At 39.0% G+C, this 1112492-nt stretch overlaps 3 protein-coding genes and 3 pseudogenes across 9 annotated transcripts; 3 read left to right on the top strand and 3 right to left on the bottom strand.

The window, feature by feature from the left end:
* Positions 1-4920: 4920 nt before the first annotated feature.
* Positions 4921-6955, bottom strand: LOC128594655 (shugoshin 2-like; annotated as a pseudogene).
* A 350571-nt stretch (positions 6956-357526) lies between these two features.
* SUPT3H (SPT3 homolog, SAGA and STAGA complex component) lies at positions 357527-860298 on the bottom strand. Of its 6 annotated transcripts, none has more exons than XR_008382414.1 (12): positions 859694-859851; positions 850753-850853; positions 607814-607898; positions 554564-554650; positions 550427-550517; positions 541709-541848; positions 491757-491832; positions 486011-486123; positions 482497-482604; positions 471452-471562; positions 376396-376487; positions 357527-357974 (listed from the first exon to the last, which is right to left on the bottom strand). XR_008382414.1 is itself a non-coding variant. In XM_053602206.1 (11 exons), the coding sequence occupies exons 2-11, from the start codon at positions 850851-850853 to the stop codon at positions 376446-376448; spliced, it is 954 nt and encodes a 317-aa protein (XP_053458181.1). In that variant the 5' UTR covers positions 859611-859743; the 3' UTR covers positions 375413-376445. The 6 variants fall into 6 exon arrangements, 4 of the variants coding, with proteins under 4 accessions (XP_053458181.1, XP_053458180.1, XP_053458184.1 ...); XR_008382415.1 differs by having other exon boundaries at positions 554564-554644; XM_053602206.1 differs by lacking the exon at positions 357527-357974 and having other exon boundaries at positions 375413-376487; positions 859611-859743.
* Positions 493769-496997, top strand: LOC128593775 (uncharacterized protein C1orf131-like; annotated as a pseudogene).
* On the top strand, positions 654386-656916 carry LOC128593861 (phosphatidylinositol 4-phosphate 5-kinase type-1 alpha-like; annotated as a pseudogene).
* RUNX2 (RUNX family transcription factor 2) lies at positions 810992-1029029 on the top strand. Of its 2 annotated transcripts, XM_053602204.1 has the most exons (8): positions 810992-811201; positions 811398-811524; positions 903466-903824; positions 912636-912792; positions 918794-918898; positions 975158-975331; positions 996440-996601; positions 1024774-1029029. In XM_053602204.1, exons 1-8 carry the CDS (start codon positions 811064-811066, stop codon positions 1025250-1025252), a joined length of 1701 nt encoding a protein of 566 aa, XP_053458179.1. In that variant the 5' UTR covers positions 810992-811063; the 3' UTR covers positions 1025253-1029029. The 2 variants fall into 2 exon arrangements, with proteins under 2 accessions (XP_053458179.1, XP_053458178.1); XM_053602203.1 differs by lacking the exons at positions 810992-811201; positions 811398-811524 and adding an exon at positions 1023164-1023229 and having other exon boundaries at positions 903450-903824.
* On the bottom strand, positions 989715-990682 carry LOC128593863 (deoxyribonuclease TATDN1-like). The gene has a single exon (XM_053602210.1). The coding sequence runs from the start codon at positions 990680-990682 to the stop codon at positions 989795-989797; it is 888 nt and encodes a 295-aa protein (XP_053458185.1). The 3' UTR covers positions 989715-989794.
* Positions 1029030-1112492: the final 83463 nt, after the last annotated feature.

Genomic DNA, 1112492 nt, shown 5'->3' with positions numbered 1-1112492 from the left:
TAGATTAACTTTGCAGTACTTCAAATTTTGTTTTTTAATTCTACTTTAGGGAAGGTCTCTTTTCTGCTAGGTGCTTATTACACAGTTTATGGATTAGGACTTAAAAGATTTAATTTTTCTTCACCTGCTACTTGCATTTATTTGAATAAGGTATTTTAAAGGCTAATTTCACGAAGGCCATCAGACTTCATTAATGCTCTGCATTTAGCTTAAAAAGTCAGTTTCATTTAAGTGTAGAATTTTGGGATGGGTCGCGATAAGGAGATCTAATTTTATAACAAATCATATAAAATTATTTAGCACAGTATTAGTTGGCTACAAGCTCAATATAGGTCAAAAGTGTGTTGGGCTCACTAAAAAAGTTTGCCCAATCTTTGAGTACTTAGGGATTAAAGAGAGGGAATTCATTCATTCATTGAGTGTATTCCCTGTGCCAGAGTCTTAGAACAACAAAATAGTTTTTGTGGAGATTTTTTTTAGAGCTGATGCTCTGTTGAGAATGACAGACAATTAAAATCCAAATGTTTGCTGGGTGCAATGGCTTACACCTATAATCCTAGTGCTTTGGGAGGCTAAGGTGGGAGGATCACTTGAGACCAAGAATTCAAGACCAGCCTGAGGGTAGAGAGACCCCATATGTATCAGAAATAGAAAAATTAGCTGGGTATGGTGGCATATACCTGTACTCCTAGCTACAAGACTGAGGCAGGACGATCACTTGAGCCCAGGAGTTTGAGGTAGTGAATAATGATAATACCATTACACTCTAGCCCAGTCAAAAGAGTGAGACTTTGTCTTGAAAAAAGGAAAATCCAAATGTTTAGAGTGATTCTTATGTGTTAGACACTATATAAGTGTTAGAGATGAGCAGTTATTAAGACAAAGTTCTTGCTCTTGTGGAGGTAACATCAGTGGTGGGAGATAGTACACATGAACAGGGAAAAGTATCAGGTCATGAATTTTGTATTTTATGGAGGAAATTTAAACAGGGATATATGAGATAGTGGGTGGGTGACTACTTTAGATTACATATTCAAAGGCATCTCTTCTCTTCAAGAAGTAACATTTAAGATAGTATGTGACTGACATTTTAGAAAGAGCCATTCTTGTGAGACTCAAGGAAAGCATTGCAGGTAGAGTGAATACTTAGCACAAGCTCTCTTTGATGTGTTTGAGGAATGACAAAGATATTGTGGCTAGAGTGTCAGGAATGTCATTTAATAAGGCCTGGTTATATAGAGCCACATATGTAAGGTCACGATAAGGGATTTTTTTTTTTTTTAATATCATGGAAAGCTGTGAAAAGATTCTAAGCAAAGGAATGACATCAGATTTGGTTTTAGAAACATCACTGTGGCTGGCCATACGATGTGACATCTCAACAGGCTGGAGATGGGAAAGCCAATTAATTTGAGAGCCTGCTGCAGTAATCCAGACAAACAGTAATAGGGGCTCAAACTAAGATCAGGTAGTGGTGATGTAAATACGTTGAAGAGATTTGAAAGGTAATGCTTATAGTCTTATCTGACCATAAATTGACATTTTCCTGGTCACTTAATTCAAGTATATTTTTTAGTAATTTCGCCTGGGTTTTCTAGGAAACTTTGGTATTTTCTGTGTATGGTGATGTTTCTTTTAGTAATTTTACCTTATTTTTATTGCATGTTTTGTTGGTCAAAATGTTTAGAACAATGTTAAATGATGATAGACATTCTTGTTTTGTTTCTCATTTTAATGGGAATGTCCATAGTATTTTAATTTTAAGTTGACTGTTTTGGGTTAGTCTTTATCTTTAAGATAGTGCCTGTTTTTAGTTTTAAAGGGTTTTGGAATTTTGGGGGGGTTAGTCTTTATCTAGAAAGATAGTGTCTGTTTTTAGTTGTAAAGAGTTTGAGTTAGAAAGGGCTTTGGAATTTTGTCAGATATATTTTGGGGGCATCTGTTAAGATGTTCATATAGTTTTTCTCATTTGATGTGTTGACAAACTTATGTTAATTGGTTTTCTAACATTAAATCCTCTTTTTACTCCTAGAATCAGGTAGATTAATTTTTTAAAAGTTAAAAAAATTATTTGCATTTTACGTAGACATGAATTATATGGATTTGAAATATTTGATCTAATAATATTAATAAAGGCTCACTTTGTCCTCAAAGTTTGATGTAACACACATACTTAGAACCCAAAAACATTATGAAGAATTGCAAAATATCAAGCCAGCAATTTCAGTGAATTGTAAACTGCTTGTGCTTTTGCCACAAAGCATTGCCACTTTAATTGGTAAATAGACATGCCATTATCTTTTATTAGCATCCTGTTAAACCCAGGGTCCTTTTTTTGTTTTTACAAGATAATCAGTATAAAAGTGTTAGTACAGTTTATTTGGTTAAAAGGTTAATAACTGTTGTCTGTAGAAAGAAGCTTAAATAACCAGGAAGATGTTATGTGATAACCAGAATGATTTTTAAAGTTTAATATTACAAAATAGCTATTTTATGCACAGATATCTGAACATAAGAACAGACAAATCAGCTCTCCATGAAAAGGCCAAAAAGATGAAAAGCAAACTTTTCATGAAGTGTTTTCATATTCTTGATCTTAGTTACATTTCTGTTTTGACTAATGATTTGAGAATTCAGGAAAACCAGAATTCATAAATTCACCTCATCTTTTCATCTCATATTTGAGGTTTGGTTCTTTGCAACAGAGAGGAACGTATCTTCTTCTTCTGCTTGGCAGCTCTGAAAATAGATCTTCTGACTTATTTTCAGATTCAGCTGTGTTATTTGAAAGAAACCTGATATTTGTTAAGTCCTATAATGTTCTATCACCTATTGCTGATTTTTGTGCTCTCTAGTTGATTTTAAGTTTCAACCAGAAATCTTGTTCATCTTCTCACGCATGTCATCATTCCCTTGAAAGATTGGTGAGCATTCTGGGTCATAATTTTCTTTCATTACCAGATTTTTTTTTGCAGTTTTTGGCCAGAGCTGGGTTTGAACCTGCCACCTCTGGCATATGGGGCCGGCGCCCTACCCCTTTGAGCCACAGGCGCCGCCCCTCATTACCAGATTTTTACTAGAAGAAATACTCAAATGTACTGAACCTTCTTTGAACATTGTCAAAGGAAAATTTTTGTGTGTTAGGTGAATATATCTGAGATAGAGATTTAAACATCTTTGTGTGCAAGTCTGGCTTAATTTATACCATTCCTCATTCTCAATGTTGTTTTTCTTATTAGCTTGATCAGAGTCTACTGTTTTTCCCTGAACGGTGTCAAGTATTAGTTCATGGTTCTCTGGAAAGGCTCTATGAAGGTCTTCCTGTTTTTTTTTCCTTTTTATCTACTTTTTTGATAAGTGATAAAAGAGGTTTTTTTAATTTATCACTTAACACAAAGTGGGTTTCTCTATTATTATTCTATTTTATTTTTGGCACTCTTTCTTTTACCACTTACACAAAATGGGTTTCTCTTTTATTAGAGTTGTAGTGCTCTACTTCTTAGTCTTGTGTAATTCAGCAGGGTTTCCTGGATCAGCATCTGCTTCATTAGTATATATATTTAGTGATATGTTTAAAATCAACTTCTAAGGAGATTGGTATCTTTGAAGAATCTGTTAACCGCAAAATAGGTTTGTTCTTACCTTTTGTCAAATAGGTTTGTCAAACAAACCTATTTCGAAGTTAACAGATTGTTATTTGTTCTTTGCCTTGCCTGATGATTCTTTCTTGCATTTTTAACTAGTTTGTAAGGATTTGAAATTTGATCACAACTTTGCTTTTCATTACTATTGATTTCCGTAGAGTATCCACTGATAATCCCTCAGCATTCAAGTTTTGTTTAGATTTACTTATTTTAAAATCAAGATCTTTGATATAGCTTTCTTGGTTTGTATTGTGTGTCTTTATCATTATTCTCATATAAGTGGTTCATTTCAGAAATTATTTCTGTCTCTTCTGATTTACCTTATGCCTAAGCTACTTATATATTTGATTTCATTTTGCTCAGCAGGTTGCATATTAGTGACAAGCTTTTTCAAATCCAATTTTTTGTGGGTCTCATAATAACAAATATTCATTATCTTCGGTAGGAAGATCAGCTGTTTGAAATTGTGACGTGTAGATTTTCAAAAGTGGTTTCTTTATGATTTTGAGTTGGAGAAAAGTTACCTTTTTATAGGTCATGTGCACCTTTCTCATCATTCTCATATATTTGATTGATTAAAGAAATTATTTCTCTTTTGAAGGACCTTTTGTTTAAGCTTCTTACCTGTTCTGAATCATTCTAACAAGCAGGTTTCATGTTATGACATGCTTTTTCACTTCCAAAACATTTTGCGTCTCAATCACATAGATTTCCACCCTCCTTGGTAGAAAGAACAAGTGTTTGAAACTCACTTGTGTCTTCTAGGTTTCTGGGAATGATCTTTTTATCCTTTTGGGTTAGAAAGAGTTAGTTACTCATTTTTGTTGTTACCTAAATGACTCACTTCAGAAATTATTTGTCTTCTGATTTACTTTCTGCCTAAGCTTCCTAGTAACTTTTTTTTTTTTTTTTGAGACAGTCTCAGTATGTCGCCCTCGGTAGAGTGCTATAGTGTCACAGCTCACAGCAACCTTGAACTCTTGGGCTTAAGCAATTTGCCTCAATGTGAATTTAGCCCACCACAACACCCAGCTATTTTTTTGTTGTAGTTGTCATTGCTGTTTAGCAGACCCATGCCAGGTTTGAACCCGCCAGCCACAGTGTGTGTGGCCAACACCCTAGCCACTGAGCTATGGGCACTGAGCTACTTCTTAGTAACTTTTGATTAATTTCACCGTATGGAATATACATCAGTGATCTGTTTTTGCAGACCCAATAAATATATTTGGGTCTCACAATCACGTAAGTTTCCATTATCTCTGGTGAAAAGAAGAAGGTATTTGAAACTCATTTGCAACTTCTAGGTTTCCAGAGATAATTTCTTTATCCTCCTATGTTTGGAAGAAAAAATTACCTTTTTTAAGGCCATACTCATCTTTATCATTATTCTCATATATTTGATTTATTCCAGAAATTATTTCTGTCTTCCAATTTGCTTTTTTCCTAAGCTTATTTGTTTTTGGTTCATCTTGCTCAGTAGGTTGCAAATCAGTGACATACTCATTCAAATCCAGCATATTCTGGGTTTCAGAAAAATTTTCATTATCTTTGATGGAAGCATTTGCTGTTTGAAATTCATTTGTGACTTATGAATCACAAATGTCTGTCTAGAAGCCTTTTTTTTTTTTTACAAGTTAGGGAATTCTGACCCATATCAAATTACTGGAATTTATCTAAACTTTGGAAAAAGGAGTATGCTTCTTCTGGCTTATTTGTTATATGTATTCTTTTTTCTTTTTATTACATTGTGTATTTTGCCTGTCATCTTGATTAAAATCATTATGAAAGATTATTTTTTTCAGGATGTCAGCCTGGGTCAGCTGTTTGGTATTGAAAATAAAATCTGGATCTTCTGAATACCTTTTCCTATCCAGGACAGCACATCTTCGTTCTAGTCCGTTTTCAATATTTTCATTAATATCCACATCAGAACTGTTTTCAAATTGTCTCTTTGATCTTTCTTTCCTTTTTTCAGAGCTTGAATCTTTCACTTTGCTGAAGGTTTTCGTTCCTTTCATTCCCCTCACTCTTTTGATATTTTATTACTTTTATTGTTAGTGCCTGTTGACATGGTCACAATTTTATTTACTTCACTAGCAGTTAAGTTCATGTCAGTATCATACACAGTTTTCTGCAATTGAAAGTTATCATTATCTTGAACTTGATTCACATACTCTACATTATGTTCACTGACAGACTCAGAAGGTAAGCCAGGAAGATACTATTTCTTTGCATTGTGGTATTCTTTTCATTCATATGATTGTTTATGTCAGTCATTATTCCAATTTAATTGTGAACCTGAAATCTGCTGTTGACCTAACTCTATCACCCAGGGAGTGTCTGCAGAGAGATTATTTGACTCCCAAGATGACCTATGCTTCTTTCTTTCGGTCATGTTACTGGGAGATCGTCTGTCCCATGTGTGGCCGATAGATGAGACATTTTTTATCTCACTTATTAGAGAACTCTTGGAATTTGGTCTGAGTGACAATGGCTTTCTTTGGGAAGTACATCTATAATAGAAGTATGTGCTGAATCATGTAAACCACACACATTCTGATTATTTTCTTTAAGAAATGTTTCCAAATTATATTGAGTTGATAAAGGTTGTGTTGATATTGAAGAGAGGGAATATCAGATGATGTATTTGATTTAATATTTTTGTCACACTGCATTTTCTCTTTGTTGTCATCATCATATTATTTGAAGTTAATGGAACTCTTGCAAATGGAAGACACGTTGGCTGGCACTGTTTACTAATCCATTTCTTCTTGCTAACTGACAGTAGAAAGGAACTCTGATGAAACTCAGAAAAGATTCTCATTTCAACTGTGGTTATCAAATTAATATTATTCGTGAGAGCTTCTATTTCTATAAGCTTGTTATTCAAGTTAGCTTAAGGTGAAGAAATGTGTTCTCAAAATTTAGTTTTTCTTCACTTATTTTTGCAGTAGCATCTTTTCAGTTATAATTCTTCGAGAATTCTCTTTTTCTCTACTAAGAGCCTGAGCTGATACCCAGTTGTTGTGTTCTTTTTGCTTTGATTTTTGAACTAAGAGAAACATTCAACTTAGTGGTCTTTGAAATTCTTGTGTCTTTCACATGTCTCCTAATTCCTGTAGTAAAAAAAGTGAGCCAGTTTCCATCACTGGGCACTCCCATTACCTTCTTTGAGCGTACCACCACCAGCTTGGGGAGCTCGGTGCTACGCTGCTGCCGGAGCTTGGGTTTAAACTCTCTAAACCCAGCTGTATTTACCAGCACTTTACCTGAGTGATTTTGGTTACTGTTTTAACATTCACATTGATCATGTTCTCTCACAGGCACTCATTGAGTGATGGTGGTAAAACTAGTGTTGAAAAGCATGTTCAATTTTAGTAACCTTGGAACAGAAATTAAATGTGATAAAGAGCTGACAGAAACTGCTTCCATGAGCAGGAATCCTCTTTGAAATATTAGAAATAATGCTAGGATAATAAAAAACAATGTCAAAGAAAAGCTACACTGCAGTGATTGCAGACTTATGTTGGCCAACTGTGCATCCTCCTGAGAAGTACATTAGAATTTGATTTGCTAATCTTTTATTTAGGAAATTTACGTTTTCTACATAAGCAAGAAATAGTCTTTTGGGCTATTATACAAATTTTGACATTGGGATTTTTGTTAGCTCTATAAATAGGACAATTATATGTTTTTCTGTGCAGTAAATGCTTACAGCATGGGGGTGATCTGTGAAAGACTGAAAAGATTGTGCTTATACAACTTCAGTTCATAGCTGGTTTTGGAAATAGTTTCATGATAATTGTCAGTTTCTTTGTGATGATTACTTACATTATCTATTTTTAAATTTAAGAAACTTTAAAAATGTGTTTTAAAATGTTATTTCTCCATTTATGTTTATTTACTAAATTTAAATTTATACTTTTTGATTTTGTTGAAATATAAACATTGTTAGCAGAGAATTTTAATGACATTCTACTTTTTATTGATCTTAACTTTCCTCATGCTAAGAATTTTACCTTCCCTGAGTTCTACCACTTTTTACTTTATTAGAGTTGTTAGGAATCTTTTTTCTCTTCGAAAAACTAGTGTTTTGATTTATAAATTATGATTTTGTTTTAAAATGTATTAATTTCTCATTTTATGTTTATTTTCTTTGTTTTTTTCCAGTTTTTTCCCCTTCTTTTTGATTCTTATTTTGATGCTTATTTTTTTGTTTGCAGACAATTAAATATGTTGAAGGTTTTTGAATTATCTCTGAGTTTAAATGTGTTCATAGCCCAGCCATTTTGGTGTTTTGGTAGTCTTTGTTTTCTAAGTAGTTTATTATTGTGTTTTAAATTTTTGGTTCAATAATTAAGAATCTTTTTTTTTTTTTTTGTAGAGACAGAGTTTCATTTTATTGCCCTCGGTAGAGTGCCGTGGCATCACACAGCTCACAGCAACCTCCAACTCCTGGGCTTAGGTGATTTTCCTGCCTCAGCCTCCCGAGTAGCTGGGACTACAGGCGCCCGCCACAACGCCGGGCTATTTTTTTGTTGTTGTTGCAGTTTGGCTGGGGCTGGGTTTGAACCCGCCACCCTTGGTATATGGGGCCTGCGCCCTGCTCACTGAGCCACAGGCGCCGCCCCAATAATTAAGAATCTTTAAAATTTTTGTGTTTGGCTTTTTTAAAAAAAATTGCTACTTGTAGGATTTTTACCTTGGAAGAAAATAAGGTGTAATGCTATTTCTGTTTATTGAACTTTTGGGGCCTAGCATCTTTGAAAAGTGTTCTATGTATATTTTAAATGAAGTTTTATTTAGTTTGTATAGGGCAGGTGAATGTGTGTTTACTCAGCCAATTTAATTATATTATTCAATTCAGTTTTCTTGTTGTTGGCTATAAATGCCATAGACTAATAGTGTTGTCTTCTATTATAGTTATTTCTCTCAATTTTGTTTATCTAGAGCTTTTGAAACTGTTATTTAGTATATAAATATTTGTATGTGTTATGTACAATTCATAAGGAAGTTTAGTCTCAAATCAATCCTTTTTGCCCTGTTTATGCATTTTGCCTTCAATTTTACTATCTTTGTTATTAGAATATTTCTCTTCTTTTTTGTTTGTATTTGCTTGATAAATTGTAATTTTATCATGTAATTTTTAATTGTCACTTAAGTAGCATATCTTGTTGGATTTTGTATTTCGGTCCATTTGGAGAGTCTTTGCATTTTAATCGGGTCTGAACCATTTGTTTTTACATGTATGTTAATTACTGACTTTGGTCTTCTGTGATCATATTTAATCCTTTCTTACTGATTTCCCTAAATGAATTATAATTTTTGGCATTAATTTTCTTAGTGATTTAGAAAATATTATACATCATCTTTTAAATTTTATAAATAATTATATCATTTAGAATATAGAATCCATTCTGGAGAAAGAAACTACACCGGTAATTTGAACAAGGAAGATTCAATGTGAAGAATTACTAACTAGCAGTAGGGAATTAACTACTAGGAGGGACAAAGACATAGCTAAAGAAAAAGGAATAGCAGATGTGGGGAGCAGGTGCTGGTACCTGAAGATTGAAGGAGAGCACCTGAGGAAGGACTTCAAGAGCCCGTTTCCTCCTCCCCTAAGGCTGAGATTGACATCTCATTGATGAGGATGTGGATGGAGAAGTTTGCTGAGTTGCCACGGTTTGGGGTGGCAGGCAGGGTTCGAGGAAAACTTGCTAGGAAGTAACTTGTTGGGTTACTTCTTATTTTGAAGTAAAAAAAAAAAAACAACAGGAACAAATACAATATTTAAAATGAAGAACAAGTAAAGTTAAATCAACAAACTTAACAGTATTTCAGTGGGAACTATGGGCCTGCTTTTGGCTAATGAGATGGTCAATGTCCGGTTCCGTATTTGTCACTGCTAGTTATAACAAGTGATGCAAGTGTGCATCAGTTAGTCTATATCTGGTTGGAGATTTTAGATGTTTCATTTTGGAAAAAGTCTGTTCACAGACATAAGTGCTGTCAAAGATGGTTGCCATTTTGAGTGCATGGTCCTTGAGATTAGGATATGTCTCAGAGGGGAGAGATGCATAGAAATTAGGACGGCTGCTTGACTTGAGTGAGCCAGTTTCCATCACTGGCTCCATCTTTCAGAGAGTCACAATTCTGCAGTTCAGCCAGGTCCATTTGGTAAATTGTATCCACATTTTCAATGTCAATAGAAAATGGGTTACGGAAAAGCTGTATGTCCTGTTCATGGAGATTAAGCTCTTTAAATCTAAATAGGAACTCCTTTCGCAACTTTTCCAGTGAATCCACACATGTTTTATTTGGGAATGCAACCAATGGATTTTCTGCTAACAGATTTTGAGTTGTGGGGAGATGGCAGAAATTTTCCTCCTTCACTTGTTTGATGAGGAAGCCTAGTTTTACTTCAAATGCTTTCACATGTGATTGCATATCACAGATAAGCTTCCCCTTTCCTTGAAGTTGCACATTGAAACTGTTGAGTAGCTCTGTTACATCTGTCAGAAAGGCAAGGTGCCATTTCCATTCTGCATCATTGAGCTCTGATACTTCTTTGTTTTTTGAAAGCAGAAAAGCTGGAATCTGTGGAAGTAAGTCATAGAAATGTTTCAAAACTCTTCCCTCGACTCAGCCAAAGGACTTCTGTGTGGTACGGGATATCTTCACAGGCAACATTTAGCTCAGAAAGAAATTCCTGAAATTGTCTGTGGTTTAGTGCATTACCTCTAACGAAGTTAACACAAGATACCATAGTTTTTATAACAGAGTGCCATTTCAGTAGTTTACTACACAGCACTTGGTGGGTGAGGCAGTCTATGGCTATTGGATGAGAATGGTTATGTTTGTCCATCTCTTGGTTAATGTGAGCATTTACTCCTTTCTTAGACCCCACCATGCTTCGAGCACCATCAGTTGTCACACTGGCTAGTTTTGCCCAGTCCAGCTCTAAACTATTCACAGCTTAGCAAACCTTTTCATAAATATCCTCTGCTGTAGTCCTTTGATGCTTTGCAGTGCAGCAAGCTCTTCTGTGACTTCGAAATAGTCATTCATCCCACGAATAAAAATTAGAAGTTGTGCAGAATCATGAACATCATTACTTTCGTCGGGTGCCAAGGAAAAATAGGAAAGTTTTTTGGCAGAGTTTTGCAAATGCTGATGCAAAATTGTCTCCCATTTCTTCCATCCTTTGTGTAATTGAGGGTTCTGAAAGACTCACTGTACTAAATAAATCGGCCTTCTCTGGACACATCTCTTTGGCAACAGAAAGGAGGCATTTTTTACAAATTCTCCCTCCACTAATGGTCTGACAGTGCACCCTATTAGCTTGGCAACTTGAAAACTTGCTCACAATGATGAAGTATTTAGCTGTTTCTGCTTTACAAAACTATTTTGCTGAGTTGTCAATGTATATTTCAGTTTTAATATTTTATCTTTTCTCACTTCTCCAAACAATCATATTTACCTTTATGTTGAGTTTGATAGTGTCAACGCAGATTGTGTTCTTTGAACACAGACACTATATTCTGGCATATCAGACACATAGCTCTTTCCTTGTACTGCATGAAAAAGTCATCATAAGTCCACTGTTCTTTGAATATCCTACACTCCGAGTCAATTTTTCTCTTTCTTGATATCATTGTTTCCTAGGGATTCCAAATTGCTATTAGTAAAATACCAATATATATATATGTATATTGTATATATATTATATATGTGTATATATATATAAAAATATATATATAGTGCTCCAAAACCAATATACCAGCAATAACTTTGCCCACACAGAGACATATAGACTGCACTGCCCATCAGTGCAGTCTGATCAGTGCCCATCAATGCAGTCTGATCAGTGTCCATCAATGCAGCCTTGCCAGTCCACATCATTTTAGCCTCGCCAGTGCCCATGTGGTGGAACTCCACTTTTACCTCAGGGTCACACTGGTGCGATGTGGAAACAGGCACAATTATAGAGCTAGTTCCTCCACCACCTTTCCAGTTCACACTACCCTGTGAGAACCGCACTGTGATCTGTGAACTTGCACAGGCATCTGATCGCATGGGTGAGAAGACCCATGCGATCAGATTCCACTACAGGAAAAAAGAAGGCACGTATGCCTTTTTCCTTCCGAATCTAAATGCGAGTTCAGCCATACAAGCATATGGCTGAACTCACACTGCTCAGAGATCGCAACAATGTGAACCGGGGCTTACACAGCACACAACATACAACATCATACATACATACAACATCTGAATAGCAATCAGAATATAAATGCACTTACTGTCAATTAAATTGGGTTTCCTACTCCTCGGCTGTCTGCAGAGCCGGATTAAGTTCCCATGGAGCCCTAGGCAGATTACCAGTTCGGGGGCCCCCATGGATAACACTGAGCACTGACCATTTGCATTAACACTGACTGCTGGCCATTTGCGATAACACTGCTGACAATTTGCATTAATACTGAGCGCTAACATTTTGCATTAACACTGGGCACTTACAATTATCATTACCACTGAGCACTATTTGCATTACCTCTGAGCACTGACAATTTGCATTAGCACTGAGCGCTATTTGCGTTATCACTGTGATTCAATTCCCCTAAAAACCACCCCCAACCATCTAACCAACTTAAAAAACAAAAGGCTCTCCTAACTTCAATAAAAGGGCTCTTCTAAATTTCAAAAAAAAGGCGCCCCCATCTGCAAAAAAAAAAGACCACCTAACTTCAGAAAAAAAAGGCCCTACTAATTGCAAAATAAAAAAAATAGACCTAACTTCAAAAAAAAAAAAAATCTTCCTAACTTGTTCTTACCTCGGTCTTTAGGCAGCAGCAAGCTCTGCACAGGCAACCTGGTGACTCCTCCAATTACACCAGAAACTGAGAGGAGTCGCCGAGAGACAGAGAGAAGGAGCAGAGTCAGAGAGTTGGCGCATATTCCACACATGCACACTGTGGCCCGGGAAGAGTCGGCTGCTAAGCAGGACAGGCAGCTGTGGCAAAAACACCTGGTTGGTTGGATAAATGTCCTCGGTGGGCTGCATGTGGCCCACGGGCTGTAGTTTGAGGACTCCTGACTTTCAGCTTATCATTATCCACCCGGGTCTTGGGTTACCCACATGGCTTATTTTTAAGCTAAAAAATTACTAGAATGGAACTTCTGAAACCATCAATGTACTGTGCATTGATCAGCCATATCCTGTCCAAACACTTCATTGATATTTCGAGCTGTTTGCATTGCATTGGTTCCACGATGGAACTCATGTTCAAAAATAATACGAATTTTTATCTTATCCATGGATTCACAAATACAGCTTTAAAAAAAATTGAAATATAATCACAAGAGGCTGGGTGTGGTGGCTTACTCCTCTAATTCTAACACTCTGGGAGGCTGAGATGGGTGGATTGCTTGAGCTCAGGAATTCAAGACCAGCAAGATTCTGTCTCTACTAAAAATAGAAAAACTGATGCAAGAAGATTGATTGATCCCAAGAACTTGAGGTTCCTGTGAGCTATAATGCCATGGCACTCTAGTCAAGGTGCCAGTGTGAGACTCTACCTCAAAAAAAAAAAAAAAAAAAAAATCACAAGCTAAAACATGCATTTGAAAGAACGAGGACGTTCCTTCACAATAAAACCAAGAAGTGTCAAAGTGAAATGCGATATCAGCTGTCAAACAGTACCCAAGGAAATCAGACATTTCCTACTTAATAACCTAATACAATCAGCTCCATTACAATCTTATGGGGCTGCTCTTATATATGCTTCCATTGTTGACTGAAACTGTGCAGTGCATGACTGTTCGTGTAGGGCCTGGTACTGTCTGTGGTTTTAGGCTTCTACCAGGTATGTTAGACCATGTCCCCTGCAGGTAAAGGGAGACGACGACATCTCTTTTTTTTTAATTAATTTTTATCAACAATATGTGTGTTTTGCAAAGTCAAATTCTAAGAAGATAATGATAGGTAGAATATTTTTTGGATTTTGGATTTTCTTATTTTGAATAAAAACATAGCAACTAAAACCCTGTGGACAAGGTTTACAACATAACTAGATGACATGGTATCTCCATGGACTCTAAAATATGAAGGGGAAGGGAGAAACCTCCAACAGCACAAGACCTGTGTGCTGTCGGTGTCTGTGCAGGATGAAGCAGAGGGAAGAAATGGAGCACCTAAGCAGAACTAGGGTTTAGGAGAACCCTAGAGTTGTCAATAATTACTATGGAGAGTCTGTATCTTAGGATTGTATCTTGTACTTAGGCCTTTGGAACTGAATTGATAGAAGAGCAATGGGCAATTGTCATTACTTCTCACCAAGTGTCACTTGATGTCTCCCATTCCCTTCACCTGCTGAGAACATTTAGCTGAGTACATCTGAAGATAGTCCTTGGTAAAATGAAGTAGCTAAAAACCAGCATTTGGACTGCATTTTAAAAGCCATGTGTGTAGCCTGCCTCTTGGTGTTTTATCATAGAGAGTATAATTTACTCTTTGCTCTTAGAGTAGCCCTGGCAGGGTACCTTGCTATCTGAATAAAATATGAGGTGGCTACAGTTAAGATCAGATAAAATAGATCTTAAGTTGTTTTTTTTTTTGCATTTTTTCACCAGGGCTGGGTTTGAACCCACCACCTCCGGCATATGGGGCTGCCACCCTATTGCTGGCACCCTAACAGCACCCTTGTGTACTGTTAACCAGTACTCAAGCCTTTCTGTACATAAAAGAATTCACTCTGTGGAGAAACCTACAAATGTGAAAAATGTGGCAAAGACTTTACTCAGCACTCACACCTTTCTGAACAGCAAAGAATTCACTATGGCTGGAAATTGTACAAATTTCAAGAATGTGGCAAAGCCTTTAACTGGTACTCATGCCTTTGTGAACATCAAAGAATTTACTCTGGACATAAACCTTACAAATTTAAAAAATGTGTTAAAGCCTTTTAACGTAGGTCAACTAGCAGTACACATGAAAGAATTTGTTGTGGAGAGAAAGGTCAAAAATGTGGCAAAGCCTTTAATTCGTTTGTGAACCTTTCTAGACATTTATGAATTTATTCTGGAGAGAAACCTTGTAAATATGGACAGGGGGTAAACTAACTCACATTCAATCCTCACTGTATGTAGAAGACATCACACAGGAGAGAAACCCTCCATACGGAGACTGGCAGTGCCTTGACCTGGTGTTCATAGCATGCTAAGCATAAAAGAATTCAAACTGGAGAGAAATCCTACAAATGTGAACAGTGAGGCAATGACTTTAACCAGAGCTCAAACCTTATTACACATAAGAACATTCATATTGGAGAGAAATCTTACAAATGTGAATAATGTGGCAAAGGTTTTCAGTGGTCCTCAGTCTTATTAAACATGACAGAAATCATAGCCTAGAAAAAATGGAAACAATGTGAAGATGTGGCAAAGCCCCATGCCAGTAGGCACTGTTTTCTGAACACAACAGAATTCATGTTGAAGAAAAACTCTACAGATGTGAAGAGATTGACAGCTGTTTAGTCCTTAAACCATTGTATAAATAAAAAATTTATAATACAGAAAAAAATAGATCTTAAGACCAAAACTGTCACAAGAGACAAAGGTTATTATTTAATGAGAAAAGGGGTCAATTCATCAAGAAGACAATTATATGCAAACATGTATATGCACCCTACATCAGGGCACCTAAATATATTTAGCAAGCATTATTGTATGTGAAGGGAGAAATAGCAATACAATAACAGTAGAGGACTTTTTGTTATTTTCAGGGGTCGGGAGGACAAAGTTTTGCTCTGTTGCCTAGGCTGGAGTGCAGTTGTGTCATCAAGGCTTTGCAGTCATAGGTCACTGCAATTTCAAACTCCAGGGCTCAAGCAATCCTCTTTCAGCCTCCCAAGAAGCTGGGACTACAGGTGCACACTACCATGCCCAGCTGAATTTTAGATTTTTTATAAAGATAGGGTCTCACTGTGTTGTTCAGGCTTGTGGAGGACTTAAAACCCCACTTAAGCAATGGATACATCAACCAGACAAAAAAATTAATAAGGAAATACCAGACTTGTACTTTAGATTAAACAGAAGTAACAGAGATATACAGAACTTTTCATCTAGCAGCAGAAGAATCCACATTCTTCTCTAGCATACATAAAACATTCTCCAGGATAGACCATATGTTAAGTCACAAAACATCTTACAAATTTAAGAAGATTGAAATAATCAAGTTGGAAATCATTTTTTTTTTAATTTATTTTTATTTTTTGCAGTTTTTGGCCAGGACTGGGTTTGAACCCTTCACCTACGGCATATGGGCTGGCACCCTACTCCTTTGAGCCATTGGCGCCACCCTGGAAATCATTTTTAACTACAGTGGAATGAAACGAGATACCACTAATAGGAGGAATTTTGGAAAATTCATGAAAACATGAAAATTAAACAACATGCTCCTGAATAACCAATGGGTCAAGGATGAAATCAAAGGGGAAATTTAAAAATACCTTGAGACAACACTTGAAATATAATATACTAAAACCTATGGGATACAGCAAAAGTTAATTCCAAGAGGAAAGTTGATAGCTATAAATAAATGCCTGCATTAAAAAGAAGATCACAAATAAATAGCGTAATATACCTCACAGTGCTAGAAAAAAGGACAAACCAAACCCAATATTTGTAAACAAAGTATATAATTTCAAAACAAAGAGGATAGAAAATATTTAATAAAACTAAGATTGGTTTTAGCTAGACTAAGAAAAAAAAGACTCAAAACCAGAAATGAAAGTGGGAACATGACAACAGCCTCAGAAATAAAAAGAATTATAAGAGACTATTACAAACAATTATATGCCAACAAATTGGATGACCTAGAGAAAATAATTCCTAGAAAAATACAGCCTACAAGATGGAATTTAGAAGAAATAGTCAGGACAGATCAGTAACAGAGATTGAAGTAGTAATTAAAAGCCTCCCAACAGGGGCTGGACACAGTGGCCATAATCCCAGCACTTTGGGAGGTTGAGACAGGAGGATCCCTAGAGGCTAGCAGTTAGAGACAAGCCTGGGCAACATGGGAAGAGGTTGTCACTGCAAAACATTAAAAAATTGGTAGCATGTGACCCCATCTCAAAAAATAAAAGAAAAACAACAACCCTTCCAACGAAGAAAAGGTACCAAATGGCTTCACAGCTGAATTCTACGAAACATTCAAAGAAGAGTACCAATGCTTATTGAACTCTTCCAAAAAATTAGCTAAAGGGAATACTGCCAAACACATTTTACAAGGCCAGCATCACCTTGATAGTTAAGCCAAAGACACTGTAGGAAAAGAATACTATAGAACAGTATCTGTGATGAATATTGATGTAAAAATCTTTAATAAAATATTATTAAACTGATTAACACTTTAAAATTATTATACATAATGACCAAAGGGATTTATTCCTGGCATACCAGGCTGGTTAAACATAAGCAAATCAATTAATGCAATATATCACTTTAATAGATTGAAAAATGAAAATTACATGATCATCTCAATGGACACAGAAACAGAGGAGCATTCAACAAAGAAGTTCAGCATCATTTCATGATAACAGTTTAGGTGTAGAAGGAAAGTTCTTCTACTTTCTAATATTGCAAAAGCCAGTTATGGAAACCCCTAACTAACATTATAATCAATGGGGAAAAACTGAAAGCTTTTTCTCTAAGATTGCATACAAGGCAAGGATGCCCATTCTCTCCACTTCTATTCAACATAGTACTGAAAATACTAGCAAGATCACTTTCAAGAAAAAGGAAGAAAAAGCATCCAAATCCAAAAGGAAGGAGTAAAATGATCTGTTTGTAGATGACACGATCCTACATCCAGAAAACTCTAAAGACTCCACCAAAAACAAACAAAAAAAACCCCTTACTTAGAACTAATAAAGAAACTCAGTCAAGTTGTAGAACATAAAATCAACAAACACAAAACAGTAGCATTTTTATATATAAATAACAACCTAGCTAACCAAACCAAGAAAACAATACTATTTATAGAGGCATCAAAAAAAGAATCCTGCATGCTATTCTTTCTCATGTGCCTGAAAATTTTCATAATACAAACTTTATAAAGGAAAAAAATCCCCCCAAAGAACCTTAGGAATAAATCTAAGCAAGGAACTGAAAGATTGTACACTGAAAAATGTAAAACATTGATGAAAAATTGAAGACACAAATACATGGAAAGTTACTATAGGCTCATGGATCAGAATTAAAATTGTTAAAATGGCTGGGCGCCTGTGCTCAGTGGTTAGAACGCTGACCCTGTACACCAGGGGTGGCTGGTTTGAACCTGGGCTGGGCCTGCTTAAAAACAAAAATTGTTAAAATGTCTGAACTGCCCAAAGTGTTCAACAGATTCAACACAATCCCATCAAAATCCCAAAGCTATTTTTCACAAAAACAGGAAAAAAATCCTAAAATTCATGTGGAACCTCCAAAAACCCCAAATAGCCAAAGCAATTCTGAGAAAGAAACATAAAGTTGGAGGCTTCACACTTCCTGATTTAAAATATTACAGAGCTGTATTAATCAAAACAGTATGGTACTGGCACAAAACAGACATAAACCAATGAAACAATAGTTGCTGTGCTTTGCCTTCATGAATGGATTAATGGATTAATGCCATTATTTTGAATGTGGGTTAGTTACTACACAAATGGCTTCCTTGTAAGGGACACATTTGGCCTCTTTTCTGTCTTGTGTGCTTGCTTGTCCTTCTGCCTTACACTATGGGATGAGGTGGTATGAAGACCCTTGTCAGATGCTGGTGCCATGCTTCTGGCCTTCAGCCTTCAGAACTGTAGAAAATCTCTGTTCTTTATAAATCACGCAGTCTCAGGTGTTCTGTCATAGCAACAAAACACAAACAAAGACAAGGGCTCAGAAATAAATCCAAACATATGGCCAACTAATTTTCAGTAAGGGCAACAAGAGGTCATCTTCAGGAAAAACTAATCTCTTTAATAAATCTTGCTGGGAAAACTGGATTTCCACAAGCAAAAGAATGAAACCGGACCCTAATCTTACACCACACACACAAAAAAAGCCAATTTAAGATGGATGAAAGGTCTAAATATAATTCCTGAAATCATAAAACTCCTAAAAGAAAACATAGGGAAAATCTTAACTTCGGCCTTGACAATGATTATTTGGACATCACATGAAAACCTCAATCCACAAAAGCAAAAATAAATAAATGGGGCTAAATCACATCAAAAATCTTTTGCATGCAAAGGAAACTATCAACAAAATGATAAGAAACCTACAGATCGGGGATATAGTTAAACTATATCTTTGCTTAGGGGTTAATATTCAACATTTATAAATAACTCATACAAATAAATAGAAAAACAATCTGATTAAAATATGGGCAAAGATCCTGAATAGAAATTTCTCCAAAGAAGACATAAAAATGGCCAACAGGGCATATGAAAAGGTATTCAAAATCACTAATCATCAGGGAAATGCAAACTGAAACCACCATCACCCCACATCCCTGAAGGTACATATTATTAAAAGACGAGAGATAAGTGTTGTGAGGTTATGGGGAAAAGGGAATCCTTACATGCTGTTGGTGAAGATGTAGATTGGCGCAACCATTGTGGAAAACAGCATAGATATTCCTAAAGAAATAAAAAATAAAACTACCATGTGCCTCAGCAATCCTAGTATACACCCAAAAGAAACAAAATCCTCACTTAACTCTCATGTTCATTGTAACCTTATTTACAATAGCAATAATATTGTAAACAACCTAAGAGTCTGCTGACAGATGAATGAATAAGGAAACTGTGAGATATCTCTCTCTCCTCCTCCCCTTCCCTCTCTCCCTTCCTCCCCCACCAAAGGAATACTGTTCTGCTTTAAAAAAGGACATACTCCTATTTGCCACATTGATGAACCTGAAGAACATTATGCTTTGTGAAATAAGGCAGACACGGAAAGAAAAATACTGTGTGATCTCACTTTTGTACGTGGCATCTGAATATAGCCAAATACACAGAGATAGAGAATAAAACAGGTTTTTAAGAGATGGAGGTCGGAAATGGAGAGATACAGGTCAAAGGGTGCAAAGCAGCAGATACGTAGGATGAACAAATCTAGGGATCCAATGTCCAACATGAGCACTATAGTTAATACTGTATTCAGGATTTTTGCTAAATAAGTAGATTTTATCTGTTCTTGCCACACACAAAAAAGGTAACTATGAGATGATGGATATATTATCTTGCTTCACATTTTACTATCTATATCTCATTACATGTTGTACACATTAAATATACACAATAAAATTTATAAAATATAAAACCCCTCAAATATGTGGGTGATGGTTATTTGATTACTTCAAGAAGAACTCTCTCTATTCTTCACAAAAAAGACAGCCAGATACAGTTCGGGTTTTAAAATTCATCACCAGAAGAAAGAAAGGTCAAGAAACCTTGCTCATATTTTACATTTGCTTGCTTGAGAAATCTAGACTAGAGGTTTTAAGCATCTTTTTAGACAGAAGTGTCCAACGTCTGTCCCAAAGTTCTCTTAATTGGTTCAGAAATCTGGTGAAAGGAGGAGGAGGATGGCAATCGTGTTTTATGTTCCTGTTCGGCTGGTAGAGCAACCCCCTCTCTTCTCTGTTTGATGAGTTAGTTAGGAGAGGTCCATGTGGATGAGCAGCTACTGAATACTTGATTGCACCTCGGAGACCTGAGCCTTGGAGAACACAGCGTGGAGGGAAGGGTTTTGGCAGTTTCTCTCGTAGAATGTCATTTTCCAAGGAGGGGAGGTGCAGCGAACTAAAGGGTGGAACTAAGGAGAATCATGACATACTGACTGTGAGCCACAGACTTGACATTATTTTCTAAATGGCCTGTTTGGTTTTATTTTCCACTATTGCTTTGATGGTAATGAAGTGTTCTTGCTTTCAATAAGAACCGGTAATGAAGTGACATGCCTGTAGGGTTGTTTAAGGAAGTGGTGGCACACTTCTCCCAGATTCCATTCTGTCAGGGTTCCCCCCTGGGTGTGCTCCTAACTCTGGAGCCAGCTGGCCCAACGCCCCCTCAGCTCCAGCGCCATCTGGTGGCAAAGATGAGGAAGTGCTTTTAACCCAGAGAGTTAAAACTGACCTTCAAGTCTGAGAAGTAGAACCTGTTCATTCTCAAGAATTATCACTATTTTTTTTTTTTTTATTAAGACAGAGTCTCACTTTGTTGCCCTCGGTAGAGTGATGTGGTGTCACAGCTCACAGCAACCTCAAACTCTTGAGCTTAAGTGATTCTCTTGCCTCAGCCTCCTGGGTAGCTGGGATTACTGGCACCTGCCACAACGCCCAGCTGCTTTTTTGTCTTTATAGCAGGCCTGGGCTTGGTTGGAACCCACCAGCCCTGGTGCATATGGCCAGCGCCCTACCCACTGAGCTATGGGCGCCGTCAAGAATTACCATTATTTTTAAGCAAATTTGAAATTTGCTTTTTCTTTTGAAATATTTGTCTTGAACTAGATGAATTCCATAATAACACTAGGTCCTAAAATCCCTGGCAGATAAGTGAAGAAAAAAAAGCAATGATTTTTTTTTTTTTTTTGGTGGCAAAACCATAGCAAATATGTAGAAGGAAAACCCTAAACAAAACCAATGGTCTCCGAGAAACAGGCTCATTCAATCCAGGATTTAAGTCTCCCTCCATAGATCGAGCTTGTGAAGGGTGGGGCTTGCTTTCTTTACTATGGAAGCCTCAGTGTCCAGCCCTAGTAGGGGCTCCATGGGTGTAGGTGCGGCAATGAAGGAGGCCCCTCTAACAGGAAAAGCCGAGACTGACTCTAGAGTAAGTTCATAAACATTAGGGTGGGGTGTAGCCTTTTCCCATGTAGTCCCCTAGAAAGCCATGCACTTACTTCAATAATTCTGCCACTGCTTAGGAAGAAGAGTCTTTGGAGCTGCTTATTGGGATTGTCTTGAATACTCGCCAGTGGCTTTCAGGAAAGACTGGCCTAGAAGCAGCACTTGTAATGGGCGTTAAGAAGAGGAAGATGGGTAAGAAAGACTGAGGGGGTCTAAGAGGGGGCTGGGGGCAGTGGAGAAGGGAAAGGGGTTGTATTCAGAAGTTGGAAGTACTGGTACCAGGGTATGGAGGTGAAAGATGGCTTTGGGTAGTTGTCTCTAATAGGGACAACGATGATATTTCTGATTGCAGTGACAAGAGAAACTGACTTGGGAGAAAGGATGAAACATTTGCATTTAGTAGAAATATCAAACAGCTGTTAGAAAATGTGGACCTGAGAGTTGTTATTGGAGACTGATCTGCACTTTTTCACAGAACAAACATGGTCAGTACCTGTGATCCTGCGGACTTGCATTTGGTAGCATCTGACATAATAGCAGTGGAGCGCTAACCACCCCCAAGCATTGCCTGATTTAATTGTCACAAAACAGAGGTGTATGTGCTCTATTGTCTTGCCTTAAGAGATGGAGATAAATCACTGTGCCAGCCACATACACCGAGGCTGGTGAGTTTGAACCCAGCCCGGGCCAGCTAAACAACAATGACAACTGCAACAATAAATAGCCGGGCGTTGTGGCGGGCACCTGTAGTCCCAGCTACTTGGGAGGCTGAGGCAAGAGAATCGATTAAGCCCAAGAGTTTGAGGTTGCTGTGAGCTGTAACACCACGGCACTCTACCGAGGGTGACATAGTGAGACTCTGTCTCAAAAAAAGGGGGGGGCAAATTATATCCATTTCCTCCCTACCTAAGGAATTAAGAGAGGTGAAGAAATAAGAAGAGAAAAAAAAAATCAACATTATTACCATAAGAACAGATTGGAGCCTGGGGCTTGGATTTGGCTAGTAGTGGCCTCCAAAGGCCCCCCCAACTCCTCCCGAGCTCCCACCCTACCCTGCCTCAGCCCGTGGGCCAGTGTGAGTTTGCAGAGCAGACCAGTTCACCCAGGATGCTGTCTCCCTCTGGTCCAGGGTGGGAGGAAGAGGAGAAAGAGGCCTATTTGCTAACTTTAGGACTTTTGGCTGTCACCCCCCACTCAGGTTGGTGCCCTACCTCTGGGCAGGAGGCCGGGAGAATTCAGGGAAAATTCCTTTTCTTAGAAAGTGGAGGAATGCAGAAGGAGTGTTCTCTGGGCCCTCCCAATAAGATTCCATGACTTGCACCAGGCTGGTCAGCAGGTAGGAAGGGGAGCTCAGTGGGGGAAATGGGACAGTCTCATGTAGTGAGTCACAGTGTAGAGGGCAGGATCGAGGCCGTGGGACACAAAGGTGGGTGCTGCTGGACAGGGAGGTAGAGGAGACGGCACATTTGGGGTTGCCTTTGTTGTCCCCAAGGACAAGTCGGCTTTTACCAGCAAGAGAGGAGAGAAGCTTATTTCAGGTGAGGGTGAGAAAAGGATGGAAAACGTGGGCAGCCACAGCGGGTCTCTAGGTGTAGGTGGGGTACAGAGGCCACTCGCAGTCTCTTCCTGTGTTTGGGGAGTCTCTTCCTTGCTTTCTATTATAGAAGTTGAAAGCTTGTTCTTCCAGCCTTCCTGGCAGTAAGAACTCCCCTGTTAGATGTTGCTGGATGTGGATGAAAAAAAAGCACAGCCTGTGCGGGATCCACTCTTTCCAGCTCAGCAGGAGCCACCCGAGGAATGGCTGGCAGAGGTGGGGTGGGGCGAGCCACAGGGTGTCTACCCCATGGGTGCAGAACTGATTCTGCAAGATGTCTCTTGAATGTTCCAGGTAACGTAGACACCATGCCGGCTTCTCTGGGCCTCCCTGTGTGAGCTATAAACTCCCTTTCTGCAGAAACTGGTCAGAATTGATTTCTGTTACTTGCAACAGAATCCTGGTGGAGAGCCCAGTCATGGTCCACGTGGGGGAGTAGGGTGGACATGCAGGAGGGGTTGGAGCCAAGGGGGTTATATATTGAGAGGTGGTGGACGCCAGGCCCCGTGCCTCTGCTCCTTGATTGTGCCATAGTTGATACGATAGTTTCCACCCAAACTGGGCAAATAAAGTCTTTTCTATTGGGAACCTGAAGTTGAAACAAAGCCTTGAGCTGTTGAGTCTCCACTAGTAGCTGCATGAATGTCTAAACCCAGGGGCAGAAGGGCTGCCATGTTTCATCATGGGGATGGAGAACCAAGAAAGTGGTCCTCAGAGATGAGACCTGGGGAGGATTCTGGTAGCTTCAATACTGCTTTTAGGATCTTCTTGAAAACTAGCTGCAGATCACTCTTGGTCCCTGCCAGACCCCCTGCATATCAGGTAACTCGTGTTGGCTTCTGTTATTTGGAACCAAACCACTCCAGCTAATGTCAAGATTAAGGACTGAGAAAAAAATGGTGGGAAACTTTGCTTAGAGGACAAGAAAGAGAGCTTTCTGCAGAGGTGTAAGGAGAATTGGGTGGCATGGGCAAAGGACTGCACAGGGGCGAGCAGAGAGCAGCAAAGCCTTGAACCCAGCAGCAGTGGCAGTGGTAAGTGAGATGCTGACAGGTTTGAGAGGTGTGAAGCTCAGGTTGACCAGCTTATTGTGGGGAGTTAGGAAAAGGCTGCGTCATGGATGGAGACCAGGTTTCTTGCCTATGTGAGAAATATAGGAAAATTATATATATATATTTCCCAAATTTAGTTTCCCAGGGGTTCCATGCTGTAAGTTTGGATAGGTTCTGGCAACTTCCCTCTGTTGATTGCTGGTTGCAACAGGTGGGTTTATAAAGCAGGGCTAAATTCTTAGAAGAACGTAGGCCCCAAGGCACTCATTTTAAGAGAACCCAGCTTTTGGCAAGCATTGGGGGGCCTGGGAGTCATGGTGGTGGGCAGCCAGCCACCAGATGTCGCTGTCCTGAGTGGATCCTCTCTGTGGATTAGAGGCCTGGAGCCTCACTGCTGACGTTGTCTCAGCACCACCCTGCCACACTGGATGGGAATCTGCATTTTAACACAATCCTCCTGGTGGTGTGCACACACAGAAAAGTTTGGGAAACGCTGCCGGAGCTTACCCAGTAGCTGCCTTATATGTGAAGGAGAAGCTTGTTTTACTCCTGGTCGTCCCCTGCTCTCATGAAACCTTGATTAATATTCTCCTCCCTGCAGAGGGCTTCCTGCTCTGAAGGCTGCACCGGCCCTTTCTTCGATCACTCATTATATTAACAATTTGTCCGTTATTTGGAACTGGTGAAAAAAGCTTTCTCAAAACATACCCTGAAGCTCATGGGGCATATGTGATAACTTACTCAAGCCAACCTGATACTTATTTAATTTCCCTGCATGGTCCACTCCGAAGAGTTTTTAAAAAGTAATTTTCTGAAATCTTTGGATAGGCCATTTGTTGCACTATAAGACTTTCTCCCAGAGGGATTTGTGATTATAACAGGAATGAGAAAGCTCTGTTATTAGAAATAATATTTGGTCCTAGAAAATCTAAAGAAGTTGTGTGTGGGGGGGAATGTGGAAAGGGTTGGGGGGAGTCTGGGGCCAAGGGAGGGGAGAACAAGGGCTCTTGCTGTATCTCGCTGTTCCCATTTTTGCACTTTGACAAAGAGACAGAGAAACCCAAGGACAAATGAAAGTTCAGAGCTGGTTGTTCCAGAACTTTACTATCCAATATGGAGGTCACTAGGTGGGTGCAGTTACTAAAATTTAAATTTGAATTAGCTAAATTTTAAAAAATTAAATATTCAGTTCTTCAGCCATGTTAGCCTCATCCTAGTCACCTTTCCACCATTGTGGAAAGTTCTTTGGGGCAGCATTATTCTAGAAAGTTGTATAGGGCTGTGAGATGTATTGGCTACTAAGCTGTAGTAATTTCTTTCCAGTTCAAAACTGCACTGTAATGCTGAGAGGGGTCTCAAAGTCTAGATGCTTGTCCCTCAGCATGTGTGGATAAGTGTGCCTTTTTACTCTGTGATGCTTTGAACAGTTACTAAAACAACAGCATGTGTATCCATTGCCTCTGGTGAATTGACAAGGAGCTGTAGGCCATATACTAAACCCAAAGCCAGAAGTCCTGGCTTCATTTCTGCCTTGTGCCAGAAATGGACAATTGATAACACTATTGATCTCTTCATTTATTTATTTAATTTTTTTTAGAGACAGAGTCTTACTTTGTTGCCCTCGGTAGAATGCTGTGGCGTCACAGCTCACAGCAACCTCCAGCTCTTGGGCTTAGGCAATCCTCTTGCCTCATCCTCCCGAGTAGCTGGGACTACAGGCGCCTGCCACAACGTGTGGCTGTTTTTTTGTTGTTGCAGTTTGGCTGGGGTGGATTTGAACCCACCATCCTTGGTATATGGGGCTGGCGCCCTACTCACTGAGCCACAGGCGCTGCCCTGATTTCTTTTTTTAAAGACAATGTCTAAATCAAAACTACCCTGAGATATCTAACTCCAGTAAGATTAGCCTACATCACAAAGTCTCAAATCTGCAGATGCTGACGTGGATGTGGAGAGAGGGGAACACTTTCACACTGCTGGTGAGACTGCAAACTAATACCTTTACAGAAAGAATTATGGAGAACTCTGAAGGAACTAAAAGTCGACCCTCCATGTGATCCCACAATCTCATTACTAGGTATCTACCCAGAAGAACAAAAATCATTTTACCACAGGGACATTTGTACCAGAATGTTTATTGCAGCTCAATTCACAATTGCCAAATCACGGAAGCAACCCAAATGCCCCTGAAGCCATGAATGGATTAACAAACTGTGGTGTATGTACACCATGGAGTACTATTCAGCCTAAGAAAAGATGGAGACTTTACATCTTCCATGTTTACCTGGATGGAGTTGAAACACATTCTTCTTAGTAAAGTATCTCAATAGTGGAAAAAGAAATCCGATGTACTTAATACTAATATGAAACCAATATATAAACACCTATACGTGCACACAAAAGAAAAACACAAGTATAGTTTAGTAAGGAAGAGGGAACAGGAGGGAAAAGAGTGAGAAGGAAGGGCAATTGGCAGAGGAGGGAGGACAATTGGTGGGATTTCACCTAATATGCACAATGGGGGGGGTGTTCAGCACGCCCCTTGGGTGAAGGGCTCAACTACAACTTGAACTTTACCTTACAATCGAAAACCGTGTAACCTAAACATTTGTACCCTTATATTAATTTGAAATTAAAAAAAAAATACAAGGCCTATCACCAGCTAGAAGGGCGAGGGTGAACAAATTTGCAGCTTTGAATTACTTAGAAGATGAAAACCTTTACACACACTCAAATAAAACAAAAACAAAATTAAATAAACAACAAAAAAAACCCACTCCTATTTCTTATCTTTCCAATGATAGGTGTATTACTATCTCCAGGAAAAAATCCAAGGGTGAATGTGGCTTACAGGTAAGCCTTTTTTGCCCTACTGTATTAGAATATGAAGTTGTACAAGTTCAATATTGTTTTTGAGACTTAATTTTAACTGAGTTGGGACTAACCCTGTTTTACATACAATTTGACAGTTCAGCAAAATGATATTTTCAACACAAAGGTATTTGCATTTTTATAGAGCTCGATATTTTACATAAGGAAGTGTTTGCACATATGACACATGTCTATTCATTTCCTGTCTAAAGTTCAAAGCACTTTGGTCCCTGCAATTTTTTTTTCTGTCAATGAGGCGAAAGCTTTTTCTTTTGACTCATTGGTCAGCACTGTTGATTGGTTCTCCTCGTATAAGTAAGACAGCAGGTAAGAGTTAACTCTGTTTTCTGCATTGGTCTTTGAAAGTATTATTTCAATATATTTCAAACTTAGTTGAGATCACATTTTTAAGATACTGCATGAACACAGGTACATACTTCCGAGAGATACTGAGATAAGAGATTCCTACACCAGGATCAGCAATTTCAGAAAAGGTTAGGTGAGCAACCTGGGTCAGCTCAGCATCTACAGCTGTGCTGGTCTCAGTCTGGCACCTGTTTCACCATCCCACACCTGGGGACACGGAGGTTATTGTTAGGCTCAATGTTCTCCCCACACCAGCTTAAATAAGCCCTGTAAGCGATGATGTATCTCAAAACCTGGGCACTTTCCCAAAGCTCACAAAAGAGAGAAAAAAGGATGGTTCCTGGCATTCAAGGGTCAATGTGGAGTTCACCAGCTGACCCTGGATCCTTTGTACATTTGAAAAGGTTAGAGGAGGCTCATATGCCTTGATTCTTCTGTTTTCCTCATATACGTGATTACCACCCCACTGAGCTGCAGAGAAGCAGGAGAGCGCTGGGGCTGTCCTGGCACTGTGAGACAGAGAACAGGGTGAAGCTCTCAAACTCTGCAACACAGAATTCATGAGCAATTGCAAGAAATGTCCCTCAATGAATTAAACTCTCTTCAGTAACACCGCTGCATGGAGCGCTGTGCAGCCCTCGCCTTGGGGGCTGAGGGTGCCTATCCTGGCTGCCCCTGCTCTTTCCTGGACGGTCTCCTCGCCGTCCCCTCACCAGTGGGTGGCTTCCGCTGTTGCTCCTACTCCCACCTTGTGGAAGGGCCCCTTTCTCTGTGCCCACCCATGATATGACCCAGAAGGATGTACGTTTCCTACTTGTTTGTGGTTTCTTCCCGTGTCAGGTCCTGGTGCCTTAGCTAAGTTTCTTGAAGCCAAGTCTTCACCTATCTGCCCAGAAAGGGGACTGTCCACTCACTCTGTCTCTGCCTCTCTCCCCTCTTCCTCTTATCTCTCGTGTCTCTGGCCTGTAAACACCCAGCACCCTCACCAGCACAGAGGCCTTAGCTCTGGGAATTGCCAAACAATTCCTTTTGCCAGTCTAGACAGCAGGGAAATGGGAAGAAGTGAGACCCCGAGGAGGGACGTCCTGGAAACAAGAATAAGCTTGGTTTTCAGAGGCAGAAGTCCTGAGTTTGAGTCCTGCTATTTTTAGGCTGTGTGACTTGAAAGAAATTGCTCTGTGTCCCTGACCTTGATTGCCCTACATGGAATGCAGCTGTTACTACTCAAGAAAAGGGGTGTCATGGGTGAGGTTGTTAGTGTGTGAGCCACCAAGTGCTCCCACCTGGAAAGCTTTTTTTTACTGCCCACGTCCTTCTTCATCCGTATTGTAGTTCTTGGAGAAAGAATCCAGAGAAGGCCTCACACAGGATTCAGTCATGAGTTTGGTTGTTTTGGCCAACACTTGGTACTTGTGGAGGAAGAGGGGACTTAGCAGGGAGGCCCGGAGACTTGTCACTCCGTGGCGTCTTGACTCAGATGTCCTTGGCCTCAGTTTGTATCTTATTTCTTGTTTATAGTGGACTTGGTGAACCAGAAGCATAACCAAAATATGTTGCTCTGTGGTATTTAAAAAATTAACAGGAAGAGTAGTGTGGGGTGATGAGTATGAAAACATTTCAGTGTGGGTTTTCTTTCATTTAAGGCATATATTCTGAAAGCCAGTCTGGGAAAACATGCTTTGTCACCTGTACAGTAGCTAAGTCACATCCTTCCCTGCTCACTGCTGATGGGACAGATGTGAGGATGGCATTTGTCATCCCCTGAGGGGGCAGTCAGCAGAGTGGAAAGGATCTGTGTCACCTGGGACAAATTAGCTCCCCTCTCTGAGCTGTAGTCTCCTCCGCTATAAAGTGGGGTCCTCTTTTGTCAGGCCTGGTGAAGATGAAGTGTGAAGTACCCAGCGCCCTGCCTGGCACACGGCAGGCCTCAGTCAGTGGGAGGCATTACTGTCACTTAATACATTCAGAAATGGGAAACAGAACCAAACCGCTGCTACTTTGGGGTTTTCTGTCACAGCTGAACTTAATTCCGACTAATACACTTACTTTAGAAATAAATTCTCCACTCCTCTTAGAAAAAGAATCCGAAGTTACAAACCCCAAACTTCCTACACATGGCCTAGCCTCTAAGCCTGTTTAAGATTTTTCCAAAATAACTCTCTCAATAACATTTTCAGCACTTGTTAGCAGTCTGTGCTCAAAGCCCGTATAAAAGGCAGCGTGTCTAGTTATGGCCAGTGGGACAGAAGCAGAAATGGTATGTAAGAGAGCGGGTGTGTCCTTCTTCCTCCTTTCTGCTCCCCGGATGCAAACATGATGGCCGAGTCCCCGCCACAAAGAGATGCTGAGAAGGGAAGCCCTGCATGAGGTAGGCAAGGCAGAAGCGCCGAGGTCCCCACCACCAGGGAGCGCCACGCCAGCTGGGATATCCACCCTGGACTTTCTGAATGTGCATAGATACACCTAAAGAAGAGAATTTTTTCCCCAATGCAGACTTAATTTCTGGATGTGGAACCATCTGATGAGGTTGGGCCAACTGTGAATAACTGAGAGAAACAGGAATAATACTCCAGCCAATAGTAAATAAATTAAATACCAGTAAAAACAGGAGAAACATTGAATTACTACTACATTTGTTTCTATACAACACTTGCCCTAACTATGGTCAAGATGGGATAATATTTATAGAAATAAAAGCTCCAAGGCACAGGCTAGCATGTAAAGTGTGCTGGTTACGGAAACAGCTGTCATTCCCCAGGGTGGTTTCTGATGTTGTGCCCCAGGCTCTGACCTTGACCCTGGTCTGCTTAATGGTATAAACAATAACTTGCATGACAGCCTAAAAAGCATACTTAATTATATTCTAGGATGATTTGAAGACAGTCGAGAGAGCTGCTATTTTGGAAAATATTACAAGATACAAAACATATTTTGACCAAACAGAATGATGAACTAAATGTAACGATATGAAAAATGAGGTGAGGGTGGATGGAAGAATCTGCCTGATGTGGGGCCCAACTACCAGGGAGATTGTGTTTAACTGTGAGCGTTGGGAGAAACAGAACCTCAGAGTGAAGAGACTCAAACAGGCCAGGTGGGAGTTCCAGTTGGGGAAGAGCTGGTGGGATGGGGGGAAAGTGACTTAAGAGCCCTGTCTCAGCTTAGCAATGAAGTGTCACATGCTGGGTGGCTTAAACAATACAGCATTATTGTGTCACACTTCTGGAGGCTAGAAGTCCAAGATCAAGATGTCACCAGAGCTGGTTTGTTCTGAGGGCTAGAGGCACAGACTCTGTTGCATGCCTCTTCTGGTGAGTTGGGGCAATCTCTGGTGTTCCTTGGCTTGCAGGGGGGAATCACCCCAATTCCTGCTTTTGTCTACATGTGAATGTTCTCCCGGTGTGTGCATGTTTCTGTGCCCAAATGCTCCCTTTTTATAAGGACGGAGGTTGTACTGGATTAGGATCCACTTGCTCAGCTGCAAATATGACCCTATTTCCAAATAAGCTCCTATTCATAGGTATCTGGGTGAGGACTTCAACATCTTTTTTGGAGAGACACAATTCAACCTGTAATAAGCTCTTTTCCAACATGTGAAGGGCTGTTCTGGGCAAGAGGCTTAATTTTCTCTCATGTGACCCCACAGGAGAGAAGCAGGGCCAGGGTGGCTGTCCCACAGAGACAGCTTCCTGTTCAACTGGAAGGCCTCAAAGTCTTAATCTGTTGTTCTCTGTGTAAACGCAAGCTTCTTTTCTCTATCACTTGTCCTCAAGGGCCATTTTCCTTCCCCCATCCCTATCTAAGCAAAAACAAAGATTCAGCTGTGTACTTAGGTAGTCTCCAAATTAATTTCCATGTAAAGTATAATATTTAGTTGTTAAGACATATGAAATTAAAACAAGTTAATATGTAGTATGTGTATATTAACACACACAACAGTAACCATAGCAATTGTTTAGGGCTTAACTCAATAAAAGGGTTTTGTTTTTGTTTTTAAGAGAAGTAGGTTATCACTGACATGGTTTGGAATTGCTGATTGCTGGTGTGTGGTGATATGGAAAGCAGACCAACTTACATGGCCTTTAGTCAATGTACACCCTTGTTGGACTGTTCCACACATTTATTTGGACAGTAAGTTCATAATGTTTCAAAGTCATTCAGGCTTGGTGATCAAGTCATGTCTCTAACTCCTGGTGGAGCACTCCTGGGTTTGTGTAAACAATAGATTTGAAATGAACAATGACGATATAATGATTATTAAAAGGATGAAGAAACAGAAATTGAGCTACTTTAATGCTGTCATTCTGTGGGATTACATGAAATTTTTATTTGTATTCAAAATGTAAACAGCGCAAGTGCAAATTGTGAGTTGTAAATTTTCTATTTGATAACTGCACATTTTAGCTGCATCAATAACTTTTTAATATATAAAAAGTGGGATATGTTAAAATATGATTTACTCTGTATCAAGTATGCTGAGTGGGGGATGGTGATGTTAGAAATAATTGGGAGAGCTGTTCTTGGGGAAGAGTTTATATTCCCTTCTCAGAGACTAGAAAAAACTTATGTTGAGAGAAGAGGTGGGTGGGGGAAAGATTTAGAGGCTCTGGTGGGAGAGGGAGGAAGAGTTCCAAACATGACCCACAGAGCCTTTGAAAATATGCGTATATTTAATAAAAATACATTAATAGTGGACATGAAGTTTTTTGTGACTGGCTTTTTAAAAATATAATAATATATGATAAGTCTTTTCATGTAATTAAATTTTTTTCTGCCATGGTATTTTTAGTGGCTGCCATCTTGCTCCTAAATTCCTTTCTGTGTGTTCTCCTTGCCTAGTCTCCTTAGCTCACACCATTCATAGGGATAAATTCCAGACGCTTTAAGAACTTAACATGAAAAACAAGTTCTGAAACTAGTAGAAAAATAGGAAACTATCTTTAAGTTCTCAGATAGAGAAAGTATTGTTAAATAAAATTACCACTCTCTAAGGGAAAGAATAATAAATTTGATTTCACTTTCAGAATGGTGAAAGATACCATATAAAAATGAAAAGACAAATGGCCTAATAGAAAAAATATGAATAGGCAATTTAAACAAGAGGAAATGTCAATGGTTAATTCACATATGGAAAGATGTTCAATGCAGTAATAAGGGAAATGAAAATCAGAACAACATTGAGATGCTGTTTTCACTCATCAGATTGAAAAAATTGAAGGCTAACAATATCAAGTATTAATGAGGATAAAAAGAAAAAGTTAATCTCATATACTGTTTGTGGCAGAATCTAGTAAAATAGAAAATATGTGTATCTTAGGATCCCATGATTCTAATTCAGCATTTATACCCAAGAGAAATTCTTCGGTGTATACACAAGAAGTGTATAAGTTTAGACACAGCCTGAACATCCATCGTTAGGGAAAGGGAAAATAAAATGTAGAAGGTTCTCAAGAAGAATTGCTGTGTAGTAGGGAAAAGGGACCACTGAGGAAAATGAAGATGCAGAATGACAGATACATTTGGCAAGACAGTATTTATGAAAATCTATCCTACAGGTAAAACTTTCTTATTTATAGAGTAGGGACAGGACTTGACACTCAAATATTTGACTGGAATGATAATGTAAAATCACATAATTCAATAAGTACATCAAAGTAAAAATATTCTCTTATATTCCCTAAATTGTAGCACAAATTATTCATCAAGTAAATCTTATAATTTCCAAATTATTTGTTAATTTTTAGGAATTGGCAGGAGCTTCTGTTAAACGATGCACTGGGCTGGGGCATGCTTTCATACAGGAAATAGCAGCAAACTCTTCTAATAATTTCCCTGTGACGTTAGTCACTAAGTAATTTTTAGCCTCAGTAAGAGGAAAATCTTTCAGGACATCAGTGGTATTATAAATGGTGTTGATTTAGTTTCTGCTAAACTAACAGCAATTAAATCAAACATTTTTCTGGGGCTCATAAAAATGTCTGAAGTTTCCATATATTCTGTACTTGGGTGATGAAATCATTGAAACTCCCTCCTTGAAATATGGGATTAGATCGAGTCTAATCTTTTAGGAGGTTGAGAGGAGTTGTAAAACGCTGGGGTTCTGTTCCCAGATTTACTTGGTTTTGAATCCTGAGCTCTACCACTTCAGTTTTAAATACTTCTGTCCTTGGATTCATTATTTGTGGAAATGGTGATGATGATGATGGTGATATGGATGGTACTTAGTGAGGTCTGACACACATGATGTGGTGCCTGGCAGGGAGCATCACCACATGAATGTCAGCTCTCATTTTTATGAATGAAATTCAGATTCTTAATGGCAGTGATGGGCAGGTGCTTAAATTTATTTATTTATTATTTATTTATTTATTTTATTGTTGGGGATTCATTGAGGGTACAAGAAACCAGGTTACATTGATTGCATTTGTTAGGCAAAGTCCCTCTTGCAACCATGTCTTGCCCCCAAAAGGTGTGGCACACACCAAGGCCCCGCCCCCCTCCCGCCTTCCCTCGCTCTGCTCTTCCTTTCCCCACCCTCCCTTCCTTCCTTCTTGCTCTCTCTGTTCTCCAGGTGCTTACAATTTGAGTAGCTGTTCCACTAAAACAAATTGACAGGTACTGTGGGAAGAGAGACCCCAGGGGATTTCTGGCCCCCACTGTGCCTAGGGTCCTGGGCCTGTGTCCCCTTCTCCTGTTGCATGGGTGCCCCATGCTGTCAGAACAGGTAGCATTGACCAGCACTTGCTAAGCCACTGCCTAGTGGTCTGCTTTCCCACCCCTCCTGGCCCAGAGGCTGCAGCTCCACACATGGCATGTGGGGGTGACACCAAGAGAGTGGCAGTTAGTGGGGCAGCTAAAGCCTCTGGATGTGAAGTTGCGGGATGATGGCTTCCATGTCAGGACGCCAATACCTCTGCAAAGGATTCCAGGCTTCTGGACCCAGGAAGCAGGCAAGGATGGAATCTTGTACTCAGGAGCTTCACAGGGTTGGCGGGTGCAGGAGCAGTAACCCAGGTCCTGGAAGCCTGGCTCATGTCAGATTTCTGGATTGTAGGCAGGTCCAGGAGTTTGATGAAGGACTCATGCGGTGAGGGCCACTCACCAGCCAGTACATAAGAACTTCAATGTTTTTGTCAGTATAACTGGGCACTATCCAAACACAGACCCCTTGTCATGCATCTGTAGTAAAAACTGAATAGGTATGATTATAGCAGTAATCGTAGTAAAACTGTTCCCAGTGAAAACGAACAATTCTTATATCAGGGTGGTGTGAATATGAGTGACTGTTACTATTTGCTTTAAAAAAATTTATTTCAATAGATTTAGGTGGTACAAACAGTTTCATGTTACATGGATGAATTATATCGTGGTGAAGTCAGGGCTTTTAGTGTACCTGTCACTGGAATAGTGTACATTGGTAATTTTTCACCTCTCACAAACTCCTGCCTCCCCCTTTCAGAGTCTCCAATGTCCATTATACCACTCCGTATGGCCATGCCTCCCCATCGCTTAGCTCCCACTTACATGTGAGCACATGCGGTATTTATTTTTGTGTTCTAGAGATACTTCACTTAGGGTAATGGCCTCCAGTTCTATCCAAGTTGATGCAAAAGACATTATTTCACTCTTTTTTATGGCTGAGTACTATTCCATGGTATATATTTCTATACCACATTTTCTTTATCCACTCATCAATTGATGGGCACTTAGGTTGATGCTATTATTCTTTTACTTGTTTGATGCTATTATTCTTTTACTCATTTGTATTGAATTAAAATTCTCAGAAAAAGAAAACTTAGATAATACAAAGCACTTTTTAAAATTAAATCATAGCTGTGTACAGTACTGCAATCATGGGCACCATACACTGGTTTTATATATAATTTGACACATTTTCATCACACTGGTTAACATGGTTTTCTTAGTTATTGTGTTAAGACATTAATATTCTACATTTAGTAAGAATCCAAAGCATTTTTGAAAGATTAAATTGTGTGACATCTTTAAAAAAAAATCAACATAAACAAAGAAATTTACTACAGTGTCATGTGGCACCAGAAGCATCCTTAAGCAGAGTTATAAATTAGGTAAGTTTTACCTTCAAAATCCCTCACTCCAGTTCCTGTGACCCTGTATAAATGCCACCCACCCTTGAGTTTCCTGTGTAATAAGATGGTTATGTCATCCTTTCTATCCAGGCTTTAGCTATTTTATTTTTACTTTGAAGCTCAGAATTGTTCTTATCTTGAAGATGTCCAAAGGACATGAGCATCCAAAGTTTAGCTTGTAATAGCAAAGGTTTCTTCTTTATTATCTTTTAACTGCTTTTCAGAAACTGAAATTCAAGATGGTAGATTTATAAAAGATTGTCAGTTTATAACCACATTTTAAATACAAAGTTAAAGATGAAATTCACGTAGGAAATTTGTTATTTTCTGACTAAATTATATGTTTAATTTTAATACATTCATCATAATTTATACATTGCCTTAGTCCAAAAAGGATCAGAGATAATAATACCAAATGAGCAAAATAAAATACCAGTTAGGGTCAAAAAAATAACAAAATTGTTTCACTCTTCTCTCTCCACGCTTCCCATAAACAGTAGCAAAACTCCCTTTCTCCCACCTTCCCCCCCCCCTTTTATTCTTCATTTTGTCTCCTCTCAGGTTTAAATGTTTTCAGAATTTCACATTCCCTGGTTGAAGAAATAAACAGTCAGTGGTGGAACTTCAGGTGAGGACCCTGAGCTGACCAGGTCACATGGGGCTGCTCAGGTTGCTCTAGGTCAGTGGTTCTCAATCTTCCTAACGCCCCAATATATTTTCATTGTTACAAAGGGGTCGTGACCCACAGGTTAAGAACCGCTGCTCTAGGTGGACAGAGGCCCAGCGCCAATCACCTAGCACCAGGGTAGCAGCAGACCAATGTTGGGGATGGCTGAGAGGCATGTGGTGAGGTCATGGAGGATTCGCAGGACAGGCACGAAGCTGGAGAGACATGTCCTTCATGTCAGTCCCTTTCTGGACCCTGCGTGGTGAAACTCTGAGTGTCTTTGTCGCTGATGACATGGTACAGATAACCTGGTCAGAGGACAGAGGTGGCTCCTGCAGCCTAAGTACCAAGTTTCTGAGGGGCCTAGATGCCTAAAAGCTTACATCAAGGGACCTCTCTGCCAGTGTCCCAGTGCAATAGACAGGCTGCTCTTAGGATAGTTTTCCTGACACCTTTCCTTCTACCGCCTCTGCCTGGCACTGCCACCTCCTTTCCTCTTCCTGATAGGTTCCTAGGAACCTCAAAAGTTTGTTCTCTCTGGAGCATTTATATTTTAAAAGGAGATAGGGGAGCAATGTTCTAACCAAAGAATAAAATGAAAACTACCCTGTAATGAGCATCTACTGTGCATCAGAGGTTTACAGTGTGACCCCATTTACTCTTCACAACAGCCCTGCAGGGTTTTGCTTTCTTATTTAACACATAGGCAAGTGGAAGCTTGGGGGTTTGGGAAGGTGTGGCCAAGGTCAAGTACACAGAGCTGAAGGCTCTCTGGTGGGGCTGGACTTGAATGCACAGTTGATAGAGGCTCAGTTGCCATGCTCATCAAGACAGGGATCATTTCCCCCATCTGTGCCTGAGGGTTCGGGCCCCCAGAGCCCACCTGGGAGCCAAGACCCTCACCCCTTGCCTGCAGCGCCTGGGCTGTGGTGGATGGCAGAGGAAGGGCTCTCTGGTCTGGGTTGCCTTTCTGTGGCTTGAACAGGAAAGACACAAAGGTCCCATTTTAGAGCTGCAGTCTGTTTCCATGTCTCTAGTTGCTGAACCACCAGGAGGAAAAGCATTTGAGGTATTTCCATGGGAAATGGTAGCCAACAAAAGCTCCGTTGGGTGGTATTCTAGTTAATTGCAGGAAGGCGGGCAGCCCTCCAGGATATTACCTTTCTTGGGCTGGAAAGTGTTTCTTTGAAAAACGTTTTGGTTCAGCTGAGGCCTCCTAAGTTTTCGCGAATTTGCTTGTTCATAACCACGATGAGAGTCACCAAGTCGGTCCTTGGGGGGCAGGGAGGGGGTAAGGTGGAGGCAGCGTCGGGTGGGAGGAAACAGCCCCGATGACAACTCTTTGCTAAATGATGGCTGGAAAACACTGGATTATATTTCCCAGCTGGTATAAATTCCTAAAGGGGGCCATTCCCCTGGGGCTTGTCTCCCCCAGACGGAAACAGAATCTGCAAACCTGAATGAAATGTCTCATGCCCCTGCGAAGGGGAGAAGGCAGGAAATGAATAGAAGTGATCACTCTTCTTAAACACACTTAAAAAAATAATGAAAAGAAAATCATTTGCAAAGGTGCATGAATCCCAGAGTGCTACTCCTGACACATTGGTTTTGCATGAGTCTTTGCCTGTTTGGAATGTTTTCAATTCACAGCAGCCCTGGGAGGTGAGCAAGACCTCCATCAATCTCTGTACCTGAGAGATGAGGACAGTGATGTTGAATGACTGACATCACGGTTCCCCTCTGCTGAGACACAGAGCCAGCATATACATCAGTCTGTCCTGACCACCCATCACTAGTCTGAGCCAAGTGCTGTGCTGTTGGTAAGGATGTTGAGGTGGCCACTGTCTTGCTGTGGATACACATTCCTCGTTTAAGTAGGACAGAAACAGGACAGCCCACTGTGAACTTCGGTCCTTCAACTGGAGGCTGACCTGGAGCTCTGTGCAGAGAGATGAGGGTGGGCTGGAGAGGAGAGACAGGTGAGACTTCTTGAAAGGGGCAAGAACAGTACCTGACAGTTGAATTCCACGCCGGGCTCTTCCCACCAGAGCTTACTGAATTCTACATACTATTCTCCAGTGGAATATTTTAATTATTGTTGGCAATAAATTTCATATCTCCTGACTGGGCATGGTGGCTCACGCCTGTAATCCCAACACTTTGGGAGATTAAGGTGGGAGGATTGCTTGAGGCCAAGAGTTTGAGACCAGCCTGGGCAATATAGTGAGACTGTCTCAGACAAAATTTATATCTGCTAAATTGTTATAAATTCAAATGTATAGGCACAGGAAGTAAAAGGTCAAAGTGTTATTTCTTCTACTTCTGGCAATCCCAGCTCCCCCGAACCTCCACGAAGAACACAGCTTAACATGTTAACGTGTCTCCTTTTAGACATTCTCGTATGTGTAAAACTTGTGGGTCCCTCCCTGGGCCCCTCCGGCACCTCACTCTCTGCGCAGAAGCTGGCAGCATGCTCAGCATCACGGGCTCAGCCCCTTATTTACCCCACCGCTGTGCTAGGTCACCTGCTGGCAGTGGTCCTCCGCTAGGGTCACAGCTCCCGCCAGGTGACCCCTGCACAGTTTTCCTTTGTGGCTTCTTGTATCTACCTCTCCCCTTTACCCTCAGCTCTGGGGGTGATTACTGGTCCACCTTTCCCTGCTGATTTTTTTAATCCTGAAAATAAACCTTTTTATTAAACTCTCTTCAAATCACCCCACCCAAGCTTTTCAGAACCTTAACTGATAACACACACATATATTTTTGTAATTTTCATATATATGTGTGTGTGCATATAAAAAGTAGTAATGTATATGAATATTCTGTTTTTTAAGGTCAGCATTATATTGCATAGTATTTTATGAAATCAGTCCCCTGCTGGCTGTGACTCTTCTGGGAGGCTGAAGCAGGCCCAAGGCAGGGAGACACGCACAGGGTGAGCCTGCCATGAGCTGTGAGGTCCGGGGCAAGCTCCTCCTCATTCTCCCCTTGTGTCAAATACGAATAGCACCCTGTCTGGATCACTTGCCCTTGCCAGATGTGACAGCCACAGATTTCGCTGAGGCCTCACTTTTGAATCGCTGCTGTCCTGAGGCTAGGGTGTGGGCAGCGGTCATTTGAGGACCTCTGCCCTGGTCCCCACATGGCTTTTGCGGTACCACCCTCCCAGCCACGTCCCATCATGTTCTCGAGCTGAAGAGATTTTGCTTCTGGAGGAAGCTTTCAAGAGAAAGATAGCTATCGGTACTGGAATTGCAATAAAGAGAAAGTGAAGATGCTGAGAAAGTGATGGTTCTTCAAGTTTTATGGGGGAAATGATGTGTTGTTGGGGCATTTTGGGAGGAACCCGTCAGTCAGGGAGAGGATGCTTGCGACCACAAGCTGGTGCCAGCTGCTTGCAGCCCCTCAGTTCTGTCCAGGGCCCTCCTGCTCCTTATTCTTGAAGGCTGTGCGGAGCCCTCGCTCCAGAGAGGACAGACGAGGCGGCCACTTGTCCTTCGCTCCCCCCAGGATCCAAACCCAGTGCCCGTCCGCAGCCGCCGTCTCCCCGAGTCCGCAGGGTCGGGCGATCTGGCTTCGCCGCCGCCAGCCTGGCCAGGGGTCTCCCCGGGGCCTCCCGGGGAGCCTGCACCGGGCGGCGTCGCGCCGGCCAGCAGGGGTCGCTGCTGCCCCAGCACACCGCCACAGCCGGGCCGCGGAGACGCCAGGGCGCCGGGACAAACCGCTTTGTTCCTACTTTATAGGTTTCGCCTTGACGATAGGGTTAGAAACCTGTTCTTGCCGCGCTTCAGCCTGCCTGAGCGGTTGTGTCTCCCGCTGCCTGCGGGCCCTGTCCTGGGAGCTGGGGGTAGGGAAGAAGGGGCATGGGGCACACGGCCCTCAAGGACTTTATAATCCTGCAGGGGATGGAGACAGCTTGAAAAGGGAATTGCCGGGCTGGCAGGCTGAGTCCACCTCCTTTCCAGATGCCTCTCTTGACTCCAGAGGCTTCAGGGATGATCTTGCTCCAGGGTTTGTGTTGTGCCTCTGAGTAATGGGAGAAAAGGAGGCAGCTCACCTGGATGGGGCCACGGGTGAGCAGTTGTTCTCCTTTGCCTATCAGGGAGGAGTTCCTTTGGTGCTAAACCCAGAAAGTTCCAAGCGACCCAGGGCAAGTTTGGTCATCCAATTGGGTACCAGCCACTTTCAGGCATTATCTCACTGAACACACCTTGGTGGTAGTGTTTTCAACCCCATTGTAAAGAAGGAACAACTAAGGGTCAGGCAGGCTGAACAAGCTGCCCAAAGCCTCAGGATGGTTGAGAAGAGCGGATATTTGAATCCGGGACCACTGACCCATGCTCTTTCTGCCGCCTCCTGGATGCCTCAAAGGCACATCTGCGGGGCCCAAAGGGCAGGCAGGGTTAATCATGGGCATGGGCCACCTGAGCTGGGGGAGCTGTCCAGGAGTCCTGCAGGGACTTGGAAGTCTGAGGGAAATAGACCTCAGAATGAGGGAGATGAGGGCTTGCTGGACGCTGTGGTCAGAGCACAGGCAGCAGAAAAGCACATCCTGGCATACACGGCTGAGAGGGAGTTGCCACCACCAAGAAGGTTCCATAACTGCACACACCTCCTCTACAGCCCAGATATTTGTCATATTTGTTTTAGGACAAGAACCAAACCCCCAAACCTGGTGAGCTCTGGACCTCAGTGTGGGAGCACAGGAAATAGTGTATGTCTCGCTGACCTGGGTTGGGTAGGCAGGAGGAAGTAGACCTTGGTGGAAGTTCATGGTGTGGGGCAGGCAAGGACAGCATTGACTACTTCCACAGTTTGTCATGAAATGGTGTCAGGTTCTAACAAAGAACCTGGATGAACATTTAGCCTGAGCATGAAGTGATTCACGTGGTCCTTGATTCATTTGGTAAAATCAACTCTTGTCTGCTGGGCAATTGCCCTGGCTCAGGGTTAGTTACAGAGATAAGCACCCGCTCTCCAGTCCCTGTCTGCAGGAGCAGCCAGCTCAGCAGCAGACACCTCAGCAAGTCACTGCAGTCAAGATGAGTGACAAGATGACTGGTCAAGGTCAGGTGTGGAGGCTTATGCCTGTAAGCACAGCTATGTGGGAGGTTGAGGTGGGAAGATCATTGAGGCCAGAAGTTTGAGACCATTCCAGGCAGCATAAAGAAACCTTATCTCAGAAAAATTTAAAAAAGTGAAAAAAGATGGCTGGTCAATGTACCAACTATCCTGTGATCTGCTCTAGTCTGTTGGGCAGAGCTGCTGATGCCTTAATAGGTGAGAATTTGGGAAAAGTACCCCCTGTGGATGGGCAAAGCCCTCAGTAGCACTTCTATGCAAGTGGAGTTCAATCCTCACCAGTCCCCTTAGCTAGCCACATTTGTTCAGTGCATAAACTAAACAACTGTACATGGCAGCCCTGACAACAGAAGGCTAGGACTGATGAAGTCTTTTGTAGGAATGAAACTGCAGGTATTTGAGACCTGGATGACGGTCTCCTTATCTGGCCTCATCTGTGCACAAAATTGCCAACTCTACCTGCAAAGCATCCAAGAGAGTTATCTGGGAAGACAAGGAGGAGGGAGGGCCCACTGGGTGAAAGAAGAACACATGCAAATTCACAGAAGCCTAAAGCCTTCAGGTTGACTGGAGAGTAGGGTGCAAGGTGGGGACGGCAAGAGATGAGTTGGGCAGGAGCCAGAAGATGAAGGCCTGGTCTTCTGCAGGTTGTTCTGAGGTTGAGGCCCAGGATGGCATGAAGTGGGCTAGAGAGAAGGAGGCAGCACAGGAGGGCCAGGTGGGGTGGTAACCCTTCCTCTCCGTAGACTCCTTGGAGGTGTCTTCCCATCCCTCGCCAGTGGTATTCCCAGAAACTTCTGGCAATGGTTCTGAGTTCTGTCTCCTGCCCATTGTGCCAGTTCCAGCTGGGAATCTTGGAAATAGAAGTTGGAGCCTTACTCTCAAGCAGAAATGCCAAGGCTAAAAAGGAAAGTCATGGCTCTACATGTGTGCCTGCTGGGAGTAACTGGGGAGAGAGGTGCAATGGAGGCTTGGAAACAAGTTACTGTGCTTGGTGTGGTCTGAGAGGACTTCTCATCCTCTGCTCACTGCTTGTGTACATCTGGGTGAGCACAGTCCCACACCTGACTAGGACATTCCCTTCCCCTTGGTTCCTCCACCTGCAAAAGGCACAGAAGCCCCACCACCCCAGGGCCCAGGGCATAAACTTCCCTGGTGTCATGATTATTTACCTTTCCTCCTGGTGGGTGGCAGCTTGTCAGAGACCCAGTGCTGCCTCTCGCCCGGGTGTGTGAGAGTGCAGGCTTAGGTTTGATTTGACATAGCCAAATAATTTAACCATTTTCTTTTTCTCTTAAGTTCTAGTTTCTCTTTTAGGAAGGCACAGGACAGAGGCTGGACAAGGCTCCCTTGACTATGGTTGATCTAGAAGGGATGAAAATGTGCAGACAATGGCTGGTGGGCCAGGCCGGTTGTGTCCCAGGAGCCAAGTCCCATGCTGGGCTGTTCTAATAAGAACTTGAACTGAACCGAACCATGACCCCCAAATTGGAAAACACTGCCCTGATTCACTGAACCTGAAACCGAATCCAAATATTATTATTTTTCGACTGAACTCTGAATTGAACTAATGTTTTTCTTAAATACCTACCAAACCAGTTTGAACTAGACACAAACATATGTGTTTTCTGAAACTATTGAACCTGAACTTCAAAATAATCTCCTATCCGAGGGCAAAGTGAGACTTTATTTACTTGAGAGTGTCCTATTCACAGCAAGCCAATAAAGCCTCCTTTATGGCAGGAGTAGCTTTCATTTGTTTGGGACTTTAATTTCACTTTTCATTTTTAAAAACTGGGGTATAATTTATATATAGTGAAATGCATTAATCTTAAATGTACAGTTAGATCAATTTTGATAGATAACGTATGTCCAACGAACTTGCTCCCCGAGCAAGACAAAGTGTTCCCTATCTAGAACCCAGAGAGTTCCCTCAGCTCTATCCTGGCCATCCCCTCCTCTACCAAATAACCACACTTATTTTAGTCCCCTTTTGTTTTCACGTGAGGCTTATGAACAACCCCCCACCTCCATCCTGGAAAAAGAGAGCAGATATGATGATACCCATTTTACGGATAAGAAAACTGAGGCTCAGAGAACCACAAATGGCTTATTGCCTTCACTGAGCTGTCATGGAAGAGTTAGAACCACTAACTCTGATTTCGTTCCACCTCAAGCCATCTGCTGAACTGGATAGACGGATAGCAGATAGATGTCTCCATGGATTTCTGAGGGAACTACGCCACCTCTAGCTCTAGGTCAGGATGGGGTGTGCTCACCACACAAGCAGGATGGTTTCACCTATTTATAAAGACTTCTCAGCAGAGATGCCTGGTGGTGTGCCTCGTTCTGGGCTGAGCCCGGCAGCAGACAGGGTATTCTCGGGCCTCAGCGCATCCCTCTGGCGGCTGCCTGCACTGGGGTGCCTGTGCCCCTGTCTCCAGCCTGCCTGTGTGTGGCTGTCTGTTGGTGTCTCTGGCTGCCTGTGTGTAGACAAACTGTATCTGACCCCCGAGAAGCAGTGTCTGTCTCCCCAAGCAGTCGAGCAAGAGAACATTGACCAGGTTCCCAGGCTGGGTTTCCTGGGGAAACATTTTCCAGAGCCTACAACAATGTTGTATTTGATTTGATTTCCCCCTCCCCTTTGCAGGCGATTGTGTGGTTTGGGGTGTTTTGCTCCTAGTTATAATCCAATAAAGAGCAGCTGCTGAGATTTTTCCAAGAGTGCCGCTTTCAACCGCCCTCGTTGAAAATGCTCTAATTTATTTCAGTTGCTTGTGGGAAAACCGGCCTTAGCTCAAAACAAAGGCGTCCTGTGCTGATGCAATTGCTCCATGAGTTTCTCCTTAGGGCTCCGAGGCTGCTGTTGCTCACCAAGGAGGTCCAGGAAGAAGCTTCCTTTCTCCATGGCCAAAGTTGTGCAGAGGGGCTTTGCCGTCTTTCAGACCTCTCAGGAGGACGCAGGAGTCCTGAAGACCAATCATGGTCATAAGCCAAGATGCTCATGGCTGGCCCATCTCCTGTGGCTCACAGAGGTCAGGTTATCAGTCACACTTTAATGTGAATTAATCTAATCATTCTTCTTTTGCTTCGTATGTAGTTGAGCCCATTGAGGGGCTAGCTCTTCAGGTGAAAGGATTAAGAGAGGGAATTTGGGCTCAACAGATCTTTGGTGGGTCCCAATCTTGGTGAAGCCTGTCACAGAGGTTCTGGGCACTTTGAAGATGGGAGAATGGGAAGAGACTCAAGACTGGGAATTGGGGGAGACCTCAGGGGTCATCTTGCTCTCGGCCATTCAAGTTAACCTGTTCTGTCTCCCCTCCTTCTCAAGGTGCCATTGAGCCCTGGCTGAAGTGATTAAAGATAACCCAATCCTGCCCAAATGCCTTTCTTCTCCGGCAGCACAAGGCCCACCTGGATACCGAATTTCCAAGTGGCAACAGAGTGATGTGTGAAATGTTTTTGTTACTTTGTCAACTCATAGATACGACTCTGATCAAATTACACCTGGTGGTGCCACCTGTTTGGTTATAACTGTGTTTCCAGGTGAGGGATTCTAAGGGTGTGCTGTGGGGTTGGCTATCCCCAGGGCCCTGTTTTCCATTTTGTTTGCAAAGTGATTTTCATAGATGCACAGAGATCTGTTTCTTTTCAAGTTACAGGAAGTCACATACCCTGGAGCATTTGCCTGTGAGGTGCCCTTCCTTGCCCATGGTCTGCCCTCTGCCCCCAGCCACTCCTTCCCGAGAAGCACCTGCTTGGGTCAGATGAGGCAAGTGGACAGAGTCTTGCACAGGTGGAAGCAAGACCTCTTCCGGCCTTTGATTCTTAGTGGTTAGTTATAAAGCACTGGTGTGGTGTAAACACTACAAGAGTCCCAAACGCTTTCAAAGTAAGCGCTTTCAAATCCCAGATTTCCAGGATTCACAGCCTTCTCAGATTCTGGCTCTGTCCCTCTGAGTGGGACTTGGACACCTTTATTTTTGTCTCAAGAACTCTAATATGCTTGAGCAAGAGCAAGACCCCCGTCTCTAAAAACTGGCCAGGCATTGTGGCAGGTGCCTGTAGTCCCAGCTCCTTGGGAGGCTGAGCCAAGAGGATGGGCTGAGCCCAAGAGTTTGAGGTTGCTGTGAGCTATCATGCCACAGCACTCTACTGAGGGTGACAAAGTGAGACTCTGTCTAAAAATAAAAAAGTCTATTCATTTAGAAAATTAAGAAAATATCAGTCATAATGGTTCCTTCCTTCCCTCAGATATTCACACTGAACATTTTTGCAACTTTTCCTTGCGGTCCTTACTGCTGTCCATACATTTGTGTCTGCAGCAGCAGCACCTCACACTCAGTTTGGGGTCCTTTTCCTGTTGACCATCGTGGGTATTTTCCCATGACATTCAATATTTTTTGCAAGCACAGTTTGTACAGGCTGCACATAAGAGAGTCTTTGTCTGCCTGTTAGATTATCTCCTTGAGATGGGTTCTCAAGTGTGGGAGAAAGCTCTAGAGAGGAGCTCATTTCCTTTATTGGGTTCCACTCCTCCAGTGTATTCACCCCCTTCCACCTGCCAATAGAGGGTGTTTGCTCATGCATTTTCTTAGTTTTAAAATCACAAAAGCAGCGTATGCTCAAGGGGATCAGCCAAGCAATATGAAGGCATATGAAAGAAAAGCACATCGTCCTCGGTTTCCCCGTCCAAGCTTAACCCTCAAGGAACCGTCAGTTTGAGGTGTATCCTTGAGCACCTTTTCCTTCAGTCTTGACTGTGTTTCTAATGAGCTTCCCAGGTTCCACACTGGGATGTACTGGTGTGGCGGAAGGACAATCTGGGATCCTGAGACCTGTCCCTGCCCCACCACCCACTGACTCTGGGAACTTGAGCACAAAAGGCACCCCAGACCTCACTTTCCCCTTTGCGGTGTAGGGATAATCGCACCGTCACTGCCGGCCTGGAAGATTGTTCTGAGATTTGATTAGCCAGCTGCAGCAAAAACAAACAAAACAACAATGAATAACAAAACCAAACAGGATGCTTAGTTACATTTGATATTCAGATAAATAATGAGTAATTTTTTAGTATAAGTATGTCCCGTGCAATATTTTATCTGTGTTTCATCTGCCAAACTACATAAGCCAAATATGTGAGAGTAACTTTGAAATGGGCCCTGGCAGGGTATCCCCCCTAGCCCCTGGGCCCTAGCTGGCCCTTTCCTTTTGGTTAGAGAGGGCTGCTTTCTTTAGGGTATATCAGGGCTCATTCATCCTTGGACTTGAGACAGTCTCTGGAGCTCTGACATGGCAGGAAAGAGGAGTCCCTGGAGCAGGGAGTAAGGAGGGTGGAGGGCTGGACACCTGCTGTGTCAGGGCGGAGAAGCACCCTGGTCTCTGGATGTGCCCTCTGCTCATGGGACTTACCCTGCTCCTGACTCCCTGGCCCTTCCCATCCCCAGCCTCTCATTTCTTTGCTCAAATCCCAGCCCCAATTTCTGCCTCATCCGGCTGAATATTTGGAAATACTCTTGGACTTGCGCCCTTGGCTTTCTATATGAGTGCTCAGGTAGCCTGGGCAAGGGGTGAGTTCCTCCAAAGACCCTACCCTTCCTGTGGGGACTGATCCAGGGATCCTCTCCCTGGCTCCTCTGCCTTCTGCAGCCCCAGGCTCAGTCTTTTATGCAAACCTAAGGGGGTGGCATTGGTGGTGCCATCTGGGGGCTCCAGGACCCCTGTCCATGTCCTGTCTTCTTTGATAACTTGCCTGGAGCTGAGTTTCCTGGGCATCTTCGGGTCTCCCTGGGCTGCTGACCCTGTGGCAGCCCTCACCTGGCACTCCATGCCTATCCCTCCACCCCTGCACTCCACCAGTGCTGTCTGCAGCTGAGGGAGTCGTGACTTTGTGGAACCCCATGAGGTACAGATATATTCCACTCAAAATGACTAACTGAGCACGGTATAATTTAGTTGTAAATCGGATGCCATTTAACCTATATTGTACTGTAGACTGGAGGCATTTCGGTGGAGACTGTGCCCAGGAGTCACTTCACTCAAGCAGTAGCACGCACTGGGGGCTGACTGAGAACCTCCTGCTACGACACGTTGCAGCATCTTCACCCCCATGTCTTGGTCCTGGGTCATGACTTTTGGGATGTATTATTTCTCCTGGATAAAGTCATTAGCACTATTATGTTCACCTTATAAATAATGATGGTAAGATCTCATGTATTTAGCATGCTAATTTTTTAAAATCAATTCTATTAATATTAAGATTTAAAATAATGTTCAGAAAGGAATAGCCTCTTCTCTGCTCCCAGTTCAGTCCCTTTATCTCTCAGTTTGCCACTAACCCTGTTTGGGTTATAGCCTTTTAGACATTTCTATCCATATATAACCCTGTGGGTTCTTTTTGTAGTACTGGTATCACACTATGCATATTGTTCTATAATCTTGCCTTTTCCCTCAGCAAGAGATCATGAACATATTGTTCTTGTTTATCCTTGCTTGCAAGGTCCTGTGTTGTCTGGATGTCAGCTCTCTCCTCCTGGTTGACATCACATCGCTGCTGTGCTCAGCTCTTCCATTGTCATCAACAGTGCTGCCATGAACCCCTCTCCATTAACTGGGTGCACAACTGTGCCCAGTTAACTTAGAGAGACTCCTTCCCATTGGATAGTTGATGTGTGTAGGTTGAACACTGTCTGTGTGCTTTACGGAGGCACAAACGGAACCCAGACGGGACCAAGCTCTCGTGGCACCTGCCAGTGAGGGGCAAGCAGCTTCCCACTTCCTCACAGCTGCCTCTTCCAGGGATCACAGAGCCCTAGAGCAGCACTTCTCAAATGTCAGTGCTACACACAAGCTCTGAGGACTGGGTTACAATGCAGATTTGGATCCAGTCAGTCTGGGGTGGGGCCTGAGATTCTGCATTTCTAACAAAGTCCAGATGATGCTCGTGCTCTTGGTCTGGACATTTCGAACCCTAAGGCTTTAGTTAAAATCCTAAGTGCCTAGATAAATTTTTACAGGAGCAAGAGAGTCGAAGGGAGACATTTGTGGTGTGTGTGCCTTCACTGGCCTTCAATCTGGTGGGCACTTTGATCATAAACACTGAAAGTGCCAGGGTTAGAAGTGCCCACAACACGATGCAATGCTAGAGCTCGAAGGGGCCCAAGGACCAGCTAGTTCAGAAGCCTGGCCCTCAGGAAGCTGATTTGCCCAAGGGCTCCAGGGTTTGAGCTAGATGCTATATGCCACAACTCTCGGTCCCAGCCAGGACTTTCCACCTGGCAGTCCCAGGGACACCCAAGACTGGTCACCACACATGGGTGGGGGCTAGATCCTGGTCCCCATCCTCATTCCAGTTCCTTTTTCCTAAGTCTCACTACTGTGGCTGCAGAGCTTGACCTGAAGAGCTGCCCGGGGAGGGAGGGGCCTACCCTGATGCATTCATTCATGCATCCACACAGATGTGGACAAGGTGAGGGCTGTGTGTGGGGGGTAGGGGCAAACCCGTGTCACAGGTACCACCAATACCTTAATGCCTAGGCTGGCTCATGGGACAGAGTGGGGAGGGGCTTGTCTGCTGGATTTGGTGGCAGCTGGTAGGGGGCAAAGTGAACCTCTCACCTTCCCCTCCAACCTCCTGTGGAGCTGGGGGTGGTGCTGAAAGGGGTCCCCATCGTGGCACTAATGGGTCTGAGCTGTGCTCTGGTGCCCCTGAATGTGTGAGCTGTGAGGTGGGGTGCAGAGGCCGGGTCTAACACAATCCCTCCTGCTCCTTGCTGGAGAAGCCCTGTGGATCTCCCAGGCTCCACTCATTATTTAATAAACATCAACTCTCAGCAGACCCCAGACCCCTGCACCTCTGTGACTGGTGCCTTGGACATCTGGAGCTGCAGAGGGTCCCCAAAATATTTACAATTTGAAAACAGTCCTGGGCTTCATCTTCCTCCCTCAGCTATTTATTGGTCAGTGGCCCCTTGTTGAGCACCCGCTGCGATGTTTTTGTTTTTTTGAGACAGAGTCTCAGTCACCCTGGGTAGAGTACAGTAGTGTCATAGCTCACAGCAACCTCAAAGCCCTGGGCTCAAGCCATCGTCTTGTCTCAGCCTCCCTGGTAGCTGGGACTATAGGGACCTGCCACAATGCCCAGCTATTTTTAGAGCCTTGCTCTTGCTCAGGCTGGTCTCAAACTCCTGAGCTCTGCCTTGGCCTACGGAGAGTGCTGTGATTACAGGTGTCAACCAACAAGCCTGGCTTTACCCACTGCGTTTTGCATACACTGCCAAGGTCTTCACAGAACGCTCTGATTTAGGTCTCCCTATTTTATAGAAGAGGAAGGCAAGGCTGAGAGGGGCTGAGAAATACACTCAGGTCCTCACAGCTGTAAGAGGCCAACTGGGGTTTAGCAGGTCTGCCTGACCCTGAAGCTCGTGCTTTTCCACTTGGATCTACAGAGTTTAGGTTAAACATTGAAATACTCCCACCTCTGTGCCTGGCTCAGGTTAGCCTTGGCTGTTACTGATGGGATGAGTGCCCTCGTAAGAAAAGACCAGAGAGCTCTCTAGATCTCTTTGCGCCACTGAGGACACAATGAGAGGTTTGGCTGGCTGCAACCCAAATGGTCCTCACCAGAATCTAACCATGCTGGACCTGACCTCAGACTTCCAGCCTCCAGACCCAGGAGTAATGTAGTAGAACCTCTGTCAGTTGGCCACCCAAGGGACTCTAACAAACTGGTCAATATACATAGGTGGTCAACGTAAACAACTAGGCCTATTGTACTGATACATACGTGTGGTACATGTCCCATCTATGAAATTTAGGTCAACTTCAGGAGTTGGTCAATTATGGAGGTTCTACTGTATTATACGAACGTTTTTGTTGTTTATAAACCACCCAGTCTATGGCACATTGTTTTTACAGCCTGAATGGACTAAGACCTCCTCATGGCCTAGAAAGAGGTGTATTTTGCTGACCCCAACTGGCATGTCTATATATGTTATTAGATTTTCTGAATGTCTCAACTTAAATGTGCTTGAAGAACAGGGTTGAGGGAGGAGATGCCCCTGAAAAGAAAGGATCCTTTTTGCATTGGGAGGTAAAGTGATAAGTGATTGTTAAAGGAGACAGGGGAAAGTGTTACCTTAAAATGAGAGGGCCCTGGACATTCACAAGGCTGCTTCTTAGTAACGGGAGGAGGGTCCATGAATCAGGAGTCCCAGGCTTGGTGCAGGGCGATGTTTAACTAGGGATGAGTTGTGTCATTCTGGCCCTTGGGCACTTCCTCTTAAATGAGGCAGCAAGACTGACACTCCCAGATTTTACTGTGCAGGGGAATCACTTGGGGATCTTAATAAAATGTGGGATCTGACCTAGCAGATCCACCAAGGGGCTCAAGATTTGTAACCAGCTGTATGTGTAACCAGCTCCAGGTGCTGCAGCTGGATGCTTAGAGTACTGAAGCTCTAGAAAAATCTCTGAAAGCCCTTTCAGTATGAACACCCAGGGCTACAATTTGAGGTGGAAAACGAAGCTGGGCTCCTTGCTCTTAAGGGCTGCCTAAAAGAGTTCTGGCCCAAAAATCTCTGTCCCATACATATATAGCACACAACAAGAGACAGAGGCGGGGAGGGACAGCAGAGGGTCCAGAGGGATCAGAAAATAGGAAAAGGACAGGAGAGATAGACATGAGCGCAGGTGGGGAGAGAAATTGGGGAGGAAGGACGAGGTGAAGAGTCCCAGCTCTGCCTCAGGAAGGGTGGGGTGTGCAGCCGCAGCCCCGCTTGAACATCCTGATTCCCCAGAGGTGATGCTCCCTTCAGCTTTGATTGGGTCTGCCTCAGTCCTTGAGGGCTACCATTATTTTATTTCTTATGTTCATATTTGAAAACAGATTTCAGAGCGGAGGCTGTGTAATGGTGGAGAGCAAGGGGTCTGGAGCTGCGTCTGATGGGGAATTAGTCATGCTGCACATTATATTCCTAATGAGAAAATTATTTCAAATTGCCTCCAGGGATGGTGGTGATTAAATTATTTGCCTTGACTTCCTCTGCTAAATTGAACGTGTGTACTTATGTGCACAACTCACACACACACACACACACACACACACACGAGGGTGTGAGCAGTCACATCTACCAGATCTGCTCACCCAAGGCCTTGGACCACAACCTCTGGAGGGTTTGGTACAGCCTTGAATGCAGAGGGTTCGGCCCCCAACCTCTTCACAGCCTGCCTTTTCCTGCTGTGATTCAAGGCCAGGGAGGCCCTACTAAGGGAGAGGGAAGCTGCTAGTGGGGCCATCTCAGTCCTATCAACCAACCCCCATTCCTGCAAGGTTCTAATTGCCCACATCCTGAAGGGAGCTCATCTTCTATGGACGAGCCTCTCTTGGGGGTCAGATGTCTGTCTCTTAAATAGAGAAGCATTTTTCAGGCAGGAATCTGAAGCTTTTCTCAGATCCCTCTTTATTTTCTCTGCTGTGAAACTCAGGTTTTATTTGGACCTTTTATGCAAAATCTGAGCCAAGCCATTAATATGCATCCCTGTTTGCTGTTCAGGTTTTTGAAGCATATTTCAAAAGAGAACCAAAGCATAGTATCAAAGAAGGAACTAGAAAGTTTTTACATAGAATTTATAATAGAAAAAGAATCCAAGGGTGCATGGTCTTGATTATTAGGACATTAACATTCTACTCACCCTCTCCACCCCCAGCTGTGTTTTCTTTGAATCTGGGCCACACTTCAAGGGCTAGTGCAAGTGGTCCCTTCTTTAAGGTCTCTCTCTGACTGTCATCACAGTCACAACTGAGCCCTCCCAGTTCTACCATACCATCACTTTGTTTCTAGAAGATAGAATTCAACAAATACCTATGGAGTCCATGTCAGTGAGCTTTTGCTGACTGGATGCTTTCTATACTGATCTCACCCAGACTTGCTCATTCGGCTGCATTCAGATGAAGGATCAGCTGGGCTGCAAGGCCCAAACTGGCCTCACTCTTGAGCATGGCAATTGGCTCTGGCCATCACCTGGGGTACCTCAGTTCTCTACCTCTCACCCTCCAACATAGCTGTTCTCAAACTGTGGGTTGCAACCCCTTTTTTCTTTTTCTTTTTTTTTTTTTTTTGTGGTTTTTTTTTTTGGCCGGGGCTGGGTTTGAACCCGCCACCTCCGGCATATGGGACCAGCGCCCTACCCCTTTGAGCCACAGGCACTGCCCTGCAACCCCTTTTTAACAATGAAAATACATTGCGGCATTAGGAAGGTTGAGAACCACTGCTCCAACAGGCTAGACTGACTTCCTCACATGGTAGCTGGCTACTCTTTAGGCCTGGACTTCTGAACTCTCATAATGCCACTTCTGTCACATTCCTCTGGCCAAAGCAAGCCGCATAGGAAGGAAATAGATCCCATTTGTTGACAGGAGGAGCTGCAAAGAAGGTGTGGCAGTATTTAATCAGCCACATGAGAGGAGGACAAGATTTAGCAGAGAAGATGAGTTTGTGGTCATAGAGATACAGAAGCAGAAGTCAAAATCAAAATAAGAAAAGAGGTTCTCCAACCCAAAGGGAACCCTAACATTTAAAGGAACTCAGAGGAAGAGAAGAACCTAAAGATACTGAGATGGAGTGGCCAGAAGGGTAGCATGAGAACCAGGAGAAAGGTAGACCCTAGAAGCTGAGAGAAGAGAAGTAACTTGTAACTTGCCTAAGAAAAAAAAAAAGACCACTAAATGTGGTGATGGAAAAGACCCTAAGGATGGTGGGGAGAGGATTTTGGTAGAGTACGAAAAACACACACCAAAGCTCTCCAAAAGCTGATACTGAGGTTATCCTTGACATGTATACCCATTAAACAGCAATTCCCCACCTCCCCCTTAGATCACTTTGATAGGTTTCACTGATCTACTAGATGTGGGGTTGAGGCAGAGGGAAGAAAGAGGGGTGACTCCTGGGCTTGAGGGTTGGAAAACTAGTTAGGTAGCAGTGTCATTAACCAATCTGGGGGATACAGATACTTCAGTTGTCTATTATCTAACAAGCCACTCCAAAATTTAGTGACTTCACACAACCAAGAGTTACGATTGCTAACTAGTTGGTGGGCAGTTTGCCTGAAGTTGTGCCGTGAGGAAAGGGGCTGGTGTGCTTTCTACTCCTCTGTCCTGTCACATGAGACAGAAATGGGGCTGACTTCCCAGGTCTGCATCCTGGCCCTGTTGATTAGGGTGTAGGCATGGACCTCTGTGTGTCTGGGTAGCAGGCCTTGCATTTCTCAGCAATCAGATAAAGGCCCTCCAGGGACCCTCGCTCTCTCTCTGCCTCAGGCAGGGGCCTCATCTTTACAGCAAGTGTGTGTGCACACAGGACATCCCCACGACCTAGCTACAGCTTAAAGCCTGTTGCAACTGCAAACCTTCCTAATAAATCCCTGCTCTCTCCCGGAATGCTGTTGTGAACTCAGTGGAAGGAAAGCTTTTAAAGTGACCCTCCGTTTAAGCCCTGAGTCAAAGCCTTGTGTGTTTTCTTTCCTTTTCTTAACTGGAAGGTTATGTGTTTCTTAGCTACTGGTCAGACTGGATGAAACTGCCAAAAAGCTTTCAGGGAATTTCCTCACCATGTAACAAATTTATGAGTCATATGAAAAACTGGGAAACGCTTCAACCAGCTGCTTCTCGCTGACTCAGAGCCTTTCTCACAGTACCTTGGTGCTGGGCCTCGGAGGGAGCGGCAGAAGGGTTTCTAGGCTGTGGCCTGGGAGGAAGCTATCTTAATTTCTGCTCTTATCTCCATCCTCCTGTCCTCCTTGGGAGAAAGCTATAAAAGTTCTCTGGAACTTTTCAGCCCCTGAAAGGGCAAATGCAAAGGTTCTGGTTGTTTTGTAAAGAATTGGCAGGTGCATCAGGTGGGGGGAGCGTGGGTAGATGAAGGCAGGTTTGGGGCCCCGTTCTCCATTTCTGCTTGGATAACCATTGGGCTTCTCACACTTATTGTGCCTAAAACTGAGCTTTGCTCTTGCCCCCCCCACCCGCTGCCCCAGGCCTTCTTCCACATCTTATGAAGCGCTAACTCCATTTGTGCCAGACTGTGTTTGCCAAAAATGTCCACAATGATATGTGTATCCCTATCTTGCCTGTGTGCTCTTCTGCACGTGACCTTGCCACTCCACCTCCAAAAGGTAGGGTTAATTTTTCCACCCCCTTGAAATAGGCCAGGCCTTGTTACTGCCTGAAATAACGGAGTATGGCAGAAGTGATACTTCTACACTAGTTTGGGGCACCGGCCTTAACTAGCCTGGCAGCTGCTACCTCCTGACAGGTGGAAGTTAGTCATCCAAGTGTGACTACCCAGGGGACACCGTACTGTGAGAGGCCCAAGCCCTATGAGAGAACCCTGGAGGATGAGAGAACGGAGAAGGTGGGCAGGCAGCGAGTGGGGGGAGAGACGCTAAGATGCTGTGAAGCACTGGGGTGCTGAACATGAGTGGAGATGCCATCTGGAAAGTGGACCCTGCACCCCAGCCTCCCCAGTTGCCACCGCATGGAGCAGAGATAAATTCCCCAACCAGGCTTTTTCCTAGTTCCTGACTCACAAAATCATCAGCAAAATAAACGTTTGTTTTAAGTCACCAAGTTTTGGGGTAGTTTATAATGCAGCAATAGGTGACCAGAACACCAGCTTCCCAGTCACCAAACCGAAAACCTCCAGCAGTCATCCTCAACTTTTTTTTTCTCTTGTACTCACATCTATATGCAAATTCTGTTGGATTTATCTTCAAACTATATCTAGAATATATTCACTTCTCCTTTCTTCCTGTGATATTGTGATTCATAAGACACATAGGTATTTGTCTTCCTCTCCCGCATAGCTGGCGGCCTCTGCATAGCCTCAGGGAGGGAGCAGGTCCCTGGAAAGACCAGGGCATGAATAGAGGGCAAGGGCTTTCAGCCCACCGCCAACCTACGGGGAGGAGGAAGGCCTGACAGTTGAGCTGGTCACTAAGGCCAGTGATGTAACCAATCATCCTTGTGTAAAGAAGCCTTCATAACAATCCAAAACAACTGGGGTTTGAGCTCCTGAATTTCTGAACATGCGGAGGTGCCAGCAAGGGCCTGGGAGCTCCAGGGCCCTGCCCGCACACCTTGTCCTGCACGTATCTTCCAGCTGGCTGGTCATCCGCACACTTTACTGTACCCTTGATTAAGAAGCCAGTAAATGTACGGAAGGTGTTTCTCAGCTTTCCTTTTTTCTCTTGATGTCCAGATGGTGTCAGAAATGAATTGAATTAGGTGACACCCAGCAGGTGTCCCCTGGAGAAGCTTGTGTCAGAGAGCTGTGCTGCGTGAGAGATGACAGGAGAAACGCTTGGGTTTCCCCTTTATCTCTGATTTCCAGAGCTGTCACTCTAGTCCAAGCTACCGCCTTCATTTCCCAGCCTCTTGGTCACACCCTTCAGTTTGTTCCTACAAGGAGCAGCCAAAGGATCCTGCCAAAACCTGAGGCAGCCCGAGCTGTGCTCTGCGCAGAACCCTCTGAGGCCCCACTGCACATGGGCCCTGGCACCTCTCCACTGTCGTTTCCCATTCCTGCCCCTTCGCTCACTCTCTTCCAGGAGCACCAACCTCCTTGCTGCTGCTTTGTGCAGCCTCAGGCCCTGCATTTACAGCTCTGTTTGCTGGAACCCTCTGTTCTGGGCGGCTGCGCGGCCCACACTCTCACCTCTGCGCAGTTCTCACCGAGTTACCACCTCAGTGAAGTCCTTCTTTTGTTCCCACCTGCCCCACCCTACACACCCACCCCACTTCCCTGCTTCTCTGAATGCTATTTTTCTTCACAGCCTCTGTTACTCTGGGCCACAGTCTCCATGGACTCCGTGACTGCCTACCTTTTCCCTGGAATGTCAGCAGGGACTAGAGTCTGCTTTGTTCACAAACCTTTGCCAAAGACATGAACACTGCTTTCCTGAGCATTGATTTCTTACCCCAAATGAGGGAAATTATAGTTGTTATCAAGGAATTGTGAGGACAAAACAATGACGTTTATTTACAGCACATGACATTGAGCATGGTACAGAGCTGTCTTGAGGACCAAAGCCAGGAAAGGGTTCTGGAGTCTTAATGATGACTAGTCAGAGTCTGTGAACAGAGTTTGGGCCACTCTTCCCTGATGCCTGTCTTTGGACTTGCACTAAAACTCCAACTGCACATTCAGGCAGCCAGTGCTGTCCTGCAGTTTCTTCCTGGTGGTGGACAGTTGCAGGCGACAATGGCTGAACTGTCACAGACCTTAGAATTCATCTTCTGCGGCAGGGTGTGGTGGCTCATGACCGTAGTCTTAGCAGTCTGGGAGGCTGAGGCAAGAGGATTGCTTGAGCTCAGGAGTTCAAGATCAGCCTGAGCAAGAGTGACACCCCATCTCTACTAAAATAGAAAAACTAGCCGATGTAGTGGTGGACATCTATAGTGCCAACTACTTGGGAGGCTGAGGTATGAAGATCATTTGAGCCCAAGAGACTGAGGTTACTTTGGGCTTGAAGCCATAGCACTCTACCCAGGGTGACAGAGAATGACTCTGTCTCAAAAAAATAAAAAGAATTAATCTTATAATAGTCCAACAGTATCATTTTACTGGTAAGAGAACTGAAGCCCAGCTAATGGATGTGAATTGTCCACAGCTGCCCAGCCTGGTCAGTGGTAGCAGAGTGAGGACCTTATGACATGCCTCTGGCCACTGAGTCCACTGCTCTGTCTACTCTGCCCTGCTTCCTGGGGATGATATGACGTTAGGCAAGGGAAGAAATTCCATCCTTCCCTTGACCTCTTAGTTCTCTTCTTGTTTTGTGTCATTTGTTTGCTTGTTCACACGTTCTAGTAGTTGTTGAGTGATTTCTATGTGTCACCCACAGTGAAGACCCTGGCTCTGTCATGGGTGGCAGCTGACATTGCCGGGATTCAAACATATGGGGCTCATGGAAGACTCATGTTCCACTCCCAAGGGACTTGGGAGAAATAAGCTTGACTGCTCAGACACTGGGATTTGAGGGTTGTTTGTCACCACAGAAGACTATGCAGATTGACACATAGCCTCTGTTTCAGAAGAAGAAATAAAGATGTCTATGCTGATAACGGAAACCAGATGATGCAATCATGAGAAAAAACCATGGACGAGGACGTGATAAACTCCACCTATCTGTGGAGATAGCCACAGGTGCCAAAGGCAGGCTGAATGTGTTCCTCACTGCAGCATTGACTTGGGTCTTGTCACCAATCTTCTGAGTGATTGTAAGCACATCTTCCCTCTCTGTGCCTTGTTTATAAAATGAGGGGGTTAGACAGGATCACGTCTGATGTTCTTTCTAGCTCTAAAATTCTATTTCAGAACAGATAGAGTGAATTCATCCCCTGAGATCTCAGTCTGTGCTTGGTCTGTTGCCATGACAACAACGGCCCATCCCCTTCTGGCCACCACTCAGGGAGGCACTGGGCAGGGATGATAGGCAGGACCTCTCTGCTGGATGAGCTGGATGAGTTTGAACAAATGACTCAGCCTCTGAGAGACTCAGCTTCCTCTCCTGCAAAGTGGGTGACAGATCCTTGCTCCCACTGACTGTGGACACCCAGTGGGAGAATGAGCGTAATATGCGGGGCACAGGTGGCAGGCTCCACCGCCATTGTCCACACCCTGCCCACCCACTGCCCATCCTTGGTGGCCTCATTGACCTGCCCACTCAGCCTTGTGCCTCTCTGGTAGTGATAGTGATGCTGGGGAGTTTGGTTCCTGTAGATGACAATTTCCCCCAGGCCCCAATACTCAACCCACTCCAGCTGCCAACCTGTAGTCTCTCACCACCAATAGATGTTAGCTAGGGCACACCTGAAAGAGGAGCGGCTCCTCTGATTTTGCTTCCTAAGCACCTGTTACACAGCCACATGTTGCTGATTTCAGGAAGCCTCTGGCCCAGTGAGCACCAGGATCACCTGCAAGCTGGCTAAAGGGAGCATGTTAGCACAAATTGCTATTCTGAAACCCAGAGTTACTGATTTAGTAGGTCTAGTTGGGGCCTAAGAATTTGCATTTCTAGCAAGTTCTTAGGTGGTGCTGAGGCTGCTAGTCTGGGGACCACCCTGGAGACTGCAGAGTGACACTGAGCATTCTCCAGGTTGGTGCAGGCAAGTTCAGGGACCAGCAGCTCACTTCCACGGGCTAGGGTGATGTGGCGTTTACACTTTCTGTTCCTGGGCTTGGTTGCTTGGACTCCCTGGGATACTCCATTTGGGCACCTGAGGCCAGAGACGTTTGCCTAATTTATAGGGGTTGGCAGACATGCAGAGTCTGGGTGGACAAGCGGCTTCTAACACACAGACTCAGTGTGGAGGCGTGTTTTACTGCTTGCTGGGGAGACTGTACCTGTCGAAGGCCTCTTTCCTTACTTGCTGTACAACTTGATAATGGAGTGAAGCTCGGTGGTTATAGTTTTCAGGGGACTGGGTCCTTGCCCACCCTGGAGCAAGTGGGAGAGGGTCTTTCTAAAAAGTGCCGGGGCTGGCCCTTACAGCAGTTGGCTGGGATTTATGCCCTGTGGGCTGCTTAATGTCATTGTGCAGTGTCCTGGGCTCCTCTATTCCCCTCCTCTGTCCCCTTTGGGTGGTCCACATGGAGAATGGCCATTTAGGCTGTATCTGGCCAGGTTGACTCATGGGACAGAGTCAGATTGAGATACTCACAGCAAAAGAAGACACACCCAGGGGAGCTCTCAATCTGGTCACACAGCAGGGCATGGGGCTTGGTCTCTACCGGTGCCCAAACCTGGGCACAAACCTAGACATTGGTGCTATTCATAAGCTCCCCAGGTGACACAGCCCCCCTGAGGTTTGAAAACTCATTTGGTAAGTCCACTTAGGCTTTAGGACCGCTCAGACTGGCCATAAAGAAATGCATATTTGTTTTAGTGAACAAGTGTTTATTGGGTAAGCAGCTGTGTTGTGCTGAGTGCTTCTGGGAATACGGGCATGGTCCTTGGAGATCACTCTCCGGCAGGAGAGGCAGCAATGAGCAGCTAGGCACACACATAGATAATCTCAGGCCAGGCAAGTGCCATGGAACAAATGGAAGCAGGGGAATGTGGTAGAGGGTAGGGACAGGCCAGATCAGGTGTGCCTGAGAGAGAAGGCTTCCTCATGCAGGTGAGATCTGGGCAGGTCTATATGACATGAAGAGACAAGCAGTGTGGATTGTGTTAGTTACAGGCTGACCTGACCCAGCAAATAGACCCCCAAATCAAATGGCTTGAACACTAAGGCATCTATTGATCCCCCTCATAACCCTTCAGGGCAGGGGTTCAGGTGAGGGTGGGGGGACTGGCCCTCAGCTAGGCGGATATTCAGGGACCCAGCATGACGGCTGCTCTATCATCTTCAAATTTGACCTTACGGGTCATCTTGACATCACCTTTCAGTTCGTGGAAGGGAAAATCAGCTCAAAGGAGCCTCTTGGGAGTGAGTGTTCTATGGGTCAGTGTGAATGGGATAGACATCACTTATGCTCAAGTTCCACTGGAAGGAATTCAGTCATGTGGTCTCCCCCACTTGCTTGAGAGGCTGGGAAATGAAGTCTAGTTGTGTGCCTGGAATTTTGGTGGGCAGCCAGTGGTCTCTGGGGGGGGGGAGTTTGGTGTGTCAAAGAACACGTCAGTGTGGCTGGGGTGGAGTGAGGTTGGGGAGGAGGCTGTCAGATAAAGATGGAGAAGCAGCCAAGGCCCATGGCCCAAGGGCTTCTCCCTTTCCATCCACCTGAGTGAAGGTTTAAGAATTGTGATTTTTTTGAGCAGAGTGCATTTTCCCAATGTACATGAAAGTAAAAAGAGCAACATAATTAACTCTTGGGTACTTATCAGCTTATCAATGTTTTACTAAATCCATTATAATTTAAAAACAATGTACAAAATTCTCAGGTAGCAACAGGAAGGCTCCCTCTCTCCAGGCCCCTACTTACCTTGTACAATCTCTCAGAGAAAATGGTGACAAATATTTCAAAGCATCTTGGGCTTTTAGAAGAAACATATACTGTGACAATCCTGTGATCCTATTGTTACCATTATCAGAATTTCTAATTCTCATATTAAATGTAATCTTTTGGGAAGTGGTATTAGCTATCTTTTGCTGTGCAACAAATTACCCCAAAGCTAAATGGCTTGATAATTAACATTTATTATCTCTTATGGTTACTGTGGACCAAGAATTCAAGAGTGGCTGAGCTGGGATGGTTCTGACTTAAAGTTTCTCATAAGGATGCTGTTGAGGCATTGGTCAGGGTTGCAGTCAGCTAAAGGGTCTACATCCAGGGTGGTTCACTCACGTAGCTGACAAGTTGGCACTGGCTGTTGATGGTAGGCCTCAGTTCTTCTTTTAAATGAGACTTTTCTTTAGGCTGCTTGAGTGTCCTCACAATGAGTGATCCAAGAGGCCAAGGAAGAAACTACAATGTCTATTATACCCTAGCTTTGGAAATCACACACCAGCACTTCCATAGGATTCTACTGGTCACACACATCAGTGATTCAGCGAGGAAGCGGACTACACAAGTGTGTGCATAGTGTGGGTCACCTTGGCAGGTGGCAACCACACAAGCCTTAGCTGAGTTCATGACAATGATCTGTCTTGAGTTGTAACCCACTCAGCGAGCTCTAGAAGGACTGGAACTGGACAGTTCACTTCTGGAACTGGTGCTCAAACATTAATAAACATAAAGATTTCTGACAACCGGTTTAATAGAATTGGGGGATTTTACAGTTATGAGGGAAGTTAGAAGTTATTCCTACACTCCCATTTTATAAAGGAAGACATTATATCCAGTGAGACAAAGTAGCTTGTTTAAGCCTAGAGGGTGAGTTTGTGGTTGACTATCTCTTAACCTTGGGTCTGTGGTATGGGATGGAAAGAACCCTGGATTTGGGGTCTGGAGGTCTGGCCAGAGGTCTCTAAACTCTCTTGCTTGGTCCTTTCCCAGAACTTGATCTTCTTAATAAAAATGTCATCTTTTGGGATAATGTTTATGTATAAAATTCAATATGCTTTTTAAAACAGTAGGTTGATAATGCTTTGTAGCCTTATTCATTTAATTAATTTATTTTGCCCTGGTAAGCAGGTGTGGGGCCACATAACTGTACTTAGCTCAGCTTCATGGACCTCTAGGACATGCGAGTCATGAAGCAGAAAACCAGGGCACCCATGGACCACCAGAATTGCCCTGTTAGCTTTCTTGTTTTGTTTTTGTTGCATGCAACAGAAACCCTTATGAGTAGCTTAGGCAAAGAAAAACAGTACAGTGATTTGCTAGAGGGGTTCAAAAAGTACTTCATAAATCAAAGGAAGGCTTGAACAACTGAGATTTGGATGAAATGGTGCTGCCCCGGATAGCTTAGCAGCAAGAGTTCCTGCATCTTTTCCTCACTAGGCTCCAATTAGCACAACCCAGCTCAGAAGATTTCTGGCCCATGTGTGTTGATGTAGATGTCAAATTCCTGGAAAGCAGAATGTGCCAGAATCATCTGGGGTAATGCATCCTCCTGTTTTCGGTCATCTGTGGCCAAAGGTAGGATTATGTAGCAGAGATATGGCCTTTGAGACCACCTTTAAATGTGTGGCTATGTCTACCACTGAAGAAATCACCCAAGAGATGTCTAGGAGACCCTGGGAACTTCTACCACACCAGCAAGGCTTAACCTTGGATAGGGTACAAAATCATTCCTACTACTTTACTATACAGGAAACCAGCATCCTTAACACCACTATTAACTCACTTGCTTTTACTTATTTTATGCCCAGAGCTTTGGGACTCTGGCCAAGACACTTTCCTTTTTGGATTTAGCTTCTCATTAGAGGGGGTTAGACTTGCTGATCTGCAAGGTCCCTTCACATTATGTTATAACTTGGGGCTGTGGCAGCTCAACAGCCCCCTCCTCCTGCCCTAAGGTTGGAGGTTTCCTGACTGGGCCTCACACTGTGCGAATGGACACATACAAGGGTATGGAGTGAATATTGTCTCTGAGATGGCATCACACACACTCTTGTACTCTGGCACCTTTAAACTTGGACGGTAATGTTCTCTTAAGGACAAGAGTTGGTCAAGACCACTGCCTCTGGACTGAGCTGGTCATGTGATGAGTAGGAATCATCATCATGGAGTTTGTAATAGTCCAAGCAAGAAGTTCAATGGCTGGTATATTTTTCTTTATGGTGTGTAGTTGTTGGTGTGATCTAGGCTAGAATTGGAATTAGAGGTCTTTCCAGGGTTTGACTGATAGGAACTGCGGTGATGAGTGGGGGTGGGATGGGGTAGATGGGTGTGATCAGAGAGGGAATGAAACTGCTTCTCAGAGTGATAATGAGACTATATTAGTCTCACAGAGGCCCCTTAAGAGTCAATGGGTTCATGGACCTAGATAAATAAGATTTGTGGGAGGCTTGTAGGAATCCTCCAATTATCCACAACTGGGAAAACTCAAATCTATCTTATGATTCATCTAGGGTTGTGGGGTGGTGATAGGAATGGGGTCGAGGAGTATGTTCATGAAAGGGACCCATCCCAAGAAGGGGAGCATCTATCATCCCACTCTCAAACATGACTCCAACTGGGTCCCCATCTGTAATGTGAAGTCCAGCTTACAGATGGGTATTGAGCCCTTCTAACCATTTCTCAATATTCCAGGCCCAAATCTTGGAATTAGACAATGACAACCAAACAAGTCCTCAGAGGTAAGATGGCTTTATCCCAACTTTCTTCCCAAGTTCTCCTAAACTCAAGTTGTGTCTTTGGCAGGTGCACATAGGTAGGTGAATTTCCTCTCTGTGGTCACTAGTTGTTCACCCTGTTAGCTGCTGTAGAAACAAACATCTCACCCTCACACAACCCAATAATCCAGGGTCAAAAGCCTTCCTAAAATCAACCACTGTCAAAGAGCAACTGATGGCCACACCCAGCTTAATCCTACTCTATTCTCTGGGGCTGGGGACCAGACAGCCCTTCTTTGATACCATAGCTGCCTACCAGATGTGTGTACAGCAGTGTGGTGGGAGGATATGTTCAAAGTGGGGAGGACCACTGGCTGGCAGTGACATGGACGGCCCCATACTTGGCCATCTCATCCATCCTTGGGCTTTAAGTGGCTTGCCCATAATTGCTAATAAATAGGTAGAGTTTTCTACCTATTTGTGTGTGTGTGCATGTAACAGGCACAGAAAGAGGGTTATAACAGAAAGAGAGTTATGACCCAAGGCCTTACAATGTTCCTTCCTTAATTAGACTTGCGGAAATGCACCATTTTTGCTTTAAAAGAAGTGTAATGAAGATGGATTATAGTTCAGGGTCTGATTGGAAAAAGCCAGGAACTAAGATTAATTAGCAGCAGCATGTGGTTTATTTTCAAGGTTGTTTTTACTTAGCTTCCAGAAATCCAGTTGTAATATCTTCAAACTCTCACTAAACTTTCCTTGAGCAATGGGGTGGAGGATTTCATGATCTTGTTTGATGGGGAGAGGCATTTGCCCTCCTGTGATACTCTCTGGGTGGCCAGCCCCTGTCATCAGCCATGTCAGGATGTCTGTGAATGGCCACCTCGAGCTAAACCCACCCCTCCCACTCCTACTCTGTATGGCTTCAATAGGAATCACTTTCCAGCTGACATTTATCAGGGGATGTGTGGGTGTTAGATTTGAGGGTGACTTTTAATCTTGAATACTGTTTAAAGTCTCCTAAAATTCCTCAGCATCCTCTCTTTTTATTAGAGCTTAAAATTTTCAAGGATTTTCCGGAACAGAGGGATAGCTTCAAGAAAGCCCAATCATTGCAGTTCCTGTGCTCTTTGGAGAGTCTAAGCAATGTTATGGATGATTCCTTGGCTAGCATTCAGAGACCAACCCTCTGGGCTTTCAGCCTTTTTTTTTTTTCTTTCATGATAACTTGACCTCCTTTCCACCAAGACTACCTCTTCTCCTTCCTACTTAAGGACTAGCTATCACCTGCTGCTTAGTCCTGGCAGTGTTCTGGGCTTGACAGGAGCTCAGTGACTTCAGGGTATGGAGTCAGGGCCTGTGATTCTCTGTGATCCCCTCACTGCTCAGTGTCTCCCTCCACTACATGAACAGTGGCTTCCAGAGCTGGGGGTGGGGCACAAGCTCTTTTCCTCATGCTGCCCTCACCTCTGATGGGAGAAGAGGAGAAGGAGAAAAAAGAGGAGTAGGAGGAGTATGAGAAAAAGGAGGAAGAGAAAAAGATGCCCATGAGGGCAATGATGTCAGTGATGATGACAATGTTGGTGATGTTGATGAAGGAGGAGGAGGGGAAGGATAAGCAGGAGAAAAAGGACATAATGTCAGTAACTATGATGATGTGGGTGATGCCGACAATGCTGATGACAATGTTGATGACGATGGTGCTGATAAAAATGACAATGATGATGATGTTGAGAAAAGATAAAGACATGATGAAAGTCAACATTACTGAACATTCCCATGTTCCAGGCACTGTGACAAGCATGTCATACCACAGGGGAAGCTGGAGTGTGCACAGAGGATGAGAGCATCACTGGCTTTACTCAGGTTGTCACGTGACAGCTGACCTAACAGCTCATGCTCTAAACTCTGTCACCATTTTGGGTAAAGAATGTAGACTGGGCACTCAAGAGAGGTGTCTCAACCTTCTCCATATAACATAATTACCCAAGGAGGAGGTTTTTTTAGATACTGAAGCTTGAGGCTCAACCGTAGAGATTCATAATCAATTGGTCTAAGGTGGAGCTTGCATATCAAGATGCTTTATTCAAGTGATTTAGAAAACCACACTGTCTGGATGATCACTAAGGTTTACCCAGCACTGCTATTTCAAGCGTCTCTGATCATCCTCTAGTCTCCCTACCAACGAGGCTGCGAGAAGGGAATTCTGGAAGAACATGTGAGCAAGACCAGAGGAGAGCTAAAAAGGTTCAATTCAGGAGAGCCCTGGGCAAGCCAGGTTATGAACCAAGAAAGGCTGGGACCAGAAAGCCTCTAAGAACATGTGAATTGTACCCTGGGGACAGCTTCCATCTTCCTCAACTTCGTGGCCATCTCTGCTGATTGTGGGGCATCTTAGAGATTAAAATCATACTCTCTATTGTTTCTCCTTTTCAGTGTATTGTCGTGGAAGTGAATTTAGAAAGAATAGCATCATCCTCTTCCGAAATAGACATTACCTTAGAGCTCATTTCATCCAAGCTTCTTTTCTGTAGTGAAGAGACTGAGTCCCAGAGAGGACAGTGGCGTGCCCACATGACCAGCTTACTCATCACACTTGGAAGGGCTTACTTGCAGCTCCTTTGAACGAGGGCACTCCAGGCTTTTGTTCTATCAAGGCTCTATGAACAAACAAATCAATATGCTTAGTATAATTTTTGTTCATCTCTTTGAAAGATGCAATGTGGCAGTTAAGTCCACTGTCAATATTTTTATGAACTCTGTGGAAAATATGATGTTAAAGGCTTTGGTAACCACTTCATTAAGCTTGGCTTTTTCTAGGCCACCACAAAAGGTAAATAAACCCTAATGAGTAATACGCCCAGACTGAGATCCTGTAAGCTATCCAAAGAGTCAGTGCCTAAAACCCCACTCATCTCCCCACCCCAAGCCCCAGGGGAGTCTGAGAAAGGTGATCCCAGCCCTGTGCTGTGTACCAAGACCTTTAGACAAAGACTTATTAACCCACAAATTAGATACTAACTAAATAAAGCCAAAGTTTCCACAGAGTGAAAAGAATTGCATAGCATCAGTAACACTGTAAAGTTAGCGCTCCACCAGCTGGCCTCCTGGAAAAGCAGAACTCCCTGGTAACTAGTACAGAGATTAATGGGGCTGTTGGGCCTAGTGTTGACCCCAAGCCTTATTCTTTTGTTCCATCCACAAATCACATGCAGGTGTTGGGGTTCAAAAGTGATTAAGAGAGAGTTCTAGCCCTCAAGGAGGAACTAGGCTACAAGCAAACACGCTTGTACTCCAGGGGTGCAATGGGGATTTGCAAGGTGAGTGATTGCCCCATATGGGGGAACTGGCCAAGAACACTTCCCTGAAGGACTATAGAGTTGAAAGAACTAATTTTTAAAACAGGCATAACTTGAGTGTGTTTACAAGGTGATAGGAAAAAGTCATCAGAAAGAGAAAGGATTGAGGTCAGTTATTGGCCTAAGTTTCCTAAGAAGGTAGAAGAGGGGAGCCAGGTGAGAGGGTGAGTCTTAGGAGGAAAGAGAACCTGCCTGTGAAGCATATGAGAAAGAGACAAAGGTGGACACGGATATGGAAGTGCTGGGGCACAAGGAGCAGAGGTGGGGACAGGGGAAGATGTGGGAGCTTTGTGTGCCCTAGGAGGGGTGACTTCATTTGACAGCCAGGGGCAGTGGGGTGGGTGTGGAGAAGGTAAAGAGCATCCAGAGAGACAAAAGTTTAACAAAGTGCTGGGAATGTGGCCTGTGCATTCATCCAAATTTATGGCAGGACTTGGGGTGAGGAGAAAGGGGAAGATTAGCAGATGACAGAGATTAAGAGAGTTAGAGAGTTGTTTTGCCAGGTGACTTTGAAACATAAAGGAATAAAGGATTCTGATAGGAGTAAAGAGGTAATCTGGAAGTGGCATCGAGGATGGAGAAAGATGGATTGCATTTCTCAAGAGCTGTGGAGGGTCTGGGATTTTATCCTGCTTGCAAGTGAACACTGAGCCTGCCATAGCTTCATGGATGCTGGCAGAAGACTTGAGACTTGAGACTTGGTCAGAAGCAAAGGACCATTTATTACTCACAGAAATAGCAGTAGTCAGAGCATCTGCATTTGTTTTGATTCTTTGAGCTCTCATTTCTATAGGGAGATATGAAGAAGGTCAAGTGAAACCTGCACAGAAAGCAGGTTATGTTTCAGGAGAGGAACCCTGAGTTTAAGGACTCTGAATCTTTTATAATAGGGCAATTAAGTCAGCATTCCCTTTACTCTGGAGGGAGACATTATTTTATTACACTGGTCAGTAAGCTTATATGCCTTTTACTCCCTCAGGAGCTCCATCTTCCAAGCCTGGTATTTCCAAACACCTTGGAAGGAAAGTCCAGAAGGCAGGCAATCAATATCTCTGCTGCCAAGATGTGCTAAACTGTAAAGGTTATATGGAGAATTCTAAACACTTTCAAGCCTGGGTTCACTGGAGTGAGGATGAATAGTTTTTCCTTGCCAGGGTTTAAGTGAAGAAGTATCCTTAGAGGCCAGCAGGATTTTAGGCACACCCAGGCAGTAATGTATGTAGTCTATGAGGAAATTAAGAATTTAGGGAATTTGTTCCTAGCCACTAAAAACGGAAGTGCATATTTGAGGGTGATTGGTGGGATTACACCTGCGGTGCATCTTACAAGGGTATATGTGAAACTTAGTGAATGCAGAATATGATTGTCTTAACACAATAACTAAGAAAATGCCAGGAATTCTATGTTAACCAGTGTGATGAAAATGTGTCGAACTGTTATAAAACCAGTGCATGGTGCCCCATGATCGCATTACTGTACACAGCTATGATCTAATACTAATAAAAAAATAAAAATTTGTTCCAAAATTATGTTTGGTACAACATAATACAATTCAATAGTGTATTATAATGCATTCCAAAAAAAAAAAAAAAAAAGAATGGGAGTGGGAGAACTGGGCACTGGGTGTGGAATGATGCGACCTGACGGTCCAGCTCTCCATCAACTGGCTTTCTCCTCCTGATCATCATTTCCTTATCTGTGAAATGAAAAGGGTGGAGATATTTAAAAGTTTTCAGATCTCTTAAAATCTAACAATCTATGCTCTCCGTGCTTAGAAAATTAGTAATCCAAATATGATACCTAAAGAAGTTCTCTATTAGCCAAAAAGCCCTACTTTCAAGGAGAGAGTTGACTAAAAAGATAATGAAGAAAAAGGTGGTGATAACAATGGCTACAAAATAGAAGAAGGGAAACATCCCTGCAGCTTAGTGCTGCCCTTTGTCTGCTTTTAGATGCCAGAATTATTCATGGGTATGGCTGCTTAGACAGTACATTTGTTTTAACTTTCTGAAGTGGCTGTCTGACCAGCCCTGATTCTCTAATGCATGAATAGACACTGACAGTCTTAGAGAGGCAGCACGTGTCAGAGAATGGATGTGGGCTTTGGAGCTCAACAGACCTGGGCATAAATCCAGACTCTTTTACTTACTGGCAATGAAACTGGACTGCATTACCATTTTGTGGCCTGCTCCACACGCCCATCTTTTCGGAGCTGTACACCACTTTCTGGAGATTGCCCACAACCCTCTTCTACAGAGGTAGTTCCACTGGGAAGTTACACATTTCTCACATGACCATGTCCCTGTTGATTGGTTAAGGGGTGGGTATCAGGCCCAAGCTGAGCCAATCAGCAACTTTCCCTGGGATTTCTGAAACTGAAACTGAGGAAGGGGGTTAGGCCTCTGCTGGGAAGACTGAAGATGATGGGCATGTGGAATGTAAGCAGACACGCTTCCTGCCCTGTACAGTGTAAGCAAAGACCAGAGGTGGAGAGAGAGGCCTGCTGGAGTTTGGGCCCCCTGCTCTAGTTGTTCTGAGGCTTGGCTGCTCCTTGCCTTTCCCATGCATAGTTTGGTTCTTACATACTTTTTGTATAAGGATGACCAAGTTGGCTTTGATCATTTGCAGCCAGAGAGGTCTGACTCATTTAGGCTTTCTGGGGAAGTCACTCTCACAGTTCCTCAGTTTCCTGATTTATAAATCAGGAGCAGATGATGTGACGTAACATATGAGAAAACCTGGCACTATTCTTCTCCAGCAGGTCAGTGTAAGAAATATTATTTTCTTTAAAGGCATCCAGGGTACTATTTTTTTTTTCTAGACAGAGTCTTGCTCTGTTACCCTGAATGGAGTGCAGTGGCATCATTAAAGCTCACTGTAACCTCAAACTCCTAGGTTCAAGTGATCCTTCTGCCTCAGCCTCCTGAGTAGCTTGCCATCATGTCTAGCTGATTTTCTGTTTTTTGTAGAGACTGGGTCTTGCTCTTGCTCAGGTTTGTCTTGAACTCCTGACCTCAAGTGATCCTGCTTCCTTAACCCACTGCACCTGGCCCAGTGTGCTATTTTTAAAAGCTAACATTTATGGAGCATTTACTTAGAGCCAGATGTTGTATTTGATAAGTAGGAATGCATAATCCCATTGAGCTCCACAGTAATCCTAAGGGGTAGGTCACTACTGTGGTCTCCATTTGACAGATGTGGGCCATCAGGAAAAGAATGCATGGGGGTCATGAATTTGTTCACTGGTGTTAGCCCCTAGCCCCACCCCAAACCTTGCACTGCTTGAGCTTAGAGGAGGTGGGATCGGACAATCAAAATACAGATGTAAGAGTAAATGTTGAGAATTTACTATCTTGAGAAGAAATTTAGGTTGAAAACAGAAACAGTGCCAAGACAGCTTGGCTGAGATAATTATGAATGGGGTATGGGGAAATATCAAGGGAGGCTGGGGCAGGTGGAGCCCATACCTTTTGAGCTTAAGCTCCTGGGGAGACACTTCTCCCCTTACCTAACTGAGTCCCACAATTCCCCTGCAGGACAGAGCTCTGTCCTAGGAGGGCTGAGAGCTGCCCAGATTTGGGTCGGGGAGCGGGGGTGAGGTGCTATGGTTTAAATATCTTTCTCCTTCCAAAGCTCATGTGTTGAAACCTAAGACCCAATGTGATAGTATTAAGAGGTGGGGCCTTTTGAGAAGTGATTAAGTCATGAGTGCTCTACCCTCATAAATGGGATTAGTGCTTCTATACAAGAGGGTGAAGGGAGCAGCCTAGTGCCTTTTGGCCTTCCATTCTTTCCACAATATGAGGACACAGCATATTGTACCTTCCATTACGTGAGGATGTAGCAAGAAGAACCATCTTGGAAGCAGAGCGAAGGTCCTCACCAGACACTGAATCTGCTCGTGCCTTGATCTTGAACTTCCTCACCTCCAGAACTGTGAGAAATAAATGTCCATTATTAATACATCTTCCGATCTAAGATATTTTGTTATAGAAGCACAAATGGATTAAAACAGAAGAGAAGTGTGTTAAGTCCTTAGTGTTTAGATGCTGCCATGTGTCTCAAGGGACACCGAGCTTGGGCACAGGACAGAGGTGGGGGCGCCCAAGCAAGATACGGAGCTGAGCTAGGGCAGCAGCCAGGGTGGCAGTGAGGGATGGGATGGAAGTGATTTCTTAAGATTTGTCTGGATTAGGGTGATGAACTGACATGGGAGGTTAGAGAAAGTGAGACTCACAGAAGTATCATCAGTTTTGAGATAAGGCTGTTCCATGGACAGACTAAGGAGGGGTGAATGAATTTTACTACAGAAAAGAAAGAGAGGGAGGGAAGGAAGAACCAAAATATCAAACTTCAATAATTAATTACTGGGATGGTTTAGAATGATCATTATTTCTGATTTTAGAGGCCCATTATGCACATAATTCAAAATACCTGCATTTGTCACATCATTGACATTTATAGCTGCTTCTCTCTGGATGCTTTGCAGTCCCAGTGGACTCCAGGAACCAAGTGTAATGATCGACTTTTCAGCAGCCTGGTTTTGAGGTCGGCTGGTAGAAGCAATAGGGTTTGGCACCAGGAGCTCTGGGTCCTGGATTTGTATTCTGGTGCCTCTATTAACTGGCTGCATGATACAAGCAACTCGCTGCTCCTCTCTGAGCTGTGCAAGGGATAGTTTCAAACAGTTTTCCTATTGGCCACCTCTAGGCTTCCTGAGTGCACATGGCACTCACCTCTACTCCTCTTCAAAACAGCCCTCCTTCTGACTGTTTTATACCCTGAGGTCTGGAAATAACATTTCAATTTTTTTTAAAAGACTTTTTGCTTTTGAAAAACATTTTTTGAAATAAATTTTATTGTGTATATTAAGGTATACAATATAATGTTATGGGATACATACAGATAGTAAAAAGGTTACTAAAGGGAAGTAACTCAATATGTCCATCATTTCACAGTTACTCACTTTGTTCTGTTTTGGTGGCAAGAGCCACTAAAATCTACTCATTTAGCATGAATCTCAAATATAGGGTGTCCATAAAGTTTGTGTGCAATTTACTGTGTTAAACTATTTTCAATTGCACATGAAATTTATATCCACCTGTACAGCACGATTTTATTAGCTTTAGGCCTCCTGTTGTGGATTGATCTCTAGATTTGTTCGATCTTTTTATCTGCTACTTTGTAGTCTCTGACCTGCATCTCCCAGTTCCCTCCCCATCCCAGCCTTGTAATCACTGTTTTATTCTCTATATCTGCGTATTTGACTTTTATTTTCTAGATTCTACATATAAGTGAGATACTTTTCTTTCTGTGTCTAGCTTATTTCACATAGCATAATGTCCTCCAGGCTCATCTGTATTGTGGAGAATGGCAAGATCTCATTCTTTTTTTAGGGATAAATAATATATATACAGGAGAACCTCTGTAAGTTGACCACGCAAGGGACAAACTGGTCAACATACAGAGGTGGTTAACATAAGGAACCTCCATTGATACATGTGGTGCACATCTAGTGTATGAAAATTAGGTCAACTTAAGGAGGTGGTCAATGTAGGGAGGTGGTTAACTACGGAGGTTCTACTGTATGATGTGTGTGGGCTACCACACACATACACACACATTTGTTATTTATCCATTCATCCATAGACAGATACTTTCATATCTTGGTTATTGTGAGCAATGAAGTTAGGAACCAGGTATCTTTACAAGGTTTCATTTCCTTTGAGTATATCCCTAGAAAAGGGTTTGCTGGGTCATTTGGTAGTTCTAGTTTAATTTCTTTAGAAATCTTCATACAGTTTTCTCTAATGGCTGCACCAATGTACAACTCCACCAACAGTATACAAAAGTTTCCCTTTCTCTACACCCTCACTAACATTTGTTATCTTTTAACATTTTTATAATAGGCATTCTAATGTATGAGGCGATATCTCATGGTGGTTCTGATTCGCATTTCTCTGGTGATTAGTGATGGTGAGGACCTTTTCATATACTTGTTGATTTTTATTTCTTCTTTGTAGAAATATTTATTCAGGTCTTTTGCCCATTTTAAAATGGATTTTTTTGTTGTTTTTCTACAATTGAGTTGTATGAGTTACTCATAAATTTTGGATATTAACCTCTGTTCAGATATAAGGTTTGCAAATATATTGCTTGCGGACATATTGTTTCCTTTGGTATGTGGAAGCTTAGTAGTTTGATGTAGTCCCATTTAATTTTTGTTTTTGTGACCTATGCTTTTGATGTGATATCCAAAAAAATCATTGCCAATGCCAATGTCTAGGAGCTCTTCCCCTGTGTTCTCTTTTAGGAGTTTTATGGTTTCTTTTGGTGTAGTTTTTGGCCGGGGCTGGGTTTGAACCCACCACCTCCGGCATATGGGACCGGCGCCCTACTCCTTGAGCCACAGGTGCCGCCCTGGAGTTTTATGGTTTCTGATCTTAACATATTCAGTTCTTTTATTTCCTTTGAGTTGACTTTTGCATATAGCATAAGATAAGGGTCTAATTCCAGTCTTTTGCAGGTGAAAATCCCAGCACCATTTATTGAAGAGACTATCCTTTTCCCATTATGCCTTCATGGTGCTTTTGTTAAAAATTAGTTGACTGTGTATGTTTGGATTTATTTCTGGGCTCTCCATTCTGTTCCACTGATCTATGTATGTTTTCAGCCAGTACTATAGTGTTTTGATTACTATAGCTTTGTAATATAATTTTAAATCAGAAAGTACGATGCCTCTAGCTTTGGTTTCCTTTATCAGATGTTTTCTGGCTATTCCAGGTCTTTTGTGTTACCATATACATTTCATTTTTTTATTAATCCATACACATTTCAGAACTGTGTTTTCTATTTCTATGAAGAATGCCATTGGGATTTTGATAGGAATTGCATCAGGCTTTTTAAACCAGTGGATGAGACTATATACTTAAATGTTCTTCCTGTGCTCACATTTGTGGATTCTCTGACCACAACAGGCCTTAAAGGATTACAGCAAGAGCTAGACATGACTTCACTGTGTACTAAACTGGCGCACTCCTCGTTTTGGAATTGTTCTAGTGTGAATTAAGAGCCCTGTGTGAGTGCAGGTGGACATCAGTGCAGACAGGGATGGGGAGGCCGTTTGTACGGCACCTGGTAGTCATTATCTCCAGGGCTTCAAGGGCTCTGCACGCTGCTGGCTGGGAAGCAGCCTCCTGCTGCTAGAGGGACTCAGTTTCACTTTCAGCATAATTAAGACATCATAAGGTTTAGGGTTCCTGCGGCTGCTTTAGTTCCACCTGAAGGAGTGAAAGGGGGGCAATGCCATCTGAAATCCAGATTCTGATCATGTTTGGTGGGTTTCTGATGTGTTGATTGGAGCCTGGCTGTTGGCCCAGCCAGAGCCCCTGGGGCAGGATCTGCCTGGAGGTGCAAATGTGGGGGGCTAGGAGGAGTCTGCACTGGAGCTCTCAGCTCCTCTAGAGAGTGGGTGGCATCACCTCTCACAGTCTGTTGTTCTCTTGACCTTCCTACCCAGCTCAGGTGACCCTGCTCATGCTTCCCCATATCCCCTCTCACTTACTTGGGCTTCTTTACTCAGTGAGCAGTGCTGAGCTCTCCCCAGATGCCAACTCTACCTATGATTACCTGATGGGTTCTCCCTTCATTGGCCCCTGAACTGCCTGGGGGCAAAGACCTGCCTCCACTGGTCAACCCTTCCCAGTGGGTGACCTCCTCCTGAGGCCATTTCTGGCTCTGCCTCCCTCCTCTTCCCTCACTCCAGAGTTCACCCTAGGCCAGCCCTGGCCTGGCTTCCCTGGAAATAAAACCACAGGGTCCTGAAGAGTCCCATCCTGACTTAAGTTCACCAAATCAGTTGCCATTTGAGCTCTAGAACTCCCAATGTGTCTGCCACAGCAATTCCCCATATCTACAGCTCTGAGACCATTTCTTTTTGATATAAACAAACAACAAGAAACAGCCTTCAGCACCTCCCCATTTTCTAGGGAATTAAATGTACACGTCTGTGTTGAATTCAAAACCCTATGCAATCTGGTCCCAACTGGAGATCACCTGTGGATTTTTGAATGTGCCCTAGACCACTCACTCACACCATTATTCCCATGGCTCTCCCTGTCTGAATGACCACCCCCTACCCTGCTGACTGGTATGTGCTGAGTGCTGGGCCACCCTCTCTAGCTCATCTCTGAAGCCACTCTCTATGAAGCTCCATGACCAGACTCCCTGTCCTGCCCCTGCCCAGCCTTCTCTGATGTGGTAGTAGCTCCTCACATCTCCCTCCCCTGGGGCTGTGGTCTGCATCCCTGAGGGCAGCAGTCCATCTCTGTGCTTTCCAGAGTTCTTGGTACATAAGAGGAGGACCCTGCTATTTAGGCCTGGGTGGAAATGGAAGGGGATGCATGTTGGTCCCTCTTGGACCCCCCTCTTGGCCTTGAGGGTAGAAGGAGAAAAAGGTTGATGCAGGGTGAGGTTCCAGGAAAGCCTCAGGGGTCTTCCCGTGCCCCCCAGACTGTGGTTGCCTGTGTACTGTTGGCATCAAAGCAATAGTTCCCAAATTCATCAATTCCAAAGAAATGTTTATTATTAAATTATTTACCTTATAGACATAGGCTTGGGACTATGTTATCTGCTAAACAAATTGCATTAATTTACTAATTCAGTGCCTTGTCTTTGTCATTCAATTTCCCATGTGATTGTCACTGAGAACTTTGGATCAGAGGAGATGACCAGAGGTGCCGCAGTGCTCTAGTAGCCAGCACACAGGGAGATTTCGATTCACAGATTTAGAAATAATGAAATGAAGGACTCATCATTGCCTTCCTGAAAGTACAATTGGAAATCTCTGGATTGAAGTTTCTTGTTTTCTGTTAAAATGAAAATCTCCTGGTTGGAGTGATGATTTAACGCTGATTATTAGTTATACCTGAATAAGTGGAGATATTAGTCTTTATGAAGCCATGAGGGAAGAGGACTAAGAGAGGACGTTTGAAGATTGTTTCAGTTCCCCCTCTCTGGCCCTGACAAGGTCCACACACACAAATATTGTCTTGAGAGAATGCTGAAGTTAGAGTGGCCATCCCTCTGTCCTGCTGCAGGAAACCATTTTTACTCATGTGGCTCCCCAGTCCCCAGCTCAGTTGAGGGGGAAGAGCAGGTTCCATGCCATTGCCCTTTGCCAGGGATTGTTTTGGTGATGACTGTGTAAGCCATTTGTGGCCAATGGGATGTAAGGGAGCTTTGTCCTGGTCCTCCCTGGTAAGGAGAGGAGAAATGTCCAGCCTGCCTTCACACGGGATTACGTGAAGGTGTCACGTTTGGCTTGTGACTGCCATCCTGTGACCACAAAAAGCGGCCACAAAAAAGCTGTGGCATCACCCAGGAGCTAAATTCACCTACCCAGGAGCCTCCTACTTCTGGGCTTCTTGTTGTGAGAGATTATAATCCTATTATTAGGGCAACTGTAGTCAGGCTTTTTTGTTCCCTGAACCCCAGCAAGTGGAGGCAAAGTGGCATGTTGGGGTGGGGAGAGGAAGCCTGCCCGATCTGCTCACCCACAGCCTGATGTGAAGGCAACCAGAGTGGGCAGGGCTGGGCCCTCCATAGAGTGGAGGTCCCAGGGGCTCTCTCAGCCTCAGAAGCACAGACCCTGAGGGGGCAAGGCCTCTTCGTGCCTCCAGAGCACAGCCCCTGCCAGACTCCAGCAACAGTGCAGGGGATGGTCTTTCCCATGACTCCAGTGCATGGATGGTCTTTCCCATGACAATCTTGCATGTTCCACCATTGGTCCAGGCCTTTTATTGCAGTTGTCATTGTTGTTTAGCAGGCCCGGGCTGGGTTTGAACCCACCTGCCTCAGTCTATGTGACTGGTGCCCTACCCACTGAACTACAGGCGCCCCCTTGTCCAGGCCTTTTAAAAACGACTTTCATTCTTGTCTGGAGTTTTCAGTCTGACTTCCCACATCTGTGAAGCCTATGGCTTTGCCAGGTTAGCTCAAACTGCCCCTCTCCCACACCCAGCCCTCTCTGTAGCTCTCACTAGAGAGAGATCTGTATGGCTGGGAATGAGACCTAAATTTCTGTGCGGTCATATTTGAAGGGGTCACTGCTGTGCCTTGCCTGTAGCCCCGGGCCCCTCTATTCCCCTCTATTTAGTAGAGATGAGTTTTCACTCTTGCTTAGGCTGGTCTTGAGCATGCTGGTGGCATCCTGCTGCAGCACCTGGGGCTTACTGCCCCTTTTAATGCCTGTGATGTAGACACACTCCAGCACCCTTGTCGCTTAGGCAGGGCAGCTCTGAGGTACATCCAACACAGGCTCTCAGAGGTCCCAATGGCATTGAGCTCAGGTGCCTTCCATGGTAACCTGCTCTTTAGCAACCCCTGCATTGGCATCCTTCCCTTCCCAGTTGCACTGGCCTGCTCCCTTACTGATGCTTCCTGTGGTCACCTCCTAAATAAGCCACTCACATCAAAATCCTTGTCTCAGGCTCTGCTTCTAGGAGAATTCTGTTTAAGACAGTATCCCGATCTCATTGCGCATAGGATCAAGACCCAGATCCTTTGCATATCACATCACCTTAGACCCTGTCTCCATTTCCATTCAGGTCCCAGTGTGGGTCCTCTTGGAGGACGCATTGGATATACATCTTTTGCTCTGTCCTTTTCTCTGACCACTGGCCTGGTAATTAGCACTGGCTTGCCCCCAGCTCATCTGCATCATCCCCTTACCTCTGCCCACTCGACCCCCATATAGTCTTATCCTTTGCCCTTTGCTATGAGCTGTTCTGTCTGTTTGTTTTTTTTTTTTTTTAGACAGAGTCTCCCTCAGGCTAGAGTTCCATGGCGTCATAGCTCACAGCAACTCTTGGGTTTAAGTGATCCTCTTTCCTCAGCCTCTCAAGTAGCTGGGACTATAGGCATGTGCCACCACCCCCAGCTAGGTTTTCATTTTTATTTTTAGTAGAGATGGGTTTTCACTCTTGCTCAGGCTGGTCTTGAACTCTTGAGCTCAAGCAATCCACCACCTTGGCCTCCCAGAGTGCTAGCGAGGATTACAGGAGTGAGCTACCTTGCCTGACTGAGCTTCTCTGTCTTCTAGAACAGCTTCATCCTTCATCCCCTCCTCCTCTAGGCCAGAACATCCCTCCACACCCAGCATGGCCAGCAGCGCTTCCTGGTTGCAGCTGCTATGAGTTGGAGATACTCCTTTGTCTCCCTACAACGCGGTGCACCAACCCTGCCTCCCTCAGAGCCCTCACACCTGGCTGATTAGAGACACATTCATCTTCTATACCTGGTGTGTGAATGCAAAAAATCTGCCCCACTTTAACTGACAACTTCTGAAAGATAGGGCCCAGATCCCTAAATCTTTGTACTTCAGGAAAGTGTCTGCTCAACTGCAACAAATGGAGGTCCAGAAATTCCCATGGGTGACTCAGCATCCTCCCGACAAAGCTGATTTCCAGGGGAGGTATGCTCCAGGGAACAAAGACCAGAATAGAACAGGATGGTGGGATTAAAGAAGCAGCAGTAAAATGTTTAAATCACGAAACAGCAGGGAGCTCTGCAAGCCATTAGATAATTATTCAAAGTGAAAAATCAGAAAGCCAGCTTTGGCTGCCTTTTTGGGGTTGCAGCTGCTTTTGGAGTTTGACTGAATAAAGTATGAACTTCTTTGCCTCTGATTTCTCTCCTTGTCCTTCCATATTCTGGGGCCCTCATGTTCCTTGACTCCCAGACTCCAGGATAAGTAGTGGCAGGGAGCCTCCCTTCTCCACCACCCCTGTGCTCCCCATGACGCCCCTGCAGGCTTGTCTCCCCTCTCTGCCCTGGCTCCTGTTCAGCTTTCTCTGCACTCTGGACACCTGTACCACTCCTCTTCCTGTCTTGGTACCCTTTGGGGCTACAGACCAGGCCAGGAAGGCAGTTCCCGGAGTGTGGCTCTTCTCATACTGGATGGAGTGTGTTCTGGAGCCATCTAGACTGTGACTGGTGCCCCAGGCTGTGAGGGTAGGGTGGGGTCCAGGTGGCTGGGGGCTGGCTATGCAGTCTGTGCTCTAGACTATGCACTGTCAAACGCATCTGCGCTTTGCAGGGGAGTTAGTTTCATCATTGGTAGCCTGCGATAACAAACACACATCATGAGTGGGATAAAGAAATACAGGTATTGAGCGTTTCCTGAGTGTCAGATGCTTTTGCATATGTCACAGAGTTTGCCTCTCACCACAGTGCTGCCAGCTGGGCACAAGAAGGTAGAATCAAAGAGACGTCAAAGTTTGCACAACCATTAGATGGGGCCAGGCTCGGGCTCCCTCCCAGGCTTCTAACTTCTAAAGTCTGCCAGTTGACAATAACTCAAAAACTCTGAAATATTGTCCTAAGCCCCACCCTCACCCCACTGCTATTGTAGGGGAGGAAAGTAACGTCTTTTGCTCACCCTGCACAAGGTTCATGGCTGAGACCCCTATAAAAAAAGACAGATTACCAAGAGAAAAGCATACATATTTATTTAAAGTAAGTTTTATGTGACTTGGAGTCTTCAGAAATCAAGACCCAAAGAAACAGGGAAATCTGTGGGTTTTTTTTTTTTTTTTTTTGAGACAGAGTGTCACTATTTTGCCCTTGGTAGAGTGCTGTGCCGTCGCAGCTCCCAGCAACCTCAAACTCTTGGGTTTAAGCGATTCTCTTGCCTCAGCCTCCCAAGTAGCTGGGACTACAGGTGCCCGCCACAACACCTGGCTATTTTTGGTTGCAGTTGTCATTGTTGTTTAGCTGGCCTGGGCTGGGCTCAAACCCGCCAGCCCTGGTGTATGTGGCTGGCGCCCTACTCAATGAGCTATGGGCACCAAGCCAGAAATTTGTGTTTTTATGTACAGTTGTGCAGAAGTAAGGCCGGAGGACACAGGGTATGCTCTAATGTGATAAACTGGGGGACTCAGCAAGGCCTGTGGTTCAGAATTCTTCTCTGTGTCTTCATTCCTTCCTGCAGGTGTAGGGAAGACCCTTCTGGAATGAGGAGGGTCTTACAACCTACTTTAGAGTAAGGTCAGAGGATTGTTTATGGGGAAGAAGGTTAAAGAGACCCTCTTCTGCTGTTTTCTCAAATGCCTTCAGCTTAAAGCACTCAGTCTACCAAGGTGCCACATTTTGGGGTAGCGTGTTCTGAGTCTCGTCACAATCTCAGCCCCTCTGGTTCTCCCGCTGACCTTCTAACTGGGTTCTCAGCTTTCTATCTGTCTCTGACACCCTAACTACTTTTCTAGAAAACAAACCTGATATTGATGCTCCCCTGCTTAAAATCTCCCCCAGTCTCCCTTTTGTTTAGAGAAGAAAGCCCAAGCAAGGCCCTTGTGGTCCGGTGCCCACCTGCCTTTCTGGGAATGTCTCCCTGGTCATCTCAGGGTTTCCTGTGCAGGTGTCCTTCCTCTACGCCTCTGCAGTGATGCAAATATCCAGGGCCAGGGCCCCACCCTGCACCTCTGCACTGACTGCGGTCTCTGCCCTCCTCCATAGCCCACTCCTAATGTCTGTTCCTGGGGAAGCCATCCCTTGTCCCTTTTGGCAAAACCCTCTGTCAGTGCTCCCCGCAGTCCAGCTCCCCGGCACCCTCTGTCCATGCTGCCCTTTGTATACTGGCTGCCCACTAGACATGGCTCTGTGCAAATGGGGACCTTTCCGTTCAGCACCAGAAGGCCAGCCACTCATAGGAGCAGCACCAACGTGTGTGCTTTGCACTGAGGCCCCCGCACATGGTGGAAAATCCTGCTACCTCTTTGGGGCAGGTCATTCCAGGTTGGTTTCCCTGAGAAGCAGACTCTGAGGAGGAGTCTGTGTGTAGTGAGGAGGGTGGGTCCCTGGGAAGAGGGAAAGAGGCCCAGGCAGAGGGAGATGGTACATCGTAGTGCAGGCCTGGCCAAGCCCCCTGGAGGCTCTCGTGCGTGCATGGCCCATCCACAGTGGACCTGCTTTCGACTTGAGGTAGCTCTCTGAGGACTCCAGTATTGCTCAGTCACTGGAGTGAGACAGGTCTTTGCAGCTGGGGCAGTGGCTGAGGCACTGACATTTGGGGGCTGTCTACTGCTACTACTGCCTACTGGGGTGGCTCCTGATACTGTCCACCATAGGAGGGTCTCAGAACTCCAGGAGCATAACTGCCGTCTCCTCTGCTCTGTACTTTGTACATGTTATGCATAGCACAGGGTTGTGGTTATCGGGCCTACTAGTCATCACTAGGACATAGACCGTGATGACACACTGATGGAGCTCTAGCATGGAACACACAAGGGACCAGGGGACATATGCATGGTCTGGGCAGCCCTGCAACGTGTGCTGAGCACCTGCCCTTGTGAAGACCCTGAGCCACTCCTTGGACCCATCTTAGGGTTCTGTCAAGTGTGGAGCTGGCCCCTCCACCAGGCTTTTTGGGTGCCTGTATTTCACCTGTCTGTTTTGGCCGCCAGCCCTGAAATTTCAGTGTTATTTTCCTTTCTGGGATCTTTATACTGTGCCTGGATTCTGGGAATGATCTGGGGGAGGAGAAATAGGGGGTGCTTATGGGCACCTGGCACACAGGGGCCTGGGGTAGTGGTGAGGGAGTGGGGAAGGGGCTTGGCCTTCATCAGAGTCTTCACTCTGCAGGGAATCATGCAGACAAAGATGCATTGTTCTGGGGGTGCATGAGGAGGCACAGGGTCCTTTCCCAGGGTCTTTATCTCTGCCTGGAAAGCCAGGCTAGCTGCTGTGTGGAATGCATCTTGTCCTAAAGGTGACTGAATGCATTCAGAGCTGTGGTAGCATGGGCTGATCAGGTAGCCTCCTTGAGAGGCGCTGGGTCCCGTGTGGGAGCTATGGAGTCCCAGGTGCTGACCAAAGACCTCTGGGTCAGAGGTGCTCAGACATGAGCTCCCCTTGTCTTGAAGTCACCCTGGGATGTGAGTCCTGCACCTGCTGACCTTTGTGGTTTTCTGTTTCCTCTCCTCCCCTCCCCACCTGGATGTCATGGGAGGCTTAGTCATGTTCTCTGTGGGTCTCTATTTACCTGTCTGACTCCTGATTCAGCTTGACTATTTACTTCTCTTTCCTCTTCCAGACTGTACACCACTCATCTTTGAATCCTCAGGGCCAAAAGTAAAGGCTACCCTGCCAGGTGGCTCCCCAGCCTCCTCTCTGGCCCACAAGCATCCCATGCCTATTCCTGCTTTGTGATTTTATCCATATATTTTATGCCTCCCTGCTTCCTCTCTCTCTCCTAGGCCAACCTCAAATCCGCTCTTCAAGCCCGAACTTCAATGCCCCTCCCTGCGTGAAGCCCACCTTGACTGCTGCAGCCAGCCTGAACTAGTTTCAGTGAACTCAAGTGGGGTGGAGCACATGATTTGCCTTTTGTTTCAAGGCACATTCATCCTTTTGCCCAGAGATTATAACTCTTCACAGCAATAATAACATGATAATGAGAACACTAGGAGCTGGCTGAGGCTCAGAGCAGTTCAGTAAGATCAGTAAGATTTGCCTAAGATCACACAGCTACAAAAGGCAGAGCTAAGGCTGGACAGGAGCTCCCTGGCTCTGCAGTCTCCACTCATGTCCGCTGTGCTTTCTCCCTGGGTCATAGCACTCCATGTGCCCCAGATGGAAATGATCCTTCAGGTTGTTCAGGTTGGAGAGTTGCTATGAAGGCAGATGAAGGAATCTTAAAAGATAGGCAAAGGGGCTTATTGCCAATCAAATCTCAGATTCTCATGCCACAGAGACTCAGGCACCAGGTCCCTGAAGTCAGACCCACACTTAAAAAGATTTTTGCTTTCTCCCCTTTAGCTCTACACCCCAAGAACTTGCATCGTTTTTTGCTCTCAGCTCAGAAGTTCCTCCAGCTGTCTTCAACGACTTGCTGCTTCATGTGAACCTCATGCAGGTCATTTTCCACTTCATACTTAAAAGAATAACAGCCAGCAGGCATTTTTATAGGAAGAACTCCTCAAAGCGGAGCTGCTCTCTACTCCTGGGGAGACAGCAGGAGTCTGCAGTGTGGCAGAGCCTGAAGGAGCTGGAAAAATTCACTTCATGTATAGATTTTCACTCAGCCCTGGCTACCTCTTGGGGTGGAGAGTTTCAATATCTCCTAGCCATCCGAATCCACTTCTGTCTCTTTAATCACAGGGACTTTCCTGCCTGACCTGTCTAGGAATTTGGCAGGCAGGACTTCTTAGGATTCTCCTGCCCCTTTGGGGAGATTCAACTCCAACTGCCTCCTCAGAGCCTTCTGTTATTCCTTGCAGGGACAGAGAGGGAAGCGAGGGCTCTCTGAGTACCTGCTGTTTGTCAAGCTGGGCACCTGAGATCATAAATTGTCATTCTTGCAATCTCTGCAACAGGTGGATTTTTCAGAAGCATATCTAGAGATGCAGTTTGGGGCAGACGTTTATGAAGGGTTAACACCCCAAGAAGGGATGGGGGAGGAAGAAGTAGGCACAGAGAGGACATTGAACTAGGATTTTGAGCCCATACAAAGCTCAAAAGAGAGTGAGAATGGGCCATAGAACCCGTAGAGAGTGAGAATTGCCTATCAGGTGAGGTGAGGTCATGGTTATGGTAGTGACGTTGGTGACGCTGGTAACAAAGGTGGGTAGTTGGGTATAACTTTGGTGTGTCAGTGATATCCTTAGGCTCTACAGAGTTAATGACCTAGGATAGCAGCAAAGAGTCTGTACCTAAAAAGATCAGAAAGTACCTAGGGAGGCCAATAGGCCCAGAGATAATAAAGGCCTTAGCAACATGAGACACCACTGGGGGTGGGCACCCTTGCCTCTCGGAGACTCTGTAGACACAAACATAATGATGAACATATGATTCCCACGACCACAGAATTCCTGGAATGCTGAGGTGGGTGATGCTGTGAAGGCTGACAGACCCAGGCAGAAGTGAGGCCGAAACACCTGTGATCGCTTCTTCTAAGCATGTGTGTCTCTTTGAAATGGCCCATTCTCAGCTTAATCATGCTGGAGAAGGCAAGGCGATTTACCACCCTCAAAGGGGCTCAAGGGATTGAGAAGGCTGTGGGGAAGCTGCCGACGGAGGTTTTGATGGTGGCAGCACAATACTGACGACAGTTGATAGGATGATAATGGTGGTGGCAGGTTTTGGTGAAGGTGAGGACAGCACTAAAGGTGATGAGGGTGATAACAGAAGTGGCAGCACAGGGATGGCGGGGGTGGGGATGTCCCAAGTTGAGACGCTGGCAACCACGATGGGAGAATCCCGGCGAGCAGGGTGTGCCGATGAGATTCTCAAGGGACCCCCTATCTCTCCTTTCTTTACGGAGGTGGGGGCAGGTGAGATGCAGGCTGACCTGGTAAGAAACGACTTTGCCTTCCGCGACATTTTGTTGTCTTCTGTGTAGAAAGGTGGACTTCGCTTTCTTCATAAATCAGCCCCATAAACTTTCTGCTTTGCAATGAGGGGTAGTCAGCCCCATAAACCACTCCTGACTGGAATATGAGGCTTAGACAAATAAATCACACTTCTTATTTACGTCAGTAGCAATGCCATCATTACACAGGCGTTCAGACCTGGACTGACCTACCCAGGGGACACGAGCTGCCCACCCCAGTATTGTTCAAGCCAAGCACACCATGATTCAACGCTGAATTTTTAGACAGAGGCCCTTATATCAAAGTGACATAATTTAATAGCATTTTTCTCCCTCCCTGGAGCAGCCTCACTGGGGGTGGCAGACATATGGCTTCCCTGGGAGAGTGGGAATGATTTTCAGAGACAAGCTCGTGCCCTTTCCCTATGAGAAGACCACTGTTGGGTCACTAACCCATAATTCACCCTGGCCTAGCCACTGACAAGCAGTTGCTACATACACCAGCACAGCCCTGCTCCCTCTCCCTGCACAGGGAAGAAGTACAAGTTCACTCTCTTCTCCCCACAGCCTGCGCCTGTGCCGGGGTGGTTCCCTGAAGGTGGTGAGACAGGTGATGGCTGCCTCTGGGTAGCTTTTCAGCACCTTGTGTAACACATTCTGGCAAGGCTGCCATTTACAGGCAGTCCCCAAGTTACAAACATTTGATTTACATATGACTTGCACTTATGAACAGAGGCTATTACAGTTAAGTCCCAAGTTACAGACATCCAATTGCTGTCTAACTCACACTTATGAATGGAGGCTATTACAGGTAATAGGTAAATGTATCTGTTCACATTACATACAAATTCAGCTTAAGAACAAACCTATAGAACCTATCTCATTTGTAACCTGGGGACTGTCTGTACTTATCTGCTATTTGTGGGTCCTTGTCCCTTGAGTAGAACATCTGGCCCAGGCCTTGCTGAGCTCTGGATGGAGTTTTCATAGTCAGACCACAGCTTTCTTGGCACAAATCTGAAAATTGCGGGAACAGTTTAATTAAACCGTTCTCCCTGTGTTTCTTTACATTGTTATGCAATGGGGCAAAGTGATACTGGGGTTGCCCTTTTTGTTCTTTTCTGGAATAAATTATTAGTTTTATTTTGTTTTTTGTTTCTCCCTTCCTCCCTTCTTCCTTTCCTTCTTTATTTTTCTAGAAATGAAATAACATCCCAGCAATCTCTGGGAAAAATCTGAACTAGCTAACAAAATGTAAAGAAGTATCCCTTTTATAGATGTATCAGGCATTTTTCTTTTTTTTTTTTTTGTAGAGACAGAGTCTCACTTTACCGCCCTCGGTAGAGTGCCATGGCGTCACACAGCTCACAGCAACCTCCAGCTCTTGGGCTTACATGATTCTCTTGCCTCAGCCTCCCGAGTAGCTGGGACTACAGGCGCCCACCACAACGCCCAGCTATTTTTTTGTTGCAGTTTGGCCGGGGCTGGGTTTGAACCCACCACCATCGGTATATGGGGCCGGCGCCCTACTCACTGAGCCACAGGCGCCGCCCTATCAGGCATTTTTCTATGACCTTAAATGGCATCTCTTTGGAATTCCAATTAGTTGGGGTGTGGGGGAGAAGGGTCCTATCAATGTGTTCTAGAAATGAAAGTATTGAGGGAAATCTCCGTGGTTTAGAAAATTAAAAGTTCTGGAACGTGACAGTGTATAACACACCCCTTTGGGTGAGGGGCTCTTTTACAAATAGAACTTTACCTTGGAAGTGAGAACAATGTAACCTCAAAATTGTACCCTCATGTTAATTTGAAAAAATAAAAAAAACTTGAGAAAAAATAGGTTAAAGTTCTGTAATGTATTAGAAGTAGATATTTTTCGTTTTGAATAATATATGGAGGAAATTTGGGGTCATTTTAGGTATAATTTCAGAGGGCGGAGCCTATGTATGCTTGGGATCACAGTGCTAAGGGAGTGTTCACAACAGTTTTAATGTCATGAAGAACAGGTGATACTTGAAATACACCACCATTCTTAGTGATTAAATTCCAGTTTATTGGGAGACTGAGGGAAGAGGATCACTCCAGACCAGGCGTCCTCAAACTGCAGCCCGCAGGCCACATGAAGCGGTGTGAATTGTATTTGTTCCCGTTTTGTTTTTTACTTCAAAATAAGATATGTGCAGTGTGCATAGGCATTTGTTCATAGTTGTTTATTTTTTTTTAAACTATAGTCCGGCCCTCCAACGGTTCGAGGGACAGTGAATTGGCCCCGTTTAAAAAGTTTAAGGATGCCTGCTCCAGACCAAGAGCTTGAGGCTGCAATGAGATGTGATCATACCACTGCACTCTAGCCTGGGTGACAGAGCAAGACATATGTATCTCTAAACAATAAAATAAAATATCCAATTTGGCTTTTGTTTTGAACTATTTCAAAACATAATATACTAGGAAATGAAAATGTGACAGGATGGTTTTTGTACATTTCAGTTGTAGGAACATTGTAGGTGACTCTTCAACATCCATATGCCCCAGATGATTAACCAGCCTTAGCCAGTCAGGCTAATTCCATCCTCTTTGTTAGGAACTGGCTTAGTGTCCAGCAGGTACAAGCCAGTGACAAGACGAGGGCAGGCTTTCTCAGGGCTCTGGGAAAGCGATGTGCATCCCACCTGCTCATCTCCTCACACCTGGCTGACATGAACAAGGACGCATGTTACTCCAGGTGCTGTCGGGAGCCATCTCAAGTCCATGAGGGAAAATAGTGTTAGGATGAAGGCAGCACCATTGCTGACAGAACAGAGAAATGCAGGGATCCTGGGTGCAGGGCTGAATCTACCAATGCTAACCTATGCCCTACTTCTGGTCTTCCTGTTCTGTGAAACAATAAATGTCACAATAGTATAAGTAAGTCTGGGAGGGGGGAGAGAGAGAGAGAGACTGTTACTGAAAGAGGAAACCATCCCGACACAGCTATTTAATAACTGATAGTGTTCGTCATTTCTAGCACTATGGTAAATGCTAAAAGGAGATAAACAACAGAACACATAGTATACACGGTTCCTGCTCTTCAGAATTCTTAAATGTTTACTGGAGCACAAAGTGATAAGTGTTAAATTGGGATGGGAGATACTCTATGGCAGAAGTGGAGAACTCTTGCCATAAAGGGCCAGATCATCCCTGTTGTGACTACTCAGCTCTTCTGTTGTAGCACAAAAGCAGCTGCAGGCAGTATGTAGATGCATGAGCATGGCTGGGTTTCAATAAAACTTTATTTAAAAAAATAGATGGTGAGCCATGTTTGGCATGTAGGCTGTAGTTTACTGAGACCTGCTCTAGAGGACACCTATAGGACTGTCCTCCAGATAACTAGGAAGTGTCTGCTGAAAGGAGACATCTGTAAGGACTGATGTCATGGGAGGATTCATGGGGAATGCAGGTGATGGACAGACAGAGTGGACATCAGCCAGCCATACTTCCATGTGTGTGCTTTAAAAGACCATGCCATTCCATTCTCTGATGGGATTATAGGGGAGGAAAAGCCATAGTGAACATCATAACTGCACTTGATATTCTCCCTGGAGAGCAAATCAATTCTGTAGATCCTCTTCCTCATTTCCCAATGAACAGCCATGAAAAGATCAAATATGGGTGGTCACATGCAGAAAGACTCCTTTCCAGGTCTGCCTCCTATCTGATAGGCCAAAGGTGGGTCTAGGAATATAGAAGCACACAGCAGGCAGTCCAAGGTGTAAAGACATGAGACTGTTCAAATTTGGGTGTTGAGACCACAACATCCAGACACACTTGTGGGTCCTGCATGAGGTATTCTACATTTTCCAAAAGCCAGAAGGTCTCCTGGGATTCACCCTCCAGTGGGCAATGTCTTGTGGCACTTGGGACACAATGGCTGGTTGGAAAGCCGGTTTCTAAGGGTGGCCTTGAGGAAGGGTAGGATTTGAATAAGAGGCAGGTAAGCGTGGGCAGGTGGGAACAATGCTGTCTTAGTCCGTTTGCAATTCTATAAGAGAATACCATAGATTGTACAATTTATAAAGAATAGAATTTATTTCTCACAGTTCTGGAGACTTGGAAGTCCAAGATCAAGGCTCTGGCATCTGGTGAGGACTGTTCTCTGCTTTCAAGATGGTGCCTTGAATGCACAAGGTAGAAGGGGCAAGAGGAACAAACTCCCTCTGCCAAACCCTTTCATAATGGCATTAATCCATCCACAAGGGCAGATGACCTGAACTCCTCCCAACATTGTTGCATTGGAGATTAAGGTTCCAGCACATGAATTAGGGGGGACACATTCAGACCATAGCAAATGACATGAGCAGAGGCTTGGAGGGGACTTATTAAAGTGTGTGAGGGGAACACACATGGACACCCCCCACACACAGGCTATGTGGGGGGCCATTTTCATTGTTTATCTTGAAATAAGAGCCTGAAATTGAATCTGAGGAAATATCTAGGGCAATACCCATCAGTATTGACTGACAGACACCGAAGTCTGGGAACTACTAAGCAAATATGAACAACACTGGTGGAGTTTATAGGACTCAGATGAGATGGGTGGGAGCACAAATTTATCTCTTCTAAACAGGAAGCCAGACGTGTGATGAGAACACTGGTTGGCAGTAACCACAGGAGGTAGGTCAGTGAGTGGGAGAAAGAACAAGGCCCCAGGAGTGAAGGAAGATGGCCTGTCCTTTGGGGCTGAGAGTGCCATTTCACACTTGTTGGAGTGATGAAGGGCATGGGCCTGGGGAGACAGGAAAGCTTCTAGGAGGCTGAGGTTTGCAGAGGAGGAGAGAGCTGGTCTGAAATGGACAGCCCCCTACCCCTACCTCCCAAAGCTGACAATTTAGGGTCTTAAACATTTCCACCCATGTTTTCTTACTTTGATATATAAACATGAGCCATTCTTGTTGGACAGAGGAGAAATAAACCAAACTGCTGAGTAATGTCCTTTTGAAGTGAAATACATACTTTTCAAAAAGGACTGAAACAACTTGTGGAAGTTTGGGAAGGATGTTTTCTTATTTTGAAAAGCTCAAGGGTTTTGGTGAAATCAGTGTTGTTTTCTTAGACTCCAACACAGATTAACATAAGGGCAGCTTCAACTCGTGGCTCAGAGAGACAAAGGAAACCATAAAAGTAGCTTTCTAATAATTGTTCCCCCATCTGTTGAGGGCTGGTTGGTGCCAAATTGCCTCCGATAATCAAAACTCGAGGCCGTGGGGCCGGCTCCTCCTGCCGCCATCTCCTGTTGCTGTATCTACTCTCCTGGGCTTCCTGGAGCTTTCATCTGCCTGGCTTGGCCATAGCTGGGCTTTAATGCAAACCTTGCATCTGGTTTCTCTTTGCTTCTTTCCCCCTTTGTCTTTGTTTACGTTCACAAGGAGACAGGCTGCTCATTTTGTTTTCTTTAGGTTTTTCAGTTGTGTTAATCTTATGTTCAACTGTGCCAGTCCATTCACTCACCTTCCATTCCACTGGGCTCTCTGTGACCTGGTTCCAATAAGGCCTCATTTATTTCCAGTTGGGTCCAGTGGTCTTGTGGACTGTCTCAGCTGCTTCTGCAGGCTCGACTGCAGCCCTTAGAGCTGTGTGGTTTCCCATTTCTCATTGTGAAGTTCCTTCTATTTGTGTTTCTCCATGTAGGGATATTTGGTGTTTATAAACTTTTCAGGAGAGCTTACTTTTGAAACGAGAGAATTGCTTCTGAATTTCTTGGGCTGCATGCTGAGATATATTATCTGTGAAATTCCTGTTTTAATGACCAGCAGATTTCTGAGCAATGCGTTTCCAAACTTGGTCCAACCTCCGAGCTATGTGTTACCCTCTGCATGTACCTCTTTCTAGATAGAGCAGAACAGCTAATTAAACAAGAACCGCTTCATCTGTCCTGCACTTTTCTCCCGCAAACTTCTTCTTTTAAATCAAATAAAGAAATAGTCCAAAAGATCAAAACATGGAAAAACTAAAAACGCTCAACTACGTCACAATTCTCCACCAAGTTCTTAAAATAATATGGTGTGTGGTACAGATCAAGAGTATCAATTGCTCTTAATTCTTACTACCAGCTCTCTAGGTCTTTGCTGCATAAAATGTCATTCTTGGTGGGCAGCATCGACATCTCCTGGGAAGTGACTAGAAACACAGACCCCAGCTCACCCCAGACAGACTGAACGAGAATTTACATAAAAAGATCCCCAGGTGATTAATGTGCAGTGAAAGTTAGAGGAGCCCTGCTTCAATAATCTTTATATCCAATCAAAGGGAGCATTATACCAAGTGAAAATCAGCCGACTGCTTAAATAATCACATGGTCCAGCATGAAAACGGGGGCCAAAATACGTAGATTTTAGCCTCTATTCACAGGTAGATCATTGAGTTCATGTGGCCTCAGTGTTGGGATGACAAAATGTCTGTCCTCTCCACCTGTCAGTGTTGACGAAAAGATACTTTTGGGGGGAGGGGATAGAAATTGAGTGAAACAAATGGATCAATCCATTTTGTAAAGCACCACGAAATGTTAGCCATTACAGTTTACACACTGCTTCATTCTGATTAGGGGGCATCTTAGTTTTTCTCACTAGCCTAACGCAGGTGTTAATTGTGAGAAGAAAATGTGTCAAATGTTCTATGAACCAAGTGTATGGTGCCCCATGGTCATATTGATGTACACAGCTATGATTTAATAAAAAAAAAAATTGTGAGAAGATACGGTAGTCATGAGGTGTCAGGGACAGGAAGTATCAGAACACCTTATCTATAAAGGGGTATCACAATAATTCCTGCTTTGAGGACATTGGCCAGTTTTTGTTTTTTTTTTTAAACCATTGTTTGACATGCAAAAGTATTTCCTACAATTTAGGAGTTTCTCTACAAATGAGTCTTGGTGGTAAGCAAGGCAGCTTTGTAGCAAGAAAACCTAAAAGGCTGCTTTTCCCTGTTGGGCTGCAGACCCTACTCCTGCCCGCTGGCCCAGGACATTGGCACATAACCCTGGCTCACTTAAGCCCTCCCTTCCTCCTGGACTTTGAATCTGGGACATGTGATACAGAGACAGGGGATGGCATGGAATTTATTTAGCACCATCAGTGGTAGTGGCAGTAGTGGTGACAGTAGCAATAGCACCAGGCATAAGCTATGTCTGCTGATGGCATTAGTAGTTTATGATTTAAAGTCAGGTCCAAGTGTCCTCTGGCTCCTGCCCATTCTCTGAATAACCCCCGAAATTCACTGAGATGTCCAATATCCTCTTTTTAAATTGTTTCTGCTGAAACCACCTAGAGTTGGTTTCTGTCACTTGCTACCAAGAAGCCCAAATGATAACTTTACTCACTTTCCCAGATTGCTATGAGGAATGCCAATCCCTGGCATGGTGGGTGATGCTCAGAAAGGCCCCATTAGTGTCAGCAAAAACAAATAATGCCTTCACTTTTGTTTCAACTTGATGAAGCCTCATTCTTTGATTATGGAATTACTACATGTGGCTCCTACTAATTCCTGGGAAGCTGGTCACCTTTATATTCCCAAGACAAGGAGCCCAGCCTTCTAGAAGCACTTCCTCTGCTTCCTGGGTCAGGTGCCAGTTGTATGACTATTCCTCTAAGGACAGTGGTAAAATCCACCCCACCTATCTTTCTTGTCAGCAAACCAAGTCAGCTCCCAGACTTCTCTCAATACCTCATGCAATTTGCCATCTTTTTTATTTATTTATTTTTTATTTTATTTATATATATATTTTTTATTAAATCATAGCTGTGTACATTAATGCGATCATGGGGCACCATACACTGGTTTTATAGACTGTTTGACACATTTTCATCACACTGGTTAACATAGCCTTCTTGGCATTTTCTTAGTTATTGTGCTAAGACATTTACATTCTACATTTACTAAGTTTCACATATACCCTTGTAAGATGCACCGCAGGTGTAATCCCACCAATCACCCTCCCTCCGCCCACCTCCCCTCTCCTTCCCCTCCCTTTCCGCCTTCCCCCTATTCTTAGGTTATAACTGGGTTTTAGCTTTCATGTGAAAGCCATAAATTAGTTTCATAGTAGGGCCGAGTACATTGGATACTTTTTCTTCCATTCTTGAGATACTTTACTAAGAAGAATATGTTCCAGCTTCATCTATGTAAACATGAAAGAGGTAAAGTCTCCATCTTTCTTTAAGGCTGCATAATATTCTATGGTGTACATATACCACAATTTATTAATCCATTCGTGGATCGATGGGCACTTGGGCTTTTTCCATGACTTAGCAATTATGAATAGGGCTGCAATAAACATTCTGGTACAGATGTCTTTGTTATGATGTCATTTTTGGTCTTCTGGGTATATGCCTAGTAGAGGAATTATAGGATTGAATGGCAGATCTATTTTTAGATCTCTAAGTGTTCTCCAAACATCTTTCCAAAAGGAATGTATTAGTTTGCATTCCCACCAGCAGTGTAGAAGTGTTCCCTTTTCTCCACATCCACGCCAACATCTCTGGGATTTTGTGATATGGGCTAATCTTACTGGAGTTAGATGATATCTCAAAGCAGTTGTGATTTGCATTTCTCTGATGATTAAAGATGATGAGCATTTTTTCATATGTCTGTAGGCCATGCACCTGTCTTCTTCAGAGAAGTTTCTCTTCAAGTCCCTTGCCCAGCCTGAGACGGGATCACTTGTTCTTTTCTTGCTTATACGTTTGAGTTCTCTATGGATTCTGGTTATTAAACCTTTGTCGGAGACATAACCTGCAAATATCTTCTCCCATTCTGAGGGCTGTCTGCTTGCTTTACTTACTGTGTTCTTGGCTGTGCAGAAGCTTTTTAGTTTAATCAGGTCCGAGTAGTGTATTTTTGAAGCTGCTTCAATTGCCTGGGGGGTCCCCCTCATAATTTGCCATCTTGATACTGAGAAACACTGCCTTGGAAACTCCAAACTGTGGAAGACACAGCTGCTTGGCTTCACCATGTGTTTCCTTCATAAACTTGCAGGTGCATGCAAAAACATTTGTCTGATCTCTGGTGTATTTGTGCTCAGCTCAACTTGCACCTTGATAGAGAAGAGAACCCCCAGCTTGGATCTCTCTGCCTCCTGCCATTTGCTTTCTTTCATTTGCCTTTTCTTTTTTTGTCCTCCTGTGCTCCAACTGTTTCTTGCAAAATAGAAAACTGCTAACGCCTTCCACATTTTGCTGCTGCTGCTTCTTTTCTCTCTCATTAAAAAGTTTAGTTGAAAAAATTCGAGCAACCTCTACCCTAGAGTAGTGTTTTTCAACCTTTTTTTTTTTTTTTCTTTATCTCCGGCACAGTTGAACCTATACTTAACTTCTGGAGCACACTTATGTTGATTAAAAAAAAAAAAAAAAAAAAGGGATGTGTTTACTTAGTGTTTTGAACTTCTTTCAAAAATAATTTAATTAATGATCTTTAAAAATGTTCTCAGCACACCTAAGATCCTCTCATGGCACATCAGGGCCACATAGTGCACCGCTTGAAAGTCACTGCCCTACGGAATCTCCTTGCGTATCTGCCTCAGGAGACCTGCATCTGATGGTAAAATGTTTGAAATAGCAAAAGATGGGAACTCCCACGTCCCTTGATAGGAGAATGGACAAAGCATTGCAGCATGTCATCCACATAATGGAGCATTATGCCACAGTAAAAATGAGTGTGAACATAGCTACCTGTCATAACATGGATGACTCTTAGAGACATGACCGTGGGTGCAGATAGCAGCTGGCAGAGCACTGCATACAGCATGATCATCATCATTTTAAATCTTGGTGAAGCTCTACATGCACCCGAGCAAAAAGTAAATAATACGTTGCTCAGGGCTGACATGTAGGCGCTTTCCAGGGCTCACTCACATGGGACATCACACTTCTCCTTGGCAGCAGAGTGGGGTTATGTGGCCGTCCTGGCTGATGAGTTGGGACTGTAAAGAAGCATGTCACTCATGGGCTGAAGGGTTTCATTTCTGCTGAGGTGATCAGTGATCATAGGGAGCCTCATATTTAGGTGGAGAAGAGTTGTCCTGAAGAGTCAGATGGACCCGCAGTAGATTGTGCTTGAACAAGAAACAAATCTTTGTTTGTTGATATGTTGATTTCAAGCAGTTGAAATTTTAGAGCATCTTGTTTCTGCAGTGTGGCTTCCCTGCCCTGGCCAACGCAGTTACATACATAAAATGTACCAGAAAGGCAAGGAAGATCATGGTAAACCCACAGCCCAGGGTGTGGCAGTTCCTGAGGGAAGGCAGATGGGCTGGGAACTTGAAAGAGCACACAGGGCACTGTGAGAGCAGAGGTCATGTTTTGTGTTAAGGTATCATTGTGTAATGAAGGCTTTGTGATGTACAAACTAGCAGAGTGCCAACTGTGATGTACAAACTTAGCAGAGTGCCAACTGTGGTGCAGGAAAAAAGCTTTCAAATGTTAAAAACTGAACAGCATAAAAGGCAGAACGAATGTGGCAGGTAAATGGGTGGTCACTGAAAAATTCTTTCAGCTTTGCTGTATGTTTGATAATTTCTTAATAAAATGAATAAAAAGCCTGATTGCCCCAGTTACATTCAGTACTTAAAAAAAAAGCTTATCTATAATTTGTCTACCCCAACACAGCAACTATTTTGACCCTTTGTGGCCTTGTCTCTATAAGTACAGCATTTTCATAGATGTGGTCACAGTATATAGACGGTATTCTATGGCTTGCTTTCTTCATGTAACATTTTATTATCAACAGTATTTATATCCAATATTTATGCTTTTTTTGGTAAGGGCATTCATATTTGGGGAATTCTTTCCATCCCAGGCATGTGAGGACATCCCCTTCTAACCTTGGCCTTATTCCAGCAGCCAAAGACACTTTTAACTTGGAGGTAAGAACAACCAGAGTGGTAACACACACAATGGTGGCTCCTTCTGCAATTCCCTTGGGAGGTGCTGTGTTTGTCTGCCAACGACAGTTTTCTTGAGATAAAGGGTTTGTCTTTGAGTTGAAGACACACTGAACATGTAAGGGCGTTTCTCCATGTCATGGTTGCCTGCCGGTTATGTGGTAGGTGATGCTAGGACGTCTCTTTCACCACCTTCATGTGACTTTCCTCCTTCAGCCTCCCTCTATTACAGCATCTCCCCACCGTCTCAAAAAGCAGCCCAGCATTAAAGTCTCGGTGGGTATCAATTTATATTCTGCTTACAAAACCCACATATGTTTATAAGTATATGTCATTTTTTTTCTGGTTATAAAAATTATTTACTTTTAAATACGAAGAAATAAAATTCATCGATCTTTCCATCACTCAGAACTAGACTGCTGAGAATATTTTAGTCTTTCAAAGAAATGTATGCTTTTTAACAGTCTCTTTGCCTGAAGCCTATAAATAGTTATAAACAAGACTATTCTTGTTCAATTTCCCTGCAAGTCTATAGCCCAGATGAATTTAACACCAGTACTATATGGCTCTTGACTTTGATACACACTGTAACTATAACAAAAAGTCTTCCCAGCCATCATTAAGAGATGATATAATACGTCATCATCAAGTATATGAAATGCTCCTCCACTCAGAATAGCTAACAGCTGTTCACCATCCCCAGTGAGCTTGGAGCCAGAGGAAGGCGACCCAGTGACTAGGGTTCTGGGAAACTTCTGGCCCTACATGGTGAGGACAGCCTGGGTAAAACCTACACCCTGTGTCATCTGAACTATCCATTCAGATGTGAATGGGATATTTTGACTTGAAACTACAGAAAAGTTACTTCCTTCTATTCTCTCTCTCTCTCCTCCTCCCTCCCTTCCTTCTGTCCTCCCTCCCTGCCTCTCTCTCTGTGGCTTTTTAGGGCAGCAACTTAGAAGTTTACAGTGGGAGGGTCAGGAGTTATCTCTTAATAGGTTTTTGTAGGTCTTTAAAAGTAGCTCATGTTCCCATCTGAAGGGCTTAAGCGTGCTCTTGCCAAAAGGCAGTGGGTAGATTTTGTGAACTCTGGGGGTATTCTCCATGCAGATCTGACTTTGTCACTTCTGCCCTGAGCTTTCTTTCCCAAAATCTAGTGCTCCTGGGTTCAGCTTCTGCCAGCTGTCATCTTGCCCACCAGTCCCGTACCCCTTGTCATTGCCCTAGAGAGAGGGCTGGCTTGCAGTACTGTGCATGTCTACTTAGCCTGCCGACCTTTAGGAATACCTTCCCTGTACTCAGCATCAAGAGTTTGGGATAGTGGCTGACAGCATAAAAAATCAGACAACAGAGAGTCTTGAGGTTGTCAGGGCATGTCGCTAGCCCATGGTAAAAGAGAAAGTATAAGAAGAAGATGCTCCCCTATAGGATTTTCCAGTCTCAATCCATATTATGTATGTATGTACGTGCTTACTTGGAGCTGAAAGAATTTAGAAGATTATGAAAAAATTCAGGTAGAAAATTCATGTAAATAAGCCTCCAAACACCAAAAACCCAAGTTACATAACTGTGGTAAGAAGGAATTCCATGCAAAGGGATACAGTAGGTGATACTGAGATCCATTCATACCTCTTAGTCCTCACTTCACTGTATGCTGAGAGCACCTTCCATTTCATACTAAAAACAATGACTGAGGATTTGAAGGCTTTTTCTTAGCTCACCTGCATAGCAGATTGGAAATTCCCAGTTCATGTGCCTAGGTGCAGCCCCCAGCCAATGTTAGATGGGAGTTAGAGGATAAATACCCCACCTCCCTTTACCCTAAGCAGTTCTGAGGTCTGTACTGATCAACACCATCTCCCAGGAGCCCACCCACCACGCCCCAAGGGACTGAGCTCCCAGTTGTTACCCACTTGTCCCTAATGGCAGCCTGACTATTGATACTCTCTTCATTGGCTTCCTTCCTTTCCTATCTCACTTCCTCACTCCCCTGCTAGTGTTTACTGAGGTCACCTCCGAAATAAACTCCACATACTTGAATCCTTGCCCCAGGTCGGCCTCTGAAGGAGCCCAAACCAACTTGGGAGATATCATCACCTATTGGCCTAGCTGAGCATTTGCCCCAAACTGTAGGAGATGAAACTCAAATTGCAAACCTAAAAGAGATGGTTTGTGTGTCTACTCTGGGTCAGAAAAGCCAGGCAAGGGCCCATAATCTTCTGTGTGTGCATAACCTTGACCAGCTGTCCTTGCAAAGGGAGGGGTAAATGGGTAAGAAAACTTTTACTGAATACCACTCATGTCAGGCTATGCTAGGTACTGTATCTGCATGATCTTGTCAAATATTCATAAGAGCCCTGTGAGGTACTTATTTGTTAACCTCATTTCACAGATGGGAAATGTGAGGCTAAGCAACTTGCTGAACACTGCCAGTAAGTGACAGAACCTGGATTTGAATCTAGTGTTGCCCAGTGACAAATCTGGTGCTTCTCTGTGCTGTCTTACAAATATGTGCATCAACCATGTCTCTGGACTTGAGATGTCATATTGCTGGCAGTGACATTTGCAACCACATTATCAGCCCAAGAATGTGCTACCCTACCTCTCTCAAAGTAAGTTCATTCCCACAGCAATGAGCCTATATTCCCCCTTCTTCACACGTGTGACCCAGGCTGCCCTTTTGTGGCTCATTTTCCTTTTTTTTTATTCTTTATTAAATCATAACTGTGTGCATTAATGCATTTATGGGGTATAATGTGCTGATTTGATATACTATGTGGAATGTTTACATCTAACTGATTAACATGATCATCTCCTGACTTATCTGTTGTGGTAAAACATTTATACTCTATCCTTAATAGTTTTGAAATGTATCATTGCATTATGCACATTAAGTGAGATTCCCCCAAATACCCTCCCTCCTCCCAGTCTCTGCCCTCCCCTCCCCCTCCCTTCTCTTTCTGGACTATAGTTATGTTCTACAATTCCTATGAATGTGTAGGTGATTATATACTGATTTCATAGTAGTATTGAGTACATTGGATATTTCCCCCCTCCCAATCTTGAGATCCTTTACTAAGAAGAATATGTTCCATCTCTATCCAGGTAAACATAAAAGATGTGAAGTCTCCATCTTTTTTATGGCTGCATAGTATTCCATGACATAAGTATACTACAATTTGTTAATCCATTCGTGGGTCGATGGGCATTTGGGCTGCTTCCATGACTTGGCAATTATGCATTGGGCTTCAGTAAACATTCTGGTGCAAATGTCCTTGTTGTAAAATGATTTTTGATCATTTGGGTATATACCTAATAGAGGAATTGCAGGATCGAATGGTGGTCCACTTTTAGATCCTTGAGTATTCTTCAAACTTCTTTCCACATTAGTTTGCATTCCCACCAGCAGTGTAGAAGTGTTCCTTTCTCTCCACATCCATACCAACATCTGTAGTTTTGGGATTTTGTGATGTGGGCTACTCTTACTGGAGTTAGATATCTCAAAGTGGTTTTGATTTGCATTTCTCTGATGATTAAGGGTGATAAGCATTTTTTCATGTGTTTGTAGACCATGCACCTGTCTTCTTCAGAGAAGTTTCTGTTCAAGTCCCTTGCCCTCATAGAAATGGGATTATTTGTTCTTTTCTTATTGATTAGTTTGAGTTCTCTGTGGATTCTAATTGTCAGACCTTTGTCAGAAGCATAACCTGCCAATATCTTTTTCCATTCTGAAGGCTGTTTGCTTTATTTACTGTGCTCTTGGCGCCTCAGAAGCTTTTTAGTTTGATCAGATCCCAGTAATATATTTTTGGTGTTGCTTCAATTGCCAGGAGGGTCCTCCTTATAAAAAATTCTCCCAGGCCAATTTCTTCAAGCGTTTTCCCGGTACTCTTGTCTACTATTTTTTTAGTTTCATGTCTTAAGTTTAATTCTTTTATCCAGTTAGCATAAACATTATGAAATTTCCCCCAAAAAGAAAAGTCCAGGACCAGATGGCTTCACATCAGAATTTTATCAAACCTTCAAAGAGGAACTAGTACCTATATTAGATAACCTTTTACAAAACATAGAAAAAGAAGGAATACTTCTCAACATATTCTATGAAGCAAATATCACCCTGATCCCTAAACTAGGAAAAGACCCAACAAAGAAAGAAAACTATGGACCAATATCATTAATGAATATTGATGCAAAAATATTCAATAAGATCCTAGCAAACCGAATTCAACAACACATTAAAAAAAATTACATACCATGATCAAGTTGGTTTTATCCCAGGGTTACAAGGTTGGTTTGGTTCAACATATGTAAATCCATAAATATAATACATCACATAAATAAAATAAAAAACAGACCACATGATTCTCTCAATTGGTGCAGAAAAAGCTTTTGATAATATCCAGCACCCTTTCATGATCCAAACACTCAACAAAATAGGCTTAAAAGGGTCATTTCTGAAACTGATAGAGGCCATATGTAGCAAACCCACAGCCAATATCATATTGAATGGAGTAAAATTGAAAACATTTACACTCATATCTGGAACTAGGCAAGGATGCCTATTGTCTCCACTGCTATTCAACATAGTAATGGAAGTTCTAGCCATTGCAATCAGGCAACCATTCAAATGGGGCCAGAGGAGATCAAACTCTCACTCTTTGCAGATGATATGATTCTATACCTGGAAAACCCCAGGAACTCAATTACAAAACTCTTAGAAGTGATCAAAGAATACAGCAGTGTCTCAGGATACAAAATCAATACTTATAAAATACTCAGTATCTTTTATATACGCCAACAATTTCAAGTTGAAAATATAGTCAAGGACTCTCTTCCTTTTACAGTAGTGCCAAAGATGAAATGTCTGGGAATTTATCTAAAAAAGGACATGAACAATCTCTATAAAGAGAATTATGAAACTCTGAGAAAAGAAATAGCTGAGATGTTAACAAATGGAAAAACATATAATGCTCATGGTTGGGAAGAATCAACATTGTCTTTTTTTTTTTTTTTTCAACATTGTTAAAATATCTATACTACCCAAAGCAATCTACAGATTTAATGCAATCCCTGTTAAAGCACCATTGTCATACTTTATTTTATTTATTTATTTATTTTGAGACAGAGTCTTACTATGTTGCCTTCATAGAGTGCTGTTGCATCACAGCTCACAGCAACCTCAAACTCTTAGGCTCAATCGATTCTCTTGCCTCAGCCTCCCAAGTAGTTCAAACTAGGTTTGAACTCACCAGGCTGATGTATGTGGCCGGCGCCCTACCCACTGAGCTACAGGCACCAAGCCCATTGTCATACTTTAAAGAGCTTGAAAAAATAGCATTTCTTTTTATATGGAATCAGAAAAAACCTCAAATGGCCAATACATTACGCAGAAATGGAAACAAATCAGGAGGTATCATATTACCAGACTTCAGGCTATACTATAAATCTATAGTGATCAAAACAGCCTGGTACTGGCACAAAAATAGAGAGGTAGATTTCTGGAACAGAATAGAGAACCAAGGGATGAACCCAGCCAATTTATCATCATTTGATCTTTGATGAGCCTATCAAAAACATTCACTGGGGGAAAGATTCCCTATTTAACAAATGGTGTTGGGTGAACTGGCTGGTGACCTGTAGAAGAATGAAACTGAACCCTCATCTCTTACCATCATTTTCCTTTTTGTTTCATTCCAACCTCATGGATTGTGTGTGCAAATATCCCATAGCAGGAAATGAGGGGGTGAGGGGCCCCAAGCTCTCCTCAGGGATCCCTGATTATCAGCCAGCCTTTGGATGTCTCCAAATGTGTCTGTGGTGTGACCATGGTTGTGCAGTGGGTTAATGTCAGCTGAGTTGGTCAGGGGGAGAGGGAAGGTCAGCGGAAGAACTGGCAAAGAGGTGGCTGTGCTTGGCCAAACCAGCTCTCCACATCTCCCCCTGCAGTGAGATCTGCCTTATTTGGTTGTGATGTTGGCCTGAGTGTCATTTCTCTTCACATTCTTTGAGGGCAGAGGCTGAGTCTTCTTCACTTTTGTGCCACCAAAGAATATGGAACATTCCGTTAACAATAATGGACATCTATTGAATGATGACATCTAATGAATGATGTGACTGTGTCCAGAACTGACCTTCATGAGCGTGCTTTTTTAGGAGGAAACTTTAAGTTACCATTAAATTTTTTGACTGATGTGAAAATGTTCAACAGAAAAGCATAATGAATTCTTTTTCCTATAATGAATAGCCTAACAAGTAATGCTTATACACCCTTTACCTAGGTTGAACAGATAGCATTTGCTATATTTGATGCAGCTCCTAGAACCCAGATTTATTATTTGCTCCAGTTGCAATAATGTTACCATCTTGTGGTATAGGAGAGTCCTTGTCCAACACTTCCCAGAGATTGTATACACATGAGCTGAGACGTTACCCAGTCCCCCAACACTTACTGAGAGCCCCCTCTGTGTCACTTCCCAGAGATTGTATACACATGAGCTGAGACTTTACCCAGTCCCCCAACACTTACTGAGAGCCCCCTCTGTGTCAGGCCATGTGGAGGGCCTCAATGACAAAGATGAGGAAGCCATGGTCTGCATCATTGAGGCACTTATCCCCACTGTAGACTTGGCGGGGGCGGGGGGGGCGGCCAGTGGACTGGCAAAAAGGCTATTGCACTGTGATGTGCCAAGTCCAGTGTTTCATTTTAGAGGCCAACAAACAGAGCCAGGGAAGACTGCAGTCTCCTCAGCAGTGACCATTACTAGGTCAAGCTTGGGAAACCATGGCGAGCACCAAGGCCCTGGGTTCTGGCTTTGCTGTCACTTGGCTTCAACAAGTAACAGCCTACGTCCTGATCACAGTGTTCCCATCTGTGACATCAGGCTGAAATTCCAAAGGCCTCCAATCAGCTCTGACTTTATGAAATTTTTCATGGTGAAATATTTAACCTGCCTCCCTTCCTCCCCCTGCTTTTTGCCTGTAACCTCTACTCTGAGCCACTGGGAATTTTCAGCTCTGCCTAGAATCCATGACGGGTTCTAATTCCACCCTCAGTAACCGTGCCAGGGATAATTCTCCTAGTCAGGAATTCCTTTTGTGGAGCTGACCCATGTCTCTATTGCTGCAGTTTCCATTAATTTCCTTTGACCTGTCCTTGGGGGGAAGCTCATGATTACTGATAATTCTAGTTAATCCTTTAACTAGAAAAAGGAAACTAACCATCTAATATATAGAATGAGGGAATGACATGGCACACCATCTGCAAAATATAAGCCTAAAATATTCCAGAGTGTTCTCTGGAAGGCCACAGCTATTAACGCTCCAACAGCCGGCTACTGCAAGGCCTTGTCTCCTGGCGGTGGGACACTTCTGAGCTGAGCCAGGAGTGGGCACAGGCAACGGCAGCCCCTCTCTGCATGTTTGTGGCATGATTATTTTTCTTGCTAAGGCAGAACATCTCCAACTCTGCAAAGAGCTTTCTGACATTACTGAGCAGCTGGCCTTCCCCCATTTCAGAAGATGTCATGGTTTATTAATTCTTTGCAGAGGCAATAAGAACTGGGTATTGGCTTAATTTGGGGACAATTTGCTGTTATGGTAGAAAAATTGGCTCTGTCTCCTTTTATTCAGCACAAGGCCTATAGTTCCTCCCTTAACCCCTCCTATGCTAGGCTCTCCTCCCATCCACTTCTACTTACATGACTTTGGGCCAATTATTTAACTTCTTTGGCCTATATAATTTATCCTATATAATTGGGATAATCATAGTACTTATTTCATAGGATTTTTTTTTTTTTTTTGAGACAGAATCTCACTCTGTTGCCCTGGCTAGAGTGCTGTGGCCTCAGTCTAGCTCATAGCAACCTCAAATTCCAGATTCAAGTGATCCTTCTGCCTCAGCCTTCGAAGTAGCTGGGCCTATAGGCATATGCCACAATGCCCTGTTAATTTTCTATTTTTAATAGAGAAAGTGGTCTTGCTTTTGCTCAGGCTGGTGTTGAACTCCTAAACTCAAGTAATCCTCCTGCCTCAGTCTTCCAGAGTGTAAGCCACCGAGTCTGGCCTGTAGGATCATTTTGAATAAATATTAAGTTATCAAGTTATTTCAGGGTCTCTGTCTCTCTACCAAAGGTTTTTAAGTGATGCACTATTTTTAGAAATCTGGAAAATTTACTTTATACAAATCTAAACTTTCGGCTTCTCAGGAGTAACTGGAAGCCAGACACCCCTATGTCTACATTCCCAGGGAGCTGAGTAGAGTTGGTTCCCTTCAAAAAGGATGTCTGGTATGTGTCCAGGTCCCTGGGCCCTTCTATTCTACACCGGAACGGGGCCTTTCTTCATGTCCTGGCTGGCCCCGAGGTCCAGAGTCTGGGGTCAGGGTTCCCCTGTTTCTTTAGGCCAAGGCAGGCAGATGCATGTAACTAAATCCTCTCCAACTCCCAAGCTGCTGAGAAGCATCCTAGTTTTGCTTGCACCAATGACAGCGGGCCATTGTGCTCACTGGGAGAAAAATCCAGACCAACCAAACAAAACCTCTCCTGGGCAAATCTACCCTTGTGAATTGAAGATAAAATTGTAATTTGGAGACAGAAGGAAAGAAACAATTTATATGGCAGCATCATTCCCATTGTCTTGTCGTAATGCTGATGCTGAGTGCCAGCTGGACAGGGGCTTTCTGCGTAGCACATCTGAGCACACCACAATCTCAGCGCAGGAGGAGTCATGGTTCCTGCTTTACAGATGAGAAAAGTGAGGCTCAGAGAGGCTGAGTCGTTTGTACAAGGTCACACTTAGAAAGTGGCCTATCCTTGTTCACATATTTGCCTAGGGTGGGCCTGTGTCCCTGAATTTACAGTGAGTTCCAAACTCTCAGTTCCTTGGAGCGCCACTCTGCCTCATGGGCAGGTTACTATATATTTATATAGTGAAGCCAGGATCACTTACCCCAGGAATGTGGAGTGGGTTGGGTAAAGTTATTGTGGGGGTGGGCCTGGGTGGAGGCCACGCTGGGGCAATTTTCTGAGGCACAGGGCCTTCCTGCTGATCCCCTGTAGACTGAGCCAGGATACAGCAGTTTCCTTCCCTGTGGAGGGAATGGAGGAAACTCAGGGAAAGAGTGTGGGAGTGCTCACCCAGCCAGCCAGACTATGAAGTTGTGGTTTATACCCCAGGACATACTTATAACCCCTGGAGACATTTTTGATTGTCACATCTTGGGGAGGGGGCTGGCAGAGCTACCTGCATCTAGCAGTTAGGGACCAGAGATGCTTCTACACACTCGATAATGCATAGGACAGCTCCCACAACAAGGAATGCAAATGTCTGTGGTCCTAAGGTTGACAGACTCTGCCCTAATGCCTCTTTTAATTTTAAGAGGCTGATTCTAAGATGGATTTGAGGGTCACCTGAAGACCCTCTTCTGTAATCGTCTTATTGTGGCCTGAGCTCTCCCTCAATCAAGTCACCAAGGCTCCCATGGAAATGTGAACATTATCTGGAGGAAAATTTATGGACACACAGTTTGGCATATGATTTGAGAATGTCAGACCTGGAAGGGTTTTATAGATCATCTAAGAAAACTCTTGAGTTGTACTGGGGAAGAAACTGCTCTGGAAGGCCCAGAGCAGAAAGCGCCTCGCTTAGATCACACAGATAGTTCAACCGGCTGGGTTGATACCTTGTTCCTGAGGACCTGAAAGTGAGTAGTCAGATGTAATATAGGCAAGGTAGGCATCATTTCCGGGTGAATTCAGGGTGCAGTGTACCCCCATTGGCCCTCAACTTCTCTATCTAGAAGAGGAGACGGAAAGCACCACTGCAGCTCTACTCTGATTGCACAGGGCAGCAGTTCTCTTATCTCCTGGAGGGTTCTTGAAAACATGGATTGCCAGGTCTGCACCCTGAGTTCCCAATCTAGGACATCCACTGTGGACCCGAGAGTGTGCATTTCTAACAGGTTCCCAAGGGATGCTGATACTGCTGGTATGGGGACCACACTTGTAGAACCACTGGTCCAGGGGGTGGGGACAGGTAAATTTGAGAGATACCTATCACTGAGAAGGAGATGAACTTGTCTCAGGTTGGGTGGCTGAAAATTTTGGGAGATGGGAGCCAGAAGACCTTACTCACATATTTGCCTAGAGTGGGTCTGTATCCCTGAATTTGATACAGTGAGTTCCAAACTCTCATTCCTGGGAAGGCCACTCTGCCTTATGGGTAGGTAGGTCACTGTATATTTCTCTTCTACACTCGGTCACATTTGAGTGCGAATGGAGGGGGTGCTAATGACATGGGGATGAAAGGCACATATTGGGTCTGTCCCTGGCAAATTGAGCTGGGGGAAGCCAACTGGGCAGCTGAGCCTCTGGGAAATGGCTGGGCCCACACAGAGCCTAAATGCCCCTCATGAGCATTTTGCTGTGGCCAGGTCATTTCCATTGGGATCAGAGAGAGGGATGGGGGTGCTGGCTGCTTCCGAAAACTGTCAAGGCAGCCTCTAAAACATGCAGAGTAGAAATAAGCAGAACTTGAACTGTACCACCATGGGGTATAGAGGGACCTGAATCAGGTGTTTCAGAGAAGGACTTTTCCACTCACACTAATCTCTAGATATATTGAATTTGAGTAGGGCTGTAAATTCAAAGGGACACTGTGCTAAATATTAGGGAGCATTGTGTCAGCTCAGAGCAGGCATCTCTCCAGATACAGAAAACCTTTTCTCATAATTAGTGACCTGAGCTTGTATTTGAGCTTTTCTCCTCCTCTGCCTTTAATTCACATTTCCTTTAAAGTGGGAGTGTTCAGGTCTTCTTTATACTGCTTTTCACTTGGGCTCTTCCCTTCCACCTTCATTCTGCACGGAATAATGGAGAGACCAAGGAGGGCCAGGGACAGAGGGACTATAGGACCACCACTCACCTTCTGGAAAAGCCATGGGTTCTGAACCCAGACCAAGCCCACACCAGGAAATCCAGCCATGCCGCCCAAGTCACTGGCTCAGACAAGCGGGGTGTGGCTTTCAGGTGAGCCTTACATCTTGTCAGCATTTGATGGGGAATGCAGGGGCCGCTTCAGGATTAGATCTGGACAAGAAGAGGTTTGGATAACAGGATCACACAGCTGGAGGGAAATATGAGAATCCTATAGGCCAACACCTTGTTGTACAGATAGGAAAACTGAGGCACAGAGAAGGGAAAAGATTTTCTCAGAGTCACGCAGAGCCAGGTTTGCAATGCCCCTGCCCCTGACTCCTCATCCAGAGCTCTCTCCACCATATTTCATTGGCCAGGCAGGAATTGGGTCTTTACTCTCCCACACATCCTGGAGGGGGAAGGTGTAAAGAACATGTGACTTTGTTTAAAGCTGTGTGGTGTTGGTCATGGGGCATGATTTACCATCCCTGGGTCCCTGGCACTTGGCACAGTCCCTGATGCCTTTGAGATGGTTAGTGCACTTTTGTTCAATGAACCATGTGACCCCCCCAATCCTCTAGAAGGGTTTGTCCATAAAGAGAGTTTTCATACTGTTAATCTATCTCATAATGCATGTGAGTAACTTTGGCAAGGAAAAGAAATAGGGCTCTTTTGTGTTCCAAACATGAATTTTCTTATAAATCTATTTTATTATTTTATGCATTATATAAGCAATGTATATTTATTATTGAGGAAACAGAAAAGGAGAAAAAGTAACATTGCGATAATGACGAGATGGAACCATAGACCTAAGGAAAGCTTGCTCGGGGCTGGGATGTTTTAGAGTCCTTTGCTCCCTTCCTATAGCACCAGACGTCTCTTCTGCATCCTGATCTCCATTCCCTGTAGCCTTGGCATTGCCATTTTTGAGCGAGGGAGCACACAGACCTGGTGATAGCATTAATCTTGTTTCCTCAACAAGTTCAGCTTGGGGTGGAGCTGCAGCACGTCAGTTGTTTAGCTTAGGTGCATATTCCCATTTTCTGGAAGAATACAACCAATGCATTGAGAGAGCCCACTCTATGCCCACATGCTCCCAGACATTATCTACTTTGACCCTTACCGGCACTCACCTTTTAGAGCAAAGGACGCTAAAACATCCCAGCCCCGAGGAAGCTTTCCTTAGGTCTATGGTTCCATCTCGTCATTATCGCAATGTTACTTTTTCTCCTTTTCTGTTTCCTCAATAATAAATACGCATTGCTTATATAATGCACAAAATAATAAAATAGTTTTATAAGAAAATTCATGTTTGGAACACAAAAGAGCCCTATTTCTTTTCCTTGCCAAAGTTACTCACATGCATTATCTAGGGCTTCAAAGAACAAAGCAGGCTGGGAATGCACCTAAACTATCCCAGACACCGGGATAACCACTGTCACAGATGCACCCTATGTGGTTGGAGCCACAGAAGTCAGAGCAACTTCCACACATCTGTCACACACATCTCACGGTGCTGTCCATGAACAGTCCTAAAATGAAAACACAAGACCCCTCCCCACCTCTCTGAGCTGTAACTCCCTATGTGCTGTGGCTACACTGTTACCCAACCTGAGGAGAACCTGGAAGAGGAAGGTTTGAGGACTGGGCTTCTGACCTCTGAAAGTGTGACCTTCACACCATGAAGCCATAACACTGGCCTTACCAGTTCACTGGGGCACTGTGGGAACCAGGCCTTCAGGAGAGTTGAGGTGCTTTATGGAGGAAAATGCCACACACAGCATTTCGTTTCCATGTGAACAACACCTTGCCTCGGCCGGTGCTGTTCCGGGATGGACTGCTTTTCCTTGCCTTGGCCTCCTGCCTGAGCATGGCTTTCTCCCCCCAGTCCTGGCATTACTAGCTCCTCAGGATGCCCCCCAACCTCAGCTCCCCAACTGCTAACGTTCACTTCTGTGGAAAACGATAGGTGACAAGTTGTTCCCTGAGATACCCACAATCAGATAAGCCAGGAGGGAAAATGAGTTCTTCTGGAATGGAAGCAGACTGTGCTATGGAAATCAAATATTCCTTAGAGGACAGCAGAAAACTTTGGATCCCAGCCAGGGGTTCTGAGGAAGGCTCACCAGAGAAACTGGGTCATCCCCGGGGGAGCTGGGAAGGATGGATGCTGTGACTCCTGATATATGAAACTGTTGTCTGGGGCCTGGGTCCAGGCTCAGTGTTCCCCCACCCACCCTCAATATCGGCAGTCAGATCACAGTCCACAGTCCCCAGGCTCAGTGTTCCCCCACCCACCCTCAATATCGGCAGTCAGATCACAGTCCACAGTCCCCTCTCTCCCTGTGGGCGCCTCCCCCTCCATGCATTGACAGTAGAGAACTGTGCTTCCCTTCTTGGTTCTGATGTTTACCTGCAGGCAGACATATGAGAGGCAGCCTCATTATTGCCATTCCTAACAAGGGGAAACTGAGGCACAAAAGACAGGTCTGAGCTGAGCAGTGGTGTGAGTGCCACTCTGAGCGGAGCTCACTGCAGCTGTCCTCTCTGTCCACTGTGCGCTCACACAGACAGATAGACAGACACACAGAAACAAACACCGAGTTTTACAGCTCTCTAAAATTTATGAGAAAAGTCAAGTGCCTGGAGATCTCTTAATTAAGCGCCCTTCCCTCAGGAGAAAGGAAATAGCCTTCCATATTCTTAGCACCGACATCTGATCGTATGATTTACTATGGAGGCTTGCTTTCCTCCCTACATCAACTCTCCTCTAGTATAAACATCTATCACTTTGAAGGCAGCTCAGACACCACCTTCCCCTCTCCCCCCCGCCCTGGTCTGGTGTTCTCCAGGCACTCAGCATTTCCTTGGATCTCCTCCTTGCCCCAGAGGTTCAGGGTCAGGCTGGAGCCCTGAACAGACACCCTGCTGTAGCCTGGCTCATGAGAGGGGAAGCCTCGCTCGCCCTGGGCTGGCACTGAGGGGCTGCCTGGCTCCTGTGGGAAGTGGGGGCTGCTGCCTAGTCCCTCCTGAGCCCACGGTGGCTGCTGATGGCTGCCATGAAGATATATGGGTTTAATCAGGCCCCTGACAGGTAAAGACCCTGACAACGAGGACAGTTTGTTCTCCCAAACTGTTGAGTATCGAAGCCCAATGTTTACTTTGGAGTTGAATGAATAACATTGTTCTGGGAAAGGAAATTTAAAAAAGCAGGCTTATAATTTACAGTAGAGAGGAGCACAGATCTGGAGGTCTTGGTCCCCTACCCCCACCCCAGGCCCAGGTCCACTCCCACAAACCCTCACTCTGTCTTTTTTCCTGTTTTAAACTTCTGAACACACCACAACCAACCAGCTCATCTTCTCAGCCCTGCCAGTAAAGGTCTCAACATTGCCAGGCTCCCTGTAGCTGCCAGGAGAATTCATTGCCTCAAGGCAACAGTTTTTTTTTCCTCTTTAAAAATCAAAACCAAAAGCCACTGAAATTCCAAATGCTGTGAGACCCATTCAAAATGTGGAGTGAAGCGATTATCTGGGGTGGGCTAGAAGTTCACCTGCCTCTGTCCCCACCAGGTCAGGACAGAGTGACTTCTTATCAAAAAATAAAGGTGAGGGGAAGCCCACAAAACCCCCCAAAGCCAAATCTAGCAAAATATGCCTCTCTTCTGGGGTTGAGGAATCCTTCCTTGAGATAAGTCAATTTATTTTTTAATTCTTGGGTAGGAAAGAGGGAGAGTTTCTTTGTATCCAGCTGCTAAAGAACTCCCAGGACTTTCTTTGAACAGAGACCAGTGGCAGTGCCTCTTGCATGTGCTAAGGCATAGAGGTTGTAGCTTGTGGTACTAGGCTTGCTGGTCAGCCAGCGGGTGCTCGAGACCAGTCAGTTCTCCTCAAACAGGAGAAGTCTCATTTCTAAAGAAGTACTCCTTTGGAAGAGGCCAACTCAGAGCCCTGAACATCACAAATGCCCTCACCCACCTCCCTCCTTAGACTTGCCACCAGATGGAAAATAGGAGGAAAGGGCTGGGGAGGAGGGTCCATCAGAAGGATCCCCCAGCCCCCAAGTCTGCCCATAGGCTGGAAGCAGGACCTTCAAACTCTTCTCCTGGGCTCAGGCTGGGACACCTACCTCTCCTATCTTCCAGCAACCAGGAAGGTTGCCAGGGTGCCCGCCTGCCCACCCGCCCACCTCAGATGCCTGGGATTAGCTAATTGACATGGGGAGGCCACTTTGAACATTTCAAGGCCTGGTCGGAGGCCAAGACTCATTACTTAGCTTCAAAGTCAGAAACTCCATAAAAAGTTCATTGGTGGAGCTGATTGTTCCAGATTGTCCCAACGGAACTGAACTCACCACGACACCCCGGGCCTCATGTTTTAATGTGGGGCGACAGCACGTGTGTGGTACTGTGCTGTGAGGCTCAGTGAGGGGGGAAGAGGCCAAGACACGGTTTGCATATTCTTTTCTCTTTACAAACACTTAAAAATTACAAAGGAACGCTAACCAGACTACACAAAATTTGGAAAACAGAAAAGAGAAAAAGAAAGTATTCCAGAAGCCCACACCCTAATACAATATTTCTTATGTATACTTTTTATATACTACTAATCAGCACATGTATACAAAAAATGCCCATTTTTGCCTTTTTATTTTTATTTCATTTATTTATTTTTTTGCTAGGGCTAAGTCATAAGCAGTTCCTCACCTCTTCATGACCAGTATTTTGAGTGCCTGTGTGATATTCTGTTCTGGAAATGTGGGCTAATTGTTACATACTTAGGTTGTTTATAGTTTTACATTTTTATGAATAGTACAAACATATTCATATTTTCCCATGATTGTTTTTTGATTTTTCTTTTTTTCAAAAAAAGCAACATTTCTCTCTGATTCTAAAAGTAAGACATTTTTCAAAAAGTGTGGAAAACCTGGGAAAGTATAAAGAAGTTAATAAAAATCACCTGTAATTGTTCTGCCACCAGCGAATCACTGTTAACCTTCAGGTGTATTTCCTTCATATACATGTATATTAGAAACAGGATCACGCTGCACAGAAGTTTTGTAGGTCTCCAGGGCCCAGAGAATAAAAATTGGCAGAGGAAATATTATTTCCAGGAGAGATTCAGTGTGTGACATGGGTGGATTTGAAATTAGATGACATTTTTGTTCAGATCAGAAGGACAGCCGGTGGCTGGCCCAGGGGCCAGGCTGGTCTCGGGGTGGGCCTTGGCCTTGATCTGGGACAGGGACAGGTTGGAGGTCCAGGGAAGGCGCACTGGCACTTTCCTCGTTTCTTCCGACAAGCGCCGCGGAGCCCCTGATTTATGGCCACACTTCACGAGACACTAGTAAACGTCCCATAGTATATTTAGTAAGAGTAATGAAGTCTCAGTAACCCCAGCCCTCCCCGCAGCCTCTGCTAATAAATTTCCTTCAGCGAAAGGGGCGAGCCGGCCGGGCGCTGCAGAGAGGCGGCGGGGCCAGCGGAGGGGCCAGCGGAGGGGCAGGTAGGCCCGCCCGCCCGGCCTCGCTCAGAGGAAGTGGAGGGCTTGGCTGCGTCCCCACCTCCAGCCACCCCTAGAGTGCTGAGCCCTCAAAAGGCAGGAGAAAGATGAAAAGTGAGTCAAGAAGCTGGAAAAGGAGGGGGAGAAACCCCAAACCATAATTGCCGCTTTCCCTCTGCAGCTTGGGTTACTGGCTGGGGCTGGGGGCCTGCCGAGGGCTGTTTCTTTTTTGACTACTGTTTCCCTGCAGTTTGAAGATGACCCGAGGGAGGAAAAAAGACCTAGGGGCAATCGGGCCGAGTTGGGGGGGGCATCGCAGACCAGGAATAGGGGAGCCGGGATTTCCTCTGGCTCTAGAAGCACAGTGGGGCGGGAGGGGTGGTGGTCGTGGCTGAGGGGTTCACATCTCCCCCACTACTTTAAAAGGGTAGCGAAGAGGAATATATTTGTCAGTACCCAGAACAGCTGCCCCCTCCCCCTTCACATATTGGGTTCAGAGCTGCCTCTTTCTTCCTATTTTAATTCAGCTTTCTTTCTTAAGTTCTATTTTTATTTATTTATTTTATTTCATAGATCATGAATACGTTCATGCATATGTGGGGTACAATGTGATTTTTTTTTTTAATACAATCTGATGTGGTTAGATCAAACCAATCAACATAGCTTTCACCTCATTTACTTGATTATTGTGCCAAAACATCTATGTTCTATACTTGACAGATTTGATTTGTACCCTTGTCATATGCTCCATAGGTGTGGTCCTGCCTTTCACCCTCCCTCTCTCAAACCTCCCTCCTCTCCTCCCTTTCTTTCCACCAGCAGCCGCCAGGACCCACATCAGGTGCTGAGGATATAAAGATAAGAAAGACCACACCCTTGCCTCAAGGAGGTCCCTTTCTATTTTGTGGAAGTAACCAAAGTGTAAACTAATTCTGGTGACTGCTTACCATGTGCCAGACACTGTTCCAAGCACTTGAGGTGTATTCATTCATTACTCCTCACAAAACCCAAAGAGTAGACATTTTATCATCTCAGTGTTACTCAGGCACCGAGAGGTGATGACCTAGTCCTAGATCTCTTTGGTTCCTGAGTCCAGGTTCTCAAAGACCCCACCTGTCACAGGAGTTACAGCAAGCAGGCTACTCAGGCTTCCTTTCAAGCAAGCAGCTTCTCCTACAAACTAGGAAACCGAGGCTCAGAGAGGAGAAGTAACTTGCCCAAGGCCACACAGCAAAGTGGCGAGGCTGGGACTAGAGCCCAATGGCCCCCCCTCCACTGAACCAGCCAGCTATCCTCTTGATCTGGATCCCCCCATCCCATGTATATTTTCTGACCTCTAGAAACTTCCTGTTTGCAAGAATCCATATAACAGACTTAGAAGGAACCACAAAGAGGGTAGTTTAAGGAAAGACTACAGAATACACTCCAAACCAGCAAGGTGGGGGAACATTTTGGTATCAGTTTCTTTAAGTTAAGAATTTAAGTAATGAGAAATATCCTGCGTATATCGTATTGAGTTTACCAATTTTAAAGGAATCAGAAAATGATAAAGATGGCTATTTTTGATACTAAATGGAGCTGAACACAGTGAGGTTTTGTGGCTGTAGTCACATTGGTTAGCATCGAGCCACCGCTCAGCAGAGGCCTTGGTTCTCCAGAGTTCTTTACCCCAACCTGCAGCCTGTGGAAGAGAGCGCCTGGGGTTACCCTCAGGAACAAGCGGATGCTAGGTGCACTTGTGAAAGGACGTCAGGAGGGCCCATGCTGGTGTGAGAGCCAGAACCGCTGTACATAGAGGGCTAATCATAAAGTTCTTCTGATGCCCCAGCAGGAATAACCAAACCCTAAAAGCAACTGCAAGTGCCTAAACCTCATAAATAAAATCTGGGGTTTTAAAATAGAATGCCTGGCCTAATTCAACGGTGGTTGCTTTCCAAGGAGGGGTACTGGGACTGTTTCTTGTTAGAATTCCCTTATGCTCTCACGAAGGGCGAATCCAGCTCACTGCAGACTAGTCCCACAGGAGGGCTGGGAAAGGGTCCTCAGCAGAGTCAGGAACCTTGATGTTGCCAGTCAGCAGTGGCACATCCCATCTCTGATTCAGGTGCAGAGTAAGGGTAAGAAGATGTCGTATAGCCACAAAGCTTGAGTGGGACTAAGTCGGTACAGATGTTATATAAGGCCCCGACCTCACCAGTCGTGGCAACAACCCTGGGCAGAACATGTGGTTGCCGCCATTTTCCAGATGAAGAGACTGAGGCATCGAGAGGTTACAAGATTCCCAGTGTTTGGTGGGTGGGCGCCTGAAATGACTTGCAGATAGGAAAATGCCATATAAGTACGGAAGACAATTGTTACAACCATCCCCTGTACACGCATGCGTGTGAGCAAAGGCCTAGCCTGCTGCTGGCAGACAATGCGCTCAGTTGTATTAATTCCCTCCCTTTGCTTCTTTCCTCCCTAGAGCAGGGGACAACCAAAGGGGTTGTGGGATGTGGTAGACAGAAGACTGGACTGTGAAAGTTCGGGGGACCTGGTTTCGAGTCTTGGCTTGGCATTGAATAGGTGCAGAGAGCAAAGCTTTCTCCTGTCTGGACCCCATGTCTTTATCTGGGAAATGAGAGGCCACTTGAGAGACTCCTCTCCCAAACCTGCAGTTAGAAATCATTGCACCAGATTGCTTTTCTATTGAGCACTAGGTCTTGCTAACAGTAGTTTTCAGTGAATATTTATTGAATTAAATGGGGCTTCGGCACTGCCAGGATCACAGAGCTATTACGAGGATCTAATAAAACTGGGAGGATGAAAGTGACTCCCTAATACAGCTGGAAGACTATTTGTTACTCCTGCAAGCAGAATGGTGAAGTAAGGAAACCTGTGTTCTTGAGGAGGACGTGGGAGTGGGAACGTGCCCTGAGCAGAAGCAGGCTCATTTGTAGGATTTCTCCACCTTTCAAGCTCCAGCCCCTTTCCTATGAGTGTTAAAAAATTTTGTTGCCTCTTTCGATGGCTTCTAAAATTTCAAAATAATGAAATAGTGACTTCAAAAAAATCAACTGTAATTTTAGATCATGCTTTTCTCTAACTTCTCGCATCCCCTGGAGAGTGTGATAAACGCAAGGCAGGCACTGAAAAACGCTATTTTTCATTCAAGGCAAGTGTGGAAATTGAATTTGTCGGGCACTGCCTGGGCTTCATGCAAGAAAGAACGAATGGCCCCTCTCCTTGTGACAGCTCCTCTCCTGGAGAGATGGTGGGGCCTGGGTGGAGCAGTGTGGTCTGGACCTGCCCTGGCTAGCAGTCTTTGGCCATGATGGAGAAGCTCTGTGGCAAAATAGCATGCTATGCATTGTACGTTTCTTGATACTGTTAATAATATTCTATAGTTATTTATCATTCTGTGCTTTTCCACTAGACCACACTGCTTTTTAATTTTGGCTTTGACACAGCAGGAATGAGCTGTATGTGAGTTAGGAGGTGACTGTTTGCTCATCATTTATTCTGTGCATTGCTGGGCCTTTGTCTGCTATGCTTTTTTCTTCTGTTTGCCTGATCTGAGCCAACATTTCCTGGGTGTCCATGACACGAGAGGAATGTTGGAAATAGCCCCTGCCCTAAAGGAGCTTCTCCTGGCCTAGAGGAAGCCAGGCATAGACCAATCATAGGTAGATGATTAGGTGTCATTATATGGTTGAGTGCTTTAAAACCCAGGCTCTCTGTCCAAGGTAACTATTTTTTCAACTTTCTCTTCCATTCTCTAAGGCCAGAACAAATCTGGCTTAATTATAAACATGGGCAGTTCATCTAACAACATTGGTTGACTTGAAACCAAAGGTTGGTAAGACGGTCTTTAAAGCCCCTTCCAGTTCCGGCCAAGAGGGATTGAGAGACTTATGGCAGCACTGGAAAGGGACCCACCACCCCAGAATCTGAATGTCCTTTGTCCCCGAACCCTGTGCCCCAGCTTAGTTACCACCCTGGCTGGCTGCACTACCTGGCTCCTGTGCTTTTCCAACTCCTTGTCTTTTTTCTTCTGTCTTTAGGGAAAAAGTGAAAATGAAAGAGCTGGCATTTCTAGCACATTGTGGGTGGCCTGTAAGGGAGATGAGGAGTTAGAAGACTGGGAGGAGGGGCACACTGTTGACTCATCAGGTCGCCCAGGGAGCTATCTAACATCACCACACTCCCTGTGATGAATGGCCTATAGGCCAACTCCATTGCCCCACAGGAGGCCTCTCTGGGAGCCCAGAGCAAGGCCACTGTGTGAGCAGAAGGAGAGCAAGTGACTCTGCAGAGTACCGTGAAGACTCTTCACTGGGCAGACAACAGAGAACCTGAGGGGACCACCCTAGCTCCAGGCAACTGACCACAAAAGCCTTCCTCGCTCCAAGTCCACTCCATGGCCCTGAGACTGAGCAGGCCCACCTCGCACCCCCAGGCCTCACTCTGGCACATATTGGGCACTCAGATTGAAGAGCTGCAGCCTCGCATGGTGCCTGACCACGAGGTGGGCAGGTGGCTGGTGAAGTTCAGCTTAATGAATGACTGTTTCAAACCCACAATATATTAAGTTACAATGGTTATTAAATGAATAGCCACTGACAAAGTACTTTTACATGCCTCTTATTTTCTTATTACAATTTAATTTTTTCCTGTCTAGATCTCTTTGTTTTGAAGACCCAAGATGATGGGGTGCACTTGAACTGGCCATCAAGAAACCCTGGGATGAGGCACTTTGCCTCCCTGTGCCTCTGTTGCCTCAGCTGCCCAGGCAGGTGTGAAGACAGCATCTGAATGTATTACTCTGCAGCCTCGCCAGGAGTATCAAACCCATTGGTGGATGAGAAGTATCTAGGGTGGTTAAAGAGTCAGTGGCAGGTATGAAATCCCTAACCCTGCAAGAAGCATGTTCTCCATTCTCTCTGGCCTCTAGGCCCCAGCCCTGCAGTCCTGGCATAAGATGATGCTATCTATCCTGCAGCCTGTGGTGTGGCTCTAAAGGCCAATCTTTCACATCCAAGATGGCAAGTTCCATGGTTTTTCTTTAGGCTCTCAGCTTAAATGACTCCCATCAGGAAGCCATTTCTGAAGGGACTGAGAGAGTGATCTGTGCAAATACGACATCTGCAGGAAGAGAATTCCAAACAGAGATGCTAGCAAGGGGCTATTTATCTGGGTCTGAGTGAGTGGGAGAAAAGGGAAGACATGAGCTTAGAGGGGCCAGAAGCCAGATCATAGGAACTTATAGGGTATGGAAGGACTTTGGATTTTATTTTATCCTAAGTGTAGTGAGAAATCTTTGCTGGATTGTAAGTGGGGAGGTGACATGGCTCTCATGTGGATATAGTCTAGGGAAGGGAGAAAAGGTAGAGAAGAAATTTGCTGGTGGGTTGAATGTGGGGGTTTAAGGGCACTAGCGATCAATGACAACTTCGAGGTTTCTGATTTGAGTAACCAGATGAATGGGTGATCTGAACTCTTGGAACCCAATCCTGACAAGACTACCTCTCAGTATCTCTCATTTATTCTTCTCTGTTCCCTCTGCTACTGCCTTGTTCACGCTCCCAAGGTCTCACCAGGATTCCTGCAAAGGACTCTCATTGCTGGGTCAACATAGTTGTTAAAGAATAGGTTTGATTTTCATTCTCATGCTTGAAAATTCTGATGGCTACCTGCATTAGTTATACATTGCTGGGTAACAAATTGCGCCCAAACCTACTGGCTTAAAATAACAAGCATTTATTATCTCCTGGTTTCTGTGGATCATGAATCAGGGTCACCTTAGGCTGCAGTCAAGCCTGGCTGAGGATCTTCTGAAGGCTCTGCGGGTTGAGGACCCACTGTGAGCTCATTCACATGATTGATTCAGTTCCTCACAGGCTGTTGGACTGAGTGACTCAGCTCACTGCTGCCCAGAGATATCAGCTCCTCCACATATAGGTGTCTCCACAGGGCAGCTCACAACCCAGCACTGGCTTCTGTCAGAGTGAGCCAGTGAGAGAGCAAGAGGGAATGCCCACGAAGGAAGCCACTACATTTTTGCAACTTAATCTTGGAAGTGATATTTCATCACTTTTGCCACACACGGTCTATTGGCAGAAGTTACTAGGTCCAATCCACTCTCAAGGGAGGACATTCCACAGAGGCATGAGTACCAGGAGAGAAGGATGGCTGGGTGCCACCTTCTAGCCTGATCACCACTCTTAACCTCTCTCCCACATCTTTTGTGCCTGCTCCTCACTCTGGTCATGTCACTTGACTTGCCGGTCTTAAATGATCTGTTTTCTCTGTTTCCTGTCTCATTGCCTTCGTCTGCTCACTGTGTGCTTTCTATGTGAACTCTTGGAGGTTTTCTTTTTTTTTTTTTTTTATTGTTGGGGATTCATTGAGGGTACAATAAGCCAGGTTACACTGATTGCAATTGTTAGGTAAAGTCCCTCTTGCAATCATGTCTTGCTTGGAGGTTTTCTTTTGCTCATTACTTCAGGCCTAGAAGTGAAGCCTTTGCCATAATCCTCATTCCACTTGCTTCATCAAAGTTCCTGGTCCATGTGTTTGCTCCTCCCCGTTTGAATTTGGGCCTGGTGACAGTAAGGACTATGTCTTATTTATTTGTGGGCTTCTGTTGTCAAATAGTGTCTGACACATAGTAAGTTTTTTTGCCAGTATGAATTTTAGTTAAAACAAAAGAAAAAATTCAGGAAAGTAAACCTACTCATTGGAGGCATTCCAAAGTGAAATAAGGCTTTAAGATGATCTGTGTTGGATCATCTCTGTCAAGCTTCCTCTCTCCTGGGCATTTATTTGTCAGACTGCTTTTGCACATATACAAGTTGTCTCATTTTGGGCCTCTCAGAAATCCTATGAGACAAGAAAGGCAGGAATTGCTGTACCCATTTTATAGATATAGACTGAGGCCCGGGAGGTTAAATACCATGACCGCAGCCAGATGGACAGTACCTAGTGGAACCAGGCTCAGCTCGGTTCAATTCAGAACATATTTATCAGTGCCTCTTATGTTTCAGAAGCCTGCATTCCCATATAGAAAAGTTAAGATACAATCCCTGTTCCCGAGGGGCTCTCTTTCCTAGTGGAAAGTGACACACACTTCAGTGGGGCACCGATCACCTGGGGGCAACCCCTGCTATCTCCTACCACCTGCGCTGCCTCCGAAATGATTTAGGCAAAAAGAGTATAAAAGTGTAGGGTCGGAACAGTGGACTCCAAACCCTGTTGGTCTTTGGAACCACCTGGACAGCTTTCAAAAACACAGATTCTGATTTGTGGATCCAAAAAGGGCTCCAGGAAGCCATATTATTAAAAACCAGATGATATTGATGGGCAGGCAGGTTTGGTCGCAGGGGTCCTCAAACTGCGGCCCGTGGGCCACATGAGGCGATGTGATTGTATTTGTTTCCGTTTTGTTTTTTCACTTCAAAATAAGATATGTGCAGTGTGCATAGGAATTTGTTCATAGTGTTTTTTTTTTAAACTATAGTCTGGCCCTCCAATGGTCTGAGGGACAGTGAATCGGCCCCCCCAAAAAGTTTGAGGACCCCTGGTACAGGGTCTCTGGTGTAGAGAGCTTGGTCTTAGGAGAACAATCAACAGATCTCAGGTTTCTAGTAGCCTTTTAAGTGGGCAGAAGGGAGATTTCCCATGGGCTCAGCCTGCTAAACCTCTCCCGATATTTCTGTCCCGTGGGCTGCACCTGTTAGAATGCCATTTCCCCCAGGTATCCCCTACTCCGCTCTCATGTGCCTTTGTCCTACGCTTTCCTTATATTTCTGCTCACTGCCTGTCTTGGGCATTTCACCCAGGTTTCAAGCCAGGAATTGCTCTCAGGGAGCAAGTTCAAGGGGGTCACCCCCTCTTTGAGTCACAGTGGTTTCCTCCTCCAAATGCCCCCCACCTCTCAGTGTGGCGCTTCGCGTGCCATCCGCTGTTTCAGTAAACTCTGGAAAGTGGGTCATTTGGTGTTTGTGTTTTGACCTTTCCTCTTCTTCAAGTCTTGGTTTCAATGTCACCTTCTCCAGCGAGTCCTTCCCTGACCACCCATTTGAAACCTTCTCCCACTTCCTTCACTCCCCATCCCGAGTCTGCACAGCACCTCATTTCCTTCTAACTCACAGTCACTTATTTATTCTGTTTCTCATCTCTGTCCTGACAATGGAATATAAGCTCCCAAGAGGGCAAGGCTTTCTGTCTCTTTTGTCCGTGTATCCCCACACCTAGCGCAGTGCCTGACACCCAGCAGGTGCTTCAGAAAGAGGCACTGAATGCCCGAGTCTTGAGCAGTGCCCTTGCATGCAGTGGTTTGTCTGAACGCTGCCTGTTTGGTTGGTTGATGACAAAGCCAGCCGATTCACAGCAGATGCATTTGCTTCTCTTCCCAAAGATGCCCTGGACACCTGGCCAAGGCTTGAGATTCATTTCTCAAGGTCGGTAGAGTGAGCCTTTTTGAGCCTGTCACAGCCTTCCCAGCTGGGCTGGAAAATGCCTTTGGACCCAGAGCCTTGGGGGTTTGGGGGGGGCAATGAGCCAGCTCCAAGACTTCCCAAGGAGCTGGAGTCAGGGCTGGCTTTGTATCCCGTTCGTCAGCCCCAGTGTGCAAGCGAGAGGCCTTCAGCTGCCAAGGACTTTGTTTTACTGTCATTGCAGTTGGCTCCCTTCTGAGCTGGAGCTGCCCGGGCTGCAGCCATCAAGCCCTGGACACCGGGCTGGGGTAATAATAGCAAAGCCATAATTCTCACCGAGCCGAGACAGAAAGGAGGCACTGCTGGAGGTGGCCGAGAAAACAGGAGCCCCAGAGGAGGAAGAGCTGTTCTCTCCCTCACTTCCTCACAGACCTGGCCTTGGGACCTGGCTCATGGAGCTTCCTCCAGTCCAGTCTCTCTTCAGTTTTTCCAAAGCTTGTCATAGAGAGGATTGGGATGTTATTCTCAAGTCTTGGGGACACGGTAGAGGACTCTCAGGTAGGAAAATCTGATAGCATCTTGTAGATCCCAGCACAGGCAGCCTGCATCGCAGGCAAGAGGGATTGCTGCTGGGGGATGCATTGAAAATGTGACTTCTGCTATACGTGCCTCCCAGACCTCTGGAAAGAAGTGCTGCCAGATTGACAAATTACCCTCGGACTGCATAGCCACACATCTGGCTTTGCCTCTGCACTCAGCCCTCTGGAATGACCCAATTGTTTTTCTGATCTCCCTGGGCCCCACCCTCTCAGCCGATACATTCAACCTTAATCTCCTGCATCAAGGCCAGGCTCTCAGAACCTTTATTGACTTTTGACCAAGTTCAGATATTTGAAGAATTCTTGTTTGACAACCTTGAACTGTTGTGGAAAGAAAGGATCCTGCCCAGGTTCACCTCACTGCCTGGCTCACAGACTGGCCTCGGAGCCCTGTTCAAAATGGATCTGGTCACACTTGATGAAGGCAGGTGACCAGAGAAACCTTTCTGAGCTCAGAGGAAGGGTGCTAGAACAGCTTAGAAGCATCACAAAGGTTTTGTCATTATGTTGGCTGAATTCTGCATGTTTGTAGTTGCCAACAGAGACTGCTACACGTTTGCCAAAATACATTTCCTTTATCTTCTAGGCATAGGAGGTCTTGTCTCCTAGCCTCTTTAGAGTTAGCTATTGATCAAAACAAAAGAGTAAAAAACATAGAATAAACTTACTGTGCTTCAAACTTCTTTTGAAAATAATTTGATTAATGATCTATAAAAATGTTCATGACACCCCTAAGATCCTCTCACGGGACAACTGTGTGCCACGGTACACCAGTTGAGAATCCCTGCCTTAACATGACACCACCAAAGGAATGCTCCCCAGAGGAATCGTTTCTGAAAGTAATAGCTTTCTGAGTTACCTAAACACCCCTCATATGTGGGGTGCTATCTTTGGAAAAGCAGAAATAAGTTACTAACTGGATGATATCAGGGCACCTTCTGAGGCTGAGGCTAAATAAATGTTTGTGGAAGGGGCAGGGCAGTAAAATCACAGCCTGTCCACTCTAGGAGCTGCTAACGAGTCCCTGAGTCAGAGGTGGGGCTGAGTCTGTTCTGACAGGCAGGAAGTTATTGATTAACAGTTGTGACAAAGAAAAGACTAACCCTAACATCTCAGAGAAAAGACTGAGACAGTCATCCCAGATCTGAAACTCCAGCCTCACCACTGGCTGACTCCACTTGGCTTTATATGTTCATTCAGATGTGTCTTGGGCAGAGAACACTGGATCCTACCTATGTGGTGACCAGAGGATATTGGCTGGTTTAACAGCACATTTTTCTCAGGGAGTTGTATTCCTTCTTCCCTGGGGAGTTTCATTTTTCAAATCTCTGCTATCTCTTTTTTATTGATGTGTTTTAGCCTTTGGAGGTCAGATGGATAATCTGGCCTTGGTCTTATTTCATGATCCTTACTCTTTAGACTTTCAGATGTCTGATGATTTAAGCTCAGAAGAGGCCAGCATTTTGTCACAGCTTTGGTTAGCTTCTATTTTTTTTGTAGTACACACACACACACACACACACACACGCCTTAGTCATTCAACAGCTCTTAGGCAGTTGAGTAAAGTAGTCAAGAGAGGACTCTGGGGTGCCAGGACCAGTTAGTGGGGAAAAGATAATCTTTTCAACAAATGGCGCCGTGACAACTGGATAGTCACATGCAGAAGAATGAAGTTGGGCCCCTAACCCTTGCTATATCAAAAATTAACTCAAAAAAGATCATAGACCCAAATATAAAACTTAAAAGTTTAGAATCTACAGAGTTGTAGGTAGGAGCAAATCTTTGTGGCCTTGGGTTTGGCCAAGTCAGACGTGTAAGCAACAGAAGAAAAAAAAAATGGATAAATTGGATCTCTCAAAAAGTAAAACTTCTGTGCTTCAAAAGACACTATAAAGAACTGAAAAGAAAACGCACAGATTGGGAAAAAATATTTTTGAATTATTTATCTGATTAGAGTCTTATGTCCAGAACATGTAAACAAACTCTTGCAACTCAAGAATAAAAACACAAACATTTTTTTAATGAGCAAAGGATTTGAATAGCGATCTCTCCAAACAATATATATGTATATATATATATATATATATTATACAAAAGGCCAATAAACATATGAAAAGAAGCTCAACATCATTGGTCATTAAGGAAATGCAAATCAGAACCACAAGGACATACCACCCAAGTCCACTATGATGGTCGTAATCAAAACAGTAGAAAATAGTAAGTGTTGGTGAGGAAAGGGAGAAATTGGACCCCTCTTGCATTGCTGGTGGGGATGTAAAATGGTGTAGCTACTTTGAAAAAGAGTTTGGCAGTTACTTTAAAAGTTCCACGTAGAGTTAACATGTGACTCAGTCATTGCACTCCTAGCTGCATACCCAAGAGAAAGGAAAACTAATGTGTACACAGAAACCTATACAGGAATGAATGTTTATGGCAACATTATTTGTAAAGGCCCCCAAATGGAAATAATCCAAATGCTCATCAACTAATCAACAGATAAACAAAATATGGTATATCTGTACAATGGGATATTATTTGGCCATATGAAGTAATGAAGTACTGATATGTGCTCCAACAAGGATGAACCTGAAAAACATTATGCTAAGTGAGAGAAGCCAGACACAAAAGATCACATATTGCATGCTGCCATTTATATGAAATGTCCAGAATAGGCAAATTCATAGAGACAAAAATTAGATTAGTGATTTCTAGGGGCTGGGAGAAGGGGGGAATTGGAAATGTCTGCAAATATGCATAGGGTTTCATTTGGGATGAAATGTGCTGAATTAGATAGAGATGATAATTGCACAACTTTGTGAATATATTAAAAAACGTCACTGATCTGTACACTTTAAGAGAAACTGAAAAAATCCACAGAATGGGAGAAAATATTTTCAAATTATTTATCTGAGAGACTTATGTCTAAAACATAAAAAAACTCTTACAACTCAAGAATAAAAAGACAAATAACCATTTGCTATTTAAATCATATGGCATGTGAATTATATATCAGTAAATCTGTTTTTTTTTTTTTAAAAAGAGAGGAGGGTCTCTGGAGCCAGACTAATTGAGTTCAAACCTGAGCTCTTCTGATTACTAATTTTGAGCTAGTCACTTACCCACTGTGTGCCTCAGTTGTCTCTTTTGGAACATGAAGGTGACAGTAGTACCTGTCTAATAGGGTTGTTCTGAGGATTACATGCATCAAAGGATTGGCTCCTAGCCCAGAGCAAACAGTCAGTTGGGAGTCAGCTACTTCTACTATTAATGACCAATGTCATGATGTACAATGATCCCAGCCATATGTATATAAATCAGGGGCCAAAGCAGACTTGTAAAAGTCTTGTCAGCAGGAAGAGCTTTGTCCAGGGTGATATCCACAAGCAGAACTACGGCTTGGAGATCTGGGTAGCTTCCACATTAAAAGACTCACTCAGAAAAACTGTTAAGCACTTAGTACATCCAAACATACATAAATACAGAGTCTGGCTCACGATGTTTGGCCGGTGTCCATTGAGGGTTATGAATCCCTCTTTGAACAATGGCAGCTATTATTAAAATGTAGAGACTCTGAGTTGGATGCTTTCTCCAGCCCAGACACTGATTCAGAGCTGCAACATTCTAAACACTGAGGCTAGAAATTGATGCTATTTTTTTGAGCTGATTTATTAGGAGGTTTCTTGATTTGGATCAGGTTGCTGCAACATTTGGAAAGTGATGACTATAGCATCATTATTTCCCCCAAATGACCAAAATTATAGCCGGTAACTTGAAGCCAGTAAATTTCCCTGCAGCAGATGTTAAACTCTTTTAAAAGATGATTAACAATGGAAGACCTGGGCTCAATGGCAGGACAACCAATGAGCTGGTGTTGCTGAAGTCAACGTGTGAGGTAAGGGGCATGTCCAGAACCCCTTGTGGTGGGGAGCTCAGGCTGGAGACAGGTTGTGGTGTAAATCAAGTCTGTGGTCCTAGGTGGCTGGACAAGTGGCTCTGTGACAAGAGACCTGGACTGGGCATTGGGACACCTGAGTTCCACGCTTGCTTCTGTCAGCAGGGCAAACTATTTCCTTTTTCTGGGATAGTTTTCCCATCCTTTAAAATTAAGAGATACCACATCAGAAGGTCACTAAAGTATTTTGTGATTTTTACATCAGATTTATCCTACACATTTTACTTGGTAAGAAAGCAAATATACCATCCATTCACCTCCAAAGAGTTTGTGAATTTTAGATGAAATCATCGCAAAAGAAGCAAGATGAGTTATGCAATTGTGATGATGCAAAGTGGTCATCACCACTGCCAAAGGAATGGGAGTGAAAAGGAGTGAGGATGAATCCAGACAGACCACCCCTGGGATACCCAAATGAGGTCTCTGGAATATCTTAGACACAAACTTTGCTGGTAGAGGACATAGCTCCATCAAAGGCTCCTTGAGAAATACACACAGCATTCCCTGAACCTTTCAGCAGTTAAGTTTTCTACCTGTTCATCTCCCTTCCACTTTTCTGAAGGATTGTCATCTATCCATGAAGTTTGTGGACCAAATACTCAAGGTGTATCCCTGCACATATTCACATGCACACACGTGTGAACATGGAGCTCTAAGGGACTTCTCTAGTGAGAGTGTCTTGGGACCCTTTCCCATCAATCCTTACGACTCCAGCAATACTGGAGCTCGAGGCCACTGGAGAGTAGCCAAAGGAATTAACCTGATGGGCATGACTATTGAGATCCTTCTGAAGAGTCCCAATGGATCTTTGCATTTTGCCTCTCTCTGTCTTTTACTCTTACACTAAAGAAAAGTGGCCTGATTCTGCACCTCATAGCACTTTAGCCATGGAGTTTGTTGTTGTTGTTTGTTTTTTGTTTTGAGACAGAGTCTTACTATGTTGTCCTTGGTAGAGTGCCATGGCGTCATAGCTCACAGCAACCTCAAACTCTTGGGCTTAAGTGATTCTCTTGTCTCAGCCTCCCAAGTAGCTGGGACTACAGGTGCCTGCCACAATGCCTGGCTATTTTTTTGGTTATTTTGGTTATTGTTGTTTAGCAGGCCCTGGCCTGGTTCAAGCCCACCAGCCCCGGAGCATGTGACTGTCACCCTAACTACTTACTGTGGGCGCCAAGCCTAGCCATGGAGTTTTAGGAAGTAGAATTTGAGTTCTTTCAAACTCTTTCTGTCATAGGATAAGATTCAATACAGTAGCGTATAGATTCAATACACTCATTCATTCAATAAAGAATTATTGAGCACTTAGGAAGTGTCAGGTTTAGTACTGGCCCTGCAGATACAAAGATAAACCAGAAGATATGAAAGAGCTCATAATGTCCTAGGAAATGAAAGAAGGCCAGTGTGAGGAGCTTTGTGATTTGGGGGAGAGTGATCTAGGACAAGACTGGAAAGGTAGTAGGATTCTGGCCCAGTAGGGTCTAGCAGACATGAGAGCTCCACTGTCCTGAGGGAAGTGGAACACCAGGGATGTGACTCAGGGAGGCCATGTAGAGATGGGAATCTCTTGGACATTTTTGGATCTTAAATGCAATGAAAACTGCATTTTTTTTTTTTTTTTTTTTTTGAGACAGGGTTTCACTTTATCACCCTAGGTAGAGTGCCATGGCATCATAGCTCGCAGCAACCTCACACTCTTGGGCTCAAGTGATCCTCATGTCTCAAAAAAAATAATTTTTTTTTTTTCATTTTTAGTAGAGACAGGGTCTCACTCTTGCTCAGGCTGGTCTCAAACTCCTGAGCTCAAGCAATCCACCTGCCTCAGCCTCCCAGAGTGCCAGGATTACAGGCGTGAGCTACCATAGCTGGCCTGAAAACTGCCTTCTTAATGAAGTGAATTGTTAAATGTACATGTGAGAGCTCAGGAGCAGAAGAAAGAGCATAGGCTTTGGATTCAGACTTGAATTTTGATCAGGGTTCTGCTGATTTCTGGGTGGTTTGGGGCAGGTTGTGGAACACCACTGACTAGAGTTTCTCTCTCAGTGATGGCAGCAGAGTCTCTTCTGTGGCTTCTTAGGAGATGATCCACAAGGTCATGCCATCTACAGTTCCTGTCACGTGGTTGGTACTTTCTTCCACACCAACCTCCGTTCTACCCCACAGACACCAACATATTATGGTTCTCAGTTGCAAGCAACAGAATCTACACTGGCTAATCTAAGCAGAAAAGGATTGTACTAGGAGACCTTGGCTAACTCCCAGATGAGTTGGGAGGGCTGAAGAAATGCACTCAGGACTGAGCTTCCAGGAACACTGCAGTACCAGGCTGTACAACTGAGCCCACCATGAAGCTGCTTCCCCGACAAATGACTTAGAAACCTCTAGGTCTCTGTCATCACCCTTGATGGGAAGAATGGAAATCTCTGAGCCATAGAATTTCCAGGACATGGCTAATGACCTGTGTGTTCCAGGCAACATTCTGTTCACAGAGTATCTGTGTAAGAAAGGACTGGAAGCCCCCTGCTATTTCCAGCCACATCAACTTTAGCCACTGCTGTTGGCTTTTCTCAATCTGGGTTTTCTGATGCTCCACAAGCTCAGTTTGGGGCTGCACATTCTGAAATCTAAATTTTCACTTATATACCGGTGAGTGAGGTTAGTCTGTCTCAGAGCTCCTGATAATTTTCATACCTGCCAACCTCTAATGGGAAATCAAGATTAATTGTACTTTTTGGCAACTTTTTCCCCAGCAGCTGCTCTTTTCTCTGTCACTCCCTCTTTCTCCATCCTCAGGTCTTCTATTTCTTTTTATTTTGCTCTCTCCTTTTTCTTTGCTTTAAAACCAAATAAAATCAATAGACATTTTTTTATAGGTAAGGTAAATCACAGGATCAAGTACTGGAATGATGATTTTGTTCTTTCATGAATATATGGCCAGGGATTGGTGGAGCAGGGATGATCAATGTACATTTCAGACTTTCATTACTAATGGAAAAAATAAAGCATTTTTTATAGACGTTTAAAACACCTCTACAATAATACAGTGTCAATAGAAACTGCTCATGTACTGAGGCCATTTCAGTGAGCCACCACCATTTAAAATATAAGACAAGTAATTTCTGGGTCCAATCGGTTAAACCTTAGAAAAGATTATCCTACTTAGTAAAGTATCTCAAGAATGGAGGAAAAAGTAGCCAATGTACTCAGTACTATTATGAAACCAATTTACAATGACTCACACTTTCATTTGAAGAATAGATCACAACATGGCCCAGGATGAAGGAGGGGGGGGATGAAAGGGGAGGGGGAAGGTCAGATGGAGGGAGGGTAAATGGTTGGATCACACCTATGGTGCATATTGCAAGGGTACATGTTGGATCTATTAAGTATAGAGTATAAATGTCTTTTTTTTTTTTCTTTTGGCTGGGGCTGGGTTTGAACCCGCCACCTCTGGCATATGGGACTGGCGCCCTACTCCTTGAGCCACAGGCACCACCCGAGTATAAATGTCTTAATGCAATAATTAAGTAAATGAGGTGAGGGATATATTAACCAATATGATATAAGCATTCCAAATTGTATATGAAATCAGCACATTGTACCCCATAATGCATTAATGTATACATGATCTACCTCTTTACGATTTAATACAAAAATTAGATACATGATAAAAAAAGAAATGTCAAACTAAAAACACCTACCTTATACCAATAAAACCTTGTATATGATGCAAAAAAAAAAGATTGTCTTTAAACAACGTTATTTGAGGAAAATGCTTTTTCAGACACATTCTGTTATTTAAATTCACTTTATAATAGAATTATAGACTGACAGTTTAATTATACCTTTCTTAAAAAGATTCCAGATTTCCATTTCTTTGGGAGATGTTTTCACCATTGTGTTTGATTCCACAAGTTAAGCTTTCTTCATTATTATTAAGAACTTCATACATATTAAACAAATTGCCCTTCAATGCTTTCTTTTGTTTTTGAAAAGACACAGGCAGACTTGCTGGACTAAAGCTGAGTTTGACAAGCTACTGTAGCCTCAGCAACATGGGGTCATGCTGTTATGAAGGGAGAAAGGGAGGGCAGGACTCCCAAAGAAGGTGGCTGGGAGCACAAGCGTGACCACACAGGGAAGTCAGTCAAAGTCAGGTTGCAGTGTGATTTGTGTGGCCTCCACTTTCTCATTCTAGAGACTCCACTTATTCCTTCTGTGCATTAATTTGGGTCGGGGTGGGGGGAATAGGTCTAAAGCTGGTCAAAGAGAGGGCCCTTTACCCTAGTTTCCTATGAGAAAGAACATTTTAACATCCATTGTCCTACGTTTATTGTCCTATGGATAGTCTTATCCTAAGGCAGTGGTTCTCAACCTTCCTAAAACGGTGGCCCTTTAATACAGTTCCTGTGGGTCTCAACCCACAGGTTGAGACCCGCTGTCCTAAGGGAATGAGACGCCAGACTGGTCATTTTTTTATTTATATATTTTTAAAATATATTTTATGTACAAAGAGTTAGTATGGTTTCTTTCACTGTGACCCCCTGGATAATCCATTCTAGGAAGATTACATAGTCCAACTTAAGGAACCTGACATCCTTCTCGTACTGATGGAAGCACTGGCAGCACATACTGAAACGGCAGTATGGGGTGGAGACAAGATGGCTGACTGAAGTTAGCTTTCCACAGAGGCTCCCAACCAGAAGGAGAGTTAAAGGACGTAAATTTAGCAAGTAACCTGGTGCATTAGAGCTGCACCAAGAGAGAAGGCTGAAGAACACACATCAACCCCACTGAGGTGAGCTGTTTCCCAGCTGTATCCCCAAGGATACAAACAAAAGGGCCTGGACTGCAGCTGATCAGTGCTGATTCTGCAGCACGGGAGTGAGGAGAGGACAGTCAGCTGAGAGGAGACCATGCCGGAGCGGTGGTGCCCTGAGGCACAGAGCAGCAGCTGTTTTTGGCAGCAATAGGGATCACCCCCAGGTATTCTGAAGTCACACCCCCTGTCTCTCTGGGCAACCAGAGGAGGCCGAGCATCTTCTCAGGTGGCAACCACCGCGGAACAGATCTGGGATGGAAATGCAGGCCCCCTGAGACTTCAACCCAGAGCAACTGTTTCACTAGGGTCAGACAGAGACCAGCTGAAAACAAGACAGAGCCACTTAGTCCACCACACCAAACAGGTCCCCAGTTTCTCAGGCCGTAGCACTGTACGGGTCCTCGACAAAGCTCCAGGGGAAAAATCAAACAGTGTAAAATAATCATGGGGCAGAATCAGCAGAAAAACTCTGGTAACATGAATAACCAGAATAGATCAACCCCCCCCCCCCAAGGAAAGATATGGCAGATGTAACTGAAGATCCCATTCATAAACAGCTGGCCGAGATGTCAGAAATCGAATTCAGAATTTGGATTGCAAAGAAGATTAATAGAATGGAGGAAAATTTGGAATTAGAAATTCAAGGAGCAATTCAAAAGTCAGAATTAGAAATTCGAGGAGAAATTCAAAAGTTGTCTCAAGAATTTAATGAATTTAAAGACAAAACCACCAAAGATTTTGACACACTGAAGCAAGAATTTGCAGCCCTCAAAGATCTGAAAAATACAGTAGAATCCCTCAGTAACAGAGTGGAGCAGGCAGAAAAAAGGATTTCTGACATTGATATTGACAAAGCCTTTGAATGCTCCCAAACTCTCAAAGAGGAAGAGAAATGGAGAGCAAAAACGGATCATTCTCTCATAGAGCTCTGGGATATCTCTTGAATATCCGCCTCATTGGAATCCCTGAAAGTGATGAAGTGACTTCACAAGGCACAGAGGCCCTTCTCCATGAAATTATGAAAGAGAATTTTCCGGACATGCCAAGAGATTCTGAAATTCAGATAGCAGACAGTTCCAGAACCCAAGCATGACTCAATCTGAATAATACCCCCCCCCCCAGGCATATCATAATTAACTTCACTAAAATTAATATGAAGGAAAAAATTCTGAAAGCAGCCAGACATAATAAATCCATTACCTACAAAGGGAAGAATATTAGAATGACTGCAGATCTCTCTACTGAAACTTTTCTAGCCAGAAGAGGGTGGTCATCAGCTTTTAATCTCCTAAAGCAAAATAACTTTCAACCCCGGATCCTCTATCCAGCTAAACTGTTTCATTATTATGGAGAAATTAAATACTTTAATGACATTCATATGTTGAAGAAATTTGCCACAACCAAACCAGCTCTTCAGGATATTCTCAGACCTTTCCTCCATAATGACCAGCCCAATCCTCTACCACAAAAGTAAACTCACTCAGAAACTTTTGATCCAACTAAAACGTCCACAGTGGTGAAAGGATTAAAGATGTCCAATGGACTTTCGAAAAACTTGATACCCAAAATTTTACCAGACTTATCAATATTCTCCATTAATGTGAATGGCTTAACTGTCCTCTAAAGAGGCACAGGTTGGCTGACTGGATACAAAAACTCAGGCCAGATATTTGCTGCATACAAGAATCACATCTTACCTTAAAAGATAAATATAAATTCAGGGTGAAAGGGTGATCGTCCATATTTCAGGCAAATGGTAATCAGAAAAAAGCAGGTGTTGCAATTCTATTTGCAGACACAATAGGCTTTAAACCAACAAAAGTAAGGAAGGATAAGAAGGGTCACTTCATATTTGTTAAGGATAATACTCAATATGATGAGATTTCAATTATTAATATTTATGCACCCAACCAGAATGTGCCTCAATTTATAAGAGAAACTCTAACAGACATGAGCAACTTGATTTCCTCCAGCTCCATAATAGTCAGAGATTTCAACACTCCTTTGGCAATGCTGGATAGATCCTCCAATAAGAAGCTGAGCAAAGAAATTTTAAATTTAAACCTAACCATCCAGCATTTGGATTTAGCAGACATCTACAGAACATTTCATCCCAACAAAACTGAATACACATACTTCTCATCAGCCCATGGAATATACTCCAAAATCGATCACATCTTAGGTCACAAGTCTAACCTCAGTAAATTGAAAGGAATAGAAATTATTCCTTGCATCTTCTCAGACCACCGTGGAATAAAAGTTGAACTCAGTAACAAGAGGATCTGCATACTCATACAGAAACATGGAAGTTAAATAACCTTATGCTGAATGATAGCTGGGTCAGAGATGAGATTAAGAAGGAAATTGCCAAATTTTTGGAACAAAACAACAATGAAGACATGAATTATCAGAACCTCTGGGATACCGCAAAGGCAGTCCAAAGAGGGAAATTTATAGCACTGCAAGCCTTCCTCAAGAGAACAGAAAGAGAGGAAGTTAACAATTTAATGGGACATCTCAAGCAACTGGAAATGGAAGAACACTCCAACCCCAAACCCAGTAGAAGAAAAGAAATAACCAAAATCAGAGCAGAACTAAATGAAATTGAAAACAAAAGAATACTACAACAGATCAATAAATCAAAAAGCTGGTTTTTTGAAAAGGTCAATAAAATAGATAAACCTTTGGCTAACCTAACCAGGAAAAAAAGAGTAAAATCTCTAATCTTATCAATCAGAAACGACAAAGACAAAATAACAACAGACTCCTCAGAAATTCAAAAAATCCTTAATGAATATTACAAGAAACTTTATTCTCAGAAATATGAAAATCTGAAGGAAATTGACCAATACTTGGAAGCACGTCACCTTCCAAGACTTAGCCAGAATCAAGTGGAAATGTTGAACAGGCCAATATCAAGATATAGTTTTTTGTTTTTTTTAAGACAGAGCCTCAAGCTGTCGCCCTGGGTAGAGTGTCTTGGCATCGCAGCTCACAGCAACCTCCAACTCCTGGGCTCAAGCAATTCTCTTGCCTCTCTTGAGTAGCTGGGACTACAGGCACCCACCACAACGCCTAGCTATTTTTTGGTTGCAGACATTATTGTTGTTTGGCAGGCCCTGGCTGGATTCAAACCCAGCAGCTCAGGTGTACGTGGCTGGCGCCTTAGCCACTTGAGCCATAGGTGCCAAGCCAGATATAGTTGATTTTTTAAAAACTGCAATCTGATAATCTCTGTCTTTTAAGTGATGAGTTTAGTCCTTTCACATTATTTGTTATTACAGATATATTTGGACTTACTTTGATTTGCACATTCTTTTTGTCTTGTATTTTCTATTATTTCTTTTTCTCCTTTCTTGTGCTCCATTTTTGGATTGTCTTTTTATTCCATTCCCACCATCTTCCCAATGATCTGGATATTACATAGCCCTTCTATCCTTTCACTAAAGTTTTAAAATGCATACTAAACCATCTCTAAGTCAATATCTTAACCCTCTTTGCCAATAATGACAAGTGCCTTGTAAGATTACTTGCACATCTTAAATACTTAGATGCTTTTATATTCAGTATTTGGTTCTGTATATAAAAAATCCTATAGTATTTGGTTCTGTATGTAAAAAAATTAGGTATTATTATAATTTTTATATAGAAAATATTTATTTGGATTTATATACAAGTTTATTAACCTCTTTGTTCATCAATCTTCTTGAATCTTAAACCCTCCATTTGAGATAAATTTTCATCTTCCTAAAGTATATTCTTTAGAATTTTTTTCTATTAACTGCTTGTAGGATTTGCTCTTAGTTTTTGCATATCAGAAAATGTCTTTATTTCACTGTAGCTCTAAAAGACAATTTTTCCAGGTATGCAAATATGGATAGAAAATGATTTTTTTCCTCAAGAGTTTTGAAGATGGTTTCCATATTTACTGTTGAGAATCATACTCTCTGGTTGTTATGCTTTTTTAAAAAATGATGATGATCTACCTACTCTCTCTCTCTGGCTGCTTTCATATCTTCTCTTTATTGTTGGTATTCTATAGTTAATTATTATATAGCCAGGTGTGTGTGTGTGTGTGTGTATTTATTTATTTAATCCTGCCTGACACATTTCTGTGCTTCTTACATCTGTGGATTCAGATATTTCATCAGTTCTAGAGGAAGTGGGGCTATTATCTCTTTGACAATTGCTCCTCTTCCATCTTTTCTCTTTCCTCTGGAACTCTGAAATGTGAACCTTCTCATTAAGATCCCCCAGGTCTCTTAACTGCCTCTGTGGCCCGTTGGTCTTCCCCTGCTCTATACTCCTATACAACTTCTAGTCTATGCTATGAAAAGGAATACAGATGTTATTTCTTCTGTCATTTCATGTTTTAGTCTAGTTTCTCTAACTCAGTGGTTCTCAACCTTCCTAATGCCACGATGTATTTTCATTGTTACAAAGGGGTCACGACCCACAGGTTGAGAACCTCTGCTTTAATTAGATCTGGAGCCCTTTGAGTACAGCGCCTGTCTTATGTGCTGTTTGTGTTCTTATGTCACTTGGCTCAGTTCTCCAGATAGTTCTCAATGTAAACCTCACAGGTACAGGCCTGGTACTTCCTACTCCCAGTGTGCACACCAGCTTGAGTCTCACACACATGACCTCTTAGGTGCTTTGGGCCAGGTCATACCCACTACCTCTCTATAAGCCCTGGAGAGCTCTATTCCACTTGGCTCAGCTGATTTCTTCGGGTTGCACCTTTTACTTCCCTGGTCCTTTCAGCACAGGAGGGCTTACCTGCATCTTGCCTTCTCTATCTGGGCTTTTCAAGCCAGCTCTGGTTGGCTGCCACCCACAGGCCAGAAATACATTTCCAGGAACTGAACTTGGAATTATTTTGAAATGAGTGCTGCCTCTGAATGGCAATTTAGAGTTTGAGATCTGCCTCTATTGGCCTTGAGACCCTGGGTACTGACCCTTAGTTTCCATAGATAATGGAAATGGAAATGGGAATGATAAAGTTGTGAAAAATAATTGAGATAATGAATGTGAAAATGCTTAACGTATGTTGGGTACAGTTACTGTAACATTAAATGATGGCCATAACCATTAGCGGAAACAAAAAATAGTCTTATGTATCAATTTGGAAAAATAAAATCAAAACTATATTATTATGCTTGTCTTTTAAAAGATTATTATTATTATTTTTTTTTTTTTTTTTGTGGGTTTTGGCCGGGGCTGGGTTTGAACCTGCCACCTTCGGCATATGGGACCGGCACCCTACCACTTTGAGCCACAGGTGCCGCCCTAAAAGATTATTTTAAAAAATTCTGTCAATCTAACTTTAATCAGAAAGTCTGAAAGAGAAAAAAATCCTCCCCTGAGATTCAAAATAAAAATTAAAAAATAAGAGAATTGAGTGGTTTATTTAAAACTCTGAGCACTTTGAACTATTTGAAACTCTGTGTCGCCTTTAAATCACATTGCTCCTGAGTTAATAGGTAAGATTGCAGCCAGGAAGAATAAGGTAACAGGAAATAACGAAGAGGATTTAAAACATAAAAGTGTCAGGCTTCAGAACTTTAGGAGTGCTGAATTCCATCTCAAGTCTCAGCATCCTGCTCCATAAGCCTTTGGTGAGGCCACTGCTTTCACAGGGATCATCTTCTCTATTGCCAACAGTTTGAAATCAAAGCCATGTGCAAGGCTTGCCACTCTGCCCTCACGACCTCCAGCTCATGTGCTATGGGTTCTGAGAACACTGGAATCTTGAAGCCTCCCTAAAAAGCAACTTCATCACTCTTCTGGCAGCAGAGACAGAGAGTGGTGCCATTACACTAGGTGGCTCCTGTCTTTTTTTTTTTTTTTTCCCCAATAAGTCATTGTTACAGATGTGGGGTCATTTCTTCTCACCAGTGCCCCGTGAGGTGAATAGGAGAAAATGAATTCTCATTTTATAGATGAGAAAACTGAGACTTGCTCAAAGTCACATAGCTCATAAATGGCTGAGATGGAACGACAGTTCAGGTTTTCATCACTGCTGTTCTCCCAGGACTGCATGGGGCAGGGACAGTTATAGTGTCACTGCCCACAAAAAATCTCAAGATCATGAGTCCCACCAGCAAAGAAATGCTTATATGAGAAGCCAGCTGTGAATCTCATTTCATCAACTAGAAAACCGAGGCCTATGTCCTTTCTCATGGATCTACCCACAAGGGGATGTTTTCAGACCTGGGGATTATGACTTTCGTTCCACATGCAGTAGGGATTTAGTGTGTGAATTCTGACTGTACTAAAATGTGGACATCTATATTTAATGTTTCTATTAACTAGAGGAATTAATTAGTAATTGAAACTATAGTTTTCAGTCCCTGAGCCCTGTCCATCCTACACAGTGCTTTCACATCCTTTGTTTCATTTGGTCCAGACACCCCAGTGCCAAGAATGCCAGTGAGCCAAGGTGTTGTCCATGTCCATGGAAGCTAGTGTTCCTCAGGTATTTCTGCAAAGTCTCCCATTTAACAGATGAAGAAACAGAGTCACAGAAAGCAACTTTCCTACATCAAGTTGACCCAGAGGTAGAGTTTCTCCCCTTCTCACTCTGAATCACTACCCACATACTGTGCCCCTCAGCTCCCCTAGTAGAAATGTAGACTATGATGAAATCCTTGCTTTGGGAAGATGTCCCTTCAGTTTGATTGGCTTTTTGCCCTGTCATTATTACTCTTACTGAAAAGTTAGGTTCAGATAATAATTAGGTCCAATAATAGAACCCAGAGTAATTGTTGCTAATACTTAGTGGGCATTCACTATGTACCAGGCACTGTATGAGTAGTCTTGTTAGTTTCCTAGGGCTCCCACAGCAAATTATCACAGACTGGCTGGCTTAAACAGCAGAAATTATTCTTCACAGTTTTGGCAGGAAGAAAGCCAAATTCAAGGTATCAGCAGGGCCACATTCCCTCTGAGTCTCGAGGAGGAGAGTCTTGTGTCTCTCGGCCTTGTTCCTTAGCTGTGGCTGCTTCACTCCAGACTCTGCCTCTGTCTTCACATGCCCTTCTCCTCTGTGTGTCTCTTATAAGGCACCTGTCATTGGATTTAAGGCCCATTCAGACAATGCAGAATGATCTCATTTCAAGATCCTTAATTTCACCTGGAAAAACCCATTTTCCAAATAAGTTCATGTTCATAGGGATTAGTTTGTGCACATATCTTTTTTGAGAGGACATTTAACCTATTGCTGTGGTTTGCATACATCATACCATTTACTCTTCAAAGCATTGTCACCATATGGGGTAAGTGACATCATCACCTTGGTTTTATGGATGAGGAAACTGAGACTCTCACTGTTATATGGCCAGTAGGTGGCAGAGCTGGGATGTGGCCCAGGGGTGTGTGCTCTCCTAACCATTGTGCCATTCTGCCTTTGTGATGTTTGCGAGAGAAATCAATCACTCTGGACGATGAAAAAACAAGGAATTTGGAATCTTTCCTTGGCTTATGGGGGGATAGTGGGGAAGGGGTCCTACAGAGGATAGATGATGTGGCCACAGAGATGAGACTGACGAGAGCAGAACAGAGGCAGCTAGGCCTGAGGAGGACAGCACCCAGGAGACTCCTCGAGAGTTGTGTGTGAGTGTGTGTGTGTGTGTGTGTGTACCCATGCACGGACCAGCAGACAGGGCATCCAGCCCCTGTGGAATGGTGAGGTCCCACACTGGGTGTTGTGTTGGCTCTTATCACAACCCAGGCTGAGAGCTTCTCACTTCCCCTGCCACCACAGCAGGTGTGGATTCCTGGTAGGCTGAGGAAGGGTGGAGAAGCTGTTGGGGTCTCAATGTGGGGGTGCAGAAAGAGAATGGCAGCCATGGGAGGGCAACCCTGGGAATGAACACCTCCCAGGAGTCTCTGGATCTTAAGGACAAAGCTGCATGTTTCACATTTCCACAGGACGAGACTGGAGCCCCTTCACTTGGCTAGTGGAGAAGGGGGTGCCCAGAGTGCTGCAGGGCCAGGGCAGTCTGGGCTCCAGGAGTCAGAGAGGACCACCTGGGATGTGGAGGAGGGCACTCCTCCCGCAGGCAGGTGCAGGAATTGCTGCCCTCCCAGGACAGTGCATAGGGGAGGAAGCATCCCCTGGCAGCTGCCATCCTGGGGGCAGGCAGCTGCAGAGCCAGGGAGGGGAGGGAGCCTTCCCCACCCATTCTTTCCTCTTCCCAAGGCTATTCTGGGAAGGAGGGGATGTGAAGACTGAGATGGTAGGAGAGAGAATTGCCTGTTTTTTCTCCACTTCATCTCTCTGACATGCCGTTTCTTATTTTTCACTCATGCTGTTGTGTTGGAAAGTGTCCATGGCAGAGAAAGGCAGGGACACTCAAACTTCCCATCCTAACCTCTCCCTAACCTCTCCTGGTTGCTTGGGCTGGGTCCTCACTAAAGCTGCAGGAGTCTGCACCTTATGGAGGCCACTTGGCGCTTCAAGGAGAAGGGAAAATGAGATAAGGTATTTGATAGCCTCGCATGGACCACATGGTCCTACACAAATGCCAAGTGTCTGTGGCTCTATGGCCACTGCAGGCAGGGAAGCTGAGGTCAAAGGTCAAAGAGCCCAGCTACTTCATCTCACTCTGGTCCCCACAGCGTGGTCCCTGCTGACATGGATTTGGTGATGCCCATCCCATGCAGTGCCTTACCCCAGTTAGGGCAAATCAAGGGCTGCAGGGGAGGGCAGGTGCGAAGCCGATGTTCTGAGGGTTAGCAGATGGGCAAGTGGGGTGAGGATGAGGTTTCTTTGGATGTCTCTGCTCGTATTTCATTTTCCGTGACTGCTGTTCATAATGACAGCAATTACTAAGAGTCCTTTGTTCTCCACTCATCTCTCTCTGAGCCAAAGCTCACTGGCCTCGCCCTTATGTGGTATGTGGGTTGAGGGTTGAGGGAAGAGGGGAGAGTCTGTCATTAACACATAGAAAAGTGACAGGGGAGGGGGCCTGAGGTGGGGGGAGAGAGCACCATCTAAGCATCCAGAACTGAAAGTCAGCAATCTCAGACAAAGATAGAAAGATAGAGGCAGGCACAGAGAGCTGTGGGTTACTGGGCGGCCTGCGGGAAGGAGGGGAGGAAGAGAAAGCAGCAGGGATGGGTGGGAGCACGGTGTGGGGAGGAGGAGGAGGAGCGGGCCTCTGCAGGAGGGCGTTCCAGTCGGCCACTGGGAGCAGGTGCAGCGGGGACAGGAGGGGAGACGGGAGGGTGGACACACTTCTTGACACTGTCTCTTCCCTCACACCACAGCCTCTTCAAGGGCTGGGACAATGTTTTTCTGTTTCAAAATTATTCTTTTTACTGTAATAAACAAACATATACAAATGCATAAATACGCACAGCTTGTGGAATGGTTATGAAATCAACTCCCTCTCAACCACCACCAGGGCTGGGTTAGGGTTAGGATTAGGGTTATTTTTCCATATGAAATTTAGAATCAGAGAATCTAGTTGAAAAAATACATGTTAGCATTTTACTGAAATTTCATTAAATTAAAATGTTAATTGAGGAAAGAGTGACATCTTTTTTCTTTCTTTTTGCCTTGAGTCTTCCTAGCTAAGGCTGAATGTAACTTGACTTCGCATTTGTTTAGGTTTCTTTTCTGCCTCTCCATCAGTTCTGGTCCTGGCCACAGATGAAGGCCCTCAGGACATGGAAGCATTTCTAAATCCACAGTAAGTGTCAGCCACCAGGTCAAGAAACAGAACATTTCCTAGCATCTCAGCAGCTTCCCGGAGGTAAACATTATCCTGATTTTTTATGATCAGAAGACAATTGCTTTTATAATAAAGAAAAAGGTATTGAGAAATTCAAGACTAGGACTGAAAACTGCTAGAAAAAGGGTTGGAATCCAGGCCAAAGTGGGAGAGCTGGAGGGTAAACCAGGAACCTGAAGCAGAGTGCAGACCCCTACACCCTCCCAGCTCCTCCAGGAAAAAGGCAGCTGTTCCACAGGCATGTGCGGGCATCTCTGCGGGCCCCTGGCATCTCTGCGGGCCCTCCCAAGCCTGGCTTGGAGCACATAGCCCAGGCCAACCCTCGAGCTGGGGCAGCAGCTTAGTGTATCCACCTTTGGGCCTGGGTGGACACCCTGAGGATGATCTTAGTTTCAAGGACTAGATTCTTGGGGATGGGAGCTGGGCACCTCACCACCAAGGCCAGGCAGTGAGGCCCAGTTGGTCTTGGGAAACTATCAAGGAAATCAAGAATATAGATTAGATTCCTGGGACTCTCTGGGGCTGCTGGTCCCACTCTTCTGCACTTTGCTCTATTCCTGTCTTACTTTCTCAGGGACATTCTCCTCCTACCCAAAGTCCAAGAGAACCCTTCTTTCTACTTCATTTTGTTTTCAGCTTCTCAATATCTTGGCTTCTATCCCCAAAGGAAGAAATCTGAGTGCTCTCCTCTCCCTACACTGGGTCCACCCTGGGCCCAGACAGCTGGCTCAGTTCTTGGAGGGACAGTGAGTAGGGCTTTGACATATTAGCAGACTATAGGCCTCCATTTGGCAGGCCCTTGGTAGTCACAGGTAGAGCATCCATCTGATCATCCCCAGGAATTACACAGGAAATCTGTTGACACATGAGTGTGAATCACTTTTACTGTGGGCAGTGTGGAGTCAGTTACATGTGTGGCCAGCATACCCCAATCTCCCCTCATGGGTGCATCTCAGTGCTTTGTTTCTGGAGTAAAAGAGACCTTCAAAAGACAAAGTTGTACTGATTATCTAATAGGGTGGTTAACTTGGAGTGTAAGGATAGATTCAGAAAATTCAGGATTCTCAGTGTCTGCAACGTAAAGACACTTGTGCTTTTTGGAGTTGAGTATCTGTGAATGTCAAAGGCACCTGCACTTGACAAGTTAGGAACTAAAAAGGTCCTGGCCTACACAGGTGGAGGGGACCCAAAAGTTAGAAATGCAGGCTGGGCCCAAGGGCCAGGCCGTGCAGACAGGAGGCAGAGAGGACACTGAGTGTGAAGCCAGGTGGGTAGTTAAGGACACGAGTGGGTGGACAGCCTGCTTGGGTGTGGCCGGCTCCAGAGTGAGAGGTCTAGCATCTCAGCCTAGAAAGACCACAAGGAATAAGGTAGGGCCCATGCTCCTCCACAAGGATGTGCAGGAAGGAACTTTATTTTTGGGAAAAGGAAAGATCAAAGGCATTCAGTCGCTTTATGTTTCCATGAGGCCAGGCACCGTGGACAACAGTGCCTCTGCGGTAGGCTGTGAGGAATCTTTGTGGGGTGCTAAAAGCTCCTCTGGATCCTCCAACATTTCCACTATCATCTTTCTAAAATCTCGATGCCTATCCAGAGTAAAGTCTTCGGCTTAAAAATGTTACTGGGAGGCCCATAATAAATTGTTCCTATGCTCTATCAAACTACATCTCAGTGAGATTCACCCTGACCACCATATTTAAAATTGCAATCCTGTTGCCCCAAACTTCCAATTCCCCGATCTGGACCTATTTTATTTTTATTACACTTTTCAGCTAATGTACAATGTACTTTGCCTATTTATTATTTTCTTTCCCTTTTTACCAGAATACATGCTCCGGATGTTTGTCTATTATTTTACTGATACGACCCTAGTGCCTAGAAAAGTATCTAGCATATAGTGAGTACCCAGTAAACATCTGTTGAGTGAACCAAATGTCTATAGCTAGAGAATGATGAGATTGGGATATTATGTAATATTTTAATTCATGATTCCCAATCTTTTTCAGTAGGGAGGCCTCTTTGAAGCTCAGAACATTTCATAGATGCATATATGATATTGTAGCTGGTGAAAGTACTATCACATATGTACTTGGAAAGTATAAAGTGTTTTTAAATGACTTTGTATTGTATTAATCTATAAATATTTTAAAAATAGAATGTTATAGTCTCTATTTATATCCATTTATGCAACATATTGACACCATCTGATGCATTTATGAATTCACAAACTGTTTGCAATAACTGTAAGGACATTGTGGGCCCACCGGTCAGACACCACTATTTAAAACTATGGACAATTTAACACTTATTACTTTCTTGGCTTTTTACTTATCAGAGAGCTCACCTCAAAGGCATTAAAAAGATTAACAGTTAAGTGTTGAATGAGAATAGGAAAGCAGGATTTAAGGTGAGCATGGACTTTAGAACTACAGAGACTTTCAAATTCTCATGCTCACAAGGGCCATCTGGGAGACCAGAAAGGTCTGACTGATGGGGCAGTGTCCAGGAAGGTGTGGCAGCTGGGAGAAAGGCAGTGCAACAGGAAAGAGAAAGAGCTCAAGGCTGGGCCGAGAGTGTCTCGTGCCAAGGGTGGCAGGTGATCATCAATGGTCAGGGAGGGAATCAGGGCTCATGGGAGGTGCAGAGGCCCAGTGATTTCCTAGTTTCTGGAAGTATTGACTCCACAAATAGGCAGAGTCTCTGGATGCATTTGCAATGAATAGGCAAGGGGCAGTGCAGTCTGGGCAAGTGGCAACCATGTGTTCCTTTCTGAGTAGCTGATGAGCTACAGTCCCCTAATTAGAGAGAGAAAATCCTGTTTGAAGCCTCAAACTGAGACTCTAATTCTAATTAGCATTTGAATTCCAGTACATTTGGCAAAATAAAAACAGCTGTAAAGACAGCTATGAAAAAGACAAGGAGAGCGTCCTTGCTTTTCAGTCCTCTAGCTTTTGGAGTCACTTGGCCATTTCCATTGCTTTTCCTCTCCTCCCTTCCTCTTTGGACTTGCCAGGGAACATGATACCTGAAGATAGGCATGTGCTCCAATCCCTTTAACCCCTAGACAAACCATCCTGGGCCCTGATTGGTGCCAGCCCTCTTCTGTAGCGCTATACAAGGTGTGTGCCATTTCAGATGGGGTGTGTGGTGGGACCAATCACACAGATGCCAGCCACAGGGATGACAGGGGGTCTATTTTCAAGTGACTAGGCTGTAAGTAAGTCACAAACGAAACCAGACAACACGACCTATGGCCCCAGAGCGCCACTTTTCACCTACTGTTGGGTTTGGCCTCTGTCCTCACTGTTTTTGTGGGTCAGCAGAGAAGTGTCCACTTACATAGGATGTAATTTTAGGAGCTCCCAAATGCACAGCTACCCTTTGGCCTGAAATAGAAATTCTTGTAGGAGACATTCCTTTGGCTCAAAAATGCTTCCATTAAAAAGAAGTAGCTAACCGGATAGGGGTAGCCTACTTTACCCATTAGCAGGCATTGATACCCAGGCAGCCTTTTATTTGGGGAGGAGGGGTGAGAAAGGGCATGTAACATAGGGCAGGCACCTTTCATGTGGAGGCAGGTACAAGAAATATTTTTGGCTTTGCCCGATAGAGAAGGCCCAGGGGAGGAAGTTTCTAGTGGGAGGGGCAGCCTGAGGAAACTGTAGGAAGAAGTTCAGAGAAGTAAGGCCCCTAGTTTCACTGACTTCACAGTCTTAGTGAACTGAGTGGCGATTCAAGGGCATGCATTGCTCTAAAGTTTCTTGGGAATAGTAACTCCCTTCTCATCCTGCAGTGCTCTCCTATTATCCTACTACATTCTACGAGGAAAGTGGAAATCCTGTTCCCATCTCCCCCCAAAAAATCCAAACCTCAGGAACAAGGCCTAACATCCTCTAGACACACTCCCAGTTGAAGGGCAGTACGGTCCCTTTGCTCACTCGAACATTCCTTAGGGCATGGGGGAAGCTTAGCTGTGCCCACCAGGAAAATGAATTCACTGAGAGAGGATCAGGAGACTACTTTGAGTGAGGCTCTGACTTGTGGGCTAGTGCTGTAAAGTAGGGTATTCTCAGAATGATGGTTGTTTTGTACTTGGTTCAGTTGATAAGAGGGAAGTAAATCCATCAAGCAGTAAAAATATTTAATATTCTCAATATTTCTTAATATTTCTTATGTGCAAATCTTTGTGCCAGGTACAGAGGGGGAAACAGAAGGAATGTAAATTGGGGAATCACACGCCCTACTTGCCTAGGGCAGTCCTGGCTTAAACCTGATTTCCTGGTATAATTCTTACCAGCTCCCTTTTTAATCTCAGAAGCATTCTGACTTGGATAATAAATATGTTCATTCTCAGTACACAAGTCATTATGAAAATTTTGAGATACACAAAAATCAAGAAACCATAAAATGCATGTGGGTGGAAACAAATGAAGCCCTCCCAGCAACACTGATAAGCCAAGCAAGTTCTGATTGCCTGGGTGAATCAGAAAAGATGCTGTTGACTGTGTTTCCTGGAAGTGAAAGAATGGGCTATAACACAGTCTGTCTCTAAATTTTCATAGTAGGCTCAGCTCCTGTAGCTTAGTGGGTAGGGCACTAGCCGCATACACTGGGGCTGGTTGGTTAGAACCCAGCCTGGGCCTGCCAAACACAATGACAACTACAACAAAAAAATAGCTGGGAGTTGTGGCAGGTGCCTGTAATCCCAGCTACTTGGGAGGCTGAGGCAAGAGAATCACTTAAGCCCAAGGGTTTGAGGTTGCTGTGAGCTGTGACACCATAGCACTCTACCAAGGGTGACATAGTGAGACTCTGTCTCAAAAAAATAAAATAAAATAAAATAAACAAATTTCATGTAACCTAAAAATGCTATTGGAGAGCTCACAATCTAGTTGGAAAAATAAGCAGTTCTCGTTTGGGGGATGAGTGAACTGAGAGAAAGCTGGAGTGCAATTAGGAGTGGCTTCTTGAAATCCATGAGTTTGCAAAGAGTGAACCAATTGGTATCGTCTCTTCCTTTGCATTTAGGTTCCTGTATTATGAAGTGGGTGCTTTCAGCAGTAGGTCCAGGTGGCCCAGCTATAGCATCATACACATCCATTCTATGTTAAAGGCACCCTCTGGAGACAGCACTAAGGCTGACCTTGCGAAGCATGCCCCCTAGAATTGTGTAGTATTAGCACCCTGGATCTTGGGTTTGGAAGGGAACAAGATGTCATTGTCTAATTCCAGTTGTTTAGTCTCAGGTGGGAGATGTAAGCTCCTTGAGGGAAATGGTCATGCCTTGTTGTTCATCTTCACATGCCTTGGCACAAGTTTGTGGAACAGAGTTTGTGGTCCTCTAATGAATGTGGGTTGAACTAAGACACAATCATCAACTCCTAAAATGAGCCCTTCAAAGACCTTCCATGGAGATGGCCTGCCCCAGTAGTTCTCAACCACAGCTGGAGAGGCATAAGAGGAGTCAAGTGCCCTGTAGCCCACAGGGTATCAGCTTCTCTATGGTGGGGCCTGGGCATGAATGGGGTTCTGACTTGTGGACCAGGGTTAAGACTCCAGTTTCTCCTCTCCTGGACCTGCAGACATTGTGGTGATGGGACATCAGAACCTCCTTAAGTGCCAGTTACACACCAGGTGGCTCTCCCGGCCTGTGCTTTGTTGACTGCTATCTGCTGGGTTCTCTTCAGAGGTACCAACTTTGGGTATAGAGAAAAAACTCAGGCTATGAGACCTCTGCTGGAGTGGGTGGTAATTCTGGTCGCTGCTAACGGGAGGGGGCTCTCTCAGGAAGCAGGGCAGGAGCAGGATGGAGCTGCATCACTCTGTTCCAAGCCTACCTGATGGTCATCATCACCTGATTAATATGCTCCCATGTCAGACCTCTCTAGTAGGGTCCAGCAGACCAGAGGGAGATACTGGAGAGTGCAGGCCCTCAGACTTGGCCTCAAGCTTAGGCCTTCTGAAGGTTGTTTGCAGAGGGGTTAGCCGTGGGACTGGCAAGGTCATTAATCAGAGTAGAAATAGAAGTGTGTAGCTGGGAGCAAGGGTGGTGAAAGAAGGAAGAAGGTGAGATGGACACTAGCATATCTGATCCCAGGGAAAGTCTCGGAGACACTCTAGAAGGAAGGTTCCCCATACGAAGGACACGTAGAATGAGATGAAGTGACTCATCTCAGCCTTCTGTGCAAGATGAGTCCCAGAATTCATGGGGTAGGGGTGGAGTGGGAAGGCAGCAGGCAGAGGAGAGGCAGAGCCCTTCTGCATGGCAGGCCTGAACTCCCACTGTGAGGAGAGGGACGTCCCATGTCTGGGACTCCCCTATCCCCTGCTGAGTGAATGAGGCTTTCAGAAAGCCCCAGAGAGGCAACACTGTGCTGGGGCACAAAGGAAAATCTGAGAACTAGTCCTGATGTTTTGATCGGCTTTTAAAATTTATTGTTTTCATTCCCAAAGCACTCAAGGAATTATTTCTCTTTGCTCTGTATCATTTTACTGGTGGGAAGCAAGAAACAGACGGTAAAAGCAGATGAACTTGGACCAAGGGATTTCAGTTCCCCTAACTTGCCTTCCAAATGTTTACCATGAAATTTCGTGCCCTGGTTTCTGCTCTGGAGTCAGACAATTGGGGATCCAATCCCAGCTTAGTGACTTTTTACCTGAATGGCTTTGGGCCAATCATTCTATCTCTATGAGTGGAGCTGGCCATGCTCCTTCCTCACTCCTGCTTCTGGAGTCAACAGCTGACTGAGCCGGAGTCAGCCAGCCCATGCCATCTAGCTCCTGTTGAAACTGGTCTCTGTGGGTTTCCTTCCGGGCTTCCCAGAGAGAACTCCTGTCTAGATGGCAAACTTGAACCTCCATGGTCACTGTGAAGCAGGGTCTCTACTCTAGAGCTGCTGAACCAAGTTTCTCAGGAGATTTCTGGTTGTCATTAGTCTGCTCTGAGGCAGAAAAATCTAAAAGTTCCATAATTTCCATCTTGGAAATTATGGAAATTTCCATAATTTCCACAGCCACCCTTCCTCTTCTCAATCTTGAATGAACCTGAGAATCAGAAGCGGTGGCCCTGGTGCTTGGTTTAAGCTGGGTAGGGACAACATCCCTGGAGCATAGGCACCCTGGGTGATGATTCTCCTGTCCCAAAATTTCCAAGAATGTCTTAATTTCAAACAGCTTGCGGTGTTGGGAGACCACGTGTTAGGCTAGGGCTAGACAAATGTATCCTGGTTTGTATTTCAGAAAATATGGTCAGCATAACTGGGGAGAGAGAAATTGGAAAGGACAGTAATTAGAGCCTAGTCCTGGGTATCAGAAGGAAACCACAGAGGGGCACCATTTCAATTTGCTTAAGCAATAGTAGGTATCATACCCAATCGGAGTGGAAGTGCTGTCAAGGTCATCCGGTTCAGCCTCAGTCTTTCCATAAACATGTCTTGGCAATACTGTGGCTTTGAGCACTGGCCCAAAGTCAGGCAGAAGCAGGTTTGAATCCCGCTGTCCACTTCCCAACAGTGACCATGGGCAAGTTGTTTAACTCCAATCTCCACACTTTGTAAAACTGGGAAGATAATGTGGTACTGAAGCCCCTAGTGGTTTTCAGGGCTATATGAGCAGGTGAATGGAGATTAATTAGCCCAGCACCTGGCTCACTGTGAAGCCTGAAGTCTTGGTTACCACCATCCTCAGCACTGTGTCTGGTGTGGGGACTCCAGAATGGACAAGGCACAGTCCCAGCCTCTAGTGTACACTGCCCATTGCCTGCTCTTCATCCAATCTGTCTCCCTCCCTCCCTTTCTCCTTCCTACTCTTCCTTCCGTCCATGATAAACCATAAGTTTATTCAGTACTCTTATAATAACTAGATATGCCAATTTTTTTTGTCTGATAGAAGTGGTCATGCAGTAAAGTTTGGGCTAATGGGATGTAGTTGGAAATCACTGGATGGGAACCAACAAGCCTCTTCAAAAGGAGATGATGCTAGAGGTGGGGTAGCCACCTGTGACAAGGACAGAACCAGCATGATAAAAACAAAGCTATGCACTAAGGCAGGGGTCCTCAAACTACAGCCTGTGGGCCACATGAGGCAGCATGATTGTATTTGTTCCCGTTTTGTTTTTTTACTTCAAAATAAGATATGTGCAGTGTGCATAGAAATTTGTTCATAGTTTTTTTCTTTAAACTATAGTCTGGCCCTCCAACGGTCTGAGGGACAGTGAATTGGCCCTCTGTTTAAAAAGTTTGAGGACCCCTGCACTAAGGCATAGCAGGAAGAGAGAGGAGTTCTTAATGGCAGGACTCAGCACAGGTGAAATCTGGCCTTCCAACTGATTTTGTCAATAAAGCTTTATTGGAACACAGCCATGGCTGTTCCTTTATGTATTATCTGTGGCTACTTTCATCCTACAACAGCAGAATGGAGTAGTTGCAACAGAGAACGAATGGTTCTCAAAGCCTAAACTATTTACTATCTGGCCTTTTCACAAGTTTGCTAACTCCCGTTTCATGGGATCAGTGTGTCTTGTACCACTCTGGATTGCTCATCCCTTAGTGTTTTAATGACAGCACTTGAAGTCCTGTGTAAGGCATTTAATTCAGCAGTTTGCTTTCTGACTCTCCAGTGCAATACTAATTTGTGCGTGCTCTATAATAGGATTGCTTCTAGTTCTGCCAAGAGATTGTAAGCTTCTGTTTAAAAATTCAGGGGAGAATGTATCAGTGAGGGGTTATACGTTGCAACCAATAGAAACCTTTTCTAACTTATCTAAGCAGAAAGGAAGCTTTTTTGGACAGACAAGGACAGGTTTAGTAACTGATCTAAGAAAGGACAAGAAGAAGCCATTTGGAGGGGATAACAGGAACCAGTCTTCCTGAGACTAGAGGTGAAATGAATATTGGTTTGGGTCTCTTGGCTGGAAGAGAGCAGCATCTTCATTAATAATCCCATCAGACAGTTGTGTAGGAGATAGTGTCAGTCCCAAAAGGAAATTAGGGCTATTGGTTCAGAAATACTGAAGGCTCATCAAAGAGAGGAAGATCCCTACCTCAGAAATAACTCAATCATCACTGGGCATAGCCAGCTTGCTTCCCAGTCAATTCTCCCCTCCTTTCCCACGGTAATAGAACCTCCAGGTTTTTAGCAGTTTGCATAGAAATGCAGAATAAAGATGAGTTTCCTAGCTTTCTTTGCAACCTGATGAAGGCATCTGACCAAGTTCTTGTCCTTGGGATGAGAGCAAAAGTGATGTGTGCACCTGCTGGGATGGGAACTGCAAGGCTGTGCTCTTCCCCTTCTCTGCAGCCTAGAATGTGGAAGAGATGTTGCTTCATCTGGGACCAGGTGGGTCATGGCATCAGCTTCAGGGAGGCAGTGCATCTAGGGAGAAAGAGCCTGGATCCATGACATTACAGAGCCATCAAACCAGCTCTGGAATTCTCCCGTCCAGAAACCTATTGCCATGACAGAAAGGCACTTCTTTTTCATTTAAGCCACTGTTATCTCTGGTCTCTGTTGAACTTGTTCCTAACTGGCACAATCCAGAAAGCAATTACTCATACTGAGATGAGCTTGGGTTCTAAGTTTTCTTCTCAAGAAAGTTCGTTGAAGATTTCCCACAAGCATCACAAGCCCCCATCCATATGCCCACATCACCTCTGTCTTCTCAGCTCCAGTCTCTCCATTGCCCCTGTATGAATGCCACCTTCGGTGACATTTATTCTCCATCTGCTCATTTTCAACCTCAAGGGCCTCACAGCATCTGCACTTAGGCCAAGTCAACTGGACAGAGGAGGTGGTCACTTACTCCATTTTAGATTGTCAAAGGTTCTCAACCAGCTTTTTAAAAAGTTCAGTGAATCACTGTCAGGTCAGTCCCAAATGTTGTCATTTTAACCTTTTCTTTAGCCTCAACCAAATACTGTATATAACACATTGTATTTGTTTTCTATAGATGCTATACGAAATAACTAACAAAGGTAGGGGCTTAAAACAACACATTTATTGCATTACAATTCTAGGAGTCAGAAGTCTGAAATGGATCTCACTGGATGAAAATTAAGATGACAGCAGAGTTGTGTTCTTTTCCCTAGAGGCTCTAGGGAAAATCTATTCCTTGTCCCGTCCAGCTTCTAGAGGCCATTCACATTTCTTGGCTCATTGTCTTCTATCTTCAAAATCAGCAATATCTGGCCAAGTCTTTACATGCTGCCATCTCTCTGGTTCTCACTCTTCTATCTCCTTCTTCCAACTTGAAGGACCCTTGTGATGACTACAAAGAGTAATCCAGGACAATCTCACTATTTTAAGGTCATTGATTAGCAACTTTGATTCCATCCACAACCTTCATTCCCTTTTGCCATATGGCAAAACATACTCACAGGTCCCATGGACATCTTTGGAGGAGCATAATTTTTCCCAGCACACATATTGATAGTGGGGACTATGACTACCCCACACAGAGGGGCATTCTGAGGGCCACACACTGTGCTGAGAACTTTATATATAATGTCTGATTTCATCCCACAACAACCCTAACGTTTAGACAATAGTATTGCCTCTGGGAAGCAGAATTGTCAGATGACCCTAACAGTTCTGCCCCCACATGATCCATGCCCTCCTCTTGAATGTAAAAGCAGGACCTATGAATATGATGGAATGTCACTCCAGTGATTAGGTAATGTGGTAAGAAAGGCAAAGGCAATAAGATAGTCATCCCATGATTACAGGCTTGGAGATTCTGCTGTTGGCTTAAAGAAGTAAGCAGCTGTATTGTGAACTGTCTATGGAGGGAACCACATGGCAAGAGCTGAGGGCAGATTCTAAAAGCTGAGAACAGTCCCATCCAGCACCCAGCAAGAAAATGGGCTCCTCAATCATGCAGCAGTAGGGAGCTGAATTCTGCCAAACCTGAATGGAGCTTGGAAGCAGGTTCTTCCTGCTGGCTGACACCTAGGCTTTAACCTTGTGAATCCTGGAGCAGAGCACTCTGCCTGGGTTCTGTCCTGTAGAAAGTGTGAGATATGAGATAATAAATGGATTTCAGGCTACTGTTTGTGGTCATTTGTTATTCAGTGATAGAAAACAAGTACATCTCTATTTGATAGAAATGGAGCTCAGAGAATCTAAGAGACCTGCCAAGTCAGACAGCTAATAAACAGCAGAGCTGGGATTCCAACTATGGTCTGTCTCCCAATCTGACTTTCTAACTATTACACTCTACTGCTTCCCAACTGACAGGCGTGAATACTAGATTTGATGTGTGTTTGTGTTTTTGTTTTTTCATCGTGAGTACTTCATTTGTTTCTTATAGAAACTTTTTTTCCTGGCATTTGGAAATAAAAATTATGGCTTTCCTCTTTTATCTGGGACAAGATACTTCATCTGTTCTGTACCATTTGGGGTGTTAATTCTTGGTGTTTCTGAATTTCTTCTGGGCAGCCAGAAAAGTAAAGTGATGGTCTGTTTTTTAATTCCATAGCACCAAAATTTAAATTCTGAAACAAGCTGGACATAAGACCAGATTTAAAGTAAAAACTTTCATTGTTTCAACCAAACTTCAAACTGACAAAACCTGCAAAGTAGTAGGTTCGCTGAATGACTCTGGTGTAAGCAAGTTGAGACTAGAGAAATACTGATATTGTGATTATACCCATGACAGAGGTGGATCCTGCTGTAAGGAAACAAACACTGATCAACAGACAAATGTTACAGACTTTCTAGTTGTTTTTCATCTTCAGGAATTTTCTCTACCACAGATATTAAAAACACAACTACCATCAACAACTTCTGCATTAAAACTTCTCATACTTGAAAGCTGGGAGCCCCTACTTCTAGCGGGTGGTCTAAGCTCACCTCTTCCCCCATAGATGGTTGCTGTTCAGAAAAGGACAGAGGTTCTGAGAACCCTAGCGTTTTTCTTCTATGTGTCTTGTGCCATTTCCCTGTGTCATGTGCCATTTCTCTTTGCAGGCTGCTTCCATATGCCCTTCAGATACCAAAACCATCTCATATTTTTTTTATAAGGGAGGTTTGAATGAAGTTATTGGGTCAACCTGATTGATATATAGTTTACCTGTTGGGGTAATTTAGCAGCATGCAATAGAACAAAGCTGCTTAGCCCCTGGCTGTTAGGCCCTATTAGGCAATTAATCAGCACTTTGAGGAATGAATAATTGGTAGTTTCTAATTTTCCTGGGCCTGAGGAGGGGAGGCTTTAGGCCAGGGATAGCGGAGGTGGAGTCTTCTGTTTTGAGGGCAGGGTGGGCTAAACACTACAACTAAGTAAGGTTCTTGGTGGATGGCCAGTCTTTGGTCAGAAAGCCCCAGAACCCTTAGCAGAGAAATGGATTTACACTACCCCCAAGCTGGAGCCACTTCCAGTGTTTATAAATATTGAGGAAGGAGGCAGAAAGGGGGAATTTTAAAGATAGCTTTGATACTGAATAGTTGTGTGGCTTTGGGAAAGTCATTCTGCCCCATGAACCAAATCTTCTGGTGTTCACTGTGGATAATATCTCCTTTACCATCATGTGGGAAGGATCTTGTAGACCTATCATGCCCATATTAGTTTTCTATTAATTCACAACAAATCCCCACATAATGGGTTATAAAACACACTTATGATCTCAGTTGCTATGGGCTGGGAGTCTGGGTATGGCTTTGCCGGGTCTTCTGCAAGATCTCCTGAGGCTGCAATCAAGATGTTGGCTGGGGCTCAGTCTCATCTGAGGCTCATTTGGGGAAGGATCACTATCATTAGCAGAATTCAGTTCCCTGAAGCTGTAGGAGTGAGAGCTTCAGTTTCTTGCTGGCTGTCATTGGAGTCTGTCCTCAGGGAACCTTCAGTGCCCTACCACATGGGCCTTCCAATACAAGTAGCCCACAACATAGCAGCTTGCCTCTTCAAAGCCAGCTAGGGAGTGAGAGACTCTAGCAAGACAGGTGTTACAGTCTTAGGTAATGTAATCACAGAATAATGTACATGTAATCACAATGATCTGCTGTGTTCATCATATTCTACAGGTTAGAAGCAAGTTGTAGGTCCCATGCTCATGGGGTGGGCATCCTGGTTCCTGGAATAAAGCTATCTGGAACAGAGCCATACCTGTGGATACATGAAATGTGAGCGAGAAGTAAACCTCATTGTTTAAGCCACTGAGATGTGGGGTTGTATATTACCATGCATAACTTAGTGAAAGGTGACAAGACACAACACTGACCCAATTGTGCTTTGTAAATATAAGGGAGGGCTAGATTAGGCTGTCCCAGTTGTCTTTGAGTTTCTGCCAAGGATTCAGAGCAGAGGGAAGGGATGATGGAAGTTTGAACTAAAGAGAATTTATTTTTTTGTTTAGATTGTACAGGACTTTCAAAAATTGAAAATGAGACATTATATTTTCTAAAGGGGACAAGAAAAGCTGTCATCCAGGATTGGAGAAGTCATATCTGAGAGATTGTGATTGAAGACAATAGCAGTGAGGGAAATGGAACTCTTTCCTGATAGTGCCAAAGTTGGCCCATTTCCTCAAGCTGTTACTTTATTTTGTAGGTATTTCTGTCCTTACAGAAAACATTTGAGATGCTGTCAGTTCATAGCACCCACAAACACCCAAGTTTTCTCTATAAGCGTGTTTTAGAGAAAGGCATTAGCTTTCTTAGAATAGAATTGTGGGCCCTTCCACCTCCTGAGAATGCAGTGAGAAGGTGCCCCTCATGAGAAAGTGGGCTTTCACCAAACACTAAATCTGCCAGCACCTTGAATTTGGACTTCCTAGACACCAGAACTATGAGGAATTTTTGTTGCTTATAATCTTTAAAAAGGGACTAGAAAAGACTCTGGAAGTCATAGAATACAATCCCTTTATTTTACAGGTGAAGAAATCAGGATCCAAAGAATAGAGTTACTTTTCTTAACTTTCTGTTCACTTAAGGATTTGACTTCCAGAGCAGACCACACCCTGTTAAGAAAGTGGCTATACCAGCTACCCTGCCATATAAAAGGCACATCGGCATTCCCTTTTGTTCTGCCTGTGCTGAACTGACTCCTAGGGCCCATGTGCCCAAAATAAGAGAAGTGTGATGACAAAATAAAGATGTGAACTTGAATTTGTGGGCTTCCCTAGGAAGCAGCCTGCAACATACTGGTTTCTCCTAACTTCGGCCATCTCCAAGCTCTTAATCCATTCGACCCCATCATATTTGATTTTCAAGCTTCTCAGAAGGCTTGATGTGTTCTCAATGGATGGCTAAGAAGGAGAGGAAGGACCCACTGATATCCAAACCAGTCTTTGAAGCTCAGGGAGGGCCTAGCGGATGATCGATCATATCACATACATATGCACAGTCACCCTTGGAAATCTCTCTCTGGGAAGTGCTGGAGTCACAACTCTCCCCTTCCATGCTAGCACTTCCATTTAGTCAGCTGGTTAGTGGGTTCTTCGAGGTCAAGTTAACAGGGCTGAGAAGTATAACATCAGAGGTAGCTGAGCCCTTAGGAGAGCATGTCTTCAATTGCCAGATTTCACTGTTCACTGCTCAAGATTTAATCATTCTGTGGGTAAATTATGACAGTTGTGAGTGAAGACCATGTGTGGAAATTGTTGCCTTTGGTACCTTCTGTCTCTGGATCCGTGTTGACCCAGTTAGCAACTCCATCCTGCAGGCGCAGGTGTGTTACTTTGCACCTGTATGTGATTTCGTCCCCGGGCTAAGTCCCACAGGCCTGGGGTGGTGCAGGCCCCACAGTACCTGTCATGAACTCATCCGGGGTGCCTGGCTCACAGGAAGCGCTCAGTAACCCCCAGCCAGGCACTTGCTCTTGAATATCAGTGAAAACAGAATGGAAACCCCACCTGAAGCACAAAAGGCTCCATCTTACTCCTACAACAAGGGAAGGATTTGCTCCTTCAGTGCTCAGGGACATTAACAACAATTAAGGGACCCAACCCATTTGATTTCCTTGCTTTTGGTTCCTCTGTTTAGAAAAGCTATGTTTGTGGCTTCAAGTAAATTAAGAGATTTGAATCCAAAAGATGGGCAATTTGGCCAGGTTTCAAACCCACTCCAGCTCTAAATTTAGATGTGATCTGAGAACTTGAGTTTCAAGTTCCTCTTGACTTGGGTAAAGAAATTTCAGTCCACTGCATGTTTTAATTCATCTGTTTTCATCTTCTTGACTTCCCCAAACTTCTTGCTGCCCTTCATGAACTCATTGCCCAGGTTGTTTGGGCATGTGTCTCTCATTTGGCAGTTTCTGTGACTTCTCTTACATTATTATCCATTGTCATTATTCAGACCTTGTACCATGCCCTTCAGTCTTGCCTCCTGTGCTGGACTGCAGACCCCTTGTGGGCAGGAGCTATCCTCAGGCCTCTTTAAAGACCTTTTCCCTCAGTATGACTTGCCCAGGGTCTAGTATTTGTGTTCGCAGCTAAGGCCTGAGGGTTGCTCTATAGTATAGCTAGAAAGTGGAAAAGCCGTGCTCTACCCAGATTTCCATTACCTTAGCTTCTGATTTGGCTAATTATTCTTTGGAAGTAAACAACTACATAAGCAACACAAACCTCTGGAGAATGGTAGTTTGAATTAAGAAGCAGTTTACAAAATTTAAGAAATGTCCGATAAAAATCAAGTCATGTGCTGGGCAAAATTCAATCAATTCGCAATAGCTTTCCCTCGCTGCACCATGCAAGTTCTGCCTGCCTTGTCTGTCTCTGATTTGCAGGGGCTAAAGGAGGTAAAGGTTAGAATTTGGCACATGGGGTAGAACAAAGTTCAGATCACACGCACCTTCACACTTCTTTTGGAGAAAGAGTATATCCTTTTGCCTGGGCTGCCATAGCAAAGTACCACAAGCTGGGAGGCTTCAACAAAAGAAGTTTATTGTCTCATAGTTCTAGAGGCCAGACAGCCAAGACCAAGGTGTGGGCAGAGCTGGCCCTCCTGAGGGTTATGGGAGGAACCCGCTCCATGCCTCCATCCTGGCTTCTGGTGGTTTGCTGACACCAGGTGTTCCTTGGCTTTCAAATTTCTGCCTTCACGTGATGTTTTCCCTGTGTGCCTGGCTGTGTCCAAATTTCCCCTTTCTTTTATAAGGACATTAGCCATAATGGATTAAGGGCTCTAACGTGGACTAATCTTAACTAATCACATCTAAATGACCCGATTTTGAATAAGGTCAAATCCTGGAGGTACTGGGGATTAGGCTTCAACAGGCTAATTTAGTGGTGGTGGTGGGTACATAATTTAACCCATAACAGAGAGCATAGCCTTCGATTTGAATTTTTTGTTCTCCAAATCAGGGTCTATTGATGGGATTCAGTCTATGCCATGTCTATGAATTAGATAATAGACATCTAGAAGAAGCTAAAGATAAGGGTCCCTTTTTCTCCTCTTCTATCCAGTCATCCATCCATCCGTCTCTTTACACACACGCACACACACACATACAAACTTTGTATAGGTGGTTCTCTAGGGGTTCCTCACTGTAGTCCCCCTGTCATGCCAGGAATGCTACTTAGAGTCTTATTTTCATGCCTTTGATGAGCCACCTCAGAGGCACTGTGAGGGCTCCAAAGGAAAGCCTGGGTTCAGATCCCAGCCTTGTACTTACTGGCTCTGTGACCTCAATGACCTCGTCCTCTTTGAGGCTTGATTTTTCATTTTCAATACAGAAAATACTGGAGCATACCCTATAGGTCCTTGAAAAATGGTGGCAGTTACTGACACTGTGATTGGTGAATGAGCCAGACAGACAGGTCCAGAATAGAAGCACAGTCTACCTCCCAGCTCCCAGGATCTCAGCACCAGACATCCCTGGAAGTCTGAAGCTCTCTCATAGAGACTGCTTCTGCTGGACTGTCCCCACAACAACCCTGGAGCTGTAGTTCTTAACCTTTTTTGGGAACTGGATCTTTCTGAAAAATCTGCTGAAAGCTGTGGACTTTTCCCCAAACAGCACATGTGCACGTACTGTCCTCGCAAATATGTATATCATTGTGGAGAGTTTATGACTCCTCTCAGCCCATGCATGGAGGTTAAGGTCACCGACTTGAGAGACAGCAACCTGAGAAATTCATTTCAGTTCATTCAGTGAACATTTATTGCGTGACTTTCACAGGCTGAATGCTTCGTGAGGGGCCAGGGAGTCAGGGAAAGATGAGACAGGAGGCCTTTCCCCAGACTGCTCACAGACATCAGCTACCGTAATGAGAAGTAAAAAGGACCCAATGTTACGGGAGACACATTCTGTACTTCTGTGCCAGTTCAGAGGAGAAAAATGTTTTCATTATGGGGGTGTTGGGTGGAAGGGAGGACACTTGAGTTGGAAAATGAAACATGAAGTGTACATTGGCATTGCCGAAGCACCCATTCTGGCAGCGGACACAAGGACACAAAGGTCAATCTGCTGGTGTCGGCTTTCACCTGATGTAACCAGGTGGTATATTCCTAAAATGCTGCCTAAAATGATAAGATGCCAGATATATGTATTTCATGTTGTTTTCCTCAAATATGGTCTTCCTAACCAATACTACTTCCATAACACAATACATTGTTCAACCATTCATATTTCAGCAGAGGCCTGGGCTATACCACCAGAGGCTCCCTCGCAACTAGGGTCATGTAGTTGAGTTGTGGGCCCAGGAGTCATAGAATCTTCTCTATCTTCCTCCTTTCCCCCCCTAGACTTTGTGCACAAAAGAGGCCGATATTAGGGCAAATCCAGGCTGTCGGGGCTTTGGGGTTCAGAAGGGAATGTGCCTCTTCAAGGTGTCAGGAGGTAGGGGCTGTCCAGCCAGCAGGGAGAGGCTAAGGCCTTCCCAACACTTCTGGGATCACCCTGAGCTGTGTTAAGTAATGTTGAGTTAGTTTCCTCCTTTATTAGTTTTTCCCCATACCTGAAATGTACTTATTTAAAGAACAAAATGTTTTCTTTCATCTTAACTATTTTAGGTGGGAGTAGATTCACTTTTTGTTTCTTCTCTGCCTTCTTAGCTGGGTATCACAAACACAGTCAAACTTTTATCCCTACCTCAATTGTCATGCCTCAGGTTTTCATAAATTGTGGAAAAGCCTACCTCCCTACCTCCCTCACAGGGCCCCTGCGACTCTGTAGTTAAAGGGCTGGCCTGAAAAGAGGTAAATGCTTAATTAATGGTAATTATTATTGTAATTGTCGGTTGATTATACGGTGATATATTCAGAGGGTGCTGATTTTGATTCTTGGGTGGGGGTTAAACAGTTTCCCCTCCCCTCTCTCCTTACCAGTTTTGTGGCTGGCCTGCACCTGACTTGGGTGCCCCTTCTCCCGCCCTTCCTCCTTTTTCTTTCTCTCTTCCTCTTTTCCTTTTTTCTCTTTTTAAAAATGTAGTGGGAACTTTTCACTATAAAATGCTCAATACAGAAAATTTGGAGAAAAAACAGAAAAAGAAAATAATATCACCATGGCATCTTGAGAAAACTGCACTTTGGTATCTTTTCACTTTCTCATTTTTCATATTTCTTTCTTTTTTTATTAGTATTAGATCATATCTGTGTACATTAATGCAATCATGGGACACCATCCACTGGTTTTATAAACAGTTCGACACATTTTCATCACACTGGTTAACATAACATTCCTGGCATTTTCTTAATTATTGTGTTAAGACAATCATATTCTGCATTCACTAAGTTTCACATGTACCCTTGTAAGATGCACCGCAGGTGTCATCCCACCAATCACCCTCCCTCTGCCCAACCTCCCCCCTCCCTCCCCTCCCTCTCCCCCTTCCCCATATTCTTAGGTTGTAACTGGGTTATAGCTTTCCTATGAAAGCCATAATTTAGTTTCATAGTAGGGCTGAATACATTGGAAACCTTTTCTTCCATTCTCGAGATACTTTACTAAGAAGAATATGTTCCAGCTCCATCCACGTAAACATGAAAGAGGTAAAGTCTCCATCTTTCTTTAAAGCTGCGTAATATTCCATGGTGTACATATACCACAATTTATTGATCCATTCGTGGATCAATGGGCACCTGGGCTTTTTCCATGACTTAGTTCTTGAGTATTGTTGAAGTCATACCGTAGACATAATTTTGCATCCTGCTTATTATTAGGTATAATTATAAAATAAGCATTTCCCTCTGATAATTTTGAATTCGTTGTCAACATCATCACCATCAGCTGTAAATGTGGTTGAGTATGGTCCCACGGATTAACTCACATGTCCCGTTGAGACTGATGTTAACTTCTTTTTAGCTTGTTGTTTCTAATAGGCTTGGGGCTAGGAATCTACCCACCCAATGTGTCAGAACTGTACGTTGAATAAGAGATAATCGGTCTCAGAATCCTGTGGGAAGGCAGGCCTGAAAGGGTTTCCTCAGGAGCCTTTGGGTTTGAATTTTTTGACACCTAATTTAGTCTCTTGAAGGCTCCTTTTACTTACATTTCTGGTTCTTGATTGAAGTCTGAATAGTTAAGATTATCAAATAATTGGCTTTTTGATAAGTAAAATCCTACTGAACTAGTTAAAAATGATAAAATCTACTTTTCTCCTATTAGAATTTCTCCTCACAAAGGTAGAATACTGTGACTGTTAGGAGCTGCCTATTTTCCCATCCCTGGTGCTCCCACTGTCCAGGGCAAGTTTTGGTCTGTCTGTGCCTTAGTCACTGTACAATAGGGCAAGAACAGTATCTACCTTGCAAGGTGGCTGTGAGTATTAAATGAATTATAATCTATGCAAAGTGCTTAGGACTGCACCTGGCACTTGTAAGCTCTAGTGAGTGCTATGATTATACTCTACTTATTCTTTTAGACAGTTTTGACCTGCTATTTAAGGATACTTGTTTTTTAAAAAGGCTCTAAAGCAGAAGGAGGAGGTAGATCAGAGGGGTAGGCCTGGAAAGAGGAAGAGGAAAGAGAGGAGTGCAGGGAGTGGCCCAGCTGGGGAGCAGGCTGACCCTGGCTGTAACCCCCAGGGCCAGGGAAAGTGGTGGCAGGAGAGCAGGTGGCTCATCCCTCAGAGCCCACAGGCACTGCCAAGCTGGGCCAGAAGTGGGGCAGGAAATGAGAGTTAAAACCCCACTGATGGGGTGGGGTGGAGCTGCAAATTAGAACCTGAGGGAGGACGGGACCTGGGGCCACCCCCTCCCCAGGATCACAGCCTAGGAGGTAGGGCAGTGAAATCTGCAAATAGAGCCTTCAGTTTCTGAGAGAGAGAGAAAGAAACATTCTAACTATAGAATTTATGGTTTTCCTTAACAAGAGGTACAACATAGTTGCATTCTGGTAATGGAAGCAAAATTAAAAATATGAGCAGGAACTAAAATTAATTTTAAAATATCTGAAAACATGTATTCTGTGGCTCCATTCAACTGGCCAGAGTTGGCTGGCTTGTTTTTCCCTGGGACTGATTAATAGGACAGAAATGAGGAGATGTGAATTTGTTTTGGACCTGGGTGGGGAGCCAGGAGAGGGTGGCATCCGCCCACTTAGGCTAAATCTGTGTTTTAAAGTCACAAGGGTGACCACCTACTGGATACCCTGAAAGGTGGGGAGTTGGAAAGAAGGTGGCTCACACTGAGCAAGCTTCTAAAAGCAGTTTATTTTTTCCCTCTTTTGAAAGTGCAGTCACGTAGGCCTGGGGACAGCGCTGTAACAGGGGACTCTGGGCCTTTATCCAGAGAAGCCAAGGACACCAGCTGCCCTGGGAGGGCAGAGAGATGCTGGTGGTTCGGCCTAAAGTGCTCCCTGGGAAGAGGTGCAAGGACAGAGCACAGCACTCCGGAAATAAGATAAAATCCCGCCGGGCTGTTTTCTTCACCAAGCATGGTAAATCGTTTAGCAGCATGAAAGGTGGTTGAGAAGCAATAAACAATCTTCAAATAGGGAAAGGCTGCGTCTGGGTGGTAGAGAAGGCTGCAATGCAGAGCATTTTATCTGAGTTTAAAACTCGAAAGAGAGACTGATTTCACTGTTCAAGACATGGATAATTGAAAACAAAGATATCCTAAGAAGGCCTCCGGTCCCGCCTTCACCCTATAAATCCCCCACCTCCGCACCCTCCCGCCATCTCCTTTTCCTGGAAAAGGCTGGGAACACCCTTAGGAAGGAAAGTCATCCTAACAAGAGAAGACATGTTCTTCAAGAAATTTTGACTTATAGTTTACAGCTATATAAGCATTTCGGTGGAAAGATGCCCCCACTCAAGCACTAAGTCAAGGACAAATAGTTTCATTGCTAGCTTGGTTTTCTGTGTGATTATTATTATTTTTTTTTACAACATTTGGAATTAAATGCAGATTTTTCCGCTGCCAGATTGTGACTGGACAAGGGGTTTTGGTGCTTCTGGAGCCCTCAGCACACACGCTCAGACACACAGGGCTGCGTGAGGGCACACCAATGTAAACCGCCCAGAACATACACACGCGCCTGAGAAAAGCTGCCTTCCCCCAAACCTTCCTCATTAGAAACAGATCTGCTCTGCTTCTCTGTTACTTCATTTTGATGATTGAAATTTTCCTTAACCAAAAGTGTAGGGATAATGACTATTTTTTAATATTTCAGAAATCTAGAAGAAAATATGATTATATAAGGACATATATTTTGATTTTGAAAGAAACATATTGCTGTCTGCATGTGTGTATGTGTGTATCTGTCTCAGGAGGGTGAGGGTCCTGGGAAGGGGTAGACGAGGGGACCTCTGAGGTGAGAGAAAAGCAGTGGGTCTGAGAGAAGACCCAGGAAATCATAGTTGCCACCCTAGAAGAGAAACAATGACAGAGATGAAGTGTGGAGGTTTGGGGTGCTCCAAAACTCGCTATGAACTCAAGGATTTGGTGGTTTTCCAGAAAGTTCCATATTAATCTCCTTCCTGAGATGACCAGTGCTGCCCAGCACTGATCAGGAGCAACTTGCAACAGGAGGAAAGTTTGTTTTTTAGGCTAGCAACTACCCACTCCTGCTCAATCCTGCCTCTTGTGAGATTCATGCTGTTACTTGCTTCCCTAGAGTGGTTTAAGAGGCAATATGGAATTCAAAGCCCTGCGAAAGGTCAGAGCCCACCTCACCTGAGCAGGCAACCAGGCAGGTGGTGGAGTAAGCCAGGCCACAAGAGACAGAAAGACCCAGACTGGAATCCCGCTGACCTCCTGCAATCTTGGTTCTCTTGCCTCTATACTGAGGCCAGTGGTCTCCTTCATGCGCATTCCTTGGGAGGCTGCAAGGAGACCGTGCCAGCAGAGGTCCAGCCTGGCAGAAGCTCAAGGGATTAGAGGGCCTGTGTTCTCCCCTCCTGCCAAACCCTCCTTTAGTCTGCTGCTAGAAATAGACTTGACAAAAGAAAGGGTTTGTTTCCTTGTGGACAGCGCCTCTCTCCCTTACTCCCACGCTGCCTCTCAGATCCTCTCCTGGGCACTTGGACTTGGAGCCTGTTGCTCAGGCCCGGGAAGGATCTAGAGCAGGTTTTCAATAAGGGGAAAAGGAAGAGTGAAAGTTCCACCCCAGCAGGGTACTGAGACAGGAGGTGGTGGACCGAGCATAGGAGACAAACCCTACCTGCTTCCACGGGCTGAGGAACTGTCAGTCTGGTCTTTCCACCTCAAAGAGCTATTGGGATCACGGAAGATGATGGAAAGGCAAAAATGCAGTTTTGCTCAGATCCAGCCCTAGATAAGCAGAGCTCAGCCTTCTCCCAGACAGCGAGCCTAGCAGTCTTCGGCCCTCAGCATCCCTGTGTGTAGACCTCTCACTGCCTCCAGAGAGTGTGCCTTGTTCCGCTCAGACACAAAATGGTCTTTGGCCACCCTGAGCAGCAACCCCCACTCCCTGCAAAGGAGTAGCTCTGATGCTATCCCTTACGGGTCAGCATTTTTAGATACCTTCATCTGTTCTTTCCTGGGGTTGCCTCCTCGCATCCTGCCTAATTTCTCCTGGAGCTCCCAGGGCATCCATACCCCTTCCTGGCTGTGCTAGACCTGCAAAAAGTAAGAATTGTTAACGGCAGAATGTCACACATAGTAGATGCTCAGGCAAAGTTCGAGGGTTTGATGCTGATTCGGAAGCTGAAAAGTGGATCTTTGGACATTGAAAGTTAGTCTACTGTCAATTATTTTCAGCCCATCTTTCTTCACAGAAAAATAATTGGATGTAAATCATTCTCATCCTTCACCAAACTTCTCTGAGGTTGGGCTTTTGATGTTGATTTTCCCAGTTCAGAATCAAGCATAGCATCACTGGAGATCACCAAACTGCTATTTAGACATTTTAAAGATGCAATTTGAGTTCCAGGCAGGGAAAAGGGGTGGATAAAAGAGATTATATGATAATGATATGGCTGTGGGAAGCCTGTCAAATAAAGTGCATTTTCTCTGGTGAGCAAGCTATTTCTGGAGCTGTACATGGGTCTCTGCACTGAGGGGTGTGTTTATCCTAATGGGAAGCAGGACTGAGCTGGGCCACAGCTCCCTGCATAGATTTTGAAATCTTAAGATACCACAAGAGACATTTGTGGTGTCCAGAGGATGCATGTAGTAGGCCCTGGCCCTTTCAATGTGTACTGCCTTGGTTCTGACAGGGGCTGGAGGAAGGCAAGGAGAAATCTTACAGCAGAAGTGAGGAAGAGTGTCCATCCATTCGAATGTTCCCATTAGGATAATTGATACAAGGAAAAGAAAAGTCCACACAGACTGACTAAAACAGTAAAGAATATACTATATCATCTTATAAGTAGCCAGGAGCCAGGGCTTCAGGTAGGGTATGATCAGGGTGTGAACTCTGTTTTCCTGTGATCTTGTCTGCTCTGCTGTCTTCTAATTCTTTGTCCTTAGGCTGACTTCCTTCCTGGCTGCAGGATGACTGCAGGCAGCAATTTCAGCAGTTGCTTCTTTGGTCTGGAAGAAAAAGAGGAAACTTTTTCCTTTCAGTCTAAGTGGATCAGTGCAAGAAATTACCTGGACTGATAACAGCCACTAGGTAACATCCAGGCTGATGGGCCTGCCCTGTGTTCTGAACCCAATACTAGCAGGGAGGTATGAGCTGCCTTAACTGCTGGGATTGGAATTCCCCAAGGCAAGATATTACATAGAAGGGTCAGACCTCTTGATTCTGCTAGGAAGGGGAGAGGCAGGGTTAGATATGAAAGCAGTTAAGCAGTCAACAGTTTTCCAGTCAGGAAAAAGGAGCCCTGTCCTAGTAGAGCTCTGTCGTGGGCTGAGGAACTGTCAGTCTGGGCTTTCCACCGCTGCAAAGAGCTGCTGGGATCATGGAAGATGATAGAAGGGCAAAAATGCAAAGTAGATGTAAATACTATATACATATAATAAATTATGAAATGTAAGTCTATAAATACCTTATACCTCAGTTTTCTCTCCTGTAAAATGGACATAATACTACTGAATTACCATCCTTTGCAAGGGCCATAGAAGTGTCATGTCTTAATTTCATTGCTACTGGAGACCTGCCAGCCTACTCAGAGTAGGGCCTGCTCTCCTCCACCAAGGAATAGTGATAGCTCCAGCCCTGTGGCACTCTCTCCCTTTCTCCCCCTCTCACCCCAACTCAGGTTGGTCTCAGCAGCATTCTCTCTGGAAAGTGTGAACACATTGGGTACTGGGCCTCCTAGTTCCAAAAGGGATGCTGGGTGCACAAGCAGGAGCCCACTAGACCCTGTGTCCCAGGTCTCACCAGGAACTCTGAGGTAGCTGGCCAGGAGCGGTGAGACTGAGATAGAAAGGGCAGGGATGGCCCTGCAGCCGGCCCACCAGGCCTCAGGTGGCCCAAGTTGGTGCAAGAGGGGTGGGTGAAGAAGGGTATTCCAGGAGTGGGGTCTACTGGGGTGCCCAGGAGACACGGAGGGTCTCCGTGTCCTACAGCAGGGCACTCTACTGGTATGGTCACAGGCCATCCAAGTCTCACTTGGCCTGAAATCATGGCCACGGAGGCCACGGATTCCAACCCCCAGGGCAGGCTTGGGAAGCAGAACTGATCATTTGCCCAGGCCTGGCCCCACTTTTCATGAAGAAACGAGCACTCCAGTTCTCATGGGTGCCAGCAGCTCCGGTGCACCTCTGCCCACTCCCTGCTCCTCCAGGTCTTGTCTGAAGTCTGCCCCTCGTATGGAGAGCGACGCGTGGAGAATGACAGCGTGCCTGTCCAGATATTCATGCTCTCTCCCTGCCCTGTCCCAGGCTTTGTCTGCTTAGTCCCTCTGGCCACCACACGTGGAGAGACCATATTCCATCTTTGTGCATGGAGGGCAGGTAGAAAACACTCATTTTCCTCCTCAGGCCCCTTTACTCACTAAGACAGACCTCCTGGGCAGTTCTCAGGGGCAGCGCCGCAGAGGGTCTCACCTCCCAGGCCGGCTCAGGGCGCAGCAGCCTCTGCAGGGCTCCCGGAGGCCGCCGCCCCCCGCCCCCCACGGTCCTGGCGCAAAGCAGCGGCCACATAAAAAGCATGGAAGGTCTGGAAGGGATCGGAGGGAGGTGAGGCCAGGACAAGCCTGAACTTTTACAGAGGGACCGAGGCCCAGAGAAGACTCCACTGCAGCCACACAATCCTAGGGAAGGATTGCGTTTTCAGAAGCGCCGCAGGCCCCTGGGGCACGCTGAGTAGGGCCTGGGAAGCCGCCCCAGCGCAAGGCTGGTGCCGCTGCCGGCCACAAGGTGGCAACAGCGCCTCGCGCGCGCCGCAGCTGGGGCGGGCGGGCGGCTCAGCGCTCCGAGGACTGGGCCTCGTCCTTACCTTGCGGGTCCCAGGATTCCTGCAGTATCTTCAGATCGGGCTGTGGTTAATTTAATGTGGGCCCAGGCGTGTCTCTTCTTCCTATTTTATTGCCTTGCACGCGGTTCTAACGTGCGGCTGAGGAGAGATTATGATTTTCCCTGTCCCTTTTAGCCGTTCTGTACGCATCACAGGAGGTGGCCCGCAGGACTCTTAAAAAGCCAGGGCGAAGACAAGCATAAGATATTAAAAACCCTTTAGATGATATAGACAAATGGTTGTAAGGTAGATGCATGCTGCATTTACATTTTTCATTTTAGCAAAAGAGTTTAAAGTGGCCTTTCCACCTAGGAACAACATTGCCTGGCATGTAACTAACCCTCCTTCCCCACCTGGAAGGCTCCCCTGTTCCCCTACACTGCCCTGAGCTCTGTCCCATAGACACAGTCTGGCCCCCGAACAGTGGGCCCACTGAGTTGGCAGCCCTGGGAGGAGGCTGGGAAGCTGAGAGTGAGGTGTGCAGGATCCCATTCAAGCTGCTCACTCCAATGCTGGGGGACATGCGTCCATTTAGCACACATTCCTAACATGCCGATCAAATAGTGTCCTTACTACAACGTGACCTCAGAAGGCTGAGGTGCCAAGGAAGCAAAGAACAAACCAGAACAAAATACCACGTCCCTGAAACCTACCCTGGATGAGGGTTTATGTAGTAAACACAAGAACAGAGTGAGTGTATTGGCTGCGTGAATGAGTGGTGTGAATAAATGAATGGTACTGATGGATGAAGGAATAAAGAATGGAAGCCAGAGTAAGGAAGGGGAAACTTTTCACCAGTTTGCCTCTGGCTGGCCTGACTTTGTGTGTGTTGGCAGTGTTCTCATGCCTGATTGGGTTGAAAGCCACGTGACTTTGTGGGTCCTGGGGAAGCAGCTGTTCATAGACACCCAAGAAGTCAACCATTCAACAATAGGAAACTGCTGTGGGGGAGGCTGAAGCTGTTCTCTCTTTGCTGCCATCTCTGCCCTGTTGGAGGTCCTGCTGAAAAGTTGGCTTACTTATGTAAAAGTGAAGATGTCTACCTTGCCTGCTGATCAGAGACATTGATTAGAGACCTTCTGTGTGCTGCCCAAAGAGTTGCCTCACAGTTGAGCCTCATTATTTGACAATTCTGTATTTGTGAATTTGCCTATGCATTAAAATTTATTTGTAACCCCCAAATCAGTACATATGGTGCTTTTACAGTACTTCTTGGATGCAGATAAGAGTGACAAAAAGCTTGAGTCACCCAGTGGGTGAATTCCCAGCTAAGGACAAACAAGGTGAAGCTCTACTTTCTGTTCCAGCTCTCACACTGTAAACAAGTGCCCTTTCTGTGGTCTATTTGGTGTCACATTTTTCACATTTTTATGTTTTTTACTGGTGATTTCACTGTTTAAAATGGTCCCCAAACATAGTGCTAAAGAGTTGTCTAGTATTCCTAAGTCAAAGCAGGTTGTGATGTGCCTTGCAGCGAAAAATAAGATGTCTTTAAACAGAAATACACCAAAGCAAAGTTACATATTGATCAGTTGACAAAAATGCTGTGGCCAGAGATTCATACCCTGTTTCCCTGAAAATAAGACAGTGTCTTATATTAATTTTGGCTCCCAAAGATGTGCTAGGTCTTATTTTCAGGGGATGTCTTATTTTTCCATGAAGAAGAATACGGTACACATTTATTGTTAAATGAAAATGAAGGAAATTTATTACCTGTATACGGTATGGTAGTACGGTAGCTGTCAACACAAACCAGAAACTGTGAATCCTACTTTCAGTCATCATGAGGGCGGCCGCGAGCATCAGGCAGTGTCACCAGAGACAGACCAGCACTCACCACCTTCGCTGCATCCCGTCCGCTCTGATCCTTCCGTTCTTCTACACGCATCTGCGAAAGTCTCCTCCTCTCTCCCGCCCCGTGCTCACCGCTCACTCTGACCTCCACTCCACCTCCACACAGCAGTGACGTCAGGACTCCGGGTAACATCACTGGTTGCTAGATGCCAGTCAGGGCGGCCCTAGCAACCAGTTTACAGTAAATTAATTTTCATTCTGAGACAGAGCCTGAGAGGGCCTTATTTTCGGGGTGATGCCTTATATTTCACCCAGAAGAAAACCTGTAAGTAGGTCTTATTTTCGGAGGATGTTTTATTTTCGGGAAAACATGGTGGGAGCCTAGCTAGCTTTGTATTTCCCCTAGAAGGAATGGCTCAGTATATGCTATTCTAGTATTTGCAGCAACTTTGTAGAATGTAACTACCACAAATAACAAGAATCAACTGTATATGTATATATGCACATATATTCAGCTTAAACATTAAAGGCAGATAGGTATAAATAATAAAATATGTTATCTCCTTCAATCTATCCTCTCTATGATTCTGCTTCTCTTTCATAGAGAACCATTGTTAACAGTTTAGGGAGTAGCCTTCTACACGTATTCTATTAGTTTACATACCAAAATATTAATATATGTTACATAATGTGCATCATTTTTGTAGGAGTATTCTATGAAAGAAGTAGCATGAATATATATATATATATGGTCTGCCTCTCATCATTTAGATTAGGGGTTGGCAATATTTTTCTTTCTCCCTCTCTCTTTTTGTTTTGCTTATGAACAACAGAAATTTATTTCTCACAGCTCTCGAGGCTGGAAGTCCAAGATCAGATATTAGCATGTTGACAGTTGTCTTCTGGATTGCAGATGGCAACTTTGAGTTGTATCCTCTTATAGTGAGTGGAGAGCAGAGAAACTGGCAAACTTTTTCTGCAAAGGGCCAGAAAGTAAATATTTCTGGCTTTGTGAACCATGTGGTCTCCGTCACATTTATCAACTCTGCCATTCTGAGTGTGAAAGCAGTCATAGACCATACGTGAATGAATGGGTGTGGCTGTGTTCCAGTACAACTTTATTTATGGACACCGAAATTTGGATTTCATATAGTTTGCATGTTGTCATGAAATATTTTTCTTTTCTTGATATTATTTCAACCATTAAAAAATGTAAAAACCATTCTTAGCTTTGGACTATATAAAAACAGGTAGCAGGCTGGATTTGACGTATGGGATTTAGTTTGCCAAGCCTTGCCTTAGATTATAGCTTGAAAATCTCTTCCTGTTAATATATATAGTTCCACCTCATTGCCTTTTTGCCCACCCAGTTTTCCACTGCATGAACGTAACTCATGTTGTGTAACCATTTCCTTATCGATGGACAGGTAGGTTATTCCGAATGTTTCACTGTAACAGAATATTCTTGTGCACACGTCTTTATTCATATGCAGAATATTTCTATGGAGCAGAATTCTAGAATTGGAACTGCTAGGTGAGAAGGTTAAAGGGTATGCACACTTTGAAAATTGATACAGTTTGAAAAGGCAAATTAATAGTGAAGGAGGATTTCTGGGGCAAGCCAGAGCTTTTTTTCTACATTTACTTTCTGTCCACAGAGCTGGGCTGCTTGTGAGAGGTAAGTGGTCTGTGCTGTCTTGCTGTCTTCCAGAACAGAACTTCACAAGTAAGATGATCTGCATGAACTCATGGAAGACCCTCTCACATACTGCTCTTCAGAGTTGGCCAGGAGGGAGAGGTGGTACCCAATGGTACCCAATCCTGAGGAGGTGTTGAGTAAGAAGTGGCCTGGAAACTGGCCTAACTTTCTTAAAGAAACCAGCAGAGTTCTTGGGGAAAGCAGTCTTAGGGCAGAGCTCCTGGGTCCTATTTTCACAACTGCCTGGGAAATGTTATTTTTGTGTTTGTTTGTCTTAAATAGACTTGATTTTCTACAGTAATTTTAGGTTCACAGCAATACTGAGCAGAAGGCACAGAGAATTCCCACATATTTCCTTCCCAACACATGGCCTCTTCCACTTTAATGTCCCCTACCACAGAAGTACATTTGTTGCAATCAATGAACCTGCATGGACACATCATTATCACTCAGAGCCCATAGCTTGGCATGAGGGTTCACTGTTAGTGTTGTACATCTCAGGGGTTTGGACAATTTATAGTGACATGCATCCACCATTTTAGTGTCACATAGAGTAGTTCCAATGCCCTAAAAATCCTCTGTGTTCTACTTAATTATTTATTCTGCTCTCCTCCAAATCCCTCTAAACCCTCACAACCACTGATTTTTTTACTGTCTCCATAGTTTTGCCTTTTCCAGAATGTCATTTAGTTGGACTTACACAGTACATGGCCTTTCCAGACTGGCTTCTTTCCCTTAGTAGAATGTATTTAAGGTTCCTCTTTGTCTTTTCCTGGGCATATATAGGTTATTATTTTTTTAACACTGAATAATATTCCATCGTCTGGATGTACCACATTATATTTATCCTCTCACCTACCGAGGGACATCATGGTGGCTTCCAAGTGTTGGCAATTGTGGTATCAACATCAGTATGCAGGTTTTTGTGTGGATATAGTTCTCAACTCAGTGGGGTAGAGAAAGGATTTTTAGAGAAGATAATCCCTGAGTGCCTTTCAAAAAGGAATATTGGTTTTTTGGCTGGGGGATGAGGGGGCAGAGGAGTCTCTACAGGCAAAGAAACAGCATAAGTGAAGGCTCAAGGTGAAGGTTTGCTGGAGCCTAGGGTGGCAGGTGGGGTGCAGGGAATCACAGGGGCTCTGCAGCCACAGGAGGCATGGGCAAAGTGCAGACCATGGAAGGCCTTGTTGGGCCTTCCTGAGAAATCAGGACCCAATCTTTACCTGATAAGGAGCTATTTGAGGGTTTAGAATGACCTATTGTCTTCGTTTACCTAGGATCTTTCTTGGTTTGAACACTGAAAGTTCTACCTGTGAGGAAATCCCAAACCAGTATGGTTGGTTGCCCTAGTTTTAAGCAGGAGAGTGATATGATAAATTTGCATTAAAAAATAACATTTTTTGTGTTGTAACCTTAGATTCTGAGAAAAACTGCAAACATAGTACAGTATACCTGCTATGTGTTGAAAACTTAATCCCCAATGCAACAGTGTGGGGAGGTGGGGCCTGATGGTGGTGCTCATGTCATGAGGGCTCTGCCATCAAGAATGGATTAATGCCCCCATAAAAAGGGTCTAACCCTATGTGGCGGTGGTTCCAACCTCTTCTGTCCTTCTGCCATGTGAGGACAAGTTCCTCTCTTGCCCTTTGCCTTCTTACATGTGAGGCTGCAGTAAGGTGGCCCACAGCAGATGCCAGTACCTTGATCTTGAACTTCCAAGCCTCCAGAATGTGGGAGAATAAATTTCCATTCTTCATAAATTACCCAGTCTCAGCTCTGCTGTTACAGCAGCACAAAATGGACTAAGACAACACCTTTCACCCAGTTTACTCTGTTGTTAACGTCTTACACAAATATGTACATTCAGCAGCACTAAGAGATTAACAACAACTTACTATTAACTAGACTTCAGACTTTTTGGATTTTTCCACTTTCTCTACTGATGTCCTTTCTCTGTTCCAGGGTCCAATGCCACATTTAGCAGATTTGTTTTTAGAAAGATAAACTGTAGCTGTGGTGTGGGGAGTGGACTGAAGGCCAGCAGACCGAGAGGAGCTGGGGCAGTAGCCTGGTGAGAGGTGTGGAGGAGGGCAGGAATTATAGCTGTTCCAGAAGGGGACAGAGGAGGGGCCCTCATGGTCCAGGAAGACTGAGGAGGTAAACTGGATGGGACTCCAAGACTGACACTCATTGATGAATCAGTCTAATACAGGTTACCAGGCATTGCTCTTCGCCATATTTTATCCAGCCTTCCATGGAGCAAATAATTATTGAGTACCTCCCAGGTGGCAGGCACTAATATTTTCTGGACATACGGCTATAGGTTCTGCCTGCCACCCTCAGATATCTCCAATTCTAGCCCAGTTTTCCCATTACCCAACACCAGCCACTTCTGCTGCCTGTGACTATGCTAAAACACAACTCCTTAACAGAAGTCCAATGTGAAAAGAATTTTCACAGCCTGTTCTTATTGCTGCCAAGAATATATATTACCAATTTCCAGTGGAAGCTCAAATGTCCATTTGTAATCACCCGGCCTCTTAGCATTAAGTTCAAGTGGGTCATGAGGGGGGACTCCACCTAGGACTGGCCGCCGGCTGCAGCGAGAGCTGGGGAGGGGAGGGATGTAGGAGGCAGGGATGGAGCTTGAGACCTGAGGGGTCAAGATGCATACTCCCTTGGGTTACAGCCCAGGGTTAAGAAAAAAATCCAGAGAAATCCTGGTTGGCATGTTTCTAGCCCAGATGGAAGAGAAATAGGACAAACTCCTGAAGGGTTCCAAAACTAACACGTGAAAAGTGCCTGCTGCCAGCAAATTCAAGGTATGTTGGCACACACAGCAGAAGAGAAATGTATTCACCCTGTTGGAAAGGGGAAGACAAGAAGATGGACGGCTGTTGAGAGAAAGCGGGGCGCTCCCTGCCAACTGTGAACCGCCAGCTCTCTGAAGAGAGGCTGCTTCCAAGCAACCCGGTGGGGCTGGCCAGGGCCAGGAGGAAGGGGCGCAGACAGCCAGGCGACAGCCATCTTGAGATGCAGGGCTCGTGGCTCGGCAGGCTGCCTCCCCTCCTCTGTGCATGTCTGCACCATTCTCCTGTTCCCTTGGCTCTTTCTTGCCCCCAGACCCTCATTCACTCTTGTCCCTGGTTTGCAGACAGCTGTCTGCTCATTCTGTCCTCACATGTGGGGAGAGAGGTCAACTCTCTTGTGTCTGCCCTCATGACCTAATCTCTTCCTAAACCCCACCTCCAGATGCCATCACACTGAGGATTATAGGCTCAACATGTGAATTTTAAAAAGACACAGACGTTCCATGAACAGCACCATCCTTCTAGAGCACCTGAGAAAATGACTCTTCTGCTTCCCTGCCTGGAGACTGCAAAGTCTGCGGCTGTGCCTGTCTGCACATGTACCTCACCCCACCACCTCTCCTACCCGGCCATTTGATATCAAATTGTCTGTTGTTGTTTAGTGTTTGCAGAGCTTAGGCCTGCCTCTTCACCAGGTTAGAAACTCTCTGAAGGCAGCAATCCTATTTTTCCTCTGTTTTATCTTCTTCACACCCTAGCCTCTAAGGTTTGCAGCGTCCCACAGCTGGATTGAGAGCATGCTGGCCAATCCATTCATTGTACAGACAATATGGGTCCCAGAGAAGTGACCAGCAAGGGGACTGGTTAAGGGCAGGAGGGAGAGGGGTGTGGGCAGGGGAACAAGGACCTGGCTTTTCTGATGGCTGCCTCCTGGGAGGGTGCTGGGGTTTACAGGGCATTTATGTGCAAGATGCTTTGTGACTTGACATCAAATAGGGCCTTCCAAGGAGTTCAAAATGTTTCACCAACCTGAGAATGTCAGATTGTATAATTTATACTCTTGAGAAGAACAAAGATAGGGAAAGGCTTTTCTACTAACAGGAGTTAAACTAGTGAAATGAAATGATTTGTCCAAGATCACTATCAAGATTAGAAATCTCCAGCTCCTTGCATTCCCATGTCTGTTTCAGGAAAATGATAGGTTGTAGGTAATAGAAACAATTCTCAAGAGGCACTGGGGCTGTCCCCGAGACCGTCCTGAGTCTTCCGGGGCTTCTAGGAGAGATGATGTGGAGTCCTGGCATTAGTTACCTCTTGTTGCTCAACAACTTACCCCAAAACTCAGTGGCTTAAAACAACACTAATCGTTTATTATCTCTCATGGTTTCTGTGTACCAGGAATTCGGGAGTGGCTCAGGTGAGCAGCTATAGCTTGGGACTTCTCAGGAGCTTACTGCCAGATGACGCCTGTAGCGGGGGTCATCTTGAAGTCTCCTTCACTGACAAACCTGATAGCTGGGATGGAAAATTAGAATGGTTGGGGCTCCTCAGGTGACTCTCTCTATTTCTGTGGGTCTCTATGTGGTCTCTAACTTCATGATGGCTCAGGGCTCTAAAGGTACCTGTTTTAAGAGATGGCTCCAGACCAAACCTTAGAAGTCCTGGAAGGTCATCCCACCACACTTTCTACTTCAGCTAATTAGATGTCAGTCCTTGAGGACTATATTCAAAGGGAGAGGAATTAGCATCACCTCTTTGTGGGAAGAGTGTCAATAATTTAGAGACATGTTTTTTAACCACTGTAGACCCCAGGTTCCAGAAGAAAGAAGTGATTTTCCTCAAGCTGCATGGCTAATGGGTTAGTAGGGCCAGAATTGGACCAGGAGACCCATCGGCTCATTGTTTTACTAACAGCACTAAAATATCGAGAGTCAGACAAGGGGGATTGATTTGGAGGGATTTTTCTCTAGGATCTTATTTCATTTTTAAGCTGTTGTAAATCCTTTAGGGAACAAGATTGGTGAGGGTAGCTAAACAAAGAAAGAAGAAGAAAGACAAACATACCTTAATGAATTGCTATTGGTAATAACCATCATAATGTCCATTTATGTTGTACAATACTTGGTCCAGACACACACTGAGTAACTTGCAAAGATCATGTAACAAGCCAGGTCAAAACTAGAATTAAAGCCAGAACCAAAGTGTCCTCATTCCTGATTTATCTTTGCTCTGCTGTGCTGGCACAACTCCCTGGGCAACCCCTCTGCTTCTTTATGAGAATATTCTTATTTCCTCTTTCAAATGGAAATGATGGTACCCACTGCTGACTCCTGGACAGCTGTGTGCAGGGTGATACAATCAGGCAACCTCGCTCTGGCTGCTGCTGAACTTGGCAATGCTTTGCATAGTTGGGAGGAACCACAGAGGTCATTGGGTGCAGCCCCCATATTTCATAGACTCAGAAACCAAGGAGGGATAGGACAGGAAGGATATTGGTTAAATCCTTTGAGGAGTTATGAGAAAGGTGGCATTCAAATACAAGTCTCCTAATTTAAAAATCTAATTTGTTTCTTCCCTTCACCTTGGATTCCTGGGTATTTCTGAAATGAAAATCAAACTGGTTTTCAAAAAGTGACTTCAATTTAATCACTCATTCATTTGCTCCCAAGAAGGGTTATTACTTTGGGCAACTTCCCATATCGATTAGTTGATATGCAGTTATTGAGCATATCAATAACTGTTTACCCAGCACTGTGCTATGTATGAATAATACTGAAGGTAAAAACTTCATTTATAGCAAGTTTATAGTGATGGTTCTTGCCTTCAAATAACCTATGAACCAAACCACATAAAACATGCCATTTAACTAAATATTGATCACATAGATGACACAAAATGGCCTAATTTCATAGAAGTTACACCTTAACCAGAACTTTCTAGGAAAAACAAACAATTAATAGTAGTGTGTTTTACAAAAAACACACATACATATGACAGCAGTGAACTTAAGCCCTGTTGGAAAATCTGAAATGCGTGGCAGCCTTCTAATTAAAAAGATTATTTCCTGCAAACTCAAATGGAATATCCTTCCCCTGCTTCTATTTTTTTCCCCCCATAAAACAAACTCTCTGCAAGAAATGTGAAGTTTATAATGAGAGTGAACATACTTACTTTCCAAACAACCTAGTCAGCCTGAGGAAACGAGGCAATGATGACTTGGAAGGCTTATTCCTTTACACACGTCCTCACTCACAGACGTCAAGATCCGTCCGTCACCTGGGCCTGAGTCAGCCTCTCAGCAGAATCTGACAGCAGGGGGATGTCTGCTGAAGCAGAGCCATGTCGACTGAAATCACCTACTGGGTCTTCTGGTCCCACCACCAGACTAATCCAAACTCCAGCTTTGTCTCTTGTACATCCTCCACAACATTTCCTGGCCAAGGTTTAAATGACTCAAGTCCCACCATGTTCCCTGGAGGAGTTTTATTGCAGCCAAATAGAACGAACTTACCACTTGGAATTTTATGCCTTCTATTGAATCTAATTTTTCCTTTCCTTCTTTTCCTATTGTCATGTTCTCGCTGGATCATTTTGGACCACCCACTGTGCCTACTCTTCAAACGTGGAGACCATGACTTCCCAACATTATTTTGTCTGTGACACACATGTGAACTTTAGCAGTTGCAGCTCTGGTGCTGCAGAAGGTGGCACACGGTGCCAGTTGGGATCCCATCCCTGAGATTCAGACTAGGTCCAGCCATCATCTCCCCACAGCTTGGATTCTCTGAAACACACACGTACAAATACCATCATGCCTCTTTTGCCAGGGCCCCGCCACCTCTACTCTTTAGTCTCTGAGGCAAAGTTAGCACAGTGGAATAAGGAAATCCAGAATGTGGCAAAATAGGAAGAATGTCTTTGAGACCCAGAAAAAGGTTAGGCTGCCTTAGTTGAGAATCGCCGTCAAATATGGCCATCAAATACGGATTTGAAGAAAGTGAAACCTCTAACTCATTTCCTTTCCTTCCTGGGGCATTTTTATTCTTTCTTTCCACATTCTTGCTACTTCATTTTGAAACGCTATAACAATTTCTAAGTCCTCCTTCAAAACCTTAAGCCAAAAGAAACCATGTCTAATTATAAGGAAATTGAATCCTTTGGCTAGTTAACTCAATCATAATATGAGAATACTAGAAATACGCCTGATAATAATATTTGCCACTTGTTGATAAATGTACCAAAGCGTGTATAATCTTGTTTAATTCCAATAGATAGTAGAATTGTATGGGCAGTGAGAAAATCAAACCCAGGCTTAGAGATGTAAACTACTTGTGAAAGGGTCTGGAATTCGAATTCAGCTGAGCTGGAGACCTTAACCACAACCGAGCTGTCTCCTACTCTCTAAACAAAAGCATCTTGGAATAACCAAAGCAAAGGTAGGGAGAGGTTGGGGTGGGGACCAGACAGTTTGGCACCAAGGGGCTCTGTCTGCTGTTTCACCACATTGCATGTAGGACAATATGTGTCAGACTCTTTCTCATTTCCCAGTGACGGCTGTTGTTCTCAAATTGACTCATGTGCACATCACACAGATGTCACAACACTGTCCAGTGGGGTCTAAGTCATCAGACCTAGGCAGCCATAGGTAATTAGGACTTTGCTTGTGGGAAAGGGATGCAGACCTGGGCCTAGGAGAGCTTCCCGCATAGCAGTGTGGTTCACTTTTTTAACTTCTGAAAGTCCCATCAGGCCTGGAAATGAAGCTGGTAGCTCCATCCATGCTGAGGCTGACGTGTCAAATACCAAAAACAAGGAATCTGCGTTAGTTACCCAGAGGCTCCTGCCCTGGACAACAAAAGACAGCGCTCTTATCCCACATACTCTCCCTGTAGACCTCTGTTGTCTGTGCTTTGAGTCCCCAGTCCATACAATGGGCACATTAACATCCCTTCTCTCCGTTTCTCAGACAAAACAGGATTACCCTGCTATGCTTGCCAACGTTTCATCCAGGAGGAGGGCATGTTTTCCCGATGTTCCCTCTGCCAGGATGCACGGCTCAGCTCTGTGCTGTTTGCATTTTCCCTCTTTGAGGCTTTGGACCTTCTGTCAGTCTCAGAAAGCCTGGGGTGATCCCAGAGCACCTGCTGTGCACAACAGCTGCTCACACACCTGGGTGAGATCCAAGTGCCACAAAGACACTTTTCAGCTTCATGCCTCAGCTCAAATTCTGAACCTATGAATTGGTATAAGTCATGGTTCTGGAAAATTCTCAGCTGTTCCACCTTCAAACTGCTTTTAATCCATTTCTCTTTCTTCACTTTTTAAGACGTATCTCGGACCTTCTCCCTTTATCCTCCCTGGCTTTTAATTTCTTTTGCAATTCCCACCCCTTTCTCTCTCTGGCATTTTACATTATTTCTCCAGTTAGACCCTCCAGTTCACAGAGTCTCTCCCTGTATGATGTATGGTCTGCTGGAAAACATATCCATTGAGTTTTCAATTTCTATTTTCTTTTCTTTTTCTTTTTTTTTTCTGCAGTTTTTGGCCGGGGCTGGGTTTGAACCCGCCACCTCCAGCATATGGGGCCGGTGCCCTACCCCTTTGAACCACAGGCGCCGCCCTCAATTTCGATTTTCTTTCTAGACTTCTACTTTCTAAAAGTTCTGTTTCATTCTTTTACAAATATGCTTATCTGTTACATTTAAAAGATGCTCTTCCAGTTCATCAAAAACAGTTATATTCTGTGTTTGATAATCCCTGAACCAGAAGTTTTTGCAGATTACTTCTGTTTAACTTCCACATTTGTGAAATGGGAAGAACACCAGTACTTTGCATGGTTTTGGTAAGGATTAGATATGATACCTGTAAAGTGCTCTGCCTAGGAGTTGGTTTGTACAGGGCGGTGTTTAATAGCTAGTAGCCATCATCACTGATGTGGTCACTATTATTATTCTCCCACAAGTTTCCACCAGGGCCAGGATTTAAAAATTAAGAACAAAAGAGAAAAAGATGGAACTGGGCAAAACACAAGACATGGTTCCCCTCAGCTCTCTCAATTATGGACTATCCCATGGGAGACGCTATCCCTGCTTCTATCTTTAGGGCTTTTGTGGCTTTTAGGATTGCTGCCCTGACATCAAATCAAACCCACTAGGAGGTATTTGTGGAGACATTTCTGCCAAGGCCTGCTTCTCCTGACCCTGCCTGGGGTCTCTATGGCTTCCTGCATGTTCCTGATTCAAGGAGAGGGAGAGATCATAAAGGGGGCTGTCGGCCTGTCCTGGGGTTACCTCAAGTCTTCCAAACCAGGCTTCCTGGGGCCAGGAGAGGATAGATGAGGAATTAGGCAGGAGCTATAGATCCCAAACAGGTCCTGCTCCTCGTTCCTGGGACAGGAGAGGAGGAAAGAGACAGAGTAGAGTCCCTGCTGAAGCTTTGGGTTCCACAACAGACTCAGCCTCAGGACACCTTCCCAAGGAGCGACAGTCCAGAGCAGGCAGGCTCCCCAGATGATCTGTCACCCCACCTAGGAGCCGACAAGGGGTGTCTCTCGACTGGTGACAGCCTGAAAAGTAAAGGGAGTGCAAGTGCCAGTGACTACCAAGGTGTCCCAAAGGAGCCGTGGCTGCTTGCTTTGTAGAAGGTTTGCTTTACAACCAGATCTGTGTGAAAGGTGAGCTGGCCTCCTGTGGTCCATTTAGAAAGTTACTCATGGCATTGTCTTTGTCCTCTTTCTATCTCTTATGTCCTGACCTCTAAGACCTAATAACCTCTAACACTTCAGTTGTTCTTCTAAAACGTCGGATCTGTCTTGGTCTGTTACTTCACGTGTAACACGAGGAGAAGGAAGACGGTCCCACCTTCACAGACACCAACACTCATCCCACAAATGGAGGAGTTGAGGCTCCAGGCTCCACTTCACACTTTGGGCCACCAGAGTGTGCTACTTTCCAGACCAGAATTGTCTCCTCAAGAAGAAAGACGGCTCCTTGAGGGCAAGGGCTGGGTCTCCCATGTCCCCAGTAGCCCCGGGTATGGCCCACTGTTGGAAACGGAATTGCCCATAAGCATTTCTTGTGTGCTTGCTTCTGGCAGCTTCAGTCTCTCCCGACTGGCACAGGAACCTGAGGCTCTCCCTGCTCCTTGTCCCAATGGGACTGCTGGGCAGAGGAACCCCTCCCAGTCTGAGGCAACCAGGCCTGCTTCCCTCATGCTGGGGAGTGTTCTCCATTGACATATCTCCACCATGGTTTCTGGAAGCTGTGCTGTGGACAGTACATTTGCATCACAGCCTCCTCTGGGCCTTTCTCACCCCTCCCCCTCTTCCCCTTTGATGATCTGAGTCCCAGGATCCATATGTGGTTCATTCTGGTATTTTCCAAATAATTTCCTGGCCAGAGGGTTCCAGCTTCCAGGAAGGCTCTCCCAGCAGTGTGTGGGAGTCTACAGCTGACCCGGGGGGCCTGCCTGTGGTCAGTCTGTCTGCTCTCCCCACTCCTGGACGCTATTTATCTTTGACTCACCTCTTCTTCCAATGTGAGTTACTCTGGCCTTTACCAGCTAGACCACATAGGAAGAAGTATTGGAGACTAACAGCTTCTAGTGAGCTGGAGGGCACCTCAAGAGTTGTGACGTTGGCCGAGATCCCCTTAATACTAGTCATGTTCCCACCCCTGCCCAGACAGGAAAGTTGAACTGGGTCTGAGCGTCCACATAAGACTTAGAACCCATTTCATTTTCTGTTAAATATAAAAATCCCACAACTCTTTCTCCTGCCACTGAAGGATACTCTGAACAAGCCCAGTGAAGAATTATTGTTTAATGGACGCTGAACCCTACAGACAGATGTGATCCTGTCTACAGACCTGCCCACCAGCCAAAAAGATTTTGTAGAAAGATTTTTCTTTCTCTTAACTTATGAAAACAACCAGGAGCCTTTCATTCTTCTAATAGAAAATGATAGTAGGATGTTTACCAGGTATCTATGAAAGGGCAGGTGCTCCCCCTCACCATGCTCCCCCCTCCCTGGAGAAATGCACACAGGGGGCCAGAGGAATAGAGAGGACAGGGTGCTGAGACTCAGGCAGAGAAAGGCCCAAACCCATGTGCCTAGGATGGTGGGGGAGACCTAGGCTGGGTGTGATCAGCTTGGCTCTCTCAGAAAAGGTCCACTCCTGGGATCCAGGGCGGTTTGTGTCCTCTACCCTGTCCTCCACCCCCCTCTGGGCCAATGGAGCCAGAATGAGCAGAGAGGGCCTGAGACCCTGCATGGGAGGCCAAGAAAAGGAAGAGGTTGGACCTTGGAGCAGGGAGCAAAGGCTAAAGTCAGCTTGAAGCCACAGAGGAAAAGAGTCACACACTCCTGTGTGGACTATGTGAGACAGGTGATAAGATTCAACTTTGAAGTGAAGACTGATACATTTGGGGGGAATTCCCTGTGCAAGATGGATGGACTGACCGGCTTGTGTACCCTCTGTAATGTTGCAGCCTGTGATCACACGTTTATCACACTATGTTTTACCTGCCACTCCAAACACTGGGTATTTCAACATGCCTGCACCTCCCTCCCCTAAAATAACACAAAGTCTGATAGCTCTGACAGTTGTTCTGCAGGATCACTTTCTCCACCACGGTGGCCTTGACTCCACAGGATTGCACAAATGAAAAGCACCTTGAAGTTGCGCATCTTTTTATTTTTTAAATTGTTTTCACCATACACTGGTTTTATATACCATTTGACAAATTTTCATCACCCTGGTTAAAATAGCCTTCCTGGCTTTTTCTTAGTTATTGTGTTAAGACATTATATTCTACGTTTAGTAAGTTTCACATGTACCCTTGTAAGATACACTGTAGATGTGTTTCCACCAATTACCCTCCCTCTGCCCATCCTCCTCCCTTCCTTTGCCTCCCTTTCCCCTTTCCCCATATGAAGTTGCACATCTATTAATAGATCCTCTTGCCTAAACCCTCACCCTTGAAGCTCTCCCTGGCCCCTTGGGCCTTCTGAGGTCCATAGTCCCTAGGCTCCGAGTGGGTTTGCTGATGGAGGAGTTGCTAACTTTGTATGTGATTGTTAATTTTATGTGCCAGCTAGACTCGGCTATGGGGTGCCAGACATTTAGTCAAACGTTACTCTGGTCCAAGTGGGTTTTTCTAGATAATATTAACATTTGAATCAGTAGGCTGAGTGTAGCAGACTGTCCTCCCCAACGTGGGTGGGCCTCATCCACTCACTTGAATACCTGAATAGAACAAAAGACTGAACTATTCTTGCCTGACCACTTTGAGTTAGGATATCATCTTTTGTGGCCCTTGGACTTGAACTGAAACATCAGCTCTTCTTGGGTCCCAAGCCTGCTGCCTTTGCCAACTGCCGATCGGGACTGCCAATCTGTCGGATTTGTCCACAATCACTCGAACCAATTCCTTATAATCTCAGTCTCCCTCTCTCTCTCTCACACACACACACACACACACACGTGTGCACACACACGCGCGCGGGCCTCCTGTTGGTTCTGTTTCTCTGGAAATCCCTGCCTGATATACCATGATCCTCACAACCTGAGCTCCACCCTGCCTTGTGCCCAGGTCCTACCCACACAAATTCCTTTTCCTGCACCTTTGCCACAAGTCACACACCCTTCTTCTGAGACCAAACAAAATGAAAAGACCCCAAGCTCACCATCCATATTCCCCTTGGAGCCCATGCTCCACAAATCAGCCTTTAAACCCCACAACGTCCGATCCGATCCAGGGCCCTTCCACTGATGAAAATGAAAATCTGAAATGAGGTAAGTATTTGAGCGACAAAATAAATCATACAGTATTGGATTATAAACCAAACTCTAAAATACCCACAAGTCTGCACTGCTATAAATAAATTATCGAGTATATAACTAGGAAAGAAGAAACAAATGTTCAGTAGAAGAATTCCAAATTGTAGGGTGATACCCCTCTTTGAGGAGAAGGCGCTCCGTCTCTCCAGCCTTGGAGTGTGGACTGTGTTAGTGACTTGCTCCAAAGAGTATAGGGTGGAGAGGGCAGGGGTCACTTTGCAGGGGAGAAAACTAGCAGACACTACCTTGGCCAGGTAATTGAGTTGACATCATGAGTGATAAGTTGTGTTTATAGCCTGTACGCCTGCTATGATGCAAACAGAAGGGCACTACACCTCTGTGGGTTTTGTCCACACCATAACCCCAGTCTAGTCTAGGAGAAAACATCACCCCCAAATTGAGGGGCATTTTTCAAAATACCTGGTCAGCACTCTTCAAAAAGTGTCAAGGTCATGAAAAACAAAGACAGACTGAATAACCACCACAGCTAAGAGGAGTCTAGGAAGACATGATGACTAAATGTAATGTGATATTCTGGATGGGATCCTAGAACAGAAAAAGGATGTTAGTAAAAAAAAAAAAAGAATCTGGTGAAATACAAATGAAGTCTAGAGTTTAGTTAACCAGCATGTACCAGTGTTTCTTAGTTGTGACCATCGTACCATAGAAATGTAAGGTAATAATATTAGGGGAAACTGAAACTGCGTGGGAGTCATATAGAAACTCTCTTTGTCTTTGCAAATTTTTGGTGAAACTAAAATTATTCCAAAATAAAGACTTCATTTAAAAAGATAAGGTAGGCTAAACTAGAACATTTCTTTCTTGTGTGTGCAAGCTTTATTTCACAATTAATATATAAATACATCTCATTGTGCAGGACCCAAACAAACAGAAGTTTACAGAACAAAACCTGAAAGTCTCTGTCTCTGCAATACCCCTGACTTCTACTCACCTCCTCAGGGTAAGTATTGCTAATTATGACTCAAGCCTGGGAACTGCTTATAATGTGCCAGGCTTTGCAAGAAATGCTTTGCCAATACTGAGATTGAACTTATTCTTCATAAACCCAATGAGACAGGCACTGCTAGATCCATTTTGCAGATGGAGAAACTGAGGCCCATGAAGATTAAAGATGTGGGTCAGGGTAGGTAGTAGAGGCAGAGCTGGGATAAGAAGTGCAGGGGAGAAGCCCAGGAGTGTGAGTACCAGTATCTACGCTTTAACCTCCTGGACAGGAGGCACCACTTCCGCTGTTTGGCCACAAACCTTGTCCTCACATATATACACACACACTCCTCTCTCTTAGGAGTAACCTCCACATTATGGTGCAACTTTACTTTTTATTCTTATTTTTTTTTTTTATACCTAGGAGAGAGCCATATTTAATAATGCAAATCTAAAATAGCAGAGTCCAGAACTTTCCCCATAACATTTATCTCCAACTCCAGATGGGAGGCACAGAGATTATCCAAAGGCAGTCAAGGTTAATTTTAGGAAATAATTACATTAAATTAATGACATGTTTTTAAATGTCATTGGCACTAAAATTCACATTTTTTTTTTCCACCAATGTTTTTTTTTATTGTTGGGGATTCATTGAGGGTACAATAAGCCAGGTTACACTGATTGCAATTCTTAGGTAAAGTCCCTCTTGCAATCATGTCTTGCCCCCATAAAGTGTGACACACACCAAGGCCCCACCCACCTCCCTCCTTCCCTCTTTCTGTTTCCCCCCCCATAACCATAATTGTCATTAATTGTCCTCATATCAAAATTGAGTACATAGGATTCATGCTTCTCCATTCTTGTGATGCTTTACTAAGAATAATGTCTTCCACGTCCATCCAGGTTAATATGAAGGATGTAAAGTCTCCATTTTTTTTAATGGCTGAATAGTATTCCATGGTATACATAAATCACAGCTTGTTAATCCATTCCTGGGTTGGTGGGCATTTAGGCTGTTTCCACATTTTGGCGATTGTAAATTGAGCTGCAATAAACAGTCTAGTACAAGTGTCCTTATGATAAAAGGATTTCTTTCCTTTGGGGTAGATGCCCAGTAATAGGATTGCAGGATCAAAGGGGAGGTCTAGCTTGAGTGCTTTGAGGTTTCTTCATACTTCCTTCCAGAAAGGTTGTATTAGTTTGCAGTCCCACCAGCAGTGTAAAAGTGTTCCCTTCTCTCCACATCCACGCCAGCATCTGCAGTTTTGAGATTTTGTGATGTGGGCCATTCTCACTGGGGTTAGATGATATCTCAGGGTTGTTTTGATTTGCATTTCTCTAATATATAGAGATGATGAACATTTTTTCATGTGTTTGTTAGCCATTCGTCTGTTGTCTTTAGAGAAAGTTCTATTCATGTCTCCTGCCCATTGATATAAGGGATTGTTGGCTTTTTTCATGTGGATTAATTTGAGTTCTCTATAGATCCTAGTTATCAAGCTTTTGTCTGATTGAAAATATGCAAATATCCTTTCCCATTGTGTAGGTTGTCTCTTTGCTTTGGTTATTGTCTCCTTAGCTGTACAGAAGCTTTTCAGTTGAATGAAGTCCCATTTGTTTATTTTTGTTGTTGTTGTTATTGCCATGGCAGTCTTCTTCATGAAGTCTTCCCCCAGGCCAATATCTTCCAGTGTTTTTCCTATGCTTTCTTGGAGGATTTTTATTGTTTCATGCCTTAAGTTTAAGTCCTTTATCCATCTTGAATCAATTTTTGTGAATGGGGAAAGGTGTGGGTCCAGTTTCGGTCTTTTACATGTAGCTATCCAGTTCTCCCAACACCATTTATTGAATAGGGAGTCTTTCCCCCAAGGTATGTTCTTGTTTGGTTTATCAAAGATTAGGTGGTTGTAAAATGTTAGTCATTTCTTGGTTTTCAGTTCGATTCCAAGTGTCTATGTCTCTGTTTTTGTGCCAGTACCATGCTGTCTTGAGCACTATGGCTTTGTAGTACAGACTAAAATCTGGTATGCTGATGCCCCCAGCTTTATTTTTGTTACAGAGAACTGCCTTAGCTATACGGGGTTTTTTCCGGTTCCATACAAAATGCAGAATCATTTTTTCCAAATCTTGAAAGTACGATGTTGGTATTTTGATAGGAATGGCATTGAATAGGTAGATTGCTTTGGGAAGTATAGACATTTTAACAATGTTGATTCTTCCCATCCATGAGCATGGTATGTTCTTCCATTTGTTAATATCCTCTGCTATTTCCTTTCTGAGGATTTCATAGTTTTCTTTATAGAGGTCCTTCACCTCCTTCGTTAGGTATACTCCTAGGTATTTCATTTTCTTTGAAACTATGGTGAAGGGAGTTGTGTCCTTAATTAGCTTCTCATCTTGACTGTTATTGGTGTACACAAAGGCTATTCTTAACAACACATCTCGGCTCAGCTTCCATGTCCGTGTCAAGGGCTTGCCACCATTTTCTTTCTTGTCTTATGCCAGTATATCTCAACCAGGGGTGATTTTGCTCCCAGAGAACATTTGACAAAGTTGAGAGATAGTTTTGGTTGTTACAGCTGGACAGGGGTGCCACTGGCCTCTGGTGGGTAGAGGCCCAGGATGCTGCTAACCACCCCCGATACACTGGACGGGCCTCAGAAAATTACCCGGGCTCAAACTGTCAATAGTGCTGAGGTTGAAAAACCCTCCTCTATGGCATTCTGCAGCAAAACTAGAAGATTCCCAAAGTCCTTCCAGTTCTAACATGTACATGGATCTATCACCCAGGGCCTTCCCTTATCTCCTCTCCGATCCAGCTCTTCCCAGCTGTCTGTATGCAGTCCTGTTTCCATCCCTTCCTGCCCTGGACTCACTCCTTCAACGTTCTTCACAGAACACTCACATGACTCAAAACCATATTGCATGGCACCTCCTGTTACATATTTTACTTCACCTTACAAATACCTCATTTTTCCTTAATGTTATTGGCTTTTAGGGGAATGCAAGCCCCTACCAGGCAATAATGATATTCATTTCTGCATCATCTTCAGGACCCAGCACACAAGGCATAGTGGACGAATCAAAAAATTACATCACTCCAGTTTCTGAAGTCTAAACACTCAAGGTGATATTTTTATCCAAGCTCCTCTCAGCTCTGGCTGTACAGGAGAACCACCTGGGGAACTCTAAGTAAATACAAATGTCCCAGACACCTGCTGAATCACAATCTCTTGGGTAAATTCCACATATCAACATTTTTTAAAAGTTCCCTTGGTGATTTTAACATCCAAACAGGAAAGAGAACCACTGGGCTGCAAAGTTATCATAAACATCTGAACCAAATTCTTGCAGTTCTTAGGATAATTCCTGGTGATAAATTTGTGTCAAACAAGGGGTCATGTCCAATTTCTGTTCTGTAATCCAGGGCTTCTCATACTATAATGTGCACATGAATCACCTGGAATAGTGTTCAATGTAGATTTGGAGCCTGTAGGTCTGGAGTGGGCTGGGAGATAATGCATTTCTAACAAGTGTCCTAGAGATGTTGACCCTGCTGGTCCAGGGACCATATTTCGAGTAGCTAGACTTGTAACATGGCTCAGTGGCTAGGGACCTACAGGCTGTTTACTAAACTCAGGCTCTGAAATGTTTGTCTAATTGTCCTCTCCAAATTCAGCTCAAGTACAGGTGAGTTGAAACAAAGGATCTGAAAAGAAATGGCAAATGTTTACTGGGACTTAGGAAACACACACAAACAGTCACAACAACAACAAAATACAAGATAAAGCAAAAATGTGACAACCCCTAACATTTAAAAGCAAAAAACAAAGCCCCAGGAACTTTAGGGCCCCTTCCAGTTTTAGCAGTCTTGATTGGATGTCCATTAGAATGTCAGCTAAGATCCATCAAGGGCACAATTTCCTCCCACAGATGAGGAATCTCATTTTTGCTGCTCGAGTTGCACTCTGTTCTCCATCAGTGGGATTTACGCATATGGAACCGAGTGTGGAACTGGGCCCATTACATTTAACTTCCTATATCTGACATATTTAATACCTACTTTTCAAATAAATGAAATCCCTGTTTAGTTTTGGCCTGGAAAAGTGCAGTTGGTTAAGGAATTTTTCACAAGCAGTTCTGCCTGAGCAGGGTAGTTCTGGAAGGGGTACAGTGATTGGGGTCTCCTAAGGTTATAGAATAATTAATAGAAAAACTTTCATAATAAATGGGAAAATGCATTTTTTAGAAGTCTCACCAAAAAAACTGTTTTGTGTATAGAATTATAATCATTCACATTTAGAAATATATATGTCAGGATTGGGGTAGGAGAAGATCCCAGAAGCCACTAGTTCTAAGTACATACTTTATTTATTTATTTTTTAAATTAATTTATTTTTATTGTTAAATCATAGCTGTGTACATTAGTGCAATCAAGGGGTACAATGTGCTGGTTTCATATACAATCTGAAATATTCTCATCAAACTGTTCAACGTAGCCTTCATGGCATTTTCTTAGTTACTCTAAGTACATACTTTTATTATGTGCCAGTCCAGGGCAGTCATATCTTGAATTTATAGAGTAAAACAGCAAAGTTATAACTTGGCTCAGCTTTTACCTATCCTCCAAATCTTTGTGAATGTTCTGAGCTGACCATCAATGACTTAGCATGGGGGGCTGGACTTGGAATTATGTGGCCAAAGCCAGGGGTCAATGCCCACTCACACTCTACCCTTACCAACCAGCTACCTGGCAGGGATATGTTGAGTTAGACACACCATAGGGTGTCTGGGCTAGATCACAGCTGGAATTCTAGAATCTGGAACTTCTGGGGAGAAGAGCAAGACAACCCATCTCACACCCTGTCATCTACCCCAAAGATCCATTTGCAAGAGTTTCTATGCATGAGGTCTCTTGGATTGGGGCTGATGAAAAGTGGTATATGTGTGAGGCAAGGGGTATGGGTGAGGCAAGAGAGAAAAATGGGAAGGTAATGGGAAGGATACTGTGTGTTTCCTTGTTTCAATGGGGAGATGGAGGGAAACTCCTAAGACCTGCTCTGTGAGGTTCCAAGGCTGAAGTACTGCAGCTTTGCACCCCAGAGACAGAGAATGACAGTGAGGGCCTGCCACTCTCTCGTCTTACTCACAAAACCCAGGCTTTCTGACTTGTCACCATACTCCATTTCATAGTGTGTATCACTGGGTGTTGGCATCACTGAGCTTTGGGTCCTTGAATTGGCTGAGTGGAAGTGAGGTGGAGATGCCATCAGAGTGCAGGGGACTGTGTGTGGAAAGTTTAACCACTCAACTCAGCCCTGCATCCCCAGAGCTCCAAAGAGCAAAATACTTAGAAAAGTAAAAAAAGGGAACCTGAAGAAAAAGTCATAGTTGTTATTGTTGGTTTTTTTTTTAGAAAATGTCTTCAAAACCTCAGTTCAAGTTCAGGGCTCAGCTCACCTGCCATCCAGGCTAGTTCTCTCGCGAGGCTCTGTCACATTGTGAGCATCTGGATGTCAGGATTTAACCAGGGCTGGTCCCATCGCTGTTCCTTCTGCTGCTGGAGCCATCTGCACAGCTCCTCAGTGGAAGATAGGCTGGATGGAGTGCTTCCCTGTACCCCCACCCACCCCACCTCAGCCTGACACAATAACAAACAGCCCTGTGAAAAGCACTTACATTTATGAACTGTTTGTAAATTTACTGACATCGATTTATGATCCTTGGCTAGACCCTAATGTTAGTTTCTTTAGGGTATTTCTTCTTTTCTTTTCTTTGTGGATTTTTTTTTTTTTTTAGTGTTAATGTTATGGTTCACATTCTTAATATAGCCACACGCCATGAGCTACCCAGAAGACAGCTGGGAGCCCAACCAATGAACCATGGGCAGAAATTCAGACTTGATTTATGCCAAGGGCTGGGGGTAGTGGGGGAAACTGTTTCTGGTTGGTTCAGGGATAGGCTGGCGCTCCAGAGGAGGACCCCTAAGAAACTACCTCAGCTCTGAGGGACAGCGTCAAAAAGCAGGAAGAGGACGGACTGGATTTGGAGCTGTGTGAACTCCCCGTAACTGGAGACAATCCAAGCTCCAATTTCCTCATCTTCGTAAGGTAGACTGTGCTACGTACCTAAAGTGGTTGTTACAAGAGTTGCCCAGGCAATATTTACAATATACCTAAATGTGCCTCCCTATAGTAGAGGCTCACTGAGTGGTGATGAGCTGACCTGTGCCCAGCACACTGAGCCCTGGAGAATTTCCCCAAAGCTTAGTCAACAGTGATTTATCTTATTACTTACTAAACAGTTTTGTATAAAGTTTGGGATGAAAATGTACCACTGGTCTCTTCAGTGAAGGTGTGGTCAGGGTCACCAGGAAAGGTCCAGGCTTCTCATCCCAGCCAGTGAAAACTCTGGAGGAGTTTGGATGAAGTCCCCTCTTCCCAGTTGCTCTGCCTGTCCCTGGGCATGCCACGAAAATTGGTATTACCTTCATTGTGTCACTAACTTTGATTATTACCTATATTATTATCCATATCTCCTTGCTAAGCAAAGAAGGAACTAACATTTACTAAATATCCTCAGTCGTCAAGAACTTGGCAGGACTTACCTCATTTTAGATTTCACATAATCCTCTGGTGTAGGGTTTGTTATTCCTGTGTTCCAGATAAACAGGCATTCAGAGAGTTTTTTTGTTTGTTTGTTTTTTGTTTTTGCAGTTTTTGGCCGAGGCTGGGTTTGAACCCACCACCTCTGACATATGGGGCCTGCGCCTTACTCCGCTGAGCCATAGGCACCGCCCCATTCAGAGAGTTTTAAGTAACTTGTCCCTCAAATCCCACAGCTAGTGAGCGGCTGAGATGCTACAGAAACCGAGTGTGACTGCTAATCGATCCGTCACCCCCAAGTCTCCCCGCTCTCTCCTCTCCTCTCCTCTCTCAATCTGCCTTCCAAGGTACCCGCGCAGCTCAGCCCCACAGTGGGAACCACGCTGGGGCCCCCCAGACAAGCGGTCCGCCGGCGCTGACCCCGCGGACACCAGGTGGCGCCCGAGCCTGGCCGAATGCTACGTTTCTCCACCGGCCGGTTTCTGAAGTAAACAGAGGTCCAAACTGTCAAATAGCTAGGGTGCTGGTGACCACCCGCGCAGGAGGGGTGTCCGGCCCCGGTCGGCTGGCCTTTGGTGAGCGGCTCCGGCCCAGCTGAACACTAAGCCCCGCGACCGCGCTCCTGACGTCCCAGGCAGAGTGCCCGGCTGGGCTGTGTGTGAGCGCGAACGAGGGTCCCGTGGAGCAGGCGAGAGGGACAGAGAATGGAAGTGGGCTCCTCAGCCCCTCATCAGCTCTGTGGCCTCCTCTGGTCGCCGGGGAACCCCCGGCAGGTGTGCTGTTGGGCAGGAGCACTCCTTACACTCCGCCTCTGATATCGGGGAAGCCTCTGGCGCTCGGGCTGCCCCTTGGCTGCTAGGCTCTTCTGCTCAGGGCCTTGGATGGGTCACTTACTGTCCACTGAGCCTCCTTGATCTCCATGTGGTAGAACGTTTGGGTGAAATGTGGATACTTGGGTTCTAGGGAAATGGACATGACCCAAACTCTGGCAACATGGTTCAAATGGAAAACAGGATACAACTTCATGATCAATAACGTGCCCCCGAGGGCCCTCAACTAATTGCCAGGGCAATCTTAGCCCTTCCAGGACATGCCAGTTTCATACAACCCAGTTTTTCTCATAAATTATTGAAAATAGTGTAAAAAACTCAATATTCGAGGTGGCATCTGCCAAATAGCTTCTCTCAGACGACAAAAGTAGGACAGAACTCTGTCCGACTAGATGTTCTAGAAGGTCACCCACGGCACAAATGTTCTGGGGTTTGGTAAGGTCACCCATGGCACATTATCCTCTTAGGGGCTGGGCTGTTGGGCAGGGCAGGGCCCTCTTCCCACCGTGAGCCCAGGCAGGAAGGGCAGCCACTGAGCCTGGACTCTGAGCCTGCAGGCCCTCACTCCTCTCCATTTACATGTCCTGGATTCCAGAGCCAACAGCTTCTGGGCCTATGGACAGAGGCTTATAAATTATATGGCTAAGAGAAGGAAGAGGAAGGGAAAAAACTCATGAAAATGTTCATTTAAAGTTAATTGCTGCTCATGCTCTCACTAATTGGAGTAGATGGGTTGGTTTGCACTTAATGTACCTGTATGTGTTTAAAATGGGATATTGCACAGTATAAACCAAGCCACATCACAAACTAACGATCTGGAAAATCTCAGTTTAATAAACAAAGTTAGATTTAAGTTACACAGGAGGAACCTACATTCACCCATGCGTGCTGACACACGAGTGCATGTGTGTATGTACCTGTGTGTGAGTGCGCCCACACAGCCAAAGCACCAAGATTCAGACCTTCTGTTCATGTCTTTTCCTCCATAGTTTAAATTAAACACAGACTCAGTCTCTTGCTCTCTTTTCCTCTCTCTTTCTCTTATTAAATTTATTTTTAACAGCACCTTAAAAAAAAAATAAACACACCCCTCTGTGCCACTCCTGTGCCAGGTGCAGCCAGGGGCAAATTTTTACAGCTGAATTACATGACCTGAAAAATACGGAGCACATAATGAGGACATTGAGAGACACCCATCCATAGGGCTGGGCCAGCACTGGTGTAATAACATTCCTGGAGAGAGCAGTAGCCGGAGCAGCAGCAGAGGCAGGGCTGAAGCCCTTACTCAGCATGAGGAATTATATATATCTTGGAACTCTTTCCTGAACCTAAACATTATTGCTAAGAAAGGGAAAACTGTGTGAGCAGCCATGGCTGGCCAGCCAGGGCTCCCACACTGCTTCACATGTGAGTTTCCTCCCAGGGCTGAAGGGAAACATTCCAGACCCAGCTCTGCCCAGGACAGAGAAGAGGACGGGGCTGAAGGCCTAAGAAGTCTTTTGCTCTGGGATGGTGTTGACATGGTAGCAGGATAAAATTTGGCACTCTGCAATCCTGGGCTCCATTACCTGAGGATGCCCAGGAGGTGTTGTGGACTATTTAAAAGTGTGTGAGTGCACTTCCTGGCAACAGCTTCCTGGGCATTAACCTGGAATGCCCCAGTTATCTGAAGCTCAGATCAGAGCCCCTGAGTCTCAACAGCAGCTAGGAGGAAAGGCAAAGCTCTCGAGCTCTAGGAAGAACAGCAACAAAGATGGCTGTTAGAGGGCAACCTGTCCTGCACAGAAGGGTTCTTTTGAGATAAAATTCACACAGCATGAAATTAACCATTAATCTTCTTAAAGCGAACAGTTTGGTGGCATTTGGTACACTCCCAATGTTGTACAGCTACTACTCTATCTAGTTCCAAGACATTTTCATTACCTAAAAGGAAACCTCATACCCATCAAGCACTCACTCCCCGTTCTCCTCCCTGACTCCCTGGAAACTACTGGTCTGTTTCAGTCTCTCTGAATTTATCTGCAGTATACCAGATATTTCATACAAATGGAATCATACAAGATATATGTAAGAGAGAGATTTTTTTAAACTTTTTATTGATGTACAATGTGCATACAGCATGCAAATACTAACTGCATAGCTGGACAAAGTTTTATAAACATACCACATCCAAGTAACCACCACTCAAGAAACTAAATATTACCAGCACCCAGAAGCCCCCTCATGCTGTCTCCCAGCTCTATTCTCCCCAAGGAGAACCCCTCTTCTGACATCTGTTTCATGGATTATTTTTACCCGTTTTCATACCGTTAGGCATGGATGTAGTTTGCTTATTTTTCATTATTATATATATTCCAATGTGTGACTATATCACAATATGTGTATCCATGGACTATTGGTAACTTTTGGGCATTTTCCAGCTTCTAATATATATATGTATATTTTTTATACACTTAGTTAATTGCTTCATTTATTTCTTCATACATGACAAAGCATTCTTTACAGAAAGTGATAGCACAGTAGATTTATTCTCCAGTTCAACAAACCCATGGACTGGATTTCTTTCAGGCAACAGCAGATTAAAAACATTAAAATAGAAGGAATGGGGGCATTGAGGCATGGAAAGGGCAAGCAGAAGAGAAGCAAAGCCCTTTTGTGTATTCTTTTGGGGGATCTTTATAAGTAGAGAGTCATGGAGTCAGAAAGGCTTAGACCAGCTTCCAAGCTTCAGAGTTACCTGTACCTTCCTCTCCCAGCCCCCATTGTGAACCCCCAACAGACAGATAGCAGCTTCCATGGTACACAAAGGTATATACTTCAAGGCCCACTTGGCTGCCATTCCTCTGTAATCTGTCTCATACAAAGGAGCAGAGAACTGGACCTGAAGTTGGGACAAGTTCTGTGCAATTGGATAACTGGTGGTGTGGGGCTTCTTGGTGTTTATTATGAACCTGGGCTCACCCAGGGCTCAGAGTCCAGCTTGAGGCAAAAACCTAGCCACTGTGGAGAGAGGACATGCCTTCAGTCTATTGTCAGACTGTGGTCAGAACCAGGAGAGAGACACAGGAGGCCTCTAATATATCCCTTTACTGTTTGTCCAAGGCATATCCTCAAATTACTCCTCTTTAGAAATCAATAGTAGATCAAATTATATTTTCTTTTGTGTATATTGAATGGTGCCTTTTCCTGTTATCCTGTCTCACATTGTCTCATTACCCACACAACTAAAGCAGACATTGTCATCTGCAGATTCTGCCTTTGCCGGCCCTATTTCTGGAAGGAAGGTTTGGGGTAGCTACTTTGAAAGCAAATGAAAAATCTAGGTAAAAGAAATGCAGGGTGCAGACACCGAGACGTCTTATCTCCTGTGCCTGTGCAGTTAAGATCAGGACTCCCAGATGCTCTCATTTCCATTCTCTGGGCTAAGTGTAGTCAGTGTGAGGAAATGGGTAAAATACTCACACATCAGCAAACTTCTTCCAGATATTTCCTTTGTGGGAAGAAAAGATGCCTTTGAATGTAGATTTCTCAAGCTTAATTTCCTTTCCCATTATTGGAAGCTGTTAGGATAGCCTTACCACCTAATGTACCCAGGGGCATTGCATCATCGGGAAAATGGGTTGGGAATGGAGCCCAGTGCAAATAAAACAAAGTGGAGAAGAGGAAGGGGGTCTAGTAGCTCTGTAGGAGCAGGGGCCCAATTTCTGAATGTCCTTGGTTCTTCTGGCTGCTTTGTTTACTCTGTTCGTCCTTCAAGGCTCAATGCAAGTCTCTGATTTCTTGGAAAACCTGTTCCAGCTGTCCCCTCCCTCTATGTCACCTCCACCTCCAACTCCTGCACCCCAGGTGTCTGTGGTCACTAACCTGGCCCTGGTGTTGTGCTGTGGTTTGTCTTTCCTCTATAATTCTTCTCTCTCTGCCCAAATCAAAGCCCCTTAAGTTGTGGGAGAAGAAAGAGGGTGAGTGGGCCATGTCTGCTGCCGAATCTCAACTCCTATCACAACACTAAGCAAGTGGTAGGTTCTCCATAAGCTTTTGGTTATTGGTAACAATGGTGTGAAGTGATTGTGTGCTTAGGTTTTTTTCCTGTGGCTGTATTCTCGGTCAGGGCTTTTTTTTACTCAGTATTCTGGGATATTTAAGGTCAGAAATGATGAGCAGGTTTGAGAAAGGCATCAGTTCCTTCTGATGGACTGTGGGTGCCTGGAATCCTCTGTTGAGTATGCTCAATGCATCTGGGCTCCCTGGGGAAGGATGCTTGGATCAATTAGCAATGTCTGCTATGGGCATGGATCAGTAAGGAGTAGCAAGTGTGCCTCAAATTTGCCATGCTTGATCTTCTCCAAGTGCTTCATCTTATAGTGGAAGGGATTGAGGTGCAGAGAGGAAAGTGACTTTATCCAAGGAAAATCAATTTCCTAAAAGGACTTCATGCTTCGGGCGATGAGCTAACACATTGGCACCACTCATGAGCGGCTGAGCATGGTCTCCATAAGACCATCTTCCGCCTCCCTTTGAGGTGGTGGATTTTGACATGGGAAGACATATTAGGAAAAGGCATGACTCAGATCTTCTGAAGCCGCTAAAGAGCATATTAAGCCATTGACAGCTTTTTCTGATTTTCAGTTTTCTTGCAGTAGTTCAACTGTTTTTTTTTCTTTTTAATGTAAACAGACTCCCCGCTTTGTAGCCAGCCAAGTCTCCCCAGTGAATCTGTTAGAGTAGAAAAGCTTTTATGACTTCACTACTGAAGAAATTGAAAAAAAAAAAAAAAGCTACTGGATGTCATAAGAATTCGTGCTGCTCTTTCTAAGATCAGTCCCTGGGGTTTTAGCTGGGACTTTGCTCTCCTCATTCCTTAAAATTGGTCATACCATGTCACATTGCTTAGAGTCTACTTAGCGTTTACTTCATTCTGAATTATGTTCATATTGGTTGTTTAAACATCTCTAACCCATGGTAGACAATGAACTCCTCTAGGACAGGGATCGTAACCTAACTTATTACCACATCTCTCCAGCAGCCCAGCAGACTACCATGAACCCTGCCCATTCACTAGTTCATTCATTCAGATCTGTGCAATGGCTACCTTGTACTGCCAGAACACATTATAGAGAAAACTGCTCCCACAAGATAGGTCATGCAGATAACACTGACTATTAAAATTCTCATGGAGCAAAAGGACTCAGACCAACGCAACTTTTCTCTGCACAGAAAGAGCCTTTTAGAGTGGCGAATGCCACCAACACAAGGTTCCCAGAGGGATCTGATTAAAGGGCAGATTTGGAAAAGCTGGTGAGAATCTGATAGCAATTCTTCGAGGAGAAAAACTATCCTTAGCTTCAGAATCTTAACTACTATTTCTCTTATTTTATTTTTTCTTTCCTTGTACATGTTTTTATGTGGAAAAAATTCAAATGCATACAGAAGTAGAGAGACTAGTGTAATGAATCCCCTGACCCCTCAGCTATCATTTATCACTAACTCATGACCAATTGGCTTTATCTTTGTTTCACTCCCTGCCCTCACTCTTGGTATTTTTGAAGAAAAGCTCAGATGTTATATCATTTCATTCATATATTTCAACATGTATTTCTAAAAGACAAGGAATTATAAAAAGATATTTATAATACCTTATACATCTAAAAATAGCATCAATAGATGGCTCTGTTATTGACTTGTGAATGTTACTTCTTTATTTTTTAACGGTTGTATTTGATTCGGTATTCAAATAAGGTCCATATTTTATGATTGGTCAACATGTTTCTTAAGATTCTTTTAATTTATAGCAGGCATTCTTATCTAGGGGCACTTTTGCTCCCAAGCAGGCACTTGACAACCTCTGGAGACATTTTTGGTTGTCACCACTGGGTGTGTGTGGGGTGGACGGCTGCTGATCCCTAGTAGGGAGAAGCCAGGGATGCTGCTACACATCCTACAATACTCAGGACAGCTCCCCCCACCCTTCCCCACAACAAAGATTTATCCAGACCCAATGACTACAGTATGAAGGCTGAGAAACCCTGACCTGGAGATTCCCTCTCTCTTTCTCTTGTAATCAGTTGGGGACCCAGTGTTTGTGCAGGTCCTGCAGAGTTCTCCTGGCCTGGATTTCGCTCCTAGCACACTTGCGGTGCAATCTCACACCTTCCTCTGACTCTGCCTTTCCTATAACTGGACGGTGGGATCGCTCACATCTTTCTCAAGGTGAATCCTATACCCTAGTCCCTCACAGTCACAGGCATTTTCCTCAGTGTTGCATCTCCTGCCTTTAGCTGGGATCTTGTGTTGACCTGCCCTGTAGACAGGGAATGCCGCGGGAGCCCCAGTGTCAGGGAAGAGGCACTTCTTGGGGCACGGATTTCCCCGGGTAGCCCCGTGTGGCCTCCCTGTGCCTCCTTCTTCCAGTGGACTAGTCATCCTCCAGCTTAAGCAAAACATCTGTCCTTTTGTGGTTTTAAATTTGACACTAAGAAACTTGACATTTACACAGATGCAAGCTTTCAAAGTAGGTTCCAGGAAATAAAGCTATTCTTAATCAAATTAGCCCTTGAAACAATCCGGAAGCTCTAGTGCCTGCAGTTGGCATGCTATCGCACTACACTCCCCAAATCTACACTAGATATTTCACACACATCCCCTACTGTGGCTCCCACTACTTGTCCAAAAGGCAGATTCCTGCTGCCACCTCGATGGCTGGGGGCAAAGCCACAGAAACAAAGGTAGGGAACAAGACTTCTGCTCAGTTCAGAACCCTGCAATTTAATTTTTAAGGCAGGGCTGTTGCCCAGTGACTGGTCATAAAGTAAGACACACAGTCAGCAATGAGAGGTAGGTATTGACAGCAAAACAGAACCATTTTAAAGCCCGAGTGGTCTGGGCCTATTTAGGTTAAATAGCCTACTTAACGCTGTAGTTGTAATTATAATCACTATCATCAGTGTTGCGAACATTGTGTCTAAGTCATCAAAAGCAAGAAAGGAGGAAAGATGATTTCGAAATGATTAAGAGCTAACTGTTCATGGAGGACTGGCTGCTCTGGACCCTGGGAAGCACAGGGGGAACAGACCCAGACCCAGCCTTTGAGATGTTTATGCAAGCGAACAGGAAGGACTTTAGTGGAGTGAAAGAAATTCCTGAAGGAGCATGGCACAGGTACACCTAGCACCTGTCTGAGAAAGCTTCCAGAGCCAACAGCTGGGTTGAGCACAAGAGGAAAAGAAATTAGCCAGCTAGAAGGAAAGGTGGCAAAAGGATATGGCAGTTTCTACCTGCAAGGGCCTGAAGTGAAGTGCACAGGCCAGGGGAGGATGCTCTATGCAGCAACCAAGAATTCATGATTTGTTCTCTGAGCAATAGGGAGCTCTGAAGATTTTAGGGGAGAAACAATGTGATTTACATTTTGGAAAGGTTATCTGGACAAAAGGATCAGGAGAGGAGAGGGGCAAAAGTAAAGCTTAGTGGTTGGCAGTAACCGAGGCAAAAGGGAGTGGGTGCATGAAGGTGGGGTAGACAAAGGGCCAGGGATGATGAGATTGTCCACTTCAGCTTCCAGAAGTCATCGATCAGAAGGTCAAAGCCATCTGTCTGCAAGGAGACAGATTTGGTGTTGCCCAGGTCACAGATAGCAGTGATGTACTCTAGACCTGAACTCAGCTCTCACAGCCAAGCCTGTTCTGGGCTGGCAGGGCTACCCTGAATCTTATTCCATTTTATGTTTTCGATGGAATCATGCCCAACGTAATATGAAATTGTTTTCAGTGCAGCATGTTTTAGAAAGATTTTGGGGGGAAAAAGTAAAATATGAAAGGTGCATTCCTTGAGGGAACCCGGTAATTCATGAAGTCTGTGTCTTGATGCCAGCTGGGAGCTGTAAAAGCTTATGTTCAGGCCACTGGAAGCACAGGGTCCCAGAGAGAACCCCTCGTTCCTGGGGCATGGCAGGGCCAGGGCAGGGGCAGTTCCCTAGAAGGCTGAGATTGATCCAGAGACCCATGGGTAGGCGAAAGGGCAGGCGAAAGGGCTTTGAGAGAGGACAGTGTGGACGCCTTGGTGGGGAGGGCAGACCCAGGCTCTGTTGCCACAGGCAAGGGCTCCCTGGGAACACCCCAATGACATCAGGCCCACTTTCAATGGCTTTGTATTGAAGTGTGGTGGTCTCCAAGGAAAGAGAAGAATGGTATATGTCAGCCTCTCTCTCACACATACATATACCCACACACACATACAATGTAAAGAGCAAAGGGAAAATGTCTACTTGCACATCTGGCTTGTTCTTTAAATATCTCATTCCAAGAAAGAAATATATTCTGCTTGCCTTAGTTTACATTTCTACCTTTTTTCTTCCAACAGGCCTGCAGGAGGAAGGAGGGAGGGAGGAGGAAGCCCCAGGCCATGGAAGGATTCGGCAATGGCTTTGGTATGCTGCTGCCTACACAGCATTATTTAACCCAATTACAGGATAATAAGGGCTCAGACAAATTATCTGCAAATAGATATGTCTATATGTAAACCCTCATATTTGGAACATGCGTCCAGAGCCAAAGAAAAGTTAAGTGCTTAGCCAGAGAGTGACTGAGCTCATAGCTTTCTCTCTCCCCAGCCCTGCACGTGGAGATACTTGAGTTAGATGAGTGTTTTTCCACTTGTTTTTATCTCATGGCACACTTGAATCTATAGTTAAACTTCCATGCCACACTTATATGTTGGTCAAAAAAAAAAAAAACTGAAAAAAGAAAAAACAAACATACTTATAGTGCTTTGAACTTCTTTTGAAAATAATTTAATTAAGGCTCTTTAAAATTTTTCGAGGCACACCTATGATCCTCTCACAGCACACAGTGTGCCACAGCACACTGATTGAAAATCACTGAGTTAGATAAATAAGAGATCCCAGGTACAGCCTAGATCCATATGAACAGTTTGGCACAAAGTGGGATAAATTATGCTCCCAGACTGTTCCCCACGGGGGACACGGAGAGCCTTTGCTGGGCTTGTCTAGTGTGGCCCTTGCACAGACTGCAGTCCCTCAGGGCTGCCCAGCTGCTTTCCTCCCCTTCCTTCTAGAGAGCAAGGACAGACCTCCTAGACTAGAGAACTGTGCACAGCCTGGGCCAAACGAAAGCTGCAAGCCTAATTTGCAAATGAATGGACTGGGCTGGGAGCAAGTAGGGGCGAATGGGTGAACTGCAAAGCAACTGAAGCTTTTGTGCCAATTCTAACCCAGCTGGTGCTGAAAGAGCTCCATGATCATGAATTCTCCCACTTTCACTGTGCACCACAGCAGGACCTGAGGTCCAGAGACAAGGGGCCTGGCTTGTGAGGAAGCTGAGACAAAAAGAAACTAGGAGGCCAGCCGCCAGATAGGACCCTTTCGATATCTACACTGCCCTCCGTGGAAGAACGCACCTGGGGTGTAGAAAGCCGTTCTCAGAGGCACACTCTTCTCTGAGAACATGGTCTAGAAAGAAACTGGAATTAATTTTCTTATTTCCCCTAATAATTTACACCTAGAGTCATTTTTTAAAAATATGACTTACACAATGTATACAATAAAAGTATGAACTTCATGACATAAAATCCCTTGCTTGCCACGTGGGGATATATTTGCACATGCATATGGGACTGTATGTGTGTACACATAGGGGAGTGATGGGAATGCCTCTGTGTGCGGGTCTGTGCGTGTCTGGGTGAGTGGGCCACCCTTCCAGCCCAGCTCTATGCCTGTTAACCATTCTGTTGGTTTAACAGTTCACCCATTTCCCCGCTTGTCCACATGCTTCACTGGCCTCAGTTCTCTCCATTACGGTGTGTTCTGCTGTTCCTTCGAAACGGTTTTCTTTAGACAGGGCATTTGCTGTTTTAAATGGAGTAATTGAAATCAACCCACATCCAGGCCTTGGATGGTTTTGATTCCCAGGGAGAGGCAGGGTTCCAACTGAAGCAGCTGGAGAAGAGGGGGCTTCTCAGGTGAGGTCTGCTAAAGACACTTGACAATTTCCCCTGTCATCCCCAGGAATGTCTTAGGTCAGTGGAAGGTCTGCAAAGCTCTGAGGATGATCGAGGCAGGGTCTGAGTGTTGGGGGGAGGCTAAGGAGATGACGGGGATGAGGAGGAAGGAGGGCAGGGAACAAGCCCGGATGCCCAACCTCGAAATTCCCCCGCACGAACCTTTGCAGGGTGCCCCCAGTGCAGCCAGGCCCCCTCCTGACTGATTCTGCCACCTGTTTTTAGTACTAAGATTTTTAATTTATGTCAGCGTTTGAAGAGTAGGGCCAGCTGAGTATGGAGCAGGGCAGGGAGCGGCAGAAAGACCAGGCTATTGTTTTGTTAGACAGGAGGCCTGGCTTATCAGGTATGAGGAGGGGCCCAGTGTTTTTTTTTTTTTTTTTTTTTTTGTAGAGACAGAGTCTCACTTTATGGCCCTGGGTAGAGTGCCATGGCCTCACACAGCTCACAGCAACCTCCAACCCCCGGGCTTCAGCGATTCTCTTGCCTCAGCCTCCCGAGCAGCTGGGACTACAGGCGCCCGCCACAACGCCCGGCTATTTTTTGGTTGCAGTTTGGCCGGGGCCGGGTTTGAACCCGCCACCCTCGGTATATGGGGCCGGCGCCCTACCGACTGAGCCACAGGCGCCGCCCTAGGGGCCCAGTGTTTTTATGCACTATACTTTCAAGAAGTGTCAGATATTGAAAACCTCTTCCCCAAGCCAAAGCAAACATTTGGGGAAGGAGAGGTACAGGAGGGGACGGTAGGAGAAGATGCTTGGTTAAAAAAAAAAAAAAAAAAAAAAGGAAAGGAAAGAAAAGTTCCTTCACATAGGGTTCCAACTTGGCTATTTCCTTTTAAAATAATTGGTTAAGCTGTGCAGAAAACCAGGTAAGTCTGTTCAGCATTTCAGAGGAGCCTGGGCAGAGACTAGTCTTCTTGGCACAGGTGGGATTTTTGTAAACCAGACCTCTGTAAGACAAGGGAAGGGGCTGTGTCCCTGTGACCTCAGATGACCCACTTCTTAGGGGAAACCCAGAGAAAGAGAAGAAAGTGGAAAGAAAAGGTGTGAGGGAACTGTTGGAAGGAAGGGAGGAAGGAGAGGGTGGATGGGGGAGGGGTGAAGGCAGGAGAGGGCAAGCCTCCTGACAGGTCTCAGCCCCTCACCTGCATGAGGGCCAGGCTGGTATTTTCCCATGCATGTCTCAGCACTTCAATCTTAAGTATCTATGACTGCGTTGACTGCTGTGCCTCTATAACGTTCAGAATTCTTCTCTCTAATGACTCATGAAAGCATAAAATTAAGACATTCTGGGAAGCCAAAGGAATCTGGTTTATAATGTGTGTTTCGGGGAATGGAAGGCATTAGAAGAATGCTTGTGTCTGGCTGTTCTGTTGTTTTGGTCCTCTGTTTTCTCTTCAAATTAATGAATGAGTCATGGTCATCTTTAGGCCTGTAAAATGCACTCCCCCCCACCCCCCCGCAGGGGATAGGAGGAGGAGGGGGCTGAGGATCTGACATCGCATCTGCTCTGGCTTTTTGGACTGTTCAGATTCCAGGCTGTTTTTCTCTTCCTCTTTCTGTCTCCAGAGAAAGGCTCTTTCCCATTAATAATAAGCAACACAACTTGAATACCTTTCTCCTCCTTCCTCCCACCGCGAGGACTAGACCGCCCACCTTGAGTGAAATCCAGCCAAGTTACAGGATTTTCAGGCTGGGTTCTCCTGGCCCTCTAGACAGGGCAGAGACTGGGAGGCCAGCCCTGGCCTGGCTCTGGCTCTTGCTTCTCACCACACACCTTTGATTCATCTCCTGTGTCTGCCTCTAGCTAGCTCCCCAGACCAAGGGCACCCCTTTGTGCACATAGAAACACTTCAACCATCAGAAGGTTAAAGAGCAATCCCCTAATCTCTGGAAGGCACAGGAGACCCCCATTTCCCCACAGGTGCCTTCCCTCTTGTCTCCCAGTGGGCCCCTTCCTCCCTTTTCCTGCATCTCAAGGACCCTTTTTATCTGATGCTCACTGTCCAGTTCCCTTCACCTGCCCTTGCCCAGCCTGTCCCCTCAGTCCAAGGGAATTTCACAAGTGGGCCATGTCTCATGATTATTTCATAAGGGAGTCCCTCTTTCCTCCACCCCTCTAATAATGCCTGTTCCAGGAATGCTGGCTTTAGCAACTACTCTGATGGGAGAGGAGGAGGAGGATGAGAAGAGGGAAGGTCTCCCGTGGGCAGTTCCATATAAGTCACCTCAGCTGACAGGCTGCAAAGTGATATCCTGGACTTGGCTCTCCGACCCCATACCACCCCGTTTCTGGTGTCCCTGGGGAGAGAGGGGAGAAGAGCCATAGACTTATTTTGTGGAGTATCTACTAAGCGCCAGAGTTATCCATGATGCCCACAGAATCCTGCAGTTGGATCAGGACTGGGGAGGTTGCCAAGGGCTTGGGGAGGTTGCCAAGCAGCCCAAGGTCACTGCCCAGAGAGGCAGGAAGCCAAATTCACATCTAGATTCATCAGCCTACCAGGCAGGAGTTGCCTGCCTCCTGGGCCCTAGAAGCATCTTCCCAACCTCTAACTCATTTTTCTTCTTCCAGAGGACAGAACTGGCAACATCTATAACCCACTGTTCCCAGAGCCCTGGCCCACAGGCTCTGTATTGGGAGCACATCTTAGCTGACGGCCAGGCAGCCTCCTGTGCCAAGGCAAGACATGTTGGGGGGGAGCACAGCGGGTGAGGTGGCCTGGAGAGCACCCCCATCCCTGCCAGTATCCAGAATGCTTAAATTTGTTGTGCCAGAATTAGGCAAAGAACATTTATGCCTTATTACAAAGCCACATAGCAACAACTATGCAAATGCTTAATGTGCATCAGATTAACTTTGCTGAGAGTTTGACTTAATTACAACACTAAAATTCCAAATACATATATTCTGTTTTTATAGGTTCTTGCTTGTTAAGTATGGCCATTTGCTCGAAATAAATTGAGGGAATACTGTTTATATATGCCAGTTTCAAAGCCAGTAGAGAAACGGTGATGTTTATACAAGATGTGATTATAAAATAATGACTGTATTTTTTCAGCAAACAGACTGGGACTCCAAAGACATTCCACTGGAAAGCTCCATCCTATTCCAGCAAAGCTGCTATTACTCAAGTACCTTGTGGCATCTCTTTTGGAATTGCCTTCAGAGGCCATTTGTGTGGGCCACATGGAAAAAAAACAAGCTGCTTCGTCCCACCTCGTAACTGACCTAGAAATTCTATTACCCAGCTCAATTACTCACCTAATTCACTGGGATTGGCTTCAAATGTTTTCCAGTTGCTTCTAAATATCAGATCAACCCTTAAATGACAAGAACTAACAGGCTTTGAAGGACATGTCCAAGAATGCTGAACAAGCTCTGAGAACAATTCCTAAACAGTTGAGATCCAGGTAGCGTGGGTGGGTGAGGTCGGTGTTGGGCTGAGCCTTGAATGATGGAGAAAGCTCTGAGTGACAATATAAGCATCTGAGTGACAATGTAAGCACTCTACAGTTTATCAAGTACTTATCCCACTTAGTTCTTCTTTGGAGTCTCACAATGGTGGGAGGTGTTGGGATGACTGTAGATGAGGAATTTAAAGCTGAGGGGGATCATGCATTCCACTCACACAGAGCTGGAACTTGCATCAGGCACTGTGTGTTGCCCCTCAGGGTCGCAGGAGGCAGAAGCCAGTGAGGAGTCCAGTAAATAAGAGGCTGAAGGAAAGACCAAAGGTAGAGGTCAGGCTGGATTCTGGGAGGCCTTTGGTGCCAAGTTAGGAAGTGTGGCAGAAAGCGACTGCCATAGCTTCCAGCCACCAGCTAGTGGTGGTGACACCAGAGCACCCACAGCTGGCTCGCTTTTTCTGGATCTGGACACGGATGGGTTCTGAGAGGTCCCCACATGGTGAACCCCACAGGTTGCTTCATTAAACATTTGCCTGGACCTGACTTTTCTGGCCTTCCTGAATGCAGGGGCTTGATCCCTTGCTGCCAGAATGCTGCCGACAGCCTAGGTATACAGAGTGGCGTCTCCCCAAGGCCCAAAGGGTGAGAGAGAGCAATGCATGTGCCTCGCCTGCTGACGCTGCTGGACTCTGTGAAGTGGGACCAGGTTTCTGTAAGCTGAAACCGTATTTTAAAGACACCTAGATAGCTCACTATTCACAGGACTACTACAGAACCTCTTTCTATCAGGGAAGAGGTCTTTTGTAATCATCCTTGTCCTTCTGCTTTCTTTTGCAACTCAGGATTTTCATAACCGAGTCAAGGTACAGTGGGGCGCCTCCCACTCTGTCGCCTCCCCAAGCTCCTTCCAGTGCTCCCTGGATAAAAGGCAGAGGCAGGAGGAGGGGAGTGATTTAGTTCCAGAAGGTTCCACCCTCCTTGAAGCAGGTGAATTCTTCTTAACATTAGTTCTTTGGAATAAGGATCTTGAAAGCCCAAGACTTACTTCCTCTAATTTAGCAACAAGGAACTGAAAACATGAAAGGAAATGATTTACATCAACAGGCTCAGCCTGGTCTCTCCCGGTTCCCCCATGTCCAGACTGGGAGCGGGGTTGGCTGGCAGCCAGAGGGGTGCTGCTGGCAGTCACTGGAGGCTACCTCCCTGTCCCCTCACTTCCTCACCTGCTTCATTTCCTCACTCCTCCCCTCCCCCTTCTCACGCCTCCCTGGCTCTGTCACCTGCTTACTCCTTGCTCCCTTTCAATCCCTGCACCTTGGGCCCTCCAGACCACTACTTCTCCACCACATCTGCAACCAGCTGCTTCTAATAGAAGCTGGGTTTGGAGAAAACAAGCACAGGCCAATTTTCTGTAGATTCTGGGTGTGATCATTTCTACTACAATTAATAGAAAATTTTGTTCAAAACTAACTTAAACAGTAAGGGAATAATAGATTAGGAAAAGTCCAAGAGTGGTTCAACTTAAGTGATTTGATCAGGGGTGTAGTTCATTTCTCTATGATCCACTTAGCTCTGCTCTTTTTGGCGGTTCAGCTTCATTTCAGCCTAATTTCCCAGATGGTGGCATAATAGCTGCAATTGTTCCAGGCCTCACATCCACATGCCATGTGATGGAAAGTGAGAGAGCTCTTACTCCTTGGACCCAAATATTTAACTTGAGTCCTGTACTTTGCTCTGACTCAGTCATAATGGCCAGGGGAAGGCCGATCACTGATTGGCTTAAAGCCAGCTTCCCTGACATCCCTGAGGAAATAAATCACTGGGGCAAGGGGGCATCTGGAACAGGAGTTAATTCCACTAAAATGGTAGGGCTGTCCCACTGTCGGAAATGGCTACAAGAGGGTCTGAAAGGCCATCATATTGGCTACCTCTCCAGCAAGCTGGTCTTGGGCCTTAGATACAATCTAAGCCACAGAGCAGGCAAGTAAGAGCATAGGCTTTAGATCCTGACAGACCCTATTTGGATTCCAGGTCTGTCACTCACAGGTTAAGGAAGCTTTAACAAGTTACTCAATTTCAATGAGTCTCAGTTTTTCCAGCTGTAAAATGGGCATAATATTGCCTGCCTTTCAAGGAATTAATAAATGCAGAAGTGTGATGCCTGGACACTGCAGGTAACTGATAAGTGGCAATAATAATTATTATATCATTTTAAAGCCATAGAGCTCAGAAGTAGGCTCTGTCTATCCCTGGCCTACCTAACCACTGTCCCCCTACTAGAAGGAAAAAGCCCTTTGGGTTGCATTTGAGCCAGAGTCAATACAAAACCCTCAAGTGTCCCACTGAGCCTCTCTCCACTTCTCAGGTTGCCAGTAAGTCAGGCCCCATGGGAATGTGGCGAATAGCTCATCTGCCCGGGGACATCTTAGGAGAGGCTGTTCTGGGTGAACACTCACAAGTGGCAGGCACAAGTCTTTTGAAAGCTTCTTGTTTGCTTTTAAAGTACTCAGAAATTTGCATTCCCACCAGCAGTGCAGAAGTGTTCCCTTTTCTCCACATCCACACCAACATCTCTGGTCTTGGGATTTTGTGATATGGGCTAATCTTACTGGAGACGCAAATTTTTTTTTTTTTTATTGTTGGGGATTCATTGCGGGTACAATAAGCCAGTTACACCGATTGCAATTGTTAGGTAAAGTCCCTCTTGCAATCATGTCTTGCCCCCATAAAGTGTGACACACACCAAGGCCCCACCCCCCCTCCATCCCTCTTTCTGCTCCCCCCCCATAACCTTAATTGTCATTAATTGTCCTCATATCAAGATTGAGTACATAGGATTCATGCTTCTCCATTCTTGTGATGCTTTACTAAGAATAATGTCTTCCACTTCCATCCAGGTTAATACGAAGGATGTAAAGTCTCCATTTTTTTTAATGGCTGAATAGTATTCCATGGTATACATATACCACAGCTTGTTAATCCATTCCTGGGTTGGTGGGCATTTAGGCTGTTTCCACATTTTGGCGATTGTAAATTGAGCTGCAATAAACAGTCTAGTACATGTGTCCGTATGATAAAAGTATTTTTTTCCTTCTGGGTAGATGCCCAATAATGGGATTGCAGGATCGAATGGGAGGTCTAGGTTGAGTGCTTTGAGGTTTCTCCATACTTCCTTCCAGAAAGGTTGTACTAGTTTGCAGTCCCACCAGCAGTGTAAAAGTGTTCCCTTCTCTCCACATCCACGCCAGCATATGCAGTTTTGAGATTTTGTGATGTGGGCCATTCTCACTGGGGTTAGATGATATCTCAGGGTTGTTTTGATTTGCATTTCTCTAATATATAGAGATGATGAACATTTTTTCTTTTTTTTTTTTTTTTTTTTTATTGTTGGGGATTCATTGAGGGTACAATAAGCCAGTTACACTGATGGCAGTTGTTAGGTAAAGTCCCTCTTGCAATCATGTCTTGCCCCCATAAAGTGTGACACACACTAAGGCCCCACCCTCCTCGCTCCATCCCTCTTTCTGCTTCCCCCCCCATAAACTTAATTGTCATTAATTGTCCTCATATCAAGATTGAGTACATAGGATTCATGCTTCTCCATTTTTGTGATGCTTTACTAAGAATAATGTCTTCCAATTCCATCCAGGTTAATACGAAGGATGTAAAGTCTCCATTTTTTTTAATAGCTGAATAGTATTCCATGGTATACATATACCACAGCTTGTTAATCCATTCCTGGGTTGGTGGGCATTTAGGCTGTTTCCACATTTTGGCAATGGTAAATTGAGCTGCCATAAACAGTCTAGTACAAGTGTCCTTATGATAAAAGGATTTTTTTCCTTCTGGGTAGATGCCCAGTAATGGGATTGCAGGATCAAATGGGAGGTCTAGCTTGAGTGCTTTGAGGTTTCTCCATACTTCCTTCCAGAAAGGTTGTACTAGTTTGCAGTCCCACCAGCAGTGTAAAAGTGTTCCCTTCTCTCCACATCCATGCCAGCATCTGCAGTTTTGAGATTTTGTGATGTGGGCCATTCTCACTGGGGTTAGATGATATCTCAGGGTTGTTTTGATTTGCATTTCTCTAATATATAGAGATGATGAACATTTTTTCATATGTTTGTTAGCCATTCGTCTGTCATCCTTAGAGAAAGTTCTATTCATGTCTCTTGCCCATTGATATAAGGGATTGTTGGCTTTTTTCATGTGGATTAATTTGAGTTCTCTATAGATCCTGGTTATCAAGCTTTTGTCTGATTGAAAATATGCAAATATCCTTTCCCATTGTGTAGGTTGTCTCTTTGCTTTGGTTATTGTGTCCTTAGCTGTACAGAAGCTTTTCAGTTGAATGAAGTCCCATTTGTTTATTTTTGATGTTGTTGCAATTGCCATGGCAGTCTTCTTCATGAAGTCTTCCCCCAGGCCAATATCTTCCAGTGTTTTTCCTATGCTTTCTTTGAGGATTTTTATTGTTTCATGCCTTAAATTTAAGTCCATTATCCATCTTGAATCAATTTTTGTGAGTGGGGAAAGGTGTGGGTCCAGTTTCAGTCTTTTACATGTAGACATCCAGTTCTCCCAACACCATTTATTGAATAGGGAGTCTTTCCCCCAAGGTAAGTTCTTGTTTGGTTTATCAAAGATTAGGTGGTTGTAAGATGTTAGTTTCATTTCTTGGTGTTCAATTCGATTCCAAGTGTCTATGTCTCTGTTTTTGTGCCAGTACCATGCTGTCTTGACCACTATGGTTTTGTAGTACAGACTAAAATCTGGTATGCTGACGCCCCCAGCTTTATTTTTGTTACTAAGAACTGCCTTAGCTATACGGGGTTTTTTCCGGTTCCATACAAAACGCAGAATCATTTTTTCCAAATCTTGAAAGTACGATGTAGGTACTTTGATAGGAATGGCATTGAATAGGTAGATAGCTTTGGGAAGTATAGACATTTTAACAATGTTGATTCTTCCCATCCATGAGCATGGTATGTTCTTCCATTTGTTAATATCCTCTGCTATTTCCTTTCTGAGGAGTTCATAGTTTTCTTTATAGAGGTCCTTCACCTCCTTCGTTAGGTATATTCCCAGGTATTTAATTTTCTTTGAAACTATGGTGAAGGGAGTTGTGTCCTTAATTAGCTTCTCATCTTGACTGTTATTGGTGTATACAAAGGCTACTGACTTGTGGACATTGATTTTATATCCTGAAACATTACTGTATTTTTTGATGACTTCTAGGAATCTTGTGGTTGAGTCTTTGGGGTTCTCTAAGTATAAGATCATGTCATCAGCAAAGAGGGAGAGTTTGACCTCCTCTGCTCCCATTTGGATTCCCTTTATTTCTTTGTCTTGCCTAATTGTATTGGCTAGAACTTCCAGCACTACGTTGAATAGTAAAGGTGACAGAGGACAACCTTGTCTGGTTCCAGTTCTAAGAGGAAAAGCTTTCAGTTTTACTCCATTCAGTAAAATATTAGCTGTGGGTTTGTCATAGATAGCTTCAATGAGTTTTAGAAATGTGCCACCTATGCCTATACTCTTCAGAGTTCTAATTAGAAATGGATGCTGGATTTTATCAAATGCTTTTTCTGCATCTACTGAGAGGATCATGTGATCTTTATTTTTGCCTCTGTTAATATGGTGGATAATGTTTATAGACTTGCGTATGTTAAACCAGCCTTGCATCCCTGGGATGAAGCCTACTTGATCATGATGAATGACTTTTTTGATGATAAGCTGTAATCTATTGGCTAGGATTTTGTTGAGAATTTTTCCATCTATATTCATGAGTGAGATTGGTCTGAAATTCTCCTTTTTGTTTGGGTCTTTTCCTGGTTTTGGTATCAGGGTGATGTTTGCTTCATAGAATGTGTTGGGGAAGATTCCTTCTTCCTCAGTTTTTTGGAACAATTTCTGCAGTATAGGAATAAGCTCTTCCTTGAAGGTTTGATAGAATTCTGGAGTGAAGCCATCTGGACCAGGGCATTTTTTAGTTGGAAGCTTTTTTATTGTTTCTTTGATCTCAGTGCTTGAAATTGGTCTGTTCAGGAGGTCTATTTCTTCCTGGCTAAGTCTAGGGAGAGGGTGTGATTCCCAATATTTATCCATTTCTTTCACATTGTCAAATTTCTGGGCATAGAGTTTCTGGTAGTATTCAGAGATGATCTCTTGTATCTCTGTGGGATCAGTTGTTATTTCCCCTTTCTCGTTTCTGATTGAGGTTACTAGAGATTTTACTTTTCTATTCCTCGTTAGTCTGGCCAATGGTTTATCTATTTTATTTATTTTTTCAAAAAACCAACTCCTTGTTTCATTAATTTTCTGAATGATTCTTTTGTTTTCAATTTCATTGATCTCTGATTTGATTTTGGATATTTCTTTTCTTCTACTGAGTTTAGGCTTAGATTGTTCTTCTTTTTCCAATTCCATAAGATCTCTTGTGAGATTGTTGATGTGCTCTCTTTCTGTTTTTCGAATGTAGGCATCTAAAGTGATGAATTTTCCTCTCAAAACTGCTTTTGCAGTATCCCACAGGTTTTGGTAGCTTGTGTGTTCATTGTTGTTATGCTCAAGGAAGTTAATGATTTCCTGTTTGATTTCTTCCTGCACCCATCTGTTATTCGACAGAAGATTGTTTAATTTCCATGCCTTTGGGTGGGGTTGAGCATTTTTGTTAGAGTTGAGTTCCACCTTTAGTGCCTTATGGTCTGAAAAGATACAAGGTAAAATTTCAATTCTTTTGATTCTGTTGATATTTGTTTTGTGTCCCAGGATATGATCAATTTTGGAGAATGTTCCATGGGGTGATGAGAAGAATGTATATTCTTTATCTTTGGGGTGTAGTGTTCTATATGTGTCTATCAAGCATAGTTGTTCTAGGGTCTCATTTAAATCTCTTATATCTTTGTTTAATTTCTGTTTAGAGGATCTGTCCAGCTCTGTAAGAGGTGTGTTAAAGTCCCCTGTTATGATGGTATTATCAGATATCATTTTGCTCAGACTGAGTAAGGTCTGCTTCAAGAATCTGGGAGCATTTAAATTGGGTGCATAAATATTTAGAATGGAAATGTCTTCTTGTTGTATTTTTCCCTTGACCAATATAAAGTGACCATCTTTGTCTTTTTTGACTTTAGTTGCTTTAAATCCACATGTATCTGAAAATAAGATTGCAACTCCTCATTTCTTCTGAATTCCATTTGCCTGAAAAATTGTCTTCCAACCCTTGACTCGGAGCTTTAATTTGTCTTTTGAAGCCAGGTGTGTTTCTTGCAGACAGCAAATGGATGGCTTGTGTTTTTTAATCCAGTCAGCCAATCTATGTCTCTTCAGTGGGGAATTCAAGCCATTAGCATTTATTGAGATAATTGATAAGTGTTGTAGTATTCTATTCGTCTTATTTGGTGAGAGTCCATTGCTTAGTTTTATCTTTTGCATCAGTGTGGAGGTTAGGTTCTGTCCTTTAATTTCTGAGTTCTTACTTTGCTGCTGATCCATTGTGGTGGTCAGTGTGCAGAACAGGTTGAAGTATTTCCTGTAGAGCTGGTCTTGTTGTGGCGAATTTCCTCAATGTTTGCATATCCGTAAATGATTTGATTTCTCCGTCAATTTTGAGCTTAGCTTAGCAGGGTACAGAATTCTGGGCTGAAAATTGTTCTGTTTAAGTAGATTAAAGGTAGATGACCATTGTCTTCTTGCTTGGAAAGTTTCATTAGAGAAGTCTGCGGTCACTCTGATGGATTTGCCCCTGTAGGTCAACTGGCACTTACTCCTGGCAGCTTGCAGAATCTTTTCTTTTGTCTTGACTTTGGACAGGTTCATCACAATGTGTCTTGGAGAAGCTCGGTTAGAGTTGAGGCGACCTGGGGTTCGATATCCCTCTGAAAGCAGTGTGTCAGAATCTTTGGTGACGTTTGGGAAATTTTCGTTTATAATATTCTCTAGTATGGCTTCCATTCCTCTGGGGCATTCTTCTTCCCCTTCTGGAATTCCTATAACTCGTATGTTGGAAGGCTTCATAAAGTCCCATAATTCTGACAGTGAACGTTCTGCTTTCTCTCTCTTCTTTTCTGCCTCTTTTACTGTCTGAGTTATCTCAAGAACTTTGTCTTCTACCTCTGAAATTCTTTCTTCTGCATGGTCTAACCTGTTGCTGATACTTTCCATTGCATCTTTTGTTCCCTAATTGACTGTTTCAGTTCCTTCAGGTCTGCTATATCCTTTTTATATTCTTCATATCGTTCATCTCTTACTTGATTCTGTTTTTGGATTTCCTTTTGGTTATTTTCCACTTTATTAGCAATTTCCTTCATTGTTTCCATCATTACTTTCATTGTTTTCAACATGTGTATTCTAAATTCCCTTTCTGTCATTCCTAACATTTCTGTATAGGTGGAATAATCTGCAGTAGCTACCTCATGGTCCCTTGGTGGGGTTGTTCTAGACTGGTTCTTCATGTTTCCTGGAGTTTTCTGCTGATTCTTCCTCATGAGTGATTTCTTTTATCTGTTTCCTTGCCCTAATTTTCCTTTCACTTCCTCTTGCTCTTTAAGTTCTTGTGCCTGTGGACTAAGGGTTACAGGACCAGAAGGGTGAGAAGGTTGAAGAGCAAAAAAGGCATGAAAGAAAGGAGGACCGAGTGATAAGAAAAAAAAGAAAGATAGAGAAAGGAGAGGGGGTGGGTATAAGGAATATTGACAAAAAGAAGAGAGGCACAGAAAAAGGGAGACAGGGCAATATAGGTGTACAGTAGGGTACTTTGACACAACCTTAAAAAACCCCACCTTCTGTGGGTGCCCAGTTGGGTGGTCCCTTGAGGTCAGCGGCTCTTTGCTAACCTGATCAGATACAGTACCCCACCTCCACCAAGTAGAGAAGAAAGACAAAAATGCTATAAATCAAACCAAAACAAGCAAACAGAAAACTTTACGGGGATAAAATTGGGTGAAAAACCAAATGATAGAGGTAGAAACACTAGCAAAAATGAAGTTCTAGTTATTGAAAAAGGCAGCAATGGGAAATTATAATTAAACTAGAAAAATTGAGAAAGTAAAAGGGATCTGTATGGAAAAGTTTGAAATTAAAAAACAAAAGAACATCAACAATGTCAAAATAAACAAACAAAAAAAAAACAACCAAACAAAAAAAAAGAAAAAAATACACAACCAAAAACAAAGCAGTTTGTTTATGTTATTGAATATTGTCTGGGCAACACGTGGTCTTCTGGGGTATGAGATGTTAATCACAGTTCTGATACGACTGGAGGCTGCTGATTTCTCAAACCCCAGCAGGTAGACACCCTAAATCTCTCTGCAGCCCACTTAAAAGGCACTTTGAACTTGTAAACTTGCTGAGCAGAAGCTTTCCCAGCTTTCTTGCTGGAATCACTGCTGAAGTGGCTATCCACTTACCCAGTGTGCCAAAACCGGTCTCACTCTGCCCCTGAGTGTTAGGGCTGCAAGGCAGCTCAGACCCCACCCTTAGGCTACTTGGTTGCTGGGTTACCAGCTCCCACCCGTTTCTAGCTCTGTGACCCTGAGGGCGGAGCTTGCCCGGGCAGATCACTGACAATGGTTCCATGTGACCCACCGCGAAATGCTATTAGCTCCGTCTGGCTCAGCGGCTCAGATTGGGGCCCTAGACAATGGCCAAAGTTCTCTGCACTCCCTCTCAGGCTCTCCCCAAGGCAGTTCAGCTGAGTGCCAAGTCCAAAGACACCAAAACAGTTCACAGGTAAGGCCTTTCTGGTTTGCAGTCTCGCTGCTACTGAACTTACAGTTGTGGGCGGGTTTAGACAGATTGAACACACGTGACCACTTGCCGGTTTTCCACTGTTTTAGTCCTCCTCTTGGGGTCCAGAAGTCTCTCGCTGACTCCCTGTATCCTCATAGGAGTGATGATAGGCAGTTCCCACCAGCCAGAGATGCCTGGAGTCCTATCTCCCCAGACTCACGGTGCCCAGATGCAAGGAAGCTGTTACTCGGCTGCCATCTTGCTCCGCCTCTTGGAAATGCAAATTAATACATTCCTTTTGGAAAGATGTTTGGAGAACACTTGGAGATCTAAAAATAGATCTGCCATTCAATCCTATAATTCCTCTACTAGGTATATACCCAGAAGACCAAAAATCACTTTATAACAAAGATATTTGAACCAGAATGTTTATTGCAGCCCAATTCATAATTGCTAAGTCATGAAAAAAGCCCAGGTGCCCATCGTTCCACAAATGGATCAATAAATTGTGGTATATGTACACCATGGAATATTATGCAGCTTTAAAGAAAGAGACTTTACCTCTTTTATGTTTACATGGATGGAGCTGGAACATATTGTTCTTAGTAAAGTATCTCAAGAATGGAAGAAAAGGTATCCAATGTACTCAGCCCTACTATGAAACTAAATTATGGCTTTCATAGGAAAGCTATAACCCAGTTACAACCTAAGAATATGGGGAAGGGGAAGAGGGAGGGGAGGGAGGGGGGAGGTTGGGCAGAGGGAGGGTGATTGGTGGGATCAATCACCACCAATGATGATGGTGGTGATTGGTGCATCTTACAAGGGTACATGTGAAACTTAGTAAATGCAGAATATGATTGTCTTAACACAATAACTAAGAAAATGCCAGGAATGCTATGTTAACCAGTGTGATGAAAATGTGTCTAACTGTTTATAAAACCAGTGCATGGTGCCCCATGATTGCGTTAATGTACACAGCTATGATCTAATTCTAATAAAAATAAATAAATAAAGTACTCAGAAAGATTATGGGAGAAGTAAAGGAACAGTCTTGACTCTGAACATTGATATGGGCTTCAGGGCTGGTGCATGGGCTTTTGAGTCAGCACGGGTTCTGAGTGCAACACTTAGGAACTGTGGGGTTTGCCCCTCTGAAAAATGATTTCCTCCTTTATAACAAGAATATAATGACTGGGCTTATTTCATGGGTTTGTTATGAGGACTGAGTTAAATAAAACATGTGAGGAACTTAGAACTGTGTCGGGAAGTGAAAGTTGATTGATAAATGTTATTGCTATTATGATAAAATGCCAAAAAAATATCTCTCTTCATTCTATCTCTAAAGTTCTAGGATGTTATGATTATATCTGGGGTTCACTAAGATGTATAAGATGCTTATATTATCTCAGTCTAAATTGCATCAACATGTGTTCATTCAACCAATATCTTCTGAGTACTTACCAAGTGCCAGGCACTCTGCCCGGAGCTGAAAATACAATGGGCTCTCATGTATGGTCACACAGGCTGGGTTGTGTACTGCACAATTCCAAGTGCCCAGTCACATACCAATCTATGTAAATGTTCCTTCATGCCCTGGAATTGTGTAGTGTACAACCTGTGTGGCCATACATGCAAGGTGTTCTACTTTCTCTCCACTCAGATCATCCCACCACTATACAGGGTGGACATAAAGATTATTTGCAATTTAAAATAGTTTAACATAGTAAGTTGCACAAGAACTTTATGTCCACCCTGTATAATTGAAAACTCAGATGTGTGCAATGAAGAAAAAAGCAAAGGAGGGGTGGACAAAGTCCAAAGCATGTAGAACTTCACTGGGTTAAAGATTTGGATTTTTATCCTTGAAGCAATGGGAACCCTTTGGAGGATATTTTAAGAGAAGCAACATAATCAAATTTGCATTTTAATAGTATCCACTGACTGCTGTATAAAGAATAATTGTAGGGGAAAGTGTAGGAGCAGGGAGTCCTTCGTGAGGCTTTTATGGGAGAAAATGATCATAGCTTGGACTAGGGTGGCAGATGTTGATAGGAGTTAGGTGTGAAATAGGCAGGCTTAGGGACCTTGAGGACAGAAAAGGAACAGGCCAGCCACTTAGTGTTCCAGGAAGGGGAAGCCTGAACCTGCCCTCCCTAGAATAATAGAAATTTTAAAATTCTCTAACAGCGGGACAGGGGCAAGAACATTCTATCCCATATTTGTGGGGAGACAGCAGAACCCTACATGCAGGGAATGGTGACTGGAGGAGACCTTTTACCCAGCAAGGTAACAAAGAAGCCCACAAACAGGAAGCCAATAACCATGAGCCATTTTAAATTGAAAGAGCCAACCAGAGTGCACCACCCATAACCAGGAGAACACCTGAGGCTTCAAAACCCCTAGACAGAGCCAAAAGTGGCATCCCTTTCAGGATCTCCTCTGCTGTGTTAGAGGCTTTTTTTCTTCTTCAATAAATCTTTCACTTTTGCTTACTCACAGTCCGTGAGTTCATTCTTCAATTCTCAGGACCAAGGACCCCAGAGGAAAAATGCAACATCATCAAAAAAACCACCAGGATTGCTGAATAGCAGGAAGGAGAGCATTTTTTGTGATATCAGTTGGCAAATCAGGAAGGGATAGTCTCTAGTGTGGATCAAAGGTGCTCTCTCTTAGGAGAAGGAAAGGGCAGGTTGGGTTTTATGCCTCACAGGGTCCATACTACACAACAGAGTCATACATATTCAGCAGGTTTGGGAGAAAGGCTATACATATTTATGAGATAAGCCAAGTGCATGTATAATGGATGTGTATATATATATATATGCAATATATATTGTATACATCATATGCATATATATGACATATATATCATATACCACATGTTCACTTTGGGGAGGAGTTTTATCATTAAAATGAGGTGGGATTTGACTCTTTATGTCAAAGATAGTTTGTGTGCAATCTCTATAAGTGCCTGAAACTGGCCTAAGGTCTACAGTTGCTTATTGGGAAAGAGTGTTTGTAAGGCCTGTCCTCTGTCCAATCTGAGTTTAGTGTACTGGGTCATAAATCAGACAATTTGCCTGATAGCTCCTATTTTTAAGTAGTTTAGTAAGGGTGTGGTTTTTCTTGTAGCCTAGGAATTTAGAAAGCTGCCATGCCATCTGAGCCCTGAACCCTTAGCTTGTAAGTAACTTTTGTTTCTGTAGCCTTAGGATCTGTCTTAGTTGAGAAAGGGGCATCTATTTTGGCCTCTCAGATCATACAGGAAAAACAGAAAAGAAGGACAAATGGAAGAGTTTATAAAGGTGAAGGGTGGGGAGAGGAAAGACTAGTTGGAGGCTGGGCATTTTTTCTGAGAGAAAAAAGTGGAGGCTGAGAGAAAGGCCATGTTTGCTCCAGAATTCTTAACAAAATCGTCCGTTAGGCATTATGTTTGTTTCTGCTGAATTTCCTCAGCAGCTATCAGAGCTGAGCTATCAAGGGTGAGCAGAAACGTGGGGCTGAAAGAAGGGACTCAGGGACAGAACCCCAGAGCAACAGCCCTGGCTCAGAAAGATGTTTTATGGCCTCAACAAGGTCAGGGCCATACCTTTGTCATGAGCTGTTCTGGGAGCCTCAGCACACAGCTGCAATCCTCACCTGTAGGTGACAGCAAACCCAGAGCCTTAAATTCTCCACAGGAAGGCATCTTTATAGAAACCTGCCCAAGGCACTGGCAAAATGAGTCAACCCCAGGCACCAGAAGTCTGGGTAGATGGAAAAGGCCTCAGAAGTCTGAGGAAATCCTGTTGGAAATCCTATTATTAGGTTTCTAAATCGCCATAATCCAACCCATGGAGGCACACCCTACTTGCATGCAAATCTCCTTTCCACTCTTGACATTGAAGCCATTACTCACTGATGTCTTCCCAGTTTCCAAATCCAGTTCCGATACAGAGAAATTAGGCAGGGTGGAGCTGGGGCCTTTGAGGGCAAAGGTCTCACAAAGACCAACTTGTCCTGCTTCTCCACCACAAGGTTTGACAATGGACCACGGCCCTGCACCTGGGCAAACCACCCACCTCTTCTTTGAGGATGGCTAAACCTGTGAGCACTTTTCTCTCTAAAGTTCGGCTACAAAGATGCAGACCCAGGCCTCTGAGCAGGGCACAGTGGCCGGGAACCTGTAAGATGTTTTATAACTCAACAGATGATATTTTAAAAATGACCTGTACTCTGGTATTCTGGCACTTCTACATTAAAAAAAAAAAAAGCCGCAACAAATCAGAGCCAAGCTTTACCAACAAATTCAATCTTCCAAAAAGAACCACAGGAAGATGTGGGCTTTTCTATCAAAAGAGTCCACAGCATGTTGTCTTTTATTGTGTACTATTCCTCTAAGCATTCATTCATTCATTCAGAAAATGTGAATGGAGCATTTTGTGTTCTGCAATATGCTGGATCCTGGGAATAATTCAGACAAGAGGGCCGTGGAGTTTGCATTCTGGTATGTTGAAACCTATCAGCCTCTCCCTGCCCAAGGTCTGATAACTTCTGCTTGTTGTCCAGATGTCTGCCTATCACTGTTCCCAACCTTAAGAGAAGGTGTACTTTTAAAAAATAACAACGAGTGCACTCCCTTGAGTATAACCAGCTGCTCAGCAGGAACACAGTCTACTCCCAGAATATTCAGCCCACACAGATAACAACCATGAGCACAAGTCTTTGTGGATAGGCCTTGCCAATATATGGAGAGGCAATAGTAATAAAAATAGCTGACATCTGAGCTTTATGTATACCCTTGCTCACTGAATAGTCTTAACCATCTTTTGAAATAGATAAGATATTTTTGTTGATATACAGTAGAACTCTGTAAGTTGACTACCCAAGGGACTATAATAAACCCGCCAACTTACAGAGGTGGTCAACATAAAGGACTAGACCTACTGTACTGATACGTATATGTGCTCCATGTCTAGTCGAGGAAAATCAGGTCAACTTAAGGAGGTGTCAGCGTAGGAGGTGGTCAACTACAGAGGTTCTACTGTATATTTATACATATTTACGGGATACATGTATTTATTACACGTGTGCAATGAATGTATAATGATCAAGTCAGGGTATTTAGGGTATCCATCCCCACGAGCTTTATCATTTCTATGTGTTGAGAAGGTTTCGAGTTCTCTCTTCTAGCTATTTTGAAATGTACTGCATTGTTGCTAACCACACCCTACTCTACTATTAAACATTAGAACTTAGTCCTCCTATGTTTGTACCCATCAACCAACCAACCTTCATGCCCCCACCAGCACCCTTATCCTTCCCAGACTCCGTTAACTAAAGTTCTACTTTCTACCACCATGAAAACAATTTTTTTAGCTCACACATAAATGCGAACAGGTGACGTTTCTCTTTCTGTACCTGGTTAATTTTAGTTAACAGAATGATGTCCAGTTCCATCCATGTTGCTGCAAATGACCTGATTTCATTTTTTTAAATGGCCAAACAGTATTCAAATGGACATGATGATTATTTCCTCTCTGTAGCTGAGGGTATTGAGAGAGTGGGTAAACAGCATGTCCACACAGGTAGCAAGCAGCAGGGCCAGGATCCACCCCACAGTAGCCTAGCCCCAGGACCTGTGCCCTGACCACTGTGCAACACTTCCTCCCCAGGAGTGCCTACTTGAGAGAGCCAGGATGGAATGGGAGTGAGTGTGTCAGTCAGTCCATCCACCTTGCCTTCCTTGCAGGGAGCCAGGACTAGCTCATGAGTTTCTGGTCAAGACCATGTGAGTGGGACAGTGACTGGTTGAACAACTGTATTCAAGGGGGTCATGACTGAGTGGGTGTTACCCTGGAGGACATTCCTCTAGGAGAGCTGCAGGGCATGGAATTTGCCCCCTAGAATGTTAGAAGCAAACATTGCAACAAAGCTGCCCTTGGCAGTGTCCTGTTGAGCATGCTCTCATCAGTGACCTGGGTACACAGTGGTGAGGCTATGCCTGTTGAGCCTACAGGGGTAGGAGGGGGAGCCTGCATAGGCCACAGGTCTCTATCTTTCTAGTTGTGGTCTCCCTTTGGGGAAGAGCTGAGCAGAAGTTTTGAGATGACTTCTGGAAAACAAAAGCCTTTACCACTTAGCAGAAGGAGGCATTTATTAGCAGGTAGGACCTGGTTGGACCTGGTGTTGTGGTCTCACATTCTAGTCCTAGACATTCTGGAGCCTGGGCTTTAAATCCCATAAGACCCCTGGCTGAGTCAGCCTCAAAGGGCTGCCCAGCCTGCAGGCCATTTCCTGTGACTGGGTCTCTCAGAAGTGGTGTCAGAAATAAGATTTGTGAGCTTTGTTGGCTTGGCTTGCAGGTTACCCTCAACCCATGAATGCCTGGGAGTGTCCTATTAAATCTATGCCAAAGCCTCAGCTAAAGATACCCATGTCACAGCCACCTGCATATTAGCAGGAATTGGTGTCTTGGGTCCCAGGCCAAAGACCAAGAAGCACAGAACTAAGCACGGGTAGTATATTTTTCCCAAAGGGAAGAGGATGAGGAACCAAGAATGGTTTCCTGGGGGGCTCTGTGAAGCCAGGTGGAAGGACAGATGAGGTTCCTATTGCTGCCATAAAAAATGACCACAAACTTTGCAGCTTAAAACAGGACCCATTTATCATTTCACAGTTCTATAGGTCAGAAGTCTGGCACAGCGTGTGGCTCACCTTAAGGTCCCGCAGGCTAGAATTAAGGTGCGTGTTGGTCTGGGCTCCTATCTAGAGCCTCTAGGGGAGAATTTGCCTCCAAGATCATTCATGTTGTTGGCAGAATCCAGTCCTTTGCTAATGTCAGCCCCGAGCCCCTCTCAGCTCTTAAAGCCACCTTTACCATTGCTCCTCCACAGCAAAAGTGGGTCAAGTTCTTCTTATGCTTCCAGTCTCTCTGACTTCCCTCTGCCATATCTCTCCAGCTCCAGCCAGGGAAAGTTCTTTGTTTTTAAAAACTGCTATTATTAGAGTGGGTCCACCTGATAATCCAGAACCATGTCTCTATTTTAAGTCCCTGAACTTTGCCCTTTCTTTTGCCATGTTACTTAACATATTCACATGTGTGACATTAAGGGCAAAGGGCAAAGGAGCCCTAATCCTGAGTGTTTGGGGGAGAAGGCCCATGGTAGGGAGAGCAAGGGGTCTAAACAGAGCCCACCTGCCTCTTAGTGAGCCCAGGGCTCTCCTGCTCAGTCCCAGGCTATGCTGGTGCTCTGTGACTGGGGAGTCATGTGCTAAGAACATGCAGTTCCCTTTACTCAGTATGACATTTCCTAAATATATTCATATTCACATCTTAACATATGTGGCAGAAATGTATGGACCCTATTCACACTTGGGCTTACATAATTGAGACACCATTGGAAAAGATAAAATGAATCAGTATTTTTCATGCAACCAGTGGCGAGCTATTTTTTTTTCTTTTTTTTAATTTATAGCATTTGTTAACCTACAGCTGGAATTCAAGGTATGGGCAAAGAAAAGATCACAAAAGACAAAGGGTAGAGAAGAGGTGGTAACCGATTTCAGCATTATTCCCTATACTGCCCACACAAAGGCACACCCGTGCCTGCACACATGCAAACACACACACACACTTACATACACATACACACTGGATGCCTGTATCAAGCTATTGCTAAACTAGAATAGATGCCATGATCCACATCACAAGCCACACCAGCCTGGCGTACAACAGTCCCCCTACGACAGTGACAAAACCAGTGTTCCTTCATTCATGCAGTCATGGTGTGCATCACTATCAGGAGTGGTAGGTCCTGTCTCTGCATGTGAGGAGCCAGCTCACAGTGACATAGGAAAGGGGACCCCAAACCAGGATCTGGCTTCATGCAAGAAAGAATTTAAGTGTGAGCCTTAAGTTGGGAACAAAAGTAACATTTATTAAACAAGCAACAAGTAAGCTGCTGTACAGACAGAGAGGCCCTTGCTGGAGAACTCTATTCATGGACTTTCTGGAAAGGGAGGGAAAGTTTCAGGAATGTGGGGCAGGTTCCTGAAACTTCTGGGGTTGTCATGGTGATTGTAAACTGTGGTGGTGCTGGGGAAGTTTCTTTTAGCATGCTAATACCTCATAAGCAGAGTATTATGAGCAAATGGGGCAAACAGAGGTCATTTTCATTGCTATCTTGGTTGTAACTTGTTGGTCCGGCCTGGAGAGCGGTGTCCCCTGAGACCTGTGGAAACTGCAGCAATCGACTGAAGAAATATAAAGTTAGGAATGACGGTAAAGAAAGACAAGAGACATAGAGTAGAATTAAAAGTGGGAGCTCAGGTGTCCATTGCCCTTTGGAGGATTCCAGAGCATTTGTTCCACTCTGATTTTATTGAAGTCTATTTGCCGAGAGGGTAAGATGAGGGAGGGAACAAAGAGGTCAGCAGTTTCTGGGATTGATCATATCAGCTCCTAGTGTTATTATTATTAACCTTAAGGGTGGCCTTCAGAAATCGGAAATCTGAGCTTGGTATTGGGAGAGCCTCCTGCATGAGTCACACACACAGATTTCTAGGGAGGTGTTAAGCTCCGCTAGTTCTCTGTGGAGTAAAATGCCACCAGCGTTAATCTCCTCTGAGGGATCAGTGGGAGGAAGGCATGTTCCTCCCATCACCACTACAGAGGATTTTCCTCTGCGATAAGGGATATAAGCTCTTCTGCCCATAACTCAGAGCTTGAGCTACTCTCTTGGTCTCTGCCCCAGGCAAATGCAAATCTCCACAATGAGCATCTGCTTTGCCTGTTAATGGGCAGGAAATGCCCTAGAGCACTGGTTCTCAACCTTCCTAATGCTGTGGCCCTTTAATACAGTTCCTATGGGTCGCGACCCACAGGTTGACCACACATCTGCCCTAAAAGATGTATCTTTTCTAGGACTTGCCATAATCTCTTCTATGGCCATTACTCTCCTCAGAGTGCTCACGGACCCAGCAGGCTGTTTGTAAGCTGTATCCCTAACAGGCTAGAATTTCAGAAGAGGCAAAAGGCTTGATAACAATGGCTGGCTTAAATGTAAACTAGCTGACTTTTCTTTGTTCTGACTCACTCAGCTTACTTTTTAGTTTTCCTCTTTTTCCTTTGCCAAGAATGGGGTCTTTGGTCCCCATTCTCCCAGCAGTAACTGGTCATAACTGGTTTATTTGCTTTATCTTGTTTTTGTCAGAGACTTTGGTTCAGGTCTTATGACTCCTTAATGAGCAGGGCCTGCTGGTTCCCCATCTCAACAGTTTTGCTATGGAGAAGGGCAAGAAAACTCACGAACACTACGATTCTCCCCAGAGAGCTGAGGGAACTCCCCAGTTCCCAATCAACAAGTGCCTTTCCCTGGCTTCATTTGACTGGAGCTGTGCCATCCCCTTCCCTGTGGTCTCCACCTACAAACTAGGGTACAGATGACACACCACCCCTGTAAGAGGTCCAGTGCTGCTGTCCCTGCTCCCCTCTCTGTCTCCTCTCCTGCCCACTCCTCACTGGGCCAGAGAGAGCCTCAGGGAGCCAGATATCCCTGGTTTACACTCGTATGACTCACTGCTTCAGAGAGAAGGGTAAGAAGGATGCTGGAAGCCTCCTATGAACTGGTGATGCAGCCCCACCCAGCCTTGCCCCTTGCTTCTTCTCTGGGCTCTCTTACCCTGTGAAGTGAAGGCTCTATCTGACTCCAGTCCCTGCCTGTCCAGAGACACAAACCAGGAATCATGAGGAAGTCTTTTGTAAGTTATGGAGGTATTTGACTACACTTCTTGGGACATATCGGTTAGAAATAGTCCTACCTGTACATAACAGGACACCCAAATTTTAAAAGCTTAATGCATAAAAATATTAAATTATCTCACAGAACAAGAAGCCCAGATAGCTGGTTCCAGGCTGTGACGTCAGCAGACATTGGCTTTTCCCAGCTTCTTTTTCTCCCATCCTCAGCCTAACTACACTGGGTCCCTCAATGTGGCAACTCCAAACACTGCATCCTCACCCAATAGCATTCCAGGCAGCTAGGGGTGATCAGGGGCTTTCTTTTCCCATGGCTTCTGTTTCAGGTATGAGGCAGTTTCAGAGGTCCCATGAAGCCCAGAGAATCAGGAATGATGCTATAGCCCACAGCTTCACATTTCCACAGCCTCCTTGGTTCCCATGTAAAGAAGTTCAGGACCAAGACTTGATATGCCCAAGAAAGCATCATGGGGCTCGGTCCCTTTCCTGTCTGTTCTCACCAGCCACACCCACCCCTTGGCTTCCCCTATTCCTTTTTTTGTGATCCCTTTCTGCCACATCACTATGTGGCATCCCTGAGAGTCAATAGTATCATGGGTCCTGGTGTCAGAGATGGGAGCCAAAGTGGCCCTGTCAAATGAAGTTTTTACTAAATATAGAAAGAATGTTTGTGATGCTTTCATTCCTTCATTTAACAATTATACATTAATCTTGTATAAATGCCAGGCTCTCTGCTTGGGGACAAAGAGGCATAGCTCTGTCTTCTGTTTGTTTGTTTGTTTTTTTGAGAATTCTCATTATGTTACCCTTGATAGAGTGCCATGGCATCACAGCTCACAGCAACCTCAAACTCCTGGGCTTAAGCGATTCTCTTGCCTCAGCCTCCCAGTAGTTGGGACTACAGGCACCCACCACAACACCTGGCTATTTATTATTGAGGTTGTCATCATTGTTGTTTAGCTGGCCCAGGACAGGTTTGAGCCTGACAGCCTTGGTGTATGTGGCTGGCACTATAACCACTGTGCTATGGGTGCTGAACCAAGCTCTGTCTTCTTATGATCCACTGGGGAGATGGACAGTGGCAGAGAATCACACAGTGAGCATATCATCATGCCTCATGATGCCCTGGCAGATGCCCTGAAGGGCAGAGGTGCTGCCCAGTGGCTTACTGGTAAATAAATGTTCCTGCTCTCCAGGGGAAAAAAAGCCCTGATTTGTAGTGGTGTCCAATTTCTACAATTTCTATCATGTAAATATTCCCACTTGGTATTATTTCAAGCCACCAACGTGAAGACCCTGACAGCAGGGTTGGAATGTGATGGGCACAGTCAGCTCTCCAAAGCTGGTACCAGCGGCTGCAGCTCACCACTGTCCTGCCTGTCTCATTGGACTGGCTAACTCTCACTCCCTGTCTATTCTGGCCTTCTGTCCCCACTGCCCCACACCTAGTCAGAGGGTCTCAATACCCCAAAACCTCTGTGTGGCTTCTCCACATGGTGCTGAAGGCCTGTGCAGACAAGTACAGATTCCCGCCTGCCAGATGCACCATCGAATGACACTTCCGACTTTCTTCACATTTAGGGCTGTGGGGCTGACTGCATTAGAGTCTAAGGAGAAAGTATGAGCCAGAATTTAATCCTGATAGGTGTGAGATGGTAACAACCCATCAGAGGGGTGATTTTTCACCCAGAGGCACTCTGGGGCTCCCCAGCATTCACAGCTTTCCTCCAAGTGGAATCACATAGTCTCTCTAAGCCCACCCTGGTTACTCTCCTCTGTAGACTCTCAGCTGAAAGTAAAGCAAATCAAATTCCTTCCCTACTTGATCTCCCATCCCTTTCAGAGCACTCTATTCCCCAGGCCTTTCTTCTTTTGTGACTAGCTCACATCTTCTCAGCATTCAGGCTTCTAATGTCTTCAACAACTGAGTATATTGCATCCTGTAAAATTCCCTTTAAAACCCACCTCTTCCAGGAAGCCTTCCCTGACTACCCCAGCTCCACCTGATGCCACATTGTTTGGTGTCTCTTAGCACTGTGGTCCCCAGCCACTGGGTATGGAGCAGCACTGGTCCGTGGCCTGTTACTAGCTCACATCTTCTCAGCATTCAGGCTTCTAATGTCTTCAACAACTGAGTATATTGCATCCTGTAAAATTCCCTTTAAAACCCACCTCTTCCAGGAAGCCTTCCCTGACTACCCCAGCACAGACTCACCGCCTGAGCTCTGCCTCCTGTCCCACCCCACCTCCCTGCCCCTGTGGAAAAATTGTCTTCCAGGAAACTGGTCCCTAGTGCCAAAAAGGTTGGGGACTGCTGCCTGAGCAGATGTGCTTCTCGTTTCCTACATGTGGGGTTGGTCACGATGTAACTACTTGCAGGTCAATTCATGGGTGTGCAACCAGGCTTTCCAATAGAGTAACCAACTTCTTTGTATTATTAATAATAATAATACAAACCAGTATTATTATCATTATTATTGTTATTATTATTATTTGGGCCAAAAAGGCCCAAATGAGGTTGGGCCCTTGGAGATGTGGCCCAAATGTTTAGGCAATTATCCTAAGATGTACCAATGAGTTCTGGGGAGGAGGAGTGGATTTTGACCTCCTGGTCCAGAGTGAGACAAGACCCCGTGGAGCAGTTGTTAAACAGAGTCAAGCATAGGCCTCCCGGGCCCTCCACTGACCAACTCAGGCTGGGACACATTATCCCAGTCTTTCTCTCTATGACCCTCCCTTTTCTTATCCCGAAAAGGAATACAACAAAGCCTGCTCAGGGCTACACCCCGGTGCCCATGCCTGTGAGCGGCACAGGCAGGGCTCTGCCTCCATCAGGGCACAGCCTGTTCCCTGGCAGACAGTCAGGGTGGCTCTGGCTCCTTGGACCCACTGGGGGCTACAGGAATTGTCTGTCTATGTGTAATCATCTCCCCCACTCCAACTTTGTTTTGCTAATTGTTGTTTCCCCAACATCCAGACGAGGCCCTGCACACAGTAGGTGTGTTTAATGTTTGTTGAGTGGAGAAACCGACTGTGGTGTCCTGGAGCAGTTGCTGTTTTCACATGGACGTGAGGGTTTTCCAGCTGCTTTTCCTCACCTCCCTTCCTTGGCCTGCACCAGCTGTTCATCTGGGTCCCATTAACCATCCTCTGGCGTGCACTGGCCTCCCGGAGCAGCCCCGCAGCGTTCTCAGCTCTGATCCCCCTGCTCCCAACCTGGCCCCCAGCCTGACCCCTCTGTTGGAGTCCTTGCTGTGACAGCTGCTCTTTTAAGTCTATGCAAATTCTCTGACCCAATTTGTCCCTGTTCTCCGATCTCAGTCCTGCGGTTCCTGGGTCACCCTGTGGTTTGCCAAAGGTCAACCCTGGACAACTGAGATTTTTCTCAAGTGGAATCTAAATTGGGCCAGTGGAGGGCTCAGTGGAGGGTGCCAGGTGGGGGTGGGTCACTTCCAGAGCTCTGGCTGTCTCCTCCAAACAGAGGCGCACTGGTGAGGCCTCCAGTACTGCAGAGCCCCTCTCCTTTTATTTTTTATACTTCAATTCAACTACTTATCAGCCAGCACTTTGATGAGAACAGGAGTCTGGGCCAGCAAAGCTGGCCCTGTGGGAGGTCCCCACATCTTTCTGGGAGGCCCCAACATTCTCTAGTTTCACCAGAAAGGAAGAGGAAACCATCGGCAGAGTGGCCTTTTCCTCACATACTTCACGATGACATGCTTGGCAGCCACTGCCAGCTCTGTCCACTCTGGGGAGGTGACCACCAGAAGCTCCTCAGCCAGAGCCTTCATCCGGACCCCCAGCCCACAGCCTTGGGATGCCCCATGGACCTGGCTCTCCTCCCCGACAGGCAGCTGCCACACCTCAACAGCCCTGTCCCCCTCAACAGCCCTGTCCAGGGACGGAAGCCAGGATGCCAATCCCAGGCTGCTGTGTGTCACATCTTACCCCTTTTCTTTCTCATTGCTCCTTCTCTCTCTCTCTGGCTCATGAAGCCAAGGCTGCACTCCAGCCATAACTCAGAATTGTGACCAGATGACCACGGAACCAAGTTGAACTCCACTCAGTCATGACATCACCCTCATTCTAAAAACCTCCACTTTGGCGCTGCTGACAAGTTCACATCCACTTTAGGGTTTGGCTCCAGAGCCACTGGTCTTCCTTTCTCCATATTACCTAAAAAGAGCTACTTATGCTCTGCAAACCTCCCCAGCCTCTGAGGTCAACGGCAGCGCGTGTAGCGACCATTCCAATGTTCTGAAGCTCGTGATGCTTTTGGCTCCTGGAGCCCTTTTGCGGAAATCCCTGCAACCACTAACCAAGTATTTTTCAAATCCCCTTTAAATATGTTCAAAACACAGAAAGCAACAGTGAAGCTCAGCTCCTCACAGGCCATGTCAGGAGAAAAGGAACAGGGACTCACACTGGACACTTACATCTCTCTTCTCTCCTATCCTCGCCCTCCCACAAGATCTAGTTGCTGCCAAGAGCAGTTCATCACAGTTTGTGTAAAAAGGTTCATATACTCACATATTCACCTGGAAGGTAAGTTTTGATCCTTATCTTTGGGGAGGGACTGGTAAGACCACACCAATAATACATGAGAATATAATCAAACAATATTTCTATAGCTCAGAATTGTGACAGCTATGCCCCAGATTCCTCCCCGGCTCCTCAATCACAGTCATCTGGCCACTAAGTGACATCCTCTAGTATCCTGGCTGTTTAGGTCTCTGGCTCCAAGGCTGCTGCTCCAGAGAGAGGCCGTGGTGGCCCAGTGGCTGAGGCTGTCTTCTGCTCCTGACATAGGCAGGTAGCTTCCTGTCACTGCAGCTTCCAGCACATCACAGCTTTGTCTCTGGTCTAAGTGGTGGTGACCTGAAGTAGGCAAAGCATCCGGTTCTGGCTTAACTGTCCAAAGAGGATCAGCTTTGACCCCAGCAACGCTATCCTTTTACTGTCTCAAACTCCTCCCTTGGGAACACTGGCACAGGCCCAGGTAACTTGTGTTTAGGGGCACTTGGTAAAGGAGCCTGCAAGAGGGGAGGGTTATCGAGTTGTACACATTTAAATTATTTTCAGAATCTCCTCACCCCTCTGGAGATTATCTATTGTCCTTGTGTCAGGCATATGCATTTGTACTTCTTTTCTCTTTGAGAAGTGACTCATACAGACGGCCTATAAGCAGAAGCACCTGGGGACATTTCCAATCCTCACACACACATACACACACACAGTCATATGCCTCCACTCTGTGTAGATATAGCCACACAGCTAGTTACCTTATGTGCCAAACTGGCTCTTGGTACTCAGCACTTTCTCTGCAATGCAGGGGCTGGACGCCTGGGAACTACATTTCCCGGGATCTAAACCACCAGGTTACTGGTTTACATTCCCCAGTGAGGGGCACTCATTGAGAACCGGAAGGCAGAAGAAAAACACAGGTCATTATTTTCCCTCCAGCAGTGGTGGGCAGATGCGGGGTTTTGCAGCTGTTGCCAAATGTAGGTTTGGCTGCTCACCACCTGAGCACCAAACACCACAGGCAACTGTTGGTGAAGGAAAGATGATTTGTTCAAGTGCAGGCAGCCTGAGAGGATGGCAGACTATTGTCTCAAAAACCATCTCATCTTTTTTCTGGTTATTGAGCCCCTCATAAAGGGAAAGGGTAAAGAGGGCTGGTGGCAGAAAGCAAGCCTCGTGCCAGTCATCCTGACCGGCTTGATGGTTAGCAGCAATCAAGTTGTCTGGTGGATCCCGTCATCCTCAGTCTACAGTCGGCCTGCTCCTGACTCAGATATGTTGTTCCTTGAGGTTGTTTTCTAATCTTATGCCAGGCAGCTGTGTAGCAGGCAGCAGGTTCATTCTAAACTTTTAAGACTGAATAAACCCAAAGCATATGGGAAGCAAAATGGTTGTCTGCATGACCCTGGGGGTGTGCCAATGTAGCCACCTCTGGTTTTTCCCCCCGGGAACAACCTACCTTGATGTAGCAGGTAGCGCTAGTCATCAGTGGTGTAATGTCCTGGTGTCTGGAAATCTCACAGTGAAACAGAGCTGGCACCAGACTTTCCTTTTCCTCCTTTTGCCCTTTCAACAGTATTCCAAGCAAGCCCTCAGATCCTTGATCCTTTATTCAAACCACATAAAATGGAGTCTATTTTTCTGACCGATAAATACACCTACTATCCATCCATATCTTCTTTATTCCACATTTAAATGTGCATACTCTATATTATCATGGGGATAAGATGAAGCACTTCTTTCTCTTGATCGTCACTAACCATCATTTTAGCAATCTATGCTTTTGTAAATGGAAATAAAAAATTCTTTAAATGGAGGAGATTAAAGATGGCGGCCGAGTAACAGCTTCCCTGCAACTGGGAACAGCGAGTCTGGGGAGACAAGACTCCAGGCATCTCTGGCCGGTGGGATCTGCCTATAATCATCCCTTTGAGGATACAAGGAGCCAGCAAGGAACTTCTGGACCCCAAGAGGAGGACAAAAACAGTGGAAAACTGGCAAGTGGTTGTGTGTGTTCGATCGACCTAATCACGCTGGCAACCGTAAGTACAAGCAGCAGTGAGACTGCAAACTGGAAAGGCCTTACCTGTGAACTGTTTCGGTGTTCTTGGACTTGGCACTCAGTTGAACTGCCTTGGGGAGAGCTCGAGCAGGACTGTGGAGAACTTTGGGCATTGTCTGGGGCCCCAGACTGAGCCACTGAGCTGGGCGCAAGAAGCCATTGTGAAAGAACTGCCCCGGCAAGCCCTGCCCTCAGGGTCTCAGAGCAAGGATTGGGCAGGTCAAAGTAACCTACTGACTGAGCAGCCTAAAGGCAGGGACTGAGCTGCCCTACAGCCTTAATCCTTAGGGGCAGAATGAGATGGTTTTGGCACACTTGAGCCCTGGGCTGTTGCCCTGGGTAGAGTGCTGTGACGTCACAGCTCATAGCAACCTCAAACTCCTGGGCTTGGCACCACCCAGACCTCCATAAGAGCTGTGCAGTGACCCCCTACCGGTGACCCACACCCACCAGGCCTCCACATTTCCTGACCAGGAACTGCGGGAGCCATGCAACCCTGCGTCCTCCCTCCTGTGTCCTCCCAGCTTCCACACTAGCCCATTCATCTGGACAGGGACTCTGGTAGCTACGTGCCCTTTGTAGCCCTCCCTGCCTCTGTGCAGAGCTCTTCTCCTGGCCAGAGACTGCTAGAGCCTTGGGCTTTCTGTGCCAAAGTCACTGGGCGCCTGACACTCCCAGAACCGTGTGCATCACCCCCAGCCCTGTTGCTGGATCCGGGTGTGTCACAAACTGGAGCTGCTTCCACAACCAGAACTCCCTAGTTAGAGCAGCCCCAGAGGAACTACACAGGGTCACTCCCTACAAAGATCCAGCAACAATAGAGTGATCCCGCTGGGGTCTAATCTTGGAGACACACCTCCCGAACTCTGAGGACAGCCAGAGGCAATGGTGAAAAACAATCACGAGGTGAAATCAACAGAAAAACTCTGGCAATATGAATAATCAGAGTAGATCAACTCCCCCAAGGATCAATGGGGCAGAAACAGCACAAGACCCCATGCACAAACAAATAGCTGAGATGTCAGAAATTGAATTCAGGATCTGGATAACAAATAAGATCGAATTAGAATTCCAAAAGTTATCTCAGGAATTCAACGGATTCAAAGACCAAATGACCAAAGATTTCGACACATTGAGACAAGAAGTTGCATCCCTCAAAGATCTGAGAAACACAGTAGAATCCCTCAGTAACAGAATGGAGCAAGCAGAAGAAAGGATTTCTGACATTGAAGACAAAGCTTTCGAACACTCCAAAACCCTCAAAGAAGAAGAGAAATGGAGAGCAAAAACAGACCACTCTCTCAGAGAGCTCTCGGATAATTTGAAGAAAATCAATATTCGTCTTATAGGGATCCCCGAAAGTGACGAAGTGGCTTCACAAGGCACAGAGTCTCTTCTCCATGAGTTTATGAAGGAGAACTTTCCAGACATGCCAAGAGATTTCGAAATTCAGATAGCAGACAGTTTCAGAACTCCAGCACGACTCAACCCAAATAAGACATCCCCCAGACACATCATAATCAATTTCACTAAAGTTAATATGAAGGAGAAAATTCTGAAAGCTGCCAGATGAAAGAAAACCATTACCCACAAGGGGAAGAATATCAGAATAACTGCAGATCTCTCTGCTGAAACCTTTCAAGTTAGAAGAGGATGGTCATCGACTTTTAATCTCCTAAAACAAAATAACTTTCAACCCAGGATCCTGTACCCAGCTAAACTGAGCTTCATTTATGATGGAGAAATTAAATACTTCAACAACATTCACATGTTGAAGAAATTTGCCACAACTAAACCAGCTCTCCAGGACATTCTTACACCTATCCTCCATAAAGACCAGCATAATTCTCCACCACAAAAGTAAACCCACCCAAAAAATTTTTGATCAAATTCCAACTTCCAAAGTCGCAAAAGGATTAAAAATGTCCACCGGTCTCTCGAAAGGCTTATCAATACTCTCAATTAATGTGAATGGTTTAAATTGTCCTTTCAAGAGGCATAGGTTGGCAGACTGGATACAAAAACTCAAGCCAGATATCTGCTGCATCCAAGAATTTCATCTTACATTAAAAGACAAATATAGACTCAAGGTGAAGGGATGGTCATCTATATTCCAGGAAAATGGAAAGCAAAAAAAAGCAATCCTGTTCGCAGACACAATAGGCTTAAAACCAACCAAAATAATTAAGGATAAGGATGGACACTTCATATTTGCTAAAGGTAATACTCAATATGATGAGATCTCAATTATTAATATTTATGCACCCAACCACAATGCACCTCAATTTATAAGAGAAACTCTAACAGACATGAGCAACTCAATTTCCTCCACTCCATAGTAGTTGGAGATTTTAACACCCCTTTAGCAGTCCTGGATAGATCCTCCAAAAAGAAGCTAAGCAAAGAAATTTTATATTTAAACTCAACCATTCAACATCTGGACTTAACAGACATCTACAGAACATTTCATCCCAAAAAAACTGAATACACATTCTTCTCTTCAGCCCACAGAACATATTCCAAAATCGACCACATCCTAGGCCACAAATCTAACCTCAGCAAATTTCAAAAAATTAAAATTATTCCTTGCATCTTCTCAGACCATCATGGAATAAAAGTTGAACTAAATAACAACAGGAAACTGCATACCCATACAAAAACATGGAAGCTAAACAACCTTATGCTGAAGGATGCATGGGTTATAGATGAGATTAAGAAGGAAATCACCATATTTTTGGAACAAAACAACAATCAAGACACAAATTACCAGAACCTCTGGGATACTGCAAAGGCAGTCCTAAGAGGGAAATTTATAGCACTGCAAGCCTTCCTCAAGAAAACAGAAAGAGAGGAAGTCAATAACTTAATGGAACATCTCAAGCAACTGGAGAAAGAAAAACACTTCAACCCCAAACACAGCAGAAGGAAAGAAATAACCAAAATCAGAGCAGAATTAAATGAAATTGAAAACAAAACAGATTATACAACAGATCAATAAATCCAAAAGCTGGTTTTTTTGAAAAGATCAATAAAATAGATAAACCTTTGGACAACCTAACCAGGAAAAAAAGAGTAAAATCTCTAATTTCATCAATCAGAAATGGTAATGATGAAATAACAACAGACCCCTCAGAAATTCAAAAAATCCTTAATGAATACTACAAGAAACTCTACTCTCACAAATATGAAAATCTGAAAGAAATCGACCAATACCTGGAAGCATGCCTCCTACCAAGACTTGGCCAGAACGAAGTGGAAATGTTGAACAGGCCTATATCAAGTTCTGAAATAGCATCAACTATACAAAATCTCCCTAAAAAGAAAAGCCTAGGACCAGATGGCTTTATGTCTGAATTCTGCCAAACATTTAAAGAAGAACTAGTACCTGTACTACTAAACCTCTTCCAAAATATAGAAAAAGAAGGAATATTACCCAGCTCATTCTACGAAGCAAACATCACCTTGATCCCCAAACCAGGGAAAGACCCAACAAGAAAAGAAAATTATAGACCAATATCACTAATAAATATTGATGCTAAAATACTCAATAAGATCCTAACAAACAGAATCCAACAACACATCAAAAAAATTATACACCATGACCAAGTCGGATTTATCCCAGGGTCTCAAGGCTGGTTCAATATACATAAATCTATAAATGTAATTCAACACATAAACAAACTTAAAAATAAAGACCATATGATTCTTTTAATTGATGCAGAAAAAGCTTTTGATAATATCCAGCATCCCTTCATGATCAGAGCACTTAAGAAAATTGGTATAGAAGGGACATTTCTTAAACTAATAAAGGCCATCTACAGCAAACCCATAGCCAATATCGTATTGAATGGAGTTAAATTGAAATCATTTCCACTTAGATCAGGAACCAGGCAAGGTTGCCCATTGTCTCCATTGCTCTTTAACATTGTAATGGAAGTTTTAGCCATCTCAATTAGGGAAGAAAAGGTGATCAAGGGTCTCCACATAGGTTCAGAAGAGATCTAACTTTCACTCTTCGCAGATGACATAATCATATATCTGGAAAACACTAGGGATTCTACTACAAAACTTTTAGAAGTGATCAAGGAATACAGCAATGTCTCAGGCTACAAAATCAACACCCATAAATCTGTAGCCTTCATATATACCAACAATAACCAAGCCGAACAAACAGTCAAAGACTCTATTCCTTTCACAGTAGTGCCAAAGAAGATGAAATATTTGGGAGTATACCTAACAAAGGACGTGAAAGATCTCTACAAAGAGAACTATGAAACTCTTAAGAAAAGAAATAGCCGAAGATGTTAACAGATGGAAAAACATACTATGCTCATGGCTGGGAAGAATCAACATTGTTAAAATGTCCATACTACCCAAAGCAATATATAAATTTAATGGAATTCCTATTAAAGCTCTATTGTCATACTTTAAAGATCTTGAAAAAATAATACTTCGTTTTATATGGAATCAGAAAAAACCTCGACTAGCCAAAACATTACTGAGCAATAAAAACAAAGCAGGAGGAATCACACTACCAGGCCTGAGACTGTACTATAAATCCATAGTGATCAAAACAGCATGGTACCAGCACAAAAGCAGAGAAGTAGATGTCTGGAACAGAATAGAGAACCAAGAGATGGATCCAGCTACTTACCATTATTTCATCTTTGACAAGCCAATTAAAAACATTCAGTGGGGAAAAGATTCCCTATTTAAAAAATGGTGCTGGGTAAACTGGCTGGCAACCTGTAGAAGATTGAAACTGGACCCACACCTTTCACCATTAACTAAGATAGACTCTCACTGGATAAAAGATTTAAACTTAAGACATGAAACTATAAAAATACTTGAAGAAAGTACAGGGAAAACTCTTGAAGGAATCAGCCTGGGTGAATAATTTATGAGGAGGACTCCCCAGGCAATTGAAGCAGTATCAAAAATACACTACTGGGACCTGATCAAACTAAAAAGCTTCTGCACAGCCAAGAACATAGTGAGTAAAGCAAGCAGACAGCCCTCAGAATGGGAGAAAATATTTGCAGGTTATACCTCTGATAAAGGTCTAATAATCAGAATCCACAGAGAACTCAAACGTATTAACAAGAAAAGAACACGTGACGCCATCTCAGGGGGGGCAAGGGACTTGAAGAGAAACTTCTCTAAAGAAGACCGAAGCACAGTCTACAAGCACATGAAAAAAAGCTCATCATCCTTAATCATCAGAGAAATGCAAATCAAAACTACTCTGACGACTTCTGGACCCCAGGACGAGGACTAAAACAGTGGAAAACCGGCAAGTGGTCACGTGTGTTCAATCCGTCTAAACCCGCCCACAATCGTAAGCTCAGTAGCAGCGAGATTGCAAACCAGAAAGGCCTTACCTGTGAACTGTTTTGGTGTCTTTGGACTTGGCACTCAGCTGAACTGACTTGGGGAGAGCCTGAGCAGGAGTGTGGAGAACTTTGGCCGTTGTCTAGGGCCCCAGTCTGAGCCGCTGAGCCAGATGGAGCTAATAGTGTTTGGCTCTGGGTCACAGGCAGCCATTCTGAGCGATCTGCCCCGACAAGCTCTGCCCTCAGGGTCGCAGAGCTAGAATTGGGTGGGAGCTGGTAACCCAGCGACCAAGTAGCCTAAGGGCGGGGTCTGAGCCGCCTTGCAGCCCTAACCCTTGGGGACAGAGGGAGACCAGTTCTGGCACACAGGGTAAGTGGATAGCCACTTCAGCAGTGATTCCAGCAACAAGCACTTCCCCTGGGAAAGCTTCTGCTCAGCAAGTGAACAAGTTCAAAGTGCCTTTTAAGTGGGCTGAAGAGAGATTTAGGGTGTCTACCTGCTGGAGTTTGAGAAACTAGCAGCCTCCAGTCGTATCAGAACTGTAATTAACATCTCATACCCCAGAAGACCACGTGTTGCCCAGACAATATTCAATAACATATACATACTGCTTTGTTTTTGGTTGCGTTGTTTTTTTTTTTTTTTGGTTTGGTTGTTTTTTTGTTTATTTTGATGTTGTTGATTGTTGTTTTGTTTTTTAAGTTCAACCTTTTCCATACAGATCCTTTTTCTTTCTCAATTTTTCTAGTTTAATTATAATTTCCCATTGCTGCCTATTTCAATAATTAGAACTTCATTTTTGTTAGTGTTTCTACTGCTATTATTTGGTTTTTCCAGCCAATTTTATCCCATAAAGTTTTCTATTTGCTTGTTTTGGTTTGATTTATAGCATTTTTGTCTTTCCTCTCTACTTGGTGGAGGTGGGGTACTGTGTCTGATCAGGTTAGCAAAGAGCTCTGACCTCAAGGGAACCACCCAACTGGGCACCCCCAGAAGGTGTTTTTTTTTTTTTTAAGGCTGTATCAAAGTACCCTACTGTACACCTATATTGCTCTGTCTCCCTCTTTCTGTGCCTCTCTTCTTTTTGTCAATATTCCTTTTACCCACCCCCTCTCCTTTCTCTATTTTTCTTTTTTTTTCTGATCACTTGGTCCTCCTTTCTTTCATCCCTTTTTTGCTCTTAAACCTTCTCACCCTTCTGGTCCTGTAACCCTTAGTCCACAGGCATGAGAACTTAAAAAGCAAGAGGAAGTGAAAGGAAAATTAGGGCAAGGAAACAGATAAAAGAAATCACTCATGAGGAAGAATCAGCAGAAAACTCCAGGAAACATGAAGAACCAGTCCAGAACAACCCCACCAAGGGACCATGAGGTAGCTACTGCAGAGGATTCCACCTATACAGAAATGTTAGGAATGACAGAAAGGGAATTTAGAATACACATGTTGAAAACAATGAAAGTAATGATGGAAACAATGAAGGAAACTGCTAATAAAGTGGAAATTAACCAAAAGGAAATTCAAAAACAGAATCAAATAAGAGATGAATGATATGAAGAATATAAAAAGGATATAGCAGAGCTGAAGGAAATGAAACAGTCAATCAGGGAACTTAAAGACGCAATGGAAAGTATCAGCAACAGGTTAGACCATGCAGAAGAAAGAATTTCAGAGGTAGAAGACAAAGTTTTTGAGATAACTCAGATAGTAAAAGAGGCAGAAAAGAAGAGAGAGAAAGCAGAATGTTCACTGTCAGAAATATGGGACTTTATGAAGCGTTCCAACATACGAGTTATAGGAATTCCAGAAGGGGAAGAAGAATGCCCCAGAGGAATGGATGCCATACTAGAGAATATTATAAAAGAAAATTTCCCAAATATCACCAAAGATTCTGACACACTGCTTTCAGAGGGCTATCGGACCCCAGGTCGCCTCAACTCTAACCGAGCTTCTCCAAGATATATTGTGATGAAACTGTCCAAAGTCAAGACAAAAGAAAAGATTCTGCAAGCTGCCAGGAGTAAGTGCCAGTTGACCTACAGGGGCAAATCCATCAGAGTGACCGCAGACTTCTCTAATGAAACTTTCCAAGCAAGAAGACAATGGTCATCTACCTTTAATCTACTTAAACAGAACAATTTTCAGCCCAGAATTCTGTACCCTGCTAAGCTAAGCTTCAAAATTGACGGAGAAATCAAATCATTTACGGATATACAAACATTGAGGAAATTCGCCACAACAAGACCAGCTCTACAGGAAATACTTCAACCTGTTCTGCACACTGACCACCACAATGGATCAGCAGCAAAGTAAGAACTCAGAAATTAAAGGACAGAACCTAACCTCCACACTGTTGCAAAAGATAAAACTAAGCAATGGACTCTCACAAAATAAGATGAATAGAATACTACCACACTTATCAGTTATCTCAATAAATGTTAATGGCTTGAATTCCCCACTGAAGAGACACAGATTGGTTGACTGGATTAAAAAACACAAGCCATCCATTTGCTGTCTGCAAGAAACACACCTGGCTTCAAAAGACAAATTAAAGCTCCGAGTCAAGGGTTGGAAGACAATTTTTCAGGCAAATGGAATTCAGAAGAAATGAGGAGTTGCGATCTTATTTTCAGATACATGTGGATTTAAAGCAACTAAAGTCAAAAAAGACAAAGATGGTCACTTTATATTGGTCAAGGGAAAAATACAACAAGAAGACATTTCAATTCTAAATATCTATGCACCCAATTTAAATGCTCCCAGATTCTTGAAACAGACCTTACTCAGTCTCAGCAATATGATATCTGATAATACCATAATAACAGGGGACCTAAACACTCCTCTTACAGAGCTGGACAGATCCTCTAAACAGAAATTAAACAAGGATATAAGAGATTTAAATGAGACCCTAGAACAACTGTGCTTGATAGACGCATATTGAACACTCCATCCCAAAGATAAAGAATATACATTCTTCTCTTCACCCCATGGAACATTCTGCAAAATTGATCATATCCTGGGACACAAAACAAATATCAACAGAATCAAAAGAATTGAAATTTTACCTTGTATCTTCTCAGACCATAAGGCACTAAAGGTGGAACTCAACTCTAACAAAAATGCTCGACCCCACATAAAGGCATGGAAGTTAAACAATCTTCTGTTGAATAACAGATGGGTTCAGGAAGAAATAAAACAGGAAATCACTAACTTCCTTGAGCATAACAACAATGAAGACACAAGCTACCAAAACCTGTGGGATACTGCAAAAGCAGTTTTGAGAGGAAAATTCATCGCTTTAGATGCCTACATTCGAAAAACAGAAAGAGAGCACATCAACAATCTCACAAGAGATCTTATGGAATTGGAAAAAGAAGAACAATCTAAGCCTAAACTCAGTAGAAGAAAAGAAATATCCAAAATCAAATCAGAGATCAATGAAATTGAAAACAAAAGAATCATTCAGAAAATTAATGAAACAAGGAGTTGGTTTTTTGAAAAAATAAATAAAATAGATAAACCATTGGCCAGACTAACGAGGAATAGAAAAGTAAAATCTCTAGTAACCTCAATCAGAAATGATAAAGGGGAAATAACAACTGATCCCACAGAGATACAAGAGATCATCTCTGAATACTACCAGAAACTCTATGCCCAGAAATTTGACAATGTGAAGGAAATGGATAAATATTGGGAATCACACCCTCTCCCTAGACTCAGCCAGGAAGAAATAGAGCTCCTGAACAGACCAATTTCAAGCATTGAGATCAAGGAAACAATAAAAAATCTTCCAACCAAAAAATGCCCTGGTCCAGATGGCTTCACTCCAGAATTCTATCAAACCTTCAAGGAAGAGCTTACTCCTGTACTGCAGAAATTATTCCAAAAAATTGAGGAAGAAGGAATCTTCCCCAACACATTCTATGAAGCAAACATCACCCTGATACCAAAACCAGGAAAAGACCCAAACAAAAAGGAGAATTTCAGACCAATCTCACTCATGAACATAGACGCAAAAATTCTCAACAAAATCCTAGCCAATAGATTACAGCTTATTATCAAAAAAGTCATTCATCATGATCAAGTAGGCTTCATCCCAGGGATGCAAGGCTGGTTTAACATACGCAAGTCTATAAACGTTATCCACCATATTAACAGAGGCAAAAATAAAGATCATATGATCCTCTCAATAGATGCAGAAAAAGCATTTGATAAAATCCAGCATCCTTTTCTAATTAGAACACTGAAGAGTATAGGCATAGGTGGCACATTTCTAAAACTGATTTAAGCTATCTATGACAAACCCACAGCCAATATTTTACTGAATGGAGTAAAACTGAAAGCTTTTCCTCTTAGAACTAGAACCAGACAAGGTTGTCCTCTGTCACCTTTACTATTCAACATAGTGTTGGAAGTTCTAGCCAATACAATTAGGCAAGACAAGGAAATAAAGGGAATCCAAATGTGAGCAGAGGAGGTCAAACTCTCCCTCTTTGCTGACGACATGATCTTATACTTAGAGAACCCCAAAACCTCAACCACAAGACTCCTAGAAGTCATCAAAAAATACAGTAATGTTTCAGGATATAAAATCAATGTCCACAAGTCAGTAGCCTTTGTGTACACCAATAACAGTCAAGATGAGAAGCTAATTAAGGACACAACTCCCTTCACCATAGTGTCAAAGAAAATGAAATACCTAGGAGTATACCTAACAAAGGAAGTGAAGGACCTCTATAAAGAAAACTATGAAATCCTCAGAAAGGAAATAGCAGAGGATATTAACAAATGGAAGAACATACCATGCTCATGGATGGGAAGAATCAACATTGTTAAAATGTCTATACTTCCCAAAGCAATCTACCTATTCAATGCCATTCCTATCAAAATACCAACATCATACTTTCAAGATTTGGAAAAAATGATTCTGCGTTTTGTATGGAACCGGAAAAAACCCCGTATAGCTAAGGCAGTTCTCTGTAACAAAAATAAAGCTGGGGGCATCAGCATACCAGATTTTAGACTGTACTACAAAGCCATAGTGCTCAAGACAGCATGGTACTGGCACAAAAACAGAGACATAGACACTTGGAATCGAATTGAAAACCAAGAAATGAAACTAACATTTTACAACCACCTAATCTTTGATAAACCAAACAAGAACATACCTTGGGGGAAAGACTCCCTATTCAATAAATGGTGTTGGGAGAACTGGATGTCTACATGTAAAAGACTGAAACTGGACCCACACCTTTCCCCACTCACAAAAATTGATTCAAGATGGATAAAGGACTTAAATTTAAGGCATGAAACAATAAAAATCCTCCAAGAAAGCATAGGAAAAACACTGGAAGATATTGGCCTGGGGAAAGACTTCATCAAGAAGACTGCCATGGCAATTGCAACAACAACAAAAATAAACAAATGGGACTTCATTCAACTGAAAAGCTTCTGTACAGCTAAGGAGACAATAACCAAAGCAAAGAGACAACCTACACAATGGGAAAGGATATTTGCATATTTTCAATCAGACAAAAGCTTGATAACTAGGATCTATAGAGAACTCAAATTAATCCACATGAAAAAAGTCAACAATCCCATATATCAATGGGCAAGAGACATGAATAGAACTTTCTCTAAAGATGACAGACGAATGGCTAACAAAATGAAAAAATGTTCATCATCTCTATATATTAGAGAAATGCAAATCAAAACAACCCTGAGATATCATCTAACCCCAGTGAGAATGGCCCACATCACAAAATCTCAAAACTGCAGATGCTGGCGTGGATGTGGAGAGAAGGGAACACTTTTACACTGCTGGTGGGACTGCAAACTAGTACAACCTTTCTGGAAGGAAGTATGGAGAAACCTCAAAGCACTCAAGCTAGACCTCCCCTTTGATCCTGCAATCCCATTACTGGGCATCTACCCAGAAGGAAATTAATCCTTTTATCATAAGGACACTTGTACTAGACTGTTTATTGCAGCTCAATTTACAATCGCCAAAATGTGGAAACAGCCTAAATGCCCACCAACCCAGGAATGGATTAACAAGCTGTGGTATATGTATACCATGGAATACTATTCAGCCATTAAAAAAAATAGAGACTTTACATCCTTCGTATTAACCTGGATGGACGTGGAAGACATTATTCTTAGTAAAGCATCACAAGAATGGAGAAGCATGAATCCTATGTACTCAATTTTGATATGAGGACAATTAATGACAATTATGGTTATGGGGGGGGGAATAGAAAGAGGGTCGGAGGGAGGGGGGTGGGGCCTTTGTGTGTGTCACACTTTATGGGGGCAAGACATGATTGCAAGAGGGACTTTACCTAAGAATTGCAATCAGTGTAACCTGGCTTATTGTACCCTCAATGAATCCCCAACAATAAAAAAAAAAAAAAAAACTACTCTGACATGTCACCTAGCCCCAGTCAGAGTAGCCCACATAACAAAATCCCAAAACCAGAAATGTTGGCATGGATGTGAAGGAAAGGGCACACTTCTACAGTGCTGGTGGGAATGCCCACTAATACGTTCCTTCTGGAAGGATATTTGGAGAATACTTAGAGATCTAAAAATAGACCTGCCATTCGATCCCGTAATTCCTTTACTAGGTTTATACCCAGAAGACCAATAGTCACAACATAACAAAGACATCTGTACCAGAATGTTTATTGCAGCCCAATTCATAATTGCTAAGTCATGGAAGAAGCCCAAGTGCCCATCGACCCACGAATGGACTAGCAAATTGTGGTACATGTATACCATGGAATACTATGCAGCCTTAAAGAAAGATGGAGACTTTACCTCTTTCATGTTTACATGGATGGAGCTGGAACATATTCTTCTTAGCAAAGTATCTCAGGAATGGAAGAAAAAGTATCCAATGTACTCAGCCCCACTATAAAGCTAAATTATAGCTTTCACGTGAAGACTATAACCCAAGTATAGCACAAGACTATGGGGAAAGGGCCAAGGAAGGGGAAGGGAGGAGGGAGGTTTTGGTGGAAGCAGGGTAATAGGTGGGGCCACATCTATGGCGCATCTTAGAATGGGTACAGGCGATTGCACTAATGTACACAGCTATGATTTAACAATAAAATAATAAAAATAATAAAAAAATAAAAAATAAATAAAACAGGCAAAAAATTTCTTTAAATGATAACTCGTTTTCACTGACACTTCAAAATTTAGGGGCAAATACAGAGCAAGCAAAAAAAGGTATATACATTTTTAAGAAAGAAAAACACTGTATTGAAATTATAATACTCGAGTCATGTTTGACTTCTGCAATTATAAAAGGTGCTCAAATGTGACTTGTATTCATCTTTTGTTGTTGATATATGTTGAGTATTATAATTTTAATAAAGTTTTTTCATTTCTTAAAATGTATACATTTTTTGGCACCCTCTGCATGATTTACTGAGTCTTTATACTTTTAATGGCAATGTAGTCATTCTTATAAGCATCATAAGAATTTGTCTTCTTTTTTTAACCAGGATATAATTGGACAATTTGTGCAACCAAAGACAAATTGTAGTGTAATATTTGAGAATAAATCGTAGTATGTCAGATCTAATAATCTCACTGTTAAGGAACAAGAATTATATTTCATATATGGAATCAATGCCCACGGTAGTACTAGGAAATTGATCTGGTATCTGTTTATGGATCACAGAAAGGTCACTTCTTGGCAAACCAGGAACTTCAGCATTTGGGGGACCTCAAGAAGAAAGAAATTCACTATTTTTTTATAGATATAGTAAGCAAAATTGATGGAGATAAGTTTCTTGGGTCTGGTTTCCTAACTTTAGAATGGAAGAGCAAACAAGAGGAATAAAAAAATGCTAGGATAATAGAGGTTATTGAAAATATAATTCCTTCGATCTTCAGACAGAAGTTAATTTTCCAACTGTAACAATGCTTCCCATTACCTGTCCCTAGTTTGTTGGCTACTACAATGACATATGTTAATCAATACTTTTTGCCATGTGCATGTAAATTAGTCAGGCCCAAACACAGTGTGATTAAGAATAATACTTGGAGATTATTTGTGATAATAAGAAAGGACTATTCACAAAGATTGTCCAACACTTGGAAATAGGCAAAGGGATTATTACCTGTTCTTTCAGTGCCAAGCTCTACTGACCAGGCCCACTGGAAATGACCTAATTCTCTAGGGATGTGCTCCTTTGATTTTCTGCTTACTATTGATTTAGGATATTTTGTCAATCCAACCTTTCTATAAGGTTCAACTTATAGAAACTAGTGTGATACAAATGACTTCTGTCTGGTAATGTAAAGGAATTTTGTTCATGGAGATCAGAGTTTGTCTGGTAGAAAAAATGACTCTAACTGGTTATGGAGTTAACCAGTTTTTTATCTAAATTAGCAATTGTATTTGAGCATTCTTTTTTCCAGCAGCTACTCATAGTTTTCTCTCTCTAATCAGTGTACCACCTTGCTGTCTTTGTTAATGATACATACTCACTTAAAAACAAAAACCTGAGCACAGGGAATGATGAAACAGCAAAGGCGAGATACTTTTCTTATCGTCCCTTTTAAGATGTTGTCTTCTGACTCTGCAGGAAACAAAGAAGATACAATATTAATCATCAACTATAGCCTAGAACATTCCCCAACACCATGCAACAATCCTAAACAGAATGTCTTTAGACTAGAAATATTGGCACAAACCCAAATAATTTTTCTTTTCTTTTCTTTCTTTCTTTCTTCTCTTTTTTTTTTTTTTTGAGACAGAGTCTCACTCACTTTGTCACCCTTGGTAGAGTTCCCTGGTGTCACAGCTCACACCTCAAACTCTTAGGCTCACACGATTCTCTTGCCTCAGCCTCCCAAGTAGCTGGGACCATAGGCACCCACCACATCGCCCAGGTATTTTTAGAGACAAGGTCTTGCTCTGGCTCAGGCTGGTCTTGAACCTGTGAGCTCAGGCAATCCAACCGCCTCAGCCTCCCAGAGTGCTGGGATTATAGGTGTGAGTCACTGCCCAGCCAATTTATATTTCTTGAATGAAAAGCAATTTGCAATTTTGTTGTTTCAACAAAAACATGGCTGGCTTATAATGTAAATGTGGGATGCAAATATTAGCTCACAAATTATATAATTAAAAATCGAAAGTACTGGCCAGGTGCAGTGGCTCATCGCCACCATTCTAGCACTTTGAATGTGCTAGATAGAATTAGATAGGGTCTAATTCTTTTGTCCAGGCTGAGGTGGAAGGATCACTTGAGCCCAGGAGTTTGAGGTTGCAATGAGCTATGACAATGCCACTGCACTCTAGCCTGGACAAAAGAATTAGACCCTATCTCAAAATTTAAAAAAAGAGTTCAAAGTGCTAAACTGTTAAGTATTTTATCAGAAAGGCAGTCTTATTCTGGTAAAGCTCATAAAAAAGTTAAAGTTGTTCTTGAATCAATTTCACATAAAACAGCATTTGAAATAATCAACATTTCTGAAAAAAATGTTTATTAATGACTTAATAAAGAAAGATTTTGAAAGTACTATTAGACGTAACACTATAAGGTGGTTAGTTACAAATGAGTATTTTCAGATATGAAATATTTAATAAACTTCAAAACCCAATAATTTCAATAGGGGTATATTAATATAGTGTAGATTTATGGTCTTGCTTGTTATAAAACATTTATCTACTAGAGTATGAAAATTGCTTTTTGGAAAACTTATACATCAAGGCGATAAAATGCCAACCATTATTGACAAAGCCTCAACTGTTTCACATTAAAGTGTTGCTAATAATTTACTTGTGAAATTTAAGACTCTGAAGGTAGTTTAGTGGATTTTGTTGATCATATGGAATTGGAAATAGTAACATCTGAAATAATATAGCTAAGCTTATCAGTTCTTGAGAAAAGTAATTTTTCACTGAGAAATAATTACATGAAAATCTCTCTCTCTCTCTTTTTTTTTTTTTTACAGAGAGTACCAGTGTAATGCCATGAATAAAATATGAGGTTTCAGCCCAAATTTTGGAAAATTTTCCAGGTATTTTAATTTGGTACTGGAGCTCCAGTGGTGCAATCAGTCAGCGCATGGTACTGATAATTTGATACCATCCAAGACACTGTATTCGGTTATCTTTAAAAGATTCAATGACAAATGTAAATAAATTAAATCACTATAAATTTGTTTCCATAAACTTTATATTTAGCAACATTCTCCAAATGAAATATTAGGATTAAATAATATAATTGAAGAGCCTGGGATTTATATAATAAAAAATGGAAGAATATTCAGACCTCAAGAGCCAGCCTGCAACATAAAGAGCCACCAAAGAGTGCTGGAAATTGTGTCAAGGTTGGGATATTTATTTTAATGGAAATTACAAAATGGCAATAGTTGAATATTTTGAAACTAAATTTTTTTTTTTTTTGGAGACAGAGTCTCACTATGTCACCCTCGGTAGAGTACGGTGGCATCCCAGCTCACAGCAACCTCCAACTCTTGGGCTTAAGTGATTCTCTTACCTCAGCCTCCCAGGTATCTGGGACTACAGGCGCCTGCCACAACTACAGGCTATTTTTCTGTTGCAGTTGTCATTATTGCTTAGCTGGCCCGGGGGCCTGGTTCAAACCCGCCACCCTCAGTGTATGTGGCTGGTGCCATAACCACTGTGCTACCGGCACCAAGCCTTGAAAATTAAAATTTGCTTTTAGAGATTCAACTTTAATAAATGATATTCAGCAATTCTTTCTTTAACTTTATAAGGAAGAGGGTTTCTGTGGTGGTTAATTTGAGGCCAATTATAGTACCTGAGCACATAACAAACTGAAAAGAGAAGTCATGAAAGAGAAGCAGAAGATAAAGAAATACATCTCTGTCTGCCCCTCCAGCCCTTCTCTCCTTCCTTCTTTGCTCTGTTTTCTGGCCCGTGTGGCCCATCAAAGCTCATCAATGGGCTTTTGGAAGGTCAGCCTGTTAGTTGGGTTTGGTCAGTTGTAGCACCAGCAGGAGGCTGGAGAGAGGGAGGGAGGAAGGGCGGATCTTTGGCAGGATCTCACCTAATGTACACAATGCCAGGGTACATTTCAAAACTAAGAGTTTATTATAAAAGTCTTACCACAAACATGTGAGGTGATGTTTATGTTAATTAGTTTGATTTAAGCATTCCACATTGTATATTAAATCATCATATTGTACCCCGCAAACGTATAAAGTTATGATTTAATAAAAATTAAGTAAAAAAACAAACAAAAAGCCAAAGTGACCAAGGCCAGGGCCCCTTCCTGCTGGTAGCCACCACAGTCCCAACAAAGGGCCTGTGGGGTGGGGGCAGGCACAATTTCCTCTCCCCCTCAGGCCTAGGTTTAGTGATGTCTCCTTACTGTGACCAGCCCTGAGGTACTGTCCTTTGTCTTTTCTGGAAACCCTGCCCTTCTCAGAGTAAAGAGTCTCTTTATTAAACTCTCTTTAAATTACTCAATTGGAGTGTTCCATCTGTTTCCTGCTGGGATCCTGATTGACTTATCTGTCATCTGAAACAAACAAACGAAAGAGCATTTTTTCCAAGAAAAAAACTATTAGTTTAAAAAAAAAAAGGGAAGGAGGAAGGAAGGAAGAAAGGAAGGAGGGAAGGAAGGAAGGAGGGAAGGAGGGAGGGAGGAAAATACAAAATTTAAAATAAAAATATAACAAATGCTTATGTTCTTTCAATTTATTGAATCCTGAAGCATGACTAAATAATATTTGGGTTTGAAGGTTAGCAACATTAATAAACTTAGGTCAATTAAGTATGATATTCTAGTAAACAATTCCAGTATGATTTCTTCAATAATAAAGATACAGAATATAAAAAAGTTACAAATGGTATTACAAGAATAAAAAGTATTTTAATGTATTGCTGTTAGTTTGGCAGGAACTGAGAAAGAATTTAGTACCATGAACAATATCAACAATGTGGAGAGAAATTTTCCACCTACTGAAACAAAAAGCCACTTTAATAACTATTAACTTCTAAGAGAAGTCTTTGAAAGAGTGGATGCAGTTCAATATGCCAAAAAATTAAATACGTTTATTATTTGGCTAGTGACAGCTGTGGAAAATAAGGAAAGAAAGAAAAAATCAGACAAACAACTTATAAAATGCCACAAATGATTTAGAAATTATTGATTGGTTTTGACAGCCCAACTTCTATAACTTAGTAAATATATTATTTATAGTATAGTTAATTTGGGAGTGAAAGATAGTATGTTTTAAAATTTGTGGTTTATACATTGATTTATACTTTAATTTGTTGCCACAAGTGGTTGTATATTTTTAATAGTGTCTGTGCCACAGACTGTAACAGTGAGCTATATGAATTGTGATCAATAGATGGTAGAAACCAATTTAAGTGAGGGTGGATTTAAGCAAAAATAACACAATCCAGATTTTTTTTTAACGAAGCAACATTCCAATTTCTTTGTCATTGTCGGGAGTTGAATCCTAACCACACAGGGATAGGAACCATGATTTTTTTCCCCCAGGATTTTGCCTTCCCTAGGTACAGGCCAGAAGAGATACAAACTGATTCCACACTTACATGTGGGAGTGGAGACAGACGCCGACAGCATGCCCGGAGTATGGGACACTGCTGTAGGAACTGGGGTGTCAGGGATAGAAGGGAGAGAAAATGGCCCCCAAATGGTGACAATTCCCTTCACTCCTCCTGAGAGACCCTGTCTACAATTTTCAGGTTCCAGACTACTTCTAAGGACTCAGGGTGTGTGCAAGGATGGAGGGAGGGCATCATCCAGCCATGGGAATGTGGCCCCACTCCATTAAACCAGGGTCTCCCTCCAGCTATCAGAGCTGTGGCTGAATCCCAGCCAGATTCACAGGGTCAACCTCATAGTCCTGGAGTGAGGCCAACCTGGAAACTGATTCCCCGTAAGATTTGCTGGAGACAGCAGCACCAGGGCACAGACCCCAGAAATTGCACACGGAGCTCAGCCAGACCTGTCAGGTCTAATGAGGTTCCTGAGCCAGGGGGGGTATCTGCCAACTGGAAGCTTCTGACACACTCAGCTCAGGGAGGGATGGACTGGGATGGGAGGTGCCAGGGCAAGAAGGGCAGTTTGTGGGGTATGTGGGCACTGCCCCTGGCCCAGCTGTGCTGCCTGAAGGCCAAGGCACAGGTGAGGCTGTCAGGAATGTTGGTTTCCAGATGTGCTTTCCTGATTTGGGCTCTTGGATTTCAGGTTCTCTTCATGGTGGGTGATCAGGGTCAAGATTTTAAGAAAAAATGTTTACAATGGCCAAGACCAACAGGTGGACAGGACTTTAAAGAGCTTTCATTCATTCCTCCACCTTCTCTCCCACTCCCTGCAACCCACCCTGGAAGGCAGGGAAGATATATTGTACGTATTCAGGGCTTAGAGTCTCTCTCTCTCTCTCTCTCTCTCACACACACACACACACACACACACACACACACACACACACACTCACCCACATCAGTCACACTCCAGCTTTGAAAAAGTTGTTAACAAATTTCTTAATGTGGCTTTGATGATGACATTCTTACATACCAGAGAGGGATTCTCCAGAGGAAGAGACAGCTGGAGAGGGTAAGAGGATGGGGCAGTTATAATCCTCGTGCGACTCACCCCAGCACACAGGATAATCTGTCAGCCATTTAGGAACCACAGTGTCAGGCTGTGGCTGCCGCCAGAGGAGACTCAGAGACAGTTCACACCCCAGCAGCTGAAGCTGGAGGTTTGGGATGAATCTCGGCTAAGCTGGCTGTCAGCACCCAACTCTGAGCATTAAACCACCTCGGAAGGTGAGACCCCGCCAGCTGGGCTCTTCATCTCAGGTTGCTAATTCTAACGTTACCTGTGGAAATAAACAGAGGCCTAGGGGGGGAAAGAGCAGGGCCCGCCCCTTGGTGGCAGGAGCAGCCAGGGGCCTGGGCCTGATTCTCCTCTTGGGTGGGGGGTGGGTGTGGACAAGACAGGCAGCCTGAGTGGCAACCAAGAAAATGAATCTGGGAGTTTCGCCTGCTGTGTGGAAAAGACACACCAGGATGGCGCCTGTGGCTCAAAGGAGTAGGGCGCCGGCCCCATATACTGGAAGTGGCGGGTTCAAACCCGGCCCTGGCCAAAAACTGCAAAAAAATAAAAAATAAAAAAAAATAATAATAATAAATAAAAAAAAATAATAATGAAAGACACGCCAGGAGCAGAGAAAAGCAATCACCTTCCCCAGCCACCTTCTGGCCAGGAAGCCTGGCTTGCCTTGTGGTGACTGTGATAAGTCATTTGCATGCTCTCCTGGGGACTTCAGCACCCTTTCCTACAATGTAAGTCACCATCTTAGTAACAACACAATTTCGGTCCACTGCACCACGAACCACCAGTTTCTGGTTCTCTCCTCTGCCTGGTCTGACCTCTCCACCTGTTCATTTGCGCAACACACTGAGCAACTACTAAGTAGCAGACTCAGGGCTGAGCCTGGAAAACTCATGAATTCAGACAGACCTAGGTCCAAATTGCAGTTTGGCCACATACTAGTTGTATGACCTCAGGCATTATCCAATCTCCCTGAGCCTCAGATTTCACAAAAGGGGGGGCAGCGGAAATGCAGGCCTTAGATTGCATTTGTGAGAGTTAACGAGATATTAGGAGCTTAGCACGGTGAGCACCAACTCTCTCCCTCTTCTTTCTTTCTTTTTTTTTAATATTTACTTATTTATTATTATTATTTTTTGAGACAGAGTGTCACTATGTCGCCCTCTGTAGAGTGCTATAGCGTCACAGCTCACAGCAACCTCAAATTCTTGGGCTCAAGCAATTCTCTTGCCTTAGCTTCCCAAGTAGCACCTGCCACAATGCCGGCTATTTTTTGGTTGTAGTTGTCATTGTTTAGCAGGCCTGCGCCGCGTTCAAATCCTCCAGCTCCAGTGTATGTGGTTGGCGCCCTAGCTGCTGAGCTACAGGTGCTGAGCACTCTCTCTTCTTTCCCAGTTCTCTTTCTCTCCTCCAGGGTTGAGGTCTTGCTCTGTGTTTCCCCAGGCACGGCATCTATCTAGCACACATGAGTGCTCCAGAGAGGCTGGGGGATGAGTTGGGACCCAGGAATATCACGTGCCTTGTGCTGGGGGAGTGTCCAGTGCCCCCCAGCCCTGGCTAAGAACTTTGGACTTAAGATGTCTATGAAGACAGTGACTGTTTCATTTTGTGCTATTTTTTTTCTCTCTCTTTTTTTGGCAAAAGAGCAAACCAAGACCGGAGTCAAGTGGCACCTTGTCAATGGTGAAGCCAAGCAGTAGAGGGGAGCCACAGAGCCAGGTCAGGAAAGCTGCTTCTGAGCACAGACAGGCCTCAGAGACCATGTGCCCTGGGGCTGGGGCTTTGAGGCACTCTGAGGTCCAAGCATGCCCCTCCGAGTCATGCTGCTCATCCCTGCACCATCTACTTTGTAGGGCTGTTGGCAGGAACTGGAGCCATGATCATGCAGGTGCCATGAAAATGATTTGGAAATGATTTGTGCTTGGTTGTACATCACAGTCCTTGGGGGATTTAAAGGTTGATGACTCTGAACAGATGCTAATGCCTGTGAGCTGACACTAATGACCGGCTCCAGTTCTGGATGCTTTGGAGAGTGACAATCTGTTAATGATGAACTAGCTGGCTCCTTTAGGCCAGACTCTTGGCAGTTCACCCTGGGGGTGTTCGGGTGGGTGGGGGCTGATCCAGAGGCTGCTCAGGCCATTGCTATAGCCCATGTGCAAGGCAGCGTGTGGGGGTGCAAGCACATATTTGTGAAGAAAATCATTTTCTGTCAACAATAATCTGGCAGTTGCAGGATATGTGGAACCCTGGCTCAGGTTTTCCAAGCCCTGGCAGATTTTGAGCCCTTACCCAGTGTGTTCTGCATCAAATTCACAGGGAGAGAAACTTTCAGATTCACCCACTCCCAGGCCCAGCAGGTCTCCATCATGACTCCGTTCAGCAAAGCCCCAGGCTTAGCCCATCCTTCCACCTCCTGCTCTGTTCAGCGCTGTTTGGCCTCTCAGTGGTCCCACATCACATCACGTCCCAAGCCCACAGGTAGCCCCACAGCTCCTGTGTGGAAAGAATCCAGAGAAACTCAATTCCACTGGTCTTTACATTTTTTCAGTAGTTTTGTAAATGAAAATAAAATGACAAAAAGTGGTATTTCTTATAAAGACTTATTATAATGAGCACAGTGATGCTGTTCTGATGGATTCTAAACTGAAAATTCAGAATTAGGCATTAAAAAACATAGGTCTGACACACAGCCCACTCCGTAACTAACTTTCAAACCAGCCTGAGTCTTAGTCCCCAGCACAGTCACCTTTGCAGATGGTGTATTTCACTGAAACCATAAAAAGTCAGAGTTAGAGCATGGTATATAGAACCTAAGAGGGAAAGTTAGAGACCCATCACCTAGGATCCAGCCTCACAGAAGGCCAGGGGCAGGTGCAGAAGGGGTGCATAGGGGGAGACAGCAGAAGAAGAGGGAGTGGTTCTCAACAACGATGAGGAAAGATACCCAGGGTATCTCCCAGGCCTTTCATAACCTATAGCTCTCATCACTCTCCCACGATCCCAGCTGAGCTCTCAACTTACAGGGTACCAGCCATGTTTCAGAGAAGCAGTATTCTTAGTCCTCATACCCCAGGACTCCCTTCTGACCATGAGTTTCCAAATCTTCTCTCTTCATCCAGAGCATGTGTGTGCATGCATGTGCCCAAGGATGCATGTGCCCAAGGGTGCATGTGTCTGAACATACGTGTGCCCAAGTGTGTGTTTGAGTGTGCATTTTCCTGAGTGTGTGTGCCTGAGTGTGCATGTGCACGAGCATACACGTGTGCACACACAGATAGGGCTAGGTTTGAGGTGAGGTTTGAACAAGGCTCCCACTTGGATGGCAGGCCCTAACTTTCATTCTGTATGTTGTGCCAATTGTCCAGCTGTGATGGATTGTGACACTCACACTTGACTTGGCTTGTCCCCCAGGTCTTGGGGTGCAGCCATCACTGGGTTATTTATTCCCCTTGATGTGGGACCCTTTGCTCAGGCAAGCAGCCTCTTCTCAGACTGGCCTTCCAACTTTGACTCCAATGTGCAAATGCCACAGAGGCAGCAGTCAGGCTGGCCTGGCAGTTTCTTGAGGCCGCACACTTCCAAGCACCTTGTCTTTCTCCTTCTTGATCTTGCTGCCACTGACAGGAACCCCCAGGATGCTGCTGTGGGACTTTGATCTACATAATGGCATCAGGCAGAGGGAGACACTAGCATGTGCTGAGAGCCTTTGCAGCTGGCTTGGGCTTGGAGCTCAGGGAGACATGGGCCTGGATGTTCAGTAAAGGCAAATCTGGAAAACCCGGGAAATAAAAACTGAAAGATGTAAATAGGGAGAGATTATCGCCGAATTCTTGTAATTGTCTTACAAGCCCCTCTGGAGGGGCAGACAGTGACTAAGAAAGGATTCTGTCATGGGATGATGGTTAGGGCTTGGCAGGCAGAGGTGTGGTTTCTAGTTGGTCCTGAATGAAGCTAAATGTTCCAATCTGGGGGATTTTCCTTTCGCTGGTTTTGTCAGTTGTCTTCCTCCCATCCCTGCCCCAAAGCTTGTCAGGGTGAGTCAGGCAGAGGGTGCTGAGGACTTAAGGGAGTAGGTGGCTTCCCTCCCTTTTGTGGATCCCCATTTGGACTGGCCTCAGCTCTGCCCTAACCAGTTACATGGAAGAATACAGCTTTCCTCTCGCCTTCGTGGGCCTCCACCTCCTCAACGGAAGTGTGGTTCCATTCACCTCTCCCAGCTCAACTGTAAGGCACACTTGAAGTTGGCTTGTTATTCCCTTTAACTGTGTGTCTGTCCCTCTATGCTGGATTCCAGGAATGGGACCCAGGGCAGGGACAAGGCAGTGAGGCTCGTTGCAGAGCCTGCCCTTGGTGTGATGCCCCTTTCTTTTCTGCAACTGACCTGATTTCATCTAGCTGGGTGAACTTGGACATGTGACCTAGACTCCCTGAGCTTTACGTTTTTTAATCTGTAAAATGGAAATCATCGGGATTAAATGAAATGTGCCATGTGTGGTGCTTAGCGTAGTGCTTTGTACATAGTGTTTGCTCAATTCATATTTATTATTACACTATTCTTTTCTGACTTCTTTGCAGGCCCAAACTCCTTGCTGCAAACTAAACCTAGCCTTTGGATTCTTCAGTGTATTTTTGGCCTAGGATTCTGACACTAAAAGTGTCAACCTTTGTTAGGATGATGTGACTCACCCATAGTGAGGAAAACTTTTCCTCCAATAAACAGCCACTAGGCATTACAGTAACGGTCTTGGATACTTTAATTCCAATTCTTTCAGTACTCCCACAAGCAAGGTATTATTTTCTTCAATTTATAGAAAAAGAGACTGTAATTGAATTGCCCTAGGCCACATACTGAAAGTGCTGGGGTTAGGTAGGTCTGGTGCCAAAGCCTAGGATGTATGAAACACCGTCCCTTTAGCAAGCCCTTCTAACATGGCCCAGCCCTCTAAAACCATGTGTATAAATGGTGCCTGCCTTGGGCCAAGTGTACAAGATGGGGCCTATGTGGCCACATCAGCACGACACTATAGGCAATGGAGCCTACCTGCAGGTTGGGGGCCTTCTTGGAACGCTGTGGGAAGAAACAAAGACCTGATCGGAGAGATTCAGCTGCAGACTCACTGAGAGATGATGGAACCTCACTAAGGTATGATTTAAATTTAGATAAGAGCTGCAAATCAAGTGGTGTTTTATTGCTATCTAGAAGGAAAGAACTTGCCAAGCAAATTAATAATGTAAACAAGATTTCCCACAAGAATCTTTAATCCATGTAATCCTGTTCAATGAAATAAACATTTCATAAGCACTTACTGGGTGCTGAACTGGAGAACTGAAGGAATCTGTCTCTTTCAAAGGGAGTTCACAGGGCAGCCTGGAAGCAAGCACTCTAAGTGTGCATGCACATACACACACACAAATAATACATTTTAAAAATCAAGTCTGCATGAGTATGACAAAAAGAGAGATAAACTGGTTTGGTAAAGTCCAAAAAAACTTAATACTCAACCAACAATCTTCAAAAACTCATTCCTTTCAGAAGTGCCTTTTATTTGAAAGATTAGCCTAGTGATAAAAATCATTTCCATCAAATTATTAAAGCAGTATATCAAAGGACTGATACCTCTTCAGCTTTTGTCAGCCTTGTTGAAAATATCATGTGGACATTACAGTAAGATTTTCCCCCTTCAAGAGACATTCTGGAATTTAGTTGTACATTTGGTTCAAGTGTGTCTTTCTCTCAGTCCAAGTCAATGTGCCTTCTCTGCAGGAGCATATGTAAGAAACTTGTGTTTTCCATTTCTCTGGGGGGGTCCCAGAGCACTTTGCAATGAACACATGCCAGAAAAATGTAAAAATATGTTCCAGAGGGATTCAGGCTTAAGATCAAATAGAGAGCACATGAAAAGTACCAAAGGTAGGGAACTGGACCATAGTCTTGGCAGGTTTCCTGCAGAACAAGAGAGGCAGAGCCTAGATGAAGATGTTAATCAGGAAATGGCAACATTCAAGGCAGACTTGGTAAGGGGAAAGAAAGATGGAGCAGGGCTCCAGAAGAGCTGCCCTGCGACCCACAATTGGCACCCTCCCAGACCTCCAGAAGAGCTGCACCGTGACCTGCAATCAGCACCCTCCCAGACCCTGGTAAGAGCTGTGCTGGGACCCTCCTGGACCTCCAGAAGAGCTGTGCCGGGACCTGCGATAGGCACCCTCCAGGACCTCCATAAGAGCTGCGCCCACCCAACCCCGGTAAGAGCTGCGCCAGGACCGCTACCCCACCCACCGGGCCTCCCCACGCCCTGACCAGGAACTCCAGGAGCCACGCAACCCTGTGTCCTCCCTCCTGTGCCCTCCCTGCCTCCACACCGCCCACTCGTTTGGCCAGGGACTCTGGTAGCCACGTGCCATCTGAAGCCCTCTCTGCCTCTGCAAAGAGCCCTTCTCCTGGCCAGAGACTGCTGGAGCCTTGGGCCCTCTGGCCAAAGTCACTGGGCACCAGGAATGTCACACTCCAGAGCTGCTCCCGCAACCAGAACTCCCTGGTTGGGGCAGCCCCAGAAGAGCTACACGGGGTCACTCCCTACAAGGATCCAGCAACAATAGAGTGATAGCCCAGAGTCTAATCTTGGAGAGACACCACCCCCAACTCTGAGAACGGCCAGAGGCAATGGTGAAAAACAATCATGAGACAAAATCAAAGGAAAAACTCTGGCAATATGAATAATTAGAGTAGATCAACTCCCCCAAGTAACAATGGGGCAGACACAGCACAAGATCCCATGCACAAACAAATAGCTGAGATGTCAGAAATAGAATTCAGAATCTGAATAGCAAATAAGATCGAATTAGAATTCCAAGCAGTAACCCAAAAGATATCTCAAGAATTCAACGAATTCAAAGACCAAATGACCAAAGATTTTGACACATTGAGACAAGAAGTTGCAGCCCTCAAAGATCTGAGAAACACAGTAGAATCCCTTAGTAACAGAATGGAGCAAACAGAAGAAAGGATTTCTGACATTGAAGACAAAGCTTTTGAATGCTCCCAAACTCTCAGAGAGGAAGAGAAATGGAGGGCAAAAACAGATCACTCTCTCAGAGAGCTCTGGGATAATTCTAAGAAAACTAATATTCGTCTTATAGGGATCCCTGAAAGCAATGAAGTGGCTTCACAAGGCACACAGTCTCTTCTCCGTGAGATTATGAAAGAGAACGTTCCAGACATGCCAAGAGATTCTGAATTTCAGATAGCTGACAGTTTCAGAACTCCAGCATGACTTAACCCAAATAAGAAATCCTCTAGACACATCATAATCAGTTTCACTAAAGTTAATATGAAGGAATAAAATCTGAAAGCAGCCAGATGAAAGAAAACCATTACCTACAAGAGGAAGAATATTAGAATAACTGCAGACCTCTCTGCTGAAACCTTTCAAGCTAGAAGAGGATGATCATTGACTTTTAATCTCCTAAAACAAAATAACTTCAAACCTAGGATCCTGTACCCAGCTAAACTGAGTTTCATTTATGATGGAGAAATTAAATGACATTCACATGTTGAAGGAATTTGCCACAACTAAACCAGCTCTCCAGGATATTCTCAGACCTATCCTCCATAAAGACCAGCATGATCTTCCACCACAAAAGTAAACCCACCCAGAAAATTTTGATCAAACTCCAACTTCCACAGTCGCAAAAGGATTAAAAATGTCCACCGGACTCTCAAAAGGCTTATCAATATTCTCAATTAATGTGAATGGTTTAAATTGTCCTCTAAAGAGGCACAGGTCGGCTGACTGGATACAAAAACTCAAGCCAGATATCTGCTGCATACAAGAATCTCATCTTACATTAAAAGACAAATATAGACTCAAGGTGAAGGGATGGTCATCTACACTCCAGGCAAATGGAAAGCAGAAAAAAGCAGGTGTTGCAATCCTATTCACAGATGCAATAGGCTTTAAACCAACCAAAATAAGGAAGGATAAGGATGGAGACTTCATATTTGTTAAAGGTAATACTATGATGAGATTTCAATTATTAATATTTATGCACCCAACCAGAACACACCTCAATTTATAAGAGAAACTCTAACAGACATGAGCAACTTGATTTCCTCCAGTTCCATAGTAGTTGGAGATTTTAACACCCCTTTAGCAGTGCTCGATAGATCCTTCAAAAAGAAGCTAAGCAAAGAAATCTTAGATTTAAACTCAACCATTCAACATCTGGACTTAACAGACATCTACAGAACATTTCATCCCAAAAAAACTGAATACACATTCTTCTCATCAGCCCACAAAACATACTCCAAAATTGACCACATCCTGGGCCACAAATCTAACCTCAGCAAATTTAAAAACATAGAAATTATTGCTTGCATCTTCTCAGACCATCATGGAATAAAAGTTGAACTCAATAACAATAGGAATCTGCATATGCATATAAAAACATGGAAGCTAAATAACCTTATACTGAAAGATAGATGGGTTATAGACGAGATTAAGAAGGAAATCACCAAATTTTTGGAACAAAACAACGAAGACACGATTATCAGAACCTAAGGGATACTGCAAAGGCAGTCCTAAGAGGGAAATTTATAGCACTGCAAGCCTTCCTCAAGAAAATGGAAAGAGAGGAAGTTAATAACTTAATGGGTCATTTCAAGCAACTGGAGAAGGAAGAACATTCCAACCTCAAACCCAGCAGAAGGAAAGAAATAACCAAAATCAGAGCAGAATTAAATGAAATTGAAAACAAAAGAATTATACAACAGATCAATAAATCCAAAAGTTGGTTTTTCGAAAAGGTCAATAAAATAGATAAACCTTTGCCAACCTAACCAGGAAAAAAAAGAGTAAAATCTTTAATTTCATCAATCAGAAATGGTAATGATGAAATAACAACAGACCCCTCAGAAACTCAAAAAATCCTTAATGAATATTATAAGAAACTTTACTCTCAGAAATATGAAAATCTGAAAGAAATCGACCAATACTTGGAAGTACGCCACCTACCAAGACTTAGCCAGAATCAAGTGGAAATGTTGAACAGGCCCATATCAAGTTTGGAAATAGGATCAACCATACAAAACCTCCCTAAAAAGAAAAGCCCAGGACCAGATGGCTTTATGTCAGAATTCTACCAAACCTTTCAAGAAGAACTAGTACCTATATTACTAAACCTCTTCCAAAATATAGAAAAAGGAGGAATACTACCCAACACATTCTATGAAGCAAACATCACCTTGATCCCTAAACCAGGGAAAGACCCAACAAGAAAAGAAAATTATAGACCAATATCACTAATGAATATTGATGCAAAAATACTCCATAAGATCCTAACAAACAGAATCCAACAACACATCAAAAAAATTATACACCATGAAAAGTTGGATTTATCCCAGACTCTCAAGGCTGGTTTAATGTATGTAACTCTATAAATGTAATCCAGCACATAAACAAACTAAAAAATAAAGACCACATGATTCTCTCAATTGATGCAGAGCAAGCTTTTGATAATATCCAGAATCCCTTCATGATCAGAACACTTAAGAAAATTGGTATTGAAGGGACATTTCTTAAACTAATAGAGGCCATCTACAGCAAACCCACAGCCATATCGTATTGAATGGAGTTAAACTGAAATCATTTCCACTTAGATCAGGAACCAGGCAAGGTTGCCCATTGTCTCCATTGCTCCTTAACATTGTAATGGAAGTTTTAGCCATTGCAATTATGGAAGAAAGGGCGATCAAGGGTATCCACGTAGGGTTAGAAGAGATCAAACTTTCACTCTTTGCAGATGACATGATCGTATATCTGGAAAACACTAGGGATTCCACTACAAAACTTTTAAAAGTGATCAAGGAATACAGCAAGGTCTTAGGCTACAAAATCAACACCCATTAATCTGTAGCCTTTATATATGCCAACGATAGCCAAGCCGAAAAAGCAGTCAAGGACTCTATTCCTTTCACAGTAGTGCCAAAGAAGATGAAATATTTGGGAGTTTATCTAACAAAGGATGTGAAAGATCTCTATAAAGAGAACTATGAAACTTTAAGAAAAGAAATAGCTGAAGATGTTAACAAATGGAAAAACATACCATGCTCATGGCTGGGAAGAAGTGGAAGACATTATTCTTAGTAAAGCATCACAAGAATGGAGAAGCATGAATCCTATGTACTCAATTTTGATATGAGGACAATTAATGACAATTAAGGTTATGGGGGGAGGAAAAGCAGAATGAGGGACGGGGGGGTGGGGCCTTGGTGTGTGTCACACTTTATGGGGGCAAGACATGATTGCAAAAAGGGCTTTACCTAACAATTGCAATCAGTGTAACCTGGCTTATTGTACCCTCAATGAATCCCCAACAATAAAAAAAAAAAGTCTATACTACCCAAAGCAATATATAATTTTAATGCAATTCCTATCAAAGCTCCATTGTCATATTTTAAAGATCTTGAAAAAATAACACTTCGTTTTATATGGAATCAGAAAAAACCTTGAATAGCCAAAACATTACTCAGAAATAAAAAAAAAAGCAGGAGGAATCATGCTACCAGACCTGAGACTGTACTATAAATTGATTGTACTATAAATTGATAGTAATCAAAACAGCATGGTACTGGCACAAAACAGAGAAGTAGATGTCTGGAACAGAATAGAGAACCAAGAGATGAATCCAGCTACTTACCGTTATTTGATCTTTGACAAGCCAATTAAAAACATTCAGTGGGGAAAAGATTCCCTATTTAAAAAATGGTGCTGTGTGAACTGGCTGGCCATCTGTAAAAGACTGAAACTGGACCCACACCTTTCACCATTAACTAAGATAGTCTCTCACTGGATAAAAGATTTAAGCTTAAGACACGAAACTATAAAAATACTTGAAGAAAGTGCAGGGAAAACTCTTGAAGGAATCGGCCTGGGTGAATATTTTATGAGGGGGACTCCCCAGGCAATTGAAGCAGTATCAAAAATACATTACTGGGACCTGATCAAACTAAAAAGCTTCTTCACAGCCAAGAACATAGTAAGTAAAGCAAGCAGACAGTCCTCAGAATGGGAGAAAATATTTGTAGGTTATACCTCTGATAAAGGTTTAATAACCAGAATCCACAGAGAACTCAAACATATTAGCAAGAAAAGAACAAGTGATCTCATCTCAGGGTGGGCAAAGGACTTGAAGAGAAACTTCTCTAAGAAGACAGATGCACTATTTGCAGACACATGAAAAAAAGCTCATCATCCTTAATCATCGGAGAAATACAAATCAAAACTACTCTGAGATATCACCTAACCCCAGTAAGAGTAGCCCACATAACGAAATTCCAAAACCAGAGATTTTGGTGTGGAGAAAAGGGCACACTTCTACACTGCTGTAGGCCTACTCCCCAAAACTCTCCACTCTCAAAAAACAACATCCCTTCTTGAGATCTCACTCAAACCCAAGCACACTGACTCAGCCGGCCCGGGAAGCACCGAGAAACCTCTAGGGGAAATCCAGGGCCCAGATCTTATTCTGAGAACCTCCCACTACTGGAAGGAAGAAAAGATCATGAAACTCAGCATTTTCCAACCCGCCATTCACCATTCCTGTCCATAGGGGTGGCACTGGCCAGGGGTTGGTGGGTGTGCAGCTATTTTTACCCTTAGATTTCCGGAACTGCCAACCAATCCTGGTTACATGACACCACAGTCAACTCAACTCCATGCATAGTAATCACACGAAATCTAAGCCACAATGAGCAGCTGTGCATGGCCACATTCAGCCAAACCCCAGATGCAAGAGCCCCAACTACACACTCAAGTGCCAAGGCCCATGCTGGGGAGTAAGGAAGCACCCCCTCATGCTTTGCAAGGTTCAGGCAGGATGCTCATCACAGCTCTCAGTCACTGCCTGTCGGGCAACACCAAAGTTCAGGGTTTGTGTTTCAATCCTTCCCAGGGCCTCTAAGTTAGATGTTCCTGTGGTTTGTGGTGGACTCAATCCATAACAGTATTTTATAGTCACAAAGAGCTGCTTTGTTGAATGCTGTCTTGCCGATCTTGTTTTAGTGGTTACCAGCTCAACAATGGTTTCTTTCCTCTTCTAAACCTCTCACCTGTGAACCTCAAGGCCTACTACCTTTCATTTTCCATCTTCCATCTGCTTTTCAGTCTATAGGCTTCTTTCAGAGGTTCCAGATGCTGGTATGTTTTGAGAAGGAAATACTTCCTCATGGTGTGGATAGATAAGTAATGTTAACACCAGAGAAAATTTTAATCATAGATGGAACTTTTTTTCTGCATAGAATACATGTGAAAGAAGCCTGTGACCTGGGAAGTCTCAGGCTGTTCTAAGGAGGGTCTTTGGGAATAATGAAAATTATCAGTGTTCTCTTCTCCAGTGACAGCCAAGGGCTTTGGGTTTCTCTGGGGTGACAGTTAGAAGAAGAGTCAAAGAATCCTTCTTTATAATTGTTCATAGCAGGTAGTTGGTATTGCGATAGAGTCCTGGCTGCAGGTCAGAGTCTGGCGCTGCTTCGGGTGACCATTTTCTTAGGGAGGAGGTCTGACATTGAACATTTCTGCCTTATGGAGAGGGAAACTCTGTCAATTAAAAGCAACTATATATCCAAACCACCATTTTCTTTTACTTTTATTGACAAATGTTCTTTAAGCCTTTAAACACCATTAAATCATAAGACTTTTCACCCATTGGATTTTTCTGAGGAAAGTAACTTGGATCAAGATGGATTCAGTGTGAGTCAGACTCTAAATCTGTCCCACTTGGGAGCTCTGCTGCTGGGCTCCAGCCCCCCCTTCACAGCCCAGCTTCTGGTGACTGTTCATGGGGATTTGTAGCAGTAGCTATTTTCTCTTTCAGTTACCCAGCTGTGACTCAGCGACTGCAATTACTGTGGTAGGCCCACTAGCCAGGCATGGGGCTCAGAAGGCCAGGGTTAGAGTGGCAGTGGGGTGAGCTATGGTGGGATGAAAAACAAGAGAAAAGAAAGCTGCAAAAATAAGACTTGATAGGCCCGCTATTTCATCATGTAATACTCAAATATAAGACCCTGGCCCAAATAGCCTCTGCTTTCTGCCTTTTCTTTTTGTGCTGGCTCCAAGAAACATGAAGTGAGAGGGAGCTGAACAAAATGCCTCATTCATAAGAGCCTGGCGGATGTAAGCGGGTTCATGACTTGATAATCCTGACAGCCCCCATTAAATCATGGCGCTGCAGGTGTGAAGGCTGCTAGGCCTGGGGCTGTAACCCAGGCCCACGGTGTCAGTCCTGGCAGGAGGACTGGCACACGGTCCCTTGACTCTCTGGAAGGCAGGATAGGGCAGCTTCCCAAAATGACAAGGTTATAGGCTGGTCAAGGAACAGTCACAATTCAGAATGAATGCTTAAGGCAGAAGTTTTTCTCTTCATTTGATGTATATATAAATGCTTGGTTTATTTGATAAAATTGAGCCCCAGATACACCAAAACTGGTAAAGGGGGAAAGCATTCTGGTTCTTGACTCTAAGTCTCTTAAGATTTACCTTCCCCTTAGGAGTTAGTCCTACACTCTGTTTTCAGCATAGCAACTTCAGCTCCTTGGCAACAGAAGCACATCTTGCGATCCCACCAGTGCCACTGTGCAGGAAAGCCCTGGTTTGGACACAGAAGAGCTTCTCCTACAGCAGGAGGAGGGGCTGCCCCACAGCAGGTCTCCTAGATCTGCTCTGGGAGGCTCTCACTCCTCTCCATCTGGCAGGATCAGTGCTCATTTTTATTAGGGAAGTGAGTGTACCTGAGGGCATGTTTATCTGACAAAAGAACAGGTTTACCTGCAGAGGGAAAATTAGCTGCCACCACTGTAATATAATTTTAAGGATGTCTTCAGGAATGTTTGAGGTCAAAAATGCTCTCCCATACTGCTTTTGTCATTGATTACTTCAGTTAAGGATTTTGCTCATTTTGGTTAACATCTTGTTAAACTGCAAGTACCACTGAAAATCATAACCCATGATGCTATTCCTAATGTCACAAGGCACCAAGAGGGGACATAAAGGAGTGAAAGAACCTAGATCCTGCCTCCAACAACTCTACCAGATTACTTTTTCTTGCCAAGACATAGTCACTAAAGAGAATTGACATATAAGGCAGCTTCCAACAACTTCTCTGATCCTTAATTTATCTGTAGAATGGGAGTGATGATAAAAATAGCACCTAACGCCACAGGATAGTTAGGAAACCATAATGAAGTCTGGAAATCTGGTATGAGCATGTCAAAATTATATAAGTCAAGTGGAAACTTCCTATGGCACCATTTGCTAGAAGACAGGACCCTGGGAGGGCAACTCTGTTAGACCCCTCCAGGTGGTTTTATTTATTAACCTAATAGAAGGCGTGTTTCCCAGGGATGAAAGCCATGGCACATGCCCCAAGTTCTTAGCTTTGTGAGGTCTTAGTTGCTGGCTATAGAGAGGAAATATTGGCCACTGGGTCTCTTGGTATGCAAGTTGAACTTGCGTCTATGGGATCATCAAGTTTTCCAACTTCAATATTCACATTTAAGCCTTACTTTGTGAAAATACCTACTCAGTAATTAACTCTTTCACCTGGTCACCTAGATAGCACCAGTATTTGAGGAATCAAGAACAAAAACACAGAAGTCATTCAAAACAATCCAAAGCTTTGAAATTCAACCGCCGTGTTAACACACTTTGCAAGCAGACTGAAGAAAAATGTAAAACTGAAGCTATTTCTAATGGTGTTAGGTAAACAAAATAAACCTAGAGGGGAAAATAAAATTATTTTTTCCAACTGGAGTTTTTACAAGGGTAGAAAAATCAAATGGTTTCCTTAAACTCTACAAAGCAAACAAAACCCTTTTAAAGTCCATGAGAAATGGCAGGTATTTAGATGATTAAATTTGAGTGGACATGTGAGAAAAGTTTCTGGAAAACGGTACAGCAACTGGCCAGGAGAGTGCTCACTCGGCAGAAGCATCAGGATTTGTCCACATTAGAAATGCACGCCTGGAGCTATGAACTTGAAACCCAGGACTGGGAAACTGTATCCATTCTTAACTCTCTTCTACCCTCATTTCCCAATAGAATAAAACTCTAATATCTTCAGAAAGCCATTATTTTTGAGAAATAACAGGCTGAGTATTTGAAATCATTAGCATTTACCTGGGCCTTCCTTCTCTGTTTCTCTTTGACTTTCCTCTTGTGTTGGTCAGTATGGGCTGACTGAGTAGCTTAAAACAACTGAAATTAATTTTATCACAGTTCTGGAGGCTAGAAGTTTGAAATAAAGGTGTGACCAGGTCTGGTTTCTCTTAAGGCCTCTCTCTGGCTTGCAGAGAGCTGCCCTCCTGCTGCGTCTGTGCTTGGTTCTCTTTGTACTCCCAAACATCCCCGGTGTCTGCCTGTGTGACCAAATTCCCTTTTTGAGAAGGACACCAGGCAAATGGGATTAGGACCCCCCTAAATGCCTAATTTTAACTAAAGCACCCCTTTAAAGACCCTATCTTCAAATATAGTCACATTTCGAGGTACTGGGAGTTAGGACTTCAGCACAGGAATGGAGGTGGGAGTGGAGAGCACAATTAGCCTACAAACTCTGCTCCTAATCTCTCTATACTTTTGCATTGAGAATATTCGGCTGTGAGCTCTGTTGCCAGTTTACTCATCTACCTATCTTAGTTTCTATCTCTATAGCTGTTTATCTTTCTGACTCTGTCCACAGTTCCTCTCTCTGGGTATGTCTCTTCCACTCTCACCACTCTTAACCTACCTTGTTCTTCTAGTCTTCAAATATCTATTAAGTCATTTCAATAAGCCTGTTAGGAGTGATGGCAACAGAAAAATGTTGTCTCTGCCCCCAAGAAACTTTCATTTTAAAGTTGAGAGCTGATTTCAGAAAAACATAATATAAAAGTAGCTTGCTATGAACACCATAGAAGACTAGAGCAGAGGTTGGTAAACTACACTTGGCAGGTCAAAACTAGCCCACCACTTGTTTTTATAAATAAAGTTTTATTTAAACACAGCCATGCCCTATTGTGTATGCATTATTGATGGCTGCTTTTGCAGAGTTGTATAATTGCAGCAAAAACCACATAGCCTGCAAAGCCAAAGATATTTATTATCCGGCTCTTGGCAGAAAAAGTTTACTGACTCTTGAACTAAAGTCAGATTTTACAGGACAAGATGGCTTGGTGCTTGTAGTACAGTGATTATGGAGACGGCCACATGCACCGAGGGTGGCAGGTTTGAACCCGTCCCGGGCCTGGTAAACAACAATGACAACCGCAACCAAAAAAAATAGCTGGGCATTGTGGTGGGCGCCTGTAGTCCCAGCTACTTGGGTGGCTGAGGCAAGAGAATTGCTTAAGCCCAAGAGCCTGAGGTTGCTATGATGCCATGGCACTCGACCAAGGGTGATACAGTGAGACTCTGTCTCAAAAAAAAAAAAAAAAATTTACAGGACATGAGAGGCAAGAAGATGCTCGTCTGATTATTGCATTTGGGGATATGTCACTGAGGAAGTGTAAGTTAAGCTTGCTTTGAAAGATAAATAAGAATTTGAGAGATGGAGGTGGGAATGGGATTCTAAGCAATAAGAACAGCATGAGGAAATGTGTGAGGCCATAGAAAGTCAAGGCAAATTTTGGGCTTAAGTAAAAATAAGAGCCTGAACCTCAGTCAAAGGACTCTGGAGCATTTTGGAGAGTATTGGAGCAGGGGTTGATGTCTAATTAGCACATGTTGTGTGAGAGGCCCTTCACTGAATACACAGATGAATCAGACCCAATTCCTTCCATCAAGGAGTTCATGACTCTAATAATAGGAATAGGACAAGTGCCCAAACAATAATAGTGCAGGGCAGAATAATGTCTCTATAGGGAAACCTTAACCAGGAAAGTGATGGAAGAGGGGTTTGAGAAAAATGAAAATTGATAATTGGGTCAAGGATGGATTTTTAGTGATGACAATAATGATTAAGGTGCACTGAGCCTGTGGTATGAGTCAGGCCCTCTGCTTAGTGCTTTACACACCCCATTTCAACTAGTATCATAACCCTCTGGGGAGTTATTCCTATTATTCCCAACTAACTGATGAGGTAACTCAAATAGTTCCCATTTAACTGACAAGGAAATTCAGACTGAACTGGGATTTGAACCCAAGTTAGATCCTCCGATATATCTTCTTTACTACTGGGGGGGAGAGGACCAGCAGGGAGAGACCTATTAAAAAAACCTCTACAAAACTCTCTCATTTGGAGATACATCAACAGGAGGATTTAGGATTTGTAGTTTATAGTTAGTATTTGAGTAGGTTCCAATTTTTGGGAAAAAAATGTGAAACTTTACAAAAATGACTGATGGCCTCAGCACTGGAAACTAGTGTATAAATTGTGAAGAAATCAATTCCCTGCCACTTCTTTGGATCTGATGTACATCTCTGTTTTTTCAAGAGGAAACTCAAAAGAAGTGCTATTCTCAGTAGTGCGTGCTGATACCATAATATTCTGTGCTTCACATTTAAAAGCATTACAGAGTTAGAGATATAGCTGGAGCTCAGCAAGGCTGAGGATTATCAGAATTTCAAATGAGGAGGAGAAGGAGGCATTTGGAAGAAGCCCCTCTGGCCCTCCCATCATGCTCCCACCGGGTGCTGACCAGGCTCCTAGAGATGCCCAAGAGGCCTTGTGGTACTAAGAACCACAGCTAAAACCCATGGCAGAGCAGGAGCCTCAGTGTACAAAGAGATATCTTCAGGGAACTGACTATAGTTGGTGGTAAAGTAGATGCTGTGTAGTCCCAACAACCAGCAGGGAGGCAGCAGGGCCTCCTGTCTACGCTGGGGTCCTGGGGAGAAATGTCATTAAATACTGCCGAGAGTATGAGGGAAGACAGGGTGGATTCAGTGTGGGAACTCGGTAGCTCTTCAGTACTCCCCCATCAACCCCCTGGGATTCCCCACATATCACTCGTTGTTAAATGACAAGCTGCAATCACGATAAAGTGCTAAAGTTACAAGTTTGTTCTAAACACTCTTCAACAAAGAATATTCAGCGAAAAGGAACCCCAGGCAGTTATAAACCTTTTTTGTTGTGTAGAAACCATAAGGTTTCTATCCAAGAATGTGTTGTCTGTTTGAGGCGGGTCTTTATTCTTTCAGACGGGTGCCAGTGGCATGCATCTCAAACGAGCAGTTGTCTGTGGCCCCAGAATCTGTGGCTGAGGCATATCTAATCGGGTTAAGCAGCCGTTCATCCCAGCTGTCAGCTCTCTGGAAATCAGAACATTATCTGAAACCACACACGACTCAAATAGAAGGTTGGCGCTTGAAGGCCTGAATCTCCAGCTCCCCCAACCTTGCTGTGGTGGCCCCTGGTTTTCTCTTTTCCTACGTGACTATATACAATAGTAGTAAAGCTATTTTAGGAATTAAAACAGCTAATTGCAGATTTCCATCATGGCCAGCCATTCAGAACACAGGTTTATAGAGTGCGTTAGTGGTCATTGCCCACGGGAATGGTTTTGGCTCATTTGCCCCATGAAGTTGCTTGTCCACATGCCAGGTCCACAAAGTTGTTAACAGAGGGCTCTTCCATCTGGCTCACTGGTTCTGGGCATGAGGAATTTGATGGAATTTAGTGTGAAACAGCATGTGATGATTTCTTGGCCTTGGAAGCATGGCTACAAAGGCTCTTAAAAGTCACCTACTCTGCCTGCTTTACTGGACAGATGAAAAGACCAGGCTTTGAAAGAGTCTCCCAGCTAGTCAGGGGAGAGATGGATGAAGGTCTGCTTTTCCTTGTCTTTCTCATGCTCTCCTCTTCTGAGATGTCTGCACAACAAGATCAGTTGTTTAAAGTAGAAGGGAGGCAATAAAACAGGACTAAAGCCAGGTTTAGATCCAGGCCCCCACATGAGCAAAGATGTGACCTTAGGTAAATGATTTAATCTGACTGAGCTGTAGTTGCTCTATCTACAAAATGGGGCCTATCAGGTTGGTCAATCGATTACAATCATGACTGAAAGCTTGCGGCACAATGTCTAGCATTTAGCAAATGGTCCCTTCACAGTGCTTGGTGTATGTCTAGTTCATATGGGTATGATAACAAAATACCATAAGCTGTGTGGCTTATAAGCAACGGAAATTTATTGCTCACAGTTCTGCAGGCTGGGAAGTCCAAGATCAAGGCACCAGCAGACATAGTGTCTGGTGAGGACCAACCTCCTTGTTCATAATGAGGATCTGTCCTCACATGGCAGAAGGTGAGCTCTCTGGGTTTTCTTTTATAAAAGCACTAATCCTATCAGTGAGGACTCAGCCCTCACAACCTAGTCACCTCCCAAAGGCCCCACCTCCTAACACCATCACCTTAGGGATTAGGATTTTGTGGGGACACAAACATTCAGTCCACTGCACTGTCTGTACTATTGTAATGGCATGTGACTGCTTTTGCCAAGAGCTGTCCTCCAGTGCTCCACATAGGAGGAGATGCACTGGAAGTTGAGTGTCACGCAGCGACTCCTCCAGCTCCTGTCTTTTCTGAAGTGATCTCCACAGGGCCAGTAGGACTCAATGCTGGGAAAGTTGGAGACACGGAGGAATTGGAGAAATTCAGTAGAAAAATATGTGTTATTTCTCTCCCAGGAGATTAAATATCCTCCAGTGAGAACAAGGCCTTTGAGCTGTGGTCCTCCTTTTTCTTCAGAATAGAGAGGATGTGCAGGACAGTATGCTCATCCATTGCTCAATGTCCTGGCCTCTCCAGAGGAAGCCGTTTGTGTGTCTCCACCACCAGCCTGGAAGACAAGCTACATGGAGTGGCCCACAAAGGCCAGGTAGGGATACCCTCCTCCAGGGGAGAGCATTGTTTTCCCTAGAGAGGAAAGGACATGTTCCTGCCTTGCTCACTGCCATCCTAGCAATTGATTTCAGAAGAGAGCACATTTTGGGACAGTGGTAGACACCTTGCTGGAGAAGTGGGTCTTTGATGGAGATTTTTCCTTGGAGAGATAATTTGACCAGAATAGAGAAGGAGCTATGAAGAGGGGAAAGAAACAAATCAAGCAGTTGGATGAGGAGCCTGACTCAAGGGGAACTAAGAGATGCCCCTAAGTTAGGGGCTTTACACTGACAGCTTCCCAGGCTTCAGGCAAAGCCCAGGGAGGGGCTCTGCTGTGCAAGGGCTCTGCTCTTCATAGAGAGCATCTCCTCAGCTCTGGAGAGCACTGGAATGCTCTACCTGGTTTGTGTTCCTTTTTTTTTTTTCCAATCACCATGTGGAACTGCCAACATTTTCCATATTAAGAACAAATCAAAAGAGATTTTTCACTAAGCATGAGTTAGTGGACGGGAATGAGAGCAAATCAAATTCATGCAAAAATAGAGGAAATTAATTTTTAAAAAGTCCAACCAAACACCCTGTAATTTTCAGTGATTTCCTTTCAGGGAAACTGTGACCACTGTCACTATAAACAAAGCAGAGAATAAATAAATAAAAAGGGAAAGAAGGTTGTGTTTTTTCTCCCTGCCTCCCTGATGGATGGTTTATAGAGGCCTCAGGATAAAAGTCAGTTTCTAATCATTCCCAGATGGTGCCTGCCTCTGCCTCTGCTCCAGTGTTTCCCCACACGCCTCTGCCTAAGTCTGCCAGACACTGCCGGTGACGGGAGCCGGACCCTCGCCCCCTCAACTGCTGCCACAGCCAGATGCAGAAGGGTAGCAGAAGGCTGGGGCCATCGGCAGGAGGTACATACAGCCACCACAAACCCATCATCACCATGGAAATGAGCCACCCCAGCCAGCACCCTCTCCCTTCCGAGGAGGGCTGGGCTCCTGGTGGCCTGGCTTTGACTCTAGCCCTGGAGACCACCAAGGAGCTGCGTGCCTCCTTCCTCTTGGGATCCCCTCCCTCCACTGTGCTCACTACTGTGTTGTTGTGGACTACTGAGTCCCATCTTCAAGGAGAGGACCTGGCTGCATGGAAGTCCTCACCCAACTCAGGAGAAGGACTGTGCCCTTCTAATGCACTGTTCCTATTGGGGCACCTGGGCAGATTATTATAAGCAAGCCAAATCCTTTATGAAATGAGACAAGGTGTCTATCATAATTGAAGTCACTGTCTCACACCATCTTTGTTCCTGTGCAGTTGGGGCTGGGGGTCCCTAGGGACTGCCCTCAGCTGGCACCACTATCCCATCTGTGGGGAGTCTCCTCATCCCACCACTCTCAGTGCCTCTGCTGCTTGTCATCTTCTATGAACCTCAGAAGGCCACACGGCAGAGCACATAACCCCAGCATGACCACTTGAAAGGCATCTTCTGTCTCCTTTCCTCCTACTTTGCCCCGCATCCCAAGAATGAAGGCTGGAATGCCACATGAGTGAGTCCCCACTTGACTTCTCAAAAACTAGGATTTAGTAGAAATGGGGACATGTAGCCAGATTTCAAAACTGCTATTTCCACCAATTTGGCATCTCTGTTGACTGTTGTAGGAATTCAGGTGTTTTTACCAGACTAGATGATCTTTTTGCACGTGAGAAGACATAAGCCTTTTTCTATGAAGAACTTGAAATAACTTTTTAGCTGTTGAATATCTCTTGCAAACCAAGTATCAAGATGAGTTGGGGTAAATGAATCAGAAACAGATGGATAAAATTTCTGTGAAATACACAGAATTTCAACCCAGAGGGAAGAGGCAGGGCCAAAACACCTTTGGGGTTTCCATGAGCCCAAAATACAAAGAAGGGGGCTTGAACCACTTCACTGAGCCAAGCAGCCCATCTGGGAGCATCCAGTCCAGCATCAACAGAGATGTCTGAGAGCCCTCCAAGAGGCGCAGTTATCAAGAACACACAGCTGCTATCAAATTTCTAAAACATGGCTTCTGAAAATAAGCTGTTCTAATTTACAGTATACCTTCCCTGAACTACTCCCCTGGAGCATTTCCATGGAAAATGGAAATTATTTTGGAGATAACTGGTTACTGGGTTTGGCATCCATTCTGTAACAGTTAGATGTGTGCACAGAGACCCTGATTGGGGGCTGGGGGGGGGGTGTGCTAGGCGGAGGGGGCGGACACATCAGTGGTTTCAGCAAGAATGTGAAAATACTATATTTTGTGACAAAGTTGCTCCAGGGTAGGCAGATCGCTCACAAATCAGTTACAGATTTCCTTGAAATATGTAGGGATGTCCGTGCAGAAAAAAGGGAGCTTGGAGCCCATATGTATTTGGAGTTGTGTTAAGCTCAAAAGATGGGAATGGAGTTGGAGATGGTGACTGGTCTCAGCGGTATCCCTTCCGCCAGTCCTCCCCCTTCCTATACACCTGGGGCCTGCTCCCGTTGCACACCTGTCAGATGGCTTTGCAGAGTTCTCAAGGGCTGTTCCTCCCTCCTGGGTTCTCCAGTCTGCTCTGCGCTGTTAGTCTATCTTCCAAAACTGACTTGAGTCTGTATCTACCATTACCATGCAGTTACCTTTGTTGTTGAAAGCAGCAGCCTGCTTTCCAGTCAGGACATGGTGTTTTGAAAATGATGTCAAAGGTAAAAATGCTTGGGGATCACACAGAATTTGTCCTAAATTTAATGTTCCATGACATGTTTTTAGACACTCCATCAGAGGCCCAATTGTCCTTCCTAGAAAGTCCAAAGTGTGACTTATTCTACTAACTTATACTTAATACATCTAAAATTGGACTCTTTGTTTCTATTACTGCCTTAGTATTCTCATCTCAGCCAGGACCAGTGGCATCTACTAAAGCAGGAAACCTCAGATTCCTCCTTGACCGCTCGCTCCCCTTGCTCATTTCTTAGATGCAGTCCATCAGGAAATCCTAGAAGTATAACTCCAAGGCCAAAATGTGTCTTGAATTTGCATGCTGCCACTGTCACCTCCAGGCACCAGCATCTTCTAGCTGGACAACTTAGGTAACCTCCCAGTTGGTTCAACATTTCTGCCTGCTGCTTTTCCTGCCTTTCCACCAATCCATCTCTACACAGCTGCTCCAGTGGCTTTTTTCTCAAAAAATGTAATTCAGATCATATCCCTTCTCTGTACAAAAATGTCTACGGCTTTCCATTGTAGTTAGAACTAAATCCAAACTTCTCACTGTGACTGTCAAGACTTTACATGATCAAACCCATTTCCTTCAACTCTTGCCCCATCTTCTTCTGCACCCTATCTGTCTTCCTTGGGATCCAGGTACCTGCCCTCCTCCCAGACACTTGTGCCTATCCCTAGCTATTCACATCACCAAAACTTTCCCCTTTCAGCTCTTTATATCATTGGTTCCTTTGCTTTCTTTGAGTCTCAGCTTGAAGGTCTCCTTCTATTTGTTCACAGATCATAATAATGATCTCGAAGCCCTAAGACCTTAATGTAAATCAGCCATTGTTTAGAAAGTTTTCTGGCTACAGATCTTAATTTCTGTTCAGTCTTTGACACTTGTTTAGCATAAGGATGCCATTTGCATGTGTGTGTACATGCACACAACATATACATTAATATACATTCACCCAACCCTGGCAAGAAGTACACTGGTGAGGAAGGAGATGACGGCAGCAGAGCTGAGGTATCCACAAACAGATTTCCACAATGAAAAAAAAAAAAAACCGGAACTTTAAATCCTCTAATCCCAGGAAACCCTGCCATGAGGTCTTGTGAGGCTTTCTCCTTTTTCCTGGCAGTAAAAGACAAGGATCTTAAGACAGCTGCTAGGCCGGAGGGGAGTGAGTTGGTAAGGATGAGTATTTCATTGTACTGGTGGAGCAGGGGCAGGACAGTGACGTCTAATTTTGATTGACCTTATGGACCACAAAAGGGGAGAAAGAGTAGGAGGAAGGCCTGATTTAGGTTAGAGAGGGGAGAGGGTACCTCTTAGGGCATTTGATTTTCTCTTCTGCAACCTATCCCCATTGCAAAACAATATATGCTGTCTTGGCAACTTTTAAACATCATAGAAAATTAAGATCGATGGGGAATGAATTTCCAAGAGAATCCTTATCCAAAGACAATGACTACTATTATTTTGATGCACTTATTACTGCCTTGTCTCTATACAGTTATTTATTTTTAGCGTTACATAGTGGCCTTCACACCAAGGTAACTTTCAACTTTCTGCCTTGCTCTTTCCATTTAACCTTGTAATCTAAGCATTTTTTAGGTTATTTCATAGTCACTGAGGTTATCATTAACAGCATGTATATACTCAAGATTTAGTTTATCTTTTCCCTATGAATAGGAATTTGCTTTACTTTGAATAGTAATTATTAAACATAGAGATTATTATTTGTTTTAAGCAGCTGCGCTGAAAATGAGCCCCATGTGGTTGGTGTGCTAAGACACACACTGCCTGTATAACTAGTGTAGATTAACATTTTTTGCATGAAAGATTTAGGATGACTTTTTCAGGATTAGATGGATTCTTTAAGTGGTGCTAGTCAGATTAAATTTATTTAGTTCACCATACTCTATAATCACTTTCATACCTTTACTTTCTTCAATTCCTTTGGTGTTTCCTTAGATTCTTTATAAAGTAACTTTCAAAAGTTTGTAAGTCTCGTGAGTGTGTAGGTTGTGTAATAGACACTGACAGCCACTCAGCAAAACCATTTTTTCCCTTCTTCTGGTGCACACTAGATCTATGTATATTTCCCAGCTTCCTTTCTAGTAGGCTGTGTCATGTAATTGAATCATTAAAAGCATGACAAATAACCGCCTGGAAGATATCTACAGGCTGAATACCTTACCCAAAATGCTTCGGACCAGAAGTGTTTCAGATTTCTCATGTTTTTGGATTTTGAAATATTTCCATTATATCCACTACATACTTGAGCATCCCAAATCCAAAAATCTGAAATCCAAAATACTACAATAAGTATTTCTTTTTTGTATCGTGTCAGTGCTTAAACTTTCAGATTCTGGAGCACTTTAGATTTTGGATTTTCAGACTTTGGAGCTCCATCTGTATCATATATGAAACAGCATTCTATGGCAGAATTCTACAACTTAGAGACGATGATCTTAAATTTACCAGATACTTGAACCAAGTAAAATAGCTATCCAATTTGTAGAGTATTTTTATGTTTTTTTGTTCCAGTTCAGGTTTTTATTTTCATTCTTTAGATTTTGTACAGGTCCAGTTATTTTTCTGATTGGTTGAAGATTACAGCTTGGGGTAAGGTTTAGGGTTCAGTTCAAAGTATGACCGTGGGATTTTGATTCTTTTTTTCTCCTTTGCTCACTGGGTGTGCAATGTAGGGAAAACAGCAACACCTTAGAAGTTAGTATAGTGGCAAATGCTGCAAGTTTCTGGGCTTTAGGCTCTGTATCAAAAAGTTACTTGAAAACTGTGCTATGAGTAATTTGAAACATAACAGTATTAGAGGTCTCAGGACCATGTGCCTCACCTTGTAGGAAAATGGGTAGAGCTAGTTTTTATTGTCATTGTTCTGTTTGGGGGTTTTGTCTAATTGATTGATTTTTATAAGCATCATAAAAACTTTACCAAAAAAAGTCCACAGATATCAAAAGCCTGAAGAGGAACCGGATCTCAGCCTGAAAGTATAGCAGGTATCTGTACTAAATTCATGTCCATTGATGAATTTTTTTTAAAAGTCATGCCACCATTATAGTTTATTCATACAATAACCAAATGAGCTGCTGAAATATTTGCTATCAAATCTATAATTTTTATTTTGTAACTGTTAAGGAATGCTGAAGTGATCTCTGAACTCTTAACCTTCACTTAGTAACTGTAAATTCATTCACATTGCAGTGATATTAATAATTGTCTTTAATTTTTCAAGGCAAATGCAATAGGCTGAAGTGCTAAAACTGTTCAAGAATTTCTAGAAAAGAATTACCCAGAAGAAGCTATAGCAAATGACAATGAAGCTATCAAATTAGCAATTACTGCTTTACTAAAGTGAACTAATAAAGCATATTCAGAAAAGTATGATTTTTTTCTCATCTATTTTTGTTTAGTAACACAAAATGTGCTGAAGTAATTCTAACATTGTGCTTGTTCTACATTAGGTTGTCCAGTCTGGTGGAAAAAACATTGAACTTGCTATAAGAAGAAGAAATCAATCTTTGAAGGTAAGTCATTAATCAAAGAGGAAAAAATATCTATAGTATAAAAGTGTTTTGACTAAAGTTAAAATGTTGTTGATACCTGTGAATCTTCATTTTAAGTATGCAACATGCATTAGCATCAAGTAACACCATGATTACTTCTGTTTTGTTTCTGTAAGCTAATAATTTATTACATATGCTTAGGGTTAGCAGTTACTAAATCCCTTCATACAGATGTAGAGGTGCTGATATTTCTGTTTAGGTCTACCCATTTAGTGTATATTTCTATTAACATAAGTCAGAGCACCTGCTGAATCAGCTCTAGGTAGCAATCAGCATAGCACATTCCCTGTGGAATGTCATTCCTGGCATTGTATAGAAAACAGTTACTCTTCCTGTCTTTGTAGATCTTCTAAAATCAATGCTTCCAGCTACTGTCATTCAGCTGCCATTTTAAAATAATTGCTGGCCCTCTAGCTTCTGACATAATGTTATTCTTCATTATGTCAAAAGAACTTCATTTCGTTTTATCTACTGTTTTTTATTTATTTACTTTTCTTTTGGAAGTACCTTGAGCTTCTCTAAAACTTAAACTTTAATACCTACTATAGTAGCCCTTCCATATTTCTTTGTAGCTAGTCTAATTATTATTTGCATACTTTTTGTCAGCCATTATGGGTTGAATCTATTGGACCACAAAATAAATTATTCTCTCGGCTCAGTGCCTATGGCTCAAGCGGCTAAGGTGCCAGCCACATACACCTGAGTTGGTGGGTTCAAAACCAGCCTGGGCCCTCCAAACAACAATGATGGCTTCAACCGAAAAAAAAAAAAAATAGCTGGGCATTGTGGCAGGTGTCTGTAGTCCCAGCTACTTGGGAGGCGGAGGCAAGAGAATCGCTTAAGCCTAGGAGTTGGAGGTTGCTGTGAACTGTGATGCCATAGCACTCTACCCAGGGTGACAGCTTGAAGCTGTTTCTCAGTTCTAAAGGCTGGAAGTCAGATCAGGTGCCAGCATGGTCAAGTTCTTGGTGAGGGCTCTCTTCCTGGTTCACAGAGGGCCACTTTCTTGTTGTAGCCTCACATAGCAGAGAGAGAGAGAAAGCAACAAAGCAAGCTCTCTTCAGTCCCTTTCTTATAAAGGCACTTACTCATCTGGAGAGCTCCACTCTCATGTTCAAGTCACCTCCCAATGGCCCATTGATGAATTTTAACATCCTGACTCACATTGTTTCAAAACCACTGAATTTGTAGAAAATGTTAGACTCATTCACTACAATATTACTTTTAGATATATCTCCCCAACTGCTTTGAATCGGAACCTGAATTCAGGTTAAATGAATTTTCAAGTTACCTAATGACACATGAGGGCACCAGAACTTTCCCAGGGACTCCTGATGTTTGGTGTCCTGCTCTAACCTCCAGAATTTCCTCCTCTTTCAAGACAGAGGACACATTACTTAATGGCATCCCATAAACCCCTGGTATATCCATAGTGATACATCACTTAAGTAAACAGAGTATTTTCTCATTTTCCTCTTTGGCATCTCAAATACTGAACAGAGATTTTAAGTCTATGAGGTAGGAAAATTAAACTTGCAAACTCATCCCTGAAGTGCTGCATACCTCATTGCTCAACATCACTATGGTCACCTTTGAAGTACTGTGCTTGGGACGGTATGCACCAACACCAGTGCCTAGTCCACCCTTCCCAGCAATTTTGGAACTCTTTTGCTGGAATGGCCATCAGAGCTGTCATCATCACACGTTCTGACAATTAAGTTCATAAACTCTTCTAGGAAAAGGTCATCTTTTGTTGTTGTCATCATCTGCCAAAGTGCTACTTCCACATTTATTAGTTAAATACTTCTGTTGTCCATCAGCTTTCTATGTCCTTAGTTACCAGAAACAAATCCATAGGCATTCTACCCCTGGGCTGCATTTTTCCAGTAGCTGTTTCCTCAGTCACATGTGCTTCTGGTGACCTTTCTGATTGGCTTCCCAAACATACTCAGATGAGTCCAAATTCCCACAGAGACCTCCTCTGTTTGTCTTAAGGTAAATAGTACCTGTAAGTAAATAAAAATATAAAGTTAGGGCTTAAGTTATCAGTTTATGAGATGAATTTAAGTCAACTGCATTAAATAATGAGAAAATATATTGAAAACTACAAATTGTTCTGAAGATAACTGATTTGCCAAAAATAAGTCTGCTGCATAATATGCTTGCTAGTGTTTCCCATTTCAGTGGAGCCCTCTTTTGGGGAAGGGCCAGAGGATATAGAACCTATTCCTGCCTTTGATCAGGATGAAATTAACCTGACCATAATTGTGTCTCTATTAACTACTTATAGACAATAACTCACACTGCCAAAAAAGGTTTCCAAAGCCTTTGAAGGTTTTTCTTTGCTTTTAGTTCTAATTTTGCTGAGGCTTTCTAAAGTCAATTCCTGAACTTGGCTTGTGGGAGAAGAGCTCCAGAGACCCTGTCTTTCAGACTAATAATGGTATCTTCCCTTGTCCTCATTTGCTCCATAATTGCCCCCAAGCTCTGCCCTAATAAACTCATGGGAGAAAACCCTGCACACCACCTGTCTCATTGTTATAAAACCTGCCAGTTTGGGATGCAATTGTCATTTACAGCAAATTGTTCAGGGGTAAGACTAGATTGTCTACAAATATAGCCAATAACAATTCTTCTCATCACTTTTAAAGATCAAGAAGTCTATTCCACTTCCTCTGGAAAGTAATATTCTGGAACTTCTGAGCCCACGGTTTAAGTAGCCTAGAAGCTTCAGCCATCTTGAAGCTCTGAGCTACCCCACATAAGTCAAACTACACTGCTAGAGGTAAAAATCCCACCAGCTTGCAGCTGTTCAAGCCATAACAGTTGAAGGGCTAGGTACAAGAGTCTTTCTTGATTTTTCTCAGCTTCATTTCAGCCTGCAGACCGTACAATTATGAGCAAATAAATAATTCCCATTTTAGGTCACTAAATTATGGGATAGCTTGTTATACAGCAATAGATAACTGATACACCATTTATTGCAGGTTGATTACTCTGGCAGTTTCCATATGATTAACTTGAAACTAACTGGGAAGATATAAGAAAATTTGCATAAGGAACTCAGGAGTACTCTGGGACAAACTACAAAAGACATCCTAACCTCTCTTCCCAGAGATTTCAAGATGTGAACATTAGTCAGGATGAATCCAAAGCCCAGCTGCAAGAGTGTGCAGCTGGCCAGTCTAGGCGCTTGCACTCTCTCATAGCCCAGGAATATGAAAGTACAATAATAATCCTTAAATAAAACCAATACAGTGACAGTGATTAGAGCACAGGACCCACATTTGTGGCCACAGTGCTTCCTGTACTCAGGCAGTAGCCACAGATGGAAGGGCTCTCTAATTCCTTACATAGCTAGCTTCTGTTGAGAAAAGCCAGATGGACATATTGCAGTTTCCTTGACATACAAGGAAAGAGAGGTGAAAGAAGGAATGGGATTGATAGACTCAACATACTGGTGCCTCAAGCACTGCCCTCTGAGACAATGCTAGGGGCTTATATTTGACTCCCAAACTGTAAAGTCAGACATCTCAGCTGCATTACTGTTAAAAGTGTCTGTTATTTTTCTTTTAAAAAATAAGTATTTCAGAAAATAAATAAAAAGTAGATATGCCATCTGAGGAAAAAAACTGTTGAAAGGTTAAATAGCAACAGAAGTTGTAAAGAAATACCCTCCTGTTCATAAGCAACATCACTGCTCCTTTCCAAATGCATAACTGAACACAAAGAAATAATTTTTAGCATATGAGGAAAATTGTTCTTAACATCCCCATACCTAGTGTTCGAAAATAAGCCTTTGCCCTTACTGATTACATAAATCATTAAAATTTTGATTTTCTTCAAAAACAAAGCATCCAAAAGAAAAGTGATTTTGTTTTTTTCTGGTGGATCTCCCCCACCCCCAAAATCAGCAAATCAGAACACAACTCTACCTCACTGAACTTGAATGCCAAATGTGTGCTTAAGGGAGACAGGGCTGACAGCCCAGGGACTGGAAGGTCCCATTAGCAGTCGTCCATACCCATTACCCTGTCTCTCTGGATTTCCTTTCATGCCACTGTTCCAACACTCTTTGTAAAGAGAACCAACAGACAGATTCTAAAATTTGCATGCAGATCCTTCTTGATAGCAAAAATGCTTCAAGATGTGACTGGGAGGGCTGGGTGGTTGACTTCTGGGGGTTTGAAAGGCCCTTCCTCGTCTCAGCCTCATTTCTCACAGTTGAGGGGTACCTACAGTTAGCCCTCCAAACAGCAGTGACCCCATACCCCCTCTCAGTGAGGGATTCCCAGAAGAGACCATGTGACCCGGGAGGATAACTTTCTCCAGAGCACTTAAAGGCCAAGCCTCAGAGAGATAGGGATGGGTAGCCAGGGGCTATAGCAGGCAGAAGGGGTTTGTGAATCTTGTTCAGTGACTCCTGTCATGGCTGGAGTTCATCCAATGAGTAAGGGAAGGGGGCATGGGTAAAGGGGAGGTCATTTACCCACTGGGTCATTCTGCTCTGCCACAGATGCAATGGGTTGAGCCCATAGTCACCTCATTACTCTACCTATAAATGGCCTTTCCCCTTAGGTCTCTCTAGTACAGATTTTCTTAACCTGAGGTTAAGATTCCAGGAGTTTTCTAAATTTGCATGGGACAATGGAGACATCTTTATTTTCACTTATCTCAAGTTGAAATTTAGCCTTCCTTCAAATGGAGTCTTTGTTGTTGGCAGAATCACAGGTAGTTTCACATTACAGATGTACATATCAGGAAATATTTTTGAATTCTATCAGTACTTCAACATTATAATAGTTATTAGACCCACTACTAAACGTTGTTATTTTAGGTCTTAAAGAAGTGCACATAAAGCTTTATCATACTCTCCACACCTAGTAGGATGGCTTTATCAAAGAAAAAGAAAATAACATGCTGGCAAAGATGTGGACAAATTGAAACCCTTGTGCACTCTTGGTGGGGACCTAAAATGCAAGTGCTGTGGAAAACAGTATGGAGGTTCCTCAAAAACATAAAAATAGAATTACCATAACACTTAGTAATTCCACTTCTCAGTCCATACCCCAAATAACTGAAAGCAGAATCTCCAAGAGATATTCACAGACCCATGTTCATAGCAGCATCATTCACAATAGCCAAAAGGTGGAAACAACACAAGTGTCCATCATTGTGTTAGGGACAGGTATATCCTTTGAAAATCTAAAATGTGCAAATCAAAACCTGTGCCCTCCCCTGGGCCCTGCTGAAGAAGAGGTCCTCAGTTTCCTCTTTAGCCTCATGTCCTTTAAATTGGGGATGCCCCGTGTGACTGAAAGAGGAGAAGATGTTGTGGGAGAAAAACTGGGCTTCGAATCGGAGCTCTGCCAGTTTGACAGCTCTGTGACATTGAGCAAGTTACCCACTCCAGGTCATCATTTCTCCATCTGTAAAACAGAGATAGCAGTTTCTACCTCATAAACTATACAAAGCACCTGGTCCCTAGAAGGGGCACAACACAATTTAGTTTAAAGCGGGAAAACCAAGTTCGTTCCATCCGTGCACATACTCTTTTTTCAGGGCCGTCATAACCTGGGTATCAATTTTTGCCTCAGCTCCTCCACTTCATCCCTGTCGGGGCAATGGATCCTGGAAAGAGGCTTAGGTGAAGGAGCTGAAACTTCCCTTTCTTCCTGAGTCTGAGTTTGCGGTCCTCAGTCCTCTGCCTGCCTCCTCCCAGGCTCAAAGTGACGACAAACCTGACGGGCTGACTGAAGAGCCGGTGGGAAATTCGCAGGGCTGAAGCCAGGCTGCCCGGTTAGGTGCCCCTGAAAGGACTTAGTGATGCAGGCGGCTTTCGTCAGCACACAAGAAAACCGTGGGCCAGGCGCCTAGTATTCCTAAACACGGCCAGAAAAGGAAGATTCAGAGGAGCTTACACCCGCCTCTCAGAACCCCGGGGGGTTCCAGGGCAGCACGTTCACGCACACGCTCCGTGCCTGTACGTGAGCATGCGCACGAAGCTCGCGTAGGCAGGCACGCGGGCAGCATGCAAGATGAGCGTGCGCTAGCACTTGCCTAAGCGTGCAGGAAGAGCTCTTGAAGTGCTCTGGTGGACGCTTGTTTGGCAGAGGTGCCTGCGCTCTTACGGCTCTTGGCCGCCTGCCCAGCATGTCTGCAGATGGCAGCTACAAGGATGGTCAAGGGCCCAGAAGAGGCAGGAGAGGTTGGAACCTGAGGCCAGGCCAGGAGGAAGGTCAGGATCCGGGAGCGGAAGGTGAGCTGAGGGGAAAAGGGAAGCCCGAGCAGGTCTTCAGCCAGCTTCCTGCTGGCCTGGGCAATGATTAGGTTGGGCTGGTGGAGATGAGAGATAAATTTGAACACTGAAGGGCAGTAAAGCAAATTAAACAGCCAAGTTCCCTTCCCTCAGGTCTTGCATTTTCTGATTCCAGGTTGCCTCTTCAGAAAGAATTCTTACTGTTTCCACCCTCACACTCTCAGCTACCGTTATTGCCCCTGGATTGGGACTGCCTCATCCTGGAACTGTACCTGGAATAAATGTTCTAAGCCTGGTTGAGACTGCTGGAAAGAACAGCCAACATCCCCATAGTTCACTCGCTGACTGTCCTGGGCCTTATATTGGGAGCCCACCCAGTCTCCAGAAGGGAGGAGTGTCCCCTGCATGCCTGCACCAGTGCGAGTGTGTGCAGCTGGCCAGTCTAGGCAACAGGAGACTTAGGTTCTTCAGGCCTCTCTTTCCTTTGAGAGCAGTGATGGGCTGTGGTCAGCATGTGTTGGTTGTGCCTCATGCCCAACATTTGTGCTTTGGAGTTTGAGAAGTCCTTTCACTAATATTATCAAAATTTAATTCTCATAACCTTATGAGGTTATTATTCCCATAATAGTACTCCCATTTTACATATGATAAAATCGAGGCACAGAAAAGTGAGCCAACTTCCTGAAATTCAGGTTCCTGAGTATAGTACACCTATGGTTAAATTGGGATAGGGGAATAACAGAACATCCGCTGCAAAAATGGTACATGGACAATCTGGTCCAAAAGTGAGGGTATCGGGGTTCTTCTGAAAGCAGCCTAGACAAGAGAAGGCCACTCCTGGGCTAGGCCCTCAGGGTTGCCACCAGCCTTGTGTCTAACCAGGCAGTAAGCTGAAGAGACCTGAGATGTTGGTTCTGGTATGGAAACCAAGGACCACATGAGAGACAAAGCTGGAGGGAGAGGGCATTGACCCAAGGGAAGGCCTTAGTGGCCTGACACAGGTATCACCATATCTGTTCCAGCAAACCGTAGTGAAGTCCTATCAAATCCTGCAGGTCTTTAATCCTGTGATGCTGAGTGTCCCCATCTCTTGGCTCCTGTATCTCTAGCCAGAGAGGAAACTTTAATTCAGCCATTTTGGACAGGGTGATATCATGAACAGAGGGGCCACAGCTAGCATTTTTTAGGCTGCCCAAATGACACCCATTCCTGAGATTGTCCTACAAAATGAAGACTTGTCCAGTACTCTATACAACACTGTAATGACTCGGCAATTCTGGAGCTAAAATTGATTTTCTCCTCTAATGCTAGAACACAATGCAAATTGATCTTTGCATGCTTTTAGAATATGTTGAATTTCCCATGTATGCAACCAGAATGTACATTGAGATTATACTTCAACAGTATTCACTATATAGAAAAAATGTGTGTCTGATAGCAATGCAAATGTAGTTTTTGAATCCCGTTATGACCCACCTCATCATTGTGCATTGGCAATATTGCTTGCACAGGGAGTTCATTCAGAGGTACAGTGCTGTGCTTCAATAGGAGTTATCATAAGTTGCTTTCTTGGGAGACACCTTAATTGCTTTTTTTTTTAAATTAAGATGTTGACTTATTAAAAGTATTAGTGTAAATATGTCGTATTACCTTTTATTTTCATTCCTGGATAATATGAGATAATCATGGTATTATTTGTAATGGAAAATTGTCATTGAGTTTGAGAAATTTGAGAATTATTACTCTTGAGGAAGTGGCAGTTTATTTCTGCTCTGGAGAATCACAAGATTTCAGTGTTGGAGCAGACTTTGAAGGTCACCAGGCCCTTCCCTGACTCCTTCCAGTGCTTAGATCTATGCAGTTGGAATGAGACCTAAGGGCCTTCACACAATTCTGTCTGTTTCTTTCTTCCTGTAATGTAACCCTATTGAGGTTCCAGGATAGCTAACAATAGAAAATGGACCTGGAGGGGTCTTGGCAGAAGGTTATTATGAATGTTGGGTTTTAGGAGCCACTCAAGACTCCGTTCACTTAAAAATCTTGGCACCAGCCTAGTGGAAAACCTGGATCTGCATTCCCTTACTCTTCAGGGGCTCCATCTATGTTAGGGACCCCAGAATTACCAAACTGGTGGACAGTGTCTGAATGTGGTATCTGATTCTTATGAAACGCTGGTATAGGTGGAAATAAGTAAATAGGTGGACTGGGATTATTAGGAAACTAGAGGATAACTAAGCAAAGGGGGTTTCCTTTTTATAGTTTATTCCAGCATCAAGCTTCACTCCATGTGCTAGGATGAAGGGCTGACTCAGTGCTTCTGCTGACTCAGTGTCCCAAAGCTGCCTCCACAGGAGAGAGACCTAGAGGCCTAGCAGGCAGAATGCTGGGATAAACCACATTGTAACCACACTCTAATCTCCCCCTATCCTTCCTCTCCACTGCCCCCTCTCTCCCATAAATTTACCACTTGATTGTCCCTTCCTTGCCCTTTTCACTTGAGGCTGGACAGTTATATTCCACCCACTTCCCTCCCACCCCACTGGGCTGACAGGGAGCCTCTGTCTTCCTGTGGAATGTAGTAGCAATTCTGAGTATGGCACTGGACAAGAAGTCCAGCTCCCCCAATAAACTTTTTATAGCTTAGGAAAATAAACATGTGGTTAAGGTCTTTGCATAGGCAGTGCTCACTGAGTTTGAGCTTGCTTTACAGAACTACTAAAGAAAATACTGGTGGAGCTAGTAAATTTCTGAGCCAGCCAAGGGACAGTAGTCCAGAAATCTCAGGGAGGATTTGATGGTTTGGGAGATAAAAAGAATCATCTTTGCAGCTGTCATCTTGCTGCTCTCCTGCTCAGAATCTGCCTGCCTAAGGGATACTTAGTCAGGCTCTCTTGTTCTCTGGGGGAAGAAATCAGCAAAGGGATGAGGATCACAGTGTTTCCCAACTGTGAGAGCCGTTGGCAATGGTTTCACAGGTGAGGAAGTAGGGACCAGAGTGAGGCTGTGATCTGCTAGGTCACACAGCTCATTACAGCTGGGAACCAGCTTGTCACTCAAGCAGCTTTCCAGGCATCTGCTCTGGCCACAGGGTGGGCGGGGGGAGTGGGCAGGGAGATCACTTGTTGCAAATGTGCAATGATCAGGACAGCAGGTGAGGTTCAGGGGCCGTTGCTAAAGTTCACTTCTTGGGTTTGTGGAAGAGCAGACACCCCCAGAGAAGAGAAAGAGAGTAGAAGGTTTCTAGTTGAAACACTAGGTAGTAAGAATAAAAATAATAGCCAGTATTGCTCTTATTACCATTTATTAAGCATTTACTCTGCCAAGAACTTCTGTCACCTCACTGAATGCTCTAAGCCCCGAGAGACCCATATTATAGTCTCCAGTTTGTTGGTAAGAAAAACTATAGTTCAAGGGGATAGAGTCATCTGCCCATGATCACCTAGGTGGTGAATGCAGAGCCAGAGTCACACTTAGGTTGCCTGAGCCCAAAGTTGAGACACCTGCTCAAACAGCTGGCAGGTAGAGGTTAAGGGAAAGCAGACAAGGAGGTGGCAGTAGGCCGGGCTGAGTCTGAGGATCCCTGTGGGGCAGAGTGGGGTTGGGGTCACCTGCTAAAAGCATGTGCAAGCTAGACAAACTCCATGTTTAAAGAAAGATACGGTTAGCAGTTGCAGGCAGGCAGAAGGCACCTAAGCCTCTGAAGGTGGTTCTGGCCATGCTTGCTTGGGAGGAGGAGTTACACCACAGAAGGACATCGATGGCCTGGAAACTAGTGTTACAGCTCCCTTGTGAGAAAAAAGGCAGTCTCCATGGCCTCCAGGGATATGGAGGACATGTATGTGTTCCTCTCCTATTGTGTCTTCTAGATACATGTGCTCTCTCTAGGCCAGTCCAGCAGTATCTGAATCTGTGAGCCCTAAAACTGGGCATTCCCATGAACCCAGCATTTCTTCTTCTACGAATTTATTCTGAGGATATAATCAGGGGTATGTGTGAATATATTTATCACAGCATTACTTCTGTTTGTGAAAAGTTATATAACAGTCCCACAGAAGGGGGTGGCTTATACAATGAAATGCATGCAGATAGTAACAACAAATTGTAGAATAATATTTATGGTATTAAGTTTTAGCTGTCAGGCTACAAACTATGGATGGCTTGAGACAGTCTTTTTGTAAATAAAAGAGTAGGTATGTGTACAGATTTTATGAAAAAACCTTGCATACATATGCCAAATGATAAGTAGGAGTCTCTTTGTATGGAGGATTGTGTGAGTTTTCTCTCTTTTTTCAGATATTGCAAGATTGGTTTGTTTCTTTTTGTATGGAATATATGTTATTAATACTTTTATAATTTGAAAAAGTTTCTTATGTAAGGATTCATCATGAATAATGTGAACAAATACTTGCCTTGTGCTTATTTTATGCCCGGCTCTGTTCTGAGCTTTACATGGATTAAGCAATTTAACCCTCATAAGAGTTCAGATGAGGAAACCACGGTTTAGGAAGGCTGGGCAGGTGGGCAGAGTTGGTGTGTGGCAGAGCTGGAGCCTAAAGCTAAATCATCTGCTGATAGGGTCCATATTCTTTTTTTTTTTTCCCAGTTTTTGGCTGGGGCCCGGTTTGAACCCACCCCCTCTGGTATATGGGGCCGGCACCCTACGCCTTTGAGCCATAGGCACAGCCCCAGGGTCCGTATTCTTACCACTGCACAGCGCCATTACTCCCCAGTGTAAAAAGGAATCCTCATGGCCAAAAAGAACATGAGAGGAGATGCACATGTGCTTCTCTGCTGGTGCAGGAGTTGCCTTGATACACTTTGATGCCCTGAGTGCCCCATGAAGGCAGTGTGCAGGCGATGTGTTCAGTGAATGAATGAGTGAATGCAAGTGACAGGCCTCTTTTGTCTCCCAAGATATGAAAAGAAATTCCAGCATGGCTTTTTGCTGGATTTAAGCAGGACCATGGGTGAGACTCAGGGAACCTTCTTCCACTGTACCTTGAGAGTGGGTCACCTGGTTCCTCATTTCCTCTAGGAGATGGCTCTTTGCTCAGGATATAGCCTTGTCTTCCAGCTCCCTGGAAGAGAGGAGGATGGCTCAGTGTTATCATAGCTTTGACCCCTGCAGGAGGTATTCACCAGCTGTGGTAGATTATTGCATTGGTGGCATTCAATGGACCACATCTCCCAGAATTCACCCTTTTGTGTGGTGCCTTCTACACTGACTTTGGGGTTGGCCATTTGGCTTTATTTGGCCCTGGGACATTAGCAAGCATGATGCAAGCACAGGTTTGATAAGTGCTTGCACATTGGACTTGTCTTCTCAGAACAGTCCTGCTTGGAATCCAGTCATGCTTTAAGGAGGTCAAGGCTAGACCACTGAATAATGCAGGGACATAGGGGAGAGGATCTGGAGGGTCAGAGGCCAGCTGATGAATGAGCCCAGCCAAACCACCCAGCTGAGCCCAGTCAGCCCACAGATTCATGAGAATAATAAATCGTTGTTGTAAGCCACTAAGTTGTGGGTAGTTTGTTTTGCAACTACAGGTAGCTGAAATACTGCTCTTCTTTTCCTGGAAAACTCTTGGAAACTAATCCATTCACTTATCCACTGTGTGTCCAACCCTGTCCTAGGCATTATGGGATAATAATGGAAGGACTGATTAGGAAATAAATGTGAATTTGGGGAGATAAGACTGCCACATGCGGTAGGTCTGAAGTGGGATTATAGGCTAAACTGCTGCCTAGTAAAGAAAGTGCTGATTTCCCCAACCCGGCCCCCAACATTTCATGGCACAGCAAAGCTGATGTAGCTGATATATTTGGTAAACAGGTGGAGTAGTTGGATACATTAGTCTTTTGCTTCCTTTCAACAGTCATCTTTTGGGTACCTCAGGATTGCTGCTGTGTCAAATGTTGTTCATATGGCAGGACAGTATTCCCTGCGTGCTTAAAAGGGAACAATTTGCCTCGACCCTCAGGTCAAAGAGGATAGGTGAGATGGGGAATTGAGTGTTCTCCTCCGCTGATAGAGAGACCATGACACATTGTTTTTAGGGGATGGAAGGAGGACTTGCTTGGGCTTATGCTTGCTTGGCTATTCAGCTGTGGATGAAGACCCACAGCCCAGAACATTGGAACTGGAGAGACTGGGAGATCATCTGGTATGATATCCTCATAGGTCAGCAAGGTGACACTGGCCCTGTGCATCCTGTTCATAGGGAACTTGCCACTTCTTTTCTTTGTTTCTCAGTTTTCTCACTGGCACCAGATAAGGAGAACCAACACTAAATTCTAAGAATCAAATATATATCTGGAATACTCTGGGGAGCCTGGGGAGCTATTCATGCCAAGGCATCATCACTTTTCCAGTGGGGAAAGTGCAGGCATGGAGGGGCACAGAGGTTTTTCTTGAGGCCTGGGGCAGGTGGGCCCAATGCCAGGAGGAGGCTTCAGGGCACTGCTCCTGGCTGGAGGACAGGGTGAGTCAGGCCTCTGAGGTGTTTTCCCCACATAGTTTCAGTTCCTGGGTCAGGATCTTGGCACCTAAGGTGAAAGCCTGGTTCATGCTGGTGTGAAAACCTTGAACTGTTGCAGCATCTCACTAGGATTGGGCATGGCTGGGAGGCAGCAGGCTGCCAATAAGTGAATTACAGTGTGTTCCCTCATGTTTCACATTTTCATCATTTCATGTCATAGCCCAATCTCCAGATGGAATTTGCAGAGTGGGCAGCTCCCTGCCTCCTGCAGAGCTCGAGTGGGAAAGCTGTGTGGTGTTGGGGCTTATCCTTGATTTTCAGTGTGACTGTTGTGGGACTCAGAACCGTCTCTGTGACTACCTTCCTACTTCACCCCTTTCAGCCTGCCTCCTCCTCACTTTACACCCCACGCTGTGAGAGCCTGCTCCAAGCTGTGTACTATTCTGCACTCTAGGGTAGGGGGAGGGCTTGCGGCCTGTGGGAACACAGATGAATGCCTCAAATCAGCCTCCCCAACCTGGCCCCACTGTCTGTCTCTCTCAGAACATTTTCCACTGGTGGGGATGTAAAGTGATGCAAACCTGTGGAAAAAAGTATGGCCATTCCTCAGAAAGTATACTGTGTAGAATTACTGTATGACCCAGTAATTCCCTTCCTAGGCATGTACCCAAAAGAATTGAGAGCAGGGACTCAAACAGGAGCGTGTTTATAGCAGGGACTCAAACAAGCACGCATGTTTATAGGAGCCCTACAGGGTGTCTATCAGCAGATGTCTATTAGCAGATGACTGGATAAATAAAATGTACATACATACAATTATGTAAATTCTGATATATGCTACAACATGGGTGAACTTCAGAAATGTGTTAAGTGTGTAGAGCGCCAGCCCCATATACTGAGGGTGGCGGGTTTGAACCTGGCCCCGGCCAGACTGCAACAAAAAAGCCGGGCATTGTGGCAGACACCTGTAGTCCCAGCTACTTGGGAGGCTGAGGCAAGAGAATTGCCTAAGCCCAGGAGTTGGAGGTTGCTGTGAGCAATAGAAAAAAAAAAGAAATGTGTTAAGTGAAAGAAGCCAGACACTAACGGTGACATGTTGTGTGATTCTACATATATGAAACATGCAGAATAGGTAAATTAGACACAGAAAGGTCAGTGACTGTTAGGAGCTGGGAGAAGGGGAAATGGGGAATGACTGCCTCATGGGTACAAGGTTTCCTTTTGGGGCTGATACAAATGTTCTGGAACTACATAGGCTTGGTAGATGCACAACATTGGTACTAAATGCCCGGGAATTGTGCACTTTAAAATGGTTAATTTTATGTGCATTTCTCCTCTAGGAAACTGTCAAAATTAAAAACCTTGCACTTACCTACATGTCTTGCAGCACGTTGCTATATAACATCCAGAATTCCACTTGCTCACCTATAACTCCAGATTCATGACCTGAGGTGGCTGGTGAGGTGGTTAAAGCAGAAATTTGGGGACTCGCCTGCAGGAAGGTTTGAGGGTGGTTCAGGGGCCACTCTTAGCCCTGAGGTATCCTGCCCAGGTATAGCTCCTGGGACCTTCAGTCTTGTCTCCCACATACATTCTCATGATGTGCATCTTGTGTGTGGGAGGAGCTAATGACATAATAGTAGTAGCTTAGAACTCAGGGGGACTCAGATGGCTTCAAGATGCATTGTTGGTCAGTGGGAACTCATGTGAGGTACAAAACTTCAGCTTGAGCTTCCACACTCAATGGTGGAACCCCACTAACTCCCCAGCCTCACTCACACCCCTTCTAGAGGACACGCTGCTCCTCTGTTGAAGCTTCTGTGGTTATTACTTTCTCCACTCTTGAGCCCCACATCTCCCATGAAGACTCTCAGCTCCAGCCTGCAGTTTTCCCTCCCTCTCCTGGACTCTTGAAGTAACTGTCTGGGCCTCTTCACTGGTGTTGAGTCTGGATGTTGGTCAGTCACATGAAACATCATCATTTTGGTAGTATCAGCCATACTTTGCATTTTCTGTATGAGGAGGTGAAATGCGTTTTATGCATTTATTTTTCTTTTGCTCTTAGTCAATACTTAATGAAGAATAGTTAAATGCAGATTGGCTGCATGAGGTTCCCTCAAATCTGTCATCAAGGTTTCATCTTGGGTTTGTCATGAGTGACTTGACCTGGGCCTGCCCTGGACTGGTGGTGGCAGCATCATTACTGGGAAAGCAGGTGGAACAGGAGGCTCTGTGGGGTTGGAATGCGGACAGTGGGGGAAAACAGAGGTATGACAGTCCTAGCCCATGGTAGGCCCTTCTCCACAGTGCTCCTGGTCTTCCCAGCAAGCCCCACAAACAAACCAGCTAGTCCCTGAGAAAAAGAAAAAAACAAAAACAAAAAATAAAAATACTGTTTTCCAGTAGGACCGAGAGCAGAGGGCCCTGTCTTGGCTCCTGAGCGGCTGAAAAGGCCTCCACATTTCCTTCTTCAGATTATTATCTATGCCTTCTGACCTTAGGCTTTGGGTTTGGAGAAATAAGGCCCTCATGAAAACTAGCAGGGAGGAAGGCAGGGTCTGGCAGAGGTGGCACATCCAGAGCTAGAATGAGTCACCCCCCTGGGTGTCTTCTGACCTTCTGAGGTTTTAAAATTGCTTTTCCATTGAGAAGGAAAGCCCTTTGGCTTTCATTTGAAAATATGGCTGGTGATTTTCTACCCCTCCCTGGCTCTAATGTGGTGGTGGGGGAATGGAAATCAGGGGCAGGAGGATGTCATCCCAGGCAGGGATTGCCACTGGAGGGGGGGCTGCTAAGTGACAGGATGAGGGGTGCTAAGTGACAGGAGGGATGGGCTGGCTCCAGGGGAGCAGACTGAGAACAAAGCAAGTGAATACCCACACTGAGAATAAGGGAAGAACAGGGGAGGTGTGAGGACACGGAAGGAGGCCAACTCTCCCCCTCCCTGTCCTTTTCTGCCTCCCAGACATGGTGTTCTGGGTTGCCCTCTCACATATGGGCCTAATTCAGGTGGAGTGAAATCTTGCATTGCTCTGGGTAAAAATTATTGCTTTGGATAATGAAATCTTTGTCATTGGAAACTCAAAAGAAAAAAAAAGGCCTTCAAGTTGTGACTTATGGGCAGTGTGGTGATGGAAATGAATTCATCATCCCGTTTTCCCGCATTGGAACAGGAGGACAAGGTTGATTCATAACTGGGTCATGTGAAGCTGGTCCCTGTGGGTAGGGTGGCGGCTAGGCCTGCTGAGGAGCCCGCAGGAAGCTCAGGGATGGTGGGGCTGTGGGAAGCAGTCATTGGCATCTCGATGGTACACTCTGGCTTCAGGTTTTCTGGAGGGTTTCCCTGAGCTGTCAAAACATTTCAGGCCTGTGCAGAGACTATACTTCCATAGAGAAAGTCCCATAATAGCGCTATGAAATGAGTCTTTTTTCCCCTTTAAACCCTAAACCTCACACCCATATAAAAATCTGCTAGACAAAGTAATTTGACCTGCATGGGCCAGCAGCATGGCTGTGAATCTGTCCAACTGGGGTGCTTTTCATCGGAGAAGCACAACATGCTTCTGATACCATGTTTAATTGATCTTCTGGCCTCCCTGCAGGGTAAGTAAAGGGCACAAGTTGCTGGGTCTGTCTGATAGAGGAGTTTAGCCACAGCCCACAGTGATCCTGAGCATAATGCACTTGGAACCAGCAGCTTCGGGTCCCCGGCTCAGGGTCTGGTCTCATCCTCAGGCCTCCAAGTGGTAGGTCCGACTCTAAGCCTCACCTTCCTTCCATTTCATGAGAAAGGTTTGGCTAACTGCCGCCAGGGCCCTCATGTTTTTATAGGACAAAACTATTTGTGTTTCCTTCTAGCCCCAAGGTCAGCGAGGACAGGAGGTGATGAAGGGGCTAAGAGGAGCTCTGGCAGGGACGGGGTGAAGGACTTCCCAAGACGTGCAGAGCCTGGCCAACCCTTTAGACCCACCAGGGGGACAGCAGGGTCTATCTCAGACTTCTGTTCTACCACAAATGGTCAAGCTGCCAATTCTCCCACAGCAGTTCTTCATGGGGAACTGGAACAGAAAAGCCACCATTGAGAGGTGGGGGCTGCAGAGAGAGAGACAGCCAGATGGGGAGGAGATGGTTTTTACTGGTTTTCAGGTTCTGAATGTTTGCATGCAAGCATGGCTGGTGGAGGCAGCCATGGAAAAGTGGGTGTGTCTATCCTGCTCTTCCTGAATCCTCCACCAGCTGCCTGGTGTGGGGGATGTATAGAGAAGGGGGAAGACCATAAATAATAAATGAGCAGGTGAATGAAGAAATTTCAGGTAAAAGCTACAGGGTGAGCAGATGGAGAGGGCCTAGGGGCTGCTTTGGATTTCGAGGTCATGGAAGCTCTGCAAGAAGCAGCTCTGTGAATTGAGTCCCAAAGACAAGTTAGGGCCTGCTGTAGTGAAATCTGGGGAAAGGATTCCAGGACAGGGGCAGAGGCCCAGAGGTGGGAGCTGCAGAAACAATTTACCAACATCAGCTGCTGAATATCCTCCCAGAACCCACATGGCAGATATGCCCCCACTGGGAGTCAGCCCAGGCCTGACTGGAGCTCCATCTGCCCCAGACCCAGAGCTCTGCACCCAGGCCCTCACATCTGTTTGACTCAGGCTATGTAGGAAGAGAAGGAGTCATAGACCTTAGAGACAGATGGCCTATTTGAATCCTGACTGCCTGTTTACTAGCTGTAGGGCTCAGTCACTCAGGTACGGAGACGCTCCGTTTCCCTACCTGTGAATTGGGAGAACAACTCCATCCTTGGCTTGCTACATGGATTAGAAATGATACAAAGCCTTAACATCGCTCTTGGCACTCAGGGTAGGTGACTTTGTTTTATGACTAGGGGCTCCTCACCACTTTCCCAGCCCCACCTAGTTTCTCATTCCTGTCTCCCTCCACCCAGGGAGCCAAGGTCCTACTTTCTGTGCCAGCCCCTCACCATGCACTCCAGCCTGGTAGTGTAGGTCCAGCCACCTAACACATGCTCTCTGAAGATGCACTGCAGAACTGAGAATTGCCTTTCTCTTGGGACATGTGGTGTCACTGCTTCTGGGACTTCAAGGTGGCACCTTTGCTTACTGCCTGGGTCATGCAGACCCTTCTGCAGGCCAAGGCCTGAGCCCAAATAACCTCATGTTTTTAAGAGGAATAAAATTAATATTTTACACAACCATCACCTGGTTTACTTAAGAAAGTGCACAAATCAGACACTTGGGGTGCGGTTGGGGGCTTAAAGGAGGTTGGAGGAAGAGGAGGACTGGAGAACCATCCTAGTCTATGTAAGAAGGGACCAGGAATTGGTAGTGGGCTAGGGAGGGGATCAGAGTAGAGGGGGATGCCAGGGATTTCTTAAGACTGTCAACATCCAGTTTTTATTTTCTCTGGATTGTGACTTTATACTGTTGCCCCTGAATCTTCAGAAAATTCTCTCCACCCAATTTCCATGCCTGATTGTACTCAGAGGCCTAGGGAGCAGGGAGAGGTTCTGGGTCTGTGCTGCAGAGGGATCATAGGAAGGGCCACAAAATGAAGAGGGAAGAAGACAATTCAGCAGAAGCCAGAAATCAGATGGAGACTGCCAGAGAAATGTGGATCTCTGGGATTCCCAGAAGTCTTGAGGGGAAGCACTGAACATGGTGTGGAAAGGGCTCCAAGCCAGTCAGGTCTGGATCACAAGGGGGCAGGAGGCTAGCTGACACTACATGCAAGGCTTTGGGGGAGATTCAATAGCATCTGCAGGCGTTCCTATTCAACAGCCGTTCTCACAGGACTCATTGAAGACATCATCCCAGCTGGGGGATCAAGCCCCCAGTGGTCTCCGTCACCTAGCCTTGGCCTGTGGGAGGGGTTCAGGCAATTTGCATCTGCAAGGCAGAGCTGGATGGGCAGCTTCTCCAGAGAGAGAGAGTGCAACGTGGGTTGCCTTAATGCATTTTGACACTCAGCACTACCTCAGTAAACAGCATACATCAAAGCAAGTTCTGCTCTGAGTGCTGGCACTCTCTGCAGACCCACCAGGGACAGCACAAGAATTTGGGAGTTTGTGGGATAGACACAGGGGCAGGTTCACCACCCCTTCTCATGGTCATGGCTCAAAGAAGGAGGTCTTCACATGGGAGTCAGCTGTACCTCTACCCCCACCTAGGGAGACCATCTCGGTCCAGGTTCTTCATCCTGGGAACCCTGTAAGTTCAGGGCCAACTGGGACTGTGGGTTACCCCGCTGTTACCTTGCATCAGGCAGGTGCACCAGATGGCCCTTTCTCTTGGTGGTTCTTCGGCTCCCTGAGGGACTTCCTGTCCTACTCACAGGAGAGTTCCACAGGCTCCTCTGTGGGGCTCCTCCCTCCATCCCTGCCCTCTCCTTCACTCCACCTGCTGATCCTGTTAAACTGCTCTGGCTTCTGGGAGGCAAAGGCCAGGAAGTGGGTCATCTCCAAGCAGCCTTTACCCCCAGCCTACACCATAAGCTTCCCCAGGGGTGCAGGAGCACAGAGAGGCTTCCCACTTGGAACCAAGAAGGAAAAATATAGCATGAATTCCCATTTCAGTAAATTATCTTGTCATATAAATTACTTTAAATGGCTCAGATGTGGGGGTGCTGGTGCAAGTTTGTGTTGCCACAGAAGGCTTTTCCTGGAACATTTGGGAGCCCAGCTCTTTGAACCTAGGACTTAATGAAGGTTCATTAGCTGTGTCTCAGGGGACCTCAGCCTCCTTCCTCAGTGTTGTCTCTTTCTCACTCCAGAAAGGCTTCCGTTCCCTGCCAGCTTTCCAGACAGGCAGGGTTTCCACTATGTAGATGCAATGCTTTAAGTTTTCTGAAAATCAAGACCAGGATCCCCAGACATCTGTGTTTGCTGCTAAATACAGAAATACTCTACAATTTAAGACAGTTCTGGGCAAGTGCAAAAGCCAGCCTAGAGAAAATGATGCTTATTAGCAGGGCAGACCCTCTAGTGGGAAGAATCCACAGGCAGGGAAGTGGCAATGACTGGGCCAAGGCCAGGCCAGAGCCTGCCTTCTTTACTGATTATAGGAAGAGCTGAGGAAAGAAAAAAAAAAATGATGGAGATGTTTAACCCATTAGAACAAATAGCTTTTGAGCACTTTAGACCCCTTGTTTTCCTGTAACCCGTAAATGAACAAATTCCACTTCGTTCTGCATTCTTGTAGGAAAGAGAGTGCTAATATTTCAGGTTACTGTTGGTCTTCAGAGGGAACAAAACTGAATTTCATAGAGCCAGGGAAGGAGGGAGGGGGGCAGGGCCTTGGTGCATGCCACACCTTCTGGGGGCAAGACATGATTGCAAGAGGGATTTACCTAACAAATGCAATCAGTATAACCTGGCTTATTGTACCCTCAATGAATCCCCAACAATAAAAAATAAAAAGACCAACATATAATGGAGAGCTCTTATAAATCCCATTTATTTCCAATTAGTTCATAAGAAGTAGGCCCATAAGAGTTGCTATGTCAGGGCTCAAGTAGAGAGGAACATGGCTGGGAGCTGTGGGACATCACCCACAAGAGGTGAGGGGCATTTCTGAACATCTGTAGCCTCCCGACTCATAGGTCTCCTTTAGTCACAGAACAATGATGTAGCTCCTCCAGGAGCTCTCCAGCAGGGGAATACATTCCACACTTTCCCCCTGAAGAGATCTCAGGCTCAAAGGGCTGGGGACCAGGTTCTGCTCTCCCAGGAGGATGCCCTTCTCCTGCACCCTGTGAACAGCCCCATATTCAGGCTTACTTTTCCTTTTCTGCTTCCTCTTGATCACACTACCCTTCTCTGCACTCTACATTAAGCAAATGTCACTCTGGGGAGACTGGTTTGATATTAAATGTTGTTCACCTCGTCCTTCCAATTCTCCTTCTAGGTATGTGCGAGGATTACATGTCCCTGCCTTCAGAGCCAGCTTAGCCTTGTGACATGCCCAGTGAACCATGGTGGCATGTGCCACTACTGAGTGAGAGCATTAAGAGCCACTGTATGACTTCTCTCAAGTGTGAGGTTTCCCTCTGGTGTGGTGACCACCACTGTACCAGAGATTGGCTGCTCTAAGGCAGCTGCTCAGCTGCCAGGAAGACATAGTCTCCAAAACTCATTTCTGACTTGACTTGGACAAAGAGGATAATGAAGGAGAAATAAAATGCCAGAGGCCTGACCCAGGGGTCATAGCAGGCAGTGGACAGTGGGAGCTTCTTCCAAGGCCTAATCAAGAAACAGTTCCAGGCGGAGACAAGATGGCTGACTGAAGCCAGCTTTCCACAGAGGCTCCCGTCCAGAAAGAGAGTTAAAGGACAGAAATTTAGCAAGTAACCTGGTGGATTAGAGCTGCACCAAGAGAGAAGGTTGAAGAACGCACATCAACCCTGCTGACGCGAGCTGCGACCCCAAGGATACAAACAAAAGGTACAAAATACATCACCAAACAGACGGGAGTCCCCTCCCCCATGAGAATGGCTCGGAGTGCCCCACAAACAAATGAGCGGAGTTCAAAGGTCCTCCCACTACACTCCATGGGAGAGACCCTCTAGAAACCGGACCTACCTCCCCTACTAGGGAGCTGCGGCGTTCTCCTGCCAGGCATAAAACTGTATAAAACTGTATATATTCTCTACCTGCAATTCTGAGCTCCTAGCACTCCCCTCCACTCTCACTCTGAGGTCTGGAGGCCTGTCCCCCAGGAGTCCAGATTCTTGGGTGATTTCTCGAGGGGTGTGGATAGCGCCTAGACTGCAGCTGGTCAGTGCTGATTCTGTGGCACGGGAGTGAGGAGAGGACGGTGGGCTGAGAGGGAACCACGCTGGAGTGGTGGTGCCCTGATGCACAGAGCAGCAGCTGTTTTTGGCAACAATAGGGCTCACTTCAGGATATTCCAAAGCCACACTCCCTGTCTCCCTGGGCAACCAGAGGAGGCCGGGCATCTTCTCAGGTGGCAACCACCACGGAACAGATCTGGGACTGAAACGAAGGCCCCATGAGTAAAGGGTTTGCCTGAGGCAGTACTGGCCTGGGTGGAGTGCGGGGACTAGAAAACGCATGCGCAGAGCCAGGAATTCCCAGGGTGGGGCTGACCCAGAGGACTGCTTTATTGAGCCTAAGATGCACCCGGCCCTCAGGGGATCGTCAGCCTATAGACAAAGGAAGGCAGGAGGATAGAACTGACACCTAACCGTGCTGCGAATACAAACCTGCAGGAGCAAAGACAGGGCCTGAGGCACAGGTTCTGGAAACTCAAAACAGCTTCTTTTCTCCAGGGGAATTTAGAAGGGACAGAAACAAATTCCTGCAAAGTTGTTCTGTTCTGTCACTAACATCAATCAGGGGCAGGGCTGGAACTGAGTGAACACCCCCCAGCCTCCATCAAGCACCTGAGGTTGTCAGGCTTCAACTGCCCCTGCTGGATAGAAGCAGAGAGCAGCAGCCTGGCTGAGCAGGTATAGATTTCCTTGTGAAAGGCAGTTGCAAACCCCTGGAGTATCTGCTCACTGGAGACAACTGGGTCACAGCTCTGTGGGGCTATCCGTGACTGGGTGTGACAGAGGTGCAAGGTGGGGAAGAAGGCATCAAACTTCCCAGACTAATCTATTTTCTGGGTGGATCCTCCTGACTTCACAGAGCACTGCAGCAAGTCACATTTGAGTTGTCACCAGACCCCTGCATTCAAGTTGCCAGAGACCTTTTAAACTCTCCCACCAGAGACAGGTGCTGACAGAGACAATTGATTTGGACCTTTTGAACTGAGCCAATCACCCAAGGACTATTCAAGTGGTGCCCTGGGTGTGTGGTTGTAGGAAGGTTTGGCTTTCCTTTTCCAATTGTTGCCTGTGGGGGGCAGGGTGACTTAGTTGCTGGTATTTCTCCACAGCTGAGACTTCAACCCAGAGTAACTGTTTCACTAGGGTTGAACAGAGACCAGCTGAAAACAAGACAGAACCCACTTAGCCCCACCAAACCAAATAGGTCCCCAGTTTCTCAGGCACTGCATGGGTCCACGACAAAGCTCCAGGGTAAAAGTCAAATGGTGTAAAACAATCATGGGGCAGAATAAGTGGAAAAACTCTGGTAACATGAATAACCAGAATAGATCAACCCCCAAGGAAAGATATGGCAGATGTAACTGAAGATTCCATTCTTAAACAGCTGGCCAAGATGTCAGAAATCGAATTCAGAATTTGGATTGCATACAAGATTAATAGTATGGAGGAAAATGTGGAATTAGAAATTCGAGGAGCAATTCAAAAGATGGAAATAGAAATTCGAGGAGAAATTCAAAAGTTGTCTCAAGAATTTAACGAATTTAAAGACAAAAACCACCAAAGATTTTGATGCACTAAAGCAAGAATTTGCAGTCCTCAAAGATCTGAAAAATACAGTAGAATCCTTCAGTAACAGAGTGGAGCAAGCAGAAGAAAGGATTTCTGACATTGAAGACAAAGCTTTTGAATGCTCCCAAACTCTAAAAGAGGAAGAGAAATGGAGAGCAAAAACGGATCATTCTCTCAGAGAGCTCTGGGATAATTCAAAGAACACTAATATTTGCCTCATTGGAATCCCTGAATGTGATGAAGTGACCTCACAAGGCACAGAGGCCCTTCTCCATGAAATTGTGAAAGAGAATTTTCCAGACATGCCAAGAGATTCTGAAATTCAGATAGCAGACAGTTTTAGAACCCCAGCACAACTCAATCCGAATAAGACATCCCCCAGGCATATCATAACTAACTTCACTAAAGTTAATATGAAGAAGAAAATTCTGAAAGCAGCCAGACGTAATAAATCCATTACCTACAAAGGGAAGAATATTAGAAAGACTGCAGATCTCTCTGCTGAAACTTTTCAAGCCAGAAGAGGGTGGTCATCGACTCTTAATCTCCTAAAGCAAAATAACTTTCAACCCTGGATCCTGTATCCAGCTAAACTGAGTTTCATTTATGATGGAGAAATTAAATACTTTAATGACATTCATATGTTGAAGAAATTTGCCATAACCAAACCAGCTCTTCAGGACATTCTCAGACCTATCCTTCATAATGACCAGCTCAATCCTCTACACAAAAGTAAACTCACTCAGAAACTTTTGATCAAACTCCAACTTCCACAGTGTCAAAAGGATTAAAAATGTCCACTGGACTTTCAAAAAACTTGATACCCAAAATTTTACCAGACTTGTCAATATTCTCCATTAATGTGAACGACTTAAACTGCCCTCTAAAGAGGCACAGGTTAGCTGACTGGATACAAAAACTCAGGCCAGATATTTGCTGCATACAGGAGTCACATCTTACCTTAAAAGATAAATATAGACTCAGGGTGAAAGGATGGTTGTCCATATTTCAGGCAAATGGTAATCAGAAAAAAGTGGGTGTTGTAGTTCTATTTGCAGACACAATAGGCTTTAAACCAACAAAAGTAAGGAAGGATAAGAATGGTCACTTCATATTTGTTAAGGGTAATACTCAATATGATGAGATTTCAATTATTAATATATATGCACCCAACCAGAATATGCCTCAATTTATAAGAGAAACTTTAAGAGACATGAGCAACTTGATTTCCTCCAGCTCCATAATAGTTGGAGATTTCAATACTCCTTTGGCAGTGTTGGATAGATCCTCCAATGAGAAGCTGAGCAAAGAAATTTTAGATTTAAACCTAACCATCCAACATTTGGATTTAGCAGACATCTATAAAACATTTCATCCCAACAAAACTGAATACACATACTTCTCATCAGCCCACGGAACCTACTCCAAAATCGATCACATCTTAGGTCACAAGTCTAACCTCAGTAAATTGAAAGGAATAGAAATTATTCCTTGCATCTTCTTGGACCAGTGTGGAATAAAAGCTGAACTCAGTAACAACAGGAATCTGTATACTCATACAAAAACATGGAAATTAAATAACCTTATGCTGAACGATAGCTGGATGAGACATGAGCTTTAGAAGGAAATTGCCAAATTATTGGAACAAAATGACAACGAAGAAACGAATTATCAGAATCTCTGGGATACCGCAAAGGCAGTCCTAAGAGGGAAATTTATAGCACTGAAAACTTTCCTCAAGAGAATGGAAAGAGAGGAAGTTAACAACTTAATGGGACATCTCAAGCAACTGGAAAAGAAAGAACATTCCAACTCCAAACCCAGTAGAAGAAAAGAAATAACCAAAATTAGAGCAGAATTAAATGAAATTGAAAACAAAAGAATTATACAACAGATCAATAAATCAAAAAGTTGGTTTTTTGAAAAGGTCAATAAAATAGATAAACCTTTGGCTAACCTAACCAGGAAAAAAAGAGTAAAATCTCTAATCTCATCAATCACAAACAACAAAGATGAAATAACAAAAGACTCCTCAGAAATTCAAAAAATCCCTAATGAATGTTACAAGAAACTTTATTCTCAGAAATATGAAAATCTGAAGGAAATTGACCAATACCTGGAAGCATGTCACCTTCCAAGACTTAGCCAGAATCAAGTGGAAATGTTGAACAGGCCAATATCAAGTTCTGAAATAGCATCAACCATATGCAATCTCCCTAAAAAGAAAAGCCCGGGACCAGATGGTTTCACGTCAGAATTCTACCAAACCTTTAAAGAGGAGATAGTACCTACATTACTCAACCTGTTCGAAAATGTAGAAAAAGAAGGAAGACTACCCAACATGTTCTATGAAGCAAACATCACCCTGATCCCCAAACCAGGAAAAGACCCAACAAGAAAAGAAAATTATAGACCAATATCACTAATGAATATAGATGCAAAAATATTCAACAAGATCCTAACAAACAGAATCCAGCAACACATCAAACAAATTATACATCATGAGCAAGTAGGTTTTATCCCAAGGTCTCAAGGTTGGTTCAATATACGTAAATCTATAAGTATAATTCAGCACATAAACAAATTAAAAAACAAAGACCACGTGATTCTCTCAATTGGTGCAGAAAAAGTTTTTGATAATATCCAGTATCCCTTCATGATCAGAACGCTTAAGGAAATTGGTATAGAAGGGACATTTCTTAAACTGATAGAGGCCATCTACAGCAAACCCACAGGCAATATCGTATTGAATGGAGTTAAATTCAAATCATTTCCAGTGAGTTCAGCAACCAGACAAGGCTGCCCATTGTCTCCACTGCTCTTTGACATTGTAATGGAAGTTTTAGCCAGCACAATTAGGGAAGAAAAGGCGATCAAGGGTATCAATATAGGGTTAGAAGAGATCAAACTTTCACTCTTCGCAGATGATATGATTGTATATCTGGAAACACCAGGGACTCTACTACAAAACTCTTAGAAGTGATCAAGGAATACAGCAGCGTCTCAGGTTACAAAATCAACATTTATAAATCGGTAGCCTTTATATATACCAACAATAGTCAAGCTGAAAAAACAGTTAAGGACTCTATTCCATTCACAGTAGTGCCAAAGAAGATGAAATATTTGGGAGTTTATCTAATAAAGGACGTGAAAGATCTCTATAAAGAGAACTATGAAACTCTAAGAAAAGAGATAGCTGAAAATGTTAAGAAATGGAAAAACATACCATGCTCATGGCTGGGAAGAATCAACATTGTTAAAATGTCCATACTACCCAAAGCAATATACAATTTTAATGCAATCCCTATTAAAGCTCCAGTGTCATACTTTAAAGATCTTGAAAAAATAATACTTCATTTTATATGGAATCAGAAAAAACCTCGAATAGCCGAGACATTACTCAGAAATAAAAACAAAGCAGGAGGAATCATGCTACCAGACCTCAAACTATTGTATAAATTGATAATGATCAAAATAGCATGGTACTGGCACAAAAACAGAGAAGTAGATGTCTGGAACAGAATAGAGAACTAAGAGATGAATCCAGCTACTTAGTGTTATTTGATCTTTGACAAGCCAATTAAAAACTTTCATTGGGGGAAAAGATTCCCTATTTAACAAGTGGTGCTGGGTGAACTGGCTGGCAACCTGTAGAAGACTGAAGCTGGACCCACACCTTTCACCATTAACTAAGAAAGACTCTCACTGGATTAAAGATTTAAACTTAAGACATGAAACTATAAAAATACTAGAAGAGAGTGCAGGGACAACTCTTGAAGAAATCGGTCTGGGTGAGTATTTTATGAGGAGGACCCCCCGGGCAGTTGAAGCAGCTTCAAAAATACACTACTGGGACCTGATCAGTCTAAAAAGCTTCTGCACAGCCAAGAACACAGTAAGTAAAGCAAACAAACAGCCCTCAGAATGGGAGAAGATATTTGCAGGTTATGTCTCCGACAAAGGTTTAATAACCAGAATCCATAGAGAACTCAAACGTATAAGCAAGAAAAGAAGAAGTGATCTCATCGCAGGCTGGGCAAGGGACTTGAAGAGAAACTTCTCTGAAGAAGACAGGTGCACAGCCTACAGACATATGAAAAAATGCTCATCATCTTTAATCATGAGAGAAATGCAAATCAAAACTACTTTGAAATATCATCTAACTCCAGTAACATCAGCCTATATCACAAAATCCCAAGACCAGAGATGTTGGCGTGGATGTGGAGAAAAGGAAACACTTCTACATTGCTGGTGGGAATGCAAATTAATACATTCTTTTTGGAAAGATGTTTGGAGAACGCTTAGAGATCTAAAAATAGATCTGCCACTCAATCCTATAATTCCTCTACTAGGCATATACCCAGAAGACCAAAAATCACATCATAACAAAGATATTTGTACCAGAATGTTTATTGCAGCCCAATTCATAATTGCTAAGTCATGGAAAAAGCCCAAGTGCCCATCGATCCACGAATGGATTAATAAACTGTGGTATATGTACACCATGGAATATTATGCAGCCTTAAAGAAAGATGGAGACTTTACCTCTTGTATCTCAAGAATGGAAAAAAAAGTATCCAATGTACTCAACTAATTTATGGCTTTCATATGAAAGCTATAACCCACTTATAACCTACGAATACAGGGAAGGGAGAGAGGGAGGGGGAGGATGGGCAGAGGGAGGGTGATTGGTGGGATTACACCTGTGGTGCATGTTACAAGGGTACATGTGAAACTTAGTAAATGTAGAATATAAATGTCTTAAGACAATAACTAAGAAAATGCCAGGAAGGCTATATTAACCAGTGTGATGAAAATGTGTGAAACGGTCTATAAAACCAGTGTATGGAGCCCCATGATCGCATTAATGTACACAGCTATGATTTAATAATAATAATAAAAAAAGTATTGCTAAAAAAAAAGAAACAGTTCCCATCCCAGATAGGTGCCCTCAAGGGGTGCTGCGGTGTCCTTTGTACGTTGCAAGTGTGAGGAAGGTAACTTGTTACAGACATCCAGATTGGGGTGAACCCCATGTCCAGTGTAGACCTGGTGAGGAGGCTGTTCTCCTTTGCTTGGAGACCTGGAACCCCTATTAGAGGTCTGCATGGATTATCTCCCTTGGAGAGAAGGGCCTTGATTTTTTTCATGGGGAAAAGAGTGAATCCGATATTTTGTGAGTGGAAGGGCATACTATAGTAGATATTAGTACTATTCAACAAATATTTCCCAATCTCCTTCTGAGCTCATGGGGGTTTATTCTCTTCCTTCCTGGAGTACAAACTTGTGACTTGGTTTGGTCAATGAAATGTGAATGGAGGTGGGTGAGGTGGGTTACTTCTGGGCAGTATATAACTTGCTATTCTGTCTCCCTCTGCCGTGATGACAGGCGCTATTTAAGATGGTAGCTGCCTCATTGCCTCAAGTCCAGTGTGATGACAAGTTAGAGCTTTCAGCTAATTGAAAGACATGTTTAATGAGCAAGAAATTAACTAAATTGTTCTCAGCCACTGAGATTTTGGTTACCAAATAATAATCTAATTCATTCTTACTGATACCCTCTAACACATACATTCCTTCATTCAACAAATGTTGACTTCTTATGTACTGTCCCCAGCCCCAAGGATACAGATATTATAAGGTGTAGTTTACTGCCTTTTGAGGAGCTCACTGTTTGGTGAGGGAGACAAACCAACTATTAGACAAGCAACACTTTGTGTTACCTTTCCACCCCATGCGTTCTTTGATAGATACTAGCACTCTGGCACTGCTCTGACTATACCCTAATGATCTTTGCACATCACCCTGTCACACCCCCACCAATGCTTAAATCTCTTAGAGGACAGAGATTGGTTAGAAGATGGATAGATGGATAGTTAGGTGACTGGGTGGGTGGACTGAGGGATGGAAGGAAGGAATCAGATGGAGCTGCTTTCATTGAAGAGATACTTTCCTGGGCCCATCCTTCACCCTTTGTCTACACCATATCAAGAAGCTACATAGCAATAGAGACTGTCATGTGATTCTGGTTTTCAAGTATTAGTAAGTCTGATATTGATTCTAGACATTTGAGAAACCTTTGTTAAGAACCTTCGATAGCTATCCTGCTTTTGATGGGCCAGAAATAGTGCTTGAATAGATGGAACATATTTTTGGCTTCTGAACACCTTTCTACAAAAGCCCACCCAACTCCTGTACCCCACATTTCTCTTTTCTACTTCATGCTGCCACTGATTTGCTAGGAAATCCAGGCAATTACAAGGGAGCCTTGAACCTCCTTTCTCTCCATAGTTAGCTTATTAGGGAGAGAAGTGTTTCAGCATGCACTGTTAAATGTTTTGTTTGCTTCTGAACACAGGTAGTTTACTATGAGATAATTTCCTGCAATAGAGTTTACAGTAGGTATAAAAGGCTGAAAGCTCCTTGGGACAGCCTGATGGGATAATTTCAGGCAGGGTTGGTTCTAGGCTAAGTTGTGAGGTCAAAGTCATATCTGTTTTCAACATCCTTGTGATACATCCTCCCTGATCCAGCTTGGGCACTGGAAAGAATTGGAGGTCAGGAGGTCTGGGTTCATCTAGCATCCCGCAGTAACTAGCTGGGTATGTCATTTCACATCCTTTGGCCTTAGCCTTCTCCTTTGTAAGAGTCCCAGATCATAACTCAGTGCTTTCTTGCCAGGTTCAGCCCTCTAACGTTTTGTTACTCACATACATGAGTAACATTTTAATTTCACATTAAGTGTTATTTATGAATGAAGTAGTAATACAATTACATGTTTCAAAATTCGTAATAAAATGAAAAGATATACATTAAGAAGTTTTGTCCTGCTCCCTCCCCATGCATCTCATTTCTGTTCCTCCTCATCAAGAACTGTGAAGGGTTTAAGATTTCACCCCACTTGCAAGCTGAAAGTGCACTGCCACTGTTCCATGGATACAAGCAGAAGACAGGAGGTGGGAGATAAAGGACTTCCTTTCTCATGGCACAGCAGGCAGCATCAGTTTGATATTAGCACTGATTCCCTGTACCCCAAACTCTGTGGGGCCGTGTGGCCTGGCCCAGATAGATACTGCACATGCAGTAGTAGGTTTGCTTCACAACTCAGGACTCCCACGTTTAGGAAACTCAGTCTTTTATATCAGGTTGAGAATAAACCTGCCCAGTCTTTTTCCTGGGGGAAGACATTTTACTTTAACCAGACAGCAAGCAACTCTATTTTCTGCTCTATAGGGAGACACTGTCTCTGTCTTCTAAGGCTGTTTCTACAAACATCCTTGACAAAATAGTCTACACCAAATGCTATCAGGGCCTCTGAGAAAGCATGTGGAAAATTGTCTCTTAAAACATAATGCCTCGCTATCTTGGTACCTGCTCTTACTAGTTTCTTGATATCCTAGGGCAGCGGTTCTCAACCTGTGGGTTGTGACCCACAGGAATTGTATTAAAGGGTTGCAGCATTAGGAAGGTTGAGAAGCACTGTTCTAGGGTTTCTATTCACAACTATAAGTAAATATTTCTTCTAATTTTACCCTGTTTGTTACATAAAAGCAGCACACAACATTCATGGTTATACACTTTGCTTATTTTACTTAACAACATAAATTTTTCTCATTTTTTTTCTGCTGCAGAGTATACATTGTATGGATATACCATAGTTTATTTAGCCAGCCCCTGTAAGTGGACACTTCTTGCTATTTCAAAGAGTGCTACAATAGGTGATCTTGAATATGTGCCATTAGAACAAAGAGGGATTGGTTACTGGGAAAAATGGTAGCTGAATTTGTAATTTAGTTACTATTGCTAAATTCTTCTATATAAGGGTTATGCCAGCAGTCATATCCCAACCTTTTGGTTTCGTGGAAGACAATTTTTCCATAGACCAGGTTGGGGGGAGTAGTTTGATATGAGTCTACAAGCAATTGATTTATTGGAGTCTCTGGATAGTCAAACCTCTTGCTGAAGATAATCTGTGTTTGTAGCCCCTCCCCAATGTGAGCATCACTGCCTCAACTCCCCCCCAGATCATCAGGCATTAGATTCTCAAATGCAGGGTTACAGCAGGGTTCACGCTCCTGTGAAAATCTAATGCTCCCACTAATCTGATTGGACACAGATCAGGCATCTCAGGTATCCATGTGTAAGTGATGGAGAGTGGCTGTAAATATTGATGATGCTTTGCTTGCTCCCCCCAGCCCTTGCTGCTCACCCCCTGCTTTGTGACCTGGTTCCTAACAGGCTGCAGACTGGCACTGTGGGGACCCACAGAATTATGCTATTTTGTGCTTTCACTAGTTTTACCAATTTTATCTTGGAAGGTGAGAACAATCCTCTCAAGAACAGTAAACAAGCAGGAAGCAGACAGGAAGCAAGATAGGAAAGAATTGGTTAATGTCTCCCCCACTCAACCTTGCAGTCTCCTCTAGTGCCCCCTATTGGCAGTGCCCATGATTTCAGCTGTTGGCAAAGCAGAGAGGAGGTTTGCACAGTTCCAGCCCACCGTGGCAAAGCAAGGAGAAGGGTGGTTTTGGAGCTGGGAGTCAATAATAGTAACTGATGTGCTTAAGGTATGTGGTCTAACATTTTGATTTTGCCAAGCTGATAGGTAAGAAATGGTATCTCAGTGGGGCTTTGACTTAGACTTTCTTTCCTTGTTTTTTTGTTTGTTTTGTTTTGCTTGTTAAGAAATGGAGTCTTGCTGTCACCCAGGCTGGAGTACAAGTGGCATAATTCTAGCTCACTGCAGCCTTGAAGTACTGGGCTCAGGCGATCCTCTCACCTCAACCTCATGAGTATCTGGGACTATGGGCACGTGCCACCACACTCAGATCTCATTTTTCTTATTATGAGTAAGATTGACCATTTCTTTGTATGTTTAAGGGGAAAGTTATAACCATTTTCTATTAACTCGCTGTTCATATCCTTTGGCCATTTTTCATTGGGTTGTTGATCTTTTCAGCAAGATCTTAGTGCAAATAAGCACAAGTTAGCTGAATAATTACCCCTCCCCAGAGTATGTTCATGTTTAAAGAGGAAACAGAGCTCAATGGAATGTAGCTGTATTGAGAGAATCTCATACATGGCAATGCCCAGTTTGGGACGTTATTAGACACAAAGAGACCTACACAGCACATACTCTTAGCTCAATCCTATATTCTTTGTGTAGCTCAGGCCCTGGTCTTGGAAAATGCCCAGGCCTGCCTTCCCCTGATGTGGCCCTCTGGCTGCCTCTACTCTGGCTGGAATGGTTATTTGCACACCTGTGGTCTCTTTGGTGAGTCCTTCAGGAGACATGCTGGATTCTTATTTGTGCTTGAAATATAGGTGGTCTCTGCCAGTGCCACTTCCCCAACTGACTCATCCAAGGTGGGAAATTCTGTCACAGGGCAGTTTTTTCAAAACCTGGAAAGTACTGGAGAGTTTTACACAAATTCAAGCTATGTGGTATTAGATTTAAAACATTTTTCCAAAAGTGGAACAGAAATCTGCATAAAATGGTTAAATCATATAACCTTCTGGGAAACCCCTCTCCTGCTCTCAGTTGAAAACCAAGACTGAAGCAGAGAAGTTCTGGAACCTCCCAGACGTCTGTGCAACCAAAGACGTGTGCTTTACTTGTCAAGTGTCTACTCATAGGCCTCTAGCTCTTCTATGCACATGGAGAGTGATTTACAAAGGAAAAGAGATATTTGCTTTCAATCATAATAGCTACAGTTTATTGAGTGACGATTATAGTGGTATCTGCCTTTCATACTTTATTTCTAGTGTCTATATCAGGGCACTTACCCCCATGTTATAGGTGAGAAATGGAGGCCCTGAGAGATCAGTCAACATGTGCATGGCACACATGTGGTAAACTAGGTGCCAGATTTATTTACTAGGATGAAGTCTGAGAGTTGGAGAGTACTAGGTCTGACAATTAAGTTTGTGAACACATCCTAGAAAAAGGACTACATACCTCATTGCTGAATATCAGTACAGTCACCTTTGAAGTATTCCCCGTGGGAAACTATACACTGATGAAAGCACCTAGTCCACCCTTCAAAGCAATATTGGAACTCTTTTTCTGGACTAGCCATCAGAGCTGTCATATTACCTGTATAATGTTCTGAATGTCATCAAAATATCTTCCTCTCAATATTTTCTTTATCTTTGGATAAAGAAAAAAGTCATTGGGGACCAGATCAGGTGAGCAGAGAGGGTGTTACAGTACTGTTATTTGTTTACTGGCTTAAAACTCCCTCACAGACAGTGCCCTATGAGCTGGTGCATTGTTGTGATGCAAGAGCTGTGAATTGTTGGTGAAAAGTTCAGGTCGTTTTTATCTAACTTCTTCATTCAGCCTTTTCAGCACTTCCAAATAGTAGTAAACTTGGTTAACTGTCCTTTTGGTACAGATTCTTAATAATCCTTCTGATATCAAAAAAGGTTAGCAACATCATCTTGACTCTTGCTTTGGACTGATAGAACTTTTTTTTGTCACAACAAAGTTTCCAAAATGACTGAAAGAAATAAATAAAGCCTTTTGGACCTCCAAACCTCTACTGGCAGAAAGTAGGCTGAGGGGAAAAAAAGGAAGGAAGGAAGGTGGGGGGAGGAAGGGAGGACTTCTGAAATTTTCAAATATGGCATTTGCTGCAGGTTCTTTGAAGATTTTCTTTATCAGATTTAAGAAAAGTTCTTCTATTCCTAGTTTGCAAAGAGCTATTTTTCCCATTGTGAATTTAGGTGTTTTACCTATTTCTTTATAAGGAATTAATTGCTTTCAAAAGCAATGAGATGAAAGTAAGAGTTTTCTTTATTTTGTTAAAGTAATTATATAGCTAATAGCTTCTAACTTGGTCAGGATGTATTATGTTTTAAAATCTAATAAAATATTTATTTGCCAATATTTTGTGCAGAATGTTTAAGAGTGAGATTGTCGTGTAATTTTCTTTTGTATTATCTTATCTGGCTTTGGTATCTTAGTCTGCTCAGTAATTAGAGAGGGAGAGTAAATAACTTTTATTATGTCCTTGGTGTACATTGGAATGATTGATTCTTTAAGTGATTTATAGAACTCACTGTAAGCCTTCTAGATGGATGTTTTCTTTTTACAGCTATTTTAAACTAATAATTTAGCTTCTTTAATAGTTACAGGATTACCTGGATTCTTCATTTCTGCTTGAGTCACTTTTGGCAAGTTGTATTTTTCTAAGAATTTATCTATTTTGTTTTATCTAACTTTTAAAATTTGCTGATATGAAGTTGTTCATAATATCCTCTTTAATCTTTGCAATGTTTGTAGGTGATGTTCCTTTTTTCATTGCTAAAATTGGGTGCTTTACTGTCTTATTTTCTTGATCAGTCTCACCAGAGGTTTATCTTTTCAAAGAACCAACTTTTGACTTTTAGATTCTATTATCTATCTTCTATGTCATTAATTTCTGCCTTGCTTTATTTCCTTTCTTCTCTCTCTTTGGGTTTATTGTATTCCTTTTCTGACTTCTTAAGTTGGATAGCTGTCTCATTCTGATCCTGTCTTATTTCCTGACGTAAGCACATCAAGCCACAGCGCAGCTCCTTCTTCCCCAGGTTTGATGTCGTGTGCACCCACCTCCTTGTGCTTATATATTCCCCAGGAGATAAGCATGGTGAATTCTCTTAATTCTCCATCTCCAAAGTAACACCACATAAGCCTTTTTGCACATATCTCCTTACCAAACACCGAAAAAATTATTGCATAAGCTAAACACATACTTAGTTTTCTTTGAACACTGCCATGTTTTTTCCCAGGATGGCAGTGCCAGTCTGCACTCTCTCTAGCGGTTCCTGTCTCCTCACATCCTAGCATGGGCACATGGCCCCAGCAAGCCTTCAGGTAGCATCAGATGCCTACACTCTATTTCCTCTACACTAGTCACGTTGGTATCAGGGAAGACAGTCTAATCCTCAGACTTGCCACGCAACTCGCAACTAACTGCTAACCCATGTCACAGGGCATGGTGGGGAAAGGGAAGAACAGCTGGAGCAGAGTCTGCTGTGTCAGTTAAAAAGTTTTGAGTCCCAGGGGTGTAGCCACATGAGAGTCTTTGTGGAGCCCAAGGTCTTGCTTGTGGGTGGAGAATGCTCTGCCAGGGACAGAGATTTAGGTCTAGCCCCAGGCTTTTTTTCTCTCATCTGGTGCCACCCAGGAAGACAGGTTCCTGCTCTTCCTTTCCACTGGCCCCATTATGCATCTTTGACCTTCCCCTCCCCTGTGCCCCTTCAAGTTCCTAGTGTTGCTAACTGCTCAGCACACCAAATGCCCACTGGAGAGCCACACAGGGCCCAGCATGAACAGAGGGGCTGCCTGATGACAGGGCTGCCCCAGGGGCAGCTTTCTGGAAGATGTTTTAAAGACAGAGCCCGAATCCCAAGCCCAGTCTCTTGTGATCTTAATTTGTGGCTTTGTCTGATGGGACTTGCTTCCCTCTGTATCTTCCTCTGGCTGTTTATTTGGGTAAAGGATACTCTCCTCCCTTTCATGTCTGAGCAGTTTCCTCTGCAAGTGTTTGCTGTGAGGTCTTCTGCTTGCTGGGCCCTGCAGGGAGGGCTGGGTTCTTCTGAGACCCAGCACCCTGGGATGGTGGGTGGTCAGATAGGCCCTGTCTTGGGGCTGACCCCAGGGGGGCCATCACTGCCCAGTGCGCAATCCCTGTGGATCCGACTGAAACTCTGAGCAGATTTCCTTGGACTGGGCTAATATGATTTCTCCTTTAAAAGGAACTTTCCATTGTTTGTTTTAAAAGTGAAATGAGCATTTTTTCCAACCGCAGAAGCAATGCTAAAGGAGCCTGTAATTTCTAGGATCCAAGACTGGAACTTAAAATCAAGAAGAAAAGGGGGAAGGAGGCTTTCCAATTAAAATGGGTCTCTTTCTCCCTTCCCTCAGGCCTTCTCTCCTCTTCCATCTTCACCCAGGGCAGTCAGCAGGATTTTTTTTCTTCCACTCCAAACTCTAATGAGCTAATCCTTCCACCCTCTTCACCAGTAAAGACATACATGTAGCTAATTAGAGGAACTGAATAGATCTAAAGTGGAAAGTGAAGTTCTGGTGCCACTCAGTTTGCTGTGCACCTACTACGCACTGATCAGTTACCATGAGTGCTTGCCCAGGCAGGGCACTGTCCTGTAGGGAAGATAGACAGGACGGTGAGCAGATAAGCACAACATGGGGTGGTAAGAGTGGAAACAAGTGATAGAAAGGAACAGAAGGAGTGCCCATGGGCCTGGTTAACTGTTATTTGGTATTTTTGTCTGTCTTTTTCCTTGCTCTTGCCTGAGGAAAACTTATGCATATGCCAGGCAATGTATCCAGGTGAGGAAGACATAGCCCCCATTCTCATGACCCCCATCTATTTGGGGATCCACTCACGAGGCTGGATCAAGGCAGGAAGACTCAGTAGTAAGTAAGAGCCGTGACAGTGGTGAGCACAGTGTCACAGGAGGCTGGGAGAGGGAGAGATGTGCGGAGACTGCGGGAGGAAGAAGAGTTTTCAAGGAGACTAGAACCCCTCCTATTAAATAAGCCCCAGGGAAAAAGGTACCTGAGCTGGGCAGACATGTGGCTTAGGCCTGCAAGGTTGGTGTAAAGCATCAGAATGGTGTGTGGGTGAGGGGGCCGCCAGTCACTGCTAGGAAGAGCTCAGAGCTGACCTGGGCTGAGTACTCAAGTTCACTACCAGTCCTCATTCTATCTTACAGAGTTTGCAGCACTTCGCTGGAAAGTTTATGAGAACTGGCTTATTCTCTGGTGTCTTGGCACTTTCCCTTCATGTCCTGATTGGAACCAGGTAGGCTGTAAGTGCAAACGTTTTTGTACCTTAGAGTAAATTATATCTGTGTTCCTGGAGAAGGCCATGGTGAAAGTGTCTCTTGTTTCCAGTGGCCCCACTCTTCCCCTCAGGAGACCCAAATTCCAAGCCGGCGCTACTATAAAGTTGATGAATGCATGCCAGGCTCTAATCCAATATGCAACTGCCCTTCTTTTCTCCTCTCCTTTCTGCAGGGAAAGGAAGCTGGATTTTTTAATAAGGTAATAGCACCTCTTTTATATTTTCCTTTCATAAATTATAAAGAATTGAAAGCAGAATAAGGGCAGCAGTTTAGCATAATGGAAAGATTACTGAACTGGGTGGGAGCATAAATTGGTGCAACTATTGGAGTGCAAATTGGCAATATCTAGTAAAGGTAAAGCCCAGCAATTCCTCTTCCAGGCGAATCCCATACAGCAGTGGTCCCCACTGGCACCAGGGTCCAGTTTTATGGAAGACAGTTTTTCCATGGACCTGGGGGGTAGGCATGGTTTTGGGATGATTCAAACACATTAAATCTCCACCTCAGATCATCACACATTAGATTCTAACAAGGAGAGTGCAACCTCCATCCCTTGTATGCGCAGATCACTGTGGAGTTATTGCTCCTATGAGAATCTATGCCACCACCACTGATCTGATAGTAGGCAGAGCTCAGGCATGATGCCAGTGATGGGGAGTGGCTGTAAAAACAGATAAAGCTGGGTGGCGCCTGTGGCTAAATGAGTAGGGTACCAGCCCCATATACCGAGGGTGGCGGGTTCAAACCCAGCCCCCGCTGAACTGCAACCAAAAAATAGCCGGGCGTTGTGGCAGGCGCCTGTAATCCCAGCTGCTCGGGAGGCTGAGGCAGGAGAATCGCAGAACCCCAAGAGCTAGAGGTTGCTGTGAGTCCTGTGACATCATGGCACTCTACTGAAGGCGGTAAAGTGAGACTCTGTCTCTACAAAAAAAAAGAAAAAAAAAAAAAAACAGATAAAGCTTCACTTGCCCACCACTCACCTCCTGCTATGTGTCTGGCCCAGTTCCTAATAGGCAATGGAGTGGTAACAATGGGGACTGCAGCCTGGAGAAACTCTAGGCCACATGTCTAGGAGACATTATGGCATTGTCAGAGATAGCAACATGCTGGGGAAAAGGCATCCAACAATAGGAAAATGGGAAAATTGTGTTCCCACAATATTAACTGCAGCATTATTTGTAACAATGAAAAAAAAAAGGAAAGGATTTCAATATCTACCAACAAAGAGATAAATAACTGGTGGTATCTGAGTAGTTTGAATGAATGAACCAGCCTTGCATTTACCAACATGGTTCAATCTCAAGGATATAACGGCAAGTTGCAGAAGGACTTGTGCAGTATAATGCTGTTTATATCAAGTTTTAGAAAATGCTTCTGTGTACTGTTGTAGATGCACATGTTGTAAAAGTATAAAAACACATAGGAATGATAAATACCAAATTTAGGATGGTGGTAACCTCTGAGGGAAGGGGCGGGAGATGGAATTGAGGGAGGGACCTTCAACTGTGTCATAGTGTTTTCTTTAAAAACAAAAATTGTAGATAGTTTTTGTAGAATGTAAAAGTTCAATAGAGCTGGGAGGTGGGTATATTACTATGCTGTTATGTATACCGGGGCCTGGTTGTACTCCAGCTCTGCCACTGCTCCCCATGTGACTTTCGGCAAGTCATACCCCTCTTTGGGTCTTAGTTTTCTCATCTGTAGCATAGGGAGTCCAGATCAGATCATCCAATGTTCTTTTTGTGGTTCAAAGATTCAATAGGAAGTTTGGAGGTGATGATGCCTCAAGCTTCCTGAGCAATTGTCCAGTGAACCCAAGGCAAGGCAGGTCAGAATAGAAGGCTCCCTCAGGAGTAGGCCTGGCTGGCATGGTCCTAAGTCGGTTCATGTCCACAGACTGGGGAGTGGAGCTGCCCAGGGCATGGAGGGCAGAACCTCACTATACAGGTGGTTCACTGCTCAGCTTTCCAAGATCAAGACAGTAGGAGCTCATGGTCATGAAGGACAATGAACTGGATGTCTGGCCATCAGAGTTCCAGGCCCAAATCCTACTAGGTAGCTGTGGGGCCTTGGGAGATCCCTTCACCTCTCTGATTGTCTTGTTAGTGAAAAGGTGAATGGCACTCCTCAGTGTTCTCCCAGGGAGGGGAGGATGGTGTTCCTCCTCCACATTCTCCTAGGGAGGGGAGGATGGTGGCACTCCTCAGTGTTCTCCCAGGGAGGGGGAACGGTGGCACTCCTCAGTGTCCTCCCAGGGAGTGGGGGATGGTGGCACTTTCCCTTGTTCACCCCAGGGAGGGGGTTTGCACAGTCACACAGGACAGTGCTGTGAGAGTGCTATGGACAAAAGGCTCCTATTTGTCTTCTCCCAACTCCTCAAATTCAGTTTTTCTTACTCCTCCTGGACAAAAGATTCCCTCTGTGCTCTCTACTCTTTTCCTCTGGTCCTAAACCACATTGACTTTTGGAACAGAAAGACTGTCCCCAGCTACATCCAAGTTTGTGGATTCATTAATTTATAAATATTGAGTGGACAGCTGGTATTGTACTAGGTGTTGGGGACACAAGGTTCCTGCTCTCATAGAATATGTATTCTAGTGAGGGGAGAGACAGAACATAACCAGGGAAGTTGACAAGATAACATGCAATGATATAAAGAAGGTAAGACAGTGTGATGTGGTAGAGACCAGGTCAACAGAGGGGCACTGCATAGGGTCAGGGTAGCTTCCCTGAGAGGGGGACATGGAGCTGAGCTGAACCTGTGAATGATGGGAGGAAGTTGGCTGTGCTCTCTCTGTAGGAGGGTAAGCGTGACAATGAGAGGTCAGTAGGAAGATGACTTTAGGAGCACAGGGCACAATATCAGGGCTTACATTGGGCTTGCATTGTGGTTGTTGCTGTGGAGACGTGGATGAATAGAGGCCATGTTTTGTCCTGAAGTATTCTTACACGTAGGGTTTGGGGCACAGAGGTTGAGGAAGACTCCTTATATTTTGTGTTCTAGCTGGGTGGATTTGGGGGCCGTTTACTGAAACTGGGAAGAAAAAGTTTGTGGCAGAAGATAAAGAGTTACCTTTTGGCCATGTGAAATTTAAATTAAATGTCCAAATGAAGATGTGGTGCCAGCAGCCTCACGCTCACGGAGAGACTCTGTGTGGGAGTCACTGGCAGCGAAGGGAGGTCCAATCTCTCTTCGGAGAGATTGTGGGCAGAGAAGGCCTAGGACCAGGCTCTGGGCATCTCAGCATGAAATGTTGATCAGAGGAGGAAATGCCAGAGAAGGGGACAGAGAAGGAACAGAATTCCAGGTGGAGACACCCAGGCAAGGATGGTGTCACTGACATCAAGAGAGCTGAGTGTGAGAAAGGAGGACAGCCAAGGTGCCAGATGCTGCTGAGAGGCTGGGAAACGGGGGTGGTGGTGGTGGTGACAACTAGATTTGCCTGTGTGGAGTCTGTGATGACCTCAACAAAAGATGAGGAAGACTTGGAGGATGGGTTTTGAGAGGGGAGGAATTAGAGCCTGCATCCTACCATCCTTGAGGAGGAGGCATCGGGCATGTATGCCCCACCCCTCCACAGATGAGAGTTACAGGAATCGACTGTAGCTGATTGTCAATTTCAGGATGAAGGACTCCATCCGACTGCCCAGTGCGTATGGGCCTTGCTTAGGGGAAAGATCACCACACCCAGGAACTGGGATGTGCTGGGGATAGGCCTTCACATCCACACTCCTTTTTATGTGTCACTTCTATTTAGGGAGCTCATGAGTGTCCTGTGCCATTACGGTGGGCATAGTTAGAATGGGGCAGAGAACTGTGTTGGAGCATTACTCCTGTGGAGACGATCCCAGGCCTATGCGGCTGCTCTCCATGGAGGGTGCCTGCTGACTCACAGTGAGGCTCCTTCCTGGGCTCCTGGCTGGGGCAATGGATGATGACCCAGGGGTCTGTGGGTGCTGGCTTGGTAATTCCTAGAGAAGACTCTACTTTCGTTCCCTCACCTTGGCCTCTGCCAGTTTCCCTCATGTTCCCTTTGTGCCACCTGTTTCTCAGCCTGTGGAACCATCAGTCCCTGCGGTCTGGTGGTTCTTTGGTCTCCCAATTGTTCTACCATCAGTTATGGACTATGGTATAAGAGCTCTTTAGAATTTTGCCTTTTGCCTTCCCCTAAAAACCTTGCTTTTAGGACCAAACCCTTTTTTACTTCCATAGTCGCTTGACTTTTGCTAGTCAAAAGCCCTGGGTTTCAAGACTGAGGTATTTGCTGTTAGTATCAGAAGTCTCTTTTCCAAAAGTGGGCAGTGAGGGTTTCTGTCTGTTTCCCTTTCTTTTAGATTAACAGTCCAAGACCTTCCTGAACAATGAGTGCCACTGACTGAATAGGGTCAGGTCTAAGGAAAGCTAATTACTCAAGATGATATCTGACCCCATACAGCAGCGATTCTCAATCTGTGGGTCGTGATCCACAGGAACTGTATTAAAGGGTGGCGGCATTAGGAAGGTTGAAAACCACTGCCATAGAGGGAGAATGCTGGTGGGCAGAGCTGGCAGCGAGTGGAGATGCAGAAGTGCAGAGGTAAAGAGGAAGCAGAGACCAGGAGGTCCTGGGTGGGGAACAATGGGAGAGAGAGAGGAGTGGCTGTTCCCTGAAGCTGGTTGGGTCCAGCCCAGCTCTTTGTCGCATCTGCCCTACTTATGCCTTTGAGTCCTTATTCCAAACCCCGGCCTTCTTAAGCCAGCGTGAGAGGGAGCTTATTTCTTGCCCACTGAGGCACTGTACATGGCCCAGGGAGCCCCTTGGGTGGTGTGTGCCATGAAGTCTGGTGATTGCACAGGTGTTTCCGTGGAGTGGAGTGGCGGTTGCTGCACATACAATTCATCCTCACGTCAGACCTCATGGTCTTTGCCATCACCAAAGGAGCGTGTGATTTCAGTGAATAGAGCTTGGATTCTGCCATCTTTCTGGGTTTGCTTCTGTTTCTTTCCTAGAGGTCAAGCTCTTTGGGCACAAAGGCCAGGCCTGGAGATAAATGTCACAGCAGATGTTCAAGACGTGTTTGATAAATGAGTGATTTATTATTTTTTTCCTGAGAGAGTCCTTTACTTCTAGTTTAGTCCACACAGAAGCACTCACTACTGTGTGGGGGAGCTGGGAGCCACCCCTCTAACCCACAAAACATGCCGGTCCTGACAGTCTCGGGATAAGACTCCAATCTCAGCCCTTCCTGTCTCCCTTTGTCCACTGCCTGCCTCCCTACCCGCCCTCCAGGAGTTTAAAAAAACGTTTTTATTGTGGACAAGTTCAAACATAAAAGTAGAGAAATGGTATAATGAATCTCAAAGTACTCATCTCCCCTTTCAACATTTTTGATGCTTTTCCAATCTTTCATCTATTCTTCACCACTTTTTTCTTCTGAAACATTTTAAAACAGATCTTATATGTATTAGTTTTCTGTTAGTACTGTAACAAATTAGAATCTTATTGAGTTAAAACAACACAGCTTATTATTTTGTAGGTATTGGCAGGGCTATGGCCCTTTTTGGAGGCTCTTGGAGAAAAGCTGTTTCCTTGCCTTCCCCAGAGGGTGCCCGGCTTCTTTGAGGGCATGACTGCTTTTCCCTACCACTTATGTGATTATATTGGGCCCACCTGGATAACCCAGGATTGGACCCAGTCTCTTCATCTGAATGTCCTTAATTTAATCATATCTGCAAAGTCTCCTTTACCATGTATCAATCTGTATGGAATTGGAGACCATGTAAAGTAACATTCACAGGTTACAGGGATTAGAATGTAGATATATTTAGGAGCCATAATTCAGCCTAACACATTAGACATCACTTAATTTCACACTAAATAATTCAGTGTTGGTCTTTGTACAGTTAAGGTCTATCTCTAAGTCATTACCATACCTTAAACGTTTAAAAGTAATTATTTATCATTAGTAATAACCACTCTATATTCAAAGTTTCCTGATTTGTTACAGTCTTCTTATATTTGATTTGTTCAAATCAGGATCCAAGAAGGTCCATACATTGTATTTGGGTGTCATATCTCCCAAGTCTTTTTTATTCCTTAAAAACCCTCTTACCCACCACCTCTTCTCTTTTTAATGCCATTGATTTGGTGCAGAAATTAGGTTACTTGACCTGAAGACGATCCCATGTTTTTTATTTATTAGATGGGTTGCTTCCTCGTGGTATTATTTGGTTTGTTCCTCTGTCTACCAGATTTTCTATATGCTGGTAGATCTAGAGGCCCAGTTAGGATCAGATTCGAGTTTGTTTGGCAGTACTTGCAGGAAGTACATCACATTGTGAAGCATGCAGTGTGCAGCTGTCCCCCCTAGTGATGCTAAAGTTGGTTGGTGGGTTCAGGTGGTGCCACCCTGATCCTTTCATTATAAAGTTCCCCTTTAACCTTTTACCTGATGATATTTGCAAACTTTGATGATTGTTGCTTGATACATTATTTCATTGCAAACTTTTTATCGATACATTATTTCAGTTGCAAACTTTTAAACTTCTATAATTCTTTTTTTTTATTAAATCATAGCTGTGTATATTAATGCAATCATGGGCTGGTTTTATATACAATTTGAAATATTTTCATCATACTGGTTAACATAGCCTTTCTGGCATTTTCTTAGTTATTGTATTAAGACATTTATATTCTACATTTAGTAAGTTTCACATGTACGATTGTAAGATGCACCATGGGTGTGGTCCCACCAATTACCCTCTCTCCACCCATCCTCCCTACTCCCCTACCCTCCCTTTCCCTAATTCTTAGGCTATAATTGGGTTATCGCTTTCATATAAAAGCTATAAATTAGTTTCATAGTAGGGCTGAATACGTTGGATACTTTTTCTTCCATTCTTGAGATACTTTGCTAAGAAGAATATGTTCAAATTCCATCCATGTAAACATGAAAGAGGTAAAGTCTCCATCTTTCTTTAAAGCTGCATAATATTCCACAGTGTACATATACCACAATTTATTAATCCATTCATGAGTCTATGGGCACTTGGGCTTTTTCCATGATTTAGCAATTATGAATTGGGCTGCAATAAACATTCTGGTACAAATATATTTGTTATAATGTGATTTTTGGTCTTCTGGATATATACCTAGTAGAGGAATTGTAGGATCGAATGACAGGTCTATTCGTACAAATCTAAGTGTTCTCCAAACATCTTTCCTAAAGGAACGTATTAGTTTCCATTCCCACCAGCAGTGTAGAAGTGGTCCCTTTCTCCACATCCACGCCAATATCTCTAGTTTTGGGATTTTGTGTTATGGGCAAATCTTACTGGAGTTAGATGATATCTCAAGGTAGTTTTGTATTGCATTTCTCTGATGATTAAGGATGATGAACATTTTTCACGTCTGTAGGCTGTGCGCCTGTCTTCTTCAGAGAAGTTTCTCTTCAAGTCCCTTGCCCAGCCAGAGATGGGATCACTTGTTCTTTTCTTGCTAATAACATTTGAGTTCTCAGTGGATTCTGGTTATTAAACCTTTGTCAGAGACATAACCTGCAAATATCTTCTCCCTTTCTCAGGGCTGTCTGCTTGCTTTACATACTGTGTTCTTGGCTGTGCAGAAGCTTTTTAGTTTGATCAGGTCCCAGTAGTGTATTTTTGAAGCTGCTTCAATTGCCCGGGGCCGGGGGGGCGGGGTTCTCCTCATAAAATATTTGCCCATGCCTATTTCTTCAAGAGTTGTCCCTGCGCTTTCTTCTAGTATTTTTATAGTTTAGTGTCTTAAGTTTAAATCTTTAATCCAGTGAGAGTCTATCTTAGTTAATGGTGAATGGTGTGGGTCTAGTTTCAGTCTTCTACAGGTCGCCAGCCAGTTCAACCAGCACCATTTGTTAAATAGGGAATCTTTTCCCCAATGAATGTTTTTAATTGGCTTGTCAAAGATCAAATAACGGTAAGTAGCTGGGTTCATCTCTTGGTTCTCTATTCTGTTCCATACATCTACCTCTCTGTTTTTGTGCCAGTACCATGCTGTTTTGATCACTATCGATTTATAGCATAGTCTGAGGTCTGGTAGGGTGATTCCTCCTGCTTTGTTTTTATTTCTGAGTAATGTCTTGGCTATTCAAGGTTTTTTTTCTGATTCCATATAAAACAAAGTATTATTTCTTTGAGATCTTTAAAGTATGACAGTGGGACTTTAATAGGATTGCATTAAAATTGTATATTGCTTTGGGTAGTATGGAAATTTTAACAATATTGATTCTTCCCAGCATGAGCATGGTATGTTTTTCCATTTGTTAACATCTTCAGCTATTTTCTTAGAGTTTCATAGTTCTCTTTATAGAGATCTTTCACGTCCTTTGTTAGATAAACTCACAAATATTTCATCTTCTTTGGCACTACTGTGAATGGAATAGAGTCCTTGATTGTTTTTTCAGTTTGACTATTGTTGGTATATATAAAGGCTACCAATTTATGAATGTTCATTTTGCAACCTGACATGCTGCTGTATTCCTTTTTTTTTTTAAATTAAATCATAGTTGTGTACATTAATGCGATCGTGGGGCACCATACACTGGTTTTATAGACCATTTGACATATCTTCATCACACTGGTTAACATAGCCTTCCTGGCATTTTCTTAGTTATTATATTAAGACATTTATATTCTACATTTATTTTCTCCATTTATTAAGTTTCACATGTACCCTTATAAGATGCACCGTAGGTGTAATCCCACCAATCACCCTCCTGCCCATCCTCTCCCCTCCCCTCCCTCTTCCCCATATTCTTAGGATATAACTGGGTTATAGCTTTCATATGAAAGCCATAAATTAGTTTCACAGTAGGGCTGAGTACATTGGATACTTTTTCTTCCATTCTTTTTTTTTTTATATTTTAAATCATAGCTGTGTACATTAATGCGATCATGGGCACCATACACTGGTTTTATAAACAGTTTGACACATTTTCATCACACTGGTTAATATAGCCTTCCTGGCATTTTCTTAGCTATTGTGTTAATACATTTATATTCTACATTTACTAAATTTCACATGTACGCTTGTAAGATGCACTGCAGGTGTAATCCCACCTATCACCCCCCCTCCGCCGATCCTCCTTCCCTGTCCTCTCTCTCCCCATTCCCCAAATTCTTAGGTTATAACTGGGTTATAGCTTTCATATGAAAGCCAAAAATTAGTTTCATAGTAGGGCTGAGTACATTGGATACTTTTTCTTCCATTCTTGAGATACTTTACTAAGAAGAATATGTTCCAGCTCCATCCATGTAAACATGAATGAGGTAAAGTCTCCATCTTTCTTTAAGGCTGCATAATATTCCATGGTGTACATATACCACAGTTTATTAAACCACTTGTGGATCGATGGGCACTTGGGTTTTTCCATGACTTAGCAATTGTGAATTGGCCTGCAATAAACATTCTGGTGCAAATGTCTTTGTTGTAATGTGATTTTTGGTCTTCTGGGTATATACCTAGTAGAGGAATTATAGGATTGAATGGCAGGTCTATTTTTAGAATGCTAAGTGTTCTCCAAAATACATTCTTTCCAAAAGGAATGTATTAATTTGCATTCCCACCAGCAGTGTAGAAGTGTTCTCTTTTCTCCACATCCATGCCAATATCTCTGGTCTTGGGATTTTGTGATATGGGCTAATGTTACTGGAGTTAGATGATATCTCAAAGTAGTTTTGATTTGCATTTCTGTGATGATTAAAGATGATGAGCATTTTTTCATATGTCTATAGGCTGTGCGCCTGTCTTCTTCAGAGAAGTTTCTCTTCAAGTCCCTTGCCCAGCCTGCAATGGGATCACTTGTTCTTTTCTTGGTTATACATTTGAGTTTTCTGTGGATTCTGGTTATTAAACCTTTGCCGGAGACATAATCAGCAAATATCTTCTCCCATTCTGAGGGCTGTCTGCTTGCTTAACTTACTGTGTTCTTGGCTGTGCAGAAGCTTTTTAGTTTGATCAGGTCCCAGTAGTGTATTTTTGAAGCTGCTTCAATTGCCCAGGGGATCCTTCTCATAAAATACTTGTCCAGACAGATTTCTTCAAGAGTTTTCCCTGCATTCTCTTCTAGTATTTTTATAGTTTCATGTCTTAAGTTTAAATCTTTAATCCAGTGAGAGTCTATCTTAGTTAATGGTGAAAGGTGTGGGTCCGGTTTCAGTCTTCTACAGGTCGCCAGCCAGTTCACCCAGCACCATTTGTTAAATAGGGAATCTTTTCCCCAATGAATGTTTTTAATTGGCTTGTCAAAGATCAAATAACGGTAAGTAGCTGGGTTCATCTCTTGGTTCTCTATTCTGTTCCATACATCTACCTCTCTGTTTTTGTGCCAGTACCATGCTGTTTTGATCACTATTGATTTATAGTATAGTCTGAGGTCTGGTAGCGTGATTCCTCCTGCTTTGTTTTTATTTCTGAGTAATGTCTTGGCTATTTGAGGTTTTTCTGATTCCATATAAAACAAAGTATTACTTTTTCGAGATCTTTAAAGTATGACAGTGGAGTTTTAATAGGGATTGCATTAAAATTTTATATGCTTTGGGTAGTATGGACATTTTAACAATGTTGAGGGGCGGCGCCTGTGGCTCAGTTGGTAAGGCGCCGGCCTCATATACCGAGGGTGACGGGTTCAAACCCGGCCCCTGCCAAACTGCAACCAAAAAATAGCCAGGCGTTGTGGCGGGTGCCTGTAGTCCCAGCTACTCGGGAGGCTGAGGCAAGAGAATTGTTTAAGCCCAGGAGTTGGAGGTTGCTGTGAGCTGTGTGAGGCCACGGCACTCTACCGAGGGCCATAAAGTGAGACTCTGTCTCTACAAAAAAAAAAAAAAAACAATGTTGATTCTTCCCCGCCATGAACATGGTATGTTTTTCCATTTGTTAACATTTTCAGCTATTTCTTTTCTTAGAGTTTCATAGTTCTCTTTATAGAGATCTTTCACGTCCTTTGTTAGATAAACTCCCAGGTATTTCAGCTTCTTTGGCACTACTGTGAATGGAATAGAGTTCTTAACTGTTTTTTCAGCCTGACTATTGTAGATATATATAAAAGCTACTGATTTTTGAATGTTGATTTTGTAACCTGAGATGCTGCTGTACTCATTTATCACTTCTAAGAGTTTTGTAGTAGAATCCCTGGTGTTTTCCAGATATACAGTCATATCATCTGCAAAGAGTGAAAGTTTGATCTCTTCTGACCCTATCTGGATACCCTTGATTGCCTTTTCTTCCCTAATTGCAATGGCTAAAACTTCCATTACAATGTTAAAGAGCAGTGGAGACATTGGGCAACCTTGTCTGGTCCCTGATCTGAGTGGAAATGATTTGAATTTAACTCCATTCAATATGATATTGCCTGTGGGTTTGCTGTAGATGGCCTCTATCAGTTTAAGAAATGTCCCTTCTATACCAATTTTCTTAAGTGTTCTGATCATGAAGTGATGTTGGATATTATCAAAAGCTATTTCTGCATCCATTGAGAGAATCATATGGTCTTCGTGTTTTAATTTGTTTATGTGCTGAATTATATTTATAGATGTACGTACATTGAACCAGCCTTGAGATCTGGGGATAAAACTGACTTGCTCATGATGTATAATTTGTTTGATGTGTTGCTCGATTCTGTTTGTTAGGATCTTGTTGAATATTTTTGTATCTATATTCATTAGTGATATTGGTCTATAATTTTCTTTTCTTGTTGGGTCTTTTCCTGGTTTGGTGATCAGGGTCATGTTTGCTTCATTGAACGTATTGGGTAGTCTTCCTTCTTTTTCTATATATTGGAACAGGTTGAGTTATAATATAGGTACTAGTTGCTGTTTAAAGGTTTGGTAGAATTCTGACATGAAGCCATCTGGTCCCGGGCTTTTCTTTTTAGGGAGATTTTATATGGTCGATGCTATTTCAGAACTGATATAGGCCTGTTCAAGATTTCCACTTGATTCTGGCTAAGTCTTGGAAGGTGACATGCTTCCAGGTATTGGTCAATTTCCTTTAGATTTTCATATTTCTGAGAATAAAGTTTCTTATAATATTCATTAAGGGTTTTTTGACTTTTTAAAGCATCTGTTGTTATTTCATCTTTGTCATTTCTGAGTGATGAAATTGGAGATTTTACTCTTTTTTTCCTGGTTAGGTTAGCCAAAGGTTTATCTATTTTATTGACCTTTTCAAAAAACCAACTTTTTGATTTATTGATCTGTTGTATAATTCTTTTGTTTTCAATTTGATTTAATTCTGCTCTAATTTTGGTTATTTCTTTTCTTCTGCTCTGTTTGGGATTGGAATGTTCTACCTTTTCCAGTTGCTTGAGATATTCCAGTAAGTTGTTAACTTTCTGTCTTTCCAGCCTCTTGAGGAAGGCTTGCAATGCTATCAATTTCCTCTTAGGACTGCCTTTGCAGTATCCCAGGGGTTCTGATAATCTGTGTCTTCATTATTGTTTTGTTCCAAAAATTTGGCAATTTCCTTCTTAATCTTGTCTAGACCCAGCTATCATAAAAGCTTGTCTAGCTTTTATGTTCTTGAATGAGTATATGCAGATTCCTGTTGTTGCTGAGTCCACTTTAATTCCATGGTGGTCTGAGAGAATGCAAGGAATAATTTCCATTATTTTTAATTTACTGAGATTAGACTTGTGCCTGAAGATGTGATTAGTTTTGGAGTATGTTCTGTGGGCTGATGAGAAGTATGTGTATTCAGTTTTTTGGGGATGAAATGTTCTGTGGATATCTGTTAAATTCAAATGTTGAATGTTTAATTTCTAAAATTTCTTTGCTCAACTTCTTATTGGAGGATCTATCCAACACTGCCAAAGGAGTGTTAAAATCTCCGACTATTATGGAGCTGGAGGAAATCAAGTTACTCATGTCTGTTAGAGTCTCTTATAAATTGAGGTGCATAAATATTAATAATTGAAATCTCATCATATTGAGTTATTACCCTTAACAAATATGAAGTGACCACCCTTATCCTTTTTTACTTTTGTTGGTTTAAAGCCTATTGTTTCTGCAAATAGAATTGCAACACCTGCTTTTTTCTGATTTCCATTTGCCTGGGATATAGATCACCATCCTTTCACCCTGAGTCTATATTTATCTTTTAAGGTAAGATGAGATTCTTGTATGCAGCAAATATCTGGCCTGAGTTTTTGTATCCAGTCAGCCAACCTGTGCCTCTTTAGAGGACAGTTTAAGCCATTCACATTAATTGAGAATATTGATAAGCCTGGTAGAATTTTGGGTATCACATTTTTCGAAAGTCCAGTGTACATTTTTAATCCTTTCACCACTGTGGAAGTTGGAATTTAATCAAAAGTTTCTGAGTGAGTTTACTTTTGTGGTAGAGGATTGTGATGGTCATTATGGAGGATAGGTCTGAGAATATCCTGGAGAGCTGGTTTAGTTATGGCAAATTTCTTCAACATGTGAATGTCATTAATGTATTTAATTTCTCCATCATAAATGCTCTTTGAATTTCTAATTCCAAGTTTTCCTCCATTCTATTAATCTCGTTTGCAATCCAAATTCTGAATTTGATTTCTGACATTTCAGCCATCTGTTTATGCATGGGATCTTCAGTTGTGTCCACCATATCTTTCCTTGAGGGTGTTGATCTACTCTGGTTATTCATGTTATTGGAGTTATTCCACTGATTCTGCCCCATGATTATTTTATACCATTTGACTAGATAAGCAGATAAAGAGAAGTTGGGTTGGGGGCTCCAGGAATAGTGATTAATCAGCCCTTTGCTTAAAAGCTGGGACTAACCAGCTCTGTCTTGTTTTTAGCTGGTCTCTGTCCTATTGTAGTGAATCAATTACTCTGGGTTGAAGTCTCAGCTGTGGAGAAATACCAGCAATTACATCACCCTGCCCCCTACAGGCAACAATTGGAAAAGGAAAATCAAACCTTCCCTCAACAACACACCCAGGGTACCACTTGGATAGTCCTTGGCTGATTGGCCCAGTTCAAGTGGTCCAAATCAATTGTCTCAGTCATCACCGGTCTCAGGTGGGAGAGTTCAAAAGGTCTTCGGCAACTAGATAGCAGGGGCCTGCTGGCAGCTCAAGTATGACTCGCTACTCGCTCCAGTGCTCCATGAGGTCAGAAGGACCCACCCGACAAATAAATTAGTCTGGGAAGGTTGATGCCTCCTTCCCACCTTGTATTTTTGTCACACCCAGGCACTGGCAGCCCCGCAGGGCTGTGACCCAGTTCCCTACAATGAGCAGATGCTCCAGGGGTTTGCGCCTGCCTGAGTCACAAGGAGATCTACTTCTACACAGCCAGGCAGCTGCTCTCTGCCACTATCCAGCAGGGGGAGGTGAGGCCTAACAACCTTGGGTGCATAATGGAGGCTGAGGTGATTCACTCAGTTCCAGTCCCGCCCCTGATTGATGTTTTTGACAGAACAGAACAACTTTGCAGAATTTGTTTCTGTCCTGGCTATATTCCCCTGCGGATCAGACACTGAATTCACAGAAACTGTGACTCAGCCCTGGTCTGTGCTGCTGCCTGGTCTCTGCTGCAGTCTGTGTTGGGGTTGCACGGTTAGAGCTCACACTCAGCTGTCAGTTCCAGCCTCTGCCTGTCTGCCTTTGTCTCAGCTATGATCCTTTGAGGGCTGTGTGCGTCTTAGGCTCAGTAAAGCAAACCTCTGGGTCAGTCCCACCTTGGAAGTCTGCCGTCTCTGTGTGCATATATTCTAGTCCCCGGGCTCCACCTCAGGCATACCCTTTACTCACAGGGCCTGCATTTCCATCCCAGATGTATTATGCCAGTGGCTACCACCGGAGAAGATGCCTGGCCTTCTCTGGTTGCCCAGAGAAACAGGGGGTGTGAGCCCTGTTGTTCCTGCTGCTGCAGCTACTGCTCTGTGCTTCAGGGCACCCTTGCTCCTGTATGGTTCCATCTCAGTTGACTGTCCTCTCTCCCATGCCACAGAATCAGCACTGACCAGCAGCAGTCCATACCCTGTCCACACCTCTCAAGAAAATACCCAAGAATCTGGACTCCCTGGGGGACAGGCTTCCAGACCTCAGGGTGAGAGTAGAGGGGAGTGCTGGGAGTTCAGTATTGCAGGTAGAGCATGTATACAGTTTATACAGTTTTATGCCTGAGAATATATGCAGTTTATAAAGTTTTATGCAGGAGAGTGCCACGACACCCTAGTAGGGGAAGGAGGTCCAGTTTTTAGAGGGATAAAATAGGAGGATATTTGAACTCTGCTCGCTTGTTTGTAGAAAGTGTGCTGTAAGCCCTTCTCATGGGGGAGGGGACTCCCATCCTCTTGGTGATAGATTTTATACCTTTTGTTTGTATCCTTGGGGTCACAGCTTGCCTCAGCAGGGTTGATGTGCGTTCTTCAACCTTCTCTCTTGGCTCAGCTCCAATCCACCAACTTACTTACTAAACTTCTGTCCTTTAACTCTCCTTCTGGATGGGAGACTCTGTGGAAAGCTGGCTCCATTCAGCCATCTTGCCTCCGCCCCCCTATAATTCTTTTTGCATTTATTATCTGGAAATTCTTCTATGATAAAGAACTTTTCCCTAATAACAATTTGATTACTCTAAAATATAGTTCATATAGGAAAGATAGGATAAATGCTTATTTCCTCTTGATATTTGAAAATAATTTTCAGAATAATGAGTTGGTGACTCAGTAACCTACAAAAAGGTAACATAACTTTTCATTTTAGAATTGTTTGGAGCCCATGGATTACATATATATATATTTTTTTAATGTGTTCCAATCTTTTTGATACTCAATTTATCCTATTGTAGGCCAATAGGAGCCCATGCAAGTAGGCTCCTATGTTTTATTTTAATAAGACCTATTAAAATTGGCCTTTTTCATTATAATTGCACAGAGACTTTCAAAGCAGCTGTTGGTGGCTCAGGGACGTTAGTGGGGCAGAGAGTTTTGATGTTCTTGGGTCCACCTTTGAAACTACTTTCCTGTGTCTTTCCTGGTGATGGTTTTGGGAAGGGGGACGTCTGCCTGAATGTAACCTGCTAGCTCTCTAGGGGCTCCGGTGAGCCTGGCTTATGTGTGAGCGTGTGAACATTGGTGACTCCCTTGTGCCTGTCCATGTCCACCCAGCTCCTGAGACTCTGCTTCAGCTCTGCATCTCTCCCCACATCTTGTAGATGCTCTTTAGGCCTTTCATTTCAAATAAATGTTGATAACAAGCTCAAAATAAAAAAATTGGCCTTTTTTTTCAGAATATTATTGGGGTAGAAAATGTTTAGGTTGCATGGATTACTTTTATACTGCTTGAAACAAAGTTGTAAATGTGTCCATCACCCAGTATACATTGTACCCACAAGGTATGATTTTACCCATCTCTTCTTCCCCCTTCCTACATGCCCAATTTCCATCCAATTTTACATCTATCTGTTCACATATAGATGTGCTGTTCAGTTAGTTACAATTTAATAGTGAGTATATGTGGTGTTTGTAAGGAGAATTGTCTCCAGTTTTACACAGATTGATATAAGTGTAGTTAATTCAATTTTTTTAATGGCTGAGTAGAACTCCATTGCATATGTTCACATTTTATTAATCCATTCATGAATTGATGGGTACTTGAGTTGATCCACACTTTTGCAGTTGTGCTGCAATAAACATTGGAGCTCACGTATCTTTTTGATAATGACTTTTGGCCCTTTGCGTAAACAGCCAGTAGTGGGATTACTGGATTGAATGCTAGGTCTGCTTTTAGTTCTTTGAGGAATCTCTATAGTACTTTTCATAGAGGTTGTACTAGTTTGCAGTCTCACCGACAGCGCGTAGGTATTCTTTTCTTTCCATATCCATGCCAGAATCTATTGTTTTGGGACTTTTGATAAAAGCCATTCTCACTGGGTTTAGGTGACATCTCAGTGTGGTTTTGATTTGCATTTCTCTGAGGATTAGTGACACTAAGCATTTTCCCCTGTGTTTACTGGCCATTAGTCTGTTTTCTTTTTTAGTTTCCTTTCTTTCTGATACAATATATCTCAGGTTTATCTTGTATATTTCTTGTGCTGGACCCAGAATCAATCATTTCTCCCAGTATCTTTGGTTTCTTTTGGTAGGAAATCACACTTAGATACCACAATTTTGTGATATTTGTGAACTTACTGCTACTGGGCTGTCAGTGTCTAAGCTTTTTCAATGGATAAAGCTAGGAAATGTGTTATTTTTAAGAGAAAAAGAATTTATATGGATTCTAATGTTAATTTAAAATTACAATAAGACTCTTGAATACAGTTTAAGATTTTTGTGTGGTTCTTTTTATCCTGATAATGGATCGTACTAGAGATATATATTCAAAATATTGTAACGTGAAATAATTCTTTTCTCTATGTGGTTGTATCACAGACTTGATACTTTTCTCCATTTGTTTGAATCATTCTTAAATATTCATTTATATGTGAAATCATATATCCCCACGGAACAGGGAATGGACCCTGCTCGTTGTTTGCTTGTTCTTTACCTACCTTCCCACTTTGGCAGGTAAGCTCCATAAGGAGCTTATGTCATGTTCTGTCATGTTCTCTGCTTATCCCCAGTACCTGGGATAATGCCTGACTTATAACCACACCTGCATAAGATGTCTACAGTGTGGAAGTTGCTTTGTCCTGTGTCATCCCAACAGTGAAAAGTATGCATCACCATGCTCAGTTGAGAAGACCAAGTCTCTTGGAGGATAATTACTCATGTAGGGTTTTAGTGTAGTAACAAATGGAAATGAGTGAGGGTGGGCTGGTGGATATGGTCCTGGATTTCCAGTGATTCTAGATTTGGATTAATTCCACTCCTGAGTAAAGAAACTAAGGCCCTAATCCCATATGTTCCTGGTAAAGCAAGCTACATTATAGGGAGAACTTTGCAGGAAGCAAGGCAGGCCTGTGTCACCCAGCCACTCAAGTATAAGCTATAGTCAAAAACCCTTCCTGTCTTTAATTTGCAACAAGAAAGAGGACTTCTTCCAGAAAAGTTTCCCTGTCATGGAGGAGCATTGATTGGGGAGTGGGAGACCTGCTTTAGAAATCTGGCTTCCTTGCTTGTTGGCTATGTATCTCCAGGTGAGACAAGTAGTATCTGGGAAGCTGTTTCCTCATTTGTAAAACAGGCTGACAGTCTCTTGTTGCCCTGATTACATCACTTGGATTTTGTGTGATGAACTGAGGCAGTAGTAATCTACTGTGCCTGTAAAAGATTCACTAGACAGAGGTGTGTTATTGTCCCTCCCTCCACTTTTTTCTAGTGGCATTTTATTACAATTGTACTCACCTCTGCCAAAGGCTTTCAAAGAAGTTGGCCGTGAATATACTTAACCGGGAGGCAAGCAAAATACTTTTATGGAGGAAATCGTCAATTGAAGAACAAAAAACAACTCCAAGCCAGGGAGTGCCTGGGGTATCTGCCTTTTAGTGATTATTTACTATAGAAGGAAATATTTCTTCAGAATAAACAAGAAAATTAGAGATGTGCTGATAAAAACTGGATGTAGCGGGTGGCACCCATAGCTCAGTGGGTAGGGCACTGGCCACATACACCCTAGCTGGCGAGTTCGAACCCAGCCTGGGCCAGCTAAACAACAATGACAACTACAACAAAAAAGAAATAGCTGGATGTTGTGGCGGGTGCCTGTTATTCCCAGCTACTTGGGAAGCTGAGGCAAGAGAATCGCTTAGGCCCAAGAATTTGAGGTTGCTGTGAGCTATGATGCCACAGCACTCTACCCAGGGTGACATTGTGAGACTGTGTCTCAAAACCTGAATGTAGCATAATAATGGGTCCCACTCACTGACCTTGCTCTGTGCCAGTTGCATACTGGCACTGCCCTACATCCTACAGGGTAGGAATTATTACCTGCATGTGCCAGATGAGGAAATTGAAGTTCACAGTGGCCCATTGTGACAAGCCCAAGTGTAGATAGCTGACCAGAACCAGAACTCAAAGCCCATGTGGTTCTCACTCCTTCATGTTGTTCTCCAAGTCCAGAGAAGTTCAGCAAACTCTATTAGGTGATAAGGGTGAGATAAACACACCTCGAGTAACAGTAAACCTACCTGGAGTAGAGTTTCACTTTACTTGACTGAGGAAGCACTCAGCACCTGCATCCTCCCTGCATTGCTGCTGTGTGGCACAGTGCTTTGCACATAGAGGGCTCAATTAATGAAAGAGAAGAGCTATTTTATAGGGTCTTGGATGATCTGCAGGAAAATGGAGAGGCTTCCATGTGTGCAGATCCTTTTAATAGTCACAGGATCCAGTGGCCATGTGTGGCTTCATGGCCTTGAGGCCAGAAAGCAGTTCATGGTTTTAGAGAAAAAGGAAGAAGCACTGAACAAGTCAACTAAAAGCTACATGGATCCACTCCAAGACCTGCAGTAACAAAGGTGGCCATTTTACCTTCTCCATTCCAAGACCAGTAAAAATGCTAATGCTCCTCCTGGTTCCATCAGATTTGATTTCATGTAGCTGGATTAACAGGAATGGTGAGTCCTGTTCAGGTTTAGTTTCAGCACAAATTTATGGCATGCTGGCAGGCAAACCTGCATCAAAAGGCCTCAATTTTCTTGACTGTAACTGGACAGAGATGCCAAGATCACCACTGAGCACTTTCTAAGCCCCTCAGGAAAAAAGTTTAGAATGTTGGCCATGTTCTATTATTTATTTGCCTCTTAGCTATCCAAAAAGAGAGAGAGCTGCTGTGTTACTGTTTTTAGTCTTAGTGCTTCCTCAGGTTCCACATTGTTGTGAGCCCCTTTTCTGTCCCCTGAACTACGGGGGATCTCCAGTTTACTCCATGGTTCAATTTGTGTGAACTTTAACCCCTCTTTGCTTCAGTTTTTCATCCATAAAATAAGAATAAGAACATTAATCTCACAGGATTATTGTAGAGATTAAATGAGATATAAATAGATGTATGAATATGTGTATATATTAGATGTATATAATAGTTTAAGTTCTTTTAGACAAATTTTTTTCTCTTTCCATTATAAAAAATTCTGTCTCATTCTCTGATTTCCTTTCCCATTCTATCCTCAGAACACAGATGACAAGAGTCATTTGAAATCTGGAACTTCTAATTTGGAAATCTTAACTTACCACAGTAGGGAGAAATGTTTTCCTCTGGTTTGAGAGAAAAGTGAAAAGGAATTATGACTGCAAGTTGATGGAGATTATTACATATAATTATATATTTATTATATATAGATACTTTTGTTACTTTTATTTTGCTCTAGAGGGGTATAAATGACTTAGTTTTCTTTCTATTATTTTCCCCATTGGAATTTTTGCTCTTCCTATTGCTCTTCCCTATTCTCTCTTATAAGACATATCTTAGGTGATGAAACCTTAGAGTAGAATGTACAACTTGAGGAAATTTAGGGCTTCTGCAGAAAGCAACAAGCTGCTGCTAGGGAGGGTGGGAGAAGTATATTTGTTTAACATCCTTATTCCTGCCCTGTTGGGTCCAGTGGCATGTTATTTCCATTGGGTGGGAGCCAATGCCAAGTTCCTCCCTGTTGTGTCCAACCTTGAACATTTCTCTGTGATTATGTTTCAGCCAGGGATTAGCAAAATGCAGAGGGGAAAAAACCTGAGAAGGTGTTTGGCACCGGGCTGCCTGCTGCGTTAGCACAATCTGCTGCATTCCAGCTAATTGGAGAACAGCGACAAACAAAGGGGGCTCAGAAGCTCACAGGAGCTCTTCATCTTAGGTTACTGTAAATGGTTTATTTATTGAGTGTCAAGGCTTTGTTTGTTTGTTTTTGTTTTTTATTTTATAATCCCTAAGGAGACTCCAAATAAATAAGCAGTTCTCACTCCTTTACCCTGTCTTCACCATTACTTAGCTATCAGAAAATCTGAGAGAGTAGGGAGGTAAGAATTCTCCTTTTCACAAGTATCACAACTTGGCAAATCTTGAGCATACTTAAAGATTCATTTTTCCTTTTCTATAAAGGGAAACACAACTCAGCTATTAGAAGCAGAAGACACAGCAGTTTCCAAAGAGATTCCTGAAAGAGAAAGTTCTGTTACCTAAGATCTACTTTGTGCAAAAGAAGCATAGGGGGTAAGTTCTTTTTCTTGTTTTGAGACAGAGTCTCACTTTGTCACCTTTGGTAAAGTGTGTTGGCTCACTCCTGTAATCCCAGCATTTGGGAGGCCAAAGCAGGTGAATCACCTAAACTCAGGAGTTCAAGACCAGCCTGAGCAAGAGTGAGACCCCATCTCTAAAAAATAGCTGGGTGTTGTGTCAGATGCCTGCAGGGGTGAATTTCTGAGTCAGCTCTTGTCTGTCCACGGCCAATACTGTAGACTTCAGAGGGGTGTTAGGTAGTCAGGTGGCGTCTCCCTGAGGTAAAGAACTATGTCAAGGGCAACTTCCAAGTGACTCATCACTTCTTCACAGACTTGGCTTTTCTTGTGTCGCTACTTGTCTTCAGCACACAGCCCTTACCGGAGGAGACTTCAGGAGACCAAACATACCAGGAAGAAAGAAAAAGGAGGCTGGCTGAGAAAGGCATTCGGTCCTCTCTGGGCCTAAGAGTCTGTGTGCAACATTCAAGCTTTCAGAATCCTAACTGTTTATAATCCTTCTGTGAGGCCCAGGGGAGTGACATGTTAGTAGATACTAAGGTGCCACCAAGTTGCCACAGAACTAGGAGCTTCCATGTCAAGTTTCTCATTAGAACTCTGAGGCAGTGGATGCATTTAAATAGTTTACAGTGATTGAGGAGTATGTGAGGTTACCAGCTGGTCCTGTAAAAACTGGTTGAAGGCTCTAGTTGTGGGGAGAAAGCCAACCACCCTGAGATGTCAAGAAGATATCTGGAAAAGGGGGGACAAAACTCAAAGTGCAAGTGACAGGTCTGAGGTTGGGATACATAGCTAGAGACTGAAATGTGACTGTGGACAGAAGCTCTAAGGTAAGGCTGGTGGGAAAACCCAGATTTAACAAGAAATAGGATAATTAAAGTGGGCACAAAATCCTGTGAAACCATAGTCTGGAATGAAGCATCTGAGGGCATGTAGACTGCAGCATCCTGCGGGGATTATCAGGCTCAGGTGGTTCCAACACCATGCTAAGGAGATAAGGAGACTGAGTGGATGGGGTCAGGCTCCATTTGGATCATGTAGCACTACCATACTCCTATCATTTGGTCAGAGACTGCTCACTGTTTTATAGACACTATTTTTAAAGGAACACCATCAGCTCAAAGGAGATCATGTGAGTGTGGAATATTGAGAATAGTTCTACACTTGGTATCAAAAGACCCAATTCCTCGTCCTGATATTACCACTTACCAGCTCTTGGCAAACAACCTCACCTCTTAGAGCTTCTAGTTTCCTCATTCAGAAAGGGTGTGGGGCGGGCAAACATGTAAAATAATACAAGGGAACGAGCTTTAGGATTATAAGACATTTAAGTCAGTCATTTAGCTTTAGAATGAGGAAAATAAAAGCTATTAATAGAGTTGGTCAGTCAACTGCAAATTTGTCTATACTACCCTTCCCTGTCTGTCTCTACAACCTTTGCGTATCACTTTGCAGTTCCTCTCAGAAAGACGCGGAGGCTACTATTCCTCCCCTTGAATACGGGCTGGGCTTATCATTTGTTTCGGCCAAAAGAACGTGGAGGAGGTGACATTGTACCAGCTCTGAGTCCAGGGCTCTCGAGACTCCCTGTGCTTTCACTCTTCTGCCACCTCTGTATGAACAACTTTGGGCTGGAGAGTGAGACCATGTGGAGAAGAGCTCAGTTGTCTTAGCCATGGCCATCCTAAACCAGACAGGGCCAGTTGAATCCAAACATATGCTGGTGTCCAGCCAGCATCAACAGAGATGTCTTCCATCCCACAGCAGGCCACAGATGCAGATGCATAAGTAAATTAGTTCAGACTAGAAGACCTCTGGACTCATCAGCAATATAAATATTTACTTGTTAAGCTACTAAGTTTTGGAATGTTTGTAAGGTGGCAATAGCCCTGTGATGATTAGACTTTGAGGAGGATTTTGCCAGAAATTAATCAAATAATTACAACTAATTATTAAGGAAAAAGTCATTATCGTTGGTAAAGATGAACACAGAGAGGGGGCAATACGACCAAAGGTCCTGAGGCTTTTCCCTAGGCCACAGTCTTGGGCAGGAGGATGGGATAACACATCAGATAGCATCTTGGTCATGTCTTAAATGGATGTGGGGTACAGAATAATCTAATATTAGTGGTTGAGAGACAGTCTCTGAAAGGAAAACCAATGTTTATTTGAAGTTTTAAAAACATAATTTATTATAACAATGAGCGAATTCTTTCTGTGGAATCTGTAAAACAAATATGCAGCATCATAAATGTAATAGTTTGAAGTCAAAGTCCCCATTCGTGATTTATAGATTAGCCAAATTAACCTGCCAAATTAACATCCTTCTTGCAAAGATAAAGGAACTCCCAAGAGCGGATTCGAATGCTATGTGTCATCTCTAGTGAGCCTCCGCTATGACACATGCTGGGACTTCAGTGTAGGCTGATATGCAGAAGGAAGTGGTTGATAAACGTATGTGCAAATGCAAATGGTGGTGTAGGGCTGTCTCCATGGAAGATGGGTACTGTCCAAAGTATGTGGTAAGCAGGTCTCTGGGCTGGAATGGTCATGTATAAGTCTGAGCTACAGAGTGGGGCCTAGAAGGGATCTCAGCAGAGTCTATAGCCAGGAGGCTGGCTCCAGGGAACCTCCACCACAAAGTTAAAGCTGGATCTCAGCCAGAGGGTAAAGGGGGGAGGAAATGAGAGTATCCTGGAAGAGGTGGAGGAAGAGACAGGATGGGTACGTGTATCATTCCTGTGGACTGGAAAGGACCCCTAGGAGGCCAGTGTAGAAATGTAGATTCTCCCAGTATTGGCAAGAATAGGGGTGATGCCAGCTTGGCTGGGACTGGGGCCGGGGTTGGGTTAAGACTATAGGTTGATGGCTCTAAGTTCCTTTAGAGACCTGCGGCAATGATGGATGACAAGTGAAGAGAATTGGAGCCATCAAGTCAGTCTGTATAAATGGTGACCATCACTGGGTGATTTACTGCAACTGGGAATCTCACAAAGAACCTGTGGAAGAAAGTAGAGCACCAGTGGGTCCAGGCCCTGGAATCAGAATTCTCCCCAAAAGATCTAGAGCCATCAGAACCAGGGAAGAATGCATGTTGAGGGAGAAACAGGCTCCCATGTCTGAGGAAATACCGCCTTTTGGAGCAGTGGGGATCAGTATTTCAGATCCCTGAAAGTTTTGAGTGGATCTTAGGGGGAAAAGGTTTCTTCAAGTTCAGTTGATTCCATAATTTTATGGAAGATTTAAGAACACCTAGGCCATCTTTGTGCTACATTTCCTCTATTGGAGAGCCATCCCAACCTCTAATTTGGGTGGAACACATGGTATTCTCTGTAGGTGCTGGTTCTGCAGGCTTCTGGCTGAATGAAAAGACTTCTTCAGTAGTACTTTTTCTGTAGAAGCAATGCCCTCATTTATATTCAAGGCTGACCCAGCCAGAATTTCAGCGTAGAACCCTGCCCCTTCAGTCCGTGTCCTGATTCCTCCAGGGCCAGTCCCAGGCTTCCGAAAGCACACACTGTGACAGATACAAAGGAGAAAAATCTGTCCTGTTAGGGGAATTACAAAAAGAAGGACCTCCTTTGGTAAAGAAATTAGAAAACAGTGCTCCCTCTGAACGGATCTTGCTCTTGGCTGACACAACTCTTGTGTGGGGACATAGGCTTGGCAAGTGAAGCCCATACCGGAGTTCCCCACATGTGCCTCCCTGGCCTGGTTCCTTTGTGCAGACCAGAGTCTGTACAGTTCTGCCCCATCCCACCTGCTGCTACTTATTGCCAAACAGCCTAACACATCATTCTTACAGGGCCTGTGCCCATTAGGAGTGTGCAAGTAAGATTCAAATTGAGTGGAGCGGACACAAGACGGCTGATTGAAGCCAGCTTTCCACAGAGGCTTCCGTACAGAAGGAGAGTTAAAGGACAGAAATTTAGCAAGTAACCTGGTGGATTAGAGCTGCACCAAGAGAGAAGGTTGAAGAACGCATATCAACCCCGCTGACGCAAGCTGCAACCCCAACGATACAAACAAAAGGTACAAAATACATCTCCAAGTGGGTGGGAGTCCCCTCCCCCATGACAACAGCTTAGAGTGCCCCACAAACAAATGAGCAGAGTTCAAAGGTCCTCCCACTACACTCCACGGGAGAGACCCTCTAAAAACTGGACCTACCTCCCCTACAAGGTTGCCCCGGTGTTCTCCTGCTAGGCATAAAACTGTATAGAACTGTATATATTCTCTACTTGCAATTCTGAGCTCCCAGCACTCCCCTCCACTCTCACTCTGAGGTCTGGAGGCCTGTCCCCCAGGAGTCCAGATTCTTGGGTGATTTCTCGAGGGGTGTGGACAGGGCTTAGGCTGCAGCAGGTCAGTACTGATTCTGTGGCATGGGAGTGAGGAGAGGATGGTTGGCTGAGAGGGAACCACACCGGAGCGGCGGTGCCCCGAGGCGCAGAGCAGCAGCCATTCTTGGCAACAATAGGGCTACTCCCAAATATTCCAAAGCCACAACCCCTGTCTCCCTGGGCAACCAGAGGAGGCTGGGCATCTTCTGGAACGAATCTGGGATGGAAACGAAACGCAGGCCCTGGTAGTAAAGGGTTTGCCTGAGGTGGTACCACCCTGGGTAGAGTGTGGGGACTAGAAAAGCACACGCAGAGGAGGGAAGTTCCCAGGGCAGGGCTGACCCAGAGGACCACTTTACTGAGCCTAAGACCCACCCAGCCTTCAGGGGATCGTCAGCCTATAGACAAAAGAAGGCAGGAGGCTAGAACTGACAGCTAACCTAATACAAACCTGCAGGAGCAAAGACAGGGCCTGAGGCGCAGGCTCTGGGAACTCAAAACAGCTTCTCTTTTGCAGGGGAATTTAGCAGGGACAGAAACAAATTCCTGCAAAGTTGTACTGTTCTGTTCTGTCAGTAACATCAATCAGGGGCGGGGCTGGAACTGAGTGAACACCCCCCAGCCTCCATCAAGCGCCCAAGGTTGTCAGGCCTCACCTCCCCCTGCTGGATAGAGGCACGGTGCAGCATCCTGGCTGAGCAGATATAGATTGCCTTGTGATTCAGGCAGGTGCAAACCCTTGGGGTATCTGTTCAGTAGAGGCAACTGGGTCACAGCCCTGCGGGGCTGTCAGTGACTGGCTGTAACAGAGGTGCAAGGTGGGGAAGGAGGCATCAACCCTCCCAGACTAATCTATTTGCTGGGTGGGTCCTCCTGACTTCACGGAGCACTGGAGCAAGCCATATCTGAGTTGTCGCCAGACCCCTGCGATCTAGTTGCCAGAGACCTTTTAAACTCTCCCACCTGAGACAGGCGCTGACTGAGACAATTGATTTGGACCTGTTGAACTGAGCCAATCACCTGAGGACTATTCAAGTGATATCCTGGGTGTGTGGTTGTAGGAAGCTTTGATTTTCCTTTTCAATTGTTGCCTGCAGGGGGCGGGGTGACATAATTGCTGGTATTTCTCCACAGCTGAGACTTCAACCCAGAGTAACTGTTTCACTAGGGTCGAACAGAGACCAGCTGAAAACAAGACAGAACCACTTAGCCCCACCAAACTGAACAGGTCCCCAGTTTCTCAGGCCATAGCACTGTACGGGTCCTCGACAAAGCTCCAGAGGAAAAATCAAATGGTGTAAAACACTTATGGGGTGGAATCAGTGGAAAAACTCTGGTAACATGAATAACCAGAATAGATCAACCCCACCAAGGAAAGATATGGCAGATGTAACTGAAGATCCCAATCATAAACACCTGGCCGAGATGTGAGAAATTGAATTCAGAATTTGGATTGCAAACAAGATTAATAGAATGGAGGAAAATTTGGAATTAGAAATTCGAGGAGAAATTCAAAAGTTGTCTCAAGAATTTAACAAATTTAAAGACAAAACCACCAAAGATTTTGACGCACTGAAGCAAGAATTTGCAGCGCTCAAAGATCTGATTCTACTATATTTATAGTAGAATCCCCCAATAACAGAGTGGAGCAAGCAGAAGAAGGGATTTATGACATTGAAGACAAAGCCTTTGAATGCTCCCAAACTCTCAAAGAGGAAGAGAAATGGAAAGCAAAAATGGATCATTCTCTCAGAGAGCTCTGAGATAATTCGAAGAAGGCTAATATTTGCCTCATTGGCATCCCTGAAAGTGATGAAGTGGCCTTGCAAGGCACAGAGGCCCTTCTCCATGAAATTATGAAAGAGAATTTTCTAGACATGCCAAGAGATTCTGAAATTCAGATAGCAGACAGTTTCAGAACCCCAGCATGACTCAATCCGAATAAGACATCCCCCAGGCACATCATAACTAACTTCACTAAAGTTAATATGAAGGAGAAAATTCTGAAAGCAGCCAGACGTAAGAAATCCATTACCTACAAAGGGAAGAATATTAGAATGACTGCAGATCTCTCTGCTGAAACTTTTCAAGCCGGAAGAGGGTGGTCATCAACTTTTAATCTCCTAAAGCAAAATAACTTTCAACCCCGGATCCTGTATCCAGCTAAATTGAGTTTCATTTATGATGGAGAAATTAAATACTTTAATGACATTCATATGTCGAAGTAATTTGCCGCAACCAAACCAGCTCTTCAGGACATTCTCAGACCTATCCTCCACAATGACCAGCCCAATCCTCTGCCACAAAAGTAAACTCACTCAGAAACTTTTGATCAAATCCAACTTCCACAGTGGTGAAAGGATTAAAATGTCCACTGGACTTTCGAAAAACTCAATACCCAAAATTTTACCAGACTTATCAATATTCTCCATTAATGGGAATGGCTTAAACTGTCCTCTAAAGAGGCACAGGTTAGCTGACTGGATACAAAAACTCAGGCCAGACATTTGCTGCATACAGGAGTCACATCTTACCTTAAAAGATAAATATAGATTCAGGGTGAAAGGATGGTCGTCCATATTTTAGGCAAATGGTAATCAGAAAAAAGCAGGTGTTGTGATTCTATTTGCAGATACAATAGGCTTTAAACCAACAAAAGTAAGGAAGGATAAGAATGGTCACTATATATTTGTTAAGGGTAATAATCAATATAATGAGATTTCAATTATTAATATTTATGCACCCAACCAGAATGTGCCTCAATTTATAAGAGAAACTCTAAGAGACATGAGCAACTTGATTTCCTCCAGCTCCATAATAGTTGGATTTCAACACTCTTTTGGCAGTATTGGATAGTTCCTCCAATAAGAAGCTGAGCAAAGAAATTTTAGATTTAAACCTAACCATCCAACATTTGGATTTAGCAGACATCTACAGAACATTTCATACCAACAAAACTGAATACACATACTTCTCATTAGCCCATGGAACATACTCCAAAATTGATCATATCTTAGGTCACAAGTCTAACCTCAGTAAATTGAAAGGAATAGAAATTATTCCATGCATCTTCTCAGACCACCGTGGAATAAAAGTTGAACTCAGTAACAACAGGAATCTGCCTACTCATACAGAAACATGGAAGTTAAATGATCTTATGCTGAATGATAGCTGGGTCAGAGATGAGATTAAGAAGGAAATTGCCAAATGTTTAGAACAAAACGACAATGAAGACACCAATTATCAGAATCTCTGGGATACCGCAAAGGCAGTCCTAAGAGGGCAATTTATAGCATGTTAAGCCTTCCTCAAGAGAATGGAAAGAGAGGAAGTTAACAACTTAATGGGATATCTCAAGCAACTGGAAAAGGAAGAACATTCCAACTCCAAACCCAGTAGAAGAAAAGAAATAACCAAAATTAGAGCAGAATTAAATGAATTGAAAACAAAAGAATTATACAACAGATCAATAAATCAAAAAGTTGGTTTTTTGAAAAGCTCAATAAAATAGATAAACCTTTGGCTAACCTAACCATGAAAAAAAGAGTAAAATCTCTAATCTCATGAATCAGAAACGACAAAGACCAAATAACAACAGACTCCTCAGAAATCCAAAAAATCCATAATGAATATTACAAGAAACTTTATTCTCAGAAATATGAAAATCTGAAGGAAATTGACCAACACTTGGAAGCACGTCACCTTCCAAGACTTAGCCAGAATCAAGTGGAAACTTTGAATAGGCCAATATCAAGTTCTGAAATAGCATCAACAATATGAAATCTCCCTAAAAAAAAAAAAAAGCCCGGGACCAGATGGCTTCACATAAGATTCTACCAAACCTTTACAGAGGAACTAGTACCTATATTACTCAACCTGTTCCAAAATGTAGAAAAAGAAGGAAGACTACCCAACACGTTCTATGAAGTAAACGTTACCCTGATCTCCAAACTAGGAAAAGACCCAAGAAGAAAAGAAAATTATACACCAATATCATTAATGAATATAGATGCAAAAATATTCAACAACATCCTATCAAACAGAATCCAGCAACACATCAAAGAAATTATACATCATGAGCAAGTCGGTTTTAACCTAGGGTTTCAAGGCTGGTTCAATATACATAAATTTATAAGTATAATTCAGCACATAAACAAATTAAAAGACAAAGAACATATGATTCTCTCAATTGATACAGAAAAAGCTTTTGATAATATCCAGCATCCCTTCATGATCAGAACACTTAAGAAAATTGGTATAGAAGGGACATTTCTTAAACGATAGAGGCCATCTATAGCAAACCCACAGCCAATTTCGTATTGAATGGAGTTAAATTGAAATCATTTCCACTCAGATCAGGGACCAGACAAGGTTGCCCTGTGTCTCCACTGCTCTTTTACATTGTAATGGAAGTTTTAGCCATTGCATTTAGGGAAGAGAGGATGATGAAGGGTGTCCATATAGGGTCAGAAGAGACCAAACTTTCACTCTTCGCAGATGATATGATTGTATATCTGGAAAACGCCAGGGATTCTACTACAAAACTCGTAGAAGTGATCAAAGAATACAGCAGCGTCTCAGGTTACAAAATCAACATTCATAAATCAGTTGCCTTTATATATACCAACAATAGTCAACTATAAAACTTGAAACTATAAAAATACTAGTAGAGAGTGCAGGGAAAATCCTTGAAGAAATCCGTCTGGGCTAGTATGTTATGAGGAGGATCCCCAGGGCAATTGAAGCAGCTTCAAAAATACACTACTGGGACCTGATCAGACTAAAAATCTTCTGCACAGCCAAGAACACAGTAAGTAAAGCAAGCAAACAGCCTTCAGAATGGGAGAAGGTATTTGCAGGTTATGTCTCCGACAAAGGTTTAATAACCAAAATCCACAGAGAACTCAAACGTATTAGCAAGAAAAGAACAAGTGACCCCATCGCAGGCTGGGCAAGGGACTTGAAGAGAAACTTCTCTGAAGAAGACAGGAGCATGGCCTACAGACATATGAAAAAATGCTCATCATCTTTAATCATCAGAGAAATGCAAATCAAAACTACTTTGAAATATCATCTAACTCCAGTAACATCAGCCCATGTCACAAAATCCCAAGGCCAGAGATGTTGGCGTGGATGTGGAGAAAAGGGAACACTTCTACACTGCTGGTGGGAATGCAGTTAATTAATACGTTCCTTTTGGAATGAAGTTTGGAGAACACTTAGTGTTCTAAAAATAGACCTTCCCTTCAATCCTATAATTCCTCTACTAGGTACATACCTAGAAGACCAAAAATCACATTACAATGAAGATATTTGTACCAGAATATTTATTGCAGCCCAATTCATAATTGGTAAATCATGGAAAAAGCCCAAGTGTCCATTGATCCACGAATGGATTAATCAATTGTGGTATATGTACACCATGGAATATTATGCAGCCTTAAAGAAAGATGGTTACTTTACCTCTTTCATGTTTACATGGATGGAGCTGGAACATATTCTTTTTAGTAAAGTATCTCAAGAATGGAAGAAAAAGTATCCAATGTACTCAGCCCTACTATGAAACTAATTTATGGCTTTCACCTGAAAGTTATAATACAGTTATAACCTAAGAATAGGGGGAAGGGAGAGAGGGAGGTGAGGGAGGGGGGAGGATGGGTGGAGGGAGGGTGATGGGTGGGATTACACCAGCGGTGCATCTTACAAGGGTACATGTGAAACTTAGTAAATGTAGATTATAAATGTCTTAACACAATAACTAAGAAAATGCCAGGAAGGCTATGTTAACCAGTGTGATTAAAAAAATGTGTCAAACGTTCTATAAAACCAGTGTATGGTGCCCCATGATCGCATTAATGTACACAGCTATGATTTAACAATAATAAAAAAAAAAGATTCAAATTGAGTACCAAAGAGGTCTGAAGAGAGTTGGGAGGAGTAGTGAAAGTGCCTGAGACATAGGTACATTCTCCTATCTTACCAGATGTCTTTGAACTTGGTATCACCTGCTAATTAAGGGACTGAGAGGTCTTAGGTGAGCTGGAGGAAACCCGTCCTTCTCTAATAGCTGCAACAATGTGGTTCTTTTTTGGAAGGGAAATGTGGATAATAAACAGAAAAATGGCCAGTAAGTTGATCAAGTTCTATAAAAAACAAATGTAAACAGTGGCCCCTTCTGTGACAGAGGCTCACAGAGGTGTCTAACTAAGTGTGTGAGACATGTCCTGTGCAGGGACATATGTGACCCTCCAAGCTGTGGGGGAAGGCACAGCCAGTGCAAACTGCACTCAAGGTGAGTTTCACTTCCCTTCTGGTGTCTTCCTAGAGCACACTGGCAAATGAGTGCTTCTACTGTTGCTTGCTTCTTAGTACCAGTGACATCATCACTTAGTAAGTCGGGGAATCACAACCACATTTCAAAGAATCATTCCATTTTCTCATTAAGATTCTATAGGATTTTTTCCCTTCCATAACAGCTTTGCCAAAACAATGTTAAAAATAAACGTGGTAATACTTTTCACATTTGTAGGCAGTCATGAATGTTTAACAGTGTATATGTCCAGCAGATGCACATACCTTTAGAGTTTAGGCACTGAGTTTTACACAGCAATATAGAGTACATATATTTCTTAAAAGGATTTTTAAAAAATGAAGAAAAAACCAAACCTTGGGCTTAGTTCACTCAGGGAGAAAAATCTTAGCTACTTAATTTTCTTATAGAGAAATGTTTAATGCATAGGTAAGTTGGGGGTAAAATGTATATGTAAAATATATATGTGAAAAAACATTTTTCAGTACTGATTAAGTATGAATATTTTTACTTACTTTCAGCTTACGTGAAATTCTCCAAAATTCAAGGGGCTAAAACTATTTCAGGGACAGGGAGCATTCGATGTTTGTCTGGGCATGCTTGGGAAAGGGACACATATGGTCTAAGCCAGGCGAAGCTGGCAGGTGGTTAGGGTTGAGGTGCCCAGCTGAGAAAAATGCAATGAGCCTGACAACTTGGGATTTGCAGGCCTATAGGTCACTGGCCTGCAAATAAGATGCTATCTTATAAGAGGTAAGGAAGTAACCTAATACATACATAAAGTTCAATGATTTTATTTGGAGAGTGTCCATATTGAGTTCCAAAAAATCACTGGCTTCCAAAAAACTGGCCTAGATGGGTTCTGCAGAATCTCTTCATAGGTGGACCTAGCTCACTTTTTGAAGTCTTCAAACTGTGCCTTTGTGAATTTGGAGGTTGGAGAAATGAATATTTCCTGAGTTCCTAGTGCAGCTTTTTGTTAATAGCTGAAACTTATCAACAGATGATAGAGGATTGATGACTTTATAAATACAGCTCTTAAATGTAACCATCATAATGTTCTGATTAGCCTTGGTGGAACATTTTAGTCTCTGGCAGTATATATACAAATGGAGGTTTTCTTGCTTTGGGGGTAATCATATAGATGGAAAGGTAGGCCCTAAAAAAGTCAGGAGTTTCACATAGATACAGCTTAAATGAGCAATTAAGAATTTTATTGGTTAAAGTAGGTATATTTTTTCCTGGTAGACATAATGACATAATAATAATAAAAATGTAATATTCAAGTAATTGCTGTAATATAGTTATAGTTTGGTCATAAAGTAAGATTAGAAGTCTGGATGGCTGCGGTGTGCATTTTAACATCTGAACGCCTGTCCAGTCTCTCTGGAGTGCTAGTGCAGCTCATCACAGAGCCAGGTGGCTCGGAGCCCAGCTGAGCCAGCATTACTAAAACATCTTATCTTCCTAGTCTACTCTCTCTGGACACTGGTGTCCTTCCTGCCTCAGCTACATATCCATCAAAGTAACTGAAAACAGTGTTTCTAGTCTTGTATAGACGTCAAAAGTGGGAAAAAAACAGAATCTTCACTAGAGAAGGGACCAGATGGAGTTCAGGTGCCATCTTGAATGGCTGCCTCTTTGCCTACATAATGCCTAACCAAAGTGCTTGGAGCTCTGCTCCTGCATGTCTCTGATGCAGATGGACCTGTATGCAGATGTCTTCAGTGTTAGCTTGTTCTGGCTTTTGGAGGTTTCAGATTGAGTCTGAACCAAAGAAGCCGTTTTAGGCATTTGATCATTTTTTGAGACAGTCTCAAGCTGTCACCCTGGATGGAGTGCGATAGCATCATAGCTCACAGTAACCTCCAACTCTTGGGCTCAAGTGATCCTCTTACCTCAATTTTTCTATTTTTAGTAGAGATGAGGTCTCAGTTTTGCTTAGGCTGATCTCAAACTTGTGAGCTCAAGCTATCCAGTCGCCTCAGCCTCCCAGAGTGCTAGGATTACAGGTGTGAGCCACCATGCCCGGCCTGACCAGAATATATTTTATTAAAGGATTTGTCATAATTGGAGATACTCTTTGAACTATTATAAGTGAATTTCTCCTTGTCTGGGTTTCTTATTCAATGACCTGCAGAAAAACAAAATTTCAGCGAAAGAAATACTTAACCATTTGTGAACTCAAATAATAAAATCATATTAATTTAATTAACAATATTTATAATGAATGAATAGTTGAAAACCATTTTTTTCTTTTCTGCTATTTTTCCTTTGTACTTGGTAAGTAATTTGTGGAGAGTAATTTGCAACTATATAAATATTTACTCCTTCTTGCCCATTGATAATCTTTTAATGCCATAATTGCTTCTGTATTTATTGGATGGAATTCTACAGCAAAGTAGGGTTTTCATTTTCTTCTCCATTTACTTATTTATATTGTATGGATGAATTGATATTTACTTTATTCTAGGGGTTACAACCCAGTATTATTCTTTATTGGGATGCTCAGATTGTCCTAGATTTGGATGTTCTTTAAGTCCCCATTTTTGGTATGTCCCATGTTTCTTTAAGCAATTCTTTATTTTCTCATGCAATATTATGTTGTGGGCTCATTTTTCTGGGCATTTTCCCCTACCCTGACCCTGGAATTTGCCATTTCTTCAGGGGAATCTAAATATCAGGGGGAATGATATTTAGAAAATAAGATCCAAATACTAGGAATGAAAGACGCTTACTCTTTAAATGTGTAAAATTTATTTCCACTGTGATAGGTCAGTTTTGGAAGAATTTACCATACTTATAAGGAGTGGAGCATGTGTGAGAGGTGAAGGTTGCTTTTGGATCATGTATGAGAAAATGGCTCCTTCCTGCTAAATAATATAGATATATTATGCAGTGCCAATTAGTCTCAGCAAATTGGTAAGATCCTCACTTAGGCTTTTCTCCCTTTAAGCCAACAGTGCTATCTAAACTGATTTTTTTCCCTTTGGTTTAAAGACAAAGTTTATTTTTTCAATTTATTTCAAAATATTAAGGGGGTACAAATGTTTTAGGTTACATGAATCATTTTATATAACACTGGAATTTTGGTATGCCCATCACCCAGATAGTGTTTATAGTATCCATTAGGTTGGTTTACTCCCCTTCCCTCCTTCCTTGGTTGTTTTCCACTGAGTTTTACTTTTTACTCCCCTTTGTGTATATGTGTGCTCATAAGTTAGTTTGATAGTGAGTACAGATGGTGTTTTTCTTTTCTTGAGATATTTCACTTAGGAATGGTCTCCAGTTCCATCCAGATTGTTTCAAAAGATATGTGTATTAATTCATCTTTTCTTACGGCTGAGTAGTACTCTATGGTGTACATATATCATCTTTTATTAATCCACTCATGAATTGATGGGCACTTGGGCTGATTGCACATCTTTGCAATTATGAATTGTGCTGCAATAAACATTTGAGTGGAGGTATATTTTTGATAAAATGACATTTTTTCCTTTGGGTAGAAAACCTGGTTGTGGAATTGTTGGATTGAATGATAGTAAACTAAAAGGTTTACTTTTAGTTCTTTGAGGAATCTTTATACTGTTTACCATAGAGATTGTATTAATCTGCAGTCCCAACAACAGTGTATAAGCATTCTTTATTTTCCAACATCTGTTTTTTTTTTTTTCAGACTTCTTAATAAAAGCCATTCTAATGGGGGCAAGGTGATAATCTCATTGTGGTATTAATTTGCATTTTCCTGATGATTAGTGACATTGAGCATTTTTTCAATGTTCATTGGCCATTTGTCTATTTTCTTTTGAAAAGCTTTTTTCTAAAATTTGCTTATTTATTTATTTTATTATTAAATCATAGCTGTGTACATTAATGCGATCATGGGGCACCATACACTGGTTTTATAGACCGTTGACACATTTTCATCACACTGGTTAACATAGCCTTCCTGGCATTTTCTTAGTTATTGTGTTAAGACATTTATATTCTACATTTACTAAGTTTCACATGTACCCTTGTAAGATGCACCACAGGTGTAACCCCACCAATAACCCTCCCTCCGCCCATCCTCCCCCCTCCCTCCCCCCTCCCCCCTTTTCTTAGGTTATCACTGGGTTATAGCTTTCATGTGAAAGCCATAAATTAGTTTCATAGTAGGGCTGAGTACATTGGGTACTTTTCTTCCATTCTTGAGAGCTTTGATTTATTGATCTGTTTATTCTTTTGTTTTCAATTTCATTTAATTCTGCTCTAATTTTGATTATTTCTTTTCTTCTACTGGGTTTGGGGTTGGAATGTTCTTCCTTTTCCAGTTGCTTGAGATGTCCCATTAAGTTGTTAACTTCCTCTCTTTCCGTTCTCTTAAGGAAGGCTTAAAGTGCTATAAATTTCCCTCTTAGGACTGCCTTTGCGGTATCCCAGAGATTCTGATAATTGGTGTCTTCATTGTCGTTTTGTTCCAAATATTTGGCAATTTCCTTCTTTTTTTTTTTTTTTTTTTTGTAGAGACAGAGTCTCACTTTATGGCCCTCGGTAGAGTGCCATGGCCCCACACAGCTCACAGCAACCTCCAACTCCTGGGCTTAAGCGATTCTCTTACCTCAGCCTCCCGAGTAGCTGGGACTACAGGCGCCCGCCACAACGCCCGGCTAGGCAATTTCCTTCTTAATCTCATCTCTGACCCAGCTATCATTCAGCATAAGATTATTTAACTTCCATGTTTCTGTATGAGTATGCAGATTCCTGTTGTTACTGAGTTCAACTTTTATTCCACGGTGGTCCGAGAAGATGCAAGGAATAATTTCTATTCCTTTCAATTTACTGAGCTTAGACTTGTGACTTAAGATATGATCGATGTTGGAGTATGTTCCATGGGCTGATGAGAAGTATGTGTACTCAGTTTTGTTGGGATGAAATGTTCTGTAGATGTCTGCTAAATCCAAATGTTGGATGGTTAGGTTTAAATCTAAAATTTCATTGCTCAGCTTCTTATTGGAGGATCTATCTGACACTGCCAAAGGAGTGTTGAAATCTCCGACTATTATGGAGCTGGAGGAAATCAAGTTGCTCATGTCTCTTAGAGTTTCTCTTATAAATTGAGGCACATTCTGGTTGGGTGCACAAATATTAATAATTGAAATCTCATTATATTGATTATTACCCTTAACAAATATAAAGTGACCATTCTTATCCTTCCTTACTTTTGTTGGTTTAAAGCCTATTGTATCTGCAAATAGAATCACAACACCTGCTTTTTTCTGATTACCATTTGCCTAAAATATGGACGACCATCCTTTCACCCTGAATCTATATTTATCTTTTAAGGTAAGATGTGACTCCTGTATGCAGCAAATGTCTGGCCTGAGTTTTTGTATCCAGTCAGCTAACCTGTGCCTCTTTAGAGGACAGTTTAAGCCATTCCCATTAATGGAGAATATTGATAAGTCTGGTAAAATTTTGGGTATTGAGTTTTTCGAAAGTCCAGTGGACATTTTAATCCTTTCACCACTGTGGAAGTTGGATTTGATCAAAAGTTTCTGAGTGAGTTTACTTTTGTGGCAGAGGATTGGGCTGGTCATTGTGGAGGATAGGTCTGAGAATGTCCTGAAGAGCTGGTTTGGTTGCGGCAAATTACTTCGACATATGAATGTCATTAAAGTATTTAATTTCTCCATCATAAATGAAACTCAATTTAGCTGGATACAGGATCCGGGGTTGAAAGTTATTTTGCTTTAGGAGATTAAAAGTTGATGACCACCCTCTTCTGGCTTGAAAAGTTTCAGCAGAGAGATCTGCAGTCATTCTAATATTCTTCCCTTTGTAGGTAATGGATTTCTTACGTCTGGCTGCTTTCAGAATTTTCTCCTTCATATTAACTTTAGTGAAGTTAGTTATGATGTGCCTGGGGGATGTCTTATTCGGATTGAGTCATGCTGGGGTTCTGAAACTGTCTGCTATCTGAATTTCAGAATCTCTTGGCATGTCTAGAAAATTCTCTTTCATAATTTCATGGAGAAGGGCCTCTGTGCCTTGCAAGGCCACTTCATCACTTTCAGGGATGCCAATGAGGCAAATATTAGCCTTCTTCGAATTATCTCAGAGCTCTCTGAGAGAATGATCCATTTTTGCTTTCCATTTCTCTTCCTCTTTGAGAGTTTGGGAGCATTCAAAGGCTTTGTCTTCAATGTCATAAATCCCTTCTTCTGCTTGCTCCACTCTGTTATTGGGGGATTCTACTATAAATATAGTAGAATCAGATCTTTGAGCGCTGCAAATTCTTGCTTCAGTGCGTCAAAATCTTTGGTGGTTTTGTCTTTAAATTTGTTAAATTCTTGAGACAACTTTTGAATTTCTCCTCGAATTTCTAATTCCAAATTTTCCTCCATTCTATTAATCTTGTTTGCAATCCAAATTCTGAATTCGATTTCTGACATCTCGGCCAGGTGTTTATGATTGGGATCTTCAGTTACATCTGCCATATCTTTTCTTGGTGGGGTTGATCTATTCTGGTTATTCATGTTACCAGAGTTTTTCCACTGATTCCACCCCATAAGTGTTTTACACCATTTGATTTTTCCTCTGGAGCTTTGTCGAGGACCCGTACAGTGCTATGGCCTGAGAAACTGGGGACCTGTTCAGTTTGGTGGGGCTAAGTGGTTCTGTCTTGTTTTCAGCTGGTCTCTGTTCGACCCTAGTGAAACAGTTACTCTGGGTTGAAGTCTCAGTTGTGGAGAAATACCAGCAATTATGTCACCCCGCCCCCTGCAGGCAACAATTGAAAAGGAAAATCAAAGCTTCCTACAACCACACACCCAGGATATCACTTGAATAGTCCTCAGGTGATTGGCTCAGTTCAATAGGTCCAAATCAATTGTTTCAGTCAGCACCTGTCTCAGGTGGGAGAGTTTAAAAGGTCTCTGGCAACTGGATCGCAGGGGTCTGGCGACAACTCAGATATGGCTTGCTCCAGTGCTCCGTGAAGTCAGGAGGACCCACCCAGCAAATAGATTAGTCTGGGAGGGTTGATGCCTCCTTCCCCACCTTGCACCTCTGTTACAGCCAGTCACTGACAGCCCCACAGGGCTGTGACCCAGTTGCCTCTACTGAACAGATACTCCAAGGGTTTGCACCTGCCTGAATCACAAGGCAATCTATATCTGCTCTGCCAGGCCGCTGCACTGTGCCTCTATCCAGCAGGGGGAGGTGAAGTCTGACAACCTTGGGTGCTTGATGGAGGCTGGGGGGTGTTCACTCAGTTCCAGCCCCACCCCTGATTGATGTTACTGATGGAACAGAACAGAACAACTTTGCGGGAATTTGTTTCTGTCCCTGCTAAATTTCCCTGCAAAAGAGAAGCTGTTTTGAGTTCCCAGAGAATGCGCCTCATGCCCTGTCTTTGCTCCTGCAGGTTTGTATTAGGTTAGCTGTCAGTTCTAGCCTCCTGCCTTCCTTTGTCTATAGGTTGACGATCCCCTGAGGGCTGGGTGGGTCTTAGGCTCAGTAAAGTGGTCCTCTGGGTCAGCCCTGCCCTGGAAACTTCCCGGCTCTGCCCGTGCGTTTCTAGTCCCTGTACTCCACCCAGGCGGGTACTGCCTCAGGCAAACCCTTTACTCCCGGGGCCTGTGTTTCCATCCCAGATTTGTTCCACTGTGGTTGCCACCTGAGAAGATTGTCTGTGGTTGCCCAGGGAGACAGGGGGTATGACTTTGGAATATGCGGGAGTGAGCCCTATTGTTGCCAAAAATGGCTGCTGCTCTGTCCTCGGGGCACCGCCGCTCCAGTGTAGTTCCCTCTCAGCCGACCATCCTCTCCTCACTCCCATGCCATAGAATCAGCACTGACCATCTGCAATCTAGGCCCTGTCCACACCTCTTGAGAAATTACCCAACAATCTGGACTCCTGGGCGACAGGCCTCCAGACCTCAGAGTAGGGAGAGTGGAGGGGAGTGCTGGGACCTCAGAATTGCAAGTACAGAATATATACAGTTTTATGTCTAGCAGGAGAACGCCGGGGCACCCTAGTAGGGGAGGTAGATCCAGTTTTTAGAGGGTCTCTCCTGTGGAGTGTAGTGGGAGGACCTTTGAACTCTGCTCGTTTGTTTGTGGGGCACTCCGAGATATTCTCATGGGGGAGGGGACTCCCCTCCGCTTGGTGATGTATTTTGTTCCTTTTGTTTGTATCGTTGGGGTCATAGCTTGCCTCAGCAGGGTTGATGTGAGTTCTTCAACCTTCTCTCTTGGTGTAGCTCTATTCCACCAGGTTACTTGCTAAATTTCTGTCCTTTAGCTCTCCTTCTGGACAGGAGACTCTGTGGAAAGCTGGCTTCAGTCAGCCATCTTTTCTCCCTCCTCTTTTGAAAAGCTTCTGTTCATGTCATTTGTCCACTTTTAAAAGGGGTTATTTGATTTTTTTCTTGCTAATTTTCTTGAGTTTTTTGTAGATTCTGGACATTAGCCATTTATTGGATGTATAGCTTAAGAATATTTTCTCTCATTCTTTAGGTTGTCTACTTGCTCTCTTGTTTAAAAACCGTGCAGGATGTTAGTTTAATCAAATCCCATTTATTAATTTTAGTTGTTACCATGAATGCCTTTGGGGTCTTTCCAATAAATTCTTTGCCTAGGCTGATATCTAGAAGAGTTTATCCCTACATTTTCCTCCAGAATTCTCAGGGTTGTTTGCCTTAAATCTAAGTCTTTTATCCATATGGAATTAATTTTTATGAGTAGTGAAAGGTAGGGCTCTTCTTTAATTCCTCTACACATAGCTGTCCAATTTTCCCAGCACCATTTATGGATTAGGGCTTCTTTTCCTTAGTGTACATTGTTGTTTCCTTTGTTAAAAATCAATTCATTGCAGGTAAATGGTGTTCTCTATTCTGTTCCATTGGTCTGCGTCTCTATTTTTGTACCAGTACCATGCTGTTTTGGTTATTATCACATTGTTGTATAATTTGAAGTCTGGCAATATTATGCCTCCAGATTAGTTCTTTTTGCTTAAGACTTCTTTGGCTATTTGAGCTGTTTTCTTGTTCCAAATGAAGCATAGAATTATGTTTTCAAGATCTGTGAAGTATGACATTGATAACTTGATGGATTGCACTGAATTTGCAAATTACTTTGGGTAGTATGGACATTTTAACAATGTTGACTCTACCTGTCCATGACCATGAGGTGTTTTTCCATTTGTTTGTATCCTCTGTGATTTCCTTCCTCAGAGTTTCACAGCTCTCTTTGTAGAGATCTTTCATCTCCTGGGTTAAGTATATTCCTAAGTATTTCATTTTCTTTATAACTATTGTTAATGATATTGAGTATTTGCTTTGACTCTCAGCTTGACTATTATTGGTGTATAGAAGTGCTACTGATTTATATGCATTGGTTTTGTATCCTGAGACTTTGCTAAATGTATTTATCAATTTCAGGAGACTTCTAATGGAATCTTTGGGGTTATCTAGACACAAGATCATATCATCAGCAAAAATACATGGTTTCACCTTCTCGTTCCCTATTTGGATACCCTTAATATTTTTTTCTGGGCGGCGCCTGTGGCTCAGTCGGTAAGGCGCCGGCCCCATATACCGAGGGTGGTGGGTTCAAACCCGGCCCCGGCCTAACTGCAACCAAAAAATAGCCGGGCGTTGTGGCGGGCGCCTGTAGTCCCAGCTGCTCGGGAGGCTGAGGCAAGAGAATCGCTTAAGCCCAGGAGTTGGAGGTTGCTGTGAGCTGTGTGAGGCCATGGCACTCTACCGAGGGCCATCAAGTGAGACCCTGTCTCTACAAAAAAAAAAAATAAAAATAAAAATAAAAAATATTTTTTTCTTGCCTGACTGTCCTATTGAATAGGAGTGGTGACAGTGGGCATCTTTGTCTTGTTTCAGTTCCTAGGAGGAACGCTTCCAAATTTCCCCCATTCAGTATGATGTTGACTGTGGGTTTGTCATATATATGGCTTTTATAATCTTAAGATACATTCCTTCTGTGCCTCCTTTGTTGGGGGTTGTTATTATGAATGGGTGCTGGGTTTTTTGAAAAGTATTTCCACATCTATTGAGATGATCATGTGGTCTTTTTTTTTGCTTTTATTTATGTGGTGAATCACAGTTATTGTTTTATGTATTTTGAATCATCCCTGGGATGAAGCCCACTTGGTTCTGGAAGATTATTTTTTTATGTGCTATTGAATTTGGTTTAAGGATTTTTGCCTCTACGTTCCTAGGGATATTGGTTTTTGTTTTCATACTTTTCTTTTTTGTGTGTGACTTTACCTGGCTTTAGTATCAAGGTGATGCTGCCTTCATACAATTGGGGGTGGGGGTGGGCGGAGGGATTCTCTCCTCAGTATTATGGCATAATTTCTACAATATGGATATTAATTCTTCTTTGTAAGTCTGGTAGAATTCAGCTGTCAATCCATCTGGTCTGGAGCTTTTTTTTGTTGTTGGTTGTAGTTGGAAGCCTTTTTATTACTATTTCAGTCTCTCTGCTCATTGTTGGTCTATTAGGAGTTCTATTTCTTCCTGATTGAGTTTTGGGAGGTTGTGAGTTTTAAAGAATGTGTCCATTTCCTCTACATTTTCTAATTTATGTGCACAAAGATTTTTGTAGTATTCATGGATAATATTTTTTATTTCAGTTTTATCAGTTGTTATATCCTTTCATTTCTGATTGAGCTTATTTACATCCTTTACTATTCCTGGTTAATCTAGCAAGATGTCTACTAATCTTATTTATCACTTCAAAGAATCAACTTTTTGTTCCGCTGACCTTTTGTATTATTTTTAAAATTTTTGATTTCATTTAATTTGGCTCTGACCTTTGCTATTTGTTTTCTTCTGCTGGCTTTGGGTTTGGTTTGCTCATCCCTTTCTAATTTCTGGAGATATGATATTAGATTGTTAATTTATTTGAATATGGGTATTTAAGGCTATGAATTATATTTTGGAATCACATTTTTGTTTTTTTTTTTGAGACATAGTCTCACTTTGTCACCTTTGGGAGAGTGCCATGGCATCACAGTTCACAGCAATCTCAGAGTCTTGGGCTCAGGTGATCCTCTTGCCTCAGTTTTTCATTTTTTAGTAGAAACAGGATCTCACTCTTGCTGAGGCTAGTCTTGAACTCATGAGCTCAAGCAATTCACCCACCTTGGCCTCCCACAGTGCTAGGATTACAGGCATGAGCCACCATGCCCAGCCAATCCCATAGATTTTGAAAGCTTGTATCCTCTTTATACAATTCAAGGAATCTCTTGATTTCCATCCTAATGTCATTATTGATCCAATTATTGTTCAGTAGCAGGTTGTTTAATTTCCATCACTTTGTATAGAATTGAGTGTTATTCTTGGAATTGATTTCTAACTTTAATCCATTATGGTCTGAGAGATATGTGGTATGATTTCCATTTTGTTGAATTTGTTGAGACATATTTTATGACCTAAGATATGATCTATCTTGGAGAATGTTCTCTGTGCTGATGGGAAGAACATATATTCAGTAGTTTTGAGGGTAGAATGTTCTATAAATATTTGTTAGGGCCATTTTTTTCTAGAGTCCCATTTAAGCCCGGTGTTTATTCACTTTCTGCTGTGATTGTCTATCAGGTTCTGATAGTGGGGTGTTGAAATCCCCTGTAGTTACAATGCTATTATTTATTTCCTTGCTTAGCTGTTATAGATTGTTTTATGTATCTGGGGATTCCTCGGTTAGGTATATATATATATATTTAGAATTGTTATATCTTTTTGTCAAATTGTTCCCTTACCATTAGATAATGCCCATATTTGTCTTTCTTTACCATTATTGGTTTAGAGTCAATTTTGTCTGATACAAGAATCACTACACCTGTTCTCTTTTGATTTCCATTTGAGTGCAATATTTTTTTTTAATCTTTTTACTTTGAGCCTATTTTCATTGTTGTGTTTTAAATGTGTCTTCTGGAGGCAACAGATACTTGGGTTGTGCTTTTCCATCCTGCAACAGATACTTGGGTTGTGTTTTTCCATCCATTCAAGCATCCTATGTCTTTTGAGTGGCACATTTAAACCATTCGTGTTAAGAGATAGAATTGATATGTGTAATGGTGTTCTCTTCATCATAATGGGTAGTACCTTGTTCTTTTATTTTTCTTCTTGTGCTACTGTTTTATAGGAGTTGTGCATTTTGGCTATTTTGAGTGATTTTTATATTGGTGGGTGTCTATTGTGCTGATTTGGGTGCAAAGCAGTTCTGAGTATTTCCTGCAGGGCAGGTCTGGTCATGATAAATTCCCTCAATGCTTGGTCATCTGGAAAAAACTTAATTTCTCCATCAATTGTGAAACTTAGTTTTGCAGGTTATAAAATTCTAGGCTGGTGTTTCTGTTTGAGAAGATTGAAGATGAAAGCCAACTCCCTTTTGGCTTACAAGATTTCTGCTGAGAAGTTGCTGTTAGCTTGATTGGTTTTCCCTTGTAGGTCAGTTGTTGTTCATTTTGACTTTGACCAGGCTGATAACTATGTGCTTTGAAGATGTCCTATTTGCTATGAATCTGCCTAGTGTTTAATGACCATCTTGTATCTGGATGTTTAGATCTCTGGGAATACCAGGGAAGTTTTTCTCAATTCAATTCCTTTGAATGTATTTTCTTTTTTTTTTCTTTGAATGTATTTTCTATGCTTTTAGTGCTTTCTTCTTCTCCCTCAGGGATACCTATAATTCATGTTAGTTTGCTTCTCATAATCCCATAGTCCCATATCTCTGAGTTATTGCTCTTTTTTGTTCTCTGCCTTTTTAAATGATTGGGTTAGCTTGAGAGCTTTGTCTTTAAGCTCTGTGATTCTTTATTCTTGATTAATCTGTTGCTGAAACTTCCTGCTGTATTTTGAAATTCCCTTTTTCATTTCTTTAAGTTCAATTAAATGCCCCCTTATGTTATCCCATTCTTTGGTGACTTTTAAAATTAATTTCCTGAAATATTTTTTGGGCTTATTTTTGTTGGTTTTCAACTTTCTCGTCAATTCCATTCATCTTATTTGCCATCCATATTCTGAATTCCATTTCTGTCATTTCAACAATTTCCTTGTAATTGGTATAGTTGGTGTTCATTGCTGTAGCTCTGTTGTGATCCCTTGGGAGTGTTGATCTATTTTGATTTTTCTTGTTGCCTGGGTTCTGTTGCAGGTTTCTTCTCATCTGAAACCTCTCTTCTCTACTCAGAGTTGATAGGTTAACAGGGCACCTGTTCCTTGTTGGGAACCAGAGATCTGCATGGTTAAAGGAGGTCCTTAGATAGCATTCCCTCACCCTGGAACACTGACATGGCAGAGGAAGGATGTGTGTTCTAGAAGTCTGTAATGTGGCTGTTTTGCCTGTGATTGCCTCTGATCAAGTCTGTGCTGAATGGTGTTTGTGTTGGGTGTTGGATTATTTACCAAATAGTTGTAGGATGTTTGAATTGCTAACTGGGAAAGACCCACTTCGCTGGTATTGTAGACATTTCTCTTCCCACAGAGGTAACAGCAGCAGCTGTGTAAGGCTATCTAGGTAGTTGTTGTGGATTTCTGGGCTGTGGGTGTTTGTTCCAACCAGGTCACCTCAAGGATAGGGGAGGTCTCTGGTAGGCATTTGGACTTTGTTGCAGTTCCTATGACCTTATGGCAGTGGTGGAGGTTCTGGAATGAAGTCTTGAGGTCTGGGTGCAGCACTGGAGTCTTAGGGATGGTGTCTTGGGCCTGTCAGGAGTATTGGAGGTGGAGAGGCAGAGTCTCAGGCCCCAACCTGAGAGTTTTAGAGCTGGGGAGGAGCCTGAGGCAGGGCTTCAGTAGGGCCTCTGAGCCAGAAGCAGGGCTGATCTTACCTGGAGTGTGGGGTCTGGGATGAGCAGGTGGAAGGTCGTTAGGGTCTGGAGGGCAGAATTGGGCCGAGCAAGTGACTTGCTTTTCTGTAGGCTTGGAGACCATACAGATGCCAAGTCAGGTAGGCAGAGGTCAGTTCCAAAAGTGTAGGGACTACAGAGTTGTCCCTGCCCCACCTAGTACATGTCCAAGCAGTCACCAAAGCCTCTAAGGTCCAAGCCTGCTGCATCTCAGTCAGTTCCTGTGCTCAGATTCTGAGCACTGTAGGGGAGAAGTTCTTGGTTTCCAGTCACAGATTATACTTCAAGGAAGCTGCCAGTCTTCTCCCTCCCCAGCCAGGTGTGGACCTCGTATGTGCACCTGAGAATGTGCTTTTAGGAGCTGCCTGATCCCTACTGCACCTGTTGTTTGGTACAATGACTCTGCATATACTCCAGGCTGGTGCTCAGAGCAACCAGGTAGAAGTCTGTGGCAGCAGAGGGAGCCGTCACAGAACTTGTACAGTGCCAGGAGGTGAGGGTGGTGCCCCAGTGCTCTATCCCCTTATTCTTCCTAATGTGTTCTCAGATATTATTTTATATATCACCCATCACCGACCCCACCCCGACAATGAGTTTCCTGCATTGCTTCTCTGTGATTTCAGTGTTGGTTCAGAGAAGAGTGATCCATAGGTAGGTAGCTGCATGCATTTTTTACTTCTTTTCTTGTGAGTGGTAAGGTTGTAGGCTGCTTCTCGTCTGCCATTTTTTCTCATAAACCTCTTTCAAAAGTATATCATCACTCCTAATTAATACCTCTTCATGTCTGCTAACTCTTGATTTATCAACAGTGTAGACTATTTTACAAGCTTAATTTCTTGCCATTAAAGCCAACGTATGTGACTTTAAACATCCATTGTCTCTGAATCCCCTCTTGTACATTTATAAATCACAGATCACAAAGGCCTGTCAGGAATACAGGTAGCTGCTTGTGGTCTGTTCGTGCCTCATCATTCCTTCTTGCATGTCACCTTAATAAACATGGTATGGAGTCTCATTTTAACCCTTGAGTCTATGGTTTGTTTTCCACAGTGGTGACTTCCAAACTGAGGCAGTGACGTGTTGGAAGCCAGCGACATTGAGCTAGCAGTGTGGCAGCAGCGGCTGGAAAAAGGATGACTGTATAGGATTTCCTTTTCTTAATTCTGTGAATGAAGTCAAGGGAAAGCCAAGGTTGGGCTTTAACTGATGCACAGTGTTGGCTTTTACTTGGCCAATTACTCTCTTACTACATGAGAAATGTTATTTTTTCCTTTTTAACTTCTTTTTCATTAATTTTGTGTTAAGTTAGTCTAACCCTCTTACTTGTGTAGGCTGTTTCTGTTCCAATTAACATATATTTCCGTAAGTGTTGAGTGGGAAAAGGGAGGGAAGAAGCAGACTTTCTAAACTATTCACCTTGCAGGACATGTATGAAGGTGTGTCTAACATGAGTGCAATACAACTGACTGAAAAAGCTCTAGTAAATGGTAAGCTATGGTTGGCTCTAATGATTTATGCTGAGCAGAGTAAACTATGATGGAAAAAGAAAATATTTCCAAGCTTATATTTTATTTACTCAATATACATGAAACTCAATCTTCTTACTTAAAAAACAGGTATTTAGAGCACTGATAATTGTAGAGGAAATCAGATTTTTACTACCCTTATATTTGCCCATGTCACACTTAACCAACATTAAAAATTGAAAATGCTTTGACATTCTCAACTGGAAGGTATTGTGTGATACCTAAATTTAGTAACTATCCCTACTATTCCTTTAAGGAACTTTCCTGTATACTGACAAGTTGAAGGGGGAATGTCAAACACAGGGGTTTAGTAGTCAAATTTTTTCATTGTTCAAGTATTGATAGAATAGTTGCCTAATCAGAAAATGCCAAGTTGAACCAAGGAAACTTATATTGAGAGTAGGTCTGACACCATCTATGATACTTATGACAAGGAAGTAAACAGGAAGTGTGGAAATGGCTTGGTTTACTCCTACAGGCACAGAGAGAAATAAAATCAGTGTTTACCAACTGGAAAAGCACATAGTTGGTAATGTTATTTTCAGGCTTCTAAAAAAGTATTACAAATAACACAAAGTTTCAAGCCCATAATTAAAAACTATTTTTAAAAGTTTTGATTAGGTTCCCTTCAAAAATAGACATTTTAGGCTGAAATAAATTCCTTAAGGTTCTGATTTCCACATATGCTGGTTTTCCTATAATCCCTATTCTATAAATGGCCCCATTAAATAATAAATTTCCAAAGTAGAAAATATGTCTTAAAGTCATCTAGCAGAAATTCAATGCTCCTACTTAATAGATGAGGAATCCAGGGCCCCAACATTAAAGCTATTATCAAAGGGCACACAGCCAGCTAGGGGCAGGGAGAATTTAGTATACAAGTTATTCATTAGGCAAGAGTTTTGAACAGACTGAATTTCTTAGTGTCATATCCATAGAGGACATCCTTGTGGTGATAAAGGCAAATGTATTATTGGTCCAGTTTTGACCAGAGGCCAAGACTGTCCTTTGAGTCCAAACTGAGTACACTGCCCTCCCTCTGTGTCTCTGGATAGGAACCTTTCCTTTTTTGGTGTTAACAGTGTCAACTAAAAAATGAAGGGATCTGCAGTTCTTACATTGTGAATCTAAGCAAAGGACTGGAAAAGGTGGTATAATCTAGGGTAATAAACAATAAATTAATGGACACGAAGGTAAATAATTTTGGAGAACAGTAATTCATAACATTTAAAAACCTAGTAGAGCTATCTAGGGTCAGTTAAACTTTAATAACCCAGATTTCAGAATAGTATCAACACTCAAGGAATAGTCCAAGAAAAGAATGGGCAAAACACAGGAAACATGTGCAAGGATATTCAAAAATACAAATAAACACAGTGGTCAGACATTCCTTCATTAAACTGGAAAAGATGAAAAAGAATGATGGGGAAATTTATTTTCAGACATTGCTAATAAGAACGCAAATTGGTAAAATCTAAATGGAGAGCCATTTTGATATATGTTAAGTTTTTAAAACAAATATCATAGATATTCCACCTCTAAATTTTATTTTAAAGGGAATAAGCAGAGCTTTACATAACCAGTATAGTGAATTCAAAGTGGGCATACATTCTTTAGCCCTCTTATCAAGAGATAGACTTTATTTCCTTTCCCCTTTAATCTGTACTGGTCTTGAGACTAGCTCTTGATGTTACGGGACTTCTGGGCCAAGCCTGGAAAGGACTGGCAGTTTCTTATTCCTCTCTTTTAGAAGGGAGTTACCTTGTAAGTCTAACTATTATGAGACTGCCATGCTGTGAGGAAGACACAGCTTGTTATATACGAAGAAAAAGGCCATGTGCAGGAGCACTGGTATGTAGATCTATGAGTGAAGCCTTTTTGATCTATCTGCTCCAGCAAGGATGCCAGCTTTATCTGAATAACCACCAAATGATGCTGTGTGAAGCAGATGTAGTTAAGGCCCATCTGAATTCCTGGCCCCCAGAATCATGTTGTATTAAGCCACTAAGTTTTGCTGTGGTTTGTTACACAGCAGAAGATAACTGAAACACAAATAGGATCACCCTAACTGGATCAGGTCAGGAGCCACCCCAGCTGAGGTGTTTACTGATGGCAGAGGCAATATGGACTGGCTAGCAGAAGAAGAAAGTTATTAACACAGACAGTGACTACTTGTTACAGAAATGATGACAGTAGTGGTTATGAGTATTTCTTCCTTATTTTAATATGAATACAACACATTTATGTATTATACAATTCATTATCTTCATTTTCCCCTCTCTCCCACTCCCTTTCTAAATACTACCTAAAGAGCTCAATATTTAGATCATAGGATATTTACGAGGGAGTGTAAATCAGAGAAAAGAGGACTAAACATCACCCCCAAATGTATCTGTCATTTTGGTACTTAGAATACTTTTTAAAGAAATTAACCTTTTTATTTTAAAATAGTTTTACATTTGTGGAAAAATTGTGAAAACAGTACAAAGTTCTCATATACCCAATACCCACTTTCCCCTATTATCAGTATCTTGCATTATGGTACATTCATCACAATTAATGAACTGATATTGATATGTTATTAACTAAAACCCATACTTCATTCAGATTTCCTTAGTTTTTTACCTAATGTCTATTTTCTGTTCCCAAATCACATCCAGGACACCACGTAACATTTGTGATGTGTCATTTTCCTTAGGCTCCTTTTAGCTATGACAATTTCTCAGGGTTTTCTTGACAGCTTTGAGGAGTATGGTCAGATATTTTCTAGAATGTTCCTCAACTTGAGATTTGTCTGATGCCTTTCTCAAGGTTAGACGAGAGTTCTGGGTCCTGGGGAAGAAGACCACAAGGCATTTATATTGGTTTCAGAAGACAGGGTTAGCAATACATCATGTTAGCTGGAAGCACTTTGCTATTATCTTTCTTTGGAGGTTAAATATGGTTAAAAGATGTATGAGTGCCAAGTTGGCAAAGGGTGGGTAGACTGTGGTTGTTGGTCACGTGCCAACTTTGTGAAATTGAAACTATATTCTCATAAACTCCTTCCCTATATAGTTGAGTTAGAGTTGTTGAAGAGAAATTCATGCAGATTTGGAAGGTGGAAGTGAAGCAGCTATTAATCTTTGTGGTTCATGCAGTTACAGACAAGGCACAGATGTGCTGACAGTTTCAGGCTTGTCCTCACTTTCTTCACTCAGCCTATTGACCAGTAGGGGCCTCAAGCTCACAGCCAGACACTAGGTGGTAGGCCCACAGAGGTGAGAGTTGTGTAGAAGCATGGTTTCCTACACACCTTTCCATGAGTTGTCACTTTGCAGCCACTTTTGGCACCTTCTTACGTTGATGGGTTTGTGCCTTTTCTTCTGACCCTCCATCTTCCTTCCTAGGCTTTCACTTTCTCTGCTTCTCCCACAACTGTATAAGGCCTGACCTCTATAATCTTTAATACCATAATGCATAATAGTTTTGATTCCATGACTGAGCCTGATAAATCAAGCTATGGGAGACTAATCCTTAAACTGGGAACAACTATAAAAGCTGGACAAAATATAAAAACTGTGCTGCTATAACATATTACCACAAATTTAGCAGCTTAAATAATACATATTTATTATTTTACAGTTCTGTAGGTCAGGAGTCCAGTTTACTGGACTAAAATCAAAGTGTTTTCAGGCTGTGTTTCTTTCTGCAGGTGGTAGGGAAGAATGTTTCCTAATCATCTGGGTTCCTGGAAGTACTCAGTTCTTCTGGCTGCAGTACCATGGTCTTCATTTCTTGCTTGCTGTAAACTTAGGAACACTTAGGAGGTTACCATTCTTTGGCTTGTAGCTCCTTACTCCATCTTTAAAGTCATAGTGTCAAGTCCTTTCCATGTTGCATCTCTCTTACCTATCTTCTGCTTTTAAGAGTTCATCTGATTAGATTGGGCCAATGTGGATACTCTAAGATAATCTCCCTATTTTAAAGTCAGTTGACTGGCAACCTTCATTCCATCTGCAATTTTATTTCCCTCTTGTGATGTAACGCATTCAAAGTTTCTAGAGAGGGATGTGGATATCTTAGGGGTGTGTGAATTATGTAACATATCAGAAAAAAGCTAAGGTAGCCAGAATTTGAGAAAACAAGATACTGGAGAAAAGGAAAGTTTACTTTTTCTCAGGGAACTTACTATTTAACCGTGAGAGGAAGAAAGGCCAAGAAGTCTGTGGCTTATGGCTGTATTGCTGGGCTGGGGAGGCAGAGGTTGGAGTTTGGGGCTGCTAAGGGATCTGAGAGACCAAGATCACAGACAGAAGGAAACTGCAGAAAAGTTAAGTCTGTAATTCTGCATGCTATCTCCCCTTGAAGTACAGTATATCTCAACTCAAAGGTGCACATATGTGAGGTGACAGCAGCAGCTGAAAGGACAAAAAGCTGAGCAGAAATTCATCAATCTTGTGGGGCAGGGGAGTCAGGAGTTAGATTTCAGGGCTAACCAAAGTTGAACAGGTCTGGTAAACGATATTCTGTCAGCTGAGACCCTAGGGGTACTTTCTAGAAACAAGGGCAAAGCAGAAATAGGAAAACTTTGATTCGACTATCCCCCATATGCCTGCAGAAAATTAAATCCTCTCTGAAATAAATGGTCATCCAGAGCTTTTATTTATTTATTTTTTCCAAATACAATGTTTAGCATTCAACAAAAAACTCCCAGACAAACCGGAAAACACAACCAGGTGACTGAAAACCAAGAGGAACCCCCCCCCCAAACAATAGAAACATATCCACATGCAACTCAGATATTGGGGTTATCAGGAAGGGAATGGAACTGGAATTGTTTTTAAAGAATTAAAGGATGATTATATAATTGAAAAATTAAAAAGATCTAAAATTAAGAACTCAATAGATGGGCTTAATAGAATTTTAGAAGAGGAGCTTAATAAAGATAGGGCAATAGAAAATATCCAGATTGAAGCAGAGTGAAAAAAGAGATTAGAAATACAGAAAAGAATATAGGAGACATACTGTGTATGGTAAAAAAAGTCTGTTATACATGTAATTAAGGTCCTAGATGAATGAAAGAACATTTGAAGAAAAGTAGCTAACATTTTTTTTTCAATTGACAAAAGATATTCAGCCACAGATTCAAGAAGCTCTGTAAACACCAAGAAATATAAACACAAAGAAAACTACATGTAGGCATGTCATACTACAGCTGGTGAAAAATGAAAGAAAAAGTATCAAAACCAGCCAAAGAAAAGCAGACATATTACTTTCACTGGGGGCAGCAATAAGGCTGACAACCTAAAATGATACAGGCCAAAAGACAAAGGAAATATGATAAATGCAAAAAATAATGTACACACTAAAATAATGACAAAATTTTAAGAAAACAGAAATAGGGTAAGAAAATAGGATAGGATTAAATTAAACATGAATCATACATCATATAAAATACTTAGCAGTCATTAAAAGTCTGAGAAAGTGTTACTACAAACTATAAAGTAGGGTGTACTTTCTGAAAATTTTTGTTGGTGTGTGCACATGTGTATATTAAAATTTCAGTTACATTTAGTCTCTATGTTAAAGGACTGTGACTAATTCTAGTTATATTCTTTGTGCTTTTCTGAGTCCTTTAAAAGTTTTTGCTTGCAATGAATGTACATCTTTAAGTAATTAAAAATAATTATAAAGAACAAGAGTTAAAAATGACAAAAATAAGTTAAATCTAAGAAATACAAATTAGCATGTTAAATAGGTATAAGGACAAGACTGTAGATTTACACCAGTGATTATATTAGATATAAATAGTCTAAACAGCTCAAATAAAAGGCAGAGATTGTAACTGGGTGAAAAAATGAGACCAACTATAGGTTGTCAATGAGAATGACCGCTTTATTTATTTTGTATTTCATTTTTTTTTTTTAAAGTAAATTTATTTCAGGTTAATGTGAAGGTACAAACAACCAGGTCAAAATGTTTGATTTTGTTAGGTAGAATCCCTCTTGTGATTATGTCCCACACATAAATGGTGTGCCAAACACCCCCACTCCATGCCCATTCAGTGAGAGCACCCCAAACTCCTCCCCCTCCAGCGTTATCCCTCTCCCCAACTTTAAATGAATGAGTTTTTTACCTATGTGGGTATGCATCAGATATGTCCACTGGCTTCATATTGAGTACATTGGATTACTGCTTTTCTATTCTTGTGATACTTTACTAAGAAGAATGTATTTCAGCTCCATCCAGGATGTTACAAAAGATGTGAAGCCACCATCTTTTTTTTATTGCTGAATAGTATTCCATGGTGTGCATGTACCACAGTTTATTAATCCAGTCTTTAGTTGATGGGCATTTAGGTTGTTTCCACTCCTGGCAATTGTAATTTGAGCTGCAATAAACAATTTGGTGCAAATGTCCTTACGATAAAATGATTTCTTTTTCTTCTGGGTAGATGCCTAATAGTGGGACTGCAGGATCAAATGCGAGATCTGAGATCTTTGAGGATTCTCCATACTTCTTTCCAAAGAGGCTGTATTAGTTGCAGTCCTACCAACAATGTAAGAGTGTTCCTCTCTCTCCACAGCTGCCGCCAGCATTTGCAGCTTTGGGACTTTGTGATATGGGCTAATCTTACTGGGGTTAGGTGATACCTCAGGGTGTTTTGATTTGCACTTCTGTGATTAGGGATGATCAGCATTTTTTCATGTTTGTTAACCAGTTGTCTGTCTTCCCTAGAGATGGTTCTATTCATGTCTCTTGCCCAATGATCTATGGGATTGTTAGCTTTTATTTTTCCAGAGAACTCAAATTAATCAATGACAATGACACTTTGAATATTTGAAAATATGTAAGCCAAATATAAAGGGTGAAAAACATACACAATACAAATACTAATCAAAATGAAGAGTAGATTTATTAATACTAGATCAACCAGGCTTCAGAACATGACATAATGCCAGGGATAAAGAGAGAAATTACATAGTATTGAAGGAGACACATGATCAAAAAGAGATGCCATTTCTAAATAATACAACAAAGAACAGAACTCTAAAACATACTAAGCAAAAACAGGTAACAATTACAAGAGAAATACAGCCACAATTTTAGCTGAAGACTTTAACCCTCCTTTCTCAGTAATTGACTGGAAAAAATTACTATAAAGTTTGTAGAAGAGTTGAACAGTATTATCAACCAACTTGACCTAATTGACATTTAAGAATGCCACATACAAGAGCAGAATACACGTTTTCAAGAGGACACACACATATATTCTGGGCCATAAACAAGCACAAACATGCCAAACTTATAATCCTATGTGGTACAAAGTATGCTCTCTATTATAAAATTAAACTAATATTTCATAACCAGAACATATCTAAGATATATTTGCAAATATTTGAAAACTAATAAACACATTTCTAAGTAAGCCACTGGTAAAAAAGAAAATTGGAAAGAAAATTAGAAAGTATTTTGAATTGAATGAAAAGACAAGCAAAATACATTGAACTTTGTGGAATATAGCTAAAGCAGTGTTTAGAGGGAAAGTGATAGCTTTAAAATAGCTATAAAAAAGGTCTCAAATCAAAGAAAAAAGTAGAGTGAAATAAATCAAAGGCAAGCAGAAGGAAGAAAATAATAAAACAAAGATTTTTGTAAATGAAAACAGTAAAAACAAAAAAGAAAAATTAATGAAACCAAAGGTTGATTCTTGAAAAACTTTATCTAGACTGATTGGGTAAAAAATAAAGAAACAAATTGCTAATCAGGAATTGAAAAGAGGAGTATCATTGCAGATCTCACAAACATTTAATGTATGTGTATAAGGGAATTTCATAAACAACATTATGTCAATAAATTTGTTAACTTAGATGAAGGACAAATAATTTTAAAGACATAAACTACCGAAGTGCTGTCAAGAAGAACATACAATCCAAATAGCCTCCTAACTAATGTTATTCATAGCTAAAAACTTTCCTACAAAGACAACTTCAGCCCCTGACAGATTCATGAATGGATTCTACCGAACTTTTAAGGAAAAACAATAACCAAAAACTAATTCTATAGAAACTCTTACAGAACATAAAACAGGAAAGAGTAAGTCCAAATTCATTTTAGGGGCTAATATTACCTGACATGAAAAATAGAAAAAAGACATTACAAGCCAGGCATGGTGGCTCACGCCTGTAATCCCAGCACTAGGGGAGGCTAAGGCGGGTGGATTGCTGGAGCTCACAGGTTTGAGACCAGCCTGAGCAAGAGTGAGACCCCTGTCTCTAAAAATAGCCAGTCATTGTGGTGGGCTCCTATAGTCCCAGCTTCTCCAGAGGCTGAAGTAAGAGAATTGCTTGAGCCCAAGAGTTTGAGGTTGTTGTGAAGTGTGACACCAGGGCACTCTACCAAGGGTGACAAAGTGAGATTCTGTTTCAAACAAACAAACAAAAAAAGACATTACAAAGATAACTCTAGATCAATATATTTCCTGAGCACAGATGCAAAAATATTTAACAAAATATTAGCAGGCCACATACACGGGGGCTGGCGGGTTCGCACCCAGACTGGGTGGGCTAAACAATAATGACAACTACAATAAAAAAATAGCTGGGTGTTGTGGCAGGTGCCTGTAGTCCCAGCTACTTGGGGAGGCTGAGGCAAGAGAATCGCTTAAGCCCAAGAGTTTGAAGTTGCTGTGAGCTGTGACGCTATGGCATTCTACCGAGGGTGACATAGTGAGAATCTCAAAAAAAAAAAAAAAAAAAAATCTTTTAGCATCAGCCATGAAATAGCCATGTGTGAACCTAACAAAACATGTATTAGATTTATATAACACTGACTATAAAACACTACAAACTATCAAACACTGATGATAAAAATTAGAAAATACCTAAACAAATGGACAGCTATACTATATTCAGTGATTAGAAGGGTTAATGTAGCTAAGTGTTAATTTTTTCCATATTGAATTATAGATTCAAAGCAATCAATCAAAATCTCAGAAAGTGTTGTGTAGAAATATGGAAAAATAAAGAATCTAGAATATATAAAGCAATTTTGAAAAAGAAAAGCTGAGAGACTTGTAAGAACTGATTTCATGACTTAATGTAAGGTCAAAGTAATCAAGACAGTGAAATATTGGCATAAGGATAAGACATAGATCAGTGGAAGAAAACAGAATCTAAAGAAGACATGTACTTACAAGTCAATTAATTTTGGACAACAGTGCCAAGTTAATTCAATGAAGGAAATGGTGGTGAAACAATCAGTTATCCGTATGCAAAAAAAAAAAAATCCTCAACCCTTGTCTTGTACCATGTATGTATGAAATAAATAAATAAATAAAATATAAATAAATAACCAAAAAACAAAAGTTACGCTGGGAGGCCTAGGTAGGTGGACTGCCTGAGCTCAGCCTGAGCAAAAGCAAGATTCCATGTCTAAAAACATAAAAATACATACATATATGTAGCTGGGTGTTGTGGCAGGTGCCTGTAGTCCCAGCTACGTGGGAGGCTGAGGCAAGAGAATCGCTTAAGCCCAAGAGTTTGAGGTTGCTGTAAGCTATGATGTCATGGCACTTCAACCCAGGGCAACTGAGTGATCTATCTAAAAAAAAAAAAAAAAAAAAAAGTTAAAAGTTTAAATATCAAAAAGAAAACACAGTAGAAGACCTCTATGAGCTTGGTTTAGATAAAGATTTCTTAGATAAGACAGAAAAAATAGAGCCATAAAAGAACAAAATTGATAACTTGGACATCTTCAAAATTAAAAATTTCAGCTTTTCCAAAGATACTTTAAGAAAAGATAGGATGCCAAGGCAGGATTGCCTGAGGTCAAGTTCAAGATCAGCCTTAACATAGTGAGACCTAGTTTCCACTAAAAACAAAACAAAAAAACAAAAAACAAACAAAGAAACAAAAAAACAAGCCCCAGACTCAGAAAAAAGATTTGGGAAACATATAAACATATTTCTGATAATGGATCTGAATGTAAAATATGTAAAGAGCTCCTATGTTGTAATAAGAAAAGCAACCAATTTTTAAAAGTAGACAAAAGCTTTGAACAAATACTTCAACAAAGAAAAGATGCAGATGGCAAATGAGCACATGGAAAATTGTTTAATATCATTAGCCATCAGGGAAATGCAAGGTAAAACCACAGCAAGATATGCACCTATTAGAATGACTAAAATTATAACAAACAAGTCACATACCTGATACTGGTGAAGATATGGAGTAACTAGAAATCTTGTATTTCTTTCTGGTAAAAGTGCCAAACCATGTAGCTACTTTGGAAAACACTTTGGCAGTTCCTTATTTAATCTCACTCCTAGGTATTTACCCAATAAAAATGAACATACGAATCCACACAAAGATCTGTCTATTTATATTCATAGCAAATTTATTCTTTTTCTTTTTTCCTTTTTTTAAGATTCAGTCTAATTCTGTTGCCCAGGCTGGAATGCTTGTGGCATCAGCCTAGCTCACAGCAGCCTCAAACTGCTGGGCTCAAGAAGTCCTCCTGGCTCAGTCTCCTGAATTAACTAGGACTACAGGCACCTGCCACATTGCCTGGCTAATTTTTCTATTTTTAGTAGAGATGGGATCTTGCTATTGCTAAGGATGGTTTTGAACTTCTGAATTCAAGGGATCCTCCTGCCTTGGCCTCCCAGAGTGCTAAGATAATGAACTACACAAAACAAGATGGATGAATCTCAATAGAAATATGCTAAGAAGACATATATATGAAAAACTTGAAATTTAACTTAATATGAAATTATTCAATTTGATATGCCATCTGGAAAAGGCAAAACTATACAGACAGAAATCAGGTCAGTGGTTGCCAGGGCTTAGTGATGAGGTGGGGGATCAATTACGAGGAATATATGAGAAATTTTGTGGTTTTTTTGTATTTTCATTGTGATAGTGATTATAAGAATTGTGTGCATTTGTTAAAAGTCATTGAATTATACTGTACATCTGAAAAGGTTTTATCACTATATGTAAACTGTATGAGATTAAACTAAAAAAATGTTTTATGTGCCTTGTCTAAAACATTTTTATAACATGACATGATGAACAAATGCATTAAGTTATAAAAATCTGTTAACCTGGAGTTGTGATAGAAACTTTGAATAAGTAGTGAAAACAGCTATCTAAAAATAAAGTTTTTACATAATAATATTGAAAATCCAACTATATAATAACTAAATTTGTGTGTAAGCCAGATTTCTTGTTCTGTTGAAGATGCATTGTGATTCAGAAAGTGTTAATATGTCAAAACACTTTTTAAGAAATTATATTGAAAAACAGTTGAAGAAGTTCAGAGGGCTTTGGAAAGTCCAGGAGACCTTAATGTTGAAGTATGCAGTGAGATGACAATCCAGGACAGAGTGAGAAGGCACAGTTAAAGGCTGGAGAAGAACCAGGGGGTGTGATAATATGGACATAATGTTTCAAGAACTTAATTTGTAGAATTAAGTACTGATCAGTTATTTATTCATTTAGTAAATAGTGAGTGAACATGTACTATGAGTAAGGCACTTTTCTAAGCAGTGGACAAAATACAACATAATCCTTAATAGCAGAGTACATTCTAAGGGAGGAGACAAAAACAAAATAAAATAAATGTTTATGAAATGGTATGTTAGAAGATGGTTAAGTGTGAGAATGAAAAGAGAAGGCAGGGAAGGGGACATGGTATGCTAGGGCAGGGGCTGGGATCTCAGTATTTAAAAGGGTGGTCAGAAAAGGTTTTAACTGAGAAAGTGACATTTGATGTAAGACTTGAAGGAGCGGGAGCCATGTAAAGCTGGTACTTTTAGCTGGGCGTTGTGGCTCATGCCTATAATCCTAGCACTCTGGGAGGCAGAGACAAGAGAATCACTTGAGCCCAAGAGTTTAAAGTTGCTAAGAGCTGTGCTACGGCACTCTACTGGGGGCAACAAAGTGAGACTCTGTCTAAATAAATAAATAAATAAATAAAGGTAGTGCTTTTAAACACTGAATACTAATAGTGCACTCAGCTAACATCTATATACTTTGTTGAAATCCATTTATCTTCCTTCCACAATCATGATATACAGAGACACCATTAATGTGATAACTGGTTATGACAGTTTATAAAAATGATTTACAGAATAAATATAATCTTCATTTCAACTGAACAAGAAAATATTGAGATTCCACTGGAAGAAAACCATACACCTCAATTTATTTTTAACTACTACTACTACCCCTCCTCTCTCAAACCTGCCCCTCTTTAAACATTCATTGTATGTGTTTCTGGGAAAGCTGAATGGCACAATTTAGTATTAATAATATCGTTAGCTGGGAATGGGGGTTAGAAAAAGCAGGAGGAAGTAGCCTATCCATATGAAAACAATAATCACATAATATTTACTGTCTGGGATTAGTATTTCAAATATGCAAAGCAATAAAATGTCAGGAAAAGCAAAATTTCCTAATAGTAAAAATATCATTAATTTTTCCAAATAAGACATTTTAAAAAAGTTCAGTGATACTTTATGTCAAAGGGAAAAAAATATCCTTAAATCTATGTTAAAAGAAGCCTGAAACCTTCAGACAGTACAAGCTGCTCACCATCGAAGAACTGAGGAAACAAGGGCAGTTACCATGTAAGAGTGCAGAAAGCAACTGTCACCTCTTCTTTGGAAGCTTGAAAATCAGATATTAACAGATATTCATTGATACATGCATTCTATAACTGGGCTTTTGTTATCTCGTGTATTAAAAATGTGTATAATGTGAAAAAGTGAAGAGGATTTCAATACCACTTTTAGGTTAATCTGTGGTTTACAAATCACAGCGGCACATTAAGTAAATATGTAAGAGTAGCACCTATTTGGACAAAACGTGTTTCCTTCCTTTATTTATTTATTTATTTTTTCGAGACAGAGTCTCAAGCTAATGCCCTGGGTAGAGTGCCGTGACATCACAGCTCACAGCAACCTCCAACTCTTGGGCTTAAGCGATTCTCTTGCCTCAGCCTCCCGAGTAGCTGGGACTACAGGCGCCCGCCACAACGCCCGGCTATTTTTCTGTTGCAGTTCTCATTGTTGCTTTAGCTGGCCCGGGCCAGATTCGAACCCGCCCGCCTCTGTGGATATATATGGCTGGCGCCTTACCCTCTTGAGTGGTGCCGCCAAAAACATGTTTTCTTTAATCTAGGTGGGAGCCAACCCGCCAGCTGCAGTAGTTCCTGCTGCTTGGAGTCGGACTGTTGACTGACAGGCACATGTAGGTCAGGGAGGGGTGAGAAATAGCCAGGGTACTCACAGGTGAACTAACTTCTCTCAAGAGAAGTGGTTGGAAGAAGCAATTAAAACCATCCAGAAAGGAAAGTCGCAGTACCGCAGGTCATGCACTGGGTCTAAATCAGAAGGGGGCTTGTCCTGAGACACAACAGACCTAGGGTTGAATTAAAGCCTAAGTACTGACTAGAATGGAAAATTATCATTTTTAATTCAAGTTGTACTCAGTAGCTTTCTTTCTACTTTCCTGTTTTTCTCTCTATGGTACTTTCCCCAATCATGCACATAAACATGCTGGGCTGGGAAAAAAATGGTAACTGTTATATCATAATCAATGATCAAATGCTTAAAAGGGTCATTTGTATCAAGTTGTAGAGCAATATCATATATACCTCTGTATCTGTCACTGCAAACACATGTAAACAAGATGGGGATTATTTATAAGGATAAATGCCTTGTATGAAAGCATCAAATAGTAATCTATATAATTAGAGTCTTCTGGGGGAATTCTGGTCTTCAGAAATGACAGGCTTTGTACACACTGATCTTTAGTAGGTTTTTCTCATAATTTGTATAGGGACTCAGTATGTTCATTGATCACATGTATTTATCTTAAAATTTAAGATATTATTGAAAACCTGGCATAATTCTATGTAATTATATTCTATTGTACATTATATGATATTCTATTATATACATACTACTTGGCATCAGAAAAGAAATGTTAAGTTGAAATGAAATTTTCTTGTAAGCAAGGTTTTTGGTATTGAGAAGTGCTTTCAGATTCAAGGTCAGGCAGAAGTTCTCTTTAATATGTTATCAGAAATCTTTAGTATAATCCATGCTGTGTTAACAGTGGTGAAAACAGCATGAGATCACAGTGCTGGGTACAAATGCCAACTCCATCTTGGGTAACGCCACAGAAGGCACATAGACCTGCTGCTACTTGGTTTTCTCTCCTGCCCATGGGGACAGGAAGAATAACAGCACAGATCAGGTAGTGGGCTTCTGAGCATTAAATGAGATAACTCACACAAAGTGCTCAGCACACAGCATGCTATAATAATGCCAAACTAATTAAAATGCTGACACAATATATCATAATTTTTCATAGCAAGTAGAATGTTATCTGGTATAAGTAAAACTATATATTTTGATCCTTTGATTCTCGTTTTTTCCTCCATCTTTTTCTATTTTTACTTTCCTTTGAAAAAAATGAGAATAGTGAATATTGGGTGGTAATGAATAGAAAAGGGATCATGAATATAATGCTCTATTCAGAATTACAGTGGTTCTCAACAATGAAATACTGTATGTGGGGTTCTTGTGACTTTGTAAGAATTGGATGTTTTAAAATATGCTTTAATTGCCAGAATTTCCATAGCTTATGACAGCTTGAATACTTAATATTTTGTTCTAGTAAACAAATACAAGTCTTTCTTTTTAAGAATCATGGTATCACTATCCTACATACAGCACTTGAGACTAACTTTAAGAGATGTAACTTTTTAATATTTGAGTTTTCAAAGGCATCTGGCCCTTATTTAACCATCACATTCACATCCAATTCCTGCAGGCATAGTTTTGTTGTTTAAGCTTGGCTTGCTGCCCTCTGCAGAAAGCCTTCCCTTAATGAATACAACTCCACTGAAACTGCTCTCAAGCCAACTGCACCACCACAAGACAACAGCAGAAAAAGTTTCATCTTGGATTTCAAATATGAAGATAAAATTAAGAAAATACATTGCTTTATATGGGACCCACTACTATGACATACTCAACTTGATACCCTTAGATTATTTGCAGAAGTGTTTATGTACTATGAAATGTCCAGCCAGAACATACAGGAAACTGTAAAATATTTTATGAGATGTATACATGGTTGATGGTAGAATTTTAAATGCAGCTTGGGAAGGTTCCATCCAAATTCCAGGAGGACAGAGAAGAGAGTATATTCTCTGTAGTGATTCAGTTTTACACAAGGGATTATATGAACTGGAAAGTAGTGCCTGATTTGGGAACTATATTAAAAAAAATCATAAAATTAAACTTAATAATTTCTAGACAAGTAAACTTGTTTTCTTTCAGACCAGGAATCAGCAGATATGTTTGTCTTCTATATGGTAAAAGCACTAAACATAGGTTGTTTATTATTTTAATAAAAACAACAAATAGTAGTAAATGAAGGGTTCTCCCCAGATACTGGAATTATATACACAATTTAAAAAATATTTGTGCTTCTGATGGTTTTCAAATAAAAACTCTTGGTTCTAAAATTGGAACATCATTTTTCAATCACAACTATTATAATCTGTGAAGGCAGGAAGTCTAATGACTTTTTAAAAATACCATGTTTAGAAAGTCACACTTTCTTTTTTTTTTTTTTTTTGTAGAGACAGAGTCTCACTTTATGGCCCTCGGTAGAGTGGCATGGCGTCACACAGCTCACAGCAACCTCCAACTCCTGGGCTTAGGGGATTCTCTTGCCTCAGCCTCCCGAGTTGCTGGGACTACAGGCGCCCGCCACAACGCCCGGCTAAGAAAGTCACACTTTCAAAGGTAAGTGAAGGGAGAAACAATTCTGTTCTGTTTACTCCTAAATCTGCCCCCTTAAATCTATGGGAAAGTATCAAGTTCCCAAGAGGGGCTATTTATTTGTTGGTTTATTCATTTTCAAATTCAGTATCTAAAAAACAAGGCACAAAATATAGAAAACTAGTTTCGTACATTCCCATTTGGTTTAGAGTGGAGCCTAATGTAAGAGAACACAGATTGTTTAATTAATACCACAGGACTTCTGAAGAAGATTTTAATATATTATGCTTTAGGATGTCTGTAATTAGCAACATTAAAAAATAAATTTACATTATTGTCAAGAATAAATATGCCACAAAACTCCATTGTGTCTTGGTAATATTCTTACGCAAACCTAGCGTGGTGCTGAAAATTAGGTACCAGGAATTCTTACCTCTGTTCTGTAACTACCATTATTGAGTGATCCTGGGAAAAAATGAGTGGTTGTTTTCAATAATTTCTAAGACGATCTTGTGCTCTAACATTATGATTTTATATAACACTTTAATTTTGAGAGAACTATTTACTGAAGTCATATTTTTCGAAACTTTTCTCCTATAAATTTCTCTTCTTTTTTTCTATATTTACTGCTTAAGGAAAATTTATTTCACTTCAAATTTAGTGTTGTGGAAAGAGTCACAGAAAAAACCTAATTGTAGAAAAGGAAAAAAAAGAATTAAAAATGTTAATACCAAGCAATTATGGGGACATCTAGGCTGGTTCAGGACAGACATAAATGTCCTTGTTTTATTCTAAATTCAGCTCTCTGGCTTATGATGAAAAGTGAAAGGTTATTATATGAACTTACTGGGAAAAGCTAGATTTTATAAATAATTACCTGTCAGACTGTTAAAAGTAGACAAACATATGCCAGACCAACAAAAACACAGACTTGTCAGATTTCTGAGAGAAATGTACATTAAGTCTTCCTTCTTTGGGACTATAATGAGATCCGGTAGAATAAAATGAAGGGAAAAAAATAACCCTATTTTCTGTCTTGTGCATACTTTAAAATGTATAGTGTGGCAGAGAAAGAATTTTGATGTGAAAAATTAGCCCATGGGGTTAATTAGCCATGGGGCAGTGCCTGTGGCTCAGTGAGTAGGGTGCTGGCCCCATATACTGAGGGCGGCAGGATCAAACCCGGCCCTGGCCAAACTGCAACAACAACAAAAAAAATAGCTGGGTGTTGTGCTGGGCGCCTGTAGTCCCAGCTACTCAGGAGGCTGAGGCAAGAGAATCGCTTAAGCCCAAGAGCTTGGAGGTTGCTGTGAGCTGTGATGCCACAGCACTCTACCAAGGGTGACAAAGTGAGACTTTGTCTCAAAAATAAATAAATAAATGAAAAATTAGCCCTTGAAAATTTTATACCATCTGTAAGTCTAGCAGATCAAAACCAAATACAATAAATGCTATTATTTTGAAAGTTAGGATGTTTATTGCAGGCTTATAATTTTCTATGATTAGGGATGCCAAGGAAAATAAGAATGATGATAAAAGAAAAGTTTAATCATATATTCTAACATGCATAGATGGCATGTTAAAACCCTTTGGCAATTTTTCATTATTATATATCTGCCCTTTTTAAATTGTGTGTGTGTGTTTTTTAGACAGAGTTTTACTTTGTTGCCCTTGAGGTAGAGTGCCATGGCCTCATAGCTCACAGCAACCTCAAACTCTTGGGCTGAAGCCATTCTGTTGCCTCAGCCTGCTGAGTAGCTGGGAGTACAGGTGCCCACCACAACACCTGGCTATTTTTTAGAGATATGATTTTGCTCTGGCTCAGGCTGGTCTTGAACCTGTGAGCTCAGGCAGTCACCACACCAACTCCCCCTCCCCCCACCTTGGCTTCTCAGAGTGCTAGGATTACAGGTGTGAGCCATCTTGCCTCGCCCTTTATTGTTTGTTTTTGACATGCAATTTTCTTCTCAAAGGATTACCATAGAACAGGTAACTATCATTTTTGATCATCAACAAATGTGAATAACATAGCATTATCATATTTGGTAATACAAAGATTTGGTCGCAAGAAAAATAATCTTCCATATTTCTCATTTTTGTGTTAATTGTTTACAAAATTTATTTTATGTGTGTATATAAACCACGATAAAAGTAAAATTATACAAAACTCCCACAGAATTAAAGAAATAACTTCCTAACTTCTTTTTCTGTAACTCAAGTTCAGTCAGGAACTGCACAAGTACATCTGCTGTATTTTGGTTTGTTTGCAGGAATTACAGTTCCTCATTTACTGCAGAAGGTAAGAGGCCAGAAGGGCAGCTCTCCACTTACCAGCACGACATTACCCAGCCCACATTTCCAAGCTAGGTGTGGTAGTGCTTTGAAGGGAAGAAGCAAATGGCTCTACTTCCTGGCTACTGATTACTTTGCTTCTAAATAGAGATGACATGTGCAGGAGGGGTGAGCCCGGGATTGAAGGAACAGGAAAAGGTGGCAAACGAAGACGGAGGAAGAGGTTCTTTGTGAAGAAAACACACGACATAGGCAGATGGCAGGAAAGTGGGAAAGAAGGCATTGACAATGACTAAGTGGGGTGAAGAGAAGATAGGACAGGTAGTTCATTAGGTTGGTTAGATCTTCAATTAGTGTAAATCTATAAAATGAACAGTTTCTAAAATACATGTAGATGCAGTCAACAAATGTTGGCAAGTGAAGATGGTATAATGGAAGGAGAAAACTTCCTGTTTCCTTTATCCCAAACCTGGATTATAAAATGTGCCAAATAAAACATGGACTGAACACTGGCATGTGGCGGGGGAGGGCACTGCTTTTAAAATATGTGAGCCGACGCCAGTAAATCTACTCTTATTTAAAATTTCAAAATTGTGTGATCTACATTTTTGTCCATCTACACACTGTCCCAAACATCCTGCCATTAATTAGCTAACTGGCCCATCTAGTAAACAAGACTAATCATTGAGAGGGCTGGAAAAGAGCAGGAGTCAGCCAGTCAAAGATGATAATCACAACAAATCAGCCCACTCCCTAGGATACAGAAAAAGCAAACTTGTATTTTATTTTGTTCAAGGAGGGGAGAAGAAATCACCTTCATATAATCTTGCCTTTCCTATTGTTCCAGGCACAGGCAGAGTCACATCAGCAGGCCAGAAAAGCCATCCCATTTCTGCGGTAGGCGCTCTGTCAAGGAAAAAGAAATCTGCAATGAATTATCACACCAAGTCAAACAAGGAAAGGAGGCAAAAAGCAAGCAGAGCTTTCTTCCTGTTTTTAGACAGGCTACAATAGACTAGAATGCTTAATCTGAACATTTTTGGTGGCAAAGCTATAGCAACCATTCTATTAAAAAAGTCAGTGTGGTTAACAAGTGGTTAGTGTTTCTATTTTTGGGAAGTGAGAGATATGCAAAAGAAGACACTCCATTGTGTTAATTGATTTGGCTTGGTTAGGTCAAGGAGATGTGTTGAATCTGTTGTCTTTTATAAACATGTGTTCTCTATTTAACATGCTCAAGAATCACTTCTAAGTATCTTAATAGTCTATAAATTACTGACTCATTATAGCCTTCCCAGGCCTAATTTATAGTCTGAGTGAAAAGCTATGGGAACAGACATTAATAGATTCCCCCCTAAAATATGATAATCTCAAAAGAGTTCTGTACATTATAGATACTAAATGCAAATCTTACATAATTTTTATGCATGTACAGACAGTTACACATATGGATGTGCACAGTGGGACAAAAAATTCCCTTAAAAGAAAATGGGAAAATGAATTCTAATTGTAATAGTGCAATACATTCCAGTAAAGAAAGCAACATTAAATGCTTTTCATTCCAAGAGATATATTTTACATTTCAGAGTTAGAAGAACTGGTTGGCACAGAGCCTCTATAACTTGCCCTGAAAATCAATTTAAGACCCAGACAGAGTACAGCAGAACTAAAATTTAGGACTCAGGAATAAAATTCTCCTTTGACTGGCTCATTAATTCATCTAGTAGTACTCACATTCAGATAATTACTCTCAATTAGATGGAATTTTTCTATACTCTGTTTTCAGAAAAATGAAGAAAATGATAAAATCATCTCTTATTAGGGATTTTTCCCCCTGTTAGCCAATGACTCTGGAGCTGTTCTGGAGTCTGTATACTTTCAGCCCAGTAACTTTACTTTGAACACCCCATACTATAAGAAATATAGAAAAACCTTTTATCATGAAGATAATACTATGGAGGTGGTGAAAAGTCTTAATCTCAAAAACTGATTCAACTGCATTTGTAATTACGCTAAAACAGGCAGTAGGTCCAACCTTTTTAGAAACTTGCATCAACATGAGGTGAAGCAAATATGGTTTCCTGGATAACCTTCTGTTAATTATAGATTTCGATGAACTTGAAAACCCTCTCTCTAAATATCTTGCTTACAGAGAATTTATTGTGGTTGTCAGGCTTGGGAGCTCTGGCTGAAATTTCATCAGCTGGTTATGCCATTACCCAGTTCACTCTGGCTCAGTGGAACGAGGATGAGAAAACAGTGGGACATTCCAAGCTTCATTCCTCAGCACTTTCTCTGTGAGCTCCTTCTTTACTCTGGGAGTTTTCATGTTGTAGAATTCTTCTGGATCAAAACAAACATTCTAACAAGGACTAGAAAGTTCCCACTCTACATCTCCTAGAATCATGGATTGGAGAGCAGTGTTAAATGAGTTCCTCAGAGAGCCACAGACAACTTGTACGAATGGATAGTGTGTCTTGCCACAACCACAGGCAGGGAAGCCTTAGGCTGTGAAACAGCCCCTACAACCATGGGCGCCTCAGAGAGGCTTAGGCCAAAGTATTACTCTCAGCTTCTTGACCATGATATTTAAATTTTACAACCACAGTTACAACCTTTAATGTAACAATTAAAGCAGAGGAATGGTTTTACATGGAGATAATTGGACCTGGGAGCAGAGAAGAGATGCATTCCTCCTAAAGGTAAATGGTTCAAGTGAGCCTTGCTTGAAAAAGTAGGTTTTGGCTCAGAGAGAGACTGAGTCTTGGGTGAGCTCACCAGAGAAATAATCAGGTCCAGCCTTTCTATGATGGGCAATATGAATAGTACTCATTAGTACTGAAAAGGTGACTTTTCAAAGATCAGTTCACCTTTACAGATGTTTTATCACTATTCTTTGCAAACATTTAAAAAAGATTACAAGCTTATATAAAATGAACAACATAGATCCTCAAGAAAACCAAAATTTAGACATGACCCAGATTTCTGTAGTGAGTTCTTTGTATTCTAAAATAAAGAACAAACAAGCATGTGTAATTAGCGAAGAGCAATCTCAGCAAACCAAACCAACCCCCTGGGTCTTCCACCCTGAGTCACAGCTTTTTCCTTTTGATGTACAAAGGATGTATGTTGTCTATGTGAGGCAATTATGGGAACATCACAAATTTGGCATCCTTTCTAGGGTAAGCAACTTTACAGGAAGATGAATGAAGACAACTCATCTTTATGTCAACTGTGAATTTCTCTCTACTTGTATTGCAAATGTTGAAACTAAATTTAAACATCACTTGGTGTGAGGGCCTTCCGGCAGCTACATTCTCATGAAAAGTTGTAATAAAGTTCTGTTCTCAACAACCAGCTGTCTCTCCATAAATCTCTTGAAAAGCTCAGCCAGTTTAGCATCTCTCAAAGTTAGCAGCAAAGATAATACTTAATGTTTTTAAGGTCTTATTATAGCTCCTGTTTGGGAGGGGTTTAAAATTAAGGACCCCAATCTTTTGGGAGTGGTGAAGGGTCTCAATTTGTTGACCAGGTTGGAGTGCAACAGTGGGGACTACAGGCATACACCACCACGCCTATCTAAATTGTTCTATTTTTTGTAGAGATGAAGTCTCAGCTATTGCTCAGGCTGGTCCTCAATCTCCTGGCCTCAAATAATTCTCCTGCCTTGGCTTCCCAAAGTGCTAGGATTATAGGCATGAAACAGCACACCTGGCGAAGGACCCAATTTTTGACATTCATTTATTCATTCAGCTCTAAATTTTGACCTATATCATCATGTCAGTCTACCTAGGTAAGCAATACAGATTCTATCTACTGTAGTGGGCATTAGCAGATAAATTAATTCATAAATGTGTACTTTAAAAAGTAACTATGAATTTTTATTTATTTATTTAGCTTATCTGCAAACATAAAACAAACATGAAAGTCCCAGATTGGTTTACTTCTGTTTCTTTATGGATCATCATCAGTGGGTACTTTTAAGGGATATAAGCTAATATTAAAAAGCAAAAGATAAATGAACTGCCAAACTTATCCTGTATTTCTAAGTTAAATACTATATTGTTTTTATGCCATTAATATAGTAATCTAATCAATAAAGTGTTAACTATAGATACAAACCATCCCTACTCCAGTTTAGACTTCACATTTTATCCCTACTATTACCTTTCCTGATTCCTTTCTGCTTTCTCAAATTTTAAATAAAATAGTGTAAGAATTTCATTGCATCAGTTCCAAATTCCCTTATAAATAGTTCCTTTCTCAAAGGCCTCTGTAAGAGAATTTTGGTTCTATTGTCTGAATTCCTATAAATTTGCTTAATTTGATTTTAGCAAATCTTTACTAAGTTCTTAATCTGTGTAAACCATGGCATGCTTGGTAGTACAAAGGACCCAAAGATAAATAAGATGGTGCCTGCTTTCACCAAGCTTCTGATTTAACATTTAACATTATAACTACCATAAATAAAATGGATTGAGAGGTCATTCTGGGTGGGGACAAGGAGGGAGAAAACAAAGCAGCCTTTCTGTTTGTTTTTAATCACAACATTTAATTTCAACTAACATTTTAGAAAAGCATGAGATTTGTATATTTCTCAAAGTAGGGAGAGGCAAGATTAAAAAATGCTGAGATACATGGTTTTATAGTTTATGAAATAATTTCATGTCTGTATCTAACTTGAGCCTTGCCACAACTAGTAAAAAAGGTCTTTTCCTTTTAAAGTAACATGACTTTACTTAGCATACGGGTGCGGTGGCTCACGCCTGTAATCCTAGCACTCTGGGAGGCTGAGGTGGGCAGATCTCTTGAGCTCAGGAGTTTGAAACCAGCCTGAGCAAGTCTGAGACCCCTGTCTCTAAAATACAGCTGGGTGTTGTGGTGGGCACCTGTAGTCTCAGGTACTTGGGAGGCTGAGGCAAGAGAATAGCTTGAGCTCAGGAGTTTGAGGTTGCTGTGAGTTATGATGCCATAGCACTCTACTGAGGGCAACAAAGTGAGACTCTGTCTCAAAAGAATAAATAAATAAAGTGATATGATTAGTGAGGGGTAGATTTAGGACTTAAACTCCAGTGCTCATATTCTTTTCTACATTGTCTTATATCAAACAAAACAAACACCCCCCACACCTACAATCCGCCATAATTCACTCATATTATCATAGACACACTTATTCTCTAAAACCTAACAAACTCTAATTCCTGCTAAACATCACTTAAAGGGTAAACTAAAATTTTACTTCAAATTTAAACTAGATCAGCCTAGTATAATACTTCAGAGTACAAAGATGGACCCTGAATCTAAATCATCTTTAATTTGGAGGCTTTCTTAACTAGTGCTTATTTTCACACTAACAGTAGTATATACTACAGAACTGTGGTCCCTAATCCTGAACCATAGACCAGCACCAGTCTGTGCATGTTAGGAACCGGGCTGAATAGCAGGAGGTGAGCAGCAGGCAAGTGATGGAAGCTTCATCTGCAGTAGAACACCGTGCATCCAGATCATTCCAGGGAGCTTTAAAAGTAGATATTCTGGCTCCAATTATTCCAAGTCTGTTGGTCTCAGAGAAGTTTAGGCTTTGGAATATTTTAGAAGCATCCCAGGTGATTCGGATCCACAGTGAGGGCTGAGAATAGTGGTAGAGTGGATGAGTATACCATTAACAAGACCCAGTAATGGTTTGTCAATAAATGGAATGCTTTCAGGCTCTGTCATGATTACACAGTAAATAGTATTTCTCAGTGGAAATCCACATGTTGGAATTCAATGGATTGAACGTGGAAGAGGCAGAGTAGCTATGGGTCATTTCAACATCTCTCACATTTCTCACTTTCAGGCCTTTTGTGGGCTAGGCTTTGTTTTCCTTGGTGGCATCTTCTGATGCTGAGATGCCACTGTTAAAAAAGTATAGCCTGTTTGCCACACATAGTATTTAACACCATAATGGAAAAGGAACCTGGAAACTAAAGTTAAACAAAGGGTCTTAAACAAACCCTTTGTGAACATCTAAAATCAGAGAACAATAGAACTTTGGCTTTTGGAAAGTATCTTTATGAATCCTCTAGCCCGATTCTTAATGTAGCAGATGAACTGTCAGAGTGAATGACCACCCTGTGCTTACATGGGGGAGAGCCCAGGGTTCCTGACTCACTCAGAGCTCTTTATGGAGGTTCTGATTTCACCTAAAGCTATGTGTTTAGCTCCTCCGGCCTTAATGGGGAAAACAAATGTGGGAAAGAAATGGTTTTTCCAGATTATGAGCCCTTGAGAGCAGAACAAAAGTGAAGGGATTATGATAGCAGAGGCAGGGATGACTTAACGATGTCCCAAACAGTATAGCAGAGCAGTTAGAAGTCAGGCCATTATGAGCTTTAGTTCTACTTCTGGCTCTTCTGCTCTGATTAGCTCTCCCTTAGAGAATCACTTAATTTCCTTGGGTGCCCAAAATAATAATTTTGATAAATGGACTAAATACCAAAATAATTAAGATAAACCTGGCTGAAAAGTTGTGTAGTGAATGGATCTTGTTTAGGGCCTTAAGGGGGTGATGTACCATGTGTTTTTGTTAGTCTTACTAAGGCTACGCTCAGTGTTTGATTTGGGGTTCAGCAAATAATGTGGCCTGCCTGGATGTGTTTGGAGTTGGCCAATTTGAACTAAATCCAGCAGTAAAAGGGACAATAGAAAGATTTGAAGCATTCATTCACCCTCTCCCAAATTATCAACTCCTAATGAACTAAGTGTGGGGTAGATTTCAGCACTTTGCATGATTTGTGGACCACAGGACCTTCCCTGGCTACCAAGAGCCTGGGATGTTCCTAAATGCTTTCATCTATCCCACAGAGATGAAAAGGGTGCAGAGTTCTACAGCCACTGGTATATCTTTGCTGGGAGGAAAAGGTAGGAAGTCAGTGGAGTAAACCAAAAGCAAGAGAGTTTCACTAGCCCTTACTTACCAAATTAACCTAACTGTCTGGTTTACTGGAATACTCAGTTGAGCTGAGGTTGGGAAGAAAGGTACATTTCTGAATTTCACATATAAATGCTGTTTCACAAGTCAACTGAATTAGCCTCCCAATCTGCCCCACCTCACTCCCAAGTTTTATAGTAAAAATCATTGTGGGGCGGTGCCTGTGGCTCAGTGAGTAGGGCGCCGGCCCCATATGCTGAGGGTGGCGGGTTCAAACCCAGCCCCGGCCAAACTGCAACAAAAAATAGCCGGGCATTGTGGCGGGCGCCTGTAGTCCCAGCTGCTTGGGAGGCTGAGGCAAGAGAATCGCTTAAGCCCAAGAGTTAGAGGTTGCTGTGAGCCGTGTGACGCCACGGCACTCTACCGAGGGTGGTACAGTGAGACTCTGTCTCTACAAAAAAAAAATCATTGTGCTTGTAACTAGACTTTTTCTCCCTCTCTCTGGTAGCAGAATTGTAGATTATACCAAGTTATCTCAAATTCTTCTTTCCTCATATGCCCGAATTCAGTCCTGCTCTCTGTGGGGTCATTTGATTCACAGTCCACATCCTCTACTGGTCCCTGCATTTGCCTAAGGAGATGACTGTGCCCTGAAAGACATATTGTTTTGCTTTCATTCTGTAAATCTTTGAGGCTCTGGAGCTCCTATCAAAGCTATGCAATAGCTTTTTAAAAGATAAAATATGCCCCCTTTCTTTGCTGGCCTTGTGTATGCGTGTGGGCAAGAGATTTAATTATAATGAATAAAGCTGAACGGTGGTCTAAGACCTTTAAAATCAAAGTGGGAATCATGGCTGAATTTCATTAGCAAACATAAATACAAATAGGCACATCTTGTTTGTACCACTGCATGTGACTTTTCCCCTTTTGATAATTTCACTTTAACTCTGATATTTCAGAGAATCTAAATTGAACCATATGATGTACAGCAGTATAGTATGTAAGTCTTCACTAAACATTTTCCTTTTTTTATACTTCCCCATTGTTATGAATATCCTGTGAAAATCATGGAAGGCAGTTTGTCAGATAGCAGAGCCTGATTTAAGAATAGCGGAGGGAGGCCTGCCCTTTAAATGAGAGGTCTCCTCTGGCTAGCAGAGTGAGGAAGAAAGAACAGTAGTAACTCTCATTCTACTACAGGTAACCCAGAGCCTATAAATCTTGAGGAACTTGTCATTTTTATGCATGATTTTCTCTGCTAGGATTCTTTTTATTTTATTAAAAAATACTAACATTGGGCTTTTATGAATTCTTGGGATATTACCAAGTTGTTTTGGGATTCTGAATACAAAAATCTCTCAATTACTTTTAGTTATTAAAAATTACCATTTCTAACTGCGCAAGTCATTTTAAATTATATGATAGATGTGTTAAGAATTTTTAATGTTGGCAGTAAGCAAAATAATTAAGTGGCTGATACTAGCATTGTATTTTAGAAAAAGAAGGTTTTGTGTTTTTTTCAAAACCTTTTTCAAAAAAGGTTTTTTGAAATTTTATAAGACACTATGTGTAAATTATTCTTTCCATGATGTGTACACTTTAATACAACTATGCTGAATAATTTAATGCCAATAATATTAAACTTTTATTCAGCTACTTTATACTATAAACAATCAGAATACAAATGTCTGAAATTATTCCAAGCTGCAAACATATCTAAGTACTTATGTAAAAGTGCCAGATTTTCAGGAGTTAGTAAGCTAAATAACAACTTGGGTGAAGATGGGGCTCAGCTCTAACAGTTATTAATTCTCATTTCACTTGACCTATAGCCTGTGGAAGGCAGGGAACTTGCTGTTCTATTTATCTGTGTATATCCAGAGTATATAGCATGGCAAATAAGTTAAGATGTTTAATAAATAATCATCTAATGAATGAATGAATGAATGAATTTGACTAGCAGGTAGCTTAGTTTCCTCTGGACAATGAAAAATGCTAACGTGTTCACCATGACAGCAGGGGCTGGGATAGTCTTAGTGTCTAAAAAATGGGCTTGGACCACACATTCACCGGTTCACAAGATAACCATCAGCAGCAACTGTTAAAAAAAAAAATTAGTGACCCTTGATAACCCAACATTAGCAACAAGCAAAGCAAATAGTTATTCTCAGTTCCTACTGGGAGCATTCTGGCTTCTCCTTATTGATTATCAGCCTGGACGGAAAACTTAGTATCAATAAAGCCAACTGCATATTTGCCAGAAAAAGAGTATCCAAGTCATCTAAAACAACAGCACTATCAGATTATTTTGTCGAATCTAAACATTTTAAGTTCAAATGCTCTGTAACTGAAAATTCTAATTAATAGTAAGTTTATAGTAGATAATATAATTTTTTTTTTCTTAGAATCTTGGTTCTGTGCTCATGTTCCTCAATTGCATTTTCAAGGTCTTAGACAATATTGATAAAGACAAAAATAAAAAGAAAATACTGCTTCAATGGCCTTTGACATACTAAAAAAACACAACACAGGAATAAGAACTTGGATAGCAGTAGCTGTTTGCCAATGGTTAGTACCAATCTGTTGGGGCAGTAAATAAATTAAGGTTCTTAAGAATTCTTTAAACACAATGAATAGCAAGACATATGACACAGGAACAATCAGGAGATTGGTAGCCCCCTGAGAAGGTATATTTCTATGTCATCTTAGCCAAAAAGCCACTCAGTGACACAGAAGGTATATATATCTGTATGAACCTGCTTTTATTTATTTATTCAACAAATGCAGAGTACAAGGTGCAGTGAATACAGCAGGATCACAGATGTGGTTCTTGTCTTCTGTGAACAGGCTGATAGGAAAGATACATGCTGAATGAGAAATGACAAAAGCGACAGGAGCTACAAAATGAGAATAGTGTGTAATGGGCCAGATAAGAGGGCAGCAGAGGTGAATGATGGTGGTCAAGGAAACTTCTTGAAGAATAACACAGAAGAGACCTGAGTTGGGAAGGGGATAAGTAGTGGGACAAAAAAGTGTTCTAGGCAAGACCAAGAGGAGAGACATCTTGACTTGTCTTGTTCCCTAATAACAGCAGGCTAGTCAACAAATACTAAATCCAAGGTACCAACCCAGACTATCTACCACAGAAAGATTTATCAACATTGAGGTAAGAAATACTCATGTCACTTTGGTGCCCATGGCTCAGTGGGTAGGGTGCCAGCCACATACACCCAGGCTGGCGGATTCAAACCTAGCCTGGGCCAGCTGAACAATGACAACTGCAACAAAAAAATAGCCAGGAGTTGTGGTAGGCACCTATAGTCCCAGTTACTTGTGAGGCTGAGACCAAAGAGTTTGAGGATGCTGTGAGCTGCACTATCTACCAAGGGCGACCGGCGGGGGTGGGGTGGGGGTGGGAGGGCAGGGGGGAGGGGGAGGAGGAGGAGGAGAAGAAGAAGAAATACTCATGTCACATAAGCATTGAACCAATTCTTTTGAACCACTGCTTCAGGGCCTGATAAAAAACTCTTTATATTTAAGTGGAATACTCTCTTGGCACTTATTTCCAAATTGAACTATTGGGGACAGATGATGGAAGGCACAGCTCTTCTTGCCTCTGCAACTCTTCCCCTACAGTTAATGTATTCTCGAGGCACTATAAACATATTCTTTTACCTTGTACATACATATATTATACACCTATATTTCTGTAACAGAGTTGTGTTAATGGAATTTGCCATTTACAATAATGTATGTTAGCCATTCTAAAATTTATCTCCAAAATGTCATAAATAACCAAAGTGTCTCCTCAATGTGAAATATTAATTTCAACAAAGCTATCATATTAAATCTCATGAGGTATGGAACCATGAGATTCCTATATAGTAGTGACAGTGCTAATTTTACTGGGTATTATTCTAACTAATTTTAAAAAGTAGGCTTTTGGGGTCATAGTAACAAGGATCTTGCACTGGCCCAGATCACTGTTATCACAATGTTGTCCAAGCCACCTGCTTACTGGTCATAATTGTCTTTCAAAAACAGTTAAAAGGTTTAGGTCTAGCACATCAAAAACAAATGTTCTTAGTTTCACTTTCACTTTTAACAAAAGTTATTACAATTTAAAGTACTTTTAAAAGAATATTTTATTGGTCAGCAACAAATTCAAAATAGATCTTCAGAAGTCCTATGAAAAATTCAATACCAATTTTAGACCAGAGAATGAAGAAGTTAGTTGGAATTCTTATTCTAAACTGGTTGGTTAAAGTTGCGATCAGAGTCATCTTTATGAAAGAACATGGCTCTTATCCAGTGTGACCCAAAAGTTGCCCCCAAAAATCGCTTAGAGAAAATGGGCAATTGTGGCTATATATACCTTTATTTATAAAACATTCATTACAAAATATTCTGTACATGTTGGCCAGCTCTTTATACAATTTTGTAATAAATATTTTGTAAATAAATAAAGGTACATTTAGCTACAATTGCTCATCTTCCCTGTGTATGGTGACTTTAGTGGTGACTTTTAGGACACCCTATATTACAATAACTCTTACCATGATTTCTTGAGGGCTGGCTAAATGAATTCTACCTTTATTCTATTCATGTAGCACTCAAATGAAACGGAAGCAGGCATTCTATGAAATATATCCTCATACTATATAATCTCTATACTCAAATTAATTCAATGAATCATTTCAATTAGGTTTCAGGAGAAAAGGAGGACAGCTATTTTGCAAGTGGACCCTAACTATGTCTCTCCAGTCCATTTGGTGGTGGCATACATTGGGTAGGCTAGTGCCACCACTTTCAGGACCAAATGGCCTCTTTGCATGCAGCCAATCTCTCCTTCATCAGAGCCGTGGGAGGTGACTAAATGTAAGCTAATGCATGAGTAACTGCCAGGAGAAAAGATGGGAGGAAAAAAATGCTAAAGAAATATAGTATTTCAATCACAGTCTAAAATTTGTAAAAGTGGTTTTGGTCTCCATATAGTAAAAATATTTATCCAAGAAACTCCTACTCGGGTGTGAACATCCTACTTCTAGTGGGATTTTGTTTGGCAAAGGGCTATGAAAGGGTGGAAGCTAATACAGAACATGTCTGTAAACAAATTTATTTAGTTAGTACAGATTGACACATTCACTAGAGATTTCAGCAATTATATCTGTAAAACTTATTTCCTACAGTGGTTTCCTTTTGTGATTTTGCTAATTTATTCAATCTAGGCCATTTTCATGCATTGACTGTTACAAGCCATTTAGCCACTCAGGCTGAAATGAACATATGGAGACTCCATGTCATTTTTCCACTCTTCATGTAAACATAATTATATAGTGATATTAAAGACCCAATCCTTTTTTTTTTTTTGCAATTTTTGGCCGGGGCTGGGTTTGAACCTGCCCCCTCTGGCATATGGGGCCAGTGCCCTACTCCTTTGAGCCACAGGCACCACCCTAAAGACCCAATCTTTTAATGAGAAAGTCAAGTAACGTACTAATACCTTAAAATATGACGTCATAATTTAACTTTGGAGACGAGAAATTGGGAGTCTGTTATAATAATGCACATGAAAATGTATGGTATAATGCAAAGCTGTATAAATGTAAAGTGTTTGTATTCAATATGTATTTTTAACTTAATTATAACAACATACAATAAAATCACATACTGGGAGAATTTTCATTTTGAACAAATATATGTTCACTGAAATGCATAACTTCAATTCTAGAAATGTTTTGAATATAATTCTCTAGTAAAACATTTCTATTTGGAAATATTATTAATTATACTTATTAGCAACTTTTACCTTTTAAACACTGGTCATTATCATACCTCCCATAATGTTCTCCATTAAATTCTTAATAAATATTTTGTAAGTAAACACTATTCAAGTTTGGGTAGTACCAGCTATGGTGTGAATATGGCTTATCCCCACCAAAACTCATGGTGAGGCTTGGCCCTCAAATGTGGCAGTGTCGGGAGGTGAGGCCTAGAGGGGTGTTCTAAGGACATCCGCACATGGAAGTTGTTTTCTGGTAGTCATTGACTGACAAAATACGTAATGATCAAAAGCCTTCAATAATATGTTCAAATGAATTTTATTAATCACAACGGTATCTACATACCATTGAAAAACATTAAGACATATCAGTTATTTCCCCTATAGACAATGCTTAATGTGCCTTTGAAGCTGGGGATAGCCCCTTCTAACTATAAGCTCTTGGGTAACCCAGGTTCACAGCTTTGGAAATGCTTCTGTGGCTTATATTTGTTTATTCATTTGTCTATTTATCATTCACAAGTATTTATTAATTGTCTATGACATTGGCATATACTTTTCTAAGTGTGGGGGATGTATCATGAATGTATCAAATCTTACTTTCTAGTGGGGTGAGATAATCAGTAAATGCATACAAACATACGTATGTATATACATATAGAAATACATGCTATGACTGTACTGGTACGTGCTATGAAGACAAATAAGGCAGCATGAGGGGTCAGAGAGAGCTAGGATGGGGGTGTTGCCTCTTTGATATCAGAGACTGAGTGATAGAAGGAAGGGAACTATGAAGGCACCGAAGTACAGATAAACTATGAATATAATAGCAGAGTGTGGCTGCATAACTAAAATCATATATAAAAGGAAAGCCTTGGTAGGATAATGGGAACACCAAAAATGTTCTTTGTTATATTCCAATGTTTTTCTGTATTATAGTCTCTGTGAATGGCTCTGGGGAACAAGTGCAACAGTCACGGTTGTTATTACATAGGCATCTCACTCTGGGCCAGTGGGGTAAGAAGAGTGAGAAAGTTACTTAGATTTATGTGTGTGTATGCATGTGTATGCACACACATGTGCATGCATTCCTGTACACATAAAGCCTTCAAAGACAACCTTTTCAAGATGATAGTTACAGCTCGACTCAGTCCCATGTGAATGATAGAGACATAGTTTCAAACCAAAAAAGGAATATTAACTGATATTTAGTGGTCTGTGCTAATGCACTTATTTCAAGGGCTGAGGGTAAGCTCTAATAATATATATTTGAAAATAAGAAATAAACTATTTCCCAACCAATTTTTCCATTTTTTTTAATATCACTCAAACAGTTAAATTGTCTTTCATCAGAGATAACTAGATTTAAGTGACACATTTCCCTCACAAAGTCCTTTAAAGATACCAGTGGCATGTGTCATGTGAACATCTACATGCCAAGAGGGAAAAATTGTAACAATCTTACCACTACTGTGAAGTTATCTAGGAGAAAGATATGCTATTTGGGGTACTTATGTATAATCTTGATTTAGATACAGCAGCATACAAACAGACCTTTATGAAGATCTCAAAATGCATCATATGTGACCAACCACTCCTTTAGTTTTGAGGTCATACATAGAGCTTATTTAGCCACAGCAACTAATATGAACTCTTTCAACATATACTTCAGGGTTTTAGTATTAATAACTGCTGAGAATGCTAGGCCATGGGTAAAGTCCATCTAAGTAGCGTGGATTTAGAAAGAAATGTGAAAGTTCTATTTCCTCTATAAAAATAGGGAAGGGGGGGCAGTGACTAGAAGGATAGTTTAGTTGAGCTCTCCTAGAATGACTGGGGAAAAAGAGGGAACCCAGCGATAGCTACAGCAGGGACCTTACCCAGAGTCATAGCTCAGGGAGCACAGTGAGGAGGTGGGGAGCTGGACACAGTGTATAATCCAGAGTAGTGGAAATCTTATGAATTAGGCAAGAGAGTGCAATGGGCTGGGATTGGCTGGCCTCCACAGAGGTCTGGGAAGGAAGGAAGCCTTTCTGGAGTTTTCAGTTGTTGGGGGAAGCTGCGTATTAAGCAGAAAGCTTGGAAGAGTGGTGGACTTGCACAGTATATAGCAACCAGATTTGAATGCCAGTTGGAGTGGATTTGCCATAGATTTGGTGGCTGGTGAGGCAGCCATACTGAGAAAGTCTCAGGGCCAGAGGCCTGCCATTGTGGGAAGGTCATCATAAGATCTTAACAGCGGCCTAAAGCACGGCCATCTTAATTCAGCCTGCTGGGATTAGAACTCCACTCTTGGGACAGGCTAAGGGACTCCTGCACTCCATGGGAACTGAAGCCAGGGGGCACTGTGATACCTGCCCCTGAAGGATTCTTGTGAGCTTTAAGATCCCAACCCAGTAGGGTTGGAACGCTTGGGAAACAATCACCATAGGTAACTAAGTTTGGAATAAGGACCACAGAGGTTGCTGGCTGTGCTCTCATCTCCTAAAAAAACACAGCACCACCTGGTGTCCCAGTGACATACTGCAACATACAGTAATAAAGAGCAAGGACTTCTGTTTGAAACAAAGGAGGCAGTGAAAAGGAAAAAGGAAGACAAGGAGATGAACAAGAAGAAAGAACACATAAGGAGGAACCTGCAGAAAAATTCAGGCAACATGAACAACCAAAACAGAGGAACTCCCCCAAGGCACCAAGAGGCAGCTACTGCAGAAGACTCCACCTATAAAGAATTAATGGACTTGAAAGAAAGGGAATTTAAAATATGGATGATAAAGATAATAAAAGGAGTGGATGAGAAAATGGAAAGATAGAACCAAAAGTTAGATGAGAGATATATAGAATACAGAAAGGATATGGTAGAGCTTAAGGAAATGAAGGAGACAATCAGAGAATGTAAAGATGCACTAGAAAGTATCAAAAATAAGTTAGACCACAGGAGAAGAAAGAACCTCAGAGCTAGAGGATAAAGTTTTCAAGTAACCCAGGTAGTTAATGAGGCAGAAAAGAAGAAAAGGCAGAACAGGTGTTTTAGAGAACCATGAGACTCCATGAAGCATCCAAACATGAATAATAGGGATTCCTGAAGGAGAAGATGATTATCCCAAAGGAATGGAAGTCCTACTGGAGACTATCATAAATAAAAACTTCCCAAGTTTTAAAAACTCTAACACACTCTTTTCAGATGGATATCGAACCCTGGGTCATCTCAAACAGAGCCTGTAATGAACCTATCCAAAGCCAAGATGAAAGAAAAAATTCTGCAAGCAGCCAGAACTAAGCACCAACAGACCTACAGAGGCAGAACCATTACATGACTACAGGACTTTTCAACTGAAACCTTCCAAGCCAGAAGAGCATGGTCATCCATTTTCAACATTCTTAAAACAATTTTCAGCCCAGAATTCTGTATCTTGCTAAACCAAGCTTCATAATTGACGGAGAAATCAAATCTTTTGCAGATATGCAAGCACTGAGGAAGTTCGCCACAATAAGACCAGTTCTACAGGAAATAGTTAGACCTATTCTTCACACTGACCACCACAATGGACCACCAGCAAAGTAAACACCCAGAAGCGAAAGGTCAAAACTCAGCTTCCAGAGGGGCGCAAAGGATAAAACTACAGCATGGACTTTCACAAAATAAGATGAATAGAACTCCACCACACTTATCAATTCTCTCAATAAATGTCAATGTACTGAATTCACCACTGAAGAGGCAGAGGGTGGGTGACAAGCCATCCATAAGCTGTCTCCAGGAGACACACCTAGCCTTGAAGGACAAATCAAGACTCAGGGTTAAGAGATGGAAGACAGTATTTCAAGCAAATGGAAATCAGAAGAAAGGAGGGGGTGCAGTCTTATTCTCAGCTACAAGCAGATTTGAAGCAACTAATGTTAAGAAAGACAAAGATGGACAATTTATGTTGGTCAAAGGAACAATAAAACAAGAAGACATTTCAATTTTAAATATTTATACACCCAGCTTAAATGTTCCCAGATTTATGAAACACACCTTGATGGGTCTAACTGGGGACTTCAATACCCCTTAGACAGAACTGGACAGATCCTCTAAACAGAAACTAAACAAAGATACAAAGGACCTAAAAGTGACCGTAGAACAAATGGGATTAATAGACATATACAGAATACACCATCCCGAAACTAAGGAATATACATTTTTCACATCAGCCCATGGTACATACACCAAAATCGACCATGTCCTAGGATATAAATAAAACCTCAGCAAAATTAAAAGAATAGAAATTATACCTGGTATTTTTTTAGACCACAAGGCAATAAAGGTGGAACTCAACTCCAACAAAAATGTTTATCCCCACCCAAAGACTTGGAAATTAAACCTTATGGTGAATGATAGTTGGGTTCAGGAAGAGATTAAAGAAGAAATCATTAAATTTCTCAAACATAACAACAATGAAGACACAAGTTACCCAAACCTGTGGGATACAACAAAAGCAGTTTTAAGAGGGAAATTACCGCATTAAAAATAGGTAAGTGGTATCAAACTCATAATCATGAGATTATGAGACTGATCTGTGCTGCTCAATAACATTGGGATTACTTCAGTTTAAGGAAATGAATGGAAAGAGAGCATGAGAGGCATTACCTACCATAAATCATTCCGAGATCTTTCATGCTGTCATATACCTATTTTTTAAAAATATACATAATGCTTAGATGACATGTAGAAAAAGATAAGAAAAAATTATTTTTAAATATTATTGATGTAAAGAGCAGTCTGATAATCTGTTCTTTGATACAAGAGGAACATGATTATAGGCAGGCCTGTTTATCCAGTCTCCTGTGACACAGGAGGGGATCATTTTTATCACATTACTGTGCATCAGTGCAAGGTTACAGTGGTGCTTAGGAATACATGTTCATATCAGAATGAATCATACTGAATGTCCACTGATGTCACTTGTTTTTGGTGGAGGCAAAGGGACATTCATTGTTCAATGAAAAAAACCCATGTCTACTGTTTTTTGAAAAGAAACAAAAGAAACATATTGTTATATGGGAGGGTATTGTTACCTCCAATCCACCTTGTCATTGTGGCCACCCAAATGACAAGGAGGAATGGATAAAAAAGTACCCAATGTTGCTAGAAATTTTAGAAGTATTAAAGAATAAAAACCTGGTTGCAGAGCAGATAAAATTTGTTATGCTAACAAAAGACCACCTTGGTGGCAGCAAATTATTGTAAATTATTTATATTAGTGCTCTAAGTGATCTCTATTCAGAAGCATTAGAAACTCCAAAATGAGGCATATACACCTACATGATAACAGACAAAAGAAGATGCACTTTAATTTGATAAAAGACATTCATGAAAAACCCACAGCTAACATCTCTTTTAATGGTGGAAGTCTGAACACTTTCCCCATAAGATTAGGGATAAAGCAAGCACATCTACTTTTTACAGCTCCTATTTCATCATTAATTTCAGTGAAATAAGTCAAGAAAACAGAAATAGAAGGCATACAGGAAAATACTGAAATAAAGCTGTCTCTATTCACAGACAATACGATTATCTGAGTAGAGAACACTAGTTACAGGAAATAATGTCTTTAGCAAGGTTGCAAGATTACAGGATACAAGGCCAGCATTAGAAAAAAAGACTTTATTTCTAGTAATGAACAAGAAGAAAATGAAATTAAGAAATTAAAAAGGCATGGGGCAGCATCTATGGCTCAAAGGAGTAGGGCGCTGGCCCCATATGCCAGAAGTGGAAGGTTCAAACCCAGCCCCAACCAGAAACTTCAAAAAAAAAAAAAAGAAAAGAAAAACATAACAAGGGAAATCTTAACAAAATATGTATAAGACCTGTACGATGAACACTACAAAACATAGTTGAGAAAAATTTTTTTTTTTTTTTTTTTTTTTGATGGCATAAATATTTATTTTCCCTTATCTCATGATTTTGCAAAAACACATACAGCCAACCATTTGCTGACACTCAGGCCCATACCCCAATCATTACACACACATAGAACAACACACCCTTGAGAAACAGCACTTGGTGGACATTTACATTTTGGCATCACCATTTCTTCCCCATAGAGTAGTTATTTTGCCAAGTTGAAAATATTGTTCCTGATGTTTGGTGTCTCTTTTTTTTTTTTTTTTTTTTTTATTGTTGGGGATTCATTGAGGGTACAATAAGCCAGGTTACACTGATTGCAATTGTTAGGTAAAGTCCCTCTTGCAATCATGTCTTGCCCCCATAAAGTGTGACACACACCAAGGCCCCACCCACCTCCCTCCTTCCCTCTTTCTGTTTCCCCCCCCCATAACCATAATTGTCATTAATTGTCCTCATATCAAAATTGAGTACATAGGATTCATGCTTCTCCATTCTTGTGATGCTTTACTAAGAATAATATCTTCCACGTCCATCCAGGTTAATACGAAGGATGTAAAGTCTCCACTTTTTTTAATGGCTGAATAGTATTCCATGGTATACATATACCACAGCTTGTTAATCCATTCCTGGGTTGGTGGGCATTTAGGCTGTTTCCACATTTTGGCGACTGTAAATTGAGCTGCAATAAACAGTCTAGTACAAGTGTCCTTATGATAAAAGGATTTCTTTCCTTCTGGGTAGATGCCCAGTAATGGGATTGCAGGATCAAATGGGAGGTCTAGCTTGAGTGCTTTGAGGATTCTCCATACTTCCTTCCAGAAAGGTTGTACTAGTTTGCAGTCCCACCAGCAGTGTAAAAGTGTTCCCTTCTCTCCACATCCACGCCAGCATCTGCAGTTTTGAGATTTTGTGATGTGGGCCATTCTCACTGGGGTTAGATGATATCTCAGGGTTGTTTTGATTTGCATTTCTCTAATATATAGAGATGATGAACATTTTTTCATGTGTTTGTTAGCCATTCGTCTGTCGTCTTTAGAGAAAGTTCTATTCATGTCTCTTGCCCATTGATATAAGGGATTGTTGGCTTTTTTCATGTGGATTAATTTGAGTTCTCTATAGATCCTAGTTATCAAGCTTTTGTCTGATTGAAAATATGCAAATATCCTTTCCCATTGTGTAGGTTGTCTCTTTGCTTTGGTTATTGTCTCCTTAGCTGTACAGAAGCTTTTCAGTTTAATGAAGTCCCATTTGTTTATTTTTGTTGTTGTTGCAATTGCCATGGCAGTCTTCTTCATGAAGTCTTTCCCCAGGCCAATATCTTCCAGTGTTTTTCCTATGCTTTCTTGGAGGGTTTTTATTGTTTCATGCCTTAAGTTTAAGTCCTTTATCCATCTTGAATCAATTTTTGTGAGTGGGGAAAGGTGTGGGTCCAGTTTCAGTCTTTTACATGTAGACATCCAATTCTCCCAACACCATTTATTGAATAGGGAGTCTTTCCCCCAAGGTATGTTCTTGTTTGGTTTATCAAAGATTAGGTGGTTGTAAGATGTTAGTTTCATTTCTTGGTTTTCCATTCGATTCCAAGTGTCTATGTCTCTGTTTTTGTGCCAGTACCATGCTGTCTTGAGCACTATGGCTTTGTAGTACAGACTAAAATCTGGTATGCTGATGCCCCCAGCTTTATTTTTATTACAGAGAACTGCCTTAGCTATACGGGGTTTTTTCCAGTTCCATACAAAACGCAGAATCATTTTTTCCAAATCTTGAAAGTACGATGTTGGTATTTTGATAGGAATGGCGTTGAATAGGTAGATTGCTTTGGGAAGTATGGACATTTTAACAATGTTGATTCTTCCCATCCATGAGCATGGTATGTTCTTCCATTTGTTAATATCCTCTGCTATTTCCTTTCTGAGGATTTCATAGTTTTCTTTATACAGGTCCTTCACCTCCTTCGTTAGGTATATTCCTAGGTATTTGATTTTCTTTGAGACTATGGTGAAGGGAGTTGTGTCCTTAATTAGCTTCTCATCTTGACTGTTATTGGTGTACACAAAGGCTACTGACTTGTGGACATTGATTTTATATCCTGAAACATTACTGTATTTTTTGATGACTTCTAGGAGTCTTGTGGTTGAGTCTTTGGGGTTCTCTAAGTATAAGATCATGTCGTCAGCAAAGAGGGAGAGTTTGACCTCCTCTGCTCCCATTTGGATTCCCTTTATTTCCTTGTCTTGCCTAATTGTATTGGCTAGAACTTCCAGCACTATGTTGAATAGTAAAGGTGACAGAGGGCAACCTTGTCTGGTTCCAGTTCTAAGAGGAAAAGCTTTCAGTTTTACTCCATTCAGTAAAATATTGGCTGTGGGTTTGTCATAGATAGCTTCAATCAGTTTTAGAAATGTGCCACCTATGCCTATACTCTTCAGAGTTCTAATTAGAAAAGGATGCTGGATTTTATCAAATGCTTTTTCTGCATCTATTGAGAGGATCATGTGATCTTTATTTTTGCCTCTGTTAATATGGTGGATAACGTTTATAGACTTGCGTATGTTAAACCAGCCTTGCATCCCTGGGATGAAGCCTACTTGATCATGATGAATGACTTTTTTGATGATAAGCTGTAATCTATTGGCTAGGATTTTGTTGAGAATTTTTGCGTCTATGTTCATGAGTGAGATTGGTCTGAAATTCTCCTTTTTGTTTGGGTCTTTTCCTGGTTTTGGTATCAGGGTGATGTTTGCTTCATAGAATGTGTTGGGGAAGATTCCTTCTTCCTCAATTTTTTGGAATAATTTCTGCAGTACAGGAATAAGCTCTTCCTTGAAGGTTTGATAGAATTCTGGAGTGAAGCCATCTGGACCAGGGCATTTTTTGGTTGGAAGCTTTTTTATTGTTTCTTTGATCTCAGTGCTTGAAATTGGTCTGTTCAGGAGCTCTATTTCTTCCTGGCTGAGTCTAGGGAGAGGGTGTGATTCCAAATATTGATCCATTTCTTTCACATTGTCAAATTTCTGGGCATAGAGTTTCTGGTAGTATTCAGAGATGATCTCTTGTATCTCTGTGGGATCAGTTGTTATTTCCCCTTTATCATTTCTGATTGAGGTTACTAGAGATTTTACTTTTCTATTCCTCGTTAGTCTGGCCAATGGTTTATCTATTTTATTTATTTTTTCAAAAAACCAACTCCTTGTTTCATTAATTTTCTGAATGATTCTTTTGTTTTCAATTTCATTGATCTCTGATTTGATTTTGGATATTTCTTTTCTTCTACTGAGTTTAGGCTTAGATTGTTCTTCTTTTTCCAATTCCATAAGATCTCTTGTGAGATTGTTGATGTGCTCTCTTTCAGTTTTTCGAATGTAGGCATCTAAAGCGATGAATTTTCCTCTCAAAACTGCTTTTGCAGTATCCCACAGGTTTTGGTAGCTTGTGTCTTCATTGTTGTTATGCTCGAGGAAGTTAATGATTTCCTGTTTTATTTCTTCCTGCACCCATCTGTTATTCAACAGAAGATTGTTTAGTTTCCATGCCTTTGGGTGGGGTCGAGCATTTTTGTTAGAGTTGAGTTCCACCTTTAGTGCCTTATGGTCTGAGAAGATACAAGGTAAAATTTCAATTCTTTTGATTCTGTTGATATTTGTTTTGTGTCCCAGGATATGATCAATTTTGGAGAATGTTCCATGGGGTGATGAGAAGAATGTATATTCTTTATCTTTGGGGTGGAGTGTTCTATATGCGTCTATCAAGCACAGTTGTTCTAGAGTCTCATTTAAGTCTCTTATATCCTTGTTTAATTTCTGTTTAGAGGATCTGTCCAGCTCTGTAAGAGGAGTGTTAAAGTCCCCTGTTATGATGGTATTATCAGATATCATATTGCTCAGACTGAGTAAGGTCTGCTTCAAGAATCTGGGAGCATTTAAATTGGGTGCATAAATATTTAGAATTGAAATGTCTTCTTGTTGTATTTTTCCCTTGACCAATATAAAGTGACCATCTTTGTCTTTTTTGACTTTAGTTGCTTTAAATCCACATGTGTCTGAAAATAAGATTGCAACTCCTCTTTTCTTCTGAATTCCATTTGCCTGAAAAATTGTCTTCCAACCCTTGACTCGGAGCTTTAATTTGTCTTTTGAAGCCAGGTGTGTTTCTTGCAGACAGCAAATGGATGGCTTGTGTTTTTTAATCCAGTCAACCAATCTATGTCTCTTCAGTGGGGAATTCAAGCCATTAACATTTATTGAGATAATTGACAAGTGTGGTAGTATTCTATTCGTCTTATTTTGTGAGAGTCCATTGCTTAGTTTTATCTTTTGCATCAGTGTGGAGGTTAGGTTCTGTCCTTTAATTTCTGAGTTCTTACTTTGCTGCTGATCCATTGTGGTGGTCAGTGTGCAGAACAGGTTGAAGTATTACCTGTAGAGCTGGTCTTGTTGTGGCGAATTTCCTCAATGTTTGTATATCCGTAAATGATTTGATTTCTCCATCAATTTTGAAGCTTAGCTTAGCAGGGTACAGAATTCTGGGCTGAAAATTGTTCTGTTTAAGTAGATTAAAGGTAGATGACCATTGTCTTCTTGCTTGGAAAGTTTCATTAGAGAAGTCTGCGGTCAATCTGATGGATTTGCCCCTGTAGGTCAACTGGCGCTTACTCCTGGCAGCTTGCAGAATCTTTTCTTTGGTCTTGACTTTGGAGAGGTTCATCACAATGTGTCTTGGAGAAGCTCGGTTAGAGTTGAGGCGACCCGGGGTCCGATATCCCTCTGAAAGCAGTGTGTCAGAATCTTTGGTAATATTTGGGAAATTTTCTTTTATAATATTCTCTAGTATGGCTTCCATTCCTCTGGGGCATTCTTCTTCCCCTTCTGGAATTCCTATAACTCGTATGTTGGAACGCTTCATAAAGTCCCATAATTCTGACAGTGAACGTTCTGCTTTCTCTCTCTTCTTTTCTGCCTCTTTTACTATCTGAGTTATCTCAAGAACTTTGTCTTCTACCTCTGAGATTCTTTCTTCTGCATGGTCTAACCTGTTGCTGATACTTTCCATTGCATCTTTAAGTTCCCTGATTGACTGTTTCATTTCCTTCAGCTCTGCTATATCCTTTTTATATTCTTCATATCGTTCATCTCTTATTTGATTCTGTTTTTGAATTTCCTTTTGGTTATTTTCCACTTTATTAACAGTTTCCTTCATTGTTTCCATCATTTCCTTCATTGTTTTCAACATGTGTATTCTAAATTCCCTTTCTGTCATTCCTAACATTTCTGTATAGGTGGAGTCCTCTGCAGTAGCTACCTCATGGTCCCTTGGCGGGGTAGTTCTGGACTGGTTCTTCATGTTGCCTGGAGTTTTCTGCTGATTCTTCCTCATGGGTGATTTCTTTTATCTGTTTACTTGCCCTAATTTTCCTTTCAATTCCTCTTGCTCTTTAAGTTCTTGTGCCTGTGGACTAAGGGTTACAGGACCAGAAGGGTGAGAAGGTTGAAGAGCAAAAAAGCGATGAAAGAAATGAGGACTGAGTGATAAGAAAAAAAAAAAAAAAATGAAAAAAAAGAAAAATAGAGAAAGGAGAGTGGTTGGGTGAAAGGAATATTGACAAAAAGAAGAGAGGCACAGAAAGAGGGAGACAGAGCAATATAGGTGTACAGTAGGGTACTTTGATACAACCTTAAAAAAAAAAAAAAAACACCTTCTGGGGGGTGCCAAGTGGGGTGGTTCCCTTGAGGTCAGCAGCTCTTTGCTAACCTGATCAGACACAGTACCCCACCTCCACCAAGTAGAGAGGAAAGACAAAAATGCTATAAATCAAACCAAAACAAGCAAACAGAAAACTTTACGGGATAAAATTGGCTGGAAAAACCAAATAATAGTGGTAGAAACACTAACAAAAATGAAGTTCAGATTTTTGAAATAGGCAGCAATGGGAAATTATAATTAAACTAGAAAAATTGAGAAAGAAAAAGGATCTGTATGGAAAAGGTTGAACTTAAAAAACAAAACAACAATCTAGAACGTCAAAATAAACAAAAAAAACAACCAAACCAAAAAAAAACCAAACAAAGAAACAAAAAAAACACACACGCAACCAAAAACAAAGCAGTATGTATATGGAATTGAATATTGTCTGGGCAACACGTGGTCTTCTGGGGTATGAGATGTTAATCACAGTTCTGATACGACTGGAGGCTGCTAGTTTCTCGAACCCCAGCAGGTAGACACCCTAAATCTCTCTTCAGCCCACTTAAAAGGCACTTTGAACTTGTTCACTTACTGGGCAGAAGCTTTCTCAGGGAAGTGCTTGTTGCTGGAATCACTGCTGAAGTGGCTATCCACTTACCCTGTGTGTCAAAACTGGTCTCCCTCTGCCCCCGAGGGTTAGGGCTGCAAGGCGGCTCAGACCCCGCCCTTAGGCTACTTGGTTGCTGGGTTACCAGCTCCCACCCAATTCCAGCTCTGAGACCCTGAGGGCGGAGCTTGCCAGGGCAGATCGCTCACAATGTCTGCCTGTGACCCAGAGCCAAACTCTATTAGCTCCGTCTGGCTCAGCGGCTCAGACTGGGGCCCTAGACAAAGGCCAGAGTTCTCCGCACTCCCGCTCAGGCTCTCCCCAAGGCAGTTCAGCTGAGTGCCAAGTCCAAAGACACCAAAACAGTTCACAGGTAAGGCCTTTCTGGTTTGCAGTCTCGCTGCTACTGAACTTACAGTTGCGGGCGGGTTTAGGCGGATTGAACACACGCGACCACTTGCCGGTTTTCCACTGTTTTAGTCCTCCTCTTGGGGTCCAGAAGTCTCTCGCTGACTCCCTGTATCCTCTCAGGGGTGATGATAGGCAGATCCCACCAGCCAGAGATGCCTGGAGTCCTATATCCCCAGACTCACGGTGCCCAGATGCAAGGAAGCTGTTAGTCGGCTGCCATCTTGCTCCACCCTCCGAAAAATTTTAAAGATGGATATAAATGGAGAACTATACTATATTAATGAATCAGAAGACAATATTGTGAAGATACTTTCTATAAAATTATCTACAGAGTTAGCGTATTTCTTTTCTAAATCTTAGCAGGCTTTTCTGTAGAATAGTGACAAACTGATTCTAAATGACAACTCAAAAGACCTTCAACAGCCAAAAATATATTTAAAAAGAAGGAAGCTGGAAGGATATACACTACCTGATTTACAAATTTAGAATAAAGTAAGCATGTCGGTGTGGTACTGGCACACAGATAGAGATGCAGATCACCAGAACAGGAGAGAGAGCCAGAACAGACCTATGTATTTGGTGTATTTATTTTCAGCAAAGATGCCAAGATAATTCAATAGGGAAAGGACAGTCTTTTCAACAAATGATGCTAGGACACCTGGACATCTCTCTCTCTCTCTCTCTATATATATATATAAGAACCTTTTTTTTTTTTTTTTAGAGACAGAGTCTCACTGTACCGCCCTTGGTAGAGTGCCGTGGCGTCACACGGCTCACAGCAACCTCTAACTCTTGGGCTTACGCGATTCTCTTGCCTCAGCCTCCCGAGTAACTGGGACTACAGGCGCCCGCCACAACGCCCGGCTATTTTTTTTGTTGTTGTTGCAGTTTGGCCGGGGCCGAGTTTGAACCCGCCACCCTCGGCATATGGGGCCGGCGCCCTACTCACTTACCTCATACTATATGCAAATATTAACCAGAATCATAACCCAAACATAAGAAACTATAAAACTTCTAGGAGGAGATATGAGAGAAAATCTTTGTAACCTTACGAATAGCAAAATTTCTTATTTAACACTTATACACAAATAAAAACTGACAAATGGGACTACTTCAAAATTACAAACTTAAGAGAAATGAAAATATGCTTACATAAAGGTTACTAGGTAAATGTTCATGTTTTTATGTAAACTTTATTCGTAATTAATAAAAACCAAAAATAACCCAATCGTCCATTACACAGATAAAATATAGTTCACCCATACAATGGAATATGCTTCAGCAATAACAAAGGAATGAATTGATACATGTAGCAACATGGATAAATTTCAAATGCTTAAGCTAGATGAAAGAAGTCAGACTCAAAGCGGTGCATATGAAAGTTTACAAAAGGGAAAATTATAGGTCAAAAAAAAGATCAGTGGTTGGGGTGATGCCTGTGGCTCAAAGGAGTACGGCACCAGCCCCATATGCTGGAGGTGGTGGGTTCAAACCCAGCCCCGGCCAAAAACTACAAAAAAAAAATAAAATAAAACAACAACAACAACAAAGAATCAGTGGTTGACAGGACTGGGGGTGGTGGGGGGAGAAGAGTAATTGTAATGCACTATCAGAATGTTTTTTTACAATACTGGAAATGCTCTGTATATTAATTGAGATGGTGTTTATAAGGCTATGTACATCAAACTATATACTTCAGAAGTGTGAATTTTATTGTATATAAATTAAATCTCAGTAAAATAAAACAAAAAACAATGATGCTTTCTTTGGGATGGTTAGGATTTGTATATCATAGGCAGAAAGAATATTTGGACTTGAACAGTACTAAAAAACGAAAAAAAACTAAGTTTACAAGTTGTTGGTTTTCTACATGGCAGCATACTATACATTCATTAGAAAGGTCTAGCTGAATAGAAAAATTACTTGGCTAGAGTTGTTTCTTTATAACCAAGGTAAATAGTGTGTATAATTATAAAATGTATCCAATTCATTTTGCAAACATTTACTGAATGCTTACTATGTGCCAGGCACTAGATTAGGCACTGGTGGGAGGAAAACAGATACTTAACACATAAAAGAGGGTCTTATGGGACACACAATGCAGTAGAGATCTAAGCCATCTCTTCACATGCTATCACTGGAAGAGATGAACAGTCACCACAAAGCTTTGAAATGGTATTTTTCTATTGAGTACTTAAAATCTAATTTTTGGGAACTGTTCCTTGATAAGGCTATATAAAGTAGCAGGCTTTGGAAAACTGTTTTGGTACTATCCCTGACCATGACCCTTGGTCCTTTTCATGATTTTGCCCTCTGAGTTTACACTCTCTGCTCTAAAATTTTAGACTTATAATTATGAGCTTTTCTTCAACTCATGCAAGAGGCTAGTTAAGGATACCAACCGTTGGATTCACTGATCTTTTTTTAAGAGTTAGACTTCTAAGTATTGCAACCTAACTACAGAGTTAGTGATAAGAGGCTCAAGAGTAATACAGACACCAGAAAACCGTGGGGAAGAACTTCAAAGCCCTTCAGTAAGTATAAGGAGCAGATTACAAAAGAAACAAGGAGTGTGCTTTTGGAAGGGAAGGAGCTGGGAAAAGGAAGTGAGGTTGACATAAGTGTATAATGCAGGATAACGCAGGGAAACTGAGAAGGAGAGAACACAGGAGGCCTGACCTTACTGAACATTTTTGTCTTTTCCCAATTGAAAAAATTTTTTGCAGACTAAAGAACAACTTTTCACATCAGGAATTAAGTTTTTAACCTTACAGTTTTTTAAAATTTTCTGGGCTTTTCTGTGTTTAAACTTGAAAAAATATAAATATGACTTTTTCTTGGTAACTAACATTAAGGATCAGATTGAACCCTTGGGCATAAATAAGGAAGGTGCTCTGGGAAGTGGACCCTGATCACCAGAATGAAAGGCAATGTTTTGTTTCCAGTATTTTATTTCAGGACTGTGCTAACTACTATATACTTTTCCAATTGCTGATACGGCTATTTTGCTAGGCATAAAATGTCACTCTTTCATGTGGAGATTTTTTTTTTTTTTTTTTGGCATTCCTGTAAATGACCTGAGACTACAAGTCTGAACATTAAAGGGAATCAGCCATGATTGGTTATAACAACTTAGATTAGCCATTACATAAATATTTACTATAGGAAACAAGAATAGTGAAAATAATGCTTACACTCGTGTTTATATACCTAGTGCCACTTGATTCACTCTATAGTTTCCAAGTGACTGGTTAAAAACTAAATTTTAAATGAAAAATTTTAAAGTAATGAAAAGATTTTTAATTTCCTGTCTTTTCTTCTTCTGCTTTTATTTCCCAGTGGTGAGATGTGTACCTATGCTACTATAGACTATTTTGTTGAATACTTATGGGTTCCACTACTTTTTTCTACCATTCATTAGACAAACATTTTCTTCTAGTGTTGACAGTTATCTCTTTTGAGTATATACATTTTATTCTTATAATGAGACTTTTGGAGATCTCTTTTTGATCTCCTTAGCATAGTGACATTTCTTAGCACTGGCTGGTTGTACATTAGAACCACTTGGGGAGCTTTTTAATATCCTGAGATCCAGACTGCACTCCAGACCAATTAACTTCTGGAGGAAGGGCTCAGGAATCAATTCCAATGTTCAGCTAGGGTGAAGAACCAGTAATCTGGTCTCATTTGTCTTTCAAGTTTGTTCTCATTTTTAATTCCCTGTTGTCTTTATCCCTTGTGATGATTTATCTTTATCATTTGGTTTCAATTGGAATCAGTAATCATACATTTTATGCATGCCACATATTTGCACGATGTCTATGGTTGACAAAGTACGTCTTATGAGCATTATCTCATGTGACTCTCACCATAATTCTGGAAAGTAGGGGGAATACTACACTCATTCTAGGCCAGAACTGGTGGCTTGGGGAGACTAAATGACTGTTCCAAATCTTACAGTTCAATGACAGAGTCAAGACTCAAAACCTGAACATCTAGCATCTAAATGATTATACTTCCCAGTATTCCACTCAACCTACTTTTGAAGGAAAACAAGTGAATGAGAAGTGACTTTCTTTTATTCTAAGTAACTGAACTACTGAAATAAATGTTACCTTATAACTTCAATTTAAACTCAAATGTGACATTAAAGGCTAAGTTATAGCTGAAGCAGTGGGTTCTACATATGGGAGCAGTTAAATTAATTTAATGAAGTACCTAGATTATGGTATGTGGTCAATAAATATTTGTTGAATGGATAAATGTACAAAATCCTACTTTTTGTTGAAACATATACGATATATATGACTCTTCCACAGAGCACAGCTGTAGAGATAAGCACCCCTAAAGAATTCTAATTATGATCTGCCTGAAACTACACATAAGGACCTGGAGAAAGAGTCAGAATAGAAATTCAGCATTCAGGCTGAACTTATTTTGGAGGGAGACAGGACAAACTGATGGACAATAAGACACACAGACATGGTCCTCTATTCTCTCTGTCTGGAAGAATAATCTGAGAAAGTAACTAAATATGTGCATGGGAAAATACTAACCAAAAGCAGCTCACAAGACCTACATATTAAATTAAAATAACTGAGCAGGAAAAATAAAGGATAGCTATTCCAGCAGATCAACCAGATGTATGGACTAAGTACAACCATAGAGGCTACGTATTTATAAATTTATAGAAGCTAATTCATAGTGTTGGTGATGTATTTAGCTGAGGAGAAGTTATTATGTATTTGTAATAATGCTCCCAACACACCTGGCCTGAGGACCACCACTGGTTGACAATGGTGCATAGATACCACTTCCTCTTCAGATATTCAAGTCTGAAAAGCTGCAGAGGGAGTATGAGGCCAAGAATTGGTCAGAGATGATGACTAAAATCTATGAAACAAAATGCTAGTTAATGGTAGGACAACTTCTAGAAACAGAACCAACAGTTTAAAGAAGTTACTAATGTAAGAATGTACTAATGCTCAGATTAAATTTTAACAAATGATTAAAGGAGGCCGAAAGGACAATCTCATTACTGAAAAATAAAATAAATAAAATAAACAGAAAATTGTTTGATTCATAGTCTCCTCCTTTCCCCTCTACCTTTTTTTCCTGCTCACTTTCAGTCTCTTTAGTTTCAGAGAGTCCCTGGTGGGGATTTAAAGGGACACGCACTTCTTTACATATATTAGGCAGGTCAAATCCAGACATATGTTTTTTGAATTAAGATAGCTTATTTAAAGCAATAAGAAACTGCCACAGAATGGCCAAAATTATAGATATTAGACATGGAAAAGACTTATTAGATCATCAAGTCTGTCCCTCAGGGCCCATGCAGGAGAATCAATGGAAATAAAATAATCCACTCACTCCAACTGTTCTCTGTGGTTAGCAAGACAAAAACATTCTCAAATAGACACGAGTCTTAGAAGATTATGACTGAAATACTGAATTTTCTTTTTTCAACTATTTTGCTCTTTTTAGGTTAGAATCTATGGAAGTTTGGCTTATTTTGATTTTGGTTTTACATCTATCTATCTATAAATGTGCTTTCTGTGAAAAAATATATATAGGTGCTATGAAGCTACACTTATAGTTCTCAGTTACTTCAGTTATAATCACATTAATATTCACAAATTACTGATTCATCTAGAGGTACAGATTCAGATTATGTTCCAAGATTTTCTAGTGTAGGAACCACATGCAGAGACCAAGTCTTTTCTTTTTTTGAGAGATTAAGATCTAATGACATGGTTGTGACCTATGACAGATGGCATACATAGGTACTGAATTTAGTTCATGTGATGGAATCTAGATATAAGAATCAAGGACTTGGGGATTTTTTTCCATGTGTAGAGACCACAGGAAGGGAACAGCCTTCTTTACAGGAATGGTTTCAATAATTATGTATACTTTTCCATAGCACTTTTTAGATATATTTTTTTAAATATCTGTATATGCAATTTACCAAAATACAAGGTCAGAATAAATCCACACCAATATCTAAGGAATAAAAAGGGTTTTCCAAACTGGTCGAGATGAACAGGAAGTGGGTACATAAGAGATTCTTTTCTATTGGTAAACAGGGAAGTCTTGGAAGGACACTGATGTAACTTATAGGAAGTAGCATGCATGTGTTTGTATCCCCTGCAATTATGATTGACAGCACAGATAGACTTCTCAGGCAATTATAAGGAAATAAATCCTTAAAATCAGACTGATCTAACAAAATACTCAATCTCTATAACTTGGGCTAGATAATGTGGGAATGTATGATTTCTTAATCTGAGAAACCATTGAGTGGTTCTTGGTCTCCTTGAAAGAACGTGTCAAATGTTAGCCTTCTGAATTTCCACACCAATGCAGCTATATTGTTGCCTTCTAGTTCTTTAAAATTAAAATGTGATAGGAAATATAAAAAAAATTCTACATGGCTTACTATGACCTTATAGTAAAATTACATAAGAATTTGGGTTCTGAAACACTAGAATATCTTTTTGGAATTGATTTACTTATTTTTTTTTCTTTACATTAATGCATTTATGGGGTTCATGTGCTGATTTTAAATACAATTTGGAATGCTTACATCTAACTAGTTAATATAGCCTTCACCTCATTTATTTAATTATTGTGTTAAGACATTTTCTACTCTATACATAATATTGATTTTATAAAAAGTTGGTTATGAAGCCCTTGGTTAAGATTATAAACTCCAATAAACATCATTTCATGCGAAAATCCAGCATTGGCTGGTGAGGCCTTTTCCAGGAAGTTATCTTGCCAACAAGATGAAGATTGATTCCTTATTAGCATTTCTCACCAATCTGGGTGTCTAATGAAATGGAAAACCCATTATCTTCAGGCACTAGAAGACTAATCCATGGCAATAATACCATATCTTTTATTTCCTAGCCTTGGGGAAACTCAAAAGACTTATATTTTAGTGAGGAGGCAAGAGGCTCAGAATCAACTATTTGAAAGTACTTAAGCCTGGACTACACAAATAGAATCGTGAGGATAAGGATTATTGGTGGCACTAGACAAATTCCCCACTATAGTTACCTTTTCCATTGTGCTTTCTTTCACCTTTCAACTAATTCCACTCTTCTGTTGCTCCTAATTATGCATTATGCTTGGCTGAGACATGCTCAGACCTTGCTCAGCTTCAATAACTATACCTAAAGCCCTGCCACAGAGCTGTGAACATATAATACGGCACCTACCTCTAAAAGGCTTTAGAGATCAAGTTTAGCAAGTCTTCACTTTTATGTTTTGACTTTCAGTAGCCTTAGAACCTCCTCTAGTTGTAAGGCTACTGAAGGACTTCATCCTTTAAAAATTAAGTGGGAACATTCTCTTCTCTCATGCTTTGTCTTCCTTTTCCTACCTTTTTTCCAACTCTCCATAAAAGACAGTATTCATGAACATAAGAGAATAAAAAATCTTAAAAAGTATGCTGTATTTACTCATTCTTCTAATTTGGAGAGCAGATTATATTAATAGAAAAACATTTATGGTAAATTCTCTCTCTTTTTTTTTTTTTTACCTTTTAGCGTTTTATTAAACAAAAAATACTATCAGCCTATAAGTGGTCTTGTTCTCCCACAATACAAGTCATTTTTATAAAACAAATGCTACTTCTTATATATTTGTCCTTGTTCTGAGAGCTGATCTTGGGGCAAGGGCAAAGGGAAGGTGTATTAGCTAATTAGGCAGATTTCATTACTTTGTCATTTAGGTTCCATTCTACTACATGGTTCAAAACTAAGCTTAAGAATTTTAGAAAGATATCTTTAACTTTTCTCAGTAATGTTCTCTTGGCTACAGAAGATATTTTTACCTAATAGCTGGCTTGGGCTTCTACAGATTAAAAAAAAAAAATAAGCTTTCATTTTTTTTTTTTTTTTTTGGTAGAGACAGAGTCTCACTTTATGGCCCTTAGTAGAGTGCTGTGGCCTCACACAGCTCACAGCAACCTCCAACTCCTGGGCTTAAGCGATTCTCTTGCCTCAGCCTCCTGAGTAGCTGGGACTACAGGCGCCCACCACAACGCCCGGCTATTTTTTGGTTGAAGTTTGGCTGGGGCCGGGTTTGAACCCACCACCCTCGGTATATGGGGCCGGCGCCTTACCAACTGAGCCACAGGCGCCGCCCAAGATAGAAGCCACATCTCTGACCACACTATATTCCTTTTTTTTTTTGTGGTTTTTGGCCGGGGCTGGGTTTGAACATGCCACCTCCAGCATATGGGACTGGCGCTCTACTCCTTGAGCCACAGGCACCACCCAGGCTTTCATTTTTTGATGATAATAATAAAGGCTAATGTATTGTATTTACTTTGAGCGAGGTACTATTCTAAGCTCTTAAATTGCATTCACTCATTTAGTACTGAGGATTAAACTCACACTTCCAAGATTTCTAAGGGGGCTGGTGAGTCATCTGTACAAAGGATAAAATCTCATTGAATGGATTTTATTAACCCAATATAATGTGTCTTACTTTTCAACCTGACAGAAAGAAGACCCCCCACCCCCAATCTTAACTCAAGCATTCTAACAGAACCCCTATCTTTTTTTTTGCGGGGGGGGACAGAGTCTTACTTGGTCACCCTTGGTAGAGTGCCCTGGCACCACAGTTCACAGCACCCTCAAACTCCTGACTGAAGTAATTCTCTTGTCTCAGCCTCTTGAGTAGCTAGAACTAGAGGCGCCCGCCACAACACCAGGCTATTTTTTTGTTTTTAGAGACGAGGTGTCACTCTAGCTCAGGCTGGTCTGTACATATGAGCTCAGGCAATCCACCTGCCTCGGCCTCCCAGAGTGCTAGGATTATAGGTGTGAGCACTGAGCCTGGCCAGAACCCCTATCTTAACTTAAGCATTCCTTTCTACTCACTCCGGTCTTTAGACAAAGCTTAACTCTTTCCAGCCAACTGCCAACTAAAACCCACCTGAACTCCTGCTTCAAGATATCCTGGCTTTTCAGGCTGAACCAATGTATATCTTCCTATATTGATTAATGGTTTTAACTGCAATTCCTGTCTCTACAAATGTATAAAACCAAACTGTAACTTGGCCACCTTGGCTACATTTTCTCAAGACTTCTTTGAGACCATGTTCACCAGGCCGCAGTCATGCATATTTAGCTCAGCATAAACTTCTTTAAACTACAGAGCTTTAATTTTTTTGACAGTCTTTATAATAAACAACTTCATGAGGTAGATACTATCGGTAAGGTTATATAACTTGCCTTAGAATCACTGATACAGGAAGCTCTAAAATTATCCTGGGAAACATGTACAGGAGAGGAAACAATGCTTTTTTTTCTACCCTTCTAAAGTTCTGTGGTTGGTCTAAGAATTAACATAAAACATATTAGTAGGTAGAAAAAAATTTTAATTATATACATATGCATGGATGTTTCACAAAAATGAGACTCAGAGAAGTGGCTAAATGATTGAGCTGTATACATATACAGAATACATATTCCTTCCTGACTTACAGAAAGGAATAGGGGTTTGAAGGCTTCTGGTGGGGGAAGGTAAATTATTGGAAGGTTGGGGGAGGAAAATATGTGGTAAATACAGGTTGTCTTATGCAGTTAAAGGCCTTTTAAATAAATATAGTCTGGCAATAGCTCTCTTTCTGGTATAGATACCTTTACTAATGGAAATTTTCTTAATAAATGTAAATTTCCTTTACAAAAGGGAAAATTTACAGTTTAGACAGTTGATGAGGAGGTAAAGAGCTTTTCCTGCATTAGCTGATTTTCAGTTGCCGTTAGCTCAAAATAATCAATATGCTAAAGTAGAATATTTTGAACCCTTTCACATATTAAAATACATGCTGAGAGCTTACTCTATGTACTGGAGACAGAAGAATGAACAAGACACAGGTATCACTGCCGCAGCATACGGTCATTTAAACAACTGAATATTATTCCATGCTTTGGGGCTTAAAAGTGCACACAGAGGAAATTATAACATTTATTCCCCCAAACAGAAGAACAAAAATGCAGAAATGCTTTTGTTGTTTTGATAACGGGGCAGAGAAAGTTGGCTGCAGTCAACTTTCCTAAAGCAAAATAAATTGTATCATCCTCTCTCTATAGACTCTTGTAATAACCCCCTAACTAGTCTCCCTGCTTCTCTCTTCGTGCCTATATGACACTCTCTTCATAGCAGTCAGAATGATCCTTCAATATCTACTTTGAAAAGAAGCAATCAATTAGGATACTGACCAGTATTAATAGGTACAGTGAATTATCCTGCTCTTCTGCTGAACACAGTTCTGGACAGTTTAGTGGGATCATGTCACTGAAAAGCCTTCTTCTGTTGAGTTTCCTCTCCTTTCTCCCGTTGAATACTTCCCCTTGCCAGAATTCTCCTTTCTTTTCTTTATGCCTGTCACAGACCCAGTTCCATTCAGCTTTTTGTACACAGTGGGTACCTACACCCTTACATTCCACTCCCTGTTCATGACCACAAACACATTAAAGTAAAAGTGTCAGCATTTAAATATATCTAAAATGTGATTTTAAAAATATCATTCATATAAAAGAAAAACCTATTTCCATTTAGGTAATTCTTTTAAACTGAAGATTTTCTAACAGAACCTGGAAACATGATAGCTGTCTTTAAATACCTGAAGGTCTAGCTTATGAAATGGGATTAGTACTATTACTTAAGTTCTAAGAAAACCCCTAGAGATAAAACATAGTATTTTCTTATCTAAAAGATAAAGAAGTTGAGAAAGTGTCCTTGATGTTTTCATGTGTGAGAATGACATCAGCCATTGAGTTCATTCTTTACCCTTCAGTTGTGCAACTTGGAATTCTTGGGCTATCAAAGAACAATCAGATCCTATTGAGAAATTCATGTTTTCTGATTTCAAAGCTCTTTCTATCACATGGAATTATATATAAACATGTTGTACATTCTAAAGAGGGCCATATAATACCATGTACTTAACTCTGATCCCCTTCTCCTTAAAATGTCTTGCTATGGAGCAGGGAGGCAATGATGGGCTTGAGTCTTCATCTCTTAGGCTGGCCAGTTCTGACCGGAAGATACTTTTACTGAAGCAACAGTTTTTCATCTCCCAGACTTTATGGCCCACACTATAACACATAAGGGGGAACAGACATCCTGGCTCTAGTGTACTCAGAAATGAATGCAAACTAACGCAAAACAGAATCAGAAAGCACAGTTTTCCTTATTTTGTTTCCTAACGAAACTGTCATCTTTCTTCCTAGAATGGTTTCTTCATTATCTTTCTATTATTCCAACTGTGCAGTCACAGTTGAAATCTGCTTATATGACCCTTAGTCAACTCCAGTTCCTCAAATATTACAGGGAGAGTTAATATTCAAGTAAAAGCTACTGTGACAGAGATGGTATGTGGATGATTTTGTGAGTATATGTGTATAATGCACATAGGTAATTGATAAATTCATATATCTCATACATCCATAATATGTATGTTCACATTCTGTTTTGGTTCAAGGACAGTCTTTTGGTCCTTCTGCCTGATCATGCATATTTTAGACTATTTAAGAGGCAGCCAAGCATTTACATTACCATTACCCTGGTTTAATAATAAGACTGAAAAAGCTTCATACTGTCTGCCACCATGCCTACTCAAGCTGATTATCTTTTAATAGTTTCAATGAAAGCTGTGCAAGGAAATAATATTCTACAATCTCCGGTCTCCAGGGAAGAGTACGACTGTTTCCAGAGGAGAGTGAGCCTTTGCTGAATCTTCTACTTTATGAGTAAAACAGGAAGTTTGGTCTTCTTTTATTGCACCTTTTTTCATTTTTGAAAAGCTGCCCCAAAAGTTCCAAGTAGAGTTGAAGCAGTTATTAATGTCAAGAAGCCAAGATCTTTCTTCTGGTTTGCTACATAAGAAAGAAAGAAAACTGTTTATACTCAGCTGTCCTTTGCTTCTCCTGCTAGAGCCAAAGAAGCAGGAAGAAGGGAGAATGAATAAGAGAAAAGGGATGATGTTTATCTTTTAACAAAATGACAACGTTCTGCACTCAGAAGTCAAAAGTGGCTGTTGCATCTTTAAGATAGTCTCTTTCCTCAGAGGCTCAATAATTACCATGCTTCTGCCAGAGGGAACTCACACATGCAAACCATTATGTAAAATATAATTTCTTTTTCTTTAAGATCTTTAGACATGGTTTCTTCAATGCTAGAAAATCAGGCCAAAAATGAAAATAAACAGTTTCAATTATTTGCAACATAATTCTCTCATGCATTTATAGAAATACAGTAAAAGTGCACTAAAATGTGGTTTGACATTTCATGTTGCACTGTTTTTCTATTTTTCCAATTCTCTAACATTTGCCCTCTTGTCCTATATCATTTGAGTTTCACTATACTTCAAATACTCACGTACCAATAGCCACAACAATTACCAAATAGTTGGGCTTTGAGAGAGCTAATGAACAACAGGAAACAGCCCAGAAGCTTGTTGTAAATTAAATAAACTCCTTATAAATTAAACATGGTAACATATGAACACAAATGTAGGGCATGACAACATGATATAACTTTTAAAAACAGCAATTAAATGTATAGCATTGCTTTCTCTAATGATGTGCTATGCTAATTTAAGGCTAAGGTGATGATTCCGTTGATTTAACAGTTTAACATGGAACTCATAAATAAGAATAAAATCTCTAATAAAGAAATCGTGGGGACTTTAGTATTCATGAGTATGGAATTAGGAATGTTATTATATGGGAGAAAGATATACATTTCAATTCAATCAATTTTGTATATCATAAACTAACTTAAAATATTTAGGCTGAATAGTAAGCAGTCTTTTTAGTCTGCTAAAAAGACCCATTCCTTTATAAAAAATCCAGTTAGCATTCTGGGAGGCCAAGGCTGGAGGATTTCTTGAGCTTAGGAGTTCAAGACCTGAGCAAGAGTGAGAACCCATCGCTACTAAAAAATTAGTTGGGTGTTGTGGCAGGTGCCTATAGTCCCAGCTACACAGTAGGCTGAGGCAGGAGGATCACTTGAGCCCAGGAGTTTTAGGTTGCTGTGAGCTAGGCTGATGCCAAGGCACTCTATCTAGCTTGGGGCATCAGAGTGAGACTGTGTCTCAAAAAAAAAAAAAAAAAAAAAATCCATATTCTCAATAGGATTAACTGGTAAATTTTCTTTATCATTGTTGTTATCTATTTTATGAGCTGTCCTTAAACATGAAGTGCCATAATGGACCTATAAGTTTTATCTTAGTAAGAGCACAAAAGCAGAAGAAAGACATATTCTCCAAGCTCATATGGGTTTGTGAAAGAATGGGATGTTCTATTTGGCAAGCAGCCTCACTGGAAGGGACCTGACTGTTGTAACCTTTTCATTCAGTGGTTTACTCTGCTCTAGGGGGAAAAAGTCTGTATCAATTGGATTCATTTTAACTTCCACAATGTTAACTGGCTTTGTTTTGGGAAAATGCACCCTTTGATTATTCAGATAAATAGGTATCCAGCTCTTCAATAGCCATTTTAGTACTGCTATTATTATGCAGCATTAACAGATTTTCTTTAAAAGCCCTTTTTCATTCCAGTTTTTATTTTTAAGTCCATTTTCCCCATGTAAGACTACATAAAAATATCCTTAGAGAATAGCCACAGGTTAAAAATATGACAGCTGGAATCCCGTGGTAAGCAACTCTCAAGCTATCCAAATAGCAAGTGGCAATACGCTCTTGATCATATTGGTAGAAAACATATACATTTTTTGCCTTGGTGGCAACACATGATGAAACCTGATGATATATGAGGTAATAAGCAGAAAGCAGGAAGAAAGCAGTCACTTCACTCTTTGCTCCCTGATCCTGCCTCATTTGACTACTTGGTTTCAGAACATACATATTCTCTCCCCCTCAGGCCTCTACACTTTATGCTGGTTCTGATTTCTGCTCCTCTTGGGGTTTTATTTGTTTATTTTTGCTTGGCTAACTAGTCCTTCAAGTTTCAGCTTAGATAATACTTCCTCCAGGAAATCTTTCTTGACCCTTAAGACAAAATTAGGGCTCACCTTAGTACACTATGTCCATAGCACCTGTTAATCCTACAGTAGCACTTACTATGCTACATTATAATTGTGCACATCCTCAACTCTAAGCTCCTTTAGAGTAGGGAATATACTCTGGTGACTCTGGAAACAGACAGCCTGCCACGTAGTTAGGTACTAATACATCTTCATTGAAAAAAAAAATCTGTAACATGCTGACAATGACAAACTGCTAATAATGGCTTAATTTACTAAGTGCTTATTATGCACCCAGCACTACTCTAAGCCCTTTACATTCTATTTTCACAAACCCCCTGCAAAACAGGTACAATTACCACCTCTATTTTATAGATGAAGAAGCTGAGACACAGAGAACCTTCTGTTTTGAGTTGCTTTGTTTTGATAGTGAATTGCCAACTTAGATGAATTCATTTTATTAGGAACAAAGGTGAATTGAAGAGTAACTGCTAATTGATAACAGATGAAAATATTATTAGGTTGAACCATATGACATTATTGACATTCACTTGGTTTTGACTTACATACATGGTATTTTACGTGGTTTAACCTCATATATTGAGCTTAGCTATAATTTAGTTTTTATCCCTGTGACCTATTTAGACATCTACCTACAACTAGAAAAGACAGCATATTCCTACATATTGCCATGCTAGAGAGTAACAGGTACATACCTGTTGTCATAATTTCTATGGCTGTCTGAGACTTAACAATATCTTTGCTATATATAACCTTTCTCTGAGCAGTGATATTGGTTGTAATACATTCTGCTTGTATAGATGAAAAGAGATGAGTAATAATATGTAATAATAATATATTTTCTATAGTTTAAACTCATATAGGATGACATAAAGCTAAAGGTTAAAGAGGAAAAAAAAATTGGAGTTGAAACCGATTTAAATTAGCCAGTTCCCAGCACTTCTGGAATATAGCCAAGGTTAATTTAGATTGGGCCTTTCAGAGTCTGAATTGCTCTAACCTGACGTAGCCTAAAAAACAGACTTGATATAAAGAGGCAAAAAGAGTCTACTACCTAACTCAACACAACTGACAGTCTGTTCTCAAGCTGTCTAGCCCAGAACCAGAATGTTTTATTTGTTCCACTCCAGAAGAGGGTGATACTGTGTCTCTTAGTAAAAGGTATTTGTGATGAAAATAACTTATAGACTAATCCAAAGTTATGTAAAGCAAATGCTCACAGAAGGAAACAGAACTTGTTTTTAAGGTGGAAACATTTTTAGAGTATGCTGAAGATTTTTATTTCAAAATCTCCAAATTCAACAATTCTTCAGCCTCTGTAAACTTTCAAATGGAAAGCTCCAATATTTAGAGTAAATAATGTCTAAGCTTCCCCTTCATAGAAAGTTTTCTTCCCCCCACCCCTGTCATAAGAGTGTTATATTCTGGCAAGTGAAATACAGAACCCCTTTGTAGTAAAGCTATCATACTTTACCTGAGGTTATTGCTTAATAGAACCATGGAAGGACAGTGAAAAAAAAAAATACCCTGACAAATGTGTTGACCAAAGGATACCAACAATTCTCCTAGGGTCCTGTCCGAAATTTAAGGATTTAAAAAAGTAAAAATGAACTTTAGTGTATGTGAAAAATCATAATAACATTGAAACATAAGTCCATTTATTTTTTAACTATTTTTCTAGTTCTCTTCCAAAATTTTACTGGCTAGTAAAATACTGCTGTGTAAATATAAATGTTCTGCTTTATAACTTAACCCCTTTTTGTGTCCTGACAATATAATAATGTCATTGTTAGTTATATCACCTTTATTCTTAAAGTAATAGGGCTTGATTTGAAGGATGTTAAATAGCACACTGAGGAAGGGCTTCTGCAGGAAGGTGATATTGGGGAATATGGAATGGGGAGTTCAGAGAAGGACTTCCTAAAAGAGTTTATATACTATGACTCCCACTGAGATAAGTAGTGCTCTTAATAAACACTTTTTCATAAACATCTGCTAAGTGGATTGTCCCAAGTGAGCTGTCTACTGATAAGGCCATGGGGAATTTCTTACTAGAATTTCAGTGAAACCATTCGAATTCCCAGAATAGGATTACAGTTGCAACTAACTCAACACATTTCCTTAACACATGTCCTTTACTCTAATGAGTAAATGACTACTTCTGTATCTCTTCAGGTATCTTCGCAATCAACTGCTTCGTACATTCAACTATCCCAAGTCATTACAACCACCAAAACTGAGCTTTAGCAGTCTATAATGTCAGCACTCTCATAAAACAGATAATGTACACTGTAATTAGAATCATAGACTGTAAGGCTGGAATAGGCCTTAGAAGTAATTTAGTTCAACCTTCTCATTGTACAGTTGAACTATAGTGACTTTTCCAAATGTAATTCATCCAGTTAATGGCTGAAGTGTGAGTAGAATGAGGTCTCCTGACTCCACTTCCACTGCTTTTACCATTGTAGCAGGACTCAGCCATGACATACCATTTAAATGAGGTCAGTAAACCCAGGCACTATTAGGAGTTAATGTGAAGGGATTCCATTAATAAGAGGCATTAACAGAAAAGTCACTGTATCTAATTCCTAAAAAAACTAAGTTGAGGAATCATGACTTGGTACATTGTCCACTAGCATAAAAAGGCAAAGGGAATCATATGAACTAGGGTCCAATTCTAAAAGAAGCTCATATGTTCTTAAAAAGCCTACATTAAGAAGATTTATAGGCATATACTCAATATAGAAAATTTATCCTTGGGCAGTATTTTATTTCTTTATCTCGTCTATTGTACCTGCACAATGGGAGTAAAGAATTTCTGTAATCCATAGTAATCTTATTAAACAATAATAGTATATCATATTGAACAAAAGCACTAGATTGGGAATCAAGAGACATGGTTTTGGTCTAGGCTGATATTTATTTATTGAGATACCTTTATCTATAAACCAAAAGGGTTGATTTTTTAAAAGTGTGCTGAGAAAAGCCCTATTGAGTTCACTGATGTTGTGGAAAAGAGTAAAGGGGAGGCCAAGCTTGGAAGTTCTGAGTTTTCCACCTCAACCTCAACTGGGTCGATCTGGTTTGATTTGATTTTGATATTCAGCTAATATGTAAGTTCTTGTTTGAAGAACAAGTTATTAGCTAAAGTTTCAGAACCACTGAAGAGTTGAAAGTACTATAATATTCCTTCTAACTGTGATGTTTACTACCCAGCTTAAGAGCCTTGCAAGGCCATCTCAACAAGGATTAGGCCAAAACTCCTACATACAGTATTTTCCAAGCCTTGGCCCCCACTCTCCTTTTCTTCTCATCTCCAGCCGTATCTGACCATGAACTTCATGGTTTAATAATTTCGAAGTGCTGATAATTTCCTGACCATGCAGTGCTATTTCACACCTCCTTGGAACTCTACTTCTGCTCTCATTCCCTCTGCATTTTTCCCCTTTCTGCTTAGCAAACTTCTTATTCTTCAAAATTCAGCTCAGACAAGCCTTGTGTGAACTCCAGAACCAGGTGAAGTGATCTCTACTTGCTCTTATTACAGCCTATGAAGGATTATCATAGTAATTACACATTATAAAGACATAACCTATACTGTCTCTTTCATCTGAGCTGCAATTGTCTTAGGAGCAAGGCTTTTCTCTTTTGGATTTGTGAAAATACTAATGTCTAAAAGTTCAAAGAGGACTTATTGAAGGAAGATACTAACACATTAGAAAACACCTTGAACTTGACCAAAAGCTTAATTTCAAAAATTCTGAAAAAGCCCCTGATGATGTGCAGCTTATCTCTTTGAAATCTTATTCTCTTATGTGAACACCTTAATTCCAAGCTAAATTAAGAAACGAGTCTCAAGAAGATTTGACTATATTAGAATATCTGGTTATTATGAAGCAATAGGAGGGTTTACCCAGAGAGTGCAACACTTCATTCAAAAACTGTTGCAAAACTCCCTTCAAAGAAGAAATTGAAAAATTATTAATTAAAAACAAAACAGAATAACAAAATTAACCAGGGGAAGAGTCCGTGTATATTGGTAGAATATTTATGTGTGTCTATCATATTGATATATATATATATATATATCTTCATACAATCATTCACTGATTATTTGCCAGTAACTCTTCTAGGTGGTGGGAATGCTGTGAGCAAAACAGGCAAAATCCAGGCCCTTATACAAAATATGTTAGTGGGAGAAATGTACAAGGAATGCCCCCCCACCTTGGGTATGGTGGGGGAATAACAAGTGCTATGGGGAAAAGATATGTTAGAAAAGAAATGGGAGTCCTGGAGAGAGAACAGAGTTGCTATTTTTTGTAAGGTGTCAGAAGTCCTGTCTGTGCGGTAGCACCTGATCAGCAACAGCTATAGTAAATGAGGGAGTAAGCCTCAAAGATACAATGTGTGGGTAGAGAGAAATGCAAGTGGAAAGACCCTGAGGTCGGAGCCTAAGTGGAGTACCTGAGACAAGGACAGCAGCACAGCAGACCGAGCAAGACGCTAGGTGGTGAAAGATAAGAGAGGCTGTCAAGGCAAGATCATGCAGGGCCTTAGAGGTAGAAATGTGGGATACTTCCCACATATGAAGTAAAAGGTTCTCTAACCTTCTAGAAAGTTCTGCTATAAAAAAGAAGTTTAGTCAACTGGAGCTGTCAAGGAGAAGAATCAAGATGGGGGTGACCAGAGTCTGCAAATATACAGAGAAGAGAAAGAGAGCAGAGTGAGAGAGCTTGTGGTGAAGGAGGGGAGTTCACGAGCCCTGTGTGAAAAAGCAATGAGTATATCTTCCTTAGAAACAGGTATAAGAGAGGAAAAAAAGGCATCAAATTGTAGATTTTTTTTTTTTTTTTTGTAGAGACAGAGTCTCACTTTACCGCCTTCGGTAGAGTGCCATGATGTCACAGGACTCACAACAACCTCTAGCTCTTGGGCTTCCGCCATTCTCCTGCCTCAGCCTCCAGAGCAGCTGGGACTATAGGTGCCCGCCACAACGCCCGGCTATTTTTTAACAGTCTTATTCTGTTGACCTCTGTTGAGTACCCTGGAGGCATAGTTGGCAGCAACCTTTTGTGCTCAAGTGATCCTCTTGTCTCAGTCTCCTGAGCAGATGGGACTACATGTGCCCACACAACACCCAGCTATTTTTAGAGATGGGGTCTCGTTCTAGCTCTGGCAATCCACCCACCCTGGCCTCTCAGAAAATTACAGGAATTTTTAACTAAAGAAGAAAATAATTTAGAAAGTCTACATTGGCTTTTTTTTTTTTTTTTTTTTTAAAGCAAAGCACATTGCCTATCTAGGACTCCAGCAAAGCTGGGGACTTGGGACGAGTAAACAACTTTTGAATGATTCCTATTGGAATGCTAATAAACAACCTCCCCACATGCTTTATTTTCCCACTCCCTGACTTAACGGGAAGGCAGCAGAAAAGATCTCCATGTACCATGTTTTATTGTTTAATTGGGGAAAGAAAAGGAAAGATTAAAAATGATGAAAGGAAACTGGGCACGGTGGCATGTGCCTGTAGGCTATTCAAAAGGCTGAGGTGGCCTAGCAGTTTGAGGTCAGCCTGGACAACACAGCAAGACTCTTAGTGTGTGTCAAATGAGACTTGGTCTTCTTTTGCACAGCTGATGGGACAACTCCTTTTTTGATTCAGAGGCAGCTCTCTAAGACCCAAAACCATTTGTATCAACTTATGTCCTAGGGAAAGCTCTGACTACCGATATTTATTATTCACCACAGCCTGCAATGGCCACTTGAGTGGAAGTTCCAAATTATGCTGGTCAAACATTAGCTTGCAAGGCAAGTCTAATAAAGGAATGACTGAAATCAATGTAAACATAAATCATTACCAGGGCTGTTCCTAAGACAGAGGAACAGCACATTTATCTAAGACATGCTCTACAGTTATAAATAATATCTAAACTCTAGGTATTCTCAGATATTATGAAAAGGGAAGTGAAACAAAGCTTCATTGTCCTGTAACTGCACATGTTAAAACAGTAGCAATTTACAAAAATTCAGTAATTTCTCAAATGAGTGGATTAAAAACAGCCACTATGGGCTTGACGCCCATTGCTTAGTGGTTAGGGTGCCAGCCACATTCACCGAGGCTGGCACGTTCGAATGCAGGTCTTGCTAACAATGCAGACAACTGAATTGCAGGTCTTGCTAACAATGCAGACAATTGCAACAAAAAAACAGCTGGGCACTGTGGTGGGCACCTTAGTCCCAGCTACTTGGGAGGCTGAGGCAAGAGAATCGCTTAAGCCTGAGAGTTTGAGGTTGCTATGAGCTATGACACCACGGCACTCTACCCAGGGCGACATCGTCAGACTCTGTCTCAAGAAAAACCAAAACAAACAAACAAACAAAAAAACTCAGCCACTATGATTAGTAAAATTTGGAGCATGAATAATCATATCTTCCAAGAACTTTTTTGATAGTTGCTTATAAAGAAAGATGCAACTTTTAATAAAATTTATGTCACAATAAAGGCTTATCATATATTCAATCTTTAATTCAAATGTTCTTCAATTACACATCTTATTCAATCTTTAATTCAGATGCTCTTAAATTATACATCTTCTACTATAGGTATAATTCACTAATACCTAAGGAAGACTGAACTAGTTGGAATTCTAATTTCCCTTGCTACCTCTTTCTAGCAAGTTTTCACTTTTTCTTAAGTGGTAATAAACAACCCCACCCCCAATGTTGATTAACAATTACAGCCTGCATCACATACTCACAAACAATTACATTACAATCTGAGTCCATAACTAACAAGCATGACACACAGTAGAATCTCATTGGTTCACACCCCTGCAAAAACCACAACTCCTCAACTTTCAATAAAGCAAAGGCTTCTTTACCTAAGTGCACATTAGCTGCTGGCTTAGGCAGGCCTCAAGACATGGCTGCCTCCCCAGCAGGAAGGCGCACCACAGCAAGGCACTCATTAAACTATTGAGTTTCATTCCAGTAATGGTTCAAAATACATTCTTCATTGTACCATAAAGTATGTTTGTTTGATGATAGAACTTTTATTTTTTTCCTCTCTCTTTCTTTCCACCCCCCTATCCCCACCTCCCAACTCCTGTTTTGTTTTTTTTTTCCTAGGCTAACACACTCACAAAAATTCAGTAATTCTCAATGGGTCTCTTGGTCATTAGTGCAAATTAGTGAGGTTTTACTGAATATGGTCAGATTTGATTTGCCAAGTTCTTTTCCCGTTAAGGTTTTAAACCCATGTGTATTTCAAGGGAAATCTAATTTGTAGGTTTCAGATTCATTTACACTCAACTCACAAACGTGGTTCTGTGAGTGCCTCCATAGCTGGTGCATGAGAAGCCACAGGAGCTGGTTTCCCTTCCTTTTAACAAGTTCTTGTTAGAATGTTTGCTTTGAAGTAGGTATTTGGACCATGCTGGAAGAAAACAGAACTAAAACTCCAGGAAAATGTAAAGTAAGATTTAAAAATCAAGTTCAAAACAAATTTTTTTGCCCCAACAATTATACTTTTTAAAGAAAAATTTCTAAGGATGGAATCGTCCATTTCAGCCTATTAAGGATGATGTCACTATCCACCTTGTCCGGATGAAGCAATGTACCGTAAATGCTTCTGTTTAGCGGGGTGACACCATGGTCAATTGTGATACATGGTAGATGGCTTTCCCTGCTTAGACCCTGCTATGAACTCTGTTTAGCTACTGGCCATGCATGCTGCTCCACCATTCCCTCTAGGAGTCTGCTGCCAGGACTATTGAAGGTGCTGTTGCTGCCTATGGATGTTCCCATACCTACTGACTCCTGCCCATTCCTCCTCTTTGGAGTTCCTTAGCTCCAACCTGTGTTCTTGGACATTATCACAGCCACCATGTCCTGATGTTTGTTCTAATTTCCTGATTGGGACAGATTCTTTGCCACCTCATCTTGGTTTCCCAATTCAATGACTTCTTGGTGGAAGTCACAACAGCAGACCCACTGCTTCAATACTTCCACCCTATGTTTCTGCCTCCAGGCTAGGCTTCTGTGATGACAACTTCCTTAGATTCTACACTATTCCTAGAGGGTGAACCTATGGCTGGAATTGGCTCCTCTTTGTCACTCTAGATTCCTTTGAATGCAAAAGCCAAATCTCACTGATATTTCTATACCTATTTCCAGAGTGTGTGGCCAGGAAGCAGTAGGATGCAAGTGTTCATGAGACTTTGTTTTGCATGGATGGCATGAACTCTGCTTCAAAAGGGGGAGGGGGACACTACTTGCAGTGTCAGCTGTTATTCAAACACCAAAAGTAGGCAATTCTCAGTATGGAGAATAGGTGGTGTGATAATAAAGTGATGTGATTGATTTGTCAACATTTAGTATTTTCAAAAGAATGTACTGCAAGTCTTGAAGATAATTATTAACGAGTACTTTCAAAAATATTTTCAGCAATAGCAGTACTGGAGGCGGAGCAAGATGGCGGCCGAGTAACAGCTTCCTTGCATCTGGGCACCGTGAGTCTCGGGAGATAGGACTCCAGGCATCTCTGGCTGGTGGGATCTGCCTATCATCACCCCTGTGAGGATACAAGGAGTCAGTGAGAGACTTCTGGACCCCAAGAGGAGGACTAAAACAGTGGAAAAACGGCAAGTGGTCGCGTGTGTTCAATCCGTCTAAACCCGCCTGCAACTGTAAGTTCAGTAGCAGTGAGATTGCAAACCAGAAAGGCCTTACCTGTGAACTGTTTTGGTGTCTTTGGAATTGGCACTCAGTTGAACTGCCTTGGGGAGAGCCTGAGCGGGAGTGCGGAGAACTTTGGCCGTTGTCTAGGGCCCCAGTCTGAGCTGCTGAGCCAGACGGAGCTAATAGTGTTTGGCTGTGGGTCACAGGGAGCCATTGTGAGCGATCTGCCCCAGGAAGCTCCGCCCTCAGGGTCGCAGAGCTAGAATCGGGTGGGAGCTGGTAACCCAGCCACCGAGAGGCCTAAGGGTGGGGTCTGAGCCGCCTTGCAGCCCTAACCCTCAGGGACAGAATGAGACCGGTTTTGGCACACTGGGTAAGTGGATAGCCACTTCAGCAGTGATTCCAGCGACAAGCACTTTCCTGGGAAAGCTTCTGCTCAGCAAGTTTACAAGTTCAAAGTGCCTTTTAAGTGGGCTGAAGAGAGATTTAAGGTGTCTACCTGCTGGGCTTTGAGAAATCAGCAGCCTCCAGTCCTATCAGAACTCTGATTAACATCTCATACCCCAGAAGACCACGTGTTGCCCAAACAATATTCAATAACATATACATACTGCTTTGTTTTTGGTTGTGGTTTTTTTTTTTTTTTTTGGGGGTTTGGTTGTTTTTTTTTGTTTCTTTATTTTGATGTCGTTGATGTTGTTTTGTTTTTTAATTTCAACCTTTTCCATACAGATCCTTTTTCTGTCTCAATTTTTCTAGTTTAATTATAATTTCCCATTGTTGCCTTTTTCAATAACTAGAACTTCATTTTTGCTAGTGTTTCTACCACTATTATTTGGTTTTTCACCCAATTTAATCCCATAAAGTTTTCTGTTTGCTTGTTTTGGTTTGATTTATAGCATTTTTGTCTTTCCTCTCTACTTGTAGGTGGGTACTGTGTCTGATCAGGTTAGCAAAGAGCTGCTGACCCCAAGGGAACCACCCAACTGGGCACCCCCAGAAGGTGGGGTTTTTTTAAGGTTGTGTCAAAGTACCCTACTGTATACCTATATTGCTCTGTCTCCCTCTTTCTGTGCCTCTCTTCCTTTTGTCAATATTCCTTTTACCCACCCCCTCTCCTCTCTCTATTTTTCTTTTCTTTTCTTATCACTTGGTCCTCCTTTCTTTCATCCCTTTTTTGCTCTTCAACCTTCTCACCATTCTGGTCCTGTAACCCTTAGTCCACAGGCACGAGAACTTAAAGAGCAAGAGGAAGTGAAAGGAAAATTAGGGCAAGGAAACAGATAAAAGAAATCACTCATGAGGAAGAATCAGCAGAAAACTCCAGGCAACATGAAGAACCAGTCCAGAACAACCCCGCCAAGGGACCATGAAGTAGCTACTGCAGAGGATTCCACCTATAAAGAAATGTTAGGAATGACAGAAAGGGAATTTAGAATACACATGTTGAAAACAATGAAAGAAATGATGGAAACAATGAAGGAAACTGCTAATAAAGTGGAAATTAACCAAAAGGAAATCCAAAAACAGAATCAAATAGAGACGAATGATATGAACAATATAAAAAGGATATAGCAGAGCTGAAGGAACTGAAACAGTCAATTAGGGAACTTAAAGATGCAATGGAATGTATCAGCAACAGGTTAGACCATGCAGAAGAAAGAATTTCAGAGGTAGAAGACAACGTTCTTGAGATAACTCAGATAGTAAAAGAGGCAGAAAAGAAGAGAGAGAAAGCAGAACGTTCACTGTCAGAATTATGGGACTTTATGAAGCGTTCCAACATACGAGTTATAGGAATTCCAGAAGGGGATGAAGGAAGGAAGGCCCCAGAGGAATGGAAGCCATACTAGAGAATATTATAAAAGAAAATTTCCCAATATCACCAAAGATTCTGACACACCGCTTTCAGAGGGCTATCGGACCCCAGGTCGCCTCAACTCTAACCGAGCTTCTCCAAGACACATTGTGATGAACCTGTCCAAAGTCAAGACAAAAGAAAAGATTCTGCAAGCTGCCAGGAGTAAGCGCCAGTTGACCTACAGGGGCAAATCCATCAGAGTGACCTCAGACTTTTCTAATGAAACTTTCCAGGCAAGAAGACAATGGTCATCTCCTTTAATCTACTTAAACAGAACAATTTCCAGCCCAGAATTCTGTACCCTGCTAAGCTAAGCTTCAAAATTGACGGAGAAATCAAATCATTTACGGATACAAACATTGAGGAAATTCGCCACAACAAGACCAGCTCTACAGGAAATACTTCAACCTGTTCTGCACACTGACCACCACAATGGATCAGCAGCAAAGTAAGAACTCAGAAATTAAAGGACAGAACGTAACCTCCACACTGATGCAAAAGATGAAACTAAGCAACGGACTCTCACAAAAGAAGAAGAATAGAATACTACCACACTTATCAATTATCTCAATAATTGTTAATGGCTTAAATTCCCCACTGAAGAGACACAGATTGGCTGACTGGATTAAAAAACACAAGCCATCCATTTGCTGTCTGCAAGAAACACACCTGCCTTCAAAAGACAAATTAAAGCTCTGAGTCAAGGGTTGGAAGACAATTTTTCAAGCAAATGGAATTCAGAAGGAAAGAGGAGGTGCAATCTTATTTTCAGATACATGTGGATTTAAAGCAACTAAAGTCAAAAAAGACAAAGATGTTCACTTTATATTGGTCAAGGGAAAAATACAACAAGAAGACATTTCAATTCTAAATATTTATGCACCCAATTTAAATGCTCCCAGATTCTTGAAACAGACCTTACTCAGTCTGAGCAATATGATATCTGAGAATACCATCATAACAGGGGACCTTAACACTCCTCTTACAGAGCTGGACAGATCATCTAAACAGAAATTAAACAAGGATATAAGAGATTTAAATGAGACCCTAGAACAACTGTGCTTGATAGACGCATATAGAACACTCCATCCCAAAGATAAAGAATATACATTCTTCTCATCACCCCATGGAACATTCTCCAAAATTGATCATATCCTGGGACACAAAACAAATATCAACAGAATCAAAAGAATTGAAATTTTACCTTGTATCATCTCAGACCATAAGGCACCCAAAGGTGGAACTCAACTCTAACAAAAATGCTCGACCCCACCCAAAGGCATGGAAATTAAACAATCTTCTGTTGAATAACAGATGGGTGCAGGAAGAAATAAAACAGGAAATCATTAACTTCCTTGAGCATAACAACAATGAAGACACAAGATACCAAAACCTGTGGGATACTGCAAAAGCAGTTTTGAGAGGAAAATTCATCGCTTTAGATGCCTACATTAGAAAAACAGAAAGAGCGCGCATCAACAATCTCACAAGAGATCTTATGGAATTGGAAAAAGAAGAACAATCTAAGCCTAAACTCAGTAGAAGAAAAGAAATATCCAAAATCAAATCAGAGATCAATGAAATTGAAAACAAAAGAATCATTCAGAAAATGAATGAAACTAGGAGTTGGTTTTTTGAAAAAATAAATAAAATAGATAAACCATTGGCCAGACTAACGAGGAATAGAAAAGTAAAATCTTTAGTAACCTCAGTGAGAAATGATAAAGGGGAAATAACAACTGATCCCACAGAGATACAAGAGATTATCTCTGAACACTACCAGAAACTCTATGCCCAGAAATTTGACAATGTGAAGGAAATGGATCAATACTTGGAATCACACCCTCTCCCTAGACTCATCCAGGAAGAAATAGAGCTCCTGAACAGACCAATTTCAAGCACTGAGATCAAAGAAACAATAAAAAATCTTCCAACCAAAAAATGCCCTGGTCCAGATGGCTTCACTCCAGAATTCTATCAAACCTTCAAGGAAGAGCTTATTCCTGTACTGCAGAAATTATTCCAAAAAATTGAGGAAGAAGGAATCTTCCCCAACACATTCTATGAAGCAAACATCACCCTGATACCAAAACCAGGAAAAGACCCAAACAAAAAGGAGAATTTCAGACCAATCTCACTCATGAATACAGATGCAAAAATTCTCAACAAAATCCTAGCCAATAGATTACAGCTTATCATCAAAAAAGACATTCATCATGATCAAGTAGGCTTCATCCCAGGGATGCAAGGCTGGTTTAACATACGCAAGTCCATAAACGTTATCCACCAATTTAACAGAGGCAAAAATAAAGATCACATGATCCTCTCAATAGATGCAGAAAAAGCATTTGATAAAATCCAGCATCCTTTTCTAATTAGAACACTGAAGAGTATAGGCATAGGTGGCACATTTCTAAAACTGATTGAAGCTATCTATGACAAACCCACAGCCAATATTTTACTGAATGGAGTAAAACTGAAAGCTTTTCCTCTTAGAACTGGAACCAGACAAGGTTGTCCTCTGTCACCTTTACTATTCAACATGGTGCAGGAAGTTCTAGCCAATACAATTAGGCAAGACAAGGAAATAAAGGGAATCCAAATGGGAGCAGAGGAGGTCAAACTCTCCCTCTTTGCTGACGACATGATCTTATACTTAGAGAACCCCAAAGACTCTACCACAGACTCCTAGAAGTCATCAAAAAATTCAGTATTGCTTCAGGATATAAAATCAATGTCCACAAGTCAGTAGCCTTTGTATACACCAATAACAGTCAAGATGAGAAGCTAATTAAGGACACAACTCCCTTCACCATAGTTTCAAAGAAAATGAAATACCTAGGAATATACCTAACGAAGGAGGTGAAGGACCTCTATAAAGAAAACTATGAAATCCTCAGAAAGGAAATAGCAGAGGATATTAACAAATGGAAGAACATACCATGCTCATGGATGGGAAGAATCAACATTGTTAAAATGTCTATACTTCCCAAAGCAATCTACCTATTCAATGCCATTCCTATCAAAATACCACCTTCGTACTTTCAAGATTTGGAGAAAATGATTCTGCGTTTTGTATGGAACCGGAAAAAACCCCGTATAGCTAAGGCAGTTCTTAGTAATAAAAATAAAGCTGGGGGCATCAGCATACCAGATTTCAGTCTGTACTACAAAGCCATAGTGGTCAAGACAGCATGGTACTGGCACAAAAACAGAGACATAGACACTTGGAATTGAACTGAAAACCAAGAAATGAAACCCAACAACCACCTAATCTTCGATAAACCAAACAAGAACATACCTTGGGGGAAAGACTCCCTATTCAATAAATGGTGTTGGGAGAACTGGATGTCTACATGTAAAAGACTGAAACTGGACCCACACCTTTCCCCATTCACAAAAATTGATTCAAGATGGATAAAGGCATGAAACAATAAAAATCCTCAAAGAAAGCATAGGAAAAACACTGGAAGTTATTGGCCTGGGGAAAGACTTCATGAAGAAGACTGCCATGGCAATTGCAACAACAACAAAAATAAACAAATGGGACTTCATTAAATTGAAAAGGTTCTGTACAGCTAAGGAGACAATAACCAAAGCAAAGAGACAACCTACACAATGGGAAAGGATATTTGCATATTTTCTTTTTTTTTTTTGTAGAGACAGAGTTTCACTTTATGGCCCTCAGTAGAGGGTCGTGGCCTCACACAGCTCACAGCAACCTCCAACTCCTGGGCTTAAGCGATTCTCTTACCTCAGCCTCCCGAGTAGCTGGGACTACAGGCGCCCGCCACAACGCCCGGCTATTTTTTTGTTGCAGTTTGGCTGGGGCCATATTTTCAATCATACAAAAACTTGATAACTAGGATCTATAGAGAACTCAAATTAATCCACATGAAAAAAGCCAACAATCCCTTATATCAATGGGCAAGAGACATGAATAGAACTTTCTCTAAGGATGACAGACGAATGGCTAACAAACACATGAAAAAATGTTCATCATCTCTATATATTAGAGAAATGCAAATCAAAACAACCCTGAGATATCATCTAACCCCAGTGAGAATGGCCCACATCACAAAATCTCAAAACTGCAGGTGCTGGCATGGATGTGGAGTGAAGGGAACACTTTTACACTGCTGGTGGGACTGCAAACTAGTACAACCTTTCTGGAAGCAAGTATGGAGAAACCTCAAAGCACTCAAGCTAGACCTCCCATTTGATCCTGCAATCCCATTACTGGGCATCTACCCAGAAGGAAAGAAATCCTTTTATCATAAGGACACTTGTACTAGACTGTTTACTGAAGCTCAATTTACAATCGCCAAAATGTGGAAACAGCCTAAATGCCCACCAACCCAGGAATGGATTAACAAGCTGTGGTGTATGTATACCATGGAATACTACTCAGCCATTAAAATAAATGGAGACTTTACATCCTTCATATTAACCTGGATGGACGTGGAAGACATTATTCTTAGTAAAGCATCACAAGAATGGAGAAGCATGAATCCTATGTACTCAATTTTGATATGAGGACAATTAATGACAATTAAGGTTATTGGGGGGGAAAGCAGAAAGAGGGATGGAGGGAGGGGGGTGGGGCCTTGGTGTGTGTCACACTTTATGGGGGCAAGACATGATTGCAAGAGGGACTTTACCTAACAATTGCAATCAGTGTAACCTGGCTTTTTGTACCCTCAATGAATCCCCAACAATAAATAATAATAATAATAATAATCAAAGACTGAAAAAAAATAAAAAGCAATAGCTGTACTATTTGGAATTGCAGAGATATTCAAGGACATTTTATTTTGAGAGATACTATCTCTGAGAAAAAATGTTCTGGATGTATTTGAGAACAAAACAATCAAGAACAACAAGACTAGTCTAACCGCTTTCTAGTTTCACTCATCTTTTTAATATGGCTAAAACAATGTTTGTTCGGGCACATGATCCAGACTGATAGAATAAATGTAGTAAGGGAATGAGATTTTACTTTTTATGCATTCATCTAAGACAGAACCACAATTAGTGGGAAAGACAATCTATTTCAAGACCCAACCATTATTTTAACTTCTTTAATAGGTTGTATAATGTGAAATGAAATTCATTCTCTTTATTAAAATAAATGAGAAATATGTATGCCTGGGGGCTAATAATAGCCCAACAGTTCATTCTTTATCTTTTTCTGTAACATAGCCTATAAAAAAGCTGGAGAGTATGATTTTGGGTCCAGCTGTAGACACTGTGATAGTCAATTATTATTTCAAAAACAGATAGGGAAAAAGGTTTTCAAGATTTATGTGCAAATAATGTGGTTTAATGGAATTCATAAGCCTTGAATTCGAGCTGCAGCTCTATTACTATGTGACATCAGAAAAATTAACTTTTATAAATTTCAGCTTCCTTATCTGCAAAATCATCACCTATCAAAGCTACCACCACCATCACCATCTTAACAATTAGAGTGCTTAATATATTACATTATCACTATCATCATCTTTGTTAACACTTAGGATACTTAACACATTCCAGGTACTGTTTTAAGCACTTTACATATTTAATTCACTTAATCCTTAAAAACACCATCTATTATTAGTCACATTTGCTAAATAAAGGAATGGAGTCAATGAGAGGTTATATAAGTTGCCCAAAGACAGTAACACTCCACAGGGGGTATTGTGAGATCAAATACAAAATCAATTACAGAAGTCTAGTGATGGAAGGGATCTTTGAGATCATCTAATCTAAGTTCTAACTGTAAATAAGAGGCATCTAAGGTTCACAAGAGCTGGTTAACTGCAGGCATCAAACCAGGTTTTCTACTTCTTAATCCCATGGCCTTCCTTTTAAAAACAACTCTTTCCTCTTTTGCTTTTCTCTAAGTAATTTTCCATATGCTATAAAACTTGTATGTATCAAATTCTTCTAGGGTAAAAAAGTGTGAAATAGAGTTGTAATTCTCCCTTTAAAAACAAAAACAGACTGGAAAACTGTATACCTTGAAGTCAGTGTATATAGTGTATAGTACAGGTGGACAGAGGGTCAAGGTCAACTGTATACTGACATTGATGACACCATGAGGACGGCTACAATACCATCTCATTTATTACATCTAGATTCTCTTTAGGGTGCTGTGTCAAAGCATCTTATGCATGTTATCTTATTTAATGCTAAATCTACCTTTAAGTATATGACTTAATTGTTATTAGTCTTAAAATTAGACAATGGCTAAGCCTAAGATTTATAAAATGCAGACTTTCTGGAGTCAAGACTGCAAATCCTGATGTGTTGACTCAGCCCAAGGCCCTACTGGAGTGAATAAACAGAAAGCCAAGCAGATTAGTGTCAGCTTTGGGCTAGACATAGAGAATGAAGGCTTTCTCTATACAGTGAGGACACACACTTGGTACTTTTTGAAAGAGCTGGGTTTAACCTTAACTCTTTCAGCAGAATCCCAGGTTCATTTGCCAAAACAGATTTTAAAAAACAATAGCTGGACTACCTTCAGTCTGTTAGTCATCCTATAGAAATCTAATGTTAGAAAAATTTACTGAGGAAACACCCCTGTGAACTCTTCAGCTCCTCTATGGTCCTTTATTCAATAGAATTTTCCTCTTTTAAAATCATCAGTTACTATATATAATATATAGCTTAATCTTCAGCATTCTTTTTCTTTTTTTCTTAGAGACAGAGTCTCACTCTGTGCCTCCTTGGATAAAGTGCCCTGGCATCCTAGCTCACAGCAACCTCAAACTCTTGGTCTCATGCAATCCCCTTGCCTCAGCCTCCCAAGCAGCTGAGACTATAGCCTGCCATTATGCCCTGCTAGTTTTTCAATTTTTAGTAGACATGAGGTCTCCCTCGTACTCAGGCTGGTCTCAAACTCCAGAGCTCAAGTGATCCACCTGCCTCAGCCTTCCAGAGTGCTAGGAATACAGGCATGAGTCACTGTGCCTAGTCTTCAGCATTCATTTTTATAAAGAGATGAAGCTCCTGAATTTTCATCATGACTTTACTGACAATGTGATATGCTGGGACAGATGTCAAGTAAAATTGTAAAGCCCTATTGTAAAGGCCATTCTTCAGTTTTCAGCTCTCTGTACACAGCTCCACATCCCAGGGACTCCAGTTGACAATCCCACTATCAGTTAAAATATAATCACTGGACTACTTGTGTAGTCATTATGCTAGGTCCTGATTTCTCAAGTAAGAATACCTTTGTTATACTTTTCTCTCTCTGGCTCTCCTAACTCATCTTTTCACCGAGTCTTCATCCTGTTAACGCTTTGAAAAGAATTTAGATTTAAATTTTTAAGTAAAGGGGGCAGAGGCAAGATGGCTGACTGAAGCCGGCTTTCCACAGAGGCTCCCGTCCAGAAGGAGAGTTAAAGGACAGAAATTTAGCAAGTAACCTGGTGGATGAGAGCTGTGCCTAGAGAGAAGGTTGAAGAATGCATATCAACCCTGCTGACGTGAGCTGCAACCCAAAGGATACAAACAAAAGGTACAAAATCCATCACCAAGCGGACAGGAGTCCCCTTCCCCAAGAGAACGGCTCAGAGTACTCCATACAAACAAGCGAGCATAGTTCAAAAGTCCTCTCATATATATGGGAGAGACCCTCTAAAAACTGGACCTACTTCCCCTACTAGGGTGCCCTGGCACTCTCCTGCCAGTCGTAATAACTGTATAAAACTGTATATATTCTCTATCTGCAAGTCTGAACTCCCAGCACTCCCCTCCACTCTCACTCTGAGGTCTGGAAGCCTGTCCCCCAGGAGTCCAGATTCTTGAGTGTTTTCTCAAGAGGTGTGGACAGGGCATGGACTGCTGCTGGTCAGTGTTCTGCAGCATGGGAGTGCGGAGAGGATGGTTGGCTGACAGGGAACCATACAGGAGTGGTGGTGCCCCTAGGCACAGAGCAGCAGCCACAGCGGCAACAATAGGGCTCACCCTTGAATATTCTGTAGTCACATGCCCTGTCTCTCTGGACAACCAGAGGAGGCTGGGCATCTTCTCTGGTGGCAGCCATTGGTGGAACAGATATGGGACGGAAATGGAGGCCTTGTGAGTAAAGGGTTTGCCTGAGGTGGTACCAGCCTGGGTGGAGCATGGGGACTAGAATATGGCACGCACAGAGCCAGCAGATTTCCAGGGCGGGCTGACACAGAGGACTGCTTTACTGAGCCTAGGATGCAACCAGCCCTCAGGAGATCATTAGCCAAGACAAAGGAGGGCAGGCAGAGGCTGGAATACAAACTGCAGCTGAGACTGGGCAGCAGCAAAAACAGAACCTGAGGCGCAGGTTCTGTGAATTCAAGCAGCGTCTCTTCTGCAGGGGCATATAGCCGGGACAGAAACAAATTCTGCGAAGTTGTTCTGTTCTGTCAGTAACCAATCAGGGGCAGGGCTGGAACTGAGTGAATAGACCCAGCCTCCATTAATCACCGGACATAGTCAGGCCTCACCTTCCTCTGCCAGATAGTAGCAGAGAGCAGTGGCCTGGCTGAGGAGACATAGATCTCCCTGTGATTCAGGCAGGTGCAAACCCCCGGAGTATCTGTTAACTGGGTCACAGCCCTGCAGCGTTATCAGAGACTGGGTGTGACAGAGGTGCAAGGTGGGAAAGGAGGCATCAACCTTCCCAGACTAATCCATTTGCTGGGTGGGTCCTTCTGACCTCACAGAGCACCGGAGCAAGTCACATTTGAGTTGTCAGCAGACACCTGCATCTAGTTGCCAGAGATCTTTTAAACTCTTCCACTTGAGACAGGTGCTGACTGAGACAATTGATTTGGACCACTTGAACTGGGCCAATAACGTGAGGACTATCCAACTGGTACCCTGGGTGTGTGGTTGTGGGAAGGTTCGATTTTTTTTCCAATTGTTGCCTGTGGGGGGTGGAGTGACTTAATTGCTGGTATTTCTCCACAGCTGAGACTTCAACCCAGAGTAACTGATTTACTAGGGTAGAACAGAGACCAGCTGAAAACAAGTCAGAGCCACTTAGCCCCACCACACAAAGCAGGTCCCCAGTTTCTTAGGCTATAGCACTATACAGATCCTTGGCAAAGCTCTAGGGGAAAAGGTACAGACACCAGTCCCAGCTTTTGGGCAAAGGGCTGGTTAATCACTACTCCTGGAGCCCCCAACCCACCTTCTCTTTATCTGCTCATCTAGTCAAATGGTGTAAAATAATCATGGGATGGAATCAGCAGAAAAACTCTGGTAACATGAATAACCAGAGTATATCAACCCTCCTAAGGAAAGATATGGCAGACATAACTGAAGATCCCATTCATAAACAGATGGCCGAGATGTCAGATATTGAATTCAGAATTTGGACTGCAAACATGATTAATAGAATGGAGGAAAAGGTGGAATTAGAAATTCGAGGAGCAATTCAAAAGTTGTCTTAAGAATTCAAAGAATTTAAAGACAAAATCACTAAAGATTTTGACACATTGAGGCAAGAATTTGCAGCCCTCAAAGATTTGAAAAATACAGTAGAATCCCTCAGTAACAGAGTGGAACAAGTAGAAGAAAAGATTCTGACATTGAAGAGAAAGCCTTTGAATGCTCCCAAACTGTCAAAGAGGAAGAGAAATGGAGAGCAAAAACAGATCATTCTCTCAGAGAGCTCTGGGATAATTTGAAGAAAGCTAATATTCGCCTCATAGGAATCCCTGAAGGTGACGAAGTGGCCTCACACGGTACAGAGGCTCTTGCTCATGAGATTATGAAAGAGAACTTTCCAGACATGTCAATAGATTCTGAAATTCAGATAGCAGACAGTTTCAGAACCTCAGCATGACTCAACCCAAATAAGAAATCCCCCAGGCACATCATAATTAACTTCACTAAAGTTAATATGAAGGAGAAAATTCTGAAAGCAACCAGACGTAAGAAAACCATAACCTACAAGGGGAAGAATATTAGAATGACTGCAGAACTTTCTGCTGAAATCTTTCAAGCCACAGGAGGGCTGTCATCAACTTTTAATCCCCTGAAACAAAATAACTTTCAACCTAGAATCCTGTATCCAGCTAAACTGAATTTTATTTCTGATGGAGAAATTAAATACTTTAATGATCACATGTTGAAGAAATTTGCCATAACTACACCAGCTCTTCAGGATATTCTCAGACCTATCCTGTATGATGATCAGCCCAATCCTCTACCACAAAAGTAAACTCACTCAGAAAATTTTGACCAAACTCCAACTTCCACAGTGGCAAACAGATTAAAAATATCCACTGGACTTTTGAAAAACTCGATACCCAAAATTCTACCAGGGTTATCAATAGTCTCCATTAATGTGAATGGCTTAAACTGTCCTCTAAAGAGGCACAGGTTGGCTGACTGGCTACAAATACTCAGGTGAGACATATGTTGCATACAGGAATCTCATATTACCTTAAAAGATAAATACAGACTCAGGGTGAAGGGATGTTCATCTATATTTCAGGCAAATGGAAATCAGAAAAAAGCAGGTGTTGCAATTCTATTTGCAGATACAATAGGCTTTAAACCAACAAAAGTAAGGAAGAATAAGAATGGACACTTCATATTTGTTAAGGGTAATACTCAAAATGATGAGATTTCAATTATTGATATTTATGTACTCAACCGGATGCACCTCAATTTATAAGAGACTCTAACAGACAGGAGTAACTTGATTTCCTCCAGCTTCGTAATAGTCGGAGATTTTAACACTCCTTTGGCAGTGTAGGATAGATCCTACAATAAGAAGCTGAGCAAAGAAATTTTAGATTTAAACCTAACCATCCAACATTTGGATTTAGCAGACATCAATAGAACATTTCAGCCCCCAAAAACTGAATATACATACTTCTCATCAGCCCACGGAACATACTCCAACATCAATTACATCTTAGGTCACAAGTATAACCTCGGTAAATTTAAAGGAAAAGAAATTATTCCTTGCATCTTCTCAGACCACCATGGAATAAAAGTTGAACTCAGTAACAACAGGAACCTGCATACTCAAAAACATGGAAGTTAAATAACCTTATGCTGAATGATAGCTGGGTCATAGACGAGATTAAGAAGAAAGTTACCAAATTTTTGGAACAAAATGACAATGAAGAAACGAATTATCAGAACCTCTGGGATACCGCAAAGGCAGTCCTAGGAGGGAAATTTATAGCACTGCAAGCCTTCCTCAAGAGAACAGCAAGAGAGGAAGTTAACAACTTAATGGGACATCTCAAGCAACTGGAAAAGGAAGAACATTCCAACCCCCAACCCAGTAGAAGAAAAGAAATAACCAAAATTAGAGCAGAATTAAATGAAATTGAAAACAAAAGAATTATACAACAGATCAATAAATCAAAAAGTTGGTTTTTTGAAAAGGTCAACAAAATAGATAAACCTTTGGCTAACCTAACCAGGAAAAAAAGAGTAAAATCTCTAATCTCATCAATCAGAAATGACAAAGACGAAATAACAACAGACTCCTCAGAAATTCAAAAAATCCTTAATGAATATTACAAGAAACTTTATTTTCAGAAATATGAAAATCTGAAGGAAAGTGACCAATACTTGGAAGCATGCCACCTTCCAAGACTTAGCCAGAATCAAGTGGAAATGTTGAACAGGACTACATCAAGTTCTGAAATAGCATCAACCATACAAAATCTCCCTAAAAAGGAAAGCCCGGTATCAGATGGCTTCCCATCAGAATTCTACCAAACCTTTAAAGAGGAACTGGTACCTATATTACTCAACCTGTTCCAAAATGTAGAAAAAGAAGGAAGACTACCCAACACGTTCTCTGAAGTAAACATCACCCTGATCTCCAAATTAGGAAAGACCCAACAAGAAAAGAAAATTATAGACCAATATCAGTAATGAATATTGATGCAAAAATATTCAAAAAGATCCTAACAAACAGAATCCAACAACACATCAAAGAAACAATACACCATGACCACGTGGGTTTTATCCCAGGGTCTGAAGGCTGGTTCAATACATGTAAATCTATAAATATAATTCAGCACATAAAAAAATCAAAAAACAAAGACCATATGATTCTCTCAATTGATGCAGAAAAAGCTTTTGATAATATCCAGCATCCCTTCATGATCAGAGCACTTAAGAAAATTGGTATAGAAGGGATATTTCTTAAACTTTTGGTGTAGGCCATCTACAGCAAACCCACAGCCAACATCGTATAGAATGGAGTTAAACTGAAATCATTTCCACTCAGATCAGGAACCTAGCAAGGTTGCCTATTGTCTCCACTGCTCTTTAACATTGTAATGGAAGTTTTAGCCATCGCAATTAGGGAAGAAAAGGCAATCAAAGGTATCCATAAAGGGTCAGAAGAGATCAAACTTTCACTCTTTGCAGATGGTATGATTGTATATCTGGAATACACCAAGGATTTTACTACAAAATCTTGATCTTACAAGTGATCAAGGAATACAGCAGTGTCTCAGGTTACAAAATCAACATTCATAAATCGGTAACCTTTATATATAACAATAGTCAAGCAGAAAAAACAGTCAAGGACTCTATTCCATTCACTGTAGTGCCAAAGACAATTAAATATTTGGGAGTTTATCTAACAAAGGATGCGAAAGATCTCTATAAAGAGAACTATGAAACTCTAAGAAAAGAAATAGCTGAAAATGTTAAGAAATGGAAAAACATACCATGCTCATGGCTGGGAAGAATCAACATTGTTAAAAAGTCTATACTACCCAAAGAAATATATAATTTTAGTGCAATCCCTATTAAAGCTCCACTGTCATAATTTAAAGATCTTGAAAAAATAATACTTTGTTTTATATGGAATCAGAAAAAACCCTGAATAGCCAAGACATTACTCAGAAATAAAAACAAAGCAGGAGGAATCACGCTACCAGACCTCAGACTATATTATAAATCGATAGCGATCAAAATAGCATGGTACTGGCATAAAAACAGAGAGGTAGATGTATGGAAAAGAATGGAGAACCAAGAGATGAACCCAGCTACTTTCTGTTATTTGATCTCTGAAAAGCCAAATAAAAACATTCAGTGGGGAAAAGATTCCCTATTTCACAAATGGTGCTGGGTGAACTGGCTGTCAACCTGTAGAAGACTGAAACTGGACCTACACCTTTCACCATAAACTAAGATAGATTCTCACTGGATTAAAGTTTTAAACTTAAGACATGAAACTAAAAATACTAGAAGAAAGTACAAGGAAAACTCTTGAAGAAAATGGCCTGGGCGAATATTTTATCAGGAGAACCCCCTGGGCAATTGAAGCAGTTTCAAAAATACACTACTGGGACCTGATCAAACTAAAAAGCTTCTGCATAGCCAAGAACAAAGTAAGTAAAGCAAGCAGACAGCCCTCTTGCTGGGAGAAGATATTTGCAAGTTATGTCTGCAACAAAGGTTTAATAATGAGAATCCACAGAGAACTCAAACGTATTAGGAAGAGAAGAACAAGTGATCCCATCTCAGGCTGGGTAAGGGACTTGAAGAGAAACCTCTCTGAAGAAGATAGCTGCATGACCTACAGACATATAAAAAATGCTCATCCTTAATCATCAGTGAAATGCAAATCAAAACTACTTTAAGATATCATCTAACTCCAGTAAGATTAGCCCATATCACAAAATCCCAAGACCAGAGACGTTGGAATGGATGTGGAGAAAAGGGAACACTTCTACACTGCTGGTGGGAATGCAAGTTAATACATTTCTTCTGGAAAGATGTTTGGAGAACACTTAGAGATCTAAAAATAGACCTGCCATTGGATCATACAATTCCTCTACTAGGTTATATACCCAGAAGACCAAAAATCACATTATAACAAAGACACTTGTACCAGAATGTCTATTAAAGCCAATTAATAATTGCTAAGTCATGGAAAAAGCCCAAGTGCCCATTGATCCATGAATGGATTAATAAATTGTGGTATATGTACGCTATGGAATATTATGCAGCCTTAAAGAAAGATGGAGAGTTTATCTCGTTCATGTTTACACGGATGGAGTTGGAACATATTCTTCTTAGCAAAGTATCTCAAGAATGGAAGAAAAAGTATCCAAATGTACTCAGCCCTACTATGAAACTAATTTATAGCTTTCATATGAAAGCTATAACCCAAGTATAACCTAAGAATATGGGAAGTGGGAGAGGGAGGAGAGGGGAGGGGGGAGCATGGGCGGAGGGAGGGTGATTAGTGGTACGGTGCATCTTATAAGGGTACATGTGAAACTTAGTAAATGTAGAATGTAAATGTCTTAACACAATAACTAAGAAAATGCTGTGAAGGCTATGTTAACCAGTGTGATGAAAATATGTCAAATGGTCTATAAAACCAGTGCATGGTGCCCCATGATTGCATTAATGTACACAGCTATTATTTGATAATAAAAAAAGAAATACAAATTTTTTTAAGTAAATAAACCATGTTGCATTTTGCTTATTATATAATTATGAAGAACATTTAAGATCCCAGAATAATTCTACCACCCAAAATCTTGCAACTAAATGCAAGTTATAGGTATCCCAGAAGGGGAAGAAGAATGCCCCAGGGTAATGGAAGCCATACTAGAGAATATTATAAATGAAAATTTCCCAAATATCACCAAAGATTCTGACACACTCCTTTCAGAGGGATATTGGACCCCAGGTTGCCTCAACTCTAAGAGACACATTGTGATGAACCTGTCCAAAGCCAAGACAAAAGAAAAGATTCTTCAGGCTGCCAGGAGGAAGTCCCAGTTGACCTACAAGGGCAAATCTATCAGGGTGACTACAGACTTATCTAATGAAACTTTCCAAGCAAGAAGACAATGGTCATTTACCTTTAATCTACTTAAACAGAACAATTTCTAGCCCAGAAATCTATAACCTGCTAAGCTAAGCCTTAAAATTGACAGAGAAATTGAATCATTTACTGATATGCAAACATTGAGGAAATTCGCCACAACAAGACCAGCTCTACAGGAAATACTTCAACCAACAGCAAAGTAAGAACTCAGAAATTAAAGGACAGAACCTAACATCCACACTGATGCAAAAGATAAAACTAAGCAATGGACTCTCACAAAATAAGATGAATATAACGCTACCACACCTATCAATTATTTCAATAAATGTTAATGGCTTGAATTCCCCACTGAAGAGGCCTAGATTGGCTGACTGGACTAAAAAACACAAGCCATCAATTTGCTGTCTGCGGGAAACACACCTAGCTTCAAAAGAAATGAAAACTCCAAGTTAAGGGTTGGAAGACAATTTTTCAGGTAAACTGAATTCAGAAGAAAAGAGGGGTTGCAATCTTATTTTCAGATACATGGGGATTTAAAGCAATTAAAGTTTAAAAACACAAAGATGGTCACTTTATTTTGGTCAAGAGAAAAATACAACAAGAAGATGTTTCAATTCTGAATATTTATGCACCCAAGTTAAATGCTCCCAGATTCTTAAAACAGACCTTACTCAGTCTGAGGAATATGATATACTATAACACCATAATAACAGGGGACTTTAACAATCCTCTTACAGAGCTGGACAGATCCTCTAAACAGAAATTAAACAAAGATATCAGAGACTTAAATGAGACCCTAGAACAACTGTGCTTGACAGATGCATATAGAACACTCTATTCCAAAGATAAAGAATATACATTCTTCTCATCGCCCCATGGAACATTCTCCAAAATTGATCATATCCTAGGACACAAAAGAAAACTCAACAGAATCAAAAGAATTAAAATTTAACCTTGCATCTTCTCAGACCATAAGGCACTAAAGGTGGAACTCAACTCTAACAAAAAACGTTCGACCCCACACAAACGTATGAAAATTAAACAACTTTCAGTTGAATGACAGTTGGGTGCGGGAAGAAATAAAACGGGAAATCACTAACTTCCTTGAGCATAACGGCAATGAAGGCACAAGCTACCAAAACCTGTGGGATACTGCAAAACCAGTTTTGAGAGGAAAATTTATTGCTTTAGATGCCTACATTCAAAAAACAGAAAGAGAGTGCATCAACAAACTCAGAAGCCATCTTATGGAATTGGAAAAAGAAGAACAATCGAAGCCTAAACCCAGTAGAAGAAAAGAAATATCCAAAATCAAATCAGAGATCAATGAAATTGAAAACAAAAGAATCATTCAGAAAATTAATGAAACAAGGAGTTGGGTTTTTGAAAAAATAAATAAAATAGATAAATCTTTGGCCAGAGTAACTAAAAATAGAAAAGTAAAATCTCTAGTAACCTCAATCAGAAATGATTAAGGGGAAATAACAACTGATGCCACAGAAATACAAGAGATCATCTCTGAATATTACCAGAAACTCTATGCCAAGAAATTTGACAATGTGAAGGAAATGGATCAATATTTGGAATCACACCCTCTCCCTAGACTTAGCCATGTAGAAACAGAGCTCCTGAACAGACAGACCAATTTTAAGCACTGAGATCAAAATAACAATAAAAAATCTTCCAACATAAAAATGCCCTGGTCTGGATGTCTTCACTCAAGAATTCTATCACCCCTTCAAAGAAGAGCTTTTTCCCATACTGCAGAAATTATTCCAAAAAATTGAGGAAGAAGGAATCTTCCCCCCTACATTCTATGAAGCAAACATCACCCTGATACCAAAACCAGGAAAAGACCCAACTAAAAAGGAGAATTTCAGACCAATTTCACTCATGAATATAGAAGCAAAAATTCTCAACAAAATCCTAGCCAATAGATTACAGCTTATCATCAAAAAAGTCATACATCCTCCCAGCACTACCACAGCAGATCTCAAGATCCAGTAAAAATCTCTGACTACACTACGGCCCACCCATGTACTCAGCAGGGCTGTATGCAGAAGACCCCCCAGGTGCCTTTCCACTCTGAGACCCAGCATCTGAACTCTGGCTCTGAGATTAAGTGCAGGAGTTTATCATGAGTCCTGCTGCAGATGAGGGTATCACACACAGTGACCAGCTATGTGACCTGAGGTTCTCAAAAATCAAGTCCTTAATTGACAAAAAAAGCGGAATATTCCTAACATGAAAATATGTTAAATGCCTGAGATGATGGATACCCCCATTACCCTGATTTGCTTAATTCACATTATATGGCTGTATCAAAACATTGCATGTACCCTATAAAGATATACAACTACATGTAACCATAATAAATACAAATTTTAAAAATTAAAAAAAAAAAAAAAGTCATACATCATGATCAAGTAGGTTTCATCCCAGGGATGCAAGGCTGGTTTAACATACACAAGTCCATAAATGTTATTCACCATATCAACAGAAGCAAAAACAAAGATCCTCTCAATAGATGCAGAAAAGGCATTTGATAAAATCCAGCATCCTTTTAATTAGCACACTGAATAGCATAGGCATAGGTGGCACATTTCTGAAACTGATTGAAGCTATGACAAACCCACAGCTAATATTTTACTGAATTGAGTAAAACTGAAAGCTTTTCCTCTTAGAACTGGAACCAGACAAGGTTGTCCTCTGTCACCTTTACTATTCAACATAGTGCCGGAAGTTCTAGCCAATACAATTAGGCAAGACAAGGAAATAAAGGGCATCCAACTGGGAGCAGAGGAGGTCAAACTCTCCCTCTTCACTGACAGTATGATCTTATACTTAGAGAACCCCAAAGACTCAACCACAAGACTCTTGGAAGTCATCAAAAAACACAGTAATGTCTTAGAATATAAAGTCCATGTCCACAAGTCAGTAGTCTTTGTATACTATAGCCAAGATGAGAGGCTAATTAAGGACACAACTCCCTTCACCATAGCTTCAAAAAAATGAAATACCTACGAATACACCTAACAAAAGAGGTGAAGGACCTCTATAAAGAAAATTATGAAACCCTAAGAAAGGAAATAGCCGAGGATATTAACAAATGGAAGAAAATACCATGCTCCTGGATGGGAAGAATCAACATTGTTAAAATGTCTATAATTCCCAAAGCAATCTACTAATTCAATGCCATCCCTATTAAAATATCAATATTGTACTTTCAAGACTTGGAAAAAATGATTCTGCATTTTACATGGAACCAGAAAAAACCCCGTATAGCTAAGGCAGTTCTTAGTAATAAAAACAAAGCGGTGGCATCAGCATAACAGATTTTAGGATATACTACAAAGCCATAGTGGTCAAGACAGCATGGTACTAGCATAAAAATAGAGATATAGACACTTGGAATCCAATAGAAAACCAGGAAATGAAACTAACATCTGACAACCACCTAATTTTTTTTTTTTTTTTTTTTGTAGAGACAGAGTCTCACTTTATGGCCTTCGGTAGAGTGCCGTGGCCTCACACAGCTCACAGCAACCTCCAACTCCTGGGCTTAAGCGATTCTCTTGCCTCAGCCTCCCGAGCAGCTGGGACTACAGGCGCCCGCCACAACGCCCGGCTATTTTTTGGTTGCAGTTTGGCCGGGGCCGGGTTTGAACCCGCCATCCTCGGTATATGGGGCCGGCGCCTTACCAACTGAGCCACAGGCGCCGCCCAAACCACCTAATTTTTGATAAACCAAAGAAGATAACTGGGGGAAAGACTCTCTATTCAATAAATGGTGCTGGGAGAACTGGATATCCACATGTAGAAGATTGAAACTGGGGTGGCGCCTGTGGCTCAAAGGAGTAGGGCGCCAGCCCCATATACTGGAGGTGGTGGGTTCAAGCCCAGCCACGGCCAAAAACTGCCAAAAAAAAAAAATAAGACTGATACTGGACTCATGCCTTTCTCCATTCACAAAAATTGATTAAAGATGGATAAAGGACTTAAATTTAAGGCATGAAACAATAAAAATCCTCAAATAAAGGATAGGAAAAATACTGGAAGATATCAGCTTGGGGAAAGACTTCATGAAGAATACAGCCATGGCAATTGAAACAACAACAAAAATAAACAAATGGAACTTTATTAAACAAATGAACTTAATTAAAGCTTCTGTAAAGCTAAGGAGACAACAACCAAAGCAAATAGACAACCTACAGAATGGGAAAGGATATTTGCTTATTTTGAATCAGACAAAAGCTTGATAACTAGCATCTATAGAGAACTCAAATTAATCCACACGAAAAAAGCCAACAATCCCATATATCAATGGGCAAGAGACATCAAAGTCCATTGATAGACATCTCTCTAAAGAAGAGAGAGAAATGGCTAGCAAACATAAGAAAAAACGCTCATCATCCCTAATTATTATAGAAGTTTAAATCAAAACCACCCTGAGATACCATCTAACCCTAGTGAGAATGGCTCATATCACACAATCTCAAAACTGCAGATGCTGGTGTGGATGTGGAGAGAAGGGAACACTTTTACACTGCTGGTGGGACTGCAAACTAATACAACCTTTTTGGAAGGAAGTATGGAGAAACCTCAAAGAACTCAAGCTAGACCTCCCATTTGATCCTGCTATCTCATTACTGAGCATCTTCCCAGAAGGAAAAAAAATCCTTTTATCATAAGGGCACTTGCACTAGACTGTTTATCGCAGCTTAATTTACAATCGCCAAAATGTGGAAACAGCCTAAACGCTCATCAAGCCAGGAATGGATTAACAAGCTGTGGTTTATGTACACCATGGAATACTATTCAGCTATTCAGAAAATGGAGACTTTACTGCCTTTGTATTAACCCAGATGGAAGTGGAACACATTATTCTTAGTAAAGCATCACAAAAATATGGAGAAGCATGAAACCTATGTACTCAATTTTGATATGAGGACAATCAGTGACACAGTGGGGGTGGGGGAAGGGGAAGCAGAGAGAGAAAGGAGGAGGTAGGGGTGGGAGAATGGAAGAGGAGGGGGAGGGAGGGGGTGGGGTCTTTTTGTGTGACACATCTTTTGGGGGCAAGACATAATTGTAAGAGGGACTTTACCTAACAAATGCAATCAGTGGAATCTGGTTTCTTGTACCCTCAATGAATCCCCAACAATTAAAAGAAAAAAAAAAAAGGAAAAAAAATAAATGTCACATGTACAAATTATAATTCCAGAACATATTTGCTTACCTAATTTTGAGAAATGAATGACTAAAAACTTGCATCTTACGATTCTTTGAGGCCCTTTGTTAATTCAAAGTTCAAATGCTCTTATCCTAAAGACTAAAGCTTGAGCTGCTGTGATAGCCTACTTCCAAGATGGTCCCTGATAAATTTTTAGCTCCTGACATTTATGCTCTTATGTGGTTTCTTCCTATACTGAATATAACATTGGTGAAAGTAACAGAATATGATCTTCAGGGTCAGATCACAGAAGGCAATGTGGTCCCCAACTTGCTCTACTGGAATGCCTGCTCTAGGGGAAGCCAGCTGGTATTCTATGAGAACCCTTCAGCAATCCTATAGAAAATGAGGCTTCTAGCCAGTGGCCAGCACTAATCTGTCAGTTATGTAAGTGAGTCACCTTTAAAGTGGATTGTTTAGACTCAGTAAACACCTGGATGACGTCTGACTATAATCTTGTTAGAAACTCCAAGACAGAACTGCCCAGACAAGCTGCTCCCAAATTCCTGCCCCACAGAAATCACGAGACAGTGATTACTGTTGTATAATGACCCTAAGTTCTGGGGTTATTTGTTACAGATAGAAAAGAAACACTATAATAGAAATGAATATAGCTGCCTACTTTGACAGCTTACCGTGAGTCTTACAATTAATAAACTACCATCTTTCCATCAGTTATTACAGACTTTATTACTACTAATGATCATAGTTGGCCAAAAGACCAATAGTCAAATCATTATTTTCTAATTTATATTTGGATGTTATAGGCATTATAGTTTTGGGAGGTGATATTTTTCAAGTTGAGCATATATACAACATGTCTGTTTCCTTTTGTGATATGCTGACTTCAAAGGCTTGCAAATTTCTGATTTGCTAAAAATATTAGTAATGTATGTTTATCTATATTTTCCCAAATGTTAAGTTAAAAAAACTCTTGCTTAGTTATGTTTTCAAGATAAGTTTTGATGTCACTGTTCTGACTATGGTGAAGTAAAGAACTGATGGAGGGCCAAATAATAGGGAGAATTTGAAAAAGGAGCAAGAAACAAATCTCTCTCCAAGAATCCACTGCAGTGATGTTCCAAAAGAAGGGAATCTTAACAATTCCCCATGTGTCCACAGAACTTAGTTTCAATCAGTGCAAATTATGGCAAGATTTTTAGAAAGATCATTTTAAAGGCAGGCACTGGGCACTGGATCTTAATTCTAAACAGAAAAGAAACACTATACATGAATTTATGGAAGTTGCCTGTCTGCCAAAAGTTTGCTATTTCACACTGGCACTATGGAGAAAGTATTTCAGAAGACTGTAAACTATGTAATTTTGCCTCCTAAATTAGACTCATTCTGTAGGACAGGCAAGTTACCTTTACACTCCAGGAAGTCTTCGCTGCAAACCAACTCTGTGCCTATGACTATGCAAATAATTGTGGAAAAGTAGGTTTACACACCTCTTGATATATTAGACAATCAAGACACTAAAATATCTGAGGGAAAAGTTTAAAAGAATCAAGATATCTGGTTTGTAGAACTACCCATTAGCTTGGCCTTATTCTGATCTAATATTTTCTTTAAAATTTTAAAGCTAGGCAATGCTTGCAGTTCATTTAAAAACTATAGGAAAGGGTAATATTAAAAAACTGTAAACTTTTCTCTCATCTATTTCTTCGGCTGCAAACATTTTTACCATTTTCATATCTTTCCAGAGAAGTCTATGTATATTAGCATATTTACATACATATATGGGGTGGGCATAAAGGTTGTCTGCAATTTAAAATGGTATCCAATTTAAAATTGCACTTGGACTTCATGGTCACCCTGCACGTTAATACATATAGACATCTACCTATAGATATCCTCAGCTGCCCTTCTTAATATAAATAATAATGCAATATACCATTCTGTTTCTCTGTACCAAAGTTTTTTGTTTGGGTTACCAACATACTTTAGAGATTATTTTTTCTATATCATATGCTAAATTTGCTACCAATATTTGGATATATTTCTGATCTTTCTAGATTGTTCAATTAATCTATGTATTTATGTACGAACATCGAACTCTGAATTACTATAGTTTTGTAATATGTTTTTATACATGGTCTACCTAATTAATAATTAATAACCCTTCCCTAATTATACTTTTTTGAGAATTTTCCTGGCTCTTCTTATATACTTCATCTTCCATGTGAACTGTTGATTACCTATGGAGTTACCCCCCCACCTCTATTTTGATATTGAAAAATTGGGATCAGATGTGATGCATCCTTAGACTCACACAATCCTATAAATCCCATGAGATAAGTAGTCTGATTAAATCTTAACCAACCATATGGCATACTAACAAATAAAAATTGTCTTTAATTTTACATTTATCTAGAATTTTACTATTTATGAAGACTGTTCACTTTTATCACCCCCTTTAATCTTCTTAACCACATTGGAACTAACCAGGCCACACTTTTTAAATTCTCATATTATGGATGGACTTGACCTTTAGGTCTGGCGAAAAAGACTAACACTTGCTTGGCCCAGGCCCAGGTTTCTTCTCACCATATCAATGGCAGAGAGCACTAAGGATCTTCAAGAAACATTTTTAAAAAAGGGAATGCTACCATTTTAGAAATGTTGGCAAGCTATCAAAATGTCAAACTTTTAATGAAGTTTAAAACATAACTACTAGCATGAATATGGTGACAACAGAACCCTCACAAATTGCTAATGGGAGAGTAAATTGGCATCGCCCTTTTAGAAAGCATTTGGGCAATATGTATCAAGGGTCTTAAAATGTTTCAGAGAAAAAAACCTGTATTACTGGGATTGCTGGAAGGCAGTGTACACGTCCCTTTGCTCCAATTGGGTCTGTTTCCTCACTGCCTTGAGTCTTGTAATTATATTCATCTTCTTGCCTGTCTGCAGAAACTCCCTTCCCTGCCTTCTCTTCCTTCCCTCTTTTCTCCTAGATGCTAAATCTTAAGGCTGGCAAGGCTTCACTGAAACCCTACCTTCCATATTTCTCAAACTTTCTCTTTAGCTTTTGATTCTAATTAACATGCCAAGACTCCTGTCCCAGTCTCATAACTTCTCTCAAGGTTTTTGTAATGCATATCTATTTTGAGTAGAAAATTGTTTATGTCTTAAAGTTTATATTTCAAAATTAATAAGTATTGTTCTCATTTTCCAATTAAATAGGATTGAAACTTTTTCAAACCCTGTATATACCCTCATTTGCTTTGCAGAATTTAGCTTTTCTAAACATAACACCAAAATGATAAAAAATTAACTGAAATAGTTTTCTCAATCTATAATGATCAGAAAATATTCTCTATAGAAATTAGTTTAAAGATGGTTTGTGAATCCTTTTCCTCATTAGGCAAATACCTTCATTTCCTTATTCAAATTTCTTTTTGATTTAGAAAACTTATTTTCTTTTATATTAAAAAGTTAACTTTTTAAATAAGTGAAATAGCCAAACTTTAGATGTAATTGTTATTTTTGGTGACCTTTATTTCATTTTAAAAAAGCTACTGCTAACATTATTACTCAAACCAAATAATTATTGTTAGCACAGTTCAAAACTCATGTCATTTCTCTCCAAAGACTTTGGTTTACTCAGTTTACTCTTTTTTTTTTTTTTTTTGAGATGAGGTCTCATTTTGTCGCTGGGCTACAATGCAGTGGTGTCATCATAGCTCACTGCAAGCTCAAATTGCTGAGCTTAAGTGATCCTCCTGTCTCAGCCTCCCACACGCACTTATGCTTGGCTAATTTTTGTACTTTCTGTAGAGATGGGATCTTGCAGTATTAATCAGGCTGGTCTGAAACTCCCACCCTCAAACAATCCTCCCACCTCAGCCTCTGAAAGTGCTTGGATTATAGGCTAAACTGCTGCACCTGGCTTGGTTTATTCTTTATTTGAGAATCTTCTGTTGTTCCAGCTTTCTTAATGTATCTTATATCATCTCAAAACTAAATCTAATCACATAACTTTTTAGTTGCATTCCTACCATGTGTTTGACAGTGATTATAAGGTCAAATTTGATATCTATTTCATTAATGTGGTCTTTCTTTAGGCACATCCAGAAAATATCATAAGTAACCTTTAAACTGTTCAAACAATGTCATCGTTATTGGCTGTACTGTCACTGCAGATGGTCTTGCCCTTGAAAAGATCTTAAATGTTTAAATGAAATTTAAATTTTGACTTTAACTTTTTGAAAATTTAACAAAATCTTATTAAATATTTTTAATATGAAAGAGGTATTCACAATTTTAATGACTAGTCATTAAACGATTATCTAGTTGTCAGTATAAAGAATGATATTACACTTTATGCACATGACATCTAGACCTACATATATACAAATTTAAGAGTAAATGAATTGTTGCTGTTTTTCAGTTAGCATGTGCAATTGTTGTGGATGCTGTGTTAGTTTGGAACCTTGAATTAGGACATGAAGAGACACACAAAAAGTGGATACGTGGCATTATTGGGAAATAATATGTCCTTATGCCAAAACCCACTAAATTCATGCCGAGAGGAAGGCTTTGATGAGTTAATCTGCCTTTTCTCTCACATAAAAGCATCTGTAGCTCAAATATTCCTCTCACTCTTTTACCTAAGCAGTGACAATCTGAGACATTGGTGGTAGCAAAATCCACAAATCTTCAATAATTCCCCCTCAATTTCTATTCTATTTCTAGTCTACTTTCTGTCTCCACGAATTTGCCTATTCTAGATATTTCACATAAGGGGATCAAACAGTACTTGTCCTTTTGCATCTGGCTTATTTCACTTAGCATAACACGTGTGTATTTTCAAGATGCATCCATGTTATAGCATGTATCAGAACTCTGTTCCTTCTTATGCCTGAATAATATTCCATTGTATGTACACGTCACTTCATTTTCCTACTAATTAGCAGTTGCATCTTGAATCAGGACACACTGAAAGATGCAGAGAAGTGGGACCTGAGCAGTGTCTGTGGTAGGAGCTACCCTCTACACTGTGAGGCCTGGGGCAGGAATCCTGCCCACGATGGTTTAAAAGCAGTTCTGCTGCCCCACCAAAGTTAGGGATGGAGATTCTTGATTACTCCAGCTATTAATTTCCTTCACCTCTGAATTCCTAAAGTACCTACAATAAACCAAGTTAAGTTTAACTTTTACCTACAGAATGAGTTACTTTTACCTATTTCCTCAACAATTAAATTTAAGCTCTTTTGTTTCCAGCTGTTGGTAGTTAACAGAGATGGCAATGAACACTGGTTCTGAGTGAGCCAGTTACTCTGCTAGGTGAGAAAGCTCAGTAGATTTGTTTTTTTCCTCTCACTGACCATACACCAGGAATTCAAAATTATTGCTGATTGATTGGAACATGGCTTTGGGGAACTGACTTTCCTGGCCTGTGAGAAGAGGCAAACTCAAGCTTCCTCTTCAAGAAACAGACAGAAGCCTTGGGGTTTCCTGATTGCAGATGGCAGGAGAGACTGCTTCCCAAGTTAATCTCTATATACCTATGGAGCAGAATCACTATCATTGTATCTGACAGTCTATATTAGGACACATTTCTGCTTCCTACACGCTAGTTTTACTTTGCTACAATTCTAGGAATTCCTCTATTTTTCCCAAGGAAGACAGAATCACATTATCCCTGTGGATGCCTGCTTTTCTTTGGCATTTAAAAAAAGATAAATTCTCTTCTAGTGAGGAAATATATGAAGCCTCACCTTCAATCTGCAGCGATCCAGCTTTTTTATTTAGCCAGATAGCACGAAATACATATTGGAAATTTACTTCTTAATGGCATGAGAGAAAAGCTCCTACCAATGCAGACAACTACAGTCTATGTGAGGTTCAAGGCATGTGAGGTTGTTATCTAAGAAGAGAACACATCTTACAAATTCGAAAATAGAATGTAAAGACTCTTTTTCTAATCAATGGCCATGCATAAAAATGTATCATAAAAAAAAAGTATGAAACTGTACAGGTGCAGACCATTAACAAAGGTACTTATATCAGAAAGATCAGGTGTGTCTTTGAGAACACAATCATTTTAAAAATAGTATTTCTTAACATCCAAATCATTCTATTTGGGGTTCTCCAAACTTTGTTTTCCAACTACTTACCTGGTATCTAAAATTTTTCTGACAAAATCTTCCTGAATGGATGGTGACAATTTAGTAGCACTCCTATCGTACTGTAGTATAGTTTTGTATTTATAACTGTGATTTTTAACAACTTTATCAAATACTAGCTTTAGTACTCCTCAAATGTTTTCAGTTTAACAGCTCATAAAATAGCCATGTGAGTACTTACTTCATCAAGTTCTGTTACAAAAGTGTAATATTCTACTACAAGGCCACTTCCAGAGTCCTATATAAACAAGATGGATTTCTTTGATAAAAATAACCATGAAGATTGGATGTTTTATACATATTACCTAATTTCCTTAATACCACTTTGCAAAATGATTAGAGTCTCCTCAGTGATGTTAAAAGATAATCCTCAGAGGCTTACAACTGATAGCAAAATTCCTTCTTTAGAGTTTTGTTCCTCAGTGTTGAATGAGGTACCAAGTGCAAAAGATCAATCAACTGAAGAAGTATTTGTTAGCTTCAATTACAGTTCCAGCATGATATTGGGAGCTAACCTTCATACTTTTCCCAGTATGCTTAGGATTCTTCAACCTGTTCAATAAATAACTATTCACTGAACATATTCATTTTAAAACAGTTATTGCTCATGAGATAGCTTGGTCATTATTTTGCCTTAGATTCCTAAGGAATTAATAAGTACTGCAAGAGAGTAAAACTGAAGCAACCATATCATTTGTTTTTGCTGCCCTTAAGTTACATATACATTTATTAATCATAGGCAGTGAAGTGTCCATTTAAATAGGGCACAAGTTTAGGTGACCTAAAACTGATCAAGGAAATTAAAATTAGTCTTTGTCCATTGGAAGGCTATTCTTTCTTTGGACCACTATTCTGTATACCTGTCCACCCATTCATTCATCTTTTATGTTGAAGCTCCAAATAAACAAAAGTACTGTCCTTTGCTAAGGGAGGTACGAAGATGATTAAGAAAGTAGTCCCTTGGTCTGTCTGATGATAGAGCCTTACCAGGTGTGGATCAGACCAGAAAATATAGTGTCTTAGAAGAAGTAGGTCAAAGATTGGGACTGCTTTTAAAAGGAGAAAATGGTTCAGAGAAAGTCAAAGAAATAAGAAAGAGGTGGGATTTGGACTCTTCCTGCCATGCCCTGCTTTACTAGCAACTCCCTGGGTCCAATCTATCCCAGTCTGAAGATTCTTTCTCCATACCATTACCTCTGAAAGAAGTACGGGCACTAAGAAGTTGTCTTGAGATTAAAATGGAGACAGTGACAAAATTCTTTCACCCAACTACGCGAAAAACACTGTTACCAAAATTAGAAGAGGTCTCAGAGAGTTTGTTCATATAATATCATAGTATTTTTCTTCCACTGAGGAGAAATAAAGAAAAACTTTCAATTTAGGTTTGAAGAAAAATGTGTAACTACTGGATGCTGGAAAAAGCTGTAAACAGATTTCAAAAATTCTTGGAAGATTTTTAGAAACAGTATAAATTCTCATTTGCCTTGAATAACTAAAGGTCCTGCTGAAATAGAGCAAGAGAATAAACTAAAGATAATTCTAGTCACTAACTTAAAGTATTATTACTAAGCATTTTTGTCGAATTATAGATTCTCACACCTAGATGTCTGAAATGTTAAATTTTCACAGGTGTATAAAATATATTTTAAGAGAGGACAATGACTCTACACAGTAGTAGAAGTTTAAGAATCAGTAAAAGTAGGAGTAAGAACTATTTCTGATAAGGATCCTTTTCTGATTTTCAAGTTGGAAACTTAAAATTAATGCCAGCTCACAAGGCACTACATCTTTCATTTTTTTCTTTCAATCTAAAGCTTCCAACTTGGTAAGATCTCATTCCCGGAAAAGGTTTTGGCAGTCACTTTTTGGAACCCACAATTTCTGTAGCTTTGTATGTCTTTACCATAACCTCTCTACCTCTAAAGCCTCACTCTCCATGAGTCACTAATGCCTCTGCTACAGGAAGTAAATGATCCTCAGCATGGGGCTGTTTGCCCATATATGGGTGAACATCTGGGGCAGGAAGGGAGTTCAGCATTTATAGACCTCAAGATACTATGAAAAGTTTTTGGCACAAAGACCACATTATCATTCATTTTATGCACCTGAAAATGGATACAGAAATATTAAGGAATTCTGAAAGAAAGATAATCACTGGGTCTAAGTCTCCATATTACACTCAGATGTCAGGTGACATCTTGTGGCTGCCTTTGTGATTCTTGGAAGGGCACTACTGGCAAACTAACATTGTAATCTATATTTTTGAATTTTATTAGGATGACAATGATTTTAAAAGAAAACAACCTTCTCTTTGCACTTTAAAAACCATGCTCTATATATTAAGTACAGTGATAGAAGCTTGCAAGATTATTATTAACATTAAAAATTTCTAATTTTAACTAATGACAAAACTGAGGCTCAGGCAAGTTGTCTGACTCAAAAAGTCCTTGAGAAAATACCAAAGATAGGAAGTTAGTTAAGTAGTGATCATGAAACAGAACTTCAGTTCATTTAGGACAATTATTTTAAATGAGACTATATTTAAGATTGTATGTGTACATACATACATATATATAAACACATACATACAGTGTATGTATATCGTATCTATTTGAAATATTATACATATATAATATGTATGTGAATTTTATAAATATTATGTACATGTTTAAAAATAAAAGTGACATCTTAATGGAAACACATTACATTGCTTACCTCTCTGGTGCTGGTTTTCTAATAACAGCTTCTCTAAAAACCATGCTGCTTCTTTGAAAACCATGTCAGCAGCATGACTGACTAAACCATGCAAATATGATTGACACACTCTTGAAACAGCTTTCACCTTGCTAGAACAAAAGGAACTCCATATAAATTTTCAGGAGTATAAATGAAGCCTCACGAGTCTTATAGAATAAATATCTCCAGGCTTAGTGGGACCACAGCCAAGACACTTAGAAGTTCTACCCTTTGCTTACAATAGTTTGTGAACTCTGATACTGAGAACTATGTAATCCAAGAATTTTAAATGCTTCCACAGCATTTCAAGTGCAATCATAAAAATTTAAAAATACTCCTCTACCATTTAGTACATAAAAAGAGTAGTTCTTTATAAAGTTTGCTTACATGATAGTTGAGTATCTACAACCTGCTTTAACTAGTAACATTAAGTTAAATGGCATGTCCGATAACTAACAAATCTCTAGAAAATTTATTTTTAAATTAATTAATTAATTTAGTTTTGGGACAGTCTCATTTTGTCTCTCTCAATAGAGTGCTGTAGTGTCACAGCTCACAGCAAGCTCAAACTCTTGGGCCTGAGCGATTCTCTTGCCTCAGCTTCCCACATAGCTGGGACTATGGGTGCCCACCACAACGCCCGGCTATTTTTTGAGACAATGGGGTCTCACTCTTGCTCAGGTTGGTCTCAAACTCCTGAGCTCAAGCACTTCACCCACCTCCACCTCCCATAGTGCTAGGACTACAGACATGAGCCATAGTACGGGCCTAAAATTAGTTTTAAATGATGTATTATTTTGTTAAACACTCTTAAGAATTAGGTCTTTAAAAATATGAAACCCCTTGAAACCATTCCCACAAACAGCCAACATTTAAAATGACACCAATCCACCTGCTTTTCTCCAGGAAACATCATAAACTCTTAAGTTAGTAAAGCTATGTAAAGCCTTCAAAATCCCTATCTTTATGACAAAGTATACTTATTTTGTTTTAGAGACTTTATTTCCCCTTTTCTAAGAAATGAGTAGAAAAAGTCCCTACATCATATTTAGTTCAAGACCCAGACTGATTTGCAAAAGAAGGACTCATAACATAAGTGGATGCCAAAGAACACTTCTTTATCACTTTAGTCTTAACTTGGCACAGTGTCTCAGATGGTATTCATTTGGAATAGAGATGGATGACATAACTTGTCCAATCCTCCTCAATAAGTGGCTTTACTAGAAGTGGGTAAGGGCAGAAAAACATAAATTATCTGTCTGTAAGCAACCAAAAACATACCAACTCATCTTGGAATAATTTAACCAGTAAGATGATTTAGAGGACAGTTCAGTGGCACCATTTTTGGAAGGCAAGAGCTTAGCAGAAGGAACATAAATCAAAGGTGACTGGCAGGTAAAGGATATATGCAGCAATCAGCCAAACCATGTGCATACTGGCACAAATTCAATAAGATCATTTATAAAATTTTAAGGCAGAAGTACACAAAAGGGGGTCTGGTGCTAACTAAATCCACAGATAGCTTACATGCCACTGAAATAAACACTTCCAGATGCGAATGTACAAAAACCTTTCACAGAAAGAAATGTTTTCTTTCATAAATCTGAAGGCAGGATTCTTAGCAGGGAAGGGCAAAAGTCTGAAATTGAGACTGAGCTTCTTACAGACTGGAAGTACTTGTTTGAGCTGGAAAGACTATATGGGTAGTGATGTACTACCTAGTGAGAGTCCATTTAGAAGTGTCACTACAATCAAGAAGACTGGATTTTCGTTAAACTGAGAAAAAAATGCTAACTTATTCCATAAATCCTGTAAAATCTGGGTTCTGAGTTAAAAGTTGCTCTCCTTACTCTTCTTTTTTTTTTGGCCGGGGCTGGGTTTGAACCCACCACCTCCGGCATATGGGACCGGCGCCCTACTCCTTGAGCCACAGGCGCCGCCCTGCTCTCCTTACTTTTCTTATAGTTTCTTTTTGAGAGCAAGCATGTAGAGGAGCATTGGTGAAGATAGTGGGTTCCCAGGGAGATAGAGGCAGCTAAACAAAGTTTAGAACAATGATGCTTTGGAACTAAAAGCTATTGTAAACATGGCAATACAAAATTTTCAAAGTCTGCTTTAATTATAGTCATGTTTTAGGAATACATGACCACATTCATCAATGGCTTAGGAATTCAATTTGTTTATCAAAATAGCATAATCATATGTGGGACTTTCTGGTCATATATAAAAAAACACTTCCATAAGTTCAAACAGAATGTTAGGATGTCATTTTTATATTTTTTGAGTTCAGAGGATCTACACTTTAATTTCCTCTCCCCTGCCTAAACAAGTGAAGTTCCCTTCATGTGAAGTTCCCTTTAAACTTGATGCAATTTCTTAAACATCTGAGCACTGAATTTAGTCTTGAGAACATTTTTCATTATTTATTCTATGCACTGGGCCAAATTATCTACTTGTCATCTTTTATTCTTCTCTTACTCCAGGTCTTGTTCTTATTTTATATGTCAAATATCTCTTGAATACATTTTTATTTTTATCTTCTCTGTTCCCATTGTCATTGCCTCAGATGATGCTCTTCTGGCTTGTTATACCTGCAGAGGCAGGACTGGTCTCACTGTCTATTACAGCTCCTCACTGCAGTCTCTTCTCTACATTATCATCTGAGTTATCTTTCTATAACATAGAGCTTTTCACCTCTTGATCAAAAATATTAAAATTGCTCCTTAATGACATTAGTTGTTTCAAAAGAAATTTTCCACAATCATACTGAGAACCCTAACATATATTAGAGATAAAAACTTATCTGTGTTATTTAGATAGAACACTGTTATACTAGAATACCTATAAGATAATCTGGGGTTTCTGCAGTTTGATAACTATTGGCCTATGTCATAACATCTAGGTAAACTGGATTGGAATTAAAAGTCCTTTTAAAAATGGCATCACCCTTCTCAAAATGAAGAACCTACTGGTGTTTCCACTCCTTTCAATGTACTCCAGACCCACTTCTTCACTTCTGCTTGCTGCTTTTTGAAATTTTTTAAAAATTTTATTCCTTTTCTTCTTCCTGCCTATATTATCTTTTCAAGATTTTTACTCATTCGCTCATCTTTGTCTTATAAGCAGTTCAAATGTTAATGACCCTATACATTTTCCTTGACTTCTTCACAAGGAACCTGAGGCAATTTGACCACCTTTCAGTTAAGTGGGTAAGTATATATATACTTTGCTATGTTGGAACATGAGGTTACTTATCTCCAGATGCCATAACCCCACCCCAACGTATTTCTAATACAATTTTTGACAAATGTTTATTGAATTCGTAAATGGAGATATCAAAGCTCTAAGGATCTCCAGACAAAGAGGCATGTTAACACCAATCCTTCCATTTCCAAATCATGTGTAGTTCAATTGTATGAATATGGATTCTGCAAATGGACTGTTATTACCTACTCAAAAAAAAAAAAAATCAAGTGCTGTCCTTTGTATGTGAAGCACGCTTTCCTTCTATCAGGAAAGGATGTGCTTTGTTTTTCAATCAGTAGTGGTGACAGACTGATTCATGGCAGTTTACTATCTTGCCTTATTACTTTATTAATTTTGTATTTTAACTATTTGACACCTGGTTGTGTGAGTGGGAGACACTGTTTGCCATCAAAAACTAAAGCAAAGTTAGTTCATTCACATGAGGATCAACCCATATACTGTCTTCTGTAGATAGTGGCTTCACAAGAAAGCACAATGTAAAGACCAAACTAGCTTTCTATCTTTTTGAACACTAGAAGTCTGCTTGGATGAGAACTGTTTACTAACTATAACCTATTTACTAACTGGGATCTTACCTAAGTAGTCTTGAATACAGGAATGGGCATTTTAGGTTAGACTGGGAATGAGAATAAGAGCAGAGCCAGAAATGTAGTCTCTAATGTAGTGATTCTCAACCTTCCTAATGTAGTTCCTGCAGTTCCCTTTATACAGTTCCTGTGGGTCACGACCCACAGGTTGAGAACCACTGTTCTAATGTCTCTACTGGAAGCTGTAAAATCTGTAAGAGTTTGAATTGGAATTGACAGGAACCTTTAGGCCAGGCTGTGAACTTCTGTAGCCAGGGATTCAGCTCAAATATTCCCTCCCTGGTATTTCCACCAGGGGCACAGCACCTCAGATGTCACCTTGAATGCACCTGTGCAAATTCTGAGTCTGACACTGGGCTCTGCCTACTTGACTTGTGCCAACTAATCAGCCAAAATATTTCCAGATCTGGAATGCACACTCTACCTACTGGGAAAATGCCCAGAACTGCAAGTGCACTCTAATCAGGTGGGAGAACCTATCCAGGTGCCAGGGTTAAGAATTAACATCTGACTGACATATGGGCTATGAATTTTCTCTTCTCACAGCTTGGGGTCATGTAGAGGCAGTATATAGGGGTGGAATATTTGATCTGTGCACACATAGCCTGGGGGATTTGGTTAAATCAAATCATAATTAAAATATCACTCAGAAAACAAGACATAATTATATTTTTTCTACCTTGCATACAGCCTTAAATATGTTAGGTACAATAAAAGTATTGATTTCATTTTTGGAAAGTGTAAATTTTTCATTTAAAACAATCCATTTACTATGTTGTTGGATTAACTTTGCAATTACATCAGTAAGTTAAATGACAGATCAATGACTACATTTGTTGATTAAAGTATGCAATACTATTTCAGAAATCACCAAAATGTCAAGGTCTCATCATGGGTATCTGGAGAGGTTTTTTTGTCACATTATCAATAAAATGTATATACTTGTTTCACTTAAACAAAACACACTTATAAATGCTAGATGTTTCTGGTAATGATAAATAAAGAATATTTCAATGAAACTCACATTTTTTTTATTTACTAAATTTAGATACAAACTATGAATTAAAACATTTTAAATAGTATTTTTACTATGCCAATATGAGCAATTTAATATACTGAGTTATATATCTAACTGAATATTTATAATCTTCTTGTTGATAGACAACTTTCATACCATTTTTAAGAGAACTACTGTTTTTTTTTTGTTTGTTTTTTTTGGCCGGGGCTGGGTTTGAACCCACCACTTCCAGCATATGGGACCGGCACCCTACTCCTTGAGCTACAGGCGCCGCCCAAGAGCACTATTTTTGAATTTAGAAATAGCTTACTTAGTTTTGTTCTTCCTCACCTATCCTTTTGCTGCTTTCATGAAATGATGAGTTAAAAGAATCTTATGATTTTTTTTTTTTTAAAGAAGAGATATTTTCCTTTTGGAATCACTCAAAATATTTTCCCACTCTATTTCCATTCCTCCAGAAGACTGTAAAGACCCAGAAACTGTGGTAACATAAAAACTGCAAGGTTTAGTCCTTCTAGAATATTCCACTTTAAATTTTCTCTTTGGTATAAAGTACCCCTCTTTTGTTGCACTAATGTCCAAATTCTTCCTCTATTCACCAAGATACAGTATGCTTTTTATACCAAAAAGAGATTCATTAACTTCTTGAACTATTTCCAAATAAAAAAGAGTTTGAAAGACCCAAACTTTGAGGAAAACACAGGGCTGATTAGGGATATCATCTTTCCTTGCTACCTTAATCATGCCTCCCATTAAAGAAGACTGATTTTCTTTTCCTCAACCTATGTTCCTGAAAATTCTAGGATTCTTTGCAGTATTCCTAGGGGCTTCATAGACGTTTCGTTTGAATGTCCATTACAGTTTTGTGCTATTCAAAATAGAGGTTCTGCCATTCACTGTTTTATATTTGAACTTCTTATAAATGTTCTTTTTATTATGAAGTTGTGTCTTGGAATTAGATTTGTTCTGTTTTTTTGATATTAAAAGCAGCCTAAATACTCTTTATAAAATTGTGCAAGTAAGTGTAGTATCACTAAACTTGAGGTCTTTATTACTAATACAAAGAGTAAAGACAGGAAAAAGCAAACTGTGAATATTCACTATACAATGTAGAGACATACACTAAGTGCTAATACTACCAGGATTTTACAAAATAGAACAGAACTGCATAATTCATTATAAATAAATCCATTAGCTCCTCATGGTAAGATATTGCTACATACAGTTTAAATGACATTCTCTTCCCTTCTCCCCTCATTCTACCTGCTGATTAAAAAGATGTTAACTGAAGAGTTTTACAATATAATATTTTTGTACTAACTTCATTTGGCAAAACAGAATTAAGATATTTTGCTTACAATAACAATGTTTCGTTATAAATTTCACCAAATATGAATTCAACAGGCAAAGCAAAATAAGTTTAATACTAGATCTTCAACAAATAGTTGTCAGAGAAGAGGCCTCAGGTGACTGAGATTTTCTTTGTGGTATCTTTGAATAGCTCACAGTGCTTTAAGATTAAAACATATTTTCCAAATACTAGGAAGAATTATGCTGAATAAGAAACCCATATATTGATTTCCTCTAAACACTTACAAGTTTAGAAATATAAGCACTTCTTGGAATTCTTAAACAAAGAATTCTATTTCTCTTTTAAGTCAAGTCTATTACAGGCCTCTATAGAACATTATTACAAAACCCTATATTTTGAATCAAACTCTTCTCAATGCTATGTAACTAAATAAAATATGGAAATAAAGCAGAAGATTGATGGATGTTATATCCAACTGTCATTCATAACTTTGTTGTTTAATAACAACAACAACAACAAATAACCCTCATTGTTTTATTGAAGGAGATTTCAAGAGTAGATCTTCCTTATATGACATAGATTTAATATTTTTTGGAATACCCATCTTCTACACAATGTAGTTTAGGAAATGCTATTTCATGTTTTCAGGATAAGACCACTGAAAGAATTAAGAATATAGGCCAATATGGAATGAGAAAGTTCAATGCATAGGATTAGTAAGAATTTATTGAAACCTATGGTACCAGTGAACCACAGAGGTCTTCCTCAAAGAAAGGGCTCTGATACTTACTATGTAAACTTAAACCCCTATCCTATTTTGAAATTAAAATTAAATTAAATGCTTCATATTTTTCTACAGAATATTCATTTCTAGTTTATATTTACATGATAAATATGCCACCTGTTAATTTTTTTCCACTGAGAATCAAGGGCCTATAGTTTTGAACAGGTACTTGGCATCAATCTATAATGCTAGATTTAGTATTTCCAAAAATTGAAAAAATGTTTACTTTCCATAAAAATACAAACAATTTAAGGATTTTACTCAATTTCTACTTGGTATTTACATATAAAAGTTATTGTAATATTTTGTAACATTTAATTTTTTAAGTTGAACACATAAAATACAGACAAATCTAATATGCCAGTAACATAAATACTATTCACAAATGTGAAATTCTCTATCAAAATAATCAATGCAACCTGCCATGCCACTTTTGTTTTTAAAAACTTAATGTGGGTGGCACCAATAGCTCAGTGAGTAGGGAGCTGGCCACATACACCGAGGCTGGGGGGTTGGAACCCAGACAGGGCCAGCTACATAACAATGATGACTGCAATGACAATGACAACAACAACAACAACAACAACATAGCCAGACGCTGTGGTGGGCATCTGTAGTCCCAGCTACTTGGGAGGCTGAGGCAAGAAAATCACTTAAGCCCAAGAGTTTGAGGTTGCTATGAGCTGTGATGCCACAGCACTCTACTCATGGCGACATAGTGAAACTCTGTCTCAAAAAAAAGCAAACAAACAAAAAAAAAACCTTAATGTTGCTGGGTGCAGTGGATCATTCCTGTAATCCTAGGACTCTGGGAGGCTAAGGTGGGTAGATTGCTTGAGCTCAGGAGTTTGAGACCAGCCTGATCAAGAAAAAGAAAAAAAAAAGAAAAAACTACCCTGGCATTATGGTGGATTCCTGTAGTCCCAGCTACTTGGGAGGCTGAGGCAAGAGGATCACTCGAGCCCAAGAGTTTGAGGTTGCTGTGAGCTATGATATCACAGCACTCTACCAAGGCTGACAGAGTCACACTGTATCTCAAAAAAAAATTATTAAAAATTCTTAAAGGAAATTTTATACTTCCAATTCCTATTAGTCTATTGTGAATATCCCTAAATAAATGACATGAAAACATCCCTAGTACCCTCTAATAAATACATATACATCAAAAGTAAACAACCAGAGTGAAAGGGTATTAATCTGAGAGTCAGGAGGCTGGATTCTAGGGTTAGCTCTGTCATGCATTTGCAAGGTATCTTTGGGGATATCGCAAAGCTTCTGAGGCGGAGACTAACAGGCATTCGTAAGTACTAGCCAGCTATGAAATGCTATGGTTCTGTCTCAGAAATTAAGAAAGCTGGGGAGAGACTGAAAAGACTTGCTTTGAGGGATACGCTTACAGTATTTTTAGGCTAATGACCATGTTAAAATGAGCCATTTTATTGTCTCACTATTCTAGTTCAATAGAAAGCTATCTGATAATATAAAGTTCAAGGAGCTAATGTAATTTTCTACTGTGAATAGAGTAAAATAAATTCAGGCATTACATATGGGATTATGTCATCACACTAGTGAATACAGTTTCCTTTCTCTGGCTTTTAATATTACAGACCTGGTTTTATTATCAGCCATTTACAGCATTTCCCATTGAGAACTAGGCTTGAGCTTCAGAGTAGATAACCATGAACATTCCATCTACTGCTTGTAAAAAGCAAGGATCTAGATAAAACATGTCTGACCATCTTCCATACGACAGAAGAATATACTGGGTTACCTTTCAGAATATTTTCTCTGAGAGAAAGAACCAAATGTTCTAATCATAAAAATTTTAAACACTTTTTACTACTAATCTACACAAGTAAATTCTAAGAATTAAAGAAAGTCATTATTATTACCATTCAAAAGCATTTGAATTTTTAGGCTATGAAAAGAAAATACTCTTCAAACAATTAAATGTCAATAAATTTTTTGAAGGAATAATTTATTTAAACCTTTTGCTACAGCTTTTTTGGGCCCTGATGCCCTTCTTGTTTTATTCTTCACAGATTCAGGTAATACATATAAACTATGTGTACTACCAACATTTTTTGGAAAAAAAAAAAAAGCAGAAAACAGAAAGACCTGATATATAACAACTAATAATTTAATAGAGTGTAGACAAAATGATTCTAACAAATAAGGACAAATTACTCATTTAATTAAGTAGAATATTTTGATATTCAGTTCTAATATTATACAAGCTATCACACTATATCGATAATTATAGTTAAATGCAACAAGATGAATAATTAGAAAAAAAGAATATATATATATATATTTAACCTCAGGTTACAAAGTGATTTTTTTCAAATTATAAGACAATGAAAAAAACTTTAAAGGATCAAATCAGTAGATCTAACTACTGAAAAAAAATCAAGGAGCTGAGCACAATGGCACATGCTTGTAGTCTCAGCAACTTGAGCCCAGAAGCTAGAGGCTGCAGTGTGAGTGTTACTGTCACTGCATTCCAGTCTGGGTAACTCAGCAAGACCTTGTCTCAAACAACAACTACAATACCCACTACCAAACCAAACCTTAACCACTTCAAAACTAAGTTAGAAATAAATTAAAAGTGAACTGAGAATATCTGCAATAAAACTGACAAAAAATTTTACTATTCATAACTGATAAATGGCTTTACAATTTTTTAAACAGAAAAAGTCTTCATATAAGTTGTTAGATTCTCACAAATAATCTAATGCCCCATAGAAACGTGACAATGACACGATGAAAATAAAAGAAATATACATTACCAATCATATATAAAAATGCTCAATGTCATAAATTATGACATACACATTAAAGCAAAAATGTAATATCACTCACAAGCTATATATGAACTTGGGAAGACTAGTTAAAATCTATTATCTTTTCATCAATAAAATGAGAAAGATAATAGTTTATATAATATTTCTTAAGGTTGTTGTGATATTCAAGCGAGTTAGTATAGTGTAATGCCTGACATGCAAGTATGTAATAAATTGCTAATTTATTTTTTGCCTATAACATGACAAAGATAAAAATAATACTCAATGCTAAGTTTACACTTTCATATACCACCTACATGACCATAAATTGGTTCAAGTTGTCCCAAAATTATTTTGACAAGATTATCAGGAAAATTAAAAGAACCAATGCTTTGATTCATGAATTTCACTGCTTGTTATCTATCCTAAGGAAACAACTAGATAGATGAATAAAGATTTATACACAAGACTATCCACTTTTGCTATTTATAACCTAAATAATAAAGAATGATATAGGAATGGTTAAATGTAGGTACATTCAAATGCATAATGTACATATGTTTTTAAGAAATACACGACATACTATAAAATAATAAGTAAAAATATTAGAATAATCACAATTTTACTTGAATTGTTATTACAATTTTTATTAAATTACATTGCGATATATCCATGCAATGTACCTGTTGGGTGGGAATTTACCCCACACTTGAATTTAACTGAGTTGTTCTCTCATGAATACATATGGTTATTAATCTACTGGTTCCAATTTAGTACTGAGTACATGTGATCTTGTTTTACCATTCTTGTGATACTTGATTAGGAGAATGTTCTCCAAATCCCTCCAGGTTGTTTTAAGAGATATAAACATCTGTCTTTTTTATGGCTAAATAGTATTCCATGGTATACATATAGTACAATTTATTAATCCATTCAAGTGTGGAAGGGCACCTGGGTTGTTTCCATATCTTTGCAATTGTGAATTCTGCTGCTATTCAGGATTCAAGTGCAAATGTCCTTATAGTAAAATGTCGTTGTTTTTTTTTTCTTTTGGGTAACACCTAGTAAAGAGTACTACAGGATTAAATGCTTAGGTCTACTTAGGTTCTTTGAGGACTCTACATACTTTTTGGCAGTCTCACCAACAGGGCATTAATGTTCCCTTCTCTCTGCACCCATGCTAGCAACTGGGACTTTGTGCTATGGGCCATTCTCGTGGGAGTTAGGTCATATATCAAAGAGGTTTTGATTTGTATTTATCTCTCTTTTTTTTTTTTTGAGATAGAATCTCAAGCTGTCGCCTGTGGTAGAGTGCTGTGGCATCACTGCTCACAGAAACCTCAAACTCTTGGGCTGAAGCGATCCTCTTGCCTCAGCCTCCCAAGTAGCTGGGACTACAGGCGCCCGCCACAATGCCCGGCTATTTTTGGTTATAGTTGTCATTGTTTGCCTGGCCCGGGCTGAATTCGAACCCGCCAGCTCCAATGTATGTGGCTGGCACCTTAGCCACTTGAGCTACAGGCGCTGAGCCTTGATTTGTATTTCTCTGATGCAATGAGCATTTTCTCCTGTGTTTGTTGGCTATTCATCTGTCCTCCTGAAAAAGTATCTGTTCATGTCTCTTGCTCAGTTTTTAATACGATTGTTTAATATTTTCTTGTTAATTTGCTTGAGTTTTTTATAGACTTTGTTTATTAGCCCTTTGTCAGATTTGTAGCATACATATAACTTCTCCCATTCTGTAGGTTGTCTCTTTGCTTTGTTGACTGTATCCTTAGCTGTGCAGAAGCTTTTTTTAACTTGATTAGGTCCCATTTATTTATTTTTGTTGTTGCTGTGATTGCCAGAGGGGTCTCTTCATAAATTCTTTACCTAAACTGATAAGATTAAGAGTTTTTCCCATACCTTCTTCTAGGATTTTTATAGTTTCATGTCTTAGATTTAAATCTGTTATCCATTATGAGTTAATTTTGTAAGTGTTGAGAGGTGTAGGTCCAGTTTCAGTCTTTTATATGTGGCTAACCAGCTGTCCCAGTACCATTTAATGTTATTCTTTACTTTTCTATATTTTTCAACATATTACATTTCTTTTATAATCAGTGAAATGAAGAAATTTTAAAAATTGAGGAAAATGGAAGCGGTAATTCTGACATATTTATCAATCTCTGAAAATCTTTCCTTAAATAACTTAACACAAATATATTCACCTCACCTATACTGTAATTGAAGAAGCTTTATCAACTTGAGGCCATCCATTTGTTCTTTAGACTTCTATTCCACAGATCTGGTATGCCAAATCCAGGTAGTTTGCAAAAAATTGGTGGTAACTGTGTCTACTCACCTGAGACTTTATTTTTATGATTTAAAAAGTCCACTAATGCTCTTGGACCATTATTAAACCAAAACATAAAAATGGGTCAAGTGTGGAGACTCAAACCTATAATTCTAGCACTCTGGGAGGTCTATGCTGGAGGACTGCTTTGAAATCAGGAGTTCTAGACCAGCCTATGCAAGATGAGATTTGGTCTCTACTAAAAATACAAAAAATTATCCAGGTGTAGTGGCATACACCTAAAGTCCTAGTACTTGGGAAGCTAAGGCAGGAAAATCACTTGAGCCCAGGAGTTTGAGGTTTCACAGAGCATGATGTAAATGAATAAGTAAGTAAAAATAAATAAAAATGAATATTCTCAGTAACAATAATCTTTAAATGGTATTTAAATTTTAGTGGTATAAACTATTTGACTGTAAATAAATCACATTATATTTTATATTTTTAGTATTTCCTAGGATTTGTGTGTATAAGGTACAGGTATGAACATTTGTGTGTGGTTGGGTAGAATGGTTTCCTCTTACTCTGTATTCTTATCTGATATCTTTAAGAAAATATACTATGACTATTACAGCCACTATTACTTCTACTATTATTAATATGATTTATTAAGATCTTACTATATGTTAAGTTCATAGTACTTCTTCAATTCTACTATGAGGTATATTCTATTACTCATTTTACAGATGAGAAAACTGAGCCATAAAGAGGTGAAGAAATTTGCATAGGCTACTTAGCTAGAAGGTGGTGGCAGTGTGGGGATCTGAACCCTGACCATTTTGCTCTAGCATCAAAGTTCTTAATCACCACACAACATCAAATGGTATGAATAAAAGCACAATATAAGATGGCAAGCATCAAAATTACTTAGAATATTGTAGGTTACATAAGCACTCTAAAACACACAGATCATAGACTCTGCAGTGATTTTTAGAATTATTTAGGAAAAATAAACAAGAGGCAAAAAAGTAACATTACATTCTTTAAAGTTTCTTTAGAGTGTACATACAGAAAATCAAGGCATATGAGGCTGAGAACAGTTGCAAAAGTATACATTTCAGGGGAAGAATTCTCAAACTAGGGATCGGAAGGTACAAATTTTAGCCCTGGTTTAATCTTATCTAATTAATAGCTTCAATTTAGGAACATTAATTACTTAAGTCTTCTAGGTATGATACTTTCTCTGATCCTCTGCCTGGTTCTCAATATAACTGAGAATACAGAAAAGAAAGAAATTACCAGTTGAAACCTACATGCCGAGGACAGCAGTGTTCTAACTGGTTGGGTAGGGATGGATGGTTTGTTTCTAATATCACCCCAACACTTGTGAGTGCAGCGTTCATAGGTGAGGGCAAGTTACTGATATTTATGCCACCCTCCCCTTTTACTCCTTACCCCAGCAACTACTACATTACAAAGCACTGCTTGTACTTTTTTGTCTCCTTCACTTAACATGGCTGTAATGATTCCTTTCTTCTATCATTTTAAGTAACTCCCAAGGTAAAGAACTCACTTACAATTCTTTATATAATAAATTATATTCTTAAAATTGACCATGTTGGAATTTAGTGTAAAATTAAATCAAAAGTCACACAAGACAGAATGATGCCTCACATTCTGTAAATTTTTAAGTACAGTATCTGATGTATGGTGGAATTAAGTTTCCATGGAAACAATTAGTGAGTATTTGAATTCTTCAAATAAATTTTAAATTATTGAAAACTGGATATATATGCATAGCTATGGATATTCTAAATTGGACATGACTTTTAAATATACATTAAACACCAGATTCGGAATGACACGTGTGAAGACAAAATCTTTATGCCGCATAAACAGAAACTAGTTGTTCACTGGCATTTTAATTCATAGAGGAAATTTGACTTTGGAGGTTAAGTCAGCTCAGCCTTTCTGTATGAAATTTAGGTCTCAATCTGTTACTACAGAGGCAGCCCATATGCTTCCTACCCTTGAATGAGCTGCAGCTTAAAGCCTTAGGTATACCACAAAGTGTTCCCACTGCAGCTTAAAGTACCATCTTAAGTCCTTAAAAGTAAACCAGCAAACCCAATATCAAGAGGATTCTACCATGAGCTTCTCTTTTTAGTAGCCGGAAGTATGTGGGAGCCAGGACAAGGAGGACACATTATTGACATATACAGTCTGCAAAATCTACTGTATTTTAAAGAGAGTTTTTTTTTTTTTTTTTTTTTTGAGACAGTCTCACTCTGTCACCTTTGGTAGAGTAGTATGGCATCATAGCTCACAACAATGTCAACCTCTACAGCTGGGACAACAGGCTTCTGTCACAACACCTGCCACAATGCCCAACTCATTTTTCTATTTGTAGTAGAGACTCACTCTTGTTCAGGCTGCTTTCTAACTCCTGAACTCAAGGATCCTCCCACATCAGCCTCTCAAAGTGCTGGGATTACAGGCATGAGCCACTGTGCCCATTAAAGAGAGAATTTTTAAATTTAAAAGGTAGATTTATGTATTATAATATAGTAGAACCTACAGAGTTGACCGCCTTCCTACAATGACCACTTCCTTAGTTGATCTAATATTCAGAGAGTGGACATACAACACATGTTCATATCAGTAGTGGGCCTAGTTCCTTATATTGACCATGTCCATATGTTGGTCACTTTGTTATAGTCCCTTGGATGGTCAATTTGCAGAGATTCTAATGTATATACAATGAATCTGTGTCTCCTCAAACAAACTATTCATGATAAAGATAGAGTAGGCATATTTGGTTCTGCAGATAGGGCAAATACTTATAGCTGAAGGTAATGGAGCAGACCTTTTTGGTGAGGCCTTTCTGACAGTAATAAAACCTTGGGTATGGTTCTTTACCATTTTCTGTAGATTTTCTTGATCAGTGGCTAAGTAAGCCTCCTATGTTATGGCTTATTTGTTCTATTTTCCAGATTTATTTAAGTTAAGCATTTTAAAATTGTATTGTTAGTTTTTAAAAGCATATTGGTTAAAAGTTTATTAGATAAAAAATAGCTTAAGCTATACCTCAACATAGTCTACTTTTTTTTTTTTTAGACACTGTCTCACTTTGGTGCTCAGGCTGTTGTACAGTGGCACAATTATAGCTCACATAACTCCTGGGCTTAAGAGATCCTCCTGCCTTAGCCTCCCAAGTAGTTGAGACTACAGATGTGTACCACTATGCCCCATTAATTTTTAAATATTTTTAGAGACAAGGTCTTGCTAAGTTGCCCAGGCTTGCTTCAGACTCCTGGCCTCATGATCTTCTTCCCTTAGCCTCCCACAGTGTTGGGTTTATAGGTGTGAGCCACCATACCCAGCCAAAAGCATAGTCACTGTAGCCTATGACTGTAACAGCATTACAGGTCAGACATGGGGAAAAATGCACACACACACATACACACACACAATGTCATCAACCAAAATGGTTCTCAAGTGATGTGTCCAATCTATTTAAAAAAACAAAAAATGTGAAGAATGAAGTAGTTCCTTTTGAGGAAATAATGCAGACTTTATTACTTCCTTTCTGAGGAAGTAATGCAGACTTTATGATTAGGAAGTTTTCCTCTCGTATTAGATACATTTTCCTTAATGTAATTTTATTCACTACTTTTAGTTACCATTTTAGGCTACTTTTGAAAAATTCTGTTTCTCTTTGCTACCCTCTAATTACTTCTACATCATTATCAGGCACTGCCTCTTTTTCCCCTTTCTCTCCACTCCATTGCCTTGATATATTAGTCATTATTTGGCTCTTATCTATGGATTTTATATTTTTAATCCTTCATTATAAGCTGGTTCTTTCCATTTCAGTTGGTTTATAAATTCTTACTTCCAATCATCTTGTATTTCTCATTTTTCCTAGTCTTCTTCCTTTGGCCTTTCATTTAAAATAACTTTACCTATCATATGAAAGATATTTAATTTCATTCTTTCTTTCCAATTATAAGACTATAAAACATTCATGTCAAAGGACATATTGCATTAATCAGCATTATTAAAATCATGTTCTTATAGTATCTAGGACAAATTTTAAATATTAAATAAAACTGAAAATTGTCACTATTACAAGAAGCTTCTGAAGGAAGACATTTATAAAGCATGTTTTTGTTGTCACACTGAGAATCTATACAATTAACAACAAGAGTAAAGATTGGAAGAGAAGAAATCACTACCTCTATGAACAAATAATACAGTAAAATCCCCTCTTAGGGAAAAAATATACTCTGTTATAATTATTATTACTGACTAATTTATATTTATATATAATGTTATACATAATATTCTGCATTAATATTTTGAAATGAAAGTGAACATTAAAAAAGGAAAATTTTACTTGATATAAATCAAGTCTTACTTTCTGAATATCAAACCGATTGCTTATAAACAGAGGACTTGGGAAACTTCTAGTAACATAAATAAAGATTTATTTTTAAAGGCCACAAGATGAATAGTTAATTAACACCCATACACATGCTTTCTTTAGGCCATTGAACTATAAAGTCTTTAATTCTCCATTAAAAACAAACAAAACCCCAATTACAAACTTAGAAATCATTTGAAGATGTGAAAAACTGTCTGAATTTCGGCTCAGTTCAAAGCTAGTAAGGAAATCATTTCTTCTTCCAACTCCAAGCACGTTTAGAAGAAGGACATCCCATAGAAGTGGTAATGCTCATCTAGCCAGTTTTAAAATACAAAGTGCTTCTAGCAATATTTGGATACATATAATTTGACAAAAAAGTTTTATAAACCTAAGCTTTGACAAATAGAAAACATAAGCCCCAACAAGAAAGTTTAATTTGTAATTGAAAAAATAATACTTTGTAGGGAAAAAGTGTCCTTCAAAAAGAGACAAAAATGACTTTTATTTCCCAAGAGAACTATGCCACTTTTATACAACAAAATTACCATCACCACAAATTGCTTTCAACAATTCCATTGCTTCTTCATTTGACCACTTGAAAATCAAAATTCTTTCAGATTATAAATATAACTTTTTATAACTCTGTTATTACGTACTGTGAATGGGGAAAGTGGGCCAATCTTGTGGCCATACCGTCGAATGGCCTCTCTGATGTGGCAGGGCTGGATGGCATCGCTGTGAGCCTCAACACCACAGGCCACAGTGCTCTGTGACAGAAAAACACATAAATTGTTACTAAATGGAAAACACACAACAGAACTACAGTATAAAAAATATGAAAATAAACCTTTATAAAATGGACTGTTTTTCCCCTTAGGATGCACATCACTGCTGCCATGTACTACATCTAAAAAAAGTTCCATTAACAAATCACAGATGACTTTTACATGACCCTTTATTAACAGACCTACCAAATGCAATTTTTATGCCCACAATATTTCACCTAAGCCTGCATGTCAAGCTACAGGAACGTACAGCCACTTGCATGCACATAAAAAGTGTCATGGGAGCTTGTTGAAAGAACCACAGGAAGTTATTTTTTAAAAAACATTTTAACATTTATTATTATAAATGTATCTTGGAGCTTCTTGAGAATATTTCTGAAATAACTTAAAGGTCATCAACTTAAAATAAAAAAATGTAAATTTGCTATACATTTATTTATCATAGTGGGGCCTATTGTAAAAGACCATTTCATCTTCGTCCCTAATTTTCTAAGTATCTTCAGACAAAAATAAAAGTTTTATATTTTAATTTGCCTCTTCTGTAAAAGTCAGGTTTGAAAGCACAAAAAGACACAAAAGAAAGATTATTTGCAATGAAAGTATGAATATGTGTAGGTATGACAATTAAGTGCTTTGAAGGGTGGATTAGGCACTGGCATCAGGGAACAGCTTGCCAAGGGGAGTACTTTGAAAGTGACCATAGTTATATTCAGCAATAAGGTATGTAGCCGAGGACGAGTTCGCAAACTTAATTGTCAGACTTGATATGATGACAGCTCTGATGGCTATTCCAAATGAGTTCCAAAATTGTTTTGAAGGGTGGATTAGGTGCTGGCATTGGTGCACAACTTCCCAAGGGGCAGACTTAAAGGTGACCTTAGTGATATTCAGCAATGAGGTGTGCAGCACTTTTTCTAGGATGAGTTCAAGAACTTAACTGTCCCACCTCATATATAGCATAATTTTTTAAAAACAATTAAAATATGCAGTAAAGAGGTTGGGTGCAGTGGCTCACGCCTGTAATCCTAGCACTCTGGAAGGCAGAGGTGGGCAGATCATGTGAGCTCATGAGTTTGAGACCAGCCTGGGCAAGAGCGAGATCGCATCTCTAAAAACAGCTGGGCTTTGTGGCAGGTGTCTGTAGTCTCAGCTACTTGGGAGGCAAGATATCTCTTGAGCCCAAAAGTTTGAGGTTGCTGTGAGCAATAACACCATGACACTCAACCCCAGGGCAACTGAGTGAGACTCTGTCTCAAAAATAAAATGTTCAGTATAGGTATTATAGCCTTATGGTTGAATTGCAAGCCCTGGCTCTTTAACTACCTTGAATCCAGATCCCAGTCTTATTAGTTACCAGCTCTGTCAAATTTACATAATACCTCAGGCCTAGTTCCTCATCAGTAAATTGGTATAACAATAATAATTTCTTTAGATAATTGTTGTGAAAATTAGTGATACATTTGTGATAAATGACTGGAAATATATAAACCACTTAGAATACTTCCCAATACATGTTAGCTATAAAAATTATCAGGTTATTTAAATAAAACATTAAAAATTGAACGTCCATGTTCTTGAAATGGTAAGCTAATAGGTATCAGATGTCAGGGCATCACCCTTAAAGAATCCAGAGAAAGAAATATTCAACTTGAATATTATTATAACTGTGGTCCAGAAGTCATTTGTAGCCAAAGAAATAATAGTATTTGTTTTTCTGATAATTATTACAATATTATGATAATTACTACAATTTTAACTCTCAAAATTCTTTGTGAGGAATATAACCCTGGAGATAGCAAATTCTATTGATAGAATTTGACAAAAATCTTATCAATATGAAAAAAGTACAATCTCTTTGACTCAGCAGTTTCACCTGTAGGAATTTATCCTGCAGAATATATTATATAGGTACAAATTAGTACATATATACAAAGGTATTTACTATGGTATTAATTGGATTGATGAACTAAGTGTTCATTAATGAGGGACTGGTTAATAAATTATGATATATCTATTCATAGAAACAGAAACCACAGCAAACACTGAAAAGAATGAAGGAGTTTCTTTTTTTTTTTTTGTAGTGACAGAGTTTCACTGTAATGCCCTCGGGTAGAGTGCCATGATGTCACACGGCTCACAGCAACCACTAACTCTTGGGCTTACGCAATTCTCCTGCCTCAGCCTCCGAGCAGCTGGGACTACAGGCACCTGCCACAATGCCCAGCTATTTTATTTTTTGTTGCAGTTTGGCCAGGGCTGGGTTTGAACCTGCCAACCTCAGCATATGGGGCCAGCGCCCTACTCATTGAGACACGGTGAAGCAGTTTCAAACACACCCTATGGACTGTCTCTGAGATGTATTATGTGAAAAAAATACAAAGTATCCAGGGCAGCGCCTGTGGCTCAAAGGAGTAGGGCACCAGCCCCATATACAGGAGGTGGCGGGTTCAAACCCAGCCCCAGCCAAAAACTGCAAAAAAAAAAGTATTCAATTGGGGGGCACTATCTTACCACTTGTTGAAAAAAATAAATGACTGAACATTATCATATAAGCACAGAATATCACTACAAGGTACACCAAAAATAGTTAACAGTGCTTGTCTCTTGGAGGGCAAATGGGTGGCTGGAGGACTGGGGTCAGAGGGAGAATTATTCATTGTATATCCTTCTCCACTTTTAGAATACACTTTTTAAACCATTTGTATTCTTTTCTTATTACAAACTAGTAAAATAATTTAAAACTGTCTACAAACAAGTGTCTGCTAATTATCCTGAACCCAAAATAAGACTTAAAATATAAAATAATATAGATTTTGATTACTTTTTATTATTTTAACAAGAAATAAGTCATATAAAACTTTAGGGTATCTTTCTCAATTTCATTCCAACAATACTCCAAATAATGTATCTTTTTTGCTCATAATAACATGGGTTAATTTAACCCTCACTTAGGCATTGATATAAAAATGTGCGGGGTTTCTTTGAGAGATTTCACAATTCTCATTCCAATGTGTTGTTTCAGTTTGAATATATTAGAATAAATGCAATTATCAGGTCCCCACATGAGGGTAAAGACTGTTCTGTGAGTCAATTCTGACCCATAATATGAATATCACTAATATAGGCTCATTCACTTGCCAGTATAATAGAAACTTGTGACATAGGTTGAGGGAATTTCATACATTTGTGAAAATGCATGCAAATATTTAACTGGGTTTGCAGAATAAGTCTTCTAGTGAAAACTCAAGTCGAAATATAGAAAAGGAGATATCAAGAGGGGTCAGTATTCTGTATACTTAGTGGAATAAGAAGTCCTTCCTTTGTGTTCTTCTGTGGCATCTCCTAAATTTACTCCTTCCTCCCTGCAAATTGTTATTTATTTTTCATTTCTTTTCTCTATGGCCAATAGAAATAATACTTTTCCTTTACATCCCCAAATAAACTTGGTTTTGGTATGGAGTATTTTGGTAAAAATCTTTCAGAACATCTGCCGTAGCAATCAAGTAGCATTTGGGAACACTGAACTAGGAAGCTACTATGGTGAATTTTTGTGACCCTCCAAAATTCACATTTTGAAATCCTAACCACCAAGGTGATGGTATTAGGATGTGGGGCCTTTGGTGAGGTGATTAAGTCACGAGGGTGAAGCCCCCGTGGTGTTGGTGCCCTAATAAAAGAGGTCAGAAAAAGACCCCTCAACTCTTCTGCCTTGTGATTTTAGAGGGAAAAGATGACTATGAACCAGAAAGTAGGATACTACCAGATGGGATTATTTGCTCTTTTTTTGTTGTTGACTAATTTGAGTTCTCTGTAGATTCTAGTTATCAACTCTTTGTCAGATTCATAACATGAAAATATCTTTTTCCATTCCCAAGACTCTCTATTTGCTATAAATTGTTGTCTCCTTTGCTATGCAGAAGCTCTGTAGTTTATTAAGTCCCATTTGTTTATTTTTGTTTTTGTTACAAGTGCCACTGAAGACTTCTCCATAAAAATTTTCCCCAGGCTAACATTCATAAGAGTTTTCCCCAAGCTCTCTTCCAGGACTTACATAGTTTCATGTCTTAGATTTAAATTTAGGTAAGTGGTGAAAGGTATGGGTCTGGTTTTAGTCTTTTACATGTGGTTATCCAATCCTCCCAGCACCATTTATTGAATAGGGATTTTTTCCCCCCAGTGTATGCTTTTGTTTGGTTTGTTGAAGATCAGATGGTGATAAGAGGCCAGTTTCATCTCTTGGTTTTGTTCCATATTCTGTGCTAATTTCATGCTATACCAGGTAGTTTTGATCACTGACTTATAATATAACCAGAAGTCCAGTAGTGATGCCTCTGGCTTTGTTTTCATTACAAAGAATTGCTATACAGTTTTTTTCTGTTTCCATACAAAACAAAGAATTATTTTTCCACTTCTTCAAAGTATGAAGTTGGTATTTTAATGGGGATTGCATTAAACCTGTAGATTGCTTTGGGTAGTCTATACATTTTATCAATGTTGATTCTTCCTGGCTAAGAGCATGGTATGTTCTTCCATTTGTTAATGCCTTCTGCTATTTCTTTTCTTAGGGTTTCATAATTCTCTTTGTAGAGATTCTTAACCTCTTTTGTTAGATAGATTCCAAGTTATTCCATTTTTTTTGAAGCTAGTGTGAAGGGTATTATGTCCTTGATCTTCTTAACTTACTATTTGCATATACAAAGGCTACTGATTTGCGGATATTAATTTTATACCCTGAGATGTTACTGTATCTCTTCATCAATTATTTTAATTTTGTTGAGGTTTGATTTGTGTCCTATGATATGATCTGTTTTCAAGTATGATACATGGGCTGATGAGAAGAATATATATTCCTTAGCATTGGGATAGTATATTCTGTATATGTTTATTAAGCCAATTTATTGTAGGGTCACATTCAAGTCCCTTGCTTCTTCATTTAGTTTTTGTTTAGAGCACTGCTTCGCAACCTTCCTAATGCCACAACCCTTTAATACAGTTCCTCATGCTGTGGTGACCCCCAGCCATAAAATTATTTTCATTGCTACTTCATAACTGTAATTTTGCTACTGTTATAAATCGTATGATATGCAGGATGTCTTTAGGGGACCCCTGTGAAAGGGTCATTCAACCTCCAAAGGGGTCGCGACCCACAGGTTGAGAACCACTGGTTTAGAGGATCTGTTCAGCTGTCAGAGGAATATTAAAGTCCCCAGCTATTATGGTGTTATAGGATACTGTATTTTTCAGAGCAATTAAGGTCAATTTCATCCATCTGGGAGCATTTAAATTTGGTACATAAATATTTAGTATTAAAATGTTCTCTTGTTATATTGTTCCACTGATCAGTAGGGAGTGACCATCTTTGTCTTTCGTTACTTTAGTTGCTTCTAATCCACTTGTATGTGAAAATACAATTGTGACCCCTCTTTTCTTTTGGTTTCCATTTGGCTGAAATAATGTTTCAACACTTTACCCAGAGTCTTGTTTTGTCCTTTGAGGTTAGGTGTGTTTCCTGGAGACAGCATATAGATAGCTGTGCTTTATTATCCACTCAGCCAGTCTGTGCCTCTTCAGTAGGGACTTCAAACCACTTAGAATTATTGAGAGGATTCATAAGTGTATTTTGTGAAAGTTCATTGCTTAGTTTTATCATTTGTGTTATCATGGAAGCTAGATTTTGTCCTTTAGTTTCTGGGTGTCTACTTTGCTGGTGGTCTATTGTGATGGTTAGTCAGTGTGAACAATCTGAGTATTTCATGGATAGCTGGTCTTGTTTGTGGTGAATTTCCTCAATGTTTGCATAACAATATATAATTTGATTTCTCTGTCAAATTAGAAGCCTAGTTGAGCAGGATACAGGATCCTGGGCTGAAAATTGTTTTAAGGTTAAAGATAGATGACCACCCTCTTCTGGTTTGAAAAATTTCAGCTGAAAAGTCAAGCTGTCATCCTGATGGATCTGGCCCTGTTGGTGCTTAATCCTGGCTGCTTGCAGAATTTTCTCTTTCTTCTTGACTTTGGGCAGGTTTATGACGAAGTGTCTCGTAGATACTTTGTTTGCATTGAGATGAACTAGGGTTTGACATGCTCCAAAGGGAAGTGTTGAAATCTCTGGTGGTGCTTGGGAAATTTTCATTTATGATACCCTCCAGTAGGACTCTATTTCTTTGAGTCATTCTTCTTTCCCTTCAGGGATTCTTATAATTCATATGTTTGAACAATTTGTGAAGTCCCAATACTCTATGTGATCTCTCTGCATTTTTCTCTTCTTTTCTGCCTCTTTAAGCCTTATCCTCTAGTGCTGAGAATCTTCTCCAAGATCTAATCTGTTACTGATACTTTCTATTGCATCTTTAAGGTCCCTGCTGATGCCTTCAATTCCTTAAGCTCCAAGATATCCTTTCCAATTTCATCATGTTTTCATTCACTATTTGGGTCAGTTTTTGGATTTCATTTTGGTTATTTTCCACTTTCTCTTTAATTCCCTTAATTGTTTTTGCCAAATTTTAACTTTTAAATTCCCTTTCTGTCATATCTGTAATTTCTTTTCAGGTAGAGTCCACTGAAGTACCTGCCTTCCGATCTCTGGGGGAAGTTGATATGTTCTGGCTTTTCATGCTGCCAGAATTGTTCTGTTGGTTACTCCTCATGTGTGTTTTCTTCCTGTTCACTTTCTTCCCCTACTTTTTCTTCTCATTTTGTGCTTCTCTCTAAATTACCTTGTCTCTGTGCTAGGTGTTGAAGTACCCTTTTGGCATAGGGCCAAAAATAAGAGTAAACAGCAAGAAGTGAGAAAAAAGAAAGAAAAAGAGAAGGAAAGAAAAGGGGTGATAAAATGAAAAAAACTGAAAAAAGGCAAGTTGAAGGGCAGAAAGAGAGAAACAGGAGTAATAGTGATGTTTGGCAGGGTGTTTTGACCCACACCCACAATTCCCTGACTCTGGGAGATTGGGCTGGGTGGATCCTTTGAGGTCAGGAGCTCTTTACCAACCTGAGCAAAAGCAAGACCCACCTCTGCCAAACACAGAAAAAACATCAGCATTATGTTGCAGTGGGGACCTACCAATACCTTCCTTCCAAAGGCGAAAGCTAGAAGGACACCTCAGACTAGGGGCTCAGCCTCCTTGAGCCAGGCCAATGCTATGGCACCCCAGCCCAAGCCACAGAGTGAGGCTTTGTCCCATAAATAGAATGCAGAATGAAACAGAATAAAACAGATCTGTAAAAAAGAAAATAATAATACTAAAAATAAAATTATGCATGAAGTAAAAAAGGGGGTTATCTTAGTGTTTGAGAAATTTATTTGGGAAAGATGAGAAAACTAGAAAAACCTCTATGAAAAGAGTGAAAAAAGAAGAGAAATAGAACAGAAAGAATAAAAGGGAAAGAAAAACAGTAGCTAAAATGGAGCACTTGCTATTGAAGAAAGTAAAAATGTAAAAATAAAAAAAACAAAACAAACAAAACAAAACTAAGGAAAAAAATAGAAAAAAGATATATATTTGGACAGCTGAACAGCAGTTGGTGCTTCAAGATAGGAGAAAAGAGAAAAACCATATATAATGCAATATATTACCTGGATACCAGGTAGTGCTCTGGAGTTAGGAGACCCAAAACATGCATGCCGATTCTTCTGTATAGGATGGTGGCCAGAAGCCACTATCTAGTTGACAAAGAGACCTGGCCCCATCTTCCTGATTTGCCCTCAATCAAGATGTGGTCCTTTCACTAGCATATAATACCTGAGGGTTTGGGAGCCTAAAGCTCTTGTCAGATTTCTTAGGAGGCAGGCCTTGACCTTTCAAGCAGTGCCCCTTCACCACAAAGTGGCTTTCTGAGGGAGTGGGAGGCTCCCACCTCACCCCAACAGTGGCTGGCCAAGTTCAGCATGTGCACGAGAGCAGCCCCTGCGCAAGGACCCTGCAGGTTATTCCTCCCGGATGGTCTTTCCACAATGATGGCACTCTGCTAGGAGCTATATCCATGAAAGCCCTACCCTGCCATTGGTTCAGTCACAGCTGGCCATCAGGTGCTGTTCAAGATCACTCACTGCCTTCCCAAGGCAGCTCCAGTGAGCACTCAAGTCCAATCATAAACGGCAAGATAGGACTTCCCTGTCTCTAGTGGAGGGCTGGCTAGTTTCTGCCGGCAACCAGGCCCTTGCCTTCTATGCGGTATTCTACTGCTCCTGGCCTTCCTGTTGGCTCCTAAAGTTGCCTACTGTGGCCTTGGAGTAATGTTGCTGGAATGTGGCTGGAATCCTCTCTGCCCTGTTTCACAGCAAGTGGCTGCTAAGAAGATATTTCTAGTCTGCCATTTTGCTCCATCTCCTCTGGGCCTTAATTTTCTAATTTACTACCATTACACCTGAATGAGGCTTTTGCTTGAATATTTTAAATAAAGGGCTTTTCCCTTTATAAAATTATATTCACGCTGTCTCTAAGTCCTACAATATTCTCCGCTTTTCTCCTTCTCATCAAAGTCTTATCTACTTCAACACTTAGCTACTCAACTTTATGAAGTCTTTGACAGTAATTAAAGAGGTCTTGTTTTTTTTGTTGTTGTTGTTTTGTTTTACTTCTACACTTTCTGTCTAGGTCACTCATTTGGAAATTAATATTTCCTTCTTAAATTATCTGTTGGATCATTTATTTACTTGTCTGTTTCATAAAATGTTCTGTCTTCCTGAATATAGATCATAGCAATCTCCAGAATCCCCTTCTGGATTCAATTTGGTATAGTACTTGATATACATGCCTTGATATTGATTGCTGATTTTGTTAGGTGTTAAAGGGCGGGAAGGAAGACTTCCAGTCTCTTTGAATTTTGACTATCAGTCATGGGGAAGGAGGGGTATCTGCCAGCCAGGAACAAGGTAAGGTTTGTACTCACATTTTGTCAAGCTTACAGTAACACATTTTATTAGGATGCTCTCTGACACTCATGATGCCACCTCCCTGAGAGCCCAGAAAATCCTGCACACACTGGATATTTTTCTCTACTGCTGGGTAGCTTGGAACAGCATCTGTAGTTGCTGAGCAGCTATCCAGGGTGGCTTGGCCACCCCGGAGAACCAAAAAAGAGGAGGAAATAAAGAGTTTTCTTAGCCATGCAAGCAATCACTTGAATGTTGAAAGAAAACTAGGCTTGTTTTGTTTGCAATAAATTTCCCCAATTAGAGATGTTAAAACAAATTTTTCTGATGTTAATGGAAAGCATACTTATACAAATATTCATAAAGTGAACATGCATCAAAAACATTTTGAAGAGTGTTGACATCATAATTTGGGTTTGTGACATAAAGAAAACAAATAGAGTTCGATCAAGTAAGCTTTGGAAACTTTTAAAGCATGTTGACTGATAATGATGTCTGACCTTTTTTTATGAAAAAACAGATTTTTTTGATTGGGCATCAACATTTTAATCCCTATTTGGATACCAAACCCAGTGAATTCTCCAAGCAGCGTAAGAGGGTGTCAAATTGACATTTTGTTTCTAATAAGATGTTATATAGATTATCTATCTTAATATATTTCTAAGTATTCTGGAGTAGAGATACTTAAACCTAGGGTCCATAAGGTTCACAGATCCTTTAGATCCACAGAATGGCTTTAGAGGGTCTCTGAACAACCTGGAATTGTATGCAATTGTAAATGTGTTTATAGAGAAAGGATTTACAATTTTTTCAGATTCTCAAAGGGGTCTGTGACATAAAAAAAAATTACAAGTACTTCTTGAAGACTATTTGAGTCATAATCCTCACCTACAGATATTAACAGGGAGTAGATATTTATAATTAAGGCATAGAAATAAAACAGGGCTTGACTATTTTCAGGGAATGTATTTTACCTACCTTGATCCAAAACTTACTTCACAATTAAGCATATAGGTGTTAACTTAACCTGCTGTGTCTTTCCTATGGTTATTAGATGGAATTATATGAAATTGCTATTTTTGTTAATAAAAAGGTCAAATATTGGCAAATACATTCAACAAATTTTAATATATTTCTGGTTTTTGTGCTCTTTATAGAAAATATTTTGCATACTAAAAGTGGTAAACAATTGGGGCGGTGCCTATGGCTCAGTGAGTAGGGCGCCGGCCCCATATGCCGAGGGTGGCGGGTTCAAACCCGGCCCCGGCCAAACTGCAACAAAAAAATAGCCGGGCGTTGTGGCGGGCGCCTGTAGTCCCAGCTGTTCGGGAGGCTGAGGCAAGAGAATCGCGTAAGCCCAAGAGTTAGAGGTTGCTGTGAGCCGTGTGACACCACGGCACTCTACCCGAGGGCGGTACAGTGAGACTCTGTCTCTACAAAAAAAAAAAAAAAAAGTGGTAAACAATTATTATATAAAGGCTAAAAATTGGCAAGACTTTATAGGGTTTATAGGTGGGAACTGCAGCAACATAAGCTGGATCTGAAAAGGAGATTATTTTCACTCGGTAGAACCAATCTAAAAACTGAAAATAAATGGAACCAACCTTCTTTAAATTATGTTTACAGACAAAGCAGTAATTTGAATAGAAAGTTATCAATAAATGCCAGGAATTATTGGCAATACCTTTCAATCTAGTGAGGTACACTGAAATAAATAACTTTTCCAATATTATTCAATTACTTAAACTAATTGTTCATCTCCTGTGAAAATAAGAAGTTCTCTGTAACTATCACTTTCATTGAAGGGCTAGAAAATCTAAGTGAGAGAAGAAAAAGATGGGAGAAAAATCACTGTATTCACGTATTGTCAGAGCCTTGAACACTATTAAGTGCTCAATAAATATTTGTTTGAATGTTGAATGCTCTTTGACTAAAGGCTATATACATTTCTGTATATGTCTTTTCAATGAACTACTAATGTAAATGCTAGATGTGACAAAATCCACAGATGTGTAAAAGACAGACTTTATTTTTTGGTACTTACCTCAGCAGAGTTGTGATAATGAATGAAGGTTGCTGAAATGGCATGGCTGAAGGGGTCCCCTGCCTTGGTTACCATGTCCTGCCTCACAAGAAGTGCCAGATCCACTAACTAGAAGATCAGAGCAATTAAATAAAGTCACATGATTTGAAGTAACCATGAATGCCAAAGAAGTGGCAAACCTCAAAGCAATACTTTAAAATAAATTTTGTTTTAAGATAGTGTCATATGAATTGCCCAGGCTAGGGTGCAGGAGTATCATCACAGCTCACCACAACCTCAAACACCTGGGCTCAGGTGGATTCTTTGCCATGCTTGGCAAAGTTTTATACTTTTTGTAGAGACCAGGTTTTGCTCTGTTGTTCAGGTTGGTCTCAAACTCCTGGCCTCCCTCCAGCAATTCCTGCTGTGGCCTCCCAAAGTACTGGCATTACAGGCACAAACCACTATTCCCAGCCTTAAGCAATACCTTTTGAATATGATTGATAATACTGTTAACTAAAAAAAAAAAAATCTATACTGTGTACATGAGCACACACTTTCATTGATTGGTGAATGGATGTATCCAAACACAAACAATACATTTTGACCTTCTAGGAGAGTGGTTCTCAAAATTTATTCATAATCACGAGTGCCGATTTTTAGGCTCCAAACCCAGATACTCTAATTCAGTAGGTCTTCTCTAAGGGTGTAGCCTAGGAATTTCCATTTTACTTTTTTCTTTTATTATTAAATCACAGCTGTGTACATTAATGCAATCATGGGGCACCATATACTGGTTTTATAAATAGTTTGACACATTTTCATCACACTGGTTAACATAGCCTTCCTGGCATTTTCTTAGTTATTGCGTTAAGACATTTATATTCTACATTTACTAAGTTTCACATGTACCCTTGTTAGATGCACCACAGGTGTAATCCCACCAATCACTCTCCCTCCGCCCATCCTCGCCCCTCCCTCTCCCCCTTCCCCATATTCCTAGGTTATAACTGGGTTATAGCTTTCATATAAAAGCCATAGATTAGTTTCATAGTAGGGCTGAGTACATTGGATACTTTTTCTTCCATTCTTGAGATACTTTACTAAGAAGAATATGTTCTAGCTCCATCCATGTAAACATGAAAGAGGTAAAGTCTCCATCTTTCTTTAAAGCTGCATAATATTTCATGGTGTAAATATACCACAATTTATTAATCCATTCGTGGATCGATGGGCACTTGGGCTTTTTCCATGACTTAGCAATTATGAATTGGGCTGCAATAAACATTCTGGTACAAATATCTTTGTTATGATGTGATTTTTGGTCTTCTGGGTATATACCTAGTAGAGGAATTATAGGATTGAATGGCAGATCTATTTTTAGGTCTCTAAGTGTTCTCCAAACATCTTTTCAAAAGGAATGTATTAATTTGCATTCCCACCAGCAGTGTAGAAGTGATCCCTTTTCTCCACATCTACGCCAACATCTCTGGTCTTGGGACTTTGTGATTTGGGCTAATCTTACTGGAGTTAGATGGTATCTCAAGGTAGTTTTGATTTGCATTTCTCTGATGATTAAGGATGATGAGCATTTTTTCTTATGTCTGTAGACCGTGCGCCTGTCTTCTTCAGAGAAGTTTCTCTTCAAGTCCCTTGCCCAGCCTGCGATGGGATCACTTGTTCCCTGCTCAGAATGGGAGAAGATATTTGCAGGTTATGTCTCTGACAAAGGTTTAATAACCAGAATCCAGAGAGAACTCAAATGTATAAGCAAGAAAAGAACAAGTGATCCCATCGCAGGAATTTCCATTTTAAACAAGAAAGAAGGAGATGTGATGATTGTGGTACAAAGATCACACTTTTAGAAACTCTATTAGAAGGTAGTGATTCCACACCCAGAATTCAGTAAGCACTCAGATGACCTCATATACCTAGAGAGGTATTTTTCAAAATTCAAAAATAATATCTAGACAAGGAAGCTGTGGACTTTGCACTCAATATCATGAAATATTAGATTATTGATTATGAAATGTCCCAATGTCCAATTTCCTTAAAATTAAGTTTGACAGTTAATACCTCTGACATTTCATTTTAACACTTCTTGTTTTTTTTATTTTTGTTTGCTTATTGTGAAGGTACATTCTCATTCTTTCAAATGCACATTTTGACTTGTGATTTTTTCTTTTTCTTTCTTTTTTTTTTTTTTAGCAGTTTTTGTGAAACCACAGATAAGTAAAAAATTCATGTTATTTTTGAATGTGAGTGCCATGGTGGAACAAATGTAGGTCAGACAGCTTGAAAATATCAACAAAGTATTTGGGAAAGATGCAGCTAATGAATACAAAGTATGTCTATGGTTGGAGAAGTTCCATTGTGGTGATTTTAATCTTGACAATGAGCCACATAGGTGACCTGAGACCAAAGTAGATAATAATGAGCTGAAAGCTATAATGGAAATGAATCCATCTCAATGTAAGTGTGAATTAGCAGCAAGGTTTGATGTTACTACTCCAACAACACTGGACTATTTGCAACAAATCAGCAAGGTAAAGAAGCTGGATAGATGGGTTCCAAATGTATTAAATGAATATCAGCAATCATCGCGAAGCTTGCCTTTCTTTGCTGTCATGATATAAAGGTGAATCATGTCTACACTAAATGGTTTCGTGTGATGAAAAATGGATTCATTTTGATAATCGCAAGTATTCAGCCAAATATTTGATGAAGATGACATGCCAAAACATAATCCAAAACTAAATACTCTTCAAAAAATGCTGATAGTATCTGTTTGGTGATCCAGTGCTGGTATTATTCATTATAGCTTCATGAAACCTGGGTAGCTGACAGCAGATGTATACTGCAACCAATTGGATGACATGATGAGGATGCTCATGATTAAGCACCTGAGACTGGCCAATCCTCTTTCAAGACAACGTTGTTTCACAAACCACACTGCTCAAACTATAAAAGCTAGACTTGGAAACTCTCTGTCATCCACCATATTCACCAGACCTTACAATGACTACTACTTCTTCCAGGCTTTGGATCACTTTTTGCAAGGCAAAATACTCAATTCTCAACAAGCTGTGAAAAATGCCTTCCGCAATTTCATCGGCATTCACTTTCCAGGCATCTTCACGGCTGGCATACATAAGCTACCTTTTAAATGGTAAAATTGTGTCAATAGTTTAGGCACAGACTTTGATTAATTGCACCACTTTTTGTTTGATATATGATAAATTAAACTTCTTATTCAAAATTGAACGTTTCAGATTTAACAACCTTTATAGTATGCAAGGATTCCATTTTTGGTTATAATAAAGCTGCAACATACAGTCTTTTTCACCCTTACATTGTCCAGAGCTGAGGATGCAAAGAAATGAACTAAATTCTAGAAAATGACAGAACTGTCACTGGAGAGAAGAGAACTCATGGTATTATTCCTTGTAGAGCAGAAGGAAGAAAAATTGATCAGGGACAATGATGAGGATAAATCAGTCATGTGTGGCCTGATATGACAGATTAGAATTCTTACCTGTGCCACAGTTTCATATGCTAAATATGCTAAAATTTCCATAGCCACAACATTCGGTTTTATCTCCATACTGCCGCAGTCCAACCAGTCTCGAAATTTAGAAGCTTTTTTTGCTAGCCATTAAAAAAACAAGTGTAGAAATGTAATTTTAAAGAATATTAATACTGCATATTACTATCAAAAAATGGAAAACATCTATTCAGAATTACACACAAAAATTAATTTATATAAAATGCAATGTTTATAAAATGCAAAGTTACCATTGACGATAGCTTTCATTACAACAATAGTCAGAAGATGTATTTGCTTAATGCAAACTTTAACTTACTTTTAGAGCAGTGGTTCTCAACCTTCCTAATGCTTCCTAATGCTATGACCCTTTATTACAATTCCTCATGTTGTGATGACCCTCAACCATAAAATTATTTTCGTTGCTACTTCATAACTGTAATTTTGCTACTGTTATGAATCGTAATGTAAACATCTGATATGCAGGATATATTTTCATTGTTATAAAGGGATTGTGATCCACAAGTTTAGAACCGCTGTTTTAGAGAAAGCAAATCCTATAAAAGGACATTCAAAAACTGTAGTTAGATCTAAAATTTGTCTATTATTAGAATAGGCTCAAAGTTGTAAATTTAAAATTGGCATCTGGCCTGATCTAAGCATGCAGTTAAGTTTTCTGGTTACAAAGATGTCTAAATTCTTAAGCCTGAGTCCCCAAACTGTCCAAACTGATTCCAGCCTGTCTGTATAATACTTTTCTATTAAATCATCACCTGGCCTTGAATATAATCTTGTGTTCACTCCTGCTCCTTTCCTTCCATGGAATTCTCTCCCGTCACTCTTCTTCATTCATATGAATCCTAACCCTACAAGCCAAAGTATACTTCCCCACTCTAACCATTAATTGAACTCTTACATCATTTGTCTTTCATGACTGCTTAAAATTTCTCCTGATGTCTCTGCATACCTAATAGTAACAAGCATACATGGAATCAAGCCCATGGGGCCTTTAGTTAAGTATCTTTAAACTGCCACTGTATTAAGTAGAGTCTAACTTGATTTAGGGCCTTCATTAGACATTAATTTAACTAGTAACCTGAGGAGAAAAGATTGATAGCAAAGATTTTATCAAATCTATAAGATTATCTTTTTTTAAATAAAGATCCACTGATTATTCTTTTGATTAATCTGGTCCCAATGGTCTATAAAACATTTAACAGTAACTTGAAGCATGATATTTTGATCCTTCTAGATAGAATCTTCATAGATTCCACATATATAAAAGTTTTCTTTTAAATAAATCACAGAAGACATTAAGTCCTGCTATTGAAGCATGTATTCGAACCTGTCAAATCTGGCAGACTAATGATAATCCTTCTTAAAGGTATCTCCCTAAAGTAACCATTCTTCCAAATGCTATCTGATATGCAACATTCCATCTTGATAAATCTGCAATAGCTCACCAACACTTGTTTAACATATGTGGAATACTTCTGAAGTTAAAGTTAACAGGCAGCCATTTGGCAAGATCAATAAAATGTTTCTTATTCACTTCTCCTCTTGACAGACCATTAGAACAGAAACATATTTTTTGACTTTGGTCTAAATTATTTATTTGGAAAGTGGAGGAAGGATCATTATTAATATTTAGTTAAATCCTTTTTTTTTTTTTTTTTGAGACAGAGTCTTACTATGTTGCCTGCGGTATGGCATCACAGCTCACAGCAACCTCAAACTCTTGGGCTTAAGCAATTCTCTTGCCTCAGCCTCCTGAGTAACTGGGACTACAGGTGCTGGCCACAACACCCAGGTATTTTTTGGTTGCAGTTGTCGTTGTTTAGCAGGCCCAGGCCAAGCTCGAACCTGCCACCTTTGGTGTATGTGGCTGGCGCCCTACTCGCTGAGCTATGAGTTAAATGCATACATATAAATAACAGAATTAGTAGCTTCATCACTAGATTGTAAGCACCAAGAATGCAGGGACAAGGACCGTGTATCAACTATTGTTATCCTCAGCATCCAGAATAGTGCCTGGTATTAACAGATCCAGAAGAAATATTTCCAGAAGAAAAAACTGAATGAATGGATAAAAGATAATTTCTTTAATAGAAAGGTAGGGTCCAAAGTTTCCTATGCATCAAAAAAGATGCAGAGGTCCCATAAACAACTTGGGTTATTGCTATTCCACCAACAGGTGAAGACTCTCTCAGCTGATTACTTCCTTGTCACCAAGAGAAAGATTACTTCAGTGACTAACCATTCCAGTGTATTATTGTTTTCACCAAAAGAAGCACAGATACCTCCATTGTTTTTGAGACAGAATTTCACTTTGTTGCCCTCAGTAGTTTTGACAGTTTTCATGAAGACACAAGGGATCTTAGAATAAATGAATTCCTTTTTTTTTCGCTTCTTCCCAGTGTATCAACAAAAGAGTATTCTGAAAACTTACTAACACTGTAAACAGAATCTTGAACAATGATCAAAAGTTCCTAGGATTATCAGCTTTCTGAGACTACCTAGGTTTTCTGTGTGTGCTAGACTTGAAACAACTTTATATAATAACTTCAAATTGAAGTTTAAGATGTTAATTTTACACACTTTTTATACTTCTTATCAATGATCAATACCAACGTTTAAATTTCTTGTAATATTCCATTCTCTCATTCCTACATACTATTTCATTTTTACTCTATCCCTTCTCACCAGTCTTGGTATTCCTGATCTTTCCCTCGGGGTTCTCTGTAATGTTATTCCAATCTGAAGAAATTCCTCTGCAACTTCAACCTCTTCAAAAATCAATGCTTTTGTATCAACTAAAAATAGCCTTCCTCAGAGACCATAGTTTTCCTTGGAATCTTCCACAGCAGGAATTCCTTATTTCCTCTCATCTACACGTATTTAAGACAGCATATTCATTTCACTATGTAGTGGGGGACTTATAAGCAAAATCTTCCTTCATTCTCTTAGTTTCTCCCACAGGAAAAATATAAAACAACAAATAGACTAATAGCAGACTTCTACCAACAACAGAGGTCAAAAGATAATGGAATTATGTTTTAACATAACTATAACTTATAAAACTTACATAACTATAAGCCTCTAACTTCTTATCTCACTAAACAGTTATTGAAACATGAGGGTAAAATAAAGTTATTTTAAGACAAAAAATAGTGCTTTAAGCTGTTACAAAGCCTTAGGAAAAATAAGATTAGGCCAAGAAGGAAAGTTTAAATACTTAACAATTTAAAAAATTTAAAATCAAAGATGCATAATAAAAAATTAAAGATAGTAACTGAAATAGTACACATAGAATATAGGATATACAAACTAGTAGAGGAAAAACGAAATGAAGAAAACCCAATCAATCTAATCAAACACAGAAAATGAGGGGAAAAACAAATAAAAAAGCACAGAAAATTTAAAACACAAAATAAGCCTATTACTAACCCAAATGTATCAATAATTAAATCCACATAAATAGAACTCAAAATACACAGAGCCACTGTGAATAATTAAAAAGAAAACACAGATATTAGTTGTTTATAAAAACCAAATAAAAAACAAAAAGCTGAAAGTAAAAGATTAGGCTGGCACGGTGGCTCATGCCTATAATCCTAGCACTCTGGACATGTGGATTACTTGAGCTTAGGAGTTTGAGACCAGCCGGAGCAAGAGTGAGATCCCATCTCTACTAAAAATAGAAAAGCTAGCCAGGCATTGTGGCAGGCATGTGTAGTCCCAGCTACTTGGGAGGCTGAGGCAGCAGGATTGCTTAAGCCCAAGAGTTTGAGGTTGCTGTGAGCTATGATGCTATCGCACCCTACAGAAGGTGACAAAGTGAGACTCTGTCTCAAAAAAAAGGAAAAAGAAAAAAGAAAAGAGTAAAAGATCAGAAACAAATATACTGATTATAAGTTTTAATTATAAAATTGTAATTAAAGTTCTGTGAGGCAATAATAGTATCAGATTTTAAAAGACATTAAAGAAAATGATTTATATAAATATAAAAACAAAAGATTAGTAAATTATATTTGCCAATATTACAGCTTACCCTCAGGCTATAACATTATAGGCTCATGATTTAAAAATGTATCAGTAATTCCAGTGACTGCTACCACCAAATACTTAAGAAGACACTTATGGACACAATTCCTACGTCCCAGTAATTTACTAGAAGAACAAGAATAAAAAGAATCCTACTGTGACCACTGTAGGAATAGATTTTGAATTTGCTGACCCACTTGGATTAAAGACTTTTCAACTACAGAATTTTGTCAGATAAAACAGATTCTCCCACCAGGATTCCATAAGAAAGCACCTATTGGCACCATACAAACAAATATTTTTTAAATGACCAAATCCTTGTCTAGCAAAGAAAAGAAAATCAAGTATGATATACTGCTTATATTATACTGACTTGATATAGAAGGGAAAATATTAATTATTAATTTACTACCGTTTATTATTGAGTAAAACAATAAAATGAACAACAAATCAGATTTCAAACAAAAAGCATATTATGAGACTTTAAACTTATTAGTTTGGCATAAAATAGTACTTCTGTTTTAAGTGAATTAAATTTAAAATATGATTTAAAAAACAATCAAATTGTACTAAATGTTCCTTATAAACCAGGGACTTCTACTTATAAAAACTTGAATGCCATTTTTAAACCTAAAAATTATAATAGAAAAACCTCTCATTTGCTGAAATTGCCAAGATCTGAAGTGCTATTTACTTAATGCTTTCACAGATGTATGATGCCAACTTGTTAGTCAGACTGAAAAGTCTATTTAGTTAGGAAAAAGAAATCTTCCAAAACATAGTTTCCTATATTTTACTGACATTTTACATGGGATACTACTTGAAATGTGTCATTTATTTGCACTTTGTAATATATGAATGAAGCTCTCACTTTCTTATTTCCAAATCAAATATGCTGTTATTGTGACCACATAATAGCTTTTCATTTAAAGACACCATTGTTTCTACAACCCCTCAGACCAGGGTCATGTGCTACTTTGTCATATTTTTAACTGGACATTACATCACACTTTCTCTTTGACCTCTACCAAGAACCTTAGTCATTACTAATCTGTTGCTGAAAAGATATTCTGCTACACAATCCAGCTCATTATCACGAGTCTTTACATACTTCGGGCAGTGATGTGAAAGTACTAATTTTACCACTAGGTTATTAGTGTATGAGAACTTGTACTAATGAATTTGCTTAACACTGAATTTTCTTAACCTGCTTGCCACAGCAGGAGGTTACAAAAATGGAAGAGATAACTGATATATTCCTTTGTGGTAATATGAGCATACGTAAAAGAAAAGTTTGGTATCTATAATCACCAAACTTTTGAATATCACGTCTCTACTACTAGAGCCCATTATGAATCAAATACAGTTATGAAATACTAGTGCAAATATGACTAGGAAAGAAATTTGAATATTAAGAAAAATGGAATTTTTTTGACTAACAGTAATGTGAATAATTAACATGACACTATGTATTAATAACACGTTTTTAAACTTCAACACTATTAATTGCAAAACAGTTCAATGTGGTAAAATCTTTTACAGACCCCCCCACAATGCCATTTTTTTGGTAAGAGTTATAACTATGCAAATTATTAAATCCATCTGTTGCTAAGAAATGGAGTGTGTCATAGTTTAGTACATCTATAATTAACAATCTCTTATACATATATTAAGTAAAGAAATGCTTACTTACAGAAACTTAATTGTCGACTTTCACAGAATTCTGCATACTGAGCTGAATCCATAATTCGAGTCTGTCTTTCAGCTCTCTAATAGATAAAGACACAAAATTACTTAAACCAAGTAGACTATTATATATGCTTTCACGGCTTTAACTTAGAATTGAAGTACCATTTTCCTTTCCTCACTTTAGGAGAACAGTTTAGTGCTACCACCATAGCCCAGAATATATAAAATTATGATTGGTAACAGAAGTTGTGAAGCTTGTTTCTTCTGGAAATAGTTTAAAATATATTTTGTTCCTTTGTTATTGAAACTAAAACTAAAGAATCTTACTTCTTAGTTTGTATACTTACAAATTTTCTTACTTTTTAAGGGAAAAGAAAATGGTGAAATGGTGAAGGAATAATAGACTAAACAAAAACAGTTACTAAACTATTATTAACTATTGTCCATTGTCTGTAAAGTCATGATTTTTCATTGTTAAAGGAATCAGCAAATGGAATCCATATTTTTCCCCTCAGTTATGAGGCCAGAGTTAACAAGTCCATATTTTAGATTACAAAGAAAATAAAGAAAAAGGTAAACACAACATAGATCTTTTAATCTGAGTCCAGGTATGATTCACAGTGTGGTATTGTTTTGGTGGTAGGGTTTTTGGTACAGCAGATGTTTGCTCCTTCCCTATCCCACAAGAGGTAGAATAATTATAATTCCCAAAGTTTGGTGGGAAAGAATATGACCACTTCCGCTTCCTTGCTAAGGGAAGCATTTTGAAATGAGACAGACTGGTACTTCTTGGAATCAGTTTCTGGCTAGTAAAAGAAAAAGACCCCTGAGATTTAATTTTTTTTTCTGTTTTAGAAGGATTTTTCAGCAGATTATCTTTATAACAAATATTGGACATAATTACCACTTCTTCAAATATCTGTGGATGTTTCTGTATTTCTAAAACTGAAATTATCTTTTTATTCGAGTATACAATTCTAACGATGCATCAATTATCTTTATCTTACTTATTGGATATAAGGACGACTTCTTCAAACATCTGTGCATGTTTCTTTATATTTAAAACTGAAATTATTCTTTTTTGTTTGATTTGGGTGAGTGGTCAATCCCAATGATATGTTGGTTGATAGAATAAATGATGTACTTACTACAGCTCAAGATAGAAAAAATAGATGGGTCAGTGAGAGTTAAGGAAAAAATTACTAACTACTATGGTTTTTTCTAAGACCACTAATTTTTCCCTTTATCTTTTGGCCCCTCCCATTTTTATCCCTTCTTCTCTCTTCTTTCCTTCTTTATCTCCCCCATAGCCACATACTCACAAACATACATATGTGCAGATACAAACACAGACTTCTCTTGCTATTCTACCCTCTAGTTTCAAGCATCCTTTCTGAGCATAGAGAAATACTTTGTATATTTAAATCATATATACACATATAAAGATAAAATATTTATATTTGAGTATATATATATGGAGGGTACCAAGAAAGAAAGGAAAAAACGTATTAAAATTGTTTTAATATTCAAGTCACGTTTGATTTCTTCAATTACAAGAGGTGCTTAAATGTGACTTGTAGTCATCTGTTGTTATTGGTCTATATGAAGTATTTCAATTTTAATGCAGTATTTTTCTTTCTTAAAATGTGTACACATTTTTGGGGCACTCTATATAAAAATACAATATGTACACATATATGTATATGTCTTTTTATGGGCATATGTATCCTCTTGTGCATGTAGCACAAACACCATGTTTCCTTAAGGGTAGATTACTGAGTGAATTTTTATTTACTTATATGTATTTTTTGATATATTTGAATGCATGGCTTAGTTTTGACCCTCTTTACCTGGATGGAGTTGAAACACATTCTTCTTAGTAAAGTATGTCAAAAATGGGGAAAAAAAATCCAATGTACTCAATACCAATATGAAACCAATATATAAATAATTATACACCCACAAGAACAATAAAATACAAATACAGTCCAGCAAGGTGAAGGGAGGAAGAGGGAAATGGGAGGGTGTTGGGTGATTGGCAGTATCTCAACTAATGTGCACAATGTGAGGGTGTTCAGCACGCCCCCCGGTGTGAAGGGCTCTATTACAACTTGCACTTTAGCTTGGAAGTGAGAACAATGTAACCTTAAATTTGTACTCTCATAGTAATTTGAAATAAAAAAGTCACTAATATATTTATTGAACCCCCCCCAGGCTGATAACATTGTATCATCTATATGTATCTACGCATGCATGTCTATTTCTATATGTATCTGTTTGTGTCTGACTATGGCAAGAACCTTTCAGGTGTGAATTTCTAGCTCCTAGAAAAATAGCTGATCACATAGTAAATAATCAATAAGCATTTGTTGAATGAAAAAATGCTACCATTTTATTCTACAAGGGGAAAGAAATACAATGTGATCATTCTTTGATTATATAATCATTCCTACATATCTTCTCTGGTATTCTCCAACTTCATCTACCCCATACATAGCTAGACAGAAAGGACTTAGGTAACTATGGAAAAGACAGAAAAGTTCCTAAAGGGATTGTTGAATAATCAAGACTTAGTTTCTGTATATATGCTTTGATAGTTGATGTATTTGCAATAAGTGTTTCTACAACTAAGAGTTAGGAAAACTTATTCTTAGAGGTTAAGGCTGCCAGAGTTGCCAGCTACAATTGTGAGGTGTTTAGCTCATTATCAGATTCTTAACTGCAAAGCCTATCATCTTGGTAACATTTCAGAGATACCCGCAAACATTGGAAAGACTAAGTTATTATAGCTATTCAGACACCCTCTCTAGTATCTATTCTCTAAGCATCTTAGTTATTTTTAATTCCTTCAGCACCAGGGGTGTCCAGCAGGGTCAAATGTAGATTATTTGAGAACTGTTTTGCCTATCTGTGGTGTCAGATATCTAGAAAAGTGTGCACAGACCTCTGTGTTTTGTTTTATTTTTTGTCTAAACAGCTTTCATTAGTGTTTGTGTATTGAATGCGTGGCCCAAAACAATACTTTTCCAATCTGTGGCAGAAAGAGGAAAGACTGGACACTCTTGAAGCTGTAACCTTTGATCTGAGGAGCTCCAGGAAGCTGGCCCTAGGACACTATTTACCCATGCCTCCTAGATAGGAAACACTCCATGAAAAGCAGTTAACTCAATAGTAAAGATTTATAGGCAATATGAAATCATGGTGTATTAAAACTAGAGAGTAGTTTAAAGTTCAAATCTTGTTCAAATTCCTTCGTTTTAAACATAAGAAGACTGAAGCTCAAAGAGAAGTGATTTGCCAAAGGTGACTATATTAGAATTAAAACCCAGGACTCCTAGTTCCTAAGCCAGACTGTTTTCATTATAAAAGGCTATCACCAACTTCTAGTAATATTTTACTCCACTGTTTTCCTTTGGGGGTCCTCTAAATTCCACATGTTGTCTTCCTAAAACATATCATGTAGCTACTACAATTAACATGCCCAAACTATTTGTAAAAAAAAAAAAAAAAAAGGAAGAAATTAATGAGGTCCCGGGTCAGCAAATAAGGCAAATCTGGGCATAATCTGTTACAGAGTGTACAAACTATAGTGTATCTGGATAGTGCAAACACATCATAGGTATAGAGATGCCCATTCAACTCTCTGGTTTCTGGGCAAGTCTGAGGCAGTGTAACTCCTAGGCTATTATCTGGCTATAAGCTGCCTTGTCCATTTACCTTGGAAGGCCATAAAAATATTATTTCTTCTGGGTGCAATGACATTAAAAAATCTGGGAAGCACTTGTATTTGTAATACAAATGTCTTTGAATATCACATGACATAGTACATGAATGTTATTCATAGCATGGTCAAGGGAGCTCATGAAATCAGAGATTCTTTGAGCTATGTACATTGACTTGATTTTGAGGATGACAAGGATTATTCAGATATGCATATTGTCTAATTTTTTTTAATTCCTCTCTCTTTCCCTGAATTGTTTCAAAAAACCAAAAGACAGGGACAAATTTTGGCCATATGATTCAAATCATTCATCCTTTGATTATTACATTCTTTCCTGTCTTTACACTATCACCTTAAATACCATGGGCAGGCAATAATATCTAACTTTTATGGATAATGTGTTTTTTAAAGATAGGAATCATGCTTCACTTCTAAAATCTCAGTGTTGAGCCAATACTTCGCTTAGATTTACCTGGACCCAAATAAGAACTGGCTGGCTAGCTGAATGAATGGACAAATGGATAGATAGATGGACTGAGGCAAAAGAAAGGCATATAAGTCCTTATTGGCTACCTGATCTAAGACCAAAAATGTAAGAACTGTAATTAAATTTTATGAATCGTGGAGAAGGTAGGCAGTATCAAGACAGCTTGTCAAATATTAAATAAGTTTGGCTCTTATTTTCTATGGTATCCTTATTCCACTTTCCCCTCTGTCTCTATTCAGATTGCCCATTACAATCCATACTAAAGTATACATTGGCACTCCTTTTCTATTCCCTGGTACTCTAAGAAATTTCTGGAAAAAGATGAAAAGGGAAAACAAAAACCCATCAGCTTAGTAAAACACAATCAGAATGATAATGTCTATTCTTTACACAGAGCAGCACAAAAGTGTTTATGAGAAACACTTTTAAGAGCTCCATTTTAGGGGCAGTTCTCTCACAATGGCTCCCTGCCGCCCAACTCAGCGGCTCAGTCTGGGGCCCTAGACAATGCCCAAAGTTCTCCGCACTCCTGCTCAAGCTCTCCCCAAGGCAGTTCAACTGAGTGCCAAGTCCAAAAACACAGCAACAGTTCACAGACTAAAACTAGCATTTCTAAGAAAGATGTGGATGTACAAGAATTTAACCTAGAAAAGGCTCGTTTGGAAGTACACCGGTTTGGGATCATGGGATATGGAAAAGGAAAGGAAAGAGTCCTGGAATAGGAACGTGCCATAATGCTGGGAGCTAAGCCTCCCAAAAGTAGTTATGTCAATTACAAGGTTTTACAGGAGCAAATCAAAGAAAAAAAGGCAGCAAAGGAAGAGGAAAAGAGAATGGCTCACAAAACAGATATTTAAAAAAAAAAAGAAGAGGAAAGGACTGGAAGACAGGAAACCCAAAAAGAAGAAGTCAGCTCCCAGCATTTTGTCAAGTGGACCAACTGGACAGGTTGGAAAATTCAAAAACGGGATGTTGATTCTGAGCCCATTTGATATAAAGAAAATAAATTCTTTCAGATTGGCTAAATGAAGTACTCAAATAAAAGAAGAATGGAGACAGCCAAGTCAGCTGTGCTGTAGCTGGGACTGTGGGAGACTTGTACACTCGAGGACTCTTACTTTATAGTTCACAGCTGCTTTTTTTGTTTTGGAAAAAAAGTCAAAGCCAAGCGTTAGTTTCACTGCGCTGACCACGTTGGGTGGGGTGCAGTGTGGATCTAAAGTGAACTGGCTGAAAAGCCTTTTAGTCACCTCCAGCAGCATCACTTCAATATCCTGTTCATGGGATTTGGTACATTTGGTTGTAACACAATTTTTCACAGTTTTACTGTTTTGTAAATGCTAGTAATTTATATTAAATTGCCTTTTATTATTAAAAAAAAGAGTTCCATTTTACAACTGAGGCCACTGTGATTTAAAGATGTTAAAAACTTAAAAAACATATAGCTAAGAGGCAAAGTTAAGAAGTAAAACTTGGGGCCTAAATACCCACTGTAAGGTATGCAAAACTTCTAATCTATGTTATATTAACTGTGAAGATTCCCTTTAGGTTCTATCTTCTTTGAAGTAAATATTAGAAGGTAAACTTAATTTTAAAAGAGGCTCCTTAAAGAGGAGTTGAAAAATTCATCTGACCATTCCATATGGTCATGAAACTGAAATAAAAAAAGACATCATATAGTTAGAACACTGAAAACACAAACTTTTGATATGAAAGTCACAGAATAATCAGGGCTGATTTATCATAGTTTTTATTCATTCTGAACATTCTCAAATTACACAGTTCTCTCCTGATCTCAGACTGCCACATGAATGTAAGGGCATCTTTGGATTAGTCACGTTCGTAAATCTGCAAGTCCACTTCATCTTCTGATTAATATAGTATGTCAATTCCACCCACTCCCTGTTTTTTTTAGGTGTCAACAACAATGTTCTTGAACATTCATAAAAATCTGCAACATACTCAGAGGATTTTCTAAAATTAAATGTTACTAGCATTATAATATAGCAAAATATTGTAATATAGGAACAAACATGGAAAAATTACTTTTGAAGGAATTATTCTGAAAATTTTCCAAATATGCATTTAAAAATATAACTAGAATAGCTTTTTTAAAAGGTGAAAGAGAATAGTTATGTTAGTAGTCATTCACCTCACTACCAAGAAATTATAGCTTTTTCTGGTTACTGTAAAACAAGTAGAGAAATCAGACTTCCATGCCAGATGAACTCATTTTCTGGGTCCTAAATGAAAACAGGAAAGTAAGTATCTTTTTAGCACAGTACCCTGTATAATTTGTTGGTTTGTTCAATATCTTGAACACAACAGACTCTCAGTATGTATTTGTTAATGTGAATTTCCAGTGAAAAGTTTTGACTTCAGTTAACATGAAGTTGCGGGTCTTTGAAAAATACTTTCAGTAAGGATGACTGCAATTTGGCCTTGCCTATACCATTTTGATGTATGTATAAGGCTGGATTACTTATGCAACCTGCAGTCACATTTAAATTCTCCATATGCTTTCACTAAAGCATATTTAAAGGTTATAGAAGAGCTCTGCTAGCATATCTCTTGGCAGCTTCTCAAGACATAAGACATTTATCTTTCTTCAGCAAGATAGAATCATGGAAGTTGCAAACCAAGAAGAGTTTATCAGCTCTCACTCTTACCTCAAAAAAATATTTTTAAATCTATTTTTGATTATTCTTAGAAATCTTTCAATGGAAATATGGCATCCTTTCTGCATGGAAAAGGAAAAAAGTCAGTGCCAATCTACCAACCACCTCATATTAGCATTGAACCTGACATCTTCAAATAGAGTGGTTGGCTGCAGCATTTAGTAATGTGACAACATGTGAATTACAGGATGTTTATGCTTGTTTATGTATGTATGTATGATGTAGTCCGTCTGCAAAAGAATACTAACAAATCATTAAACCCCAAAGAATGCTGAAAAAACTTAGAAAAGTATATCTCCAACTCACAATAGAGAGGAAGCTGAGGTCCAGAAAGGTTTAAGGGTCCCGGTTGCAGAGGTAACCCAGTACCCCACTAAATGGTCCTTCTACTTGCTGGTTCAGTTTGTAATTTAGTACACTCACTTGCCCCCAAATCAAGTGAGCCTCCCTCAAAATGCATGGTAGATGACGTCTTCGTTTTCACTCCACTGCAGCAAAACTCATCATATTGGCTCTAGAACTAGAGTACTGCGACAGGTTCCTGGTTGGTTTCTTTCATATATCCCCAGGGAACAACTACTTTAAATAAAAACATAGAGAAAAGGCCATGGCTTATAGCAAGACCTCACCATAGTAGGCCCTTCTCTGTCCTCACATCACTTTCATTCCTCTGCCTCATGAACTTAAACAAATGGCTCTCAGACGATCACTGGATCAAATTGAAGTTCAAATGCCTGCCTTCCCAAACATATGTATAATCTGGGCCATTCTACCTAGGCATACAGTCTTCTCCCTAAAACTGAGCTTATTCTTTTTCTTAGCTAGGTCACTCTGAATCACACTTGCCACGTGTTGCTTCCTCCTGCCCCTCCCCCATCCCTACAATTTAAATCATTCCCTTTATTCGTGGCCTAGCATGGGTACCACCTCCTCTAGGAAATTTTTCCTATATACCTCAGTTTACACTGACTCCTCCCTCCTGAAAAATATTTGTAACATGCTATTTTTGTCTTTCCACAAAGATTAAAGCTGTGGGAATATATTATTGACAGAGAAAATCAAGTTGAAAATTAAAATGTAAGTACTTTAATCCCACTTATGTTTGAACATACACACATATAAACATGTGCATATGCAAACACAGGAAGCACATACGTTATACTTTTGGTAATATTTTATCTCTGGGGCTGGGATTATAGGTAACTTTTCAGTTATACATTTCACGATGTTTTAATTTTTACAGTGAACTAAAAAGTTAAAAATCTTTCCTCTTGAGCTATTTTTGGTTGGCTTACAGGAAGTTATTACAAAAATAATAAGTTACAAAAATAATCAAACGAGTTAACCAAGAGGCAGAAAATCACAGAGAAACAGCACAATATACATAGCAGAGGCTTGAATATATGCTTGCAGGAAAAAAAGAAAGAGACACACACACACAAGAATGTTATTGCAATTAAAAAAAATTATTTTTTATTTTCTCCCTCCTCTATTCTGACAGTAGTTACGATATTTTTTCAGGAACCAGTTCAGAATCCTAACTGATACAGTCTTGAAACTGTATCAGTTCATGTAAGTTAGACTCAGAATTTTCACTGGATTATAGAACTCTATATATAGAAAAATATATAGTAGTATATTTTTCTATTTCACAGCCTTAAAGGAAGTTTTCTACAATGGCTTTCATTATATACTAATTTTACGTGTCCAAGGTACTAAAGAATATATTAAAATAATCATATGAAGATGTTTTCTTAAGAAATAGCTGTGGACTCCAGAACATTCAAGAGATTTAAAAAAAAATTTTTTTGTGTGGAAATTAAGTAATTTTCAGCAAGCACAAAGTATCAGTGATTGACATAAAAGAGTATCTGTAATGTAAGTTCACAGTAGAGTTGTTTCAAATTATTGAATTTATTTATTTTTTGATCTACACCCTGTGAGTCTACATATTAATATATGCATTAATTAATGTGAATGTAAGAGTTTTACCTTTTCTATATATTTTAAGGTATCAACACAGGGCATATATTAGTTATATAATGAAAATATAGTTAAAATCAAGATAATACATTTAAAGATGGTTTAATATTTGTTAAAAATTTTTAATCTAGGGCGGCGCCTGTGGCTCAGTGAGTAGGGCGCCAGCCCCATATGCCGAGGGTGGCGGGTTCAAACCCAGCCCCGGCCAAACTGCAACCAAAAAAAAATAGCCGGGCGTTGTGGCGGGCGCCTGTAGTCCCAGCTGCTCGGGAGGCTGAGGCAAGAGAATCGCGTAAGCCCAAGGGTTAAGAGGTTGCTGCGAGCCGTGTGACGCCACGGCACTCTACCTGAGGGCGGTACAGTGAGACTCTGTCTCTACAAAAAAAAAAAAAAAATTTTTAATCTAAATTTATTAATTTATTAATTCTAGTAGTGGGAAAAAGCTATACATAATAAAATCTTCCCTGCCCTGGGATAAAATGTGTGCTCTCTAAGAAAAGTGTTTTTTTTTTTTTCAATAACCTAGTACCATATAACCTAATTCCATCTTAAGTTGTAAATCCACATGTTTAGCGTTAGTACTAATTTTTACTAATGGTTTCCTGAAGTTGTAAGTAAGTTCTGGAATAATTAAGTTGGCAAATAATATAAAATGCTATATAAATGTCTACTAAAACTAGTTCTATAAAGTAAAACATTGACCTCTCTTTTGTTTTTCTGACTGAGGATGCTGTAAACTCTTTTTTGTGTGGTTTTTATTTAAACATATTATACTAGATTAATATGTATATAATCTTTGGAATTAAATAATGTTCCTAAAAATTCTCAAAAGTGTATGTAATATCCAGATGAGCTGACCTGGCTTTATAGAAGTTTACAAAAATATTTTGGTCATTTCAGGCCTGAAAATATGTATGAGGCCATTATAGCACAAAAGTTAGGTCCTACTTTCTTTTAACCTGGAGTTAGAAATATAGATTTTTTCCATTATGGTTTGGTTTAGGCAAGATCACATTCTAATGCACACTTACTGGAACCTGGCTTGAGTTATACAGCCTGAAAATCTGGCATTTTTAAAATAAAATCCTGTGAAAGAGGAAACCTGTCAAGAGCAGCCTGGCTCTCACCATTCTCCTCATTGATATATAGAACTTTGTACAGAACAAAGGAGCCCTGCTTGGAATCTCCCTTTGTTGCTATTATATACTTGGCTTTTTCAGTAAGAATTTTTAACATGTAAAAATAAAAATGTGATGTATTACATTTATAGATTTATGTATGTGGAACCAACCTTGTAACCCTGGGATAAAACCAACTTGATCACCCCCCAAAAATGAATAAAAAAATAAAAATGCTTATTGTAGATTAATTCATCAATGAATTCCCTCTAGACAAGTCCCATCAACTCTTTAAAATATATCTGAAATACACCACTTTTATCACCTTGCACCTTCACTGCTACTACTCTGGCCTAAGCCCCAGCAGCATCATCCAAGGATTGGATTTTGCAAGGGTCTCCTATTGAGTCTTTTTGTTTCCACTATTCCTCCTCTCTCACCCCTCCCCCTGCATATCTATTACACACATCACGTAATGTGATCTCTTAAAAGACGAAAACTGGGTCATACTACTTATGTTCAAAACCCTCCAACAGGTTCTCATCACTCATAGAGTAAAAGCCAAAGTCTTCAGAATGGCCTGTCAATTAAGTTCCTACAGAGCCTGATCTTATCTCCTACCACTCTTCTTATTATACTTCAGCAACATTGTCATTTCCTGTTGTTTCTTAAAAATGCCAAACACATTCTATCTATCTCAGGGCCTTTGTATTTGTTATACTTCTGTCTAAAATACTAGCTGACTTGCTCCCTCACTCCTTACAGGTCTTTGTTCAAAAGTCACCTTATGAAAAAAGGTAATCACCTTTATATAACCACATTAATATAAAATAGCAGCTCTTCTATGTCACTCCCTACCCCTACTCTTTTTCTTTGTTGTTCTTACCACTACCTGTTACAGTATTATACATTTATTTGTTAATTGCCTATTTCTCTCCAATTAAAATGTAAACTCCTTGATGGCACAGATTATCTTTTTTATTCACTGCTAAATCCCAAACGCTCTATGAAGTAAGTATTTTGTAAATATTGGTAGAATGAACCTGTATGTGGGTTCTATAGATTTTTTCTGTATTTTATATAAATTTCTGAATTTATATATTTTTTTCTGAATTTATATAAATTTCTATATGTAATTTCTATATTACATATAAAAAAGTTACCACGTATGAAATGGGGTTTCTCATCCTTGGCACTACAGACAGTTTGGGCTAAATAATTCTTTGTTATGGGGTCTGTCCTGCATACTGTAGGATGATTATCAACATCCTTCCACTCACTAGATGCCTACAGCATTTGCTTACTCCATGGATTGTGAAAACCCAAAAATGTCTTATAACATTGCCAAACATGCCTTGGGAGCAAAAGTACTCCCAGTTGAAAACCATTAGTCTAGCAGGGGTCCTCAAACTGCAGCCCGCAGGCCACATGAGGCGGTATGATTATATTTGTTCCCGTTTTGTTTTTTTACTTCAAAATAAAATATGTGCAGTGTGCATAGGAATTTGTTCATAGTTTTTTTTTTAAACTATAGTCCGGCCCTCCAATGGTCTGAGGGACAGTGAACTGGCCCCCTGTTTAAAAAGTTTGAGGACCCCTGGATAAGGGAACGGGAATAACGTTGGTTGACTTACTAGTATGTGTCAGGTGTCATGTTTGGACCTTTACATTATTCCTTCAATAATCTCAAATGGCAGATATGATTGCTATATTAAAAATAAAGAAGCTATGGCTCAGATAAATTAGATAAGTTGTCCAAGGTTGCTAAGCTAGTAAGGTATGCTGCAATCTGAAACGAGGTCTGTCTTACTCCAAAGCTTGTGTTCTTCTTACTATACAAGGTGTTTTGCTTTGGTGGGTGGGGAGATGGATGTGAACATTAAAAAATATATATACGGGGTGGTGCCTGTGGTTCAAGGAGCAGGGTGCCGGCTCCATATACTGGAGGTGGTGGGTTCAGACCTGGCCCCGGCCAAAAACTGCAACAACAACAATATATATGTACACACACACACACACACACACACACAGAACCTCTGTAAGTTGACCACTGAAGGGACTGTAAAATATTGGTCAAAATACAGAAGTGATCAACATAAAGAACCATGCCTACTGTACTGACATGTACATGTGGTGCATGTCTGGTCTGTGAAAATTAGCTAACTTTAGGAGGTGGTCAATGAAGGGAGGTGGTCAACTATGGAGTTTCTAGTGTATGTGTATAAATGAGTATATGTATATATAGATATTGTGTGTGTGTGTGTGTGTGTGTGTAACTGAAAACAGGTGGAACCCTTCTAAATCAAACTGCTAAAAGCAAAGGTGCTTTGATAGAGATAAAGGAAAGAGATTTAGAGACCTCTGATTTTTTTTTTCTCCTCTGCAAGTTATTTCTCAATGAAACACCAAAAACTGCAGGACAGAATGTGAAAACTACTATACCACCCTACACTACTTGCCCTTCAAGGAACAAGCACTATGTCTCTGGTTTTAAAACAGCAGCCATTTCACATGTGAGACTCAGAGGATGACCAGGATACTGAAGAAACAACTAAATTCCCATAAATGAGACATAGTAATCTCATACAAATGTAAAATCACGTATCATTTCTACCAAAATCCTCCTTGGTTCTGACATCACAGTCTGTTGCAAAAAATGAGGTTTAAATACAGAGGGCTTAGAAAAGAGTGCTTCTAAAACACAAACCAGAAAAAACACTGCTACATTTAACTTTCCTGACCCAATATAACAGGACCTCCCCTCACCTATCAGAAAGCTACATCCTATCTGCGTGGTACACTAGTGCTGCCAGAAATGTTAAAGACTAGCACAGATATCTGGCTCAATGATGTATTAAGACAATTAATTTGCAGCTTTTACTGTCTATAATTTATATTGATAGCTGCACTCTCCCAGTTTATAAAATATTTAAAAATGGATCCATCCTTTTACAGTAAACCTGTACGAAGATACCAAAATAAAATGGTTATTGTTGGAAAGTTGCAATGAAAGGAAAATATTCTCATCAAAACTCTACAAAAATGGGGATATAAATTATGTTCAACAATAAATGTGAATCACTCTGCTTTACAAACTCAGAAAGATGAAACTATGAAAACATGAATAATGAAGTCTATTATATTATGCTCCACTGAAGTCACCAGTATAGGAAAAATAGGCTATTACAACTGGATAACATGTGAGTTAAGATTAAGAAACAAAACAGAGCAAATTAAATTGTTTATTCCCCTAAGAAGAATGTTCTTAATCATTTTAAAGCTAAACTTTCTTTTCTCATAATTGGCTGAGTTGTTTTCATGAGTCAGAAATGAGCAACTTCATCAATAGAAATCTGACACAGAGACTTGATCTAGCTGGAAGCACGAGTTAACACAAAACAAAAGGAAGAAAATTATTTCCTGAGTATGCCTAGGTTTAGTCACTGAAAAAAAACTCCAGAAAAATCAGTCCTCACTAAATATGACTATCATAAGAATATAACAGCAACTAAGATTGATTACACGTGCAATACATGGGAATTCCCAAATAACGGGAAAAAGCAGAAATGTCTACACATTCAAAAAATTAATGTCTATTTTCAATTCTTATAAGTTTACTTATTTTAAAAAATTTAGAAAAGAACCAGAAATCATGTTTAAAATACGTGGGTATAAAAGCTTTAAGTGATATGGTCTTGCAGGGACATATCTCTTAAAGAAGCCCTAGCTATACAGATTCAGTATAGGTATTTCAAGTAGCTAGAACTCAGTGGTTGCCCCTTGGGCTTCGAAGAATGCATAATAGCAAAATTCCCTGCAATCACAAATGTAAAAACCTGTAATTATGGTTGTTTAACAAAATGGTTTCTGTTAAGATAATTGATGATGAAATTCTCATCCTCTTAGATGTCAGTGCCCAAATTTTATTCAGCTTTTACTCATGAATAAATACATTTTAACTGTTATTTGATTAAATGTCAGTGGTGATTAGGCCGAGTTTTTAAGTAAGAAGGCTTAAAGAAGGCATGTGATAGAGGGTGTGTAAAGGATTACAAAGAAGATGATGAAAGGAGGATTGTTTTAGTAATTTGGCAATGTGAGGCAGTGTTTCACCTTAAATAAAGTAACCAGAGAGGCTTTAAGGTAGTGAAGAACTACTTTGGCAGACAAGAGGAAGGGAAGATCAGAGGTAGAAAAATGGGTAAAGTCAAGTAAGGAAGAATCATAGCAGAGAACAGTGGCATTCTTAAGTTTTATTTGTATTGCTTTATGTGTTTATCCTTTCAACAGTTACGTCAGATAGGAAGATGAGCAATAACGCTTATTTCCATTTTACAGACGAGAAACTAAAGTTCTCCGAGTCCTTAGTTTTTTAAAAAACATTTTTATTTGTAATAATTCTAGATTTATAGAAAAACTAGTATGGAGTTCCTATATACTCTTTGCCCAGTCTTGCCACCCCACCATGTCTTATCTGATCTTACACACTAAGCAGGGTCAGGTCTGTTTGGTATTTGTCTGATGGTTTTTGTGGTTTGTCATCAAGGTAAAACACATTGCAAGAGAGATTTAAGATTCCTATTCCAAAAACAGTGCTATTTCTAGTAAAATATTAACTTACATGACAAAATTCCTCTTTGCAGATACAAGATTGTCTATTTAATCAAGTAAAATTACCCAGAGTTCACCTGACATTACTGTAAGCTATAATTCCAGAAACTTTTAAGATTCACAATAATCTAAAAAATTCTATCTGAAATGTTTAGTACTCTGATAAGAAACCACTTTTATTTACTTAGTTGAAAACCCTCAAACTTGAGCTATGTGTTGTTTTGATAAGAACTAGAAGTGATTCTAAAATGAATACGTTGTTTAATAAAACAAAAAAATGAATACGTTGTTTAAAAAAACGGACATGTGTCCATTGTAGTGGACACATGTCATGGAATTATCTTACATAGTACCTACTGAAAATACAGACTATACTTTTTGAGTCACTTATAGAAGTCAATGTTATATTTTCCAATAATTTTATCTTATATATGCTGTAAATTCTTTGGTTCTAATCACTATGAAGGGCAGATTATTCCTAAACTAAATTCCACTCTATGTATCTATAAGAATTTTGCCACACTGTGTATTTTTATAAAGAAGATTTCTGTCAATGACAGCCATCATTTTTTAAACACCCATGTACTGAATTGAGCTAAGTATATTACATATATTACAAATCCTTATTTCCATTTTACGGATGAGAAACTGAAGTTCTCATCAGTCCTAAGATGTAGGTCAGTTGAGGAATCTGAGATTCAGAAATATTAAGTAACTTGTTCACGTTAGTATCATACTTTGGATAAAGGATGGAACTGTGATTTGAATACTGACCCTAAAGCCCAGGTTGTGGTCATAACAACATGCAGCCTAAAGAGTACATCAGAAAGAAGATAGGCACACTGCAAACAGCTTGATAAAAGATAAAAAATGCTATCATTCTATAACAAAGACTTTATAATCTTTTGTGATGACTCACATTCTTGATTAGGAAAACAATGCCAAGGTAATAAATACGTTGGCTAAACATTCTGAGAATATATAGTGTGCGTGTCTGTTTGTTTGTATGTTTTAAGTGGGAACACAATGTTTAGATGTAAGTGTGGTTTCATTTGTCCTGAAAGGTCATCCCATTCCAATAAGTAAGAAATAAGAGGAAAGATCTAGTCATACCAGGCCAATAACCATGATGTTGGCTGGGGCAACAGGTTTCATTACTAGATTTTCCGATGTTGGAGGTGGATTAGAAACAAAACAAAACAACACACAAACAGGTGTACCTGGCATTCAACACTTAACTGGGGGAAGAGAGATGTCGAGGAGCCCCTAGGTGTCTGCTGAGGCACTAAGGCAGAATGTGAATGAAGTGGGGCCACGGTTCAGTATGACACTGCATGAGCCTGGCATGGGCTACTGCCCCAAAGCGACTCCCACTCATTCCCCAGTGACTTACTGCCAGGGAGCATCTCCCTCCCAGCCAGAGATGATGGTTTTCAAGGGGTCCCCAGTGATGCCCTTAGGAGTGCCCAATATTACAGGGGTGGCCATGACCTTCACTGGGCATCTAAGGATGTCCCCCACTGGGCTGCCAGTCTCAACTTCTGGTGGAAGAATGCCTATGATGTCCCACATGGGGGCCCTGGCAATGCCTTATTCTAAACCAGGCGTCCTCAAACTTTTTAAACAGGGGACCAATTCACTGTCCCTCTGTCCCTCAGACCATTGGAGAGCTGGACTATAGTTTAAAAAAAAAAAACAAACTATGAACAAATTACTATGCACACTGCACATATTTTATTTTGAAGTAAAAAAAAACAAAACGCGAACAAATACAATCATACCGCCTCATGTGGCCGCGGGCTGGAGTTTGAGGACACCTGTTCTAAACCCTCGACAGCACCTTCTAACAGAGCCTCTTTAACACCTGAGATATTTTTGGCATCCCAACCACAACTGCCACTGAGGCCACGGCTGTGCTCCTTTCTTTAGAGCAGATGTTGTCCCCCAGAAATCCCCATAACCATGGGATGTCCCCAGCTGAGACCCAATCATTGCTGGCATTAGAATCTCAGGACTCTATTATGAGTCAGCTAGACTCCCAGGCTGGCCCCTTCCTGCCTAAGTAGCCCTACCCTGCTCCACAGAAAGCAGAGCCAAACTCAGGGGACCAGGAAGGGGCTCACAGATGCAGATCTTCAGCTCCAAGGCCTTACTGCTGCCCACGTGAGAACCGTGGAAAAGCTTATACCAAGCGCTCCCACCTTGTGACTCACCAGCATAAACACACAGGTGAGAGGCCCTACAAATGCCCTTGGAAAGGCTGTGTCTTGGCTTTTTACCGTTCTGATGAGCTTGCATGACACACGCAGATACACACCAGATATCGACCATATAAATGTGATCACTGTGGCCGAAAATGCATGAGATCTGAGCATCTCAGGCAACACCGAAAGATTAATCAGCAGAGGCCAGGACCCTCAGGTCCACAGGTCCACGAGAGAGAGAAGGGTGGTCCTCCCCCAGATCCTGCCTGCTTCTGAGCAGCTCTTCTCTTTGGTGACTTGAGACACTGGATTGGGGCAGATAAGGACAAGCCTCCTCAACTACCACCACCCACCACAGGTACCTAAAACCAAGCACCAGATTTTAAGGGGCCGATCCTGCCCTGCTCTCCCCTGAGTTGACTACCATGGCAACTAAGGTACTTTGTAGAACCTTGTTTCTGGACTTGGCAGGCCTGAAAAGAGAACTTGGCCAAGTTATCAAGTGTAGACGTATCTGCTTCAGAGGTGGTCTCTCCTCTAAGAGATGGTGCCTTCTGTAGGTGTTTCCTGAACCCAACTTGTGCCAAGCACAGAGACATGATGAATCAGGTCTGGTTTCTATGCTCAAGGGATCATCTTGGCCTAGGGGCTGATGATCCCTTGGGGAAGAGAAGTTGCCAAAAAGGAGGGTCAGCAAGACTTTCTGGCAGAGGTGACCCTTGAACCCGGTAATGCAACAACATCTAGTAATACCTCAAATATTGAAATAAACTGAAGCAGCTGAATGAAGAGGGAAGAAGATTCTAGACTGAGGACACTGGATCTGGCAACTGCTCAGAGGAGAGTCAGCCTCAAGTTCCATTCATTCAGCAAGTGTTTTTGAACCCACCACACAGAGCTCCAAGGCTGTGGGGACCCATAGTGAGGAGTATGAAGACAATTATAGGATATGCCAGAGAAGAGTTCACAGGGAGGTTCCTGAGTTAGACTTAAAGACTTGTGGGAGTTTCTGTTTGTGGGACATGGTCATGACCTGTGTGGCACACGAGGGGTTAGAGATGCCTGCATGCAGACCCTACCTCTGCTGTGGAGTAGAGGATTCTCAATGTTCAGTTCTACCAAGGACAGAAGCTAGATCTCTGGAGACCATTCTGGGCCTCTGGGAGAGCCTCACCGCCTTGGCCGTGCCTGCCTCTGCCCTTGTACTCTTAACCTGACCTTGTCCTGCTTGGCAGCCTTGGTCTGTGTCATTAGTGGCCTCAGTGTACTAGAGGTAGATACCCCGGTGCCCGCCAGCCAGGCCCAGAGTGAAGGGAGAGGACAACATTTAAAAAACAGAGGCAGGGAGTTTAGGCTGTACTGAGCCCCTCTCTAGGAGACACTTGGAGCCCAGGAGTTGCTGGGATTGAGGTGACACAAGATGTTGCTAGAGGTACAGGAGGAGGTAGATCTACTGGGGCTGTTTCCTTTTCCCCTGGCTGTCTTGTGGCAGGGGGAGTGGAGCTCAGCACACTCCGGAGAGGAGAAGCTAAAGTCTGGGGGTGTGCCTGGCCCAGCTCCTCAGTGCTTGAGTGTAGCCACCCCCAAGTTGCACACCCACTGGTGCCCAGCCAGCCTATGCATTAAAAATTTAAGCATAAATATTTATGCATAAATGAAAAATAAAAATGAAACTCAAGGACAGAAGGGGCTTGTTTGTGATCCATTCGCTGGCCCCAGGGATTCAGGTCTTGAGTACCTAACATCTCTTTCATTCTTTTCCATGGAGCAGACCATCTCGGATTGGTCAGCTAGGGCTGGTCTCTTTCCTCCCCTATCTGGCTCACACACAGGCCTGAGGGTGGGGTCAGAGACCAGATTGCCCATTGTTGGAAGGAAAGATGAGAGATCTTGTCATTGGTGACCTATCATTCACTGGGGAATGGACAGGGAGAGGAACCAGGATGGGCAAGGGGCATTGTAAACAGTGGGCTAAGCAGGCCCTTGCTCTTGTAGAGGTCATACTCTAGTGGAGGACATATGTTAGTAGAAATGTATGAAGTACTGGGAGGGCAGATACTAGGATTTGCTGTCATAGTGCAGAGGTGTTAGGAAGGCAGTTCTTGGAAAGTGGTTTGAGCTCAGAGTCTGGATAACTAGGAATTAGATAAAGGAGGTGAGGTGGTGATTGAAATAAATCTGTCTTTATCCAGGTCACCCTATGCAAGGCAGTGCTGAGTCTTTTCCATATCACCCAAGGTGGGATGGTGGATAGGTAAGACCTTGACTCCTAACTAAAATGGGCAGGATTTGAATCTTCCCTCTGCCATTTCCTGGCCTTGTAGCCTTGAGCACTTATCTTTCTGTTGCTTCTACAGCAAGAGAGATGAAATTAATCCTGTTTTAAGGTGTTTTCCTGGGCTGTAGTTTGGAAATTGCATTAGAGCAGTGGTTTAAGGGACAGGAATGGATTTTAGTGCTTCAAAGGTGGCTTCAGCCAGGGTAGGAAGCGATAATTAATTGGATTTGGCTGGTGAGAGCATGGTCAAGGGTGACTCACAAGTTTCTGGCTTGTATTATAAATAACACAGAAAAAGGATGCATGAATTTCATTAGTTTTCTATTTATTGTGATGTTTTTCACACATGCAAAAATACTTCGTATGTGTTCTATTTGAAGGATAATAAAAATAAATGTGTTTACCTCTTAGGTCACTTGAGAAAAAGAATTTGTTAATACAATTAAAGCCTTTGAGTTGTCCATTTTTCTTTCCAGAGGTAACTGCTATCCTGAATTTTGATTAATCTTGTCTGTGCTATTTATTCTTATTATATATGTATTGATTCCTAAATAATATAGTGATTAGTTTTATATGGTTTGGAACTTTATTTATTCTGTTTGGGGCTTATTGAATTTTATTCAATCCAAAGGTTTATAGTCTGAATAAAATTTGGAAATTAAAAAAATAAATAAATACTGATTTCTCCAACATTCTGATGACAAGTTTTGATGATTAAAACTCTTCAAATTAATATGAGTCTTAGGCTGAAACACATTAATTCTTGTCCTATGGTTATGACTCTTCTTTGAAAATTATAGCCTATGATAAAATATTCCATTAATATAAAAAGACTTAATTTGTCAATAATATGGGAAAGAATAAGGGAAAAAAAATCATTGTCCTAGGTAAGGGGTAAAGGGGAGCTCTGGAAATGACCATAAGAGTTCCTGCAAAACTTTATGTTAGAGGACTCAGATGAGCTATTTCTACAGCTTCCTAAGTTCACTTGACAGCTAGGAGTTATCTGCTCTTTACAAAAGCAGATAATTACAAAATTACAAAAAGGTTGTTTCATAACTTAAGAACTTATAGATTAATTTCACTGGCACAAATTAGAAATGGATTGTATAAAAGAACTTGGACTTGCATCAGGAAAAACAGAATTCAATCATTGCCCGACAGGTTAGAACTATCAAATTCTTTCCATTTACCAGATTATTATCTAGAACAATTTTTATATGAGACCAGGTCTACATTAAGAAACCAATTACTTTCTGAAAGTATATTCTTAACTTCTCAACTCAGAGGGCTGATTCACAGGTTTTATTAGTTAAGATTATTTTTTGCTATATATAATCAACCCCCAAATTATAGGCTGCTTAGGCAAGAGAAAAGTTTATTTTTTCTCACATAAGGGAAATCTGGAGATAAATACTCAGGCTTGACATAGACACTCACTGAAATCACCAGGGTCTTAGTCTCCTCCAGCATCTGCTTGGACATTTCTTAATTCAGAATGGCCTCAAAAGCTCTAGCCATTACAACTGCATAAAATACACAAATGTAGGAAGGAAAGAAAAAGGTGTAGCACTTCTCTTAAAGAAAATTAGAGTAAGTCCTCACTTCACACAGGTTGACAGGTTCTTGGAAACTATAGCATTAAGCAAAACAACATATAACAAAAACAATTTCTTTTCCTCTCATCAGTGTTATAACAAAATGATTTTGAAGGAAAGGAAGCTATTTGAGGACCTGCTATACGACAACATTAGGTGAAGACTTATTGTACTAGGAAGTACCACATACTATTTATGCTTGCATTTCATTAGCTACAACTCAGTCATATGACCAAATATAGCAATAAAGTAAAAAAGAGAAATGTGGTATTTTGTCTGGATAGCAAAATACTCAACTACAAATCAGATTTTATTACAAAGGAAGGAGAGCATGGATATTCAGTGGCAATATGCTAGCTGTCTCTACTATGGTGGTATGTGATTGAGTTATAAAATCCATTACATTTTTGTGGTCCGTAATAATGACTTCCAGAATTGATTTTTTAGCAAGTCATAGGAGTCTCTAATGAGTTTAAGGATGAGGATCCTTTTTTATCACATCACAAACATTTTTTAAAGCAATTTATTTTATGTATTTTTATACTTTATGGAGTGCTTTCAGGGGATAAGGCAAACAAATAACCATTAATACTGTCCTAACTCTAAGAAGATTAAGGAGAGATAGTCTAGGAAGAAACAGATTTAGGGTCTTGACAAATGATTCATACCAAAGGGTACTTAAATGCTTTGCCATTTTGCATAAATGCCAGCTGGTGGGCTAGACCATTGCTCTACCCGCTTCTTTGCTGGAAGCTTAGATGTAGCTAATGAAAAGTCATCAATCTCAAACTTCATCAGAGAAAAGATGATGGAAGTAGACGGAGGGGTAAAGTGAGGGGTAAAGTGATCCCAAGAACAAGGAACTTGAAAGTAACAGAAGATATCTTCGGAGTCAGATATAAACAAATACAGGATGGATTTGATGAAGATGCCATAATACCTGAAAAATACTGCTTCTCTTTTTAATAAGAAAATTAAAATTACAAAAATACAAAAAGCCAATAATACTGTATTCAAGCTATATTTGAAAAGGAACAGACCCGCCACCAGAGGGGTGGGGAACTTGTAGCCTTAGGGCCACATGTGGTCTTTTGACTGAATCCAAATTTTATAGGACAAATTATTTTATTAAAAGAAATGCAGCAGAGACAGATGAAGTTTTTCTTGCCTCCTTTGTTGCTTATAAAAGAACAATCTTGAAATCAGAAAGCCACAGGTTTTCCACCTCTGCGAGAAACTTAAGTAGATGTACTAATGAATTTTGCAAAAAGCACAAACCACTGGGTGATTCATATAAAGGCTAACAGCTAATTGTGTTTTTAAAATAAATAAAATATATCTTGAAAGCTATTATTAAACAGTTGTTTCTCAAAGATGTATACCTAAGAGATTATAATATTCAAATGCATGTCAATGTTCTTAGAAAATAAGTATGAAAAATAACTTTAAATGGCTGTTTGAGTAGCATAAGCATGGATGAACAGAAGAAATGGGAAGCCACAATCAAATAATGTTAGTTATTTGTAAATCATCATAGCCTCAGATTTTTTCAATGACTTGTTAGGTAAGGCAGACATTCTACAGTATGAGTCAAGTCTCTGGTACTCTAAGGAAGTAATAGTGAGGCTTCAAAACTGTATGCTAAATTTAATGGACACATTTTAAACTTCCTTTAAGAAAGTTTCTAATAGCTAACCAAAACAACAGTTACTTTCAGTAGGTGAATATTAACATACCTTTACGTATTCCTTAAAAGAGGTATATCCTATCCAATCAAATGAAGAAGGAAAGAAAGAAAAAACTCTGTCATGTCCTTATTAAAAAGAAATCAGGTTTGGTATGCTTGTGACACTTCAAAGAACATAATATGTGGGAAAACAAAATAAACATTTAACCTGGCAAATGAAAATGGATTTGGGGTTTCAACATATTTGGCAGACAGTTAGAATTAAATTCAAGTCAAGTATGCAGAAAAACTAATATAGTATTTAAATATTTGCTTAAGTAATACAGTATTTAAAATAACATATTTGAAGAAACTTTTAATAGAGGGCTTAAACTTAGTCTCCTGGGCTCAACCGATCCTCTTGCCTCAGTTATAGTTTTAGTGAGGACTTTTTTTAAGAGAAAGAGTTTGACTGGAAGCACATTTTACTATCTTTGTCATTCTGTGAACTTTGCTGGGATTTTATATTTACTCTTTCATTAGCTATTTCCCTTTAAGGCAAAGATAACTGTGTCACCTATAGTTTTTTCAAAGAGAAAATTAGATTTATACTATGAAAATCATTTTGGCAATAAAACATTGAGAGTCTGAAGATCAACCTAGTATCCATAAGGGCATATTACAAATGCTAAGTAGGTGAACTGGATGGATAGCCTAGTGTAGTAAGCAGCTTAGACACAGACACACCCCCTCCACCTCTGCAAGGTTCTCTACAAGCCTCTATGTTAGAGAGGCACAACATGATCCTGCCTTTCAGCCACACTGCCAGATCCAGGCCTGGTCACCTGACACAAACTGGGTCAGCAGCCATTTCCTGAGATTTGAGATGGGTAATTAGTGAGTTGGGCCTGTTTCTCTCAAGGTGATGAAGCTAACTTGGGGAATGACATGTCACTCTCAGATAAAAAATATAGCTCAACAGAGTGAGGAAAATTAGAGAAAAATTAAACCCATGTAGAGAGAAGCAGAAATCAGCAACAACGAATACAAATTTTATTTCATTGGTATCTGAGTTGTAATTCCTTCTTCTTTTTTTTTTTTTTTGCAGTTTTTGGCCGGGCCGGGTTTGAACCCGCTACCTCTGGTATATGGGGCCGGTGCCCCACTCCTTGAGCCACAGGCGCCATCCTGTAATTCCTTCTAGACCCCAGGCTAGAATGCCATGGTATCAATACCTCAAAGCAACCTTAGTCTCCTGGGCTCAACGGATCCTCTTGCCTCAGCCTCCTGAGTAGCAGAGACTACAGGCGCCCACCACAATGCCTGGCTAGTTTTTTATTTTTAGTAGAGATGGGCTCTCGCTCTTGCTCAGGCTGCTCTTAAACTCATGAGCTCAAGCAATCCAGTTCCCTTGGCCTCCCAGAGTGCTAGGATTACAGGCGTGAGCCACCATGCCTGGTTGGAGTTATATTCCTGGAGGCCCAATAGTATTCTAAACTTTAAGCTGGTCAGAAGATACAAACATTTGTAACATGAGAAATTTTGTATGAATAGAGAGAACTACTTTTCTAAATAATATATCAAACAAAATACCAGTGAATACATATTTAGCTTCTGTGTGACCCCAGTCTCCAGGAATCCATGATTTTTGTACAGTTTGTTCACCAATCACAGAAAGAACAGTGTTAACTCCCCATGAAACATAACTTCCATAACAACTTTGCTTCAGCTTTTGAAAAAAACTAATCTCTTTCCCATATATAACCAACATTTTTATTATAAGTAGCACATTTAATCAATATACATCATTTAATTACCATTAGGACATTGCCAGAAATATTTATATAAAATTATGTAAAGGCCTAAAGATAACTGCAAAGTCTATTACATAGTAGGAAATATTATCTTCCTAAATAATCTCATAAGAAAAAGGTGCCGGCTCGGCGCCTGTGGCTCAAGTGGCTAAGGCACCAGTCACATACACCTGAGCTGGCCAGTTCCAATCCAGCCCGGGCCCGCCAAACAACAATGATGGCTGCAACCAAAAAATAGTGGGGTGCTGTGACAGGCACCTGTAATCCCAGCTACTTGGAAGGCGGAGGCAGGAGAATTGCTTGAGCCCAGTGGTTGGAGGTTGCTGTGAGCTGTGATACCACCGCACTCCACCCAGGGTAAGAAATAAGGTGCCAAATTTTGTTCAATATTTATCTGTAATACTAGTTTTCTGTTCCTTAAGGAAAACTTGATAAAAGAATTTTCGGGACAACAAGCAGTTCTGTCACATGAAAATTAACATTTAAAACTAAAATACAGAATCCTCCAATGCATAAAAATTTTTATCCTAAAGTTTATTTTGGAAACAAAACTCTACAAATGTATCTTCCCAGAGAAACACATTACTAAATGGTAGGTAGCTAGGTTCCCATGTAATCTACAAAAACCTCTTTCTGAAATTATCTCAGCTTCCTGTCATCTCTCTTTCTCACAAATACAGCACATCACTTAATATCCCTACTCTTCAAATTTCTCTAACATTCAAAACTACTTCACTTCCACTCCTTGTCAAACAAAAATGTTTTGAAGAAAGTCCTTTTCAGTTAATGATTAATAGGTAAGCAATCTGATCCACACTAATATGTAAATAACTGAGTGTCCTTGGCCCTTTATGTGTTTTTAAAAATCTTGAAAGAAGATATAGTAATCTCTTATCAACTATGGTTTTAAAAATTGCAGACTGAAGATAATAAGGTTTCACATTTGTAAACAAATAAATCCATTATCTTTTAAAATATGATTCTGTTCAGAAATTAAATGACACAACTGAAAGAAAAAAGAAGAAAGAAAAGAAAATACATTTATCACACTTGAAATTAGGGAGGCTAGTAACCACATACAACAAAACTAAAGGAATTTCTTCTGGATAAAGGCCAGAATGGAAGAAACAGAAAATCTTCCCACTACTTTCTTTTTCCAGATAGTGCATGCATCCATGAGATTTCCTTCCTAGCACTTTCATTTTGTAACTGTGCCCCTAGGCAAGTTACCTAATCTCTGTGCTTCAGTGTCCCCATCTATAAAGCGAGCATATAATAGAAACTACCTCATGGGTAGACTATGAAGAAAAGAATACATTAGATAATATGTAATAACATATTTTAGGGTTTAGAATAGTATCTAGAGGTAGTAAGTGCTATACAACACTCTGTTAGCACTACTATTATTATTATGAGGCTACTACCACTAATTGCACTTCAGTTGGTATAGGATATCTTCACTATGGTCAATTAAAATTATACCATCAATGGTACAATCTTTGCAATACTTTGAATTGAGATGTAAAATGAATATAAAACTCCCTGTGCTGCCCCAAGGTTCACAGGTTATCTCCAAACAAAGTTATTAAAGGTGTTTTAAAACTTAAAAAGACGAATGTTTGTTGAACTTTTGTTCTGTATTGATCACTGGATACCATAAAAGATATTTTTGATAAAATAAACACAATTGATGTATTTCTTTATAATAAAAATGATAAGAAAGTGTTTTCAAATGATGAAATATCTATGATCTATAGACGTTTGGGAATATTTTTGTTATTATAAACTTGTTTATAGAACATGTACAAAATGAGCATCAATTATAGTTACACTTTGCTCTAGGCACTGGAGATATTGCAGTCAATGCTTATATTGCTTATGGATTCTTTTGGGGGAGAAACACAAAAAATGAACATGAAAGATCAAGGATAGTAAATGCCATTATCAATAATATAGCAGAGTAAAGGAGACAAAAGAGTGGGATATGGGAAGTATGATATTCCCTTTGCTGTAATCTGCTGGCGCCGTCAAAACAAAATACCAGAGAATGGGCAGCTTGCACAATAAAAATACATTTCTCATAGTTCTGGAGGCTAGGAGTCCAAAATCAGGGCATAAAAATAGAGGTTATTAGTAACCTTAACAAAAGTAATTTCTATAGTGTGGTGAGGATAAAAGCATGATTCATGTGTGTTCTAAAGAGACTGAGAAGAGAGCAAATGCAACCTCTTTAGAGAAGTTTTATGCTAAAGGAGAACAGAAAAATGCAGCTAGAAGCTTTTCTGTTTAAGATAAGAGAAATTACAGCATTGTTCTGTACTGAAAAAATTTATCAGTTATGTGTATCAATACTATGGTAGGAACTTGAAATACTCTTTTGATTGCTTCTTTTGGTGAAACAAGATCAGGTAAACCTGGAGAATCAGTGAACCAGGAATAGAGAAGACGTACAAGAAGTTTGAGGATAGAGGGAAAGGTTTAAATACTTGTTAAGTACAGTGGAAAAATGGATATCTTTGAAAGAGTAAATTTCAAATATTCTAGGATTGCTAGACAGCACTAAGGGCTATTTGAAGTTCTTGTTTACAAATATGAAGTAAGATCATTCAGCTTGATTGTGTTTTTTTCCAGCCATGTTGTGCTAATGGAGATAAGGTATCATATAGCTATGAAACAGACAAAGAATAAGATTTAACCAGATTGGGGTTTTACTAGGGCAGTCATGAATGTGAGTTCTCAAATTTTTACTGAAGAGAGACTGTAATCAAAAGAAGTCTGCCATTTGCAATATGAATGGAACTGGAGAAAATTATGTTAATTGAAGTAAGTGAAGCATAGACAAATCTCGTATTCTCTTACCATATATGGGAGCTAAATTTTAAAAATAATTGATCTCATGGAGATAGAGAGTGGAATGATGGTTATCAGAGGCTGGGAAGGGTAGCAGGAAAGGGGGGGATAAAGTAGGAATAGTTAATGGGCACAAAAATATAGTTAGATAGACTGAACAATATTTGTAGCACAACAAAGTGACTATAATCAACAATAAGTTAGGGCATATTTTAAAATAACTAAATAACTAAAAGAGTGGAATTAAAATGTTCTTAACATTAAAAAAAAAGTTAAATACCTGAGGTGATAGATACCTCAATTAATTTGATTTAATTCACACTGTATGCCTGTATCAAACCATCAGATGTACCCTATAAAGATAAAATATACCCATACTAAATTAAAAAATAAATTTCTAAAAAAGAAGTCTTGAGAGTAATAATAAAAAGGCGCTGAATATTATTAATAATGATGATGTAACAGATACATAAAAATCTCCCTACTTTGTCCACAGAACATTTACAAAAACCCACCACATATTAGATCATTAAGAAAATGCTAACAGGGCAGCGCCTGTGGCTCAAAGGAGTAGGGTGCCAGCCCCATATGCAGGAGGTGGTTGGTTCAAACCCAGCCCTGGCCAAAAACTGCAAAAAAAAGAAAATGCTAACAAAAAGAACATATTTAACAACCGGACTCCTGTGAAATAAAACTAAATTATCTAATAAAGGAAGAAATAAATAAAACACCACTTAGAAAATACATATCTATATATTTTAAATGTTATAAATAAATTAGGCCTAAGGACAATGCAAAGGGAACTTATTGAACATTTACAAAATATTTAAATGATGGAAATGTTATATCTTTAAAAAAATGGGTCATATCAAAAGTTATATTTAAGAGGAGCATTTACAACTTTAATTATTTTCATTGTTAAACAAAAATTTTCTACTAAAAATAATTACCATATTTAATTTTTTTAAGTCCTTGTAAAGTAAGATAGTACCTAGAAATTCAGTTTCTGGATCAAAGAGCATATAACTTTTTTTGTTTGTTTTTTCAATGTGTTTAATAGATACTGCTGCATGTATTTCCAGAAAGCTGTATCAACTTATGCTTCTACTAATATATGAGATTATTTCTCCATAACCAAGCAAACATTGGATAATTCTTGGCACAATTTAAACAAAATACATTTTCTAGTTTAAATAAAGTATGATTTCTTGATTTGGTTTCTGGGATGGAGACGGGGAGATGAGATTCCACATTATTATGAATGATTTATACATTTTATTGTTCATGTCTCTTGTTTCAGAGAACTCAAAATTCTTTGAATAACAAAAAGATGGCCTATAGTCATTATATGTGAATGTACCCAAGTCCTACACAAGTAGATGAAATGATATAATAATATGATACAGTAGTAGAAAAAAACTTTAAGAAGATCTGGTGAGTCTGAGATGACTTATATCAGAAAGAAATAAAATCCAGTCTACCAAGATAACCTATCACTCTTTGGATAAATTGCACATGTAAGTGAGATCATGTAGCATTTTTTTCTTTCTGTGTCAAGGTTATTTCACTTAGCATAATGTCTCTATGTTCACCCATTTTGTCACAAATGTAAGATCTCCTCCTTTTTGAGAGCTGAATAGTCTCTGTCTCTGTCTCTCTATATACATATATGAACTACATACATGTATCTATCTACTGATATATTTCACAATTTCTTTATCCATTCATTGCCGTCACTCTATATTATATTACATATATAAACTACATACATTTATCTATCTATCCATCGACATATCTCACAATTTCTTTATCCATTCATTCGTTGCTGGTCACTTAGGTTGTTTTCATACCTTGGCTATTTTGAATTATGCTGCAATGAACATAAGAACGCAGATATCTCTCTGAAGTAATGATTTCATTTGAGTATATAGCAGAAGAAACACTGCTAGATCTTATCATAGTTCTACTTTTGTTATGTTTTGTTTTGAGATAAGGTCTTTCTCTGTCACTCATGCTAGAGTGTAGTGGTGTCATCATAGCTCATCGCAACCTCAAACTCCTGGGGTCAAGTGATCCTCCTGCTTTAGCCTCCCAAGTAGCTGTGACTGAAGGGACATGTCACCACAGCTGGCTTCCCCCCCCCCCATTTTTTTGTAGAGATAAGGTCTTGTTCTTGTGCAGGCTGGTCTCAAGTCCTATCCTACTGTCTCAGCCTCTCAAAGTGCTAGGATTAAAGAAGTGAGCCACTGCAACCAGCCCACAGTTCTACTTTTAATTTCTTGAAGAACCTCTATACTCATACTGTTTTCCATAAAGACTGCACAAATTTATTTTCCTACCAACAAAGTACAAGAGTTTCCATTTCTCCCTGCCTTCACTTATACATACTTGTTATCTCTTGTCTTTTTAACAACAGCCATCCTAATAGGTGTGAGGTGAAATCTCATTGTGGTTTGATTTGCCTTTCCCCAATGATTAGTAATGTTGAGCATCTTTTCAAAAATCTGTTATATCCATTCAGGTCCTTTGCCCATTTTTAAATTGTTTTTTGTTGTTGTTATTGAGTTGTGTGAGTATCTTATTTATTTAGGATTTTAAAACCCTCATCAGATGGCTTGTAATATTTTCTCCCAAGGAAATGTCTTTTCATTTTGTTGATTGTTTCCTTTGCTGTGTAGAAGAGTTTTAGTTTGATATAGTCCCATATATCTATCTTTGCTTTTGTTGCTTCAGCTTTTGGTGTGGTATCCAAGAAAGCCATTGCCAAGGACAATGCTAAGATAAGGAGCTTTTATCTAAATTTTCTTCTGAGAGTTTTGTTTTCAGTCTTACATTTGTCTTTAACCAATTTTGAGTTGATTTTGGGGTATGTTGTGAGATAAGGATTCAATTTCATTTTTTTGAACTTGGACATCCACTTTTCTCAACATCATTTATTGAAGAGACTATCCTTTCCCATTGTGTAGTTGGAACTTTTGTTGTCCTTAGCTGAAAAATTTGGGGCAGTGCAAGTGAATACTGCAGCAGTGTGATACAGAATGTGTATAGCCAGAACTACAGAAAAGCCACTACTATAATCTGAACAGGAAGTTATTCAAGCAATGAAAACCTTTAGTAATTGGAAATAACCCATAAAAGATTTGCCAAAGGGGGAGGGGAGAGTTAAAAGATTTGCCAAAGAATCTTTTTTTTTTTTTTTTCAGTTTTTGGCCGGGGCTGGGTTTGAACCCGCCACCTCCGGCATATGGGGCTGATGCCCTACTCCTTTGAGCCACAGGTGCCGCCCCGCCAAAGAATCTTGATACAAAAGGTTCCTAAAGATATATAACTAATTATAAATTCTTTCGTAATCTTATGTGAGTCAGAAGAAATGACTGATTTTATATAACCAAAAATTGCATTCTTGAAGTAAAATAGAAAAATACGTAGCAATATTTCCATATACCAGCTATAAAATTAGACCTATTTTTTTAATTTTACATAGATGAAAATATTTACTGACAGTTTATATATTTAAAGCACTGTACTAAGTACAGAAGATAGGAAATGTTTAAATAAAATAGGTCCATGCCCTCTGGGCTTATTTAGCAAGTTAAACTAAGCAAACATTGACTAGTCATACCATAATCAATTACATAATAAAATATCTGATATGTTGCCAAATGAAGAAGGTTCAGAGGAAGGGAAGCAAAGCAAATACCTATTTAAGGACTTACAAGTCAAAGGAAATTCCTTAAGCAATGTGAGTGTGGCTGTACATGCATGTTTTGAGAGTTAATATGGGCTAAGAGGAGAATAGGAATGGTAGGAGATAAAGATGGAATGGATGGTTAGGCAAGATTATAAAAGATGTATTATTACCATGTTCAGGAATTAAGACTATTCAGTAAAAAATGGAGAGTTAAAGCATAGCAGGATCTGATTTGCCTTTTGAACTGATGTTATGAAAAGTTCTAAACAGACATGTTAACACAATGGATTACACTAATCACTAAGTTGTATGGCTTAATCCAAATTTCTTAATTCTAAATGAGAAATACAATGATCTAGAAATAAGTCTAAATTCTTTAAACAGCTTGGTTTGCATGGTTTACCATAATATAGTGTAAAGAAAAGAAATGAACTGAAGGCAGGTCCTCAGCATGGATGCAAATAAAGGAATAGGAGAAATTATCTATAGCAAATAAGCAATGATCTGTTAATTCCCCTAAATGAACTGAAGCATTAAAAAGACAAAAATCTTGCCATAGAATACATTTATTTTCATATTTAGAAATACTAACTTGTTGAGATTAAACCAATAAAGATAAATAAAAGCCAGACTATGTAACAACAATCTGCCCACCTACTGTGGAGAATGTGGTTAAATGAGAAAGAATAGGGAAATATAATCCACAAAATATTCAAGGCAAAAATATTTTGGTTATTTCAACAACCACAATTTGAGAACTATAAATATTAAATGTAAATTAGTGGTAAATCCTGTGGTGTTCCTAAATTCAATGATATTTTAAAAATCTTCTCTGCCAAGGTGTTTTATAAACACATTGGTAGATTTAATCTCTAAGAAAACCCTTGAAATCTATCTTTTAAAAGAAAAAGATCTCAGTTTAAAGAGAACTAAAAGTACTTGAGACAGAAAATACTGATTGATTCTTTAAAAAACTTAATTGAACAGTATAATCAGCATGTGGTAGTCAAATACATTTACAGAGGACTGAGGGTGAGGAAGCACCAAAGTGGAGTGCTTTCTTCTCAGGTGGAGCAGTTGGTCAAGACAGCAGCAAAGCAGGTTGCCTTTGTTCCTAGGAGAGCCACAGATCCTATCTATCTAACAAATGTGACTAAGAATTTTCAAAACAAATTCACATTCAAGTTGTGAGGAGACGGCTGACTAGAAGCTGACTAGAAGCAGCCTTCGCCAGAGGCTTACGCCCAAAGGGAGAGATACTGGACTAAAGTGGATGGAAGCCAAATATGAGGAGCTCCGCACTGAGAAGACTGTGTGAGGCACACATTACCCAGGCTGAATCATGTGGCAGAAACAAGAAAGGGGAAGAAAAACAACAGGCACAGCTCTCTGAGCTTGACTGGATGGGCAGGCCAGTGTCTAAGTGACTTTGTACTGAACTTTAGATTTCTGGCTTCTGCCACAAGAGGCTCTTTGAGCTTGATTGGGTAGGGGAGGCTGAGGTTTAAGTATCGTTGGACCTCTGGCTCCACCAGGAGGGGCTCTCTGAGCTCAATTGGCTGGGTGCGGTTGGGGTTTAAGGGACTTTGGCCTCTGGCCTCTGCTAGGCAGAGCTCTCTGAGCTTGATTGGGTGGGTGGGGCTGGGGTTTAAGTGACTTTGGACTCTGGCTTCTGCCAGGCAAGGCTGTCTGAGCTTGATTAGGTGGGTGGGGCCAGGGTTTAAGTGACTTTAGACTGAACTTTGGACCTCTGGCCTCCACCAGGTGTCGCTCTCTGAGCTCAATCGGGTGGACGGGGCTCTTTGAGCTCAATTGGGTGGGGGCAAGGTTTAAGCTACTTTGGACCAAACTTTGGATTACTGCTTTCCATGGGGTGGAGGCTCTTAAAGCTCAATTGGGTGTGCAGGCCCTGGTGCCTAAGTGACTCTTTTATGAACTTTAGACCATGTCCTCCCCACCCCCCCACTGGGAGGCAGTCCCCTGAGCTTGACTGAGCAGGTGACTTTAAGCTTTGGGCCTATACCGTCCACTGAGTTGCAGCTCTCAGTGCTTGATCCCAGCACATAAGCTTCTCTCCTGAACTCCGGGCCAGTGCTGTTAGCTGGGCAGCCCTGTGAGCTTGATTTGGTGGGTGGAGTGTGCACTGGCAGAGCCACTTTGACTGGAATTCTGGGCCAGGACTGTCTACTGATTCTTGTGTCCCTGGAGAAACCATCCGGGCTGTGCATTCACCACCTGTCTGCCTTTGTTAGTGTGGCAGTGGTACTGCAACAGTGAGGAGTGGACTTATTAGGGGCAACCTATCAATTCAACTAAAAAAAGTATAATTAACATATAAAAAAGAAAAAAAGAGGAAGAAGCTAAAAATACTCATGAGGAGGAATGAGCAGGAGAACTCTGGCAACATGAAAAATAAAAGCAAATCAATGCCTTCTGAGGACATCAAAGAAAATACATCAGAAAATTCCATTCACAGAGAAATTGCTGAAATGTCAGAAATAGAATTTAGAATATAGATGGCAAATAAGATAACTGGAATGGAGGAAAAGATGGAAACAGAGAACCAAGAAACAGTTCAGAAGTTGTCTCAAGAAATTAATAAATTTAAATACAAAGTCATTAAGGATATGGACATAATGAGGAAAGACATAGCAGAACTTAAGGAATTGAAAAAGGTATTTGAGAAGCTTCAAAATACAGTAGAGTCCCTCAGAAATAGAGTTAATCAGTGTGAAGAAAGAATCTTAGATAAAGAAGACAAGACTTTTGAACGATCTTAGGCTTTCAAAGAGGAAGGAAAATGGAGAAAAAGAATAGAATATTCCCTGAGAGGTATGGGATCTTTCCAAGAAATACCCAAATTATAGGGACTCTTGAAGGAGAAGAGGATGGTCCCAAAGGCACAAATTCTCTGCTCCAAGACATTATGGTGGAGAATTTCCCAAGCATTCCAAAAGACACAGAAATTCAGATAGTAGATAGTTTCAGAACCCCAACACAATTCAATCTAAACAAAGCATCTCCTAAGCACATTTTAATTAATTTTGCCAATGTTAATATGAAGTAGAAACTTATGCAAGCAAACAGGTGTAAGAAAAGTATTACTTAAAGGAGAAAGTATGAGGATGACTGCGAATCTTTTAGCTAAAACTTTCCAAGCCAGAAAAGGATGGTCATCGACCTTCAATCTTCTTAAACTAAACAATTTCCAGCCCAGGATCCTATCTCCTGCTAAACTGACTTTCATTTGTGATGGAGAAATCAAATACTTCACTGACATCCATGTGCTGAGGAAATCTGCCATGACTAGACCAGCTCCACGGGATATACACAGATCCATTCTACATAAAAATCAAGAGGAGGGTACACCACCAAAGTAACTTACCCCAAAATTAAAAAACAAAGCCTAGCTTCCACAATGGTAAGAGGCATAAAATTAAGCTCTGGACTTCCAAAACACAAGAGGACCCAAAACTCTGCCACATCTATCAATTCTCTCAATTGATGTGAATGGTTTAAACTCTCCTTTAAAGAGGCATAGGCTGGCTATCTGGATAAAAACTCAGGCTAATTATCTGTTGCCTAGATGAAACTCACCTTACCTCACAGGATAAAACAAGAGTCAGGGTGAAGGGATAGACAATGGTATTCCAGGCAAATGGAAAGCAAAAAAAGCTGGGGTTGCAATCTTATATGCAGATATAATTGGATTCAAACCAATAAAAATAATGAAAGACAAAGATGGACAGTACATATTGGTCAAGGGAAACACACAATATGAAGAGATTTCAATATTTAGTATCTATGCACCCTATATGAATGTTCCTTGATGTATAAAACAAACCCTAACTGGTCTGAACAATATGATATCTTCCTGCACTATAATAGTTGGAGATTTTAACACCCCATTAGCAGTACTGGACAGATCCTCCAAGCAGAAACTAAACAAAGAAATAATGGACTTAAACAAGACCTTAGAACAAATAGACTTAACAGACATTTATAGAACACTTTATCCTAACAAAACCGAATACACATTCTTCTCATCAGCCCAGGGATCATCTTCCAAAATTGATCATATCTTAGGTCACAAAGCTAACCTTAACAAATTCAAAAGAATAGAAATTATCCCTTGTATCTTCTCAGACCATCATGGAATAAAAGCTGAACTCAACAGCAACAGAAATCTTCATACTCAAATGGAAGTATTTGGAAACTAACCATATACTGACTGAAGCTGGGTCATAGATGAGAAGGAGATCACTGGATTTCTGGAACAAAGCAGTTATTAAGCCACAAACTATCAAAACCTGTGGGATACTGAAGAGCAGTCCTTAGAGGGAAATTTATAGCATTAGATGCCTTCATGAAGAAAACAGAAAGAGAGCAAGTGAGCAACCTAATGGGCCATCTCAAGCAACTGGAAAAGGAAGAACAGTTTAATCCCAAACTCAGCAGAAGAAAAGCAATAACCAAAATTAGAGCAGAACAAAATGAAATTGAAAATAAAAGTATTATTCAGAAGATCAGCAAAACAAAAAGTTGGTTCTTTGAAAAGATTAATAAAATTGATAAATCCTTGGCTAGACTAATCAGAAACAGAAAAATACAATTTCTAATAACTACAATCAGAAATGATAAAGGGGAAATAACAGATGCCACAGAAATATAAAGACTCTTAACAATTACTACAAAAAATTCTATTCCCAGAAATATGAAAATGTAGAGGAGATGGACCAATATATGGAAGCATAATACCTTCCAAAACTCAGCCAGAAAGATTTAGAAATCTTGAATAGACCAATATCAAGTACTGAAATAGCATCAATTATACAAAATCTCCCAACAAAGAAAAGCCCTGGACCAGATGGTTTCACACCAGAATTCTATCAAACCTTCAAAGAGAAACTAGTTCCTATAATGCATAAACTTTTCCAAAATATAGAGAAAGAAGGAATCCTCTGCAACACATTCTATGAAGCAAATATCACCCTGATGCCCAAACTAAGAAAGGACTCAACAACAAAAGAAGAATACTATATACCAATATCATTAATGAATACTGATGCCAAAATATTCAACAAGATTTTAGCAAACAGAATACAACAACACATTAAAAAGGTTATACACCACAATGAAATGGGTTTTATCCCAGAGACACAAGGTTGGTTTGACATACTCAAATCTATAAATACACCACATAAATAGAACAAAAAACAAAGACCATGTGATTTTTTCAATCAATGCAGAAAAAGCTTCTGACAACATCCAGCATCCTTTCATGATAAAAACACTCAAGAAAATAGGCTTAGATGGAATATATTCCTTAAGCTGATAGAGGCTATCTATGTAGAGCAACCCCCAGCCAGTATCATATTGAATGGAGTAAAACTCAAAGAATTTCCACTCTAATCTGGAACCAGACATGGATGCCCACTGTCTCCATTGTTATTTAACATAGTGTTGGAAGTCCAAGCTATGGCAATCAGGCAAGAGAAAGAGATTAAAGGAATCCAAATGGGGGCAGAGGAGGTTAAACCCTCTTTCTTTGCTGACCACATGATCTTATTCGTAGAAAACCCCAGAGACTCAGCTACAAAGCTCTTACAAGTAATCAAGAAATATAGCAGCATCTCAGGATACAAAATCAATACCCACAAATCAGTAGCCACTGTATGTGCCAACAATCATCAAGCCAAGAATAAAATTGGAGGCTCTATTCCTTTTACAATAGCACCAAAGATGATACAATAGTTGAAAAGATATCTAACAAAAGACATGAAAGATCTCTATAAAGAGAATTAAGAAACTTTGAGAAAGGAAATAGCAGAAGATGTCAACAAATGGAAGAACATACTGTGCTCATGGCTGGGAATAATCAATATTGTTAAAATGTCCATACTACTCAAAGCAATCTACAGATTTAATACCATCTCCATCAAAGCACCAATGTCATACTTTAAAAAACTTGAAAAAATAGTACATCAATTCATATGGAACCAGAAAAAACCTTGAATAGCAAATATAGTTCATAGAAGTAAAAATAAATCTGGAGGTATCACAAGGCAATAGTGATCAAAACAGCATGGTACTGGAATAAAAATAGAGATGTATAAAGAATAGAATAGAGAATCTAGAGATGAACCCAGCCATGTATCATCATTTAATCTTTGATAAGCTTAACAAACACACAGAATGGGGAAGAGAATACTTATTTAACAAACGGTGCTGGGAGAAACAGTTATCCACATGTAGAAGACTGAAACTAGTCCTGTACCTCTCACCACTTACAAAAATTGATTCTTGTTGGGATAAAAGATTCGAATTTAAGTCATGAAATAATAAAAATTCTAGAAAAGAGTGTGGGAAAAACACTTGAAGATATTGTCCTGGGAAAAAACTTTACGAGGAAGACCTCCCTAGAAATTGCAGCAACACCAAAAATAAATAACTGGGATTTCATCAAGCTAAAAACCTTTGCACCGGTAAGGGTACCACAAACAAAGATAACAGACAGCCTTTGGAATGGGAGATTTTTGCATGCTATGAATCTGACAAAGGCCTGATAACTAGTACAGAGAACTCAAATTAAATAATAAGAAAAGTGCAAACAACCCTCTCTGTAAGTGGGCAAGAGATATGAATAGAAACTTCTCAGGCCAACAAACACATGACAAAATATTCATTGTCTTTAATCATCAGAGAAATGCAAATCAAAACTACTCTAAGACACCACCTAACCCCAACAAGATTAGCCTACATCACAAGGTCCCAAAACACCAGATGCTGGTGTGGATGTGGAGAGAAGGGAACACTTCTACACTGCTGGTGGGACTGCAAACCAATACAGCCTTTTGGAAAGAAATACGGAGAATCCTCAAAGATCTAAAAGTAGACCTTCCATTTGATCCTAAAATCCCATTACTAGGTATCTACCCAGAAGAACAAAAATCATTTTACCACAAAGACATGTGCACTAGAATGCTTAGTGCAGCTCAACGCATATTTGCCAACTCACAGAAGTGACCTAAGTGCCCATCAACCTATGACTGGAACAACAAATTGTGGTATATGTATACGAAGGAATATTATTTAGCCATTGAAAGATGGAGAGACTTTACATCTTTTACATTTACCTGGATGGAGCTGAAATACATTTTTCTTAGTAAAGTAAAGCAAGAATGGAAAAACAAATATGCAATATACTCCATATTAATTTGAAATCAATATATAAACAATTATATGCTCACAAGAACAATAAAACACTATTACAGTCCAGTTCAGGGGTAGAGGGAAGCAGGAGGGGGAAGTGGGTAGGACTTTTGGCAGAAGTAGGGAGGGCATGAGGTGGGATCTCACTTAATGTGCAAATTGTGAGGTGTATCACACGCCCTCTGGGTGAAGGGCTCTTTTACAAATGGAACTTTTCCCTGGAAGTGAGAGCAATGTAACCTAAAAATTGTACCCTCATATTAATTTGAGAAAATAAAAGAAACTCATAAAAAAAGAAAAAAGAAAAACCCAAATACACATTTATGAAAGACTAAACACAGCTGCCCAGCATGGCTTGCACACATGTATTACCATTGGTGGACATGACTGTTTACAGCTAACAATAGCATTATCTTTACCTTAAGAAATGGCTCTTATTTCCCTTGATGTGGGAAAAGTGGAAGTGAATAGCAATCATTATTGCTATGTTTTACCATCAAACCCTGATTTGAAATACTCTGTCCCTACAACAGATAGTTATGGATGGATATAAAATCATAGGGAAACCAGGATTACTCTGAGCATGGTTTTAATGCTGCTACCATACATTTTTTCCCTTCACAGACTAAGGAAAGAAATAGGGAAAAGAAAATTTTAACAATTTCACTTGAAAACTTACAGTAAAAAATTCTAAATAGGTCTGAGATTAAAAAACAAATGGTTAGTGGTTATTGAAATTATCACGAAGATAGTAGTCATCTAATACATCTGGCTATAAAACTTTTCTACAGCAAAGCAGTAACTGCAAGAGATTATATTAATATATTCAGAAATGGTAGAGAATGATTAAAAGACAAAAAACAAAACATGAATACCACTAGTATTCACATGCATACAAAGAGCAATCTAATCAAACCAGAAGTCTGACTCCATTCTCAGAGAGCATAGTTCACATAGTTAATAAAAGCCTAAATGGATCCCTTGAGAATCACCTGGCAAATCTGATATTTCAGCTACAGAACAATAGAGACCTAGGGAAGAGTTAGGGAATGTTTCATTTTTATACAATCTGTAATTTACTTTTCATATCATGAATTGAAAACTGCCTTGTCCAGAAGACATCTTTCCCAAGTTTAGACAACCATTCACGGCAACAAATATGTATACATAATTTTTTACCATTAGACATATAATAAAAGGACAGCTACAGCTTGGATAAAATGTAACTTGATGAGAGTTTATAAAGTCACAAATGGAAATCAGTTTCGGAGCTACATATTACAACTATATTGGGTTCTTCTAAAGTCATTTAATATTATCTGTCCTGCAGTTCCTAGGCAGAAAAACATACATTAATTTACATCAATTCTGCTCTGTGTAGTTAGATTTACCAAAAGTTTCTCGGAGTTATTTCTACTAATATTCCCTAAAGAATAATTTCATATTGTAAAATTACTTGAACTAAAAACTAACTCTGATAGAATAAACAGACATAGTAATGTGTTCTCCTGATAAATCTCTTCCAGAAACTAATGCTGACCTATTACATTGTTTCTTGTTTTAATATGCACCTTTGCTCTATTCTATTTTGCAAACCACACTGAAGTTTAATTCAATGGCCCTGCCTGAGATTAGTCATGAAAATCTCTTAAATTATGTGCCCTACCTCAGAATAAACTACATTTCATATAAAATAGCAAGTGAAATAGGAAATACATGGCTCAGTCACACAATCAATAGTCTACTAAGGAAGTTCAAAATTGAAAACCAAATACAGTAATAATAAGAACAGCAACCATTTATTAAACATACCTTGTACTCAAGTATTTACCTTTTGATTTGCAAGTTATTACTAAAGGATTCTCAGGGTACAAAGCCATATTTTGTCTTTTTTATAGTCACAGCCTCAGGATCTAGTACAGAGACTGACTTACAAAAGAATGTGAATCATGCTAAATGAACTGAATGAATAAAAGAGAGGAAAGATGGATTGGATGGATGGTTTGCCTGACTCCAAAGAAAATAATTTGCACTCACTCTACCATGCTTCTCTTTTATGGAAAACTTCCTAGAGATTTGAGCAGAAAGCCAAGGTTGTAATACATCACTCTATGTATTTATACCATGATAATGTTAAAGTCATTTACACTTGGCCGGGCATGGTGGCTCATGCCTGTAATCCCAGCACTCTGGGAGGCTGAGGTGGGTGGATTGCTTGAGCAAAAGTGAGATCCCATCTCTACTAAAAATAGAAAAACTGAGGCAAGAGGATCACTTGGGCCCCAGAGTTAAAGGTTGTTGTGAGTTATGACACCACAGCACTCTACCCAGGGTGACAGCTTGAGACTCTGTCTCAAAAAAATAAAAAATAAATAAATAAGTCATTTATACTTAAGAACTTCCCGTCTGCCTTTCCTATCCTTCCTAAAGCTCCAGGGATTCATGCTTCTGCAGGAAGCTGACTATACCCTCAACTTAAGGGATGAAACGTATGACTTAGGATAAGCTAGTCAGGACATTTCATCCCACAAGCTATTGTTGCTGGCAAGGCTTAGGGAGATCTTGGGACCGAAATCTTTTTAAGAGTAAATCTTTGGACAAAGGCATTCTCTCTCTGTCTGGACCTGGAACTTCTATAGCCATCTGTGCTCCTATGTAAGAAATCTGTCTGAAGATAAGGCCAACCAAAACATAAAAAAGCAGGAAAAAGAGAATTACAGGGAATTGGAATTGGAAATCCAAAGCACATTAACTTCAATATCAAACCCTGGTTGAAGCCAAATCTCTCTCTGGACTTTCTTTATCTGATTATCTGAACTAATACATTTTTCTGATTGTTTAATTCAAGCTGTATTGGTTTTTTTGTTAACTGCCATCAAAAGCACCATGCAAAACTATTAACTCCTTTCAACTTTTACATGATTATTACACCTTTGAAGAGAGTCTATAATACATATTGTACAGGTACCTATAATAATGCAAATTGGAACAGCAGCTTCAGAATCTAAACTCAAATAAAATATAGCTGCAGAAAACATTAAAAGGATTAAAAACCAACATCTACTTTGTTGATATTAGAGACATTTATTTATTGATTGCTAGCATCCAATAAATGCTATAGCATTTATACAAAAATACTCATGAGTTGGAATCTTCTTGATAAAATCATGTCTCAAATAGAATGCAAAATAAACTACTACCTTCAGTATGACAACTCATAGATATCCTTTTTCATTCTAAATGCATATTCTATTCCCTTTAGCTTCTCTTTAAGCTGTCTTGCATCTAGATACAAGGGATAATTACAAAGAAAAATATGCATCAGAAGCAACCGCTTACTTAGTAACTTCTAAAATTTACCATTTTACTGGTTTCTAATTGCTAGTATTTCAATATTACAACAGGTACCTTCCTTGACACCTAGAAGATAATCAATGATACGTCCTTCTCCACATCATGCATTTACTTGTATTAGAATAAAAATGTGAATTATTTATGTATACTACTTGACACCTTGAGGAGACCACCTAAACAATTTCAATTCCTCCTTTATCTATATTCTATATTCAGTCTTAACCATAAGCATCTAAAGAGTCTATTTAATTTGCCTCATAAAGGGTGTCCTTAGCATGTCATATAAATTAAATGTTTCTGATGGGGGAAAAAAAGAATAAAACGGAAAGGGAAAATGCAGAATAAAGGAAATCAAATGATGATTAAGAGAAACATAACAGAAATGATAAATATGTAAAATTAAAACAGTATAAATTCAATTCACTTGTAAATCTCATCCTGTAACATCAGCCACTGTTAAAATGTTGATATGTACTATTTCCAGTCTTACTTACAATGTGTGTGGGAAGATATATATATTCCCTTATATTGGGTAAATAGGGTTCTCGTGCCCTATTTCCAGTGTTATAAAAACCACTGTGATGAACAACCCTGTAAGAACATGCATATGATAAAAATTTTTGATATCTTAAAGAGAAATTACCATATGTGGGTCTACTAGGTTGAAATGTGTTAATGCTTTTAATACTTCTAATTGATATTTTAAAATACTTTTAGGTTTTTACCAATTTACACTGCCACCCACAGTTAATATATACCCAATCTCACCCTACTCTCAACTATTTTATAGGCAAAAATGGCATTATTGTATTACCCATAAACGGATTATTTTGTTATGTTATTTCTATTTCTTCTTTTTCACAAGCTTCGTCAAATTCTCTACTGAAATGTTGTTTTTATTAATTTTATAAGATCAAAGTAAATAAACAATATTGATATTTTGTAATCTTTTCATTTTTTTGTCTCTTAATTTTTTTAAACACATATTTTTATATGATCAAATTTAATAGTTACTTCCTTTATAATTTCTTCTCCTAAACTAGACGCTGAATATCTTTTCAGAAGACTTTAATAGACTGTTTCCTCTCTGGAAAAATTCACAATGCAGAGTAGTATACTCTTAAAAATTCCAACCTAGCATTTCATAAAATCATTTGACAATAGACCACTCTCTCCCTTCCATACACACTGCATCTGTTACAGCCTGAGTAGCACTGTTTCTCAAAAAGCTTATTTTCAAACCAAAAGCCTAGGAAATTCCTCCACATCTACAAACTGATATTAGTCTGTTTATTTCTATATTTAAAATGGTTTTATCTTTTACAACAAATTCTTTAATATTCACTGGGATATATTTTGATGCAAGTATAACATTAAGAGCTGTTTATGTTTCTCCTTCTAGATATCCAACTATCTAGGCATATTTCTCCCATTGATCTTTACTGCCAATATTGTGACTTAAATTCTTCTCTACTCTTAATTGTGTCATTTATTCTTTTCATTGGTATGCCTATTAGGTTTTACACCAGTATCACACTGTTTTGACTATAGTAGTTTCATGGAATATTATAATAATCTGGTAATACAAATTGAACTCTGTCCTCTCCTAAATGAACATTTCTTGGCTATCCTAATCTTTTTTATAATTTCATATCAAGTCTAATATCAATTTACAAAGTTTAAAAAAAATCTGGCTGAGATTTTTGTTGAAATTATAATAAACCAATACATTAACTTTTTGAAACAAGTGAGACATTTACAATATTCAGTCTTTGTATTCAAGAACATAGTGTTTTTTCATACAGCCCTCATGTTTCAGTATGTTATTAAATATTACTTACGTATCTATTATCTTACATTTTTGTTAATATAAAGTTTATCTCCAAATAATTTTGGGGTGTTGTTTTGATTGAGACTGTCATTCTCCACAATTTTACTTATTGACTATTATTGCCTCGTAAGGGAGCCTACCAATTTTTATAAGTATCTACCTGACTTAATGAAGACTTTTATTGGCTATAATAGCTCTGAATTGATGTTCAAGGATTACCCAAATTAAAAAATTATGTTACCTGTACATAATGATAATTTTTGTCTCTTGCAAATAGCTATGCTTTTTATTGCACTGGCAAGTAAAAATGGTACGAATGGGCATTCTAGAATTTAATGGACTCAATATTTTTGTAGCTGTAACAATATCTGTTCATTTGAGTGAGACTTTCTTTTTCATAATATGTGGGTGCTTTTCTATTTCTAGTTTATTGAGGATTTCTAAAAGGCTAGAAAGTGAATTTTGTCAACTGTCTTTCCATCATCTATTAAAAACTGTCATATAGTTATAGTCCTTTTACCTAGTTATTTGTTACATAATCGCAATATATTTTCTAATACTGAAGCATATTTGAATTCCTGAAAAAAGTCCTACTTAGCTGTGGTACATTCCTCATTACAATACTGCCAAATTAAAATTGGTAATATTTTAAGAATTATGTATCTATATTCATAAGTGACATTATACATGTATTATATAATGATATAGTTTTTACTTTAGAGCTCTATTTAAAGTTATGTCAGCTTTTTAAAATTTACGAGTTTTCCTTTTATTCTATGATCTGAAATTATTTGGATAGCAATTAATTTAAATATTTAGGAATATTTAAAAAAGTTCTCCCATAAACTGGTTTGGACTCAGTAACTTTTGAAGACACAAATCTTTTAAAACTTTTTTTTTGCAGTTTTTGGCTGGGGCTGGGTTTGAACCCACCACCTCCGGTATATAGGGCTGGCGCCCCACTCCTTTGAGCCACAGGCACTGCCCTCTTTTAAAACTTTTAACATTTCTTCAAAAGTTATTGATTTATCCAGGTTGAGCACTTCCTATTGAGCAAAACTTAATCATTTATATTTTCTTAGAAACAATCCATCCATCAAGATTTACAAATATAGTAGTACAAAAACAAATGAGACTCAATTGTCATATAATTTTCTATAACTGTATTTGTATATGGTTATATCCTAAATCATTAGTAAGTTTTTAAGTTGACAAATATAATTATTTGTTTTCTTTTATTTTCATTTTTATCTTTATATTTTCATATATTTCATTTTTCATGTTGTCTCTTTTTTATTGTAAATTTTCTAATTTTTAGTTGAATATTTAGTTTATTTTAATTTTTTCCAACATCATAATAAAAGCTTTAAAAGTTGAAAAGTTGCTTCTCTTTAAAAAAAAAAACCTTTGTCCATATTTACTGAATTTTATAAGAACTCTTCTTGTCCTGTTATATCTGAATGGTCTATGACAGTGGTTTCTTTCTAGTTTCTTTGTTGTTGGTTCATTAGTTGCCACTATGATTTTTTTCTCCTTTTTAACTTTCTTTCAGGGTTTTGCTTAACTTCTCTTTTACTTTCTAGGTTTAATTATTTTCTACTATGGTAAGGCAATATGCCCCATAAAATTTTGCATTTTTGGAATTTGTTGACTGTGTGTGTGTATGTGTGAGAGAGACACATTCCTCATGGACAGTTGAATAATGGTGTTTGGTAATAGTTTTCAATTAAAAACTTACCTACTGGGTACAATGCACACAATTCTTGTGACAGACCCACAATAAAGGCCATGACTTCAGCGTTAGACAGTTCATCCACGTAACAAGAACACCTGTACCCTCTAACATTTGAAGTAAAAATTATTTTTAAAAATCTTTAAAATACAGTGAAATGCCTTCATTGATGATATGTAGAGACAATACATAAAAGTGAAGAAATGCTGGTAGAAGCAGGAGTCAAGGTAACTTGAAGGATAGAGTCCCACTAAACCTCTCCCTGCTTCCTTCAAGAGTCCTGTGGTATCCTTGGAATTACCAAGATAAGACTGTAAAACTGCTGCTTGTTTATAAAATATTATATATGCTTCTAGTAGATAAACTTAGATTTGAATTAAAATCTTTTTTCTCCTAAACCAATATACTGAGGATTGAGAATGGTGCTCTCGTTTCCACAATAAATGAATTTCTATGACCTCTCCCTACACTACTACCCTGTTTCCCTGAAAATAAGACAGTGTCTTATTTTAAGGTGTGCTCCCAAAGATGCGCTAGGTCTTATTTTCAGGGGACGTCTTATCTTTCCTGAAAGTAGGTCTTATTTTCGGAGGATGTCTTATTTTCAGGGAAACAGGGTAGAAGTTTTTGCTTGTTATGTTTCAGTGCTCTGGAATTTGATGATGTAACATTTGTATCTACTACATTTTCATTAGAAGCAGTATCTTTTAGTAACATAGAATTCATGCTTTTATTCCTTTTTAAAGCTTTTCTCCTTAAATTCTTTTTTCTCTGAAACTAATATTGTACCACTAGCATTTGTATGTCTTGTCTACCTCTGTCCTTTCAGCTTTTAAAAAAATCTACTAAAATTATGCACAGGTTCGAGACAAGCTAGAGCTAGAGCAAGACAATAGCTGGGCACTGTGGTGGACACCTGTAGTCCCAGCTACTTGGGTGGCTGAGGCAAGAGAATCACTTGAGCCCAGGAGCTTGAGGTTGCGGTGAGCTATGACGCCATTGCACTCTACCAAGCATGACAAAGTAAGACTCTGTTTCTCCCCCACAAAAAAAATCTAGCAAAATTAAATTTCTTTTCCTATGTTGTATATGCATCTATGGGCATAGTGTATATGTATATGTAAATGTGATGCATATGTACATATACATACAAATTTAAATACATATACATGTTGGTATATATTATGTATATGTACAAACTATATGTATCCTTCCAATATATAATTCTATTTTCATTTCTTAATCCTATACACACTGAAGGGGCTGGGCACACTGAAGGGGCTGGGCTCTCGCCTATAATCTAGCACTCTCAGAAGCCGAGGTGGGTTGATTGCTGAGCTTATAAGTTCCAGACGAGCCTGAGCCAGAGAGACCTCGCCTCTAAAAATAGTTGGGTGTTGTGGTGGGCGCCTGTAGGCCCAGCTACTGGGGAGGCTGAAAGAAAATTGCTTCGAGGTTGCTGTGAGCTATGACAGCACAGCACTCTACCAAGGGTGACAAGTGAGACTTTCAAAAAAAAAAAAAATCCTATACACGCTGAAATTATTACTGTCTCTGAGTTTCAGTTTTTAACTCAACCTTTTAAACTTTTCTGGTATTTATAAATGCTTGTCTTACTAGGATTAGCCTTTTTTTGTGGTGTTGTTGTTAAATCTTATCTAAGATATTTTTGGACTCTTAGGTATTTTATTTTCCTTCCTTTGCTCAAGAGTTCAAGACCAGCCTGAGCCAAGACCAGAGGTAGTGACCCTGTCTCTACGAGAAACAGAATAAATTAGCTAAATGAGGTAGCACCTGCCCGCTTATGGTCTCAGCTACTCTGGAAGCTGTACTACAGTTCAGGTGACACAGAGAGACTCTGTCTTAAAAAAAAAAAAAATCACAATAGGTAGAAACGGGGATAGTAGAAAGACAATTGCAAAGTAAGAGAAGATGACAACTGATATAGCCATTCACCATCCCTATTTTTTCAAAGTCTTCCAGTCCACTTACCTACAAAACCTATCCCTAGAACTCAACCCCTTCAGGGATCATAACCACATCACACTTGAGGAACAACTGAACAATATACCTGATTTCTCTTAACATGTACCTTTTAAAAATGAGAAACTTTGTGTGTTATAATCTATGGCTAAAGTTAAGCAAATTCAGATGGCTAGCAGGAATCTTATTCAATTTAAAGCTTATTAAAATTTTCTTCTATGAGGCCTTAAATTTTATGTACGTTATTCTGCTTCCTCTCTAGATCCCAGTATTAAGCCTCTGACTTAAAAGTTCAAGACAGTCACTAGGGATTTTCTGCACCTCAATCTGTTTAAAAGCTGCTCTCTGGATTAAAGGTTTCTAATCCTTGCTCTCTTGTTCACTTTTATCAATTTGAGGAGTAGTATTAAGGTAGAGTTCCCCTAACTATACCTTGTTTACAACCACTTGCAAAATTTGGCAGCTTATGAAACTGAATAGGTTACTTGATTAATGATAAACACAAACTTCCCAGGGTCCTCCACAAGCAAAGCTGTGGTCTTAGGCAGAGCTCATCTGTGAATGATCACAGTTCCTAACTGTTAAGAAAATCTGAAGCTGTTTGCAGCTTTTAGTGACCATGTCTTGGCCTTTGATTGGCACAGACCACAATTTATTAATTAGAATTCAAAAAATTAGAATAAAATAAAAAAAAATCATTAACACTAAAACACAACTGCTTCATTTTGGGATGGAGGTAGATGCGGATCATGGGCCCTTGAAGGGGAATTGTATTTTTATGTCTTATGATGCTTATTATTTCCTTGTTTCTCTTTTCCAGTCCCTCAAATACACTAAAATAACTCTTGACACTATTTAATCTCTATTTGACAATTTAGAAGGCTCTTCAGAGATCATAATCATGGAGCTCTACTATAGGTATACTCAAATGTTAGAATCTTGTGCCAGAGAAAAATAAATAAGTAGGGCTTAGTTAACTGTCATGATTATGTCCATTTTAAGATACTTTTTATATTTCAATTTATATAATTAATAATACATCCTTAGTAATGAAATAAATGTGAGTGAAACATAAAGCCAAGCATGCATGCATCAGCTGAAAAAAGGAAGGAATTGTCTGTTTTTTTGTATGCTTGCTCAATGTTTTGAGCTAGAATCCCAAGTGAGTTTTTATGATTATAAAGAAAGGAAGAAAACTAACATTAAGCTTTCTTGGTAGGTCTATGCCATTTTCATACATTCTAGAGGAGAAGGTAGTAGACAAAAGTTTTTGTGACCATAAGTGATGCTTAGAGGAAAATTAAATCACAGAATGATGCCAGGACTGATTATTCCACTGTATTTTAAAAGCAAGAGATTGCAGTCTGTGAGTCCAAAGTGGTTTCATATGGAATGCCACAGTTGTGGTTTACTCTTGAAAGTATAACCTGTCAAATTAGAAGCAGGCAAGGCCTATTCTCTTAAGGGTTCTACTTTCTACTGTCCATAGTTCAGTTATATCTACAAATTCAGCATTTTTTATTCAGTTAAACTCTGGTTTTTGGATGCATAAAATATTAAAACTATTCTTTGTTACCTTGGTTAGAGAGAAGGTTTTAGTTATGACATAAAGCTTAAAGAAGCTGCCAATCTCAGGTTTACTACATAGATGAAGATTTCATCATAACAATTTTTATCAACTATTCATATTTTATTATTCTGGTTACCACTATATAACTACAGAGAAAAGGTACAGACTGCTTAAGTGCCCAAGCATTTTCTAGCCTGCATATCCAGACTTTTATTGACTTTAGTACCTTACTGACTCATTGATTTTCCAGGCCTACAGTAGCCTGCTATTACGAGCTTAAGGTTCAAAAACGCACGATTTCTTCTCTTCTTCTTGATTGTGGAATGCCTTTCCAGGCAACAGGTTTGGTTAGCTAACATTTTCCCATGAAAATTAAAAGGTTACATGTTCAATTTTACTAATGTTTTATGCAGAGTCCTTCCTTAAAAAAGCTTGCTTAATCCTTTTTTAACATAAAAATATTTTTAAATAAAGCATAAACAATATTTGTTGTCTGTGTAATGAAACATAAATGAAACCATGCCACTCAACAATCATATCCTGTTTAGGCCATAATGACATCAGAAATATATGTTTATCATCTGCTTTGGACAACTTAGCATGTTTTTGGCCCAAGGCAAAGTTGAACTAAAACCATTTGCAGTTGCTCCAAACCAAGATAATCACACATTTCTAAGGTAACTGATACCTAAAAGAACATTGCCTTTAGATCACAGTTCATGATCTAAACACACTAAGTTTTTGAAGAAGGTTGTTAAAGTTTATAAAGCATGTATGTCTATTGGACTTCCTCCAAAATTTAACATGAAATAATTATATTTTTAGCACGCATGGAGACTGTAATAGAGTAAGCACTTAAGAACAATCTTTAGGAATTCTGGAATTACCTCTCCTACCCAATTTAAGGAGTAATATGAACTAAAAGAATACTGCCTTAGAAGTATTTATTCCACTTAAATGGAATAAATTGCTACTTTTATTTTTTTCTGAAGTATTTAAAGAAACAATATTTTTTATGTATAGATAAGGTAAATAAAAGATATACAATTTTCACATTAATTATTAAAACATATCCAAGAAATCCAAATACATATCACTAAGTTAATATAACATAAAACATATAATTGTACTTTTGTAGCTAACAATTTCAACCATATAGCCTGCAACTATAGACTAAAAAATGATTCTTCATGCTATGTATCAACAGAAAAGCACTTAGAATTAACTTTGTCTACAAAGATAACTAATTGATTTAGAACAAAAAGTAAATATTTAATCATATTTACCTGTTATGGAATAAAATAAAATCAATAAATGTCATATTCAGCATAGGGAAACTTACTTATTTTCAAAAGAGGAAACAGAGAAACAAAAAACTAAAGTCATTTTCCAAAGTCAACCTGAAGATAGTTTGCCTCCTCCAGAGTTTACTCCTTTGCACATTAATGCCATCAGACATAAAACCACTGATTTAGGGATTTCAGACAATGTTTAAAGAACACAGAAATAAAACCAAATAGCATAGGCACTTTAATGGTTGTTCTATTTCTGTAATATTGGAAGAATGTACAATACCTCCATTCTTTCTTGTTTAACTTCATCAATTTCGTCATCTTCAAACATTGCCAAAAGTTCTCCTGTCTGGTCAATAGAGTTAAGGAAGTCCTGAGCAAATTTTTGTCTTTTGTTTGCATTACCACCACCACTCAATTTGTCTTCATGAAAATAAAAGAAGGAAAAAAGAAACGTTCTTAGTAGGTTTACATCAGCATTAATCATTACACTTATTAAATCCTACATATGAAATTCAGAATTAGGATTTTCTCAAAAGAAACTTTAAAAGAATTCTTAAACCCCAAATAAAAGTGTGAGTCATGTAGAATCATTTGATCATACCACAAATTAGACCAAGAGAATAAAAGCAAATTATCAATGATCAAACTAAGTGTGAAAGGGCTGACTGAAATCTCTTATAAAAAGGAAGTATAGGCCAAGCACGGTGGTGCATGTTCAAAACCAACCTGAGCAAAATAGCAAGACCATATTTCTATTAAAAAAAAAAAAGAAAGAAAGAAAAATTAGCTAGGCATAATAATGTGTGTGTATAGTCTTAGCTACTTGAGAGGCTAAGGTGGGAGGAACACTCGAGCCTGGGAGTTTAAAGTTACAGTAAACTATGATAACACCGCTGCCCTCTAGACCAGGCAACAGAGTGAGCCCCTGTCTCAAAGAAAAAGGAAGTACACTTTCAGATTTGGAAAAAGAATTCTGTTATATAGTATTTATAATATACAAATCTGAAATGAAATGACAATAGAAAAAAATAAGGAGTGAGAATATGCAAGTAAAGAAAGCAGAACTGATAACATTAATGCTAGAAAATATTGATAAAGACCAAAAGCATTAAATAAGACAGGGTGAAGTATTATCTAATAACAAAAGGAAGATAAACAGGCAAAAACTTTTATGCGCCAAGAATAGAAGAAAAATAACACCAAGGAAAATTTAAAAAGCACTTGAAAACTTAAAAAGATATCTGATTATATTTCTTTCACAATTTGACAACTTAAGGTAAGTCTGTAGAAAAATGTACCTATAAGCACATAAATACCTAAATAGATATAAGAATTTATACTGTTCTCTTAGATTTAGATAATTTATTTTAAAAAGTTTTTATGAATATCCATAAATACAATTAAAACACATTAAAGTAACATCCTATATACCATTTCTGCTTGATTTCCTGCCCCTCATCTTCCTTTTTATATTGTCAGCCAAACTCCAACTGAAGACATAATTCATATTAACCACCCAATATGCATCACCATATACTTCCTCATGTTTATGTATCCACATAAATACATTCATGTATGGAGATGTTTTATTTATATTTACTTTTTAAAAAAGGGTTTTTCTCATAATATTCTTGTTTTTCTTTGCCCTTCACTTTTCTTAGTTGATGGAGACAGAAGAAATTGCTCCATAAGCCTGATTCCTTTAGAAGAGCTGCATAGTATTTTACTACACAGCCTTTTCAACCAATACGCTGTTGACAGAAACATAATTTGTGCCAGGTTTGCCACTGGCAGAAATACTGGCAATAGACATCCATTTAAATGGTGTTCTATATGGGTGGCTTTATTTTTATGGCATGTATTAATAAGAGTGGAACTACTGAGTTAAAGGGTACAAACATTTTAAATTTTAATAGACATTAACAAATTGTTTTCCAATGCATTAACTCTTCATATTTCTAATAGCAATAAGGAATTCCTTTTTTCTCATGGTAAAAGGCTAATGAGCATAAAGTTATAACACTGTGATTGAAATATTTAATTTCTCTAGTTATCAATGAATTTAAACACTTTTCTCCTATGTTTGTCAGCTATCTGAATAAACCTTTCAATTAAATGCTCATTTTTATCCTTATTTTAGCCTTAACCATCAACTGGGTTGGGTTTCTCCCCCCTCCCCGACCCCCAATTTAAAGGGCTCCTTTTCATCCTGTTGTCATCTGAGTTAAAAATGTTTACCTAATCTTGATATCCTATCCTTGAAATTTTTCTCCTGATTTCACTGGCTAGGACTTTCAGCATTATGTTAAATAGTAGTGGCAATAGTGAATATCCTTGTTTGGTTCCAGCTCTAAATGAAAATGCTTCAGTTTTACTTTATTCAGTAGTATGTTGGCTATGGGTTTGTCATAGATGGCATCTATCAGCTTAATAAATGTCCCATCTATGCCTATTTTCTTAAGTGTTCTTAAGAAAAAAGGTGCTAAATTTTATCAACTGCTTCTTCTGAATCTGTTAAGAGGATCAAACGGTCAATGTTTTTGTGTCTATTTATTTGGTGAATTACATTCATGCATTTACATATGTTGAACCAGCATGACATCTCTGGAATAAAGTCCACTTGATCATGATGTATACTTTTTAAATATGTGGCTGCATTCTATTTGCTAGGATTTTATTGAGTAATTTTGCACCAACATTTATTAATGATATTGATCTGTAATGTTCTTTTCTACTGGGCTCCTTTCCTGGTTTTGGTATCAGTGTGACATTTGTTTCATAAAAGTAGTTGGGAAAGATTCCTTCATTCTCCATCTTTTGGAATAGGTTGTGCAATACAGGTAAAAAGCTCTTTTTTGAAGGTTTTGTAGAATTCTTGTGTGAAACTGGCTGGTCTAGGAACTATTTTTGGAAGAATTTTTTATTGTTATTGCAATTTCAGTGCTTGATATTGTACTGTTCAAAAAAGTTGTCCAAAAACTGTCTCAAAAAATTAATGAAATTTGGCTGGGCAAGGTGGCTCACGCCTATAATCCTAGCACTGTGGAAGGCTAAGGTTGGGTGGATCACTTGCGCTCAGAAGTTTGAGACCAGCCTGAGCAAGAATGAGGCCCCATCTTTACTAAAAATGAAAAACTGAGGGAAGAGGATCACTTAAGCCCAAGAGTTTGAGGTTGCTGGGAGCTATGAGGCCATGGCACTCTACCAAGGGTGACAAAGTGAGACTTAGTCTCAAAATAAAAAAAAAAAAGAAAGAAAGAAAAAAATCAATGAATTTAAAACAGTCACCAAGGATGTGAACATAATTAGAAAGGCTATAGCAGAGCTTACGGAATTGAAAGAAGCATTTAAGGAGTTTGAAAACACAGTAGAGAATCTCAGCAACAGAGTAGAACATGGAGGAGAAAGAATCTCAGAACTTGAAGACAAGACACTTGAACTAAATCATTCAAAGAAGCAGAAAACAAGAGAGCAAAAGCAGGGCAATCTCTTAGAGAGATATGAGACTACACAAACCCCACACACATACGAATTATAGAGATCCCTGAAGGAGAAGAAGAGTCCTAAAAGCATAGAAGCTTTACTTCAAGACATCATTATGGAGAATTTCTCAAGCATTGCGAGAGACCTAGAAATATGATTACTAGATAGTTACAGGACTCTAGGATGACTCAGTTCAAACTAATTATCTTAGCCAAAGTCAAAATGAAAGAGAAAATTTTCAAGCAGCCAGGTATAAGCAACTTCTTAACTACAGGGGGAAAAACATTAGGGTGACAGTGGAAATTTCAAAGAAAACTTTACAAGCCAGGAGAGGTATCACCTATCTTTAACATTCTTAAAGCAGCTTTTAGCCCAGGATTCTGTACCCTGCTAAACTTAAGTTTCATATTTAATGGAGAAATCAATCTTGTAGTGGCAAGCAAACATTGGGGATATTTGCCAATATAAGACCAGCTCTGCAGGAAATATTCAGACCTGGTCTATACACTGAACAGCACAATAGACCACCAGCAAAGAAAAGACACCCAGAAAGTAGAGGACAAAGCCTAGCTTCTATAATGGTCCAAGTGATAAAACTAAGCAACAGACTTCCATAAAATGAAACCAACATAACTGCACCATAGTTATTAATGCTCTCAAGAAAGGTGAATGGCTTGAATTCCTCACTGGAGGCACAGGCTGGCTAACTGGATAAAAAGATGCAAGCCAAGTATATTAAGTCTTCAGAAAACATACTCAACTTCAAAGAACAAAAGGAGACTCAGGGTAAAGGATGGGAAAATCCTATTTCAGGCAAATTGAAATCAGAAAAAAGCAGGAATTGCCATCGCATTTACAGATACAATGGACTTCAAACCAACAAAAGTAAAGAAAGTCAAAGGTGGATACTATATGCTGGTTAATGGAACAATACAAGGAGAAGACATTTCAATCTTAAATATCTGTGCATCCAACTTAAATGCTCCCAGATATATAAAATGAACCCTAATCAGTTGAAAAATATAACATCCTATAATACTATAATAACTAGGGACTTCAACCCGCCCCACCCCCCACTGACATAACTGCACAGATCCTCCAAGCACAAACTAAACAAAGAAGTGATAGACTTAAACACATATTAGAACAAATGAGCTTAACACACATATACATAACATTACACCCCAATAATACTGAGTATACCTTTTTTTCATCAGCTCATGGATTATTTTCCAAAAATGAGCATATCTTAGGACATAAATCAAATCTCAACAAACTTAGAAAAATTTATACCTTAAATCTTTTCAGACTATAATGGAATAAAAGTAGAACTCAACACTAACAAAAATCTTTATCTCCACATAAAGTTGTGGAAACTAAAAAAACCTATGCTGAGTGGCAGCTGGGACAAGGAGGAGACAAAGAAAGAAACCATTAGATTCAAAGAGCAAAATGACACTGCAGCCAAAAGCTATCAAAACCTGTGAAATACTGCAAAGGCAGTCTTAAGGGGGAAATTTATCACATTAAATGCCCCTATCAAAAAAACAGAAAGAGTACAAATGAACAATCTAATAACTATCTGAAGGAACTAAAAAAAGAAGAGCAATCCATTGCCAAACCTAGCAGAAGAAATAACCAAAATTAGACCAGAATTAAATAAATTGGGAATAAAAGAACTATTCAGAAGATTAGCAAAACAAAAAGTCAATTCCTTGAAAAGATTAATAAAATTGATATATCTTTGGTCAGTTTAAGTAAAAACAGAAAAGTAGGATCTCTAATAACCTCAATAAGAAACAAATACCAGGAAATAACAGGTATCACAGAAATACAAAAGATCACTGATTAATCTCATCACTGATTAATACAAAAAACTCTACGCCCAGAAATTTGAAAATGTGGATGAAATGGAACAATATATGGAATCACACTACCTCCCCAGACTTAATCAGAAAGAATTAGAAGTCTTTCTTTTGTTTTTAAACATGGTTTTCTTTAGTTATCTGAATATATTTACAATAGCTGCTTAGAAATTTTTGTCTGCTAAGTCCAACATTTGGGCCCCCAAAAGGCAGTTTCTGTTGCCTGCTTTTTTTATTTTTATGAATCACACTTAGATATTACTTGGAATATCTAGTATTTTTTATTACTGTTATTGAAAATTGACCTTTTAGATAATAAATTGCAGCCACTCCAGATAATTCCCTCCCCTTCCTGGGGCTTATTTGTTTAGTGATGTGATGTGGATGAACTTGTACAAGAAAGTCTGTTCCCTTACAGTGTGCAGCCTTGTGTATGCAAACAAATTCCTCCAAAAGCAAAGGATGACTATGGTTTTAGACAGGTTAGTCAGGTTGTCTTTGTTACTTTCACTGATATTCTTATTTAAGTTTCTGAATATTCTGACTTGATGGTATCACATATAACTGATAGCCTCCAGTTATTGTTAGCTGTTTGAACTGCTGTTTTTAATTAAAAAAATTTTTTTCTTTCTTTTAGTTAGGGTCTCAATCTGTTGCCCTAGCTAGATTCCAATGATGTATAGTTCACTGCAACCTCAAACTCTTGGGTTCAAGGGATACTCCTTCAGCCTCTAATGTAGCTGCCACTACAGGTCTGTACCACCACACCTGACTAATTTTTCTACTTGGGGGGGGGCATAGAGATGGGTTCTCTCTATGTAGCTCAGACTGGTCTTGAACTCCTGGCCTCAAGCAATCTTCCTGTCTCAGCCTCCCAGAGGCTGGCATGAGTCACTGATGCCAGCCACTAAGATTCGGCATAGTCACTGAGCTGGACTATTCTTCTGTTTTTACTAATACCATTGGGAATAAATTATTCTACAAGCTAATCTAAATAATATCTGGCCTTTTAAACAGTCAAAATGTTGCCAGCCTTCAAGCTTTGTATCAGTCTCCTTAGGAATGCTACAGAGCTCTCTGTTGTGAAGGTTTGACTCTCTCTGAGCTGAACCTTGCACCACTATATTAGAACTGGGGGTTGGAACAGCAATCAGCCTCTTCTAGAAAAACTCCTCGGGATCTAAGAGTAGGGAGCAAGGAAGGGATAGTAGTCCCTAGTCTTCTAGGCTTGTCCACTCTGATGTGGAGCTTCACTCCCTGTAAGTGAGCTAGGGTGGTGAAATCAGGGTCCAGTAGACTCAGCCTGCCATGTCTGAGGCAGAGTTTTTACCTTTTGAGTAGAGGATGACTGAAAAAAAGGAAGCCCCTGTGCCTGCCTAGAAAAGAGCTTTTGTAAAACAGCTGGAAGAGATGACAGATGCCAACTTCTTGGCCCACTCAGGGTAAAATTATTGCCCTAGATTAGGAGCTGGAGGAGCAAGAGCCCAATGTCCTTGGCTAGACTAACTCAGAATAGAGCTTCTGTCACAATGGGTAAGGTATCAGAGTAGGAGTGGTACACAGGGGTCATGGGAGCAGGGCATAACTTAATGCTCAGATTTCAATTGTTCTTAACAGAATTTAAGAGATTTTCTTGAATACATGTTTGTCTACTTGTAGTTACATGTTTAGGATAATTTCTAGAAAGTTAAATGAATATTTTTAAAAACTTTCATTAGGGGCCATTTAGGTGGCTCACACTTGTAATCCCAGCACTTTGGGAGGCCAAGGTGGGTGGATCACCTGAGCTCAGGAGCTCTAGATCAGCCTGACCAGGTGCCAGACCCTATCTCTAAAAATAGCTGGGTGTTGTGGCACACACTTGAGGTCCCAGCTACTTGGGAGGCTGAGGCAAAAGGATTACTTGTGCCCAAGAGTTTGAGGTTGCTATGAGCTATGATGCCATAGCACTCTACCCAGGGTGACAAAGTGAGACTCTGTCTCAAAAATAAATAAATAAAATAAAAACTTTCATTAGTTAAACATGTTTTAATGGGAAGAGAGTCTGCCAGTTTCCTCACAGAGTCATTCCTAAAATCCCACCTCGGGATTGAATATACTTTACCTGAGTATTTCACCTTATAATTTGTATCAACTGTTTTTAAGTCTTAGTTTTTTTTTAATAAGATACACAAAAATAAGACATATACATGAAAATAAATAGTGAAGATGTAAAATAAAACAGAGGGCATCAAATTAATATGGTTATATTAGCGAAACTGAATATTAGTCTTACTACTAACTGCCATCATTTATTCAGTGGCAGGCATGTATCCATAGATTGCGTTGAACTCGGCAAACAACACTACATATTAAATGGTATAATTTCTCTGTTACATGTGAAAACTGACCCTCAAAGTCACACTAAAAGAAAGCAGAGAACTGGGTTGTTCTAAGATTATATTCTTCATAGAAAGAAACATTTAAATTAATTGGCAGAACTATCTTCCAGAAAATAAATTCTATGAGAATTGCAGAAATATTAAATAGGTAACGCTGTACAATATCTTTGACCAGCATTTAGCAAGGCTATTTCATTCCACTCGTTGCCAGTAAATGAAAGTAACTAGTTTTCTTTCAGTTTGTTAACTCTAGTTTTCTGGAATTTTCTTCACTCCGGTAGAATTTCGTTGCTTAATTTATAGATGTATCAATTAGCAATGAATGCCAGTATATAATGATTGCAATCAACATAAAATATATGAGTTATTTTTAAAAACACAATATATTTATTTTGATTCAGTATTATTTAGTACTTACTATTTTTGGCTTAGCACTGTTTCTGCAGTATTAATATTTTTTTAAATATTCTATTTTTTGTTTTTTTATTATTATTAAATCATAGCTGTGTACATTAATGCGATCATGGGGCACCATATACTGGTTCTATAGACCGTTTGACACATTTTCATCACACTGGTTAACATAGCCTTCCTGGCATTTTCTTAGTTATTGTGTTAAGACATTTATATTCTACATTTACTAAGTTTCACAGGTACCCTTGTAAGATGCACCGCAGGTGTAATCCTACCAATCGCCCTCCCTCCGCCCATCCTCCCCCCTAAATATTCTCAATTAGAGAATTGAGTTGATAGATCAAATAAGTACAAATTTCAGTTCTGTGTTATGCTTTTTATTAGTCAAAGAACACAGAAACAACACACCAGAATGATATGATTTAACATAAAAAAATATCAAATACCTTTTATGACAAGTTGATCAAAACCCACATGTCAGTTTCAAAAACATATTATATAGTTCTGGCTCCCTAAATCCATCACAGAAAAAGTATGCTTGCTAAAATCAATGATTAATTATTATGAATCAGAACAATTTTCTTACTTTCATGATAGTCATTGACATAAAGCAGTAAACATTAAAATAAAGAACCAAAATAACCAGATTCCTAATAAGTCATACACACAGAAAATCACAAAATTAAACTACTCAGTAAATACATATTTGGATATTTTTCAGGCTATATATTTTTTAAAGGTACATTTGTTCTGTTCTAATGGGAATATCAACATTGACATTGCATAATAAATGTGTCATCCATCATATATGTGTCATAAGCTATTGTTTTTAGTTTTATGTTTTGTTTTGGTTACCTTCTAGGAGATCATCCTCATCTATGCCTTTGACAATCTTGGACTTGTAGTCTCGGATAAACATGTATTTTAGCAATCTTCTAAGTTTTTTCTGTTAAAAATATAAAATAAGTAAACAAGAAAATATATACACATAAATTTCTTTACTTATTAAAGACCACTGTGATAATTAACTTTAATAAACTTGTACCCCAGGATCACTGGGGGAAATATAGCAATCCTTAATATACAACTATTAAATAAAAACAGTCATCATATTAAATAAAAAAGCTAAAACACAAATTATTTTTTAATGTACTTCATTTATAAGCATCCAGGTGCTCTATAATAACAATACAGTCATGTATCACTTAATGATGGGGACAATTCTGAGAAATGCATCATTAGGCAATTTGTCATTGTGCAAATACCATAGACTACACTTACACAAACCTAAAAGGTATACACTACAACATACCTAGGCTTATACGGTATAGCTTATCGCTCCTATGCTACAAACCTATACAGCATGTTACTGACCTGAATACTATAGGCAAGTGTAACATAAAGGTAAGTATATGTGTATCTAAATATATTCAAACACAGAAAAGGTACAGCACAAATATAGTATAAAAATAAAAAATGGTACACCTAAGGCACTTAGCATAAATGCAACTTGCAGGACTCAAAGTTGCTCTGGGGGAGTCAGTTAAATGAATGGGGAGTGAATGTGAATGCCTAGGACGTAACTGTACACTACTGTAAACTTTATAAATGTTGGATACCTTATCCTACATTAAATTTATTTTAAAAATTTCTTCAAGAATAAATTTACCATAGCTTATTGTAACTTTTTGTAAATTTCGTATTTTAAAACTTTTTATTGCAATACTTAGCTTAAAATGCAAATATCTTATATAGCTATACATAAATATTTTATTTATATTCTATAAACTTTTTTCTAGTTTTAATTTGTTTAAATGTTTAACTTTTCTGTTAAAAACTAAGACACAAACACATTAGGCCTAGGCCTACACAGGGTTAGGATCAACAATATTACTGTCTACTGTCTTCCATTTCCATATCTCTTCCCATTGGAAGATCTTCAGGGGAATAACACACACAAAGCTGTCATCTCCTATGATGACAATGCCTTTTCTGGAATAACTCATAATCTGCCTGAGGCTATTTATCATCAACTTTTTTTGGTGGTTGTTGTTAATAATTATAGCACATTCTAAAATAACAATATGAAGTATGGCATAGTAAAAACATATACCAGTGAAATATCATTTATTATCTTTATCAAGTATTATGTACTGTACATAATTTAATGATTGTATGCAATAGACTTTTATATAAGATGGGGAGCATAGTAGGTTTGTTTATACTGGCATCAACACAAACATGCAAGTAACAGATTGGACTATAATGTTGCAATAGCTAGGACATCCCTAGGCAATGGAAAATTTTTAGCTCTATTATATAATCTTATGGGACCACCCTCGTATATGTGGGCCATCATTGGCTAAAATGTCCTTATGTAGTAATGACTGTAATTACTGTTTTTTGTCTTATATAAGTTTAAATTCTCTTTAAAGACTGTAATATAAAGCACATCTTACATAACAAGCTTACTATCTGTTATGGAATTTTGTATACATTCAAGACAAAATTCCATTTAAAAAGACTTTTAAAAAGCCAAGCAAAATCCTGTTTATTGTTTTTTATTCTCTGCCAATCTTTTCTTTTCGTTGGAAGAGTTAATTTATGTGTTATATTTATGGAGAATATCTATAATCTGAGGAACGTATTTTTTTTTAATTTATTTTTTTATTTTTTATTTTTAATTTCAGTGTGCTTGTTCATTCTTCTTTGTTCTAAGTACTCCTTTTTTGTTGATTTTCTTCTTTCTCCTGCAGTGCTGGCTGTTTTTTTTTTTTTTTTTTTTTTTTGATGTTGTTGGTAGAGACGGGGTCTTACTCGGGCTGACTACTGCTCAAATGGGTTTTGAACCTCTGAGCTCAGGCAATTCACCCGCCTCGGCCTCCCACAGCGCTGGGACTACAGGCGTGAGCCACCACGCCTGGCCTGAGGAACGTATTTTTAAAAAATTCAAAGTTAATGAATGATAGGTCTCATGATGGCCTTCTTTAAATTTATTAGACCACACTACTGCTTAACTTTAAAGTGATCGATAACACTTTCTTGCTTGTTATATGCTCATACTTAGAATGCATTATCATTGGTTGCTTGTTACCTGCTCATACTTAGAATGCATTATCACCTCAGGTTTTAAATTTCTAGTAATGGCTGAAACATACTGCATTTTGCAAAGCCATTTACACACATATCATTTGATATTTTTAATAGCCCTGACACTATAATCTAAACACAATCACCTTCTTTTTATGTATCGGGAAACGGAGATAAAGAGTAGACTTAGAACTAAATCTCAGCAGGTCCATTAGTATCATATAACCTTTAAACTTTAGGGTGGTTTTTTTTTCCCATTTGCAAAGTAAGAAAAGTAATACCTATCTTACATGTTTATTGTGTGGAATTAATGAGAGACTAAGTAAGGTTGCTTTGTGGAATATGTAAAATGTAGTAAGAAGTCCCTGCTTGATTGTAATCTGGAATTATTAAGAGAAAAAACATACACCTATACATAGTTTTTTGCTATCACTTTTTTCTCTTTGCTGTAGTTCCATTCAGTACTTTCACTTCATTTTGTTTTACCTATGCAAGTGACTCAGAAGTTTTTTTGAACACGCAATCATATAAATACAATTATCATTTTGAAGAGAAAGATGAGAAAACTGGGAATTACCTTATCACAGATGTTCTTAGTAAAAAGACTCTGGTTAAGCATCCATCTAAACATTAGAAGAGCACTGTCAAGTGGTTTATGTTCCTGAAGTTTTAATATGACTTAAAGTTTTGATTTCCCCAAAGGGCAGGCGAAAGTGTCAGGGTGAGCTATTTTATGTGCTAACCTCTTTAGTTCTTTCATTAAAAAAGAAATTGGTGAGATATTCTGTATAGGCTAACTCTATTCCCTAGGTGACTTCAAAAAGAATCTTTGCACAAGGTCCTCATTTCTGCCAACAGCATTTCAAGTCTCCTTTGTCACAGTACCACATCTTTATATAGTACTTGATGCCTATTTTTCCTTAATTTTCCAAGCACAATGAAGTCACCAAATCCTACAAATTCTTACTCTTCATGGCTTTTCTGAATTCTTCTATCCTATTCACTTCCAGAGCCATCATACTAAATACAATTTGCCTTGATTACGGAGCCAGCATTGGCTTAGTTTCTTTGCATTTGTTCCCTTCTATATATGATTGATTGTATGTGCCTCACCCTAGGCAGAAACCTCTACTTCACCAAATCCTATAGCTTCTCCATCTAATCACCCTCCCTTGGTATTTCTTGAGCCTTAAAATGCTTCTTTAACTCAGTTATAAAGACCTCCTAAACCAGATCATAGCCTTATTGATAGTGAAGACATTTCATTTATTTTCCTTTTTATAATCTTCATATAATCTAAGAATTGATTCACTAAAACACGTAGAATACTACAGAATATTTTCTTTCTTTTTTTTTTTTTTGTAGAGACAGAGTCTCACTTTATGGCCCTCAGTAGAGTGCCGTGGCCTCACACAGCTCACAGCAACCTCCAACTCCTGGGCTTAAGCGATTCTCTTGCCTCAGCCTCCCGAGCAGCTGGTACTACAGGCGCCCACCACAACGCCCGGCTATTTTTTGGTTGCAGTTTGGCCGAGGCCGGGTTTGAACCCGCCACCCTCGGTATATGGGGCCAGTGCCTTACCGACTGAGCCACAGGTGCCGCCCACTACAGAATATTTTCAACTACCTCTCATGGAAAATAATTATGACAAAGTTAGACATACAAATACCAGATTAAATACAGTAAAACTTCCATAGTGGATGACATTCCTACACTGACTACCTGTAAGCTGACCTAATTTTCATAGATCAGACTTGTACCACATGTACATATGAGTACAGTAGGACTAGTTGCTTATGTCGACCACCTCTGTATATATAAGAAGGATATAAAGACTCCACATGTAAGTTCAATTAAGCATAAGGCCTGGCATTTTAATATATGAAATTGTTTTACATTACCTTATCTTTGCGCATCAAAAACAGAAGATCTTCAGCAGAGATTACCCTTGCTCCTCGAAGCTGAGAAATTTCAGCAGCTTGCTGTAACTAACAATAAAGAAAATTAAGAAATTGTTCTCGATAATGTAAAAATGGTAGAGTCACAATGTCTCCAGAGTGATAAATATACTCAGAGTTAAAAACCTCTGGGAATAATCCAGCAATCACATTACTACTTTAAAAATCAAAATATCTTATGTTCTTAGATATCAAAATGCAATTAAATTAACTTATGAGCCCACCTGTAACTGATAAAATAAACAGAAATCCTTGATTTCTTTCATGCAAAAGAAAAATCATGTACAGCTTCCAGAAATGCACTAATGCACCTGAAAATGATTTTATGAAATTTTATCCTTCATACTTACATGAGCAATGGTTTCACTCAGTATCACTAGTTGAATAAGTATATTATTAATCTGAGCTCCCATGCTGGTATGATTTGAAATAGGCCCATTCAGAACTTTAAAAGATCAACAAAAATAGTGGCTGTTTCTAATATGCAAAGGAAAAGAATTTTTTTTTCATTTTGGCAAGTCTTCAGTAGATGAAGGATTCAGTCTATAAATCATAATACTAGACTGCATTTCTTTCTTTCCATACTAATCACATGCACACAAAAAGTTAACTGTATCTGGAATGCACAACACAAAACATAACTGCATGAAAAGTTAGATTCCCCTGAAATGCTCATCGGGGCCCTTATATCTACAAAGTTGAGAGTTCTCAGGAATTCAGAAGTCCTAGAAATACAATCTTACTTGAAAATAACCTGGAAAATAAAAGAATGTGAAAAATGATAGTTCTATTTTTTGGCACAGGCAAACTCAGTTTTTTATTTTGATTAGTTGGAAGGAACATAAATACAACCATCTGAAAAAAATAAAATGCTGGATAAAACACTACAAAAATGTGCCTATAACTTCTTCCAAATCTGATCAAACCATGCTGATTGCACCAAACCAATTCTATCCGATATGAAATATTACAAAAATATTTACATATAAAAGCTGTTCCTGAAAATATCCTTCTTTTAAAAGAATAAATCTACTACATATTCTTGAGGACTAATCTTTAAAAAGTGGCATGCTGTTATCTTAACAATTATATGAAATAAAATAGTTCATTTGTACTAAAGAATTTCTGCTTGAATGTTTATATAATTTTGCTAAGTAAGCTTCAAACCTTTTCTAAATACACAGACTACAAAATAGACTATAAACTCCCTATGTGTCAGCTTTACCACTGAATTTCCTGGACACTGGTGGCTGGTATATAAACATAATCCTACCTAAATATAGAAATTTATGTTTAACTGTGAACCATTTAAAATGATTTCTTTGGGGGAGGGGACGTAAGGTTTTCAAAAAGATGATGTATGAACCTAGAAAGAATCCAATAGTATTCAATAGGCACGGACACATTTGCCTAAAAATGTGAAGTGTATCAGGAAATACATGTACACATGCTTTTTCACATAAAAATAATTCTAGCACAGTCTAAAATACATACAAACAGTGTGAAGAATATAGCTTACATATCCATTTGTCTGGATACATACAGAGAACCAACAGACAGCATAGTTAAGTAATTTTATTTTCTTAAATGAAGAATGATGATTTGAAAATTGAAAAACACTATACAGATATAAATAATTTTACTCTTATTAAGGATCAGAATAAATATGTATCCCTAAATACACTGACCAATTAATAGTTTATTGACATTACATATAAACAATTTATATTCATAACACTCTCCAAAATGTCAGTTTATAAGTACTTTAAGCAGGGAAAGAATGAAAATGGAAAATAAAGACAGAAAAGTTTGACATTTTAGTCACTTTTGGGGGGTTGTTGTTTCTTCTCTCTGTCTTTCCTTATAAAAAATGAGTACATTAATATTGTAAGATCTGGAATTTCTGTCCTGGTTATGTTGTCATATTTAGCAGAAGTTTTTCTTTGTTTCTTATCTACTAGATTTTCTACTTTCTCCCAACTAATACAGTATCCTTCCTACTACTAGCACTGTTTACACTCTCTAGTTTGCCCTGGTCTCTGCCTAGTTAGTGTGTCTCTGGAATTTGAAGTATCACTATATGTTACCTCATCAAGGCCTGCCTATCCCTAATGTCTCCTAAGCTCCAAAATTACCCCTCTCAAGTTCTTGACCACCTTATCTTTTCCAAAGGAGAAGAGCAATCTTATTAGTTAATTAAAGAAAGTCAAACTCAAGTATGTATAGTCACTTCACATCTTGCAAATGCTATAGTTTCAATTCATGCTTGGTTGAAAAAAAACCTGTATATACACACACACCTGTGTAGTTCAAGCTGTATTAAGGTCAACTGTATTACACACATTGGTTTACTTTTCTTCCTAAAAGTTTATGCCTATTCCCGCCAGAAAGAGTAAAGTATTTCCTCTTTAACAGTACCAACTGAAAAAACAGATTTGCAAGTTGGCAGTCCAGTTCCACAGGGTGCTGAGCTCAAGACTGGTACATTTAACATAAAAACTAATACTAGAACCAGGAAACCTATATCATAAACATTTCAAAAACTTTCAGATATAGACTAATGGAATAGAATAGAGGATTCAGGTATAAAACCGTCTATCTACCAACAACTGATCTTTGACAAAGCTGACAATAACATACACTGAGGAAAAGAACCCCTATTCAATAAACGCTGTTAGGAAAACTGCAAAAGAATGAAGCAGGACCCCTATCCCTCATCACTTACAAAAACTAATTCAAGATGGATAAAAAGACTGACATCTAAGGCATGCAACCGCAAGAATTCTATAACAAAATGTATAAAAGCTCTTCTAGATATGGATCTAGGTCTAGGCAAAGAATTTATTCCTAAGAACCCAATGGCAATTATAGCAATGACAAAAATAAATGAATAGTACTTCATTAAATTAAAAACTTCAATAGAGCTAAGGAAATAATCAATAGAGCAAATGGACATCCTAAAAAATGAGAGAAAATCTTTGCATTTTACATATCCAATAGAAGGCTAATATCCAAAATCTATGAAGGACTCGATCAGCAAGAAAAAAAAAAAGAGGACAAAAGACATAAATAGAAGTTTTTGAAAAGAAGACAGACAAATGGCCAACAACTGTAAGAAAAAATGCTCATAGTCACTAATCATCAGGGAAATGCAAATTAAAACCACAATGATATATGATATCACTCCAAAAACAAGATACTGGCACAGATGCTGAGAGAAAGAAACACTTTACGCCCTGGTGTTGGGACTGCAAATTAATACAGCCTCTGTAGAAACAGTATGGAAATTTCTCAAAGAACTGAGAGTAGACTTACCCACTTAGTCCAGCAATTCTACTACTGAATATCTACCCAATGAAAAAGAAGTCATTTTAGGGCGGCGCCTGTGGCTCAAGGAGTAGGGCACCGGTCCCATATGCCGGAGGTGGCGGGTTCAAACCCAGCCCCGGCCAAAAAAAAGCACAAAAAAAAAAAAAAAAAGAAAAGAAAAAGAAGTCATTTTATCAAAAAGATAACTGCACTCAAATGTTTATTGCAGCATAATTCACAATTGCAAAGATATGGAATTAACCCAAGTGCCTAGCAATTCATGAGTGGATTAACAAAACATGGTTTATGCAGATCATGGAGTACTACTCAGCCATAAAAAGGATAAATTAATGTCTTTTGCAGCAATCTGGAAGGAATTGGAGACTGTTATCCTAAGTGAAGTATCACAAGAATGGAAAAACAAATACCACATGTACTCTCTAATAAACTGGAACTGATGAGCTCACAACTGCACAGAGGAAAGTAAAAGTTATCGGAAATTAAAAAAGGGGGGGATGGAGGAATGGGGGAGATAGAAGGTATAATAACCCACCTAAAGGGTACAATGAACATTATTAAGGTGATGTGAATATTTATATCCCTGACTCAATCCATGTAGCAAAAACATGTGTATCCCTTCTATATTCTGAAATTTAAAAAAACTCAGAACCATAAAATATTTTGATAGCTTATATGTCCAAATGTTAATGCCTCTTCTTTCTCTGCTTATTTCTTGGTACATATGCACCCTGCTCCATATTTTCTTCTGTCTACATTTCTTAAGAGGCATCTACCAAAAGAGTTATAGCTATTGTTTCTTCACAGGAAAAAAATCTTAAAGACTGAGTTCATTACTGTTTTTCATGGCACTTCCTAATTTTTCACAAGATAGTCTGACTTCATTTCACCCTTGAATGTTTAGGAATAAATAAAGATCATATGGTGAGTCTTCATGGATAGTGTAGGAGACTAAAATCACTGAATTACACGAGATACACACAGACCAAGTAATGATTAGAAAAACTACCAAATGGAAAGAATAAAGTAATGCTAAATAATAATTACGGGGAATGAGGACAATCATTTCTAATTTTATGTCTATCACTATTACACTTGTTTTGGCAAAGCAACTTTATGATTTTTTGTTCTTGTGAAGAAAGTTCTAGTTTTAGAATTTTAGAATTGTACCTTCTGATGCTGGGTCTAAAAGCCTGATCCACACAGTAAGGATCATCTATGAAACTCTTTAGTATGTCCTCCTTATCAGTTCAATGTATCTTCAAGAGTGTTCCAGAGCATTTAGTGGTATGTTGTGGTATAACTCAGTGGCTTATCTCCACACTATTGCACCATAAAAAATCATTTCACAAGTATTTAAAGAAGCTTTAAAAATTATACTATAATAAAGTTTCTAAAACCATCTTGACATTTTTCTCACAATAATTTTAAATGCCTATGATTTGATGGTTAAGTGGGATTATATAATGCAGCTTATAATAAGCCCTGCATAAATGTTATCTACATTTATTTAGAAAAGTGGTATTAAATTTGAGAGTACTCCTAAAAATAGTTTATAATTCTTAGTATTCACAAAGATTGAAGGCCCTTATCAGATGACTAACATTAATGACTTATTTTACTATAAACAAATTTAGGATATAAATAATTTGTGTGGATAGATGTACGTAGTATTTGTACACTTATATTATAGTTTTTATCCTTAGTTATCCATTATATATAATTGTATAGTCATGATTATATATATAATATACAAATACATAATATATGTAATATAATTGTGTATTAACACAGACATGTATCAATAAAATCACTTTTTTATAAGATGCAACACTCATCTAATCTTTTTTTTTTTTTTGAGACAGAGTCTTACTATGTCACCCTCTGTGGAGTGCTCTGGTGTTACAGCTCACAGCAACCTCAAACTCTTGGACTTAAGTGATTCTCTTGCCTCAGCCTCCCAAGTAGCTGGGAGTACAGGCGCCCACCACAACACCTGGCTATTTTTTTGTTGCAGTTGTTTAGCTGGCCCAGGCCAGGTTCAAACCCGCCACCCCTGGTTCATGTGGCCAGTGCCATAACCACTGTGATATGGGCGCCACGCCACACTCATCTAATCTTTTTTTTTTTTTTTTTGTAGAGACAGAGTCTCACTTTATGGCACTTGGTAGAGTGCCATGGCATCACACAGCTCACAGCAACCTCCAACTCCTGGGCTTAAGCGATTCTCTTGCCTCAGCCTCCCGAGTAGCTGGGACTACAGGCGCCCACCACAACACCCAGCTATTTTTTGGTTGCAATTCAGCTGGGGCCAGCGCCTTACCAACTGAGCCACAGGCGCGGCCCCACACTCATCTAATCTTAAGGGGAAAAATTACATGAGCTTCTTTGATTGAGAACCAATTATTTCTTTAACAATTTCTCATATAATATCACCTTACAGAAAACAATGTGTTCATAAAGTTTTGTATCTATACTTTTTAACTGAATAGCTGAACTTTCTGGTCCTCAAGTTCTTCAAGAAAGAACTAAAGAAAAGTAAATACTAAATAAGCTCCAAAGTTCCTTTTGGTTTTTACTTTTTGCCTGTAGTATTTAACTGTAGGTATAGTTTACTTCTGGTTCCATAATTAAGTGCTTACATCAGTAAGAGAAGATATAAAGAAGAGTGAGAAGACTGCTTGAGCCCAGGAGTTTGAGGTTGGAATGAACTATAATGATGCCACTGCATTCCAACGTGAGTGACAGAGTGACACCCTGTTTCCTAAAAAAATTACAAAAAGGAAGAATTACAAGAAGGAACGGTAAAACTAGGTGAGGTACAGATAAAGAGTTAATATTCAAATGGAAACTCAGTCATGTCAGTGGAAATAGCAACCAAGGAAAAGTCCAAGTTGTATTTGAGTCCTTCACCCAGGAGGTATGCCATATACTCCTATGCTGTGTTTTATCTATTGGGTAGGAGCTTACTGAGTCCTTTCTCCTCCTCCCCCCCCTTCTTGAATCTAATTGTGTTTTTCCTTTCATGTGGGCCTGAAATAGTTCATCTGTTAGTTTCAAATTGATATTGAGTACACAAGATGTTTGTTTTTCCATTCTTGAGATATTTTACTAAGAATGCTCTTTAACTACATCCGGGTAAGTATAAAACATGTAAAGATGTGGAAACAACCCAAGTGCCTATCAACCCATGAAAAACAATTTGTTAATAAACTGTGGTATATGTATACCACAGAATACCATTCAGCTATAAAAAAGAGATGGCGACTTTACATTTTTGTGTTTACTCAATTAATGATTTTTAAATAGCAAGAAAAAAGAGGGCATAAGTCATTGAGGAAACACTACTGTATAGCGTGACTTCAGCTCCCTTTCTAATTCATTACCGTTTTTCCTCCACCATTTTTAGGTCTAGCCAAATTCATTATTTACTCATCTGTAAAGTTACCCATAAACACTCATGTGCTCCTATTGGCTTTGAATTTTTTCCCTTTCCACTCATCTGTCCCCTTCACATTTTATTTATTCTTCAAGATTCACTCAGAAATTCCAAGTACTTTATAAAGCTGGTCTTGATGCATTAAACTGATATGATTGCTCCCTTGGCTGAATACTGATAAGGTTTGGCCCCTCCAAATCTCACACTGAAATTTGATCCCCAGTGTTGGACACTGAGCCTGGTGGGAAATGTTTGGGTCATGGGGGTGGATCTCTCATGAATGGGTTATTGTCCTCCCCTGATAATAAGTCCTCTTATTTGTTCACAGGAGACCTGGTTGTTTAAAGGAGCCTGGCCTCTCCTCTTATCTCCTGCTTCTGCTTTCACCATATGTATGTGCCTGCTCCCCCCTTCACTTTCCACCTTGATTGGAGGGCCCCGGAAGCAGTCACCAGACGCAGAAGCTGGCACGATGCTTCTTGTATAGCCTGCAGTACCATAAGTCAAATGAAGTTTTTTCCTTTATTAATTATCTAGTCATACTTCATAATATACAACAATGCAAAACACACTAACACAAATATCTAAGCACTTTATACTTTTTTAATGGCACTTATATTTAGGATGTAGTTCTGAGATAAAAAATATCACAAGGGTAGAATTCGTTTTGTTTACCTTTACCTTTCCTTTCCTCTAGCATTTTAGACTACAGTATGGAATCAGTTTATGGTGTACAGCACTGTAATATACTCTATTCAGAAATTATAGATTGTTTATGCTTTTAAAAATATAATTTCTTATGATGTAGACATATAATTTTGATTATTTTAAGATTTTGCAATGTTATGTGTGTATAATAGTTCCAAAATTCCAATTACATATGCCTATATACATCAATATTAGAGTAATGTTTTATATAATATTCATGTATAAAAGATTCTAGCTATGACATCTCTGAAAAAGGGATCCATTGTTCTGAGCTCTAAATTCAGAGCTACATTTTAAAATCAAACGTAGCCTGCTTTTTATCCACGAGGTTTTTTTTTTTTTTTTTTTTGGCAAGGACCCAAATTTAAGTTGAAAGGGATTCAATTGGGTGATAATGTGGTATATGAACAGTTATACATTATTAAAGTGCTATTTTATGTCCAAATTTTCTTAAACAGTTTGGAAAGTATCGAAAATTGTTTCATTTCTAAATACAAAGTAAAGAAACTTTTATATTAAGAACAATTTATCAAGCATTTACACTGAAGCTTGATATGACAAAGGATATAGACACTTTTTTTAGGCTAATCATTTAAATCCAGCCTATGATAAACTCAAAGTTGTTGTGCTTTTGGGAAAAGTTATGCATCCTAGAAAATAACTTACAAAGTGCTAACAAAATTAATACAAATAACACTGCAAAAAATTAAAATAAAAACTGTGAAACTACAGTATAATAAATTATATTTTAAAGGTATAAATAAAGAGCATAATGGTAAATATTACAAAATAATTCTTACACAAATTCATCAGTAGTAATATGAAATACAAGTAAACATTATAGCCAAAACACGTTAAATGGAGCATCAAAGAAGATGGATCACAAGATCAAACTTCTACTCAGGGATCTAAATGTAGACCTGCCATTTGATCCTGCAATTCCTCTTCTAGGTGTATACCCAAAGGACCAAAAATCATTTGGCAATAAAGATATTTGCACCAGATTGTTCATTGCAGTTCAATTCATATTGTGGTATATGTATACCATGGAATACTATGCAGCAGTAAAAAAAATGGAGACTTTACCTCTTTTATGTTTACATGAATGGAGCTAGAAAATATTCTTCTTAGTAAAGTATCTCAGGAATGGAAAAAAAAGTGTCCAATGTACTCAGTACTACTGTGAAACCAATTTATAATAACTCACACTTGCATCTTAAAAATGAAACACAACTTTAGCCTAGGATGAAGGAGAGACGGGGAGGGGAGGAGGTGGGAGGGATAGTAGGGGGACCACACCTATGGAGCACATTGCAAGTACAAGTTGGATCTATCATGTGTAGAACACTAATGTCCTAATGCTATAATTGGGTAAATGCGGTATAAGCTATGTTGATTAGTATGATGTAAGCACTCCAATTTGTACAAATAATCAACACATTGAAAATGGCATAAATGTATTCATGATCTACGTACAAAAGACTTAATAAAAAACAAAAAGTATATTTTCTACCTTTTACTTGTGATTTCTAATGTACATTACAATGCCTAGAGCACAGTGGAGAATCAGTAAATACCATATAGAACACATGAATATAAAACACTGAATTAGAAGGTAAAAAAGGGACATATGAAGCCTGTCACTAAGAAAATTATGAAAGATATAAAACAAGGTAGCAAATTGTGAATACAATAGCAATATAAATGAGAAGCATAAGAGGAACCCAAAATTACTACAAAAGGTGTTAACATTCTAGGACTCTGAGTAGGGAGGAGTCTCACCTGATAAAAGCTGTGTTAAGGTCTAACAGTATATATTAGAAGGGGAGGAGACAATGGGAACTAATACGGAAATCCAGTCATCACCACATGGACTAAATTTATCATTGTAGGATACTACCTAGATTCATAGGGCCCTGTAAGTTGGAATGGCCTATTTGGTTTGTGAAATTTGGTTTTAGAAAGTGTTTGAAGGGGAAAAAAGGTAAGTATGATCTACGTAAGTATATGTTAACTAATGGATGGAAACAATACACTCACAGTTGCCTTCGCATGTCCTAGAAAGTTCCCATGAAAAGTTTTAAAGACTGTCTTCAGCATTATACCAGAATAATTTGAAATATATGAGTGGGAGGAAACCACCCAAAATTCAGTTTAATCTGATAAAATTGTATTTTGCAGAGAACCTTTATTAAAAAAAAAAAAACAGTCACTGAATTGGATTGAATTGGTTTTATTTTTTTTAAAGTATCTGAATGGTAATAGGTGTGTAATGAGGTATGCTGCACCTCAGCAGGTGTTTGGTAACTTTGCTGACAAGAAAGAGAAATACATTATCACCGTCCCACTGCTGTTATAGAGACTGCCAATAGCTACTGGTAGTAGCATTTGTGACTGCTGGAAAAGGAAAATGGCTTTGTTCACTTCAGCAAAGGTGTGCAAAAAAGCAGCCATATTTAGCAGAGCCCCTTGGATCAATGATGAATATATCATGGTCATTTCCAAAGAGGACTTCTAATATAGCCTGCTTTGAAGCTGCCCAAAGGATGGCAGAAAATCTGCTCATTTTCACAGGCTATGTATCCAGTATATAACAAATCATCTTTTATGTCACATAATCTGGAAACTTAAACTTAAACTCTTAAACTTAAACTTAAAGAGATAAAAAGACCTGTGTTACCCAATAAATTCATGTTATTCAAAGAACAGTCACTATCCAGATTGAAGTTATAGCATAGTGAGACTCATGAGAATTATATAAAGCAGGGGTGGAGAACATTTTCATGTTGAAAGGCCATATTAATTTAGCTGTAATCAAATAAGGCCACATTCAAGAAACTTCAATTAGATATACTTAAAAAATGTATACTATTTTATAAAACTCTAACTACTATGTACATAACAAAAAATGAAAACTGTTAATTCTGATGTTATTTTAATGACTTTGTTGTGTCTGATATTTGTTAGAAAGCATATGAATATTTGGCTGCAGCATGGAGATCTGCAGTTTCATTTGATCCTTTAAATAGGTATCAGTCATATGTTATCAAGGGCATCTTGCTTCGAGTTAGTCAGGAGAATGAAGATTTGCAGCAGTAAGTGGTTCAAAAGCAAGAAAGTATTTTTGAGCATATTGTGGGTATTCCGCTGCAGTTTTCCATATTTCAACTGGATCTTTCTTAGCATCAAACAATGGCTTTAAAATGTCATATACTGAGAGCTCAACCAATTCTATCCATAGTTCTTTAGGTGTCTTGGCAATATCAACTAGGGTGAGGCTGAAATGCTAATTTAAGTGTGATGCCATGATTCTCAAAAATCAGTGAACGTTTCACTGTATTCGCCAATTAACATATCTATAACAGGCATGTATTCTTCAACTGAGTTACATATTATCATCTTGCTCATCAATGACCTTTGCTAACTGGGAAAACTCTTCATCCAAAATTTCCTTTTGAAGAAGAAATGCTTTGAAAAAAATTAACCTTTTTTAAAATCCTTAGAATTTTTTGCCACATCATATATAGACTTAGTTTTACCTTGCAAAGAAATAGTCAAGTTTTGACTTGACACGATATTACACAGAAATGTAGCATTCCAATAGAAATCATCTTATAGTAATTCTTATTGCTGATTCTGTCCTTCTTTTTTTCTTTTTCTTTTTTTTTTTTTTTTGTAGAGACAGAGTCTCACTCTACCGCCCTCGGGTAGAGTGCTGTGGAGTCACACGGCTCACAGCAAGCTCTAACTCTTGGGCTTACGCGATTCTCTTGCCTCAGCCTCCCGAGCAGCTGGGACTACAGGCGCCCGCCACAACACCCGGCTATTTTTTTGTTATTGTTGCAGTTTGGCCAGGGCTGGGTTTGAACCTGCCACCCTTTGCATATGGGGCCAGCGCCCTACTCACTGAGCCACAGGCGCCGCCCGCTGATTCTGTCCTTCATGAAATTTAACTATCTGTTCTTGCAGAGAGGAAATTTTGGCTAGCACCTGTCCCTGTGACAGCCAATGCACTTTAGAATGATATGGCAAATCCACACTGACTATACCTCATCCTTCAATTTTAGTGTGTTAGGAAACTGTGTCGTGTTGCATTTGTACAAATACAATTAGCAATACTTACAACTTGTTGCAAAGTGTTACTTAAAATAGTAGCTTTAGCACAGAAATTTTGCTGATACAAGATTCAATGAAAAGAAATGAGGGAATCTGGATCTATTAATACTAATTTTAAAAATCTGTGCAACAAATCCTTCATGTTTTCCTGTTCTGGAAGGTGCGCTGTCTGAATATACATACATTAAATTTATCACACACAGTCCAATTTCACAGCATGTATCTCGAAAGCTGTTTGAAACATCTATTCCCCAGTTTCTGTTCACAAGAGTGCCCAAATTGAGTAATCTTCATAGTAAAGAAAATCTTCTGTTAATGACCTGAATGAAGTATAAAACCTGTACCGAGTTAGTAGTATCAAGTAATTCATGCAAAATGACTGAATAATACATACTTTCTTTTAGAAGTATTGAATGAAGTTGTTCTATTAAGTTGAAGGCTAATTCATGTTGCTGATCAGTTATGGTTTTCCTAAAAAGAGCCAATTGTTTGTCTTTGAAATGTTAGTGGGATCTAAGCATCCTACGACTTTGATAAGGCATTCTTTCACAACTTTTACATCACTGAATGACTTTGCTTTTTCCACAATTATACAGGCTTACCTTATAATTTGCTTCACTGGGATAATTTCCAGTTCTTATTGCTGCTTGCAAGAATTGTCTTTGTGTTTGCTTTTCATCTTTTAATTTCTGTAATACAACCCTTTGTGCCTCTAATTTAAAATATTTGTGGTCCTTATGTTATAATGCTGCTGAGCATTGAATTTCTTTATGTTGATATTGCAGTACCACAAAGCAAGCAAATCATCTTATCTTTAGCAGAAACAAAGTAATATATTGCAATTTCCAACCCTCATTAAAAAAATCCATTTTCTTCCTTCAGCATTCCCTTGGTCTTCTTTGACATGATTAGCTGTTAGGTAACCAGAATTAAAAAATACAGTCAAGCTGTGCAACTATCCACAAATTATACTTCAAACCAAAACACAGCACACTACTGTCAAAAGCTGTTAACAGACATACTTGACTACCATAAACTCTCAAAAATCAGCCTCATGCAGTAATGGTGCCATTCAGGTGGGGGGAGTTAGAACTAAATCACGAGCACTGCAGCTATTAATTTATCCCTTATGGCTTATTAATATTATTTATTTAAATTTCAGGTTAATATAAGGATACAAATGATTAGGTTACATTGTTTGTATTTGTTAGGTATAGTTCAAGATGTAGTTGAGCCCTTCACCCAGTGAGTGTGCTAGATATACCTTTATGGTGAGTGTTTACCAATCCCTCACCCTCCTTACTCCCCAATTACCCTCTGGATTTTGATTGGAGGCACTGACTCCTGCTTCAAACTTAAGATATGGGCTTTCTAACTTACCAGAATAAATGAGACAATAACGGTTGTGTCATTACACATCCAAACACAGACGTTTAAAAAGTAAAAAACAAAACCCTAGAACTCTTGTTAAAATGGCATAATTTATTTTTCTGCCATCTCTAAAATTTCTTGATGTTCTCTAGCATTTATTTGCCCAAGTATAAATTTGAAAGAAATTACTTTCTCCCTTTAAGCCTATTTTTTCATATCTTACCTATACTCACAAACAACATTTTGGCTAATACTTTAACAGTCTTAATTATCCACACTAAAAATATGTAGATAATCCATGATCAGTATTAATTAAACATATTCATTTATGTAACCCAAATAATATAATTAAACATATCAACTGAAAGCTTTCTTAGAAACTCAGTTCTCTACATCTTCTATTTATATTAACTTTAGAATTCAGTAACCAAAATATCCTATTGCCTAAATATATACCTTGTTAATTAACAAGACATTGCCAAAATTAATTTAGATAACATATTTCACTCATGGACATTGTTAATGAATACTCTTTCTTTCCTAGTTATAAAATCAGTAAATGTTTATCACAGAAAGCCTGGAAAATATAGAAAAGCTTAATAGAGATAAAAATCACTTATAATTCAAAGCTCAAATTATTAAATGTCAGTCTAAAGTGAAGTAATAAAATATATTATTTAATTTGAAAAACTACAAATGAATCCTTTGAGCGAGTCACCAAAAAGCATTTCCAAAGTCAACACAGACCCTTAGGGAATCTTATATGGGAAAGCCACTGAGTTCCAACTATTACATTACACTACCACATCTAATACCTTAACATGTTAAGCGCATCATGTTTTAAGAATTCAACTAAGTAATTTCAGAAAATACTGAAGATCTTGTGACTTGCTTTGTAAGGTATTGTAGTTCATGTTTTTACTTTCAGCTATGAGAAGGGCATACAAAAAAGTCAATAGAAAGTATTAAATATAATTTACTATGTTTTCTTTGTACAATAAGTAAATTAATAAACACATATAACTGAGTTTCTAGTATTTGCTAGGTACGCTTAAAAATGAGGCCCCCAATCCTCAGGTTAGGGACCCATGCTAATCTTGTAAGTGATAGGTGAGGGGGAAAGCAAGGGAAGCTTCATCTACTTCTGTATTTATAGGTGCTCCCCAACACTCCCAACACTGCCTGAGCTCTACTTCCTGTCAGATCAGCACTGCCATTAGATTATCATAGGAGGACAAAGCTTATTGTAAACTGTGCATGTGAGGGATCTAGGTTGCCCACTCCTTATGAGGACCTGATCATATGAGGTGGAAATGTAATGCACTTGAATCATCCCCAAACTATCCCTACCCCATAGTCTGTGGAAAAACTGTATTTCATGAAACTAGTCCCCAGTGCGAAAAAGGTTAGGGACCGCTTGCTACTTTAAATTATTTTGTGTTAAAAATGAACATGTCCTAGGGAGGTGCCCGTGGCTCAGTGAGTAGGGCACGGGCCCCATACACTGAGGATGGCGGGTTCAAACCCAGCCTGGCCAAAACTGCAACAAAAATTAGCCGGGCATTGTGGCCGGTGCCTATAGTCCCAGCTACTAGGGTTGGGATGCTGAGGCAAGAGAATCACCTAAGCCCAAGAGCTGGAGGTTGCTGTGAGTTGTGACACCACAGCACTCTACTGAGGGCGACAGAGTAGACTGTCTCTAAAAAAAAAAAAGAACATGTCCTAAATGGACACAATTTAAATTGATACAATGCTATAACACAAATACTATGATTGAAATAAAATGCTCTTTAAGTCTTCCCCCTAACGAAACGTTACTTGTCAATTCTCAGATGCTAACACAGGTCAGTGCTTTTTCAACATACAATTAACATATCCCATTATCTTTTAAAAAAGGAATATGCCAATATTTACAGAAATAAAAGGACAATTAAAATATTTTGAAAAGTATTTATTTTGCTATCAGTTACTTTCCATTTACGTGCTCACACATTTTACAATACCTTCCTAAAGCTTGGTATTAACCAAGGCCTGAGAAAAGCACCCTTATGACACAGGCCATAATACCAGATTATGGTCATATTTGCTATTAGTCTATTACTGGAAGATCAAAAATGTCCTTGGCTTCTCTGCCCACATGATTATTTGTGAGCAACACTTAGATTTCTCAGACCAGAACATTTCCAACAAAACAGTGTTAATCATCTGAAAAACAACCACTAAATTTCAAAATAGTTTGTAGCGGTGGAGAGAAATGTTTAGATTGTTATGCCTGAGTCATTATATTATCTGGCATGTTTTCTCATCATGAAATTCCATCTCATGACAGCAAATCATCAATGCTGTTGTTGCAGCTCTTTCACAAGTTAAAAATTCATGGGCTCCTTTGTGAACTCAAAATTGCTATTTAAATAACTGTAAGTCTGAGGCAGAAGAAATCATTTAACATACAATATGCCAACAGAAAGAAAAACAATGCCCAGGATAAATACTTTATTCTTCCAAGTCCCACAGTTCTTCTAAATTTAATTAAGGAAAGAAAAAATAAAGTCTTCTTGATTTATAATTCTGAGTCATTTCTTATCATAAATAATAATGATTTAAAATTATTACATGTGCATCTAGGATTATAATAAATGCCATGTGTTAGAGGAGATATTACCAGAGTAATTTTCAATATCTATTTAATTAGTTCACATAATATATTTAATGGCCTGTTACATGTTTAGCTGGCAAGGTTCTACATTTACTAACCTCATAATTTTAAATTAGAAAATTATATTTCAACCTACCTACTGTTTTTACTTTGACTGCATCCAAAACATATTAGTAGTAGCACATATAGTCAATAAATAGGCCATTATTTCTCCAAGGTGTATAACTACATACATAGTGATGTCAATTGCATTAAATTTTCCTGCCAAACAGGGAAATAATTAAAGTTGTGTTAACTATAAAATCAGGATTACACTAATTTTAATAAAAGAAAAAGATTTACTTTTTTTAAAACTTCAGACATGCAGTCATGTGAACAGTAACCTAATACTAACTGTATAAAATATGAACTATGCAAAGGTTTCACAGCTGGTTTTAATCAGCTTCCTTTGTTTAACATTAAAAGTTAACTTCCAGAAGACACATACAAGCTATACATCCTACAGGTAATGATTACCAGATGGATATGTTCTTCCTGCACTATGTCTAATATCATGAAGTATATGCTGTAAGAAAGGGGGAAAAAAATGGATTCTGTGATATGAACAGAATCTTCCCAACTACACTGGCCAGCAAAGTCTAGCACCAAATGCTTTTGTGCTTTTAAAGTAGAGTGATGTAAGGCTATATTCAGCATATATGGCCAAAGGTTTTTAAAGATCAAATTGACACTTTAATTATTAGCCCCTTTTTCTTGCAACATGGTTAAGTTATAGCCTACAGAGTAATATTAATGTGTTCTTATAATCAGCTCAGAATAAAAGTCAACCTATTGCCAAGCCCTGGGAGTCTAGGGTCCCCAGAAATAGTCACTCTGTCTCAAACTATTCCATGCGCTAATATTAAAGTATCATCTGAAAACTAAGTTCAAAACTTTAAATGACTCTCAATTTCTACTGACTGTAGTCTGGTATTTTGTAAATTTTTATCTCTCTTTGTTCTTTTTCATGTATGGTATATTATCCTCAACATTCTTTAAATATTCTCCTACCTACACCTTCCACATTATCAATCCTCTTTCTATTCTTTATCTAGGCAGACACCACCATTTCTAACACAGCATAAAAGTTTATTTTCTCCATGAAGGTTTCCCTGATTCTTATGTGTTCATAAGATCATTGTCCAACATGCTCAGAGAAGAAAAACGTTACTAAATGTTTACGTTTAAAACTTCATTGGCTGATGTAGATTAAATAAAATTTGATTATTTTAATTTCAGATTTTCATGAACAGACTGTTTTTCCATCAGATTTACTTAAAAAAAAAAAAAAACCTTTCTAGCTTATGCATTTGTCTGAATTTTTGTAGCTCCCACATATCAATTACTAGGAGAACTGATCACCTGGAAACTGTCCCCCTTTCACTCATAACTTCACTCATAATATCACTCATAGGTAAACTTTCCATAATGAAATGCAAAAGAATGCAAAAGAATTTGACCAACTAAACACAATTCATGTATATTTTATATAAGTCATACTTGGAAATCACAATAAACTCAAAACATCTTCAGGACTGCTGTTTCAAAGAAGAACAGCTTAGAAATCAGCTTTATGAATAGATGGATTATATAAAGCAGCTACTGCTAAAAACCAAATGCTTTTTCCATTAGCGATTTTTCTACAAATGTGGGGAAAATTAAGAATAAAGATATTAGATTAGATAAAGAAATCAGTTTCTAACACTGATAGAAAAATTTGCCTTGATAAGAAGGATATAGTAAAAAGAAAGGGTAGGAAAAATTCTCCACTTAATACAGCATAAGATTTCAAGTGCCAGTAGTCACACCAATCACTGAAACACATAACAGCCAACAGCACTGATGGAAAAATATCAGTAAAGACAGATATGGAACAAGAAGAAGGAAATACTATAGCCAGACAGGCAACTGGAATCAAGCCACCATCAACACTGGTCATTTCTTCAGGAGCACATGCTTCTGAATGAGAATGGAGTCCCTAAACAAGGTGTTAAAGTTATGTAGTGAAACACTGCTTTGGGTGAGAAAAGATGTCAAAATTGTCTTCTCATAAAGAGTATGTATCTGACAACTGGTATTTAGAAAATTATAAATTAAAAATATATTACTGAAGCACACGTGCCAATTTTCCTTGCAAGCATATGTACACACGTAAAAAAAACAAATTATTTTTGCTAACTTTAAAAACGTGTTGTAGATTGGTCAAAGATCATTTATGTAATATTTAATATAAGTATGTTTTAACAGTGTCAGTGTTATTTAATGTAACTTATGTAAAACAATAAAGGAAAACTTTCACTTTAGAAACTCATATTTAGATAGACTTGAGGCTGTGTTCGGGACAATGAAATTAGTTTAACCACAATATATACATTAGGTAAATTATATGAATATGGAAAAAAAGGATCAATGATGATCTAACATATGAACCCTGAATCACTGATTCATTCATTCACTCACTAATATTTAATTAGCACTTGTGTGCCCTGCACTACTATAAGAGATATAAAAAATTTTCTTTTTGCTTTAAGACACAGGATATTACTCCGCTGTCCAGGCTGGAGTGCAGTGGCATAATCATAGCTCACTATGACCTCAAACTTGTGGGCTCAAGTGACCCTCCTGGCTCAGCCTCTTGAGTAGTTAGGACTATATGTGTGTACCATCACATTTGGCTATTTTTTCTTACATTTTTTAGAGCTGGGGGCACTCACTATATTGCCCAGGCTGGTCTAAAACTTCTAGCATTAAGAAATCCTTCCAGCCATTATATCCAGCCTTAAAGAAATTTTATGCTTCAGAAAAGTGGGTAAATATACATAGGGAAAATAATTTAATAAATATTAATATTAAAAAATATGGTATTAAAAGAATGAAAAGAATATAGGAAAAATGACTGTATTCTGTAATGTTCTTCCACAAGAATTATCTACAGAGACTGGACAACTCAACCTAAAAAAATATTTTCAGATATATTTAATAACAATAACAATTCTATAAAGGTATCTCAATACATGCTTGAATTAAGGAACAAAACTGATCTAAAAGAAACAAAAGATTAAATAAACCCTTTAATACCAACTTATCTTAATTTTAAATCTGAGTTCTTCACAGAATTAAAGTCCAGTGTGTTTGTCCATCAGCTTTGTACTGGGAATAGGAAGATCCAGAGGGCAATAGAGAAGAGAACCTTAAAAAGAGTTCATAGACAGAGATGCCTCCAAAATAATGTCTCCTCTTCCCTTCTCCTTCGCTCTGTTGCTTTCTGTGCTTTCTGCCACCAATAGAAGGAATGATGAGGCAGCACATCAGCGAAGCACGGACTTGTCCTATAGACCTCAAACAACATTATTATGCTGTTGCAGATATAAAAAAGCTAAAGAATTATTCTGAGAATAAACTAGAAATCAATGATAAGTTTGCAAATGATAACAATTTCACATGGGGAACAAGATGAATTAGTTTGAGACTGAAACAAATGAGACTACTTCATATCATTCAAAAAAAGTCATAGTAGGTTTAAATCAAATTAAATGTATAAAAGTCCTAAATGTAGCATAGGAAAATACAGGAGGATATTACTACCCTGTTTCCCCGAAAATAAGACATCCTCCGAAAATAAGACCTACTTACAGGAAAGATAAGACATCCCCTGAATATAAGACCTAGCACATCTTTGGGAGCACACCTTAAAATAAGACACTGTCTTATTTTCGGGGAAACAGGGTATATTATTGGAGTGGAATATTACTATATTATTGCTTTTGTATGTCATGTCTTGTTTACAAGAATAAAAAGAACCGACACATCTGACTACATAATTTTTTAATGAAATGTATAGTGGTTTATGTCTTCAGTTTTTAATAAATTAATATTCCTTCCTATTTCTATTCATTTGATCACTTATTCTGTGGGTTTATATTGAAATATCATTAAGCTTGAGTATGGGCCTTTTCCTTCCTACACCAATAATGCTTTTTAATTTAATATAATTTTTTTTATCCCAGCAAAAAGGAATTTCGGGTGAAAAGACTGATGTTGATTTTAAGAAACTAGGACTTCAAAACTGAGGTAAAATTAGTAGTTTAATTATATGAAGCCCAACTCATTCACACACCATTATTTTCATAGCTATGGATAATAATCTCTGTCTATAATTCCCACTGACATTTTTCTCTTGACAGCAACTAACCTGTGCCTCTGCATTCTCCTATACAAATTCTTCTATTGATTTTGGCAGATAATCAATTCCAAATTTTAACTCAATACCACTACTAGTCCTCTAGGGACAGCTGTAATTCAAGGTAAACCTGCTATCTACCAGAAAAAGATCAAACTATTAACTTTGATTAGATAAAAGGTAGAGTTAAACAGTTTTGTTTTTTTTTAACTTTTCCTGGGAAGTCTTTATTGCTATATTTTCATAATTTTGTTTTTGGAGGGAAAAAAAGAAGAAAATATAAAACACATTCATATTGACATAGATGCATTCCAAAATTAAGTACAAGTGGTTTTTGAGTTGCCTGTCAGTTTAGATTAGTCCTACTAGAGAAAGAAAATTGCTATAAAATATAAAATGAATTAAGCAGCTACTTAAAAAATATTCTTAGAAATAATACAGTACAGATATTTTTATTGAAGAAAAGGAAAGGATAAATTAAATGTTTTATACATGACAGAACTAAATATTATGTTCTGTCAATTCCTTGGCAGTTCACCCTCTTTTTTACACTTCAACCAAGACTTACAAAAGGAAAATCTACTTAGACAGAGACTTAAAGTGAAATTAGAGGTCATTTAAAAGGAAAAAAAAAGCTTATAATTATCTCTAAGACAAGAAATGAATGTGTTCTGCTTCATTTATCTGAACTCACAAGACTCCTACAGGTAAAGGGCATTCCTGATGTTGTTCAATTTAAGCACAGGTGGGATATTTATATATAAGGTAAATTGCCCTCTCCAATGTTGGCAACAGACACTAATTTGATAAGCACAAAAGGGATGTCAAAAACTATTAACTATGAGTTTCTGAAATCTATCCTTCATTACTAAACCTGGAGGAGTCAGATACTGCTTTATAAAGAAAACTATGAATGGCTATAGTGGATCATTCTTATAATCCCACCATTTTGAGATGCCAAAGTGGAAGGATCATTTAAGGCCAGGAGTTTGAAATCAGCCTGCACATCACAGCAAGACTCCATCTCTACAAAGAATAAGAAAAATTAGCCGGGTATGATGCTACATGCTTGTAGTCTTACCTACTTCAGAGGCTAAGGGGGGAGGACTTGAGGCCAAGAGTTCAAGACCAGCTTGGGCACCATAGCAAGACCTCTGTCTCTATCAAAAAAATAAAGTAATGTAGCCAGACATGGTAGCACACACCTAGCATCCTGGCTCCTCAGGATGCTTGGGTAGGAAGATGGCTTGATCCTAGGAGCTTGAGGCCGTAATAAGCTATGATCATTCCATTGTAATTCAACCTAGGTGACAGAGCAAGATCTTATATCTTAATTAAAAAAAAAAAGAAAGAAAGAAAAACAAAAACAAAAAAGAAAAAAATCTCAAAGTGTTCTACATATCAACACATGTGCAAGCTTGTGAAACACCTGAGGATTTCTGTTTATTCATTTACATAGTTGAAATAACATTAGTCCTACTCCTGCAAAGATTTACCAATTACCCGAATGAACTATTGATTTTATTTTGCGAGTTATTATTTTGACAAATGAGACATCAATCTGAGTGTAATAAAGATAGTAATAATTCCAACTGTCTCTGAATCCAATATTCCAACATAGATAGGATTATAAAAAGCCATGATTTTCATTTTATATTTGCTCTGGTAGATTTTTAATTATCATGAAATCACTGGCTTAATAGCAAAATTAGATTCTTAAAATGAACACTATTCTCAGGCTTTCCAAGATATTATTCTGAGTACTGCAGTTTAAGTCAGATATTCTTCAAAGTTCATTTAGTTTAAGCAAATTTTAAGTTAAATTAAACACAACTGTTGATACAAAATCCCTTAGCATGTATTCATTAGTAATTATTACACATAAATAATTTCTATTTCAATGGCTTTTAAAAGTGAAACAAAACACTCTGACTAAATATATATATATATATATATATAAAACACATTTTCTTTTTAACAATACTTTGAAAATATTCAGAACAAATAATTTTTCCTATAGACAGTATAATACAATGGCAACTATTTTTAAGGCCCATTTTTATAGCTTATTTTTCTATTATTACATACACACTATTACAATGGTCACAATACAAACTGCACTTTTATGGGATGTGAACTCCTTGAAGTTTTGTTTTTCTGTTTTTTTTTCTTAAAGGAGAAGGCAAGAAAGAAGGTTCTAACAGCCATTGTATGCCTAGAGTTTAACCTAATATAACAGCAGACCTCAATATAGTTGAGTCAAATGAATGACTTCAAGTCAGGTTTTGTTTCTTGAGAATATCTAAATTATAAAATCAAATAATAACTTAATAATTTTTAGGCGATAATACACCCTAGTTGTTACCAATAGTGAGAAGTTGAGCAAAACATTGGAATTCTTCATACTATTTTTACAACATTTTATGAGTCTATAATTTTTTCAAAATTTAAAAGTTAACTACAGCAACAACAAAAGTAGCTATCCTTTGGAAGGGAGGAAGTAAATATCTAGAGGAAGGCATGAAGAGGGCTCCTGTTTTTTTGGGTGGGTACATGGGTGTTTTCGATTTGTAAAAATCCATCAAGTTATACAAACTTATATAATATATATTTATGCACTTGACTTTATTCATGTTTGTTATAGACTGAAGTCTATATAGTCCCAAATTGATATGTTGAAACACTACCCCCTAAGGCAACTGCACTGTAAAAGTCCCAAGGGAGTTTACTTCCTTTTTCTGCGTTATAAGAACAAGATGAGAAGACTGCTCTTTAAGAAACAGGTGGGTATTAGTGGGACCTCACCTAAGGTGCATAATAATGGTACATTTCAAAACTATTAAGAAGAGTATAACTGTTTTACCACAACAAATAAGCAAGCAAGGTGATGGTATGTTAATCAGTTCGATGTAAACATTCCACACTGCTTATCAATTCAGCACACTGTACAAATGCATTAATGTACATGTCATGATTTAATAAAGGGGAAAAAAAGAAACAGGAGGCAAGGGCCAGGAGTGGTGGCTCATACCTGTAATCCCCAGCATTCTGGGAGGCCTAGGAAGATGGATCACTTGAGCTCTCAAATTTGAGACCAGCCTGAGCAAGAGTGAGATGCCATCTCTAAAAAATAGCCGAGTGTTGTAGCAGGTGCCTGTAATCCCAGCTACTTGAGAGGCTGTGACAAGAAAATCGCTTGAGCCCAAGAGTTCGAAGTTGCTCTGAGCTAAGATGCCACAGCACTTTACTGGGGGGCATGAAAGTAAGACTCTGTCTCAAAAAAAAAAAAAAAAAAAGCAGCAGCAGCAGCAGCAGAAGAAGAAGAAGAAAAAAGAAACAGAAGGCAGGTTCTCACTAGATACCAAATCCACAGGCAACTTCACAGACTTCCCATCCTCCAGAACCGTAAGAAATGTTGCCACCCAGGTTATGATATTTTGTTATAGTAGCTTGAGGTAAGAAAACATTATAATAAAAAAGTTTACTGAAAGAAAAAAAGATCAATATAATCTTTATTAGCCTATATAGAATTACTACAATGGTTGTAGCTAAAATAAACATTTGGCCTGTGGCTCCATGGGTAGGGCACTGGCCCCATATACTAAGGGTGGGTTCCAACCTGGCCCCTGTCAAACTGCAACAACAAAAACAAAAATAGCTGGGCGTTGTGGCAGATGCCTGTAGTCCCAGCTACTCGGGAGGCTGAGGCAAGAGAATTGCCTAAGCCCAGGTTGCTGTGAGCTGTGATGCCACAGCACTCTACCGAGGGCAATAAAATGAGACTCTGTCTCTAATAAATAAATAAAAAATAAACATTTGAAATGATATGAGTAATCATATTCAGAAATGCAATATATATATCAATTGGGGCAGAACTGGTTTTGTTCTAGCTTCTTCATAAGCTCAAATTTTAATATCCATCCACAGCGTAACAATTACATTACTAGGTTCATTAAAATAATATTTCCCAGGTTCAATAAAATCCTCTCTTTGATAGACAACACATCGTTTCACAGATCTTTGTAGATAAAAGGAGTGCAGATAATAATGACGTTGGGATAATAATCATAAACCAGGATTGTCTGAGGAATCCAGTATATGTGATCATACTACTTTTATTTGTTTATTTTTTGAGACAAAGTCTCAAGCTGTAACCCGGGGTAGAGTGCAGTAGCATCATAGCTCACAGCAACCTCCAATTCTTGAGCTCAAGTCATCCTCTTGCTTCAGTTTTTCTTTTTTTAGTAGAGATGGGATCTTGCTTTTTGCTCAGGCTAGTCTCAAACCAGTCAGCTCAAGCTATCTACCCACCATGGTCTCCCAGAGTGCTAGGATTACAGGCATGAGTCACACTACTTTTTTTTTTTTGCAGTTTTTGGCGGGCCTGGGCTCGAACCCACCACCTCTGGCATATAGGGCTACCGCCCCACTCCTTTGAGCCACAGGCGCTGCCCTGGTCATACTACTTTTAAAGCAAAAAATCCTTAAAACCATTGCTGCCTTCACATTCTTATCTCCAATTCTCTTGTTGATAAACTCTAAAACAGCTTTTTGCCCTCACCACTGAAATGGAATTCCCCTTGCCAAATCTAATCAAACAAAAGAGTCAAATGTTTGTCTTCCATTCAGGCAACCTCTCACTGGAACACCTTGTTCCTGCGATTGCCAGGATATCACACTCTCTTAGTATCTTTGTTGGAGTCTTCCTTTCTTCAACCTGTGAATATTGTAATACCTTAAGGCAGCAGTTCTCAACCTGTGTGTCATGACCCACAGGAACTGTATTAAAGGGCTGTGGCATTAGGAAGGTTGAGAACCCCTGCCTTTAGGGCTAATCTCTGTCTTTTTCTGTTTTCCTTACCCTTTTGTTCCTAAGTGATCTCATACTATTTAATGACTTTAAATCTCATTTATATGAACCAATGATTTCCAAATTCAAACCTTTAACATAACCCTCTCTCATGAATATAAATCACACACTCAAATGCCTCTTCAATTTCTCCACTTACATCTTATAAGTATCACAATTCGGATACGATTAAAATCAGTTTTTTGTTTTTTTTGTTTTTTTTTGTAGAGACAGAGTCTCACTTTATTGTCCTTGGTAAAGAGTGCTGTGGTGTCACACAGCTCATAGCAACCTCTAACTCCTAAGCTTAGGCAATTCTCTTGCCTCAGCCTCCCAAGTAGCTGGGACTACAGGCACCCGCCACAACGCCCGGCTATTTTTTGTTACAGTTTGGCTGGGGCTGGGTTTCGAACCTGCCACCCTCGGTATATGGGGCCGGTGCCCTACCCATTGAGCCACAGGTGCCACCCATCAAATGCTATTTCTAAACACAAAATCACCATTCATCCAGCTGCTCAGGTCAAAATTCTTCTTGATTTCTCTTTTACCTAATCCAATTTCTTCTTTATCTAATGTGTCAGCAAGCTCTTTTGGTGCTGCCTTCAAAATACAGCCAAACGGACCAGCCACCACTGCACTCGCACAAGCTATCATGAACCACTAGAGAGAGAAGCTTCAGAGTCTCTGTTTCTATGATGAAACTCTTACAGCCAGATCACCATGAAGGAGCCAGCATGCTCTTTCCAAAGTCTTAAATCTTGCAGGATGGGTTGGTGAGGGTGAGTTCTGGGGTTATATTGCATAACAATCTCTATGTGGTTGAAAATATTTCATTGTACACTTGAAAACTGTTGGGAGGATAAAAAAATAAATTCGTAATTTACTTCACTTGGACAGAGATACTTTTTGAAATCAATATATTTTTGCTTCAGGGTCAAATAAATTCTAAAAAAAGACGGGGGAAAAAAGTACCTGAAACCAGAACACAATTAACTCTTCCATTTAAATACTTGCAAGTCTTCCTATCAGACTTAAAACAAAATTGACCTCCTTAACGTGATTTGCTTATCAATGTAAACCAAACCTTCATTTCTCTGCTGTACAAAGCCAGAAGGGTAAAAGTGACAGAAAGAGAAATATATTGCCTGCGTAATCTGCCTCCTATCTACCTTTTACATTTCATGTCCTATGATTTGACCCCTAAAATTATTCCACTCCAGAGACACTGATATTTATCACTGTTTCTGGAGCATATTCCACTCTCAGGGCCTTTATACTCCCTGTTCCTTCCTTCTGGAATGCTCTCCCTCTATGTTTACATATGGTATTCTCCTTTGCATTACCATAGAACCTCCATAGTTGACCACCTCCTTATGTTGACCTAATTTTCATAGACTGAACATGTGCCAATGTGCTAAAGCCCTAATGGTTCCTTATGTAGAACACCTCCTTATGTTGACCAGTTTATTGCAGTCCCTTGGGTGGCCAACTTATAGAGGCTCTACTGTACTCAAATCTTTGCTCATATACATGTCATCTCCTGTGAGGTAATCTAACCTTATCACTCCCATTCCTTACCCTGCATTATTTCTTTCAGAGCAGTCAACATTATGTGATATGATTTATTCACTAATTATCTTTCTTGTATACCCAAATGTAAGTTCCATGAAGACAGCAACTTTGTTTTATATGCCATTATATCCTCAACGATTAAAACAATGCTTGGCACATTTATCAATTCTTTGATGAATGAATGAATTGTGGATCCCCTGTGTGGCTAACCACTCTGATCCAATATATATACTCCACTTCTTGTACATACAGTATAATCAAGGAAACAAGATTTTTCTTACATCATATCTGAATCCACAGTATATACTATTTTTAATAGGATTCTACCTTAAGAGTAGTAGTCAAAAATTGTAGTAGTTGCAGAATATTTTACTCTTGGGACTGATAAAACATTAAACCAAGAACTATTGCAAAATAACTCCCTGCTCAGCGATTTCAGCTAATTTTTGTACCTGGAACAGATAGAGAAAAAAGTCAAATCAACTTTTATTCAATTAAATGTAAGTGTGCTTCTAAATGAAATAATCAATTTCAATAAAATGGGAGCCTATCAACTTGCAAATAAGAAAAGTAATAACATACATGCATTTTCATTAAGTGCCAGAGAAGAAAAGGTGAGCTAAAGTTTTATTCTGCCTTGCCTTTCAACATGAAGACTTAAACAGTAGATAGAACCTCTGTAAGTTGACCACCCAAGGGACTATAACCAACTGGTCAACACACGGAGGTGCTCAACATAAAGAACTAGGCCTGCTGTGTACATGTGGTACATGTCCAGCCTATAAAAATTAGGTCAACTTAAGGAGGTGGTCAATGTAGGGAAATAGACAACTATAGAGGTTCTACTATATTTAATTACCTATTCTGAACTATCTATAATACATATAGGAAAAAGTATTTACTTACAACTTTACTACTCTTGAATTTCTATTCAATATAAATGTATGTGACATTCCCAGACTATAAGTTTCAATTCATTTAAAGCCAAAAAATTACATATTTCACAATTTAACTATTTTGTTGCTCCTTTTTGTTATAGCTGACAAGTGCCTTTTAGATCTTTTATGTCAAAATATACTAGAAATAAAATTAGGGACTTGGTATCTCATTTCTAAGAACTTGCTTGAACTTGATTGTGAAAAATATTATTTAGAAATTATAGAAATCAGGTCAGGTGTGGACACTCACATGTATCCCACTTGAGTGGGATAAAGACATTACATGAAGTATAAAACAGCCTATGAGGTAGAAATAAAAATCACAGATACACTAAAAACATCATAACTACTATTAAAAATAGATATGAATCAATTATGATTCTCTCCTATATTTAAAGTGTTTGATCGTTAGGCATGAGAAACTTATTCTCCATTGAAAGGTATATATATATATTTTTTTATGAGTTAAGTAGAAATTTTATTTCCAAGCTCTTCAAACATTATTACAAACACAAATAATATATCCTTCTAAAGTTGTAGTATTTTCAAATTATGTTATTTTTAACCATTTACAAAGTTCTGTAGGTCACATTTTAAATGTGTTTAAAGACATGAAATAATGTAAAAATTTTTTTCACATACAATTACAAAGTAGACGAACATAAAATTACAAAGGCTGATTCTGCTTCTTAGACAGGGGCAAACTAAAACACAACGTTCATCTTTCCAAACAATTTTGCTAAGAAACAGCTCTCATGTTTAGTGTTAAAAATAAAACAATCTTCTCATTTAGAAAAATCAAGACATCTTTTGATTCATAAAGCCTGTTCTTCTCCCCCAATTGTAACTTTCTTGTTCATTTAGAAATTGTAAATTCATGAGAAAAAAGTAAATTTTGTTATGATATAAAAATCCTTGTCAGGAAAAACCATTACAAAGATACTCAAACACTCTGAAATTTATAGGGAATCTGCAGTCAAATGCTCTACCCCTGAGCTATACCCCCAATTTACAGGGAATCTATTAGAAATTACTTGAAATTTAGTCTTTGTCTCTGACTTCGTAAATGTAAATATAAATTAAATGATCAATCCTAGTTAAAAATGTTCATCTTACTACTAATATCACTCCTGATTTTAATGAAAGATACAAAAAAAGAAATAAACAGATTTCATATAATATATATTGGTCACCTATATTTCTCATGTAACAATTTCTTACTACACACATTTTCTCCAAATCATACATTTCCACTTAGTTACATATAGATCTTTAGATTTTATTATGAGAAAAACTGGGAAATTTTAAATCAACCTTAGAACTCACAGGAAATAGTAAACATAGAACATCACAAAGTTTCCCATTTCAAAAATTAGAAACGACTGAGTCATGGCCAATTAGTAATATCAAATTTTTAATGCTATGTCTGTGACAAAGGGACCAAGCTCACTAACTAAATCACCAACTTAGACTTGTGACTTGAATTACTGTGTACATGCAAAGCCCTGAAATTGGGGATCCTGGTTCTAAGAGCTCCCTCAAGTTCCTTCCACCTGTAAAATTCTACGCTTGAATTTTATCATATTCATAATGGCCTTAGCAACTGGTTTATAATAATGCCATATAAGTAACCAGAAAAAGTGTGCATTAGTGCTATTAAAAATAAGAGGCATTCATCGGTGAATAGCACCTGCTACAAAAGTTGAATACAAATCTACATTCATAATTATTACCTCAAATTCAACATTTAAGATATCAGGAATAGTGAACACTAGGTGTCAGTGTAAGAAATGGAAAAATATTTTTAAAAACCTGTTGTTTCCAATCAGGTGTATAACCCCCCGAAAATCAAAAGCAGCTGTGACCGCATTTACTTATAATTGAATAATTCAGTTAACAAGCCAATGTTTCGTTCAAACAAAAATTCCTGTTCCAAAAAGCATCAAGAGCTAAAATCAGATTAAGTTGCTTATTAGAAGTTACAAGTCTTTCGTAACCTCAGCTACATGAGGCACAGTATATTTTTACTTTTAAGAATATATAATTTGAGCAAAATTTTACTTTTAAGAATATATACTTTGAAGTCTGGGCTCAGTGACTCATGCCTGTAATACTAGCAATTTGGGAGGCTGAGATCACTTGAGCTCAGGAGTGCGAAACCTACCTGCGCAATACCAAGACCTGTCTCTACTTAAGTCTAGAAGTATCATGCTAATGCTACACGATTTTAGCTGGTGAAAAAAGAATTATTTTTCAAAGTAATTATGCTAGATGATTAATAAAGGATATTGAATTTGATGCTTTTCCCTAAACGAGAATGTCTTTTTTTTTTTTTTTTTTTTTTTGGCCGGGGCTGGGTTTGAACCCGCCATCTCCGGCATATGGGACCGGCGCCCTACCCGCTGAGCCACAGGCGCCGCCCAACGAGAATGTCTTTTAAATAAATTTCAAGGTATTAAAAGTTAAAAAGTTTAAAGGATCAACTCAAAAAAAGAGCAAATGAATTTGGGAAGTACAATTGCCAAAATTCTGGTACTTTTAGATTATTTCTAAAATATAAATGCTACTACTAACATTAAAGATATCATCTAGGGGCGGTGCCTGTGGCTCAATGGAGTAAGGCACCGGCCCCATATGCCGGAGGTGGCGGGTTCAAACCCAGCCCCAGCCAAAAACTGCAAAAAAAAAGAAAAAAAAAAAAAAGGATATCTAATAATTTATGAATATTTCTATGAACATTTTTCTCTACAGACTTTTCAAGATAAAGACTTTTTAAAAGACTTTATGGGTTTTCATAAAAATGATTATTAGCAATAATAATGAAAGAAAAAGTTAACACCAAATCCTATTTTAAAAGAACATGCATAGTATTACCTAATTTAGGCCTAATAAAAATAATTTAATATATCTACACTCATTTTTAGCACAGAGGTCACCTTGGGGTCTTGAACTCAGTCTTCCATGTGCCAAACTCTCTCTCACCTACCTATCATCTATTTCTCTGTGCCATCTCTCCCAAAATCCACATCACTATGTACTTATGTAATTTTTCCATGTTTTTTTCAAGCATGTTGGGAAACTTTTTCATATAATAATTTGAAAACAATGTTTGAAAAAGGAACAAAACTACAAGTAGTCATCATTAAAATACAAAATCTTGGGACTCAAAAATCATTTAGGAGAACATTCAAGGATTTGCTGGATAAAAATAAATGCTTTAACCAATGCTATATTCTAATTTCAGTGATAGGCTCTATTCCAATTATAGTCATAAAATGAGAAGACATAAAATTTGTAGAAAAGCTTCCTAAACATCTAAGGATTCAAGTGAACTAACAAATTTAGAGGGTTTTGTGTCTGCAGGTTTCTTCTCAGGGATATGAAACACATGGGAACCAACAAGGAAGGAACAAGGAAACACATGAATCATAATCTAAACTGATACCTAAACATTTTAAGATATCTAAGAATACTGGGAATATAAAGTAGAAGTAGGAGAAACAGAAAAGAACTGTATATGGCATGACATTCTAAAACAGAAAAGGCCCCTGAAATACACACAGCATATGAATCTTCAAGCTTGCTTTCTGGCTCGTCGGTGCCTTCGCTCCTGATGCTTTGTTATTCCAAAAGTATACAGTCATATCCCAAATTTTTGGCCCTCATTAATTTAATCATGTTTCCATTGGTAAATAGTATGGATCAGTGTTTGGTTATTTACATATATATATTATCTTATATAATGACTATAAGACAGGTAAATTCTAAAAGATGAGTAGAGACTTAGTGAGATTAAGGAATACACTCAGAATTGCATAACTAGCAAATTATGAAGCAAAGACCTAAAACCAGTGATGTTTGTCTCCAAAACCTCCTACACCATGAGCATTTCCCTACTCATGGCTCAGAAATCCTTGTGAGTTAAAAACACTATGTGTGCATGTATGTGTGTGTGTGTTCAACTGCTTATAGGAAGCACACATTCTAATCTGCCTTTCCATGGAAGTTTTCTATAGTAGAAGTGTAATAAACAAATGGTAATATTTACACACATGAAAGATTCGTGTAAAAATTCGGCAAGGGATTCACATTTAGAACAATGATTAGCAAATACAATGATCAGAGATACATCTTAGTATCTCTATCAGTTTTTCTCTCAGATAAACAAAGACAGCTGTAATGGTGGATTTGACTGTTACGTGGTTCTGAATTCATTTATTCTTGATGATACAGGATTTAATTTATATTTATACTGAACTATTATTTACAAATAGTTAATATAAGAAGCTGAAGTTGAAACAAAAGAATATGCAAAGATTACACTAATTCTGCAAATCTGGTGTCTTTCTTTAACAGAGTAAGCTGCATTCATTTGAAGGAAAGTGGACTATAGTACATTAAGATATGTATTTCAAAAATCACATGAACAGAAAATATAGTAACAAGTATACACAATTTTATTTTTTGTTTCTGTTCATACCAGAAAAATGTTATGGTAAAAGGCTTGCTTCCCAGGAGTAGCTAGCAACATTTTCCTTTCTTTACTCCATCTTAAAACAAAAATAAAAATACTTATTTTTTGAAAAGTCAGTTCATTTCTATACATTAAGAGTAAGAATTCTGGCCAAGCATGGTGATCGATGCCTGTAATCTACACTTTTGGGAGACCATGATTTGGAGACAGCCTGGGCAATACTGCAAGCCTTCTTATCTACAAAAAAAAAAATTAAAAATTGGCTGGTGTGGTAGTACATGCCTCTGCTAGCTAGTTGGAAGGCTGAGGTGACAGGATTGCTTGAACCCATGATTTGGAGACAGCATGGGCAGTACTGCAAGCCTTGTATCCACAAAACTATAAAAAATAAGCTGGGTGTAATGATACATGCTTCTGCTAGCTACCTGGGAGGTGAAGGTGAGAAGATTGCTTGACCCCACATTACAATGAGCTATGATCATGCCACTGCTGTCCAGCATGGGTGACTTGGTGACAGAGCAAGACTCTATCTCCACAAAAAAAAGAATTCCAATAACAGAAAGCAATTTTTGTATCATATTAATAAAACTGAATTTCAATCTACATGTTATATTTTTGTTTTTCCCTTTCACAAGCAATACTCAATTTTTCCTTTCCCAGGTTTTCTGGGGCTCCTCTTGGGTAATATCACCCCTTTTTTCACTTATAATCAGTCTTCTTTCCAGGCGAATACATCATCTCCCTGAGACTCCACCCTCAAGTATTCTAAAACCTTTCTAGCTCTATGTGTCTCATCAGAGCTTCAAAATCATGTGTCTAAAGTTATCATTTCTCCCCCAAATCTGACCTACTTTCAGACCTTTTCCATTTCAATTCACAAAACTGTTATTCTTTTGCTGTCTCTCCCTTATCTCCACTTCTCAGTCCATGAAATCTTGTATTCATATACATCCATAAAATCCTATATATTGCAAGCTCCACGCTGTTTTTTTTTTTTTTAAATCAGCCAATAATCATTTGTATATATCAGGAAGGATGGACATTACATTCTACTCAATCCTCTAGTTTTCATGGGAAGACATTTCCTGTTGCCCCATCCCTTACTCCAACCCACAAAGACACAGTAGATTATCTACCTGGTGCTCAAAGTCCTCTGGCAAATGTGAAAGGAACTGGGCACGTGAGGCCTACTCAATTTCTCCCACATTGTGTATGCATGTGTGTGTGTGTGTGTATGTGTGTGTTCAACTGCTTATAGGAAGCACACATTCTATTCTGCCTTTCCATGGAAGTTTTCTATAGTAGAAGTGGAATAAACAAATGGTAATATTTACACACATGAGAAATGTGGTCTTTGAAGAATACTTTGCTTCAATGGTTAATCTTCCTGATGGACAGGAAGGCTTGCATGTGAGGACTGCACAGGACTGAATGAATGAGCTTACTTTCATCCTTTGCTGATGCACACTTAAACCATGTCCTTGAACCTAGAGTGACCTTTATTGGTAATTCTATTGATATTTTGATCCCCGTCTCTTTCTTATCTCTCAGTTGGTCCAGAGATCAGATGGAGAAAAGGACACTGTTTAATGGAGTCCCTCAAATCTTACTGGCATTTAATCTGAATTACTTTAACTGTATGCTTCTTCTGACCCCCTTTCCCTAAATGTTATCTGTTGAAATTACTTAATTCAATCAACTTCATTTTAACATATTGTGTTTTAGCTCAACTCTAAATACTTAAAATGGAGACAGTGGACTATGTTTACTGATGGCAGTGTGTTTCATGTTGCTTAGTATCTTATCTCTATATACTCATCGAAGGAAACACATATTATACATACAAGTTTATTCAGAATTCATAGAGAATGAGCAGAGCCTAGGAAATTCATTAAATATTACCACAATAAGAAACAAGGACAAACCACAAGAGAAAAACAGTCTGTATGTAAGACTTCACTGCAAACTAGACTGTTTCAGTATTTATAAATATTCATCTGTGGAGAGAAGTAGGTGCATTATAATAATTATGCATTACTGCTTCATTAGTAGGGAGTTAAATCTATGCTGTTTCTTTTTCCTCTAGTACAGTGGTTCTCAACCTTCCTAATGCCATGGCCCTTTAATACGGTTCCTGTGGGTCACAACAGGAATCGCTGCTCTAGTGTATTTCTGATAAGTTAGTATTTTTTAAGTCTTATTTAAAACATAATAAAAACAGAGGAGAGAGTGTGTGTATATTCAAGAATACAGTGCAAACTAATACAGCCTCTATGGAAAGAAATATAGAGAATCCTCAAAGAGCTAAGAGCTATGACTTTCCAGTGGGTCCCACAATCCCATTATTAGATATCTATCTGGAAGAAAAAAATCATTAAGCACATTTACACTAGAATGTTTATTACAGCTCAATTCACAATTGCCAAGACGTGGAAGCAACCCAAGTGCCCATCAACCCATGAAACACAATATGTTAACAAATCATGGTATATGTACACCATGGAATATTCTTCAGCTATAAAAAAGATAGAGAATTTACATTTTTTGTATTTACTTGGATGGAGTGGAAGTACCTTCTTCTCTGTAAAATACCACAAGAATGAAAAAGCAAGTATATAACATACTCAATACTAATATTAAACCAATAGAAAAACAACTACATGCCCACAGAAAAGAAAGACACAAGTATATTCAAGTGGGGGTGAAGGGAGAGGAGAAAAGGGGAAAGGAGAGAAGGGAGGGGGACTGGTAAACTCTCCCCTAATATGCATAATGAAAGGGTATACAGTACATCCCCTGAAAGAAGGGGTCAACTTCAACTTGAACTTTACCTTAGGAACCCAAATAATGTAACTTAATCATTTGTACTCTCATATTAATCTGAAATTAAGAAATACATTAACTGTAAGGCATAAAAATACCAAAACAAAACATATTTAGGGACCTAGAATTTAAATGTAAATAACAATATAATGGCATCAAGAAAAAAGTCAATACAATAGTTCAGTTCTAATTGCCCACTTTGCTAGCAGTTGGGTTCCAATTCTGGATAAGGAAGGCAATGCTTTACATCTTCTATGTAAGCTCTGAAATCCATGGAATATGTTTCTTCACATGCTGTTTTCTCTTAAATCTAGAATCTTTATCTCTTGGTTCAGAACCTATCCCCCCATCTAACTAGTAATGTCCTGCGCATAAAGACTGCAATGTCCCTCTCATAACTGATATCTTCAGGAACACCATTTTGAATCTTTCACTATTCTATATATAATCACCAGGTTAATCTATCTACTTTCTAGCCGGGCGTTGTGGCGGGCGCCTGTAGTCCCAGCTACTCGGGAGGCTGAGGCAAGAGAATCGCTTAAGCCCAGGAGTTGGAGGTTGCTGTGAGCTGTGTGAGGCCACGGCACCCTACCGAGGGCCATAAAGTGAGACTCTGTCTCTACAAAAAAAAAAAAAAAAAAATCTATCTACTTTCCTTACTATGACACTCTCTAAAATTTTCAGTTGCGCCAGCTGCCTATAGAATTACTCAGTTTGAAATTCAATGACCTTGAAAATCTGGTCCCAAGCTTCTTTTTCATCCCCTTTCTTCAATATACCTTTAAGAAACATTCCTCATACTCTAATTAGAAAGCTCTGCGACTTGGTGAGAGTTGATTTCATATAAATGAATAACAAACATTTTACTACATCATTCACTAGCAAATAACTACATCATTCAAATCTATCCTGAAATCCAAACATGGGTTCAGTTATTAATGGTTACTAAGCAGCTTATTATCTGAACAAAAAGACTTAGTTAAAACAAGCAATTGGTTTTGAAACTAAATTAAGGAACCTTTATTACAGTTTTAAGGGGAGAAAGTTTTTGGTCTTTTGAGAAATACATCCTGTAATACACATAGCAATTTCCCCATTAATGAAAAAAACTATTAAGTTTTATTACTGAAAAACTTCTATGTGTTACACTGCCTTTACTTTCTAAAGACTATATCCTGAATGTATCAGTTTTTCTAAGTGTTTCAAGCCTTCTGTGGCTGGGAATGTCAATCATCACACTGTGCTGCAGGCAACAGAGTGATAAATCACCATCAAAAAGTTGAGGCTGGGCGGTGCCCGTAGCTCAGTTGGCAAGGGTGCCGGCCACATACACCTAGGGTGGCGCATTCGAACCTGGCCTGAATCTGCTAAGCAACAATGACAACTGCAACCAAAAACAACCAGGCATTGTGGTGGGCACCTGTAGTCCCAGCTACTTGGGAGGCTATGGCAAGAAAATCGCTTAAGCCCAAGAGTTGGAGGTTGCTATGAACTGTGATGCCATGGCACTCTACCAAGGGCAACATAGTGAGACTCTGCCTCAAAAAAAAAAAAAAAAAAAAAAAACAAAGTTGAGGAAGCTTTCAATATTTTAATATATACTTTTTAGTATACATTAAATATACTTTAATATATACTTTTTAGTATATATTAAATATACTTAATATATACTTTTTAGTATATATTAAATATACTTTAATATATACTTTGCATATCTTACATGTAAACCAACATAATAATCTATAATTTTGTGTTTTTACAGCAATTATTTTACCTTGGCTCTTACACTGTCACAACTAACATTTTGCTGCTTCTTATTAGTATCTGCCTTAGTAACTAATTGCCTTAGTCCTCTTTCCAAGATAGTTAATACATTTTTGTAAAACTAATAATGTGATTTATAAATTCATCCAGAGATGTGAGAATGACTAGAAACATTTAAAATTATCAGCATAAACAAATTGGTTCCTAACCCAATATAGTACAAAAAATTACACCCCTAATAAGACATAAGATGAAAATGAGGGGTTCATTTCAGAATCTAAAGGGATAAAATACATATTTCAAAAAATAATTATATGTTCTTCAAGTAGAGAAGAATACTGAGATCTGAAAAAGAAATAAAAGCTTCTAATTATATGACAAATATGGTAAATTAAAACTGAGTTAAAATTTTCTAAGTTAAAAAGCCATACAGAAATAACTGCATTTTAAAAAATAACCTGGACAAATGGCCTGTATATAAATATAAACACAATAAAATAATATGAGCATAATCTTTAGCAGACTGCCTCAAACACAGATATTTACTAACTTTCATTTTCTTCTTTCCTGCATAAACTCCACACTAATCAAGAGTAATGGCCAGTACCAGGGAAATAATTACTGATAAAAGACTTCCAAAAATCTTAAAAAAGGAAGCAGAGAATAAGAGTTCAAAATATCTCTTAGTTCAGGAGGCAGAGGAAGATGGTGGCCGAGTAACAGCTTCCTAGCATCTGGGCACCGTGAGTCTGGGGAGATAGGACTCCAGGCATCTCTGGCTGGTGGGATCTGCCTATCATCACCCCTGTGAGGATACAGGGAGTCAGCAAGAGACTTCTGGACCCCAAGAGGAGGACTAAAACAGTGGAAAAACGGCAAGTGGTCACATGTGTTCAATCCCTCTAAACCCGCCTGCAACTGTAAGTTCAGTAGCAGCAAGACTGCAAACCAGAAAGGCCTTACCTGTGAACTGTTTTGGTGTCTTTGGACTTGTCACTCAGTTGAACTGCCTTGGGGAGAGCCTGAGTGGGAGCGCAGAGAACTTTGGCCATTGTCTAGGGTCCCAGTCTGAGCGGCTGAGCCAGACAGAGCTAATAGTTTTTGGCTGTGGGTCACAGGGAGCCATTGTGAGTGATCTGCCCCGGCAAGCTCCGACCTCAGGGTCGCAGAGCTAGAAACGGGTAGGAGCTGGTAACCCAGTGACCAAGTAGCCTAAGGGTGGGGTCTGAGCTGCCTTGCAGCCCTAACCCTCAGGAGCAGAGTGAGACCAGTTTTGGCACACTGGGTAACTGGATAGCCACTTCAGCAGTGATTCCAGTGACAAGCACTTTCCTGGGAAAGCTTCTGCTCAGCAAGTTTACAAGTTCAAAGTGCCTTTTGAGTGGGCTGAAGAAAGATTTAGGGTGTCTACCTGCTGGGGATTGAGAAATCAGCAGCCTCCAGTCGTATTAGAACTGTGATTAACATCTCATACCCCAGAAGACCACGTGTTGCCCAGACAATATTCAATAACATATACGTACTGCTTTGTTTTTGGTTGCGTTTTTTTGTTTGTTTGTTTGTTTTTTGGTTTGGTTGTTTTTTTTATCTTGATGTTGTTGATGTTGTTTTGTTTTTTAATTTCAACCTTTTCTATACAGATCCTTTTTCTTTCTCAATTTTTCTAGTTTAATTATAATTTCCCATTGCTGCCTTTTTCAATAACTAGAACTTCATTTTTGCTAGTGTTTCTGCCGCTATTATTTGGTTTTTCACCCAATTTTATCCCACAAAGTTTTCTGCTTGCTTGTTTTGGTTTGATTTATAGCATTTTTGTCTTTCCTCTCTACTTTGTGGAGGTGGGGTACTGTGTCTGATAAGGTTAACAAAGAGCTGCTAACCTCAAGGGAATCACCAAACTGTGCACCCCCAGAAGGTGGGGTTTTTTTAAGGTTGTGTCAAAGTACCCTACTGTAACACCTATATTGCTCTGTCTCCCTCTTTCTGTGCCTCTCTTCTTTTTGTCAATATTCCTTTTACCCACCCCCACTCCTTTCTCTATTTTTCTTTTTCTTTCTTATCAGTCGGTCCTCCTTTCTTTCATCCCTTTTTTGCTCTTCAACCTTCTCACCCTTCTGGTCCTGTAATCCTTAGTCCACAGGCACGAGAACTTAAAGAGCAAGAGGAAGTGAAAGGAAAATTAGGGCAAGGAAACAGATAAAATAAATCACTCATGAGGAAGAATCAGCAGAAAACTCCAGGCAACATGAAGAACCAGTCCACAACAACCCCGCCAAGGGACCATGAGGTAGCTACTGCAGAGGATTCCACCTATAAAGAAATGTTAGGAATGACAGAAAGGGAATTTTGAATACACATGTTGAAAACAATGAAAGAAATGATGGAAACAATGAAGGAAACTGCTAATAAAGTAGAAAATAACCAAAAGGAAATCCAAAAACAGAATCAAATAAGAGAAGAATGATATGAAGAATATAAAAAGGATATAGCAGAGCTGAAGGAACTGAAACAGTCAATTAGGGAACTTAAGATGCAATGGGAAGTATCAGCAACAGGTTAGACCATGCACAAGAAAGAATTTCAGAGGTAGAAGACAAAGTTCTTGAGATAACTCAGATAGTAAAAGAGGCAGAAAAGAAGAGAGAGAAAGCAGAACGTTCCCTGTCAGAATTATGGGACTTTATGAAGCGTTCCAACATACGAGTTATAGGAATTCCAGAAGGGGAAGAAGAATGCCCCAGAGGAATGGAAGCCATACTAGAGAATATTATAAAAGAAAATTTCCCAAATATCACCAAAGATTCTGACACACTGCTTTCAGAGGGATATCGGACCCCAGGTCGCCTCAACTCTAACCGAGCTTCTCCAAGACACATTGTGATGAATCTGTCCGAAGTCAAGACAGAAGAAAAGATTCTCCAAGCTGCCAAGAGTAAGAGCCAGTTGACCTACAGGGGCAAATCCCTCAGAGTGACCGCAGACTTCTCTAATGAAACTTTTCAAGCAAGAAGATAATGGTCATCTACCTTTAATCTACTTAAACAGAACAATTTCCAGCCCAGAATTCTGTACCCTGCTAAGCTAAGCTTAAAAATTGACGGAGCAATCAAATCATTCACGGATATACAAACATTGAGGAAATTCGCCACAACAAGACCAGCTCTACAGGAAATACTTCAACCTGTTCTGCACACTGACCACCACAATGGATCAGCAGCAAAGTAAGGACTCAGAAATCAAAGGACAGAACCTTACCTCCACACTGATGCAAAAGATAAAACGAAGCAATGGACTCTCACCAAATAAGATGAATAGAATATTACCACACTTATCAATTATCTCAATAAATGTTAATGGCTTGAATTCCCCACTGAAGAGACACAGATTGGCTGACTGGATTAAAAAACACAAGCCATCCATTTGCTGTCTGCAAGAAACACACCTGCCTTCAAAAGACAAATTAAAGCTCTGAGTCAAGGGTTGGAAGACAATTTTTCAGGCAAATGGAATTCAGAGGGAAAGAGGAGTTGCAATCTTATTTTCAGATACATGTGGATTTAAAGCAACAAAAGTCAAAAAAGACAAAGATGGTCACTTTATATTGGTCAAGGGAAAAATACAACAAGAAGACATTTCAATTCTAAATATCTATGCACCCAATTTAAATGCTCCCAGATTCTTGAAACAGACCTTACTCAGTCTGAGCAATATGATATCTGAGAATACCATAATAACAGGGGACTTTAACACTCCTCTTACAGAGCTGGACAGATCCTCTAAACAGAAATTAAACAAAGATATAAGAGATTTAAATGAGACCCTAGAACAACTGTGCTTGATAGACGCATATAGAACACTCCACCCCAAAGATAAAGAATATACATTCTTCTCATCATCCCATGGAACATTCCCCAAAATTGATCATATCCTGGGACACAAAACAAATATCAACAGAATCAAAAGAATTGAAATTTTACCTTGTATCTTCTCAGACCATAAGGCACCCAAAGGTGGAACTCAACTCTAACAAAAATGCTCGACCCCACCCAAAGGCATGGAAATTATATAATCTTCTGTTGAATAACAGATGGGTGAAGGAAGAAATAAAGCAGGAAATCATTAACTTCCTTGAGCATAACAACAATGAAGACACAACATACCAAAACCTGTGGGATACTGCAAAAGCAGTTTTGAGAGGAAAATTCATCGCTTTAGATGCCTACATTTGAAAAACAGAAAGAGTTCATCAACAATCTCACAAGAGATCTTATGGAATTGGAAAAAGAACAACAATCTAAGCCTAAACTCAGTAGAAGAAAAGAAATATCCAAAATCAAATCAGAGATCAATGAAATCGAAAACAAAAGAATCATTCAGAAAATGAATGAAACAAGGAGTTGGTTTTTTGAAAAAATAAATACAATAGATAAACCATTGGCCAGACTAACGAGGGATAGAAAAGTAAAATCTCTAGTAACCTCAATCAGAAATGATAAAGGGGAAATAACAACTGATCCCACAGAGATACAAGAGATCATCTCTGAATACTACCAGAAACTCTATGCCCAGAAATTTGATAATGGGAAGGAAATGCATAAATATTTGGAATCACACCCTCTCCCTAGACTCAGCCAGGAAGAAATAGAGCTCCTGAACAGACCAATTTCAAGCACTGAGATCAAAGAAACAATAAAAAATCTTCCAACCAAAAAATGCCCTGGTCCAGATGGCTTCACACCAGAATTCTATCAAACGTTCAAGGAATGCCGTACCCACGGCAACTGGAACTGCCGGCTTCCCGGCAAGTAGCCGTTGCGAGGCGGCGCTGTCCGCGTTGTAAAACGCATGGAAAGGTGGTTAGTGCTCTCGGGAGCGAAGCCCCCAGCACCTCCAGTGTGCACAGCGACAGAAATGTTGCCTAGCATACTATTGTATGAACGCAATCAGTCAAGAGAACTATGGCACGTTGGTAACAAACCTTTCTATGTTTGTTGAATACTTGTTTGTCTTGTCAGAATGAACTATGAGAGTTTAAACAAACACAGTGATTTACTGATCCAGGTTAAAACCAGCAAGAATGGCTGTGTCAGACTCAGTGGCTCCAAGAGAGCCTGCACAACAGCACGTACCCATCATAAATGTCAGTGACTTGAGACAATGCAGGCACAGCAAACAAGATGTTCCAACACGACATACACTATCACCACCTGCAATAAAACTTTACTTACAAAAACATCTTACTTCACTAATTTTCATATGTAATACAAATCAATAGAGTAGTTTAGTGTTTAACAAACAATTAATTATGAATCAAAGTATAGTTACTAATAAGAGTAAAAATATATAGAAAATATATATAGAAGTAGTCAAGCATTATACGTAAAAGAATATGTTCAGCTATTTTTAAAAGAAATTATAAGAAACTGAGAACAATTGCAGAGCTAAGAGAAGTCACAAGCCTCGACATTCCTAGATAAGAGGAAGTAACCAGGTGTTAAAAATAAACCACCTCCCTCCGGAGAGCAAAACCTTGAAAAGATAAACCACCTCCCTCCGGAAAGCAAAAACCTTGAAAACATGTAATACATGATAAACCGCATATGCAGACACAAAGATAATTTATAAGCATAAGCAAAATAAAGATTGCATTGTTTGAACCTTGGAAAGAAAATGTATAAATACCAACATATATTCTCAGTAAAATTTACAGCTGCTTACTTCACAAAGTGCTGTGTGCAGTCTGTCATTTATCCTGCGTCGACCTCTCAACCAACCTGTGCCGTTCTCCCTGAGCACCCTCGGACTGAGGCCCATCGACCGGCGGTCCGCGGCAAAGGAAGAGCTTATTCCTGTACTGCAGAAATTATTCCAAAAAATTAAGGAAGAAGGAATCTTCCCCAACACATTCTATGAAGCAAACATCACCCTGATACCAAAACCAGGAAAAGACCCAAACAAAAAGGAGAATTTCAGACCAATCTCACTCATGAACATAGATGCAAAAATTCTCAGCAAAATCCTAGCCAATAGATTACAGCTTATCATCAAAAAAGACATTCATCATGATCAAGTAGGCTTCATCCCAGGGATGCAAGGCTGGTTTAACATACTCAAGTCCATAAACGTTATCCACCATATTAACAGAGGCAAAAATAAAGATCACATGATCCTCTCAGTAGATGCAGAAAAAGCATTTGATAAAATCCAGCATCCTTTTCTAATTAAAACACTGAAGAGTATAGGCATAGGTGGCACATTTCTAAAACTGATTGAAGCTATCTATGACAAACCCACAGCCAATATTTTACTGAATGGACTAAAACTGAAAGCTTTTCCTCTTAGAACTGGAACCAGAGAAGGTTGTCCTCTGTCACCTTTACTATTCAACACAGTCCCGGAAGTTCTAGCCAATACAATTAGGAAGACAAGGAAATAAAGGGAATCCAAATGGGAGCAGAGGAGGTCAAACTCTCCCTCTTTGCTGACGACATGATCTTATACTTAGAGAACCCCAAAGACTCCACCACAAGACTCCTAGAAGTCATCAAAAAATACAGTAATGTTTCAGGATATAAAATCAATGTCCACAAGTCAGTAGCCTTTGTGTACACCAATAACAGTCAAGATGAGAAGCTAATTAAGGACACAACTCCCTTCACCATAGTTTCAAAGAAAATGAAATACCTAGGAATATACCTAACGAAGGAGGTGAAGGACCTCTATAAAGAAAACTATGAAATCCTCAGAAAGGAAATAGCAGAGGATATTAACAAATGGAAGAACATACCATGCTCATGGATGGGAAGAATCAACATTGTTAAAATGTCTATACTTCCCAAAGCAATCTACCTATTCAATGCCATTCCTATCAAAATACCAACATCGTACTTTCAAGATTTGGAAAAAATGATTCTGCGTTTTGTATGGAACTGGAAAAAACTCCGTATAGCTAAGGCAGTTCTCTGTAACAAAAATAAAGCTGGGGGCATCAGCATACCAGATTTTAGACTGTACTACAAAGCCATAGTGCTCAAGACAGCATGGTACTGGCACAAAAACAGAGACATAGACACTTGGAATCGAATTGAAAACCAAGAAATGAAACTAACATCTTACAACCACCTAATCTTCGATAAACCAAACGAGAACATACCTTGGGGGAAAGACTCCCTATTCAATAAATGGTGTTGGGAGAACTGGATGTCTACATGTAAAAGACTGAAACTGGACCCACACCTTTCCCCAACTCACAAAAATTGATTCAAGATGGATAAAGGACTTAAATTTAAGGCATGAAACAATAAAAATCCTCAAAGAAAGCATAGGAAAAACACTAGAAGATATTGGCCTGGGGAATGACTTTATGAAGAAGACTGCCATGGCAATTGCATCAACAACAAAAATAAACAAATGGGACTTCATTCAACTGAAAAGCTTCTGTACAGCTAAGGAAACAATAACCAAAGCAAAGAGACAACCTACACAATGGGAAAGGATATTTGCGTATTTTCAATCAGACAAAAGCTTGATAACTAGGATCTATAGAGAACTCAAATTAATCCACATGAAAAAAGCCAACAATCCCATATATCAATGGGCAAGAGACATGAATAGAACCTTCTCTAAAGACGACAGACGAATAGCTAACAAACACATGAAAAAATGTTCATCATCTCTATATATTAGAGAAATACAAATCAAAACAACCCTGAGATATCATCTAACCCCAGTGAGAATGGCCCACATCACAAAATCTCAAAACTGCAGATGCTGGGGTGGATGTGGAGAGAAGGGAACACTTTTACACTGCTGGTGGGACTGCAAACTAGTACAACCTTTCTGGAAGGAAGTATGGAGAAACCTCAAAGCACTCAAGCTAGACCTCCCATTTGATCCTGCAATCCCATTACTGGGTATCTACCCAGAAGGAAAGAAATCCTTTTATCATAAGGACACTTGTACTAGACTGTTTATTGCAGCTCAATTTACAATCGCCAAAATGTGGAAACAGCCTAAATGCCCACCAACCCAGGAATGGATTAACAAGCTGTGGTATATGTATACCATGGAATACTATTCAGCCATTAAAAAAAATGGAGACTTTACATCCTTCGTATTAACCTGGATGGAAGTGGAAGACATTATTCTTAGTAAAGCACCACAAGAATGGAGAAGCATGAATCCTATGTACTCAATTTTGATATGAGGACAATTAATGACAATTAAGGTTATGGGGGCGGGGAGCAGAAAGAGGGATGGAGGGAGGGGGGTGGGGCCTTGGTGTGTGTCACACTTTATGGGGGCAAGACATGATTGCAGGAGGGACTTTACCTAAGAATTGCAATCAGTGTAACCTGGCTTAATGTACCCTCAATGAATCCCCAACAATTAAAAAAAAAAGAAATTCATTTTAAAATAAATTGTATTTATCATTCTCACTTACATAAAAATTGAACACATCTTACCAAGCATGTAGGAAGCACGCATGAGGTTACAATACCTAAATGAAATTTTATATCCATGAGGGTCTACCAATAACACAACTCTATAATGAAAACATATGCTTTACAATAATGTAAATCTTTGATATACCTGTATTATTGTGATTAGTGATCGTAGAAATGTTTAGTGTCCTTTTAAATTGTGTACTGTCCACTGAGTTGTGATAGGTGCTGTGTAGTAAGAATATTAAACTTGTAAAACATTTTAATTTCAAGAAGCTTAACTGTAGTGGCAGATTTCTATAAACAGAGAACACTCAAAAATTTGAGATTAGTAATGTAATAAAATAAGCCTTTAAGAAGTTCCCTACATTCTGTTCATAGTGGAGCTGTTCCTCATTAAATCTGAGGCTTCGTCCCCACAACCCCACTTTAAGGAAACCAGTGTGGACGATTTCCTTTCTCTCTGTAGTTAGGAATAAATTAGAGTAAATATAACAACAGAATCAATGAACTAAGTACTCCATAATCAATAGTATCATTTTTATTTTATCATTATAAAAGTGCCATATTTGACAGAGAATGGTTGGCCAGTTGGCAAAATCTATCATTCAAATATTTCCTGAGATTTTAGTTCACTGTCTATACGCTGGCATGTAAGTGGCACAAATTAATCTCACGTTTATAATTTTGAGACTGGAGTGTCATCGGTTTTCATTTAGACTTGGGCTTTCCTTACACTAGTGTTCCTTTATTCATATGTAAATGTTACATTTAAGAAAATAATAATGTTGAGTGTTGTGGAATTGCATTATTTTATAGTTTATTAAATAACTCAGCACTTCTAATTTTATGTTACACAATAAGCTTTAGTGTATAATGTAAATGATTTTTATTAGGAATTCAGTATTTTCTTGTGACTTAAGAACATGGTGACAATATTTTTCCAAGTGTACATAGAAATAAGACCTAAGAGCTTTATATTGAAAAGGACAATGGTGCTATGTTCAAAATATAAATCTAATATGTACCACAGTGTGTTACTCATTGTAGCTGAGCGACAGACGTAAGTTAAATGGATGAATATAAGCTTTGGCTAAATTTTAATGGCCAGAAATCTTACTTCCATCTAATGTGACACAAGATATGTAATGTGGGGTTTTTTGACCAGTGAATGCTTTCAAATTGTGCAATCGACCTTCTTTTCCATTATAATGGTATGTTGACTGTAGTCAGAAATCCGAACCCTAACATCAATTCAGAATTTTTATTTCAGTCTCTTCCCTTTTATAAGCCAATCAGGATTAATGTTTATGATAGACTTACTATTTGAGTCTAGATAGAAAATAGAGAATATTTTGGTCTTTTGGAGAATATACACTATGCTTTGCCATTGAAACCCAATAGGTAGCTACTTGTCTACAGTAGAAAATACATCTCCCCAAATTGACCATTTATTTAGATTTAAATTTGAAACAAATGTCTTAAAAGGTGAATAATTTAACATTCATTTTATTTTCTAGCACTTGTATGTTATTGGTTACACTTTTTTTTTTTGTTAAAATATATGGATTAGTTTTCCACCTTGCTACTTCTGTGTACGGAGTAAAATAAATACCAGTGACTTATAATCACAAAAAAAAAAAAAAAATCTCTTAGTTCAGATACATAAGAGAACACAAAATTTGATGAATGAGAATAGTGTACTTGGAAAACATTAACAGTCCAAATTCAAAAGCACAAGACATAAGAAGAAAGAGGGAGGGAGGCTGGTTTCAATACATGCTAATACAGATGGAATACAGTTACTCTTCACATACATATATTTATTAACTTTCATAATTCAAGATTGTGAATACTTTCAAGAATAATCTTGACAACAAATTCAGATATGAAAACACATTTCAACAGACTAAACAGCCTGCTATGTTGCCTGGTAAATTTATATAGTGAAAATCTAACATGCTTTTTAAATGCAATGTTGAATAACCCTGTTATTTCTATATACAAAATGAAGTGACTTGTCTGATATTTAACTCAGAATGGATAGAAAAATGAAAGCCATACATCCGTCCATCAGAAAGCATGATAGTTTTTGAATTTCATTAAAAATGTGGCATTATCAAAAGAATATTATCAACAGCATAATATAAACTCAAGCATTTCTTTTGTTTGTTTTTTGTTGAGACAGAGTCCCACCCTAAGCCCCTGAGCAGAGTGCATAGGTGTCGTAGCTCACTGCAACCTCAGACTTGGGCTGTGGGCATCCAGCTGCCTGTCTCCGGAAGCAGCTGGGATTACAGGCACTCGCTGTGGCGCCCAGCTGGGTTCCATTTTCTTTTTATGAGTTAGGGTCTCACTCTTGCTCAGGAGAGTCTCAAACTCCTGAGCTCAAGCAATTCTCCCTCCTCAGCCTCCCACAGTGCTGGGATTACACCGTGCCCGGGAACTCAAATAATTTTTAGCAGGCATAAATTTCTACCAATTTCAATAAAGTGATGCAACCTAATCTCAAGAGTGTGAGTTTTACAAAAGGTCTGCATCTTTGTAGAATCTGTAATATTTGGAACCCACTCATATGTATTAGACATTTATGCAAAGTTTTAGGCAGAACTTAAACTTTAAGCACAAATAAAAAATTGCAAGCATTAGACAGGATGTAAATGGCTACAACAGCTTAACTTAGATCAGGGGATAAGATTCCAGCAGACCAGCAGGAAACACAAATGAAGACCCTTTAAATAGCCTAATGCATGGAAAGAGACACACACGAAAAAGAGAGAAGTTCTTTTATATCTATGCTAAGAAAATCAAGTAACATGTGACGCTACTTACAATTCATTGGAACTGTAAGCAATTTATACTCTGAAATTCTCTGACATTAAAATAAAGACTATATTTCAAACAAATTGGCTGTAAGATATACTGTAACAGGAAAAAGGAGATACTAAGGAAGGAAAGGACTGGAAATTCCTTCTCAGTTGATCCTCTGGGTCATACCTTTAGAAATACCCATTCATACCTTTAGAAATACCCATGGCAACTGGTGGGGAAAATGTAGCTAAAGAGGCATTCTAGTTTGAATATGCTCATTTTTTAAAGTCACAGATTAAAAACCCTTTAACCATATGTCTTGATATGTTAAAGAGAACAAAGCAAAGCCTTCCTCTAGGAAAGATCTCAATTAACATAATACTAGACAGGACGGATCACACAAATAGGCATCAAAGCCGCCATCCAAATATCAAATAGATAAGGAGAGATGAGCATGCATTGTAAGAAGATCTCTCATTATGAGTAAAGAGGTGCTATTTACTACATATCAATCTACAATTTACTATTCTAGGATAATGATAATCATCAAATAGTGTTTCATATTCTATACTTAAAATGGAAGAACATAAAAGCACATATCCATGATTCAAAAAAAGGTTTTATAACCCAGTTAAGATAGATTTTGAAACAGATACACAATATAAAATATTATGACTAAACCGAAAAATACACTACATAGACTAAATAATTAGAGATGGCAAAAAACTCAGAGAACTTATAGATATACCAATGGAAATTATCAAAGTCAAACAATAAAACAAAAAACCCAATAAAAATAGGGAAAAAAAGGCAGCAGAAAATATTTAGAGAAAAACTAAAGGCCCTCAGAGACTTGTGAAATAATGCCAAATGGTCCAACATACATATACTTGAAATCTTAAAATGAAACACACAGGAATAAAATTATGGCTGAAAATTTCCACATACTGGTGGAAAATATTGGTTTGTAGATCCAACAAGATAAACAAACTTGCAAGGAAATAATGACAAAGAACACCAATCCTAAACACATCAAACTGACAAAAGCCATAGTTAAGGACAGAATCATGAAAGCAGCCACAAAAAAAAAAAAAAAAGATTACAGGTTATATATTGGGGAATAAATGAGTAACAGCTGACTTGTCATCAGAAACTTGTGTAGGTCAGAAAATATTAGAATGACATATGCAAAAAGTTAAAGGAAAACATTATCAACCTAGAACTCCACACAGAGAAAAAATATATTTCAAGGATAAAGGTGAACAAAGGTATGTTCAGATGAAAGAAATGTAAGAGAATTCATCATTAGCATACTGTACTACAAAAAAAGTATTACAAGGAGTTCTTCAGACTGAAGGTAATAACTCAAATGCCAATTCAAATCTGTAAGAAGAAAGGATGAGCAGAGGAAATGTACGTATGTACCTACATATCTATTATATGCTATATAAATATAAAATATATATACAATTTCTTCTTTCTCTACATTCCTTTAAAAACTATGACTATTTAAAGGAGAAGTTGTAACACCATGATGTGAAGATAAAATACATAGATTTAATACATAGAACAGTAGCACTAAATAATAAATATCCGGTATCCTTATGAGACAGCAAGACACAGAGAGAGAAAAGGAGATGCCTATGTAAAGATGAAATCAGAGGAAAATAACTGTCAGCCCAAAATTCTGTATCAAGTACTTTAAAACTGCTGCATCTTTTCCTTTTACCCTCCATGTACTCTGACAAGAATTCTACTATCTTCAAACCATCCTTCCTCTATGGTAAGTAATACACCTATTATCTTCTGAGATTTATATTACATTATAAATTGTCAGCAATTTGAACATGCCATTTCTTACACTTTATCCTATTTGGAGTTTGCTCAGATTCTTGAAACTGTAGATCTGTGTTTCCTTCAACTTCTGAATATTTTTGAATGTTAAATAATTACAGTGAAAATATATTTACAATAGCAACAAAGAAAATTAAAATAAAATAGATTTGAGAAATAAGTAAAGCAAGGCTCGGTGCCTATGGCTCAAGCTGCTAAAGCGTCAGCCACATACACCTGAGCTGGCAGGTTCAAATCTAGCCCGGGCCCGCCAATCAACAATCACGGCTGCAACCAAAAATAGCCAGGCGTTGTGGCGGGCATCTGTAGTCCCAGCTACTTGGGAGGTACAGGCAGGAGAATCACTTGAGACCAGGAGTTTGAGTTTGCTGTGAGCTGTGATGCCACAGCACTCTACCCAGGGCAACAGCTTGAGGTTCTGTCTCCAAAAAAAAAAAAGAAAGAAAAAAGAAGTAAGTAAAGCTAAGAAAAGAAACATTTTAAACACTCCCGAAAAACACAAAAGTAGTTTTGAACAAGGCCTGGCACAGTGACTTACCCCTGTTATCCTTAGAACACTGGACAACTGAGGCAGGAAGACTGCCTGAGGTCAGGAGTTCGACCCCAAGCCAGAACAAGACTCTGTCTTTACCAAAAATAGAAACATTACCTGGGGATGATGGTGGGTACCTGTAGTCTTAGCTACTTGGGAAGATGAGCCAGGAGAATTATTTGAGCCTAGGAGTTTGAGGTTGCAGTGAACTACTACCAGATCTCTGTACTCTAGCCTGGGGCAACCATAGTGAGACTCTGTTTTACAAAACAAACAAAAACAAAAAAACTTATTGCTTAAAAAAAAAGTTAATGTAATGATTATGTGAGCCAACAGCAAGTTTTAATCTTTTTGCTATTGGAGGCTCTTGCCTTGATGATGGGGTTGCTAGGGCAATTTCAAAAAATTAGTTTGCTACATTGATTAACTCTTCCTTTTATGAAGAATTTCTCTGTAGTTGTTTGATAACATTTTATTCATAGTAGAATGTCTTCCAAAACTGAAGGCAATTCTCTCAAATCTTGCCATTGCTTTATCAGTGAAGTTTATGAAATATTCTAAATCCTTCATTGTAATTTCAACAATGTTCATAGAATTTTTACCAAGAGTATTTACCATCTCAAGAAATCACTTTCCTTGTTCATCAGTAAGAATCATCCTCATCTGTTGAAATTTTATGGTAAGAGTGTAGCAATTCAGTCACATTATGTGGTTCCAATTCTGATTCTAGTTTCTAGCTATTTAAACCATATCTGTGGTTATTTCCTCCAATGAAGTCCCTCCAATTAACCCCTCACAGTCTTCCATGAGGACTGGAATCAACTTCTTTCAAACTCCTGTCAATATTGATATTTTGACCACATGCCAGGGATCACAGATGTTCTTAATGACACCTAAAATGGTGGAATCCTTTTTGCTTCACCTTGAACTTTTGTGTTGTGGAGACAGCTTCTTTCTTTAAACCTTATAAACCAACCATTGGTAGCTTCCAACTTTTCTTCTACAACTTCTTCACTCTTAGTTTTCATAAAATTAAAGAAAAGCAGGGCCTTGCTTTAGACCTGGCTTTGGCTTAAGAGAGTATTGTGTTTGGTCTGATTTTTATTCAGACTACTCAGATTTTCTTTATAACAACTGTAAGACAGTTTCATCTTCTTATCACCATATGTTCCCTGGAGTACCATTTTTAATTCAGTTCAAGAACTTTTCCTTTACATTCCCAAAACGGATAAGTGTTTGAAACAAGAGGCCTAGATTAAGTTTATCTCAGCTTTCAAAAGTGCTTTGAAACTTAATCATTAAACTTAATCCCTTCTAGCATCTGATTTAAAGTGAAATACATGTGACTCTTCTTTTCACTTGAACACTATAGGCTTATTAATTGGCTTAATTTCAATACTGTTGTGCCTCAGGGAATAAGGAAACTATAGGAGAGGGAGAGAGATAAGGAAATGGCCGGTCAGTGGAGCAGTCAGAACACACACATTTACTGATTTAGTTTAACCTTTTTATGTGGGTGAAGTTTTGGTATGGTACAACAATTACCATAGCAACATCAAAGATCATGGATTATGGACCATCATAACAGATATAATGAAAAGGTCTGAAATATTGTGAGAATTGCCAAAGTGAAACACAAAGTGAGCACATGCTGTTGGAAAAATGGCACCAACAGATTTGCTTAATACAGGACTGCCAGAAACCTTCATTTTACAAAAATGCAACATCTGGGAAAAACAATAAAATGAAACACAATTAAATGAGGTATGCTTGGGTAACGAAAAGCTTTCTAATAATGACTCAAAATCAAAAGGCAATACAGGGAATACAAAAGTGTTGCACCTGACAACCTTAAAATAAAAATACTTCCATGCTAAACAAAACCCGTAAAAATAAACTTATTAATAAAAGATAACTGACACAGGTGACACATAGGAAGAACATATTTGTACCTTACATCACAGAAAAATGATTGCTATTCCTAATACATGTGGGAAATAAGTCCAAAATCCAATAGAAAAATGGGAAAAGAACACGAAAGAATTTCTAATGGACAACACTAGAACAAACTGAGCAGAAAAAGAAAATAATGATAGTATTAGATAATGATTCCTAGAATAAGATTTAAGTATTTAGGCGGTGCCTATGGCTCAAAGGAGTAGGATGCCGGCCCCATATGCCGGAGGTGGTGGGTTCAAACCCAGCCCCAGCCAAAAACTACAAAAAAAAAAAAAAAAAAAAAAATTTAAGTATCTATTAGTCCATATAGCTATATGACATAGAAAACTAAGTAAATAAACAGAAACAAAGGATAGCTTTCCTTTAAGAAGAACTGCAACTAATAAATGCAAAAGGAAAGAAAGATGATGAATGGCAAAATTAATAGGCAAAATATTTGGGGAAGAAAACATTTGCATAGTCATAAAATATCTCCCAAGGTACATACTAACCATGAAATAAAAAAATAGTAACTTTATAACTGAGAAACTCAGCACATAGCCACCTTAAATAATGTATCAAAGTTAATATCACAAATAATATATATCATGAACACCTTGATGATACTATGATGATGGACCCATCATTTCTGGGGCAATTTTGCCAAAAATGAATAACCTCATTCTAATCATAGCAACATAATGGTCAATAAAAGTATAAGAGCATTCTACAAATTAACCGTCAGTACTTTTTAAAACTGTTAAGGTCATAAAAGGAAATACTAAAGAACTATTGTTGATAAAAGCAAACAACAAAGACATGACAAACAACTGAGAAGGTATTTAAGATTATGCCTTAGAACAGAAAAGGGACATGAGTGGGAAAATTGGTGGAATTCAAATAAGCTTGGCAACTTAGTCAATAGAATTGTACCAATATTATTTCATGGTTTTGATAACTGTATTATGGTTATATAAGATGCTAACATTAGAAGAAGCTGAAGGGTATCTGGGAATTTTCTATACTGTTGTAAAATTTTTCTGTTAGTCTAAACTTGAAAATAAAAATTTTAATAACTTTTAGAAAAAGTAGACTAATAGAGAAAAGATAAGTTTGTCAAGGGTCAGGGGCTATCGTAAAAAGACTGACTACACAAGGGAATAAGAGCCTGTTTTGAAGGACAGCAATTTTCTATATCAATACTTTTTTCCTAGAATTCATAACTAAACAAGCTGGCAAATTTTGTTATAAGTAAATTATACTCCAATAATGCTGACAAAAAAGTATTCCAGATGTAAATAAACTTTGTAAGAAGAATGCAGAGAAGAGATATTAAGTAAAATTATATATGCCCTTACCAGATTAATTAACTGAGTGTGCACTACATCTTCTACCAAAATTGCTGTTTCATGAAGAGGCCTCCTGGCATCACCTAAAGAAAACCTGCAAAAAAACATTTATACGCATCAATAATAAGAACCATCAAAGGCAAAAAGTGAAAACTTATTACAAGAATCAGCTTAATAAAAAGAATATGAATGGTTCCAAATGGATGTACACATCCTCTGATTTCTCTTCAGATCATACACATCTTTCACTTTTTACTAAATAGATGGGAACAAATCTTCTCCCATGGAAATACAATCTTTCCTACACAAAGCTGAAAAACTTCCAAAGAAAAGTAGACTGTTACATGATATATACTATTTCTTGAATTTCATAGTATTTTTATTTATTTTTAATTTTTTAAACTTTTTTTTTTCCAGACAGAATGTCACTGTTACTCTGGGTAAAGTGCCATGGCCTCATACCTCACAGCAACCTCAAACTCCTGGGCTCAAGCTGTCCTCTTTCCTCAGCCTCATGAGCAGCTGGGACTATAGGCGACTGCTACAACACCAGGCTAATTTTTCTGTTTTTAGTAGAGAAAGGGTCTCACTCTTGCTCAAACTGGTTTCAAACTCCTGAGCTCAAGAGATCCACCTGCCTCAGCCTCCCAGAGTAGCAGGATTATAGGCATGAGCCACTGCACCCAGCCTAATTTCACAGTCCTTTTTAAAGGGCATTTACTGTTTCAAAATGCAAAATAATAACAACCACATGGTAACATAAGCAACCACCAAATCATGTAACGACATCCAAATTATCAGTACAAGAGCACAATAATAGATACATATAAAGTTATAAAAGTGTATGATATGACTGACACTGAAAATTAGTAAGAAGAATTTATGTAAGTGCTACCAATTATGATTTCCAGTAACATAAAAGCAAGAGTGGATTACAAAATTGGTCTTCTCAACTTTCTGATGTGCAGAGAGAGAATCCATTCCTTTAAGAACACTTGAAAGTACACATTTTTATTTATTTATTTATTAAATCATAGATGTGTACATTGATATATTCATGGGGCATCATTCACTAGCTTCACATATTGTTTACCAAGTTGCACATATACCCTTGTAAGATGCACCGCTAGTGTAATCCCACCAATTCCCTTCCCTCTACCCACCTACCCCCTCCCTCCCCTCCCTTTCCCCCTTCCCCCTATTCTTAGGTTGTAACTGGGTTATAGCTTTCATGTGAAAACCCTAAATTAGTTTCATAGTAGGGCTGAGTACATTGGGTACTTTTTCTTCCATTCTTGAGATACTTTACTAAGAAGAATACGTTCCAGCTCCATCCATGTGAACATGAAAGAGGTAAAGTCTCCATCTTTCTTTAAGGCTGCGTAATATTCCATGGTGTTGAAAGTACACATTTATTACTGAAATATAAATATAAATATTTATATTTAAAGCATGCTTTAAATAGCAGTAGAGAAGACAAAAAGAAGTTGTGCAAGACAAAAAACCACAGTGCTCTCTTACATGGGGGTAAGAGAGCAATGAAATCAAAATTTATTCTGAAAGCATCTACTTATTCATAGCCACCAATAGCCTATGTCGAACTGGCACAATATTCAAGTTATAGGAAAGAATGTAAAGATACCAAGGAAGGTAGGAAATCTGTCTGAAGGACCCAATATCAACTTTAGAAACGTAGTATTCAGTGATGGTGATAATTTTGGTTCTCAAACTGGGAAAACATTCATTCCACATAATGTACCTTGCTGACCTCACCCAGGGCTTTGAGTAGAAGAGGGGAAAAAAAGAAAAAAAATATTTTCCTAAATACAGGTGTTTTTGATTATAAATTTACTTTTATCATGCCAGAAATATATCTTTAAAAAAAGCAAAAAAATTAACTTAATGTGATTTATAGTGATAGTGCCACAGATACCTGGCAAAAAAAAGTGCAAATCATTTCTTTAAAAACATATTTAAAATAAAGCCTTGAAAGAATTTCCATGGATGACATATCAAGGACTATAAAATCAAAATCAAAATTTACTACATATACTAGGAATCAAATTATCATGAGTAAGTGAGACCAACAAATCAAGGCTTCTGGAAATAGATTATAATAATGACTGCAAAACACTAGGAATATGTTTAATGTCACTGACTTTTACACTTAAACATAGCTTAAGTGAGCTTAGTGTGGTGGCTCACACCTGAAATCCTAAGCACTTTGAGAGGCCAAGGCAGGAGTATTGCTTGAGGCCAGAAGTTTGATACCAGCCTAAGCAACATAATGAGACCTTGTCTTCATAAATAAATAAATAAAATAAAATATATATCATATATAAATATATATTTCTAAAAATATATATAAATATATATAAATATATACATGTATGTGTGTGTGTGTTTATAAATAAATTCAGAGTGGTGTAGGCCTGTATTCCTAGCTAAATGGGAGGCTAAGATGAAAGGATGACTTCAGCCCAGGAGAAGAAGGTTGCAGTGAGCTATGATGATGCCACTGTTTTCTAGCATAGTCAACAGACTGAGACCTATCTCCAAAAAAGAAAAAATAAATAATAAATAAAAATAAAAAATAAAATGGCAGATTTTATGTTGATTTTTACCATAAGAAAAGAATAAAAACTTAATGAATTTAAAGTAGCTCAAAAGATAATTAGAGTTCATACAAATAGATCTGAGAAAATTACCCTTAACGCATCATGGATAATAAAAGAATATCATGATTAATGTCATGCCAAAAATTTGGTTACATTACTGTAACGGATACATTTCTAGAAAAATGTAAGTGACCAAAACCAATTCAAGAAAAAACAGAGAACCTGATTCATCCTGTAAATGTTAAAGAAATTGAAATCACCATTTAAAAAGAAATTCAATTCACTTGTAAGGTTCTACCAAACTTACAAAGAATAAGTCATTCTAACATTCTAACTTTACACGTACCTCTTAGAGAAGAGAAAAAGAGAGAAATTTCTAAACTCATTTTTTGAAATTAGTATAACATTGGTATCAAAACCAGAAAAGGACCTTATACGGAAAGGAAAATTACAGAGAAATTTTACCACATGTACATAACAAAAGCAAAACCAGAAATAAAACAATTAGCAAACTGAATACTGCAATGTATTTAAAAGAAAGGATGGCCAGGCATGGTGGGTCATGCCTATAATTCTAGCATTGTGAGAAGCCAAGGCAAGAGGAACTCTTGAGCTCAGAGTTCTCTACTAAAAGAGAACTCTACTCTCTACTAAAAATAGAACTCTCTCTCTACTAAAAATCCCGTCTGTACTAAAAATAAGAAAAAAATTATCTGGGTGCAGTGCCTCTGGCCTATATTCCCAGCTACTAAAGAAGATGAGGCCAAAGGATCACCTGAGCCCAGCCAGGAGTTGGAGGTTGTAATGATCTGTTAAGATGCTGCTGCACTCTAGCCAGGACAACAGAGCAGGACTATGTCTCAAAAACAAAACAAAACATGTTGTGACCAAGTTAATTCTGCAGTGATGGTTAATTTTGTGTCAACTTGACTAGGCCAGAAGGTTTCTAGATACTTGGTTAAACACGGTTCTGAGGGTGTCTGTGAAGGTGTTTCTGGATGAGGTTAACATTTGAACTGGCAGATGGAGTAAAACTTTCTGCTTTCCCCATTGTAGTTGGGCCTTATCCAATCTATTGAAGACCTGAATAGAACTAAAATCAGAGTATGGGAAAATTCACTCTTTTTCTGAGGCTGCACCTATGCCTTCATGGAAAGTTCCATGATTGGTTGACAAAGGAAAAGACAACTAGGAGCTATTTTTTCTGTACAATATGCAGGCATCCCCTAACAGGGACAACTATAGCAGTAAGATCACCTTCTGGAACATCCTTGGAGAACAGTATTAAAGGGAAATCCTCCTAAGCAGGCAGAATTTTGAGCAATGCACCTAGTTTTTTCATTTTGTTTAGAAGAAGAAATTATCAGACATGTAATTATATACCAGTGCATGGGCTGTGGCCAGAGTTTTGGCTGAATGGTCAGGAACTTGGGGAAAAAACTATTTGAACAGTAGTGACAATGAAATTTGGGGAAGGGGTGTGTGAATAAACCTTTTATGAGTGGGCAAAATAATGTGAAGACAATGTGAAGACATCTGTGTCCCAGATGAATACTCACCAACACATGATCTCAGCAGAGGAGGATTTAATAATCAAGTAGATGAGATTATTCCATGGATAAAAGTCAGTCTCTTTCCCCAGCCACATCTATCATTGCTCAATCAGCTCATGAACAAAGTGGCCCTGATAGCAGAGATGGAGTTACGCATGGGCTCATTAACAAGGCCAACCTGCATAGCCACTACTGAGGCTCAATCTGCCAACATAAACCAATACTGAGTCCTTGATATAGTACCATTTTCCAGTGTGGTGAGTCAGCTGTCAGGTTAATTACACTGGACCATCAGGAAATCATGGGAAGGACAGTGTTTTGTTCTTACTGGAATAGCCATTTATTCTGGATACAGATTTGCCTTTGTACACACAACACTTCTCCCAAAACTATCATCCCTGAACATCCAGAATGCCTATCTCTACCAAAGCAGTATTCTAGATAGCATATTGCTTCTGATCAAGGAACTCACTTTACAGCAAAAGTATTATGCCATGAGCCAACAGTCATGGAGTTTCACTGGATTTACCATGTTTCCCACTATCTGGAAGCAGCTAGATTGAAAGAATGGTAAGTGGCTTTTTGAAAACTCATTTATGCACCAGGCAGTTGGCAATGCCTGGTAGAGCTAGCAAAAAGTTCACCAGAAAGCTGTATATGCTCTCTATCAGAGATGTTAAATAACCATCTCAAGGTTACAAATCTAATTACAGGCAAAAGCTAGCACTGATTTAAATCATCTAGTAGTTTCTGTACAATACCATGCTAAATGTACCAAGTATAACAAATCAGACAAATTAACTTTAAATGATCATTTGCCAAAGATTGAGATTAACAAATTATTATAAAGGGTGCCTGGATCAATTACATTGTATAGTTAACCAACTTTTAAGGCTTTTAGAGAGAAAAAGAGTACTTCAGGGCGGCGCCTGTGGCTCAGTGAGTAGGGCGCCGGCCCCATATGCCGAGGGTGGCGGGTTCAAACCCAGCCCCGGCCAAACTGCAACCAAAAAATAGCCGGGCGTTGTGGTGGGCGCCTGTAGTCCCAGCTGCTCGGGAGGCTGAGGCAAGAGAATCGCGTAAGCCCAAGAGTTAGAGGTTGCTGTGAGCCGTGTGACGCCACGGCACTCTACCCGAGGGCAGTACAGTGAGACTCTGTCTCTACAAAAAAAAAAAAAAAAAAAGAGTACTTCAAGACAGTTATTTTAGTCTCTCGGGTCCCCAAAACAGTAACTCTAGGGCTTTACTATCTTATTTTTGCTAAAATTTAGTTAGAAAACTGCCTTTTCTATAACACTGGAAATAGATTTACTATAATAACATACTCATAGAGAACTTTTCTCATGTAGTATTTTTCATTTATACTACTTATGATCACCTTTTTTAAAATTTTAGAACAGTAAAGGGGTACAAGTGTTTTTAAGTGAAGGAATTATATAATGCTGAAGTAAAAGATTTTAATGTGACTGTACCAAGAAGAGTATTCATTATACCTGATAAGTGTTTACCCCTCATGACCTTCCCGACTCTCCCACTTTCTCAATTTCCAATGTACTTAACACATCTCTGTACCTGTATGTACCCATCATTTAGTTTCCACTTATTGGTGAGAACATGTGATGTTTCTTTTTCTGTTCCTAAGATACTTCACTTAGGATAATGGTCTCCTTTCCACTCCAGTTGTAGCAAACATTACTTCATTTCTTTTAATGGCTGAGTAGTAGTCCTGTTTCATTCTTTTCCATATGGCTATCCAAATTTCTCAGCACCTTTTATTGAAAAGACTATCCATTCTCTATTGTATGTTTTTGTCTGCTTTGTTGAAAATCAGTTGGTCATGGCTACATGGTTTTATTTCTGGGGTTGGTATTCGGTTCCATTGGTCTAAGTCTTTAATACCAATACCACACTGTTTTGATTACTGTAGCCTTGTAATATAATTTAAAGTCAGGTAATATGATACCTCTTGATTTATTCTTTTTGCTTAAGATTGCTTTGGCTATTTGAGCTCTTTTCAGTTGCATATGAACTCATCTATTATTTAAAACAGAGGTATCTAACTTTTTAGCTTCTCTGGGCCACAATGGAAGAAGAGAAGTTCTCTTGGGCCATACATTAAAAATACAAATGTTAATTAAAGCTGATAAGAAAAAAAAAGTCCATGAATAATTTCTGTGATATCTGCTACCACAGATAAGCAAAAAAGTCCTTATATAATAAATATAATTACACAGCAGCCCTTCAGGGTCCTTTAAAATTGTCAAGCAGATCCCAAGTTTGCAATCACTAATACAGAAAATGTGCATATCTAAGTAATAAAGTCTTTGCTTTTTTGATATTTTTTAACTATAAAAGTAAAAGTGGGCAACATAAAACTAGTGAAATATTTGACATTCTATTTGAGATATCTGGTTTGATGGAAGTAGCTGCAATTCTCAGTGAGTTCTCAAGGTGATCATCAGATATTATATTCTGGTTCTAATTTTACTATTAATTTGCTTTATTCTTGAAAATAGTTGCTCGCTACACTAGAGCTGGTGGGTTCAAATCCAGCCTGGGCCTGCCAAACAACAAGGACAACTACAACCAAAAATAGCCGGCGTTGTGGTAGGCGCCTGTAGTCCCAGCTACTTGGGAGGCTGAGACAAGAGAATGGCTTAAACCCAGGAGTTTGAGGTTGCTGTGAGCTGTGATGCCAAGCACTCTACCCAGGATGACAGCTTGAGGCTCTGTCTCAAAAAAATTAAAAAGAGAGAGAGAGAGAGAAAGAAAGAAAAAAGAAATGAAAAGAAAATAGTTGCTCACAAATGTAGGTGTTGTCAAAAAGAGATGACGTGAACAAGGCATGATTGTGAAGCAAGGGATATTTATCTCTGAGATAAAAGAACCTATAAAAGTCCAGTAAAGAGACACGATCAAATTTTTCTTTAAGTAGAATGTCCAATTGCAGCTCTATGCATTCCATTTAAAAATTGGTAGGTAACATATTTATGTCAACTAGAAACAGAACTGCAAATGCACCAAATTATTATTTTCCCAGATATCTTGAAATCTGCTTTCAAATTCTTGTATCAAACTGAAAAGCAAGGGGGCATATTTTCACTGTTCACAGTTCTATATTTAGCCAATGTGTTGAAATGCATAAAATTGCTTGGCTTAATTTGAGCTTATCATAATTTTCCTTTAGAATGCTGTTATGGTTTGAAATACTGTATTGATAAGTTTTAGCTTTAAAGATGTATGTTTAACTCATTTAAATAAGCAGTTAAATCCGCAACAATGCTAAACACATAAGCCAGTTTTCATAGTCAACTTCATGAACAAATCTGGTATTTGATACCATAAATGACTTGGTAACATGTTGCTAATCATAAAATCTTTTCAATGTTTAGCCTCAACTTAGCCTTCTTACTTCTAAAAAGTAAATGATGTCACCCATAGTTAGCATTGGTACTTTTAAGGAAATCCTGAAATTAGCAATGACTACTCAATTCCTTGGCCTTTAGGAAATTCTTGATGACAATGTACTTGACCTTATCCATTTTTAAAGCTTTTTTTGCACATAATTTTTCTTGATATACCATGTAACAATGCTTCATCAAACATGAGTTTTGGGTGGCAATTGCATCATCTTCTATTAATTTTATAAGTCTGCCTACCATCACCAAGACACCATCAGTAACTATACCAGATAAGTTAACAATGCACAAAGAAAATCACTTTAACATATTTTTTTACTGCTTATTATAAATCTCTATGTAATTGTGCCTTTCAATGGCACTAAGAGAGCCCTTTTTTCAGTGGCATTGTATTTGTCCTCAATACCTCTAATAAAAATAGCAAGCTGAGATGTATTTGTAGCATCAGTGCTGTCATCCATCACTAAAGCATAAAATTTAAAATTAGCAGCTTTACTCCCAATCTTCTTTCAACAGATTTTCCAATTTCTTCAATTTGTCTTGGTTATAATCTGGTGAAACAAACTGATTTTAGAAACATCTCCTTTTTTCCAGGGCAAATTGTATCTGCCATGCTTTCCGTACATTGCTTAATAAACTCACCATCAGCAAACAGTTTTGATTTTTTTTTGCTATTAAATGCTACTACATAACTAGCTTTTACAATGGGATACATCTGAGTTGTAACTTAAAAAAAAATTTTTGTCAACAAGACAGACTTTTTTTTCAGTTATTTTCTTCTTACAACACAATCCTTCATATGCATCAAAATGCCTTTTCAAATTATAGTTTTTAAAAACTTGAACAAATTCACTACAAATTAAGCAGAGTGCCTTATTATTTGCCTTGACAAAAAAGTAGTCACCTGTCCACTTTTCATTGAACAATCTTCCTTCATCCATAATTTTTCTTTCTGAGGGCTCTGTTTTCTTTTGAGACATTGTAGAAGCCATGCTGGGATTAAAATAATAATAATAGATAAAGGACTATATTTACTTTTATAATGAAAGTTAATTGACAAGAAATTGGAAAGCAAGGTTTGGGCCCTTCCACATCTTGGTTGCTAATGAAAGATAAGGTAGAGGCCCGATTGTAAAGTGTGGCAAGCAATGTGTGAGGTATCCCTAAGACTAATTATTACCCTTAATAGTCAAATAAGAATGCTTACCAGACTTCTAAATAACATCAAATGCCTGTTACAATGATAGATTGAAATATTATTAATAATTGCTGCCTTGTCAAATCATCACAGTGTTGATTCAACTGTCTGCACTTGGAAAATAATTCACTGGATGCATCACACTGCTGGAAAACTGAAGCCAAGTACACATACAAATAGCAAAAGCAAATGCTTATGTGACACCGCAACACTACATTGTTATTTATAAAATTCAAACTCAAGAATCACACAATCGAGTTCCACCAAAAAAAAAAAAAAAAATCACAAAAACCCTAACAGATCCCATAATATTTTAAATACGTTTACAATTTTGTGTTGGGCCACATACATAGCCATCCTGTACTTGATGTGGCCCATTGGCCAAGAGATGGACACCTCCGATTTAAAACAAAATGTAAAGCATGCAAAAAGGATATTTTCATGCATTTTACATGATTTAGGAATCAGAAAATTTCAAGAAAGATAGATTTGCCTATGGTATCAGAAACAGTTAAGTTAGAATTCCATGGTATGAGTTAGTCACAGAGAGACAGGAGAATTTTTCATTATCATATTTTTAGAAAATTATCCATACAAAATGGATATAAATGAGGCATACTGTACCAGCATTTTCCAGACTGATAGTGTTCATAAAAAAGTATTCTGTAGTTTTTGTAGATTTGTAGATAAATGACTTATAATTTATTCTTGTCTACATTTGCAATGCATGTTACCATTTCTGCAGGAAATAACCTTTTGATTTTCAATGTATTTACTGTGCATGTAATCGTTTTTCTAAGCCCACTTGGTTATATAGCATTGAAAATCAATTTTAGGAAACACTGACTTAAGCAACAAACTCCAAAATATGTTAAGTACTTTGGTGATAAGATTCCAAATAAGCTGCAGCCTAAGATGTCAGAACTTTAAAGGCAAATTCTTAAGTTTTAAACAATGAGATGATGATAATAGTGATAATAGCAAACATTCAGAGTTTAAACACTCTTCTATCCATTCAACAGATATTTACCATGAGCCTACATCATGTAAGCGACTGAATTGTACACCAGCTGAGAATTTTAAAAGTTCCCACACACTAAGGACATGACTGGTTTTTTTGTAACCATAGTAATAAGCAGCCAATAGAATCAATTTTAGAAGTCTTCAATGGATTACTAAACAATGGCAGCTCCACTGTGCAGAGCCAATCAGGAGCAGACTCATCCCAGTAAACCCATTTCTGAGTGCTAAACAAACAGACTCATCTGAGCAACCTTTTTTCAACAGATGATGTCAATCTACAGAACACCACCAATCAGTGAACTCCAGACTTCCTGAAAATGCTACAGTTCAGCAATTTTCTTAGCTGAGAAACTATGCTTCACCAGCATGTATCTCCCCTTTATGATAAGAAGCAATAAATGCATTTTTCAGTCACTGAATGATGAATAGAGTGATGGTGTTTCAGAAGTCTGCTCTCACAAATTGGTCAGCCTAACCTCCATGCCTTCTTTTGTTCCTCTTTTTATTTTGAAAGATTTCTAACCAACAGGAAAATTAAAATAATACTACAATAAACAGTTATAAATCTTTCACCTAAATTCACCTATTGCTAACATTTTGACACATTTGTTCGTCCTCTCAAAAAGTTTATATATACACACATGTATCTTTATATCTATTTTCTTTAAACAGCAATGTAAGTGCCTTACGTATGCTAGGCATACTTAACATGTATTAATATTACATCATTTAAACCTCTTAAAGACCCTACAACCTACTATCATTACGTTTGTCCCTCTGCCTCTTGAAGATACATTTCTTATAGTAAGTGAAATGCTCTTTCTTTATTAATTTCCATGTACTGGGCTTAGTTTCCTCCCCAGGAACTAGATGATAATCCTTCTTTTACATGACAGGTCTTTAAAACCATGAAGAAACTTTATTTTTAAAAGTTTGATTATGTTTTATTTTTGCTAAATAACATCTGCTTTTAAAACATCCTTACTGAGCTACCAATTACATAGCATAAAATTCAATTATTTTAAGTGAACGATCACTGATTTTTAGTAAATTTACAGGGCTGCACAACCATCATAACAACCCAGTTTTAGAACATTTTCATCTTTTCAAAAAAACACCTTGTGCCAATTTATAGTTAGTACCCTTTCCCAGCCTAAGACGATCAGTAATCTACTTAAAGAAAATGTACCCTGTTTCCCAGAAAATAAGACATCCTCCGAAAATAAGACCTACTTACAGGAAAGATAAGATGTCCCCTGAAAATAAGACCTAGCACATCTTTGGGAGCACACCTTAAAATAAGACACTGTCTTATTTTGGGGGAAACAGGGTATTTCCTCTAATCTTCTTCAAGGTTAAGGATTCCCCTTTTCTTATCATTGGGGTCTAAAGGCAAATAGCATATTCTTAGAAAGACTTTCCCAGTTATTACCACTTTCAATCCTCACTTAAATCACAGGAGTTCAGCAATTATTTGGTTTATAGATTAAGGTCTGGCCCAATTAAGTTTTCATTTTTAAAAAGTTCCAAAACTTTTAACAAACAAACAAAAGGAATAAAATCCTCTAAGTGTTGAAAAGTCTAAACATTTAGCCCCTTTAGCAAAAAATATATCCTTAAACTAAGACCAACCAAGCAATATTTTTGTGGACTAGGACGAGTTCAACCAGCTTTCAAGATGCCTTTGTCTGAAATATAACTCATCCATAAGAGTATCATGAGAAATCATGTTTGACCATCTTATTAAAATTTTTACTGTCATGGCATTACCTTATTGAAAGGAAAATTATTTTACACCAATATAAACTGTGAACTCTTCCAAGTTTCTAGTCACTACAGATTCCAGAATTTTCTTGTAACATGATATAAAATTCACTACACTGGAATGACTAGCTTCTCCTCTCCCTCACTATTTTTTAAAATTATAATTTCAGTACACTTCTTTAAACAGCATTCTAGGAAAACCACCTGGTGATGGTTAACACCACTACTGTACATAATCTCTCTTCTAATGTATTTGCAGGATTTAATCTGCCATCCAAAATAATGGTTTTAGTCTGATAGGCTATAATTATGAGTAAATAAAACTAGAAAACAGTGCAAAGTTGTTACATTAGCAATCGAGCAGCTTGAAAATTAATTGTGAAAATGTTAATGACTACCAGTAGAAAAATACATAATATATTCCAGTTGTACTACATAATATCTTCCATTTGTTCCTTCACCAGTGCTTTGGTTTTACTCAGGAAGTGTACAAGGCAACTGCCCTACTAGAATATGTAAACTGGACAATGATCAGTTACTTTTGTTTTGAGAAAATTAAGAAAACGTTTACCTCTAGTCTCAACAATACTGTATTCCTCAAATCAAAATGGAATTTAGTATGCCCAGAAGACATGCATTTTCAGTTTGTCCTCCAGAAAATGGATATAAAAGTGATGACACAGAAAGATGTTAAGACATAATTATATATAACATTCCACTGAGAATAAACATATAGCATATGTTGAACAATCTTCTGGTTTTACTTCAGATCACAGTCTACAACTTAAAAAATTTGGCATGTATAAATAATAACCTTTATAGATGTTTACATACCCTATCAGCAACACTCATACATTAATTTTTAAATTGTACTATAACAAAAACATACATCTATGTATCTATCAACTACCAATCTGTATACAATTAAGTATCATCATAGGAGCCAGCTCTGTGGAGGCAAACAAAAATGTAACAGTAATTAATATCAATAAAACAGTAGTTAAGACGCTGGCTTAAAACAATTCTGTAACTTTCAAATTCCTTTGTTCTATTATAAAAATCTTCGAAATCTGGTTTCTGTCTTTGGTTCTGGCCTTTTTTCTAGCCATGCACCTTTGTCCCTGTTAAACTACCTATAGATAGCTAAACACACAATGAGTTTCATATTTTCTCGCCTTTGTATATGATGTTTTCTCTGTCAAATAAGCCTTTATTTTGTTTTCCTTTAGAGATAGGGTCTCATTCTGTCACTCAGATACACTACAGAGACATAATCCTAGCTCCCTGCTGCCTCCACATCCTGGGCCCATCCAAAATACAGGCACATTGTGCATGCCCAGCTAATTTGGGGGAGGGGGCAGGAATAGAAGGAAATTTCCTTATGCTGCCAGGCTGGTCTTAAACTCCTGGACTCAAGTAATCCTCCTACTTTGGCCTCTAAAGTGCTGGGATAAAGCCCAGCCCCACTTTCTCTCTTCTTTGTATCAGCCAGTGCCTTCAAAAAAAGTTCAAGAAGTAGTACCCTTGGGACATTTTCCCTAATCCTTTTAAATTTAGATGCTCTTCTATGGCATTTTGCATTGATGGCCCTAACTAACTCTTCACTTCATACCATATTCATTCCCACTGCCAAGCAACTTCAGCCTTGCACTATAACTCTAGAGCTCAGTCATGTTTTATTCTTTGACTAATGGTATGTTAGCAAGAAGAGGCTAAGAAGTACTAAAGCTTTTTAACTTGTGCTCCTATGCCATTGTCTTGGAAATATGCCCAGACCAATCTGCTGAAAGTTAACAGACACATGAAGTAGAGCTAAGTCACCCCACTGGAGTCATCCTAGATTAGCTGACAGTCAAATGACCCTCGATAGATGACAGAGCCCAGATGACGTGGGTGGAGCTGCCCAAATTTACCCTCCTAGACACATAATCCTACACGTTGATGGCATACTACTGAGGTTTTATGGTTTTTTATTTTGCAGCATCGTGGAAAGAAATAACAGAGATCCACCCTCCTAGATACTTCCATAGCACTCTGCTCACACTCTCATGATAGTGTATACTATACGACATAGTACCTTTGTATTAACAAATACATCACTGTTCTCCCCTAGATTTTAAAACACAGCATGTCTTGTTTAAATTTGTATTCTCAACATCTAACATAATGCCAGTTGCACATAGGCACTCAATCAATATATGTTTGTAGAAGGAAGGAAGAAAGGAGAGAGGGATAGATTAATTCATCTCCCATCTGGTTGCACTGCAAAGGCAGATCATAAGTAGTCTTTCTGTGATGTACAAGTTCAATGGGCATACAAAAGAATGAATCTGAAAGGATATAAGATTTAGAATGAAAAAAACAAGAGTTAGAATCAGTGTAATAATAAGAGAGATAAGGAAAATCACAATTAGCAAATGGTATTTAAAGCACATACAGAGGATTTACTGTTTATTAGACACTGCTGAATTGACTTAAATGTCACAACAACTCTATAAGGTAGGTACTATTGCTATTTCCATTTTTTTTTTGTGTGTGTGGTTTTTGGCCGGGGCTGGGTTTGAACCCACTACCTCCAGCATATGGGACCGGCGCCCTACTGCTTGAGCCACAGGCGCCACCCGCTATTTCCATTTCTAGGCTTAAAGAGATTAACCAGATTACCCAAAGTCACATATGAACATTACTACAAAAATTCTGGAACAGACTATGTATGGCCCATTATTTCATTTCCAAAAAATGCAGTCAAAAATAGTGTCCTGTCTGATTCACCCAAGCAAGTTTCAACTTTTTTCTGCAAAATACTATTTTCTATAATGTGTAGAACTAAAACAAGGTAGTTGTATAATGTTGTACAAGGTAGTTCTATAATGTGTAGAACTAAAACAAGGTAGTTTAAGTTATACATAAAGCCATTAACCATATTCTCATGACTACAATGACCTATAATGTTCTAAGATTAGAAAAACTGGTTCGGTCAAAAATTACTTAGAGTTGGAGAAATGTATAAAAAGATCTCTTTGGTACCAAGTTGGTAAATGCAGAGAAAGCACAAATTTGCAAACACAGCTGCCACAGATTTTTTGAAGTATAAGTTGATTACAATCAATCAATTAAACATAGTTTTAACAATATTACCCTGAGAAATGCAAAGAGGGTACCCCAACCTGAGTCTGAATGTCGCAAACACAACACAATCAATATTCATCAGTGACTGACACAGCATGACCCATAACCCAAAATATCCATAATCATGTATAACCATACAGGCCCTAGGATAAACTACATAATTCTCAAAACAAAAGGCAACTATATCAGAATGCCATGAAGGTTTTCAGGTTGTGTTCCTAATGACAAGGGAAATAAATGCATGCTGTTCTAGAGAGGGAAAAGGATTAAGTCCAGAGAAATGCTTAGGTTCTCAAATCTTCCTCTCAGACAGCATGGATACAAAAAGATTCTTGCATTTGAAAAGTACCATTTTCAAATAGTCCAAGTGTCCATTTTCTTGCTTCTCTTCCTGTTCTGATTTGTGATTTCAGGGACACTTAGAATGACATATGGTACCTGCCACATGTACCTGGTACATTCTTGTCCTGTCCACTTTTGGGGGGTGGGTTTCCTCAAAAGTAAAATTTCATTTCCAGCACAAATTTGGGGATGGGCATGGAGAGGTTACTGAAAAAATAGTGTGTGCTTGCAAATTTGAGATTGAAAACATTAAGAACCATTGACCCTAAACAAAAAAAAAAAAAAAAAAAGAATATTTTTCCTGTATAAATGATTTCCAGTAAAAGTCCAAAGCTGTATTACTGTTTACATTAAAAGTTTCCATTTTCAGTTTATTTGTATTTCATCTATTTTTAAAAAATGTTTTGAGAAAGGAGATTAGCATAGAATTTTGCCCAAATTTTCAAAGACATCCAAATCTGATCTCTCAAAATATGAACTGACAAGTTTTTTGTGTGTATCTCTGAACCCAGATTTGTGCATTTTATTGTCACCTACATAGCCAGATATAAATTTCAAGGCAGCTTATCAAGCACGGTAACTTAAAACTTGCAGTAAACTCAAAAGTGTTCAAGAACTAAATATCCACTGGGAAAACAAATCCTGATTTACAGGGTGGCCCATTTAAAACAGTTCCCATTTAATAATGTGGCTGTGTACAGGGCCTCTTTTAAATGGGCCACCCTGTATGAAGCTTAAGTCCAAGATAAAAAATGTCCTCCCTTGAGAATTTTTAAAAACCAAAAACACTGTAGGTTTAGTGGTTATTTTTAAAGTTTTAGATGGTTTCTTTGGACTCCTTTAGAACTGAAAAAAGACGGATACACATTTAAAAAATGAAATGTTACAACCGCACATCTGTAATGGGAACCATTGCCAATGGATATTTTTAAAGCAAATTAAAACGGTCAATTTTTTTTAACTTAGGCAAATAGCCGCTATACACACAGTGCACATTACTTTACAGCAAAAGTTCAGTAGAAATTTCATAATGAAGATTTATAAGATGTTCTGTAATTGATAATTAAAGATTCCCTAAAAAAGATATGAATGATAGTATCAGAGATGTAAGGGGGCAAGGGTATTGAATATGTCTATTCTCTTAGGGGCCGGGAATTTAGAATAAATGATAGATAATAGTCATCACAAAGGGAAATTAAGATGAAATAGGCAAGGAGCAAAGTTTTATTGTATCCTTTCTGTATTGACTTCCAAGTGTTTTTGTAAGATTCCATAATAATTTCTACTGTTTAAACATCTCTGTAATTTAGTTCCTTCTTTAAAAAGGAAGAGAGATTATGAGGAGAGAAAAGGGGAAAAGTTTGCCTAAAAAAGATTGCATTGATGAAAGAGATTATAACTCTAAAACTTCATTTCCATTATTGTATGTGGTTTTCCTTTCAAAAAATTATTTTTATTTAGTAACAATAAAAATAATAACAAATATTAATAATGTCAACAGAGTCTCTGTGCCAAGTACTCTTGACAGGCACTTGACACCATTAAATAATTTAATCACCATAACAATACCATTAGGTAGGTACTGTTAACTTTGACTTGGCAGATAAGGGAAACAAAGCAAGCCCTAAGAGATTTAAGTATTTTCCCAAAGGAACAAATACAGTAAAATTACTTGTTATGATTCAAACTAAGAGTCCAATTGCAAAGTCAGTGCTAGTGCTCTAAGTACATACTGGTAATTTTGTGTGTTGTTTGTGTATCTTTTCTTTTCTTTTTTTTTTTTGCACAGGGTCTTCTCTGTTTCCTGGCTAAAGTGCAGTGGTGTCATATCACAACTAACTACAACCTCAAACTCCTAGACGGGAGTGATCCTCCTTCCTCAGCCTTCCAAGTAGCTGGGACTACAGGAGCATACCACCACACTAATTTTTCTATTTTTTGTAGAGACAGGGTCTCACTCATGCTCAGATTGGTCTCCAACTCCCATCAACAAGTGATCCTCCTGCCTCGGTCTCCCAAACTTTTAGGATTACAGGCATGGAACCAGTACACCTGGCTGTTTTCTTTTTTTCTTAATCTAGCTAGGGAGTTATAAATTTCTTATATTTTCAAAGAAGGAGCTTTTATTTTCATTGACTTTACTATCTTTTTTCTATCTCACTGATTGCTATAATTTTTTTTAATTTCTTTTTTACTTTTTTTGGTTCAAGCTTACTTTTTCTGTCTTCTTAAGAGGTAGAAGAAATACTGATTTTCAACTTTTTTCTTTTCTTTTCTAATATAAGCATTCAGAGCCAGAAATTTCCCTGTAAGCACTTCTCTGGAGTCATTTCATAAACTCTGATAGGTTGTGTTTACTATCACAGTGTGGATTTTTAAATTTCTTCCTTGTGTTTTGTCTATTTTGTTTCGTGCATTTTGAAGCTCTCTTATTAGGTTCACACATATTTAGTATTATTATTTCCTCTTGGTGAAGTGACTCTTTTATCACTGTATGTACCCCTCTTTATCTCTAGTAAATTTCTTATCCTGAAGTCTACATTGTGCATACCAGCTTTCCCAATTCTTGTAAGTAGGCTTTGCATGCCTAAGGTAATCAAATGACTTTTCTTAATAACAAGCCACAAAAAATATATGCTGAAACAAACTATCTTAGAAAACATAATCATTCACAAGAGTCCAGTCTATGGAACTAAAGGATGGTTGCTTTCTATTAAAAAATTATTTGCCCCATTTCACTATTTATGACCAATTTATTATTTGACTTCTCCAGTAAGCAAAATTTTTAAAAAGAAAAAAATGAGAAACATTTCCTATACATGGACAAATAACTTAAATGTGGGAGTTACAGCTGCCTTACCAATTTTTACAGGGAAAAAATATTAATAGGGCTCACTTATATTAACCTTCTACTCAAAGATTCTGACCTGGCATTACATTGAATAAAGCCCTTCAAATTCTTCCTCTTTACACTGTTATAAAAATTGCTATGTAAAAAGAAAACATATTTACTTCTACTGATGTATGCTCCAAAACAGGATTTTTGGTAGATGAAAGGAGCCCATAAGCAGCCCAGACAGGGTAACATTGTGAAGACCATTCCTACATAGAGAATCAGTAGCAGACTGGTTGAAGTCTTTGGATTCCTGATGGGCAGTTTAATTAGGGAACATGGTTTGTCTGTCCTGGGGAGATGAAACTTGTTTTCCCCTCCCCGTTTCTGTATGCATTATGGGGGATGTTGACAATTTATATTACCCTATGACCCAAATTTCTGGGGGTGCTTGGGATTCTTTTTTCTTTTACTATTTGAATTTTGACAACTTTCCATTTCTTCACGAATCTTTGTCTTAGAGATCAATAAAAGGTTTCTGAGGAATTGGAGTAGTGCTGAATTGTTTTATTCTGCTACTTGGTACATGAGACAATGTAAGCCTCTCCAGGTTTCTCAGATTTTATGCATTAAGTTGGTGTGAGGTTTCCTTCTTTCTTCAGCACTGTCTCCCTTGTCAGCTCCCAGCCCAGGTTGGGGTCACCCCAGAACCTCACAAATCTGGACATTGATCCTCAATAATGAAAAAGCCTTACTATGGGATACTAAAGATCTGGAATCAGGTCTTTGCTCAGCAATTTTGAGTTATGTGGCCTTGCATTTCAAATTCTTAGTTTCCTTGTGTTGGTATTTAAGCAATAATTTCATCTTTACAGTATGAAGAAATGAACTACTAAAGCTTATTCAAAGCTTACCCATGTCCTAGACTAGTATAGATCAAATGTCAGCCACCTTCACAAGTTGTGCTGAGTTTTTTGGTACTAGTTAGGCTTTGTCTGGCCAGGCTAACACCTGCAATCCTAGCACTCTGGAAGGCTGAGGCCGGTGGATCTCCTGAGCTCAGGAGTTCAAGACCAAACCTGAGTAAGAATGAGACCCCCGTCTCTACTAAAAAAAAATAGAAAAATTAACTGGTCATGATAGCAGGCACTTATAGTCCCAGCTACTCAGGAGGCTGAGGCAAGAGGATCACTGGAGCCCAAGAGTTTGAGGTTGCTGTGAACTAAGATACCCTGGCACTCTACCCAGGGCACAGAATGAGACTCTCTCCCCCAAAATAAAAAGTAAATAAAAACTAGTTAAGCTTTTATTTAATGTTTTCTGTAAGTCAATATATTTTTTCAATTTATTTTTAAAATTTATTTATCATTTTCATTTTTTTTCTTAATAGAGTCTCACTCCATTGACCACTAGAGTGCCATGGCATCAGCCTAGCTCATAGCAACCTCAAACTCTCGGGCTCAAGTAATCCTCCTGCCTCAGCCTCCCCAGCAGCTATGACTATAGGCACTTGCCCTCACTATCTCTGGCTAATTTTTCCATTTTTAGTGGAGATAGGGTCTTGTTTTTGCTTAAGCTGGTCTCAAACTCAAGCTATCATCCTGCCTCTGCCACCCAGAGTACTAGGATTATAGGTGTGAACCACTGCATCCATCCAAATTGTGAACTATTTTTCTTTTATATATATATATATAAATATTTATATATAAATATAAAATATAAATATTTATATATATACATATATATAAATGTAAATATATATATATTTTTTTAAGACTAGTGAAGTACAAGCTGGGTGTGGTGGCTCATGTCTGTAATCCTACCATTCTGGGAAGCTGAGGCAGGAAGACTGCTTGAGCTCAGGAGTTTTGAGAGGAACCTCAGCAAGAACAAGATTCTGTCTCTACCAAAAACAGTAAAAATTAAGTAGGTGTTGTAGCACCTGTCTGCAGTCCAGACTACTCAGGAGGCTGAGGCAGGAGGATTGCTTAAGCCCAGGACTTTCAGGTTAAAGTAAGCTATGATAACTCCCTTACACTTGCAGCTGGAGAGACAGATCAAGGAAAGAAAGAAAGAGAAAGAAAGAAGGAAAGGAGGCAAGGAGGGAGGAAGGGGTACAAAAGACGGAAGGAAAGATGGAAGGAAGGAAGAAAGGGAGTGAGGGGAGACAAGAAAGAGGAAAGGAAAAAAACAGAAGGAAAGGGAAGAAAATAGCAAAGCAAAGAAAAAAGAAGGAAGGAAAGAAAGAAAAGGCAAGAAAGAGGAAAGGAAGAGAGGGGGAAGGAGGGAGAAGGAAAGAGAGAAGGAGGAAAGAAAGACTAGTGAGGTTCAGTAATGAAAAGGAGGGAAAGAGAATAACAAGGAGGTTGATTTATAACCATGAACAATTAATACAAATACTACCTTCAGACCAGTCATAAGTTTAAAAGAAACTTTCTATCATTAAAGTCGTCCACAGAAAACCAATATTATATGCCAAAAAGAAAAGACGTTTACTCCTGATAGAAATTTTAAAATCATTCAATCATTTGAATGATAGAATCAATAATTAATTAATCAATCAGAAATTATCTTTGGGGAGAATTCTGAATAAGAAAGTAAGAAAAGGGGCAGTGCCTGTGGTTCAAAGGATTAGGGCGCCAGCTATAACTCTGGAGGTGGCAGGTTCAAACCCAGTCCAGGCCAAAAACTGCAAAGAAAAAAAAAAGATTCCTGGGCAGTACCTGTGGCTCAAAGGGGTAGGATGCTGATCCCATATACTGGAGATGGCAGGTTCAAACCCAGACCCCAGCCAAGAAAAAAAAAAAAAAGAAAGTCAGAAAAGGATGGAGTAGACCATAGGAAAAAAGATGAGAAATAAATGGAAATAAGTCAAGACACAAAAAAGACAACGTTAATAAGGAATAATGTTTGGTAACAGATATCCACTGGTGAAGTGGCACAAGATGAGTGATCAGAGTATCCTAAAGAATATTTTTAAAAACTTTATTGAGGGGGCGGTGCCTGTGGCTCAGTGAGTAGGGCGCCGGCCCCATATGCCGAGGTTGGCGGGTTCAAACCTCAGCCCCGGCAAATACTGCAACCAAAAAATAGCCGGGTGTTGTGGCGGGCGCCTGTAGTCCCAGCTACTCCGGAGGCTGAGGCAAGAGAATCACTTAAGCCCAGGAGTTGGAGGTTGCTGTGAGCCGTGTGATGCCACGGCACTCTACCCGAGGGCGGTACAGTGAGACTCTGTCTCTACAAAAAAAAAAAAACTTTATTGAGATATAAATTACATACCATAAAATTCACCCATTTAAAGTGTACAGATTAGTGGGTTTACATATATTCACAAGTTGTGAAACTATCACCATAAGCTAATTTGAAATATTTTCATCACCTGCAAAAGAAACTGTTAAGTTAGGCAGTTAGGTAGACATGAGCAGGATGGATGGTAGATGTTATTTTGAACTGGCTTGAGTCACTGGCCTGGGTTATCAGGGGATGGGGAATAGAGACCCTTGTCTCTGATTTAGTGCATCATGACAAGAATGACCCAATTCCTATCATCAATTGTTACACTATCATCTCAATTATCCCAATTAGGTCATTCTCCCTGTAAAGACTTCCGATTCCTCATCTGGAAATGGGGGACCTTGTGCTAAACTATAATGAAGTTTTCTTTATGTTTTAAAGTATTTGGATTTAAAGTTAATGCCTCACATTTCCAGTTATAGTAAAATAAAGAAACAGGAAAAAATCTCTAAGTTTCTTTTCTCAGTGTTCTACCTGATTCATGCATACTTCACAAAGTACAACAAACTTTGCAGACTTTGAATTATAAAGAATTAAGAATCTATTATTTCTCTAATAACAAATCTCATCTAGGAGTCTGTAAAACTCAATATACTTCCAGATCTGTATGTAACCACTGTACTCAAGGTGCACATGGATTTCTAATATGTGTAATATAGTCAAAATAAAAAATATACGTATTAATATCCTATGTGTCAGTTCTGATTTAAAACAAAAAAAAGCCAATTGTTGTAAAGTCAAATTGTTACGTATAAACCAAAACCGCAAATGGTTCTTTAAATTTCAGAGCTTTTTATTTTTTTAAAAAGGAATTCAAAATCTATGTAATTGAGTTATAAAATTAAACTGGAACAAATAGGAAACTCAAATAATCACTACATACTGGTCACAGAAATTAGTTTAGCACAAGTATATAGGAAGATAAAGTGTCTTGCTAATGATTACAGTATGTATCAACTGCAGTGAAATATAAAATGTTCTTTCTTAAACCCAGGCTGTAATAGCAATTCTGCTTACTATGATCCCACATAAGCTTATCAACAGATGTTTTCTCATATTTTCTTTATTAACATTTTATTTACTTTATCTTCCCATTGATTCTAATAGCAATAATATATTTCATTTCTCAAAAAGTATTAACACAGTACCTTCAGTCACCTCATGATATTTCTCAATACTTTTCTGAGAGGGAGTGGCATATATTGTCTTTTCATTTTCAAATGTGGTTATTAAAGCTCAGAGAAGTAAAAATGACTTGGCCAAGATAATTTGCCTAATGAGAGTTAAAGTAAGAACATAGGTATTTTGATTACTATTTTCTAGTGATTTTCCTTAATAAATAAGTAATAATATTTATTAAATGCCTAAGCCTGAGTTTTCTCATTGAAAAACCAACCAACCAACCACCCTATCTATAGGACTTGTATAAAGTTCAAACTGCTTTAGAACCTGAGGCATCTACAAAAATAAACTAACACCATTATGATAAGCAGCCATTGTCTAAGGACAAACAACAGTGAATTAAAAAATTACATGTTTTAACAGAGTCACTAGGAAAGAAAACAAAAAATTAAAAAGGAAGAAAAATTACATTAAAACAAAAAAAAAGTACTTATTTCTCAAAACATACTTTAGAAGAGTTAAGTCAATTTACTTCCCACCTAAAGTCTTACCACAACGAATGTGTGGATGTTATTTTCTAAACTATTCCTCTGGAAATTCATTTTGATTGATGAACAGCAATTAGAAATTGAATTTTCAATGACACAAAGAAAATAATACAGAATTCAATGGCTTCCAAATAACAGAATAACTTTTCAGTGGGGCCCATGCCTGTAATCCTAGCATTCTGGGAGGCTGAGGTGGAAGGATCTCTTGAGGCCAGGAATTCAAAACCAGTCTGAGCAAGAGGGAGACATCTCTACTAAAAGTAGAAAAAAAATTATTCAGATGTTGTGGGGGGGGGGCGGGTTGTAGTCCCAGTTACTCAGAAGGCTGAGGCAAGGAGGATCTTTTAAAGCCAGGAGTTTGAGGTTGCTGTAACCAAGGCTGATGCCACGCACTTTAACCTGGGCAACAGAGTCATACTCTGACTCAAACACACACACACACACACACATACACACACACAAAACCCAAACATAGCTCAGCGCCTGTAGCACAGTGGTTACAATGCCAGCCACATACACCAGGGGAGCAGGGTTCAAACCCAGCCCAGGCCAGCTAAACAACAATGACAAGTGCAACAAAAAAATAGCCAGGCGTTGTGGCAGGCACCTGTAGTCCCAGCTACCTGGGAGGCTGAGGCAAGAGAATCACTGATGTCCAAGAGTTTAAGGTTGCTATGAGCTGTGGCGCCATGGCACTCCACCGAGGGCCACATAGTGAGACTCCATCTCAAAAAAAAAAACTAACTTCTTTATAACAGAAATGATGGAAAAAGAAAGACTGCTAGCAGCAAAGCCCATTAACTTCAGAAAGAAAATGCATGAGGCCATATAAAAAGCATCAGAAATCTAAGTCAGAGAATTAATGCTAGTAGCTGATATAATCAATGTCAAAATCTAAGTTTGCATTATTCAAATCACACTGGAGGTGGGGGTAAGGGAAAACAGGGATTATGTCTGATGTAGCAATTCAGGTAAACAAAGACTCAAAACATCAACAGGGTAGTTCCTGAGAGCTGACATCCAGCCTACAAGTGGGGATTGGAGGATGGGAGACAAGAGAAACCAGGGATGATGATGACAAAGAACGTTCTAGTGGTCAGGCCTGGAGGTGACCCCAATAACTTTTACCCACATTCCACTGACTAGAACTCAAACATAAGGTCTAATCTGAAAAAGAAGAATCTGAGAAACTGTGTTGGGTGCTGAGGAAGAAAACAAACAGGTTAGTGAGTACACTGCTTTGGTTCTACCACATCATTTTAATAGATACAGAAAAAACAATAAAGTTCAATAACCATTCCATATATCTTTAAAAGCCTTCTTTTACCCAATAAATCATTAGAAACATACAGCTAACATAGTATTTAGCTGTGAAACATAGGAACATTTCCATTAAAATCAGAATGAGACATAGATGCCTACCATTTACCACTACTATTCACCATTGTAACAAGAAGTTCTAATCAACAACATAGTATGACTGATAAAAAATAAGAAGTAAAAGATAAAACTGTCAGTAATTTATAATTTTCATATGATATATTATTCTGCCTTAAGGAAGAAAAAATGAGTCAACTGATAAGTAGCACTAATAAAAAGAATTTAAGATTAGGACGTAAGTCAGATACATAAATAACCAAAAACTATAGCTTTCTTACTTATCATCAATGAACAATTAAGAAGTATATAGAAAAAAATTTTCATTTCACAATAGCAACTTTCCAAGAAATGTATGTGTATAACCACTACATGAAGAAACTTTACTAAACAAACCCAAACTTCTACATATAAAAAATACTGATTATCATAAAGTTAATCCATAAATTTAATGCAATCTCATGAGACATGAATATAGATTTTTGAACTATTCTAGAAGAACAAATGCTTAAAACTAGCTAAGAATCTAAGAAAGAACTATGAGAAGGGTACCATTTTATATGTTATCAAAATAAATGGTATTTAAAAGAGTATAATATAGGAATAGAAAAAAGCTTTGCAGTAAACGATCACAGCCTTAACCAAGTCTACTTTGTAGCACTTATAAAAAGGAGCAGTTTTACATGTCCTAATCATTTATGGCTATCTCACCTATTAAATGAAGTTATAACATATTGCCCAAAACCTTCTAGGTGTTGAAGACATATTTACTCAATAAATGAAAAAAATGAATAAAAGAAAGAATACCACAACAAAACTATTTGTATGTAAGCATCTTAAATCAATGAGGAAAGAACTGATTATTCAATTAGTGGCATGAAAAAAGTAACTAGGGTGTGGCTCAAAGGGGTAGGGTGCCGGCCCCATATGCTGGAGGTGGCGGGTTCAAACCCAGCTTTCACCAAAAACAAAACAAAAAAAAAAACAAAAAAAAAAAAAAAAACAACTAGCAATCTGGGAGTCGAGGGAGAGATAGGCCTCTATTTAAAATATATCTGGATTAAAAAATAAATAAATAAAATATATCTGGATTGATGGAAGGCCTACATTTCAATGTAAGAATAGAAAAAGAAGAACATTTAATATTATTAATGCTTTTCTTTTAACTATTATAATCTAACTAAGCATAATGAATATTATTCTTCAAAAGCAATGTGAATAGAAAAGAACATAAATAATAGCCTAAATATTATTTCATTGTAATTATAGAAACCAGACATTTCAGGCTTGTAGGAAAAATGTTGGGATTATAAGGGACCCCACTTATTCATGGAGGATCCATTTCAAGCCTCCAGAGGATGCCTGAAACCATGATTAGTACCAAACTCTATATATAATATGCTATGTTACTTTCCCATAAATTACCTGTAATAAAGTTCAATATATAAATTAGTTATCTAAGATTGAGAACAATAAAACAGAATAATACAAATACTCAGAAAGGTACACAACTAATAAACTTTTGTTTTTTTTTTTTTTTTTTGCAGTTTTTGGCCAGAGCTGGGTTTGAACCTGCCACCTCCGGTATATGGGGCCAGCACCCTACTCCTTTGAGCCACAGGCTCTACCTTTTTTTTTTAGACAGAGCCTCCAGCTATCTCCCTGGGTAGAGTGCCATGCACAGCAACCTCCAACTCCTGGGCTCAAGCGATTCTCCTGCCTCCGCCTCCCAAGTAGCTGGGACCACGGGCACCCGCCACAACGCCTGGCTATTTTTTTGGTTGCAGCCATCATTGTTGTTTGGCGGGCCTGGGCTGGATTCGAACCTGCCAGCTCAGGTGTATGTGGCTGGCACCTTAGCTGCTTGAGCCACAGGCACTGAGCCTACTGATAAACTTTTTATTTCTGAAATTTTGCATTTAATATTTTCAGTCTGTAGTTTATAATAAGTATTTGAAACTGTGAAAAGCAAAACCAAAATTAAGAGGGGACTACTGTATTTTCCTGCCCTGGTACTAGTAATTCCAAATCTCCCCTAAAGTTATGTATCTGTATTCACTGGAAGCACTCCACACTTAGGTGAAGTTCTGCTGCTTCAGGCTATTTGCAAAATTCTCATCTATACATAAAATAGGCTGATACAGATTAATAAGGCCTTTTTCAGTTTGATTCTCCCTCTCAAGATTGCTGCAAACAATGATTTCAGACCTACTTTTACAGATTTATCCTATTAACAATGCATTTTTCCATATTATATTATCATAGTGTATGTTCAACATTGATTGCAATTTTTAGTAATTATCCTGCAAAAGGCTTAGAACATTATCACTTCATGATTTTTATTGGTGATTGTTCAGGGCACAAAATATACCCATTAAGCTTTAGAAAACTCCAGTGAAAAGCAATGCATCTGAAATTTGTGAAAGTAAATGTAGGAAGTGATATTTTTCTTATAGAAATTTTCTTTTCTTTGAAAAATGATGCATCACCGGTTGTCTAGAGAAGTACTGCTCTAGAAATAAGACTATAACAGAAAGATAATCAAAAAAGAACTATGATAATAATAAAAATGAACTAATTCAATCCTCATAGCATGTGTATGATGTATTATTATCAGCACTTTCTCTACAAAAAAAGAAAACTGTGTTTCACAGAGATCACATAATTTATGCAAGAACACAAAGATAGTGTTTCAATATAGGTCTGAGTATACATCCTAAGCTTTTAAGCCATACAAACACTGCCTCCAATAAACAGAATAACAAAAGGGTAAAGAAGGAGAGTAAATACAATTGTACATTGTACATACATATTGTACATTGTACGTCTTTTGTCTTAAAGATGTACGATTAATTTTACACACGTAAAATTAACAGCTATAACTATAACCTTATTTCTTTCTGCACAATTCAACTTAAGTACAGTGGTGTCATCAGAGGTCATACAACCTCAAATTCCTGGACTCAGGAGATCCTCCTCTCAGCCGTTCTATTAGCGAGGATTACAAGCGTGTGCCAGCATGCTAAGCTTATTTTAGTATCTTTTGTAGAAAAGGGGGTCCTGCTTTGTTGCATAGACTGGTTTTGAACTCCTGGCCTTAAGGGATTCACCTGCCCTGACCTCCCAAAGTGCCAGGTTTACAAGCATGAACCACCGTCTGCCAACATATACATTTGCCAACAAATTAATAAATTTCCCTTTCCTTCTCCTTTCTTTTGATGAAACCTTGGGGACAAGTGCCAAATTTTCAGTAACAGAAATTGAGGTCCCTGGGCAGGACTATTCGCACCCTAGTGGAATAGCACTCTTATGACTCAGTCATGGCTGGAAGAGGTGAGTAGCTGCCTCAGGTCAAGCCACAGGTCTCCACTGGTAGAAACACCGTCTTTTTGGGTGAGAGAGAGAAGAACTGCCCTAGCAGCTGCAAGACCCTATTTAACTCCAATTTAGCTTCTGTCTCGCCTTCCCTGAAATCAGACACAGCTCCTAGGTACCTAAACCTTTTTGCAAAGAAGGAAACAGATCTGGCAACTTCGAGACAGCCTTGGCCCATTTTTCTAAGTTCCCTTGCATGCACAAGAAAGACCCTAGATTCTACCCATTTGAAGAACCACCCAGACCATATGCAGTGCACTTGTTTAGAAGTGCCATTTGGGGTAGTGGAGGTCCCATTTGGGGTGGTTTTTCCCCTTGGATTCACATTCAACTGATAGGCCTTGACATTTCAGATTATTTGTGCTGGGAATTCCTTATATTGTTAGTGTTTGTGAGTTTTATCCTAATATGGGAGGCTCCATTTCTATCCCATCTGAAAGTCCCTTGCGAAGAATTCTGGCTGAAAGGGTCAACTTATAGCCCTGAGCTATGTGTGAAGAAAGAACGATGTATTACTGTAATAGCATCTGGACTATGTATATGTTGATGAGAAGTGGTTGTTGAATAGGACATGAAATTATAGCATCTTATGACAGGAATTATTCTGTCAAAGATCAAAATAGGACGAGATCCCACACATACAGTCTTTTTTTTTTTTTTTTATGAACTGCATAATAAAGAGGCTGAAAGACTTGAGACAAAATGAATGGTACAAAGTACAAAGGAAAACTCCACCTGTAGTTGGGAAGGCAAGCCAGACCCAGGAGACAGAACTGAGAAGGCATTAACCAGGTTAAACTTTATGAACCCTTTCAATCTGAACTGCAGTGAACCTTACCCCTCTCAAGGTTCCCCCGAACCCTCCACCACTGAAGGACAGACCCAGGGAACAGGTAGGGCTGGGACTAATCTGGTAGAACTACACCTCCTGAGTTACGACTCAGGAATGGGAATGGTCTCCCCCTGGAAGACCCAGGAAGTATCTCAACTTGGCCAGAGAGCACCAATAGTCAGAGCAGGGCAATTTTCATTGAAGCAGTATCGCACAGGAAGCTTGATGCACAAACACACCTGACAGGATATTATTACACTTAACACCCCATTTTTCATCTCAGATTTATTAAATTAAAAAAACTCAAATCCAACTTACAGAGAGAGGACCCCCAGAGAAAAACAGTTACTTGCAACCATCTTTGTGATGCACCATCCCACTTTGGCAGACCTTACTAAATTTATACAGACCTTATTGAATATATTATGTATTGTAGATTAGTGTAGACTAGTGATAGAAAAGGCCAGAGGCACAATGTCTCTGTGGTGAGGGCACTAATCAAAGCCCAGAGCCCAATACTGCCATCCTGATGGCAGAACCAAATTGGGATGCAAATACTCATGTAGGCAGAGTGAGAATAAATCATTACTCAAAGTGTTTTCTGCCAGGCTTCTGGAGTGGTGTTCCTAAACAAGGGAGTTCAAACAAGGTCCAACAGTTACACCAAAAAACTAATAAGGATCCCTCTGAATTTTTGGAATGCTTCTATCAGGCATATTGGAGATGCTGACTTTTTAGTAACACATTAATGATGGCATTAGGAAGTGGAGCATTTGGGAGGATACCTAATGATTACCTTAGTCAGTTTCATATTTCTATAATAGAATACTTGAGAGAGAATAATTTACAACGAAAAGAAATTTCTTTATTACAGTTTGGGAGACTGAGAAGTCCAAAATAAGGGGCTGCAATTTGGCAAGGGCTTACCTGCTACGTCATCTGACAACACAAGGCAGAAAGGCTAGTGCTCAAGACAGCAAGGGGAGACCAAACTCTATTTTATAACAAGGCCATTTCATGATAACTAACCCACTCATGTGATAACAATATTAATCCATTCACAGGGGTAGCTCTGCAGAAACCTATCTTCAAGGTGTTAGCTTGCCTCAAAGATCTCTGAAATGTCTTTGGAATGATTCTCCCATTTTCTTGGGGAATGGTACCTGGCTCCCTTCTATAAATACAATACTAATCTCTTTAGCAAAACGTCACTTGACCACATCCTTGGTCAGCTCTCTTAAAGATGCCTTTTCACACTTTGTCAGGCTATAAATATTCTACATTTTTAGGTTTTGATTGTCTTTTAAATATAAATTTGATTGTAAATAATTTGTCTCTTCTTTCTTACTATATGCAGTTAAAAGTACCCAGCAGCTCCTAAAATATTTTGCTTAGAAATTGCGTCCACTAGATATCTTAGTTCATCACTCTTAAATTCTGCCTCTTGTAAAGCCCTAGGGAATGAACACAAATTCAGCCAAGTCCTTTGCCAATTTACAAGGATAGCCTTTACCCTATTCAAACCATAGCAGTGCCTTTATAAAAGAGATCACAGAGAGAGCTCTCTTGTCTTTTCTATCATGTGAGGTTACAGGAAGAAGTGAGCAGTCTGTAGTCCAAAGATGGCCTTCACCAGAACCAACAATGGTTGTATCTGAATCTTGAACTTCAGCTACCAGAACTATGACAAATTAAATTCTGCTGTTAATAAGCAATCCAATCTAGGGTGTTTTGTTATAGAGGCCTGAACTAAGACAGGAAGGCCACCCAGAAATTAACAGGTAATTCTAGGGCTGGGCACAGTGGCTCACACCTATAATCCGAGCACTTTGGGAGGCCAAGGAGGGAGGACTACTTCAGACCAGAAGTTTGAGACTAGCCTGAGAAAGAATGAGACCACTATCTCTACAAAAACAAAATAGAAAAATGAGTTGGACATGGTGGCCAGAGCCTATAGTCCCGACTACTTAGGAGGCTGAGGCAGCACTGCTTGAGCCTAGGAGTTTGAGGGTATATTGACTATTGGCAACAAAGCTAGACCCTGCCTCCAAAAAAGAAAGAAAGAAAAAAAAAAAAAAGCCCCACGTAATTCTTGATTCTTGGAGATGAGTCATCCACATGGGACCCACATGGGACTTGTTGAGATTGCCAGTTATCTAGCACTGACTAAGGCTGATACACAGCAGAGATGAGAGTGGGTATAAGCCACACATCCTTAGCCAACCAAAGAACTCATACACAGAGGAGACAAAAAAGCACCAGCACAAAAGAAAAGCCAGGAAGAACTTAAAAATAGTCTGAAACTGAATATAATACAGCCCTATAAGAAGAGATAAAGTAGCACTGATACAAACTATTTAAGCAAGTATTAGTGAGGACATAAAGATTAGAATCATATACTGTCAGTGAGAATTTAAAATGAATACAGCAACTTTGGGAAATATCTAAACATTTTCTTAAGAAGGTAAACATAATACATAACCCAGCAATTCCACTAACAGGATACAAAAAGAGAATAGAGAACATGTGTCCTCACAAAGACTTGCATGCAAAGGTTCGAAGCAACATTATTCATAAGAGCCATAAAGGAAACAATATGCAAATGTCCATCAACTGGTGAATAAACAATATATATTATGACCATACAATGGAATATTGTTTAGCAATAAAAATAAAGGAAATACTGATACATGATATAATGTGAATGTACTTCAAAAACATTATGCTAGAATAATGGCTGGGTGAAGTGGCTCATGCTTGTAATTTCAGTACTTTGAAAGTAATTTCATGTACTTTCGCTTGAGGACAGAGTTTGAAACCAGCTTGGCCAACATGGCAACATCCCATCGCCACTAAAAATAGAGAAATTAGCTGGGTGTGGTGGCGCACACCTATAATCTCAGCTACTTAGAAGGCTAAGGCAGGAGGACAGCTTACACCTAAGTGTTTGAGATTTCAGTGAGATGCAATGATGCCATTGCACTCTAGACTAATTGAACAGAGTGGAGAGTTTTAGAGAACAGCACTCAGTTTCCTACTGAATTGACATGTTTGATAGCATTATTGTCATCTTCCTAAATTTTAGGAAAATCCTAGCTACCTAAAGCTTATAAATGTAGTACTTATTAAAAGTCCTCCCCTTTTCAATCAGGTTGTCATTAAATTCATATTTCATTGTTCAGATGAAGACCTCTATTTTCTTATATTATTATTATAAATTAAAATCAAAGGTAATGTTTAATGATTTAAAAACATAGTCAGGGAAATAACACTTAAAATGTAAGTAATTGTGTCCCAGTACAGTGGCTCAATCCTGTGATCCCAGCAATTTGGGAGACTGAGACAGGAGGATCATATGAGGGCAGGAATTCAAGACAAGCCTGGGGTCTCCGCCTCTACAAAATTAAAAAAATTTAACTAGGCATAATTGTGCTTGCCTATCGTCCCAGATACTTGAGAGGCTGAGGAAGAAAGATCTGCTTGAGCCCAGGAATATGAATTGGCAATGAGCTATGATGAAGCCAATGCACTCTAGCCTGGCCAACAGAGTGAGATCTTGTCTCATAAAAAAAAAAAAAAAAGAATTTTTTTATACATACATATATGTGTGTGTGTATGTAAGTAATTGGCAAGAAAAATAAAAAAAAAATTCTTTTCCTAGTTTTATAAAATAACTTCTATTTAACAAATAATTGTGTGCCAAAAATTCTGGTGATAAATTAAGTCACATCCTGCTTTAAAGATATTTTTTCTTGTCCTTATATTCACCTTTAATAGCTAAATATGGCAAGTATATAATGTAATCAGCAATGACACAAGTATCGTCAATGCCTAATTATCAATAAAAAAGGCAATTTGCCAAGCATCAAAACTGAGTGAACTAGACTTAGCCTTCTTTTACTTTAATCACTGACACCTTAATCTGGCTAGATTTTCTTTTTGTAATGCAGAGGAAGCATCACATCATAAGTACGAGAGTGTTAGGAAAGATGCTCTGGTGTGAGGAGATGCTCTAGATCAGGGATATCCAACCTGCAGCCCACAGGCCACATGCTGATTTTATTTTTTGCTTCTCTATGGTATCAGATAGATATCACGAAAAGTACGCACAGACCATTTTTTTGCTGATCAGCTTTCATTAGTGTTGGTGTATTTAATGTGCAGCCCAAGACAACTCTTATTCTTTCAATGTACAGCAGAGAAAAGAGAGGTTTTTGGGACACCCCTGCTCTAGATCTATAATCTAGAAACTTAACAGTGAAATATATCACCAGGCTGATATGCCTCCAGAAAACAGCAGGAGAATTTGTTCTTTGACAATTCATAATAATTGAGAACAGTATTATATATTTATTATTGAGTATGTATCACGTGCCAGTTACAATTTTAAACACTTTGCTAGTAACAGTTCATTTATTCATCACAGTGAATTTATAAGATATATACTATCATTATTCTCTTTTTATAGATGAAGAAACTGTAAGTTCACCAGATTAATCAGTGGCTGAGAAATGAATCTATGCTAAGTCTAGCTCCAGAAACTGTGTTCTTAACCACTACATTAAACTGTTAAGATATTTAAAATACATTTTCCTAGTTTAGAGAAAGCAATGAAATGCAAAGTTAAACAAGTAATGATAAAAGCTGAAATGACTTCATTAAAATTGAACCTAAGTGTTCAATCATTTAAAAATTTTTGATGTACATTTTGCTCACTGTTTATTCTTTCCTTCCTTTTTTTAAACAAACATCTTGTAATATGCTGGACACAAGGGAGAATAAGAAAATATGAGCTCTCTGAACACAAAGGGCTTAGACTTCAGTGAGGCATAAATGTAGTAAAAGAGTGGGAAAATGTTGTAGAAGGGTGGATGGGAAGCAACCAGATACATTCCAGACATTTCCAGCAGAACAGGCAAAAACTAGGCCATCCAAGATGGCTGTCGTGCATAGTGTAATAGGAGAAGATGGCTGGGAAGCAAGGAGAGAATTCTGAAGCAAGAAAATGGACTGATCACTTTGTCACTTATGCAGTGTTATGGAAGATGGATGGATTGGGCAATGGTGGAAGAAGGGATATCTTAGTTCTAGGGACAAGAAAGGAGGTAGAAGACAGAGGAATTCGATCTTATTATGGTAATACTAAAGATGAACAATTAGGATGATGGAAGTAAGGGAAAGAGGAAAGGAAGATAAAGAAATAGTGTTAGGTAACAGTTAAATAATTATATCATTTTATTAAAGAAATCTATCACTATAGAAAAAATTAAGCAATTATTATAGGCTAATGTTCTATCATATATTTTTCTCATGTACCCATAGATAAAGCGAGGCATTACTGCTGGTAATTATCTTAAATTATCTATAACAGTCTAAATCTATACATGTAATATCTATGTCTACCTAGAGAAATAAAAATCACAAAACATACATTTTTACATTTTTAATTTCTCCAGATGGGATAACCTCTATAAGGTAAATAAAAGTTATAGGAAAATGCTTCATTTTTACAAATATATATTCTATTCTAAACTTGTGTGTATACCCCTAATTCTCCCCAAACCCATATGGGGTCAATACTACTATCCCTATTTTATACATATAAGAAAATCAAAGCTCTGAGACGTTAAGTAATGTGCCAAAGGTCACCAGATATTATAATTAGTCCATAAAACCTATTTGGAAAATGAAATTATTTTTATAGCCCAACTGATATATTAGGAAACAATTTAAGCATAATTCAAATTCACATTTGCTATGAGTAATTTCATCCACAGGATATATGAGGTAAATGTAGAAAATGGAACCAGTTGAACTGAGTCATACAGGAATACACAAAAAGTATATACCTCAAACATCTATTAGCTATCTCAGTTCACCATGTGAATTGTGACTGATACTCATTCACAACTGGTATTATAACTTTCCTTCCAATTTTTATTTTTTTTATCATTGGGGATTCATTGAGGATACAAAGAACCAGGTTACACTGATTACAATTGTTAGGTAAAGTCTCTCTTATAGTTGTGTCCCATCCCCAAGAGATGTGTCACTCTCTATCATCCCCACCTCATCCCTCCTTCCCTCTCCCTGCATGCCCTTTCTTCCATCCCCCACCACGTACTAGGTCATTAATTGTCCTCATATCAGAATTAAGTACATAGGATTCTTGCTTCTCCATTCTTGTGATGCTTTACTGAGACTGTGTTCCACTTCCATCCGGTTTAATACAAAAGATGTAAAGTCTCCTTTCCTTCCAATTTTTATTTCAAATAACCCTCTTTCCATCACCCCACAGCTCACAAGTTGCAACTCTTTCAAGTTCCACAAAGGAATTCATACCTTATTCAATATAAAGTGCCGACTGTACTGAAGTATTTATTAACCATTTAACATTTAATGCTCTTTTTTTGTGTCACTGAAAAGTTTTTGAGTATTGTGCCATGATCTCATTTTCTCGTAAGTGATTTTCATTATAGAATTTTTGCATAGCATAGTGATTTTTTAGGAGCAGATATAGTATATTATAGCAGAACTGTAGTAAAGTAATATCCTTGTTTGCTGATTTCAGTTATAGTGTCTCTCATGTTTATTTATGTAGCCATCCCAAACTTTTAGTATACAATGTGTTTTTGGACATCTTGAATGTTCAGTCTCTTTTACATGAACTGCTGGAACTACTCTAGCATATTAATATATAGTAGTTGTGGCTTGAAAAATAATATAGCACATTCCTGCCATAAACATGCATTGGTATAAACAAATATTACTACCTACACATAGGAATAATCATGAATCACGAATTACAAACATTGTCAAAAGTAGAAGAGAAGCTTCACTGTTAAGTTTTCATCCCAATTATTGCTTCCAAATTCTAACTTGTACCTATCAGTGACATACTACACTTAAAAAGAACATTCCTCAAAATCAAAGAAAAAGACTGCACAAGTTCAGTAAAATAGAAACTCGGCACAACACTTTTAAATTCCATTTCCACGATGTATAGTCTATAACAGCACGTTAACAATGTAAAGGGAATTCCCTACTAAAATTCCTCAAGACTTCTCTAAAATTTTTCCATTAGCTGTTCTGCTCTAAGGAATATCATCACTGCCAAGTCATTTGAAAGAAAATAAATTTATCAGTTGCAAAAAAGTTAAGCTGCAAAAAATAGTTACATGACTACTCCAATGCTTACATAGAAGAAAAGCAGAAATCATATAAAATCCATGTTTAAACAGATATAATCAAACTTGCAGCAAAGTCTTTAAATCTGATGTGAACCAAGACAAGAATAAACTAAAAAAGATGCTCTCTGGTAAGTGCTTAAAAGATGTCTAAAAAATATTTACAATCTGAACAAAAAAATGAAAAGAAAATTTTAAATATCTATATGTTTAGTGTTAGATAGCTAAAATATTTTTACAACTAAGTAAAATTTCCCATCTTTATACAGATAATGATACCATGAGTTATGGTTTTAGCATAGTGGTTCTACATCTAACTATTAAAATCCTGTGCAAAAAAAATAAAAAAAATTTTTAATATCTGGATTTCATACCAAGTAAAATGAATCAGAATCATTAGATTTGGACCGCCCAGAATCAGTTTTACTAAGAGCTTCCCTGAGTGATTCTAAATGTACAAGTAGGATTGAGAACTATTACTTTAGGATAATTCAAATTAAAAAAAAAAAAAGAAGCAGACTTCTTTAACTCATGTTTCTGAGGGACTGCTCATAAATCAAAAAACTCAATTAGAGTACATGAAAATTTCACATTTTTAAATGCTAAAATCTCAAGAGTTTTATTTTGTTTGTATTCTACAAAAAAGAGCAACATCCAAACATTGGATCCCTAAAAATATGAGTCCCTAAAAGTATTACTTGGAAAAATTTTGTCAAGTCTTAACAGAACATCAGTCATACTGACATATAAACAAATAAACATTCTTAGAAATTATTTTTTGGAACTATCATACAAAATAGATAAATACATAAATACATAAGTAGTCTATTGGTCTAACACAGCTGAGCAGAAAGAAAACAAGACACAACAAAATGAAATATTTTTCTATAAACATTCAACATTAAATATAATCTAAGTTTGGAATCTCTTGTATCTTTAATGTACTTTCAATATTCAGTAACAGAGAAGTAACAGCAAAGAAATTAACTTCTTGAAATCCAAACAAAACTTCCAGGATGAAGAAGTTTTTTTTTAATGAAGTTGAAGAATATTTTTTTTTAATTTTGGAAATAAATTTGAAAAGTAGTTGTGCAGATAGTAAACTGAGTTCAAACTAAAATTTTAATAAATTTCAATACTTACACGAAAAGCTTTATTTTCATCTAGTATTTTAAATTTAGCATAGAAAAAATTCTAATTTACTAATTTCTACAAACATTATTAAATATCCTCTGTAAAGCAAATTTTAAAAATAAGATTTAGAGAACACATACTACAATACAAAGCACTCATATTGACAAAAGTACTTTTAGATTATTTATAACTAAGGCTGCTCATGACAAATTTTACATGCTTAAAAATGTTTACCCATGGGTATGCTAAGATTAAGATACAGAAACCAGACTATTACAGACTTGCTCTGGGCAAAGAAATGCTTAAATAAGGCCTATAAGAAACAGGAAGTTAACTGTAGTCACTTTACATTTAAAACAAAGAACAAAGACAAGATGGTTGATCAAAGATACCAGCAGCCAGACCATCTGAGAAAGGAAAACTTTTAGATGAAAAAGAAAAACCTAACATTAGAATCATAGAACAGGTATAATTCCAAGGGAAGACTGCCAGAACCTATAAGAGATTCCATAGGAAGAAGTCGCAGAATACAAAAGAAAGAGCAAGATACTGGCAGAAGGAAACTCTGGAGAGCACTGTAGCACAGACGGAAGGGATAGATAGAGTACAGGGAGAAAGGGGATCGAAGACTCCATTCTTTGCAAAGGAAAGCACCCCCCAGAAAAAGAGGAAAATTAAAAAGTAAGCTAAGTAAGTCATAACAAACAAAAGTCATCTAGTTTACATTTAAGCTAGCCATTGCTAGCAAGCTTCCTGCCTTTTCTGAAATTCTAGCCTGTTGGAGATACAGCTTACAAACACCCCTGACTGGGTCTCTGCATACTCTGAGAAAAAATGGTCACAGAAGAGGCTATGACAAGACCTAGAAAGATACTGGGTTGTCTCCTGCCTAGCAAACAGGCCAAGCAGATACCCATTGTGGAGATTTGCATTTCTGGGACAGAGATCAAGGCAGTAGCTTGAGCCCTGAGATATGGGCAAAAGAGCTTATATCCCCTATTGCAGAAGAAGATCCTCTGTGGTGGTGATGGGAGGAAAATGCCTCCCTCCCATCAATTCCTCAGAGGAGATTAACGCCGGTGGTGTTTTACTCCACAGGGAACTAGTGGAGTTTAACTCCTCCCTAGAAATCTGTGTATATGATCTCAAATGGGAGGCTCTCCCAATACAATGCTCAGATTTCAGATTTCTCAGGGCTACCCTTAAGGTTAATAATAACAATAGGAACAGATATACTCACTCAGTTTCTGAGTCTCTTATTACCCTTTGGGCAAAATACACTTCAATAAAAGCAGAGTGGAGCAAATAGTGCCATTGCCAGAACGCCACAAATGGGCAATGGATCCCTGAGCTCCCACTTCTAATTCTACTCTATGTCTCATGTCTTTCTCTCCTGTCTTTTCTAACTCTGTAATTCTTCAGTCAGTTGCTGCTAGTTTCCACAGGTCTTAGTGGACCCTGCCCCTGGGCAGGACCCCAACAGTAGAGCAGTATGTTTCTCCCTCCCCACCACATAACTGACCGAAGGAGGGCTCTCACATTACTGGAGAGACTTTCTGCTCTCACAAGCCCAAAGGAAGCTGCCACCAGCAAACTGGGAACTGCCTATGGACAGGACACAAGGACTTAGGGCACTATCCACCCTCCTTGGGGTGCTCTCCACCCCTACAGACCTAAGCCCAGATGGCAGGCTCCATAGTGCTTCTCCACTGACCTTGCAACTTTGTCATCGCCAGGGGGGTTCAACTGCTTGGGTTTCACCCTGTTCTTTCCACATTGATACTTCCCAACTCCAGCCTAGACAACAGGATCTACAGAGGTCCAGTGGGTCCTGGATGATTTCTCTGATTGTAGAGCCTGGACATTCAGAACAGACACCTTCCTGACCAGTCTGCTAATACTCTCCCATACAGCCTATGTTCTGCCTTTCTCCTTCCCATGGCTGCCAAGACAGACAATTGAGCCACAACACTGAGATTTCCAGTGTGTGGAACTAAGGACTTTCCTCCTGGGGTCATGCAGTAGACTGAGGTCTGCTCAGATTTGAGCTCTCTGCTTGCCAGCTCGCCCTGGCTCTATGTGCCCAGCAGCTGGGCACATCCTGATGGTACGACATCAAACTTGCTCAAGGACCCTGAGCCCAACTCAGGACAGGCATGCCTCTCCTGGCAAGGTCTAGGATTGACCTGCGTGGTCTGAAGAGGTGAGAGAGCCTGCATGCACATATCAGTGGGGAGAGTTTAGTGTGGGTCCTAGCCGTGACATGCTCACAGGGAATCTCCCCCATAGGAGGGCTGTGCTCTCATAGGAGGGCTGCACACTCAGCTCAGGCTGGGATACTGAGCGGAGAACCTTCTGGCACACAGCACAGTCACTGGAGAGCTTGGTAGGCCTGGAATCCAGCTTTCCAGTAGTTCCTGGCAGGAAACTGTAGAGTAGAAGGTGGGGAGAAAAGTGAGCCAAATGAAGGTTATTAGTCTAAATTTCAGACCTTCCTCCATAAACAGACTTTATGGCTGGGTGGGACCACTTCAGCCAGGAACTGGAAGCAGACCTTTAACCCCTGCCACAAAAGCCAACCAGTCAGCTTCTAGGAGCCTGAGGACAAGCCTGCCCAACCTAGCCTCGTTCAGCTATACCACCCCACTCACCTTGGCTAAAGCAGAGACTGAGATTCATCTGGAAGCTCGAGGGCCCCACCTATCACCAGCAGTATTGGAATGATTCTCCTGAGAGACTGGAGCAGGTCCAGGACCCCAAAACAGGACTGCACTTGTTCCTTCCTGCAGGTACACCTACTGACAGGGAGGCTCATATAGTCTACTGACAAACTGCCTTGCCCCTGCCCCCATTTAGGAGGAGACCAAGAAACCCCTTTGAAATAAGAGTCACTCCTAAAGCTTGAGGCACTCAAGTATCCCATGTAAGGGATCAGAGTATACTATAGGCACAAAAAAACATCTCAGCAGCTGGATCACTGACACAAACATCAACCAATGACTAAGAGAACAACAAGATATCTCTTCAAACTGTCTTCCAACAGAGTGTAGCTGATTCATATGTACAAATACCACCCCACTTCACCAAGAGTAAGCTGGGAGACCTAACTCACTACACTCTGACAGGAAGAGGTGAAGACAGTAGGTCAGAGGCAACCTGAGAGATTCATTAAACCTGCTAGAGCAAGCCACAGGCAACTCTGGGCCAGTACTCTTCTCCCTGACAGGGACTCAGAGACAAGCCACTAAGCCAGCGCAACACCCTTGGCTCTCAATAGAGAGGCCAGATGAGAAGGAACCAGTGGGAAAACACAGGTAACATAAAAAATTGAAGTGAAAGGTCAGCCCCTAATGAAAACAATAACTCCTTACCAATGAATACCAACCAAAACAAAAAAGATTAAAATGAGAGATAAAGGAATTCAAGCATGTGTTATAAGTTCATAAGTCCATAAGTAAGCTCATGGAAATACAAAAGAAAACAGAAACCTAACACAGAGAAGCCAGAAATACAATGCAGCAAATGAATAAAGAAATCAAAGTATTAAAGAAAAACTAAACAAAACTTCTGTAAATGAAAATTTTATTCAAGGAATTACAAAGCATAGTGGAAAGCCTTAAGATCAGGGAGAAAAAAGAATCTCAAAACTTGAGGATAATACCTTTGTGCTAAATAACCAAGTTGAAGGGAAAGAAAAAGAGAAAGAAGAGGGATGAAAAAAGCCTACAAGAAATGAAGAACTATGTAAAGAGGCCAAACATAAGAGTCACAAATAAGAAAAGTCACAAGTGTTCGATAACTTACTTAAAGGAATTATTGAAGAAAATTTCCCAGACCTCACTAGAAATCTAGGTATCTGGCTATAAGAATCACACAAGATCCCTGCACCATGACATTAGTTTGGCCAAAGTAATCACATAAGAGGGACTTCTATGATCAGTAAGACAAAAACAGAAGGTAACTTACAAAGGGCAAATGGTCAGACTAACTTCAGACTTCTCTACTGAAACCCTGTAAGCCAGAAGGAGTGTGGACCTACTGTAAGCCTTCTACACAATAATGGCCAGTATGGAATCTGGTATCATACAAGACTAAGTTTCTTATATGAGCAACAAATAAAGATTTTCTCCGATAAACAATTGCTAGGGGAAATTGCAAAGGCAAGACCTACCCTGCAGGAAGCTCACAAACTTGCATTATATAATGATCAGCACAATAGACACCCACTAGAACAAGACCATCAAAAAGCTAAAGTTTAGAGCCCAGATACCACAATGACTCAAGAGGTAAAACAATGAAAAAGAATCTGTACAACAGTATAAACAGAAATCCACCACACATATTAATACCTTCAATAAATGTGAATGGCTGAACTCCCCACCGAAGAGACATAAAATGGCTGAATGGATAAGAAAACATAAGCCAAGTATCTATTATCTCCAAGAAACACATCTAACCCACAAGGACTAATTTAGACTCAAGGTAAAAGAATAAAAAAAAACAATATTCCAAGCAAATGGAAAATAACAGATAGCTGGTATGGCCATTCTCATATCAGATCACACTGACTTCAATCAATAAAAGTAAAGAAAGACAAAGATGGTCACTACATAATGGTGAAGGAAACAATTCAAAAAGAAGACTTAACATTCCTAAGTATTTATGAAACTAACATAGGAGCACCCACATTCATAAACCAAATTCTACTCGATTTAAACAAAATGATAAACACCAGCACTATAATCACCAGAGACATCAACACCCCCACAGACAGAACAGGACAGATCGTCCAAACAGAGAACAAACAAAGATACAAGAGACTTAAACACAACTCTAAAACAAATGGGCCTAACAGACATTTTACAGAATGTTCTACCCCCAAACTACTGATTCTATAAGACTGATCACATCTTAGGCTACAAGACATGTCTCAACAAATTAAAAAAAAAAAAAAAAGAAAGAAAAAATTATACCATGTATCTTCTCTTACCACAGTGGAATAAAATTAGAAATCAATTCCAACAGAAACACTCATCCTTACACAAAATCACAGAAACAATCAACCTACTGCTGAATGATAGCTAGGCCAATGAGGAGATAAAGATAGCAACCTAAAGATTTTTTTGAACAAATCATAATGTGAACACAAGTTATCAGAATATTTGGGATACTGAAAAAGCAGTCCTGAGAGGAAAACTCACTGCCTAAATGCCTATATCCAGAAATCAGAAAGAACATAGATCAACAATCTAATGAGTTTGTCTCAAGGAACTGGAAAAGGAAGAGCAAAACAATCCCAAACACAGCAGAAGAAAGGAAATAACTAAGGTCAGAGCAGAACTAAATAAAATCAAAAACAAAATAACTATACAGAAGATTAATGAAGCAAAAAAGTTGGTTCTTTGAAAAGATAATAAAATTGACAAGCCCCTAGTTAGATGAATAAGAAACAGAAGAGAAATGACTCTAATAAGCTCAATTAAAAATAAAACAGGGGAAATTACAACTGATATCACAAAAACACAAAATACTATCTCAAAATACTATAAAAATCTCCATACTTGAAAACATGAAGGAAAAATTTCTTGAAACACACAACCTCCCTAGGTTCAATCAGGAAGACATAGAGCTCTTCAACAGACCAATACCAAGCACCATAATTGAAGCAGCAATAACAAATCTTCCAACCAAAAAAAGTCCTGGACCAGATGATCTCATACTTGAATTTTACCAAATCTAGGAAGAAGAGCTTATACCTATACTGCAGAAATTATTTCTTAACATTGAAAAGGAAGCAATCCTCCCTAAGTTATTCTACAAAGCCAATATGTACACATCACTTTGATACAAAAGCCAGGAAAGCACATAACTGAAAAAGAAATCTATGAAAATGGATGTAAAAATTCTCAATAAAATCTTAGCAAACTGGATTCAGCTGCATATCAAAAAAATATTCATCGTGACCAAGAAATGTAAGGATGGTTCAACACACACAAATCTATAAATGTAATCTACCACATACAGAGATGCAAAAGTTAGGACCAAACAAGGTTGGACAATCAAGTTTGTGAACTCATCCTAGAAAAAGTGCTGCATACATCTTTGCTGAACATCACTATGGTCACCTTCAAGCTACACCCCTTGGGAAACTAGCACTCACCTAGTCACCCTTGAAAATACTTTTTCATATAGAACATGGGAGAAAATGTTTGCACGCTGTATATCTGATAAAGGACTGATAACCACTACAAAGAACTCAAGCAAATCAGCAAGAAAAAAATCAAACAACCCCATTAAAAAGTGAGAAAAAGACATGAACAGAAACGTTGCAAAGGAAGACAGTTCAGTGGCCTAAAAACACATGAAAAAATATTCAACATCTCTAATCCTTACAGAAATGCAATTCGAAGCCACAATGAGCTATCACCTAACTCTAAGTGAAAATGGTTCTTAATCAAAAGTCCCAAAACAACAAGTGGTGGCATGGATGCAGAGAGATAGAAACACTTAAATATTGTCAGTGGGACTGCAAACTACTATAAGCTCTATGGAAAGCTGTATGGTGATACTTCAAAGAACTTATAGTTGATCTACCATTTGATCCAGCAATCCCACTGCTGAGTATATACCTAAAGGAAGAAAAAGTCATCTTATGAAAAGGGACACCTGCACACAAAATGTTTTAGCAGCACAATACACAATTGTGAGGATGGTGAAACAACCCAGTGCCCTCCAATATATGAATAGATTAAAATGTGGTAAATATGCATAACACATGACACCTCTCAGTCATAAAAAAATATAGCAATCTAATATCTTTTGTGACAACATGGATGGAACTAGAAACCTTTCTTCTAAGTGAAACACCACAAGAATGGAGAAACAAACACATGTACTTAATACCACACTGGAACTAATCAAGCAGCATTTAAGTGCACATATGGAAGCAAACCTCAGTGAAAATAATGCTGGGGGGAGGAAGGAAGGAATGGTTAAATTTATACTTATTGAGGACACTGCACACTATCTTGGTGAAGGGCACACATAACTTTGGTTCAATCTGTACAAAAACAAAATACGTGTTAACCATTAATATTCTGAATTTAATTTAAAAAAATTAACTAAAAGGAATAACAAGTTAAAAATGTGTATTCCTCCTCAAACACTGAACAGTAAATTTTATTTTATTTTATTTATTTATTTTAGAGACAGATCTCACTTCGTCACCCTCGGTAGAGCGCTTTGGCATCACAGCTCACAGCAACCTCCAGCTCTTAGGTTTAAACGATTCTCTTGACTCAGCCTCCTGAGTAGTTGGGATGATAGGCGCCCGTCACAACGTCCGGCTATTTTTTGTTGCATTTTGGCCAGGGCCAGGTTTGAACCCGCCACACTCTGTATATGGGGCCGGTGCCCTACTCACTGAGCCACAGGCGTCACCCTGAACAGTAAATTTTAAAGGTAACTAATTATGAAAGTTAAAATTATAATTCTACATCATAATTTTTAACTGTTTTCTAATTCAAAGTGTTTTTAAAATTAATATCAATTCCTATCAGGTTTTTGTTTTCTGGACAAATATTCCATGCAAGTTTTATCTACCAATAGGCTAGCTAGTTAGCCTATTGATAAAGGCATTTAATACAGTTCACTCTTTCCTTGGAAATCTTCATTTGGCTTCTGAGACCCTACACTATTATGGTTTTCTTCTATCACAACAGCAGCATCTTTTCATTTTCTTTGATTGGATTTATTTTCTTGAAACACTAACCTGTTCCTTATGGCTAAGTTTTAAGACCAAACTTTTCTTCTATATCTATATATACTTCCTGGGTGATCACATCTAGTCTCAAGGCTTTAAAACTCATTTATAAACTAACACCCAAACTTCTATGCTGATTTTTCCCCAGAATTCCAGACTCTCTGATCCAACTGCGAACTTAGTATCACAAACAGAACACAAACCCAAAATCTTCTTTAAACTTACTCTTTCACTATCTCAAATTAGTATTTTATATCTATCTTATTGGAACCATTATTCACCCAATTTTTAGCCTAAAGGATTCAGAAATGTCTCTTCCTTTTGTCTTTTTCTCGGTGTTACACATCTGATTAGCAAACTTTGCCCACTACCATCAAAATATTTCCAGAATACAACCACTTTTCACATCTCCAAACGCCCTAACTCAAGTTAGGCATCTCTAGCCTGGGCTATTAGAGTAGCCTTCTATCTAGTTCTCTGCTTTTACCTTTGTCCTATCTGGTGTGTGCTCTCTACATAGCAGCTAGAGTAAACCTTTTTTCTTTTCTTTTTTTTTTTTTTTTTTGTGTGTGTGTGTGTGACAGAGTCTTATTATGTCGCCCTCGGTAGAGTGGGCTGTGGCATCACAGCTCACTGCAACCTCAAAGTCTTGTGCTTAAGTGATGCTCTTGCCTCAACCTCCCAGTAAGTAGCTGGGACTACAGGCGCCCACCACAACGCCCGGCTATTTTCTGTTGTTATTGCAGTTGTCATTGTTGTTTAGCAGGCCTGGGATGTGTTTGAACCCACCAGCACTGGTGTATGTGTCCCATGCCCTAACCACTGAACTGAACCTAGATTAATCCTTTTAAATCTAATCATAATCCTCCCTAATCAAAACTCTCAAATTTAAAAAATGTAATAGATTTAAATTAAATCACAACTCCTGATCACAGCCTACAAGGTCTGGCTTCTTTGCCTCCATCTACAATATTCCTTCTACCCTTACCATACAACTTTTGTGCTGTTCCCCGAACAAACACATTCCCACCTGAAGATTTTCCCATTTGCTATACATAGAACCTCAGAGAGGAACTGCTTTTTCCTTAGACATTGGCATAAATGCATTCAGATTTCTACTCAAATGCCACCTTTCAGATTGGCCTTTCTTGGTCACCATATTGAAAACATCAGCTTCTATTATATTCTACTACTTTAATCTGCTTTATTTTTCTTCCTAGGACTTAATGCTGTCAGACATGATACTCTGTATCTGTTTGCTTTCTACTTCTGCCATTAGAATGTAAACTTCACAGAGACAAAAACTTCATCTTGTTCACTATTGTAGCTCTACTGGCTAGAACAAATGCCTCAGGCATGGCACACACACAATAAATTTGTTCAACAAATTAGTCTCTTAATAGAGACAAAAGGAATTGACCACTTAATAGGGACAATAGACAAGAGAATAAATTTTTCATGTCTGTGAAACAATTTTCAATAATAAAGTATAATTAATAAAGAAATAATCAGAATAAACTGATGATTCAACTGGCAAAGAAACTATATAATAGAGTATTAAGAATTAAATGGAAAATATCATATTGGTGTTACCAATGACAAGCCGAAAGATAATGTTAAACATTCACAAAAGAGTACATTACTTGAGTTCCAAGTCCATAGTTCCATGATTAAAATAGGTTTTAGAATAAACAGTCTATGGCTAGATAGGAAGAAGGGGTAAATTGCTTCTCTGGAATTTTTCATACCTCCTTTATCCTGTAGGTGTGTTTTGGCCTGGATGTGGGTCAGCTTGAGCTTATTCCTTTGTGAAAGGAGAAAGTAGCTACTGTGGAAAGTAGTTAAAGTTTCAGAGGGGGTACAAGATGGGCCTTTTCCACCATGCTAGGTGACTGCTGTGGCCCTGAGCTTCACTGAGAAGCACACTTGGAGTGTCTGAGGGAAGTCCCAGAGGCAAAGTGGGGGGGCAGATGGCCTGCAGAATGTTTTCTGTGAAAACACCTAGGGATGATTCGATTCCAACTAAAGGAGTGAAAGGGAGCCAGGCTGCTGAGGGGAGGGGGCTCCCAAGATGGCATCAGCCTCCTCTGGACCATCAGCTGTAAGGTTTTCATTCTTTGATCCCAAGGTCCCTATCTGTACCTTGACTTCAGATGTCAACTTTCTGTGCTATGGGGTCAATGGTAAGAGGGCAAATCATGGTCCTACATATGAGGTCTAGCAATTAAGTTTGTGAAGTTGTCCTAGAAAAAGTGCTATATACCTCATTGCTGAGTATCATTATGGTCACCTTTTTTAAGTATTCCCATTGGGAAGCTATGCACTGATGCCAGCGCTTTATCCCTTCAAAGCAATTTTGGAACTTTATTCTGGTATGGCCATTAGAACTACTATCGTATTACCCTTGATGTCCTGAATGTCATCAAAATGTCTTCCTTTAATATTTCCTTTATCTTTGGGTAAAGAAAAAAGTCACTAAGAGCCAGATCGTGTTAGATCTCTAATGTGTGCAGTGCCTTGGAGGCAAAACTTTAGGCAAAGAAGAAAGTCTGTATCCTTATTCTTTCCTTCCCTGTGTCAATTACTAACAGCATCTGGAATGAAAAGATCCATGGCATCTGAGGTACCTTATCAAGCATGCCCATCAAGAAAACAGGCCATGGGGGTGTTAATTCTTCAGAAGAGACAACATATAAAAAGATGACCTCATCAGCCTTAAAAGGTGGCCACCCAGTTGGGCATTACTCACACTGTGGGGAGTCTGAGTACTAAACCTGAAAGGGATGTCCTCATGTCCTATGCAAGACTTTACACAGTGGAGAGTATCTCTTCCCCAGTGAAGGGAGCAACCTAACCCCTGCTCATCACTACAATGACTTTTGTTTCAAAACCTATGCACTTGGTGCCTTCTGCTACTTTCAGGAGCTATTTAATGGCTTCTGGCCTGATGATTACTTATAACTTCTGCAGCAAACCACTGACTGAACCCTGCCACTCTGGAGCTAGCAGTTCCCTCTTCTATGTATCCAGCAAGGACAGATTCCTCATTACAATAGTCCAACATAAAGAGGCAGAGTTTCTGCAGAAACTGCTTCCAGTATACTACATGAACCTCAAACAGAATCCTCAGACTTTGTTGCCTAAATTCGAAGGACTGCATTGTGTGTGAGCAGGTGGCAAGAACATTTGAATTGTGGTGACGAAAACGGTCAGTCAAAATGCATTATCAAGTATGACTTCAAGGGCTCAACCTACAAACAATGGGCTTCTTAAAAAAAAAAAAAAAAAAACAAGAGAAGCCTCTCTCCACCTTTAAAGACCTGGACTTCTTACAAAGTCTTTTTTTGGATGCTGACACGTACAATGCTCTTTGTTAAGACTCTGCAGCATGACTCTTCAGTACTGCAGAGCATTAAGATACTGGGCTATAGCCTCTTGATGTCAATCCACAAGGCAGATCATGCACGAGAGGCCTTAACCAGTGAAACACAATACTTGGTTGACACTTGCAGACAAGCCCCCAAAAGGCTATTCCAAGGGTCCTCAAACTGCAGCCCGTGGGCCACATGAGGCGGTGTGATTGTATTTGTTCCCATTTTGTTTTTTTACTTCAAAATAAGATATGTGCAGTGTGCATAGGAATTTGTTCATAGCTTTTTTTAAAAAACTATAGTCCAGCCCTCCAATGGTCTGAGGGACAGTGAATTGGCCCCCTGTTTAAAAAGTTTGAGGATGCCTGAGCTACTCTATAGTCATGGAATCCATCTAGGGGCAACGGTTGACAGGTGGCACCATGGAGATAGATGACCATATGGGTAGCATTCTTGCCCAGAATAGTAAAAGGGAAAGGCTCCTGCTTTATATTGGCATCATTGATATTCTGCAGTCTTACAGATTTGTTAAGAAGTTGGAGCACTCAGCTCAGTGCCCATAGCTCAGTGGCTAGGGCACAGCCACATACACCGGAGCTGGTGGGTTCAAACCAAGCCCGAGCCTGCCAAACAATGACAACTACAGTCCTAGCTCCTTGGGAGGCTGAGGCAAGAGAATAGCTTAAGCCTAAGAGTTTGAGGTTGCTGTGAGCTGTGACGCAACAGCACTCTACCGAGGGCAACGAATTGAGACTCTGTCTCCAAAAAAAAAAAAAAAAACTGGAGTACTCTTGGAAAGCCCTCGTACATGATGGCGACACTATATGGGTGTATCATCCAGCCTTCTATGCTGAATGGTCCCAGTATTTCACAGTGCAACACAGTATTCAAGAAGATTCCCTTGAAGCCCTCTCCTTCCAGAAAGTGTTAGTCTGGCTCATCTTTCTCTCTGCAGAGCAGGCCCCAATAGTGACTCCTACATTCATGACCAGCCATCAGTCTCTGGGGAACGAAAGGCACAAATTACAACAAAGGCAGAAAGAAGTCAAGTCAGACATTCACATTGATCGTCCTGATGTTCTAGCTTAGACTCCACCTTTGGAGAAGATCAGAGAGCTCGGCTATTCCTTACCCCAGTTTCTCACCTGTACTTGAATAGAATTTACAAATGCAAACTACCAGTACAAACTTGGAAAAGCCTAAAGTTGCATAGTCAGAATTCACTCATTGAGCAGAAAATCTCAGAAGACCTGGAACAAGATTCTAACATCTCTATGTTCCAAGATGTCAGTTCTTGCTCCAGCAATGCTGTATTTTCTTCTTGGTCATCAAAACAGGAGTGTAATGGAAGTGAGTGGTGCTCTCCAGCACCTTCCTGAAAAAGAACCTCTTCTCTTTCCCCTTCCTCATAAGTGGGCATTAGTGCCGCAAACGCCTGAAGATAGCAGCATCCCTTCCACTCCAGAGTTGGGTGGCACAAATTTTGGCACTCAATCCACAATTGAGCATTTTCCAAACCCCCATTTTTCATGCTGGAAATAGAGTTGCAGAACTTGGCAGTTTTTTTAGCCCTCATCTTAGTTTTGCCAGGAGCTATGCTCTTAATACTAACAGACACATTATAGCACTTTAGTCTTTTTCTTTGGTACCTGAAAGAAGACCCCTTTAAACTTTGTAAAGGTTTTTTGGGGGGAGTATAGTGTTTAACCATCTCTCAACCTTATATTTTTTTTTCCTTAAAAAATGAAAAGAACAACCGGTACACAATTTCAAGCCAATTCCAGATCAAAACTTTTTATAGAGTACTAACCGGGTATAATGGCTCACACCTGAAATCCTAGCACTCTGGGAGGCCCAAGCAAATGGACTGCCTGAGCTCAGGAGTTCAAGACCAACCTGAACCAGAGTGAGACCTCATCTCTTAAAAATAAATAAATAAAATAATAGCCAGACATTGTGGCAGGCGCCTGTAGTGCCAGCTACTTGGGAGGCTGAGGCAAGAAGATTGCTGGAGCCCAAGAGACTGAGATTGCTATTGAGCTGTGATGCCACGGCACTCTACCAAGGGTAACAAAGTGAAAAATAAAAAAATAAAATAAAATAAAAACTTCTCTGTGTTGAAGAGACGCCTGTTTATAGCTTTCCCTCGGAAGAGACCTAGTGTTTGCAGAGAAGTGTGATGGTTGCCAAGAGTAGTTCTTTAACTCCTCCTCTCTTGATGAACTTATTAAAAGTTGAAGGAAGGGAGAGAGACATGGCGTAAAACTGCCCCATATGGTAAAACTGTGGGGTTGTCATGGGGCTGAGAGATCAGAGCCCTTCCTAGTCACAACCCTACTCACTACCAGCCCATAATCATTATTACTATTTTGCAATTTGAGACGTATTCTGGTAGTTTTTTAAATATGAAAATGTATTAAATGAATTTTAGATAATTCACCAAAGGAGACTGATTTGCTCTTCCCATTTTTTTCCAAGAGTGTTCTGGTGTTCATGGAGCTAGGGTGGACAGTCAGTGGAACAGGCAGTCCTTATCCATGAAGCTAGAGAATATTTTCTTAAACTCACGGAGAGCCAGAAGATTCTGGCCTTGGTGAGGTCATGCTGTGTTACATGTCCTGTCCCCTGTCTTCATGCAGAGAAGAAGGAAATGGGAGCTACATGTGCGCTCTCCTCCCCACCTCTAAGAGTTATGGTCCTCTGTCTGATCTGTCCACTCTTGTCAGGAAAGAAGGGGGCCTGCTGTCTCAGGCAGACTGTGAATTCCCATACTATCCCTTCTCTGTTCCACCCTACCTTGACAGATTAGCCTATGCCCCAAATAACTGTTTGTATTAGACACCGCCAGCCACTTTCTGGCAGCCTGTCTTTGTTGCCTTGTTCTCTTCTTACAAGAAAGAAAGAATTCTTGACTATTTTTTATAATTCACTATTTATGATGTATTTAAGTGTTTTATTCAGGACAGAGTTCTGTAACAAGTGGGAGGAAATAGTTGACGGAGGGCTAGGTGTTGGGGGAAAGAAAGGGGAATCAACATTTTTATTAAGTATCACTATTTGCCTCTACTTTGTATTGTTCAAAAATGGCAAATGCAATATAAATGATTAATATGTGGTTTAATGTATAAATTTTAACCAACAAATAAATAAATAAAATAGGTTTTAGAAGTTCACTCATTCCACTAGGTTTAGTTAGTACTATAATGAGAATTTTTCTCTAACGCCATTCTAAGGATGCATTTCCATAAATTACCCTTTCCTACACAAAATGTAATCACACCATTACTTGTACACATAACAATCCTTATATATAATTCACCTACGTGCTATATGTTGACAAAATATGAAAGAATATATCATAATTTAAATTGCTACAAAAATTTAATTTGATTTCATTTTCATATTTAGAGTCATCCCAAAATAACAGACTTTTTATTTTGAGGAACTAATGAAGGAGAAAAAGAAAAAAATCTTAAGTATTATTTCATGATTTTACATTATTTTTCTATTGAACAGCTGGACTCTTGTTCTTAAATGAAATCTTACAAGAAGGCCCCAGTACATAAAATAAATAGAGTTATTTTAGGTATAAGACAAAGTGAGTCTTAATTACCAATGCTTACAATTACTAGAATATAACCCACTTAAATATACCCATTAAATCAGAAAGAATCATGGATCTACTTAAAATAATGAAAGATATTGGGTCTAATCTAAGGAAACAGTTCCTTTCTAATTCAGAACCATTTTCAAATAAAGAAAAATGATAAAAGTCAATATCTTTTGTTTTGCCAACTTGGATTCAAAACATCAGTAGTTTGAGATATGTATCTTCCATTCATTCAAATATTTACTTCTCACCTACTATATACCAAGGCTTCTAGGAAGTATTAGAAACAAAATGACTAAAAGATGAATAGAAAATGTCTGTTCAAAAAAGAAATGACTAAACGAAAAAATAAAGAACACTTTCAAGATTGTCATCAGAAATTAAGAAAGACAATTTATGCCAATGTTGGGGAAGCTCAGAAGGATATCCCAAAATACGGTGCTTTAATGTGTTAAACTAAAGTGGCAGCCTCAAGATCTCTCTGATCTTCCCCTACCTCCTTTCCTATGTGATCCTCTTTCTTGAAGCACTAGAAAGGGCTCTCTCTGGAATTTCCTTCTCTAAGAAAACTTCTTTCCAGAAGAAATGCAGTTCCAAAAGTCTTAAGGGAATCTCATTAAAGAACCAGGAAAGATACTTTACTAAGAAGAATATGTTCCAGCTCCATCCATGTAAACATGAAAGAGGTAAAGTCTCCATCTTTCTTTAAGGCTGCATAGTATTCCATGGTATACATATACCACAATTTATTAATCCATTCGTGGATCGATGGACACTTGGGCTTTTTCCATGACTTAGCTATTATGAATTGGGCTGCAATAAACATTCTGGTACAAATATCTTTGTTATGTTGTGATTTTTGGTCTTCTGGGTATATGCCCAGCAGAGGAATTACCCAATGTACACAGCCCTACTATGAAACTAATTTGGGACTCTCACATGAAAGCTATAACCCAGCTACAACTTAACAATAGGGGGAAGTGGGAAAGGGGGGGGGTGGGTAGAGGGAGGGGAATCGGTGGGATCACACCTGTGGTGCATATTATAGGGGTATTTGCGAAACTTGGTAAATGTAGAATGTAAATGTTTTGGCACAGTAACCGAGATAACGCCGGAAAGGCTATGTTAACCACTGTGATAAAAATGTGTCAAATGGTTTATGAAGTGAGTGTATGATGCCCCATAATCATATCATTGTATACAGTTATGATTTAATAAAAAAAATTAAAAAAAAAAAAAAAAAAGAACCAGGAAAGATTAACCACTGAACAAAAGGTGGCTGGGAATGGTCATCAAGCTCAGAAAAACCAGCCTGGGCAACATAGTTAGACCATGTTTATATAAAAAAATAGGAACTAGCCAAGCATGATGGTACAAGCCTATAGTCCTACCTACTCAGGAGGTTAAAGTCCTACCCAGAAGTTCAAGGCTACAGTGAGCTATGATGGTACCCTCCAGAGCAAATAACCACTGAACAAAAGGTGGCTGGGAATGGTCATCAAGCTCAGAAAAACCAGCCTGGGCAACATAGTTAGACCATGTTTATATAAAAAAATAGGAACTAGCCAAGCATGATGGTACAAGCCTATAGTCCTACCTACTCAGGAGGTTAAAGTCCTACCCAGAAGTTCAAGGCTACAGTGAGCTATGATGGTACCCTCCAGAGCAAAACCCTGGTTCAAAAAAAAAAAAAAAACAAATTTTTTTTTTCCATCTGTTCTTCTGAGGGAAGCTCCTAAAGATCATCTGGGGGACTTAATCTGCATAATAAGGCGAAGTTTCTTTACAGTGAAGTTCCTCCCACCTTTCAAGCACTTCTGCTGAAGACCTAAGAAACTCTGTCCCAGGTCATCCTTTTTTGGACTCACTCTTTTCCCCTGAAAAACTCATTTACTTCTATTATCCCCTCTCCCAGCTCTGCTTCCCTCATGAGAAGGGAATGTAGCATCTCCACCTCACTGAGTTATTTGGATTATCATTCTCCTATAATTCTCTAAGCTATGAACATTAAATAAACCTGTCTCTCTTTTCTCCTATTACTCTGTCTTCAACAGTTCATTTTCAGGGAACCTTCAGAGGGTGAAGAGGAAGCTGTCCCTTGGACCTATACTATGTGCCTGACACACATACATTCAAAACAGAACATCTGTGGAGTTAAGTGTTTGATCTGCAATTTGGAGAGTATAACTTCAGTCATCTCAAAAGGAAGTCATCTCAAAAAAAAAATAGCACACTAAAATTTGTGTGAAACAAGCAGAAGCTAAAAAAAGAAACTTAATGGGCTGATGAGAATCTGTGCTTAAGCTGGCCCCTTCTAACTTCCTATTTCATATATATTACATACATATATATTTAATATTTGTTGAACCATAAATTTTCTCATGAAATAGTTAATAAACTTACTAAGAAAGTTGGTTTTTAACAAACCAGAGAAAAAGTAAGGAAAAAAATGAGTAAGAGGCAAAACAGATTCCAGGGTCACTATGCTGAGAGAAAACCTCACAGATTAGGGCAATGGAACTGACTTGAAGCTACTGTGAAGCATTCTATTAAAGAACACCAGTAAAAGTTGATTTATACTAGCAGTTCTCAACCTGTGGATGGCGACCCCTTTGGGGGTTGAACGACCCTTTCACAAGGGTTGCCTAAATACATCCTGCATATCCGATATTTACATTACAATTCATAACAGTAGCAAAATTACAGTTATGAAGTAGCAACGAAAATAATTTTATGGTTGGGGTCACCAAAACATGAGGAACTGTATTAAAGGGCCGTGGCATTAGGAAGGCTGAGAACCACTGATTTATACATATGTATATGTATAAACGCGCACACACACAAACATGACTGGTCACTCTACCCATAAATAGGCAAATCTCCATTTTTGAAATACACTTTACAGCAAATAATATACCTGATGTACAAATTCACCAAGAATAGAGTCAAATTCATTATTTCTATCTTTGAGTACAGTTTGACCCATCAACATGGTAGAGGATACAAAGAATAAAACGAAGAAAAGGAAAAATACATAGAGCTTGTTACAAAAACAACCAACAGAACATATTCTAAGACCAATAATTATCCTACTAAGCTACAGAGTGCTTTAAAAAAAAAAAACAGCTCATTTTACATGTTTCTCTTGCTGTCTGAGACAAGCAGAACCAAAGAAAACCCACATCCTAAGCCACAGAATAGCGCCACCTGGTTTTGTTCTTATCAAAGGATGACAAAATGCTTTCAATACCCTGATGTCATGCAGACATCCTCAACATTTGTATAGTGTTTTTAACTAACAAAACTGTAGCATCCTTCCTGAGTTTTAGAATGGTCAAAGGTTCAATGCAAACACTTCTTGGGATAACCTGTGCTGCCACATTTAAAGGCATAGGCTCAATGACTGGCAAAACCTTCAAAATAGTAACTCATTTCTGTTCTGATACTCATATGATTAAGTATGATTTCAAAAAGTTTCTGGTGGGATCTTCATTTATAAAAATGTTTAAATCATTGCCAGCCTTCCAGCATTCATCTGTCAACCCAAAGGAGATATTAAGAATTTTATCAGTATAAGAAGAAATAATTTTTTAAATTCTCTAATTCTATAACAGTAATTGTAAACAAGTATGAGAAAATAAACATGTAATATTAAAAATAAAACCTTCTGCACTTGAACGTTTATTGCAGCACAAATCACAAGTGTAAAGATGTGGAATCAGCCTAAGTGTCTGATATACACACCTATATACACACCAAGGAGTACTACTCAGCCATAAAAAGTAATGAAATAATGCCTTTCAAAGCAACTTGCATGGAGACTATTATCCTACGTGATGTATCTTAGGAATGGAAAAACAAACACATGCATTCTTTACTTAAGGACAGAGAGATGTAAATTATACGAAATGGTGGGGGGTGGGTGTGTAAAACACCTACATATTGGGTACACAAATACTATTCTGGTGATTGACATACTAAAAAAGTCCCAACTTCAGCATTATAAAAGGTATCCATGTAACAAAAACATTTCTATCCCTTAATATATTAAAATTTTAAAAAAGATTGAATTACCCAAATTTGGGGGGAATAAAATCTTAACAGTTGCAAAACAAATTATGCAATGTAAAAGACATAAAACAAAGTACTTATTATAAATGGACAAAATACAATATAGCTCTAGTAAAAAAAAATGGGATTCTGACAATACAGATAAAATCAAAATACATGTCTAAAGAATTTACAGACACTACCACTTGTACTTCATCTCTGCTGATTTGATCAGAGATCATTAAAAAGTTAAAGGAATGCAACTTCCAATAATTTTCCATGAAAATGCAATCATCTGGCAAAAGTTTGACTTTTTTTCTGTTAAAAACACTGGTGAAATTCTCATTTGTTTCTTTTTTTTCAAGTTCACAGATTGTTACTCAATTCTGCTGAAATAAAACATTGTAGAAAAAAGTTGAAATTTCAATGTCACGAAAATTAGAGAGGCTTAACAACATGATTAAGAAAAAGATAAACCACTTTATATATATATTTAAATTAATTTATTTTTTATTTTTTAAATTTCAGAACATTGCAGGGACACAGACACTTGGGTTACATAATTTTAAGTCAGTTTTAAGTGTGCCCTTCACCCAGAATGTGTGCACTGTACCAGTTAGGTATGAATTTTTTTTTTTGGTTCTGTCTTCTGTGCAAGAGTGGCGTAACATTATCACAGCTCACCGCAACCCCAAACTCCTGGGCTCAAGTGATCTTCTTGCCTCAGTCTCCTAAGGTGACTATAGGTGTGACTAGCCTGACTGGCCAATTTTTCTATTTTTTTTTGTAGAGATGGGGGTCTCTCACTCTTACTCAGGCTGGTCCCAAACTCCTTATTTTAAGCAATCCCCCTGCCTCAGCCTCCCAGAGTGCTAGGAGTACAGGCATTAGCCATTGTGTCCAGTATTTTTTTTTTTTTTGAGACAGAGTCTAACTTTGTTGCCCTCAGTAGAGTGCCTTGGCATCATAGCTCACAGCAACTTCAAACTCTTAGGCACAAGGGATTGATCACCTTGCCTCAGCCTCCCAAGTAGTTGAGACTACAGGTGCCTGCCACAATGCCTCATTATTTTTAGAGACGGGGGTCTCGCTTTTGTTCAGGCTGGTCTGGAGCTCCTGAGCTCAGGCAATCTATCGGCCTTGGCTTCCCAGAGTGCTAAGATCACAAGCATGAGCCACTGTGCCTGGACCCGAGCAATTTTTATATTTTTAAAAATTCTTTTAAAAGGTAGAATTTCAAAATTATTTTCCAAAAATCTATCTATTATGTAACAGTTCATTTATAGTGTATCATCAGAGCATACACTTATAATGTATGACCAGAATGATCAATCATTCTCAAACCTGGTAGCATATTAGAATTATCTATAGATTTGAAAAATAGACCAATACCAGAATCCCAACTCCAAATGTTCTGAAATGGTTGGTCTTGGTAGGATTATAGGCATCATCAGTATTTTTAAAAAAGCTTTTAAAGTAATAATGTGCAGCCAGCAAGGATGAAAATCATTGTTTTAGATTATGATCCGCATTCTAAAAATTATCTAAAATTACAACTTTTGTACACTCAGGGATAAGAACCATTGTTCTAGATCATGAGCAGCATTCTAAAAATTAAGTATCTAAAAACCTATAACTTTTGCAAACTATTTAGCATTTTATAAATTAAATGCCTAACAAATTCACTTTTTCCTAAACCTTCCTGCCTCAGAAACAGTGTAATGTTTTAATTTGATAAATTATGGTGTCCAGAAAGAAGCATTACTTGGGCCTGGCTATAAAAGTGTATCTTGGAGCGGGGTACAGTGGCTCATGTCTGTAATCCTATCACTTTGGAAGGCCAGTAGTTCGAGATTAGCATAAGAAAGAGAAAGATTCCTGTCTCTCAAAAAAAATTAAAAAATTGGCAGGGCACTGTAGCATGCTCCTGTAGTTTTAGCTAACTGGGAGGCTGAAGCACAAAGATCACTTGAACTCAGGAGTTTGTGGTTGTAGTGAGCTATTATTATGAGGCCACTGCATGCCATCCTGGATAACAGAGTGAGAATGAGACACTGACTCTCAAAAACAACAAAAAAGTGAATATTGGGCCCTTGCAAAAGAATGAATACTTGTTTGTAGACATATTGTAAAGTCTGAGTTGACTTCACTCACCTCAGCAGACCTGACCTCTACACATAATAATGCTTTCCTAGGTGGGCATTTTTGGAACTCTACTAAGAGAAAGATGAATTGAGGATACCTTTAATGCGGGATTAATGTAATATATTTAGCAGTTGACAGTCATTTTCTTGTATGTTTATCATGGTACAGAAATGGCTTCTAGAAATAATCTTATTGTCCATGGTACTGACTCACCTACCTATCTTATATTATGGAGGTACAGAACCAGAGGTCACATCCAGATACGAGCATACTCTATAGCACCTGTCACCAAGAATATACATTATGGGATGTATATTCCCATAAAAATGGGAACAACAGTAACAAAAGATACTCTACCACTACCAGTCTCTCTGAGGCAGAGGGTCCCTCTAAGTCAGGGGGACTCTCTGAAAAATGTAGCTACAAGAATAAAGAAACTGAAGACAGCAAATGGGCAAGGAATGCACTTCTCAATTTGACTGAATGTTTATCACGATTGCTGCATTACAAAATCCATACTGGAGTGGGTCAAAAGATCCAGTTATAATGAAGCCTAATCCCTACATATTCTCCCTCTCACTTGCTCTAATGGGCATGACCAAGCTGTTCAATTCTCCAATCATTTTTGTAATTTTTCCATTAAGGGTTTTAATTCCTTTCTTTGTTTAGCTATTAACAATGAGATCCATATTTGGATCTTCATTTTTTTTTTGTTTGTTAGTTGGTCTTGCTCTTTAATTATTTTATTTTCCAGAACAGTGACATATTAGTACATATATCATTTCAGTTCAATAATGTCAAAAATTTTTCAGAAATAAGTATTAGTCTGAGTTTTCTCAGTAAAACTACAAGTCACCGTTAAAACACACCCACACACAAGTAACACGAGATGATCTACAATTCCCCCAAATTAATCACACACTATAAACTAAGAAAAGAAATTGGGGCCCAAATAATTTATGGTACAGTAATCAGAGAAATGAAATAGAACTTTAAAATACCTTGAGTAGATTCCCTCACTATTATAAAACAAGCTTCTCATCATCTCATCATTAAAACAGGTCATTAACAAGGACGTTTCTCTTAACACAATAACTTTCCTGTGAGTTGTATTTAACTCACTAGTTTTGAACCTGTGGCTTCAAGAAGCTGTGAAACTTCTGCTCACTGTTTGCACTGTCAATTAGGAAGTTTCTCCAGGTTTCTGGTACCACCCTGCTCCAGCTGTCCCACCCAAGCATGCCACACATGCTTTACCGTGTTCTCCAATTACATAACTTCCAATTGTGCTTTTTGAATTGAATGATTGTCTGGCAGGACTTTGAACTAGTAGGATAGTATGCTGGATGTGACATTGTTGTATATATTTAAGGGGTATGATTCAAAGGTTGTCATTCAGGATCACCGATGGTCCAACTCCAGAGACAAGTAATACTTGTAGAATGACTAAAGACTCAATACTCAGAAATTAATTCATTAAGTATGTAGTGAGTCACACACAGCTCCCATGGTGTGCAGTGTAAAAACTGATTCTAGTACTATGTGAGTTACATATAACTCACATACTGAAAATAACAAAAAATTACATTTTTCATTAAATTAGAAAGGATCATTTTGTTTTTTAGGTTTTTATTCTGTTTTCATAATAAAACACCATCATCTCATGGAAAATTTTTTTTTCTAGTGTGGCAGTCAATGTATCATAAACAGCCATTTGGCTGGCTGAGATGTGACTCACATTTATGTTCTTGTCAATTAAAATACAAACTCACTATAATATTGTTCATTTTGAAAAACTATGAACATGAGGCAGGTCTTCAAACAAGGCAGTTTAAGTTTTCAGGAATCTTGAAAGGAACATTACAAAAAGTATTCAAAGCAGTAGCACAGCAGTAGGGTTTCAGAGTAGAACAGAAAACATTTTAAATGCATGACCGAATATTTTCTTGAAAATTAGTCTAAAATTAGATGACCAAAAATATAAGTAGTATGTCTGCAGTCTAGAGATGTAAAGATTTTCCATAAAAATGACTAAGCACAACACACACAGCTTCTGCAAGCATAGCAAAACCTGATACTAAAAATATTGTTTTAGCTGGTAAAAGCATTTTTATATGTAAGTGAATTATGGTGAGTTTCCTACTGCCCAAAATGCATACTGAATTGAAACAAAAAAAAAAAATCTGTAAAAATAGGAAAAGTAGAATAAAAAATTAAAGAAGGCATAAAGGAAAAAAAATGAATGAATACAGTAAACTACTCCTAGAAGTAACAAAAATATAATTTGTAGGAGATACAACAATCTATTATATTAAGGAAAAACCTAGATACCCAAAGGTTCTATTCTAGGTCTTATAAAAAGCTCTTCCTATAAATCCTTTAACCAGTCCATAATTTTCCTGCCACTGAAATAGAGTAATGTTCGCCTAATAAATTATGGAGTCCAGAAAGTAGCATTACCTGGACTTGGTTATACAAGTATGTAAGTGACTCTTGGGCCCCCAAAGAAGAATTCACAGTCATATTATAAACTTTTGGTTGACTGCCCTACCGCAGTAGACCTGACCTCTATGCAGGGCAATACTATTTTGCAACAGAAGTCTCTAAGAGTACAGACAGTAGAAAAATCTTTCCACTATCTGAACTCCTATTGCATTCTCCCTTCTCTACACCAAACTGTGGATGGAACTCTCACAAACTGCATTTTTTAAAACATGTGGAAGCACCATCTCTGTGAGAGGCCACTGTATTGACTGTCAGAGCACCATGAAGGCATAAACAGTGTCTTACTTGACTTTGACCCTCCCTCCATACACTAAAGCTGCTGACCACTCAACACACATAAAGCCTGTCTTGGTGCTTTGATCACACTTGACAATCAATTAACATTTAATTAATAAAGACTATTACACTCTCAGGTTTTTCAGCATCACAAACTAGATACTTTATTATGTATTACTTAATTTAAGCATGATTTTCATATTATTTCTGTAATATTTAATTCAAAGATCTTTACTAGTCAACAAGACAGCAAGCCTACCAAGTTAAGAATTATGTCCTTTGTTTCTTTTTTATCTTAAGCAGTCCCTTAAATTCAGCAAGTACAAATAAATATTTAACAATAACAATAGTATTCCAGCAAAATGTATAGGAATGCATATCTCTTCAGAACATGTTTTTTAAAAAGAAAACAAGGCATGGACAAAGGTAATGTCACAGTTTGCTATTAAAGGGCATGGATATACTTCATATTCCTGAAGCCTACACACTATAGGCACAACATTTGCTCCACAGATTTACAAATGATCATGTAATTTCCCAGAATAATTCCATATTACGTGACTTGACTATTATTAATGAGATACATTTTTTAAAAAAACAGAACATTACATTCAAATTAAAGCTATTAGACTCAACAAATGAGTCTGAAACTCCCTACTGTAAGGCCCTGTGCTAGAAGCTGAGGACATAAAGATAAGTAAGATACAGCAATCGACCTTAATATGTTTATAATCTATATGAGAACTTGTTCAGGTAGTTCAAGGGACAGACCAGTAAAAAACCTATAAAAAAAAAAAATACTCATTCTTTTCTAGGAATCATGACACTGTTCAGAGTGATAGATAAAATGTAAATGATTTTCATGATAAGAATAATGAACTGTCTACAATTAAAGAAAGACAGAAAAAGGAGAAAGTGACTTCAAGTAAAAAGGAGCTATTTCACTAATATAAGATTACTTAACCATCCAGGGAGTGAAAGAAGAGGGTATTTTCCAAAGGCTGTTTCCATCTTTGGAGATCTTTAGGGTATAAACAGATAATTATTTTCTTGTCTTGATACCTACCTGAATATAGGGTACAAAAAAAAATGATGTTCAGAGATCTTTTGCTGACCTATGGAATTACAGAACACTTACAATGAGAAACAAGCACTGAGATTACATATATAAAACACTAGTGAGCAGCATGGAACTCTTGAGTGCTAGTCCTTATTTTTCCCATCTTTAGATGAACTACAGACATAAATGAAAACAACTTAATAAGCTGTATACTCCATTACTAATGACTCAAAATAATAATGGCACCAAAGCCAAAGCTCAAGTTGGTTTACTCATTTCACTAATTGTATTGTTGTTTGTTATTATCAAAAGCAATAAACTAGAATATTGCACCTAACTTAGCATGTGTTGCCTAAATATGGTCATGAATAGAACCAGTGAATGTTATCTTCTAATATAGTATGTTTTACGTACATAAAGTGGTAAACATAATCAATTGCCAATAAGTATGGTAATTTTCCATTCCATATATCTCTTACTGGATATAGAAATCTAGGTTACAGTTTATCTTTTCTCTTTATTGACTTTAAATGTGATGTTTTGTTCTATTCTGGCTACCATTATTTCTCATAAGGAGTCAGTGATAATTCTCACTTTTGTTCCCCTGTATGTAATGTTTTTCCAAAAAAAAACCTACATAAACTCTGAATTATTGGCTATGTCAATTAGGAAAGCATTCTGTTCCAAATAACAGAAAGCTTAACCAACAGTGGCTTAAATATGCAAGGAGTTATTTTTCTCAGTTAAAATGACTGTAGGTGGGTGGTTACTAGGATGGGTTTAGCTGCTCACTGGCACCACCAAGGACCATGATCTTTCTACCTTACAGCTCTGCTTTTCAACCTCAAATGCTTATAACCTTGTTGTCAGAGGACTACCACCACACTTTCCAATTGAAATCAACATTAAATCACAAAGAAAAGGGTGATAGAGCACTAGTCATTGGTCACTTTGATAAAAAAAAAAAAAAAAAAGGCAAAACCCTATCAGACTTTTAATTACTTCTCTTTAGCCAAAACTGTGTCACATACTTATCATTACCTATTAAGGAGACTGAAAAAGTAAATACAGTCGATCCTCATTATTTGTGATTCCTTATCTGAGAATATGCCTACTCACCTAAATTTACTTGTAACTCCAAAAACAATATTTGCAGTATTTTCATGATTAGCAATCATTTGCAGAGCAGTAAAAATCTCAGTTGCCTGATGCACACATTCCCAGCTGAGATCTAACGAGGAGACTCTGCCTTCTTATTTCAGCTCATACAGAAGTGACCGGAGGGTGGAGACTGCAAGAGGCAGTGCATTGTACACAGTAGGCCCAGCTCTGAGGCTACATGGTTAGGGACTGAATCCCAGCTCAGGCACCTGTTAGTGGGGCCAGTCTCAGCAAGTCATTTAACGTTCTAAACTTGTCTCTCTTTTGTTAAACAAAGAAAACAGAATCTACCGAGATGAGTTATTTTCAAGATTTAGAATTATAGTCTAAATGAAATGTGTGCACTTGCCAGGATGCGTGAGCATGTATATATATTTTCCCTAGAAGCAATGATTCAGTAGTCATTAATTCTGTGTTCATGAAAACATAGCTATCGGGAATCACAATCTCTCAGTTTAGAGATGGATTGCCATTATTTTAAGGTAGGTTTTTCTCCTTTAGTTTTTTTGCGTGCACTAAGACTTAGTATTTTCTCAAACTCTCAAAAGTTCCCCTAATGTCAGAAGAGGAACATGTACATCAAATAGTCTAAAAAGTGTGCCACAAAGAAGCTTACTATAAATATACTTCTTTGTGAATTTGTATTTTATAAACAAATTTTTCCAAAATTTTCTTATGTTTTCAAAATTATATAATTTGGGGGGCAAATTTTGTTTCTGCTTTGGTATGTAGAAGACCACAATAAAATGTTGCTTCAACTGTAACAAGGAGAGAAATCCACATAATCTACGAAATCATTAACTTTTCTAGACCCTATCAGAGTACTGAGCTTGTAGGACAAATTCCAAGAGTAAAAAATAACTAAAACCTCTTAGGAGAGACTGGATGCCCAAACTGTTTCACCACTGATTGAGCATGGGAAAAATGAGGCAACCAACAAAAAAGGTAGTAAGAACAAAAACAGATATATTTTTAACTAATCTTAAAGGATAATAAGCATGGTCCCTGGTGACATATATCCACCAAGGGAAACCCCATCCACTTCCCCCAACCATTCTCTCATAGTGATCAAAAGCTTAAGCCACTGGAGAAGCAGAAAACCTTCTTGGACCCAGACTTTAGCAGACTCCACAGATACAAGAAGAATCTTAATTGCATAGAAGTGTAAGGCAGATATACAGAAGAGGCCATACCTTCAAAGCCCAAAATGGAGAAGAACTAAGAAACTTCCAGCCTGTCCTCACCATACGCCTCACATCCTGTAACAAGGTACAGTAGTCTACTGCAAGACAAGGAGTAAAGAGCATAAAGAGAGGCTCCATTGTCTGTGGTGCAAGCATACAGAGACTTCTGAATACTGAAAAAAAACCACCACCACATAGCCCATGCTAAGCAAAAGGTAACCTCATTTTCCAAAGGAGGAAACCTAAGTCTGGTGAATTAAAGACAAATGCAGCAATGACACAATCCAAAACAGCTCAACTACTGACCGAAACAATCACTCACACTTCAAAGAAGAGGTGGGCCTATTCTAAAAGTAAATACTATTTAGTACAATCAGTACTGTTCCTTTACAAGCAATATCCAGGATTCAATAAAAAATTATGAAATAGTAACTGGAGAAGGAAGAACACTCCAACCCCAAACCCAGCAGAAGAAAAGAAATAACCAAAATCAGAGCAGAACTAAATGAAATTGAAAACAAAAGAATTATACAACAGATCAATAAATCCAAAAGTTGGTTTTTTTAAAAGATCAATAAAATAGATAAACCTTTGGCCAACCTAATCAGGAAAAAAAGAGTAAAATCTCTAATTTCATCAATCAGAAATGGTAAAGATGAAATAACAACAGACTCCTCAGAAATTAAAAAAATCCTTAATGAATACTACAAGAAACTCTACTCTCAGAAATATGAAAATCTAAAAGAAATCGACCAATACCTAGAAGTATGCCACCTACCAAGACTTAGCCAGAACGAAGGTTTCAGAACCTATATCAAGTTCTGAAATAACGTCAACTATACAAAATCTCCCTAAAAAGAAAAGCCAGGATCAGATGGCTTTACGTCAGAATTCTACCAAACCTTTCAAGAAGAACTAGTACCTATACTACTAAACTTCTTCCAAAATATAGAAAAAGAAGGAATATTACCCAACACATTTTACGAAGCAAACATCACGTTGATCCCCAAATCAGGGAAAGACCCAACAAGAAAAGAAAATTATAGACCAATATCACTAATGAATATTGATGCTAAAATACTCAATAAGATCCTAACAGAATCCAACAACACATCAAAAAAATTATACACCATGACCAAGTGGGATTTATCCCAAGGTCTCAAAGCTGGTTTAATATACGTAAATCTATAAATGTAATTCAACACATAAACAAACTAAAAAATAAGGACCATATGATTCTTTCAATTGATGCAGAAAAAGCTTTTGATAATATCTAGCATCCTTTCATGATCAGAACACTTAAGAAATTGGTATAGAAGGGACATTTCTTAAACTGATAGAGGCCATCTACAGCAAACCCACAGCCAATATCGTATTGAATGGAATTAAATTGAAATCATTTCCACTTAGATCAGGAACCAGGCAAGGTTGCCCATTGTCTCCATTGCTCTTTAACATTGTAATGGAAGTTTTAGCCATTGCAATTAGGGAAGAAAAGGCGATCAAGGGTATCCACATAGGATCAGAAGAGATCAAACTTTCACTCTTCGCAGATGATATGATCGTATATCTGGAAAACACTAGGGATTCTACTACAAAACTTTTAGAAGTGATCAAGGAATACAGCAATGTCTCAGGATACAAAATCAACACTCATAAATCTGTAGCCTTTATATATACCAACAATAATCACGCTGAAAAAACAGTCAAAGACTCTATTCCTTTCACAGTAGTGCCAAAGAAGATGAAATATTTGGGAGTATACCTAACAATGGATGTGAAAGATCTATACAAAGAGAACTATGAAACCTTAAGAAAAGAAATAGCTGAAGATGTTAACAGATGGAAAAACACACCATGCTCATGGCTGGGAAGAATCAACATTGTTAAAATGTCCATACTACCCAAAGCAATATATAATTTTAATGCAATTCCTATTAAAGCTCCATTGTCATATTTCAAAGATCTTGAAAAAATAATACTTCGTTTTATATGGAATCAGAAAAAACCTCGAATAGCCAAAACATTACTCAGCAATAAAAACAATGCAGGAGGAATCACGCTACCAGACCTGAGACTGTACTACAAATCGATAGTGATCAAAACAACATGGTACTGGCACAAAACAGAGAGGTAGATGTCTGGAACAGAATAGAGAATCAAGAGATGAATCCAGCTACTTACCGTTATTTGGTCTTTGACAAGCCAATTAAAAACATTCAGTGGGGAAAAGATTCCCTATTTAATAAATGGTGCTGGGTAAACTGGCTGGCAACCTGTAGAAGATTGGAACTGGACCCACACCTTTCACCATTAACTAAGATAGACTTCTCTTCTTCTCTTCTAAGATAGACTTCTCTTCTTTTTACTGGATAAAAGATCTAAACTTAAGACATGAAACTATAAAAATACTTGAAGAAAGTATAGGGAAAACTCTTGAAGGAATCGGCCTGGGTGAATATTTTATGAGGAGGACTCCCCAGGCAATTGAAGCAGCTTCAAAAATACACTACTGGGACCTGATCAAACTAAAAAGCTTCTGCACAGCCAAGAACATAGTAAGTAAAGCAAGCAGATAGCCCTCAGAAAGGGAGAAAATATTTGCAGGTTATACCTCCGATAAAGGTCTAATAACCAGAATCCACAGAGAACTCAAACATATTAGCAAGAAAAGAACACGTGATCCCATCTCAGGGTGGGAAAGGGACTTGAAGAGAAACTTCTCTAAAGAAGACAGACGCACAATCTACAAACACATGAAAAAAAGCTCATCATCCTTAATTATCAGAGAAATGCAAATCAAAACTACTTTGAGATACCACCTAACCCCAGTAAGAGTAGCCCACATAACAAAATCCCAAAACCAGAGATGTTGGAGTGGATGTGGAGAAAAGGGAACACTTCTACACTGCTGGTGGGAATGCACACTAATACGTTCCTTCTGGAAGGATGTTTGGAGAATACTTAGAAACCTCAAAATAGACCTGCCATTCGATCCTATAATTCCTTTACTAGGTTTATACCCAGAAGATCAAAAGTCACAATATAACAAAGACATCTGTACCAGAATGTTTATTGCAGCCCAATTCATAATCACTAAGTCCTGGAAGAAGTCCAAGTGTCCATCGACCCACGAATGGACTAGCAAATTGTGGTACATGTATACCATGGAATATTATGCAACCTTAAAGAAAGATGGAGACTTTACCTCTTTCATGTTCACATGGATGGAGCTGGAACATATTCTTCTTAGCAAAGTATCTCAGGAGTGGAAGAAAAAGTATCCAATGTACTCAGCTCTACTATGAAGCTAAATTATAGCTTTCACATGAAGGCTATAACCCAACTATAGCACAAGACTATGGGGAAAGGGCCAAGGAAGGGAAGGGAGGGGGGAGGTTTTGTGGGGGGAGGTTTTGGTGGAGGGAGGGTAATGGGTGGGGCCACATCTACGGTGCATCTTAGAATGGGTACAGGCGAAACTTACTAAATGCGGAGTACAAATGACTACATACAGTAACTAAGAAAATGCCATGAAGGCTACGTTGAACAGTTTGATGAGAATATTTCAGATTGTATTATGAAACCCGCACATTGTACCCCTTGATTGCACTAATGTACACAGCTATGATTTAACAATAAAAATAAATAAATTAAAAAAAAATTATGAAATAGAGGCTGAGCGTAGTGGCTCACTCCTATAATCCTAGCACTCTGAGAAGCTGAGGCAAGAGGACTGCTTAAGTTCAGGAGTTTGAGACCAACCTGAGCAAGAGCAAGACCCTGTTTTTACTAAATATAGAAAAATCAACTGGACACTGTGGCAGATGCCTGGCTGTACCAGCTATTTGGGAGGCTGAGGCAGGAGGATTGCTTGAACCCAGGAATTTGAGGTTGCTGTGAGCTAGGCTGACACCATGGCACTCCAGCCTGGGCAACAGAGAGAGGCTGTGTCTCAGGAGGAGGGGGAAAAAAAAAAAAAATATATATATATATATATATATACACACATAAAAAATAGACACAAAAAAGCAACATACTGTCAAAAACTAATCAACAAATTCAGTATCAGAGATGATCCAAATATTGGAAATATGTATAAGAACTTTAAAATAACTACATCAGGGTGTCCCAAAGGTCACCTTTCATAAAGAACATGGGAAACTGTAGCTAAATGTACCTTTATTCACAAAATATTCATTACAAAATTATACAAAATATTTACAAAATATTCTCTACATGTTAGCCACCTCTTTGTGAATAAAAGTGATCCAAACTGACACAAAGAGGGAAGGAGAACAGGAAGACTGACAAAAAGAAAACAGAGGATCAAAGAGCGTGGGACAATACTAAATAGTCTATGTAAAATTGTAATCCCAGAAGAAGAAATAAGCCGTGTATTGGAGGAGAATATTTGTAAAACACATACCTGATATAAAAGATGTGTTTCTGGAATATATAATGAAATCTTACAACTCAATGAGAAGATAAAATGAAACTGAACAAGGACTTGAAAGGGCACTTCACCAAAGATATCTGAATGGCTAGTAAGTACATGAAAAGATGCTCAACATCATTACTTATAAAAAGAAAAAAAAAGAATGCAGATTAGAATCACACTTACATACCATCACACACCCACCAGAATGAATATAAACATTTTTTTGAGAGAGAGTTTTACTCTATCACCAGGGCTAGAGTGCCATGGCCTCAACCTAGCTCACAGAAACTTCAAACTGCTGGGCTCAAGTAATCCTCCCGCCTCAGCCTCCTGAGTAGCTGGAGCCACCATACCCCACCTAAAATGACTAAAATTTAAAAGACTGACAATAACAAGCACTGGCAAGAATAGGAAATAACTAGAAGTCTCATGTACTGCTAGTGGGAAAGTAAAGTTGCACACCACTGTGGAGAATAGTGTGGCAATTTTTTATAGCATATAACTGCTTCTGGGTAGGATTTCTCAAATGTGTTAATTGCTGGCAACCAAAAGTTGTCTATTACAGGAACACTGAAGTCTGATGCTCTCTTAGAACTTTACATCAGTAAAGTTCCATTGCTCTCAATGAGCTTAGTAAGTGATAATTAAGCATTTATCTTTCCTGTGAAGCTGATGGAATCTTTCACCCTATTTGACAGATTGGGTAAAGTCATGTTAAGAAACTTCTTAGAAGTAACTTTTCATAGTAGGGCTAAACCAGCGGTTCTCAACCTATGGATCGCAACCCACAAGAACTGTATTAAAGGGCCATGGCATTAGGAAGGTTGAGAACCATTGTGCTAAACAGAGGGGTGGATTTTTTCTTACTGTCTCTGTCTTTGATCATCTGCTCTGGGATTTTAAAGTTTTGATCTTCTGCATCTTTTGGTGATAGAATTGCAACAATCAATGAAAACATTCTAAGACAAAAGAAACTTTCATGATTTTGGCTTTTTCTTCATTATGGCTGGATTAAGGAATATTTAGAAGATAATGAAAACATTGAGAGAAACAAAAGTTTTGATGAAATGTATCAATAGTGTCTCTCAGGTTTTGATTCCAAATGGCAAAAGTTAAAGTGCAATTCTCACATTGTATGGAAGTGCATCCTGGACCACAGAATTAATGATATCTTTCGTTTTTAGTTTGTAATTACTATATTATTTATGTGTGTTCTTCAAGGAATTACTGCTTTTTAGGAATCTCACAATTTATGCTGGGATGCAGTTACAGCGTAAGTATCCTTCACCCCAAATGCTTGGTACCAGAAGTGTTTAAGACTGTAATTTTTTTTTTAAATTTTGGAGTATTTACACTGTAATAGTTCAGCATTTGTAATCCAAAAATCCAAAATCTGAGATGCTCCAATAAGCATTTCCAATTCTGAAGATAGTGTTCAAAAACCTTCACAACATTTCCAATTATCATATTAGGAATACTCAACCTGTGTTTACAGTTAAAACCGTTCAGAAATAAATGATCTGTGATAATTAATTTAGCCCCAAGCTTCCCAAGCTGAAATATTTTACAAAACATTTACAAAGTATTCTGTACCTATTGTCCATCTGTTTGGAAAATTTTGTAATGAAAATTTTGTAAATTAGGGTAGACTTAGCTACAATTTTCCATTTTCCCTATGTATGGTGACTATGGGTAGAGCAACCTTTAAGACACCCTGTTTATCAGGGCGGCGCCTGTGGCTCAGTGTGTAGGGCGCCAGCCCCATATGCTGAGGGTTCAAACCCAGCCCCGGCCAAAACTGCAACAACAACAAAAAAAAAAAATAGCTGGGCGTTGTGGTGGGCGCCTGTAGTCCCAGCTGCTCGGGAGGCTGAGGCAAGAGAATCGTGTAAGCCCAAGAGTTAGAGGTTGCTGTGAGCCTTGTGACGCCACGGCACTCTACCCGAGGGTGGTACAGTGAGACTCTGTCTCTACAAAAAAAAAAAAAGACACCCTGTTTATCTAGATGGATATAGCAGCAGATACAGAGATGTATATATAAAATGAAAATACTGGGCGGCACCTGTGGCTCAGTGAGCAGGGCGCTGGCCCCATATACTGAGGGTGGCAGGTTCAAACCCAACCCCGGCCAAACTGCAACAAAAAAATAGCTGGGCGTTGTGGCGGGCGCCTGTAGTCCCAGCTACTTGGGAGGCTGAGGCAGGAGAATCGCCTAGGCCCAGGAGTTGGAGGTTGCTGTGAGCTGTGTGATGCCACAGCACTCTACCAAGGGCAATAAAGTGAAACTGTCTCTACAAAAAAAAAAAAAAAAAAGAAAATGAAAATACTTTCACAAAAATATCCTTACTACAGATGTCAATTGATACTGATTCCAGTAGAAAGAACTATTACAGTTCTTTTTATTTTTTTAAACACTAGGCCCCATCCACAAAATTAATTTCACTAGCCACCAATGTATTGCTTTCACAGTTTGAAAAACATAAATAGAGGCAATGGGATAGTCAATCAGGCATGAAAATGACATAAAGAGACTTAATGTTTTTTTTTTTTTTAATCACTCAGGACGTTACTAGAGCTTGATTAGAGGAATGGAAAACTAAAGACAAAATATTGCTGATCTGGTGCTGAAGAGACAAAATTGGACTTGTTAACTCCAATGTCAACGCCTGGGTTTAGTGGAAAGATGTATGAAAGTCTGATTGTAATGGATCAGAGAACTAAAATGGGAGTGAAAAAGGAGTCTGCAATTAGAGTCTGCGTATTTTTCATTATACTTATAAAAATATTCATATAATTTTAGAACTGAAATCCAGCCCAACTCATGTATTTATAGATGAGGAGAAAATCCAAATTAGTGATATAATTTGGTCTCACATTAAGTCCATGACTCTTTTTATTAGTACACAAATGCATTCTTATTTTCAGAAGCAACAACTGCACTACTGTTAAACATAAAGCAAACCAAAACAATTATTCTGGGGAAATAAAAATCATTCTAAATTATAAAAGTTATTCCAAAATTGTACAGAAATTTTGTGGAAAATTAAATTTATACCTAAAATTATTACGAGGCTCCCTGAAGATTAACTTTTATTTCATAAATATTACTGAGCATTGGCCATGAACCAAGTATGCATGGCACTAGATGGTACCTTATTCCAAACAATTGGAATTACTAATTCAGCCAGGTGTGGTGGCTCAAGCCTGTAACTTCAGGACTTTGGGATGCCAAGGTTGGGGGACTGCCTGAAGCCAGGAGTTCAAAATCAGCCTGGGCAACACAGCAAATTCCTGTCCCTGCAACAAAATTTAAAAAGTTAGCCAGGCACAGTGGCATGCACCTATAGCCCTAGCTACTTGGGAGGCTGAGATGGGAAGATCTCTTAAGGCCTGAAATTCAAAGTTGCTGTGAGCTAATGATGCCACTGGACTCCAGCTTAGGCAACAGAGTAAAACCTCATCTCCCAATAAACAACTAAAACGAATTATTGATTCATTAAACAAATAGTTATTAAGCTATACCACAAGAACTATTCAAAACATTGTCCCAAGACAAAAAAAAAAAAATTTATTTTAATGTTCGATCCAATCTCAAAGTTCTTTAAAATTCAGTATCAGAGCTCAGAATTTCTTTAAAAGCATTTCATATGACCATCATCTATAACATAAAATAAGTAATCCTACATGGCAAAATCTCACTAGTCTGAAATACATGAGAAAAGTAAAAGAAGGTTTTCTATTATTAATATAAATATCCAAATTAGGAGGTGACTTCTATAAAGTGGCAAAAAATCATGGGACTTGAGGCAGAACAGGATTTGATCTGGCATCTGCCAGAAACAATCTATGGGCAAATTCATTCATGTTTTGGGGCCTTAACCTACTCATGTGAAAAGTGTAAGATGTTGGGCTTGAATAGTAGCTGGCTATAAATGTCCATCAGAATTGCCTCCTTGGAAGCTTTATAAAAATATACCATGCACAAGAGCCACCTCAAAACTATTCAATCAAATTATCTGAAGAACGTTATGGAAAAGCTCTTTAAATTATTGTGCAATGGCTCTTAGATAAGCAATCCTAGTGATCACTCTACAATTTCTTTGTTATTCTAACGTATCATTCTGTGAAATGTAATTTTACTATTTTCTAGCTAGAACAAATTAAAACCTCTGAATAAGATTCATCCTATTATTGCAAAGAATGTAATCAAAAGTACATGAAAAGTAATAAAAATTGGTTAACTGGCAACGCAATCTATTTTTAACTTACAAAGTTAAGCTTTGAGATAGTATATAAAGAAAATGCTAAATAAGGGCGGCGCCTGTGGCTCAGTGAGCAGGGCGCCGGCCCCATATACCGAGGGTGGCGGGTTCAAACCCAGCCCTGGCCAAACTGCAACAAAAAAATAGCCGGGCGTTGTGGCGGGCGCCTGTAGTCCCAGCTGCTTGGGAGGCTGAGGCAAGAGAATCGCCTAAGCCCAGGAGTTGGAGGTTGCTGTGAGCTGTGTGACGCCACGGCACTCTACCGAGGGCAATAAAGTGAAACTCTGTCTCTACAAAAAAAAATAATAATAATAAAAAAAATAAAAACATATTAAAAAAATAAAATAAAATAAAGAAAATGCTAAATAATTTATTTTTGACTTTGGTAGCTCAAAATAGATCCACAGGGCCTAGCCTCAGGAAATAGGGGGACAGAAACACCTGAAATCAAACTCCTGGAGCTTGCTTTGATACTTCTCATTTCTATGGTTTTAACATAGAAAGTTAATAGCTGCCTCACTTTGATTTAGGAAAAACTATGTTTTAGAACACAACTCTTACTAGATTTTTAGGTAGGACATTTACCTTTTAAATGTGCATACTAGCAATACCTGTATTAACTACAGAGATGTCATTATTGGTCTTAGAGTTGATGGAAATATCAGTAAAATCATTTTTAATGATGCATTAGATGTCCTAGTGCACTGAGTACAAATATAAGCCTTATTGAGTAGTACTTTGTGTTTCCTTAAATTTTTTCTGATTAGAACAAAGGAGTAACATGAGAATTGCAGAGTATTTCCCACCTTCTTTTCCACAGAAAAATCTCTGCCCTCTCTAGGTAAATGAAATGTTTATATTTGTTGACTGTTAACTATATCCACAAATCCCCTGAAATAAGTTTAGTGAAATTGTGTGTGAGGGAACTAAACATCTGTGTAGTTTATCATAATCTTTAAAAGGTATACTGGCACACTGAAATAATAATGACTACAAAGAAAACTAGCATTTTGGTTAGTCTTTTTTTCTCTTATTTTCCTTTAAAATTCTGAATCTGGTATTCTTACTTGGTTATGTACTCAGAATGTGAATATGACAATTTGCTTTTATCTAATTGGAACCTGTGAATCCTACAGTTACTTTCATTTTCATAGGGCCTAACATTTCCCTAGTACCCTCATAGCTGTTATTTCTAATTATCAACATAAAAATGATGCTAATAATTTCTCTCTGTTAATGTTCCTTTCCAAAATGCAATGGACTAGCATATAAAATAACCCTATGATTTCATGTGTCCAATATCAAAATCAAGATGGTTCCTTAGGGAATGTAGAAAAGAGAAGAATATAGAGCCTAACGTCGTGGTGGTCTCATTTAATAGGTGTTATGATATAGGCAAATCTATTAAGCTCTCTTAAATAATAACACCCCTTCATCATAGTGGTGGTCGGATAAAAAGGACAATTTCTACGCATGAGGTTCTATAAATAGCAAAGTATTATATGCATGTTTTTTAATTTCCAGTAACTATCCAAATTTCTAAAAAGTACTTTTTTCAAGCACAAGCTTTAAGATGATAAAAACAGCAACAAGTTTTAATCTCAGAGCTCTAATTTATCAGACAAGCACACAAAGTCAAAGAAAAAAAGGGAACTTCTCTAATATTATTTTCTAAAGCTAACACATGATTTAATGTTGTAAATTGTGTATAAATTTACACCTTCAGATTGCTGTTTCTGTATTTTACAACACAAACAAGATAAAAATACACTTAAATATTTGCCAGAAATAAAGGCAATACCAATATTAAACAAAAACAAACAAATTTGGTAAGCACACCTACACAGAAATCAGCACATGCTATTTTTAATCAAAACCCAAACCACCATGGCATTTTTATGGCTTATAACTGAAGAGGACCTTTCAAACCAGTGCCACCAACTTGAACAGTAAGTCACTTCAAGACTGATAAAATTAACATCGTGATCTAATGTAATACCAATAGCTAGCTGTCATAAAATGCAGAAGACTCCCTCCTGGTAAGGCATTTGAAAAAATCCCACTTGCTTTTAAAAAGATGATGGAATTCCAGTGAAATTTAGTAATTTATATTTATTTATTTTGTGATTTTTATCATTTGTAAAATATTATCCTTATATTATCAATGTACATATGTTTTTTTATATATGTCTCTGTGTGTGTGTGTGTGTGTGTGTGTGTGTGTAAAAGTTCTGATTATTTCAGAGTAAAAACTCCTAAAGCCAGGGATCACAACTTTCTTATGATTAAATACAGACTCAATATGTCTCAAGAGAGAACAAAAAGTCTGAAAATAAATTCCTCAAGATATTAAAAAAAAAATTAGTAGTTGAGCCATTGTACTGGAAATCCTTTAAAGATAAAATAAGCAATCTAAAATTATCAGTGAAACAAAAAATTCCCTTATCGAAAACTTCTAGTTCTAAGATGTGATGAAATAAAAATGTACACAAAACACGTACATTTCCAAGTACCAAAGAAGGTAAATAAAACAACCAAATGCTTCACATCCTGACGCCACACACTGAAGAACTCTATGGGTAAATTCTTTATGCATCTCGGAAAAAAACACAGTTTAGTATCTATTTACCAAAATAAGCATAGTCTTAATTCTCGTTTATTCACACATGTTTAAATTTATGGTTACTACTGGAAATACATTTCCCAACAATTTTAAGCACAAATTTAGCACAAAGTAACAGCTACTAACTCCTAACAGGTCTACTGAATTCCAGAGCTGATCACAAAAGAAGCTATTTTTCATTAAATATTGTTATCACTGACATCTTCCTCCTACACTGCATACAGAAGTTTGATGCTTTTTAATGGTATCTAAACCAATAATTATAAACCAATTGCAGCTTGGAATCTTGGTGAATTGGAGAGGACTGTATCACCATAGAACCAGAAAGGGCCACATATAAACTTCAAAACTCTAAGAGATACTTCTAACCCTCTCTTAGTAATGCCAACAGCAAAATTCAATTTAACTATCCTCCTTGGAGGGAAGACATAACTAATGCCCTACCTGTACACACAAAGTACTTCTCTCACAGCACTGGTCACTCTGTATTGTCACTATCTACTTCGTTATTTGACTCACCCCACCACCCTCCACCTTTTTGACTTTGTCCCTCCAATGCCCACACAGTTACTAAAAAAGGTCCTTTATTTATGACACCAATAGTGAGATTGGGGAATCTCATCCAATAATTCTTATTTTTAGGGATAAAGAGAATCTACTTATTCTAACCTTTCATTCTAGGTCACTAGCTTCAACATTGTAAAGTAAAGAAATCAGAACAAGAGTTTTGATATGTCGTCCTTCCTGGATAATTACTTGAAAGTGGCTGATAGTCTACAGTTGGAAGCTGGGTCCTGACATGAATTTTCTATGTGATTGTGAACAAGATTTCCCATTGTTCTAATCTTCAAATATGTCAAGATATCATGAAGACATATGATAGTCACAAAGTAAAAGCCTAATTAATACATGTTAAATTTTGCTTTTCTTGAAATAAATAAAAAATTAACATTCTACATCTCTGGAGGTTGGTTCTACTCATATTATCACAGATTCTGAACTCTTACTTACTAATCTATAATCTCTGCTCCAAATCTAAGAAAATATACAGAAGCCATGAGGCACTTTAAGAAATCACTGGGTATAAAGTAAGGTGGCAAACATGAACATTGGCAGTCATAACTGTGTAACACACTAACTGCTTAAAATGAGATAATAAAATAGCACCTTTGAAAAATACTGTAGGGGTGGAGCAAGATGGCAGCCGAGTAACAGCTTCCTTGCATCTGGGCACCGTGAGTCTGGGGATATAGGACTCCAGGCATCTCTGGCTGGTGGGATCTGCCTATCATCACCCCTGAGAGGATACAGGGAGTCAGCAAGAGACTTCTGGACCCCAAGAGGAGGACTAAAACAGTGGAAAACCGGCAAGTGGTCGCGTGTGTTCAATCCGCCTAAACCCGCCCGCAACTGTAAGTTCAGTAGCAGCGAGACTGCAAACCACAAAGGCCTTACCTGTGAACTGTTTTGGTGTCTTTGGACTTGGCACTCAGCTGAACTGCCTTGGGGAGCCTGAGCGGGAGTGCGGAGAACTCTGGCCTTTGTCTAGGGCCCCAGTCTGAGCCCCTGAGCCAGACGGAGCTAATAGAGTTTGGCTCTGGGTCACAGGCAGACATTGTGAGCGATCTGCCCTGGCAAGCTCCGCCCTCAGGGTCCCAGAGCTGGAATTGGGTGGGAGCTGGTAACCCAGCGACCAAGTAGCCTAAGGGCGGGGTCTGAGCCGCCTTGCAGCCCTAACCCTCGGGGGCAGAGGGAGACCAGTTTTGACACACAGGGTAAGTGGATAGCCACTTCAGCAGTGATTCCAGCAACAAGCACTTCCCTGAGAAAGCTTCTCCTCAGTAAGTGAACAAGTTCAAAGTGCCTTTTAAGTGGGCTGAAGAGAGATTTAGGGTGTCTACCTGCTGGGGTTCGAGAAACTAGCAGCCTCTAGTCGTATCAGAACTGTGATTAAGATCTCATACCCCAGAAGACCACGTGTTGCCCAGACAATATTCAATTCCATATACTTTGTTTTTGGTTGCGTGTGTGTTTTTTCTTGTTTGTTTGTTTGGTTTTTTTTTTGGTTTGGTTTTTTTTTTTGTTTATTTTGACGTTCTAGATTGTTGTTTTGTTTTTTAAGTTCAACCTTTTCCATACAGATCCTTTTTCTTTCTCAATTTTTCTAGTTTAATTATAATTTCCCATTGCTGCCTATTTCAATAATCAGAACTTCATTTTTGTTAGTGTTTCTACCACTATTATTTGGTTTTTCCAGCCAATTTTATCCCGTAAAGTTTTCTGTTTGCTTGTTTTGGTTTGATTTATAGCATTTTTGTCTTTCCTCTCTACTTGGTGGAGGTGGGGTACTGTGTCTGATCAGGTTAGCAAAGAGCTGCTGACCTCAAGGGAACCACCCCACTTGGCACCCCCAGAAGGTGTTTTTTTTTTTAAGGTTGTATCAAAGTACCCTACTGTACACCTATATTGCTCTGTCTCCCTCTTTCTGTGCCTCTCTTCTTTTTGTCAATATTCCTTTCACCCAACCACTCTCCTTTCTCTATTTTTCTTTTTTTTCATTTTTTTTTTATTCTTATCACTCGGTCCTCATTTCTTTCATCGCTTTTTTGCTCTTAAACCTTCTCACCCTTCTGGTCCTGTAACCCTTAGTCCACAGGCACAAGAACTTAAAGAGCAAGAGGAATTGAAAGGAAAATTAGGGCAAGTAAACAGATAAAAGAAATCACCCATGAGGAAGAATCAGCAGAAAACTCCAGGCAACATGAAGAACCAGTCCAGAACTACCCCGCCAAGGGACCATGAGGTAGCTACTGCAGAGGATTCCACCTATACAGAAATGTTAGGAATGACAGAAAGGGAATTTAGAATACACATGTTGAAAAGAATGAAAGAAATGATGGAAACAATGAAGGAAACTGTTAATAAAGTGGAAAATAACCAAAAGGAAATTCAAAAACAGAATCAAATAAGAGATGAACGATATGAAGAATATAAAAAGGATATAGCAGAGCTGAAGGAAATGAAACAGTCAATCAGGGAACTTAAAGATGCAATGGAAAGTATCAGCAACAGGTTAGACCATGCAGAAGAAAGAATTTCAGAGGTAGAAGACAAACTTTTTGAGATAACTCAGATAGTAAAAGAGGCAGAAAAGAAGAGAGAGAAAGCAGAACGTTCACTGTCAGAATTATGGGACTTTATGAAGCGTTCCAACATACGAGTTATAGGAATTCCAGAAGGGGAAGAAGAATGCCCCAGAGGAATAGAAGCCATACTAGAGAATATTATAAAAGAAAATTTCACAAATATCACCAAAGATTCTGACACACTGCTTTCAGAGGGATATCGGACCCCAGGTCGCCTCAACTCTAACCGAGCTTCTCCAAGACACATTGTGATGAACCTCTCCAAAGTCAAGACCAAAGAAAAGATTCTGCAAGCTGCCAGGAGTAAGCGCCAGTTGACCTACAGGGGCAAATCCATCAGATTGACCGCAGACTTCTCTAATGAAACTTTCCAAGCAAGAAGACAATGGCCATCTACCTTTAATCTACTTAAACAGAACAATTTTCAGCCCAGAATTCTGTACCCTGCTAAGCTAAGCTTCAAAATTGACGGAGAAATCAAATCATTTACGGATATACAAACATTGAGGAAATTCGCCACAACAAGACCAGCTCTACAGGAAATACTTCAACCTGTTCTGCACACTGACCACCACAATGGATCAGCAGCAAAGTAAGAACTCAGAAATCAAAGGACAGAACCTAACCTCCACACTGATGCAAAAGATAAAACTAAGCAATGGACTCTCACAAAATAAGACGAATAGAATACTACCACACTTGTCAATTATCTCAATAAATGTTAATGGCTTGAATTCCCCACTGAAGAGACATAGATTGGTTGACTGGATTAAAAAACACAAGCCATCCATTTGCTGTCTGCAAGAAACACACCTGGCTTCAAAAGACAAATTAAAGCTACGAGTCAAGGGTTGGAAGACAATTTTTCAGGCAAATGGAATTCAGAAGAAAAGAGGAGTTGCAATCTTATTTTCAGACACATGTGGATTTAAAGCAACTAAAGTCAAAAAAGACAAAGATGGTCACTTTATATTGGTCAAGGGAAAAATACAACAAGAAGACATTTCAATTCTAAATATTTATGCACCCAATTTAAATGCTCCCAGATTCTTGAAGCAGACCTTACTCAGTCTGAGCAATATGATATCTGATAATACCATCATAACAGGGGACTTTAATACTCCTCTTACAGAGCTGGACAGATCCTCTAAACAGAAATTAAACAAGGATATAAGAGACTTAAATGAGACTCTAGAACAACTGTGCTTGATAGACGCATATAGAACACTCCACCCCAAAGATAAAGAATATACATTCTTCTCATCACCCCATGGAACATTCTCCAAAATTGATCATATCCTGGGACACAAAACAAATATCAACAGAATCAAAAGAATTGAAATTTTACCTTGTATCTTCTCAGACCATAAGGCATTAAAGGTGGAACTCAACTCTAACAAAAATGCTCGACCCCACCCAAAGGCATGGAAACTAAACAATCTTCTGTTGAATAACAGATGGGTGAAGGAAGAAATAAAACAGGAAATCATTAACTTCCTTGAGCATAACAACAATGAAGACACAAGCTACCAAAACCTGTGGGATACTGCAAAAGCAGTTTTGAGAGGAAAATTCATCGCTTTAGATGCCTACATTCGAAAAACTGAAAGAGAGCACATCAACAATCTCACAAGAGATCTTATGGAATTGGAAAAAGAAGAACAATCTAAGCCTAAACTCAGTAGAAGAAAAGAAATATCCAAAATCAAATCAGAGATCAATGAAATTGAAAACAAAAGAATCATTCAGAAAATTAATGAAACAAGGAGTTGGTTTTTTGAAAAAATAAATAAAATAGATAAACCATTGGCCAGACTAACGAGGAATAGAAAAGTAAAATCTCTAGTAACCTCAATCAGAAATGATAAAGGGGAAATAACAACTGATCCCACAGAGATACAAGAGATCATCTCTGAATACTACCAGAAACTCTATGCCCAGAAATTTGACAATGTGAAAGAAATGGATCAATATTTGGAATCACACCCTCTCCCTAGACTCAGCCAGGAAGAAATAGAGCTCCTGAACAGACCAATTTCAAGCACTGAGATCAAAGAAACAATAAAAAAGCTTCCAACCAAAAAATGCCCTGGTCCAGATGGCTTCACTCCAGAATTCTATCAAACCTTCAAGGAAGAGCTTATTCCTGTACTGCAGAAATTATTCCAAAAAATTGAGGAAGAAGGAATCTTCCCCAACACATTCTATGAAGCAAACATCACCCTGATACCAAAACCAGGAAAAGACCCAAACAAAAAGGAGAATTTCAGACCAATCTCACTCATGAACATAGACGCAAAAATTCTCAACAAAATCCTAGCCAATAGATTACAGCTTATCATCAAAAAAGTCATTCATCATGATCAAGTAGGCTTCATCCCAGGGATGCAAGGCTGGTTTAACATACGCAAGTCTATAAACATTATCCACCATATTAACAGAGGCAAAAATAAAGATCACATGATCCTCTCAATAGATGCAGAAAAAGCATTTGATAAAATCCAGCATCCTTTTCTAATTAGAACACTGAAGAGTATAGGCATAGGTGGCACATTTCTAAAACTGATTGAAGCTATCTATGACAAACCCACAGCCAATATTTTACTGAATGGACTACAACTGAAAGCTTTTCCTCTTAGAACTGGAACCAGACAAGGTTGTCCTCTGTCACCTTTACTATTCAACATAGTGCTGGAAGTTCTAGCCAATACAATTAGGCAAGACAAGGAAATAAAGGGAATCCAAATGGGAGCAGAGGAGGTCAAACTCTCCCTCTTTGCTGACGACATGATCTTATACTTAGAGAACCCCAAAACCTCAACCACAAGACTCCTAGAAGTCATCAAAAAATACAGTAATGTTTCAGGATATAAAATCAATGTCCACAAGTCAGTAGCCTTTGTGTACACCAATAACAGTCAAGATGAGAAGCTAATTAAGGACACAACTCCCTTCACCATAGTCTCAAAGAAAATCAAATACCTAGGAATATACCTAACGAAGGAGGTGAAGGACCTGTATAAAGAAAACTATGAAATCCTCAGAAAGGAAATAGCAGAGGATATTAACAAATGGAAGAACTTACCATGCTCATGGATGGGAAGAATCAACATTGTTAAAATGTCCATACTTCCCAAAGCAATCTACCTATTCAATGCCATTCCTATCAAAATACCAACATCATACTTTCAAGATTTGGAAAAAATGATTCTGCGTTTTGTATGGAACTGGAAAAAACCCCGTATAGCTAAGGCAGTTCTCTGTAATAAAAATAAAGCTGGGGGCATCAGCATACCAGATTTTAGTCTGTACTACAAAGCCATAGTGCTCAAGACAGCATGGTACTGGCACAAAAACAGAGACATAGACACTTGGAATCGAATGGAAAACCAAGAAATGAAACTAACATCTTACAACCACCTAATCTTCGATAAACCAAACAAGAACATACCTTGGGGGAAAGACTCCCTATTCAATAAATGGTGTTGGGAGAACTGGATGTCTACATGTAAAAGACTGAAACTGGACCCACACCTTTCCCCACTCACAAAAATTGATTCAAGATGGATAAAGGACTTAAACTTAAGGCATGAAACAATAAAAACCCTCCAAGAAAGCATAGGAAAAACACTGGAAGATATTGGCATGGGGAAAGACTTCATGAAGAAGACTGCCATGGCAATTGCCAACAAAAATAAACAAATGGGACTTCATTAAACTGAAAAGCTTCTGTACAGCTAAGGACACAATAACCAAAGCAAAGAGACAACCTACACAATGGGAAAGGATATTTGCATATTTTCAATCAGACAAAAGCTTGATAACTAGGATCTATAGAGAACTCAAATTAATCCACATGAAAAAAGCCAACAATCCCTTATATCAATGGGCAAGAGACATGAATAGAACTTTCTCTAAAGACGACAGATGAATGGCTGACAAACACATGAAAAAATGTTCATCATCTCTATATATTAGAGAAATGCAAATCAAAACAACCCTGAGATATCATCTAACCCCAGTGAGAATGGCCCACATCACAAAATCTCAAAACTGCAGATGCTGGCGTGGATGTGGAGAGAAGGGAACACTTTTACACTGCTGGTGGGACTGCAAACTAGTACAACCTTTCTGGAAGGAAGTATGGAGAATCCTCAAAGCACTCAAGCTAGACCTCCCATTTGATCCTGCAATCCCATTACTGGGCATCTACCCCAAAGGAAATTAATCCTTTTATCATAAGGACACTTGTACTAGACTGTTTATTGCAGCTCAATTTACAGTCGCCAAAATGTGGAAACAGCCTAAATGCCCACCAACCCAGGAATGGATTAACAAGCTGTGGTATATGTATACCATGGAATACTATTCAGCCATTAAAAAAAATGGAGACTTTACATCCTTCGTATTAACCTGGATGGACGTGGAAGATATTATTCTTAGTAAAGCATCACAAGAATGGAGAAGCATGAATCCTATGTACTCAATTTTGATATGAGGACAATTAATGTCAATTATGGTTATGGGGGGGAAACAGAAAGAGGGAAGGAGGGAGGTGGGTGGGGCCTTGGTGTGTGTCACACTTTATGGGGGCAAGACATGATTGCAAGAGGGACTTTACCTAACAATTGCAATCAGTGTAACCTGGCTTATTGTACCCTCAATGAATCCCCAACAATAAAAAAAAAAAAAAAGAAAAATACTGTAAAAGAAGAACATATGTCTGGTTTGTAGTAAAGCCTCTACTTAAACATTTAAAGATAGTTTTATAATATATTTCATCTTCCTCATGGTAGGAAAATGTATTACATTCTTCAAATGTTTTGATGAACTAACTTAAAAATGTATGTGTGTATATATTTATATATATGGATATTTTATAAGATATATTTATATATAGATATTTTATAAGAATTAGATATAGGTAAAAAAGTAAAATGATTAGTCATTCTTTGAAATGCCTATCTGAAAGCTCTTCATTAATTTCTCCTCACAGAATTCATCAAAAATGTTACTTCTTTGTCCACACTTTTTCTGGTTACTGGACAGTTATTTATTTACATAGAACTTCTCATTATATCACTTAGCACCTAACAAAGCAATTTATTGTGCATGTATATACAGGCAGTCCCCGGGGTTACAAATAAGATAAATTCTATAGGTTTGTTCTGAAGTTGAATATGTAAGTTTGAACAGGCACATTTGCCTATTACCTGTAATAGCCTCCATTTGTAAGTGCGGCTGTCTATCAGTCGGATGTTTGTAACTCAGGGACTTACTGAAACAGCCTCTGTTAAGTGTGAGTTACATGCAAGTCAGATGTTTGCAACTCAGGATTGCCTGTATATTGTGTTTGTATTTATGTGTGTGTGCGTGTGCGCATGTATAATCTTTTACTGCTAGATTGTGCTCCTGGATGCCAGAGGTGGTTGTTTTTTGCTAACCTTAACTCTATCACTCAGCACTTATGAATTCATTGAATAACTAACACATATTTCAAGGCATCTTACAAGAATACCACAGTGGTTAGCTTTGAGGCAGACTCAAGTGACTTAAGAAATGGTAATATGGGGTCAACGTATTTATTATAAAATCCAAACTTTTATGCAAATATATTCAAAATTTTTAGAAATTAAAAAATAAGCAAGCTTACATTGAGTAACATAATCATATGATTCAAAACTCTGTTTATAGATAACAGTTAGTCCTGTGTTGTAAGATAAAACTTACTTCTAGACTGGTGGATTTCCTCAGAATTACTTTAATTCTTTGGGGATAAGGCGTCACAAATTTGTTCCTAATGAATATCTCCAACATAACTGAATTTATTTTGTAAATCATATGTAATGATTCAATCAGATTATTTAACTTGGTCCAAGACTGGTAATTAAAGCTATACATTGTTACAAATTGCTTTTGGGCTGGGCACAGTGGCTCATATATGTAATCCCAGAACTTTGGGAGGCTGAGGCAGAAGGATAGCTTGAGCCCAGGAGTTCAAGACCACCCTGAGCAACATAGTGAGACCCTGTCTCTACAAAAAATTAAAAAATTAGCTATGTGTGGTGGCACACACCTGTAGTCCCAGCTGCTCAAAAGGCTGAGGTGAAAGGATCCTTTAAACCCAGGAGTGTGAGGCTACAGTGAGCTGTAACAAGGCCACTGAAGTATAGCTCAAGCAACAGAGAGAGATAGAGATCCTGTCTCAAAACAAAGTGTATCCTTAAAGGCAAAGTGGTTGCGGAGAAGAAGTCCATCCTTTTCTCTGTACACAATAATAGATATCCTTCTTTTTCTTCAACTTTTTAATTGTTGTGAACATGAGGTAGGCTAACCATGGGGCAACAGAGTGGGATTCTGTCTGGAAAAAATAAATAAATAATATATATATTTATATATAATAAAAAATAAATAAATAATATATATATATAAAAAACACAGAATTTTCAATTTTGCTTTTTAAAAAAAATTTTTCACGACTAGTTCTTACTTTGTTGCCTGGGCTAAAGTGTGTAGTGGCATCATCATAGCTTATAGCAACCTCAAACTCCTGCACTAAAGTGATCCTACTACTTCAGGTTTCCAAGGAGCTGGGATGGCAGGTACCTGCTGTAGTACCTAGTGCATATATATATATATATATATATATATATATATATATAATATTTATACATATATATTTTATATATATAAATATTTATAAATAAAATTTTATGTATATAATATATATTTATGTATATATAAAATATATTTCCTATATTATATATATAATATATATTTTATATATAAAATAAATTTCCTCATTGCCTCCCAAATATCCCAGATATGGTGCTGTAGAATATTCCAATGTACGATCATAAAAAAAAACAAACAAACAAAAAGAAAAAACTCCAAGAAAAGCCTATTACCTAATAGTTAAAGAAGGACCAGAGAAAGGGTAGAAAGGAAGGCCAACAATAAAAATTATTTTTTGGCAGCTACTCCAGCCAATCACCAAGGGACAAACAACTCTACCGTCCACTTTCAGCAGGCCAAATGGAATGTTAAAATTCTCCTCTTAAACCTCCAACCTCCCCCAACCCTGCAGGCAGCCTAACTCACTCAACAGTAGTTATCAGAAGTGTGGGTTCCAACCAGCCTGGGCCAGCTAAACAACAATGACAACTGCAACAAAAAATAGCCGGGTTTGGGTGGCGCCTGTGGCTCAGAGGAGTAGGGTGACAGCCCCATAAGCCAGAGGTTGCAGGTTCAAACCCAGCCCCCGCCAAAAAAAAAAAAGTTGGGCATTGTGGCGGGTGCCTGTAGTCTCCGCTACTTGGGAGGATGAGGCAAGAGAATCACTTAAGCCCCTGAGTTTGAGGTTGCTATGAATTGTGACACCACAGCACCTACCAAGGGTGACACAGTGAAACTCTGTCTCAAAAAAAAAAAAAAAAAAGGGTGGTGGGCTGATATTCCATTATCCACCAGGTAGTCTGACAATACCATCAATGGGGCAGTGGGAGGGGGAGGTAATCTTACATATCCCTCTGCTGCTCCAATTCCTCCAACGGATTAATGTCTTCAGGTGTATTGGCAAGCTCAGCCTCTACTCTTATCCAGCTACAATGAGATTTATTAGGAAGGAAGTGCAAAACAGAGTTAAACCTGTTATCAGTGGGGTCTGGCAAGAATTGAGCCTCAACCTTCACAGAGCATCAAAGACCCAAACTGAGGCAGTATGGGGACTATTCAGCAGTTGCTTTCATCCTACCCTGGCATAACTGAGAACTGCTAGGGAGCTGAGCCTCCACACCTACCTTGCGAGTTAAAGCGAGTTGTGAGAACTCATTATACAAAATGAAATCATTTTTGTCATATCCAGCTAAAACAAAGTAGGGTAGCCATAGGTAAAAACACTCAAATGACCAACAGCTACTTTAAGAACTATCTTGCAAGCCCAATTCATAACTGTAATAGCCTGCTACAACTTGGAAGATTAAAAATTGTAACTTCCTAGTAACTTCTGCCATTCATCAATTGCAACTTATTAGCTCCAGCTCTTCCAAGACCCTGCCAACACTAAAGAACTTTCTTTCCATAACATTCCTCTGTTCCCCAATACAACCCCAGCCTTTCCCTTTCTTCTTTAGACACACCTAAGAGCTACTCAGGTTTGTGTGTACTGAATTACAATTCGTGTATATTATTCCCAAATAAAGCCTTTGCTTAGCAATCTGTCTCTTTATATACATTTCATGTTGACAGACTAGGTAGTGCCAAAAGGGCTAGTGAACTCATTGCCCATCCTAGCCCTGAGTTCAGCTGGATCCAGAGGGAAGCGGAGTTGCAACCCACTCTATAACAAAGAGACCAAAGGAGGTAGTGGGATACAGAGCTAACTGGCATTCCACTTCCAGTGGGCTCAGCAGGGAATTGACCTTTCAACTCAGAGGCAAGGAGACAGTGCAAGAGTTAGCCCACTTTCACAAGGAAAGCATGAGCAGGCTGGGGAGGCAGTGAACATCCAATCCACCCATCTGCAACAAGGCATTTTAAGTCAGTGTCCTACTTTGCTGCAGTGGTATTGGCAGGGGAAGGCACTGGGAAGCTGAACAGCCCTCATGCTACTTTAATAGGTGGCCTACCTTCAGGAAAAAAAAAAAAGACTAAACAGGATCCAGAGCCTCATAATGTTCAAGATACAATAAAAAAAAATCATTATCACATCAAGAACCACAAAATCATAATATAAATAATAAAAAACAACCAACAGATATCAAAACCAAGCTGAATCAGATGTTTGAATTACCTGACAGAATTTTTAAATAGCCATCATAGACATGCATCAAAAAGCTAATTAAAATTCTCTTAAAACCAATAAACTGAAAATCTCAGCAAAAAAATACATTTAAAAATAATAACAAAACAGCAATTATAACACCCAAATGAACTCACTGAATGAGCTCAATGCTAGAGTAAAGATGACAGAGAAAACTCTCCAAGACCAGGTGGTTTCACGTGAGAATTCTATCAGACATTTAATGCAGAATTAACATTTAATGATGTTAAGTACACTCGCCCAAAAATATTTTAAGCTGAAAGAATTTGAGAAAAACCTCAGATGCAGAAAAATCACTACCTTTCTCCTACCTTTCCCCCTGACCCAGGTTATACAACCTAGAAATGATTTTCTGACCTTCCCTCGAAGCAGATCATAAGATCCTCCTTTCAGAGATGCTACCCCTATTCCCAAAGCAACATCCTTATCTTTGAAGAAAAAGTGTCACAGAGAATTCAAACAAACAGACTTGTTGTTTCCTCTGGATTGCTGCCATTATATCATACCTTTTTTGGTCCAATCATTATTTCTCCATCAATATCCACTTCTTTATCAAACTTAGCATTAAAAAAATCACAGGTTTAGACTTGGCACAGTGGCTCACACACCTGTAGTCCCAGGTACTTGAGAGGCTAAGGCAGAAAGTGAGCCCCAGGGTTCAAGTCCAGCCTGGGCAACATAGCAAAACTCAGTCACAAAAAAATATCACCTTTCTTCAGGTTTTTATTTCCTTATAAAGGCTCCTATGTCACCTAAAATTTATACTGAATAAATTTACCTTTTATCTTGCTAATCTTTTGTTATAGGAGCCTTGGCCATGAACCCAGGATGGATGAGGAAAAGATATTTTTCCTCCTCATACACATCAATTTTACACAATCTATTCCAGAAAATAAAGGAAGAGGGAAATGTACCATCTGATTTTATGACTAGTATTATGCTGATACCAAACAATACACAACAGAAAGACCAATGCAAAGGCTCAGCACCTGTAGCTCAAGAGGCTAAGGCACCAGCCACATACACCAGAGCTGATGGGTTTGAATCCAGCCCAGTCCTGTCAAACAATGACAACTACAACCAAAAAATAGCCAGGTGTTGTGGCGGATGCCTGTAGTCCTAGCTACTTGGGAGGCTGAGGCAAGAGAATCACGTAAGCCCAAGAATTGGAGGTTGCTGTGAGCTGTGACACCACTCTACCAAAGTCGATAGCTTGAGGCTCTATCTCAAAAGAAAGAAAGAAAAGAAATAAAGAGAGGCCAATGCACAAAACCAAAGCACAAAAAAGGAAATGACAGACTACTATTTCTCATGAATTTACGTGCAAAAATCCCCCAATAAAATATCAACAAATCAAACCCAGCAATATATAAAAAGTATTATAGCCGAAGTCCCCCCACCCCCAACCCATGTGGTTTTGGTTTCTGAGGTTTCAGTTACCTGTGGTCAACTGCGGTCAGAAAATTTTAAATGAAAAACTCAAGAAATAAATAGTTCATAAGCTTTAAATTATGTGCCATTCTGGGTAGTGCGATGAAATCTTGCTCCGCCCACAACATGAATCATCCTTTTGTTCCGCATATATATGTCTGTATAGGCTAACTGCCCATTAGTCATTTAGCAGCCTTCTCAGTTATCAGATTGACTGCCATGGTACAACAGTGCTTGTGTTCAAGTCACCTTACTTTACTTAATAATGGCCCCAAAGTGCAAGAGCAGTGATGCTGGCAATTCGGATATGCCAAAGAGAGCCATAAAATGCTTCCTTTAAGTGAAAAGGTAAAAGTTCATGAATTAATAAGTAAAGGAAAAAAATTTCATGCTGAGGTTGCTGAAATCTATGGCAAGAATGAATCTTCTATTCATGAAATAGAAAAAGAAAGTTTTGCTAGTTTTGTTGTCACACCTCAAATTGCAAAAGTTACAGTCACAGTACATGATAGGTGCTAGTTAAGATGGAAAAGACATTAAATTTGTGGAAGACATGAACAGAAATGTGTTATGACCAATGGCAATCAGGTTTGGTAACTTGAGGTTTCAAGCATCCAGTGGGGGTTCTGGAGTGTATGCCTAGCAGGTAAAAGGGAACTACTGTATATACAATGACCAGTGGAATTTACTCCAGGTATGCAAGGCTGTTACAACATTTGTAATTCAATGAACATAATATCAACAGATTAAAGTGAAAACATGTGATCATATAAATTGATACAGAAAAAGCATCTGACATAATCCAACATTTTACAATTTATTTTTAAAAAGTCTCTCAGCAAATGCTGGTTCAGATCTCTGCTGTAGGCCGTTGTGTAGCCCAGTGCTTGCCATCTTTAACCCATGATATTCACTTTTATGGGAAATTTGAATTTACCTTATTGTAGTCTTTCTGTTCTGTTACAGAGGTAGAAAAAGTATTCACTGTATAACAAATATTCTTTAAAGTGGCTGTATCATTGACACTTAGAAAAAAACTTTAAAAAAAAAAATGTGAAAGATTATTTAATTTGTCCCATTTCCTAAACAAATAAAACTATACTGGGCTTGGCAAGATAGTTTGCACCTGTAGTCCTGGCTACGGTAGGAGGATAGCTTCAGCCCAGGAGATTATTGCTGCAGTAAGCACTGATCATGGCCACTGCTCTCCAGCCTGCGTGAGTGAGACCTCATCTTTTAAAAAAAAGAAATAAATTTTAATAAATAAAATAAAAAATGAAAACTTACATTGGGCAAAAGCAATTTTTGTGCATTTTGTATGCAGGAATTTTGATATCCACTCCTTGAAAAGAGCTAGGCTCAAATAAACTTTTCTCTATTTCCTTCTTTAAGAAATAAAAATTTTTAAAAGCCAATCAGCTACAAACCATCCTTCATAGTCTTCTATATTTGGAAATAATAAAGTATATAATGTATATACTGAAAAGCTTTATATAAAATATTCAAGAAAATAAGAAGCATAAAAGGGAATGAAATGAAAGGTAGATAGGTACTTAAGACAAAACACTTAAAGAATGAAAAGCCAAAAAGATGATGTCCTTTACTTCTCCTTGCCATGTTCATAAATTACATCCTGGCATTAAAGCTTCAGAATCTTAACAAATCCTAACAAATTCTGAACAAATCCTTTGAAATAGTCTCTCAAGTAAAAATTATCATTTTTAATGTACACATATTTCAGGTTCATTTCAGTTCAACTAATAAAAAATGTTAAAGTGCTCATCAATCCACGATTTCAGGAAAACAGGGTTCCCCTTTTAAAAACCAAACCTCAAAAAAGTTTATGAGCCAATCCTATTCATTTGGCTAAACCTATAAAGAGAACTAGAAGATGGGGTATGAATAAGGAAACTGCAATAGCTATTTATTAGAAAAGGTAAAGTAAGATTTCTGTATCACTATCTCAGGTTAAAAGACCACCCAAAGTCATTTTCACTGGTCAAAGCTTAGAAAATCAAAGAGAAAGTCCTCCCCAACAAAGATAACAACACTCTTTTCAAAAGTAACATTTATTTGTGAAATAAACCCCAAACCTTACTTTTGTGACCTCTTTTATAGAAGAATAGCAAAACTGATTTAATTTTGATTGAAAAGCCATTAAGTAAAAATCCCATGTTCCTTTTTGTCCCAAGTTATACAGAATAAAATTGACCACTATTCCAAAGTATAGGGTTAGAAACAGTTTCTGAAAGCTATCCCATAAAAATTCCTTACATTCATTTAAAAATTAAAAAATTTTTAACTTTGTATCTTCTCTTTGGAACTAGACCAAAGGAATTACCCACTGCATGCAGCTCTAAGGCATCATTTTCCACATGAATGCTAAAGCACAATAGCATTCTGAAAGTTTTAATAAATATTCCAAAAGAGCAAGTTCCATCATAAAAGAATTGAACTATTGCATTAAACAAATAAGATAAGTTTCTTTACTATAAAAGTGTTAAGGCTTTAACATGCATTGCAAATCTCCAAGTGGTAACGTAATAGTATATAATATTTTCCAGCATATGTGAATAAGAAATAAAAATTGGGTTAAAAAAATCAATCTCTCTCTCTCCATATATATAGATATATGTCCTGAAAAATATTCAAATTCCATGAAACACAGTTTGAGAAATGATAATCAAGTGCAAATTAAAATGGATGAGGAACTGTCATTGGCCCAAAGAAAGTGGGTTCAGTGAAAAGCTTCCCAAAGCAAGATATATCAAAAGCAAGACACAATGGCAAGAGATGCCAAAAGCCTGAAATTTAATTTGTATGAATGTTTGTACATATGTAAACTCTGTATATGGGCCAGTTCTTTGGGCTGAAACTTACATGAAAAAATAGTGGTGGAAGACTTTCTTGGGTTATTCTCATTTGAACCATTAAACTTGAGTTGTGAATGGACCTTTAGATAAGAATAAAAACAGGAAATTTTATATAATCTAGGTAAGAAGATTTTTAAAATAAATGTTTTAACAGAATGAAAATATAAGCTATAGACTCTCTTTGTAAAAAAAAAAAAAAACCAAGAAAACACTTATCTGATAAACTACTGGTATCCAAAATATACTTAAAACTCTTAAAAACCAACATTAAGAAAATAAACTTAATTAAAAATCAAACAAAGATTTGAACAGATACTTCACCAAAAAATATATGCAGATAGTAAATAAGCACTTGAAAAACTCAACACATATCATTACAGAACTACAAATTAAACCAATGAGCTACAACCACCTATCTATTTGACTGGCTAAAACACAATACCAAATGCTACTAAGGTGTGCAACAGTAGGAACTCTCGTTCCCTATGGGTGGGAATATAAAGATTTGGCATTCTGAAGATAGTTTGAGAGCTTCTTACAAAACTCAATGTACTTTTACTATATTAGACCAAGTAATCAAATTTTACGGTATTTACTCAGAAGAGTTAAAAACTTACGTCCATAAAAACTTAAACACAAATGTTTATAGCAGCTTTATTCATAACTGCCAAACCATGGGAGTAACCAACATGTCCTTCAATACAAAGTAGGTGACAGATTAACAAACTGTGGTATATCCATATAATGGACTATGAGAGAGATAGATAAAAGGAAATGAGCTGTCAAAGCCATGAAAACTCATGAAGAACCTTAAATACACACTGCTATGTAAAAGAAGTCAATCTGAAAAGGCTATATGATTCCAACTATAAGACATTCTAAATAGGTAAAACTATGGAGAAAATAAAAAAGATTAGGTTGCCAGAGGTTCAGAAGAAAGGAGAAAGAAATGGAGCACAGAAGATTTTTAGGAAAATGGAACTATAGGATGTCCCAAGGGTCACCCATAAAGTAATCATAGATAGAAAAAATAGAAAACTGTAACTAAGTGTACCTTTATTTATAAAATATTCATTATAAAATTTTACAGAGTTGACTAACACATACAGAATATTTTGTAAAATTCTGTAAATAAAGGTATATTTAACTACAATTTCCCATTTTTCTAGGTATGGAAACTTTAGAGTTTACTTTTGGGATACCAAGTATTCTGTAGGATTTTACAATGGTGGATAGTGTTGTTATACATCTGTATAAACCCATAGACTATGAAACACCAAGGGTGAATTCAAATATAAACAATGGATGTCAGTAAATATTTATCAAAATTAGCTCATTAATTGTAATTGAAAATATGAGGCAGTGATAATGGCAGAGGAAGTATACAGAAACTGTTCTTTCAGCCCAATTCTTCTGTTAAACATAAAACTGCTCTTAATAATAAAGTATATATGGGCATTTCATGACAAAAAAATTACCTACATTCAAGTTTAGGTAAAAAAATGAAAAATTTTTTTTTTTTTTACTAAATCATAGATTCCACAGTAAGATCAACTTTCAAATATTTATACTATCCACCCTGGAAAAAGCAGAAGACATTTTCCTAGCACTCCCACAGTTCATGGCTTAAAACAATTCATAAGAGTAAAAAATATTAATATACCTAGTTCGTTAACTAGTATCATTACATTACATACTTGCTATAACTCATTAATATATATTATTGAAATCACCTCACTTTACCAATACATTGATAACAGAGTGAATGCTATGCCCAAGAGGGCAACATTAGTTCACAAAAAGCTATGACACAGAAATAAGTTCTTCTACCCCTTACTTAGTCCAACACTCCTATTCAATAGATACCTTCAATTTAGATTTCTTAGAAGGTGGAATTCCAAGGATGTTTCTCAGATCTATTTCAGGTAGTCACTCAAATTAATCATTTGATAAAAGAAAAGATCAAGGTGCTGATTCTGGCATTATGGATCCTACATCTAACACTGACAATGTTAAAAATATATATATACCACGGTTTATAGGGGAAAACAATGTTTCCCATTTATGTAACATTTTAATTAACACAAAACTGTTCGCAAAAGCAAAGATCTGACTAAACATAAGCATTATGTGTTCTGAAAGAAGAATGGAGAGTTGGGACCACATGAACTTCGGCTATTCCAAAAGAGTTAAGTTTTAGAAACCAGGTGCAGTGGTATATGCCTGTAATCCCAGTTACTGAGGAGGCTGAGGTGGGAGTATTGTTTGAGCCCAAGAGTTCCAGGATGCAGGGTGTTATGATTGCACCTATCAATAGCCACTGCACTCTATACTTGGCAACACAGCGAAGAGCCATCTCTATTTCAAAAAATAATAGTAAGTTTTAAATTATTTGAACTTCAACTTTTATTTAAAAAGTTAAATTTATTAGGCTCGCACAAAGAAGTGAGCCTAATAAGGGTAATTAGACAGGTTTTTTTGTATTTATTTTAAATGTTATGAATCAACTATTTAAATAAAGTATTCTATTTATTTATTTTTTGAGTCTGAGACTCACTCTGTCACCCTGGGCAGAGTGCTGTGGCATCATCTTAGCTCACAGGAACTTCAAACTCTTGGGCTCAAGAAAAAGATCATCTTGCCTCAGTCTCCTGAGTTGCTAAGATTATAGGCATGTGCCACCATGCCCAGCAATGTTTTTCTATTTTTAGTAGAGACAGCGTCTCACTCTTGTACAGTCTAGTCTGGAACAACTCCTGAGCTCAAGCAATCCACTGCCTGGGCCTCCTAGAATATTAGAATTACAGGTGTGAGCCATCGCACCCAGCATAAAGTACTTTTTATCTCAGGAGCTTTTTTCATACACGAAAGCAAAATTAATTCAATATTTCTATTCAAAGCAAATAGCCCTAAGAGAAAAGGGTACAGAGAACATAACAACTTAACTATGATTTATCACATCACACTAAGGTAGATCTCTATTGCAGAGAATTTAGCTACAATGTTCATGGTAAGTTAGAAATGTAAAGTTCTATAAGGCTTAAGACACAAAAATAGTTAACTCTGACTTTTGATATTACAGATAGATATAAAGAATGCAAAATTTTTTTCTTTTTTGCAGTTTTTCTTTTTTTTGGCAGGGGCCAGATTTGAACCCATCACTTCCAGGATATGGGGCCGGCACCCTACTCACTGAGCCACAGGCGCCGCACAAGAATGCAAAATTTTAAGAAAATGTATCCTACTCTTTCTTTCTTTAAACCACATAAAAAGGTTCATACCACGTATTAAGAGTACTCACTGTAGAAATCAGGACAAAAACAGAAATACCACTAACAGAATTCCAAAGAACATTCTATGACAATGTTTCTAGAATTCATAGGTTTGGATTCAGAAGGGACTGTGACTGCAGCTTTTTAAGAAATAAAATAGCACAATGTACATATGTGTAGTTAGGAATAAGAATCCTTTGAAACTTCTGATTAACACACTTACTCTCACATATATCAACAAAATACATATGCATTTACATACAAATATGTGTACACTGGTCCCTAATATACAATTTATTATTTATAAATAGGCCATAAGAAAAATTTGATTTTCTAAATAAAATGTCTTATAATTCAATTTCAAATTTTAAAATACCGTTTTCTATTAAGAAACTTTAACTTTTAAAAATCAAAGATATTTTAATATTTCCAGATGATATCGTGAAAAACAGATTCTATACTGTCAAATTAAATATTAAGATACTATATCAAATTAATTTTTATAGCTCCAGGTCCTAGCAAAGAGTTGGTGTTCAAGAAATACTTATTTATTAAACAAAGTCAATAAGATAATGCATTCTTGTTCCCTTTCTTAGAAAAATTCAATCAACAGTCATCACACCAGGTTATAACTGGGGGATTCAATTTCAAAAATTTATAATAAAAAGGCTTAGAGATGGTGCGCTCTCATATCATTAACTTTAGTTCTGTATGCTAACATGTAGTTTTTGAAATTTTAACTATTTTCTCTGTTTATGTAAAACGTGACTTAAGTTTAAACACACACTTAAAGAGTATATGTGTGTTCCATGTCTTAACACAATAACTAAGAAAATGCCAGGAAGGCTATGTTAACCAGTTTGATGAAAATATTTCAAATTGTATATAAAACCAGTGCATGGTGCCCCATGATTGTATTAATGTACACAGCTATGATTTAATAAAAAAAAATTCATATCAGGTTATGTATCTGAGTCTTCACCTTCCTTTTCTACTTCATTTATTCATTAGAAATTAAAGACAATTTTTTGTTGATCATTAGTAAGTCTGACTTACACAACCTATACAGATGTTTTACAACCAAGAAAATTCTGTCAAATTTTACATTTCATAGTCTGCATCCAAAAAAACAAAATGTAAATTTTTTTCTGTTATCAAATGAAAAAAATCACCATATTATATTCATTGTATTTTGTACACTACATCTGTATCCCTTGTCTTCAGAAGAATCTTGCTTTATGGAATTCGGTTGACAAGGAAAAAACGAACAATGAATGAATGGTATTTAAAAGTCTTGTTAGTGGTGCAGATGAAGGAAAAAAAACTACCTCTCTTATAAATCTAGCACATGCTTTGCTAAACTAATTGTTTAAAACAAAATACAAAAATCGTAAGTTTAAAGTAAACCATCCAAGTGCTTGTTGAATTGATACTTGTTTTCCACCAAAAAGAGCAAAGTAAAATTATCATTCAAATCTCTGACTAAAATGTTGAAGTAAAAATGATTTATTTTCTAATACCTCCACAAGTGCATGCTGCAAAACATTTTGTTAAACAGATACATATATGAACATTCAAAAGTAGTTCTCCAAAGTGGCATCAAAGGTAATAGGAATATGTACATTATTCAGAGATAATACACTATGGTTATACACAACAAAAAGAATACAGTTGCAACAGAAAGAAAATTAAACTGGATCTGCTGAGATAATTTTATTACAGTGACTTAACCCAACCCAACTTAAAACCAATCTCATGTTGAACAGTACTCATCTAATCTCACACAATGCTTAACAATTTTTACTCTAAAAAAAAATACTTTTTATAATTTTTATGTTAATAAAAATAATGAATTGGCAGCCAAAGACACTTTAATTGCAGGAGCATAACAGGAAAGGGGGAGAGAAGAAACATGAAATGAGGTTAACTTAATATAAAATAACATCCGAATCATGCCATCATGTAATATGCAAAGGTTTCATAAAAACTGGAATAGAGGAAAGTCATAGGGAATTATCTCGAGGAAAAAGATAGCAATAATCTGAGCTTTCCAACCCATGTCCCTTAGAGAAAAAGCCACCAAATAGGTACTGGTGTATAGATTTTAATCCCCTCAGTTTATGGAGCTGCTGGCCCATAGGACCAGGGCCATTTGGGAACACTCAGTCCTGTTGTCTGCTGTCAAGAGCAACCTTGTGCTTTTATATCCGATGGTTCTATAAATCTTACCAATTTTTACTGTGCCATGATGTCAAAGGATTACAATACAATGGGAAGACGTAACACATTCTTATACCACAGAAGTCAAACTGAGAAAGGGATTTTATTTTCAGGAATGAAAAGTCTCCCTTGTTAAATTTAACAGCTATTTTTTACTGTGATAGATACTGTGAATTTGCTTTTAATTTCTAACTTTGGAAGTTTCATAGATTTAAATGCAATAAGGAGGTACTATCAAGATTTTTATGTTTGTTCATATTTCAGTAACAATAGCAGAAAAAATGCTTTAAAAAAACTAGGGTACACAGGATTTATCTTCCTCTTTTAAAGGGATCTACACAAAACATAAGATTGAAAAATACTTGGATTAGTGGTTCTGGAGTAGGAGAAAACTAACTTGAATCTTAGACTTAACATTTATAAAATTTGTGATTCTGGACAAGCTACTTACCTCCTTGCTACACCTCTGTTTTCATATTTGTAAGGTAGAAATAAGGATAGTTCTTACCCAAGGAAGAGTATTTGTGAGGATTCAAAGCCTATGAAGTGATTATGTCCAGTAGCTGGCATTTATTGCAGTAACAAACATTTACTGGTTAGAAAAAAGAGCTGGCACTAGGATCCTAAAAGTATATTTCACCCCAATGAAAAGTAGACTTTTGATTTATCTAGTCCTTCAAACACAAAACACACAATGGAAACCTAACTTTAAATTATATCTATGACAATATTTCATCATTTAAGGGGGGGGGGCAGTTACATTGCTTTAGAAGTACTCCTACGATTCTAAAAATACTGTCCTGCAGCTGTTTAAAATTTATTTTTTTAGACCATAGCACCACTGTTTGGTTGTTTCCAATTCCTAAAACCACAAATAGTAAAAGTGTACTCAGTCTACTGCAAACATAAATAGCAAATGCACGCTTCAGCACTTTTTAAAGGATATGGAAATTGGCAACAAAAATGCAGTTCATGTTGAAAATTTATGACAGCCCTGCCATATTTCTTCAGAAATACAATCAGGTAAAAATTAGGAAGATCTCTACCAGCTGGGTGGTATTTTTCTGTTTTCTTACTTATATTTTCACTAACTGAAAGACTTTCATTATGCAACTTCTGGCACTTGATAAAATAGAGCAATAGTACCTTTGCTAAAACCACAGTTTCTTTGGTTATGTTTAGCATTACACAAACATCTTTCACCTTAGATATCCTTTTGCATTAGAGTGTTTAATTTTAAATTCACTAAAGGGAATATCTTTTCTCAGAATATTGTGCTTTCTGGATATCATTAAGCACAAGAATTATATTTTTATGACTACTCAAAATGCCAATTATTAGGCATTTTGTTCTATAAAAATAGTGTGAAAACTACAGCTAAAAGATGAGAATACAAAAATGATTCAGGGTAACACAGACTGATATATTGTGTTACCATATTAAGAAAAAAAACACTCTTATAAAATATTTTGAAAGCCATAAGATGGATTTAATGTGTCTTCCCTGTTATAGGTAAATCTAAAACAGCACTTCCTTACCTTCTGAGGAGAAAAAAGAAAAAGAAAATATCCCTGGTACAAAAGGCTAAAATCTTTTGTCATTAGAAATAGTAATTCAATATTCTTAGTTCAATACTAAAGTTGCTACCACTACATATTTAAATGATTAAGTACCAGTGCTAAGAATATTTGAAGATTATTTCTTACTCTTTTGATACAGTCAATAAACTATTTGGTGAGCTAATAACAAATCAACAAATAAATAAATGGAGAGAAAGTGTCACTTAAAAATTTTTTATTGGGCAGCGCCTGTGGCTCATGGAGTAGGGCACGGGCCCCATATACCAGAGGTGGCAGTTTCAAACCCGGCCCCAGCTAAAAACTATAACAACAACAACAACAACAAAAAAGGCTTGATGCCTATAGCTCAAGCGGCTAAGGCACCAGCCATATACACCAGAGCTGGCGGGTTCAAATCCAGCCCAGGCCTGCCAAACAACAGTGACAACTACAAGCAAAAAATAGCTGGGTTGGCGGGTGCCTATAGTCCCAGCTACTTGGGAGGCTGAGACAAGAGCATCTCCTAAGCCCAGGAGTGGAGGTTGCTGTGATGCCATGGCAATCTACCCAGGGTAACACCTTGAGGCTTTGTCTCAGGAAAAAAAAAAAAGGAAAGAAAGAAAAGAAAAAAAATTTTTATTTTTCATAAAATTTTTAAAATAAATCATTCAAAAATTAAAGAACAATTCAACTGGTTATCTAACAATCTGAATAATCTACAAGAAAAATAAATCTCCCAAGGAATTTTTAAGTGGTTCCAGTTTCCTAGGTGTTTCCTCTTTGTATGCATTATTACCAAGCATATTTAACCAGTAAGCATTCCAAAGATTTGCTAAATATATGCTTATTCAATTAGAAGAATACTTTTTATGTCCCTTATAATATATGCTTTTTAAACTAATAAAAATATTATAAGAATTCAAATTAAAATATGCAATATAACTAAATTAAGGCAAACAAATAAAAAAGCCAAAGGTTCTGGGGTATTATTAGAAAAAAAGTGACTTTTTTTTACGTTTACTGAAAATAAAAAGCCTATAAAACTATAGCGTATCTTATTGTTAGGCTCCCATATGTACAATGTGTCTTTCCTTGTGTCTTTTAACAAGCATCTGATTTTGTCAGAGAATTGCTTTTCTTTGAATTTACAAACTGGAAAGTGAACCTAACTGACAAATGAAATCTCAAAAAAGAAAAAAAATCCAAATTATACCATAAACTAAGAAACATAAAGCTATATTTTCCTCATTTGCACTTAGCTTCTATTCAGACTGCAAAGTTATAAAAGCATTCAGACTTAATTTCTTCCAAATTTGAATACTGTTCAAATAATACAATATTGCATCACAGCATTTCTAGAGATTATCTAAAAATCTCTCAAAGTTCTCAACTTATCTTTTGATAGTCGAATAAGGTATTATCTGATAGGTTAACTGCTTTGAATTGCCCATTACTTCTTAAAAAAGATAGTTAATCATATTTTCCTAAAATAAAAGCCAGTCTAATCAATATGAAAGGCACAAACAGAATAATATTTTTAAAATAGTTTTTCAAATTAGGAATATACATTCTACTCATGCAGTTTTCTGATTTGAAAAAGGATAACTTTTACAAATATTCAGTGTCATTTTATATTCAGCAACAACAGAAAAAGAAGGTTTACTTCATTTGCAATAATCTTTAGTTCTGAGAGGAAAGAAATACAGAATTAAACACTAGCAGCTAATGGAAGATACAAACCTTGAGATTTAAAATTAGAAACTCTTCTCCTAAAACTTTATAATGGCCTTTGATTAAAATATCTTCTTTACAAAATTAACCACTAGAAAATGGAGAGAAAGAAAAGAATCAGTCCCAATACATTTCAATAATTTGCTGAAAATCTGACATGTGAAAACAAATCAAGTTTCAGAATTTGGGAATGAACTGACAGAACAATGAGCCAATGTCTTTATCTATGCTAATAATGACATACTTAAAAGAATTTCCCTTCCATTTTTAACATTATGAACTAAATTATTTTGAGGAAAATTAGTTTGATCCTGAGTTAAGTATAATAGCTGACATGAATGGTTCTTGACTGTATCTCTTTAACTCTATATACATTGTCCTTGAGTTACTCTGCCTTGCCTTAACTTACACTACCCGAAGTCCTAACACTTAAAAACACTAATGCCTTAATTATAAGCATGAAATAAGTATCTATTCTTTTGAGTAGACACATTAACTTCTAATCATATCTGCTGTTTTAAGCTCTGAATAATACGAAACTAAGTAATGTGAACAAGGATATAGAAAAATTTCAGAGTAGCTACAAATAGACTGATAATGATACTTTATTTCCTATACTGTTACTTCTTTAACAAATATTGTATTATATTGTAAACATTTTTTATATGTTATAAAAATAATTACATTTTCTGTTAGGGCATATAAGGGCTATTGTCCTCTTTAGAAATATAGTTAGTCCCTTTAAAATTAGAAATGCATACAATCGTACTCCAAAATTTATTAACACTAAGATAAAATGCACCTATTTTAAAATGCTGCTTGTGTATTTGAGTAAATGTATATACATGATTAATAACTAGTACTAATATAAAAAGTTGGTTTTTCCTTGCCAGAAAAAAAAAATTCAGTTTCATTTTTAAGTATTTTATCACACTAGTCAGAACTTAAATTATGTACAAATAATACAACCAGAGCCCTACTCTGGTGATCTGAGAAATTACAATTAAAAGCACGAATCCTCACAGTTCAGCAGCCAGCATCTTAAGTAATTTTATGAAAAGTTATTTTTTGCATGTTTATTCCTTAACTATATTAAGATCATTTCCTGGGTTTCTTAAAGTTAAAAAAACAAAAAAAGTCACTTGTTGTGACCAAAAAATTAAAATAAAATACAGAAATAACACTCGGTAATCCAATGGACTATTTTTTGCTATATTATGGTCATGCAACAAAGCCTACTACCAAATATCGAAGGCTGACATTAGTAGGTAATTCAATAGTTAGATGATTAATTTGTAAGTAGTTTCACAGAAGCATAATTTTTCACATTATTTTAAACCAATGTTAAGCCTATAACACATCTTCTGTTTCTCTGTGGGCATTTTTCTACTTTTAACCCTAAAAGGAATATCTTTTATCTTCCAACAGTCCTAAAAACATTCATAATGCTCATAATGCAGAAATACTTTTTCTTTCTGCAATGCATGATTTTGAACTCAAGATTTTTCAAAGATCAGTTAAACATTATGTTTCTTTAAGACCAGACCCTTATTTACGTGAGTCTGTGGCTTAACTGACAAAAATTTTTCTGTTCCAGGAAAAGTCAGTCAGTCAGTTTTTACCTGAAATACCATAATCTAGCTTCCATCCATAGAGACATCTGCAAGAGAGATACTTAGTCAAATGTAATATGCCTCCATTAAATAAATCAGAGACTCTAAGAATCATTACTCAGTGTAACAGACACAGGAAAATGAAAAACAAAAAGAAATAAAACACAATTTTTTTATTTTATTTTTTTTTTTGAGTCAGTCTCAAGCTGTCACCCTGGGTCAGAGTGCTGTGGTGTCACAGCTCACAATGAACTCCAACTCTTGCGGTCAAGAGATCCTCTTGCCTCAGTTTTTGTATTTTTAGTAGAGACGGGGTCTCGCTTTTGCTCAGGCTAATCTCAAACTTGTGAGCTCAAGCTATCCACCTGCCTCAGCCTCACAGCATGTAACATTTATAATTTTAAAAATTAATTGGTAACATGCAAGAATAACTTTTACACTTTTTCCTTCCAACACTTGTTTATTGGCTTTGCAGAAATAAAGTTTTAAAATAAAAAAAATTAATTGGTAACAATATATCTTAAATATAAATATTTATGCAGTACTTTCTGTTCAATTAATCAAATATTTAATAAAATCCTAATACATGAATACAGTGTCATATTTATGGGATGGTGTGGGCCTCTAAATTAAAACACCTGGAATTTTTTTCTCTTATTATCATAAAAAATGTAGCTCATATAATTGCCATGGAAATAATATGAAGATTTCAACATAATTGAACTTAATTAAAATCAAGAATAATAATATTTTCAGATGATTAGCAATTTAACGACTAATTAAATGTATATAGTAAGTTGCCTTTCATTTACTAAACTTCTAGTATTTAAGATTAAATGAATAATAATAAATGTAGTATGTTCATTCCTTTTACTTTTAACTTTAAAAGTTACCCTTTACTTGTCTTATCTTAAAATTTTGAGAGTAATACTAGAGTTTAATGTAAGAACTGGTAAATGCAAACAATCTCATCCAGCAGGTTCCCAACTTATAATGCAAGGAACTCATTTCTAATTGCTTAATTTGCTGCTCACTCAGAAAAGACTTTTATTTCTTTTTGAGTGAATGATGTTTGGTATTTGGGAAAATACAGGAGTCACATCACCAATTGCATAATGGAATCTAATATAATAAAAATTACTATTCTAGATTCCCACTTTTTAAAATTGATTCTTCAACACACTCTATAGTAAATACATGAACTTATATATAATAGGGATAATTTTATATTATGCATAATCATTCTTCATAAAAAAAATTTTATTACCCAGTATGGAATGGATTATAGTAAGTGCATTTCACACATGCTATTTCTTATTCAAGAGGAAATACAGAATAGGATAGAGAGAAGTTCTAGCCAAATCTTCATTCAAATCCAATATTCATGGACGCCACTGTAATTGAAAGACATTTCCAAACAGATAACTGTGGACCTCATTTTCCTTTAAAATAATGTGTCTTTCACTTCTGTTCCAACTAAAACATTCATGTTCTGTAGGACAAACCTTAAGAAAACTAAATAAAAGTGAAATTTGACATTAAAAAAAATTCATGTTCTTAAACTGCAAACTTCCTTAGTTTTAAAAGTATTGTAGCTTTATCTTTATTTTGTTTTGCTTTAATTTAAAATTAGTTAAACTCATAAAATATTGTTTACATTTTCAAATTATGTTAACATGTTAAAAAGCAGTATAGTATGCATCTAATTAACATTTTACATCTGTGACTTCCAAAGTAATTAACGTCACTTGTTTTTAAGTGACATTCATATACTTTCTAAAATGTTACAAATCATATATTTTGCCATTATAATCTTAAAGCAACTTCATTTTCCATCTCACTTTATTTTCCAAAATAAAGAATCCATCCAGTTAACTGAAGTTTCCACAAAAAAATTAATAAAGAATCCAGTTATTGAAATCAGACATCAAAATCAACTATTAATTTTCAATATTTCACTTTTCTTTTGACCTATCCAATAATTGGAAATGAAAAATAAAATAAATCGCACACTATTCAAACATGACATATCATAAGAATATTTTAATTAATGACAATACTCTCCTTAGGACATCTACAAAGTTAGAAGACCGCAGATATGGGTTAAAAGAAGTTCCACAACCAAGGTCTAAAAATAAAATAAGGGAAAGAAAGAGAAAGGAAAAAGGAAAACATTAAAGGCCTTACATGCTTTTTTGGTGAAACATCTAAAAATCAAAAAGTCTGTAACAAAAAAATTAAGATTACTACTCATCTAATAATATATTTAAAAGCATTCACAGAATTAATGAAAACTTAAATCATATTGGTTTTATGGAATGATCTTTTGTATGAATTAGTAAAATGTGCCATTTAGGAAACCCGTCCAAATAATTTCATCCATAAACCTTTCTTAATAATGAACTTCAAAAAAAATGTGTACAGTATCACCACTCATCCAATCAAAATCTCTATTTTGAAATACCTTTGTCATTCAATTTAGAGTATGCACCTAGAAGAAAAATATTTAACAATGTAAATTTGAAATATATAAATAATATAAAATTCTATTTTTAATTTTAACTTTAAGGAAGTTAAATTTTAATTTAACTTAAACTCTAATTTTAACTTTAAGGAAGACACTACTTACACATTTTATTCTGATTTTCAGGTACAGACATTCATAATATAAAAATTGCAATATAAATTGGAGATTTCCTATCAATATATGTACATACATGTAAAAATAGCTAGATATCAAATACAAAGCAACATCACATCCAAGACAGAAAGGTACAAACTATACACAAATACTGATAAACTATACAAATGACACAATCAAGGATTATGATCAAGGATTGTGATCAAGGATTATGTTATTTGTATAGTTCAGGTCAAAATCTAAGCTGGCATCAATAATTCTTACTTTCCAACTAAAATCAATTATCACCAATTCTTATTAATTCTACCTTCTAAGTACGTATTGAGTTCTCACCTCTAGTTCCCAAATAGCACCACCCATTGTTGGACTAACCATCTCTAACCTGAATTGCTTCTTTGGCATCCAAAGTATTCTTCCAGCATCCCATTACTGCCATCTCTACTTCACCCTTGCTTGAAACCTATTCTCCATATTGTTGCCAAGTTGGTCTCTTTGAAATGCAAATCAGATCATGTCAAGCCCTCACTGAAAAACCTTTCAATGGACTATCAATGCTTTCAGAACAGGCCACAATCTTTAACATGACCTGTGTTGTTTTGGCTCTTGTCTCTCTCAGACCTCTCAACCTCATGTAGAGCCTTCTTCCAAGACATGGGACGTATCTCAGTTGCTCACTCTTTGTCTCATCTCCAGACAAGCTTGACTGTAACTTTCTCAAGGAAGTCTTTCTTGACCATCCCTTTCTTCAACCATCTCAAACTATGTTAAGTCTTCTTACAAACTCTGAAGAACTGTAGTTGCTTAGCACTTTATGGATTATACTTATAATTCATTACTTCTAACTATCTTTCACATGATAGCTTTCTATAATAAACTGTTAAGTTCCACAAGGGAGAGACTGTATCTCTTTTTTTCATATTCCATCATTCCTCAAAGCCTAAACCAAAGTCTGAAATAATAAATAATCTCCTAATTGCTAAGGTGAGAAGACACAAGAAACATATAGCCACCCAGGAGATGTACAGGCTATCATACACTATTAGGTCACCAAATATTTGATCTGGAGGACCATTAAAAGATGATCTACTTCAGTGATTTCTTACTATACTCCTCAGAGGCCTCAGGTTCAAGGAGGTGCCTCAGAAAATAGGAGAATAAGAAGGAAAATGCTGATTCCATATATCTTCTCTGCTCAGTACAAGAGCTGAAACCTAGTACACTACATTGTTTAGACATGTAGGAGAACAGCAACCAATATCCAGAAGATGAGAAGTGACTAATCAAATATAAGAAAAAAAAGCAGAGTGAGGTGTTCTGGAAGTCAAGTGAATAAAGTCTTCTAAGGAGCAGGGTGATCAACTTTGTCAAATGCTACTGCTAAAAAAGGAAGAAAAGAACTAAAAACTAGTCACTGGATTTAGCAACACAAAGATCAACCCAACAGGAGGATTTTTGGTAGAATGATGAAAGCAAAAATCTAAGTTAAGTGAATTCCAGAGAGAATAGAAGGTAAGAAGTAGAGATAATAACACAATTCTTCTGAGGATTTCTGCTAAAGTGGGAGCAAAGTTGAGCAAACTCAACTTTATTTGAGTTGGCAAATAAAAACTGATATAAACTTCAAGGTGCTGTGGCTGCTGCTCAGCTGTCTATTGCTTCAGAGGAGAAAAATTCATTCAAGTACTGAGCAGAGAAGATATATGGGATCAGCATTTTCCTCTATGCCGTCAATAGCAAATCCATTGGTGTCATTTTCTAACAGCATGCACTCACGCTATGTATCTTTGTCATATCCTGGTAATTCTTATAATATTTTAACCTTTTTCATTATTATGTTATCTGTTATGGTGATCTGAAATCAGTGACCTTTTACGATACTACTGTAATTATTTTGAAGTGCCATGAACTATGCCCATATAAAATGATTAATTTAATCAGTAAATGTGTGTGTATTCTAACTACTGACTGGTTATTCCCTGACTTAATCTCTCTCTTCAATATTAAAATTAGGACAATTAAACCTACAACAGACTCTAACTGTTCCAATAAAAGGAAAAATCTTGTATCGCTCACTTTAAGTCAAAAGCTAGAGGAGACAGAGCATGATGGCACACAGGACAGACATGTAGCCCACCTCTCCCAAGTCATCAGGTGAGAGGAAGGGGGGTCTGGACCTTTCCCTCACGTGGATTATTGCAGTAGACAGACAACTGGAGACACACAGTGAATTGGCAGATTGCCGTATTTGAGGTGTAATTTAAAACCACGGCACTCTACTCTAGAGATTCTCACTGCTTGGCCGTGCTGGCCGGCAGGCCCCTACCTCACGGAGGACAGCAGCTTTCAATTCCTGGCAAAACCTATTTGATGAAAATTTATTCCTGAGCCGAGTTTAGCGAACCAAAAGGGGCCCCGCTCAGAGCCACAAGGGCCTAACCAACCCGATGGAAAATTGAAGAGAAGGGATCAAACCTGGGAAACAGACATTTTGAATTGTCCGAAATGGCGGGCACCTTCCCCCAGAACAACAGGAGTGATTAAATAGACCGGACCATTCCAGGTGGGGAATACTGGTATGGGCTGGCAGTTCAGGCTGTGCAGCGAAATGGCGGTGGCTAGACTCAAATCTACAGACTCAAAAGTGAGACCCTGAGCCACATAAATTGAGCAGAAGGTTTCCATGCGCTGCAGCCGCACCGCCTGCAGCGAGACCCTGCGGCAGCCAGGCGCTCACCCACAGCCGACGGCAGTTGCCAGGAGAACGCAGGAGCAGAGTGGAAAGATTTGTGAAGCATGGACTCCTGCACCAAGTTGGGAGGTCAGACAGGAGTGCTGTCTGAAACACAGCAGCTGAGGTTGCACAAGAATTAGGTAAAAAAACTTTTACAGAAACTCCAAAATGGCGATCAGCAAGGTAGGGTGGTTACCGTGGTAACAGTATAAACTGTGAATCAGGTATAAGCCTAGGAACCACACAGAGCGCCACCTGGTGTGCAGAAACTATATTCCATTATAAATAAATTCCTAAGAAAGTTGATCCCTACCTCATACATATAAATGTATATTTCTACATATATACAATAATAATATTTTTGTGGTTGGTGCCTTTTTTTTTCTTTTCTCTCTTTCTTTTTTTTGGAGGAACTATCGTTAATTTTTATTATTTTTAAATATACATTTTTTATTTTTATTTTTTCTATTTTTAATTTTTTCTTTCTTCTTTTTTAACATTTTTATGAATACCACTTTTTTTTCATTCCCCTCTCTCTTCCTCTTGTTCCCTTCTTATGGTTTCTGAGAGTGCTAACATCAGATTTCTAGAGGGTTTTTTGTTTGTTTGTTCATTTTCTTTGTACATTTTTTACCTTTTTTCTTTTTCTCAATTATTCTATGATTACCATAATTTTTATTGTAGTTGTTTTTTTTTGTTATTGTTGTCTGTATGTCTATGTGTTTCTGATTGATTGTGCATCTGTGTGCTTGTGTGTCTGGTAGCCTTTTTATCTGTTTATTTGCTCATTTGGTCTCAATAAGTTTGGTGTTTCGACCTGCAATTCTGAGCTCCCAGCACTCCCCTCCACTCTCATTCTGAGGTCTGGAGGCCTGTGCCCTAGGAGTCCAGATTCGTGGGTGATTTCTCAAGGGGCCTGAACTGCAGCTTGTCAGTGTAGATTCTGTAGCACGGGAGTGAGGAGACAACAGTCGGCTGAGAGGGAACCACATTGGAGCGGCAGTGCACTGAGGGGCAGAGCAGCAGCTGTTCTTGGCAACAACAGGGCCCACCTCCAGATATTCTGAAGCCACAACCCCTGTCCTCCTGGGCAACAAGAGGAGGCAGGGCATATTCTCAAATGGCAACCACCGCGGAACAGATCAGGGACTGAAACACAGGCTCCATGAGTAAAGAGTTTGCCTGTGGTGGTACCAGCCTGGGTGGAGCGTGGGGCCTAAAAAACGCATGCACAAACCCAGGAAATTCCCAGGGTGGGGCTGACCCAGTGGACCGCTTTACTGAGCCTAAGACAAGCCGTGCCCTCAGGGAATCATCAGCCCATAGACAAAGGAAGGCAGGACACTAGAGCTGTCTGTGCTACAAATACAAACCTGCAGGAGTAAAGACAGGACCTGAGGTATAGGTTCTGGGAACTCAAAATACTTTCTCTTCTGCAGAGGAATTCAGCAGGAACAGAAACAAACTCCTACAAAATTGTTTTCTTCTGTCAATAACATCAATCGGGGGTGTGGCTGGAACTGAGTGAACACCACCCCCAGCCTCCATCAAGAGCCAGAGATTGTCAGGCCTCACCACCCCCTGTTGGATAAAGGCAGAGAGCAATGGCTTGGCTGAGCAGATACAGATTTCCTTGTGATACAGGCACGTACAAACCCATGGAGCATCTGCTCACTGAAGGCAACTGAGTTACAGCCATGCGATGGCTATCAGTAATTGGATGTCACAGAGATGCAAGGTGGGGAAGGAGGCATCAACCTTCCAAGACTACTCTATTTGCTGGGCGGGTCCTCCAGACTTCACCGAGTAACAGAGCAAGTCATATCTGAATTGTCACCAAGCCCCTGCGATCCAGTTCCCAGAGACCTTTGAAACTCTTACACCTCAGACAGGTGCTGACTGAGACAACTGATTTGGACCTTTTGAACTGAGCCAATCGCCGGAGTACTGTTGAAGTGGTGCCCCTGGGTGTGTGGATGTAGGAAGGTTTGATTTTCCTTTTCGATTTGCTGCCCGTGGGGAGCAGGGTGACTTAATTGCTGGTATTTCTACACAGCTGAAACTTAAACCCAGAGTAATTGTTTCACTAGGATCAAACAGAGACCAGCTGAAAACAAGACAGAACCACGTAGCCCCACCACAACAGTAGGTCCCCAGTCTCTCAGGCCGTAGCATTATATGGGTCCGCAACAAAGCTCCAGGGGAAAAGTCAAATGGTATAAAATAATGATGGGGCAGAATCAGCAGAAAAACTCTGGTAGCACGAATAACCAGAATAGATCAACCCCTGCAAGGAAAGATATGGCAGATGTAACTGAAGATCCCTTTCATAAACAGCTGGCCGAGATGTCAGAAATCGAATTCAGAATTTGCATTGCAAACAAGATTAATAGAATGGAGGAAAATTTGGAATTAGAAATCAGAAGAGCAATTCAAAAGTCAGAATTAGAAATTCGAGGAAAAATTCAAAAGTTGTCTCAAGAATTTAATGAATTTAAAGACAAAACCACCAAAGATTTCGATGCACTGAAGCAAGAATTTGCAGCCCTCAAAGATCTGAAAAATACAATAGACTCCCTCAGTAACAGTGGAGCAAGCAGAAGAAAGGATTTCTGACATTGAAGACAAAGATTTTAAACGCTCCCAAACTCTTAAAGAGGAAGAGAAATGGAGAGCAAAAACAGATCATCCTCTCAGAGAGCTTTGGGATATTTCAAAGAAGGCTAATATATGCCTCATTGGAATCCCTGAAAGTGATGAAGTGGCCTCGCAAGGCACAGAGACCCTTCTCCATGAAATTATGAAAGAGAATTTTCTAGACATGCCAAGAGATTCTGAAATTTGGATAGCGGACAGTTTCAGAACCCCGGCATGACTCAATCCGAATAAGACATCCCCCAGGCATATTATAATTAACTTCACTAGTGTAAATAAGGAAGAGAAAATTCTGAAACTAGCCAGACGTCACAAATTCATTACCTACAAAGGGAAGAATATTAGAATGACTACAGATCTCTCGGCTGAAACTTTTCAAGCCAGAAGAGGATGGTCATCAAATTTTAATGTCCTAAAACAAAATAACTTTCAACCCTGGATCCTGTATCCAGCTAAACTGAGTTTCATTTATGATGGAGAAATTAAATACTTTAATGACATTCATATGTTGAAGAAATTTGCCATAACCAAACCAGCTCTTCAGAATATTCTCAGACATATCCTCCAGAACAACCAGCCCAATCCTCTGCCACAAAAATAAACTCACTCAGAAACTTCTGATCAAACTCCAACTTCCACAGTAGCGAAAGGATTAAAAATGTCCACAGGACTTTCGATAAACTCGATACCCAAAACTTCACCAGACTTATCAATATTTTCCATTAATGTGAATGGCTTAAACTGTCCTCTAAAGAGGCACAGGTTAGCTGACTGAATACAAAAACTTAGGCCAGATATTTGCTGCATACAAGAGTCACATCTCACCTTAAAAGATAAATACAGACTCAGGGTTAAAGGATTGTCGTCCATATTTCAGGCAAATGGTAGCAAGAAAAAAGCAGGCATTGTAATTCTATTTGCAGACACAATAGGCTTTAAACCAATAAAAGTAAGGAAGGACAAAAATAGTCCTTCATATTTGTTAAGGGTAATAAACAATACAATGAGATTTCAATTATGAATATTTATGCACCCAACCAGAATGCGCCTCAATTCATAAGAGAAACTCTAACAGACATGAGCAACTTGATTTCCTCCAGCTCCATAATAGTCAGAGATTTCAGCACTCCTTTGGCACTGTTGGATAGATCATCCAATAAGAAGCTGAGCAAAGAAATCTTAGATTTAAACCTAACCCTCCAACATTTGGATTTAGCAGACATCTACAGAACATTTCATCCCAACAAAACTGAATACACATACTTCTCATCAGCCCACGGAATACTGCAAAATCGATCACAGCTTAGGTCACAAAATCGATCACATCTAACCTCAGTAAATTTAAAAGAATAGAAATTGTTCCTTGCATCATCTCGGAATAAAAGTTGAACTCAGTAACAACAGGAATCTGCATACTCATACAAAAAAATGGAAGTTAAATAACCTTATGCTAAATGATAGCTGGGTCAGAGATGAGATGAAGAAGGAAACTGCCAAATTTTTGGAACAAAAAGACAATGAAGACACGAATTCTCAGAACCACTGGGATACTGCAAAGGCAGTCTGAAGAGGGAAACATATAGCAATGCAAGCCTTCCTCAAGAGAACGAAGAGAAGAAGTTAACAACTTAATGGGACATCTCAAGCAACTGGAAAAGGAAGAACATTCCAACCACAAACCCAGTAGAAGAAAATAAATAACCAAAATTAGAGCAGAATTAAATGAAATTGAAAACAAAAGAATTATACAACAGATCAATAAATCAAAAAGTGGGTTTTTTGAAAAGGTCAATAAAATAGATAAGCCTTTGGCTAACCTAACCAGGAAAAGAGTACAATCTCTAATCTCATCAATCAGAAATGACAAAGACGAAATAACAACAGACTCCTCAGAAATTAAAAAAATCTGTACTGAATATTACAAGAAACTTTATTCTAAGAAATATGAAAATCTGAAGGAAAGTGACCAATACTTGGAAGCACATCACCTTCCAAAACTTAGCCAGAATCAAGTGGAAATCTTGAACAGGCCAATATCAAGTTCTGAAATAGCATCAACCTACGAAATCTCCCTAAAAAGAAAAGCCCGGGACAAGATGGCTTCACTTCAGAATTCTACCAAACCTTTAAAGAGGAACTAGTACCTACACTACTCAACCTGTTCCAAAACGTAGAAAAAGAAGGAAGACTACCCAACATGTTCTAAGAAGCAAATATCACCCTGATCCCCAAACGAGGACAAGACCCAACAAGAAAAAAAAATTATAGACCAATACCACTAATGAATATAGATGCAAAAATATTCAAAAAGATCCTAACAAACAGAATCCAGCAACACATCAAACAAATTACACATCATGACCAAGTCAGTTTTATCCCAGGGTCTCAAGGCTGGTTCAAGATCCAGTATAATTCAGCACATAAACAAATTAAAAAACAAAGACCATATGATTCTCTCAATCGATGCAGAAAAAGCTTTTGATAATATCCAGTATCCCTTCATGATCAGAACACTTAAGAAAACTGGTATAGAAGGGTTATTTCTTAAACTGATAGAGGCCATCTACAGCAATATCGTATTGAATGAAGCCAATATGGTACTGAATGAAGTTAAATCGAAACCATTTCCACTCAGATCAGGAACCAGATAAGTCTGCCCATTGTCTCCAATGGTCTTTAACATTGTAATGGAAGTTTTAGCCATCACAATTAGGGAAGAAAAGGCGATCAAGGGTATCCATATAGGGTCAGAATAGATCAAACTTTTGCTCTTCGCAGATAATATGATTGTATCTGGAAAACACCAGGGATTCTACTACAAAACTCTTAGAAGTGATCAAGGAATACAGCAGTGTCTCAGGTTACAAAATCAACACTCATAAATCAGTAGCCTTTATATATACCAACAATAATCAGGCTGAAAAAACAGTTAAGGACTCTATTCCATTCACAGTAGTGCCAAAGAAAATGAAATATTTGGGAGTTTATTTAACAAAGGACATGAAAGATCTCTATAAAGTGAACTATGAAACTCTAAGAAAAGAAATAGCTGAAAATGTTAAAACATACCATGCTCATGGCTGGGAAGAATCAGCATTGTTAAAATGTCCATACTACCCAAAGCAATATACAATTTTAATGCAATCCCTATTAAAGCTCCATTGTCATACTTTAAAGATCTTGAAAAAATAATACTTCGTTTTATAAGGAATCAGAAAAAACCTCAAATAGCCAAGACATTACTCAGAAATAAAAACAAAGCAGGAGGAATCACACTACCAGACTATACTATACTATAAATTGATAGTGATCAAAACAGCATGGTACTGACACAAAAACAGAGGAGATGTCTGGAACAGAATAGAGAACCAAGAGATGAATCTAGATACTTACCATTATTTGATCTTTGACAAGCCAATTAAAAACATTCAGTGGGGGGGTGGCGCCTGTGGCTCAAAGGAGTAGGGTGCCGGCCCCACATGCCAGAGGTGGCAGGTTCAAACCCAGCCCCGGCCAAAAACTACAAAAAAAAAAAAAAAAAAACATTCAGTGGGGAAAAGATTCCCTATTTCACAAATGGTGCTGGGTGAACTGGCTGGAGACCTGTAGAAGACTGAAACTGGACCCACACCTTTCACCATTAACTAAGATAGACTTTCAATGTATTAAAGATTTAAACTTAAGACATGAAACTATAAAAATACTAGAAGAGAGTGCAGGGACAACCCTTGAAGAAATCGGTCTGGGTGAGTATTTTATGAGGAGGACCCCCCAAGCAATTGAAGCAGCTTCAAAAATACACTACTGGGACCTGATCAAACTAAAAAGCTTCTGCAAAGCCAAGAACACAGCAAGTAAAGCAAGCAAACAGCCCTCAGAATGGGAGAAGATATTTACAGGTTATGTCTCCCACAAAGGTTTAATAACCAGAATCCACAGAGAACTCAAACATATAAGCAAGAAAAGAACAAGTGATCCCATCTCAGGCTGGGCAAGGGACTTGAAGAGAAACTTCTCTGAAGAAGACAGGTGCACGGCCTACAGACATATGATAAAATGCTCATCTTTAATCATCAGAGAAATGCAAATCAAAACTACCCTGAGATACCATCTTACTCCAGTAAGATTAGCCCATATCACAAAATCCCAAGACCAGAGATGTTGGTGTGGATGTAGAGGAAAAGGGAACATTTCTACACTGCTGGTGGGAATGCAAATTAATACATTCCTTTTGGAAAGATGTTTGGAGAACACTTAGAGATCTAAAAATAGATCTGCCATTCAATCCTATAATTCCTCTACTAGACATATACCCAAGAAGACCAAAAATCACATCATAACAAAGATATTTGTACCAGAATGTTTATTGCAACCCAATTCACAATTGCTAAGTCATGGAAAAAGCCCAAGTGCCCGTCGATCCACGAATGGATCAATAAATTGTGGTATATGTACACCATGGAATATTATGCAGCTTTAAAGAAAGATGGGAGACTTTACCTCTTTCATGTTTACATGGATGGAGCTGGAACATATTCTTCTTAGTAAAGTATCTCAAGAATGGAAGAAAAGGTATCCAATGTACTCAGCCCTACTATGAAACTAATTTATGGCTTTCATAGGAAAGCTACAACCCAGTTATAACCTAAGAATACAGGGAAGTGGGAGAGGGAGGAGAGGGAGGCGAGGTAGGGGGGAGGTTAGGCAGAGGGAGGGTGATTGGTGGTATTACACCTGCAGTGCATCTTACAAGGGTGCATGTCAAACTTAGTGAATGCAGAATTTGATTGTCTTAACACAATAACTAAGAAAATGCCAGGAATGCTATGTTAAACAGTGTGATGAAAATGTGTCGAACTGTTTATAAAACCAGTGTATGGTGCCCCATGATTGCATTACTGTACACAGCTATAATCTAATACTAATAAAAAATAAATAAAAATTTTTAAAAAGCTAGAAATGAGTAAGCTTAGTGAACAAAGCATGTCAAATACCGATATATGTTGAAAGCTACCCCTCTTGGCACTCAGCAGCCAAGTTATGAATACAAAAGAAAAGTTTTAGAAGGAAATTAAAATGCTACCCGAGTGAATAAACAAATGATAAGAAAACAAAACAGCCTTAAGTTTGGCTTGTCTAGATAGATCATACCCATCACAATATTCCCTTAAGTCAAACCCTAATCCAGAGCAAGGCCCTAACTCTCTTTAATTCTATTAGCTGAAGGAGGCAAAAAAGCTGCAAAAGAAAAGTCTGAAGCTAGCAGAGGTTCATTCATGCGGCTTAAGGAAAGCCATCACCGTAACACAGAATTGCAAGATGAAGGCTACGCACAATGGTTCATACTTGTATTTGCAGCACTTTGGGAGGAAGAGGTCAGAGGAGTAGGTGAGCCAAGGAGTTTGAGATCAGTCAGGGTAAGAGAGTAACACCTCTCTCTACAAAAAATTTTTAAAAATTACTCAGGCATGGTTTTGAATGCCTGTAGTCCTAACTTCTTGGGAGGATGAGAAGCAAGGATTAGGTTGAGCCCAGGAATTGAAGGCTCCTATGAGCTATCGTGGCACCACTGCATTTGAGCCTGGGTGATAAGAGTTAAGACCCTGTCTCTGAAAATAAATGAATGAACAAGTAAAAGATGAATCAATGAATGAATGAAAGAAAAAGGGGTGGCACCTGTGGTTCAGTGAGTACAGTGTCGGCCCCATATACCAAGGGTGGACCTGGCCGAAATGCAACAAAAAAAATAGCCAGATGTTGTGGTGGGCGCATGTAGTCCCAGCTACTTGGGAGGCCTAGGCAAAAGAATCGCCTAAGCCCAGGAATTAGAGATTGCTATGAGCTGTGTGACACCACAGCACTCTACCAAGGGTGATAAAATTAGACTCTGTCTCTACAAAAAAAAAAATAAGAAGGAAAGAAATGGAAGAAAAAGTACAAGGCGAAGCACCAAGTACAGATATAGAAGCTGCAGCAAGTTATTGAGAGGATTTAGCTGAGATAGTAAAGGAGTCTACATTGAACAGACTTTTAATATATAAAAAACAACCTTTTCTTAGAACAGCGGTTCTCAACCTGTGGGTCGCAATCCATTGGAACTATATTAAAGGGCCGCTGCATTAGGACAGTTAAGAACCACTGTCTTAGAAGATGCCATCCAAGATATTCATAGCTAGAAAGAAGAAGTCACTGTCTGGCTTCAAAACTCAAAGAATAAGCTGACTTTTTGTTAGAGGCTAACACAGCTAATGACTTTTAGTTGTAGCCAATGCTCATTCACCATTTTAAAAATCCTTGTGCCCTGAAGAATTATGTTAAATTTACTCTGTGCTCTATAAATGGAACAACAAAGCCTGGATGATAGCACTTCAATTTGCAGCATGGTTTCCCAAATATTTTAAACACACTGTTGAGATCTACTGCTCATAAAAAGATTTCTTCTAAAATATTACTGTTAATTGACAATGTAACCCAAGAGCTCTGATGGAGATGTATAAGAGGGTAAAGTTATTTTCTTTACTTTTTTTTTATTAATTTATTTATTTTTATTGTTAAATCATAGCTGTGTACATTAGTGCAATCAAGGGGTACAATGTGCTGGTTTCATATACAATCTGAAATATTCTCATCAAACTGTTCAACGTAGTCGTCATGGCATTTTCTTAGTTACTATATGTAGGCATTTGTATTCTGCATTTTCCCTGTTTCCCTAAAAATAAGACATCCTCCGAAAATAAGACCTACTTACAGGAAAGACAAGACGTCCCCTGAAAATAAGACGTAGCACATCTTTGGGAGCACATCTTAAAATAAGACACTGTCTTGTTTTCGGGGAAACAGGGTAGTAAGTTTCGCCTGTACCCATTCTAAGATGCACTGTAGATGTGGCCCCACCCATTATTCTCCCTCCACCATAACCTCCCCCCTCCCTTCCCCTTCCTTGGCCCTTTCCCCATAGTCTTGTGCTATAGTTGGGTTATAGCCTTCATGTGAAAGCTATAATTTAGCTTCATAGTAGGGCTGAGTACATTGGATACTTTTTCTTCCATTCCTGAGATACTTTGCTAAGAAGAATATTTCCCAGCTCCATCCATGTTATTTTCATGACTACTAACACAATATTCATTCTGCAATGCATGGATCAAAGAATAATTTTGATGGATCAAAGAATAATTTTGATGTTCAAGTCTTATTATTTAAGAAATACATTTCATGAGGCTAGATAGCTGCCATAGATAATGATTTCTCTGATGGATGTGGGGAAAGTCAATTGAAAATTTTCTGGAAAGGATTCATCATTCTAAATGCCATTAAAATTCTTTATGATTCATGGGACAAGGTCAAAATAACATTAATAGGAGTTTAGAAGAAGTTCATTCCAACCCTCATGAATGACTCTGAGGGGTTCAGGATTTCAATGGATGAAGTAACTACTGATGTGGTAGAAATAGAGGAGAACTAAAAGTAGAGCCTGAAGATGTGATTGAATTGCTACAATCTCATAATAAAACTTGAACAGATGAGGAGTTGCTTGTTACAGACCAGCAAAGAAAGTGATTTCCTGAAGTGGAATTCATTCCTAATAAAGATCCTGTGAACATTGTTTAAGTGACAACAAATGATTTCAAATACTCCATAAAGTAAGTTGTTAATTCAGAAGCACCAAGATTTGAGAAAACTGACTCCAATTTCGAAAGAAGTTCTACTATGGGTAAAATGATATCAAATAGCACTACATGCTGCAGAGAAATCTTTCCCGAAAAGAAGAGTCAATCAATGCAGCAAACTTCATTGCTGCCTTAGTTTAAGGAACTGGCATCTGGTAGCGTGATTCCTCCTGATTTGTTTTTATTTCTGAGTAATGTCTTAGCTATTGGAGGTTTTTTTCTTATTCCATACAAAATGAAGTACAATTTTTTTCAGATATTTAAAGTACGACAGTGGTGCTTTAATAGGGCATTATTAAATTATTATTTAATGCAATATAATAATGCATTAACATTGTATATTGTTTTGGGTAGTATGTACATTTTAACAATGTTGATTCTTCCCAGCCATGAGCATGGTATGTTTTTCCATTTGTTAACACCTTCAGCTACTTCTTTTCTCACGGTTTCATAATTCTCTTTATAGAGAGCTTTTACATCCTTTGTTAGGTAAATTCCCAAATATTTTATCTTCTTTGGCACTGCTGTAAAAAATTGGCTGGCTACTTAGAGAAGACTGAAACTGGACCCACACCTTTCACCATTAGCACAAATTGACTCTCACTGGATAAAAGATCTAAACTTAAGACATGAAACTATAAAGATTCTTGGAGAGAGTACAGGGAAAACACTTGAAGAAATTGGCCTGGGAGAATACTTTATGAGGAAGAACCCCCTGGGCAATGCCAAAAATACATTACTGGGATCTGATCAAACTAAAATGCATCTGGTATAGCCAAGAACACAGTAAGTAAAGCAAGCAGACAGCCCTCAGAATGGGAGAAGATATTTACAGGTTATGTTTCTGACAAAGGTTTGGTAACCAGAATCCACAGAGAACTCAAACTCATTAATAAGAACAGAACAAGTGATCTGTGGGCAAGAGACTTGAACAGAAGCTTCTCTGAAGAAGACAGGCGCATGGTTTACAGACATATGAAAAAATGCTCATCATCTTTGATCATTAGAGAAATGCAAATCAAAACCACTTTGAGATATCATCTAACTCCAATAAAAGTAGCCCACGTAACAAAATCCCAAAACTACAGATATTGACATGGATGCAGAGAAAGGGGAACACTTCTACACTGCTGGTGGGAAAGCAAGCTAATAGGTTCCTTTTGGAAAGAAGTTTGGAGAACACTCAGGGGTCTAAAAGTAGACCTGCCGTTCAATCCTGCAATTCCTCTACTAGGTATATATCCAGAAGACCAAAAATCACTTAACAACAAAGATATTACACCAGATTGTTTATCGCAGCTCAATTCATAATTGCCAAGTCATGGAAGAAGCCCAAGTGCCCATCGACCCATGAATGAATTAATAAATTGTGGTATATGTATACCATGGAATATTATGCAGCCTTAAAAAAGAAGGAAAGTTTACCTCTTTCATGTTTACCTGGATGGTGCTGGAACATATTCTTCTCAGTAAAGTATCTCAAGAATGGAAGAAGAAGTATACAATGTACTCAGTACTATTATGAAACCAACTTATAATCACCCACACTTTCATATGAAAGATAAAATAAAACTATAGCCCAGGATGAAGGAGGGGAAAGGAGGGGGATGGAAGGAGGCTGGATGGAGGGAGGGTAAATGGTGGGACCATACCTATGGTGCATACTGCAAGGGTACAAGTCAAATCTATTAAGTGTAGAATATAAATGTCTTAACATAATAATTAAGTGAGGTGAAGGCTATGTTAACCAGTTTGATGTAAGCACTCCAAATTGTATATAAAATCAGCACAAAGTACCCCATAAATGCATAAATACATAAACACATGATTTATGTATTTATTACTTAATAAAAAAAAAAAGCAACTGCTACAGCAATTCCAATCTTCAGCAGCCAGCACAATGCTCAGTCAGCAACCATCAACACTGACGCAAGACCTCCAAAAACAAAAAGATTACAACTCTGAAGGATCAGATAATCATTAGCATTTATAGCAATAAAGTATTTTTTAATTTAAGGTATGTACGTTATCTTTCAGACACAGTTCCATATTACAATCAATAGACTACCGTATAGTATAAACGTAACTTTTATATGCACTGGGCAACCAAAAAGTTTGTGTCACTCACTTTATTGCAACATTTTCTTTCTTGGGGTAGTCTGAAACCAAGCCTACAATATCTGTGTTATCCCTGTACTTCTGATTATCCCTTTTCCTCATGGTTCTCTAAGCTGTTATATCCTTGCCACTAGGCTCAAATTCAAGAAAGGAAAAGGAAAGCAAAGAGGGCAAAAAGTAAGGTAAGGCTCTAGCCGAATACCTCTGGAATACTGTTTCCAAAATATCCCTACCCAGTCACTTTTACTTTCACTATTTCATAGGGATGTTAAATGTATTTTTAGCAGAAAACTCATTTATTACATTGCCATTTTTGTTAATACAAAGAAGAAAAAATTTTAGTAAGCCCAAATCTCCCAACATATCTGTCACTGAAAATAATAAATTTAAAAGTTATAAAAACTTACACAAATTAGGAAAATCTAATTTTTTAAATGTGAAAAATAAACTTTTATTTCTTAATATTCCACAGTATTTCTTGATAATTATCTTTGAAAGATATTAAGGCTCCTGCCTTTCTGTGCTCCTTGTAACTTACCTACTTACATATTCATCTTTACATTGAAACGGTTGTTAAGATTCACATTCTTTCCTGTACTTACTACAAAGTCATTTATATTTTAACCACAAAATGACTCCGAAAACTAAAAAGCAATACAAACTATGATTATTATGATTATGTTCTGTGCTTATCAAATTAGAAAACTAGATTTACATCTCCCTTGTTGCTTGTCCAATAACATGATCCCAAGGTCAATTAAAAGATAATTTTTCTAGTAGTAAAATCAAATAAATTCACTTATATGCTGACAATTGATCAAAATCATATTTCATTTTACTATACTTGATGATTCATCCTTGAATGTATAAGTATTAAGGCTAGAATTTTAATTACTTGCCTTATTGTTTAAAAATGAAAAATTTATCTCAGCGTTTTCAAGTTTTTCCATTAGTTAATTATATTGGTCTATGACAAGGAGTTCCCTTTTTTCCTGGAGAATATTCTTTTTGAGCCCCCAGTTCTGAAAGTTCCCTTTACTGTTTCATGCGTATTTACATGTACCCTTGTATTTCGTGGATTTGCTATTTGTTACATTCAATGACTTCATTTTTCTTGATTTTTCTCCCCTCTTATTGGAGAACACTCTCTAGAAACTTCCAAAGAGATATATAAAGTATTGTTAAACACCTTAATACCAGAAAATACAAGTTTTCTGTCTTCCAGCTGACAATTTGCTGAGGTACAGCATTCTACATAAAAAATGACCTTCCCTCAAAATTCATAGAATGATTCATTATCTTTTAAGATCTGTTATTGATGATTCCTGTTTAAATGATATTCTTATTTAGATGTGATGTCTTTACCCAACCTTGGATGCTTTTACATGATCTAAGATTTCAGACAGTTGTTTCCACATAAGGCCAATTTGTTTTCCAAGAATGAGAAACTGGGATACCAAAACTGTGCAAAATCAGCAAAAGAAAAGAAGAAATAAATTTTGAATATAAATGCAAAAATGTATCAGTTTAGCCAAACAATTGTCACCCTCCGCAACAATACAAAATAAGAGAGTCAAAAACAGAAAATCATTCTGCTTATCACACAATTTAATTAGCATGTGCCCTAAAGAGAGAAATGAACATACTATTATTGCAGTCCAAGTTCCATCATATTTCGTTTAACTTGAGCATGTCTTCACAGAAAATGTGCCTGGAGAGTTTTAATATGCTTTGTCCAAAGAACATGGCCCCTATATGCAAGCATTCTGGTGCTTAACCGAATATAAACTACTGGGTAAATAATATAGCAAACATATATTTTAAAAAGATTAATGTCTATAATATATAAAATTCCATTTAAATTTAAATTTAATATGAGGAAAATGAAAGCCCCAAAAGAAAAACAAAATGTTTATAATTTACAGGATAACAAACATTAAGTGGCTAAAACATTTTTTTTTTAATGTTCAACATCACTAAGAGAAATGTAAATTAAATAAGCTACCATTCTTCCTTGGTAAAGATAAAACAGATAAATAGCAATATTGGTAAGGTGTTGAAGAAACAACTATTCATTGTCACTGTTAATACAAGTGTAAATAGAATATTAATAAAACAACTAGGTAATATTAATCAGAACTTAATGTACCAAATCCTGTTGAAACAGTGATTTTATTTGTATAATTTTGTTCCATCATAATCAATCTAATAAGTTATTAAGAACAAAACTGTTCACTATACTTCTAAAACCTAAAAACAAAAATCAAAATTGCTATTATCATTTTAGTGTAACTTACACAAAATTACTCCAAATTTAGAATTAAGCAACAGTCTTTATTACCAAATCCCCATCACATTAAACAAAAGAGATATTAAGTTCCAGAATTAAGTTCTCAGAATTAATTTGAAAGTTGGTATTAAAGAAGTTATTTCTAATTTCTCAAGTGCATTTAAATTCACATTAATTTCCTACTTAAATATAAACAACCACATATATAACATCAATAGCACTCAAAAGACTTCTAAGATTGTGAAACTCAAAAAGAAGAAAAAGTCAATAGACTAAAAGCACTTAACTCCAGGAAGAGATTTTAAACAATAAAGCAATGTATAAATGAGCAAACAGAGATCATAGCTACAGTATCAAACGATTCAGTGACCACCCAAGTACATAACAACTCAGAAGTAATAAATCAGTTTTCTACAACACCTTATAAAAAAAGTTAAATATGTGACCACACACATTCTCAGTCCATGCTGTTAGGAGAGAATGAAAATCACAGAGGAAAAATAATTTAAAAATGAAGAGAAACTATAAATTATGCTAAATGGAAAAGTGATGCGATTGACAGTATTCAAAAAAACTAAAGATAGTGTTAAGAAAGCTGGGGTAAGAAATTTAGCTTTATTTGGGGAAAGAAAATCAGCATTTAAAGAAGAGAAATACAGAAAATTTTGCTAACAATTAACTCTATTAGTGTAAAACAATAAAAATAAATACCTAAAGACAAATCATAAAGTATATAGGATTTTAAAATGCAGACTAAATGCTAATCCATTCCAGCAACTTATGAATAATTCAGGGAAAACTTCACGTATGGCTGGGCACCAGAGTTCACATCTATATCCTTGCACTTTGGGAGGTTGAGGAGGGAGGACTAATTGAAGCTAAGAGTTCAAGACCAACCTGGGTAACATAGCAAGACCCCACTCTCTACAAAAAAAAAAAAAAAAACTAAACATGTCTGCACATATAGTCCTAGCTACTTCTGCTCTCTACAAAAAAGCTAAACATGTGTGCACATAAAGTCCTAGCTACTTCTGCTCTCTACAAAAAAGCTAAACATGTTGCACATACAATCCTAGCTACTTGGCTGAGGCAGAAGAATCACTTGAGCCCAGGAGTCGCAGCTGCAGTAAGCTTTGATCAGGCCACTGTACTCTAGCCTGGGTAACAAAGCTAAGACCCTATTTCAAAAATGAAAACAAAACAAAACAAATAAAACATACATTTGTTAGGACATTAAGAAGAGTTATTAGAAATTAAGTCATCTCTTGACAAAACTAAACAGAAGTAAAATATTTTCATATAAAAACTAACAAGAGCTTGTATTAACTTACTTGAAAGTTAAAATTCATATCGGACTATTTACAAAGATAACTGTCAGCATCATGTATAGGTATATTATCAAGGCAATAGGGTTTCTATTAATTAGAGATAAGTCAAAACAAGAAAGATCTCTATTAAAAACTGCCTATTCAGTTGGGCACAGTGCCTCGTGCCTACAACTCTAGCACTTTGGGAATCTGAGGTAGGTAGATGGCTTGAGATCCTTCAGGAGTTTGAGACCAACCTCAGCAAGAGGGAGACCCCATCTCTACTAAAAATAGAAAATCAGCCCTACTATGAAGCTAAATTATAGCTTTCACATGAAGGCTATAACCCAACTATAGCACAAGACTATGAGGAAAGGCCCAAGGAAGGGGAAGGGAGGGGGGAGGTTAAGGTGGAGGGAGGGTAATGGATGGGGCCACACCTAAGGTGCATGGTAAAATGGGTACAGGCGAAACTTACTAAAGGCAGCATACAAATGTCTACATACAATAACTAAGACAATACCATGAAGGCTACGTTGAACAGTTTGATGAAAATATTTCAGATTGTATATGAAACCAGCACATTGTAACCCTTGATTGCACTAATATACACAGCCATGATTTAACAAAAAAAAAAAAAAGAAAGAAAAAAAGCATAGTGGTGGGCACCTGTAGTCCCAACTACTTGGGAAAATGAGACAAAAGGATCACTTGTACCCAAGAGTTACAGGCCGCTGTGAGCTATGACGATGCCACAACACTATACCCAGAACAAAAGAGTAAGACTCTGTCTAAAAAAATAAAAAATAATTTTAAAAATAATAAAAACTGCCTAGTTTTTCATATCTCAATTTAAAAATATAACTCTCTTTTTATGTGAATTGGTGGGAAATGTTATAAACCCAAGATAAAATGTCTATATAATTAAGAAAATATTCTCATTTCTCATTAAGTAAAGAATATGGAAAATAGCTCTGAGGTATTCTTATAGTCATTTATTTCAAAGTTATAAAATTGTGAAAAGTCATGTTTATAGAGCATTTTATGAATGATGAACAATATTCTTGTTTATTCCTACAAAGCAAAATCAAGATACCCAACCCAACTAACAATACAGGACACAACTAGCAGGAAAAAAAAAGTATCCCTACAAAAGCTATTCCACAAAATCTGAAGAAGCAATGGTCCCAACAGATGTACAGAAATCAACATAAAAACACAGGAAACATGAATGACATTGCCAAAGAAACATAATATTCTCCAGTAACAGGCCCCATTTGAAAAGAACACTATAAAATGCCTGAAAAGGAATTCAAAATAACGATCTTACGAAAACTCAGTGAAACAAAGAGAATACAGATGGACAATTCAATGCAAAAAAGAAAACAATGCACAATCTACATGAAAAATTATACAAATATGTATCATGAAAATAAATCTTACAGCTAATAAATTCAATGAATGAAATAAAACTACAACTGAGAACATCAACAATAGATTAGATCAAGCGAAACAAAGAATTTCTGATTTTACAGGTAGGTCTTTGTAGAATAATCCAGTCAGACCAAAAAAACCAAAAAGGACAAAATGAAGAAAAATGACAGTGAAAAATACTACTCAGCAAAGCTATCCTTCACAAATCAAAGAGAAAAACATTCTTTCTCAGACATGAAAACTGAGGGAATTCATCAGCACTAGACTGGACTTAACAAGAAATATTTCAGGTAATCCTTAATATTTCTGAACTAAAAGAACAGTAACTACCAGTCTGAAAACACGTGAAAGTGTAAAACTCAGAGCAAATACGTGTATGAGAAAGAGAAAGGAATATTACCACAAAAAAGCAATCAAACCACAAAGATTCACAAGAGGAAGAAAAGAAGGAAGATACATGAAACAAGAAAAAAATTGGGCGGCACCTGTGGCTCAGTAGGTAGGGCGCCGTCCCCATATACCGAGGGTGGCGGGTTCAAACCCGGCACTGGCCAAACTGCAACCAAAAAATAGCCTGGCGTTGTGGTGGGCGCCTGTAGTCCCAGCTGCTTGGGAGGCTGAGGTGGGAATCGCTTAAGCCCAGAAGTTGGAGGTTCCTGTGAGCTGTGTCAGGCCACGGCACTCTACCGAGGGCCATAAAGTGAGACTCTGTCTCTACAAAAAAAAAAAAAAAAAAAAACAAGAAAAAAATTAACAAGATGACAGGAGTAATCCCTCACCTACAATAACAACCTTGAATAGAAACCATTTAAAATCTCCACATAAAAGATATATATTTTCTGGCTGAATAGATTAAAAAGTAACAGTAAAATAAAAACAAGACCAAAATATTTACTGTCCACAAGAAACTCACTTTACCTTTAAAGATATACATAAACTGAAAGTAAAAGGATGCAAAAAGATATTTTATGCAAATGAAGAAGGCCAATCATGGTGGCTCATGTCTGTAATCCTAGCACTCTGAGAGACTGAGGTAGGAAAATCCCATGAAGCTCACCTCTCCTAAAAACAGAAAAATTAGCTGGGTGGGGAGTTGTGGCAGCTGCCTACATTCCCAGCTACTCAGAAGGCTGAAGTAATAGTATCGTTTGAGGTTGCTATGAACAAGGCTGAAGCCATGGCACTCTAGCCTAACCAACAGAGTTACACTTTGTCTCCAAAAAAAAAAAGTGATTGCATTAATGTACACAGCTATGATTTAATAATAAAAAAAAGAGGGTCAGTATATAATGATAAAAGATCAGTTCAATAAGATAATATAACGATTGCAAATATATATGCACCCAACACAGAAGGTCCCACATGTATAACGCAAATATTATAAAATCTAAAGGGACAGACAGAATTCAATACATGGGGCTGAGTAACAGCTTCCCTGCAACTGGGCATGGTGAGTCTGGGGAGATAAGGCTCCAGACATCTTTGGCTGGTGGGATCTGCCTATAATCATCCCTTTGAGGATACAGGGAGTCAGCAAGGGACTTCTGGACCCCACGAGGAGGACAAAAACAGTGGGAAACTGGCAAGTGGTTGAGTGTGTTCGATCAACCTAATCACGCCGGCAACCATAAGTACAAGCAGCAGTGAGACTGCAAATCGGAAAGGCCTTACCTGTAAACTGTTTTGGTGTTTCTGGACTTGGCATTCAGTTGAACTGCCTTAGGGAGAGCTTGAGCAGGAGTGCAGAGAACTTTGGGCACTGTCTGGGGCCCCAGACAGAGCCACTGAGCTGGGCTGCAGGGAGCCATTGTGTGAGAGAACTGCTCCAGCAAGCTCCACCCTCAGGGTCCCAGAGCAAGGATCGGGCGGGACCTAGTAACCTAGCAACTGAGCAGCCTAAAGGCGGGGACTGAGCTGCCTTACAGCCTTAACCCTTAGGGGCAGAGTGAGATGGTTTTGGCACACTGGAGGCTCAGGCTGTTGCCCTGGTAAGAGTGCCGTGGTGTCACAGCTCATAGCAACCTCAAATTCCTGGGCTTGGCGCTGCCTGGACCTCCATAAGATCTGTGCCGCGACCCCGCACCAACCGGGCCTCTGCATGCCCTGACCAGGAACTGCGGGAGCCGTACAAACCTGCGTCCTCCCTCCTGTCTCCTCCCAGCCTCCACACTAGCCCTCTCGACTGGCCAGGAATACTGGTAGCCACGTGCTCTCTGGAGCCCTCCCTGCCTCTGCACAGAGCCCTTCTCCTGGGCAGAGACTGCTGGAGCCTTGGGCTCTCTGTGCCAAAGTCACTGGGAGACAGGCACTCCCAGAACCGGGCGCACCACCTCCCTCCCTGTTGCTGGATCCGGAGGTGTCACATGCCGGAGCTGGTTCCACAACCAGAACTCCCTAGGTGGAGCAGCCCCAGAGGAACTATGCAGGGTCACTCCCTGCAAAGATCAAGCAACAACAGAGTGATCCCGCTGGGATCTAATCTTGGAGAGACACTTCCCCAACTCTGAGGACGGCCAGAGGCAATGGTGAAAAACAATCATAAGGTGAAATCAACAGAAAAACTCTGGCAATATGAATAATCAGAGTAGATCAACTCCCCCAAGGATCAATGGGGCAGACACAGCACACGATCCCATGCACAAACAAATAACTGAGATGTCAGAAATAGAATTCAGAATCTGGATAGCAAATAAGATTGAATTAGAACTCCAATCAGTAACCCAAAAGATATCTCAAGAATTCAACAAATTCAAAGACCAAATGACCAAAGATTTTTACACATTGAGACAAGAAGTTGTAGCCCTCAAAGATCTGAGAAACACAGTAGAATCCCACAGTAACAGAATGAAGCAAGCAGAAGAAAAGATTTCTGACACCGAAGACAAAGTTTTCGAATGCTCCCAAACTCTCAAAGACGATGAGAAATGGAGGGCAAAAACAGATCACCCTCTCAGAGAGCTCAGGGATAATTCAAAGAAAACCAATATTCGTCTTATAGGGATCCCCGAAAGTGACGAAGTGGCTTCACAAGGCACAGAGTCTCTTCTCCATGAGATTATGAAGGAGAACTTTCCAGACACGCCAAGAGATTCTGAAATTCAGATAGCAGACAGTTTCAGAACTCCAGCACGACTCAACCTGAATAATACATCCCCCAGATACATCATAATCAATTTTACTAAAGTTAATATGAAGGAGAAAATTCTGAAAGCTGCCAGACGAAAGAAAACCATTATTTACAAGGGGAAGAATATTAGAATAACTGCAGATCTCTCTGCTGAAACCTTTCAAGCTAGAAGAGGATGGTCTTCGACTTTTAATCTCCTAAAACAAAATAACTTTCAACCCAGGATCCTGTACCCAGCTAAACTGAGTTTCATTTATGACGGAGAAATTAAATACTTCAATGCAATTCACATGTTGAAGAAATTTGTCATAACTAAACCAGTTCTCCAGGATATTCTCAGACCTATCCTCCATAAAGACCAACGTAATCCTCCACCACAAAAGTAAACTCACTCAGAAAATTTTGATCAAATTCCAACTTCCACACTCGCAAAAGGATTAAAAATGTCCACTGGACTCTCGAAAGGCTTATCAATATTCTCAATTAACGTGAATGGTTTAAACTGTCCTCTAAAGAGGCACAGGTCGGCTGACTGGATACAAAAACTCAAGCCAGATATCTGCTGCATACAAAATCGCATCTTACATTAAAAGACAAATATAGACTCAAGGTGAAGGGATGGTCATCTATATTCCAGGCAAATGGAAAGCAGAAAAAAGCAGGCGTTGCAATCCTGTTCGCAGACGCAATAGGCTTTAAACCAACCAAAATAATTAAGGATAAGGATGGACACTTCATATTTGTTAAAGGTAATATTCAATATGATGAGATCTCTCTTATTAATATTTATGCACCCAACCACAACGCACCTCAATTTATAAGAGAAACTCTAACAGACACGAGCAACTCAATTTCCTCCACTTCGATAGTAGTTGGAGATTTTAATACACGTTTAGCAGTGCTGCATAGATCCTCCAAAAAGAAGCTAAGCAAAGAAATCTAAGATTTAAACTCAACTATTCAACATCTGGACTTAAGCGACATCCACAGAACATTTCATCCCAACAGAACTGAATACACATTCTTCTCATCAGCCCACGGAACATACTCCAAAATCAACCACATCCTAGGCCACAAATCTAACCCCAGAAAATTTAAAAAAATAGAAATTATTACTTGCATCTTCTCAGACCATCATGGAATAAAAGTTGAACTAAATAACAACAGGAAACTGCATACCCATACAAAAACATGGAAGCTAAACAACCTTATGCTGAAGGATGCATGGGTTATAGACGAGATTAAGAAGGAAATCACCATATTTTTGGAACAAAACAACAATCAAGACACAAATTACCAGAACCTCTGGGATACTGCAAAGGCAGTCCTAAGAGGGAAATTTATAGCACTGCAAGCCTTCCTCAAGAAAACAGAAAGAGAGGAAGTTAATAACTTAATGGGACATCTCAAGCAACTGAAGAAGGAAGAACACTCCAACCCCAAACCCAGCAGAAGAAAAGAAATAACCAAAATCAGAGCAGAATTAAATGAAATTGAAAACAAAAGAATTATACAACAGCTCAATAAATCCAAAAGTTGGTTTTCTGAAAAGGTCAATAAAATAGATAAACCTTTGGCCAACCTAACCAGGAAAAAAAGAGTAAAATCTCTAATTTCATCAATCAGAAATGGTAAAGATGAAGTAACAACAGACACATCAGAAATTTAAAAAATCCTTAAGGAATACTACAAGAAACTCTACTCTCACAAATATGAAAATCTGAAAGAAATTGACCAATACCTGGAAGTACACCACCTACCAAGACTTAGCCAGAACAAAGTGGAAATGTTGAACAGGCCTATATCAAGTTCTGAAATAGCATCAACTATACAAAATCTCCCTAAAAAGAAAATCCCAGGATCAGATGGCTTCATGTCAAAATTCTACCAAACCTTTAAAGAAAAACTAGTACCTATACTACTAAACCTCGTCCAAAATATACAAAAAGAAGGAAAATTACCAAACACATTCTACGTACAAACATCACCTTCATCCCCAAACCAGGGAAAGACCCAACAAGAAAAGAAAATTATAGACCAATATCACTAATGAATATTGATGCTAAAATACTCAATAAGATCCTAACAAACAGAATCCAACAACACATCAAAAAATTATACACCATGACCAAGTCGGATTTATCCCAGGGTCTCAAGGCTGGTTCAATATACGTAAATCTATAAATGTAATTCAACACATAAACAAACTAAAAACTAAGGACCATATGATTCTTTCAATTGATGCAGAAAAAGCTTTTGATAATATCCAGCATCCTTTCATGATCAGAACACTTAAGAAAATTGGTATAGAAGAGACATTTCTTAAACTGATAGAGCCCATCTACAGCAAACCCACAGCCAATATCGTATTGAATGGAGTTAAATTGAAATCATTTCCACTTAGATCAGGAACCAGGCAAGATTGCCCATTGTCTCCATTGCTCTTTAACATTGTAATGGAAGTTTCAGCCACTGCAATTAGGGAAGAAAAGGTGATCAAGGGTATCCACATAGGGTCAGAAGAGATCAAACTTTTACTCTTCGCAGATAATATGATCGCATATCTGGAAAACACTAGGGATTCTACTACAAAACTTTTAGAAGTGATCAAGGAATACAGCAATGTCTCAGGATACAAAATCAACACCCATAAATCTGAGCCTTTATATATACCAACAATAACCAAGCTGAAAAAACAGTCAAAGACTCTATTGCTTTCACAGTAGTCCCAAAGAAGATGAAATATTTGGGAGTATACCTAACAAAGGATGTGAAAGATCTCTACAAAGAGAACTATGAAACATTAAGAAAAGAAATAGCTGAAGATGTTAACAGATGGAAAAACATACCATGCTCATGGCTGGGAAGAATCAACATTGTTTAAATGTCCATACTACCCAAAGCAATATATAATTTTAATGCAATTCCTATTAAAGCTCCATTTAAAGATCTTGAAAAAATACTTCGTTTTATATGGAATCAGAAAAAACTTCGAATAGCCAAAACGTTACTCAGCAATAAAAACAAAGCAGGAGGAATCACGCTACCAGACCTGAGACTGCACTATAAATCGATAGTGATCAAAACAACTTGTTACTGGCACAAAAGCAGAGAAGTAGATGTCTGGAACAGAATAGAGAACCAAGAGATGAATCAAGTTACTTACCGTTACTTGATCTTTGACAAGCCAATTAAAAACATTCAGTGGGGAAAAGATTCCCTATTTAACAAATGGTGCTGGGTAAACTGGCTGGCAACCTGTAGAAGATTGAAACTGGACCCACACCTTTCACCATTAACTAAGATAGACTCTCACTGGATAAAAGATTTAAACTTAAGACATGAAACTATAAAAATACTTGAAGAAAGTGTAGGGAAAACTCTTGAAGGAATCGGTCTGGGTGAATATTTTATGAGGAGGACTCCCCAGGCACTTGAAGCACTATCAAAAATACACTACTGGGACCTGATCAAACTAAAAAGCTTCTGCACAGCCAAGAACACTGTAAGTAAAACAAGCAGACAGCCCTCAGAATGGGAGAAAATATTTGCAGGTTATAACTCCAATAAAGGTCTAATAACCAGAATCCACAGAGAACTCAAACATATGAGCAAGAACAGAACACGTGACCCCATCTCAGGGTGGGCAAGGGATTTGAAGAGAAACTTCTCTAAAGAAGACAGACGCACAATCTACAAACACATGAAAAAAAGCTCTTCATCCTAAATCATCAGAGAAATGCAAATCAAAACTACTTTGAGATATCACCTAACCGCAGTAAGAGTAGCCCACATAACAAAATCCCAAAACCAGAGATGTTGGCGTGGATGTGGAGAAAAGGGAACACTTCTACACTGCTGGTGGGAATTCACAATAATATGTTCCTTCTGGAAGGATGTTTGGAGAATACTTAGAGACCTAAAGATAGACCTGCCATTCGATCCTGTAATTCCTTTACTAGGTTTATACCCAGAAGACCAAAAGTCACAATATAACAAAGACATCTGTACCAGAATGTTTATTGCAGCCCAATTCATAATCACTAAGTCCTGGAAGAAGTCCAAGTGTCCATCGACCCATGAATGGACTAGCAAATTGTGGTACATGTATACCATAGAATATTATGCAGCCTTAAAGAAAGATGGAGACTTTACCTCTTTCATGTTGACATGGATGGAGCTGGAACATATTCTTCTTAGCAAAGTATCTCAGGAATGGAAGAAAAAGTATCCAATGTACTCAGCTCTACTATGAAGCTAAAGTATAGCTTTCACATGAAGGCTATAACCCAACTATAGAACAAGACTATGGGGAAAGGGCCAAGGAAGGGGAAGGGAGAGGGGAGGTTTTGGTGGAGGGAAGGTAATGGGCGGGGCCACATCTACAGTGCATCTTAGAATGGGCACAGGCGAAACTTACTAAATGCAGAATACAAATGCCTGCATACAGTAACTAAGAAAATGCCATGAAGGCTACGTTGAACAGTTTGATCAGAATATTTCAGATTGTATATGAAACCCGCACAATGTACCCCTTGATTGCACTAATGTACACAGCTATGATTTAACAATAAAAATAAATAAATTTAAAAAAAGAAGAAGAATTCAATACATGGATGAACCTGGGGAGACATTATGCAAAGTGAAGTAACTCAGGCACAGAAAAATACTGCATGTTTGCACTCACATATGGAAGCTAAAAATGTTGATCTCGTAGAAGGAGATAGTAGAATAATAGTTACTAGATGCTGGGAAGAGTATGGGGGAAAGGTAGGACAGGCAGAGTTTAGGCACAGAAAATTAAACTACATAGAAGGAATAAGTTCTAGTGCTTTATAGCGCTATACGTTGGAGGGCCGGACTATAGTTTTAAAAAAAAAAAAAACTATGAACAAATTTCTATGCACACTACACATATCTTATTTTGAAGTAAAAAACAAAACGGGAACAAATACAATTCACACCGCTTCATATGGCCCATGGGCCGCAGTCTGAGGACGCCTGCATTAAATTATGTGTGATTAAAAAAAATAAACAAAACTAAATACACAAAAACATAAACACAACTGCAGAAATCTGAATAAAATCAATAGATTTCATCAATGCCGATATTCTGATTGTGATGGCATACTATAATTTTGCAAACTGTCACAACTGGGAGCAACTAGATAATAATACAGATCTCTCTCTGCATTATTTCTAACAACTGCATTTGAACCTGCAACTGTCTCAAAATAAAGACTTTAATATTAAAAGGAAAAAACCGAAATGATACAATATAGCATTGTAAAAGTTCAGTAAGGTATGCCTTACTAAATTTGTATGTGCTTTGCAATTCCTATCTAAAACTCAGATTCCCAGAATTAAAACATCAATTATATTACTTAAGTTTTTTTCTTAATTAGACAAATAATCCCTATAAAGCCCCTTTAATTTCTATTAAATAATGTATAATAGAAAAGTATTAATATTAATTTGATATTTATATTCTCTATTTAGCTCACCCTCTTATAGCAGATGAATTAAAGATAAGTTGTAGGCTATGTAAAATTACAGAGAATTCTGAAAAAAGGGGCTCTAAAATCCCCAAATATTTTAAACCTAATTTCAAGAATACATTTCCTATAATAATCATAGATATATTTCATAATCGAACTTATAATTCTATTTAAGAAGTCACCATGAGCTCTAAATTACTAGGTTATTTTAAATTCCTTAATATAAAACATTTATACAACCTTAATCTAATAATGTTAAATTACAAGTCACAATCTTACAAATATAATAACAATACTAATCAAGAGCAAATCATAGCAATAAATCATAATAAAATATGCCTAAAAAGCTGAAGTGAATATATGTTATATAAAACTACTAAATTAAGGACATATAATGATAATGCACCAAAAACAAATTTTTTGAACAAAATTCCATAAAGAACCAAAGGCAGTATCTTTCAGTTAAATTCATTCACAGCATTGAAAGCCAAACATAATATATATAGATGTATAAAATATAAATGTCATAAAAATTAGTCAATATCCTCCTTACCATTCACTATTTCTGAGACTTTCCTGTTTCCATTGTGTAGTCTACTTCAAAATGTCATTACTCGTATGTAAGTAAGTACTCTTTCTAAGTAGCATGACATTCTCTCCATGGGATTATTAAAGGATCTATAGTACTTCGGGGTTTGAGTAGAGCAAACTATGACATGCTGAAAGAATGTTTCTTACTGGTGATTTTGTCACCACATACATACAGTTTACCTTTTTTTGAAAAAACAGTAGTAATGTTTCACACTATACCACATCTTTTTTTATTATTATTATTTCAGGTTAATGTGAAGGTACAAACAAACAGGTCACAATATTTAGATATTTAGACAGAGTCCTTCTGGTAGTTGTGTCCCACACCCAAAAACTGTGTCATATACTCCTACCCTGTGCCCATTAAGTGAGAGCACGCCAAACTCTCCCCTTTTCCCCGCGCCCTTGTACCCTGCCCCCACAACTTGAATTGAGTTTTTCTCCTATCACACTGTACAGCATCTTAATATCAATTAATCTCAAAAAAATTATGAATCTTTATTTAGACACTTACAAAAGATTACATTATTTTACAAAAGGATAAATAGGAATACAAGAGTTAAATTTTAACTACACCCAATGGATTTTATTAACCATTAATAAAGGTAACATAATTTCTTACTGTATCTATCATCTATCACTACAATAAATTTTGACACAGCAAAAATATTCTTATGTATCTTTTTGAACACAAAACTCCTCACCCATTGAAGTTATTATTAAACTTTTAAAATATATAACCTATGCCAGAAAAAGGAATTTTTTATATCTTCAATAATAAACCCAAAGAACACTTCAATAATAAAGCCAAAAGAACACTTATGCAAACACAGCTACCCCAATTAATCCACATTTTGTGGAATTTCTTATATTTCTTAATATTCAGAATCCAAGTTCAACACCAAATCAATACAGATAGTCAGTGTGTCATACTATCAATATTTATCCCAGCTATGGTCTATATAAAATTGCTTATCACTTCTGAAAAAATTAAAACTTGGCAATTTTTCTGTCCATTTCACATATGCAGAGAGGTGAATAGGTTGGAATTGATGACTTTCTTCCTCTATCTTATTCCACATCACTGAATAGGTGGTTAGCTAACCAGTACGTTTTTTAGCAACCCTGAAAGTATCCTGGAGGTTTGTCTCAAGTCTCTTATTAAGAATGTATGACAAAAATCCACTTTTTCACAAGACTTTTACAATGCAGACATCTTTGAACACCTGGGTCATTCAATAGAGACAACAGAAAGCAGAAGACTATACTAACCCTATCTAATTCATCTTAACAAAGTTTTCAAAAAACTGAATAAGATCAAGCTTGTCTGTAAGTAATGAAATTGCCTGCAAAAACAAAATACAACATTCTTTAAGGAAGATAAAATCGAGAAACTCAGGAACATGAGTCACAATTGCCAGCACCAAATAATAATTTATTAGACATGCACAAAAGCAGGAAAAAAAACCCACAAACAGACATCAACATAAACAGAAGCAGAAATGACACAAATAAGAAAATAATATAAAAAGCTTTTAAAAGAGCTACTATATACAAGTTCAAAAATTTAAAATGAGGAAGAAAATAAAAGCAATAAAAAAGAATCTTACAAAAACTTTCACAGCTTAAAAACACAATACACAAAGTGAAAAACTCTCCACATATGTTTAAAGGCAAAGAAATAATTAAAAAGTTCAAAGGAAAATCAATAAATAGAAAACAAACCAAAAAAGAAAAAACATTACCAAACCAAAACCTGGTCTTTTAAAATAATTTTTCATCTTGTATGGAACCAGAAAAAAAACCCGTATAGCTAAGGCAATTCTTAGTAATAAAAACAAGGCTAGAGGCATTACCCTATCAGACTTTAGGCTGTACTACAAGGCCATAGTGATCAAAACAGCTTGGTATTGGCACAAAAATAGAGACATAAACATCTGCAATCGAACAGAAAACTTTGAGAAGAAACTAAAATCTTACAGCCACCTTTGATCTTTGATAAATCAAACAAGAACACTCACTGGAGGAAAGACTCCCTATTGAATAAATGGTACTGGGAGAACTGGATAACCACATGTAAGAGACTGAAACTGGACCCGCACCTTTCTCCACTCACTAAAATTGATTCAAGATGGATAAAAGATCTAAATCTAAGGCATGACTCAATAAAAATCCTCGAAGAAAATGTAGGGAAAACACTTGAAGGTAGCAGCCTGGGGAAAGACTTTATGAAGAAGACTCCAGTGGCAATTGCAACAACAGCAAGAAAAACCAAATGGGACTTAATTAAACTGAATAGCTTCTGTACAGCTAAGGAGACAACCACCAAAGCAAATAACCATCAGAATGGGAAAAGGTATTTGCATATTATAAATCGGCAAAAGCTTGATAACTAGAATCTACAGAGAACTCAAATTAAGCAACAAAGGAAAAGCCAACAATCTTTTATATCAATGGGCAAATGAGATGAATAGAATCTTCTCTAAAGACAGACAGACGAATGGCTAACAAGCATATGAAAAAAAGCTCATCACCCTAATTATCAGAGAAATGCAAATCAAAATCACCCTAACCCCACTGAGAATTGCCCACATCACAAAGTCTCAAAGCTGCAGATGATTGTGGAGAGAAGGGAACACTTTTACACTGCTAGTGGGACTGTAAACTAATACTACCTTTTGGAAGAACTCAAATGAGACCTCCTATTGGATCCTGCCATTCCATTACTAGGCATCTACCCAGAAGAAAAAAAAAATCATTTTATCATAAGGACATTTGCACTAGACTGTTTATTGTAGCACAATTTACAATTAATAAGCTGTGGTATATGTATATCATAGAATACTATTCAGCCACTAAAAAGGATAGTGACTTTACATCTTTTGTATTAATTTGGATGGAGTTGAAATACATTCTTCTTAGTAAAGCATCACAATAATGGAGAAACAAGAATCCAGTGTACTCAGTTTGTACTCTCAATGATTCCCAAACAATAAAAAAAGATCATAAAATTAATCTCTAGTTAGACTAACCAAGAAAAAAAATCTCATTAATAGAAGAGAGGACCTAACTATATCCTACAAATAAAATGATACTGAGATATTATGAACAATGTATGCTAATAAATTCTACAACTGAGAGGAAATGAATAAGTTCCTTGAAAGATACAGTACCAAAAATGGTACGAACTTTGAAAATCTGAATAGTCCTGTATCTATTAAAGAAATGAGATTTCTAACTATAAACTTTCCCATGAATATCATTCTGAATCCCAAGACTATCAAAGAGTAATAATTCTTGTTTGTATTACTACAGCTGCCAACATTTCCTCTGTATCAGATCTTAACAACCCAGATCTGTTTTATTTTTAACTGATTACCATTTAGATCAGGGATGGCACAGAAATTCACCCATAGGAGACACTATGAACGAGTCACAGAGTTTTTGCCTACTAAAGCCCAGATACACTCCCACAATTCTCCTCAAATATTCCAACTAACCAAATGGAGTTTGGATATAGAGATAAAAACTTATTAGCCATGCCTGATTTATACTTAGTAGTAATTACCCTTAGTAGTAATTTCACCACTCATTTTTAAACTGATAATAGTTTTTCCTAATTGACTTTAGTAAGTTTTTTCTTATATCCTACAAGACAGTGCTCTCATAGGAGTATGATATTGTAAACAGCAAAGTAACAGCTCATGCCTTCCTGAAAAGTGGTGCTATTGCACACTAAGTGTGCTAGTGCACACTACTGCACTATTCCTACACTTGATTTTACCCAGATTTGTTGCCTACCACCCTACCTTTATCATTTTGTTTAGAATTCAATTGTATATAATTGTTGAGTTTAACTGTACATTACTGCTATGTTCTTAACTACTGCAGTTATACTTCTATGTTCCACACCTAAAATTCTCTTTCAAGTTAACCAAATTTCTACTTACATACTATCATCTAAAATTAATATGTTCATTCTAAACTCCCTTCCAATATTTCCCAACTTTTCACTCTTAAATTTCTTCAAGATAGATATATAATACTTTGAATTAACCTTATGATTTGAGTTGAAATCTGATTTAATAAATACTTTATAATACATTATAATACATTTGAATTAATGATTCAAATTAATGATGAGTTGAAATCTGATTTAATAAATATAATCAATGCTAAATATCTATAAAAGCACCTTAAATTACTGCAATTTCATTATCTACTAATTCTACCATAGTAAAACGAGGTTTACTTCAAACATTTGAGATTTCCTAAAAAAATATTTTTCAAGATTGGTAATGTTTTAATTAATAAAATCAAACATTTTCTACATTTTTTCTGTTGCATACATGTAAGTATTTGAGGTATTTCATGTTTTTTCAAATATATCTATTTAGGTAACAAGGAAATTTAACTAATTTAGTCCTATTGCTCTGAGTTCCAAACAACTAAAATACAAATGAACTTATCTTTGGGTAAATCTTTTAAATTTATGTTAAAATATTTAACGTAAAATTTACTATTTTCACCATTCTTAAGGTTACAGTTCTGCGGCAATAAATACATTCACATTATTACACAACCATCACCACTGTCCATATCCAGAACTTTTCTATCATCCAAAAATGGAATTATATCCATTAAGGAATAGCTCACAACTCCTCTCACCTAACCCCAAACAGACCATGGAAGGTAACCTCTAATCTATTTTCTGTTACTTTGAATTTAACTATTCTAGGTACCTCATATAAAGGAAATCATATAATATTTGTCCTTTGGGGTATGGTTTATTTCATGTAGCAAATATTTTCAAAATTCAATTATGATGTAGCAAGTATCAAAATTTCATTCCTTTTTCTTTTTTTATTTTCCTGAGACAGAGGGAAAAATTCAGTCACCCTGAGTAGAGTGCCATAGCATCATCACAGATCACAGCAACCTTAAAATCTTGGGCTCAAGTGATCCTCTTGCAACAGCTTCCTGAGCAGTGCCTGCCACATGCCCAGTCAGTTTTTCTATTTTAAGTAGAGATGGCGACATGCTTTGCTCCTGAGCACAGGCTATCTACCCACATCCACCCACCTCTGCCTCCACCCATCTCAGCCTCCATGGCCTGGGCCTCCACTCCCCTTGACCTCCCACAATGCTAGGATTACAGGCATGAGCCACCATTCCCCCCACCTCATTTCTTTTTAAAACTGAATAGTATTCCATTGTGTGTATGTGTGTGCATACCACATTTTGTTTATCCATTCATTCACTAATGGGCATTTGGGCTATTTCTATCTTTTAACTGCCATAAATAATGCTGCTACAAAGACTGGCATACTAATATCTGTTTGAGTCCTCACTTTCAATTCTTCAGGGTATGTGTCCAGAAGCAGAATTGCTGGATCACATAAGGGTAATTCTATGTTTAATTTTTGAGGAACCACTGTATCATTTTCCACACCAACTATGTAATTTTAAATTATTACCAGCTATACAGAGATGTTCTAATTTGTCCATATCCTTACTAAAATTATTTATTTTTTAAATAGCTCTCCTAATGGTTGTGAAATGGAATCTCACTGTGGTTTTGATTTGCAGTTTTCTTAGGACTAGATGTTGAACATCTTTTCATATTCGTATTGACATCTCTATATTTCCATTAGAGAAATGTTTATATAAGCACTTTGCCCATTTTTCGATTGGGTTATTTATTTTTGTTGTTGAGTTTTAGGAGTTCCCTATATATTCTGGATGTTAACCTCTTACCAGATAAATAATTTGCAAATATTTTCTCCCATTCTGTGGGTTACCTTTCTACTCTTTTGATGGACTCTCTCAATGCACAGAAGTTTTTAATTTTGATGAAGTTCAATTTTCTATTTTTTCTTTTGCCTGTACTTTTGATATAATCGCCAAGAAATCACTGCCAAATTAAATGTCATGAAGTTTTTCCCTTATATTTTCTTCTAAGAGTTTCATAGTTTTAGCCCTTACATTTATGTCTTTGATTGATCCAAGTGAACTTGTGAAACATAACCATTTACAAGAAACTATCATTAACTTCCAAAATAATGAATAGTTTTTTTTATTAATCTAAACTATAAAGTGATTTACACTGGAACTCCATTATGTACCTTGCTACAGCACACATTATTTCATTATGAGACCAAATGAAAGAGATATCTGAACCTTTCACAAAACAGTAAGAATACACATCAGGACAAAATCTAAGCTTCTCATCAATTGTCAATCTATATAGTACAATGGCTCCAAATCACCTTCCTATATAGATGGTACTGAAGTACTCACATTGTGACTTCTTTGAATTACAAAACATGGTAACTAAGAGTAAGACGGATTAAGATGTAACATTCAACAAAAATGTACAATTTTCATTCAGGAAATTTCAAAAGAAATTTTCAAAAAGAAAACTTTTGTTACCAAGCATAGAGCAATGACTTAAAGTGGTAAGTTGACAAGAAAATATTATAACAATCAATTTTAGTTTTCTTGCATATCTCTAAGATCAGAACAGGAAATAGAGTACAACTTTACAACTAAGTTAAACAACCAATTCTATGTTTAATTTTCTCCGAATTATGAAAAGCATTTACTCTTCTAAAGACCTAATATTTATTTAACTTCAATGAGTACATAAAAATAAAAATACAAATTTAAAATAGTTCCTATGAAACTAAAGTACTATATTGAGACCTTGGCTTCCAGTACCACCATTACCACATTTCAAGAAAGAAATGTGTTATGGTGAAAAGAACAGTCATAAAATGTGGTTCTTTTCCTAACTCTACTCATTCTCTTTAATTTAAAAGAAAGAAATGAAATGTGATGATCTCAAATGCCTCTACCAATTCTAAAAATCTATTTTAAACAAACATACATGAGTAAAAATTTCATGATTTCCTGGACTGCACTGTCTGTAACAGCAGTCCCCAACCTTTTGGGCACCATGGATGTTTCAAGGAAGACAATTACTCCATGGACCAGAAGAGGTGGGGGAGTAGGAGATGGTTTTGGTATAAGTCTGCAAGCAATTATTTATAGGCAATTCCTAGGATATGAATAAGATAGGCTTTGTTAAGTTTGTTCTTGAGTTGAATTTGTATGTAAGTTGGAACGGGTACATTCACCTATTACCTGTAATAGCCTCTTAAGTGCGAGTCATATGTCAGTCAGACATTTATAACTTGGGGTCTTACTGTAAAAGACTCCATTCATAAGTGCAAGTTTTACGTAAGTCAGATGTAACTCAGGGACTGCCTGTATTATGGTTTCTGCACAAACCTCTCTGCTAATGATAATCTGTATTTGCAGCTGTTCCCCAGCACTATCATCATGGCTTCAGCTTCACCTTAGAACATCAGGCATTAGATTTTTGTTTGTTTGTTTTTATTGTTGGGGGTTCATTGAGGGTATAATAAGCCAGGTTACACTGATTGCATTTGTTAGGTAAAGTCCCTCTCGCAATCATGTCTTGCATTAGATTTTCATAAGGAGCATTCAACCTAGATCCTTCATATGTAGGTTACAGTTGAGTTCGTGTTCCTATGAGAATCTAATGCCACTGATCTGTCAGGAGGCTGAACTCAGGTGGGTGATGTGAGCAAAGGGGAACAGTTGTAAATACAGATGAAGTTTTGCTCACTCACATGCCAGCTGCTCACCTGCTGTGCAGCCTAGTACCTAACAGGCCACAGATGGGTCTGTAACCCAGGGGTTGGAGACTGCAGGTCTAGGGAATAAACCCAGAGGATTTGTTTTATTCATTCAGCCACTCCATCATTCAGGAAATATTTAATGAACTTCTGTTATGTGCCAGTTACTGTTTTAAGCAGTTTTGATAATATTCAAAGACATACAAATTTGCCTGCTCTCAGGGAATTTACATACTAGTGGAAAGACATAAAATTTAAAAATGGAGAAAAAACACAAATCAAGGGGAATGTGACTGCTATGTTTTGAGAAACATTAAGAAGGCCAGTGTTGCTTGAGTGATACAAGCATAGACAAGAAAGGCAGAAGACAGATCTGAGAGATAACCAGGGGCCAGATAATGTAGGACACTGAAGGAGATTGTAAGAACTTAGATTTTCATACTCTGATTGGGATAGAAAGCCACAAAATGTTTTGAGTAAAGAAATGATTTTTTAAAAGGTTTGTATTTTAAAAAATAAAGCATGGTTTGTACTCATTTCAGTAGCACATACACTAAAAAATAAAGCATGGTTACTGCTTATAAAACAGACCATATGAGATAAGAGTAATCTTTGTTTTGGGGGGATTCATTGAGGGTACAAAGAATTAGGTTATACTGACTGTGGTTATTAGATAAAGTCCCTCTTGTAATCCTGTCCCACCCCCAAGAGGCGTGCCATACACTGTGACCCCTGTAGATGCCTCCCTCCTCTCCTCTCCCTGCTCACTCATTCCCTTACCCTACCCCTTGTATTAGATCATTTATTACCTTCATATTAGAATTGAGTACATTGAATTCTTGCATCTCCATTCATGTGATGCTTTACTAAGAAGAATGTATTTCAACTCCATCCAAATTAATACAAAAGATGTAAAGTCAGCATCCTTTTTAGTGGCTGAACAGTATTCCATGAAATACATATACCACAGCTTATTAATCCATTCCTGGATTGGTGGGCATTTATGTTGTTTCCACATTTTGGCGATTGTAAATTGCACTGCAATAAACAAATGTGCAATATGTCCTTATGATAAAATGATTTTTTTTTCTTCTGGGTAGATGCCTAGTAATGGGATTGCAGGATCCAATGGGAGGTCTCCTTTGAGTTCTTTGAGGATTCTCCATACTTTCTTCCAAAAGGTTGTATTAGTTTACAGTCCCACCAGCAGACTGTTCCCGTCTCTCCACAATCACCTACAGCTTTGAGACTTTGTGACGTGGGTAATTCTCAGTGCGGTTAGGTGGTATCTCAGGGTGATTTTGATTTGCATTTCTCGGATGATCAGGGATGATGAGCATTTTTTCAAATGTTTGTTAGCCATTTTCTGTCTTCGTCAGAGAAGATTCTGTTCACATCTCTTGCCCAGAGGTACATGGGATTGCTTCCTCTTTTTCTGTTAATTTGAGTTCTCTGTTAATTTGTAGACTCTAGTTATAAACTCTTTGTCAGACTGATACCCTGCAAATATCTTTTCCCATTCTGAAGGGTATCTTATTGCTTTACTTGTTGTGTCCTTAGCTGTGCAGAAGCTTTTCAGCCTAAGTCCCATTTGTTAATTTTTGTTGTTGCGATGGCTTCTATAGTCTTTGTCATAAAATCTTTCCCCAGGCCAGCATCATCAAGAGTTTTGCCCAGAACCTCTCCTAAGATTTTTATCTTTTCATGTTTTAGATTTAAATTTCTTATCCATCTTGAGTCAATTTTTGTAAGGGCTGAAGGGTGTGGGTCCAGTTTCAGTCTTTTACATGTGGTTATCCAGTTCTCTCAGCACCACTTGTTGAATAGGGATTCTTTTCCCCACTGTATGCTTTTGTTTAGTTTATCAAAGATCAGATGACAGAGACTGGTTTCAACTCTTGATTTTCGATTCCGTTCCATAAATCTATGTCTCTATTTTTTTGCCAATACCATGCTGTTTTGATTACTGTGGACTGGTAATATAGCCTGAGAAGGATATACAAATAGGGGCACAAGAGGTCAAACTCTCCCTCTTTGCTGAAGATATGGTCTTACACCTAGAAAACCCCAGAGACTCAACCACAAAACTCCTGGAAGTCATTAGAAAACGCAGTAATGTCTTAGGGTATAAAATCAATGTCCAAAAATCAGTAGACTTTATATACACCAGTAAGAGTATTTTTTTAATTAACAAATATGTACATAACCATGCCATGTATTAATCACTATTCTAAGAATGTTATAAACATTTAATTATTTTTAATTCTCATGCCAACCATATGATGTATTTTGCAGATAAGGAAACTGACATTCAGAGATTTAAAAACTTAAAGATCACACAACTAGAATTTTATATAACTGTAACCTAAGCCATCTTGCTCTCTTCTCTATTATCCTTCGCTGAATCTTTTAAAAAGTAGAAATATTTAGATGATACCAGAGTTAGGGAGTATTAGCCTGATTTAAATGTGTCTTTAAGACACAGGTGGGAGGATTTGCTGACAAGTAAATGTGGAGTACAAAAGAAAGACTGATGCTAAGGAATCTGACATTAAACTGAGATGAAAAACATAAAAAAAGAAGAGTATTTGGAAAAGAGAATCCAAGGATGTAGTTAAACCATTAAACATCCAAATGAAGATATCAACTTGGCAGGTGAATGTAACAATCCAGAGATCAGAAAAGAGATACTGACTAAACATAGAACTTTGTCTTTGGCATATAAATATTATGTAAAGCTATTTGGAAGGATGAAGTAAACTGAAGAAAGACTGGATAATGATTTATAGACAGCTTTGATAAAAACTCTGACCTAGTAAACACCAGGGAAAGTACTTCCTAAACAATTATGCAAGTACTGAGATTTCTATCAGAAAATCTAAAGTATTATTTCTAAAAACACACAGAGAAATATATTAATCACAATGTACTTCTGTGATACATCATGTACATGCTTTTAGAAAAATTAATTCCTCAAAACTGTACAGAATGTATGGAGATGAGGAAGGAAGAGAATAAATATAGGAGCAGATCTAGGCTTTAGTGTCTGCCAAGTACAGTATTCTTCCCCACTCTGAGCTGGACCTAATATGATTTTAATGATAATGTAAAAAAAAAAAAAATTACAGAGTACCAAGAGAAAAAATAAAAGCAGTGGGTTTCACACAACCTTTATGTATACTCCAAAGGCCATGCCTCCCATATATCTAGGTAATATCCACAATGTTATTAGCCTGTTAATAAAATTGTCAGTGATCCTGACAGTGCTTATTGTGATTAGGGAACCTGGGAATGAAGAGTGCCAAAAGGGCTTTACCCAGAGCCAATTACCAAGTCTCAGAATAGACAACCTGGTAACTGTTCCCAGAAGAAATGTTCTGATTCTTTTTATTACTTTCCTGGGCACTGTGGTCTGGTGCTGCAATTCAATTACAACCACATCCTAAAATAAGAATTCAATAACAACCTCAATTCCTGGTTAATCCACAAACATCTTTGTTAAACTTCATTTATTGGTATAAATGAAGAAAATATAGGCATAAGAATGAAAGGTTTAGCCTACTTTAACTGAAATTATACAGATAGGTTAAAAAAACTTAAAGAGCCATATCATGCAAACACTAATCAAAGAAACCTGGTGTGACTAAATTAATATGCAAAATAGAGTTTAGAATAGAGTCAGAGGACATCAAACTTTCACTCTTCGTACATGATATGATTGTATACCTGGAAAACCCTAGGGACTCAACTACAAAACTCTTAGACGTGATCAAGGAATACAGCAGTGTCTCACGATACAAAATCCATATTCACAAATCAGTAGCCTTTATATATACCAACAACAGTCAAGCTGAAAAAACGATCAAGGACTGTATTCCTTTTATAGTAGTGCCAAGCAAGATGAAATGTTTGGGTGTTTACATAACAAAGGACTCTCTCTATAAAGAGAACTATGAAACTCTGAGAAAAGAAGTAGCTGAAGATGTTAACAAATGGAAAAACATACCATGCTCATGGTTGGGAAGAATCAACATTATTAAAATGTCCACACTACCCAAAGCAATATACAATGTTAATGCTATCCCTATTAAAGCACCACTATCATACTTTAAAGACCTGGAAAAAATAATACTTCATTTTATATGGAATCAGAAAAAAACCTCGATTAGCCAAGACATTACTCAGAAATAAAAACAAAGCAGGAGGAATCACGCTACCAGACCTTAGACTATGCTATAAATCAATAGTGATTAAAACAGCATGGTACTGGCACAAAAACATAGATGTATGGAACAGAATAGAGAACCAAGAAATGAAACCAGCTACTTATCGTCATTTGATATTTGATAAGCCTATCCAAAACATTCAGTGGGGGAAAGTCTCCCTATTTAACAAATGGTGCTGGGTGAACTGGGTGGCAAACTTGTAGACGACTGAAACTGGACCCCACCTTTCACCATTAACAAAAATTGATTCTCACTGGATAAAAGATTTAAACTTAAGACACGGAATTATAAAAATACTAGGAGTGTGCAGGGAAAACACTTGAAGAAATCGGCTTGGGAGAATATTTTACGAGGAGGACTCCCCTGGGCAATTGAAACAACACCAAAAATACATTACTGGGATCTGATCAAACTAAAATGCATCTGGTATAGCCAAGAACACAGTAAGTAAAGCAAGCAGACAGCCCTCAGAATGGGAGAAGATATTTACAGGTTATGCTTCTGACAAAGGTTTGGTAACCAGAATCCACAGAGAACTCAAACTCATTAATAAGAACAGAACAAGTGATCCCATTTCATTGTGGGCAAGAGACTTGAACAGAAGCTTCTCTGAAGAAGACAGGCGCATGGTTTACAGACATATGAAAAAATGCTCATCATCTTTGATCATTAGAGAAATGCAAATCAAAACCACTTTGAGATATCATCTAACTCCAATAAAAGTAGCCCACGTAACAAAATCCCAAAACTACAGATATTGGCATGGATGCAGAGAAAGGGGAACACTTCTACACTGCTGGTGGGAAAGCAAGCTAATAGGTTCCTTTTGGAAAGAAGTTTGGAGATCACTTAGGGATCTAAAAATAGATGACCTGCTGTTTCATCCTGCAATTCCTCTACTAGGTATATATCCAGAGGACCAAAAATCACTTTATAACAAAGATATTTGCACCAGAATGATTATTGCAGCCCAATTCATAATTGCTAAGTCATGGAAGAAGCCCGCGTGTCCATCAACCCATGAATGGATTAATAAATTGTGGTATATATATATAATGGAATATTATGCAGCCTTAAAAAGGATGGAGTCTTTACTCTTTTTTCTTTTTTGCAGTTTTTGGCCAGGGCTAGGTTTGAACCCACCACCTTCGGCATATGGGACTGGCGCCCTACTTCTTGAGCCACAGGCACCACCTGGAGACTTTACCTCTTTTATGTTTACATGGATGGAGCTGGAACATATTCTTCTCAGTAAACTATCTCAAGAATGGAGGAAAAAGTATCCAAGGTACTCAGCTCTACTATGAAACCAATATATAAGCAAACATACTTCCATATGAAAGCTATAACCCAACTACAGCCCAAGATGAAGGGGAAAGAGCAAGGGGAGGGGTGAAGAGGGGAAGGATGGGTTGAGGGAGGGTAATTGGTGGGACCACACCTATGGTGCATTTTACAAGGGTACATGTCAAATTTACTAAGTGTAAATGCTCAAACAAAATAATTAAGAAAGTACAGGGAAGGCTATGTTAACCAGTTTTATGAAAGTATTTCGAATTGTATATAAAACCAGCACATTATACCCTATAAATGCTTTAATGTACACAGCTATGATTTAATAAAAAAATATATTTTTTCAGGTAAAAAAAAGTTTAGAATAAGAAAAATTGTTAAAAAATAAAGAAGAACATTATACTTCACTATAATGCTATTTGTATAGGCACCTAACATTAGAGCTTCAGAATACGTAAAGCAAATACTGATTGAAGTGAAAAGAAAAACGGAAAAATCCATATCTAGAAACGAAGAGTTCAACACATTTTTCTCAAATAATTAATAGAACAAGTTCACAGAAAAATAGCAAGGATATCTCAGAACTGACAATACTATCAAACAATTTGACTTAGGAGACATTTATATAACATTCCACTATATTACAACAAAATATGCATTCTTTAGAGTGCTCATGGAAATCCATCAAGGTAAACCACATCCAAGTTCACAAAACAAATCTTAACAGATATAAAGTAACCAAAATCTTACAAAGTACATTCTCTGAGCATAAATAAATTTAACTAGAAATCAATAAAGGAGAAGAGAAAATCCCCCAAATATTCAAAAACTTTAAAACATACCCCTAAGCAATACATGAATCAAAGAAAATGTTAAGAGGATTTAAGAAATATTTTTAACTAAATGAAAATGTAAATACAACATACCAAAATTTGAAAGTTATACTTAAAGCAGTGGTAAGAGGGACATTTATAACATTAAATACACATATTAGAAAAGAAGACAGGTTTTATATCAATAATCTAAGACTCCTGCTTTAAGAAATCAAAAAAGATAAGAAGTAACCTAAAGTAAGCAGACGATATAACAACAGAAATTTATGACGTTGAAAACAGTAGAGAAAAATCACTGAAACCAAAAACTATTTCCTTGAAGAGATCAATGAAACTGATAATCCTACAGTCAGTCCAAGCAAAAAATCCAAGAAGAACTATCACAATAGACCCCACAGATGTTAAGGGAATACTATAAGCAAATCTACAATAATTTTGACTAATTAAAAGAAATGGACCATTTCCTTGAAAGACACAAACTACCAAGCCTCAGTAGAGATAACTGAAAGAATCCTGTATTTTACAGGTAAGAGTTAACATGGCAGGCCTGATGCTATCTTTTGAAGGGCCTGATCACAGAGCTGCCCTTCAGCTGATATGTGAGAACTTAGTATTTAGGATGTTCTCCATAGAACAAACTTATTTTGACCACTTTTGGCATGGAATCCTGATGGACCAGCTTATCTAGATTTTCTGAACTAACACCATGATTATTTATACACACCTGCTTTTCTTCTGGAGCCAGGAATTTTACTAGCTATGGCTAGTCATGCAGATACCATGTGTATACATGACTAGCCCTTAATGAAAAACCCTTAAGTTTTAAGCAGGCTTTTCTGGACAGAAACATTGCACAGTATTACTCCAATTCATTGCTAGAAAATTGCCTGCTGTCAGTAGGACGAACTTTTAAAGCCTACACTGAAATACCCTAATACTCTCCATGAATCTTTTTACCTTGCTGCTCTGTAATAAATCATAGCTGTAATGGCAATTACTATGAGTAACGTGCTGTGAGTAATGTGCTATGAGAATCACTGAATCGGTTATCATAAAATCTTGAAATAATCTTTGTATATCTATTAAAGAAAATACATTTGTATGTAAAAAAATCTTTCAAAAATAAAAAGGAGAAGTCCAGCCTCACGTTGTTACACTAGAGAACTCTACCCAATGTGTATAAGGAAGAAATAATACTAAATCCAAACCATTTCATCTCAGTAAGAGAACAGCAGAAATACTAACCAATTCATTTTTAGGGACAGAATTATCTTCTTACCAAAACAGACAAAGAGGGTACAAAAAATACAATTACAGATCAGCATCACATACAAATCCAAGGAAAATCCGCAGCAAAATATTAGCAAATAAAGTCCAGCAACATATAAAAGAATAATATCCCACATATATACCCTCATCAAATGAGATGTATCTCAGGATTGCAAGACTGGCTCAATACTTAAACATTAATCAATGTAATATACCATATTTACACCTAAAGGGGAAAAAATTACAGAGTCCTAGCAAATGATATGGAAAAAGAATTTAACAAAATTTAAAACTGTACCATGATAAAAACTGAGTAGTCTAAAAATGGAAAGGAAATTCTTCAATGAAATACAGCACATCTACTGTATAAAAAACATAGCTTTCTTTGTAAAAGTGGGAACAAGGCAGTAATAGCTCATCTCACCACTCCTATTCAACATTGTCTTAACAAATCTTAGTCAATGCAATAAGATACAAAAGAGGAGAAGAGGGAATGGAACTAAAGATGGAAGAAAAAGGGAGAAAGTGAAAGAAGAAAAGAAGGTATGCAACTATAAAAAAGAAAACTGCCTATTACCAGATGACACAATGTTCTACAAAGAAAATACCAAGATTTCTATAAAAGTTCCCAAAACTAATTTGTGAGGTTAGCAAAGTTGCAGGATACAAGCTCATCTTACAAGTATCAATCAGTTTCTATATACCAGCATTTAACGATTGGAAACTAAAACTTTTTAATTGGACCATTTATGAAAAATAGCTTTCAAGCTTTCAAAAAAAACACAAGGAATAAATCTAAGAAAATTTGTAAAAAATTTATACATTGTTTATTACAAAATTCTAATGAAAGAAATCAAATGAACTTTAAAAAAGAGACCATACTATGTTCACAGATTCAAAAATTTAGTACAGTTGACAATTTCCCTCAAATTGATCTACAGATTTAAGGTAATCTCAATCAAAATCTCAGCAATACTTTGTAGACATAGCCAATTCTAAATTTCATACAGAAAGACAAGAAAATTAGAATATCAAAAACAATTAAAAAAGAAGAACAGGGTGGCGCCTGTGGCTCAGTGAGTAGGGCGCCGGCCCCATATGCCGAGGGTGGCGGGTTCAAACCCGGCCCCGGCCAAACTGTAACAAAAAAACAGACGGGCGTTGTGGCGGGCGCCTGTAGTCCCAGCTACTCGGGAGGCTGAGGCAAGAGAATCGTGTAAGCCCGAGAGTTAGAGGTTGCTGTGAGCCGTGTGAGGCCATGGCACTCTACCCGAGGGCGGTACAGTGAGACTCTGTCTCTACAAAAAAAAAAGAAAACTCGAAAACATTTTCTTACATATTACAAAGCTACTGTAATCAAGACTGTGGTAATGGGCAAAGGTTAGACTCAAAGATCAATGGAACAGAAAAGAGCATACAGAAATAAGCCCAAATGATTGTTCACAAAGATGCAAAGGCAAGTCAATGGAGAAACGACAGACGTAATACTGTCAACAAATAGTGCTAGAATAGATATCCATTGCAGGAAAAAAATGACTCTTGACCTATACTAAATAATTTAACAACAGCAATTCATATGAATTACAGACTTAAATGTAAAAAAAGAAAAAGAAGAAGAAGAAGAAGAAACTATTAAACTCTTAGAGAATGGTGTACTCATACATAGCAGGCACAATGTAGGGATAAATGGCACTCCTCCTGGGTAAAAGGCACAACTACAACTTGGACTCTACCTAACAAATGCAAACAATGTGACCTTATAATCTGTGCCCTCATATTAATATGAAATTTAAAAAAAGAATGCAGAGGAAAATGGCATTGTGACATTTACTTATGCCAGGAGTTCTCAGATCCAATACCAAAATCATGATACAGAAAAGTAAAACTGATACACTGGACTTTATAAAAATTAAAAGCTTTTGCAATGACAAAGATGTTGCTAAACAAATGAAAAGATATGCTTTAGACTAAGAGAAAATATTTTCAAATTACATATCAGACAAAAGACCTGATATCTAAAGTCCTGGTATCCAGGGTGTATAAAAAGCCCTCAAGCCCTCAAAGTCAAAAAAAATAAGAAAAAAAATCAGGAAATAACAGGAAAAATGTTAAACAGACACCTGTGAAGGTCTATATAAGCAAATAAGCACATAAAGAGATTCTCAACATCATTGTAATTAGGGAAATAATTACTAAGTATAGTAATAGCAAAATAAAATCATAAGAAGATATCAGTTCACATGTATTAGAATGGCTAAATTTAAAAAAAAAAAAACTAGCAATGCCACATGCCAATGGAGATGCAGAAGAACTGAACTTTCATACATTATGAAAGTTGACAAAATGCAAAAGCCACCTTAGAAAATAATTTGGTAGTACCTAATAAAATTCAGTATATACTTATCATTTGATCTAGCAATTCAACTCCTAAAGTATTTACTACCTAGAAACCATGCAATATCCTGTCGAATCTTCTATAGCAACAAAAAAGGAATTGAACAACAATAGTTCTTATTTGCCAGGTATAAGAATATTTTAAACAAATAGTTTGTTTACTAACATTTGTATATTAATCTTTCCTTGCTTTCTGACTTTATTTCATTCTTTAGAGATAATATATCTTTACTTTTTTTTGTTCTTCTACTTTGCTTACAGTTTCTCTGTATTACCAATTATCTATCATGTAGATAAAACTATAAGCAAACATCACATGCTTGAAGAACATGGTATATCTAATTAAATGGATATTTACCTCTGCTGTATCCTAAGAAGAAAAAGGTAAAAATACTGGTCTTTCACTTTAGTAAAAACACCAAAGGAATACAAAATGGATAAGGAAAAGAGAAAGAAGAGAACAGCAGACAAAAAATATTAATAATTTTTGCAACTAGAAAGTAGATTCACTAAAGTGGAAACCTAAGCTTGGGGGTGTGGGGGACAACAAACATCAAATCAGGGCTCCTCAAACCTTTTAAACAGGGGGCCAGTTCACTGTCCCTCAGACTGTCGGAGGGCCAGACTATAGTTTAAAAAAAAAAAAACTATGAACAAATTCCTATGGACACTGCACATATCTTATTTTGAAGTAAAAAAACAAAACGGGAAAAAATACAATCACATGGCCTCATGTGGCCCACGGGCCGTAGTTTGAGGACCCCTGCATCAAATGTTTTGCCCTACAGAATCCTGACAAAGTTTGGGAAATGAAGACAGGTATACATGGTGGAACTGAAAACCAGAACACATTTAAATTCAAATAAGGAGCAATTACAACCCCAAGTCCCTTTTCCACCCTCATTCAGGCCATGCCATTATCCCTTTAAAAGCTCTTGCAAAAGACTGAAGTTTGCATCTTTAGGGCCATTACACCTCAGAAATTCTGTGTTTGTGAACAACAAACATTTGAAGGAAGTGACATATCATACTGAGAAAACACCCTGAAGTCTCACCCCAACCCCCTTCTGCTCAGCTACCAAAATATTCATAACCAGGCTTAACCTTAGCCAGAAGAATAAAAGCTTCATCTTTGGAGAATTTTCATCTATAGTGAATGTTATCATTGAGGGATACCCCACAAAAATAACCAGGCCTCTATCTCATTACCCTATATAAGCAATAAGGAAAACTAATAGTATAATATGTAAGCCTAATATCTTTACTAAGCTATTTATAGCAGCTATAAGAAGGTGACTTAATATTAACCCTACCAAAGAATACTAACCTGACACTAAAGCTGGAAAACCACAAATAAGACTGTCACTTGTGACACAAAGATTTTTTAACTCCTGATTAAAAAATATCATAAACGTTTATTATTTAAAATTAAAAATTAAAATTTTTATAATATACAAAACAAAGTTTTAAAGGCCTTCCTTAACATGTAAAGAGTTCCTTCCCTTAATATATGAGTTCCAATACTTTTAAACATGCAAAGAACAGCAGCTAATTCACAAAGAAATAGTCTGTTTTGGCACATAGGTATAGATTTAGAAGTCAAAACGTATTGTATAGCCAGCAATAATCTTCCAATGACTAAACACTACTGGGCAGTTTGAAATGCATTCTCAGAAAACCTTTTTTTTTTTTTGCAGTTTTTAGCCGGGGCTGGGTTTGAACCCGCCACCTCCGGCATATGGGGCCAGCGCCCTACTCCTTTGAGCCACAGACACTGCCCACAAAATTAAGTTTTAATTAATCTACCTCCACATCTGCCCCCTTTCTATCACCAACTCATAATCAAAAGTTAAGGGTAAGGACAGGGGAAACATATTCAAACTGGTCAACATGCAGAGGTAATCAACATAAGGAACTAGGCCTACTATACTGATAATGTGATACATGCCTATCTGATACAAGCTAATCTATGACAATTAGATCAACTTAAGGAGGTGGTCAATGCAGGGAGGTAGTCAACTATAGAGATTCTACTGTGTATATATGTATATTTTTCTCCAATACGCACCCTTAACTTTTAATGGTGAGTTGGTGATAAAATGGGGATGGATGAGGCAGTAGATAAATTCAAAACAAAATTTTTTTAATAAAATAAAAATTATAGTAGAACCTCCACAGTTGACCACCTCCTTAAATTGACCTAAATTTCATAGAGTAGACATGTATCACATCTACATATCAGTAGAATAGGCCCATTTCCGTATGTTGACCACCGCTATATGTTGACCAGTTTGTTACAGTCCCTTGGGTAGTCAACTTAGAGATTCTACTGTATACATACACACATTTTATATACAGAGTGTACCAAAAAATGTATACACATTTTAAGAAAAGAAAAAACTATATTAAAATTGTAATAGTTTATGCCAATAACGAAAAATGAATTCACACTGAGCATTTCTTATAATTGCAGAAGTCAAATGTGACTTGAGTATGACAAATTTAATGCTTTTTCCTTTCTTAAAATGTGGATACATTTTGGCACCCTCTGTATATACACACATCAGTATCACAATAAAGAATGTAAGCAACAGAAGAGTAATACACACATAAACATACATACACACACATATGTATCTACATCAATATCACAATCAAATGTAAGCACCAGAACAGAAATATATATATATTTACTTATATATACTTATGTATGTATACATTAACACACATTTACATCAATATCAACGTCAATATCCGGTGCAATATACATCAAACAACAAATAAGCATTTTGAAATGTGTTTACTGGTACTTTCTATCTTTTTAAATAGTTGACATCTTTAAATAAGTATACATTACAACAATAGCAATGAGCTATTTTGGCTACTAGCTACTAGCATTTTAAATATATTTCTACTTCAATCAAAACTGAAATTGATACCCAGGTTGTATTAAACCTGCAAAACGAGAAGCGTTGACAAGCATAAGACAGAAACTAAGAAAATTAGCAAATTTTAGATGAGGCTAACAAAATGTCAAACAGTGACAATAATTACCCACTTACTATTAGCAAGCTCAGACCTGTGCTCAGCAAGATAAAGACATTAAAACGTAAAACATAGACCACACCCTCAAAGAAGTGTTAAATCAGTGGTAAGATACACACTAAAAATAAACAAATAACCAGGAGCAGTAGCTCATTCCTGTAATACCAGTCACTTGTGAAGATGAGGCAGGAAGAATGCTTGAGGCCAAGAGCTAGAGACCAGCATGAGCACCATAATAAGATCTTCTCTCTAAAAAAATTTTTTTAAATATCAGCTGGGCATGGTGGCTTGTAGTTACAGTTCCAGCTACTTGGTGGCTATAGAGGGAAGATCGCTGGAACCCACAAGTGTGAGCCTGCAGTGAGCTATGATCACACCAATGCACTACAGCCTTAGGTGACAGGGCAAGACACCATCTTCAAAAATAATAAAAAGACAAAAATAAAATTAAACACATTCATGTATATAATAGAAAGGCCAAAGATCACAAGTATAAAAGTTCAATAACAGCATTAATGCTTTATAAAGAATAAGATTACAAAAGAAAGCTGTTGTATCGGGTAAAATGCCTTTTACTCCAACGAACAGAAAGACCTGAATCACATCCCATACTGTATCACATAAGCGGGTCCAAGAAAGGAAATGTAGCCATTTTCTACTCTAGGACCTTCCTTCTACATCCTCCATTATATATGATTTCAGTTTCCACAGTTTCAGTTACCTGTGGTCAAATGTAGTCCAAAAATACTAAATGGAAAATTCCAAAAATAAACAATATTTGTTAAGTGTTAAATTATGTCCCATTCTCAAGAACATAAGGAAATCTCATACTGACCCCCTCCATTACCCTCAGGCTCATCCCTTTGTCCAGTAGATTGGCAGTGTATAGGCTACCCATTTGTTTGTCAGTCACTTAGCAGCAGTTCTAGTTATCAGATTGACTGCTGCAGTACTGTAATGCTTCGGTTCACGTACCCTTACTTTACTTAATAATGGTCCCAAAGCACAAGAGCAGTGATGCTGGCACACTGTTATACTTGCTCTATTTTATTACTAGTTACGCTGTTAAACTCTTACTGTGCCTCACTTATTAAACTTAATGATAGGTATATCTATATAGGAAAAAACATAATATATATAGGATTTAGTACTCTCTGTGGTTTCAGGCATACAGTAGGGTTCTTGCAACATATTCCCCCAATAAATGGAGATCTATTGTATTGTCTTCTTTTCTGATTAGCTCCTCTCAAGGCTATAATTAATTCTTACCTTACTTGTCATTATTTGAGTGCCTACTCTACACCAAACACTATTTTAAAAACTTCATGTTCATTAATTTATTTTTTACAACCTAGCTTATGAGGTTAGATACTAAAATTAGCACCATTTTTAACAGCTTTATTGAGCCATAATTCACATGCCATATAATTCACCCATTTGAAGTATATAACTCAATGGCTTTTAGTACATTCACAGACATGTAAAATCATCACCACAGTCAACTTTAGAATACTTTTATGACACACACAGAAAAGAAACCTGATATCCTTTATCCTATCACTGTCTGTCCAGGTTGCCATGACAAAATACCATATACAGAGCAATTTAAAACAACAAAAACTAATTTCTCACAGTTCTGGAAGCTGGGAAATCCAAAACCAAGGCACCAGCAGATTGAGTATCTGGTGAGGGGCTGTTCACCATAGATAGTAACTTCTGTGTTTCCTCACATGAAGGAAGGAGTAAAAGGCTCCTTCTCAAGCCTCTTTTAAAAGGGCATGAATCCCATTCATAAGGGCAGTGCTCTTCATAAACAAATCATCTTCTAAAGGCTCCACCTCTTAATACCACAATGTGTGAATGAATCTTGGAGTGACACATAATCTTGGAATGACACATCAATCTCCATCCCTCACCCTCCCACCATTAATTTTTCTGTATCTCCACCACCACCCTAGGCAACCATTCATCTGTTGTCTCTAAATTTTCCTACTCTAAACTTTCATGTTAGTGAAATGATACAGTGGGTGGTCTTTTTTGACTGGCTTTTTCATAATGTTACCATAATGTTTTCTAGGTTCATCCATGTTGCTGCATGTATCAGTACTTAAATCCTTTTTGTGGCAGAATAACATTCTGTTGTATGGATATACCATATTTTGTTTATTCATTCATCCATTGATGAAATTTTGGGTTCTAGGATGTGGACCTATCATGGAATAACTACCTCTTAAAGGTCCGACCTCTTAATACTACTATAATGGCAATTCAAGTTTTATAGGGGACAAACATTCAAACCATAGAAACCACAATAGGCTTGTGTTATCCAATATTTCTAAGCCAAATCAGAGCTCTTCCCTAAAGAAAGAAGGTAAGAATGGCTCTTGGTCAGTCAAATCAAATGTCTACTAGTCTGCTAGAGATAATACAGAAACAAACAGAACTTTTGTTTTTCTTGTTTACACCATCTTGGAAATAAGAGAAGTTTCCTGATTTTAAAAAAGAGTTCAGCTTCTATTGTGCTACTGTTTTTTGCATAACTATAAGTAAATGAATAATTATAATATTAGTCAACTAAAGACTTCACAACAAAGAAAGCAATAATTTGAATAAAGCAAAGAAACCAAATTTACATTAGGCTGAATTCTGCCTCTGGAATATTAAGTCTTCACTATATGAGCAAAACATTAAACATTTATTTTTTTCTAACTTTCCATATTTTCTAATTTTCAAAAACACAAAGTTTAAAGCTGAAAAATAGGAAATAGCCATTAATAAAAAATTTTTAAATTACAAGGCTTAAAATTTCTCTTCCAATAAAATATCCTTGTAACAGAAATTTTCATTCACTTTAAAGTTTTGGGGGCTTAGATAAACTTTCTTTAAAAATGTAAAGTTTTAAAGGTCAGCAGCATTGGTTCATGCCTATAATCCTAGCACTCTGGAAGGCCGAGGCAGGTAGATCGCCTGAGCTCATGAGTTCGAGACCAGCCAGAGCCAGAGGCGGAGCAAGACCTCCTCTCTAAAAAATCAGCCAGGTGTTGTGGCGGGCACCTGTAGTCCCAGCTACTTGGGAAGGTGAGGCAAGAGAATCACTTAAGCCCAAGAGTTTGAGGTTACTGTGAGCTGTGATGCCACAGAATTCTACAGAGGGTGACAAAGTGAGACTGTCTCAAAAAAAAATGTAAACCTTTTTAATTTAAAACAATTTTAATTACAATTTTATATTATCCTATCAATTATACTAACAATTGGATTTCATAAATCACATTTTAAATATTAATTCATAAAAGATAACCATTTTTATTTTCCATACATTTTATGACTTAATACTTCTAAATAAGTGTATGCTCTTAAAGTGTACTTTAGAATTTGTTTCTTGAAAAGAGATAGAAAGTAAGGTGAGTTTACCAGATCATCCAATTGCGCACTAGAAATCCCTTCCAAATATCTATGGTGCTACCTCATTTCTTAAAATTGTTTTTAAAAGTGTGAGAGGAGACAATTGAAAAATAATTACAAACACAGCCTCGCTTTAGATAGAAGGTTTATCATATAATTATAATGATGATCACTTAAAAGTATCCAAATGTCTCTGGCAGTTTAAAGAGCTAAGTACAGTTATTTTTAAAATCAAACATATGTGCTTTTTCTGTTTGTCTTTGGAAAGAACATTCTGTATAATGAAAAACATAACCAAATTTTTCACAGTACATCACTATAAAACCCTGTAATTGACTTTTGGGGTTGGTTTACTCTTATATCTATTTTTGACTACATAGAAAACAGCAATGATGTGGTGAAAAGCCCAAAATGTAATTCTCATTGCAGGATAAGACTCCATCCTGATTAGTAAAGAAGTATCATATTTGCACCGGGATATGTGCCCATTTTAAGTTAACAGTGCATAGGAACTTCCTCTGGTGCCTAGTCTGGGCCATGGTTGGAACCTATATGTTGTTTACACTGATCCCCAGCAATGTAATGTTGTTCAAAACTGATGTTGGAGATGACAGGTTCATTTCTGTTAATCAAACGGAAGGTAACATTGGATGTTACAACTGAACATTGTAAATTAACCTTTAAACACCGGATTTTTATTTTTCTTGTAATTTAATGCAGATTAAAGAACTTAATCTCCATCTAAAAGCTTTGAACTCAGTTGCTCAGTGATAAATCTAATTCGCTATTCTTAACAAAAGCACTGTTCTTCATGGAAAAGAAGTCTAAAATATCTCTAAATGAGCAATCCTACTTTCATCAATAACATTTACAAATTAGCAGATAAAATAAACTAGAAGAGGGAGATGTTGCGTGGTTTAAAAATCAGCCCTGTAACACCTACCACAGATTTATCTCCTCTGAGTTGACTCAACCATTCCTTCTTCTCAGTAAATAAACTAAGTTCTATGCAGAGTACTACAGGAGAGTTTTTCAGGGGCCAAGTGAAAGAATATTTCACACGGAAACTTCCAAGTTGACAGCCTGCCCACTTCTGGTAGGTATTAAAAGGTCCACAGCACTTTATGAATTAGTTGTGGTTTACCTTAAATAATCATGGCCAAAGATGCCACATGGTCATTGCACACTCAATTTGTTCCTATCAAAAGTCACTTGTGCCTTAAAAAGAAATTAACACATTTAGAAAAACTCAAGCTACTAACAGCTTTCTAGTAGCATTGTTGATTGAGTGGTAATCATAATAAATCATTTTAGAAACAAGCATATTAAAATTATTAAGTTCATCCATTTCTATTAATATTTAGGTCTTTTATTATACAGATCATATCTTTGACCCCTACTTTTAAAAAATTAAACAATGAATTACTATTAACTACATAAGAATATTTAATAGCTTCTGCCAAGTTCTGGCAGAACAGTTGTACAAAGATAATTGAGAGGGAAGAAAACAAACTAGGTAAGAAACAACACATACACCTACTATGTGCTAGACACTTTTGTTACTTCTATTATATATGTCATTTATATTATTTCAACATAATCCATGTAAGAAATAAGTCTATCTTCATTTTACAGGTGAGGAAATTGATATTACAGATGTAATTTCTAACATCCTCACACAGCAATTAAGTAGCAAAAAGGGAACATAGCCCATGTCCGCATAACTCAAAAAAAATAGCTACCAATTTATATGTGAGAATGTTACTTAATTTATCATGAGCATTTTAAAAATATATTGCTAAATATACGTTTCTTAAGTTACCCTCAATCTTACGAAGTCCTATTCTACCACAAACTTCACCTTAGAGGAAGACTCCGTCAAGGTGAGAATTACAATGGAGATTTCCCAAGTGGAAAAGCTATTAAGATGGATGCACGTGGCAACACATTTGTGAGAGTTTTTAAAAAAAGACTCTGAGGGACAGAAGAATACAAAGTGATCTTCAACTTAAACATGGTATTTGAGTTCCCACTATTTCCTTTCAGGCTTCAGGCTTATTTAGATCAAGAACCTTAAGGATCAAGAGGAGTACTGAAATTTAAAAGCAATGACTAAATATTTCCATTCACATGTAGTGATGAGGAAATGCAAGTTATGGTCTCCTCTTTCCAACACGCACTGCTTTTGGAGTCTGACTTACTTTCTTCCCTTCCTTACTTCCTGTCCTTTTTTCTTTAATCCCTCTATCTGTAGTACATCCTTCTCTCATCCTCCCTTCTATCTTCCTTCCTCCCCTTTACATAAAAATATATAAAAGAAATAGGACCAAAACAAAGCAAGGACAACTTGTCCCAGGCAAGCTGCTGTTTCTATGTACTTAAAAGTGGATACTTTACAACTTTTGTCATTGTGATCCCATCTTCCAGCACTGTGAAAAATCATTTTGCTTTAGAAATACAGTCTGATCTGGACTAACCAGAAATAGGAAAAAGTTTCTGAACGATAGAGAAAAGGAATCAAAGGCTATCATTCAAAAAGCTACATAAATGAAAATATACAACAAACTTATTTGCTGCATAAAGTTACGTAAAGTAAGGGAATACCATTTTTTATACCTACCACCTCAAATTCAATAAAAAACAAACATAATCCCTTTCAACCCCACCAGACATACTTTTTCTTGCCATGACATTGGAAACACTGTAACCAAGGCACCTGGTGATTTCAGGACATTTTATCAGTATAGCTTATTTTCTATTTAAAAGAAAAAAAAAAAAACTCTAAAAAGTAAATGTTTCATTAGGGAGGATAAAATCTGTTTTAAAATTATATGAAACTGTGTTAACTTTTCAATAACATACTGAAACATGTATTATGTACATAATTTAAATACCTTCCAGAGGATCAATCCTCCAACATAAAAAATGTTTTTGAAGATCAAAGTAAATAAACTAATTCAATTTATGGAAAAAATTATTTATTTTACTTCATTAAGTTCAACACAGTGGTGATACATCAAAGAAGTAGGAATCTATTAGTAATAAATTAGTACTGAAAATAGAATTAATTTTAATAAAAAATGACATTAATGAAAATAACTTCTATTATCTGAGAAACATAATTTGCATAAGCATTACTGCATTATAGTTTATGCACAGCTATAACAAAACAGAAATGATACATCAAGCCAAAGACTATTAATTCAGTGCATTTAAGAAACTATAGTGCGGTGGCACCTGTGGCTCAAAGGAAAAGAGCGCCAGCCCCATATACCAGAGGTGGAGGGTTCAAACCTGGCCAGGCCAAAAACTGCAAAAAAAATAAATAAATAAACAAAATAAAAAACTATAGTGGATCATGAAATCTATACTTTTTAGAAATGTTAAGAATCACATTATATTTTACAGAAAGTGTTTTTGTGCACATTTTTAATTGTTATGATTTTAAAAAATGAGAAAAAGCTCATCACCCAACTTTTCTTTCATTTGCTAACTTCCTCATGAGAATTAAACATATGTTGATGAAGCAACCTTCTCATTAAATGACATAATAAGGGTAGTAAGTGGGGTTAAGTAGCTTCTTCAAGATCACTGCACTGATCCTCTTACTGGAAAAGCTTTCCTATGTTAATGTCATCATTGATAATTCAAATTTGATTAGTAAACCCAAATTGTTAACACATTAATGAGTCTAAATTAGAGGCCTAGAAATAGCTAAATTTTAAGTGGGAAAAAATTCACCCTGCTGCAAACTTTTAATGAACCCAAAACACTTTCACTTTCTCCATTGTTCTCAAATATTAACATGCTCTAAGGTCCTGAAGTATTCAAGGACTAGACTAAACCAGCATAATCTGTTACCTCCAATTGGCTGGATATTCTTCTACAGCATACTATATAAAATAGAAAACCAGCAAATAAAAGGCATCCTAGCCGTAACATTTACCAACTGCAAGTCTCCAAATAAGTAACTTCACAAAAGAGTACTTAAGTGTAAAATAGGAATAGTGGTAATTAACCTCAAAGGAATGTAGTAAAGCTACAGTTAGACGACTCACCTGATCCTATAAACTTTTATCAAGCACCTACTAATTCCCAAGCACTGAGCTGGGCACTGAGGCCTAAAAGTAAAAAAGGATACCATCTCAAGCCTGAGAGACCTTATAGTATAATAGTACAGAATTTAATTCAAGGACAGCGTTACAAGTGGTATGACAAAGCCCCAGAATTACAGGCATGGGAAGAAAGCATTGAGGAAGAGATAATGAAGGACTAAAGTTTTGAAAGTAGAGATTAATTCTTATAATAGCAAAGTAATTTTGATAGCTAAAGCAAACACGACATATTGGGAATAGTGGAAGATAAAGCCAGAGAGGTGTCCAGAAATAAAAATATTAACATGCTCTAAGCCATAATAAAAATCTTATACAAATGTAAGTTAATATTATTTTTCAAATCATTACTCATGGTATATTGTTAACGACCTGTTTGTATGTCTGTTTCTTGAACTAGACAGTGAGCTCAGAAGTAGAGGTGGTTAGTGAGGTAGACCAAGCATATTTATCTTTGTATCTCTGCTCCTCTCCTATCCTTAAGTATAACTTTTTTTAAAATTGAAAAAAAAAAATCTACTCATAATAGTCTTCACTGAAAAGTAACTAGAGGGAATCCCACTTTTCAGCACTCTTCATTTATTTATTCTTTCCACTTTTGCTTTTGAAATTAGATTTTTGTCTCCTTTCTCTTATACTTGAGAATCAGAAGACCTAACTGCAGATTCACGGTTCCTTGCTTAACATAAGAAACACACAAGACAAATTCTAAAGCATTTTTGAACTTCACATTTTTAATCTATAAAATGTATTTATTATCATCTAATATTCTTGCTTCACATAGTTTTGATAAGGTTCAAATGAACAATCAAGTTAGACATGTACACAAATTCTTACATGTACACAAATTCTTAGTTTTTAAACTACAAAGGACTTTGCAAATGAAACATTTGCATTTATATATAAATTTTCCAGAATACCACCTTTGGAGTTCCTCCTGTTCTCTGCTCCAAATTAAAGATTTTACCAATTTATTCTCTCCCCATCCATCTGTAATCAACCTAGTAAAATCAATAAAGAATGCAATGTGGGAAAATAGGTGACAATCTGTGCTCCACTAGGTTGGGATTTTTTTTTTTTTTGTGGTTTTTGGCCGGGGCTGGGTTTAAACCCACCACCTCCGGCATATGGGACCGGCGCCCTACTCCTTGAGCCACAGGCACCGCCCTGTGCTCCACTAGGTGTACAAAGATTCAAAGCCTTTCACAGTACCAAAGTAGACTCCAGATATCTTCATATACTCATGTTCATCACATGTTCCTAGTTTGTTTTCTTTCAAGAGGTCAAAACTTGTCTATTATACCAATAGTTGAAGGATTTTCCCAATAGACTTTTTTCCATCATAATAGAGCCATTATCTTATTAGTTTTCTCTTCTGATTTTCCTGGACATGAGCAATTTCACAATTCTTCCCCCATCTTTCTTTAGCTCCCAGAATATTTCTAGTCCTCCTTTGCCTAGCTCAAAGATCTCATCCTCAGTGAAACATTTCTAGACTTCTGCAAGCAAAATTAAGCCAACATCAACTCCTACTTGAAAACACATTATGCATATACATGTAATGTTGTATTTGCCTAATTATAATTATGTCATACTGAATATATACATAAAATATAAATAGGCCACGTCTGAAACATTGTCTTTCCACTGACTATTCTACCTAGAATGAAAAGCCTGTGCCCGTTCAGTCATGTAATAAATGTTTCATAATTGCCTATTCTATAGGAGGCACAGTTATGTCCCTGGAGATAGAGAAAACAAAACAAAGTCAGTGAAGCTTATATTAGAATTCAATAGACAGATAATAATAAAGTCAGTATACATCAGATGATATAAAGTGGTTGGGGGGGAAATTAAGTACAGATAGTCCCCAACTTAAAATTATTTGATTTATAATTTTTCAACTTTACAAAGGCACTAAAGCAGTACGCACTTAGAATGCTCCCATCACGTTGAGGTTACGTCCAGATGATCTATTGTAACTTGAAAATACTTTTAAGTTAAAAATGCACTTTCGACTTATATTTTTCACTTAAAATGCTAAGTCAAAGAACACCTATAGTGTTACTAGGAATATGTAAAAGTAAGTGTTGGTTAGGAAATTGCAATTCGTGATAATAAGGTGGGAAGGGAAGGTAACATTTTAAGACAGGCTCAAAGTACTGAGGTCATGTGTATGTGAATCTAAAGGAAAAGCATCCCAGACAGTGCAAAGAGTTACTGTAAGGGACTGGCACAGAAATGTTCTTGGTACATTAAGGGAACTGCAATGAAACTAGTATGAGAGCAGAAAAATGAAGCGGGGGCTGACAGGTACAGAGAAAGCCATAATGACCACTACAAATCTGTTTAGCTTCTACTGTAAGTAAGTAAGGTATAAAACCACTCAAGGGTTTGTTTCTTTTTTTTTGTTTGTTTGTTTTTTTGAGATAGAGTGTCACTCTGTTGCCCTAGGCTAGAGTGCCCTGGCATCACCCTAGCTCAGAGCAACTTCAAACTCCTGAGGTCTTCCCATACCCTAAGCTTGACCAAAGCCTACGTACATGTGCACCAGAGACTGAATTGGGCATAAATCACTCACAGTGCCTATATATACACAGGAGAGACACATGACTTCCCAAAAGACAAGGAAACAGTCAGAACATGGAATGTTCCCTAGCCCACAAAGAAATTCATCAACAATAAATTACCACCTAAAAAGGTTTGAGCACAACTTCTAACCAAACTTTGACTTAACAGTAGGCAATGCAGATAAAGGGATAGCCCTCTTGCTTTTAAATAAAAAAAAAAAAAATGAGAAGAGATAAGCAGCCCCACATTCACATTTTGAGAAATAACAGACTTCACATAACAATAACAATGATAACATTTCAAATGGGGTATGTGACAGCAGGAAATATATATTTGGTCTTTGTCCCCCACCCTCTTCCTGGCATACAACTGCTAAAATGCCCAGAATCTCCAAAGTGGTATCTTTTTGTATGCTAATAAGTTAACTGCTGCTCCCCTCCCCCCAGCTTCAGGACAGGAGCTAGTGACTGGAAAGGCCAAGAAAGGCATGATTACTGGTTTATGACTTTCAGCCCCACCTCCAACCTCCAGGGAGAGAAAAGGGTATCAAAATTACCAATGGTGAATGGTTTAATCAATCATGATTACATAATGAAGCTTCTATTGAAACCCAAAATGAATGGGTTTGGAGAGTTTTCAGATAACTTTCCTAGAGACTGGGAGGGCATAGAAGATCCATACCCCTTTTCCTATACCTAGTCCTAATATACCTCTTCATCTGTGGCCTTTAAAAAACCCTTTGTAAAAGACGAGTAAATAGTTGTCTCTGAGTTCCGTGACCAACTCTAGCAAATTAATTGAACCCAAGGAGGGGCTATGGGAACAATAATTTATAGCCAGTCCATCAGAAGCACTGGTAAAATAACCCAGAGCCTGTGATTGGCACTGGAAGTGGGGTGTAGTCTAGTGGGACTCAGCCCTCAACAAGTGTGATGTGATGCTATCTCTAGGTAGATAGTGTTAGAAGTGAACTGACTTAGAGGACATTAGGTAGGTGTCCCTGCAGAACTGACTGCTTACTTGGTATGTGTGGTTAAAGAAGTCACAAATTTGGCACAGACATCTTCTGTTCTGATTGATACAGCATGAAAGCAAGGGAAAAGGTTTTTTTCCTATGGTGGATCAATACCACACTTGCTACAAGATATTAGCTAAAATTTCCAGTATTAAAAGACACACACATACACATGCACACACCAGACATACAAAGAATAAAAAGCAATAATCAATACAACTTTTTAAAAAGGCACTCAATAGCAACTATCGCTCATTTTGTCAGATATTGGATTTAACAAAGATTTAAAAGCAACAATTATAAATTGGTCAAGGAACCAAAAGATGCTATGTTTTAAAATTAAGGGAAAACAAGAAGACAATAATTCAAAAAAGGTAGAACATTAATTAAAAAATGAAAATTATAAAAAAGCGAAAAATGGGAGTATTCTAATTTAAAAGCACAGTAACTAAAATAAAAACTTGAGTGCTCTAGAAGCACTCAAGAGCAGATTTGAAATAACAGACAAAAGAAATATTGAAATTGAAAATAGAGAAACTGTAAATTATTCAATTTAAAGAATAGAAAAAAGTTAAAAAAACAAGTGAGCAAAGCCTAGTGATCTGTAATGTAAAATCAAGTATATAAAAATACATCTGATGAGTGAATCAGACAAGAAAAGGGAGAAAAAAGGAAAGAAAAGATAAGGGAAGGTATAGTGGCCAAACTTCTTAAGATAACATACAAATCCAAGGACAACAGTGAACTCTAAGATAACTACAAAGAGGCATACTTCTCTTAACTTTTATAAAAGACAATAAAATGTACACATATAGGCAACAGGCCAGTCATAGTGGCTCTTAAATGTTAAGAGAAGTACTGAAATAAATTTTTATAGAAGTTTTTTTTTTTTTTTTTGTGGTTTTTGGCCGGGGCTGGGTTTGAACCCGCCACCTCCGGCATATGGGACCGGTGCCCTACTCACTGAGCCACAGGCACCGCCCTTTATAGAAGTTTTTATATTTATCCATATTTTACTGTATGTGGCCCTCTTCATGTTTTTCTCTGAATTTGAGTTGTGTTCTGGTGTGTGCACCATTTAGCCTGAACTACTTCCTTTAGGATTTCTTTTAAGATTGATCTACGAGGGGAACACTCATTTAATGGCCTAGAATCATCTGTTGCCCAATTCTAGAATCTCAAATAAAAGCCAGTGAAAATTTTAAAAAGATTGGTCTACTAGCAATGAGTTCACCATGTCTTTATTTCATCCTCATTTTTAAAGAATAAGTTTGCTGGGTATAGAATTCTTTGATAGTTTTGTATTTGCTTTCACCACATAGAATATGTTATCCCACTACTTTCTGGCCTTTATTGTTTTTGATTGTCAATTTTTAATCTTACACATTTCCTTGTATGTAAAGAGACACTTTTTTTGGCTGCTGTTAAGATTTTTCTCTTTCAGTAGTTTGCATTATACCCATGTATACCTCTCTTTGTAGTTATCTTAGAGTTCACTGATGTCCTTGCATTTGTATGTTATCTTAAGAAGTTTTGGCCACTATATTTTCCCTTATCTTTTCCTTCCTTTTTTCTCCCTTTTCTTACCTATAATCTTAGCATCCTAGGAAGCCAAGACGGGAGGATAGCTTGAAGCCAGGAGTTCAAGACCAGCATGAGCAAGACCAAGACTCCGTCTCTATAGAAAATAGAAAAATTAGCCAGTGTGCTGGTGCATATCTGCAGTCCTAGTTGCTCAAGAGGCTGAGGCAGGAGGATTGCTTGAGTTAAGGAATTCGAGAATATAGTAAACACTGCACTACTGCATTACTGCAGTTCAGCCTAAACTACAGAGATAGACTCTGTCTCTCAGATTTAAAAAAAAATGTGTAGGCAATAATTACAATAATTACTGGGTTTATAACAAATAAATACAACATATCTGACATCAATAATCTGATTTCTCTTCAGATCACATAAATCTTTTGCCTTTTACAACACATCTGACATCAACAGTACAAAACATGGTAAAGGGAAAGATTTATTAGAGGAAAGTTTCTGTATTTATCAGAATTAAATGAATATTATTCTGAAGCATACTGTGATGAGTTAAGATGCATACTATAATCCCTAGAACAACCACTAACAAAACACAGTTTGACCTCCATATCCATAGATTCTACATCCATGGATTCAACCAACCATGGAAAATATGTGCAGTTCACCTTCCACATCTGGGTTTCAATCTGCCACTAACTGACCCCAGGGATGCAAAATCCGTGGTAGTTACGGTGGGCTGTTTGTACTAGGCCATCTTATACAAAGAATTGAGTATTCACAGGTTTTAGTATATTTGGGAGGACCAGAATTAATCCCCTGCAGATTCACAGGATCAACTATAACTCTAAAAAATAATGATAAAAACAGAAACAACAGAAGATTTCAAATGGAACAATAAAAATGGTTACATTAGTCCCTGCTTATGTGAGGTTTTACTTTCCATGGTTTCAGTTACCTATAGTTAACAGTGGTCTAAAAATATTAAATGAAAACTTCTAAAATTTAATAATCTATAAATTTTTAATCATGTGCCATACTGAGTAGTTTAATGAAATCTCACACCTCCCTGCTTCACCCCCCTGGGGAATTGAACCGTCTCACACACCTGCAAAATGAAGGAGAGCTACAAACTTGCATACAAATACTTAACACTGAGTTATAAATTACTCGTTATGCAGCAATAGCAAAATAAATTATAGGTATATTGTGATAGGCAGATTAGCATCGACACCAACATTGAAATATCAGCAATATAAAATTAGTTCTCTTTCCATAAAAATCAAAGGCTTTGATTTCCAAACTTAACACCAAAGAGTAATAAAATTGTTAAGGTAATTTTTAGACCTTTCCTTTAATTACCTTTCATACTCAAATGTAATCACAGTCCTGCTACTGTGACAACTGACAGAAAAAGTTCAAATAATTTACATAACTCTAATTAATTCTTCAGAAATAAAAAGGGATGTGTGTATAAGGAACACTGCAATTAATAATGTCAAATCCTCTGAAATGTGAAAATTCAATCAAATTTAAATGGCAAACGCTGAGTTTTTCCAATGCTTAGCACCTAAATATGTGGTTTGTAGATCTGCTTAAAAGAATTAAAAAAGAAAAAAACACATCATCCAACATAAAAATACAATAGAAACCCAATTCTTATGTAAGTCAACTGACATGAATGTTTTTCTCATTCTAAGCAATGACACAAATGCATAATGCTTACAAAAAGTGTCTAAACTACAACAAAACACATGTAAAACAAAACCCAAAACTAATCAACAAACTAAAATGTTAGATAACCAAGAAGCTAACTATGATAGCTTCTGAAAGACAATTATTCAGATAACCTATGCTAGGTTGATTAACTGAACACAGACCTTTAATTTGAACTTCACGATAGCTAAAATTAAAATTTAGGGAAAACATATTGGTTATAAGGCTCCTATCAATTTACCTAATAAAATGAAACACAAGAGTTCATTAGGAAAATAATTTTTTTCCTATCTTCAAAAAGAACAGTGTCATGCAAGGCTTTGTGAAGAAGATAAATGAGCTTTTTGAGGGGCCTTGGTGTGTGTCACACTTTATGGGGGCAAGACATGATTTCAAGAGGGACTTTACCTAATAATTGCAATCAGTGTAACCTGGCTTATTGTACCCTCAATGAATCCCCAACAATAAAAATAAATAAATAAATAAATAAATAAAAAAGAAGATAAATGAGCTTTTTAACTGACAGTGTTGTTCTGCAAAGTCAACCATCTAGGGAACCAAATAAGTAAAGTGTGGATATGTTATACTCCCATCAAAATAGCTGGTAAAAAGAAAAAATTTGAACAGCATATACTAAAACGTATTTCAGAGAACACAAATTGCGAAACATCTTAATAGGTATAGTAAAATTTGCATAAACTAAATTTGAGAAATCCTGAGTTAAACAAAAGGTTCTACTCTACCTTTAACGTAATATATACACTATTAAGCACCAATCCCTCACTTTTTAATTTTAGCATCTTTTTCTCAAGAAGCCTTATTCAGAACATGTTTTAGAAAACACTAAAGTAGAGGAACAAACTAGCACCTCAGAGTATACCATTTAAATCATCAATGTTATTAATAATGTTGTAGTCTCACTATAATTATGACAACTACAATTTGAGAATTTACCTAGTGCTGAGCATTATGTGCATACTTTGTATCTACTTGAACAGAACTATTTCAATCCCTGAAAGTATCACCCTGCTCCCTCTCATTTGTAAGCTTAGCAATCACAATTCTGTCCACCAAGAATCCTTTCCCCAGTCTGACAGGTAAACACCTACCCAACTCCTAAGCTTCACAATTATCTTCAGTTTATTGTATTTATCTCATTATAAATTGTCTGCTTTACACACTGGCCTCCCATACAAGACTGATGTTGAAGGGACAGGTTATTAATCATTTTTAACAGTTTTATTGAGATATAACTCAATATAATACCAAATAATTCATCCACTTAAAATATACCATTCAACCATTTTTAGCATATTTATAGCATTGTACAACCATCAACATAATCTAAAATTTCAGAACATTTTCATGACCCTAAAAAGAAATCCCGTATCCATTAGCAGTCCTTCCCCTATCCTAACCCTACTTGCTCCCTACCCTCAGGCCTAGGAAACCACCAATCTATTTTGTTGCTATGGATTTGCCTATTGTAATATCTCAAATAAATGAAATAAATCGTAAAATGTTGTGTTCTTTCACAATTGGCATATTTTACTTAATGTTATCATGGTTCATCACAGGTTTTAGAATAAGATCAGCAATTCATCCCTTTTCATTATCAAATAGTATTTCACTATATAAACTATTCTACACTTATTCTCCACTCACCAGTATATTTGGGTCATTCCCACTTTTAACTATTAAGAATAATGCTGCTACAAACAATGATGTAAAAATTTTAAGTGGACTTTTGTTTTGTTTTCTCTTCATTCTGCCTCACTGTGAAAGAAATTGTTGGGTCACATTGAAGGGGCACAGTCCACTGCACCCTTGTAAGGTGAATCAGTCTCATCTGTGCTCCTTGAGGCACGAGGCTCTGAGAAGGAACATTTCTAATACTTGGGCTCCAGTCACGCCTTAAAGGAAAGAATGTGCTGGAGACCCTCGCCAAGTCGTAGCTGGAGACAGATCATTTGCCTGGGGCAATGGACCTCGTTGCACTTAATCCCCTACCTCTATTTACACAAAAACTTTCAGTTAGTCATGTAGGGAAGTAGGCAAACAAAACAGACAACCCAGCACTTTGTGGTACATCTCCATTGTTGTTTATCTCCAAACAAGATATTCTTGGTTTAGAAAGGTGTGTATGTACTTTGCTGTATTAACGCTGATAAGGAATCTTTACCTTTTGTCTTCCTTGTTCTTGGATTATTTTTATCTGATGAGTTTGGGTATTTAAGAAAGTGAATAAAGACAACTGATGGCTCCAGTGCCCAAGCAAGCACCAGCCATCCCTTAATAAATCATTCATTTCGTCTGCAGTGCTTGCCTCCGTGTCTCTGACTAGGCCAGTGGACAGCAACATCACATGATATAAGTCTTTGTTTAACCTCCTGGACAACTGCTAAAATGTTCTCCCAAGGGTCTAAGCCATTATACCTTCCCATTAACTGTATTAGAAGGTTCAAATCTTTCCACATCATCCACTTTTGTTATCTTTCTTTTTGATCATAAGTATTAGGTATCAAGTAGTACATAACACAGGTGGTTTCAATTTGCATTTTCCCAGTGGCTAATGATATTGAGCATCTTTTTTTTTTTTTTTTTTGTAGCAACAGAGTCTCACTGTACCACCCTCGGTAGAGTGCCGTGGTGTCACACGGCTCACAGCAACCTCTAACTCTTGGGCTTACGCGATTCTCTTGCCACAGCCTCCCGAGCAGCTGGGACTACAGGCACCCGCCACAATGCCCGGCTACTTTTTTTTTTTAATTGCAGTTTGGCCGGGGCTGGGTTTGAACCGGCCACCCTCGGCATATGGGGCCGGCGCCCTACTCACTGAGCCACAGGCGCTGCCCGATACTGAGCATCTTTACATGCATCTATTTGACCATTTGTCAATCTTTGAAGAAAAGCCTATTCAGGACTTTGCCTATTTTTTAATTGGGTTATTTATCTCTTTATTATTGGCTTATATGAGTTCTACATATATTAAAGACATAAATAGTTTATCAGATATATGACTTGCAAAAATATTCTCCCATTCCATGAGTAAGCTTTTCTTTCACATTTTTGAAGGCATCCTTTAAAGTACAAAAACTTTTTTTGGTTAAGTCAAATTTACCTTTTTTTTCTTTTTGGTAACTTGTGCTTTTTGGTATCATATCTAACAATGTTTTGCCTAACCTAAGGCATGAGCATTTAATCTTTTATTTCTAAGATTTTATAGTTTTAGTTCTTACACTTAAATCTACGATCCATTTTGAATTAATACTTGTGTATGGCATGAGGAAGGAGTCCAGATTATTTCCTTTGCATGTTGTTGCAGCATCATTTGTTGAAAGAGCTATTCTTTCTCTAATGAATTGTTTCAGAGCCCTTGTCAAATATCAATTGATTATAAATGTGAAGGTATATTTCTAAACTCAGAGTTCCACTCTCTATTGACCTGTATGTCTATCCTCATACCTTTACCACCCGGTTTTGCTTATTATAGCTTAAATCAATAAATGTGAGTGCTCTTAGTTCTTCTTTGTCAAGGAGGTGTTGGCAGACCAAGCACAGCAATCCCTCCATTCCCAGCATTTTGGGAGGCTGAGACAGGAGGATCACTTGAGGCCAGGAATTTGAGAATAGCCTGGGCAATTTGGCAAGAACTCCACTCTACAAAAAACTTTGGTAAATTATACAGGTATACATGTAGGTATAGCTACTTGGGAGGCTGAAGCAAGAGAATTGCTTGAACCCAGGAGTTCGAGATCACAAAGAGTGCACTACAACCTGGACAACAAACAAAATAAGACTTTGTCTCTTTAAAAAAAGAAAACAAAAAAGGTTGTATTGGCTTTTAGGACCCATATGACCCAGAATATGAACCATATCTATGCCAGAATCTATCATTTATTATACATATAAATTCAGTATCAGCCTGCCTGTTTCTACAAAAAGGAGGTGGTATTTTGATACTGACTATACTAAATCTATAGATCAAGTTTGGGTATACTGACATTTAACAGTATTGTCTTCCACTCCATAAGCACATGTCTTTCCATTTATTTGAGTCTTCTTTTAACAATGTTTTGTAGTTCTCACTATATAAGTTTTTTGGTTAAATTTATTCCTATGTATTTCATTCTTTTTAGTGCTATTTTAAATATAATTTTAATTTCATTTTCAGATTTTTAATTCTAGTGTATAAAAATGCAATTGATTTTTGTGCAATAATCTTGTATCCTATAATTTTGAACTCAATTTTTAGCTCTAATATTTGTTTTGTAGATTCCTAAAGATGTTCTATTTACAAGATAATGTAAAATCCCTGGTAGGATATATATGATTCCTTTCAGGAAGGGAAGTATATACTTTCAAACAGTTTTACTTCTTCCATTGCAATCTGGATACTTTTTGTTTCATTTTCTTGCCTCATTGTCTGGGCTAGAACCTCCAGCATAATGTTGAGTAGAAAAAGTGAGAGAAGACACCCTTTCCTGGCCCATAATTTTAAGGGGAAAGCTTTCCCTCTTTTACCATTAAGTATGAAGCAGACTACGAGTTTTCATAGATTTTTTTTCTTTTTTTTATCAGAAGAAGAAGAAGAAGTTCCCTTCTATTTCCAGTTTTTGGGTACTTTAATTCTGAAATGGGAATGTCTCCTTCCTACTATTGTCTCCTACCTCTATACTTCCCTAACTGAAAGGAACCGTGTATATCCTACCAGGGATTTTTTTTAAATATATGCAAGCAAATACATACATGGCAGGTATGTATATTATTTTGTATATTATTTTCTCCCAGAAAATAATCCACCTCTTCAAAGAGTAATTCCAGTAATAGAATTTATGCTAAGAATTCACTGAAAAATTCTGCTATAAAATTTAATTTGAATAAATAAAACACCAACCCAGGAATGGATTAACAAGCTATGGTATATGTACACCATGGAATACTATTCAGCCATTAAAAAGAAAATGGAGACTTTACATCCTTTGTATTAACCTGGATGGAAATGGAACACATTATTCTTAGTAAAGCATCACAAAAATGGAGAAGCATGAATCCTATGTACTCAATTTGGTATGAGGACAATTAATGACAATTAAGGGCATGGTGGGGGTGGGGAAGTAGAGAACAAAGAGAGAAAGAAGGAGGGAGGGTGGAGAAAGGAAGAGCAGAGAGAGTTAAGGAGGGACGGGGGTGGGGCCTTGGTGTGTGCCACACCTTTGGGGGGCAAGACATGACTGCAAGAGAGACTTTCCCTAATAAATACAATCAGTGTAACCTGGTTTCTTGTACCCTCAATGAATCCCTAGCAATAAAAAAAAAAGGAAAAAAAACAGTGTAAAAGTTTAATAAAAATACATTAAAAAAACACTAAGCAGACATATAAATAGGACACTATAGCAAAACTAAACACTAGTACCATTTAACATTAAAAAATTAATATGGGCCAGGCGTGGTGGCTCATACCTATAATCCTATCATTTAGCACTTTGGGAAGCAGAGGCAGGAAGATCTCTTAAGGCCAGGAGTTCCAGATCAGCATAAGCAATATGGAAAACATCCTCTCTACAAAAAATAGAAAATTAGGCAGATGTGGTGGTGTGCGTCCATAGTTCCAGCTTCTTGGGAGGCTGAGATAGGAGGATCACTTGAGCTCAGGAGTTTGAGGTTGCAGTGAGGTAGGATGTCATCACTGTACTACAGTGACATCATCCAGGGCAATCTCTAGCAAGACCATATCTCCAAGAAAGATAGAAAATGAATTAAGCAGCTCTAAAACATATACTACAGAAGTATATTTACTAGTACAGATAATTCTTACTAAGTTTTAAAAAAGAAAATGAAAGAAACCTCACTATAACAATACACACAAGATTATCAAATGCTATATGAAGAAAAAAACTATGCACTGAAATAGTAATTGTTCATTTTGCTTTTGGTATTTTAGGATATGTGAGACAGACTGCAATGATGGCCCAAATTCTTCACCCATTCCCATATTTTTGTCTTTTTCCATCTGATTTTGCAATTCGTCTTACTTAAAGAAATGGTGTCTATTTCCCACCCTTGAACTTTAGCTTGCCTTGGATATATACTCTGGCCGATAGATTAAAGTGGAAGTGATAGTGCACTAGCTACAAGATTAGGCTTCAAAATGCACTGCATTTTTTTGCCCTTTATTATACCTCTGCCATCATCACGAAAACATTATCTGAGCTAGCCTGTTGAATGATGAGAAGAAAAACCAACTTAACCAGTTATTTCATCTAAAGCTTTCCAAGACCACAGAGCTGCCTACCTGACCATTACAGGCACATGAGCAATAAGCACTTACTGTATTGCATACCACAGTTCTTTGTGATACAGCATTATACCGGCAATAGATAACTGATACAAGATACTTAATTGTTTACTACTTAGTACTTTGTTCATCAGAAACTATGCTTTAATTATAATACTTCCAAAGATAGAAAACATTTCTATTTTTTTAAGTTTTTCTTAGGATTTTACATTATATAAAACCCTATATCCAATGTATATTAAAAATTTATGTTAAACTCGCTAATCCATATAACATTATTTAATAATCGTATATGCTTGGTTTGTAATTCTTATATTAAATTCTTTTTTTTTTTTTTGAGACAAAGTCTCACTTTGTCGCCCTTGGTAAAGTGCCATGGTGTCACAGCTCACAGCAATCTCCAACTCTTGAGCTCAAGGGGATCCTCTTGCCTCAGCCGCCCAAGTAGCTGGGACTACAGGTACCTGCCACAACACCTGACTGTTTTTTAGAGACAGGGTCTCACTCTTGCTCAGGTTGGTCTCAAACCCATGAGCTCAGGCAATCCACCCGCCTCAGCCTCCCAAGTGCTAGGATTACAAGAATGAGTCATCATGCCCAGCCCCCCATAAAAATAGTTTAAAGTATTTTTCTAAACTATACATATTTTTACATTATCATATAACAACACTATAATCATTTTTCCTTTATAACAAAAAGGAGGTTTGGGTCAGAGCCATTATCTACAATTAGCCCTCCTACTATGTCTGGAATCCTCAGGCTAAAATAAATGTATAGGTTGTTAGTGGATACAACCAAAAAGAAAAGAGAATTTGTTTTTTTGCACTAGTAATAACACATACCAATGAGTAGAATGGTTACTTCTTATGTCTACTACCCATCACAAGTGGGTATGGAAGGTCACAGACCCTCCTGAATTATACAGAGTGATATACGGTGAAGCAAAAGACATTTGAGTAGGAAGGGACTATTACATGGATCTGATTATATCATTAACCTAGAAGGACTCAGGAGAACACAATTCTTGGTAGAATTCGATATTCTGTATGTAGAGATTTATACAAAGAATTCTAAACACTACCTGACTCTCACAATAAGAAATATAGATTAATAATATTAAACTTTACACAGCTCTTATTTCTAACTACAGTAAAAAACACAAATTACATACTAAACATGTTAAGTATAAACTGTTGCCTTTCAAAAAATTCCATCATTATCTTATTCCATCATCAAAGTATTAGCAACTATGAAAATAAGTGGGTGGGAATATGTAATTTGAAAATGTTTAAGCAAAGAATAGGCCCACTATGACTAAAACAAGATGGCAAATGACTTCATCTTCTTTTGGAAAATGATCTCATTATGACAACTAAGCAACCAACTAGCTTCCAAAGCCACTAACAGTAACTTACAGAGTCACAGCTGTTACTTTTTCTGACAACTAAATGTTGATTTCATTTTAAATGTCATTTCAAAATAATTAATGATTTCTTTAAAGCACTACAATTTATGAACAAGAATTAGATTGAGGAGAGTACAATAAGAAATCTTGGCTTGTTCAATAAAATTAAGTATGAAGATTGACAAACCAATCAGTTAAAAAACACTCAACTGTAGCATTCTTGGACAACAAGAGGACATATTTAGGAGCAGCACTATAAAACATTAATGCACAAGACAGTAAAAACAAAAAAGTGTGTATTCTGGCCTTCAAGCAACATAAAAATCATTTTATTGATAGATCAGGTATAAAGTAAAAATTTTGCTAACTAGCATATTTCAAAAAGCATAAGTATTTGAATAATATTTCTGGAAAAAGTTAAAATAATGAAATGTAAAACTCTCAGATCCCAAATACAATGAAAAAAAGTCAAAATTAAAATTCTTATTTAATTCTCAATTAAAATTCTTGACTCTTAGTCTTCCAACACTTTTTTCAAATAGCCTTTAAACAATATACTTGATAAAAAATAATTCATTAAACCAAATTATGATACATCAGCACAATAAAATATCATTTGACCATTAGGCATCACATTTTAGAGAATATTTATGAATATAAAATATTCTTGATATTTAATGAAAACTATCAGACAAGCCATTTAAGTAGAGCTTATGCCTGTATCTGTGTGCAGTATATATGCACAGGCATATAAAATAAACCTCCATAGTGATAAAGTTGTTATTTCCAGTTCAAAACTCACTCCAGACTCAAATGCAACTGCTCACTTAATTTCAATTTGGCTGTCTAATAAGTACCTCAAACTTAACATAAACAAAACTCAATTCCTATTATAACTACTCTACTTGCACTCAGTGACAGCTGACAGCAACTCCTTTCGTTATCAAGAACAATAACTTTGGAATCATTTTGTTCATGTTTATATTTTTATTTTTTATTAAATCATGAACACATAGATCATGTATACACTAATGTATTTATGGGGTACAATGTGATTTCATATAGAATTAAGAATGCTTACATCACACTGGTTAATATATAACTCATCTCATTTACTTATTGTGTTAAGACATTTATACTCTATACTTCATAGATCCAACATGTACCCTTGCATTATGCACCACAGGTGTGATCCCACCATTCACCCTCCCTCTATCTGACCTTCCCACTCCCCTCCCTATCTCCCCTCCTCCCTCCTTCATCTTGGGCCACAGTTGTGATCTATTCTTCATCTGAAAGTATGAGTGATTGTAAATTGGTTTCATAATAGTACTGAATACATTGGATATTTTCTCTTCCATTCTTGAGATACTTTACTAAGTAGGATATGTTCCAGCTCCATCCACGTAAATTTAAAAGAGGTAAAGTCTCCATCCTTTTTTTATTTTTTTGTCTTTTATTTTATTTTATTTTTTTTATTTATTTTTATTGTTAAATCATAGCTGTGCAGATTAGTGCAATCAAGGGGTACAATGTGCAGGTTTCATATACAATCTGAAATATTCTCATCAAACTGTTCAACGTAGCCTTCATGGCATTTTCTTTTCTTTCTTTTTTTTTTTTTTTAATTAATTTATTTTTATTGTTAAATCATAGCTGTATACATTAGTGCAATCACGGGCATGGCATTTTCTTAGTTACTGTATGCAGGCATTTGTATTCTGCATTTAGTAAGCTTCACCTGTACCCATTCTAAGATGCACTGTAGATGTGGCCCCACCCATCACCCTCCCTCCACCAAAACCTCCCCCCTCCCTTCCCCGGCCCCTTCCCCATAGTCTTGTGCTATAGTTGGTTTATAGCCTTCATGTGAAAGCTATAATTTAGCTTCATAGTAGAGCTCAGTACATTGGATACTTTTTCTTCCATTCCTGAGATACTTTGCTAAGAAGAATATTATTACCACAGTTTATTATCCATTCATGGGTCGATGGGCACTTGGGCTTTTTCCATGACTTGCCTATTATAAATTGAGCTGCAATGAATAATCTGGTGCAAATATCTTTGTTATAAAGTGATTTTTGGTCTTTTGGATATACACCTTGTAGAAGAATTGTACAAACGGCAGGTCTACTTTTAGATCCCTGAGTATTCTCCAGACTTCTTTCCAAAAGGAACGTATTAACTTGCACTTCCACCATGGAATCATAATTCTTCCTTTCCTTTCATGGAAAATCCTCTTGACTCTACCTTTTAAATATATCCAGAATCCAATCATGTCTCAACACCTCTTTTGCTGGAAAAATATTTTGTTTATGATAGGTAACAAAATGTCCCCTCAAATCAGAAATAGTTCTCAAGAATTAAATGAGGGTAGGGTAAGAATGTGAGCAAAATTTTTTAGGTACAGATATACAACCACATTTTCCAATTAGTTATCAGTTTAAAAAAAAGAAAAGGTAATATTTTGTTCATTATTTATCATTCCCCTGTGTCTTACTTTTCAATTAAACCAGAACATGTGAGAAAGAAGAATTATATATTAATCCCCTCTAAAACATGCACCTGTTAGAATCCAATGTAGATAACAGAAAACCAACTCCAGACCTCTGATGGCTTTACCCAGTGTGGTAATGATGGAATAAAAGGTATTGGCAGATTATTAACATTATTTTGTGCCTTACCAACTTTATTTTCTGCCATTTAAAAATGTGACATGTTTTATAACAACAGACTGGTTTTATATTCCTAAATACTTTTAACTTCTTAAAATAGCTAAGTAATTGTCATTAATATCTCTCATGTCCATAACTAACATACAAATAAAAATGACTAACAAAAATAAAAATGGAAAAGCTAGATTTGAATGTAATGAGATCTAGATTATCTAACAACATTCTTTTTAAAAGATTAGCTATAATAACTCATTTCAAGGTAATTTATAACAGATAAAGTTTTACTTTTGAGCATCTTTAAAAATCTGTGTCAAAAATGTACAGAATAGATATTTGTACACAAAAATTCATTGTAATATTATTCACAGTAGCCAAAAAGTAGACAAATTCAGTATCCACCATCAGATGAATAGACAAACAAAATATGGTATATCCATATAAGCCACATAGCCTTAAAAAACAAAGAAATTCTGAAACATGCCAAGATAAGGATGAACCTTAAAGATATCATATTTAGTCAAATAACCCACTCAACAAAGATAAATGTTGTATAATTCTATTCATATGTAGTATGAAATACATAATCAAATTCATAGAAACAGAAAATATAATGGTGGTTGTCAGTGACTGGGAAGATGACCAAATGAAGAGTTATTGTTTAATTGGGTGCCAAGTTTCAGTACCACTTGAGTACTAAAAAAACACAAATAGCAGAAGGAATCAGGTTGAAATTTTTGTTTTTAGAAATAGGTGACTACAGAAACTCAACTGAAGAATAGTGAAAGCAAAGGCAGGAGTTCTTCTACCCTGTTTCCCCGAAAATAAGACATCCTCTGAAAATAAGACCTACTTACAGGAAAGATAAGACGTCCCCTGAAAATAAGACCTAGCACATCTTTGGGAGCACACCTTAAAATAAGACACTGTCTTATTTTCGGGGAAACAGGGTACTTCTCTTAGACCCATAGCCTGATCTTCAGACACTGAACACATAATGTGCTGTCAGAAATCACTGGTGAACAGGCTTTTTCTTCATAATTTTGTTTTTGTTTGCTTTTCAAGGAAAAGTCCAACAAATACAGAAAAATTATTTATCACAGAGAACAAAGTCTGAAAAATACAGCGAATCACAGTTCATAGAATTTCTAAAATCAAAATATTAGGCTCCCTGTACTATCTGAAATAGTAAAAACAGCTTTTAGCTCTAAATCTAGAGCTAGATTTACTTTAGATAAAAGTAACAGTGAGCAGTGGCCCTATTCTTGCCATCAACTCACTTCATTTCACCATGTGTAAAAAATCCGATAATGGAAGTGACATCACCAACATAGCAAAGCAAGAACCATCAACATTCCCTAACCCATCATGCCCCAAACCCAGTGTCATGGGCCCTCCAGGAGGACCCCCCCACTCCAGACCTGGGTTCTGTGACTGCACTGCACCCACCTATATCTCAGACATCAAAGCCATCAAATTAGTTGCTAGGAAACCAGCCCCGACACACTATGGGTCTCCTTCCTTGTGACCTAGTGGGATGAGCAAGATCAATTGAAGATTATTAGGAAAATTATTACGAAAATAATAGAGAAATAAAAGACAAAGAGATAGGTTTAAGAGCAGCAGGGATCCAGGAGGTGGCACACCCTTCTTCGTGAGGATTCTAGTATGCAGCCTTGAGTATCAGGCTAGCTCTGTATTTATTTCAAACATCAGTGTTACAGTCACAAATGTCATGAAGGCAAGGTAACAATCCCATCATGGTTCTTGTTGTGCTTGCATTTCTATTAACTAGACTAATTCTACAAGTAATTATGTTAATTGTATGGATTTACTTGCTACTTTTTATTGTTTTAAGGTATTTATGATCTTAACACAAACAGAGTCTTGACAAGGTTAACAGTTAGGAGCTGACACTAGGAACAAACTCTAGCTGACCCACAGTCACACATCACAGACATGACAGCCTTATGTCCAGACAGACTCCTCTGGCCACACTAAAGTGACAGAAGAAAAGAGATATTTTGTCTCCTTATCTGATCTGGAGCAAATCTTCCTGTGTTGAACAAGGGTTAAAGCAGCAGTTCTCAACCTGTAGGTTGCAACCCCTTTTTAACAATGAATATACATTCCAACATTAGGAAGGTTGAGCACCACTGGTTTAAAGAGTCTACATTATTAACTCCCAAAAAGCATTCTCCCAGAGAACACAGGCTTGCCCTGGCAGGTTAACAGCCACAAGGCCTGCAGCCTGCAGGCTCCAGACAGCTGTAGGGGGAGAGGAGCTATTCAACAATCCAGGTTTCAGAATGTTAAAGAACAAGGTCTCATGCTTTGTGCTCAAAGCCAGGAAATCTCTTCTAAATCAATCCCCTATTACTGTCTTCCCTTTTGTCCATTCTCTGCAACCCAATTTCTAATTTAATTTCTAATCTAACCACTAATAATTGATTGATTTTAAGCTTAAAAAATCATTATTACTGTGCAGCACCTGTGGCTCAGTCGGTAAGGCGCTGGCCCCATATACCGAGGGTGGCGGGTTCAAACCCAGCCCTAGCCAAACTGCAACCAAAAAATAGATGGGCGTTGTGGCAGGCGCCTGTAGTCCCAGCTACTTGGGAGGCTGAGGCAGGAGAATCGCTTAAGCCCAGGAGTTGGAGGTTGCTGTGAGCTGTGTGAGGCCACGGCACTCTACCGAGGGCCATAAAGTGAGACTCTGTCTCTACAAAAAAAAAAAAAAAAAAAATCATTATTACTAGTAATACAAGCACGGCAAGATATGACTTTTCCCTTAAGTATTCCCACATGCACTCTTCACTTAGTGAGCTGCTTCATACATCATTGCTCATACCCACAATCCAGGCACAGACATAGTTATCAAATAGAGCTGGGCCACACTTCTATCTCAGAGCCACTCTATGCACACCTATACCCCAAGTCTCATCTCCTATCAGTTTCACGAATTTCCAGGCCTCATACTATTATAACACAGCAGTGGGAGTGCCTACACCACAAATATCAAGGCCATTATTACCCTAGATGCCATGGCCCTACATTTGTCAGGCTTCAGGCCTCAGATTTACTCCAAGGCAACTTCACAAGTGTGACACATCAAACACTGGTGCCGCTGCCAGTGCAAATGAGCCCACAAGCCACACTTGTGCTAAGAGGGATTGATCCACTCAGTCACAACTTTTATGGTGGTAATAAGAGATCAAAAGAACCTTAGCAGCCAGTGCCACCAAAGACCCCAATAACCCTCACTTCCACTACAGACATCCACATTTTGGGCCACTAAGGATCCTTACAATCTTCATCAAAACTGATCTTAGCTGGCAGAGCTACACAGAAAATATAGTTGGTATTCTCACCGCTACCAGAATAACTGCACCCCACCCATCAAGAGCCCTCCCAAACCCCCTGAAATACTGAAGGGCTTTCCACAGCAAACAAGTCTTTAAAGTCTACAAGAGATACTGCTGTATCCACTGTTCAGACATCAACATAACAGAATCATGGAGGAAAAATACCACCACCAAAAGAGAATAATCATCTCACAGTGCCTGATCCTAAAGAAACAGATATATAAACTACATGACAAATCAAAGTAACTGTTAGCTCCGGGAGCTTCAAGAAAATAAAAAATCCAATGAAATAGTAAAAATATACAATATGAAACAAGTTAGACTAAAATTATAAAAAGAAACGAATTCTGACACAATAACTAAAAAAAAATTTCAAAGACAGCAACAGTAACAAAATTGATCAAGCAGAAGAAAGGATCTGTGATTCAGAAGAAAAAGTACAGGAAGATTTACAAACAAAAGAGAAAAATAAGAATGAAAAGCACTGAAGAAAGTTATAAAATTTATGTAACAACATCAGAATAGTAAATATTCAAGTTATGAGAGTTCAAGAATAAGTCCGAAACAAAGCAGTAAATAGCTTATTTAAAGAAATAACATCAGAAAAATATCCTACATTTGGAGAAAGATGTAAATATATACATAAAGGAGGGTCAAAGGTCTCCTATCAGATTCAATCCAAGTAAGAATATACCAAGATATATTAATATTATACTCAAATGGCCAAAAATAAAAAAGAAAGGATATTGAAAGTAGCAAGAGAAAGAAAGCAATCACATATAAAGGAGTTTGAATAAGGCTGGCAGCAGCTTTCTCAAGGGAAACCCAGGTCAAGAGAGTGAGACAATATACCAAAAGTACTGGGCAGTAAAAAGAACAAAAACAAAAACTGCCAACCAAGAATATTCTACTCAGCAAAGCTGTCTGTTCTTCAGAATCAAAGGAAAGACACTGTACACAAACAAAAGCTAAAGAAGTTTATCACCACCAACCCTGTCTTATAAGAAATGCTGATAGGAGTCATTCCAGCTGACGGATAAGAATGCCAATCAGTAACAATAAAGACATATAAAGATATAAGACTAAATGACAAAAGTTAAGTACACAAATTCAGAATACTATAATATAGTAAGAGTGGTGTGCATACCACTTATATATTTAGCATGAAGGCTAAAAGACAAAACTTAAAAAATAATAACAGTTACAATAATTTGTCAAGGGATATACAATATGAAAAGATGCAAATGTAACATTAAAAAAGTAAGGGGGTAGTGTGGAGTAAAAATGTAGAATTATTTTTATGTACTCAAAACTATCAACTTAAGGCAGCCTGTTACATCTGTAAGAACTTTTATGTAAGCCTCATGGTAACCAAAAAGCAAAAGCTATAGTAGTTACACAAAAGCTAAAAAGTAAAATGTCAGAACATACAACCAGAGAAAATCGTGTATGCAAAAAAGGAAAAGAAGATCTATAAAACCAGAAAAAATTAACAATATGGCAGTAATAATTCCTTACATATAATTACCTTGAATGCAAACTGAATTTTCCAATCAAAAGACGTAGAATAGCTAAATAGATTAAAAAACAAAACCCAAGTATATGCTGCCTTCAAAAGACTTACTTAAGGACACAGAATGACAGTGAAAAGATGGAAAAAAGATATTTCATGCACTTAGAAATCAAAACAGAGCAAGGGGAGCTATTTTTTTTTTTTTTTTGTAGAGACAGAGTCTCATTTTATGGCCCTCGGTAGAGTGCTATGGCCTCACACAGCTCACAGCAACCTCCAACTCCTGGGCTTAAGCGATTCTCTTGCCTCAGCCTCCCGAGTAGCTGGGACTACAGGCGCCCGCCACAACGCCCGGCTATTTTTTGGCTGCAATTCAGCCGGGGCCGGGTTTGAACCCGCCACCCTCGGTATATGGGGCTGATGCCTTACTGACTGAGCCACAGGCGCCGCCCCAAGGGGAGCTATTCTTAACATCAGATAAAATAGATTTTAAAGACAAAGCAAGGCAATCAAAGCCATTTATAATGACAAGGTGATCAATTCATCAACAAGAAAAAACAATAGTAAATTATGTCAGAGCACCTAAATATATATACAGCAAATATTAACAAATATGAATAGAGAGACTGCAATACGATAACAGCAAGGGATTTTAACACCTACTATTATCAAGGAACAGGTTATCAAGGCAGGAAAATCAATAAAACACTGGACTTGAACTACACTGTAGAAGTTTAGATCAAATGGACTTGTCAGAACATTCCATCTAAGAGTAAAGAACATTCCATCACAATACAAAGGGAACATTTCTTCTTAAACATACAGAAAATGTTCTTCAAGATAAAGAATATGTTAGGCCATAAAATAAGTGTCTTAGTCCATTTTGTTTTGCTATGACAGAATACCTGAGGCTGTTAATTCATCAAGAAGTTTATTTAGCTTATAGTTCTGAAAGCTGGGAAGTTTTAAAAGCACAGCTCCAGCATGTTCTTGGCTTGTGGTGGTGGCTTTTGTGCTATATCACAATACGATGTAAGAAACAGTAGACCAGTGGTTCTCGACCTTCCTAATGCCTCCTAATGCCATGACCCTTTACCACAGTTCCTCATGTTGTAGTGACCCCCCAACCATAAAATTATTTTTATTGCTACATCATAACTGTAATTTTGCTACTGTTATGAATCGTAATGTAATATCTGATATGCAGGATGTATTTTCATTGTTACAAAGGGGTCGCGACCCACACGTTACAGTTATGAAGCAGCAATAAAAATAATTTTTTTATGCAGTAGACACATGGCAAAAGAGACTAAACAGAAAGAGGAACCCCATTTAAAATCACAACTTGCTCTTGTGGAAGCTAATCCAGTCTCATGATAATTAATCTAATCTCAACAAGAGCAAGAAGTCCCTACCACCACAACATCACCAAGCTATTTATAAGGGATCCACCCCCATGACCCAACCATCCCCCACTATGCTCCACCTCCTATAAGGCTACATCAGGGATCAGATATTGATATGTGCTTTGGCAGGGACAAATAATATCCAAACCAGAGTAACAAGGCCTTAAATTTTTTTTAAAGACTGAAATAGCATCAAGTAGCTTTTGTGCACAGAATGATAATTTTTTTTTTTTTTTTTTTTTTTTTTTGAGAGAGTCTCACTTTGTCGCCCCTGGTAGAATGCCACGGCATCACAGCTCACAGCAACCTCCAACTCTTGGGCTCAAGTGATTCTCTTGCCACAGCCTCCCGAGTATCCTCATTTATAAGTGACTTATGTTTGTAATTTCTCCTTTATAATAACATATTTTCTCCAACTTTCATGTCAGGTGTACCCACATCAAGTAGAATGATTTTGATGTATTTCTTCTTATTCTGTTGTCTATAAGATTTAGCATGATCTGTTTCTTGAAATTATCTTTTACTTTACTTATATTAGTTGTCTATTTTTTGATACTTAAAAAAAATCAGAAATTAACTGATGATTCCATACCGAATCTTAAGAGTCAAAGCATTCTATAATAGACATACTCTTATTTGACAATGTGAATGTTACTTTCTTTGCATTATTATTATTATTGCTTAATATTTTGAGGTAGCAATTGTCTGATTCCTTTTCTGAATATATTTATGTTTGTTCGTTTTTTACAAGGTTTTTGTTTCCAATCCTTATCTTAAACATTGTTATCGTTATTATATTTTAAGTCTTTTTAATTTTGTGAAGGCAAAAAAAATGGAACCCTAATTAACACGTGTATATGTAAAAATAAAAATTTAAATTTATTTTTAAAAAAATCTATTAAAAAGCTGTAATACCCTAAACAGCATTGTACTGGAATAAAAACACATACATAGACAATGGAACAGAATAGAGACAAGAAAAAACATAAATCCACACATATATGTGAAAATGATTTTCAACAAAGATACCAAAAAACACAAAATAGGATTCAATAAATGGCAGGGAAAACTGGCTATCCATATGCACAAGAATAAAATTAAAACCTCATCTCACATCATATAGAAAAACAACCCAAAAACACATTAAAGACTTAAAATTGTAAAACCATAAAATTACTAGGAGAAAACAGAAGAAAAGCTCTATGTCATTAGTCTGGTCAATAATGTCTTAGCTATAATCCTAAAAGCAAGGGCAACAAAAACAAAAGCAAAAATAGGTTAAGTGGAATTATAACAAACTGAAACATTTTAAAACCAAAAGGAGGACAATTAACAGAGTAGAGAGACAAGTTAGGGAATGAGAGAATAAATGTGCAAACCATACATCTAACAAGGACTAATACCCAAAATATATAAAGATTTCAAACAACTCAATAAGAAAATAACCCAATTTTTTAAAATGAGAAAAGCACCTAAATAGACATTTCTCAAAGGAAAACATACAAACAGCCAACAGGTATATGAAAAAATGATCAACAATACTAATTAATCATCAGGGAAATGTAAATTTAAAATACAGTATATCATCTCACACCTATCAAATTAAAAATAGCACTACCATATGATACAAAAATCCCACTACTGAGAATACATCCAAAGGATATAAAACGAATATGTTTGTACCACCATGTGCATTACAACATTATTCACAATAGCCAAGATATGAAATCAACCTAAGTATGCATCAATGGATGAATGGATAAAGAAACTATGGAATGCACATATACACACAATGGAAAACCCTGTTATTTACAACAACATGAATGAACCTGTGAACATTATATTAAGTTAAAGTATAATCTCATTTATATGTGGAATATACAACTAAACCGAACTAATAAAAACAAGGAGTAAAATAAAATGGTGGTTAGCAGAGGCAGAGAGATGGGAGGGTTAGGGAAATATTGGTCAAAAGACACAAGATTTCAGTTAGGAAGAAGAACTAAGTTCTAGAGATCCGCTGTATTCAAAGGTAACTATAGTTAACAATAATATCTTGTACACTTGAATACTGCTGAAAGAGTAGATTTTAAGTGTTCTACCAGAAAAAAATGATAAGTGAGGTAATACATAGGGTAAATATCCTGATTTAGCCATTCCATAAAATATACATATCAAAACATGTTGTATACCATATATATATATAAAGTTAGTCAATTAAAAATAAAAATTAAACTTAAAATCTGATAATGGTTCTCCTTAATTTTCAACATAAATTTTAATCTACTTTGCTTAATATACAAATAAGTTCTTTCACCTCTCCAGACTCTTCTCCAGCTCTCAACTCAACCTTAGAAGTCACTGCATTTCACAAACTGATGACTACTTTTTTGTGCTCAGTCCATATCATACTTTCTCTGTATTTTTCCCTCCTTTTGCCCTTCCTATGTATGAGTGTTCTAAATCGAATCCTATGAATTCTTCAAATTCAGCTTAGTTTCATGAATTGTGAATAACTTTCACTGAATCCTCAGATCGAATGAAACTGACCTTTTCTATCATCACCTAGTATCACCTTTAACCTCCTGTCATAGTATTTACCACACAGCATTATACTCATTGACTAATTTATAGCCTCCAAAACAGTTCTTTAATATGGATTCACTGGACTTTTGAACTGCTATGATCTGAATGTGTCCACCAAAACTCATGTTTGAAACTTAATTCCCAATGCAACTGTGTCGGGAAGTTGGACCTTTTGTGAGGTGTTCAGGTCATAAGGGCTCCACCTTATGAATGGATTAATGCTGTTATTAAAAAAGGCTTGAAGAGAAGATGGCAGCCGAGTAACAGCTTCCTTCCATCTGGCACCGTGAGTTTGAGGATATAGGACTCCAGGCATCTCTGGCTGGTGGGATCTGCCTATCATCGCCCCTGAGAGGATACAGGGAGTCAGCAAGAGACTTCTGGACCCCAAGAGGAGGACTAAAACAGTGGAAAACCGGCAAGTGGTCGCATGTGTTCAATCCGTCTAAACACGCCCGCAACTGTAAGTTCAGTAGCAGCGAGACTGCAAGCCAGAAAGGCCTTACCTGTGAACTGTTTTGGTGTCTTTGGACTTGGGACTCAGCTGAACTGACTTGGGGAGAGCCTGAGCGGGAGTGCGGAGAACTTTGGCCTTCGTCTAGGGCCCCAGTCTGAGCCACTGAGCCAGATGGAGCTAATAGTGTTTGGCTCTGGGTCACAGGCAGCCATTCTGAGCGATCTGCCCTCACAAGCTCCGCCCTCAGGGTCGCAGAGCTGGAATTGGGTGGGAGCTGGTAACCCAGTGACCAAGTAGCCTAAGGGCGGGGTCTGAGCCGCCTTGCAGCCCTAACCCTCGGGGGCAGAGGGAGACCAGTTCTGACACACAGGGTAAGTGGATAGCCACTTCAGCAGTGATTCCGGCGACAAGCACTTCCCTGAGAAAGCTTCTGCTCAGTAAGTGAACAAGTTCAAAGTGCCTTTTAAGTGGGCTGAAGAGAGATTTAGGGTGTCTACCTGCTGGGGTTTGAGAAACTAGCAGCCTCTAGTCGTATCAGAAATGTGATTAACATCTCATACGCCAGAAGACAACATGTTGCCCAGACAATATTCAATAACATATACAATCTGCTTTGTTTTTGGTTGTGTTTTTTTTTTTTTCTTTTTGCTTTGGTTGTTCTTTTTTTGTTTATTTTGATGTTGTGGATTGTTGTTTTGTTTTTTAAGTTCAACCTTTTCCATACAGATCCTTTTTCTTTCTCAATTTTTCTAGTTTAATTATAATTTCCCATTGCTGCCTATTTCAATAATTAGAACTTCATTTTTGTTAGTGTTTCTACCGCTATTATTTGGTTTTTCCAGCCAATTTTATCCCGTAAAGTTTTCTGTTTGCTTGTTTTGGTTTGATTTATAGCATTCTTGTCTTTCCTCTCTACTTGGTGGAGGTGGGGTACTGTGTCTGATCAGGTTAGCAAAGAGCTGCTGACCTCAAGGGAACCATCCAACTGGGCACCCCCAGAAGGTGGGTTTTTTTTTAAGGTTGTATCCAAGTACCCTACTGTACACCTATATTGCTCTGTCTCCCTCTTTCTGTGGCTCTCTTATTTTTGTCAATATTCCTTTTACCCACCCCCTCTCCTATCTCTATTTTTCTTTTTTTTTTTTTCTTATCACTTCGTCCTCCTTTCCTTCATCCCTTCTTTGCTCTTAAACCTTCTCTCCCTTCTGGTCCTGTAACCCTTAGTCCACAGGCACGAGAACTTAAAGAGCAAGAGGAAGTGAAAGGAAAATTAGGGCAAGGAAAAAGATAAAAGAAATCACCCATGAGGAAGAATCAGCAGAAAACTCCAGGCAACCTGAAGAACCAGTCAAGAACAACCCCGTCAAGGGACCACGAGGAAGCTACTGCAGAGGATTCCACCTATACAGAAATGTTAGGAATGACAGAAAGGGAATTTAGAATACACATGTTGAAAGAAATGATGGAAACAATGAAGGAAACTGCTAATAAAGTGGAAAATAACCAAAAGGAAATCCAAAAACAGAATCAAATCAGAGATCAACGATATGAAAAATATAAAAAAGATATAGCAGAGCTGAAGGAAATGAAACAGTCAATTAGGGAACTTAAAGATGCAATGGAAAGTATCAGCAACAGGTTAGACCATGCAGAAGAAAGAATTTCAGAGGTAGAAGACAAACTTTTTGAGATAACTCAGATAGTAAAAGAGGCAGAAAAGAAGACAGAGAAAGCAGAACGTTCACTGTCAGAATTATGGGACTTTATGAAGCGTTCCAACATACGAGTTATAGGAATTCCAGAAGGGGAAGAAGAATGCCCCAGAGGAATGGAAGCCATACTAGAGAATATTATAAAAGAAAATTTCCCAAATATCACCAAAGATTCTGACACACTGCTTTCAGAGGGCTATCGGACCCCAGGTCACCTCAACTCTAACCGAGCTTCTCCAAGACACACTGTGATGAACCTGTCCAAAGTCAAGACAAAAGAAAAGATTCTGCAAGCTGCCAGGAGTAAGCGCCAGTTGACCTACAGGGGCAAATCCATCAGAGTGACCGCAGACTTCTCCAATGAAACTTTTCAAGCAAGAAGACAATGGTCATCTACCTTTAATCTACTTAAACAGAACAATTTCCAGCCCAGAATTCTGTACCCTGCTAAGCTAAGCTTCAAAATTGACGGAGAAATCAAATCATTTACGGATATACAAACATTGAGGAAATTTGCCACAACAAGACCAGCTCTATAGGAAATACTTCAACCTGTTCTGCACACTGACCACCACAATGGATCAGCAGCAAAGTAAGAACTCAGAAATTAAAGGACAGAACCAAACCTCCACACTGATGCAAAAGATAAAACTAAGCAATGGACTCTCACAAAATAAGACGAATAGAATATTACCACACTTATCAATTATCTCAATAAATGTGAATGGCTTGAATTCCCCACTGAAGAGACATAGATTGGTTGACTGGATTAAAAAACACAAGCCATCCATTTGCTGTCTGCAAGAAACACACCTGGCTTCAAAAGACAAATTAAAGCTCCGAGTCAAGGGTTGGAAGACAATTTTTCAGGCAAATGGAATTCACAAGAAAAGAGGAGTTGCAATCTTATTTTCAGATACATGTGGATTTAAAGCAACTAAAGTCAAAAAAGACAAAGATGGTCACTTTATATTGGTCAAGGGAAAAATACAACGAGAAGACATTTCAATTCTAAACATCTATGCATCCAATTTAAATGCTCCCAGATTCTTGAAACAGACCTTACTCAGTCTGAGCAATATGGTATCTGGAATACCATCATAACAGGGGACCTTAACACTCCTCTTACAGAGCTGGACAGATCCTCTAAACAGAAATTAAACAAGGATATAAGAGACTTAAATGAGACCCTAGAACAACTGTGCTTGATAGACGCATATAGAACACTCCATCCCAAAGATAAAGAATATACATTCTTCTCATCACCACATGGAACATTCTCCAAAATTGATCATATCCTGGGACACAAAACAAATATCAACAGAATCAAAAGAATTGAAATTTTACCTTGTATCTTCTCAGACCATAAGGCACTAAAGGTGGAACTCAACTCTAACAAAAATGCTCGACCCCACCCACAGGCATGGAAACTAAACAATCTTCTGTTGAATAACAGATGGGTGAAGGAAGAAATAAAACAGGAAATCATTAACTTTCTTGAGCATAACAACAATGAAGACACAAGCTACCAAAACCTGTGGGATACTGCAAAAGCAGTTTTGAGAGGAAAATTCATCGGTTTAGATGCCTACATTCGAAAAACAGAAAGAGAGCACATCAACAATCTCACAAGAGATCTTATGGAATTGGAAAAAGAAGAACAATCTAAGCCTAAACTCAGTAGAAGAAAAGAAATATCCAAAATCAAATCAGAGGTCAATGAAATTGAAAACAAAAGAATCATTCAGAAAATGAATGAAACAAGGAGTTGGTTTTTTGAACAAATAAATAAAATAGATAAACCATTGGCCAGACTAACGAGGAAGAGAAAAGTAAAATCTCTAGTAACCTCAATCAGAAATGATAAAGGGGAAATAACAACTGATCCCACAGAGATACAAGAGATCATCTCTGAATACTACCAGAAACTCTATGCCCAGAAATTTGACAATGTGAAAGAAATGGATCAATATTTGGAATCACACCCTCTCCCTAGACGCAGCCAGGAAGAAATAGAGCTCCTGAACAGACCAATTTCAAGCACTGAGATCAAAGAAACAATAAAAAAGCTTCCAACCAAAAAATGCCCTGGTCCAGATGGCTTCACTCCAGAATTCTATCAAACCTTCAAGGAAGAGCTTATTCCTGTACTGCAGAAATTATTCCAAAAAATTGAGGAAGAAGGAATCTTCCCCAACACATTCTATGAAGCAAACATCACCCTGATACCAAAACCAGGAAAAGACCCAAACAAAAAGGAGAATTTCAGACCAATCTCACTCATGAACATAGACGCAAAAATTCTCAACAAAATCCTAGCCAATAGATTACAGCTTATCATCAAAAAAGTCATTCATCATGATCAAGTAGGCTTCATCCCAGGGATGCAAGGCTGGTTTAACATACGCAAGTCTATAAACGTTATCCACCATATTAACAGAGGCAAAAATAAAGATCACATGATCCTCTCAATAGATGCAGAAAAAGCATTTCATAAAATCCAGCATCCTTTTCTAATTAGAACACTAAAGAGAACAGGCATAGGTGGCACATTTCTAAAACTGATTGAAGCTATCTATGACAAACCCACAGCCAATATTTTACTGAATGGACTACCACTAAAAGCTTTTCCTCTTAGAACTGGAACCAGACAAGGCTGTCCTCTGTCACCTTTACTATTCAACGTAGTGCTGGAAGTTCTAGCCAATACAATTAGGCAAGACAAGGAAATAAAGGGAATCCGAATGGGAGCAGAGGAGGTCAAACTCTCCCTCTTTGCTGACGACATGATCTTATACTTAGAGAACCCCAAAGACTCAACCACAAGACTCCTAGAAGTCATCAAAAAATACAGTAATGTTTCAGGATATAAAATCAATGTCCACAAGTCAGTAGCCTTTGTGTACACCAATAACAGTCAAGATGAGAAGCTAATTAAGGACACAACTCCCTTCACCATAGTCTCAAAGAAAATGAAATACCTAGGAATATACCTAACGAAGGAGGTGAAGGACCTCTATAAAGAAAACTATGAAATCCTCAGAAAGGAAATAGCAGAGGATATTAACAAATGGAAGAACATACCATGCTCATGGATGGGAAGAATCAACATTGTTAAAATGTCTATACTTCCCAAAGCAATCTACCTATTCAATGCCATTCCTATCAAAATACCAACATCGTACTTTCAAGATTTGGAAAAAATGATTCTGCGTTTTGCATGGAACCGGAAAAAACCCCGTATAGCTAAGGCAGTTCTCTGTAACAAAAATAAGGCTGGGGGCATCAGCATACCAGATTTTAGTCTGTACTACAAAGCCATAGTGCTCAAGACAGCATGGTACTGGCACAAAAACAGAGACATAGACACTTGGAATCGAATTGAAAACCAAGAAATGAAACTAACATTTTACAACCACCTAATCTTTGATAAACCAAACAAGAACACACCTTGGGGGAAAGACTCCCTATTCAATAAATGGTGTTGGGAGAACTGGATGTCTACATGTAAAAGACTGAAACTGGACCCACACCTTTCCCCACTCACAAAAATTGATTCGAGATGGATAAAGGACTTAAATTTAAGGCATGAAACAATAAAAATCCTCCAAGAAAGCATAGGAAAAACACTGAAAGATATTGGCCTGGGGAAAGACTTCATCAAGAAGACTACCATGGCAATTGCAACAACAACAAAAATAAACAAATGGGACTTCATTCAACTGAAAAGCTTCTGTACAGCTAAGGAGACAATAACCAAAGCAAAGAGACAACCTACACAATGGGAAATGATATTTGCATATTTTCAATCAGACAAAAGCTTGATAACTAAGATCTATAGAGAACTCAAATTAATCCACATGAAAAAAGCCAACAATCCCATATATCAACGGGCAAGAGACATGAATAGAACTTTCTCTAAAGATGACAGACGAATGGCTAACAAACACATGAAAAAATGTTCATCATCTCTATATATTAGAGAAATGCAAATCAAAACAACCCTGAGATATCATCTAACCCCAGTGAGAATGGCCCACATCACAAAATCTCAAAACTGCAGATGCTGGCGTGGATGTGGAGAGAAGGGAACACTTTTACACTGCTGGTGGGACTGCAAACTAGTACAACCTTTCTGGAAGGAAGTATGGAGAAACCTCAAAGCACTGAAGCTAGACCTCCCATTTGATCCTGCAATCCCATTACTGGGCATCTACCCAGAAGGAAAGAAATCCTTTTATCATAAGGACACTTGTACTAGACTGTTTATTGCAGCTCAATTTACAATCGCCAAAATGTGGAAACAGCCTAAATGCCCACCAACCCAGGAATGGATTAACAAGCTGTGGTACATGTATACCATGGAATACTATTCAGCTATTAAAAAAAATGGAGACTTTACATCCTTCGTATTAACCTGGATGGACGTGGAAGACATTATTCTTAGTAAGGTATCACAAGAATGGAGAAGCATGAATCCTATGTATTCAATTTTGATATGAGGACAATTAATGACAATTAAGGTCATGGGGAGGAAGGAAAAGCAGAGAGAGGGAAGGAGGGAGGGGTGGGACCTTGCTGTGTGCCACACCTTCTGGGGGCAAGACATGATTGCAAGAGGGACTTTACCTAACAAATGCAATCAGTGTAACCTGGCTTATTGTACCCTCAATGAATTCCCAACAATAAAAAAAAAAAAAGACATTTACATTCTACATTTACTAAGTTTCAAACATACCCTTGTAAGATGCACTGCAGGTAGGAAAAAAAAAAAGAGTTTTAGGGTAACACACAATATAATAGTTGCATGATCAAGATGAACTTCCAATACTCAATTTAACAGATGGTTATTAAGTACCATAGACAAAATCTGCCAAATAACAATCAACTATTAAAAAAAAAAAGATTCTGTAAATACTTTAAGAAAGAATTCTATAATAAAATGTAAGTAAGAAACTTGATCATCTTTATTACAAATCATTATCTGATCTGTAAGAGGATAGCATTGGGGCACAAAATTCTATATGTACGGTATAAGTGGCAGGAGTAGGCAAATTACTACAGCAGTCCAACTACCAGGATTTGTAAATAAAGTTTTACTGGAATTCAGTCATACCCACTCACTTATCCCTCTGCTTTCATACTCTAATGGTAGAGTTGAGTAGTTGACAGAAACCCAATGGCCCACAAAGCCAAAAATATTTACTAATTGGCCAGTTAGGAAAAGTGTGTAAATCCCTGGTAGGGTAAATTCAAAATGAATACTTTGCATATAGACATGTAGGCTTCTGCTTATTAAAATATGTCTTGAAAAAGTACAATTTAGTAGTTTAAAATTTAGGACCCATAGTAGTACAATTTAGTGGTATTTATTTAATGTAAATGAACCTTTAAGTGACTTTTATATACTCTAGCAGCATCTACGTAAGAATAAATAAATGACATAACAGTTACAGAAGCTTTTAAAAATCTTCCTAGCCTTGAGTTCCTACAATACAACCTTTAAATGTTTTAAGTTGGGACCATCTTCAATTTATATTTACCATGAATAAATTTCTGAAACCTAGTTTTGGTTTACTGTGAATAAACTTTAAATATAAAAACTTCCTAAAATACAACCTTTAAATTTTTTAAGTTGGGACTATCTTCAATTTATATTTACCATGAATAAATTTCTGAAACCTAGTTATGGTTTACTGTGAATAAACTTTAAATATAAAAAATAAAAGTATAAACTAAAATCTAAAACTGCTATATACAGCCCAAGCTATTAATAATTCACAAATCTTTTAAATTTACTATTTATACATGCAAGTAAATTTTCTCCAACTATTTATTTGATTTCAAATTGAAATCAAATTTTGGTATCCCTTAAACATAAAACGTGTCACCTTTCATAATTCACTGTTTAAGGTGAAAAACATCGAAATAAAAGCCTATATGCCCTTTCCCTACGTTCACCAAGTAACACTGTGTTTTACTGTATATATTTAAGTATGTTACTGACTTCATAATCATAATTCATCATCCACCTATTTTAAATGTAAGTACACTTTCCTGCATAAGCACAATGCATCATACCTAATTGAATAAATATTCCATGGTATCATCGATATCCAGTATATATTTGAGGTTTTTCAAATATTCTAAAAGTGGCTTATATAGATTTTTTTTTGCAATCTAGCATCTAATCAAGGTTCACATATATGCTAATTTCTGAGAGGCAATAACCAAATCTTTCCTTAAATAATTTATTTGTAAATACTATGTTCTCTCTTTTTTCCATAAACTTGTTCTCTGGAAAAGCTGTAAGAATGCAATTTCCCTAGTATTTTCCTGCCAGAACCACTCAGCAATATTGTGGAAGAATATTGTGATAACAGTGGGGAAAACTGGATTTCCAATTACTTCTGTGGATTCTGTTCTCCCTATGAAACTAACTAGAATGAAAATATAATCTTATCTCAGAGGTTAAAACTTACTATAAATAAATACCTAAGCAACATTCATTAATTTTCAAATGAAAAGTCTTATAACCTGCCAGAACTCCAGAAGTTAAATTTTAGTATTGTTACTAATAACATAATGTAATCGTGAATAATTACCCAAATGTATTATTTTATAAAAAGAAACAACATTTTATAAAAGTCTAAAGAGTGATCTCTACTGGTCACTGAATAAGTCAGTTTCACAAGACATTTAATTTTAAATGTATTTAAATAATTTTGTACTTCACTAAATTGAATAAAGTTTCAATCATTCCATAAGAAGAGGGGATAATTTGCATACTATGCTTAACACATTAAGAAACTGATTTCTTCAGCAATTAGTTTCTATTCTTTCAAGCTTTGGCTAAAGTGTGAAAGTTGTATTTTAAACAACGCTTTAATAAATGATTATAGAAAAAAATTTCTAAATAAGAACCACAAACTTTTTCTTAATATTAATGTAATTAAAGTATATGAAGATTTTAACATTCTCCCCTCACTCCTTTAAAGTTCAAATTTGAGCAATTTTTCACTGCTAAACTGTATGAGAAACTGAGATTTCCAAAGGGAATACTGTCAAATTTATAAAAACAGAAAGATCAGTATTCTAATGCTTCATTTTCAATATATTTTCTATATTATTAATTATGCTTGAACTCAAGAGTATTTTCCGGTATAAATTATACACAAACTTTAACAAATAGAGGCCTAAATCTGCAATTGCCTTTACTGAAACCAATGAAAAATCTATACACAGTAATGAAACTGGCATGCAAATAAAAGAACTGTCAAGACATGTATTCCTAAAAATAAGCCTACAATAACTATTTTAAAGGCTGTGTGTGGTCTCACCCATATATTTTGGCAAGATGCACTTTCTCCAACCACAGTTAGATTCATCCAAAAGCAGTGGCACTGGAGAGCCTCTGTCTCACCTGTCAAAGTTAAAAAACGTTGTTCCAAAGACCACCATGAGTCCATGGAGAAAAGCCACAGCACTACAGCTGTTATTGATAAGTAGTTTCTAAAGAAGAAAAAAACTTCAAACAATTAAGGAAATCATCCTTAATAAAGATACAGACAATGACATTCATATTAAATGATGAAATGACAATTACTGTGCCAGTTCTGTAACAAAACACTGGCTATTTTATACTAGAATACTTGATTCTATACTAGAATAGTATAAAATACACAATTCTATACTAGAATAGTATAAAATACACAATTTTATACTAGAATAATCTTTTACAAATAATACTAACTTACCATCTTTTGTATTCCACCCCTGACAAAACTTCTATATGTTAGTTATCAATTCAAAAATTCTATTATGTCCCTTATTTAAACCTTCAACAATCTCCTTTAAAAAACATCAAAATTCATCTAAATTACTATGGCATTAATTTCATCAAAATTGCTGAAGTCTGACAGCTATGAGCACAGTAAATTATAATTTATAAACAGAAATCCTAAATATATTAAAACCTGATTTTTTAGATTTGTTAATATCTTTTTCAGCTACATTATAAAAGCAGTTTACATTTTTGCTGTAGACTAATCTCCCTATAGAGCAGCATAAGGACTGATTGGTTAAGCCATAGATAAATTAACATAAAAAGCAAGAAAAACCATTACATGAATGCCCTGAGTGAACAATTCATGCCATACCCCCCAACCTGACAATAAAAAAACAACATAATATAAACTGTAAAGAAACATACCTGACAATATAAAAGGTTTAATCAATGAGTATCTCAAAATTAGACTTATTTTTCTCTCTAGATGACAGTATCTAAATAACCCCATTTAGTACTAAAATGATTAAAGAAAGGGGGTGTCTTTTCATGCCTTTTCCAAAAAAGCTAATATCCAAAAGGTTCTCATTATAAAAGTTTCACCTACCACAAAGTTCCACAGCACAACGGCAACGTAACAATAGTGCTCCAATGAACTATGATGCCTCACAGTTTAATTTACTATATTTTCTAAGTACAAAGATTCTAAAAAGATTACTTTCACTTCTCCCTAGATACATTAACTACCATAGTTGGGATATTATTTTTCTTTGGTTTTGTCAGTAGCATATTTGATATAAATTTTATTAAGTGGTAGTATATGTAACATTGCATTGTGGGTAGTATTTCTTGCTTTAGTCTAGCCACATCCTCAGCTGTCATATGAGCATGTTTCCCACATTTTAAGCAAGTTATCACCTTTTCTTGTTCTGACAAAAATGACAGCATTAGAAGATGAATCATTCTAATAATTACAAGGAACATGAATTGCTTACAGAGCTACATTAAACAAGTATGGATCATACTGCATTTCAAAGGATAACTCAAGAGAAAAAAGCAGTTATCCTCATAAGTGTTAATGTTATAAAAACAATGTGTTAAATGGAATTAGCATAAAGAAAAGATTCAAGAAACAAAACAGCTAACAGAAAGAATATCTCTGTAATAAGATGCCAACAGTATCTAACACATGAAGTGTGATATATCAGAATGTAACCATTTGCAATGAATGTTAAGAGCTTCAAATCGACGAGGTTAAGTATTCGTTATTAAGTATTAAACTCAGTATTTCCTACTAGAACTTTAAAAATCTACTTTGAGATTATATAGAAATCTAAAAACAGAGAATGAGAAACCAAAAAGGTCTGCAAGAAGGAAAGAGGGGGGGAAATCCAAGGCAAGGAGGAGGAAAGAGGAAGAGAGGAGGAGAAAGGGAAAATGAAGACTGATTTATATTTTCTCTTTTGGCATCCAATTTACACATAATCTCCCATTTAGACAGGTAGCTGCTAAAAGTAACCAAGCTGTTAAAACAACCAAGGTAAGGATGCTGTGTTGGGTTTTTATATGATCTAACTAAACAGGAAAAAGGGAAAATATCTCATTACAAAAAGTGCCACAAAATGATAGCCTGCATACATACATAACTATACATATGTGCACACAGTTGTACATACCTCATTAAAATAAGAAGTGGAATTAATTTCTCATAATAATTTAAAATATTAAACTATACAAATTTGACTAATACAAAAAAGTTTAAGTGATTAATACAAGGCCAATACATGCCATCTATCTTAAACAAGTATACATCAAGTCCAAAAACAGAACAATTATTAGAGAATTTAAAAAATAAATAAATTATCACATACCAAACTAAAACAATGAATTAAGAAAGCTCCTTGCTAAAATCTCATAATCGGAACACTTTAAGTCAAATTGGGACTTCTAAAGTTTATAAAATTCTTGTATCAAATTATTTGCTCTTATTCTTTTTCAATTAAAAGAAAATTAAAATAGTAGCAAATGGAAGTCTGAGGCAATCCTAACAGAAGTGAACATAATATTAATAAAGTAAAACTGAAGAATTAAAATATAATCATTAGTTGAGAAAATAAATTAATTCTAAAAGTAACAATGAAGACTTATGTAGCATATGTAGCATTTAAACACATATTGTTACATTCTAAATGTATCAGTATTTCAAAGTTTGGCCAATTGTGACAAATTTTATTAAATACAAAGTAATGGGAAAGCAAAATACTAATTTAAATTGATTTCAAAAAATCATTTTCATGGCATTACATAGTCCATACAGTACACTTTATTTCAACACAGCAAGTACTAATGTAACCCTCAAAAGGATGAAGTTTTAAGGATCTTTATAAAGAAAAAAATTTTTTCCATTTCTGATTATAAACATGGTATAAATCTATAATCAAGACTATTTGCAGTGACTTTTCTGAATCACATGTAGTAAACCATATCTAATGAAACATACTGTCAATTACCAAATGTTTACCAGTTCTCACTATTGTTTTAAAATTTTTACCACAAAGCAATATTTGCTCCAAAGAGAATATATTTTTGATATAGGGGGAAAATGTGTCTGAATAATGAATGCACATGACTTAAATATCTTTCTCCTGCCAGAATTTGATGGGCCTCATACAGCACAAAAAGGGCATATTCAACAATATCTTACTAACTCTTAATGCTAGTTCTTGACCCAAAGATTAAAAGCAGGAAGGTTACCTGCTAAAAGAGAACAAGCAGTTAAAAGACAAATGGATATTAAAAATTATTCAAATTCATATCAGGTCAATTGGAAGACCAACGTACACATAATAAAAAATTTTAAGAGAATATTCACCAATAGTTGGGGTTAAGATGTATCAGAGAATCCTGATGCAGAAACATTCTAAAAGAAGAAAACCATTTGCTTATCACACCACAGCAACTACCTTAATTTTTCCAATTGCCTTATTCTGCTGCTACATGTGCATATGGAACTATGTTTGGAAATTCCACAAATTATATAGACAAAAAAACCCTCCTCCTTTTATTTGCTCTGGATACTAATTAGAGATATAGATCATACTGGCACATCTTATTTAAGAAAGAGAAGAAATGAATAATTTTTCTCTCCTTTGCATCATTAACTGCATGTTAAATGAAAGCTTTTACTGTTCAATGTAAAACCTGTTTACATGAACAAGAAGGTATGATAAATCTATATTTAAAATAAAACACCAAAATGTATTTCTGGTATATCACTGAAAGTTTATTCTGAAAATTTCTAGACATTTGAATAATAAAGAATTACAATCATTCCCATATTCTTCCAGTGTATGTTGGGAAAACTAGTTTTTTTAAAAAAAGTTAAGTTTTAGGCATGTCTGCACAATTATCTTTATCTAATATGAACCAACAGCAGATAATAAACTGTGCTAAGAACATAGGGATATTTCAGTTCTAACACCCTCCTGAGTGTTTTTCCAGCCCTTACTCCATTATATGTGCCAAATAATCTTTTGTAATTCACTGTCTCCACCTATCCTCACAGTCATTTATTTTACGCCACTCCTAGTTACTATCACACTAAGAAGTCTAAAATGCAAATTCAGAGTGGCATGGATAAATGGCCAAAAATGCCTAGAAAATTGGTCTGTACGCCTTTATAATTTTTGTTGAAAAATACTCCATCACTCCCAACTGATGAAAACAGGAAGCTCTATTCATAAATATAAAATTCAATGCCTATGATATATAATCATCCTAATGAGAAAATGAGTTCTATACATACTTGTCCAAAGGGACAAAAAAAGAGATAGTTTCCCAAAGATGTTTCCAATTTTCTTCTGAATCAGAATTAGCAAATCGAGACGACTAACATACTGTCTGGGTGTATTATGCCTTACTATACACAGCATTTTGTAATTTATTTCAAAGCTTCCATTATAAACACACAAAAAAATACAGCTTCTGTTAACCCACTCCACTCTGAGCTCATAAAATCTAATACTGCACAATCTAAGTTACAACGTATGTGTTAGATTTGCTATCAAAAGCTGTTAATGTCAAAACCAAAGAGTTATTTAAAATGAATACACTTCCTTGAAAAAGAAAAATAATTACAATCATTTAAAAAAACTAAGATTCATCCAATAATCCATATTATAATTCTTGCCATTTTTTTTTTAAAGATCTTCAAACTAGTCAGGAGATAAAGGTACATAAAAGATTATATTTAATCTTTAATCTTTATTGTAGGAGCTATAATCTAATATTGATAATAAACTACACATCAATTAATATGTGTAAAGGAATCACCCAACTAACACTTTCATGACAGCCAATTACAGTAAAGCACAGCAACCAGTTTGCAACCAGACTTTAAGAAAGGTAAACTTTGTTTACAAGGAGTTACAGATTCACAAGTTTAAGACAAGAAAAAGGAAAACAGAAGGAATCCAGCCACCCAGCAAATATGAAGCAGACCCCAGAATGTGATACAATCCAAAGAAGTAAATTATTGTAAATCATCACTGTTGTTCAGAATTTCACACAGCCTTTTGAGCCAATTTTGTTCTTTTTTCTACAAATACAATAATGAACTAAAAGAAGGAAGAAAAGAAAAAAGAAAAGGAAAGGAAAACAAGGGAAGGAAAGGGAAAGGAAAGGAAAAAGACAAGAAAAGAAAAGATAAGGGGTAGTAGAAAGGAAAGCCCTTAACTGCAGAGCTCTGCTCTACAAATGCTTAACCTTACAGGAGTTGGGCTCCTTCAGCATTTGTATTCTATCCAAATCCTTATGAGTCACAAAAATTAAAAAGCTATATCCTTCTGGATGCCAGGAAAGGCCTTACCACAAGCCTTTTGTCAGAGAGAGAGAGAGAGAGAGAGAAAGAGAGAAAGAGCAAGGGAGAAAAGCCACAGTGGTAGGCAGTCCCACTTTACTTTGAGTACTGTGAGGTCACAAACCACATGATTCTGCCTCTCCAGTAATAGTGCTTGCAAAAAAAGGGAGTTTTAAAGCTTTTGCTTTTTTGGATTGTGTGAATGCTCCATTCGCCTCACAAACAACCACAGAACCACAAGTGCGGTGCAAACTTTCTCCAGGAGGACAGCAAGAAGTCTCTGGTTTTTAAATGGTTAATCTCCGCAGGTCACTACCAGCCACCGAGACCAACAGAGTCAGTGAGTGCTCTCTAACCAGAGTCTATGCAGTAATAGTAGTCCTTCAAATATTTGCTCATTCTCTTTTTGTTTTGTTTCCTTGCTTTTCACATGTTACCAGCTACATAATTTGACAGAAAAAAATAAATATAAAGTCTATGTACTCCAGGCATACTGTAAAACTAAAACAAGGTTTGGGTATGGTTTGTATTTCCAGTTTAAGGCTGCAAGCAGCATTTACAACAGAGAGTACAAGTTCTATCTGAAAAAAAAAAAAGGAGGGACTATGGCATCAAACAGCCTCTTCAGCACAGTGACAACATGTCAGCAAAACTTCTTTTGGGGTAAGTGTTATATTTTTAAATCCTGTAAGATATAAACCTTTTAAACATAAAGTTATGATTCTTAGATAAACTGCTAGCTTTTCTAGATAACAGTATATTAAAGATCATAATAATGCTATTTTGTTGCATTAAAAATTGAAAAATAAAATTGCTGTACATAATTGCATTTGAAATTTATAACTAATTCTTGAAGTAATGACTTGAAAGACAAAATTAAATTATCAATTATATTTACTAAATTAATATAAATGTTTTCTAGAGTTAAAGAAATGAAGATGTTAAAAAAGTAAAAGGAACAGTTCAATATTCTCATTAACCCTCACCAGAATAAAATTAGATACTAATTAATCAAAGTATGATAAATTGACTTCAGCAGCTCCCAATATTTAAGCAAACTTCAAAAAGGAATCAATTTTACAAAATAACAGACCACAGAATTATCTCAACATTATGGTTTATCATGTATAACCCAGGAATAAACCTGTAACACAGTTCGTAATTTAACCAGCTCAGCTAAAATAAATCTATTTATAATTTTAAGCTACATAACAAGATATCTAAATAAGTTTGTTTCTAAACAATTTTACAAAATTGAAGCATGCACTCAACTGAAATAAAATTATAAAAAGTACATCAGAGCAATTTTTTGAAGTTTTATAGCTACCCAGGACATTGAAAAGTTCATGGAAGTCTTTTAAAACTTACATGCAATTGTATTTTCCTATATAATTTTAATTTTACATCTACACACTATATAGAACTTGTTATAAACATATTGCAAACATTGAAAGATTCTTTTAATCATTTTCCTGGACCTATCAAAATGAATACTATTTAGTTTCATGAAAAATAAATTTCCGTAAGGATACCCTGCATAATTTAAAAGAGCCGTACCTATTAAATCATGCTGGATTCCAAAAGAAAACAGGCATAATATAGTCCCTTAATATTTAATTTTAAGTTAGTGTTAATAGATATGTAAATGACTTCATCATTCCCTAGCTGACATAGTATTCAAGTATCTAAACACTTACAAGATTCTCTTTATGATGTCCAGCATGTTCCAACTACAAAGTGAGTTTTTCAAAATTTTCTTTTATCCTTTAAAATAAATCCTTTTGCTGTGTATACCTGTATTTTTATATTAACTCTGCTTTTAACTTACAACTAATGATTGGAGTTTCCCTTACTCCTCCTACTTCACACATTTTAACTGGCTGTTACTAGAGGATCAGTCTTAGTTTAGGCAAAAGAGAAATAATTAAACCTGAAAGGGAGAAAAAAGGTTTTCTCTTAAAGGGTGAGGAAATGTACTTTTTATTTTACAAAAAATGTAAAATTACTGTAGTGACTCCCTCAATAGCTATAAGCAGGCCCCCTTAGTTATAATACGAACAATATAATACAGATTATTTTTAAATTTAATAATGGCTGTTAAGCATTACTTTAAAATGTCTACATTAAGGAATAAGAACATAAATACAACCTGGTTTCTTGTACCCTCAATGAATCCCCAACAATTTAAAAAATAAATAAATAAATAAATAAAAATGGCCGGGTTAAAAAAAAAAAAAATAACATAAATACAACAGCCTGCATAACAGTACATACTATAACTTATAGATAAGAACTTTTATTGTTACTACCCAGAGATGAAAAAAATGGTTAAACTATAATGTTATGATGGAGGGATAACTTGAAACAGGAATAAGGGATATCAGGGAGGGATAACAGAAGCAATTAAATTACTCTTTCACAATATTATAGTTTTTGAAAAAAGAACATTTTTCTAACCATATCAGGAACAAAACAGATCTTAAGGATGACTACATTAGAAAGAAAGCAGTCACAAATAATAATTAAAAAGCTTCTTATTCTATGTTAGAGTCTTACATTTCTGTGACATTCTTAACCTATTCTGTATTAAAACTTCCAAAACTTGACCAAGATTCGAAGCAAGGCATAACAGTGAATCAACAGAAGATCTTCTTCTGTTGCATGTCCTTTTTTTTTTTAACATTATAACTAATTCTTCCTCTTCTGAAAAGCTGGTTCCACCCTTCCCTTCCCTTTCCCACCCCCAGCTCCCAAATAGTACCTTAGAGTCTGGATAGAGAACTTAATATGAACCCATTAAACCAGACTAATTACAGGAGAGTAGTGGATATTATGTATAGGTTATCATCACATGGCAAATACTTCCCCATTCTAAAATCTACTTAAAGTCTAAAACCTCAATTCAGGCTTTAAATTCCTACATAATGATTATTATCATCACCTAATGAAATTTCCTAAGTATGTACCCCAATTTTGTAAAATAGCTAAAAAGAAAGTTCAGGCGTTTTCCAGATATGGGACAAAGTACCCATAGACCAACTGCCTCAGCACAAATATAATAAATGAAAATGTATATGTATATTTGTGTGACAGACAAGAGACAGAGAGAGTCAGACAGGCAGAAAAACAGAGAAAGGAGGTGGAATGTCTCAATGACCTTGATCTCTCAGCATATTTTTACTTTGAATTAATAAAAAATTCCAATCTATACTATTCAAATCTATCTGCTATTTATCATAAATAAAGCCTGCTGAAAATGACAGATGTGACTGACTCACAGAGTATAATTAAGAATTTATTTATGAAAGCATATCAGCTGACTAAATTCCTACATACAGTAACCGACCATAGTAACTGATTGAACATGATGTGTGAACACTGATTTCTAAAACAACAGTTCTGGTCCATGTCAATAACAGTAATTTTGTAATTTCAAGATTTAATACTTACAAAAGTTTTCTAACTGGTTGCTATAAGACAGCTAAATTCCAAAATCAAGGCAGAAGAATTAAAAAAATCAAGAACACACACAGAAACCCAATCTAATATATATTAAGAACTAAAAATAAAAATGTCAATGTAATTCCCAAAGGCCCATATTAAAAATTATTTAGTTATTAACAAATAGTCCTAATTTTACATAGAAAATTGTTAAAGATTTCACTTACGATTTTAAAAATGTTTTGAAAATGTAAAAGACTAAAAAGAAATTGTAGAAAAAGACTTGGCTAGTCTGTGTGAACCTGATGGTTTCTAAATCACAAGAAAGGCATGAAATATACATGATTTATATTATACATTTTAGCTCTTCTAGAAGAACAAAATATTAATCTATTCAATTACACCCTTCAAGTTAATCACTGATAGCCGGACTTGTTTATATCAGTCATGTTAAAGTTAAATTCAGTAAGATAGAAATGTTCCAGTTTGTTAAAAGAACACTGAAAGAACTGATGGTTAAATAAACTGTGGGGTGGGGGGACATAACTCACTGAAGACATTAAGATTTTATCAAACAGGCAGAATTAATCTTTATTGAATAGAACCATTCACAAATCAAAACTCACCGTACTCCAATACTTTCAAGCAGCGCTAATCAATTACAAACCTTTTCTAGTGCTTCAAAACTCATGTGCTTTCAATTTTACACACTGGTGGTCCTCAAGTACTGTATTGGGGCCGAGTTAAGACATTCTGTATCACAACTTTTTTTTTTTTCAACAAATATTCATCTAGAGGGCTTTTTTCCCCTCTCAAGTGCTGCTCACATGAAAACTGTGGTAATATTTTTATACTGTACTTCTTTGTTGAAGCAAAAGGTTAGGGGTTACCTAAATACCTCAACTGTATATATATAAAAAAAGGAAAAGGTAAGTATTCATATTAAAAAAATCTAATGGGACTGGATTATTTATTTTTGCATTTCCGATGATTAATGATGCACCCATGCATACATGAAAACTGATGGCAAAACAGAGTAACATCTCAAATTCCTTTCCAAAGCATACAAATACTAACTTTCCATGCTATTCTAACCCTGTTCCAGAATACTAAGATATTACAACTCTAAGTGAAGTCATGCAAAAGCCCATCAAAAGCATTAAAACTGCAAATGCTATTACTTAACAACCGTCAGAGGTATTTTTATATAAAGAGTTCACTGGAACAGTCTACCTCTAGTGTCTCTTTAAAAATATTACACGTGCCTAAATAAATGCCATCGATTCAATATGAAAAAAAAAACCTTCTTGAAAATACCAAAATTGTAATTGTGACAAAGCATAACTAGTTTTTCCACTCATTTACCACTCCAGACCTATTATTAATCAGATCCTAGCAAATCTAATGGTAATTCAGGCAGGGACTAATAGATTACCTTAATGCACTATTTTTTCTCCTATACCAATGACCTCTTCAGCTTCTACTGAAGATAAAATTACACCCCCTACCAAAAAAAAAAAAATCCCTGTCATTAAACTCCCATAGTAAAGATATTAAACTCCAATACTTGGTATATTCTAAAGTATAAAATATTCTAAGTTAACTGCTTCAAGTTGTGAAAATTTTTCATCAATTCTGAAATATTTAATATTTTAAAACAAATCTTTAGAAAAGGAAGTCTCACATAATGAAATTATACACAACATAATCTCCTGCCATTTTGAAAAGATTATGGAATTCACTGGATATGCATTTTGATTAATGTGTTACGTTTCATAAATAACCAGGAAACTCTATACTTTATTCAAAGGGAGTTTCCTTAAAGTTTTAACTACAGTCAACCACAAGCTTTTGTCCCCCCAACAGCAAATATACATAAATGTATAGAACACACATTTCTATAAACTTCTTAAAGACCTGTATTGCAACTGAGATTAAATGCTCTTTTATCACATTGTATATAATATCTTCACTTCCTCCTCTTCATACTATTTATTCAGGACAGAGGACTCAATATTTAGAACAGTGTTGGATGGATATAGGTAACATGATATCAACTATTTTTTGTTGTTATTGGTGAACAGAAGCTTAACTCCAAAGCATAAATCTCATAAACATGAATTCTTCTACTAATAAAAAGAAACCACATCATTTAACATGAAGTAAAAAACAATCCCTAAATAAGAAGAGCTATAGAATTAAAAGGGTCCTTTAAAGTCTAATTGCTACATAAGTTCTTAAAATATGCCATGAAAAAAATTATTAATGCGCTTCCCATAAATACTCTATATTCTTGTTAATACTCATAAACTCAAAACACACCCAAGTATCAAAATCAAACCAAGTATGATTTGGGTTCTAAATAAAAGATCGTAAGTGTTAGTCTGCCTTGAATAGTTTTCTTCTTTAAAATCAACTGCACACAAAACAATCTTTAAAATATAGACAAATTGTGAATACAATTTTTAATACAATTTATAATAATCAATATTATATTGATATTAGAAAATTTACCAAGTTAACATTATTCTCAGAACTGTATTTAAGATTACTTTGGCAATTAGCGTAAAGACCTATCTCCACTAGTGATTCCTATTGCCATTTCTCCTAAAAACTTGTATATAAGAGTTACATTACACTACTAACATTCCAAACAAGGTGTAACTAAATATCCTATTCAAAGCAAATAGTTTTTGCCACAAAGAGAAATAAACTATTTTTACTTTACATTTCAGTTACATTTACTGTTAATAAACACCAATGGCATTTGCTGGGATCATTATACCCTCAACTATGAACATGTACTTACATAAAAAACTAAGTTTAAAAGCCGAGTATTTAAATATACACTTAACAGTGTCCCCTAAAATTACATGAACCATGAGTGTGACAAACCATTATTTACATGTTCCTTATGCTCAGATATCCTACAACTTAATCTATTTTGTGGTTCATTAAAATAAAAAAATAAAAAAAATTGTTAGCCAAGTCACAATAACAATCATCGATAAGGTTTTGAAAACAAATGCATAGTTTTTCTTTAGCAAAATTACAATAATGATGTGGTATTCTACAGAACTTCATATAGACATGAACATATTTTTATATATTCAATTTAAAACTCCTTTAATCTGGCTTAAAATTTTTATATAGAGTATATACATATGCATGAGTGTAAATGCATACACACCAGTGACTACAGAACTTGAAATAATAATTACAGACCAGAAAAAAAACTGTAAATTATTTAACGGAGGTACTGTTTGTAGTTCTTTCCTGAAATACAATCATCTTTTTTTACATGTATGCTAACAGAGAAATGTCAATCTATAAAATCAATAACAAAGATTAGGTATCTACTAAGAAATTCAAGACTAAAATAATACCATACTTGTAAATCTCAAAACTGTTACTTTCCAGTTATAAAGTAACAATAATTAGACACTAACATCAGTTATATAAATTATTACTAGTTTAAAAGGCAAAGCTGAATGAAGTTAATTGACTAAAAGATTCCTATTTATGAATATTATCTCAAAGAACTTTGGCTTAGAGCTAAATAGGTGTGTTTTCTATATATTTTCTCATTAACCAGTAACCGGGGTGAGCAATATAAGCACTGGATTTTTAATTTTTGTTATTTTTGTACAATAATTACTATAATATTCTTTTTAAATTTTTATATTGAACTTCTTAATTTAAGACTTCAAATTCCCAAGATAATCTTTAAGAAAAAATGATTAGAGATTATTTAAATTAACCTAAACAATGTGCATTCACTTTGAAACTAAAAAGGATCATACTTACTTTACTATGTAATAATGTACTACATTTTATGATTAATATTTCAACCCATTGCTTCATCACTACAACTTGATACTAGAAAATAGATGCACAAATATCAAAAAGGTACAGGCTTCAGATTCCCTTTAATCAATAATAATCTTATTACAAGATTTATAAATACAGCTCAATAATAAAAACTATTTTTGGAGAAAAGTGAATTTTCAGTTTATTTCATGATCTTCTATCAGATCATAGATATTTACAACGGTATAGGATCACAGAAAGAAAATTTCTTTTTGCTAATAATCACATTATATCAATGACTCTGTTTTCCATAAAACTGATAACTGTAAATGTTAACTTTTCATAAGAAGAAACTAATCACTCAATTCAAAAATATTAAGACACTATTAGGTTATATATGAGAAAACTCCCTTCAAGACAGTAGCATCCTAACATTAGGTAAAGAAACTGATTGCAAAATATAATCTAGCCAGATTATTTTTTATTTCTCATGAAATTTGCAAAGCTTTTAGGTAATACAGCTTTTGACCAAATGCAAGAAAAACTGCTACTGCTATTACAAATAATAAGGGTCAATGCAAATATGAAAATATTTATGAAGATAATCCATAAAGCAGATACTACTTGCAAAAACAATGTACAACAGTGTATTTGTAAAACAATGTATACACACATAAAAGTCAGCATAATCCCATCTGTGTTCATTAAACTAATCTTCTTTCCATAGTAGAAACTCCTTTTTCACATTATAAACTCAGAATTCTTTATATTCTTCCAGTTTTTAAAACTAAGCACAGATACACACATACACACACTCTGTCTTCATAATTTAGAAAGAAACGTAACGTTTTTAAAACTTTTTATCACTAATATCTACCTCATTTTAAAAGCATTATTATCTTAGCTTGACAAGAACAATGAGTATTATAAGAGTAACTTCATACATAGTAAAGATTTAACAATTTATTTCCCTTTGAACATGGATAAGCATATTGCAGAGTATTTTAGCATACAAATACGACTAGAGAAAACACATGAAGAGATTTTTTTTTTTTAATTATTCACAAGTACCCAGAAAGAAAATTGGGAACCATATGCTGATTCAGCTTATTTTTATTTTCACAAATACTCTGAATTTATCAATGCACACAAATAAAATAAAACTTAATCTATGAAAACATACTCAAAAATTTTTTTAAACTATAAAATATTTAGCTTAAATTGCTAAATTATTTATCAAATGGTTAAACCATTCTGTATAAGTAAAAAAGGTTTAATGACACTTATTCAAATCACTTTCTTCACTATCAAATTATATCATGTGCTCCAACAAATAATGTAACACAATTTTTTAATAAAATTTTTATTTATAAATATATGTTACATGTACAAAAAGATAGGAAGAGATTTTCTATAGTAAGACTTCATTAACATATGTAACTCAAATTTTCTACATCTGAACTTTCTTCACTGAAATACATGGTCAATTCACTGAACTTTAAAATTTTCAATCCAAAAATATCTAATACTTTCAATACTGTTCTAAAGGAAACTAAGAAAAATGGCCTTACTCATTATTATAAACTGGCATAATAATATTTTTTTTGAAAAACAGCTATGGAAACAGTGTGATCTGTGATCCGAAAACTTACATACCCAAAACATATGAAATGAACAAAAACAAACGCAAACAAATGAAGAAAGTAAAATTACCAGCAATAATAACATAGTAAGAAGCTAGAAGTATAGAAGTTATACATACGCTTTTAAAAATAAAAGCTCCAATTAAAGGTTGTCTTCTGAACTGCCCAATGAACAGAACACCATCCCAATCACTACAAAATTTTTTTGCTAAACTAGCAATACTAGAAAGAATCACATCTAACTTCTAATTTTGCAATTATAATGTGTGATATTTTTTTAACCATAAGACTACCATTTATTCTAATTTTCCTGGACAGGCTTGCCATTGCATTTTTCCTGTACGTACGTACCTCTTCCTTATCAATTATGGTGTATCTTCAGCATTCGAAGAAAAAAAGCTCCAAAACTTTAACTGCATTTGATATAATAATTAAATCAATACATACAGGGCTACTTTTAAAATACTCATTTCTAAAAGGCTAGAAAACCTTACTTTTTTAAAGCTGATGCATCTACACGTGAAAAGCAACTTTTAGTAAGCTCTTTTGCTACGCCATAATGATCTGCTCCAGAAACTCAAGGGTACCTAAAACAACGGGCTACCTGTTCTAGCCATGCTTAGGAATGTGTCCAAATCATTTTTATTGATTTAACCTTTATAGGAATGCTACATATCCTCAGAGCAAAACATTTTAAATGTATTTATAATATGATACACTTTTAAGAAGCCATGAAAAGAACGCTAAAAACAAATCTAGATACTCCTCTACCTTTAGTTGTAGTAGGTTTACTTTTATTTATTTTAATCTCTGTCAGTGGATCTAAATATTAAATAATTATATTTGGGAAAATTCACTTAGGCACCACTGTTTAAGTAGAAATAAAATTTTCATTTCATAGGTTAAAAAAAAGTCCATTTAAATAAATTCTAATATTACAAAATAAAACTCCTAACTTGACAATGATGTCACACCTACAAGTTTTAACAGATTCTAAATGCTCCTTTCATACTCTAATTATACATTAATCATGAAACCTACAAACAACTCAAACTTATAGAATTTAGTCCTTATTGAATAAACTAAGTTGTACTCTAGTTTACATTCTGAGAGTTTACACAGAAAGTTCTGTGTAGCCTATCTCTCTAGCTTTCTGCAAGTGGTCCTTTATAAATGGCTTCAGCAGTTAATGCCTGCATTACGTATGTTTGCCAAATAATAACTCTCAATATTATGCTTCCTCACATTATGGTTTATCATTTGTTAACTTAAACCTTACCTCTAAAGAAATTATACTTTCACTGCAGACTGTTTTCTTAAAAAGGTAAACAACGTTTGAGCATTTCCAGATGTAGCATTCAAAAAAAAAAAAAATGGAAGAAAAATAATAGGCAAATTCACAAAAAATTATAAAATTATTAATAAAAATGCAGTAAAACTGAAGTTACTACCATTATTTAAATGGTCACCCAGAAGTATGAGTTAAGGTCTAAGGGAACTATATTTTAAATTAAGAAATTTATCATAGCTACAAAAGCACTAATTTCAAGTAGCTGTCAATAAGTAAAACAACCACACATATTTCAATTTCAGACAAGACTATTAAAACAGAATGTGAAGCTCTGACAATTACTGAGCATGCAAATATAGTAAGAATGATGCTATTTTTTCAAATAGTTATCTTATTTATAGACTCAGCTATATTATTTCATTTCTTCGTCAATTCTTTATTAAAACACTCAACCATGCATGAGGTTATGCTAAACTGAAATAAAAATAATTTAAAATGCAGCCTAATTCTGTGCAGCAGGGCTGGGACTATGGTGAATCCAGGAAGGCATCCAGGGCACAAAATGTAAGGTCTCACACAATACTCAAAGTGATAGCCTCTTTATCTTTTGTGCTTTAGACACTCTGTTTGCCTTGCAATAGTCCCAGTCCCCCAGTGTAGGCACATTAGTATAAACCATTCCATGAGACATATACTAAGTAGAGTAACAAAAATGGAAACATAGTAGCCCAAGAATAATAAAAATAAAAATAAGAATATTTATATTGAGGGAGACATACAGTTCATAAAAAAATCTTGCAAAGTAAGATATCTGTGGCTTTATAATTTGACTAAAGATAACGTTTTTAAAATAAAGGATTGAGAGTAGGTATCATTAAAGATTTCAATGGGCTACACATAACTTCTTACAGACTACTAGATCCAAATCTGGCTGATGAACAGAATTGCCTGAGTAGTAGGTCTTGGTGAGAAATATGTCAGGGAGGGAAAACCTTAGGAAATACAAAGCTCTTCAGGTAAATTAGCTAAGTTTGGGAGCCAATAGATAGCCAATTTTAAATATGCTCAGAAATTAAGCTAACAACAAGACATAGTACATAGAAAGCATATTAATCATATATTAATGTGCTCACAAGAACCACATTACAGTTCATTTCTTTCCTTCCCTTTCTTCTACTGGAGATGTTAGTCAATGGTTACCTAACAATGTTTTTGTTTTTCAATTAGGTTCAAATAACTCTTCTAATTATACAGTAAATCTACTCATAAAATTTTTTAAGCTTATTAATGTATTATTTTGAATTATTTAAAATGAATTAATATTAAACTTTAAATTATTGTAATTAGGTTCATATTAACATATTTTGAAAAATCAATGTGTCTAAAATATAGCCCATGTGTTTTATAGCACCTAACTTAATTAAAACTGGGCTACATTTCTATGCTAGCTTTCTTTGTTGAGCATTTAGTGTGCCAAGGACTATGCTAAATCCTTTATAAACATTTTTTTAATCCTCACAACTCCTTTATATGAGTATAATTATTTACAGATAAGTAAACTGAGAATGAAGTGTAGAAACCAACCTAAAGTTATACAGCTGAAGAACTGACATTCAAACCCAAGCCTTTAAAATCTTAATTACCATTTGATAGTTACACATGACCTTAATGAAATTACTTCCTAGTCCTTAATTTCATCTGTAAAGTTATAGGTTCTCAAAAACAATTGCTCTATAGTCATTAAACTGGTGAAACACAAGGGACACGATCTTTAAGTCTCCAAATTACCCTAATGCATTATCTAATACTAATCAGAAAGAACCAAAAAGATTAAGAAAAAATGAAGACATATAAAAGGGATAAAATTTAGTCAGGTTTGATCAGAAATGAAAGTCTTTATGAATTAGATACTCCTTTATCAGTCATTATAATCAGTAATCCTACACAATGTCTACCCACACAGTATATACTTCGTGTGATATGAAATATCATTTAAAAGTTTAAAATGAAACTTTTAAAGTGAAAACTGAGAATTTATAATCATCCTTGTTCATAAAATTACAATAATGGCTAATAATAATCATGGGCTCTGGTGTCAGATCTAGAGTCAAATCCTTGTTCCCACATTTATCTGTAGCATTCATTCCCTGTGCCATGTTCTCATTGTCCCACCTAAAGAAGCCTACACTCCCACATGTATACTAAGTCACCTAGACCAGTGGTTCCCAACCTTTCTGGGGCACCACGGACTGCTTTCATGGAAGACAATTTTTCCACAGACAGGGAGTGGGAGGTTGATACAAGTCTTCAAGTAATTAATGTATTATGCTCTCTGTGCAGTCAAACCTCCCTGCTAATGATAATCTGTATTTGCAGCTGCTCCCCAGCACTATCACCACCACTCAGTTTTACATCAGATCATCACTCAATTCTCATAAGGAGCACCATGCAACCTCGATCACCTGTATGCACAATTTACAAGGTTCATGTTCCTATGAGAATCTAATGCTCTGCTGATCTGACAGGAGGCAAACCACAGGTGGTGATGCAAGCAATGGAGAGTAGCTACAGATACTGTATTTACAATACAGAAGCTTCATGCTCTTGCTAGCCATTCCCCTCCTGCTGTGCAGCCTGGTTCCCAACAGGCCACAGACCAGTACTGGACCTCACCCAGGGGTTAAGGACTACAGACCTGGACAATCTTAATTTCTAAGTTTTAATTTCTAATTAAAATGTTTTAAATTCTAAATCATTTGGCCAGGTGCAGTGGCTCACACCTATAATACTAGCACTCTGGGAGGCCATGGCCGGTGGACTGCTTGAGCTTAGGAATTCCAGACCAGCCTGCGCAAGAGCAAGACCCCAGCTCTAAAAACACCAGGGCTTTGTGGCAGGCACTTGTAATCCCAGGTACTCCACAGATTGAGGCAAGAGCATGAGCCCAAATGTTTGAGGTTGCTGTGAGCTATGACATCATGGGACTCTACCAAGAGTGACAAAGTGAGACTGTCTCAGATTAAAAAAAAAAATTCTAAATCACTTGACATTCTCAAAGATCCATTGGTGAGTGCACCTTTTTCTTTGTCTACCAGAAAGGTAGTGTACAAGATTCTAAGAAGTAAATTTTTGACATGTATCATCTACCCCAATTTAACCCACAGCCAATTTTACATTATTACTTAATATTCAAAATACAGAAATTCTCAGGGAAGTCACAAAAGAGTTCTAGCTTCTTTTTTGCCCCTCATGGAGGCTGTAAGAATATATTTTTCAGTCACTATGGTTCCACTGAGAAAAAAGGCTCTGACTAGAAGCAAGAGGTAATGTCAGATAAGATATTTTCTCAAAAATAAAGCACTGAAGGGACTTAACCTAACAAATGCAATCAGTGTAACCTAATTCTTTGTACCCTCAACGAATCCCAAACAATAAAAAGTATGTAAACAAACAAATAAATAAATAAATAAAGCACCAAGAAGAGAAAAGCTATTTGAGGATCTACAAGATCTCAAAAGACTTTCCTAATCATTCTGCACCCACTTCTAGTTTGATAGGTAAAGTTTTGGTGATCAACCTAGCAACTCCAAAAAGCCTACAGAAGGTAGAATCACCCATTAAAATTAAATGCACATCCAAGTATAAAATCGTAGCTACATTTTAGAAAAGCAAACATAAATTTTCATAGTACCTTTAATTTAGAAACATCCACTGAAAAAAGGTTCAAAGTGAATTTGTCTTGGCAATTTCACAAGGAGTACAATAGGGTAAGATTCAAAGTAAAAAGAAAGCAATGAAATGGGCAAAATGTAGTAAAATGAAAATACCTATGAAAGAAGAGATAGTTAATTCTTCAGTAGTTCCGGTATTATTATAAGTTTTCAGATTCCAGTACCCTATCTCGCAATGGAGGCAAGAAGTTAAAAGAAAAAGATGTCTCGAGAAATAAAAAGTTATGATAGAGTAAGGTAATTTATTATCTTTAAACTCTGTAAGTGTTCACACTTATTTCATCAGAAGCCACTAAAAATATGAGGAAAACAAAAAGTTTTGTGTACAACCAGAACAGTCAACCAAAATCAGAGAATAAATTTATGAATGGCATGGTGATCAGTACTCATTAATCTAGTATAAAAAATTGAGATTGGATGTGGAAAACCTGGGCAAGTTGAAGAGATATTACAAAGAAACAGCAGAAGAATTTGGCAGCAGACTTACTGGAAGAGGGAAAAAACTAGGACAGAATGGTGATGGTGCCAATGACCATGAAGAAAATAGGAAAGAGTTTAAGTAGAAAAAGTTCCGTCTTTGTCACTATTAAAGGGGTGCTTAGTAGGAAAAAAAGAATACTAAATTGTATACAATATCAGTTTTTAAAAATTACATAGGGGTGTTTGTATATCAGAAGAGCCCCAATAATAACATTTCCAGGAAAAAGTTTTAGAAGGTCTGCCCAAAATAACATTCAACTATGGGAGTGTCCCACTTGTTTATATATTACCAGCTTCCTGAAGTTGCCCACTGCATCTCTGTTCCAGGGTTCTGATACTAAGTGAAGAGGACCTGATAGTTTAGTTTACTCCTGATCACTAATTCCAAAGAACTCAAGAGACTAACAGAAAATGTCTGGTCTAATCCCACTTTCAAAAGGAAACTTTTCTTTTTTTTTTTTTTGAGACAGAGTCTCAAGCTATTGCCCTGGGTAGACTGCTGTAGCAGTCTCACAGCTCACAGCAACCTCAAACTCTTGGGCTGAAGCTACTCTCTTGCGTCAGCCTCCCAAGTAGCTGGGACTACAGTCACCTGCCACAATGCCTGGCTATTTTTTTGTTATTGTTGTTGCAGTTGCCATTGTTATTTTAGCTGGCCCAGCTGGCCCAGAGCCAGGTTCAAACCCGCGAGCCTCCGTGTATGTGGCCCTACAGTAGACCGCCATTAAAGGCAACTTTTCAAACCTGAATAGGATGCTCATGATCACCCACCCTTCAGTTAATTCACCATGACTAAACAAGAAAGAGGATCCTATGTGTATTACTCTTCTCTTTAATAATTTGAGACATTCTACAAATTATTAAGCTGTACAACTGTATCAACTGACTACTAGTCTGTATCTGTTCATGTTGTCAACCATGTCTCACCCCAAACTTGTCAAATGCCTTGCTGAAGTTTAAAAATTGTATCAGTCCCAAGCTCCCAGATGGCTATCTAGTAGTTCTGACAAAGCACTGAAGTTGGTGAGTGAAACCATTTGGCTCCTACTACTCATCTGCTGGGTGCTCAAAATCATGCCTTTAATAACCATTTGAGAATCTTAGCCAGCAAAGGCTTCAAGTTGTCAGGACTATACAGGACTTACTTTTTTTTTTTTTTTTTTTTTGAGACAGAGTCTCACTATGCCGCCCTGGGAAGAGTACCATGGCGCCACAGATCACAGCAACCTCAAACTCTTAGGCTTAAATGATTCTCTTGCCTCAACCTCCCAAGGAGCTGAGACTACAGGGTGCACTCCACAACACCCAGCTATTTTTTGGTTGGAATTGTCATTGTTGTTCAGCAGGCCCGGGCCGGGCTCGAATCCGCCAGCCACAGAGTATGTGGCTGATGTCCTACTTACTGAGCTACGGGCACAGAGTCCATAGACTTTCATTTTGCAACTAGTTTCCTTTCTTTGACATTTTATACCAATTGTTTACTGTTACCAGGTGCCTATTCTTTTTCCCTTTCCAAGACTGCTAATTAAATAAATTAAACAGAAAATATAGAAGACAACTATATAAATGAATTTCAAGCCAAAGAATAATCAGAATTCTTGTATTAATAGTTTAAATGTGAAATGAAGTAGATATGACAATATTTGCTAGATTCAGTAGTATTACACTAGGCCATTAAAGACCTCCTAGAATAGTGGTTCTCAACCTGCGGGTCACGACCCCTTTGTAATAATGAAAATGTATCGCAGCATTAGGAAGGCTGAGGACCACTGTCCTAGAAGTTTTATCTCCTCTGAAGGCATTTCTTGGACTACTTTAAGAACTTTACCTTTCTTTTCTTTTTTATACAGTTAGAAACACCCTCATTTACTTGACATAAACTTCCCCTTACCTGTATGCTTATTCTTGCTCTACATCCTAGAAATAAGACTTGCCCTTAGCTATAAATGATATGATTCATTTGCCCATTCATGCACTGCTTTATTCTTTTTATTCTCCAATCTGAACATATTTTCATTCATGTCCACATGAGCAATGCCTTAGATCCTAAATTTCCAGTGCAGAACTTGTTCTGTAGATTTGCTTTGAATTATCACCTAGAATAGTAACATAATCAATTAAGTACCTAATTGCTTTATGAGACGAACACCAGTAATTACTAAGAGCCCACAGAAAGATAAGCTTACCACAAATAGAAAATCCATTAAAAATTAAGAGTATCAACCCAGCCTGAGCAAAGTGAGACCCCCATCTCTACTAAATATGGAAAAACTAGCTGGACATGATGGCAGGCACCTGTAATCCCAAACTACTTGGGAAGGTGAGGCAAGAAGATCACTTGAGCCCAAGAGTTTGAGGTTGCTGAGAGTTATGGCGCCACAGCACTCAACCCCAGGATGACAAAGTGAGACAGTGTCTCAAAAAAAAAAAAAAGAGTATCAAAAAGCTTGCTAACTTTTTGGATAAAGAAGTTGTATATAAACCAGCTCTTCACGCTTGGCTAGTAAGGCTTACAGAAAAAAAATGCTCAATATGAAAGGTAAGTCTCCCTCTAAGACAAAAAAAGGAATATATTCAGTGAACTGAGAAAGGAAGGTCACTTCAGAAATAAAAAATGCAATAAGCCAAGACTCAGAACTAAGACAAGAAAGACAATAAAACAAATGAAAGATAATTTTAAAATTTTTGGTGTGTAAGAGGCTATAAACAGGATAGTTTAGTGGTTGCCATGTACTATGCTCTAAATTCAAGCTTCTCAAGAAATGTTTCTTTAGAAACATCTCCATTTAACACAAGTGAATCAGAAGCTAGTAAACTGATTTATGTAACAGAAGAGTTATACATTAAAATTTTCCTTGTGACACGAAATAGAGAAAAATACTACCCACCCACCTGCCCTACCTCACAAGGGTATTTTGAAATTTAAATGAGATACAGAAGATTAAAGTACTTATAAAATACTCAAGTATACCAAATATAAGTTATTACAATTTAATACTAGCACAAAAACTCAATTTCCATTCACTTGATTGTAATGACTGGTTTTACTTGTGCCTTAAAATGGCAATACAGTATGTGGGTTAACCAGTTTTTCAGAGAATAAAACTTTGAAATCTTATATACACCAACTAATTGAAAGGTTCAATTTTGTGAAATACTACTTATTAAAAATGATCTGAAGGTTACTCCATCCATTCCTCTAACTCAGTGGATCTCATATTTTTAATCATGCATTTCATTAGTAAAAAATAAATGTAATGACCATCATTATGTATTTATAAATTATTCACATACATGTAAATGTTCTAAAATACTATTTATCTTACAAATTATTCAAGAAAATAGAAATGTTAAAGTATAAAAAAAAAATAAAAATCTTAATTTTTTTTCCTTAAATAGCATTAGGAAACCACTCAGTGGTTGTTAAGCCATGAACTCTGTTCATATACCAAGTTTCAAAATGCAAACCCAATCTACAGAACTGTAGAGCAGCAGTAAAGGTTGCTCTCACTAAAGAGGATATAAGGAGGAAGGAAAAGAAGTACATGGTGAAACCTCTATGATTCCAATGGTTCAAGTAAGGACAATCTGAAACCACTATTCTTTTTTTTTTTTTTTTTTTTTTTTTTGTGGCTTTTGGCCGGGGCTAGGTTTGAACCCGCCACCTCCGGCATATGGGACCAGCGCCCTACTTCTTGAGCCACAGGTGCCGCCCTGAAACCACTATTCTACTCTCAAGATCAGAGTTTCTGTTAACCTCTTTACAACTAAAATGTGCTTTTATTTAATAGCGCTATTTCCCCAGCTTGAGGTCTTTACAACTAAAATGTGCTTTTATTTAATAGCGCTATTTCCCCAGCTTGAGGTCAGAGATGTATAATTTGAGTGAATACTTGATATCAAATTTACTGTAGAGATACAGTTAAAGAACTACTGACTACCTAATAAAGTATGCCCATAGACTTCCATGGAAGAAAATTCTCTCAAGTCTTATCCCCTAAAAAAAGTCAAACTTGTAAAAACTGCTATGTATTATTTCATGCACAGCAAATCTAGTTTCTTTTGAGATAGTATGGTATACAGCAACATGCTTTTCTATTTGCTATAAAGATTGTGAAATTTTTGCCCCATCTCAGTAACTTGAGAAGAACTTTATTATACACATCTCTGTGCATTTTTACTTCCAGTATAAATTTTTTATCTCTATTCCTTTCAGGCTTTATCATGCTATCCTTTTTTAAATCCTATTATATTATAAATAATTGTGATAGACTCCTCAAATCTTTTAGAATCAAGTAAAATATAAATGATAAAACTCAATGTTCAAACATGCAGTTTAATGGCACAATTAGCTTCCCATTGCTCTAGAATCTTGGAATCATCTTTGGTAACTAATTCTTTAATCCTATCAATCCCCAAGATGCAACAATCTAACCTTTCCAACACCATTTACACTTGTTTACAATTCTTCATTTCCACTACCATTACCTCTCACGAGGTCTACTGTAATAGGACTTCCCACAGCCAATCAATCCATATCAATCCTTCTTAATCAGTATCAATACACATAATACCTTTATCTTTTCAAACACCTTTTAAAGGTTTCCTATTGCCTGCTCCTTAGTCTGTCATTCAAAGCTTGCCACATTCTGATGCCAATCAGCAGTTTTATCTGTATTTCCTGTAACAAAGTTTCTTTCTGGACACATTAAGCTCTTTGCTGCTATGCCTCATCTCGGCCTCTAGGTGTATGTGGCTGGCGTCCTACTCACTGAGCTACGGTTGCCCTATCATCATTGCCACTCTCCCCTCAAATTTCTACAGTGGCAAATATTACCTATCTTTAAAGAAAGAGCTCAAATCATATTATTTTCACAAGCCTTCACCCTCCAAATTGAAAATCGTCTTAGCTACTACTGCATTTCCATAGTAGTATATTCATAATTCTTTCACATACTTGTCATACCACTTACTTATACATACATAATCATATATAGATGATTACATACGTAATCATACATAGAGTAGGACTCTCTATAGAGTAGAGATGATTACATACGTAATCACATATAGAGTAGGACTCTCAAGCTTTTATTCTTAACTGCAAAATTCATCTTTCTCTTGAAATGCTATGAGAAAGCCCAATTAAAAAATGGATTTCTACAGGACCCTATTGGGTAGAAGGAGAAAATAGTTGAGAAGGTAGCTAGAACCTCACACCTCCTACAGAGCATCTCCTACAGGCATCTTCATAAAACAAGACATAAAGTACAGTACACTAAACCACACACTCTCTTGACAGGTACACAAGAATTCCCATTCCCTCTCTCTTTCCCTTTCCTTCTTTCAACATCATCTAGCCAAATGCTGGCATATAATAGGAATTCAATAAACATTTTTTTAATGAATTAATGAATGACTTACCAAATAAATGGAATGTACAAATACGCAACAACTGTCTTAGCACAAAGTAGAAAAACTTGGCAACAACTACAGGAAAAAAACATGCTAATGAACAACATGTAAGAAAAAAGGGCCAAGTGTGGTGACTCACACATGCAATACCAGCCTTTTTGGAGGCCGAGGCACAAGTCTCACTTGAGGCCAGGAATTGAAGACCAGCCTAGGCAATGTAGCAAGACTCTTGTCTTGACCAAAAAAAAAAAAAAAATTAAATATAGCTAGGCATAGTAGCATACACCTATAGTCCTAACTACTCAGGAGGCTAAGCTGAGAGGACTGCTTGAACATAGGAGCTGCAAGATCCAGTGAGCTATTATCACACCACTGCACTCCAAAGAAAGAAAGAACAAAAAAGAAAAAAATGTTAAAAATAACTTTTACGAGTGGAAAGAAAAGTGGTATTTATATATTAAAAAGTTGGACACATTTTCAATAAAAATATCTCATAAGTGTGAGTTCACTACAGAAGAAAGAAGCTAATGCTAAAGAATTATTCATGTGTAGCATATTAAGGCTGAAGTATCAATAATGTCGTATCTTGCTAATATCTAAATTTAAGATATAAGATATAGTAAATTAAACTACAGTGAACAATTTTTTTTAATAAATTCTATTTCACTGATTTATACATGACTGTCATGGTGTTTCTGATTTTCTTTTTAAGACATGTTTCCTTCTTTCTCAAGTTACAAATGTAAAGTTCTGCAATTGTATTTAAAAATCGTTTGGTGGTAGATATGCGTGAAAGTAATACCTCAACATAAATCAATATGACACATAATGAACCCAAATGGAATATGCATGTATCATTATAGGCAAGATGTTAAGTTTCATAAAAACAAAACTTGACCTTTAATATCCTTTTTACATTGGTTAATAAACATAAATGCAGCAAGGTTTACATTCCACATACTTTAAAACTCTCTGACATCCCTGGGCTCTGTCTACAAAACCAAAGGAATATGCACATGGTACAGAGAAAAAAATTTAAATACAAGAAACATAATCGTCTAGGATTACCCTTTCAAATAAGAGGGGGAAATTCAAATATTTATTTTTCTGTATCAAAAAAAACTTCACATAATGATGAAAATCAGTAAATGAAAAGTAATAGTTTAAAAAAACTAGTGACACTATTACCACAATATGTCTCAAAGCAATGGTAAGCTGCAAGTCAAGATTATGTATTTTTTTAAAGTTATTATAGTCCTTAAAAATGAGAAAACCAGAATAGAAACTCTATATATATAACATATATAAATATACATACACTTTATAACAAAGTTCATTCCATCAGAGCAGTAAGAGTAAAGAATGACTTAAAAATTTAACTATAGCCCAGGTGCAGTGGGCTCACGCCTATAATCCCAGCAGTTGGGATGCAGAGGGGGATGGATTGCTTGAGCTCAGGAGTTTGAGAGAGAGAAAGACCACCATCTCTAAAAATAGCCAGATGTAGTGGTAGGCGCCTGTAGTCCTAGCTACTTGAGAGGCTGAGACAAGAAAATCACTTGAGCCCAAGAGTTTGAGGTTGCTGTGAACTATGGTACCAAGGCACTCTACCGAGGGCAACGAAGCAAGACCCTGTCTCAAAAACCAACAAAATTAAATTAAATTAAATTAGATAAAATTAAAACAAAAATTTAACTCCAAAAGATAAAAATAACAGAAAGCTTTTCATTTAATGTCATAAAAAATGTGAAACCCCTTTTTCTCACTACCTATATTAAAAAATTAGTACTCTAAAAACAGATTTATATTTCAAACACTGTATGTCTGTTTACTGGTAAATAATTTGATATACATGGTATGATTAAAATTTTTTAAAAATAAAAATGCCTCATTACTAAAATAATAAAACAAAACACCAGTATGGTTATCTCTAAATGAGACTGTTTCCTTCTTTAGTTCTTCTAGACATTTGAAAAATCTCTAGAAAAACATATTATTTTTGAAATCAGAAAAAGTTTAAAGTTATTTATGAATACATATGTATGCATGTGTATATATATATATATACATATATGGATATGTGTGGATACGTATGTATCCCTCTGAATGGTCTGTTTATATCTAATTTATAGTTTTCACATTGAAAGCAGCACACTGGTATAGAAATCAGAAAAAATAAGGGGGTAACTTATTTAATAATCAAGAAAATGTTTTTAAATCTTCCTAATTTAAAAAAAGCAGTTAAAAGTTTGACTCTGAAGTCAGAAAGAACCAATGAAATCCCAGTCTAACACTCAATGCTTGAGTGACGTTGGAAAAGTAATTTCTCTAATACTCAGTTTCCTAATCTAATATTTGGGAATATCATCATTGTACTAACAGAGGTGTTAACTGAAATAATCCATGGAAACATGTTAATGCACAATGGCTCTTCAGTAATGTAGTAATATTTCTCCTTCTCAATTCTTTGTGTGGCCCAAATTCATACCTATCTTGAGTTTCAGCTTAAATGAACTTCCTTAGAGAAGCTTTCCCTAAATTAAATTCCCCCTTTATACTATTTCATAGTACCCTGGACATTTTCCTTCATAATCCTTATCACAGATCATTGTTTATTTATGCAAACATATATACAATGCATAGCATACCATATACACTTAAATTATTAGTGAACCAATTTATATATAGAAAGAGGTGTTTTTTGTTTTTTGTAGAGACAGAGTCTCACTGTACCGCTCTCGGGTACAGTGCCATGACGTCACATGGCTCACAGCAACCTCCAACTCCTGGGCTTCCACGATTCTCTTGCCTCAGCCTCCCGAGCAGATGGGACTACAGGCGCCCGCCACAACGCCCAACTATTTTTTTGTTGCAGTTTGGCCGGGCTGGGTTTGAACCCACCACCCTTGGCATATGGGACCGGCGCCCTACTCACTGAGCCACAGGAGCCGCCACTGGTATCATTAAATTTTCTCTATATAATCAGTGGGATCCTGATAATACACGTAACTGCCTATAATACAATTGAGGCATTTAAATTTTAATTTCGTTTTTCTGGAGAAAACTGTACTGAGACGGGAAAAACATCAGTTTTTTGGTCTACCTCTACAATGACAGAATCACCATAATTCTCTACATTTTGTCCTTAGTCTTTCATTAATGAATCTACTTAAATAAGAATTAAGAAAAATGTTAAGTTTCCTTCTTGACTTTTAGTTTACCTGCTGAGTTTTCTTTAAATCATCACCTGCTGCAACTGTTAAATTAGCCATTTATTGGTAAGCCATTTATTGGCTAGGTTACATTACAGTACCAGCTCTCAAAAGTGGATCATCAACATCACTGTGAATTGATTAGGAATCCAAATTATTGGGTTCATCCTAGATTTACTGAACCAAAACTCCTGGAGGTGAGGCCCAACAGTTTTACACTTTAGCAAGGCTCTAATGCACACCCACATTTGAGAACCACTCCATTAGGATTCATTCTTTTAACTCTCATCAGTGTAGTCTGTCAGTCTTTACATTTCATCATTAAAATTCTAATATTTCAGTATAAGTTCTAAAATATTCTGAAGTCTAATAAATAGGTCATCTGTCAATAATATAAGGCAACCAAACATGAAATAGAAACATGCCAAAAAATGATTTCTTAACATGCTATTCCAACTGCTGCCTAATCCATTCACATTGTCACTGTTCTCTTTTATTAGAAATTTAATTCCTTTTACACCTTCTAAATAAAAAGATTGTTGATTCAGAAAAACTAATTTCAAATAAAACTGTATGATAATTAAATACACAATTATTCGGTTTTCAAAGGTTTTAACAAGTCAGAAAAAAATGTTGAGCCAAAAATGTAATTAAAAGTAGTATTGTTACTATATGTAAAGATATATATACAATTAAGTCTAGCATTTTTAGTGCACAAGACTGTACATTGCAAGAAAACAGTCTGCTACAAAAATAATAGTATTTCTAAGAAATGAGAAGTAATAGTATTCCTAATAGAATTAGAATATAACCTCTAAGAAACTAGGGATTTTATCTGTTTTATTCACTGCTATATCTACAAAGCCTGGAACAGTGCCTAGTACATAGTAAACACCCAATAGGTATGTGCTGAATGAACAAACAAAAAGCATTAGTATAGAATAATTCTCTAGAACAGAAGTGTTCTGCCAACATGTGCTAGTCTAAGAACTATTTGTTACACAAAGAGATATAAAGTTCACAAAGAGATATAAAGAATTTGCATCAAAATGTAAACAGGCTGCATTAGGTGATCCTAATGCACACCATTTAATTCTGCTTTTATCATAGAAAAACCATCTCAATGAAGAAAGCAGGGTATTGGTTTACATTCTGGCTCAAGCTACTTTCTCATAGAAGATCAAAAAATAGTTCACAAACTAGCATCAATGCTTCACACTAAATGTTGAGAGTTGAAATAAGAAAACAGAAAAAAACTAACTTCAAAGCAAAGCATAATTTGTAAAAATTATGTCTGGCTGTTGAAATGTGGTTTTAATTACATCATTATGTTTTTTAAAGGACATTTATAAAATATACGAAAGCAAAAAAAAATTAAGGATGAGCTCTTTTTGTCAGCCTAATGTCAGATTCTAATTAGGAAATTTAAATGAATGAAGTCTCTACATTTTCAGAATGATTTATAATAGCTGATCTCAGAAATTGAGACAAAAATTATGCTCTAAATTAATGAAAACACCTCAAACATATACCTTATATAACTCACACATCACTTAAAAGTGGGTCCAATATTGTATTGTCATCTCAAATATAAAAGTAAAATAAAAAACAGAATAAGAGTTGGCAGTTATTAAAAATGAGGCAAGGAAAAAACAATCAAATTAACACTAATTTATGGCAGCGAGACACTAGGAAAAATGGACCAGGTTGATATTCAGAAGAACAAGTATACAGTCTGAACTCAGAACTACATAACGTAAGGGCTAATCACCTCATCCCGCTGCTTCTCAGTCTCCTCATTAGTAAGACTAACCTGAACAATATCTTTTTTTATAATTTCAGATTAATATGATGGTACAATTAGGTTGCACTGTCAGCAGTTGTCAGGCAAAGTCCAACTTATAGTTGAGCCCTTCACCCAGAGGGAATGCTATATACCTTCACATTGTGCCCATTACATGACAGCTTACCAATACCTCTCCCTTTTCTCCATCCCCTCTCACTCCTACTCCTTCCCCCTACTTGAATTTAATTGTGCTTTTCTTTCACGTGGGAGTGACATTGTTTTTCTACCAATTTATTATTCGTATTGAGTACAGTGCTTTTGAGTATAGTACTTGCTTTTCCATACTTATGATACTTTACTTTAAGGAGATAACTTGAACAATTTCTAAAGACACTCAGCTTTTCCATTCAGTCTAAGTAACTGACACCATCCAAATTCCTTTGTTTCTGAATGAAAATGGTAGTCCTACAAAAATATGTGTGCTGGGGTTCAATTCTATCTGTGGTACTATGAAGCCCAAGAAATTTAAAAGATATAAACATGTAAACAAAGATCAGTGCTGAACACCTAACCTATGCAAATGATTTACATATATAATCCAATTCAACCCACAGAAAAAACCTGAAAGATGAATACTGTTATTGGATTTATAAATAATAAAAGTCTAAAAGAAATATTTTAAAACAGAACTAATGGAATTCACTCATTTGTATGACTTTAGTAGGGCATTCTTCCTTCCACAGGCCAGATGCTACATACATACAAAAATTTTCTAAGGAAGGAGTAAAGTATCAGAGACACTCTAAATCTAGAACGTTATACATAAAATTGTTAATATGGCAAGACTATAAGGGGGATGATTAAACTTTATTTCTAAAGTTAATAAGGAAGCAAAATAAATACCTCAGGCATGATATAAAAATGTTCAAAGCCTTAAAAAATCAGGAGACAACCAAAATAAAGCTTTAATTTGAATTTCTAATATGGACACATAGTATAAAGATAGATTACCCATATCCTATTTCCTAACTCTTCTATATTGAAGACTTTTAACTTCTTCTCAACTTTAACCATTCCCATGGAGGAGGGCTGTCCTCCTTAAACCATACTATCCCTACCGTGATCACCACTTACTATTCATTCTATTAAATTTAACACCTACCAAGTACCTACTATGTATCAAAACTGTGAAACAGGAAATTACAACAATCCCCATTATCAGGGAGTTTATAAAGTGAGGAATAAAGAGAAACACAGAAATAGATTACTGTAACACAGTGATCTACAATGCAATGCGGACTTGTAAGAGTAGTACAAAGTGCCACAGTCCACAGAAAGAATATCAACTAGAGAGGTTAGGAGACTTCTTCCTTGAGGATGAGATGTCCATGCTGCTGCTTCTATTTTCTGTAATATTTTCTATTCCTCCAGCTCTCTTAATTACTACTTCTACTCTACCTAATTTTATACTTCACTAAAATCTCCAATTCCTTCACACTTTGGTCAATTCCTTCATACTTTCTATCCCATCCTTCCCCAATAAAGAGATAAAAATTGTCTACACTGAGTAGCACTGCTTTAGGATAAATGTTGAGAATTGAAATAAGAGGGGAACATAGGGGAAAAAATTAACATCAAAGAAAAGAATAATGTGTAAAAATAATGTGTGAACCCTCAAGCTCAGTGCTCATAATCTCCTACACCTCAAATTTCAATATCCTTCTGCCACATCTGCCCTTCAAATCCCTAAATCAATCCAAGTAATTTTCAGCTGCTGAGCACTATAGACAATGATAGGAGCTTGCTGTTAGAGCCTTATAAATGCTGACTAAGCTCAGCTGAGTCCCTGACAACCTCAGCAACAGTGGACACGTTTCTAACTAGCTCTCTCTCTGGAACTCCACTGCTACCACTAAAAACTTCTCAAACTTAAAAAAAAAAAACTTCTCAAACTTATCTGTCTCTAATCTTTGCTGCCCCCAGCCAGCTGTCTCACCTACATATTTTCAAAATGTTATGAATAATAATTATGCATAGGTGAAAACAAGTATTACTTTGGACATTTTTATAAAAAAAAAAAAAACTGTCGACTAAACTTACTCAGAAATCTAAGTAAAGATCCTAATTTATTTCATTGAGAAAACGGATTTGGTCACAAAGGCTGACAATTTCAACCTTTAAAAATTCAGCCAAAAAGCTGAACCAAACTCAACTCTCAAAATTGATGAACTTAGTAGTTAAGCACCAAAGGTCAAGTGACTTTTTTTCAGAAAAGAATGTGCACCAGGTTTTCCTAGTTTATGAACTCTTATTTTAGATACAAATCTAATAAATTTGATTACTATAGTAGACTGGAAGCAGCATTCAGAAAGGGTAGGGTTGGGGGATGGGAGAAATTGAAACACTGCCAGACTCTAGTATAATAGCAACAAGATTAGCAGCAGCCAAAGGAAGAGAAAACAAAAACTATACAAATAAACATATAAATGCAAACAAAATAGCAAAGTAGGATTATTTATCAAAGAAGCAAGTACACTTTATGCTTCTATGGTGCCCTAACTCATCACTTATAGTACAAGTGAAAGGCATTCTAGTACAATTGTACCTGGTATTCTATTTATATATAGTTATAAACATTCATACCTACTACAGAAATCCTTTCATTGAAATGGTCAGAATAAGATCCCTTTGGTTACTTAGATTATCTTCATGTATTTATAAAATGAATATATTAAACAGATTTATTCCTTATGAATTATGTTGCACAGATACCCTGTATATAATTCCATTAGTCAGAATGCAGTTTCATTTATCTATTAAAAAAAAATTAAACTGGTTGTTGATTTCTAGTCATATCCACCATTCAGAAATAAGACAATAACTTCATGATTTAAAATTGAGAAAATAGTTTTGCTGACTTTTACATACTGCAGTCACAGCACAATTCTACATTCAAGCAAGAAAAACAAATACTAAAGAAAACTAAAGTTCTTCAGAGTCTAATCACACAGTAGTCAACCAACCCACTCATTAGTCAGTTGTTCTTGCTGTTTCTATCCAATGTTTTTTTCAAATAAGCTTTCTAAATGTAAAATTATTTCATTATTCAATTTTAAAAGTTAAATGAATTCTACAGACCAATGTCTGAAATCTGAGTATACAGCAAAAAAACATAAAAAGAGAAGAAAAATGAAGCTGCTTTAAATTTGCTCTTAGAATTTGTTTTGGAACTTGACAAAATGATTCCTAAAAATTCATATGGAAGAATAAAAATAGGAAAAGAGTCAAGAAATATTTTTAAATGAAAAGTTATACAAATGAACTTGAACTACAATTTTAAATACTGAAACACATTAATTAAGTTATTAATTTAGTTATTAAGCTATAATAACTAAAATAATGCAGTACTGGCAAAAGAATAAAAAATTCAATGGAATAAAGCAGAAAAGTCTAAAGTAATAATTTATTATCTGATAAAGATAGCATTTCAGTTTTGAGGGGAACAGCTTATATAACGTGTGGTGGTAAGACCACTTGACAAATCAATTTGCAGAAAAATTATTTTAACTTAGAACCCTTCTGACATACAACAAAATGGATTAAATATTAAACTATAGAAACTAAAATTCTTAAATACACGAAGATATATATCAAAATTGAGGGTAAGACTTTTTGTCAAAGACAGAAGCAGTAAGATATACAAGAATGATTTGGGCGGTGCCTGTGGCTCAAAGGAGTAGGGCGCCAATCCCATATGCCAGAGGTGGTCGGTTCAAACCTAGCCCCGGCCAAAAACCGCAAAAAAAAATGATTTAACTACATGAAAACTCATATTTTTTTTATTAAATCATAGCTGTGTACATTAATGCATTTAAAAATCAATATAAGCCAACCTACAGGAAATCAAAAGGTAGGGGAATGGGAGAATAGAGAGAATACCGAATATAATTAACAAAAGGTCAACTTTTTAACATATTAAAGGCCCTTAATAAATAATAAGAGAAAAACAAGAACTCAGTAAAATAATGCTAAGAATATAGACAACCACCAAAAAGAAATATAATGGCAAAAGTATTGTGAAGCAGAGCAAAGAAAAGCTACAAAATATAATGTTTTATTATTAAATTGTAAGAGACAAAGATAGAAGTGCTCTCATAACTTGACAGAAGTCTGTATAATGCTCTTATTACCTCTTCTTACTTTGTTAACTCCTCTAGTAGTTTTCTCAGTTTCCTTGAATAATAAGGGCTTCCTTTTGTTTAAACCTTCCTGAATTACTCAAGCCACACACACCCCTACCTCCTTTCTTATCTATATGTGTTGCTTTGCAGAGACCTCCAGATAAATCACCTTAAAAGAAAAAAGACATAAAGCACAAAAAAATGTCTATCTCACATTCTCTGGGTATACAAAGGCAAAAAGATCATATTTATATTTATTCATATGTGGATAAAGAAACTTGAATGCACAAGAATAAAACTTGTTATTCATAGAGATGAAACTAGGCAACAGGCACGGGAGAGTATCATTTTACTGAATAACTTTTTAAATATATAAATATGTAGCCTACAAAAACTAAACTGAAAACAATTCTTACACACTAAAAAAAAAAAATTACTCAGTGTTGGCAACGCACACATTACAACTCATTAGAGACATTATGGAAAATCATCAGAAGCCTTCTAAATAAGTATACCCACTGACCTAGGACTCCCAGTTCTGGAATTCCTAATGAAATAGCCAGTCATATGCTCAAAGACAAATAAGTAGAAAGGAAGTTAACTACAATGAAATTCTTAACACTAAAAAATGAGACAATTTAACAAAAATGTTCAAAGATATCATAATGGAATAGAAACAAAGTTATACAATAGTAAATATAATATGGGCTTTTGATATTTATTTTTTCATGTTTTATATGTACTGGAAAGAAACTGGAATGAAAAATGCCAAAGCATTAATACCACTCTAATTCAGTGAGTTTAAGGTATTCACTGTGATCTCTCTGTATCTTCTTTCACTTTGTCACCCTTAGTAGAGTGCTATGGCATCATAGCTCATAGCAACCTCAAACTCTTGGGCTTAAGCAATTCTCTTGCCTCAGCCTCCCAAGTAGCCGGGACTACAGACGCCCTCTACAATGCCCAGCTATTTTAAGACGAGGTCTCACTCAGTCTGGCTCAGGATAGGGTCTCAAACCTGTAAACTCAGGCAATCCACCAGCCTCAGCCTGCCAGATTGCTAGGATTACAGACATGAGCCACTATGCCCCGCCTCTCTTTGAATTTTCTTTTTTTTTTTGAAACATCTCAAGCTATCATCTGAGTAGAGTGCTGTGCTGTCAAAGCTCACAGCAACCTCCAACTTTAAAGCAGCGGTTCTCAACTTGTGGGTCTCAGCCCACAGGAAGTATATTAAAGGGCCGCAGCATTAGGAAGGTGGAGAACCACTGAGCTAAAGCAATCCTCTTGCCTCAGTTTTTCTATTTTTAGTAGAGACAGGGTCTCATTTTTTGCTCAGGCTGGTCTCAAACTTGTGAGCTCAAGCAATCCACCAGCCTCGGCCTCCCAGAAAGCCAGGATTATAGACATGAGCCACCACGCCCAGCCCACTCTGTATTTTCTAATATTTTTATTTTCAGGAAAAAAAAATATGAACTGCTTCTATAATAAAGAAATATTTTTAAAACTTTATTTGGAACAAAATGCTAATGTAATAATTCCCCTGCCCATAATATATCCAGAGTTTCTTATTAGCGCATAGTGGTAATGGTAGTTATTTGTTCCTAACATAAAAAAATCCACCAAAGCAGAAAGAACTGAACCAAGATCTTCTGGCTCCAAATTTATAATCTTCTCCACTATATCATGCTACCATAATCACTCACATGAAGTGTTGTTTTTCTTTGTATCAATTTGCCCATTAAAACATTTATATTTTATTACATATCTCAGACAAATGAAGTTTTAGTATCTATTAAGACTAAACATTACCTATGTTCACATACTTCTAAAGATTAGAGATTTACAAAGGGCACTGATAAGCTCAAATTCTAGACTGAAGCAGAATAAAAAAATATTATAAGTGCATGATTTAGAAATGGGTTGTATTGCAAGTATGACTATTTGAAAAGTAATTTCACACAAACGAATGTATTTTTGTTTAATGAATAAATATGAATTAGTTGCTGGGCCAGTGAAAAAATTTAATTAAACCCTTACCCTATTAAATACACATTGTCAATCAGTGTAATACAAGAGTAGGGAGAAAGCCACCAAGGGCTAGTAACACTACCAGTCATGGCAAAATCTAATAATAAGTTGGTTGTTTTAAGACAGAGAAAACTATGGAAAATAAAGAAAGCAGTCAGACGTACACAACAGATTAAGGATTCTCACTACTCTTTTCAAGAAAAATGATGTACAAACTCTATTCTGTCCCAGGAATAAAGTTATGCCAATTCGAAAACCTTCTAATGATTACAGCAAAATTTTTCTTTCTTTTCCATTTTTTTTTTTTGTTTGTTTTTGTTTTTGAGACATAGTCTCACTTTGTAGCCCTGGGTAGAGTGCTATTGTGTCATAGCTCACAGCAACCTCAAACTCCTAGGCTCAAGACATATGCTTGCCTCACCCTCCCAAGTAGCTAGGACTACAGGAGCCTGCCACAACACCCACTAATTTTTCTGTTTTTAGTAGAGACAGGGTCTCACTTTCTTGCTCAGGCTGATCTTGAACTTCTGAGCCCAGATGATCAACTTGCCTTGGCCTCCCAGAATGCTAGGATCACAGGCATATGCCACCACCCCCAACCTACAGCAACATTTTCTAAAAGGCATATGGTACCTTAGTCAAGTTTTTTAAAAAATATTTATACAGAGATGTTTGAAAAAGATATATCTGCAAAAGATGGCATACTTGTACCAACATATGTTTTTGGGATACACTTTAAAATGTTAAAAACAAACACATACACAAATGTTAATATGTTACCACCTTAATTACATCACAAGAAAAGTCAATTACCATTTCTTTGTCTTTAATATAAAACTGCCTATAAGTCGCACATCTAGAGAGAAACAAAGACTACTTTGCCAAACTTAAAACCTATCGTGGTCCTTTACAATCTGCAAATGGTCAAAATTAAAAAGATTCATTCTGCTAATTAAGAATCTACTATTCTTTTCTAAAATTATACCCTTTTAACTTGGAGAGCTGTTTATAATCTGTATCAACAAAACTTACTGTTAAGAGGCAAATCAATAAATAATCATAAATACAAATTTTAATTTCCTATCCAAAATTACTAACCACTCTGATAAATTGTAGGTATTGAAGAATCCATTTTTATTCAATACCTTTTTTGAAGATTAATTTTAAACCTGATACATGTAAAACTAACAAGTTTCAAAAACAGCATAATAAAAATAGACAAAATATTACATAACATATTGCTAATTTTATAGCTATCAGAAATTTTGCAAATATAGCTACATAAAAATGAGCACCCAAACTCACAGTGATATTGTATATTCAATTACACATGCTGGCGTGATAAGCAAGCGTAATTCAATATATTCAGATCTATAGCCCCAAGATTTTCAGAAAAACTTAAGTATATATGATGTATACATGCACAAAAAATTTAAGAAACTGAACACATTTCATTATCAGTCATCGGTCATACTTTCTAAAAAATGGAACATACATGTAATATTAAACTTTCCACTCAAATCTGACATGCCAAAGTAGCCAAAAATAACCTCTTCAAACTTTTAAAGAATTACAGAAAAATGACAGTTTAAAAGAAAAAGTCAATGACTATTAAAAGCAAATATAAAATCAATAGGACATAACATATAAAATATATTTTTTCTAGTTTCAAAGCAACCCAGTAAAAAGCTTTCTCTATATAACATTTTTTCTAAATTTCTCCTGTGCTGTCCAACATGGTAGCCACTTACTACACGTGGCAATTTAAATTTAAATTAATTAAAATAAAATATAAAATTCAGATGCTCAGTTGCCTAGCTCTCTTAACTCACTCAATAGGTACATGATAGTATACCAGACTATCATACCAGACTGAACAGAAATAGAAATTTTATCACGGTAGAAAAGTCTTACCGAATTGCATGCTATAATGTTGATAAAGCCTTTTTCTTTATAATTATGAAATTCTTCCATAAATTTCAAATATTCCCCCTGCACCTGAAACACTTTTTATAAACTCCCTAATTAGTATATGAATGATAATTATGGGTTTTTTTGTTTGTTTGTTTTGTTTTTTTTTTTGTAGAGACAGAGTTTCACTTTATTGCCCTCGGTAGAGTGCCGTGGCCTCACACAGCTCACAGCAACCTCCAACTCCTGGGCTTAAGCGATTCTCCTGCCTCAGCCTCCCGAGTAGCTGGGACTACAGGCGCCCACCACAACGCCTGGCTATTTTTTTTGTTGTTGTTGTTGCAGTTTGGCCGGCGCTGGGTTTGAACCCACCACCCTCAGTATATGGGGCCGGCGCCCTATCGCTGAGCCACAGGCGCCGCCCGATAATTATGTTTTTAAAAGAAGATAATGGGACAATATTTATCATGTGCTTTAATTCAACCTAATTTAATCTTGATATTACCATGTGAGGAGGTAAATACAATCCATATCTGAAAGATATACTGTAGATTTTAGAAGTTTTCCGATTGAAAGCTAATTTTATACATAAAACATATGCTACATAATACACTCAGCAGAGTCTAGGGAAGCACTCAGGAAAATAAGGGAATATATAACTACTCACACTAAAAATAAGTGAAGACTATAACTAGCTGCATATCAATTAGGACCTGGTCCTGTCTTCAAATTAGTTCAAAACAGGGATTTCCATTCTGCACTATGATAATTAGCAACACACTGTAATTTAACAATCTGTGAATTTTTTTTAACTATTTTTCTCTATTTAAAATTTTTCATCACAAAATTATTCAAATGACTCCATCCCCTGAATTTCAAGAATTTCTTTTTTTTTTTTAAGGCTTTTTTAATTTTTATTGGAAATTTATTTATTTACTTATGGTTTTTGGCCGGGGCTGGGTTTGAACCCACCACCTCAGGCATATGGGAACGGCGCCCTACTACCTCTTTGAGCCACAGACGCCGCCCAAGAATTCATTTCTTGACAACATTTTTTCTCCCTGGTAATTACACATAGTATCTTAAACTGAAAGTCCCAGTTATTTTCTTTTCATGAGAGAATGGATAGTAATGTTTAAATATAAAATCAAAATTATATCATGCTACATTTATAAAATGATACTTTTTTAACATAAGCATTTACCTCAACCGGATCTAGGAATTTTAAACATTTCCTATTTCATTTCTGAAAGGAAAAACAGTATAACCAACTTTCCATGATACAGTGCTTTCATGTTCTCAATTTGCTTTTATACATATTCTTACTTTCAGGAAAGATCGACTAAATTTATACTATAATTTGAAAATCTTTGCTCTATACAAGAGTTTGTTATTATCACTGGCATTATCAAAGCATCTTTGGAATATCTATGTTAGCACTTTTTACCTTCAGGAATTTTTCTTTCTTCCAGTTTCCTGAAAAGTTAAGTTAAACAGGGAAACAATATTTGAAGGAAGTCTGTCTGTCTCTACCATCTACTATTAAGATACTATACGTACCAGGGCTCTATGAAATCCGATTAAGTTAAAGATAAACCAAGGAATATATTCTTTCATAGCTCATACCTTCATAACACTAAAAAACACCAAATGATACATTCATATGTAAAACAACGCCCTAGTCTAATACAGCAATGGATAAATAATTGTTGCTATTTAACCAAAAAAATCCCAAGAGTAGAAATAAATCTTTACTTCTCTACTCTAGACTATATGCATTCAGGTCCTCCCTTATAATAAGGGATCAATTAAGCATTGATTTTTTAAAATGCAAAAACTGGGCAGGCATGGTGACTTGGACCTATAATCCGAGTACTTTGGAAGGACAAAGCAGGAGAACCACTTGAGGCCAGGAGTTTAACACCAGTCTCCACCAAAAAAAAAAAAATCAACCAAATATGATGGTGCACACCTATAGTCCTAGGCTGAGACAGGAGGATTACTTAAGCTTAAGTGACTGCACCACTGCATTCCACCCTGAACAAAAGAGCAAGACCACATTTCAAAAAACAAAAAAAAAGGAAAAAAACTGTACAATTACAAAATTAAAGTGTGTATTGTATGTAAAGAAAACTAACATTTAAAAATGTTTTCAATCTCTAGGTTTTAAATACAGTTAAATTTTTCATTTAGAATTCTTACAAACATAAGTAACATGTAAAAAAAAATTTGTGTTAATTTGGTCACATTAGAATTCCAAATCCTACTGTGCTATGAAACCTGACATCACCAGGCCTATAAATATGAAAAAGTACAACACAACAAGACAAGAAATATATAAACAGGTAAAATAAGAAAGTGCTTATGAAGACTTTAATTAGATTGATTCAAAACTTCAATTAATTAATTAAAATTCCTAAGAAGTTTTTAAAATGCCTACAATGTGGACTGAAAAGATTTCACCTTCAAATTTATAAGCTGCTTTAGTTCAACAAACTAAAAATTAAAAAACTCTGGACTCTTCCAGCACAGTTATTCAAAGAGCTATAATAAAGAGCATACAGCAGATACGAGTTACATGAACTAGGTAAGACACAACTGCTGTCAACCAAATCCACCAGCAATTATCTGACTACTAATCCTTTAGTTTACAATCTGTAAAAGTATTTCCTAAAGAATGCTTCACTGGTGGTATTTACCATCCAAATTATAAAATATGGTAAGTTCTTCAAGGCTCTGATAAAACAGACTGGCTGCCACTTCCAATAGCAGATCATGACAGTTTCATTTGTGCTTGACAACTAGATACTCTTCAACCAAATTATTCTGGGAAATGACATTACAATATTGTTATTTATTTAGAGGGCAGAGAGCCAAAAGAAAAACAACTCAATAATAGTGAATGGATGGGAAAGACAGTAGCAGAGGCAATACAAATAGGTTTAGAACTGTAAAATAGCAACAGCAAAGTAGGGAGTCACATGTAAAACAGCAACAGCAAAGTAGGGAGTCACAGAATAAGATTCCTACAACACAAAATAAACACAGCAGCTTACATCTGCACTTTCTCATTTGAAATGAGCATATAAGAAAGATAAATTTTATATCAATTCTAATTTTATATAATCAAAACCTAAATATGTCAATAGAAATATTTATAAATTTTTAAAAATCCCTCCAATTTTGGCTCTGTATCCCTATCCTGTGAAGAAATTCATAAGGAAAAAAATAACTTCAGACCACAAATGATGAATGTTGACTCTCAGGAGTGGCCTCTCTATAAGGTCTGAAATAGAAGGATAATGTACATTTATTCCGGAGCTGTAGCCAACAATAACTTTTGCATTCTGAATGTAGCTTAGGTACACTGGTCAGGAAGATGTTTGCAAAAGTATTTAATAAGCAAGTGCTGAATTAAGCTTGTATTTTTTCTCTGTTTTCTTAAAAGGCCTGAGGTCCATCAATGCATTAAGGAGAACTTCTACACAAATGACAAAAGGAAATACTACTCTACAGCTCTCTTCTTAAAGAAAGCTGTTTTTATAAATCTAAGGTTATCCAACTTTTTCTGTAAAGGATCATACAATAAATATATTCAGCTTTACAGGCCACATGGTCTCTGTCACAAATACTCAAATCTGTCATACAGCATGAAAGAAGCAACAGACAATACATAAGTGAATGAGAATGGCTATGCTCCAATAAAATTTTATTTACAAAAATAAGCAATAAGCCATGGACGGTTCGCTGGCCTCTGCTGTAGGTCATCTGTTTTTAACTTACTAACAAATATACTGTTCCAGTAAATACTACGAATTTTGAAATAATATATCTGACAATTAATATGCACTTACTCAACAAAATTAACAGTAGGGAGAAAAGTTAAGTAAGACTGGCAAAATAGAATTATCACTAAAGCCAGATGGTTAATACATGGGTTCATTATGCTATTCTAATTTCACAAGTTTGAAAATTTACAAAATTTAGGGCGGCGCCTGTGGCTCAGTGAGTAGGGCGCCAGCCCCATATGCCGAGGGTGGCGGGTTCAAACCCAGCCCCAGCCAAACTGCAACAAAAAATAGCCAGGCGTTGTGGCGGGCGCCTGTAGTCCCAGCTGCTCGGGAGGCTGAGGCAAGAGAATCGCTTAAGCCCAGGAGTTGGAGGTTGCTGTGAGCTGTGTGATGCCACGGCACTCTACCCGAGGGCGGTACAGTGAGACTCTGTCTCTACAAAAAAAAAAAAAGAAAATTTACAAAATTTTTCAAAAATACAAAGGAAATCAATGAACTAGCTATACAGAAAAATGAATTTCCTCACCTTACTATAAACCATTTCGAATATGCTCAGTATTTTAAAACATAATTAACATAACATTAAAGATTAACATAAAGCTACCAAAACAATAATGAAAAAACTTACCCCAAGAAGTATCTATAACTATAAACCCTTAAAATTTTCCATAATTTAAAATATAGCTCACTTCATAGAGCTCCTAATTAGGTTTAATTTATTCCTTTTATGCAACAGGAGGTGTCATCAATTTTTGGTTTTAGAATATAATTTTCCCTAAGAAACATATTAACATATAATAGGTCTATTACTTTTCAAATTAATGCATAATTTATCTATTTCTCGGTTTTAAATTATAAGTAATAAATATCAATAGATATATAACCAAATCTTCCTTAGGGTCTCAACAATTAAGAGTATAAAGCAGTGGTTCTCAACGTATGGGTAGCGACCCACAGGAATTGTATTAAAGGGCTGCGCATTAGGAAGGTTGAGAACCACTGGTATAAAGTGATCTTATGACCAAAACATTTGAAAACCCATGACCTGAGTATTTTCAATGCTGTTTAAAATTATGTTTACTAAGCAACTATTAGATAAATGCTCAAAGTCATTCTGCCTTTGAACAATCATCATATATTATAAACCATCATAAACCACTATGAAGGCTATTAATAAAAACCCACAAGAGGAAGACAATTAAACCTTTAAGAGAAATATTCTTAAATCAGTCTGGGCGAGTATTTTATGAGGAGGACCCACCACCACCACCAGGCAATTGAAGCAGCTTCAAAAATACACTACTGGGACCTGATCAAACTAAAAAGCTTCTGCACAGCCAAGAACACAGTAAGAAAAGCAAGCAAAAAGCCCTCAGAATGGGAGAATATTTGCAGGTTATGTCTCCGACAAAGGTTTAGTAACCAGAATCCACAGAGAACTCAAAAGTATAAGCAAGAAAAGAATAAGTGATCCCATCGTAGGATGGGCAAGGGACTTGAAGAGAAACTTCTCTGAAGAAGACAGGCTCACGGCCTACAGACAAACGAAAAGTGCTCATCATCTTTAATCATCAGAGAAATGCAAATCAAAGCTACTTTGAGATATCATCTAACTCCAGTAACATTAGCCCATATCACAAAATACCAAGACCAGAGATGCTGGCGTGGATGTAGAGAAAAGGGAACACTTCTACACTGCTGGTGGGAATGCAAATTAATACATTCCTTTTGGAAAGATGTTTGGAGAACACTTAGAGATCTAAAAATAGACTTGCCATTCAATCCTATAATTCCTCTATTAGGTATATACCCAGAAGACCAAAAATCACATTATAACAAAGAAATCTGTACCAGAATTTTTACTGTAGCCCAATTCATAATTGCTAAGTCATGGAAAAAGCCCAAGTGCCCATCAATCCATAAATGGATTAATAAATTGTGGTATATGTACACCATGGAATATTATGCAGCCTTAAAGAAAGATGGAGACTTTACCTCTTTCATGTTTACATGGATGAAGCTGGAACATATTCTTCTTAGTGAAGTATCTCAAGAATGGAAGAAAAAGTATCCAATGTACTCAGCCCTACTATGAAACTAATTTATGGCTTTCACATGAAAGCTATAACCCAGTTATAACCCAAGAATAGGGGGAAGGGAAAAAGGGAGGGGAGGGAAGGGGGGGTGGGTGGAGGGAGGGTGATTGGTGGGATTACACCTGGGGTGCATCTTACAAGAGTACATGTGAAACTTAGTAAACATAGAATATAAATGTCTTAACACAATAACTAAGAAAATGCCAGGAAGGCTATGTTAACCAGTGTGATGAAAATGTGTCAAACGGTCTATAAAACCAGTATATGGTGCCCTATGATCGCATTAATGTACATAGCTATGATTTAATCATAAAAAAGAAATATTCTCTTAAACTACCTGATACGTCACGAATAATGCATCCAGCGGAAAAGAAGAGCTAAAATGTGCTGACCCCTATGCAGACAACTGTCTCAACAAGTAAAAAAGCTCCTATGTGTTAACACACATTTCTAATAAATATGCTGCATCCTATCAAATCAAGATATTAGTCTTACTTAATGAAAGAAACAGGAAATGCAGCTGACCAGAGCTTTTGGAAAGAAATGCAATTTCTTAACTGTATTTTCTCAAATATTGAATCATGTGTTTTTTAAATCCTATAAGTTTTTTCCCAATGTTCTGAATCGTGATTTCAAATATTATCAAAAGTAAAATATAATTTAAATTACAGTCATAGAATTGTTAACACATGAGAAAAACTAAGAACTCTGTGAAAGCATTTCAACTATCCAATAATATATCCAGTATCCTCTAAATCTACAACTAAAATAGTAATAATCCATTAAACAGATTTGAGCAAATAATAGAGCTAATGTACCTACATGATTATTCAATCTGTTATAAAGATGAACCACTACTCATTTTCATTTGTCAAATATAGTACTACTGCAGCATTTTTAATCAATTTAGCCTCTTCTGAAAATGGCTGGTTAAAATGTTATGAGATTTTCATTTTTACTTGATTAAATACAAATTATTTTGATGTTAAGTTCTGTAAATTTTATTATTTCTACTTTCTCTCTTCAACATGAATAAATTTAAAATAGTAACAGTATACAGAGACATACTTACATCATACTCTGTAATTCTGCTGCAAAACTTACAGACTTCCCTGTACTTCTTCCACTACTTGTCGTGGTAGTAGACATTGGGCTAGCTGCAGTATTATTCATCTAAATGAAAAGGAGAAATAGAGCTTACCAGATGCATTTAACGATAAATAAATGCCTTCCTTAAAAATGAAAGAAACTGGAAATTACTTCCAAAAGTATAGAAAATTTAAATTTCTGATTTCTGTTTTGCATAAAACTGCAAAACAAACTATGCTTCAGTGTCCTCATTTATAAATGGAAATGATAATCCCACTCTCTTTGGGTTGTTTTGAGAATTAAATGAAAGCAGGCACAGATTCAGAAAAGTATTTGTACTAAGTACACAATAAATGTTAACTATTATAATAGAAAGACCTTAAGCACTCCCCTGTCTACTAAAAGCTTTTACATAGTATATAAATTTAGATTACCTTATTTCACAATCACACAACTTTAAAAACCTTTTTCACTAAAAGACTGCAACGCTATTCAACAAATATTTAGTTTCCGTCTAAAAATAAATTCAGTTTTCACTATTGACATCACTACAATTACTAGCCACTCTGACTCAAAATCTCAAATCATTATCTTTGATTCTTTCTCCTGTACCCAAAATTTGTTAAGAAGCCATGCAAATTCTTCTTCATGTATGTTCTCACATCCTCCCTCTCTTGTTCTACTGCCCTGGCCCTCTACTAACTCTTACCTACATCTTCTGTCTCTCCATCTATACATTGCTGCCAAATTTAGCTCCTTAATACCACATATATGGTTTTTCTCTAATCTAACCCCTCCTGTGGGTAATAACAATATTAATAAAGGGAACCTAAACCGTGGTAACTCACCCAGGGTTGAGGTGGAAGAGCTGAGCCCCACAAAAGGCTGAGGAAAAAGCTACTAGAGACACTGCCTGAGATAAGCTTTATATGAAGCTTTTGAGAAGGTGATAGGACAAAGGTCTAAGACCAGAGCTCAGAAAGGAAAGGAAAAGAAAAGAGCTCCACTCAAATTGTGCCTGAAAACCAAAATCCCACAACATGTAAAGATCCTAATGCTAAAACAGTCCCTCATTCTTTTTAAAGCCTTAAATTTGTCCTATTTTTTCACAAAGACTTTTGCAGTAAGTACTTTCTACAAATGATATAGGAAAAGAAATATTACCATTTCAAATTTAGGTTAATAAAACCACATCAATACTCTAAGACTGGAAGAAAATAGACAAGCAAGCAAGAATCCAGAAACAGGCAGAATCAGGACAAAGTTCTGAAGAAAAAGAAGCCTGCCTCTCTCCACTACCTCAGAAAATGTTGCCCTGTTGTCCCCACAGGCTAACAAAGATATCTTGCAAAAAATGTTGCAATGTTGCATAATCTTTGCAACTCAAAGATTATGTACTAACCGTAGCCCCCAAAACATGTCAGATCTGCCAGACATGCTAGTCTGTGGGATTATCCTATGGTCAAATGTCCTAAGACATGCTGGAGCAATCTGCCCCTTATTCATTTTCAAATCCAGTCACCCTATTTTAGCTCTCTCTTTGAAGAAGAGACATTTCAAAAAGTAAATGCACATTAAAATCACAGCTTTCTTTGGTTATCTTTCTATTGCAAATGTTTTATATCAGAGTACTTTTTAGTAAGAGGTAAAAGGTCCTAATTCTAGTTTATTATAACCACAATCATCCTTTCATTTTTAAATGAAACAGGTGAATAACATCTTTCTTGACATGAGCTAATAGCTTATTACACTCTTTAAAATTATTATTTCCCATACATTTTTTTGATGATTTAGATAATTAACATCTTTAGACATTAACGTCTTACACATCAAAGTTCTATCATTCCAATGCTTTATTTCCTCTCTTCCAGACATGGGGGCGGGGGGGTGGGGGGGAAGCCTGCTTAAAGCAGAAGCACTCAAGTCAATTTTCTCTAATAAATACAATTAACATGGAACTGAAAACCTACTGTAATCTTCTCAATGGGTTAATGTCCTGCAGTTTTGTTTCAGCTTTCAATTGAAATGCAGCTGTTTGCCATATTTTACAAAATGAATTCAGATGTGCAGATTGGAACCTAGATTATTTCAACATGCCATAGTTTCATATGTGAACCCAAGGAGTAAGTTCATTCATGATTAAAACTATTTAAACCTGATCATTAAGCCCATAGCCAGTACTAGGTTACACCTGTAAAATGAGGTTCTAGAGAAGAAAAATTTGGCTTTTTTTTTTTTTTTTTTTTTTTTGAGATAAGGTCTCTCACTGTCACCCAGGCAGGAGTACAATAACCCAATTGTAACTCAATACAGCCTTGAACTTTTGGGTTCAGGGATCCTCTCACTTCAGCCTTCCCAAATAGCTGTAACCAAAGGGGTGTACCACCATGCCCCAATTTTTTAACCAATTTTTTTTAGAGTCGAAAGTCTATGTTGCTCATGCTAGTCTTGAACTCCTGGCCTCAAGCAATCCCTCACAAAGTGCTGGGATTATAGGCATGAGCCACCATACCGGGACAGCATTTATCCTTTTCTTCAGAAAATGGAATTAAGGATAGAGTCCTTTGCTCAGAAAACACTGCTACCAAAAAAAGTCTTAATTGTTCTGAAGTTACACATTACAAAGTGTATTAGGCCAGTGGGAAGTGGTCAGATTTCTGGAATATATTTTGAAGGCAGAGTTGATTTGGTGATAGAGTAGACTTCAGAACAGTCAAAGATGACTCTTAAGTCTGGGGCCCAAGCAACTGGTTGAGTGGTGATATGCTACACACTGGATCAGGAAGACTAGGAAAGAAAAATCCCTGTTCAGGGGGGCCACGTTAAGTTTGAAACAACTATTAAACATTCAAGTGGAGATGAAATCCTGCAGAGGCTTTGTGGGAGATATTGTGAGGCAGGAAATTGAAATAAAAGTCATAGTTATAGGGTTTTTGTGAAGGATAATACTATAACAGAACCTCAAATAAGGATCAACTAATCTTGCAAACCCAGTTTCTCCATCTGTTGATGATAATCTCTGTCTCACAGGGGTAATTAAGAACAATACAGAACCTATACATAATAGGCACTTAAAAAACATATCAGAATGGACACCTTGTAAACTATGAAAATTCTCACCCTTCTTTCTAGATGATATAGATACAGGTAGACACATAAACTGAATTTACATATCTTAGCCACATGAGCAATTTTTTCTTTTTTTGAGACACAGTCTTACTCTGTCACCCTGAGTAGAGTGCTAAGGTATCATCGTAGCCCACAGCAACCTCAAATTCTTGGGCTCAAGCAATCCTCCTGCCTCAGCCTCCCAAGTAGCTGGGAATACAGGCACCTGCCACAATGCCCTGCTAGTTTTTCTATTTTTATTGGGGGGAGGGGGGTGTCTCACTCTTGCTCAGGCTGGTCTTAAACTCCTAAGCTCAAGCAATCCACTACCAGGGCCTCCCAGGATGCTAGGATTAGACACAAGAGCCCAGTAACAGACTACCCAGATAAATGAGGTTCTAGCATCATATTTTTCTTTAGTCACATATTGATGTAAGTTTCTATTCCAAATGTGCTTTCATACCCAGTATATACTTCCAGAAAAACTGAGCTTCAAAAAAAAAAAGTATTCTTTGCAAATATGCCTACCACATTATCCTAAAATGCACAACTTCCTTACCTGCACAAACAACACAGAGTAAAGCTCACTTTTCCAATATTAAAATACTTGTTTTTACATAAAATTAATTGAATGATTTGACTTAATGGTTAACTTTTCAGACGTGTGGAAAACTTTGGAGTCGATTACACTCCTAACAGTAAGAAATAAGCATATTTGACAAAGATGTCCAAAAGCAGGGGGCAAGTCCCTTAAACGTCAAAGACTCTTTTTCCAGGCTAGATTCACATTTTAGGAAGATCAAATCTTATGAAAATTCCATATTAAACATAAACAGTTCAACAAAATACATGTGGTTAAAAAGTTTATGTAACTAAAAAAAAAAAAGTACTAGGATATTACCTGCATTAACTCATATTTGCTCCACAAACACCCTATAAGGCAAGTATTTTTCCTCTTAGAGGAAACTAAGAATAAAAATTTTGGCTAAAGATCATAAATCTAATACAAAATAGGCTTTGATCCCAGGTTAACTGGTAATCTGAAATAGTCCATCTAGATATACTATATTTTAACAAAAACACTCTCTAGACTGGTGCCTTCCTTTTTTCTTTCATAACAGACCTATCTCCTAACACTAAAATTAACTGTAAAATTACTGAAGAGTTATACACACAGCAGGCAGGAGACTTAGGTTGTCAGTATCTTGGTAACTTTAAACACAGCTAAGGAATTCTTTGTTTAAAAGACAATAGTAGACAGATGGATAAACAACTATAACAAATAAAAGTATAATTATGCAAATTGGTGGGAGGGGAACCAAAGACAACTGAGCAGGTTTCAGAACTAGTTTGATAATCACTAATTTCACCCAAATCCCTCATTTTTCAGGTGAGGAAACTGAAGTCCAGACGGGTTTCTTGAACTGCCCAAGGACACACCACTATTTAGTGATACAAGCTGGGACTTAACTGAGGTCCCCTGACTCCTGGGTCCAGAGTTCTTGCTACTACACAACAAGGAACATACAAATAAAAGCTTATCATAACTAACGCACAAGACCTCCACAATTTGTTTGTCACAATGAACTGTGTTGTGAAAGACCTGCCTATGCCCAACCACAGTGTAGGACTAAAGAGATGGGCTCTGGAGTTCAAATATAGGTTCTACCATGTGACCTTGGGCAAGTCATGCTACAGTCTGCCTTAGTACCCTCATCTCTAAAATGGAGATTAAAAACACACTCATAGGTTACAGTCCTGTTTATGTACAGGACTATGCCTGGTTCATAAACATACAAGATACTAAGTTCATGCTAAGAATAATGATAATATTGAATCTAAGCAAAAGTATAGCTTAAAAACATATCACAACAACTATCATTAAACATGGTATATATTCTCAAGGAGAGAATATTATGATTAAGAGTAGCAGTTTAAAGGCTAAGATAATGTAAATAAAGTGAACTATACAGGTTTCAGTCATAAAACTGAAGTACACTTGAAGATTTTTAAAATAATTTATATTTGCATGATATTTTACAGGTTACAAAGAACATTCACATCAGTTACTTCAATTTACTGCCCATGAATTCGATGAATATGGTACTTTTTCAGTAATTCCTACATACCACATATCAAACAGCATGGTATTTTCATGTTCATTGAATTATTTACCATTCAATATCCACTAAATGTCGCCAGATATTTTCAGAGGCAATAATCTGAGTGCAAAAAGAAGACCCTCACACACCCATTGCCCAAAGTAAGAGCTTCTTCATATCACCTAATAGGTAGGAATAACATGTTTTTACAAATAAATGAAATATAATATTTAGCAGAATGGATAGAACACACTAAGTGCCCAAGAAAATGTTAGCTCTCCCCCATTAGAAGTATGGAGTTGTTTTGTGTAAAGAATATATGGTAACCAGATCAATAAAGCACCACCACTGTGACTTACAGTATTATTTTTTAAAAAGCACTATACTGCACTCATAGCACCTATTACACACTATTTATGCTGTTACACAAAATAAACAACTATTTTTGCAAATTTAGGGTCTGTTTTTACTGGAGGTTATAGGTAGATGAGACAAAACCAATTAAACATAGTAAGAATAGAATTTATAAATGTAATTCTCATTTAATGCCCACCAATAGTCCTATGAGGAAGTAGAATGAGGTTAGGCACTACTTCCATATTACTGATGAAGAAACTGAGGCTAAGAAAATTTAAATACCTTAACTGAAATCACAAAGAGAACAGGGCAGAAAAGGGCAAAAGCTAGGTTTCAGAATTGGTTTTAAGTTTTCTTTCCACTAATCCACAGTAAATCTCAGAACATTAATATTTTTTCTAGATCTAGTATTCAATAAACTAATATTTATTGAGCTGTACCCAAGACATCACATGGGTTACCTCATTTAATCCTTGTAAACCTAATAGTAGGTGCTATTACTGAGGAAACAGGTTTCTTAGAAAGATTAAAGAATTTACCCCAAATCACACCGCCAGGAGGTAGCAGAGTGAGGATTCAAATCAAGTATTTTAGACTTTCAATAAAGTATTTTACCTGGCTGGGCACCTGTGGCTCAAGCTACTAAGGCACCAGACACACACACCTGAGCTGGCGGGTTCGAATCCAGCCCGAGCCCGCCAAACAATAATAACGCTGCAACCAAAAAATAGCCAGGTGTTGTAGTGGGCGCCTGTAGTCCCAGCTACTTGAGAGGCGGAGGCAAAAGAATCGCTTGAGCCCAGGAGTTGGAGGTTGCTGTGAGCTGTGATGCCACAGCACTCTACCCAGGGTGACAGCTTGAGGCTCTGTCTCAAAATATATAAGAATAAAATAATGCAGTTGGCTGAATTATTTCTCATTATTTAAGTAAACTACAAGCAAAATCCTTTAACATTTTAATACCTAACAAGCAGATTTCTAAGTGATCTCACTATTCAACCTCACCATAAAATCAGAGTTATTTCAACATGAATACTCAATCTTCTGATTGGACTGACATGGGCTAACATGTTTTGCAGCCCCCTACACCAAAAGTTTATTTTTTCAGAGAGAACCAAAAATCAAGCTGCCCAAGATTTCTATCCAAAGCAAATTTTTTAAAATTACCAGTGGCTTCAATGGACAACTCATTTTTCCACCTCATTCTAGATACCTTATCTTACCTATTTATTTATTTACCTAGCACAAAAGCAGTAATTCTGTTACTATTTTTAACCAAGTATATTTCTGAGATTTCAATATAGTCAATCCTTCCAAAATTGAACATTCCAAATTTCAACAAATCTGAATGTAGGGTGCCTACGTTATTACATGGTCCCAATTGAACTTTTTTCCCTCAAAAAATAGACAACTAATATTTATAAATAAAAATAGAAGATAATTACAAACTTGAACATTTTTCATAGTGAAAGCAGCTCTGTGATAAGACAACTAGACTTTAACCATGACTACCCCAGAAAAATTAAAGTATACATACAGTCAGCCTACATAAGAGCAACCCCTTCTGATTTATAAATTATGAGCTATTTCTCAGAATATGACTTAATTCATGAGCTTTAAACTATTGTTCCAGATCTAATGATGATCTTCAGCCTTGAGACCAAGGGCACCATTTTATAGACATCAGGCCAAAGTTAGGAGTGCTAGCTATAAAGTTTTTTTAAGTTTTCTTCAACCTTGACTTTGTAAACACTTCCCTTAAAAAGAAAAACAGATGCATGCATTTCCAAGAAAGTAATCTTACAAAACGTATGTCACCAAATTTCACTTATCTTGGAAAAACTTTTGAATAAGGATAAAATGTCACAATGCTCAAGGTTACTATTATAATTTATTAAACTGCTTTATTATACAAAAGTTTTCTTTAAAAAAAAAATCACCATTTTTCAAATGGAGAAAACTTTAGGAATAAAAGAGTTGAAAAGCTTTCCCTGATAATTAACCAAAGTAGTAAAAGACAGCAGCAACCTATGACCACAAAATAGTACAATAATGTTTTTTAAAACTCCAGTTAGGATTACCATAGCTCTCCAATTAAATCTAGCATAAGCTGTAGAACCTAGGAATCAAAAGAATGCTTTGCTTTAATTTGTCAAGATGTAAATAAATACTAACAGACTCATGCTTTGAACTATAGTATTTAAATGAAAGGCATTGTAAGAATAGAATTATGATTCCCTAAGGCAATAAATGTTTCAAAAGTTAGCTTCTCTATTAAATACTCAACCAAATCAAGAATTAGAAAGGCTCATTCTAAATTCTAGACCTACACTGTCCAACACAGTAGCTGCTAGCCACATATAGCTCAATTTTAATTAATAAAGTACAATTTAAAAGTAAGTTCCGTGTCAACTGCCACATTTCAAGTACTCAAATAATTGTGGCTACCATACTGGGGCGGCAAACATTATAGAACATCTCCATGGTGGCAGAAAGTTCTATTTAACAGTGCAGCTCTAAACCGACACTCTTGCTGGAATATCCGAGGTGAGAAACTTGCAACAGCACAATGAAGTGTATTCTATTTTTGCAAAGTACTACCACGAAAATGTCCCTCACAGTTAGTCAAATGCGGCCACTTTGGACAATTCAACAAATGCCACCAGTTCCCTACTGAAATCGGTTTTCAAGTAAATCGTTGCAGAATAAATTTAATTCTTCTTCTGAGGTCTGCCTCTCACATATACTATGCCCCCAAGTCCTCTATGCCCAGATAAATATGTGTCTTCCGAATGAAACAGTAACATTTCTATTAACTTCAGGAAGATACTAATTTACCCACGTGTACAGTAATAACATTGTCTCCAGATCACGTCGTAACTTCATTCTCACTTTTCAGACCAAGTGTCCTGATTTTAATTGAAAAAATGAGGTCTCAGTCATTCTGAGGTCTTAAAACATGACCATCAAAAGTAATTACAACTAACATGTCCTAAGCAGCACCTGGCTCTGTTCTAAGCGTTTAACATGTATCCTCTCACAGAATCCTCACGGTTCTGAACTAGGCTATAAAGACCCCTACTTTACAGACCCAAACACCCAGGCAAAGACCAACTAAATAATTCCCCCAGGGGTCACAACCGTGGGATCACCCTACCGAGTGTCTTTCCCTTCTGAATGCTACACCCCCCTAACGCTGCCTAACCCTGCTCACACCGCACCCTAAAGCAACAATTTTCTCCTTTAAGGATTCCACGCCCCCTCCACACACTACCTAGATAAAGGGCGAAAGGTGAGGAGCACCGCCCGGCAACCCCGCAGCGGCTCGCCGGCCCAGCTCCCTCGCCCCACACCCACCCGTCGACGGGGAGGAGTCTGGAGTCTACTCCACACTCCCAGGGGGAACCGGGACGCTGGACCGCCGGCGCCTCCCACGCCGCCCTCCCTTCACCCCTCCAGCATAGACGCCAAGTGCTCCCCGGCTGCCGCCCTCCAGCCCGGCCCAGGGAGTGGCCAGCGCGAGGGCCCACAGACGCCGGGTTCGCCCGGCGGCCCCGCTCCGGTTTCCCTGAATTCTCCCCTGCCCGCGGCCCCCGCACCGCCCCCCACTCCCCCTACAACCTCTGCTTTAAGAACACTTGTAGGCACGGCGGCGCGTCCCGCGTGGAGAATGTGGGGCTAGAGATGGTGCAGTTTCTGCTGTTGCGGCCTGGGACACGCTTGGAAAGGGGGGGTGGGGCAGAAAGAGAAAAGGTGACGGGGCTATGTGAAGGTGGGGGTGCAAGATGGCGCGAGCACGACTCTGGGTGAGGCGGGGGTTGTGGAGACTGAGGAAGAAGGTAGCAAAACCGATCCCCCCAACACACCCGAGGGCTATGCGGGCGCATGCGCGCTCGGCCAGGTGGCGCGCGGTCCGCTTTCTAAGGCAAGTACTTCCGCCACGCTCGGCGGGGGCGGGGCGTTGTGCGCGGCCCTCAGGGTCCGGCGTGGGCTGCGTGGGCCACGCGGCGGGCGTAGAGCGGGGGTTGCTGGGAGAGCTGTGGGAATGTTCTGAGAACCGAAGGTTGTACACCGGGCTGGGCTTTGCGTTCTTCAGGCGTGAGGCTGGCGGGGCTAGGGCTTTTGAAGGAATTGGTGACTGACACTGGAAGTTGAATTTCAACTCCAGAGCAGGGATCGGCGGGCGATGTAAGCTTCTCTTCAGGAGTTGGGTGAACCGGGATCTTAGCCAGATTGTTCTTTTAGGATGGCGAAAGGAAACCGAGACACTGTGTCAGCCTTTCTTGGAACGGTGAAACAGTAGCTCTTCGCGCCCCCAACACCTCCTTACACCTTCATTCCCTGCCCTGCCCTTTTTTACACAGAGGCAGTGGGAGACGGTCTGCAATTAATATTTTTACCCAACTCATTGACTAAGCTCAGGCGTTTATGTTATTGAAAGCTTTTTCGACTTGAAGGCTTTTTTTGAACGAGCCTGTGTTTATTATTCTTGAGGATTTAGGCCTGTTCCTCATTTTTAAATCTTGCGCCCCCAATATTAAATTGTATGTCTTGTCATCTCCCATTTGATCGATCCAGATGTAGTTTCTTAAATAACAGTCGTTTATGACAATGATTTGGGTTCAAGTCTTTATATAATGTGAAGTCTTGCTTATATTTTTAACATTCTTTTTGACTGTAAAAGGGAACTGATAATTCATGCCTTATGTCCATTCTACTACGTCAAATATAATATGCTGTGTTTTATAGGGTTGCAATTGCTTACCTTCACGAGGTCTTTTTAAGCATTACTGCTTACATTATTTTCTTGCCTATGAATACTGTATATACGTTCGGAAATAATCCCTTCCTCCTATTTGCTTATGTCGTTTAAAACAGCAGCTTATTTGGTTATTTCCTCTGTGGATTGTAGTTGAGCCTTCTGTTAATTTTGTGTTTGATTCTCTTTAATCTCCCTAACACTTAAATATTTGCAAAATACTTAAACTTCCAAAAGTATAAACGCATTATTTAGAATGTGAGAACTCCTAACGGGTAAATGAAGGCTCAATTCAACCCTGGGCAAAATGGGAAAAGTCACAATGAAAATTGTAATAACATCTTACAAAGGAGCACTGGTTTACACGATAGTTGCCGAAAACTCTTTTGTATATTACCAAGAAAACGGTTAACAGAAAAGTAAGAAAAATGAATTACATAAAATAATTCCAAACAATAATTCCAAATAATTCCAATTCCATAAAATTGGGTTCAGTTAATGTTGCATAGTTGGTCCTGCTCACGAGTTTCAACGGTTAACAGAAAAGTAAGAAAAATGAATTACATAAAATAATTCCAAACATTTTAATTAAAATTGGGTTCAGTTAATGTTGCATAGTTGGTCCTGCTCACGAGTTTCAACTGCATCAGATGATGGCCAGCTTTGACCTAGTTCCTAATGCCTGCTAATGCTGAGACCCTTTAATACAGTTCCTCATGTTGTGGTGACCCCCAACCATGAAATTATTTTTGTTGCTACTTTATAACTGTAACTTGGCTACTGTTGTGAATTGTAATATAAATATCTGATATGCAGGTGTATTTTCATTGTTACAAAGGGGTCGTGACTCATGTTGGAACCGCTGACCTAGTTTATTAGAATAGAACCCAAATCATCTTGCCCTCAGACTACTGATGTTTAGCCTACGTATAACTATACACAAGAGGAGTTACTGAAAATGAGACAAGGAGAAAGGAAACTGAATTCAACAAGGCACTGGTACAGGGAGCTTAAAAATTCACTGTTAGTGTAGTGTGAATTGTACTGTTGGCAGAGATCTTAGTTTTGAAGTTACTGAGCTCTTTTAGGGTTCCTACCTCCTAGAACCTTTCCATTTTGTGAAATTTGATTTAGGCATAATTTTGCTTCTAGTTTGAAACCATTGCTAAACAGAAAGTGTCAAAAATATTTTTCTATTAGATTAATATCAAATATTCTAAACTATAAATGCTGCTAGAGTAGTGGTTCTCAGCCTTCCTAATGCTGCAGCCCTTTAATACAGTTCCTGTAGGCTGTGACCCACAGGTTGAGAATCGCTGTACTAGAGTATCTTAATTATAACAAAGCTAGAACAGTGAAGCTCTTGGTGACGGTAAGGCTTTGATGAATATGACCTCTCAGAAAAATAAGTGCTTTCCAAAGCATGTAGGGAAAACACACCAGGAGAGCAAACATATCAACATTCCACAAAAATGTCTCCAACGCCTGAACAAAGTTGTTTAAAGGAAAATGAAGCCTCATCAGTGTACCCTTGTATACTCTTCTGGCATGATAACCTTCATATACTCACTAGTGCAAAAAGAAAGTATACGTATCAAAATAAAAATGTTCATTAGCTTTTTAAAAATGATACAGTTGTGGTAACAAAGAATCCCTCATTCTCCAAAGCATAGCAGAAGCCATGGCTAATGTAGAACTATCACTGTGATTCTGTAGCAGTAGTTTATTACACGTGGATGCTACAGTGATAGTTTACTTCAGGTCACCTGCAAATTCTTACTCTTGTGATCCATGACCTATTTGTTAGGATGGTTGTGGAAATTTTTTGCGTTCCTATATACCAATTATTTTATTCTTTGTTATGGTTGCTTTAAATTGTCGCCATGGAAATAAACTGGAAAGAATTGCATATTGTTTAGAACTGCATATTGCATTTGGGAATTGTTGCTATCCTCAGTTAATTTACTGACAGTGAGAACATTGTTCTTAACAAAAAATTGTTCAGCTGTGTGGTACCTGGGTAAATCGCTTAACATCATTGGGCCTCAATTTTTATATCTATAGAATAAGATGATTGAACCATAAACTAAAACCAGGGGCCCTAAAATCCTATAGTCCTTTAAAATAGGAACGGCTAAAGAATGGATCCTAAAGTTATACAAAATAATCTCAGCATATTTGCTGCCCCAAATTACATGAATATGCGAGGCTCTTGTTTCAGGCCAACTTGGATGTTCAACTGATATTATGCATTTCCAAAGAAAAACCAACATGAAAAGATACCAAATCTACTGATAAGAGAGGGTTACAAAACTGTTCATGTGTAATCAGATTGGCTTCCCCTACCTTCCTATTGCATTCATGTATTTCAAAGTAGGAAAAGCAACATAATGAAAAAAGAAATGTTAAGAATTATAGTCTAGGTAGCTGGTAGAACTGTAATCATGGCCTCTCATTGTAAGTTTAACACTCCAGGATCTTTTGAAATTAGTACTTAGCTGCTGAGAAAATGATATTTTTGAGAGTCAGTGGGAAGCGAATCATAGAATATCAGGATTTCAAAGAGCCCTTGAACTGTCCAGGCACATAGAAACTTAGTTATTCCAGTCCTGTGGAATCCAACATGCAATACTCTTGTACTGGAGAAAAACAACTTCTACGTTTCAGCAAATATTTATTGTGAGCCTACCATGTGCCTGACACTTCTAGGAGGTACAGCTATATCAGTAAAAACATAGACAAAAATCCATGCCATCATCATACTTGCATTGTAGACAGAGGAGTTAGGTAATAAAATAAATACTTAAATTATAGAGTAGGTTAGAAGGCCCTGAGGATTATGGGGAAAAAAATATAAAACAGGGAAGGAATATGGAATGAAAGAAAGCACAGGAAGAATGGGAGAGTTGTAATTTTTAAGTTGGGCAGTTGGAGTAGGCCTCACTGAGAATGTGGCACTTGAATAATGACAAGAAAGTGAAGGAAATATCTGCAGATATCTGAAGAAAGCATTCCAGACAGATTGTACATGACCAGCCTGTATAAGACTTGTGGTGTGGACAAGACTGCTAACTTAAAGGAACTGCCAAGGGCTATAATAGCTGAAGAAGAATGACCCCTCCCAAAACTAAAATACAGTGGAACATGTATTGAGACCAGCCTGACCCAAAGCAAGACCCATCTCTAATAGCCAAGTGTCATAGTGGGCTCCTCTAGTCCCAGCTACTCAGGAGGCCGAGGCAAGGGTGTCTCTTGAGCCCAAAAGACTGAGGTCGCTGTGAGATATAATGCCACAGCCACAGCAGTCTACCCAGGGTAACAAAGTGAGACTCTGCCTCAAAAAAACAAACAAAAAAAATCAAGAATTCAGTTTGGGAATACATTATTAAGCACAGAGTTTGTATTATCTTTAATGTTTTTGCCATCATAAGTTTTTATTCAAATGGAAATAATTTGGATTTATAGCATTTTATAATATAGTCCAATCTTGTTTATATAGTCGAGTTCTAGATACATGTCTAACATACACCAAGGAATATTTTACTTTTGTTTTAAGAAAATGTAAGGCTCAGCTCCTGTAGCTCAGTGGTTAGGGTGCCGGCCACATACACTGGCGCTGGCGGGTTCAAACCTGGCCCAGACCTGCTAAACAACAATGACAACTACCAAAAAAAAAAAAATCTGGGCGTTGTGGCGGGCACCTATAGCTCCAGCTACTTGGGAGGCTGAGGCAAGAGAATCGCTTAAGCCCAAGAGTTTGAGGTTGCTGTGAGCTGTGATGCCACAGCACTCTAGCCAGGGTGACATAGTGAGACTCCGTCTCAAAAATAAATAAATAAAGAATAAGAGGGCAGCGCCTGTGGCTCAAGGAGTAGGGTGCCGGTCCCATATGCCAGAGGTGGCAGGTTCAAACCTAGCCCCGGCCAAAAACCAAAAAAAAAAAAAAAAAGAATAAGAAAAAAGAAAATAAGAAAAGAAAGTAAGAACTGTTTTAAGAAATGTTAAGAAAAAGTAAATATCTCCTTTTTTAAAAACAAGAATAAAAAATTTTAAATGTTTTGGCATCTCAATACTTGAAAGTAGAGAATAAAGTTGAAACAAATGTACAGCTGAGTTCTCCAAAGTATAATATTTTCATTGTAATATTTACATGTAAAACTGGACTTATTTGAATGAATTGTTTGATAACTACCTTCCTTTTCACATGGAAATGGCCAAAAATGAATCAATGCCATGTGAAATAAACCATAGTGTGGCTAATGCAACCTGCTATTCCTACTTCACATTCTGAAGCTGTATGCAATAAACCTATTTTGACTAAGTAATTCTCAGATCAGTTGTTAAATAGGGATCAGGAAACTGATCAACAGGTTCAATCAGTTACTTTGTTTTCATTTTTAGCTTTCTACAGATGCTGCATAAGCTGTATTTTTCTCTTTCCAGAATATATTTAGAACAACCTCATTAATTCAGCCAGGTACAGTGCAAAAAAACATGGCCTTTGGTGCCACTTTTAGCACAAAACCCTAGACAAGTTATTCAACCTCTCTGAAAATAAGTATCCTTCACTAGAAAATAGGGATAAGAATAGCAATATGGTAGGGTTGTTATCTGGATTTAAATGGAAAGTTCCTGACGCATTGCAAATGTAGTTTTCCAGTTGTTAGTTATTGAGCAATTTTAAACCGCTTATATTTTAATGCATTAGACATGGAAATATTAATAGTAAACACAAAAATCTTGAGTGTTAGAGTATACATTTTCTTGATTCAATAAATTCATGCAAATGTGATAATTCTTTTAACAAACTTTTTTTGAGTACCTACTAAGTACACCAGGCATTGTTAGGCATTGGGAATACAGAGATGAGTAACAGTCACTGTCCTCAAAAAGACATCCTGTGAATTTAGTATAGAGATAAAGGTCTATAAACAAGTAAGAGCAAGGTGCTGTGACAACATGTAACTTGGATATCAGCTAAGATCTCCCTGACTTTTAAGCTCTAGGTTAGGACTGGCTTGAACACCCATTCCACCTCATTTGCAAGCCTACCGCCCAACCTGAGATTTCTTCATATTTCTGGGGAGCTAATATTCTCACAGTACCCTCTGATTCTGAACTTCCACCTGCAGAAAATTAATGAGTTTCCTGATGAGCTGCCATCTGCTGTTATTCTAGAAGCATCCACTCAAATGCTGGTCTTCGTCCTGTTTCTAGACTTCACCTAAAAGCATTTTCACAAAGCACTATGTGGCCACAGCAGATTTCCTAAAGATCTGAGATAATGAAAGGGGAGTTACATCATAGAAACACAACTTAAAAGTACCATATATTTTTATTTTTAAAAGCCCTCCTACCACATTGCTATGTTTCTCCACAATGCTCCCCTTTCTTCTTTCCACTTAATCCTTCTCTGCTCTTCTCACCTGCAAATTTCTATTTATTTCTAATAAATAATAGCTGAGTGGTTTGGCGCTCTCTCTCTCAAACTCTCTCTCCCTCTCCCCGCTCTGCCTTTTCTTTCTTAGATTTCCAGCAACTCCAGTCTTAGAGGGCTTACTGGTCACTCAGAAGCTTATTAGTATGTTTTCTTGAACAACTGGAAGACACTTCCTTCAAAACTAATATAAGTTATTTTACCTCTCTATGCATAGATTGTAGCAGAGACACAATTAGAAAGTAACCATTGGAGGGCACTAAGTGTTGACAGGAATAGAAAAAAATGTCAAAGAAAGCAACCTCTCTGAACCTTAGTTGCTGCATCCATAAATTGAGGATAATTATATGAATTCCATAGTTTTGTTATGAGAATTACATGGGAATGTATATAAAGTGCCCTGCACATAATAATCACTTAGTAAATGTTTTGCATTATTATTGTTATTATCATGGAGAAGGTAACTCAAAACTCAATTTAGAAAAGTTGATGGTTGAACAAAATGGAGAAGGATAATTTAAGCAGGAGGAGCAGCACTAGCAAAGTCAGTATGTTAGAGGGAAATGCAAGTTGTCCAGCATGGTGGGATCTTGAGTATAGAAGAGAAGCTGGAAATTTGGCAGGAGCGAGGTCAAAGAAAATCATACATGTTATGTTTGGGCTTTATCTAATACAAGATAGAGAGGCTTGGAGGAATTTTTTAATGCAATGATGTGGTTAAATTGCCTATTGGAAAGTTGGCAGTAATAAGCAAGAAAAGTAGGAAGGGTGAAAGATTGAAAGGAGCTAACACTTCAGGAAAGAAATGATATGGGATAGAGTCAAATCAGTGCAGTAGGAAGCAAGAAGATGACCAGTAGAAGAAAGACTAAGGAAGGAGAATTTTGTATGACTTGGTTACTGGTAAGATAGGATAGACACAAGGCAAAGAAGAAACCCAAGGATGATTTCACGGTTTTTTGACTCACTGGATAAATGGTAGCACTCATTAATCAAGACAAAAGATACTAGAAATGGCAGTTTTAGACAGTTTTGTTTAAGAAAACTGTATAAAATTCCAGCGGCTGTAACTAGTAGTCAACTGAAATATTCAGATACAATGGTGAGGACAGAAGCTAGAATAAATTCTGAATTTCAGGAGAGTAGGTGAGATTTCAGAACCAGAAGCATATAGCGATCATTATGCCACACACCTGACTCACATGTGAAATTTAGCTCCATTCCTAGATTTGGCCTAAAAACATTCTCACATGATCTGTGTGGGCACAACTGAATTCAGGGGGGACAATAAAATGCCCAAGAGAAAGTACATAGAACAAAGAGAAGTGAGCTAAATATTGAATCCTAAATACCCACATTCAATGGGAAGGGGGAGAGGAAGAGTCAACAACAAACAGAAACCAGGAGGGCAGAGTTTCAAAGAGATACTAATGATACTAAAATAGGAATTAGGGTTAATTGCAGCAGTTCTCAACCTGTGGGTGGCAACCCACAGGAACTGTACTAAAGGGCCACGGCATTAGGAAGGTTGAGAACCACTGGTCAATTGGATTTAGTCAGTTGAAGTTGACCTTTGGCAAACAGCTTCGACAGAGTGGTAGGAATAGAAGCTTGGTTGTAGTGACTTCAAAAGGGAAGGATGGATAAGTAGAGAAATCAAGTTCCTTATTCTTTCTGAGAACTTTGCCTGTGAAGGAGAAGGCGAGAAGCTGGAGAAATATACAGGGCCATCAGATAGACTTTCAAGGTCAGGAAACCTGAGCTTGGGCGGCGCCTGTGGCTCAGTGGGTAGAGCACTGGCCCCATATACCCAAGGTGGCGGGTTTGGGCCTGGCCCTGGCTAAACTGCACCAAAAAAATAGCCAGGCATTGTGTCGGGCACCTGTAGTCCCAGCTACTCAGAAGGCTGAGGCAAGAGAATCGCCTAAGCCCAGGAGTTGGAGGTTGCTCTGAGCTGTGTGATGCCACGGCACTCTACCGAAGGTGATACAGTGAGACTCTGTCTCTACAAAAAAAAAAAAAGAAAAGAAAAGAAAGAAACTTGAGTTTGTTTACAGGCTTTGGTGAAAAAACTGGTACATCAGGAAGGTTCAGGCCAGGCATGATGGCTCACTCCTGTAATCCCAACACTTTGGGAGACCAAGACGAAAATCATTTTAGGCCACGAATTTGAAACCAGCCTTGGCAGCTAGTGAGATCCTGTCTAGGGAAGGTTTGAACACTTGGGATAGAGAAGGGCAATGACAAAATCTCCAGGATGCATATATGGAATTAGATCCTAGAAGAGGCAAGAAAGCTTTTGAGCCAGAGACCAGGAAGTGGGATGAGCCTTAAAATGGAAAAGATATAGACTTGAAGAAAGAAGTAAGAATTTGAAGCAGTTCATGACTGATGACCCCAATTTCTCCTATAATGTGGGAAAGAAAATGTGTTGCTGAAAAACTGGGATGACAGGGTGAAGCCTGTGTGAAATGATATAGGAGAGAGAGAACCAGAGGCTTCTAAAATTGAAGGTAGCCCAGGGGATAGAGCAGTGGCTCTCAAAGTGTAGTTGCAGCATCTGCTTCTTGTTAGAAATGAATGCTTGGGCCACACCTCACACCTAGGGAATCAAACTCTGGGGGTGAACTCAGCAATCTGCCCTAACAAGCCCTACCATTGATTTTGAAGTAGCTAATGTTCAAGGGCACTTGCATTAGAATTTCTACAGAATATATATCATCCCCAACTAGCAAGCAAAAAGTATAACACAAACCATACTACTTGATCACATTCTAGTAATATTTTCATATTACAATAAACTGTATTTATTTGAAACTATTTTCTTAAGAATTTAAAAAACTGCTGCTTTCTTTCTGGAAATGGATGTCACATAGAGATTCTTTCAAGCAAATGTAAATAAACTTACACACACAAAAACTTGTTTCTCTACTTAATTTTCACATTTATAGTAGAATAATAAATAAAAGTGTTGTTTATTGCATCAGAAGTATTCGATTACTCACCCTATAGTAGCAGTCCTTAAATTCATAGGGGAAAGTTCATGAACTGAATTTTCTCAATTTTAAGTTATTCTCTCATAAATTTTTCTTTAAAGTTTGGCTTTTGTCTCTACTATTTGTCTCACAACAAGTGCTAGTAGATGACAAAATAAATAGTAAATGAATATTAATGAAACTTTAAGTTAGCCAATAGCCGGGCGTTGTGGCGCGTGCCCGTAGTCCCAGCTGCTCGGGAGGCTAAGGCAAGAGAATCGCGTAAGCCCAAGAGTTAGGGGTTGCTGTGAGCCGTGTGACGCCAAGGCACTCTACCCGAGGGCGGTACAGTGAGACTCTGTCTCTACAAAAAAAAAAAAAAGAAAGAAACTTTAAGTTAGCCAATCATGCTTAGTTCAATAGTTTTTTCTTAACTTGAACACATATTCATAACTGTGATTTTTATATTAATACCAGTAAATGAAGTCATTTTTGGCTACCATTTTTCCAACAATATTGCCATTGCTCAAATATTAAGAACCTAACTTAGAACTACTTTCACAATTGGAGGAATATTTCTTCGAATATCCTAAGCAGTGGAAAAGCTAACAGACTTATGGTCTACAAGGCTCTACAGCCAAATATGAATGTAAGTGATCAAGCTGATTTATCCAGGTGTGTCTTGCTTAAAGAAATATGACATAATATGTACAAATCCATATTTACAAACCATAGGTGTATATACAGATGACTATGAGACATTCCCCAATTAAAGACAAGAATAACCTCAGAAAGTTAATTTGTATATTAAGTAATGGATCACAGTAGGGACATAGATCCAAGATAGCAAACCTTAATTATAATCTAATTAATTAACCTTCTTATATAAATAAGAAGAGAGGTTAATCACAAAGCACAGAAAAAACAGAACATTCTGGCATGGCACTTTCCAATACTGTGAAGGTAAATGAGTAAGAAGGTATCAGGGTCCTACTATCATTTAAAATTTCAGATTATGTAGAAACTCCCCTTATCCTGATCCTGGCATGACCAAGCAATCTTTAGATATTTTCGCTTCCACGAATAATGTAATTGCTTCCGAATAATATGATGGTTTCCACATGTAATATTTGATTCCAAATAATATAATGATTAGGCTAATAGGAAGATTGATTCTACCCAACAGCTATATTTCCACATTACCAATCACTAACTCAGCATTTTGGTTTTTATGCTTGGCTCTTGTAAGTTAATTCAAATCACCGCTGGAACAGTGATATGTTGTCTGGGAAGGGTCGTGAGGGCCAAACCCCAAACCCAAATGCCACTGTGAGAGGTTCAGGCACCCCAATCTGACGTCACCCCAATCTGGAAACCTGCCTTTCTTCAGAACAATTACAGGAAACAGATAAATAAACACAGAATAATTCATCTTCTAAGATCATTAGCTTTATGAAAATATTTTAAAATACAAGGAACTTAATATGAGAAACTGAGAAGTGATTTTTTTGAGTTTACTCAGAAATTCTTTAATGTTGACAAAACTAATGTTGATGGTGTGATGGAGTGTAAATGTACTGAACAAATCACTCATTTGGGAAGTTTAACATTTAAAGGAAGGAAAAAAAAATAAAAAGGTCAAAGTATAGTTCAGTAAACGGAAAGAGACTTGGTTGTTTTTACCCCAGGAAAAAGAAACTAGATCAGAAAAAAAGAGAGAAAGAAAGAACCAATGGAAACAGAAATATGTAAATCATATAGGAGAAGACAGGTCATCAGACTTGTCTACTGAGTCTACAGACACATGCTACAAAATGCCTGGCTAATTTTTCTAATTTTAGTGGAGACATGGTCTCACTTTTGTTCAGGCTAGTCTCAAATTCCTAAGCTCAAGTAATCCTTGGCCTCCCTGAGTTCTAGGATTTCAGGTGTGAGCCACCACACCTAGCCTGTATATTTTTCCTTCTTTAAGGAAAAAAGAATTAGGCTATACATTTCTCAGACAGGAGAGATTTTATGTGGGGAGAGTCAGAAGAAAAAGAACAGAGACCAAGAATTTGTAATGTTAATTTCTCAGTGTAGTGATTACCTAGAAAATCCCTAGGTGGCGTTTTTTGGTCTTCACTCTGCTTGATGATCTCTGAACTTCTGTGGTTTAGTGTCTCTCATTAATTTTGGAAAAGTCTTAGCCATTATTTCTTTAAATATTCCTTTTGTTCATTTCTCTCTCTCTTCTCCTGATATTTCCATTGGCCTTTTTGTAATTGTCTCACAGTTCTTGGATATTCTGTTCTATTTTTTCATTCTTTTTCCTCTTTGCTCTTTAGTTTTGGAAATTTCTTTTTTTTTTTTTTTTTGAGACAGAGTCTTAAGCTGTTGCCCTGGGTAGAGTGCTGTGGCGTCACAGCTCACAGCAACCTCAAACTCCTGGGCCCAAGTGATTCTCTTGCCTCAGCCTTCCAAGTAGCTGGGACTCCAGGCACCCACCACAATGCCCAGCTATTCTTTGGCCAGGGCTGGATTCAAACCTGCCAGCTCTGGTGTATATAGCTGGCACCCTAGCCACCTGAGCTACAGGCACCAAGCCAAGTTTTGGATATTTCTATTAACATTTTTTTTTTTTTCCTTTTTTTTTTTTTTCCTTTTTCTTTTTTTTTTCTTTTTTTTTTTCCTTTTTTTTTCTTCTTTTTTTTTTTTTCTCTTTTTTTTTTCTTTTTTCTATTAACATTTTTAAGCTCACAGATTCTTTGTCCATTTCATATCTACTGATGTGTCCATCAAAGGCATTTTTTTTTTATTTCTGTTATAGTGTTTTTATTTACAGTATTTCCTTTTGATTCTTAGGGTTTCTATCTTTCTTTTTAATTGCCCATCTGTCCTCGCATGTTGACTATTTTCTTTTCAAATTTTTGAATCCTTAGCATATTAATCATAGTTATTTTAAATTTCCATTCTGATAATATCAAAATCTCTACTATATCTGAGTCTAATTTTGATGCTTCCTTTGTCTCTTCAGACTGTGTTTTTTGCCTGATAACAAGCCTTGTTGTTGTTGAAAGTCAGATATGAAGCATTGGGATAAAGGAAGTGAGGTAGATAGGCCTTCAGGGTGAGCTTTTATGTTTTTCTGGCTAAGCATTAGGCTTTGTTTATTGTTTGCTACAGCCATAGTGTCAGAGGCTAAAATTTCCTGAGGGTCCTCACTTTTGTCCTCCCCTCATTGTTGTCTTTGAATTTCCCTAGAGACTGCTTCTTAAGTATGGTCTGAAGCTTGCAGATCTTTTAGCTATGATCTCTCTTAGTATAAAGGAGTCTGTTGATGTGGCGGTAGAGTTTGGGGGCAGGAAGGGTGTTCTATAATCCTATGGTCAGGTTTCAGTCTTTTAGTAAGCCTATGTCCCCGGACTGTGATATCTCAAGTGCTTCTCATTTACTCTTCCTTCCCATAGCCCCATTAAGTGAGATAGACAGACTGAGAGGGGGCTCAAGTTAAGTATTTCTCCTCCTCCATGTGGAATATTGGAGGCTGGAGTTGGGCATTTCCTACCTGGGTCAAGTAGGCTCTGGTAAAATAGTTTCACTTGAAGGAAGATTTTTATTAAGCAGAACAGAGTGCTCTGACCATATTTCATATTTCTCTCTCTTTTCATATTTCTCTTTCTTTTCATATTTCATATTTCTCTCTCTTTTCACAGTAAAGTTGAGGGTATTTTTTCATGAGCTTTACCCTGAGAACCTACTGGGGCTCCTGGCAGTAAAACTTAGAAATCTATGAGGCTTCTCTAAGGCTAGGCCTCCAGACCAGAAATTTTGTAGTTGTTGTTCTTGTTGCTGTTTTTAACCTTTCAAGCTAATTCATAAGCTTAGACTCTGGCAATTAATGAATTACTCTTTAAAGGATCCTGCTGGGTTCCAGCCACACTTCTGTTCCTGGTAAACTGAAATTGTCTATTGGTAATCTGTCTCTCCAGTGTTTGGGGCAGTGGTTTGCTCTGTGACTTCAATTCTCTGATAGATCTAAGAATGGTTAGTTTTCAGTTTTTCAGCTTTTTTTTCTTCTTCTAAGAATGGGAGTGACAACTTCCAAGCTTTTTCTTCTGAGAATGAGAGTGACAACTTCCAAGCTTTGTGTACCTGAAAACTGAAGTCCAATCCAATCTCATATATAGAAATAATTGATGACTATTAGCATGCTAATATCTATCAGTTGAAGCTATGCTAGTGCACAATAGGTAGAATAACACACTATTGTATGCTCAGATCTAGTTGTTAAACCTCCTAGGTGTTAAGTTATTATAGTTGAATCACTCAATCTATCTGAGTTCATATTTCCTTGTGTGTATAATGGGAGTAATACCCATTCTATCTAAAACATAGGAAGAGAGGGTAAAATAAGAATAAAGGAGAAAACATTTAGAAAAAAATGTGTCACAAAAATTCAGTGAAAAAGGAGACAGTTTCTATGGTTCTTTACATTGTAGCCTATAAAAAGCAAGCATTTAAAATGAATCATGCATTATTTAACCAAAACTTTTTCAACCACCATATTAATCATAAAAATATGCTTTGCTTTATAAAAAGATTTCTTAATGGAGCAGTTGTTTTAAAAATTAAGCATAGTTTAAACCTGAATGTGTATGATCTAGTGCAGGCAATTATAAAGCTTTAGTGTAGAAAACTCCCCTAATAGAGCTTAGAAAATGCATTTGTTTAAATAAATATTTTATGAAACAGAAATAGATTCCATATTAATTCTCAGATAATCTATGAAAATCTGAGAATTTTTACTATATAATTCATTCATTTTTTTAAACTATTAAGGGATAATTTACATATCATAAAATTCACTTAGTTTAATTGTATAATTTAATGGTTTAAGTAAGTATACTGACTTGTGCAACCACCATATTCCAGTTTTAGAACATTTTCATCATCCTAATAAGATTCTTTTTTGCCCATTTACTCTTTGCTCCTATCCCATCCCTAGACAATCACTAATCTACTTTCAGTCTCTGTATACTTGTCAATTCTGGATATCTTACATACACAGAATCATATATTATGTGGCCATTTGTGTCACTTAGTATAATTATTTTCAAGGTTCATCCATTTCATAACAAATATCAGTGTTTCATTCCTCTTTATCATTGAATAGCATTGAATGGATATAGCACATTTTATTCATCCGTTCACAAGTTGGTGGACATTTGTGTTATTTCCTCTTTTTGGCTATTATGAATAATGCTGCTGTGGAAAATGTTTATATATCCTTTGTGTAAGTTTTATGTAGATATGTATGTTCATTTCTCTTGGGTATAAACCTAGGAGTAGAATTTCTGGGTCATATGGTAAATTTATATTTAACTTTTTAAGAAATGATCCAATGGTTTTCCTAAGTGGCTGTACTATTTAACATTCCCACCATGAATATGTGAGGTTTTCTATGTCATAACATCCTTGTCAACATTTGTTATTGTCCATCTGATTATAGCCATCCTTGAAGATATGAAATAGTATCTCATAATGGTTTAATTTGCATTTCCCTAACGACTGATGTCAGACTTGTGATACTTATCAATATTTCAAAAATGGCATATTAACCATTTTATATCTTCTTTGATGAATTCTAATCTTTTGCTAATCACATATTTTAAGAAATAAAAAATAAAAAATTACTGATAAATTAGTTTGATTTGTTTTTTATGCAAGAATTGCACATATATGAGGTCTGACAATTAAGTTTGCATTCTAGAAAAAATGCTACATACCTCATTGCTGAATAGCACTATGGTACCTTTGAGGATTCCCCTTGGGCAGCTATTCTCTAATGCCAGTGCCTAATCCACCAAAAGCAATTTTGGAAAGAAGTCACTGGGGGACAGATCAGGTGAGTAGGGAGTGAGTTCCAAAACAGTTATTTTTTACTGGCTAAAAACTCCCTCACAGGTAGTGCCATGTGAGCTGGTGCCCTATTGATGTGGAGGTAAAGTACAAGGATAGATCATGATGTAAGAGTCATGAGTTGTTGGCAAAAAGTTCAGGTCATTTGCACCAACTTTTTCACGCAGCCTTTTTAGCACTTCCAAATAATAAACTTGGTTAACTGTTTGTTCAATTGGTACAAATTCATAATGAATAATCTGTCTCATATCAAAATAAGTTAACAACATCATTTTGACTCTGGATTTGGATTGATGGAAATTTTTTGGTCATGGAGAACTGGCTGACTTCCATTGTGCACTTGATGCTTTGTTTCAGGGTCATCGTGTTGGTATAAGCATGTTTCACCACCAGTGATAACATATCCCAAAACATCCTCTTGCCTCTCCTTTTGTCTTGGCAAACTTCAACTTTCTTTTGTTTTTGTTCAAAGGTAAGCTCCTTCAGGATCTTTTTTTTTTTTTTTTTTTTTTTTCAGATTAATGTGAGGGTACACAGCCTTCAGGATCATTTTTGTGCACATCTTTCTCATGCTAAGATTTTCAGTTAAGAGTTTCCTGTTTCTCTATTGATGTTTACTTGGTCTGCTATGCTTGGTCAATATTGTTGCCTGACAATATTGACCAATATTGACCAACAATATTGTCAATATTGTTGTCAGGCAACAATATTGACACATAATTTGCAATGTTTTTATCAGTTCTGGCCACCTTGACCTCTCTTCATCAGTGACACTTTCTCTCCCCTCAGAAAAATATTTAATCTACTTATACACTGTTATTTTCTTCATGACATTATCCCCATGAATTTGGACTAACATGTCTCTGATTTCACTTCTACTCTTGCCAAGTTTAACAAGAAATTTAGTGTTTGTTTGCTGCTCTAACTCAAGCTCCCACATTCTTGCAACAGCACACAAAACACACAATAATAATGAATACCACTCAGCAAGCCTCTGCCACATGTTGACACAAACACAGCTGTGAGACACTGATATAGCAAGGTTATGAAACCTTGCTGAGTTGTCTGTACAGTGCTGCCAATATAAGTGCACAATGGCAAGCTCAAGAACTTAATTGTCAGACCTTATACATTTAATATAGTTGTAGTGTTATTGTCTTTAAACTTACAGGATTACATATAAATAATACAATAGAATGTCATTGATTGGCTGACGTTTTTAAAGACAGGGATCTTCTCTCATCTCAGTACAGGTGGTTGCCAGGTTATAGATGAGATACTTTCCTGAGAATGTCTTTAGGTCAGATTTGTGTGGAAATTGGATCCCTGATGAATAGAAAAAATATGATAATAGTAATAATGATAACAATAATAATCCTATAATGGCTCATATGTGGTAGTAATAATAACCATATAATATTATGATAATAATACCCCGTACTGTAATAATAAATTACAGAAACTATTGTGCTCTTTCTTTTAATTCAAACAAACATGAAAACAAAGTCATGCAAAAAGTTTAGATAGGAGATAGGAGAAATTAAAAAAAAAGAATATTAAAGGTTAATACTCACTAAATGTTACATCATTATCTTACTGAAAGGGGTATCTGGCTTTGGTTCTGTTGCTGGGGGAGGGGAGCTCACCACTGAAGTTGGTTTCTTGAAAAGGGTATCCAGGGTAACTTGCAGAGCCTTTTTCTTTTTTCCATCAAACCTAGCATTGTAACTAAAACATCTTGAGTGTTCAATAGATGTTTATTAAATGGTTTGCACTCAGGTTTGGAAATCCAGACTGTGTGAAGTTATCTTTCTCCTAAGAACTTTGCCAGAGTTTTGTTGAGTTGGCTCTGGAACACATGGGACTGTAGTAGTGAAGGGTGTAAAAGCTGTAGAGTCAGATTGTCTGGCTTCACTGCTTTTGGTGTACACTTGAGAAAATAATTATCCTCTTTGTTAGGCCCCAGGTTCACCTATTAACTATGCTTGGTGCATAGAGTTGTAAGAAGGAGTAGATGAGGCCATCCATGTAAAGCTCTTAACTCAGTGCCTGATCACAGTAAGTGTTAAATAAACACAAGCTATTATCATTGAGGTTGTCAAGAGTCTGAAAAGTCAGACTTCTGCTGTAAGTTTGATTAACAGAGAAGCAGGTTAGCTGCTTTTTTCCCCTCAATTTTTCCTTCAAATATATATATATATTTTTTCTTTTGAAACCAATATGTATAACAACATTGCAAATGTTTGAAAGATATGTGAAACGCAGGATTTTAAAGAATTTGGCAAGTAGATACAACATAGTATCTTTATTACTAATTCTTAAATTTTAATAGGTGTTACTGCAACACATATTACCATAATTCATTTCTAAGCATGTATAGAACATTTTTTTCTAACTCACCATAAATCTTTTTTTTTCCTTTTGGAGACAGTCTCACTTTATTGCACCCAGTAGAGTGCTGTGGCGTCATAGCTTACAGCAAGCTCCTACTCATGGGCTCAAGAGATCCTATTGCTTCAGCCTCCTGAGTAGCGGGGACTACAGGCACTCACCACAACACCCAGCTATTTTTTGTAGAGACAAGGTCTTGCTCTTCCTCAGGCTGGTCTTGAACTCGTGAGCTCAAGCAATCCATCTTCCTTGGTCTCCCAGAGTGCTAGGATTACAGGTGTGAGCCCCTGCACCCAGCATCACCTTAAATCTTTAATTGAGGTCAGTCCTGCAAAAGTACTCCTCTAACACCAGCCTGCCATCTAGAGTTCCAACTTAGGGCCCTCCTCCTTGTTACATTAATAACTGTGTTCTATTGACTGCTTGCCTAGGTGGCATGCACTCTAATGCATCTCACCTCCAATCCTCACAACAACCCAGGAAAGCAGGTGTTAGTGGCCCCATTTCAGACACAAGGAAATAGAGACACGTGGATATATACTTCTCTCAACTCACACAACTGGTAAATGAAGAGCCTGCACTTAATCCAGTGTCTATGTGACTCTCAAGGGGTATCTCCACTTGCAGAAGAGAAGTTTGAAGCTTTTTTTTTATAAAACCAAACTGTAAAGGAATTCCTAATTAGGGATAAAAATTCATTTAGCTACCTGGGGATTTGAGATTGAGCCGCTGGGACTAAATTTGGGATTATATGGACAGTAATGATAGTTAGAAAAATTAGTGATACTTCTCACATGAGTTTTTCTCCTCTTTCACTTTTCTACTCCCTTGAAGCCTAGTTTGTTTCCTCATCTCTTCATTTTTGTCTGAGTAGGAATAGAAATTGAATAAGATCAGCATTGGAGAGGTTTCTTTTATCTATTTCTTATCCTCTTTTTCCTTTCTTTTTCATTTCTATCTCTCCCTGTTTCTTCCTTTCCTCCTAAGAAAGTGAAGAAGAAAAGAAGTAGGAAGGGAAGCAGAAAGAAAGGAAAGAGGAAGGAAGGAAGGAAGGAAGGAAGGAAGGAAGGAAGGAAGGAAGGAAGGAAAGAAAGGAGGGAGGATGGGAAATTATGGAGGGCCGGGGGAGGTGGGGAAAAGTGGGGAGAACCATTGGCAATGGCTGGATTCTTCAATTTGGGGTCAAGGTTTTCTTTCCTCTCTACCTTGTCCCTTCCTTCTCTTTCCCACTTCTCACCATAGGTGTGGCCTCTAGTGACAGAACACTTATAGTTACAGTACATGGTGACTGAGAATAGAGGTGGCGATTAACTTGTCAACTGTCAGTTGGCTGTCCCTTAAAGCATCTACATAAAAATGAGCTGAAATTCCTATCCTCCTTTATGCAAAATCTGATGTCCTCCTAAGACTTCGCCAAATTCCTGGGAGTGTAACATCTTATGGTTACTTCTTCTGACTTCCTGAGTCCCATTAAATTTGGATTCTCCTCACTGTCTTGAATATTCTTTTATTTCAATGTTTGTATCTATTTAAACTTGGAATGCAGCCACTTCCCTTGATTTCTATTATTTCAAAAACCAAACATCATTCTCACAAATACTCTTTGTGTGTGGTGAGCTTTACTGAAGGTAAGAAAAGAAAAAGAATTACAGGGCAGCAAACAAACAACTTAAAATTGAATATAGTACATCCTTTCAGCTGTATTAATATTTGCCCTTTACTTTGAAATTCATTCTTTTAGGAAGATGAATTACTAGAGGGATAGAGGGGTAGATAAATATACAAACGTATGATAAAGTGAATATAATATATATACATATTTTGAATATAATATTAATGTAGAATCTAGGTGGTAAGTACATGGGTATATACTGTAAAAAAAAAAGCATTCAGCTTTGCTGTTTAGCTGAAATTTTTTCATAAGAAAATATTGGAAGAACAAAAAAAAATCCATTCAGTTTCTGCTGAGTTATTTGTCCATCCTATCCTCTCCATTCAATGCTGTATTAGATTCCAAGGGTAAACCTGACAAAATTTCTATTCATTTCTAATGGAAAGTGTTTTATCATTCTTTGTTATTACCTACCAATCACACCCTTACTGTTTTTTCACCTAACCTACTTATGATCTCCTGCTACACAAAGACTTCCTTAAGAATTCTTTAAGAGCAAGAACTGTCTTATAGATATTTATGACATACACTCTTTAATGCATTTAATGGCACCCTGTTCATAAGAGATACTAAATATATATATGTAGCTATGTTGCACAGAAGAATAAGCAGAGGATATGAAACTCAAAGAATTTGGTTTAAGTCCTGGCTTTCTCACTAATCGTGTCACCTTGGCTACCTGTAACTTTTCTGAGTAATAACTTTTCTAAGTCCATTTCCAAGTTTTCTAAACTGAAAGAGGTATGATTTTTAAATGATGCCTACCTCACAGGATTGCCATGAGAATTAAATTGGATAATGTGGGCTTTTAAAACTATAACCAGTAATTGAATAATTGGATAATGAGAAGAAGGCAAAACCTGTTTATGTGACTGGACTGTGCGACTAACTGTTGGGGGTCCCTGCTTTTGTGACTAATGAGCAACAGGCATTCAAAATGCCAGTGCATTTTCCCCATGTGGAAACAGCCTCTCCCACAGCCTTTCTCCCTTACTTCTTGGTTGCAACCCTAGTGGCAGTGCTCTTAAACGGTCTACCATACAGGAGGTTCTAGTACTGCTGCTTAAAGAAATGCCCGGGTGGCACAAACAAAACTTATCCTCTTCAATCACACAGTGGTAGTAAGGATACCCAATCTCTCTTTGTCTTCAGCTTCTGGTCCTGGTGCCTCGGTTTCTAATACTTACTTCTAGGGGATCAGGAAATGTACCATTCAAAATCTTGTTACATTATGAGAAATAAATTAGATAATTCAAGTGGTTAATTATGCTCTTAGAGTATGTAATATTATTTCACTGTGCATATTCAGCTACCTCTCCACAAATTTTCTTTACCTATGTAAGAGTTTCTTTACCACTATGCTTTCTTGAAGATAATTGAAATGTCCCTTATTCTGTATTAACTTGTCTATTTCATTAGCTGAAGCTAAGGGAATTTAAAAACAATTGTTCCCTTAGCAACCAGCAAATTTTGCAAACTACCTCATACCAAGCTTGAATTTATAGAAATCATATACCATAAACTGAATTATGAAAGGTCAGTCAATATCAGGATGTCTTCCAGAGCAGGTCACTTGAAACCAACAATTAAATAGAAAAATACAAAAATTTTAAAGAGCCCTGAAATATTTTCATCCAAGTTGGTTAAATACATAACAATATTTTATATTTTCACAATCAATATTTAAGGGATTTTTATAGTGCTTCCAATACAATTATAAAATATAATAATTGGCTACATAAAGCATTTTCAAAAACATGGAATATGACAGTCAATATATAAATATCTCTTTAATAGTCCTTTTCTGGAAAAGCAGGAAGGTAGATTGTTTTAAAAATACCTTTACCATATATGTAGCAAAATTTTTAGTAAACCTATGAAATCTGCCCTTAGAGGAGACTGTACTTTGTTCACCCACAATCTCATATCTATAACATTTATTTGTCAATTAAATTTGGGTTATTATTCCTCTATAAAGTCACATATATATGTATTATTTAATATTTCCTAGTTGCAAATATTGTGTCTCCATTCAGATGATCATTACCATAAGGATAAAAACTAGACCTTAAACAACTGAGTGCCTTAATAGGTCACTACAAAAGTTTTCAGACAGACTGTGTTATGGTCCTTTTTTTTCTTTCTTTTCTTTTTTAAGAGACAGAGTCTCAGTTTGTTGCCCTCAGTAGAGTGCCAAGGCGTCACAGCTCACAGCAACCTCCAGCTCTTGGGCTTAGGTCCTCTTGTCTCAGCCTCCCAAGTGGCTGGGACCACAGGCGCCCACCACAACACCCGGCTATTTTTATTGTTGCATTTTTCCCGGGGCCGGGTTTGAACCTGCCACCCTTAGTATATGGGGCTGGCGCCCTAGTCACTGAGCTATAGGTGCCGCCCCTTTATTTCATTTCTAAGAAATATAGTTGATAGTGTCCTTTCTGATTCACCTGTGTAAGTTTCAACTTGCTTGGCTTATCAGTATTGCTGAAAGGGCTTCATTTGTTTCCATCTGCACGGGTTTTATGTATCTTGGTTTTGTGTATCTGAAAACTTTCATAATGACAGTTTCATATTAAGTTTCAAAACTTTCATAATATAGTGTTTCTTATATACAGTAAGCATAGATAAATCTTTGTCCGATGGTAGACTTATAGCATCTTATTAGAGCAGCTTGTCAGAACCAATTGTATACATCTCTTTCCAACCCAACATTGGCGACATCATGTTGGTAGCTTAAAATTAAATGTAATGGAAATATTTATACCATGGAAATTGGCAAATGCTACAGATCAGTAGACTGAGCTCACATCTAGCTTTACTGTTTCTGTTTATGTGGTATTTGGTAAGATACCACTCTGTGCCTTTCAAATTCATCTGAAAATGGGAATAATAAATTATCTACTTCATTTCTAAAGAAAAGTGGTTTGTTAGGAGAATATGAGGTTATGCATGTAAACTGCTTAGAAAATTCCTTAATACATAGTATATATTCAACAACTGATACCTTAATATCTATTAAACCATCCCTCTATTTATTTCAAAAATTTGTTACTGCTCTGTAAAGCTTTCAAGGAAGTCAACAATATGGTCATACTCGTCTATGGCACATTATTTCCTACAACTCCCCAGTACACATCTTTTGCTGCCTCGACCAACTCCTCCTTTTCATACACCCTTACTCTGAGGGAACTTAGCTATGGGATAGAAATACCTATTTCTACATTTTTTTATTAAATCATAGCTGTGTACATTAATGTGATCAACACTGGTTTTGTAGACCATTTGACATATTTTCATCACACTGGTTAACATAGCCTTCCTGGCATTTTCTTAGTTATTGTGTTAAAACATTTATATTCTACATTTACTAAGTTTCACATGTACTCTTGTAAGATGCACCCCAGGTGTAATCCCACCAATCACCCTCCCTCTGTCCATCCGCCCCCTCCCTCCGCTCCCTCTCCCCCTTCCCCATATTCTTAGGTTATAACTGGGTTATAGCCTTCATATGAAAGCCATAAATTAGTTTCATAGTAGGGCTGAGTACATTGGATACTTTTTCTTCCATTCTTGAGATACTTTACTAAGAAGAATATGTTCCAGTTCCATCCATGTAAACATGAATGAGGTAAAGTCTCCATATTTTTTAAGGCTGCATAATATTCCACGGTGTACATACGCCACAATTTATTAATCCATTCGTGGATCGATGGGCACTTGGGCTTTTTCCATGACTTAGCAATTATGAATTGGGCTGCAATAAACACTCTGGTACAGATTTCTTTGTTATAATGTGATTTTTGGTCTTCTGGGTATATACCTAGTAGAGGAATTATAGGATTGAATGGCAAGTCTATTTTTAGATCTCTAAGTGTTCTCCAAACATCTTTCCAAAAGGAATGTATTAATTTGCATTCCCACCAGCAGTGTAGAAGTGTTCCCTTTTCTCCACATCCACGCCAATATCTCTGGTCTTGGTATTTTGTGATATGGGCTAATGTTACTGGAGTTAGATGATATCTCAAAGTAGCTTTGATTTGCATTTCTCTGATGATTAAGGATGATGAGCATTTTTTCATATGTCTGTAGGCCGTGAGCCTGTCTTCTTCAGAAAAGTTTCTCTTCAAGTCCCTTGCCAAGCCTGTGATGGGATCGCTTGTTCTTTTCTTGCTTATATGTTTGAGTTCTCTATGGATTCTGTTTATTAAACCTTGGTCAGAGACATGACCTTCTGCCATTCTGAGGGCTCTCTGCTTGCTTTACTTACTTCTTGGCTGTGCAGAAGCTTTTTAGTTTGATCAGGTCCCAGTAGTGTATTTTTGAAGATGCTTCAATTGCCCCCGGGGGTCCTCCTCATAAAATATTCACCCAGACCGATTTCTTCAAGAGTTTTCCCTGCACTTTCTTCTAGTATTTTTATAGTTTCATGTCTTAAGTTTAAATCTTTAATCCAGTGAGAGTCTATCTTAGTTAATGGTGAAAGGTATGGGTCCAGTTTCAGTCTTCTACAAGTTGCCAGCCAGTTCACCCAGCACCATTTGTGAAATAGGGAATCTTTTCCCCACTGAATGTTTTGAATTGGCTTATCAAGGGTCAAATAACAGTAAGTAGCTGGGTTCATCTCTTGGTTCTCTATTCTGTTCCATACATCTACCTCTCTGTTTTTGTGCCAGTACCATGCTGTTTTGATCACTATCGATTTATAGTATAGTCTGAGGTCTGGTAGCATGATTCCTCCTGCTCTTGGGGTGGCATCTGTGGCTCAAAGGTATTTCTACATTATTATAATAGAAATGATCCCTTCCTGAGAGACTGGGCTAAAGTAGTAGGCTGTATGTTCTGGCATCCTGATTTCTTGGGTAAAAGTTGGGCACATTTTCCATAGAATCAGTGGAGAAATATAACTCTTAGCATTAGACAGTATTCAGTTTTATTATAGGTTAAATAGGCTTTCCAGGACCAGATGGAAATTTGACCAATATCTATAATCTTGTTTTATGGGAAAGTATTGATTTGTTCCTAATCCTCCCAAACTCTTTGGTAATTGTGCTGCTGCAGCGAGCACCCCCCAAACTCTTTGGGAATATAATTCTGAATTGAAAACTGTTTATACTTGGAAGTCAGCCAAATTACTTTTCTTTGTTATCCTGTTCACATTGGGTTTAATAAAAACCTTCAGCTTCTCTAATAATCTTGACCAACACAATAGAATAATTAATTAAATATAAATATACTAAAAATAATGCCATAGAGGTTCCAAACCAATCTCCAGTCAACCCAGCACTGAGAAGTAAATGTGCTCATAACCATAGAGTTTTTTAAAAATTGCTTTAATAAATACTGAGTATTACCAAAAGAATATTTGTAAAATATTTGAGGGTATAAAAAATATCAATACAATGAATACATGTGCCTACTACTCCCCTCATGAAATAAAATATCTCTGATACCTATGAAACCCTGATCTGGTCTTTGATCCACTTCAGAGGTAACTATAAGCTTGAATTTTGGGTATACGATTCTCTTGACTTTCTTTATAATTTTACCAAATGTTTGTTTCTCTAATATATTATTTAATTTTGGATGTTGTTGAACTTCATATAAATGGAATTACACTTCACTAATTCTTCAACAACTGTTTTTTTTTTCTTTCTGAACTTTTAGTTGAAACATGACATATATACATGAAAGTGCATATGTAGCATAAGTGTATCCATTGATGAAGTCCCACAAGTGAATATATTTACTTAACTTGCACTGAGATAGAGAAATAGAACATTACCAGCATCTCAGAAACTACCTACTAGCCACCTTGAATTACTGCCCTCCTTCATTCCAGGGGTAACTACTATCCTGACTCCTAATCTTATAGATTAATTTTGCCAGGTTTTGAATAATATAAAAAGATTCATACAACATACACTATCCCCTTTTGGCTTTTACATTCAACATTATATTTATAAGATTCCTCTCTATTGCTGCATCCAGATACAGTTCATTCATTTTTATTGTTCATAGTATTCCATTGTGTTTATATATCATGATATATTTATACATTCTACTGTTCACATTCATTGGGTAGTTTCCTTTTTGTTTTATTATTATTATTATTATTATTATTATTGTCTTTTGTGCATAGATAATAAATACATTTATGCCAATTTCAGTGTGTTGATTATTTGTACAAATTGGAGTGCTTACATCATACTGATCAATATAGCTTTCACCTCCTTTACCTAATTATTGGTTATTATGAGGCGTGCAGCTATGTCTTTACATCTTTATTCTCAAGCAATTGTTGATTTATCTCAATATTAGGTTTCTGAGATTCATCCATGATGTTGTTTATAGCTGTGATTCATTCATTTTCATGAATTCCATTGTATTCCATTGCATAAATATTCTACAAAATACTTCTTTTACTGTTGATAGTTTTGGTGTTGCTGTGAATATCATACACTGTCCTAGAGCACACATGCACAAGTTTCTCTAGGGAATAACTTCCCAATGGAAATGCTATAGCTCCTTTCCCCTCTCATAGAGTTCTGAAAAATAAAGGTCCCATCCAACCTTTAAAACAAATTTAATTTAGTTTTTAAAAGTCAAGATATAATTTTCATACCATAAAATACATCCTTTTAAAGTGTACAACCCAGTGGTTTTTAAGTATATTCACAAGGTTGTGCAATGATCACCACCATCTAATTCCAAAAAATTTTCATCACTCTGTAAAAATATCCCATACGCATTAACAGTCACCCTTTACTTCCTCCCCCTAGTGCCTGGAAACTACTAATCTGCTTTCTCTGTCTATGGATTTACCTGTTTTGGGCGTTTCATATAAATGGAAATATACAATATGTGGCCTTTTGTGTCTGGTTTCTTTCACTTAATATAATGTTCTCAAAGTTCTTCCATGTTGTAGCATGTATGTGTATTTCTTTCTATGACTAATTAATATTCCATTGAATGGATATGCAAAGTCAGACAATTAAATTCACGAACTCATCCTAGAAAAATCTCTACATACCTCATTGCTGAATATCACTATCACCTTCAAAACATTCCTCTTGACTATCTGGTGACTGTAGTGATATTCAGCAATGAAGTATGTAGCACTTTATCTAGGATGAGTTCATGAACTTAATTGTCAGATTTCATACCACATTTGTTTATCAGTTTACCAGTCAATAAACTGGTCAATAAACATTTGAGTGGTTTCCACATTTTGGATATTATGCACTATGCTGCTATGACTATCCATATACAAGTTTTTTCTTTTCTCTTTGATGTAAACCTGGGAGTGGAATTGATGTGTTATATGGTAATTTTATGTTTCACTTTTTATTTTATTTTATTTTTTTATTAAATCATAGCTGTGTACAATAATGCAATCATGGGGTACAATGTGCTGGTTTTACATACAATTTGAAATATTTTCATCAAACTGGTTAACATAGCCTTCATGGCATTTTCTTAGTTATTGTTATTTTCTTAGTTATTAAGACATTTATATTCTACATTTGTACCCTTATGTTGCATTTTTTTTTTTTTTTTTTTGTAGAGACAGAGTTTCACTTTATTGCCCTCGGTAGAGTGCCGTGGCATCACACAGCTCACAGCAACCCCCAACTCCTGGGCTTAGGCGATTCTCCTGCCTCAGCCGCCCGAGTAGCTGGGACTACAGGCGCCCGCCACAACGCCCGGCTATTTTTTTGTTGCAGTTTGGCCGGGGCCGGGTTTGAACCCGCCACCCTTGGTATATGGGGCCCGCGCCCTGCTCACTCAGCCACAGGTGCCGCCCTATGTTGCATTTTTAAGAAACTGCCAAACTATTTTCTACACTGGCTGTACCATTTTATAGTCCCACCAGCAATGTACAAGAGTTCCAGTTTCCCCTTGTGTTCTCCAACATCTATTGTCCAGCTTTTTTTATTATAGCCATCCTACCGGGTATGAGTATCTCATTGTGGTTTTTATTCTCATTTCTCTAATGACTAACAATGTTGAATATCCTTGCATATATGTATGTCTACTTATATTTCTTCTCTGAAGCAATATCTATTCATGTGTTTTCCTCATTTTAAAAGTAGGTTGTTTGCTTTTGTTGTTGAGTTAGAAGAGTTCTTTGTATATTATGGATACTAGACCCTTATCAGATTGACAGATACATGATTTGCAAATATTTGCTTCCATTTGTGAGTTCTTTTTATTTCTTGATAGTACCTTTGGAACACAGAAGATAGACATTTTGATGAAGTTCAATTTATTTACTTTTTCTTTGGTTGCTTGTCTCTTAGGTGTTATATCTAGGAAGGCATTTCTTAATCTAAAGTCATGAAGATTTATACCTATGTTCTCTTCTAAGAGATTGACAGTTTTAGCTTTTACAGTTAGGCCTTTGATTCATTTTGGGTTACTTTTTGCATATGGTATGAGGTAAGGTTCTAACTTCCTTCTTTTGCATGCCATTCAGCCTTTTTTTTTTTTTTTTGACATTTATTCTGGTCATATGTCTGTCTTCTCTTCCCTTGTTCTGCTGTGTTTCAGGGAATTATTTTTCTAGGTTCCCTTCCAACTGGTTTGTAGGTCAGATCATCTTTATATATGTGTCTTTAAACAGAGGTTTAAATGCAGAAAAGCGTGGTGAACATATCTAGCCAACAAGATTACAATTTCTGAACCACATATGTAAGTAGCATTCTTAGAAACACTTTTTTATACATGCCCCTTTAGTGTCAGCCAATGAAAGCACAAGTAGATTAGAGAATAGTTGGAGGGAAGAAGCAAGACAATTTCTCTCCTTCTCACTCAGCATCACATGATGTATCTAGCAGTTACTATAGTGCCTTTGTGCCTCCACATTACACTAAAAGACTCTTCCCTCTGTGGCTCCCAGATCCTCATGGTGGTGCCACTGTGCTTCCATCTCCCAGATGGCCATACTTTTTGAGTTCTGGTTATAACATCTAATCCTGTTGTTCATATACTCCTGGGCTGGGAGCAACTCCAGCTGTTGCTAACCTCTGAACTGCTTCACATCTCCTGCTGACTTCTTAGCTCTTCATAGGCCATAGTATGTTTACTAAATACCCTCTATTGAAAAAAAACAATATCCAGAAATATTTGTGTTTTCTTCTTGCATTCGACTGATAAAACATCTAACATTTTTAAAAATTATGCATTAACCAGTTTGTTGTAAGCATTTCAAATTGTATGTAAAACTCGCACATTTTATCCCATAAATGCATTATTATACACAGCTATGATATAATAAAAAATTATGTGTTTAAGTAATTACAAAAAATGCTAATCCCAGTGTATTTCAATTACTGAAAAACTTCAAAATAAACATGTATACCCTTCTTTGAGATATATTTAGTGCTAGCTAAATACCACAGTGATTCAAGACTTTATATTTAGGCCTTTGGTCTATCTTGAGTTACTTTTTTATATGGTGTGAGGTAGGGACGTAACTTTGTTCTTTTACATGTCATTTGTCCATTGTTAGGTTGATGTCTATGTTGTTCATTTGTCTGTCTTTCTTTCCCCTATTCTGTGTATTTTAGGGAATTACTTTTCCCAGGCTCCCTTGCCAACTGACATCCTGGTCAGCTCTGTTTTATACTTGTATTTTTTTTTCTTTTTTTTTTTTTTTTGTAGAGACAGAGTCTCACTTTATGGCCCTCGGTAGAGTGCCATGGCATCACACAGCTCACAGCAACCTCCAACTTCTGGGCTTAGGCGATTCTCTTGTCTCAGCCTCCCCAGTAGCTGGGACTACAGGCGCCCGCCACAACGCCCAGCTATTTTTTGGTTGCAGTTCAGCAGGGGCCAGGTTTGAACCCGCCACCCTCGGTATATGGGGCCGGTGCCTTACTGACTGAGCCACAGGCGCCGCCCTATACTTGTATTTTTAAGCAGAGATTTAAATGCAGAGTATTTGTGTTCATCTATTTAAAAAATACATGAACAATATGCTTCTCAGTCAGAAATCTAATATTGTTTCTTTTTATCCCACTTTAATTCTACTTTCCTCTCAAGTAGTTGTTTGATGTTACATATTTTTATTCTTTAAAGTCTTCAATTAGTCATATAAAATTATTTTTCATAAGAAAAACAGGTTTATAAATTGAAATTACAAATATGTAGTCAAGTTTCCTAGATTCATAAGTTACTATTAAAATACCTTTTCTGGTTTGAATTATGACAATATTATTATTGCCATAGTATGTAATTGGTGAAAGAATATAACTCCATCAGAATTTTTATAAATAAATATTAAACATGAAAGCAAACCCTTTTTTTTCTTTTTGAAATGCATCTATTAAGGAGTTGAATGAAGTGGTGCTTTTGGTGCCTTTGATAAGTGGAGGTTCTATGTGGCAACCAGGATATATTTTATGCCTAGGAGCAATGCATAATAGTAAGGGAAGATGGCCAGGAGATAGCTTTCATTTTGTGAAGTAGGAAAAGAGAAATTGGAAGAGAGAAAATGGCAGCCACAGGCAAGTTCCTAGGCAGATTATTTTTAGAAAAAAAAAATGTATATGACTTGGAGAATTTGGGGATCAATTCTCTTAAAACTATCTATGTCCATGGAATGTTTTCATGTCCTGCAGGAGCATGGTTCCCAGAATCATGTGGGAAATTACCTTAACGTGATGATAGCCCATATGAACACCAAGGCAAGCTATGTTAAAAGTCACTGAACAAAAAGGCTTTCAGACCAAAATACTATGCTTGAGTTATGCAATTTGTTGAGTTAATTGAAAACACAGAAGCCAAGGGATAGGAATGGCACAGGTTATTATACTTAATATAGGGTAAAAGCAAGATGGAATTTATTACCCTGTTTCCCTGAAAATAAGACATCCTCCGAAAATAAGACCTACCTACAGGAAAGATAAGACGTCCCCTGAAAATAAGACCTAGCACATCTTTGGAAGCACACCTTAAAATAAGACACTGTCTTATTTTGAGGGAAACAGGGTATCTGAATTCTGAAATACACAAAGTTCATATGTTATTTAAGTATTTATTAGAGACAAGGTCTTGCTCTGTCACCCCAACTAGAGTGCAGTGGCATATTCACAGGTCACTGCAGTCTCAAACTCCTGGGCTCAAGTGATCCTCCTGCTTCAGCCTCCTGCATAGTTGGAACTATATGCACATGCCATCATGTTCAGCTAATTTTTAAAATTTTTTTAGAGGGCAGTGCCTGTGGCTTAAGGAGTAGGGCGCAGGCCCCATATGCCAGAGGTGGCGGGTTCAAACCCAGCCCCGGCCAAGAACCAAAAAAAATAAAATAAAATAAAAATCTACATTAAAATTTTTTTAGAGATGGGGGTCTCACTATGTTGCCTAGGCTTGTCTTCAACTCCTGGTCTCATGCAGTCCTCCCACCTTGGCCTTCTAAAGTGCTGGGATTACAGGCATGAGCCATCATGCCTAGCCAAAGTTCATATATTTCTTGTCTCTTTCTCTGGTGAATCATCATCCTTCCCCAATGGTGTGGTTACAAGTCAGAGTTGAGGTTTGAGTAACAGGGTGTGGCCGAGGATGGTGCCTGGAGCCAACACTTGCTTTATTGTACAGCTGGCCACAGCCATAACTTGCCAGGTAGACTGATGAACAGCTATAGGATTTATTGGACAAAAGATACATGAGCCAGAAGGGGTGTTGCCAAGGAGAAGGCAATTTAAGATCTTTGGAAAATTGAGTGCCTGAGTGTACCATGAATATTTGGTACTTTTGTTCTTTCTGTCCCTCCTAGCTGAGGTTAAGCACACATACATACTTGACTTCCTTTATGTCTGTTATGTATCACAAAGGCACTAAATTTTTTATTTAGTTTTTCTTAATCATTCTTACTTGTTTTTCTTATTTTCCATGGAATGAATATTCTTAAATAATGCAGCTAACTACATGACACCTGGTTAGAAGATTTCTCACTACAGGACAAGTGCTGAGATACTAACCCTTATAGCCCTTAAGACACTAGAATGAACTGAGGTGGCTGAGCTGCAATCCTTTTCTTCTAAGCTCAAGTTCTCTCATTTCTTTACTTCAGTAGGACATACAAAATATTATCATTATCTATGTGTGTCATAACTAGAGTGGACTCTTAGGTACAGAATTGGTAAGTTATAGAACATATGGAGCTTCAACTTTACTAGATAATGCCAAACTATTTTCTCAAGTCCTTTTCCCTAATTCATATTCCCAATAAAATGTAAGAAAGTTCCCAATTGATCCCATTCTCATCAATATTTGATAATTTCAGAAAGAAAGAAACATAAAATGTTATAACATGAAAATTTCCTATTTTAAAAGGATAGAAAGTTCAGATCTAGAGAGAATTTTAAGTAGGTATATTTGTTCATTGACTCAGTTTATAAATATTTATTTGCACTTATTATATTCTAGGCATTATGCTGGGTGCTAGAATAAAAGATGAATAAGACTAATCTCTATTCTCAAGGAACTATGTGGAAGGCATATATGTGAACAGAGAATTCACATGATGAGTATAATAATGGAGGTAAATACAAATTGCTATACCGTTAACGAAGGAGAAAGAGAAAAATGCATTTGAATTTGGGGTGAGAGATAGAGAAGTGAATGTTGAAATTTTTCATAAGACAGGTTTGTTTTCAAATTTCAATTTCATTTTTTAAACTCTGTACTCATGGTCCTGTGGTGATAACTTGAGAAGGCAAGGTCATAAAGAGGGGTTTTATCCTGTGTGATTGATGATACAGAACCACTGAATTCTAAGCAATAGGAAGACATGATTAAAACTGTATTCTAAAAAGAGAACACTGATAGTGATGTGGAAACGGATTTGGATCAAGATGGGCATAAATAGAGGCAGGGAGACAAGTTATGAGTCCATTGTGGTTGAAATTCAAGATGATAAAGGTCTGAACTTAAGGCAGTGGCAACAGAGATGGAAAGAAAACAGATCTGAATGATATTCAGGAAGTGGCATTAATACAATCATGTGATAGTCAAGAAGTAGAAAATGATGGAGAATTTTAGTGTGTCAAGATACCCAAGTTTCTGCTTGAAGGGGTATATTCACTCATTTAAGCAACTAATATATGTTGGTCACATACTATATGCTAGGCTAAGCTTTATGCTGATTATGGGGAATATCTAGGCTATCTCATTACACAACTCCAGGGAACACTTTTCACAGTGTACATACACAAACAATAGTAAGAATGGTGTTCCCTGGATTTCTTCAATGGTGTGGTTCCAGATTTTCTGTGAATTGGACAAACTCAGTTCCTACCATTACAGAACTCATAATCTAGTGTACAGTGGTACAATTAACTAAGATGGATAAAAAATAACAGTGGTGTGCTAGGCCTTAGAAACATATATGTTGCCACTTGTCTTTCTTTATACCTGAAAGAATGAGTTAGGTATATTGGGCATATTGACCTTGAGGGGTTTATGGAATCTTTGGATGGAAATTTCCATGAGGCCATAACATGTTAGTTTAGAGCCTTTGTTCAAAGTTTCATAGTGAGTTAATTAAAAGGGTTTCATAGCGCCCTTCCTATTTTTCAGTTCTATGCACTCTTCTAGGATGTGCAGAAAAGAAATGCCATTTACATGTGGTCCTATTGCTCTGTTCTTCAAAGGAAGTCCAAGTGTTCATTCCAATATAAACCTGAAAGTTTTTGTCTTTCAATGGCTCCAAATTGCATACTCTCCAACTGAGGACTTTAGAAAATTGAGCAACTCATATTAAAATTATCAAGGCTATGTAAGTTTTACATATAATAGAACAATTTCAAGGGTGAAGTGAACAACTTAAAATTAATTTATTTTTATATATGAGTAATAAAAACGACTGGTGGGCTGTTTAGACTTTAATATATTTGGATATAGGTCCCTCCTTTTATTCAGTGGTAAGTGCAAAACAATTTTCCAACTATTTTTCTTCCAGGTTTGTAATTTTAATACTGAGAGTAAGAAATATTCTATAGAAGGTTTGACTTTGAACTGGAATGTTTTGCCAGCTCTCTTCCTAGAGGAAATTTTTATGGTAAATGCTAGCAAAACAAAGTTAGACATTGAAAATCTTTCATTTTTCAAGGCTGATATAAAATGAGCTAAGCTTCTTAGGTATGTATAATATATCTAGTAATTGCCTTATTTTGTATTTCCCACAATTTAAGTTTTATCATAGATGCTTTTAAAAATGGTATTTATTTTTGGGGCCGCGCCTGTGGCTCAATTGGTAAGGCGCCGGCCCCATGTGCCAAGGGTGGCGGGTTCAGGCCCCGCCCCGGCTGAACTGCAACCAAAAAATAGTGGAGCGTTGTGGCAGGCACCTGTAGTCCCAGCTACTCGGGAGGCTGAGGCAAGAGAATCGCTTAAGCCCAGGAGTTGGAGGTTGCTGTGAGCTGTGATGCCACAGCACTTTACTGAGGGCCATAAAGTGAGACTCTGTCTCTACAAAAAAAAAAAAAAAATCGTATTTATTTTTGCACAAACCAAAAACATTGGCATCAGAGAAGCTAAAAGTAAATCATGAGTAACAATATATAATAAATTGTATAATACCTCAGTTCCCATGTTTACAGCTACAAGCAACCATGATAATTCCCTTCAGTAAGAATAAATACCAGTGAAGCAAGGTAAAAAGAGAATTTAAAAAACTATGCTCAGTGAAACTACTAGAGGCAACCCACATTTTTAGCAATCCTAGAGAATAATAAGTTTTAAGCTGCGTAGAACAGATGATCTAGAACATTTCCTTCAATTTGATTTAAGATTTTTTTTTTTACCTGAAAATACCAATAAAATTTCAGGTTTGTTGATTATCTATGTATATATGCATCTGGCCTAAATGTTGAGGTAAAAACTCTAATTAAAACTTGCTAAGACTGTTTTGTATATATAAGAAGTAAAGAGTTTGATTTTAAGACTTGTGAAAAATTCTTCCTTCAAAAAGCTGAAGAATTATCATGTTATAGTTAAGTCTTAGATCTGTCACCAGAAACTACAGAAAGTTAGAGGTTTCACTTAGGTAAGGGAGATAAATATATTCTTCGGGCAAAGATGTAGATTGATAGAATAAAACCTGTACTGATAGAGAAAAAAGAAAAAAAAAAACACTGGCCAAATAGCCTATTTTTTTTAATGTCTTTTCTCCCCCTTTGTCCCCCTTTTTATTCCACCCCGGTGAAAGTGGCACTGGTAGGGATTGCCTCTTTCAAACTTTTGTAAAAATTTGATGAGGGAACCTATTGCATTTATTTGGGAAGAATCTAATTTAACATCAAAGCCATGTTTACAGAAATGAAATATAACAGGTCTTAGATGTACTGTGTTTGCAACATATATAAAGAAATTCTAAAAGAGTTCTAGAACAGATGAAAACAAGAAAGTACATCTGCCTTTTAAAAATTATATAGTAAGTAGATGATGGTTTTTTGTTGTTATAGGGTAATATACATCATACTGCACACACACTGACACACACACACACAATCATTCTCACTTAGTTACAAAAAGGAAAGACTCTGATCATGAAGCAGGGAGGTCAGAAGTCACTTTGTAAGTTTCAGATTCCCAAAGAACTATGGCAAGGCTGGGCTGGAATGCAAGGAGAGAAGTGCTTGCTTTGGGCACATAATTTAAGGGGGTTCCCAAAAAGCTTGCATTCAAGGTAATATTTTGATATGATATCTTAAGATCAAATTTCATACTAAAAAACACATGATTGGCAAAATGTCAAAACTGAAACAAAGAGAAGAGCTGACCCTGCCTTTCCCTGAGTCTTTTGCCTTATCACAAGTACTGGCCTTGCCCAGAGAAGCTTCTGTTCAACTTTCCTGTTCTGTCCAAGGAGGGTGATAGGCTGTGATAGTGGAGCAAAGACCAAGAGATCATGGCTGCTAGCAGCAGCCTGAATATATTCTCCCTCTTATAAATGTACACAAAATTGAGCATCATGATACTAATGCCTTCTACAAGCAGTCTAGCCAACTTTATTTCTCCACTATATTACAATATTCCTTTCTAGACAGGAAGATTTCTTTAATGTTCCAACACATTTGTCCCCGGTATTTGATTTAATTCAGCTCAGTATTTTCTAAAAATACATCAAAGATCTTTAAATTTACTTAGAAGCAGTAATTAAACATTTATAAATGCTATATTTATAAGGCTCCTCACAGAGATTCAAGATCTATATAGCATATTAGAATCTGGGAGAAAATTAGAAATACTAAGTATATTTATTTTTTTTAATCCAGAGTTTTCTAATTTTATCTTAGAGTCATATCATTAGCTAGTCGCTGACTTCAACTACAATAAGGCCACAATCATCTAGTCCCACTTCCTTTCTTTCCTCAGTGATAGAATTTTGCTCTTCCATTTCTGTAAGATATCTCTCTACCTTCCCTGACCCTGGATTTTTATCATCTTCTCATCAGAATATGTCTTCTAATTACAAACTTAAGTCTATCAGGCAATGATAAATCACTTAACAGATGTGACAGGATGTTGGAAATTTTCTTTCTTTTTTTTATTTTTTATTTATTTTTATTTATTTATTTTTATTAAATCATAGCTGTGTACATTGATATGATCATGGGGCATCATTCACTAGCTTTACAGACCGTTTACCAAGTTTCACATATACCCTTGTAAGGTGCACCCAATGAAGTGACCCAAAGTGGAACTCACTATGAATAAGGACATTTTGGGGGCCAGAAAATTGAAAGCATATCAGTCTAGGTCCAATGAGGATAGAGAAACAGTCCAGTAATTTGAACAAGAAATGTTTAATGTAAAGAATTATTGACTATAACAGGATTGCAGTATAAAGGAATTGGTTAGCAAGAAGTAAAGAGAGCTCTAAAGAATAAAGGAATAAAAAACATCCATTACCCTCAAAACTGAAATAGAGCCACCAAGGAATAGTCCTCCCTTCCCAAGGCTGAGATCCAGACCTTACACAGCTTTGATTCACTATGTGGTAGAGAAGTTGTGCTAGTGGAACTAGCCACAAATCTGCCTTTGAGGGTGCTAGGGATAGCTGTTTACAAAGAGCCATCTCAGAGGCACATGACCATTAGCAGCCCAGAAGGGGAGAATGCTGGGGTAAGCTGCTGGTTACTGGGTGCTGGGAGCCTAGCACTGGAAAAGCCAGCCTCACAGCAGCAGCCAGGCCACAGGGAAGGTGTGTGTACATGTCCACTTCAGGAGCCAGGAGCTGGAGAAACTACATGTGTTGTTCTAGTAGACCGTCCTGTTATGTGAGCTCAAAGGAACTAGGAAACAAAAACCTTTCCTCCTGCAATGTCTCTCCAATGCCCCCTACTGACAAAATATCAATGCTAGATGATAAAGGGAAACATTTAAAGAGTCCAGATACATTTTCACAGAGTAGATAAAAAGGGTGAATTTGGAGCTGCAAGAAAATAAATTGGTAACTGGCATACCTGAAGAGAAATATTATCTGGAAGAAAATAGTGATTGACAGAAATGTGATTTTGCCAGTCAAAAAGATAACTGGGGGAGCTATTTAAGGTCAGAAAAGATAAATCCTTGCTTATAGAACTTGATCATGGATAGATGGAAAGAAGAAATTGCTTTCTTTAGGAAAAGTTCAGTTCAAGAAAGCTTGGGGAAAAACACTGAAGGAAGAGTTTCTGAGTATGAAATACAAAGAAGCGAAATACTAGAATAGTGACCTATAACTGTCATCTCTTAGGATTCCAGCTAGTAGAATCAAGTTGAGCTCTCACTATTCTATTTTATTTTTTGTTCTATTTTTCCTACCTCTCTACTTTACTTTATAATTCAAGTTTCTCATACTGTGAAAATCGATTTTTGTACTTCATTAGATGGAATAAGAATATTATAATTTACATTTCTCACCTTGATGGCAGCAGGGGTGGTGGTGGGGAATAATCATTCAGGTCACTGCCCTAAACCTTTAGAACCTTGAGATCCGAATTGGATAGCACTGTTGTTATTGCCTTGAAGGAAATATCTGAGCATATTGGTAAAGAATGGTTGAATTACTGCAGGAAATCTTTAATTCTTGAATGTTCTTAGATGTTTCACCACAGATCTCTGTAAACTTTTATATGTAACATTCTACTTCTGCTCAAAGATCACGGCTACTGCCACAGGACACTTGCCAATACCAAAGCACCAGAGGGCTGATTTGGGAAAATTAATTTTCTCTGACTCCCGGGTAATTAATTAGAACCCTTTTAAGAAATTACGTTGGTCTTTTCAGGTAACTAGGATGTCATTTAGTAAGCTGGTATTTTAGTCAAACAAAATACTGGGTATACTATGCCTGAAGAGTAATTAGATAGGTGCTCCATAAATGTGGTTCTTAAAGGTCATACAGCAAGTGTCAACCTTTTTATGACAACACTGTAGTCTTATAAATGCCTGAAATTGGCCCATGGGAATGCTAAAACAACAAGGAAAGGTTTATGATGCTAAGTCCTCCACTACAAACATTTCATCTCTTATTACAGCCATGCAAATTATTATAGGTCCATTGACAATGGGAAAAATTTACTCAGCTCAAAACAAATCAGACAGTATTTAACAGTGTAAAAAATTAAAATGGAAAAAAATATGTCAGAAAGATTTTGAACCACTTTTTATTAAGCTAACTGTCTTAAAAGTATATACTGGACTTGTGAATATATTGTATACCAGAAAATTCTTGCTGAGTTCATTGGTATTTGTTGTTTAATCATGTATAAAACAGATGGAATAAATCTACTAAAGCTTTACCTATTGTTTTCATGTTCTTCACTCTTTTCTCATCTGTACAATTAATGTGCTCCCACTATGTTTTAAGGACAATGAAAAATGCTGACATATTGTAAAAACAATTGTTCTTGAGGAACCTCTGAAAATGCACTAACTCCTCATTATTTTCTCTCTGTTTTGGCATATCCAAGGTTATTAATGTAATGAATTAACATTTTATGTGGACAGGAAAAAGTTAAATGACCAATTTTTTACTTTTAAAGAATTAATATGGAACTCAGGCACACTCTATCCTTCATTATCCTTTTTAATATCCATTCCTTTTTACTTTTTCTCCAGAGTCCTGCACCTCTTTCAGTTTAGGCCAGGGGTTGGCAAACTTTTTCTGTAAAAAACCAGTTAGTAGATATTTTAGGTTCTGTGAGTCATACAATCTTTGTTATAACTACACAATACTGTTGTTTTAGGTGAAGATAGCTGTAGACAATACATAAATGGCTATAGGTGTGTTCCAATAAAAATTTATTTGTAGACACTAAAATTTGCATTTTATGTCATTTTCATGTGTCATGAATATTATTATCCTTTTTTTCAACTATTTAAAAATGCAAAAATCATTCTTAACTTGTAGGCCGTGCAAAAACAGGAACTAGGTCAGATTGGCCCATGGGCCACAGTCGGGCAACTATTGGTCTAGTGGCAATGCTGCCTCTTAAAAGTCTGAGTAAACTTCACTCAATCACAGGCTGAAAGAAAATTCTCTAGAGATGGTTCTGTTTATAAAGTTTCCCCTTATGACACATTTGAAGCTTTAGGGATCATAAATATATCGGTAATTTTTCATTAGTTGTCCTACCTTATCAGCTGATCTGTTGAAAAATGTTTTAAGATTTTACAGAGACTCTCCACTTTTCATCCTGAAAAAGCATGTAAAAATAGTGTATAGGACTCAGAACAGAAAACAAGGATGAAAGAAGCATGGTTTCTGTTCCCAGTCTGGGAATTCAGTTCTTTGACGGGATAAATAACCCATTGCTTCACATCTCATTTTCTTTGTCTGGAAAGTCAGAATTGCCAGGTGTTGTTACTAAATAGTTATATTAAATGTTAAAGGATATGGAGGATTAAGCTTATATCTTCCAAAGTAGCCACATTTTTAGTAAAAATGTATGTTCTTTTTTTTTAATGCCATAATATACAACTGAAAAGATACATTTTCTAGAAAAGGGATCTTGTGTGTAATTTGTTCTGAACATTTCCATGTAGAAGAAAATCTAAACCCAAGGGTGAGATCAAGCAAACTATAGCACAAAATACACATGTGTAAAACCTCATGGTTTTCTTATGTGCCTAATATTACCAGGAGAGGTTAGGGGTCTGTAAAAGTGTTTTCTGCCTTTAAGTATAATGTTTGGAGCCAAGACATCATCATTTCCAAGCTCAGTCCATTCCAGTTGAAAGTGTGAATGTTCAGCAAAAGGATGTTTTTGAAAGGAGACTGAAAATCTGCTGTGCCAGATACCTGAAACGTTGTTAGGGTATTCAGTGGAAAATTTCATTTCCACATTATAAATAACTGTAGGATATTTTAAGGGATCCAAGACTAGTAACTTCCAAGAGCTGCTTATATTCGTTCCACTGAAATGTGAAATGGAGGGAGGATGCTGAGAAAGGCTATCACGCTGAGTTACTGGATATGATTAATTAAAATAAATAATCTCATCATTGATTAAATTGTCCTTAACCATGGAGGCCTGCATAGTTCACTATTTGCCAAATGAAACAAAGAAAGGGCAAAACAGTGATGGAGAGAAAAAGAGGAAAAGTCCCCATGATGATTTCTTAAATTGAAATGGTTCTACAACTTCATATTCAAAAAGCCCCTCTGGTCATCCATATTTGAAATATTGACTGTTAGTGTCTTCAAATTTCTAAAAGTTCCCTGTTCTGTGGACTTCCGGAGAGGAGAGGACCCAGCCCAGAGAAGCTGCCTATCACCCATCTCAGTAGTTACTGAATTTCTATCTCCCTTTGACCACAGAAATAATCCATTTCCTGTAATTCTTCTCCTTTGCAGTCCCAACACACTTGAAAACAAACAAACAAACAAACAAAAAAGTCAGAGATCTCCGTTAGACAGTGGCACAACATGCCCCAAATTGACCTGCCCCCACTAAAAGACCAAAAAAAAAGCAAAGGAAAAAACAGAGAGAGAGGAATCTTTGTGAGGATGGGTGTCTGAGTACATGTGAATGGGTGTTTAAGATATTAAAATATGAGAAAAATGGATTCAGTCTCTTTAGTTCTCTCTCTCTCTCTTTTTTTTTTTTGAGGGGGAAACCTGGCTTCCCTTCAAGGGTCTGCCGCCTGTGGCTTGGGGAAACTTGTGCATAAAGGAGGTGCGACGGTGCCCAGGGTTAGAGCTCTCCCCTGTGACCGAAAAGATAATTAAAAATTGCACGCGCAGAAGACAGCTCAGCTCCTCCCTGCACGTCTAGTTCATCCGGATAAGTGGGTTCTTGTTCCCTGGAGGCACCGGGACCTCGAGGCCAGTAGGCCTGGGCGAGGAGTAGGTTGTAGAGCGGGTGTCATAGCGGGTGGTGCAGAATCCCCTCTCCGCACCGTGGCAGTGGCAGGCGGTGTGGGAAGGCCGATGAGGAGCGAGGGGCGCGGCTAGGAGGCATTTGGGGGAGAGGTGGGAACGTGGAAAGAAAAGTGGGAATGACAGACGAGGGAGGTCTGGAGTTGGGAATGAAAAATGGGAAGATAAATGCCCCAAAGGACAGAATCGTGTCCCTGAACTTCCTCTTTACGCCCTCGAGAGCGCACACCTAGGGGACCCCCCCTCACCTCCGCCCCCGCTGTCTGGAAGCCTGTAAGTCCCTAAGGTGTCGCTTCAGCCGGGTAGTCTTGATTTCCAAGTCACGCAACCAAAGCCCTCCAAGTCCATCTTGTGCTTTTTACAGGCACCAGCCCCCCACCCCCTCCACGCGCCTTATGCTTTCAGAGTCCTTCTAGGCCCCTCTAGGGCGCAGATCCCGGTGCGGGCTTCGCAAGTGGAAGTAATGCTTAAAAAACCCAGAGGGAGGACGGTGGCAGGTCTCCCCCAGGGTGAAAGAGGCGTTTGCTCTGAGCAATAAAAACACCGACTTATTTAATTGCTTTAAATAAGATGTGAAGGAGTGAGTGATGCCCCCACCATCTTTATACTTTAATACACCGAGGGGAAGGCATTCTAATTTTTCATTTATTTCATAAAATCACTTATTACTGTGTCAGCTACTCATCAGGGAATCTTTGACACTTTGGAAACTTTACACAAACACGTTTCCCTGCTTTGGAAGGTTTGCAAGAGTTTTATGATCAGCAAGAAACGTAGCGATACCCAACGCAAGAGGGTGAAACAGGCGCTGTAGCCCCTTCTTAGGGTGGAATAGCCTCAAGCGGATTTCCCGGCTTCTGCGGGCGAAGCACATTGTTTTATTTGTTTTGAAGGCTCAGAGTTTGAGGCTGGTCGGAGACACCCACGTGCTTCTGACTCTCATCAGCGTAATGATCGCCTCAGCCAGAGTCATGTCTATATAAACCACAAAAACCTAATCATTAGAAATCCCAGCCTCCAAAAACCACATTTTAGGTAAAAAGTGCCGCTTTTTTTTCCGCGCTCCTTCATCCTCTCAACCACAACTTTTCGGGGGGATCCAAAGTCGCTTTTTTAACCCACATTAGGAAATAAATACATAAATAAACAGCCATTGAAGCATTTTTAATTTTTATTTAAATTTTTTTTTCTCCAAGAGCGGTGGGGAAGAAAGTTAAGACACTAGACTTAGTTTTAGATGCATAATAGACTTAATAAAAGATTGCAATTAATGGAAAACTGCTGGGATTTTTCCCCAGCAAGGTTTTTTGCAACCTTAATCATCAAGCTGACAGTTTTCTAGACCTTAAAAAAAATTAATCCTTGTTGTCTAAGAATGGCAAAATTGAATATATGTGTCCAGCCATCCACTTTTATTTTTAAAAACTATTTTGACTAGTCTTCCCCTCCCCCATTTTTTGAGTCACTTAAGACAAAAATCACCCAAACCCTGCAAAATCTTTCTTTTTCCCCGGAGCCGCTCCGGCAGAGGTTGGGGGTGGGAGTGGGAGGGTGCAGAGTGTTGAGAAGTGAGCACAGACGTTCAAGAATTTTCCTTCCTCCTCTCTTGAAGTTACAACGAAAAATAACGACAGTCAGATCAGCTGGAGGCTTTCTGGTGTTTCAGCCTCAACCTCTTCCGACCAAGAGGGGGGTTCCTTGTCTTAGGGCTGGGGGAGCAAAAGGCACAAGGCAAGATCCCCTAGACTGAAGCCGCCTCTCTGGGCTTCGGAAGCTGCGCACCGCTCGCTGGGGGCTCCTTCTCATGGCCGGCGGGCGGCGGCAGCGGCTGCGATTCGCAGACTCGGGATCCGTTGCCCCGAGATCCGCTGCCTGCAACTTACCTCCTGAGTACCTTGAAGAGCGAGGGACAGGGGAGCTTTGCAAAGCAGAAGGCAGTGGATGCAAGAGGTGGCGGTGAGAAGACGAGAAGAAAAGAAGGGAAAGGAAGGAACCGAGCCGGGGAGTCCGGCCGGCAGCCGCCGCAGGAGGAATCTGAGAGCTCAGCCGGCGCGGGGGGAGCGGCGACCGCCGCGGAGGCGGCGGGCACCGGAGGGCGGAGGCGCGGACGCCTGCAGCTGGGTAGCAGCTCACCGCGCGGCGGTGGCGGGCAGCGAGTGGCAATGCCGGCCTCGGGGCTGGACTGCTGAACCCACGCGGTCTCGCCACCGGACTCAAACTGGGAGGGGGCGCCAGCGCACCCAGGACGTGGTGCCCCGAGGGACCCCACTCCACGCGGCAAACTCAAGCTCCCTGCCTCCCCTGGCCAAACACACCCCCGCGCCCGTTCGCAGCTGCCACCCGGGGTGTTCCAAAGGCTCCGGCAAAGATCTTTCGTCTCCGGGGGCTCCCTACCCGCCGACCCGACTACTCCGCACCGTCACCGCTGGCTCCCATCAGACTCTGCCCCGCACTTGACTTTATCGAACTTGATTTCTCACCTCCTCAGCCCCATCACCTCCATCCCCTTTCCCCCCGTCTCGCCTCCACCCCCCCAATTTCCTCCTCGCCCCTCATTTCCACCCTCCTCCCCCTCCCCCGGCCACTTCGCTAACTTGTGGCTGTTGTGATGCGTATTCCCGTAGATCCGAGCACCAGCCGGCGCTTCAGCCCCCCCTCCAGCAGCCTGCAGCCCGGCAAAATGAGCGACCTGAGCCCGGTGGTGGCTGCACAACAGCAGCAACAGCAGCAGCAACAGCAGCAGCAACAGCAGCAGCAGCAGCAGCAACAGGAGGCGGCCGCGGCGGCGGCAGCGGCAGCGGCGGCGGCGGCGGCGGCGGCAGCGGCTGTGCCCCGGCTGCGGCCGCCGCACGATAACCGCACCATGGTGGAGATCATCGCTGACCACCCGGCCGAACTCGTCCGCACTGACAGCCCCAACTTCCTGTGCTCAGTGCTACCCTCGCACTGGCGCTGCAACAAGACCCTGCCCGTGGCCTTCAAGGTAAGAGGCTACGGCCGCCCCCCGCCCCCGGCCAGGCACTGCGGAACTTGCCAGCCAGAGTCTTTAAGTCCACGGTGTCTCGGACCGGGATGGCCTCCGGGACCTCTTGTCTGGGTGGCTCTGACCCGGGAACCCCCAGGCTGCCCCTTTCCCTCCGGATGCCCTCGCGCAAATCCCTCTCTTTTCCACCTGTGCCCGCAGGCATCCCATCCTCAGCCCTTGTCCCCCTTACCAGTTCATCACCCCTCAAGTCCCGGTCGCTGTTCTAACTCACCTCCGTGCACTGTCACCCCCTCCCCCGGATCTCCGAGGTGCCCCACTTGCTGCACACGCCCCCTTCCCCACGGCCGAGGATCCCCACAAGGTCTCCCGGGAAGCGCCCATCTCCCCCGGCATCTTGGCCGGGCCCCACCGTTGCAGCCCGGAGCCGTCTCTCTCAGGGCTTCTGCATCCGCCCACCCACCGGCCCCCTTCGGCCAGACGCCCCACGGCGGGTCCCCCTCCCTGACCGGCCTCGGGCGGGCTGGGGGTCGGTGTGCGCGGGGTGCCGGTGCAGTGCGATGGCTCCCGGAGTTGGGCGCCACGTGCTGGCTTCGCTCGTGGGCCGCATTACCCGCAACCAGGAGGGTTCCAGATAAACCTAGAGACTCCGGGGGTGTCAGGGCCGGAGTGTTTGCTGGGTTCGCTGACCCGCGCCAGTTCCCGTTACCGAGAGGAAGGCGGGGCCGCCAGCGTTTCCGAGCGCCGCGAGGCGCGGAGGCTCCGGGGGTCCCCGAGCGCTGGACCCTCGAGTGCCAGGAGGAGTGGGCCGGGGGCGGAGGGCAGGGGCCCGAGCGGCGTCTCGGGGCAGGGACTAAGCTCCCCGCCTCGCCTGGGCGGGAGGAGGAAAAGAAACCTGTGGAACAACTTCGGGTCCCCGGACTTAAAAACTGAGGTGAAATTTTGCAGATTTGCTTTATTATTATTTTTAGAGGACGTAAATCCCAAAGGCCTCTCCTGCTTCTGAAAGGTGGTGGGAGGCTCCTGCCGGTGGCCTGGGCACAGAGGGAGGGAGCTTCGCGGCGCGTTCTGCGGCCTCCTCTGCCCGGCGGCGCGTTAGTTTGAGGGCGGGTGGCAGCAGCTGGAGTCCCAGGCAGCAGGTTGAGGGTGCACGTTCTGGAGCCCGAGGGGGTCTCGGTAACTCGATCTGGATTTCCCGGGGAAGCCCTCGCCGGGGGGAGATGTGGTGCCCCTGGGGCCGGGCGCGCAGTGGACAGATGGGGACCCGAGGAACTAGAGGTCAGGGATGGAGGAGGTGGAGAGCCACAGGTGGAGATCAGCACTCTCAGAAAGACCCCACCGGCCCTTTCTAGCCTCTGAACCTGGGTGGGGGGGGGGTCTGGGTCCCCTGGGTTCTGAGATCTGTGGAGAGCAGGGCAAGCGAGGCCTTGGAGGGAAAAGGAAGAATCTTACCAGATCCTCCACTGTGGACCCTGGGGCCAAACTCCCACGGGCCACTGGCAGGTCCCAGTTGTTGATCACCCTCTACCCCACGCACCAATTCAGAGTCTATGTGTGGGCGGGTGGAAAGAAAGGAGTACGGGTCAATTAGAGCTGGTTATCTCTCTGGGTCTTGTATCAGCACAGAAATCATGAATTGCTGTGGAAAGGGGATGTTGCATTCTGGGGCAAGTTTCATTTTGCAGTTGGCCCTAGAAATTTTTTTAACCGTCACATTTCTTCTTTTATTAACCACCCATTTTGTAGGTTAATGTTTTCTTCCTTGAAATAGGAAAAGCTCAGGATATATGTGAGTTGTACAAATTTAAATTTCTGTACCAGAGATATCTTTTACAATGGGCCCAGAATTTTATACTTAGCCTTATATGAGGGTGGAAGTTTGTTCCCAATGCCGTCCTCCCAACTCCAAAAGCCAAAAAACAAAAAGCCAAAGAAACCTGGGTGAAATAGCCAAAACTAGAAATAAGTAGATATTTTGCCTATAAAATGCCACACGTCGTAATTTGTGAAAACATAAAGATAGGTGCTTGCATTTAAAAGCTATTTAGATATTCAGGTAATTGAAATATTTAGATATTAATATACCGTTAAGGTCTGTCTTGGGCTATTATTTTATATTTATGATGCTGAATTGATTTTGAGCATGAGTATTTAGGATGGAAAAGATATTTTTGGCATAAAGAAAAAATACAATTTAGTTTAAGATAGTCTCAGATAATTTGATTATTATCTAAGTTTTCTTACTACTATCCTTTTAGAATTACTTGGAAATAAATTTTGTTCTTTGCTCTTAATCATACTTGTTAATTACAGAGTATATTTTTGTTATTTTAATCAGTCAACTAACCATAGATAACGCAAGACCATATTAAATTGAGTCTTTGAATTCACATTAATTGAATACTGAATTGAGTTAGCCTAAAACCTGACTTTCAATGTCTTCCCACCCCATAACTGTGTTCAACAGAATTCAAAAAATGGGTGACAGGTGAGATCCACATCCATTCAATATAGGTTTTGTTTTTATGCTGAAAAAAAAAACTATAGATATTTGGAACATCTAGTTTTTGACAATAAATTTTTATTATTTTTATTTGAATGGTATAAAAATAGCCTCTCTTTACCTTACTTTTGGAATAAAAGCCTGAGAGCACTGGATTTCTACACTCTTGCATTATAATCAAATACATCTGCAATGAAGAAATATTATAGTCTTGGTTTTAAAAGTGGTGACAGCAGTTTGGCTATCATGTTTAGAGCTATGTAAAAAATAAATTATAGTGTTGTTGGGTAGATAACAGATAGGTAAATGCATTCGAAAGCACACACACCCCCCAAACTTAATTGTTAAGAAGTCTGGTATTCAAATCAATACAATATTTATTGAGGCCATATTTTATGTCTGTGCCATTGAACTCTATACTGCAGAGAGTTAGAAATGAATTCAATAGACTGTTTTAATATTTTAATTTAAAATAGCGCTTCAACATGATATTGACAGTGTATTGCATTAAGAGGTTATTAGTATTCATCTGATCTCGTGTTGAGATTATATAAAAATTATTTATACTTGATATGTAAAAATGCAAAAACAGCTAGTATATTTTATGTGAAGTTGTTTATTAGCATTGTATTTTTAACAAAGTTCTGCAGTTTTGCAATGTTCAGTCCTCCCAGGTGTCAAGGAAATGGAAATAAATATTTTTAACATTCTTTCAGGTGTATCTCACTAAAAGCTTAAAATAGTTAAGACCTACTATTAGAGGATCCCATGCCCTTTCTGTCCCAGATTATTCTAGTGACAAAGAAGCAATTTGCAAATTCAGCTCATTAGCTGATAATCAAGTAGAAATAGTGGGGAAAACATGTCAATTCTGCATCCAGTAGCACACTGGTTAGGGGTCTGTCAGCATTTCCACTGTGAAGCCTGTTGTTTAGAGTTTATAACTCAGTTGCTTTAAATAGCTTCAAGTTGAAACACTATGCAGAAATTTTACGTCCAGATGTATATTTTAAAACTAAAAGTAGTGCAAGTCTATCGTTCTGTTTTAAGTTAGAGAACACTGGACTATATATATTTACCAGTATCATATGTTTTTCTGGCAGTGTTAAAGAAAGAAAATATATTTTTAGATATATGATCTGGTACTCATAGCTAATTCTGTATCTTTAATAATACCTTTCGGTATTTGTCAAAAGGAGAGTTTCAAAATGATGGAGCAATTTCTACTTGAAAATAATTTTTTGACATCATTGTACATTTTTCTTCAAAAAATAAGCCTGCAACTAATAAATACTTGACACTACTGAGTTGTATTTTTCTTATGCATTTAGTAATCAGATTTTGTTTGCGTCTTTTTAAATCTAATGTTACCTCAACAAGGGGAAATAGGTTATTAAGACTATTAAATCCTTACTAAGCCCAATGCAAGTTGTTAAGCAAAACTATGTCAATCAATAGATTTCAAATTATATAAAGACAAATACATTTTTGTCTTATGCTTTTAAATGAAATAAAAATATTTAAAGTTAAATATTTTAGGATTGAATAAAAGTTATTGGTAAGGTTATTAGAAGAAATAATTTTAGATCAAAATACATATTTTAAACATTTTAGAAACATATTTGAAAAAGGTATGGTAGATATCTTTCATTATTTCCCACTTTAGCATTACTAAATGTTAGTATCCTTTCAAAATTCCAGAATCATCATTATTAGATGATCTGGATCATCTTGATATATGGCATATGAATTGTTGGGTTCAATTGAAATAATTTCTATCAAATTTTTTTCTTTAGCATATATTAAAAAATATAAAATGATGCACAGGGTGGCCATAAAGATTGCACATGAACTTTATAGCCACCCTGTATTATATTTATTTTTTTCTTTTAAATTCCATTTGGTTTTTCCAAAAATGTGGGTTAAATTATAAAAATTGACAGGGTGTGGTGGCTCACCCCTATAATCCCAGCATTCTGGGAGGCCGAGTGGGGAAGATCACTTGAGGTCAGGAGTTTAAGACCAGCCTGAGCAAAAATGAGACACCTGCTTCTACCAAAAATAGAAAAATTATTGGGGCATGGCGCCTGTAGTCTTAGCTGCTTGGGAGGCTGAGGCAGGAGGAGCCCTTGAGCCCAGGAGTTTGAGGTTGCTGTGAGCCATGATGATACCACTGCACTCTACCTAGGCGATGGAGTAAGACTGTCTCAAAAGAAAAAAATTAACTCTAATATTTGTTGAAAACTTTTGGTAGTTTATTTAAAGATTTCTTTAAATAATACCATAGGAATAACATTTTTGCTTTTTGTCATTACTGTCTCTTTTTACTACAAAGAAACATTTGACCAGTTCTATCTTGAAAAATTATTATAGTTTATTTATACTACAAATACAATGTGCCAAATAATGTTGGACTGTAGGAGTAATTGATTAGATAAAAACAGACTTCTGTTCATGCGAATGTCCTGGGCAATTTTAATTTTCATATAATAAAGTCACAGAAACAATTTTAAGGGTCTGAGTTAGTTCTCCATTGCTCCTCTTTCAGAGTGATTAGTTTTAGTTATAAGGACTCTCACACAAAATTTCAATAGCATTGCTAGAGTCAAATATCCTTTTACTTTATTTTGTACAAGCTACATATCATGTGATTTAAATGCTAGTTATAGCAAGGTGGGCTAAATAAAGGAACTTCTTTATTCTGAAATGTCAGTACAGAAAGTTACTTCTCCCTTTTCCATGAGGTTTCTTTGTTTTGTAGATTTTATATTTTAAAAACACCTAGAAATGTTATTATTAAGGTTTCATCACAAATTATTCTTTGCAGAGCAGGGCTTTTGTATTGGATAGTATAGAAACAAATTTTAATTTCTGCTTATCCGTAACTAGTTAAAGAGCGATTTTTGACTGCGCTTTACCCTCTAAAATGTTTTTCCATTGCTTGGGTTTGGTACAGATGAAATGTGTAAAAATTTCTTGATTCTTTTGGTTTTCTTTTGAATAAACACAGATCAGAATCTCCAAGGGAAACTTTTTAGTTTCAGTGATCTGCTTTTTAAAAACACTCAAATATATAATTACACTTCTGATTGATATAAAGTCAAATACAGTACTCACCCCCTCACTCCTCAACACACACTTTCAGAAAAACACTGGGTGATCTGATTTGGTAGAGTGAATAGCAGAAGAAAAAATCAATATATTTAGCCATTAAACTACAGTTTCACCTTACTAGGAAAGGTTATTACTATGTCACATTAGCATTTTTTTTAGGCCTTGTTCTAGGCCTCATAGGACAGCCATACAGCTTGTGATTATCTATTTGTTTTCTCAAATGTGCTATGTAAAACACCAATATTTAAAATGGTCATTATTATGCTGCTTAAGCATAGTAAAATGGATTTATGTATTTCACTCTTAGGGATCTTTTATTTCATATTTTCCCATATTGAATCAATTTTCCTTTTTTTCTAACTAAAAAAAATCTATTATGTTAAAAATATGCAGTAAAATAATAATGTCCCAGAGCTCTTGAAAACTTTCGATTGGGGCATATTTCTTTATTTTTTTTTTTCCTGAAATTTAGCCAGACTGGAGTGAAACCCACAAGCAGTCATTCTATATCTTTCAACAACACCAAAGAACATCTCAGGACTTGAAGTAAAGAATTACATACTGGTATTTATGCCGTAAGGGTGCTTATAAATAAAGGCTATGTTTAGCAGACAGTATACTTGGAATACAACACTATTTTACCTTATTTATCTCACAAAAAGTACATCATTATAATTACACTCCATACTTATATAGCATCTTCTCTATTTTTTCCGACTTAAAATATTATTTCTAATTTATATCGGAAAACTGTGGTTTCTGGAAATGAAGTTATTTGTGTGAGGTCATGGTAGATATGTAGCAGAAGTGGGGAAAAAGTGGAGCTTCTTGTTTTTTAGTGTATTCCTTATTTTCTAAATAGGTTAGCTTTTCTCATGCCTTTACTAATATGCCTACTGGTTCCATATTTTCTTTGACATAGCTACACAGCAGGTGTTAAAACCCAGTATGCTGAGTGTGCAAAATCTCAAACATTCAGCTGAATATTGGCAAATGTAGTAAATTATTTCAGTACTTTCAAATGTTCATATTTTTGGCATTGTGAGTTTGAAAAATTGAAAAGCACATTCCTTCATCAGGAGTATAGCATTACCCGTAATCAGTAGCCACTCAAGAGTACTAGATTAAGTATGCAGGGAGGAAGTATTATCCTCAAGGGATTTGCTCTTGATCTAGTAGACTTCTTAGACTGAGAATAGCTATATACTGCAGGTAATGAGTAGTCTGCATGATTCCCTCTCTCCTCTACGATGGCAAAAGTTGTCAGAAAACTAATTTGGAGCAAGGGCACATCACTGATAGCACCAGATGCTGACTTCATCCTTTAACTGGTTCTCTCTCTTACAGTTTTAGGTGGTAGCCCCACAAGCTTCTGGCCAGGGAAAGTGTGGCGTTTTACGGAGCTATTTTATTTATTTATTTCAAAAATGTTTATTAAGTACTTACTATGTGCTGGTCACTGTGTTGGGAGCTGGGCATGTAGTAGCAAACAAGACAGATGGGATGAAGATCCCCTTCTTGCATAGTTTCTAAACTAATACAATCTGGACTCCTAGGAGTGAGTCTTTTAGCTTTGGGCTAGTATATAAAAAGTAGAAGACGGTCATTCATATATGTACATTGAAATGTGAATCACTTGAGTATAATGAGATGCTGTGGAAAGTGGGTTAAATAAGAAAAGCTTAGTGATTTTGAGTTGAATAACAAATAGCCAAATAGAAGGAATGGAACTGAGAAACAGCCTAAGAGAAAAGTTAAGGGTGACAGAAATATTGACAGGTTTTTCATTTGTTTGGTTGTTTTCTTGGCTGAAGGAGAAGATGTAGTGGAAGGTTCATGGATCAGGGAAATTCAGCCTTAAGCTATAGGTATAGTTTATGTTCTATCACACTGTAAGAAATCTACTTTAATGAGAGTATATACCAAGTGTATTTGAAACATGGAATTAAATGCTTAGATTTGTCTTATGAAAATCTTGACAAAGGAGGGAATAGCACGAGAAGCAGAAAAAGATAAATGGAAAGTTTACCAGACAGGCAAATGGACAGGGGTTATTGCCAGAGAATAGGGGGCTACTTTAGCCAGGGCGATTGCTTGGTTATCACATGGGTGTCTGGAAGTAGTACAAGGAAGAGATGGAAATAATCTGAACATAGGCTCCTGGAAGTTAGTTAAGAGAAAGGATTGTTACTAAGGGACAGGATCTTGGTAGTGAATTAAGAATAGTATATTTAGTATATGACAGTGAAGCGTCTACAAAAGCATTCCCTTACCAGGTTTGGTGTTAATCAGAGGCACACATTTATTTACAAGTTAGCTGACCCAAGTTAAAGTCTGATATCTAGTGTTGGAGCAGAGAATTTGTTTGTTAGTCTCAAAGACTGATTATTCTGAATCTGTACTTGATTGAATTAAGATTAACTATTGAAGATTAAGGTGGCAAATGTGTTATTTTATGGTGACAGATAGGACAAGACAAAAGTGTGGCTAAAGGTATATACGCCTTGTCTATGCTTTTCATTTGTCATTGATCGTTTTCAGCCTGGTATATATCTTTATCCTACACTTCATAAGTTGCTTGACGCCTCTGGATAACCCTTGGGTCCCAGCGCAGAGTGGGCATTTAGTAAATATAGCATCATTGAAAACTAAATTTCTAGCCCAAAGGAAGGAGATTACATCTAGACTACACCATATCTAGGGCTATATGTAGTCAGGAACTCCAGGGTTTCACCTGAAAGTTTTCTTTCATAGAGCTGACCAGACTTGCTAGTTTTTGGCCTGTGATCTGGATGAGATCATATCTCAGAGCTCTTCCTGAGAGGAGGATTGCAGATAGGTGATGTTTTAACCTGTAGGATACAACGTGCAGATGGGGTATCAGCCTTCCTTCTGTGGCATAATTCCTATGGACAACCTAACGCGAGGATTTAATAAAAAAGTACATATATTCTGTACAGAATCCAACAACAGATGAAGGAAATTTTTGCCAGCCTTTGAAATGGGTGGACCCTGAAACATTGGTCTGTTTGAAGTAGCATCATAACCTATATACAGATACTTCATGCCTGTCTACCGTTACTGGACTAGAGCACTAAGTCCTCCTAAGACATATCACTTACAATGAGAATATTCTCAGTGTTTAAGCTTTTCTGATGTGCCATTATTGCTGCTGTGTTTCCTGTTTTATGTAGGTGGTAGCCCTTGGAGAGGTACCAGATGGGACTGTGGTTACTGTCATGGCTGGTAATGATGAAAATTATTCTGCTGAGCTCCGGAATGCGTCTGCTGTCATGAAAAACCAAGTAGCAAGGTTCAACGATCTGAGATTTGTGGGCCGGAGTGGACGAGGTAGGTCTCTGACTTTTAATACTGATAATGGAATAAACACATTCGAATTTATGATGAAATGTGGACCAGTCTGTGTACAAATCAGCACCTTCTTTTTCTGAATAGAATTACTGAAGATTTGATTTAAATACATCCAGATGAATTTGAGTGTTTTTCTGAGCACTCAGACCTTTTTCATTTGTTTTATGATATTGAAAATTCAAACAATGTTTTCAGAAGAACTAGCTCCTGATCTCACTGGTTGTGAGCATGTAAAGTAAAGAAAAGAACAGTTGCAGGATCAGCTTCTGAATTATGAGGAGTCAAATAACTGAGTAAATTGAGTGGTAAGGGGGAAAGAAAAATGAAGGCATTGGATCAATTTCCTGATAATATCAATTTGGCTCTAAGTTGTAGCAAGGACAACTAGCATAGTGCTCTCTTCACTTACCACATATGTTACCTATGATTTAATTTACTCTCCTAATAAGAATTTATTAAAAATCATGTTTTTTTAAGAAACCTTTTATTTGAATAAGTAATGTGTTACTTAATATTAGAATGACGACTTAATATTAGAATGACGAATGTCCTGGACAGATGAATGATCAGGACTCCGATTCTGATCCACACTGTGTACGGATGTTCACCATCTGAGACATGTTCAAATATTAGTAATCCTTAAGCAGATCATAAATAGAAAATGATACTATTTAGGGTTTCATAGCTGTTTAATAAATGGGTTAATGTTTTTAGCAAAAATCTGTAAGGAGGCCAAGGGATTTTATTTAGCTATTTTACAGAGAGACTTATACTAGTCTTTCACTTATTAGAAGTATTATGCTTTTCTATTTATTTATTGAATCTAATATTTTCATTTTAAATATTTTGATAAGAAGAGAGAAAATAGACCACTTCAGGACTGAAGTGAAATATATTATAAAACCTTATGGAATCATTGCAACCCAATTTTGAATTAGGAAATGAGAAGCACCAATTTTAAACCATGTCTAATAATTGCTCTTTAGTTTGGATCAGATGTCAAATTATTAGCATTGTAAAAACTTGATAAGGGAAATTCAAGCAAAGCTGTTTCCGATGAGTAGTTTTAGTTTACTTTCTAGGAACAGAGCCAAGAAGTTGTACTTTTTAACTTTAAAAAAAAAAATTCATGCTAATGAGATACTGTCACTGAAAGGTTGTTTGAAATAAAATGAGGCTCAGAGACTCCGGTAGAATCAAAACTAAAGGGGTTATCTCTGCATCAGTTTAAGTTTACTTTCATTAAAAGACACATCCTATGTCATTCTTGACTGATTAGGTTTGGAGTGTGTGTGTTTGTGTATATTCATTCTTTTGTTTTCTCAGTTATTCATATAGGACCACTGTACAATGAAAGAGTTTCTCCTTCTTTTTTCTAGTAAGAATTGAGAAAAAATGTGAGCATGATGATTTACCTGTATGCTCTGAATTGCATCTTTCCTCTTATCTAATATTACTTTCTTTTTAACTAGAGTAATGAATTTGAGTATTTAAAAGATTGGGTGCTATACTTAATTTAACTTTACAGATTCAAGCTAGTGTTTTCATTTATCTTGCTTTTTGTGTTATATAGATGCTGCATAACTTTTTCTGATCAATTTGAGTAGAAACTACGGCAAAGTGATAGTGTACTTTGTAAATCCTCAACATATTTATTTAAGAAACTTCAAAGAGAAACAAAGGGTGTGCACTGTTTTACTATATTGGCTTTCTGAGTTTTGGCTGGTTTCCCAAATAGCAATTTTTATATTAAAAAAAAAAAGACAGACTTAACTGCTTGCAGACTTTTCACGCATGGAAGATGAAGAAAGCTTCTTTTGATGAAGTGTAATTATGTCCAAACAGAGCTGACCCCCTCCCCCTATATTTCTTATGATCTTAACTGAAGAAAGTAGGATTTTTCCTTTGAAGCAGCCGGGACTTGGTGGAGGATCTGAAATGCTACAGTCTGCTGCCAGAGGCAGGATGGAGAAATTGGTCCAGACTTGTCTTCGAGACTTAGATGGGAGTTAGGGGGAATGGATGGAGAGAGACAGAAAAATTGATTTATCACTAATAATAGATTTTTATATCACTATATTAATATGGTATGAAAGGAAACAGTAATATGAAGCTGAAATGAAGAAGAAAAAAGGACAGAGAACATGGAGGAGAGATAATACTGAAAAAGAGGGTCATTTTTTTTAGTGGCAGGAAATCCTTTAACCTGCCTTTGTACCTGACCTGCTTTATAACAGACTCTTACCAGTTTCCTCTTTGATTTTCACACTTCTTCATTTCTCTTGAGTTATCAAGTCTGGATCAACATGCTGCTACTATTGTATTTTCTTTCCCAACTTTTGAAATTTTCTATTTTCAGTAGTGTTAAGAAATTAAAAAACACCAAATTCCTGAAATAGTACACTTTTTTTCCTTTCCACTGGTAGAAATGTAAACTCTCAGAAATTGAAAACAATCTTAGAATTATAAAGGAGTCCTGTCACTATTTATTTGACTTCGTGGGTCATCTTATGACTACACCTTTGGAAGAGCTTTGGAATAAATGTAAAGCATCAATGAAACTTGCATGTAGTTAGAAGCGGCTTATGGCTTTTAGTTGTCTTTTCTTTTTTCTCCTTTGTATTTTAAACATAAGTGTTTAAAATGACTTTGGTCCTTACATTTTTTCTAGTGTGTTTCTTCTCTTTGGACATCAAGCATGCTGCTTTTAGTTTACAAGCTTAAAGCATTACCCCTTCTGACTATTCCTGAAAGCCTCTCAGGCTAGATTGGGATTGTCTACCAATGACAGTTCTCAGAAGATAGAAGACTTGACATATTGCAGCATTAGTTGGAACTGTGGATGACACAATTAGTTATCTAATGATTGCTAGCTCCCTGAGTAAGAGCTTGAATTTTTAAGTTAGCAGCCTACATTTTTATCATTTAGAGAAAGTCTTTAAAAAATGGGATTTAGGATTTTTTTTTAATTCAAGGAAATTATGAATGCCCACATAAACATTTGACTTAGGAAATGTGTTGTTATAATAAGATAAAGAACCAATTACCAAGCTGAGTACTAATTTCTTAAAGTTTCCTCAATATTACATGCATATTTCTTCTGACAGGACAATAAGAAGTGGAAGGAACATCCTTGATTTTTGTTTTAGTTGTTAAAAGTACACCTTGATCCTTAAGATTTGATTTTGGAAGACCATAGTTAATTCCCCCAAACCTAGCTCTTTTTAAAAGCAGTTTATAGAATGCTGACTCTGCTCTGAACATTTAGATGCTTTATACTTGAAAGTTGAATTTTATATTTGGTCTGTTCCTACATAAGGAGTTTCCCTGAATTTGAGAGAGGCATAGATGACTTTTAACATCCTAAGTAAGTTGTAAAGGTTTAAAATAGAAATATTCCCCAAACCAGTTTAGATAAATCCATGGACAGTATCTCTGGCAGGTTATTTAAAGACATTAACAATAACTGAGATCTCGATATATCCTTGATTTATGAAGATTAGTGCCATGGAAGACAACTGTTTTCCAAACACTGCCCCTGGAACCATTGTTAGAAATGCAATCCTGAGTCATGGACCATTGATCCCATCCAAAAGGACATTTCAAAATGTTTTAATGTAAATTAACTTTAAATCTAGAGATTTGGCTGTTTTACTTAGACCTTTCCACTATTTTGAGGTGCTACCCTGGATGCAGTGGCTTCCTATTCAAGTTCCTAATCTCCGTTTTTGTAGACTTTCAATTTTCTTTAACAAGTTTGGACTCTTGGCTAGTTCATTCTGGTTAGTCTTTAATGTTTGTAATAAAGCCTTTCTTAACCAGTTAAGTTACTTAAATCTATGTAATATTCAATATATAATGGAAGAAATATGATATATCAGTGACACTTTAAAAATAGATTTTTCAGTTATTCTGGCTAAGATATTGCATTAGTCCATGGATATTTACTGTTTATTCAACACATAGAGCTTACTGGGACACATCCACAAATAAATTACCTATTCATTTAAAAAAATGTTTTCTGGGCCTCGAGTGGTGGCTCACACCTATAATCCTAGCACTCTAGGAGGCTGAGGTGGGTGGATTGCCTGAATGCCCAGGTTTGAGACCAGTTTGAGCCAGAGCGAGACCTTGTCTATAAAAAAAAAAAAAAAGTAGCTGGGAGCTGTTGTGGGCACCTGTAGTCTCTGCTACTTGGGAGGCTGAGGCACAAGAATCGCATGAGCCCAAGAATTTGAAATTGTGAGCTATGATGCCATGGCACTCTACCGAAGGTGACAAAGTAAGACTGTCTTAAAAAAAGAAAAATGTTTTCTGGCAAAGTGGAAGGATTAAAAAAAAAGCATTATTTTTGGTGTCTGAAAGACCTGAGTTTAGATCCTAATTGAATCTGGGTAAATTACTAAGCCTTGCTGGGCTTCACTCAGCATCTTCATTTGTGAAAAGAGGATAAGTCTAAGTGGAGAGGATTCAGTGAGATAATGTATGTGAGGTGGCTGGCAGTTAATAGGTTTTTAATCACCATTCATCTTTCCCTGTTCAATCCTCCAACTCCCAATTTCTGATTCCTGTCTTTTCTTTCTTTTCTTTTTTCTCCTGTGCCCTGGAAAAGTATAGGCAAGGAGACTTAAAACTGTATATACTCAGTAACAAATGATGTGTGTCTTAAATAGATTTTAGGAACTAACATGGTCTGGGTTGAAAAGAAAACCCATTCACTAGACTTGACAGCCAAAGACCTGTTCTACATTAAGCCTTATATATAACCTGTTCCATATTAAGCTTTGAAAAGATTGCATTAAACTTTGCATTGCTACATATTGTCAAAGATTTGTGTTTTGACTTAATACCCTCAGCTTTCAGTAAAGGGATAAAGAGTCTCTGACCAAAAACAAAGCAAAACAAAATGAGTTTTTTAAAGGTCTGCAGCAGGAGCAGACTAAATGAGTACTCTGGCCGGAGGTTGCTGAATGTTTTATTGAGTCACTGTTTCACGCCCACCTTTTCCTGTCTTGTAACAGTTTGCAGTTTTGACTATCTGACATGACTAACCGCTGCAAATCTAACTGATTACAACTGTCAGTGAGTCTGTGTAACAGAGAATGGTATCTTCTGGAAAAAGCAGACATCCAAATCTGCTACATAACTTTTCCCTGTCTTTTTCTCTCCTCTCATTCATTGCTTTTAGCCTTTTAATTTGAAACATCAGATATATATACATCAGTGTGGTCAGTGAAGCACACACCTCTACTAAAAGTAAAAATTCATGTTTCTTAAGGGATGCCATCTTAATTGGGCAAAATATAAGTGACTATCAGGGAGTTATTTCAAGATTTAACAATAGAAATGTATGTCAAGGGAGAGGTGAGACAGGGAGGAGAAAAACTTTGTTCCAGTGATGATGAAATCATCATACCACAGGCACATTAAGGCCAGGATAGGAGACACTGGCTCCTCTTAAAATGATTTCTATAAGAACTTTCCTCTTTCATCTTCTTCTTGTAGTGCAGTTAAGCAAATGAAATGCTAGAGCCATATGAAGTAAATAACATAATCAACAATGATTTACTATTGTTCTGTCATGGGGTCATGACTGAATCCTAAATAAAGACTTCTTAAATTGTCTGTACTTGGGTGTATTCCTGATGTTGGGGAAAACTGAAAGAAAAAGAACCTTCTTCAAGTGGACCAGGGTTTTTGTTTTTATCACCACTATTGCTACTGAGGAGTTTTTTTTGGAATTGAGTCTTCCTATATAGTACTGCAGTGGGGATAATGATCTTACACTCAGTGATTTTTAGAAACATCCTAAAGTGGCCATGAGATGGTTTCCAATTTAGAATAAGGAGTCCTGACTCTTGTCTATACTTCATTGCCTCTTCAGAGATGCTTAAACGCAGTTTGAACATCTATACTGGTGTACGAGCATCAATACTATCTTTTTATATTCATTTTGTGTTTTCCCCTTTTAAATCTGCAGGCAAGAGTTTCACCTTGACCATAACTGTCTTCACAAATCCTCCCCAAGTAGCCACCTATCACAGAGCAATTAAAGTTACAGTGGATGGACCTCGGGAACCCAGAAGTAAGTATTTGCCTTTCTATTCAAAATGCTAATAACATTTCCAGAGACCCTATGAGCAGTTTATTCCAAATGAATTATGGTTACTTTCAAGCCCATAGTGTCTTTGCAAAATTTTCTATCTGCATAGATTTTTAGTGAGGGACAATTACTAGAACTTCACAGTTAGTGGAAAATAAAATTATGGTTTTAACCTTTGCCACAAAATTGCTAAGGCCTCCATAACTTTAGGAAATGATTGAATAATTATTCAGTCACTGTTTTAACTATTTGTAAGAAATTCTGCTTATCCACGGTACATAGTAGACAGAGAAGAATTAGACCCATGAGAGTAGAGGAAGAAAACAATAAACTTAAAAATCTTGAGCTTAGTCAAAAAGCACTTGTGTATGTTTCCCATGGCTTAAAAATGTGTTTTAGCTTTTTAACTCGCCCACTCAATTCCCTTTATAAAGAGCACACTGCTTAATTACAAAGAATTCATTTGCAAATGATAACTTGCTTGATTGTTACAACACTGTTGTTTGGTCATGCTCTAGTAATTGTTATTAGGTAGTTTCTTTTAACAAGTAGAATAGAGTCAAACTGAGTTTAAATCTTCCGTGGTTTATTTGTCCCTCTAGATACACAGAGGGTTTATCTAGCAGTCAGTTTCAGGTAGTGCACATAATCTTTTTATGTTTTTCTCCTAAATCTGAGTTGAAACAGGTTTATTTCCCCCTCAGAAAAACTGATTTGAACAAACTGGGCAGAGCAGTATTTAAATATATTCAGAGATTAAAGATTATTTGATACATAGACCATTAACAATTCTGTGCCAAAAGAAACATCACATAGAACTCTCTGCCTAGCCTGAGTGGATACATTGGAGTCCTAGCTATTGGCATTTAAGGAGTTCGATTTCATTTGTGGTGGAGGTCTAGCTGTTCTGTATTTGTTCTGAACAGTACACTTACTGGACTATGAGAGTGGCATATATTTTCTTCCCCTAAAATGAGAGCAAAGGGCTAGTAAGTTTTTCCCTCTACCCATATAGAATATCTTTTAGCTTCGGCTCCTTTTGCCACTCTTTTCACAAAGGCTAACGGCTTGCTCAAACTAAGGAAGTTTTCTGCCTCAAAAGCAAGTCTTTGAGGTTTTGTTTTTTTCTCCTTTCTTGTGTATGGCATTCTTCTGGGTGCATAGTATTGGGTCAGTATTGGTCCTGTCTGTTCAGTTTGGAAATTTCATTTTAGGTGGTTGCTGTACACCTGTGTGTATACTCCAAGCCTTCAGTCCTAAGGACCAGTTGTTACCCAGTGCAGGTGGATAGAACAGAGCGTGGCTATTTTGACTGGTTTGGGGTTTTGTGTGACTTTTCTGAACAGACATACATCGGGGTGATCACTTATGATAGAAGACATCTTCTAACCTTTTCTCAAACTAGCCTTTGAGTTCCTGCCAAGGCAGGGGCATCCATTTTAGTAAAGCACAGAGCAGGATAGTAGTCTTTTAACATTTAGCATCTTTTAAAGATGTTTCCTGATGATCTCAGCTACTTTTCTCAGTTCTTGGAAAAACCATTTTTTGTGCATGTGTGTGTGTGTGTGTACACACACAAGAGTTGATGCTCAAAAATTGCTGGTTGGGAGAGGAAACAGGGGTGGGTAGGTGCCTAGCCTATTATGAAAGATACAACAAAAAATGAAGAGGCTGGGTAGCTTTGAGAAAGTCACTTGTTTTGTGTGGATAGCAGCCCCCCATTGCTCAGTTTTTTTGCAGAATCTGTTTGTTGATAGACTCATTTGTAAAGACAGGAAAGTTCTCTGAAAGCAGGGAGGGTTAGGAGTAGGGGCAGATGGTATATGTGTGACCTGAGTTTAGGCTTTGGGTAGTGCTGAGGGTGGATGGGGAATCAGATAGAGATCTACAAGTGGCAGGACCACTTGCTCTACATACATCTGAATAACATTTCTTTTGAACCAAAAGTATCTGTGAAAATGTGATGTTTTACATCGTGAGGTGACTTGCCAAAGTCAGTGTCTGGATGTAAGGATGGGTCTGGTATGACTCTGTGCTGGATTATTTCCTTCACCCTGAGCCTTGAATGTTTGTAGTATGGCAGTCTTCTCAATATCATTGTTTAACTTTGACACTCCCACATGTGGAAAATGCACAAGATCATCAAAGTTTTTCAACAGTGAGTATAATGGGATTTTGATCAATTGGTGTATGTAGCGTTAAATGGAGGATCCTCTAGAACATGGAGTGGCAGACTTTTTCTGTAAAGTGCAAGCTAGTAAATACTTTTGGCTTTTTGGACCATATGGCAGTCTCTTTCACCAGCATCCAACTTTGCCAGCGTCGTACCAAAGCAGCATAAGCAAATACGTAAGTGAATGGTCATGGCTGCACAGCTGTGTATCCCTTACCTAAAACGCTTGAGACTAGAAGTGTTGTACGTCTTGTTTTTTTTTTTCAGATTTTGGAATATGTGCGTCTGTATAATGAGATATCTTGGGGATTAGACCCCAGTCTAAACACAAAATTCATTTATGCTTCGTATATACCTTATAGACATAGCCTGAAGGTAATTTTATACCATATCTCTAATAATTTTGTGTTATAAAACAAAGTTCATGTTAAGTATTTAATGTGTGGAATTTTACATTTGTGGCATTATGTTAGCAGTAAAAGAATTTCAGATTCTGGACCATTTTGGATTTTTAAATCAGGGATACTCAACCTGTGTTCCACTAAAACTTTCTTCATAAAAACAGGTGGTGAGCCAAACAGATTTGGCCCACAAATTGTAGTTTGCTTGTTCTGGATTACAAATGGCTTATTTTATCTTATCTTAGCTTTAATAGAGAAGGGCTGTAGTAAAAGGCTTTCCTGAGATGAGAGAAAAAAAAGACATGCAGTTGTTTTAGCCTCCTCTTCCCCCAAATTATAATTTCATAAGTATTCCTCCTATAGTAATTTGAAGGAGTTGAGGATTTTATACTATAATATCAGTTCCTGTTAATGAAATTTTACACCTTCCTCTAAAAATATGGAAAAGACTGCTTCTGGTCGCTCAACTGTTTGAACAAGGACAAACAAGTTTTGGGTTAACTGTGTCAAATTGGTCTCTGTGTCAAATTGCTTGGATTGAAATCCCAACTCTACCATTTATTAGCTATTGGGAGGTAGGCAAGTTACTTAACTTTTCTTTGCCTTGATTTTATCTTTTAAAGTGAGAATAATAATAAACAATATCTTACCCATCAGTTGCAGCAAGGATGTTAAATGAGGTAATGTATGTGAAATAGACTGCACAGTGACTGTCAGGTGGTAAGTGCTCGTTAGGTGCTAGCTATTATTACACCAATTTTCTTTAGTGTCAGAAGTTTGCTGTAGAATTTTCTTATAGTTTGCTTCCAGGAAACAGATACCATCTAGATTCTGTTCTCCTGCGTATTACTTTTTAATCCCTGCAGATAGTTTTACTAATTTTTGCTCATTAGTAAGTGACACTAATGAGTATTATAAATAGTACCTTGAATAGATACTCATGTTGCCCAGGGAAAGTTTTGTACAGCTAATGGTCAATACAATTTGTTCGCAGCAAAATCCAAGAGAGGATGCTATGGCACTAACACCCCACTCTGAGGCCCTGCTTATTAACACATCTGCCAAGATTTTTTTTCACTCAGAAAGCTGAAAAGTTTTGTCCTTCTATGCTATGTTTTCAGTCTCTGGCAGCTGAACAACTGCTGTCACATCACAAACAACTTCTTTTCTTAATATACACATCTGGCGTTGGCAGTTGGACTAACTTCATAAGAACACATGATCATCACTCATTACAAGATTAAAAAGTACCCCATGGCATCATTGATGTTTTTTAACTTTGATCTTTTGCAGTTGTGATTCATCTCAGTTATAAAGCTTCCCTTTAAAGGAACATAGCCGATGACTTATTAGAACCTTCATCTTAAGTAGCGTAAACATGAAAATGCTATACATCTTTACAAAATGCCATTTATTTTGTTTGCCAGGTTATCATTTTAAGATGTGACATCATACTTAAGATCCCAAATTTGTAAGTCTTGTATTTAGGGAAGGTGTCTTGACCTTATGTTGGCAAGTCAGCTCTAAAGAACAGCTGCCAGCAGGAGAAGTCAGCGTAGCAGCAGCAGCAGCAATAGCAATGCATTTGGATACCTAACTCTTTTATACATCAGTCTCTATTAGGATCCTTTGTTCCATTTGTGCACTTGGTTCCAACTCTAGTATGATTTAAAGGATATCTACAGGAAGATGAAAACTTGGTTTAGCAATGTCATATTCTGTAGAAGTGGTTCTGAGCTAGAGGACTGATGGAAAAGGTACTATTGGCTATGCAGAGGATGGAAAAATCCTTTTATTGTAGCCAGAATGCTTTTAATTCTCTTGCTGCATTTTAGTTATCTATTGTTAATTAACAAATTACCCCCTAAACATAAAAGTTTAAAATAGTAACCAATTTATTATGTCTCACAATTCAGTGGGTTGGCTAGCGTTCATTTAGATGGTTTTTCTGTTGGTCTGCTTCAAGTCCGTCATGCGGCTACAGTCTCATGCTAGAACTTCTAATACGGCTTCATTCACATCTCTGGTACCTTGGTAGAATGGCTGGAAAGTTGGGCTCTGCTGGAACCATGGGACTGCTGAGCCCATTGCCCTCTCCACATGGGCTTTCCATGTGGTCTCTCCTGCTGAATCTGACTTCTTACATGGTAGCCCAGGGCTCTCTAAGGTGCAAAACTGGTTGTTATTAGGGCTTCTGAAGGCTTAGTCTCAGAACTGGCATAGAGTTGCTTCCTCTATATACTATTGATTAAAGCAGGACGCAGGTGCAGCCTGGATTTAAGATGTGGAAACCACATAATGGTGTGAATGATGGGGAAGTGGTTCATTGGATCACCAATATCATCAACTTCCCCAAGTGTTTAGCTGGTAAATGTCACTGTTGCCATAGGAGAAATAATTTTTTTAAGGTGCCATCTTCTGAAAAGTCTCTTGACTCTTTAAATTTGAGGGATATTAAAGATACACACAAAATGACTTTAAGTTTACTACTTCAATAGTAGTAAATAATCTGAATTGAACAGATTTGATAAATATCAGATGAATTAAGGGTGGGTATTACCTTATGGGGCTTGGTATTAGCAGATAAATATCAACCTAATCCAGATCAATACTTGTATGAGAGAAAAACACCAGGTGTTTTTTTTTTTTCAAAATGTATTCTTTTTATTTATTTTTTTATGTAAAATAGCTGTACAAATTGGAGGGACAGCATGATATTTTGATACCACTCTACGATGTATAATTATCCCATCAGGATCAGAATGTGCTGTTTTCAATCAACTGCACTGAGTCTGAGTGAATCAAATGAATTTGGCTTCCTCTTTACTGGGCTCATTTGCCAGAGACCTGTGAGAACCTCCTCACGGGTGGAGTCTCCTGCAGTCCCATGACTGGTCTCACAAACTCTGTTTTATCTAACCTAGAATATTTCTTTTTTTTTTTTTTTATTAAATCATAGCTGTGTACATCAATATGATCATGGGGCACCATATGCTTGTTTCATAGAACATTTGACACATTTTCATCTCATTAGTTGACATAGCCCTCCTGGCATTTTCCTAGTTACTTTGTCAAGACATTTACATTCCACATTTGCCAAGGCTCACATGTACCTTTGTAAGATGCACCACAACACCAGGTGTTTGAATAAAAAATGAGTATGAGCCTTGCCTGGCAACATGGCAAGTATTTAGCACAAGTACCCTATGACTCTTCAAATGGACAAGCTTGGAGGTTTATATTTTATATCATTAAACTTTGAAATTCTTGCTTGCTGGCACACCTGCAAACCTGATACTTGACACATGTGAGCAGGTTTCTAAGAGTTTTTGTGTGTTGGGCCTTAGGCAAGTAAACCACAGTTACTCTTTAAGAAGAGACCAAAGCTGGGCAGCACCTGTGGCTCAGTCGGTAAGGCGCCGGCCCCATATACCGAGGGTGGCGTGTTCAAACCCGGCCCCGGCCAAACTGCAACCAAAAAATAGCCGGGCATTGTGGCGGGCGCCTGTAGTCCCAGCTGCTCGGGAGGCTGAGGCAAGAGAATGGCTTAAGCCCAGGAGTTGGAGGTTGCTGTGAGCTGTGTGAGGCCACGGCACTCTACAGAGGGCCATAAAGTGAGACTCTGTCTCTACATAAAAAAATTAAAAAAAAAAAAAAAAAGAAGAGACCAAAGCTGTCAACTGCGTAATTCCTGCCCGGGTGCTACTGTTTGCCGCTGGCCAGCCAGCCACCTATCCTGACCTGGTGGGAGAAAGAAAAGCACCCCCCCACCCCTCCCACCCCACAGCCACCCAGTGATCTAGCTCCTTTCCTGCATGCTTAGAGTACACAGCTGCAACATTTCTCTGCTTGGCTTTGTTTGTGACTTCACTAAGGGGCTGGAGCTTCGGTGAGTAAGAGGTTATCTGGAAATATAGGGTACTGTTTGTATTTCTAGGCCTGGTTTGCTTGACTTGTTAATGTTAGGTCTTCCAACCAGAATGTTTTCTTTTCCTATTTATTCGCTCTCACTGTGCCCAATTCATCAACGAATCTATAGTTCTTCAGAGATATTTCATTTCTCTATATTCTTGAGACACATCCAATTGTAGAAGTTTTGCCTTAACAAGCTTGATTTAACAGACTTAAAACAAATGGTCTGGGCAAGGCATCATCTCATTTTTCTCTCATGCTGTTCAACCTACTTCTGATACTGTTTCCAGTCCAGTGAAAGGTTGAGAGAATGGAGAGCTTGACATTTTCTCTTTCTTATTGCAGGTGGAATGGTGGCAGCTTGCTTTTATCCTCTATTACTTTTCATGCTTGTTGAGTGAAGGTATAACCTTTTCTTTTCTTTTCTTCTCTTTTCTTTTTCTTTCCTTTCTCTCTCTCTCTCTCTTTCTTTTCTTTCGCCTCAAGCTGTCGCCCTGGGTATAGTACCGTGGCATCACAGCTCACAGCAACCTCAAGCTCCTGGGCTCAAGCGATTCTTCTGCCTCCACCTCCCAAGTAGCTGGGACTACAGGTGCCTGCCACAACACCTGGCTATTTTTTGGTTGCAGCCGTCAACCGAATCCTGGGCTGGATTCGAACCCACCAGCTCAGGGGTATGTGGCTGGCGCTTTAGCTGCTTGAGCCATAGGCACTGAGCCTTTTTTTTTTTTTTTTTAGATAGTCTTGCTTTGTCACCCTGGCTAGAGTTCAGTGGTTTCACCAGAGCTCAGTGCAACCTCAAACTCCTGTGTTTAAGTGATTCTCCTGCCTCTGTCTCCCAAGTAGCTGGGATTACAGGTGTGTGCCACAATGTCCGGCTAATATTTCTATTTTTAGTAGAGAAAAAAAATTAGAACTTTTCACAGTGATAGTTGTCCCTAACTAGCATTTTTTATAGAAAGATGCTCTTGCTCAGGCTGGTGTCAAACTCCTGGCTTTAAGCAGTTTTCCTGCTTCAGCCTCTCAGAGTGCTAGGATTGCAGGCATGAGCCACCGTGCTGACTGGAACAGGGTTTTTATGCCAAAGGCAGGCCCATGACCATTTCTTATTTACCAGTGGCAGATACTTATTTAGAGGTTGTTCACATGTGAAAGAACGTGGGGGTCAGGTCAGATGTGTTGGATGGAGGGACAGCAGAAGAATTTTTCAAGGTTATTTGAAATGTCTGGACACAGTTCTTGCACTGAACATTCTTGCTGTCTGTGAAGACAATTCGAGAAAACCTTCATAGGCCTGTGCCTCCTGATGCCACAAGCCTGGGTTTTAGTTGTTGGTGCAAAGCATTAGTAGGAAAGCCCTTAACTTTCTGACTTGCATATTTTTTCCTGAGTTCTTTGATGTCTCTGAAGTGCCCAAGGAACAGAATTCATGGTAAACACCATGTTTTGATATTTTTAAGTTGGCAAATACATGCAGCAAGTTGATGGTCATAGATATTAATCATTTGGCCACTAGTCTGAAGTTTATAAAACATTGTTGAATATCTTTGACTTAAGAGAATAATAACAGTAATAAAAACAGTGTTCCCTTTTTCCCTTTCTTCAAGAAGAATGGAGAAGGGGGGTCAGAAGCGCTGGTGGAGGTTCTGTCTGGTAGTTGGAGGAATGTGCTCCTGAGAAGAGCAGTTTTAAATATCTTTCAGTACGTTTTTTTCTTTTTGTTGTTGACGGACTGTCAGGAGCTGGGAAGATGGCCAAGAAGGAAATGACACATCGAGAGGCATTTTGTGTTGTGCAACATTCTGTGGAACTGATGCAAGGATATATGGCCTGTTTACACATTCCTTTGCTAGCAGCCTGCATGGCAGTAATTTAATTCAGCAGCACATGGCATGCTGCAGCAAGGAGCTATGGCCTTAACATCCTTTCATGGCAAATTATCACAGCCGTTAAAACATGCTCGTGTCCCTCCTTTGCACTTTTCCCCGGCTTCCTGGTTCTGAATGTGCTTTCTCATTGTACTGGACTTGTGTTAGCAAGGAGCTGTAGCTTTCACAGTAAGAGCCCATTTTCCACATGCGTATGTTTCAGTTGATTTATTTACTTCTAACTAAATATAGCATGGCAAGTTTTCAAGTGATATGTGTTCTAAAAACACACACATTCTTGATCCAAATGTGTCAGTAGTTTGTATCTTGGTGTAAGTCAGAAATCATTCATTCTGAAAATAGTGTAAGGTCTTGAGAGAAAGAGATGTTTTTCCTTTTTTTCCCTTTACTGATTTATTTATGTATGAAAATGACTTTTTCTTTCCAAGAAAGATAATTCCTCATAGATCACGAAAATACTTTGTTTACTTCTTTTTTTTGGTGCTATGGCATTTTCAAATACTATATCAGAGAATAGGTTATACTTCAAAATAATAAGGAAAAAAAGATTAATAGTGTTGTTTTTCACATTCATAGTTGTTTCTGTGTAGCATTTTTTTTTTTTTTTTTTTTTTTTGCAGTTTTTGGCCAGGGCTGGGTTTGAACCCGCCACCTCCGGCATATGGGGCTGGAACCTTACTCCTTTGGGCCACAGGCGCCACCCTCTATCTAGCATTTTATTTGGAATACATTTATGATATCAACTAAAGTACATCTTTGGCCATCACATAACATCTCACAAGTTTTCTTTTAAGGCAGAGGTGGAATATAATTGCCCTTGTTTTTCAAATAACTTTCAGAAATTAGGGGAGACATAAAAACTGTTTAGTTCTAAACTGTTAATTCAAGATCATATGTGTTTGTGACATGGTGCTTAAGTAGCTAAGGGAAGGGCTCTTGTTTTTCTCAGAATTTCTCTGCTCCTATGCACTGGTGACCAAATATTTGCTGGTAGATAAAAGCCCTTCCTTAAAATTTAGGATTAAGGCGTAAACCCAAGCACTTCTGGAAAAAGTAACTCAGACTTAAATTCACAGCAAAGTAAAAATAAGTAACATGTATAGAATCCTTTTATGGGGAGCAGGTTTTGGGAGACTGGGTGTGGAATGAACAATGAAATCTGGGTACTAGAGAGGAAGGAGCTTTGCAGGTCTGAAGGCAGCGGTTGTTAACTTGTTAACAGTTGTTAATTGTTAACAGTTTAGCTGTGGGTCAGCTACAGCAGTGTGGATTCCTGATGCTTTTCAGTTTTGGTATACTACGTGTATTAAGAGTGCAGAATTTTCTTATTTTAAAGTGAGACCTTTAAAATGCCTTGGTGTTGGGTCCAAGGCATTCTTTGAGTTTTCTTATTTACCCTTTTTGCAAATGTTTCCCTTTCACAGAGTATTCCTAATCTAGTTTGTTCTAGATACATGCTAGCTTTCCTCCACTAGTGGTCTGAAAATTACCATTTAATCTTCCTTTTCTTTTAGTAGTCATCCTTATCATTTTAATATATATATTTGTCTTAGTAAAATTAATCATGATCTTTGTCCATATAAGAATTTTTGCATACATTAATCTGTAGTCACCCCCTTTCTCTTAATGTTTTTGTCTGATATTTTAGTATATCTTTGTTTTATCTTTCCAGGATTAGTCATTATCATGTTTTAAGCTGTTTATACTTATTTTAAATTTACCCATTATGTTCATTGATTTATTTGCTCATCATCCCTTCTTTGACCTCAGTTCTTCCTTATGGGTCCTTTTTCTTGATGTAGATCCGTCATTAGTTCCTTCAGTGAGAAACTTGTTAGTGGTCAACTCTCAGAGAGTTTTTGTTCCTGAAAATTTAGCAGTTGTGTGCCTTGGCTTCTGCTGACATGAGGTGATGTGAGAGGCATCTGCTGAGTCTGTCTGCTCTGAGGGCCTGAGATCCGCACTTCTAGTCATTCCCTTGTACTACATTTTCAGACTTTTAGGTTGTTATTATCAGAGTAGCCGGAGGCAGTATATGGAGCAGGGAAATGGGTCTAAGTGCCTGTCACCATGGGGAACCCTGAAGTGTCCAGGGCCAGGGTCGGTGGGAGAGAATGAATGTTTCTGCAGAGGAGAAGGCAAAGAAGAGGAGAGGACATTAAATCCTCTACTTCAGTTTTGCCTTGGATGGACCCTAAATTACTTAGCACTTTCTATCCAAATTTATGTTAAAGAATTTCATCCTTATCTTTGATTATCAGAGGTCATCTGGCTTGTTGCTCATTGAACAACCAGGGCAGCAATCCTTAGGTGGTAGTATCTACACATTTATACCATTTAGTGAGAGTACAGGATCCAGAACCAAAAGATGCTGTTTTACATGTAAATGAATTATGGAATGAAAAGGAAGGAAGACGATAAACATGTGGACTAGAAAGGCATGGTTTACGAGAGCTGGGAGACCATAACTTGGGGTACAACTCTATCTGGTCAAGGTAGGGGGGTGACCAAGCATTAGCTCAGTTTGTCCGTCATTGGGGTTGTGCAAGAGTTGGCTGGTGAGAAAGAGGTCATCTAACACTGAGGCAAGCTGGTACTTTCATACGGACCCTCTGCAACATCCATGTCATCTTTTTCTGATTCCTTACCTCTCTGGAGTTAATTTTTGTAAAATACAATCTAGGTGAAAATGCTAGCATATATTTTGGTTAGGGGGATACTCAGGATGATTTAACTTGGGTTCTGTGCCTCCTTAGTATTGTCCCAGGAAATTATTAAGAGAAAAATATGAGCCCTTCAAGGAGATTATGAAGGTACCAAATGCAGGCTGTGCTACAGGAAGTGAGGAGAAATACAGATGTGTAAAAGAAGTCTGGGTTACTAATTCTAGAGGTTGGTTTCTCTTTCACCTTCTCACCATTCACTCCATCCTACAAAAATAAGTGACAATGTGTTTTGTACCATAAGGGCTGTTTCAGAGTAGCTTAATAGGGAATCCACCTGTAAGGGCAATTTGTATCTTAGGTATGGATTCATTTATGGTTAAGAGAATTGGGAGGAGTTGAGAATTCTTCTTTTGAGTCCTCATTGCCACCTTAGTGACCCTAAGCAAATCACTAAACTTTCTCCAGTTTTATCTCTTTATCCTTTAAATGGAAATAGACATGAAGGAAACTTCATAGGTAGCTGGGAGTAACTCATAAGGAATGATCATACAGTACTAGGCATACATGAAGGGCAGCCTAAATACCAAATAGTAATTATGTAGCGCCTTTCTGCCAAAGTGTTCCAAACACTTAGACATTACCTCAGTGATTCTCTTTACATCCCTCTGAGGGAGGCATTGTGCATTTTATAGGTGGGTAAACTGAGACAAGGACACCTGAGAACTTATTTGATCTGTGTCACTCTGCAAGTAACAGATGATTTATGTAGATAGGCAGTGATCCCATGTCTCTCAGTTATTCCACGATGCCTTTGTCATTAAAAGATAAAAGCTACTGGTGTTGGGTCCAAGGCATTCTTGTTTGGTGTTGTGAAGTGGAGTTACATAAGAAGCATGCCTAGTGCTGTAGTAGCATTGCTGAATAGTAAAGAGGTCCAAGGTATAAGGCCTGGCACATGATAGGCATACATTTCATATGTATATGTCTTTATGTGTGTGTATGCACATTTGTTGAATGATACTGAATTCATGAAGATTGATGTTTAACCAGCAGCTGAAAACATTGTATTTCATGAGATGAAAATAACAAGTTGTGTAAGTTAACCCTCTATACATCTCACTTTAAATACCAGTGAAATAATGATAGTATTTGAAAATAAATTAATTTTAAAAATTACATAAGTATAAGATGTAGACAAGGGCATGGCAGAAAAATTAGAAAATAAAAACTAATAAAAATAAGAATATGAAGATCACCCATAATTGCATGGGTTGCCACTACTAACATTGTGATGTGTATGTGTACGCTTCCAGATAGCTTTCTGACAGTGCTAGTACTTTTGCGAGGGTCACAGTAGGAAGGGAACAACAGCAAGAAAATGATGGACTGCTACAGAATGGCGTGACCATGTCGAAGCTAAAAGGAGAAGGACTAATTGGAAATGAGAATAATTGCTCTAAGATGGAGCATGATGATAGGTCTGATGACAGTTTACAGTTAATGACCATCTCTGTGACGGGCGGGTCTTACCTGAATGGTGTGCAACTACCTGGATCTGAGAAGGGTCCCTTCCTTCCCCTAACCCATCCCACTACTAGAAACAACATCCCACTTTTTGATAGCTGACAGAACCTTTATGGCACAATTAGAGATGTATTTTAAAATGTAAATATTTACAGCAGTGGGAGTGTGTATTCATTCAAAAAATTATTTTTGTGTGCTTAACGTTAGCCAGGTGCCAGGAATACAAAGCAAGGCATACGCAATCCCTGCCTTTGAGGAGCCTGCATTCTGTAGAGAAAATGAGTAAACAAACATTTATCTATAATTGCATCTAATTGCAAATTGCGATAAGTGCTGTAGCGAGAACTGATGTAATAAAGAATAATGGAGTGGGAGGGGACAGACAGAAAGGAATCTATTGCAGAATGATCCAGGGAAGGCCTCTCTGAGGAGATAACATCAGATCACAGACCCAAAGCTTGAGAAGAAGCCAGCTCCAGGAAAGAATCGGGGAAGAGACGTCAAGGGAAAGGGCACATTGTGTGCAAAGTCCAAAATATGATCATTATCGTAATCTAATATCTAATTTTGGGAGAAGAGAAAGCATTGGGAATGCTGATACAGTTGAGAAAAGAGGAAAAGGGACAGGCGCGGTGGCTCCCGCCTGTAATCTTAGCACTCTGGGAGGCTGAGGCAGGTGCATTGCTTGAGCTTACAAATTCCAGACCAGCCTGAGCAAAAGCAAAACCCTGTCTCTTCTATAAATAGAAAAAACTGAGGCAAGAGGATCACTTGAGCCCAAGAGTGTGAGGTTGCTGTGAGCTATGATGCCACAGTACTCTACCCAGGGTGACAGCTTGAGACTCTGTCTTAAAAAAAAAAAAGAAAAGTAATGAAAAAAGAGGAAAAGGTTGCAAAAAGAGATTAGACTCATACAACCGAAAGTTGCCTATTTTATAATTCTACTCAAGACTGGTATGGGGTGGAGGAGCACAGAGGACTCTCCATGTCTATCCCAATGGCCTCAAACCTCTCTCAGATGTTATACCTACCAGATGCTGAGATTCTTGACTTCGAGGACAAAGTGTTCCTAGATGTTATCTAGGATTACACATTCTAATCCATTTTTGATGAACTACTTAGTTTAAATAAGTAAATCGGATCTGATTAGTTAGGTGCCCATTTTATAACAGGGTGAGGAGACCTGAATTGGTAGGGACAGCGAGTGGGGAAAGACCATGAAGAGCTCTCCTGGGGAAAGCTGAGTGGGAGGAGGTGCAGAAGTGGCTTGTCTGTTGCTGTAAGAATGCTAGGTCCCCATGAACATGTTTTTCTTAGAGAAAGAGTAGGCTTGTACTAAAAGTAACCCATTCAAGTAGATTCTTTTAGGGTTGTGTGTAACTCACTGAAGTCTTGGGCTTTTATGGACAATGAGAAGCAATTCTAAAGGTGATCTGGGTTTCAAAACCTAAGAGCAACATGGAAAACTTCAGAATGTTTAGTGAAGAGCACTGATGATGATTAAAGGATTGTAAAATTGAACCTATAAGGATAAGTTGAAAGACTTGGGATTATTTAGCTTTAAGAAGAGGAGACTGAAAAATGACTTAATAACAGACTTCAAAATTATGAGAGTTATTAAGCTATGTATGGCGACCAGCTGTTTTGTTTCTGGCAAAGTCAGGGAAAGAAGAATAGGTTTTAACTGAATTAAGTTAGCTTTAAAGAGGAACTTCTTGACTATAAGAATTGTTAAACAGAATGGGTTACTGGAGGCTGAGAGCTTGAAGGGAGGGCTTTTCAAATCCCTTCTATCTTAGTGATTCCCTGCGTGTTTGTGAAGTGTAACAAAGTGCCACCTTTCTACTTTTGAAATCAAAGGCACGATTTCTGTTTTCCATTATAATTCTGAAGCTCAGAGTAACAGAGGTTTGTAGACATAAATGATGAGGGTAATTTGTCTTGCTTCAATGGCCATTAGAATCTTTAATTGAGAAAAATATGACCAAAAAGAGGAACAGATCTGCCATGTGATCAAAAAATTGTTATTAAACAGATGCTAAGTACTAAGAAATTTTAGTGCAGAGGGAGATTGTTTTATTGATAGAAAACCTCAGGTCTATTTGATTTGTATGTTCCAGATACAAAAGGTAGGGCTTTATGATGTTGATTCATTTTTCTCTGTTCCTTCCTACTGGGAGAAATTAAAAACATTTCCAGGTGACACCAAAGTTCGTATAACCTGGAGCTTGAGCAATGCAATCCAAAAATCACCCTTAAGGAATTTATCGTCACAGAGAAGGAAGGAGAGAGGAAATAGGCAGGATTTATTTGTGAAAACAGAAACCTTCATGCATTTAAAAGCTGGCAGAGAAGTGAAGTTGAGCAGAGCAGATCTGAAAAAGGCTGGCTGACCACACCATTCCTTTCAGTTTTGGAGCTGGAACTGCAGGGAAGAAAGAACCCTGTTCCCAGTTTCCTGGGTTAATCTTTCTCAGAGAAACGAAGCATCATTGTTTTTATTTTTAAAGTTTACTCTTTAATCCTCTGTTTTGCTTTTTAATTGCCTGTCTGAGCAACTTTTTTAATAATAAATCAGCACACCTGCAGATAGTTTGCGTTAAGCACTCACTGATAGCTTACTGACGAAATGATGAAAAACAAAGTGATAAAGTACGCACACATAAGTAGTATTTGCAGATGAGTTCTTTGTTTTGAAAAAACTGGATCCAGTTTTCTCTAAAGGAATAAAATAATCTAAGGGACGAAAGAAACCAACTTTGAAACAGGTGATAGTACTGGGAAGAAAGCATAGTGGGTGTGGTGCTAGGCTAAGGGAGAGGAAAAATACTCAGAAAACATAGTTTTCTTTCCTCCCAGAATAACTTGGGCTCCTTGCAGCATTAAGCACATTTTGCCCTTGAGCCACTATACTTTACCTTTCTAGCACATCCTCACCATTCGGCCACCCACCTGCAGCCCAAGGTTGGGCCAGAAGTCACAACTCACTTCCTTTTCCTATCCTCCTTTCTTCCTTGTTTATGACATTTTCTTAGTGGCCTTGGCACTTTTGGTCCTTATTTAGTTCTTTTAATTATTTCTACACCCTCTGATAATTTCTTTTCTTTTCTTTTTTTTTTTTTTTTGGCCCGGGCTAGGTTTGAACCTGCCACCTCCAGCATATGGGACAGGCACCCTACTCCTTGAGCCACAGGCGCCACCCCTGATAATTTATTTTCAAAGCCCCTTCTAAACCTTCTTGAAAACTAAAGAGGATTAGTGGCCCTCCCTTTTTACTCTTGAAGTCAGAGGATTTATAGAGGGAGGGAAAATTAGTTGAAGAGAGGTTCGGTACTCCTATTGTTAATCTTCATGAAAAGGAACCCTCTTCTTCAATACTTTATTATAGGTAAAGTCTCTTCATTGTACATTTGGGGACAGTGGATGGGCAGCTCTTTCACTTTTTCTTGCTATAAACTGAGGCTAGCTGCATTTTTTTCTGAGGAATAAGCTGTGAAACTGATGATTTATTGGTTTATCTGCAACAAAAGAAGACCCATTGGGGTATTCACAAATATTGTTTGGTTATCTGTTCTTCCCTGAGTTTCTTTCTTCTGTGAGAAATTTATCTAAGACATATGAACAAGCAGCCCTTTTTTTTTTTTGCAGTTTTTGGCCGGGGCTGAGCTTGAACCCGCCACCTCCGGCATTATGGGGCCGGCACCCTACTCCTTTGAGCCACAGGTGCCACCCAGCAGCCCTTTTCTTAAGAGGAACAGACCCTTAGGTATTTTTTTTTTTTTTTTTTTTGAGACAGAGTCTCAAGCTGTTGCCATGGGTAGAGTGCTGTGATGTCACAGTTCATAGCAACCTCAAACTCTTGGGCTCAAGCGATTCTCTTGCCTCAGCCTCCCAAGTAGCTGGGACTACAGGTGCCTGCCACAATGCCCGACAATGTAGTTGTCATTGTTATTTGGCAGGCCTGGCCTGGATTCGAACCTGCCAGCTCCGGTGTATGTGGTTGGTGCCCTAGGTGCTGAGCCTCTCCTTAGGTATTTATGGAACTCTACACTGGTGGCACAGATCAGACATAGTCAGGAAATTTTCTGGGGCAGGGGATTAGGAATTCTGTAATTAGGTAAGCATAGATGGTCCAGAAATACAGGAAGAATATCCATTTCATTTTTTACAGAGTGTATTTTTGGTCCTTTTTATATATTATGTCTTGGTTCTATATTTTGGGAAACCTGGTGCAGCAGTTCCTTGGTAGAGCCAAGTAGCCTGAATAACATAAGAGGGGGAGATGCCTCTTTCCTCTCTCTGCTTTCATCCCGGGCTATGTGGGAGCTATGCTGAAGATGGTGAGTGGAGACACTCACTGTAGTTAATTTGTCAACTACTAGCCCAGTGATAGAGTTTGAATGTTTAATAGAAAAGGACTTCACAAGAAACAGTGGCCTGAGCATTCCTTTCTTTTTTACTTTTTTAAAAATTTAATGTTTATTAATCATAACTGTATACATTAATGGGTACAATGTGATGATTTGTTTTACAATGTGGAATGCTTAACTCAAACTGGTTAACATAACCATCACCTCACTTATTTATTCTGGTAAGACATTTATAATATACTCTTAGTTGTTTTGAAATGTACCGTTGCGTTGTGTATATCAGGTGAGATCCCCTCACATACCCTCCCTCCACTTGCCCTCTCCCCTCCCCTCCACTTTTCTTCCTCTCCCCTCCGTTTTATCATTCATATGAATGTGTAAGTGATTATATACTGGTTTCATAATAGTATTGAGTACATTGAATACTTTTTTCCCATTCTTCAGATACTTTACTAAGAAGAATATGTTCCAGGTCCATCCAGGTAAACAGAAAAGCTATAAAGTTTCTATCTTTTTGTGGCTGCATAGTATTCCATGGTATACATATACCACAATTTGTTAATCCATTCATGAGTTGATGGGCATTTGGGCTGCTTCCATGACTTTTTGCAGATTATGATTCTGACAAAGGTCTGCTAACTAGAATCTAGAATCTACAGAGAACTCAAATTAATCAATAAGAAAAGAACAAACAACCCCATTTCTTTGTGGGCAAGAGACCTGAGCATTCCTTTTTGTCGAGAGTCAACCCATTGTTGGTTACAGCACTGGAGAAACCCATCTTTTCTTAATTCTCTTTTGTTAGGAGAACTGAAATATTAGTAAATAAAAATTTGCAGCTGAATTGGAAAAGACCTGACGCTGAAGGATGACATGTAGCTCTTGTAGCATGAGATTTGTGGCACAAACTGACCAGAGGAAGGAAATCTGATGATCTAGATAGATGCCTCTGGTTATTACCACTTTTGCTAAGTGCTTTAATGCTGGGAACTGAACAGGGTGAGTCATATATAGTGGTAAATAAAATCTTTTATGGGGAAGGGAGAAATCCTTGTGTTTGAAGGAATAGATGGCACTTTGAGCTAATTTATAAAATGTCCCCTTTTATTCCTTTGTAAATTGGTATAAATTGCTCCAAAAAGTTTATGGAAAGACTTTTTTTTTTGGTAACAGAGTCTTACTATGTCACCCTCGGTAGAGTGCATGGCATCACAGCTCACAGCAACCTCAAACTCCTGGGCTCAAGCGATTCTCTTGCCTCAGCCTCCTAAGCAGCTGAGACTACAGGTGCCCACCACAATGCCTCGCTATTTTTTGTTGCACTTGTCATTGTCGTTTAGCAGGCCTGGGCTGGGTTTGAACCCGCCAGCCTTAGTGTATGTGGCTGGTGCCCTAACCACTGAGCTACAGGCACTGGGCCTTTTTTTGTTTTTTTGAGACAGAGTCATACTCTGTTACTCTGAGTGCCAGGACCTCATCACAGCTTACAGCACCCTCAATCTCTTGCCCTGAAGAGATCCTCTTACCTCAACCTCTCAAGTAGCGGGGACTGTAGGTGCCCACCACAACACCTGGCAAGTTTTTCTATTTTTAATGGAGATGGGGTCTCACTCTTGCTCAGGCTGGTCTGGAGCTTCTGATCTCAAGCAATCCACCTGGCTTGGCATCCCACAATAGTAGGATTATAGATATGAGCCGCTGTTTGTTTTTCTATTACAAGGAACTCCTGAAGTTGAACCATAGCTTAGTTCTATTCCCAGGTCTGTTTCTGGTACTATTTGGCCAGTGCTTGTAGTAAATTTTGATAGTTTTCACATCACACTGTTTCTTCCACATTTAGCCAGTCTGTTGGAAGGTTCACGATTTGTAAATTATTTAAAATAACTGCTTTAAAATTATTATTATTTATACAGTGGGATCTTAAATCCCAAGACCTCTCTATAACTTATAAAATAACTGTAACAATTTAGGAAATTCTTTTTTAAAAAGCTTTATTTTATTTTTAATTGATAAGTAATAATTATACTACAATAAAATTCTAATGTTGATACTTAGATCCTTTTTTCTCAATGACTTTGATAATTAAAAAATAAATTAATCTTGGGCGGTGCCTGTGGCTCAGTGAGTAGGGCGCCAGCCCCATATGCCGACGGTGGTGGGTTCAAACCCAGCCCCGGCCAAACTGCAACAAAAAAAATAGCCGGGCTTTGTGGCGGGTGCCTGTAGTCCCAGCTTCTTGGGAGGCTGAGGCAAGAGAATCGCGTAAGCCCAAGAGTTAGAGGTTGCTGTGAGCCATGTGGAGTCATAGCCCTCTGAGGGCGGTACAGTGAGACTCTGTCTCATAAAAACAAAATAAATAAATTAATTAATCTTAGGGAAGAAAATCAGCTTTAATAAATATCCATGTCTTTTATTTTCTACATTAATTGGGCAAACATTTATCTCAGGGCCTTTGAATGCTAAGTGCTGATGACATAAAACTTTGAGCATCTAACTTGAAAGGGCCACCAACAGAAATGGGTATAAGGCCAAGAGTAGTACCCAGTATTATTTTGAATATGTCAGGACATAAAGGACTTATTTGGTGGGGAACATGAATAGGTTTTCTACTTTTATTTCTAATATCTGATAAAAGGTTGTGACTATAAATCCTACAATAATAAATCATACATTACCATCAGTCATTCATTCACTCTCTGGCCACAGCCACCCTCTGCTACAGCTTGTAGCCCTCTGGTACCACCACACAGCCTCTCTAGGCTCATATATAACCCAGTGCCTCCATCTCCCACTTCATCTCAGTTTATCATGTCACTTGTTTGTGTGGCTTCTCCACTTCTTTGCTTCTTTGTCGGTCACTAGATCTGCTTCCTTACTGGTGCCTTTAAGCTTCCCTGTTCTGTGTGAGTTGTGTGACCAGAGCTGGGGAGCACTCCTCTGCCTGCTACAAAGGGCTTCTGAGTCCATTTGTGTTAGCTGAGTAGCATATAAGAAACATTCATCTATACTCAGGAGGCTGAGGCAAGAGAATCGCTTAGGCCCAGGAGTTGGAGGTTGCTGTGAGCTGGGTGAGGCCACAGCACTCTACCGAGGGCCATAAAGTGAGACTCTGTCTCTACAAAAAAAAAAAAGAAACATTCATCTAATTTAAAGTCTGTTTGGGGGAGTGAGGCGAGGAGGATAAAAACTAAGGTCCATTATTTCATCCTGTGGCTCTATACTGGATGCTTTATATCCCATTATCTTTTCTTTTACAAATGAGGAAACTGAGGCCTCAAGAGGTTGCACTGGCTGACCTAAGTCCTTCACAATAGGAAAATCAACTCTGGTTTTCTGACTTTAGCTCATTACAATTTTTACTACTTAATAACAAAGGATTTAAATGTCCCTGAGTAATTCTGGGGGGAAACTTTATAGGACTTTTTCTATATCAGGTGTTCAGACACATCTAAACTTTTTTTTTTTTTTTGGCTGGGGCTGGGTTTCAACCCACCACCTCTGGCATATGGGACCAGCACCCTACTCCTTGAGCCACAGGCACCGCCCACATCTAAACTATTTTAAGAGTCTGGAATATTACTAGTAGTCCTTTTATTTGTTCTTGGTACAGTGTGAAGTGCGAAGGACTAGGGCACAAGGTGAAGGAACAGGGTAACTCTTTACCCGGAGTCTCCTGGACAATCAGTAGTATCCCTTTGGGATCCCATAGGCATGGCTTTTCTTCACTAAACCATCTTTTCTTCTTAAAGAAATTGCAATTATTAATCATTACAAGAAATGAATATTCTTGCCTACTATATGGGACTTGTTTTTCCTGTTATTCTTTAATGCCAATGTAGATAAATGTTCTCCCATTATAAATAAATAGCAATACTTTTATTTTGATAATTTAAATTTGTGGAAAAATTTGTTTTGATGAAAATACGCATTGTAAGCCTGGTAACAAAAGTATATACATAATGAACAGTGGTTCCAATTGCTTGTTTTTACATTTTAGATAACATTGATTTTAATTAGTAGATTAAGAAGAATTGTAAAATTTCAGAAAATTCAGAAAGCATAAAGAAGAAAGCAAAAGTCAAATGGAAACTCAACACCAAAAATAGTTATCAGTTAATATTTTGAAGTAATTACTTTTAATATTTTTCTAAATGTATTTGTGTATGTGCATATATATTCACATATGTTTTTTATTTTATAAATCTTTCCATGTTCTAAACTGATTTTATTTTTTAATTATTAGAAGGAATTGGGCCATATCAGGATTCATAATCTCAAAATGGTAACTCTTACTCTGCTTGGTAAAGATGGACATTTTGAAAATAACTTTATAAAAATTGGTATAAAATCTTCTGTTCTTATTCCATTCAAAATATTGTAGCCCTTTGGATTATTCATTTCCTGATATGGTTGCCTGCCTCAGATCATAATTTACATTAAATGTCTATCTTTCTCCTTGCTTTTCTTCTTATCTCTTTTCTTCCTTTCATCTTTATTCTATTTTACAGGGGCTCATGAGATGTTTGGCATGCTAAACAAATAAGAATATACCCTAATCCTGCTTTGAGGGTCTCTTCTTTTGGGTTTCCTCTTCAGACTTCTTCAAGGTTCATCTTTAAATGTTATCCTGTGGAGTGGTCCTTATGTGCTTTAGTTCAGGCTGGTCTGTGGCCTGGCCTTTGAAGGAAATAGTGTATTCTATATCTGTGTAGCATACAAAGTTTGCCTTAGCATTGATGACTTCACAATGGCCTTGTTGGTAAAGGAGATGCCATTTTACAAGTGAGAAAGAAGGCTGGGGAAGTCATGGAGCTTGGACAGAATCACACATTTCTATCGAATATTTCATATTTAAGTTTGGCTTCATCTGACTCAAACCAAATTCAAGATGATGTAAAGGAAACCGAAAATGTAAAGGAAGATGTGAACTAAGTTATGACAGCCAAAATAATTTCAGATTACTCTAACTAGAAATTAACATTTTTGTGTGTGTGGGTGGGGGGGTGTATTTGCAAAAGCAGGTAGGAACTGGAATCAGTGCAAGTGAAAAAAACACATTGAAATCAGTTTTTTGTGTTACGTATTGGTTGTTTTTATTGTGTTGTTCTGGTGGAGGATAAGGCAAAATGGAAATAAGTGGAGAAAGAAATACATATCTAGGAAAAAAAAAGATTGCCTCTTTGATGCAGAAGCTTGCTCATCACTAGGGATGGAAAGGAAAGTTAGTGCTTAACTTTTCCCAGCAGAAAAAGTCTGTGAGTCGAATCAGGGGTAGCTGAACTAGTGGATAGTTCTTTTCTTCACCTGGTTCATCTCCTTAGGAGATAGGGTGTCTGCTGAAGTGGAAGAAAGAGCCAATGTGAGATAATGCTTTTTCCTATTTTGGGAGTTCTGGAAACATGACAGATGATAGAGAATAGATTGAAGACCTTTTGAAAATCTTAAAAATGCTAACATTATTGGTTCATAAGTATATCTGGAAAATAAAATACATCTTGCTTGGCAAATGCTTTGCTTTAAGCTACTAAGTCTACCTGGAAATGTAATTTGAATTATTATTTTTTTTTTACTCAAAGCTTGTAGAAACTAAACCAGCCTTTCTAATTTGACTTTTAACGTTGAGAGGCTAAGTGAAGTATAGGAAAAGTTGCAGCAACTGTGATGTGGGGGTTTGATAGTGATGCTGGCTGAACGATGCAGAAGAGTTAACACAGGACAATGGTGACTTGGCTGAGGAGAATCCATGACTAAGAGGAAAAAATTAGTGAACATAGCAGTTAAAAGCTCCATGAAAAGTGTGCAGAGAAGGTTCTAAAGTGCATTTTCCCAGTTACTCTGACAAGGAGGCTTCCAAGCATACAGTAAGACACAGTTCGACTGACTACATGGGATCTAAAGAAAAGCAATGATATGTTCTGGGATAGGAAATTAAAAACATGAAAAGCGCTAACTTGTATGCAATACAGAGTATATGTTAAGTATTTTAAATTCTTGGGGAAACTACCTAGAGTCTGTATTTCACTTCTGTAACACTGAAAAATTGGAAAGAAATATTGGGTTACTAAGGAACGAACTGTGATAACTTAGATAAACTATACATTTATTCAATGCCAACAATGTGTTAGCTGGCAAATAAAATGTAACTTCTTTCAGTTTCTCATTCTTTTTGATACATAAATAAATTGTCAACGAAAAAAATCAACTTGTTGATTGTTTTTCTTCTGGTGTAAAAAATTCCATTAAAATATATGAAAAACAAACTGCTGACAGAATCTCAATGACCCTTTCAAGATTCATATATTTATTTGAAATAAAACTCGTATGTAGTAATTTGTGGCAGGAGAGAAGAAATGGTTTTAAGAATGATCTGGATGGGTGGCACCTGTGGCTCAAAGAAGTAAGGCACCGGCCCCATATGCCACAGGTGTTGGGTTCAAACCCAGCCCTGGCCAGAAAAAAAAAAAAAGAATGCTCTGGATATATTATAGAACTTCCTGACACCTTGAAATTCCAGAGCTATCTTTTTAGTGTTTCTAGTTTGAGATGGGGGGTGTTACGGTTGCAAAATCTTAAGGTCCATATTCCATCCTCTGGGAAAAAAACTGTTGCTGTGTCCTTTCTTTCTAAAACCTGACAGTAACCTGTATCTTTGAACCATCTGCTTTCTTCCTCCTGCCTCCGTTAATTCTCCCTTTCCCTTCTGTATGTAATAGTACACAGTTATTTCCGTGTAGATTTCTTGAGTTAAAATCTTACATTCCCTCTTGACTCTTTATCTTTCAGTTGAATTTATTTCAGCGTGGGTTCATGCCATAGTGACTTGACATGTATATATTTATTTGTATACCTTTTCATGTTCCTATACATTGTACATTATATAATCTCTTCTCATAGTGCAGGGACTGTATCAATTAATTTTCTGTGTAAAAATCCTCATACATAGAATTTCCCAAAAATAACTTTGTTGATTGTGCTTGAAATTCCAATCTTCCTTTTTTATACATAGCTCAAATAAGCTAGGCAACCATGGTCTTTATTAAGCATCTACTGTGTGCCTTCAATTATGCCAACTGTATACACATTTGGAACACAAGGAACAAGGTTCTACATATTTTTATCCTCTTTTTTTTCTTTGAGACAGTGTCTTATTCTGTTGTCTAGGCTACAGTGCAGTGGTGTCATCAGAGCTCACTCATTGCAACCTCAAAAAATTCCTGGGCTCTAATAATCCTTCTGTCTCAGCTTTGAAAGTAGCTAGATGACAGATATGCATCACCATGCCCAGATAATTTTTTAACTTTTTTGTAGAAATGAGGTCTTACTACATTGCTCAGGCTTGTCTTGACCTCCTGGCCTAAAGGGATCCTCTCGCCTCAGCCTCCCAAAGTTCTGGGATGAGCCACTATGACTGGCCTCTGTTTTTGAGGAATTAAAACATGATTCAGGAGATGTTACTAAAATTAATAAACAATTAGATGGCACCATTCAACTGTTTGATGCTACCATATGTTAGTTCTTTCAGCAATTATTTGTTGAACTCTACTGCATACCAAACATTCTTCTACATGGTAAGAGATACAAACTTTAATAAAATATATGAATTTCTTTCCCTCATAGAGCTTGCAATTTTGTTGGAAGATGGAGACAAACAAACAAATATATAATATGCAAATATGCAGGTAGTGACAAGTGCTGTAAAGAAAAATGAAGCAGGGTAAGAGAACAGAGATCATGGAGAAAGGTGGGTGCTTTTTTGTGTAGGTCACATGGGCCTTGCTGATGGGGTGACATTTGAGCAGAGACATGAATTCGATAGGGACTGAGCCATCTATAATATCCGGGGAGCAAAATGTCAAGAGCAAAGATATCAAGCCTAAGCTCTTTGGCATGTTTCTGGAGTGGCAAGCAGGTGACTGTGGCAGGGCAGGTGATTGGGAACATGGTAGGTGATGAGACCAGAGAGGTAGCTGGGGGCAGAGTACGGTGCTGGAAGGCTCAGTTCATGTAGGATCTGAGCCTCTGGAGTTTGGAATGGTATTTAAAGCCATAGGACTAAAAGAAATAATTTTAAATAGAACAGGGGGCCAAGAATAGAGCCTGGGGTTAATTCTCAACATTTGAAGTAGAGATTAGGAGGAGGAGCCAGTGAGGAAATCTGAGCAGTTGCAACCAGTGAGGTAGGACGAGCCCAAAAGAATATGGTGTCCAGGAAGCAAGGAACTCTGTTCAAGCACAGTGTCACCAACTGTGTCAAATGCTGCTGCCCCCAAACTGCTATTGGGTTTGATCATGTGAAAACAGTTGGAAATCTTGGCAAAAGAGATTTAAGTAGAAGGCTAGATTCGAAAGATTGGTAGAAGTTAAGAGAATTAGAGGACAGGCAGTGGGAACAAGAAGTGCACATACTTTTAGAATATTTGCTCTAAAGGGAGCTGAGAAGTGGGGCAGTAACTGAAAAGGAATGTGGCATAATGGAAAGACCATTAGGATTTTGATTTATAAAACTGGAACCCTTGTTCAGTTGACCCATCAATAGTGAGCAACCCTGGACAAACCACGTTGTTTCTGCAGGGCCTTGGCATTTTCAGCAGAAGAATGGAAATGGTAAAACCTACCGACAATGGTGATTATAGGGGATAGTGTATAGTAAAAGGTTGTCATTTGTAAAGTGCAACATAAATGCAAAAGTCATCACATCATGCATGCGTAGTAGAAATCCTAAAAGAAAGACATGATCGGGCGGTGCCTGTGGCTCAAGGAGTAGGGCGCCGGTCCCATATGCCGGAGGTGGTGGGTTCAAACCCAGCCCCGGCCAAAAACCACAAAAAAAAAAAAAGAAAGACATGATCACTTGAAGAAAGCTGAGTTCCTAGAAAATGGACATGAATGGTTGGATGGAATGAAGGTGTATGTTAAAGATACAGAGAAGGGAAAGACCAAGAAATTTGAAGAGGAAATAGGGGGGAAAGGATGGATTGGAACAGAGGATGAATGTTGGGGAGAAGAGTAAAATTAGTTGGATAGGTAGAATTGTGCTAATGACACAAGGCATAAAAGCTGCTTGAAGGTCCTCAGCAGTAGGGTGACCCCTGAGTTCTTCAACAGGATAGTTGAAAGGGAGGGCTTTGGACTTCTACCTGATGTGGAATTGCAGAGATCAAGATAAATTCTGCCTCTGTCTACAGAAGGCCTTCTGAGACATTTTAGTTTGATGGAGGAAGCAGGATAACAAGGAACACATAGGCTTTCAGGAACACAGGAGGCAAGGAAGCAGCTGTCAGGGTACTTCGCAACCCAGGTGTGATGAGGATCAGGGCTGAACCTTATCATTAGGACATGTTATATGCCATTGAAGTTAGTATTACATCATGGGGAAGGAAAGTGCTCAAGGAAGAGGTGTCTTAAGAAGGGGAAGTACTCATGAAATGAGTCTAAGGTCAGTCAATCAACAAGTAAACACTTGTTGATTTACCTACTAAATCAAGAACCTACTATGTGCCGTGGCTGTTCTCAGCACTTTGGGCAGTCTCCCAAACTCTGTGCTCAGCACAGATTACAACATTTTTAATGGCAGGAAATGTGTGGGAGGACACCAAACTAGGCTTACATTTCTTTTTCTTTTCTTTCTGTTTTGTGAGGGATTGTATGTTACTGGATTTTGTATAGTCTTCTGTGCTTATCACATAGTTTGCTACATGAATTAGTAATATTTGTTAAATGAATTAGCAATATTAATCTCCTGAAATTTAAAAAATGTGGTCTGGGAACAAAAATTACTAGCCTTAAAAATGTTGCCAAAGTAGCTGTAGCTAGAACGTATGACCAGATTTGGCTTATCTGACTGAGAAAAGATACTGTCAAATCCAAGCATTCGCGACCCCCCCCCACCAGCCCCCCGGCCCATTCATGTGACACTCAAACAAGTAAATAATCAAAAGACATTAATTAAGTAAATATACAAAGAAACACTGATTAAAAATAAAGGGGAAAAAACCTTTCTTCCCTTGTGGCCTAGTGTCAGGCATTAAAAAAATTTAAAAACATAAAAATAAAAAAAGGTTCCATTACTGACAGTCTGTAGTAAGGAAATTGATTTAAATACTTGAAAGGATTTAGACAATGAGGTTCATAACAGAGTCATTTTTATCATTATGTCAAGTAACCCATGTTTCTGTTTCTAATCCTGTGAGAAGTGTTGGTTAGATTCTTACCACGGTAATAAGAAGATGGCTTGTCCACTGCCATTCATTTGACATTAAGCGAAAGGGGTATGGCAGTTCTGCCATGGTTTTTCCTTGACTTTGGTGGTCTCATATGTGTATCTGTGGAAGGGGTGGGCCAGAAGACCACATGACATTGTACCTGGAGATTTAGACAAGACTAAACAGATACATGATTGAATGAACTCTCAAGTTGGCTAAAAACTAACTTAAGCGTGAAATAATATGTGCTCACTAATTTGTGAACTATAGTTTTGAATAATTTGTCAGGGCTAGGACTCTGGTTTTAATGATTTGTGTGATGACATGCCACTATTCACAATAGAATTTTAAAACAGCGTATTTGTAATTGATGCTTTTAAAATGAGGGACGTGGGTTTGGGTTTTAAAGCAGATGTTCAGTGGTTGAGATTAATTTCTAGCAATGGTTTTGGAGGTTGAAACCAAAATGTGTACAAAAGTAAACATTTCCCTTTCAGAGAAAATAATATGAACTCAGATGAAACTTAAGCAAGTAGGCATTGGCTGCAAGTGAATTTTGACATAGATGTCTGGAAGGCATCACCAATTATCACAGCGAGCCGTGCTATAATATTGTCTCTCTTTGCTGATGTGAGAAAAGGAACAAGTTGCTTGTTTAACCTCAGAGTAGTGCTGGCTGGCCAGAGCCTGAGGCTGAATCATCCCCATCTGGCCCCGTGTAAAGGATGCATATATTGGCACAGGCAGCTTCACAGAGCAGCAGCCACTTAAGTATCTGAACTGAAACAAGAACAATCACAGTCAGTTTCTCTTTCCAAGTATTGATCAGTGGTCTATAAAGAGGAGTCTTTACCAAATGGTTTAATTCCTGGATCACTTTTCTTTTTTGGTCTTATAAGCACTGGAAATAAAACATACACTGATACTTTCCAATGGAAATAAAACACACACCATTACTCTCCAATAGAAATAAAATCTTTCCATATAGAAACAAGAGGAAAAGCCTATACAAGGAAGCATTTATATCGTCCTCAGGCATATGAAAAAATGAGTGAATTGATCAAGACATAAAATATTAAAGTAACACTATACGGTAGATTATATACTAAAGAGGATACCATTGAGGCATTTCAAATGCCCTTATTATTCAGAAAAAGAAAGAGATTTCATTTCTTGCAGGGGAGATTCTTCCCAACACTAATCTTTATTTCATTTGGTTTATATATTTTTTCTTTTGTCTTGCCAGTAGAATTAAAACAGATGGTTTTTCAGCATAAGTTATCATATAGTAAATGAAAGAAATCTGTACAGTGAAGCTCAGGTATTTAAAGGCTCTTTAATAAAATGTTAATTCTCCCTCCTCTTACTTCTGCTCCTTTTCCCTCATAGAATACCTTTCCTTGGAAAGAAGAGGAAATCTTTCTCTCTCTCTTTCTCTTTCTCTCTCTTTTGAATTTCTATGTATTAAGGGGGTAAAAATATTTTTGTTTACATGAAGTGCTTTCATAATGCTTGAGTCACAGTTGTTCATTGAACCCATTAGGTAGGTTTTTGCCCCTCTCCTCATCCCTCCATCTGCTTCATTTCCCCTAAGTTTTATATTCCTCTGTGCATATGTGTGTTCAACAGTTGGTTCCAGTTTAATCGTGAATGGTGTTTGTTTTTCCATTTTTGTAACATTTACTTAGGATAATGGTCTCTAGTTCCATCCAAATTGTTGCAAAAGGTATTAATTCATCCTTTTCATGGCTGAGTAGTACTCCATTGTATACTTAGACCATATTTTGTTAATCCACTCATGAATTGATGGGCACTTGAGTTGATTTCACATCTTTGTAATTGTGAATTATGCTGCAATAAACATTTGAGTTCAAGTATCTTTTTGACAAAATGACTTTTTATCCTTTGGGTGGAAAACCCAGTAAAAGGAATTGCTGGTTAGAAGAATAGGTTTACTTTTAGATCTTTGATGAATCTTTACACTGATTTCTGTAGAGGTCGTACTAATTTGCAGTTCCACGAAGAGTGTATAAGCATTTTTTTTCTCTGCACCCATGCCATCCTCTGTTCTTTTTTAGATGTTTTAATAAAAGCCATTCTAACAGGGGCAAGGTGATAGCTCATTGTGGTTTTAATTTGCATTTCCCTGATGATTAGTGACGTTGAACATTTTTTCGTATGTTCATTGACTATTTGACTACCTTCTTGTGAAAAGCTTCTGTTCATGTCTTTTGCCCACTTTTTAATGGGGTCGTTTGTTTTTTTCCTTGCTGATTTGCTTGAGTTCTTTGTAGATTCTAGATATTAGCCATTGATTGGATGTATAACTTGTGAATATTTTTTCCTATTGTGTAGGTTGTCTGTTTCCTCTGTTGATTGTTTCCTAAGCTGTGCAGGAGGAAAGCTGTGTTGTAACAGTAACAACAAGAATAAATAAATGAGACTTGATAAAATTATTGTTATTAACTGTTATTTTCATTGGGATCTTAGTCATAAATTCTTATGCCTGGGCTAATATCTATGGAAGAGTTTTTCCTACATTTTTCTCTAGAATTCTTATAGTTTCATACCTTATATTAAGTCTTCTATCTATCTTGAATTAGTTTTTGTGAGTGTTGAGAGATAGTGGTCCTGTTTCATTCTTTTGCATATGGCTCTCCAGTTTTCCCAGCACCGTTTATTGAACAGGGCTTCATTTCCCCAGCGTGTGTTGTCTGCTTTGTCAAAGGTCAGTTGGCTGTAACTGGATGGTTTTATAACTGGGTTCTCTGTTCTGTTCCATTGGTCTGTGTCACTATATTCGTACAAAATATACTGCTGTTTTGGTTACTGTTGCCTTGTAGTATAGTTTGAAGTCTGGTGATGCCTCCAGCTTTGTTCTTTTTGCTTAGATTGCTTTTCTAGTTCCAGACAAAGTAGAATTAATTTCTCTAGATCTGTGAAACATGATGTTGATTTTTTGATGGGATTGCATTGAATCTATAATCTTTTTAGGTAGTATGACATTTTAACAATGTTGATTCTACTGATCTATGAGCATGATATGTTTTTCCATTTGTTTGTGTCATCTGTAATTACTTTCTCAGTGTTTCATAGTTCTCCTTGTAGAAATCTTTGATCTTCTTGGTTAAGTATAGTCATGGGTATTTTGTTTTCTTTGTAGCTGTTGTGAATGGTATTGAATCTTAGATTTGACTCTCAACTTGACTATTATTGGTGTATAGAAATGCTACTGATTTGTGTACATTGATTTTATAACCTGAGATTTCACTAAATTCGTTTATCAATTTCAGGAGTCTCTTGCTGGAGTCTTAGATACAAGATCGTATCTTCAGCCAAAAGCAATAGTTTGACCTTCTCTTTGTCCCCATTTGGATACCCTTTATTTCTTTCTGTGGCCTGATTGTTCTGGCTAGGACTTCCAGCACTAGGTTGACTAGAAATGGTGCCAGTGGGCACCCTGGTCTTGTTTCAGTTCTTAGGGAGAATATTTTCAACTTTTCCCCATTCAGCATAATATTAGCTGTGGGTTTCTCATAGGGTATGTCAGTTTATTTGTGATTCTTCTCAAGCTGGATCATATTGTGTTTAGACAGTGCAGTGAAATATTTGCATCTCGATCTTCACTTTATCCTAGACGTACACAAATTAGTGGCAATGTTTTTATCTTTGTGGGTTAAGACTACATAATGAGTTCAACTCATTGTGGATTATGTTCTAAATTAGAAAAATGTTTACAACAGCAGAGGTAGTTTGGCTCCTAAATGATCATTTATAGGTTCTCTCTGTATCAGAGACTATGTCTTTTCACCCTAATGTACAAGGTCCCAGCTTAGTACCTGTCAGGTGGTAGTTAACAGTAAGGTTTTTGAATGAATAAGCAAACTGTTAAATGATTGATAAACCCAAGGAGTACCCTAATATAAACATTTTTTCCACTTTACTCTGGACTAGGGTGATGAAATGAGAGAAATGTACAATGAAATACAAATCCTTTATTTCATTTTGATAAGTGTCAGCATTCTAAAGCTGTATCTGCAGTGGCTCTTGGGTAGCGTGAGCTGCTTTAAACCAGGTTATTAATTGTGTGCTTTACTTTGTTCCCCACAGAGCTGGACAAAACAGTTTAGGACAATATCGAAGCATGATCCAATACTTATTTTCTTACAAGAAATGGAGGAATTTTTTCCTTCAGAATCTGTACATGATTGAGCAGCTATCTAGCCTGTTTATTCACTTTTCTCATTTTACCCTAAAGAATATTCCCATATGGTCTTTTAAGTTGTCTGGACAAAGCTTCTTTGGGGTGTGAATCACAATATCTCTCACTGCACAGTGGGATCATGGCAGCCTCTCAAATATCTGGAACACTTGTCTGTACATGGCTATTTCACTACTTCCAAACACAAGGAAACTTTAAAGGGAGTAATGCTGTTTCTTGAGTCCAAAAGATTTGTCATCTTTTGGGCCTTACAAGATAAATGTTTGTGAGCTGGAGAAATGCTTCAGAGTTTACATGTGACTGTCTTTCTTTTGTCTCTATGCTAGCTCCTTGTAATTAACTCAGTGTCTCTGGGGAGAGCAGTATGCTTCTGAAACAAGGTTACCTGCTTTGTGACATATTTATACTCCTTGCCCAAGCCGTTTCTTGTGGGCATTCCATAGATACTCTGAAAACCCCAAGTTCTCATTATAATCCCACAGGATCTTTCACAGACATTGCTCAGCAAAACCGTCTAAGGGCAGTGGAATGGAAACATAATAACTTTTGGCTCATTCTTCTGAAATATTAATCTTTTTCATTTTTAATTATATGATATTATAGAGATGTTCAGCAATGGATAAATGTTATTGCTCATAAGAATCCTATCCTCAAAGGACTGTTAATTTTAGAACCACATTTGCCTTGTATAATAAATATTAACAATTAATTGTTCTGAGCTAGTGTAAACCATTAAATTAATAAAAAAGCATCCTCGTCTAGTTGATACGGTCATATGTTGTTAGTTTAGAAACCTACCTTCTATTCTCTTATCTGCAGGGACTTGTGAAAAACATTTCATTATTCTGTGTCTCAGTTCCTTACCTATTTATTAGCAGCAGCAGCTCAAGTCTTGAGATATTAAGATAACCAACAATAATTCCTAATATTATGTAATATTTGTGATAACTGTATGAGGTAGGTACTAGTGTGATCTTAATTTAAATGTGAAGGAAAAAAAGCTTGACGAATTTAAGTAATGTGTGTCCCAGTCTTCAAACCCAGTGAGCTGCAGAACTGGAATTGGAATTCGGCATTGATGTCCTAGCCTGAGCCTCTGCCAGGCTGCAGTGTTTGTCTCACTCTGATTGTGCAGTGGTCTTTCAGGTCTTCAGAAAGAGCAGCCAACCCACACTGGCATCTCTTCGCAGGTGGCCTCCGTGAGCTATTCAAGAATTACAGTTTTTTGGTGATTTTTAGGAGTCTAGTAGGAACACACAATTTAACTTTTTCCCTCTTTCTATCTTGTGGAGAAATGAATTGTGTTTCCGCCAAACAGATTTTTGTGAGGAATTCTTTATTCATTAACCAATATAATTTGTATGCTTGAGCACCTTGTTATAGAATCTTAGAGTTATAACAAAGGCCGCTTAAGTTCTATGCGTTTATCCCATAGATAAGCAAACTGGTAGACAATTCATGCATTTTTTTTAGCTGTATTTGGTCAGATTTACTGTCCTAAAATGCCCTTTTCTTTATTATTCCCTTGAGCTGATATTTTATTTCTCTTCTTTCTAACCACCAAACTTCTCAAAAGAGTCACTTAGACTTGTTGCCTCCACTTCCTCATCGCCTACTCCTAGCCTCCTGCAGTCTGGCTTCCGCTCCTGTGGCTTCTCCGAGACTGTGTAATCTTAAAGTTTGCTAGCAATGGTCCATGCCTGATTCTGGCAGACTTTCTCTCAGTCCCATGCTCCCCTCTGTAGCATGTACCCTGTTGATTGCCTCCTCTGTCTCCATTCCTGGTTTCTGCCATATCATATCTAATTGCCTCTTGCCTGCCTGACTGCTCCTGTTTCTTTTGTGGTATTTTTTAGATACCTACTAATGGACATCACCCAAAGTTCTGAACTTGGCTGTTCTTTCTCCCTATTTCCTGCTTGCTCATCTAAGGCACTATCACATGAGTAGTCAGTTGCCTCAGTTTCATGAACAACTCTCATATTTTTATTTTTCATTCTGTCTTCAATGTTACCTCTTTTATTCCAAAAACTAGTGCTGCAAAATCCTTTTGATCCTGAAATAACATCTCTATAAAAGCTATCCACTTCTTCCCTTAATATAGGGAATTGAGTTGATAAGCCAGGATTACTATTGTTCCAGCCACTAGCCTGTTTCCCCAGTGCTGCAACTCAGTCTTCCTAAGGCTCAGCTTTGATCAAGTCAACAGAAAGCTTCATGTTGTGAAACCCTCAAGGGTCCCCTGCATGTTACCCAATCAATTACAGGCTTCTGGGTCATTTCCTCATGCCTAAAATAACTTGGCCCCATCTTATCTTTACATCTCCAATCACTTTCTTATACACATTCTACTCTAGTAGTTCTCAAATTTATTAGAGCCAACGCCTCCTTTTTCTAGCACATACTCAATAATTTCCCTTTATTATACTGAAATGAAACCCATCAGTTTTCTTTATCCATACGATATCCAAGAGATTGGATTGCTATACTGCTTTAACTCTAGTGTAAAAGAAAAGGAACTTAATTTAAAACAAGCTTATATTTACATATTTTAATATCTAAGCATTTAGAGAAGAATGTGCTCTAAAACATGATGAGCTAGGCAGCAGCTTGCATATGCATAGAGCCACCTTGAATGTGACAAGTACACATTGAGATCCATCCAGGTGTACATTGTAGTCCAGACACCAAGAGTGACATGATATTGGGGAAGATTTTCTGAAATGTACAGCAGCTCTTGCTAAAGTTCCTCTTGTTTTCTAGATAGTTTTATTCCTAGAAAATCCAGTGTAATAGGAAAGCAGTAGGAGAAAAAAAAAAACAAAACCTTTATATTTAAGTAGAATTAGGTTCTAGGCTCAGGTAATTATAACCAGATTTTCTCACCTACTTGAAATATCTGATGTGTTTTCTAAAAGCTGTGAGGAATGTGGAAAACTTTTCATTCTGTAGGACTGTCCTGTGTATTGCAGGATAGACTAGCATCCTTAGCTTCTGCCCACCAGATTCCAGCTGTGCACCTCCAATAATGTGACAACCAAACTGCTTCCACAAATTTCCAGAACACCCCAGGGTTTGTACTAACTGCTGAGCACCAATGGTCTCGCCAGACTGTACTCACTGTTACTGAACATGCCTTGTCCTCTCCCATTTGCACATCTCTTCACGCTGTGCCTTTTGCTTTGAATATGCTTCTTTCATTTCCACCTTTTGAAATCTTACCCTTTTGAAACTTTATCTCTCTAACTTACGTGGTATATACCCCGTCCTTCAGGAGTGAAGTCTGTCAGTCTAAAATCTTGCCCCACTCTGACTGCAACACCTTACGGGTTTGAAAACATTGCTTTGTGTTAGTTATTGCTTTATAGCTACTATCTTACGTAGCAGTTCGTAAAGCCCTTGAGGATATAGACTCTGTGTGAATACTTACGTGTTCTAAGAGGTTATATTCTCAGCATTTCTAGCAGAAGGCCTTGTACATCGTAGGTACCAAATGAATGTTCGTAAGGTAAATGAATGGATAATTTTATTTTATTTTTTTGTAGAGACAGAGTCTCACTGTACCGCCCTCGGGCAGAGTGCCGTGGCGTCACACGGCTCACAGCAACCTCTTAACTCTTGGGCTTACGCGATTCTCTTGCCTCAGCCTCCCGAGCAGCTGGGACCACAGGCGCCCGCCACAACGCCCGGCTATTTTTTGGTTGCAGTTTGGCCGGGGCTGGGTTTGAACCCGCCACCCTCGGCATATGGGGCTGGCGCCCTACTCACTGAGCCACAGGCGCCGCCCATGAATGGATAATTTTAAAAGAATATTTGTAGAGAAAAACAGAAGGAAAGATCAGTTTCGATTTTAATGTTTAAAATTTATTTTTGTTTCTATATATACATTTTATCTTTGTCATAAACTTCTACTAGTACATAATACCAATTAACATCAGAAAAACACTTAAAGATTCTGTAGACCAGTGGTTTGGTCTGCACATACATTTTTAAATATGCATTTATTGGAATTATTATTAAATTTATAAGATAATTCTCTACCCATAGTAATAATGTGGAGCACAATTAAATCAGCATTCAAACATTGTAGAAAAAATGTGGATTAAGTGCCTCTTTTTCATTCACTTCTTGAACTGCACAGATAAAATCAACTTTGAAGTCAATCAGGATGCCCTTGCAATTTTCCTGTTTTCTCCCTTTACTCAAAACCTCAAAACCACTCTGGGTAATTCCTTCAAGATCTCCTAAAGAGTAAGCATTCTAAAGAGTAAGCAAGATTTCCAACAACTGAAAGCTTTCAACTTTTTTGAGCCTCCCTCTCCAATGACATGAGCTAGGAAATAGGAAAGCCCAGTGCTTACTCCACCCACCTTTCATCTCTTAACTGGAGGAGCATGAAGCATTCGTACAGTCTTTCCTGCCATGGCTTTATTTTCTGTCATCTTAACTCCATCACCAATCCTCAGCCTCCTAACAATATCCGTATGAAAGAAATCAGACCTCCTCGACAATGAAAAACACATTTAAGCTACTGCGCACCACCATTGCCACTGGAAAAGTAGATATTATTTTTTCTGTCAATCCAACTGCAGCACTCTGGATTGTGTAGTTTTCATGTGTAGTTTTCATGGTTGTGTTTTCATATATTGATGAATTAGTCAAACCATAGTGCTAATCAACAAAAGTATTGTTACTGTTTAGGAGGATGAGAAACTTAACAGCTTTTTGTTTAGAATTGTTTTCTGAAGTAGGATGTATTTGTCTTTGAATGTAGAGACCATGTAAAGCGATCCAAGAAAATGATATGGTCAAATGACATGATTAATTTTCATTACTTTCTTTCCATCTCTTGCCTGATGCATTTGAGCCTTGCCCAGACCACAGCTTGATAGAAAAAAAAAAAAAGCCCAGACTTTGGATGACTCAGTCAATTAAAAACCAGCTCTTCTTGTAGTTTGAGAGACACACAGAATATAAAAATGTATTCTGCCTCCAAAATGTTTACGTAGGGCTGGGAAGTTTAGAAATATCTTCCAGAGGAAATTACAAAGAAATATATGATAAATGTCACATGAGTGATACAGACAAAAGTACCACAGATTTTGGTCATGAGGTCATTGTGGACCTTGATACTCAAGAGAAGCAACCTGGACTCTGTTTGAGTCCAAGATTGTCCTTTAATCATATTGTCATTTCTTTGGTACGCAAAATACTTCTCTGAGCTTTTTTCTCTCTTCGGGCTCAGAAACTGCGCCTTCTGTAGCACTATGGTTAGACATTAAAATGTCTCACTTCCAGGCTTGTTTCCCTTTGTAATATCTCTTTGAAGTCGTGCCCCAAACTCTACTGCTTTTATATTTGTTAGCTCAAGACTGTCAGGTCCTATGACTTTTGGAAAGGGAAAATAATTTCCATAGAAATTAAACTGATTCATTTTAACCTATTCCCTCTACCATCTTGGCTCAGGGAAATTTTTGTGGACTTTGCACATTAAAGTTCAAAAATTTGAGATTTAACAAAATCTTACATAATAATGGTACTGTGGTGGTCATAATAGCATAGTTTTAGTTTAGCCAGTTAGAGGCAAAGATGAAAGAAAACCAGCTTAGGAACCATCTGGGGACATGGACATTTGGGAGTTGGGAACAGGGGTGGGAGTTACTATTACATTTCTTCCTATTCTTTTTAGCAAAAGTGCTTCATTGGTTTCACCAGATCTGTTACATCAAAAACCAGGTCTAGGAAAAAAAAACAAGTCTAGAACAAAGGAGTTCTTGGTTGTAAGAAGTGTCTGTGGCTTCCTTACAGAGTTCTAGTATTTGGGTAACATTTATGGATTTAAAACAGAGACTCGAGTAGTTTTTAAATTCCTCAAAAGCAAGAGTTTTGTGTGTGTAGTACAGAACATTTCTCACCCTGGGAATCTTCAAAGCTAGTTAAATTAAATAGAATAGTGAAGAAGATGGTGTCCTATCATTCCATTAAAATTAGAAACTAGATCTTTTCTGTCAGCTAATTTTCCTGGCTTACCTTCCTTCTTTCTATTGAGCTCTGATTTTTTACTTTCAAGACACACAGTAGTGACTGCTCTTCTTTCTTTAATAGAGTGGTGTTATTGTTTTATTGTTTTAGCCAGTATGCTATTGAAGTTAAACTTTGATACTGTTAGCGTTTTAAGAAAATAAATCTGATAAATGAAGGTAAGTAATTTTTTTTTTTTTAATTTAAGAAAATTCATTCAAAACTTGTTTGGCAGCATAGTTCTCATGCATGACTAGGCCATATCCAGTTGTTTCTATTTTTAAGAAATTTCAAGATTTTTTTTCATTAAAATATTGCCTTGGATGGTTTAAAAAAAAAAAAAAAAGCCTTAGCGTTGGCTGGTACAAAAACTAGATGTTAATATTACCAGAAACGAAAGTGAGCAGACAACTTTCTCTACCCAATCAGTAAGTAGACATCAGAAACAGCAAAAATGAGAAACAAAATTTAACAAAAGCAGAATTTCAATCAGATGTGTATGATTTTGAAATTCTGTTCCCTTCTCCCCACAAAAAGAATATCCTTAGCTTTTGTCCCATTTTGCCAAGTATTCCTTCGTAGGCTTTCGATACGTTCTACAGGCCACACACACACAGGAGCAGGGCTGTCTGTCACACAACCCAGATGCCCAGCTGTGGAAGATATTCTTTCAGCAGCATCCATCTGTTTCTTGGCAAGACTTTCAGGCAGTCTAAAGAAAACAGTCCTGCAAGAGCCTTTGGACCTGCCTTGTGGTAACACTGTGCTGGCTTGTATCTGGTTCCTGTTCTGACCTTGTGGGCCTGGACACTGCTTTCCTTTATAGTCTTTGTCTCTGCCTCTCTTTCAGAAAATATTTGTAGTTTTTGGTTCAATTTAGTGAAACTCCTGTGGACATAATAGAGAAACTTTACCTTTTTTTGTTATTTCTGTACTGATATAAAAAATGTCTGTAGGTATTGGAAGAGAAAGATCTTATGGGAGGAAAAGAGGATCTTTTTTTGCAACACACCAAGCATGTTAGCAAAATGAAGTTTTCACTGGTTCATTTTCAAACCCAATGATCTTTAGTAGTCTGAATGGAAGTTCATTTCATAGCCGGCTGCTGTAATAAAATTCAGATTCAGGGGCAACCTAGTATAGGTTAGCATATTCTGTTCTTGAGGGAATATTCTTAGGCTTAAAGGGTGGTCTTTGAAAGAACTATTTAATAGTTGTATTCTTTGGGTTAAATATTTATTTTTACAGCACTTGTGTTGCTCAGCCTTTGCACTGAAGGGATTTTATTTTCCTATTCTCTTGATTATTTTAAGGTTAACAGTTGAATGTTGCTACAATTTACACAAAGGAGTGGTTCCCTATTCTCAACCCCCCAGCCCCACCCTCCCTCAGTCCTCCCACTTGACCATTGTATCTGAAGTAATTTCCCAGCAGTGATGTTTACTTTGGGAGATGTAGTATTTCTGGTTCTTGGTGCATCGTGTGTGTGTGTGTGTGTGTGTGTGTGTGTGTGTGTATTTGTGTGTGTGTATATTTGCTTTTATATCTAATGGATAATTAGATGTTATTTAACTTGGAAGTCCTGTTCATCTCTTTCCTTTTCTTTGACCCATTCAGATAATTAACATTTGGTAGTCAAAGGTGGGGGATGACAGCGTCTTATGCATGACGACAGGTGCTAATCTTCAAGGAAATTTACCTTTCATTCCACCCATTAAGAGTACAGTACATAAAAATGGCTTAATGTCTCTTTGAAGGTGTCAGCGGGCATGTGTGGACCACACAGAATGGGTTTCACTGAAAGTAATAGAGTGAAATTGTCTGCATAATTATTTTCCTTGGATTGAGAATCAGCAGCCCTCTTTGGGTTCAGGAAATAAACCTCTGTTAAAACCATATGGCACTATTCTCAGAAGAGATGTTATTACAGGGCCACTTCCCTCTGAAATTTTGAGTCAGGAGTTCTTGAAAGGAGTCACATATGTGTGAAAATGAACATCAAGTTTTCTTCCTTGGGTGTAGTTGTGAAAGTCAGATGTTTTCTTTCCATTTTCACAAATGCCACTGTGGTCACCAGGTATAAGGTCCTTGGGAAGAAGCAGGTTGAGCTGCAGAAGTGCAGCCACTCCAGGTATAAATGTTTGAATTATTGTCCGGGCCTAAGGATTTTGTTTTTAAAAGAAAAGAAAAATTACCTTTAATCCAGTGAAATGCGACTGAAAACACATCTTACGGTCAGGATAATTGCATTCTGTGTGTTCCAGCCTTTACTGCAGATTCATATGGCTTTTTTTCTCATTTGCCCAGCATCAGTGGCTATAAAATTTTCCTCTGAACTAATTGTTATATGCTAGGGTGCCCCTAGAGCTGGATATATCGGAATAAGAGATAAAACAAGTAAGAGTGCAGTTTGTATAACTGCTATGGGGAACAAACTAAGGAAAATATAATAAAAACACCCACAATATTTTTATGTTATATATATATATATTTAAGTACCTACTATAATGTGTACATTGTTATGAATCATTGTGGATTTCATCTTTTTTGAGGGCATAGGCAGTCTTCCTGTTTAGTCTTTGCTGTGGAAGGAATATAAGCAAACCATTGATATTTGCTCATGTCTGTTAATAAGGCTGGAATTTTATCAGCATCTGTAGAGCTTAAGTCTGGCTGTTTGTAATGCTAGGAAGTGGAAATGTTTCTTTAAGTGTCACAATCTCAAAGAATACTTAATAGACAGCAAGTCCAGCTTTTCATTTCCTTTCCTAGAGGCCAGAAAATCTGACCGTGAATCGTTGAAAAGGCTTTTTCTATTGCCATAGGTGTTTTTGTAGTGAGAACTATTTTTTGCTGGGCATAATGGTTGCTAGCATATAGATCCTTCAGTCACTGACTCACGTTCTGAATTCATTTATTTTTTCAACAACACTTATTGGGTACCTACTTCATTCACTTTAAAAAGGACCATGGGAATTGAGAGATGACTTAGTCATCTATGACCCATCATGTGGTCCAGAAATAAGCTTACTCTAATGTAGGAGACAAGGCATGGATATTCGTGACTGTGACTGTGTGACAGAAAGTGACAGAAAACAAGAAAGGACACAAGAAAGTGGCAACTGAAGTGATATAGAAGTTCAGAGGCAGTTTTACTTCTATTGAGAGATAAATGGAAGGTTTTATTGAAGTCAAGGCATTTGAGCTGAATCTTAAAGATATCTAATTAGGTTTATTGGCAGAAATTCTTGGATATCAAATTCTAGCTAAGTAGATGGTGACTTTTAGAAGACTAACACTGTGTGTCTTTTACTTTTACAACGGAAAAAAAAAGCCCTCCATCTTGTCCCTGGCTCTACTTCTGAGTCTACTGATGGAATTTATGGTATGGAGATAGACTGTTGTGTGCTTTAGTACTTTGGTCTAGGTGGTTCCTTCTACCTCAACGATCAGCTGCTCTTTTTCCTATTAATCTTGGGCCTATTCAACATTCAGGGTCACAAACCCCCACTAGAGCTGCACCCAGTATGAATGTGATAATGCCTTGCACATTGTAGAAATTCAATTGAATGTAATTCATTTCAAAAGAGTAGATCAGGCAGTCGAATCAATCTTTTTTTTTTTTTTTTTATAGAGACAGAGTTTCACTTTATGGCCCTCGGTAGAGTGCCATGGCATCACACAGCTCACAGCAACCTCCAGCTCCTGGGCTTAAGCGATTCTCTTGCCTCAGCCCCCCGAGTAGCTGGGACTACAGGCACCCACCACAACGCCGGCTATTTTTTGGTTGCAGTTCAGCCAGGGCCAGGCCTGAACCCGCCACCCTCGGTATATGGGGCCGGCGCCTTACCGACTGAGCCACAGGCTCCGCCCCGAATCAATCTTTTTAATAGATACTGAAGTTTATTTCATATTAGTGTTAAGAAATGAAAATTTATACTGTGAAATAGTACATAAAATTATAGACCAGCCTAGGGCCTATATTTGAATTAATAGAAAGCCCATTATAAAATCAGCAGAGGTAATAATCATGTTTTTCAGAGGGACATTGTAAATTGCTCTAAATTTTAGCAACCTCTGGTGCTCAGATTTCATTTAAAGGGAAAACAGGAAGTCTAAATTTTCTTTATGTTGTTGTTGTTTTGTTTTGTTTTTTTTGAAACAGAGTCTCACTATGTCGTCCTTTGTAGTGTGCTGTGGCCTCATGGCTCACAGCAACCTCAAACTCTTGGGCTTAAGTGATTCTCTTGCATCAGCCTCCCAAGTAGCTGGGACTACAGGTGCATGCCACAATGCTTGGCTATTTTGTTGTTGGAGTTGTCATTGTTGTTTTAGCTGGCCCGGGCTGGGCTCGAACATGCCAGCCTCCGTGTATGTGGCTGGTGACTACTCACTACAGGTACCAGCTACAGGCACCGGGCCAAGTCTAAAAATTTTTAAGCCAGTTTGGTAGCTCAAACTTTATTTTCTAAGTCCTTTCTATGTGTTTATTAGTTAAGTCTGTAACTCTATAAATGCTATCATTCATACTATTTTCATTGGATCCCTACCATACTTCTATTCATAACAGGTGTATTCTTTTCTTCCATCTTCATGTACATGGTTTAGAGTTTGTTGCTTTCTGATAGACAATTACAGTGAGAATGCAAAAGGGGAGAGGGGGAAGAGGGGATTGAGTGTATTCTATTTTGTTTCCATGTATCTCTTAAACTTATTGGAGTGGCAAATGGTAGGATAAGAAGTGGTCAGATATACTGCTCTATGAGATTCAGGGAAACTTTGGGGAGGAACCTTGCCGAGAAGATATGCTAGGGAGGATTGTTAACCTCAGAGATATTTGCTGTCGCTTCATGTTTCCTTTTTCTCTCCCTCATCTTTGGTGCTGACTCTTAATGTTGGCATTTCCAATGTAATATTTAGACCAGAACACATTTTGCTTACTCCATGACCTGTGCAAGTGATAGATACAGAGCCACAGTCTGACTTGTGACTTCCTGGGAAGGGTTGATTGTTATGCATTTGGGAGGGCTTTTATGCAAGGTACTTCTCCCATTTGTTTAAAATAACATGACCAAGATCAAACTCCAAAGACACTTTGCATGCTTATAACCACAATTAGATGTATTCTTATACATAGATGTCCAGGAAACAGAAATATGAGTCTGAAGTTCAGGAGCTACTAGAGATGCATTTTTGTTAGTCACAGGACCTTGAAGCCGTTGGTGTTGATGAGGTCACTTGGGGAATGTGTATGGAATTACTGGAATGGAATATCTTTATTGTTGTGGCCAAATTAACTTTGTGTCCTTGACTTTTGCTAAGCTCTCTTGGGCCACAAAAACTGGAAGAGCAGATTGAGACTGTTTCAGTGCTTCTCCAGGGTTGTCTTCATCACCAGCTGTTTCTTATCCTTTTTTCTAGATTTCTTTCCTGGCTCCTTTTCTTGCTCCTTAAATGTTTGTGCTTCTTAAGGTTCTCTTTTAGATACTTTTCTGCACTCATTCTGTACCTATTCTTGGAGAATCCCCATTTATACCATTAGTTTCGTGTTCCTGTGACTATTGAGAATATATCTCCAGCCTCTTCTCATGTTCAGACTTATGTTTCTAGTTTGCTTCCTGAGTGTCTGCACCTGAATATGTCCCAGGAGTACTTCAAAACCTCTGCCCAAACTTGAACCTTCTCTAGTTTCCCAGTTTTGAGTATCCCATGGTTCACCCAATTGACCAGATCAGAAAGCTGAGACTCACCCTCACTGTTTTACATCTTACATCTAATTTATTCCACCCTATGTTGTGTATATCTCTATACTATGTCTCAAATGCATTCTGTCATAACTGTCAGCAATGCTTTCACTTACTTCACTCTCTCAGTATTTATCTCCTGACCTATACTATAAAAATAATTTTCTAACTGGTTTTATGTCTCTGACTGCACTCCCTTCTCATTTGTCTTCCCCCATAAGCAAAATGGTCTTCCTAAACTGTAAACCAACTCATGGTACCTCCTTGCTTAAAATACTTTAGTGGCTCCCTGTTATTTGCAGGATGAAGTGCAGACTTTGTGGTGTAGTGATAAGGCCTTTTAACATCTGATTCACCAGCTGCCTTCCACCCACAGCCTTGTGGCTGGGCTCCAGCCAGGCAAAATTGCTTCACTCTATACTTTCTTATCTCTGTGCCTTTGCACCTGCTGTTCCTTCTGGTTGGATTATGATTTTCTTCTAAATTTGCTTGACTAAATTCTACTCATTCTTTAATTTTCCTCAAATGTCATCTCCTCTGGGAGCCCTTCCTGAATGCTCTTGTAAGTTCTGTATTTAATCTTTCTTCACCTTTAGTTGCCTGTTTATACCTCGATTAAGCTATTTATCACACTGCTGCAATTATTTGTTTAGCATAGTTCATGGTACATAATAAGTGCTTAGGAAATTTTAATTGGTAAATTAACGTTATATTTGCATAGTGGTTTTACCTGTATAGAACATTTTCACCTCTATTACATTTCATCCCTGTGACTCAAAGACTTTGATCCTCATTTGACAGGTGAGGAAGTTGAGTCAGAGGAGGAAGTTGAGTCATAGAGAGGATAGGTTATTTGTGTACAGTCTCATAACCAAGTTAGCAGCAAAACTAGGAATACACTCCCAAGTTTTCCTGATCCTGTGTCACCAGGCCCAAATTAGATACGGGATTCTAAATTTCTTAGTTGGACACTGCCTTGGTCTTTTAACTATTCCATTAAGTTCACTAAATGTGTATAAGAGAGAGAATGTGTATGTGTGTGCTTGTGTAATCCATTGTGATGGGTGAGGAATCCATATGTAATTGGAAGTTAGGTAGTCTTGTTATTTTACAGATGAGAAAATTGTGTACCTGAAAAGCTTATGACTTGCCATTAGTGACAGAGCCCATGTCTCCTTTCAGGCACGTTTTCTTTCTTGCTACATTTCAGGCAATCATCAGTTCCATAGGCCAGAATTATACTGTTGAATCTTAAGGGCTATTAGGATTTGGTGAACCTAATTTAGGCCAGTCAATTCTTGGGATGAGCCTATTTTCTGAGCAGAAAGAATATGATTTCTGAGAACATTCTCAATGAAAGGTCCATGAAAGAGATAAGACCTAGAAGAGAAAGAATTAAATCATGTTGTTCTTTCAGTGATCATCCCACTTTTTCAGATTGCATTACCTCTTTTCCAGTGAGTTTTATAGACTTTTGAACATGTGCCATTTTGGAAAAAGAAAAAAAAAAAGTATCTGCTTAGGCTGAGGGATGAGAACTTCATATTGCAAGGATATTCATATTAGCAATCAGAAGGGTTTTTGGTGTCACAGTGCAAATAGAGTATTAAGCATTTGGATCTTGAGAGGACAGCATCCCTAATTACCTGGAAAGAGACATGGATAGTATCACTGTTCCTTTGACTGGACTCCCTCTCTGTGCATAAAAATGTATGCATGTAACAGAGATAATATAAATTTATAACCATACGTATGTGTGTGCATGCATGTGGAAAAGGCGATATTTTACATTGCACATGGACAAAAGAAGTTCCACCAAACTGTCATTACTAAGTAATTTAGCATGAAACCAGTAGACAGAAATTGCAAAACAATACTATACTTGGTTTTGAAAAACAAAAAGGTTTTAATTTTAATCACTTAAAGGTTTTTAAAAACTGTTAACCCACACCAACCAAACTTCCTTTGGCTTGAAAATAATGCACTTTTCTAATCTGTTGTGTCTTGAAAAAAGGACAGAACTTGCTATCTTCTTACTCCATTTAACACGACTTTAGATTCCCTTTTATATAACAATAACTTGATCCTACTCAAAATACTTGGCACCTTTAGTGACAGAGTGGAATGTAAGAACACTTTAGCAGACCTGAGTATGAGTTAACTCCAGTAGTTTTGGAATGAAGATGTAGTTTTCAGTTCCTTATTCAGAGTTCACAGAAGATAAGAATACCGGGATTAACACAATAGACTCCCTTCATTACACATGACTGAATAAAGCAATTATCTGTCTATCAAGACTAGGTGTAAATTGTGCAACAGCATTAAGGAAGGCTAGATGGATAGGTAGATAAATGCTATTCCATTGGAAAAAGGTGCTGATATATGAGGTAATCCTTTGAGTTTAACTTGTAAAAACTGTTTTATTTTGGAGTTTATATCAAGTTACCCTTGCAGCTTAGAGAGAAATGATTTTTTTTTTAATATTGTTGACTGCATTTTTCAGTTCCATACCCATCTGAATTTTATTAGGGGTGTCATTTCAAAGACATCTCTTGTTTAATCATGTTTAAACAATCTGTTTAAGACCTGTTGTGTAGATATAAACACAATAGTCCTTTAATGTAGTAAAACAGACTTCTGACAGACATAGCACATAACAGACATCCATCCATTATTGCTTAAGCTGCTGTTCCTTCCATGCCTGACCTGAGAGGGTAACCACAGAGCTCAGCCGACAGCATTTGCTAGTTAGAGACACTTACATGTGCCTATGCACCATATTAACGTCTAGCAAGCAGAGAATTACAGAGCAGCATACAATTGGAGAGGCCTTAGACTAGATTAAAACTAAGTACCTTAAATCTGTTTTAATGGCTATGTTTACTTCTCCTTCTTCTTCATTTCTTTAAAAAGTAATCAGGTTTTGCAAGCGTTAGGAAAACCCTCTTCTTGCCAGCTGGACTAGGTCCAGTTTAAGCAAGAAGTTCCCCCCCCAACCTCCTTTTTTCTGTCTTTTTCTTTTTTCTTCCTCTATGATCTTCACTGCCATTCAGCACAGCAAGACAAGGCTGCGGGAGCTGGCTGACTTTTTCCTTGGTTATTGCTTTGTAACATTTTCTTCCTGCTACAGAAATGAGAAAATTGAGAATGATGTTCTGCTGCTGTAGCAGCGAATGTCAAGAGAGGAGCCCTTTGCACTTTTGAAACACTTCTGTGCAGTGTTTCTCTTTGCGTAAAACTCTCTCTTTATCTCTGTTTTTGTGTCTCTGCCTGTTTTTCCATGTCTGCCTCACATAACATATGCACAAAACCATAAAAATGAAAGAGAAACAGAGAGGATCGCATGCTAAGGAAATTGAGCCAGGATCCAGGAATTGCGTGACAGTCTGTTTGTAGGCCAGTTGTCACTGTTCTCTTTGAAGAATAATGCCATCCATGTTTAGCTGCATTGGCAAATAAACAGTGATGCTTTTTGTTCAACCATGGAAGCTACCATTTCGATTGCTAAAAATGTTACCATTAAAAAAAAAAAAACACCTTATCATCTCTCTGTGGGTCTCTGTAAGTGCCAGATATACAAAAAACTGTGGTGTATGTGAACACATTATAGTAAAGAAAAGTAAAGGAAATGTTTTAAGAACTAAAACATTTAAGTTTTACTAAGTTTGGGGAGTAAAGTGTTGACATGGAGAAAGTGATCTTTTGTTTATTTACCAGAAAATAAAAGGAGAGATGAAGATTCAGATGAGGCAGGATAGTTGTAGATGTTGAGCTGTATTAGTAGGAGAATAACACATGTTTTGATAAAATGGAGTTGGGAAAAGTAAGTATTGTGTAAGAAAATCTCTGAAGTAGGCTTCTGTACTTTTTTTTACGTATTTTCTGTTCTCTTTTCTCCAGCTTTTCTTTTTCTCTTTCCTTTTATGGATGTCTGGTTTATGAAAAAGAGGGATAAGGCAGGTTAAGGGATTGTCTCCTGGTGTCACTGTCCAGTTCCCTGACTTCACACAAGTCCTACTGTTTTTCTGGGAATTGATTACTTTTCTAAAATGAAGAGTCTTGTCTGATAAAATCCACATTGTCTTCCAGCTCTGAAAAATACCAATTCATATAATTTTACTGGGAGTTAAATTTGAATGGGAGTTAGGAGAAGAAGTATCCTTTGGAAACAACAAGCCAACAAAGTTTTTGGTCTTTACAAAAGTGAGCCACCCAGCCTAGAAGCCTAAATTTTGAAAGAGGCAAGCCTTCAATTCTCTCTTGCACACATCTCATTGTATTTTAAAAAAACGACTACATAAGAGATTGGAAGAGCAAACTTTTTTTTGTCACTGTTTTAAACTGGTGCCTTTTATTATTAAAAGAAAGAAAAGTCAGTGTTTAACATTTTTTTTCCCTGTGAACTCAAGTTCCTAGAATATTTCTGTGGAGTCTATGGCTTAACTATGTAATTATGTCTCTTGAGTAGATTATATTTTTCTTCCCATAATTATGTTTTACCCAAGAGACTGGAAAGGCCTCAGACCTCTCTTGGGTGAAATTGTTCTTCCTCTCTTCTTTCTTCGTAAAGTCTGAATCCTACATGCCTGACTCCATTCAAGGGATGGAAGGGGGCTCTTGAAGATATGTGTTTATGATTTTTGTTTCCTTTAGAAATTGGTTTATATGTTAAGAGGGGCCCTTAGAGAGAAGCTTTGTTAGCTTGTTTTTGAAATGCCATCAGAGAAGAATCTTCTGGAAGGAGATCAGTTTATGATCTGAGGTCCTCTGTCTGAAGCGATGCACTAACTCCTCTCATGAGCTGTCCTGTGTCATACGGCATGGCTGTTAATTTCCAGTGGCTCAGAGGGGACAGAGGCCTTAAACATAAAGGCTGTTTCTTAGTCCATTTCATTATTCTAGTCCAGAAATAGTTTTGACCTGAACCAGACAGCATGCTTCTTAGAAAAAAAGATGACTCAGCAGCCTTTCCCAGCAAAGATTACAGACTCATCAATTTTACTGTGGGAAAAGTTTCCCAATAACCAGCTGCCCCCCTTCTCTGTCTTTTACTGGACAAAAGGAGAGATAATTTTAAATTCATCTGTGTTGCTGTTGATTAATTCAACAAACATTTTTTGTGTGTGCCTTAGGCTCTAAGTTTGTGTGAGACTTAATATATGACATTCACCCTCAAGGGCTTCATCATTAAATCTAGGAATATCTAAGATAATAACAGTTTAAAATTTTATATAAAAATTTTTATCAATTTATGGTATGCTAATGCTTACTGAAGGCCTGCTGTACCTCTGCACCTGAGTAGTAGTAGTAGACAAAAAAACAATTGCAGCTGCTGTCAGCTTGCTGAGATAGAAACAAGAGGGGTCACAAAGACACTTGAGATAGAAAACACCAGAACAAAATGATGACCAAGTTGAGACTGGGAAGGGATTTTGCCAATTGGAATTGATGGGGAGATGGTGTTCCAAGTGGAGGGGAGAGCGTGGGCAAAGGCGCAGGGCTTCTTTGAAGACCTGTGGATAAAGCAGTGTGAGCAGACCACAGGCCAGGAGCACTGCATTTGTTGCCACTGGAAATGGTGACGGCACACATTGGTACCTAATTTTCCAGGTCCTTGTTTCCTGGGCTCAGGGGTTTCTATTTAATTCAATAGATAATAGAGGACAACTAAAAGGTTTTGACCAAGTAAGTGACATGAGTGTTAGAATTTGGGGGCAGAAAGAATCTTAGAAATTAGGAAACTTCTCATTTTTTTGTAGTTGAAGAAACTAAGGTCCACGTGTCTCATTAAATCCTCTCCCGTGGTCATCCAACAAGTTTGCATCTTTTCAAATACGCTAGGCTGCTCCTCTGGTATATTCGTCAGAGGCCAGAGGTTAGACATGGTTCTAGCAGGGGCCCATTCCTATAGTGAAATGGGTACCAGGGTCTAGGAAAGAAAGTGCTAAAGATATACCTAAGCTGGATTTTGAGTCTGGGGACTAGAAATGGGTGATAATGGACATCAGGAAATCAGAAGAGAAGCTGGCTGAAACTGTTTATGGGAGGCATGGAGGCAAAAGGTTTAACTAAATAGCACAACAGGATAGGTCTTTTATTTCTGCTCTTTCATAAGCCTCCAGTAATATGTAGTCATCTGAATATAAAGAGAGGAGAGGTTCACTTTTCTTAACAGTGTATTTCCACATACATGTAGGAGTGCAGAAAGTCAAGGTTTTAAATCTAGAACCTTAATAGTTACAAAGCATTTGGATTAGAATTTTTTCATGGCTTCCCTGAGAACTTAGCTGAGTCTGTGTAATCTTCCCTGTTACGTTGTTTTTGCTGAAAGCCACTACTAGCTGAACTCCCTAAGATATAGTAAGGCTCATTCCTGAAGCAGAATTCCCAATAATTTCATTTGAACTTGATTTATGACTTTAAAATTTGTCAACTTGTTCCCTAATCCCTCTATACATACTCCTTCATATACCATTTTTAGGATCAAGAGATTAGAACTGAAGGGTCTCATTTTTCTTTTTTCCCAGAACTGCTATGGAATAGCAGCTCTGTTGACATAAAAACAATTTGCTATGAAAAATAGTAATTCTGATGGAAGTCCTCTCCTCTGTTCTTTTTTTAGCCTAAGGATCACTATCACAATGTATTAAACTGTTATATGGCTTGAGCCCTGGAGTATTGGACCAGATTTCATTCTGTCATATACTTGGTGACAGCAAAATTAGCTAATGTCTCCCCAGTCACCTTGTGTTCCAGGGAAGCCTGACTGCATGGCGGATGGTACCCCAGGGCTCCTAGAGTAGCATTTTATTGGTCAGGAGAGCTGTCTTTAAAGGGAAGATTCCCATATGTATTGCATATCTTAAAAGAATTAATGTGTGGTAGTGGATAGAAGACTAGTGGTATCAAGTGATTTGAAGAACAGTGTGCCCCTGTTTAGATTGATATCACATATGTATTTAGCATCATCTTGTCTCGAGAGATATTTATTATCATGTTTCTTTCACTTTCCCCCCAGCCAACTTTCCTCCTTCTTTTTCTCTTTACCAAAATCCTACTCAGCCTTCAAGGACAGGCATAATGGTCTCATCATTGACAGTTTCCTCTTTCCTTTTAGTCAAAATCGATGGCTCCTCTACACTTCCTATGGTACTTTACTATTTTTTTAATGTTTAATTAAAAAAAAATTTCAAACATATTTGAAAATAGAGATTATATTTAATAAATTCCCATCATCTTAATTTTTGCCATATTTGCTTCATGTATTATATGTTAGCTCTTATAAAAAATAAAGACATTTTCTTACATATTTATAAAAAAGCAGCACTCCTTAATATTTTAAAATAGCACATATTCACATTTCCTCAGTTAATCCCCATCCATGGCTGTGTGGTGGTTATCCTCACCACAGCCCTTCTTTAGTTACATTTAATTGCTCATTACCTTTCTTCCCCACTAGACAGTGAACTCCTTGGGAGCAAGGACATTATCTTAGGTATTTTTCTATCCCTTCTTCCTTCCTTCCTTTCTATCCCTTCCCTGCTACCTAGTGAGACTTCATGTAATAGACAGCCAGTACACACTAGCTGGACTAATTGAGCTGGATATGGACATGGCACGATTGATTCCTTATTGATGCTCTATCACAGATCTTCAAACTTTATTTTATTGAAAAATATATCTTTGTGATATTTATTATACACATAGATATCTACTATGTGTTTAAGACCAATTTAAAATACTACCATAAAAGGATGAGATACCAAAAGTTGTGCACTACTGATTAGCAAAATGACTCTGCTGTGCCATATTTGGGTGGACCTGACTTCACATGGTGCACTCTTTGTGAAAGGTGCCTTGTTTGGTTTTTTGTAAGTGCATTTTGGCATCCTTTAGGAGTGATCTAACTGGTGCAGGGCATCGTGTTGTGGGTGTCAGGTTCTGGGTGGGGACCATGTAGCACTCCAGAGTTGATTAAGCATTTTTTAGTCAACTTTCATAAAAATGGGAAAAGTGGATGATGTCACAGAGGCAAGTTAATTTTTGTAGTTAAAGACCACATTTTTCAGTCTTTATATACTAGTTTCAGATCAGATGTGTGATTTTTGAAAGCAGAATTTATGACGGTAGTATTACTAACTTGCATTGTGGGTAGGGAACAACAGGCTGATTAGCTAGACTATGACTTAGTGACTTAACAGTTCCTCATATGTCGTTGCTCTAAGGATGTGTGAATGCTGTGACCTTTTGATCATGCTTTCTTCTTGTGCCCCTGAATTTATTGCAACAAAAGTCATATTCAACCAAACATACTCGACTTTTTGAAAATAATCTGGTCTGTAAACCATTTTATTCTTTTCTATTTTTAATTCATTTTTAATCATTTCCTCTGAATGGCTAAACTATTATGACCTAAAATATGCTGATTGGCAATGGGAGAGAAAAGAGCCCTGGACCAACGATCAGGAAATCTGAGTTTTAGTCCTGTCACTAACTTTGTGAGTTGGGCAAGTCATGCCCCCTCTTAGTCCTTATCCTTAAGAGAAGTACATTGCTCTAAAATGTAAGAGTCTAAGCGATTTCTATTGCCCGTTTTATCTCTCTAATTCTAAATGAGTTTCAACAATGCTTAAGAGTTAGAGTGGGAGCAAATGGGATTTTTCAGAAAGAAGGCAAGTTTTTACTTGATGAATGTCCAAAATTTCATAGGAAGCACCAAAAAAGGCCTGCAAAATATATCTTTGTGATATCCATTATACAAAGGGATATCTAATAAAGGTTTAAGACCAATTTAAAACACTACCATAAAAAGACGAGTTGCCAAAAGTCATACTCTAGTGATCAGCAAAATGACTCTCCTGTGCCAATGGGTGTTGCCCCCAGATCAGATTGCCAAATAAGAAGAGATAAGTTTTTTTTGGGGGGGAGGGGGAGATAGTGTTGTAATGTGGTATCCTGGGACAGCGACATTTCTTTCAATCAAAGCACTTATCTAAAAGAGAACATTCATCTATTCATTTAGTGTGTAAGTATTCTTTAAGAACCTGCTGTATGGCAGGCACTGAACTAGGTTGTGAGATTATAGCTGTAACAAGCTGAGCACTCATTCACATGGGACTTACAGTCTTACAGGAGGAACAAAAATACAGAAGATAATTACAGATTGCTGTAACCACTGCCAAGGAAATAAAGAGAGGATATGCTCAACAGGAGGGCAACCTACTTTGGTTATGGGAGGCCTGCAAGGCTTCTCGTAGTCACAGGCCTCCTGTAGGAGGTGGTGTTCACCCGGAAAAGGGAAGGATAAGGAATGAGCCACATACGAGATCAGGGGGAGAGCATTTCAGGAATATGGAAGGGTCACAGGATGGGAAGCTGCAAAGGAGACAATTTGCCATATGTCCAGAGAGAGTTTCGGTTTTAGACTAAGGTGTGTCAGCAGAAATGGAGAGAACTGAATAGATTCAAGTCCTGGAGTCAGGATGGAAATGTCCAAGACTTAGTAATGGATTGAATGTGGGGAGTGAGGGATAGGAGAAATTATGTAACATGCCTAGGTTTTGGGGTTAAGCAACTGAGTGGCTACCATCATTTACTGATATGGGAGACTGTTAGGGAGGAATAGGGATTTGGGGAGGGAAAAATCAAGAATTCTTTCTTGAATATATTGCATTTAAGACACTGTTGAGACATGCCAGATATGTCAAGTAGTCAATGGGATTCTCAACCCCGGAACTCAGGACCGAGGTCAGAGTCCACCAGGAATGGGGGAGAACTCACTGATGTGAGTAGGTGGCATTAGTGCGTGAGACTGAGATCATCTTGGATGGTGGTTCTCAATCCTGGCTGCACTTTGGTTCATGTGATGGACTTTTAAAAAATAACTTTTTCCCAGGTCCCACTATCAGAAATTCGGATTTAATTGAGCCAATATGGGGCCTGGACAGCCATATTTTTCAAAGCTTCCTAGGACAGTTTCTTACCCAGCCAGGGTGGAAGGTCCACTGCTGTAGGGAGAAAGTGCAGCTAGAGAAGAGGAGCCAGGAGTGAGCTTTTTTGTGGAGTGCCAAGTATAACACCGGAGTTTTCCATTCTTTTTTACCCTGCTCCTGCTTGGAAGAGCTATTCTTTGGCCCTTTAGGTGAGGTTTGGTCCTCTCTGCACCACAGCAGAGTTCCCTGTCCTTAATTTAGTCAGTGTGCTGACTGTTGGCTGGGTGCTGAGGATTTAAGTACGTCTCCTTTCCCCTCATCATCTGAGTGTTACCCTGATGTGGTTTAGTGGTAGTAGATAATTCGTCATGGTTGAAAGATGAAGAACCTATTTGGTTCTTGCTCTTGACTGTATTATAAGAATTTTGTTTTGGTTATGGTGGTGGCTGTGAAGGGGCAGATATCTACAAGGAAATATTTATAAAATGTATATATTTTTGTGTCTATATATGTGTGCATATAACATAGTATGCCAAAAAAGTATACACATTTTAAGAAAGGTAAAAACTATATTAAAATTGTAATAGTCAATATATATCAACAACAAAAGATGAACACAAGTCACATTGAACACCTCATGTAATTACCGAAGTCAAACATGACTTGAGTATTATACAGGCTCCATGAAAACCTAATGAAAAGGCTGTAGAAAGCAGAGGCAAAACTTATTAAATTTTCTTGTGACCCATGGCCTGCATAAAGTTCCAGTGTATAAAGGAACCATGCAAGATCATGTATCCCTCCCTTAGTCCTCAGGGAACCTGTCATTCCAAAAATATAGCCCATTAAAAAAAAATAACTTCCAGGGATAGTTCCATAAGCTTTCTTGTTAATGTTTATAGCTGTATCAACACCACACCAATACTGTTGTTTGTGTATGTATGAGGAACAGACTCCATGGATCTAACTGTGACAAGTACTATATAATTTCTTAATTGTGAACTTGTTACACTCAGCAAGATATATTGATGGAAGTTTGGTGAGTTAGGCTATAGTCATTTGTTTAGGGTAATGGATGAGTTATTAACTTTGTAATTGAATCCTTACTGCTATTACTCTTTATGTTGAAAACCAGTCTTGGCACCTCACTGGGCTAAGTTAGTTCTTAGGTGTTTCACTGTGTATGATCTGGCTATTTTCATTCCTCTAAAGCCGGGGTATAGGGAGGGAAGAGAAGGCTAGAATACCAACACTGATGGTGCCATGTGATGAATGGAAAGCTCAGTTCACTCGGTGCAGGACTATACTTGTCCAGGCTGAACTAGTCAACAGCTAAGAACCATGGGCTAGTTGTTCTACCTATGTAGGCCTTAGTCACTTTATCTATGAACACCTTACCTGCCAGAGACTAGGAGCTGTTTTGGGTCATCTTTAAAAGTTGTTTAGGGGTAAAATCTATTTGTGATCTGGATTAAAAACAAACAAACATATATGATGGGGAAAACAACTGTTAATAAACAGTGAATTTCCCTAGTTTTTTCCTGATCATTTTTCTTCCAGGTCTGATTTCTCTATTATAGAAGATGCCCCAAACTTGCACTGGCAGAAAATAGGGTGGTGGGTGCATTTCAGTTAATGGGCCTAGTTGGAACATGTTTGACCGTGGAGACAGCTACACTCATATTACCAAGCCTTGGCTTCCTGTCTGTTTTCTTTGGGCTGGGCAGACAGTGAAAAAGGAGACAGGAAAATACATTTTGGGGCAAATAAAATAAGGAATTTGTCTTACGAAGACAGCTTATAGTTGGGAAATTCTAATGTTTAATTTAACCCTCTCCTGATACATTGCTCTTGTTCTGTAATAAATAAAAGACAAGGTATTTGCACTACCCATGGAGTAGGGAAGAGCTCCAATTCTTGAAGGCTTTTAATAACCCTCCTTCAAGTTTTTTTTTTCTTTTATGGATAATAATCCTAATTCCCTTAGTTTTTCTTCAAAGGGCAGATTCTTAATCCACTCATCATCTTAATAACTCTTCTTTGAATCAGCTTCAGTCACTTAATACTTTTACTAAAATGTTGGGGCAACATTGTAGGGCTTCACTGGTGCAGAATAGGGAGAAAGGAACCCACAGTACATTTTTGTTTACGTGTTAGGCATTGTATTTTGTTCACCTCCGCATCACTCTACAGATTAATTTAACTATGCTGCACTTAACTATGCTGCACGAAGGTTCAGACATTTTTATGTTATACTTGTACCAAGAGACCACTCTCTATTAAGAATGATCTGATGATTTTTAAGAAGTCCTAGTTATTTTTTAATTTGCATTTATTTTGAATACCAGAATTCATTTAGGTTTTAGGCTTGAATAAACTAGAAGAGAGATAAAAAGGGTTTTTCTTCCCTAATAAAGGATTGTCACATTCACATGTTTACCCAGAAAGTGTTTTTTTTTTTTTGTTTGTTTGTTTCTTTTACTAAGCCACTGTAGTAGATTTAAAATAAAAAAGCATTCTCTACGATTTAACAGAGTTTGTTACATGCTTTCTGGCTTTGGCATATCACAAAATATCTAGATTCCTCCTGAGGATTTGAGTTTCCTTGCTTACATTTTTGTGTTTAAAAAATTTTTCAGAAAATCTCTTAAAAGGGTTCTAGTTTTGAGTTTTAATTTTTCAGAAAAGGGTCTTAGTCAGGGGTAGTTGTAACATTAGAAAGTCACCACTGTCATTGTGGAAATTTCCCTTTGACAACTATGTTTGTGTTTCTGCCCCAGCTTTGTGACAATATGGCTATCATGCGTGGACTCTCTGAACAATCAGAGAAGGTTTCTTCCAGCATGGAACAAGCAAATGAGCCCTTGTTTACACTCACCTTTCCTGTTTTTTTTTTTTTTTTTTTTTCACTGAGAGGGCCAGAAGAGGTGCCCAGCATCTGGCCTTGGAGTTGCCTCTGAGACCCTCAGCTCTCCATATACAGAATAGAGCTAGGGATGCTTGCCACTGGATTATGCTTATAAAGCAATTTAAAATGGAAGGCATTATGTAGATGCATCATTATAAATATCAGTATTGCTAATTCCTTGGCTTAAACTCCCAGTATGTATGTTCACATATCTATTTAGCATGGTCAATTGTTCAGCTAATTAATATGCTTTTATTTTATGATTTGCTGTTTCCAGGGCACAGACAGAAGCTTGATGACTCTAAACCTAGTTTGTTCTCTGACCGCCTCAGTGATTTAGGGCGCATTCCTCATCCCAGTATGAGAGTAGGTGTCCCGCCTCAGAACCCACGGCCCTCCCTGAACTCTGCACCAAGTCCTTTTAATCCACAAGGACAGAGTCAGATTACAGGTAAGACAGACTCATAGGTTTCACTTGCACAGGTGCTGGCAGGCTGGGGGTGAGGGGCTACCACATGAGAAGTGTTCGTGTCAGAACTGCTGGAGCTGTGAAACCGCTTGTATTAAAGAATCAAGACTTGAAGTTACTGATTTCTTCAATAATCAATAATTTGGGGACAAAATTTGGGGGGAGTTTTTACTAATGCCGTATTCTACAGCAATGTCAGTCTGCACATTGGTGGAATGGTAATAACTATGTGCTTTGGGAGAATGTTTGTTGTAAGTTTCTATATTGTACCCAGGTGGTGCAGGGAATAACATCACACCTTGACTATTAGAAAATTAGTGTTACCATCTCATCTCAGATTTGGGCTTAAGTTTCTTACATGTATAATTGTTTTATAAAGTTTGTTTGAAAATTTCCCAGGGCTAACGGGAAGCCTTGGTTGGTAATTATAAGGCAAGATCAGTGAGCTGCTCATTGGGCAGACAGAATTCCTTTCTGATTCATATTTAGCTCTATTTCCTCATTTGACAACATTTCTCTTTGTACAGTCTAGTAAGCCACTTACTCCACCTTTCTTCTTAGATGTTAACATCAGCATCACTTGACAGACTAATCATTCCCTTTTGGCACATTAAGGTCCTCAGCTCCTATCCTTTTGTCCCCATTTTGCAAAAACAGATTTATTTTAGTATAGTTTGATTGCTTTTAGGCTATAGTTACAAGAGAATGTGTTAATTCCTATAGATCTTTAATTTGCAGATCAAAAGTTTTGAGAGCTGTAAGGAACCTTACATGTCATTTAGTTGCTCTCATTAGTAGAGGTGGGCTAGAATAGAGGGCAAATAAGTCAAAACAAAACATATAGGAAGCCCTCACCAGGGATCTTTTTTAATGGTTATATTTTTGCTCATAGTGGTTAGGCTCAAGTGTCCTCAATGTTTACAATTGTTTATAAACTAAATGACCTACATTTCCTTTTCCTCTCCCCATATTATTTGCCTAAATGTATTCTTAGATATTTACGTAGAGAAGTTTCACTTTCTGTGGTATATGTATATTAGTCTGCATATATAGGTTTGTATAAGTATATATTTACAAATAATATAGAATTATAAAAATAAAAATCTAAACACTGAAGAGAACTAGATATCTGCATCAAGGAAGAACATTAGAGCTTTGTGAAGAATGACCATTTTTAGTCTATATAAAACTTTAAATGTTGGTATATGGGAATCAAAAGGTTAATGTGGTCACTAGACATGTCCTTGATAAAAAGGCAAGGGTAAAATTCACACTAATTTGTGAATATGAAGTTTGTAGCCACGGTGTTTATTGCATTTAAAGTAGTGGACTTTGTAAGATTATCAATTAAGGCTCATAATATCTTTTTCATCTTTATATAACCCTTCGACTGTGTGTGTGTGGTATGTGTTTATAGAAGCATATTATGTGTGTGTGTGTACAGTAGAACCTTCCTAGTTGACCACCTCCCTATGTTGGCCATCTCCTTAATTTAACCTAATTTTCATAGACCAGACATGTACTACATCTACCTTTCAGTACAGTAGGCCCAGTTCCTTATGTTGACCACCTCCATATGTTGACCAGTTTGTTATAGTCCTTTTGGTGGTCAACTTACAGAGGTTCTACTGTATATATAAGTGTTTATATATGATTCGTAATGGACTTATGACTAGTAAAATACCTATGTAAAGATATATGTTCTGTGATTTGGCAACCACTGGCGTTTGTGTTTGATTTCTATATTCTGATCTTTAACTTTGTTAATTATGTTAATAACTAATGTTTTAAAAATGGCCTTTGGCACATACTGGTTGCCAGAGTCACTTAAGAATATGCTTCTCTCAAGGTTTTGTCCTTAAATCTAAAGAGGTGATCATAAAATAGATCCAGAGGACAGTTTAAAACTTAAACTACCTTAGATATCATGAAACCAAAGGCTGGAAGAGTTTTGAAAAGTATCTGCGTTTTATCAGCATCCCCACCAACCAGGTGTAAGTGCAGAGACTGAAGCTCTGAGAAGGTTGTGGGGCATGTGGATGTCAGAAGAGCATCTGAGCAGATCAGGAGTGCAGACATCCACACGCCTGCCTCTCCACCTATCAGCCTCTCTGTACTGTCTTCTCTGGGGGAGGCTCAGGAAAGTTGAACTTCTTGTCTGCAGTTATACGGCAAATACATGGCTGTGAACATATTCACTGGGAATATTTCTATAAATGAAAATATAAAACAGGTTTATTTCTAGGTTCTGATAGCTTCTTGGAATTTTTATAAGAGTACTAGCTCTTCCTTTTCTGATTACAGTACTAGTAGAATTGATTTCTAAAGCAATTATCATCTTCTTTTTGTGTTTTAAAAATCCACAAGGTATCAGACTGAACATGTTTGCTCACATACTACAAACTTGCAGATGTACATGAATGTGCGTGCTGCGCCTACCCATTCTTGGCCATGTGAGCTTCTTTAAATTTCCCATATCGCTAGTGAGGTAACACAAGTGTCTGCCCATAGGATGTTTAGGGTTCTACCATGACCTACATTTTTAGGAAAGTCAAAGAAAACACCTAGAGCAGCAATAATGTGAAAGTGAATTGTATAGATTCAGTTTTTGTTAAATCTCTGGATTAATTTTCTTGTTTATTCAGCAAGAATGATGTAAGACCTACCACATGTAACATGGGGGAGAGAAGAAAAGTGCTATCCTTGAGTTAAAGTCTACTTGAAGAGACAGTTACCCTCTCCATTGCTCGTATTACTGCATCCTGTGCCCTGGACTATATGCTGTTGTTCTTTGAGTACATGTCCTTTTCTCTGCACGCCTTTGCTTAGGCTTGTCTCTGCTGACAAGGTTCTACCCTTTCTTTAAGGTTACTGTGTTATCTTCCTCAGGAAAGAGTCCTGGAACCTTCATCTAGTACAGCAGTTCTCAGCCTGTGGGTTGCGACCCATAGGAACTGTATTAAAGGGTCATGGCATTAGGAAGGTTGAGGACCACTGATCTAGAGGCTGCGTCTCCATCCTCTAAGCTTTAATTGAGATTGCCTTATTTTATAGCTTCGGTATATTTGCTTTTTCTGTCCTGCTAGATTGTAAATTATTTGAGGGATTTATTACAGGGATTTATTTTCTTTTATGACGAGTATAGTAGTAGTGTCTCATTAAATGTCAAATTAGTGAAAGTTCATATGAGAAGAAATCAGCATGAGAAGGGCTGGGATATTACGCTTGCTTTATTAGCATTAGCTCTTTTTTCTAATTTTCTATCTCAGAGTACCATTGTTCCCTGGTGATGAGTGATAACAGCTGAAATCACATTTCAGTAACACACTCATGTCTTTAAACCATTTTAATTTATTCCATTTTGGGATCTACGTAATCGCACGATTAAATTTAAATTTTCGAGCCTTGCCTGTAGCAGATTTTGTAACGTCTTTGCAATATGCAACATCTGCATTTTAGTTCATGTAATCCTTTGGATATAGATATTTGTAACAGGAAAGGCCTAGTTACTTCTCATTGGCTTGGCATTCTTGATATCTCAAGCTCTTGCCCTTATACTGTAGATAATGACTGGGGTTGTACAGGCATCACTGGTTCTCATGCTTGCTAATACAAAAGTCAGAAGAGTGAAATGAAATGAGAAATAATAAATTGAGGAAGTCATAAGCATTTCACTTCCAGGAGAGTGAAATGAAATGAGAAATAATAAATTGAGGAAGTCATAAGCATTTAGTGTTTCATAATTAGCTTCATCCAGTGTCTCTTGTAATCCTAGTGCCAAGGGTTCTAGCCCTGTGATGAGCTGGCGTCTTTGCAGTGCCTGTGTGATGGTGATATCCTGTTGGTCTGTAGTGGCTGATGTTCAGCCTGAAGGCCTACGGCCTCCACACACCTTCCTGAGGAAGTTGCTTCCTCTAGACCTCTTTTTATCATTCAGACATCTGCTGCCTGTCCCTAGGTTCCAGGAAACACCTCTTCTGTCTCAGATGTTCACTTCTTTTGAATCAGAATATGGTGATAGCACTGGAGGAAGGATATAATGTTAGGAGGTCTCTCTTAAGATAATCACTGTTTTAAACTCAGTATCCTCTAGATGGGTCAGCTATACCAAAAAACATTATGCTGATTCAGGCCCTTGGGTTCAGTAGATTGGGACACTCTTCTCACGTTTGGGGTGGGGCACGTACTGCCATTCTGTTATTCTATCATTAAAAATATATTTACTGAGCACTTACTATCTGCCAGGCATTAATGCAAGTGAACAAGATAGACATGGTTTCTGCTCACAAGGAGCTTACATTTTAGTGAAAGATACAGTCAATGAATGGGCAGATGTGCATACATACAAGATAATCTCAGATAATAACGAGTGCCATGGGAAAAAGAAATAGCGTAATTGATTCAGAGCAACTTGGGGAGGGAAGGAACTAATTTTGATCAGAAAGTTGGGAAAGAGTTCCTTGAAGAGCTTTGAAGAGATCTGTGAGGAAGAACATTTCAGACAGTGGGAAACTCATGTGGAGGAAAGGCAGGCAGGGAATAACTTGTGGAGAGTCTTGAAGGTCACTATAAGAATCTTGGGTTTTGCTCTGATTGCAATGAGGTCCTCTTGGAGGATGTAAAGCAAGGGAGTGACATTATCCAATTTATATGTTTAAATACAATCTGTTTGGACGCTGTGTGAAGAATGGACCATAGTAGGCAAAGAAAGAAGTAGGGTTCTATGTTCAGACAGCCTGCTGGAGTAGCCAGAGAGAGTTAAGGATGATAGCAATGGAGATGGAGGATGCTGAATACCTTTCTTTTCCTTCTTTCCTTCCTTCCTTTCTCCCTCTTTCACCCCCACTCTTCCCTTCCTCCCATTTTTAATAACCCACAACTCTTGCTGATGGTGAGGGGAAGATAGGACTTCAGGGCTTTTTGCCTGGGCAGCTGGAGGATGGTGGTGTCATTAAATGACATGGAAAGGACTCAGGGAGCATGAGGCTGAGGCTGAGGTCGGGGAGCTCAGAGAAGCAGTCATGGGGAGAAAAGAAGAGGATGCTAAGAAGTCAGAGACTCACACTTTCATTCCTACAGCCTGTCACACTTCCCTTACAACCAGGCAAAGGGCTTCTCCTCCTATGAGTCTTCCTAAGGTGCAGGGTTTTTTTTGTGTGATTTCCTTTCTCCTTTAAAAGCAGCTCTTCATTCTCTTGTTTCTTAGTTGTTTATCTGAGCACTCAGTGAAAGTTGATGTTCCCTGTATGTAAATGCTGTAAGTGGACAGAACATTTATTTTCTTGGCACAAATGCCATTTGCCCTTTACCTAGAAGTAGATTCTTGACCCTTCTGTGTAGGCTGCTAGGCAGTCCATCATGTTATTTAGGGTGACTTTCTCCTTTCGTATGTACAAGCAAGTCATTTGAAGTTCCACCTGTTTCTTCTTGATCCTAAATTCAGGTGTCACTGTAGTTAAAGCTTTTCTCTCTCCCTGAACACCCTTCTTTGTATTACTTTTCCAAACCATATCTATCATCTTAGAATGGGTACAGGCAAAACTTACTAAAGGCAGAATACAAATGTCTACATACAATAACTAAGAAAATGACATGAAGGCTACGTTGAACAGTTTGATGAGACTATTTCAGATTGTATATGAAACCAGCACATTGTACCCCTTAATTGCACTAATGTACACAGCTATGATTTAACAATAAAAAAATAAAAATAAAAAAACAAAGAAACAAAAAATAAATCTCAAATCAAAGGCTGCTACCTCTGTGAGGCGTCTTCCAACCTCACCAAGCTGAGTCAGGCTCCATGCCACCTTATACAACCCTCGATTATACGAACTTCCATGTGGTAACAATTACTGTTTACGTGTCTGTCTCCTCTGTCAGATTTTGAACTTTTCAAAATCTAGGGCCGTGTTTTATTCATCTTTGTGTCCCCTTTGTCTTACATAGCTCCTGCTTATTTTTGGTTTAGTGATGAAACCAATAAATGGGCATTGTTTTCTGTAGGAAGTATGACCCACTGTTGTCCCAGCCCTAATATTTTTCTAGTACCTATTTGGCCGAATTACTATTAGCTACTGTTTATCAAATGCTTATCATGTGTCTAATGAGTTTAACATTCCTCACAACAGCTGTCTGTGATAGATGGCATTATTACGGAAACCAATGGTCAGAGAGGTGAGATGACTCACCCATATTCATGCTTACAACTAGCAAATGGTAAATATAGGAATTAAAGGCAGATAGACATAGCTCTAGGGTCCCGTGTGCTTAGCCACCAAGTACTCTTGAGAGGCTGAAATGCACTTTCCTTGTGGCTCAGCTTCTTCTCATTTCTGTACCTAACAACTTTCATTTAGGCAGCTATTTACCACTTACAAACCAGTTTTACATAGATTCTTATTAAGGCCTTAAAAAAATTCTGAAAAGTGCATATTTTACAGATGGAGGAGATTGATTCTTGGAGAACTGACTTGCTGGAGCCCACTTCAGCTGTTCTATTTGACCATGAGTCTCAGATTCTAGTAGGCAGCCACCTGCATCCCCATCATGCTGGGCTGGTTGCTGACAGGCCAAGTGAGATGTCCTGAAGGACTAATTTCTTTTTCCTCTCTCCCCTCGAAAATGATATGTTTAGAAGTTAGCATTAGGAGTATGTGAATTATACTTTACTGTGCAATATAATCACTTTTATTGATCAAATTGCAGTTATATAAGGCATGTATTCAAGGTAAAAACAGCTTGCCAGACACCCTGTGGAATAATAATCTTATCAGCAGAGACTGTGCCTGAAGCAGTTTCCACCTAATGTCAGTTTGATTCTCTACTCCCTTGGTAAACAGCGCTCCTTTAAAAATTAAGGGTCTCAGCCAATTAGGCCAGTTGGGATTAGCCTGTGTATATGTTTGGCTGTGTGTCTTCTGCCTGATTCCGCTGAGCTTGTCCTGAAACATTTACCAGCATAATCCTTTCAGGAATAGGAAAGCACAGCTGAGGAGTGTGTGTCTCAAATAACTGTGCTATTCAAGTGCTGATTCTTTACTGTGAAACAACTTGGGAGGTGGAGTGATACTGGGGTGTTGGAGGCTGAGTTTGAGGGAGGATGAACCCATGAGAAGCTTGGGGACTGTTGGTGAGCAGGAAGAATGGCTACAGGGCCCTCTCAGTGAGGGTGTGGAGGAGAGTGGGAGTTAAGTGAAGTGTTAGGCTGCATGGTCACTGTGGCTCTAGTCACCTAGAGGCACCTTTTGTCTTAAGGACCTAAAGTCATCCCATTCAAAGACAGGCTATTGGAAGTACTTGTCTTTTACTGTGGTGGTGCTGTACCTTAATTTCTGAAGTTGGAGTGAAATCTTACCTTGTCTTCTTCCTTTGAGATCTTGTGAGCAGGACAGCTGGGTAAATTTGCTGCCGCCATGCACATAGGTGAGCAGGAAATCTCTTTAGAGAAGGCTTCTAGTCACAATGCTTGTTTTTATAATGGGCACAAATCTTGTGTGGAAACACTGTTTCACATCCATTTTTGCAGCCACCTTATGAGGAAGAGTAGACTTGAAGAATCCAGCTCTGTAGGACCCTGTGAAAGGCTAGTGGTCAACGTGCCATGTTATGGCTTAGCCTCTTCGCAGTGTCCACAGACCGGCTTCTGAAATTCAGATATTCTGTGTGGATTTCTGTCAGTTGGCATTCGCTTACTAAGTGAAGAGTAAAGAGGTGTGGTATTCTGAGAAAAATTAATTTCTTGTTTGAAAGACTTGTCTTTGTAGTTTTCTCCTATCTGGAATATAAGATACAGAGTTGCTGTCTAGTTGGGAGAAGAAGACCTGTCACCCACATAATGCCTCACTTTACCCTTATTTTCCAAGAATGTTACATTTCTTGCCTGTCTTTAGGTCTCTGTGCTGAGGAAATGTTAGTTTCATTCTCCCCGTGTTTTCCCAAAGCACCATCTTTCCCTTTTTAGTCCTATATTTAGTTTTAGTTTTAAATACATGTAATATGTATACATGTACACACACATATGCATACCTATTCCCTCTAGTTACCCTTTGCTTACAGACCTTCTTGCCAGAGATTAACTTTGAAGGAAATATTCAACCCACTCACTAAGCTGGGAGAGAGGCGAGTCAGGTGTGCAGCTTGGTACAGCAGATGCTCTGGGGTATTTTGATGCTTAATCATGAACACGGACCTGGGGCTTCAGAGAGTTGGTGTACATTGAATTGACCATGCAACAATAATATAGATATTACCAGTCTAAAAAGTGTTTTCATTCTATTTTTTAAAAATTTTAATACATTCAAAAGTATTCCAGGAATAAAATTGTATGGCACTACCCCGAGATATGATCATCAGACTCTTTCTAGGGCTTGTTTATTGTGATTAGGACTTGCTTTTTAACTGTGTAGGAACAGTTGGTTTTAGTAGTCTTTAAAAGACAGATTTAACAGAAAATTCAGTATGGTGAACCCTATTTAGTGAATAAGAAAACCGGGGCACTAGGGGATTCCTGAAACCCTCAGAGGTGAAATTAGAAATCTGTGTTTCAGGAAGGCAAAACCTAACAGGATGGTTTTAGGCAGAGAGAGAGTGAGGGTATAAGTAAAAGATTAAGAATGATAAATGTTTGGAGCTGTCACCAGGGTGAATGCTGGGATGGGGAAAAGACTTTGAATGAGCGACACCGAGGAGGCAGCTGAGGGGAGAGATCACTGGGAGAGCACTCAGCATGATTATGTGATTATCTCCTGCAGTGGTTGTGGTTTGTGACTAGGAGTGGGCTGTGGTGTGGTGGACTGTCCGTGTGAAAGACGCTACGTCATAGGACTCGGTAGGACTCAGCACACACAGGTCAGGAAAACAGGAAGATGTTGATCCAGTTACCAGTATGGGGGTGTTTCCCTGCAACTTGGTAGATTATAGTAATCTAGAGAGCTTCTAAGAAGAGCTTCTGAAGAGGAGTGGGTCCATCTTGTAGACGTGGAAAATGAGTCAAGTGGAAAGGTTAGGAGCAAAGATCTGGGGCCATACAAATTCAGGTGAGCACAAGAAGGAGTGTTGTATAGAAAGGTTGAGGGTAGACAGACAGAAGGAGACAGTGCCTTCCTTCAGCCATTTGTCATATGGCAGGTGGAGGTCCCAAACATCACGCCCGGAACAATTAAGGATCTCAGCCAATTAGGCCAGTTGGGGTTAGGCTGTGTATATGTTTGGCTATCTTCAATCTGATCCCAGGTCAGTAGGGGTCTACTAATATTCTGCTAATATATTCCAAGATTGTGTTAACTTTTTGTCATCCCATCACAGTGTAGCTGGAAGTCCATGGAAAACGCTGCTCTTGGGGCAGGCTTCTCCTGGCCTGTCCACTAACGACAGCACTGCACTTTTGTTCCTGTTCAGTTTCCTCATGTCACTTTCACCTCCTCTTTCCATCTTTTAGGATTATTTTAGAGTTCCCATTCTTCACCCATTGTGTTAGTTACTCCTTACAACCTTGTCTCATCTTGAAGCTTGGAAAGGTTGCTTCTGATCTTTCAAGACTTTGGTGAAGATGCTGGACAGACCTAGGACTATAATGCCCTTGAATATGCCACTGTATCCCCCTCTCTAAGCTGACCATGATTTATCTATATTAATAACCACTTTCTGCTGGGCCTTTTAACTCGTTATAAATCACATTAGAGATAAGGCATATACCTTGCTGAGGTCCAGATACACAATAAGCAGGTGACCTTTCTTCTCCTATATTACTCTAGAAATTGTAGGAGACAGGTTTTTAGTGAACTCATTCTGCTTCCTGAGAATCATTGTGGAGATCAAGTATGGAAAGTTCTTTGTAAACTGCCTATTCGAAGTGACTTAAGTGTCTTTAGTGGATTGCAAGCAGTTTAAATGAACCGTAGCTCAAAAAAAAAAAAAAAAAACTAGTTGAAACTTAGATTTTTACCAATAGCAATGTCATGCCATTTTTCAGAATAAGATAAATGGGGTAAGGGAATGTAAAATGTACCGTATTTTGTATAGCAAACTTTAAAGGCATAATCTTCAAATAATTTAACAACTATCATATGGAATAGTAATATCTCAGAGCAAAACTAAGATTAGTAGTGAGTGGAGTTATAGGGAGACATAGTTTACTTAATATAAGGAAGAAGTTTGTAGACCCTGCCCTGTCAAGTAGAAGCCCCTTGCCTGCTAGTTGCCATGAGCATTTGCAGTGTTAGGGGATATAATTCACGTTGGAGCAGAGACTTGAATTTGTCTAAGGGAGACAATTCCTTCTTATCTCCTCTTGAGCCTTCATTTCCTCTTATGCATGTTTATTCTAATCTTTTCATTTAAGATCGTTCTTCTAGATAGGGAAGATTAAACCAAAATAGTGTCTGGTAATTTTCCTCTCATTAATGAAACTTATACCCATTGTTCTCAAACTTTGGCACACATTAGCATCACCTGGGGAGCTCATTAAATGTACAGATGCCCAGGTTCTATTCTTGAATCAGAAGGTATGAGTGGACCTGGTCCAAATCTCCCACAGCTGCAGGCCCATTACCCCAGGCCCACCTGGCCTATCCCAGAGCCGATCTTGATCCCACCTGGGGGCATCTCAGGGGCTCGCCTCCATAGTCATATGATGTGTGGAGGTAGCTAAGTGCCCTAAGCCTGAGTGCAGCCCCTGTACTCCACCCTCGTGTCCATTCCAGCTGCTGTTTTCCCTACATACCCTTCCCTTTGTGCCTGGTCCTAGACTGGACCTCCACCCTGTTTCTTTTATGATCCTAACTGAGGGAGATGGTGTTTGTTTTTTTTTTTTTTTTTGTGGAGACAGAGTTTCACTTTATGGCCCTTGGTAGAGTGCCATGGCATCATACAGCTCACAGCAACCTCCAACTCCTGGGTTTAAGCGATTCTCTTGCCTCAGCCTCCCGAGTACCTGGGACTACAGGGGCCTGCCACAATGCCTGGCTATTTTTTGGTTGCAGTTCAGCCGGGGCCGGGTTTGAACCCACCACCCTCGGTATATGGGGCCGGGGCCTTACCGACTGAGCCACAGGTTTTTAAAATGCATATCTGATTATGTCATCCCATTTTTAAACACCTTCTAAGGTGCCCTTCTGCACAGCCCAGCAGGTTCTGCAGAGCCTGGCTTCTCTCCACCTGCTCTCCAATCTCATCTCACACACTTTTGAATCTTTTGTCGGTGCTCTTGACACCCTGGTTTCTGTCAGGTTCTCCAACAATGATATCACCTTTTTCCTAGGAGCCTAAAATCCTCTTAACCATGCCCCAACCTCCAACCCCCACTCATCTTCTGATAGCAAGCACTAGTCAGGTCTTGGCTTAGTCATCACTGCCTTAGAGAAGGCTTCTCAATGCCCAGGTGTGGTTAGAGTTCCCCACTGTATGTTCTTTTGGTGCATGGGCATCCTTTTTTTAGCACTTGTCACAGTTACGTGATTATTTGATTAATGTCAGTCTCTCCTACCCAACTTTAAACTCCATGACAGCAGGGACTAGGTCTATTTTTATTCATCATTAATATCCCCAGCGACTAGCAGCATACCAGAGTATGCTCTCAATAAGTAGTTTTTGAATGGATGAATAAATATCTGGGAGGACAATTCCTAGGACCATGGATATCACTTTCCCTCTGACAGGCATCACCGTGTCTGGGGACCTTCTGCAATAGCCTGTGGACGTTGACAACAGCCTACCTGAATTAACTATACCCACTTCACTACTATGATTTGAACTAAGGCTCACTTCCCTTGTAATATCTTCAAGTTTTGTGGCTGTTTGTATCTTCTTTCCTTCCCTCTTCTGACTTTACCATAGAGGTCCAGGATATGCCGAGGCTGAGACCAGATTAGGTGTGCCGTATGATATAGCCTTTGGCTTCTTCTCTTAGGCTTTTTTTAAAAACAAGAAATCATCCAGCCAAAAGTTGGTGATACTTAAGAGGCACTTCTCATCACCTGTCTTGTTTTTCTTTTAACATTATGTTATAGGATATGCTATCTTAGGCTGTACATATTATTTCTCATTTTCTTCCCTGCTGTTGTCACCTAAGATTTACTAATCCCCTCCTCTTCTGTTGTTTGTACTGTAACCTAATCTATTGTCATGCCTGGCGTACCCTATGGTAGCATCCAGTTTTATCCAAATAGTTTGCTGTTTTTTCCCCTCAAATTTCAGATTAAAGTTCTCTCAAACACTTGGTTCAGTCTCCTGCCAGACGATTCTTGCAGCCACCTTGGTCAGTTGGAGAAGGCTCCTGGTAGGGACAACAAGGGTGTCTGAATCTTGCTCTTGTATCTTTGCTACCATGAGCCAAACGCTAAACACTCGATGATGGGAGATGTCAATGTGTTTTAGCTCCTGTCAGCTACCAGTGGTGGCTGATCTCAGTCAGCTGTGCACGGGCTTCACAATTGCTATTGCAACTACTGTCTCCAGAAAGAAGCGAGGGTAGGGAGGTCACTTTTCTGAGTGGTTAGAATCTTAGCATTTCATAGCAAGGAAACATCTTAGAGATAACTTTATCCATTGTCATTTTACAGGTGAAAGCAGTGAGAGTCAGAGAAGGTAAATTATTGGTCCATGATTGCACAGTTAATGCCAAAGGCTCCAGTCCCCACTCTTCCTATGTTTGGAGGAGACTGTTTTGAGGCTGTTTCCTATTAGGCAAAAGAACCAGAAGTGAGTGGGGGAAATCTCATTCTAAAAATCCTGTCTAGCTAAAAGGAGTATTAGAAAAGACGTAAAATTTAACATTTAGTGTTTAGTGTAAATTGTTTTGAAATGGAAATCTCTGTATGTCCAAATGTGTATGTGACAGTAAATATATTTAAATTGTGAATGACAGTAATACGACAGAAATGGTCTCAGATCGGAAATGATGACTCGGCCCCTCTGTGTTAAGATCATTGAGTATATTTGACCCTGGTAGGAATTAACAGGTTCTAAACTAGTAGACTCTATATCTGCTTCATCTGAAATACCTCAGTGTTCTCAAGAAATGTTTGAGGTTTACACAGCCTTGTTTTGAGGACAGATTAGAGAAAAATGGGTGGAGGACAGGGGCAGGATGTGGGGGTCTCTCATTGCACTCTACCCTCAGAATACAGCAGGTACTCCCTGTAGACACACTGCGCCGCGGCAGAATCGCTGGCTGTCCTGGTGTCAGGTTACACAGAAGCCTGCTGGCAGCACAAACAGGAAGAAGCCTTTTGTGTGCTGCTTTGGGCTTTGCTCCTGTTGACTTGTTTCCTCCCATCTCTGCGTGAAGTTCAGCACCATGTCCATGGTGTGCCTTGTTGTGAGAGAGTCTTAGGAAAGCAGATCCTTCTTCACACCCACACATGTTTAACCAAAGTGTTTACAAAAGGAGGCTTGCAAATAGCAGCTACTGAGTTTCCACACATACTTTCTTACTGGGCTTTTATAAGGCTCTCTGCCTGCTCTGCTTTCCCCCACTCGAACCTATTCAGAAAAGAATTCAACATGTTTTCCTAGAGTCAATTCATTTTCCCAGGGTGCTTTTTAAAACTTCTGTCTGTCCTGCTCTTTATCTCTTATTGTGACCCCGGGTGTTTAGAGTCCAATTATGCAGATATGAAATTTGGCTTTTCAGTTATTTCAAAATATGGAGACTCTAAAGGCCCGTGACTTATTTACATATCAATTTAGGAAGTACTCCCTCACTCTCTTTCTTCTCCATATGAATGACTGAACTTTAGAAGCACTCGTCGGGCTCAGAGAAGACAGTTTGCTTTCCTTATAGCCACAGGTTTACATAAATGGTTGTCTCCATTTTTGCCTGATGAAAGACAGCTTGAGACATATGAACCACCCCTCTCCCAATTAGCATTTTTGAGCACCCCCGGGATACAGTTTTGCCTTCTGTACTTTTATGTTTTGTGGTTTATAGAATGGAAAGCAGATGCAACCACTTTCCAAGAAGTCTAAGCTAAAGGAACACCACCTTAAGAGGAGAACTTATAAAATCGATTCTGACATTGGTGCTCCATGCTTCATTTCTGTCTTTGGAATTTTTTTTGAAAGGACAAGTTCATGCTTGTGACAGACTTTGCCTCAGTTGAAACAAATGCTGCAGGGATTCCTTATGCTAAATGATTGTTTCTTTATGTCTTTCAATGGCTTCCACCTCAGATAAAACAGAGGGAATTTAACTCAAACTCTGAATAGCTAGATTTGGTCTATTCTCACAGAGGAAACCATGATTTCTTCTGGAGAAGAAGTTTTTCTGTAATCTGCAATTGGATATCTGAGGGGGTCCAATAAACACCCTTACTTTATATACCTGGTGGTAGTTCCTTTTTTTTTTTCTTTTTTCTTTTTTTTCCAGAGAATTTCTTTATTGAAACTATCAACTTTTACCATGAAATTTTACATACATGATAGAAAATGGGAGACACGTGCCAATTAAATACCAGGAAAAAATACTTTAATAGTGTTGTTATATAGTGTATTGGCTAATTCCAGTGGATCCTCATCTTTTACTGTTGACATTATCTCCAGTATTTGAATTATATGGCATGGCTCATTTCTGTCTTTTAAACAGTGCCCATTTTCCCATTTCTTTTTGGTAGGAAACGAAGTTTTTACATATTTTGATCCAGCATGTGTACTTTTGACACTACACCAAGGTGCATCTGTCTCAATCATTAATTTTTCACTAGGTATTGACTTCAAAACTTCCGAATTAGCCTCAGTTTTCAAAGAACAACCGTTAAACCCTATATAAAGATCCAAGTCAATCAAAGCTGCTGCTGCTTCCTTGGTGCCATCAAATGAATGTACCACTCCCCCTACACACCGATCTCTGTTTCTTTTCATTATGTCCAAAAATTCAGCATGTGAGTTTCGACAATGAAGAAACATTGGTAATTTTGTTTGTTCTGACAGTTCAAACTGTTTTTCAAAGTATTTGAGCTGAGTATCTTTGGGACAAAACTGTAGTCGGTCAAAATCAAGTCCACATTCTCCTATTGCCACAACTTTCCCTTTATTGTTTTCAGCAAGATTTAGCAATTCCATTAAGTAAAGATCAGGGTTATTCTTTTCAAATTCACCACATATTGTAGGATGACATCCAACTGTACTGAAAAACATATCATTTGTCTGTGCCAAATGCAGTGCATCTTTACTGTCTTGTAGACTTCCACCAGTAATCATAAACTTTTTAACGCCAATCTGGACAGCTCTCCCTATTACATCCTGTAAGTCATCTGGATGCTTTTGAACCTCCCTATAAATTCCTCTGAACATAGGATCTGTCAAGTTGATATCGATAAACTTGAAGCGAGTCATGACCCCCCTTTTTTTTTTCTTGAGACAGAGTCTCACTATGTCACCCTCAGTAGAGTTCAGTGGCGTCACAGCTCAGGGCAACCTCAAACTTTTGGGCTTAAGTGATTCTTTTGCCTCAGTCTCCCAAATAGCTGGGACTACAGGTGCCCACCACAGCGCCCGGCTATTTTGTTGTTGTTGTTGTTGCACTTGTCATTGTTGTTTTAGCTGGCCCGGGCCAGGTTTGAACCCGCCAGCCTCGGTGTATGTAGCCGGCACCCTACCCACTGAGCTACGGGTGCCGCCCCTGGTGGTAGTGCTTAATATGCTTTCACAGAACTGGGGACTATGTTCTCACTGGTTTTGTCTTCAGGGGCTCCAGGAGCAACCTAGGTCCTCTGCAACTTTCTCATCTTTCATTTAAGCACTTTGATTAATCGCATCCTCGCTATTGGTACAGCAGGCCCATTATATAGGGAAAACCTGATTTTCTCTTTCAAGCTGTTACAGGTCCCATCTGATTATCACTTCCCTCTATGTCACAGCAGTTCTTAACCTGTGGGTCATGACCCCTTTGTAATGATGCAAATACATTCCGGCATTAGGAAGGTTGAGAACCACTGCTACAACCTATTTTAGGGGGCAGGAGAGAAGTTTGTGGAGAAATAGGGGTGGAGTAATATTTAAATACACTTTTGCAATATTTCATATTTCAGATTTTTCAAGCACAAAAGAGTGTGTGTATATAAAAACCCAATGCTGAAGGTTTTGTTTTTAAGCTGTCAATATCTATACCAAAACCCATGTCAATACTTTGAATTTCCATAATAGAGTAATATAGTGATACAGTAATAAAAATAAGATTAATCTGAAGATTGGTGTATGACATTTTTATACAGTTTGCTCTTCCAGAAAATCATGGTTTCCTTTGGGAGAGTGGACCAAATCTAGCTATTAGGTGGAATTTCAGTTTTTAAAACACGATATAAATATTTAAAGTTGAACAATGCTGTGAAATGGCATTGAATTAGCCTCTGAAAATTTGTAGGTGCTTGTAGGTCACTCGGGATGTAATGTTAAGGCCATGATCAGCACCTCTGTCTTCTGAGACATTAAAGTTAAGGATATTATTTATGTTGGAGTTGTACGGCCTGGTACTTCCCTACATGTTTCTGCAGATTTGAAAAGACAACCCATTTAGTATAACTCTGGATGGGGCAGAGTGACAGGACGGATCATACTTGTTCTGTGAGACCCACGATTGAAATGAAGACAGTTTCTTGTTTGTTAATAGTTAAATAATAGGTTTTTCAGAGCTAGGCCCTGAATCTTCTCTGTTAGTAACTTTAAGATTGACTGGTGATGCCTAAAAACATCTGTCACCTGCTCTGACTCATCCAATTTAAAAGTGAATCTCAGAAGTTTCAGGTTTCTTCAGGAAGTTGAGTTCAGAAATAGTTTATGAGATCAGGTTAAGGTGACTTTTCTCTACTGTAAGCATAAATAATTGTCCATAAAAAAGCAAATATTTTATAATCATATATTTATGATAGGGTTATATTTTCTTGGTGATTGAACATTTAGGAAGTCAAGAAATTTTACAATCTTTTTTCCTACTAAAAGATTAAAAATGTTAGTGTACAGTGCTTGAAATACACTAACAAGATTAAGTTTCTCCATCTGGGAAGAAACCAAGACTAAACGGGAATATGATTAAGGTAAAATGATTATAAAAGGGTATTGACATAACTAACACAGCTACATATTCTCTAAATTTGTGCACCTACAGGAATCTGTCTAAAAGTTGTCCTCTGCTAGAATAAGAGGTTAGGGGCTGGGAGCAAATACAGAATGAAGGCTCAGTAAAGGTAGCAGTTTAAACTCCGACAAACATTTATTGTTTTTTTTTTTCATGTCAAGCTCTTTGTTACATTATCTCATTTGATCTTCATAACAACTTTACAAAGGAGTTATCTTATTTACCCCCATTTTACAAATGAGGAAGCTGGAGTCTTAGATATGTTTTGTAAGTTGTCCAATCACACAGTCCAGAAATGGTAGAACTGGAATTGATAATTCATCCACAGGTATTAGAGAAGGCATGGGAGTGTTTGGAGAGCATTGCTTTTTTTTTCCAGGTTATTACCCTCTTTTTAAAATTACACAAAATCTATTTTTTTTTTTAATAACTCTCCTTAAGTAAGTCATTGTCAAAGACTCTGGGATAGGGGCTTTGAAAGAGATAGGCTGGGCTGTAGCCTGTCCTCTAAGAGACAGAAACAAAGAAAGGTCTTCTCACCTGTAGGAATAGTGAGAAGTTATTTTTCCTAAATTTGGATGTCTTTAGGAAAGATTTCACTAAAAGCAAAACTATCCATTAATAGACTGTTCTAGTATATATTCTGGTAGTCAGGAAGTTTATGTAAAACCTAAAACCTCACGACATGAACCTCTTTGATAGCCTAAGGGGAAATTAGAGAATAAATAATGAACATTTCATTTTAATATTCCATTAATCATTTCAGCCACCCTAGCAGGTTCCTTCTATAGTTTGAGTTCTGCTCATGTACCAGGCATTATACTTAATTTTGCGGCTCCTGATCTTAGAATTCTTCATGAATAGCACAAGACAAACCCAGCTACCCTAGACGGTGTAGAGTCAGATTTTCTTAAAATAATGATGTTGATGATTTTCCATTCACTATAGATTATTTTATCTTTACTCTGTGGATCCAACTGTTTGAGATATATTATTGTCCCCATTTTACAGAGAAGCCAATTAAATAAGAAACATGTCCAGGTCATATAGCACGGCCTTGACCATGTTAGCTCCTAAAGAGAATAAAAATAGTTTTAACATAGTACTTTCCCAAAATACTGTTACTTAAATTATCTCATCTAATTTTCCAAACAAATACAAGAGTAGTTATTATTGTCCTCATTTTACAGATAACACATACATTTTATTATGTACTTAGTATGTACTAAGAGTGCCAGATACCTTAGCAGATGATTCATATAATAGTCGCAGAAACCGTAATAAGTATTATTCTTATTTTACAGATGAGCCACTAAGGCCCAAAAGTTTAAACGATTTGCTAAGCACAGTAGGAAGCTATAATTCAAGCCTACGTTTGTCTGCCTAGCCAGTATGGATGACCACTATGCTGTATTCACTTTACCATATTATGCTGCCTCATTTTTCCGGATGAGGAAACTGAGATTCAGAGAGTTAACCCAGATGAGAACATACAGCTTATAAATAGCAAAGCTGCATCTTCAGCTGAGATCCTCTCATTGGAAAGCGTATTTGTTTCCCACCATACTGCCTCTCAGCACAAGGATTACTAGCTGTATCTTACATCCAAGTTACGTACCCTAATTTCTTATAGTCATTCTTCACATTTCCTTGTATTTTCTCCTGTTTTTAGCTAAGGGGCCCTATATGACATGTTCAGTTGAGAAACGGACATACAGGTTAAACTACTTGATCAGGAAGTTTTCTGGTAAAGTTAGATGAGAATTCGAGCTCAAATTTGAGTTCTGTGTGCCCGATTTATTTAGCTATTTGGTTCTTGTCTTTTTTGTTTATTGAAAATACTACTTGAGAAAGGCCTTGCTTTTATGAAATTGCTCTTCTGTGCTGTAAGGAATGAATCTTTTTCCATCTGAAGATCATTTACCATTTCTCTGAATCGTGAATTACATTAGTGGTGTAAGGCAAGGAAGTATGTCAATATCAGATACATAACAAGGACCAGTCACTTGGATTTGAAATGTTGCCAATCTATACAATCTTAGCCTTGAAAGTTTTAAAGCACAAAACTCCTTTACTTTAATGATCAAGTATCCTTTAGGTTTCTGAAGGAAAAGTTTATGTTAACTGCTACAGTACTACACGTTTACTGAAATTTCAAATTCAGGCAAAGGTTCCTTAAAATTGAATTGGATGACATTATTCTATGTATTTGTTGATGTCAGTAAACATCCGATAAATACCCAGATGTAGTTAATTATTTCAGCTCAAGGAAGTATGTCCTATTTACACAGTCTTTAAATAAATTGTTTCTGAATTGAATAAATAAACAAGAAATAGCTGAACCAAATTGCTTTGTATGGAATAACCGAAGGGCTTTAATGGTGGAACTATCTCAAAAAAAACCTGTATCTTATTATACTTGTTTTTATTTTTGGAGATAAACCTGACTTGACTGCTCAAATATATTAATAGTCTTTGAAAATTAAGCTTTTTGTATTTTCAAAGGGTAATAAGTGATGGGATAATTTTAAACCTATTCCAAATGTATAAACTCCAAAAGTATAGTCAACAGACCTATGCCAACAAGACTTTTTTTGTAAAAAGGATAAGAATTCATATTTACTGGGTATCTTCCATGCAAGACTTCTCTTTTTTCATGTGATTTTCACATCCCTGTGATTCAGACATTATTGTCCCCCCTTCCCCACCTTTTACAGATGAGGAGACTGAGGCTCAGAATAACGAGTAATTAAACTAAGATCACACAGAAAGTAGAAGACTCAGAACTTGAACATAACATGTTTCTGAACGTTCCAAAGTCCATACATATTATAATATACCAACCTATTCTGTGAACAGCCTAGTCCATTAGAATTTTAAAATTAACATAAAAATTTTAAATTAGTATAAAATATGTGTTAAGAAACTTTCCCTTTCGGCTCCATTTGATTAGTCTTCAAATAAGAGCAAAACAGTTTGAAATAATACACTTTTTTTTGCCTTGGAAACACACAGAAAATTTTCTTACACTGACTGAAGCTCTTTTAAGAAATCTGCTTGGCCATGAGTCTGCACCTCCAAGAAAAGTCCATTGAGATATGTCAGAAGATAGTGTTACTGTCCAGCAATTAACCCAAACCAGTTGGCTGCCCATTATTTTTATTATTATAGTGACTGTGGGTAATACTAGGCCTAATTCTAAACATGTACCATCTTTTAAACAGATTCCAATAGGACTAAAAACATTTCTGTGTTTGGGGTCATTTTCTTACTGTCAGAATTATGCTTAACATTGAAATGAAATAGTGATGAAGTTTTTCAGTTATTAAAGATAGCTGACTTTTTTTTGATATCTGACTTTGAAATTAAGTGTTTTCTTTTTCTTAAGATAATTTTTGTGGCTTTGCTTTAGCATGAGAATAGCATAAATTCTATTTATCTTACATGCTGCCCTCTCTGTTCTCATCCCTGCCACTACTCCTTTAATCCTGGAGCTAGAAAGTGCCATTCCATTGACCTGTCTGGAAGGAAAGGGCACTGTACTGACATCATGGAAACCATTCATGTTAAAACCAAAAAGCGTATCTGAAAAATAGTAATTAGATATGCAGCATTTCTACATGTTCTTTAATCCAGTTAGTTCAAAACATTTTCTAACTTTTACATAATTAAGTAACATATGTACATTGGAGGAATTTTAGAAAAATAAATGAAATATAATCCTACTTCATAAATATTTCTAAATGACCATTGGATTTTTTTATGTTTATATGAGACAGAGAGAGAAAAAGAAAAAGAGAGAAATAGTCCTTATTTATGATCCGTTTTGTTGCTTTCATTGCCATCTAGAAAGCTTTATGCTGTTTAGGGCTGAAAGGATGGGATTATAGGAAATATATATTATCATTCTTTATGTAGTCTTTTTTTTTTCCGACTGCTTTATCTTTTCTAAGTTTTGGTTGCATATTTCTGGGCTGCAGGAGTTGTTATTCTAAAGATTTTTCTTCTTCTTTTCCCAGACCCCAGGCAGGCACAGTCCTCCCCGCCATGGTCCTACGACCAGTCTTATCCTTCCTACCTGAGCCAGATGACATCCCCGTCCATCCACTCCACCACCCCACTGTCTTCTACACGGGGCACTGGGCTTCCTGCCATCACCGACGTGCCCAGGCGCATTTCAGGTAAACACCACGCTTTAACTAAATCCGCCCCCACGCAGGGGTCAGGAGGAGTGGGATGGGCCAAGCCTGTCTTATCTACGCTCACAGTAACTCTCTATTAGAGGCATGTGGGCAAGGGTATGACAGCCGGCAGACCAGGTCTTCTCAATGATGGGGTTATCAAACACTTGAACATTTTAGATTTTAGGCCAAGAGACTAAAAATCCACCAGAGATGGCATGCTTTTCTTAAGATGATATTCAATGCCACCCAGTTAGTGTCCTGCGGAATTGTATCTTGTTTGGTGGGCATTGTCTCATAACCAAGGCCTTCTCCTGAGGGTCTTATGCCCAACCTTCCTCTGCTTGTTTCTGTCTTTTCCTAACATCTGCCTGTCAACCAAATTATACGTTGATGGCGTGGCCCTCCTTGTCTTCTTGAAGGATTATAAATCCCAGGAGTCTAAGCTAGCCAGTTCCAAGGGAGAACACCTGCAAACTTAGGATCTTTATCAGAAACTTAGTCATGTGAAGTGCAGTGAGGCCTGAAAGAGACGTAAAAGGCAATGCGTGGCCTCTGCATGGCCAGCTCAAGACAGAGGCAGTCTTTCTGTGAAACATAGCATGCTGCTGTCACTCTTAGCCCGGCAGCCTGGTGCTCACAATTCCACTGTTTCAAATGTGCCACAAAAATATGTGGCTCATGGTGGAAGTGTGTGTGATAAATGACCCGGCCACCCCTCTCTACCATGGAGAATTTGTCATAGAAAGCCAGAAAGCATTGGCAAAGACTTCAGACTGATAAGGAGAGAAAAGTTAAAGGCCCTCTGTTCATCATGCGAATCCCATGAATTAGAAAATAGACCTTTCAGTACACCCTGACATGCGAATGGCAACATTGCTCCCCATAGAAAAGATGTAGATCCATACAGGCATACACCCCGTTGGGTCCCACGTTTGCCAGGCACTCTTATCAGCGTTCGGGCCCCATCCACCTGTTTGACTCCTGGCCAGGTTAATGTCTTTCTTTCTCTTTGTGTTTCTGTCTTTGTTTCTGTCCCTCTCTCATTCTCTGCAAAGCTCGAAGCCGTTACTTACTCCGCTGAGTTGCATCACTGACAAGCTGAAGCTCCACCAGCAGGCTTGCAGGTTTTGATTAGTTCAGACTCCTTTATTTCTTTCACCTTGGGAGGAGGGAAGGCTTTATTTCTCAAGCAAATAGCAGGAAAGGGCTCTCTGATCCTAGTGCCTTCACATTTTCTGCAGCAGATGGACTTCCATGGGGGTGAGTAGGGAAAGAAGAGGGGTGGAGGGAGAATGGCAAGGTTCTTTGGAAAACCATGTTACCACTTTTCTTTATGAATGCTATTATTATGTTTGTGAATCACATAGCATATATCGGGAAATTAGAGAGTATAGAATTTGAATCGTCACTTCCCTTGGCTGCAGTCACCATCTCCTTTAGGCAAACATCAGTTAAAGACACAGGAAAGAATGAGTAAGGCACAGGGGAGGCACAAGGCACGAGGGCTGATGTGGATTTAAAGGGACAGTGTTTGATGGTGTTGAGTTAGTTTTGGGTATTCCTTCTATAATTCATACTGAGAGCCTGTTTTGTTTTACATAGGGCCAAAATGACACTTTGACAGAACAGACTTGTGCAAACTTGCTTCTGTTTAGGGTCCCCTGGGGCTTCCATCTGCTCAACCTCTGTGGCTGAAGCAGGTTTTGCTATTTTTCCTCCAACAGTACCTGGAGGGAAAAACCTTAGGGAGTGATTGAAGCCTTAAAGACACTTATCTACCACATTTTCTTACTGAGGCATATCACTATATGGATTCACCAGGAAAGCCATTGAAAATAAAGTGGAAAAATGCCGCATAAATTGGTAGTCATTATTGTTTGTCATTTATGTGTGTGACGCATAACAGCCAGATTATTTTGAGTCAGTTTACCAAGGATTACTTCAAACATTTTCATAAAACGACACAACCTTCTCTGTTCCATAGAGAAGAAGGCAGGAGCTGAAAGCGGTTAAGAATCCAGTCATATATTGGTCTAAGGCCAGAGGTAGGAAGGAGCCTCTGCTTTAAACTAGTTTAAAACTGAGTTTAGTCCAGTTTTTCCTCCCACCCAAACATTTCTGTGAGTTGTTACTGGTAAACTAACATGGTGCCAGGGTAGGAGGATCTGTATAAACATTAAAGAGAACAGAAAATCCCTCTTGTCAGCAAGCGGAGAAACAGGAAGAAACAACTAGACCCAAATGGTCAGGGAACTGGAGGAACCCTGATTTACCTGACCTTGCTCTGGAGCGTGGGGCTGTGCCTGTACACCCAAGCTGTGCCTGGTGGACTTGGGGGACCAAGTCATCTGCAGTGCGCATCATTTTTGCTTCCTGGGAACTTTCTCAGGCACGAGCCTATCTTACAAGTTCCCAGGTACCCAGTTTCATGATTTCTATCTTAATATTATTCCACTCAATCTTTAAAGCCACCCCTAAGGTCCATTACCTAGAGGCTCTTACAAGTAAGAATTATTATGAGTGAGGGCTTTTTAATTTTTTAATTTTTTGGTATAATAAAATCTTTTGGCTTAAGTTCATTCCTGCACCTCTAGTCTTCATCATGCTCCATGCCAGATAATGCTGTTTCCATGTAACGTGCACAACTAAATATTAACCTCTCTCCCCAAGCAGTCCTATGGTTGGTGACTTTTTGAGAAACTTTCCAGAACAGTTGATGTTCCTGTGTACAAAAATCAATTCTCCTTCTCTGTATTTAAAGGGATACACTGACTATTCTCATAGCATTTTGGGTGAGAAAATAAAATGTTTAGCTTACACAGTAGGACTGGAACTTCAGATCCTGGTTTGAATTCCAGCTCAAACACATAGCAGGCAAACTTCTTTCTTTTCTGAAACTTAGCTTTATTATTTGTAAAATAGGGATAGAATACTTATCACCCAAGGTTGTAAAGGTTAAGTGAGATACTTATATAAAGTACTTGGGATAGGCCTGACACATAGTATGTACCAAATAGATTATAGCCAATGTTATGAAGCTAAAATGGTTTCATAAAATTTGTATTTTCTATATGGAATTTGCAGGGAAGTGTTGGCTTAAATGAATCAAATAAATTAAAACCTGAACTTTTAAAGGGGATTATTTACTTTACAAAATCATCACAGAATATTTAAAATAAAGGCATTAAGAAAAAATAACTCCTCATTTATGTTGGAAAATAGAAATAAAATGTGGAGTTAACTAGGCATGATAATGTTCTGTTCCATGGGATTGTAATAATAACAGCAACCAGAAAGATCCTTCAGAAAGAACTGTTCCTAAAGAAATTACATTTCATTCTAAAAGACCATTCCAAAGAAAGACCATCATTTAACTCATTTAAAGATCTTCAGGTAATACAATTTTACAACTTTCTTTATTGGTATCCTTTTTTCTGAGTAATTTTTAAAGCCTGGCTTTAAAAGTTTTACAATTCTAAAACTTAATGAATTATAATAATGAGGATGATATTATATCATATAGTTCCTATAGTCTTCCTTAAAAGTTTTTTGGAAGCAAGGTATAAACAAAATAAGATAAAATAAAATGATAAAATGTATGTTACCTATGATTCTTACTTTACTACTAAAAAAGATATATTACTAGATGTCTTAAAATTCAAAGGTGCAAATATTTGCTATTATTTTTAAATAATGATTAAATAATTTGCTATTATTTTTAAATAATGATCTCCTAACTTTGGGTAGCCTCCAATATGATAACAGAACAACAATAGCAGTTATAGGTTTATACTGAACAATAAGTTATTGCCATGTAATTGACTAGTAGTGTCGACCTCACTGTAGAGAATTTGAATCATATTCAGTTGAATTATAAAAAATCAAGTATTGATTACCTGAAACCAGTCTAGTGACGTTACACTGCAGAAGCCCTGTAGAACTTCATCCTCATCCCTACCGGTATGACCTTATTACATAGTCATCTGTCTTTAAGTTGCACTTCCACGTCCAAATGATTTAATACAAAATCTCACTTCATTTTATATGCTCCTGAAAGAATATTCACTGTACAGAGATAGCCAAAGTTATTTCTCTTTTAAAGAGCAAGGTGTCGCAAGGTGGGGACCAGCAAACTTTACATAACCCAAACCAATGCATGTCTTTATAATTGTAATATTATCTATCTGTGGTGCTTTTGATGTTCAAAAGCACTTGGGAGGCTTGACACAAAGATTAGAATTACTTTTCTGGAATTCATTACAAAATACTATTTAAGTAAATAATTGCTGACTTTCAAAGTGTATTTTATGTAATTATTCTCCTATGGAAAGGCACACAGCTATTTATTGAGTCTGATTCTTTGACTTCTGGGTCAGAGTATGAGCTGTTGTTAGCATCCTAAAGGAGAATGCACACAGATTTTTTTCACTGCCTATTACTCCTCATTAACCCACCCATTTAAGTAAAGTAGCTTAGATTAATTTCAGATTAATCTAAGTCTGCACCACTCTTTGGTATTACATGAGGTGGAAGAGATTTACATAGGCATCTTTCTGTGATTTTGGTCAATGTGCCCATGGATCTTTCTAATGCTTTCTAGAGTTCTTTTAGACTTAGAATCTCTATTAATAGAGATTCACAGGAAAGGGTCCGAGATGTTGGCTGCCTCATTTACTCTGGGAGAGGCCACTATAGGTTGTGTGGAGGATTTTTCTCTGCCTTCATGAAACTTTTTTACATGGGACAGAGTTAAGAACTGTAATTTTTCTGAAGGTTCTGTATTTTTCTTTTAGGCAATAGTATTGAATCTCTTCTTTCAAATAATTAAATATTAAAAAATTCCACTCAAATGCACAGGACTATTGGTGATGTCTTGATTGTTACGACTCTTGCTTGCTAAACTAAAACATTCCAAAGGTGAGCAGAATAGACATTAAAATTATTAAGTAAAATTAAAATTATTTTTTTAATAAAATAAAAATTACAGTAGAACCTCCATAGTTGATCACCTCCCTACATTAACCACCTCCTTAAGTTGACCTAATTTTCAAAGATGGGACTTGCACCACAAGTTACGTATCAGTATAGTAGACCTAGTTCCTTATGTTGACCGCCTCTGTATGTTGATGAGTTTGTTATAGTCACTTGGGTGGTTAACTTACAAAGGTTCTATTGTATTTTATCACTACCACAAAATCTAGGAATTTTTAGATTTTGTAGTGATAAAATACAGTAATTTGTATTACTGTATTTTACACTAGAAAATCCCCATTTGATCACTCAAGGTCTTTCTGAAGGATTATAATTTCAACCCCAGTGGTATTTGGTATAGTTCATTTTAAGATGTCAGTTCTCGAAACCAGCAGCTTCAGTAATGTGTCATGTATATGTGAACATTTATTTTAGCAGAGCAGCTCTTAACTCATAGGAGGGACCAATGCCTTAACAAAAGTTAAAAAGAAAAACTCCAGCAATTAATACTAATAAACCAGAAAGTTAAAGCAACCATAATAAAACACTAGAGCATCTACTTTTTACTGCAGGACCATTCCTTTATTAAGAGCCACCTGTTTGGTAGACAAACTTCTGCTATAGCAGCCATGGGCAAGTAATTAAGTTTAATAGGAGCCACTCTTATTTTGAAGAAGTTCTCTATTTAAAGCCACAGAGGGAGGGAAGTTATTAAATTTAATGGACCCTAAACAAAGGCAAACCCTGTGTTAACAATTGAATGTTCAATATTCTTCCCTATTATATCAACTCTCATTGGATTATTTTTGCATTCTATTAAGTTGAAACTCATTTTGCGTTCCCTAAAAATAGGTTATCTTTTGACATAAGCAGATGGTGTTTTAATCTTATATGAGCCTCAGTTTACTCTAACTTCTGATTTACTGGTGTTGAGGCCCAAAGAAGTGGTTTCCATTCCTACTAGATCAATTGGAGATAGTTGGGCCAGCTCACAAAGTTGACTACGCTTAGGTATATGACTAACTACTGTTATTTGTAGCTAGACTGAGGTACCAAAGCCCAGAATGAAACCTATATACATGATTTGCCTCTGATTTTATACATGGTTCTTGTCACTTGTTTTTGTGGGTATTTATTTCTGACACAAGTACAATCACCCACACATAGGGAAAAGATTTAGTAATGAAAGGAATCGTGCTTATGCAAGGATGGCAAACACATGGTTATAAATTTTATTGAAAGGTTTGCTGCAATATCCTTCTTTACATAGAAGAAAACTTGGGAGTGTGAACCTCCTTTCACTCAGAGTATTAATTTTCTAATTATATAATGGCTTCTTTGGTGCCCTGGAATCTAAGAGGGTGGAGGTTAATTTAGCTTAGGAAACCGGAGTTTTAGTTTCAATGTCACTGAAGAGTCTTTTTACTGTTTTCAAATATGTCAGTTAATTTATTATTCCCATGTTAATGAATTACTGGAAATTGCCTATCCACATGTCTCAGAGGTTCTGCAGGAGTAAGATGATATCTGTTCAGGGATTTGGTGTCCTTAGGGCCTTTAATAAAGAAATTTTGCCTTACCAGATAAATGCTAGTGGAAAAACTAAGTCACGTCATTGTCTTCAAAAGAGTAGAAATGTGCTATTACGTATATGTCTTAAAATCATTACTTTATTTTTTAGAACAGGTTTAGGTTTACAGAAAAATTGAGTAGAAAGTACAGAGAATTTCTGTATTCCCCCCTTCCCCACCATTCACTTTCTCCTGTTATTTACATCTTGCATTTGTGTGGTCTTTGTAATAATTGGTGGACCAATTTGACACATTGCTATTAAATAAAGTCTGTAGTTTACATTAGGACTCATTCTTTGTGTTGCTCAGTCCTATGGGTTTTACCAAATATATAATGTCATGTATCCACCATTACAGAATCATATAGAATAGTTTCACTGCCCTAAAAATCCTCTGTACACAACCTGCTCATCTCTGTTTCTCTTCTCCCCACTCCTACTCTGTGACAACCACAGATCTTTCATTGTCTTTATGGTTTTTCCCTTTCCAGAATGTCTTATAGTTGGAATCGTATAGTACATAGCTTTTTTCAGACTGGCTTCTTTTACTTAGTATGCATGTAAGATCCTTCTGTATCTTTTCATGGCTTAATAATGTATTTTGTTTTATCACTGAATAGTATCCCACTGTAAAGATGCTATTATATTTTTTAAAACATGAAAGATGCCTTCCCTTCACCTGGAATACTACCTTCCTTTCTCATTTTGTTACTAACTTTGCCACTGAGTTTTTTTTTTTTTTGAGACAGAGTCTCACTTTGTTGACCTCGGTAGAGTGCTGTGGTATCATAGCTCATAGCAACCTCAAACTCTTGGGCTTAAATGATTCTCTTACCTCAGCCTCCCAAGTAGCTGGGACTACAGGTGCCCGCCACAACACCCGGCTATTTTTAGAGACGAGGTGTCACTCTCACTCAGGCTGGTCTCGAACCCATGAGCTCAGGCAATTCACTGGCCTCAGCTTCCCAAAGTGCTAGAATTACATGCGTGAGCCACTGTGCCCTGCCTGCCACTGATATTTCTTATTAGGAAACATTTCACATTTTTTTCTTGGGGAAGAACTTTTTTATCACAGCAATTGTCACCAAATGGTTTTTCATATCTTTTGTGCATGTTTTTAATTAATTTTTTTTTCTTGGTTTTCCCCATAGATTCTTGAACATTTACATTTAGGTGGTCATTAATATCAATTCAGATATAGAACAGACTTCACTAAAAATAACAAATCATTTAGGTAACTGTTTTAGGTGTTTTCTACAATATTCAACTTTCCTGGGTAAAGGGTGCTTCTTTTCTCTTAAAACATGCCTGGCATTCTTCAGATTTTCTGTGCTGTTTCCCACTTCCATGCTAGCACACTTCTTTGCATCAGTGGGCAGGGCCCTGTTGCTCCTTCTCAGGCATTCCTTGCCCAGCCAGCACTTTTTCAAAGTGAACCACTCTCTCATCTACACCCATTTGCATCTATGAACTTTGGACACATCTCCAACGTGTATACATCTTTCTTTAATATAATAATTTGATTGCATGTGTTATCCTTTTATAGAAGGTCAGCTTCTCAAGGACAGTGACTATGTTTTACACATTCTTCAATCCTTACAACCTAGGACAGTTTTTGGTACATAGTAGGGGCTTGTATTAGTGGGAAAGAAGATAGAAAAAGAAGAGGAAGATAGACATTTAGAAGAAAAAAAAAAGAAGAAGAAAGGGAGAAAAGATTTTGTTCACCTGGAACAACAAAGAAAGGGCAAAACAAGAGAAACTTTTGTTGTTGATAAGGACAGGAAATAGCTTGCTAAGAGTGTACATAAGCAGTATATATTTTTATCTCTAGTCTTTTTGCAATGTGTTTCATATTTAGAACACATATCAAGATGCATCTGTTTCCAGAACTTGCTAACAGTTAGTAACAATGCCAAAACAGACTTTAAGTCCAGCTTGAAACCAAATGAACAAATCGAATTTTTTATTTCTAATTTTGAGCCTGACATTAATTATAGCTATCAAATAATCATCAAAGTCTTCTCTGAGAAAATGATAGGAATTATATTAACTGATTTGTAAACTGAAGTAGATTTATTCCTCTAAAACAAAGCAAAAGATCTGGTTTTGACAGCTACCATTTCTTGTGAATTCTTACCTTCTTCAGGCTGAATTTTTCCTATCTCCTCCTTTCCCTTTGTTAAGCCTTTCTGAATGATGTGGTTTCATGTCATATTACTGCTCTGAGCAGTGTCCCCCTTAGTTAGTGCCTGGTACCCAGAACCGAACTCCTCTTTCACTTTCGGCTCTGTTAGTACAGGCTGATGTGGTCTTTGTTCTTTGGTGACTGACCAATGTTCTCATATCTGTCACTTTTGCCAAGCTGCATTTCTCCTATGTTTCACTTTTGTAGCTGTTTTTATAGATTCAAATATGTTACTTCATGATTATTCCTGTTTTATTTAATTCAGGTAATAATGTCTGCCTGTTTAGAACGTTTTAGATTTTGACAATGTCATCCATCGATGTATTAGTAGCCTCTTGCATTCCTGCCTATGTGGGATACTTTTCTTCAATTCATTTCAAATCAGCTGAGCAAATATTTGAGATACACCTAAAATGTGCTTAGGCAGGCAAGGAATAAAAAAGAAATAGAAGACATAGTATCTGCCTTCATGAGGCTTTCAGTCTCATTTCGGAGACAATGAAAAGCAAATGTGACATTGTTTCACTGTGATACAATGTAGGATACCCACGTAGGTGCCAAAATATGCAAAGAATGCTCAGGAGTTTAGTGAAAAGAGATCGCTTTTGCCCCTCTGCTATATTAATTTACATCCATAATCAACTTAAAGCCATTTCCCTTAGTAAACTAAAGAAAAAAATTTTTCATTCTGTCTAGATTATACTTTGAATTGCTGCACCGATTACATTTTCAACTTAAAAATTTACATATGTTGATTGTGTGGCTTCATAATATTTAAGATGCAAGAGGAATATGTAAGATCTTATCTTTCCCTAGCCATATTGAAAGCTCCCCTAGGCCCAGGGCCTGGCCTTCTAAACCTTTTCTATCTCCGTGTAATTCCCACTTTAATGCTCTGCATGTGTAGTTTGTGGAAAGTACTTGAATCTAGCAGGAATATCTACCCATTAGATGTGATGTAGTGTTACTTGGCTAATAGATATAGAAGTGGGGTTCTATATGAAACTAATTACAGTTGCTCTTAACCTTAATTTCATATATCATGTACATAAATTTGGTCTCAGCATGTGGGTATAATGGAATTTGTCAATATTTCTCTAATAAAATAAAACAACACTGATAGCTCTGTGCTTTAACATATATGTACCCATATACGTGTATATACCTGCTTACTATATTTGTAATGACTATGTATGTAAATATTCTCGACAAGTCTGTTACTTGTGATATTAATAAATATTAGCCAAGGTAATACTTTTTTCAAGAAAAATAAGACCATTGAAATGTCTTCATCTTAATATTACTTGATTACTTACTTGAGCATTGATTTCTCAGGAAATATTAATTGATCACTGCTGGTAGAAAAGGGACAAAGAAACTGTATGATTATTTTTAAACTGACTCCTAATTTGTAAAATGCAGAGATAGTTATAAGGGAAACCTTTAAAAAGAGGTAACTAAATAAGTAAGAAACTTTTTTTATAATTAAAATCCTATGTGGTAAAATACAGATGACAGCACTTGAATTTGAATGGTTCAAGTCATTTGTGGACAACACTTGATTTAGAACAGTTCAAAGCCATTTTCAGACTTCTTTTTTGTTTTAATGAAAAGCAAACAAGAGGGGATATATTATTAAATTGGGTTAAGTAACTTGGTCTGAGGCAAATTTAGGATCCTGTTTGATTCGACTGTCTCAAATTTTTTTATGTGACTTCCAATTCCATGAAAGCCATGCAAATAAAAATAAAATATTACTCCTAAATATCTCAAAGAATTTCTCAAGTAGGAAGGTGTCGTATTTTCCCCAGAAAACCGTGACCTAGATTAACCAACCTAGGAATGCAGCCGAGCATTGTAAGACCAGTGTTTTTGTATCTCAAGTTCATTGCTCTTTCTCCATGCAAAGTGGTCACCACTTCAGCTCTCTGTGGTAATTAATAACGATGCTATAGTTAATGGAATAATAATAACAAATATAATTATGGTTATATTATTATAATAATATTATAATACTATTAATAATATATTATTATGAACACACTCTAACCTGTGCCACGGAGGGCAATCATTCATGATAGATCAATAGTAAACCCATTTATGTGGTCACAGTAAATCCATACATAATTAAGAAGATCTTTTTCTAGATAAAAACTACAAAGGAAATAAAAATAGGCATGGAAAAGAGGAAAAAGTACGATAATAGCGTCAACGGTAGTCATTATTAAAGAAAACAATCCTGTAAGCTCTCAAACTATTCCGTAGGATAACCACACATTGTCAGTGTGGCTTAAAGGTATGGTTGAGAATTGACCTAAAAGATTACAAAACAGCGTTTGACCCTCTGGGTGGCTGACAGGAAGGTGAAGTTGTACTCTGACCTTACAAGTTCGTAGGTGTCACTGGTACCCTTTGAAGGGTTAATAAAATTTCAAATAACTGCTTTAATTAAGCAAATGGTTGAAACATTTGAATTGGGACATGCATCCCAAAGGAGGATTGACTTCAACACCAAGGTAATAGCAGTTTTTCAATAAAATTGTGTCGAATTGACTTGTCTTATCAGGGAAAAATTTCTTCCATGGCCCAGACATTTGGAATAGTGATTAAACACTCATAGCATTGTTGGTACTGTGTGGGAGAAAGCACTTGGCTAGGAATTGAGGATGTGCCTCTGATTTCTAATTTCTGGTTACTTAATTTCTATAGGTTTTAGCTTCCTCATGTCTTAGGTGGGTTATTGTGCTATATATTTTCCAAGACATCCATAAAGCTTTGTATGTCCGTGATTCTAAATTAAAGCCTGTAGGGGTAGGTTTCATACAAAAAAGATTTAGTCGTCAACAATAACAATAAAGGCTAGGACAGTGTTTGACTGAAAAATAACAAATTAATGGGAACAACTACTATAGATGTCAGGACAATTTTTGTTTTGTACTTTAATTGATTCTGATGTGTAGCAACCTGAAGTCAGATTAATTTACACCAAGGAACTATACATTTAGACCTTGACATCTGACAACATAAGACACAGTTTCAAGGGTGTCAGCATAGGGAATCCAGAATAATTCCAGGAGCTTTGAAAACTGTAGACTGGGTCTTTGGATGATAGGTTGGACATTTCTTTGGCTGTCAAACCTGGTTTTTAACTTTCTCCCTGCTGTTTTCATTTAGAAGAGTATAGTGAAAAGGAATAGAAATAAAAAAATAAAATCAATGGGAATTTTCTCATCATGAGGAAAAGCAAATAAAGAGCCACTGGAAAAAAAGTCACTTTTAAAAGAAATAAAATGTAGAAACAGAGTGCCCCATTGAAAAGAGGGGTATTTTCTCCCCATGAGCCAGAGGTATGAATCCTGATAGTGCAGATGTGTGTAATGAATTTCCCTCCTCTTCAGATGAAGGGCAGGATGAAAGCCACCGCTGTCCAGCTTGCGGCTTGGGCACTGATCTATTTCACTGTGACACTGTAGTACAATGTTGAAAATCACCACACAAGTGGATTAAGGAGAAGGGTAACTAGACATATGTTTAAGGACCTTAAAACTAGAAAACTGGAGATGTGGTTATCTTTTAGCCTGTTTGCGGATTTTGCAAGCTAGGATTTGAAGTGTCAGCTTCAGACTAGCCAAGCCACAGCTTCTGCAGATGGTTGTGTTACATCTCCCTTCTCTTTTTTGCCATGTTGCCTAGTATCTAAAAGAGAAGAACTCTTTCTCCAAAGTGACCCTCTTCCCCAGGGTCTTCCTACCTACATTTTAATAAAAAGGTCGAACGTCTAATTAAAAGTTTACAATAGATCATTTTAAATGTTTTTAAAAATCAAATAAGCAGTATCATTTTAGGTTATGTAAAAGGCAGATTGGATAAAACCCATCAGTTATATAAAAGTGTGGCAAGCAAGCTCTAACATATATCAGATAAAACAGGTTATCTTTGAGAGAAAGAGAGAAAGAATAGAGTCTGGTACAAGCACAATCTTGGTGTTGGAACTGTTGGATTCCCCAACAGTGATTCTTACAGCATCACGTAGCACATGAGGAAGCCCACAGGCCAGTGCAGTTAGATGACAATGGACTCTGGCAGCCTGTCTAGCTACTGTCTCCAGAGGGTGCTAGCCTGAAGGCCTGGTCAGCCACAAGATGTGGATACTCCGCCAGCCACAAAAGAACATGTATAGAAAAAGTGAGGATTCCCTCAGAAAGGAAGAGGCATCTTTGAGGGGACAGCTTGAATGATTCCTCTGCTCTAATTCAGGAACTCCAGAGAGTGAGAAAATTAAAAAGACCTAGGACACTCTGGCCATCTATAATAGTAACTTTTCTGATGCCAGAAATAAGCTTGTAAGTAAAGAACACCATATTAGAACCTAAGATAAATTAAGTGCAGAGGAAAATGGGAAGAATTATATGGCAAAGAAATCCAAAGATGATAGTAAAAATAAGTACATAGCAAAACTTAGTGTTAATAATATTACATATTTAGATAATTTTTAAAAATATAGAGGGATTATTTTATTTAATTGCCACAACAACTCATTGGAGTGTCAATATTATTATACTCTGTATTTTGCTAGCAGGAATTTAGGGCTCAGACATATTTGTAGATTTGTCCCAAATCACCCAATGTAAGAGAAGAACAAAAATTCAACCATTAGTCTTTTGGCTCTAAACAATGTGCTTTTCTCTAGTGTGCTTTGTCATAGGAGTCTCCATATCAGAATGAGACTTTGCTACAGAAGCCTCTGGGTGTCATTCCCAGAGGGATTATTATACTACTGGTCTTCCCAGGCTTTACTTGGATAACATGAGCAGTCCTTCCAAGTAGCCAGCATGCATGCTGGATGCAGGTCAGGACCCCAAACAAAGTAAAACTCGCCAAACTCCTAACTAGAAATAATAGTGGAAATCATCTCTTTCCCAATTTTGAAAGCATACATTTTATTCTAGAGGTTAAAATTATACATATTAATGAAATTTTAAAACCTCAAAGTATATGTTTTGGCATGTGGGGCAAGGAAACTTAAAGCTGCTTAAATGGAAAGGTTGATTAAAAATTATCTTTTAAGATTAAAACAGTTTGCTTAAAAAGAATTTAGAACAAAAAAGAAACAGAAATAACTCACATTGAATATGCAAATCTAAGGTTTGTTTTAACTCCTTTGCTACCAAATTTAATGATGAAGGACTTCTTAAAAATACCAACAGTGTTCCCATTTAGGCCTATGTTACAAACTATTGTTAACAATTATATTTTGTTTATCTTGTGGTAAAAGATTCTAAATTTTTGAACTGGTATTTTATACTTAGAAAATCTGGGTTTTTTTGTACATTGGATATAAAAATTTGTTATTTCATTTTGAAAACAAATACTATTTTTTAATGAATGGGTTCCTTTCCTTACAGAAGCAGTCTAGTAGGATTTTGGAAGGTATTTTTTGAATTCTTAGAGTTGTCTAATATGTAGCAGAATCAAAATTTTAGAGCTGGAAAATCCATGGAGATGCTTTCATCAAATTACCACATTTTGCTGGTGAGGTAGATGTAGATCAGGGAGGGAGTGGCAGGTGGGTAGAGGGAGCACTGTGATGAGAACTCCCATCTCCAATTTCTAGTTCCATGTTCTAGTTATTTTTTCTTGCGACCCTTCTTGTAGGCTGCTGCTGTTTTTTCTTGCTATACATGGCTGCTGTGATCTGAAGAATAACACTAAACTATCTGCTCCTCCTTTGCTTTTCCCTCTGTTCCCCCTAAACTTAAAAGTTTTTATGAAGAGATTGAGTAGCTTTGGCCCTGCATCTGTGGTGGCCCCATCTCTCTTGACCAGTCACCAGTTATTCTGGTCCACATCTGGAATGAACTCAGTGGACATTATTTGCAGGCTGAGAAAAATAAGACTTGGATTTGATCCTTGGCTGGCAGCGAGGAGCTACTACTGGACTACTGTATGTTTGTCCCATAGCAAATGAGCAGACCAGGCCTTTCTTCTTCTTCTTCTTCTTCTTTTTTTTCTTGTTGTTGTTATTCTTTGGTCATCAAAACAAGTAGCTGCTCTCAGACACCTTAAACATAATTAGGTGTGTCTGTTTACACTTGGGAGACAGAAGGCTTCATGTCCCAAAGAAATATAAGGAGTCTGGGAGCAGCCACAAACAGATGTTGAAAATGTCGATTTGTGGCAAGTTTATTACTATAGCACCAGGAATAAACATCGAAGATGAAACCCCTCTGAAGGGGTGTGTGTGTATTGAGAGGGCAATGTTATCAAGCAGGGCAGAAAGTAAAAGAAGATTCTTTTTTTTTTTTTTTTTTGCTTTAGTATTTGTTTATCTCTTATAACAAGGAAAATCTCACTATTTGGCTTTGGCTGTTTGAAGGCTTTTGCCAAATGCTTAACAATCTGTAAGGTTTGATTTCTCTCAGAAAACCACTTTGAGAACAAGGCTCTATGTAACTAAGATGTGTTTGTTTTTGTTTAAGTCACTCAGAAGAGAAATCATCTCTTGTCCATTGTTAAAAGAGAGGTTTCAATCAAAGGAAAATTCTACATATTCTAAAATATACAAACAGCTCTTTGAAATTGATGCCAAATCAAACTCTAAAAGGGACGTTTTTCTTACAGAAGTTTTGAGTTAATTCTGTGTGCAGGGCTTGAGTGGAAAAATGCTGAGACTGTCAGAGGAACGAGTTGCTACAACACTGCGTTTGGATTCAGAAGTTACATAAGGAGCATTGTCTCCGAGTTGTACGAAGACTCTTGTACATGTTTTTAGGCTAAATCCCAGCAACAAAGAAAAGAGATTCTTTTCAAAGTAAGCCAGTTTTTCAGGTAAATAAAAGGTAGTAGTCTGCTGTGCTGATGTCACTGGACGTAAACGTCCAATGTGAGACGACATGCCAGTCATTACTTTAGGGCAAAAAAATAAGTGAAATGGTTCATATTTTTAAAGAAATACCATCTTTTCTCCTATCAAGGCTTCTGTTTGGATGAAAAGTAGTAGATGCTAATGACGATAGTCTAGTGGGGGAGGCTTGGCACCTGTAGCTCAGCGGCTAGGGCGCCAGCCACATACACAGGAGCTGGGGGGTTCGAATCCAGCCCAGACCTGCCAAACAACAATGACAATTATAACAAAAAAATAGCCAGGTATTATGGCGGGCACCTGTAGTCCCAGCTACTTGGGAGACTGAGGCTTAAGCCCAAGAGTTTGAAGTTGCTGTGAGCTGTGGCACTGTACCAAGGGCAACACCTTGAGACTCTATCTCAAAACAAAACAAAACAAAACAAAAAGAAAGAAAGTCTAATGGGGGAGGAAAGGACATGAATTAGGAAACCCAGCAATTTTATTTCTGCTCCGCCACTAATTATCTACATCCTTAAGGCAGTGCAGTCTTTCTGTGATGACAGAAGCTTCATCATCAGTTGGTGTCTATCATGCCTCCTCACCCCCATAGGCTTTTTGTACAATTAAAATCAAATGTATGTGAAAACAAAGAAAACTGGAAAGGCAAAATTGGAGATGTTACCTCTTCATTTAATATTATTTTTGAGAGTCAGATTCATATGGGATTGATAGTTTGTTGGTTCTGAAAATGTCCAAAATGGTTTTTATTCATAGGATAAAAGGAGCAAGCCAGGGAGTAGGTTAGAATAAGAGATATAAAACTGGCAGCCAGAGGAGAGCTGTGGATCCAGAACTAATTGCACCTTTGGGTTTAGGTAAACATAGGGGTAGCAGCCAGGAAAGGTAGTTGGTTGCAGATGCACAGGCAAAAGTCAATTAGAGGCAAGGATGTAGGCCACATTGGGTATTGCCATTGTTTTTTTTCTTCATACGCATTTAAATACTTTTTGTCTGTAATTCTGAGAAGGGCTATGGTGCACATTGAAAGATGAATAGGACAGAGTTCCCATACTTAAGGAGTTAAGACCAGTGGGGGTGATGAGGTGATGGTTGCTTCCTCTGCTCACCTGTAAGAGACATGTAAATGAAGAAAAAGTGAATGCAGGGGAAGGAGAGGTTGTTATGAGCTGAATAAGGAATGTGCCAAGAAGCTCGCAAAGCACAAGGGGTTTGTGAGGTAGATTTTAAAGGCTGATGAGAATTTCAGGAGGCCGAGATAGGGTGGAAGGGGGATATAAGCACCAATGGAATAATGTAAACTAAGGTAGAATGGGGCGAAATGCAGGGTAGGACAGAAAATGCAAAAGGGTCCTGTGTGACTGGATTGTAGAGTTCATGAAGAGTAGAATGAGAGACAAGACTGGAAAGGTAAGTTGACACAAGACTGTCGCTCCTGCAGATGTTTGTGTGTGCCTGATACAGTGAGCTAAAAATACACACATACCTGAGTAACAAAGCATGGCATGAAGTCACGGAACAGGAAGGCGGTTCTGAACAAGGAACCCCCGAGAATTAGAAGGTCAAACAAGACAAGGATTCAGGAACCCAGATAAGCCACCTGAGGAGAAGACAACACAAATAAAAGTGAACCTTGATTATAAGGCAAGCTTCTCGCATAAGCAGGACCTCTTATATTTACTCCTGGGACAGGAACCAGTCTCAGGGCCTGATCAACCCAGGCCTACGTTGAGGAGCAGGTAAGTGTATGCCTCTGACTGCAGGAGGGAGAAGGCAAAAACAAGACTAGGGCCTAGCGGGATACAGTTTGAAGCTTAACGCTTGTGGCTTTGATCTTAGATTAATATGGATTGTGTTAGATAATTTATCCCATGGGAGCTGATTTATAGAGGCTGAACAGCACTTGAGTAGTCTGGTTCAAGTTCTGGGTTTTAGGGGCCTTGGGCACAAAGCTTTAAGGTCAGAACAGCCTGAGGGCTGTTGGGCCACACTGGAGCACTAAGCCTTTTGAGGTCTACAAGTTTGCATACTCAACTTCGAAAAAGCGCTACATATTTTACTTCTGAACATCACTACAGTCACGTTCAAGGTACTCCCTATGCACCAATGCCAGCGCCTAGTCCACCCTTCAAAGCAATTTGGGAACTTTTTTTCTGGAATGGCTATCAGAGCTTCAACAGACAAAGTCTGACAATTAAGTTTGCAAAGTCGGCCTAGAAAAAGTGCTACATATCTCATTGCGGAATATCACTATGGTCACCAGATGGCCAATGGAAGTGTTTTGAAGGTAACTGTAGTGATATTTAGCAATGAGGTATGTAGCACTTTTTCTAGAATGAGTTCACAAACTTAATTGTCTGACCTCTTATTTGGTTGGTTGAATGTATTTTAAAAAATTATGCCTCAGCTTTTGGGTGAGTCTGTTTTGAAAGCAGCTGCTGCCTGGAGCAGGCTTTGCCTTTCCCTAGGCCGTGCTCCTGAATCAGCGCTAGGCTCAGGTATAGAGACATTCTTAGCCTGGGCTGGTTTTCGATTTAGAGCAGCCAATCTATTCCTGCTTTAAGAAGCAGACAATTCAGGCTATCTGATAACACAGTGTTTGTGTTCAGGGGGTGGTGGAATGCGGCCTGTGTGGTGATTTAGCTTTCTTTCATAGCCTGTTTTCCCTATCTCAAAAGACAGCTGTCTTCTCAGTCATGGTTTTTGACAGAAGAGTTTGGTTGGACCTGGAGCTGGATGTGTGGAGTTGATCAGAAATTGAGGGATTCTGATTCTCAATTGGTGTCTTTCTAGCTTGGACCCTGTCTTTCCAGTGTCCTCCTTCTCTGGCTCTACTAGTTCTAATAGTACTGGGAAGAAGGAATGCCCTTTGAGATGGAGATGTTTGTTATTTGCTGTGTCCTGTTACCAATTCCTCTGAGGTGACCTGAGGAATATAAAACATACCTTGCTCAGATCATTCAGAACATCAGTGGTAAAGTCAACATCCTAATTCCAGGGGTGGGTCAGGCATGGCAAATAAGTGGCACACATCAGCCTCTCATCCTACCTCCTGACCATCTCCATCCCCATTCCTGTCTGGGCTGTCACTGGTAATTGATCAGAACCTTTCCATCACTGTCCTCCAGGTAGCCACGCCAGTCTACTAGAATTCACATGAATATGACCTTGAATCTGCACCTTAGAGGAGACAGTGGCAGTAGTGCCCCACAGTTCTGGGGCTAGGTTCGGGTCTACCACATAACCTGGAGGAAATCACTTAACATTTTTTGGAGCTTAAGTTTGTTGGCCATAATGTGGGGTATGATGCTGTCTACCTCACAGAGGGTTTAATGGCTTCAATGGAGTAAAGCTCCTCTGCAGATATGAATATGGTGTCTTAGTTTGCTTAGCCACTCTTTCCCTTACTCAGTTTTTGTTAACACCATGGGATACTGTGAGTATTAAATCACTTATAGTACTTACGTGGTTGGGGAAAAGTAAACACTGGTTTATTAAGCAGTAGTCAGCCCTGGTTCCTAGCCCATCGTCAAGCAGCTTGGAATCAGAGCATTCCTACATAAGGGGTTTAGGCTGTTGTTACCAAGCCTGAAAGAAATGCTGCTCCGATGTTTCCAGTGAAGCACCCCAAAGGGCAGAGGAAACTCAAAGACTCCTTCACTGCTCCTGCTTTCCCCATTCTGTTGACACAACACAAAACAACCCCAATCCCCCAAGGAGAATATTTTTGAGTCTCTTGCTTTGTCTGAAAATTCATGTGAATTTTATTCCAGAATATGCCTGTTTCGTTTTAGTATAAAAATAATGTTTTTAACTTACCAATATCAGTTGAATGTCCCTCTTTAAAAACTCTTCCCCATGAGTTCCCTTCTTGTATTTCATGCCTTCCTATCAGCCAAGCTTTGGTGTCTAATATATAACATCTCAACCAGTTCATAAATTTCTGCTTTTAATATAGTCCAAGTTACCACTAGCACAGGCCACAGGAAAATGCTGGGCTGTCCCCTCTGAATTCAGCCCGTTTTGAAAGATTTACTTAGGAACAATTTATCATTTAGTTGCAATTTTTTAAAATAATCTTAATTGACCACACATGTTATCAAATAAGAGCTGGTCCCGTAGCCTCTGCCGGGCTCCCCACCGCCCCGCCTCCTCCCGCCTCCTCTTGTGCGCACGCGCCCTACCATCCTCCAGAGTGTCAGAAAAAGAATTCTGCTGCTCTAGCAGATATCAGCATCACGGGAAAGCTTCCCCCTGATTTAAGATAGGATTTCCGATATTGAAGCTGTTATTTTTAGGAGAGAAAGACTATCGCTGTTAAGCCTCTTTCCCTGGTTTTCCTAGTTCGTCTTCCCTTAATTCTGACTCCATGTTTTGGTAGCCATAAGTCATTAGTGGTTTTTAATTTTTCTGAAACTGAAATAAGGTCTGAAAGGGTGGATTTGTCCCTTTTTTCCTCCTTTTCTCCTTTTTTCCCCTGGCTAATCGGAGGAACGCAACCACATCTGAAGCCACTTGGCTCATTATGAATTTCATGGAAACTGATTCTCTGAAAGTGTTTCCATATGTGTGTTCCCAATATATCCCATCCTCTCTAAATGGGAGCACAGACGTGTGCATGGGCTGGAAATGGCTTCAGGATGTGACAGAGCAGTCATATGACCGCCACGGCACCGTGGGTGGCCCCTTCTGAAAGACACGGTGTCCTGGGTGCTGGCCTCCTTCCTGCAGTGGATCTGGTTTCAAAGACTATCCACCCTTCCTAGGATTTAAAAAGTTCTTAATCAAGGCCTAGCAAGAAGATCTCCCTTTTTCTCCCTCCCTCTTCTCTCCTCTTCCTTCTTTGGTTCCTTCCTTCTCTCTTATTCTCCTCCCTATATGAATACACATGCACTCCAATGTCTTTTGAGGGCCACTCTTCCCTTTACAAAAAGGAAATATATTATTCCAACAATATTCTCAAAATTTGGGTGGGTTTAAGGAATGGCTGGAAATTTCTGGAAATTGCCAGGCTTTTTTTTTTGTTTTGTTTTGTTTCTTTCTCTTTTTCCTTCGGCATAACATACTTTCTTAGCCTTAGGATCAGCTGGTCTTTCAGAATTTGTGAGCATGCAGTGGAAAAGTACAATTCATTACAACACGGAAAACAAATATTTATACTGGATAGTTGAGGCACTTTTCCACTCTTTTGCAAAACGGTGGAATTTGCTAGTCATTTCATTATCTTAAAAGAAATTGATTTCACATTCTTATTTTGTTGGTTCCTTCTATCCATTACAAGTCTCCTATATATGATATATTTTTCCTGGTTGTTATCTAAAGGGATTAAAAGTAAAACTAATTCGATGGTAGATATTTGATGATTTTTTAGTGTGAGAGGAGAAATTCAGGGGAATTTAGAAAATTAATCCCTTAGAACCTGAGCGTGGAAAACACAAAGTAATACTTGCATGTAGTCTAAATTTGACTTGTGGGTGGTGTTTATATAGCATTTCTGCTTCTGTCATGTTGTCTGCTTGAGACTATGCTAGTAATTTATTCACTTAGGAAAATTTTTTGAAGCATCCATCTTTTCTCTGCACTGTAATATGTTATTAGCTAGGATCTACAGAAGGATATGTGGTTCTTACTCTTAATTTGCCTTCTCTTTAGTTGGAAAATGAAAATACATACCTAAAAGCAATGGTAATACTTTGCATGTAGTTGTAAGATTTACATTCATAAATGTTCAAGGCTTATAGAGTAAAGAAAAGATTGTGACAAAGATTAGTATACCCATGAAGTCCTTGTGTGGTAGTGGACTGTGAAGACAGTGCTTACTTACCTTGGTCAGGCAGAGAAGGGGGGGCATGGGCTCTGGGGAGAGGGTGAACAAAAACCCCAGGAGGGTCCGAAGTGTATGCTACTCTGTGAGGAAGAAGAGTCCATTCTGAGGAACAATGGGACGTGATCTTGGAAAAGGAGGGCAGAGGACTCTGAGTAGACCCACAGACTCCTTATTTTTCACTCCATTGCAAAGCTTTTTAGTGTGCCTTGTGAAAGGTGGTGGACCCATGTTTGGGTAAGTGGTGATTTAGCTGGTTTTAAGGCTCTGCCTCCTGTGTGGCTTGGAAAGGTATTATGTAAGTAGAGGAATTCCCCTTTCAGGTGTGTGTTTGTAAAATGCAGATCCCAGGAAGCTGGAGGCTGGTCCTCTACATTTTCCCCACTGGCATGCTCTGCTGGGCAGCAGAGGTAGAGTAGAACATTGGAGTTTCATGCTGCCACTGAGATCTACCCTATCTACAGGCTTCCATGTCTTTATCTGTAAAAGTGATCTATATTTTTGGTAACTCTGACACACAGCTTCTATATTCTAGTGTAGAAATTCAGGCAGGATGCGAGTTTCACCCTGTGTTACTCAAAATGAAGACCATGACCTTGTCTAACTGGCTAAGTGGCAATGATTAACCCTGCCTCATGATGAGGGATGCGTGTGGTAACCTACTGCCAGGACACGCGTTTCTCGCCTGGCCCTCTTTCCCTGTCATCTCATCTCTCTGGGGCTCCTCAGTGTGGACTTGTACACAGATACTGGCTCTGAGGCAAGACAGGTGCTAGGAGTGAAGTGGGAATAACATCGGTAGCCAAAGCAGAGGCATCCATTCCACTAGTGGCAATTGCTGTTTGTGGGGCCCCTGTTTGTGATATGAGGTCAAGTGATGTAATTAATGATGCTTGGGAATAGCTTTGAGTGTTCTTTAAAGAGAGTTTTACAAGGTTTTATAGGTATGCGATGTATTTAAATTACATTTTAGGGTTTTTTTCCACTTTTTTAACATTTTAGTTTTGACATCAGCATTGCTTAATATCTTTTTTCCCTTAATGTATCAAAATGTATTCACTATTGTATGGAGTTCCTGATCTTTAGACTTGTTTACTTATTTATTAATCCATCCAACCATATACCCAACATGTTTTTTCTCTCTCTCTCTCATTGTAACCTCTTCTAGTATGCTAAGTTCTAAGACGGATATGAAAGGAAGACAAATCCTTTACCATCCAAAGCTAGCTTTATAGTTGGAGAGAATAGACTAAAGAAAAACAGCTAATAATTCAATCAAGGAGTGAATCAGGGTCCAAAAGAGTGGTATAGAAACTACATATTATTAGAACAGAAGTAGAATATCAATAGTTGGGAAATGGGCAGCTTCCCAAGATTCTTGGTTACCAGAGGAGAGCAACTATTCATAGATCTTGTGTATTATGTTCAAATAGAAGGAATGCCATAAGGGGGTTAATAAAAAGGTCTTAGGCTTTATTTGAGATTTGTTGAAGCAATAACTCCTGCCATTTAAAAGGCCCCAATGAAGCTTTGAAGTTAACACCTCATTGCTAAGAAGTATGATGGGTTTTCATTTGTACGTTTATGCCCTCATGTAAAAAAAAGTAGGATGGAGGACTCTGAATTTGCCAACATATGTTCAGTCTGGATTAAAGGCCCCTTTTCCTTTTTTCTGCCCCAACCTGCCTCTTCAGCTGGGTTGTATAAATTCTACTGCTCAGAGAAGATAATGCAGCTACAGTGTCTCCCAGCTGGCAAGTGGCAGGTCTCAAGACTGTTACTCTTCTCAAACTCTGATTTCCTTTCATTCTAAAGATCTCCTTGGAGATCTTCAGTTAACCATTATTTTCAGTCAACCATTATTTATTGAGGACTTACTAAATGGAAAGTGTATGTTAAAGTAAAGGCCTAGAAATGTCAGATATTACTGTTATTAAGCACTGAATAAGAGGGAAGTATTAGACCTCTGTCCTCAACAGCTCACTCCAGAGGGAATCAGACACCCCGCCAGGATATGCAGCATTAGAGAGCAGTGTGGGACAGATGTCACAGGGGGGACTGCAGGCCCTGAGAATTAAAGCAGGTCACAGATCCTCTTATATTCCCCCTCATCTTGGCTTCAGATACTTTCTACTTGCTCTGAAGACCCAAGAAACCTGGTCAGGTAAAGAGGCTATTTCCATTTCTCTCATTGACCTTGTGGGGAAGGGTAAGATATTTTTACTTTTAACATTGATTTTATTTTTTTTCAGCATTGTGGTCATTTTATAATGTATTTTTCCCTTATGTATAGTAGGCTGTGGAAAACTGCTGCTGCTGTTTTAATAAGTGAGGTTCTGGCAGCTCTCTTTATGACAGCTACATTTGTTTGCAAGCTGTCTGGCTGTGGCTAGGGGTGTAGACAGCAGCTTTGGAATGAACTGCATCTGTAGGAAGCCTGCAGGTCCTAAGGGGATCAAACCCTTGACCTTGGTCTCATTCACATTTTGCCCTCAGCAACTGAACTAATTGCCTACTATTTAGCAGATTAGATCAACAATTCCTAAAAGACTTGTTAGCAGCATCCTAAAGATAATAACTCTGGTTGGGGCAACACTTAGGTACCAAAAGAGTCTACCGAAATATTTTTTTATTTAGACAAGTAGATCTTTAAGATAGCAGATGTACATACATAAATATAGATGGATAGTTAGATCTGTGATTGTGTTAACCAAATTCCTTAAGGGTAACTAATATTGCATATTCTTTGTTAGAAGTCAAAGAGATTTATCTAGTTATGGCTCTCCCTCTCAAGATGCACGATTTTGTGATATTGAGTAAATGGCTTCCTGTCTCTGGATTTCATCTTTCCTGTTTGTCAAACAGGGCTTAACTTAGTGTTATCTAAGCAGTAACTCGGGAGTTTAGACTTTTCCATCAGAGGACTTAAACCAGCTGAAGGGGGTATTTGGATACTTTAGGGAATTTGGGGACATAGCCTAAGGCTTCACAAGTACAGACTTTTGTTGAAGCTGCTTTTTATTTATCTAAAAATTCACCTAAGTATAGCAGTCCTCTCTATATCATATTCATATTTACTGTATAGTATATTCCTTTCCTCCAAGTTGAATAAAAACTCACCAGGAAGATGGAAGATAAACCATGATTATCTTGGGCTTCCAGTAATTCCTGGCAGTCCTCCAGGCACCCCCAAGTGTAGGCACATGACATTTTGAAACTCTTAGAACTAGAAGATCTAAGCATTGACTGTAGCATCCTCAGCTGCCAAGCAACTTCCACTGTTCACCGAAGCTTAATGTACATAGAAGAGATACATGGATAACAGCAAAAAGGAATGATTTATTAAAGTTGTTCCTTATTATTTTAAAAAGGTCCCTAAACCACCCGTGGCTTTACTTATTCGGTAGGTTGTAGTCAGAAGTTTTCACCTGGCTCTGGGGTGCTCTGAGGCCCCCAGGCATATCACTGAGACAGTTTTGGAGCTTTGGTTTTATGCCTATAAAATTAGATTGGGATAGTATTACTTTTAAAACTTTCATCGTGTGGACTCTTTTAGTAACTCTCAAATTTATATTTTGTATACTTTAGTTAATGTAATATTCATTTATTTTCTTAAGATTGTGTCTATAATGTGGCTAGTAACACAGGTATGAATATGTTAAGATGCTAAGAAGGAGGTCAAAAGAAAACCTGAGTTCAAATACAAAACAGAGATTAGAAATACATATGCAACCCTACTCAATAAAAGAACATTTAATTATATTATTTGCTTTTATAAAAATTAGTATAAATAAATTTAAAATTAGGAAGGAGTTTATATTCTTTCTTTTTGAGTTTAGGGTTCCTCTTAGCTCCCCAACATAGAGTATAACATACGAGAGCTCATATTGTATTATAGAAAATTGGTGCTATTTCCTCATCCAGAACACATTGTAGGTTTCTGAAATATTTCTTGGTAACGTAGAATGACTAAACAGATTTCAGAACATTCCATTGTTTTTTAAGTTATAAAGATTATCTTCAACTTTGTTTAAAGTCTACATTAGCTCTCTTTGTCAAGAAAGAGTTAATCCTCAGGACATTATAGACTCAAATGACTACAAGTGATTGGTCAGAGTACTATAAACCTAGCGGAAATTTGTTGCATTGCTTTCTATAAACCACAACCAGAGCTCATTAATTGAAAAATGAATGTCAATTTGTGTTAGCTAGCATCTATAAACCAAAAAGGTACAGCAATTCTGGCATGTGATGGGTAATAAAAACATCAGCAAAATGTATCAGGTAAAATCAAGAAGAAGGTCTGAAGAGTGGTAAATTCAAAACCATATTGGAGTTTACTGTAAAGGCCCCACATAAAGGATTTTAATGAGGCTTCTGCATCAAAATAAGTGAAACCATATGGAATTTTAATTATTACTACAGTGTATTTTAAGTACAAATACACATGAGGAGCATTTTTTACAGTAACATGTCTATCTGTGTGAACTCTGTGCTTCTGTTGGGGGCAAATGATGACATTTTAACTACACCTTCTTTCCGATTTACATGGATCATGTTATTCTGGTTTTTCTCACACGATCTCAGTATTGAACTTAATGCATACAGAAGTGACCTGCCTATAGCTATTAGCTCAGCCAACTCAAGTTCGCCTAGATGCTCTGCAGTGCAAAGGCTGGCCAAGGAGCATGTGTGGCCCCCTTTTAGTGTCTATCATTTAAGACAGCGCATAAACATGGGGCAGGGGAGACGTTTCAGCTCATCTGCTCCCCTTTCTGATTCTCTCATAATCACTACTTGCACATTTTTAAACTTGAGCTTGTCAGAATTTCATTTTGGGATGGTGTTAGATGGAGGCAAGTTGAAGATGGAAGAATTTATAAAAAGCAGAGAGTGACTGCCTGGGCTATGTCAGTTTTGCTTTGTCATCTTGAAAGTGTTTGCTTCTGGCATTAGGGGCTGCTCACCAGCTTTCTACCCTCTGCTTATGGGCCTGTGGACTCTGGGAAAGTACTAATGAAGAATGGGGACCTCTCTGTCTACCCCTCCCTGAAGGCTGTGGCTTCTCCTTCTGTCATGGAATTCATGGTCATAGAACTTTAGAGCTGGAAGGGAACTTAGAGCTCATACCCCTCATTTTACAGATGATGACACTGCCACCTCTGACTTCTGCCTTTGGCCTTCCACTCTCAGTAAGAAGAGCCAGGCAGGTGAGACTTTTCACAATTGCTGGGCTGGGCAGGGCTGGGCTGGGCTGGGCTGTCTGATTGGTACTGTCCAATTTGCAGTTTTGTTTACTATATGTTGCTTTTAAATAGTCACTTTTTATTACAAATGCACGTCATGGCTCTTAACCCTAGCATGTTATGAAGATCATAAGCAGGCTGCATTTTAACAGAAATTAACAACCTTCAGTCATCACCTTTAAAGAAAAGTATTAGGATTATTCCTTTAATAAACATTGATTGTAGTATCAAGAGCTGAATGAAAATGGGACTGGTGAGTAGCTATTCACTAAGATCTTCTAGAACTGCTTAGTGCTTCTCCTTATAACTAAAAGCTATAGGAAAAGCAAATATGCAATCCAAATAATTGGAAGATTTTAGAAGGGATCGAAATCTTAATAAGAGCATTGATATTATAAAAGGGCTTGCCACAGTTCTGTCACTTCTAGAAAATCATAATTAACCCAGTCTTTCAGGGTCACAACTATAAGTTTTTAGTCATTTCAGAAAACTAGTTTCCATGTGAAATGGTTTATAACTGTGGTTTCTTCAGTTAGGCACCAGACATAATATTAAGGAGGCATACTCTTAGCTTTAGAAGAAAAAGGACTTCACTTTTCAGAGGAGGCCCATCTTTGCCTCTAGGTAACTGTTTCAAATTAACCTGAAGCTGATTCTGTAGGATGTGGTGCAGGTTTCTGGTAGATGGGTGGGGAGGTGCCCTCAGCTTAATCTCCCCTAGGCAGCCAGCCTGTTACAAAAGCTACTGTTAGCACCTGGCATAAATCACATCATAGGTCTTCCACCAAGACTTGAAATGCAATGATTCCCAACGTACTAAGCCTTCCTGTCCCGTCCCTTTCAAAACTTACTTATCTAGTTGACTTTCCCAATGCACGCCAGCTAAGAAGGATAGTTTCAGGTTATATTGAAATCTTTATTTGATTTCACAATTACTAAGATGAAGCTTACAGCAACATTTTTTAATTCTTTTGAGGGTTTAAAGGAAATTATAGGAGCCTGTTAGAGTGTCTTTTCTATGTCCCTTCATTGATGACGGAGCCCTCCTAGAGTACCAATAATAAAACTTATTATTTTCAAATTTCTTTATATTGAGTTGAGGAAAATTAACCTGTCTGATTTAGTAAAAATGTCACTTCAATTATCTGAAGTGCAAAAAGAAACAAACAGAAAAAAAAAGTCAATGAGGATTTGGTCTTAAGTCTGGTGAGTGAACCTGTAAGATCAGAGTGTTGGGTTGGTTTATACATATGACCTAGCACACACCTGGGTTTTTAAAGCCCTTTGGGATTCTGCTGCAAGTGAAGAACTTATGGATAAATGCTGTTAAGACTGTAAAGTGGGTGGGGGGAAGACTGTACAGTGATTGTGCATTTGAAGGTCTGTTTGTGGCTTGCCATTCCTTTTTGGGAAAGCTAAAGTTTTCTTTTTTTCTTGTAACAATTCTATCATTATTTTAATTGATATTTACAGATTTTTTTCCCCCCATCTTCTGTTATAATTTTTAGGTGCTTCAGAACTGGGCCCTTTTTCAGACCCCAGGCAGTTCCCCAGCATTTCATCCCTCACTGAGAGCCGCTTCTCCAACCCACGAATGCACTATCCAGCCACCTTTACTTACACCCCGCCAGTCACCTCAGGCATGTCCCTCGGTATGTCCGCCACCACTCACTACCATACCTACTTGCCACCACCCTATCCCGGCTCCTCCCAAAGCCAGAGCGGACCCTTCCAGACCAGCAGCACTCCATATCTCTACTATGGCACTTCGTCAGGATCCTATCAGTTCCCCATGGTGCCGGGGGGAGACCGGTCTCCTTCCAGAATGCTTCCGCCATGCACCACCACCTCGAATGGCAGCACGCTATTAAATCCAAATTTGCCTAACCAGAATGATGGTGTTGACGCTGATGGAAGCCACAGCAGTTCCCCAACTGTTTTGAATTCTAGTGGCAGAATGGATGAATCTGTTTGGCGACCATATTGAAATTCCTCAGCTGTGGCCCAGCGGTATCTGGGGGCCACATCCCACACGAGTCAACATATACATATATAGAGAGAGTGCATATATATGTATATCAATTAGCTATCTACAAAGTGCCTATTTTTAGAAGATTTTTCATTCACTCAGTCAATGGTCTTGCAACCATGAGAGGGGTAGATAATGAGAAGGCAGAAGGCCCAAGAGAGAAAATCACAATTGGGTTTCAGATTGTTTACTATTTAAAATATACTTTTACAAAGGAACAAACAAGGGAAAAGGTATTTGGTTGTTGTTGTTTGGTCTTTTATCATAAATAACCTGTTCATGCCAATTCAGAGAGGTGGACTCCAGGTTCAGGAGAGAGAAGAGCAAAGCCGCTTCCTCTCTGTGCTTTGAAACCACACACCCTTCCGGTTGCAGCTGTGTATGGACAGTGCACTCTGCAGGCCTGCGTGTAAAGCTGGTCAGGGTGCATGTAAAGGGACAAGGGCTAGAATGGATGCTTCCATTTCAGTAGGCTCCATTCAGAATCACTGTTCCAAACTTCGCTTTCAGATTAATGCAGGTACTCATTTGAACTGTTTGGTTCAGTTTCTTTTCTTCTACTCTAAGAAAGTGACTTCAAAAATACTGATCAGGATAGATTATTTTATTTTACTTTTTAATACTTCCCCCCTTTCCCATTTAACCAAAAAGAAATTCCATCCCTAAAACCCCTTTTTCTCCTTTTATGCAAAACTGAAAATGGCAATACCTTATTATAGCCATAATGGTATAGATAGTGTTTGCGTTTGGCTGTGTGTTATTTGTTTTCTTTTTTTTTTTAAATTATGAATATGTGTAAAATCTGAGGTAACTTGCTAACGTGAATGGTCATATAACTTTAAAGATATATTTATAATTATTTAATGACATTTGGGCCCTTGAAACATTTCTTAGTGTATTGATATGTTGACTTCGGTCTCTAAAAATGCTCTTTATTAAATAACAAATTTCTTCGGTGGGCTAGAGCCATATCTGAAATATTGCTAAGCAATTTCAGTTCATCCATGCACAATGTGATGTTTGAAAATACTTCCATCTCCAAATATTTTAGATGTAGCTTGTTTTTGTGATGTATGAAGGAAATGTTACGTTTAGTTCTTTCAGATCTTTGATCGCCTCTAACACAGCTTTGCCTTTTAAAGCAATAATTAGGGATTCACAGAACAATTCTTAACCCTTTATCAACTATGTTGCCCTTTATCAGCATGAAATGCTAGAGTGACGTGGTTTCCTAATTTCTTTCAGGTAATTATGACTTTTGTCATATTAAAAAGCCAAGCACAAATAAATCATTGAACTGCAGAAAAATATTCTGTGGTTTTATAGTTAAGCAAGACTCTAAATCTTCAGGCTTCATAGCAAAGACTTAGTCAGCTTAAAGCCACACATTGATAAAGAATCGATCATGATACGTGTAGTACAGGAAAGCAAAACTGTACCAGGGATTTGTAATTAGCCAGCCTTACTAAACAGTGAATCAGGGGAACCCAAATCTGCCTTATCCAAGGCCCCACTGGCCACTTTCCAGAGAATTTGCATTTAAAGGAGTGCAGAATGATGTCATTGTCTTTGAGGAACAGGTCATCTGAAGTAGTAGCCAAGTTCCAGCAGGTAGCTGATCTGAGAGGACATAACAGCCTGTGAGGATCTACATACAGCCGTTGGCATTTGTATTTCTTACCAGGGAGGGCCAGGGTACATGGAGTTTGGTGTCTACTGCGTGTATGAATTTGAGCTAGAGCCCTTCTGTAGGATGCACTTTGACCTGGCAACCACATGGCAAATTGCCAAGTGCCGATCCTTAGTCCAAACCAACATCATCTGGACACCACCAGGTGTCCCTGCTCTTTGCCCACACTGGTCAGGGCCCCTTCATTTGAGTCCTGTGCCCTCCTAAGTAGAACTTAGCAGAGATTTGCCTCCATCCCCAGTGGCTCCCTTCCTCTGTAGCCATTCTCAAGCCCACCTTGGTAGGTTGCCCAGCATTGCAGGGCAGCTTCTAGGGGCAACGGGAACTGTACTTCTTGCCTGGGAGTCTCCCATGGAATTCATCCTGACTCCTTCTAGTAAAAATTGAAGGGGAAACAAACAAAAAAACACTTTGCCTTCTAAAGGTTGTATACCAAGTATGCTTAGATAATACGCCACTTTTCTATTACTTAAGATGGAAGTAGTAATTGATACTATTTATTGTTTGTGTGTGGTAGCTTGAAGCACACCACTGTCCATTTATTTTTAAGTGTAAAATATGTGTGTTTGTTTCAGCAGCACTTAAAAAAGCCAGTGTCTGGTTACACATTTCAATTTTAATTAATTAACATAAAAATGTTACCACCAGTGCCAGCTGCATCCTATTTAATAAAAAGGTACTATATTTGTACATTATTTTTTAATGTTAAAGGGGCTTTTTTAAGTTTACAGGACACATACTAAGTGACTTTAGGGATGCTTTTGTGTTGAAATGTTATTATAGTGGCTGCAGGCAGCAACCCAGAAACACTTTAAATGTTTTTTCCTTGGGAAAAATTCAAGCACTTCTTCCTTCCAGCCTCATTCCAACCACTCCAATGGGGTAATTCACATGTCTTAGAACAAGTTCTGTCCTTTTTTGGCCCATGGGGTTAAAATTTTGTGGGGATTTTTTTCATTTTTTTTTTCTTTTTACTGAATCCTTAATTTGCACTGGTTCATGTGTATAATTTGGGATTTCAAGACCAAAGCAAAGTCTAACTACTACTATGGAACCATGTACTAGTCAACACTCTATTTCCTTGGGGTTAAAATAGCATGGTTCCTTCTGCAGCACAGACATGGCAGGAATTTACAGCATGACCAATGCAGCTCCATTTTTATCTTTTTCAGTTGTCTCACAAATTTCAACCTGTGTCAGAGTTCCAGAACAGGTACCACAGCTTTGGTTTCAGATAAGTGGGATGACATCCAGCAGAACTGAGAGACTCAACAGATTATTGTTTTCCTGTTAGGCCTTTTTACTCCCCCCATCCCCACCCAGGGCCAGTTAAAAATGAGCAGAGAAATCCCATTAGGGACATCCATGCTAATTCAGAAGGGAAGAGATGTGTGTGCTGGCTCAAAGGGTTCTCTCCATTCTGAGGAAAGAGACTGGCCCAGAATATAGATTAATACATGGAAACACAGAGCATTAGCAAAAGTAATAATTATACCTACGGTATTTGAAAAAACAATAATAAACATAATAAAGATGATCCTTCCAAACCTTGAATTTGTTGTCCTTAAAAAGATGATGCATTTAAAAATATTTTCTATGTGAGAATTTTTTAGATGTTTGTTTACTTCATGTTTACAAATAACTGTTTGCTTTTTAATGCAGTACTTTGAAATATATCAGCCAAAACCATAACTTACAGTCGTTTCTTAGGTATTCTGAATAAAATTCCATTTTCTGGATTTGCTTTACCATTTTTAGATTTCTGTGGAACAAAAATATCTGTAGCATTTTGTGTAAATACAAGCTTTCGTTTTTATTTTTTCCAATTGCTGTTCCCCAAGAATTGCTTCCCATGCACATATTGTACAAATTCTGCTTTGTGCCACAGGCCGTGATTGTGGATAAGTTTACTCTTAACTCAAAGGGACTATCTGTATTGTATGTTGCAATTGTAAATGGAATTATTTGGCATTTTTCTCATGATTGTAATATTAATTTGAAGTTTGAATTTAATTTTCAATAAAATGGCTTTTTTGGTTTTGTTATGTGTGTATATTGGGTCTTTTCTCATCCGCGATTTCTCTCTGGTTTGACACCTACTCCTGCTTACACTTGGGCACTTACTGGTCTTAGCATTTGCCAGGGTTGAGTAAGAACAGAGATCCTGTATTACTGGTAGGAGGGGGGAAAAACTATCGGTAAGAGTTGTCTTCTTGATTTGTCCTATTCCTGGAGAGGGTTGGGGGAAGAATTTAGCAGTGAACTCACTTCCTTATTAGCTTGTGTCTAAAGGAGAAATACTCACCCCAGCCTTAGGTAGGGTCCTTTACTTCAGCTGCGGGACCAGTCAGGGTGTGGACATGACACAATGTCATGAATTGATGATTTCATGCTTGATTTCTGGGACTACGAATAGGGTCCAGCAAGGGAACCTGTGGCTATAGTCAGAAGCTCTTTGGCAGCCCAGACATAGGGGCAATCTATTTTCCTTCTCACATTTCTTTTGGGTTTTTAAAAGTAGTCAACCAAGGGCCACAGATGAGTAAAAAGGGACCTTGGCCTGGAGGGCTCTAGCCTCAGAAAAATTCTACCCGTGAACATAACTATAGTTTAGAGATTTTTTTTTCTTGGCCATTGTTTATTTTTGGTAAGTCCCTCCCTTGTGATAAGGTTGAGGGCCTGGGGCAGAGTAGTTGTCCTATGTTGCTGTGTGCTCTAGTTCACCGCAGTTCTCAAAGATGGATCCAGGAAACCGTGGTACTGAGGTCAGACAATGGCCAAGCTGGCCCACATCATGCTGAGAGTTAGAAGCTCTTAACAGGATCTGCTTATTCTTAACCCTTGGGCACTGTTTTCTAAGATATCTTGGAAACAGTTAATTTCTAAGAATAGGAAACATCCTAAAAGCACTTGGGTGAGCTTAGGCCAGAGAATTTGTTTGCAACTCTTTGAGGATGTGTATTTGTTTATTTATTTATTTATTTTAAATTAAACGTCTGTGTGACTTTAAAAGGCATTCACAAGGGAAGTAAGCCCAGTGGCTTTTTTTCATCCTCTAGTTTTGTCCAGCAGGATGGTTGAGGGCGAATCGCTTTACTCCTGTAGTTTTTAGCAGAAAGACACTGGGCTAGACACTTCAGAATGGATAAGTCTTTCGTGTGTGTCGGGGATGCTGTCCTATGCATCGCAGGATGTGTGGCAGAGTCCCTGGCCTCTGCCTACTAGATGCTAGTGGTACCTTACTATTTATGGAAACCAAAAATGTTTCTAGACTTACCAACTGTCTCCTGGGGGCAAAATCTCCCCGATGGAAAGCAATGGGCAGAAGCTCTCTGTAAGTTCTTAGGTCAGGCTTTATGGACAGAGCTGATGTGAGAATACATTGCTCCTTAGAACAGGGTAGCCAGGCAGAATATGGAAGGGCTTTGCAGTGATGGACGTGCATTGAACTTTTCCATCCCTTCACCAGATCGCACCCTGTGGGATTGTGAGGGACACTCCTGGCCTTTTTGTCTTCTTCCCTCCTCTCTGCATCATGGGCTGTGTAGCCAGTGAACAGCCCTACTCTGGGAATTGGTTAGGCCTCGACTGGTTGGCCATATTTATCATGGCTGCTCTGTTTCTCACTGAAACCATGGGAGGAAGAGGAAAGCAATTTCTGCAGGGTTTTTGACCCCTGATGTCCCCCAAATATTAAACAACAGACAATTCTGCAAGAGTGGGTGTTTCCTGTTAACTCAATCCCAGCCGAGACTGGCCCCATAAACACCTCAGCTCTCTGTTGCAGAGTTTATTTGGCTGGGAAATGGGTATTGCCATGTAAACAGGAAGCCCCCTGAAGTTATTATCTACAGATGCACTGGAAGAGCCACATGTTTATATTTATGGGATTTGGAAATGGTCTGAAAGGCAAGGGAGGATGTTGGGGAAGCCCTCATTCAAAGTCAGTGAGAGCAGGTCCCACAGATCTTCATGAGTTGAGTTTTCATTCCCTCTGGAAATGTTTGGTAAACAATAATGACCTAGCAGAGAGCCACTGCAGAAATGGAGATCCTGTCTTGTCTGCTTTAAGCAACAACCTCTGCCTAGATCATCAGGTTAACAATCAATCAGCCCCTTTATTTCAACTATCTGAAAATAATTTTAGAGACCAGTCCTAGGGAACAATAGGGGCATCTGAAAGTGAAGTTTGGCTATAACACTGTCATAGTCTCTACATTTTTCTGGGGAAATGGAAGACAATTTATCTGACTATTATAGTTTTCCTGAGTATGGGCTAGCTCAACTGTGAAATCCCAGCAAACTTAGGCATTTGTTGTTCCCAGACAGTCCTAAGGGGCCAGAAAGGGTGTCTTTATGTGGGAGTCAGCAACACTTGGGCTGTCCAGACACTGGTGCCGTGAGTTCAGGTGATTAGACAACCTGGCTTGTACCCTAGGACTACAAAGCCCGGGTAGACTCCAAATTGTTCCTTAACCACTTCTGCTCTTCCTTCATTGATTGGCTCTCTTCTCGGCCTAGAGAGAAATGCTTAAGAAAGGCCCAGTAGACAGTAGATGAGCTAATACAAGAGGAGGGGGGAAGGGGATGAGGGAGTGGGGAGAGAGGAGGAGGGAGGGACATGAGGGCTTATGCTGTATGTTACACCTCTTGGGCGCAGGACACAATTACAAGAGGGACTTTACCTAACAACTGTAATCAGCGTAACCTAATTCTTTGCACCCTCAGTGAATCCCAAACAATGGAAAAAAAAAAAAAAAAGAAAGGAAGGCCAGGTAGGAACCAATATGGAGAGCTAATGCTCTATTTTTAAATTCTGGCTCTGAGTGAAGGCAAGGAAATCTTTCTCCTCTTGGCCACCTTTTCTGTACACCCTGGTAAGCTCCTGTGTGTCTTCCTTAGGGGATTCTCAGCAGTAGCTATTCAATCACGAGTCTTTCCAAATGAATTTTTACAGTTATGAATCAAAACTTAGCAAAGAAAAGGACCCACTGAAGATGAAAAGGATAATATACCAAGGGTGTGCGTGTGTGTGTTTGTACATGTACATACGTAGGTGCTCGCCTGAAGGGAGGGAAGGAGGTGGGTAGGAGGATGGGAAGAGGTACCTGAGCAGTCGTTCAGAAAAAGACACTGCCCACACACGTGCTCCTTGACATAGCACTTATTTCGCGCATTTTTTCTTTATTCTCACAAATTCTAGAAAACAAAAAAAGCACTGCCTTCATCCCACATGTGCTGATGAGGTAATTGCTCTTCTTCACCATGGTTATTAGGACAAGGGCCACTGGGTGCTCCCTGCGATGTCAGTTCAGGGAGCATGGCAAAGCTGACATTCGGTGGTTACTATTCAGTTCTGCAAACCTTTTATTCAAAAGCTGCTTCTGACTCAGTCCAGCCCTGCTGTTCACATATGCTCAGTCACTTGGAAAGCAGAGGGATCACATTTCTGGAAACACACTTAACTTTTGCTAAAACTTATTTTAGTAAAAGTTACTTGTTATGATGATGTTGGGCCACTGAGTGGGAGTTTCTAAAAATTTGCTTTATGTTTTCGCATCACAAACACAGCTCACTTCTTGACTGCTATCTGTGCTATCCAGTTCAGTCAGTCCCCCTGCACAGCCAATGGAAAGGGAAACACATTTCCCCCACCTGCCTTTCTCATAAAGAAATAGAAAAAATATAGCTTTAAGAAGCAAGGAGGAATTCTTCCACATAAGCCCTTCAAGGAATAGATCTTGTAACAGCAACATTAACTGGGATTAGGACACAAAGATGTAACCAGCTCTTAGTGGCTTATGTCCCTCACTCTTAGGGCATTTTTCCTGGAGCATCACAAGTACTCGAGTTAGCCTGATTATGGAAAATGGAGGTAGGATAGAGTAGGCTCGGTGGGGTTAGAGGTCCAGTACATAGTGGTAGGACCGGGGAGTGTCTTTGAGAGATGGGGGTACCTAGAACCTCCCAAACATTACATGATGCATTGATGTAAATGTGCAAATTTGTTCTTCAGAAACAGCAGAAAGCAAACAGCAAAACCACGTGACAAATGTAATTGTGCAAGTATTAATAAAACAATTTTATGATTTGAATCTCCTTGGACATCTTTTTTTCCCCCTAAATCAAGTCATTTATTTTTTATAACTCCATCTATTTCTGGCAGTGAACTAACTGACCAGGTTTCACTTTCTGTTTCTCTGTGAGTTTCCCTTCATTCTGCCCCAAATGAGAGGAGCCACCTGTAGGATCATTACATATCCCAGTCATGCCTTAGCCTGGTTTTGTTTTCTCTGATAGTCATTTAATATCTAATGTCATGGAAATGGCAATCACCTTACTCTTTTTCTTTTTTTAACAGAGAACTTAAAGAGTCTTTTTGTGTGTGTAGAAAATTTAGAGGTATAGAACATTTGGCTCCTTATGGAAATCTTCTTTTGGTGGTTTCACAGATGAGAAAGGCAGAGATGATAATTGAAAACGATTCTCAACCACGCCTTCTGGAACACAAACTGTGAACTCAGGTTGTACGGGGAAAGATTGGTGAACCAACTTTCATTCCTTACGGGCATGAGAGGCAGAGAGGAAGCAAGTACCAAAATTTAGCAAGGAGTTAAGTGGTTAATAGGAACTAAGTTTTTTTATTGGCTAATAAAACCTCTCAGGGTTTTTCATATTATATAGTTCCTTCAGGCTCACAGCCCAATGGCTTAAAAAAAGAAAAAGACGAAAACAACAACAAAAAGCTAGAGCCTAAATACCAATCCAGTCCCAGTCTTGTTTACTTTTTCATTTCCGCAGTTGTAAAAAAAAAAAAAAAATTCCTCTGGTAGTTCAACTTTATCACACGGCAGGAATGGATCAGTGTTTGAACAACTCCAGTGAGTCCTGCCTCTCAGAGAAAGGAAAAAGGACTCTCTTCTTGTGTCTGTTTCAGAAAAAGGAGACCATGACACGAATGACGGCTGCATCAGGAAAGCTGAATGCAAGCAGGGGTGGAAGGAGGGAGAGGCAGCTATTGAACTGAAGCACATCTCTGGAATCCTGAATGCAAATGATCTCTGTCCTTTTATTGCCAGTGGTGCTGTTCTCCCAACAGAGCAGGATGTTCTTGTTTTTAATAATAGCTAGGCCAGATGCTAAATTCTCCTCAGCAACATGCTGTTTAAGTGAGAAGGCAAACAGCTGATTCCTGTTAAGATGAACACCAGGAGAATAAGCCAGAAAGTATGAGAATTCTCTGGAGGTTTTTGCTTTGTAAACCCCTGTTTGGCAGACAGATCACAGAATCTGAACTGAAAACAGCGTGTCCCCCTGCACCCGTCCCTCGGCTGAGCTGCTTGCTGGGGGCCCTTTGAGCCTCTCGCCTTCTCCTCCCAGCCCTTTTCTAAGTTGCACAGAAGACTGGCTCACAGGTTTCCCAAGAGGGAAAGTCAGAAGCCATTAGCCCTTTGACTTGCGATGACTGTAGAAAAATGCTCATCAACAGGAGGAATTTTTTTTACTTGCTCCTTGCCATAGAAAATAGTGAAATCTGAACATGAGCCAATATTTTAAAATGGCATCTTTGTTCCATTTTTTCACTCCCTTCTTCTCCTTGTCAGAGTCCATCAAATTTCTCCAATATTATTTTGTTTTAGAATGAGCCACACATGCAAGATGCTGCTTTCTTCTTTCCCAGGGAGCGGCCAGAGCCAATGTGGGGGCTTGGTGAGGCTGGGCTGACGGGAGCAGACAGTGACTGCACGCCACTGCTGGCTCGTGCCACCCTGGAATGCCGCCCAGAGCCACTTCCTGGAGAGCAGGGGCCCCTGTGGGAGGGGTCTGCTCTCTCTCTTTTCTGACCTCTCCTTGGGGCTTTGCTCCCAAGGCCCGCAGGATAGTGAATGAGAAAGGAGGGGCTGTTAGGAGCAAGTCAAGTGGCTCACCCCAGTAATCAGTTCCCCCAATCCTCTTTGTTGCCTTTTCTCTTCACATCATCCTCCTAAGCCCTCACACTCTCTCCAGTTGCCACTCCCCTCCCTGCAGTGTGGAAAGGGCATGCCACCCCTTTCTTGCTGTGTCCATCCTCCTTAGCTGAACTTGAGCTTGCTCGGCCCTGGTCTCTCTAGTATGAACATTCTAGGGCAGTGGATAGCGGAGAGGAGGAAGGGGGACCGAAGATCATTTTCCTCCTTCCCTCCTTAGGATGGCACTGAAGGCTGTTGTCCTAATTTCCTTTTGTGGAAAAGTCAGATTTGGCACCACAGTAGCCTGGTCACATGTGCACTTGCACTTTCCTCTTAATATTCCGTATGCCTTATCTTACTCAGTCTTCCCAGTAACATATGAAGCAATTAGTACTATTTTGATCTCCATTGTACTGATAGGAAACTGAAGTTCAGACTTGTAGAAGGTTACACAGCTATTATGTTTCAAACCTATGGGAGGCCAAGGTGGGAGGATCACTTGAGGTTAGGAGTTTGAGACCAGTCTGAGTAAGATCAAAACCGTGTCTCTACTAAAAATAGAAAAATTAGCCTGTGGAGGGGGTGCACACATCTGTAGTTCCAGCTACTCGGAAGGCTGAGGCAGGAAGACTGCTCGAGCCTAGGAGTTTGAGGTTGTTGTGAGCTAAGCTGATGCCACAATCAGATTCAGGCCTAGATCTGTCTGATTCCAAGGAGTATGTTCCTAAGATAAGACTTTGGGCACAATCTCTTTTATCATCTGCATAGTGGAGACAATGAGAAATAACAAACTGATGAGGCATGAAAATGCCCCCTAAAGTGTCTCACATAAAATATATCTAAATAAGTGGTACCTGGTATTGTCATTCATAATAATTAAGATGATTAGTTTTAAAAGCATAAATAAAAATTTCAATTAATTCGAATCACAATAGAGCTGGCACCACAAGTGGAACAATTTCTTAAAAATACTATCTTAACATTTTAAAAAATGTTGCTCTTTGAAAGTGATATTTTTCTATATATTTTATAAACTATTTTTCTGTTGAACATCAAGACTAAGTTTGGCAATTGGTTTGCTGTGTGTTCCTTCCTTAAGGAACTCCGAGACATCATATCACATAAACCATAAATATAAAACACATTGACACATCCAGAGCAGGAATGTTTGCTCCACTTGATCCCAATACCCAATCTTTAGTTTTTTCTTCCAAGGTTTTCCATTTAGGTGTGTTGAGTTTCATGTAAACATTGCTACTGAAAATTAATATGAACTTAATTTGGCAGCTTTGGCCTCATCAGTAAAACAAAGAACTAAGCAAGAAATTGCTTTCAACTTAAATTCTTACCTTTCCATGGATGACTCTAGGGTCCTCCTTGTGAAGTGATAAAGGGGCAGCACCCAGCTCCCCCATTTTTGAACTGATGTCACTAAGAGGCAATGCAGTGTAGTGGAGAGAGTTGATCTAGGGGACTGAGGTCTGAGGAAACCTGTCTACAGCTCATGTAGGCAAGTGCATAGTCCTGAAGGAGCCCAGGGATGGGGCATCAGTGTTCCCTGCCTTAACTCACTTACATCACTTGGATGAAGAGGCAGGCTTTTCTCTGAATATCTGAAAACACTTTATAGACTGTTCTCTTAAATCTACTTTTTATGGAATTAACACGTTGTTTTACTGAAAGTTCAGATAATAGAAATGACCTTTCACTCTCTCTACTTTCTTTTCTTCTCTTTGCAAATATTTACTGACCATCTACTATAGGCAGAGCAATATGTTGCAAGGCTCGCCACCATTATAAAGCATATTGGAGCCAGGTGCGGTGACACACACCTATAGTCCCAGCTACTTGGGAGTCTGAGGTGGGAGGATCATGAGTCAAACCTAGCCTGGGCAAAATAGCAAGACTCAGTCTCTGAAAAAAGAAAAAAGAAGAAGAAAGAAAAAGAAAAAAGGCATCTCTATTTCAATTCAATGTAACTATCATGTACATTACATTATCAATGTAACTATTCAATAAAGATTTTTGTCATGCCATTCTTTATTTTCAGCAAATTCATGAATTCTTCAAATTGTGAATAACAGAGATTAGAAGTAAGCAATTAGTTTGTAGACAGAATTTAGATAGTCTTGATTTCTATTTGTAGCCAATTTCATTTTCCATTTCTCATTTCCTAAAACATTCAAGTAGGTACCTAGCATCTATGTTTAGTCACACTAGGTTTTCATTCCTACACATATATGGGTAACTTGGTGTTTAAAAAGTGAATGATTTTAATAGAGCCCAAGGGGGGAAATCTGCTTTTCCATTTTCTTTCCTGGTGTAGCAGACATGCAGCAAACTCTGTTTTCAGGGACTGAGAAGTGTATCAAAGGGAGTCAGCAGAAAGTGGCAAAGAGATCTGGGTTCCAGATCTTTAACCTTTACTAGCTGAATGTGTGACCTTGAACAAGCCACTTAACCTCTCTTGACCATCTCTTTAAATGTGGACTGCCAGATACTGCCTGCAAGATGGTCTGCTGAGGGACTGTGCAATTCTTACCTATAGATTTGGGATGACTTTCGGAATGGAGAAATTATGAGGGATTTTAAAAGGCAGCATAAGTCTGCCTAGCATTAAGAAAGAGAATGGGGTTCATTGTGTATTGCAGAACTTTCCAAAATGGCCATTTTGTAGAGAATGGGAAAATGGGATCCCATTTTCAAACCATTTGTGCAAAGCACCCTGTGGTAGATGACTGAGGTCAAGGGTTTCCCCAGCAGTTCCCAGGCTCATTCATTGTAGGACACACTTTACTTCTTTTTATCATAATAGCATCTTTTGCACTTTATTTTCATTAATAACTTGCTAACTTTTCTGGTTTCCATGAACCTATTTCCATTTGCTCTAAACTTAGCAAATTGATTTGTTAAAACTTTTTTCTATAAATTAATTTCCAACATATTGATTCCATACCATGCTCCAGCTGACCTTATTAAAGCTGTATGTTACTTTATTAAAAAACATAGATGAAGTTAGTACATCATGTCTGACTTTGTGGGGGAGAAATTCAGTCTAAGGATATCAGTGTCATTTCTTCCTGGACAAAGATGACCCATCTGTTGGCAACATGTTTCAAGTTGATTTTCCTTTGGTGGACAAGAAAATCCTTTGGTGGATTTTCTCACCAGGGGCCTTTGCCATCAATGCTAAGGGTGAATGAATGTAGTGGCCTTGCATTGGGAAGGTCTTTCCCTAGCCTCTAGAGCGGGGGCCATACTCTTGACTTCATTAACACAATATCTTAGCCTCTTAAACAAATGAAAATTTAACAACTATTCTTGAGAGAGGACTTTTAATCTCAATTGTACTTTTTATCTGCTGGGTTATCTGAGATTCCTATGATTAATGTAAATTTAAAAAGTGGAAGAGGAAAACCATGCCAATGGGGAAACAATAGAGGACACAGATATTAAATGCAGTGTCATCAGACAAAACTTACTCTATAGTTAATCACCTGACCCCTGTTGAATGATAATCACAACCATTATTATACAGAATGATTTTCAGACCCCGGTGCTGAGCTGTTTATGGGGCAGGAGTTGGAAGACTGCGAGGAAGAGGGATTTGTTGCTTCACCCTATCCCTTGCTTGAGAAAATAGTTGTTTTCACTTTATTGCTCTGTGTCAGAGTCCCAGCTCTAGTCCGATCTCAAGGGAAGGGTTGCATTTTTATTCATCCAAAAATACTGATTGAACCCTTACTAGAAGTGATGGAAATGAAAATGAATGAGACACACCCCTGCCCTCATGAAAGCTTACCACTTGCTCAGACAGACCAAAATATGAACTTATACAGTGCAGTGGTGCCATAACGACAGAGATGTGAACCAAAGGCAGAGGGATTCCAAGGAGACAGGGTTGGAAGATGGCATCTAAGCTGGATTTGGAAGGATGAGTAATTCCCTTCCATTCTGGGGCTGAAGCTCAGCTAGTGTCAGCCCCACCTCCTCCCGGAAGTATATTACCTGGGAGTAGACAAATACCCCTACCCTGGAGCTCCTCTATGTAGCTCTTCAGAAAGAAAATGAGAGAGTGATAGTGTCCCCAAGCTCTGTGTCATCTCTAACTGCTGATAAGGTGAGCCAGAGGGATTCTCAAAGGGGATTGGGATAGTGGACAGGGGTGAATTGTATCAGAGTCTCTGTGGAATAGGAGTCATATTTTGGAAAACCCTATTTAATAGTAGAATTTTAAAATTAAAAACCAAAATAAATACTTATGCTATTAAAATTCACACATATAACATGGAAAAATGTAAGATTTTAATGTTCAACAAGGGAGAGGACATAGATATGAAAATGTGGAGATGGCAGCATAAAATATCAAACTTTTAGTACAGAACACAGGCCTATTTTATTCTGATTTCTTTCTCACCCTACTACCAAGTCAACTGGAGTCTTGATGGGACAGTGAGGGACAATTTGGGCACATAGGACCCTTCAGCAATCAATAGGAAAGGTTGACAAGCATAAATGGTTGGGGTGGATTTATACTCTGAATGCTCACACATCCAAGGAGCTTAGCAACTGACTCTAAGTAAAATTTTAAGGCAGCATCTTGGGGTCTTCTCTCCCCACACCTCTTTGGAGGCCTCTCATTCCTGCAGAGAACTTGACGTGGACTCCTCCTATCTCCCCACACACCAGCTAACCCTGTACTGTGGACCTCACTTTTATAAAATGAACCTGTCCTGACTTGCACCCTTGAGGAGTGAATGTATTTGCATTTCCAGAGAAGTTTTCTGGAATCACTAAAACCTCAACTTCAGGGCCCCAGAGCCTGCTCCAAGGCCAGGAACCTTCCTTGGGATCCTTTTTTGGCATCCCTTCCTCTTACCCTGGGGCTGCTGCCTCCTTGCAGGCTACTCCTCACCCCAGCTGAAAGCCAATCCTCTTTCTTCTCTCTCTCTTGCCCAAGCACTCTGCCCAGGACCTTGCAGTGAGAGGGTGGGTGCCTTTAGCCACCATGAGTTAGGGTAAAACTGAGACAGGGAGATCTGGTTCTACCCGAGGCTCATGTTGAGGCCTTGCCTTGATTACTTTCTCTGTGAGAGTCAGTTTATTATTGATTAATGGAATCTTTATTAGAGTTATTAGAACAAATAAAACACACACACACACCCCCCACACACATACACACATAAATTCATCTCTACCCCTCCCAAACCACTGGCTGGCAAAATAAATTCTATTTCCAGCCCTGAGTTCTCGCCAGTTTGTCATTCTCCTTCCTGGCCACATCAAGTTCCATCGGGTTTGAGTTTATTGGCTACATAGTGAAGTTTATGTTGTCACAGAAATTACCCTTGATGGACAGGGATATGGCCAGGGGATCAGGAGAGCTCGGCAGCCTCACGGTGTTGGCATGGCTGACATGTTAGGGTGCCTGGAGCCCTCTCCAAGAAAAATCAAAGCTGGCTCTTTGCAGCAGCAAATGAGTGCAACAAGACACTCCTGAGGGACAAGAGCCTGGACGTGATTGTGAGCCGTCCAGTTCCCATTCCACCCATCCACCCTCCCTTCCTCCCCAGCCCTCCCAGCACCCCCAGTGCCAAAAGCCCTTCCCCGTGCAGCAGAGGCAGGGCCGTGAGGCTTGAGGTTAAGCCGCTCTCTTCTGCAGTTCGTGGTTAGCTTTCGTGGGTTCTTGGCTGTTTGACAATGTTGAATAATAATTCAATATTTCTTACTGAAATACTTGACCTTATTGTTAGTTTTTGTGACAAGGGGAATTTAAAGGAGCTGCAAAAATGCAAGCAAGTGTGGCTGAAAAAGGCCAGGATATGCCACTGAATAGAGAACAGTTTCTTTTTCTGACATTTATAAAATTTAGGTGAAAACAGGTCAACATTGATCTTGGCAAATGGAAAAGCCAGTTCTATTGTTAGCAAATGAGCTTCAGATATAAACGTAAGTCTGGTTCAATCAAAACCACGTTTGGTTTTAGAGACTAGCGATGTGCTTTCTATAAAAAAGAAAAGTGTATTTATACAGACACACAAAGTAAGAATATTCTTTGCCCAAATGGATCATTTTCTAAGTATCAAATCAACTTGTTTAAGTACAAGATGCAATCCCTTTCATTTTCTTTTTAAATTTGCAGGGTGCATGCTCCTGGCATCCTCTTTTCTCCTTATTTTGAATTGGCAAGGGCTATTAAAGATTAAAGTCATATATTAAGAAAACTTTTGCATTGCCTGATGTAGGGGCTTTTTATAGACTACTAGCTAGCGGTTGAAGAAGAAATGAAGTTAAAAGATTCAAATATATAGCTTCCCATGTTTGGCTATATTTGAGTCTTATAATCATTTTTATGGGCCCCTCTCAAGAATCTTATATGATATGTTTGAGCTCACAAAGGAGGTACATGCGAGGAGTTCAGTCACTGGCCAAATCCAGATGGTGGAGGGCCAGTTAATTTTAGCCTGCAGGGCATCTTGCTGATCTTATTTTCTCTCTGTCCTGGGATCATCTGAAGTCTTTGTCCTGCTAGGAACTGGAATAATCACAGAATGTCAGAACTACTTCTCCTACAACAATCCATTAGTAAGTGAGGAGACCAAGATTCAGAGTCAAATGTGTGCTGATTGTCAGGGTCCTAGAAGGGTTTATTCTTTTTTGGGAATTGTTTTTAACTTGAAGGGAAATTCACATAACATGAAATTAACCATTTTAAAGTTAACAATGACATTTAATATACTCTCTGTGCTATTCAACCACCACCTCTATCTACTTCCAAAACATTGTCATCACTCCAACAGGAAACCTGTGCCCTGAGCAGTTGCTCCCTATTCTCCCCTCTAGAGCTGTTGTGATACAAGTCGGCTTGATTAGCTCTGTTTCCACAGAATGTCCTGGTGGGCATTCACAGTTTTAAATGAGGCATGGCTATATTTTGAGGTAGGACTGTGAGGACAGAGATTATTTCTTGTGGGGGCCAGTGGGACTCGGGGTGGGACAGAGGAGAGGCAGGTTCTGGAATCTCATAGTAATACGGAATCAAAGCCTTTCAGGCCTGGAGGGGACCATCTGTTGGGGTAGCTGCTCTTTGGGGGGCAGATTTTTGGTCTCCTGCTGAGGTGATGATCCCTTTCAAATTCTCTGCATTCTCATTCTCAGCATCCCACTCCCGGTCTAGGAGGCATCTTATTCCTTTAATTTGTGTTGGTAGACATCCAAGTCTGGCACCCGGCAGTCCTCATTCACCAAGCTGGGAGGTAGGGTGGGCTCACCCAGGCCTAGAAAGGGAGCTTTCCCCGCCATGCTAACTGCAAACTGTCCTCCTCAATAGGCATCATCCCCCCAGATAATCATTTTCAAATGGCAAACAATAATAAAAGCTTTCCTCTATTTTGCTTCCAAGAATCAACATATCTGCTCAGGCTATAGATGAGTGTGTAAATCGCCTGTTTAGAAGAAAAGAAGTTTGGGGAGCATATGAGTGTGTTGGGGGAAGACTGGGAATTGACTCAGGTTGCTTTCCCAAACTCTATGGGAGAGACCTAGAGTGCGGTTCAGAGACAGAATAACTAGATTGTTTTTAATCAGCCTGGAGAGGATGAGTACGTGGGCTGGCCTGAGTCAGTTCCCTGTGAATCTGAGGTTAGCTTAAAACTTGCGACTGAGACTGGAGTAGGGAACCTAGAGACCAATTCTAGCTGCTAAAGATGTGTGACTAGATCCTGAAAGGAAAATTCCAAGTCTTTGACCTCAGTGGGCAGAGAAAGCTGACTCCTACCTCCAGGTACATGTGTGTTCTGGGGGTACACAGAGTTCACTGTGACCCCTCTTCATGGAGTGAGTGTCTATCTTTCCTGAAGAGACTGGAGCGGGTGGGGTAAAGTTAAGTAATTTAACTGGCAAGTAATTTCAGCCATTTTTTTTACATTAAGATATACATGAAAAAACTATGAAACATAGTACAAAATTCACAGGCATGTTAAAGACAAAACAGAACCTTAGAGAAATCTTCCACTTGTAGTAGTTCACTTTGGGCCCAACTCAGGCAAATTTCCTGGAGTTAAGGCAGTTAGGTGGCTGCAGTAGAAATAACTGAGAAGTCCCGACCGTGCTCAGGTTATTTCCCCAGGGGCCTGTGGAGTGGTTGGATAGTGTAGAATTTTCTCCCGCATACTTTGTCCTTTCATTATTCAACTCCGTCCCCTCCAACAAACATTTAGGCCCAGCTCCTTTATGAAGGTTCCGTTACCAGTCTGACCCAGGTGGTCAGTGTTAGTATGGGTACCTGTACTGTAAGTTAGATACTCTAATCCTCTTATATTCCTTTTCAATTATTTATTGCTGATTAACAAATTAGTGACTTAGAGCCAATAGCCATTTTATTGCTCACAATTCTGTGGGTCATGAATTCAGGCAGTGCTCAGGTGGGTGGCTCTGCTCCACAAGGCATCAGTGGTGGCTGCATTCAGTTGGAGCTGAGCTAGAAAGCCCAAGTAAGCCTCATGTACATGTCTGGTTTCTTTGTGATCCTCTACATGGCCTTTTTCTCTTTCCACGTAGATAGCATGGGCTTCCTCAGAGCATGGTGGTCCCATGGTCATCAGAATTTATATGGCATAGATTTCTAAGGGACACAAAAATGGAAGAAGCTGCAGTTTTATCAAGGTTCAACTTGGAAGAAGGGGTGGTTAGGGTTGCTTCCATTGTGTCCTGTTGGTCAAAGGGGCCACCCCAGAATTAAGAGGAGGGGAATAGGAGGAAAAAACGAAGGATTTACAGTTATCTTTAAACAACTACATGTGGTTGAAACCCACCCTGTTTAGCTTTGAAGCCCATAACCAGAGACCGCTTCATCAAAACACAAGAGTAAGAGGCATCATGGCAATAGAGAAAGTGTGTGCTTGGCAGGAAAAGATGAGTCCCTCGTATTTTGTCAAAGGAGTCATTATATAGTTCTTTGAATCCTGTGACGGACCAAGTAAGTGTATGTCAAATAACCAAGAATTGAGGGACCCTTGATAAGGGAAAAATGGAAGCTCACATCACTTAATAGTTTCAAGATCTGCAGGGAGAGCTGGGAGGAAGCTCAGGCTTGCCCAGGGTGCCTGGGAGCAGTTGGGGTAGACTCAACAGGGTCCAAAAAGCCATACTTCCTGGAAAGCAGAGTTGTGACTCTCCAGAGAAAGAGGCTATTGTTTCTTGCCACTTTAAGAAGCTGATGACAGTACAAAGGAATGTAGTTAGGACCCTCCCTCCTCACTATGGAGGATCAGAGACTGAAGAACCAGACTGGAAGCTACTGGGCATAAGGTGTGGGAAACACTGCAGAGGCAGAGAGGGGAGCCAGCATTCCCTGGGGGTGGTAATGTTGATTCTAGAATTCCACACCTCCACCTCCCATCTACACACCTCTCCCTCTCACTGGGACTTGGTTTCCGCATATGCACAATGGGGTTCTCAGGATTTTTTTAAAGGATTAAATAAAATAACCTTTGTAAAGGAGCTTGCATGGTACTTGCCACAGGGTAAGAGCTTAATAAATATTAACTTCTTTCTCTCCAAAATGTTAAAAAAAAGGGTCTTTAAAAATTATTAAATCCAATTAGTGGATGACCACACTGAGGCCTGGAGATAATAAAATGACCTGTCCAAGATTAAGGAACGTATTCGTGAATCTGTTTTTTTTTCTTTTTGACCCAGGGCTTTTGCGTGGGCTCCTTTCATGTTTAAGCCCCTCTAAAGATTTAAAAGATGGAACTTCTAATGGCCACTTTTTGTTTTTATTCTTGGTAGAGTACTCCATGCTTCCCTGAAGAGTATGGGGTGGCCAGAAAAGAAAATGCTTAAAAAACAAACAAAATCCTGTAAACATCAAAACATTGCAACCTGAAAATTTCTTAATAAAACCATCCACTTTAGTCACACGGGGAAGTCCTTGCTTCTCTCTTTGTATTAGTTTCTATTTTATTTTAAAAGTAATTGTAAAGATCAGAGTTCAGGATTAGTTTGCTAAAAGAAATAAATCTCTTTCCTGGCTGTCCCCTCCCCCTTCCCTGGCCAATTCTACTCCAGACAACTGTTATGTATGTCCAGCTCTGTGTCCCTCCTATCCACAAGTAGCAGTGGGAACTGCAGGGGTCCACTGACAAGAAGTTGACGTTTCAGTCTATGGAATTCAGTTTTTCAGACGAGATGGGAGTCAGGAGGCCTAGGTTCCATGAGACATTGTACCAGGCCCTGTTATCTATTACTGTATAACAAATCACTGCTAAACCTAGTGGTGTCAGAGAACCATTTTATGCTCACAGATTCTGGGGATCAGGAATTGGAACAGGCACAACAGGAATGGCTCATCTCCACTCTAAATATTTGTGACCTCAGCTGGGAAGACTTGAAAGGCAGGGGGTGACTTGAAAGGCTGGGAGCTAGAGTCCTCTGCACTGTCTTCACTCATGTGTCAGGTGCCTGGACTGGGCTGGTGGAAGGACGATCTCAGCTGAGACTGGCTCTGCATGGCCTCTCTAGGATGGCTGTCTCAGGGCAGTTAGACTTCTTCCATGGTGGTTTGGGCTCTGAGAACAGGTATCCCACCCAGCTTGGTGAGAGCTGCACAGCCTTTTATGATATAGCCTCCAAAGTTACACGGTGTCACTTGCGTCATGCTCTATTGGTCCAGTCATAAGCCCACCCACATCCACAGAGAGGGGCTCCTGCCTCTTGAAGGGACATGTCAAAGAATTTGCAACCAGGTTGTCAACTAGTCACTCGTGGGACTGTGCTTTCTGAACACCGAGTCCACTGCCTAACAAAGGATTTTGGTGCTGTTCACAGAAGAGAAGCAATCTAAGAAATGAGATTCAAGCATTGATGTGTTGGATCTCTGGAGCATTGTGAAGGTTTACAGAGACAGAATATTGAAAATGGGAGTATCTTGTGTAATCCTGGGGGGAGCATATGGTTTTCAAGCAGTTTAGGATTTTCATTTGACACAGGTAGGATTGTCCCAGCACCAGGGACCCCTTTGCCCAGAAGCCTGTGTAGGAATGAACTAGACTTTGCATTTTTTTCTACCTATAGTAGAGGAAATGACAGTGCAGGGAAACCTTCCCAAGAGCCAAGAAGATGGAGTAGTGGCCTCATTTGGAGGAGGTGATTGAGCCCCACCCTCTAGCCTGCCCTCCACCTGTGTACATACCCAGAAGGAACATTGTTTGTATTGAATCCAAAGAAGAGTCTTTGAAGCCCTCAGAGATCTTCAGAGCAAAGTGCTGGGTGAGGTCAGGGCATTCAGGAGGCCTGAATGGAGGGAGGGAGGCTGGGTGTGCACCAGCCCGGCTGTGTCAAGGTTGTGTGCAGCTGGAGTGATGCCCACTCACAGCTAGGCAGCCCCGGCAGCAATGTGGTCCGGGGCGAGAAACATGAATCACTGAGCTGCCCGGGAGAATTAGAGGGTTCAGAGCTTTCTTTGGGCTGGGCACTGGGTTAGGAACTTTGTATTGTTAACCTGTCTCATTTTAGTCTTACTTATCCTATGAGGTAGGCATTATGATTCCTGTTTTGCAATTAATAGCCAAGGCTCAGAGATGTTAAATACCTTTTATAAGATCACACAGCAATAACAGAAGATGCTGGAATTCCAAAGATGCAGGTTATGTTTGCTAATTCAAAATCAGCATGGCCATGAGACAGAGAAGCCATCTCCACCCCCCTTCTCTTCCAGTTCATTCTGTTCTACACTTTTTTCTTTATTCTAAACCACAAGATGTCCACCAACAGGCTTCTTGGTGCTTGCAAAACATAATCCCTTCAGAGTTAGGGCCAAGAAGGAATGTTCCACAAAGCAGATCTGAAGAAATCTGAAGAAGCCTTAGAGCTGTGCCGTTACATGGCTCCCATATGGAATAGCACAGCTCAAAATAAAACTAAATAAAATTAACAAAATTAAATAAAATGTAAAATGCAGTTCCCCAGTCACAGTAGCCACATTTCAAGGACTCCTTAGTCACATGTGGCTAGTGGTCTGATTACTCCATCAGATGGAGCTTAGACTAATTCTATGGCTATGGAAAGTTCTATTAGGTGGTGCTGTTTTAGGGAGTAAGTGCAGGAAGAATTGCATTTTTGTAACTAGTATTATCTCTAGTTTAATTAATACTTTTTGTGGTACTCGAGGTATTTATTTCTCAGAGGTAACATAGCAGCCTATATTTTTATAGTACTTTCTAGTTTACAAACTATAGTCACATATTTGATCTCATTTAAGATATGCATAGGCAATAAATAGTCTTGCAAAAGTAGGGTAAGTGATGATGTTACAAGTAAAGTTACAAAGGTTCTGAGAGTTTAAGCACCTTGGCCAAGTTTCTATAAACAGTAGATAGTAGAGCCAGGTTTCAACACTCGTTCTCTTGTGCACCTTCCAAAGGGAAAATTTGTGTATATGATGCCTGAAATTATCCTCTGGCAAATTATAAAATCAAAAGTAATTTACTTTAATTAGGTGTGATGGAAAGTGCATGGAAAGGTAACCAACAATACTTTCAGCCACGATATATGTCAAATTAATATATAAAGAATAATCATTCATTTATGTGTTTCATAGAAAATATGTGCCTCTACTGCTCTAGACATCAGAGATAATAAAGCAGATAAATAGTAAAGTCAAAACAAATAACATCACATCAAGTTGTGATAAATGCTTTGCATAAACAAAAACCAAAGACAAGACGAGGAGTGGGTGGGGATATTGTTTTAGATGAGGCTATTAGGAAAATCTGAAGAAAGTGAGAGAGTGAGCTGTAATTCCAGGGGAATCTGTTCCACACAATAGAAGCCACCAGTGCAAAGGCCCTGGGGCAGGCACATGCTTTGTTTTCCTTCTCACACAAACCGATTTTATGCTCTTTTATCTGTTTACATATTTATCATCTCTTTTCCCGCTTAAAATGTTAATGCTTGGCTCTAGAAACAGTGGGGAAGTATATGTGCCTGGAATGTAGTGAGAGAGTGGGGAGTAACAAGAGATGAAGTCAGGGAGGAGGCCAGGGCCAGGCCATGGAGGACCAGTAGGCTGTGAAGGACTTTGGATTTTACTCTGAGGTGACTGGGGAAGGCCTCGTGTTGGCAGGTGGAGGGCATGAGCTACCTTTGGTTTTATTATTATTATTATTATTATTATCATCATTATTAACAGGGTCTTGGTCTGTCACCAGGCTGGAGTGTAATGGCATGATCATAGGTGACTGCAGCAACAACTCCTGGGCTCAAGTGATCCTCCTGCCTCAGCCTCCTGAGTAGCTGGGACTATAGGCACCCACCACGACCAACTAATTCTAAAATTTTTTATAGAATGGGGTCTTACTATGTTGCCCAGGCTGGTCTTTGAACTCTTGGTCTCAAGAGATTCGCCTGCCTCAGCCTCCCAAAATGCTGGGATGACAGGCATGAGTACTGTGCCCTGCCTTTTATATTATTTTCAGGGTTTTTTGCTGGAGCTGGGTTTGAACTCACCACCTCCGGCACATGAGGCCAGCGCCCTTCTCTTTATATTATTTTCAATCCAACTTTTTTTTAAAAAAACATTTTCTAATCTCCAGAGAAGTTAAAAGCATTCTATAATAAATATTCTTCATCTAGATTATTCGCCAATTAACATTTCACTGCATTAACTTTCTCTTTCTCTGCATATATGAAATTGGGCAATTAAATTTGTGAACTTGTCCTAGAAAAAGCGCTACATATCTCATTGCTGAACATCTCTACGGTCACCTCTGAAGTACTCCCCCTTGGGAAACTATGCATTGATGTCAGCATCTAGTCTACCCTTCAAAGCATTTATACTAGGACGAGTTCACAAACTTAATTGTCAGATCCCGTACAGCGACAGTTATGATGGCCATTCTAGAAAAAGAGTTCTGAAATTGCTTAGAAGGATAGAAAGTCAGGAAACTCAGATAAAACAGTGGGATAATATGTTAATATATAACATAATAGTAAATATACTAAATAGTGATTTAGTATATCTCTCAAATTATCTCAAGAATATTCTTTATAGCTATTTAACAAAGTTTCTAGGATTCAATCAAGGGTCCCATATTGCATTAGCTGTGATGCTCCATTAGCATTTCTTAATTTAGAACAGACCTCTGCAGACAACTCAGTGGGAGCAAAGGCTTGAATGTCTGAGAAGAGGACCCTTTAGAAGGGATTGGGGGGAAAGAAAAGGAGACAGTTTAAGAAGGGAGACTGGTGCCAGATAAGGGAGACTTTAGGTACAAAGCTAATGATCTGGCCCAGAGGAAGCCACTGAAAAGTTTTGACAGTGACCCAGTGAAAGCATTATTTTAGGATGGTTTATCTGGCTGCAGAATGGATTCCTGCTGAGAAAGCCTTCATGGTGAAACCTGTGACATTTGTCTCTGCCTTCCTCCTCTCCCCAGCCCTACCTGCTCTTCCTTCATTGTTCTGGTTGCCAAAGCAAAGGTGCTATTTCCTATGCCTCTCTTCCTCTGCAACTGGCTGTATTTACCTCTATAATGTGTTCCTTCCCTTCCCTTCTCTCCCCTCCCCTCCCCTCCCTTTCTCTTCCCTTCCCTTCCCTTCTTTTCTTTTTCTGCCCTTCACTTCCCTTTCTTTCTTTGCTTCTTCTTTCCCTATTTCTTTTTCTTCTCTCTCTCTCTTTCTTTCTTTCCTTCCTTCCCCCTCCCCACCACTTTTTCCTTCAGATCTTTCACCTAGAACATCAAGCTTGAGTGAAAGGGAAACTGGGATCTTTGTCAGGGGAAAAGAACACCTGGCTTTACTTTCCTCAAGTTACAGTGGTCCTCTCCCAGAACTCTGAGAGGAAAAAGTGAAAGCCCCAAACTAAAGGAACTTTACAATTGCCAGTTTTAACCCAATATTCCACCTCCACAAAGTTCTTTCTTCTTCTTCCCACTGTTGCTAAAGGCTGCCTCCCTATAGCCAGGAACCAAGAAAGTTAGAAAGCTTCAGACTCAGCTGCCATCCTTACTGTGGTCCTCCTGTGTCCTTGCCAGGTAGGCCAGTGCTTCTAGTGGCATTTACCTTGTGGGATACTGGCTGCCATTTTTGAGGGCAGGGCGGGAGGGAAAGACTGGTCCACAGGTGGGGTCCTAGGAGGGTATGGCAACCAGAATGTTCAAGGAAAGCCCTGGCTTCTGTGGTCTGGTCTGGGAGTAGCTGCAGCAGAGAGTGTAACTGGCTGGTAGGGAGCACATGGCAAATGAATCTTGAACAGGTGGAGTTTGTAGGAGCCACACAAGGCCAACAGGTAAGTTGTTTATTCTCCCGTTTCTCACTGTGGTACGTGTTCCCGCATTTTCTGGCAAATGTTTAGTAACTGGCTCAGAAAACTTAAAAAGAAGAAGAAAACAAAAGCCCTTATGTGCAGCATTTGCCAATTTCTGTGATGTGAATATGGTCAAATTCAAGCCCTCAGTATGACATCACTAAAACTGAAGTAGAGAAGTGGCACAGGCTCTTAGAAGCCGGCGTGAGCTGCGGCCACCTCGTGCCTCTTCTTTCTGCATCTGCAAAGCGCTGAGAACCTGTTCTTTAGAGGAGCCCTGGAGGTCCCGGAGCCCCTTCATAATTTGGGGGCCCAGGTAGAAACTACAAATGAATTTTCCAGGCCACACTTGGGAATGGCTTGTGGTGCAAAGTTATGTAGCCAAAGTTGGGGGCCTTGTTGTTTTAAGTTGTTTCAGGTTTACGAATCCCACCACCCAGCTCCATATCTGTCCATCAGAATGTGTGTGCTGGTCGTCACTATAAATGGTCACTACATCTGCTTTCTTTAAGGCAGTGCCTTGATTGTAAGCTTCAGCAATATTATGAAAAAGAATAAAAGGTAAAGGAGAGAACTTGGCTTATGGTGAGAGTTCTGCGCAATGGTCACTGGTAGAAACTATTTTCCTGAGAAAACTTGGTGGAGTATTTGAAAGTGCATAGGTATTGGAATTAAATGTAATTTGAATCATTCATTGATCTTCGGCAGTCATTACCCTCTTTGAGCTCCATTTTCATATCTCGCATGTGAGATCGTGATGGTGATTACATGAGGTAATGTCTGATGTGCGTGTGACCCACACGCGGGGCCTAGGTGGGATCTGGCACAGAGCAGCGACTTCATTCTTGGTACCTTCAATATAAAGAGTGATGGGCCATGAGTGTACATGCAAGCAACGCTTACACAATCCTCAACAGGAGACCCCCAAGAGGGGCTGCTGAAAGGACAGCGGGGGAGATAGGGTGGCGTGGCAAGCCTAGCAGCTGAGAGGCCAGCCAGTCCTGGAAGAGGGGACTTGATAGTCACCACTGCCTGTCTGTGGCTTTGGCTTTCCCGTCAACCAAATGGTGGTGGTAGTAGCAGAAAGATGGCTGAATTCTGAGGGGAAGTATGGAGGAAGAAAAAAGTCCCTATGAGTTATTTTGTTTGCCAAGCAAAAGATATATTAAGAACCCTGAACATAGCCTGGGTAGTTAGCTAGAGATCCCTTGGGTGGAATTTTCTACAATCTTAGAATGTATAGAAGTCAATCATGGTCTAGGCCCTCTCTTCACTATCCTTTGACTGAAATTAATTGATATAGGAGTAGTATGTTGATATGGGAATAAAATATTACATTTGATAAACCAAGCAAAATGTAAAAAGCAGACGACGAACTAGAAAAAAACCAAAAAGGACAGGCAGTAAAACATCCCTTGTAACATGACCTAGGGAAGGTTAGGTCTGAAACAAAAAGGATCTGAGCTCCAGAGAGTACATGTGTTACTTTATGAACCAGTTAGTAACGCAAGCAATGAGGCTGTGGGCCTGGGGAGGGACATCCATGAGTGATGGAAGCAGGTGGCCTAGAAACAAAAGCATCTTTCTTCTCAATACATTCCCAGGTAATCTAGTGTGTTTGGAACCGGGACAATCCTGAGGCTGAGCTGTCAGGCCACAATCCTTGGTGAGCCCTCAGGGCATGCCAGGTGAACACTGAGCATGCACATCCCTATTGAGTTGCAACATCCTGTGGGTTCACTCTAGCTTCCCCATGCTCCTCGCATAACCTGCTGTGCTGTTCTGGGAGCCTTGCCCTGGGGGTGGGAGCTCCCTTGCATTAAAGGGCAGGGACACCTGCTGCGCTATGCAACAGCAATGAGGATGGGCAGAAGCATGGAGAAGCCAAGTGTGTAGGAAAAACACCCTTTCCTTAATTCAGCTGTAGATAAGTAATGAGGGAAAGTCAATGGGTTAAGGAGGAAAAAAGGAAGTCACGAGAGTTAGAAGACCTCCTGATTCAATGGGGGATGCTGTGTGGCGTTCTCTGTCAGGGGCCTGGGTTCTCAGCAGGGCTCTGCCCTGGCTGACCTTGCTACTAGGGCAAGTCCCTTCATGGTTTTGAGACTTTAGCTTCCATATTAAGAAAATGGTGATGGTAGTAGCCCTAGATGGTTTGGAAATTCCTAATTCCCTAATTCTCTTCTTTGCCAAGGCTGGCTTCTGAGGAATGCAGGGGACAGTGAGGAGCCAAGCCATCCTGTTGGCTCATGGAGGTGGGTCACTGCCTACATTACCCAGGGCTTGCCATACTCTAGTTAGATCTGGTGGAGAACTGCCAGTGTCATTTGTCCACATTGTTTTCAGCTTAGTATGGGACAGCCAGTACACAGCATTCACATTCTGTCTGCTCCATTATATGCCAATGGCACATGTTGCTAAATAATCCCTGGCTTCCCACTGTCTCTGGATTTGGTGTCAAGATGCTTAATTGCATTGCAGGTGGGAAGTTGAGATGAGCACCGTGCCTGGACATGTGGCCATGCTCTTATATTTGGACTGGAAAAGGGGACCTTGAGAAGAGTTCAACTTGGAAGGATTCCTGCAGAGAGCACCTGCGACCCCCAAAGTTTACTAAAAGTTTCCTCCTCATGGGACCCTTCTCCACTTACCAAATGGCTTCTTCCTCATTTAGTCCTTTTTCCCTCCCATCTCCACTGCTTGCATTTAGTCCTCTTACATTTTTTAACCTGTAACATGGAAATAATAATATCTGCCTTTCCTTCCTTTTAGGATTTCAGGAAAGTGCTTGGAAAAATACCAAGTGCAATGCAAATACAGGGTTATTAATAATGTTGCTATTTTACATTTTGATTAATGAGATTTTGATAATGGGAAGGCCCTCCTCTCCCCAGCCCAGCCACAGGACCTGTTCCTAAAAGTATACATCTCAGTCCACACTCCAAAGACATTTCTTGGAACCACATCTTAGTGTGGTTCACCCAATGAAATGCTCCTCTGGCTCCAAGCAGGCATGAAAGTTCATCACAACATTTGCCATCAATAAAAACCCAATTCTTTCCATGTGAAAAGCATTAGTGCTGTTGAATAGTTACTGAGTGATGATACCTGAATAATGGGAATAAAGAAACAGGAAAATGTACAAAAGGGAAACTTCACCGGGATGCCAAATTGTATGGATAGAAATGCTGATGTCAGAGGGAATTAGTTAAGCAGGGTGGCATCCGCTTGCCTTCCCCAAGCAGGGAAGGTGAGGAAAGCAGTGGAGATGGGAGGCGGAGAGAAGCAGCAGGTGGCAGTGGGAGCACCAGTGTGCTGTTAGGTCAGTCACTGAGAAGGGTGGCTCACAGAGAGTGACAGTGACAGCCTACAGCCCACAGATGTTTTATGGCCAGCCCTCTGGTCTAGGAATTTGTCAAAAATTGTCTTCTGGAAAATTCTGTGACAACAGCTATTGCCTTTATAAGGTCCTCTGGCCACACGGGACCCCAGAGTTCATTTGAGCTGTATCCACAGCTAGGGGAAGGAAGTTGGTCCAGAACACCAACCTTGAGGCTCTAGGAGTCACTTGGCTCTTTTTGCACCCATGCTGCTCCTGGGGGCCTTCCTGGCCGGGACGTCCTGCCCCTCTTCAATGCACCTCTTCCCTCTCCCACTTGGGGTCCTACTAACCTCTGGTCTGGTGGCACGTGCTCACATGCTACCATCCCAACTCTGTGCCGTTCCTGGCTGACCACCAGAAGTCAGTGTGGGTCGGTGTGATGGACGAAGAATAATATGGTTCCAAAGTAAAGCAGGAGTTGAGAATGGCTTTATCCATTGCTGGGTGAGCCTGGAGCAAATTGCTGAGCTTTTCAGCCTCAGTTACTTCATATGTTAGATGGGAATGATTCCTCCCTCATGGTTGAGTGCAAGAAACAGATGGTCTCAAATAGTGAGTCCTCCATGTAAAGAGTGGTACACATGTGAGGTATTAATAGGGTGACCAAACCCCTGGTTTGCTGAGATAGACTCTGTTTAGGACCATTATCCTGGTGAAATCAGTAATGGGGCCCATATCGAGAGTGTCCCAGTTTGGGTGATATGTCACCCGGGACATGTGATTACAACAGGTTGAAATCTGGAGGGACTAAATGTAGCTGGGAACTCTCCCCAAACCCATTAAGATCCTTCAAATCCTTGTCCCGTCCTCTTCTGTTGTAGCACAAAACTTCATATCCACCAGCCTTGATTCATTTTCAAAATAAGAATTCTTCAGTTAGTCCATTAAAAGAAATAACAGCCCTGTTTTAATTTCAGCAACGGCCTTGGAATGAAAAGACTACTAATTACTCCAATTAACCAAGCACATTAAGTGCACATGTTCAAACAAATGTTAAGATACCATCAATCTTGGTCCTGAAGTTCTGGAGATGCTGGAATGCATAAACGTTCAGTGGAAGAATTGTTACTTCGGAATTGTTACTCCCCAGAGCAGCCTGTTTGTTTGCACGACTGCCTACTTGTGGAGAAACAACCAAGAGATGTGGAAAGACATAAGGGTGTCTCTCCCAGCCTATGTTTGCAATTACTACCCAGAGGAGACAGAACAAAGAAGTTCCTCGTTATAGTGGAAGTCTAAAGGGGAAAAAGGGTGGGGGGTGGGGGGGATGAAGCTTAATCATGAGAAAACACAATCTGCTATTGGCACTAATAAAGTAAAACTAGTTTATCAAAAGAACAGACTGTCTTTGGGATAAATAAGTAACTCCTTCCATTTCCCCACTCCGTGTACAAGGTTCTCGAATACCACCATCCTTACCAGTGACAAGAGCCAGGGTAGGAGTCTCCTAATTTCACAGGAGCAGAGGGTTGTCTGTGGAAGCTGAGTCTGGAGCCGAGCCTGGCAGGCACAAAAGTGTCAAGGCTGGACGCGCCTGGGTACCTGGAATCAGCAAAGTCGTGGAAGGCATGTACCTTCTTTCGCACCTCTAGCTTCTAGACCCTTTCTCTGAACTCTCTCTGGAAAGCTCTGAGAGAGTGAGATGAAGTTCAGGAACAATGTTGGCTACTTGGAAAGGTTCTGGTCAATAAGGTACAAATGGCTTCAAGGTTCAGAATCCCATCTCGTGTTGGAAGAGATCAAATGTTGGTGAGGGATGCTATCTATCCCAGCCTCAGCAGAGGGCAGCTACCTCACATGATGGTTTGTTCTCTTTTTCCTTACCTTCCTTCCTCTCTCTCTCTTTTTCTTTCCCTCTCCTCTTTACCCCTCACCCCCGTTCATTCACTCTTTCACTTATTCATTATTTATTCAACAAATATTTTCAGTCTTTTATTTATTTACTTTTTATGATTTTCTTTTTTAATTTTGGATTAATATAAGGGTACATATGTTTAGGTTGCATTGTTTGCATTTGTTAGGTTGCATCTGAGTTGTAGTTGAGACCCTCACCCAGCAGGTGTGCCATATACCCATATATTGTACCCTTTAGGTGGGAGCTTACAGAGCCCTCTTCCCACCCACTTGAGTTTAATTGTGGTTTTCTCTTGTGTGGGCCTGTAGTTGTTCATCTACTAGTTTCAAATTTGTATTGAGTACATGTGATGATTTTCAGTTTTTTAGAGCTAAAATGATAGATCTATGCTCAATGCAAGCAAGCACAGTTTCTTGCCTCAAAGATCTTACAGCCTTGTTTGCGTAGACACGATTTCCTCTCCTGGCATTTTTATTTTGATCACTGGTAACAATTCCCATAAGATGCCAGGCTTATTTTCGAAATTCATGAGGATTCTTTGTCTTTCACCCCCTCTATTCAGTCCTATTGATTCTACTTTTCCTCTATTTTTTAATCTCTTCTTTTTTTATATTTCCACTAGCATTTCTATAGATGAGTTCTCTTTATCTTCTCTTTAAAAAAATTAATTTTTCAAAATAAGTATTAAGTTAGTACAGTGGCCAACCACTGTGCCAAGTAATTTTCATATTATCATCTCATTTAACCCTCAATTCAACCTTTAGAAGTCTATGATTGCCATCCCCATTTTACACGTGAGGAATCTAAAGATCAGAGAGCTTTACACAAGTATCACACAAGTGGAGCTTAAGAAGGCTTAGGGAGTGGCCAGTATGAATACCGTTCTGGAGACACTGAAGGTGATGATAAAGTTGCCTTCCTCTTTAGGTATCTTGTTCCTCTTGGCTGTTTAAGATTTCCTATCAATGATGGACCACGTGGCTCTAGGAAGTGCTTGATCTGGGACACAGAGGATGCACTTGCCAGCCTCATTTGAGGGCTCATGTCATGGTTTGGGTATTTTTCTATCTGTTCCAAAAATTTATCTGAAAGTCCAGGGTCATTCTAGATCCTCTAACGCTGTGTACTGGGACTGGGGAGGGCCCTGGGAGAACATGCAAATGAAGATTTTTTTTCATTCTTATCAAATTCACTTGTTTCAGGAGTTTCTCAAAGCCATAATGATGCTTTATCCTTTGTTATAGCAAACAACTTAAAGGAAAGATATCAGGGAGGGGTCACCACAAGAATCTGCATGGATTCTTCAGAACATGCAATAAGTGAGCCTCTTCCAGGAGCAGACTAGAGCAGACATTGTTATCATTATCACTAAGTAATTTTTGTCTCTTCCTTCAGTTTCAATCAATTGCTCTTACTATGACCAACCTGCAGGAACAAAAGAGGTCAAGTATGTGTTGCTTTTGTACTTTTAGATTTATTCATTCCTTCTATCCTGCATTTACCACACTGGCCCAGACAAACGTTAAAGTTGTGTCAATTTATTTTTCTTGAGTCATTGTCTCCTGACCTCTCAATCCGTCTTGTACTCTACTCCCCACATAATATTCCATTCTCAAGTTACCCCAACTCAAAAATCTGAAGTATCTTATTGCCTATTTTTGACTTTTTAATTATAAAAGAATTAAACTTACTTACTGTCCCAAATTAAAACAATTCAGAAGTTTATGAAGGAAACTCTCTTGTATAAATAAATATATATGTATATATACACACAAAACACAATATGTATACATACATACACACAAAACACATATATGTATATATATATACACACACACAGAGTTATGCATCACATAATGAAATTTCAGTTGGTGACAGATTGCATGTATAATGGTGGTTCTATAAGGTTATAATGGAGCAGAAAAATGCCTGTTGCCTAGTGATATGTAGCCATTGTAACCCGTTTCCTTTTCCATGTTCAGATATACAAATACTTACCATTGTGTTATATATATATATATATATATTTTTTTTTTGTAGAGACAGAGTCTCACTGTACCGCCCTCAGGTAGAGTGCCATGACGTCACACGGCTCAGAGCAACCTCTAACTCTTGGGCTTCAGCAATTCTCTTGCCTCAGCCTCCCAAGCAGCTGGGACTACAGGCGCCCGCCATAACACCCGGCTATTTTTTTGTTGCAGTTTGGTCAGGGATGGGTTTGAACCCACCACCCTCGGCATATGGGGCCGGCGCTCTACTCACTGAGCCACAGGTGCCGCCCCAACCATTGTGTTATAATTGCTTACAATACTCAGTACAATAACATACTGTACAGGTTTGTGGCCTAGAATAGGCCATACCATATAGTCTAGTTTTGTGTAAGTACCCTCTATGATGTTTGCACAACAAAGAAATTGCCTAGTGATATATTTCTCAGAACATATCACTGTTGTTAAGTCATGCATAACTGTGCATATATGTAAACTAAAGGATTATTCTTTATTTTGAAATTCTCTTTATCTTCTTTGTTGACTTAAAAATTTTTATCAATCTAATTCATCGATATGCTAAATAAAAGTTCAATCAAATAACAATAGAAGTCTTTTAATGAAAAAGAAAGATCTCCTGTTCCATGCTTCAAAAGCACAGCTTGTAGAATAAAGTCAGAAGCCTCACTAAAATTTTAAAGCCCTATGTGACCTGGGCTGCTTACTTTCCCCAAACCTTGTTTCTGCTTCTCAATTTGGGCCAGTAATTCCCTCCAAGGTCAAGCTCTTGTTTGAGTGTTATTGTCTTTTAATTGGAGAGTTTAGTCCATTTACATTATTTACAATAGCTACTGTTTGGATTCATTTCTACCATCTTGTACTTTCTAGTAATATTTATCCTTCTTTTTCTGTGTTTCTTTTTATTCCTTTGCTTCCTTATTTTGCATTGACTGGTTTCATGCACCCCACTCTCAATTCTGATTTTTTCCCTGTATTTCAACTCCTTTCATGGTCATCCTATAAATTTTAATATGCAAATTTAACATAATGTAATTGAAAGTTAACCAATATATTTAAGATCTTTCATAGTAATACAAGAAACAACTCTGGAATTCTAATTGCTTACCTCTAAATTTTGTGTGCAGTTGTCCAGGATTTAATTCTCCCTCTTCATTTTTTTTAAGTCCATAAAATATATGGAATTGTTGTTTTATACCATAAGTGTTTGTTTAGACTTACTCACATATTTACCTCTATCTTTGCTCATTGACTTATTTGCTTTTCAGACCTACTTTTTGGAATGATTTCTCTCTTTCTTTCTTTCTTTTTTAAAAATGCATATCCTTTAGAAGTTTTTACAATGAGAGTATTCTGGTAGTAAAGTCTCTTAGTTTGTGATAGTTTGAGATGTGTTTCTTTGACCACCACTCACTTTAGAAAGACATCTCTTCTTTGTTTTAATTCTAGACTGCCAGTCAATATTAATATATCTATCTAATTTTCCCTGATACTTTTTTTTTTTTTTTGAAACAGAGTCTCACTATGTTGCCCTGGGTAGAGTGCTGTGGCATCACAGCTCACAGCAACCTCAAACTCTTGGGCTTAAGTGATTCTCTTGCCTCAGCCTCCTGAGTAGCTGGGACTACAGGTGCCCACCACAATGCCCAGCTACTTTTTTTTTTTTTTGGTTGCAGTTGTCATTGTTGTTTAGCAGTCCCAGGCTGGGCTTGAACCCACCAGCTTTGGTGTATGTGGCCAGTGCCCTACTCACTGAGCTACAGGCTCTGAGCCACCCGGTGCTCTTGAGAATTCAGTTGTCACCTTGTTCTTTTTTAGATAATCTGCTTGTTTTCTCTGATTGCTTTTAAAATCTTCTCTTTGTCTTTGTTGTTCTGTAATTTCACTATGGTGTATCTAGGAATATATTTCTTTTTATTTATCCTGCTCAGGATTCTGGATTATCTCTAACTTTGTACTTCTGTCTTTCATTAAATCTAGAAAATTTTCAGCCATTATTTCTTTTAATATTGCTTCTCCTCATTGTCTTTATTTCTTCCTGTAGGACATTCCCACCTTATCCTTAAGGTTTCTTAACATTTTCATATTTCTCATTGCTTTTCTACTACTAGATTTTGTGTAGTTTCTTTAGTACTCCATCTATTTTATCTTTCAGCCTACTCATTGAAATTCTAATTTCAGTCATTATCATAGTTTTTATTTCTAAATTTCTGTTTTGTTCCTTTTCAAATGTGACTGATTTTTTTTTTTTTTTTTTTTGGCCAGGGATGGGTTTGAACCCGCCACCTCCGGCATATGGGACCGGCGCCCTACTCCTTGAGCTACAGGCGCCACCCCAAATGTGACTAATTTTGATAGTCTCTTTTTCTTTTGCTGTAGTTTCAATACCCTATCATATTTTTGAACATATTAAATATACTAATTTTATATCCTATGCTTGAATAATTCTATTATCTATGGTCTCTAAAGTTCTGATTACAGAGAAACAGGGAACTGCTTCTGTGGACTCTCATGATGGTTTATTTACTTGGTTAGTGATTTTTGTTAAATGAGCTAATTTTCCTTGTAACTTACTACGTAGGAATTCTTTGAGATCCTACTTAAAAGTATTTTCTTTGAGATGGTATCACAAGTTCTTGAAGGTATTATTACCAACTTGAAAACAATTTAACTTTTCAGAGTTTTCTTTCAGCTACCCTTGTGGTGTATATATTTTAACCCTAAACTCATGAAAGTATAATCTGTAATTAGAAATAGGGAGGGAAATTTTTTTTTTCTTTTTTGCTCTACTCAGAGCAAAGGTCAATTTAGACATGTATTCCATCTTCTTGTTCATTAGGGTAGGCCTCTTTCTAGTTTACTTAGTGAGACTGTTGCCTGTCAATGATCTTGCCTTTGTTTGTGGGTCTCCACCTTGACATTTTATTTATCCTGGGCTTCAGGTTTTGTCTTTCACATGTGGGAAGTGCTGACTCTATCATTTGATGATGACTTTTGGATTTGGGTTTTTTGGTCATTTGTGGTAGCCCAAGGAATTAGTTTCTAGCTAGATTTGTTCCACATTTGAAAAAGTTTTTATGTATTTACTGGTGCTCTGAGGGATTCTCTGAAAATCTAGTCTACCCTATTGTCAAAAAGACAAAACTTCATCTTTTTTACATTGTAATATTTGGCAAATTATACTTCTGAGCTTTAGTTTATCTCATTTGTAAGGTAGAATAATACCTATATCATTAAGGGTTTGAGGAGGATTAAGCAAGATACTGCATAGATACCTTTCATGTAGAAGTTTAATAAATGCTGACTGTTACTATTGCTACAATTCTACTAATACTATTAAAACAACATGTCACTAACAACACAGAAGGAGTGCTAGTCTTTGGAAAAATTGAACAGCTATGTGATGAAAATAAAAATAATTAATTTAAAATAGTTAAAATTTTTGCCTTTCTAAACATATTCCTTATGTATACTATGTTGGGGAGGGGATTTTTTTTAGCACCATCCTGAAGTAGCTAGTAATAACAGACATGAGGCCTGTACTCTGAGCTATACCTTTGATAGCGGTATGTGTGTGGGCTAGAAGTGAGGCTCCAGTCAATAACCAATGCTGGAGTTCATAGCAGAAAGAAACACTTTCGTTCTGTGCAGCATGGGTGGGCGAGCTGAAAGAACACCATTTATTGAAAGAAAGGTGCTACACATATACAACGAGGTGTTATATTTATTATTATTATTTCTATTTTAAATTATCCATTGAAGAAAGAAGATATGGCAAGAATTTTTAATGAAGTCCAGAGTCGAACTGAGTTCAAAACACGAAGAGGAATGTGGTAGTATTCTGAGTGGGACACATGTGATCTTGGGCAGGTCAAGTAACCTCTCACGGCCTCATTATCCTCAAAGCAGAATAGTGGGACTGTGTAGTTTTAGGCAACTTCTACATCTAAATTCTGTGATTCTCATCTCTTATTCTCATTCATATCCCCTGGGTTCCCTAGTTCACTAACTTCTAAGACCCACAGTCACAGCTGTGCCAAGAATAGCCTGTTCTCTAATGTAAGAGACAATAATTGGGGCCACAATAGAAACAGAATCTTCTGTGTGACTTTGGCTTCCTCAGCTTGACAATGCTCATCCATCTCAGATGTGTGGTTGGAACATGAAGGGCTATAGCAAGGTGCCACAATTGCCATCTAAGGAAGGAAGCAGTTGGAACTGATACCCTGTGAGTGAGGTTAGCCAAGTGCAAAAGTAGGCCACACCTAGAGACAGTTTGTAGTTGTGTTTCTAAGAAGACTAAAAAATAGCTTGACCCTGTCAAGGGGGCTGGGTTATATCCCCAAGCCTGGAATTCAATTCTGGGGAGTGAAGCTACATCACTGGATCATGAGCTGTTAGAGGAAGGGGATGGCTGAACTGCTATGGTCTCTTTGGAGTCTGAGAAATGGGTGGCTTAAAGGCAAAGGTTTATTTATCTTGATAGGACATATTGGGAAGGGGTGGTGATGTTAGAGGTAGAAAGAATGAGGCTCCAAGCATGGCTCAATAGCCCTTAGATGTTTGGAGCCTCTCATTTCCAATTAAAGAGCAAGGGCATGAGGCTACCCTATCATGTTTCCCAAACTTCAGTCACTTGAATGCCACACCAGCCCTATTATTTCCTATTTGTATTTAAGTTGATTTCTTTTTACTGAAATGTTTATTTAAAAGGGAGCTTTCTATCACTATCAGATATAAAAACCAGTATCATTTGCCACAATTAGAAGATCATGATACATACCCACATCCCCCACAAGATGAAAACAAAGCAACCTTATTAAGTCCTAATTAGGTCCTATTGTCCATGGAAATCTCTGGGTTTGAGGACTGCTTGCTTTTTGTCAAAGGAAAGATTGGCAAGTGTTAGACTTACCAGCACACCAGCTGATCTTCTTGGAGTATAGGAAGATTGACAGTGTTGATAGCAATGGGCAAAATTAGTTGTGTCCCTCTTTAAATGTCTTCTTACCAACATCTCTAAATCATGTGAGACAGGCACTTCTCTAATTTCCATCGATTTTCTATCTAAGGACATCAAGGCTGAGAGAGAATAAATTACTTGCTTGGAGCATACAGCCGATTAAGGGTATAGACAAGGGGAACGAGAGTGTTTTGATTCCAAAGCTGGAATTCTTCACCACTGGACCCGTTCTCCTCTCGTGTGGTCAGTCAACGTAATTTAATGCTTTGACTTCATGTCCCCTGAGATCCTCTCAGACACCCCCTCCAAGTGTTTCCTGCATCGTGCATTTCAGGCATCTTACATGAAGGTGCTCAGTAACACTTGTTCCCTTCTTCTGCCTGCACCTCTCCTGTCCATTGCACAGACTGTCCTGAGCTTTGGTTCCAACATACAAAGGTGCTCAGAGGAAACTGGCATTTTGACTTAAAACCCTCACCATTATTCTCTGATTCCACAATTTCCAGGCAACCTCCCAATGATGACTTGCTTTCCATAGTAGACTTTCCTACGGGGGAGAGAATGAACCCAACAACTGATAACAGGGCTTGAGTTTTGGTTCCCAGGGCCCTCCATAAACACTCATTGAATGAGTGAGTCTATGCTTGGCAGTTGTACTTTTAATAATGATACTATTAGTAGTGAAATGGATCCATTAAGAAGCTCTACGCTACACATGACTTGGTACTAAGCGTTCCTTCTGTGTTATTTCCTCACAACCCCATGTGGTAGGTACTATTTGCTTATTTTACAGATGAGGTTGGGGGTTGACAGCCAGGTGACTATTTGATCCCAGCACCAGAACATGCTACTCCCATCAGAGTTGCTCAGAGGGCTGAGTTATGTGGCTAACGTGGTTAATGATGGTCAGGCCTACTAAACACTAGCTCTGATTTTGTTGATAAACTAAGCCTCCAATCTGCAAAGCACATAGCACAATGTGGAGGTTACAAGCTCTGGCTCTGCTCTCAGACAGGCCTAAGTCCAAATCTTCCTCTGGCTCTGCTTCCCTTGTCACTTGAATGAAACAAGCGCCTTATTTCCCTGGCCCCAGTTTCTTCACCTACAAACAGAATATTACAGAAGACAGCACATGACATGCTTCTTATACAATGCATTCAGGACCCAGCTAGCATTCAATAAAAACTGTTTGTTATTATGGGGTGGAAGCAAAGAGGACCTGGACTGGGAAAGAGAGGTCACTTTAAGAGGAAAACAAAAATAGAAGCAGTGTTCTTTCTGTAACTTTGATGAGCGTCAGATGAGGCCTCCAAGAGCTGCTTTCCTCCTTTCTGAAAAACACCCCCATGAGAAAACTCTGCTACCCCAAATGCCTCTAGAACTCAGCACCCCTGGTTGTTTGATTCATATCCTCCTGAACCACGAGGCCCACACTTCTGCCCACTGCTGAAACGGCCCACTGAAGCTGTGGTGCTTTAGGATGCTCATTTCCTCACGGGGTGGTAGCCAGAGCCAGTGGGACACCTGAGAAGCACAGGCTTCCATGGTGATGGAGCAGTGAGTGAAAACCCAGTGCGGCTGCCCGCAGGGTGCAGGAAGGACCAGTGACCCGTAGGTGGCCCAAGGCTCAGCCTCTCCAGCATGGATGCTAGAAGGGCACTGTCCTTGTTCCTGCCATTCAAAGATGACTTCCACCATGTACTATGAGGTCTGAACTTGAAGAAAACTCTGTAAATGAAATGTGGCACCTCTTTCTCATCCATCCTCCTTGCCCACACCTCCCCCTTCCTTCCAATCACTGCATCAACCCTCCCTTGCCTGTTTACTTGGTTTTGTGGTTTTCAACTTAGATGTGGTTAGAGAGAGGTGGGGTCAGGGGACAACCTCCCCACCCCACTTCTCCATACCCCTCCCCCTGAAGTGTCCTACTTGGTCTCAGAGATCAGAACATGATACTCTTGGCATAACAGATGCGGAAATTCTGATTCAGTTTCTCTGGGGTGGGGTCGAGGTATTGGTATTTGTTAAAAGTTCCCAGGTGATTGAGAGCCACTGGTCTAGTTAAGGAATGGGATGACTCACTGTATTCAGAAGGCAAGTCAGTGGGGAGAATTTGGGCCCAACCATAGTAAGAGCTAGCATTTCTTATTTCTGCATAAGTGTTAGCTAAGGATGATTTGACCATCTGCAGGCGTCCTCAAACTTTTGGAACAGGGGGCCAATTCACTGTCCCTCAGACCGTTGGAGGGCCGGACTATAGTTAAAAAAAAAACCAAAAAACTATGAACAAATTCCTATGCACACTGCACATTATCTTATTTTGAAGTAAAAAAACAAAACGGGAACAAATACAATCACACCGCCTCATGTGGCCCGCGGGCCGCAGTTTGAGGACCCCTGACTAGAGTCTTCGACAAGCCTCTCAAAACTTTATTCCCAACACGTCGTGAATATGCACAAAGGTTATATGTTGCGTGGCTCATTTTACACTTGACAAAATAACATATTTAGCAAACTTCTAGAACTAGAAAGTTACAATACCAATGAAGTGACTTAGCACAGGTGGTGGTGGTGGTGAGAACAATCAGCCAAGACCTGAAACCTCTGATGATCAGCTCATTCCTGAATTTTCCTGATGTTGTTGAACCAGTAGGTGTGCCTTACAATAATGAACTCCACCCAATTCCATTTGCCAGATCCTGGAGGCCAGCTTAAACCTACCAGAAGAGCTTGGAGGGTACAAATGCCCTTAAAGAGAGGGCACAGTCAGTGCTGCTCTTGCTAACATATTTATAGATGATATTATGGGCTTAGAACCTCAGAGAGACTCTACAGAACAAGGAAGTTCAGAGATTTTCAAGAATAGGATGGATTACTTGGTGGGCAGTGCTTGTGTGGTGAGGCAGGATAGTCAGCAGTCAGTGTGGCAGTGGTGTGGTGTCAGGACATATCAGGTGCAAGTGCAGCAGGCCTGCATGGCTCTGGGTTGTGAAGAGGAGGGAACACCAGTCAGTGACAGAGGGTCCATCTTACTCTCCCTGCCCCACCCTACCCCGAGTCTCTGAGGCTTCAAGTGCAGACTCAAGTTTGCAGCACAGTGATCAGTAAGGGGCTCTTCTGTTGGGTTATTTATATTTTCTCTGCCCAAGCAAAATTGCCAAATCCAAGATGCATTATCCACCAGCAATTACCAACTAGAAAATATGATAGAACATGAAATATCATTCACAAGAGCTGCCAAACCCACCGTATACCTCGGGGTTAACTTAACAGAAGATTGTCCAAAACTTGTGTGGTAAATTAAAAAAAAAAACTATTTTAAAGAATGTAAAAGTAAAAGAATGATATTAAAGTATCACGTCTTTAGTGTAAATTAACACACATATCTTCAGTTCATAGCTGCTCTCTGGAATATTCAACCAAAGTACGCAAAAACTGCATCTCCTCCATGGTGCTTAGCTCAGTTCCTTGCGTGTAAAAGGTGCTCCATATATATCCATATATAATATATATCATATAATACATGCATATGTAATATATGCATATATAATATATACATATATATGCATAGATAACACGTGTATATATAATGTATACATATATAATATACACGGACATATATATACATAATATATGTACATATAATGTATATATACACAGTACATATAATATATATTATTTTCATAATATTTTATAATGGGATGAACTTTATGGCCACCATATGTATTTTCTAATTTTTTATTTTTTCAAAACATATTTTTGTAAAAGTCCCATTAAAAATAACACATTTATGATTATACAATGTACATTATAGAAAATTAAGACTGTGTAAATATATAAAGAATCTAGAAAATATGTACTATGAAAATTTATAAAAACGCAGATAGTCAAAAGCATGTTAAACTTAGTCTTAACACTACAACTTAGGGATAACCAATATGAATATTTTGGGTATATTATTCCAGGTCTCAATTAGGTTTTTTTAAAAATGACTGATGACTTTTAAAATATTTTCATTTAATAGGTTTGCTATTTTGTAGTTTGAATAAAAAACATTTTTAAATGAATTCAATATGCAAAATATTCACTATGTGAGAAGTATGGTGTATACAAGGCAGGACCAGCTAGCCTGGGGGGAAATCTGAGGGGGGGGGATTCAAGGAAGAAGAGAGGTGGGTCAGGCTCAGCGTGGGTGCCTGTGGTTGATATGGGAGGTAGAGCAGAGTAGTAGCAAACTTTATGTAAAGAGCCAAATAGTCAATATTTGTAGGTCATTTGATAGCTGTTGCAATAATGATAACTGTGAAAAACAACCATAGACAATGTGTAAGCCAATGAATGTGGCTATGTTCCAATTAAACTTTATTGATAAGCATTGAGATTTGAGTCTCATGTAATTTTCCTGTCACAAGATAATAACGTTCTTTTGATTTTTATAAAAACCATTTACAAGTGTGAAAACAATTCTTAGCTCGTGGACCAAACACAAACAGTTGGCAACCTAGATTTGCCTACGGACTGTAGTTTGCAGATATTTGGGGTAATGTCAGACTAAGGGAAAAGATCAGAGGCAGGAGATGCCTCAGCAAGTTCAAAGAACTAGCAGAAGGCTGTGACAGATCACTGAAAGGGAGGTAGGAGGTGAGGGAGGTGGCTTCAGACACCAACAGCTCAGTTGCACATGCCACAGAAGGGTTTGGAGCAGTGCAGAGAAAGCTGGAATGAGCTTCAGAAACAGACTCTTTCTGGGTTTGTACTGAGATTCAAACCATTGCTCAAACTATATTAGGCCAGAAAGTCTGGTTTCAGGTTCTTCTGAACTCTCTCAAGAAGAAAAAGCAACACCCAGGAAAACAATGCCCCACCTTGAGAACATCCAGGATTTAACACCACTAACCCACTTGAGGTTACAGTGGCAGAGCTATACATCAATAACTTCAACTAATATGGTGGATGGTCTGTGGGCCTCTTACTAAGTCAGCTCAGGATATGCTTCCCCACTCTTCCTTATAATGATGCTCCTTCGAACTGGCTTTCCATCTTCATTACCCAGGTTCCATCGGTGTTGGGTTCCCATGAGACCCACCCACCTCATCCCCAGCTCTCCCGACTGTAAAATCAGGTCATCTTATCTAAATGGCCTTGTTACTCTCTGGATCAGTCTCACTGATTTAAATGCTACTTTGAAACCTTCATAAATAGAGGTTTCTCTATTTCCTCAGTTAGTTCTCCCCACTCCCAGGGTGCAAATGTATGCAATGACCTGGACTAGGCAGAGGAAAGATTATGTTTACTCTCATTTAATTACATTTTACTGAAATTAGATGTTACCTCAATGAAACATGACACATCACAAAATTTAAGCAGACTGTTTTTCTACACCCACTACCTCATCTCAACCTGGTTTCTTGCACCTTTTTCCAGATTTCCTGGACACGATGTCTTGGTGCAATAACTACATGTACCTATTTTAACTCCATCACTTCTGGCACTGCACGAAGACTTTCAGCATTGGGAGTTTAATATGTGATGACTCAGTGAGAGGAAACAGTAAGAAGTGATCTCACAGGCATGATTTGCACCTTGCAAACTTGCATAGAATTTTAAGCAGAGGGTTTTCCAAGTAGACTTGCCTCACTGTCCTGGTTTGCAAACCTAAATTATGAAGCAATTAATATACAGCACATAAAACTGTCCAGTCTGTTTGCTCTTGCTGTCATATCGTCAGTAATGATGGCAGGAACTGACTAATGAACCGGCCCGAGTATCTGTGTACAATGAAAAAGAGAGAGAGAGAGAAAGGCGGTGAGCGGGAGAGAGCACGCATAACGAGTATAACTCATATTGCTCAGAGAGCGCCCCTCTTCTACTTCCTAATGCTCTTCTCATGAATAGTTTTGGTCTTTCTTCCCTCTTTTTTTTGGAAAAAAAAAAAAAAGCCTTTATGAAATTTAAGCCCTGTTTCTCATTTCATTGAAAAACCTTTAAGAAAAGACATTTTTCATACTTAAGACTTTTTCAAATCTCTCCTAACCAGTTACACTCTGTATTGTATCTTTTGTAGCTGGCGGCCATCCAGCGACAATCCTTAAAAATCCCTTTACAGTTTTAAAGGAAAATACAAGCTCTCATTTACCAGTGGATCGAGTCAGAAAATAAAAGCTTAATGCTTTGACAGGCCTGGATATTTTTTTGAGGCCTAAGTCTGATTTATGGCAGTAGCCGGCAAACCAGGCTGGTGAAATATTTGCTGCTGCTCCCAGGGATATGGAAAAATGAAGTGTGAAGTTCTGGGGAGAGCAGGCCACAGCCTTCCAGTCACTAAACACTCCCACCAAGTTGGCAGGGGAACAGAGCCCTGGGCTGCAAGATGAACCTCAAAGGAATAGCAGAGGAGAAAAGGACTGTGCACCGTGTCAAAATACTGCCAAGGCTTAACGCTCACCATACATTTGGTGACCTGGGGTGGGATGTTTATGAGGGGGGTTTAGGGAGGAAAGAGAAGAGAAACATTTTCTTCCTTCTCTATTTATTCTATTTTCTTTACAGCTTCCCTGTAGGGGTTTCACTCCAAGTAGAAGAAATTAAAAGCAACAACAGGAATGTAGGAAGTCACTTAAGCCCCCACCATAAAATCGCTCAGATAGAAAAATATGATCTGGTTAGGGAGAAAGCACTGGCTTGACTGAGGGATTGTAGCGTCAAGGTGGGGAGACAGACCCACTTACCCGGGCCATGGGTCCCCAGATTGAAAGTGTGGGAGCCAGGATTTTCATTCCTGCGAAAAGGGAATTTCCTAGAGGTAGAAGTAAGGTGGGTTTTTTTCCCCTAGAATTTTCTTGAAGTGAGTCATCACGAACACACAAGCCAGGTAAAACCTGTTTTTTTTCTCCTTCCCTTTATTTAAAAAGAAAAATAAAATAAAAGTATACTACCTACTGTTCAGGTTTGTTTTTAATTTTAGGTTTCTGAAGCAGAGTATTGGATACTCAGGGGCTCAAAGGGCTTCCTCTGTACTGGGTATTGTTCACAGGAGGATGAGTGGAGCCCCTCTAGAGAAGCAGAGGTTGTTTTTTTAGTTGTTTTCTGAAATGAAAAAACAAAAGCCCTCTTCTGGGTGATAATTTTGATAAACAAGGCCAGAAAGGGCAAAGGTGGAAACATGCAACTCATTTTCTCCAAATGCGACCTTATCTTTGGAAGATCAGTTTCAAAATCTGATTCATTTGAGAGTTAAAATGAGTTTTCGTATTTCTTTTTAATAAAACGACAGCATCTCTGTCTGATGGAGATCTGTGCTACTGTAAAGCCTTTCAGTCAGCTAAAAAGTCTCGGTAATTATAGAAATGTTTATACCCACGTTTGGTTTATACCCCCCTGTCTCCAGACTCACTTTAACACTGCCACAAAAACTACCTCACTCATTTACGTCCTTATCACAAAGTTAAACTTAGAGATAATACAAGTCTATAAACCCTTATTAATGCCCCTCGTGTAGAAGGTACCGCTGGGCAATGGTGGGTAGGGATGGGGAACTGAGGAGGACACAAAAACTAGATTCTGGTCCTAGGCCACAAGGCATTCACAGTATAATGGAGGAAGAAACTGGACTTTGATCCATTTTCCTTTTAGTACAACTTACATTAAAATGTGCCTTTGGTTTGCATTCACATGGAAAGAAAAGAGGAGAAATTAGGGGTCTGGAGAAACTGAGTGACTTAGCTCATGTCCATGCAGTAATAGCAAATGTGACTGAGCTCATAGTCTGGGCTGGGCACCAGGCTGAGCACTCCCGGCGCCTAATCTCATTCAGTTCTTCACAGCCCGCCCGGGAGGCAGCCTCCTCATTCCACAGGTGAGGAAACCGAGGCAAAGTGTGGTTAAGTAACTTGTCTACGATCACACAGAGAGCAGATGGGGGCTGAGATTCACAATCCATTTCAGTGCTCCCTAGATCCCTCATAGAACTGAGACTACAACTTTGGTTACCAGCCTCCTGGTCCACTAATTTTGCCACTTGTCTCTGGCACCCAAACATGTAATGATGAGGTGGAATTTAAAACAAAAACACTGCAACATTTTAGCTTTCCATTTATTTTGAAGAGGCTTGGAGTGTAGAGACTATGGGAGTTCTTTGCAAACTATTTTTATTTATTTGGAAGCACCTAGATTTCAGCCTTGAGGTTTGTAAATACTTGAAGAAAATTTGAACATAGTCATTGGTAAGCCGAACTTCCTGGAAAAACTTCTGTTTTAGAAGACTGAGAAGCCCAGGGCACGTACAAGGTGACTGGACCTCCAGTGTGGCTGCCCTGGTTTTTGGTAACCAATGTGCTGAAAGAGATCATCAAATCCTGAATTTCCTCCATGGTGACTACCACACACATACAGGCCTTAAAACACACACCCACAGTTCAAATATTTCAGCAAATGTCCTGGCTTTCCTCCACCACTAAAATGAAAGTGAAGGTGAAATCTTTTGGGGGCCACTAGAGTAGAATTCTCACCCTTGATAGCTGCCCATAGATTTAAATGTCTCACAGGAGACCCAATTAAACATTAGCAAGACCCCAATTCACCACAGGATCATATTTTCTGGCCATTTTCATCACTCACACTTCCTGGCAATTTAACGATGAGTTTAGGATACGACCTCTTCCCTCAGGCACCCCTCCTACCTCTTTAATTTTTTAGGATCTGGAATCTAGATGGCTCCAGCATCTGGAAATACCCTAGGCAGAATTTTCTAACCAAATCTCTGCACACACCCTGGTTTTGTTATGATACAAAGTTATCACAAATTCGTAGGAACTTCCATATTTCGATGGCAGTGATCATTCAAGATGACTCCAGGGACACAATGCCAAGGTAGCATGCAACACACTTAGCCCCACACAGAGGTGTTTGTCGAATGAATAAATGAACGATGAACCTTTGGTGGAGCCTCTGCTTGTGACATCTTTGCCCCCGCATAATCCCCATTGTGTGTGTTTGATCCAGAGCAGCTTGACGCTGTGGTGTGCATCCTTGTGCGGGCACCTGAAGCCTGGGCTTATGCAGGTGCCGATGGCTTTAATGGCATTGATTCTCAGATCCTTGACTTCCATGTACACCTTTTTCTTTCTTTCTTTTTTTTTTTTTTTTTGTGGTTTTTGGCCGGGGCTGGGTTTGAACCCGCCACCTCCGGCATATGGGACCAGCGCCCTACTCCTTGAGCCACAGGTGCTGCCCCCATTTACACCTTTTTCTAATACTCACCAGCCTGACAGCACACCTCTGGTCTTCTTTTCCCACTATCTCATCATAATTGCCTTTCTCACATTTTTAAATAAAAGGCATCCTTTCACTCAACCTATTTTCACTATAGAATTGTGTTAGGGTCCAAATATCCTCTAGGTCTCCTAAAAAATGGGACCATTTGAGAGGCATTTATTTTAGGGGAGAGTCCCAGAGAACAAAACAAAGATCTTTTGCGTGAAATAATGAAAGGAGCTGGAGCAGGATTCTGTCCCAGGACAAGCTCATGGTAAGCCTCCATGTACATGTCATAACTATCCATCTACCCACTCATCCTAACGTCTATTAGAATGACAACTTGAGAAATGAATTAATTGCCATGGGGAGACATATTAACACATTTATTTAAATTGAAAAAAGACGTTAGAATTTTTCTATGAGAAAGTAAGTCTGATTTGGCTAATTGAATTGACAGTGAGAACTGCTTTGCCGGTGGGTCATATGGCAGACATTTCCCTTATAGAATAACCTAAATCTGTTGCAAGAAAGTTTTGATGAAAATATAGCTAAAGCGCAAGTTGAGTGCACAAATTGCCAGATGGTTTATCCTTCATAACTATTTAATGACATGATGAAATTGAGCTATCATCTTAAAAAGGTAGTTTTAAAAAATACCTTTAGGGTATTCACAAATAAATTACTTGAAGACCTGGTTTAGAGAGGTTAGAGATATGGAGGTGGGGAGGAAACTCATTGATAGGCAGAAAGGAGCCGTAGGATTAGTAAAATGCACTCAAAATTGTAGAAATATGAAAAGTGGGCAAAAGGCAAAAACAAAAAATAAGGAGGCTGTGGGAGAGAAGATATTGCTGCCTGCATGCTGGGCATGAGTTTGTCCGACGCCATGTGATCTTAGTGAGTTGATGAGAACATCCTGACCAGTCAGGTTTATTTGTTTTATCCACCTGAACACTGTACTATGGAATTTAACTTCCTTCTTACCAAATTTTACTTTAAGGAATCAGGTAACAAGAACCTAGGTACAAAAAATTATGAGCTTGCTAGTTTTTAAAAAATTTTTTAGATAGAGTATTTATAAATGCTATTAAGAAGTTATTGTTATATTTGGCTATTCATCCAATCATAGGCCATGACAATATATTAATATTATATGCCTATTAAGTAGGTCAGTCTGAAGCAGTTGGGCCAATGAAATGCCAAATACCAGCACGTCAAGCTTTCCGCCGAAGTATGTATGTCGAAGCTCCTTAAAAAGAAAACACCTCATAAAACAGACATACTTGTAAGAATCTGTGAGAAGTGGCCAGCATACTGCAGAAGATGTGCAATTTAGTGTGATGTTATGCCAGAGATTGCTGTGTTTAGCTGCCTAATTTATTGCTATCTGGCCTTTGCTACACCCCCATTAATCTGTCAGCTGAATGAGCTCTAATTATATGCCTTGTAACTTGGTGTGCGATAGCACACTGCATTCGAGCGGGGATAGATCTTCAAGATTTACTGCACAATTGCCGATAATCTCACGGGGTCTCCAAACGTGGTAGTGGGGTAGTTCTTGCTAAGAATGCCAGGAGAGGCTAAGAGAAGCCTGTGGGCATATGGAAGAAACTGAATTTTCAGCCCGTGACTCAGTGCACTCTCAATAGACTGACAAAATGCAGAATACATTTTAGCGTTTGTTTTAATAGATGATGTACAGTCTTATATAAATAATAGTTGATTTGAGAAGTTATAAGAAGCTTCACTCCTTCCACTGCCAACTTGGCCACCTAATATATTCCTCCTTTTTCTGTGGCTGGGTGGATGTGGTGGTGAGGAGGAAAAAGGGAAGAGATTAGGAGGGAATTTCCTTTTACTATGGATCAGATTATTTTACTTATATCATTCTCCTGAATCTTCATCAAAATCCTGTGAGATACACATTACGATCTTTATTTTCCTGGGTGAAGGGAACAACTACAAACTGGACTTTAATCCTACAAAAGCAAGCTATGTAACTCCTATATTAATCTGAAAAAAAAATGAAGAGAACTGAGTCACAGGGAGACTCAGGGAGAGAGAGAGAGAGAGAGTTGGAGGAGGTTGAATCCTGCAGGCCCTAACTCCTTAGAAATGCTGATGCCTCTAATTCTTTTCCACCAGATTTCTTTCTCTTTGGTAAGTCATTGATACTTTCTAACATAGGCTTTATGAATTTCTTTTCTCTTTCTTTTTTTTTTTTTGAGACAGAGTCTCTCTCTGTTGCCCTCGGTAGAGTGCCGTGGCATCATCATAGTTCACAGCAACCTCAAACTCTTGGGCTTGAGCAATCCTCTTGCCTCAGCCTCCTGAGCAGCTGGCACTACCTCCAGCTAGTTTTTCTTTCTTTTTTATTTTTTCTTTTTTAGTAGAGATGGAGTCTTGCTCTTACTCAGGCTGGTCTCAAACTCCTGAGCTCAAGCAATCCCTGGCCTTGCCCTCTCAGAGGGCCGGGATTACAGGTGTGAGCCACTGCGCCCGGCTGGCTTTATGGATTTCTGATTGGCATCTCCGTCTGTAGTGCTGGCTTTCTTTCCCATCCTTCCATCTACTACGAGATTGTGGGGACAAGTTATATAATGCCCATAAAGGGCTTTTTACCCCTTAGGAGAAAGTTGTTCACATATAAACACTGTGTCCTAGGAAATGAGTGGTATCATCTTCAGCAACAGGTGTGTTCATTCCTTCTGGGGAAGTTGTTCTGGATTGACTTTGTGGTGCCACATCACCCAAAATTAGCTTTGCAGGGAGAAAAAAAATCTGTTTCACAAATACTTTTATTGGCTTTTCATTTTTTTCTTGCCACTTATTCATAATTCAACCATTATCACAGCAGTAACTTCATATGTGAATTTGACTTTCAGAAAAAGCTATGATACTTATTTCCAATTTTAGTATTAAAACTCATTTGTGTTCAGTCTAAATTTCTTTTAGGCTTATCTTGGCTTTGCTAGCATAGAAAGCAAAAGATTTCACTTTTTAAAAAATGTCACACCAAAAGATTTTACTTCATTACAATTCCATAGGCTAATTAAAAAATGTTAAGGCCCTGGTGTTTGGTTGAGACTCAGGGACAGGCCCGCAGGCACTGGTGGAAAGGATCACGGAATCTTTAAAAAAACCCAAACATATAGAACCTTGGTTTTCATGGGCCACCTTTAAATTCTCTGCCAGCGCCCTTGAGCTCCCTTTGACCACATCGGAAACCAAGTTTTCTAAATAGAAATTGTAACCATGACAAGTTGTGTCACGTTAGTGATATATCTCTCAGAATATTATAAACTGGGTAGCTGAATTTTTCATTGCCTTACAGATGTCCACAGCCCAGAGATCTAAGGATAGAAAGTTCATGTCTCTCTCCATTAAGAAATTTAATTCGCATTTTATTTGGTCTCAGCCTTTGATTAATACTCTGGATACATCATGCAGCAGTCCTTAGGATTATGAAAAGTGATTTGTCTAATCTGTGTGTCAGTTTCCTTTGGGGTCTACATAGAGGGAAAAATGCCCCAAACCAACACGTCATAGCTATTGATTTCATAGCATTTGCCTCTACATTCCAACCAAGTCAAGTAGATAAAGAGCAATTTGATCCATGGAGTGTGGCGAGAGTGTTGTCACCATCTATAGAACTTACTCATCTGGAGGATTTCATGTTGCACGTATCAGCACTGGAAGTGGGTTTTAATGAAATCTCTAGCAAAATGAAGTTAATATAAAAGTGAATGTAAAAATACATGCTTATGGTTCCAGCTGGCTGGTGGAGGTGCAGTCAAGGTTGCATAGGATTTAGGACTCTATTTCTGACTCTTGGCCCCAAGGAATAAATTTTGGGTGATCTAAGTCAGGATTGAACTGAAGGACAATTGTGAGGGGCAAATGCTTCAGGCCACTGGCCTGTGCTACTCTGAATGTGAGCTAGCCCTCCTGACACTGGCTTTTCCTTTCTCGCTAACCATTGACCATTTCTCTACCAAGGCAAAATCTCGATGTCTCTCCCTTATTGCCCACAAATAAAACTTCCTCTGATCTAGGTTAGAGGTATAGGAATGGCCTGCTAATTTGATGTGCACATATACTTGAGTAGATGTGGCCCAGGTGACACACGTTTTACTAGTCACATATGGAGACCATGCCTTACCTCAAAGTATTTAATCAAACAGGAGATTTAATAGTAGTTAATCAGGGGGAAATGCTGGAGTTTTTATTTCTTCTAACTATGGATTGACCTTGCCTGAAGAGGGTGTATCTTGTAAGAGTCTTGTTTTAATTGGTTGCACAAAGCAGAGAGGTATGGAAACTCCACAGATGAGTGGAAAATGGAACTCAGGCATTACTAGGGTTAGGTTCGGAGTCTGCTATTCCTAATTTGGAAAGTGCAGGTAGGGTTGAAAGTATCTTGGGAAGTTACCTCCTGTGAAGTCATCTCCTGCCTTTATCTAAGCCACACCATAAGGAAATTTAGGAAACAACTAGTTAACTGAAGAAGATTATATAACCTTTTGGGTAACAAACTTTAACATATCACAAGTCCTTAAAGAAGCAAGATTTTCCTGATAAAATCGAAATGTACTTCTTGTTGTTCTGTTTTGCTTTTTTCCTTCAGTTAAATAAAAAATCTAGCACTTATCAGCAAAAGTTGGTATCACTTCATATACTTAAATGTTATTATTTTAGCTCCTTTCTAGACCAAATCATCCCTAATCTTGGTTTTCTCCTTTGATTATATTTCCAAATCTTTCATTATTTTTATCAATTTTCTCAGGGCTTTTTCCATGTTTCCAACTTTCTTTTAGTTGGATGATATGCAAAGGAGACCACTGAACTATGTCTGACTCTAGGCCTTACCAGTCTGAAGTCTGTGTTTGAATCCTACTGCTACAAATTAAAAACAGATGTTTCTGTGCCTCAGCTTTCACATTTTGCAATGAACATGACCTCTCTCCCTCCGAGTATTGCTGTAAGGGTTAAATCTGAAATACAATAGCACATTGTTTGGCACCTGGAACATGGTCTGTACATAATAAAAACAACTTTTATCTTCATTACTCATGATCAAGACCAAAATAGAGTTACCCTAACTATCAAGACAATAGAGTTGATTCCTACTGTTATGTGTCACGAGATGTATAAAAATTTTAAGATGGCATCTTAGGAAAGGGTGTCTTCAAAGAATCAGTAAAGATTAAGATCCAGGTTTAAAACCCTCAAAGTGCTATACTACCTTTAAGAAGCATGAGTCATGACTTTCAGAAAATCATTTAACTACTCTGAAGCCCAGTTTTCCCATCAATAATCTGGTAATATTAACATTACCTCATAGTATTATAAAGATTAAATGAGATATAATATAGAGATACATGAAACTTCTGGAAATGGTAGAATGAGAAACTTGTTCTATTCTCCCCAAATACAATGATAAAACTGGACAAAATTGTCAAAAGCAACCATTTCAGAACTCTGAAAAGTCAACTAAATACATACAACAAATCAAGAGGCATTTATTTACTACAAACTACCAAACCTTAGTTTAACAAAGGGAATCTGTGCCACTATAGACTGGGACTGCTCCTACCTCCCCATCCCACCCACGGCTGTCAGCACAGGTCTAGCAGGACAGGATAAACTGTGAAAACCAGAAGGTTTGCTGACTTGCTTTGGAGTGAAGTGCAGAAAAACCCTATGATCTGGGCAGTGCCTGTGGCTCAAAGGAGTAAGGTGCCGGCCCCATATCCCAGATGTGGCGGGTTCAAACCCAGCCCCAGCCCCAAACTGAAAACAACAACAAAAACCCTCTTTGCCCTGTGGCAAATTAATAGAAGAGGCCAAATTGGCAGCCATTCTCAGGTTGCAAGCTCAGTTTGGGCAAGCAACAGAAAGGGAAACTTGCCAAAAAAGAACATGGAGAGTCAAGGAGTGAGACACCCGTAGTGGACAATGATAATATCCTTGGGGTCTGGATGGCTGCACATAGATGCCAAGCTGTGCACACACTCGGGAGTGATCAGAGAGGGCCCTAACTATCCATACATCTCTGGCTGGACATGAGGTATAGGAAGTCAGGTTTAAAAAAATAAGAAAAAAGAAAAATCCCTGATCAGACACATTAGTATCTATACACTGCAGGGAGACAGATTCTATAGAATTAATCTAAGGAATTCTAAGATTAATTCTAAGAATTAGTCTAAGAACTAGCCAGCTAACCAATTGAAATAGTAACAACAACCCTTGGGGAGAGGTGATCAGAATTCAGAGGGACTATAATATATTAACTGAAATGTTTAGTTTTTAACAAAAGAATTACAAGATATGCAAAGAAATAGAAAAGTATGATTCATACACAGAAAAAAAGTAAAGCCAAAATAAGCTGTCTTTGAGAAAACCCAGAGTTTGGACTTAGCAGATAAAGACTTTAAAGCAGATATAATAAACATTCAAAAAATTAAAAGAAACCATATTTCCATATTTAAAGAATTAAAGGAAAGTATGATGATGACAGATCAAATAGAAAAATATCAATAAAGAGATAAATTACAGAAGAGAATCCTATTAAAATTCTAGAGTTGAAAAGTACAATAAGTGAAATGAAAAATTCACTGGAGTTCTTCAATAGCAGATTTGAAATAGGAGAAAGGATCAGGAAACATGGAGCTGGATCAGTAGGAATAATTAGAAAGAAAACAGCATGATGAAATGTAAATGGAGTCTCAGACATCTGTGGGACATTATCAAGCATATCAATATATATGTAATGTGAGTCCCAAAAGGAGAAGAAAGAAAAAAGAGGGAGAAAAAATATTTAAAGAAATAATGATTGTAAAGTTCCAAAATTTAAACAAAAAGATTAAATACTCAGTAAGCTGAAAAAACAAGTAATATAGAAAAGAGATCTAGTCCTAGACACATCATAGTCAAACTATTAAAAGGCTAAGAAGAAAACTTGAAAGCAGCAAGAGAAAACAACACAGCATGGTTAGAAGAACAACAATGTAATAAAAATTGAATTTCTATCACAAACATTGGAAGCAAGAAGACAATAGATAACATTCAAAGTACTGACAGAAAAAAAAGTCAACCAAGGATATTACACCTTCAATAAAATTATCCTTCAAAAATAAAAGTGAATTAATACTTTCTCAGATAAACAAATACTGTGAGAATTCATTACCAGCAGACCTGCCTTGTAAGAATTGTTAAAGGAAATCCTTTTGGTTGAAAGGAAATGACACCAGAGAATCCATATGAAGAAATAAAGGACACTGGAAAAGTTAACTACATAAAGAAATATAAAGACTGTTCTATATGTTTTCTTCCTTTTTTCTCATATCAGATTTAAAAGATAATTGCATAAAACTGTATTTTTGGCTTATAACATATAAAGAAAAAATACAGACAGGGTGTCCCAAAAGTTGCCTGTAAAATTATCATATGCAGGGAAAATGGGAAATTGTAGCTAAATGTACCTTTATTTACAAACTGTTCATTACAAAATTTTACAAAGCATTGACAAAATACTTTGTATGTGTTGGCTACCTCTTTATAAAATTTGGTAACGAATGGTTTGTAAATAAAGGCACATTTAGCTATAATTTCCCATTTTCCCTATGTATGACTACTTTAGGGGCAATCTTTGGGACACCCTGTATAATGATAGCACAAAGAGAGGGGATATGATGGAGTTATGTTGGACCAAACTTTCAATGCTGTACTGGAACTTAATATTAATCCAAAGTGAATTGTGATAAAGATGCAAACTATTATATAATTCCTGGACTAACTACTAAGAAAATAATTCTAAAAATAGTTCTAAAAGCTATTAAAGGAATTAAAATGGCACACTAGAAAATATCTATTTGACACAAAAGAAGCTAGTAAAGAGGAAGAGAAGAATTAACAGGGCATGAAACATACAGAAAACAAAAAGAACATGGCAGATTTAAATTCAAGCATATTAGTAGAAAGGATCAGGAAACAGGAAAATGGTCCTGATTGCCTTAAAGGTAAATGGTAAATGGATCAAAAGGCAAAAGGCAAAACTATTAAGAAATGAGTATAATTGTGATGGATGTGTTACTTAGTTCAATATAAACATTTCACATTGTATATTAAAGCAGTACCCTGAACCCCATAAAGGCATCAATGTACAAAGTTATGATTTAACAGAAAATAATTTAAAAAAAGAAGGAAGAAAAAAATAAAAAATAAAATAAAAGAATAAAAGATGAAAAAAAAAGGCAGAGATTGTCTGATCCAATACAAAACAAGATCTAACTATGTGCTATCTTCAAAAGAACACTTCAGATTAAAAAACAAATAGATTGAATGCAAAAAAAGGATGGAAAAAGGTATATCATACAAAAAGGAATGGTTAGAGAGCTGGGATTTAATATATTAATGTGAAACAAAATAGACTTTAAGGTAAAAAAAATCGGTAACGGGCAGCGCCTGTGGCTCAAGGAGTAGGGCAACAGCCCCATATATCGGGGATGGCGGGTTCAAGCCCGGCCCTCACCAAAAAACTGCAAAAAAAAAAAAATAAAAATAATAAAGTTCTACTTTATTTAAAAAAATATATATCAGTAACAAGGAGGGACATTTTATGATGATAAGTGAGCCAATACATTAGACTCATAGAAAAGTTGTAAACTCATATAAAAGTTATAAACACCTAACAACAGAGTCCCAAATATATGAATTGATAGAAGGAAGAAATAGATAATTCAACAATAATTGGATCCTTTAATAGCCCACTCTCAATAATGATGGAATAACTAGACAGAATATCAGAAGTGATAAAAGAAAACTTAAACAACAGTATCAACCACCTTGACCTGACATCTAAAGAAAATTCCACCCAACAACAGCAAAACATACATTCTTTTCAAACATATATGGAACATTCTCCAAGACGGACTATATTCTACACCATAAAACAGAGTGTCAATAAATTTTAAAAGTGTTTAAATAATACAAAGTATTTCTCTGAACACAATGGAGTTATATAAGAAATTAACAAGAGAAGTATGAGAGATTTTAAAATATTTGGAAATTGAACAACACATGTCTAAGTAACCCATGAGTCAAACAAGAAATCACAAAGGAAATTAAGAAACATTTTTAACTGAATGAAAATGAAAATATCATCACAATGTATTTGATTTAGCTAATGTACTTAGAAGAAATTTTTTAAAATAACAGCCATGTTGAAATATAATTCTGTATAATTCAGTGTTTTAAAGTGTATAATTTGGTGACCTTTAGTATATACACCAAATTTGCAAATATCACCAGTCATTTCAGAACATTTTTGTTATTCCAAAAACGAAGCCGTATGACCATTACCAGTCACTGCCTGGTGTCTCCTTCGCCTATTCCCTTGCAAACACTGATCTAATTTCTGTCTATATGGAGTGCCTATTTTGGATATTTTATATAAATTAAATTATATAATCTGAGGCTTTTTGTGTCAGTATTTTCTCCCCTTTGACAGTTGAATAATGCATTGTACGAATATACCACATTTTGTTATTCATTTTTCAATTGATTGACATTTGAGATGCTTCCATTTTTTGACTATCATGATTAATGCCACTACAAGCATTTATATACATGGTTTTATGTGGTCATATGTTTTTAATTATTTTGGGTATAAAACTAGGGGTGGAATTGCTTGTCCTATGGGATCTCTACATTTAACTTTTTGAGGAACTGTCAAACAGTTTTTCAAAGTGGCTGCTTCATTTTACATATGTACCAGAGCTAAAATCAAACTTAATGGTGAAAGACTGAAAGCTTTTCCTCTGAAGTAAGGAACCAAAAAAAGATGTGAGCTCCCACCACTTCTATTCAATATTGTTCTAGAGGTTATAGCCAGGGAAATAAAGCAAGAAAAAGAAATTAAAGGCAAACATTAATAAGGAAGAATGGAAACTATCTCTATTCACAGATAACGTGATCTTTTATGTAGAAAATCCTAATGAATCCACAGTAAATCTTTCAGAGCTAATAAACTAGGGTTATAATATCAATCTATAAAAATTAATTGCAATTTTAATACATTAGGCATGAAGAATCCAAAAGGAAATCAAGAAAACAGCTTAATTTATAATGGAATCAAAAAGAAGAAAGTACTTAGGAATAAATATATTGAAAACTATAGAACATTGTTGAAGGAAATTTAAAAAGACCTATAAAAATGGAAAGGCAGTTCATGTTCATGGATTAGAATACTTAAAATTGCTAAGGTGGCAATATTCTCCAAATTCATCTATAGATTCAATGCACTCCCAAACAAAATTGCAACTAGCTTTCCTGCAGAAATGAAACAACTGATCCTAAGATTCTTAAATAATTCTCGGATCATGCAAACCTTTAGTTAATTTACATAATTTATAAAAATTGACTTTTTTGCAAGCATTCTTGCCCTTATGGAGGAGTTGACTTTCAGAGGTTCTTAGACCACCACTCTATATGTGCTTCTAGAGAGGGAAATTTATAACTTCAAGTATTATATTTGAAAAGAAGAAAGATTTCAATTTAATAACCTTAGCTCATATCTTAGGAAACTGCAAAAAAGAAGAGTAAACTAAGCCCAAAGGCAAATAGAAGGATGGAAATAATGAAGATTAGAATGGATATGAATGAAATATAAAATAGAAAAATAATAGAGAAATTTAATGAAACCAAAAGTTGGTTCTTTGAAAAGGCCAACAAAATTGACAAAACTGTAGCAAGATTGGCCAAGGAATAAAGAAAGATAAGATAGAAATCACCAAAATTAGTAACAACCCTGCAGAAAGTAAAAGGATTAAGGAGATACCATGAACAACTTTATGCCGACAATTACATAATTTAGATGAAATAGATAAAATTCTATTTTACAAAGAAACAATGCCAAAACCAGCTCAAAAAGAAATAGGAAATTAGAATAGATCTATAACAAGGAAAGAAATTAAATTGTTAATTAAAAATTTTCCCCAGAAGAGATATGGTATGAAAAATGTGTGTGAAAGCATTCGACACAGAGTTGGCTCCAGTAAATACTAGCCCATTCCCTCTGGCCCTTCTAGAAATTAAAGGTATCAAAACCTCAACAAAATTTCTCTCCTTCACTGAATTCTGTGGAGAACTGCTGGATCCACTGAGGTGCTGAGGAACTAATTGTATGTATCCTTATAGTAATCTGAAATAAAAAAACCCAAATAAACAAAGACCAGAAATTTACACTAAAAAAAAGTTACTTATCAGTGCGAAACTCACCTTTGGGCTTATGTTGGGTAATAAATGAGATCATGGATTATGCAAACCAAGACATCTTAACTCAATCATACTCCATCATGAGTAAGGCCAGTCTTTAACGATGATGACCAACAATAATACGCACACACCCCTGTGCACACAAGCACCCATGGATGCACACACACATATAATACAACCAACTAACCAACGTATGGGCAGCTCTTCCAGAAACTGTGATCTGGAATGGTCAAAAGATGGGTCTTAGTTCTAGTTGCTAGATAAACTGAAGTAGATAGTCAAAGATATTATGATGCTTTGGAGGTAGAGCAAATATTTAAACACTTGTCACTTGGTTTTCCAATTAAGACAACATGGAAAAGAGATGGACCAACTCTGCTGCTAACTTGCTGTTGATTTTTGTCAAACTGTTTCTCTCTCTGGGCCTCACTGTCCTCGTTTTAAAATCAAAAGGCTAGCCCTTGGATCACCATGCGGGGTGGAGGATCCCTGTCTGATCCTGGCTTGTTGGTATAGCATGTTTCTTGTCCCACACTCTCCTGAGTGAAGCTGATCCAAGGGAGGTTTACTGTGGTCATGTAATTGCTTGGCTGAAAGCGGGCATTATAATTACAAAAGAAAAGCAATATTTACATTAATGAGCTGAGTCTCCAACTTAAGAGGTTAAGAGCAATGTAAAAGTAAAGGTAAAGAGAGAAGGAAGGGAAAAATAATAGTACAAGCAGGGATTAATGAAACAGAAACAAAGATTCAACAGAGGATTGTCAAAATCAAAAGCTCCTTCTTTGAAAAGACTGCTAGACAAATCCATGGCAAAATTAACCATGAACAAATCATGAAAACAGCAATATAACTATAATAGTAACACAAGAGTTTAAAAATATAGAAATATCTTGAATAACCTTAAAATTTAAGGGAGCAATTTTCTGTATATTAATAAAATTGTTTAGGAATAAATACAAAACTCAAATAGAATTATAACCATTAAAAATTAAAAAGAGATGTCTTCTAGCCCCGGTGGTTTATGAAAATCTCCCTTCCTTTCTCTGTCCCTCTCTTCCTGACTCTGTTTTTCTCAATCTCTCTCTTCCACTCCCCAGGAGTGTTTAGAACATGAAGAATCAATGCTAGAATATTTTCCACTTGGCATGACAACTTCTGGGTGAGCAAATTAGGTGTGTGTCCAAGGGGAAGTTGCATGTCTAATGTTCTCTAAAGGCCACACTTAGGGGGGCATAATTGCTTTTTCTTTTATTTTTTCTTTCTTTCTTTCTTTTTTTTTTTTTTTGCAGTTTTTGGCTGGGGCTGGGTTTGAACCCACCACTTCTGGTATATGAGTCTGGTGCCCTACTCCTTTGAGCCATCGGTGCCGCCCATGGCGGGTATAATTTCTCTTTTTAGACTGGTGTTCTTGCAGAGTGGGGTGTAGGACGCATAGCCCTCCTGCGGTTTTCATATGAGGAGGGCCCAGATCCTGTGAGTTCCTAAATCCTGAAAGGCAGTGCAGCGAGAAGCACTGGGGAGGGGCCATGGGACACAGTTCTGGGTATATCTCTATGATGTGCACGGGAAAGCTTCTGAGCTGGGGACAGAGCCTGAAGCCTCTTGACCTCTATCCCACTGTTTCAGACCCAGCAAGGATGAACATATTCTATGCCTGGCCTTATACTATGTTGCTGGCTAACTCTTCCCAGGTAATTTCTGGAGAAAGGCAATCTTAAAGGAGTTTTGTTTTGGGTAAGATGGCCAGTGGGACCAAGTGGCCAGGCATAAAGCTAGTCTTTTTGAGACTTTCTGCTCTGTGCCAGAAAGAAGGGGGAGGTGGGAAGGGATCCTTTAAGGTACTGACTCCAGATCCTCCCTTATGGAGCCAGGGAGAAGACCACACATGTCCCTTTTTGCTTCTCATTGCCTCCTCTCCAGGAGCTGCAGGTGCCTGAAATGCTGAAAAGGGCATTTATTTCTGAAGTTTTATTCTCTAGTGAAAAAAAAAAAAGAACTGTTTCCTGAAAACATTTTTATAGGAAAGAAGAAAGTTTGATTAACCAGGTGCTGCGTCCCTGGAGTGAGGACGGGACTGATTGGGAGGGCAGCTACAAAGGGGCTTCATCATCTGGGGAAGGGCTGGCCTGAAAAAGCTTCCTGCTCACTGAAATGCTCCCAGGAAGGTGGCTCACTGAAAATGGATCATGAACATGTTCTAATCCAACTGTCGTTTTTCAGGTTAAGCAAGATAGATTTCATTTGATTGCTTTTTGCATTTTCTTTTTATCTTAGATAAAGGGTGTGCCTGGTTTTTCTGCTGTGAACAATGGCCTGATTGTTAGAAGTCTTGCTTACATGTATATATATGTGTGTGTTTTGTCATGACTCCTGTGTTTTGGAAGTCTTTGGGGACAGATGATATTTATGGATGATGTCCCAAGGGTATAATCAGTATGACTCATTGTTGGAACCAGTTTTATCCGTTAAGGGATGCCAGCTGCACCCAGTTTGCAAGTGAACATAGTTGAAACATCTTCCCGCACTAACCTGCTCCCAGTTTGGGGTCACAAGGGCATGTTTTAGAGACCTTCCTACTTTTTTCCAGGGGTTTAATTTCTCACGATGGAGTCCTGGGAACTTTCTGTTAAGCGTTCTGACAAGATGAAAACTGTCACATAATTGAGAAAGAAATTGTGTTTCAGGATTTCAGAAAACATATCCCCACAAACAATTTTATGATTTTTACCATAACAGCAATAATAAAGAAACCTGTTTATTCTCTGTCATTCTTTAAGTAACTCAGAAGGGTTTCCTGATGTTATCATTTCTGTATTCACAGGCCATTGGTTAGGCTGGGAGGGTGGTGATTATTAATCATCTCTTTTATTCTGCCCTTTGCCCTCCCAGCAGTCACCCCACCAATAGGGAGACTGAGGTACGCATTGGTTATGTAATGTACCCAAGCCCCTCCAGTAAGGCAGGGTTGGAACTGGCGACCACATTAAGTATCTAGTTTAGAAAGCTTCCATTGTAAATTCCACTCTCATCCAGTAAAGCCAAAGTTTTGGACGGCATCTGAGACTTAGTTGTAGATACTGAGGCGAGTCCTGCCGCAAGGGCTGGCCTTAGTAGGTCTGATTGGCTGGCTTCTCCTTGACCCCAAGTCACCTCCTCTTAAATGCATTTGCGGTTCTTGAGGAGTCTCGGGTTGCTGCTTGTGCTTTCCTGGCTTTCCCCAGGAACGGTGGTCCTAGAGTGCCACTTGGAGTAGCCACGCATGGTTCTCTGTCTCCCCCACCGTGTCTTCTGGTGTCTGCATGGCCACAGATTAATTTTTCCTGGGGAATTGTCCTGTTTTCACTTTGTCCTCTCATTTTTCCAAATCAGACATGTTACCAGCATGTCTGGTAGATAGAAACTCCCCTACCCCTCTTTTTAAAAAACTCATCTTTGAAATATCTGCCTGATCTTGTCTTGGAGAGAAGACGTATGGAGCGTGGAAACACACTTCAACCTGCACATCTGGTAGGTGGACGAGAGTGGAATTCCTGGATCCGTTCCTTGGCTTGTAGGCTCTGGGGATTGCTTGTTGAATAACCCTGCGCCACATCACTTCACAGATAAGCAAGATGTCATCTCCATGGCATCTCTGATTTCAGCACAAGCTTCAGAAAACCCCAAGCAGCTAATCTAGAACATGATGTTTTAAGTTGCTCTAATCACTAGCCAACTTTGAACATGTGCCATGCACATGGCGGCCTCCCTTCTCCTCTGTGACACTTGGTCATGGGACTGTCTTAGTGCACGGTCTCCCCAGTTCCTATCAGGTGCCGGTGCTGGGCTCTGGGGAAGCAGCCCCAAACCTGCGACCTACATAACACCTGCAGGATAGAGTTCTTCCAGCAGACACTGGTGGTGGGCCTAGCATGACAGACACCAGAGCTTCCTGGAATGGGCCCTGACTCAGAGGAGGTGAAGAGCCTTTTGTTCGTTCTTCTCCCAGGCACCAACAATTTGTGAGATAGGCAAGTCCCCTCTCTGGGACTTCCTTATCAGCCAAACAGGAATAATTATTCTTGTCTTACATGATGCTGGGAGAGATCTCGATTCTGTTGGGAAACTGAGCCAGGACCCATCTGAGCTAGGCTGGAACAATTGGTTAAGCAGACCAGTAAGATAAAGTTTAATGTGGAGAGATTTAACATCCCAGACATGGGCTCTGAAAATAACTGTACCAGTCAGGAATGGGGAAGAGCTAAGGGAGTAGGAGCACACAGGAATAAATGTTGGACACTATAGTTAATTGCAACACAGAAATGAAGGTTCCAGAAAAGCAAGTGCAAAAATTGGCGGCATTAGTAGAAATAAGTTCTCAAAACAAGGAGGTATTAGTCACTTTGGCCAAGATGAGTGCTGAAGAACTGAGTTCTGTTTTGGGCCACACCCTCAAGAGGGAGGTGACAACTTGGGGTATATTTGGGGAAGGCTAACCAGCATGGTGAAGAGTATGGAAGCCAGGGCCATCCCGGGATCAGCAGAAATAATTGAAAATGTCCTTTTCTGTTCCTGGGAAAGGGTCCACTTAGTGGGACCTGGTAGCTGCCTGGAGAACCAACCTAGGACAAAAAACAAAAAGCTTTAGGAAAGCAAGTTTTTGTTCAGCTCGAGGAAGAACTTTCACGTGCTTATTTTCCTTTTTTTTGTTTTTGTTCAAACTGCCCCCTGCCCCAGCTTCTAATGTGATCTCCTCACAGCAGCCAGAGAAATTCTTATTAAATATATAATGCATTCATTCATATGGCTCAATAACCAACCACCTAACCAAATAACATTAAGGAAAATCAATCAATCAATCAATCAATCACCAAACTAAAAATAAAAAAAATTTTTTAAAAAGATACAGGGAAAACCCTCCGTCCTATCCTTGTGTTTGAGGAGGGACAGTTTGGCATGGCCCTTAAGAATGCAGTCTCTGAAGGCCACACTGCCTCAGTTTATCCTGGCCCTGCTGCTTCCTAGCTGTGTGACCTTTAACAAGTTATTTAACCTTTCTGAACCTCAGTTTCCTCATCTGAAAAAATGGAGATCATAGTGGTACTTCCAGGGCTTTTGTGAGAATTAAATGGGTTCATTTACCTGAAGAGCTCCTGTCATGCAGTGAATTTCACTTACGTGTCAACTCTCAATACTTGCTGCTTAGTTCTTCCCTTTCCCAGTGGGTATTCTTTCAGTGTTTGTAAGTGCATATATAAGCAAATGCGAATGTCAATTCTCATTTTTTAAGTCCCCAAACTAGTATATCATATACATTGTTCAGCACCTGGCTTTTCTTTTTTTTTTTCACTTGATGGTATATTTGGAGATTATTCCACATCAATGCAGAGAACTTCCTCATTCTTTTTCACAGCTGTGCATATAAGGAAGACCTTTCTAACAATCAGAGCTTGTTTTAAAATAAAATTCTGTCAGTAGAGGCATTCAGGTGAGGACGAGACACAAACTTCTCAGGTAGGATGGAGCAGAGATTTATGTGTCAGGGAGGTAGTCAGGCGAAAACACTTCCACTGTTCCTCCAGCCAAGATTTCCCCATTCCATGTTAAGTTTTCTAAAGAATCAAAGACGAATTAAAACCTGTCCAGAAGCAGTATCGTTTTGTTCATCTGACCGGCTTCTGACCTAGGGCTCAGCTGACACTTGAGTTAGTGGACTTAAAAGAGGCCTTCTTGCAGGGTAGACTTGAGCCATCTTAGAAAGCAGGGAGCTCTGATTCAAGGTCCTAGCTCATCCTCTAGCCCCACCTCAAGCTAACCTGACTCAGGCATTCTTCCTGGAGGGAAGAAGAACTCCATTCTAGGGAGACTCTGAGCCACGCTTTGACAGGTGTAGTCTCACAGGGACTCATCTTCATAGGACGTTGAATTTACTCTCCATTTCTCATCCTGGAACTCACTGTTGCTGGTGGAACTTTAGTGATGGCCAGCATGTCTGGGCTTCCAACAGGTGGCAGAGGCTTCCAGGCTCTTCCACCACCTGCTCTTTCCTGAGTGTTCAATTTGAAGGGAGATGAGAGATGAGCTCAGCTTCCCTTTGCCAATAGGCCAGTTACCAGAGGGCAAAGGTCTCCTGCTTGTACCTGGAGAAGGTGGGTGATTGTAGGAGATTATCCATGAAGTGGTAAGGTCCCCTTAGCCACAACAGAGTCTAAAATGTCCCTGGAGCCATGCACCCTGGACCCTTTGAATCTTTTTATTCTTCAGATCTGTGAAAATGCAGGTCCTGTTGAGAGAAGTAGCACAAGCATCTGCTGGGTGTTCATTCCTCAGTGAGGGCAGCTGAGACCAGATCTCCTCGTCGGTGCTCAGACAACGTAGCAGGAAGGAATGCCACAGGAATGCGGCATAAGAAGATGCTAGAAGAGGAAGGCGGGAAGGCTGCTGGGGGCTGGCTCTGGCTTGGATCACATGGAACCAGACTCTAAATGGAATCAGTCTTGTTTATTTGATAGGATTCTTAGCAGAGCCTTAATTGCAGCAGAAGAGCCTATTGGAGAGGTAGAGGAGGGCATTGATCTCCCCCAATAATCTCCACAAAGACCTACAAACCACCCAAATAAACAATCTAAGAAACCCAACAATTCGCTATGAAAACTGGGCTTCGAGATAAGCCAGAACTTGCCAGAAGTACCCAGCCCCCATTTTCAACCATTGAAGTCATTCTTAAGCCCCTGGTCTATAGAAACTCCGAGGCCACCCAGAGTTAGTTTACTGGGAAAGCCGTGGCAAATCTTGATTATGTGCTATTTATTACAAGCTCTGCAAGGAGAGAGGCCATACCTTATACTTTTTTACTGAGATATAATTGACAATAAACTGCATGTTTTTAATGTGTACAATTTGATAGGTCTTGACACATGTATGTACCCATGAAACCATCATCACAATCAAGCTAATGAACATGTCACCCCAACAGAGTACCTTGTGCCCCATTGCAATTTGTCCCTCCTGGACTTCCCCTAAGCAACCATATACCTGCTTCCTGTCACTATAGATTAGTTTGTGTCCAATCCTACAGTATGTATTCCTTGGTACTGCCGAATAGTATTCCAGTACACAGATATTATGTATTAGACATCTGTTTATTCATTTACCTATTGACAAACATTCAGGTCATTTTCAGCTTTTGGTTGCTACAAAAAGCTGTGATGAAAATTTATGTATAAGTGTGTATATGGACATAGACTTGGATTTTTCTTGGGTAAATACCTCTAAGTGGAATGTCTTATGTAGTAAGTATATAATTTAACATTTCAAGAAAATGCCAAATTCTTTCCCAAATTAGGTATACCACTTTACCTTCCCACCTGGCATTATATAAGAGTTCTAGTTGCTCCATATCCTTGCCAACACTTTGGTCAGTCTTTTTGATTTTTAGGCATTCTGAAAAGGATCTAGTAGTTAGTGTTATCTTACTGTGATTTTAATTTGCATTTTCCTAATCATGATGAGCACTGTTTTATCTGTATATCCTCTTTGGAGAGGTGTCTGCTCCCATCATTTGTCTGTTCTCACATTGGGTTGTTTACTTTGTTACTATTGAGTTTTGAGAGTTCTTTACACACTCTAGATACATGTTATTAGATCAAGTATTTGATTTACAAATATTTTCTCCCAGTCTGTGGCTTTTCCCAGTCTGTCTCTTTTCTTTTTTTTAATGGTATCTTTTGAAGAATAATAGTTTTTAATTTTGATGAAGGACAATTCATATATATTTTTTCTTGTATGGATGTGCTTTTGGAATCATAACTAAGACATCTTTGCCTAATCCAAGGTCACAAATATTTTCTCTCATGTGTCCTTCAAAAGTTTTACAGTTTTGAGTTTTAGGATCTATGAGCAATTTCAAGTTAATTGAAGTATATGGTGTGAAGTATGGATGGATGTTCACTTTTTTGACATACAAATATCTAATTATTCTAGCAACATTTATTGAAAATAATTTTCTTTCTATCCTGAAAGGCTTTTGTGCCTATGTCAGAAATTAAGTGGCCATGTATCTGTGGGATTATTTCTTCTGTAAGCCTGAACCTCACCCTGTCATAGCTGCAGCTCAGGGCTAGCACATGGCAAGTGTTTAATAACTGCTCAGGGATATAACTTGACCCCAGCTGTTTTCAAGTGTTCCTTCTTTGATCCAGTTTAATGCTGCCAGTTGTAAGGATAGTAAAGCAGTAAGGAAGTCAGATGGCGTGGAAGGGCAACAGTGTTCTGTCGGTGCTGCATAAGCACATGCTGTTTCTTGTTCACACAGTACCTAATCGTGAGCACTAAATAAATTAGGGTCAGCCTCAGTTCCAGAAAGACTCAGGGAATCAGCTTTCCCACCAGTCCAGCAAGTTTCAGAGTCTATGCCTCCAACTCAAGCAACCCAGAACTAAATAATCCAAAATGCCATGTCTAGCAAAGATTCCTTGAGGACTAGTAACTCTCTCTTGCAGTGCTTTCTATTATAAAAGTAATTTCAACTATTTCTTTTTACTTCTGAAAATATATTTAGTAAAAAAATTTAATTACATAAATGGCTAAACCATTTATGTAATTACTGTTTATGTAATTTAAATTTTTTACTAAATATATTTTCAGAAGTAAAAAGAAATAGTTGAAATTACTTTTATAATATATATTTTAACTCAAAATATAAAAATATTATCATCTCAACATATAATCAATATGAAATTATTCATGAGGTATTCTATATATTTTGAACTAAGTATTCAAAAGTATATTGTGCATTACATAGTTATAGCACATCTCATTTGAAATTACCTAGATTTTAAGTGCTTAGTGGCCATATGTGGCTAGTGGCTGCCATATTGGACGGCACAGCCTTTGATCGTGTGTCACACTTCTTGCTTTAATGCTCCCCTTTGCTTTAAATATTTACCCAATGAAACCATCCTTCCTTCTGGACACAGGCTTCCCTTCTCCACCCGAACTAGATCAGAGTGGGGAAAGAGAAGCAAAATGTCTTGAAGATGGAAGATATTAAAACAAAACCTAAACCTAGGGAAAACCAACACTCACAAATAAGGTTAGATTGATACAGCAAGGTGAAGAAGCATTGGTAAGGAAGACTCCATGGTGTGCTGCAGTTTACCAGAGCTAGCACTTCTCAGGAATTTTGCAAGCCAGTTATTAAACACAGCCACTAATAAAAATTAAGCTGTATCATCTGTCCAGTGAATAAATTATATTAAAAAATAGGTAATAAATATACCAACTCACCACTTCCTAATTATGTTACTTCATTTCACTGTTATCCATGATCCTGAGGTTATTTATACCTATTACAGCTGAATGGTAGAAATATTATTATTATATGATGTCATACTCCCAACCCAAGAGAGCTGGACATCTCTTCCCAACTCTGTGTTGTAGCTTGAAATTGGTGGGATTATTTATACCACAGAAAGTGGCAAATGCTACTATTTAGGGCTTTCCCCTAAGATTTGCCAGTTGTTAAACCTTTACTAGCACACTCTGGGGAAAGCTCCAGAAGGTGCAAACTCAATGAGATGAAAGATGCCTGGCACTTTAGTAGGTATGATTATTATGATTGAAAGTCTGAATAATTTAGGTCAAAAGGCTATCCCTGTCCTTTTCTTCCTAAGAGACATAAGATGTTTTTGTTTGAAACAGCCTTCATCATTTCTGTCGGGTTTTCCCATTCACCTCGACTCTTGGCTTTTTCATGTTCAGAGTTCAAGAGTGAAGACCTGGAAGATATGGCCCACTCTCAGCGCCGCCTATGTGTAAAGGTATTCTCTTTTCCGTCGCTCTATTGAGGCTGGATGGGGTGGGAGAGGAGAAAGCAAGCTTGAAAACTTACATACTAAATAGTCATGAAATTATCTCTCAGAAGTGGTTTTTTCTTTTGTTTACCTGCATTTTTAAAATTTTCTGTAATGATACTCATAGTTTTAAATAAGTTAAATTTAAAACAACACGTAAGAATTTTCAAATGTCTTCAAAGCCCTGTTTAGACACAACTAGTTAGTGCTAAGAGTGGGAAGAGAGGTATTAAGTGTGAAAAGGTTTCAGCTGGAATGAATGAACCTCCCTAGCTGCCCAGCGTTTGGGGATGAATCAATTAAAAGGAGGTGAAACAGGAAGGCAGCCGACAGGTCTCTGTAAACCCTGGAGTTTTTCTGTGGCGTTACCCTTCCTCCCACACGAGAGCACCCATCCATCCTCGTGGATGACATATGGGATGTCTGTAATGAATATGGATTTGATGTGATTTCATCTCTCTGCCAAACTAACTCACAGAACTAATTCCACTTTAGACTATGTTAAATGAGGTTTAGAAAAGTGTATTAGGAGCATAACTTTTGAAGTCTTTAAGCTAGATCAAGAGGTGCATTTGGGAGAAAACTTTGGGGACCACTCTCCCCTTGCCCATGGCTGGAGCCACATTTTGATGTCTTTGATTTATCAGGGTGGGAGACTATGGGGATCTGTCTTGAGAGGGTTGTGACTTTTAAGGGATTCAACTAGTTGAAACCTTATGTGCATGTGGAAAGAAAGCTCTTTTATGTCATAGAGTCTAAAAGCTAGAAGGTGGAATGGGGTCTCAGAGGTCAATACTTTAAACCTAATTTGGCTGCTTGTGTCCCTCCTTTTTGTCTCTGCCCAGTGTCCAGCTCTGCCTGACACACCCCCTGAGGTGAGCCAGCCCATTTCAAGTGCAGTGCATAGAAGGTTCTGCTCATGTTGACCCTAAACCCCACTTCCTGCAGTGTACACCCATGATCCCCAGGTCTGGAAGAAAGGGGCAGGGACAAATATGGAGACAAGCTAGTGAGATCTCATAAGGATGAGGGACCATGTTTACAGTAACTTAATTTAACATGACTAACATTTACTGAGCCATCTTTTATATGCAAGGCCCTGATCTAAGCACTGTGAAGAATGTAAAAATAAATAAATTGGAGGCTCCACCCTTACGGAATTCACAAGCCACAATTTAATGTGTGTATACAACAAATTTTAATACAAGGCAAAAGTTGATCTGATGAAGGAAATGGAACCAATATTTGTCAAGGTCCTTTGATGTTTCAAGCTCTGCTTTCTTTTTCATGGGCCTCGTGTAATCCTTGTGGGATTGTGCATTAACCCTGCTGAACCTCACTTTCCTTCTTTGTGAAATTTAATGTTGGACTATATGAAGTCCTCTCCAGCCCTCATCTCCCATGATTTATCTCTCCTTTCCTAGCCAGTGGCCCCAGGCTTCCCTCTCCTGGGTTGGGCTGGCTAGGGAGAAATGGATGGGATTTTGTTGTTGTTGTTGTTCTTTTCTTCCCCCCCTCCTCTGGGATGTATTGTTGACTTAAAACCAGTTTGAACAAAGCACTCAGGAATAAACCACAGAGAACTGTCTAGAATTGGCAGAGGATAACCCTGTGACCCTAGAAGCCTTTCCCAGCTCTAATTTTTATGATTCACTAATTTGCTGCACCACATTCAACTCTGTCCGGGAATTCAGAGTTCAAAAAAGATGCAATGTAAATTGCTGGAGGTAATGAGTGGGCTGCATGCATGGTAGGGCAGAAGCGTGGTTTTCAGTGAAATTAAATACAGGAAGATATTTAAAGAAGCCAGAATGTCTCACTGCCACTCCTCCTCCCCCCCCTTTTTTGTTTTCCCTGAGATACTCCCATTTGAAGGTGGGTAGGGTAAATTTCAAGTTTTCTCTTCTCAGTGGAATGACTAGATTTTGCTCTATGACTCCAAATGAGCTGCCTATCTGTTTTATAACCTTCCCAAAGCTATTGGGTAGGGATGTGGTTGTTTAGCAATAAATTCTGTTACAATTCTAAAAATCACTTTTGAAGTGAGGGCAGATGCTATGGGAAGACCAGTGTTCTCTAAATATTTCCTTTTTTTGTTTGTTTTTCTGTTTTTTTTTTTTTTCTTTTTTTAAGGAAATAGCTAAGGACAAGGAACAACTTGGTATTTGATAATCTCATAAATTTCTAGTGCTTTCTGCATTTCCCCAACTTTTGGGAATCATTATGCTCCTTGGTGGTATCTTTGCAACTTATGTTAAATGTATGTAATGAAGATAAGATACCACAGTAAAATTGCACCTGCATCCCAGTATTCCTAAAAGGCCAGTAGCCGGAACCTCTGGTACCTGTAGGGGCCTGGTGAGAGGTAGGTCAGTGGGGGAAATAAAAGGAAAGGCCAGGGCAAGTCCACAGCATACCTGTGCAGTGACTAGGGCACAGTGACTAGGTGCTAGGTCGAGTCACATCTTACCTGGGTCCATGTTCTGAGGTCAGCTCTACGGTATTCACCGTGCATGCTTAAAATATTAGTGAAATACTGTAAAAGACACCATGCTGGTGAATTCCTCTGTGTTTGTTTCTTGGTTAGGATCAGATTTGTTTCTTTGATGAGGTACCAGATGAAAAAGTTGTCTTATGTTCAGAAACTATATTCTATTAAAAAAAAAAAAAAAGTCTTTAAATGTTGAACTTGCACTCAGCAGAAGCATCTGAGGCCAGGAAGAATAGTAGCAGATTTAGATCCTTCATCTCTATACTGTTTGGGTCAATGCCTATAGAGAAAGTAAAAATCAAGTTTAATTACCAGCACTGTTTAATATTTTTCATTATTTCTATTTTTCTTTCATTTTCCTTTTTCCTACAAAAATGGAAAGTTGAATTTGCAAGGCACGCGAGTACATGACAGAAGCCAACTGTATCAAGATTCACATGTTTTATGTCCTTTTGCTTTTCACCGGAACCCTATGAAGTAGGGGGCATTATCCCCACTTTGCAGGTAGGAGAACTGACCAAGCCTACTGAGGCTCCAAAGCTTATGCTCTTTTTTTGTATGCCTCACAGACTGGATAGTTTATAAAGGGGGATGAAAAAACAGAGGACACTTGAAGGAAGAAAGAGGTGGAAAAAGGGATGTAGAGAAGAAGCAAACATTTATTGAGTGTCTATTATGTAGCTAGGCATTTTCACATCTCTCTGTGTTGCAGGCTGCCTTAGCTTCCTAAGGCTGCTGCAACAAATCACCACAAACAGTGTCTTAATAGCAATTTATTCCATGCAGTCCTGGGTGCCAGACGTCTGGAATCAGCATCACTGTGCTAACATCATGCTGTCGGCAGGCCCACGCGCTCTCTGGAGGCTGTAGTGTAGAATCTGTTTCTTGTCTCTTCCAGCTGCAGGTGGCTGTGGCTTTCCTGGGCTTTGGCCGTGTCACTCCAGGCTCTGCCTCTTTGCTCACACTGCCTTTTCCTCTTCTGAGTGTGTCAAATCTCCCTTAGTTTCTCTTGTGTAAGGACATTTGTGATTATATTTAGGACCTGCCAAGATAACCCAGGATATTTTTTTTTCATATAGGGTAGCATTCACAGGTTCTGAGAACTAAGGCAGGGATATCTTTTGGCTGACTGTTATTCAATCTACCACATGGACTAATTGCAAATGTGAATATTATGGAATGGCCTAGGTTAACAGCTCAGGCATTTATATATTTTGTTGTTGTTTATTTTTCTCACTCCAGATTCCATAGCCTTAACCTTTGGTAATATGCCTCCCCTCTAAGAGTTTTCTGGAATGAGGAGAGAAAGCATTATTTAATAGCTTACATCACTTCACACCAGTGTTAGTGCAATGATTTTAAATGTGTTTGTGCCATGCTGTTAACTCCTTGATACAGGAGACTTTATGTTCATTTGAGTCATGAGATTGACTTCAGGTTTAGATACGTAGCATGTGTTTGCCCTGGGTCAGCATTTGTTCAGTCCACAGTGAGCCTGGGGCACGAGAAATCTGGTGAGATATGTAGAAGAACTGACCATAAAGACAAGTGATGGGTTCAATAAATTCTTTTCAACATGTGCGAGGGATGAGGTTAGAAGAGATTTGAGAGGCCCTTGGAGATGGAAGCTATAGAATAGGAAATGGCTTTTTAGCATGTTCTGTGCTCTTTGAGTGGAGGACTGAGATTTAGAGGGGACAAGGAAGTGTGCCAACAGGGTAGGGCTGATGGCCCCTCAGTCCAAATGTATCAATAGGATGTTGGCACCACAATGAGGCAAACACACGTTCACAAGCCCCTCTGGGGCATAGGAATTGCTCCTTTAACAGGGAGGGGGCAGGTGTTGGCTCTGACTCCAAGATGTACAAACCCAGAGGGGTTTTGTGTCTTGTGAAATTCCAGTGATCTCTACTAAGAGCACCAAGTTGTCTTTTGACTTGAAAATTAGACACGGGATGTCTCTCCAACATTTTAAATTTAGATTTTTTTTCCATTCCTTTCCCAAACCAACTTACTCTGCTGATGTGCCGTTTGGGACATGTGTGCAAGCTTTCTTTCAACCACTCAGGACTGAAGGCTTGATGTTCATCCTGACTCCTCCTTTTCTCAGATTTCCATGTTCTTTCCCTTTAGAGGTGAGACAGATAGTCTTCTGATAAGTCTGTAAGATCAGAAGTAGACAGAGAAACCAAAATTAAAAATTGGGCTGGAATCGGGCTCTTACACAGGTTGTTTGGTATGTGACCTCAAACCTGTTATTCACTCCCTTAAAAATCAGAATGAGAGAGAACCTACCCCATAGAGTTACTGTGACAATTAAATGAGATAATGAAAATAGTTACTATTGTTCTTTCATTCATTGTAGTATGGGGAAATAGATATCTGGTCTTCCACTCTGTTTCTGGGCATACAACTCCTGAAATCCTTGGAATCTCAAAGTGATGTCTTTTGTATACTAATGATTGAGTCATGGCTGGCAGCCCCTAGGTAGCTTCAGGATGCCCAGCTGGTTACCTGAAAAACCAGGAGGATTAGACGGTTGGGATTTCAGCAACCTCCCCCCACCTCACCTCCAGGGAGGGGAGAGGGGTTGAAAGTGAAGATGATCACCAATAGCCAGTGATTTAATCAATCATGCTTATGTAATGAAGCCTCCATAAAAACCCAAAAGAACAGCGTTTGGGGAACTTGCAGGATAGCTGAACACAAGGAGTTTCCTGGAAGGTGGTGAACTCAGGGAGGGCGTGGAAGATCCACAGCCTTTCCCCCATACCTGTGCATCTATTGATCTGTACCCTTTTTAATATCTTTTATAATAAACCAGTAAACATTCTATAAGCTGCTTTAGCAAATTAATCAAACCTCAGGAGGTGATCATGGAAATGCCAATTTATGACCAATTGGACAGAGGTATAGCTGACAACCTATCCCTTGAGATTGGTGTCTGAAGTGGGAGGGCAGTCATGTGGGGCTAAGTCCTCAACCTATGGGATCCCACGATCTCTCCAGGTAGATAGTGTTGGAATGGAATTGGATTAGAGGACACCCCGCTGCTGTCTGCTGCAGAAATGATTGATTGGTATGTGGGGGAACCCCCCTACATGTTTGGTCGTGGAAGCATTCTGTGTTGATTGTTGTGGTGTAAGAGCAAAGAAAAACGGTTTGAGATTTTTCCACTTCCAATCCAGTTCAGACCTTTTAAAATGATCCACAGTGGCAAATTTATTTTATATTACAACGTGACAAGCTCATCCACCAGATCAAAATAAAGACTTTATAAAATATCTTGATATTTTCTATTCTTTTCTATTTGATTGCAAAAAAAAAAAAATTTGTAAGCTACCAAATTGATTTGATGCCTACTAATAGGGGAAGTCCCCCTGTCTCAAAAAAGATTGCTCTAGAGATAGTAGAAACTGCTCTCTACTTCCAATTCATCAAATATCAGATTTTCAAAGAACATCTTTCATGTTTTATAATGTGAGCACCCACCACCCCCATTCACGTCACACTTTACAGTTCCAACTGTTTTTGCATATAACATCTCATTTAATTCTCACTGTCCTCCGAGGAAGGTATTTTGCTTCATTTTACCAGTGAGAAAATTCAGACTCAGGGCAGTCATGTGTCTTTCCTAAGATCATGTACTTGGAAGTGACTGAATCAAGACTGAATCCATCTATCCTTATCTTCTTCTTAGACTCTTTTACACACAACAATGACTGAAAGTGGAATTCACATTTTTACGACAAAATCAGAATACAAACTAGGTAATAGTCATGACCAAATCTTCTATTTTATGCTCTCATTCATTAAAAAAACAAAAGAAAGTAACATCACTATCATGCAGCTTTTGCTAAGGGTTGCCTCCTGGAACCAAGACTGGTTTACTGGTTCTGCCACCTAATTGCATTTTCACTCATTCATGTATTCATTCATTCATTCATCCTCTGAACAAATTCATTCATTCATTCATTCATTCAAGAAATTGTTATTGGGTGTCTAACATGGGCCAGGCACTGTAAATGGATACTACCATGAGCATAAGAAAATAAAAAAGTCCCCATCCTCATGTCAGTATTGAAGGTGATGTGTGTACTAAGTGCTATGAAAAACAGCAGAACAGGGTGAGGGGAAAAGATACTTGGGGTGCTCTTGTAAATAGCATGGTTAGGGAGGGTTCTCGGATGAAGTGACGTTTGGGCAGAGAACTTTAAGAAGTTTATGAAGCTAGCCATGTGGATATCTGGGAGAATTTTCTAGAAATGGGGTAAAGCAAGTAAAAGAAAGAGTGAAGTTGGTGATAATTGAGGAGGAGCAGGGGAAAGAGATGAGGTCACAGAAGGGGCTAGATTACAGAGAACACTGAAGCCATTGTAAGGACCTGGGTTTTATTTAATAAGTTCTTCAGAAAAGAACTCTACGGAATAACTCAAAAAACATGTTTTGTTAGGTCATTTTTCTTTTACATAAACTTCTTTACGCCCTCCTAACTTACTAAGTTGCTCTAGCTGAGCGCCCATATCATTATCATTGTGATAAGAATCTCAAGTTGTGGGTTGAGAAGAAAACACACTCACCCAACCCATCCTCATTCCCTCTGAGTGTGCTGTACCCTGAGGCTTCAGCTGACCTTACCCTCGATGATAATTTAACTTTTAAAGGGCTTTGGCCTCTATGTTAATTCTTAGCTAATAATAACTCATGGGTCAAGAACTGTCAACTTTCAGAATGTCTCATAGGGTACATATCACACACTGTGATAAGCCTGACCTGACACTCAGCCAGGGACACACCCTGATCACTAGGAACGTGGCGTGTAGGGATTACTTAGGGTTTATAAGTGGGTCTCAGGCCTTCCTATAATGCATAGGTCCTTCGGCAGAGCTAATTTCCCATTTTACATAATGAGACTTAGGAGACTTACAACCCACATAACCCTTGTCTTCCTGTTTAAAGACTTCTTCCTCCTGTAGGTACCTCTTGGAATCCAGGTTATCCATGTTCCTCCCTCATAATAACAATAGTCTACATATACGGGGTGCCAAAAAATGTATATGCATATAATGTATTTATAATATATTAGAATATTATATATAATAGATTTTATGTATTATATACATTTATTATATAATGTATACACTTTGAGCACCTCTTGTAATTGCAGAAGTCAAATGTGACTTGTATTCATGTTTTGCTATTGACAATTTTAACACAGATTTTTCCTTTCTTAAAATGTGTATACTTTTGGGTGGGGGGCACCCTCTGTAGTGAGTCTTCAGTGGGGAAGGTTTTGTATCATAAAGGGAGAAATTAACATACTTTATTGCTTTTAATCCTTGACATAACCCATTGAGGTGGGTACTAATATAAACCTCCTTTTATAGAACAGGAAATCCAGGCATCCGAAGGTTAAATAACTTTTCTAAAATGGGAGCTAGAGTATGGATTTAAATTTGGAACATTCTCTATTACCTTGAACATCTACAGGGCCTCAAGCCCTGTGGCGTATTTTAACAGGGTTGTGAGGAAGGGAAGCAGAGGTGAGCAAAATCATGAAGGAGGCTCTTTCTCTGCTGAGCACACTTCCTCCTTCCCTTTTCTTGATGGTGTGTTTTATGTCCTGGCTTTCTCTGTCCTTCCCTCCCTTCATCTTTTTTCTTTCTCTTCTTCTGCCCACAAAATAAAACCCAATATCGGCAAAGAATCTGATGAAGGCACAGTGTGAGTGATCATAGGGTGATAACTCACATGCAAGCTAGAAAGGGCAGGAACACATCTGTTCAGCAAACATCTATCTAGCGGCCGCTATAGGCAGGCCTCTTGGCTGTGTGACTTAATTGAATCAGTAGTTTACCATTTTTCCTGGGGACCTTTGCCAACTCCTGGCACATTAGGGACCAGAGAGGTGAAAAGATTGTCTGAAACCACACATTTGGCTAATAGAGAGCCAGTAGAAGGACTGAGGCCTCAGATTCTCAGTCTTTCTCCTGTTCCATCCTATTACACTGCCTCTTCCACTTGTTTGTTAACATGCAATAAAAACCTTAAGCCAAATGTGTCACTCTTGAAGGTGAACCTCTAAGTTACCTTGAGTCGGAGGTGGAGAGTTTTGGGGATGTGGGAGGTGATCAATTGGACCTTCAAAATTATCATATGGAAAGTGGCCTACTCCCAGCTATTTTTAGGGGTTTCCCCGAAAAACACATTAATAGGGATTATCATCTCTTAACGTAGTGTAGAGACTCAGGACAGGCAAGGATTGATGAATCAAGAAAATAAGAGGTAGAAGTCCTATTTCTTTATTTGTAAAGGCACTGCACTAAGAAGTCTTGGGTGTCCCAGACAAAGACAAGGCCCTAGAGAACCTACTGGAAAAGGAAAGCCCTAAAACAAGATGTGGAGTAACCAGGAAAATCCCACTTCATAGTTACCCCTCATCACATCGGTGTAAACTGATCCTTCATTAATCACAGCATGCAGAAAATCTTCCAGTAGCTAGTTCATCTCCAAGATCATAGGTCACATGGTACAGGGCTGGGCTAGCTGGCCCCTTAGATCCCCATACTATTCCTCCAGGTTTTCAGCCCCCTGGCTCATCTCTGTGCTCCACCCCTATCTACCCAAGTGCTTTTAACTCTCTTGGCAAAATCCACTTTGCTCCTGAGATGAAGCACACTGGGCACATTCTTGAATAGAGTTCAAACTAATAGGATTTCCCTAAAACAAGCAACTCCCTGGATGCCCTGGGAAGCAGTATGACTTCTTGGGGGGATTAACATAGCCAGAGCAATGTGGCTGTGGTCCAGAAAGAAAATGTATGTGCTTACAAAAAAAAAAAAAAAAAATCTGGCTCAGAGTCTTGGGAACCCCATAATCAGAAGCATACTCATTCTGACAGTTTCAAAAGACCCAACACCCACCTCTGTGCGACCTGGCGAGGGTTCAGAGAAATCCACCCCCTCTTTTGTCTTCTGGATGGAATGCAAGAGCCATATCAGACTTCCTGCCCAGAAGGCAGAAAGAGGGCAGGCCTTTGCTGCTTGGCCTCAGCAAGGTGGGGCAAGGTGGACGCCATCCTTTGGCTTAGTCTTTAGGTGCTGTGATTTCATCTTTTGATATGATGCATTCTGTGTTAATTCTACATGGTGCCCGAGACACTGTAAATCTGCTATCTAATCTTCAGCCAGAGTTTTTATTGGTTTATGTTTTGTTTTGTTTTCTCCTGGGGGAGAGCTACTCACAGGTTGGAGTGTGGGTGGCTTCTGTCAGGACTAGACATGCAGAGGCGGAGCAGGAACTGAGACTAGGGGTCTGCAGGCCAGGAGCGATGAGCCCATTTTCTTCAAGGTCAAAGACGAGTTGGCAGCTCCGACAGTGGGATAGTAAAGGCCAATAGGGCAAATATGTCTTGGGGGTTGAAGCAGGCAGGGTCAGGAACCCAGAGGGTTGGGTAGCTTGAAACAGCAGTACTGGATGCTTAGAAAAGTCAGTCTGAGTCTGAGTAAGAGCTGAATCACTACTGACTTCTTGATTATTTCACGAAGGCTGGGCGTAAGTCTGACCCTCAGGGGCACCTACCTTCTATTGTTAATGAGTCAGAGACTAAGGTTTGAAGTCTGGGAAGAGGGAGAGTTTTACACCTAGTAATAGACACTCTGCTGTGGTCTCTGATTTACATTGCAGAGGGCTTTGTCTGTGGGTATTGGGTTTGCAGGCCAGGTTGGCAAAGGAAAATGAAGAAGTTGTCTGCCTATCATCTGTCATGATCCACATTTTCTGCCACTGGAAATGCCAGTGGAAGATTTGTAAATATTGAATGCACACTAAGCCAACTTCATGGGTTGGGGGAACTCTGGGTAATGGATACTTTAAACATTTCCTTAGAAATCTTGATTTTCTAAAACTGGCTGAATCTAGGGACAAAACTAGTTTTGCAGTCCTAGGAATAGCAGCCAGCTTGCCTTTGCATGCACTAGTTCTGGTCTATGTCCAGGGGTGGGGCTTCAACATTATTCCTCGTAAGTTTTAATTTTGGCATACAATGCCAATACTGATCATAGATGAACACTTTCATGCACTTATGGCAAGATTTCTAAACCAGTGCTTTGTAGAAAACCCTAAGGTTAACACATCAGTGGTTATTTCCTACTCCAAACTAATCATCCATGCATCCATGAGGTCATTCATCCTCCCACACACTTACCGAATGCCTTCTGTTTGTCGGAACCTATCAGGTGCTGGGGAAGGATACAAAGCTGGTTTAAAAGGAAGAGGTAGAGGCATGATTTGAAGGGAACTTGACAAGTAGAAGAGTCAGCATCTTCCTTGGTGAAGAAGGACAAGGGAAGATAAAGAGATCTTTTGAACATGTAGAACAAAGTAACCCTTGAATATTTAGTAGATGGGACCAACCTGTGGACAGAACACATGTAGCAGTGATGTGAACAATCAGAATGTCCACTGCTAAAAGGAATTAAGATCTGAGCTTTGAAGGGAGACTGTGGTTTCCTTCTGGGAGTGCATGTTGTTGCCATGCTATATCAATGACCCTAGTGACATGGATCGCTATAAGGATGAACTTGAATGTTTATGAACTCCTCTACCCATGTTACTAGAGAGACTCTGGTCCATGATGTATCTCACTGTTTTGATTGGAGTAGGTAATTCCAAGCCTGTAGAATTCAGTCCTGTGAGGCCAGGTAACTTACTTGTCTTTGTCTTAATGACAAGTGCTGATCCTAGAACGGGGGTACCCATAATCACACTTGACTACTAGACTGCAAGTTTCTTGAGGTCAGTGGCATTTTTTCCATCTTATATCCCCAGAACATAGCAGATGCTGGTAAATATATGAAAAATGTGAAGTTTGGATGAGAGTGCAGAAGGGGTGAGTAGAAACCCATTACTCTAACTTGAGAAACTCCTCTAATCCATCTCTGCTCTTACTGAGTTAGGGGTAAATCTTTTGATCTCCTCTATCACCACCCCTACATAAAGGCTGAGTGCAGAGCTATCATTCCATTTTCTGCTTCTGTAAGACTTTGTATATTGTTGTCTATAAGCAAAAATACTAGCTGAAGGAGGTTAAGAGTCTTGGAAGCAGGTCAGCTTGGCAAATTCTAACTCCTGTGGTTGAAAGCATCTGCATCAGCCAGTGTCTCTACAGAAAAAAATGAAACCTATATAGAATGATTGAATGGTGGACATTTAATAAGGGAAATAAGCTACAAAGTTTTTAATAAAAATTGAGAGAGCACTAGGGAAGGCAAGGCAGTCCCAAGATTAACCCAAGATTAATAATTGCTGAATGACACCTCCTTTTGTGAGGGTTCTAGGAACAAAGGTATCACCTGAGCCCAAAAGCCTGGATTACCTACCTTTTGGAAGCTGATTTGGAGTCCAGTGGGGGTGGTGTCCTGGATGTGGGAAGACTCAGCCCCTAGAAGGGGAGATATGTGGAAATCTGGCTTCTTCTTCTCCTATTCTCCAAACTCCTACTTGTGTTTCTAATTGGTCAAACCAAGCAAGAAGCAGTAGGGAACCTTGGTAGTTTGCAGGGGTCATCTCCCTTTGAATATATAGAAGAGCAGGGTACTGGTGGAGTCAGGATCTGAGAGCAAATAGGCAAAATGACCAGTACAGCATCTATCTATCCATCCGTCACCTTCCCCAACACTCACACTGACTGACTCTCATTTGGGGTGTGGATTTGAGGGAATATGGGTACACTCCCCTTGAATAAATGGTGGCCCTCTGGGAGGGTGGTTGTGCTAAACCACTTGTCTCTTTCTTCCATGATAGGCCTTTCTTAGAAAATAATCAGCCACTAAGCCCTCAAACTAGCCTGACACTTGAGACTGAAACTGACATGGGTGGAACACCTTTTAGGCAGCTCCTTATTATAGAAACACTTGACTGGTAAGGGCACAGGCTGGGTGCACTGTGCTGCCCTGTCTCTGCTGCTTCTTTTGCCCTCTAGTTGGGTGCAGGCGAGCAGGAGGGAGAAGAGAGGCCTGTGCAATCTCGGGCTGAAGCTCAGATTCACAGGTCTTTGGAGACCCAGTTGTTAGGGAATGAGGCCAAGCAGATGTACAAGAGAGAAATGGAGGAAACTGAGAGGTTCACCCAAATTTTTGGTCTATTTTGCTGTGTGACAAATACATCACAGACATGCATTGTTACAGATGGCCATCAAAGATGGACCATTTATACAATGGTGCTTCCATATTATTATAATAAAATAGTTCTATACAAGTGTACCATTTTTTAAGTCTTTTATTCAGTATTTTTAATGTACCTTTTCTGACAGGCCATTTACATGTCTCATAGGCTTCCAGGGGGCCAATCTCCTGGTTGGGGCCATATTTTGTGTGGAGGTTCTGTGATCACATAAGTAGTCAAAAGCTCTATGCCAGTTAGGGTTTGCTCAAGGAAGCAGAACCACCATGACTGATGTGGTACTTAAGGGAATTTCTACAGGGATTATGTTTTACACATTTGTGGAAGCTGGTGAAGAAGTCTGTGGGAGTTTATTGCCTTGTCTGTTGATGGGCCTGAAGTCACTACAGGCCAACAGGGCCAGCAGTCAAAGAGAAAGATTGGCTATGAAGTGAGGGGGAGCCATGGACGAACTGGGACACACCTGCATGAAGACCTTGGAGCCCGTGTGTGTCCCTCGGGGTCTTAGTCCCCTGCTGTAACAAAACACGGAACAACAGAAATTCTGTTCTTTGGTTCCGGATTCTGGGAAGCTCAAGATCAAGGTGCCAGCAATTTGATATCTGGTGAGGGCTTGTTTTCTGCTTTGTGGATGGTGCCTTTTAGCTGTGTCCTCACATGGTGGAAGGGGCAAACATGCTCCCTCCTGTCTCTTTTATAAGGGTACTAATCCCATTCATGGGGATGTGATCATTTCCCAAAGGCCCCTACTCATAATCCCCATTGGGGATTAAGTTTGAACATAAGAATTTAGGGGGTACCAGAATGCAGACCCTGGGATTCACCACGTTGACATAGCAGAAGCAGAGCTGAACACAGGCCTGGCCCAGGATGCAGAGAATCAGCAGGAAGAGATGGCGCTACAGACCCAGCTCTGTTCTCTTCCAGCAAGATGGGCAGTGGAGCAGTGCAGCGAGCCCAAGCTGAAGCGGCATGGGGGGCCCTATGCCTCCTTCCCAGCACGATGGAGCCTTTCCACCTCCACCTCCCAGATCCCACTCCAAAGTCTCTTGTGGCAAACTTCAACCTGGAGCCATACAGGAAAGAGAATTCTGAGAATCCCAGTTATAGCTTAGCTAAGTTGACATAGGTCAAAGCCAGCACATGTTGCAAGAGGACTCTGAAAATAAATGGGTAGAGGAGAGATACCTGTTTTTTGGATGCAGAAATAAGCCTCCCTCACAGGTAAGAGAAGGTGCTGTGTCTCTTACTTCTTGGGGAGTGGCAGCGAGGAAGCTGGTGGGCTCATCTCAGCTCCCACACCAGGAGAAGCCAGGAGATGTGAAGTTCTTGGAGACCTGGGAGATTCCTAGCTGGCTGGATTCTGCCAAGGATTTGTATCTCCAGGAGGCGTTCCTCTCAGGCTTAAGGAAAGTGGATCCTCTTTGGACCACCCTATCCCTGCCCTCCCAGACAGATATAATCACACCTCCCCGACAAGGATGTTGTGAGGATTTGTTAGTCACTGCTGGGGAAAGGGCTTTGAAGGTGAAGAGTGCATCGTCAATGCTGTCATAATTGCACACAGATGCCTGAATCCAGACTGGCAGGCACTTTGCTGACTAATAGTAGAATTTGTTGGAATTGGTGGTGACCTTTTCTCCCCATTACATTTCTAAATATTTTGGTTGTCAATTGTAAACAAGCCCATTCCAAAACAAAAATCAGACTTACAGTTGGTGCTTGTAAAATTGTCCTTGTTCCAAGGAGCATTTCCAGTTCCCTTGTGTCTCTCTCCGTTCTCTTCTGTAAGGGATGGCAAAATGAGGTTTACTTAGCTGTCTGCTTTCCCCTGGAGAGGAGCCTGGTGACAACTGAACACACCCTTTCAACTTGTTTACCTTCATGCTCATTTCTGACCAGATGGACAGGATGTCAAAACTTTTGGTCTATTTTGCTGTGTGGCAAATACATCAGACACGCATTGTTACAAATGACCGTCAAAGATGGACCACGTATACAATGGTGCTTCCGTATTATTATAATGAAACAGTTCTATACAAGCGTACCATTTTTTAAGTCTTTTATTCAGTATTTTTAGTGTACCTTTTCTGTGTTTATGTATGTTCAGATATACAAATACTTACCATTGTGTTACAATTGCTTTCGTACCCAACGCTTGCGGGTTGGTTGTGTGTGCGTGATAGGCTATGCCATATGGACTAGGTGTGTGGGAGGCTGTACCAGCTAGGTCTGTGCAAGTGTGCTCTATGATGTTGGCACAGTGATGAAATCACCTAGTGATACATTTCTCAGACTGTTTCCCTGTCATTAAGCAATGCATAAATGTTGTCAAACATTTGCATTCTTTTTACATTTTTAATAATAAGAGAGAATCAGTCTTTTCTATTATAGTTTTGGCATCACATAGGCAGTGCTGTTGTTTGTGTTTCTGTCTTTCTGAACCTCCATCCCTCTTTCTTGTCCCAGTTGCTTCCATAACTTTGAAGTTTGTAACAAGAACAACAGGTTGTAACACATAGCCTCCCTCCCCACCACCTCCTTAGAGGAAGACTTTTAATTTTCTGAACACTTCTCTCTAGGTTAAGATAACAGGAAAAGAAGAAAAGAGGAAGACAAGTATATTAAGTAGCTAGAGATGCCCAGTTGAGATATAATATATATAATATTATATATATCACTGCACTGCTCCACTACCCATCTTGCTGGAAGAGAACAGATATACAGATATGTATATATAATATTACATATACATGTAGTATATATAAAATATATTATAATTAAATAATATATTATAGTATATATAATGTTACATATACATGTAGTATATATAATAATATATATATACATATATAGTATATATACACACACATACAATGCTGAGCCAAAGAGGGAGCAGGGAGCAGGCATGAAAGGCATTTGGGAGAGTGTGAGGGCCAGAGAGGAATAAATTGATTTTGTGGGGTAGCCCCTGCTAGGTGTAGCAGAGAGAATGAGTGTGAAGGTTATCATAGAGTTGTCATGACAAAATGCCACAGATTTGATTAAACAACAGAAATTTATATTTTGTTGTCTGGAAAACGCTTCTACAAGTTGAAAGTCCAAGATAAGATGTTGTCAGGTTTGGTTTCTCCAAGGCCTATCCCCTTGGCTTTCAGGCCTACCTCCCCCACCCCCCATGGCCTTTTCCCTTTGTAAGTGCATTCCTGGTGTGTCTTCTTATAAGGACAAAGCCATGTTGGATTAGCACCCAACCTTAATAACCCTTATGACCTCATCTGACCTTGATCACATCTTTAAAGGCCCTATCTTCAAATCACATTGGAGGTTAGGGTTTCAACAACATTAGGCTGACACAATTCAGTCCATAACAGGAATTATATAGCTGTTTTATGTAGTATGAAACAAACTCGGCGTCTTCAAAAAAGAATAAGAAAAGATTTAAATTGCTTTCAATTATATTTATATTTTCGGTTGAATTGCTTTAACATCGTACAGTACTTCACCAAGGCTGGGTCACAGAGGCCCTGGTTTTATATGTGTGACATACAGATTTAGGCAACTCTCTGTTACCCAATTCCAAAGAATTAGAATGTATTGTAATAAAATGAACTCCATAAGAAAATCAGAAGAAGCATAACTTAATTTCTCATTTGTAATTTGAAAGACCTCTTGGGAATTTATTTACCCCCCCAATGTGAAAATTACATGTATGAAAAAAAATCTAAATATGGTTTTGTTGTTGAGAAAACTGGTACCACACAACGTATTTCTTTTTTTATGAGTATAATAAGTTTTGATAACCACATGCAGCTCTTTGTAGTTATAACAAAGATTTTCTTTTGCTATTAAGAAAAAGAATTATAGCCTCGAGTCTGCTAGTTTCATTTTTGATGATCATCTAAACGAAACCTGTCATTTAGTGACTGCCATTTGGAAGTATCAATAACTGTTTGAAAATAAGCAAACCACAATCTGGATGGAAAAAAAGCCTGTCCTCCAATATCGTGGTCTGCTTCTCTGATTACTGCTGGGAGCTGTCGCAGATTCACATAATGGCCCCTTATCCAGTTCTGGGTGCAGAGGCTGTGAAGTCTGGAGCACATTTTGTCAAGGGCAGACACATGTTGTGTATCAAACACATGGTATTTGTCAAGATGCATTTCTGAAGTACTGGGAGCCTCACATCCTCAATGAGATGTTTTGAGAGCATTGAAAAGTGCACAAGTCACTTTCTGTGAAAAGGAGGGTGAAAGCAGGTCTGTGACGGTTGGACACCTGTGAGCTACTGCATCATCTTGAAGTGGTTATTTGCAGGGTCAGATCATCTTGCTGAGGAATGGCACAGAGCAAATATGTTAGAGGGACACAGAGAGAGAGAGAGAAAGAGAGAGAGAAAGTTCTGTACTGAGCATAAATGGAAAGAGATATGAATCTTGTACCCATCCAGGGGCAATTTCTAGGTTACTCAAATCAATGCTGTAATAAGACTAATCTGGTGCCTACTCGTGCAGTAAGATAGTAGTGGGATATGGGTCCAATTGTGCAAATCCTATAGGAGTCTGTCTACTTCTCCTTCTCCCTTGTATAAGCCTTTTTTAAAGTCATTATTACTTATAATCCATTTGTATATAAAAGATGACGGTTCTTTATGGTTTGAACGATTTAAATCTGGGCCTTTAAAGCCATGCACGATTTATTTGCACAAAGAAATCATGTTTTCTTTGGAGCTGTTCAATGGAGGCATAATTACAGTGTTGCAAATACAGTGCTCTATTTAAGGGTCCGTCAGCATTTCCATAATAAACCTCTATTTTCAGGAGTCCAGAACATTTCCAGAGAGAGAGAGAGACACACACACACACACAGAGGGACAGAGAGAGAAAGAAATCCTTCTAAAGTATAAGCTTGATGGGTGCATACGAGGACTTTGAATCCAAAGCTGTAGATGTACTTGCAACCCCACATTCTTTTTCATTTGTGCGGTGGTTCCAGTCATGTGCCAGGCATCTCTGGACCCTGCCCAGTGGGGCTTCAGCTTTAAAGCAGGATCTTCCCGGGAAGCAGGCAGCGCGCTGGGTGGTTGGCCCGCTCCCTTTCCAGACCTGAGACGATTGCCAAGTCGCATCTCATCTCAGCTTTAAGAAAAGAAAAAGAGAAGCTTTTGCCCTTGCTGCTGCTTCTCCTCCTCCTCTTCTCACTCTTTCTCTTTTTCTGGTTAACTTAGTAATATGCTAACTTGGATCTTAAATAATAATGATATTAATAGCAATCTTAAGCATAATTTGAGCGTCCCGTAGGTGCCTAGCGCTTTACAACTATTTAATTTTTAAACCTTATAACAATCCTGCAGAGTAGAAATTGTTATCCTTGATATTTCAGATGATGAAAACAGACTGAGAGAAGGTGACTTGCCTGACAAAGAACAGGAAAGCAAGACTCAGAATAACTAAGGGCAGACAGCTCCATGCTGGGCTCCACAATCTCAGAGCAATTGGAGTAGCTCATTTAGGGGGAGTGAGCCTCAGAAAGGCAAGTGGGCTTGGGGAAGACCTGGGCTGGACTAGATATGGGGAAGGGGAACCAGCCAATCAGGAGAAAAAGCCTTGAAGGACATTTAACAACTCCCAGAGTATGGTTTCATGGGTTAGTGTGACTCTAGTTGAGCCTGGATAAAAATATCGGAAGTCGTTTGGAGGCTTGCGAGGTGGCAAGCTATACTTTACATGGATTATCCCATGTATTTCCCAACTTTACCAAAGCAAGAGCGAGCTTTTATAGAGATTGGATAAGATGCCGAGGTTATATAACCAGGAAATGGCGGAGTTTCCAGGTCTGGAATCCTGGTTCTTGACCATCATGGCCTCGAGGGAGCCAGGCTCCCTCCTTTGGAAAGGTTCTGCGTGAATGAGACAGGAAGCTGAAGCGCAGCATCCTGCTGCCTTACGTGGGAGTTCCTGTCTCGGAATTGCTGATGGACCTTTTCCAAGCGTCTGTGTGCTGGCATCCGGCAGAAGGGAAAAGGTAATATACACCCCTCTGGCACAGGCAGGACCAGGGACAAGCCACGGAGGGAAGAGACCACCCTCCACTCTGTGTTCTCAGCCAGCCATGGGGAGACTGTTCTGTAAACTCCTGATCCCTTGTGGGTGGTGTGATTTAATTCTTTTTCCTTCTCTTTTCTGGGACTGCTTTTGGGTTGCTAGTTCCAGCTGAGACTACAAGTGGTAACACACAGCCCAGGGAGAGGCAAGAAAGGAGGGAAGGATTTTTCACTAAGAAAATTTTCTTCCTCTTCTTGAAGCAAAATCAGGTAACTCTATGGGGCATGTTGCTTCCTGAAATAACAACCTCCTATGCTCAGTGCTGGGGTTGAGGCTTAAAGTTTTGAGGGAGGGATTCAAATTGCTTTTAGAAAGTGGAATAGATTTATCTTATGGAAACAACACTTGGAGTTGTTCAGCAAATTCTGTTCAGCAGGTATTTACTGAGGTTCCTCTAAGGGGTCTGTGTTGGGGGTTATTCTCCATAAGGGAAGGTGGCTTGAGTGGCATGGAAAATTTGACTCGAGTTAGTGTTGGAGGGAAAATGGTGGTGAGGCTGCTTAGGGTTACCAGAACTTAAACGCTAATTTGAGAGATCACCGCACTAATCGTACTGGGAGTAGGCAGGAGTGCTCATCGTTCATTCATCCAGCCAGTGTTTATTGAGCATCTATTCTATGCTGGGCATGGAGATAGGAGCTGGGAGACCATTGGTGAGCCAGATAGATGTGGTACCTGCCTTCATGAAATGTAAGGTCTATTTGGGGAGAGAGACATGAAACATAATCACACTAACAATTACATAAGTATTAAATAATTATAACTGTGATAAGTTCTTGAGAAGAAAATATGAGGGTCTCTGAGGCTAGATTAACAGAAGGACTAAGCCATTATAATGTATTCAGCTGCAAGTAACAGAAAGCCCAATCAACAGTAGCTTACATAAATAGCACGAATAGTTTTT

Source organism: Nycticebus coucang, chromosome 9, assembly GCF_027406575.1.
Source record: "Nycticebus coucang isolate mNycCou1 chromosome 9, mNycCou1.pri, whole genome shotgun sequence".
Taxonomy (NCBI): Eukaryota; Metazoa; Chordata; class Mammalia; order Primates; family Lorisidae; genus Nycticebus; species Nycticebus coucang.
This window is presented reverse-complemented; position numbering and strand designations above follow the sequence as displayed.

Coding starts and splice junctions, on each gene's coding strand:
- RUNX2 (XM_053602204.1), top strand. CDS start 811,064: ATGCTCCATTCGCCTCACAAACAACCACAGAACCACAAGTGCGGTGCA. Junction 903,825..912,635: donor CCCTGCCCGTGGCCTTCAAG/GTAAGAGGCTAC, acceptor TGTTTTATGTAG/GTGGTAGCCCTTGGAGAGGT. Junction 918,899..975,157: donor TGGACCTCGGGAACCCAGAA/GTAAGTATTTGC, acceptor TGCTGTTTCCAG/GGCACAGACAGAAGCTTGAT.
- SUPT3H (XM_053602205.1), bottom strand. CDS start 860,223: ATGCGCCCGCATAGCCCTCGGGTGTGTTGGGGGGATCGGTTTTGCTAC. Junction 482,605..486,010: donor CATATGAAACTGTGGCACAG/GTAAGAATTCTA, acceptor CTGATCTTCTAG/TTAGTGGATCTGGCACTTCT. Junction 471,563..482,496: donor ATTATCACAACTCTGCTGAG/GTAAGTACCAAA, acceptor TTTCTGTCACAG/AGCACTGTGGCCTGTGGTGT.
- LOC128593863 (XM_053602210.1), bottom strand. CDS start 990,682: ATGACTCGCTTCAAGTTTATCGATATCAACTTGACAGATCCTATGTTC.